Source organism: Chiloscyllium punctatum, chromosome 14 (assembly GCF_047496795.1).
Source record: "Chiloscyllium punctatum isolate Juve2018m chromosome 14, sChiPun1.3, whole genome shotgun sequence".
NCBI lineage: Eukaryota > Metazoa > Chordata > Chondrichthyes > Orectolobiformes > Hemiscylliidae > Chiloscyllium > Chiloscyllium punctatum.
In genome coordinates this window covers 30679793-31650454 of record NC_092752.1, presented here as the reverse complement: position 1 = coordinate 31650454, position 970662 = coordinate 30679793, and the positions used below count along the sequence as shown (strand labels likewise).

The 970662-nt window shown below is 40.5% G+C and overlaps 1 protein-coding gene across 6 annotated transcripts; it reads left to right on the top strand.

The window, feature by feature from the left end:
* The first annotated feature begins 12788 nt into the window (after nt 1-12788).
* inpp4b (inositol polyphosphate-4-phosphatase type II B) lies at nt 12789-953079 on the top strand. Of its 6 annotated transcripts, XM_072584130.1 has the most exons (27): nt 12790-13065; nt 90425-90513; nt 91328-91518; nt 172808-172872; nt 451879-451963; nt 502122-502334; nt 507508-507552; nt 527107-527225; nt 569212-569328; nt 626990-627069; nt 706607-706718; nt 716113-716185; nt 752380-752527; nt 775413-775543; nt 778264-778371; nt 796619-796727; nt 815366-815543; nt 838179-838385; nt 841403-841541; nt 846172-846344; nt 857634-857757; nt 869012-869144; nt 875028-875168; nt 879151-879248; nt 885075-885187; nt 896096-896250; nt 948937-953079. In XM_072584130.1, exons 3-27 carry the CDS (start codon nt 91401-91403, stop codon nt 949067-949069), a joined length of 3117 nt encoding a protein of 1038 aa, XP_072440231.1. In that variant the 5' UTR covers nt 12790-13065; nt 90425-90513; nt 91328-91400; the 3' UTR covers nt 949070-953079. The 6 variants fall into 6 exon arrangements, with proteins under 6 accessions (XP_072440230.1, XP_072440231.1, XP_072440234.1 ...); XM_072584129.1 differs by lacking the exons at nt 90425-90513; nt 948937-953079 and adding an exon at nt 944643-948887 and having other exon boundaries at nt 12789-12985; XM_072584133.1 differs by lacking the exons at nt 12790-13065; nt 90425-90513; nt 91328-91518; nt 172808-172872; nt 948937-953079 and adding exons at nt 413334-413406; nt 944643-948887.
* The last annotated feature ends 17583 nt before the right edge of the window (nt 953080-970662 follow it).

Here is a 970662-nt window from a genome sequence, read left to right as displayed (position 1 = left end):
ATGCAACCTATCTGGTTTATACAGTTGCCATCTCCCCAGAGCCAGGCATTTATATCATAAGACAATAAGATGTAGGAGCAGAATTACATTTTTCATCAAGCCTGCTCTGTCATTCACTGAGTTCATGGTTGGTCTGATAATCCTCAAATTTCTTGCATTTTCCCAACAAATTTTGATTCCTTTATGAATTAAAAACAAAATCGGTCTAACTCTGCCATGAATGTACTAAAGGACCCAGCTCATCAGCCTAATGCAGTAAAGAATTCCACAGATTCTCTATCTTCTGAAAGAATAAATTCTTCCTCATTTCTGTCTTAAAAGGGTTTATTCTGAGATTGTCTTCTCTTGTCCTAGATTCTTCCAGAAAGGTAAACAACCTTTTTGTTTAAGCTGTTGGACGTGTTTCTGACAGTTAGGATTTAAATGCATTTGAAGAGGCAAGGACTAATTAGGGATAGTCACAATGGTTTTGTGAGATGGAATTTATGTCTCACAAACTTGATTGAGTTTTTTGGTAAATTAACCAAAAGGATTCAGAGCAGAGTGGACTTTACATGGACTTCAGTAATGCCTTTGACTTCTGTTTGTTTTTTTTTTCTTTTTTTTTCTTCTCTTTTTTATTTAACCCCCACACTACCGCCTAAGTGCGGTAGTGCTTATTTTTTCCCCAGCACCCATGGTGTGCAGGTGTGAGACACAGTGAAAGACACAAAGTGCACGAATCTTTATTCAATTTCCACCACCAGGAAGATAGGAAAAACAGTAATGCCTTTGATTTTTTTTTTTTTTTAACCCATGGTGCGTAATGCCTTTGACAAAGTTCTGCTTGATGGACTAATTGGTCAAGTTAGATCACATGAGATTCAGGGTGAGCTTGCCAATTGGATACAAGATTAATTTGTTGGGTGGAGGTAGAAGGTGGTGGTGGAAGGTTGATTTTCGGACTGGAGGCCTGTGCATGGCATTCGCAGGGATTGGTGCTAAACCCACGGTTGTTTGTCATTTATATGAATTATTTGGATGAGAATACAGGAGGCATAGTTAGTAGGTTTGTGGATGACACCAAAATTGGTGATATAGTGGACCGTGAGGAAGGTTATCTAAGATTGCAAGGAGATCTCGACCAATTGGATTAATGGGCTGAGAAGTTTATTTTTAGATTAGATTACATTACAGTGTGGAAACAGGCACTTCGGCCCAACAAATCCACACTGACCCGCCACCCACCCATACCCCTACATTTACCCCTTACCTAACACTATGGGCAATTTAGCATGACCAATTCACCTGACCTGGAGGAAATCCACGCAGACACAGGGAGAATGTGCAAACTCCACACAGTCAGTCGCCTGAGGCGGGAATTGGTCGTCTTAGGCGCTGTGAGACAGCAGTGCTTACCACTGTGCCACCGTGCCACCCACAAAGTGGCAGATGGAATTAAATTTGGATAAGTGGGAGGAATTGCATTTTAGTAAAACACACAAGAGTAGGACCCTAGGTAGTGTTGTAGAACGGAGAGACCTCAAGGTTCAGGTACACAATACTTTTAAGCTTGCATCACAGGTAGACAGGGTGATTAAGGTGTTTAGCATGCTTCCCTTTGTTGCTCAGACATTTGAGTACAGGAGTTGGAACATCATATTGAGAGTGTACTGGACATTATTGAGGCTTCTTCCAGGGTACTGTGTGCAATTCTGGTTGCCCTGCTATAGGAAAGATATTATTAAACTGGAGTGTTCAGAAAGATTTACCACAATTTTGCCAAGAATGGAGGATTTGAGTTATAAAGAGAGGCCGGATAGGCTGGGACTTTCTTCGCTGGAGCATAGGAGATTGAGGGGTGGCTTTCTAGAGGTTTTCAAAACCATGAGGAGCATAGATAAAGTGAATAGCAAGTGTATTTTCTCCAGGGCGGGAAATTCAAAACTAAGGGGTATACTTTTAAGGTGAGAGGAGATGAGGGCAACGTTTTTACACAGTGAGTAGTTCGTGTGTGTACTGAACGGCCAGAGGAAGTGCTGGATGCTGTTATGGGCCAGGCTAGATCCCCTCAGAATATTTTAAGAAGGTAGCACAGACACTAACTTTTTTTTAGGCAGGTGGAAGTGGATATTCCAGGAGTGATGCAGCTGGTCAAACACTCAGCTTTAAACAAAACAATGTATTTAAACACTATGGATAAAACACAAACAAAAGAAAACAAAATTTAAAACACTTAACGTAGTTGATAATCCAACTGACTCTATCACAACTTAACAAAGGAACTGTTCCAATCCCCGTAACACTCTATAGACACACCCCTTAGCAACTGGTAAATTCAAACACAGGTTCTTACTGGCAGAGAGAAATTTCAGGCAAGACCTCTGTTGAAGCATGGAACCTCTTTTCACTGTACCTGCTTCTCTAGGTCCCCAGCAGTTTTTTACTGGCTGCTAAAGCTAAATCAAACTGGAAAAGAAAACTTGAAATGGCAGAACTGGCCACTCCCCTGCCATTGTTTACAAGTAGCCATTTCCATACATATTGGAACCTCTGCCTTTATGACCCCATCTTGAAAACAAAACAAGGACAATATAACCTTGTTAAAGGGGCAGCATCATTACAGTGCAGATACAGTAATACCATTTAAATGCCATCGCGATAAGTACATGAATAGGAAAGGTTTGGAAGCAGATGGGCCAAATGCAGGGGAGTGGGACTAGTTTAGTTTGGGAACATGGTCGGCGTGGTCTAGTGGGACCATACTATGACTCTATCACTCTATCTACTCTGTCAAGCAACCTAAGAATCTTGGATATTTCAGTAAGGTCACTTCTTATTTTTCTAAATACCAGTACAGGCCCAATCTACTCAATCCCTCCTTGTAAGACAGTCCTTCCATACCTGGTATCAGCGTAGTGAAGTTTATCTGGACTGCCTCCAATGCCAGTATGTCTTTCATTAGATAGTAGCACCAAAACTGTTCATAGTATTCCAGTTGTGGGCTGACTAATGCCTTGAATTGTTTTATCAAACTTCCCAACTTTCATAGTCCATTCCCTTTGACGTGATGGGCAATATTCCATTTGCCTTCCTATTACCTTATGAACTTGAATGCAAGTTTTTTTATGTTCATGTTCAACCCAAATCTTCTCTTCTGTACCATTCTGAAGTCATTCTCCATTTAAATAATATTTAGATCCTTTATTCTTCCTGCCTAAGTGCATAACCTCATACTTCCCCACATTATATTCCAACTGTCAAGTTTTTGCCCAGTTATTTAACATGTCTACATTCCTCTGTAGTCTCTTTGTGTCATTCTCATCACTTGCCTTCCCAACTATTTTTGTGTCATCTGCAAACTTGGCTTAGTATATTTACTTTCCTCATGAAAGTCATTAATATAGATTATAAATAAATGTGGCTCCAGCACTGAGATTGGTGGCACATCACTAGTTACAGATTGCCAACCTGAAATTGCCTGCACTAACCGAACTCTCTGTACTCTATTCATTTACCAAGCCATTATCCATGCTGTAAGTTAATGGAAGAGGTCATCAACAATGTTGTCAAACAGCACTTGCTTAGCAGTACTATGCTCATGACTCTCAGTTTGGGTTTCATCAGTATCACTCAGCTCCTGACCTCATTACAACATTGGTTCATACATGGACAAAAGAGCCAAACTCCAAAGCTGAAGTGTGATTGACTGCCATTGACATCAAGGCCACATTTGACTGAATGTGGAATTAAGGAATTGTAGCAAAATTAGAATTAATGATATTAAGGAGAAAGCTCTCTGCTGGTTGGTGCCAGGCCTCATATGTAGAAGATTGTTGCAGTTGTTGGAAATCAATGATCTCAGTGCCAGGATGTTACTGCAGGAGTTATTCAAGGTAGTGTTCTCAACCCAACCATTTCCACAGCTTTATTAATAACCTTCCTTGCATCCAGAAGTAAAAGGTAGAGATTTTTGCTGATGATTTTACAATGTTCAGCACTATTTGCAAGTCCTCAGATACTGAAGTCCTCTGTACATATGCAGCAAAAACTGTTCAATGTACAGGTTTGAGCTGACACGTGGTAGGTAACATTCGTGCCCTAGAACTGCCAGGAAATTATCTAACTATAAGTATTTAAGTTAGCTCACTAAGATTGAAGGTTTGTTTTCAGACGTTTCATCACCATATTAGGCAACATCATCAGTGAAAGTCCCCGGTGAAGCACTTCACGGGACAACACACACAGACCAAATACTTAACTTCAGAAGCAATCATTCCAACACTAACAAACAGAGCTACATCAAGACATTATTTCAACAAGCTATATCACACTACAGCACCCAAGAACTACAAAAAGCAGAAGAAAAATTCTATACAACATTTTCAACAAAACAGGTACCCAATAACCACAATCTGCCGACTCCTCAGAAACAAACCCAAACAAGCAGGTACAATGCAACCAAAAACTATAGCCACATTACCTTACATCAAAGATATATCAGAAATGACTTCCAGATTACTCAGACCCCTTGGCATCACGGTAGCCCACAAACCTACCAACACACTTGAACAGCAATTAATGAACCCAAAGGATCCAATACATACCACCGGCAAAACCAACGTCATTTACAAGATACCATGAAAGAACTGTAAAAAACACTACATCGGACAAACCAGCAGGAAAACTTGCCACCAGGATACATGAACACCAACTGGCCACCAAAAGTCATGACCCACTATTACTAGTTTCTATACATACAGACAAAGAAGGACACCACTTTGACTGGGGCAACACAAACATAATAGGACAGGTGAAACAAAGACACGCATGAGAATTATTAGAAGCATGGCATTCTAACCAGAACTCCACCAACAAACACGTCGATTTGGACCCAATCTACCTTCCCTTGAAAAAAAAACCGGAAATGACATCACCCACCTTAAGAAACCAAGACCTATAAATAGAGAGGTGGGACATACCACCAGCGCTTCACTAGAGACTCTCACTGATGATGTTACCTAGTATGGTGACAAAACATCTGAAAACAAACCTTTAAGCTTAGCAAGCTAACTTACATACTTATCATCAGCCTGATCTACAAATCTTCTCAAAAATCATTATCTAATCATTTCTGCTTGACATTCAATGGCATTATCATTCCTGAATCCCCAACACCATGGGGTTACAGTTGACCAGAAACAGAACTAGACTGGCCATTTAATTTTGTGGCTACAACAGCATGTCAGGGGCTGGGAATTCTGCAATAGGTAACTCACCTCTTAACTCCCTAAATCCTGCCTTCCTTTTCCAAACCACAAGTCAAGGGTGCAAAGGGATGCTCCCCACTTGCTTTGCCTCGAAAGGGTCGACATTATTCAGGACAATGCAGCTCTCTTGATTGGCAATACATTTACAAAAATTCACTCCCTGCACTACTGACATAGAGTAGCTGCCGTGTCTATCAGCTGCAAGATAACTGCAGAAATTCATTGGGGTTCCTTAGATAGCACCTTCAAAATTGATGTCCACTACCATCTTGAATGACAAAGGCAGTAGATTCATGGGAATACCATCATCTGCAAGTTTCTTGCCAAGCCACTCACCATCCTGTCTTGGAAATATATTGATTTTCATTCCTTGTCACTGGGTCTTTAAGCTTTCCTTGTAAAAATCCCTATTATTGCCATATATAGCAAAACTTCACAGTAAACATAAAGATGCACTTATCATCAATAGTGTAAATGGTAATGTAAACACTTCAGGTGTACACCTTTATTAGGAAATAATATCAAATTAACTGAAAAATAGTAGTATCATAATTTAAAATAAGATCATGAGGACTTGCATACAGACAATGTCTGTCACCAATTAGAAGACTATATACTGATGCATGTATGACACAAGTGAAATAAGTCATCAGGGCTTGTCTGCTCCCACTGCTTTTCTTTTATTCTCTTTTGATTTTTTTCCTTCTTTCCTTTATTTACTTCTTGTCCTGAGCTCAGATGACATCAGTGGCAGCAAGTGGGCCCAGCATGGACTTGAGTGAGCCCTGCTTACTTTTCTGGAGCGAGCATAGGACCTGGCATCAGACTTGACAGGCACTATATTGGTGGAGGCAAGGTAGGCCCAACTATGAAAGATGGCACCTGAGGATCAGCAATTTCGTCAGTTCGGTCCGGCATTGGTGGTGGCAGAGGAGAATTAACCCAGTAGTGAAAGATGGTGCATGAAGAGTAGTGACTTCATCTTTGCTTGGGTCCAGTGTAAATGGTGGTGAGGTGGTGGAGAAGGGATGGTGGCTCAGACGTTATTGATGATCAGCCGACTCAAGATTGATTGACTCTCTTTAAGTTGTATCTTTTTTTCTTAAAACTATTCAAAATGGTACTGGATTATGGTGACATAGAACAGCTTTGCTTTGTATTTTACTGTTTTTCTCACTGTAAAGTACATGTGACAATAAAATCATTCATTAATTCATAAGTGAATGAACACATTTACGTTAAAAGATATCAAAGTCATTACAGAGTGTTGCTACAAACTATATAACTAGTAGATAAATATTCCAGTTCACAAGATCTTTAGAAATGACAAGGAAATTGAGAAGGAAGGAGATTTAACATTATTGACAAAAGGCAGTATTACACCATTTCAAAAAACAGATATCGGTGATGCCAGTAGAAATACTATAGGTAGAATTGAAAAACAGAAAAGGTACAAGACTTTAAGAGTTGTTAGTGGGATACATAACTGCAGAAATCAGAGAAGTTATAATGGGAGATTTTATTTTTCTGCCAAAACAGCTTAAATCTCAATGGCAACAACTTTCTTGAATGTATGTGGGACAGATTAAATCATTTGTTTTTCCAATACTTAAGTGCAAAGAAAGCTGACTACAGTCCTTGTTGACTATGTTTCAGCAATTTGGCCATGAAATATAATACATAATATACTTAGCATCATTTTAAACTTTAAACATGTATGTACCAAAACATCAAAAATGTCTCAAACAGTTTTCTTGGTTTTTGATCCATCATCCTCACACAGTTGAGGATATGTAACCCTATTAATTTAGTAAATAAATTAAATTGCATAGTACAAAGAAACATTTTTGTTTGAAGCAAGATGTGTTGCTGGAAAAGGTTCCCTTTTTACATAGATGAAGCCTAATTGCATTATGCTTTCATTTTCTTCAACATGCATAATATTGTGTGCAGTCCTTTGGGAGAGAGTTACAACAGAAGCTGGCTCAAACTCTTAATATCTCATAAAATATTTTAGATAATGTACATATTGTATTTTTATTATTTTAATGATTTTCCAAAAACACTCTATTTTGAAAAAGTGAGTTAATCAAGAACAATGTACTTATTAAGCTTGATTCAATTTTATACATTAGGTGTCGGCCACATTCACATTGCTTAATGAAGACATTGAATTTCATTATTTTTTCTGAGCAAATCTAAACCAATTTGTGCAGATTTAGTTCCCATATAATTGCCATAGAAATCGAAGGTTACTGGATTGACATTAATTAAGAACACACACTTTTAGTGTTCAGGTCCTGTCTCTATAAAAATTAATTAATGATCACTTATAATGGAGGGGGAGACTTAACATGATATTTATGGGAAAAACTCGTAATTGTGCAGAATCTTTAATAATAAGTCAAAGCATTGTGGAAGAATTCTACTTCTTGTGAAAATGGACTATCGACTGATATGCCATTTCATTAAATTTCATGTGTTTTTATGCTGTCCGTGAAAATTGCTTTTCATTCCTTGTGCTGTCAAGATTGCAAATTACAACATTAATGGCTTAACATATTACAAATGAATGATATTGATTGCAGCAAACTTGTGATCATTGGTGGTCTATAAGAAGTCACTTTTGCATGTAAAGAGGAAGAAACTAAATCTTGCCAAAGTAATCTGCAGTAATTCTTTGATTTCTTTTAGAAGTAATTATTCCATCACAATCCTGGCCAAACATCCATGTTCCACCCTGCACAAATTTAAGGTAATCCAGATTCTGCTGTCTGTATGCTAACTCACACCATCCTATTGCCCCACCACCCCTATGCTCACTGACCTGCATTAGCTCCTGGCGAAGCATGTTTTAATTTCAGCATTCTCATCCTTGATTACAAATCTCTCCATGGTCTCATTCCTGCTCATCTCTATGATTCCTGAAGAAGGGCTTATGCCCGAAACGTCGATTCTCCTGTTCCTTTGATGCTGCGCTTTTCCAGCAACACATTTTTAAGCTCTATCCTTCTCTCACCCTATAACGTTTCCAAGATAATTGTCCTCCTTCAATTCCAGACTCACGTACATCCTTGCATTTAATTTCTTTAACATTGGTAACCCTGCCTTCAACTGTGCCTTGAACTTCCCTTCTTATAGATTGCTGCCTGTCTATCTTGCCTTCTTCCATAGAAATCTCCTAAAACAAACCTCTTTGACCAAACCCTTGCTCATCAACTCTTGTAAACCCTTCTGTAGCTTGAAGTCATACTTGTTTGATAATGGCCTCGTGAAGCCTTTTCATGCGCAAGTAGAGATTGGCAACAAGTACTGGCCTTGCCAATGAAATCCACATGACAAGAGAAAATTTTTAAAAATTGAAAATATTGAACAAAATATTTAAGTAAGTTTTCATGGTTAGCAGCTTTATCATAGATCTGAAAGAAATGTGTTTTTTTCTAGCCTGATTACATTACATAGTACTTATGGCATGGAAACAGTCCATTCAATTCAACATAGTTTTGCCACTGTTTATGCTTGCAGATATGTAGACCATACATCCCAAAGATGGGCAGTTTGACAGCCTGTATTTTTAACACTTGCATCACTGTGTCAATATTAGACATCACTCTGCAATCGAATACCACCATTTTCTGGATAATCCAAGTATATGAAGAATTACGTTGACAACAAATTTAAAATTGCCAGTCAGCCAAATAATGTGGCACACATGTGTACTAGTAGTTATATAAATTAAAACACAAGGCCTTTTTCTTTGCAGATAGAAAGAACATCTACAAGTATTGTGTCCGTTACAACTGAATTATATAGGTAATAGCCAGTTGCCAGATAGAAACAGGGTAATGAATTGCTTGTCCACTTTACTATCATCCATTTTCATCTAGTGTTAAAATTTATAATTAAAGGTGACAGACATAGAAGAAACAACATGAAGACAACCAACAGAGTGATACAAGAGTGATATTGATTTACTATGTGCAATGTAATGTGAGATCTATGCATTATATAGCAAAAGAATAAAGAATAAAATTTATATCCACCCAGTTTTTAACATTATTGAGTTAGATTTTGTGATTTCACAGAATAATGCCAGCTTCAACTTGTGCAAGTCTTTCAAAATAGTTGAATAAACTAATGTCAATTCTGTATTCTTCAATTTTTCTAACATCATTAACATTACCAACTGTACTGAAGCTGTGATTAAATTGCTGCCTTGTAATCACTCTTGGGTATTTATTAGTCTGTATTGATTTGTTTTAGTCACGAAGTTTCTATAACATTTTCCCTATGGAGCATGATACATATTATCAGACTTCATTATAATGAACATCACTCAGAGCTGGCAGGGGTTGTTGTGTTTGGATGATCATGATAGTAGATTTTGGCAATTTGCTGCTTCAGGAAAAAGACGATATGACAAATTTGAACATTATTTGACTCTATTGAACAAAAAAACTATGTAGTATGGATTGCACCGTGTTATTTTGACTATGTTTTCCAAAGCATGTTGATTCTGTCTTGTTGAATAGTCCAAAAAAATATTTTGTTATGACACTGTGGAATTTTGCATAGTTGCAATTACCTTTTGGAACTCAACCAGTGAAGGCATTATTGAATCTGCGCCTTCCACATCCTTGTCATCAGAAATTTCCCAAGTCTCTCCTAATTCAATGACTCAGTCATTGATTTTGTAATGTCCTCATCATCCACAGCTGTTCACGTTGGGACATCTTCATGTACGTTGTCTGGCTGTGGTTGCCTCTTGTTAATTTCCTTGTAGGTGAAAGTGAGGACTGCAGATGCTGGAGATTAAAGTCAAGAGTGTGGTGCTGGAAAAGCACAACAGGTCAGGCAACATCTGAGGAGCAGGAAAATCATCAGGAAGGGCTTTTGCCTGAAATGTTGATTTTCCTGCTCCTCATTTGCTGCCTGACCTGCTGTGCTTTTCCAGCACCACTCTCTCAACTCTGGTTTCCTTGTAATTGGCCTCTCATGCTTGTTAACTTTGTGCAGATGACAGGAATCCTCATGAGACAACAGATGCATATGCCATGTGGAATTCATACTGCAACAGGTAAACTTAAAACATACAGAATCAAAAAGAATTATTGAAATATCTGATGATTAGTACACAATACAATGTAGCAGCTGCTGAAGAGAACACATTTAAATAATTTAGTATTAATTTAGTTTGTCAGTTGGTTTCAAAACTCCAGGATTTTCTTAATCAGCAAGATGTGATTTGTAGGACTGAATAATGGCAAAATTGATTAACATGCACCTATCACCTTACCTCCTTGAGCATTAAATAAACATTGACAGATGCATTGGAATTGGTACTGTGAATAACCAGTTGTGTATAACAGTGAATCAATCATCAAATTTGGCTTAAATGATTGTGAAAAGTGAAGTTAATAACAGAAAAATAGCAAATAGGAAGTAAGACTAGTTCTCAAGTTAATATCCACCATTGTAGTAGCTTCTCGAACAAATTTGTGCATTCTTAATTCATGATCTAATGACATTCGTGACATATAAGAATTCATGCGCTATGAAAATGTGCCATGAATGTGAGTTAATAACTTGGATTTGAATCTGAAACTTAATTTAGTTATGGGATCTGTTGTTTTACGGATAAAACTGAGCTTTCCAAACATTAAACTTGTTTAAAGGAAATAAAGTAATTAAAGCTAACGAAAGCTTGATGCGATAATTAAATTTTCAAAGTTTAATGTTTGAAACAGTAAGTTTTAAATGGAAATTCCCAAATGTCAACGTGTCTCAATATCCCAAAACATTTTGCTCTTGATCAATATTTTACCTTGGCCAAGATTTTACCCTGGTCAAGATTTTACTCTAATCAATAGCACTATAAATGACCTGGTCATTGTTCTAATGGGATCTGGCTGATGTGCTTACCTATATTGCAAGAGTGTTTGCACTTCAAAGTTAACTAATTGATTGTAAAATGTTTGGCCATGAAATGCCCTGTATGAATGTTAGCCATTTATTTTGTTTTAAATGGATAATTTTAGTATGTGGGTAACACTGGTTAAGTTTATTGCCCATTTCAAGTTGTCACAAGGCAGTAATGATAGGTCTTCCTCTTAAATTGTTGTCTCCTTGTGCTCATTATATCTTCAGGATAGTGTCAAGTAGATGTTCTTTGGACAAATGATCAGAGAACAGTAATACAAGCCTAAATTAGAACTGCATGTAACTCAGAAGAAAACTGAAAGTTTTTTTTATTTTGGTAAGATTTTGCTGTTTTTTTCTTGGTGAAGGCAAGAAGTGCTACCTTTGACCATCCTGTCGGCAGTGCATACAGCAACCACAATGGATCGTGTTCTCCGGGGGTAAGGCCATCCATTGTTGATGTTTCGTGAAGATCACACGTTACGCAGAGAAAGATTATTTAGTGCTTTCACAGTTAAGGTCAAGCCATTGTAAGGTATGAATGAATTGAAAAATAAAGACTTTTCGATATTGACTGCATCAGTGTTTTAATGTTTTTGATAATGACCATACTTCTTGGCAAATTGGACTAAATAAAGACTTCCTCAGCTATCTTGAAGCCCACTCAACAAAAATGTGTTTAAATGTGATTAAACTTATTGCAATTTTACTGTACATTAGGAACAATTTTCCCCTCCGTAAAGAAACATCCAAAAGCCTTGGAACCCATCCTTTCCCACATTATTTCAATTTTCAGAGCACCTGTACTGCCTACATAATCGCTATCACAATACTGTACTGCAACTACAATGCTCGTTTCAGTAATATAGGCGTTGACGACAACTAGTACCCTGCCTACTGGTTGACATGTAATTAATGACGAAGACAGTTTCCACTGGCTGCTTACAGCAATCATTCAAACAACCAGACAGCACAACTTTGGCATTATATAACTTTGTGGTTTACTGCGCCTTATGATCCCGGCACCTGTTTCGAGTCGTTATTCAATTTAGGCCCATAACAAATGAGCTTGCCAAGTCTCCTCATAGTAATCCAATGGATAATTTTAGTTAAATAATACGGGAGCTGCTATAATAAAATAATAATTTAAAACATGCGATTGTAATTTACATAGAAATAATAGTGCAACAGATAAATCTAATATTCTTGTTCTAATCCCAGATCAGACTCAATTCTTTATCCTGCAGCAAAGCCCAGTGCCTTGCAAAACTAAAATCGGTGTCCGTATTAAAATTCGGAAGTAAGGGACTGAAAATTGTGTTCAAAGATTTCAAAAGTACCTTGATTTAACGAAAAGACGGAAGCAGGGTTAAAAAATACTGACTAATTTTCGAAGGGTGTTGCACAATTAGCCAGATTGTACACAGTAACATTAAACATTGCGTTTTTGTTTGTGGTGAGTTAAGTGATAGCTTATGATTTACGTTTAAAAAAAACACACTGACGTCCCACTTTGTGTGTCTAAAAAGTCACGACCTTGTGTAAGTCAGTAAATTTTAAGGGCTGTGGTGGAAGGGGTGGGACTTGTGGCTGGAAGAGCTGCTCGCTCGACCGCCTACTTAGGTCAGAAGGTGTGACGCCCACTCTTCATTTCAACGCTCACCTTTAGCGGAGGTGGGGAGCGCGCGCTCAAATGACAGGTGTTCAGGGGAGAGCGCGCGCTCAGGCGACCGTTGTCTGGGGGAGAGCGTCCGTCTGAAGCCAGCGCGAGGGACAGCATGCAGGTGTTCGTCTCTCCTCATGTGGGCCGAGCTACGGTTAGTCGGCTGTTTCGAGATCTCGCTTCCTGTTTTATGGCTGCTTGTTTAACGACGAAAACGGAACATTTTCTTCAATTGTATGCAATGTTTCTAATTTTTACTTTTTAAATGTTGGTGTTAACTAAATGCACCCCCAGCGGCGGGAAAGATTGATGAGTTTTATTTTGAGGCCGAACGTTCTAGAGTTGATGCCTAACTAAATTTTTGGACTGTTTCCAGCTCAAGTGTGGATACTTTCTCAATTGATCTGAGAATTGCGTGTAACTAAGAGCAAGTCCTCCAATGAAAAGAGTGCTTATGTTGAGCCTTTAAGAAGGGCCGGCCGGTCCAGACCCGATGGGCAGAGTGGTCTTCCTTCTGTGCCGTAGATTTTTCTACACTTCTTAAACATCCGAAGGAGAAAGTTGCCTCGGGTTCGAGAGAGTTCAGGCGCAGCTTACTTACTGTACCTTGGAGCCAGCACATACGATGCGTTGAATGGTATTCTGTTGTGCTGTAACTATTCTAATATCTCCAGTACTCATCTACAAAAGTCGAGGTAAACGCACTTATTCCTGGAGAAACTCCAGGTCTGGCAGTGTATGTGGTGAGAGAAGGAATTTGTTTGGAGTCCAGTATGGTTTGAAATGAAAACACAGAACAGAGTCTGGTTTTGATAGTGGTATACAGTGGCCTAGGTATCACAGCAGGATTGCTGCTACACTCTTAATTTTTTGTGGTAGAACTGAGGTCTGCAATTTTGGCTGGCTGAAGTTCTGGCCTTTGCTCCACCCCGCAATGTAGAAGTGCACCTGAAATCCAATAGTTCCCTTTGTGGAAGGGTGTTTGAGGGAAGTTAAACTATACCCCCTTTCTCATGGCATTAAATACTGCATCCTATGATTTTCAAAAAACCAGCAGCATAGCCTGTCACTTTTGAAGTTCCTGTGAAAGGTGAAGTGTGTAGCTGTGTGGAAGTATGGTGTCAGTTGTGTGATGGAATGTTGAGCGTAAATCAGGGTTGGTAGGGGATTGGCAGTTTCTAGATTAATGATGGAAAAGCACAGCAGTTCAGGCAGCATCCGAGGAGCAGGAAAATTTGACGTTTTGGGCAAAAGCCCTTCGTCGGGAATAGAGGTGTCAGGTCTGTATGTGAGGATGTGATATGGGTCTATTCCAGTGGCAGGAAATGTTATTCCCAAGGTGGAGTGAGGAATCTATGGGGGTGGAAAGGGGGAGGGTGGGTACTAGGAGTCAGGTGAGGTGTGTATGGGTTGGTGAAGATGGGTCATTCTGATTTGGGCGTTCAACAGTTACCCAACAGATGATCAAGTTTCTAAGTCTCTAATGTTTTTCTTGGGTAACTACTAACATATAAATAGAGCAGAGCCCTCTGAATTGTCTGATTTTTAGTAGATCCTTTTGATGGGTTCCAGATGCAGCAGAGTCTCTCATTACAATCAGCAATTTCCACAGTCTGCTGCATCTGAGATTCTGTGCTTCCTATATGCAACTCCACTTTAGCTGTTGGAAATCAGGACCACTCTTTGGACCTGCATGAAGTTGTAGCTGTTAACAAGGAATCCCTCCAATTATGTGTTAGGTTGTAATTAATGGAAGGTTTAGCTAGAATATAGCAAACTTTTCACCTTTTTTTTCTCGTGCAACTATTACTGGCTATGTTCTACCATAATCTCAATTGTTTTTGTACTTGACCCAATAAACTGCTCATCCTCCAATGAATAGTTATTTAGTGAATGAAGTGTCCAAACTGGTCTATATGGGTTGACTTGCCTGAAGAAAACTTGATTGAATCAAGATCAGGCTTAAGAACGTTAGTTTAAAAGCTTGGTAATAAGGGACCTCTGCAATGAATGTTGATATAGCATAGTTGAAAACAGCAACAACTCACACTTTCACATAACAATGCCTTTCTACTATAGGAAAACTTCATGAGGTACTTAATAAATTTTTCATTGGATTACAATTCTATACCAACCCACAGGAATAGATAATATAGGCTAATTACTAAAGTTGGTCAAAGAGAGGTTTTATAGTGAATCTAAGAGGAAGTTAAGGTTTCTGTGGAATTAGTCCTCAATGTCTGAGGAACAGAGGCATAGCCTTCCTGTGGATACTGCTTTGCTTGCCATCCCTGCACCAAATTAAAAAAAATGCAGATAATGTTTAAAAGCATTAAACATTTTCAAAAACACAGTTTATAATACAGCACATTTTTTACAGGAAAGAAGATAGAGGGTGAGTGGGAGGACATTGTCTCTTTAAAAATAAAAATACCAATCCAAAGGAGGAGATATAAAGAATCGTACTCCAACATAATTTGCAATCTCATGGCCTAGTGTTATTTCTCTCTACCATGACTGTCAAGCTAGGGCATGAATGGATTACTTAGTATGGAAACAGGCCCTTCGGTGCAACAAGTCTACACTGACCCACCGAAGAGCCACCCGCCTAAATCCATTCCCCTACACTTACCCCTTCACCTAACACTATGGGCAATTTAGCATAGCCAATTCACCTACCCTGCACATTTTTGGACTGTGGGAGGAAACTGGAGCACCCAGAGGAAACCCACGTAGATACGGGGAGAATGTGCAAACTCCACACAGACAGTTGCCTGAGGTAAGAATTGAACCCAGGTCTCTGGTGCTGTGAGGCAGCAGTGCTTACCACTGTGCCACCATGCTGCCCATAAATGAGTGGGATGAACCTTGATTTAATGGCGAGTGCAGAGGCACACCTAAAAATGAGGTGTCAACCTGTGTGCTAAATGGCATAAGCAACAAGTAATAGACTGCAGTATCATTTGGCCCAACCAGTGACTCAGATCGAAGTGCTTTCTTGCTAGCCATGGATGATGATGGACAATTCAAACAACTCAATGGCGGAAGAGAAGCCACAAGTATCTCCATCAATGTAACAAGAACCCAGCCCATCCTTACAGAAGATAAGGCTGATGCATTCACAAGATTCTTCAACTAGAAGTGCTGAGTAGATGATCTATGTTGGCCTACTCTAGTGGGCCCAAGAATCACTCCAGTTGATATCAAGAAATTGGAGGCACTAGATACTGCAAGGGCTATTGACCCTGACAACATTCCACAATAATGTTGAAGACTTGTTTTCTAGCACTTGCCACACTCTTAGCCAAGCTTTTCCAGTACAGTTGCAACACTGGCATCTACTGGAAAACCTCCCAGATATGTAGAGGAAAAAACAGAACAAATCCAATCTGGTCAATTACCACCCATTTGTCCACATTCAATGGTTAGTAAAATGGTCGAAAGTGTCATCAAGGTGCTGTCAAGCAGCACTTAGCAGCGTGCTAACTGATGCCTAGTTTCGGTTCCGCCACATCCACTTAACTCTTGATCTCAGTACAGCCTTGGTTCAAGCATGAATAAAAGAATAGCATTCCAGAGGTGAGGTGAGAATAGTAGCCCTTGGCATAAAGACCAGATTTGACTGTGGCATAAAGATGCCCTAGCAAAACAGGAATCAGAAAACTTTTTTTAATGGTTGGAGTCATACCTGGCACATAGAAAGATGTTGAAGTCATTGGAAGTCAGTCATTTTAGGTGCAGGACATTTCTATAGAAAACAGCTGAAGGTGGCTGGCCTAATCAATGACCTTCTCTCCATCATAAAGTCAGAGTAGAGACAATGTTCACTATTCACAACTCCTGGGACAGTCCATGTTCAAATGCAACATTAACTGGACAATTCCCAGGTTTGGGCTGAAATGTGGCATATAATATTCACAGAATCCCTACAGTGTGGAAATAGGCCATTTGACCCAACAAGTCCATACCAATCCCTTGAAGAGTATCCCACCCTTTCCCATTTCCCTACCCTATTATTCTATATTTCCCCTCTCAAATGCACCTAACCTACACACTCATGAACACAATGGGCAATTGAGTATGTAGAATATTGAAAAGTACAGCACAGAACAGGCCCTTTGGCCCATGATATTGTGCTGAGGTTTAATCCTAATGTAAAATATAATAACTGAACCTATGCACCTCTCAATGCACTGCTATCCCTGTGCATGTCCAGCAGTTGCTTAAATGTCCCCAATGACTCTGCTTCCACTACCACAGTTGTCAATGCATTCCATGCATTCACAGGTCTGTGTAAAGAACCTACCTCTGACATCTCCGATATACCTTCCTCCTAATATCTTCAAACTATGTCTCCTCGTACCAGTCAATCCTGCCCTGGTGAAAAGTCTTTGGCTATTGACTCTATTTTCTAGGAGAAAGTGAGAACTGCAGATGCTGGAGATCAGAGCTGAAAATATGTTGCTGGAAAAGCGCAGCAGGTCAGGCAGTATCCAAGGAGCAGGAGAATCGACGTTTCGGGCATGAGCCCTTCTTCAGGAAATGGTTTCCTGAAGAAGGGCTCATGCCCAAAACGTCGATTCTCCTGCTCCTTGGATGCTGCCTGACCTGCTGCGCTTTTCCAGCAACACACTTTCAGCTATTGACTCTATCTATTCCACTCATTATCTTGTATAGCTCGATCAGGTCTCCTCTCTTCCTCCTTCTCTCCAGATAGAAAAGTCTGAGCTTATTCAACCTTTCTTCAGAAGGCAAGCCCTCTAGTCCAGGCAGCATCCTAGTAAACCTTCTTTGCACTCTCTCTAAAGCCTCTGTATCTTTCCTATAGTAGGGCGAGCAGAACTGGACACAATATTCCAAGTGTGGTCTCACCAGGGACTTGCGGAGCTGTAGCAAAACTTTGTGCTTTTAAACTCGATTCCCCCGTTAATGAAAGCCAAAACACCATATGCATTCTTAACAACCCTGTCCACTTGAGTGGCAACTTTGAGGGGTCTATGTACTTGCACACCCACATCCCTCCGTTCCTCCACACTGCCAAGAGTATGGCCAATTCACCTAACCTGCACATCTTTGGACTGTGGGAGGAAACTGGAGCCCTCAGAGGAAACTCATGCAGACAGTGGGTGAATGTGCAAACTCAACACGGACGGTTGCCCGAGGCAGGAATCAAACCTGGTCCCTGACTATTTGAGGCAGCAGTACTGAGCACTGAGTCATCGTGCCAGGAAAATGCCAGACAATGACCAGCTCCAATAAGAGACAATCTGACCACCACACCTTGACATTCAGTGGCATTATCATCACTGAATTCCATACTATTAACATCCTGAGAGTTACCACTGACTGGAAGCTGTAGGAATTGCTACTCAAGTGGCTATAAGAGCAGGTCAGAGGCTAGGAATGCCATGGCGAGTAACTCACCAGCTGATTCCCCAAAGCCAGTCCAACATCTACAAGGCACAAGTCATGGGTATGGTGCCACTTACTTTGATAAATGCAGCCCCAACAATACTCAAGAAGCTTGACACCATCCAGGACAAAGCAATCCACTTGATTGGCCCAATATTCACTTCCTCCTCAATCTAAGCTCCATAGCAGCACTGTGCACTATCTACAAGATGAGCTGCAGAAATTCACGAAAGATCCTGAGACAGCACTTTCTAAACCTACTACCACCTCTGTCTTGAAGGGCAAAGGCAACAATTACATGGGAACACCATTATCTGCAAATCCTCCAAGCTACTACTCATCCTGACGTAAATATATCACGGTTCCTGCACTTGCTGGGTCAGAATCATAGAATTCTCTTCCTAATAGGATAGAGGGTGTGCCCATGCACATGGACTGCAACGGTTCAAGAAGGCAGTTCGCACCATCTCATATGCAACGAGGGGCAGACAATAAATGCTGGCCAGCCAATGGCATTTGTGTCTGAGTTTTTTTAAAAAAAATCATCGGTAAACAAGGGGATGACATAATGTCAGCATAAGCAAGAAATGCAGATTTGAGATTACAGTCAGATTAGTCATGAATGGCTGAGCAGGTTGGTGAAAAGTCAAGAACCTAAGCCCTTCAGAATCTTCAGCTGCTTCAATAATTACCTTCCCTCCATCATAAAGTCAATGATATTTGAGTATCGAGAAAATAACAAGAATAGTGGTAAAATATGTTAAGAAACACCAATGTTTTGGAAATCTTTAATGCAAAGGTGCTACCTGCAGGAATGAGACTTTTCAGTTTAAATTCTTCCATTACTACTATATGAGAGTTAGGGGTAGGTCTATTGCTTAAAAATGTGTTGCTAAGCGCAGCAGGTCAGGCAGCATCAAAGGAGAAGGAGAATCAACATGCCCGAAACGTCGATTCTCCTTCTCCTTTGCTGCCTGACCTGCTGCGCTTTTCCAGCAACACATTTTTAAGCTCTGATCCCCAGCATCTGCAGTCCTCACTTTCTCCTAGTAGGTCTATTGCTGGTATGTTCATGAAAAGGGTTTCTCCTTAACTTTGTGGCAAGTTGAACTTGTTTCATAATAGTGCCTATGCAATAATAATCTGGGGAATTTTGAGGTAAACTTCTGCTTTTGTCAAAGCTAATAGCAGATTGATGCAAATCCCCTACCAATTTGAACCAACCTGCTCCAATTATTTACAAATTGCACACTGCCATGTGTACTAAATAGCATGTACAGCATGGAAACAGATCCTTTGCATCATTGTATTTCCAACAAAATTTATCATTTACTTTTGGTATTTATTTTTGTTTTGATTAAGTTAAATGAGTATGTCGTGTTTAAGCCAGTCAATGCATGTTGCTACTTTTTTTTTCAAATCCTGGTCTTGAAATGATTAGCAGCATATTTTAGCAAAATCCCCAAACAGGCTTCAGTTATTTAAATAGTACAGTGACATCCAAACTTAATGAATGAAGGGCAATCTAAGAAGTGTTAGGCTGAATTTTTGTAGGTTGTATTTCACAAGCTGGTTCAAGGAATTGCTTTCTGAAGGTTTGATACAATATTTTTGTTAAAAAGTTTAACATTCTTCAGGGCGTCAGCACCCTGAAAACCCATCCCCTCTGTTCACACATACTGTTATGTAATTTTAAATTGCTTATGCATCATATGAGATTATGGCTCTTTTAGGTTTTCTACTTCCTCCATGGCGATAATTCTGAATTTTGAAAGTAAAAACAATTACCATAAAGCACCACTGGATGGTACTAGTGAACTAGTTTGAAGGATTTCTGCAATTGCACTTTGAAAACAGACTAGATGTAATATTTATCTTGCTTTTGTAAGTCCATTTTTTTTTGGAAATGTAGAGCATGCTAAATTTATTCAACCGATGCTTTCACTAATGAGCAGCAATTTGGATAACAGATCAGTTGATGCAGATCTGTAACTTCCCATAGAGCCTGCTTACAATGAAGCTTCTGTTAGAGGGAAGAACAATGTATTACCCTAGGTCACTCTCAATGGAGCTGAATTGAGAAATGTTTTCGTGTAGGTGGATAGTAATTTTGCTATTTTAAAAATATTAGTGTTGGAGCATTGCTATTGTTTTTTCGGTAAATGTACCATGTGATTTCATACTGTGCTAAATGAGCAAGTTCACAGATTTCTTCCATTTGATTTAATCTGGTAAGAAGCTAAATTGTTGTTGATCTCTTGGGGAGGGGAACTATCTTCTCATTGTCATGTTTGCTATAACTATGATTTTTGAAGGACAGAAAGGCATTGAGCACTCCCTTAAGAGATTAAATTGATTTGAATTATTATTGTCACAGTGAAAAATATTGCTTTGTGTGCTAACCAGACAAACTATATCCTACGTAAGAATAGCAAACCAGAGGTTCAAGGTGGCGGCGACCCAGCATGTCTGAGTCTGTAGTGCTCTGCCTAAGACTCAGGCAAAGTGGGGCACCCACCTTCATGACACCCTTTTTAAATCATTTTAAAATAGCTTTTGCCAAGCATTGTTGGTCATTTTACATCAAACTTGAACAGTTTGGTGTTGTTCTTAAAATGACTAAGGGCAAAAATTCCCGCAGTTCGCAACAGGCAGGGACCCCTCCCCCACCCCCTCCAGCAACAGCGGAGACGTCCACGGCTGTCTCGGGGGACTTACCTGCGGAGGTGAGCCTGATCTCCGGGATCAACGAGCCACAGGAGAAGATCGAGGCCTTCATTGAAGAATCCAGCTCCAGGTGGGAGTTGTTCATGACTGAGAAATTGAAAAACTTGAACAGCATGTCAGAGGGGTGGAGCAAAAGGCCACGACCTCAGAGACTGCTGGCGAGTCGGCTGTGGGCCAGGTCCTGGTTCTCACGCAGAGAATCTGGACCTTGGAAGAGCACATCGACCTCGACAATCGGCTATTCTATTTCAGTTCCAATTTTATAGAGAGAAGCAGATGCTCCTGGAAGCTTCCAGAATCCTGGGAAGGGCCCCCAGGCCATGATTCACAAGGGTTCCAGGATAATGTTCCAGGATTTTTCTCCAGCCGTGATCCGCATTCAATGAGGCAAAGAAGCGTCTAAGAGACCAATACTCCTTGTGTTACCTGGCAACGCTGCGCTTCAGCCATGATGGATCCGTACATAACTTTGGATCACCGGAGAAGGCTAAAGAATTTTTGGACTCTTTCTTAAATAGACTGTGAGATTTAAACCGTATGGATGACGATTTTATTTTGCTTCCTTTCCCCTCCCAGCTTACCCTTTTCTTTTCTCCTTTTTCATCTTTTTTTCATTATCTTCTCTGGGGGGGGGGAGGCGGTGGTGGGGAGGGGGGCTTATTTGTTATTCGCTGTGTGATTTTTTTTTTATTAACAGGTCGTGTGGGAGGGTAGTTTATTTTGTTCTACCCTTTTAGAGCTGGGTTTTCTTCTGTCATTTTACTTAGCTTTCTAATAATTGCTGGGGTTGTAACTTTGTAGTTTTATATGTTTTATATTTTGTATTATGCTTGCTAAACAAACCTAGGTGGGGATGGGGGGGTCACTCACTTTTAACTTTGGTTTCATAGAACACTTGAATTTGTCTACTCCATTTTATAATGCCTGGGCTGAGGGCAGGGCACTAGTTAGAGGTTATGGTGAGGTTATTGACAGGTAGTTACACCCCCTGGGAGCAAGGGGAAAATCTCCTTTAAAATGTGTTTTGTATTGTTTTCTTAGGAATAGTTTTTACTTGTGTTTGGTGAAAATGTCTTAAAGAATTTTTGCTTTTGTGAATTTTCCATAGTCTTTATTCAAGGTGTTTTGGGTGGGGTTCTGCCTCCTGGGTGGTCTTGGGCTTGCCTGGACGATCATGGCTAGCCATTCGCTTAGGTGGTGCACCTGGAATGTCAAGGAGAGTAATTCACCAATCGAAAGAAGATATTATCAAACCTCAAAAAAAAGGGTTGATCTAGCTCTCTTACAGGAAACACATCTACTTGACAAAGAGCACTTAAAATTACAACAGGGTGGGTTTGACCAGGCTTTTTTCTCATCTTTTAGTTCAAAAAGTAGGGGAGTAGTCATTCTCATCCAGAAGAATCTTCCTTTCCAAATGTTAGGCCAGATAAAGGATGAGTCTGGATGGTATATACTGGTCAAAGCACTAATATATGGAGAGGAGTATGGAATTTTGAATTTTTATTGTCCCCGGCATACCCCTTCAAATTTGTGACGGAAGTATTCTCCAAGTTGATGGCTTTTGGGGCCCACCATACAATTATAGGAGGAGATTTTAATTGTATTATGGACTCCGAGACAAAGAGGATACCTAAGAGTACTATGGGTATATCTCTCAGATCTAGACAATTGGCAGATCTGAATAAGGAGCTAGGGCTAGTAGATGAGTGGAGGTGCCTTCACCCCCAGGACAGAGACTTTACTTTCTACTCTAACCCACACAAGTGTCATACTAGAATTGATATGATCTTTGCTCCCTCGACCCTTTTGAATTTCATATTGTCCTGCAAAATCGGTAATATAGCAATCTCTGATCATGCTGCAGTATATATGGACGTTAAGACTAGGGACAATGGGACAGGCCCCCGACATTGGCGTATGGATTCTTTCTTAATGAAGGATAGCAAATTTATAAAATATTTTTCTCAGGAACTCAAAACCTTTTTGGAAATTAGTTCAGGTACGGCCAGTAACCTGTTGATGACGTGGGAGACCATTAAGGCTTATGCGTGAGGTTTGATAATCTCCTATTCTGCGACCCAGAAAAGACAAATGGGAGAACAACAGCACCTGCTTGAGGCTCATTTGAAGGTAGCTGAGACAGTGTATGTTGATAGGCCCTCCATTACTAAGCCACAAAAGATTGCAGCCCTTAGGGCAGCCTTGAATACTGCACTTACCCAAACAGCAAAGAGGGAAATATTATTGCCAAAGCAAAGATTATATGACTATGGTGACAAGCATATCTTGTGAGGGGGAAAGAAAAGGCTCCTCAAGCTATCACATCCATTAGGGAAAGTGCTGGTACTCTGATTTGTGATTGTTAAAGGATCAATACAGCCTTTTATTTTGAACTGCATAAATCGCAAGACTGTGAATATAGAACTAAGAAGATGGAGTCGTTCTTTAAAAACCTGGCCTTTCCGGACTTAACCTCTGAGCAGGTGTCGATCCGGAATGCTCCCCTGACAACCCAGGAAGTACTCGATGCAATTAGACAACTTCAGAGTGGCAAAGTGCCTGGACCAGATAGATTCCAGGTTGAGTTTTATAAAGAATTTATAGGGGAATTGGCTAGTCCACTTATAGACATGTATAATCACTCTTATAGTCAGGGCTGCCTCCTGCCATCGTTGAGAGAAGCAGATATTTCTCTCATTCTTAAAAAAAAGAAAAGACCTCAGAAGATTGCTCATCACATAGACCTTGCTAAATGTGGATTTTAAAATCCTTTCTAAAACATTAGCATTAAGACTGGAGAGGGTCTTGCCATACATTATAAAAGAGGACCAGACGGGGTTTATCAAGGGTCTTAGGTCAACTAACAATATTTGAAGGGTCTTAAATATGATACAAGCCTGTCAACAGGGAAAAATACCAGGTTTAGCTGTCTCCTTGGATGCAGAGAAGGCATTTGATTGGGTAGAATGGCCATATCTTTTTTATATGCTGGAAAGGTTTGGTGTCGGAGAGATATTTTCTAAATGGGTCTCTATTATACAATGACCCCCAAAGCAGCTATGGTCACCAATGATTTAGGTTCGGATAGCTTCAGTGTTGGTAGGCTGTCGTCAGGAATGTCCTCTCTCACAGTTGCTCTTCACGCTAGTAATCGAACCACTGGCAGAAGCTATACGAACCGACTCTAACATAGTGGCACCGAGGGTTGGTTTAGGTAAACGTAAAATCGCTCTCTATGCAGATGATGTCCTCCCTTTCTTAGGTAATCCTTTGATATCCATGCCCTGCCTAATTCAAGTAATCAATCTATTTAATATGTTTTCAGGCTATAAAATGAATTTTATGAAATCTGAGGCCATGCCATTGGATGGTCTCGCCAGTATATCCAATTTATCAGATGCATCTTGCTTTCCCTTTCGGTGATCACTGGAGGGTTTTCTATACTTAGCTATTTTTATCACCCCAGTATTTGGTCAGATATATAAAGCCAATTTTGTACACGTACTAGAGAAAATAAGGCAGGACCTTCAACGCTGGGGAGATATCCCAATATCCTGGTTAGGCAGAGTAGCTCTAGTTAAAATGAATATTCTGCGTTGTCTCCGATATCCTATGAAAATGCTCCTTCTGATGTTGCCGAGACTGTATTGCGTAAGCTGCACGGCTGGTTTGGTTCCTTTATTCGGAATCATGGACGGCCCCTTATCAAATTAGAAAAGCTGCAGCTTCCACAAGCAAGGGGAGGAATGTATTTTCCAGACTTTAGGAGGTATCAGTTGAGCTCTTTATTATGCTGTATAGCTGATTGGATCTCTTGTGAGTCGCAAGAGATCCAATTTGGTTAGACATTTGAGAACTCCCAAGCAAAATGTCCCCTCATCAATCTTTTATTTTTAGATAAGATGAGAGCTATTATGGACTATTGCAAAAACACTATTGTATTAAATACAGTTAAAGCCTGGAGGATAATGTGGCAAGATTAGGGTAACCTACAAAAAACTTAACCCAATGCTCTCACTATAGGAATATTAGGATTTCAGCCAGGGCTGACAGATGTAACATTTAAAACCTGGAGGTCCAGAGGTATCTCCTGCTTGGGGGACCTGTTCGATGGGGAGGTTATGATGTCCTTTGAGCAGTTGCACCAGAAGTTTGGACTGCCTAATGGAGACCTTTTTCAGTATTTCGAAATACGAGATTATATACAGAAGAAGACCACATTATTAGACAGTCCGTACAAATTGGAGAAGGAAAGAAGAGTGCTATGGCCAATGGCTCCACCCTTGGTCAGTACTCTTTATCATTCATTATGTAATGTGGTATCAAAAGACATGGAACGACGGTTTGTTTAAAACATGGCACCAAGAATTGGGGTTAGAAATCTCTTTAGAAATGTGGGAGGACATCTAGGAAAATGCCAGAAAGATCTCTGTTTGTAATAGAACTCAAGCTATTCAATTCAATTTACTCCATAGGGCTCATATAGCACCTGAACGACTTGGAAAATTTAAGGTAGGAACATCCCCAATGTATCCTACACAATGTATCCTACATCCAAAATAGAAGTGGGCACTCTCGCGCATTGTCTATGGACATGTCGCAAGATCCGTAGGTACTGGGACACAGTAGCGAATGCTCTGACAGAGATCTTGGGAACGGAGATTAGATTGGATCCGGTGTTTTTTCTCCAGGGCTTTTCAAATTTTCCCTCCCTGGAGGTGCACAGGAGGAAACTATTTTCTATTCTTTCCTTTTGTGCAAGGAAAAATATCTTAGTGAATTGGGTAGCTGAAGGCCCTCCAGGACTTTTGATTGGCACAGGTCATCATGGAATATATCCCCCTTAACTTCCTTACAAATATGGTGCACCAAAAACTGAATTATTCTATAAAATATGGCAGCCCTTTCTGAACTATATCGACACAGATATTTCAGCCATACTGTCAAGGGCTTTTGTCTGGCTGTGGTAGTGGTTCTGGCTGGTCCGGTGGCCCCCAGGAGGAGAAATCCCGTATAAATGCGGATTTTATTATGACTATGTTAATTCATTCGAGTATGTACTTAATGATTTAATTGTTCTATTATTTTTCGCTAGTAATGTATGGTATTCTATTTTATGTTTTGGTTGTTTGTAGGATAGATTAGTAGTTGGGTTTTTTTCCTTTTTTTTGGTGTGTTTTGGTTATTATTTCTTTTTATTCATATATTGAATATTAGTGTTTATACTTGTTTGTATTACTTGGAAATTTTTAAATTTTTTACAAAATTACATTTTTTTTTCAATAAAAATACCTATATTTTAAAAAAAAGCAAACCATACTTTACATAAAACACAAAGGTAATAGCACAAAATGTTACACCTGCAGAGAAAGGTCAACTCTAATATGAGGTCCATTCGTAAGTCTAACTGCGGGGAAGAAGCTATTCTTAAATTTTATGTTTTCAAACATTTTGTATCTTCTGCCTGATGGAAGAGGGTGGCAGGGCATATAATCAGGATGGGGGGGGGGGGGGTTCTTGATTTATATTGGCTGATTTCCCAAGGCAGTGGGAAGTGTCAACTAAGTAAATGGATGGAAGCCTAATTTTAGTGAATGACTGGGCTGCGTTCACAACACTGTTATTTCTTGCGGTCTTTGGCAGAACAGTTGCCATACCGAGCTGAGATGCATCCAGATAGGATGCTTTCTGTGGGGCATGTATAAAAATTGGCAAGAGTCATCCTGGACATGTCAAATTTCCTTAGCCTTCTTAGGAAGTAGATGCATTGATGTGCTTTATTGACTGTGATATTGCTATGGATGGACTCGGATAGATCGTTGGTGATACTGATTTTGAGGAACTTTAAGCTCTTGACCACCTCCACCTCAGCACCATTGATGCAGACAGGGTTCCTGAAATCAATGACCATATCCTTAATTTGCTGACATTGAGGAAGAGATTGTTGTCTTTACACCGTGCCACTAAGCTGTCCATCTGTTTCTGTACTCTTGTTGTTTTGAGATCTGACCCACTGCAGTGGTGTCATCAGCAAATTTCTAAATGGAGTTAGAGCTGAATTTGGTCCCATAGTCATGAGTGCATATGGAGTATAGACTGGTGCTGAGTACGCAGCTTTGCGGTATTGAGGATTATTCTTCATTTTCCGTAATAAGGTTTATTATATGAAAGCAATGAAATACAGAAGATTGACGCGCAGATATGCGTACACACACACACACACACACCAGAAGCCAATGAACTGCGCTTCAGAGACATCAGATCATCCTTACTCCAACATCAGTCTTTCTACAAGATTGCTTCAGGGAACGATTTTGGGGCCTCAACTAGAACCACTTGCTGCATTTGTTCCTACTAAGGAGATTCAGAAGGCTTCAGTGTATCCAGGTCTAATAGTTCACCCTCTTTGTATCTACTCAGCTCCCATCACCCTCCAGAAGGACTCTGCCTTGGATTTCCATTCCTGGGCCTGTGTGTGTGTTGATAAACATAAACAGAAAATTCTTTTAGAATGGATTGGTGCCTATTCTTACTGGTTTGCAGTCTATGGGTCAGGAAGTCAAGGATCCAGTTGAAGATGAGAGAGCAGAGTCCTAGGTCGCGGAGTTTGGAGATGAGTTTTTGTTGGAATTATGGTATTGAAGGCAGAGCTATGGTCAATAAATAGGACTCTGACATAAGTATCCTTTTTATCTTGTTAGAACATAGGCCTGTACTGCGTTGTTCTTCGATCCTCAGTAGTGTTCCAGCCTTCTATCCTATTTTAAGGTCAAACTAACCTTACATACCCTTCATTTTACTGTCATCCATGTGCCCATCCAAGAGTTGCTTAAATGTCCTTAATGTATCTGACTCTACTGCCACCGCTAGCAGTGCATTCCAGGCACCCACCAGTCTGAATAAAGAGTCTATCTCTGACATCTCCCCTAAATCTTCCTCCAATCGCCTTAAAATTATGCCCCATCCTGTTGGCTATTTCTGCCCTGGATAGCCACTCATCATCTTGTACACCTCTATCAAGTCGCCTCTCACCCTTCTTTTCTCCAATGAGAATATCACTAGCTCCCTTAACCTTTCTTCATAAGACTTTTTACCCTCCAGTCCAGACAGCATCCTGGTAAATCTCCACTGCACCATTTCTAAAGCTTCCACATCCTTTCTATAATGAGGTGACCAGAACTGAACGCAATATTCCAAGCTCTATAGAGCTGCAATATAACCTTGTGGTTCTTAAACTCAATTCCCCTGCTAATGAAAGCCAGCACACCAGATGCCACCTTAACAACCTTAGCAATTTGGGTGGCACCTTTTGAGGGATCTATGGACATGGACCCAAAGATCCCTCTGTTCTTCCTCACTGCCAGCAATCCTGCCTTTAACCCCATATTCTGCATTCAAATTCAAACTTCCAAAATGAATCACTTCACACTTTTTTTCCTGAACTCTATCTGCCACTTATCAGCCCAGTTCTGTATCCTGTTAATGTCTATTTGCAAGCGACAACAGACCTGCCCACGACCCCACCAACTGTCATCGGCAAACTTACTAACCCACCCTTCCACTTCCTCATCAGTCATTTTGTAAAAATTACAAAGAGCAGAGGTCTCAGAACGGATCTCTATGGACTATTACTAGTCACTGAGCTCCAGGCTGAATACTTTGCATCAGCTACCATCCTCTGTCTTTTACGAGCCAAAGAAGTCTATATCCAGTCAGCCAAATTCCATGTATCCCATGCCTCCTCACTTTCTGAATGAGTATACAATTGGAAACCTCATCAAATGATCCAGGGATGACTGTAGATCCAGGGTAATGGCATCTGCCGTGGACCAATTGTGACATTCTGGAATGATTTTACTTGTAACACCATAAGATGTAGGATTAGAAACAGACCATTTAGCTGACTGAGTTTGCTCCACCATTCAATCAAAGCATGGCTGATCTGGTGATGAACTTCACTTTCCTGTATTATCCCCTTGACTCTTGATGACCTTACTGTTAAACTTTTGTCTGTTTCAGCCTTGAATATGCTTAACGATGCAGTCCTCTGCAGGAAAGAATTTCATAGATTCCGTATCCTCAGAAGAAATTCCTCCTCATATTTGTCTTTGCGATTATGCACTTTGGTCCTGGTACAAGGGGAGCCAACCTCCTGGAATTATAAGGATTGTCTTATTTTCATGTCTTTTTTTAAAACTGTGGATTGCAATGATTAAGAACTGTTTTTAAAAATCAGGATTTACCAGGATGCCTGCATAATTTCATAGCATAGAATTTAACATTTATTGCAAACTCTGCAGGGTCCAACAATGTGGAGATCGTCTGGATCCAAGGAGTGTTTTCACAAGTGGAGCTGTTTGGTTCTCAACTAATGGAGCAATTTGGAGCTAGAAACTAGTTACAATGATTCAGATGCGGTGTGTGTAGCTGTTCCAGCGGAAACTGAATTTCTCTGTAGTAAAAGACTCACTTTAACTTAGGAACAGGAGCAGGCCATCTGTTCTGCCATTTATTAAGATCATAGCTGATCTGTGGCCTAACTCCATACCACAATTATCTATCTCAGATTTAAAACTAACAACTGATTCAGCATCCTTTGCTATTTGTGGAAGAAAGCTCCAAACATTTACCAATCTGTGTGTAGAAATGCTTCCAATATATCTCCTGAATGATCTGGTTCTAAACTTTAGATTCTGTACCTGCTTTTAGATTCCCCAACCAGTGGAAGTATTTTATCTTCATCTACCCTGTCTTTTCCAATCAACAGGCAATACAGCACAAGAACAGGCCCTTCAGTTCACCAAGCCAGCACTGATTCTAATCCTTATTAACATCCATTATTTATTGCCCATGTACAGTTTCTATTCCTCTGTTTGCCTCCCATTTATGCATCTGTCAAGATATGCCTTAAGTGGTGCTAATGTGCCTGCTACCACCACCTTTCCTGGCAGTGCGATCCAGGTATCCACCACCCACTGTGTGAAACGTTTTCTTGCACTTTTTCCCCTAAACTTTCCTCCTTTTCACCTTGAACTTGTGATCAATTGTAGTTGACCTTTCCACCTGGGGGAAAAAGCATTCCATCCTATTTAAGAGGTCTACAAAATTGAGACACAGTCAGGTCACTCTTCAGCCTCTGTCTTTCCAGTGAAAACAACTAAAGTTTTGTACAGTCGTAACATAACTAACAGATTCTACATTCGATGCTCCAGCTGATGAAGGGCAGGCATGCTGTACGCTTTCTTAACCATCTTATCCGCCTCTGTTGCCACATTCAGGGATCTGTGGACCTGTATACCCAGATCCCTCTGCATGTCAATGTTTCTAAGGGTTCTGCCATTTTATTGTATAATTTACACTCTAATTTGATATTCCAAAATGCATTACATTGCATTTATCCAGATTAAACTCCATCTGCCATTCCTCCATCCAAATCTGCAACCTGTGTCCTGCTGTATCCTTTCACAATCCTCCACACTATCTGTAACTCATCCAATTTTGGTGTCATCTACAAACTTACTAATCAGGCCACCTACATTTTCCTCTAGATCGTTTATGTCTATTACAAACCATAAAGATTCCAGCAGTGATCCCTGCGGCACACCGCTATTTATTAATCTGCATTCTCAAAAGCACCTTGGCACTGCTACTCTTTGTGTTCAATGACCAAGCCAGTTTTATATCCATCTAGCCAGCTCACCCTGAATCCCATGGGAATCTACCTTCTGTACCAGCTGGCCATGAGGTGCTTTATCAAATGCCTTACTGAAATCAACATCATTGCCCTTCCCTTATCAATCATTCTTGTCATCACCTCACTGGTGAAACATGACCTTCACTGCACAAACCCAAGTTGCCTGTCACTAACAAGTCTATTTGCTTTAAAATGTGAGTAAGTCCTACTTCTCATTATTACTCCAACAGCTTCCCCACCACTGACATCCAGCTCACCAGCTTGTAATTACCTGGATTACCTGTGTTTCTCTTCTTAAAGGAAAAACATTGGCCATTCACCTTTCCTCTGGAGCCTCGCCTGAAGTCAGAATGCAAAAATAGCTGGGGCCTCAACAGATATTTGCTACTTGCCTCCTACAGTATCCTGGGATAGATGTCACCTGGCCATGGAGTTTGTCAACCTTGGTGTATTTGAAGACACCCAACACTTCCTCCTTCATTATGTTGACCTGCATGAGAGTATTCACATAACTTTCCCTAATCTCATATCATGAGACGTAGGATCAGAAACAGGCCATTTAGTCCACAGAGTCTGTTCCGTGTTGATTATAGCATCGACTTCCAGGTTCTAGAAGTTGCTATCATGCATGGGCCTTGGAGGCCTATGTAGCAGTAAGAAAATTTCAGGGGAAAGACTGACAGCCTCCTAAGAATCTTGAGTCTTAAGATCTCCACTCATTCTTCTAAATTGCACAGAATATTGTTAAAAGGATGTGGTGTCCTGTACCTTTTAAGAAAGTTAAACGCTAGCAGAACTACCTGACAGCTCTAAGTGTTCTCAACAAGATATAATGTAACATGTGGTCCAGCTACTGGGATAGCTAGGGTAGTTGGTTGTCTGGAGACAAAAACAGATTCGAATTAAGCCAATCAGTTTAACCTATACCCCAAAACATACCAAACTCCAATCCAATTTGAAATTAGTATATTGACAATCTTAAAAGCCAATGACACAATCTGATGCTTTGGGGGTATAAGACCAGGGAAAATTGAACAGTTGAGAAGAGAACTTCTATGCCACCAGTATGTAGAGACTACCTGAAAAATAGCTATCTTAAAGGTACTTTATCAATCTGTGACCTGTAAGAAGAAAAAAAACACAGGAAGATCCAAATAGAATATTTGACAGCTGGCTGGTTTTGAAAATTCTAATGTTTGGTAAATCTTAAACCCCCCCAATTATTGGACTAGTATTGTAAAAGGGGAAGTAAGATAGGTTAGAGGAAGGAGTTGTATATAATTGTTGGTTCATTAGTCTCTGTTATACTTTTAAGAAATAAAGTTGTTAATTTTTACTTTAAATAGTTCTTGGACTTTCAAATTTTCAGATTCCTGCATGGGATAAATCTCTTGTGTTGCTGGTTTAAATTAAGCAGGAGGGTTTACCCTGTGTCGTAACAATATAGTCGGAAGCTCCTGTACAGACTATCTCTCCATGCCTGGGATCAATGTGATGAGCCTTCTGAGTTTCTTTCCTTGGATAAACATGTTCATAGTATTCTAAGTGTGTTATGATTAGTTGTCCATTTGGGGGAAAAAAAGGTGTTTTGGATACTATGCTTATTGCTTCCTTTTTAGCATCTTAGTGTGGCAGAATAAGTGCAAAAGGTAAATAATTTGTTTCTCTCAACCTGAGTTAAGGGCATGGATTGAAGTGAGGAATTGCTGTGTTGTCACCACAGGAATGTGGTTGAGGGAGGGGAAGGACTGGCAACTCCGTATTCCAGGTGAAGGATCTTCAGGCAGGACAGAATGTTTTTTTAAAAAAAAGAAAGTTCTGTCATACTATTAACGAAGGAGTTAGTTACTGCAGTAATGGGTGATAGTATCTTGAAAGGGTCTTCAAATGAGGCCTTGTGGATAGAACTTAGGAATAAAAAGGGAGCAGTCGCACTGCTAGGAGTATATTATAGACCCATCCCTCCACCCCCAAACAGTCAGCAGGCAATAGAAGAGCAGATGTGTAGACAATTCACTATGGTGTGTAAAAACTACAGTGGGAATTTCAACTTCTACAAAATTAATTTTGGTATTCACAGTGTAAAGATTTTAGTGGAAGCAGATATCTTGAAATTTATCAGAGTTTTTTTAATATTCACATAGGTCTAACAAGGGACAGCGCAATGCTGGCATGAATTCTGGGAAACTAAGCCAGATAGGTAGCATTGGGGAATCATTTTGATAATAGCGACTACAGCAACAGGTTTAAAGTTTATGAAAAGGAAAATGGTGACCTCGGAAAAAGATTTTGGATTGATGAAGGGCAGATTTTACAAAAATAAGAATGGAAATTTCTGGAGAAACTTAGTAGGTCTGGCAGCATCTGTGGGAAGAAAGCAGCGTTAATTGATTTCTCATCTGGTGACTCTTCATCAGAACTGTGTGTTCGTAGCTAGGAATATGTGGTATTTAAGCTGAAGCCAAAGTTGGGCAAGGAAAGGGGGAGGTGGAGTGGAGGGCGGAGACTGAGCTCAGATTCAAAAATATGAAAAGGGCATGTAAATGAGGAGATAAAGAATAACCGATCAGTACAGGAAATAAAAAAAGCTGAATAAGTGATATTGAAGAGCTATGAGTGAGAAAATGGGTTAGCTGTGCTGAATACAACCTATATAATGTGACAATGGACTGAGGAGGATGTGGGATTGGATGACTCTGCTAAAATCAACCCATGTCATTATAGAACCAGGTGTAGGGTGGTTAATGGAAAAAAATGGAAGGGTGAAATCAGGCTTTAAAATTATTTAACTTTATTTGAGTTGTAGAGGCTGCAGGGTCACCATGAGATGTTCTTTCAGCTTGTGTTGAGGGTAGCTGGAACATTACATAAGACCCACGGCAGAAATGTTGGCTGTAGTGGTATGCTGAAGTGGCAGGCAATTGGAAGCTCAGTGATTTTTACGGAGAGAACTTGGGTATTCTGCAAAGTGGTCACTCAACCTGGTGTGTTTTGCCTCCCAAACAGAGAGGAGACCTCATTGTGAGCAGCGAATATAGTAGTCTAGATTGAATAAAGGACAGGTATTTTGTTACTGTAACTGGAAGCATGTCTGGAGCCTTGGATGACGACAAAGGAAGAGGTAAACAACCAGATGTTACACCTCCTCTGATAGCATGGGAAGGTGCTGTGGGAGTGTGAAGATTCCTTGGGAAAGGAGGTGGAGTGTACCAGAGGGAAAAGCCATGCAGAATGCTGACAAGGGAAGAGAGGAAAATATGTCCAGTTGTGGTATCCCATTGGAGGCAATGGAAATGGTGGCTTACAATCCTTTGGATGTGGAGGCTGGTAAGTGAAGACTAGAGAAACCCTAACATCGGTGAGGGAGGGAAGGAAAAAGGGTAAGGGATGGGATATGTTGAATGTGGCTCACAGCCCTTTTGACCATAGTTTTATTTTGCTTTACTAAATAAGGCAGGATTTGGCAAAAGTAGACTGGAAACAACTACTTCTGGGTAAATCCACAGCAGAATGGTGGGGAGCATTCAAAATGGAATTAGCGAGAGTACAGGCCCAACATATTTCTTCTGAGGTGAAATGTAGGAGTAACAAAGCCAGAAAACACTAGATGTCTACAAATATCAGGATTGGATAAGAATGTATTATATGGGAGACTGATTTTTTTAAAAAGTTACAGCACATGGTATTGAGGATAACTTTGATCCAAAGTTAGCTTAGTGGTAGGATACAGGTTGGTGACAGAAGGCTGCTGGTGTGCAGTAATCTACTACTGGGATCATAGCTGGGTCCTATTGTGTCTGTGATCAATATAAACAATCTAGAAGAAATTATTGGGGTGGGGTGGGTGGGAGGTTGGAGGTAGGGAACTGATAAGTGGGTTTTGTATATGACATTAAGATTGGGTGATTGACAGTGAGGAAGAAGGTTACAGGGGATATAGACTGGGCAGATCAGTGACAGATATGAATTTTTAACCCTGGATAATTGTGAAATCATGTTACTTCTTCCAAAGTACAAGATAAGGGAGTACTCAATAAATGGTAATACACAAGGATGTTCAGAGGAATCTTGGGGTGTTTGTCTTCAAATCCTGGCAGGATTACTAACCCCCAGGTTAATAAGACAGCTAAGAAGGCATACAGGACACTTGCTGTTAAGTTGTGCTAGTTAGGCCACAGCTGGAGTTTTGCATGCAGTTCTGGTCAGCACGCTAGGAAAGATGTGGGAGCAAATTGCTGCAGATGTTGGAATCATCTACTGAAAACAAAAAATCTAGAGATCATTGTGTCAAGAAGCATCCGTGGAGAGAGCAAGGTAATGTTTTGAAAAAGGTGACTCTTTACTAGCAATTTTGATTGCATTGGAGGGAGTGCAAAGGAGATTCGTCAAGATGTTGCCTGGAATAGAGCAGTTTAGCTATTTGGAGAGGCTGGATAAGTTCTGGTTGTTTTCTTTAGCACAGAGAAGGCTGAGAGGAGATCTGATTGGCACGTATATGATTAAGGGGCATGAGCAGTCAGATAGAAAGCAGCTGTTCCCCTTAGTTGAAGGATCAATAACAAGAGAACATTGTTTTAAAGCAGGTAGGTTTTAGATGGGATTTGAGGAAAACATTTACACCCAGAGGGTAGTGGATATTTGAATACACTGCATGGGAGGGTAGTTGAGGTAGGAAACCTCAGAACCTTTTAAAAGTACTTGGATGAGCATTTTGAAATGTCATAACATAGACCAAATGCTGGAAAATGTGACTCATGTAGACGGAGTAGTTATTATCATTTGGCGCAGACTTAATAGGCCAAAAGGCCTCTTCTGTACAATTCTGTGCACCTCTACATGTTAGAAGAAACTAAAATCATTACTAATCGAGGTGAGAAGCATGAAAATCTTGATATGCTTTGGGTAAAGTGGTTTGATTTTGGTAAGCATGAAATGCAATCTTTCAGATTCCCCTAGTTTGGCATCCTGTCATTAGTCCTCGTGGTGCCTTTCTGAAAGAGATTTCAACTCCATTTCATTAACCCAACATTTTCTCAAATATGAATGAGTTATTAAATTTATTTGGATAAATATTTTAAATCTGTTCCAGACTCTGCCAAAACTGTTATTTCTAGTTGACCATTCAGTGCCTTGTATTCAGGTTAGAGTAAATTGTCCTCCATTCTCACTTCATGCTCATGGCAAGGATCTTAAGCTTTTACCAATTAATTAACAATCAACAATCATCCAATCATTTTTTAAAATTTTACTTTATCAAGACAGTCCTTAACTTTTTATGCCATGCAGATTCCCGATTTGTCTTGTCTTCTCTTCAAACTGAAGGACCTCATCCTTGGGGTCATTTTAGTGAAATACTCATTTTCTTTGCTCTTGATGTTTTTCTAACAACATGCTTTAACCAGTAATAAATTTGTTTTTTGTATGTATATATTAGATATCTATTAACATTTCTACTTTTTGCTTTTTTTAACTTGTCGATACCTCTATTACCAAACAATTTTGAAAAACATTTTGAAATGTTTATGTTCCTGATCTGGCCATGTTTCTCTATGCCTTGTAAAGATTTACAGTTTAGAGTAAATGTTGTCCTGCTTTTAAAGTTTCTTTTGCCTCCTGCTTCTCCACTTTGTTTCACTCATCTGCCTTTTAAAAGATAAACTGCATGGAAATATTGAGGAATAAGAAAATAGGTATGTAACTTATCTTAAATGCTTCATGTCATTTTTTTCACTTATGACGTTTGTAGACAAATTGCAGACAATTTTTTATATAGCAATTTGTTTTATGGTTGGAGATTTAGGTAAATTCAATTTTTGAGGAATTGCATGTACAGCACTTTGCTGAAACCTGCTTTCCTTTAACAAAATAAAAAAAAAAGTGAAACCTGGGATCTAGTATGGTCAATGTTTTGCAGAACCCCAAATACGAGCATGATATTGAAAAACAAGAGGATACCACTGTTTGTTTTGCAATTCTGAGTTAGCCATGAACTATTAAGTAGCCATGTTGTCAGATACTGGCAGTGTCATAGAGTCATCAGAGAATTCCTACAGTGTGGAAACAGGCCCTTTGGCCAAACAAGTCCACACTGACCCTCTGAAGAGTTGCCCACCCAGACTCATTCCCCCTACCCTATGTTTACTCATAACTAAAGTACCTAACCTATATATCCCTGAACTCTATGGGTAATTTAGTATGGCCAATGCAAACTAACCTGCACATTTTTGGACTGTGGGAGAAAACTGGAGTACCTGAAGGAAATCCACACAGACATTGGTAGAATGTGCAAACTCCGCACATACAGTCACCCGAGGCTTGAATTGAATCCGGGTCCCTGGTGCTGTGAGGCAGCAGTGCTCACCTCAGAGCCACTGTGCCACCCCAACGTACAAGGACTGGAGGCAACTGTGCCATTTGGTTTGGGTTTTGTTTGAGACAGAGCCCATTAGAGAGGGGAAGTAGGACTGTCACAAGATTTTACACTAGCAACTGGTTTGTGGCAAAGGAAACAATTTGGGTGTAAAAGTTATTATGGATATTTGTTTGAGAACAAGCAAAAGAAGAGAGTGGATGAACAGGCAGAGGTTAAATCAGGAATGAAGAATAAGGAATGTGAAGGAAAAGGAACAGAAGATCGGGACAAGTGGGAGCCAGTAGAGATGAGTGCCAGACTTCATTATTAAGGCAGTGAGTTTTACTGTTGGTCAGTGTTTAGTTCAAAAAAAGTTAAGTTGAGCATCTAAGTATATACTGAGGAATTTACCACGCTACTTATTTAAGTGTTCAGTAAATCAGAGTAAATAAATGGAAGTAAAAGTAAGTCACAGCAAGACAGCTCAGCCAGGGTGGAATGCTTGATATAAGAAGTTGTGAACACTTCTGTTGTCCAAGGTTACCATGTGCAGAACATGTCAGGCTGCAGTGACTGGAAATCCGTTTTGATTCTGGAGTGGTGGTTGGAGCAAGGAACATAAAAATGGACTGTAATGAGCTTCTGTGTTTTTTTTAATTTTATATATATGGGCCGGGTGGTCGAGTTAATGTTGGTGGGGGGAGGTAGTTACATTTATTCTATTTTACTTCTATCTCTAGGAGTGGGGTTGTTTTCCCTTGTTATTTTGTATTATTATATTTAATTATTACTTGTTGAGGTTGTAATTTTATAGTTATATGTTTATACATGGTATTAACATTACCAAATATATCCAGGTGTTGGTGTGGGTAAGGGGGGGGGGGGGGGGGGGGGGGAGGTGGCTGGGGTAGGGTGCTCACTGTTAACTCAAGCTCTGTAATATCTATTGAGGAGCACCTGGGTCAAGGGTGGGGCACTGGTTGGGAGAGGATACGATGGACCTTTGGAAAGGAAGTGATACCCCCTGGGAACGAGGGGGAAAATTTCCATTTAAGTACGTTTTTTTAAATTTAGAAATATTTTTCTATTATATTGTTGTGAGTGTATTAGAGAGCCTTTATTTTTGTGAATTTTATGTGCTCTATGCTCGGGATGCTCTGGAGAGGGTTTCCCCTCCCGAGGGGTCTCTGATTTGCCCGGACGATTATGGTTGATCAGTCGGTTAAGTGGTGCACCTGGAATGTCAAGGGGAATAATTCGCCAGTCAAAAGGAAGAAAATATTATCAAATCTCCAAGGAAGAAAGGGTTGATATAGTTCTCCTACAGGAGACACACTTGTTGGATAAAGAACGCTTGAAATTACGACAGGGTGGATTTGATCAGGCCTTTCTTTCTTCTTTTAGCTCAAAAAGCAGGGGAGTTGTTATTCTTCTTCGGAAGAATTTCCCTTTCAAAATCCTAAATCAGATAAAAGATGAATCTGGACGATATATTCTGATTAAAGCCCTTATAAATGGAGAGGAATATGGGATTTTAAATTTGTATTGCCCCGTGGCACATCCTTTTAAATTTATAATGGAAGCCTTCTCAAAATTGATGGCTCTCGGTGCCCGTCATACAATTATAGGGGGAGACTTTAATTGTAATATGGATCCGGAAGTAGATAGGATTCCCAAGAGTACTGTTGGAGTATCTCCCAGATCTAGACAATTGGTGGATTTGAACAAAGAATTAGGACTAGTAGATGTATGGAGATGTCTTCATCCATAGGTCAGAGATTTTTCTTTTTATTCCAATCTATATAAATGTCATACCAGAATGAATATGCTTTTTGCCCCCTCAATTTTTAAAAATTCCATATCATCCTGTAAAATAGGTAGTATAGCAATTTCCAATCACGCTGCTTATGTATGGAAATCAAGGCGAGGAACAATGGGACATCCCCTCAGCATTGGTGTATGGACCCCTTCCTGTTGAAAGATAGTAAATTTGTAAAGTTCTTCTCTCAAGAACTTAAAACTTTTTTTAGAAATGAATTTAGGTACGGCTAGCAACTCAACAATGATGTGGGAGACCATCAAAGCTTACGCGCGAGGTTTGATCATCTCATACTCAGCGACCCAGAAAAAAATTAAAGGGAGCACAACAGCGTCTGCTTGAAGCTCGCTTAAGAGGCTGAAACAGCATATGCTGACAGACCTTCTATTATCAAATTGCAAAGGATTACAGCCCTTAGGACAGCTCTAAACACCACGCTTACCCAAATGGCTAAGAGGGAAATATTATTTGCAAAACAAAGGTTATATGAATTTGGCGACGAACCGGGTAGATACTTAGCATTTCTTGCAAAGAAAAAGAAGGCCCCTCAAACTATCTTGTCTATCAAGGAAAGCACTGGTATTTTGACTCATGATCATAAAAGGATTAATGCAATCTTTAGAGAATTTTATTCTGATTTATATAAATCGCAGGATTGTGAAGACAGGACTAGGAGGATGCAATCATTTTTAAAAAATTTGACCTTTTCCGGACCTAACTCCGGAACAGGTATCGGTCTTAAATGCTCCCCTAACAGTCCAAGAAATACTTGACACAATCAGGCGACTTTAGAGCGGTAAGGCACCTAGCCCAGATGGCTTTCAAGCTGAATTCTATAAAGAATTTATAGGAATATTGGCTGGTCCACTTATGGACATGTATAACTACGCATACAGTCAGGGCTGTCTCCCGCCTTCGTTGAAAGAGGCAAATATCTCTCTTTTCCTTAAAAAAGGAAAGGACCCAGAAGATTGTGCGTCATACAGACCAATATCCTTGCTAAATGTAGATTTTAAAATCCTCTCTAAAATGTTAGCATTGAGACTAGAAAGGGTATCATAAAGGAACATCAGACTGGGTTTATTAAGGGCCGTAGATCATCCAATAATATGAGAAGGGTTTTGAATATGATTCGAGCCTGTCATCAGGGAAAGATACCAGGAGTGGTAGTCTCATTAGATGCGGAAAAGGTATTCGATAGGGTTGAATGGTCATATTTGTTTTACACAATGGAAAGGTGTTTACCAAATGGGTCTCAACATTATATAGTGATCCCAAAGCAGTTGTGGTTACCAATGGATTAGGCTCGGATAGCTTCAGTGATGTCCTCTCTCGCCATTGTTATTTACGTGAATAATTGAACCACTAGCAGAGGCTATATGGGCTGATCCTAATATAATGGCCCCGAGGATTGGTACAGGTAAACATAAAATTACCCTTTATGCAGATGATGTTCTTCTATTCCTCAGTAATCCTCTGATGTCCGTGCCTCGCTTAATCCAAGTTATTAATACATTTAGTGCATTCTCAGGCTATAACATTAATTTCTCAATCGGAGGCTATGCAAATGGGTGGCCTTGCTATGATACCCCACTTAGTGGACGGATCCCACTTTCCCTTTCGGTGGTCCCTGGAGGGTTTCTTATATTTAGGCATTTTTATTTTCCCAGTATTTGGCCAGTATCTCATGTTTAGGGGACCTATTTAAAGAAGGAGTCCTGATGTCTTTTGAACAGCTGCATCAGAAATTCGGATTACCTAATGGAGACCTCTTTCTATACTTCCAAATTCGAGATTATATACAGAAGAAGACTACGTTATTAGATAGTCTTTATAAATCAGATAGAGAATGTAATGTCCTACAACCAGTGGGGGTATCCTCCATCAGTACTATTTATCATTTACCACATGAAGTATTGGGAGATATGGACAATCTGCTTAAAACATAGGATCAGGATTTGTGACTAGAAATCTCTATAGAAACGTGGAATGACATTTGGGAAAATGCCAGAAGAGTCACCATCTGCAACTGAACTCAGGCTATCCAGCTGAAGATACTTCATCGGACCCATATAGCACTGGATCGATTGGCAAAATTTAAGGCAGGAGCATCTCCAATGCGTCCCAAATGTAAAATAAAGGTGGGCACTCTTGTCCATTGCCTATGGACCTGTCATAAGATCCGTAGATACTGGACTAAAGTAGCAAGTACCCTGACAGAAATTTTAGGAACAGAAATTAAAGTGGACCCTGTATCTCTCCTTTTGTGCTTTTTGAACTTACCCTCCTGGGATATGCACGGGAAGAGATTATTTTCTATTCTCTCTTTCTGTGCAAGGAAAAATATTTTGGTAAACTGGGTGGCTGAGGATTTTCAAATTGGCACAGATTAATTATGGAATGTATTCCCCTTGGCTTCCTTACAAATATGGTGCACCAAAAGAACAAATTATTTCATAAAATATGGCAGCCCTTCTTGAATTATATAAATACAGATATTTCGGCTATCCTAACAAGGGCTTTTATTTAATTGAGATTGCGAGCCTGGCTGGTCCGCAGCCCCTTGGGAGGGGAATCCTGCACGAATACGGGTTTTGTTACATTTGATGTTAACGCATTCCGAGCATGTATCTCACTATCCACTTTGTGTTATCTATTGTTTTTTTTTCTTTCTCTTATTTGAATAATGTAAGAGACTTAATTATTCACTCTGGTTAGTTGTAGGTTAAATTAGTAGTTAGTTGAGTTTTGTTTTTTTTCTCTCGGTATTTTTCTTTTGTTAAATTTTGGTTATTATTTATTTAAGATTTAATTGTATATCAATGTTTATACTTGGGATTTTTTTTATTTTTGTAAACTTGTAAAAATGTTAAATTTCCAATAAAAATATCTATTTTTAAAAAAGAGCTTCTGTAAGTATGTAAAAAGAAAAAGGATTAGCGAAGCCTTACAGTTTGAAATTGGAGAATTGATAAGAGAACAAAGAAATGGCAGAGCAATTAAACAACTACTTTAGTTCTGTATTCACAGAAGGCACAAAAAGCACCACATATATGCTTGGGGAACCAGGATCTTTTGGCAGGAGGAACTTAAGGAGATTAAATCATTTTTAAAAAAAAAACTGTGCTGGAGAAATTAATGGGACTGAAAACTGAAAATCCTCAGGTTCTGAAATTTACATCCCAGGGTATTAAAGGAGGTGGCCATGGAAATAATGGATGTGTTCGTTGTCATTTTCCGAAGTTCTAGATTCTGAAACAGTACCAGCAAATTGGAGGTTGGCATATTTGGTACTGTATTTTGAAAAGGAGTGAATTATAGACTAGTTACCCCAACATCAGTCATAGGAAAAATGGCATTTACTGTAAAGGATGTGATAAACTGTTTAATATTTTCTCAGCCAACATGGATTTATGAAAAGGAAGTCATGTTTCACAAACTTACTGGAGTTTTTGAAGATGTAACTAGTAGATTAGATGAGGGGAAAACTGGTGGATAAAATATATCTGAATTTTCAGGAAGCTTTTGATCAAGTCCCACATGACTTGTTATAGTGCAAAATCAAGCACTTGGGATGGGTAATAATATTGCATATATTGGTTATCTGACAGTAAACAGTAGGAATAAATGTGTCTTTTTTTCAGAGTGGAAGATGACCATTGGGGTAATGCAGGGATCAGTGCTTGAGTTCCAGTTATTCTTCATGTGTCGGCAGTTATTGGATTGGAAGGAATTGAATATAATATTATCAAGTTTGCTGAAGGTATAAAACTTGATGGTAATTTGAATTGGAAGATAGTAAAGAGGCTTCATGATGATAATTTAAGTCGACAAATGCATGGCAGGTGTAGCATAAATGGATAAGAATGAAGTTGTCAACTTTGGTAGGAAAAATAGAATGGCAGTATTATTTAAATAGTGATAGACTGAGAATATAGATGGGTACTTGGATTGTTGTATACCAAGTATTAGGATGAGATGTCCAAGAGAAGTCTTGACTCCTGTGTCCAGCAGCACAAGTTGCTCTTTCTTCAGAGTTCTTTACCAGCATAGCATGGGAGAGGTCATTGAAAACAGTTCCTGTGGGATACCCTGGCTCTCTTAGCTAAGTACATCATTTTTATACATCCAGTGTTACAATGATTACTTGTAGCATTATTGTCATTGTCGGTCACCTCCCCCTAATCTTCACATCCAATCCTGTAAACCCACATTCAATGACAGAAATCTCCTATGGAGCCCTAAGTCCTCCCATGAACTCATGTTTAGCAGAAATCTTGATTATTAGTCCTTGAGATCTTAGAATGGATCTCATTCAACCACATTCTAATATTGACAGTTATACTCCTTCCCAGACATTTGCCAGTTGCATTGTGTTGATTGCCAATAAGTTGGATACTTGCTTATCATTAATGACATTCAAATTCTGTTAGGCAATTTAGATTCCCTACTAACCTTATTACAGGAGATACAAAAGGATGCTAATTTCTACCAATTACTATCAAATGTGTAATATCAATTCCAATGTAAAGTTATATGGAAAGTTGTACAGCTATATCTAATGATTTAATTCTTTGTCCAAGCTGACACATTAGGAAGCAGCTTCTCTGTCTCAACCTTAGGAGATCAAACAAATACAGTCTGTCCATCTTGTAGCTGCAAGTTGGTTCAAAACAGAAGTTTGACTCTCGGATAGGACCCACTGTCTTTACTTCAAATACCTTTCACATTAGTTTTCCCTACCAAACAAGTAAGCACTTACTTAAATTCCATTGATAGGGATGAAATTCAGTCAGTTTCACAGCTTTTTGCTTGTTGAGCTGTGAAGCTGCAACTGGTCATTTTCCCAAAGCCCCAGTTTGTCACTGCTTTTCCTGCTATTAAAGTGGGCCTCTTTTTACTGCATAAGGTTGACTGCTTGTAGGAATTCAACCAAATCCCTTTGTGTTAGTTTGTAGGTTGCATTTTTAATTTCACAATGTGGAGGTGTTGGACTGGAGTGGACAAAAATTACAAATCACACGACACTAGGATGGCACGGTATCTCGATGGTTAGCACTGCTGCCTCTCAGCGCCAGGGACCAGAGTGCGATATCCACCTCTGGCAACTGTCTGTGTGGAGTTTGCACATTGTTCCCATATCTGCGTGGGTTTCCTCTGGGTGCTCAGGTTTCCTCCTACAATCGAAAGATGTGCAGGTCAGGTGAATTGACCATGCTAAATTACCAAGTAGAGGTAAATATAGGGTAGGGGAATGAGTCTGAGTGGGTTACTCTTCGGAAGGTTGGTGTGAACATGTTGGGCTGAAGGGCCTGTTTCCATACTATAGGGAATTTAATCTTTAAAAAGATCTAAACCAGTTTATTAGAATGACCAGCTTTCTGAGCACTGCTTCTTCATCAAGTAGCTATGGAGCAGGATCATAAGATACAGAATTTATAGCAAAACATCAGTGTCATGCAACTGAAACAATATATTGAACAAACCTAGATTGCTATTAAGTATTTCATCTTTTAGAATGGGTTGCAGGTTTTGGTTCATTAATATATAAATCCCAGAACTACTTTCAAGTCACATTCTTGAGAAAACTTCCTGTTTTATAACAAAAGGTGATAGCTCAACTCGGATAATGCATTAAAGTTGTGAGGTTAGAGTCTGTATGTATCCCAATCTTGATCCAGACTGGTTCTATTTCCAAAGTAGAAATTTATAAAATATTACATGGATTGATTCTGTGCTTTTTGAGCAAAATAGAATGTATTTGCAATCATGATTCTGCAAATGTAAATTTGCCCCATAGACTTCATATATGTGCGTGTGAGTGAGTGTGTGTTTGCATGTGTATGCTTCGTTTTGTGTGCGTGTGTTTAAGTGTGATGGAGTATAAACCTGTAAGGAGGTGAGTGTGGGGGTGTATGTGTGTGCATGAGAGAGGGTCTCCGTAAGTGTATTGTGTAGGGAGGTCACCTGTGGTGTGACATGAACCCAAGGTCTCATTTGACGTCATCCTGTTGGGTTCTGAACTTGGTTATCAGCCTCTGCTTGGCCACTCTGTTGCATATCCTGAAGTCCGCAATGGAGGATGGTTACCCGAAGATCCAAGGCTGAATGTCCCTGACCGTTGAAGTGTTCCCCAACTGGGAGGGAACGTCCCGTCTGGCTATAGTTGTGCAGTGTCCATTCATCCGTTGTAGCGTCTGCTTGGTCTCACCAATGTACCATGCATAGAGCATCCTTGTCTGCAACTTTGGCTGAGGCACATGAGTACCTGCTGCATACATGGTGGGTGGTGTCCCCATCGACACTGACACGTCCTGTCATGGTTGCCATGACACAGTTGTATGGTGTAGGTATCAATGTTGTCCTGAAGGCTGGGCAGTTTGTTGTGAACAATGGTCTGTTTAAGTTTGGTGGTTGTTTAAAGGTGAGAAGTGGGAGCGTAAGGAAGGTGTTGGAGAGGTGCTCATCTTCATTGATAATGTGTTGCACGCTGCGAAGAACATTGTGTAGCTTCTCTGCTCCTGGGATATACTGGAAAACAAAGGGTACCCTATTGGTCATATCCCAAGTCCCTCTCCTGAGGAGGTCATTAAGGTTTCTCCACTGTGGCACATCTGAACTGTCGATCGATGAGTGAACATCATATCCTGCTCTGAAGAGACATCTTTCGGCCCCTTTTTCAGGCGATCAATATATCGTTTCATTTGCAAAACACTGATTTTTAAAAAAATATAAATTCTGTGTCTTGTGATTCTACTCCATAGCTACCTGATGAAGAACCAGTCCTCTGAAAGCTAGTATTTCCAAATAAACCTGTTGGACTATAACCTGGTGTTGTACGGTGTTTAACTTTTAATTTCCCAATGTTTATATTGTTAAGGTCAATATGTAATGACAATTACTCAAAGGAGCGGTACTGTGAAAGCTTGTGATTTTTAAAAAAAATAAACCTGTTGGACTAAACCTGGTGTTGTGACTTCTGACTTTGTCCACCACAGTACAGCATCAGTATCTCGGCATCATGCTAAAGCTAGCACGATTATTATATGAATACATCAGTGTGTGTTCCTTCTGCAATTTACAACCAATTGAAAATGTTTTAACCAGGTGGGTCAAGTTTCCCTATCTACTCTACTCTAAATTAAATGGTAATTTTTATATTAGTTTGCTAAAAAAGGGGTTTCTCTCTGTTTTTTCCCCCCCCTCCCCAAAAAAAAAATCAGGGATGGCTCACTGACAACATTCACAAAGACCTTTCATTATCTTAACCTATGGCACTGTATGGAGGCTACAAATCTGGCTTTGAAAGTCTGCTATGTGCAACGTCTTTTTGGCCATCTTAGGTTGTCAAAAAGCCTCAGATGGCCATTTGAAGTCAATTTTAGTCATGGTCAGCTGCAACAACCAGTCATCAATAGCAAACATCTGAAGATAAGAGATCTGTTGGCTAACATTGTAAGCTGGTTTAGTACTACAGCATGGAAGTTTTTACTGCAATTGTACAAGGCCTTAGTGAGACCATATCTCGAATATTGTGTGCAGTTTTGGTCTCCTTTAGGTAAGGAAAAAAAAAACTTACCATAGGAGTACAGCAAAGGTTCACAAAACTGATTCCTAGGGTGGCAGGTTTTTTTTTTAATCAGGAGAGATTGGATTGACTGACAACTGTGTTCTGTGGGGTTTAGTGCAACGAGGGCGATGGAGGTTTCCCTTGGCTGGGGAAGTCCCGAACAAGAGGTTAGGGTCTTGGGACAACCGGGATGCTAATTAATTGTGAAGTGATGAGAAACTTCTTTGCTGAAAGTGGTTAACCTGTGGAATTCTCTACAATGGAAGGCCACTGAATATATTTTATTTAGGAAATAAATAGATTTCCTGAAGCTAAAGGTATTGAGGGGTATGATGAGAGGAGAATGGGAGTGAGAGAGCATCAAACATGGTCATGTTGAATGAAAGAGAGGCCCCGATAGGCCAAATGGCCCATCCTGTTCCTAATCAATGCTTGAGGCACTTCACTAAATATTTGCTCACTCTTGCATATCACCTCTTGGTTTACTTATTATTTCTTACTCCATAACTATTTCCAGGGTTTTTCCTAAATACCCAAAGACTTGATTTTAATTAATACCTTCTGTGTGAATCATTTTTCAGACTTTTGGAAGTCAAGGTCCGTTTTCTAACGAGGCCAACATTCTCAAAGATACCGAGTTAAGTTGGGCAACATTTACATGCCTAAATTATAGGAACATGGGAAGGAATAATACAGGAGTGGGCCATTTAACCCCTCTGGCCTGCTCCATCATTCAATGCGATCTGCAACCTAACTCCATAAATCTCTTTTACTGATGTTCATTCTGATGAAACATGTAAGGAATAAAGAACAATTTAGAAAATCTGGACTATTTGAGTAGTGGGCTAATGGAGTGACATAAATTGTAATGAATGGTCAGTACACATCAGGCTAGACAATATTTTTAAAAAAGTCAAAAAAGTACAGTGAGTTGAAAGTCTGGTAGCAAATGTGGAAAATGATCCAAGCATGACGATTGATTATTCACTTTAAAGTTGTCTAATTGAGACAAAGGTGCCAATGAAGTTCACATTACAGAAGGATGCTACTTTATCGATTTTTGTGCTGTTCAACTAAATCAATAAAATTAAACAAATGCTTTGGTACTGAGAGGAAAGGATTGCATAAACAGCAGCAGAAAGAGATGAGAACAGGTCACAAGATTAGCAAGCTTTCATTGAGAAGAAAGATGAGAATATTACCCTTTCCTTCCCTGGAGATTAGGCATTATGCAGAACAGCAAAAGCATTTGATGCAATGTTGATCCATTGTTATAAGTAGGTTTCCAACAGCAGAGTTAAATTACATTGCATAGTGTCTGTCTTTCATTTTACAGTGTCGAACATAATTGGTCATGTGCTGCTTGGATCACCAATAATCCAACTATGGAATACTAATGTAATGAGTGTAAGTTCTAAGGTTACATTAATACTATTGAGATTTGTTTTCTTGATTTTCTGAACAAGTTATATGTGAAGGAACACATTCAATGATCTTTGCTAGCTGCTTTTTCAGTTTTGTAACTGACATTTAAATTGTCCACTAAAGGATGCTAATAATATTCTATGATGATGTGAAGACACTGCTTTTCCATTTTGACCAAAGTGCCATTTTGCAAAACACTATTGAATCTTAAAGTATTGAAACTTTTTGAAACAGTAACACTTTTTAGTTTTGATTGCGCTTCAGTTCATCAAATAAACTAATACAACCACTTTTGTGTCTGCAAGTGTTCACTGAAGTGAATATGTTAACAGAATGAAAAGGAAATCTGTCTTCTGCAGGCTACATGTTACAAGCAGAAATTCCTGGTGTCTAAGTGTGGTATAAGCTACAAGTTGCCTAGTGTAATTTTAATTGGCTTCTAATAAGATTCAATTAAAAAAAAAGTTCAATAGAATTTGGGGTTGCTGTCAAGGTTAGCATTTGCTGTTTATTCCTGATTTCTTTTGAAGGCATTGATAACCTGTCACCTTTGACTATTTCTGATGTGGTTAGTGTTTCGGCAGCAATTGGAAATGAAGAGATCGAGGGCGAGTAATAGGCCAGCATGGGGTGTCCAGGTGGATGGAATGTTTTGGAGGCAGGTGAAGGGGTCCTCAGAAAGTAGGCAGGAGTTCTGATTGAAAATGTAAGCTCTGAGGTGGAGGAGGAAGAAGTCCTACAGTCCTAGAGATGTATAGTACAAGAAACAGACCCTTCAGTCCAGCTCGTCTATGCCGACCAGTTATCCCAACCTTATCTAGTCCCAGTTGCCAGCACCCGGCCCATATCCCTCCAAAGCCTTCCTAGTCATATGCCCACTCAGATGACATCATGGACCTCCAATCCCTCTACACCTCCATCCGCCATGACCAGGGCATCCAAGCCTTCTGTTTTTTCCTCTCCCGACATCCCCAACAGTACCCTTCCACTGACCCACTCATTCGTTTGGCTGAACTGGTCCTCACCCTTAACAATTTCTCCTTCGAATCCTCGCAATTCCTCCAGACGGAAGGGGTAGCCATTAGCCCCAGCTATGCCTGTCTCTTTGGCTATGTAGAACTGTCCATCTTCCGTAGCTACACCGGCACCATTCCCCACCTCTTCCTCCGCTACATTGACGACTGCATCGGTGCCACCTCGTGCTTTTGCAAGGAGGTTGAACAGTTCTCAACTTCACCAACACATCCACCCTGACCTTAATTTCACCTGGACCATCTCTGACACCTTTCCCTCCCCCGCCCCCCCCACACCTCCCCATCTCCATGAATGATGACCAACTTGACACTGACATTTTTTATTTACAAACCACCGACTCCCACAGCTCCCTGGATTACACCTCTTCCCACCCTACTGCAAAAATGCTATCCCTAAATGTATTCCTAATTCCTCTGCAGGATCTGCTCCCAGGAGGACCAGTTCTACCACAGAACACACCAGATGGCCTCCTTCTTTAAAGACCGCAATTTCCCTTCCCACATGGTTGAAGATGCCCTCCAATGCATCTCATCCACATCCAGCACCTCCGCCCTCAAACCCTACCTCTCCAACCGTAACAAGGACAGAACCCCCCGGTTCTCACCTTCCACCCTACCAATCTTCGCATAAACCGCATCATCCGCCAACATTTTTGCCACCTCCAAACGGACCCCAACACCAGAGATATATTTCCCTCCCCACTTGTTTTTTTTTCGCTTTCCACAAAGACCATTCCCTCTGACTACGTGGTCTTGTCCACACCCCCCCAACAACCCACCCTTCCGTCCTAGCACCTTCCCCTGCCACTGCAGGAGTTACAAAACCTGCGCCCACAGCTTCCCCATCACTTCCATCCAAGGCCCCAAAGGAGCCTTCCACATCCATCAAAGTTTCACCTGCACATCCACCAATGTCGCTTATTGTATCCACTGCTCCCGATGCGGTCTCCTCTACATTGAGGAGACTGGACGCTTTCTCGCAGAGTGCTTTAGGGAACATCTCTGGGACACCTGCTCCAATCAACCTCCCCAACCCCATGGCTCAACATTTCAACTCCCTCTCCCACTCTGCTGAGAACATGCAAGTCCTTTACCTCCTCTACCGCCACTCCCTCACAACCCAACACCTGGAGGAAGAATGCCTCCTCTTTTGCCTCTGAACTCTTCAACCCCAGGGCATTAATGTGGACTTCACCAGTTTCCTCATTTCCCCTACGCCCACCTCCCCCCAGTTCCAACCTTCCAGCTCAGCACCATCCTCATGACCTGTCCTACCTGCCAATCTTCCTTCCCACCTATCCGCTTCACCCTCCTCTCTAACCCGATCACCTTTATCCCCACCCCCATCCACCTATTGTACTCTTTTCTCCCTTCTCCCAGCCCCCCATTTATCTCTCCACCCTGGAGGCTCCCGGCCTTCACCCCTGATGAAGGGCTTTTGCTTGAATTATCAATTTTCCTGCTCCTTGGATGCTGCCTGACCTGCTGTGCTTTTCCAGCACCACTCTAATCTAGAGAAGGGTTAATACTTGTTTGAGTGCAATAAGCATTGCCTGTTCTGATGTCATAAGCATTTGGTGGGAGTAAAGTAGGATCTAATGGCAGATTGGACTAAGGGCTAGGCCTCTTCACAGACTTTCTAGCAACGTATAATATGTACTTAAAACCTATATGTAGTTGCCGAGATGCAATAAACTACATCATCTTTACTTGACACAATCTTGAGGAGGTTGCCCTTGTATACACTAGACCACAAACCCCTAAGAAACATAGATACTTAAAAAGATACAGATAACAGTATGTATTACATATACAAGCAGGTTACTTTTAGTGAGAGAATTCCAGGATTTTGATGAAGTGATAGTGAAGTAATGGTGATTAGCTCTAAGTCTCAATGTTTTATGACTTGGAAGGTAATCCGTAGTTGTTAGTGGTGCTCCCAAGCTGCAGTTGTTCTAGAGGCCAGACTGAGAAGGTGCTTTCAATGTATGGGGACGGCAAACACGAGGGGACACAACTTTAAAGTGAGGAGAGATAGGTATAAGACAGATGTCAGAGGTAGTTTCTTTACTCTGAGAGTAGTAAGGGTATGGAATGCTTTGCCTGCAACGGTAGTAGATTTGCCAACTGCATTTAAGTCGTCATTGGATAGGCATATGGGCATATATGGAATAGTGTAGGTGGGATGGGCTTTAGATTAGTATGACAGGGCAGCGCAACATTGAGGGCCGAAGGGCCTGTACTGCGCTGTAATGTTCGATGTAAACATTTCTAGTGCATCTTGTAAATGGCACACACTACTACTGCTCTCTTTTGGTGGTGGGGGGTGGGGGGGCACGGGTGAAGGTGGTGAACGAGTCTCTGTTCCACGATCAGTCAATAAACACTAGCAATTCGGTCTGGTTCTGTAAGATTTTACACTTTATTCAATGTCGGCCAGACACAGGTTGTTCAGTAATACAGAGGTTAAGCACTTCTATGTTCCTCTGAGAAACTGCGCACATGGCTTAAAGTACAAAAATGTCTTTGTCTTGAGGCCATAATCACCGAGCACATTCAAACAATTACCAATCAATTTTAATGAAATGACTTTATTGACAGCAACTTAGCCCAATGATATTTCTTGTGAACCAGCCTATTTTTCCAACGTCCAAGTATTCCTATCTTGCGAACCTAGTCTTTATACCTGCACTTGCAAGGTCATTTAGGATGGCTAGTAATGTCTTATCTAGTCAAGTTATTTCTGTGCTGTAAAGGAAACATTGTTTTTACCTCTTATCTTTGTTGAGGCAATGACTGCAGATGCTGGAAACCAGATTCTGGATTAGTGGTGCTGGAAGAGCATAGCAGTTCAGGCAGCATCCAAGGAGCTTCGAAGCTACTTGGATGCTGCCTGAACTGCTGTGCTCTTCCAGCACCACTAATCCAGAATCAACAAAGATAAGCAGACTATATCGTTAGTTCAGCTTTCAGCAGGGTTAAAAGCCATTTTCTTTTGCAGTTTTAAGCAGCATTGTCAATTTGCAGCCAAGAAGCCATTTTGTAATGTTATTTGCATTAAGAAGCCATTTTATTGCTGCCTATGTTAGTAAGAGCATATATTAAATTGTTGTTCCTGACTACAACTAGTTTAACCTGTATTCAGATTTCTGATCCTCATCTCCCCTCTTTGGTCATTCTATGATCACACCTTAGGATGGGAGGGAGTCATAGGTTAGATCAGTCCAATCGAATAGATGCTGGAGACTGCCATACTTCCTTCTCTGGGGAGGAAGTAGGGGTAAACAATTGCACCACCTCATCTTCATTCAGATGAAGAAGCATCTTCTGGGGGGAAGTGATGCTGTCAACAGACGTTATTAGCTGAGCAATAATACATTTAATAACAACAATGCCAGCAAAGAGACAAACTAAAACAACAACAATATACATGGCCAAATTTATCAACCAGTTATTCCATGAGCCAAAGCCCCAATCTCCCCATCCCACACCTTCTGTCATTTGACTGACGAAGGTGTGGATGTTATCTACATGCCTGGTAATATTCTTGATGAGGTCAGTAACTCCCATCATGCATTTAGAGCCATAGATATGTACAGAATCTCTGTTTGGTCCAACCCATCCATGACGACCAGATATCCTAACCCAATCTAGTCCCACCTGCCAACACCTGGCCCACATCTCTCCAAACCCTTCCTATTCATATACCCGTCAAAATATTGCAATTGTATTAGCCACCACTTCCTCTTGCAGCTCATTCCATACACGTGCCACCCTCTTAGTTCTCTTTTATATCTTTCTCCTCTCCCCCTAAATCTATGTCCTCTCATTCTGGACTCCCTCACCCCAGGGAAAGGCTTTGCTTATTTACCCTATCCATGCTCCTCATAATTTTGTCAACCTCTATAAGGTTACCCCTTTAACTATTTAACCCCCTTCACCCATTTGCCTTTAACTATGGTGCAAACTCCACCCTCTTTTGCGAGTAGGTAATTGAGGGTGTACTGGTTTTGTTTGGAAAATAGGTGTAATTCTGAAAACATGTCCTTCAGGCCTGTCTCTGTGACTTCCCTTAACATATGGGTAGTCCATGGCTACAAAATATGGTTGTCCTGAGCACTTAGGGTGAAAGCTGCTCAATAAAAAGAGGTGGGTTTTTTGGTAAGAGATGCAGTTATTGTCCCAGATCGGTACCTTCCATCCCACAACTGGGAAGATGAAGGTGATGTTAGGGGTCTCCATAGTGAAGGTGGGTGGTGCTGTTACCTAAACCACAAAGGGCCTGAATACCAGCAACAACAGACACGCTACTTCAACAGGCATTCTCATGAGATGCAAGATCCAACAGGGGAGCCATAGCGGTTGGTACATTTGATCATATTGCATGGAATAGGCTTGATTACATTCACGTAAGTGCACCCCCATCCCTTTCCATTATAACAATTTGGATAGGCTATCTCGGACTTATTAGAGGAAGTCCATAAGCAACTAGCAGCTAATAAGTAATAGCCAAAGGAAACATTTATGTCCAGTAAATGCCTTAGAAGCTTTCCATACTCCTTCATTGGGATTCAGGAGGGAGAAAGGGGTCAAAGAGTCTGTAACGGCATTACAACAGACCACTTCATCCGAGTTGAATTTTTATTATGGCTCTGAAGAAACAGATTAGTGAAAGATAACATTTCCCCCTTTTCTCTTTTGTGGCGTGCCAATTTAGGCCTTTTTGAATTTGGGCAAAGCTTGTTAGGGCTGCCCATAGCACAACTGAAATCAAACTAGTATAAAACGCCTTGACAGAGTAAGGACCATTTAGGCTTGTTCTGTGACTTAACTGTCTGATCTTCTTGATGCAGTTGACCATTGCGACAGTCATTATTGGTAATGTTTCATGCATTGAAGGAATCCCTCTCTCAGCACATGAGGAAATCTTTCCGGCATAAATGGTACACAGTCTCTGGTTGCTCAGGATCACACAAGTAAACAGTTCCTTCTTGAGCACCAATGCTGGCGATGGCAAGTCCATATAGCAGGGTAAATTCAATCCTCTTCATAATGGTCATTTCTGGAGGAAGGATTAGGATATGTAAAACAGAAGAAGAATTACTGCTTGAAACATGCAGCTATATCTGAGTAGTCTGATATCAATTCCTCTCAGATCCCCATCGTCTTCATCTCCATCATCTCTCCCCTTGGAAGGGACTCATGTGATGACCTTGCAATGATAGAGGTAACCTAGGCGGAGCGCCCAGCGACATTAACAGCAGTCGGGGTGGTGAGGGGGACCTGGAAGAGTCCTTACCTTCGAAGTCGGAGGCCGTGACGTGTCCAATTCTTGATGAGAACGAAAGAACCTGGTTTAACAAATGGGAACACTGTTGAGGAAGGGGAGTTTCCCATGAGCAGCACAAGCTTGGGAGTGAAGACCTCGCAAAATTTAGTCAAGGAAAGAACATAGGACATGTCTTCAGTCATGTGATGGAAGTGAATAGAGCAGGAAGCATCATTCCAAGGTGTGCGGAAAGCTTGACCATAGACAATTTCAATTGGGGACAAGTGAGTTATACCAACATGTGTGCAGCACAGGTGGGACAATACCAGACGCAATAACCTAACCCAGGAAAGACCTGTCTCAGAAGTCAATTTGGCGAGTTTAGTTTTCGGAATCTGGTGACAATGTTCCACAAGCCCTGCAGCCTGTGGGCGATAAGCACAATGAAGTTGGCAGCGGATGCCAAAGTGAGAGCATAATTGCTCATTAATGTTGCTAATAAAATGAGGACCATTGTCAGAAGACAGGCAAGAGGGAATACCAAAGCGGGGAATGATCTCCTTTAGTAAGATATTTACAACAGTTTTGGCAGTAGTATTAGAAGTGGGGTAAACTTCAACCCATCTAGAAAAAACATCATCAATAACCAAAACGTATTTAGTGTCGACACTTTTTTGTAATTCAATGAAGTCAAGCTGGAGGGTTTGGAAGGGCTCTTCAGGTGAGGGGTGTCTGCTCCACCAGGCAAGGTACACCCTTGCCTGGGTTGTGTTCTTGGCAGGTGAGGCATTGAGCGCTGGCACATTGGGCCATCTGCTGGAGGCAAGGGTGCCACCAGGTGGTCAAAAGGAGGCCAGATGTCAAGCGAGCACCACTGTGTGTAGCATTGTGGAGACAATAGACTACCCCATAAAGCAAGACTATCGGACATACAGATCTGTCCAGTTGGAGTGGTCCATAGTTTAGTAACAGGGTTACAATAACAGCTGGCTTTGGACCACAACTGCCTTTTCAGAATCTGAGGTGTCCTCCTGTAAGATAACAACATCTTTAATGGTTGGCACTAGTTTGCCAGAGGTCAACCCACTCTTGTCAGAGCTTTCAGCCTGGCTCATCATTTTAGCCACAATCATAAGACAGTAATGAGAGGCTTCTTTTGCAGCCTCATCAGCAGCACTATTACCAATGTCGACAGGGGATTGGCCATTTGATAACAGAAAACTGTTTTGGGAGCAGGAGCACGGATAAAAGATCTGAGACAAGCTGGAGGTGGGAAATGGGAGTACCAGATGATGTCAAAAACCCTCTGTTTTTCCAGAGTTGTCCAAAATCATGCACAACCCCAAAAGCATATCGGGAGTCGGTGTAAACATTAACACAAAGACCTGTCCTGAGGATGCAGGCATGGATTAGGGCAAAAGCTCAGTTTGTGGCACAGTGGTCAGTATTGCTGCCTCACAGCGCCAGGGACCCAGGTTCAATTCCTGCCTTGAATGACTATCTATGTGGAGTTTGCACATTCTCCCCGTGTCTTCTTGGGTTTCCTCTGGGTGCTCCATTTTCCTCCCACAATCAAAAGATGTGCAGGTTAGGTGAATTGGTCATGTTAAATTACCCATAGTTAGGGGTGAATATGGGGAATGGATCTGGGTGGGTTACTGTTCGGAGGGTCGGTGTGGCCTTGTTGCACCGAAGGGCCTGTTCCCATAGTGTAGGGAGTCTTATCTTATCTTATCTGGCAGAAAAGGGAGTCCCAAAGGCAGCAGACTCTAGGACAGAGCCACGGTTATCAACTATCGTGTAGCCTGAAAGGCATGTACCTGTATGGTCGGTAGAGGAACTACCATCGGTGAACATATTGATATCAGAGTCTGAGATGGGGGAGTCAGAAAGATCTGGATGAATTTGGATGTCCTCATTGATGAGGAGAAAACAATCATGATCAGGAGCAGGTAAGGGTGAAGGGGGATGTGCAAGGAAATTGGCAGGATTAACAGTGGTACAGTACAGTCAGGGATTGTTGAGAAGGTAAACCTCAATGGTTTTGGCAGGCAGCAATCAAATGTTGAGCTTGCAATTGTCATTAGCTGAGGGAGGACTGTATGTGATAATCAGGAGATTTCTTTGCCCACATTTGCCCTAGTGCCTTGAGACTTCATATGGTCCACAGTCAAAGGTGAGGACTCCCAGAGCAGTTCCCATCTGACAGCATGCTACTACGCTACTACATATCCAGGCATGATGGTGGCAGTGTATGGGACATTGATTGTAAACTATGTCAGGCTATTGCTTGACTAGTCTGTGAAATGGTGCTCTGAATTTTGGCACTAGCCCCCAATTGTTAGGAAGCAGAGCTTTGCAGGATCAACAGGGCTGGGTTTGTCATTGGAAAAGGCAGTGTGCCTAGTTTCATTCCTTTTTATTGTTTAGAATCTCCAGTGATTAAAATGGCTTATTTGTATCGAAGGCTAGTCAACCATATTGCTGAGAGTTATATGTAGGCAAGGCATTTCCTCAACATAAGATTAAAATTGGGGATATTTGCTGATTTGTAGAGTTGAGAATGTCACTGAGCTTTATACATACTGAAGCAGTTAGGTCCAATGCAGCAAGAATTGGTGAACATCTAGGCTTGATCTAAAAAAATAGTTAAAAACATTTGCATGACTTAATGACCATCTCCAACAAGGGAAAAAATCAACCCTTCATCCCTTTTTGATAGTTATTGGTGTTACTGTTACTGAATCCCCCCACTATCAACATCCTGGGGGTTTGCCATTAACCAAAAGCTGAACTGTACTAGCTATATAAGCAAAGTGAATGCAAAAGCAAATCCGAGACTAGCAATAATAGTGAGAAGTTACCTCCTCATTCCTCTACCACACACGTTTTCCCCACCCCCCAAGCCTGTCCATCATCTAAGGCCAAAAGTTAGGACAGTGATGGAATATTCCCCAGTTGCCCAAATGAGTGCAACGTAAATGATATTCAAAGCTTCAAACCATCTAGGACGAAGCAGCTTGGTTGACTCTGCACCGCAACTACAAACATCCACTACCTCCACCATTCTGTCCCTCAATACCAGCAGTGTGCACTGCAGCAAATCATCAAGGCTCCTTAGACAGCAACTTTGAAACCCATGACGATTTATAACCAGAAGGGCAAAGGCCACAGATACATGGGTGCACTGCCTGCAGGGTTCCCTCCAAGCCATTTACCATCCTGAGTTGGAAATTTATTGCAGTTCCTTGACTGTTGTTAGGGAACTACCTCCCTAATGCTATTGACTGTATGTGTACCGCACTGTAGCAGATCAGGAAGTCAGCCCACCACAACCCCTTGAGTAATTACAGATATGCAATAAACTTTAATACAAATATCTCATCAATAGTTACAGGTGAGGTGACAAAGACTGGAGACTGGCTAATATGGTGTCACCCTTTAAGAAAGGCGGCAAGGAAAAGCCAGGGAACTATAAACTGGTAAGCCTGACATCAGTAGCAGGCAAGTTGTTGGAGGGGATCCTGAGGGACAGGATTTACATGTATTTGGAAAGGCCAGGACTGATTAGGGCTAGTCAACATGGCTTTGTGTGTGGGAAATCGTGACTTGATGGAGTTTGTTGACAAAGAACCAAGAGCATCGAGGGCAGAGCAATGGGATGTCGTCTATATGGACTTCAGTAAGGTGTTTGACAAGGTTTCTCATAATAAACTGTTTAGTGTGGTTCGATCACATGGAATACAGGGAGAACTAGCCATTTATGTGGAGAACTGGCTTGAAGATAGAAGGCAGAAAGTGGTGGTGGATGATTGCTTTTCAGACTGGAGGCCCGTGACCAGTGCTGTGCTTTGGAAGTTTGACTCTCGACTCCAGATGACACATTTCAGTTCAAAAGTAGACGCTTTATTACAGGATAGCCGGCGAGAGATTCTCAGTCTCAACAAAGAAGTCTCACGGCCGCCTTGTGGTGGCACCCCTCGCTGAATCTCTGCTCTATACATGCAAGCAGTATATTTTATATGAATAATATAAGCCACAAGGCTGATTGCTATTACGTTGTGTAAGACAGGTAATTATAATTTTGCAATGGTCGGAGATGGCTGACTTCCTGTGACAAATAGCGAATGGTTTACAAGGACTGATTATTGTGTTCTTCACAATCTTATGTTAGTGGATAAGAGTTTAGACAGTCGGATTTTGCTTTGTTCATACAGTTGGTTTCACATGCCTATGTTCATGGGTAAGGGAAGGATGTCGATGGGAACAGGAGGCAGTTAATAAGATTTTCACCAAGGCTATTAGTCTTGTCCAGGGAGAACAAATACCTTTGCCTGAGGCTGAAAAGTAAAATCCACATGTATGGCTCCAGACCCTTGCAGTCAGCCAGTCCCCCTGCCATGATGTCCAGTCTCACTTGGTCAGAGAACAGGCATGCAATCGATCCTACAGTGAGCCCTTTTAGTGGTGGATCTTTAACCCTTGAGTTCCCAATATAACATGATAAGCAAATAAAAATAGAAATTATTCTTTTGTGGTTCTCAAACTTCATCTGCCCCACAAGGATTGGTGATGGGTCCACTGCTTTTTGTCATTTACATAAATGTCTTGGATTTAAATATTGGGAGGCATGGTTCATAAGTTTGCAGATGACACCAAAATTGGGGTTGTAGTGGACTGCAAAGAAGGTTACCTCAGTACACAACGGGACCTTGATAAGACGGGCTGGTGGGCCAAAGAGTGGCAGATGGAGTTTAATTTAGATAAATGCGAGGTGTTGCATTTCGGGAAGGCAAATCAGAGCAGGACTTATACACTGAATGTTAAGGTCCTAGGGAGTGTTGCTGAACAAGGACACCATGGAACGCAGGTTCATAGTTCCTTGAAAGTGGAGTCACAGATAGATAGGGTAGTGAAGAAAGCATTTGGTATAATAGCCTTTATTGGTCAGTGCATTGAGTATGGAAGTTGTGAGGCCATGTTGCAACTGTATAGGATATTGGTTATGCCACTTTTGGAATACTGAGTGCAGTTCTGGTCTCCCTGCTATAGGAAGGATACTGTGAAACTTTAAAGGTTCAGAAAAGATTTACAAGGATGTTGCCAGGGTTGGAGAGTTTGAGCTACAGGGAGAAGCTGAAGAGTCTGAAGCTATTTTGCCAGGAGCATTCGAGCTGAGAGGTGACGTGTTATAGAAATTTATAACATCATGAGAGGCATGAATGGGGTCAATAGTCAAGGTCTTTTCCCTCTGGAAACTAGAGGGCATAGGTTTAGGGTGAGAGGGAAAAGATTTAGAGGGAACTAAAGGGCAACTTTTTCAGTCAGAGGGTGGTGCATGTATGGAATGAGCTGCCAGAGGAAGTGGTGGAGGCTGGTACAGTTGCAATATTTAAAAGGCATCTGGATGGGTATATGAATAGGAAGGATTTAGAGGGATATTGGCCAAATGCTGCTCAACAGGAGTAGATTAATTTTGGATATTTGGTTGGCATGGACGAGTTGGACCGAAGGGTCTGTTTCCATACTGTGCAGCTTCATGACTCTAAATGCTGATCCAGCCAGCGATGCTCATATTCCATTAATGAATTTAAATAAAAACAATTCTCCAGATGTTAATTGTGAGAACTTTGAAAGGCTATGAGGGTTGAATATGCTTTTATTCTAAGAGGAGACATACATTTTAAGAATTAAAGTTTATTTATAAGACATTTGGTTCAAATACAAATCAAACAATTGTTAAAATCTGACATTGCATGAGGGAAGAGGAGTTATGACTTGCCTAGTGTATTGATACCCTGTGCTGTATTTGGACATATCCTTGTTGCCATGGTTACTAATACTCTGGAACCCAGTCTTCATTGAACAAACCTGGAGTAACTCAGTTTCTCAGACCCGACCCAAAAAACATTTGCTTAGGGGTATTACCTTGTGAAGGGTTAATCAAATATATTTGGTAGATTTTTTTTTCATGATTTCTAGTGTATGACTGCGATATCAAATTGCACCTTTTCTTGTGGCCCGTTCTTCCTGTGAGCTTAATGTTGTGTTTTGGTTCTTTTATTTTTGCTGCCAACTTCCTGGAATCTTCATAGATATTCATTTTTTTATTGTGCAGCCTCCAGAGTTGTTGTTTTTAAATTTTGGGAAGAAAACCACAAGTCCCTACACATTCAGTTAATTTTTTTTAATATTGCACCAAATCTCTTTGGACATACACTCTGAACAGCATTTCTCCTCAAGTGATTTCTTTTGTAAATCCTATTTATGATACAGGATGAGGGGTACTGTTTCTTGTGATAAACTCATTGCCTTATTTTACAACTTCAAACTGAATTTTACTGTGCTAGTTTCTGCTTCTCTATTATTGTTTGTAATCCTAGTGGGAGCATAGATTTAAAATGCAAGCTTTAGGATTTTCTACAATATCAACAGCCCTTTTAATCTCCTGTTCCTTCTCAATCCACTTAGCAATGAAAACCAGTCTGCATCTAGAACAATTGCTAAGAGGCTGTAGAGTGCAAGATTACTTTAGATCTGGATGGATAGACTAAACTGATTAAAATAGATATTAATTTGATCAGTGTATTGAAATTGATTTTACAAAAAATGCTCTGTGGCTGTTTCAAGCAAGCATTTTTACATTTAAGAAATCAAGTTTTCAGTGGCGGAGGTGAATCTCCCCTACCCAACAGAATATAGTATTTTCTGTAATAGAGCCATAAGTTTAAAATGTAATAATTACTTTTTGTATTTGATGGTTAATTTTCAGTACAAGAAATATCTTACAATTCCAGCGTCACTCTTTCAAATATGTCATGCTTACTTGAGTCAGTTAACCGGTATCCTGTAGTGTTGTGTAGCTGCTTCTTTGGTAAGTTTCTTAACTGTCTCAACGCATGCAATATGTTCACTATTTCTCCAGTTTTTAGATTGGGATTGGCTGCTTTTCCCTTTCATAAGCACATAAAGTCTGCTTCCTGCCTCAATATTTGTTTTACTAGTAAGTACTTTTGGTGTTTCCTTTCTTTTGGAAAGTTGACCAAAAAAAAGTCTGATCTTAGACACAGCTAGTTATCTTCTAGGAAGTTCTATCCTTTCAAATCCTGGCTCAGACCTAACTACAAATGCATCAGGGACATTCCCCACTTTTGGGGCCTATTTTATATTTGTAGTTAGGACCAACCTTGGATTCAGTAGTGATGTCTTATATATTGAGCATGCAGCATACCTATACTTTAGTTTTTTACCTAGTTTTTACCTATACTTTAGTTCATAGACTGGGACTTGAATTTCTAATAATAGACATCTACTAAGTTGTTGAGTCTACTTCATCTTGTGTAACTACAATGTTGACATAAGCATTCTCGTGGTTGAATAAAATAGTTTATACTTTGTGGATGAGCAATGCAAGCACTAACAATTATCTTTGAAATGCTATTCACCTAAGACACAACATGATAATCTGAAATAGTCTTTCCCCTCTACTGATGGCACTGTTAAAAGAAAACTAGAGGTATAAATCCTCTTAAATGCGTTTGTAATCATCTCCATTATGGAAATTATTATTGGGCCAATCTTTTTCTTACAATAATACTGCAGTGGAGAAATATCCAAAATTGTCAGAACACCTTGAAGGGCTTCACCAGCATTTAACTGCTTTGAAAGTGTAGTCACTTCTGTTCAAATTCAGCTTTGCATACAGCAAAGTGCCACAAACAATGTACTTGTACAAAAAGGCGCAATATAAATGAAAAATGCCCAAAAGTGCTTCACAGGCCTTAACCAAATAAAAATTAACATCCTTCCAGAGAAGGAGCTATTAGGACAGAACTTGATCAACGGTCTGGTTTAAAGCATCATTTGGGGCAAAGGACTGAAATATTTATGGATGAAATTGTGCAGCTTAAGGCTTTGACTAATGCATAAATGCAGGTGATCGGATAAACCAGGTGGGAAATGTATAAGAGGCCAATGTATTGGAGAATGCTAAGCTTTTGTTAGGTTGGGGGACTGGAAGTGATTTTGGAAGAATGAGATAATGAGGAAGTTTGGGTAGGAGGGTGAGAACTTTAAAGTACTTTTATTGGACCAGGAGCTAATGTAGCCAGCAAGCACAGGATGATGGGTGAATGGGACTTGTTGCAACTTGGGTTCATGTTGAATCTATATAATTCATATTCTAATTTTGTATGCTGAAAAACCTGAGAATAGTTGAGTGAACAATAGAGTTTGGAGGCAACAAGAATACGAGTGAGGGTTTCGGCAGGGGGTGGGCAGTATATAGAGGTTGAAAAAGGTATTCTCCAGATTTGGGATTTGGTGTTATAACCTTAGCTTGGGGAAATATATCACCCCATGTTGCAGACAGCCTTATTAAATCTCAGTCAGGCAGGACGTGAATTTGATTCCAAAGGAATGAAGTCTGCAACAAGTACTGAAGACAACTTCTTAAGCTTTTTTCCAATTGTCAGAAATTTCTCATGCAGGACTTGCAAGCAGTTTGGAAGTACACTTTGCCGAGCTTGACGACAGTGCTGGATATTGTCAGCAGAGGTGTGGAACCTGACTTTTCTTTTTAATGAAGATGCTGAGCAACAGCATGCAGCTTAAAAAATGTCAGGAGACAATTGAGTAGGGTGAGATTGGTGGTGAGGTGGTGTGCTTCAGAGATGCTGACAAGCTATTTTAGCAGATTATCAGGCTGTGTCTGAAAAGCAAGATTGGAACCAGATGAGGGCAGTATAGCTCAGGTGGGTTACTTCAACATTGGAAAAGTGTTCTCAGTTATACCAAAGGCTGCAGATAAATTGGGAAGGATTGGGAGGGATAGGATGTCATATCAGAATCTCATTTGTGACTTTGAATAGAATGATTTTAATGTTGTGGGTAAGGTGTAATCTGATTGGAAAGTTTCTCTATGCAGTTGCAGGGAAGATGGGCATGATTTAGGAGGTAACAAAATGTTCAAATAGTTTGGGTTTGTAAATTATGTGATAGTTTTTAGGCCAGATTATAGGATCAAGTTTAGTGTCTTTTTTTTAATGGAGGAAATGGCAAAATACCTGAGGCTGTTCACAGAATTAATTGAGGTTTGGACCAGGAAGGAAAGGGTAATTAGTAGTTTAGTGTGAATAAGGTCAAGAGAATAGGAAGTGAATGCAGAGGGGAAAGTTCAAGTTGAATTTGCCAAGTAGGTTCAATTCACCCAGGTTGAATTTGAAATCCATTTTTGTGCAGAGGCTGAAGGAGGAAAGCAGTGAGGATACCTCGGACTAAAAGCTTGATGTACTGCTTAGGTTGGCAGTATAGAACAAAAGTTTTCAAGGGACACTTTATATTAGCATAACAAAGTAACATGTTCAAAAGAGACATGAGATCAAAGTGAGGTTTGGTGACAAGGACACCAGTGTCAGTGATATGGGTAATGCAAATGGTGGAAAATGTAGCCAGACAGGAGACTTCAGTAAAAGGAAGGTGCAGTCAGCCTTCAGGCTGTGAGCAGTTATTAACATAGCAATACTGCAGGTTCATCCGAGTCTCTTGCCTGGAATGAAGGCAGTGAAGATTTGGGAAGAATGAATACACAGTCAACTACTTTGTAGTTATCCTTCTTGTTACATAGTTGATTTATTCACAAAAATGTTCCACACGCACCATGGGAAATACATTTGTTTCCTTTTAAGAATGTTATGGTTGGAAGAGGTGTGTCACATTAGAAATGTCATTTGCACTAGTAATCTAGAAACCCAGGCTAATAATCTGGGGACAGGAGTTCATACCTCACTACAGCACTTTAGTAATTTAGTTAATAAATCTGAAATTATGAAGCTGGTTATAGTAATGGTGAGCGTGACAACTGTCGTCAGAAGTTGCTATATCAACCCATTTGGTTCGCTGATATCCTTTTTTTTAAAGAAAATTGAAGTGTACCTTGCCATCCTGTATGGTCTGGTCTGCTTGAGATTTCAGGTCCACAGTAATGTAATTCTTAAAGATCCTCTGAATTGACCTTAACAATGCACTCCTTTTTAAAGAACAATTGGGCTTTGTCACAACATGTTGGCCTTGCCAATAATGCCACACCCTATGAAAAATAAAAGAAAATTAAGATAGAGCTCCCTAGTGTTTTTCAAAAGCATTATGTGCACTCTGGCCAGATTAGCTGGCAGTAAACAATGTGATTATGATTTAGTGTCTCATCCTGAGATTGACTTGGTGGTAAAACTACTGGACTAATAATCCAAAACCCCATACTAATTTTCAGTGGATATGGGTTTGAGTCACAGGGTGACTAGGTGGTGAATTTGGAATTCAATGAAAAGCTGACCTAATGCTGACCATGGAACCATGGTCAATTGTTGTAAAAACCTATCTGGGTTCACTCATGTTCTTTTTTAGGGAAGGAAATTTGCCAATTTTACCTAGTTGAGTCTACAAACAAAATCAGATCCAAGCAATAGGATTGACTTTTAATTGCCCTCTGGACTATAAATGTTGGCCCAGCTAGGGATGCCAGCATTCCATGAATGAATATTAAAAGAAAGATCTCGCACTTTATGACACAACCAGCAACAATAAGATATCTCATTCCTCTGCTACTCATTTGTTGCGGAATCACTGAACATTCTATAGATTCTTCCATGGCTAGACTCCAGACGTGCAATTAACAAAATCTGCAATACTTGCTTAATCTGAACCTTTTTGTGTTCCTGTGATGCTGTTTCCTCAAAGACACAAGGATTCAGTTCAAGTCCCATCCCAAGACAAAAATTAAGCTTTGCATACCGAGTGCAATTTTGAGGTTCTGTCTGGCCTCTTTGGATGTAAAAAGATCCCACAGCACAATATGGGAGTTATCCCTGGTGCCCTGGCCAAATGTTATTATGCAAATGTTAATCATAAAAACAATCTTGTCAATATCACATTGCTGTTTGTGGGAGCTTGCTGTGCAAATAGTTTATGCTTTTCCTACATTACACACAAATCTACACTACACTTCAAGGCTATTTTTGCTGTATGCACCTTGACCCATTTAGTGATCATATGTAACTGTTATGATAAACTTTTTTCTTACAACTCTTCAATAAAAGTTATAGATGCCGAAAACCACAACTTGCTGATTCAACATGAGTGCTGTGAACTGAATCAAACTGATACCTCATAGCTTAGTTTGGCAGAAGGCAGCAAAACGTTTCTCTTAATGTTGAGCTTTTATGCTGGGTGTATGTAAACTGTGCAGGAATCCTCAAGATGCTTGCAAGCTTTCTCTTCCAAGTGAACAGCTGTGCAAAAATATTTAAAGATACAGTACTTACTATTAAAGGAAATCAGTTGTGGACAATAGAGAAATAAATTAATGGAGGATTGGATTGTAGGGTCATGGAATAAGGTTTCTTAATCTTTTCTATTATAACAGTTATTATTACAGTTATGTAGACTGGGATTCAGTCCTTTTGAGAATATGTATTGAGTATAAGCAGGCAGGGAAAGAGTTAAGTTCTGAGTTTTGTGAAATAAGAGGTTCAGCTGAGCATGACTCAGATCAGATAAAACTTTAATGGGGTGCTGCAGGCAAGGGTAATGGGTTAACAAGGAGCAAAAGCATTCATTATATAAAGCATTCATTATGTAAAGCCATTTAACCAGAGGAAGCATTTAGTATGAGAGGTCAGTTTAACAAGGTGAAAAGTATTCATTATGTAACAGCAGATGGCTTAATCTATACTATTGACATTTATTGATTGTAACAGTCACCCAGTTAAGATGTATGTTACTTATCTGGATGTTCCTCCCTGTAAAACGGCTATATAGTTCATGAACAAACTGCTGTTCCAGAGGTGACTGTGAACTCTCATCACCGTGCACATGGGTGATTGCTTTCTCTCACTCCAGGGCCTGGAATAAAGATGAAGGAGGTAAAACTATGTCTCTCTGAGCGTTTTGCTTTGATCGTGGGGATGGAGGGTGGGGGAGAGAATGTTGGGGAACGGGATGACACTTTCATAACGTCAAGACAAAGCAATATTTCCGGATGAACTAGTTTTTGGAATCAGAACATGAGCTCATGCAATTTATTCAAAGGACGTTCAAATAATACAGGGTGCTGGTTTTCTTCCTGTGAAATAACCTCTTGAGTACTTCAGCAGATTGAATTCAGTTTCTTTATATGCAGTCAGAGAAGAGATGGTTCTGAATGATGAAGCAAAATCTGTGGTGTTCCTTGCTGAAAGAATTCCTCTGCTTTTTTCCTGCTGTCAGTGATCAACGTAGTTTTACAGGCTTGGCTCTGTATCACACAGTCTTAGTTGTTTCTGTTTCAATCTCACAATTTAAGGTGGAAAAGTATAAGTATGGTCTTTCTGATCTTTATAATTTTTATTAATTTTCACTTTTCTTAACTCTCAACACATCTATGGAATAAGCTGCCAGAGGAAGTGGTAGATGCAGGTACAGTTATAAAGTTTTAACATTTGGACAGGTACACAAATTGGAAAGATTTAGTTGGATATAGGCTGAATGGAACTAGTTTGTTTTGGAAAATCTGTTTAGTATGGAGGTATTGGACGAGAGGATCTGTTTCTGTGCTGTAAGACTCTATGACTATGACTTAAAGCATTATGAAAACAACCATCCTACCCTTGTTCAGAATGACTATTCGAATATAAAGAATTATTGGCAAATCTGAGGTCTCTGGCAATGTGTAATGTGTCTTGGTTTGCAGGCTGACCAGTGAAATATAATAAATAAAACTTCTAATCTGAAAGATTAGGAAACATTGTGGGTTATTTCTTGATAGTAAAGAAGGATTTATCATTTATTACTTGCAGCAAACTCTGTATCACAATTGGTGTCACTGACAAGGTCAAGGTATTGCATAGATATGTTAGTTTTTATTGATCAGGGAGTTTAAAAGTTGACCACATTACTGCATGTTGCCCAAACCAGGTCAGGATGGCAGTTTCCTTCCCTAAAGGACACTTAGTGAACCAGATGGGTTTTCCCAACAATCAACAGTAAATTCACGATCATCTGCAGACTCTTAATTTCAGATTTTTATTGACTTCATAATTTGAACCGGGGTCCCCAGAACATTATTTGAATTTCTGGATTAACAATCCAGTGATACTACCACTAGGCCATCACCACCTCCTGTCCTTGCCGATGAAAGATATATCTGTTTGTTTCAAACTGGAGTTTGAGTGCTGTTTCAGAGTTTTTAACAAAGGTTTTATTCTTTGATCCAGTGAGATCAGCTGCTTTTGGGCAAAGAAATTCTGCTCTTTCAGCCAGGGTTAAATAACATTTTTACTGCAGCAGATGGTATATCTCCATGAAAAGAAAAATATTCTGCAGCAAGATTAAATTAGAAAATTACAAGGATATATGTATATCTAGAAGTGACATCTAATTAGGTCATGAACTGAATCACTGGATTTATCTAATTTTGCAGACTTCCAAATTTGTTTTTCAGAAACTGTACCAAACCTGTTCTCCTTGAAATGTGCTTTTTTTTTGATTCTCATGTGAAAATACATATTTCCATTTCAGAGTTAATTGGCTGACTTAGTCTATATTAACCTCTTATAAATTCTCCCTAACTTTCATGCTTTCGTTGTTTTTGAACTGGCATTCTGATGCATAAATGACTGGGAATCCCTCAAGATGTGATCATTCTTAGCTGTTGTCTTATTTTAGTTTCTTAAATGTATGGAATTGTGTGTACTCTGTTATGTAGCACTACACAGTAGCAAGATACAGATTTCAAGTGAAATGTTTGCCTGTTGCTAAGGAACAGTTTAAATTGTTAGACATGGGATTTGAACATTAAAATAGATCGAGTTGTCTGAGTTTGAGGCAAAACAATCATTAATTAACAACTTGTTAATTAACTGCTGAACATTGATGTCTTATTCCTTTCATTTTAAAGGTGCTGCATCAATACAAGCTATTGCTCTGATTTTTTTTTGTCTATCCATAATGCATTCGGGCGTAAACTTAACCCAAGATCTCTAGGAACATGGACTTCCAAAGTCTCGCTATATAGACAAGTTGATTTTGGTAGTGGGTGCATGTTATCCTTTCAAATTGATATTGCATGACTGTTGTGAAAGAAGGATTAGTTGCCTTGTGAGTTAGGTAGAAGTGCAAGAAGTATTTAATTTGGAATAAAGTGTTGTAAAGACAATTTTTAAAATTCTGTGCTTTTTTTAAAGAAAAGCTCGGGACTGAAATGAGTGGGGACGTTTGTTTTTTGAAAGCTAGGATTTCGAAGGATATTTGCGCACTTTTGAAAGTAAGGAACTTTGATATCTATTGTGAACTCTCTTTGCATGGTGTGGGTTCCAGCAATGTGCAGACAAATTGGAGTTGAGAGATTGGTTTGGTTTGATTTGGGAACTTCATTATTGTCAAATATTGAAGATCCTCTGTCAGGCATTAATGTTACCTTTTCATCATGTATCTGAACAGCTTTGGCTATGAGCAAGAGAAGTTTTGATAGACTAGAAGACAAACCATCTTTTTTCTTTTTACTCCCCTCTTCCAAATCCCTTCCCCCACCCTTCCTGTTTTCTCCCTTCCACACCCACAGTATGCTATTTTAAACTGAAGAAGACCAACCTATCTTTGCTTCACATCACGCTGCAAATTGTCTTTTTGAATTGGATAAATCTTAGACCATTCGGAAGTGAAATAGCCTCCTGGTATCTCATACAAATTGAAGTAAACATTCAGAAACAGGAAGGTGAAAGAGAAACCTTTGGATCAGCAAGAACTAACCCAACAGGTCTTGTGACCAATGACTATAGAACTGTTTTCCCTCCCTTTCTTTTGTCTGTGTAAGGGAGAATTTATAAGAGGTTAAGAGTTTTCAATTGTCGAGTTTATTTCATTTAGTTTAATTGGATTCCAGCTGCAGGTAAGCAATGATTTGTCATAAAGTGATTTCCATCAAATCAGATAATTTAGAGGTTTTGTGCATTTCTTCTTCTTAAAAAAAAATAACTTTTGTGATGCATCTGGGAATAGCAATGCTTGATTTTCAGCATGCTACCCTGGTGGGTCATAATGGTATAGTGCAGCTAATATATTAGGCTTAAAATTTCTATTGAAAGACTTTTTTTCTATGTCTTTGTTGTTGTCTCTTAAAATAGGATGTCTCAAAGCACTTTACAGCCAATCAAATAGTTTTGAAATGCAATTGCTGAGGTAAATTAGAAAAGTAAAATTAACTTCTGCACAGCATGTTTTCACAAATAGTAATGCCATACTAAAAGGATGATCTGTTTCTGGGATGTCCTGGCCAGTCTTCATTGCTCAGTCAACAAGGGTATCTCCCATGCCCTTCAAAACAGTAATATGGGATCTCTTTATATCTGAGACCAGACAAGATCTTGGAACTGCACTGGAGTGTTGAGCTTCATTTTTGTGATGAAGTCCTTGGATAGGACTTGAATTGAAATCTTGAAACGCTGAGACAAGAACATCATGTACATTTCAGTTAAACACACTTTTGATCAAGTTAGTACTGCATATTTTGCTAATTGCTCATCTGGAATCTTGCCACACAAGAGCCTGCTGAGTGTTCAGTAACAAAGAAAAAACAAAGGGATGAGATTGCTTGTTGTTGCTGGTTGCTAGTAGTTTGCAATCAAATAGAATACACCTCCAAAATATTCAGAAGTAGTGAGATTAAATTTGGCTTAAATTTTTGCTATTAACATTTCAGTGACAAATTTGATTGCAGCATACATAACATTGACTAAAATCTGTTTTATTTGCATTATCTTGTGTATAAAGCCTTTTTAAAATAGAAATTGTATTGTCCATTTATGTAGTGTACAAGAAGAGTTAAAGTTTGATCAAAAGCGTTTGCATGCAAGATTAGACTTTTTTCCCATGGTATTGTACTCTAATTTGAAGTTTTAAGATTTTATAAATGTGGGAAAGCATGTGATTTAGCTGCAATATTATCTTTTAGAATGCACGAATTCCATATGTTAAAGTTGCATATGTTCAAATCCATGTAAAATATGATTATATCATTTTAGTTAATGTAACATTCAAATCAAATCTCTGGGCAACTTTCCTACTGCCTTGGGTCTTGCTGCTTGGGTAGCATGGTGACATAGTGGCTAGTACAGCTGCCTCACAGTGCCAGGTACCCAGATTAGATTCTGGCCTTGGGTGACTGTGCAACCTCCACAGACAGACATTCTCCCCATGTCTGCATAGGTTACCCGGGTGTTCTGATTTCAACCCACAGTCCAAAGATGTGCAAATTAGATGGATTGGCCATGCAAAATTGCCCCATGGTGTCCAGGGGTGTGCAGGCTTATATGGGTTAGCAATGGTAAATGCAGGGTTATTGGGATAGGGTGGGGATCTGGGTGGGATGATCTTTGAAAGGTCAGTGCAGACTCAATGGGCAAAATGACCCTTTTGGAACTGTAGGGATTCTATGATTCATCTCTTTTTTTTTTATCAATCAATGATTCTCTCTGACCTTGAAACTGCTCCAATAGATCAGAATTACTATTTCATTCATTGTATTCTGCTAATGAATGTTGGTGAATGCTAATTTTGTGTCCCTTTCAAAATGGCAGATAATAACTCATTGACAAAATTTGCAGATTAAAACAACCCAGATGTTATTTACTTAGTGTGTTTTACCAGACAAGGCAGATCTCAGACAGGAACTTCATTTGATAGATCATGATTTTATTTGTTGTGATTTTGATGAAATTGTCTTTCACTGAAACATAAGCTTGCAATGCTACATATTTTGCTTTAACAACAAAACAAAGTTTAGTACAAAAGGACCAAAGATAAAATACAATAATTCACATTATCTACTTTAAAATATTTCAGAGTTGTACTGTAAACTCCACAAAAGTATCATCCCATTTATCCCAAAATGCACCTTTTTATAAATTGAAAAGGAACAAAATGGCTTTTTTTATAGTGCCAAAATCATCTGATGCAATTTCCAAAACACTACCTCTGGTGTATTACACCTCTAGATTTAAGTCACTTGAGACTTCAGTTGTAAAACTGAAACCGTGATAGCTTTTTCCTGGTGTTATCATACAGTATTTGAGTTTCATCACGCCTGCATAAATCACTTCTGGTACTTTTTCTGGTCTGCAGCTAACCCCATATCCTTTGCCTGTCAGGCGCACCTGTTCCAAGATCTTTTCGTGACTAAAATAAATCCCACAATTCCATAACTGTCCAATAAATGTTTTGACACCCCATTATTTACCTTGCTGGGTCACAAGCAATCCAAAACTAACACACAAGTATATTAATAACAAATCTAATCACTCGACAGCCAGGCTTCAAACACTGTTTAGATTAGATTAGATTCCCTACAGTGTGGAAACAGGCCTTTGGCCCAACCAGTCCACACCAACCCTCTGAAGAGTAACCCATCCAGACCCATTTCCCTCTGACTATCTCAAAAGAAATTGGCATGGTTACACAAGAAAACAATTAACATCAAGTACATAGAAAATATCACCAGTTGTAATATTGAACATAAAACAGTCCAGGCCCCCTTCGGCCTTTAATGACGTGCCGGCCTTCTAACCTACTCTAAGATCAGAATAACCCAGGTATCCTTTATTGTACTATCTTCCATGTGCCTATCCAAGAGTTGCTTAAATGTCCCTAATGTATCTGACTCTACTACCACTCCTAACAGTGCATTCCACGCATCCACCACTCTGAATAAAGAGCCTACCTCTAAATCTTCCCTAAATCTTCCTCCAATTACCTTTTAAAATTATGCCCCCTCGTGATGGTCACTTGCACCCTGGGGAAAACATTTCTGGCTCTCCACACTGTCTATACCTCTCATCTTGTACACCTCTATCAAGTCACCTGTCACCCTTCGCTCCAATGAGAAAAGCCTGAGCTCCTTCAACCTTCCTTCATGACACATGCCCTACAGTCCAGGCAGCATCCTGGTAAATTTCCTCTGCACCCTCTCTAAAGCTTCCACAATCTACGTAATAATAAGGCGACCAAAACTGAACTTAATATTCCAAGTCTGGTCTAACCAGGGCTCTGTAGAGCTGCAGCATAATCTCAAGGCTCTTCAAATCAATCCCCCTGCTAATGAGACCCAACAAACTATATGCCTGCTTAACAACTCCATCAAACTAGAAGGCAACATTTGAGGGATCTATGGACATGGACCCCAAGATTGCTCTATTCCTCCACACTGCCAAGAATCCTGTCTTTAACCCTGTATTCTGCATTCAAATTCGAACTTCCAAAATGAATCACTTCCACTTATCAGCCCAGTTCTACATCCTATCAATGTCCCATTGCAACCGACAACAACCTTCCATGCTGTCCACAACTCCTCCAACCTTTGTGTCATAGGCAAACTTAGTAATCCACCCTTCTACTTCCTTATCCAAATCATTTTATAAGAATCACAGAGACCAGAGGTCCCAGAAACGATCCCTGAGGAACACCATTGATCACTGAGCTCAAGGCTGAATGCTTTCCATCTACCACCACTCTGTCTTCTATAGGCCAGCTAATTCTGTATCGAGAATGACCAGTTTCCCTGTATCCCATGCCTCCTAACTTTCTGAGCCTACTATGGGCAACCTTATCAATTGCCTTGCTGAAATCCATCTACACCACATCCACTGTTCTACCTTCGTGTTTTGTCACATCCTCAAAGAATTCAGTAAGGTTTGTGAGGCACGATCTGCCCTTCACAAAGCCATGCTGAATGTTTCCAAGTAATCATAATCCTGTCTCTTAGAATCCTCTACAATAATTTGCCCACCACAGACATAAGACTGGTCTGTGATTCCCAGGATTATCCCTATTCCCTTTCTTGAACAAGGGAATAACATTTGCCACCCTCCAATCATCTGGCACTACTCCAGTGGACAGTGAGGATGCAAAAATCATTGCCAAAAGTGTATCTTCCCTCACTTCCTGTAGTAACCTAGGGTATATCCCCTCTAGCCCAGGGGATTTATCTATCCATATGTTTTTTAACATTTTCAGCACATCCTCCTTCCTAACATCAACCTGTTTTAGCATATCAGGCTGTTTCACACTGTCCTCAGAAATGTCAAGTTCTCACTCACTAGTGAATACTAAGGCAAAGTATTCATTTAAGGACCTCCCTTATTTCCTCCGACTCCAGGCGTAAGTTCCCTCCACTATCCCTGATCGACCCTACCTTCACTCTGGCCATCCTCTTGTTCCTCAAGTGTAGAATGCCTTAGCGTTCTGTTTAATCCTACCTCCTAAAGCTTTTTCATGCCCCCTTCTAACTTTCATAAGTCCATTCTTCAGTTACTTCCTGGCTACCTTGTAACTCTCTGAAATCCTGTCTGATCGTTGCCTCCTCAACCTTCAGGAAGCTTCCTTCTTCCTCTTGACTAGATTTTCCATATTCCTTGTCGCCCAGGGTTCTTTCAACCTACCATCCCTTCCTTGTCTCAATGGGACAAACTATGAGCAGGTGCTTCCTAAACAACCTCCACATTGCTGTGGTGCATTTCCCTGAGAACATCTGTTTCCAACCTATGTGCCCCAGTTCCTGCCTAAAAGAATTGTACTTCCCTCTTCCCCCAATTAAATAATTTCTCATATTGTCTGCTCTTATCCCTCTCCATGAGTATACTAAAGGTCCTGGAGTTGTGATCACTCTCTGAAATGCTCTCCCACCGAGAGATCTGGCACATGTCATGGTTTGTTGGCAAGCACCAAATCCAATATGGCTTCTCCTCTCATCGGCCTATCTATACTTTGCATCAGGAACCCTTCCTGGACACACCTGAAAAAAACTGCTCCATTGAAACCAGTTGAACTAAGTAGATTGCAGTCAATATTAGGGAAGTTAAAGGCACCCATGACAACAACCCTTTTATTTCTATACGTTTCCAAAATCTGCCTACCAATCTGTTCCTCCATGTCTCTTTTGCTATTGGGGAGGCCTATAGAAACTCTCAATAAAGTGCTTACTCCTTTCCTGTTTCTGACTTCCACCCATACTGCCTCTAGACAAACCGTCCTTGACAATCTCCCTTTTTGGAGCTGTGATAATATCCCTGATTAGCAATGCCATTCCTCTATCTCCTTTTTCATTTTTTATAGTGCGTCCCCCCCACATTCCTTTTGAAACAATGAAACCCTGAAGCTTCCATCAACCATTCCTACCCCTGTGATATCCAGGTCTCTGTCATGACCCACTCCATCACTGTTCCAAGTACTGAGTTCATAACCTTTATTTCTGACACTTTTTTCATTAAAATAGACCCACATTAACCCATCACAGTGACCTGCACCTTTTCCCTATCAAATGCCAATTGGTTATGAAGTTGAAGGCGTACGTTTGAGAGAGTGAAAGCTGGTTTGCAGACTAGCACTCTCCGTGTACTGGAAAATTGAAATTATGTAACATTTGGCTGTGAAACAAATACCTGAGTTTTGGTTGCTATGTTGGCAACCATTCAAGTTTAACTAATCTGTTTAAATTAGGCTCCAGGATAGTAAAACCTAATCAATTTTGAATTTACTCTTTTGCCAACATTGAACCAATGAGATGATCCAATGTTTTGGGTGTAAAGAAGCAAGCATTTTGAGAGTTAGCCAGACAGACAAATGCCATTGACAGAATAACTACCAGCAAAACACTATCAAATGTACCTTTTTCATATGAAACATCTTTGCAGGAGAAGATCAAAGATGACCCAGGGAGATTTATAGTCAGAGGCGACAGCAGCTGTGTGGTTTTGAAATTAAGTTGATGTAGCTTAATATGAGTTTTTATCAGAACAGTATATTGTTATAGAGTGGGAGGTAGATAACAAACATTTGAGAAAGGATTCTTAGAGTTGTAAATAGTTTAATCTTTTTAGAGTTAAAGAATAAATCGATTTTGTTTTTCATTGAATGATGGAATTTGGGAGTTCTGTCACTCGTTTTAGCAGATTGAGACGAAGTGAGCTTTTCTGGTGGATGGTTTAACTAACAAGAGGGTTGTAACACTATCCCTCCTCAGACTCTGTACGTTGTATCTGTCTGTTCACTACCTACTACATTATCTGATCCGTAGTTCAGGTTCCCACCCCACTGCTAATCTAGTTTAAGCCATCCTGAAGAGCTTTTAAACCTCCCGCCTAGGATGTTGGTCCCTTCCAGTTCAGGTGCAACCTGTACAAGTCCCACCTTCCCCAGAGGGTATCCCAATGATCCACATATTGAAGCCCTACCTCCTACACCAGCCCTGCAGCCACGTGTTCAGTTGCACTCGCTCTCTGATCCTACTTCGCTCGCATGTGGCACCTGAGATTACTACTCTGTTTGTCCTGCCTACTAGCTTCCAAAACAACATCTGGGAGTCTCGCTCATGACCACAGAACCTCCTGTCTGTTCCTCTCATGATTTGAATGTCCTATCACTATTGCTGTCCGATTTTCCCACCCCGCTTCCCTTCTGAGCCACAGAGCCAGATTCAATGTCAGAAATCTGGCGGCTGTGGCTTTCCCCTGTCGATCACTCCCTCCAGCAGTATCCACTGAAGGAAACGAGATGCAAATCACCCCAGATTTCTCAGAAAAATAGACATTTTAAATTCTACAGTTTACATCGTAAACTTCCAACACAGTATTAAAAATCTCACAACACCACGTTATAGTCGAACAGGTTTATTTGGAAGCACTAACTTTCAGAGTACTGATTCTAATCTTCAAAAGGGATTTATAGAACCTTACATTGATTCTTGCAGTTTTTGAGCAAAATGAAATGTAATTCTGCAAGTACAAATTCACCTCACAAACTTGTGTGTGTGTGTGTGGGGGGGGGGGGGGGGGGGGGGCAAGTGATATGAGTGTCTAACAGTATGTATGAGTGTGAGTCTGAGAGGGTGTGTGTGGGAGAATATCTGTGAGCATACAAGAGAACGTGTGTGTGTGTGTGTGTGTGTGTGTGTGTGTGTGTGTGTGTGTGTGTGTGGGTGGTGCAGTGGGGTTAGTAGTGTAGTGTGATATGAACCCAAGGTCCTGGTTGAGGCCATTCCCATGGGTACCGAGCTTGGCTATCAGCCTCTGCTCAGCCACTTGGCATTGTTGCCTGTCCCGAAGTCCGCCTTGGAGGACGGTCACCTGAAGGTCTGAGGTCGAATGTCCTGGACCACTGAAGTGCTTTCCAATTGGGAGGGAACACTCCTGTCTGTTGATTGTTGTGCGGTGTCCATTCATCTGTTGCCGTAACCTCTGCTCAGTCTTGCCAATGTACCATGCCTCAGGGCATCCTTGCATGCAGCATATGAGATAGACAATGTTGGCTGAGTCACATGAGTATCTGCCATGTACATGGTGGAAGGTGTACCCACATGTAATAGTGGTATCCGTGTTGACACTGACATGTCTTGCAGCATCTACTGTGACAAGGTTGCATGGTGATGTCGTGAAAGCCAGGCAATTTGCTATGAACAATGATCTGTTTGAGGCTTGGTGGCTGTTTAAAGGTGAGAAGTGGAGGCATGGAGAAGGTCTTGGCGAGGTGCTCATCCTCACTGATAATATGTTGTAGGCTGCAAAGAACATGGTGTAGTGTTTTTTCCGGCTCTTGGGAAGTACTGGACAACGAAGAGTACTCTATTGGTTGTATCTCTTGTCTGACTCCTGAGAAGATCAGTATGGTTTCCTGCTGTGGGTTCATGTCACAGTACAGGTCACCCCACTGCACTACACAGACAGACACAAGACCCACCCACACTCACTCACCCTCTCACAAATTTATACCTCTTTACACTCGCACCCACACTCTCACACACTGTCTCGCAGACACTCATACCCCTTCCCCCCACACACAAGCACCTACATGACACACACAAGTTTGGGGGGTAATTTGTACTTGCAGAATTACATTTTATTCTGCTCCAAAACTACAGGAATCCATGCAAGATTCAGTAAATCCCTTTTGTAGATTAGAATCAGTCTGAACATTGGGGCACAGACAACCTCACACAGGGCACCTCACACCTTCAATGCCAACATGGTACATATTGTTAAAGTTCACTTGGGAATGTAATTTTAAGTTCTGGAATTTACGTATGAAAGAACTGAAACCAACATGCCCATTCTAAAAGATGAGAGACTTAACAAACAATCCAGGTCTTTGCCAATCTATAATTTTAGTTACGTCAATTGTAAACTTTAGCTATAAATGCTGTGTCTTAGATCTTATATTCCACAACCACCTGATGAAGGAGCAACACTTTGAAAGCTAGTGCTTCCAAATAAACCTGTTGGATTATAACCTGCTGTTGTGAATTTTAATTTTGTACACCCAGGCACCTAATCATACACACAATGACCTAGATCATCTCATCAGATTCAATACTGTGTGCATTTTGCCATTACTACCAAAGATTTCTGTGCCCCGACTATATGTACTCTTTCAGCGAGGACCTAAGGCAGCATGGCAGTTCAGTGGTTAGCACTGCTGCTTCATAGTGCCAGTGACTGGTGTTCAATTCCACCCTCAGGCAGCTGTCTGTGTGGCGTTTGCATATTCTCACCATGTCTGTATGACTTTCTTCCAAGCGCTCTGGATTCCTTCCACAGGCCAAAGATGAGCAGTTTAGGTAGATTGGCCATGCTAAATTGCCTATAGTGTCTAGGGATGTGCATGCTAGGTGGTTAAGCCATGGAAAATGTAGGAGTATAGGGTAGGGGAGTGGGTCTGGGTGGGATGTATTGGAAGGGTCAGTGTGAACTAAGTGGGCCAAATGACCTGCTTCCACACTGGCGATTCTACAGCTTCCAAGAGAGAATAAGCAATATTCCACAACGGTATCTACTTTAATTTTATCATAAGTTTTTCTAATTAAAAAGGTTTTGGTTCTTTCAGTGTGTGGGTGGTGTTAGTGTATTGAAATTGCAAAATTGTACATATTGTTTACTTGGTGATGCTATAGAGGTACCAGCAGGAAGTCAGCAAATCAAAGCAAAAAATCTGAAAAAAAAAACTGCTGAATAAAGGAACCGTGTTGCTTGTGTAGTTTTAATTATGAGCTGAATTAGGGAAGGTCAATTTCAATATTATTGGACACTTATTATCTGGCAAGCATACTTGCAGGTAAGTCTGCATTTGGAATATGGCAACCTTTTGAAAGTAGTATAGAGCGTTCAGGGCCAGCATGTTCCTCCAGGAGCGAAAGGCAAGGGCAGAAATTCCAGGGAATCCTGGATATCAAGGGATATTGAGATTGGTAAAGAAATAGAAGGAAGTATATATCTAATACAGCGTGCTTAAAAAGGAGGCCACTCAACAGTATAAAAAAGAAATTAGGAGGACGCCAAGCGACCACAAAATATTTTTGGCAAAAATGATCAAGGAAAGTCCCAAGGCTTTTTGTCAGTATATTAAGAGTAGGAGGATTACGAGAAAAGCAGTGACACCTATTGGAGATCAATAGACCCAGAAGATGTGGATGAGGTCCTTAATGGCTATTTCTCATCTGTACCGAGGAGAAAGACATTGTAGCTGGGATTTCATTTGGGATGATGGTGATGTAGATAGTATTAATTTTTAAAAAAAAACCAAATATATTAATGATGGTAGTACTGTTGATAGCACTGTGGCTCAGTGGTTAACACTGCTGGCTCACAAGGCCAGGGATGCAGATTCAATTCCACTCTTGGGTGACTCTGTGTGTGGAGTTTGCAAGTTCTCCCTGTGTCTGCATGGGTTTCCTCTGGGTGCTTGGGTTTCCTCCCACAGTCTAAAGATGTGCAGGCTGAATGGATTAGCCATGAGAAATGTAGGGTTACAGACATAGGGTAGGACTGAATGGCCTGCTTCCACACTGTCGATTTTGATTCTGTGATTTGCATAGACTTTAGTGAGGCCCCTGATAAGGCCCAACATAGAAAGCTGGTCTAAAAGCTAAGATCTTTGGAATTCAAGGCACGTTGGATCTAAAATTGACTTGAAAAAAAGGAGGCAAAGGGTGAATGGAGGGATATTTTTATGATTGAAAACATATGACAAGTGCTGCACCACAGCAATTGGTTTTGAGACCTTGCAGTTTTTAAAATGTATTTTAACAACTTGGATATGAATGTAGAAGGTATAATTAATAAGTTTGCCAACTACATGAAATTTGGTGATGTTGATAGGAGGATGGCCTCAGGCTGCGATCTGATTATTCATCAGCTGGTAAATTGGGCAGAGCAATGCAGATGGAAATTAAGTGTGAGGTAAGGTCTAATTTTGGAAGGTCTAATAAGAAAATGATGTACACAATGAATGTCCCGAGGGGGTACCGAGACCTTGGTGTATATGTCCATAGATCCATGAAGCTGTCAACAGAGATAGATGGGGTGATGAAGAAGGCACTTGTCTTCATTTCGCTGGGGTGTAGAGTTTAGGAACAAGAATCTAATTGAGGTATACAACATTGAGAGGCATAGATTCTCACAATCTACTATCTTTCTCCTCATGGTGGATGTGTGTATAAGTTCAGAGGGCATAAGTTTAACATGAGTAAGTAGTTTAGAGGAGAGCTGGGATTTCTTTTTCACTCAGTGCATGGTTTTAATGTGGAATGTGCTCTCTGAGAGGGTAGTGGAGGCAGGTACTCTTGCAATATCTGGATGAGCACTTAAAATTTTAGGGCATAATAAACTAAGGCCCAAGTGCAGGTAAATAGGAAAAGTGTAGTTTGGTATTTGTTAGTTGTCGCAGACATAGTGGGCCAAAGGGCCTATTTCTATGCTAAATGATTCTGTGACCCTGTTTCAGATCTGACCATGGACACTGTCAGATTCCTATATATATTCCCATAATATATTAGAACTGCCTTCCCATGCAGGAAGTCCTCATTGCTATCAGTAAATTGAAAAGTGTTATATTCAAGATGCATGGGGACCCCATGCACCAAAGATAAGAATACCATATTACATCAGAGAGTTGGTGCAGAAACCTTTAGTACCGACTAAAGTTGGAGATGAGCCTTTTCCTTGTTTCCTATCCACACAAAAAATTCTAAGAGCAAGAAGCAGATTAGAATACTTTAATATGTGCTCACCATACACAGATACACAGCATGAAAGACACTTGACACTGACCACTGATCATGTCATAATGCAAAAGTATGGTGCTCAACACTTCGCTTAACTTGATCTCAATGCAGGATGCCATCAAATTGACCTCTTCAGCAGAACTGAGGTTTGTTACTATATTTTCACTGGCAGTCAATTTTTTTGATACAAGAACTCTACTTTGGGTTCAGTTCAAAAGCTGAGGTTCTTCGGGCTCAATCAGGAGCTTAAAATCGGTGATGACATTCTTATCTGTGGTTGTATTGAAAGTGAACTGGAGATATGCTGCATGTATGCCTATGATTTGTTGGAGTATGTGATCTTATCTTCAGCTGAAATGAATGCCTTGCTTAATGAAAGCAGAATCAAATTCATGTTTTCAGTTGTGAAGGAATGTCATCTAGTTCATAGAAAGTTGAAACCAATGCAAATGCTGTAGCTCCTAAGAACAGGCAGGAAGTCTCCAGTCTCCTTAGGATTCATTATTTCACTCTTGGTCTTGCTATACTGTCCGTCCCAATGCTCCTGCAATTCTGACAGTAGATCACCGAGTAGGAACGGATTATATCACATGAGTAGCTGTACACCAGATCAAATGATAATTGTCAGCAAGTTATAAATGTTGATTTCAACCTTGAGAAAATTACCTTGCTCGTTACGGATGGAAGCCTGGTTTGCTCCAGTGTCATTCTTGTGTAAAAAGACCAGACCAGTCGCCCATCATTTTTGCAGTGGCAGGCCGATTTGTGGACATGTTATTTGCAAGCAGGTTATTTGCAAGCTGAATTACACTCTATTTCAAAAGGGTATCTTATGAGTTTGTGAAGTCAACCAATTACAGAAAAATCATAACCTCTTCAACAATCCACACAGCCAGCTACCTACTCTGATAAAATTTGTACTTTGAGTAGCCAATGTGTTGAATGTCATCCAGACGAGCACAACCCAGCAGGCTAACTTCCAACATCATCCATTCCAAACAGTCAATATGCCTAGTCATGACATCAATCCCAGGAGGTACACCTTATTTGGGGCAAGCACTTTGACATAGAGCAATCTTGTCTGAAACCTGAACAATGATCATGGTTGAGAGTGCTGTACTGGAAAAGCATAGGCGGTCAGGCAGCATCTGAGGAGCAGGAGAATTGACGTTTTAGGCATAAGCCCTTGATCAGGAATGAGGCTTGTGGGTCAGGCTGAGAGAAATGGGAGTGGGGGTGGTGTTGGGGGCGAGGTAGCTGGGAAAGTGATAGGTGGACAAAGGCGAGGGAGAAGGTGATAGGTCAGAGGGGCAATGATGGATGGGTCCAGAGGGCAGTGCTGAGTTGGAGGCTTGGGACTGGGATAATGTAGGGGGAGGGGAAATGAGGAAGCTGTTGAAATCCATATTTATCCCATGTGGTTGCAGGGTTCCAAAGTGGAATGCGAGGCGTTCCTGTTCCAGGCGTTGGGTGGGAACAGTTTGGCATTGGAGGAGGCCCAGGACCTGCATGTCACTGACTGAGTGGGATGGGGGTGGGGGTAGGTAGTTGAATTGTTCAGCCACTAGGCAGTGGGCACTGGTTTCTCAGAGGTGTTCTTGTGGATTGGTTCAGAGGCGCCTAGAGGAGGAATGCCTCATATTCCACCTTGGGACCCTGCAACCACACAGGATAAATGTGGATTTCAACAGCTTCCTCATCTTCCTCACCCCCCTCACCCCCCTCACCCCATTAACCCAGTCCCAAGCCTCCAACTTGACACCGTCCTCTGGACCTGTCCATCACCATCTCCCTGACCTTTCACCTTCATCCACCTATAGTTTTCCCAGCTACCTAACCCCACCCCCTCCCACTTATTTCTCAGTCCCCACCCACAAGCCTCATTTCTGATAAAGGGCTTATGCCCGAAACATTGATTCTCCTGCTCCTCTGATGTTGCTTGACCGGCTGTGCTTCTCCAGTACCACACTCACTATTCATGATGTCAGGCTTTGGTTTTTATGTACTAGAGATCTGTTTATATTTAGTTGAAGTATAGTTATTGCTGTAATGCTCAATCTACACAGACAATACTAAGTATGAAAAACTAAAAGGATTCAGTTTTAGAGAGTGCCCCGATTTTCAATAACCTTCATAGCAAAATTGATATTTCCATAAAACTTAGTCAAATCAGCTTGTTGATGCTTCACTTTGGTTCTACCAGTACCAAAGTCAAAAAGTGTGGTGCTGGAAAGGCACAGCAAGTGAGGCAGCATCCGAGGAGCAGGAGAATAGATGTTTCAGGCATAAGCACTTCTTCAGGAACGTTTTACTAGTGCCCTACCAGAACCAGTTGACTCCACAATAATTGTGGATTTGGGGGTGGGCTGAATGCCATCAGTACTGCATTCAACTAAGCAAGGCATCATGGAAGAAACATAGAAAATGCTGAGTGAGAAAGAGAATTACTGAGTGGTAACCACAAGGTCCAGCTGGAGTTTTAGAAGGGTAGGGTGGTAAAGCTTAACTAGGTGGAAGGCAAAAATTGAGTTTCTCTATAGTTAGGTTTGCTGCTGGGTTCACTTTCGGATGGATCAGCTTGGTCGAGAATCTGTCGTACATGTTCATACACAGCTCTGCCCACTGGAATTATGTTCACCAAAAATGGTAAACACATGCTTATACACCTGGCCATATGAGATGTGTACCTTGCTCAAAGCCATCCTCCTATGAGTGCACATTTTTCAATAACTTGGCTCCTTCAGAACTGAAGTGTTTCTTTGGACGCATCTAATATTAGGAGGGAAGCATGTCCAGGTTGATAAGCTCAGAGAAGGTTCAGTCATGCAATCTAGTTTATTGTTGCTAAATGCTAATCGTGTTGGGCGTAAAATCTGACTGGACATAGGAGATTGCCCAAGTGAGTTAACCATGCTGGCTGATGTCAGCAAATCTGACTGCATACAAGCAGAGGCTGAGCTTAAAGGGGCTCAACTCAAAAGAACATCCTGTGTTGTGTTCTTGTCCCATGCAAGCCTTTGGTGGAAAGTTATCAGATGTGTACATTGTCCTAGATGACATGAAAGGTCAGAGATGGAGAAGGTAAATGTACTGCTGAGTGTCGAAGGTTCTCCTATGTTTTAATTATAAATCCTGGCAGATATGTGAGCGGCTGTAACATTTTGATGCCAGTCATGTTATGTTGGAAGCTGCAGTGAAGTGACAGATATTGATTGCTTATGAAGTCTCTGATGGAGATGTCTGGTACTCAAATCAGCAAAATTGTCTCCAGTCACAATTTTATAATTTTACCTTTCACTCTTGAGGAGCATGAAGCATTGAGTATACAGTTACACAGAGATCAGCAGCAGATTGAAACCAGATTCTCTTCAACTGCCCCCAGATGCTGACCTTTGGAGCCAGCTCTTAGGGCTGTGGTCATCAGTCAGGCTGATCTCGTCTTTCCATGTAAAGGGAAGAGAATATCCTTTTCTGAACAGTCTTCTGGAAAATATCAAAGGAAACCTTGAGTGTAGTGCAACTTTTTGCCTAGTCTCTACATTTCTAAGGTGTGTGGGAGTGCTGATCAGAGGTTGTGATTATTAAGTTGCAGAATGTGAAGTGTTGTATTGGTGCCTTTTCAATTAAGGTGTCTGGAAATTGGAATCTGGAAGATAGTGGTAGGAGGCAGAACTTTCATAAAATTTGCACGTTACCTGTGCATAAAAATGTAATGAGCGAGAAGAACATAATTGTGCAGGGAAATCTGACTTGTTTATGAGCTTAAGTCACCCTTGCTTCTATACCCATCTCTATTCGTTGTCTTATGAGAAAATTGTCCCCCGTTTCAGGTCAGTGGTTGATCACCTTTAAATGTTTACTGTCTTTCTGTCTGCACAGATTCCGTCTGACAGGTCATGTATTTCCAGCATTTAATGTTTTTAACCTCCATTTTCTAGCATTAACTGCATTTGGCTTTTTGACTTAATGGCATCATGGTGCCTGAACACAACAGAGGTTTGTGAGGTTCAAGTGAAATTCTCTAGTGGCTAAAGTCTGAAATAAAGGTGGAATTTCACAGCTGTTGAGAGACAAATCATTGCAGCTCCAGGATGGTTCTACAGATTTTTGACCATCAGAAAGTCAGTACTGAAACTATTTACTGCTGCTTCCACAGTCTTCAGCTCCATTTACAACTCCTTGCAATTGTGAAATAGTGCCTAATGGCCTCTGGGTAACATCCAACCTTGCAGTTAATACATGAGGGGCAATAATCATGTCTATGCAGAAAAGACAAAGTGAGTTCCACCTGACCTTCAATGCCACCATTCTTGCTCAAACTGCCACTATCCATATCTTTGAGGTCACCATTGACCAGAAACTTAACTGAACTATTATCAGCAATATGAATACTAGAGTTGAAGAGAAGCTAGGTAGTTTCTAATTTATTATCTTGTCTCCTGACTCCACTGAGTGCCTCCGCCATCAACATATCAGAAATATGCTACAATTTTCATCAGTTGAGTGAACAAATGCACTCTCTACAAAAAGATGCTTGTAAATCATGGAAGGAGTTCAAAGATTACAAGTTTGCTTGGATTATGACCTTAGCGTTTAACTTGATACCCAAACCAGCTACCACTGGTGGATTAAGATGTGTTATGTCATACTTAGATGGTATTCCTCGTTTGGCACAAACTTAACCCACCATTAAGGAGAAAACAGCAAGAAGAGTGTAGGAAGGCAGTTTACTCTCGTTAATCACCATCCATTCTGACTTGTAAATACAGTCAGCGTTTCATTACTGGGCCAAATAAGCTGCATTTTTTGTAAACATCATTGAGACAAGAACAGTAGCAGTTCTCCATTTGTTTCAGTTTGCTTTTGCTTGCTTCAGCTTGCTGTCATTTCTTCTTGTTCTCTCTCTTACACCTACATTGTCATCATTTCAACCTTGAACATTCAAGATCTTTTTTTGCAAGGTTTGTGAAGGTTTTTAGCTCAGGTTGAGATTTAGGGTGTAGGTTTGCTTGCTGAGCTATAGGTTTGATATCCAGACGTTTCATTACCTGGCTAGGTAACATCATCAGTGGTGACCTCCAAGTGAAGCAAAGCTGTTGTCTCCTGCTTTCTATTTATATGCTTGTTCTGGATGGGGTTCCTGGGGTTTGTGGTGATGTCATTTCCTGTTCGTTTTCTGAGTGGTTGATAGATAGCATCTAGATCTATGTGTTTATTTATGGCATTGTTGGCTATGTAGAACAGTTGATTTTCCGTAATTACACCGGCACCACTCCCCACCTCTTCCTCCGCTACATTGATGACTGCATTGGCGCCACCTCGTGCTCCCGCGAGGAGGTTGAGCAATTCATCAACTTCACCAACACATTTCACCCTGACCTTAAATTTACCTGGACCATCTCTGACACCTCGCTCCCCTTCCTGGACCTCTCCATCTCCATTAGTGACGACCGACTTGACACTGACATTTTTTACAAACCCACCGACTCCCATAGCTACCTGGATTACACCTCTTCCCACCCTATCTCTTGCAAAAATGCCATCCCGTATTCCCAATTTCTTCGCCTCCACCGTATCTGCTCCCAGGAGGACCAGTTCCACCATAGAACACACCAGATGGCCTCCTTCTTTAGAGACTGCAATTTCCCTTCCCACGTGGTTAAAGATGCCCTCCAATGCATCTCGTCCACATCCCGCACCTCCGCCCTCAGACCCCACCTCTCCAACCGTAACAAGGACAGAACGCCCCTGGTGCTCACCTTCCACCCTACCAACCTTCGCATAAACCAAATCATCCGCCGACATTTCCGCCACCTCCAAAAAGACCCCACCACCAGGGATATATTTCCCTCCCCACCCCTTTCCGCCTTCCGCAAAGACTGTTCCCTCTGTGACTACCTGGTCAGGTCCACACCTCCCTACGACCCACCCTCCCATTCTGGCACTTTCCCCTGCCACCGCAGGAACTGTAAAACCTGTGCCCACACCTCCTCCCTCACCTCTATCCAAGGCCCTAAAGGAGCCTTCCACATCCATCAAAGTTTCACCTGCACATCCACTAATATCATTTATTGTATCCGTTGCTCCCGATGTGGGGTCCTCTACATTGGGGAAACTGGGCGCCTCCTAGCAGAGCGCTTTAGGGAACATCTCCGAGACACCCGCACCAATCAACCAAACCGCCCCGTGGCCCAACATTTCAACTCTCCCTCCCACTCTGCCAAGGATATGGAGGTGCTGGGCCTCCTTCACCGCCACTCCCTCACCACCAGACGCCTGGAGGAAGAACGCCTCATCTTCCGCCTCGGAACACTTCAACCCCAGGGCATCAATGTGGACTTCAACAGCTTCCTCATTTCCCCTTCCCCCACCTCATCCTAGTTTCAAACTTCCAGCTCAGCACTGTCTCCTTGACTTGTCCAACCTGCCTATCTTCTTTTCCACCTATCCACTCCACCCTCTCCTCCTTGACCTATCACCTTCATCCCCTCCCCCACTCACCCATTGTACTCTATGCTACTTTCTCCCCACCCCCACCCTCCTCTAGCTTATCTCTCCACGCTTCAGGCTCACTGCCTTTATTCCTGATGAAGGGTTTTTGCCCGAAACGTCGATTTTCGCTGCTCGTTGGATGCTGCCTGAACTGCTGTGCTCTTCCAGCACCACTAATCCAGTATTTGGTTTTCAGCATCTGCCGTCATTGTTTTTACATTGTGGGTGGCGTGCCAGGCCTCTAGGAATTCTCTGGCATGTCTTTGCTTAGCCTGTCCCAGGATAGATGGGTTGTCCCAGTCGAAATGGTGGTTTTTTTCATCCGTGTGCAGGGCTACGAGGGAGAGAGGGTTGTATCTTTTTGTCGCTGGCTGGTGTTTGTGTATCCTGGTGGCTAACTTTCTTCCTGTTTGTCCTACGTAGTGTTTGTGGCAGTCCTTGCATGGAATTTTGTAGATGACGTTGGTTTTGTCCATGGGTTGTACTGGGTGTTTTAAGTTTGTTAGTTTTTGTTTGAGAGTGTTGGTGGATTTGTGTGCTACTAGGATTCCAGAGGAGTCTTAGTAGTCTGGCTGTCATTTCTGAAACTTCTTTGACGTATGATAAGGTGGTTAGGGTTTCTGGCTGTGTTAGGTCTGCTTGTTGTGGTTTGTTCCTGAGGAATCTGCGGACTGTATTTTTTGAGTATCCGTTCTTCTTGAGTACGTTGTTTAGGTGGTTCTCCTCTGTTTTCCGAAGTTCGTCTGTGCTGCAGTGTGTGGTGACTCGTTGGAATAGTGTTCCAACTGAGCCGAAAGAGGGATGGAAACAAACTGAACACACAAGAAAAGAAAGCCCTAGAAAACCTCCAAAAAAGACAAAAACATCATCCTATTACCTGCAGACAAGGGTCAGCTCACAGTCATCCTGAACAGAAGGGACTACATAGAGACACCAGGCACCAACACCTACCAACAGGTGGTGCTAGACCCGACCCCACAACTAGGAAACAAAATTACATATCTCCTAAGAAAATTACACCGTTCTGGACAATTAAACAGGATGGAATTCCAGGAAATGCAACCAGACAGGATCAACACCCCACGATTCTATAGACTACCAAAAATCCATAAACCAGGAGCCCCCCTCAGACCCATAGTCTCTCACTACCCGGAACACCAACTTACAGACTGGCCATAAAACTACACGCAAGACTGAAATACCTAGTAGAAGCGTCACAGTACTCCATCCACTCCACCCAGGAATTCCTAAAAATCATCAAAAACACCAAAATAGAGGAAGATGAAACAATTATCTCATTCGACGTAACAGCACTGTTCACCTCTATCAATTTTGACATGGCAAAGGAAACACTTACCACACTTTTAGAAGAGACCATCACACTCACCCTAGCCACCATCAATCACATTACCAACGAAAACATCGTGAAACCCGTGGACCTGTGGCTTATCACCCACTTGACCTTCAACATTATCTACAAACAAACCAACGGCACCAACCTGGGATCTCCGCTATCAGGATTCATAGCAGAAGCGGTAATGCAAAGACTAGAACAAACAACTCTACCAACCATCAAACTAAAAATCTGGGTCCGCTTTGTAGATGACACCTTTGTTATCACAAAACGAAACGAGATAGAAGAGACATTTAACATTATCAACAACACCCTCACAGGCATAAAGTTCACCAAGGAGGAAGAAACCGACAACAAACTTGCATTCCTGGACGTCACAGTCGAAAGAAAGGACAACGGAGAACTATAAACCTGCGTATACAGAAAACCGACAAACACTGACCAAATACTTAACTACATCAGCAATCATCCCAACACACACAAACGAAGCTGTATCAGAACACTATTCCAACGAGCCACCACACAGTGCAGCACAGACAAACTTCGGAACACAGAGGAGGACCACCTATACAAGAAGAACAGATACTCAAAAAACACAGTCCGCAGATTCCTCAGGAACAAATCGTGACAAGTCGACCTCACATAGCCAAAAACCCTAACCACCTTACCATACATCAAAGAAGTCTCCGAAATGACAGCTAGACTACTAAGACTCCTCGGAATCCTAGTAGCACACAAATCCACCAATACTCTCAAACAAAAACTAACAAACTTAAAAGACCCAGTACAACCCATGGACAAAACCAACGTCATCTACAAAATTCCATGCAAGGACTGCCAGAAACACTACGTAGGACAAACAGGAAGAAAGTTAGCCACCAGGATACATGAACACCAGCTCGCCACAAAAAGACACGACCCTTTCTCCCTTGTAGTCCTACACACTGATGAAAAAAAACACCATTTTGACTGGGACGACACATCTATCCTGGGACAGGCTAAGCAAAGACATGCCAGAGAATTCCTAGATGCCTGGCACTCCAACCACAACGCCATAAGCAAACATACAGATCCGATACCATGCATCAACCCCTCAGAAAATGAACAGGAAATGACATCACCGCAAACCCCAGGAACCCCATCCAGGACAAGCATATAAATAGAAAGCAGGAGACAACAGCTTTGCTTCACTTGGAGGTCACCACTGATGATGTTACCGAGCCAGGTAATTCAAGATCTTGGAACACCCTCCTTTTCAGCACTATAGGTCAACCTTTACTATGCGGAGTGCACCAGTTCAAAGAAGTACCTGAGCCGCACCAAATTTTGACTTTTGTAAGCAACTCCTGTATCCTGGTTCTGAGCAAGGATCACTCAAACTGATACATTAACTCAGATTTCTCTCTACAGATGTTGCCAGACCTACTGAGCTTTTCCAGCAATTAGCCAGTTTTGAGAAGATTTGTACCTCAGGTTGAGGTTCAGGATGCAAGGTTCGTTTTCAGACATTTCATCACCATACCAGATAACATATTCAGTGAGCCTCTGAATGAAGCACTGGTGGCGTAGCCTGCTTTCTATTTATATATTTGAGTTTCCTCAACCTAGTCACCAGGGTGTGTGAATATCAACTGGCACAAAACGACATGACCCACACTCACTAGCATCCTTACATACACATGAAGACTGACACCACTTTGGCTGGGACAACACATCTATCCTCGGACAAGCCAAACAGAGACTTGCACGAGAGTTCCTCGAAGCATGGCATTCTAACCGGAACTCTATCAACAAACACATTGACTTGGATTCCACTTACCAAACCCTGAGAAAGAGAACAGGAAATAACATCACCATAGGAAATTATGTTACCACAGAAATGACATAATCAACCCTTGGAGACTCAAATATATAAATAGAAAGCGGGCTACACTACCTGCGCTTCATTCGGAGGCTCACTGAAGATGCTACCTAGTATGGTGATGAAAAGTCTGAAAACAAATTTTCCAGCAATTTCTGTTTTTGTCTCTGATTTACAGTCTCTGCACCTTTTTCAGTTTTTACCCATATCCCCAGGAATGACTATGAATTGTAAACTTCAAGAATGTCCAACATCACCTTTTTCAGGTTGACTAGGGCTGGGAAAGAAGTGCAGTCTTGTCTGGAGTGAAAACTAAGTGTTTTACTTTGTGCATGTGTATATTCATGCAAACACTACTTGACCTTTGTCTATAGATCTGAGTGTCTCAAAGTATTTGTATGTACATGTACGAAGTATTGAAGTGCAATATCATTATGAAAAAGGTACATTTTTAAAAAGCTGGATGATATTATAATTGTAGTTGTTTCCTGATTTCAATCAATACAGGGATATATCTTCATGGATTCACTGAAGTGGTGTTCCACAACGAATAGCACAACGCTAGTTTCAGTTGCGTGACTTTGGTTGGAATACAAGTAAGCAGTCCATCTAATTAGTTTTTGTACTCCCAGGCAATAGGTATAAAGATCTCTGACATTATCTTCACCAGGGAAGCTTGAAGAATGACAGTACCAAGCTTCATGAGCCTGTTTGTAACCAAAGATCTTTTTAATATTAGTCCAGATGTTGATGTTTGTGACGATGATACATGTGTATACCAGGAGCGATAATAAATATCTATTGAATCTTTCAGCACTGTTACCCATGCCTACTTCTGTTATGGGAGCTAATATAAGTTTTGGTACAAATTATAGTTTAAGTTTCAGGTACAAACAGCAAACTGAAGTTAAAAACCCATGCCACTGTGGAAGATTAGATAACAAAACAAATTTAGAGTACTGGCTCCTGTTTTTTTTATTATTGCGTGTTTACAAACTGGTCAAATTTGGCTTCTGCCACACCTGATTGAGTGGCCCGGGCACACAGTGCCCTAGTTTATACAAAATGTTGCTACCCGTGGAAATATTAGTCAGTGCTTTAGATGAGTTGATGGCGAGGGGGACCATGACACCAAATGAAAAGAGAAATCAGTGTCATTGGAATAACTAGTTCACAATGTTTTTTCATTATTAATCCAATGTTACTGCTCTTTTTGTTGTGAATTGCTCAGCACACAAATGTAATTGTTTTGTCAAGGTACTGTGCTTTACTATGGCAACAGTGTCTCTGTAACTCAGAATGCAACTCTGTTAGTGAAGTAAATAGATTTGAAGGAAAAGAGATGCAGTATTTGTAGTTTGAATGTTCTATTTGTAGAATAATTTGATTTATTCATTTTATTTTGTTTAGCAACTGAGGCTGATCTCGATGTGTTGATGCTACATTAAGTCTTCATCTTTCACTTCTTCATTGCTGTAATGAAATGAAATTCAACTCCGCTGAACTGTCCTCCTTCGCCCAGAAGCCTTCAGTCTATTTTGAAAAGGAAGGCCTATTGAAAATACATCGGAAATCCAGAACTCGGCAGAGAAAACATCAAGGTTAACTCAGAATTATTTTGTTTGTCTAAGTTTCTAAAAATGGGCCAAAACTTAATGGCAGTGGATTACTGCAGAAAACCTGAAATTATCTCACAGAAGAAAAAGTTTGATTTTCCTTTACTTTAATATTTTTTAACAACAACAAAACTGTAAAGGTTTTTTCATTCTATTTTATTCATAATTGTTTCATGTTACATTAATATGCTTTATGTAAAAAAAGGATGGGTTTATCATTTTGTTAAAGGTTTTAAGAGCTATATATTTGGTCCGTGGTGTAATATATTATACACTCTGAAATATTTACTCTTTTAAATATGTTTTACATTTAACATATTACACATCTGCTTTCCCTTTTTTAATAGTTGCTGATGTATAGCTTGCTGTGCTGAGTTTGTTGGCATAGTTGTCTTCCACTTTTGTTTCATAATACAAAGCAATAGTATTGTTTTGAGCTATTTGATGTGACTTACAATTTTTCACTATTTCGGAATCCTCAAAGTGTGACTGCATACTGAAGCTTCAGGGAAGCTTTTAATATTGGTAATATATGTAATCAGGTGCTAACACAATATTCAGCACTCTAGTCAGATTGACTTGATCATTTTGATATAATCTGCAGTCCTTCCTATTGAAGGATATTCAAGAGTTGGAGACTGTGTGTTCATTTGAAAGGCTGTAGATTGAACCTCGAACCTTTAGCTCTGTGTTGAACAGAAATCTCAGAAATGAACTTGTTCTCATTTTGTTTGTGGGAGTACTAAGAAGGATGACAACAGGTTGCCCAAGATGCTATCATAATATCAAGAGTCCAGAAACTGAGATTACAATTTTCATTCGTTCATGAGATCGAGGCATGGCTGGTCAGGTCAAAGATTATTACCCATTCCTAATTGCCCTTGAGAAGATAGTGATGAGCTGCCTTCTTGAACTGCTGCAATAGTTAGAGTGTAGGGACATTTGTAGTGCTGTGAGAAGGGAGCTTCAGGATTTTGGCGCTGCTACAGAAATAGGATATCTATATACTTTCAGGTTTGGGAGGCAAGTTTCGGATGGTGTGGTTCTCATGTCTCTGCTCCCCTTGTCCACCTAGGTGGCAGAGGCTGTGGGGTTTGAAGGTGCTGTTGAAGGAGTCTTGTTGAGTTACTGTAATGCAACCTTTATAAATAATGTTATTGTAGCATGTGGTAATGGAGAGAATGCTGAAAGTGGTAAATGCTAGTGAAGCAAGCAGCTTTGTCCTGAATGGTGTCGAGCTTGAGTGGAGCTTCTTCCATCCAGGCAAATGGTGAGTAATCAATCACATGGCTGATTCATAGCTTGAAGATGGCAGACAGACACTGGGGAGACCAGATAAATTACTCACTGCAGAATTCCTAGCCTTTGACTTGCTCTTGTAGCCACAGTGTTTATATGGATAGTCTCTGGTTTTGATCAAAAGCAACCCTGAGGAGGATGATGGTGGAGTGGGTGAGGGGAAGGAGTTTCAACTGTGGTAATGCCATTTAATGATGAGGTAACCATTCTCTCATTAGAGATGGTCATTGTTTGACACTGTGGCATGAATGTTATTTGCCGTTTATCATCCCAAGCTTAGATGTTGTCCAGGTCTTGCTGGGTATAGACACAGATACCTTCGGCCTCTGGGGTCTTATGAATGGCCTTGGTAAACATAGCAAACGTCCCTGCTTTCCTGATGATGGCAGGAAGGTCATTATTGAAAAAGCTGAAGATGGTTTGGCCAAAGATACTACCCTGTGGAATCCCTGCAGTGATGTCCTAAGGTTGAGATGATTTGACCTCCAACAATTACGACAATTTTTGTTTGGTGCTGAGTATGACTCCAAGTAATGGAGAGTTTTCCCTGATTATCATCAACTCCAGATTTGCATGTTTCTTTGACATACTCAGTCAAATGCTGAGTTAATGTTAGGGGCAATCACTTTCACCTTTTATCCCTTAAGTTCAGCTATGTTGTTCCTGTTTGAATCAAGGCTGCAATGAAGTCAGGGGCTGCGTAGACCTGGCCAAAGCCAAACTGAGTATCAGTGAGAAAGTTATTGTTGAGTAAATGCTGTTTGATAACACTGTCAAAAGCCTTTCTTTGAGACTTTGCTTATGATGGGAGTAGACCAATAGAATAATAATTGTCGAGGTTGTATTTCTCCTGGTTTTGTAGATTGAATAAAACTGGGCAATTTTCCATATGCCCCGATAGATGCCAGAGTTGCTACTGCACTGGAACAGCTTGGCTAGGGGCCCAGCAAGTTCTGGAGCCCCAGTCATTGCCAGAATGTTGTCAGTCCCGTACATATCATCTTGCACTCTCTTCTTTGAACTAGGCTTATTTGATAATAGAATGGGAGATATGTCAGGTCATGCATTAATGATTGATTTCAATTACATTATTTCTGATGGTTCACAGTACCTAATGGTTGCCTCATCTTGAATTGTTTGAATTTATCCTGTTCAGCAAGGTGGTTGTGTGACACAACATGGAGAGCATCCTCTGTGTGAAGGAGAGCCCTCGTCTCCACAAGACGTGTGATGGATGCTCCGAACTATATTGTCAGGGACAGATGCATATGTGACAAGTTGATTGTTGAGAGGTGTCCAGTAGCTTGTTCTGTCTTGGTTCCCTCATTTCCTGTCACAGTTCCAGTGTATCTACTATGATGTTTTGAGGGCATGGCTGGTTCAGTCGGTATGTGATACCAAATTGTGATGAAATACTAGACCCAGAGTACATTGCTTCCTTGCCACCCTCTGTGCATCCTTCAGGTAATAGTCATTAGAGATGTAAAGCATGGAAACAACCTGTCCATGCTGACCAGATATCCCAACCCAATCTAGTCCCACCTGCCGGCGACCCAGCCCATATCCCTCCAAACCCTTCCTATTCATATACCCTCCCAAATGCCTCTTAAATGTTGCAATTGTACCAGCCTCCACCACATCCTTTGGCAGCTCATTCCATACGCGTACCACCCTCTGCGTGAAAAGGTCGCTCCTTAGGTCTCTTTTATATCTTTCCCCTTTCACCCTAAACCTATGCCCTCCAGTTCTGACCCCAGGGAAAAGACTTTGCCTATTTATCCTATCCATGCCCCTCATAATTTTGTAAACTTGTATAAGGTCACCGCTCAGCCTCCGGCGCTCCAGGGCAAACAGCCCCAGCCTGTTCAACCTCTCCCTGCAGCTCAAATCCTCCAACCCTGGCAACATCCTTGTAAATCTTTTCTGAACCCTTTCAAGTTTCACAACATCTTTCAGATAGGAAAGAGACCAGAATTGCACGCAATATTCCAACAGTTGTCTAACCAATGTCCTGTACAGCTGCAACATGACCTCCCAACTCCTGTACTCAATACGCTGACCAATAAAGGAAAGCATACCAAATGCCTCCTTCACTATCCTATCTACCTGCAACTCCATTTTCAAGGAGCTATGAACCTCCACTCCACGATCTCTTTATTTAGCAAAGCTCCCTAGGACCTTACCATTAAGTGATAAGTCCTGCTAAGATTTGCTTTCCCAAAATGCAGCACCTCGCATTTATCTGAATTAAACTCCATCTGCCACTTTTCAGCCAATAGGTGGTGGATACATTCATCAGTTCTGGGAGTCATAGTGATTAGGTATGGGGTAATGATCAGGAGGTTTCCTTGCCAATATCTGACCTGGTGCCATGAGATTTCATGGGGTCTGAAGTCAATATTGAGGACTCAAGGGCAGTTTCCACATGATGGCATACAACTGTGCTGCCACCTCTGTACTTGTCCTCTTAGTTGGACACGATATTTGTAGCTATGATGGTGATGGAGTCTGGAACATTGTAAAGTCTAATTTCCTTGAGTGTGACTATTTCAAGCTGTTAAGTAATCTGTGGTACAACTCTCTTAATTTTTGCTCAAACCTCAGATATTAGTAAGGAAAACACTTCTTTTTTTTAAAAAAACAGTCAACAAGGCCCAGTTTCCTGGTATGGTTTCAAGTGTCTAGGAGTCCCTCTCCCACTGCAACTCCCAGGTCATTTCCTCTGCCCTGAGGCTCTTCAACCATGTCCTGAAACAAACTCGACTCTATGCTACTTTCTCCCCACCCTCACCCTCCTCTAATTTATCTCTCCACCCTTCATCAGGAATACAGGCAGAGAGCCTGAAGGGCTTTTGCCCGAAACATCGAACTTACTGCTCCTTGGATGCTGCCTGAACTGCTGTGCTCTTCCAGCACCACTAATCCAGAAGGTAGCCTGTCAAGTTTCAGTCCTTTTATGAGACATTGCAGTGCATGATATGCAAATGAGGCAGGAGTTTCCTGGGCCATTTCTGAGGGCAGTTAAGAGTCAACCACATTGCTGTGAATCAGGAGTTAGCAGAACTTCCTTTTCCAAATTCTTCAAGTGAACATTCCAGAGGTTGAGCTTTCCTTTGCAAAAGGTGGTGTAAAGGTTGTCTTCTTCAGATGTTGTATTAATTAAATGAGCTAGATAAATGTTGTTTGAGGAAATGTATTCAGTCTGAGAATAGACCAAGATCTTCAGTCATGAAGAGTAATAGTTTTTGGGCTGTGAGGAAGATATATTTTGTGGTATAACAGAGTTAGAATGGTAAGTTATGAAGTGTGAGGATAGGTAGATATTCTTGAAATTTGCTTGAAGGTCAGGGGCTTTCCCTTCCGATTAGCTGATTGATTGAATTCATGATAGGGTGGAATGAGGAGTGAATACTCACCATGGCAAGTAGTGGAATTTGAATTCACTAAAAATCTGGTATGAAAGGTCTAATGATGACAATGTGTAACTATTGTCAATCGTCAGGGGATGGAGTGGGGGGAACCCATTTGGGTCACTAATTTCCTTTTTAGGGAAGGATACTGCCATTTTACCTGGTCTGGCCTACATGTGACTCCAGACCCAGATCAATATGGCTGACTCTTAACTTCCCACTGTGCATTTAGCGATCGCAATAAATGATGCCTTAGCTAGCAAAGTGCTCATCCCATGAATGAGTTTTTAAAAACACTTAAATTTTCAAGTAAATTTCCAGATTTTTGTCATTCCAGAACTTAGTATTTCATATTTGTTAGTGGAAATTTCATCAGACATCTTGTCTATAGTAATTTCAAAAACTTTGGCAAGTGAACTGATTGATGGTTTTCATTTCTCATGACAATGCCTAGGCTAAGCAGAGTTAAACTACCTGGTTTAAAATTTGAACAAAGCCTGGCAGTTAACTGTGAATCATTAACTGAGACATTCTCCACAGCAGAGATTTGTCCTGACGAGCACAAATTTAAAGAGAAAAATACTTTCCTTCAAGTATGAATAAAAATATACAATATATGTGGATAAACATCAATGATGTAAGTCCCCTACAGTTCAATTTATAATTAGTTTTAATTGTAGTGGAGTTTCTTGAACTAATTAAGATTTCTATTTTGTATTCTTTTCCAATTTATAATGAATAAATGTCAGTGTTTGTACAGGAAGATTACACAGGTGATTTTTTTTTCTAATGAAAGCATAAATAACTGTAGGAAGTTAGTTATATTTTAGTTAGTGCTCCATCACAACCATTCAGTACCTTGGCTGTGTCCTCTTTAGTTAATTTCTATTTAATGAGCCTGTTTGTTGTTCTGGTGTCAGTTTCATCAATGTAATGGGATCAGTTCCAAGATTCAACTTTCCTTAAACTTTCCAGCATGTTATATCATGTTAATTCTTTCCTCTTTTTGTAAATCAGCTTTTTAGTTTAGAAGTATTGTGACCATGCTCACCTTGCATTTTAGCATTTTTGTTCGAAACTGATTAGTAAATAGAATTAGGTTATAAAGGACATTGTCGAAGCTTTAAATTTGTGCTTGTCAGGACAATTCTCTACTGTGGAGAATGTCTCAGTTAATGATTCACAATTAACTGCCAGGCTTTGTTCAAATATTAAACCAAGTTTTTTTTAATTTCAAAAATATACTTTATTCATAAAATTATTTGGATCTCTATACAATTGGTCATGCCTTTCTTGTGCACACGTTACATTTCTTTACATACAAACATCAAAATTTATTTTTCCTATGTGTAAGTCTGTACATTTACTATCCAGTTCTTCTGCTGAGGCGTCAGCGAAGCCCAAATGACTGGGTGGGCCCCCTGTTCTTCTTAGGCAGGCAGATGTTACACAGTGTCTTTCCCCACCACGCCTTGGCGGCAGCTGCCCCAAGCTTCAGCGCATCCCTCAACACGTCATCCTGGACCTTGGAATACTCTGCTTAGCCTAGGCATTGTCCTGAAAAATGAACACTACCAATCAGTTCACTTGCCAGCCAATCTATTATCTCCTTTCACTTAATGTAAATGTTGGTTTTTCCTTAAATTGACATTATTGCAAATTATCTTGAAGTGTACAAGATGAAAAGCTTCGTAAAAATGTCTTTTTTTTTCAGTGGTGCTCTAGTTCAATACTTCAAAATGACAAATTCTTCATAATTCTGTTAATTGTGTGGAAACTGTCCATTTTGCCAACCAGTTCAGGGCGGCATTTATATAACACTGAAACTTCTTTCCATCCTTAGTCTTCTAATGCTATTGGTTCAAATGTCCAACCCATTGTTGCTCATATGTTTCTCTTTAAATAGTTCTCATTCTTCCATGTTCTTGCCACTCTGATATAAAAACTGTTTCTTCTAGATTTCTGACGATTTATTTGCAACGATCTTGTATTTGTGGCCTTTCATTCCTCACAATGGGCATGGTTCCTCGAAGCTATCAAACCCTTTCATTGTTTTTAGAAGATGGATTTGTACTTGTACACCCCGTTTTCAAAAAAAAGTTATGTTATCTGTTTATGTTGATTGTAGTGACCTCCGTTCTGGTAATATCCATGCAGATCTTTTGGCATCCTCTTTAGGATCTCTGTATCCATTTTCATATATAGCCATCATATCATCTAAGTAGGCCAATTGGCCCATTGAGTCTGTTTCACCATTCAGTAAGATTGTGGCTCATCTTTAATCCTCAACTCCACTTTCCTGACTTATCCCCATAACATTTGATTTTCTTACTGATTGAAAATATGTTCATCTATCTCTGCTTTGCATAACCTTAGCAACCTAGCCTTGACAGCTTTCTGCAATAAAGAGCTGTCTACCCTCGGAAAATAACTCTCATTTCACCTTACTCTGAGATTATACCCTGAAGTCCTAGACTCTTCCATGAAGGAAGCAACCTCTCTGTATCTACACTGTCAAGCCCTGTATTTCAGTCGGATCACCTGTCATTTTCTAAATGAGTACAGGCACAACTTATTCAACCTCTCCTCTTAAGGAAATCCCTTACTCAGAATCAACCTAGTGAACCTTCTCTAGACTGCATCCAATGTTAGTATATCTCCCCTTGTATAAGGGGATGAAAACCGATTGCAACTGGAATACTATGAGTAGGCCAATGTCTTGTTCTTGTATAATTTTAGCAAGACTCTCCCTAATTTTTTTTATACTCCATTCCATTTAAAACGAAGGCCAACATTCCATTTGTCTTCCCTGTTACACACTGAAATTCGACGCTAACGTTTTGTGATTCATGCACGAGGACTTGTAAATCCCTCTGTGCTGCAGCCTTCTGACCAGAAGTGTGCACAATACTCCAAGTGTGGTCTAACCAAGGTTTCATGCAAGTTTAGCAGAAAGCCTTTTCAAGTCTCTCTCTCTCTCTCTCTCTCTCTGGAAATCCAACACTTTGGTTTGTTTTGTAGCTGTTTTATTGTATCATATCACCACGTTTAAGCATTTGTGTATTTTGTACTCTTGGAAGTATTACTTTCTCCTGTTCTCCATTTAGATTCTTATTTTCAAATATTCCTTTACCACCACTTTCCTTTTGTTTTATAGTGAGTCAGCTATCTGTTGTAGTATTTGTTCGCAGATTCCATATGCTATGATTTCCTTAATTAATCTGTTGATAAAAATCGAGGTCTATTATTTTGGTATATTGTCTTTTGTCTCTGAGTTCTTTGGCGAGGGAACATTGAGATGGACCAAGCAAGACTTTGGTTGTGAAATTCATGTTTACTCTTCATTTATATTTTTAATTTTCTACATTTTTTTCTCCTTCAGCAAGAATGCTATTACTGCTGTTAGGCTGACTAATCTACAGTTGCTGGACATGTTTTGCTTATCTTGTCAAACACATGTGTAACATTAATTATTTGCTAGTCACCAGGCAGTGTACTCTACTTTGTTTTCAGTGAATTATATGCATAATGTACTGCCTTTTTTTTACCTCTTCGCTGGAACCTTTTAAAGATGTCGTCTCTCAGGGCTGGGGATTGTATCCTGCGTTTGATTTAGATTTAATCTTTGTTTTTCCATGTTCATAGCATCATTAAGACTACTTATTTCCACCTCTACAATAATCCAACTTTGCCCTGTTACGGTTCTTCTACTAAAAATCCCTTCGCTTGTGTGGTCTCTCACATACTACTCTTTGTAAGCTGGAGGGCATGTAAAATTCTGGCCGGAGTCTTAATTTGCAGCAAGTCCCATTATCCCGATATTCTGTGTGCCTCATTGACCTACTTTTGGCTCCCAGTCAACCAATATGTTGATAGTTAAAATTTTCATCCTTGTTTTCAAATCCCTCTGTGGCTTTTGACCCTCTTAATCTCTTTAAATTCCTCCAGGATATCTGCACTCATCCAATATTGGCTAATTTAATTGCTCCACTATTGATGGCTGTATCTTCAGTTGCCCAAGCTCTGGCACACCTTCCCTACTTGGCTTTGCTCCTCTGCTGTGTTTTCCTCCTATAAATTGAGTAAACATAACCTTTTTGAGTCAATCTTTTAGTCTTTAGTTTTCCACACTTTTTATGTGGTTCCGTGTGATATTGCGCTTTATAAAGCGCCTGTAAAGCATCTTGGAATGTTGCATTTCTTTAAAGATGTTGAAAAAACAAGTTGTTACATTATAAATAAGCTGGTTATGTTATTTTTAATCTCATCTTGTGATGTCATGTCTACCTAATAACCCTCACCAGTAACCAGTGAAGCAAAATAATTAATATTTGTCCTACCCTGATCATCCTTTCATGAATTTGCTCCCATACTGACTTAATGTTTTTATGCCCATGAAATATTTCTTACGTTTTTGTTTTACATTTCTTGATTAATTTAATGTCATTATGTATATTTGAGTCTGTAATTATTGTTTTTGGCTTCCAGCCTTTATCCTTGTCGTGTCTCTTGTTCTTTCCTCTGTCCTTAGTGCATACCTTATTTCTTGCCCTGATTTTCTCTTGTATTTTTAATTATGGTGTTTCATTCATGTTTAATTTTGATTCAAATAATTTCATAACTCTTTTTTATAACATGCAGTTATACTCCACCCAATGGAATATCATGGCAAGCAAGCAGATTCTCTTCTGTGTAAAGAACTGAAGAGTGTAAACATCTTTCAAGTGATACGGTCACTGATTCTGGATTCAGGAATCCTCACCAATATAAAATTAAAGCTTGTCATATCTGTCTCAAGAAACCCAATTTCTTTATGGGATTTTTCTCCTCCCAAAAGTTGGCAGGAGGGCAAACCATTGAGCACTAGCCACCACCTCAAAATCAACTTTTGGGCAGTTGGTCTAGTGGTAACATTTCTAATCTGTCTCTCGCTGAGGCTCTTAACTGGGCAATATTTTGATCATTTAAGGACCTCCACTTTGCCTAATTACTTGCAACACAGTAGATGAGAACAGTGGCTGTTTTCCTAAGAGGGAATCTCAGGCATTCTATCGACAGGGTTTGGGATGTGCCTCCATCTGGGTGCAATTGATGACATGGATGGGGGCCAGCAGTTAGCCATTGAAGGCTGTTTGCTGCTGACCTTCTCACTGTAAACCCCCATCCCACAATACATCACCCGCTCAAAAAAAACTCTTATCATTATGTTGTTGGTGCGACTTATCATGGCTACACAACGTGGAACTCTGTTCCTTTCCAGCCATGCTTTCCAGCACTGTGGCTGTTGATCTCTGGCCAGCGGCTTCTTGTGGGCCAGGACTTGTGACTGGGTTCTTTAATATGCTGAAAAGCCTGCCAAACAGCATGAGAGTTTTCTTGTTGCATTAGGGCAAGGGGCCACCTCTGAAGTTGAAAGAAAGTGACTTTTATTTTGTTTCTATATGTGTATATTATGCAAATATTAGATCATTATGGGAAAGTCCACCTGCATTTTCATATTTTTGTGAAATACAATGCTGAATTCATTTTTAATTATACTGCTGCAGTGCCATGATTGAGCTTAGGTGACTGCTTCAGAAAGACCAAATTAGCTCTGGCTTCAAATGCATGTTGACAGGACATCTTCAGGCTGAATTCCCAAATTATGCACTTGTATTTGAATACCCTGATTGCTTTTTCTGTGGAGTCTTGCAAGTTAACATTTGTGTTTGGGAGACCCAGAAGATCCCTCCTGTGTGTGGAAATCAAATTTGATGCTTTTGAGAAAGGAAGGGGAAAATGTTGTTTGGAAAAAAAGTGCATACACACCAGGGTGATTAAATTGAATATGTCAAATCAAATTTTGATAGAATATCTCTGATATGCTTAAGTCAGATATTCTTGGATTTTAGAAGACAAATTTAATGTTTTGAAGGTGCAGCATTTATATTAAGATATATATTTTCTTGTATACAAATGTTGTCCTCAATGAGACATATTTATTTTGATGTATGTTGCTCAAAATTAATGTTGCCACAGCAAATTATGCTTGGATTGGTTGCCTAGCAATGTACATGCTATGAGCATAACAATCATAGGGAAGAGCAACAAGACATCAAAGTCTTTAGTGTAAGTGGAGAAAGGATATGACAGAGCAAAAAACAGTTTGGGAGGTGATGTACCTTTTTACTTTAGATTAGTGTATTTCAGCTGCAGATGAGTTTGAAGTCTCAGCAATATATACAATTGCATTTATATTTATGATACTAAAATGTGAATTTGTGTATATGCAAAATGTCTATCTTTATACTTAAAAGTAGGTATTTACTTTTCACACATTTGCTCAGAAGGTAACTAGAGGAAATGCTGTCCTTATTGGACAGTATTCAGAAGATGTTGCCAGATGCAGTTAATCCTTCGTTTATTTCATAGAAGCACTTTGTTCCAAAATATCATGTACAGTCGTTGCAGAGAACCATTAACTGCAATAACTATGAAAGAAGTGCTGCAGTAAAATTTCTCAACTCTTAAGAAGATATGATGGATTATCTATGTGTAAATGCATGGTGCTAAAATAATTAACTCTTTTTGGGTTGCTTGTTCTGCTGGTAAAAGGGCCACTGGTGAACAACGTAGAGTACTAATGAGCTGTTTTGTAGCAAATAGAGAACTGGGAATTGGTGATATTTGTTTTCTGATTTTTATTGTATAAAATGTGAATTTGTATAATTCCTGAATGAGCTCCATTTATAATCGATGCTTAGCTTTTATATTGGAGTGATCATTTGACAGTGCTGATTCCTCTGTAATGTTAGTGGCTTTGGTCCTTAGAAAATTATTAACAAAATTCCTAACCTTGCATATTTGCTTTTCTGTTTATCACATTTTAAACATTTTTGTTCTTGTTTGCTGTATTGAATAAACATTAACAGTACTACTTGGCCAACTATTACAAGTATGTATAAGTTTTTCAAAAATACAAATTTGATTTTTTTAATAAAAGTAATACCTGCCAAGAGAAAATGTGTTATATTTGGAGGCTCAAGCTAATTTTATCCAACAAAGGGTCACTAACTGAGCTCTGAAGTTATATTCTCTTTTGTCTATCAGCGGCTTAAATTAGTTCATCATTGTAGCTTGCAATCCCAAAACCAGTTCAATTCTTACTTTACAAGTTCTTGTCCTGCAGACTGGGTCAAATATGTTTGCACTTTGGTGGAAACCTTTGTAAATTAAATTCAGAAGATAAAATCAATAGATTGTAATATTTATTAATAGCATCGGGGGGAGTAGTTGATGGCTTGGTTTCTACACTTAGGATGGAATCATATGGAGTTGACAGGAATCTTGGCTGTCAGCTTTTCATTGGGGTCATTGGTGGGGAAATGAAGAGGGAAAACTCCCATAATCCTTAGCAAATGTAGGTGTTCTAATTAATAGATTTTGAAAGACCAACATGTTCAAATCACAAAGTTACCAAGGCAATATTTGCAGTGATCTCAAGAAAAACCTGCAAGCTAATGCTGCCAAGTCCAAGATTCTGCACCTTCTATCATTAGTGATCGACCTCTGGAATCTAAGTCTGGTTTTCTTGCACCATTCTGTCAAATCAGAGGATAATAGTCATGGTATTGATTGACAGTAATTGGCCACTTCATTCTGGTAAACTCCAGCATCCCATCCTTGCTCTGATTGTTATTTAACAGGTACCAACATTTAGTGTCAGTTCACTATGTTGCTAAGATCCTGATATATGATTTATCTCCCTATGTCTTGTTTTTTTTAACATCTTTGGCTATAAAAATGCAAAAACATGAAAAATTCCTGAATGAAGCTGAAGAAATATTATAAATTAGAGGCCACTTATATGGGTTCTCACAATAATGGACAGGATGACTGTATTCAATCCTCAGTGGACCAATAGGATTCTGAGCATGCCATGTTATAAAAATGGAATTTAAATTGTTCAGTTGCCAGATGTATATCCTGAAGTAACATAAAATGCCATTCCTAGCATGAACAGAATCATTCTCAAGTAATATTTTAAAAGCTTCCTCTGCTACACTTTGCTGAAGACAGTTTTAGTCTTACTTTTAAAAATGATATATCTACACAGCAGGAGGTCGTTATATGCATTGGAGCTAACAACATAAGAGAAAAGGATGAGATTCTGAGGAGAGAACATAGGATATGAGGTAGGAATTTTAAAAATGTAGGTCCTCTTGGGTAGTCATATCTGGATTATGCCCAGTGCCATGAGTCAGAGGGTAGAAATAAGAAGACAGAACAAATGAATACGTGGCTGAGGAAATGATGCTGGGGAGAAGATTTTCATTTTTGAAGCTCGCTAAGATCTTGGGTAGAGGTGACCTGTAGAAGAACGATTGCTCCTGAATTGGAAGATGACTAATATACAGGTGTGGAGATTTGCCAGAGCTGCTCAGAAGGATTTTAAACAAGTAAAGGGTCAAGCATAGGGGTGGGGAGCGCAGGGTGGGCATGGAGGTGGGGGTAGAGTTGGGATCCTGGGGGACTGTGAGAAAAGATCAATCTGAGACTGCTGCAGTTGGGAAATGGAGCAAGTCTAACAGTCAGCAGGCAGGAACAACTAGGCGAACAATGTAGGACTGATAAATGAAACTGCATTTATTTCAATGCAAGAGGCCAAACGGGAAAGGCAGATGAACTCGGTATAGTTTGGAACATGGGATTGAGGTATCATAGCTATTGGAGAAATGTGGCTCAAGACTGGCCAGCTTAGTGTTCCAGGGTATAAATGTTATACGAAGGATAGGAAGGGCAGGGCGGGGGTGGGGAAAGAGGAAGGGGCATGGTATTTTTGATTAGGAACAACATTGCAGCTGTACCTAGGGTGGATATTCCTTGGAATACATGAAGGGAAGTTTTTTGGTTGGAATTGAGAAATAAGAAAGGGATGATCACCTTATTGGGGTTGTACTATGAACCCCCAATACTCAATGGGAAATTGAGAAACAAATTTGTAAGGACATCTCAGTTATCTGTAAGAATAATAGGGTGGTTATGGTGGGGATTTTAACTTGCCAAACACAGAATGGAACTGCCATAGTGTTTGGGTTTAGTTGAGAGAAATTTAAGTGTGTACAGGAACAAAATTTCTGACTCAGTATGTGGATATACAAAGTGAAGGTACAAAACTTGATCTACTATTGGTTGAACTGAGGTGTCAGTAGGGGAGCCCTTTGGGGACAGTGACCAAAATTCTGTTAGTTTTAAAATAGTGATGGAAAAGGATAGACTGGATCTAAAAGTTAAAGTTCTAAATTGGAGGAAGGTCAATTTTGATGGTATTAGGCAAGAACTTTCAAAAGTTGATTTAGGATGGATATTCGCAGGTAAAGAGATGGCTGGAAAATGGGAAGCCTTCAAAAATGAGTTAAGGAGAGTCTAGAGGCAGTGTGTTCCTGTTTGAGTGAAGGCCAAGGCTGATAGGTGTAGGGAATGCTGGATAACTGGTGTGAAGATGCTGCTACTTTTAGAAAGGTAATTTTGTCTTGGGTTTTGTTTTTGAAGAGAAGTTGTAAAGGCAGAGATGTTAAAGTAGCTAAGGAAGATGGCCTATTTCAACAAATAGAGGAGGCCTTTCATTGTTTTTGAAACAGTTGTAACAATGGAAGGGGAGAGGCCATTCCTCACAGGTCAAGCTTTCTAGTTTTCTTTAGCTGTAGCAGTCAGAAGCTGTTTGGGTCCCAGAAGAGTTGGAGCTCAGTAAAATGATTTCTAGCTGCTACGTTCTCTGAAATCTCTATTGATATTATTTCCTCCTGGATTGAAGGACTGCCTATAAGAATCTATGTCTGAATTTACTTTTTTGCCGAGGGGTGCGTTTATAGGTTTTTACTACATACAAACAGTTAATTAGTATTGGGTAGTGTATCTATTATTTGGTTAAGTTCTACATTCCTTTTTTGCTTAATGTTTGACCAGTTGCAGCACATCTGGAGCACATACTTCACGTCTATCTTTTAAAATAGAAAAGTTATGGTCTAGACTACCTTAAAATATTTTGAACTGGTCTGGTCCATAACAGTAGAGAAATTGAGGTTTTTCAAGAATAAGACAGAAGCATATTGTAGGTATAGACAGCAGTGACTGTATGAATCCTTAGAAGGGTATAAAGGCAGTAGGAGTATATTTAAGAGGGAAATCAGGAGGGCAAAAAGGGGAGATGAGATCGCTTTGGCAAATAGGGCGAAGGAGAATCCAAAGGGATTCTACAAATACCTTTTAAGGATGAAAGAGTAACAAGGGACCAAATACGGCCTGTTAAAGATCAGCAAGCCTGCAGACGTGTGGAACCACAGGATATTGGAGAGATACTAAAAGAGGATTTTTCTTTAGTGTTTACTGTGCAGAAGGATATGGAAGATAATGTGGGAAAATAAGTAGCGACATTTGAAAAATGTCCATATCACAGAGGAAATTGTGCTGAGCATCTTAAAACACATAAAGTTTGATAAATCCCCAGGACCTGATCAGATGTACCCTAGAACTCTGTGGAAAGGTAAGGAAGTGATTGCTGGGCCTTTTGTTGAGATATTTGAATTATCGATAGCCACATGTGGGGTGTTGGAAGACTGGAGGTTGGCTAATGTGGTGCCACTATTTAAGAAAGGTGGTAAGGAAAAGGCAGGGAACTATAGACCGGTGAGTCTGACATTGGTGGTGGGCAAGTGCAGGGGAAATCATGTCTCACAAGTTTCATTGGGTTTTTTGATGAAGTAATGAAGATAATTGATGAGGGCAGAGTGTTAATGTGATCGGTAAGGTGTTCAACAACACTCCTCATGGTAGATTACTTAATAAGGTTAGAGCACATGGAATACAGGGAGAACTAACCACTTGGATGCAGAACTGGAGACAGAGGGTGGTGGTGGAGGGTTGCTTTTCAGACTGTAGGCCTGTGACTAGTGGTGTGCTGCAAGGATCAATGCGAAGTCCACTGCTTTTCTACATTTATATAAATGATTTGGATGTGAATGTAGGAGGAATGGTTAGTAAGTTTGCAGATGACACCAAAATTGGAGGTTAGTGGACAGCAAAGAAGGTTACCTCAGATTACAACGGGATCTTGATCAGATGGACCAAGGAGTGGTAGATGGAGTTTGATTTTGATAAATGCGAGCTGCTGCATTTTGGAAAGGCAGATCAGGGCATTTCTTGTACACTTAATGGTAAGGTCCTGGGGAGTAATACTGAACAAAGACCTTGGAGTACAGGTTCATATTTCCTTAAAAGTGGAGTTGCAGATAGACAGGATAGTGATTAATGTGAGAAACAGAACTCATTCATAAATTAGCCTGAGACAAAGCCTTGGAAACAAGAACAATTTATTACAGCCTTGCAAGTACTGGACGCTTCTGCAATCGAGCAGAAATGCGCGCAAAAACAGAGCATGTTAGCTTTCTTATTCAGTTTACAAGTTGCGGAATCACGCCTTCCTTTTTGCATCCTATCATAAGCCGATTACCTCACTTGTTTTTTTTCTCTCTAGTTATTTTCTTATCTGGCCATTCTGCTGTCCTTGTCTGCATTCTTTGTTCCTTATTTGTTACAGCTTGTTCTTTTATCCAGTTTCTCTTATCATACTATAAGCTTTATTGTGAAATGCCCCTGCTGCTTCTTTTTGTGGTCAACTAGAACACTTTAAAGTTATTTCCTTGCTTAAAACTATTTTCTTTAAAAGACCCTCTATATTCATTAAAGTCTTAGCCTTAAGTATGCTACATACTACAAGAATTCCGTGACCGTTTGTATAATGTCCCACCCTCGCAACACCCCACCCCCCTGCAGAAACTACATTTCTAACCTCCCACAATTAAGGTGTCTGGTATGCTTGCCTTTTATTGGTCAGTGCATTGAGTATAGGAGTTGGGAGGTCATGTTGTGGCTGTGTAGGACATTGCTTAGGCCACTTTTGGAATATTGTGTGAAATTCTGGTCTCCTTCCTATTGGAAGGATGTTGTGAAACTTGAAAGCATTCAGAAAAGATTTACAAGGATGTTGCGAGGATTTGAGCTATAGGGAGAGGCTGAATAGGCTGGGGCTGTTTTCCCTGGAGCATCTAAGGCTGAGGGGTGACATTTTTAAGGTTTATAAAACCTTGAGGGGTATGGATAGGGTGAATAGTGAACATCTTTTTCCCCAGGGTAGGGGAAATACAGGATTAAGGTGAGAGGGAAAAGATTTTAAAGGGACCGAAGAGACCACTTTTTCATGCAAAGGGTGGTGCAGTTATGGAATGAGCTGCGAGAGGAAGTGGTGGAGGCTAGTATAATTAGAACATTTAAAATCCATTTAGATGGATACATGAATAGGAAAGGTTTAGAGAGATATGGTCCAAATGTTGGCAAATGGGGCTAGATTAATTTAGGATATCTGGTCAACGTGGACAAATTGGACTGAAATTTGTTTGCTGTACAGCTCCATGATTCTGTGACTCTATACCCTTTGACTTAGTGTAAGTAAAACCACTGGAAATTTACCAGATATTAAAAATAATGAAGTCAACCTCCTGTAACACCCAGATTTGTGGAAGACATCTTCTGAATCTGGCTCAATGTAATTCAAAATAATAGTTCCTAAATTTGAACAAATTTAGTGGCCTAGGAATATATTTTCATAGGAAAACAACCTTTAAATGTTTGAAAAATCTTATTTGCAGCCAGCTTGTAATGTGGTTAATTAAACAGTTCACCTATAGTCACTTACCATGAAAAACTGGCCCTCCAGATTATGCTTTCAGTATAAATGATAGTTTGGATATCAAGGTTTCTGCAAAGATTCTGGTAAATGACTGAATTGCCACTATTTTGTGGAATCTTTTAAATCACCACACTGCCCAAGTCTGGAAAGTCATTTTGCTTTCATTGTCACTGTGTTTGCAGCATTTTGTTTTCCATTTACTTCAAAATTGTATTTTCACATTGGACGTTGTAAGATTAGAAAAGGACTGAACATTGTTGTTTCTTCAGGTTTGCTGCCAGGCACTACCTATCCAGTGGTTTCCTGTTGAAATTGCAAGTCAATTTACTTTCTATTTGATTTTGGTTGACCTTGTTGGCCTTTTCTACCTTTTGCACTGTTTCTGCTGTTTGTGTAACAAAACAAACCCAAAAATATCAGGATTGGTCTGAGGGTAGCCTGACTGTCTCCTGCTTTGCTACACTGAAGAATTGATACAGCTGGGATGTTGAAGCAGTTTGAAAGGCCACATTGATTTATTCTGTAATCAATAAATTGACTTGAGGCACACTGGTTGTGTCTCTACCTCCAGAGTCAAAAGATTCAAGTCCTGTGCCATGGAGGTGTGTCATGTTATGTTTGAAAGTATAGTTTTATTTATAAAACAAACAGCCTGTTATTTGCAGTCCATTTCTTTGGGTGTATGTGTAGTGACATAAAGTTAAATTGATGTATTGCACTCCTGCAACGGTTTACTGAGCATCGATCAACCAATCATAAATTATCAAACTGAATTATCAAGCACCAGTCAAATGCATAAAATTTGGAGTTGAAATATATACATTGTTTAAAAAGTTTTAATGTGTATCAATATCCATATTTCAAGTTTTAAATTACTAAATTCTGTATTGTTAGACCAATGGTCTCACCAACATCTTTTGAGTCTAAGTACCTATGGGGCTGAAATTTAATGTAATGCAAATTATTGTGGATAATGATAATTTGACTGTGACTTCACCATTCATATTGTAGTTTGCATGTTTGAATGGCACTATGGTAATAGCACAGCAATGAGGCCATGTCAACGTGCTATCCAATACCCTTTCTTCCTCAACAATTGCATGTAAGTAAAAGGTCTTGTCATAATTCAGTCAAATGCAGCACTGAGGTGAGCAACCTACCAATTGAATAATTTTAATCAACTTTTAAATTAAACAAAATGTTCTTCTACATTTTAGTAAACTTACTCATCAATACAATTAAAAAAGTAATTAACGGTTTTCTGCAAATGCACTTTTCAGACAAATGCCCCAGGAGGTTAGAAAGTATTCGTAGAATTTTGAAGGAGGGATATTATATGGAGTGTATTGCTTGAAGTGAAAGTTTGAGCAGCTGTCAGGAGCTTCCAAGATGATAGCTCATTAGAGTTTGGTGCATTCAGGAGGTGACAGAGGTCCTCACAACATTCTCCACAGCCAACAGAAATGTGATGAACAAGATTACAAACGACCTGACCAAGGCAAAAACATAAGCATTCAATTCAAAATTCCCCAGCTAAGGTGTTATCTTGGTTGCTTTGGTGAAATAAGGGTATTTTTGTTTATCACTTGTTTGCTCTAAATGGAACTAAAGGCAAATAAGTTATTCCAAATGTGGTGGGGTCAGCTTTTCCATTAAGATGAATGCCACAACTTAATAGATGCTGGAGAGAAAAATTGAATACATGAAAAGAGGTTTCTTACAGTAAGCAATTTAAGTAACTGTTTTATTTTTATTTGAGCCAGAGCAAAATGCAGAAAATTTAAGCAAGAGCATTTTCTCACCCATTTTTCTCACCCATGAAGCCAAGGCTCACATGGTTTCGATAGGGTGATTTATTGTGGTCCTGATGGAGGTTAGAACTGTATTGGTGATACACATTTCAGTGTAAAGTAGCCTGATTTATTCAGAGATAAGTAGATACTTAAGGATAAGAAAATGGGAAGTGATATTTGAGATATGTGAAGTGCATGTGCTTTGATGGCTGCATGATTAAAATGTTTCTTAGCTGCAAAATGGATGTTCATGCAGAAGGCGGACACTTTTTTTAAAAATTACCTTTTTCTATATACATTGAACATGAAGATCAAAAATATGACAAATTAATATGCTGCACATTTATAACAGTTTGTTGATTCCATTCACTAGTCCAAAACCCCTTGAGAATTGAAGCTGTATTAGACACTAAGTTGGTGACTAACCAGGAGGCTGAGGAGGCTATGTTCCTTCTGGAGTAACGGAGGTTGGGACAAGCAATGTTGAGTCAGAATTCTGGTCTTTTTTTGGTATCACCATGGAGTTGGAAGGTGCAAGATCAAAGCCAGCATTTTTCCAACTACCTGGGGAGCCCATTTTACTCATGAAACATGGCCACCTTCCATCTTACAGGTAACTGTTGTTTGGGCAGTTGGAAAATTGTTCGCAATAGTATTCTTACATGGTAGTGAGATTTAGACATTGCAACTTCCTCACCGACCACTCTGGACATACTGATGCAGGATGCGTTGCCACCTTTTGTTACATGAAGAGGCCTTGCAGAACCCAGTTGCAGGTGATGATCCTCCAAGGATGCTGTCAGCAACTGATGTTCCACTGGAGGCAGTTGCCAATAATTGCAGCCAAGCTGCTTTCCACATCATCTTGGCGAAAGATCATTAGCCTGTGCCCGTGAACCCAACTGACAGGCCGTGCGTAGAGATTGTACTCTTATCAAATGGGTTTGTGCTTTATGTTAGGTAAGGTGCCAATGGGTATGGTGTTGTTCATTGCTGCAGAGTTTGCCCTGCGTGTTATTTAAGCTGATGCTCTCTGGCTCATGGCGATAGTTTTGTTTTTCGATTGATTCTACTCATGGCATCCTGTTGTTGCTCTTTTACTCAATGTTACTTAATACTTTTTCTGATGTTAAATAATTCTTTAATTTGTATAATTTTTATATTATGAAAATGTGTTTTAATGCTATCATAAAGATATGCAGTACCTTGATTAAATTTTCTTGATGAAATAAATACAGATTTTTCTTCCTATTGTTGTGGTAAACAGGGAATTATTCCACTGATTCGTACCAGACTTTCTGGCCTCTTCAGCCCTGCTGGAAGAGAACATTCAACATAAGCAATAGATATAGAAGTAAGCCATTCAGCCATTTGTGCCTACTTTGCCATTCAGAGAGGTCATTCTATTTCAGCAGCATTTTCCTACTTTATTCCCCATATCTCTTAATGTTTTTAATATGTTCGAAAAGGTTAAGCTTATATGGCAATTTGGACAGAAATTGATTTGGATGTGAATATAGGAGGTATGATTAGTAAGTTTGTAGATGACCCCAAAATAGATGATGTCATAGACAATGAAGAAGATTATTTCAGAGTACAACAGAACTGTGATCAGATGGGCCAAAGGATGGCAGATGTAGTTTAATTTATATAAATGTGAAGTGTTGCATTTTAGTAAGACAAATCAGAGCAGGACTTGTACAGTTAATGGTAGAGAGTGTTGCTGAACAAAGAGACTTAGGGGTGCCGGTGCATAGTTCCTTGAAAGTAGAGTTGCAGGTAGACAGGGTGGTGAACAAGATGTTTTGAATGCTTATCTTCATGGGTCAGTGCATTGAGTGTAGGAGTTGGGAGGTCATGTTGTGGCTGTACAGGACACCAGTGAGGCCATTTTTGGAATACTTACTCAATTCTGGTTGCCCTCCTAAATTTGAGAAAGTGTAAAAAGGATTTACAAGGATGTTGCCAGAACTGGAGGGTTTGAGCTATAGGAAGAGGCTTGGACTTTTTTCCTTGAAACGTCAGAGGCTGAGATATGACCTTTTTAGAAGTTTATAAATCATGAGGGCCATGAATAGGGGGAATAGTTGATTTTTTTTCCCCCTAGGGTGGGTGAGTCCAAAACTAGAGGGCATATATTTAAAGTGAGAGGAGAAAGATTTTAAAAATGACCTGAGGTGGAACTTTTCATCTAGAGGGTGGTACATGCATAGAATGAGCTGCAAGAGGAAGTGGTGGAGGCTAGTACAGTTACCTCCATCAATTCCCCTGTCAACCTCCATTACTCCAAAGAAAACAACCCAAGCTTATCAAATAATAGCTTCATATCTAAAGTGCTCCATCCAGGCAACATCTTGGTGAACCTCCTCTGCACCTCCTTAAATGCAAAAATATCCTTCCTATTGTGCAGTGACCAGAACAGCAGATAGTACTTCAGCTGTGGCTGAACCAACATTTTGTACAGCACCACCATGATCTCCCTGCTTTTATAATTTATGCCTCGACTGATAAAGTCCTATATGCCTCCTTAACTATCTAGTAATCTGCCCTGCCACCTTCAGGGATTTATGGACAAGCATCCAAAGACCCTTTTGCAACTCTGAGTGCATCGCCTCACATGCACACTTCTATATTTCATTTGCCATCGACCTGTCCATGTGACCAATTGATTTATATCCTCCTGTTACTTAAGACATACTTAATCCTCACTGTCAAACACCCAAACAATTATCATTTCATCTGCAAACATATCATCACCCTGCACCTCACCCCACCCCCAAACCCTCCATCCCCCCACCACTACAACCAACGATTTTCTCATTGTTTATGCATAGCATGAACAGTAAGGGACCCAGGACAAATCCCCAAGCCTCCAACTCGGCGCCACCCTCCTGACCCATCCATCACTGCCCCCTCTGAGCTATCACCTTCTCCCTCACCTTCATCCATCTATCGCTTTCCCAACTCCACCCCCTCTCATTTATCTCTCAGCCCCGACCCACAAGCCTCATTCTGATGAAGAAATCTAAAACATTGATTCTCCTGCTCCTCAGATGCTGCCTGACCTGCTGTGCTTTTCCAGCACCACACAATCATACATCACGGGACACAGGCCTCCAGTCACACAATCTTCTACTATCAACTTCTCTCCTACCAAAAGGCCAATTTTGAATTCACTTGCCAAGTTCCCCTAATCCGATGTGCTTTTAACCTTCCTTGTTAGTCTTCCATGTGGGATATTGTCAAATGTTTTGCTGAAATCCTTATATATTAACTGCCCTACCCTCATGTGCAAGGTTGGTCATCTCCTCCCAAGATACAACCAGATTTGTTAAGCATGACCTCTCTCTGATAAAGCCATGCTGACTATCCCTGATTAAACCTTACCTCTCTAAATGGAGATTAATTTGCTCTTGCAGAATTTTCTGTAATAGTTTCTCTACAACTGATGAGAAACTCATTGGTCTGTAATTCCTTGGCTTTATTTATATCACCATTCTTGAAAAGTGGAACCACTTTAGCTGTCATGTAGTTCTTTGGTAAATCCCTCTGGCCAGAGAGGAGTTAAAAATTTGGGTAAGGGCACCAGTGATTTCCTCCTTCATCTCCCACCTTAGCCTGGAATTCTATTCAACTGGACCTGGGGATTTGTTCACTTTCTTTTAAGCCTTTGAAGGCCTTCAATACCTCCTCAACTCCTATGTTAAATTGCTCAAGAACCTCCCAGTCCAGCTTCCCGAATTCTGTATTGACATCCTTCTCCAAAGTGAAAACAAATGTGAAGTGCTTGTTTAACATCAGTACTCTTCGATGCATAGTTTTCCCGCTTGATCGCTAATGGGCCCTAGTCTTTAGTCTGGTTACTCTCTTTCCCTTGCTATAAATGGTAGAATATTTTTGGATTCTCCCTAATGTTGCCCACCAATGTTTCTCATGCACCCACTTTTCTTTCCTAATTGCTTTCATAATTCCCCTGCACATTCTATATTCCACTTGGGCGTTTGTTTATTTGCTCTTGCTGTACTTGTTATATGCGTCTCGTTTTCTTTTTATCCAATTCCACTACATCCAAGGTTCTCTGGGCTTGTTCCTACATTTCACTCTAAAGGAACCATGGACTCTCTCTAATTCCTTTTGAATGCCTTCCACTATCCTGCTTTGGATTTACCCAAAAGTAGTTCCGAGTTTACCTTGAACAGATTCTATTTTACTTTTTAAAAATTTGCCTTCATCCAATCCAAAGCCCTTTGTTTGCAGACCATCTTTTTTTCTTTTTCCATATCAAACTTAAAACTTACAATGCTATCTCTAAAATTCTCCCTCAATGCCACCTTGAACACCTGTCCAGCTTAGTTTTCCAGAATTTGGTTGAGCAGTCTTCTGTGCATTTCAGGACCATCTTCATGTTGATATTAAACACTTCTGAATAGAAATTCCTGCCATTAGTTCCCCTAATTACTGAATTTGATGAGGTATCATATGGTAGGTTGTTGAGCAAGGTTAAAACTCATAGGATCCAGGGAGAGCTGGCCAATTGGATTCAAAATTGGCTTAACTATAGGAAACAGAGGGTGGTGGTAGAGGGTGGTTTTCCAGACTGGAGGTCTGTGATCAGCAGCATGTCATAGGGTCCACTATTATTCCTCATTTATATAAGTGATTTGGATGAGAATTTAGGAGGTATGGTTGATATGTTTGCGGATGACACCAAGATTGGTGTAGTAGACAGTGAAGAATGTTATCTGGGAATGCAGATCTTGATAGACTGGGTCAGTGGGCTGAGGAATGGCAGATGGAGTTTGATTTAGATAAATGCAAGGTGTTGTATTTTAGTGGGTCAAACCCGGGCAAGACTTACACAGCCGATGGTAGGGCCCTGGGGAGTGTTATAGAATAAAGAGATCAATGGGTACAGGTTCATACCTGTTTGAAATTGGAGTCATGAGTAGACAAGGCGATGAAGAAGGCTTTCGGCATACATGCGATCATTGGTCAGAACATTGAGTGTTGGAGTTGGGATGTCTTGTTTCAGCTGTACAAACAATGGTGAACACTTCATGCACTCAGGTCATTCTACTAAAGGATATTATTAAAATTGAAAGAGTATAGAAAAGATTGACTAGGATGCAAGCTGGACAGAAGGTTTGTGTTATAAGAAAAGGTTAGATATGCTGGGAGTTTTTTCCTTTGAGCATTGGAGACTGAGGAGTGACTTTAGAGGCTTATAAAATCATGAGAAGTATAGATAGCCAACAGCTTTTCCCCATGGTAGAGGAGTCTAAAACTAGAGGGTATAGGTTTAAGCTGAGAGAGCAGAGATACAAAAGGTCCAGAGAGGTGGCGCGTGTCTAGAATGAGCTGCCAGAAGTAGTGTTTGAAATTAGCACAATTTCATTTAACAAACATTTATGTAGGTACAGGGATGGGATAGGTTTGGAGAGATATGGACTAAATGCAGGTGAATGGGATTAGTTTAATTGTGAAAATTAGGCAGCATAGGCAAGTTAGGCTGATGGGCCTATTTCCATGCTGTAGACCTCTGACTCTAATCACCTATCGCTATCAGAATTCCTGTCTTCTTCCTTTCCTCCTGTACAGTCAGGCTGATTGTGGTGCCAAAAGCTTGCCTCTTCCTGCACTCCATTGAGGAATCAAAGCCCTCACTTCAAGATACAAACCAATTTGTGAACGGGACCCTAGGGGAGTCCTGCACTACCTGCCAGCTTCTCTTTGTCTGGTGATCACATATTCCACCCCCCTCTTTTATCTGTATTATCTAAATATGTTATCCATGTAACTCTGTCTCGTGGATGTCTGTATCTCTAGCTATTGCTCCAAAGCAAATTTCCCAAGTTGGGAGCGCTTCCTGCACACATCATCTTGGGGACGTGACTTCACAAAGTCCATGACTTCCCACATATGACAGGCCACATGTACCTCTCAGCTTGCCTTTTCTTGCCTTGACTTAAACCTGAACTTAGTTACTTGCTAACTTTTCTAGATACTTGAAGATATCTTAAATGGGTGTAAGCTATATATTCTACAGACCATAGTCATCCAATCATCTGCTTCCTCTTGCACCACATCTACTGCTCAGACTGAGTTTGACAGGGGCCTTGCCCATCTTCCTTCTAATAGGATAATCTGATTCTGTTCACCCCCAGGGTTTGTTTTGCTGTGTATTTGAGATCACCTGTCATTCCTCTAAACTCCAGACAATATAGACCAAGTCTATTTATATTTTCCTCTTAGATAGTGCATTCATTCCACGAATTAATTTCATGAATTATATTGTATTCTGTGTATGACAAGTCTGTTTTTATAGGTACCGCGGACAAAGCTGTACTCCATACTCCAGATGGAGTCTCACGAAGGATCCCTATAATTGTATTGAGATATCTTTAATACTCAAATCCTTTTGTAACAAATTCCAATGTGCCATTTGTGGCCTTAATTGCCTGCTGTACTTGAATGTTAACTTTTTCAGTGACTAACGAGCAAGGACACGCAAAAGTACTTTTTTTGGTTTCAAGTTCTTAAAATTTCATTCTTAAAATCTAACCTACTCTGTAATTAGCAGCAACAGAAAAGTACTGTGTGAATAGACAGAGTTTATTTCTTTCTTATGACTTTGACAGGATAAATACAACCTGCTGATCACGTTGAGCAATTAATTAGGTAACTGGTTGAATCTGATTTACTTCAAGTCTAGATTAGCTGGCTATAAATATAGTTCTTTAGTGCAGCCAAGATCACAAGTGCAGTTAAAGAAACTGAGTGCAACCTGCAAGTTTGAGTGTGGAGTTCAGGAAAGTGGGAAGGAGGGATTTGTTTCCTTAGCTTTTAGGGACAGCCCAGGTGCTCATGGTTGGCACTGCTGCTTCACAGTCAGGTTCCTGGGTTCGATTCCATCCTCTGGTGACTCTGTGGAGTTTGCACCTTTTCCCTGTGTTTGTGTAGGTTTCTTCTGGGTGCTCCAGTTTCCTCCCACAGTCCAAAGATATGCAGGTTAGGTGGATGACCGTGCTAAATTGCCCATAGTGTCCAGGGATGTGTATATTGGTGCATTAATCATGGGAAATGCAGGGTTACAGGAATAAGGTAGGAGGTGGATCTGGTGGTCCCTTAACAGTCGCCACAATGTGGTAAAAGTAATGAGCTCTTCTGATGGAGACAACAATATTGTGTGATTTCAATCTACATGTAAACTGGAAAAATCAGTTACAAATGGTCGCCTGGATGAACAGTTTATGGAGTATGTTTGAGAGAGTTTAGCAGCACATTGTGAAACCAACTAGAGAGGAGGCTACATTAGACTTAGTTCATCTTGTCAAATTACACAATACTAATAATCTGATTAAAGGCATCCACAGGTAACCATGACAGAACATGATTGAATTTTACGTTTGAAAACAAGATTGCGTCGAAGACTAGTATTATGACCTAAAGCTAGTATGAGAGTGACTAGTGGGCATGAAAGTTGAGCTTGAAGTGAACTGGCATACTAGCCTAGGGAATAATTAGTAGAGGTAGTGCAAAATCAGAAACAAAAACAGAAATTGCTGTAAAAACCCAGCAGGTCCTGTGGCATCTGTGGAGACAAAGTGTAGTTAATGTTGCTGGACCAGTAACCATTCAGACCTTTCTTTCTTTAGTGCAAAATCAATGACTTGCAACTGTTCAGGGAGATACACCTCCCCCCCCCCCCCCCCGCCCCACCCGCCCCACCCCACCAAGTGGGAGGAAAAGCAGGACCTCCCTTATAGTATGTGAAAATAAACCCTGGAAAAGCTTCCAAATGTCTCTGCTTTTTATGGGCCGAGGTAATGTTAAGATACCTGATCGGCATGGATGAGTTAGACTGAAGGGTCTGTTTCCGTGCTGTATGATTCTATGACTCCTCTTTTCTAGAGACAAACATAAAATGATATCAAGAGTTAGTAAAGATATTTAAAAGAAGTGTAAAGTAAGCCTTGGTCCCCTGGGCAGTTAGATAATATGGAAAAGGTAGATTAAACAAAACGCATCTTGCTTCTGTCATTACTGTAGAGGATAGAGTAAACATTCTTGTAATAGTTATAAATCAGATGATTGGAGGAAGAAGGGAAATTAGTGAAATTGCATTCACCAACGAAGTTATACTAAGTAAATGGATGGCTGAAAAATGGATTCAATGCAACTTTTTCTTTCAAAAAGAGCAGAATCTAGAGTCATAGAGATGTACAGCATGGAAACAGATCCTTCGGTCCAAACCGTCCATGTTGACCAGACATCCCAACCCAATCTAGTCCCACCTGCTAGCACCCAGCCCATATCCTGTACAGCCACAAGATGATCTCCTAACTCCTGTACTCAATACTCTGACCAGTAAAGGAAAGCATACCAAACGCCTTCACTATCCTACCTAGCTGCGACTCCACTTTCAAGGAGCTATGAACCTGCACTCCAAGGTCTCTTTGTTCAGGAACACTCCCTAGGACCTTACCATTAAGTGTATAAGTCCTGCTAAGATTTGCTTTCCCAAAATGCAGCACCTCGCATTTATCTGAATTAAACTCCATCTGCCACTTCTCAGCCCATTGGCCTATCTGGTCAAGATCCTGTTGTAATCTGAGGTAACCCTCTTCACTGCACTACACCTCCAATTTTGGTGTCATCTGCAAACTTACGAACTGTACCTTTTTTGCTCGCATCCAAATCATTTATGTAAATGACAAAAAGTAAAGGACCCAGCACCGCTCCTTGTGGCACTCCACTGGTCACAGGCCTCCAGTCTGAAAAACAACACTCCACCACCACCCTCTGTCTTCTACCTTTGAGCCAGTTCTGTATCCAAATGGCAAGAGAGTGTGGTACTAGAAAAGCGCAGCAGGTCAGGCAACATCCGAGGAGCAGGAGAATCGATGTTTCGGGCATAAGCCTGAAATGTAGATTCTCCTGCTCCTCGGACACTGCCTGATCTGCTGTGCTTTTCCAGCACTGCACTTTCGACTCTGATCTCCAGCATCAGCAGTCCTTACTTTCTCCTCCTTTCAAAAAGAGCAGTTTGCTACCTTCTGCATGAAGCATCCACAGCTTTACTGTTTTCCTTTTCTGGGCCTCCAAGGTTGAGTGTCATGTCAGGACTATAAATCAGATTATTAACAGAGCCTCCAGTGATGTTAATTATCAGCCCAATGTGCTATGGTTGAAATAATTAGTATTAACTTTGTAAACCCAGCAATTTCAGTATTGTCATTAACATCAATAGGAAGGTTGATAGGGAGATGGGACTTCCATCAGCTTCAGCGAGGCCAGCAGAATAACACAAAATTATCAAGCAATTTGCAGAGAATCAAAATTTGTGGTGTATCTCCTGTACTCTGCAAATTGCTGTTTTTTTTGTGCATTGATAATAAGGCTCTGTTCATGCTTCTTCATAATTCCAGCAACTTTGGGTCCATTCTGATGTTAAATTAACTCAATGTTTTGCATTCTTTGTCAACATGGGCCATTTATACGTATCTTCTAGTGTAGTGGTGATCTGTGCTCACACGTCAGGTTTATAAACTGATTCTGCCACTGTGTTGTATGTAGAGGATATAGATTTGCAACAAATAATAAATGAAGCATCATTAATCATTCCTGAATAGTTAGATGTTCATTCAGTTCTGCCAAAAATAAGTACATAATTCAAGTAAATTTACAATAACGACAAGATGACTGCACTGCTTTTGCCTGAATGTGCACTGACAGGGATTGCACATTACTTTTCTAGTTATTTAATGGTTATTTTTATTTATAAAAGTATTCATTCCAAACCTTTCTCTGGGCTTAAATTAACCTTGCCAGTTTCGTATGCTTTTCAGCTGTAAGCCTTAGAGTACACAGTGTATGTTGACCACAATGTAATATAGCATTTCCCCATGGATCATGTACCTGTTTCAAATTAGCAATAATCTTACTTTGAACGACAAGGGAAGACATGTTTGAACAATTTTTAAAAATAAATCTATATTTGTTTATAAATCTCTTTGTTTAATCTAGCACCTTGCAAAATGATGGGAATTGAATGCACATCCCCAGAATATTAGCCTGAGGTTGTAGGATTACTAATTTACTGCTCCACCACTGCCCTGGATAATAAAATAAACGCCTCCGGCTCTTTTTAAACCCGTGACACACTAATTCAGAGATCCAAGAGCATGTGTTCCAAGATTTTTTTGAGCCTCTATGATTCTTAGTATCTTATTATTTATTATGTTTTCCCGTTTCCTTGTGGGGTCAGTTAGCTCAGTTGGCTAGATGATTAGAATGTGATACAGAACAAAGCCAACAGCACTGATTCAATCTCTCAACCAGCTGTGGCAGTTCATGGGGACAAAAGCAAAAAGTACAGGAGAAACTCTGCAGATCTGGCAACCTCTGTGGAGACATAAACAGAATTAATATTTTGAGTCCAGTATGACTCTTCTTTAGAATAATTGATTGAGTTCCATCCATGACCATTTGCTCATCTGACCGTTGATATTATTAATCAATCTACAACTTTTTGCCCTCATGATCAGACACACAGCCAAACGTCTTGTAGTTAATGCAGGCTCATATACCCCCTACTTAGGCCAAAGCCTTTGATATAAACAAATCCTCTAATCCCACAACTTTGAGACCAAGCCTGGTTTTGGGCTAGACTGCTAAATTGTGGGCTGTTTGGGCTAAGCTTGATTGGATGGAGTCAAGTGTTGCTTGAAGCAGAGGATACAGTAAATTGTGAAGCAAATATTTAGTCAGGCAGCACATTGTTCAGTGCAATTCCCAGCTGAATCATCGTGTAAAATTTTAAAAATGTGACTCAACTAAAATTGATACAAAAAGATGTTCAACTTTCAGAGACTCCAGCTTATGGATAGCTGGATTTGAGGCACTACTTGACATTAAATCAAGGGACCTAGTACAAGTCTGTGTAACCCCACTGGTAACAGCGATCAGTCATGAAAAAAATCAGTCGATTGTAGCTCTTTGCTATCTACTACTAAAGCAATTTTGAATTGAATTTGTCACTTTCCCCTTAATCTTATAGGCTGTTACTTTGCGGTTCAGTCAGCTCTGGGATTTAGTCAGAGGCCTTGTTTAAAATCAATGTAAACTGCATCAGCTGTGCTGTCCACACGACCCTCCTTGTTATCTCAAAAATTCAATCTCGTCATGATGGCAGTCTCTTATCAAGTCTATGCTGACTATCCTTGATTAATCCATGACTTTCTAAATTGTAGTTCATAGAATCTCAACAGTTCATTTCAGTTTCCAATAATTTTACTCCTTTATTGAGGTTAGGCTGACTAATATTTAATTACTTAGTTTATCCCTTTTTAAAGAATGGCTGGCTACATGTGTAAATGATTTAGCTTACTCAGATGACTGGTACACCAAGATCTAAAAATAGAAGTTTAATTGCACCAACTTCTGAGTAATTAATAAGCTACAGTTTGCCTAGTGCATGCTAACATGTAAAATTTGCTTTTGGATTGTAGAAAGGGCCTAATGAACCCAATTAAATTTGAAGGTTTTGGAGCAACCATTAATTCTGTATGAGTCTGCTCTTGTGGTTTTGAAACCTGTCACATAACTATGAACGGTTTACTGACTAGGACTAAAGTTTATTAGAGCTTTGCATTTTTATTTTGACACTTGAGGCATACATTAATTGTATGGCTGTGAAGTTCTCTCTTATCAGTGATTTGTTTTCTCGCAAATATTACCAAAATTGGATTTTTATGCTTAACATGTTGTCATTGTTTGAAGTTTGTCCTTTTTAAGGATCGTATCTATTTCCCTTTTTTGCAGCCTTGCAAAATTGACATTCTGAATCAATGATCACCATAAGAAATATGAGCAGAATTAGACTATTCAGCTTATCAAGTTTGTTTTGCCATTCAATCATGGCTGATATGTTTCTTAACGCTATTCTCCTGCCTTCTTGTAACTTTTGAGCCCCTTACTAATCAAGAAGCTGTCTATCTCTGTCTTAAATATACTCATGACTTGGCCTCCACAGCCCTCTACATCAGTGCACATTCATGGCAAGTGGTTGTTATGAGGGCAGAGAAAACATTTCAAGGATATCGTTAAGAATCAGGAATCAGGGCTTATGTCCGAAATGTCGATTCTCCTGCTCCTTGGATGCTGCCTGACCTGCTGTGCGTTTCCAGCACTACACTCAATTCTGATCTCTAGCACCCGCGGTCCTCACTTTCACATTATTCATAAGAATCTCTTGCCCAGGAATACCCAAATTGGAGTAAAAGCATCTGTGAAGATACCAACCGTCTTGACAAGCCCAGGAGAATGCCAAGTGCAAACTGTGAAATAAGTGTGAGGAAAACCTGAGAATCCCATTCACCTGCCTCTTCAAATGCCATCTGCCCCACAAGTGGCAAGTGTGTAGATCAGCATTGGACTGTTTAGTCCTCTCTGCAGCTATGTCTCCTGAGCAAAAGAAATAATCTTTTGATCTCATGAGGCTGCCTAAAAGTGAGTCCTCCAGCTGACTATAATCTGTTTTATAAATACCATTACTGGTTGGTTATATCTCTAACATGTAGAACTGCAGCATTCAAACCAACATTTGATACATTAGTGTATATGTCGAAGTGTGGGATATAATTGGAGTGCTAAGAGATATTCAGTGTCTGTTTGCACTTTAAGTGCAATTCAAGTGGTACAAGGCCAGTCAATTAGATTCTCTGGTTGGGCCACCTTAATTTTAAATAAAAAGAGATGGAAAAACTCAGTCGGTCGAGCAGCATCTGTGAAGATGGAAACAAAATTATTCCCCTTTTATCACACTCTCACTTCCTTTCATTCGTTCTCCAGACTCACCTTTTACTATTTTCTAACACTCTCTCTGAGATATATTAGCGGCTTTGGGATTTGTAAATGTTGGTATCCGAGATAAAAATGTTGGGAGATTCTAGATTATTAGTTGCTCTTCTAGACCAACAATGAAGGTTCTTGGCTCTTTTCCATTTCGGGTTTACCTTGTGCAAATTCCTGACGTGTTGAAACGGTAAGCAAAGTAAGAGAATTATGTTTGTCCAGTTGGGAGAAGTGTGTAGCAGATTAGCATTATTATGGAGTGGACCAGGAGAACAGACCTATGTTCTCAAGGCAAGAGATAAAAACTAACGGCAGAGAGCCCCTTCAACCAGGTTCCACCTGTCAGAGTTACAATGTGACATCCACAGAAAAACAAGTAAAATTTTCACATTTGGGAGAGAGATTTGCAAAATTACCCTTAAACTTATTGGAATTTTGCCACAGCTAATGGCTTATGCTAAAACCATTGCATCTTTTGAAGGAAAATTCTGATTGTTATTTGAAATGAACAAAGAATTAGCTACCATCTGTCTCCTAGGATTATGCCAGTTCTGTATCAATCTTGCCAGCTCACCGCTGACACCACGTGACTGCCTTTTATGACCATCTGTCATGAACGACCTTGTCAAAGGCTTTACTGAAGTCCATGTAGACAACGTCAACCAGTTTTCCCTCATCAGCCATCTTTGTCGCCTCCTCAAAAAACTCAATCAATTTCGTGAAGCATGACCTCCCACGCACAAAACCATGCTATCTATCACTAATAAGTCCATTTGCTTCTAAATGCATATATATATATATCTTGTCCCTGAAAATCTTTTCTAATAAGTATGAGCAATAAACATTATGAGTAAAAAACGCATGATCTTGAGGGGCTGGAACACTACAGCAGGTTCATGGCCAATGTCTTGTTGCATGCATGCTTGTTCCAGTCGGCTAATAATTAATACTTTTGGGTAATTTTCCCTTTTGCAGCATTTTTATGGGATGCTATCTGTTTGTTTCTGTGATTGTGTGTGCCTGCTCTGTGTTTTACTGTCACATGCTGTGAACAGAGTGGTTGCAGTACTGGAAGGAGGCGAGTCTGCCTATTGCACTGGACCTTTGAAGGGACTCCCCATTTAATACCAGTCTCTGCCTTTTCCCTGAAAACCTGAAAAGTTTTATGTTCAGATAATGATCCACTTTTTTTTTAAATCTTCACTTGAATGCTCAAAATCCAGGAATCCCCTTTCTAACAGCTGTGTGGGTATTTCAATCCCATGTGGCCTGCAGTGGTTCAAAAACCTTAAGGAAAATTATAATTGAGAAATGGCACCCACATCCAAAGAATGAAAAAAAACTTGTAGCAAAGCTGAAATATTTGTGACATTTGTCTAAGCTTGACTTAATTGCCAGATCTCTGCATTTGGGCATGAAGGATAGACTTCAAGAAAAGATGATCTGGAAATTAATTTCAACTTTGTGGCATTTTCTGTATTTGGCAAGATTAGGTTAGGACAATCTAAAGATAAGAGTTAAACCATTTAGGACTGAAAGGAGAAATTCCTTCACCAGAGTGTGATGAGCATGTGGAATTTGCTATCGTGGAAAGCAGTGAAGGCAAACGTCTCCAGAAGGAGTTGTATATAAAACTTGGGCTAAAGGAATCAAAGGATATGGAGGAAAGTTGAATCAGGTTATTGAGTTGGATGATCAGCCATAATCATAATGAATGGCGAAGCAGTCTCAAAGGACTAAATGGCCTACTCCTGTTCCCATTTTATTGCTTCTTTGAAACACAAAGGATTTGGCTTGAAGAAAGTCGATGTGTACTATCTCTGGTTTAGCAAGAAGTAGTGGCTTGCTTTTATCCAGAAATGCTAAGTACCTACCCAAACAATTGCTCAAATGAGATAATGAAGAAGAAAAGTCCTGAGGGTGCTGAGCTGATAACTATGGACTGAATTGTTTTCAATTGTGAAAGAGTCACCAAGGCTGCTTGTGTAAATTCTGATTGGTACTAATAATGATGCAGCTCACCCTTGAACAAATGATATGGACTAAAACTACAACTTGGAAAAGTGGGGGGAACCTGCTTCTGCTACATAATAGTTTCTTTCGAATGACAATAGATCCAGAAAAAATGACTACCTATCTGGTATGTGAAATAGACATGTTTAAGTAATACATTTGCTGAATATGTTCTGACTATTGTACAATGAAAATATATTGGTGTTACCAATAAGTTTAGATCTCAAAAATTGTGAGAAGATTTGTGGCTAGGGTGCTCGTTGTTGTGGTTCTGTTCGCTGAGCTGGGAATTTGTGTTACAGACGTTTCGTCCCCTGTCTAGGTGACATCCTCAGTGCTTGGGAGCCTCCTATGAAGCGCTTCTGTGATGTTTCCTCTGGCATTTATAGTGGTTTGTCTCTGCTGCTTCCGTTTGTCAGTTCCAGCTGTCCGTTGCAGTGGTCGGTATATTGGGTCCAGGTCGATGTGCTTATTGATTGAATCTGTGGATGAGTGCTTTGCCTCTAGGAATTCCATGGCTGTTCTCTGATTGGCTTGTCCTATAATAGTAGTGTTGTCTCAGTCGAGCTCCTGTTGCTTGTCATCTACGTGTGTGGCTACTAAGGATAGCTGGTTGTGTCGTTTTGTGGCTAGTTGGTGTTCATGGATGCGGATTGTTAGCTGTCTTCCTGTTTGTCCTATGTAGTGATTTGTACAGTCCTTGCATGGGATTTTGTACACTACGTTGGTTTTGCTCATGCTAGGTATCGGGTCCTTCGTTCAGGTGAGTTGATGTCTAAGAGTGGCTGTTGGTTTGTGTGCTGTTATGAGTCCTAGTGGTCGCAGTAGTCTGGCTGTCAGTTCGGAAATGCACTTGATGTATGGTAAAGTAGCTAGTCCTTTGGGTTGCGGCATGTCCTAGTTCTGTTGTCTTTCCCTTAGGCATCTGTTGATGAAATTGCACGGGTATCCGTTTTTGGCGAATACATTGTATAGGTGTTCTTCTTCCTCTTTTTGCAATTCTGGTGTACTGCAGTGTGTTGTGGCCCTTTTTGAACAGTGTCTTGATGCAACTTCTTTTGTGTGTGTTCTGGTGGTTGCTTTCGTAGTTCAGGACTTGGTCTGTGTGTGTGACTTTCCTGTATACCTTTGTGGTGAATTCTCCATTTGGTGTTCTCTGTACCATAGAGTCTGAGGATGTTGTTGCTTTCAGGTTTCATTCTATGGACTACCTAAAGTGCATAAACCAGACATCCCACTCAGACCAATAGTATCACTACCAGGGACACCATCACACAAACTGGCTAAAGAACTACAACAGAAATTGAAACACCTGATCAGCGGATCCAGACACTCTATACTGTCAACACAGGAATTCTTGGACATCATCAAAAATATACACATAGACAAGGAAGAAACTATGGTCTCATTCGATGTAACGGCACTGTTCACCTCTTTCGACAAAACCCTAGCCAGAAAAACAATAGCCAACCTGCTGGACATACAGAACAGACAACTGGACTGTGAACCTATCAACAAAGACAGCATACTCAAACTACTGGACCTGTGCCTCACAGCACACTTCACATTTAACAACCAAATATATGAACAAATCAATGGCACACCTATGGGCTCACCCATCTCTGGACTCATAGCTGAAGCGGTAATGCAAAGATTAGAACAAACAGTCTTACCGCGAATTCAACCCAAACTCTGGGTCAGATATGTGGATGACACCTTTGTAATCATTAAAAACACAGAAATAGAGAACACACACCGGATCATCAACGCCACACTCACAGGAATCCGATTCACTAGAGAGGAGGAAAAGGACAACCAACTCCCATTCCTAGACGTGATGGTACAGAGAACACCGAACGGAGAATTCACCACAAAGGTATACAGGAAAGTCACCACACAGGCCAAGTCCTGAACTATGAAAGCAACCAACCCAACACACACAAAAGAAATTGCATCAAGACACTGTTCAAAAAGGGCCACAACACTCTGCAGTACACCAGAATTGCAAAGAGAGGAAGAAGAACACCTATACAACGTATTCGCCAAAAACAGATACCCGTGCAATTTCATCAACAGATGCCTAAGGGAAAGACAACGGAACGAGGACATGCCGCAACCCAAAGGGACTAGCTACTTTACCATACATCAAGTGCATTTCCGAACTGACAGCCAGACTACTGCAACCACTAGGACTCATAACAGCACACAGACCAACAGCTACTCTCAGACAACAACTCACCAGAACGAAGGACCTGATATCTAGCATGAGCAAAACCAACGTAGTGTACAAAATCCCATGCAAGGACTGCACAAAACACTACATAGGACAAACAGGAAGACAGCTAATGATCCGCATCCATGAACACCAACTAGCCACAAAACGACACAACCAGCTATCCTTAGTAGCCACACACATAGATGACAAGCAACATGAGTTTGACTGGGACAACACTACTATTATAGGACAAGCCAATCAGAGAACAGCCATGGAATTCCTAGAGGCATAGCACTTATCCACAGATTCAATCAATAAGCACATCGACCTGGATCCAATATACCGACCACTGGAACTGACAAACGGAAGTGGCAGAGACAAACCACCATAAATTCCGGAGGAAACATCACAGAAGCGCTTCACAGGAGGCTCCCAAGCACTGAGGATGTCACTTAGACAGGGGACGAAACGTCTGCAACACAAATTCCCAGCTTGGTGAACAGAACCACAACAGATCTCAAAGAATTGAAAGGCCCTATAAACAAAGAAAAAAAAGAAAAGGAAGAAAAGAGGTTGAGTGGAGCTAAATGCATAGACGCATAGTCATACAGCATGGAAACAAACTTGTCCACGATGACCAGGCATCCCAATCTGACCTAGCTGCATTTCCAGGATTTTGTCCATATCCCTGTAACCCTTCCTATTCATATACATATCCAGATGCGTTTTTAAAAGTTGTAATTGTATCAGCCTTCACCACTTCCTCTGGCAGCTCATTCCATACATGCACCATCCTCTGCGTGAAAAACATACCCCTCAAGTTCTTTTCAAATTTTACACCTCCTTACCTTAAGCCTATGCCTTTCAGTTTTGAACTCCCCAAAAGACCTTGGCTATTCCCCCGATCCATTTTCCTCAATAAGACCATAAGACCATAAGACATAGGAGTGGAAGTAAGGCCATTCGGCCCATCGAGTCCACTCCGCCATTCAATCATGGCTGATGCGCATTTCAGCTCCACTTGCCAGCGTTCTCCCCGTAGCCCTTAATTCCTCTAGACAACAAGAACCTATCAAATGTTTTTTATAAACCTCTGTAAGGTCACCCCTCAGCCTATTTAGCCTCTCCTTGTAACTCAAACCCTCCAATCCCAACAATATCCTTGTAATTCTTTTCTGCACGCTCCCAAGTTTAACAATATCCTTCTTACAGCAGGGCAACCAGAATTGTACGCAGTATTATAAACATTGCCTCACCCTAAGGTCCTGCACAACTATAACATGACATCCCAACTCCTATACTCAGTGCACTGACCAATGAAGGCAAGAGTGTCAAGTGCCACCTTCACCACCCTGGCTACCTGCCAGTCCACTTTCAAGGAAATATGCACCTGCACCCTTGGTCTCTTTGTTTGTCTGCACTCCCCACGGCCCTACCAGTCTTGCTCTGGTTTGTCTAACCAAAATGCAACAACTCACCTTGATCTAAATTAAAGTCCATCTGCCACTCCTCAGCTCATTGGCTGTCCTGATCAAGGTTTCATTGTACTCTGAGGTAATCTTCTTATAGTTTGTCTCAATGTGCTTCTCACATTCTAAGCTGTTCTGTGGTGAGAATCAAAACCTTTCTACATTATTAAGACTCTGTCAAGAAATTTGATAGAGTAGAATACCTACACCTGAATGGTGAGGTTCACAACATTCTAATTTTTGGTTTGGAAAACATTCCCATTGAACTGGAGACTGTGGTGTGAGTCATGAAGCGACATTCCAGACTGAAGAAGTTTAAATGTTGCTGATGGGCTCTCCTTACATCTAATGTGCTGGGTGATACGTTTCCAACTGAAAAGATATGTCTACTTGCTGCCAACATTTTGTGAATTTGATGGTTAGCTTAGCACCCAAGAAATTATTTCTGCCTGACTAAATTTCTGGGCCAATAACCTTATTTATTTGGAAGCACTGAGGTGTTAGGATGTTTATCCAGGAGGCTGGGAATCTATACCATTGGTATTTCCATGTGATTCATTAGATGTGATGAACTTATTGACTTTGGAATGTGTAACTGCAGTTACACCAGGGCCTCTGGTTCGATTCTAGCCTCAGGTGACTGTCTGTGTGGAGTTTGCACGTTTTCCCTGTGTCTGCGTGGATTTCCTCCAGGAGCTCCGGTTTCATCCCACAATACAAAGATGTGCAGGTTAGGTGAATTGGCCAAAGCTTAATTGACCATAGTGTTTAGGTGCATTAGTCAGAGGGAAATGGGTCTGGGTGGGTTACTCTTTGGAGGGTCAGTATGGACTTGTGCCAAATGGCCTGTTTCCATAATGTAGGGAATTTAGTCTAATCTAAAACTCTCCAATTGCAGCACATCTGTGAAGGAAATGATTAATTGGAGCTTCTGTTTTGGGTGCATTTGAGATATGTGTTTAACTTTCTCTGATTAAGTTAGAGTTCATGTTTCTACTAAAAATAATTTCTGTATTCACAAACGTGAACTTTTATATGAACCAGCAAAATTCAACAGTGTAATAGAAATGTAATTGGTTTCTTATGATTTTCATTAAAATGTTTTCCTTGTCAGATTTTGAGTGATAACCTCGTGAAGTTTATGAACACCGTTGAAAATGAGTTTATTTCTAATGACTTCGATTCAAGTCTTGATAGAAATGAAAGTATGGACATGGCAATATTAGATTATAAAAAAAAAGAGTATTTTTAGATAAGTGTTCAATCCTTCACCAGTGAGCAGCTTGATTTTCAAAATTACTGGAATTAATTTGAAACACAATACCACACTGAATCATTTGCCAACATTGGCATAAACTAAATATTTTTGATATGAAAAGAAGAGTGCTTACTAGTGTTTTAGCAGTGAGAAAATGTTGTTTCCATTCTCTCCGTCACTCACCAAGTTTCCTAATGTGGTGGTAAGCTTAATAGACCAGACCTGTCTCAAATCTGACCCCTTTGAGTTTACTGAGTTTGGGCAAGGTGGAAGTGGTGCGGGTGGGGGAATGAGGAATGAATGATAATTGATGTAAAATCACTTCTCTTGTTTGCTATCCAATAATAACAATTGGAAAATTCATGTATAGACTCTGGATGTCGATTAAACCAGCTATCTTTCTGTCGATCTCTTGTGGTCAAATAACTGGCTGAACTTCCTAAATTCATATGCAGAGTGAAGGATGACCACTTAGGTTGGATACCAAAGGCACTGTGTGAAAGTCACACAGAAATATCCAGTAGGGTGGAGGGGGCTGTTTTCTTGACTATTATGGTCAACATATGTACAGAAAGAAAAACATGCATTATATAGCACTTTCCATGATCATCAGATGTCTTGAAACACTAATATCCAGAGAAGCACTTTTGAAGTGTAGTTACTGTAGTAGGAAATGTCAGCCATAATTAAATTCAGTAAGCAGCATGAAGTTGGTGTACTTCCAGCATGGAATTAAGGACATGGGATAAACTCACTTTCTGATCAAATTCAACTTGGCCTCCTACCCCTTAGGACCAAGCTTTTGACCACCTGCTCAGTTGTGTCCTTTGTGGTAGCATCATATTCTGTTTGATACCTTTCTGTGATCTGCTTTGATATTTTCACCATATTAAGTATGGTATATAGATGCAACTTGTAGTGTTATTGGACAGACAACTGGTTTTTCATTTGACTGAGACTTCTGTGATTCATTACCGTGTATAAATATGATGTTATATATGTGAAATGATTAACTTGGCTGGTAGACTAATTGAAAGAAAAATCAGACATGAATGTATACAGTGCTTTCCATGATCACCAGGGAAGTTTGTAGCCAATGAATAACCTGTGAAGTGTAGGCAATGTTGTAATGTAGGAAATGCTGCGTACATTTTACACACATCAAGCTCCAAACAGCAATGCGATAATAAGCAGGTCATTTGTTTCCTTTGGTGATTTTGATTAAGAGGTAAATATTAGCCAGGAGTTGGACATATATTTCCCATTCTTTAAATTAGTAAACTTGCTAAGATTTTTTGAATACTGGCCAAATAAAATTTCTGTACAGCTTTCATGTTCTGTTGGGCCAACACATCTTAAGCCTCAAACACAGCTGAAGGATTGCTGTCTTCAATTGGCTGATGCAGTAAGATGCGATCTCCAGTGGCCTGTGTTTTCCAGTAGTAATGATTGTGAAGCTGTCAGTATTTGTCTTCATTACTCCCCTGAAGTCTACACTAACTTCCAGACTCTGTACATATCCAATCAAAAGCTGAAATTCAGAAGTAACTGCCAGTGATGATTTGCTTGTCCAGAGGATGCACTGTTGATGTCCGCCCAGATTATAATAAATTTAAAGTCAGTGAATTGATGAGAACTTCCACTCTTCCGTTCTTAATCTCATGATGGAAACCTTTTTAAAATGTTATGTCATACTGACTGAGGTGTAGCTTAATTTATGTTGGTGTACTAAGTTCATAATTATGATGAAATCGCTTCATTGGCTGTGAAAGTTACTTTATTTGTTGAATGTCAAAAGGCTATGTAATAGACCTCACATTTAAAATGTTTGTTGTATTTTATCTTCTGTTCATTTTGTATGGATAGCAGTGACCTGCCTAAGAGCATGTTCTCTGCTCACTTCTCCATTCTCTATGACCTTGTCCTTTCCATTTCTGTTGCTCAGGAGCCTGCTACTTCACACACAATCATATGAACTACAAATAGAAAGCCATTTAGCCCTTCAAGAACTCCACTGTTCAATAACATCATGATTGATCTGTTTGTCTTTCAAATGTTATATTTCCATCTATCGCTGATTCCCTTGCAAGATGAGAATCTATTCACCTTTCTGTTTAAAAATGTTCAATGACCCCACTTCCACTGCCTTCTGAGGCAGTGTTCCAAAGTGTCTGAACAATGAGTTAAAAAAAATTCCACTCATCTGTATCCTAAAAAGGACCCTGAATTTTGAAACAATGTCTCCCATCTCATCCACAATAGAAAAGATCCTTTCCACATTCACCTTGTCAAAACCTCTCAATCTTAGAAAAATCAAATCGCCCATAACTCTTCTACGCTATAATAAAAGCAAGCCTGACTTGTCCAATTTTTTCCTTGGTAAAACCATTACACCCCTTCTAAGTATCAATTTTGCACATTTCCCCTGAACTGTCTCCAAAGCACTTATACCCTTTAAAGAGGAGACCACATCTGCAAGCAGTATTTGAGATGTGGTCTCGCTAATGTCCCATATTTATTTTATTGACTCATGAGATACTGGCACCACTGGCTGGCTTCCATTTATTGTCTGTCCCTCGTTGCCCTTGAGATGGTTGTGGTGAGCTACTTTCTTGATATGCTGTAGTCCACACGCTGTAGGTAGAGCCACAACATCTTTGGGTAGGGAATTCCAGGATTTTGACCCAGCAACAGTGAAGGAATGGTGATACATTTCCAAGTTAGTATGGTAAGTGGTTGAAAGAATTTACAGGTGGTGGTGTCTCCATGTATCTGCTGCCCTTGTCCTTCCAGATGGAAGTGGTCGTAGGTTTGGAAAGTACAGTCGAAGGATTTTTGGTGAATTTCTGCAGTGTGTCTTCTAAATAGTATACACTGTTGCTACTGAGCATTGGTAGTGGAGAGAGTGGATGCTTGTGAATGTAGTGCCAGTCAAGTGGTTGCTTTGTCCTGGATGGTATTCAGCTTTTTGTGTTGTTGGAGTTCACCCATCCAGGCAAATGGAGTGCATTCCATCACACTTTGGGCTTGTAGATGGTGGATAGGCTTTGGTGAGTCAGGAGGTGAGCTACTCACCACAGTGGGGCACTCAATTACGAGGGGTCACGAGTTCAAGGTGAGAGGGGAAGGTTTAAGGGAAGTATGCATGGAAAGTTCTTTACCATCTCCACTGACATGTTCCAGGCACCAACCACCCTCTGCGTGGAGGTGGGCATGATAACATCATTTAAGATGTATCTAGACAAATGCATGAATGGACAAGGAGCAGAGGGATACAGATCCTTAGGCGACCGGTTTAGACAGAGGATCTGGATTGATACAGGCTTGGAGGGTCCAAAGTCCTGTTCCTGTACAGTAATGTTCTTTGCTCTAACATTCTTAGCCTCAGGCCTGCTTTTGTAGCCACTGTTTTATGGTGAATCCAGTTGAGTTTCTGGTCAATGATTAACCCCCCAGGACAGGATAGCGGATGATTCAGTGATGGTAAAATGTATGTCAAAGGGTGGTGGTTAGATTGTTTCTTCTTGGAGGTGGTCATTGCCTGGTATTTATATGGTATGAAAGTTACTTGCCACTTGTCAGCCCAAGCCTGGTTATTGTACTGATCTTGTTGCATTTGACTATGGACTGCTTCACCTCCTGCTTGATAGCACTGTTGATAACACTTTCCATCACTTTATTTCTGATCAAAGTAAACTGTTGGCTGGTAATTGGTCAGATTAGATTTGTCCTGCTTTTTGTGCATAGCACAATTTTCCACATTGTTGGTTAGATGCCTGTTGTAACTGTACTGGAAGATCAAGATTAGGGGAGCACAAGTCTTCAGTATTATTGTTGGTATGTTGTCAGAGCCCATAGCCTGTTAAGTATGTACTGCATCCAACTGTTTCTTGCTATCAAGTGGAGTAAATTGAATTAGCTGGAATATTACGTTGGGGACCACGAGAGGAGGCAGAGATGGATTATCCAGTCTGCACTTCTGGCTGAAGATTGCTGTGAATGCTTCAGCCTTATCTTTTGCACTATTGTGTTGGGCTCTTCCATTATTGAGGATGGGGATATTTGTGAAGCCACTGCTTCCAGTGAGCTATATAATTGTCCACCATCATTCATGACTGTAAAGTTGCAGAACTTTGATCTGTTTGGAATTTCTTAGCTCTGTCCATCACATGCTGCTTATGCTATTTGGCATGAAACATGTCTTGTATGGTAGTTTCGCCAGGTTTTATATTGTTAGGTATGCCTGGCAGTGCATCTTGCATGATCTCCTGCACTCTCCACTGAACCCTTGACTTAATAGTAATGGTTGAACAGGGGATATGCTGGGTTATGAGGTTGCAGATTGTGCTGGAGTACAATTCTGGTGTTGATGGCCCACTGTGTGTCATGGATGCCCAGACTTGAGCTGCTAGATCTGTTCAAGGTCTGTTTCTATTTAGCACAGTAAAAATGCCAACAACACAATGGAGAATATTCTCAATGTGAAAGTGAGACTTTGTCTCCACAAAAATTGTGCAGTAGTCTTTCCAATACTGAAACAGATATATTTGTAGCTGGCAGATTAGTAGGGATGAGGGCAAGTATGTAATTTCTCTTTTGGATCCTTCACCACCAGCTGGTGACCAAGTCTAATAGCTACGTTCTTTAGGAGCTGACTATCTGTATCAATAATGTTGCTGCCAAGCCACTCGGCTTGAAATCCCCATCCTCAGTACATCCTCCCTCCAAGTATTGATCAACATGGAGTACTGATTGATCAGCTGAAGGAGTATGGTACATGGTCATCAGCAGGATGTTTCCTTACCCATGTTTAACCTGAAGCTAAGAGGCATCCTGGGGTCTGCAGTCAATGTTGAGGACTTCCAGGACAATTCCTTCCCTACTTTTTACACCAGAATTATGATATTCTTTCTTAAATGTTTAATTCCTCTCGTAAAAAAGTGGTTAGCATTTCATTTGTCTCCTTAATCACTTGCTATACTTACATTCAAGCTTTTTGTGACTCATGAATGAGAGAACCTAAAGTCTTCTGCACATTGGAATTCTGCAGCCATTTACCTTTTAACTGATGTTCTGCTTAATTATTCTTTCTACCTGAGTGAATAAATTCATATTGTATTCCAGCTGCTAGAATTTGCCTCCTCAGTTAACAAGAATATAGTCCAGGAGACAAAGTCTTTTTATATTAATGCTTCCTAAAACTCTTGCTACACATGAGTTAGTGCCTGAGGCAAATAAATGAGGGTTCCAGAATTTAAGTAATCAGCTTGTGCAAAACTATATTGAATTCAAAATGGTTAAACAGATAATTAAGAGCATTAAAAAGCAATCAATGAAGTTCTTAGATTATTTTCTTAATTTTAAAAACTCACTACTTTCTTTAATAAGAACTCCTACTGAGTACCAAAAGATAGCAATTGCTAAACAGGCAGCAATAATGGCTGGTGTTTGAATTAAATTAATAAAACTAAACCTTTATTCTGTCACACTCAAATTCAAAAGGGATGTAAAATGAGAGTGAAATGAAGGCAAGTAACCAAGCTAAGGAATTGATCACTTGAACACCACCTCCCATCTCCTGGTGGGCCATGACTCCATCATTGGACAATCAGCTTTTGTTTTGGCTATTGTCACTATCCTTATCTCATTTGGGGAGCGGTCTTCACTGTGACCTCAACTCCAACTTCATAGCATATATCTCATAATCCCCAAACCCTGCACAGCTAGCTTTTGCCCTTCTCAAAATTCACAAATAGGACTGCCTGGGCAAACCCATTGTTTCAACTTGTTCCTGCCCCATGAACATATTTCTTCATACTTTGATTTTATTTTTCTCCCCTTCTCCAGTCTTTTGTCGCTTGCAGCTGATTCTTCTGATGCTTTACATCAGTTTCAAAATTTCCAGTTTCCTAGCATCAACTATCTCCTCTTCACAATGGACTTGCAATTCCTTTACATGTCATTTCCCATTAGGATGGTCTTGAGACTCTTCGCTTCATCTTTGAAGGAAAGCCTGAACTCTTCCTGTCCACTATCACCCTTCTCCACCTGGCTGATGTCATCCTCACTTTGAACAATTTCTCTTTTAACTCCTTTCACTTTCTTCAAATCAAAGATGTGGCCATCGATATCCACATGGGCCACATTTAGCCTATCACTCTGTGGGATATTGGAACATTCTTTGCCCCACCCCACTACTCTTTCTTCAGAATTGGAAAGATTTATCATCTCCATCTCTCTCTCTCTCTCTCACTCTCTCTCTAAGCACACAAAACAACACTTCACAATGTACCAAGGTACAGTGAACAATAATAAATCAATCAAAATTTCTATCCTTCTTTCACCTACTCCACCTCTGGCACCTCCCTTCTGTTCCTTGACATGTCTGTTTCCATTTCTGGGGATAAGCTAGCCACCAATATCCACTAAAAGTCCTTCAACTCCATGCTTTTTTTAAAACTATCCTCACACCCAACTTTCTGTAAGGACTCCGTTCATTCTTCCTGTCTCTGTCTCTGCATCTGTTTTGATGATGCAATCTTCCACAGGGACCTTTATAAATGGCCACCTTTTTTCTTTAACAGAGGATTTCCAACCATCACAGAGACATGACTGTCAGCAGTGTCTGACCCATTTCCCACTCTTTGGCCCTTTATCCCTTCTCTTCTCTCCCACAAAAATATCAGAAGTGACAGGACACCAGATTATAGTCCAACACAAGCTTTCAGAGCAAAGCTCCTTTATTAGGTCAATCAAGGGAAGAGAGCACAGACACAATATATAGGCAGAGAGCTCAAAAGATCATACAACCTGGGATGAGTGGAGTGTCCAATAAGAAGTTTCTAAGTGACCAAGAGTATTAGATAGTGAATGAAGTGTCAACAGCTAAATAACAAGTGAAGGGATGACCTATAATCTGATTGAATGAGGCAGAGAGATAATTACAAAAAATTAACAATCAGGTGGTGCTGGAGACAAACTAAATTGGGTGGTTATGGTAGGGGATTTTAACTTTCAAAACATAGACTGAGACTGACATACTGTTTAGGGTTTAGATGGAGAGGAATTTGAGTGTACAAGAAAATTTTCTGATTCAGTATTTGGGTGTACCTACTGGAGAAGCTGGAAAACTTGACCTACTCATGGGAAATAAGGCAGGGCAGGTGACTAAGGTGTTAGTGGGGGATCACTTTGGGGCCAGTGACCATAATTCTACTTGGTTTTAAAATTAGTAGTGGAAAGGGATAGACCAGATCTAACAGGTGAAGTTCTAAATTGGAGGAAGGTCCAATTTTGATGGTATTAGGCAAGAACTTTCAAAAGATGTTTGGGGGCAGGTATTCGCAGGCAAAAGGATGGCTGGAAAATGGGAAGCCTTCAGAAATTATATAATGAGAGTCCAGAGACAATATATTCCTGTTAGGATGAAAGGAAAGGCTGGTAGGTGTAGGGAATGCTGGATGACTAGAGAAATTGAGGGTTTAGTTAAGAAAAAGAAGGAAGCATATGTTAGGTATAGACCGGAGTGATCGAGTGAATCTTCAGAGTATAAATGTAGTATAAGTATACTTAAGAGAGAAATCAGGAGAGCAAAAAGGGGACGTAAGATAGCTTTGACAAATAGGGTTAGGGAGAATACAAAGGGATTTCATAAAAACATTAATGACAAGACAGTAACTATGGAGAGAATAGGGCTCCTCAAAGATCAGCAAGGTGGCCTTTGTGTGGAGCTGTAGGAGATGGGGAAGATACTAAATAAGTATTTTGCATCAGTGTTTACTGTGGAGAAGGACATGGAAGATATACAGTATGAGGAAATGGATGGTGACATGTTAAAAAAAATGTCCATATTACAGAGGAGGAAGTGCTGGATGTCTTGAAACTCATAAAAGTGGATAAATCCCCAGGACCTGATCAGGTGTACCCTAGAACTCTGTGGAAAGCTGGAGAAGTGACTGCTGGGCCTCTTGCTGAGATATTTGTATCATCGATAGTCACAAGTGAGGTGCCGGAAAACTGGAGGTTGGCTAATGTGGTGCCACTACTTATGAAAACTGGTAATAACAAGCCAGGGAACTATAGACTGGTGAGCCTGAAATCGGTGGTGGGTGGGCAAATTGTTGGAGTGTAAATCCTGTCCCTCAGGATTCCTGTATTTGGGAAAGCAAGGACTGATTAGGGATAGTCAACATGGCTTTGTGTGTGGGAAATCACGTCTCACAAACTTGATTGAATAACAAAGAGGATTGATGAGGGCAGAATGGTGGACGTGATCTATATGAACTTCTTCAGTAAGATGTTTGACAAGGCACCCCTGGGAGACTGGTTAGCAAGGTTAGATCTTGTGGAATATGGATTCAGCTAGCCATTTGGATACAGAACTTGCTTGAATCTCGAAGACAGGGTGGTGGAGGATTTTTTCCAGACTGGAGGCCTATGACCAATGGAGTGCCACAAGGATTGGTGCTAGGTCCACTACTTTTTGTCATTTATATAAATGATTTGGATGTGAACATAGGAGGTATAGTTAGTAAGTTTGCAGATGACACCAAAGTTGGAGGTGTAGTGGACAGCGAAGAAGGTTATCTCAGATTACAATGGGATCTTGATCAGATGGGCCCATGGGCTGAGGAGTTGCAGATGGAGTTTAATTTCGATAAATGCTAGGTGCTGCATTTTGGGAAAGCATATCTTAGCAGGCCTTATACACTTAATGGCAAGATCCTGGGGGGTGTTGCTGAACAAAGAGGCCCCAATTTCCCTTCCCACGTGGTTAAAGATGCCCTTCAACGCATCTCGTCCACATCCCGCACCTCTGCCCTCAGACCCCATCCCTCCAACCATAACAAGGACAGAACGCCCCTGGTGCTCACCTTCCACCCTACCAACCTTTGCATAAACCAAATCATCCGCCGATATTTCCGCCACCTCCAAACAGACCCCACCACCAGGGATATATTTCCCTCCCCACCCCTTTCCGCCTTCAGGTCCACGCCCCCTACAACCCACCCTCCCATCCTGGCACCTTTCCCTGCCACCGCAGGAATTGCTAAACCTGTGCCCACCACCCCCCCCCCCCCCCCACCACCACCTCCATCCAAGGCCCTAAAGGAGCCTTCCACATCCTTCAAAGTTTTACCTGCACATCCACTAATATCATTTATTGTATCTGTTGCTCCCTATGCAGTCTCCTCTACATTGGGGAGACTGGACGCCTCCTAGCAGAGCGCTTTAGGGACCATCTCCGGAACACCTGCACCAATCAACCACACTGCCCTGCAGCCCAACATTTCAATTCCCCCTCCCACTCTGCCAAGGACATGGAAGTCCTGGGTCTCCTTTGCCGCCGGTCCCTCACCACCAGATGCCTGGAGGAAGAACGCCTCATCTTCTGCCTCAGAACACTTCAACCCAGGGCATCAACCAGGACTTCAACAGTTTCCTCATTTCCCCTTCCCCCACCTCACCCCAGTTCCAAACTTTCAGCTCACCACTGTCCCCATGACTTGACCTACCTGCCTACCTTCTTTTCCACCGATCCACTCCACCCTCCCCCCCCCACCGACCTATCACCTTCATCCCCTCCCCCACTCACCTATTGTACTCTATGCTACTTTCTCCCCACCCCCACCCTCCTCTCACTTATCTCTCCACCCTTCAGGCTCTCTGCCTTTATTCCTGAGGAAGGGCTTTTGCCCGAAATGGCAGTTTTACTGCTCCTCGGATACTGCCTGACCTGCTGTGCTCTTCCAGCACCACTAATCCAGAATCTGGTTTCCAGCATCTGCAGTCATTGTTTTTACCTAAAGAGACTGTGGAGGGCAGGTTCATAGCTCCTTGAAAGTAGAGTTGCAGGTAAATAGGATAGTGAAGAATTCACTTGGTATGCCTTCCTTTATTGGTCAGAGTATTGAGTACAGGAGTTGGGAGGTCATGTTGTGGCTGTACAGGATATTGGTGCAGCCACTGTTGGAATATTGCATGCAATTCTGGTCTCTTTCCTATCAGAAAGATGTTGTGAAACTAGAAAAGGTTCAGAAAAGATTTACAAGGATGTTGCCAGGATTGGAGGATTTGAGCTACAGGGAGAAGCTGAATAGGCTGGGCCTGTTTTCCTGGAGCGTCAGAGGCTGAGGGTGACCTTCTAGAAATTTATAAAACCATGAGGGGCATGGATAGGATAAATAGGCAAAGTCTTTCCCCTGAGGTGGGGGAATCTGGAACTAGAAGGCATAGGTTTTGGGTGAGAGGGGAAAGATATAAAAGAGACCTTAGGGGCAATATTTTCAGAGTGTTTTGCGTGTTTGGAATGAGCTGCCAGAAGAAGTGGTGGAGGCTGCTACAGTTACAGCATTTAAAAGGTGTCTGGATAGGTAAATGAATAGGAAAGGTTTAGAGTGATATGGGCCAAGTGGTGGCAAATGGGACGAGATTAGTTTAGGATAAGTTGGGCCAAAGGGTCTGTTTCCGTGCTGTACATCTCTGATTGTAAATGACTAGATTAACATGATTGGTATAAGAGTTGCATGCTGAGGGTCGAACCAAAGTAATAAGTAATCCAAAACTGTACAAACTAATTAAGATAGAGAAATGATCACAATTTATCAAGGTGATGGTGTCAAAACAATAGTAGGCAAGATTTTACAGATGCAGAACAGCGTGTTGGGTTTACATGTAGCGTGACATAATCTCAAGGTCATGGCTAAGGAATTTTGGTGATTTAGTTTCTGCTTGGTGATTGTGTATCTGGAAGTACACCTTGGAGGACTTACCCAAAGATCGGAGGCTGAATGTCCTTGACCGCTGAAGTTTTCCCTGACTGGGATGGAACACTCCTGTCTGGCTATTGTTGTGTGGTGCCCATTCATCTGCTGTCGCAGCGTCTGCATGCTTTTGCCAATGTACCATGCTTCGAGGCATCCTTGCCTACAGCGTATGAGGTGGACAATGTTGGCTGACTCTCATGAGTATCTAAGGGTGTGCGCAGTGGGTGGTGATCCCATGTATTGTGGTAGTATTCATGTCAATGATCTGACATGTCTTGCAGAAGTTGCCATGGCAAGGTTGTGTGGCATTGTGGTCAATGTTGTCCTGAAGGCTGTGTTGTTTGCTGCAGGCAAGGATGCCCCAAAGTATGGAATATTTGTGAGATCATGTAGATGCTACAACAACAGATGAATGGACACCATGCAACAGTAGCCAGACAGGAGTGTTTCCTCCCAGCCGGGAAACGCTTCAGTGGTCAAGGACATTCAGCCTCCGATATTCAGGTAAACATCCTCAAAGGCAGACTTCGAGATACACAACAAAGCAGAATGACTGAGCAGAAACTGAGCCAAGTTCTGTACCCATGAAGATGGCCTCAACAGTAATCTTGGGTTCATGTTCTGTATCTGTAAAGTTTTCCTTACAGTCCTGTTTTGACACCATCACTTTGATAAATTATTATGATCTCTCTAAACTAGTTTGTACAGTTGTAGATTACTTATTACTTTTGTTAGACCTTTGGCATGAGACTCTTATACCGATCATGTTAGTCTAGTCATTTATTTTATCTCCAGCACTATCCTCTTGTTAATTGTTTGTAATCATCTGTCTGCCTCATTTAATTGGATTACAGGTCATCCCTTCACTTGTTTTTCAGCTGTTGACACTTTACTGACACTGTCTCATACTCTTGGCCACTGAGAGATTTACAACTGGTGAGTGGAGTATCCAATAGTATGATCTTTTGATCTCTCTGTCTTTCAATTCTGTGTCTGTGTCCTCTCCTCTTCTCTTCACCTGACGAAGGGGCTGTGTTCTGACAGCTTGATTTCAAATAAGCCTGTTGGACTATAACCTGGTGTTGCATGACTTCTGATTTTGTCCACCAGAGTCCAACACTGGCACCTCCACATCATGGCTACCTCCCACAGCAATGATAGACCGCCCTTTGTCTTCACTTCCCACCCAACAGTGGCCATAATTAGAGGATCATAAACTGCTATTTCAGCTAACTCCAGGTTGTCACCATCAGCTGCATGTTTCCTCCACTCCATTGTCAGCATTCTGCAAAGGACTGCTGCCTCTGGAACACCCTGATCCCACCCTCATTCTCTACTCACAACACTGACCCACACCCCATGTTACCTTCCCATGCAATTGTAGAAGACACAATACTTGCCAATTTACCTCCTCTCTCCTCACTATCCAAGGCCCCAGACATACCTCCCAGATGAAGCCGTGATTTATGTGCACTTAATTCAATCTGGTCTGTTGCTCTCAATGCTGAATCCTCTACACTGGAGAGATGAAACAGGCTGGGTGACTGTTTTGAAGAACACCTCTACTCTATCTGTAAAAATGACCCCAAGTTTCCAGTTGCCTGCTCCTTCAACCCACCATGTTCCAATTCCAATGTTTCTAACTTAGGTCTTCTGTAGTGCTGTAGCAAAGCTCAATGCAAGCTGGATAACACCTCCTCTTCTGCCGAGTACCTTACGCGCCTCAGGACTCCACATTGAGTTTAATAATTTCAGAGCGCGAAGACCCTCATTCCCAAGCCGTGCAACCCCAGGTCCTGTACTGTATAGGTTAGTCTCTGCACAGGCATCCCATTATAATCTATTCACACTTCCCAATATCAACTATTCAGCATTTACTTACTATCAGCAATCCTTTGTTTGGTTCTGTTTTATCCTCTTTGGACACTGTCTTCCTCTATTAATCTCAGTCCTCCTTCCCAGCCCCTATCATCAGCATGCATACCACCACTTCTCAGCTGCTTTCAGTTCCGAAGAAGGGTCACTGGACTTCAAATGAAGTCTGTTTTCTGCTCCACAGCTGTTGCCAGACCTGCTCAATTTCTCCAGCACTTTATTTTTGTTTCAGATGTCAGACACTGATGCAGGCTATATTGGGGAGAATCTGAATCATGATTTGTGCTCCAATAGAGAATTGCTACAGTTTGCCCAGCCTTTCCAAAGTTTGGGGGTTCTTGGCCAGGATTAAATTGTCTGTGATTCAAATTCAGTTTGAATTTGGGTGTGGTATTAGTAAGTAACACAGGTTCTGTCTGTCCAGCATTGAAGACATATCACTGAAAATGCAAAAGATTTCCTCTGGGTGGCAGAGTTCCCTCTGGTAGTCTTAAGGGAATTTTCAAAATCCAGGTTGATTGCCTTGCTGAGCAAACTGGAGGAGCATTGCCTGTCAGAACTGGAAAGGCAGAAATAAGCAAGGTACTAGCATAGCACTTGGGTTTAGAGGAAATGCAGAGGAAGTCTTAGATAATGAAATATTGGAAGCAGCTGATATTCAGTTACAATTGAAAAGACTGGAGCATAAGAGTATGGAATCAGGAGAGGCTGAATTATGAAGAGGAGAGAAATAAAAATGAAAGTGAGATTAGAAAACTAGGATGTTATCAAACAGCAAATGAAATATTGGGGTTGATATTACAAAGCAAACCTCTGAAAGTGAAATTCAGTGGGCTGTTTGAGGTTGTTATTAGGCTAGAAATATAGAAGAAATGAAAATAGGATCATCCATTCAACCCCCTTGAGCCTTTCCACCATTCAATTCTGATCATGGCTGATTGTCCAGCTCAGTAGCCGAATCTCATCCTCCTTCCCCATATCCCATGATCTCTTAACCCCAAGAACTAAAAATTCCTCCTTCTTGAAAGTCACAATGTTTGGCCTGAACCACTTTCAGTGATCATGAATTCCACAGGGTCACCACTGTTTGGGTGAAGAAATTTCTCCTCATCTCAGTCCTAAAAGGTTTACCTCTTATCCTTAAACTAGGGCCCCTGGTTCTGACTCCCCCACCACCAGGAGCATTCTTTGTGTCTAACCTGTCTAATCCTGTTAGTAAAGTGATGTTTCTGATATGACCCTCATGAGAGGAACAAGTGTGTCAGGTTGAAATTTATTGGAAGATGAGAAGTTAAGAGTGAGGTTGAAAAATATGTAGACAGTTCTCAAAGAGAATGTCCTCAAGCTTGACTAACTACACAGAAATATTGGGATAGTTAGGCACTGTGTTCTTATATTTAAAGTAAGATAATTGGAAGATCTTAAGATTACTGTGGAAATATGGAGAAATCTGTAGAGATACAACTGGATGTACAACATTAGCTGGATGTGAATGATGGAAAGCCATAACAACAACCTTATCGTTTGAGCCCAGAAAAACAAATTTAAGTGGAAACAGAATCAGAACATTCTGGAAAATCACTGAATTGAACCCTGTCAAAGCAGCTGGAATTCACCTGTCGTGTTGATTCTTAAAGTGGATGAACCAACTACACTTTTTGTAAAGTTTATAGAAAGATGAATGTGGTCATGGTGATAGATTCATACCCAATTCCATGGTTCAAAGACTGCATTGATAGGGTTGGCAGTGCAACAATCCTTTCTAAGCATCCTCTATTGAAGTGATACTGGGAAGTGCCTTTAACATCAAAGGCTAAAAAAAAAACCCAGCTTTGGTTCATCTCATTTGATGTAACATTCCATGTGAAGCCATTTTGGTTCAAGAATGCCCATGCTACATTCCATGAGGCTTATGAATCAACAAGTAGCTAGAGGTGTAATTGCGTGGTTTATTTACATGATGCTGTATTAAATAGTGACACATGTGGAGGGTATGTGAGATAAATTGAAGTCTTGTTTTATCAATCACAGTTGGGTTATTTTCTACAATTTTTAGAAAAGAAGAGTAACTTACCTGGACGATATTGTTGGACAACAGCAAGCAAAACTGAAGGCTCTATTAGAATTCTCTGTTCATAAAACTACAAGATAAATCATGAAATTTTTTGGGATTTGTGGAATTTATCAGAAAGGTATTTGTAATTTTGTTGCAATAGCTGTGCCTTCAACAAATGTGTTAGAAATGAACAAAAGTGATGTGGTCAGCAGAATGTCAAGCAACCTTTTGAGATACTGAAGGCGCCCCTGAATTTTCCAGACCACAAGATCTGCAACTGTCAAAACTTTTCTCATCTCTGCAGTAAGCAACTTTCAAACCTGAAGAAAGCTAAGTTATCTTTCACCAGAGGCTGCAAGTTGTGACTTTGAATTTGATAAGTTAACTTCTGTAAGTGAGCCTGCCACCTTGTTTCTCTTAAACCCTTGGAAGCATTCAGAAAAAAGTATGTGTTTAGGGATAGTCAACATGGCTTTAAGCAAAGGGAGTCATGTCTCACGAACTTGATTGAGTTTGTTGAAAAAGTAAAAAGAGGATTGATGAGGGCAGAGTAGTGGCTGTGATCTATATGGATTTCAGTAAGGCGGTCGACAAGGTTACTAATGGCTAGCAAGGCTACATTGCACTGAATATAGGCAGGATTAGCAAAACTGGCTCAAAGGTAGAAGAAAGTGAGGACTGCAGATGCTGGAGGGTCAGAGTTGAGATTATAGCGCTGGGAAAAGCACAGCAGGACAGGCAGCGTCCAAGGAGTAGGAGAGTTGACATTTCGGACATAAGCCCTTCATCAAGAATGTGGAGGGAGAAGGAGCTTGAGAGATGAATAATAGGTGGGGCTGGGGGTGGGGGGGTGGGTTGCAGATAGGTGGGATGGCAATAGGTGGATGCATGTATGAGGTGATTGATTGGGGAGGGTGGATTGGATGGGTGGGAAGAAAGATGGACAGGTTAGTCAGGTCAAGAGGGCAATACTGAGTTGGAGTGTTGGATCTAGGATGAGTTAGAGGGTGGGGAGATTTGGAAACTGGTGAAGTCGATGTTTATTTCCTGTGGTTGTAGATGAGGCGTGCATTCTTCAGTTTTCAGCTGGCTTTGATTTTGGCAGTGGAGGAGGCCCCGGATTTGCATGTCCTTCGGGGTGTGTGAGAGGGAGTCAAAGTGGTTGGCTACAGGGTGGTGGGGTTGTTTGTTAGAAGACACAGGGTGGTGGTAGAGGGTTGCTTTTCAGACTGGAGGCCTGTGACCAGCGGTCACAAGGTTTGCTGTTGGGTTCATTGCTTTTTGCTGTTTCTAAAGTTATATGGGTGTGCACATAGGTATGGTTAGTAAGTTTGCAGATGACACCAACATTGGAGGTGTAGAGGCCAGCAAAGAAGGTTACTGCAGAGTACAATGGGATCTTGGTCAGGTGGGCCAATGGGCTGAGGAATGGCAGATGGAGTTTAATTTAGATAAATGTGAGGTGCTATATTTTGGAAAGGCAAAACAGGGTAGGAATTATACACTCAATGGTAGGGTCCTGGGGAGTGTTGCTGAACAAAGAGACTTTGGAGTGCAGGTTCATAGCTCCTTGAGAGTGGAGTTGCAGGTAGATAGGATAGTGAAGAAGGCATTTGGTATGCTTTCCTTTATTGGTAAGAGCATTGAGTACAGGAGTTGGGAGGTCATGTTGCGACTGTATAGGATATTGGTTAGGCCACTCTTGGAATGTTGTGTGCATATCTGATCTCCCTCCTATAGGAAAGATGTTGTGAAATTTGAAAAGGTTCAGAGAAGATTTGCAAGGATGTTGGAGGGTTTGAGCTGTAGTGAGAGGCTGAATAGGCTGGCGCTGTCTTCATTGGAGTGTTGGAGGCTGAAGGGTGACCTTTTATTGAGGTTTATAAAATCATGAAGGGCTTGGATAGGGTGAATAGACATGGTCTTTTTCCCAGGGTCAGGGAGTCCGGAACTAAATCACATAGGTTTAAGGTGAATCATGGAATCCCTACAGTGTGGAAACAGACCATTTATAGAGTCTTAGAGATTTACAGCATGGAAACAGACCCTTCGGTCCAACCCGTCCAGACAAGTCTACACTGACTCTCCAAAGAGTAACCCATTCAGACTCATTTCCCCATACCCTTTTACTCCAAACTTAGCCCTGACTAATGCACCTAATTTACACACCCTTGATCACTGGGCAATTTAGCATGGCCAATTCACCTAACCTGCACATCTTTAGCCTGTGGGAGGAAATCCGCACATACACTGGGAGAATGTGCAAACTCCACACAGACAGTCGCTCAAAGCTGGAATCGAACCTGGGTCCCGGGCGCTGTAAGGCAGCAGTGCTAACCACTGAGCCACCATGCTGCCCTGCCACCCTACATGTATATTTCCCAATTTTTCAAAAAAAAAAATCAAAATAATGAAAGCGTATAGTGCTTTTTACTTGCTAGTTTGTTGCTGTTGCGAATATTTCAATGTGATTGGTGTTGACCTTGCTTGATCAATCACTATTGCTGCATACTTGGAGACTTCCTTGTTTTACTGCCAAAGACTGGTCCATGTCAGAAAAATCTTCTAGGAGAAAGTGAGGACTGCAGATGCTGGAGATTAGAGCTGAAAATGTGTTGCTGGAAAAGCACAGCAAGTCAGGCAGCATCCAAGGAGCAGGAGAATCGACGTTTCGGGCATGAGCCCTTCCTCAGGAATGAGGAGAGTGTGCCAAGCAGGCTAAGATAAAAGGTAGGGAGAAGGGGCTTGGGGGAGGGGGGTTGGAAATGCGATAGGTGGAAGGAGGTTAAGGTGAGGGTGATAGGCTGGAGTGGGTGCGGGTGCGGAGAGGTCTGGAAGAAGATTGCAGGTTAGGAAGATGGGGCTGAGTTCGAGGGTTGGGACTGAGACAAGGTGGGGGGAGGGGAAATGAGGAAACTGGAGAAATCTGAGTTCATCCCTTATGGTTGGAGGGTTCCTAGGCGGAAGATGAGGCGCTCTTCCTCCAGCCGTCATGTTGCTATGGTCTGGCGATGGAGGCGTCCAAGGACCTGCATGTCCTTGGTGGAGTGGGAAGGGGAGTTGAAGTGTTGAGCCACGGGGTGGTTGGGTTGGTTGGTCCGGGCTCCCAGAGGTGTTCTCTGAAACGTTCCGCAAGTAGGCGGCCTGTATCCCCAATATAGAGGAGGCCACAACGTGTGCAGCGGTTGCAGTAAATGATGTGTGTGGATGTGCAGGTGAATTTGTGGCGGATATGGAAGGATCCCTTGGGGCCTTGGAGAGAAGTAAGGGGGTAGGTGTGGGCGCAAGTTTTGCATTTCTTGCGGTTGCAGGGGAAGATACCTCAACACTTTAACTCCCCCTCCCACTCCACCAAGGACATACAGGTCCTTGGACTCCTCCATCGCCAGACCATAGCAACATGACAGCTGGAGGAAGAGCACCTCATCTTCCACCTAGGGACACTCCAACCACAAGGGATGAACTCAGATTTCTCCAGTTTCCTCATTTCCCCTCCCCCACCTTGTCTCAGTCCCAACCCTCGAACTCAGCACCACCTTCCTAACCTGCAATCTTCTTCCTGACCTCTCCGCCCCCACCCCCACTCCGGCCTATCACCCTCACCTTAACCTCCTTCCACCTATCGCATTTCCAATGCCCCTCCCCCAAGTCCCTCCTCCCTACCTTTTATCTTAGCCTGCTTGGCACACTCTCCTCATTCCTGAAGAAGGGCTCATGCCCGAAACGTCGATTCTCCTGCTCTTTGGATGCTTCCTGACCTGCTGCGCTTTTCCAGCAACACATTTTCAGCCATGTCAGGAAAAGGAAAGTCTTAGAGATTGATAGATCTTTGTGGACAGCTTTAGTTGAGATCACAAGTGGGAGTACTATTGCTTCAATGCAGAATCTGCTGAATCTAAAGTCCACCCATTTAAGGTTTTTGAACGTGAAAGAATTCAAAATGAAAGTAAAAGCATAAATTTCAGTTGTACACCACAATTCAAACTTTCTGAAAATAACTCTTTCTCAAGTAAAGTTGAGAACAAAAATCAGAACCTATATGTAGGAATGCCACTGTCGGAGTTTCTTCCACTCCTAATACGATTTACCAACAGTGTTTTTCTTTATTATTCCTTTTAGTCAATTTCATTAGTTTAAAAAATATTGTCATATTTTCTTCCAATGTAAATTGTCAGTGTGTTAATTGAGTTTAAATGTATTTATGTTGCTTCATGCTGTGAAGTTTAGCACATTTTTTCTGGAGGTGATGGTGTAAACTTATCACTCCTTTGAGAAGATCTTCAAGCTGGTGTTTATTGTTTTCAAGGTAGAAGTGTCAAAGGTTCCTAAACTTATTGTTTGTATTAAATAACAGTTTTTTAAAAAAAATACGTTAGTGAAGTTTACCTCACAAAATGTTTGTCTTAATTAGCATATCAACTGAAAACAAGTTGGGTGTCCCCTTCGTTTCAAACTGGACAATTATCTTTATTACTAATTCAGGAGTTTATCACATGATTTAGTCATTCTTATTTATGAAATGAACTGTGTATTTTGGCTTCCTGTGGATATAAATATTGCAAATGTTTTGTAAATCTATTATCTTGGAAGAAGGAATTAAAAAGTATGTGTGAAAGATAAGTGTATGTAATAACAGGCTAAAACAATACTGAAATTTAATCTTTTGCTAAAAGACCATTTATCATTAAGTTTTTATCATGGAATTTGTCAATGTACAGTATCCCATGGCTCTTCCTTCAATCATGAATTTCTATTATCCTTAGAAAAACCTACTTTGGATATAACTTTGCAATAGAATAAATTAGGGAACCAGAGGCATATTGATCATGTGACTGGGCTAATTATCTGTAGGACTACTCTAATGTTCTGGGGACATCGGATAATAAAATCTGAAATTGAAAGCTAGTCTCAGTAATAGTGTCTGTGATACTATCATAGAGTATTGTTAAAACCCATCTGGTTCACTAATCCCTTTTTCAGGGAACATACATATGACTCCAAGCACACATCAGTATAGTTGTCACTTTGCTGCTGTCTGAATTAACCTATCAAGCCATTCAGTTAGGGATGGGCAATGAATGTTGACCTTGTCAGTGGTCCATAAAAGAAAATAAAGAAAGGAATTCAGAGCAAATTGATAGAAAACACTAATCTTTCCACTCAGTAATAAAGTTTCACCCTGCAGCATTATGAAACAGTGAGTTGACAGTTCACTGGAAAATTCTGCCTGTGTGAGAGATACACAGACACCGCTCAAGGTGAGAGGGGGAAAAATTTAAAACGGACCTGACTGACAACATTTTCACACAGGGTGATACATATCTGCCAGAGGACATGGTAGAGGTAGATACAATTACAACATTTAAAGTTCTAAAAGATATGTGGACAGGTACATAGGAAAGGTTTAGAGGGATAGAGCTAAATGCAGGCAGTGGGTTTCGTTACGTTTAGGAAACCTGGTTGGCATAGATGAGTTGGACTAAGGGGTCTCTTTCCATGCTGTATGACTCTATAATGGTTTCAGACATGATGGCCTTCATTGCTGAAAAGTCTCGCAACATTTAGCTTTAGTCTTACACGTGAAAAATGGTTTCTTGAGTCATTCTTGTTATGGTGGTGTAATTAGTATACGTGAAATTGGACCTTAGCAGACATCAGTGGAAAAGGGGAGAAGAAAAATGAGTAAAGCGAAAGGAACAGTGAGCACACTACATGCTTTAAAAAAAATTCAAGAACATTTATATCCTTCAGCATCTAGAGGGAGTGACCACTTTCAATTTTGAGTGCCAGATTAGCAAATAAATAAAATGATGAATAGGATACTATTTTAAATAATTTAGGACAACTGGGAACACTACCTTTGACCAGCTGTGCATTCTGATGTGTGCCACAAATCATTTAAAGATCAACATTAACACATTTAAGCCACTAAAGACCCTAATTATGTGGCAAATTATTAATTGCATCATTGAAATACAATGTAAAGCCCAGACGATCATTGTCCTCCGGGCCTGTAGAGGATAAGCACAAGTACTGAATCAATTGGGAATGTGTTTTGAATAAATTGTAGTTTTGCAGTTTTATAGTAGGAATGAGATATCTACCTGGGAGTAACATCTGGGCTAAATAAGTCTGAGATGAAGGAGGATACATTTTCCAATCCTTGTGAATGATTTATTCCTGTGTTATTCATAGCATCAAAGTTAAAAAAAATCTCTCTACACCAGGTTATCGTCCAACAGGTTTACTTAGAAGTACAGGCTTTCAGAGCACTGGTCCTTTGTCCGGTACCTAGTCGGGCAGAATCATAGGACACAGAATTTATAATAAAAGATCAAAGTATCATGCAACTGATGCAATGTATTGAACAAACCTTGATTGCTGTTAAGTCTTTAATCACTTAAAATGGTGCTGCAGGTTTCAATTGATTAATATTAATCAGTTAAAGCCTGCATCACCATTTTAAGTGATTGAAGACTTAACAACAATCTAGGCTTGTTCAATACATCACATCATTATGATACTTTGATCTTTTACGATAAAATCTGTGTCCTATGATTCTGCCCGACTAGGTACATGACGAAAGAGCAGTGTTCCGAAAGCTTGTATGCCCAAATAAACCTGTTGGACTATAAACTGGTGTTGTTATTTTTAACTTTGTCCACGCCAATCCAATATTGGCACCTCCACATCATTCGTAAGATCATGAGGCTCAGCCTGTCTGTATGAGAGGAAACTCAACCAGCTGAATAGATACATGAATGGGCAATTATTTAAGTTGACATGACAAGAAAAGATTAAGAAATTGAATAGGAGAACATTTGTGATTCTGCTGCTGACCAGGCTGAAACTTATTTACAATGATCTCCCACCACCCTTGCTTGATCTGCTTATTGTTCAGCATTTGGATGGCACAGTGACTGAGTGATTAGCACTGCTGCCTCACAACAGCGTGGAACCTTACTCGAGTCCAGCTTGGGCCACTGTCTGTGTAGAGTTTGATGTGGCGTTGCCAGTATTGGACTGGATTCAACAAGGTCACAAATTTCTCAACGCCAGCTTATAGTCCAACAGGGTTTTTTGAAAACATTAGATTTCAGAACGTTGCCCCTTCAGGTGTAGTGAGAGAGGAGGCATCAGACACAGTTTATAAGTGAAAGATCAAAGTGTCATATACCTGATGCACATGTATTGAACAAATATAAAATTGCTGATTCCATCCTGTTAAATCTTTAATTAGTTAGAAAACAGATGCAGTTCTGATTGATTGATTAAAATGCAAATCCTGGAATTTCTTTCAGGTCACTGCCCCAAGGTAACTAAAGGTTTTATCAGTTTATATAAGAGGCGACATCTCAAGTCAGACAATGCATTTAAGGTGTTGTTTAGAATCTCTGTATTTTAACCTGGGGTCGGACTGCTTTTATTTCCAAAGCAGGAATTTATAAAATCCACACTTGCTGATGGCGTCTATAAACTGTGTGCTTTTTGAACAAAATAGAATGTATCTGTAAATGCAAATTCACCCCATAGATTTTCACATATATATGCGTGTGTGTGTGTGTGTGTGTGTGTGTGTGTGTGTGTGTGTGTGTGTGTGTGAGAGAGAGAGAGAGAGAGAGAGAGAGAAGGAAAGAGTGCATATGAGGGAGGGAAAGAGAGAGTGTAATGTGTAACCTGTAGTGCAACATGAACCTACGATCACGGTTGGGAGGCTGTCCTCATGGGTACAAAACTTGGCTATCAGCCTCGGCTTGACTACCCTGTGGTGTTGTGTATCCTGAAGTTTACCATGGACTTTTACCGAAGATCCGAGGCTGAATATCCTTGACCGCTGAAATGCTCCCCCCGTGAGGGAACACCCATGTCTGGCTATTTTTGTGCAGTGATCATTCATCCATTATCATTGGGTCTGCATGGTTTTGTTAATATACCATGCCTCAGGGCATCCTTGCTTGCAGCGCATGAGATTGATGATGTTAGCTAGGTCACATGAGTATCTGCCATGCACATTGTGAGTGGTGTTTCCACATGTGATGGTAGTATCCATGTTGATTATTTGTCATGTTGTGCAGAGTTGCTATGGCAGGGTTGTGTGTATCGTTGTGCTCGGTGTTGTCCTGGAGGCTGTATAGTTCACGGCAAGCAATGGTTTGTTTAAGGTTTGGCGGTTGAAGGCAAGAAGTAGAGTCATAGGGAAGATCTTGGTGAGGTGCTCATCCTCATCAATTATATGTTGAAGATTGCAAAGAACATGGCATAGTTTCTCCACTCTGTGGAAGTACTGGACGACGAAGGGTATCCTCTATTGGTTGTATCCCATTTCTGTCTCCCAAGGAGGTCATTTTGGTTTTTCACTATGGCACGTCAGAACTGGCAATCGATGAGTTGAGCATCGTATCCCATTCTTATGAAGATGACATTCGACACCTTTAGGTGTCCATTGCATTCCTCCTCGTCTGAACAGACCCTGTGTATGTGTAGGGCTTGTCCGTAGAAGATGGCTATTTTAGTATGTTTAGGGTGGAAACTAGAGGTTATCTTGAGGCTTGCAGTAGAGTGAGGTATTTAGTTGTTCACCCTTGATTCAGATGCATATGTCCAAGAATGAGACTGATTCCAAAGAGTAGTCTGCAGCAAGTCTGGTCGGATCAAACTTGTTGATATCACTATGTAGTTGTTTCAGTGATTCCTCACTGAGTTCAAAGGAAGAAAGTATTGTCAGTGTATTTTGTGAATAATGTTGGTTGGAGGTCCTGTGCAGCAAAGAAGTCTTGTTCAAACTTGTGTGTGAAAATGTTGGCATATTGGGGTGCAAATCTCGTTCCTGTGGCTGTTCATGTGTCTGGATGAAGAATTGATTTTCTAAGGTGAAAGCGTTGTGGTCGAGGATGAAGTGGTTGAGTTGTAGGATGGTGTCTGGAAATTGGCAGTTTTTGATATAGAGTACTGAGGCTGTTGAAGTGATGCTGTTGTTGTGGGGGATGCTGACGTAGATTGTCAAAATGCCCATTGTGATTAGGAATATTCCTGATTTGACGGGTCCGTGGGTGCTGAGTTTGTGGAAGAAATCTGTAGTATCACCTCTGAAGCTGGGGGTTCCTTGTATAATGGGTTTCAAGATGCCCTCAACACAGCCAGAGAGGTTCTCACACACAGTCCCATTGGCTGATATGATGGGATGCCCAGGTGTGTTATCTCCTGTGTCTCCGGAAGACAGTGTAGAGTTTGCATCGGCTAGGTGCTGTGGTATCCTCCAACAATCCAAAGATGTGCAGGTTTGGTGGACCTGCCATGCTAAATTGTCTGGAGTGTCTGAGGGTGTGCAGGCTAGGTGGATTTTCTTTTAACAAAAAATGTCCAGTGTACACCATGAACTTTTATTGAAATAAAAATGAAGTGCTGGAGCAACTCAGGCCTGGCATCATCTGCAGAAAGAGAAACTGAGGTATTTAGAAGCAAATCATGTTGGTCTCACAACGTTAACTGTTTTTGTCTCTACAGATGCTTGCTGAGTTGCTTCAGCATTTCATGCTTTTATTATAGATATCCAGCATTTGCAGTACTTTCTTCATATTTTTAGTGAACTTGACCTTTTAAAACAAATTGTGATTTTCCATAAAACTTAAAATAACTCCATTTTCCACAATTATTCAAGATATAAGTCCTCTAAGCAATATTAAATATAAACTATTTTCATAATATCTCTCTAAATTGACATTGAGCTACAAACGTAAATTATAGTATAGATTAGTATAGGTATCTTTGTAAATATCGGAAGTATGAGCGACTTTTTCAGAATAAGCATCTAAGTGCATGTCAACTCTGCCACTTGAGCCACTGCTGGAAGGGTCATATTTTACAATAATATAACAAAAGAAGCAGGAATAGGATATTCAGTACCACAAGCCTGCTGCACTATTTGATTAGGTTAAGGCTGAAAGATTGTTATCTCTACTTTCTGGTTAACCCCATATTCTTCCACTCCCTTGTCAGTTAAGAAGATTACTTAGCCTGAAAAGTATTAAATAATGCTACCCCCACTGCTCTTCAAGGAAAGAGAATTTCACAGACTCGCAACAAAAACCGAAAACCCTGCTCTCTCCCATTAGGTGCTACTAGAGTTGCTGAGTTCTCTAGCAATTTCTGTTTTTGTTTCAGATTTCTGGCATCTGCAATTTTTGATTTCTTTTTTTCTGTAGACTTGGAACTATTTGACAAAAAAACATATATGTTCATCTCCATTTTAAGTAGGAGATGCATTTTTAATTTGTATCCCCTAGTTCTAGCCCTGCTGCAAAGGAAGGCATTTGGCTGAATTTTAGCCAAAATTCTCTAAGTGGCAATTTTGGAGAGTTTCATTTGCTTTCCGAGCTCCAGCAAATTTATTGTATACAATTCCATGCAGATCACCTCATTAAGTATGGACCACACCTAAGGGAGCCATGTTTGCACCATACTCACTAGTTGTGCATGTACTGTTGCCAGGTCTGTCTGGGATTTATGCCAGTGGCACCATACTTCAAGCTCAGCTGTGGGCTAGGTTAATCCCTGCAAACCCCAGGGACTGCCTTTTTCCATGTGTTGCTATGCCATTCCAAAGGACAGGGCACAAGAAAGACAGTTGGCCCCATTTTACCAATGGGATCCAGAGGTTTTCGTGAGTGATTTGGTGATGTGGAGGCCATCTCCTATTTCTCAAGGACACTAGGGGAAACTATAACACCAGACTGTGCCAACGTGGTCCTAAGTTGTCACCAAGTCATTGTGGTGTGCACAATTTGAGGGAAGACCTACAATACAGGAAGAAGGTTGATGACCCTCTGGGCATTGCAAAGGTAAGTACCACCATCTTACCTGTGCTACCTAAAGTCTTATTTCTATCAATGTACCACCGCCCACCTCAGACTACTGCTTTCACTATTGCATGTGGTATCTTTCCTCAATTGTTTCACCTTCCCACATATGTGCTCCCAGACTACTAACCTTGCATGCCCACTGTGTCTCTTACTCACTCAGATTTCCTAACAGCTGTCACGGTACTAATGGCAGTCACAGCCACTTATATTTCTCTCAATCACTCCATTTGTTTCATTCTGTTCTTGTCACATGTACTTTGGTGCAGTGAAAAGTTTTGTTTTGCATGCAGTACAGGCATCTCGTACCATTCGAGTGCACTCTGGTAATAGAACAGAGCAAAGAATACAACATCATGGCAGCAGAGGAGGTGTACGAAGAGCAAGGTCAACATGAAATTTAAACATTTGAGATGTCCATTCACAAGTTTAATAACAGCGGTTGGGATGTGTGTTTAAAGATTTTGTATCTTCTGGCCAATGATGAGATTATAACCGGAGTGGACGGGGTCTTTGATTATGTTATTTGCCTTCCCAAGGCAGCATGAAGTCAATGGATGGAATGTTGGCTTGCTTGATGGACTGGACTGTATTCATAACTCACTGCAGTTTCGTACGGGCCTGGGCAGAGCAGTTACCATACGAATCCGTGATGTCTCTGGATAGAATGCTTTCTAGGGTGGATCTGTAAAAATTGATAAGAATCTGCTCATGTGATGATGCCAAGATCTCCCAATTCCTGGTGATGAAATAATTAGTTTCCAAATGCTGCAGAGCCTCCCATGAGCACTCTTGCTTTAACATGTCCAAGGAGGTGGTGTTAGCAATTCTAGAAAGTGTGAAAATAGCTAAGTCCCCTGGGCCAGCTGGGACAGTATCTGCAGTCTTCCCCTTGACGTGTGTGTAATATAAGCTGTCTGATTTATACATATTTTTAATATTTAGTTTGGATTTTGAATTTTGAGTGAGTAACATATGTGTTTTCTGTGTCTGAAGTTAATAATTAATTAAGTATTTCTTTAGCCTTGGTGACTTATTTTAAGAGTTCTGAGAGCTACTTTTGGCAGCCCAAAGTATTTGTATTTCGGTTTTAGAAGGTTTCAGCCTTTTGTCATGTCAGGTCAGTTCGAATTTCTACACAATGTTTAAGTTTGTTTCAGTTTTACTTTGTTTTGGGCAGTTCTATGACATCCTTTTATGGAAATAATGCATACGAGAGTACTCTTGAGTGGGGGGAAATACAGCAAAAGAGGTATTTTTAAAGTAAGGAGTGAGTTACATACTGGGAATGTTGGAATGAGAAGCCTGAAAAGCTGATTTAAAATTGAGTTAGTTTAAACTAGGTATATGATAGCTTTGGTTAATCTATCAGAGGTTCCAGTCAAGGAGTTAAATTTGCAGTTACCTTGGTGTTAGAGAAAGGGATGAGTAGAACATAGAACATTACAGCGCACCACAGGCCCTTCGGCTCTCGATGTTGCGCCAACCTGTGAAACCAATCTGAAGGCCATCTAACCGACACTATTCCATTTTCATCCACATATCTATCCAATGACCATTTAAATGCCCTTAAATTGGCGAGTCTACTACTGTGCTGAAAATGTGTTGCTGAAAAAGCGCAGCAGGTCAGGCAGCATCCAAGGAGCAGGAGAATCGACGTTTCAGGCCTGAGCCCTTCTTCAGGAATCCCTTCATTCCTGAAGAAGGGCTCATGCCCGAAGTGTCAATTCTCCTGCTCCTTGGATGCTGCCTGAACTGCTGCGCTTTTCCAGCAACACATTTCCAGCTCTGATCTCCAGCATCTGCAGTCCTCACTTTCTCCTAGAGTCTACTACTGTCATAGGTAGTCCTTTCCATGCCCCTACTACTGAGTAAAGAAACTGCCTCTGCCAGCTGTCCTATATCTATCACCACCCAATTTAAAACTATATCCCCTCATGTTAGCCATCACCATCCAAGGAAAAAGGCTCTCACTGTCAATCCTATCTAACCCTCTGATTGTCTTATGTCTCAATTAAGTCACCTCTCAACCACCTTCACTCTAATGAAAACAGCCTTTTTCTCAGTCCCTCAGCCTTTACTCATACAAGCTTCCCTGCATAACTAGGCATCATCCTAATAAATCTTCTTTGAACCCTTTCCAAAGCTTCCACATTTTTCTTATAATGTAGTGACCAGAACTGTACGCAATACGCTAAGTGCTGCCATGCCAGAGTTTTGTACAGCTGCAGCATGGCCTCGTGGCTCTGAAACTCAATCCTTCTACCAATAAAAGCTAACACACTGTCTGCCTTCTTAACAACCCTATTAGCCTGGGTGACAACTTTCAGGGATCTATCTACATGGACACTGAGATCTCTCTATTCATCTACACTACCAAGAGTCTTACCATTAGCCCAGTACTCTTTATTCCTGTTGCACCTTGCAAAGTGAATCATATCATACTTTTATGCATTAAACTCCATTTGCCACCTTTTAGCCTGACTCTGCAGCTTATCTTTGTCCCTCTGTAACCCACAACACCCTTCAGCACTGTCCACAACTCTACTGACCTTAGTGTTATCTGCAAATTTACTAACCCATCCTTCTATGCCCTTATCCAGGTAACTTATAGAAAGGACAAACAGCAGTGGTCCAAAACAGATCCTTGCGGTGCACCACTAGTAAATGAACTCCAGGATGAACATCTCCCATCAACCACCACCCTCTGTTTCCTTTCAGCTCATCAATTTCTGATTCAAACTGCTAAATCACCCTCAATCCCATGTATCCGTATTTTATGCAAAGGCCTACCATGGGGAACCTTATCAAATGCCTTACTGAAATTCCTATATACCACATCAACCTCTTTACCTTCATCCACCTGTTTGGTCACCTTCTCAAATAACTCAATAAGGTTTGTGAAGCATGGTAAAAGTGAGGACTGCAGATCAGAGTCAAGATTACAGTGGTGCTGGAAAAGCACAGCAGGGCAGGCACCATCCGAGGAGCAGGAAAATCGACATTTCAGGCAAAAGCCCTTAATCAGGAATCGTGAGGCATGACCTACCCTTCACAAAACCATGTTGACTAGCCCTAATCAACTTATTTCTTTTAAATGATTATAAATCCGACTTGTTATAACCTTTTCCAACACTTTACCCACAACTGAAGTAAGGCTCACTGGACTATAATTACCAGGGTTGTCTCTACTCCCCTTCTTGAACAAGGGGACGACATTTATTATCCTCAGGTCTTCTGGCAGTATTCCTGTAGATAATGGTGACATAAAGATCAAAGCCAAAGCTGTGCAATCTCCTCCCTGGCTTCTGAAGAATCCTAGGATAAATCTTATCTGGCCCGGGGACTTATCTATTTTCACTCTTTCCAGAATTTCTAACACCTCCTTGTGCACCTTAATCCCATCGCAGTATTCTGCTCAACAACATAGTCTTTTTCCAGGTGAATACTGATGAAAAATATTCATTCAGCTCTTCTCCTATCTCCTCTGATACCACACACAACTTCCCACTACTATTCTTGATTGGCCCTAAACTTAGTCGTGTCATTTTTTTGTTCCTGATATACCTATAGAAAGCCTTAGGATTATCCTTGATCTTATCTGCCAACGACTTCACATAACCCCTCCTGGCTCTTAGCTCTCTCTTTAGGTCTTTCCTGGCTAACTTGTAACTCTAACTGAGCCTTCACGTCTCATCCTAACAAGTCACCTTCTTCCTCTTGACAAGAGCTTCAACTTCTTTAGTAAACCATGGCGCTCTCAATCGGCAACTTGCTGCCTGCCTGACACGTACATACTCGTCAAGGGCATGCGGTAGCTGTTCCTTGAATAAGCTCCTCATTTCAATTGTGCCCATCTCCTGCAGTTTCTTTGCCATTCTAAATCTTGCCTAATTACATCATAATTGCTTTTCCCCCAGCTATATATCTTGCCCAGCAGTATATACCTATCCCTTTCCATTGTTAAAGTAAACTTAACCGAATTGTGGTCACGATCACTGAAGTGCTCACCTACCTCCAAATCTAACACCTGGCTGGGTTCATTACCCAGTACCAAATCCAATGTGGCCTCCCCCGTTGCTGACCTCTCTACATACTGTCAGGAAACCCTTCTGCACACTGGACAACAACTGACCCATCTAAGGTACTCGAGCTATAGTATTTCCAGTCATTATTTCAAAAGTTAACTTTCCCCCATAACAACTACCCTGTTACGCTCATAAGAATCATCTTTGCCATCCTTGCCTCCACATCTCTGGATCTATTCGGAGGCCCATAGAAAACTCCCAACAGGGTGACCTCTCCTTTCCTGTTTCTAACCTTAGCCCATACTACCTCAGTAGACAAGTCCTCAAATGTCCTTTTGTCCATCGTAATACTATCCTTGATTAACAATGCGACACCTCCCCCCTCTTTTACTATCTTCTCTGTTCTTACTAAAACATCTAAATCCTGGAACCTGCAACATCCATTCCTGTCCCTGTTCTATCCATGTCTCCAAAATGGCCACAACAGGTGCCAGGTGCCAACCCGTGCTGCAAATTTACCCACCTCATTCCGGATGCTACTGGCGTTGACGTAGACACCCCTCAAACCAACTTCTTGCTTGCTGGTGAACTCTTGTGACCCTGAAACCTTATTTCTGACCTCACTACTCTCAACCTCCTATATACTGGAACTACAATTTAGGATTCCATCCCCCTGTTGAATTAGCTTAAACCCTCCCGAAGAGCATTTGCAAATTCCCCTCAGGATATTGGTACCCCTCTAGTTCAAGTGAAGACCATCCTGTTTGTCGAAGTCCCACCTACCCCAGAAAGAGTCCCAATTATCCAGGAACTCAGAACTCTCCCTCCTGCAGCATCCATGTAGCGACGTGTTCAACTCCTCTCTCTCCCTATTCCTCATCTCGCTAGTGCATGGCATGGGCAACAAATCAGAGATAGCAACTCTGTTTGTTCTAAAGCTTACACCCTAGCTCCCTGAATTTCTGCCTTAAATCCCCATCTCTCTTCCTACCTATGTTGTTGGTGCCTATGTGGGCCACGGCTTGGGGCTTCTCTCCCTCCTATTTAAGGATCCCGAAAATATGATCAGAGACATCATGAACCCTGGCACCTGGGAGGTAACAAACCAACTGTTCCACAGAATCTCCTATCTGTTTCGCTAATTATGGAGTCCCCAATGACTAATGCTCTTCTCCTCTTTTCCCCCCTTCCTTTCTGAGCAATAGGGACCAACTCTGTGCCAGAGACCTCATTGCTTACACCTGGTAAGTCTTTTCCCCCCCCACCACAGTATCCAAAACGGTATACTTATTGTTGAGAGGAACAGCCACAGGGGATCCCTGCACTGTCTACTGGTTCCCTTTCCGTCCCCTGATGGTCACTCATCTACCTTCTTGTACCTGAGGTGTGACTATCTCCCTGTAACTCCTCTTGGTATCCACCTCCGCCTTCTGAATGATCTGAAATTCATCCAGCTGTAGCTCCAGTTCCCTAAAGTGATTTTCGAGGAGGTGGAGTTGGGTGCACTTCCCGCAGATACAGTCAACAGGGACACTAGTGGTGACCCTTACCTTCCATATTCTGTATGAGGAACATTCAACTAACCTCCATTCCCACAATTCTAAATTCCCGAGACTATTGAAAACTTAAAAAAAAAGGTTTGGAGGTGCCGGTGTTGGACTGGGGTGTACAAAGTTTAAAAATTATACAACAACAGGTTATAGTCCAACAGGTTTATTTGGAAGCACTAGCTTTCGGAGCGCTGCTCCTTCATTAGGTGGTTGTAAAAAAAAACTAGTCACCTTACCAATCCGGCACACTGAACCTTTTTATTTTGGTCAGAGGAGGAGAATGGGTGGGAGACACTACCTGAGTAGTGTTTTGGATAAAGCAACCGCCCAAATATACAAGGGTTGTTCTTTCGAAGCTTGTAAAGGAGTATTTTGGAATTAATTGGATTTTATTTTTACTGTGTGCTTTTGACTCTATTTTAATTTAGTTTCATTTCTTTTGATGAGAACAAAGTCTGCAACATTGTGTACTTCTGCCTTAGTGAAAGACCATCGTGTTAAACCAACATCAGACTATATTTCAGTCTTGGATCTGATTTGTCCAGCAATAACTACTACTGGAATGAGAACAAAAGCAGCCCCTCTGGACAAAAGCTCTGCCTCCATCTTTGAGGAAGGAGACAAACCTCTGAGTATACATTGGCAAGGCTGCTTCCTTAACCCTCCCATTAACTGAGACACTAACACTTCAGAGGGTATTTCAAGTAGGTCAGAGTCTGTATCATAATCTAGTGAGCACATCTCTGGCACTCTGTGCAGCTGGCTGAGGAAGAAATCCAGTGGTTCACTAGCACTCAGGACTTCCAGAGACCATGTACTTGCCCCAGGCAAGAGAGGATCTTAGAACTTCATTAAACTTCATTACAATCAGGAAACCGGATCAAAGTTGAGAGGAGTCCACCAACGCTGCTTGTACTGTACTGGTTCTGGCAAGTTTGCAACAGTCTGTCTCCATGGACAGGTTGGTGTCTCCCATAGAGGCCTAGGCCTGTCATAAAAAAATCTGTCAAATTTATGCAGACCTGCACGCTGTCAATGTATTGTTTGGTGCTCAGCACCAACAGCAACATGGCAGGTACAAGAGACCTTGACCTCTTTTGAGATATCCCTTCCTCACCAGAAAACAACATGGTCTAGAGGGCTGCTGACTGGAGGAGGAATGACATAATGCCCCCTGAACATTTCGATGTGTACAGTTCCTTTTCCTTTAACCCTTTACTCCAATCCTGTGGAAGCTCAAGTCAAGGAAGATGAACCCACATTTGACCTAGACCCTGTCAGCATGTCTGAGCCCTGTATGTGCAAGCACCACCACAGCCACCCATTCAAAACTCTGAGGCTTCACACTTCACTCTAAGGCAGGTTCCAACCACCCAGCTGCAGATCCCAGGACTGCACATAATTTTGGGGAAGAAAGGAAAAAGAAAAATTCCTGAGAACACATAAATGACATGGGTGGCAATTCATTAATTACATCATAATTTTAAATGTATACTTACTTTTCCTCATAGGTTGTACTGTCACTTTATCTGCTGTTCGAAGAATGAAGATTGAGAGATTAGCGAAAGAAATCGCCACTTGACATTATACCCTGTCTAAATGATGTATCTATCATTTTTGTCATGCTGATATTGGCAGTCTCTCACAGACAAGGATGACTCTCTTTTGCTCTCAGGGTGAGTCCATAAATGGCTGTACAGACCGATGCAGGTACTGCAAGTTCTGTTACACTTGGGGCAGACGGTGTCGGGGTGTTGGTGTGGCAGTGTGCTTCTATCACTGTTTTTGCCTGGCTTCTGTTGTTTCCCGGCAGCAAGTCTTGAGGTGCTGGAAGCCTTCCTGAATGCTGTTCCTGCAATTTCGATGCTTTGGGCCAGTGATTCCTAGGTGTCCGTTGGATTGCTGAAGCACTTCCTCGGTCCAGCTGAGACTTCCCTGTCCTGTTGAAGCTGGTGGTAGAGTACCTGCTTGGGGAGACTTCTGTCAGTCATTTGGATGACATTCCCAACCCATCATATTTGATGAAAGGTGGTCAGTGCTTTGATGCAGGGGATTTTGTCTGTGTTGAGGATGCTGATGTTGAGCTGCAGTACACTGATGATGCTTTCATATGTGCAATTTCAGAGGATGTACTGCAGACACTTGTCAGCACCTCTACAGAGGCATATGAGAGCATGGGTCTTGCGCTAAATATCTACAATACGAATGTCCTTTACCGACCTGGCCTGGCATTGTGGAGCGAACCCCCCAATCATCAAGACCCATGGGGAGGACTTAGAGAATGTTAGCTACTTCCAATACTTCAGGGGAGTTCTGTTGGCCAAAGCAGCTATTGATGAAAAGATCCAGCACTGCCTCCAATGTGCTAGCACAGCCTTGGCCCGCCTGAGGAAAAAGGTGTTTGAGGGTGATGATGTCAGACCTGACACCAAGATCATGGTTTACAGAGCTGTGGTTGTTCCTGTTCTCCTATTTGGCTCTGAGACGGGGAATGTCTACAGCAGGCACTTCAAGGCGTTGGAACAGTACCATACATACTGCCTGTGCAAGATCCTGCAAATCTGCTGGGAAGAAAGATAGAGTCATAGAGTCATTGAGATGTACAGCATGGAAACAAACCCTTCAGTCCAACCCGTCCATGCCGACCAGATATCCCAACCCAATCTAGTCCCACCTGCCAGCACCCGGCCCATATCCCTCCAAACCCTTCCTATTCATATACCCATCCAAATGCCTCTTAAATGTTGCAGTTATAGCAGCCTCCACCACATCCTCTGACAGTTCATTCCATACACGTACCACCCTTTGCGTCTCTTTTATATCTTTCCCCTCTCACTAAAGTTATGCCCTCTAGTTCTGGATTCCCCGACCCCAAGAAAAAGACTTTGTCTATTTATCCTATCCATGCACCTCATAATTTTGTAAATCTCTAGAAGGTCACTCCTCAGCCTCCGACACTCCAGGTAAAACAGCCCCAGCCTGTTCAGCCTCTCCCTATAGCTCAATTCCTCCAACCCTAGCAACATCCTTGTAAATCTTTTCTGAACCCTTTCAGGTTTCACAATATCTTTCCGATAGGAAGGAGACCAGAATTGCACGCAATATTCCAACAGTGGCCTTACCAATGTCCTAAACAGCTGCAACATGACCTCCCAACTCCTTTACTCAATACTCTGACCAATAAAGGAAAGCATACCAAACGCCGCTTTCACTATCCTATCTACCTGCGACTCCACTCTCAAGGAGCTATGAACCTGCACTCCAAGGTCTCTTTGTTCAGCAGCATTCCTTAGGACTTTACCATTAAGTGTATAAATCCTGCTAAGATTTGCTTTCCCAAAATGCAGCACCTCGTATTTATCTGAAGTAAACTCCATCTGCCACTTCTCTGCCCATTGGCCCATTTGATCAAGATCCTGTTGTAATCTGAGGTAACCCTCTTCGCTGTCCACTGCACCTCCAATTTTGGTGTCATCTGCAAACTTACTAACTGTACCTCTTATGCTCGCATCCAAATCATTTATGTAAATGACAAAAAGTAGAGGACCCAGCACCGCTCCTTGTGGCACTCCACTGGTCACAGGCCTCCAGTCTGAAAAACAACCCTCAACCATCCCGTGTCTTCTACCTTTGAGCCAGTTCTGTATCCAAATGGCTAGTTCTCCGTTTATTCTGTGATATCTAACATTGCTAATCAATCTCCCATGGGGAACCTTGTCCAACGCCTTACTGAAGTCCATATACATCACATCCACCGCTCTGTCCTCATCAATCCTCTTTGTTACTTCCTCAAGGAACTCAATCAAGTTTGTGAGACATGATTTCCCACGCACACAGCCAAGTTGACTATCCTTAAACAATCCTTGCCTTTCCAAATACATGTACATCCTGTCCCTCAGGATTCCCTCCAACAACTTGCCCACCACTGAGGTCAGGCTCACTGGTCTATAGTTCCCTGGTTTGTCCTTACCATTCTTCTTTAAACAGTAGCACCACGTTAGCCAACCTCCAGTCTTCTGGCACCTCACCTGTGACTATCGATGATACAAATATCTCAGCAAGAGACTCAGCAATTACTTCTCTAGCTTCCCACAGAGTTCTGGGGTACAGGTCCTGGGAATTTATCCACTTTTATGCGTTTCAAGAAATCCAGCACTTCCTCCTCTGTAATATGGACATTTTGCAAGATGTCACCATCTATTTCCCTACAGTCTATATCTTCCATATCTTTTTCTACAGTAAATACTGATGCAAAATCAGTATCTCCCCCATTTTCTGCGGCTCCACACAAAGGCCGCCTTGCTGATCTTTGAGGAGCCCTAGTCTCTCTCTCGTTACTGTTTTGTCCTTGATGTATTTGTAAAAACTCTTTGGATTCTCTTTAATTCTATTTGCCAAAGCTATCTCATGTCCCCTTTTTGATCTCCTGATTTCCCTCTTAAGTATACTCCTACTTCCTTTATAGTCTTCTAAGGATTGACTCGATCTATCCTATCTGTATCTGACATATGCTTCCTTCTTTTTCTTAACCAAACCCTCAATTTCTTTAGTCATCCAGCATTCCCTATACCTACCAGCCTTCCCTTTCACCCTGACAGGAATATACTGTCTCAGCACTCTGGTTATCTAATTTTTGAAGGCTTCCCATTTTCAGCCATCCCTTTACCTGCGAACATCTGCCCCCAATCAGCTTTCAAAAGTTCTTGCCTAATACCGTCAAAATTGGCCTTTCTCCAATTTAGAACTTCACCTTTTAGATCTGGTCTATACTTTTCAATCATTATTTTAAATCTATTAGAATTATGGTCGCTGGCCCCTAAGTGCTCCCCCACTGACACCTCAGTCACCTGCCCTTCCTTATTTCCCAAGACTAGGTCAAGTTTGCACCTTCTCTAGTAGGTACATCCACACTCTGAATCAGAAAATTGTCTTGTACACAGTTAAGAAATTCCTCTCCATCTAAACCTTTAACACTATGGCAGTCCCAGTCTATGTTTGGAAAATTAAAAACCCCTACCAGAGCCATACACCCTCTCTGAGACATCCTTGATCCTGGCACCAGAGAAGCAACAAAACATTCTGCTTTTTCACTGCTGGCCACAGAAACGTCTGTCTGTACCTCGAACTAGAGAATCCCCTAACACGATTGATCTCTTGGAACCCAACATTGCATTAGAGTCAGTCTCCATACCAGAAACTTGGCTGTTCCTGTTACGTTCCCCTGAGATTCCATCACCCACTACATTTTCCAAAACAGCATGCCTGTTTGAAATGGGTATATCCACAAAAGACTCCTGCACTAGCTGCCTACCCCTCTTACCTTTCCTGGAGTTAACCCATCTATGTGACTGTGTCTGAGACTTCCCCCTACCCCTCCCCCCTCTCCTTTAGCTGCCATCCATCACATACTGTTGCTGTTGCAAATTCCTCATTGCTTCTAACTGTCTCTCCAACCGATCCATTCGATCTGATAAGATTCACAGCCAGCAGCATTTATGGCAGATATAGTCTGCAGTAACCCTTAAACTCTCTTTAAACTCCCACATCTGACAAGAAGTACATATAACTTTGTTAAATGCCATTTTTACTCATTCACAATTTATAGACCCAGAAAATAACACTGTCTTATTCCTCTACAAACACTGCCCCAGGTTAATTGAATAGTTATGGCTTATATTTTCAGTTTAATCAAGAGACATATCTCCAAAAATATATAATCAAGAAAGAACCTACTCTACTCACTACTGCAGATTCTCTGTAGACCACACTTAAAACAATGATTAACTTATCTGATTCTGTGCTGTGAACTTTGCCCAACAGTTCCTCCAAGATCAGTTGTGAATTTCACTGTTTGATAATTTTTCCCAGATGCACTCCGATGTCTAGCGATACACAAATTCAACCATCAAAGATGCACCAACACCAAGGAATCAGAGACATGCCATGATTGTGGTGAGGCTGGTATGCAGCTCTGTGGGTTAAAACTTGTTCTTTTTTTTTCTTAATGACCAGAATTTCACTTTTCTGATCTCTCCATATTTTACGCAACTGACTCATGTCATTCATGGACTGAATCGAATAGTGTGGTGCTGGAAAAGCATAGCAAGTCAGCCAGCATCCGAGGAACAGGAGCATCGACATTTCTGGGACTGGAAAGATTTCAGTGTCCATTCTGTCAAGCCCCCTTCGGATGTTGCATGTTTCAATAAGATCACCTCTAATTCTCAAGTGGATTTCATAAAATATGACATGATGGCTGTGGTGATCAAAACAACTTTAATTTTAACAGCTAAGCAAGTAAAATGGTTTCACTTTGGAATTGCACTGTACTGATCAGTAAGAGATGAGATTCAACCTTGATAGAGAAAATAATTTAGCATTCTCACTTCCAGCTGCTATCCAGTATCTCTTTGTAGAAAGTATGCAGGTAACACAAAAAGCTGCACACAATCATAACTTGGTTCACATATGAAAAGTTGCTAATTGAGTTGAATTATGAAACAGCATGAGTATTTTCAATATTTTGATCTTGTTTTACAAATTATGGGAATACTAATATTGACAATTTTATATGACTTCTCACATTCAATTTACTGACCATGTTGACTGTGGGAAGCATAAAACCGTTAAAAACAGAAAAATGTTCTGGCAGTTTATTGGGAGCTTACGCTTGATTATCTTCCTTTCTGCTCCTGAGTCCCATGTGAAGGTTCCAGAGTGAGGTGTGGAGGAGAACTGTCATCCTTCCTCTTAATTACTCGAAGATTGTTTGAGAGAGACAAGAGAACAGATTGCGTGTATGCTGTCTTGACTGCAGGCCCAATGAGACTTAGAGTGATTTAGGATTGAAGGGCTTCAGAATTGTAAGATCCATGAAAATTGATGATGGTGACAAGCTCACTGAAAGGTTTTAATTCAAGTATTTTTCAGTGGCTGTGTTATACTTGATAACCCTTCAAATGAGTATTTCTCAATGAGCAATCCAATGATTATTTCTTGAAATATTTAATATTTCAAGTAATGCAAGTTATATAAATGTTTGACATATTCACAATTAATGGAGTTACTGTGGATAATGTTCAATTTGTGGTCAGCTGGTATGTATTGGCAAAATGGGTGTGTTCTCCAAATTTGTGAAGGCACATTCTCTCATTATGTCTGCTGGAAGCAAACACAATGCCATTTTGATTTATGGGCTTTCCAGTTGATCTGCCAAGCATCCAAAACTGCATGGGCATCTTCAACAAATATTGGGAAGTGATGGCACAATTGTAATGTCACTGGACTACTAATCTAGAACATTGGCTGATGTTCTAGGGTATGGGTTTAAATCACATCCGCGCCAATGGTGAAATTCAAATGTGATAAAAATCTAGAATAAAAGTTTAGCTTCATGGAGACCATGTAACTGCTGCTGATTGTTGTAAAACCCTATTCAGTTTGCTCATGTCCTTTTAGGGAGGGAAATTTATCATCCTCACCTGGTCTGGTTGACATGTGTTTCCTGATCCGCAGAAATGTAGTTGACTCTTCATTATACCATGGGCAGAAAATTCTGACGTAGCCAGTAACACCAATGTCCCATCAACGACAAATGTTTTAAAACCGAAAGAATTCTTTCAGGATCCAATTTTTCACTGCTTGCTTTACGCGGAAGTGGTGTGGTAGCTGCAGGAGGTTGTTGATGATTAGAAGAATCTTAGCTGCATTTTGGTGAGTCATTTTAATATCCTTATATCTTGATAAGCATAAGATTATGGTTTCACTTTTCTTTGGGCTATTACTTCTTATCAGGTGAGGGAAGTTGTTGTGAAGGAGAGTCTTTTGTAGCAACCTCATGTGGTGCAGAAATGGAACTCCTGCTATTGGCATTCCTGTACATCACAAACCTAATTAACTAATTGTTTTCTTTTAACAACAATCTGATAGTTCATTGTGAACACCAAGTGCCCAGTATCACCACATTCTTCAGAACACCCACCATCTAATTGACCACCATTGGCCTTTCCAAGGGATTAAGTAATCCCACCCCTGAGAGCGCTACCCAGTCAGAAGTTGACAGCTCTCCATTACAGGCAGCATCGCAATGGCAGTGATGACAGATACTGGCAATGCACCCACCTAAGGCCCAGGATCAGCAAGGAACCTGACACCAAAAGTGAACAAGGATAAAATGGGGATTAGAAATGGCATTTGGATGCAGGAGCTCTGAATGTCTGACTTCCCAATCACTGAGTGAATATGAATGAAGGATTCGACCCTACTCTCCATGCCTGTAAGCCTACAGGCAGATCCATGAAGGGTTTGCTTTTTTAGCTTCTTGAGGCGCCACAGTTCAAGCAAGCAAAGAGTTTGTATGAGCATATGCAAGGGAACAATTGGTGAGCAGTAATTCTCTGGAATGTCCCACCTTTCACCTGAAAGAAGGATTGAGTTAAGGTTGAGAGGTTTAATATGTGTGGCATGAATGATTCTTGCCACTTGTCAGCCCAAGTCTGGATTTTGTCCAGATGCATTGGAAACTGGACTGCTTCGTTAGCTGAGGAGTTGTGAATGGTGATGAACATTGTGTAATCATCAGCGAACATCCCCATTTCTGATCTTGTGATGGAGGTAAAATTATTGATGAAGCCACTTGTTATCTAAGAACAGTGCCTTATCTGAAGACATTCAATGGTGGTACATCCTCTACCTTTAATCACATGTTAGGCCTGAAATGAGGCAAAGACAAATGACAGTTGGTGGCAGTAACTATTTCAAACACCTCTGACTGAATACCACACACTGGGGGTGGTGAGTGCTACAGGGTACCTGAAATGTCACAAACTTGTTTCAGGCAACCTGGAATTTCCCAGTTCACAAAATCATATCAAAAGGTTTCTAAAGTTGTAAGGAATTTCAGAGTGACCAACTTTTGTATTAAATAATATAACTGGTCAATGGGAAATGTTCGTATTAGGACAGTGATTCGCTGGAAAAACATGCTAATATCAAATGTACTTCCTTGAAAATTGCATTTCCTCATCCACATTTGTACTTGTAGTTAGATCTGCTTTGACTGTGAAAGATTTGTTTTGGTCCTGCTTTTTAATTAGCCCCCACCTGTTTGAAAAAGGTCTTGGGACAAGATATTTAAAATGACGAGTTTTGTAACCTTCACCCATCCTGTTACTTTTGTGCCATGTCTCTATCTTTTAAACAGATCAAAATATTATTAGGATTGAGTTGCAATTTCAAACTGTTACGACACTAGTAAACCCTCCTGCTTAATTTAAAATCAGCAACACAGAAAAGTGTGCAGTAATCTGGAAAAGTCTGAGTGGCCAAGAACTATTTAAAGTAAAAATTAACAACTTTATTTCTTAAAGTATAACAGAATAATTAAGTAACCACTATTTACAATTTCTTCCTCTAACCTATCTTTTACCTTCCCTTCTATTATACTAGTCCGATAAAGCTCCCAGTTAAGATTTACAAAACAATACTTCTGATCTCAAAACCAGGCAGCTTTTGTGCTTCTATTTGGATCTTTCTGTGTCTTTTCTTCTTCTTAGGAATTTCTGCGTCATATGTTACTGCTCGAAAAGATACCTTTTTGAGAGAGCTATTTTGAGGCTGTCTGTTTACATGCTGCGCACGTCAGTTCTCCTCTTGACTGTTCAATTTTCCCCAGTCTTATACCCCCAAAGCATCAGATTGTGTCATTGGCTTTTAAGATTGTCAGTATACTCATCAAACTTCAATCCAGTTTTAATTATTTTTGGGGGTATAATTTAAATTGATTGGCTGAATTCGAATTTGTTTTTGTCGCTAAGTCACGAGCTAATAGAGTTGTTCAGCCAAATGTTAATTGTTGCCTTATGGAGAGTACTTGGTGCTGTGTCTGGTAGTTCTGCTGTTTTTCACTCTCTTAAAGTACACTCGCATCTTCGTAACAAAAATGAAATTAGAATGAATGGCCAGTGCTAACTTCCCTGTCTGACAAAACCTTATAGGAGCCACATCATAGGCCAGAACTGATCCAAAAGGTAAATTTTAAGCTTGTAGTTTTAGTGTTTTGAGGGCCACGAGTCATCCTCAGGGCCAAAGAAGAATGTTTTGATCCTCACTTTTCCCAGGTTAGCCCTCCATTCTAATCTTTGACAGATCTGATTCTGTCCAGAGCATTTTACACCATATTTGACATCACCCTCCCAATCCTATCATTCTGAGGTCTGGGTAGGATGCTATTGGGAGCATCAGTTTGGACTTGATGTACCAAAAAGCCTGCTTCCACACTGTAAGAATTTATGATTCACTGACACCATGGCTCATTCACATAATTTCTGAGGTATGGTATTTTTCTGCTAGCCAGACAGTTAACTGGTCTGTTGAGGTCTGTTGTGTAGATTTATTTAAGTGAGGGCCTACCATGATGACTGGCAGGTTTTACGTGTCTCTGGTCTTGCAAAGTTTGTTTCCCACTCCTTGCCTCTTCTGCACTTTTCTTTAACCCTTGTGTTTGAAATGGGGCAATTTTTGTCTACTCTTACTTTGTGCTCTTTCTAAAAAAAACTCAACTGCCTGTCAGAGAAGATACTTCACTGATTTGCTCTTTAACCATTGAGTATTGCTAAATTAGTTGTGAAAATTATTTGATATTTTGCACGCTGAAAATGAATTGCTTCATCTCAATGAACTATATAGTATGGTGATACTTTTTGTGAGAAAGAAGATTGATAATTTTTTTTCCTGTCTGAACCGAAGCTAGTTTATTTTTTCTTGCTGTAATACATTATCATGAGCTGTATCTTTTTTAAAAATACCATCATTTTTTACATAAAATCACACAAGTTCCTGATTCTCCTTCCCTCTGAGATGAGAAGCCAATGAAAAAACAGATGGTTTCTGCTGCAGTCACCAAATCTCTCAGCTGCAGGGTAAGAAGAGCCTTCTGGGGAGTTATCTGGCATTTAGCAGGCTGTCATATGTATGCAGCTGCTGGCTGAAGCAGGAATTTTCTAATGATTTTCTTCCCTGACCTTTATTACTGATGCATCTTCTTTCAGAACCATCTTTCCTTCACCAGCAAAATACCATTTTATTAATGTTTCATTTTCTCACACAGAACTAACAGAAAGATGGTGCCGCTTGAAAGGAAACCTGCTCTTCTTAATGAAAAATAGAAGCAGTGTAAGTAATTACCATATCTCTCTCAACCTAGATTTTATTGTATTTTCCAATTAAGCTTTTCATTTTATGGTTGTAATATTTTTCTGATGCCTTCTGATGGTAATTTAACAAAATGTAGAGTTCTATGCTGAATTCAACTTTCTGATGAGATTTGTTTGGTAAACTGTGTCAGATGTTTCTAGAGATATTTTTGACCAGTAATGGCATGAGTAGCAAAGTGCTTTTTTTTCAAGTATGGATGAGGCATATTAGAGCTAATTAACAATTGTCAGGCTGGCTGAGGAAGCAAGTATGCCTGTCAGATATCAATTCAACAGTGCAAACATTTGTAAAAGCTACATGTAAATTGAATTCAATCTGTGCACATGGAGAGTGTCCCCAAGGTGTGGTATAAACAGCTTTAAAATTTAATTAGGTGATAAGTGTGCTGACAGAGGTGCAGCAAAATAAATGTTATAAATACTCGAGCTGGTTCCAGCATATAGTTGCATCATGCAAAGAATCTTCATGTTAAAAACAAGCATGATTACAGCTTCCAAAGGTTCTGCTTCCTCTTTCTTGATTAATTATGCATTAAAGTTTTTCAATTTAATGCTGTCGTTTGGTCATTTTCAACATTGGTAGTAGCTGTATTTTGTATCTTTACTCTGTTGTTGTAGGGTATGCAGGTTTGCTTCTGTTAAATTTGTTCTGCGAAATAGAATCTTTCTAGAAAGATTGCCAGTTGTAATAATTGCACTCTAATATATGCATTTTATTCCTATTCTTGATATAATAAAATATAATATTTTGATTAATTTTCATTGAAAATATAGTTGACATGAGTAATAAGAAATTCATTAGCAATTGTATTCCTAGACAGACCATTAAAAGATGTTTGCCATATGCAATGGTTTCTGCATGTTTTGAGCTTTCCTGATTGTCACATTAAAAATATATATTGTCACAGTCCTTGTTTTAGAAACTACTTTGTCATGTGTCACTGCTTTCAATTTCACCTTTTAATCCTTGAAGATGGTAGGTGATTTCAATTGTTCTCTGCTTTCAACCAAAATAATCTTATTATTGCACTTAGCAAAACTATTTTCTTTGAACAATCTATCTACAGATACCCTCTCTCTCACTGCCTGACTAAAACAAGGGTTGCCTGAAAAGATTATATTTTTAGAATGTACCATGCACCCTTTTTAAAAAAAAAGTTACTTTAGTAAAATTAACTTACCTGGACAATTTGGTTTGCAACCTTTGAACCTATTTGACCCTTATTGGCCTGGACCACGCACTGCCCAAAATACCCAACCTGAAATCTGGCAAAATCCAAAATTCTGTGTGGCCTTGATATTGAGAGAGTGTACTGTACAAGTAAAAATATGTGCTGTTAGTTGATTGATCAGAATTTTTGTGTTGAAGCTAAATCATTGTCAGGACATTGAGTTCTAACATTCCTAGTCCGTTTATTATATTTGCTTTTGTAATGTAAGCAATGTTTTGGAAAAACTTTCCATATAATTGGTGTATGTACTACCCATGATTCAGACTTATACTCTGTAAAATTAAATATAAAGTAGTTGCAGCTTTATTACTTGCTGGTACTTTGGATTTTTCAAACTATTTTAAGAATGGTGTGTACTCAAATTATTTCTTCCACAGTATTTTAATATTGTATAAAGCAGTGATAAAGTGTTGCTGGAAAAGCGCAGCAGGTCAGGCAGCATCCAACGAGCAGAAGAATCGACATTTCGGGCATGAGCCCTTCTTCAGGAATCTGTAAAATTATTCCTGAAGATTCAGGATTCCTGAAGAAGGGCTCATGCCTGAAACATCGATTCTCCTGCTCCTTGGATGCTGCCTGACCTGCTGCGCTTTTCCAGCAACACATTTTCAGCTCTGATCTCCAGCATCTGCAGTCCTCACTTTCTCCTAAAGCAGTGATACCATATTAATGGAAAATATAAATCAGATTTTTAAAAAAATCTATTGAATCTGTAAATATACTTGTTTTTAAACAATCTCTCAGTTCTGTTTACCGCAATTATTGGATTGCGCATCATAAGTTTTATTCTGGTCTGTGAACCATGCATAGAGTTGAGGGATGGAGGCAGGATTTTGATGGTGAGGCCAAGAAACCATATTTTGAGGATTCAGACTTGTCTGTATTTACTGACCAACAAGAATGCTATTTTTGCTGCTGTGTGCTGGTTTCTTAAAAAAAGTTTTTCTGCAGTGAAATGATTGTTTTCTTCTGGTTGCCTGCTCTATTTTGGAAGCAAGGACAGTGGATTCCTGACAATATGGACAGTCAAACTTCACTATAATGAACCCTCACTGGACTGGCAGAAAATCATTCCACTGCACTGTGAAAAATGAAGATAGAATTAATTTGAATTGAACATAATTTTGTTTTAATGTTTTTTAAAACCATTGCTTAGTGTAGTTTGTTTTATATTACTCAGTTCATGGTGCTTCTACTTTGCCAAACCAATCCAAACAAAAAGCCATTCCTGGTAACGACTAGCAAATTTGGAATACGGAACCAAATTTATGTAATGCTTCTTTCATCAGCTTTTTCAAATCAGCAATAGACTCATCAAGACATTCTTGAATCACAGTTGAAATTTCTTGGGATCCTCTGAATTTCCCGAACTTGTTTTCAGAGACAAAGTTGATCTTTTTCTTGCTGTGTTCATGCATAGGAGTGCTTTTGCCCTTCGTAAGTTTCCTCCTTGCAGCTGCTTCCTCGTGCCTACTGTTTCTTTATAGTTTGTTACCTTCTTAGTCAATGAATGCAAATTTGTCATGTCAAATCCACACTTCTGTAGGATACCTTTCAATTAGTCTCAGCTTAAATCCCATCATTGCATCTGGGTAGAACCTAGTCAAGTGTTCATTGTAGTGGGGCTAATTTCCATTGAAAAAAAATGGATTTTCCTATTGGGATATTTGAAACCAGTGAATCATAACAACTTGTTATCATAGATTATACTACACTTGCTATGTTCTGGTCGGTCTACTGATTTTTTTGCAGTGCGTCATTAGAATGTACTGGTATTATAGATGCTCCGTCACACAAAGTTGAATACTATTAACCCAAGTTCTCTGCTAACACTTTCAAAGAGCTATTACTGTATTCTCTCTCCTTTGTTCCTTCCTGATAGCCCTGTCTTGCACTTTTGTTTCCTTTTTAAGTGTATATCCAGATTATTTTTGAAAAAACCTACAGAATCTGCTTCCAGGTCATGCATTAGATACTACTATTAATTGGTTCATTGCTAAGCCACTTAAATCTCTTTCTTTTGGTGCCAAGCCCAGCGTCCTTACTCACTCCATAAAAACTTTTCATAATTTTGAATATATCTACTGAATATCCTCTGATCTAAGGAGAACAATCCCAGTTTCTCTGTTCACACTGAAGTTTCTCATTCCTAGTCAAGTAAATTCCCTTGACACCCTTTGAAATGCAGTGACCGTGTTTGCAGTTGTAGATTCTCATGAAGTAGTGATACAGAAGGAAGAAGTAGTGATAAGTGAAATAATGTTGTTTTAATTGTGAAAATGGTGTTGGTTTCAATGTATTATTGACACAACAGAGAATGTTTTTAACAATGTAATGTTTCCAAAACTAATGGTAGACATCGTTTAATGTTATTGAATCTCTCTAGAATACTTCTTCCCTTGCCAGATATTTTCCTTAAAAAAGAGCACTTCACGATATTCACTTTGGCCTGGCAAACAGCCAACTGCAAATAGTTTGATCTTTTAATGAAGTGAAATAAGTCATGATCCTGATGAATGTCTGATCAGGTTCAATAAACTGTGTGGTGTATGGGCCATTCTGTTATAATGCATATTTCGTTAACACGAATTTGCTGTAATGCAATTGACAAATTGGGGACACTGTGTCTACAGCACAACATTTAAAACATGTTTTGTATGTAACACGACTCCAGCACCAAGAGTTTAAGTGCTCTTTCTAAAGTGCGATTTTTCTATAATGTGGAATTGCACAAGAACGTAAGCATCGCGTTATAGAAGAACATACTGTACTCCTACTTGTAGTTCTTATATTTTGGTGCAAGTACCTTAGAAGGAAGTCCTAAGATTTTGTGCAAGAACCAAGCTCATGTCTTTTTTTTGGTTTTCTGCAAAAGGAATAAATGTGCAGCATAATTTATAATGTGATTCAGTTCTCACTTATAGCAGCATGAAGCTCGCTCTCTCTTAAATGCAACTTGCCATAATGAACGTGCAGATAAACATTTGTAGAACATTCATTGACTTTGCAGAATGATGTCTGAAGTAACACCCAGCTTTTACCTTCATTATACAATGCACACTCATCCCCACAGTTTCAACATCTTTCCAATCAAAAATCAGAGATAATCAAATGACTTGGGAGATTTAAGTTGTGCGCCACTGAGATCAATATATCCAAGAAATTTCCACTATTCCCAGTAGTCAGTGTGATTTCTGGTTCATCCTTCTTTCTATTCTTAAACCCGATTACTGTTAAGGGCAAATGTTGGCCCTATTAAATATATCATGATACTAAAATTTAATGTAAGAGCCATTCTGTATGTATTTGTAAATTAACTTGCAGTGTATCATCAGGAATGACACATTGAAAACTAAGATTAAATATCTGAAAAATATTTTTTGGAAAGGGGTTTCAGCCTTTTAAATTCAGTGCTGCAGTGTTAGAATTGATGTTGTATAGAGAACCATTAACACATGTGATGTGATGACTGCAGCAACGTTTCTACAGCAGGGTCATAAATTAGATTGCAGTTTTCTTTTAGTTTAGGCAAGAATACTGTAAGTTAGAAAATGATATGCTCAAAATAGGAATGAATAATGATCTTTATGAAAATACTGAATGACCGAAACAATGCTTCATATGAGAAAAATAATTTCCAGGCTCTCATAGAACCACCTGTAATAACAATATTATAAAGAGTATGCTAATACAATTGGCAGTCACAGAAGACCTGTTACCTTTTCTCATTTTACCAGGTTTGATGTCAATGGAAAATGACTTCCTATAGCTAACACTAAGTAAATATCATAATAAAATTAGCAGTGATCCAGTTTCATATTGTAGTTGTGGATTGTAGTTGGAGTCCCAGCAGCAGCTGTCACTCTGCCAGCTGAATATGTGATCAGAAACACTGATTTTTTTTTTCACACTGTGAGTATGCAAACCTTGTAGAAATAAAGTGTGGATGTTTATGACATCTTTATCCTCCACTATCTTGCAATTTTTATATAGCAGTTAAAGTCAATGTAAAGAAAATACATTTTCCATTTCCAATTTGACTTTAAATATTGCTTATGTACAATATCTAAACCACACCTGAACAGCATAACTGTAAAATTACCTTTTAAAATCCACATTCTTTCCTCCTTTATTCATTTGTGTAAAGAATTACTTGCTCTTAGAGGGGAACATGATTGGATAGAAATCATGAATCACATTTGTATGTTGGCATCCTACTTCACTATACTTTAATAAGCGTTGCCTCCTAACAGCACAGGAAATGACACACTGGACTAATAATCTAGTGACTGTGTTGAAATCCCACCAGTTGGGGAAAATAGAATTTGGAATAATCTAATAACAGTGATGATAATCATGAAATTACTAGACTGTTCTAGAAAATTAAACTGGATCATTTATATGGTTTAGAGGGAAAAGAAACTTACTGTCTTGTCTTGTAACTACCCTCTGAAACGACAAGATACTCAGTCACAGGTAAAACAAAGGAAAATGGCTGCAGTTATTTAAGCTAATCATCTCAGGTCCAAGATAATGCTGCAGAAGTTCCTCAGCTCAAATATTCAGCTACATCATGAAAGATTTTGCCTCTAACATGGGATGTGCACTGATGATTGCAGAGTATGTATTTCTGTACAAGATTGCAGTGTAAAAGAGTTCATGTTGAAGTTGCATTAGCTTCACCCATTCTGATGAGGTTACACACTGTCCTTTGTTGGATACGGGAGTGCTAGACTCTCTTTTGAAGGGAGCACATGTATTCTGGAGAGCTCCCGAGTGTCCTGAGTAATTATGCCTAATTAACATAAACTGTACTTATTGCTGTCGTACAATAAACCACCTTATTAACCAAGACAAATGACTCTTCTGTTTAGATTCACTAGTGGTCTATCCTCTACCACTTATAATTAGATAACCCCTAAATACAGTATAGATAAAGGAAAATTGATAGCAGCAAACAATTTCAAATAACCTTTATCATCTGCCACATACTGGCAAAGATGCAGATACTGTAAGATGCCAGCAGTGGTGATCAGGAAAACGCCATAATTTCCATTAACAGCTCTTCAGGTAATCTGGAAGATCTGGACAATGTTCACACTTGGACTGATGGCTGTCAAACAAAATTAATTACAAAGAAGTGGTAAGCATTGGCAATCTGTAACAGAAGAGAGCCTAACAACATTCCCTTTATATTGGGGGTACAATAATGTAGTGATAACATCACTGGACGGGTAATTCAAAATCCCAGGCTAATTTTCTGGGGTTCAAATTGCATCACATTAGGTGAAGTTTAAAATCATTAAAACCTGACATTAAACAATAAACTAAACAAAAGCATCATAAAACCCACCTGGTTTGTTGATCCTCCTTTAAGAAGGAAATCTGCCACCTTGGTTTTTCAGATGTATGACTCCAGACTTACCACAATGTTTTTTTAGATTAGATTAGATACAGTGTGGAAACAGGCCCTTTGGCCCAACAAGTCCACACCGACCTGCCAAAGCGTGACCCACCCAGACCCCATTCTCCTACATTTACCCCTTCACCTAACATTAAAACCTGACATTAAGCAGTAATGTTGTTGATTTACCTGTCCTGTGAAATTGCTGAGGAAGCCACTCAGTTGTATCAAACTACTACTAATTGTAAAAAAAAAGGATGAAACCTGGAAGATCACTTTTCATTGTCCGAGTACTGGAAATGACAAAGTATACACAAAAGAGCCTTTGATATCAAGGTCACGTTTGATTCAGTATCGCATCAAGAAGCCCAAGCAAACTCAGAGTCAAGGGGGATTGGTGAACTATTTCCTGCTGGTTGTAGCTATAGCTAACACAAAGGAAATAGTTGTGGCTGTTGGAGATCAGTCATCTGAACTCTAGAACTAGGATCAGGTGTTCCTCAAGGAGGTGTCTTAGGCCCCCTCCATTTTCAGCTGCGTTAGCAATGACCTTCTCTTTGTCATAATGGCAGAAGATTGAGATGCTGTTGATTGTATAATGTTCAGCACTATTCACAACTTCAGGTATTGACCATTTCCAAATGCAGCAAAACCTGGATAATATCGTGATTTGTCCAAACGAGTGACAAATAACATTTGTGCCACAAAATGACAATGACCATCTCCAATAAGGGAGAGAATCACCCATGGTCCCTCGATGTTCAATGCATCATTGGATCTTGCACAATCAATGACCTGGAGTTACTGTTTATCATTGAACTGGACTGGCCAGGCAAATAATATGGCGACGAGCAGGTGAGAGGTTAGGAATTTTGCAATAAGTAACTTATCTCCTGATTACCCAAACCTTGTTCATTATATACAAATTACAAGTTAGAAATGTAATGGAATATACTCCTCTTCCCTGGGTAGGTGTAGCTCCAACAGCACTTAGGCTTGGAATCATACAAGAAAATGCAGCCCACTTGATTGGCACTTTCAACTTTCACTCCTTTCACCATGATGCTCAGTTGCAACAGTGTGTACCATCTACCACAAAGTGTGTAACTCACCAAGGCTCCTTTGACTGCACTTTCCAAAGACAAAACCTCCACCACCTAAAGGCAAGGGCAAAAAATGCATAGGAATAACATCTCCTCCAAGCAAACCCCATTCTACCTTGAAGCTACAATGCCATTCGTCTGCTGTCGCTGGATCAAAATCTTGGGTCTCCCTTCCAAATGTACTGTAAGTGTCACTACGTTTGTTATGATCTTGTGACCTCCGTTGTTATGGGGGAATGTTCAATTGATTTTAGTACCAGAGAAGTCAAATTCTCAATAAGAACCTAGCTGGATAAATCCTATTTTAAAATTATTGCAGTGATCATTCGCTAAAACGCAAGTTTGCAATGTTGCAGACTTTGTGTTAACAAAAGAACAAAACAGAAGTTTATTGGCAGCAGAAGTAAAGATGAACAAGCAGAAAACAAAATCACTCTATTCCCTTAAAAAAATGGTTCAGAGGTTTCACATACAGTGGAAATAATCGAAGCACGGTACATCTTACAAACATTGCAATTTCAAAAACATCAGTACCACGTTTCTAGCAAGATCCAGTGCAGCCCATTTCCGAGGGAGGTTTTTTTTATTGTTTTCATTATTTAATGAGCTTGAAGTAATTAACAATTCAACTCAAATGCTGGAACTGCAGATAAATTTTTCTTAACTTTCATTATACTCCTGATTTAGTTTCCTTCCAGTACTATACTATTTCTGCCACAGCTTCAATTACGTTGACTTCTTTTCTTTTAAACTTCAAAAACTGAACTTCAGTTATCTTCTACCAACTATATTCTGACACTCAGTTCTGAGATTAATAATAGTTTGTTCATCTAAGATAATTTCATTACAGTCAATGCTTTTTCTCAGCAGTGGTGCTTAGCACATTACTTCATTGAAAGACTTCTCAACACTTTGGAGCTCAATACATGCTTTTCTGTTGAACGGCTTCTAGTCCAAACTCAATTAATGCAGAAATTTACCTCCCTAAGCCCTCTGGGTATTTCCCTAGAAACTCTGGGTAACTTAATTCCACTACGAATAATACATATTTTACTTCAAAAGCTAATTTTCAACTTGAAAAGCGCAGACCACCCTGTACATTCAACCCAGAACTCCAAAAACTCAAACTCTCAGTAAATAGTGTGAAAATACGTATCTCAGTTTCAGTGCACACTCCAAACACTGCAGTGCTTGAAGAAGGCCACCACCACCATCTCCCACGCTACTCAAGGTGGGCAATAAAATTTGCCATACCCACTAGTCCTTAAGTCCCATGAACTTAATGAAAAAATAAATTAAATGGTCTTACCAACTTTAAATTACCCATCATTAATATCTTGGGATCTAGAAACATGACTGAATCAGACACACAAATACTCTGATGATGAGTGCAAATCAGAATGGGTATTCTGTGCAGAATGACGCCTCTCCTGTTGCCCCAGAGCTTTCCACCAACTAAAAGATGTATGTCAGGAATACATCAGAATAGTTCCCATCTGCTTGTTAACAAGTGTTCAAAAAGACTTAAGCTCAAGACCATCCAAGAGAAATCAGTCTCCTGGATTGGGACCCTATCCACCACCATAAACATGTACTCTGTGCACCACCAGTGCAACATGACTATTGTATACCCAACTCTAGTTGCACTGCAGCAATTTGTCATGGCTTCACTAAATAGCTTATCATCAATGAAATTCACTTCAATTCGATTCAATCAATACAAATAACAAGGTCAACAGATGAATAGGAAAGCAGTCATTTTCAATTTTTCATTCAAGTCACACGCCACCTGATTTGAAAATATATCATTATTCCTTTATCGTCACTGTCCAAATCCAGGAAATTCCTCATGAACAGCACTGCATAAATACTTTCAGCAGAAGCGTTGAGGTGATTAAAGAATGCAATTCACCACCATCACTTTGTGCAATATGGTAGAAGCAATAAATGCTTCATTTTTGATAACCAAGCCTCTTGAATAAAAAAAAGTCACTGCATTCCCTTTTCTAATCAGATAGTGCTGAAGAAGACCAGTCATGTGTCTAGAAATTCCTGCTTCTAAGAGTACTTTTGCTGGCATAAATTGAAGAATTCGATATAAGAATCGACTAGGATTCAGTTGTGCACTTAGCTCAGAGGTAGCACTTTTCCCCATGAATGAGAAGGATGTAGGTTAAGGTTGCACTACAGCGACACACAATCTGTTGACTCCAATTTAATATCAAGGAGCACTGTGTTGTCAGAGACAACATTTTCTTTAAACTTAGTTCCACCGATGTTCTCAGATGGTCTCCATTTTTGATCTTCCAGAATACCCAAGATTTCGGAACATTACTGGTGGATTGGCAGGTAGCAAATGTAACTCAGATCTTCAAAGAAGGAAGGAGAGAGAAACATGAACAATCAAGCAATTAGGCAACACCAATGTCAGAGATGTGCATCATGGAAACAGACCTTTCTGTTCAACTCATCCATGCCTCCCAGATATCCTAATCTAATCGAGTCCCATTTGCCATCACTTGGGCCATATCCCTCTAAACCCTTCCTATTCATATATCTATCCAGATGCTTTTCAAATGCTGTAACTGTACCTGCTTCCACCACTTCCTCTGGCAGCTCATGCCATACATGCACCACTCTCTGCATGAAAAGGTTGCCCCTTAGGACCCTCTTAAATCTTTCCCTTCTTACCCTAAACCTATGCCCTTTAGTTCTGGACTCCCCCACCTCAGGGAAAATACCTTTTCTACTAATCTTATCCATGCTCCTCATGATTTTATAAACCTCTATATGGCTATCCCTCAGCCTCTGATGCTCCAGAGAAAACAGCCCCAGCTTATTCAGTGCCTTCCTGTAGTTCAAACCCTCCAACCCTGGCAGTATCCTTGTAAATGTTTTCTGACCCCTTTTCAACTTTCACAACATCCTCCATTAGGAAGGAAACCAGAATTGCACACAATATTCCAAAAGAGTAAATGCTAGAAACTATACTTAAGGACCTGGTAATAAGGCACTTGGAAAATCACCATTAAATTGGCCAGTCTCAACACTGTTTTACAAAAGTAAAATTTCATTTGATAAATATATTGGGATATTTTTGAACGTGTAATCTATCGAATGGACAGTGGAGATTTTTTTCTGTTGCTTCATTTTACATTGTTTGAAACCCTGCTTCTTAACATTGACATGTAAGCTAATTTTATTTTGCATTTCTATAAAGGATCCGTAATATTGCAAGGTTCAATTGTTTTTGCTGCAATTTGGTTTCAAGGTATTTTTTCCCCCAGGCTCCTTCTAACTGGGGTTTGAACAAGATCAAAGAAGAGATGTCTCTGTGGTTAGACAGCACCAGATAATTGTTAGTATCAAGGAATATTGTATTAATGTTGGAAAATTGCATCCATAGGTTTAGGTTTCACCTGGATCTGTTATATATTCTAAAGAGCTTGTAGCCAATCCTTATGGTAAAATAGGGCAAAGTCAGCATGGTTTCATCAAGCGGAGGTCATGTCTGACAAATCCGTTAGAATGATTTGAGGAGGTTACGAGCAGATTAGGCCAAGGAGAGTCAATGGATATTATCTATCTGGACTTCCAGAAGGCCTTTGATAAGGTACCACACAGGAGGCTGCTGAGTAGGGTAAGGACCCATGGTGTTAGTGGCAAGGTACTAACATGGATAGAAGATTTGTTGTCTGGTAGAGAGTGGGGATAAAAGGGTCCTTCTCAGGAGGGAAGCCAGTGGCTAGTGTTCCACAAGGGTCAGTTTTGGAACCACAACTTTTCACTTCATACATTTAATGATCTGGATGAAGGAAGTAAAGATATTCTGGCTAAGTTTGCAGCTGATGCAAAGATAGATGGAAGGACAGCTGATATTGAGGAGGAAGGGCGACTTCAGAAAGATTTAGACAGGTTACGAGAGTAGGCTAATAAGTGGCAGATGAAATACAATGTGGAAAAGTGTGAGGTTATGCACTTTGGTAGGAAGAATAGAGGCATGGACTGTCTTCTAAATGGGGAGAAAGTTCAGAAATCTGGAGTACAAAGGAATTTGGGAGTCCTAGTCCAGGATTCTTTCAAAGTAAACTTGCAAGTTGAATCAGTAATTAGGAAGGCAAATATGATGTCATTATCTCGAGAGGACTAGAATATAAAAGCATGGATTACTTCTGAGACGTTATCAGGCTCTAGTGAGACCACATTTAGAGTATTGAGAGCAATTTTGGACCCCACACCTCAGGAAGGATGTATTGTCCCTGGAGAGGGTCCGGAAGAGATTGTTGAGAATGATCCTAGGAATGAAAGGCTTAACATATGAGGAACATTTGAGGATTCTAGGACTATACTCATTGGAGTTTAGAAGGATGAGTGGGGATCTGATTGAAACTTACAGAATACTGAATGGCCTGGACAGAGTGGATGTTGGGAAAGTGTTTCCAATGGCAGGAGAGATGAGGACCCAAGATCTCAGCCTTAGATTAAAGAAAAGACCCTTGAGAATAGAGATAAGGAGAAACCTCTTTAGCCAGAGAGTGGTGAATCTGTGGAATTCACTGCCATAGAAGGCTGTGGAGGCCAGGTCATTGAGTATATTTAAGACTGGGATAGATAAGTCCTTGATTACCAAGGATATCAAAGATTATGGGGAGAAAGTGGGGAAATTGGGGTTGAAAAACCTATCAGCCACAATTGAATGGCAGAGCAGATTTGATGGGCTAAATGGCCTAATTTCTACTCTTGTGGTTTTATGGACTAATAACACTGCCAGTTGATGATGACCATCTTCAACTTCTATTACTCCAACTTCTTCCGGGTTAGTGCAAAAAAAGCCTGTCTAGAAATTGTATTGTTTATCGTCTATTTTTGGAAATATCTTAAAAGACGTTGTTATGTTTCATCAATACATTCTCCTGAATAGCAATTCCACCATTAAAGTGCTGCTATTAGGATGTGAGGCCTCCTGAGTTTTAGGACTAAATTAATACAGATCCTTTTGAATATAAAGGAGCTCCTTGGCGATCCCTAAACTTATCTGAAATGTTGTAGCAAGTGGGCAGGGGTTGGGTCAGTAGTTCATCTGCCTTTGGGTCTGTGGTGGAGAGGGTTGTCCACAACATTTAGGAAGCGTTAACCATGCAGGCTGCTGTCAGTAAAATTGGGGGTTAGTGGATCTCCTCTTCCCTTGGCTTCACCAGGAGGCACTTTCCAAAGGTCTTTTTTTAAGAAGCCCTTTCCATGGCCTCTTGAACCTCTCACTTCAACCCATTCGCAAAGGGCATTATCAAACTTACTTTGCCTCCAATGAGGTGTGACCAATAGTCACTGGTCACTGCTCCTGGCTTGCTGTGCTAGGGCGATAGAGCTGCTGCTCATCTGATTAGCTGGCATCACTCCAAAGTGGGGCTTCATCTCAAAAAAGTGGTGGAGGTCTCATGTTTAAGCAAGTGAAGTTTCATTCAGTGTTAAATTATTACAGGGCAGATGTTGTGAAATGTATTCAATTCTTGATGTTTTGCCAGTGGAGGGAAGAGATGGGGACAGCATCAGTCGGTAAAATCCATCCCATGAAGTCTATTGATTAAAGTGCTGCTCTAAAAACATGTTTGATTAAGTTCCTCAGCTGTCCTTGCTGTCTGCATGACACATTTCCAAGTGCCTTTGGAAATTTACTGAATTAAGATGAATTGCTGTTGTACTAATACTTTTTGAATGGTGAGAAATAAAACATACTGGGTGAAGTTTAGTACTAAGTTATTCACTGGCATTCTGTCACCTGCTAAATTGAATGCTTTTTTCCCCATTGTATTCCCTTAGAATTAACCTATTGTGCACCATTTTCAAATCTTGACATACTAAGCTGTCTAATTCTAACCTGATATGACAAGATATTGTGGCAAGTTTCAAGTGAATCTTCTGAGAAATCTTTCTTGAAAGTCAATAAGGGGAATGGCCTAGTGGCATTAGATTAGATTCCCTATAGTGTGGAAACAGGCCCTTTGGCCCAACAAGTCCACACCGACCCTCCGAAGAGTAACCCGCCCAGTCCCATTTCCCTCTAACTAATGCACCTAACACTGTGGGCAATTTAGCATGGCCAATTCACCTGACCTGCACATCTTTGGACTGAGGGAGGAAACTGGAGTAGCCAGAGGAAACCCACGCAGACACTGGGAGAATGTGCAAACTCCACACAGACAGTCGCCCAAGGCTGGAATTGAACCTGGCACCCTGGTGCTGTGAGGCAGCAGTGCTAACCACTGAGCCACCACGTATTATCGCTGGACTGTTAATCCAGAGACCCAGATAATGTTTGGGAACCTCTGTTCAAATCTTGCCACAGCAGTGGTGGAATTTGAATTCAATAAGTATCTGGAATTAAGAACCTAATGATGACCATTATCAATTGTTGGAAAGAACCATCTGGTTCACTAATGTCCATTCAGGAAGGAAACTGCCATCCTTACCTGGTTTGGCCTTAATGGACATGCAAACCAAAGTCCCTCTGATCCTCACTGCTTCTCAGGATCATACTGATAATCATGTATTCCCTTGCCTTATTTTTCCTGCTTAAGTGCATTACCTTACACTTAGCTGGATTGAATTCCATTTGCCACTGAACAGCCCTCTGAACTGAGAGGGAGATGAGAGGTAGACCTGTATTAACTAAAGAAGAGAGGAAGGAAGAAAGAATTGGCATTGTTTGACCTTTTGGTCTGGGAAATGATATTGTGAAAGAAATATGCTGACTCAAATGACAGATGGATAGTATCAATTTGAATCAAGAGGACAGAAAGGATATTGCAAAGTTTGGGAGGATCAAAATACCCTTATACCCTAGTTTTAAAAAGAATAATTGTGCATGTATGAACTGGAATTTGGATTTAGAAGAGTGACAGAATAACCACATAATGAAGTGTTGGCTATCTCTGTTAAAAATCCAAAGGTCACTCTCTTTCATCTTTGGTAGTCCATTGTCTTAGACTTCCTGTAAAGGTCAGAAATTTTAGATCCTCTGTTCTCCAACTGCCAGCTTCATGATAATTCTTATCAAGACTCTAGGTGAGATAGAAGTTCACCTGCCTCTCTTCCAACCCAGTTTACTGCATCAGGTGCTCCTGATGTGGTCTTCTCTACATCGGGGAGACCAAACGTAAACTTAGGGAACAGTTCACTGAGTGTCTCAGCCAGGCCCACAGGGGTCGACTAGACCTCCCAGTTACTGCCCATTTTAATTCCCCTTCCCACTCCCTTTCCAATGAAACCATCCTTGGCCTCTTCCATTGCCACAACGAACCAAACTGCAAATTGGAGGAAAACCTCATCTTCTGCCTGGGCAGCCTACAGTCCAGAGGACTCAACATTGAGTTCTCCAATTTCAAATCACCTCCCTTCCCATCCCTCAACTCCCTTTCCAGCCCCTCCCCCTCCTTCCGTTCCTCTGATTGACCCTTCCTTCCAGCTACCAACCGGATTCATTCCTCTCATTGACCAACCAACCAGGTAGTACCCTCTACTTGTGTTCACCTATCCCTACCTCACCACCCTGCATCCTTCCACCTCTCCTCATCTACATCTCCCCTTACATCCACCCGTAGCCCTGAAGAAGGGTTACACCCGAAACATTGACTTCTCCACCTCCTGATGCTTCCTGGCTTGCAATGTTCTTCCAGCCTCCTTGTTGAAATTAAAATGCAGACCAGGGCATTATCCATTTTGATTTCTTGGTTGCCTGGCATGTACAGACAAAAAAAATCATCAATCTTGTTTCTTCAGTTAACAACAAATTATTGATTTATTGTTAAACAAACAAGGATGTAAAGTTGATGAACACCGTTTAGAAATAGGAAAGTAGAAATATTTATTTTTATGAAAAATCCTACCTCGTACATGCACTAATTAAAGCAAAAATAAAAAATCTCTGCAGAAATTACTTCTTGGAAAAAATACCAATAATTGTTAAATATCACTGAGGTCTTTGACCAACTAACAGTTTTTAGTCAATACCCTAGAACACTAAACCCATCAACTATCACTGAGTGGCAATTTGAAGGCTGTTTTTAAATTAGATACATCAGTTTTTCTGTACTGTCCAAAAGGGTTTTCTCAAGAAAGTTGAGGATGAGCTGAGTAGTTTTTGTTTTTTCGCAGGCTGTATACCAACTGAACTCCCTTCTGCTGTACAAGACATTACCTGAAAATGTATAGACATCATGAGATAAGCTCTGCCAATCAATATAAAGAACAGTTCCTGTACTAGTTTATAATTGCTAAGTTTCACATAGCTAAACAATGTCTAGCCTGAGGTATCACAAGAGACTATCATATAACTCAGATATAATTTAAAAACTGAAAGAACTGGGAACGCTGTAAACCAGAAACAAAAATTGAAATTGCTGGAAAAGCTCAGCAGGTCTGGCTGCATCTGTGGAGAGAAAGCAGTGTTAATGTTTCGGGTTGAGTGACCCTTCCACAGAATTGCATTCCAAGCAGAAAGTAACACTGTTGCTTTGTAGATTATGAGCTTGGTCTTGGCATTGAAATGTTTTATCATCGGCTGCACTGGCAGTATTGAATTTTATCATTGATATCTGTTATAATTGAGAATAAACTCCAAAGCTCTGAGAATTAATTCAAATTGTTCCAGTGATTGTGAATTGTGATAGTCATGGCACAGGATGGCATATTGAGATCAGGATGGTAAGAGACTTTTCATCATCTGGATTTTAGCCTAATACCCACTGTTTATACACTGAATAAAGGCATCAATGATGGTTTGTAGCTTGGCTTCTGAGTGCGTACATTCGGTGTTGCTCGGTACATTCGGTGTTGCTCGGTACATTGATGTGACATAGCAATTTTTTTCCTGGCAATCTAGTGTCGCAATCAAATAATTTAATTTCTCAATCCTTTTTACTAACCTACATGGACCACTGAATTGTGCTGTTCAGTGGTTTTCATAGACTTTTTTTTCGAATACCTACTGTGTGGAAGCAGGTCATTCAGCCCATCAAGTCCACACCTCTGAACAGTATCCCATCCAGTCTCACCCCCAATCCCCTACCTTCTCCTTGTAACCCTGCATTTGCCATTGCTAATCCACTTAGTTTGCACATCTCTGGATACTATAGGCATTTCACCATGACCAATCCACCTAATCTGCCTATCTTTGGACTGTGGGAGGAAACCCATGCAGACATGGAGAAATATGTAAAATCCACACAGTCAGTCACTGAAGGCTGGAATTGAGCCCAGGTCCCTGGTCCTGTCAGGCAGCAGTGCTAACCACTGAGCCACTGTGCTGCCCTACAGGTTGACCCTATAAAGGCAGCATTGCCTAGCACATAATCACCTGGTCTTAGCACACCTGTCAGCTGATTTCTCATGATTGTTTGTGAAGCTGTTAGGTGTTCTTGAGCCATTTTTTAATCTCTCATGATCTACTCCTGGAACATAACCTAACATGGAAGATTCATCCATCTGTTGTAAGAACATTTCATTGATTAATTTCAGAAGACCTCTTATCTTGTATGGCTAAACTATTTCTAAACAATTAAAATCAGTGTGACTATTTGATGAAAATTGAAAATGGCCATCGTCTCATAGGACCAGAGGCTACTTTCTTAAGACAGATGACTGGTGGTGAGTTTTACCTGGGGTGAATTCCAGGTGACAAGCAAAAGGAGTTCCAGTCATTTGACTGTAATCCATGACTATTATTTTGAGGGATTGATGGTATTGTTCAAAACCCTCTCTTGTATGTGGGTGGTCGGCTGAGAACTTCAAATGTGTTACATCTGGTCTGCTCATAACTTCTGAAAAAGTTTAAACATAAAATTGGAATTTTGATTTGACTAGCTCTCAATTGGTATTCCATATTGAGTGAAGAACTAAGTTAACCTCTCAATCACAACCTTGGCGGAAATTGTACTCAAGGAAATAGCTTCTAGGAAGCCATAATGTAATAAGGATATACCGGTGTCCTGCCCTGGTTCCCCAAAACCTGGTAAGGGAATTAGAGGTTCCAGTTTGATTGTTGGTTTTGATTTTTCCACAATCTTGTACTTAGTCATAGAGATGTACAAGCATGGAAACAGACCCTTCGGTCCACCCCATCCATAAATGAAGTCCCAGCCTGTAAAGATTTCAACATCCTGTCGACACCATTCTCTGAAACCTGAGCATTCTATGTACTTTTTGGTGGCGATGTTAAGCTATTCCTCAATAGGGTGGTTTGGATGGCTCTCGTATCCCTTAGCTTTCCTATCATCCTTCCACCTTCTATCCTTCTTGGGTTTTTTGGGGAGGCTGATGGGGAAAAAAATTGATTTTAATTTGTGAACAAGCTCATAATCCTCAACCATCTCAGCTGTCTGTCTGTATATTGAAAACATTTGATTTGCTATGAAGTTTCTTACTAATGGAGCAAATGAATTTTTAAATTCCTGTAGAGAATTATTTCATGTGACTTCTCCATTTAGTGCCCAAATCCAACTACAAAATGTGACTTATTTGACTCTCTCAAATTCTATAGAAGTCTGTCTGGGCTGTTTTCAAACATTCAAAAGTTTTTGCCCGTAAGCCTCAGGGACCAACAATTACCATCCGATAGCAAAACAAAAAGGCTATTCTCAATCTGTGGATGCCTCCTTGAAAAGCATGGCATAAACTTCATAAGCATCTCCAGTCAAGCGCATGTGCATAAGGCCTGTCCAGATTTCTTTTTGCCAACTCACTGATTATTTCTCTTAAAAATCAGATTTTTTTAAAGTAAAAAAGCTCAGAAGTGCCTTTCGTAAAACTTTAGCAGACCTTACACAAATTTAAACAGTTCCACTTTGTGCCATGGGCTGGGGTCAGTTCTTTCATCGTCAGAACTTCTCTGAGTCAGTGGCATCCTTTGATTTAATTTGCCACTTTGAAAGCAATTCTCCTTGCTCTTTCTAGGCGTCCTTTTCATCTTTTTCTTCCTTTTCACATTTGCTTCGATAATCTAGTTTCAGCTTCTTAAAATGTTTTCTATTACCCTTTCACACATTATGAAATGACTTTCTAAGCTTCCTGAAGATCTTTCTTTCTGATCATGCCTTTGCCTCCTCTGCAATCTCATTCCATTGCCTCTGAATTACTTGGTTGTGGGTTCAAGTTCCAGTTCAGAGACGTGAGCACAACAATCTAGGCTGACACTTCAGTCTTGTATCAAAAGAATGTTGCACTGTCAGAGGTACCATTGTTCAGATTAGAAGTCAAACTGAGGCCCTGCTTTTTCTCTTCCTTGGTCTGTAAAAGATCCCATATCTGGAAGAAGAGCAGGGCAGCTATTCCTGGTGTGCGACAAATCTTGATCCCTCCGTTCACATCACTGGAACAAGTTATCTGGTAATTATTGCAATTGCTTTTTTAGGGGTTTAGTGTGTGTGTGTGTGTGTGTGTGTGTGTGTATATATATATATATATATATATATTGGGCTGCAGTGTTTTCTGCACTACAACAGGTGACTATTAAAATAGTGCTTCATTTGCTGTAAAGCACTTTGGGACATCCTGCAACTGTGAAAGGCAAAGTATAAATACGAAGCCTTATTCTTTCTCAACTGTGTGAATTTGTCTCCGATATCTTTTGTGTATAAATGAGAACTATAGAAATTTAAGTTGTTTCATGGGGAAAATTTTAAGATGTATTGAATGAAACTGGAAATAGAAAGAATAGAAGGAAGCATATTTGTAATGCTACTTCAGAAAGGAAAATCTATTCAATGAGAAATTAGGCAAAATTAGTTAGTGTATACAGAAGTACTGCATAAGGAGGTCAAAATTAGACTTAAGTATTATCTTAAAAGATACATCATACCAAAAAATCTTGAAGGCCAAGGGTTAGTGAGAAATAAATTCTAGATCATTAAAATTATCCTATTAGAAAAGTTATAGAAAATACAAAAAATGAATTTTGAAGTCTTTGAAAAATCAAAATACTACTTTAAAAATCCAACTATAACGTGAATGAAGCATTAAAGACCAGAGAGGTTCTCAAAGAGATAAGTTGGACAGAAATACCATTGGGAGGAATCAGGCACAATATTTGTTAACTAAATTCTTCACATCTATCTTGACAAGCAAAGAGAGTTGACATGTTGTAGTTTTAATTAAATTAACTAATGAATATATTAATTATAAAAAGAAAGAAAGCATGTGCTGTGAAGAAATTTGAAATATTATATGTCTGGAGGCACCTGGTCCGGATGACACATACTTTTGAATCCTTGAGGAAAAAGTCAATTGTCTTGCTTGATTTGTGCTATAAAGATTGCAGTTATGTATAAGAACTGCTGACGTAATTCAACATTCAAAAGCTGACAGTGGCATGATTTCAAAACTCTGATATTAGTAATGGATAACTACTTCAGAACTCAAAGCGCGTTGTCAGTATTGAACCATAAGGCAAGTAGATCAAAAGAGACAGATAGTATATGTATTCAGAAGAAATGGGACTGTTTTTCTTGTTTCCCACTTATAAGTAGTTTGGGCCTGGTACAAATCTTGCCATCCCACATACAATAATCATGACATTTGTGTGTCAGCTATTTGCATAATTGTTTGCAGCTCCAGGAACAAATACACATTAGCAGAGATGGCACATTAAGAGGAAAAATAAAAGTTGTGCATTTATGAAATTTAAAAGGAGGACCTGGGCTATTAAAGAGGGGTAACAGTTTATGGAAACAAAAATGTTGGCTCATGAGAGGCTCTAAAGTACTGTTCCATTCAATTAATGAATAGGGCTAATACACTGATGAAAACTATACATGAGTGATTGACATTTATGGATAGATGAGGAATGCTCTGGGGATGTAGGAAATAGTCAGGATTTTATTATTTCTTGTGATCTTTGTTTTCTTCTTGCTAGGTGGTTAATTTGACAATTGTTTAGTAAATTGCTGTGTGTTGAGGTGATGGAATTGGCTGTGTGTGTGGCATAGAGAAGTCAACAGTTGAAGGGGTAGGAAAAGAGAGATATCAGTATCTTGAAGCTGCAAGCTGGGTTGAGTCTACAGCTGACAAACAATGTCACAGGAAGTACCAACATCCTGTTGCATTTCAGCTGTAGATGAAAAAGCAGATGACACATCTCTGCATCTAGTACTAATTTGGGTCATTATGCATGGTTGCAATTTTCATGTGACCCTTCCCTAAATATGATTTCAGAAAATAATGTGGAAGGCATAATTATGCCAATTTTGTGTCAGTACATTTCTGGTGCTGTTATATTTGTCATCAATCAATGAAGATTGCAGGAGGCTATGCCAGTAGCAGTATCAGGCATGCCTGAAAATGAAATGTCAACCAGGTGAACCTACAACACAGGACTACTTGTGTGCCAGACAGCATAAGCAGCAATTGATAGAAGAGCTAAGCAATTCAACAACCAATGGATCAGGTCTAAGCTCGACACTCCTGCCACATCTAGTCATGATTGGTGGTAAGCAATCAGACAACTAACATGAAGAGGAGGCTCCATAAATATCTCCATCTTCCAAGGTGGGGGAAGCCTTGCAAAGAATGTAAAATGTAAGGCTGAAACATTTGTAACAATCTTCAGTCAGATTTTCTGAGTGGACGATCTATCTTTGTCTGTTCAAGGGTCCCAAGTATCTCAGATGCTAGTCTTCAGCCAATTTTATCTATTCTATGTAATAATAAAAATAATGGTGGGATCACTGGACATTGAAAAGGCTTTTGGCCTTCACAACATTCCAGGAAAAGTACTGAAGGCCTGTGCTTTCGAATACTTGTCCCCAGGCCAAGTTGTTCCAGGATAAATACAACACTGACATCTACTCAATGATATGGCAAATGACTCAAGTATGAACTCTCTACAAATGACCTCTCAGCTGTTACTGCCATATGAGTCTGTGATCAATTATCAGCAAAGTGATGGAAGGGCTCGTTGACATTTCTGTTGAGTGACACTTGCTCAGCAATAAACTGATCACCATTGCTCAGTTTGGGTTCTACCAGGGCCACTCAGCTCCTGACCACATTCATCTTAATCCAAATGTGGATTTTAAAAAAAGTTCAGAGGTGAGATAAGAGTAACTGTTCTTGACATCAAAGCAGCACTTAGAGTCATAGAGTTGTACAGCATGGAAACAAACCCTTGGGTCCAACCAATCCATGCTGACCAGATATCCCAACCCAATCTGTCCCACCTGCTAGCATCTGGCCCATATCCCTCCAAACCCTTCCTATTCATATTCCCATCCAAATCCCTTTTAAATGTTACAATTGTACCAGACTCCACCACTTCCTCTGGCAGCTCATTCCATACAGTACCATCCTCTGTTTGAAAAAGTTGCCCCTCAGATCGCTTTTATATCTTTCCCCTCTCACCCTAAACCTATGATCTCTAGTTCTGGACTCCCCCACCCCAGGGAAAAGACTTTGTCTATTTATCCTATCCATGTCCCTTATAATTTTGTAAACCTTTATAAGGTCACCGCTCAGCCTCCGACACTGCAGGGAAAACAGCCCCAGCCTGTTCAGACCCTACTTGACTGAGCCTGAGCAAAATTGGAGTAATTGGGAATCAGGGGAAAAGTTTTTACTGCTTGTAGTCATACCTGGCACAAAGCAAAGTGGCTGTGTTTGTTAGAGTTCAATTATATCAATCTCAGGATTTCACTGTAGGAGTTTCTTAGAATAGTGTGCTAGGCCCAACCATCTTCAGCTGTTTCATCATAATGACAGAAGTGGGGATGTTTACTGAAGCTTACACTATGTTCAGCACATTTTACAGCCCCTTACATACTAAAATAGCTAAGTGTCATGTTGTTACAACCCTCGCTGATTTTTCATTATTTTAATTTTATTATTTTATAAATTTTGGCTTGGAGCTGTTAACTGGGAACTGTGAGCTAATGATGACTTTTGGACTGTGGGTAACCATTTTTGTTAGCAGGAAAACAGACTAAAAATGTTTTACTTTTTTGTGAGATAAGGCCTGGGAGCTGATTGTAGGTTCATTCTTGATCCACAGGCTCTACAAATGCTTCATCACCAAGTAAGACCATTATGTTTAAACAGAAATCAGAAGTTGCCTATGAATGATGTCAGTGCCAGGGAATTGGCTCTAGCAAGTATGGAAATGTAGATGGCTGATGCTGTACAGTGATTGGGCTCTTGTGGAGAAGATAGTCTGTCAGGAAGTGATTCGAGTTTAAATTGAAGTTTACACTGTTTTATGTGAAAAGGAATATGGCTGTTGATGCAACAACATGAAGATTTGAAAGCTCCCTACCTAACCTCCCTTTTCAGCACTTGGAAAATCAGGGAAAAGAAAGTTAAGTTATAAGTACCACTGCCTTTATCTCTGTGTACTGTAAAGGTGATCGTGATTGACATCTTCAAAAAAACCAAAGAAACCATCATCTGTGCCTGTAGAATAATGCATCATGAAAGCCTCTTACATAATCTGGCCAGTTTTATGATTGTCTTTCATTTTTCCCTGAACTGTGGTTTGTTTGTTTGTCTTTTGTGTGAATTGGGATGAAAATAATATTTTTACGTTTTTCAAATAGACCATTGGGATTAATTTGATTAATTTTGCTCTATGAAAGTTATTGTATTGTTAAACAAAAGATTTAGCAATTTATTAAGATACGAACTGGTCTGGAACTGATTGTTTGCAGAATCTGGGATTGGTTATTCAGAAGTCTGGTTAGGAACAATTGGGATAAGCTTTGAAGATCTTTGAATATTTTAGTATTACTATGTGACAAACACTGAGGTAGGAAGACTGATTTGGTTTTGATGTCTGCCTCCATGTAACAATTTACATCATCCAGGCTTGGGCAGATAAGTCGCAAATAATATTCATGCCACACAAGTTTCAGCTATGCAATTGAATTTTCATCTTGACTCCTCCAATGTCAACATCCTAGCAGTTAGTACTGAACAGAAACTGAACTAGACCAACAATATAAATGTAGTATTATAATGGCAGGTCAGAAGCTGGGAATTCTGTCGCACGTAACTTACCTTCTGTCTCCTAAAAGCTTATTCACCATCTAAAAGTCTCATGTCAAGAGTGCGGTGAAATTTTGGCCACTTCACTCGATGAGTACAGCTCGAACAACATTCAAGAAACTCAATATCATTGAGAACAGAACAGCCAACTTCATTGGCACCCAACTAACATGACAGTTTATTGTGAATAAATATGAGGTAATGCCAATAATACAAAAATCACAAAATGCATACATTTTATTTACTGCTATTCCTTTCTACTGCCAAACAAGCTTTCAACATAATTTTTCTTTTTCAAAAGAAAATTAGGTCAGTATTCTAAAGAAATATGTTCTGAATTTCCAGATATCTCATCCAATAATCCTTTTTGACCATTGTATTATTTTCTGAGAGAATTCTGAATTCAAAATGATTATTTTTGCCTGTTCACTGAAAGCATCACCAAGTAAATGTTACACTGTTGTCAAAAAGTATAATTAATGTGTATGTTAAGGGTATTTGATTGTGAAACATAATGAGCTATTTTAAAACGCTACAGCATTTACAATATGAAGTTTTTAATGCAGTTTGTTTAGAAATGAAATTTTGACATGGAGAATTCAGAAAAAGTGATCAGTTATGATCCTTGGACTCTCTTTAGATGTGAAAGTGAGGCTAACAGCATTGAACAGTTAGTTTTTATTGAAAATAAAATAGAGAAGAGACATTATCAGGTATGGTCATGATACCTTTAGAAGAGGGGGAAAGGAAGGATAAAATAAAGATGTAGTTTCCTGGATGACAAAAGAAAGAGAACATAAAGCAGAAAAAGGTAGCATATAATATCTGTAAGTAGATAATACAAATGAGAATCAATATAAATACATTAAGTTCATAGGACAGTGGAAAAAATAATAACAGCAGCAACAAAGAGGGAGCATGGGAACATACTAGAATCCAACCTAAAAGTGAATCCAAAGTCCATTAACACCTCAGAGTCTTTGTCAGGCACTTAACTGCAATCACTTGCTTGGAGTTGATGTACTCATGTTACTGCTTTAAATACCTTTCTGAACCATTTAAAAAAAGATGTAGATGGGGGTTAGTCAGTCAGGTCCAATGCTCATGGGGGAGTGGTTGTGTTGGTTACAGTCTATTCAGGATTGGGATATTTGGTGAGGTCTAGCAGCTAGAGAATTTATTCTAATGTGATAGTCGGGTTCAGGTGGGGGAAGAACTGGATGTCATGCAGCTAGGTAGGTGTCGGGCTGGGTCTGGCAGGTAGGAAAAAGTGTGTCAGATTTCTGGGGGTGTTGTTGTGTCAAAATCTGGAAGTTGTAGTTGTGGGTACGTGAGTTAAGTATGCGGTCAGTTGAATAGATACTCAAGGAAAATTAGAATATTAAATACTGTTATGACTTGGGTTAACACTCCAGCTTAATTTAAAGCAGCAACACAGTAATCTGTGAGAATTTGACAGACCAAGAACTATTTAAAAGTAAAAAAAATTAACAACTTTATTTTGTAAAACGTAACAGAGAATAATTAAATAACAACTATTTACAACTCCTTCCTCAAACATATCTTTTACCTTCCCCTTCCACAATACTAGTCTGATAAAACTCCCAATTATGATTTACAAAATAAAACTTCTTATCTCAAAACAAGGCAACTGCCAGTTTTCCCTGGATTCTTGTCTTCTTTTCTTCTTGGGGTTTCTGCTTCACAGGTTACTGATCGATAAAGGTACCTTTTTAAGAGAGCTATTTTTCAGGTAGTCTTTATGTGCAGGTAGCTTGGAAGTTCTCCTCTCACTGTTCAATTTTCCCTGGTTTTCTACCCCCAAAGCATCAGACTGTGTCATTGGCTTTTGAGATTGTCAATATACAAAATTCAAACTGGATTGGAGGTTGGTATTTTTGGGGTATGATTTAAACTGATTGACCTAATTTGAATCTGTTTTGTCATTTCCAGGCAATGCAGCTAATCTGGCTTTTGACCCGGTGTTACATTGTTACCTTATTGAGAACAGTTGGTGCTGTCATGTGTTTCTTCTCTTAAAGATACAGTACATCCACATCTTCATAACCATACATAGTTCAACACCTTTTTATAATTTTACTGCTTTTAATTTCATCAGAACCCTCTGAGTTCTCTGACTTAAAAGAAACTCTTGGAGGGTTCCAGGCTGGAGGAATTGCTCAATAGAATCTTCAGTTTCCTGCTGTTCCTTTGGAGTCTGCTATTGAAATAACTCCAGAGGCTGGTATACAATCACCAAGTCACCTTTTATTTATACGTGGATCTTTGACTTTAGTATTCAGAGTCAGCTACCAGAGTGTCTGTATCTCTTGATACTCCTGTGTTTACTTGTCAGCCAGGGGTCCCTGATTGAACTAGATTAACAGCCTCAATTAGGGGCTGACTTTGTTACAATCACTACATCCCTCTCCCTCAGGATCCAAGAACATAGGCCAGTGCTTTCTCTTTGAGATCCTCCTGGGGCGTTTTAGCACCGGGTCAGTTTCCTCTGACTCGGGTGACATGCAGTGCATCGGAGCTTGCCTCTTGTGTGAGGAACACCTCAGTAGAATTTCAGTCTCTTGTTGGCAAAGGTGTTAAGGCAGCTACACCCATCGTGTCCATCTCTGATTCAGAGGACCCGACAACAACCATGGGTTCTGACAGCCTTTCTGGCTGTTCCGAAGGGCAGGGCATGTTTTGCTCCCCCTCTTTGGGAATTTGTGGCTTTTACATGGTCCACGTGCTTGTCCAGGACCGTTGTATCTATCTAAATTTTATAATTCACTGGTCCTGACCTCACAGCTACATTGACTCTTACCCACGATGGGGTGGGGGTCATTTCTGTGATTCCTAGACCAACCTTTGTCCCTTATATCAAACTGTCTCTCTTGCTTGGAGTCTTCTGTCTGGCAGTCATCCTTCCCTCACCTCAAAGGTCTGGGAATATCGGACTTCCCTGGTGTGGAGTCTTCTACTCATTAGCAACTCTGCTAGTACTATCCTTGTTGTTGTATGTGGGGTAGTCCTATAAACAAATAAGAACTGTGACAGCTTGGTATCTAGTGAGGCTATCTGTTTCTTCAAGCCAGCCTTTAAACTTTGGGCTGCTCTTTCTGCCAAGCTATTGGATGACTGGTGGTATAGAACTGTCCTTGGACGTTGAATCCCATTTGACTTCAGGGAATTTGTATATTTTTTACTGGTAAATGATAGCCCATTATCTGTGACCAACACTTTGTTCAACCACTTTGAGTGGGTGTTGACAATGACTAAGAATATTGAGCCCGTGAAAGGTCCTGCATAGTTGACATGCAACTGAGTCCATTCCCACAGATATATGGGAGCTGCTGCCCCGCCAACGCAGCTATGTCTACGTTCAGGCCTGGCCACCAGTCATAACTTGCCAACGTCTTCATTTTGGACACTCCTAGATGACCCTGGTGGTGTTCAGGGTCTCTGAATCCTAAGAGGTTTCAATTCCAGCTGTGATGCTCTTTGGCATCCCCCATCACCACCAGTTGTTTCAGTTTTAAAAGGATTGGATCTTTCTGCATCCAAAGTCTGATACTGTCATCTGTGACTAGGTGCATTTCCAGAAAATTTAGTATCATTACAGACTTTTCCATTGCGATACCACTGTATGGAATGAGCTGCCAGAGGACGTGGTGGAGGCTGGTACAATTGCAACACTGATGAGACATTTAGATGGGTATATGAATAGGAAGGGTTTGGAGGGATATGGGCCAGGTGCTGGCTGGTGGGACTAGATTGGGTTGGGATGTCTGGTCGGCGTGGATGGGTTGGACCCAAGGGTCTGTTTCCATGCTGTACATCTCTATGACTCTATGGTGGTGTATCTGCTATTGAGAAGCAGTTCAATGCATCAGCATTTACTACTTGACCTCCCTGATGGTGTTTCATTTTGTAATTATAAGCTCTTAGTATTAAAGCCCACTGCTGAATTTGGCTCGAATCTATGGTTGGCACTGCCTTGTCCTGTTGAAGCAAAATCTGAAGTCACATGACATCAGTCACATGACATACAAAAGGCTTATTTGAAATCACAAACCTTTGGAGCACTGCTGCTTTGGCAGGTGAAGTCAGACCTGTTGGACTATAACCTGGTGTCATGTGATTTCTGACATTGTCCACCCCACTCCAACACTGGCACATCTATATCATGCTATCATTGACACTACAAGCTGCCAACTCAAAGTGGAGAGGATTTCAGAGAAGACCGCAAATATTGACACAGACATAAAGTTCCTGTATAGACACAGAAAGTAGAGAAGATCCTGAAGGGGCTACAGATCACGAACCCACTCAAGTTGACCTAGAACATAGACTATGCAGAGAGACTCTCCCGTTGCAGTTCTTGCCTACTCAGTCATCTTGTACACATGAAGGGCTTTTGCCCGAAATGTCGATTTCGCTGCTCGTTGGATGCTGCCTGAACTGCTGTGCTCTTCCAGCACCACTAATCCAGTATTTGGTTTTCAGCATCTGCAGTTATTGTTTTTACCTTCACCTGTTGAATGGCAGTGCTTCGAAAGCTTGTGATTTCAAGTAAACCTAAAGATTATAACCTTGTATCGTGTGACTTCTGACTTTGTTGTCTTAAAGAGCCATGATGGGGAGGTGCAGGTATTGGACTGTGGTGGACAAAGTAGAGGTTTGTGATCTATGATTATCACAATTCTTTGTCCGTATTGGTGAAACTCCCTGACTCCAAATATGACTCCAAATTTTCTATCTGGTAATGTGTATGGTCAGCAGCAGCCGAAGTCCTGGATGCATATGCTTTTGGGCATTCCTCGCCACTGGGTCACCTATGAGCTAATGCCATCTTGATGACGTAAATGGAGACATCAATACCAGATCTTTCTTGGGGTCATGCTGCTAAAACCTTAGAGAATGGCAGCTGTAGCTTGACTTTGTCGAAAGCTAGGGATTGTCTATGTGGTAACTATCAAGACTGACGTTTTTTAGGAGTTGTTACAAAGGTGACAGAATGGAGGCCAGGTTATGTAATAATTTACCAGCCCAAGAAATGACCTAAAGTCTTGAACAGACATGCAAGTCGGGCCATCTTTGATAGCCCTCACTTTCCTTCCAACGCATGTAACTGGTCTTGTCAATTTTGTAGCCCAAATGGGGCACTTGAGGGGCCTGGAACACACATTCTTCCCTTCTTAAGCATACGCCTGCCTTGGAAAAATGTCTTAGGACTATGACCAAGTGCTCTAAGTATTCTTTATCGGTCTTCCCTATTATTAGAACACCAACTAGATAAATGGCAAACTGAGGTAGACCTTGCAAAATGTCCTCCATTGTCCACTGAAAAATTGAACAGACAAATGATACCCCAAATTGCTGCTTCAGTACATACCCTTATTGGTATTAATTGTAGCATACTTATGCGAATCCTGATCTAAACGCAAGTAAGCATGACTGTCTGGCTTCGTGAAGGACAGCCTTTCTGCCAGCTTTGTATATGTATCCTCTATCCGAAGGATTGGATGTTTATCCAGCTGTGGAAAGCAGTTTAAAGTTTGTTTAAATCTCCACAAAGGTGAACTGACCGACCAGGCATCCCAATCTGACCGACTCCCATTTTCCAGCATTTGGCCCACATCCCTCTAAACCCTTCTTATTCATATACCCATCCAGATACCTTTTAAATGTAATTGTACCAGCCTCCACTTTGTCTGGCAGCTCATTCCATAAATGCACCACCATAAATGATCTCTTTGATCTCTTCTAAACTTTTACCCTCTCACTTAAACCTATGCCCTCTAGCTTTTGACTTCCCACCCTCGAAAAAAATCTGCATTACCCTACAGTCAAGTTCAGTGCCTATTTAAAAAAAGTACATGACAAGAGAAATCTTGGCTTAGCACATTTCATATCCCAAATGATTCCGAGTGAATAAATTACAAATAGGTAACCACGATTGTTTGGAGCCAAATGCAACAACCAATTATGGGCAGCCATAGCCACAAGTATGATCCAGAGCTTCTAGAAGTTTGTCATTTAATTCTTCCCAATACTATCATTCTTACATTTCTGTCCTACGCTTACTACACTGTGTTGCGAAGTTTCGTAGCGTACTTGTACGTAGGGAGGCAGGAAGTTAGAATTTAATGTTCGTTAAGTGCTGGGGGAAAGCATTGTGTGGTCTCTTTAAAAGATTATGTGCTTTTTCTTTGCTTAGAAATTTAAAATGAATGTCTGTGAGCAGCAGCTTGAAAGTTTGCAAGTACACAGAGAGCACCAGAACTAAAACCGATATATTGAAAGGCCACACAATTAGCAGGCCGAGAAGCAATTTTACCAAGACAATAGGATTTGAATTTAGCCAATCAATTTGAACCAGGTACTTAGATAAAACTTTTAAAATTTAAGTCTGATGGTTTTGACAACATAGGACCAATCCTACTGGACGCAATATTGATATGTCATCATGGGTATAAAAAGAAGGGGGCAGATCCCAGAGCTAGATACCATCCACCAGAGCTAACTGTCCTCAGCTCTCAAGACAGAATCACTTGCTCTCTCAGCCTCCTCTATGTCTCAGAAAAAGCACTATCTAAATAACAGCTGTACCAATGATGCAACTTGTCAATATTTCTGACAGAAAGAATCAACAGAGAAGGCACAGAACATTCCAGAAGAGACATGACCTGGTTGTAATTTCAAGAATCTAAATTCTTTATATTTTTTAATATGAGTGGGATTTCTATTATATTGGAACAATATACCATTGGAATCTTGCTTTATTCAGGAATAGTTAGTGGTTAGAAGGAGTTATTCAGTTTGTTAAATAGTTAATTAGTTGATCACTGCTGGAGTTAGATAAATAAATTGTTACTTGTTGATTTTAAAGTGCGTATCAGGGATTTATTCTATTTGACCACTAGAAGTTGCTGAAAAGCAGGTTCCACTACTTTTCAAACTCCTTTTATAGAATATAGGGTGAGGCGCTCTTGTTTGGATGTTTTAGTTCTACTTCTCGGGTGGAGGGGGGTCAACCTCTGGTTTATAACAACTGTTACAGTGATACACAGCACTTTATCCTTCAGTTAGGCATTTTACAGCCTACTGTGACTCACGATTGAGTTCTTCAGATTATACGCTTTCCCATTTTGTTTTCTTTTCTTTCCTGGATTCATTTTTCGTTCAATTACCAGCTTACCTGCACCAGGAAAATATCAGGGTTCTTTGTTTTTTGAGTCATCTCTATTCCCTTGAGACAAATTTTCTGTTACTCTCTCTCCTGCCTTCCATTTCCACTTTCCAAATTTCTACCTTCTTTCTGTCTCAGCTGCACCTACACTTTTGTTTTCGCTGGCAAGCAGCATTGCTAATGATGATGACTGCTTTAGGTCATAATAATCTGTGGCATAGAAAAGCTATGAGAGTGTAAGGAAACCCAAGTCAGACCAAAAAAAAACTTTCAGGTAAAAGACTAAAGATTGAAATATGAAGGAATATGACTGTGAAAATCGATCTTCAAGATGCAAATGCTAATTAGAGTTGGTGCTGATCTCCATTTGCTCTGAGCACCTCAGAATATTGGATAATTACATAATATAACAGTATGGCAAGCCCTACACTGTTTTCTTTCTCCTCACATTCTGAATTACAATATTCATTTTGTTAATGGGTACAAAGTCCTGCTAGAACTTCTATCATCACACAGACTATTCAATCAACTTAAAATTAACAGGTTTTCTAAGCATCAAACAACTATTCAATTGCTCAGAGCTGTGCTTTAGTGCATTTCATCTGTTCTAAATAATGTTGTGTTTATTTTTATATTTTGGTTAGCTTTTGAAATAGTGACTGTTCTCTATTTTTAACTACAGTTTTCTTTAACTTTCCAAACTTCCCAACGTTAGCAAAAAAGAGGAAAGTTGTGCACATACCTCCTCAGTGTGTTATGTCACATTAAAAACCTGTGCATGATTTATATATGTACCTAATCATAGTTTAACATTTTTTTTGTTCCTTAGAAGTTTGTCCTCCTAAACCAAAGATCATTAAACACCCATTTTTGCCTTATGTGACAGGTCATTATTCACCTTTCAAACGTTGTTACAAGTGTATATCTCTAAACTGAAATTAAAAATTGAAATCAGCCAAATCTAAAACTTTCATTGTAATCATATAATATTTGTTCACAAATTTATCTGCAAAATCTAAGAATTTGTCAGCGATCATACTTTATGCATTTGATTACATTACAGATAAATGGATATTTATGATGTCATAAAATCCCTGAGGATACTTGTACATGCACATGTCCACTTTTGATTCCTGCAAGCTAACTCCTGTTTAAACTGCAGATATATCTTTGAAGCTGTCGCAGGTTCACCTAAGCTCTGTTATTGGCATTAGCAGCATAATAAGGTGGCAATTTAATTTATTTGCAATATGTCTCATTAGTTGAGGAACAGATCTGACTATTGCTTATTTATTTTGGTTTATTTAACGCCTAAGAAAGCTAGTCAAGTAACACATTAAAAAAATGAATTAGATAATTAAATGAGGGAGATGTGAAGAAAATCAATGTAAAGTAGATAACTTGTCAGCATTAGGTTATGGTCCTTAAACATACTCCATTAAGGCAATTGTTTTATATCTACTTTTCCTCATTTACATAATTTTGAATTACAGGTTTAGTTGAGTGTGGTTACATATTTAATGTGGTTAATAAATAAAATTTATCTCAATACAGCATTAATATTATTTCTTAGAATGTACTTCTGTTCTGGAACTGTTACAATTTTGCAGTAATGGCTGTATGCAAATTAGCATTACTGAGCATAGATGTGGTAATCAGCAATTGCCTGGCTGGATGAATACGTAACTGTCCATGTCAAGAGTTGTAAACAGTGTACATGCACCTTGGCAAATAATCATAAATGTTACGTATGGAGTCAGCTATTACGAGCTTTAAATTAAGGGGTGGTAGGTATAGTACAGATGTTAGGGGTAGATTCTTTACTCAGCGAGTAGTGAGTTCATGGAATGCCCTGCCAGTAACAGTGGTGGACTCTCCCTCTTTATGGGCATTTAAACGGGCATTGGATAGGCATATGGAGGATAGTGGGCTAGTGTAGGTTAGGTGGGCTTGGATCGTCGCAATATCAAGGGCCAAAGGGCCAAATACTGCGCTGTATTTTTCTATGTTCTATGTTACATTCAACTTAAATACAGTCTATCCACTGAATATGACTATTTTAAGGCATGATATAAAATGCTTTAATTCACGAGGAATTGATTTTAAAAAAAGTTGGAACTCTTTGTATTCCTGTACTACAGACTGTTCTTTTTTGAATTTATCATTAATATGCTAGTATTATACTCCTTGATTAAAAAAATTCCTTCTTCTTTTCAAACCCAACATCGTCTCGTCATTGTTACCCATGTGAACTCTTCTAGCCCTGTGTTCTTTCAGATCTTTGAGCTCCTTAAAATCAAATAAATTGCACACTCAAGATTCTCTTAACTTTGTCATTGGTGAACATGGCTTCAGTAGGCTCAGTGTTAAGCTCAGAAACTTCCTCCAACATCACTACCCTCTCTACATTTCTCCTTTAAGGTGTTTCTTAAAGTCTATCTGTTTACCAAGCTTCTGGCCATGTGCTGTAACAATATCTCCTTGTATGTTTTGACTTTGCTCCTGTGAAGCACCTTGGAATACTTAATTAGGTTACCACGTAAATCTAATTCCAATATGGATTATACAGTATTTTTTAAATAACATTAATTGTGGATGATTGATATTCAAATTCCACCATCAGATTTTAATACTTGAGACCTTCATGTAATATGATGATTTTTAAAGTGGTCAAATACTGATTTAAAATGGCTGCTGTGACCAACTGATCACAGATTGAGATACTCTTAGGGATCCCGCAGAGAATACTGAAATTATCATTTTATCCAAATTTAGTGAAACCGGACAATTAAGTCAGTGTCACGAAATTTGTATTTCATGTTTAATTCACACTTGCTTGATAAGTTCACACCTTAGGGGTTGAAAGTGTATGTTGATTATTCAGCTTGGAAAACGTAACAGACTCAGGAATATGCAAACAAAACCATATGAAGTAACTTATTGGCAGAGTATAGGTTGGAGAAAAATTGATTTATAACACATAACATGAGAGGCTTACTCTTTTTCTGTGTGTGCGTGGGGGTGTGTGCATGGGGGGGTGTGCGTGCGCACGCGTTTCTCTCAACCCTTCAAGGTCAATGCCCAATGAAAAAGCAACATAGGCTAGCAACCATTCACTGAGTTCCAAAATTCGACAAATTTTATTACTACTGAGGAAACATGGGCAGCAACTAAACAGTTGTGAATTAAGATTTCGCTCTCTCAACCAAAGACTTTAAGAATTTTAAATGGCGGTTGCTTTGATCATTCTGCTTGCTCTAGACACACGCCTTGTTTTAAATTTGTTACTTGTGTCTGCATATATGTTTGATGCTGTGTTTTTTTTGTGGTTAGTAGTTAAGAAAATTCTTTGTTTCACTTATGAGCACAGAAACAGACCCTGGTCCAACTCATTCATGCTGACCAGATATCGTAAATTAATCTCAGATATTTGGCCCATATCACTGTAAACCTTTCCTAGTCATGTACCCATCCGGATACCTTTTAAATGTTGTAATTGTACCAACCTCCATCACTACCTCTGGCAGCTTATTCCATAAAAACACCATCCACTGCGTGAAAAAGTTGCCCTTTAGGTCCCTTTTATTTCTTTCCCCTCTCACAGTGAACCTGTGCCCTCTAATTTTGGACCCCTCTATCTTGGGGAAAAATACCTTGGCTATTGACCCTATCCATGCCCCTCATGATTTTATAAACTTCAGCCTTCAACACTCCAGGGAAAATAGTCCCAGCCTATTCACCATCTCCCTATAGCTCAAACTGTCTAATCCCAGCAACATCCTTGTAAATCTTTTCTGCACCCTTTCAAGTTTAACAAAATCTTTCTCCTAGCAAGGAGACCAGAATTCAACACAGTATTCCAAAAGTGTCTTGTACAGCTGCATCCCAACCTGAATACTCAAAGCACTGATCAACAAAGGCAAGCTTATCAAACACCTTCTTCAATACCCTGTCTACGTGTGACTCCACCTTCAGGGAACTATGAACTGGTACAGCATGGTTTGTTTGTTCAAAAACACTTCCCAGGGTCCAACCATCATGTGTACAAGTCCTGTTCTGATTTGCCTTACCAAAATAAATGAGTTTTGGTATTCTTTCCTTTATTGATCAGTACATTGAGTATAGGAGTTGTGAGGTCATGTTGCAGCTGTACAGGATATTGGTTAGGCCACTTTTGAAATATTGTGTGCAATTTGGGTCTCCCTTCTATTGGAAGTATAATGTGAAACTTGAAAGATTCAAAAACAAGTTACAAGGATGTTGCCAGGGTTGGAGGGTTTGAGCTGTAAGGAGAGGCTGAATTGACTGGGGCTGTTTTCCCTGGAGTGTGAAGGGTGACCTTATATACGTTTATAAAATCATGAGGAGCATGGATAGGATAAATAGACAAGGTCTTTTCCCTGGGGTAGGGGATGCCAGAAATGAAAGGTATACATTTAGGGTGAAGGGGAAAGAATTTAAATGAGACCTAATGAGCAACACTTTCATGCAGAGGGTGGTACGTGTATGGAATGAGCTACTAGAGGAAGTTGTGGAGGCTGGTACAATTACAACATTTAAAAGGCATCTGGATGATTATATAAATAGGAAGGGTTCAGAGGGATATGGGTCAAGTGTTGGCAAATGGGACTAGACTAGTTTTGGGATACCTAGTTGGCATGGGCGAATTTGACCGAGGGGTCTGTTTCTGTGCTGTACATATCTATGACTCAATGACCTCACATTTATCTAAACTAAATTCTATCTGCCACTCCTTATCCCACCAGCCCATTTAATCAAGGTCCCATCATACTCTGAGAGAACCCTTCTTCACCATCCACTGCACCACCAATTTTGGTGTCATCTGCAAACTTAGTAATGGACAAAATCTTGTTAAGTGTGTCCTTCATTTTCTAGTGAGCTACATTTTAAGCTGCATGCTAGAAAATAACTTATAAAAAATGTGTTGTAACCAACTGAGAAGAAGATGAAAAAGAGAGCCAGTTCCCCTGTTGTGTAATATTTACATACAAGAGATTTCAGAGGATGCCTTTCTTGTATGTACCTGCAATACATGATTCTGTCTAATCTGCAGATGTATCTGTGAGGCTATTACAAGTTATCATTAACACAATGTTGTTGGTGATAGAACCTTAGTAATCTCACGACTTAATTTATCTCCACTATGTCTCATTACTTGAGCAACAGATCTAACTATGGCCTGCTGTTTATTTATTTTGAATTGTTTAGTGCACCTGAAAGATAGTAAAGTAAAATGTATAAAAGTAATTGTATGCAAATTGGATTAGTTTTAAATAAAATCAACATCAGACAGGCAGCTCGTCAGTGCAAGGTTTATGGCCTTTATATATTGTCTGTTAAAGCAATTCTTTTATATTTTTATCCTGGTTTATGTAATTTTGACATACGGTTATAGCTGAGGGTAGATTCAGGTTTAATAAAGGAAATGTATCTCAACATGACATTAATATTCTCTTAACACAGGCATCTATTCTGCAGATGGCATTATATTGTAATGATGGGAATATGCAGCTCAACATTACTGAGTGTAGATTTAGTAATTGGCAATCGCCTGCCTGAATGAGTGGGTAACTGTGCATATCAGGGTTGTCAACACTGCACACATTTCTTAGTAAACACTCGTAAATGTTGCATGCAAATTAAATACAGTCCATCTGTTGAACACGAATACATTCACGCCATGATATGAAGTGCTTTAAAATTAAGTTACCAGAGAATTGACAAAAATATTAGAACTCAAGAGTACGGTAATCTTTTTCAGACTGTTCCTTTTGGAATTGTGTAACTAATGCATAAAAACATTGTACTGCTCGATTGTGAAGTAATAGTAGTAGCTTTCAATTCCTTGCATGACCTCACAACTTCTACCAATGTAATTTACTCCACCTTGACTATCTCTGAGGACTCTAAGCTCCTCAAGTTCTGGCCTCTTGCACATCACTGATTCTCCTTGCTTCATCATTGGCTGTGTACCTTAAGATGTGCAAACTCTAAGCTGAGTAATTTTCTATAAGCCTCTCTGTTTCTTCATACTTTTTGTTTAAGATGCCCCTTAAAGCCTACTTCTTTCAATAGGCTTCTGATAACATCCAAATTCTATCTTAGTGATTCATGTGTCTTTGAATTTTGTTTTGAGTATGTTCCTGGGGATGATTTGGAGATGCCGGTGTTGAACTTGGGTGTACAAAGTTAAAAATCACACAACACCAGGTTATAGTCCAACAGGTTTAATTGGAAGTACACTAGCTTTTGGAGCGATGCACCTTCATCAGGTGATTGTGGAGGGCTTGATCGTAATACAGAATTTATAGCAAAACTTTGCAGTGTGATGTAACTGAAATTATACATTGAAAAATTGATTGTCTGTTAAGCCTTTCATCTGTTAGAATATAGTGATAGTTTCACTTCTTTCATGTGTAAATCACAAAACCCTTTTTTTAAAAGTTGCATTCTTGGATTAGCTGTTAACAATGGTGATAGCTAGACAATATGCTGAAGGTGTTAGCCCCCTGTGTTCTCTGTCTATGACCTGATGTTTAGATTGATTCTAATCTAAAAAGTGAGATAATAGAGTTTTACATAAATTCATGCAGTTTTTGAGCTCAGTGTTCTACATGAATGCATGCAGTTTTTGAGAAAAGTGCAATGTAACTCTGCAAGTACAAATTCACCCCACAAAATATGTGTGCATGTGGGTCTTTGTATGTCTGTGTGTGTGTGTCTATCTGGGATGGGGTTGAGAGTGTGAGAGTGTGTGTGTGTGTGTGTAGGAAAATCTGTGTGTCTGTGTAGTGCAATGGTGATCACCTGTAATGTGACATGAACGCAAGGTCCCGGTTGAGGCCCTCCCTATGGGTACCAAACTTAGCTATCAGCCTCTGCTCGGCCACTTTTCTCTGCTGCCTGTCCCAAAGTCCACCTTGGAGGATGGTCACCCGAAGGTCCGAGGCTGATGACATTCAGCCTCGGACCTTCGGGTGACCATACTCCAAGGTGGACTTTGGGACAGGCAGCAGAGAAAAGTGGCCGAGCAGAGGCTGATAGCTAAGTTCGGTACCCATAGGGAGGGCCTCAACCGGGACCTTGGGTTCATGTCACATTACAGGTGATCACCATTGCACTACACAGACACACCGATTTCCCCATACACACAGACACAGGTACACGCAGACACCCACACACACCCTTACAGACACACACACACCCACACTCACACATGCACCCCCTCACAGACTTAAGACACACTGCACTCACTAAACACACACACACACACACACACACACACACACACACACACACACACACACATTCTCACACTCACAACCCCCATCCCAGACAGACAGACACACACACATACAGACAAAGACCCACATGCACGCATATATTTTGTGGGGTGAATTTGTACTTGCAGAGTTACATTACACTTTTCTCAAAAACTGCATACATTCATGTAGAACTCTGAGTTCAAAAACTGCATGAATTTATGTAAATCTCTGTTATCTCACTTTTTAGATTAGAATCAATCTAAACATCAGGTCATAGACAGAGAACACAGGGGGCTAACACCTTCAGCATATTGTCTAGCTATCACCATTGTTAACAGCTAATCCGAGAATGCAACTTTTAAAAAAAGGGTTTTGTGATTTACACATGAAAGAAGTGAAACTATCACTGTATTCTAACAGATGAAAGGCTTAACAGACAATCGATTTTTCAATGTATAATTTCAGTTACATCACACTGCAAATTTTGCTATAAATTCTGTGTTACGATCGAGCCCTCCACAATCACCTGATGAAGGAGCGTCGCTCCAAAAGCTAGTGTGCTTCCAATTAAACCTGTTGGACTATAACCTGTTGTTGTGATTTTTTTTTCCTGGGGATGGTTTACTATATTTAAAAGTATTGTATAAATGCAAATTGTTAATCTTAATAAAAGCAATGAACTGCAAGTTCTAGAGATCTGAAATAAAAACAATGTGCTAGAAAAATTTGCCAATTCTGGCAGTAAATGTGGAGGGAGAAGCAGAGTTAATGTTTTGATTTCAATATGACTTCTTCAGAACAGTTAGCAAAGCCAGCATGCATTATCCATCTCAAGTTGTCCTTGAGACTATGTTGGTCTTGAGCTGTTGCAGTCTATTTGCCAAGGCACCTCTGCAATTCTGTTGGAAGGGAGTCCTGGTATATTAATGTCACGATGATGAAGGAAATGTGATATATATCTCTGAGAGTGGTGTGTGACATCTTTTTGTTTATTTAGCATACTACTCTACAAAAGAAATCAAAACTACACTTATTACAAATCAATAAGCAACAAGGTCATTGCTCTCAACCTTCAAGAGCATCAGTTATTAAACCCACATTTGTTCAAAATTCTTCGTCTCATGACATCAGGTTTATCAACCAAACCATTATGGCTAGACAATAGCCTCCTAATCAAAATGGCAGACAGATCTGCTTCCAAATAATTCAAAAAGGGCTTCCAAGTCTTGTAAAAGTTGTCCATTTTCTAGGGCACCATATTTGTAAGAATGTCTAAAGGAATGTGTTCTATAATTAACTTAAGCCATCCCAACAAACCCATGCGGTTCTCAGACACCCGTCATATCAGAATGTTCTTCTCGTACAAAAAGGTGAGTATGTTAAAAAGCTTTTTCCCATGTACATCTGAGGGAGGTAAATTCAACAAATCAAGGAGCAAAGAGACAGGATCCACCTTGATTTTCATCCCCAAGACCCTCTCTACTAGCCCTGCCACAGTGCTCCAATACGCATGGAGCCTGTGGCAGGACCTCTGACAATGAGTGATGGTAGCCTTATTTATTTTGCAATTGAAGATGCTCCCTGCTTAAATTTTGCAAAACAATCTGGGGCCAGATGAGCCCTATGAAGAATCTTTAAATGCATAGTATGAATCCTATTACAAATTATGACATGGGGTAAATCCCGCTGCTAATTTAAAACAGCAACACAGAAAAGATTTAATCCGTGCTGTAATCTGTTAAGATTAGAGAGTTCAAGAACTATCCCAAAGGTTACTATTTAAAGTAAAACTTAACAACTTTATCTTCTTTTTTTCAAGTGTAACAGAGAATAGTTAGCTAACAACTGTTTACAACTCCTTTGTCTAACCTTTCTTTTACTTTCCACTCTACACAACTGGTTCAATAAAACCCCCGATTAAGATTTACAGAAAAATTCAAATTTCAAAACTAGCCACATGTCGAATCTTCTCTTTGTATCTTCCTCTGTAGATTTGCTTTCCAGGTTGTGTCAATGTTTTTTTTGTGTGTGCAAACCCCCTTCTCCAGACAGGTACCTCCTGAGTTCTTACTAGCAGCCTACATCTGTTGGTCTTTTGGCAGTTCTCACCAGATGTTCAATTTTTCCCGGTCTTATACTCCAAAGCATTAGATCATTTTATTGATTTTAATATTGTCAAATACCAAATTCAAACATTATTGGAGTTTAGTATCTTGGGGCATAATTTAAACTGGCTGAATGTGAATTTGATTTTGTCTCATAGCAATCTAGGTACTGCTAGCTGCTGGATAAAATGTTAATTCTCCAGCACTCTGTGTGCTTGTTAAGTTCTTCAACTCTCTTAAAGGTATAGTACCACTTATACCTTGATAACATCACCCCCCCCTTAAGAAAAAATGAGCCACCATAATGAAAAGATGGCTTCACTGTTTTTCTATTCTTCAAATTCACTACCATAACATACAGATAACTTTAATCTAAGTTCACCTTAACTTCTTCCCATATATATAATATTGGATAGTTGTATCTTATCTATACTTTATCAGTTAAATCTGCGATAACGCATCTGCAATTACATTCAGATGTGCAACATGTACAATTTTTAACTTAGGAGTCTGTACCATAAGACTCCAATGAAATAGTCTTATATATTCTTAGAATGCTTTAAAGACAAGCATAAGAGGATTATGATCGGTGTACACAATAGTCTCTGACACATTGTTCGTGACGGACACATTTGAGTTTGGTACTGGCCTTACAACATTTTAATAGTTCATTTTTGATCTTGGAGTATTTCCTCTGGTGGATGTTGAGTTTCTTCAAAAAGTAACCATCTGGCAGTTCCTCGATACAGTCCTCCGATCTCTGAATTGGACAGAAGTCTGATTTTGTTATGGCGTTGACCTTCCAATAATCCACATAGAATCATTGAGTCCTGTCTGGTTTGGGAACCAAGGCGATCGGCGAAGTCCACTCGCACTGGCTTAGTTCGATGATATCCTTGTCGAGCATGGCCTCTACCTCCTTCTGGTGTTATTTTATCGGAGCAGTATTCCTTATGTCTACTTCATGTACTTCATTTAAGAAAGAATTGGATAGAGCTCTTAAAGATAGTGGAGTCAAGGGGTATGGAGATAAGGCTGGAACAGGATACTGATTAGGAATGATCAGCCATGATCATATTGAATGGCGGTGCAGGCTCGAAGGGCAGAATGGCCTACTCCTGCATCTATTGTCTATTGTCTATTGTCTATTGTACAATAGCATTAGTCTTCCCCATCTGATTCTTACGTTTGTCTTATACTGCAGTAACAAATCTTTCAACTTCATTGTATGCACATGAGACGCATAGCTTACTAACCTATCCCACTCCTCAAGGATTTTTTCATTTTTTAATCTATTTTGAGGCACATCAAAATCCACATCATCTAGATTTGATTCATCACTCTGCGTGGCAGTAACAAACACCTGTCTCTCCAGTTCTTTCTCTCTAGTATAATATGCTTTCAACATGTTCATATGACGTACCGGATATCTTTTCTTTTCTATCTGGCATCTTTACTCAATAGGTCACCTGACTCAACTTTTTTCTCAATTAGATAGAAAGCACTAACGCTGGCTTTGAAGCGATCTCCTAATACTGGTAACACGTCATCTCCTTGGGAAAATGTCTGAGTCTCAGAGCTTTTATCTGCCACCTGTTTCATTCTATACTGTGCCCTCTTTAGGTGCTGTTTAGCTAGCTCACCTACTCTATTTAGTCTCTCCCTCACCTCCGATACATAATCTAAAGTGTGAGATCTCCGACTTTGGACCTGTAATTTTCTCTGAAATTAATTTCAAAGGACCGCTCACTTCATGCCCGAGTATTAACTCGAAGGGAGTGAACTGAGTAGATTAGTTTAGTGCATCTCTAATGGCAACATTAGGAATAGGATACCTTTATCCCAATCATTCGGGTAATCCTGACAACATGCTGTCAACGTGGTTTTCAAGTTCTGATGCCACCTTTCTAAAGCTCCATGGGATTCAGGATGATACGCACTGGATTTAAAGTGCTGCATACCTAAGCTATCCATAAGCTCCTTAAATAACCTAGCAGTAAAATTTGACCATTGGTCTGACTGAATCTCTCTGGGTAGCCCATACTGTGTGAAGAAAGCTACTAACTCCTCTAACACCTTTTTTGCCTTGATACTCCTGATTGGAATTGCCTCTGGAAATCTGGTAGACACATCCATTATGGTTTACTAATACTGGTTCCCACTTTTAGTTCTCAGGAGGAACCTACACAATCAATTATAACCCGCGTGAAACGTTCTTCAAATGCAGGAATTGGCAACAAAGGTGCTGGTTTTATTGCTGTTTGTGGCCTATCAACTATTTGGCATGTATGACATATACGGCAAAAGTTAACCACATCCTTATGCATTCCAAGCCAATAAAAATGTGTTTGTACTTTAGCCTGAGTCTTTTGTACCCCTAGGTGACCTCCCACAGATAGTTCATGTACTACCAGTCACCTCTTTTGTCTGTATGCTACTGGCAACACAATCTGGTGCACCTTGGCCCATTTCTCCTCTGCACTAACCTGCCGTGGTCTCCATTTCCATCTATGGATTCTATCTTTCAGATAATAACCCTCCGGAATATTCTCTGCTTCCTTTTCAGAGTACACATCCACATTTATATCTTTTATCGTCTTGTTTTGCTGTTGCAAGTCTCTTTAGTGTTTCAGGACTAAACACTTCTGACTGACCCTCCGCCTGTTCAAGTTTTTCCTGCACCATTACGTCAAACAGGGTATCTGCTAACTGAACCTCAACTCCTTTATCTTTCTCTTAACTTTTCACTTCGTGCTGTGACTAATGACAGTTGGAAAATACCAGGATATTTCTGTTTTAACTTCTCAGTTTCTTGGTCTTCCTTGTGCTTCTCCACAACAAGGTGTGTCACTCCCACCTTTGATCCTGTCAAATCATTCCCAAGAACAAACTGAATTCCTGAAACTGACACTCTGTTAATCACTCCCACTGTAACTTTCCCAGTCTTGAGTTGGTACTCCAACCTGATCTTACATAGGGGAATGCTAAATTTCTGTCCATCTATCCCACAAATTACCACACTCCTGTGTAACAGATCAGTAAGAGTGCATATTCGCTCATCTCTGATTAGATCCTATATCTCTCAAAATTAGAACTTCTTGTCCTTCTCTCCTGTTCTGAGTAAACTTTATCTACAGAGGTGAATTCTTTGTAGTCTGTGCACTCTCCTGCAGCTCCTCAGCTCTTTTTGAGGTCTTCATTACTACCTTCAGTAATGCCGCGAGCTTAGCTGCTTTTACCATATCTTTTCCGACAGTGCTTTTCTTTAACAACCAGCATTGTGACCTTACATGCCTCACTTTACTACACCTGAGGCCTTTCACCTCCTTTTCACCCTCTTGGGTTTCTTTTTTATCCGTGGTAAATTCTTACCAGTGCTCTCTACTGTTGCTTTTGTAGTATAGGATCTCCCCTTCTCCCAACTTTTATCCCTCACAGGACAAAATTCTGGCTGGAAGCTTGTCTTACATGCCAACATGTATTCATCTGCTAATTCTGCTGCCTTTCTCACTTCCTGAACTTTCTGTTTATCCATGTGAATTCCTATCATCTCTAGAAGTGAGTTTTTAAACTTCTCCAGCAGAATAATCTCTCATGGAGCCTCAAAGACCCTCTCTCTATTTTTTAGGTATGCATCCATCTATCAAAATGACTATGTTTAATTCTTTCAAACTCAACATAAGTCTGACCTGGTTCCTCCTTTCTGTTTCTGAACTCTATCTATATGCTCTGGGACCAATTTACAAGCACTTAAAATAGCCTGTTTAATCTCTTCACAATCTCTTGACCCCTCAGCACGGCAAATACCTCACTAGCTCTGCCTGCCGGTTTAGTCTGAACTAGCGTTACCTGTAAATCTTCGGACAACTCCATCTGCCTAGCCAATTTTTCAAATGAAATAAAGAATGCTTCAACAACGTTCTCATTAAGATGTGGCAGAGTTTTGACATATTTGTATATATCACTACCTTCTCTTTTAATCTCCATCCAGTTAACCTGACTTTGTTGACTAAGTCGCAACTTCTCAAGTTCAAATTGTCTCTCTTTTTTTTGTTCAGCTAAGAATCTTCTCTCTTTTTTTCTCTCTGTTTATCTTCTAACTCCATTTTCCTTGATTGTAATTTGTTTTCTACCTCTACTGCACTTGTCCGTTTCTCTGACACATCTAAGTGTTTGAGTAATTCCCTTACAATTTCAGCTTTACTTTTGTCCTTGTTTAAATGCAAATCTAACTTATTTGCTAATTCTAAGAGTATGGCCTTTTTCTTTCCTTCTAAACTTTCTTGGCAAATTTGAAGATCATCTTCAAATCCCTTTAGAAATTTTTAAGAGCCATTTCTCTCACTTTTAATTTAATCAACCACAAGTCACCAAAAATAATTATCTCACCTACATTGTATTTAAGATCTAGGACTCTAACCTGCAAGTATTAAGTCTGTTCAAATTTTTTGTACCCCCGAATCTATTCAAATCTGCGTAAACCAGTTTAAATCTCAGACGACAGGCCCCAAACTATTACAACACTCCCGTTAATTTAAACCAGCAACACAGAAAAGATTTTAATCCGTACTGTAATCTGTTAAAATTCGAGAGTCCAAAGAACTATCCCAAAGGTCACTATTTAAAGTGACTTAACAACTTTAATTTTTGAAGTCTAACAGAGAATAATTAGCTAACCACTATTTGCATCTCCTTCCTCTAACCTATCTTTTACTTTCCCCTCTACAATACTAGCCCAATAAAACCCCTGCTTAAGATTTACAGAAAAATTCAAATTTCAAAACCAGCCAGCTGTCGAACCTTCTCTTGGTATCTTCCTCTGTAGATTTGCTCTCCAGGTCAGTGTCGATATTCTTTTGTGTGCAAACTCTAGACATTACATTGTAAATTCTCCAGCACTCTGTGTGCTTGCTATGTCCTTCAACTCTTTTAAAGGTACAGTACCCTTACGCCTTCATAACAATATTGAAATCCTCTTCGCATTCTCACAAATGTCCTCCCATGCTTCCGAAGATATCTCAACTCCTACCCCTCTCTCCCAGACTTCACGTAGACGTTTGATGTCGTCCAAGGAACCTTCCCTCAACAAATGATTAGAGTGCTCTTAGCCTGAAGCACCCTCTGTAAAACTCAGTCAACAGCATCTCTAATCTGAAAGAAACAGAAGAGGTCCCCACTCGACAACCCATATTTTTGAGTTATTTGATCAAATGATATCAACGTTTCACCCCGAAACAGATCACCCAAACAAGAAACTCTCCACTTCCCCCAAAGTTTCAAGTCTGGATCCATCGTCCCTAGCTGGAAACCTGACAAGCCCACTATGAGAGTAAGAAAAGATGTTTTAGACATATTACCCTCCATCTGTCTCATTGCCCTCCGTGCTTTATCAGTGTTAGTAACTATTGGATTATGGCAATGTTCCGCAACTGTCCTCATTTTGTCTAAAAACAACAGGTTGATAAGAGGACAGTTCGTCTAGGAGGCCTCAATGTCCAACCATGTCAAGGTCAAGTCCCCACAGGTTCAGTTACTTATGAAAGATAGCAGCTAACTCAGTTGATATCTTCTAATGTCCGGGAGGTCCGCTCCCCCAATCTGTGGGGCAGTTGTATTTTTGCAAGCTTAATAAGGGGCCGCTTAAAGCGCCAAATAAAAGAACTAAACCAGCCATTCAGTTTCCACAATGTTTGCCTCATAAAGAGCAAAGGGAGCATCCGCAAAGAGTCAATAAGTGAGAAAGAACATTTATTTTGATAAGAGCGACTCAACCCAACCATGATGTTGGAAGGGCCCCCCACCCCCTTCCATTGTTGAAGGTCTTGTTTTATCTTGTCAAACAAATGAACAAAATAGGCCTTGAATAACCACTCAAAGCTAGGGGTAACAGAGGCACGAGTAAAGAAAACCTCCCTGTACCCACTTAAAGGGGAACCCACCTTCCACATCAGTTTTTCTGCTAAGACCCTCCATAGGCATAGCCTCAGAGTTTGAAAAATTTATCTTGTAACCTGAGAAAGAACCAAATGAATTAATACAACGTATCAAACTGGGCACTGAGACTGTTGGGTTTGGGAGGGAAAAATAAGATCATCCGCATATAGTGTAATCTGATGCACCTTCGATCCCATCTTTGGGGCAGCTATATTAGGGTCCCCATGAATGTCCTCCGCCAATGGCTCAATCACCAATGTGAAAAGCAAAGGTGAAAGGGGACAGCCTTGCCAACTGCCCCTACCAATGTTAAAATTGTCAGACCTTATACCATTGGTGAGAACTGCTGCCAGAGGATCAACATAAAGGACCCTTACCCATCTAGTAAACACTTCATCCAGGCCAAGAAACTCCAGAATATAAAAGAGATACGGCCATTCCACCTGATCAAATGCCTTCTCTGCATCCAAAGAGACTGCCAACCCTTGAACTGATAGCTGGCGCACTTGAACCATGTTAAGCAACCTCCTAACATTAGAGGATCTGTGACCCTTTTTAAAGCCCACCTGATCATCTTTAACAATAAAAGGGCAACACCTCTTCCAACCTCAATGCCAAAATCTTCGACAAAATTTTGTAATCAGAATTTAAGAGTGAGATAGGTCTGGAACAGTCCTCCGGGCTCTTCCCTTTCTTGAGGGTAAGTAAATATTTGCCTCTCTCAAGGATGATGGAATGCAGTCGTGACTATATGAATAGATATACATGTCTAGCATCAATCCTGACAGTATGTTTACAAATTCTTTATAAAACTCACTGGGAAGACCATCAGGGCCAGACACCTTTCCATTTTGAAGTTGCCTCACCACCTCCTATACTGTTAACAGAGCACTAAGGAGAGACACCTGCTCAGCAGAAACCCTGGAAGATCCAAGTTCCTATAAAAATACTCAATTTTATCTCCTCTATCCTCACAACATTCAGACTGAAACAGTTCAGGAGAGAACCTCCAAAACACCGCATTGATCTTTTTAGCATTCCAAGAGTCCCACTCCCTTCTGTAATAGAAGCAATAGATGGGGAGGCATTCTTCTTCCTAACCAGATATGCCAAATATTTACCCAGCCTATCACCATGCTGAAACAACCTTTGCTTTGCAAAGGCAAGTTCCTTCCTGGCTGTATGCGTAAGCATGGAGATTAAGGCAGATTGAAGAGCTGTGATCTGCTGCAGCTTAGTCACTGACCAGTCTACTGTAATATGCTGTTTCGGCTGTCTTCAATCATGCCTCGAGCAGATGCTGCTGCTGTCCCTTCTGTCACTTCTGACAGCTGAGTATGAGATAATTATCCCTCTAGCGTAGGCCTTAGCAGTCTCCCAAAGAATGGATGGATCACTAGCTGTATCCAAGTTGGTGGCCAAAAATGTTTCAAATTCCTGAGAAAAGTACTCAACAAACTTACTGTCCTTGAGGATGAAGGGATCCATTTGCCAGTGCCGAGAGCTCATTGCATTACCCTTAATCTTGACCACTAAGTATACTGCTGAATGATCAGAGATGGCAGTATTCCTAATTGATCAAAAAGCACCGATTCGAGAAGAGCCACGGGAGTTAGGGAAAAAAAACAGTCCTTGTATGGCACTCATAAGGATTGGAAAAGAATGTAAAGTCCCTGCCCATAGGCTGGAGACGTCTCCAAATGTCTACCAAACCCAGTTCCACACAAAGATTGTTTAGATTGTGGAGAAAACTTTGGGGAGCCTTTGGGCATTCTATCCAGCACAAGATTCATAAGGCAATTAAAGCTCCCCCCCTGTAATATTATGGCGTGACGCAAAGGCCATCAGCTTAGCGCATCAGTCAGAAATTTAACGGGTTGGGCTGGAGGCCAATAGACATTCAAAATACCATATTCCTTGCCATGTGTTAGGGCCTTAAGAATAACAAGCCGACCATATTCATCTTAAACACTATCTATTAAGGTAAGGACGAATATGGCCAGCCCTCCCTGCTCTTAGTGTTAAAGGATGAGAAAAACACCCAATCAAACCCATCCTGCTGTGACTTCAAGTGTTCCTTGTCATTAAAGGTGAATCTCCTGCACAGCGCAACATCCACCCTCTCTCTCTTTTTTTAAGGTTCAACAACACCTTTTTCCTTTTAACTGGTGAATAGATCCCTCTAACTTTCCAGGTGCACCATTTAAGAACACTGCTAGCCATGATCCTTTACAGCCACCTTTGACCTGCTGAGAGGAAGAATTCAACTTACAGCATTCTGGGCATATTCAAAAGAAGACTTGTGGAGTCTATTTATGAAAAACCAAAACCCTAAACTAATTACTTAATGGGGGACTCTAACCCCTGCCCATAGAGGGCGCTTGCACCTTCCACGCACATTTCCATTCCCCTTTCCAGCTCGAGCTGCAGCCCAGACCTAAGCAATAGAAGGAAACAGACAAAATAGTGAGCATTCTGCCCCTCTCCAATTATATACCAACCCTAATCAGAGGGAAAAAAAACATACCAACAGTAGCTCCCTTTAAGAAAAGGGTATCATACAAAAGACCTAGCAAGAGAAAAACAATTATTGTCCAGGATATAAATCCACCGAAATTATTTTAAAGTATCCAAGAAATTTTTCACTTGTTCTGAGGAGTCAAATGACCGCACAGTCTTCTCGTGAGTAATATGAAGCACAGCTGGGTTGAATAGCAATCAAATGTTGAATACCAATCAAATGTTGAATACCCAAGGTTGACCTCATCAAATGATTTCCTTTTATGGCTCATCGCTGTGGAAAAGTCCAAGATAAACATTATCTTAGTTCCCTGATAAGTCTGTGGATCTTTCCCTATTCTTTTAGAAGATTCCAGGACTCTCTGCTTATCCTTGTTGATTTGAAATTGTACCAGGACCAGGCAGGGGCACCGATCCAGACCGGATCTGAACACCACAACCTGGTGAGTTCTGTCAACCTTCACCCGGTCCGTCTCAGCATCACAGCCAAGAAACTGGCAACCAGTCTTCAAAAAAGCTTGCTAGCTACCCACCTTCCACTCCCTCTGGCAACCCAACAAAACAGTTTTCTTCCTACCTTGACTTTCCGGATCGACCTGCGCCCTTCCAACTCCTCATGCTTTTGTAGTATGACTAAAATCGGCTCCAGCAGAGTACACTTGTCTTCCATCAACTCCTTGATCGTCACAGTGATCGCCATGAGTTCTTCAGCAATGTTCTGCTGCGCAGGTAGTTCTTTCACTGCTGTTCAGGGAGCTGCAGCTGCATCCGCAGTTGCAGTCACGGGCATGCCCAACACCTTTGGTGAGTGACCCATATGTTAGGGCTTGGCTGTATGCTTTCCTTTCATCATCCTCGCTCGCTCAAAACAGAACCTTGACTATCTGAGCATCAACCATCCGAATCCCGGACCTTCCGAGCATGATCCCAGGGCCCTGCAAAAACGGTACCAGGCAACCCAGCATTCAGTTATCCGTTAAACAGCATTATGTCATGCATTGTTGGATAATCGAGAGATGTTTGATAACCGGCACTATGGTGTGAATTGCCGGATAATGGAGAGACACTCTGATAACTGACATTCATGGATTACTGCTTGTATCCGGTCACCCGAACTCCCCGCCTGTCTCAATCAGACAATCGAGGCTCTGTTACAAATGGATTTCAACTGTTTCACAACCATTTAACATCAATTTTCTCTGAAAAAAGGTAAGGGGGGGGGGTCATAAAAATATCACTACTGTTGAGGTTTTCTGACCCAACATTTCTTGATATGACTTAGTATCATACTATGTTTTATAATGCTCCCGTGAAGCACCTTTGAACACTTCATTACTTTAAAGTTGTGATATAAATACAAGTTGTTGAGTCCATGTTGAAATGAAAAAATCTTTTTTACGTCTTGCAGTTATGATATTTCTAGTATGTACAGCATTTGAATAGGCATTTCAATCCAATACATCCATGTCTTTTCATGCACTTCATTAAAATTAAATACGTATGAAACTCCTCGTAATAGATTTGAAGTTTCTGTTCACTTGCTACTGTGCTGAGCCACAAGACATGTCTAAAATGTTTCACTGTCTGTTCTCATTTAATCATCGCATTATGGTAAGATTGTTGCAATATTGGCAATTCCTAAAATCACTGGGCTGAATTTTATCAAAAATAAATCAGCTGAGTATCAATTTTGGGGAGTTTCGTGGAGGTTTCTCTCCATGAGGTCGAGAGTTATCTCTCTCAATTATCCATTGCTTATCTCACTATGTATGCACCGTGCCCCTATGGTGCCACACTTGCACTACAATGTATTTAGCAGTGGCAGAGGTATTCACCACTGTGTGACCTTCCACCCTCATGCCATATTTAAATCTTAGCAGAGCACCTGGTCAAATGGTACAAGCCAGGAACTGCCATTCACAGTGTTACTGTAGAAATCTAAAGGATGTGGCTCAGAAAGGAAGATTGTTGTTTACTAACAGTGACCTAGGGTCTTGGTGGGGAGCAGGATCAAAACTGGCAGAGGTTAATCACACCCCCAGACCATGCCAGCCTAGTCTAAAGTTGTCACTCTGGTCAGTGTAGAATGAATGGTCCAGAGGAAGCTGATCCGCGAAGGAAGAAGCTTAATCATTTTCTGCAAGGGTAAGTGCCATAGATCTGTACTTCATCACTGTCATGACTTAGAAATGTGGAATATCGAAACAGGAGTAGATCCTTCGAGCCTGCTCCACCATTCAAAAAGATCATTGATTATCCAACTTAGGACCCTGTTCCTGCTTTTGTCCTTTGATTCATCTAGTTCTTGTTACTTGAAAGTCTTCAATGTTCTGGCCTCTCAATAGTTTCCAGTGGCAGAGGATTTCACAGGCTTATCACTTTCAGAGTGAAGAAATTTCTCCTCATCTCCACACTGACCTGAGTGACATTAGGACATGTGGGCGACATGGTGGCACAGTGGTTAGCACTGCTGCCTCATAGCGCCAGAGACCCGGGTTCAATTCCCGCCTCAGGCGACTGACTGTGTGGAGTTTGCACGTTCTCCCCGTGTCTGCATGGGTTTTCTCCGGGTGCTCCGGTTTCCTCCCACAGTCCAAAGATGTGCAGGTCAGGTGAATTGGTCATGCTAAATTGCCCGTAGTGTTAGGTAAGGGGTAGATGTAGATGTAGGGGTATGGGTGGGTTACGCTTCGGCGGGGCGGTGTGGACTTGTTGGGCCGAAGGGCCTGTTTCCACACTGTAAATAATCTAATCTAATCTAGGTTCACTAGATTGATTCCAAAGGTGAGGGGTTTGTCTAGTGAAGAGAGATTGAGCATTTTACTCTTTGCAGTTTAGGACAATAATGAGATTTAATTGAGATGTATATGATGCTAAAGGTGATTGACAAAGTAGATGTAAAAAGATGTTTCTTCTTGTGGAGCAATCTAGATCGAAGAGGTCATGGTTTTAGGATAAGGGGTAGCAGATTCAAAACATAGATTAGAAGGAATTACTTCTCTCAAATGGTCATGAATCTATGAAATTCACTTCCGCAGAATATAGTGGATGCCGGAACATTAAGTTTAAAGGAGAGGATAGAAAGATTTTTAATCAGCAATGGGTTGAAAGGTTATGGGGAGTGGGCAGGAAAGTGAAGTTGAGACCAAAATAAGATCACCCTTGATGGTATTGAATAGTGGAATAGGCTCAAGGGGCTGAATTATTTCCTCCTGCTTTTAGTTCTTACGTTCTATGTTTTATGTCCTAAAAGGCCTACCCCATATCCTTAGACTTTGATATCTAATTCTGGACTCCCCATTCATTGAGAATGCCTTTCCTGCATCTACTCAGTCTAATCTTAAATGTTTAATGAGATCACTCCTCGTTCTTCTAAACTCCAGTGAATATATAGTCTTGCCTAGTCAAGTCTCTATATCAGTCTTGCCATCCTAGCAACCAGTTTGGTAAACCTCATTTGCACTCACTCAGTAGCCAGAATATTCTTCCTCAGATGAGATCAAAACTCTGCACAATACTCCAGGTGTGGTCTTCCCATTTGCAGGAATGTACTCCTGCTTGAATTGTCTCATTATGAAGACCAACATACCATCATGCTTTGAGTGGCTGGTGTACAAGTACACTAAGGTCTCTTTGTCTAGATTAGAGTGGTGCTGGAAAAGCACAACAAGTCAGGCAGCATCCGAGGAGCAGGAAATCGATGTTTCGGGCAAAAGCCCTAGACCTCCCCTTTTCTAATCTTACCATGTTCAGATATTCATATACCTGCCTATTTTTGTGAACAAAATGGATAAAATCACATTTAACCACATTATACTGCATCTGCCATGTATTTTCCCACTGAACATGTCTGAACCACACTGAAGCTTCTTTCATTCTCCTTACAGTATACTCTCCCACCCACCTTTCATCATTTAAAAACTTGGAAACGGACACAGTTTCTTCATCCAAATCATTAATATTTTTTATGAATAGCTGGGGTCCAAGCACCTGTGCCATATTCCTCACTGCCTGTCGCTAGAGGGAAAGAAGACTCATTTATTCCTATTGTTATGAAATTGTAGACGTATACTGTACCTTTTAAGGGAGCTGAAATTTCTGGCTGGCACAGTGTGCTGAAAAATTTACAAAATGTAACATTTGGTTGTGAAACAAATAGCTGGAGCTGTTTTGCTATGGTACACAACAAATTCAAATTTGGCCAATCAGTTTAGATTATGCCCTAGATACCGAAATCCAATTGAAATTGGTTTGTCATCCAAAAAGTAAAATTCAATGAGCCGGTTCGATGTTTTGGGGTATATAAAATCGGGCATTTTGAACAGTTGGGGAGAACAGCAAAGAGCAGCCAGGCACCAACAGACTGCCGGCAGAATAGCTCTCTGAAAGGTACCTGTCAATAAGAAATTTGTGCAGCTGAAGACCAAAGATGACCGAGAGGAATCTACAGAGGAAGTTTGACATTCGAAGATGACAACTGGTTTTGAAAATTGATTTGCCATAAATTGAAGAGAGAGGTTATCAGACCAGTATTGTAGAGTGAGAGGTAAAAATAGGTTTAAGAGAAAGGAGTTGTAAATAGTTGTTGTTTAATGTTCTCTTTTGGACTTGAAGAATAAAATTGTTAAATGTTTTCTTTAAATTGTAATATTTGCGATAGTTCTTTGTCACTCGAAATTTAACAGATTACGGCATGAGGTGAGTGTTTCTGTGTGTCTGGTTTAAATTGGCAGAAGGGTTTATCCTGTGTCGTAACACTATTCTTCGTTATCTGTCTGTCAACTAGTTCTCAAACCATTTCAGTTCATGACTTCCAAACCTATCGTGTAGGTTAATCTCTTACTTGGGATTCTATTATAAGCATTCTGAAAATCCAAAGAAATCCCATTAACTGGTTCCCTATTATCCACTCTATAAATTAAATACACAAAATTCCAACAGATTTGTCAAGCATGAATTCCCCTTCGTAAATCTATGCTGACGCTCTTTGATCTTGTCACTATCTTCCAAGTACTCTGCTATTACATCTTTTATAATGGACTGTGCATTTTCCCACTACCTGTGTCAAGCTAATTGGTCTATAATGCACTGTTTTCTCTTTGCCTTCCTTCTTAAATTGTGGGGTTACATTAGCTACCTTCCAATTCATAAGAACTGTTCCAGAGTCTGTAGAATCTTGAAAGGTGACAACAGTTGCATCTGCCATTTTTATGGGCACCACCTTAAGTAATCTCGGATAAGGGTCATCAGGCCCTGGGGATTTGTTTGCCTTTAATCCATTAGTTTTCCTAATACCATTTCCCTACTAATATTAATTTCTTTTCATTTTTTCCTTCCCTTAAACTGAGTTTCCCCACATTTTGGGAATGTTTTTTGTGCTTCCCTTTGTGAATAAAGACCTATTTAATTGGTCTGCCATCTCTTTGTTCCCTATTGTAAATTCTGTTTCTGACTGTAGGAGACTTATATTTGTTTTTATTTTTTTCTCTTCACATACCTATTGAAGCATTTCTATTGGTTTGTATGTTCTCTGCAATTTACTCTTATTCTATTTTCCCCTTTATAATCAGTCTCTTTATCTCCCTTTACTGGAATCTAAATGGTTCTCAGTTGCTTTATTGGCTAATTTGTATGCCTCTTCCTTGGAATTAATGTCATCTCTAATTTACCTTGTTAGTCATGTTCTGACTATATTTCCCATTTTATTTTTATGCTGGACTAGACAGAATAACTTTCGTAATTTGTCCATGCACTATTTAAATGTTTGCCATTGCAAACCTACCATCATCCTTTTAAATAACAATCCCCAATTTATCATAGCCAGGTTGTGTCTCATACCATCATAATTTTCTTTATTTAAATTCAGCATGCTAGTCTCAGAAACAGTATATCACTATCCATCTTAATGATGATAAATTCCATCCTATTGTGGCCATTCTTCCCTAAGGCTCATACAGATCTAGATTGTCAATTATTCTTTCCTCATTAAACACACTGTCAAGGATGGCCCTTTCTCTAGTTAATTCCTTAAAATATTGATCCATATGCTCTCCAAGAATTCCTCTCCTACAATATTGCTACTTATTTGATTTGCCCAGTATATATGCATATTGAAGTTAACCATAATTATAGCTACACGTCAATTACTTGCATTTCTAAATTTCTTCTTTAATGCCTGTCCTAACATTACTGCTACAGTTTGGAGATCCAGTACATTTGGATCGAGAATTGGCTAATGGGCAGGAAACAAGCAAGTGGGAATAAGGGATTCCTTTCAGGTTAAAGACCTGTTGCCCAAAAAGGAGTACTCAAATCTTTTACTCAGGTATTCTTCCCTTGAGCTACAGACAAAAGACAGGGAACCAACTCAGGATTTAATTAAACAAACCCTTCTTCATTTAACATTTTAGGTTCTAATACTCAATATAACACATACATTAATTGCAACATTTACTTCTTACTTCAACTTTAACTCGCTTCATTTATTTTCACTTTACCTTAGCTTTAACTTAACTCGCATTTAACCTTAACTCTAACTTTAATTCTATAAGTTTGGAGTAAAGCAAACACTACCCTGATTTTGAGTGAAGTGGCCAACCTTTGCTCTCCATGTGGGTCTTGCCTCATGGTTCTTTGCCTTCTTTGAACGTGCTTCTCAAATGCTGACCTTGAGAGCTTCTCCTGAGAAAATCCTTTGCTCTAACTTAAAAATGGACTCCTTTTGCAGAATCTTCTCTGGCACTCAGCCAATGAATTAATTCAAAGCCTGAACAAATCCCAGCCAGTGGAGTTTTACTGGTAAAATACTTGTAAATGTTAAACAGCAACATTCCATGCTCCATAAAAGGAAGTATGGTGCAGTCTGTCATAAAATCAGTCATATTTGGTCAACACAGGAATCTGCAGGTCACAACATGTCCTAGCTGTAGATTTCAGAGTTTAAACTAGCTTAACCAAAACTCTCAGTATGCTTGACTGTAGCTCTTAACCATTCTTGTAAGCATTTCTGTTGCTGGCCACCCGACTACAGGCCTGTAACCAGTGGGATTCCACAGGAATTGGTGCAAGGATTGCAATTGCTGACAATATATTAATCACTTGAAGGAAGGAACTGAATGTACTGTCGCCATATTTGCAGCTGACAAAAGAAAATGTGGAAAGGCAAGTTGCGAGAGGAATACAAACAGTTTACAGAAAGATATTGATAGGTTACAAGAGTGGGCAAAAATCGGCAAATGGAGTGGGAAAATATGAAGTTGTTCAAAATAATAATATTATTAAATGGAGAAAATCTGCAGAAAGCTTCAACCAAAGGGACTTGGGATTACTTGTGCACAAAACGCGCAGAACCTGCACAAGGGTGCAGTAGGTAATCAGAAAGGCTAACTGAATGTATGCTCTTATTTTGAGGGTTTAGAATATAAGATTAAGGATATCGAACTGCAACTGAATGAGGTGCTGGAGTACTGAGAGCAGTTTTGGTCCCCATATTTAAGGAAAGATATTGTTTCATTTGAGGCAGTTAAGAGGAGATTCACTAGGATGATCATGAGTATGGTGGGATTGTCTTTCGAGCAGAGGTTGGGACTCTATTCATAGAAATTTAGAAGATTGAGAGGTGATCACATTGACATGTATAGGATTCTTAAGGGACTTGACAGGGTAAGTGCTGAGAAGATGTTTTCCCTCAAGGAAAATCTAGGACCAGAGGGTGCATCTAAGAATGAAGGGGCACCAATTTAAGACTAAGATAAGGAGGCATCTCTTCGAGAAGGTTGAGTGTTTTTGAAACTCCTTGCTACAGAGAGCTTTGGGACAGATTGTGTACAGTCAGTCAAGGCTGATACATTTAGTTTCTTGATCAGAATGGAAATTAAGAGTCATGTTGTGTTAATCAACCATGGTCCTATTGAATATTGGAGCTAGACAGAGGGGCCAAATGGCCTACTCCTGTTACTATTTCTTATGGTTTATATACAACGTTATCATTTTCTGCTCCTTAATGTTTCTCAGGTCAAACCATGTAGATTATACTTCCACAGAGCTAATATCCTTTCTCTCAATTGTTGTTTTAATCAGCAGCGCTAACCCCTTCCTTTTCTTTTGTCTGTCCTTTCTAAAAACTGAAAACTCCTGGATATTCAGTTTCCATTCCTGGCCACCTTGCAGTCCACGTCTCTGTAATCGTCACTATATCATCCCCATTTAGATCTTTTTGGATGACTAAGTCATCTATTTTATTATGAATATTCCACGCAAGGTCTTAAAACATATCTTTTTAGCAATCTTAGTCTTGCATAGCCCTGCTTCATTCTAGCCTTTGAATTCTCTGCCTATCACTTTTCTGATTTCCTATACTGTCTTTTGTTTTAGTCCCGTTTCCCTGTCTTTTGCGTCCCTGTATAGGTTCCCGTCCCATTGTCATTGTTTGGAGATGCCAGTGTTGGATTGGGGTGTACACAGGTAAAAAATCAAATACCAGGTTAGAGTCCAACAGGTCTAATTGGAAGCACTAGCTTTTTGAGCGCTGCTCCTTCATCAGATGGTTGTGGAGTACACAATTCTAAGACAGAAATTATAGCAAAAGTTTACATTGTGATGTAACTGAAATTATACATTGAAAAATACCTTGATTGTTTGTTTGTTAAGTCTCTCATCTGTTAGAATGACCATGTTAGTTTTACTTTCATATGTAAATCACAAAAACTTTACATTCTCAGGTTAACTTTAATAATGGGTGTCAGCCCAGATAATGTGTTGAAGGTGTTTGCCCCGTGTGCTGTTGTCTGTGCCATAATGTTTAGACTGATTCTAATCTAAAAAAGAGTTAACAGAGTCTTACATGGATTCATGCAGTTTTTGAGCAAAGTACAATGTAACTCTGCAAGTACAAATTCACCCCATAAATGTATATGTGTATGTGGGTTTGTGTGTGTGAGTGTCTGTGAGAGAGAGTGTATGTGTGTGTGAGTGTGAAGGGGTCAGAGTCTGTGAGAAAGTGTGTGTGTTTGTGTATAGGAGTGCGTGTGTGTATGTATAGTGCAATGGTGGTAACCTATAGGGTGACATGAACCCAAGGTCCCGGTTGAGGCCCTTCCTATGGGCGCGCACGCATACACACACACACCCCTATATACAGACATTCACGCACACTCCTACAGACAGACACACACACACACACACACACACAGATACTCCCAAAACCCCACCCCAAACACACACATACATATATACATTTGTGGGGTGAATTTGTACTTGCAGAGTTACATTGTACTTTGCTCAAAAACTGCATGAATCCATGTAAGACTCTGTTAACTCACTTTTTAGATTAGAATCAGTCTAAACATTTTGGCATAGACAACAGCACACAGGGGCAAACACCTTCAACACATTATCTGGGCTGATACCAATTGTTAAAGTTAACCTGAGAATGAAAGTGAAACTAACATGGTCATTCGAACAGATGAGAGACTTAACAAACAATCAAGGTATTTTTCATTGTATAATTTCAATTACATCAACACTGTAAACTTTTGCTATAAATTCTGTGTCTTACAATTATGTACACCACAACTTCCTGATGCAGGAGCAGCGCTCCGAAAGCTGGTGCTTCATAATAAACCTGTTGGACTATAACCTGGTGTTGTGATTTTTAACATTGTCATTTTAGTTTTAATTCTTCCCAACTGCACTAGTAAATACATCCAAGGATACCAGTTCTGGTATTGTCTGGGTATAAACCCATCCAGCTAGTACTGGTGTCACATCCCCCAGAACTAGGCCTAATTTCCCTCCCCCTTGTATCTAAATTTCCCTCCCCCTTGTACCATCTCTCTAGCCATGCATTCATCTGATACAAAGAACTATACAAAGAACAAAGAAAATTTACAGTGCAGGAACAGGTCCTTCAGCCCTCCAAGCCTGAGCCAATCCAAATGTACTGTCTAAACCTGTCGGTCAATTCCGAAGCATCTGTATCCCTCTGCTCCCCACCTACTCTTGCATCTGTCCAGACGCATCTTAAATGAATCTACCGTGCCTGCCTCTACCACTTCTGATGGCAACTCATTCCAGACGCCCACCACCCTCTGTGTGAAGTACTTGCCGCGTGTATCCCCCTTAAACTTTCCACCTCTCACCTTGAAAGCCTGACCTCTCGTTATGGAATCCTTCACCCTTGGAAAAAGCTTGTCTCTATCCACCCTGTCTATACCCTTCATGGTTTTGTAAACCTCAATCCGGTCCCCCCTCAATCTCCTTTTTTCTAATGAAAATAAACCTAACCTACTCAACTTGTCTTCATAGCTGGCACCTTCCATACCAGGCAAATTCCTCGTAAACCTTCTCTGCACCCTCTCCAAAGCGTCCACATCCTTTTGGTAAAGTGGCGACCAGAACTGTACACTGTAAATGTGGCCGAACCAATATCTTGTACAATTTTAACATGACTCGCCAGCTCTTATACTCAATATCCCGTCCAGTGCATATAAATTCTGTGTCTTACAATTATGTACGCCACAACTTCCTGATGCAGGAGCAGCGCTCCGAAAGCTGGTGCTTCATAATAAACCTTTTGGACTATAACCTGGTGTTGTGATTTTTAACATTGTCATTTTAGTTTTAATTCTTCCCAGCTGCATACTGTATGCCTTTTTGACTACTCTATCCACCTGTGCAGCAACCTTCAAGGTACAATGGACCTGCACTCCCAGATCTCTCTGCCCATCAACTTTTCCCAAGGCTCTTCCATTCATTGTATAATTCACTCTAGAATTAGTCTTGACTAAATGCATCACCTCACATTTGTCTGGATTGAAATCCATCTGCCACTTTTCTGCCCAACTCTCCAGTCTATCTATATCCTCCTATATTCTTTGACAGTCCCTTATGCTTTCTGCTACTCCACCAATCTTCATGTCATCTGCAATCTTGCTGATCATACCAACGGTGCCCTCTTCCAGATCATTTATGTATATCACAAACAACAGTGGCCCCAACACTGACCCCTGTGGAACACCACTGGTCACCTTTCTCCATTTCGAGAAATTCCCTTCAGCTACTATTCTCTGTCTCTTGTTGTTCAACCAGTTCTTTATCTACCTAGCTAGAACACCCTGCACACCATGTGACTTCATTTTCTCCATTAGTTTACCATGGGGAACCTTATCAAATGCCTTATTAACGTCCAAGTATATGACATCAACAGCCCTTCCTTCACCTATCAACTTGGCCACTTTCTCAAAGAACTCTATTAAGTTGGTAAGGCACGATCTTCCCCACACAAAACCGTGTTGCCTATCACTGATAAGCCCATTCTTTTCTAAATATAAACTGATCCTATCCCTCAGTACCCTCTCCAGCAACATTCCCACCACCGACATCAGGCTTACTGGTATGTAGTTACCCGGAATATCCCTACTACCCTTCTTGTACAGGGGGACAACATGAGCAACCTTCAGTTCTCTGGCACCTCACCTGTATTTAAGGATGCCACAAAGATATCTGTCAGGGCCTCAGCTATTTCCTCTCTTGCCTCCCTCAGCAACCTGGGATAGATCCCATCCGGTTCTGGGAATTTGTCTACCTTAATAACCTTTGCCCAACACATACACATCTTCCCTACTTATGTCAACGTGATCCAGACTAATCAAACTTCTATCTCTAATCTCAAGATTCATCATGTTCCTCTTCTCTGTGAACACTGATGCAAAGTAATCATTCAGAATCTCACCCACTCTCAGGTTCGACACACAGCCTTTCTTCATTATCCTTTAGTGGACCAATGCTTTCTCTAGTTACCTGCTTGCTTCTTATATAAGAATAAAATGCTTTGGGATTCTCCTTAATTCTGCTTGCTAAAGCTATTTCCTGACCCCTTTTAGCCCACTTGATTCCTCATTTAAGACTTGTCCTACTCTTCCGATATTCCTTCAAGGCCCGTTCTGTTCTTAGCTGCCTCGACCTTATGTACACTTACCTTTTCCTCTTGGCTAGTTGTACAATTTCTCCTATCATCCACGGTTCACGAATCTTGCCCTTCCCATCCTTTGCCTTTAAAGGGGCATGCCAATCCTGCAATATCTTTAACCTATCTTTGAAAGCCTCCCACATATCAAATGTGGACTTCCCTTCAAATAGCTGTGTCCAATCCACATTTCCGAGCTCCTGCCTAATTTTGATATAATTGCCCTTGGCCCAGTTTAGTACTCTTCCCTCAGGACCTTTCTCATCTTTATCTACAAGTATTCTAAAACTTACAGAATTGTGGTCACTGTTCTCAAAGAAATCCACCACTGCAACTTCTACCACCTGTCCTGGCTCGTTCCCCAGTTCCAGGTCCAATATGGCCCTTTCCCTCGTCGCACTATTGACATAGCTTGCTATTTCTATTGAGTAGCATGTGATACTGGCAGAAATCCTGAGATTTGAGGTCCTATTTTTTAAACTTGCTTCCTAAATCCCAATATTCTGCTTGAGGACTTCACTTTTTTTTAGCAAGTTCAAAATGATACCACGTCAGGTTATAGTCCAATAGGTTTATTTGAAAGTACAAGCTTTCAGAATACTACTCCTTCGTCAAGTAGCTACAATGTAGACTCTACTTTCACAGAGTTAACATCCTTCCTCTCAATTGCATGTATTTCTGTTTTAACCAGCAGCGCTAATCCTGGGGCACCTCCACAATTTGTACCAAGACCACTGGCTGTTTACCCTCCCAGTGCAAAATATCCTGTAGCTGTTCTGCGATATCCTTAATCCTCGCACTCAGAAGAAAACGTACCATCCTGGAGTCTAACTTTTGGCCACAGAATCATCCATCTGTTCCTTTACTAGTGAATCACCTTTTTCTGTAGTATTCCTACACTTTTTTTCCTCCTTTCTATTGATGGGGACCAATGGACTTTGACCTCCCTTCATCACAAGAGGACAGGATGGTGTCAGGCAGGCAGCAGGAGGCGAAACTGCACAAAGCCCACAAGAAGTCTCTTCTTAGGACATTCCTGAGGTGCCAGTCAGTCATTCTACCTCTGCCCTGTCTGTAATTTCTAGCCTTGGGACTTCAAGCTGAAGGACATTTGACCAGAACACACTCAGCATGCTTGGATCCTGTAGTCACAAATGACCCCAGGGTCATTTGGCCAAAACACCAAGGTCAGTGTGCTCCCCATCAAGGCTGGATCTCTTCATTCTAGCTTCAGACCTTGCAACTGCAGCTGGATTTAGTGTGAAGGAAAGGAAAAGAAAACTTTCCAAAGCCACATGAATTTCACTGGTAAACCTTGTTTGTAAGTACATTAACACATTCTAAAATATATATTTATCATTCATCAGCTCTGTGCACAGCTGTTACTTTAGCTGTAGGGACACAAGGATAGATGAGCCATCCTTTGTGCCCAAGATGTGTTAATCCTGTCTGAATGATAGTCATTCTTTCTGTAGCACCCATGATTAAAGAAGGGAACATGTGATGTTTCAAAGGCTTCTGCAGGTTATAACCTTGACTTTTATCAAGCAAGGGGACATGCATAAGATGGTCATGTGGGTTTAAAAAAAAGGATGTTGTCCTTAGCAGCATCAAAACATTTACAATCAGTGAGAGATGAATTTACAGAAACCAGTCCCATTAAATAAGGTTCACAAAGGAGTCCTGCCTGGGTTACTTTGGCCAATGCTACTGTGCCGTAGATGCTAAAGGTTTTTTTTATTTCTACAGTGTGTTCCCATTTTCCTACAATGTAGTAGCCCTCATGGATCCTCATCATCCATCACTTTACATCCTTCGGTTGTCTGGAGCAATACAGGAATGTTTCAGGAAGATTCATTCTGGTTGTCAGGAGTTGATCTCCATATCTTTTCAATACATAATCTCTTGGTCTGTGATGTATGGGAAACTAGCCCATCCTGTGCTGCTGTGATGGCTGCCACTCTTATCTGTGGTGTAATTCCTCCCCAATACTTCATGGCCTTCTTTGAGAACACGACATTTAGCCATGTTCACTTTGGATAAACTGATTTTGTTTTTTCCTGTCACATTGTCTTTTGTAATGAATGGTTTCAGCAAACCAAATGCTGTGTGCAACTGACACTTTAGCATAAGCAATACTACAGAATTACCAGGCCCTTTGAATGGTTTGTGTATTGCTATGGGGACACTCCCCCATTCACATCAATGAGCTGGGATGGAGAGCATCAAATTCTTAGGAGTGAAGGTAACTGACAACCTGCCCTGGACTTTCCACGTAATAGTGATAGTCAAAAAGGCACGCCAATGCTGCCTCTTCCTTAGATGGCTTAGGAAATTCAGTATGTTCATTAGCACCATAGCCATTTACAGATGCACCAGAGGAAGCATACTATCTGGATGCATAATGGTCTGATATGGCTAGGGTGGAAGAAATGACAAGGTTATGTTGACAGCCTAGACCATCACAGAAGCCAACCTATGATCCATAGACTCCATTTACACTTGTCATTGCTGCAGAAAGGCTGCCAACATCAAAGACCTCTCTCACAATCTCTTCCATCAGTCAGAAGATGCAGAAGCTTGAACACAAGCATCAGCAGGTTCAAGAACAGCTTCTTCCCTGCCGTTATTTGACTGCTGAATGGACTCTCTAATTTCAAATAATGTTGATCTGATCTTGCTAATACAAAAAAAGAAGTGCTGGAAAAGCTCAGCAGGTCTGGCAGCATCTGTGAAGAGAAATCAAAATTAACGTTTTGGGTTCAGTGACCCTTCCTCAGAACATCTGTAGTTCTTTTGGTTTTGATCTTGCTAATGTTGATCTTGCTTTGTGCACTTCCTATGCACTTGTCACCTGTATGCCCCACTCTGTCTAAGCACCCCATGGAACTGTATATCTTTGTTTGCTATGATCTGCCTGTATTGCTTGTAAGACAAAGCTTTTCACTCTACTTAGGTACATGTGACTACAATAAATCAAATTAAAATGTTAATAAAAATTGGCTCTGTATTTTGGACAATGATCTTTGTTCTCAAGTTTACCCTTAAGGAATGTTTCATTTCTGATAACAACACCACCCATCTCTGCATACCGCTTACTGCTAGAGAAGGTATCTTTGTATGATGCCTAAGTATTGTGGTCAATAGTCTGTGGTCTGTTAGTGAGGTAAATTTCAAACCATATAGATATTGGTGGAATCATCATATGATTCCTCGAGCTTCTTTCTCTATCTGTATACAATTCATTCCTGCTTTGTTTAACAATCCTGATGCAAAAGCTATTGGCTTCTCTTCACCATTGGCTAATATATAATAAGCAACTGTTCCCTCTCAACCTGTCTTCCCACCTATATTTGTGACATCTGCAAATTTGGTTACAGAACATTTGCTTCCTTCTTCCAGGTCATTAATATATATTGTAAACAGTTGTGGTCCCAGCATTGATCCCTGTGAAACCCCACTGTCTCAGGTTGCCAACCTGAAAAGAGCCAATTATCCCCATTTGCTGTTTCCTGCCCATTAGTCAATCTTCTATCTATGCCAGTACACCACCGCAAACACTGTGGGCTCTTATCTAACGACTTGACCTTTGTAAGATGCCGTGTTGAATGCCTTCTAGAAGTTCAAATATAATATATTCACTGGTTCCCCTCTATCACTCTTGAAAAACTTTAATAAATTATCAGACATTATTTCAGTTTCATGAAATCATTCTGACTTTGCTTGATTAAATTATGATCTTCCAAATGTTCCTGCTATTGATCCCATGATAATTGACTCCAATACCTTCCTCCCCAGTAGATGGGCTAATCAGCTTATGGTTACCCACTTTTTTTCCTCCCTCCATTTATGAATAGGGGTTTCACATTCGCAGTTTTCCAATCCTCTGGTACCTCTCTGGTAAGTTTTTCATTATTATTCCTCAAACACGCCTGTTCGATTATATACTTTCTTGCCCCAGTTTCTGTACACTGTTTCTTTATATCAGAAATTTGCTGCTCTGTGACCTGTTTTTCCATTTAGCAGTTTTGAATCTGCATTGGTGCTATTCTCTGTAACCATTTTGTGAACTCCTGCTTGAGCTTAGCTGTTGAGTTTCTTTGGCTGTTCATTTTATCAAAACGACTATTTCCAGTGCTTTCTTTAAACATCGATTCCATTCCATCAATAATCTCTTCTGGATTGCTTTGCACCTTAAACCTCAAACCAACCTCTTTCTGATAATCATGATTTGGAGGTCCCAGTGTTGGACTGGGGTGTGCAAAGTTAAAAATCACACAACACCAAGTTATAGTCCAGCAGGTTTATTTGGAAGCAGTAGCTTTCAGAGCACTGCTCCTTCATCAGGTGGTTGTAGGAGCTGCGCTCTGATAGCTAGTGCGTTCAAATAAACCTGTGGGACTATAATCTGGTATTGTGATTTTTAATCTTTCTGATAACATAAGCAATGTTGAATAAACCCCATTGTTGATATGCACAAAATCAGAAGGATTGTGAGAAACTCAATCAGGGAACAGATATGTTTCATATGTAGTTAAATATAGGAAAATATATGGTAATGTGATTGACAGAAGAAGGTTGTTTTTGGATTATCTATGTATGAATTAAGAATATACTTGAGAGGAGGAAAGATTGTGGCAAATTAGCTCATAGATCATTATAGCTGTTTGCATAATGTAACTAAACTGCTTTTCTTAAAAAAAACGCACAGGAAGTTGTGTTAAATAGTGAGTGGCAAAACATGATTCCAGAGAGATAATTGTAAAAATATAGTTAGCCATGTATGATACAATATCCAGTACCATTGTGTGTAGCTTTAACATTCCTACTTCAAAAGGGATATTTAATTAGAAGAGGGAAAAGAACAGAGGCTATGAAAGAAGAGTATAAAATCTTGAAAACTTTAGAGGAACTCATTCCAAATAAACTTTTCTGCCATAACTCCAAGGAACAGAATTAGGCCATTTAGCTCTTTGAGTCTGCTCCATTATTCAATGAGATGATGGCCCATCTGATAATCCTCAACTCCACCTTTCTGCCTGTTGCTATGACCCTTGGTTACCCTACTGATTAAATATTTGTATTTCTCCACTTTGAATATACTTAACGACTTGAACTCAACACCCCTTTTTCTATTTTCAAACGTCACTAGATTCGAAATGTTAACTCTGCTTTCTCTCCACAAGTGCTGACAGATCTGCTGTTTTTCTCCAGGAATTTATATTTTTGTTTCAGATTTCCAGCATTCACAGTTCTTTGTTTTATTTAGGTATACAGGGTCATTTTTATGCAGAATTGTCTATTAGCATAGGTGGCGGTACAAGAAACCTTAATAGGTTGAGGAAGTACAACACATGTTCATGCCAGTCAATAGATTTCAGGATTAGTAGAAAACTGAAGACAAGAGGACTAGATGGCCTACAGGTCTTCCCTTAACTGAAATTGTTACAATGCTGCTACAACTGCTGCGATTTAATGGAGAACAATAATTTGCCAAATTGATTTCATGCAATTGTTATCTAGAGACTGTTATTGCAAATACAAGGTTTGTGTAAGAACGTGAACAAGCTCAATTATGATATTCCCCCACTATGTTGGTTTCTCCATGAACAATAAATGTTTAGGCTCCTTACCAGAAAAATATAATGGGAATGTGTATTGATTTTTGTGTTCAAATATCTCCAAAATGAAATTGAGGATGATAGGACATGAGAGGAAAAACATCTTCAGAATTAGTGATCATCAGTTCCTAATACCAATACTTTTGTTAGCATATTTCTCATTCTGTATTGAAGGGACGATGGTAACATTAGTGTAAATAAAGCCTAAAGTAAAATGTATCTATGTTTTAAAAATCTTTTCCCGTTACAGAAATTTCTGCACAGATCATTCCGAAAAAGCAAACTGGAGCACCACATATACCCAAAACTTGTCTAAAAAGAAATGAATCTCGATGATCAGTGTTCTTTTCATCTTTAGGAGGGGTGGTGGTCATTTCTTTCCATGTCAGTAATCCTACATATTCACATTTTGTGGAACAGCTGAAAACAGTCTGTTAAAAAAAAAGGTCCCTGTGGTTTGCAATGCAAATCTGTGGCAGTGAGAATCCTCAACATTAATTCTAAGTGCATTTTAATTCAAATAAGGGCATAGAAACCACCTGTTACTGCTCTCTATCATTTTCAATGATGAATCAGTTAAATGTAGAACATTATGCAGAGGAAACTTGAAGATAAGCAAGAGAATAGAATGTTCTCTAGGTCAGAATTTCAGTGTTTATACAGTCATAGAGTCATAGAGATGTACAGCATGGAAACAGACCCTTTGGTCCAACCCGTCCATGCCGACCAGATATCCCAACCCAATCTAGACCCACTTGTCAGCACCCGGCCCATATCCCACCAAACCCTTCCTATTCATATACCCATCCAAATGCCTCTTAAATGTTGCAATTGCACCAGCCTCCACCACTTCCTCTGGCAGCTCATTCCATACACGTACCACCCTCTGTGTGAAAAAGTTGCCCTTTAGGTCTCTTTTATATCTTTCCCCTCTACCCGAAACCTATGCCCTCTGGTTCTGGACTCCCTGACCTCAGGGAAAAGACTTTGTCTATTTATCCTATCCATGCCCCTCATAATTTTGTAAACCTCTATGAGGTCACCCCTCAACCACCAACACTGTAGGGAAAACAGCCCCAGCCTGTTCAGCCTCTCCCTATAGCTCAGATCCTCCAACACTGGCAACATCCTTGGAAATCTTTTCTGAATCCTTTCAAGTTTCACAACATTTTTCTCATAGAAAGGAGATCACAATTGCACGCAATATTCCAACAGTGGCCTAACCAATGTCCTGTACAGCCGCAACATGACCTCCTAACTCCTGTACTCAATACTCTGACCAATAAAGGAAAGCATACCAAATGCCGCCTTCCCTATCCTATCTACCTGTGACTCTACTTTCAAGGAGCTATGAACCTGCACTCCAAGGTCTCTTTGTTCAGCAACACTCCCTAGGACCTTACCATTAAGTTTATACATCCTGCTAAGATTTGCTTTCCCAAAATGCAGCACCTCGCATTTATCTGAATTAAACTCCATCTGCCACTTCTCAGCCCATTGGCCCATCTGGTCCAGATACTGTTGTAATCTGAGGTAACCCTCTTCGCTGTCCACTACACTTCCAATTTTGGTGTCATCTACAAACTTACTAACTCTTATGCTTGCATCCAAATCAGTTATGTAAATGACAAAAAGTAGAGGACCCAGCGCCGATTCTTGTGGCACTCCACTGGTCACAGGCCTCCACTTTGAAAAACAACCCTCCACCACCCTGTGTCTTCTGCCTTTGAGCCAGTTCTGTATCCAAATGGCTAGTTCTCCCTGTATTCCATGAGATCTAACCTTGCTAATCAGTCTCCCATGGGGAACCTTGTCGAACGCATTACTGAAGTCCATAGAGATCACATCTACCGCTCTATCCACATCAATCTTCTTTGTTACTTCTTCAAAAAACTCAATCAAGTTTGTGAGACATGATTTCTCACGCACAAAGCCATGTTGACTATCCATAATTAGTCCTTGCCTTTCCAAATACATGTACATCCTGTCCCTCAGGATTCCCTCCAACAACTTGCCCACCTCTGAGGTCAAGTTCACCGGTCTATAGTTCCCTGGCTTGTCTTTACCGCCCTTCTGAAACAGTGGCACCTTGTTTGCCAACCTCCAGTCTTTCGTCACCTCACCTGTGACTATCGATGATACAAATATCTCAGCAAGAGGCCCAGCAATCACTTCTCTAGCTTTCCACAGAGTTCTGGGGTACACCTGATCAGGTCCTGGGGATTTATCCACCTTTAACCATTTCAAGACATCCAGCACTTTCTCCTCTGTAATCTGGACATTTTGCAAGATGTCACCATTTATTTCCCTACAGTCTATACCTTCCAAATTCTTTTCCACAGTAAATATTGATGCAAAATATTCATTTAGTATCTCCCCCATTATCTGTGGCTCCACACAAAGGCCGCCTTGCTGATCTTTGAGGGGATTATGTATGGATTATTGATGACTGCATTGGCGCCACCTTGTGCTCCCATGAGGAGGTTGAGCAATTCATCAACTTCACTAACACATTCCACCCTGACCTTAAATTTACCTGGACCATTTTGGACACCTCCCTCCCCTTCCTGGACCTCTCCATCTCCATTAATGATGACCGACTTGACACTGACATTCTTTACAAACCCACCGACTCCCATAGCTACCTGGATTACATCTCTTCCCACCCTACCTCCTGCAAAAATGCCATCCCGTATTCCCAATTCCTCCGCCTCCACCGTATCTGTTCCCAGGAGGACCAGTTCCACCACAGAATACACCAGATGGCCTCCTTCTTTAGAGACCGCAATTTCCCTTGCCACGTGGTTAAAGATGCCCTCCAATGCATCTTGTCCACATCCCGCACCTCCGCCCTCAGACACCACTCCTTCACCCGTAACAAGGACAGAACCCCTCTGGTGCTCACCTTCCACCCTACCAACCTTTGCATAAACCAAATCATCCGCCGACATTTCTGCCACATCCAAACGGTCTCCACCACCAGGGGTACATTTCCCTCCCCACCCCTTTCTGCCTTCCACAAAGACCGTTCCCTCTGTGACTACCTCGTCAGGTCCACGCCCCCCGAACAACCCTCCCTCCTGTCCTGGCACCTTCCCCCGCCACCACAGGAACTGCAAAACCTGCGCCCACACCTCCTCCCTCGCCTCCAGCCAAGGAGCCTTCCACATCCATCAAAGTTTTACCTGCACATCCATCAATATCATTTATTATGTCCGTTGCTCCTGATGCGGTCTGCTCTACATGGGGAGACTGGACACCTCCTAGCAGAGCGCTTTAGGGAACATCTCTGGGACACCCGCACCAATCAACCACACTGCCCTGTGGCCCAACATTTCTACCCGCTCTCCCACTCAGCCGAGGACATGCAGTTCCTGGACCTCCTTCACCGCCGCTCCCTCACCACCCGACGCCTGGGGGAAGACTGCCTCATCTTCCACCTCGGAACACTTCAACCCCAGGGCATCAATGTGGACTTCACCAGTTTCCTCATTTCCCCTTCCCCACCTCACCCCAGTTCCAAACTTCCAGCTCAGCATTGTCTCCATGATATGTTCTACCTGCCTGTCTTCCTTTCCACCTATCCACTCCACCCTCCTCTCTGATCTATCACCTTCATCCCACCCCCATCCACCCATTGTACTCTTTGCTACATTCCCTCCCCCTCCCCCCTTACCTACTACCTTCATCCCCACCCCCACTCACCTATTGTACTCTATGCTACTTTCTCCCCACCCCCACCCTTCTCTCATTTATCTCTCCACGCTTCAGGCACTCTGCCTGTACTGCTGATAAAGGGCTTTTGCCCGAAACGTTGATTTTCCTGCTCCTCGGATGTTGCCTGAACTGCTGTGCTTTTCCAGCACCACTCTAATCCAGAATCTGGTTTCCAGCACCTGTAGTCATTGTTTTTACCTACCTGATCTTTGTGGGGCCCTATTCCCTCCCTAGTTACCCGTTTGTCCTTAATATATTTGTAAAAACCCTTTGGATTCTCCTTAATTCTATTTGCCAAAGCTATCTCGTGTCCCCTTTTTGCCCTCCTGATTTCCCTCTTAAGTATACTCCTACTTCTTTTATACTCTTCTAAGGATTCACTCGATCTATCCTGTCTATACCTTACATATGCTTACTTCTTTTTCTTAACCAAACCCTCAATTTCTTTAGTCATCCAGCATTCCCTGTACCTACCAGCCTTGCCTTTCACCCTGACAGGAATATACTTTCTCTGGATTCATGTTATCTCATTTCTGAAGGCTTCCCATTTTCCAGCTGTCCCTTTACTTGCGAACATCTGCCTCCAATCAACTTTCAAAAGTTCTTGCCTAATACCGTCAAAATTGGCCTTTCTCCAATTTAAAACTTAAACTTTTAGATCTGATCTATCCTTTTCCATCACTGTTTTAAAACGAATAGATTATGATCGCTGGCCCGAAAGTGGTCCCCCACTGACACCTCAGTCACTTGCCCTGCCTTATTTCCCAAGAGAAGGTCAAGTTTTGCACCTTCTCGAGTAGGTACATTCACATACTGAATCAGAAAATTGTCTTGTACACATGTAACAAATTCCTCTCCATCTAAACCTTTAACACTATGGCAGTCCCAGTCTATGTTTGGAAAGTTAAAATCGCCTACCATAACTACCCTATTATTCTTACTGATAGCTGAGATCTCCTTACAAGTTTGTTTCTCAATTTCCCTCTGATTATTAGGAGGTCTATAATACAATCCCAATAAGGTAATCATCCCTTTCTTATTTCTCAGTTCCACCCAAATAACTTCCCTGGATGTATTTCCAGGAATATCCTCCCTCAGCACAGCTGTAATGCTACCCATTATCAAAATTGCCACTCCCCCTCCTCTCTCTCCTCCCTTTCTATCCTTTCTGTAGCATTTGTATCCTGGAACATTAAACTGCCAGTCCTGCCCATCCCTGAGCCATGTTTCTGTAATTGCTATGATATCCCAGTCCCATGTTCCTAACCATGCCCTGAGTTCATCTGCCTTCCCTGTTAGGCCCCTTGCATTGAAATAAATGCAGTTTAATTGATTAGTCCTGCCTGCCCTGACTGTTTGACTCACTTCTGTTCTCAACTGTACCAGTCTCAGAGTGAGGAAAGTGATCAATATCTCCCTAGGTCCCCCCCACCTCCCCCTCCCCCTCCCCTCCCCTCCCCCCCCCCCCCCCCCCCTTACTAGTTTAAATCCTCCCAAGCAGTTCTAGCAAATTTCCCTGCCAGTCTATTAGTCCCCTTCCAATTTAGGTGCTATCCGTCCTTCTTGTACAGGTCTCTTCTACCCCAAAAGAGATTCCAATGATCCAAAAATGTGAATCCTTCTCCCAGACACCAGCTCCTCAGCCATGCATTCATCTGCTCTATCCTCTTATTTCTGCCCTCACTAGCTCGTAGCAGTGGGAGTAATCTGGATAATGCTACCCTTGAGGACTTCCTTTTTAAATTCCTGCCTAACTCTCTTTAATCTCCCTTCAGAATCTCAACCTTTTCCCTTCCTATGTCGTTGGTTCCAATGTGGACAATGACCTCTTGCTGGCCCCTCTCCCCTGTGAGAACATTCTGCACCCTCTCTGAGGCATCCTTGATCCTGGCACCAGGGAAACAACACACCATTCTGATTTTTCTCTGCTGGCCACAGAAACATCTGTCTGTACCTTGGACTCTTGGAAGCCGATGTACCCCTTGTTGCATTAGAGCCAGTCTTAATACCAGAAACTTGGGTGTTCATGCTACGTTCCCCTGAAAATCCATCACCCCCTACACCGTGGGCGGCACGGTGGCATAGTGGTTAGCACTATTGCCTCACAGCGCCTGAGATCCGGGTTCAATTCCCGCCTCAGGCGACTAACTGTGTGGAGTTTACACATTCTCCCCGTGTCTGCGTTGGTTTCCTCCGGGTGCTCCGGTTTCCTCCCACAGTCCAAAGATGTGCACGTCAGGTGAATTGGCCATGCTAAATTGCCCGTAGTGTTAGGTTAGGGGTATGGGTGGGTTGCGCTTCGGCGGGGCGGTGTGGACTTGTTGGGCCGAAGGGCCTGTTTCCACACTGTAAGTAATCTAATCTAATCTAATTTTCTAAAACAGCACACCTGTCTGAAATGGGTATATCCACAAAAGATTCCTGCCCTCGGTGCCTCCCTCTCTTACCCTTCCTGAGTTAACCCATCTATGTGACTGCGTCTGAGAGTTTTCCCCCCTTCCTATAACTGCCATCCATCACATACTGTTGCTGTTGCAAATTCCTCATCGCTTCTATTTGTCTCTCCAACCGATCCATTCGATCTGATAAGATTCGCATCCAGCAGCATTTATGGCAGATATAATCCGCAGTAGCCCTTAAACTCTCTTTAAACTCCCACATCTGACAAGAAGTACATATCACTGCAAAGGCCATTTTTGCTCCTTCGCAATCTACAGACCCAGGAAATAACACCATCTTATTCCTCTACAAAACACTGCACCAGGTTAAATTAATAGCTATGCCTTATATTTTCAATTTAATCAAGAGACTTATCTCCAAAAACATATAATCGAGAAAGAACCCACTGTACTCACTAATACAGCCTTTCTCTTGGACAGATTTAAAACAACAATTAACTTTTCTGCTTCTGTTGTGAACTTGTGAACTTCACCCAAACCTGTTCCTCCAAGATTAGTTGTGAAATTCCCTGTTTGTTAATTTTCCCAGCTGCACTCCGATGTCCCTCGACACATGAATTCAAAAACAGCAAAGGCAGTAACTGTGCAGGATCTCTCTCTCTTTCTTTCTTTCCTTCTTTCCTTCTTTCTTTCTGTCTCTCTCTCTCCTGCAGCATGAATATTAGTTCAGTTTTAACATCCACTAACCAAGTCGGTGTATCCCTCAACGATATATTTGTGGAATAAGCCTGCAAGAGGTCAAGGAAATTGAAAAGGAGAAATAAGCTATTTAGAGTCAAAGATTCATTGAAATATACAGCATGGAACCAGGCCTTTATCCACGCCAACCAGGTTTACTAAACTGGAATATAAATTGATCACAAAATGGTCTTCCCTGTATTCAATTTAGAATTGTTACTATAAATCTACTTCAAAGTTCACATGCCTTGATCCTACTTATAAAATAAACTTTGCTCCAGGGTCAGAATCTCCTAAAAATAAAATTGAATTCCATTTATTTTTGACTCTTACTGAATTGTCTCAAATCAATATGCAATTTTTAAAAATATATCAAATTCAATTGATTAGGTCCTCACCACCATACTTATTGTGGACATATTTTCCCTGATACACATCAGTAGCATTGACCACTGTCCAGACTTTGTGAAGGTAAGGACTTGTTTCCACAATGAGGACATCCTTCATGGTGCAGTATAGCATTAAAATGATGCAAAATGTAACAAAATACCAGACATCGCTGAGTTTTAAGAAGTTTTTGTGCAGTGCTTTTACAATCAGCAGCAGCAGAATTGTAGAACATTACAATCAATGATCTCATGGTACAATACAACCTTTTACGCTTTGTCAATGCAGGCACTGACTATCTCCAAAAAGGAAGAGACCAATAATCTATCTCCCTTGGTCATTAAAAGCATTACACTTGCTAAGTCCTCTGGTATCAATATCCGTTGATTAAAAATGTAACTAGCCTGGCCATATAAATATCGTGACATTAAGAGCAGACTGCAAAGTCTGCAATTAATTCAGTTTCTCATTTCCCAAAACATGTCCATCATCACAAGGCACAAGTCAGTACTATAATGGAATGCTTTCCACTTATCTGGGTGAGAGTAAATTCAATAATGTTCAACAAGCTTAATCCAGGACAAAGTAACCTGTTTGATCAACGTCCCATTCATAACATAAACATTCACTCCCTCCATAGTTGAGAGTGTAGTGCTGGAAAAGCACAGCCAGTCAGGCAGCATCCAAGGAGTAGGAGAATCGACATTTCAGGCAGAAGTCCTTCATCAGGAATGAGGCTTGTGGGTTGGAGGGGCTGTGAGGGGGTGGGGCTGTGTGAAGGTAGCTGAGAATGTGATAGGCAGATGAAAGTGGGGAGAAAGTGATGGGTTGGAGAGGAGGGTGGAGCGGATAGATGGAAGAGCGATGGACAGGTCAAAAGGGCAGTGCTGAGTTTGAGGTTTGGGACTTGGATAATGTGGGGGAAGGAGAATTGAGGAAACTGATGAAATCCACATTAATCCTGTATGGTTGCAGGGTCCCAAGGCAGAAGATGTGGCATTCTTCCTCCAGGCATCGGGTGGTTGGGGTTTTTCGATGGAGGAGGCCCAGGACCTACATGTCCTTGGCGGATTTGAAGGAGGAGCTGAAGTGTTCAGCCACAGGCGGTGGGGTTGGTTGTTGTGGGTGTCCCAGAGGTGTTCTCTGAAATGATCTGCAAGTGGGCATGGTTATTGGGTCAGGAGTGACATCACCAACGGATGTGACGCTCACCATGGGGGCAGAAGTGATTTAACACGCGACGGCAGCGACATCGCAGACTGAGTTCTGGTGAGTGACGTCACTGGTGGTGACCTTAAATTCACCTGGACCATCTCGACCACCTTCCTCCCCTTCCTGGACCACTCCATCTCTATCTCTGGTGACCGATTAACCACTGACGCCGACTACAAATCCACAGACTCACACAGCTACCTGGACTACACCTCCTCCCACCTTGCCTCCTATAAAATCCCCATCCCTAATTCCCAATGTGTCTCTGCCACATCTGTTCCCAGGATGACCAATTCCACCTTAGAAAATCCCAGATGGCCTCCAAAGATCGCAATTTCCCTTCTCACATGGTTGACTATGTCCTCCAGTGCATCTCCATTTTCAGCAAGAGAAAAACGCTGGCAAAAATGGCATTCTCCACTTCTGCCCTTAAACCCCACCCTTTCCAACGCAACAAGGACAGAACCCCTCCCCAGTCCTCATCCTCTACCCCACCAACCTCCATATATACCGCATCATCCTCCACCACTTCTGCCACCTACAAACAGCCCCACCACTAGGGATATTTTCTCTCCCCAGCCCTATCAGCGTTCTGTAGAGACCATTCCCTCTGTGACTCCCTTATCAGATCAGCCCACACCCCACGCCCGGCACCTTCCCCAGTCACTGCAGGAAATGCAAAACCTGCACCCACACCTCCCCTCTCACCACTGTCCAAGGCCCTAAAAGATCCTTCCACATCCAAAAGAAATTTACCTGCACCTCCACCAATATCATCTATTGACTCCGTTGCACCTGACGTGGTCTCCTCCACATTGGGGAGACTGGAAGCCAACTTGTGGATCATTTCAGGGACCACCTCTTGGACCTCCTCACCAATCAACCCCATTGACCTATGGCTGAACACTTCAACTCCCCCTCCCACTCCGCCAAGGACATGCAGGTCTTGGTCACCTCCATTGACAAACCCTAACCATCCAATGCCTGGAGGAAGATCGCCTCATCTTCTATCTTGAGACCCTGCAACCACACGGGACTGATGCGGATTTCACCAGTTTTCTCAGTTCCCCTCCCCCTACATTATCCAGGTCCCAACCCTCAAACTCAGTACCGCCCTTTTGACCTGTCCATTGCCTTTCCCATCTATCCGCTCCTTGCTCCTCTCTGACCTGTCACCTTCTCCCACACCTTCATCTACCTATTGCATTCTCAGCTACTTTCCCCCTACCTCCCCCTTCCAATTATCTCTCAGCTCGCTGGCCCACCAGCCTCATTCCTGATGAAGGGCTTATGCCCAAAAAGTCGATTCTTCTGCTCCTTGGACGCTGTCTGATCAGCTGTGCTTTTCCAGCATCACACTCTTGACTCTGATCTCCAGCATCTGCAGTCCTCACTTCTTCCTAATTCACTCCCTCCCCTAGTATAAACCATATACAAGTTGAATTCATCATGGCTCCTTCAAGCATATGACTTCTATCATCTAGAAGACAAATATGACAGACACATGGGAATGCCACCACATGAAATTTTCATCATGGTCACACACAATTCTAACTTTGACCTATATTACCTGTTCCTGCACTGTCATCGGTTGAAAAACCTTGAACTCCCTAACAGAACTGCGGATATGTCTACACGAGATGGACAACAGGAGTTAGTGATGATTATCACCACCATCACCTCAAAAGTAATTAGCAACAAACTTCAGACGCAGACCTTACCAGCAATACTCACATCACATTAAAGAATAAAATTAAAAAAACGATAGTGCTCCACCTGAAACTATGGTGCACCCTGTATTCAAAAGCTGCAAACACCGAAATGGTCGCATGATGGAGTGATAACAGCAATACTTTTTAGTCCTTCTTCATCCAACCTCATCCAATCCAGAGTGGTAATGGGCAGCAACCCAAATAAAGAGAAGAGCAAGCGATTCATGAATATTTCCATTTTTATACATGGTATAGCCCAGCATGAGACAAAGTTTGGAAAAAAGTCTCCTGATCTTCCTCCATCAATCTCTCCAGATGGAGGCAATTCTATGTGTTCTCCACCCAAAGTTCCAAGTGTTTTAGACTGAAGCATTCAGGTACTCTATTTCTATATAATAAACAGTACTTGAGTGCCTGCATGCAGCAAATAGAACAAACCAGACAACATCCTTAATGTAGTATTGAAGGACTGCTGACAAGAGTTAGATCCGTTCTTCATCAAACTGATCTTGCATGGATGTGATGCAGGCATCTGCCTGACAATGTAGAAAATTGTTTAGATATATCCTGTCCATAAAATAGCATAAATATAACATGACCAACCACTTCCAAGCAAACCTCCAAGTATACGTAAAGCATTGGGATTAATCATATTTAATGTAATCAAATAACAACTATTCACCAAAAACCTATCACTGGAGCTCAATTAAGGTTTTATTAGAGGTGCATGGCATCAGACCTCATTGCAGGATCGATCTTGATCTAAATGTAAGAATTGAATGCCAGAGAGGAGTTAGAGGCTATTGATGTCAAGGCAGGATTCAACTTATTATGGCACCAACGTATATTAGCAAAACTGAAGTTAGGTAAAAGAAAATCCTTTCATTGACTAGAATAATACCTGATACGATTGAAAATCATTGTGATTTTGAGTCTCCACTCAACATCATGTTCTCATTAAAGAATTTTTAGTCCAGCCACCTTTAGCTACTTAATCAATGATCTTCCTTCATCTGGTCCTAAAGTGATGAGTATTCATCAACGGTAGTTATTCATCAAAAGAAAATATAGATTCAAATTACATTGGACAGAATCTTATAGGGATCTGAGCAAGATGGCTGTAGTGAGATTTATGGCAGAATCAGAAGGGAAGTCCAGTGAGGACTATCTCTACGTTGGGAGCATTTTTCTTTATCTTTTAAACTCACCACACCACCTGTGAAAAGTATATTACTAGGTAGTACCAAGTTGCTGAATCTGGGGCAGATATTTTCTGATCACTCTGTTCAGAGATGTTATGACATACCTCTGGAGTCAGTGGGACTTGAACCCACACCCCCTGACTCAGAGGGAGGGACACTACCACTGCACCACAAGACTCCTCCAGTTCTGAGGGATCATTGCTTGTTAAATTTATTGTTAACAGTCTAATACACAGAATTAATAGTCAGCATCCCCTCTTATCAAATGTGCCAAAGAAACTAGATGTTGAGCAAACTTGACATGGAAATCAAACCTGGCAACTGTGATCGTCATGTATTCCAATGGGCCTCCATGTTGATGTCAGGCACCAATGAGTTCTTGATGGGGCTGGAATTGGATGTAAATGACACCACCAGATCGAGGTAGGTAGACCATGAGGCAAGTTTGGTAAGATACACCAAGGAAATTCACTAAGCCTCATGGTAAGAAATTTTCCAAAAATCTGACTAAACATGCACTAAGAAATAAGCAAGAACTAAGATTGAGCCCTGTATATTTCCAAACCAGCATGGTCTTTGGTGTAATTCAAAAAATATCAAACTATTCACAGAACCATTCTATTATTTGGTCATTCATTGGTATCGTTTCTGTGGCTGCTTTAATGGTAAATAAATTGAATATTGCTACTTGTCAACTCAGAGTACAGCCTCAGAAGGGGCCAAATAATTATATTAGGACCATTGCAGTATTTCCAGTAGACAGTGTTTGTTTTAAGGTGATGTCTTCATGTCCTATTGTTTTCTTCCTTCTGATTAATTCCTGCAATAGAAATCATACCCCTATTCATTCTCTGCACTACTTGGAGGAAAAGAGAGGTTAATTACTTACGAAATGATATTGAATTGGCAAAGGCAAGGACTGGAAGCGAGCTAGGAAATTCATTGCAGAGCAGCAATTAAAAAAGCAAATTGAACACAAAGCTAGACTGCCAAATCATTAACTTGTAAGGCAGGCTGTTATGCTGAGCTGATCAAGCTTCACTATCAATACAACTGCCAAAGTTTTGAGGATACTGGGAATGTGAAATAAAAACAAAACATACTGGAAAACCTCATTAGGTCAGGCAATGTTTAAAACCTTCAATGTTGTGCTCATTACTGCTAAGTGTATTCTAGAGAGAGATTCTAATACAGAGACTACAATTTGCATCTGTTATGTAATGAAGTGTCCCAAGGGCATTTAGAAGGGCATTAGAAACAATATATGACCATGAACAACATAACAAGATAATAAATCAGAGAAACAGGAGGAGAAAGAGATTGAAAGTTATAAGAAGTGTATTCTACAAGTTGGGGCATGGCCAGAATGAGACAGACCTATTAACAGTGAAATGATTAAAGTCAGAGAAGGTTAAGATGTCAGAATTAGATCAGTACAGATATCTTGGAGGTATTTTGTTGTATATTTGGATTCAACTTTGTTTAGTCTTCAAGGAACTTTCTGGAAGAACTTTTTATTACAGCTTGATATGTCCAGACATTTTATCTTCAAACTTGGTCAGAGTTACATACATTTGACTTAATTACTACCTTGTAACCATTTTTATGTTTTTGATGCTAATCCAATTGTTATACAGTGGGCATGTGCAAAATTATAACGATATGGAAGGATGAAGCCTCCATATGGAAGAATTTGAAAACAAGATTGGGAATTTTAAACAGAAGAAACTGTGGATGTTGGAAATCTGAAACCAAAAAACAAAGTACTAGGGAAACTCAGTAGGTCTGGCAGCATCTGTAGAGAGAAATACACAGTTAATATTTTGAGTGCAGTGAACCTTTGTCAGAACTGAAAATAGCTGGGAAAGGGTAGTATACTGATGATTGGTTGGGAGTGTCAATAGATTAGCAACCGAGGAGGAGTGGGGTTCCAAAAGCTTGTGGTTTCAAATAAACCCTGTTGGACTATAACCCGGTGTCACATGATTTTTGACCTAGAATAGAATAGAATAAAGGAGATGGTGCCCAGAGTGAGAAGGAGAGAATGAGAATGCTGACGATAAGCCGAGAGAGATAAATGCTGGACAGGATACTAATGGAAAGTTTAAATGTTTAAAAATGGGTTGGCTGTGCTGGAAACTACCTATGCAAAACTGAACACCTACACTCTATTCAAAAAAATGACCCGAAGCTTCCAATTACCTGCTACTTCGACACATAACCTTCCCATGTTAACAATTCTCTCAGACCTGCTGCATTGTTTCAGCAAATTCAACACAAGCTGGAGGAATAATACCTTATCTTCCCTCTAGATTCCTCTCTCTCTATGTACTCCATTAAACCCCCTTCCAGTTTTTTCCATCCCCAACCCTGTAATCAGCATAAATATCACAATTTCTCAGCTATTTTAAGTTCTGATGAAGGATTACTGGTTTTGAAATGTTAACTTTGTTTTCTGTTTTATAGATGCTGCCAGATCTGCTGAGTTTCTCTACCACTTCCTGATTTTCTTTGGAATTTTAGAATTGATTTTTCTCAACGAGGCACCCGTGTAGGTCAACAAGAACAGTGGGAAAAGGGAGATTGGATTTGGTGTGATAGAGGCAGCAGAGTTTTGGGTGAACTCACGTTTATGGAGGGAAGAATGTGGGACACCAGCAAAGTGTGCGTTGGACTAGTCTAACCTGGAATTAGAAGCAGATAAAGTGAGATAATTGTGAAGTCCAGGTTGGTGCCACCAGCATACACGTGAAAACCATCACTGAGGTTAAGCAGAAAATAAGGGGTGGGGGCGAAGGTAGATCCTCACAACACTAGAGATATTGGTGCAGGAATAAGAATAGAAGCTGTTATGATTGATTCTCTGAAATACAACCAGTAGAGAGGAGTCCCAATCAATTGGATGACGATTGAGAGATGTCGGAGGAGGATGGTATAGTTAACTGGTATGTAGACTAATGATAGGTCAAGGTGGATGCAGAGGGAAAATTTATCTTTGTCACATAGGATGTCATTCCAACTTTGCTAAGAGCTGTTTTTGTTTTGTGGCACAGGAGAAAACTTACAGTCATAGAGATGTACAGCATGGAAACAGACCCTTCAGTCCAACCCGTCCATGCTGACCAGATATCCCAACCCAATCTAGTCTCACCTGCCAGTACCCAGCCCATATCACTCCAAACCCTTCTTATTCATATACCCATCCAACTGCCTATTAAATGTTGTGATTGTACCAGCCTCCACCACTTCCTCTGGCAGCTCATTCCATACACGTACTACTCTCTGTGTGAAAAATTTGCCCTGTAGGTATCTTTTATATCTTTCTCCTCTCACCCTAAACCTATGCCCTCTAGTTTTGGATTCCTTGACCCCAGGGAAAAGACTTTGCCTATTTACCCTATCCATGTCCCTCATAATTTTGTAAACCTCTGTAAGGTCGCCCCTCAGCCTCCGACTTCTTAGAAAGTTGGGCACAAATTTTGGAGGCACACATCCGAGTAACTTGGAGAGGAGTGAATGCTTAGAGATGGGATGTTAGTTTGTAGGGCAGTGAGGTTACAAACTGATTTGTTTTGGGCAAAGAAGTGATGACAACAGTTCTGAAGAAGAGAGCAAACAATACCTAAACAGGGAAAACTTTTACAGCTTGGATACAATAGTGAAGACTTATGAAATGAGTCCATAATATTGGCAAACTCAGCTACAGGGAAAACATTATTTTGGTACAACAGATTTGGTTGGTTACTGTGATGAAGTCACTTTGCAGATCATACCTATCTTCAACAAAAACAGTAATTGCTGGAAAAGCTCAGCAGATCTGGCAGCATCTGTGGAGAGAAATCCGAGTTAATGCTTTGGGTCCAGTAACCCTTCCTCAGAACTGTGCTGCCAGACCTGCTGAGCTTTTTTAGCAACTTATGTTTTTGTTTCAGATTTCCAGTGTCTGCAATTCTTTTGGTTTTTATAAGTAAATGCAGACTCTCTATTTGTCAAGTTCTGCTTTTAAGCTAAACTACAGGCAAAGCAATAAGACATTATTACGTTTCACTGGAGGAATATACTTTAAGCAGATTTCCAATCTCTCGAGAAGAAATATTTGCTGAACTTTCAGAATGTTGCAATGGATTGCTGGCGGGCTATTCTTGCAAACCTAACATAAAACTTAATTCTTTATATCAATAGTTTCTCTTCTTTCCCTTTGAGAGGTTTCCTCATGATATGCACAGAGTTGAAAATGATTATTATGAGCTACACGTCAAGCATGCTGTAGGCATGTAGATTATAGTCTGATGTGCCAGATGCTTTACTACACAGGGAGTTCTGGTATAATGCGACAGTTGCATTCCCCTGCAACCTCACGCTATAGAAAATTGCACTGTAGAAGGTCGCTATATCCATTCAGTCGAAAGTTTACGTTATCCAAACAGTGACCACATTTCATCAATCGCGTTGATGAAACACCCATTTTTCCAGAACAACCTGTACTTCTGGTTTGTTCCTGTTGACCAGGAAGAGTGCAGAGCTATTTGTGCAGATGTACTAGGAAGTAGTGCTCATAGTTGGCTAGCTAGAACATTATTCCTAAACAATCTCAAATTTTTGAAAGCAATTGGATCAAATATTCTTTTTTAAGTAGTTGTATGGAAATTATGGAGATATTGAAGAGTTTTAATATCCAATGTTTGGAGTAATCTTCATTGGAGTTCAGGGTATGCCACTGTTGAATTGTAGCTAAGAGGTAGCAAATCTTAAGGCAACAATAAAACAGTAGTTCCATTGTAGTATTTCACCAAATTAGTTACTTTCCAGCATCAATTTGGAGCTGAGAGTCATAACATGACAGATACTTTATTATTCTGATAGTTGAGGGAAATACAGTTTGTAGTCACAATAAATATAGTGTTCATTTATTCACTTACCTTTCTAATATTGGCTGAGTTTGTCCATTAGTCTATAGCCTATCTGTAAATTCTTCCATCTTCCATTGGCCATTAGATGATGGCATGTGACATATCCCTGTAATTTAGGGTATAGCATATAGTAGTGCAGTGCTTTTGTTATTGGATTAGTAATTTGGAAAACATCCTACCAAGCTTTTTTAAGAGTTTCAATTCAGCTTTTTTCAAATAACTTACATAAGCAGCAGCAACTATGAATCTGGGTGATCATCAAAAACTTGTGTTTGATTGTAATTTAAGTGACCAGCTGGTTCACTACTGTCATTCAGGATTTGCTTGATATGTTGTTTGACCTGAGATATGAGAGTCCTGGTTCACACAAGCATAACTGAATATTAATCACTCTATGAGGTTTTGAAGGAAAGCCACTCAGTTGTGTGGAACAAATATCAGTTCTTTGAAAAGGAGTGCACTACAACTTTCTTGGGATAACTAAAATAGTCTGTAAATACTGTCCATGCTGGGGATCCACATGCTGTGTGGATGAATTAAAAGTATAGTCTGTTAGGACTGAACGTGAATATTGCTCAATAGAAAACAAGATTGCTGAAGCTTTTTGTCATTGACTCATCAATGCATACACAAAATGCCACATTTCAATCCATTCAACAATTTATATTATTGTGAGAAAAAGGTATTGAGCGGTTATCAAGTTGACTGATTTTGTGAGGGTTTTGTCATGAAGAAAACGGGTTTACACCAAGAAAGCAATAAGCTTCTGAAGGTCCCAGGTCATTAAAAAAAAGCAAGGAGCAAGCATAATCCTTTTGTTTGTAGACAATGAATCCCGGTTTAGAATCTATGTTGCTTGTAGCAAGTCTAAATGAGTCATACTATGAGATCAATTGATTATCTTAAGTCAGTTATTAGTGCATCCATCAGGATTGTTCAGCAAGCGCTGCCTAATCATGGAAGCAAGAGTAGACTATTTGCTTTGGATGCCCATGTGATGCCACATCTGCAGGCTGCACATTTGAACTGCTAACTGGACAAATCAAACAGCATGTTCCTTCATAATGAGCAAAGTACAGATTGTACTCAAACAGCTTGTGCTTGCAAAACGCAATGTACAATATTCACTGTTATATGTGTTTATGGAAGGAAATCACAATCACAATTATTAGGAGAACACAAACTTAAGCTAAAACAAAAGGGTGGTGTGAGTGGGGTATTTTGAGAAGATGAGATTGGAGTAATCAAATAAGGATCTCTGAATCTATTTTCAAGGTAGGGTTTGTACAAACTTGATTGAAAAATTGACTGTTAAAACCTTCATTATAAAATTGTCATCTTTTGTGATATATTATGATTAAAGTTTATGAAAAATCCAATAATTTGATCATAGCAATTTGAATAAATCAATTATTTTCAAATTATTTTATGTTAAATAAGTTAAATTATTTAAAGCAAGCACAAAATGTATAGATGTGTAGTGTGTTGCAGACAAGAACATGAAGACAAGCACGAGGGACAAAGTTTAAAATGAGGGGTGATAGATATAGGACAGATGTCAGAGTAGTTTCTTTACTCAGAGTAGTAGGGGCGTGGAACACACTGCCTGCAACAGCAGTCGACTTGCCAACTTTAAGGACCATTTAAATGGTCATTTGATAGGCATATGGACAAGAATGAGATAGTGTAGGTTAGATGGACTTCAGATTGGTTCCACAGGTCGGCGCAACATTGAGGGCTGAAAGACCTGTAATGTTCTATGTTCTAAGCCTGATGTCATTTGTAAATGGTATAGCAGACAGTGAAAAGTATAAAGGGACCTTGATCAGTTGGGCCCATGGGCCGAGGAGTTTACTTTAGATAAATGCAAGGTTTTGCTTTTTGGTAAGACCAACAGGGCAGGACTTATACTGTTATTGTAGAACCCTGGGTAGTGTTGTCGAACAGAAAAAGCTAGGGGTTCGGGTTCATAGTTATTTGAAAGTTGCATCAGAAGAAGACAGAGTTGTAAAGAAGGCATTTGGCATGCTTGCCTTCAATGCTCACACCATTGAGTATAGGAGTTGGGAGGTTATGTTGCAATTGTACAAGAGGTCGGTTTGGCCACTTTTAGAAGAAAGTGCACAGTTCTGGTTGCCCTGCTATTGGAAGGATATTATTAAACCAGAGAGAGTGCAGAAAAGATTTACAAAGATATTACCCGGACTAGAGGGTTTGTGTGATAAGAAAAGGCTGGATAGACTGAGACTTCTTTCACTGGAGTGTAGGAGCTTACAGGTTTGTAAAATCATGAGGGGCATTGATAAGATGAATAGCAAAGGTCTTTCTCTGAGGAAGGAGAGTTCAAAACTAGAGAGCATAATTTTAAGGTGAGAGAGGAAAGATTTAAAAAGGACGTGAGGGGCAACATTTCCACACAGAGAGTGGTTCGTACGTGGAATGAACTGCCAGAGGAAGTGGTAGATGTAGGTACAGTTACAACATTTACAATACATTTGGATAGGTACGTAAATAGACTCATAGAGTCATACAGCATGGAAACAGACCCTTTGGTCCAACCAGTCCATGCTGATCATAATCCCAAATTAAAATCGTCCCACCTGTCTGCTCCTGACCTGTATCCCCCCAAACCTTTTCTATTCATGTACTTAATCAAATGTCTTTTAAAGGTTGTAATTATACCCACATCCACAACTCCCCTAGTAAGTACATGCGACATGCGAACCACCCCCTGTGTAAAGAAAAATTGCCCCTCGTGTCTTTTTAAAGCCTTTCTACCCCATCCTAAAAATGTGCCCCATCCCAGAGAAAAGACAACCAACAATAACTCTGTCTATGCCCCACATTTTTATAAAGTTCTATAAGGTTGCCTCTCTACCTCCTCTGCTCCAGCAAAGAAGTCCCAGCTTATCCAGCATTTCTTTATAGCTCAAACCTTCCACACCCAGCAACATCCTGATAAATCTCTTCTGAACTCTCTCCAGCTTAATAATATCCTTCCTATAACTGGGTGGCCAGAACTGGGCACAATATTCCAGTCGAGATCTCACCAATGTCCTGTACAATCTCAACATGACTTCCCAAATCTTATTTGCAAAGGACTGAGCAATGAAGGCAATTCCCCCAATGCCTTTTTAATCACCCTGTCTATATCTGATCTAAACTTCAAAGAATTACGCATCTTCACCTCTAGGTCCCATGGGCCAAACAGGACTAGTTTAGTTTGGGATTACAGTCGGCATGGATGAATTGAACCAAAGGGTCTGTATCTGTGCTGTATGACCCTCTGACCCAGAGTAAAAGTTGTCCTTGATGTAGTGGAGTGAACTATATTTAATTAAAGATATGTAAAGTCTCCTTTGCCCCAGAGGACCACAGGGCTGCTCTCTCCTAAGAGAGAGAGAGATGATTAGTGGTGAGTTTAACCTAAGGGTCATTATGCTTCAGGGAAAGGGTAAGTTTGAGAAGATGGGACCTTCAAGCTAACCTCAACTGATGTGGGAATTGAACCCATGCTATTGATGTCACTCTGCAGTGCAAACCAGCTGCCCAGTGTAAGTTTTCAGTTTTGCGATCGGGAATTTGCTGATTTTTAGGTGGTTTGAATCACCCCCACATCCCTGATTTTGACACTGGACCTATTTAGGGAATGTGAAATGAAGAAGGCAGTAGACAGATGTTTCAGGGCAAAAGAATCTCTGTGTTTATTTAACTACAAAGCGGTAAGTATAACACGAAATAAAAAGGCAAATGTAATAAAATAGTGAAATTGACACAATTATACAGAGGATAGTAATTAAATACCCTCTCAAATTAAACAGAGGTTAAAACACTATTCAAAACTGAACAGCAGTTTTAATCCAAGACACTTTCTTCAGGCTTCCTACCCTTGGGTTCCCTGCGCTGTCACCACTCGCCTTCCTCTCCTTGGTTGGAAACTTCGGGGTATTGGTAGTATCAGCTCACCACTGGGGAAAACACAGTTTTCAAGTGCGTCCAGTTGCTGAGGTTCTATTGGCTTGGAACTGGCCTGTGTCTGGAAGCTCAAGTTCGGGTAGCACTTAGTTAGCTTCCTACCGTCTTGGATGTCCTTTGTTGCGATGATGCTCTTGGTTTGTCTTCCCAATTCAGCTTCTCAGTTCAGCCTCTGTGGTTCTTGGTTCCAAAGCTACTTGTGGCGGGTGCCTGTGGGGAAACTTGATGTTGGAGGAGATTAATGTTGGAAAAGGCTCTCTCTTTCTCCCAGATGAGGGCTAGCAGTTATATACTCTGTGTACCCTGTTACCTCCTCTCAAAGCTATGTTGCCATTGTGTTTCTGTTGTTCCCTTTTGAGAGCACTTGGCTTCCTGATCCTTTGCTCAATCCCACACCAGTGAACTGAATTAAGCAACCACCATCTTTGTGTATTAAATTATATAAATAAGGTACACTAATAAATAAAAAAAAGCAGAGGATATAACTGAAATCTGATGCAAGATAAATTTAAAACAGACATCTGAGAGAGCTGCTTTACAAAGATTAATGTATTCCAAACATTTGTCAACCAGCAGTATGAATCTGAAGGGTTGTTTATAAAGTGGTTATATATTACAAATAGAGAGCAATCATTATGTACTAACATATTGTGTTCTAATTGACTTTTCTCATGTATTAACTTGTGTCAGTTCTATGTAATCCATATATTATTAGATGCACCTTTCGTCTCTTCATTAATGAGCCTTGGCTAGACAACTGCATGAGTTTATTCAAAAAAGACGGCATTTGGCCCATTGTGTTCATGCCAGCTATTTGGTAGAAAAAACCAAAAGTAATTTTTCAACTGAACTGTCTCAAGTTTAGAAGGACGCTTCTTTGTCTGTCAGCATCTAGTTGAGATTTCTTTGTACTGCACTATTTCTAATGACCATTATCAATAACCTTCCTTCATTATCATACTAGAAGAGATGATGTTTGTTAATTATTGCACAGTTTTCAGTACCATTTGTGATTTCTTAGATACTGAAGCAGTGTTCCCATGCACGATTTACAATAGTCAGGTTGTGGACAATAAATAGCACCTAACATTTGTGCCATAGAAGTATCAGGCAATGACCGTCTCCAGCAAGACAGTATTCTACCACTCCTCTTGTCATTTCATGGTATTGCCATCACTGAGTTCCCATCATCAACATACTGATCATTGATAAGAAAGAAAAATGAATCATTAGGAGACTGTGAATTCTATAAAATGTAACCCTCATAGAAAGTCTATCCACCATCTACAAGGTACAAACTGGGCTGTTGAATACTGTCTACTTGCATGGAGAAAAGCTCCAAAAATATACAAGAAGTCTCAAATCATCCAGGACAAACGAACCTGTCTGATTTGCGTAACGTCCACCATCTTAAATATTCACTATCTCCACCAATGATGCACCGTAGCAGCAATGTCTATCAACTGTAATATGCATTTTAGCAACTCACTAATCCTCCTTTGAAAGCATCTACCAAACTCAAACCTCTCCCACCTAAAGTAATAAGGCTGTAGATACACGGGAACACCACACTTGGGAGTTCCCTCTCAGTCACAGATAATCCTGACTCGGAACTATATTGCTAGTCCTTCACTATAGTCAGGCCAAAATCTTGAATCTCCCTTCCTATTTGCACTGTAGGTGTACAGGTCATAGAGTCATAAAGATGTATAACGCGGAAGCAGACCCTCCAGTCCAAATTGTCCATGCCGGTCAGATATCCTAATTAATCTAGTCCCATTTACCAGCACTTGGCCCATATCCCTTTAAATCCTTCCTATTCATATACCCACCCAGATGCCTTTTAAATGTTGTAATTGTACCAGCATCCACCACTTCCTCTGGCAGCTCATTCCATACACGCACCACCCTATCCTCTTTAGTTCTGGACTCACCCACCCCAGGGAAAAGACCTTGTCTATTTATCCTATCCATGCCCCTCATGATTTTATAACACTCTACAAGGTCACCGCTCAGCCTCTGAATCTCCAGAGAAAACAGCCCCAGTTTATTCAGTCTCTCCCTGTAGCTCAAATTCTCCAACCCTGGCAACATCCTTGTAAATCTTTTCTAAACCCTTTGAAGTTTCACAACATCCTTCTGATAGAAAGGCAGCCAGAATTGCAAGCAATATTCCAAAAGTGGCCTAATCAATGACCTCTACAGCTGCAACAAGACCTCCCAACTCCTATACACAATGCCCTGAGCAATAAAGGAAAGCACATCAAAGGTCATTCTGCTATAATGCACATTTCGTTAATGCAACTTCGCATAATATGATTGACGAATTGGGGCACTGTTTCTCAAGCGTAAACTTTTAAAACATGTGTTGGCTATAATGCAATTACACTGCCAACACTTTAAGTGCTCTTTCTAAAGCGAGATTTTTCTATAATGCAGGATTGCGCAAGAACACAATCATTGCGTTATAGAAGAATTACTTGTATCGGCCATAGGGAGAGGATGAATAGGCTGGGACTGTTTTCCCTGGAGTGCGGAGGCTGAGGGGTGACCTTATAGAGGTTCATAAAATCACGAGGGGCAGGAAAGGATAAATAGACAAAGTCTTTTACCTGGAGTGGTGGAGTCCAGAACTAGAGGGCATAAGTTTTGAGAGGGAAGAGATATAAAAGAGACCAGAGGGCTGATGTTTTTCACACAGAGGGCGGTACGTGTATGGAACGAGCTGCCAGAGGAAGTGGTGGAGGCTCGTGCAATTGCAACATTTAAAAGGCATCTGAATGGGTATACAAATAGGAAGTGTTTAGAGAGAGATGGGCTGAGTGCTGGCAGGTGGGACTAGATTGGTTTGGGATGTCTGGTCTGCATGAACAAGTTGGACCGAAGGGTCTGTTTCCGTGCTATACATTTCTATGACTCTACCTATATTATGTAGACTTGTGATATAAGAAGAATCACTAACACCTTCTTGAAGGGGATTAGGGATGGGCAGCAAATGCTGCCTTACTAGCAACAATTGCACCCCATGAATTTATTCACCTAAAGATTTATCCATAAGTTACCATGCATACTATACACATGAACAGGTCAATTTTTTTTGCCGCAGGTCAAGAGCTTTTCCAGACACAATGAGAATGAATGATTCATGTTTGCTAGAAATTTTATGTTTTGAAGAAAGTTATTCTAAATTATCTTTTAGTCATGAATGAGAATTCTCTCTTGTTTTCAGTGGTTTTTGAACTTGATTCCAAGCATACTCAAATGAGAGCCTCCAAATGCTTCACATAAAATGTAATCCCAGGTTAGCCTGAGAGATTTGGCTGCATCTCACAGGCTATCTCAAATCAATCGATAAACACTTTTGGCTGATTTTTAAAATATTCATTTGTGGGATGAGGACGTTGGTGGCTAAGCCAGCATTTTTGTCCATCCCTAAATGCCCAGAGGGCAATTAAGAGTCAACCACATTGCTGTGGGTCTGTAGTCACATGTAGGCTAGATCAAATAAGGATGGTAGTTTCCTTCCCTAAAGGTCATTAGTGAACCAGATGGGGCTTTTCCTGACAATCAACATTGGACTGTTAATTCCAGATATTTTTAAAATTGAATTCACATTCTACCATGGTAGGATTTGAACCCAGGTTGCTACAACATTACCTGGTCTCTCGATTAACCATCTCACAATAGTACCATTAGACCGTTGCCTCACCCCAAACTTTGTCTAGTCTTACCTTAGTCCAGTTAAACATTGCACATCTTGTACAGGCTTGGGGGCTGCTGCTCAGCAACTAGGGTGGGATCAAACCATTCCACTTAGTTGCCTTTGATCACTACTTTTGTAGTAAAAGACTATAGCACTTTGACTGCAGTATTGCAAAAGTCTAAATTTATATTTCACTTGGTGTTAAGGCAAATTTGCTTCTTCAATCTGAAAATACGAGGATTATATTTGGGTGAATATTGTATTTGAAAAATCACGATATCTTTCATTTCTGCGATGTCCCTCATCCTGCCTTAATCTTTTTGTTGCAATATACATTTGTTTCCTCCAGGCTTAAATTTTTCACTGCTCTCTCAGCTACTCTGTCCTGTTTCTGTCCTACCACTTAACAGCTCCTGCTCATCTATCACTACTTTTCTTGCTGACCTCTATCAGCACCACGCCATACTACACCTCCAGTTGAAAGTTCTCAGCTTTGTATTCAGATTCTATCAGAACAGGGCCTTGTCATCCCTATGTCTGTAACGTCCTTCAGTCTCTCATTTTCCACACATTCATCCCTTAAGCCCCTTGCTATCACTTTGTTTAAATTGTCCTTAAAATACAGCTTTGGTCAGTACTTTGAGGAACTTCTTCTTTGACTTCTGCTGTAGTTTTGTCTGATTACATTTCTGTGAAGAGCATTAACTAAGACTAAAATAAGTAATCTTTTGCAGCACATTTACAATTTGCATGATTATGTAAAATGTCTTGAGCACTTTTGCTTCTTATAAGGTGCTCAAATCTCCACTTGCAGAATGGCATTACATTTGAGCATCTGTTAAAGATCACTTTCCCCATCCCCACCACGTCTAAGAATCATAGAGACATACAGCACAGAAACAGACCCTTTGGTCCAACTCGTCCATGCTGACCAGACATCCCAATCTGACCCAGACCCATTTGCCAGCATTTGGCCCATATCCTTCGAAATCCTTCCTGTTCATATACCCATCCAGATATCCTTCAAATATTGTAATTGTATCCATTTCCACTACATTCTCCAGCAGCTTGTTCCATACATGCACCACTTTCTGCATGAAAATAATGATCTTCAGGTCATTTTTAAATCTTTCCTCTCTCACATTAAGCCTTTGCCCTCTAGTTTTGGACTCTTCCACCCTAGGAAAAAGACCTTGGCTATTCACCCTATTCATGTCCCTCAGAATTTTATAAACCTCCATAAGGTTTACCCCTCCAGCCTTTCTAGCCTTTCCAGTCCTGTAAATCTTTTCTGCACCATCTCAAATTTAACAACATCCTTCCTATAGAATGGTGACCAGAATTGTACATAGTATTTTATAAGTAGCCTCATCAATATCATGTACAGCCACCAAATAACACTCCAACTCCTATTCTCCATGTTCTGACCAATGAAGGCAAGCACGCCAAATGTCGTCTTCATCACCTTGTCTACCTGCAGCTCTACTTTCAAGGAATTATGCACTTGCACTCATAGGTCTCTTTGTTTGGCAACACTCACGAGCGCCCTACCATTAAATGTATAAGTCCTTCCCCAATTTGCCTTTTCAAAATGCAATATCTCAGATTTATCCAAATTAAACTCCTTAAGTAAAGAACTGTGTCAAAATGTTTACTCAGTCCTGGGATACTGGGGAATAGAATCCTCCATTCCCTTGGTTTTCCTTTTATATTAAAGGAAGCATATATAAAGGCAAATTGTTGCTGTATTTCTGCTGCTTCCAACATTGCACACTTTTCCCTTTATTCAAAGATTTCATGTTTTTGTCTCCTCAAGTTTTCCCAGCAGCAGAAGTTTCAACAGTTCTGAGGCGAAATCCTAACTTTAGAGGGAGGTTGCAGGTGAGACCAAAGGAGATGATGGGCCTGCCAAGTTAGGAAACATTTGGCATGATGTCACTATCATTTTTAATACTGTTTAAAATGCAGTAGCTACTTTAGTGCCAGATACTTTTGGAGATGATCCTGGCCAAGCTGCAGATTGGAACTTTAGGAAGCGATTGGGTCAAATCAGCCTTTATCACAGGAAGGTAGGCTGCTGCAGATTGGATCTTGAGTAAAGGGGGATAAACAGATGAGACTCTAAATTTCCTGGAAGGGTAAGGTGGTGGGATGATGGGGAGGACTTCTCATTATTCATGTAAACATGCATTTTGGAGGTAGTGACCTCATAGTCTATGGCTGTGTGGGCTCAGCACCTCGGCCTGATGACACAGAGCAATGATTTATTAATTTTCAGATCATTCTCTCTATGCAGCATCCCCTGACTCCGAAGAAAGTATGTCAGCATTTTGAATGCAAGTGCACATAAAAGTTTCTCTCAGTATTGTGGAATTTGCCTTGCAGTAAAAGTGGACCTGCTTCCATTGTACTGGGAATTTTATCCAATAATGCAGAAATGTCCTTTGAATTACTTCTGTAACATAAATAAACCATTAGACAGAAGGTGCTTTTAGATTATCTCCTTTTTCTTTTCTTTCAGGAGAATAATCACTTGCAGTAATCATCCTCCCCTTTTACTTTTTATTACAGAGAGTTCTATTTTGTAATATTGAGACACGCTGTTCTACATATAGTGTTAACATAGAGAGGTCAGCCTTGACAACCTCCTTTAGGATCCACTATGGGCAAATGTCATGAGCAATATGAGACAAAATAAAAATCTGAAAAATCTATTACAGCCATCACTTGTATTTATAGTACTGAATACTTGTGCTCCATAGCTAGCCAGGCCCCAATCCAGGCTGCCCCAATATACCGACAACACTACACTGTGTTGGAAAATTGAACTTGATCAGTATGGAAAATTCTCAGGTATGTCCTGTCCAGAAAAGCAAGGCAAATTTAAGCTGGCCAATTACTGCTCTATCAGTCTACTCTTGACCATCAGCAAAATGATGGAAGGAGTCATTAACAACACCATCAAGCAGCACTTAGAAAGGGATAACTCGTTGACACATAAGGTTCCACAGGTCCACTGGAGATGTTCGTTAGGGCAGTGTCCAGTTCTGAACCATCCTCAGCTGCTTCAGCAATGACCTTCTCTCTATCATAAAGTCAGAACTGGGGATATTTTATGATGATTGCACAATATTCAGCAACATTTGAGATGCCTGTTACTGAAGCAGTTCAAGTCCATATTCAGTAGTACATGGACAACATCTGTTGCCAGAAATATGGCTATATGATCAAGCTCATAAACAAAACAAGAACCAACAGAACCCATGACCAGTAATGCAGAATTTCATAGTTCACCAAACACACTTGTTGGAGAGTTCTTGATGACGGCGACATAAATGTCAAGTTACATTTGTGCCACATAAAGGCCAAGTAATGATTGCCTCCAGTAAGAGGCAATCTATTTCCTCTGACTTTCAATGGCATTATTGTCACTGAATCTCCATGATCCAACATCTTCGGAGTTACCATTGACGAGAAACTGAATTTGATCAGCCATAGAAATGCTATAAAAAGATAGAAGTTGCTGGAAAAGCTCAGCATGTCTGGCAATATCTGTGAAGAGACATCAGAGTTAATCTTTTGGGACCAGTGACCCTTCCTCAGAACAGGTGAAAGACTGTGTTGAAAATGCAGGTCAGAGGCTAGGAATTCTGTGACGTAATCCTCTTATGTTTCTCCAAAGCATGTCCCCCATAATGTATGAGGGACAAGTGAGGAGTGTGATGGAATACTCCCCACTTGCCTGGATGTGTGCAGCTCCATCAACAGTCAAGAGGTTTGACAATGTTGGACAAAACAATCGGGTTGACTGGCACCCCATTTACTACCATCATCATTCACTCCATTCAGATGTAGAGTGGCAACAGAGTATACCACCTACAAGATGCACTTTAGTAATGCCACAAGGTCTTTCAACAGCACCTTACAAACCCACAACCTCTACCATTGAGAAGGGCAAGGGCAGAAAATATGTATGGAATTCACCACCTGCAAGTACCCTCCAAGGTACATGCTATCCTGACTTGGAAGTATGTTTCTGTTCCTTCATTGTTGCTGGGTCAAATTCCTGAAACTCCCTTCCACACAGCACTGTGAATTTACCACCAGCCTAAGGTCTACAGCAGTAGATAAAGACAGCGTGTCACGTCTACTCCAAGGCAATTAGTGATGAACAATGAATGTTGATCTATCCAATAGTACGCACACTCACATGAATGAATTCAAAACTTGTGCATGTTTGATAGTGAAAAAAATCCTATTCATAAAATCCAATCTGAGCTTTGAATCTTACATAGTTAATGTTATGATCCTAGCTGATGGTAATGCTGAATATGTCAAATCCCAGAGTGAAATATTTTTGATAGATCATAAAGTTAATTTTTGTTTAGTTGGTTTCTGTGGTCACTGAACATATTGACATGTGAACTTCAATATTCTTTAACAAAAGAGCAAAATTTTATTACAGAAGAAATGGAGAAAGCCAAAGCCACAGTTTAGAAAAATCTTAATATAAACAGCAAAGCAAAGTTTCAACATGGTTCCAGCAATATCCTTTACAGATACTCAGTCCCAATGAAGTGCCACTTTTGTTTTAACTCTTCAATTTTGTACCCAGCTGGCCTTTTCCATTTATGATGGCCACTGTTTAGCTCTGACAGAACTTTGATTGTTCAGTACAAACTCTCTCAGTTTGGAGATTTCACAAGCTGAAATCTTTCTGCTGGGGGAAGCTTTCCTCCTGAATTAAAACTGGATTATGAATTGAATTTTAAAGAAAACACATGCTTTCCCTGTATGTCATAAAAATTCAACTCAGTTGTATTTTATCAATTAATAATATAGTTATTCGGCCAGGGACATAATCACTTGTCATTTCTTGAAAGCCTTTAGTTCATGTTCCAAAGGACATTGACTTCTCAAAAAGAGTAACTTTGACAGAACTGAAACTATATACCTAGTTTACCTTCAGTTTAAAATTCAATTTCTAAATCATAATAATATATTATGTACCTGTGTTATATTAATCTCATCAAGGTCAAACTTCTCTTCTGACCACATATCAAAGGCGTAAAATCCTTTACGACAACCAAAAGAACTGCAGATGCTGGAAATTAGAAACAAAAAGCAAAATTGCTGGAAAGGCTCAGCAGATCTGGCAGCACCTATGGAGGGAAATCAGAGTTAATGTTTTGGGTTCAGTGACCCTTTCTCAGAAGAGTGGACCCAGTTCAGAGTAAGGGTCACTAAATCCAAAACGTTAACTGAATTTTCTCTATGGATGCTGCCAGACCTGCGGAGGCTTTACAGCAATTTATATTCCTGTTGCTTAAATTCCTTTATCTTGTTAAATGCCAATTAACCTATGAATTTAGAACTACCTGCTGAAACAATTATAGCTTTTAAAACTCAGCCATGCATTTTTAGTGACATAATAAAAGCACTTGGGGAAATGTCAACAAAGAACTGGACTGAAACTGTGTAAACAGATACTAATGTATTTGTCTAACCTGCATCAAATAGCCTGTCAATCAAAACAGTCCAGCAGAAGGTTTTGTTTTATTGACAACGTGATTTTTTTAAACACGTGATTTAAGATCATGATAGTATTATGAAGTTGAAGGTGTGTTCTGTACCTTTAAGAGAGAGTGAAGGTTGTTTTGCACTGAGAGTTTACAGGCATCTGTCATGTGACTAGCAGTCTCAGAATGTACTGGAAAATTGAAAATATGTAAAATTTGGCTGTGAGACAAGTATCTGAGTTTTCATTGCTGTATTTTGACAACAGTTTGAATTTAACGAATTCGGTTAAATTATGCCCCATAATACTAAAACCTAATTGAATTGGAATTTATTGTTTTTTGCCAATATCGAATTAATGAGACGATCTGATGTTTGGGGTATAAAGAAGCTGGCATTTTGAGAGCTAGCCAGAGAGAGAACTGGCATCAAGAGACTGCCATTCAAAACACTCTCTATCAAAGGTACCTCTTCATATGAAACATCTTTGTAGCAAATGACCGAAGACCACCTAGGAAGATCTGCAGCCAGAGGAAGACAGACACTGGAGATGACAGCTACTGTAGGGTTTTGAAAATTAAGGTGATGTAATTTGAATAGGGGCATTTAAGAGCCTGGCAGGACTTCAGCTTGACCATCAGCCTGAAGAAGGTTGGACATCCCCTGCCATTACCATCAACAACTACAAGCTGGAGGTAGTCATAACTTGGCTTCACCATCATGGAAGTCTCTCCCTCGACTCTGAGATCAACAGACAGATCAAACGAGCACATTCAATATTTGTCAGGCTGACAAAGAGAGTCTGGGAGAACAGAAAGCTGAGGTCTCACACCAAGGTTGCAGTCTACAGGGCCTGTATCCTCAGCACACTGCTTTACAGCAAGACCTGGAGCCTCTACCCCAGAGAAAAGCAGCATCTCAACTCCTTGCACCTGAGTGAAACCTGGACATCAAGTGGACTGAACGAGTTACCAACAATGAGGTCCAGATTCCTAGCCACTTCACCCTGCTCCAATACTCTACTGGCTGGGCCACATACACCGCATGTTAGATGGGAGGATCCTGAAAGACCTGCCGTAGGGGAAACTGGCAAGAGAGCACAAAGGCAGCCCCATCTTTGTTTCAAAGATATCTGCAAGAGAGACATGAATGAAGTCACTGAACACGATCGTCGAGAGGTGGGAGGGCATTGCAAGAGACTGCTCTGATTTGAGGCTGGAATTATGCAGATGTCTAAAAAGAGGAGAAGGAAGTTGAGGCTTGCTGCTGAAGAAAAACACACCCACCATAAAAACACCCCCAAGACAACACTGGAGCACAGCACCTTGAAGTGCAGGCAGTCGCTGCACCTGAGACTGCCACTCCCATGTGAACCTCCACAGCCACAACAGTTGCTGCTCTACCAACAAAGATTGAAGCAAGACTTCCCAGGTGCAAATCCATGGTCTCACAATACTAATGATGCCACCATATTGTTATAGAATTAGAGGTAGGTAACAAACGCTTAAGAGAAAGGAGGCTTAGAGTTGTAACTCATTTAATTTTCACTTTTAGAGTTAAAAGAACAAATTGATATTTTTTCTTTAACTAGTGGAAGTTAGGACTTCTCTGTCACTCATACTTTAATAAATTGAGGTGAGGTGAACTTTTCTGGGTGTTTGGTTTAATTAACAGAAGGGATGAGAGCCGTGTCATAGCAATAGGCGCACAACCTTTCACCACACACACACACACAATCTTTCACCACCACCACCACACACACACATACACAAAAGGAGCTTTGCATCTACTGAGTAATTAATGACACCCACACTTATGGTAAGCGTTAAATTCATATTAGTCTGTTGAGTTTGTGTTTCCCTTCTATGTAAATCACATCAAACTGTCTATCCCCTCCTGGCTAAAATAACCTGTATCTGTGTCCTGCACACCAATTCTAAATATCCACAGTATCTTTCCAAATCTGCAAAATTCTGATCCAAAATTGATTGTATCATGACATGATTTACATCCCTATTGGAAAATGAAAAGCTGATAACTCATGCTTAATGTTATTTTGTGTGCAATCCAGGGAGTTTTATTTGATATATTTGTGCTTGTTTTCAGTTGGCTTTCAGCCTTATAAATCAATTTCATGTTCTTTGCACCAGCAGATGGAGGGGTGACTTCTAAAAAGCAGCGGGGGCTCTATTTAAACCAAGAAATGGAAAGACAATGTGCTAACGTATCTCACCTCTAATTTTACTACCTCTGTATCTTAACCTCACTGTTCTACACCAAACAGCTCCACAAAACAGAGCTCCTCAGCCTAACATTTGGTTGGTTATCCTTTTCTCCACTTCTTTTTGCTTTGTACTCATTTATTCTTCTATGTTAAAGACATTATATAAATACAAGTTGTTATACTTATAATTATGTACAGAACATTGCATGGCCACTGTTCTTTTTAATTCTTTCACTTGATAAAAGTTATTAATACGTTATAGTGCTGGAGCATGAAAGGAAGTCATGTCCATTCTCCTAAAATAGAGGCACAGGGTTGGTTCCCCTGTCTGTATTTGCGACAGAAAGGAGATGGGATGTCCAAACAAAGGTGGCCAAGCGGTATAGCTGCAAGTTTTGTCTGTGTTTTCAGTGCCAGCTATTTTGCACAGGTGGTACACCCTGTAGGTACCTCTCAAAGCTTCAATTAAACTGATTGAGGCTGTAACAAAGGTTCCCAGGTTAGATGTCACACAGCTTTCTGGGAATTGGGTGACCTCAGCAATTAGGTCCAGTGAATGGAGGAATGAATAGAAATAGAACTGAGTCAGCACAGAATAAAAACCTTTAGAACTTTATTAGAATCATTACTGGCTGAAGGATTCCACTGCTTGTATTGAAAAGGTACAAAGAACAAAGAAAATTTACAGCCCAGGAACAAGCCCTTTGGCCCTCCAAGCCTGAGCCGATCTAAATCCACTGTCTAAACCTGTCACCCAATTCCTAAGCATCTGTTTCCCTCTGCTCTCCACCTACTCATGCATCTGTCCAAACATACCTTAAATGAATCTACTCTGCCTGCCTCTATGACCTCTGCTAGCAATGCGTTCCAGGTACCTACCACCCTCTGTGTAAAGTACTTACCGCATGTATCCCCCTTAAGCTTTTTACCTCTCACCTTGAAAGCGTGACCTCTCGTTATTGAATCCTTCACCCTGGGAAAAAGCTTATCTCTACCTACCCTGTCGATACCCTTCATGATTTTGTGGACCTCAATCAGGTCCCTCCTCAATCTCCTTTTTTCTAATGAAAATAATCCTAACCTACTCAACCTGTCTTCATAGCGAGCATCTTCCATACCAGGCAACATCCTTGTAAACCTTCTCTGCACCCTCTCCAAAGCACCCACATCCTTTTGGTAATGTGGCAAACAGAACTGTACACAATATTCTAAATGTGGCCGAACCAATATCTTGTACAATTTGTACAATCCTGCCAGCTCTTATACTCAATACTTCGTCTGACGAAGGCAAGCTTACCATATGCCTTCTTGACCATTCTATTCACCCGTGCAGCCACCTTCAGAGTACAATGGACTTGAACTCCCAGATCTCTCTGCTTGTCAACTTTTCCCAAGGCTCTTCCGTTTACTGCATAATTCAATCTGGAATTAGACTTCCCAAAATGCATCACCTCACATTTGTCTGGATTGAACTCAATCTGCCACTTCTCTGCCCAACTCTCCAGTCTATCTATATTCTCCTGTATTCTTTGACAGTTCTCTAAGTTTTCTGATACTCCTCCAATCTTCGTGTCATCTGCAAACTTGCTGATCATACCAACAGTGCCCTCTTCCAGATCATTTATGTATATCACAAACAACAGTGGCCCCAGCTCTGATCCCTGTGGAATACCACTGGTCACCTTTCTCCATTTTGAGAAACTCCCTTCAACTACTACTCTCTGTGTCCTGTTGCTCAATCAGTTCTTTATCCACCTAGCTAGGATACCCTGCACACCATGTGACTTCACTTTCTCCATTAGTCTACCATGGGGAACCTTATCAAACACCTTACTAAAGTCCACGTATATGACATCTTACAGCCCTTCCTTCATCTATCAACTTGGTTACTTCTTCAAAGAACTCTATTAAGTTAGTAAAGCATAATCTCCCCCCGCACAAAACCATGTTGCCTATCACTGATAAGCCCATTCTTTTCCAAATATAAATAGATTTTATCCCTCAGTACCTTCTCTAGCAACTTTCCCACCACTGACGTCAGGCTCGTTGGTCTGTAGTTACCTGGAATATCCCTACTACCCTTCTTGTACAGGGGGACACCATGAGCAACTCTTCAGTCCTCTGGCACCTCACCTGTGTTTAAGGATGCTACAAAGATATCTGTCAGGGCTCCAGCTATTTCCTCTCTCATCTCCCTCAGCAACCTGGGATAGATCCCATCCAGTCCTGGGGATTTGTCTACCTTAATAACCTCTAGCCTACCCAATACATCTTCCCTACTTATGTCAATGTGATCCAGAGTAATCAAATTTCTATCTCTAATCTCAACATTCATCATGTCCCTCTCCTCAGTGAACACTGATGCAAAGTAATCATTCAGAATCTCTGACTTGTCTGAAGTGTCTATATCCTGGAACATTTAGTTACCAATCATGCTAAAGGTTGCAGTCAGTCATCAAGGGAATGTGGAAAGTTAAGGGTAATGTCCTCAGGGGTTTGAAAAAGATTGGACTTTGCTTGAGCATCAGTGCAATGAACCAGGTTATTTGCGCATCACCTGGGCAACAGGAAGGATACAGTTAGAAATGGGAATGGCCCCATTATACAAATAAGCCATATATGCATCTCATCAGTTGTGTGCCCAGTGAGGCAGGATCATAGGCATCAGGAGTGCAGAGCTGCAGATCCAGAGCTATGGAGAAAACAGAGATTACTCCGAGCTCAGAGCCCATCATACTAGGCAAAGCTGCATAGACACATTCAATACTGAGTGAAACTGATTTTCTGGGGAAAGGATCATTTCAGAGATTTATGTCCTTGTCAATGAGGAACTCACTCCACTCATCACCAGACTGAGCTAGTAGCAATCAAGGTAAGTGTGGTTTCGAATTTCTTAGTCTTGAAACGATTTAGAGTTACAGCCACAGACCTCTGCAACTTTTGACTGTCAGCTGCACACAGCTATATCATGATGATCACAGATGACACTAAATTTCCCATCAATAGGCCTTCCATAATCGGAAACCTCATGGATATGCCACAATCTCCAAATTCCTACAAATCCATCATTGGTTTCATCTATGTTGCTATCAAGGCTTGTATCAAGCCGAAGAGGTTAACAAACAAGAATGCTTTAGTGGTCCAGGAATGTGCAGCTCATGTTGCCACAGCAGAAACAATATGCATGACTTTGTATTTTTGTTAGGAAGCTGCTAGTCAAGCCCCCCACTACTCTTTCATATCAACCCTAGATGCATGAATTGATTGTAGGTTATAAATGACAGTCTCTGAGCTGCAGACTTTTCCCCCTTCTGTATCTCCTGAAGGTTTACATTGACCACCACTTGTTGGCATGATCCCTTACTGAACATCAATCCACTTTCTCAGGATGTGCTTTCATTTCCTAGACATCAAGGGTGCATCCTTAAAACACTCACCCTGCAGGATTTCTCACATCAACATGTCTTCTATGTGCTTTTCTGCATTGCTTATTAATGGGAATGATTCTTGAGGAGATGCACAGCAGCAGGTGTGACAGCTATTGCTGTCACCTGTATCTTCTTATGTGGGTTCTTGAGAGGCTTACAATATCTTTTTGAGAGGATCCACCTTCTGCTCTAGCAAGAAAGTCTTGTAAATGGTTTGTTGCATGTCTGCAAGAATTTACAGGTTCTAGGAGCAAGTTCTACATTAGTACAAAGATTGTTTGGAGGACCTAGCCTATTGTCTGTCTCCCACAAAATCCTATCTTACTGTCTCACCACAACCGCATGATATCCTCACTGTGGCTGGTGCTTATTGCATTCAATCTATAATTAATTTTTTCACATCCTTCTAGACCATAATAAACAATGGCCTCGGAGGATGAAATTAGGAGGAACTGGGGCAAGGTTTACTGAAAGGTGATTTTCATTGTGCAAGATGGGTTAGGTGACCATAAAGGTGACTTGGCCTGGATTGCACACCAAAGTCTGCCTTTGAAGTCATCATTGCAATTTGATGTAGTACGAGTTCAGAAGACGAACTCTGAGGCTAACAAGACTAACCACGTGGATATGAATACAGCAAGAATGCACAACTACAGGAAAGAGGAAAGTGTGTCTAACCCATAGAACATTTATGTCTCATAGAGTGATGGACTAAGTTGAAAGCTTCCAAGACAACTAGTGGGAGCAACACTTCGCTTCAAGCATGTTTGTAGTTGGCAGACTCTGGAGTTGACTGTTGTATTCAATTCCAGCATTCTACTGGGAACTGCTGAAGCTGCGCATGACAGAATCATTGGGCAAAGCAGGGACGGGTCAGGCTATTAGTATAACTGTGAGGAGTCTCTGAGACAGCAGCGTAAATGTGTGGGAATACGCAATGGCTTGACTATGTCATAAGTTCCATTTTGCCAGACCATCTTCACAAATTGGAAAAGCAAGTAGAAAGCAAAGTATCAAAATCAATAATCAGCTGCAGCTGAGAGAGTGACACTTCTCAGCAAACTCAACAGCTTTCAACACCAATTGCAATTGACTTCTCAATTTTCATGAAAGGTGGTGGCCTTTCTTTGGTCCCATTCTAGATTTGGTCTACCTCCATTTTTGGGCCAGATTTGTCAAAGTGGGTGTCAGATCAACTCTAAGCCATTTAAGGCCCAGTACTTTGTTATGATGAGTAAAGAGTGATAATTAACTCCTCCCTTTTTGACTCACTCTATATCAGTCACAAAATATTTTTGCTTCTTTTAGGAGCACACTGCCATCTCATTTCAATTAAAATTTAATTCACTAGATTGAGGTGAAGCTGCCAAATTACATGGTTTCATTGCAATACAGAATTAATGATTTTATTACCTGCTAACCCTGAGAATGATAACAAAAATGCAACATGAAATACACACAATCTCAAGTAATATGTTTAAAAAAGGTGAAACTCCTCGTATGGATGGGAAGAATATATTACCCCAGTGTTTTTGAAAGCAAACAGATTTTAAATTTGAGGACAATTGTTTAATTGTTAACTCATATTTTACAGTGGTGATAGAGTTTGTTGTTCTTGAGTTCTTGTTCAATGGTTGTTGTCCTCAGCTGCTTTTTCACCGGCATTGATTTTGAGGTTGAGGGAGACGGAGGAACAGATTTGCAGCTTCTTGGTGGCATCAACTAATTTTTTTTCTCTCTGGCTTTCAATCCAATTAAGACATTAATATAGATCTATTTGCGTAGTCCTGAGTCTAGTCCATTGTCCTTCCAGGTTCAAAATTATAGGTTTTGATAGCCAATATGTGCAACTTATCTTAAAGGTAAAGTTGCCATAGTCCTACTAGACTATAGTCTGCTCCCTCATTAGAGAGAGAGAGTGGTGATGATTCATACCTGAGGATCACTGCGCCTCACACCAGGAGAGAGGTTGAGAGGAAGTTTCTTCATGTTAGCCGTAGCCAATGTGGAAATTGAATCCACACTGTTGGCAACATTATGCATCACAGACTAGATGTCCAGCCAACTGAGCTAACCTTATAATAAAGTATGGATTAAACAGGAAATACCTGTTTTCTTGATGTTGACTCAATATACTGCTTTCAATCTTTTATATAATACATAATTGCAATGCAGCCAACTTTGTGCATACTGTGTGGATTCCCTGGACATGCCTGATATCTGTGGTCAAGTTATCACAACCACCATTTTAGGTCAACATTTGTCCTTTTTGAAGACCACTGTTAGAGTCTTGTGTATTAAAATCAGAAGATGGAAGTTAAATATTGATAGTCAGTGTTTCCCATTATTGTAGCAATTGCAAAATTATGCTTCACAACAGGATGAGAATGAGTTGGAGATTCGTTAAGACATCCATCCCACCTCCCAGTTCCAAGGCCCAGGGAGTTATGTTACAAAATTTTTTTTTCATTTTTAATACAAATTGTTTCGCTTGTAAGGCACATACTACATTCAGTTTTCTCCTCACAGACTTCATGGACAACAGCCAAAATTGCATGCTTATACAGTTAGTCTGATATGTAAGACACAAGCATTAAGTCTACTAAGTAGTTCTTGAGCACTGCCAAATATTGTTGTAAAATAATTGCAATTGGCATTGACTTGGCATTGCATGTATAGTGCTGTCCAGCAGACTGAAGGAGTGCCTGGAACATCATGCATAAAACAACAAGCATATTGGGAGGTGTGGTAGAACTAATACACAGTGCTCTGCATGTTCAAATAGCATTTACAAATTTCCCTCATCTAGTTTATTGTTTATTTGAGTTGACCCTTAAAATCACTTTCCAGTTATTGATCATGCATTTGTTTTTGGTTGCTTTTGCCTGTCTGCCATCTTCTATAAGCAGTTACATTAAAGCTTTTCACGTGTGCAATTTTTTGTGACTTGAGAAATATGTCACCTTCCTTAACTTAGAGTGTTGTTCTCTTCTTAAGTGGTGCGTCTTCATTCCCTAGTTGAGCATAAGCAAAACATGGGAATTGATTGACTTGCATTACAGTTAAAGGATCAACTCAAAAAGCCATTGACTGAATAAGCAGCACCCTAATAGAGTATACAAACTTTCATTTGGAATTTATTTTGTGTATAATCCATTTAACCATGGAACATACACTGTTCTCTCTCAGAAAAATGCTGATGTGAATCAGCATTTAAAAAGAATGACAAGTTATTTTGTTGAATAACAAAGTGTTTGTTATGTGACACTTAATCAAAATAGACCTATTTATAATTTCCAAGGTGATTTTAATGACATTTATATTATATACTTTTCTCCCCGGTGTCATGTTTTTCACTTTTGTTTTGTAATCCTTATGCTTTTTTTCCTTAACTTGCATTTATATTATCCCTTTCATAACCAGTGAAGACTTCAAAGAACCTTTAGCCAATGTAATACTTGAGGCACAGCCACTCTTGTAATCTAGGAAATGCAGCAGCCAATTTGCACACAACAAGCTCCTACAAATAGCTATGTAGTAATGACTAAACATCTGTTTTAGCGATGATTATTGAGCAACAAATATTTGTCAAGGATAAAACTCCCTGCATGAGTTTGAAATATTAAAAAGCCAGTATAGAACTTCTTGAATAAGCAAGCACAGCTTCAGTTTCATGAATTGTTTAAAAATCTGCTCCTCTGGTGGTGCACTACTCCCTCAGTACTGGAATATCAGTCTTGATTGTTCTGCTCCGATCCTGAAGCGGGCCTTGAATCAGAACCTTGTAATGGAAAGAAGTGAGTACTGCCAATTGAGTCACAGCAACTTTTATCTCTTGGTAAAATAACAAACAATTTCTAAGTAACATAGCTGTGGAAATGTATGCATAAGTTAATATACATCTAACTATAAGTAGTAGTTCTATGTTATTCCTGTACTTTGTCCAGAAAGTAGTTAATATAGTTAAAAAATATTTGGAATCTTTATAACTCTTGAATCCCATGCACTGTGTAACAAGAAGTTTGGTAAAAAGCAAATGACTTGTGAATCGACAACTGGAAGGATTTCCAATTATTTAAATTTGGAAGTACAAATATATTTATATTAGCTACTAACATTCGGAAACATTTTTAATAACTCAGATTTGGCGCTAAAAATAATAATGAGACTATCTTTACTAAATTGGAGAGCAATTTCTTGTGACTGCCCATGTATAGTTAAAAGTGGAAATCAGAAATTTTCTCTCCATATGGTCCTGCTCTTCCACAGGCTTCACTACACCACTTATTTGCTGAGGGCTTCAGCATTGATTTATATGGATGAGCATGAAGTTGTGGTGTTTGGCCAGAAAATACACAAACCAACAACACTAGTTAAAAATCTGCACTGTCCATTTGAGTGTGAATTAATTTTAAATTCTCAGTTATTATCAAATATCTTCAATGGCATTGAAAGTGTACTTTTACATTTGTTGGTATCTTGTTTCTTCAGATTTCTTTTATTATTGTAAATTATATGTCAATAAAGAATTATTTCTGCCTCTTTTCTAACCTCCTTTCCACCTTTTTATTTTATATTCTACACATGTTAAATTAAATATTCTGACCTACACTTCCTTGTTTTGACTACAGACTGCTCAGAAAGGGCTTTTAAATCTTACTGATTGAAATGTAATTCCTTGCTGTTTTCAAACAGATCATAGATTCCCTATGGAGAGTATTTGGCTGTATGGCTTTCCTGATAACTGTATATTGCCAAGCAAAACCCCACAAAAATCTGTGGACAACTGAATATATTTAACAATGAGTTACATTTGCACATGGTTCACTGCAAATTCTAGGGTGATATTGCTGTTTAATAACCTCTAGTTGGCTTTACATTGGTGCTTTGAGATTTTTATTAGCATTGTCATATAAGTCTGCAAATGGAGAAAAGGATTCTAATTTTTGATTGAACATAATGCCCAGAATAATCTAATTTATATTTGTGTTTTAGATTGTGGAATCACTCAAGGATTTCAATAAGACTTCAGCACTATCTCATCAGATTTTGAAAAAAATCTAACAAACAAAAACAGGAAAAAAAATGTTTCTTTGCTGGATTCAGACAGTTTCCTAATTCTGTGCATAATTTAGCTGCATTCACTATTCTTGGGAGGGAGATTGGTACAGTAGTGGCCTGTAGATATAATATTTGGTGTTTGTTAAGCAAACAAGATTAATTTCTTATTTAAATGAAATTTGGGAGAGCTGACCTACGTTTTGTAGCATATTTCTATTTCATCCATCACAGAGGAATTTTGCCTTGGAGATATTTATGGCTATTTTCTTCCATAAATCCATTATTCTCTGGGAAAAGAATCAGCCCTTTGTATCTAATTTAGACCTGGGCAGTAAACAACTTAAAAGTGTGACCAGTGTTCCTCTGTAGTCAATTGAATAGAAAAAAATTGTCAACTAAAAACACAGTCTTACACGTTTAACGTCTTATAAGCTTCAACCAAATCACGGTTTGTCTGCACTTCTCTCCATGAATTGTATCATAATGCTTGTAAGCATCTTAATGTACATTGTATTCCTTGTTGAAATTAAAGTCCTTTGCAAATATATACTCAATCATAATATTGAGCTTTGTGAATTAAATACTTGAAGACTTTTGCATTTAATATTGATTTTACATAATAAATTTGGTCCAAAAAACCAAAATAATTGCTTTAGAATAATAATTTAACAACAAATATGTAACAATGAAAATTGAGAATGAAAATACCTGAAGTAAAAAATGAGAAAATAAACCTGGGACCTTGTGTGATCATGAAGCATGTTTAATGGCCATGCCAATTCCCTATCCTTTGGCTGGGGAAAGCAGATGGCAACCCCACCACAGCCATTCTGGGAACCCTGACATGATTAAATGTCATTCAGGGTTGAGGACTGCAGGAGATGCAGTGTAGCAGCATTCAAGGCCTGAGAAGAAAGGGTGCACTGCAGGCTGTTTGGGTCTGGTACGACATAAACCTGGCTAGGTGCAGGCATTATTGTTAAAGGCAAATTAGACTCTTCCAGTGGAGGCAGCACCTGCTGCACAGGAATCAATCCATCAAGTTTTAATCAAGAGTGTTCTCCTCATCTTCTTTCTTTCATCACTCATATTCCCCTTTCTAAACTCAGTTCCTTCTCGACCCAAACCTGGAAGAAATTTTATTGCAAGTCACTTGAAATTATACTTTCAAGTTATCAACGGTCAACCCTTCAGTCATCAACCTGCATAACTGCTCCCCGACTCTACCTTTCGTAAAGTGCCACCACATTGAGTTGAATCATATTGAGCATTCCTAGGACTTAGCCTCGTTTGTGAAAAATGTTCCAAGTTCCAAAGTCATTGTTAAAAATCCTACCTGTAGCCATCAGCTTAAATACTTCTCCCCTACTTTCTCCATCCTCATATCACAGCAGGTGCAAAGAGATCATGTGTGATTATGATGCAAAGAGTGAGATTATTCATTCAGTTGCCATTGTTGCTTCCAAATCCTAATCCTAACTCACTGTCTGTGGAATTCCCACTGGAGCTATCCCAAGTCTCCTTCTCCTTCCTTTCGAAAAATGTTCAAAGTTTCAGTGCCATTGTTAAAAATCCTGCTGGTAGCCATCAGCTTAAATACTTCTCCCCTACTCTTTCCATCCTCATATCACAGCAGGTGCAAAGAGATCATGTGTGATTATGATGCAAAGAGTGAGATTATTCATTCAGTTGCCATTGTTGCTTCCAACCCCCACCCAATCTCCTTCAGTTATGTTACCTCTTTTCATTGTTAGCTGTCCTACGATTCAGCCACTGGTAAAGTATAGTCACTAGGTCCACTAATTGGCAGTAGGTCTTGTTCAAACTGGCTGAAAATTAGATCTGGACATGAGACCTTGAGCCTCCTGAAATGCAAGTCTTCTGGTATGTCAAAGATGGTTATTCTCTCTCTCTCTGTGCTGGACATGGCTTTCTGGGAGGGCGATTATTTCGGATCTTCCACTCATCTCAGCTGCAGCCAAAGGGGTTGAAAGTCCCACTGCACCCTCTGGCCCAGCAACCTCAGTAGTTCTGGTTATCTGAAGAACCTGCAGTGCTCTGTTCTCTTCACCCCAAAATGTTTTTCTTGCTGCACAGATGTAAACATTTCAATAAGCTTCAAATGAAAGCAAAATATTGCTGATGCTGGAAATCTGGCATAAAAACTGAAATTGCTGGAGAAATTCTACATGTCTGGCAACATCTGTGTCAAGCGTCAACTTTTCCAAGTGGAATTGGGAGCAGTTGGAGCAGCAGATTCAGAAACATTAAAAATGAATGAGGAAGTCAGTTCCAGCTCATTAACCTTCGCATTTAACTGTAGTATATTAGGCTGCATGTGAGGAAGTAGGTGCTGATTCTCAATTGCAAAATGCTAATCACTCAGCGCTTGAAGAAGAGTCTTGCTGGGAACCCTCAATGTTAAGTCTGTTTCTCTCTTCAAAGATGATATCAAATCTGTAGAGTTTCCCTAGCACTTTCTGATTTTATTTCAAAAACTTGTTTGGGTCAGTTTCCAGATGATCTTCACTTTCAATAAACAAGAGTACAATTGGTTCCTGTAAAATCATTGTTTAGGTCATGAGGTCATAGAGTGCATATGTGTGGTTTGCATTCGCATAGAGTAGAAGGATTGTGAGCAACATGAAAACTGTAACACTGACAAAGCAAGTGGAATTGTACTGACAGATATAGATAGCATTCATTCTTCTCTAAAATTTGTCTCACTTATTTTGCATGGCATTTTAAAAACATGTTTAAAAACTCCTATGCTCATCCGAACACCTGACTCCTGTTCTTCAGACTAATTCTCAGGACCGGCAAAAGCTTTGTCCTGAGATTGCTGAATTATGGAGGCACAACATATAACATTATGAAGCAGTTGCAGGCTTGTGCTGAAGGTTCAGAGACATTTGAATCTTTGTAGTACAACCCAAAGAGCCTCACGATTTACTGAGTTGTTGCTTTGGTCAAGTAGACATGTGCAATGAAGAGTTCCTGGTGTTAGTCTTGGTTTTCTTTTGAATTTATCAGCAATAAAGACCATATGCTTCATTTTACATGTCCCCGTGGTTATGATTTTGGCATGGGGGCTCACATGAAATAGGCCAAGAAATTCCCATCCATCCCCAAACTGACCCCAGACCCAATAGGTGGGAGGAGGGGCAGTATTGAAATTAGCAGGCCAACAGCAATATTTAAACAAATAATTAAACTTAATTTACTTTTTTAACAGGATTATTGACTTGAAAAACAAGTTGCTCATGCCAAAATATGGCTGGCACGGGCAGATAGGTGGGTGTGAACAGAGCTTTTTTAATGGCCTACTTGGGAAAAGACTGGAAGGTGGGGGGAGTGGGGGAGCCGGAGGCATGGCACTGCACAGCTGTTCTGTGCACTTCGGAGGTACCTAACCTCCCACAAAGTGTCATTCCTGAATTGTCCCATGTTGCTTGTCCAACAATATCTGGTCCTTAACTCCACTTCCCTGGCCCGCAGAATTCCTGCTGAATATAAAGCCATGCACTTACATTTCTGGAACAGCCATGATCCTCTTCAGGCTTCTTCATACACCCCCAGCCATGCCCACTTCTGAGCATTAGCCCTGCTGGTGTGTTGGAGCTATGTGCTCCTGAGGGCAAGACATCCTCCACTGAGAAGCAGAAGAATCGCTCTCCCCATTTCATTCCACCCACAATGTGTTAAGCTGTGGGGAAGGTTTCTTGATGCACTGCACATAAACCAACCAACCCCGCTCCCCCTCTGCAAATTTGAGTGATTCCTCTGGAAGGTCTATGGTCACACCATTGCTCCTTTATAACATTATCTGAAAATGTATGTCAGCTTCTGTCTGTGCACTAATGACATTGAGCTCTTATTTTTCGTACTTCTGTCAGCTTCTTTACTGCGTCCCCTTTACTATTTACCTTATTGGCCAAGGTTAACTTCACTTCATCCTTCCCATAATCCATAATTTTACCTTCTTTGGCTTTGTGTCCGTTCATCCAGCAATGTGCAAAGACTTGGGACTGATTTCCACATTGAAACACCATATGAATACAAGTTGTTCAAGCAGGGAGTATGAAAAATCTTCAAGAAGTGTTTTGGGGAGGAATAGAAGAACTCAAAATGCTCCACTTAGAGAAATTAGAAATTCATTTTAAGTATTCCAACATTATCAGGAGAAAGCAATGGAGCCAAACTATTGTTTATTTAACTCAATTAGAAATCTGTTATTTCAGTCTAAAAGATTAAAAATCTGCTGCTATGAGATCAGGACACTAATTCTGAAGGTTAAGCCAACTCAATTCAATAGCAGAAAGCCATACAGTAATTTGAAACTTAATTTATAGTTCTGTGTACATTAGTGGAAAGATGTTAGAGACAACTTTGTCCCCAGATTGAATACAAAGTGGAATGCTCGATGATAATCCAGCTCAATCTCCAATCCACAACAATCTAGTGATGCTCCACAGCAAGAATGTTGCCAAATTATTTTCAGCCAAATGTACACGTTGAATGTCTAGCTGCAAGGAGTGATATGGAAATATTACAGGGAATTGGTACTTGCTAGAGATATTGAAATTATTTGTTTTAAAATTATTTAGTTATTGTTTTAATGTATGTATTTACATAAATGCAAGTCAGGGATAAGAAAATGCCATTTTGCCAACTCAAGTTTCTCTCTGATCCCTGAAGAATATGTCCTTTTCCCTCTATCCTCGACATCTGACCCTTCCTTATGTTATCCACAGCATTGGATTGACTGACAACACTCAGCAGCACTTTTTTCCAATATATTCCTCAACCTGTGAGAACATTTTTGCTTTTAGACAGCCTGTCTTATGTCAAGTTATGGGGGAACCATAACTCCCTAAAATAAATATGAAGACAACTTCATTTTGGGAGACACCAAATATTTCTTTCTCTTATTAGTTGGTCCATCCTTTGCCCTGAGTCAGTGCACAAAATGTGTCCAGCCTCAGTGATCCAAAGCTGAGTTGTATCACCAATGGCACTGTATCATCAGAATACATCATGTTTGCTGAAATATCTACTACATTGCCACTTTTGAATTCAATTTTTCCAAGGCTCTCTCATTTTTTATATAGGTATTTTTATTGAAAAAAAATAAAATGTTTAAGATTTTTTTACAAAATGACAAAAATAATACAAACAAGTATATTCCACTTTCCAATATGATAACAGCACCAATACAAAATTAAATTTTAAAAACCCAACTAACTACTAATCTATTCTACAAACAACCAAACATAAAATAGCATAGCATACATTACTAACAGTAAACAACAAAGTAATTAAATAACTAGATACATGCTCAAAATAGATTTACATTAAGTCATAGCAGAACCCATATTTATACGGGATTCTTCCTCCCGGGGGCCCCCAAACCAGCCAGAACCATTACCACAGCTAAACAAAAGCCCTGCACAATATGGCCGAAATATCTGTGTCGATATAGTTCAAAAAAGGCCACCATGTTTTATAAAATAATTCTGTTTTTTGGTGCACCATATTTGTGAGGAAGTCAAGGGGCATATATTCCATGACTATCCTGTGCCAGTTTGAAAGTCTTGGGGGGGGCCTTCACATACCCAATTCAGTAAAATATTTTTCCTCGCACAAAAGGAGAGGATAGTATATAATTTCCTCCCGTATACATCCAGGGAGGGAAAGTTTGGAGAACCCAAAAGTAGGGACATTGGATCCAATCTAATCTCTGTACCCAAGATCTCTGTCAAGGCATTTTCTACTCTATCCTAATACCTACGGATCTTATGGCATGTCCATAGACAATGCGTGAGAGTGCCAACTTCTATTTTACATGTGGGACACATTGGGGATGCTCATGCCTTGAATTTTGCGAGTCGTTCAGGTGCCATATGAGCCCTGTGAAGTATCTTTAATTGAGTGTCTCTTTCTGTTACAGATAGAGATCTTTCTGGCATTTTCCCAGATGTCCGCCCACATTCCTAAAAAGATTTCCAACACTAATTCTTGATTCCAGGTTTTATATAATCTGGAATTATATATGTCCTTCGAGACCTTATTGTACAGTGAATGATGAAGAGTACTGACCGAGGGCAGCCCCATCGGCCATAGCACTCTCCTTTCCCTATCTGATTTGTAAGGATTGACTATCAGTGTGGTCTTCTTTTGTATAAAGTCTCGTATTTGAAAATACGGAAAGAGGTCCTTGTTAGACAGTCCAAACTTCTGGTGCAGCTGCTGAAAGGACATCATAACCTCCCCATCAAACAGGTCTCCCAAGCAGGAGATACCTCTGGACTCCCAAGTTTTAAATGTAGCATCTGTCATCCCTGACTGGAATCCCGATGCTCCCACTATAGGGGTATAAGGGGAGATTTTTTGCAGGTTACCCTCATCTTGTCGCATTGTCCTCCAGGCTTTAATTGTGTTTAGTACAATCGGGTTTTTACATTAGTCAGTAATAATTCTCATCTTGCCCTTAAATAAAAGATTGATGAGGGGACATGTTACTTGTGAGGTCTCAATATCTAACCAGATTGATTGTGGGTCACAAGAGACCCAATCAGCTACATAATTTAATAAGGAGCACAATTGGTACCTCCTGAAATCTGGAAAGTCCAGTCCTCCCCTTGCCTGTGGGGGCTACAACTTTTCTAATTTCATAAGGGGCTGTCTATGATTCCAAATAAAGGAACCATGCCAGCCTTAAAGCTTATGCAATGTCTGTCTTGGCAGCATCAAGGAGAGCATTCTCATAGGATATAGAAGACGTGGTAGGATATTCATCTTAACTAAGGCTACTCTGCCTAACCAGGATATTGGGAGATCTCCCCAACGTTGAAGATCCTGCCTTATTTTCTCTAATAAGTGTACATAATTGGCTTTATACAGCTGACCAAATGCTGGAGTGATAAAAATACCTAAGCATAGAAAACCTTCTAGTGACCATCGAAAGGGAAAGCAAGATCCGTCCGGTAAATTGGATATACTGGCAAGACGTCCCAACGGCATGGCCTCCAAATTCATAAAATTGATTTTGTAACCTGAGAACATACCAAATAGATTGACCACTTGAATTAAGCAGGGCATGATGTTAAAGGATCACTTAAGAAAAGGAGGACATCATCCGCATAATGAGTAATTTTGTGCTTGCCCGATCCAACTCTTGGAGCTGTTGTATTAGGGTCAGTTCGTATAGCTTCTGCTAGTGGTTCAATCACTCGCGTAAATAGTAATGGTGAAAGAGGATATCTCTGATGACAGCCCCTGCCAACGCTAAAGCTATCTGAACTTAAACCATTGGTGATCACTGCTGCATTGGGATCATTACATAATACTGAAACCCATTTAGTAAAGACCTCTCCATCACCGATCCTTTCCAGCATATAAAAAAGATATGGCCATTCTACCCGATCAAATGCCTCCTCTGCATCTAGGGAGACAACTAAACCCAGTATTGTTCTCTGTTTTGCAGGCTTATATCATATTTAAGACCCTTCTAATGTTATTAGTTGATCTGCGACCCTTTATAAACCCCGTCTGGTCCTCTTTTATAATGTATGGTAAGACCCTCTCCAGTCTTAATGCTAACATTTTTGAAAGAATTTTAAAATCTACATTTAACAAGGATATGGGTCTATATGAAGAGCAATCTTTCCCTTCTTAAGAATGAGAGAAATATTTGCTTCTCTCAATGAAAGCAGGAAGCAACCCTGACTGTGTGAGTAATTGTACATATTTATGAGTGGCCTGGCCAGTTCCCCTATAAATTCTTTATAGAACTCAACCTGGAATCCGTATGGCCCAGGCGCTTTGCCACTCTGAAGCTGCCTAACCGTGTCCTGTACTTCCTGGGTTGTCAAGGGGACATTCGAGATCGACACCTGCTTCGAGGTTAAGCCCGGAAGGACCAAATTTTTAAAGAAGGAGTCCATCTTCCCAGTTCTATCCTCACAGTCTTGCGACTTATACAATTCAAAGTTGAACTTTCTAAAGGCTGTATTGATCTTTTTACAATCACAAGCCAAGGTACCAGCACTTTCTCTAATGGACGTAATGGCTTGGGGAGCCTTTTTCTTTCTGGCAAGGTACACTAGATATCTGTCAGGCTTGTCGCCATATTCAAATAATCTCTGCTTTGAGAATAATATTTCCCTCTTTGCTGTTTGGGTAAGTGCAGTATTCAAGGCTGCCCTAAGGGCTGTGAGCCTTTGTAGCTTAGTAATGGAGGGCCTATCAACATACACTGTCTCAGCAGCCTTCAAGCGAGCCTTGAGCAGGCGCTGTTGCTCTCCCTTTTGTCTTTTCTGGGTCACAGATTATGAGATGACCAAGCCTCGTACATATGCCTTAGTGGTCTCCCACATCATTGAAGGGTTACTGGCCGAGCCTGAATTAATTTTCAAGAAGGTTTGGAATTCCTGCGAAAAATACTTTATAAATTTGCTATCCTTCAATAAGAAAGGATCCATACGCCAATGTCGGGGGCCTATCCTGTCATCCTGAGTCTTGACTTCCATGTGTACTGCTGCATGATCAGAAATAGTTATATTACCTATTTTACAAGACAGTATCAAATTCAAAAGGTTTGAGGGGGCAAAAACATATCAATTCTGGTGTGGCACTTGTGTGGGTTAGAGTAGAAAGTAAAATCTCTACCCTGGGGATGAAGACACCTCCACATATCTTCTAGTTCTCGCACCTTGTTCAGATCCGCCAATTGCCTAGATCTCAGAGATATACCCGTAGTGCTCCTAGGTATCCTATCCATCTCTGGGTCAATAATACAGCTAAAATCTTGCCCTATAATTGTATGGCATACCTCGAAAGCCATCAACTTAGAGAATGCTTCGGTTACAAACTTAAAAGGATGTGCCGGGGTAACAATAAAGATTCAAAATTCCATATTCCTCTCCATGTATTAGGGCTTTGAACAATATATACCGTCCAGACTCATCTTTTATCTGGCTTAACATTTGGAAAGGAAGATTCTTCTGAATAAGAATGGCTACTCCCCTACTTTTTGAACTGAAAGATGAGAAAAAAGCCTGACCAAACCCACCCTGTTGTAGCTTTGAGTGTTCTTTATCAAGTAGATGTATCTCCTGTAAGAGAGCTACATCAACCCTTTCTTTTTAAGACTTGAGAATATCTTTTTCCTTTTGACTGGCGAAATGCTCCCTTTGACATTCCAGGTGCACCACCAAAGCGAATGGCTAGCCATGATCATCCAGGCAGGTCTGAGACTCCCCCCAGAAGGAAGAACCCCACCCAAAACACCTTGAATAAAGACCATAGAAAATTCACAAATAAAAAAAACTCTTTAAAACATTTAACACAATTAAGAACTACTCCTAAATAAAAATAACACAAAACATATTTGAAAGGAGACTTTCCCCCTTGCTCCCAGGGGGCATAACTACATACCACTAACCCCACCATAACCTCTTCTGGCTCGAGCCCTGCCATCAGCCTAGGCATTACAAAATCGAGTAAATAAATTCAAATGTCTTATAAAATGTCTTTGGGCGGCACGGTGGCACAGTGGTTAGCACTGCTGCCTCACAGCGCCAGAGACCTGGGTTCAGTTCCCGCCTCAGGCAACTGACTGTGTGGAGTTTGCACGTTCTCCCCGTGTCTGCGTGGGTTTCCTCCGGGTGCTCCGGTTTCCTCCCACAGTCCAAAGATGTGCAGGTCAGGTGAATTGGCCATGCTAAATTGCCCATAGTGTTAGGTAAGGGGTAAATGTAGGGGTATGGGTGGGTTGCGCTTCGGCGGGGCAGTGTGGACTTGTTGGGCCGAAGGGCCTGTTTCCACATTGTAAGTAATCTAATCTAATCTAGTAATCTAATCTAAAACAGGAGTTAAAAGTGAGTGACCCACTCCTCCCCCCACACCTACACCTGGGTACGCTTAATAAAAACAATACAAAATAGAAATATATAAAGTTACAAAATTACAATCCCAGCAAGTATTAGGCAACTAAATAAGAAAAAAGAAAACCCCGCTCTCAAAAAAACCTCCCCTACGAATCAAATAAGCTACACGAGCTATAAAAAGGAGACCAAAGAAAGAGTAAAGAACAAGGCCACCCCTCCCACCCCCAGGGAAAAAGGGGTAAAAGAGAGATGGACAAAGAAAGAAGGGTAAACAAAGGGGGGGCAAAATAAAGTCGTTATCCATATGTTCAAGTCCCGCAGTCTATTTAAGAGAGTCCATGAATTCTTTTACTTTCTCTGGTGATCCAAAGTTATATATGGATCCTCCATGGCTGAAGTGCAGTGTTACCGGATATCGCATGGCGTATTGAATATTTAAGTTTCTCAGACGCTTTTTCACCTCATGGAATGCCCTCCTCTTGCAGACCACGACTGGAGAGAAACCCTGAAATAGCATTATTCTGGAGCCCTTATACATCATGGCCTGGGGATCCTTCTCTAGGACTCTGGAGGCCTCTAGTAGCATTTGTTTTTCTTTATAACATTGAAGTTGGATTAGAACTGGGCAGGGCGCTGGTCCGACCCAGGCCTGCGTGCAGCAATCCGGTGGGCCCGCTTCACCTGCACCCAGCCCAGCTCCGATTCCAACTTCAATAATTGTGGGAGCCATCGCTCCAAGAAATTCACAAGCTGGCCTTCCTCTTCCCATTCAAGAAGGCCCAGCAACCGAATATTTTTCTGACAACCTCAATTCTTGAGGTCGTCGATGTGCTCCTCCAGGGTCCGAACTCAGTTCCAGAGCCCGGACCTGACCCATGGATGACTCAGCAGCAGTCTCTGAGACCGAGGCCTGTTGCTCCGCCCCTCCAACGTGCTGCTCGAGTTTTTCAATCTCTCGGTCATGCTGCAGAAGCATGACTGAGATTGACTCCCACCTGGACCGGGCCTCCTCGTGTCAATCTTCTCCTGGAGTTTGGCGATCTTGGAGATCAGGCTCGTCTCTGCAGGTAAGTCCCCCGAGGCGACCGTGGACTTCCCTGCTGCTGCAGGAGGGGGTGGGGGAGGGGTCCCTGCTTGCTGCGAGCTACGGGAGTTTTTGCCCTTAGTCATTTGTAAAAAAGCACCAAACTGTTAAAGTTTGATGTAAATGATTAAGTATGCTGGGAAAAGCTATCCTGAATGATTTAAAAGGTGAGTTGAAGGTAAGTGCCCCACTTTGCCCGAGTCTTAGGCAGAATACTGCAGATTCAGACTTACTGGGTCACTGCTATCTTGGATCCCCCCAAGGCTCTCTTAAGCTCCACACTAGCATGGCATCTATCTTGCTCAAAGCTCAAATACTCGCTTCCTGCCCACGCCACATGTAATTTATCCATCTTTGCTGACCTACACAGATTCCTTGTCACCAAACATTTAATTCATAATATTTGTGAAATAACTCCACAGAGGCCAGTATCACATCATCAAATCGCCCATACAGAGTCCTTGACACTGATCCAGCTCCCTCAGAGCTGGCTGTCAGAGTGAACAGAACCTTAGACACTCCTGTTTTTCTCGATCAGCCAGAGCTCACTGGACCAGATTAACAGCCCCAATCAGGGAATTCATCTTCTATGAGATCTATCTGGCTGACCTCATTACAATCACTGTGGTTTGCAATCGGTGCAAGTATGTCTAATGCCTGATTCCAACATTGTAATGTCTCTCATATCCTCTAGTTTTTCTTTGGTCTGGACTTCTGTACATAGCTTCTGATTCAATTTCACCATTGGTAGTGGCTTCTGCAGTGATTTCCACCTTAGCACCTGCAACTGCTGACCTAAAGCCTGACATTGCCTTCTCAGTGCTGAGCTTAGGAAGCCTTCTAAAAAGTCTGAAACTTCACTGAAGCTTTTCATATCTCTTCAAACTTCTGTGGTGCAACATCTGTTCCTTTCTTCTCCTCTGAAATGCACACTTTTCCCTATTTAGTGTTATATAATGCAAGTAGTATAAAGGGAATTATACATTTACTGTAGAAAAGCTGCAGAACATGTGTGAAAGGAGCTATGTCATCATAATTTCGTAAGGAATCCTGTCTGAACGTCTCAATATCTAGTTATAGTCAATAAACCCTTTTGCTTTGCATTCATAAGATTGTAAATATCACATTGATAGAAATAATGTCATTTTAAAACTCACTCTAAAGACCCAACTGAATTTATATTGGTGAAATTTCCTTGCCATTCTCCAATTCAACTTTGTAACTTTGGCAAAATGTACATAACCACCCCAAGGAAGTAACATAGCTCGTGTCATAATGGGAAAAAAGTAAGAATTATACTTCCACCAATTTTTTTTCCAGAGTGATGCAATTGCATTGAGGTTCTGTCACTGAATTAGTAATTCAGAACCCATGGCTGATACTCTGGTTACATGGATTCAAATCCCACCACTGTAGATAGTGAAGTTTAAATTTGAACTGAATAAATTATTTAAAAAAAGTCCTGGGATCAAGAGATTGGTCTAATGGTAGACATGTAACCAGTCTGATTGTTGTAAAAACCCATTTGGTTCATTACTGTCCTTTAGAGAAGGAAGTCTATTGTCCTTACCTGTTCTGGCCTGTGTGTGTCTCCAGACTAACAATGTGGTTGACTCTAACTGTCTTCTGTGCAATAAAGACCTGAACCAGTGATGCCCACTTCCTGTGAATAACTAAAAGAAATTCAACTTCTGGTCATGTTTTATATCTAATAATTTATTTCTCAAAACTGGGAGGGCAAATAGAGTTTTTGATAAGGTATAGCATTATGGCTGTACTTGGGATATTCCTGGGAGTACATCCAGGGAAGTTATTTGGGTGGAACTGAGAAATAGGAAAAGGATGATCATCTTTAAGGATTGTATTATAGACCTTCCAATAGACCACGGGAAATTGAGAAACAAATTTGTAAGGAGATCTCAGTTATCTGTAAGGATAATAGGGTGGTTGTTGTAGGGGATTTTATCTTTCCAAACTTAGACTGGGATTATCATAGTGTTAAAGATTTAGATGGAGAGGAATTTGTTTAGTGTGTCCAAGAAAATTTTCTGATACAGTATATACATATACCTAGTAGAGAAGCTGGAAAACTTGACCTACTCTTGGGAAATAAGGCAGGGCAGATGACTGAGGTGTGAGTGGGGAAGCACTTTGGGACCATTGACCATAATTCTATTCGTTTTAAAATGGTGATGGAAAAAGATAGATCAGATCTAAAAGTGGAAATTCTAAATTGGGTGAAGGCCAATTTTGACGGTATTCGGTAAGAACTTTCAAAAGTTGATTGGTGTCAGATGTTCGCAGATAAAGGGACAGCTGGAAAATGGGAAGCTTTCAAAAATAAGATAACGAGAGTTCAAAGACAGTATATTTTTGTTAGGGTAAAAGGCAAGGCTGGTAGGTGAAGGGAATACTGGATGACTAGAGAAATTGGGGTTTCAGTTAAGGAAAAGAAGGATGCATATGTCATCTATAAACAGCAGAGAGCGAATTAATCCTTAGAAGAGTAAAAAGGCAGTAGAAATATACTTAAGAGGGAACTCTGGAGGGCAAAGTGGGGACATAGCTTTGGCAAATAGAGTTGAGGAGAATCCCAAGGGATTTTATAAATATATTAAGGACAAAAGGGTAACTAGGGAGAGATTAGGGCACCTCAAAGATCAGCAAGGCAGCCTTTGTGTGGAACCGCAGGAATTGGGGGAGATGCTAAATGAGTATTTTATATCAGTGTTTACCGAGGAGATGGACATGGAAGATTTTGAATGTGGGGAAATAAATAGTGACATCTTGAAAAATGTCCATATTATTGAGAGGAAGGTTAAGGATGTCTTAAAATGCATAAAAGTGGATAAATCCCCAGGATCTGATTAGGTGTACCCTAGAATTCTGTGGGAAGCTAGGGAAGTGATTGCTGAGCCCCTTACTGAGATACTTGTATCATTGATAGTCACAGGTGAGGTGCCTGAAGACTGAAGGTTGGCTACCGTGGTGCCACTGTTTAAGAGAGGTGGTAAGGAAAAACTAGGGAACTATAGACTGATGAGCCTGACATCGGTGGTGGGTGAGTTGTTGGAATCCTGAGGGTTGGATATCCATGCATTTGGAAAGGTAAGGACTTATTAGGGATAGTCAACATAGCTTTGTGCATGGGAAATCATGTCTCACGAACTTGATTGAGTTTTTTGAAGAAGTAACAAAGAGAATTAATGAGGGCAAAGTAGTGGACGTGATCTATATTGACGTAAGGCATTCAACAAGGTTCCTCATGGTAGACTGGTTGGCAAGCTTAGATCTTTTGGAATACAGGGAGAAGTAGCTATTTGGATAGAGAACTGGCTTGAAGGTAGAAGACAGGGTGGTGGTGGAGAGTTGCTTTTCAGACTGGAGGCCCGTGACCAGTCATGCGCCACAAGGATTGGTGCTGGGTCCATTCCTTTTCGTCATTCTTAATGATTTGAATGTGAACATAGGAAGTATAGTTAATATGTTTGCAGATGACACCAAATTGGAGGTGTAGTAGACAGTGAAGAAGGTTACCACAGAGTACCACGGGATCTTGATCAGGTGAGCCAATGGACTGAGGAATGGCAGATGGAGTTTAATTTAGATAAAATGTGAGGTGCTGCATTTTGGAAATGCAAATCTTAGCAGGACTTATCCGCTTAATAGTAAGGTCCTGGGGAGTGTTGATGAACAAAGAGACCTTGGAATGCAGGTTCATATTTCCTTGAAAGTTGAGTTGCAGGTAGATAGGATAGTGAAGAAGGCATTTGGTATGCTTTCCTTTATTGGACAGAGCATCGAGTGTAGAAGTTGGGAGCTCATGTTGTGGCTGTATGAGACATTCGTTCGGAATATTGTGTGCAATGGGAATTGGTTTAGCTCAGTTGGCTAGATTGTTGGTTTGTAGAGCAGTGTGATGCCAACAGCATGGGTTCAATTCTCATTACTGGTTTGAGGTTATCATGAAGGACTCTCCTTCACAACCGCTTCCCTTGCCTGAGGTCCAGTTAAATCACCACCAGTGGCTTTTCTCTAATAAGAGCACAGTCGCTATGGTCTGGTAAGACTATGGTGACACAATTGTGAGCAATTCTGGTTTTCCTCCTATAGGAAGGATGTTGTGAAACTTGAAAGCGTTCATAAAAGATTTACAAGGATTTTGCCAGGGTTGGAGGATTTGAGCTACAGGGAAAGGCTGAATAGGGTGAGGCTGTTTTCTCTAGAGCGTCAGATGCTGAGGGGTGACTTTACAGGGATTTATAAAATCATGAGGAGGATGGGTAGGTTAAACAGACAAGGTCTTTTCTCTGGGGTGGGGGAGTCCAGAATTAGAGGGCATAGATTTCGGGTGAGAGGGGAAAGATTTAAAAGGGACGTAAGGGGTAACTTTTTCATGCAGAGGGTGGTGCGTGTATGGAATGAGCTGCTAAAGGAAGTGGTGGAGGCTGGCACAATTACAGCATTTAAAAAGCATCTGGATGGATATATGAATAGGATGTGTTTAGAGGGATATGGGCCAAGTGCTGGCAAATGGGACTAAATTAGGTCAGAATATCTGGTCAGCATGTATGAGTTGGACCAAAGGGTCTGTTTCTGTGCTGTACATCTTAATAACTTTGCCTTTTGAATGATTTATCATACTCTTTTCTGAAACTTCTCCAATATTTGCACATTCTTTTTGCATATGAGAACCAGATCTGTACAGGATGTTTCAATAATGATCTAATAGTACATTATATGACCTGGAGGTGTCAGTAGTCGGCTGTTTCTAAAGATATCGATGTTGTGGCCATTACTGAGACATGGTTAGAGCAAGGTCAGGAATGGATGTCGCAGGTTTCAGGGTTTAGATCTTTCATTAAGATCAGGGGAGGTGTGGCTTTGTTAGTCAAGGATGGTATAATCGTGGCTGAAAGGACATTTGACGAGGACTTGTCTACTGGGTTAGAAATAAGAGAGGAGAGGTCACACTGCTGGGAGTTTTTTTATAGGCCTCCGCAAAGTTCCAAGGATGTAGAGGAGAGGATTGGCAAATCAATTCTGGGCAGGAGTGAAAGGAACAGGGTGGTCATTATGGGGTCTTTAACTTCCCAAACATTGACTGGAAATGCTTTAACTCTTGTACGTCGGATAGTTCAGTTTTGTCCACTGTGTGCAGAAGGGTCTCCTGACACAGTATATCAAAGGGGCCGAGAAGAGGGGAGACCACACTGGATCTGGTACTTGGTAATGGACCAGGCCAGGTGTTTGATTTAGTGATCGGTGAGCACTTTGGAGAGAGTGACCATAATTCAGTTAATTTTAGTTTAGCGATAGAATGGGATAGGTACATGCCACAGGGCAAGAGTTATAGATGGGAAAGGTCAATTATAATACGATTAGACAAGACTTAGGAGGTATGGAATGGGGAAGTAAAATGCAAGGGATGGGGTCAATCAAAATGTGGAGTGGTTTAAGGAACAGATATTGCGTATGTCTCTGTCAGGCAAGGAGGAAGTGATAAGGTAAGGGAACTGTGGTTTACTCAAGAAATTGTATCTCTTGTTAAACTGAAGAAGGAGGCTTATGTGACGTGGAGATGAGGTGGTTCAGATGAAGTGATGGAGAATTACAGAGTAGTTAGGAAGGATTTAAAGAGAGAGTTAAGAAGAGCAAGGATGGGACATGAACTGTCTTTAGCAGGTAGGGTAAAGGAGAACCCTTCAGCTTTCTATAGGTATGTGAGGAATAAAAGAATGATGAGGGTAGGAATAGCGCCAGTCAAAGACAGAAGTGGGAAGTTGTGTGTGGACCCTATGGATATTGGAGAGGTGCTAAATGAATATTTCTCATCTGTTTTCATTTAGGAAAAGGAGAATATTTTAGAGAAGAAGACTGAGATATGGGCTATTAGATTTGTAAGTGTGAGGTTAGTAAGGAGGAAGTGTTATCAATTCTAGAAGGTGTAGAACATGGGAAGCTAGGAAGGAGATGGCCGAGCCTTTGGCCTTGATCTTTGAGTTGTCATTGTCTACAGGCTTAGTACCAGAGGCCTGGAGGATTGAAAATGTTTTGCCTTCGTTCAAGAAGGGCAGGAGAGACAACCCAGGTAATTACAGACCAGTTAGCCGTACGTCTGTTGTAGGAAAAGTTTTGGAAAGGATGATAAGAGATAGGATTTATAATCATCTTGCAAGCAACAATTTAATTGGAGATAGTCAACATGGATTCATCAAGGGCAGGTTGTGGCTCACAAATCTCATTGAGTTTTTTGAGGTGAGCTAGCATGTGAATGTGGGTAGGCCAGCTGACGTGGTCTACATGGACTTTAGCAAAGCCTTTGATAAGGTTCTACCTGGTAGGCTACTGGAGAAAATGCGGACGGATGGGATTGAAGGTGATTTAGCAGTTTGGATTAGAAACTGGCTTTCTGTAAGAAGGCAATGAGTGGTGGTTGATGAAAAATATTCAGCCTGGAGTCTGGTTACTAGTGGTGTGCCATAAGGATCTATTTTGGGACTATTGCTGTTTGCCATTTTTATAAACGACTTGGATGCAGGCATAGGTGGATGGATTAGTAAGTTTGCAAATGATACTAAAGTCAGTGGAGCGGTGGACACTGTGGAAGAATGTTGCAGATTGCAGGGAACTTGGATAATTTGCAGAACTGGGTTGAAAGGTGGCAAATGGAGCTCAGTGCAGATAAATATGAGGTGATTCACTTGGGGAAGAATAACAGGAAGGCAGAATACTGGGTCAATGGAAAGATTCTTTGTAGTGTAGATGTGCAGAGGGATCTTGGTGTCTATGTACATAGATCCCTGAAAGTTGCCACCCAGGTTGATAATGCTGTTAAGGCGGCATACAGTGTGTTAGGTTTTATTGGTAGAGGGATTGAGTTCTGGAGCCGTGATATCATGCTGCAACTGTACAAAATGCTACTGTGGCCTAACTTGGAGTATTGTGTGCAGTTCTGGTTGCCCCATTACAGGAAGGATGTGGAAGCATTGGAAAAAGTGCAGAGGAGATTTACCAGGAGGATGCCTGGTCTGAAGTGAAAGTCTTATGAGGAAAGGCTGAGAGACTTGGGTCTGTTCTTATTGGAGAGAAGAAGGCTAAGAGGCGATTTAGTAGAGAAATACAAGATAATCAGAGGATTAGATAGGGTGGACAGTGAGAGTCAGTTTCCTTGGATGATGACATCTGCTTGTACAAGGGGGCATAGCTGCAAATGGAGGGGTGATAGATTTAAGACAGATGTTAGAGGCAGGTTCTTCAGTCAGAGAGTGGTAAGAGCGTGAAATGTCCTGCCTGCCAATGTAGTTAACTCAGTCACATTAGGGGCATCTAAACAGTCCTTGGATAAGCGTATGGATGATGATGGGATAGAGAAGGGTGATTGTCTTAGATTAGTTCACAGTTCAGCGCAACATCAAGAGCTGAAGGGCTTGTTCTGCACTGTATTGTTCTAGGTCTGGCTAGGTATCCAGGCATTTTGTCAGCTTTCCTTTTTGCAACTGTCCTATAATGTCTTCATTTTGCGATATTTCGAGATCTTCTTTTGCCAATTATATTTAGTTCATTTGCCACAAATTAGACTGTCCATTGTGCATTATTTTTCCTTTATTGGTAAATTTAGTTCACAATTTTTCTGCTTGTTTGTGATAAATAACCCTGTCTCGAGCTGTATCCTGGTTCCTGCTGTTCTCCTCATTTTTTTTTATCATAAACAAATATAATAATCTTGAATTTGTTTTGACTTATGCAGTGAAAACCAGTGGTAGTGAATTTAAGGTTAGTTGTTCTTATCTTCAGGGCCTTTTATAGAATCATAAAATAAAACTACACAGTAAGTGGCCATTTGACCTATGGCTACCCAATTAGTCCTTCCCTGGTGCTACTTTCCCATACCTGTGTATTTTCCCCCCTTCATCTGCTCATCCAATTCTCTTTCAAAAGTTACTATTGAATCAGGTTCCACTATGCTTTAGGGAGAAAATCTTAGTGTGTAACAATATACTTTCTTACTTTTATTCATTCATGGCCTGACAATGTTGCTGACTGTGCCAACTATTCATAGTTGCCCTCGAGAAGATGGTGGTGATCAATCTTTTTGAATTATTGCATTCCATTTGAAGTAGATAATCCTGCAATCTACATTCCCTCTATTTTTTTTCCCTACTGCATGGACCATTGATGTTTGTGCATGGCAGCAACTTCTGAAATCAAAAGTCAGTGCTGGGAACAATATTGACATGTCAATCAACATGGATAGACAGTCGGACCACAGATACACAGCATAGAAGGGATGTTGCATGTAATACTATTAGGGAGTGAGTTCCAGGATTTTGACCCATCGAACTTGAAGAAGGACTGGTGATATATTTCCAAGTCATTATGATGAGTGACTCAGAGGAGAACTTGCAGGTTATGTTTCCATGTATCTGCTGATGTTTCCATGTATCTGCTGACTTTAACCTTCTAGATATAAGTGGTCATGGATTATGAAGACTCTATCTAAACAGCTTTGATGAATTTCTGCAGAACATCTTGTAGATGACTACACACTATTGCTACTGAGCATTGGAGGTGGAGGGAGTGAATACTTATGAACATGGTCCCAATTAAGCAGGTACTTTATGACAAATGGTGTCAAGCTTCTTAAGTGTTATTGGGACTGTACTCATTCAGCCAAGCGGAGAGTATTACATCACAATCCTGACTTGTGCCTTATAAATGGTGGAGAGACTTGGAGTGAGTCATGAGGTGAATTAGCCACTGCAGGATTCCTAGCCTGCTGTTGTAGCCACTGTATTTATATACTAGTCCAGTTCAATTTCTGGTCAATGGTAAACTCCAGGATATGGATTGTAGACGAGTCAGTGATGATGCCATTGTTTATGAAGGAGTAATGTTTGGGTCTCTAATTTAGAGATGATTATTGACTGGCACTTATGTGGGACAAATATTACTTAACAATTGTCAGTCCAAATTGGGATATGGTCCAAAATTTGTTTACTTGACCTGGCAGAACCCAAATTGAGAGTCAGTGAACAGGTTGTTGCTATGTCAGTGCTACATGATAACACTGTTGATGATACTTTCCACATCTTTACTGATGATCAAGATTAGACTGCTGAACAGTAATTGCTAGCATTAGATTTGACCTGGTCTTTGTAAATAGGATATATCGGGGAAATTTTCCACATTGTCGAGTAGATGTCAATGTTGCAACTGAACTGGAACATCTTGTCTGTGGACACAAGTTCTGGTGCACAATTCTTCAGTACCATTGCTGGAATGTTGTCAGGGCCCTCAGACTTTGCAGGATCTAGTAATGGTAAAGTTGCGATAGTCCCAGAGGACCATAGGGCTGCTCTCTCACTTGAGAGAGATGACTCATGGTTGTTTAACTTGAGGGTCACCACACCTCAGATATTGGGACAGGTTGAGAAAATGGGACCTTCATGGTAATCTAAGTTCATAAGAGAATTGAACTGGCATTGTTGATGTCCCTCTGCATTGCAAACAAGTCTGCATTGCCAACTGAGCTAACCAACCCTCTGTACCTTCAGTTATATATTGATATTATTGCAGGAGGGAATGCCAGGAGCAGCACCAGGACATACCTAAACATGAGGACAAACCCAGGGTTGGTCACGGTGTTGTCTGGATCATTATTTGTATGGTATAATTTGATGAATATGACCATGTCAGGCTTTAGTTTGATTAGGCTGTGAGACCGTTTCTCCAACTTTGGCACTAGTCCCAAATGTTAGTAATCAGGAGTTTGCAGAGTTGACAGGGCTACATGTGCCATTATCGTTTCCAGTGCCTTGGTTGATGTCAGTTAGCTTATCTGATTTGAGACTGTTTAGCAGTTGATACAAGTTAAATCACAGAGATGTACAGCTTGGAAACAGACCCTTTGGTCCAACTCATCCATGCCGACCAGATATCCTAAATTAATCTAGTCCCATTTGGCAGCACTTCGTCCATATCCCTCTAAACCCTTCCTAATTATGTACTCATCCAGGTGCCTTTTAAATGTTGTAATCCTACCAGCCTCCACCACTTCCTCTGGTAGTTCATTCCATGCATGCATCATCCTTTGCATGAACAAGTTGCCCCTGAGGTCCCTTTTAAATCTTTCCCCTCTAGCCCTAAACCTATGCCATCTATGCCCTACCCAGGAAAACATCTTTTCTATTTACCTTGTACATGCCCTTCATCACTTTATAAATCTCTATGAGGTCACCCCTCAGCCTCTAATGCTCCAGGGAAAATTGCCCCAGTCTATTCAGCCTCTTCCGACAGCTCAAACACTCCAACCCTGACATCATCCTTGAATAGCTTGCTATTGTTATGGACCAGGCCAGACCCACTCAAAACACTTCAAGAAAGTAGCCTGCACCGTAACATTGCTAGTTGTTTTATGCTGGTGTAAGGTGGATATTCCAGGACTGATGTAGCTGTCCCAACCGCTTTGTTTTAAGCAAAACAGAATTTATTTGCAAGATTACCAAACGAAACACAAACGTAAGAGAACAGAATATAAGATAACTTAACCTCTCTGAGGACCCAATAGATTATTCCAACTTAATGATGTTGTTCCAAATACTTGCAACAATTCCCATATAGACCCCTTGGCAATAAAGGAAAAGTCTAACACAGAGTCTTCCAGGAGAGAGGGCGAGATGGCAGAGGGATTCAGTATGGAACACCTTCTTCCATGTTGCTGTTTCTTGGACCAGCAGCCTTAAACTGTCTGCCTGCTTTCAGTGAACAGCCAGACTGCTAAAAACCAAACCAAAGAAGAGTGGATCTGGGAGATCTGGCCACTCCCCTTTCATTGTAAAAGTGTCTTTTTTTAAAAATGAAAGCCTTTATTCTGAGACAGTATCTGTTAGATATAATCAAACAGGCCCTAAAACCCTTCAAACCTAGACTTTTCATAATCACTGCTTTTACGACCTCTCTAAACAAAAAGGCCAAGGGCAGTGTTACCTTGTCAAAGGAGCAGAATCATCACACTTGTCCATTTCAGACGGCAGTTAAGAGTTGGCCATATTGGTGTAGGGCTGGGTCACATACAGGCCAGACCAGGCAAGGTCAGCAGTTTCCTTCCCAAAGGTCAATAATGAATAAGATGGTTTTTTTTCTGACAGTGGTTTCATGGTCCTCATGAGGCTTTTAATTCCAGATTTTTATTGAATTCAAATTCCACCATCTGTCATGATGGGATTCAAACTTGAGTTCTCGTGACATTACTTGAGTATCTCAATTACTGATCAGTACTAATAGGTCATCACCTCCTCTTCCTCAAACTACCTATTTTTGCCAAATACCATAAATCTGTGTCCCTTGGTTATTAACATCTCTGCCACTGGAAACCAGTTTCTTTATTCATTCTGTTAAAACCATTCCTGATTTTAAAAACCTCTATCAAATTTGTTCTTAATTTTCTTTGCTTCAAGGGAAAAAACTCATTTGTCAGTCTCTCTAAATAATAAAAGTCCTTTATCACTGGTACAATCCTAGCAAATTTTTTCTGTACCCTTGTATATCCATGTCGAAATGATTAATATACATCCAAAATTGTAATGAAGTTAAAACAAACTCCTTGGGAATACCACTGCATACTTCTCTCAAAACTTAGGGAAGTCTGCTTTCTGCTATTCTTCTACTGTTCTTCAGCCAATTCATATCGACATTGTCATTGTTCCTTTAATCACTAGACTCTAATTTTGCCTTCAGGTCTGTTGTGTGCTACTAGTCAAAATCCTTAGCCCCTCCAAACATCAACCACAGTGCTCTGATCAAGCCTCTCTGTATGTCATCACAGAACTTAGATTTGTCAAACATCAGTTAGTTGAACAAAAGTACATTGACTCTCATTTATTAATATTTGTTTCAGTTCCACTTAATTTTATAGACTCAAAAAGTTATTTTTTTTTAATGTCCTTGTGTTCTCCCCAAAGAAAGTAAGCTCTCACTTTCTCTTATCAGAATTCTTAAGAAGGGTCACTGGACTCAATGTTAACTCTGATTCTCTCTCCACAGATGCTACTAGAATTGCTGAGTTTCTCCAGCAGTTCCTGTTCCTGTTCAGATTTTCAGTATCTGCAGTTCTTAGTTTTGTATCCTCACTTCTTCTACACATTTTTGAATGTACTCTTCCAATATTCATTTTTATTGTTTCTGTTCATTAATTTGAAGGATTATATGTTTTTAATTTGTTTCTCTTGGCTGTAATTTTTGCTTGGTATTCAATGTTCCTTGTTCAGTTATCTTTCAGCTGAGATATGCTTAACTGTTTTCCAATTAATACTGTTTAATGTGTTGGATTTTCATAGGACAGAAATGACATCTGATTCTCAAATCCTGACCCGATTCCTGTGGTTTCCACTTTATAGCAGTACCTTTGGGCTTTTTTGAATCACGGGCTGCTATCCTCTACTCATGACCTTGCACTCATTCTGGGGGTAGGTATGTCCTGGAACTCTAAAATTTTCATGGATTTATTCCAGCTTTTCAAGGAGTCCTGGTTCACAGCACCACACAGGACAGTTTTTGAAAAGTAATTTCAAAAGATGTCACCAATCACTCTTATTCCTATGACCATTCAAATTGTTGTGCCTCACTGGGGTAGCATACTTGAATCAAGCCCTGCTACTTCTGGAGTCATCATTAAAGTCAAAAATTTTTTAAAGTGCACAGAATTCCCCAATTTACCTGTCTTTTACATCTAAGTTGACAGAAAGATTGAACCAGGTCTCTGTATTTAAAGAGAATTACTATTCAAATAAGTAGATTTTAACTTCGGATACCTAATTATGCACTTTGACCTATAACTCTACTCATTAAAACTCTAACAGACTTACAACATCTCTCTCTACACTCACATACAGGCAAACACAAACAAATCTTTGGTATCATGGCTGGAGGGAAAGTCTGGGAAAGCTGTTTAGTGCTCTGTGTCCATGGGATTTGCTGAGATGATCCTTTTGCTGATCAGAATTATGCTTCTGGATCTTCCTTCTCCGGTTACTTTCACTTGTTTGCAAGAGTTACAAGGTGACTGGTTCATATTATAAAGGTACCTTACTCCTTAACTGCAAGTTAGAGCTTACAGCAACTGATAAGGGGAAAATAGCTGGTTATCGTCAAGCTTGAAATGCTTTTTTACTGCAGAGCATAAACATAGCTCCTTCCTTTCTAGAGGTCTGATGGCTTCAGACATTCATAACCCAAGTTATTCAGCTACCTAAGAGCCGATCGCATAGCTTTTAGGCAGAAAACTTATGTCTTTGATAACTTATCACCATTTTCCAATTCAACCAGCTAATTGCTGCTGGCCAAACCTCTGTTTGCACACACACACCCCTGGTTCCAGCTCATTTTTACTGAGACTTTCTTCACTGCTTGAACAGGCTTTGTAGACAGTACTGACAATGAGTATGAGGTAACTTGCTTTTAGAAAGTGCAACAATGCTTCACATTTCTTGGCTCATAAACATATCATTTTCTTATTTCAGACCACAATTAAAAATACAGTAAAATAAAATATGCTATTTACAATACACTCAATATCGAGCTATGTCACATGGTTCATCATGCCAATGACACTTCTATGCCCAATCTTTCAGTATACACTCAGCATAAAAACAAGAAACGCCATACTGACTGCATGCTGTGTGAACAAAAAAGGCTTTTAAAAATTACTTTCCACTTTAAAAAAGTCTCCTTTCACAATAGGTCAATGATACATGCAACTCTTCAATGTATTAATAGCAGAGACTATAAACACTTTAAAGCTCTTCATCTGTATGCAACTGACAGATCTCCTGGATCTCAGCCATTTCAACAGTTGAATGGATGTCTGGGCTCCCAGTTTAACACTTCTATTGTAGCAAAAAGGTTTCTTTTAGAAAATTAATGTCATGAAAGAATGACTTTTTAAAAGCTATTTTAACACATTCCATTGTCACAAATCTGTTAATTTATTCTATGCTGATTGTCAAGATTTAATGGGCATAGAAGTGTTAAAGCTGGATAGGGATATGAGGGTCAATGCTGGTATGATGGTATGAAGGGACATGGAGGTGGATTGGGAGACATAATCTGGCAAGGGAGGTTTGCGATGCGATGGAGGTTTGCTGGCAATGCATGAAGTAGCATACAGAGGGAATGGGGATTGCATTGTGGGTGAAGAGTAAAAACAAGGGGGCTTTTAGTTTTCATTACAATTATACAAGATCCCACAGCACTGCATTGGTCTTTTAAACAGGCAACACCAGCTTGACTGCTCCTGTGACTACCTCCGAATTCTTTCCTATTGATTTGTCAGCACACACCATACCATGATGAAAATCATGTCTTGTGGGCACTTTCTCCTGAGGTGGACAGGCTGATCCAAGTGTTTGATGACTCACATTGTAAATGAAAATTCTAGCACCATATCTCACTCCATTTTATTCATGTCTTTTTGACTTCATCTTGTTTTACATTACTGATAATTTTATATTCTTCAAATTGAATCATATTGAAATTGTAGTGATTGTAATAAGGTCAGCCAGCTGGACTTCATAAATATGAGTTCCCTGATTGGGGCTGTTTATCTGGTCCAATCAGGGAGCCCTGGCTGACAGATTAAAAAGAAGAATGTCAGATATTTTGTCACTCTGAGGCTTGACTCTAAAGTGACAATACTAGAGTCAAATACTCTTCATGTGTAAATGAAGGGTGACTTGGTGACAGGATACTGGCCTCTGTGAATTTATTTCAGAAATTACTAGTTCCCAAATGTTCAACTACATTGAAATTATGAAAATTATTATGGTTGCTTGTTAGCATCAACTTGAGAAATAAATTAGCCTCAGTCTGATCTTCAACATATTAAGTAGGCACAATGTTAACTCTCGTGAGACCTATTTAAAATCAGGCTCATTGAGTTAAAAAAAACAATCATTTACCAACTTTTGATTGCATTTGGGCACTCTCAGTTTATACTTTTCACTTTTCCCATAACATCAATTCAGTTGCTTACTTACAAATTTTCTCAAATATGTCTTTGGCCATTCTTATCTTCATATCTGATATCCTCTGATTTCATTTACACTCATTCACTAGTGTGAGCTATGTTTGTATAATTCTTGCAATTTCTAAATTCAGAGTCTTATTCCATTTCCAATTATTCAGGTAAAGTTATAGGCAGAATCTTCCTTTTTTTTGACTGTTTGTGTTCTTTGGAAGATTTTTTGCCAAGAGACCAAGTGAAGTTTCTTAATCAAACTTGCCTCATTCATTAGGCATCATTCATGTCCAGTTCCAGTCCCATCTTACCATGCACTGTTCCTAGTAAAACTCACCACTGCTGGGATATCCCAGAACTGTGTTGCTGCGACCTCTGCTTTCACAGCTATAGGAACTTGAAAATCTTTTCAACTCATTGAAGTGCAGTTCCTTAGAAAGATGGAAAGGTTGTCATGTGATGAGGACAAAATATGCATTCAAATGCAAAACACTCCTTTCAGGAGAGAAATTTATTTTGTAATCCTTAATAATACCAGAGCATCTTTACATTTGTTTGCGCTGTCAAAATGTATTAATATATTACCATAATATTAATTTATTAACTAACTGTTTTTGGTTATGTTGCCAGTCTATCAATGTTCTCCTCCTCTGCTTCTGAGCTGAATTGTTTGTAATTAAATGTTATAAATTGGAGACTAAAATAAGCTACCTGGAAAATTTTGATTGTCAGCTAATCCCTAGCCTTTTTGAAATAGTAAAAATTAAATATAGTGCTCTTCCACAATGCTTTTAATAAAAGTTGTACATTACAGAATGATGTGGCATCATCTTCCAGTTTTCCTATTTTACTCACGAATTGCAAATGTATGGAATATTCTTTCTTCAGTTACCATTTATTTAATTACCAATCATTCTACCTAAAACTGGATTGCATTTCGTTGAAGTCCAGACCAATGTTGAAGAAAATACTTTGACAATACATAACGTGCTTTGTATGAAAATGGGCTTTCTTTTCATCTTCAATATATTAAAAGAAATTACTCTATGTGGATTAATGCTTTGGCTGGCAAACCTCTTCTCTATCAATTGATTTTCTGGTATAACATCTTAGAACAGCTTTATTTTTTCATTTGTTATCTTTCCTTTGAGTCTCATATGAGCTGTATGCTATTGTGGAATTCAGTACAAGTGTAGCATCTCTGAGAGATGAAGTTTGCAAGGTCATCGTGAAGCAATTGTTTTCCATTATGTTGTCTGAAGAGATAGCTATTTGTAATATATCTGCGAGTATTGTACTACAACCAGAAAGTCTTTTGCAAAAAAATCCTTTACCCAGAATTGTTAAAACACAAGGAAAGACCAAAATAAAATTCTATATTTTACTTTGCATAATTATACAAGGAAATATTATCAGAGGAAAATCACCAGAAGACAGTATCTTTATGGAACTTTGTTGTGTGAAATGTCTAAATGTGGTTTAATCCATTAACAGCATTTATTCAAGCTTACTCACTGATTAGATACTGCTATGCAACACTACCACAGTGGAGCTCTCAGCAGACTTGAGGCAATACTTTGAGGTATCATATCTTTTTATACAATTAGATTTCCACTACATTTGTTAACAGAGAAAATGTTGAGTTGTTGGACGTTGGTGCCCATTTCTAGGCAGGACAGACTCATTTCCTCTTACAATATCTTCCAAACATTGCTTTCTGGAATAGTCTTTTTGACACTTGGTAAAGTTTGCAGTGTCATTAAAGCATAACAGCTAGAGTAGGCCTTTCATCCTCTTGAGCCAGGGTCAGCCATTCAGATTGATTATTGATGATATGTAATTCACTTCTATTTACCCAGCTTACTTTCATACTCCTTGATAGCTCTGCCCACCTAACAAAAATCTATTTCAGTCTTTAAGGCTCGATTATTTTTGCATGTATAAGCTTTTGAGAAAGCTACCTCCTAATTTCTACCATCATTAGTGTGAAAGCATGCTTTTAATTCCTATCCTAGCTATAGTTTTCAGAATTTGCTCCCTTTTTCATGGGGCCTCCATCTGAGGAATTAATTTATCTGTACCTAATATTTTTGATCCTTTTAATATTTGAAACTGCTTAATTGAATTTTCCAAACAGTCCAAGTTAGTAACCAGTGCTCATAATTTGACTTTCTGAGTGTCATTCTGGTGAACTGCTGTTGTTGCTTAGGCCCAAACTTTGGGTTCTTTCCAATAACATCCTTGTTTCCCAACCTCTTGCATTCTTTAAGACACCTTGTAAAGCCTATCTTATTGCCAAAACCTTTGGTTATTGACCTAACATCTCCTTATACGGATTGTCTTATAATACTTTGTCTTATAATTATCCTGTGGAGGACCTTAATTGGGATATTATATTGCTTTAAATAAACCATATAAATGCAAGTTGTTGTATCCCCTGCTGGCCTCAATTTGTTTCTGCAACAAGTATTCATGATTCTACATTTCCCCATTTACTCCTCCTCTAAATCTATCTTTTGTTTCTTAACTTGTCCAGTTACCATTGCTTTAAGGCATGCACAATGTTTCCTTTAGCAAGCACAGAGAATTCTGTATGGAGAGAGAAAGACTATGTTCCATTTTCTCGTTTAATCTTTGCTGCCTTCTACTCTGTCAATGAACTTCCCTTTTGGCTATTGTCTTTCTTTTCCTCTAAACTTGTAAGAATATAAGGCATCGGAGCATAAGCAGGCCATTCAGCCTATTGGGTCTGTTCTGCCATTTAATGAGATCTGCCTCATTTGATTGTCCTAAATCCATTTTCATGCCTTTTCCTCAAGGCTGCTTGTGCTGTCTCTAGCACATGTACTACATTAAATCACACATGTAAACAGTTCCAGGTGACACAGGCTGATGTGAATGCAGTATGGGAGATTGGAACCTGCGAAAAGAGATGCTGAGATTAGGATGGAGCACAATCAGAACCAAGGAGTTGGGGTAGGAGTGACTCAGGATTGAGAAAATTGTATTCGGGAGCTTGAAGGAGAACAGTGATTGTGCATGCATAGTGTCAGTAGACACTACTTTTCTCTTTTCTCTGAGATGATACCCTCTGGTTCTAGACTCCCTACAAAGAGAAACAACCTCTCAGCATCTATCCTGTCAAGTCCTCAAAGAATCTTGTTTATTTCAATAAGATCACCTGTCAATCTTCTAAATCCCAATAAGTACAGCCCCAACCTAGTCAATGTCTTTATATGAAAATCCCTCCATCCTAGACCACCCCAACGAACCCTCTCTGCACTGTCTTTAACACCAACTTAAAGCCTGCTACCTCTTTGGGTGCAATCTTAAAGGGGTCAGAAGAACATGGGCTACAGCAAAATGTGGCAGAGTTGTTTGGCAAGTCTGTTGAGGCCCATCTTGAAATTGAGTTCGTCTCACTCCATCCATGCTTCTCATAACCGTAATGGTGAGATTTTGATGAGGCAGCAGTGAGGTGTCAGTTGATGGGGATTACTGCTTGTTAAATGCATTGTTTAAGATATAACTTGTATCATTAACATTTAGTCCCCTGTCTTACCAAACTTGCCAAACACAATACATGTTAGGAAAATTTGACAAAGAATCTAGAGTATATACATGGCAGATTCAGCTTGCTACTTGCCCCAAATGACCTCCCTGTTGGAAATTGGGTGCCAACATCTCAAAGCACTCTGTGTGTTTCTCACTCACTCTCACATACACACACACCGACACATGTCCCAGCCTTAAGAACCTTTATGACATATCACAGATAAACTTATAGGGTAGTTCTGCATTTCAGTGCTATATCTTGGGTAGCCTCAAGAGCTGCATCATTGTAATACTGCGCTAAGATCACTTTGCACTCAGGGACATGAACCTTGCTCATGAACTAGACCAGACTGCATCTCTGGGTTCTTTGGTTGCTGTCATAGCATTCATGTACTCTGTGCTGGCCAACATGCTCACAGAAACAATGCCTTGAATTGCCTTGCCTTTTTTGTGTTTTTCCCCCTTAGCCACAGATAATAGGCTGCTATACTTGCTGGCTTGTTGTGACATTTCGTGCAGACATAAGCTAGAAAATGTGTCATGGTTATCAATAGGCCTCAATTAAGTGAAGAGAGATAGCATTTGTTCAAAGGGTCCCATCAAAGCAAGTCAAGGGCAGCCTCTGATACCAATCCAGAGCCTGCTTGGGGCCATCAGAGACTGGGTTCTGTCCTCATAATGGATAAGGAGCTGAATGACAGGCAGCATTTCACCCATTTTGACTCTTTCTACCCTACTTTGGGTGACACAGCTATTACTGTTGGTGCAGATGAGGTGAACTGAACAAGTGAGCAGATGGTGTGCAGGATCAGTAGTGTCAAGATGGGTGGCAGCAAATGTAGAAGATGTTGCAGTCGTGAGGGTGGTTGATCATGAACCTTGGTGGGAAGTGGGTACTCTAGTAGAGATTAGTGTGTGTAAGAATATCCATAAAAACATAAGAACGTAGAACATAAGAACATAACATAAGAACTAGGAGCAGGAGTAGGCCACCTGGCCCTTCGAGCCCAATCCGCCATTCTGTATGGTCATAGCTGGTCTTTTTGTGGCCTCAGCTCCACTTACCCATTCTCTCACCATCACCTTTACTTCCTTTACTATTCAAAAAATTAACTCTCTTAACTTTAAAATATTCAACGAGGAAGCCTCAATTACTTCACTCAGCATGAAATTCCACAGATTCACAACCCTCTGGGTGAAGAAGTTCCTTCTCAATTCAGTCCTAAATCTGCTCCCTCTAATTTTGAGGCTATGACCTCTTGTCCTAGTTTTACCTGCTATGGAAACATACTCTCTACTTCTATTTTATCTACCCCCTTCAAAATTTCATATGTTTCTGTAAGATCCCCTCTCATTCTGCTAAATTCCATTGAATATAATCCTAGTCTACTCAGTTTAGATTACTTACAGATTAGATTACTTACAGTGTGGAAACAGGCCCTTCGGCCCAACAAGTCCACACCGACCCGCTGAAGCGCAACCCACCCATACCCCTACATTTACTCCTTACCTAACACTATGGGCAATTTAGCATGGCCAATTCACCTGACCTGCACATTTTTGGACTGTGGGAGGAAACCGGAGCACCCACGCAGACACGGGAAGAATGTGCAAACTCTACACTGTCAGTCGCCTGAGGCGGGAATTGAACCCAGGTCTTTGGCGCTGTGAGGCAGCAGTGCTAACCACTGTGCCACCGTGCCGCCTAAATTGAATTCACATTCTACCATGGTAGGATTTGAACCCAGGTTGCTACAACATTACCTGGTCTCTCGATTAACCATCTCACAATAGTACCATTAGGCCATTGCCTCACCCTCGAAAGCCAACTCCCGCAACTCTGGAATCAACCTAGTGAACCTCCTCTGCACCACCTCTAGTGCCAGTATATCCTTTCTCAAGTAAGGAGGCCAAAAATACAAGCAGTACTCCAGGTGTGGCCTCACAAGCACCCTATATGGTTGCAACATAACCTTCCTGTTCTTAAACTCAATCCCTTTAGCAATGAAGAACAAAATTCCATTGTCTTCTTAATTACCTGTTGCACCTGCAGCCCAACCTTCTGTCATTTATGCACAAGGACACCCAAATCCCTCTGCACAGCAGCATGCTGCAATGTTTTACCATTCAAACAATAGTCCTTTTTACTGTTATTCCAGTCAAACTGGATGACTTCACATTTATTAACATTGTACTCCAACTGCCAGACCTTTGCCTATTCACTTAAACTATCTATGTCCCTCTGCAAAGTTTCACAGTGCCCTGTATACTTTGCTCTACCACTCATTCACTTCGTTACTCTCAGATTTAGGACTGAATTGAGAAGTAACATCTTCACACAGAAGGTTGTAAACCTGTGGAACTCCATTTCCAGTGAATTAGCTGAAGCTTCCACATTGAATATGGTGTCAGAGAGAAGACAGTAGCACTTATGCTGGTAAAGTAAAGATCTTATTCCTCAGTGCTGGGCATTCCACCAGATAGCTGTAACTACTTTAATCTGGGCTGGCATGGTCTGATGTTGTGGTCTCCACTGCTAGTACTAGGGAAGAGAAAGTCCTGCTTTGGCACCATCCTGCAGAACAGGATGTCCAGGACCTTGCCTGCAAAGTAGGTCACTGACTACCATCTCCTCCATCTGCCACTTCCAGGGCAAATGTTAGTGCTGTGCAGGGCAGCTCTGCACTGACCATTTTTGCCTTGATATACAAAGCGTGTTTAAAGATGACAACAATTTCAAGGGATGCCAGTGTTTTGTGTGGCAAGTTGTTCTGGGCACAGCGCATGGCAAAATTGAGCAGAAGTTGGATGTGAGAGATGCCATAGGATATGGTAGGCCATTTTCCCTTTAACGTTTTCTCTGCTGCATAGACCTCCGAGATTGGTGAGCATCTGTGACTTCTTAAAGCAGAATCCATACATTGCCATGCCTCCTAGCACTGTGCAGCCAAATATTTGTCAAAGGTAATTAATGATGTGAGTTTGGGAAGACAGGGCAAGAAAATGATGAAAAGACTTACACAAAACTCAATGCAACTCAGACCTAGCCTAAAAGATGTAAGGTTTGAGCCCTCCAAATTTTACTAGTTTTGCTGGGGCCCGATATCAGTGACAAATGGGGGTCTGACTCTCGACACTGGTAATTTTCCTACCCCACCCCCTGGTCAGCTGTTGTACAGATAGCTGGCTTATTCCCAATACCATAATAGACCCAAGGGAACTTTTCATTTGATTTCTAATAAATTGCCTTTAACTCCCCTTAATTGCTTGCTGCATTTAGCTCATCTGAACTTAATCCTACCTCTGGAAAAATGGTTGCACAGAGAGATGATGTTGGCACCTAGCACACTGACCACCGGTCCAAATGTAGCCACCACCCTGGCTCTGCACTTGGGCTATGTCAGATTACAATTTTTCCAAATGCATACATCATGGACAGGACTGTCAGTTTCGCACTGAGACTTTATTAAATGAAGTTTCATAAGTGAATCATAATATCATTAGAACCCAGAAACCTGAAAAAAATCTGTTATCTATACAAATTATTTCTGAGACTAATCTTGCCCTTCATACTTCAATTCCTTGGCTTTCTCTCAATCCTTTTAAAAAAGACCTGAATGTAATTGGAAATAGCAATTGATATTAAAATTACAGAAGATTTAAGGTTATTTTATGTAAGGTTTATTAAATACGGTACACGGTTCAAATTAAGAATATGTAGCCATTTTGTTGTGATAGTTTGCTGAGTGAACAGCCAGCTTTTCATTTTTAATGACGGTGCATTATTCATGACAGTTGTGAGAAATGTTGCACTGTAGATATGCTTTACTTTTTGCCCCTTCATTGTGCTTCAACTTATCGATCCATTTGGTTAATCACTTAAATTATCTCCTGTTTAACAATTTTATTGAATTTCTTCAATTAAAGCTTTGAAACATTTCAACTTGCAATGATTTTTAGCACTTTGATCTTTATTGTGCTGGGGAAGCACAAAATCCGATTGCAGTGATTGTTAATGCTAATCAATCAGCATTCCAGTTCATTGACCGATAAATTATTTAATCTTAATTTGTATAATTCCTGAGTTGCCAATAACAACTAACAGAAAAATACTTTCTTTTATTGACAGTTTTTAACCCATGGCATTGTGGCTGACTCTTAACTACCTTGTGAAATGTCCTAGAAAGTCTCATAGTTGGATTAAACCACTAGAGAAAGAATTGAACCACAATAAAACCAGATGAACTACTAGACATTCGATGTACCAGTGGAAAAAACATTCAAAGGCATCCTTAGCCTTACAAAGTCCACCTCACTAACATCTGGAGACACCTATCAAAATTGCGGAAGTTGTCTCACAAATTACTTGAGTGGTAGCCTGATACTCATATTTATAACATCATACCTTTAGAACAAATACCCACAATCTTCCATCACCTTTCATAGATATGCCCTGTCCTACTGGAAAGTCAAAGCCATCCTGGTTGAAGCCACAATGCTCAGCAGGCAGGAGGCAATATTCCAGAGAATCTTCAACATTGTCCCTATGAAGTTTCAAGACGTGGTTAAGTAAACCATTTAAAACCTTAAGATGTAGGAGCAGAAGTATGTTTCAATGAGATCATAACGGATCTGATAATCCTCAAGTCCACTTCCTTGCCTTTTCTGCATAACCCTTGATTCCCTTACTGGTTAAATATCGATCTTTCTCAGCCTTGAAGATACTTAATGAATCAGCCTCAACTATCCTCTGTGTTAAAGAATTCCACAGATTCTCAACCCTCAGAGAAGAAGTTCCTCCTCATCTCTTTTAAATATGTAACCTCTTCTTCTGAGATTATGCCTCTGTTCCTAAAATCTCCAAAAAGGGGAAAAAAACCTTTCCACATTTATCTTGTCAAGTTCTCTATGTTTCAATAAAATTCCCTCTCATTTTTCTATATTCCAATGATGACCGACCCAATCTACTCAACTTCTCGTCATAAGGAAGGCTCTCCACACTAGGTATCAGCCTAGTGAACTTTCTATGGACTGCCCACAGTGCCAGTATATTTTTTCTTCAATAAGAGGCACAGAACTGTTCAGTGTTCCTGCTGTGGTGCGACTAGTGCTTTGTACAATTTTGCAAAATTTCCCTTCTTTTATATTCCAATCCTTTTGAAATAAATGTCAACATTTAATTTGCTTTTCTGATTACCCCATGAATAAAGTCTGCCAAATCCCTCTCTTCTGCTTACTGTAATCTTTCTCCATTTAAATAATATTCAGCTTTTCTATTTTCATGCCAAGGTGCATAACCTCACATTTCCCCACATTTTATTCTATCTGTCAAGTTTTTGCACACTCGCTTAACCTATCCATATGCCTCTGTAGACTCTTTGTGTCATCTGCACTACTTGCCTTTCTACCTATTTTTGTGTTATCCACAAACTTGGCTGTAGTACATTCACTTTTCTCATCTAAGTCAATAATATATAATGTAAGTAATTGTGGCCCCTTCATTAATCCCTGTGGCACACCACTAATGGCAGACTGTCAGCCTGAAAATGCCCCCTCATCCCAGCACTGTGTCTTCTATTATTAGCCACTCCTCTACCTGTGCTAATATACTTCCTCCATGATCAAGGGTATTATCAAGTTGTCCTATATATGACACTTTATGAAATGCCATCTGAATATCCAAATTACATCCCCTTTATCTATCCTGCTTGTTACTGCTCAAATACTTCTCCTTACTGGGTCAGGCATGATTTCCTCTTCATGAAACCATGCTGACTCTACTTGATCATATTGCACATTTTCAAATGCTCCGCTATTACGTCCTTTAATATAACATTTTCCCAATACCAGCTAACTGACCTACAGATACCTTTTTTTTAATATCTCCTTCCCTTTTTAAATAAAGCAGTTATCCAATATTTTGTGGCTTTTCCTGAATCTAAGGATTCACCGAAGGTTACTCCAATGCATCCACTATCTCTGTAGCTACTACTTTAACATCTTAGGATGCACCCCATCAGGCCCTCTGTAAATGGATGGTTCAGTTTCTCCATATTGGAAAGCAGAATGATGATACTGAATGCCAAAATGAAATAATACATGGGAGGCTTTTAAAGAGAGGTTGATTAGAGTGCAGGATAGACATGTCCCTGAGGGATAGAATGAGAGATTGAAATGGCAAAGTTAGGGAACCCCGGATGACAGGTGAAATTGTGAGACTAGGTAAGAGGAAAAAGCATACTAAAAGGTCTAGCCGACTGACCTTTGGAAGCATTGGAAGAATATCAGGAAAGCAGGACCAATCTGAAACAAGGAATTAAGAGGGCTAAAAGTGGTCATGAAATCTCTTTAGCAAACAGGGTTAAGGAAAACCCCAAAGCCTTTTATTCATATGTAAGGAGCAAGAGGGTGTCTAGAGAAAGGGTTGGCCCACTCAAGGATAAAGGAGGAAAGTTATAGGTGGAGTCAGAAAGTGGGTGAGATTTTAATGAGTACTTTGCATTGGTATTCACCAAGGAGAGGGATGTTGAGGTTAGGGATAGACGTATGATTAGATCAAGTAAGCATAAGGGGAGGAAGTGTTGGGTATTCAAAAAGACATTAAGGCAAACATGTCCCCAGGTCCAGATGGGACCTATCCCAGGTTACTGAGGGAAGCGAGAGAGGAAATAGCTGGAGCCTTAACAGATACCGTTGTATCATCCTTGAACACAGGTGAGGTCCTAGAGGATCGGAGAGTTGCTCATGTTGTCCCCTTGTTTAAGAAGGTTAGCAGGGTTAATCAAAGTAATTATAGACCGATGAACCTGACGTCAGTGGTAGGGAAGCTGCTGGAAAAGATACTGAGGGATAGGATATATTTAACTTTGGAAGAAAATGGGCTTATCAGTGATAGGCAGCATGGTTTTGTGCAGGGAAGGTCCTATCTTATTAACTTAATAGAATTGTTTGAGGAACTGACAAAGTTGATTGATCAGTGAAGGGCTGTAGATGTCATATATATGGACTTCAGTAAGGCGTTTGATAAGGTTCCCCATGGTAGCCTGATGGTGAAGTCGCAGGGGATCCAGGGTGTACTAGTTAGATGGATTGAGAACTGGCTGGGCAGAGGAGACAGTAGTAGTATTTGATTGGAGTTTCTCAGAATGGGGACCTGTGACCAGTGGTGTTCCACAGGGATCTGTGTTGGGACCACTGTTGCTTGTTATGTACATAAATGATCTGGAGGAAGGTATAGGTGGTCTTATAGTTTGCAGATGACACTAGATTGGTGGAGTAGCAGATAGTGAAGGGGACTGTCAGAGAATGCGGCAGAATTTAGATAGATTGGAGAGTTGGGTGGAGAAATGGCAGATGGAGTTCAATCCAGGCAAATGCCAGGTGACTCATTTTGGAAGATCCTTTTCAAGAGTGAACTGTACGGTAGATGGAAAAGCCATGGGGAAAATTGATGTACAAAGAGATCTGGGTGTTCAGATCCATTGCACCCTGACGGTGACAACGCAGATCAATAGAGTGGTCAGGAAGGCATATGGTATGCTTTCCTTCACCAGACAGGGTATTCACCAACACATTCCACCCTGACCTTAAATTTACCTGGACCATCTCTGACACCTCCCTCCCCTTTCTGGACCTCTCCATCTCCATTAATGATGACTACTTGACGCTGACATTTTTTACAAACCCACCAAATCCCACAGCTACCTGGATTACACTTCTTCCCACCCTACCTCTTGCAAAAGTGCCATTCCGTATTCCCAATTCCTCCGCCTTCGCCGTATCTGCTCCCAGGAGGACCACTTCCACCACAGAACACACCAGATGGCCTCCTTCTGTAGAGACCACAATTTCCCTTCCCACGTGGTTAAAGATGCCCTCCAACGCATTTCGTCCACATCCCACACCTCCGCCCTCAGACCCCATCCCTCCAACCGTAACAAGGACAGAACGCCCCTGGTGCTCACCTTCCACCCTACCAACCTTCGCATAAACCAAATCATCTGCCGACATTTCTGCCACCTCCAAAAAGACCCCACCACCAGGGATATATTTCCCTCCCCACCCCTTTCCGCCTTCCACAAAGACCATTCCCTTCGTGACCACCTGGTCAGGTCCACGCCCCCCTACAACCCACCCTCCCATCCTGGCACCTTCCCCTGCCACCGCAGGAACTGCAAATCCTGCGCCCACACCTCCTTCCTCACCTCCATCCAAGGCCCTAAAGGAGCCTTCCACGTCCATCAAAGTTTTACCTGCACATCCACGAATATCATTTGTTGTATACGTTGCTCCCGATGCGGTCTCCTCTACATTGGGGAGACTGGACACCTCCTAGCAGAGCGCTTTAGGTAACATCTCCGGGACACCCGCACCAATCAACCACACCGCCCCATGGCCCAATATTTCAACTCCCCCTCCCACTCTGCCGAGGACATGGAGGTCCTGTGCCCCCTTCACCGCCGCTCCCTCACTACCAGACGCCTGGAGGAAGAATGCCTCATCTTCCGCCTCGGAACACTTCAACCCAAGGCATCAACCAGGACTTCACCAGTTTCCTCATTTCCCCTTCCCCCATCTCACCCTAGTTCCAAACCTCCAGCTCAGCACTGTCCCCATGACTTGTCCTACCTGCCTATCTCCTTTTCCACCTATCCACTCCACCCTCTCCTCCCTGACCTATCACCTTCATCCCCTCTCCCACTCACCTATTTTACTCCATGCTACTTTCTCCCCACCCCCACCTTCCTCTAGCTTATCTCTCCACGCTTCAGGCTCTCTGCCTTTATTCCTGAAATGTCGATTTTGCTGCTCCTCCGATGCTGCCTGAACTGCTGTGCTCTTCCAGCACCACTAATCCAAAAATATTGAGTATAAGAGTTGGTAGGTCTTTGTTACAGTTGTAGACTTTGGTTTGGCCACACTTGGAATACTGCATATAGTTCTGGTCACCACATTACCAAAGGATGTAGATGCTTTAGAGATGATGCAGAGGAGGTTCGCCAGAATATTGCCTGATATGGAGAGCGCTAACTATGAAGAGAGGTTGAGAAGATTAGGATTATTTTTATTAGAAAGATGGAAGTTGAGGGGGGACCTGATTGAGGTCTACAAAATCATGAGAGGTATAGACAGGGTGAATAGCAAGAAGCTTTTTCCCAGAGTGGGGAACTCAGTCACTTGAGGTCACGACTTCAAGGTGAGAGGGGAAAATTTTATGCATCGAAAGTTCTTTACGCAGGGTCGTGGATGCCTGGAACACGTTGCCAGCGGAGGTGGTAGAAGCAGGCACGATGGTGTCATTTAATTTGTATCCAGACAGATACAGGAATGGGTAAGGAGCAGAGGGATTCCGATCCGTAGAAAATAGGCAACAGGTTTAGATAGAGAATCTGGATTAGTGCAAGCTTGGAGGGCCGAAGGGCCTGTTCATGTGCTGTAATTTTCTTTGTTCTTTGAAATGGCCCCTGCGCTTGCACAGACAGAGCCCATGACATAACCTGGTTGTGACAAGCTGGAGGAAGTGTCTGAGTGCCCATGTGTCCCTGATTCATCAGGCAGGGGCAAGGGAGCCATGGAGGCTGGGGAAGAAGGGTCTGGAGAGTAGGTCTCCTCAGCTACCACTCCTTCGATGCCTGGCCATGTCTAGTTATTTGGAGGAGGCTTGTGGGACTCATCCAGTCTCTTAATTGGCCTTTCAATGTCCTCAGTTTGCCTCAGGCTGATGAATCATCTGAAATCTTTCCTGATTTGGAGATGCCAGTATTGGACTGGGGTGTACAAAGTTAAAAATCACACAACACCAGGTTATAGTCCAACAGGTTTAATTGGAAGCACACTAGCTTTCGGAGCGACTCTCCTTCATCACCTTTTTTTTAGGTTAGATTACTTACAGTGTGGAAACAGGCCCTTCGGCCCAACAAGTCCACACTGACACGCCGAAGCGCAACCCACCCATCCCCCTACATTTACCCCTTACCTAACACTACGGGCAATTTAGCATGGCCAATTCACCTGACCCGCACATCTTTGGACTGTGGGAGGAAACCGAAGCACCCGGAGGAAACCCACGCAGACACGGGGAGAACGTGCAAACTCCACACAGTCAGTCACCTGAGGCGGGAACTGAACCCGGGTCTCTGGCGCTGTGAGGCAGCAGTGCTAACCACTGTGCCACCGTGCCACCCACCTGTTGGACTATAACCTGGTGTTGTGTGATTTTTAACTTTGTACACCCCAGTTCAACACCGGCATCTCCAAATCAGGACTATAACCTGGTGTTGTGAAATCTTTCCCGTCACTGATAAAATGCCAATCTCACCCCCTACATCCCCCTATTGTGCACACAAGCACAAACTCATTCGGGGAACCATACAATAATTTCTTAAGGTTCTTTTTGGAGAATCTGAAGTAGCTTCTCCATTAATGTCCAGATAAGCTGTGCACAAAACCAACACTAAGTAAATATTCTGGATGTTTCTGTTTTTAAGTAACAGGACAATGGCTCAAGAGAACAGGCAAATATCACCTTCCGGATCTTGCTGTTATCTTGCTTTTTAAAAGTACAATGAAAGATGCTTTTAAAAAAATTAATGTTACCTAACCTTCATGATTTCCTTTCTCTCCCCATTCAATTGAGAATGCAGTGACTCTGCTGGATGCCGGCACTGGATAGTTTTGAGTTCATTGAGGAACACTGTGTGTGTGGGCTACATGAATTGATGTTTTTTCTTTGACAGACAATGTTAGGTCATTATTCATTAAGCAACCAGTTCATTAAATTTGAATCATTACTGTGTATTTCCTGCATTTTCTCTCATGATATCTTAGAATTTATAGTTCTTTTGCTATTATGTATTGCATTTTTAGACAATATTAATTATATCAATTGCATATATTTAGTTATTTCTTACATAAATATACTGTAATTTATTTTCAACTATTGCAACTATAATTCATAACATTTTAATATTAAGACGTTTTACACTCTGTCACAGATGGAGTGTGTCTTCTCACTGCAGGTGATAAACTTACTTTGGATGGAAAAAGGTGTGTCTTTTCTTATCCTTGGCATGTATATCTCAATTAAATAATTCAGCAACAAACATTATTTTAAAACTAAAGAAGGTTATTTATTCCCCCATAATTACCCTGGATTATCACAGTGCCACACACATGCATTTAAAGATAAAGGTATAACAATTTTTAATGCAGTCTCTGATTATGATCTTTGTTCCCCCATGTGACAAGCCTCTCGTTTATTGAATGGATGCAATGCTTTAATGTTAAAGTGTGGATCATATAAGTGAAGTATTTACTATAGATTGTGAGGCTTCTTAAAATCAAATTTCTTGAAGTTTGATTATAAGATGAACACTGAAATTGGAAAGGTTAAGTACTTTGGATGTTTGATGATTTGCTACGAATTTTTAAGTCCAGTTCTCAGACTGGCTGACAACTAATGGTTCTGCTGGGCTTGGAATAATAAGAATGCAGCTTCCACAATAATTTTGATTACTTGACTTCTGGGGTTTACACTTCTCAGGGCAACTGGGTGTAAGTGGGGTAAGAATGGCCATTGTGATACAATGGGAAGTTGTTGGTAGCTATTGAGTTTTAATCTTTTCTTTGTCTAGAAAACATGGAGACAGACTGTCTGGAAACTCCAAGCTTAATACTGTAGTTGTTTGGCCATTCTTAACAATGAAATGTGTGAATTTTACACAGGTTGAGAGGTTTTGTCACCAACGTATATCTTTAATTAAGCATTTGCCAGAGACTTGATACTGTCTGTAGTCCAAATACCAAAAGTCATAGGATTTGCAGTAAACATCTTAATAGCTTGTTTGTGTCAAGTATTGTCTGAAATTGCTTGTACTGGGCATGACAACTCAGTGTTTAGATATTATGCAGCTAACAATAAGTAGTTTGTTATAATCTTTAATTCTGGCATTTCTTTTATAATGACTTTCTACCTTCTTTCTTCCTTTTAATTCTTGCACGTCTCCAAGTACAAGATTTGTCATAGATTGCCCATGATGTTGTTAGTCTGGATTTGGCTGTTGGCATTAATATTTGAAAGGAGGTTACTTTTGGTAACTTTAATTATGGTAATTTCAAATAGATTTGGATTTCTATTCATATATAAAAAAACACTTCATATATTTTTGCATTATATAAAATCAAGCAGTGAGTGAGTTACAAAACTTGCCATAGTAAGTGAACTCCTCTATTTTTCATCCTATATCTTTCAAAATTGCATGAGAGGATAAATATGCAGCTTAAATGTCAACATTAATATTTCAGATTCATAATGAAAAGTTTTCTTTCCAGAAATATCAAAAAGGTGTCAATTTTTTTGGTATAGAGATCTAAGCAATGTTTTATGATATCTACTACAAATTTTACTGCCAGTAATTACATTTTCTGAAATAACATAAACTCTCTTAGAGGTATGCAGAATAATATTGTCACATCTTGTGTGTAGCACACTGAATTAATATTTTGCAAAAAACTCTACTTATTCATGCGCCTCAAAGTTGCTGCATGTTGTACCATATGTGTCATTGAACACAGTAGCTTTGTAACCTATCCAATCCTTGATGATCTATTAATACATCACAGTGGAAACTGAACATCAAAGATTTAACAATTCAATATTTTTTTCTGGGAATACTAACTAATCCTCTGTGATTGCTGATGGGTCATCACAGGTTTGGATACAATTTTCATATTTGACTGTTAGGAGGAATTCACTTTCAGGCAGTTATTTAGCAGCAGTGTATATAAGAGCATCCTAAGGTTAATAATTGCCCAGTGAAGATTCCATGGTTTGGCAGCTGTTTGTAAATTTCTAACAACTGTCCTTGGGGACATGCTGGGAAATGACTGTTTTATTTTATTTTTAAATGCTTTCAACATTCTTTCAACACAATGGGTATGAGTAAGGTTCAAGACATTTTGGAAAGCTATCTATGCATTTCAATTTAAACTTTCCAAAGTTTTCATTCCTTTTTGCAAATTGTGAACACATGTTTTGGGAACTGTGCTACATTTGAAGTTCACATTTTGTTTGAGAATGCTGCTTCTTGGTCTTTGTTGTACTGACATCTGCGGTCACTGTCTTCATTTCCTTTCCTCAAGAATATTTCACCTTTTATTTCATTGGTGAATATTTCCTTCATGCTTGTTGTCATTGCCTAACACAGAACAGTGTTATCACTCGACAGTCCTTCGCAGGTGATCACATTGGTGACACATGAGCACATTTTAATAGAAAATTATTGGATAATATTTATAAAATCATGTTGAGGCAATTGAAAGAATTTGTTTTTGCTCCTAAATAGAAACAGTACTTTTAGTAAAACAACAAAAGAGAGGTGGTGGAGTTATAATCCAGAAACCCAGGCTCTAGAATCATGGGTTTGAACTCTTCATGGTAGGTGGTGAAATTTGAATTTTGTTAATCAATCTGGAATTAAAAGACAGTACAGTGGTAACCATGAAGCGGTTACCATGAAGCCATTGTCAATTATCACAAAAAAACTCATCTAGTTCAGTCATGCCCATGAGGAAAGAAAATCACTGGACTCCATATCCATTGCAATGTCGGTAATTCTTATATGCCTAGCAAACCATTCAGCTGTGTCAAATGTCAACAAATCCTAAAGAAAGGAATGAAATTGGACAGACACTTGGCATTGATCTTGGCACAGGAAACAACAATGGTGAAACCAGCCCTGTTCACTTTGCAAAGTCCTGCTTATTAACCTCTGACTTGTGGCCAAATTGGGAGAGCTGTCCCACAGACTCATCAAGTCACAGTGTGACATAATCATGTTCATGGAATCAGACACCACCATCACCACTTCTATGTATTTTCCATACTATCTGCAGGACAGACTCACCAGAGCTGGTGGCACAATGGTGCACAGTCAGGAGAGAATTTGCTTTGGGACTTCTTAAGATTGACACTGAACTTCATCGAGTGTCATGACTTCAGGTCAAATATGGGCAAGGAACCTCAGTGTTAACTTCCTGCCTGTGGAAGGAGGATGAAATGTGGCAAATACAGAAAGTACTGTGGATGTTGGAATACAGTGCCTCTCACCAAGAGTGTCACTAATATTGACTGAGCTGGCCAAGTCATAAAGGATATAAGTGATAGACTGGGTCTCTGGCAAGAAGGAAAAATTTACTTGACCTTGTCCTTGCCAATCTATCTGCCCCAGATGCATCATCCATGACAGTATTAATTGGGGTGATATCCACAACGTCCTTGAGGACTCATAGATGCATCTTCATGTTGAAGATACTTTCACATGTTATGTAGCACTATCACTGTACTAAATGGGATAGATTTCAAACAGAGCATCCATGAGGACTTGTAGGCCAGTAGCAGCAGTATTATATTCAACCACAAGCTGTAATTTCATAGCCTGGCTAAATGCCACTAAACGAACACCATTAAGCAATGAAGGTTCAATGAAGAGAGCAGGAGGACATGCCAAGAGTAGCACCAAGCACATCTAAAAATATATTAATCCAATGAAGCTGCAACATAGAACTACTTACATGCAAAAAGCGGAAGCTACATGCAACACACAGGGCTAAACAATCCCACAATCAGTGGATTAGATCTAAGCTCTATGGTTGTGCTGCATTCAGCATTAAATGGTGGTGGACAATTCAATGACTGACTGGAGGAGGTTTCATAGTTAGTCCCATTTCAACAATGGAAAAGCCCAGTATATCAATTTAAAGGAAAGACTAAAGCATCCATCTTCAGCCAGAGGTGCTGAGTAGATGATCCATCTCAGCCTATTCATATGCTCCCCAGCTCCATAGATGCCAGATATCAGTCTTCAGCCAATTCAATTTACTCCACATGATATCAAGAAATGGCTGACGGCTTTGGACACTGCAAAGGCTGGGGTTCCCAACAACATTCTCGAACTGTACTTTTGCTTCAAAACTAGCCATGTCCTTCACCATTTCAGCCGAGATTAAATGGCAGACCAGGTTCAAAAGGCTAAATAGTCTAATTTTGCTGCTAGATCTTATTGTCTTGTAGTCAAACTGTTTCAGTAAAATTACAACACCAGAATCTAGTTGGAGGTCCAGATACTGGAGTGGAGCAGCTGAAGGCCAGAGCGGAGTGGTTGGAAGCCTGGATCAGGGTGGAGCAGAGTGGCTGGAAGGCTGAGCAGTACGGAGATGTTTATTGGACTGGAGACTAGCACAGGCAGTCAGCAGCTAGTGAGTGTGGAAGCCCCTGTACTGATCTAATGCAATATAATATATATGACTGTAACATTTATCCTTTTAACTATTTCTTATTTGCTAACTTATACTAAGTATATACTACTAGGTAATGTAACTTTTGTTTCACTCTATTTCAGTATCTGTATCTAAGATTTGTACCTAGGTACTTAGTCATCCCTCACAGTGCTTAGGTACATTGTAAACTTTTCACTGTACTCCTTACTTGAACACGTGACAAAAACCTAATTCTAAATCTAGTTGGCAAAGGCCAAGATTGGTCTGGTGTGTCCTGTAAATCCAACTCACCAAAATCCTTGACAGTGTAATGTTGATCATCAGCAAAGTGATAGAGAAGGTCTTCAGCATGCTATCAAGTGGCATTTGCTCACTGAAGCTCAGTTTGGATTCAGTCTGGATCACTCAGCTCCTGACCTTAATATAGCCTTTGTCCAAATATAAACAAAATAGCTGAAGTTGAGGTGAGGTGAGTGACTTTCCTTGCTATCAAGGCAAGTCTGAGAGTGGCATCAAGTAGCCCTAACAATCCTGGAGTCAGTGGTATTCAGGAGAAAGAACTCTCTGATGGCTTGAGTCATGCATAGCACAAACCATGTTAATTGTGATTGTTGAAAGCTAATGATATCAGTCCCAGGACATTATTAGAAGAGTTCCTTATGACAGTGTCCAGACTCAATCATCTGCAGCTACTGCATCAATTACCTTACCCTCATCATAAGGTCAGAAGTGGGGATACTCATTGACTATCATGCATTGTTCAGAACCATTTTCCTCTCTTCAGTCACTGGAGACATCCATGACCAAACGCTGTAAGAATTGACAATATCCAGGCTTTAGCTCATTAGTGGTAAGTACATATGCATCACACAATTGCCAGGAATTGAGAATCTAACATTTGATGTCACTACCGATGTTGAATCTCCCACTTTTAGCATCCTGAGGGTTAACATTGACCAAAACATTAATTGGACTGGCCATATAAATGCTATGACAGCAACAGCAGGTCATAGGCTAGGAATTCTGTGGTGACTAATTCACCTCTTGTCTCCCCATTGCCTGTCCACTGTAAACAAGGCATTGTCAGGAGCATGATAGAATTCTCTCTACTTGCCTGGATGAGTACAGCTCCAACATCACTCAGGGTAACACAGCCAATGGGTGAAATCACTCCCGTCACTTGTTAAAATATTGCCCAATACATCTGTAATTGCGACAGAGAACAAGAATAGTATTGAGTCTATTTGGCTGCAGCAAGATTGTGAGAAAATGTCAGATACAAAAATCAGTTAGTTTTGATGCTTTTTCGAAAGAGTCAGCATGAAATTCTGTGAGCTTGGAAAATGATAAGAAATCATGCTGCCACAGTCTTGGCTCAATTGCTTTACTGGAGAAAGTGAGGACTGCAGATGTTGGAGATCAGAGCTGAAACTGTGTTGCTGGAAAAGCGCAGCAGGTCAGACAGCATCCAAGGAACAGGAGAATCGACGTTTCGGGCATCAGCCCTTCCGAAACGTTGATTCTCCTGCTCCTTGGATGCTGCCTGACCTGCTGCGCTTTTCCAGCAACACATTTTCAGCTCAACTGCTTTACTGTTAGGATAGTGGCACTTTAAAGATTGGCACCTCAGCTATCCTTATTTCATTATGTTGGCTATAAACACTAGGTGTTTCAACTTCCTTTGAATCTCAACATAACTGTGCACTGGGGCATTTGCCCACTGTTGTGTGCTGTTTATCTGCTTTTGCATGTGTAGTAGTGCTCTGAATTTCAAAAGAAGTTGATGCATTATTGTTACAAGTGATTTTCTACCAATGTGAGTTACTGATGGAGTCACAATTTACATTATGGCATTAAGGGCTGTCACAGATCACACTTGCAATGTAGTAATCTCAAGGGTAAAATTTAACTTAATAGAACACATTATGACATAACATTGAATCATCAGCTTGATTTGATATTTCATTTATTGTGAGATTGATGTAGATTTGAGCGTATATTCGTCCAAATCTAATGTATGCATTATAAGCAAAAAAAGGTACAGCTCAGAGCTTCATTATGCCTATGTATTAAGCACACAAATTTATTAGAAAGTTTGACAATGGTCTCAATTTTAGCACAGCTTACCAAGGCAAATTGGGCAGTTGTGTGGCAAAAATATGAAAATGAGAATTACTTTCCCATTCTCATGGATCAACTGGGCATCATGTGAACACAGAAGCAAATGACTACTCATGCTGAAAATCTGAAATAAAAATGTTAAATTCTAGAAATATTCACCTGATCTAGAAGCATCAATGGACAGAGAAACAAGTAATGTTTCAGGTCAAAGATTTTCAACAGATTTGGCCACCATCTTAACGTGAGAGTTAAAGCTCGTAGCAAAAAAAAAGTTTGTCAGTATATCTCATTACTAAAGACTCTTTCCCCATTGGGAAGGGAGAATCTAACACTTAGGCTGGGAACTCTCTTTTTTTCTCCCTGAGTGTGGGACAGGCATCTTTAAGAATGAAGCAATCTCCCACTACACCAGCAAGGTGCAGGTGAAAGAAGCAGATCAAAGTCCAGTCACTTAAGAGGTGACCTCATGGACTTCTTAACAAATCTGTTCTTGGAACTGTGAATTCATACCTCACCTGAAGCTGCCAGCCACAAACAACCACTGTAATGAGGATGGTAGCTTTGAAGGCCCTGGCAGCAAGTTGATTAGCAGAATCTTGAGCTGTTGGACAGGTATAGGCCAGAAAGTGACTTTCAGTGGCTACCCTCCAACATTCCATTTGTGTGCCAGATTACCCTCAGATTGAGGAAAATAGAGGCCTTCGCCCTCAATCTGGCAGGCAGGCAGCCCTGTTGTTGCACTTTTCTCACCTGCTGGGACCTAAATTAATATGGATGGTGGTGTAAAGAGGCCCTTAGGTGTTGTGAACTGACCACTAAAGGCCTTAATTAATGGTAAAGTCAAGCATGGGCCTTTGTAGTCAGAACTTAATTCCTGAAGTGGCAGGACAGGGACAGTAAGTTCTCTGGTCCAAGCTATCCTTTCATTTGCCACCTTCCTGCCACTTCTAGAGAGGGGAAAAGTCTAACATAATCAAATTTAATCTTTTCAACACTACAAGGTGGATACCTGTATCTTAAGGTGGTCCCTGTAGCTTACATGGACAACCATTTGAGATTTGAGCAAAACTAAAAAGGTTATGAATGCAGAATACTATTTTGTGTACCTGGTCACATGCTCTGGACAGGTTGCAGTGGTGACGTTGTGTGTCTTAAGTTTGTGAAGTGCAAAGTCATATAAACGACTATAGCTGTAGCTGTGCTTATAAAAATGCATGATTGATATTTTTATGCAACTGCCTACTAAAACTGCTTAAGAGATAAAAAATCTGCAGATACTGGAATCCAAAGTAGACAAGCAGGAGGCTGGAAGAACCAGCAAGCCAGGCAGCATCAAGAGGTAGAGAAGTAGATGTTTTCGGGTGTAACCGTTCTTCAGGACTGGGGGTGGGTGTAGGGAGAACTGCAGATAAAGGGGGTGTTGGTGGCAATGTGGTGAAGTGGGGATAGGTGAAGACAGGTAGAGGATACTACCAGGTTGGTCAGTGGGAGGAATGAATCCGGTTGGTGGCAGGAAGGAGTGGAAGGGAGTCAGGGGATGGGAAGGGAGGTTATTTGAAATTGGAGAACTCAACATTGAGTCCTCATAGCCCGGAGGACTCAACATTGAGTTCTCCAATTCAAATAACTTCCCTTCCCATCACCCGACTCTCCTCCCAGCCCATCCCTTTCCCTTCTACTCCTCCTTGCTACTGACTGGATTTATTCCTTCCATTGACCAACCAGATTGTACCCTCTGCCTGTCTTCACCTATCCCCACTTTACCACCCTGCCCTGGCCACTCCCTTTATCTGTAGCTCCCCCTACACTCACCCCCAGCCCTGAAGACAGGTTACACCTGAAATGTCGCCTTCTCTACCTCTTGGTGCTGCCTGGCTTGCTGTGTTCCTAAAATAGCTTATCTCAGCAATTGGCTTTGAACTAGTGATGATGCAACTAGTATTTGGTTTTGGCTGTTTCCGTAAAACTATTTTTAGAATGAAATTTTTAAAATGCTAGCAGTGGTAAGGAAGGACTGGATAGCACCAGAAATTAGATTTAGAATGTTCTCGGAAACTGGTTTCCACGTCTTAATCTTAATCATTTTAAGTTGTGTTCAATTGATCTTAAAAGATGCTTAACATCTACAAACGTAGCTTTGTTGCAAATCAGATTAAAAGTGCACTTCATTATTTCCCAGGACGATTGGATCATAAAACATTATTCTGTCTGTGGGAGATACACTAAAGCTGCAGTATGCCAGCACAATTACAACTCATATAGGAAGTACTGCTGTTAAATAAAACCATTAGAATCATTTATCAATATGTATGTTACCAAGCCCAGATCAAAAACCAGTGAATAAATAACTGGGATGATGGCCTTCAGTAATTCAGAAGGATGATACAGTCTCTTACTGGCACAGGCTCAGCTTTTAACACAAGGTATTCAAATAACATGAATATAATTTGCTGAAGAATATTTTCTTTGGGAGGAGATCTAATAGAGTTATTCAAAATCATGAGGATTCTGGACACAGTAGGAAGAGGGAGATTCAGAATCACAGAATTGTTATGATGCTGGAGAAGGCCACTGCCTGCATCAGCTCTCAGAATAAGCATTGTAACCAAGTGCTATTCTCTGTCCTTTCCCAATCACCGTACACGTTATCTGTTCATATATAAACATCTAATGCCAATTGAATGCCTCAGTTGAATCTACCTCCACTGTATTTCCAAGCAGTGCATCACAGATCTGAACCAATTGATGTTCATACTGGACCGGTCAGATTACAGAGTGAAGCCTGGCTTGATAGTCCATAAGTTTTATTTTTTCAGTTTGGATACTGTGTTGGCAGGAGACTGCCAAGATACTTTTAACAAAAAAAGAAAGTTTACTCCACGCTAAAAGGAAATAATCACAAAATGTTTTACATTTATATAAACATTATTTGAAGTGGACTCAGTACAAATATCAACAATGAAGATTCAACCTGTATCCCCCAACAACAACCTGAGTTTGACAGCATCTGTGGAGAGAAATCAGAGTTAACATTGCAGGTCCAGTGGCCTTTCGACTGGACCTAAAATGTTAACTCTGATTTCTGTCCACAAATGCTGCCAGACCTGCGGAATGTTTACACAGTTTCTGTTTTTGATTCTGATTTTCTGCATCCACAGTTCTTCAGGGTTGTTTTTCTTTAACAACCTGAATTTGTTTATGATACCATTCCATTTTGAGAGATTGTGGCTTGACTGTATTATGTGATTTTTTTTTCCCCCTGAAGATAACCCATTGTTCAGCTATAGTTCTATTGTCAATTCTTCACTCCAAGCTATCTGGTCCAACTCTTATTACTCTATTGAAGTTGATTCCCTGTCAACTCCCTCTGCCTTACCCACCCCCTCCCCCTCCCCCTCCACCTCCTCCCCCTTCACCCTTCCTCCCCATCCGCCACAGTTAATTATTCTTACTCTAACTCTTGCTCTAGATTAGTCATTGTCCTTCTCCATCATTAGCCTTAACCCTATGATATGATGATCACTGTCCCCTAAATAGCCCTGCAATGATGTTGATATACTTAGCCCACCACACTCCCAAGAACCAGGTTTAGCAATGCCTACTTTCTTGTTGGACTGTACATGCACTACCTTTGAAAATTCTCCTGAACACTGTCTGACTATGCTTGCCCCTGCATTCTTTCAACACTACCACGATGTATATTTGAGTAATTAAAGTTCCCCATTGTAACGACTCCAATAATACTTGAACTTTCCAGTAATTTCCTTACAGGTTTGTTCAATTACATCCTTCTCACTCATTGGTGATTTGTATACAACACTGTGCAATACAATTGCATCACTCTTGTTTCTTAGATCAGTAAAATTGATTCTGTTCTTGTATTTTCTGAGACATCCACTTTGTCCAGCATGGAAATGCCCTCCTTAACTAATGTCATCATCACTCCCTTTTTTCTTGTATCTTTCCTGAACACCCTGAAACATTCCCCTTATGAAAGGACTGAGAAAGCATGGCAAAGATTTAAAGTAATTAGTAAAAGAAGTAAAAGTGATATGCAAAAAGCATTTTCACACAAGTTAGGATCTGGAGTGCAATGCCTGTCAGTGTGATAGAGGGACTTTAATTGATGCATTCAGTAGGGAATTAGACTGTTCCTTTTCAAGTGGCAATGTGCAGAGTTACAAGTAGAAATCCAGAGAATGGCATTCAGTGAAATACTCATTTGGCCTCCTGCTCTGGAATAATACTGTATTTCTGTGAAGAATAGGGAATATGACTTTTGTTTTACTTTATGTATCTATGTATACGACTAAAGTGGCTTTATTGGATGGCACTACTGCGTTGATTTTGTTCAGAAAGTTGGTACTGACACCTGGGAAATCTATATCCTTGACAGAGAGTGATGTACCTTCAAATAGGAGTTTTCAAATCCCAATCCAAGTAAGATGAAAGTGTTTGTGATCACAGCATTCATATCCAAGTGAAGCAGAATTTTTCTGACTCAAGTTAGAGTGAGACGTGACCTCTTCGCCTCCTCCCACAGTAGCTGCATCTCTATATTTAGACTTATCAGTCAACTTGTGAAGTAAAAAGTAAAATATCCTTTACAGGTTAGAAGATTTGATAGATCAATGGAGTTGTAAATCACACTGGGCTAGTTCAATTGTAGAGGCACAGCATCTGAAGACATTTTTCTTTTAACTTACAAGGGAGATCGAAGGTTCTATTCGAAAGAAAGTAGCTTGGCACCACTGCCTTGTGAAACAGCATGCTGATATTGCATATTGGTGATGCATGTGGCAGCTTTCAAATCAACTCTGGTTCAAAAGCGTTGCTACTTTAACTTAAACTTGTGTTCAGTGTAGATTACAGGCTTGAAAACACTTGTAGTACTAACAAGTTTTGAGAAGTTTTGTAGCTCAGGTTGAGGTTCTGGATGTAGGTTTGCTCGCTGAGCTAGAAGGTTCATTTTCAGGCATTTTGTCACCATACGAGGTAACAACATCAGTGAGCCTCCGGATGAAACACTAATGGTATGGCCCGCTTTCTATTTGTGTTTAGGTTTCCTTGGGTTGGTGATGTAATTTCCTGTGGTTCATATCATTTCCTGTTCTTTTCCTCAGGAAGTGGCAAATGGGATCCAAGTCAATGTGTTTGTTGAGTGTGTTTCGCTTGGAATGCCACATTTCTAGGAGTTCTCGTGCGTGTTTCTATTTGGCTTGACCTAGGATGGATGTGCTGTCCCAAACAAAATGGTGTCCTTCCTCATCTGTATGTAAGGATACTAATGAGAGTGGGTCATGTCTTTTTGTGGCTAGTTGATGTTCATGTATTCTGGTGGCTAGTTTTTTTGCCTTTTGGTCCAATGTCGTGATTGTTACAGTTCTTGCAAGGTATTTTGTAAATATTAATTTTGCTTGCTGTCCGTATAGGGTCTTTCAAGTTCATTAGTTGCTGTTTTAGTGTGTTGGTTGATTTGTAGACTACCATGATGCCAAAAGGTCTGAGTAGTCTGGCAGTCACTTCCGAGATGTCGTTGATGTAGGGGAGAGTGGCTAGGGTTTCCGGAGGTGTTTTGTCTGCTTGTCAGGGGTTGTTGCTGGGAAATCGGTGGACTGTGTTCGTTGAGTACCCGTTCTTTTTGAATACATTGTATAGGTGATTTTCCTCTGCTCGTCATTGTTCCTCTGTGCAGCAGTGTGTGGTGGCTTGTTGAAATAATGTTCTAATGCTGCTTCATTTGTGGATGTTGAGATAATTGCTTCTGTAGTTCAGTATTTGATCCGTATGTGTTGTTTTCCTGTTGGCACTGGTTTGAAGTTCCCTATTGGCTGTTCGCTCCTGTGATATGTAGGAATGGCAGTTTGTTGTTGTTTTTCTCCTCTTTAGTGGAATTTATGCCAGTAAGAGTATTATTGATGGTCTTGAAGGTTTCCTCTAATTTGTTTCCTTGAATCCTGTAATTTCCTTTAATTCCTCACATCCAGACTTCTAGTCTACATCTGTAGCAAGGAATGGAGGTAAGTGATATCATTTAAATTTTTATGCAGATGACTTGGTATTGAGTGTACGTGTGTATAGATTCATGAGCAGACCTTCCTAAAGTAGCCAATTTATCTGATTTTATCTTTCAACATATATTTTGAAACCGCTCCTATTAGTATAATAGACACATAGAAGCATTCCATTTGTAAATTAAGAAGCACTCAAAAACAACAATTTGCAATCATATTGAAATTATGTTGGAAATGTTTTTTTTTCAAATAAAAGTCTCAGCCTTTAGGTTGGAGATGCTGGTTGTACCCATTGTAACCTTTAAAAAAAACACTCATTTACAAAAGCCAAATGGCTTCTAAATTTGTTGGTAAATTCAGTAAAAATGATGTAATACCCAGAGCTTCTATTGAAAAGAATGTATTCTAAAATGGCATCTAACCTAATTTTCCATTGCACATCAGTACTTCAGAGTATGAGTACACTACTTCAAGCAATAATGCATTACATTACTACTGAAGTAAAGTGGTAATTTTGTGCTGATTATCACCATTTACTTCAAGTTGGAATGAAGACAGTACACTGCAATATTTTTCTCCTGATTATTGTAGCTATATATGGTTTGTATTTATTGACAGCTAAAATTAATTTTGTGCTTGCACACATATATTTTCTCCCTTCATGTTTGTGTTTATTCTTGTGTGGAAAAAATTGAACAATATTTATTTTGAGTATTTCTTTAATCACAAGTTTTTCTTGCCAAATTAAGAGTGGTAGTAATGATCAGAAACAAAAATAAGTAAAAGATAAATGCCACTGAGATAATATAGACTTTGACATTTTTTCCAAATCAAGATTTATAAGACTCACAAAGTGCCAAGAAAGGGATATATTCATTAACTAAAGCTTTTCCTCCACAGCTTCAGGCTATCGATGACAGATGATCTGAATGTCAGGGTCATAAAGTTCTGGCAATTTGGGCTTAAAATCTGGGGGTGATGCACAAATTGGCTACACTTATTTGGACTGAGCTAGAAAATATAGAAATTTGGTGAATCTATCATTTTAATGACCATTGCTGTTTTATATTTGATACATAGTAATGTACTAGTGCTAGGAACGAGGATTATTTATGTCGTGTTTCAAGATAAGGAAAACTTTCACAGTTGCATCTCAATAAGCATGTAGTTTGTGAAAGTCAGTAAAAGCGAGCTTGGTACAGTTTGAGCAGGAAGCTTCTCCTGTGCAATCAACCTAGAAGAATTAACCAAGTTTGAGTTCTCCTAATTTGAAACTTAGTATTCTAGCACCATAAAACTCATATAAATATATTAATTGTGGCCCCAATTGGCTGTTCTCTCCTAAGTGTTGGCTCTGTGTTTACCAGAGTCAGTCAACATTATTTTGAAAATAGATTGCAAACAGCCTCCTCTTCTAAAGGACAAAGTCAAAAATCACATGACACCAGGTTAAAGTCCAGCAGGTGTGTTTGAAACTGCAAGTAAACCTGTTGGACTATAACCTGATGGCGTGTGATTTTTTTGACTTTTTCCACCCCGGTCCAACACTGGCACCTCCACTTCTTAAAGACAGACTGTTCCTTTTAAAGTGAAGTTACACAAATGAACATCATGACAATTTGAAAACAATGAGTTCAAGGAGAATGTCCCTGAACAACAGTGTAGACATTAAGATGAAGGTGGGAGGGACAGAGATGCAATGGATCTCTTGGGGACCACGTGAGCCTCAAGGGCCACCCTTGGAACTGTTTCATTTATAGCCACAGAAATCACTTCCTGGGTTCTGGCACAAAGAAATGATCAGTGGTACTGTCTAATGACTTCACCCAAGTGCCTAATGTCAGCAAATTCATCCTCACAGGACGTAATCTAGGTACCACACAATATACTGGTCAATGCACCAAACATTTATGACTCTCTTTGACACTTGAGTCTCATCCAGGTACTCCACCTTAGCTTTCTACATCGACCAATGCTGCCAGCCTCTCGCACACATTTTGGTACCCCACATATTTATACTTAACAAGCTGTGGCAGACACATCACCCAAAAACCACTCTCCACAATCACTGACATTCTTACCTCCTTTTCATGACCTCTTTTGCATGATAAGATGAAACACAATGGAAGAAAGTTGAGCAGAACTGACAAGGAATAAAGATATCAACATTATCTGAACTGAATGGAGGATTGGCACTCCACATAATAGGGCTCCTGGAATTCAGTATCTTGAGAACACCTGAGAATAGTGGAATGTTCCGACCTTATGCCCCTCTTAACCTGAGGACACCTTCAGCTTGCACTCTGCAATGAGAAGCCAACTAATGGTGTGACCTTGGACCTCTTGCTATACATGTAAAACTCTCCTCTCACACCGATTTTCTCTTGTGATTCCCTGCTTTCAGATGATCAAGAACTGCCACAAACATAGCCATAGACATGTGAGGAAGTGAGAACATTAGAAAAAGCACTTACTGAAGTTTCTGTCAGTAGATCTGATGCTCCTAGCACCCATTCAGATACTGGGAAGCTAGTGTAGAGTTGGATTCAACTCCTGATGTGTTCTAACTGTGAACGGGCTACAAAGAGACTAGGAGTAAAGGATGGCTCATTTCTAACTCTTCATTGGGTGAAATCGTGGACGGATTCTGTTGCAGAGGGTTGTGATGATCTTGATGGCACAGCATGCAGCAGAATGATAATTGGCCTGCATACATAGGTGTTGAATGCAATCAATAGCCTGTTAGGTTTTTGTTACTATTAAGGAGAATGGAAAATTCTGACTGCAGTTTGGCAGAAGATCTGCTGTGGAACTTGCCCTTACTGCAGTCTGTGCTCTATCTCAGTCTCTGTCTCCATCATATTCAGAATATTTCATCACACTCCTGACTCATACTTCGATGATGATTGACAGATTTAGAGCAGTTAGGAGCTGAATTACCAACCTCTGATCAACACTTGTAGCCACAGTATGAATATGGCTGGTGCAGTTCAGTTTCTAGTCATCCCCAGGGTCTTGATAATGTTCTGCTCATTCCTGATGTCATTACAGGATAAGTCAGATCCCAGACTGAAAAATTGATTTATAATTTTTTTTATTTGATTTAGAGGTAGGTTGTCACTGAAACATAAAAATATACTCCTGCAGATTTGGTTTTAACAATAAAACAGTTTATTATTCAAACAAAATCAAGACAAGATAGAATAAACCAAACTACTTATATATAACAACAAATTTAAAGATATGAAACAATAGTAAACAAAAATCCCATTAACTCCAAAACACTCTCTTTATGGATCCCAAAATGCTCCTTTCCAAATCCCAAAAGTTTACAGAACTCACACCAGAGAGAAGTTACTTCTCTTTTACCTCTGTAAGCTTAATTTAATTGTGCCATCAACTCTTAGTCTTGAGAATCTGTTAGCCTCTTTCTGGAGCATGCATACATCTGAGTCTAAATATTCTCAGCTTTAAACAACCCCTTTAGAGTTTGACTCAAACACTTCTAACCTGAGACTGTTACTAAACTTCTTACCCTGAGGCAATCTATTTGCAACAAATCTAAATCATCAGTTTCCTTTTTCAAGAGTAACTGCTGTACATGTCCATCTTGCTGAATTGCCCTAAACTGAAACTAAAATTGAAAGGTTTCTCTTCAAGCTATTAGTGTCTGACCCAAGCAAAAATAAATAAATTCAGAACTTTCCAAGAGAAAAACTGACACGCTGTTCACTCATAATTTCTCCCAAAAAACAAAAACCTATTATCTCTTGCAGGTTATCTTGCTATACTTTTAAAATAAATCATCCTGGTTGCAGAAATTCCTCTTCCCTCCTTGTTAGAATGAAGCAACTACTGGCAGAAATCTGGGAGCTCAAGGCTTTCAGAGTACTCTTGTGACACTTGCAGGAGAAAAAGTTATCGAAAATGACCTTCCCTTCAATTTGGCTACCCGGCCCTTTCAAGAATACGAGTGCAGGACTTATACTTCCAGCTTCACAATGGATCCTTGAAAAACAATCAACAGATCTACATAGCACCTGCATGGTTCATAATGAAGTCTTTACCTCTCGTAAGCTATTTAGCTACGCAATATTAGGATAGCACCCATTCACAGCCTTTCAGTTACAAGGAGGTAATATTAAAGAACTATCAATTTTCAACTGTGCCTGATGCATTTGCTGGTCTGTTGTGGTGGAATGTCCACCTTGAAAAGAACAATTCAAAAAAGGTCCTGCAACCAGTGTGGAATCATTCCATAACTACATGGCTGCATAAAAGTTAGGGTTTCTTGGTTTAGACCGAGTACTAGAAGTTCAGTATTACTAATCATTGAACAAATTATTGATTGTTTCTGGATAAAATTCTGAGGAATTGGAAATGTCATTTTGTGCTGTGGTAGGAAGACATGAAGATGAATTGTCAAAGATTGAAGTTGGACAGTCATGATTTGCAGCTATGGTTCCTATATGACAGATCATCCAAAATGAGTTTTAAGTTACTATATACATTGAAAATGACATACATGTATTAACAAATGTCTGTTAGACAGAACTTTAAACGTAACTTCAAAGGAATGTTCTCAGTTTTGGTTATTGAAAAACAAATTACATCTGCACTTCGGAAGCTGGTTCAGGCAACTTATCCTGATTCAGTTGTCCTTGACCTAAAGTTTGAAAGTACAAGAAAAAGGCTTGTTTGAAGGGAAAGTGACAACTGTATGTTATATTTTATTATGAGGGGAACTCAATGCAAAAGTAGAGAGATTATGTTTCAGTTATGTAGGCCACTGATAAAACCATATCTAGAGTACTGTGTAAAATATTAGCCTCCTTATTTAAGGAGTAATGAAAGTATTTTGGAAACAGTACAGAGAGGGCTTACTACACGAATATCTGGAATGAGTAGCATGCCTAATTAGGAAAAGTTGAACAGGCTAGACTTGTATCTGTTGGAGTTTAGGCAATTAAGAAGTGACTTAATTGAAGCATGTAAGATCCTGAGTGGTCTTGATAGGGTGGATATGGAAAAGGTGTTTCATTTCTTAGTAGAATGTGGAATCTGAGATCACCATTTAAAAATAAGTAATGACCCATTGAATACAGAGCCGTGGAGAATTTATTTATCTACATGGAGGTAAACATCTTTTTAATCTGTATCTTTTTATTGTTTTGATTTTGGACTGAAAACAGAAAAAAAAACTTTTATAAACCAAGGATTGCTAAGAATGACTACATTTTTGTTTGAAAGAAAGTAACCTGGCGCCCATTGGAGCATTCTTTACATAGCTGATGCTTCAAGCAGTAGTAGGAGAAGATGCAAATGAACAAGAGCCAAAGATTTGTACAAATGGAGTTTCAATCAGCAACAAGTAGCTAATTGGTCTGTGGACTAGTGAACAGTTATTCAAGACAAAGGTCTGCCAATAACTATGTTATTGGTTCTTTGGTAACTGAACAGCTTTGGGCTGTGAACAAGCCAGTGAGAAGTCATCAGATCTCCACCAGCTCAAGAGTTGTTTCTGTTCTTTACAGGAAAGCCTACCTAAGGCTGAAGAAAATCACTTTATTCTTCCTTTATCAGTTGCTGTAAGCTATGCCTTTTAATTAACAAGCCTTTATAAGTGTGAACCAATCCCCCTGTTACTTCTGCAAACTAGTGAAAGAGTCCAGAGGAAGAAAACTGAGAAGCAGCATTCTGATTAGAACAAGAACCGTCTCAGCAGATGCTGTAAACAGAGAACACTGACTTGCTTTCCCAGTTTTTCCTATGTGCAAATCACCCCCTTTTATTGGATGCATATTTGTGGGTATGCGTGTATGTAAGGGGTTTAGAGTTTTAACTAGTAGAATTATATGTTGATGGTTCATAATTGTTACCTAATCTAGAGTCTATTTAATGTAATAAATGGTAATTCTTGTTAAGTACAGAAGCGCAGTCTGTGCTTTCTGTCAACTTGGGTCTGAGAATCAATTAATTTGGAGCACTATGTGCATTTCTATAAAATCTTTAAGTTTTGCGACAACTTCAGAAATAATGGGGTTTGATTTCCTGCAAGCTACCCCAATGAGACTTAACAATAGCCATGTGTTTTTGCAACTTTCTTCCACAAAAGACAGTGTCTTTGAATATTTTTAAGGCAGAAATGGGTAGATTCTTCATAAACAAAGAGATGTATGTTATCAGGGATTAGTGTGAATATGGAGTTGAGGTTATAATCAGATCAGCCATTATTTTAGTAAATTATACAGCAGGCTCAAGCAGCCAAAAGGCCTCATCCTAATTTGGTGTGTCATTTTGAGATCTAAAATGCTATAGTTTGAGGAAAAAAATTCCAATACATTTTTCAGCATGATTTAAGTACATAATCAGGGAAGGTAATTTATTTTTGGAAAATTTTCAGAACAGCTTTTGCTTTAAATTAATCCCCTAAATTACTTTGTCCTCTTTCAGGTGCAGTAGTTGCCAGAGTCAGCTTTAGCCATTCTGTTTACACTTTGCAAGTAATCAAGAGATGTGATTTTCATTGAGCAATATTCCTTTCAAATGAGAAACTACAGATTCTTCTTTAGCTTGAATGGGAAGGTTGCATATTCTGAACAGCTCCCCATTCTTGTAACTCTTACAAGCATCACTTACACCCACCTCTGGGCACTATCTGTCTCGCCCATTTCCTTGACTGACTTACTGCAGAAACCCCTCAATACTTTTGTGATCTCAACACACTCAGTTCTAAAGCTTCACAGTCGGTATCCTATATTGCACCCTCCATAAAGTTGATATCATCAAGAGCTTTGCTGACCAAATCCTAACGAACACTTGTTCCATCCATCCACCATCCCTGTGCTCACTGACTGACATTGGCTTCCAGTTTATCAATACAGAGGAATCGCGATTATCTGGCATTTGATTACACGAATATCGGATTATCCAGCAAGATTGCAAGGTCCCAATGCTCGGCTAAATTATGTATTCCAGCATTCAGTTATCCAAATGAAACACTGCCCGTCCCGTGTCCTTCAGATAATTGAAGTTCCTCTGTATACTAATTTTAAAATTCCCATCCATGCTTTCAGACCTTACAATGCTTTGCACCACTATGCTTTTGCAACCTTCTCAATTCTGCAAGCTTCTGAGATATCCGATTTTTGTTGCTCTACTATTAGTAATTATGGGCTGAATTTAGTGGTTTTGTTTGACTAAATCTGGGTTGCATTGATTTTTTAGAGGGTATGTCACTGCAAGGCTTTGCAAGATTTTCTCACTCTATCTTAACAAACTCACTTCATTAATTACATGCCATGCCCTTATGTCATCTGATTTCAGCCCCATTTTAAAACTTGCGGTTCCTAGGATCATCTCGCTGCTCACTGGATATCTCAAAATTCACTGGCATGCCTGAACTGTTCCACGTGGTTGCTGATATTTGTTCTGAACATGGAAGACAGGAGAAATTTGGGGATTTGCTTTATGGACAGAAGGGGTGGTGCAGATGAGGACTTGCTCTCCCACAGGACCATTAGTGTGGACCATGACACCAGACCATGCCAGTCTAGTCTAAGGTTGCCACCTAGGTTAAAATATTCTCTGGAGGAATACCCTGCACTACAGGAAGAGGGTCAATGTTCTTTTCCACTTTGCTCATGTAATACCATTTCTCTGATATCTGACACTCCTCTATCTCTGCTACTAACTCACCTCCTACCAAGGCTCATGCTCTACCACTCTCAATGTCTGCACACCTTTCCCACTAGCTCTCACCCACCATAACCCTAGTGGCATTAACCCTTGGTGCCCTGTGAGCTACATTTTCATTTGCTTAATTTCCCCACTTGTACAAACAGTTATAGCTGTGCCACCCAATTTCATGTCCTGTAACATCTGCCTCTTTCTCATTACTTGAGGAAAACACTATATATATGAAAGGAAAAGGGGTCAAGATGAGTGTTATACTGATAATCATTTGGCTTCTCATTCATTGAGATGAGGATCCTGATTTGACTGCTCTAAGCAGCCCCTGGATTGTACCTGAGGCTACTCCTGATTTACCTTGCCAGGAACCCTGAAGCAGAGGCTAAACCTGCTCGATTGACAGAGCCCTTCTGACAACTATGACAAGTATCTTGGCTTTGTGTTTGTTCTAAACAGCAAGGCAAGAAAACAGTAATATGAGTCTGGTACCTCTGATTGAGGGGTAAAGCTAGGCACTTCAAGGCAGGGTGCTTTGAGTATCCAGGTACTCTCAGAGTGAGTGAATGCTATGGCAGAGAGGGAAGAGCTTGGAACAACTTATGAGCTGGGTGTGTACAATGACAGTTGCTGGTGCAGCATTGAAGTGCAGAAGCAATCTGTAAGTGGATTAGAGGCGTGCATGTTAGAGGCTGGCACGTTTTGGATACCTGTCTCCATAGATATGAGATGCGTGTGGTTGGTGTCATGAAAGATACCATGAGATGTTGCTGCCCAGTATCCAATGTGGAAGTTGTTTAGAGCAAGCAGTGAGTGGAATTTGCCAGATGCGCGCTTTGGTTTCCTTGTCAAGTTTGACTGTCAATTGGCAACTCTGCTGCCTAGCATGAATCTTGACACATGTGAGGAGGAGAAAAGATAGTGTGAGTTGCTTGCCTCGCGAATCTCCCATTCTACCATTCATCTTACCATATATGGAATCATTCAGACCACTGTACTATATTGCCCTCTGTCTTCAGCTGACTACATCCTAAATTTTCTGAATTTAAGTCTTTGAGACGATAAGATGTAGGGGCAGAAGTAGGTCATTCTGCCCATTGAGTTTACTGCAGCATTCAATGATACCATGGTTGATCAGAGAATTCTCAACTCCACTTTCCAGCTTTACACCCATAACTCTTTATTCCCTTGCTGATGAAAAATTTATAGATCTCACTCTTGAATATTCTTAATCTTCCACTCTCAATAACCCTCTGCAGTAAAGAATTTCACAGATTTCCTACCCTCAGAGAGACCAGAATCCTCCTCATCTCTCCCTTAGATATATATTTGTTCCCAACTTTCTCTTCCCCTCAACCTCTTCTTTCTTTCACCAGGTAATACCCTACGTCTTTTTCCTGTTGGTTGCATTTCCTTCACCCTTCTCTTCCTCCACCCTTCTCTTCCCATTCCTCCTCCCTCTGATTTCTGTCACATTTCCTGCATTCCTCTCTGCTCCCTTCTTGTCTCTCCTCAGACTCTTGCCCAATTCATTATCACTTTTCCCCATCCCTCTCTTTCTCTCCTCTCCTTTTCTCTTCCTCCTCTGCCACTCCCCTGTCTTTTCACCCCTCTTTCACCTGTCACTCTCTTTCCTCCTCCCTTCTCTTTCTCCATCTTCATTTTCCCATTGTAAAACATCTATTTCAACACTCAAATAATTTATAATTTATTTGCTTACTCTTGAACAAACGTTATTATTTCACAAAATCTCTTTGCAAGTTTTAGATTACCGAAAATGTTTCTGAAGTATGAAACAGAAGCTTCTTTGCTGGAAAAAGATGAAACATACATTTTTATACATTTATTTTATCCTACTTTCAGCAATTACAGACCCATCCTATTATTAATTAATTGCATACACACCAAATGAAATTAATTCTGTGACTCTATGGTCAGTGATGGGCAACTCCACGGACTTCCCTTGGTCTTCCATGATCTTATGACGCTTGCCAGATGTCCTTATCTCTATCCTTGGGCCTATCACAATGCATCTTACTCAATCCAATACTGCTGACTTCTGCACCAATAATTCAATCCTCCCTGTCAAGGGTGTGGGGGCCTTTTCTTACTGTCCAAGACTGTCCAAAGTTATTTTTTAACTGAAGTAAATTTATTTGCGATGAATCTCAGACTTTAAATCAGCGAGGTGTAGAATTCTTAGCCAGCTGTCTTTGCATTAACAACTGCAGCTGCCTATTTGTAACAGAACCTTTTGAGTATTAGTTGTGAACCTTTTGTGTGCTTTCTTAATCTTATTACCTTGGATATGCATTCTGTCTCCAGAGCTGTTCTACCTTACAGTTTACTTCAATATATACTACACAACGCAAGCTATTGTAAGTCACCTGGAAACCATTTTTAGCCATTTTGTGCTGTTTTCAGCCACAGGCAGTCCCAACACAGTTTGCCTGTTCTCATCAGATTAATGCTAAATCCTGTGACTATAGGCCACTTTGTTCTACAACAGAGTCCACAATAGGGCAGAACAAATCACCATGGGTGCTGGTTTTCCTGGCATTCAGTTCATCACTCCTTATAATGAGGCCATTCTGATTCTGAACATCCCAAGTGGATAACTGACCATGTCAAAGCTCATGGACTGGTATTGGAGGCTGCCTTAACTTACTGTGCTGGCAAACCCTGAATAAAGGCTGACGTGAATGAGGACTGCTGATAATTATGATAAGTTTCTGGATTTGTGTCTGCAGTAAACTGCAAAGCAATACAGCATTACTTTGAGCCTGGTATCTCTGACTGAGGGGTAAAGTGCAAGAAGGCAAGGCATGACGATGCAAAGGGATGCTGTGAGCATCCAGATAGACACGGAGTGAGTATGTGCTGTGGCAGCATTGAATAGGTTATAGAGGCAGCCTGGCCCAGTTCATGAACTGTATTTGTGTCCCTTAATTTAGTGTCTTCGTTGCAGCATTACAATAATAGTTGACACTATATCCCAGGGTGCTGTATTGATGTGAAGAAATGTCTTGTAAGTGGGTTGAAGATGTGCCAGGAGGGTTATTAGCAAGTTGCACATTTTGTATGCCAATGTCCATGGGTGTGGTTTGCACGTGGTTGGTGCCCAAGCGTGCCCTGAGATGTTGGTGCTCAGTGTTCAACATGGAGTAGCAGGCATCAAGTGGCAAGCCGAAATCCCTAGGTACAGTCCTCTGACTTCCGTGTTGAGAATTCTCAACATCTAGCTTGCTCAGTGCATTTTTGTAAGGTAAGAAGTTGAACATTAATGAGGCAAGCCGAGCTGTTAGTAAGGCATTTAACAATTTATTATGCCCTCTAATTGACAACTCACTACTATCTATTGAGAAGCATGCCTTGGTACTTGTCAGATGCATAAAGATTTAGCGAGTTGCTCCCAACAGTGAGATATGCTGATCTGGATTTCTTGTATTATTCTGCCACAAAATCTCCCTGCAGTCCACATTATTCAGGCCCTATAAGATTATGCCCAATTTCTTTCTTCCTTTTCACCTCTATTATTAATGCCACTGTCATCACCTCAAAAAATGTGGCGCGCTCTCTCACTTACCTGTTGTTCCATTTGCTGTATAGTTCCTTCTAGCCACATCTCCCACAGACCTGCCTGTAGCAGCTTTTGTTGAATGTTCCCTTTACTAGGGTTGAGGCTGAGGCTATCTGTGCATTGTGTTAGACACTGCTGTTGAGTGCGCAGGCAGATAGAAACATGTTTCATTCCAGGGTGTACTCTGAAATAATTTAGGTGAACAGACAGCAGGACATTTGCGTACTGTCCATTTCAACATGACTCGGCATTTGAATTGAGAGAAATATAATATTAACCACAAATATTAAAATTGGGCCCTTGAAGACAGAAACAGGGGAATATATTACGGGGAACAAAGAATTGGCAGAAGAATTGAATTGGTGCTTCAGATCTGTGTTCACTGGGGAAGACACAAGCAATCTCCCTGAGGTAACAGTGGCTGAAGGACCTGAACTTAAGGGAATTTATATTTGCCAGGAATTGGTGTTGGAGAGACTGTTAGGTCTGAAGGTTGATAAGTTCCCAGGGGCCTGATGGTCTGCATCCCAGGGTACTGAATGAGGTGGCTCGAGAAATCGTGGATGCGTTGGTGATTATTTTCCAGAGTTCGATAGATTCGGGATCAGTTCCTGCGGATTGGAGGGGGGCTAATGTTGTATCACTTTTTAAGAAAGGTGGGAGAGAGAAAGCAGGAAATTATAGACCAGTTAGTCTGACCTCAGTGGTGGGATAGATGCTGGAGTCTATTATAAAGGATGAAATTACGACACATCTGGATAGTAGTAACAGGATAGGTCAGAGTCAGCATGGATTTATGAAGGGGAAACCATGCTTGACTAATCTTCTGGAATTTTTTGAGGATGTAACTCTGAAGATGGATGAGGGAGATCCAGTAGATGTAGTGTACCAGGACTTTCAGAAAGCTTTTGATAAAGTCCTACATAGGAGGTTAGTGAGCAAAATTAGGGTGCAGGGTATTGGGGGCAAAGTACTAACTTTGATTGAAAGCTGGTTGGCTGATAGGAAACAAAGAGTAGTGATAAACGGCTCCATTTCGGAATGGCAGGCGGTGACCAGTGGGGTACAGCAGGGATCAGTGCTGGGACCACAGCTTTTTACAAAATATGTTAATGATGTAGAAGATGGTATTAGTAATAATATTAGCAAATTTACTGATGATACAAAGCTGGGTGGCAGGGTGAAATGTGAGGAGGATGTTAGGAGATTACAAGGTGATCTGGACAGGTTAGGTGAGTGGTCAGATGCATGGCAGATGCAGTTTAATGTGGATAAATGTATGGTAATCCACTTTGGTGGCAAGAACAGAAGGCAGATTACTACCTAAATGGAATCAATTTAGGTAAAGGGACAGTACAAAGAGATTTGGGTGTTCTTGTACACCAGTCAATGAAGGTAAGCATGCAGTGAAGAAGGCTAATAGCATGCTGGCCTTCATAACAAGAGGGATTGAGTGTAGAAGCAAAGAGGTTCTTCTGCAGCTGTACAGGGCCCTGGTGAGACCACACCTGGAGTATTGTGTGCAGTTCTGGTCTTCAAATTTGAGGAAAGACATTCTGGCTATTGAGGGAGTGCAACGTAGGTTCATGAGGTCAATTCCTGGAATGGCGGGACTACCTTATGCTGAAAGACTGGAGCAACTGGGCTTGAATACCCTTGAGTTTAGAAGACTGAGAGGGGATCTGATTGAGACATATAAGATTATTCAAGGATTGGACACTCTGGAGGCAGGAAACATGTTTCCGCTGATGGGTGAGTGCCGAACCAGAGGACACAGCTTAAAAATACGTGGTAAACCATTTCAGACAGAGATGAGGAGAAACTTCTTCACCCAGAGAGTGGTGGCTATGTGGACTGCTCTGTCCCAGAGGGCAGTGGAGGCCTAGTCTCTGGATTCATTTAGGAAAGAGTTGGATAGAGCTCTCAAGGATAGTGGAATCAAGGGTTATGGAGATAAGGCAGGAACAGGATACTGATTAAGGATGATCAGCCATGTTCATAATGAATGGTGGTGCAGGCTCGAAGGGCAGAATGGCCGACTCCCGCACCTATTGTCTATTGTCTATCATTGTAATGCTGTTGTAAGGATAATGTGACTCGGATATACGCCCAGCTCATGGTCTAACCAGGGAGTATCTCAAGGCTCTTTCGTTAGGCTCAAAATGAATGAGTGGCATTACACTATCTGTATACTCATTGCCTTGCTTTTTTTTTGTGCTTTGTCCCTCAGTCAGGGATACCACGTTCATATTATTTGTGGCTTGTTTACTGTATCTGGTGCTCCCAATGTGGTCTTCTCTATTTCGGTGAGACCAACTATAAACTAAGGGAATGTTTTGCTGAGCATCTCAGCCTGGCCCACAAGGGTCGACTTGACCTCCTAGTCACCGTCCATTTTAACTCCCCTTCCCATTCACTCTCTGACATGACCATCCTCAGCCTCCTCCATTGCCACAGTGAATCAGACCACAAGCTGGAGGAATAACATCTGATCATCTGCCTGGGCAGCCTACAATTCTCTAATTTCAAGTAACCTCCCTTCCCATCCCCCGATTCTTCTTTTTCCAACTCACAACTGGATTCATTCCTCCCATCAACTAATCAGGCTGTACCCTCTACCTGTGTTCACCTTTCATTACCCCACTACTCTGCTCCTCTCCCCATCCAAAACCTTCCCCCATCCACCCTTTATTTACAGTTCCCCTCATCCCCACCCAGTCCTGAAGAAGGGTTATATCCAAAACGTTGACTTCTCCACCTCCTGATGCTGCCTGGCTTGCTGTGTTCTTCCAGCCTTGTGCTTGCCATTTAGTACAGCTTCAAAGGTGGGAACTTGTCATGATTGTCAGCACTCCTTGGTCAAGTCAGGTCAAGAGGGATAGCCTTTGGTCAGGGGGCCCAGTTTTATAAGTTAATGGCAGCCTCTGATACCAGTCGATTGTTATGACATGGAGATAGATAGTCAAATCAAATCAGCCTTTTAACCTTGTATTCCCAACACAGTAAAACTTCAAAGATCCTTAAGTTCACTCAATGGTTCCTAACCAAACTTTTTTGAGAAACCACTGCCAGACTCAGCAAATAATCAATTATTGACATCAGATTTGTAGTGTAAACAAAAGACTTAACGATTTATTAGCAATACTATAATGGCAGTACAACAAAATTAAACAATAATGTAATCTAATTGGTCTATTTGATAAACCCAAAAAACTTCTATTTTTAGCCCTACTCACACAAACACAGTTCAAGGACAAATAAAATAAGTTAGTAAAACTGGCCAGATTACTTAAATGGTTTTTGTAATGCATCATTGCACAGGCATAGATAATTGTTTCTTAGTTGATTTTCTGAAGATGTTGATCAGGGTCACTTTACAGTGCACTGAGATAAAGGCTTATAATTTAGTTTTTTATTCTCATAACTTCTGGATGTAGGTTTGCTCACTGAGCTGGAAGGTTCAGTTTTAGATGTTTCGTCACCATACTAGGTAACATCATCAGTGAGCCTCCAGATGAAGCTGATCCAGATGATCTCATAACTTCATTAGCTAATAAGGGAGGTTAGGCCGGGAGTTTTCAAATCTTCAAGCTGTAGCACCAACAGCTAGATTCCTTCTCACAAAAAACAGAGTCCAAAATCCAATTCAAACTTGACAATTCCCTGATAGACTGACTATCTCCTCCACAAGGTCACAACTACTACGTCTTCCATTTGCTTAAGCTTAAGGCCTTTTCCAGACTTGCTGGAACCAATGCCTAGGTACTGACTTTGTTATTAACCAGCTTCTCCTATCTGTTTAAACATAATGTCTTCCCTAATGATGAAGTGTTTACAGAACATTTTGAGCAGGAACGAATCTTCCAGGCCTGGCCCACAAATGTTTGTTTGGCCTACTTTCCTTTAAACACAAACTGTTACCCACAGTCTGAAAGTCACCTTGTTGTGGTTCTGTTCGCCAAGCTGGGAATTTGTGTTGCAGATATTTCGTCCCCTGTCTAGGTGACATCCTCAGTGCTTGGGAGCCTCCTGTGTAGTGCTTCTGTGTTGTTTCCTCCGACATTTATAGTGGTTTGTACCTGCTGCTTCCGGTTGTCAGTTCCAGCTGTCTGCTGCAGTGGCCAGTATATTGGGTCCAGGACGATGTGCTTATTGATTGAATCTGTAGATGAGTGCCATGCCTCTAGGAATTCCCTGGCTGTTCTTTGTTTGGCTTGTCCTATAATAGTCGTGTTGTCCCAGTCGAACTCATGTTGCTTGTCATCTGAGTGTGTGGCTCCTAAGGATAGCTGGTCATGTCGTTTCATGGCTAGTTGGTGTTCATGGATGCGGACCGTTAGCTGTCTTCCTGTTTGTCCTATGTAGTGTTTTGTGCAGTCCTTGCATGGGATTTTGTACACTACATTGGTTTTGCTCATGCTGGATATTGGGTCCTTCGTCCTAGTGAGATGTTGTCTGAGGGTGGCTGTTGGTTTGTGTGCTGTTATGAGTCCTAGTGGTTGCAGTAGTCTGGCTGTCAGTTCAGAAATGTTTTTGATGTATGGTTACCTTTAGCTCACAGTTCCCAGTTCACATCTACAAGACAAAATTGATAAAATAATAAAATCAAAGTAATAGAAAGTAGGGTGGCACAGTTGCTCAGTGGTTAGCACTGCTGCCTCACTGTGCCAGGGATCTGGATTCAATTCCAGCCTCATGTGGCTATGTATGTGGAGCTTGAACAATTCTCCCCGTATTTGCATGGGTTTCTGCCAGGTGCTCCAATTTTCTCCTACAGTCTAAAAATGTGCAGGCTAGGTGGATTGACCATGCTAAATTGCCCATAGTGTCCAGGGATGTGCAGGCTGGGTGTACATAGACTTGGGAAAAACAGGGTTATAGGATAGGGTAGGGAGCTGGGGATGGGTCTGAGTGGGATGCTCTTCAGAGGGTTGGCGTGGACTCAATATGCTGAATGGACTGCTTCCACACTGTAAGAATTTTGTGATTCTATGAAAAACATCAGCAAAGGCACTGACATCATGGTCTTAGACATATCTAGTCAGCATAACCTCTATCAGGTTGGAGAGAGTCAGGATGCTGTCATTGAAGGGAATGAAAAGCTAAATATCAAGCAGCCACTTCTTGTCTTAATCTTTCTGCCCCACTGGATGCTTCCAGAGTGAAAGAAAGGCAGATATTAAACAAGGTGAAAGTGATTGGTTGAGCTGTTACTTTTAGTGCAGATGGGGGAGTGAGCGGTTTGGCAGTGCAGAGGGCATTAAGGGTGAGTGTTATCTAGGTGGTCAGGGTGAGAGCAAGTGAGAAAAGAAATTGCAGGTAGTAGTGAGAGTGGGAGAGCATGGGCCTTGGCAGGATGTGAGTACAGTAGCAGAGATGGAGTGAATGTAAGATGTTGGAGATCAGAGGGTGACATGCTGCTGCTCAGAGGGTGACATTGACCTTCTTTCTACAGTGCTTGTCATTCCTTCAGATGGTTGAGAGTCCTGTAACCCAGGTGGAAACCTCAGACCAGGCTGATGTGGCCTTCACTGCTGGTCCTGAGGAAAAAAGGAAATCTCATCTGTGCACCTCTCATCCAGATCATTACCTAAGAAGCAGGTCACAACTTCCCCCTGCTATGTCCACAGCAAACTGCAGGAACCATGCAGAGCATTACCAGACTGACAGTGCCTGTCTGGGTGCACAAAGAACTTCTAAAGATGGCACAAGAACAGGGGATGCCAGTGAATTTGGGATATCCGCTGAGTGGCATGTTGTTCCAGGAATGGTGTGTGGTAAGATGAAATGGAAACTGAATATGAGGGATGCTATTGGAGAAATATAGGAATTAAGGAGGTGGTTTTGGTATGATATAGCAGTCCCTCCAAAAACTCAGCACAACTCGGATGTAAGATTCAATGCTTTATCTTTCTGCCAATTTCTTTAAGTCAGCTGTCATAGTTTACAGTCTTCAACCACACAGTCATGTTTGGCTGTAGCTATTTTAAGTACAGAACTTCAAACTGCATAGTATGTTCAAAACACAATATCACCATTCAGCTGTGAAAGGTTAGATAACTCCATGTTTGTGATACTCATGAGTGTGTCAAGAATCTTGAGTTCAGAATGCTTTATGGCAAGTTTTGAAGTTGAATTTGTGAACTGTACCAGGGACAAAAAGAATGACTGTGAAAGCAGAAAATTTTTATAAAAGTCAAAAAGATGGTTTACTACTTCCCTTCAGAGCGGAACTTAATACACTTAACTGGCTTAGCTTACACACGTCCCCAGCCTCTCATTTCTTTAATAATTCTTATCCTCAGGCTAAGGGTTAATAACTGCTGCCTTCCCAGCTTTACGTACATTTAAAGAAAAACTTGCATTTCACATGAGAATTTGACTAGTTTATCAAAAACACATTTATTTTGTCGAGATAGTTCTGTGTTTTAGAGCATTTCTGAATTATTCCTTGACTACTTTGTAATAAAATAGCAAAGTTCATGGGAAAAAACTGGTATTTTAGTACTAACTGGTTGGGTTCGCTTTATTGAAGTCAGTTCATATTTGATATGAGCATCATTATGTAAATAGAACTAGTTGAGCAACATTAATCATTGGCAATTGAATCCATTCTGGTCACACCCTTATTTTGGAGCATCTGAACAAACTTCTGCATCTTTCATGAGGTGGTGTTTGTTTCTAAGCCATATTTAAGTGTATATCTAATATGGAGATAAGCTTATGGATTAGCACACATTTATTCATTGACTACCTCAGAAACCCTGGGTATTAAAATTCCCCTTGTAATTCGTTGGATGATGACAAATGACACTGATAATTTTGGGTCATAGACTAGTGGTTAAAATGTTGCTAAACTTCCCTAACACCTTGCTCTGTGTCTGGATGATTGCTTAAAGAACTCATAATATGCTTGTAAACCATGCAAGTTTTGTAGCATATACAAAAGTCACCTTAGACTCTTCAGCAACACTGAATTGAGAGAGTTTATCTTTAAGTGTTCTAACTGCTTCTAAATTTGATTGTTCTTGAAATGCAGATCATGCACTTAGAACATATTCTGTGGTTCAAATATTAAGTAATAGGTACTAGTTTTAAAGATATGTTTAATTAGGTATAGCTTATCTCTGACAACCAGACCATGGTTTCTTGACATATCTTTAGGGCAAATTATTATTTGTAATGATTTGTAATTATAACAACAGTGAGAAAAAGGGAATAAGGCACTTTAAAATTACCAAAGATGAAAACTTAAATCAAGTATAACCTGAAGTGACTTCATTTGGCTCAATTTAGGACCACTCATAACACCAAAGTTTTAATCAATGTATGTACCTTTCAGAAATGCACCTCTGCCTAAACAAAGTGTGCTTGTTTATATCACTACATGATGCCTGATGGTTACTATTGGTGCCATAATAACCAACTAGGTTTTAAAAAAAAATGTTAATGCAAGGGGAAGGCTTATGAAATTCTCTTTGAGAAACTACCTGAATACTGGCAATCCTAAGTGAGAAATTGAATTTTAAATTTATTAGTGCTGATGAAGGAAAGGTCAGTCTTTTACTGATCTGTTTGCTTCTATTACATCATTTTATGTTTCAGTACTTTGAAATGAAATGCAGTGATGCACACAGTGATTCTTTAATTCTTCAGTAAGACAGGAGTATTTTAACAGTAATATTTCAAAGCAGCGTCGTATTACCATTCCAGTGTGAATGAGTTTTCATGCACTGAAACCTATAAAAGCTTTATTTCACTTGGAGTACAATATACAACTTTAACAATATTTTTATGTTGTTTATCCATGAAATAAGGAAGTTCTAATCTTTGCCAACATTCGGAATTTACTGTTTTATTTCAGACAGTTGTAATGTTGATCTGGGTGCTTATTAATATCCTGATGTGCAGATTAGATTTTTTTTTACATCTATTAAAAGTAACCTCAATTATATCTTAAAAGGTAAATTCAATGAGAACATTAATCCCAGAAACTATATTAGCTCAAAAGTTGTATAATACAACAGACAGATTACAACTTTCATCATCTTCCTCTTTAATCTACTAACTCTCTACTTTCCTGCTGCAGAATGTCTTTTTTTAACCAATGTAATTGTTATCAACATGTACTATGACTGCTGATTGTTCAGTCTCCCCCTTCAGAATGCCCTGCAGCCGTATGAGACATACTTGATCCTGGCCCCAAAATATCATACAAGATTCTCATTTGCTGTCACAGTGAGTCCCACACTGACTGAATTTACTATGAAGGGCTGTCCTATCCAACCCTTCAGTGAAGGCATGGTGACCCTCAGGTTAAACCATCACTAGCTCTCTCTCTCTCTGCTGGAAGAGCAGCCCTATGGTCTGGTAAGGGTAAGTTGACTTTGCCCTTACCTCATAAACTGTATTAGCAATGTTTGTGATTCTAGTGGCTGAGTGGTAGTGTCTCTACCTCTGAACTAGGAGGCCTATGTTCATGTTCCATCTGCTGCAGAGGTGTGTAGTAACATTTCTGTACAGGTAGATTGGGAAATACATAAGAGCAGTGTTCCCTTATAGTTCCCAACTGCCTGCCCTCTATTGTAGCTACCTTCATGCTCAGGTCCTTGGAGAGGGAGCACCTGGTGTCTACATATACTCTCAATGTCTTTCAAAGAGGTGGATTCGGCAGAGGGTGGAGTGCTTTATTTCCTCTTCTAACCCCATTTTGATTTAATCTTCTCGCTTAATCCCTACCTTTTCCACAACCTTCTCCACTTGGTAACTTGGACTAATACACAAAGGAAAGTGGTTATGGTAATTGGTGATCAATTATTTCAGCTGCAGAGGCAGAGCCATCTTCAGCTTCTTCATGAATGACCTTCCTTCCATCATATGGTCAGAAGTCAAAATGTTTGTTGGTAATTACACATTGTTTAGCTTTTCAATGACAGATCTCATGCATACTATATGTGATGCTGACTTTAAGGTCAGGTATGAAAAGTTTAGCAAGGATCTAGAGTGGAGGTTTTTTTTAAACATATTATAACATGTATTTTGGTTAAAAAATTAGAAAGCCCATTGGTACAACATCATAAAATCTGAAGAGGGCTGAGAGAAGCGGAGGTAAATCAAGATGCATTGATTAAATAACACTTATAGTGATTAAGTGACACTTCAGCCTTAAAAGTTATAGTATGTCAGAGGAATGAAAGATGAAAACAGCAAGTGGTTATGTCATTTTCAGGATCTGAGAAACAGTGAGTTAAATTAGGAGTGAATGCAATGAGCAACAGATTTTAACACAAAAACAGCATGATTTTGCTAAATGTCTTACCCAGTTCTATTTCTTGAACATATCTGCAACCAAATCGATGCAACTAAAGTCAGAAACAAAATTAAAGTAGACTGTATAACTTTGTGACTCCATGACTTGATCTCAAATCTCTGTAGCACTGGCCTTTTCCATGCTGTATTATTTGTACTGCAGGCAACAAGAGACTTTCAGATAACCATGCTGCGGTGTTGGCTGTGATGAAAGAATTGATAGTATCCTCAGTCAATCAATTTTAAAGTTATTTTCCTCATCAATTTGTTCAGAGATGTCATTACACATCTCCTGTGCAGGTGGGACTTGAATGTGGCTTTGAGGTAGGAACACTACTACCGCATCACAAGACCCCTTTAAATATAACTTGGATCCACATGAATATCTGAATGATTCAAAAACTGGAAACTTGGTTCGAATGATTAGGAAAGAAACAGAAAGAATTGGGGCCACTTTTGACTGAGTCATTGGAAATGTGCAAGTTTTAGTTAATGACTCATTCAGTAAGATTCTCATTGAGTCTTTTGTTTGATATTTGTTACTAGCATATCGACATGAGATCCAACAATTGCTAGGAATTTTTTATTTAAAGCATGTCCCTTTGATTTAATCTATATGTTTCTTAAATGAGCTTGGGTTTAGGATTGTTATGGATTTGTTTTGAAAGGTCAACAATTCTTTGTCATTTTAACAATGGAAGAAAAATTGGTGCATTCAAGATAAAGATGCAACTTGACACATAAATAAGCTCAACTAAAAATTATTAAGCAAGCCTACCTATCAAAATCTAGGATGTATGTTCTTTATGATTTCTTTCAATTAGTATTTACAAGTTACATGCTGGGTGCAGATTTTTGTATATTACAAGGTTGGTAAGAATTTGTTTCTGGGGTAGACAAGTAACCGATTAAATGGGAAGCTATGCTGTGCTGTAGATAAAAGGGATGCTGTGAATGTAAGTGCTTAGATTTCCATAAATGACTTAAATAAAGAGCCTAAAGATACAGATGTGAATTTTCCTGATGTCACAAAGATAAGTAGGAAAATATGTTATGAAAAGGATCTGGGATATGGAGTATAATGTGGGAAAATGTGATATTTTCCATTTCATCAGAAAGAAAAAGAAAGTATTATCTAAATGGTGAGAGATTATCAAACTCTGAAACAGAGGGATTTGGATGTCCTAATGAATGAATGACAAAAAGCTAATATGCTGGTATGCAAATCATTAAGAAAGCTATTGGAATTTTATCTTTTATTTGAAGAGAAATTGAATAAGAAAAATGGGCACTGGTGAGGCCAACTCTATGATACTGTGCAGTAGAGGCTTCCTTATTTAGGGAAGAATGTAAACGCATTGGAGGCAGTTCAGAGAAGGTTTACTGTACTAATATTTAGAATGGGTGTGTTGTCTTATGAGGAAAGGATGGGACTGGTTAGGCTTGTATCCACTGCAGTTTAGAAGGGGAGGAGATTAATTGATTGAAATGTACACAATCTGGAGGGGTTTTGACAGGGTGGATGTGGAGAAATGTTTTCTGTTGTGGAAGAGTCCAGAGCTGGAGAATACTGTTGAAAACAAGGGGTCACTCATTGAAGACAGTGATGATGGGATTTTTTTTCCTGCCTTTGAATTGTCTTCTTCCAAAGACACTGGAATCTTTCAAAGCAGAGGTGGGTAGATTTTCCTTAAACAAGGAGGTGAAAGTTTATCAAGGGTAGCCAGGAATGTAGAGTACAGGTTGCAATCAGATCATCCATGATCCTGTTTAATGGTGAAACAAGCTTAAGGGCCAAATGAGTCAAGATTAGAGTGGTGCTGGAAAAGCACAGGAGGTCAGGCAGCATCTGAGGAGCAGGAAAAATGGAAGTTTTGGGCAAAAGCCCTTCATCAGGAATGATGAAGGGCTTTTGCCCGAAACATCAATTTTTCCTGCTCCTCGGATGCTCCCTGACCTGCTGTGCTTTTCCAGCATCACTCTAATCACTAGCATCTGTAGTACTCACTTCTACCTTAAGGGCCAAATGGCATATTCCTGCTCCAAATTAGTGTGTTTGTATTACATGTCACTGTTCTGGTAAGAAAAAACTATCCATTTCCTGTCTAAAGCATCCACTAGATTGCTTAATATCAGTTGAGAATATTACTACAAGTAGTATGTCTAGGTCTAGGCTGGAAACCAATAAAGAGCCAGTAAGATTTCAGTTAGTACTGAAAAAGCTAAATGCATATCTTGGTACCCTGGATAGTGCAGTGCCTTTGTTGTTTTGTACATTACAAATCTGCAGTGGAATTACAAGAGAGATGCCAACATGACACAGTACTTATAATCAGGGACTTTATTACCCATATATAGACTGGGACAGTGGTGGTGTAAAAGGCAGTGAGGAGCAAAAATTCCGAGGTGGTGTTCAGGAATGTTTTTTTATGGCAGTGTGTGCCCAATAATGACGTGCTCTTAAACCTGGTTCTTGGAAATGAAGTGAACTGAGTAAATACAGTGTCAGTGTCAGGTAGCAGGACAAAAGCAAGGAGGTGATGTTGAACTCATACAATATTTTGTGTACAATTCTGGGTTGCACATTAGAGGAAGGAACTGAATGCATCAGGGAGTGTGCAGAAGACATTTATAAGAATGGTTTCAGGAATGAGAAACTTAGCATTGTGGATAGCTTGGAAAGGTTGGGACTGTTCTCCTTGGGCGAAGAGGGTTAAAAGGAGATGTGAAAGAAGCATTCAAAATCATGAGGGGTCTGGACAAAATTATTAGGGAAAATCTGTTTCCACTTGTACAAAGGAACAAGAGGACATAAATTTGCAAACATTACATTTGCTATGTAAGAAAAAAACTTTTTCATAGGTGAGGCATTATGAAATTGAAGGTGAGCACGAATGCTGTTCTGAACTGAGAGCTTACAAGCACTTGCGATATAACTAGATTGCAGTCTCAGAATGTACTGGAAAATTGAAAATATGTAAAGTTTGGCTATGAAATGGATACCTGAGTTGTGGTTGCTGTTTTGACAACAATTTGAATTTAACCAGTTTAAATTATGTCCCAAGATACTAAAACCCAATCGAGTTTGAATTGATTGTTTTGCCAATATCGAACCAATGAGACGATCTGATGTTGGGGATATAAAAATGCAGACGTTTTCAAAATTGCAAACAGAGCAACTGCCATCAAGAGAGACCCAAGAAATTAGGAAACACTCTCTCTCAAAAGATACATTTTCACATAAAACGTATTTGCAGTAAAAAGAAAGATGATGATCCAGGGTGATCTTCAGCTGGAAGATGAAAGACACAGAAGACAACAGCGACTGTGTGGTTTTGAAATTAAGTTGATGGAATTTTAATAAGTGTCTTATTGGAACAGCATATGATTATAGAGTTGGAAGCAGGTAATAAGCAGTTGGGAGAGAGAGAGAGAGGCTTAGAGTTGTGAATAGTTGTGTAATGTTCACTTTAGAGTAAAAAATAAAGTGATGTTATTTTCTTTAAATAGTGGAATTTGGGAGTTCTCTGTCACTCATATTTTCACATATTACGAAGCAAGGTGAGCTTTCCTGTGTGTTTGGTTTAATTAACAGAAGGGTTCACTATTGTGTCATAAGAGGTTGGATCTACCTGGAACTGTGGGGAAGTAGGTTCAAATGATGCATTCAAGATAACATTCAATGATAATTTAAACAGAAACATTATACAGGGCTGCAAAGAAAAGAAGGAGAATGGCATTCAGTCATAATGTTTGTTTGGTGTGCCTGTGCAGACATGATGGGCTGAATGGCCTCTTTCTGTGCCGAAACACTTTTGCAATTCTGTGTAAAGTTTAGTGGCAAAACTTTCTATCTTTCAGAGCAACACTCCCATTTATGAAGTAATTAAAGTCAGGGATAACAAAATACCAGAACTCGAATGCTAGAGGAAGCTAAGGAGAAGGATGAAGATTATAAAATTGAGAGGTTGTTATCCAAATAAGTTGAGCAGACATGGCTAATGAGTGAACAGGACTTGATACAAGTTCAGATAATGGCAAGAGGGTTTTAGATTTATATAGGGTGGAAGATAGAATTCCAGCTAAGCAAGCATTGATTTAGTCAAATGTAGGATTAATAAACGAATGGGGGGAAGAGTTTCAGCCACAGGCAAGCTGAAGCAGGGAAATCTTTGGGTAACATTCCTCAGGTAAAGTAGGCTGGTCTTGCTGATGGATCATTTATGTGGTTGGAAGCCCATCTTGGCATTGACAAAGCAGCAAGGTTGAGAATGGTTTGGCTTAACTTGAGACATTTGCCAATGAGTGAGATTGAGTTGTTGGCCCAGGAATAGCACTTGTTGACCCCCATTAGCTGTGGCAATGACTTCAGCATTCCTTATATTTAGTTGAAAGAAATTTCTGTTCATACATTATTTGATATCAGACAGGCAGTGTGACAAGCTGGAGATTATGAAGAGTTCAGGAATGATTGCCATGAGAACTGAGTGTCATTGGTTTACATATGATAGCTTCTGTATTTTCAGATGATGGATGATGTAGCTGAGGGACAACATATAGGTAAAAATTGGAGAAGATCAAAGATAGATCTTTGGTGGATTCCAGAGGTAATGGTACAAGAGTGCCCAGAAAAGACTCTTCGATTGTATTTCAATAGATAAGGACAGAATCCAGTGAAAGTAGTCCCACATAGTCGGATGATGAGGGTGAGGTATTGGAATATTGTGTCATTAATCTTGTTGAATGCTTTAATAGATTGAATAAGGTGAAGAGTATTTGATTATTATCATGACAGTCATATAGAATATTATTTATGATTTTGGTAAAAGCTGCTGGATGTTAGGAGATAATTAAACATTGAATTATGGGAAGGAATGGGAGGCAACAACACATTTGACTACTTTGGGAGGAAAGAAAGATGAGGAATCAGAAGGTGGTTTGGAGTATTTAATGAGGAGAAGAGAGAGAGAGAGAGAGAGACTTATGGTAGATTTGAAGGGGAGTGGGAGAGTACCAGTGGAAAGAGAACTGCTAATAGCGTCAATTAACATGGAGCCATGGAAGGGGAAAATAGTCATATGTTTATTGGGAATAGGGTTGAGGGAGCAGGAGATAAATTCTGGTGTGTTTACAGCATGTAGCAGTCTTCTCCAGACCGAAACAGGAATGTTTTTCATATTTACTGAATCTTTTTAAATTCAGTAGTATTTTTATAGTTGTGCAATATTGTGCAAGTTGAAAATATTCCAATTCTGTTTCATATCTTCTTTCATTTCCACAGAGTGTGAAAAATTTATTGCTATTCTGACTCACCCAGCACTTCAAAGTTGCAGGTTGCATTTTTTATTCATCCTTGATGTTTTCCTGTAGCTCTGAAAATTCCCATTGGGACATTGGTGAAAATTGTTTTTTTTGCTCACTTTTAAAATTCAAAACATTTCCTGCTGGCACAATGATTATACAACAAATAACAATTATGTTAATTACTGATTATGTGGTATTTCATATATATCATACAGTTCATTGTATACTCAGGGAATGAATCTTAAGTAAGGTTATAAGAATGCTGCTGAACTGACCAAAATTGGATCAAAGATATGACAGTTGTATTTTCATTATTATATTAATCTGGTGAAAAAAGTCAAAAATTCTTGCCCATACTGGATATGAAATTACACTCACTCACTCTCAGTAGTTATTGTATAATAGCGGTCATGTATTTGTGAAACACTTTTATCCCCTCCTTAACCTGAAAGTTCAACACAATAGTCTCTGTGGTGGAAGCGAAGTTCAAATATACTTCAGCAATAATATTTCTGCAACTTTTGTGGATGCTACTTTGAAGTCTGAAGATTGTTTAAAAAAAATACAGCTCTTTGAAGCAATTGTCCCTTGATAATTAGGATGAACAATGCACTAAGTTACATGGAAAATGCTACATCTCCATGGAAACCTATCTACCTAACCCCTTTCCTCAGGGATCCCATTGCTATTAATCATAAGCTAATTTAGAAACCTCCTCATGTCCTTGAAATACTAAAGCACATAATGTTGCCAACTGCAGAAGTAGTAAAACTCATTATCTTGGATTGCTGAACCATCAAAGGAATTTCATGTCAGTTGAAATTATGATGTGTGGTGTTTTAAGCCTTTTTAAGATGCCATGAGGAAATTACTTTATCGAAAGTCAAGAGTTTGCTGCTGCATCAATCTGCTAATGCTGATTAATATAAGGATTCTCTGACAAGTGAGAAAGAACCTTGTTGTTTTAAAATATTAAAATATTCCCTTTGGAATATCAGAAGAATTCTGTACGAGCTGTGGTGTTTCCTTGGCTTCTCAGTTCTCTGTGCTTGACTGCACGTCTCTATTAGAGATACAATAGGAAGTCCTGTAAAATTAAGGCTCCATATGACTTTCATGAAGAAGTACTTATTCATATTTTTCCAGTAGGTGGTGAGGGCCATTTATTGGCAAGTCTCCCCTAGTGTTCAATTTGTTTTAAAAGACTTTCTAATCAGAAACAAGCATGGCTGATAGGCATGCCTGTTTGTCAAGTAGGAGTGTCCTAGAAAAGACTGCAGCCCAGAACCAGGTTTGAATGTTAAGATTGGAGAACACAGGCACTGTAGAGTGTGATTGGGGTGATGACAGGTTTTGATAGGTTCTGGGAGGTTACAATAAAAATGTAGAGCTAATGAGGTGTTCAGTGATTGCTGGGGGTATTCAGGTGAAGGAGATGTGCTTCAGGGCAGCTGTGTGGCTCAGTGGTTAGCACTGTTGGCTCATAGTGTCTGGGACCTGGGTTTGATTTTAGCCTCGGGTGGTTGTCATTGTGGAGTTTGCACATTCTCCCTGTAACGATGTAGGTTTCCACCAGGTGCTCCAGTTTCCTCCTACAGTCCAAAGATGTGCAGATTAGGTTGATTGGCCATGCTAAATTGTCCTCAGTGTTTAGGGATATGTGTGGATTAGCCATGGTAAATGTGAAGTTATGGGGATAGTGTGGAGGCCTGGGTCTGGGTGGGATGCCCTTTGGAGGATCGGTGCAGTCTCTTTCCACACTGTGTGGATTCTGAGATTCTTGAGAAGATCTGAGGTGGGAGTTAGCTGGTATTTTCATTTATTGTACAAAGTGGAAATACTCCCGAGTTTACAAACAATGCTATAAAAGCATTTACCTGACGGGTAAGATGCTTTCTGCTTCCTTCTACCTGTCAGATTTATTTAGACTTGGGGTGAGGTGGGGACTCCAGTCTGCAGTTGTTCAAAAATAGAAATCAGTTAAAATGAAGGTAAACATTCTTCTTAAGAGGTGTCAGTGGGTGGTATCCCTCTTGAGAGGAGTTTGATAACCTGTCCTTCATCCCATGTCTGCTAAAACTGGAAGTTTACATGTTGAGGATTCCTGATTCAGAATTTTACCACTGTCTTCATATGACCCCAAATGATCTTTTTTTTGGAATTAAAATTCCCTCCAGAGACTCAATTAAAATCTTCTGGAAAGAATTGCTAATATTTTAGGACAGCTCAAGTCATATTAAATGCTGCACTCTTCTGCCTCCTTGCAATATTTTTTGTTGAAAATAAATTTAAAGCTGGCTTCCTGGATAATATCTGATGCAAAAAGCTCAGGCATCTGATCATTCACTGTCACACATTTCCTTCCATTTGGAAAGGTATAGATTTCAGCTATGTGAACATTGAATTTGCTGAAGGCTTCTTGTATTGTGTATGACTAACAAAGACTAAATTGGAGCTAATACTCCAGCTGAGATCTGTAAACATGATGGATACCAGTAATCAAATCTGTGATTTTTGCGATATTACAAGGCCTGGTTTCAAATTTGCTTCTTTAAATTTTTCGCAATAACATATTAGGCAACTAGTGAGGTTAAAAGAATTTACTTGAGTAAAGAACTCAATAACTTTACCATGTTTCAATATATTGACACCTGTATTAAAAACGTCATCATTCTGAAATTATACTTCAGTATTTAAGTAATGTCTTTCCTTCATACATATTTTTATATAATTAACATACAATGAGCCAAAGCACATCACAGAAATTAACATTGATGTTAAAGTGCAATCCGATGTCAGGCAAATGATTAAAAGTTCATCAAATAGGTAGTTTTTAAAAATGCCTTGAAGAAAAAAAAAGCTGTGAGATTTGGGATGGTTCCAATTGTCTGTTGAGCTTGGTGTAAAATTTCCTATGAGCCAAAGAATACAGTACTTCAGTGTTCTGACCAATATTTATCCCTCAGACAACATTATGGATGCTGAGTAACTTGTGGTTATTTTATTGCTGTTTATGGAACCTGATTATGTAAACTGTGATGTTGAATTTTGATGCAAAATGATGGTTTAATCTTAGTTCATTTAGTCTGAAATGTTTTAGCATATCCAAGGTTGAGAAAGAAGTTAGATAACTTCTACAAAAGTTTTCAGAACTGGGTGTACTAATGAGTACTAATGCGACCAACAGCTATGAGAACTCCAAGCAGCATCATGCCAGAGTACTGATGTGGATTGTAAGCTTTTCTAAAACTGCAAGTTGCAAGTCGGTCGATGAACAACACCTCTTTTGAGATGTCCAAGTCAATTTAACTCACATTACTGGATGGAGAAAGACTGTGGAAAGCTGCAGAACCAAGGGATTTGGGAGCCCTCATCCATGAAACACAAAGAGCTAGCAAGAGATTCACCAGATAATAGGACAGGCAAATGGAATGTTGGCCTATATTTTAAACGGGATGGAGTATAAAAGTTGGGAGGTTTTACTAAAACTATACAAGGTACTACTCAGGCCACAGCTGGAATACTGTGAACAGCTTTGGGCTCTTTCCTTAAGGAAAGAGATAATAACATTGGAAGCAGTCCAGAGAAGGCTCAGTAGACTGATGTCATATATCTTCTGAGGAGAGGTTGTGTAGATTGGGCCTGTGCTTATTGGAATTTAGATTGAGAGGGGAACTTATTTCAATGTACAAAATTGACAGGAGAGATGAGGAAAGGTTATTTCACCTTGTGGGACAGTCTAGGCCTAGGGGGAATGATGTCAGAATAAGGGATCACACATTTAAAACAGATAGGAAGAATTTCTAATCGGGGAAGGTCCTTCATCATAATCTCAGCTGGTGCAAGAATTGAACTCACACGTTTGACATTGGTTTGCATTGCAAACCAGCTTTCCAGGCAACTGAGCTAACTGTGACCCCCTCAGTACAAAAATAACGATGTCTTGCTAAGACTATACAAGGCATCAGTCAGACCACCCCTTGAATAATTGTGAACACTTTTGTATCCCTTATTCAAGGAGAAATATACTAGCATTGGGGCTAGTCCAGAGAAGGTTCACTAGGTTGATTCGGACACAGTTTGTGCTTGTACTCATTGGAGTTTAGAAAAAATGAAAGGCGACCCTATTGAAAAATATAAGATTCTGAAGAGGTTGGACAGGAAAAATATGGAAAGCTTACTTCCCTTGTCAGATCAAGGACCAGAAGGCATAAATATCAGCATATGAGGTCGCCCATTTAAGATAAATATGAAAAACAATTATGCTCTGAGAGTAGTTAATCTGTGGAATTCTATACCAAATAGAGCTTTTGAGGCTGTGTTGCTAAGTATATTCACACTGAGATGGACAGATTTTTAATCACTAAGGGAATCAAGGGTTATGGGGACAAAACAGGGAAGTAGAGCGGAGGATGATCAGAACAGCCATGATCTCATTGAATGGTGCGGGGTGGAGTGGAGACATGAGAGCCTCAAACCTGAGGGAATTGACAGGTTAGTGCAGGGCAGAACAGACAGTGAAAGTTTAGGAGGTTGAGGGGTTCCCCTAGATTGACAGACTGAGCTTGCAACTCACTCTCTAAAGTGCTAGCTGGGTTGCCTGCCAGCTTCATCCAAATTGCAAATGTGCAGTGAAACTGGAACAGCTGAAGTATATAGAGTCAGTGTTTCCTTTTGTGTTAGCAAGGTAGTGGGCTCCGCTTGTGAAAAGTGTGTGTCCCTTCAAGGCATTTACACATTACAAGTTTATGCCATTTGTAATCATAAAATTCTGTGTGTGTACTTCATTTTCATTCAAGTATCAACTATGTCCCCAAGCAATATTGACTGTGATACTGTCAGTCCAAATTAATCATTGTAATATCTGGGAAGCAGAACTAATTCCAGGCGACCTATAAAGTGTCACCTGCATTCCATATTTGGCAAACCCGTTCCAAGATCTTGTAAGCTACACCTAAGGCCTTGAGCTGACTTCCTCACACACTGAACTGCAAGTATTGCTTTTACATGCAAGCCTTTATTGGATCATGTGGAGAGTGAGGAGAGAAAGTGTAACTATTCCTACCATACTTTTAATTTCTTGTTGTGAGCACAATATTGCTTGTGCTACATATATCTGAATAAGGTTTACTGGATTAAATAGGTCAATGTAGAAGTATCCTGTTGCCTTTCTTGCTGGAGCTCTTCATGTCCTAAGATATGAAGGTCTATGGTAAACTCTAATATATATGTGCAGTGACTGTTAACTGATCACATTTAAATGAGCTGCATTATTTCTTGTATTCCTGAATAGGATCATTGGAATGGTCATCAATATATCAAGGCCTAATAGCTGTTATTGCCTCTATGAATCTAGCAAGAATTGATGAAGTACACATGCATCTCGAAGGCTGGGACCAACATTTGTATCACAGTTCCTAATTGTAGAGTTTGCAACAAAAGATTCCATCAGGATGTGGAAACAGTAGAGAAACCCTTAGTGTTTCATCTTCGATTAAATGTCCAATACGTATGAGTTCCCTGCTGCTGCAGAATGAGGATGTCCTGGAACATTATAACAGAACTGTGCCAGCTGCTGCAGCATTCCAGGTGAAGGATGCTGTACAGCATACAGATGCAGCAATGGGAGCACAGCCAATTCTGATATAACCAGATAGTTCCGTTCTTGTGTGTTCTAAGAAAGTCACGCAATACCTATGCCATTTAAATTTATCGGGCATTATAGCCAATACAGGTAAGGAAAGTTGGCATTCCATAAATAATGGATTAAATTCAATCACAGTAAAGCCAATTCACTTTGAAAAAACATGTGTTATAGCAGAACAGTGTGTCCATAATAACATGGCTGATGTTGTTCCTAGGAAAAGGTTCCATTCAATCAATGTTTGACTCATCTACGATCACTGCAGACACATCTTAGAAGTTTGCACCAAGTACTTGGAAGTTGCCATGATGTCTATATCCTTGGTAAGTCTCAGATTCCTGCTTCATTCTAAGGGCCACATACCTTAGAAGGATGTCGCTGGTAGACCAGGGCTGCCCTCTCCAACTATGGCTGATCACTCCCTCACACAATGACTCACTGAGATGGAGTGTAGATATAGTGCAACACATCCTTCCACCAGGACCATTAAGACCATATGATGTTATCTCCAGATGAAAGGGTCGTATGCTTCAGATAGTGTGCGCAACATAATCCTTCAATGCTGTGTTCTAGACAATTGGAGCAGAGAAAGGCTAGAATGTCATGGTTGATGAGGAGCTGTGGGGGCAGCAGCATTTTCCAAAGAGGAAGATGAGGACGTTGATCAAGACATACATCACTTTAATTATGATAGAACATTGTGCACAACAGACCAGACGTGACTTAATGAAAAATGCTTCCAATGGAATTGAGTTGGGTCTGTTATGGATCAGGCCAGACCTCCTCAAAATATTTTAAGAAGGTAGCCTAGACTCTAACTTCTTATTTTAAAGGCAGATGTGAAGTGGATATTCCAGATGTGATGCCTTGATCAAACTGCTTAGCTTGAAGCAAAACAGAATTTATTTAAAAACTACAGTTGAAACACAAAATAAAGAAAACAGAACATAGAGCATTACAGCACTGTACAGGTACTTCAGCCCTCGATGTTGCGCTGATCTGTGAAACCAATCAGAAGCCCATCTAACTTATATTATTCCATTCTCGTCAATATGCCTGCCCAATAACTACTTAAAATGCCTGTAAAGTTGGTGAGTCTACAATTGTCGCAGGCAGTGCGTTCCAACCCCTACTACTCTGAGTAAAGAGACTACCTCTGACATCTGTCCTATGTCTATCACCCCTCAAATCTGAAACTATGCCCCCTCGTGCTAGCCATCCTAGGAAAAAGGCTGTCACTGTCCACCTGGTCTAACCCTCTGATTATCTTGTATGTCTCAATTAAGTCACCTCTCAATCTTCTCTCTAACGAAAACAGCCTTAAGTCTGTCAACCTTTCCTCATAAGACTTTCCCTCCATACTAGGCAGCATCCTAGCAAATGTCCTCTGAACCCTCTCCCAAGTCTCCACATCCTTCCTGTAATGTGGCGACCAGAACTGCACACAACACTCCATGACCTCATTGCTCCAAAATTCAATCCCTCTACCAATAAAAGCTAACGCATCGCATGCCTTCTTAACACCCCATCAACCTGGGTGGCAACTTTGAGGGATCTATATACATGGACACAGATCTCTCTGCTCATCTACACTACCAATAATCTTACCATTGGTCCAGTACTCTGCACTCCGGTTACTCCTTCCAAAGTGAATCACCTCACACTTTTCTGCATTAAACTCCATCTTCCACCCCTCAGCCCAGCTCTGCAGCCCATCTATGTCCCTCTGTAACCTACAACATCCTATGGCAATATCCACAACTGTACTAGTGTCATCTTCAAATTCACCAACCCACCCCTCTACGTCCTCATCCAGGTCATTTATAAAAATGACAAACAGCAATGAATCCAAAACAGATCCTTGCGGTACACCACTGACCTCCAAATGAACATTTCCCATCAACTCCACCCTCAGTCTTTCAGCTAGCCAATTTCTGATCCAAACCGCTAAATCACCCTCAATCCCATGCCTCCATATTTTGTGCAATAGCCTATCATGGGGAACCTTATCAAATGCCTTACTGAAATCCATATATACCACATCAATTGCTTTACCCTCATCTAACTGTTTGGTCACCTTCTCAAAGAACTTAACTTGTGAGGCATGACCTACCCTTTACAAAACAACATTGACTATCCCTAATCAACTTATTCCGATTGAGATGATTATAAATCTTATCTTTTATAACCTTTTCCAGCACTTCACCCACAACCAAAGTAAGGCTCACTGGTATATAATTACCAGGGTTGTCTCTACTCCCCTTCTTGAACAAGAGAACAACATTTGCTGTCCTCCAGTCTTCTGGTACTATTTCTGTAGACAAAATGCCAAGCCTTTAGCTTTATGTTGTCAATCTCCTCCCTGGCTTCCCAGAGAATCCTAGGTTAAATCCCATCTGGCCCACTTGCAACTTGTTGCAAGGAAAAAGGCAAGTTAATTACAAGGAATCCAAGGGGAAGATATTTATCCTGTTTGGAAGCTTAACTTCTGGTTCCAATCTACTGAAACAACTATGATAGGAAATTCCATATATAACAGCACAATGCTAAGAGTAAAAACCTTATGAAGAATGAGTCACATAAAGCAATCTCAATTTGGTTACCCAATTTCCCCTTTGTTTCAGCACATCAGATAAATTCCAGACAAGACCAGTACCATGGAAGAACATCTGGTTTACACAGGAGAAAAAGTGAGGACTGCAGATGCTGGAGATCAGAGCTGAAAAATGTGTTGCTAGAAAAGCGCAGCAGGTCAGGCAGCATCAAAAGAGTAGGAGAATCGATGTTTTGGGCATAAGCCCTTCTTCTGGTTTACACAGTCCAGTTGAACAAAGAAACAGAAGAAATTTAAAAGCTCAGAGTGATTTCTGATTTGACCAGGTTTACAGTGTCAGTCAGATCCCTTGATTGAGGATGTTGGCCTTCTAGATTAAATTACTTAGTGTGTAAATAGGCCCTTCAGCCCAACAAGTCCACACCGACCCTCCGAAGAACAACCCACCCAGACCCATTCCCCTATATTTACCCCTTCATCTAACACTACGGACAATTTAGCATGGCCAATTCACCTAATCTGCACATCTTTGGACTGTGGGAGGAAACCGGAGCACCCGAAAGAAACCCACCCAGACACAATGTGCAAAATCCACACAGACATTTGCCCGAGGCGGGAATTGAACCCAGGTCCCTGGTGCTGTGAGGCAGTAGGCTAACTACTATGCCACCGTGCCACCCCACGTTTAGTGGCTGCTCAAAGTTTAATAATTCTAGTGGGTTTTTTTCCTGTTATCTTCAATATCTAATCAAGAAAATGAGGAACTGAACTTTGTCTTAGAAATGAAAAGGTTAGTTTGGACTTAGTTGTGAGACAATAACAGGTATATTTCCTACTCAAAGGAGAACGGTTGGAAACCAGTGTTCACTCAGTATTGCATATTCATGATTTCCTGTGTAACAGGAGGTCTTGCTTTTGTTATATATCACTGTCACAGCAGTAATTAGCCAACTACTAGCATAAACAAAAAGTTTATTGGGAACTACACTACGCTATTATGCATGCAACATTTTCGAAAATAAGAAGGTTTTGTTCTTAGAATGAATGGAAACTAACCTTCAAAAGGAGGCGGGCAAGTGGATAACAGTTATACCATGAATAGCTATCCCATAGTCATTGGTCAAAAGGATTCAGGCAATTGACACAGAGCAAATTACCTGCCCCTAGAAGTAGGGTATATTAAAAGTACTCAGGGGTAGTAGGGATCCTCATTAGCCAGCCCTAATCAGGCAGTCCTGAAAGAGCTGCTTTCTCTGAACAGAAGATTCTTTTGAATAACAATTGGAAAACTTAACTAATCTGACACAGCAACTTAACTAAGGTGCTGTTCCAATCCTGTAACATCTGATAAAAGGTAAATTCAAACACAGGCTTCTTACACGTACGAGAGATTTCAGAAAGAAAAGTCAGTCAAGACCATCTGCTGAAGTTTGGAATCTTTCTCTGCACTCCAGCAGCTTCTCATTGCTCCAACTAAACCAGATTAGAAAATACCTGAACTGGGAGAACTGGCCGCTCCCCTGCCATTGCTGAATTAGGTTCTTTTCAGACATTTCAACACCTCTGTCCTTACAACTTCAAAAAAAAATACAAGGACAAAATAACCTTTTTAAAGTGACATCATTGTCGCAGTGAAGTCATCATTCATTAACTGTTAATGCGCTGATGCTGGAAAGGCAAGTGGTCTTTTTGTTCCCAAATGTTCCTCTTTGCCGTTATGGTTGCATCATGTGATACAAAGGAGAGCTGTAGCTAAAACTGAAAGCTGCTAGACAAGTGATGGGGTAAAGTGAAAATTTGTTTACAAATCTGAGATTCTGTTTACATGAAGGAGCATTTGCAGCTAGAGAACCTAGTCATGTTGACAATGTCCTGGCCACATGTAGGCTCATCCTTCTCAGCTTGAATTTACAAAGGACCGAGTGCCACAGGAATTATGACTTCTGACTTCTGGAGTGTCCCGAGAGGAGGTTTCGAGGGGACAAGTATATGATTTTCTCTAGTTGCATGCCTACTGTCACTACCCTATATACTTGTGAGGTAAAAGCACTTGGAGTGAGGTCAAGGTCCCTTGTCTTGGCAATGGGGCAGATTGCCAATGGCTAGAAGAGATAGAGTGCAAGCCATTGTGCATCGCTGGCCATCAATGAGCACTGTTCTGGGCCTGGATCTGCTTGGCTATGAAAACAGCAAGAATCATACATGCCAGAGTCAGGTGATGGTTATGGACTCCTCCAATCTTCAATCCAGTTTCCTGGATGTCTTTGACAAATCTGCCTACATTTCCTGTGTCTGCATTTTAATAATATTAATAAAGGGCTGACATCATGGAGTCCTCTCCTGCTGTGGGCTCAGCAAAAGCTTGGTGTCCAGTAGTCCTTTTAGTGTTGGTAACCTGTGGCATTTTTCCCTCAGTCAGCTGTGGAGATGTACCAATGATGTGCTCACCAAAATGTGCTCCTAATTCTAGCTGACATACCCACACAATGTCTAAGCTGGTGGAGGGTGTAGGAGAAAACCTTGCCTGTACTTCCTTTGAGAGATCGGTGTCTCCTTCCTAAGGTTGAAGGAAGAGGTGTGAGTTGGAGAGACAGATCACTTTATAATGGTCATTTTGTGGGGGTCACTTGTACTTGCAGAAAAAAGTAGTGAGAACAAGATGTGCTATAGAGTAGAAGCTTGATCATGATGAGAATATGTTCAAAGTGGTGATGCTAAGAGAACAGTGTAGCACTTGATAATAAATCTTGCAGGATTGCTGGGATACTGAGCTTACAGCACTCCTGTAAGTGGTCACGGATCGATTAATGCAAAGTTTCCATCCTTGTGGGAGCCTCCTCTACCCTATATGGGCTTCTTTTGTTTCATACAATGGAACAAGGAATTGAATGAGATGAAGGTGACTGGCACAGCTGTTAGTATTGGTTCAGGTGATGGAAAGGTGATGAGATGTCCTGAAGGAAGCACAGCGGGCATGAAGGGTTAGTAGCTAGAGGGTTGAGAGCCACTGAGAAAAGATACTGCATGCAACAGTGAGCGTAAAATAGACCATGATCCTTGGTGGGAAGTAGGTGCAGTAAAAGGAGTTCAGGTGAGTATCAGATTGCAGAGACAAGATGGTGGCACTTGTCCTTGAGGAATGCAGAAGGCCATTAACCTTCTTCCTGTGTTGTTGAGTGTTTCTCCTGACTGTGGAAACTACTGTCAGTTTTGAACCAGATTGGCAGGGTCTGTTGCTGTGGTCTCCTTTGGTCATGGTGAGCTAAACATAACCCTCCTGTCTACCAGCCCATCCTCCAGGAACTTCAGTTCCCTGTCAGCAAAGAAGTATGCCAATTTGCCTCTATTGGCCATCTCCTGTTGAATTCTTCATATGCTTGAGCTGTGAAGGGCTATTCCTGACTTGCAGCATTTAAATTGATAGACACCTGGAAGATGTATGAACACCGTAAGGTTCTACTTGTGCCACTGCTGAATGCAGGACAACACAAGAGTGATACTGTGGAGGTGTGGTGGGTATTAATAATGAGTGTGGTAAAATTGTGTGAGAAAACTCACTAGGGCCTACTGAGGGAAACCCCATGTACCTGCCTACAATTGACAACTTCTACAAAATTTTGGGAAAATCCAACCCATGATCTCAAACTAGAGAGTATTATCTGGAATAAAGGGTTATGTATTAACGACATAGGTGAGGAGGAATTTCTTCTGTCAGAGGGTTGAGAATCTGTGGAATTCTTCACCACAGAAGGTTGTTGAGGCCAAGTAATAAATCATATTCAAGGCTGAGATAGACAAATTTTTAATCAGAAATATCAAGAGTTAAAGGGAAAAGGCAGGAAAGTGGAGTTTCAGATGATCAGATCAGTAATGATCTCATCAAATGGTGGAGCAGATTTGATGGGTTGAATGGCCTATTTCTGCTCCCATAGTCTCATAGTTCTTGTAGTAGGTTCCTAAGTAATTTGGGTAAATCAGCAAATCGTCCTTATTAACATGTGAATTGGGAAGCAGGAATTGGATGAATTCTTTATAATGGTTTAGATAGAGTATGTCAACAGTCTGCTGAGCACAGCAGGGAAACAGGAACAGAATGCAAGATTTTTGGGGGACAGTTAAGATTTGAGTCAAACATACTACTGTAGGTCTCAAGTCACATGTTGGGCAGATTATGTAAGAACTGTAGTTTCCTTCCATAAACGGATACTCACAGAGCAGATGGAGTTTTCCCAACAATTGACAATTATTTCATGATCATCATTAGAGTCTGGATTCCAGATTTTTATTGAATTTAAATTTTACCAATTACCATGGAAAGATTTGAAGCCAGGTTCCCAGTGTTACCTGAATCTCTGGATTAATGGTCGAACAATAAAACCACTAGGCTATCACTAATTAAGTGCTGGTTGACCTTCACAACTCACTACTAATTAAAATCCTGAAGTAGTCAGTTAATGGCCACTCAAAAAGCTTCAGCTTGTTAATGATCCCATTACATACCTTTCCAGAAAGTACAAAATCCCTTCCTGACTGTATGACCTACCTGTCAGGTTTTGGGAGAGGCACCTCCATTTATTCCAATCTGGGGCCAGTTGAAGGTAGATATTTCAGGGAGGAATGAGTCAAGAGATTGACAACCAAAGATTATCCACTTCTGCCCATACTTAACTCATACCCCCTTGACTTCCTATCTATACCTGCAAGAAAGTACTGAAAGAAAATTACCTACCTGTTAAACCCCGAAAGCTTGGATACATTTCACAATCGGTAAGTCCCCAGAATCCACTGCCCGGTGATTTGCAGACTGGAACTTCACTACTGAGATTCATGATTTACCAAGAAGCTAGCCAGTCAGCTGCTAAGTTGATGATTGGAGTTTGATCAAGGAACCTTTCCATTGGTGGAGGCATGGAATCAGTCACCCCTTAAAGGCAATCTGCACACAGTATATGAAACATTCAATCTTGGCCTTGTCTAATTGGTATGTTGAAAATAAATTTTTTCTTCCCTTATTTTTAAAGCTACTGGTAAACTAAGACCAAGTGACTTTTAAAGCCCATTTATACATTTTTCAGGCAGAAAATTTGGATAAATGCAAGGTAAAATAAACTAAGTCAAGACTTCTACAGTTAAAAGTAGGGTCTTCAGTAGTGTTGTAGAGTAGAGAGACCGAGGGGATCAGGTACACAATTCTTTGAAGTTTGCATCATGCAGGATGGTTAAAAAGGTGTTTAGCATGCTTGCCTTCATTGCTCACACCTGTTGAGTATAGGAGTTGGGATATTATGTTGAGGTCATACAGGGTGTTGGTGAGGCCTCTTCTGTAGTACTATGTCAAGTTCTGGAGTTCTTGTTAAAGGAAGGATATTATTAAGCTGAAGAAGGTTCAGAATGATTTACCAAAATGTTTATGGGAATGGAGGGTTTGAGTTATAAGGGGAAGTTGGATAGGCTAGGACTTTTTTTGCTGGAGTCTAGGAGGTTGAGAGGCAGCCTTATAGAGGTGTATGAGAGATATGGATAAGGAGAATGGCACATGTCTTTTTCCTAGGATGGGTGATTCTAAGATTAAATAACATATCGTTAAGATGAGAGGCAAAAGATTAAAAAAAAGACATGAGGGGCAATTTTCTTTTACACAGACAGTAGTTTGTGTGTGGAATGAACTTCCAGAGGTGGTGGATGCAGATACAGTTACAATGCTTAAAAGACATTGAGATAAGCGTATGAATAAGACCATAAGACATAGGAGTGGAAGTAAGGCCATTTGGCCCATCGAGTCCACTCTGCCATTCAATCATGGCTGATGGGCATTTCAACTCCACTTAGCCCTTAATACCTCGAGACAACAAGAATCTATCAACCTCTGCCTTGAAGACATTAGGGTCCCGGCCTCCACTGCACTCTACGGCAATGAATTCCACAGGCCCACTACTCTCTGGCTGAAGAAATGTCTCCGCATTTCTGTTCTGAATTGACCCCCTCTAATTTTAATGCTGTGTCCACGGGTCCTAGTCTCCTCACCTAACGGAAACAATTTCCTAGGGTCCACCCTTTCCAAGCCATGTATTATCTTGTATATCTCTATTAAGTCTCCCCTTAATCTTCTAAACTCCAATGAATACAATCCCAGGATCCTCAGCCGTTCCTCAAATGTTAGACCAACCATTCCAGGGATCATCCGTGTGAATCTCCGCTGGACACGTTCCAGTGCCAGTATGTCCTTCCTAAGGTGTGGGGACCAAAACTGGACACAGTACTCCAAATGGGGCCTAACCAGAGCTTTATAAAGTCTCAGTAGCACAACGGTGCTTTTATATTCCAACCCTCTTGAGAAACGTCTGGAGGTATGGGGGCCAAGCACAGGCAGGTGGGACAAGTTTGGTTTGAGATTATGGTTGGCTTGGACTAGTTGGACCGCAAGGTCTGCTTCTATGCTGTATGACTCGATGGCACCAGGCTTGGTAGATGGAAAATCCAAATCCAGTGTGGCTATTGTGTAAGATTGGACTGAAAATTCCCATTAGACACAGCTATTTTATTCTGGTACTGTTATAAACAGAAAGTGTAAGTTCTTGCGTTGGAATTAAAGGTGATGATAGCTTCTTTTTTAGTAAATGGAGGAAATTTTTTCACTGGTTCATTCTTTCCTTTGTTCAGGAATCAAACCGTGCTCTCATTTATATACTGACATCATACGCTCTAGGGATGGAAGTCTGGGATTGATTTAAGTGTTTTACATTTTTGCTTTTTTATTTCCAGAATGGCAAATATTGTCATAATTTAATTAGGTTAATTTGCAAAATTTATCCATTTTGCAACATTGACTTCAGGCATTTTAAGCTTTCTTTTTACAATTTAAGTACTCACTTCAATTAAACAATTTAGTTATAGGTTCTTATTGAGTCTTTGCAGAATCTTGCATGCTATCTTGAAAATATTTAAACAAGAGTTCTTATCACTGCATTTCTGCTAAGGAATGACACTAACATCATCATTTTTGACCAGGTGGAATGACCCTGTAAAGACCACTAGCTCAACATACTAGTTAGAAACTGAGCATTCTTAGAAATTTCAGGCCAGTATATCCAGTTTGGAATACTGAGTAAGTGGTTGCTTCCTTGCAAGTTTCATTTTTTTCGACACTACCCATGTGCTTTGTTCTTTCAGATCCTTCATTTTGAATCTATTAAAAGCTTGGGCTAGAATCTGACCACCACTGGATTCTTGATACAAGTAACCAGCCATTTTAAGTTTAAAGGTTGAGAGCTCTATGGGCTGTTTGACCAGAGGCTAATCACATCCAACCTTGTGCTCACACTGTAGTGATAATCAAGGGAGGGAACCCCAGATAATTATTACATAGGCTCAGTTTTTGGATATACTTGACAAATAATAGATTGAAGGTTTTCACAGTTAAGTATCTACTGAGATTAAACATTTTCTTATGAATAGTGTATCAATATGTTGTGATATCCAGAAAGTGAATTAAATTGTGTTTGAACCAATTATGCCACCTCAGTTTTATAAATGACTTGCTTAATGTTATTCATTTTTGTTCCAAGAGAAGTACACTATTTTAAATCTTTGCCTACTACTGATAAATTCAGTTACATAATGAATAATCTCTACTTGGGTCATACAACCCTGACCAAGTGAATCATAATTTTGGCAATCTCTTGAGGGAACTAGCTGGGCCTTGTTTAGTATTTTCCCTCAGAAATGTACATTTGTTGAGTTGGTATTTCAATCTCTTGTGCTAATAAATTGAAACACATTTTTTCAAAATTGAACTGTTCAAAATGTATTTCCATCTGTTGTGATTTTACTTTGTCATAAAGTAAATCTTCAATCTTCATGGTTGGCCACAACAACGATATCACAGCACTAGACATAAAAATATAGTTATCCAAAGTCCGCTGTATAATTACAACATTTGTAAGTCATCTGGATGGGTATATGAATGGGAAGGGTTTTGAGGGAGATGGGGCCAAATGCTGGCAAATGGGACTAGATCAGATTGGGATGTCTTGTTGGCAAAGATAGGGCAGCACGGTGGTACAGTGGTTAGCACTGCTGCCTCACAGCGCCAGAGATCCGGGTTCAATTCCCGCCTCAGGTGACTAACTGTGTGGAGTTTGCACGTTCTCCCCGTGTCTGAGTGGGTTTCCTCTGGGTGCTCCGGTTTCCTCCCACAGTCCAAAGATGTGCAGGACAGGTGAATTGGCCATGCTAAATTGTCCGTAGTGTTAGGTAAGGGGTAAATGTAGGGGTATGGGTGGGTTGTGCTTCGGCGGGGCGGTGTGGACTTGTTGGGCCGAAGGGCCTGTTTCCACACTGTAAGTAATCTAATCTAATCTAAAAGATGAGTTGGACGGAAGGGTCTGTTTCCATGACACTATATGACCCACTGACTATGACGATCCGAAACCTTCAGCTTTTCAAGAAATAGACAAACAATTTTGTATTTCCACCATTTGGATTTTCCTCTTCAGATTTTGAAGTACATGTGTTTTGTAGATCTAAGATGAGGATTGCTTTTTACGTTTTACATATAACATGTACATTAGAAAACCCATGTCACTATTTATTTTTCACGAATTGTAGGTTTGTAGTTGAGGCCTTTTTATGTTGTCAGCAATTTGGGGTGTGTGTCTGTTTTTATTTTTGAAGCCTTCTGGGCAACTTTCAAATTTTAAGTTGATATATGTTAATGCAATTTCTATTTTTTTAAAAAAGACAGAAGTTCTACACACACAAAAGAATACCAATAATTTCTAAGTCAGCTTCCTTGTTCTAAATACTTGGAAGGAACTTCAGTCCTTTAGATTTTGGTCAGATTGTGGGATTTCGCTGTCATTCGGCAATCCCAGCCCACTGTGGATGACTTTCAAACTGAAACTATGTAGGAAGGTTCACTGTGAGCTTCTCAGTATACTAAGTGAACTAAATGTATGGAGTTCATGTGGCACATGTTCTACTTAATGCCACAGTCTGAGGCTGCTTGAAAGTGATATAAATTGATGAAATAGAAAAGTCACACTACTCAGCCTCCAATTGCCTTGAATATTGCCCAGCCTGGTGCACATATATGTTGACTACATCAGCCACTTGCAATACAAAATACTTATTTCAATATTTTGATAAGCACTCCACTTTTGTCTCACCATATAATTGACAGACTGCTCAACTAACTAATTATTTAAAAAAAGCATCTATCAAATCAACTACAGTAATTCTTTTTCATTCAATGCGCATACTTTAATGTTTATTTTAAAATGGAACCTTTTAATAAATGCATGTAATCTGTTTGAAAGTTGTGTCTTTGAGCGTGGTGTCAGTGTTCGCATTAACTATGCATTTTTGAATTACTTGGGTTGAAGTTGTCGTAACTAATTTAATTTGAATAGCTCACAAATGAATATCATTCCAAACCTTTTATATAGTATCAAGGCAACTGAATCGGCTTCCTCTGTTCATGCTTATAGTAAAATCCTAATGCCATTGGAAACAGGAAATCTTTCTCCCCCGATGTCAGCACAACATATTGATGGTTATATGTAACCAGCTATTTGTAGACTCAATTAGTGTGCCACTATTAACTGCTATAAACTAGCACAAAGTGGCTCTTGTAATCGAGTCCCCTTCTTATCCATGCGTAGAATAAAATGTTTGAACATGTTGCTTAAAAATCATTTTTTCAAGATTTTGTGTGGTACACAGGCAGGGATCCACCTCCTTGGACTAGAAGATCTGGCTTCAAGTTGCAACTGACCAAGAGGTTGGTGTAACATGCCCGAACAGGTTGATTAGTTTATTTTTAAGCTAGCTTTCCCGAGAATGGCTAGTTGAGTCTGGAGGTTTATGTACTGTACTATAAAGTATGCTCGCTATAAAGTAGAAATGTGAGGAAAAATATTCTCAGATTTTGCTGGGGTGTTGAATGCCTTTAGTGCTTATACTGATATTACTCAGCCATCCCTTATGGTCATAGAGATGTACAGCATGGAAACAGACCCTTCAGTCCAACCCGTCCATGTCGACCAGATATCCCAATACAATCTAGTTCCACCTGCCAGCACCCGGCCCATATCCCTCCAAACCCTTTTTATTCATATACCCTTCCAAAAACCTTTTAAATTTTTTCAGTTTGTACCAGCTTCCACCACTTCCTCTGGCAGCTCATTCCATACACGTACCACCCTCTGTGTGAAAATATTGCCCCTTAGGTCCCTTTTATATCTTTCCCCTCTTACTCTAAACCTATGCCCTCTAGTTCTGGGCTTCCTGACCCCAGGGAAAATACTTTGACTATTTATCCTATCCATACCCCTCATAACTTTGTAAACCACTATAAGGTCACCCCTCAGCCTCCAACGCTCCAGGGAAACAGTCCCAGCCTGTTCAGATTCTCCCCATAGTTCAAATCCTCCAACATTGGCAACATTCTTGTAAATCTTTTCTGAACCCTTTCAAGTTTCACAACATCTTTCGGATAGGAAGGAGACCAGAATTGCATGCAATATTCAACAGTGGCCTAATCACTGTATGCCGCAACATGATGTCCCAACTCCTGTACTCAATACTCTGAGCAATAAAAGAAAGCATACCAAACACCTTCTTCACTATCCTATCTACCTGCGACTCCACTTTCAAGGAGCTATGAACCTGCACTCCAAGGTCTCTTTGTTCAGCAACACTCTCTAGGACCTTACCATTAAATGTATAAGTCCTGCTAAGATTTGCTTTCTCAAAGTACAGCACCTCACATTTATCTGAATTAAACTCCGTCTGCCACTTCTCAGCCCATTGGCCCACCTGATCAGGATCCTTCTTCGCTGTCCACTACACCTCCAATTTTGGTATCATCTGCAAACTTACTAACTATACCTCTTATGCTTGCATCCAAACCATTTATGTAAATGACAAGAATTAGGTATTTTTTAGGTATCCTTTCTATGATGTGGAGAGAGAAGAATGACCAAATTGAGCATCAGTACCATAGCGCACAGGAGTGAGGTCCCTTGCCATGCCTAGTTTTAGTCTTAAACATACTTCCCATATATTAGCTTTACTGTCCTTCTCTTGCTCTACTTTAGCTTACTTATATAACTTTATTATGTTAGTCCTGATTTTCACTTATTTCTGGTGCTTTGTATCAGAGATGTTCGAGAAAGTGGCTCTAGAAATACTGGATACATTGGGTGGTCATCTTCCAGGATTCTACAGACTCTGGAAGAGTCCCTGCAGATTGGAGGGTAGCTAATGTTACTCCAATATTCAAAAGGGAGGTAGAGAGAAATCAGGGAATTATAGACCACTAAGCCTAACATTGGTAATGGGGAAAATTCTTGAATAGTAGGAACTAATAGGTCCTTTTCAAATTGGCAGGCATTAACTAATGGAGTGCCACAGGGATCGCTGCCAGCTATTCACAATATATATTAATGATATGGATGAGGGAACAAAATGTAACATCACAAAGTTTGCAGGTGATGCCAAGTTGAGTGGGAGGTTGAACTGTGATGAGGATGCAGAGATCCTTCAGCGTGATCTGGACAGGTTGTGTGAGTGGACATATCAATGGCTGATGCAGTATAGTTTTGATAAGTTAGTCACTTTGGAAGCAAAAGCAAGAAGGAAGATTACTATCTGGCTGTAAATTGGAGAGAGGAGAGTGCATCAGGACCTGGATGTCCTTATGCACCAGTTGCTGAAGGTAAGCGTGCAGGTACAGCAAACGGTAAAGAAAGCAAATGGTATGTTGGCCTTCATTGTTAGAGGTTTTGAGTACAGGAGCAGGGATGTGTTGTTGCAGTTATACAGGACCTTGGTGAGGCCATACCTGGAAACATGTGTGCAGGTTTGGTCTCCTCTTCAGAGGAAGGATGTTCTTGCTTTCGAGGGAATGCAGCAAAAGTTTACCAGGCTGATTCTGGAAATGGTGGGATTGACTTATGAGGAGAGATTGACTAGGTTACGATTATTTTTGTTGGAGTTCAGATGAGTGAGGGAGCATCTTATAGAGACTTATAAAATTCTAACAGGACTAGACAGGATAGATACAGGGAGGATGCTCCTGATGGTGGGTGTGTCCAGAACGAGGTGTCACAGTCTGAGGATTCGGGGTGGACCATTAAGATGGAGATGAAGAGACATTTCTTCACCCAAAGAGTGGTGTGCCTGTGGTATTCATTACCACAGGAATTAGTTGATGCCAAAACATTGAATCGATTCAAGTGGCGGAGAGATATAGCACTTGGCGCAAATGGGGTCAAGGGTTATGGGAAGAAAGTAGGATTAGGCTGTTGAGTTGGACAATCAGCCATGATCATGATGAATGGTGGAGCAGGTTTGAAGGGCCGACTGGCCTCCTCCTGCTCCTGTCTTCTATGTTTCTATGTTAACAATACACGTCAAATTTATAGCAAGTTACAGAGAGTCTAGAGCAACATTTCCTTGCCAGTGATGAATTTACAGATTTTCTGTCATGTCACTCTTGTTTCTTCAAGAACTGACTGAAGACATTCATCCCAGACTGCTTCACTGTGATAGGAGCAAATTAATGCAGATGCTGGAATCTGTACTGAAAACAAAAAATACTGGAGATCACAGTGGGTCAGGCAGCATCCATGGACAAAAAGCAGCCTAATGTTTCAGGTTTGGATGACTCTTCATCAGAGCTGAAGCTAAAGTTCTATACTTTGAAATCAGGAAAGTGAATGGCTTGAAGGGGAACTTCCAGATTGTGGTGTTTTCACGTTCCCAGTGACTGCCCTTGACATCAAGGCTGAATTTGATTGAGTGTGGCATAAATGTACCCTAGCAAAACAGGAGTCAGTGGGAATTGGGGGGAAAACTCTCTACTATTTGGAGTCATAGCTGGCACTTCAGATGATGATTGTGGTTGTTGAATGTTAGCCATCTCAACTCCAGGATATCTCTGCACAGGTTCCTCAGGCTAGCATGTCTTAGGCCCAACTATGTTCAGTTACTTCATCAATGAAGTTTTCTCCATCATATGGAAAGAAGAGTGGATTTCGGCCAATGATTGCACAATGTTCAGCACCACTCATGACTCCTCAGATACTGAAACAGTCCATGTCCAAATGTAGCAAGACTCAGACAACATCCATTGTCAAGCAATTACCATCTTCTATAAAAGACAATGCATCCACTTTCCATGAATTTCAATGATATTATGATCTCTGAATCTCCTACTGTCAACATCCTTGGTGTTACCATTAACCATAAGTTGAATTGGACGAACTATATTAATACAGTGGCTATAAAAGCAGGTCAGAGGCTATGAATCCTGCAGTGAATACTGACACCTGATTCTTCAAAGCTTGTCCATCATTTACAATGTGCAAGTCAGTAGTATGATGGAACACACACTAATTGCCTGGATGGGTGCAACACTCAAAAGCCTGACACCTTCCAGGACAATGCAGACTACTTGACCAGCACCACATCCACAAACATCCACTCCCTCCTCCACTGAAAGTCAGTAGCAGCAGAGTTTTCCATCTGCAACATGCACTGCATAAATTTGCCAAAGATCCTTTGAAAGCACTTTCCAAACCCATGACCACTACCATCTAGACTGATGAGGACAGCAGGTATGTGGGAGCACCATCACCTGCACATCCAATCCAAGCCACTCACCATTCAGACTTGGAAATATATCACCTTTCCTTTAGTGTTGCCAAAGCTGAGACCCTCACCAACTTTTACAGATGCACCATAGAAAGCATTCTATTCAGATGTATAACAACATAGTATGGCAACTGCACTGCCCAGGATCATAAGAAACTACAAAATGTTGTGTGCACAGCCCAGACCATCACAGAAGCCAACCACAGACTCCTTTACACTGTTTATTGCTGTGGAAAGGCTGCCAATATCATCAAAGACCCCACCAAATTCCTGATGAAAGGCTAATGCCCGAAATGTCAATATTCCTGCTACTCGATGGTGCCTGACCTGCTGTGTTTTTCTAGCACCACGCTCTTGACTCTGATCTCCAGCATCTGCAGTCCTCACTTTCTCCTAGAAGAGACAGAAGCTGTACACCTGCACCTATAGGTTCAAGAGCAGTTTTTTCCCTGCTGTTATTAGACTGCTGAATGGCTCTTTAACTTCAAATAATGTTGATCTTGTAATGTTGATCTTGTTTTGTGCTCCTCCTATGCAACTGTAACCTTGTCTGCCTCTCTGTATCTGAGCATTCTATGATCTGTATGTCCTTGTTTGCTATGATCTGCCTGTACTGCTTGCAAAACAAAGCATTTCACTGTACTTAGGTACATGTGACTACAAATTAAATTGAGATGATTGACCTCCAATTACCCCAACTTTATGTTAGGTGGCTCAGTAGTTAGCACTGCTGCCTCACAGGCACCAGGGATCCAGGTTCAATTCCACTTTTGGGCAACTGTGGAGGATCGGTATAGACTTGATAGGCCAAATGGCCTGCTTCCATACTGTAGAGAATCAACAATTTGAGGTATGGCTACATTGAGTGGTGAGTTTTGCCTTTGATTTCCATTTTGTGAATAACTTTCAATGAGATTTGCAGAAAATGAGGAAGTTTGTAATGAGGATATAGCTCAGCATGATACTTTATTGCGTGTATAATGTCATGTTAGGTTTAAATAACCTTGGTAAATGATGCTGAACAGCTTTTACAGCTGTTTTTGACTGCATTACTTTATGCAATTATAAAAGCCTACTAAAGTCATTTTTGTTTCATTCTGGGAAACAAATTATCCAGTTTACAATTTCCACCAGTCCTTTTGTAGTAGGTTGTTACAATTTGCATTTCATATTTATATTTTGAGCATTTTAAGATTCAAGCTGCGTATGTTTTAGATTTTGGTTTTTGTAATGCTGTGATGTCAAATGTACGATACAAAAGCCTTTTCCAAAATTCAGTAACACAAATATCGTCTATTCTTGATACCTGTCCAAGGGATCAGGGATGTTATAATACTTAATATGCTAAAGCTGTTTACACGACTGAGTTAGAATACGTAAAACTATGATTTCCGTGAAGTGCAATACTTGGGTACTGAAAACTAAATGTTACTTGCTCTGATCTTCTATTCAAAGAATTATCAGAAGAAGCATTTGCAAAGCCTTGGAAAATTGAAATCTTAAAGCTTTTAACTTACCTGCCTGTAACGTGTACATGGAGAAAGTGAGGACTGCAGATGCTGGAGTACATGGACATAGTAACATGTACATAGCAAGACTACCCTGAAATGGAAGGAAAATTATAGTGAAAATTGTTTTGGGGGTTGGGGGAGTGGACAAAGTTGAAAGATGTGAACTGTGGGAGAAATAGACCAAATGGAAAGCTTTGTGATTTTTGGTACATATAGCATTTAAGAGATTGTATCTTAAGGTGATGTCAATAACTATTGCCCTAACCGGATATTATGTTAGTTCCATGACTTGTAGTTAGCCTGCAAACAGCAGCAGTTGTGATCGGATGAACTTAGCTTAGTAACTCTGTTTCTATATAGTTCTATATTCAAATAAAAAACTCACGCTGGTTACCACTTTTTGTATGATGGGTACATTTCTATCAAAGAGAAGAATGGAACAAAGTACCAGTGAAAATTGAGGGAACAGACAGGACAAGGAACTACACTGTGTGAACTACAGTGAGAACTGTAGGAAGGTATTGCAAAGGGGAAGGATTCGGCAACATTAACAAGAGGAAGCATTTCACTGTGGGTTAGCAGGGGAGGAAGAGTTTTAATATCATTGACAGGAATGCTACAGAGTATGAAGTAGGTGTTTGGAAGAGAGGGCATGTTTTCCTAAAACTAAGGGGAAACTGATAAGGGATGAGAGTGCCTTTGCAAAGGCAACAGGACAATTTAGAAAAATTATGATCTAGTTGTCTGTTGAATATGAATGTGTTAAACTGCCACATATCAACTCTCCTATAAACTATTCAGATTTAAAAATCCATCAACTCAACAAATGTTTGCCAAATATGTTGCTGCAGACCATAACTTAAATGGATATAATTGTAATTTCTAAGGTAAAAACAAGGACTGCAGATGCTGGAAACCAGAATCTAGATTAGAGTGGTGCTGGAAAAGCACAGCAGTTCAGGCAGCATCCGAGGAAGGGAAACTGAATAAACATTTTATGCTAAGAGAAACCAGGGCATGTAGAAGCAGTAGGGGAATGTGATTACTTTTGAAATATTATAGTAAAATGCTACCAGACAAAGTATGTTCAATGGCCTCCTTCAGTGGTTTTTAAAATTATTTTTGGAAAATTATTAGAAATTAATTAGAATGCACAATGTTTTATTGTAAAAATCCCAAATTTTCCAGGCAAACATGTCTCCAGAATTTTCTTGAAACGTACTTGAAGTGTGAGGAATTGCTCTTGATCTAATTGTGTGCAATTTCAAATTTGCTGTGTTAAGGTGTTGCTTCACTGTGGTTATAACATTGTCTTTAATGTGGCTAGGAACATAGGGAGATAAACACATAGAAACAGGAGTAGGCCATTCAGCCCCTCAAGCCTACTGAGCCATTCAGTAAGTTCATTGCTGATCTGTGGCCTAACTTCATATGTCTGCCAAGGGTCCATATCCCTTCCTTAAAAAAATTGTCTATGTCAGGTTTTAAATTTAACAGTGAATTAGCTTCAACCGCCATTTGAGGAAATGTGTTCTAAACTCCCACCACTGTTTGTGTTCTTTTTGGCATCTCTCCTGAATAACTTGGCCCTAATTCTGAGACTGTGCTCCCAGTTATTGAATCTTAACCCAGTGAAAATAATTTATCTAACCTGTCTTTCCCTGTTAATATCCTGCAAGCCTCAATTAGATCACCCCTTAACTTTCTAAATTGTAGAGAATAAAGACATAATTTGTCTAATCTCTCCTCATAACTTAACCCCTGAAGTTCAGGTATCATCCTTGTAAACTTGCACTGAACTCCCTCCAGGGCCAAAACATCCTTCTGAAGGTATAGTGCCCAGATCTGCTCACAGTATTCCTATGTGGTCTGATTATGGTTTTGTATAACTGCAAAATAATGTCTGCATCCTCACACTTGCAGCCCTTTAGATATGAGGGCCAGCATTCCATTAGGTTCCTCAACTATTTTCTGTGCCGATATGTGGTACTTTAAGGCGCTATGTACCTGAAACCCAAAGTCTTGTAGGACATTCACTATGTCTAACTTGATGCTTTCTAAAAAAAAAACCCTGATTTATCCTTTATCTGTATGAAATGGATAACCTCACACTGGTTTAAATTAAAGTCCATGTGCCACAGATTTGCCCATTCACCTAAGCTATCAATATCCTGTTGTAATTTTTTATGCTGTTGTTAAACTGTCTACGATGCTGCCCAATTTTCTGTCATCAGCAAATTTGGATATTGCACTTTTTAATGCCATTATCCATGTCATTAATGAATATTATGAATAAATGAGGCCCCAACACAGATCCCTGCAGGACACCACTAGTTATGTCCTGCCAGTTTGAATACTAACCCATTATTCCAACTCTCTTTTCTGCCACTCAGCCAATTTCCTATCCATGTCAGTAATTTGTCCTCAATTCTGTGGGCTTCCACCTTCGCTGATAATCTCTTGTTTGGGACTTTATCCAAAGACTCCTGGAAATCCATATTACAACATCCATCAACTTAGGTCTATCCTCCACCTTTGTCACTTCTTCAAAAATCTCTGATGTTTGTCAGGCATGACTTACTCTTCATGAATCCATGCTGAGTCTTCTTGAATATCTGAAATGTTTCAAGGTGATCAGTTACCCTACCTTTGATTACAGATTCCAATAAATTCCTCACCACAGATGTCAGGCTAACTGGTTTGTAATTCCCCGCTTTCCCTCTGTCACCCTTCTCAAAGAATGGAGTGACGTGAGCAAATTTCCAATTCAAAAGTACAACTCCTGAATCGAGGGGGCTTTGCCAATGTCCCAGCCATAATCTTTCAATGTGTTGTCCTACCTCCTTTAACACCCATGGATGGAAACCATCAGCTCCTGAGAATTTGTCACCTCCTCAGTTCCATTAATTTTACCATTTTTGAAACTTTACTTAAGCTAATTTTATTTAGACCTTGTCTTTGATCCTCTATCAATTGCTTTGAGACTTCAGTCAAGCTATCTTTCTTTCCTGCGGTGAATACTGAAGCAAAGTGATCATTCAGCATGGTTGCCAGTTCCTCTTGGTCATTGACAATATCCCACTCTCAGCCTTCACAGAGTCAATAGTATTCTTAACTAACTGCTTTCCCTTTAGATAACTATAAAATTTCTTCTTATTATCTTTTATGTCCCTTGCAAGTTTCCTTTCATAATTTCTTTTTAGCCAAGCTTATAAACTATTTTGTAGCCCTCTGCTGGTCTTTGCATTTGTCTCACTCTGTGGGATCTATGGTGTTCTTTGTATTTTTATATGAACGTTCTGTTAATTTTCTGCTGTTCCTTACCTCCTTAGATGTCCATGGCTGAATTTCTTTTGTGTAGTGGAACTTTTCCTTCTCATAGGTACAAATTGCTTCTGAATCTCATTAATTATTTTTTTGAACACCCTTTGCTGTTGGTTGTTTTACCGATTATCAGAGCTTCCCAGTTAACTGTAGATACTAGCTGCCTCTACCCATTTAAGTTTGCCTTGTACAAATCCAAGCTTCTCGCATCTGTTCTTTGCTTGTCTCTTCCAACAGCTACATAAAACTAGATTGTGTTATGATCATAATTTGATCAAAGCTCACAAACAACTAGATCACTAATTAATCAGCCTCATTGCTCATTACTAGATCCCATATTGCTCGTCTCCTCATCAAATCCATACATACACTTGGTGAAGGCACAACATTTCTGTGGATGATACAGAAAAACAAAGTATTGCATGATTAGTATATGTAAACAGAGAATGATATTCTATCCATGATGAATGGGTTAAAGTAATTGGATGACAGTTGAGGATTCTGGATCTTTCTGATTCTGTTTGTTTCCTTCAAATATTTCATTAGGAGGCATTAATTAATTGATGTAGCTACATGATCCATGAATTATTTCAGTTAGTAAGTCTCTTGCCTTCTAAATGTTGTAATTTGCAAACAAAACAAAACGGAGTGAGTTTAATTATTCTAAATACCATTGATACTTGAAGATTAAGCACTTTGCAATTTGCAGGGCAAGTTAACAAATTCAAAACTTTGGGAAATTGTTTGTAACTTTTTGTTCAAATCAAAAATGTGAGATTTGGCTTTTTACAAAGAAATGAGATAAATGTTTACTGGGTAATGGGGCATGCAAATTGATCAGTAGAATTGTTACAAGCCTTGATAATAATGCCTGATGTTGGGATATCCAATAAAGGGCTTTGCTTTTTGTTAACTATATATGTATAGTACCTGCAAATCTATAAATTTGAACAGAGGAAATTGGTATGAAATGAAGCTGAAAGGAATCTCAGAGGGTTGCACAATAAATAAAGTTGAGTATACTTTATTTGCATTTAATTATTTCTTTCTTTTTAAATAATATGCTTACCATAATCCCACATGGATTCAGTTGTTTTGGAAGTGGATTTAATAGAACTCATTAAGTTGCTGCTGCTCTGAAAGAAGGTATTACTTTACGATCATTGACAGTTACCTACCAAATCAATTCATTAATTTTGTTAAACCTCCAGTGGAAATTAAAATTAAAAATTAACATTGTACGTTACCAGTTTAACAAAATATAATACTTATTTGGATTGACATCCATGCTGCTGACTAAAATTGGGAACCTAAATACAATACATGAAGGCAACGCGTCTTTAAATGGAGCCACTGTGAGGCTGGAACCATTTCAGAATATGGTTTTATTTAAATTTGTGAATGTTTCACTCTGCCTGTACCTGTTAGTATTGATATGGAGGCCAACATTGTTGCTTTGGTTTACAGAGTACCAAGTAAGTTAGCTGCGTTAAGTTATAACTTAAGGGTGAGGATCTTGGAAACTGTTGAAGTGCACAATATGACAGGAAGCTGGCTACAACCTGCTCACATTATTAATGATGACAGAGTCTTTCCACTACAGTTGGAGGTTTGCCTATATGATCTCCCTGATGTTGTGCATATTATAATTGACCAAAGCTGTAGCAGGTGACTGGACAGATGTAGATTCAGTACACATCAGCCAGAGCCTCCAGACTGGTCAATGTGCTGTGCTCGGCACTACATAGTGGAGCATCAAAGTTTAGATGCAGGAGGAGCAAGATGTTGACTCCAAGGGGGGGGGGGGAGGTGGAGTTATGACACCGGCAGTTAGGCGAATTGCTGCCCATGATGTCCTCCTAATATCACAATTTTATTAAGGTGCACCATTGCTATTAGCTGGTAGTCATATGCTGAACCCACTTGCTCTACTTTCAGACTGTCTTGCAATCAATGAAGTGTCACATCATGGGCACTCAGCTTGAAACTTTGTCTTAGCATTCAGCATAAATGAGAAGGTTTTTTGCTTGATAATAGGCTAAAATGTGCAAGATTGGAAAATGATGCAACCAAATTATTTTTATATGACTTAAAAATAAATAAACTTAATCTAACTTTCCTCAACAATATGCGTCCTAATGCAGCTACAAATCGCTACTCTTTTTCAGCTTTTACTGAATTGTGCGAGCACTTTAGGAGCATAAGATACAAGCTGTTTACATCCTTGATCTGATTGCTTAAATGCTCTAAACTAATTTTCAGAACTTAGCTAATTTTGGAACCTAACAGGGCTTTAGTATCTCACATCTTGACAATTAGAGCACAAAACAGCATGTGAGATCACTGAGGTGAGGAGTAAAAGGTGAGAAGTGTGTAAACAGAGCCCCACTTCTAGCTTCCTTTACTCCTCCACCTCTCATGGCCTATATTCACTTTCCTACCATCAATGAGCTGGAGAGCATTTTGTTGTCCAGTGGGCCACTGGCAGGCTAAGAAAATATTCTAATTTGTCATATTTAGGGTAACGTTGAGACTGTGCAAACCATAGGTGAGAGCCATATATATACTAACCCTTCAACCTTGCTTGATGTTCATTTGTCTATTATTACATGGAAAAACACAGCATCATAAAGGCTGTGATGCCATGATGTCCATGCTAGAGATGGATCATCCAGTCTCTCTGTGATCGTTCAGAATACCATTGAAAATATTGTTTATACCTCACAGTTTTAGTTATTGCTGTAAAATTATCCTCTTTGATATATATCATCTTGAGCATAGCTTGAAGTCACCTGGACACACTGGGGACTTTCCACTGCTGTCTCTGTCTCCGCCATCTGCTGTTACCTGTTTGTGATGTACAAAACATAATCTGAAAATCCAACCATCCAGATTATCTGATCCATCAAAGAGTGTATATCTATGCTTTTACCTAGGCTGCATGAATCCTGTGATGGTGCATCTTCAGAGCAAGTGGCAGGTTTTTGGGAGAAATTTTTCTTTAGATGCAAATCTCCCAAGGGAGATTAATGACATAATTTAATCGTGCAAGTACTAAATTATGTTGCACTACCCAGAGGAGGTAGAAGTATTGGGTGATGGTATTATATTTTCTGAAAACAAAAGGAACAGCAGAGGACAGTATGTATAAGCTTAAAGTGGCAAGATGACCACTTGCCTGCTTTTGAGCAGGTTGGTTCTGTCCTCAGTGTGGGCTGTTAGCATTTGTTCATAAAAGTTAATTCAAAATCAAACAAAAGATATATTTGTAAACAATTACATATTAAAGGCAAAGTGTTGTTTGAGAAATATAAAGAGAAGAAGGAGCACTGGTGATTTATTACCGCTGTCTCAAAGTTTGTGAGTGACTGTTGTAGATATGCCCATATTTTATTGGCAAATTACATAAGTCATCACGAGCAATATGGTTAAGTGATGTTCTATTCTTTCTCCAGCTACACATTAGTCCACAGACCCTTGAAGTCAACTGGCAAGTTGAAAAAGGAAGTTAAGAAAGCATATAGGATACTTTTATTAGTTGAGGCATTGTATCCAGGTGAAGGGTGGTTATGATGGAACTGTATAAGATGTTAGGCCACTGCTAGAATACTGTGTGCAGTTCTGGTTGCCACACTACACAAAGGACATGATTGTACGAGAGAGAGAGTGCAGAGGAGATTCATCAGGCTGATCCCTAGGCTGGAGCATTTCAGCTCTGAAGAGAAAGTAGGAAAGCTGGGATTGTTTTTCTCAGAGTAGTGAAGTCTCAGAGAACACCTGATTAAAGCATACAAAATTTCGAGTAACATAGACAGAGTAGATAGGAAGAAACCTTTCATCTTAGTAGAAGGATCAAAAACCAGGGGGCTTAGACTTAAGGTAATCGGTCAGAGAGTAGTGAGTATCTGGAACTCACTGCTGAAAGGGTGATAGAGGTGGGAACGATCACAACCATCACAAGTATTTAGATGTTCATTTGAACACCTTAGCATACAAGACTACAAGCTAAGTGCTGGTAAATGGGATTAGAGTAGGTATATGCGTGATGACAGTGGGCTGAAACACCATTTTCCATACCGTATAGCTCTGACCCTTGCTACCACTGATGAAATTCCAGTGCCTGTTCTGTAGCTGTCCATATCAAGACAGCTGAGATCATGCTCTGTATCTACTTTGTGATCCCTTTGAAAAAAGGAAAGGAGGAGTCATGTAATTTAAAGTAATGAATGTGCTGAATGAATGAATGGACAGTATTTGTCGAGAGCTACTGAAATATATAGGCATGATGTATAAATTAATAATAGGCAAGTGCTACTGGTCAGATGGGAACATGTGAATGGTCTGAGAAGTGATGCACAGGAATTAACTTGAAAATACAGATTGAGTGTGTTGGTATAAATATATATATCTGAATGCAGTTAAATATGGCATTGCACCTGCCTTGCTTATGTCATTAAACTACTTGTGGCACTGCATTCAATGATGGGGCATTAGACACCTACTAAGCACCTGAGTGCACTCCAGCTATGTGGTTTTGCCCTCTCAGGAAGCTGTTTTTCCATATTGACAGGGAAGAATTAGTGCCTTACAGCCCCCTGCAGCTCACAGCATTAGGTCTAGAGAGGCATTTCTGAGCCAGGGCTCAAACTTGCCCAGTTGAGAATCTATAAGTAAGAGCTTCCCCAATTGTCTATCGAACATACAACAGTACAGGCCCTTTGGCCCTTGATGTTATGCCGGCTTTCTATCCTACTCTGAGATCAGACTAGCTTACATACCCTTTATTGTACTATCTTCCATGTGCCTATCCAAGAGTTGCTTAAATGTCCCTAATGTATCTGACTCTACTACCACTGCTCATGGTGCATTCCACAGACCCATCACTGAGTAAAGAATTTACCTCTGACATCTCCTTCAAATACCTTAAAACTATGCTCCCTCTTGATAGACATTTCTGTCAGAAGAGAAAGTCTCTGGCTCTCTGTGCATCTCATCATCTTGTAAATCTCTATCAAGTCACCTCTCATCCTCCTTCACTCCAATGAAAAAAAGCCTTAGCTCCCTCAATCTTTCTTCATAAGACATGCCCTCCAGTCCAGGCAGCATCCTGGTAAATCTCCTCTGCACCCTTTCTAAAGTTTCCACATCTTTCCTAGAATGAGGTGACCTGAACTGAACACAATATTCCAAGATAGTCTTTACAATCTTTCAACGGGCTTTGAGACTTTTAGATAAGCAGATAAATATGGAAGAAATGGAGGGGTATGGACCAAAGGCAGGCAGAAGGGATTAGTTAATTAGGCAATGTTTGGCACAACATTGTGGGCCAAAGTGCCTACTCCTGAGCTGTAAAATTCTATGTTCGACTATCATCCTCAGAGTTTTCAATTAATGGTTCAGTTGAAATCATGTCATGTGCATTGCCATTGCACCCATGCTCAGCGATTTTGCATTTATGCTTAGCTCGAGGTCTGCATTGGAGAATGCTCACTCAAAGATTGGAAGCTGAATGCCCTAGACTGCTGGGAGGGAAGAGCCCTTTGTATTATTTTGATTATTTATTTGATCTCCAAGTGAAGCGAAGCTGTTGTCTCCTGCTTTCTATTTATATGTTTCTTTGTCCTGGATGGGGTTCCTGGGGTTTGTGGTGATGTCATTTCCTGCTCATTTTCTGAGGGGTTGATAGATGGTATCTAGATCTATGTGTTTGTTTATGGTGTTGTGGTTGGAGTGCCAGGCGTCTAGGAATTCTCTGGTATGCCTTTGCTTAGCCTGTCCCAGGATAGATGTGTTGTCCCAGTCGAAATGGTGGGTTTTTCCTCCGTGTTTCGGGCTACGAGGGAGAGAGGGTTGTGTCTTTTTGTGGCTAGCTGGTGTCCGAATTAATTGGGAAATGCATCAGCTGAATTAAAAAGAAATTGCAAACTCACTGCAATCCTTCTGGGTTCCCCACATACTACCGGCTGTCCTGCAACATTAGGTTGAAACAGTAAAAGTCCACCCAGAATATTGGCAAATAAGAATATGCTTCAAAAGGAAAAGAGTGTCCTGCACCTATCTGAACCCTTCCCCTGCACACCTCATTCCAAAAATTGGGAATTTGGTTTTCTATCAAGTCATGTGTAATATAAAGTTCATATTAATTAAATCAACCATGTATCTAATGGAGAGTTTAAAGGGTAGTGTGAATCATATTATGACCCATGAGTTTTGTTTTTAAACATTTATTTTGATTATTTATTTGTAGATCTCCAGTTAGACTTGCATCAATTTAATCAAGATGACATCTTTAGATAGCAGAAGGTAAACCGTTAGTACTGAATAATTGTGTAAGCTGCCTTTTCTCATACTTTTATACACTGCCAAACTAACATTAGAACTCTACTGAGAAATAATGAGATTTTTGTGGTTGGCTGGTGGTAAATTTCCCCTGATAGTCTCAGCTAGAAAGTTTACTACAGTCTGGTTATTTTCCTTTGTTTTTAATCTTAATCCCTGACACACTTTACTCAACCTAAGAAGTTAAAGGTAGGATGGATTGGGACTCAGAATTTAATGTGGAAAAAGCTATTGTTAGTTAGATTTAGAAACAAATTAGAATTTATGGGCAAAAGGTGGAAGGCTAGCAGGAAGAACATTGGAGAAATGATATCTAGAGGTGACAAAAGTCTAGATAGGAATTTCAGTGAAAGACTAGCTGAGATAGATGGTAGGGTATGTCTCTTTAAAAAAGGTTTGGGGCTTTGAAACTCCATTCCGGATATTCACCCTATTCAACCCAGCCAGAGCAAGTTTCTTTAAGAATGGAATGAATGGAAAAAAGAGCAATGTTTATTACCTGTGCTGATCAGAGTTCACATTGGCTTTTAATGCATCCTTCACCTATATGTAGCTCTTACAATCTGATAGCACTGAAGTATTCATACAGTCAAGGATCATGATGTAAAAATAGAGCTGCAAATAGTCAACATTTGCATTACTGTGGTCTGACAAGTGCCCAGGTCATGATGGATTTTACCTATAGTCTTTGAAAGAAGAAGCAACTGAGATAGTAAGTACATTGGTTTTAATGATGTGGAGATACTGGAGTTGGACTGGGGTGCACAAGGTCAAAAATCAAACAACACCAAGTTGTCGTCCAACAGATTTGTTTGATATTGTAAGCTTTCAAACCTCTGCAGCTTCCTCAGGCATGGAATGATAGGGAGATATAGTATTTAGAAGAAAATGTTAACCACTTCAAAACTAGCTGCCCTTGTTGAATTCTTTAATCAGTCAGGAGGTAGACTGCTGATTAAAATGCAAAATACAGATTCATTTCAAGTCTTTGTCCCTAGATACTTAAAGGTTTTATCTATGCACAAGGGTAATAGCTCAGGTTGGACATTGCACTTTAGATGTGAGTGTTTAGGGTGTAGGTTTGATATCCAGACGTTTCGTTACCTGGCTAGGTAACATCATCAGTGGCGACCTCCAAGTGAAGCGAAGCTGTTGTCTCCTGCTTTCTATTTATATGTTTCTTTGTCCTGGATGGGGTTCCTGGGGTTTGTGGTGATGTCATTTCCTGCTCATTTTCTGAGGGGTTGATAGATGGTATCTAGATCTATGTGTTTGTTTATGGTGTTGTGGTTGGAGTGCCAGGCGTCTAGGAATTCTCTGGCATGCCTTTGCTTAGCCTGTCCCAGGATAGATGTGTTGTCCCAGTCGAAATGGTGGGTTTTTCCTCCATGTTTCGGGCTACGAGGGAGAGAGGGTTGTGTCTTTTTGTGGCTAGCTGGTGTTCATGTATCCTGGTGGCTAACTTTCTTCCTGTTTGTCCTACATAGTGTTTGTGGCAGTCCTTGCATGGAATTTTGTAGATGACGTTGGTTTTGTCCATGGGTTGTTCAGGGTCTTTTAAGTTTGTAAGTTTTTGTTTGAGAGTGTTGGTGGGTTTGTGTGCTACTAGGATTCCAAGGGGTGAGTGTGTGTGCACATGTGCGCGAGAGAGACTGTGTGTGTTTGTGTATGGGAACAGGCGTGTGTGCGGTGTATATAGTGTGGTGGGATCACCTGTAGTGTGACATGAACCCAAGATTACGGTTGAGACTGTGTTCTGGGTATGGAACTTAGCTATCAGCCTTTGCTCAGTGATTTTGCATTTATGCTTAGCTCGAAGTCTGCATTGGAGAATGCTCACTCAAAGATTGGAAGCTGAATGCCCTAGACTGCTGGGAAGGAACAGCCCTATGTATTAAATGTTGTGCGGTGTCCATTCATCCTTTGTTGTAGTGTCAGCATGGTCTCACCAATGTTCCATGCCTCAGAGCATCCTTGCCTGCATCGAAGAAGATAGACAATATTGGCTGAGTCACATGAGTACCTACCGTGTATGTGGTGGGTTGTGTTCCCATGTATTATGTTAGTATCCATGTTGATCATCTGACATGTCCTGTGGAGGTTGTGTGGTGTTCTGGTCTTCTGATGGCTGGATTTGCTGTGAACAATGGTCTTTTTAAGGTTTAGTAGTTGTTTGACGATGAGAAGTGGAGGCATAGGTCTTGTCCATAGGGAATGGCAGTTTTAATATGTTCAGGGTGGAAGCTCGAGAAGTTTAGCGTCCATAGGCTTGTGGTACAGTATGGTGCAGAGCTGTCTGTCATTGTAGATGTGTGTGTCCAAGAAGGAGACTGATTCTAAAGAGTAGTCCATGGTAAGTCTGATGGTGGGGTGAAACTTGTTGATATCATTATGTAGTTGATGCCTTGCCATGAGCCCAAGGGAGAAAATGTCATCAATGTATCTGCTGTATCATGCTGGTGAGAGATCCTGCATGGCAAAGAAGTCATGTTCGAACTTGTGCATGAAAATGTTCGAATATTGGGGTCCAAATTTTGTCCCTATGGCTGTTCCTTGTGTCTGAATGAAGCACCGGTTGTCAAAGCTAAAGATGGGTACGAGGATGAACTGGCTGAGTTGTTAGATGGCGTCTGGAAATTGGCAATTGTTAGTATTGAGTACTGATGCTGTTGCAGCAATGCCACCGTCATTGGTGATGCTGGTGTAGAGTGATGAAACATCCATTGTGATGAGTGTTCCTGATTCGATTGGTCCACGGGTGCTGATATTACTGAAGGAAATCTAAGAGGTTGTTGCATCTGTATTTAAAGCTAAAAGATTATTGGGACAATGACGTGAAATGCTTGCAACTTTGATCAGTAAATTCACTCTTTTTAATATTCAGTTGCTAAAGCTTACAGTACATATTATTCAGATCAAAACCCTGAGTACTGAAGGATTATATCACTTGAATAGAATAACCATATATTACTCTAAGCCATTAAAGCAGTACTAAACTTAGACATGCAGTGATTTTTTTTGATGCATAAAGAATAGACTAAACTGTATTGAAAAGACTTAATTTATTGCTACTGACAGAAGAAATTCTTTATCTATTATTGAGAGAAAGACACTTCCATTAATTTTGTTTTATATTTGAAGATTTGAATCTCATGTCAATAAGAATGAGGTACTTAAATCCTGTCTCTGCCTTTGAGGGATTTTAAATAAATGTCTTAAAGATATAGTAGAAGATTTCTTTCACTTATGAAAAAAAATTACCAAAGTAGATTTTCTAAAATAAAATTCTTGATGGCTTAAATTTGTAGTGTATGTTGGAAATTAGTAAATTTCCATGTTGATTAATTAATTTAACCTTAAACATATTTCTCTGCATGCGCATTGAATGGAATACAACCTTACCATTCTGGACTGTTAGCAGTTTTTATTTATGATTTTGTTTTGGTCCCATCCTTCTGTCTTTCTGTTCTGATGAAGAGTCACTCTACTCAAAACATTACTCTGCTTCCTTTTCACAGATGTTGTCAAACCTGCTGAGTTTGTCCAGCAATTTGTGTTTTTATTTCAATTCTTCAGCATTTGCAATTCTTTGTTTTACTTCTCTGTTTATCATTGACTAACTCACTTTCTTGATCTTTTCCTGCCCTTATCCTCTATAGAAGCCTTCTTCCATTAAATAATTATTTTCAGTCCCCTTGTGTTCTAGACTTATGGTCTGTCTTGACTTCTTTTATTTTTTAGACAGGTTCCTCTGTTTCAAATTACTACATTTTTAATACTGTGTCATCTAGTGAAGAGTTCTTTTCACTGTACCATTTTCTTCGCAGTTCTGCATGAGCTGATATGCATATTGCACAGAAAACTGTGCCAAGACAGACCTATTGCTACAACCTCAAACTTAAACAAAATCTTTTAGTTGACTTAATTGATTAGCCATCAAAAAGTATGGCCAAATTTGTGAATGAAAATCTTGTCCTTTGTCCTGTTAAAAGAAGCAACAGTCAAAAATGAAAATAAGTCCCACTTGCCAATAGTTCATAGAGTCATAGAGATGTACAGGATGGAAACAGACCCTTTGGCCCAACCTGTCCATGCCGACCAGATATCCCATCCCAATCTAGTCCCACCTGCCAGCACCCGGCCCTTATCTCTCCAAACCCTTCCTACTCATATACCTATCCAAATGCCTCTTAAATGTTGCAATTGTACTACCTCCACCACTTCCTCTGGCAGCTCATTCCATACACGTACCACCCTCTGCGTGAAAAAATTGCCCCTTAGGTCTCTTTTATATTTTTCCCCTCTCACCCTAAACCTATGCCCTCTAGTTCTGGGCTCCCCGACCCCAGGGAAAAGACTTTGTCTATTTACCCTATCCATGCCTTTCACAATTTTGTAAACCACTATAAGGTCACCCCTCAGCCTCCGACGCTCCAGGGAAAACAGCCCCAGCCTGTTCAGCCTCTCTCTATAGCTCAAATCCTCCAACCCTGGCAACATCCTTGTAAATCTTTTCTGAACCCTTTCAAGTTTCACAACATCTTTCTGAAAGGAAGGAGACCAGAATTGCATGCAATATTCCAACAGTGGCCTAACCAATGTCCTGTACAGCAGCAACATGACCTCCCACCTCCTGTACTCAATACTCCGAGCAATAAAAGAAAGCATACCAAACACCTTCTTCACTATCCTATCTACCTGCAACTTCACTTTCAAGGAGCTATAAACCTGCACTCCAAGGTCTCTTTGTTCAGCAACACTCCCTAGGACCTTATCATTAAGTGTGCAAGTCCTGCTAAGATTTGCTTTCCCAAAATGCAGCACCTCGCATATATCTAAATTAAACTCCATCTGCCACTTCTCTGCCCATTGGCCCATCTGATCAAGATCCTGTTGTAATCTGAGGCAACCTTCTTCGCTGTCCACTATACCTCCAATTTTGGTGTCATCTGCAAACTTACTAACTGTACCTCTTATGCTCACATACAAATCATTTATGTAAATGACAAAAAGTAGAGGATCCAGCACCGATCCTTGTGGCACTCCACTGGTCACAGGCCTCCAGTCTGACAAACAGCCCTCCACCACCCTCTGCCTTCTACCTTTTAAGCCAGTTCTGTATCCAAATGGCTAGTTCTCCCTTTATTCCGTGAGATCTAACATTGCTAATCAGTCTCCCATGGCGAACCCTGTCGAAAGCCTTACTGAAGTCCATATAGATCACATCTACCGCTCTGCCCTCATCAATCCTCTTTGTTACTTCCTCAAGAAACTCAATCAAGTTTATGAGACATGATTTTCCACACACAAAGCCATTTTGACTATCCCTAAACAGTCCTTGCCTTTCCAAACACATGTACATCCTGTCCCTCAGGATTCCCTCCAACAACGTGCTCACCACCAACATCAGGCTCACTGGTCTCTAGTTCCCTGGCTTGTCCTTGCCACCCTTCTTAAACAGTGGCACCATATTAGCCAAGCTCCAGTCATCTGGCACATTACATCTGACGATGATATAAATATCTCAGCAAGAGGCCCAGCAATCACTTTTACAGCTTCCCACAGAGTTCTAGGGTACACCTGATCATGTCCCAGGGATTTATTCACCTTTATGGGTTTCAAGACATCCAACACTTCCACCTCAGTAATTTGGACATTTTGCCAGGTGTCACCCTCTATTTCCCTACGGTCTATATCTTCCATACCCTTTTCCACAGTAAATACTGATGCAAAATACTTGTTTAGAATCTCCCCCATTTTCTAAGGCTCCACACAAAGGCTGCCTTGCTGATCTTTGAGGGGCCCTATTTTCTCCCTCGTTACCCTTTTGTCCTTAACGTATTTGTAAAACTTCTTTGGATTCTCCTTAATTCTATTTGCCAAAGTTATTTCATGTCCCCTTTTTGCCCTCCTGATTTCCTTCTTAAGTATACTCCTACTGCCTTTATACTCTTCTAAGGATTCACTCGATCTATCCTGTCTATGCCTTACATATGCTTCCTTCTTTTTCTTAAACAAACCCTCAATTTCTTTAGTCATCCAGCATTCCCTCTACCTACCAGCCTTTCCTTTCACCCTAACAGGAATATACTTTCTCTGGATCCTTGTTATCTCATTTCCCATTTTCCAGCCATGTCTTTACCTGCAAACGTCTGCCCCCAGTCAGCTTTCGAAAATTCTTGCCCAATTACTGTCAAAATTGGCCTTTCTTCAATTTAGAACTTCAACTTTTAGATCTGGTCTATCCTTTTCCATCATTACTTTAAATCTAATAGGATTATGGTCACTGGCCCCAAAGTGCTCCCCCACTGACACCTCAGTCACCTGCCCTGCTTTATTTCCCAAAAGTAGGTCAAGTTTTGCACTTTTTCTAGTAGTACATCCACATACTGAATCTGACAGTGTTCTTGTACACACTTAACAAATTTCTCTCCATCTAAACCCTTAACACTATGGCAGTCCCAGTCGATGTTTGGAAAGTTAAAATCCCCTACCATAACCACCCTATTATTCTTACAGTTGGCTGAGATCACCTTACGAGTTTGTTTCTCAATTTACCTCTGACTATTAGGAGGTCTATAATACAATCCCAATAAGGCAATCATCCCTTTCTTATTTCTCAGATCCATCCAAATAACTTCCCTGGATGTATTTCCGGGAATATCCTCCCTCAGAACAGTGGTAATGCTATCCATTATCAAAACGCCACTCTTGCCTCCCTTTCTATCCTTCCTGTAGCATTTGTATTCTGGAACATTAAGCTGTCAGTCCTGCCCATCTCTGAGCCATGTTTCTGTAATTGCTATGATATCCCAATCCCATGTTCCTAACCATGCCCTGAGATCATCTGCCTTCCTTGTTAGGGCCTTCGCATTGAAATAAATGCAGTTTAATTGATTAACCCTACCTGCCCTGACTGTTTGACTCACTTCTGTTCTCAACTGTATCAGTCTCAGATTGACCTCTTTCATCACTATCTCCCTTGGTTTCCACCCCCCCTCCCTCCCCGCTGTACTGGTTTCAATCCTCCCAAGCAACTTAGCAAATTTCCCTGCCTATACATTAGTCCTCTTCCAATTTAGGTGCAATCTGTCACTTCTACCCCAAAAGAGATTCCAATGATCCAAAAATGTGAATCCTTCTCCCATACACCAGCTCCTCAGCCATGCATTCATCTGCTCTATCCTCCAACTCCTGCCCTCACTAGCTCGTAGCACCGGGAGTAATCCAGATATTACTACTCTCGAGGGCCTCCTTTTTAAATTTCTGCCTAACTCTCTGTAGTTTCCCTTCAGAGTCTCAACCTTTTCCCTTCCTATGTCATTGGTTCCAATGTGGATGATGACCTCTTGCTGGCCCCTCTCCCCCTTGAGAACATTCTGCACCCTCTCTGAGACATCCTTGATCCTGGCACCAGGGAAGCAACACACCATTCTGATTTTTCTCTGCTGGCCACAGAAACGTCTGTCTGTACCTCAGACTGGAGAATCCCTTAACACAATTGATCTCTTGGAACCCGACGTACCCCTCATTGCATTAGAGCCAGTCTCAATACCAGAAACTTGGCTGTTTGTGCTACATTCCCCTGAGAATCCATCACCCCCTACATTTTCCAAAACAGCATACCTGTTTAAAATGGGTATTGCCACAAAACACTCCTACACTAGCTGTCTACCTCTCTTACATCTCCTGGAGTTAATCCATCTATGTGACTGTATCTGAGACTTTCCCCCTTCCTATAACTGCCATTCATCACATGCTGTTGCATATTTCTCATTGCTTCTAACTGTCTCTCCAACCGATCCATTTGATCTGATAAGATTCGCAACCAACAGCATTTACAGCAGAAATAATTCGCTGTAAACCTTAAACTCTCTTTAAACTCCCACATCTGACAAGAAGCCCATATCACTCTACTCAAGACCATTTTTGCTCCTTCACAATCTGCAGAACCAGAAAGTAATACCGTCTTATTCCTCTACAAACACGGCCCCAGGTTAAACTATTATTTTAATCAAGAGATATATCTCCAAAAACATACAATCAAGAAATAACCCACTCTACTCACTACTGCAGACTTTCTGTTGGACACACTTAAAACAACAATGCACTTATCTGTTTCTGTGCTGTGAATTTCACCCATCAATTCCTCCAAGATCAGTTGTGAATTTCACTGTTTATTCATCTTTCCAGGCGCAGACTGATGTACAGCGATATATGAAGCAAAAGCAGTATCTGTTTCTTTCTCTCTTTCTCTCCTGCATTGTCATCACCATGTGCTTCCTTTGTCTGTCTTCTCCCTTTTAAAACTGCTGTTGTTTTGACTTTTTGTCCCCCAAAGTTCCAAAACAATGCAACAGCATATAAAACAGTAATTTCTGTTCCTGGAATTTGAGGAAATCACCTCCAGCACCTAAAATACCTCAAAAAAGGAGCAGCTGTTACAGCCAGAAATTTTTCCTGTCCCCCATCTTGAATTCTGTTTCGAATTTCTGTGTTCAAGTGAAATTCAGGTGTTTGCGGAATATTTTCATTTGTCAACCTTACAATGCTGCTTCAGTTCCTGTATTTTTAAGTTTATAATTGTGATGTTTGTGCTCTGCTGCAGCCATATTTTTTGTCCAGACCTGAGGAAATCATGACCTACTGCACAACTATAATCATTTTTTAATTAAGTTATTCTTATGATACAAAAAGAAACTCCTGGAAGCAGGGCACATTTGTGGACAGAGAAATGTGATGTCATTAACCTTTTGTCAAAACTGCAATGCAAGTTCATCCATTATTCTTTTACCTGTTTGCATGAGGTTGCTATTTAGTGTTGGATTAGAGATTGCTTTGTGCTTGGGGCCAATGCTGCCTTGGAATTGAATTGGGACGACATAAACTAATTGGAAGACCCCTTGAAGCCGGAATTGAGAAGCTTGATCAATGGCTTCCTAGCCTGGGGGAAGTGATAAGGGTTTTTTTTTCATAAGGGTAGGTGAAGAATGCAGTTTTAATCCAGTATGGAGTACAATTTAATGTATTTTGTGAATAAAAATTACTAATTATTTCCACTCCATAAATTTACTGCAAGAGAAAGCTGGATCGTGAGCCTGTGTTTGTAAGAACTTCCCCGTTGGGAAATTTGTTTTGTTTCTTTAGTAGAAAAACACTGAAGCTCTACCCTTCTCCTCACTATGCTACACCATCCACCATATCCACTTATTATCTTGTTATATTTTTATTTGCTTCAAACCAAATATATAGTACTGTTTATCCTGTCTAAAATGTGGACAAACATGTAATCATTCACTTCTACTCATATATGGCATACTTAAACTAGCAGAAGCTTTAATTAATTCCATTCTTTCTAGTTGACATTTTTCAACTTCTCTGTTAAAGGAAGGGTTAGAACATTAAAAGTCCACTCTGTGGCTGTTAATTCACTTCAATGGCCAATATTTCAACTAATTTACCACAAGTTACCTTTAATTCAGCTACTTATTAAGAAATCTCACGGGTAATCGAGTACTGAAACAATGATTTAAATTTTATCGCATCTAGAAACCAAATTAGACCCCTCAACAAAGCAGTTAAGCCACACAACTCAACTTGGTTATTAGCCGATTAATGGTGGAATTTAGCTACAATTCCACAAAGTTTTTGTCTCTAGAAATGTCCAGAGTTCAATCATTATGCAATGTTTTTCATCTAAATTCTGCTGCTGAATTGTTCTGGTGTTGGATTCTTATACAGATTTTTATCCTTCAGGTCTATGATGTGCTATTATTGATGATTCTTTAGAATCCTACATCCAAATGTTGTAAGTCTGCAGCTTACCTTCTTTGTTCCTTGTTACATTTAGCCTTAACTGTCTGTTTGAAGATACAGGTTTTCTGTGATTAACTCCTTAAGTTCTTCCGCAGGGCAATTAGTTGTCCTCTGGCAATAAAGCAGCCAGTTATTAAGCAGATGTCAAAACAGTATTGTTCATGTAGCTTTGACTCCTTCTTTCCAGACATGGCTAATTGCTTTCTGTTCATGTATGTTTGTTCTTATCCTATCCCTTAGTTGTTGATTCCAGACAAAGTTATTGCTGCTTATTTCCATGTGAAGCAGTTTAACATTGTTTATGGATTAAAAGAAACAACATTTATTAATTTCTGAAGCTTGTACTATCATAATTGTAAAAATTCATGCAGTTTTCACATAAAGATGGGCAAGTAACTTTTTGATGTGTGAACTTTGAAACAAAGTATTTTGACAATATGATTGCACCTGATGACAATGATGCTTTATAGAATCATAGAACTGTACAACATGGAAACAGGCCCTGTGATCCAATTCATCCATGTCGACTAGATATCAGAAATTAATCTGGCACCCTTTGCCAGCATTTGGCCCATATCCCTCTAAACCCTTCCTATTCATATACCCATCCAGATGCCTTTTAAATATTATTATTGTACCAGCCTCCTCCACTTCCATTGGCAGCCCATTCCATACGTGCACCACCCTTTGAAAAAGTTGGCTCATAGGTCCCTTTTAAATCTTTCCTCTCACACCTTAAATCTATGCCCTCTAGTTTTGGACACCCCCACTCCAGGGAAAAGACCTTGGCTATTCACTCTGTCCATGTCCCTCATGAATTTATAAATCTCTATAAGGTCAACCCTCAGCCTCCAACTCTCCCAGGAAAATAGCCCTGGCCTATTCAGCCTCTCCCTATACCTCAAACCTCCAACCCTGAAAACATTCTTGTAAATCTTTTCTGAACCCTTTCAAGTTTCACAACATGCCCACTATAGCAGAGAGACCAAAATTGAACACAGTATTCCAAAGGTGGTCTCACCAATGTCATGTATGGTTGCAACAACACCTTCCAACTCCTCTACTCAATGCTTCGATCAATAAAAACAAGCGTACCAAATGCTTTCTTCACTATCCTGTCGACCTGAGATTCCACTTTCAAGAAACTATGAATCTATAGCTCAAGGTCTCTTTGTTCAGCAACACTTCCCAGGATCTTCCCACTAAGTGTATAAATCCTGCCCTGATTTGCCTTTCCAATATTCAGCACCTTATTTATCTAAATTAAACCCCATCTGCCATTTCTCGGCCTATTGGTCCATCTGATCAAGGTCCTGTTGTGCTCTGAGTTAACCTTCTTCGCTGTCCACTACACTTATAATTTTGGTGTCATCTGCAAATGTACAAGCCATATTTCCGATGTCCACGTCTAAATTATTGAAATAAATGATGGAAAGCAGTAGACCTTGCACTGATTCTTATGACACACTGCTGCTTACAGGTTCTCATCTGAAAAACAACCCTCCATCACCACCCTCTGTCTTCTACCTTTGAGCCAGTTCTACATTCATATGGCTAGTTCTCCCTGTTTTCCATGTGATCTAACCTTACTAACTGGTCTACCACGAGGAACCTTGTTGAACACCTTTCTGAAGTCCATAAAGATTATGTCCACTGCTCTGCCTTCATCAATCCTCTTCGTTACTTCTTCAAAAAATTCAATTATGTTAATGAGACATAATTTCCCATGCAAAAACCATGTTGACCATCCCTAATCAGTCCTTGCCTTTCCAAATACATGTATTTAAAACTGTATTTCCAAATACATCAGGATTCCCCCCAACAAGTTACCCACCACTGATGTCAGGCTCACAGTCAATAGCTCCCTGGCTTTTCCTTACCTCCTTTTTTGAATAGTGGCACCACATTAGCCAACCTATAGTCTTCCAGCACCTCACCTGTGGCTATTGATGATACATAAATCTCAGCAAGGGGCCCAGCAATCACTTCCCTAGCTTCTCAGTGCTCTAGGGTACACCTGATCAGATCCTGTGGATTTATCAACCTTTATGCATTTTAAGATGTCCAGCATCATCTCATCTGTGACGTGGAATTTTCCAAGATGTTCTATTTATTTCCCCAAGTTCTCTAACTTCCATATCCTTCTCCACAATAAACACTGATGCAAAATACACGTATATTATCTCTCCCGTCTCCTGCAGTTCCACAAAGGCGATCTTTAAGGGGCAATATTCTCTCCCTAGTTACTCTTTTGTCCTTAATATATTTGTTGAATCCCTTTGGGTTCTCCTTAACCCTGTTTACCAAAGCTATCTCATGTCTATTTTTTTGCCCACTTGATATCCCTCTGAAGTATACTCTTATGTTATGGACCAGGCTAGGCCCCCTTAAAGCATTTCAAGAAGGAAACCCAGACCCTAACGTTTCTAGTTGTTTTAAACAGGTATATAGTGGATATTCCAGGAGTGATGCAGCTGGCCCAACCACTCAGTTTTAAACAAAACACAGTTTATTTAAGAGAACAATTTAGAATAACTTAACCTATCTGAAATCCCAGTACTTCCCAGCTTATTTCCACATATCTCCCCATGTGATAGCAATAAATCTTGCAAATCATTTCAATTTTTCTCTGGAAACTAACTCAATAATTTATCCCAATTTTTGACAACAATCTCATTGGACAATTAAATTTGAGGAATGTCCGATTCAGAATTCTCTGAACTTGGTTCTTCCCTCTGTATTGTACTGAATAACAGTCTCCTTTTGCTTTCCTTCTCTGTCAAAATACCTTTTGAGTGTATTCACACAACACACGCAGTGAGATTTCTTTCTGTCTGGAGTCCTTATCAAATAGTTCATCTCATTCAATCTCCTTTTGATTTGACAAAGTCCACTAAAGTTTGCTTTTAAATGTTCACTTATCACTGGCAATGCCACTAACACTTTATCTCCTAGAGCAAAATTGTGAGTTTTTGATTTATTGTTTGCCTCCTGTTTCATTTTATGCTGTGATACTTTTAAATGCTGTCTAGCCAACACCCCCACTTTATTTAACCAATCCCTAACATATGACACATAGTCCAAATATGTGGTCTCTGAATTCTGACTGACCAATTTCTCCTTAAACAGTTATAGCAGTCCTTTCACTTCATGCCCAAAAACTAATTCAAATGGACTGAATTTGGTCAATTGATTTGGTGCATCTCTGATGGCAAAAAGTACAACTAGAATTCTCTTATCCCAGTCATCTGAATAGTCTTGACTATAAGTCTTCGATATGATCTTTAATATCTGATGCTACCTTTTTAGCGCTCCCTGCGATTCTGGATGATATGCAGTAGATTTGAATTGTTTTATTTCTAAGCTATCCATAAGTTCCTTGAATAATTTTATGTAAGGTTTGATGTCTGTGGGTAGTCCATATGTAATGAAAAATTTGAGTAACTCCTCTACAATCCTTTTAGCTGTGATATTACTCTGGATATCTAGTGGACAAATCCATTATTGTTAACAAATACTGATTCCCACTTTGTTTTTAAGATATGCACCCTACGCAATCAATTAAGATTATTGAAAAATGTTTCTCAAATACAAGAATAAATATTAAAGGTGAGGGTTTTATTACTGTCTGCAGTTTTCCAATAACCTGACATGTATGATATGCCTGGCAAAATTCAACTACATCCTTGTGCAGTCCAGGGTAGTTTTTGTATTCTAGCTTGGGTTTTTCTTACCCCTGAATACCTCCTACTGGTAGTTCATACCGTCCCCGCAACACCACCTTTCTATAACCGACTTGATGAACCTCTGTCAATTTCTCATCTGCCTGTGTATATAATGGTCTCCATTTTCTCATTAAGAGATCATTTTTAAGGTAGTAGCATTCAGAGATACATTTAGATTCCTCTTCTGTGTATGCCTTTTGATACAATTGCTTTAGTTCCCACCTTTCCACTATAACTCAGTTAATTTCTCTGAACTAAAGATTTCTATTTAGTCATCCATTTGCTCCCATTTTGTCTCAACCATCTGATTAAACAGTGTCTCTGCTAATTCCACTTCAACTTTCTTATCTGTATTCTTTGATTTCTCCTGTTTCAATTGGTGACTTTGTGACCTTGTTACCATACAGTCAGGAAAAAGATACCAGATATGCTTTCTGCATTACCTCAGTTACCCGAGTTTCCATTGGCTTTTCAACCACAATAGGCAGCACTCCTATCTGTGAACCAGCTATATTGTTAGCAAGGACAAATTGTATTCCTGGGGCTGAGGGTTTGTCTAGTATTCCTACCATGACTTCTCCACTCTTCACTGGACACTCTAACCTCACTCTACATAATTGACTGCTTCTTGTCTCACCGTGAATTCCCATTACTAGCACTTTTTCTGGCAATAGCCCTTCAGAAGTGCATATTTCCTCATCTTTTAACATCAAAGGTTGAGATGACCCTGTATTTCTTAACATCGTAACTTCTTTACCTACTGCTCCCGGCTTTTACCTTTGCAAATACAGTAGAACCTTGATTATCCGAACATCGATTATCTAAATTTCAGATTACCCAAATAAGATCTCAAAGTCCCATAAAATGGCATTAGGCAACTCAGCATTCAGTTATCAGTTTCTCGGTATTATGGCAGCATTGTCGTATAACTGAGAAATATTTGATAACCGGCAATCAAATTACTGCTTGTTTACGATAGATCAGCTATCAGTTAAATGGTATTATGACATGCATTGCCAGGTAACTGAGAAATGTTCAGATAACCAGCACTCATAAACTGATGCTTGTTTCCAGTTATCCGAATGATCAGTTATCCAAGTAAAATACTCTCTGCCTGTCTCGTCGGATAATCGAGGTTCTTCTGTATATGGTTTAAGAAGATCTGGCACTTCCTCATTAAACAACCTGTGACCTAGTTGTGCATTCGTTTTAGCCTCCACTATGCTTTCCATTATCAGTCCAACAAAATTCACTAACTTATCCTGTTTTCTTACATCTGGCTTCCCAGTGCTTTTCCTAACCTACTAAAATTGTAATTTAATGTGACCTACTTTATTGCAGTGAAAACACTGGAGCTTTTTAACCTCTCTTTCTCCTTCAAAGGTTTCCTTCTTACTCTGTGGTAAGTCATCCTTATGATTTCCACCAAGATATACCTTTCCCTTTCCACAGAAGGATTGCTCTTTTTCCCCAATTTCTATCCCTCATGGATTGAAATTGATGTCAGAAGCCAAACTTTGATTTATGAACCAGCTCATTATCATCGACCATTTCACCTCCTAATCTCACTGTTTTAACTCTCTGCTCTTCCACATCAGTTCTCACTACCCTTAGGAAGTGAATTTTTTGAACTTCTCCAAAATAATCGCCTCTCTAAGAGTGCCATAAATTTACTGTATTTTTAACGCCCATATCCACCTATCAAAATTACTTTGTTTGATCCTTTCAAACTCAATGCAGGTTTGATCATGGTCCCTCCTTAGATTCCTGAAATGCTTTCTGTAGGCTTCTGGCACCATCTCGTATGTACTTAAAATGGCTTTCTTCACATCCTCATATGCCCCAGATACTTCCTCTGATAGTGATGCAAATACCTCATTAGCTCAACCTACAAGTTTTGTTTGGATCAACAAAACTCACATGGTCACTGGCCACTGCATTTTTAGCCACTTTTTCAGATGAGCTGAACAAAAGGCTTCTACATCCTTCTCATCAAATGAGGCAATGCTTGAATATATTTAAACAGATCTCCTTTGGCTACCATGGATTTACTCGTCCCCACTCTGTTCCTCACTAAGCTTACCTTTAGCCTTCATCTCAATCCATTTAAGTTGACTTTCCTGTCTAAGTGTAAATTTCTGAACTTCAAAGTCACTCTCTCTTCCTTCCTTTCCTCTCTCTTCTCTCTCTTTTCTTCTGTTTTTCGTTTTGTTCTGCTAGGGCCTTTTGTTTCTTTTCTCTTTCCTGGGCTTTTAGTCGTAATTTGAACAGTTTCATTTCTTTTTCTCTTTCTTTTTCTTTTGCCTCTAACTCAAACTGCTTCATTCTCAGTTGAATTTTAGCCATCTCCAAAGATTCTGATGGTATTTTCAGCAAATTTAAATGCTAAGCTGTTGCTGTAATGATCTATCCATTCCTCACAGAAGGAGGCAGCTCCAACTCCAGCTTGACTGCCAATTCCAACAGCTTTGCCTTGTTCACCTTTTATAAGAACCACAATGTCACTTCTTCTACCCCCACTGTTCGTGACTGCAAGAGCCATTGCTACACTAAGCACTGTTTAAACCAACCGAATTGAACACCTGGAACAAAAGACACTAACACCTACAACTTGCTGTGTTTGAGTTCAGCAACCCTAATCCCAATTTGTAACTATAGAACAAATCCTGCAAAGAGCTCTCAATCTGTAATGGACCAGGCCAGACCCTCTTAATGCACTTCAAGAAGGCAGGCCAGATCATAACTTTTCTAGTTGTTTTAAGCAGGTATATAGTGGACATTCCAGAACTGATACAACTGGCCCAACCATTCCACTTTAGACATTTTATTTCCAGACTATTGAATGAAACAAGAACAAAAGAGAACCAAATTTAGAATAACTTAACTATCTGAAAACCCAATCAATTCTGTCACAACTTAATGATGCTGCTCCAAAATTCTGCAACATTCCATAAACACCCTCTTGGCAAAAAAGGTAAAATCAAACACAGGTTCTTACAGGAGAGATGTCAGAGAGAGAAAGAGAGAGAGGGGGGGGGGGATTGGAATGGAGCTGTTTCTTTGGGTCTAGTAGCTTCTCTGGGTTCGCAGCTAATAGTTGACCAGCAGCTTCAATCAGACTACTTGCTAAAACCAAGTCAAATCAACCATGAACTAGGAGAACTGGCCACTCCCCTTTCATTGTACAAGTGTTTAAAAAAAACTTGAAAATCCTTTTCAAGTCAATATTTCCAGACATATTGGAATTTCTGTCACTTACAATCCCTTTTGGAAATAGAACAAAGGATAAACATAACCTTGTTAAAAGAGCAGCATTATCGCACCTACACCCTTTATACTCTTCTGAGGATTCCCTCAATTTCTGCTGTCTATACCTGACATATGCTTCCTTCTTTTTCTTGACCAAAACCTCAATTTCTCTCATCACCCCTCATTCCTTACACCTGCCAGCTTTGTCCTTCACCCTAACAGTAACATACTGTCTCTGGAGGGGCAAATTATTACAGATGCTTAGACTGAAAATGTTAACTTGCTCTCCCTCCATGGATGCTGTTTGACCCCCTGTGATCTCTAGCATTTTTTTTGTTTTCAGCACTGTTTCTGGACTCTGCATCTAACTTTTGAAGGCTTCTCATTTTCCAGGCATTGTTTTACCTGTGAATATCCACCCCCAATTAACGTTTGAAAGTTCTTATCTAATACTGTCAAAATTGGCTTTGCTCCAATTTAGAATTTTAACTTTTAAATTTGCTCTATCCTTCTTCATCACTATTTTAAAACAAATAGAATTATGGTCACTGGCTCCAAAGTGCTCCCCCACTGTCACCTCAGTCACCTGCCCTGCCTTATTTCTCAAGAGTAGGTAAGGTTTTGCACCTTCTTTAGTAGATACATCCACATACTGAAACAGAAAATTTTCTTGTACGCACTTAAAAAATTCTCCTCCATCCAAGCCCTTAACGTCATGGCAGGTTAAAACATTTCTGTATTTGAAGCACAATTTGACTTAGTTTCGCAATTAGCGATTTTTGAGAAGATTAGTAGCTCAGGTTGATGATAAGTATGTAAGTTAGCTCACTGAGCTTGAAGGTTTGTTTTCAGACGTTCCTTCACCATACTAGATAACATCATCAGTGAGAGTCTCTGGTGAAATGCTAGTGCTATGTCCCGCCTCTCTCTATTTATAAGTCTTGGTTCTTAAGGTGAGTAATATCATTTCTGGTTCTTTTTTTCAAGGGAAGGTAGATAGGGTCTAAATCTATGTGTTTATTGATGTAGGTCTGGTTAGAATGCCATGCCTCTAATAATTCTTGTGCATGTCTTTATTTCACCTGTCCTGGGATGTGTGTGTTGTCCCAGTCAAAGTGGTGTCCTTCTTTGTCTGTATGTATAGAAGCTAGTGATAGTTTTACAATTCAATTGGACCTTATCTTCTGCAATTGTAAAAATGAAAATGCCAACTTTCCATTTTCCTCTTTGTTCAAATGCAGTGTTTGACAGAAGAGTGTTATTGGGCAACATTCAGCACATAGATATCATTTCTTCTAAACCAAGTTTGTCTGGCGATTGAAGTAATAAACCGTGTCCCTTATCTCTTTTACAAGCTTTGCTCATCTCCTTTCCCTCAGTACTTGATTTTTCAGTAATTAGCACATGAATCACAGCTCACATTACTGTCGAACAATTCTAGGAAGTTACATGACCCTTCAAGACAGTGGTAAGACCTTTCTAATACCAAACTTCCAAATCATTCCATATTCTAGTTCCTCATAGTTCTTAAGTAGAAATATTTATTCCAAACTCTACAGTATTGGTCAAAACATGACCATTGACTGATGTTGGACTATCTCGAGTTTTTGTGAATGGGAATGTGGCATAATCAGTTAAGCTGTGATCTTACTGAATGGTAAAGTGGGTTGGAAGGACCCATTTACTTAGTTCTGCCTATAATTTGTACATTTGTATGTACGTTTGGATTGACGGCAAATAAACTAATTAATTTAAAATATGATTGGAATAAAGGGAAATATTTTGATTGTGATAGCGAACAGTGTTTATTTTGATTTGGCTTGACAGAAAAAAAACCTTTGCTTTGGAATGATATAGTAATTTTTGAAACTTGCGTTTTTTTAAAAAATTAACATGTATTGACACTAGTGAAGCAACGTTTTGAAAAGCCACTGTTGTGTATAAGTACAATATTAGTATCAAGCAATCAATTTTAAAGAAACACTATTGTCTGCTATTTGGCAACCAAACACAGTACCCTGATGGTGCTGTGATTGATGGCAGCATCAGTGAATAGTGCATTTATCAACAGTGTAGTGGTGATTTTGCCTTTGCTAAATTCATAAGCTTAGCTGCCATCGACCCAAGGAGCTTACCTCAGCAAAGTAATTATAACAATTTCTAAAGCGGTGCTCTCTACTATTGTCCTTCCTAAAAATAAAGTTTCTACTCAGTTGATTTTATACAATACGTAACTATTATCACATCAAAACAGATTTTGTTAATATTTGAAAATACAGATACACGTCTGAATGAAAACTGCATTGATTCTATTTGTTCAAATCCTTTATACTTGATCTAATTTTTGAAGCTAGCATTTTATTATGTGAGAATAATGTTACCCCCACCTTCTGCAACTGTTATTACAGCCTTAAAGCTCTTCTGAGCACTGAGAATTTTTTAAAGATATCTCAAACTGAAATCAGAAAATACCACATGACGTTCTATTTAAAGGTGTTACAGTTGCACTTGTTCACTGTAACAGGTGGTAGGCAAGTGTAACAAGAATTTTTTAAAAGCATTTATTCATGGAATGTGTGCATTTCTAGCAAGGTCAACGTATATTGTCCGAATTCTCTTTTAGTACTGTTGATGAGCTACTTTGAGTCTACAGATACCCTCCGTGCTGCTAGAGATGGATTCTGAAAATTTAACCCAGTGACAATGATGGGACAGTAACATAGTTCCAAGTCAGGATTTGTATGATTTGGAGGGAGCTTGCAGTTGTGGTACACCCTTGCACTTGATGTTTTGTTCTTGCAAGTGATGGAAGGTCCTGAGATTAGGAGGTTCTGTTAAAGGCGCCTTGAGAACTGGCTACAACACATCTTGTCAATTGTACGCAATTCTGCCATTGGACACGGGTGATGGAAGATGTTCTTTGTAATGCAATGTGAGTTTCTGGCAAGGCTAACATTTATTTCTTGACCTGAATTGCCCTTGTATTGACTGGCTGGTAGATTTCATTCCTGAAAGACCGTTAATGAACTAGATGAATTTTAACAACAAATCGATGATTGTTGGTATGTCAATATTATCGGTGCTAGGTTCATAAGCCAGATTTATTAATCGAATTTAAATTCTGCCACCTGCCATGGTGGGATTTGAAGCAATGTTGCCAGAGCATTAGCCTAAGCCTCTGGATTATTAGTCTGGTGATATTACAGTCTCCCCTATTGAGTATTTAAGATTGTTGATGGGATGCTAATCAAGTGGTCAGTGTGGTATTTGTGGTTAGAAGGATGCTGCCACCATTCCTCTTGCCTTGGCTGGGTCTAAGGACCAATTTGGTTTATTTTGGTAGGGAAATAACCACGAGTGAGCCTGAATGAGAAGAGACTCTTGACTTAAAACGCTGCAGTTTATTACACGATAGCAATTAACACGAAAGGCACATTACTCATTAGACATTATTACTAAGTGAGACACAGATGTAACATTTCTGTCCCTTTGGGATCCAAAGCTATGCTGTCTATTTCCTCACTTAAGATTGTATGACGTCCGATTTGGAGCTTAAAGCTCTTTCAAACATTAACACTATCAGAACCATTATCTTATACATAGACAGCATTGTTCTGAGTGACTGTTGTTGGAGTAGCACACCTTTGGACAGCTGGGGAATATTCCATCATCTTCCTGATTTAAGCCTTGTTGGGGTCTGAAGAAGGGCCACTGGACCTGAAACATTCCTTCTGATTTCTATGCACAGATGCTGCCTGACCTGCTGAGGTTTTTCAGCAATTTCTGTTTTGCAGGCCTTGGGAAGTTAGGAGCAATGGACTCCCTCATCTTTTTATTTGGGAATGTGCAAGTATTTTGTTTAAGCACATGACCCTCAAAAATTCATTGTACAGTTAAGCACAGACATTAACTTAAAGGGATTTTAAGGTTACTGTGAGGCCTGTAGCTTTGAAAGATTATTGATCAGGAAATGCGTTACTTGCTACAGAATTCCGGTCTCTGACATGTTGTTGTAGCACAGTATTTACATGATATAATAAAACAAAGAACAATGGATACTGAAGATCTGAAACAGAAATTGTTGGAGAAACTTAGCATTTCTGGCAGCATCTTTGAAGAGAAAACAGAGTTAACATTCTGAGTCCAGTGACCCTTCATCAGAACTTTTAAATATTTATATGGTCGGTCCAATTCAGTTTCTGCTCAATTGTAACCCCAAGGATTCTGATTATTATTGATGGTAATGCCATTGAATGTCATGGAGAGATGGTTAGATTCTTTGTCAGAGATGGTCATTGCCTGGCATTTGAGTGGCGTAGATGTCTTGCTGCCTGTAACTTCGGACTACATCATTTTGTGTGGAATCATGTGATGTAAGCATGAAACTTGGAAGAAATGAATGCTGTGGGTCAATTTGTTACCTTCCTCCCCCTCAGTAAGAAAATTGCACTTCGGATCCTGGTCTAAAAGCATGAGCACGTATTCAGGCTTAGATTTCAGTGCAGTACTGAGGAAATCTTTTTGAACAAGATGTTAAACTGAAGCTTCAGCTTTCTGCTCGAGTGAAAGTAAAAGTAAATCCTACAATTTTGAAAAAGACCAAGAGGATTCTTTCTGGTGCTTTGGCAAAATAACTCATTTAACCCATATTACTATAATAGATTTCATTTGTTTGAGGTCTTGCTGTATGCAGCTTGGCTGCTATATTTGCTACAACGTAGCAGTACCTATTCATATGTACTTCACCAGTTGGAGAAAACTTTGGCATGTCCTAAAGTTTTTTAAAAATTCACTCATAGGATGTGGGCATCGCTGACTGAGCCAGCATTTATTGCCTACACTTAATTTCTTTGAAAATTTGGTGGTGAGCAGCCTTCTTGAATCACTTCAGTACGTGTACTGTATGTAGACTCTCAATGCCGTCGCAGAGGGAATTCTAGGATTTTGACCCAATGACACTGGAGGAACAACAATATATTTTTCAAGTCAGGATAGTGAGTGTCTTGAAATAGAACTTGCAGCTGGTGGTTTTCCTCTGATCTAATGCCCATGTCATTCGATATCAAAGTGGTTCTGGGTCTGGAAAGAACTGTCAGGATACTTTTGGTGAAAATCTTCAGTGCATCTTGTAGCTGATACACACTGCTGCTATTGAGCATCAATGGTGGAGAAAGTAGGTAATTGTGGACGTGGAGCCTATCAAGTGGCCTGCTTTGTCTGGGATCGTGTCAAGCTTCTTGAATGTTGTTGGAGCTGTAATCATTCAGGCAAGTGGAGATAGTTTCATCACATTCCTGACTTGTGCTTTGTTAGATTCTGCATTCAAGCACATTTTTATTTATTCATGTTGCAATGTAGTGTTAAAAAAAGCAAAAATTAAGTGTGTACTGCCAACTGCAAGTTCCTCTGTAAGCCATATGTTATTCTGACTGAGAAATATATTGCCATTAGTTCACGGTCACTGTGTCAAAATCCTTAAATTCCCTCCTTAATAGTATTGAGTATGTACCTATACCAAATGAACTGCAGATTAATCACCTCAAAGACAACTAGGAATGGGTAATAAATGCTGGCCTAGCAAGTGGAGCTCACATACCCTGACTTAATTAAAAAAAGGAAAGATATGCTGGCTTTGGAAGCAGTCCGGAGAAGGTTCAGTAGGTTGATCCGGGTATAGAGAGGTTGTTTTCTGATAGCATGAGTAGATTGGATCTGCACTCAGTGGAGTTTATAAGAATGAGAGGTGACCTTTTTGAAACATACAAGATTCTTAGGACACTTGATGAGGTGTCCGAGGAAAGTTTCTGTCCCCTTTTGGGGGCCTAGGACCAGAGAGCCTAATCTTAGAATAAAGGATCTCCCGTTTAATACAGAGATAGTGAAAAATTTCTTCTCTCAGAGGCTAATGAATGGGTTGTCAAGATTAGATCAATCAATATGTTCAAGGCTGAGAGAGATTTTTAAGGAAAATCAAGTGTTACGAGGAAAAGGCAGGGAAGTGCAGCTGAAGATGATCTGATCAGCCATGATCTCACTGAATGGTGTAGCAGATTTGTCTGGCTGAATGGCCTATTTCTGCCGCAATTCTTATGGTCTTGTATGTGAACTTGCAGTAGCAATGAGAAGGCAAGATTTTTTTCAGAGCCTCAAGGGAATGAAAAAATAGTGTCTTAAACATCAGAAATAACAACTGCATACTTAGCTCCGTGGACCCTGCAGTATCCTTTTTGATTACATTTGGAATCTTGTGCCAACAGTGGGAGAGCTTGTCCCACTGACTGGTTGAGCTAGAGTCTGATATAGCCACACTTAACCAATCATACTTTATAAAAAATGTACCATCCGTGGAAACGTCCTATTCCACCTGTAGGACAGACTAACCACAGGTGTTGGGACAGGGGTAGACAGTCAGAAAGCATTTTCTCCAGGAGTCCTCAATATTTGTTTGGACACCATGAAGTCTCATAGTCTCATAGTATCAAATCAAACAGGAATAAAATGAAACTTTCTACCGATTACCTCCTCTCCCCTCTCTCCTAAGATGATAAATCATTACTTTTTCATACTACTTACAAGAGGCATTGAAGTTGATTATGCTTTAGGTGGAGAACTTTGATGTCTATCATCAGAAGTGGCTTGGTAGCACTACCACTGACTAAGCTGTCAGGTTAGTTATGTTTCTTAGACCTGGCCTGTTACTGGTGGTGAGATAGTTAACGAGGAAAAGCCGACATGACCTTGTCCACACCAATATACCTGTCACAGATGATATTTGCATGTCAATAGTATTGGTAAGAGTGACCATTGTTGTGATTGTAGTGAAAAGGGACTATTCAACGTCATTTTACCTTGATAACTAAGACTTCATGGACTAAAAATGGATTTAAAAAGGGTACTTCTGACCTAAAATATCTGCTGTGATCATGTAACAAGATGAAGGCAATCTATGTGTATGAATTGCTGCCACTTTACTGAAGAGTCACTGAATCTCTGTGTAGACTCAAGAAATTTTGATCTGTTGTTTTGCTCTTGCCTGATAATCAACACTTTGGGAGAGGAAAGGCTGTCTAGATTGGAATGGAATACCTTTTTGATGTTCATTGAAAAATCCAAGAAATTGAGATTATTTTGTTCCAGTTACTGTGCTTCTTTAATGTGCTGTCTATTTGCTAAATACTATTTTTAATTCTCAAAAAATGGCAAAAGTTGTGCTGAGACACTTTAAATAGGCAGACAGATGTAATGCTGAATTTGATAAATAGATCTAATATTAGGTAAAATGATTGGTGTCAGGTTTCCTATTTGACAGTCTGACTTCAGAATGAATTCGCAACAGGAATACTTTGACAGCTGGAGCAGTTGTGAACTGTTGGCTATCAGGATCATAATACCTTGGTGAGCGTGATGTCTGAGAAAAGAAATGTTCGTCTCTAAAATCCAATCTGTAAGACACTACAGAAACAATAATGTTTAATCCAAAGTGCTGTTAGTTTATTTGTTACAGTTAAAAAGTTCTAAAAAGAAAAATGGTTGCCGTTCATCCTTTTAGCTTTTAATTGGATGTTTGAACATTTTAAACAAAAGTTATCTCAACAGATTTTATCACAGTATCCAGATGTCTAGCCAACCTTTGGAGTCATATAGCTTTCCAGTTTGATGTGTGTTTAGTGTTTTCAGCCAGTTGCAACATACAAATATATTTGTGGTTTTTAAATTGAGGTAATAGTTTATACATTTCTGGAGTGATGGAAGTGTAGACTGAAAAGTGCGGTAGTGCGACAAAAATTATTCTCATTGTTTCTTTCAATTCAATCACTTGAATAGGTAATCAGTTTAAAATCTGTAGCTATTTGCAGGGAACTGACAGCTTGTTATAACAATGCTGTTTTATGGAAATTGGCTACCACTTGTTTCCCTTTCCATTCTCCAAATAATGCATCGAACATTTGACCATGGCAACAGTGTTAACATTTCAAATGTGATAATTGTCTTCATTTCTGTAAATAATGTACAGTATTTTAAACAGATCGCTGTATGAAAAAAATCCATCAGTAGTGGTTTTCTTCCTGCAGTGGTACATTTTAGTTTATCCAGTCATTAGGACTTAATATCATTTGGTCCATTCATGGTTTAGATCTTTGGGCATGATACAAATCAAGATATTTTCCTGAGAAATTTTACATGTTATCATATGTTCAGTTCCATAATAAACCAAGAGTGTTTACAGAAGTGACAGAAGCTATTTGATTGTTCATCTCTATGTAGGCTGATTGCAGGAGCAATTTGATGAAAGCCCTTTATGTTTTGCCTACATTTTATGCTCCTCAATATTTCTATCATTTAGAGTTTTGAAAATGTTCTCTATAAACAATACAGTCGCCGATGTTACACCCTTGCTTATTCGCTGTAGCAAATCATTCATGATAAACAACAATCTGTGTAAAGAAATTCCACTTAACTTATAACTTCAATAATAATTCTTCATGATGTTTTAAATTGATGACTCCTTGTCACTGACTTCACATTTAGGTCAAATGGTCTGCTTAATTTTATCATCATCCTTCATGATTTTAAATTCCCATTAACCTTCTGTGCTCCAATGGAAACTATCCTGTACAGTATCTCAAATCACTCTTCTCTAACTGTAGTTTTCCTTCCCTATAATCATCTTATATCTGGCATTGCCTTAGGACATGTATATGGTGAGTTCTTTCTAGTTATAAAATGTTTTCTATGATTTGATACCCTACATGACACACAGAAGTCTTAAATGTGGCCTGACAGATGTGTTGTCATTAATTCATTGTCATTTATATGAATATTGTCATTTATAAATTTTAAAATATTGTTTACTTTTATATATGGCTGTATCAACTGTCAGTCAGCTCTCAGGAAATTACACCTTCTCACTCCTCGTCACTTATCCCCCACCTGTACTCAATGTTGCCCTGAAAATGTATTGCTTTATGTCATTCCATATTAATCTTTTTTACCTAGATTCCCTACAGTATGGAAACAGGTCATTCAGTCCACACCGACCCTCCGAACAATAACCCATCCAGACCCATTCCCTGACATTTACCCCTGGCTAATGCACCTAAGATTATGGGCAATTCACATGACTTGCACATCTTTGGATTGTGGGAGGAAACCGGCGAACCCAAAGGAAACCCACGCAGACACAGGGAGAATGTGCAAACTCCACACAGACAGTCACTCAAGGCTGGAATCAAACCAGGATCCCTGGCGCTGTGAGGCAGCAGTGCTAACCACTGATCCACCGTGCCGCCCCGATCATATCTTGAAGACTTTTATAGTTTTCCTTGTTCTCCTTTTGTGTTATCAGAAAATGCTGCAATTCTGTTTATAGTTCCTAATGTACCCATCATCTTTTTAAAAACTTTGAACTGAAGTGGATCCAGTAATAATGCTTTGTTGCATCAATTCCACACTTTCGCCAATTTGAATAATTCTCATTTGCCTTACTCTGTTTTCTGTCCTTTATCCAACATTCTATCCTCATTTCAAAACACATTTTAATACTTTTCTTCCCAACACATTATCAAATTTCATCTGAAAATTCATATCCATGACATTATCTGCATTTCCTTTTCATGCAGGTAAATTAGGTTAGCATGGTTGGACGTTTTGGCATGGACTAGGTTTTGACTAAAGGGCCTGTCTCCATGGTACAGACTCTTAGACTCTATGATTCTAAGACATCAGCACATATGCCTAACATATCCTATCTGATCTATTAACTTATGCATCATTAAATGCTTAATAATTTAAGATTGAATGATAGGATTCGAAGAGTTAATACATGATTGACATCAGACTAATTGGCCTAAAGTTATTATAGATTAGTATAATAGCAAATAAAGATTTGTATACTTTTGTTCACCAAACATATTAAAGGATTATGGGACAAAGACATGTAAAGTCATTTTTTCTATAGTGCAATAGTCGCATTCTTTAGTGACCCCCAAGCTATACAAGAATTGCGCAAAACAAATAACACTTAGTGTTCATGATACAATCACGTTCTTGCCAACATAGGTGTAAAAAGTTCGAGCTGTAGAAACAGCATCCCCTATTCGTCAATCCTGTTACAGCAAACTCATATTGACAAAACGTGCATTATAGCTGAACAACCTGTACATGGAATTGAGTCACAGATCAGCCGTGATGTCATTGAATGGCAGAACAGGCTGATGAGGCTAAATGACTTACTCTTGTCACTGTTTCTTTTTCCTCTCTTGGTAAAGCTGCTTATTTCTCACAATTGTCTTCAGTATTTTTAGCCTTAATGTTATCTCATACTTTCGTTTGCATTTGTTTTATTTAAATTTTTCCAGTTTTCCAAGAATCTTAATATTTTCGTTCCTTGTTCGTTTGATACAATTATATTAATTAAATATTATTTTACATTTCATATCAACCAGTTGACCAGTGTGCAAATCCCTTTTCATCTTTTTCCATTCTTGCAGCATTACCATTCATCCTTCATTAACCTTTCTGTTTTCACATTGTGTCCGCATTGTAGTTCCTCTTTTCTAACTCCTGCATCATGCATTTCTAACTCCTGTGTCATTTGACTCAGATAATTTGAAAAATTTATAATCAATTCACAATTTGTTTTAAATATCCAAATTTCCACTTTCCTTGAAATCAATATAAATAATAATCAGGAGAATGCAAATATGCCAGGGATTCATCACCTCTCATTTTGCATTATTGATGTCATCTGAAATAACTCCATATTGATGTAAAATGCATCCCAACTTTCTTTCCTGGGATAGTGAAAGCCACATAATATCACTGCTCTATTTTTCTGTATTTTCTACACAGAAGCTGTAGTAAGGGCACTGTATTCAGCAGCAGCATCACTAAATCTTTGGAAGAAAATATAATTGGAATATTTTGGCTTTATTTTCTAGGCAGATAAAGGAACAATGCCATAACTGTGCAATAATGGGAGCCGGTTTCTCTGTTGGTACAGAGAGAACAGGCAGTAAAAGAAACAGGAAAATAAGATGCAAAATCCTCATGAAACATGCAGTTGTTTTAGGAATAATTTATTATTAATAATCTGTGATGTTGTGTGATCTTGCTCTGGGTAGGTATGGAATCTGATATTTGATTTTTAATATTCAGTTTCATTGTTTACAATATCCCACTGCAGCAGGACTGAATCAACCCCTCTCAGATTTATTTTGACACTATTACCTATCAATTTATAAATACTGATTGTAAGACAACAGATTAACTTATTTTTTCAATCCTGTTACTCCTTATTAGTTACAGAATCATAGAAAGATCTGGCACAAAAAAGAGGCTCTGTGCTTATGTAGACCGTTTGAAAGTTCAATAATTTAGTTCTGGTAAATTTTCCCCATAAACCAACCATTTTAAAAAATATATTACCAACTTTTCTTTTGAAACAGAGAGGTTATAAAAGAGGAGGGATGTTACAGTGTTGATCAAAGAGTCAATAAGCAGTGGAAGAAAGCTCCTCAGTTGAGGCCATGTCGATAGAACTTAAAAAGAGAACAATTATATTATTGGGAGTGTACTTTAGACCCCCAAAAAGTGTGAAAGGGTGTGAGGGGTAGATGTGAAGGCAAATTTCAGAGAAGTGTAAAAATTATGGGTAAGAGGAGCAGAAGATTTCAAAAATAGAAGGTCACTGAACCCAAAAAGTTAACTCTGGTTTCATTCTAAAGATGCTTCCAGACCTGCTGAGCCTTTCCTGCAATTTCTGTTTTTGTTTCTGATTTCCAGCATTTGCAATTCTTTTGGTTTTTATATGAGGGATTTCAATTTCCCTAATATTAACTTGGATAGACAATGTGTGAAAGGCTTAGATGGGATGGAATTCTTAAAATGTATTCAAGAGAGCTATTTAAGACAGAATATAGGAAATCCTACAAGAGACAGAGCAGTGCTGAATTTAGTTTTAGGGAACAAAGAATTGTCAGTGGAAGAACATTTCTGTGATAGTGACCGAAAAGGGTGAAGATGGGCCTTCAGTTCCTGTGCTGGTGAAAAATGGAGCCAAAAATTTCAGAGAAGCCTGGACATCTCTATAGAATTGAAAAAAAGAGAAGCTTCTGGCAGATACTGGGGCCTCAGAGCATCAGAATCTCTAGAGGTATTTAGAAAGTACAGGGATTAGTTTAAAAAATAAATTAGTGAAGGTGAGGCAGAAAAAGCAGCAGTAAACAGAATAATGGAAAGTTCAAAGGCATTTTATAAATCTATTAATGGCAGGAAAAAAAGAAAAAAACTGGGGAAAGATTGGGTCCAGTAGGGACCTAAGTAGCAACCTGTCTGTAGAACCTAGAGACATGGGTAAGGTTTTAAATGAGTTCTTTACATCTGTATTTTGATCGAGAAGAATGATGCAGGAATAGAAATAAAGAGGATTATAATACACTTGAGCAAATTACAGTTGAGAAAGAGAAGGTATTAGTGGGTTTCAAAGGCTTAAAATTGGATAGAACTCAAGGTCCAGATGAGATTTATCCTATTTGAGAGGCAAAGGACAAGATTGCAAGGCTCTTAGATTAATTTTCAAATCTTTTCTGGACATGAGAGGTGCCAGAGGACTGAGGACAGCAACACCATTATTTAAGAAGTGTGATCGGGAAAGTCTATGGAGTAATAGGCTAGTGAGTCTAACATCAATAGTAGGAATACTATTGAGAAGAATTTCAAAGGACAGAATTACTCTTCACTTAGAGAGGCAAAGATTAATTAAGGATACTCCACATGGCTTTGTAGAGGGAGATCATATGACAAGATGTATGGATGCAGGTAGCACAATGAATATTGTCAACATGGATTTTAATAAGGCTTTTGGCAATGTATTGCATGAGAGACTGGTCAAAAATTAAGAGCCTATGGGATCCAAGTCAATTTGGCAAAATTAATCCAACAATGGCTGAATGGCAGGAGGTAGAGTGTGATGATCGAAGGTTGTTTTTATGACTGGAAGCCTGTGATGCATGGGAATTTAAGTAAGGATGTTTTCACCCAGAAGGTGGTTGGTATGTGGAACTTGCTGTTGGACTGGATGGTTGAGGTGAGAATAATCACAAAATTTAAAGAAATATTAACATGATCACTTTAGGCACCATAGCTTCCAAGGCTATGAGTCAAGTGCTGGAAATTTGAATGAAATAGATGGATGCTTTGATAACCAAAAGACCTCTTTTCTATGCTGTAAGACTCTGTTTAAAAATTGGACAGAGCAGATTTCCTAATAGAATTCAAAATTTCTGAAAAAATAGTTTGCACAGAATCATTCCATCCCTATATGACTTGGGCAATGTTGAGTCAGTTAGACTTCATAAAATATGGCAAGATTTGAAGAATGAGCTTCTAATGTTGCCAAAACAAAATTTGGTGTTACACCCAAGGATTGAATGGCAAGACAAGTATCTTGCCATTGAGTATTGAGTGGTCCACTTGCTTGATTTAACATATTACTATTACATATTTTTGCCTTATTTGTTCCAATTTGCTCTTCTCCCACATAGCAGAGGGAAGTTATACAGTAACAATTTTCAACTTGAAAGTCTAAATGGGCACCTGTTGGCTCCAGCTTGCAGCTTGCTCCTTCAGGCCAATAGTCTTCACACTTCAGAGAATGCTCCATGAGGAGGGTAACCACTTGCATCCTTTGTCCACCGAGCTTGGCATCAGATTTGCTGTAGTTGTATCCCAACATAAATACATCTCCAACTCTCTTTGAATACAGATCACCATTTTAAAATCTCACACTTTGGAGCACACTACCATCTTTCATTGTAATACTGCTGCTAGGTTGTAACCAAACATATAATGGTGAGAGAGGATAGAGCATGGGAGACAAGTGGAAATGCAGTGCAGGATCTTTCAATGATTGCGAACACTGCTGTGGCTTTGTAGGAGTGTGTAGTGCACGATGATGTTTCACATGGCTAAGCTGAGAGGGTCAAGTGGGGAGATGAGCAGTTCAAAAAAAGAGTTGGGTGGGAATGTGGGGAGGATCAAAGCCAGTTGAGTTGATAGCAAAGGAAAGGCAGAAAAGAACATGAAAGTTTGGAGGGTCACCCAGATTCATCAGCAATTCTATAGATAGATGTGTTGTCTTCACTTTCATTCAAATCCCAAATACGCAGTCAAGTTGAAAAATGGCTGCCCTCGCTGCTAGAGTGGGTATACTGAGTGTTTTAATTTTCCTTGGCACTCTTCAAGGAGAAATAGCATTAAATAGGCATTCATGTAGCACAGGCTAAAGACATTGTTTATCACATTAACTTGTATGTGGACGATTTACATTGACAAAATGTATTGACTATATTGGGGCAGCACGGTGGCACAGTGGTTAGCACTGCTGCCTCACAGCACCAGAGACCCGGGTTCAATTCCTGCCTCAGTTTGCGCATTCTCCCCGTGTCTGTGTGGGTTTCCTCTGGGTGCTTCGGTTTCCTTCCACAGTCCAAAAATGTGCAGGTTAGGTGAATTGGCTGTGCTAAATTGCCTGTAGTGTTAGGTGAAGGGCTAAATGTAGGGGAATGGGTCTGGATGGGTTGCACTTCGGCGGGTCGGTGTGAACTTGTTGGGCTGAAGGGCCTGTTTCCACACTGTAAATAATCTAATCTAAGCTATAAATCATGGCCATAAATTTTCTTGACCATGTCATTCAACATTACAAGTGCGGCTTGTTAGCACTGCTGATGAAGCCTTCCATCACTTTACTCATAACTGGGAGTAGTTATTTGGCTGGGTTAGATTTGTAGAGTCATATAGCACAGAAACAGATCCTTTAGTCCATGCCGACAATAATCGCAAACTAAAATAGTCCCACTTGCCTGAGCTTGGCCCATATCTCTCCAAACATTTCTTATTCATGTCATCAGCTAAATGTCTTTTAAACATTGCAACTGTACCCACATCCACCACTTCCCCGGAAGTTCATTCTACACAGGAATCAGTCTCTGTTTAAAAACAAAAATGCCCTCTTGTGTACAGGATATACCTGGGCATTTTCCACATTATTGGGTAGATGCCATTGTTATCACTGTCCCCAGAAGAGGTTCGTTAGGGAGTGGTAAGTTCTGTAGCACAAATCTTCAGTACTATCTTCAGCTGCTTCATCAATGACCTTCCCTCCATCATAAGGTCAGAACTGGGGATATTCATTGAGTACACCATTCATGACTCCTCGGATACTGAAGCAGTTCATTTTCAGTGCAACAAGATCTGGACAATTTTCACTGTGGGCTGACAAATGGCAAGTAACATTTGTGCCACACAAATGTCAGGCAATGACCATTTCCAATAAGAGACTATCTAACCACTTGCCCATGACATTCAATGATGTTATCATCACCAAATTCCCACCATCAACATCCTGGGGATTACCATTGATAAGAAATTCAACTTGACTCAACACATAATCACATTGGCTACAAGAGCAGATAAAAAGCTAGGAATACTGCAGCGAGTAACTCCCCTCCTGATTCCACAAAGTCTGTTCGTCATCTACAAGGCACAAGTCAGGAGTGTGATGGAATACTCCCCACTTGCCTGGTTGGATACGGCTCCAGAAACACTTGAAGCTTGACACCGTGCAGGACAAAGCAGCCCACTTGATTGATACTGCATCCACAAACACCAAGTCCATCCACCACTGACATTCAATAGCAGCAGTGTGTACTATGTACGAGACTTCAGAAATTCACCAAAGATCCTAAGATAGGATCTCCCAAACCTATGACCCCTCCCATCTGCAGCAGATACAATGAAACACCACTACCTGCAATCTCCCCTCGAAGCCACTCACCATCCTGACTTCGCTATCACTGGAAAAATCCTGGAATTCCCTCCTCAGGGAATTGTGGGTCAACCTACAGCATGTGGACTGCAGCAGTTCAAGAAGGCAGCTTCTCATCACTACCTCAAGGGCAATTAAGGACAGGCAGTAAGTACTGGCCATCCAGTGATGCCCATTCCCCAAGAGTGAATCTTAAAAAAATTAAATTTGCAGAAGGCTTTCATCAAGGTACCTCACAAAAGGTTAAGTCATAAGGCAGGAGCCCATGGTGTTGGAGATATTAATAGGCAAGAAACAGTAAGTTGGTATAAGGGATTGTTTTTCAGGTTGGTAGCCTGTAACCAGTGAAGTTCCACTGGGATCACAACTGTTTACAATGTATATTAATGCTTTGGAGGAAGGAAGGACAAATTTGCAGACAAAACAAAAGCAGGTGGAAAGGCGGGTTGCAGGAAGCATATAAATGGTATACAGAGAGATATTGGTAGTTTATGTAAGTGGACAAAAAGTTGGCAAATTGTATATAATGTAGGAAAATGTGAAGATTTTCATTTTGTAAGGGAGAAGAAAAGACAGAATATTATTTAAATGGAGGAAAACTGCAACACAAATGGACTTGAGGTACTTGTCCATGAAGGACAAAGCTAGCGCACAGGTACAGCAGGGCATCAGGAAGGCTAATGGAATGTTGGCCCTTATTTCAAGAAGATTGGAATAATAGAGTAGAGAAGTCTTACTGCAACTATATAATGTGCTGATGAGACCATATCTGGAGTATTGTGAGCAGTTATGGCCCCTTGGTTTAAGAACATATATCATTTTATTGGAGGCAGTTCAGAGAAGATTCGCTAGGATGATTCCTGGTATGCAGAGTTCGTCTTATAAGCAAAGGCTGAATAGGTTGGGACTCTACTCATTAGTTTATGAGAATGAGAAGTGATCTCATTGAAACAATAGGATTCTTAAGGGGCTTGCCAGGGTGAAATGCTCCAGATATATTTTCCCTCATGGGAAGGCTTAGGACCAGAGGGCAAAGCCTCACAATAAAGGGACATCAGTGTAATACTGAGATGAGAAGAAATTTCTTCTCTCAGAAGGTTACAAGTTTTTGCCACAGAGAGCCATGAAGGCAGATGCTTGTGTATACTTAAGGCTGAGAGATTCTTGATCAATTGGAAAATTTGAGGGTTCTATGGAAAATGCAGAAAAGTGGGTATGAGGCAAGTTGGATTAGCCATGATCCTCGTGAATGGTGCAGCAGGCTTGAGGGGCTGAACAGCCTATTTCTGTTCTTATTTGTGGTCTTTTTGTAGATGCAGATAAGTTGTTTCTACTGGCTGGGGAGTCTAGAATCAGGGGACACAATTTCAAAATACAGGGAAGACATTTAGGATTGAGATGAGGAGAAATGGATCTGCTTCCTTGCTGTACATCTCTATGACTCAATGACTCTAAATATATTTACACAGAGGGTTGTGAATCTTTGGAATTCTGTACCCTAGAGGGTTGAGTATGTTTAAGGTAGAGATGAACCTAATTCTCAATACAAATGACGTAAAGAGATTTGGCGACAGAATTGGAAAATGATATGGAAGTAGATGATAAGTCATACGCAAACTGGTGGAGCAGGCTCAACAGGCTGAATGACCTACACTTTTTCATGGTCCGGTGGCCAGCAAGGCCTCCCTGTCAGACTAATTCATTGAATAAAAGCTCGCTCTTACATTGGGTGTGAATTGACCTCAGTGGGTTCAATATCTTTCATTGTTCCAATATTGGTGCAATGGGCAAAAGTATGTCCTAGTGTAACTCAAAACAAAATACTCTTTCAGGCTATATAAAATAATAATCCCAACATATTCTGTAAGAAACTCTGGAGAATTTTTGCAGCATTTCTTGATCATAATTAAACATGAATTTCAGAAAATTTGAAAGCATTTTTTTTTAAAACAACTGATGGATGCAACATTTGCTTGTTTCTGTTTCATACCTTTGGACACGTTCAAATAGTGATCCTGTGGACATGGCTAAAATCATTAACATCAAACTATTACTGATTCCATTACATTCCTATTCATCTGCTGTGGAACTTTCAACATAATTACAGAACAAATTGGCCTGGACTTTCCACTAGCCAGTCAGTTGTTAAGCCAGTGTAAACAGAAGTTGCACATTGGGAACCTGCGGAATTCCCATTGTAGCTTGGAAGGCATTGCCCAAAAATAGGAATTTTTCATTGGACAATTCCTCTAAGCATGGAAACCTCCATTTATGAGATACTTTGGTGGATTATGTTGAAATGAAGTAAATTGTCACTCAGGAAAAGTTAAGAGTATTAAATACATAGTCTACCTCCTGAATAATTATTCAACAGACTCCTTACTTATCTTACCCATTTTTCTTCTCCAGACCTCTTAAACTTCCAAAGCCTGACTCACTGTGTCTCCCCCAGGAGCCAAACTCCCTTCCCCAGGATCCGACCTGACAATTTGTCTCCCTTACTCCATCCACCAGACTCAATTTCTCTACCCACCCGAACATACACAGAACACTGCATCATTTACCTTGTCACTTTTACTGTGGCACCCTATCCACTTGGCTCCCTAAAGCCTTTCCACTTGACATCCTGCCCCTATTCATCTGGTATATTACGTACGTGGAACTCTGCCCCTACTCCACCCATGGCACCTTCTTCACTGCACACACTTTTGTGTCATTTGGCATGCTTTTTACCTGAAACCTTAAGCACTTGGTACTTAATTGGCACCCCCTGTCCATCTGGCATCCTGCCTACTGCTTCCCCAACTGGCAGCCTATTTACCTGCCACTCTACATCTTAGTCATCTGGTATTCTGTCTTGGCACCCTACCCATTTGGCACCTGCCCTCTAACACCCTAACATCTTATCTTATTATGTAGCTAACATTTGACAGCAGCTGTCAAAATGGCTATCATGGCTTTTAAATTTCAAAATACAGCAGCTCATTGTTTTGAAAATAGGATGTGATTTCTCCTCCTCTGATGGTTCTACACTATGAAAGAACTGTTAGAATGAAAGTATGGCTCTACATTTCTGAGAGAGCCCTAAATGGAATTGGGAGCTAGTTTTTTTTCATGAAGACAAGGGGCCTGGTCAGATGGACAGAACAATGGCATATGGAATTTAACCCTGAGATATGTGAGTTGATGGAATTTTTGGAGGACTAACAAAGCAAGGGAATTCACATTGGATGGTAGGGCTTGAGGATGTCAGGGACCTTGGTGCACATGTCCATTGATCCTTGAAGGAAGAAGGACAGGTGTTAAAGAAATTATATCGGATACTTGCCTTTATTAGTGGAGGCATTGAATACACGCTGAAGAAACTAATGATGGAGTTCTAATCAATTTTGGATATCCTCATCTGGAATACTAGGTGCAGTTCTGGTCACCACACTATAAGAAGGATGTGAGCAAATTACTGTGGATGCTGGAATCTGAAACCAAAAAAAGAGAAAATGCTGGAAAATCTCAGCAAGTCTTGCAACATCTGTAAGGAGAGAAAAGAGCTGATGTTTCGAGTCTAACTGACCCTTTGTCAAAGCTAAAAAAAGGGAGAAATAGGGAGGTATTTATACTAGGCTGAGAGAAGGTGAGTCATGTGATTGTACAGGTCGTTCTGGTATAATGCATGTTTCAGTCACACAAATTGGCTGTAATGCAATTGATAAATGGTGAATGCTGTTTGGATAATGCAAACATTCTCCTAAATGGGGATAGCAATTTTCTACAGCGATCTATTACAACAGCTGTTTTCTATAGTGCGGAGTTGCAGAGGAAACCAACTGTGCTAGAAACAGTGCGGAGGATATTCTCCTAGATGCTGCCCAGACTATAGAGATTTGGCTATGAAGAGAGACTAGATGCACTGGGATTGGTTTCCTTAGAACAGAGAAGACTGAGATGGGACCTGATTGAGATGCACAAAGTTATGCAGGGCATAAATAAGGTAGATAGGGATAAAGTTTTCCCATTAGTAGGAGGGGGCACAGTTTTAAGTTAAGGAGCAGGAGGTTTAGAGGGAATTTGAGAAACAGACTTTTCATCCAGAGGATTATAGGTAACTGGAACTCGTGGCCTAATGCAGTGTAACGGTTGAAATCCTCAAGATGTTTAAGAACTATGCAGTTGAGTACTTGAAAAGCCATAGCCTACAAGACTACAGACAAGATGCTGTGAAATAGGATTAGAATGTTAGTTTTTCTTTACATCGATGCTGCTTGACCCTCTGTTCTCGAACATTTTTTGTTTTCTGTATAGATTTAACATCTGCAGTAATTTGCTCCTACTTAGAATATTAGATGCTTGATAACTGGCACAGACATGATGGGGCAAAAAGCCTTTTTCCATGCCGTAAAAGCTCTATGATGCGATGGTCAAAAAACAATCTGCCTGAGATTGCCATTCATTGGAAAATCTGGCCCTTTGTTTGTGTTTGTCTTGTCTATAGCTAATTATTTTAATTGTAGGTACATAGCTGGATCATATTAAAGTGACCAATGTAAATAGTATAGAATTTTTTACACTCATAGTTTTGAAGTAAAAACTGTAAGCCTTGGTTCAGTGATGTCACCTCTGAATCAAAGAAGCAATCTTTCAGAAGCCACATTTGCCTTCTCACGTGGGCACACACGTTCTCTTGGCACACTTAAAAGAAGTCCAGTAAAATTATTTTACTTTGTTGGCCAACAGTTGCCTTTCTGATAATATTACAAAGATGAATTGCTAGGTCATTTATTGTATTTCTGTATCTAGGACTGCTGCTCAATGCAAATTGACTACCTGTTTCCCTGCATAACATTGGCTACATTTTAAAATATGTGCCTAATTGACATAGAGATGCTTTAGGATGGCCTACAGTCATAGCAAATGTTATATAAATGCAGATTGTTTTGTGCCCTTATTAGTTGGATAGAGAAAATAGAAATTCAAATTTCGAATATGAGTATCCTATACCTCTTTCTCTGTAAACTGCATATGCGAATAAATCCCCAGAGGACATAGGAATGCTCCCTCTGCACTTATTGCTTTGACTGGAATAGCAGTTCTAAATTTGACTGAGGTGTAAACCAATTGGAAGTTTGAGAATTTTTTTCTGAAGCACACCAGTAGCAGTCCTAATGCTTTCCTCCACCCCAGTCTGATTCAAAGAAGCAGATTTTTAAAAAAATGACACCTAAATCAATGACTTCAGGATGGGTAACCAGTAATCTGATCAAAGAGATGGCTTTTAAGCAGGGTGTCAAAGCGTGTGAGGGAATAGAAAAATGAAAAGTTTAAAGGGAACTTCAGTCTGTGGTAACTTAACAGCTGAAGGCAGTAGCTCCGTGATTGGGTTCAAAGAAGGTCAGGAGCATTAAAAGCAAATATTTTGGTAGAGCTGTAGGACTGGAACAGTTATAGAGAGAGGGAGAGGTGAGATCTTCAAGGATGAGAATATTAAATTGGAAGCAATGTTGGCCTGGGCTATTAGTATTCAATAAGGTTAGGAGTTAAGAATGACTTGAATTTGGCCAGGAAAAGACGTTGCCACGATCACTGTTGTTGTGGGTGGTGTGGGGAGAGAGAATTGTTAGTGAGAATAACAAAAAATTATTAAATGACCCATAATAAAGAAATTACCAACAAAATTTCACTTTTCATCATTTGTACTTCAGCACAAATCTGAATTAAAGCAAGAATTAACAAATATGTGCAATAACAACAATAAATTACACATAGAATAACAAAGTCAAAAAGAATACCTCATGAGATTACAAACTCTTGCAACATTCCAGTTTAGTCTTTGAGTAAATGTAACAATAGCTCAGTTAAGTTCGCAGGCAACAATTTATACCCAATGGTACACTTGTGCAAAATCTCCTTAGCTAGGTTCACAACAAACTAGGTGGAACAGATTCCACAGAAGCTCCTTTAGTTAACTGCTTTTATTTAATCTATTTTTCTAATCAACCTGTTCAGATATGTTATTACACACCTCTGGAGTCAGTGGGACTTGAATTCGGGTCTTTCAATCCAGGGATAGGGACCCCACCACTGCATCACAAGAAGGCCTTAATAAATGTCATTGAATGATCTAGTTGGCTTTGACAAAACTGAAACATGAGCAATGAAGTTGTCTAATTCATAATTGCTGATTTAATCCTGTCTTCAGCTCTCCGCCTCTTGCAGATATAGCTCCTTGCAGATTATTTCATTTTTGTCAACCAGATTTCATTATATTTCCTTCCTGTAAGGTCAAGGATCACACATCAAATGGACAGTATTTCTTGTTATTCAAAATAGTTACTGTTCACACGTGTGAATTCGAAAGTCCCTTTCAGCATTCATAAATGCAATTACAGATTCTACAGACCTTTTTCAAAGAATTTTTATGAATTACCTCTGTGTTAAAGATCATCACAATGAATGTAAAGGTTTTATGATGTTTGGAAGTCCAAATAGCATGGAGGATGTGAGGTCATTCAAGAAAGCATTAGAATACTTAATTGCAAAGATGACCAGTGTATGGATGTGAGTTTCAGCAGTGGATGAATTGAGAAAGAAGGAGGTTGATTATACTAAAAAGATCAGTAATATATCATGAACTTTCATCACAATTTATGATTTATAAAAGGTGCCACTTAAACCTACCTTCAAGATCAATTGCAATAAAAAACAAATTGCTGGAGAAATTCAGCAGGTCTGGCAGAAGCTGTGGGAAGAAGACAATTAATATTTCAAGTCCAGTGACTCTTAATCAGAACTGTTAGTAGCTAGGAAAAACTGGTATTTATGCTGAAGCCAAAGTGGAGTTGGGGGAAGGGGTGAAGTGACCGGGTAGGTGGAGATGGAGCCCAGAGAGAGGGAGACATAATAGAGGGAAATGGATAACAGGCTGGGACAGAAGAGGATGTATGTATGTGCATTTCTGTATATTCTATGCATGTTACAAAACCTGAATAAGAGATAAAAAATAGTCTAGAATGAGAAAATTTATTAGCTGTGCTAAATGTAGCCTGTATCATGTGACAATGGGTCTAGAAGTACATGGGAATGGGCAAATATGCTAAAACAAACCTAGGTCATAACAGGATTGTGTGTGGTGTGGGTAAGAAAACAAAATGGAAGGATGGAATCAGGCTCTGAAGTTATTGAACTTGATGCTGAATGCTAGAGGCTGCTGAGTCCCCAAATGGAAAATGAAACATTGCTCTTTCAGCTAGTGCTGAGGGTAGCTTGAACACTGCAGCTGGCCTGCGACAGAAATGTTGGCATGGAAACATCGAGGTGTGTTGAAGTGGCAAGCAACTGGAAGCTCAAGATCATTTTTGCACAGGTGTTGTGCAAAGCAGTCACCCAGCCTGTGTTTCCTCTCCCCAATGTAGAGGAGACCACATTGTCAGCAGTCGATATGGTAGCCTAGATTGAATAATGTATTGTCTGGAGTCTTGGATGGTGAGGAAGGAGGAGATAAACAGACAGGTATGACACCTTCTGCAATTGTACAGGTCAGAATTGTGGGAGAAGGAGGAGATATTGGGATTGGAGGAGGTGTGTACAAGAGTGTCTTGGAGGGAAAGCAGAATGCTGACAAAGGAGAAAAGGGGATCCCTTTGGAATGTATGGTGGCCTACAATCCTTTGGATGTCGATGCTGGTGGGATGGTAATTAAGTAATTTATGCAGAGGTGAGGGCAGAAGTGCAGGAGATGGATCAAACATAGCTAAGGGCCCAGTCGACCATGGTAGTGGGGAAAACCTCAGTTCAGGAAGAAAGTGGAGATTTCTGAGGCCACCCCTGTGGAAGGGTAGCATTGTTAGAGCAGATGCAATGCAAATGGTGAAACTGGGAGAATGTGGTAGAGTCCTTACAGGAAACAGGGTGTGATAATGTATTGTTGTGGTAACTATGGGAGTTTGTGGGTTTGTAGTATACATCATTGACAGGCCTAACCCCAGAAAAAGAAATAGAGGTAAAGGGATGGGTCAGAGATGGACCAAGTGACAGTGAAGGCGGGGTGGGAATTGGAAGCAAAATTTTAAAAATTTCCAATTCCAAATGAGAAGGGAATCAGCATAGATGATTCCAGAAAAACAACTGTGAAGAAGGACCCCAGCCTTGATCAGTTGTTTGTTTTGTCCATCGTAATATTTTTCTGGGAATTTGATCATTGTTCTGTGAAATGACTTGGAATGTTTTTGGATGTTAAATGTACTGCAATATGCAAATGTTTGTTGTTGGTTAGTGAATGTGCCTGATAAAGACACAAAGCTGATAAGCAATACTAAGATTTGTGGGGAAGTAAAGATTGCACTTGTGGTGATTATGTAAGTATGAGGAGAGTAATGTATGGTACAAGATTGTAAGTTAGTGAAAGTAAATGAGAGGGAGGGAGGTAATATTGTGGATAGTGAGATTGGCAATATGAATAGGAAAGCAGTGTTCTTTACTGTGGCAACATGTAGTCATAGAACATTTTACACTATACACAGCTTTGATATTAGTTTTGATGGGATCTACTCTTTTGCTGTTTAATGATTTCTGCTATGCTGCTTTCTACTTGCTTCCGTTGATTGGTGACTTTCAGAAATCATCCACCACCCAGTTTTTCAACGCAGTGCCTTGGGTCATCACCTTGTGAGCTGAAAATATGTTGCTGGAAAAGCGCAGCAGGTCAGGCAGCATCCAAGGAACAGGAGAATTGACGTTTCGGGCATAAGCCCTTCTTCAGGATTCTCCTGTTCCTTGGATGCTGCCTGACCTGCTGCGCTTTTCCAGCAACACATTTTCAGCTCTGATCTCCAGCATCTGCAGTCCTCACTTTTTCCTCATCACCTTGTGACCCCATTATCCAGCCTCAAACCTACTTCTCTACCTTCCAAATCTCAATCCTGTTTCCTTTCAAATTTCCTTTTAAATAAATTGACAAACATCTTCTGTGCTTCTTTTTCCATAATATGAAAGGCTATTTGAAGTACCAGTTTCTATTTCCTATAACATGTAACTTAATTTTGCTGGATCAGCATTTTTCTGATGTTGAGCTACTTTTCCTTTTATCTCTTTGTATTTTCCTGATTTGTTAAGATGATGTACATCCTCAGTCTTCAGTTCTAGAGATCAATTGTGCTTCAAAACTAGTCATTTTCTCTCTTCAATCCTTTCCGTGGAAAATTTGTCAAAATATCCCAAAATGCAATATTGACATCATGGAGTAGGCTAATAACTGGCAAATGAATTTCAATATTAGCTATTTTTTGGCACTACACTTTGTAAGGAAGTTGTCTATTCCTTAGAAAAATAGAGTCGAAGTGAGGTAGATGTGCAAAATGTGGCACAAATTAAAAAAACATAAAAAGTAGCAACCAGGTTACGAGCCACAAAAAGGGAAGACATTGCATAAGAGTTCCTCTCGCAAGGAATAGACTTGAAAAACACATCAGAGATCAGAGTCGATTGTCTAAAAAATTACAAAAGATATGATATAAAAGCACTGGGGAAGATTCAATATTTATTTATAGGAGTAGTATCAGACCTATAAGGGCACAATCATTCGAAAAAATTGAATAGGTTGAACCTTTTCCTGTTTTTAATCCAGAAAAGAGAAAAACTGAAAGGACTGGATAGGGAAAAATGTAGTGAGGTTATTTCCACGTTGTCGTGCAACCAGAACGAAGTACAATACAGTCTCTAAAACTTGAGTGAAGAATTGGAGATGTTTCTTAGAGACTGATAAGAATGTTCAGCTTAGTTTTCAAGAATTATTGAGACATAAATACATAGACGTGAACCAGAAAATAAGGCACAAGAGACCTGTGGATAAAGCGAGATAGAGTATAACAGGAGCAGGGTAGTGTGGAGCTTAAATAACTGGCATGATCAGTTGGGTTACATGTTCTGCTTCGTTGCTGTAAATTTCTGTGGAACATTATGTTACTATGTTCTCATTTGGGCCTGGCTTTGCAGGTTTGGTAGAATACAAAATTGGCAAGTGAGAAACTGAGTGAATTTCAAGCTTCAAATACTAATGTAAACAAAAACTACTAAAGCCAGCAGAAATAAATGAACTAGAAATGAACATTTTTCTCATTGACTTATGACTTATCTTCTAATATCAATAAGTGTGGCGCTGGAAAATTACAGCCAGTCAGGCAGCATCTGAGGAGCAGGAGAGTCGACGTTTCAAGCATAAATGCTTCATCAGGAATTGAAGGAGGGTGGTGGGGGGGGGGGGAAGCGGTGGGTGGCAGGTGAGAGATAAATGAGAGTGGGGTGGGGCTGGGGGAAAGGTAGCTATGAATAAGATAGGTAGCTGAAGGTGAGAGGTGATGGTGATAGGTCGGAGTGGAGCATCCTTCAAAGGATGCCCACCTTGAAGAAGTTCTCCTCCTCCTTCCACAAAGATCTCAGTGAGTCTGTATCTCTCACTGCACCTCCCAGGTTCACCCTCCGTTTCGACCTATCACCATCACCCCTTGCCTTCATCTAACTATCACATTTCTAGCTACCTTCCCCAGCCCCACCCCCCTCCAATGCATTTATCTGACAGCCCCCTTTGCACCCTCACCTATCCCCACACCCACCCATCCTTCCTGATGAAGAGCTTATGGTGAAATATCAACTCTGCTGTTCTTCGGATGCTGCCTGACCTACTGTGTTTCTCCAGAGCCACACTTTTTGACTCTGATCTCCAGCATCTGCAGTCCTCACTTTCTCCTCCACACAAATCTTCTAAGGCCTATTGTGAAGAGTTCAAAATATCTTCTTCTATGATCATGCAAGTAAAGAGATTTTATATCCATATTTGCACTATGAGACATGTAATATGGCAACCAAATATTTTACAATGGAGGCAGTCGGCGTATGGGCATTTTATAGTTTGGAGGATTGACACAATTGAAGCTTGATGCACTTGAAATTTAAAACAAAATGTTATCATACTGAGTTGCCTGCTAATTTTGCTGCTGTACTGTCTTACAATATGTAGTGAGGCATATAATGAAGATCTGAGCAAGGATGGACAAAATATAAATTTGGCTCAGAGGAAATGACTATTCCTCCTCTTTAGATTGCTGTTTTGCTGTTTCAAAAGAATGAAGCAAATCCCCTGCTATTGATAAAGTTATATCATTACCATTATGTAAAAGGTGTGAGAATGGTTTCTGCTGATGTCACCATCCTCTGGAGAAGCATTTTGATTCTGCTGTGTACATCCCAGGCTACTTCATTATCTGAAATATGGCTGCATGCTTTTGAGAGAAGCACAGAACGAGTACAACGTGCAAGAGGTTAGCATTTCGTCTGAAATGAATTGGATATAATTTAATGAGTAAACTATCAGCCAAATCTGTAAAGTGGAGGTACTTCACTATACTACATAAAGTTCCTGAATTTGTAAGATATTTGAACAAATCTTAAAAAACCAAATAAAGCTATGGCAATTTCAAAAATGCAAATGAGAAATAATAATAGGCTATAAATGACCAATAAAAGAAACTGAATGATGAAGTTGAAATTGAAGATGACTGCAGTGATTCAGTAATAGAATATTACTTTTCTGTTTGAGTTACATGGAGGTTTCTGAATAATTAAAAATGAATACTTAGCACTTAACTTTGTATACAATATCTCAAGCTGATTTGAAGTCAATGGAATGGCACATGCACTTATTTGTAAATTAGATTGAAACAAGCAATTCCCTATAAATTTAACTTTTTCTCTCCTTCTCTTATGATCAGCTTTTTTCTCTGCTTATTTGAGCAACTTGAGTTGTTCCATTCGTTTTCCTTATTTAAATTAAAATTCATTCCAATTACTAGACTTGAATTAGATTCATTTTATTATAAAAAATCTACATAATTTTTCATTGCTTTCAAAGTAAAGAAAGATTAAAAAAAACCTAACATACATGTCTTTTCTGTGTCCACTAGCTACCTGACGGAGGAACAGTGCTATGAAAACTTGTACTTCCAAATAAACCTGATTTTGCGTGTGATTTTTAACTTTGTTTTCATGAAGTCACTGTGACTATTGACGAAAATAAATCCTATATTCCCTATACAACAAAAAGTACCTTATTGAAATGAGTATTTGCCAAAATTTGTTTTTCATTTCACAAAATTTCAATGCGTTTGAAATCATGTGGTGACATATATTAGGTCATTGTATTTGACCTTTTCCTACAAATTTCAGATGGTTATAACCTGAATTGTTGGGAATGTGAGCTGATAATGGCATCAAACACCTAAGACCTTGGTAATCACCAGTGTCTCCTCTTTGGTTCTACTTTGACTTAATATCAGAAAATTAGTTTTCATCTGCACTATTCTGCTTGTTTTTTGTTGATAAAACTCTGAGGCATAAAGCACACACTTTATCTTGTTATAGCTGGTTATGTGACATGTTTGTGCCTCTGTATGAAGCAATTTCAATTTAACAATGATGCATTAAATTGTGTAACTCAAGTGTGAAGATGCCTAAGTTCAGTTTAAAGAAATAAGGTTTGAGCCCCTCAAAGAATTTAATACTTCTACTGTCCTTATGAAAATGTTTAAAACTACATCTTACATCAGTATGATGTTAATAGAGAAGCAGTGTGTGTGATGTCAGCTGTATAATGATAGCCTTGAGCTCTTTCCACATAGTTTATTTCATGTTTTGTACTGCTGAAAATCTGAAAATGTTCTTTATTAAGCTATTCCATTTTGTACTAGTCAAAGATCAATCATGAAGCCTGAAGGTGTTAACCTTATTATTTATTTTCTCTGTCTCTTGGTGTAAGATGTGTAATTTTTACTGCTGTGTGTTTTGCCTAAATTTCTAGCTTTAAAGACTGTGTGTTTTCACTGATGTTTTAGTGGAGTAAGTGTAGCTTAGGAGTTAGAGAAAGTCGTTAAGCCTTTTAAACTCCATTCACTATTCTGTTAAACCATGTCTGGACTTGATTCCATAAACTTTGAAATATTTTTGTTAGGCAAGAGTATTAATATCAATTTTGAATCTTTTTATTGACTTGTACTTCATCTAAGAGTTGTTAGTAATGAATATTACTAACGTAGAAAATTTTTTGGGAACATCTAACTGCCTGCTCAAATATCAAAATTCTTAATTATCGTGACAACTCCATTTTTGGCATGTATTTTTGAATGTTTGAGGGAAATTTTATGTGACCTTACTAAATATTCACCAAAGACAGCGTGCAATTTCTTCAAGCAAAGCGGGGACTGATCCCTACTGTTTTTACACAATTTATATTGTGTAAAACCAATTATGAGCAGTCATTTTTCACTTTTGAGGAGTTGTCAAGGTTGTCACAGTTTATCTGAAAATGTTGTCATCATATGGATGTGGCAGTGAATGAATGCAAATTGCCAGTTTTATGCTGTCAGCTTGATGCCAGCCGACTGATGTCACAGTATGATGGATTAATGCTGTTAGTTAGTGAGCTGTCGGTGAAAAATGACTGAACGTTCTTCCATGAAGTGACTGTTGGCCTGCATAGGCATTACATTATCTTGTTCCAGACTGCTGTACTAATTAAAAGCTCTGATCAAATCCCTGCTGAAACAGGCACATCCCTGTTTCACAATATCCAATTGTGCACAATTGTCTCAGTTTCTGAGGCATCATTTGAAGAGACAAAGCTTGCACAATCATCGGCACAGTTTATGTCTAAATCATTGTATATAGGTCTGAAAGGATTAAAACTGTGGAGTGCCACAAACACCATTAGCCATAAGGCTTGTGAGTAGGCTGATTAAAGATTTTAGACGTGAGAACTAACATCCAGGTCTGACTTAAAGTCTCAGTGACGATGTCTTTCCTAATAATGTACTGTAATTTGGAGGTAGTTACAAACGTGCAATAAATTTCTTATTTCCCAGTGTAAGAGCCTCTTCTAGTTCGGCTAGTAAGCGATGTTTCATCTTCCAGATGAAACCAAGCAGGTCCTGTAGATCTGTACACATACAGAGGATGGTGAGAAGAAATCTACCACATCGTGAGGTCCAGGCTCAGTTTAGCCACACATACGACAATCAGTCGAAATATCATCAACAGGACAAGAGAGCAGCTCACTACCACCTTCTCGAGGGCAACAGGAATGGACACAAATGTGGTCCTGCCAATGAAGTGCACATCCCATGATGGAAGAACAAAAAATAATGTACTCAACTGGATAACATGTAATTTATGAATTTTTTTTAAAAAAGCAAGTTTTTTGTTGGCTACTAAGGCTTTTAAAAGACATTGAAATCAAATATCTGTTCAGAAGGATACAATTTAGTGTAGATCCTGCAGTAAAATTTTAGAATTTTATTGAGTCCAAATGGGTTAATTATCATGTGGAGGCTTCAAGAATGGCATAATTACAAGGTTAGCAACTCTATTCCCACTTCACCTCCATAAGTATTTCTAAAAGAGTGGTAATAAGAAGACAAAATATTCAACATGATTTGGAGATGCCGGTGTTGGACTGTGGTGTACGAAGTTAAAAAGTCACACAACAGGTTATAGTCTGACAAGTTTAACTGGAACCACTAGCTTTCGGAGTGTTGCTCCTTCATCAGGTAGTTGTGGAGTATAAGATTGTAAGACACAGAATTTATAGCAAAGGTTTGGAGTGTGATGTAGCTGAAATTATATATTGAAAAAGACCTGGATATTTTGTGAAGTCTCTCATCTGTTAAAATGACCATGTTGGTTTCGATTTGGAGATGCTGGTGTTGGACTGGGGTGTACAAAGTTAAAAATCACACAACACCAGGTTATAGTCCAACAGGTTTAATTGGAAGCACACTAGCTTTTGGAGCGATGCACCTTCATCAGGTGATTGTGGAGGGCTTGATCGTAATACAGAATTTATAGCAAAACTTTGCAGTGTGATGTAACTGAAATTATACCTTGAAAAATTGATTGTCTGTTAAGCCTTTCATCTGTTAGAATACAGTGATAGTTTCACTTCTTTCATGGTAAATCACAAAACCTTTTTTTAAAAGTTGCATTCTCGGGTTAGCTGTTAACAATGGTGATAGCTAGACAATATGTTGAAGGTATTAGCCCCCTGTGTTCTCTGTCTATGACCTGATGTTTAGATTGATTCTAATCTAAAAAGTGAGATAACAGAGTTTTACATAAATGCATGCAGTTTTTGAGCTCAGAGTTCTACATGAATGTATGCAGTTTTTGAGCAAAGTGCAATGTAACTCTGCAAGTACAAATTCACCCCACAAAATATATGTGTGCATGTGGGTCTTTGTCTGTCTGTGTGTGTGTGTGTATCTGTCTGGAGTGGGGGTTGTGTATGTGTGTGTGTGTGTGTGTATAGTCAGTGCAGAGTGTTTTAAGTCTGTGAGGGGGTGCATGTGTGGGTGTCTGTGTGCGCGTCTGTGTGTACTTGTGTCCATGTGTGTAGTGCAATGGTGATCACCTGTAATGTGACATGAACCCAAAGGCCCCAGTTGAGGCCCTCCCTATGGGTACCGAACTTAGCTATCAGCCTCTGCTCGGCCACTTTCCTCTGCTGCCTGTCCCGAAGTCCACCTTGGAGGATGGTCACCCGAAGGTCCGAGGCTGAATGTCCTGGACCACTGAAGTGTTCCCCAACTGGGAGGGAACCCTCCTGTCTGTTGATTGTTGTGCGGTGCCCATTCATCCGTTGTCATAGCCTTTGGCACAACAATCAACAGGCAGGAGGGTTCCCTCCCAGTTGGGGAACACTTCAGTGGTCCAGGACATTCAGCCTCAGACCTTCGGGTGACCATCCTACAAGGTTGACTTCGGGACAGGCAGCAGAGGAAAGTGGCCGAGCAGAGGCTGATAGCTAAGTTCGGTACCCATGGGGAGGGCCTCAACCAGGATCTTTGGGTTCATGTCACATTACAGGTGATCACCATTGCGCACACAGGCACAGGCACAGGCACACACATACAGACACACACACAGATATTCCTACACACACACACACACGCACACAGACACCCACACACACCCTTATAGACACACACACTCACACATGCATCCCCTCACAGACTTAAGACACTCTGCACTCACTACACACACACACACACACACTCACAACCCCCACCCCAGACAGACAGACACACACTCACACACAGACAGACAAAGACCCACATGCACACATATATTTTGTGGAGTGAATTTGTACTTGCAGAGTTACATTGCACTTTGCTCAAAAACTGCATACATTCATGTAGAACTCTGAGCTCAAAAACTGCATGGATTTATGTAAAACTCTATTATCTCACTATTTAGATTAGAATCAATCTAAACATCATGGCATAGACCGAGAACACAGGGGGCTAACACCTTCAACATATTGTCTAGCTATCACCATTGTTAACAGCTAACCCGAGAATGCAACTATTAAAAAAAAGGGTTTTGTGATTTACACATGAAAGAAGTGAAACTATCACTGTATTCTAACAGATGAAAGGCTTAACAGACAATCAATTTTTCAAGGTATAATTTCAGTTACATCACACTGCAAAGTTTTGCTATAAATTCTGTGTTACGATCGAGCCCTCCACAATCACCTGATGAAGAAGCGTCGCTCTGAAAGCTAGTGTGCTTCCAATTAAACCTGTTGGACTATAACCTGGTGTTGTGTGATTTTTAACCATGTTGGTTTCAGTTCTTTCATGTGTAAATTGCAAAACTTTTTTAAAAGTTACGTTCTCAAGTGAACTTTAACAATTGGTGTCATGTTGGCCCAGATAATGTATTGAAGGTGTGGGTTTCCCTGTGTGAGGCTGTCTGTGCCACAATGGTCAGACTGATTCTCATCTTAAAAATGGATTGACAGAATCTTATATGGATTCATGCAGTTTTTGAGCATAATAAAATGTAATTCTGCAAGTACAGATTCATCCCCACAAGCTTATATGTGTATGTGTGCATGTGGGTGTGTGTGGGGGAGGGTGTTAGTGTTATGAGTATCTGTGGCAGAGTGTACGTATGTGTGTGAGTAAAAATATTCATCAGATCAGTAAACACCTGTCAAAGAGAGGGTAGATTAACTTTCAGGTGTCTATTTAGTTACCATGAAGGATTTCACATGAGACATTTAACTACATTTTACCCAACTACTGACTGACCTACCAAGTATCTTTGCTTTTTTACTGACATTTTCAGCCTTCATGATTTCTGTATTTTTCTCTTTTGAGCATTTCTAAGCTATTAGTGCATCTTAACTCCTCTTTCCCTCTATGGGTTTGCAATGCCAGTTTAAAACTCTGTCCAGAGTGTCGAATTGTACTAATTCTCAAATTAAATAGCACTTACTTGTTTGCAAGTTATAAACTCATTTTCAGAGATGTGCTGAGAGATTTGGAGGAAGCGTTGACAAAATTATAATCTTTTTCATTGCCTAAAATATTCAAACGTGCAATGAAGGAGGTATTTTCAGGAGTGCTATTTAGGTTAAATATTATTGATTATTCAGTAATGGTTATCAGGGGAGATAATGGGACAACACGTCTTGTTGCTGGATTAGTAATCCAGCTCCCCAGGTAAAGTTCTGGAGGCCTAGCTTCAAATTCCACCACAGCAGATGGTGGTAAACGTTTTTAGGCTGTACATAAAAGTCTCAGGATCAGTCACTGGGTTTGATGATTGCTATCAGGTAGGAGCCCTTTAAAAATGGTGTATTTGTCCTGAGTTGAGAACTCCTGACACCATTCTTGGGCTTTCCAATTTCCAGAAATGCCTTTTAATGGGTTGGTTCTGGTTGCAGGGCCTCACCCAGCACCCCGATCTAGTTTGGATCCATTATGGAGAAGGGCATTGCCCACTCCTCTACAATTTTGATGGTACAAATGTGGCTTTTTAAAGAATTTTGATTCACAATACCCCAGAGGTGTTGTGAACGAATGAATGCATTAGGCAACCTTTTATGTGCAATTTAGTTTTATTGTGTCAATCACAGTTTTTAAATCTGAATACCTTAATGGTGGAGGACTCAACGCTCTTATTAAAAATCCTTAGTTTGAGTTATAAACCCAGTTTCATTTGCTTTAATTATCACTCATAACTATAGCAAGTAACATATTTTATTGGAATACAAAACTAAACAAGATTACATTTCTCTACTGTGCTTGCTCATTGAACATATTGGGCTGAATATTTACCAAATATTGGTTCAGTGTCAATTTTCTTTGAACTCTACTGAGCTATCTTACACAATTCTCCATGGATCACCTCATTATGCCTCTATGGCAGTCTACTTATACTTTGTGTGCCTATCAGTGGTGAAAATACTAGACAAGACCTAGACCTTTCAGGGTTTCTGGTGCAGCAGCATATTTAAAGACAAGCTGTGGATCTGGTCAAGAGCTGGCAGCCAGGATCTGCCCTTCACCATGCATGTAATGGGAAAGGAATGATGATGTCAAGGTTGTGAGTGCACATGGATTGCATGGGTGACTCTTCATTACAAACTCAAAAGTCATATGACATCAGGTTATAGTCCAAAAATTTATCTGAAATCACACAAGCTTTCAGAGCGCTGCCCTTTCATCAAATGCAGTGAGAGAGCAATGCACCCAGACCCAGAGTTTATAGGCAGAGAGATCAAAAGATCAAAGAACTGGTGTGAGTGGAGTGTCAGATAATTTGCTTTTGCAGGTAAGCAAGAGTGCTGGATGTTGTGTAAAGTGTTTATAAAGTTGATGTCAGTGCTGTGCTGTCACGACAATCAGGCAGAGCGATAGGAATATACAAAAGGTGACAACTCCGGTCAGATACTAACCTTACAACTTGCATTACAAGAGCAAAATAACACCTATCTTTAATGCGATGCAATGTTTGAACCCTGTCTAAAGGAGTGCTATTCTTTCCCTAATGCCCAGAGTTGCGTAACATTTTGTTGCTCAATGTGGAATCATCACCTGGTGGAAAGTCTTTAAATGGTCAAAGTGTTAGAGAAAAAACAAAGTTAAAACATATTTGCCTCTGGGAACAAACGGGAATTGCTTGATTCTCAAGCTTATTGTACTTGACTCTGCAGCACTCTATCATGCTAAAGATGATGTTCCTCCTGCACAATATCCTCATCTTACTCAATGGAAGCCTGCTGTCGCTCTCCCAGCTCTTCAGATTCTATCATATCCTTTCTTTGTTTGCACTTTGGCTGTTCAGAGAATATCATACTACTGTGCTAAGTTTATATGGTACACTTCTGGGCTGGACTGCAAAGAACGTGCGTCCCCAAATACGGTTTCCAATACCCACAATTCACTTCCTCAGCTTCCCCACACAAAAATGGCCCCTGACAACCTATTTGAACCTTCATTGCGCAGACCCCCAAGACTGGCCATGTCTCTCTCCCACGTTACCGATTTGATGGATGTACGGAATCCTTGATCCTGACAATCCCTGAGCCTGACATCCCAAGCAGCCAACTGGCTGTGACCTATCCCTTGGGCTGACCAGATATTGCCTTTGACTGTGGGGGGAGCCCTTGACTGACAACAGCTCCCTTGAGTTGACTTAGGACTATTCCCTTTGGACATGGAAGCCAGTCACATGCAGCACGTGATGTTTGTTTGCTGTGTACTCGGCTGGAAAGTGCTGTAGCTGTGACAGTGATATAATATGGTGCGATACAGTAATATGTCCAACACCTTGATTGCTGCTGACATCCACAACAAACTGCATGGCTTTATGTCTGCACTAAACTGCAAGACAACACAGAAGTAACATGAACCATTAAGGTCTGAACAAGGTGATGAGGTGCAAAATGGCATGACAAGGCAAAAGTGCTGTGAGTATCCAACTAGGCATGAAGTGAGTAACTGCTAACACAGCAGGCAACAAGCCCTGAGATACACTTTGTTCTAGTCCCTACATGCAAAGTTATCTGGCAGCAGTAACAAGGCCTTGGTGCACTCTAAAGAGCAGCATTGAAGTGTAGAACTGTTTCTAAGAGGGTCAGAGCTGTGCCATGACTATGTGGCGTGGTTGGTGTAGGTCTGATGGCAGCCTCCATGGGGCAGGGTGGGAGTTAGTTGCAGATAGTCACTGACCTTGGAACATGTCCTAAAGTATTGGGCCTGCTGACATAGATGGACATCCAGAGGAACAAATGGCAAACTGGAGCTGTTAGGTGCCTGCTGAGAATTTCATGTTAGGAATTGTTCCCATCTAGTTTCCTCTGGTGCATGGGAGAATAGTAAGCTGTATAAAAATGAGATTATATTAGGTTGTCAGTTCAAACACATGAATCTCTCATCAGTCACGAGCAAGATTCTCATCTGGCTATGAAAACTTTGGGTGGACAATTGAATTTTCAGATTCTTGATGTCAAGAAATATGTTTCTGATCTCACCATATTTTCCCAATGGATTTGTCATTGTCTGCTTCATTTAAAGGATGGGAGAATTTGGCCTAAGCTGTCAGAGTTTACTCTTCACAAAAAAGTGAGGACTGCAGATACTGGAGAGTCAGAGTTGATAAGTGTGGCACTGGAAAAGCACAGCAGGGCAGGCAGCATCTGTGAAGCAGGAGAGTCGATGTTTTGGACATAAGCCCTTCACGAGGAAGAGATGCTGAGTGTAGTCCTACAAATCAGTTGTCCAGCCTCCTTGCCTCAAATACTAATCCTCTTCAAGTACATGTTCAGTTGCTCAGTTGTGGAGTATGATTTTATCAAACTTTCAGAGGGTGTATTTCTTTCCACATCTTAATCATCACTTGTAGAAAATATGTTCTCCTCTTGTCTGTACTACTTTTGCCAATTATTTTTAATCTGTGACCTATGCTTGTCAGATAAAATGGCTCCACCCTACTCAATCAAAACCTCTCATAATTTTGCATGTCTTTTTATTAATGAAAATAATTATAACAAGAGAACCTTTTATTATGCAGAAACTAATCTCCAGTTCACTGTTGTGTCATTGATTTTATGTGTAAGGTAACCATTGTCTGAATTCTTTTCCTTAGCATACTGCAAATAATTATTTGGCGTAGATATCAAAACAACTTTAAATTACAGATATTTTTTGCAGCTTATCCATTTGTTTGAACAGTGCATCAGGAATTTTCAACCACTATCGTTTAGCACTCATATTGCTTTTTTCTTGTTATTTCAATGGAGAATTTTGTAAATTTTGCTCAATGCCTTTACAAAATTGGGAAATATCTGTAAATATAGCTTTAAATCTACAATGTTTTGAGGATTGCTGAAAAAAAGACACATTTTGTTCAAGCTTTTGAACTTGCACTCATTCAGGACAATTTGCTAGAAATTTCAACAGAAAGGGAAAGTGCTGGTATGAGTGGAGAGTATGGATTGGTTGGCCACTGGACTCTGATTTGTAGAAATGTTGCCATGGAAATGTACACTTAGATGCTGACTGACAGTTAACTGCCAAACTTTGTTTCACATTTAAAGCATGTAGGTTGACTGATTGTTCAACACATTCCATTAAGAACTGAATTTCTCTAGCAGTGTAATTTCTGAAAGCGAGCTGTTTGTCTTTATGCATAGTATCATTTTTGCTATACCTTCAGTCCACATCAAAGGGGAAGAGACATTTGTTCAATTTGGACTTCTCTACTCCCAGCTATCATCCCATGATCTAGCCTGTATGGAATATGGTGAATTTCTGCTGAGCTGATTTAGGGCTTGCATGTTTTGGGATTCTGAATAACTTGCCAGCTTTTCATGTTTGCAGTGTCTGGTAGCATTGTAAATCTTCAAGGCCAACTCGAGGATATAAGTTAAGAATAGTACCAAATTGGAAGATAAAAATATATTCTGTGACAAAAAAAAAGTGGTAATTAGAGGATTGGATTTAAGAAAAGAATGAAAGATAACCAAAAAGAATAAAAAGGGATAAAATAAACTTTGAGTATAAACTAGCAAGGACAGAGAATTGGCTAACTAATAGAAGATAGACAATTGGGATAAGGGGGCCATTTCCAGGTGGCAGCGTGTAACTATTGGAATGTTAAGGGATCAGTGTTGGGGTCCACAGTAATTTACAGTATGTTAATGATTTGGATGAGGGAAGACATTGCATTATCACAAGTTTATTAATGACACTAAAATAGGTGGGAAGGCAACTAATGAGCATTACATAAATGGATTAGGTGAGTGGTCGAAAACTTGGTACATGGAATATAATCTGAAAAAATGTGAGGTTACGCACTTTGACAGGAAGAATCAAGGATCTGAATATTAATATAAATGGAGAAGGACTCAAGAGAGCTGCAGCACAGAGAATTTTGGGAGTTTTTGTATATGAATTGCAAAAGCCTAGCAGACAGGTTCAGTAGGTAGTAGGGAAGGCAAATAGAAGGTTGGCCTCTCCTTCAAAGAGAATGGAGTGTAGAAATGGGGTGGTTTTGCTAAAATTATACAAGGTTGTACTTTGACCACACCTAGAATACCATGAATGGTTTTGCTCCCCCAAACTAAATAAAGGTTAACTGACATTGGAGACAGTCCACAGAAGGTTCTCGAGGTTGATTTGAGTGTGTTTGGATTTTCTTATGAGGACAGATGGAGTAGATTGGGCTTGTATTCTCTGGAATTTAGAAAAATGAGAACTGACCTCATTGAAGCATAGAAGACTCTGATTGGGATTGACAGTTTAGATGTGAAGAGTAGTCTCATGTGGGAGAGCTAGGACTCGAGAACGTAATATCAGAGTAAGAAGTTGCCTATTCCTTCTACTCCTCTGTCTTATCTCTTTATGTGCTATCTTGCCTATGACAGTCCCAGCACAACAAGAAGGGCCCAAATGGTTGGGCAAATTTCTACTACCAGCTTTAACGACTTACATTATGAAGGATTCCTTCACATTTGTGAAATCCATACAGGACTTGCATATTGATATTATTGTAGCATCCATGTGCTCATTTACTGGCCTGTTCACCAATGTACCACTTAAGGAAACGGTTTAATTTTGCACTGGAGAATTATATCATTGTGATTGATACAGTGGTGGAAGGTCTCAATCAGTATTCCATGAACTTATGAACTCAGTAACTTGCACAGTTGAGGTCTGTTTTAACTGTACTTTGTATACCCAAATAAATGGTACTACCATGGGCTCCCCACTAGATCCAGTTCTTCAAATTACCTTTGTTGAGTTGCATGAGAAGTGTATCTTAAATGGAATGATACCAACTTCCTTTTGCATATTTTCAGAAGATAGGTGTAACTTTGCAATATTTGAATGTTTGACTGCATGCAGAAACTATTTTACACATCTTAATGAGCTCCATCCTGTTTTCAAATCACTTTTGAAATGGAGATATCAAATGATCTTTGTTTTCTTTATGTACTAGTTGAGAAATCAACCAGGAAGATCTCTATTACTATCTACCACCAGCCTATCTTCACTAGTCAATATATGCATTGGGACATATTGACTAGCGTGCTCTAAGAGTTTGTTGCTTTAAGATTGGCCTTATTGGCACCCTGATTAATTTGACCAAGCCATTTGGTCACTATGCAAGCTTATTCTGAAATAGGGTTCAGCAAAACATCTTATAGCACAATGGCTACACTGATTAGATGCAGTCACTTTTTGTCCTGAAGAGTTCCCAGTTTATCTCAGATTACCCTGGAATGGTAGGATATCATAAAAAATTGCGCATCAGGTGAAGCGAGTGGTTTTACCCCACTACTGTGCGGTGGCAACTTGAGTGCTATTTGCTGAAACCAGGATGCAGTCTTCAAGTCAAAACGCATTCTGCCTGTTGCGCAAATGAATAATATGGCATATTAATTTCAATGCCAATGTGATACTGGCTATGTCGGCTGTATATCCCAAAGACTGATAGATTATATCAAACAGCATATCCCTTCACCTGTTTGCAACATAACCAGTCCATGCTTGCAAAACTCAAAACACAGTGTTGAACATTAGATGTGATTCTGCAATTGGATAACATTTGCATGATAATATATCTGTGGAGAACTGCATTGACAACCAATTTAGGATTGTCCGTTGGCTCTCAGTGTGGCGCAGTTTCATATACTGAAAATTGCCTATGTTAATGTTTGTGTAAAGAGTTGTAGCTCAGATGCTGATTGCCGTAATTGTGGGTTTCATGACAGCCCATAAACTGATTGTCATGCTCAGGCAACAACTCAATGGAACAAAAAAATTTATACCCATCATCTGCAAGACTAACGTAATTTACAAGATTCCATCCAAAGAGTGCACAAAACACTATATAAACAACAAACAGGCAGACAACTAGGAGTCTGCATCCACAAACACCAACTAGCCACCAAAATCCGATGATGTGGAGTCTGTGTGGGTGGAATTAAGGAACCACAAAGGCAAAAAAACCATAATGGGAGTTATGTACAGACCTCCTAACACTGGTCAGGACCAGGGGCGCAACATGTACTGGGAAATAGAGAAGGCATGTCAGAAAGGCAAGGTCACGGTGATCATGGGAGACTTCAATATGCAGCTGGACTGGGTAAATAATGTTGCCAGTGGATCCAAAGAACGGGAATTCATGGAATGCTTACAGGATGGCTTTTAGGAACAGCTTGTCATGGAGCCCACAAGGGAGCAAGCTATTCTGGACCTAGTGCTATGTAATGAACCAGACTTTATAAAAGATCTTAAACTAAGGGAACCCTTAGGAAGCAGCGATCATAATATGGTAGAGTTCAGTCTGCAGTTTGAAAGAGAGAAGGCAAAATCGGATGTAATGGTGTTACAGTTAAATAAAGGTAATTATGAGGGCATGAGAGGAACTGACGAAAATAGACTGGAAGCCGAACCTAGCAGGGGAAGACCGTAGAGCAAAAATGGCAGGAGTTTGTGGGTATAATTGAGGACACTGTACAGAGGTTCATCCCCAAGAAAAGAAAGATTATCCAGGAAGGGATTAGACAGCCATGGCTGACAAAGGATGTCAGGAAATGTATTAAAGAAAAAGAGAGATCTTATAAAGTGGCCAAGAGCACTGGGAAATCAGAAGATTGGGAAGGCTACAAAAACAAACAGAGGATAACAAAGAGAGAAATAAGGAAGGAGAGGATCAAATATGAAGGTAGGCTAGCCAGTAATATTAGAAATGATAGTAAAAGTTTATTTCAATACATAAGAAACAAACGACAGGCAAAAGTAGACATTGGGCCACTTCAAACTGATGCTGAAAGGCTAGTGATGGGAGATAAGGAAATAGCTGGAGAACTTAATAAGTACTTTGCATCAGTCTTCACAGTGGAAGACATGAGTAATATCCCAACAATTAAAGGGAGTCAGGGGCAGAGTTGAGTACGGTTGCCATTATAAAAGAGAAAGTGCTAGAAAAGCTAAAAGGTCTTAAAATTGACAAATCTCTTGGCCCCGATGGGCTATATCCTAGAATTCTGAGGGAGGTGGCTGAGGAAATAGCGGAGACGTTGGTTGAGATCTTTCAAAAGTCACTGGAGTCAGGGAAAGTCCCGGATGATTGGAAGATCGCTGTTGTAACCCCCTTGATCAAGACAAAAGATGGAAAATTATAGACCAATTAGCCTAACCTCGGTTGTTGGTAAAATTCTAGAATCCATCATTAAGAATGAGGTTTCTAAATTCTTGGAAGAGCAGGGTTGGATTAAAACAAGTCAACATGGATTTAGTAAGGGGAGGTCATGCCTGACAAACCTGTTGGAATTCTTTGAAAACGTGACAAGTAGGTTAGACCAGGGAAACCCAGTGGATATGGTCTAATCTAGACTTCCAAAAGGCCTTTGATAAGGTGCTACATGGGAGGCTGCTGAGCAAAGTGAGGGCCCATGGTGTTTGAGGGGAGCTACTGGTATGGATTGAGGATTGGCTGTCTGACAAGGCAGAGAGTTGGGATAAAAGGTTCTTTTTCGGAAAGGCAGCCGGTGACAAGCCGTGTCCCACAGGGTTCAGTGTTGGGGCCGCAGCTGTTCACGTTATATATTTAATGATCTGGATGAAGGGACTGGGGGCATTCTAGCAAAGTTTGCCGATGATGCGAAGTTAGGTGGACAGGCAGGTAGTACTGAGGAAGTGGGGAGGCTGCAGAAGAATCTAGACAGTTTGGGAGAGTGGTCCAGGAAATGGCATTGGACTTCAATGTGAGCAAATGCAAGGTCTTGCACTTTGGAAAAAAGAAAACAAGCTTGGACTACTTTCTAAACGGTGAGAAAATTCATAAAGCCAAAGTACAAAGGGATCTGGGAGTGCTAGTCGATGATTCTCTAAAGGTAAACATGCAGGTTGAGTCTGTGATTATGAAAGCGAATGCAATGTTGTCATTTATCTCAAGGGGTTGGAATATAAAAGCAGCGATGTGCTACTGAGACTTTATAAAGCTCTGGTTAGGCCTCATTTGGAGTAGTGTGTCCAGTTTTGGTCCCCACACCTCAGGAAGGACATATTGGCACAGGAGCGTGTCCAGCGGGGATTCACACAGATGATCCCTGGAATGGTAGGCCTAACATACGAGGAACGGCTGAGGATCCTGGGATTATATTCATTGGAGTTTAGAAGGTTAAAGGGAGATCTAATAGAAACTTACAGGATGATACATGGCTTGGAAAGGGTGGATGCAAGGAAATTGTTTCCATTAGGTGAGGAGACTAGGACCTGTGGACACAGCCTTAGAATTAGAGGGGGTAAATTCAGAACAGAAATGCGGAGACATTTCTTCAGCCAGAGAGTGGTGTGGAATTCATTGCCGCAGAGTGCAGTGGAGGCCGGGATGCTAAATGTCTTCAAGGCAGAGATTGATAAATTCTTGATGTCACAAGGAATTAAGGGCTACGGGGAGAATGCGGGTAAGTGGAGTTGAAATGCCCATCAGCCATGATTGAATGGCAGAGTGGACTCGATGGGCCGAATGGCCTTACTTCCACTCCTATGTCTTATGGTCTTAAACGCCATGACTAGCTGTCCCTAGTTAGCCATACATGCAGGTGACAAGGACCACACATTCAAATGGGACAACACAATGATCATAGGACAAGCTAAACAGAGGATAGCCAGAAAAGGTCTAGAAGCAAGGCACTCATGCACAGAATCCATCAACAAACACATAGACCTAGACCCAATATACTGGCCTCTGCAATGAACAACTGGAAGCAACAAGAACAGAATCAAATAAATTCCAGAAGAGACAGTACAGTAGGCTCCAAAGTACTGAAGATGTCACTTAGACAGGGATCGAAACATTTGAAAATCAACTTCCCAGCTCTGCAAACATACCCACAACTATGCCCATGTTAATACACAGGACCCTCTTGATTGCAGACAGAAAAAAACATATGTGCACATTGTGCCTGTTTGACTTCATCAAAATACGTGACAGTCATTCTCTGGCTCGTTTATCAAGGTAATACTGTGACCTATCAAAGTCAAGCTGCCTGATTGAAACTTTAAATAAGGCTTGCTGGTTAACTATCAATCATCATCTAATTGGTATGCTCTCCATAGCAGTGCTTCAACCAATCCTATACATTTGCTAACCGATCAGCGCACTCTTGTCACAACTATAGATATTGTTTTCCCTTTACGCTGGTATTTTTACAAATTTTCCTGATGTGTATGAGATGAATACCTTCGGCAAAATATCTTTTTTCATTAGTATGCAAGTTCTGTACTACCAAATGCTTACTTTTAACTTACAATGTCATTTTTTTGCATGAACATTTTTTATTCAGTTTTATTAAAATTGCATCAGGTGAAGCAGAGTCCCCTTGAACAATAAGCAGCAAATTAATTTTGTCTGTTGACATTACCCTCTTCCAAGCTTTTCCTAATCTCTGTTAATTTGATTGTGAAAGAGGTGAACTAAATCAATGGTTGCTCCATATTGTCAATGGACACTCACCTAGGAGCTATTGGAGCTGCTCAGATTTGTAATTTTTCTCATTCATTTCTTGCAGACATCAGACCTTGCTGAGGTAATAGTCCTGGAGCGATGTGACATTGTGGAGTGCAGCGATAACAGGAGTGCAGCATTCACTGTCAGTGAGTATTGGATTGACAGACATTTAATTCTGATTTTAGCTTGACTTTTAGTGTCATGAAATACTTTTTAACGTGTTTGATTATTTTCTAAGTTATGTAGTCCTTTACAATTAAAAACCACAAGACACTATTTTAAAATTGATGTAGTAATCACATTGTAATAAATGTTGTCAAATAATTTTAATCATTGATGAAATATTTTGGCTGCATTTTGTTAAAACATTTTGCTTCAAAATAGAATCTAGTTCATGAATGCAATTGAAGTACTATGAGAAAGACCTTTAGGCTCACAAACATTTACAGAACAGAAGGAGACTGTGGGCCTATCTTGACCATATCAGTTGACAAAGAACTGGCGATATCAATTCCATTTTCCAGCTCTTAGTCCATAGTCCTGAAGGCTATGTCAATGAAGTTATATATCTAAACACTGCTGTAGTGTTATGAGATGTTTCAGACTCAAATTACCTTTTAAGCCAGTGAGTTCCAGACTCCCACCATTGAATGAAAAAAATTCTCCTCAACTCTCCACCTAGTCTTCTACCTCTTACCTTAAATCTGTGCCCCTGATTATTGACTCTTCTAATGGGAAAAGTGCCTCTCTATCCATCTTACTTATGCATCTCTCAACCTTTATGTACTTAATTCAGGTTCTCTCTCGACCTTCACTGCTCCAAGGGATATAACTCCAATCTCCAATGTTTCATTATATCCCGAACCAACAAAATGTCTTGTTAGATCTCCTCTGCACTCAATCACATGTGTCCAATTGTGTGGTGGTCAAAATTGGACGCAGTCTCCACTTGTGGCCTAACTTGTTATATACTGTTCCAGCACAGCCCACCTCATCTCGTATTCTGTGTCTCAGTTAATAAAAACAAGTATTCCATATGCCGCCTTAACCATTTGTCTTGCTATTTTCAGGGATCTGTGGATATGTATACCAAAGTCCATCTGTTCAGTACTTCCCTGGTCCCTACTATTTATAGTATGAAGTCAGGGAATGCCTCCCCACATGCATTAATTCTCACTTTTCCTATACAGGCTGAATTTTATTTAACCAGTCTGTTGATATCCTCCTGCAGTATACGGCTATCCTTTTCAATATTTACCACACTATCAGCGTTCATGGCATCCATGGACTTTTCGATCATATCCCCTGCATTTAAGAACAAACCATTAATATACATCACAAACAGCAGGGGCACCAGCACTGAACCCTGTGGAAACAAACATCCTGTCACAGGCACATCTGTCTCAGAGCCAATTTGAATCCACCAAGCCACTTTGCCATGGATTCTGTATGCTCTTACTTTCTTGATCAATCAGCAATGAAGGTTCTTATCAAAAACCTTGCTGAAGTTCATGTAGATTATATATGAAATGCATTGCTCTCAATGACATTCCTGATTACCTCTTAAAAAAGATATCAAATTTATGAAGCATGATCATACTGGACTATAATTTGCTGATCTATGTTTTCCTCTGTTTTTTAAATAATAGGATAATGTACCCTCTGGAACCTCACTTGTGTTCAGAGAGGAATTGAAGTTGGTGGGGTTGTGAGGGGGTTGCTGAGCCCTCTTTCCTTGCCTTGCTTAGCCTGAAATACATCTCACCTGGGCTTGCAGGTTTATCTGCTTTTAAAACTGCTAAACCCGTTAGCACCTCCTCTCTCTTCCTCTATCTGTTAATTTCTTCTCTTACTTCACAGACTTCCACCCTGATGTCCCTAACTGCATTGTCCATTGTGCAAAGTAATAAATCACACAACACCAGGTTATAGTCCAACAGGTTTAATTGGAAGCACACTAGCTTTCGGAGCGACGCTCCTTCATTACCTGATGAAGGAGCGTCGCTCCAAAAGCTAGTGTGCTTCCAATTAAACCTGTTGGACTATAACCTGGTGTTGTGTGATTTTTAACTTTGTACACCCCAGTCCAACACCGGCACTTCCGAATCTTGTCCATTGTGAGTACTGATGCAGAAAGATCATTCAGGATTATGTCAGCATCTTCCTGTTCCCCACACACATGATGTTTATGCTCCCTGATGGGCCCTGCTTTTTCCCTAGTTATTCTCTTGCTGCTTATAAATTAAAAACAAACCTTGTGGATTTTCCTTTAGTCTACCCATCAATGTTTACTTATTCCCTCTCTTAGCTTTCCTCATTTTATTTTTAAGTTCACTCTTACACTTTTTATCGTTCTATATAGTTTTGAAACCTTGGTATCTGCCGTAAGCATTTTATTTCCCCTTCATCCTAATGTTTATATTCTTTGACTTGCAGGGTTCTCTGGTTTTGGTCCTAGCCTTTTGTCTTTATGGGAAAAGGTTTCTCTATTCTCTTGCTATTTCCTCCTTGAGTGCCTCCCAATGCTCTGACAGTTCTATCTGCAAGTGGATGCTCTCAGTCCACATGAACACAATCATTTCTTAATTGAGTAAATTATTCTTTTCCCAGCTTAGAACTTTTAGTCCAGCCCATTCTTACCTTTTTCTATAACTATCCTGAATTTAACTGAACAATGGTCACTATCTCCAAAATGTTCCCCTACTGTGCCTTCCATCTGCCCAGGTGCATATCTGAATTATAGGTCCAAATTTGCACACTCCCTTTTGGGGGTTTTCTGGCTAAAACTGTTCTCTTGGATGTCATTAGTTTTTTTTTCCTTCTTGTGTAATGCAGTAAAACTATCTCAGTTAATATTTGGATAGTTAAAATACTCTACTGCCTTATTATTCTGACACTTATTTGAAATATGGTTGTGTATTTAATTCTTTACCTTCCCCAGATAGTTCAGGGACTTGTTGTACACATGTTTGTTGAGGCTTATTTAAGTTAGCTTAAAATCTGTTAGCTTTAGGCTGTTGTGGAGCAAAGTTGATTATTTTTCAAAGTTTTAACAAATCTACTGCTCTAGTAAGTGGCTGAATGTGTTACATCTTTGAAACATAATTGAAAACAGCATAATAACACACAAGTTAATATATGCCTGAAGTACATTAAGATTTGATGAATTATTGGCTCAGTAAAGAAACACACATCTTATTTTTGTACTGAAATTTATACACAAGGAAGGTCCAACGTTTTATTCCAAGACTGCTAAATTACTTGAGCACAGATGGTGCTGGTGAGGGTACAGCAATTGGATTGTTCTTCCTTGAGTAAAATCAACAGACTTGTTGATATGTTTAAGTTTATAATGCCAGAAATGGGTTCCTGATAATACAATTGCTTTCCAATGTTTGTCCAATGAGAAATGGCTACTGGTAAACCATGCAACTGCACAACTATAATTTAAATCCTTTGTGGAAGAGTGAGAAGATGCAGGGCTGAAAGGTTCATTAGCAGGCTGATTAGTACAGTTAAAATATATTGCACTATGATTATTAGCCTTTTCAGGTAGTGTGTGGCTTTGAAGTCATCTTCTGTGCCTTTTTACCTCTGTGCAAGGTTTTCCCTCAAGAAAGTTGCTTTCTGTGTTGCTCTATCCATCAGCTTGTCCTCTTGCATACTCAGACTTTGGCTAACTGAGGAAGTGTTTTCAAGAACTGGGATCTCAAACTATGATTTAGCAGTGATACTTATTCTCTAATATGCCTCAAAACATATAACACTGCTTTATCTCCACAGATCCTGTCAGACATGTTGATTTTTTCATCTGTTTTGTCTTTGTCTCAAATTCAAGTGACCAGGTTGTTCCTTTGGAAGTGGCACTTGATAATACTGTTAACGGTGTCTTCCATCACTGCTGCTGATTAAAAATAATGTGAAAGGTTGAATGTGTTATTTTTTTTTGTAGACGAAACAGATCAAAACATAGCTGACAATATTCCATGTTGCTGGGTAAATCCCAGAGTTGTAGCTATACTGGAGCAGCTTGGCTAGGGTGCAGCTAGCACTGGAGCACAAGTTTTTTGTACTATTGCTGTCCTGACGTTGTCAGGGCCCAAAGCCTTTGCAGTATCCAGTCTCTTCAGTTCGTTTTTGACATCACAAGGAAGGAATCGAATTCACTGAAGACTGGCGTCACTGGTGCTGGGATGCTCAGGAGGAGGCTGAGATCACTGAGTATCAATTCAGCTTTTCTGGCTGAAGATGGATAAAAATCCTTCATCCTAGCCTTTGGTACAGATGTGCTGGGCTCGCCGATTGCTGTGGATGGGGATATTTGTGGAAATACTGCTGCCTTACGTTAGTGATTTGATTGTCCACCACTATTCATGACTGGATGTAGCAGCACTGAAAATTTTTATGGAGTCCTGACTTAATGTTGAAGACTCTCAGAGAAACTCTGCCTTATGTATGCCATAATACATAATTGCTTGCACACAAAGCAGCAGAAGTAGATTGCATTAGATAAGCTTTAGTGATCCCACAATCTTGGCATCAGGTGGAAATAGACAAAGAAATCCCTGCCACCACAGGAATTGCAAAATCTGCGCCCACACCTCCCCCCAAGGCCCCAAAGGAGCCTTCTACATCCATCAGAGTTTTATCTGCACTTTCACACATGTCATTTACTGTCCGTTATTTCTGATGCGGGCTCCTGTACATGGGGAGACAGGACGCCTACTTGCAGAGCACTTCAGAGAACATCTCCGGGATATCTGCACCAACCCAGCTCCACCGCCCCGTGGCTAAATACTTCAACTCTCCCTCCTACTCCACCAAGGACATGCAGGTCATGGGCCTCCTGCATCGCCACACTTTAACCACCCGATGCCTGGAGGAAGAACGCCTCATCTTTTGCCTTGGGACCTTCCAAACCCATGACATCAATGTGGACTTCACCAGTTCCCTCATTTCCCCTCCCCTCATCTTATCCCAGTTTCAACCTTACAACTCAGCTCTGCTCTCATGACCTGTCCAACCTGTCCATCATCCTTTTCACCTATTCACTCCACCCTCCTCTCCAACCTATCACCATTACCTCACCTCCATCTATCTATCGCACTCTCAGCTACCTTCTCCCCAGCCCCAGCCCCACCCCCATCCCAATTATCTCTCCACCCCCTTCGTTCACAAGCCTCATTCCTGATGAAGAGCTCTTGCTTGAAACATCAATTCTCCTGCTCCTCGGATGCTGCCTGACCTGCTGTGTTTTCCAGCCCCACACTCTCGACTTTGATCTCCAGCATTTAGCGTCCTCGCTTTCTCCTGAAGAAACCTCCTGCTGATTACCACTTACCATCCTTGTTGATTGGTGAAACACTACAGCTCCATGTTATACGCCATTTGGAGGAAGTGCTGAATGAGAGGGTGAATGTTTAGAATGTACTCTGAGTGAGGAACATGAAAGTTAATTTCAAAATGAGGTGTGTTGTACTACCAATCAAGCTGGTCATATTCACAAGAATATTGCTGCTCGACTGAATCTGTCCAGATGGTGAGGGAACCAAGGAAAGGAAAAAAACCTGCTTAACTTAATCTTTGTTTGATGCAGATGCATCTGTGTTTGACAGTATCAGTAGGAATGAGCATGCTACCATCATCGTGGAGTTTTCTTTTTGCCAGCACTTTCGAATATAGAAAGACATTATTCCTGAGTTTCCCTCCAAGGCCCAGAATTTTCTTATCTAGTCTGGTGCGGAGGTGGGAGGAATCCTGGCTTTGTGAACCCAACATTTTTAAACAAGTTGCTTGCACTTCCCATTTTCATTCCTTGGTGAGTGCGGATAGGGGCTGAATTGGACTGATCCGCACTGATCAATGATGCTGAAAATTTAGAAGTAAAGATTAAAGCATCCTTCATGCTCTCATCCCCACACTTTCTATGCCCAATTCTTGCCAACACATTCCACTGAATGCCCTGTAGGCTGCCCCCCCCCGCCACCCCCATACCCTCCAGGCCAACCCTATGCCCACTCCCTCATGGCCCATGCTGATACATCCCAAGATGGCACTGTTACTGTGCGACTCTTTGCAAGCTCCCTACAGCAGATCTAACTTGAACATTTCTTCTAACCGTTCTACACTTTTAAACTTAAATTCTAAATCTGTAAAAATTGATGACGACTCTGCAGTGACCCGACCATGACCCGAAAGTACTCAACTACCAGCAATGTGAGCTGAAAATGTGTCGCTGGAAAAGCGCAGCAGGTCAGGCAGCATCCAAGGAACAGGAGAATCGACGTTTCGGGCATAAGCCCTTCTTCAGCAATGTGACCTTGAGGATGCTTGGCCTGACCAGGCCTGACTCACTTACCCGCAGAAAACAATGACTCGCTCCATCAGCAACCAAGACTGCCCAGAAAGGAAAATTCCATTGCTGCAACCCAGCCCGAAGGAGATCAGACCAGTCCAGACCCAATCTATAGCCTTGCAGAATCCCACACCGTGGGTGGCCCAGCCCAATCGGATCCAACACACTTACTTGCTGGAACAGCAAACTCACTCCACCAACTCATGGGAGCGACCAGATGCAGGAAACTGATAAGGAAATGGGGAAAATGTGTTGGCCTGAAGATGAAGTTGAAACAAGGTGGTTTCAAGACCCACCCCCTTTCACCCCCAGCATACTTCTCGTGAATGTCCAGGCTATGAAAAACAAAATAGATGAACTTGGATCTAGACTTGCTTACCAGAGGGAACTGAGAGACTGCTGCGTGCTATTTCACCGAGACTTGGTTCCCACCTGCCATTCCCAACTACGTCCTATGAGCTATCGAGTTCTCCATACACCACATCGACTGCACGGCATCCTCTGGTAAATATGGTGGGATATACTTCCTGATCAACACCTCTTGGATCTCGGACATAGTGACCATGGCAAACAATTGCTCCCCGGACCTAGAATACCTTACAGTAAATACCTACTATGTACCAATTGAGTTCACCTCTGTCCTCCTGACAGCAGTATACATACCATCCCATGTGGATGTGGAGAATGCTCTTGACGTGATTTACATCACACAGACACTCTAGAGACAAAGTTCCCTGAGGCCCTGTTCTTTGTGGCTGGTGACTTCAACCAAGCCATCCTTAAGATGGTGCTGCCAAAGTACCTCCAAAACATCTCCCGCTCTACCAGAGGATTGAACATTCTGGACCACTGCTACGCTCCATTCCCCACCCACAGTTTCTCCTTGCAGCTTACAAGCAGCAGCTGAAACAGGAGGGTGCTGGTACAATTCTGGTCTGAGGCTGTAGAAGACCATCTCTGGGACTGCTTGGACTGGACTGGACCATGTTCAAGTACTTGGCAGAAAACCTAGATGAGTATGCCACTGTTGTCATGGACTTTATTAGCAAATGCATGGATGACTGTGTACCAAAGAAGTAAATCAGAGTATTCCCCAACCATAACCCTTGGATGAACCTGGTAATCCATTCCCTGCTGAAGGCCAGATGTACAGCATTGAAATCAGATGACCCAGATCAATACAAGAAATCCAGATATAACCTCTGCAAAATTATCAGGGATGCTGAGAGCCAGTAGTACCTACCAAATAGGCCTTGCCAAAGACAGTGGGAGTCTAAATGAAACTATACAAAGTGAAAACGAGTAGGATAGCAGACAAAGACACATACTGCCCTGATGCACTCAATGCTTTCTATGCTTGGTTTGAGCAGAACACCTGCCCCAACAGCCCCAGATACACTGGTTTCCTTGGTCATCACTGCAGATATCAGATTGGTGGGAGTCAACCCAAGGAAAATGACAGGCCCGGACAGTGTCCTTGGTTGAGCGTTCAGATCCTGTGCGGACCAACTGGCAGAGGTATTCACAGATGTCTTCAATCTCTCCCTCCCACAAGCTGTAGTCCCCACTTGCTTTAAAAAAAATCACCATCATCCCCATACCTAAGAAAGCGCATGCAATGTGCCTTAATGACTACTGCCCAGTGGCTCTGACCTCAATAATCATGAAGCGCTTCGAGAGGATGGTCATGGCCCACATCACATGGCCCACATCAACTTGGCAAAAGTGAGGACTGCAGATCTTGGAGAATGGAGTCGAGAGTGTGGTGCTGAAAAAGCACAGCAGGTGAGGCAGCAAACAAGGAGCAGAAGATCAATGTTTTGGGCAAAAGCCCTTCATCAGGAAATGGTGATGAAGGGCTTTTGCCCGAAATGTCGATTTTCCTACTCCTTGGATGCTGCCTGACCTACTATGCTTTTCCAACACCACACTCATGACCCACATTAACTCCAGTCTCCTAGTCAGCCTTGATCCCTGACAATTTATCTACCAGTATAACATGCTCAAAGCGGATGACATATCCCTATTCCCTGCATTCACCCCAGGAACATTTGGACAACAAGGATACCTATGTCACACTCCTGCCCATTGACTACAACTCCGCCTTCAACACCATTATTCTCTCAATCTCAAAACTGAGACCTTGGTCTTGGCTCCACCCTCTGCAACTGGATCCTCAGCTTTCTGGCCCACAGACTTTAATCAGTGAAGATAGTTAACTGCAACTCCTCCATGGTAACACTCAACAGTGCAGCACTTGAAGATGCGTCCTCAGCCCCCTATTATACTCCCTGTACACCCACGACTGTGTTGCCAAATTCCGAATGAATGCCAACCATAAGTTCCCTGACGACACCACTGTAGTAGGACAGATATCTAACAATGAGCCAAAATACAGAAGGAAGATAGAGTTTGGTGACATGATACAATGACAGCAACCTCTCTCTCAACGTCGGCAAAACTAAAGAACTGATCATTGAGTTGAGTAAGAAAGAAGTAGAACATGCCCCCATGTACATCAACAGAACTGAGGTGGAGAGAGTGGACAGCATCAAGTTCCTCGGAGTAACAATAACTGACAACCTGTCCTGGTCTTCCCACGTAGTTGCAACGGTCAAAAAGGCACAACAATGCCTCTTCTTCCTCAGGCAGCTCCAGAAATTTGGCATGTCCGTAAGGGCCTGCACTGACTTCTTCAGATGCACGATTGGAAGCATACTGACGTGGTATGGCAACTGCTCTTCCCAGGATCATAGGATACTACAGAAGGTGGTGTGCACAGCCCAGGCCATCCTGGGTGCCAATCTTCCATCCATGGACTTCATTTACACAGCTCGCTGGCGCAGAAAAGCTGTCAACATTATGAAAGACCCTTCGTACCCCAATAATGATCTCCTGCAATCTTTTCAGTCAGGCAGAAGATACAGAAGCCTGAACACACACGCCAGTAGTTTCAGGGACAGCTTTTTCCCAGCTGTTATTAGACTATTGAATGGACACTCTAGCCTCAAATAATGTGGATTTTGCGAATGTTGATCTCTCTTGTACACTCTGTGCAATGTTACTTGTATGCCTCTGTTGAAATCTTTTGTTCTGTACATCCTTGCTTACTATGATCTACCTGTACTGCTCGTAAACAAAGCTTTTCACTGTATTTTAGTACGCATGACAGTAAATAAATAAATCATAATCATCCCCATTGGCTTTTTTAGCTCCAATGGCAAATCATACCCCACCTCTAGCAACATTGTTCCCTTCCCTGTCCATGCCAACATACCTGGTATCAGGAAGCACACAAAGAGAAAATAAAGTTGCCCATTAAAATGTCTCCAGCTGCAGCAGCTGGAAGCCTAAGTTTTGGAGTTGAAGTTGTGGCTAGGGACACTATGGAACATTACAAGGCTGAGAGTATTGTGGATAGCAGGCACAGAAAGGTGGTCACTGTGCAAGCCAAGACTCCACAGGCAGGGAGAAATTTGGATGACCACCATACAGAGAAAGAGGAGTAGGCAGGTAGTGCAGAAATCCGCTTGGCCAGTCTCCTATAAAACACATATAACATTTTGGATGTTGTGTGGAATGGTGTTTCAGAGAGAAATAGTAGCAGCCAAATTTGTCGCTACATGTTTGGTGCTGCTGCAGGGGAGAAGACAAATAAGTATTAGAAGACTATAGTAATAGGGAATTCAGTTAAGAAGAACAGATAGATGTTTCTGTGTGGCCGCAATGGAAAGTTTAGAATGGTACGTTATCTCTTGGGTGAAGGATGTCTCAGAGTGACTACAGGAGTGGGAGGGTAAACAGATAGTAGCCATGGAATACATCAGTATCAATAACATAGCTAAGAAAGGGATGAGGTCCTAAAGCAGGATATTGGGAGTTAGAAAGCAAGTTAAAAGTAAGACCTCAAAAGTAGTGTTCTTAGGATTGCTACTAGTACCACGTTCTAATCAAAGTTGAAATAGCAGAATATATCAGAAGAATATGTGATTTGAGCAATGGTGCACAGGGGAGGGTTCAGATCCCAGGAACTTTGAAATCTGTTCTGCAGGGGATGGAACCTGTACAAGCTGGGCAAGTTGCACCTGGGCAGGAATGGATCGAAAGACATCGGGGGATTATTTACCAGTTGGGGAGAGCTTAACCTAAAAAACAGGGGAATGGGAACTTATTCAGAGAGATAATAGAGAGGAGTAAAGGCAAAAAAAAGTGATAGAGAATTCAAGTCATAGTGCAAAATTGTATGAACAAGACTAAAAATCTTAAGGAAACAAAACTTTAAGCTTTGTGTCTAAATGCACAGAGTATTCACAATAAAATAGATAAATTAGTCGTGCAATGAATATGATGTAGTTGGGATTATGCAGGTGTGGCTGCGGGGTGACCTGGCATGGGGACTAAATATCCAGTAGTATTCAGTTTTTACGAAGGACTAAAAAGGGGAAATAAATATGATGTACCATTGCTAGTTAAAGAAGACATTAATGCAATATTGAGGAAGGATATCAACTCAGTTGAATTGGAATCTGGATGGGTGGAGCTTAGAAACACTGAAGGGTAGTAAGTGATAGTAGGATTTGTATATAAGACTCCCAAATTATAGTGGTATTAGTTGGGAAAGGAATTCAATAGAAAATTAGAGACTCAAACAATAAAGGTACTGTTGTAATTATGGATGACTTTAATCTGTATATAGATTGGGCAAACCAAGTCGGTCATGATACCGTAGAGGAGAAATCCTGAACTATGTTTCAGATGGTTTTCAGGATCAATTCTTTGAAGAACCTAGTGGACAAGCTATCCTAAACCGGGTGCTGTTTTTTTGTCATAGGTCATGGACATCACTGATTGGGAAACATTTATTGCTGGGCCCTATTTGGCCCTGAGAGGGTGGTGCTGGAAAAGCGCAGCAGATCAGGCAGCATCCAAGGAGCAGGAGAATCGACGTTTCAGGCATGAGCCCTTCCTGAAGATTCTCCTTCTCCTGCAATAAATGTTTCCCAATCAGTGATGTCCATGACCTATGACAAAAAAACAGCACCCTGTTTAGGATAGCTTGTCCACTAGGTTCTTCAAAGAATTGATCCTGAAAACCATCTCAGCTCTGATCTCCAGCACCTGCAGTCCTCACTTTCTTCTGAGAGGGTGGTGGTAAGCTACCTTCTTGAATCACTGTATAATGTGAAATGAGAAAGAATAAATTGGCAATCTAGCTATACAAAGCCTCTTGAAGAAGAATGACTGCAATATGATAAAATTCCTCCTTATTAGGGGCTCTTGTGGTGCAGTGGTGGTATCCCCACCTCTGAGCCCTGAGGCCCAGGTTCAGATTCCATCTACTCCAGAGGTGTACAGTAACGTCTCTGAAGGTTGATTGAGAAAATATCGAGAATTCTGCACTTAAGATAAACAGTGACATAGTTGATTCTGGATTAGTGGTGCTGGAAGAGCACAGTAGTTCAGGCAGCATCCGAGGAGCAGTAAAATCAACGTTTCGGGCAAAAGCCCTTCATCAGGAATAAAGGCAGAGAGCCTGAAGGGTGGAAAGATAAGCTGGAGGAGGGTGGGGGTGGGGAGAAAGTAGCATAGAGTACAATGGGTGAGTGGGGGAACGGATGAAGGTGATAGGTCAGGGAGGAGGGACCTTCATCCCCTTCCCCACTCACCTATTGTACTCTATGCTACTTTCTCCCCACCCCCACCCTCCTCCAGCTTATCTCTCCACCCTTCAGCCTCTCTGCCTTTGTTTCTGATGAAGGGCTTTTGTCTGAAATGTCGATTTTACTGCTCCTGGGATGCTGCCTGAACTGCGGTGCTCTTCCAGCACCACTAATCTAGAATCTGGTTTCCAGCATCTGCAGTCATTGTTTTTACCTAGTGACATAGTTGATTTTGAGTCTAGGGCCCTGAATCTAAATGGAGGAGCCTATGATGGTAGGATTAATGAGCTGACTATGATAAATTGGGGGGCATTACTTAAAAGAATGACAATGGGTAGGCAATGGAAAGCATGTAAAGAGTGCATGGAGGAACTGCAACAGTTGTACATTCCAGCCTGCTAAAAATATAAAGCAGAAAAAGTAGCCTGGCCATATCTAACAAGGGAAATTGGAGATAGTATTAGATGCAGAGAGGGAACATACTATTTACCAAAAGCAGCATCACCAACTGCAAGTTCCCTTCCAAATCACACGCCCATCCTCACTGAGAAGCAGATAACCATTCCTTCCCCATCTATGGGTCAAAATCCTGCAACTGCCTTTCGAACAGCATTGTGGGTGTGTCTATGCCCAAAAGACTGCGATCATTCAAGAAGACAGCTCACCAGCACATTCTCCTAGGCCACTGGGGATGGACAATAAATACAGACAGGAGAAAGTGAGGACTGCAGATGCTGGAGATCAGAGCTGAAAATGTGTTGCTGGAAAAGCGCAGCAGGTCAGGCAGCATCCAAGGAGCAGGAGAATCGACGTTTCGGGCATCAGCCCTTCTTCAGGAATGAGGAAAGTGTGTCCAGCAGGCTAAGATAAAAGGTAGGGAGGAGGGACTTGTAGGAGGTGCGTTGGGAAAAAGATAAGTGGAGGGAGGTCAAGGTGAGGGTGATAGGCCGGAGTGGGGTGGGGGCGGAGAGGTCAGGAAGAAGATTGCAGGTTAGGAAGGCGGTGCTGAGTTCAAGGGTTGGGACTGAGACAAGGTGGGTGGAGGGGAAATGAGGAAACTGGAGAAATCTGAGTTCATCCCTTGTGGTTGGAGGGTTCCCAGGCGGAAGATGAGGCGCTCTTCCTCCAACCGTCATGTTGCCATGGTCTGGCGATGGAGGAGTCCAAGGACCTGCATGTCCTTGGTGGAGTGGGAAGGGGAGTTGAAGTGTTGAGCCACGGGATGGTTGGGTTGGTTGGTCCAGGTGTCCCAGAGACAAGCCCACGTTCTCTGAACAAATTTGTATAAAACAGTTTATGTGCTTTTTGTGCACTATCAGCCCTGCTTTTTGGGAACCCCAAATTTGTTCTTGCCTCCTCTAAGAACAGTTTGCCTCCCACAAGATCGTTACAAGGCCAAATCCACAGGACAGTATCTTGGTTAGCCAATAGAAATATACTGAGAAACAGAACTACTCTGACCTGGTTAAATCTTCACAACCAGGGTACCACACTCCAGGGACTGAGATTTTTAGTCAACTTATTCAGCTTTACAAAAGGTGCTGGGTAAGATGAAGATGCAAGGCATTGCGGGCAATGTAATAGCATGGATAGATGACTGGTTAACTAACAGAAAGCAAAGAGTGAGGATGAATGAGTGCTTTTTTATTTGGCAATTAGTAGCTCGTGGTGTACCTCAGGGATCAGTGTTAGGACTGCAATTATTCATAATTTAACATATATGATGTAGTGTGTCAAAATTTGCGGACGAATGGTAGAGCAAAGTGTGCAGCGGACTGTGAAACTTTGCAAAGGGATCTAAGTAGTTTAAGTAAGTAGGCAAAGGTCTGGCAGATGGAGTATAATAATAAATATGAAGTCATCCATTTTGAAAGGAATAACAGTAACAAGGACTATTATTTGAATGGTTAAAAAAATGCAGCATGCTGCTGTGCAAAGGGACCTGGATGTTGTTGTGCACGAATCACAGAAGGTTAGTCTGTAGGTGCAACAGGTTATTAAGAAGGCAAATGAAATTTTATCCTTCATTGCTGAAGAGATTGAGTTTTAAAGCAAGGATGTTATGTTGTGGCTGTATAGGATGCTAGTGAGGCCACACCTGGAGTACTGCTTGCAGTTTTGGTATCCTTACTTGAAAGAATGCACTGGCACGAGAGGTGTGCAGAGGAGGTTCACTAGGTTGATTCCAGAATTGAGGGATTTGGCTTATGAGGAGAGACTGAGTACACTGGGATTATGATCATTGGAATTTAGAAGAATGAGGGGGGGATCTTACAGATACATATAAAATTATGAAGGGAATAAATTAGACAGAAGTAGAGAGGATGTTTTCCATTGGGGGGTGAAACTAGAACAAGAGGGCATAGCCTCAAAATTAGTGGGAGCCAGATTTAGGACTGAGTTGAGAAGAAACGTCTTCACCTAGAAGGTTTTGAATCTATGGAATTCCCTACCCAGTGAAGTAGTTGGGGCTTCAGCAGTAAATGCTTTTAAAACTAAAGTAGATCATCTTTTGAACAGTAAAGAAATTAAGGGTTATGGTGAGAGGGTGGGTTAGTGGAGCTGAGGCTACAAAAAGATCAGTCATTATCAAAAATACTGCTTGAGGCCTAGAGAAGCAGCTACAGTGAAAATTCATTCCATGTTTCAACAGAGGTCTTGCCTGAACTTTCTTTCTGAAAACTCCTATCTGTAAGAACCTGTGTTTGAATTTACCTTTTGCCAAGGGGTGTGTTTATGCAATGTTCAGGGATTGGAGCAGCTTCGTTAAGTTGCAATATTGTGTCAGTTGGGTTATCAAATAAACTGTTATTCTAAATTCTGTTTTCTTTTGTTTGTATTTCATCCATAATGTTTACATAAATTCAGTTTTGTTTAAAGCTGAGTAATTTGACCAGTTGCATCACTCCTGGAATAGCCATTTCGTATCCACCTAAAAGAAAACAAAATTTAGGGTCTGGGCTACCTTCTTAAAACATTTTGAGGGGGTCTGGCCTGTTCCATAGCAATAAGAACATAAAACAAGTTTTGAGAAGATTTGTAGCTCAGGTTTGAGGTTTTGGATGGAGGTTTGCTCACTGAGCTGGAAAGTTCATTTCCAAATGTTTTGTTATCCTACTAGGTAACATCTTCAGTGGGCCTCAGGCGAAGCAATGCTGAAAATTCCTGCTTTCTATTTACATGTTTGGGTTTCTTTGGGTTGGTGATGTCATTTCCTATAGTGAAGTCACTTCCTGCCCCTTTTCTCAGGGAGTAGTAGATGGGGTCTAACTCGATGTGTTTGTTGATAGAATTCCGGTTGGAATGCCATGCTTCTAGGAATTCTCGTGCGTGTCTTTGTTTGGCTTGTCCTAGGATGGATGTGTTGTCCCAGTCGAAGTGGTGTCCTTCCTCATCCATATGTGAGGATACTAGTGAGAGAGGGTCATGTCTTTTTGTGGCTAGTTGGTGTTCGTGTATCCTGGTTTTCTGTCTGTTTGTCCAATGTAGTGTTTGTTACAGTCCTTGCACGGTGTTTTGTAAATGACATTAGTTTTGTTTGTTGTCTGTATAGGATCTTTCAAGTTCATTAGCTGCTGTTTTAGTGTGTTGGTGGGTTTGCGGGCGACCATGATGCCAACGGGTCTGAGTAGTCTGGCAGTCATTTCCCAGATGTCTTTGATGTAGGGGAGAGTGGCTAGGGTTTACCTATATCCAAAACCTCAACCTGAGCGACAAATCTTCTCAAAACTCGTTTTATGTTCTTATTGCTATGGAACAGGCCAGACCCCTTCAAAATATTATAAGAAGATAGCCTAGACCCTAAATTTTGTTTTCTTTTAGGCAGATGTAAAATGGATATTCCAGGAGTGATGCAACTGGTCAAACCACTCAGCTTTAAACAAAACCGAATTTATGTAAATATTATGGATGAAACATAAACAAAAAAAACAGAATTTAGAATAACAGTTTATTTGATAACCCAACTGACACAATATTGCAACTTAACAAAGCTGCTCCAATCCCTGCAACATTGCAAAAACATACCCCTTGGCAAAAGGTAAATTCAAACACAGGTCCTTACAGATAGGAATTTTCAGGCAAGATCTCTGTTGAAACATGGAATGAATTTTCACTGTAGCTGCTTCTCTAGCCCCAAGCAGTATTTTATGACTCCCTGCTAAAACAAAACAAATTAGAGAAAAACCTGAACTGAACACTTCGCTGCAATTGTTCAAAGCAACCAAGTCCAGACATATGAGCACCTCTGCCTTGATAGCCCCTCTTGAAGAAAACCAAAGGCAGCATCGAGACATTATGTTACATACGTCTGGAGCAGGTGGAAGTTGAATCAGGAGTAATGATACTGCTACTGTACCAAAAGAGACCTCTCACACTCCAGGAACTGCAAAATTTGATTTCATGAGAGGCAGTTGAATATTTAAATAGCCAAAACAACATGCCAAATTTTGGAGGCTGAACTTATGATTCTTGATGACTTTGGCATTTTCACCACCATGGAGACACTCTCCATTATAGCTCAAATCTGGGGCCAAATTGCACCCAAACCTGACTTGGGTGTCTATTGCCATTCCTTGATCATCACTGCATCAGAATTCTGGTATTCCTACTGAACTCCTGCTGGGAACAGTGTGATCACCAAGATTGCTATGGTTAAAGAAAGCCCACCACCACCTTCTCATGGAAAACTGTGGATGGACAATTAATTCTGCCCTTTTTCGTAATTAAGGCATTCCGAGAATAACATTGTAAAATTGAAATGTCATTATTACATTCATACTACTATGTTATTTCTTGCACTTGATTGCTCTCAACAATCCTTCAGTCACTGTTTTAATCTTAAAGCATCAATTAAACCTTTGGGCTGTTAAAAACTGCATTAATTTCAGGATGAAAGATCAATTTCTGTTATAAGTTTAAATTTCTGACTTCTGGTATCTATTTTGATGAACTGACTCCTTTTTTTTTCCACTCCTTTCAGATGGTAACACTAAGGTTAAACTAAAAAAAGATTGCTTCCCTTGTGGGTATCTTTCTCCGACACTCGGATGGACTTATGTTTTAAATAGCTAATTTAAATAGGTTTTCTTGAATTATCAGAATGGGTTTATTAATTGTTAAAAACGAGAAGAACTCTTAATACAATAAACAGACAAACACATTGGAAATAAGAAGTGAGAACAGAAGGATAATAGTTTTAAAAAGGTGGACCAGCCTCAGAACTATTCACAAAGGGGAGATAGTTGGAAGTTGTAGCCACTGTGTTGAAGGTGACCAGTAGAATTGACGTTAGTTGAACAGCCAATTTTTAAGATTCTTGGTTTTGTTCGTTGAAGCCTCTTTGACCTGATTCTCTCTTTATTAGCTGGTTTGCAATACACAAAGTGAGAGAGGGCTCCTCATTTAACGATGACACAGAGGTAATTAGGGGATAGTTCTTTGTGACTTCCCAGCACGCTAACACTTGAACCAGGAAGGTGCACCCAAGAGCATATTCAGCTCCATTACTCCACTCCAGTAGCATTAAAACTGGCTTTTTAAACTATGTTTCCTTCAAAGGGGTAAACAGAAAATATGTGCAGTTTGGAACATAATCAGCAGAGGGTGGCTTGCTGTTAAGCTTGTGGGGATAGTGTTAGTTTTATGTTTTACTTGCAGTCGCTATAGGTCACAGTCACTGTTTCAAATATCCCTGATTCGGAGGTGCCGGTGTTGGACTGGGGTGTACAAAGTTAAAAATCACAAGACACCAGGTTATAGTCCAACTGTTTATTTGGAAGTACTAGCTTTCGGAATGCTGCTCCTTCTTCAGGTGGTTGTGGAGTATAAGATCAGAACAGTTTACAGTGAGATAAGGTAAAAACAATGACTGCAAATGCTGAAAACCAAATACTGGATTAGTGGTGCTGGAAGAGCACAGCAGTTCAGGCAGCATCCAACGAGCAGCGAAATCGATGTTTCGGACAAAAGCCCTTCATCAGGAATAAAGGCAGTGAGCCTGAAGCGTGGAGAGATAAGCTAGAGGAGGGTGGGGGTGGGGAGAGAGTAGCATAGAGTACAATGGGTGAGTGGGGGAGGAGATGAAGGTGATAGGTCAAGGAGGAGAGAGTGGAGTGGATAGGTGGAAAAGAAGATAGGCAGGTCGGACAAGTCCGGACAAGTCAAGGAGACAGTGCTGAGCTGGAAGTTTGAAACTAGGATGAGGTGGGGGAAGGGGAAATGAGGAAGCTGTTGAAGTACACATTGATGCCCTGGGGTTGAAGTGTTCCGAGGCGGAAGATGAGGCGTTCTTCCTCCAGGCATCTGGTGGTGAGGGAGCGGCGGTGAAGGAGGCCCAGGACCTCCATGTCCTCGGCAGAGTGGGAGGGGGAGATGAAATGTTGGGCCACGGGGCGGTTTGGTTGATTGGTGCGGGTGTCGCAGAGATGTTCCCTAAAGCGCTCTGCTAGGAGGCACCCAGTCTCCCCAATATAGAGGAGACTACATCGGGAGCAACGGATACAATAAATGATATTAGTGGATGTGCAGGTAAAACTTTGATGGATGTGGAAGGCTCCTTTAGGGCCTTGGATAGAGGTGAGGGAGGAGGTGTGGGCAGAGGTTTTACAGTTCCTGCGGTGGCAGGGGAAAGTGCCAGAATGGGAGGGTGGGTCGTAGGGAGGTGTGGACCTGACCAGGTAGTCACGGAGGGAACAGTCTTTGCGGAAGGCGGAAAGGGGTGGGGAGGGAAATATATCCCTGGTGGCCACCTCCAAAAAGACCCCACCACCAGGTATAGAACAAAAGAACAAAGAAAATTTACAACCCAGGAACATGCTATTCAGCCCTCCAAGCCTGAGCCAATCCAAATCCACTGTCTAAACTTGTCGCCCAATTCCTAAGCATCTGTATCCCTCTGCTCACCACCTGCTCCTGCATCTGTCCAGAGGCATCTTAAATTAATCTACCGTGCCTGCCTCTACTACCTCTGCTGGCAACCGTTCCAGGCACCTACCACCCTCTGTGTAAAGTACTTGCAGCGTGGATCTTCCTTAAACTTTTCTCTTCTAACCTTGAAAGCATGACCTCTCATTATTGAATCCTTCACCCTGGGAAAAAGCTTATCTCCATCTACCTTGTCTATACCCTTCATAATTTTGTAGACCTCAATCAGGTCCCCCCCTCAATCTCCTTTTTTCTAAAGAAAACAAACCTAACCTACTCAACCTCTCTTCATAGCTAGCACCTTCCATACCAGGCAGCAGCCTCGTAAACCTTCCCTGCACCCCCTCCAACGCATCCACATTCTTTTGGTAATGTGGCAACCAAAACTGTACATAGTATTCCAAATGGGGTCAAACCAGGGTCGTGTACAATTTTAACATGACCTGTCAGCTCTTATACTCAATACCCCATCCGATGAAGGCAAGTATACCATATGTTTTCTTGATCACTCTATCCACTTGTGCAGCAACCTTCAGAGTACAATGGACCAGAACTCTGGTAAACTAATGGAGAAAGTGAAGTCACATGGTGTGCAGGATGTTCTAGCTAGGTGGATAAAGAACTGGTTGAGCAACAGGACACACAGAGGAGTAGTTGAAGGGAGTTTCTTGAAATGGAGAAAGATGACCAGTGGTGTTCCACAGGGATCAGAGCTGGGGCCACTGTTGTTTGTGATATACGTAAATGATCTGGAAGAGGGCACTGTTGGTATGATCAGCAAGTTTGCAGATGACACGAAGATTGGAGGAGTGGAAAAAGCATAGGGGACTGTCAAACAATACAGGAGAATATAGATAGACTGGAGAGTTTGATGGAGAAGTGGCAGATGGAGTTCAATCCAGTCAAATGTGTGTTGATGCATTTGGTGAGTCTAATTCTAGAGCAAATTATACAGTAAACAGAAGAGCCTTGGGATATGGTTCCATGCCCTGAAATCCAGTTTGATTTCTTGCTGTAACTTACCAAACTCAATAACTCAAGAGACTTGCAGATGCTGGAAACCTGAGACAAAACAGAAATTGCAGGAGAAACTCAGCAGGTCTGGCAACATCTATGGAAAGAAAGCAGAGTTAATCTGCCAGGTCTGGTCACCCTTCTACAGAATTCAGAATGAAGATATCTTCCTCCTCTCCAATAATATCATCCTCCATTTGCTCCCACTCCCCCAGTCTCTTAGCATCCAGCACATTGCATCATTGCCTGCTCCAAGAGAACAACCCACAAGGATGATGATTCACATACTGTCTGGACTAGAAGTGGACACACATCTCTGAAGTGGTCATGGTGATCACAGATCACCTACATTTTTATGGAATGAAACCTCATGCTGTTGATGAATTCCACAGTTTTGTGATACAGTCCTGTCAATGCTATTAGTGTACCATGTGATCATAGAAACCCTACAGTGCAGAAAGAGGCGATTCAGCCCATCAAATCTGCACTGACTGTCTGTACAACATTCTATCCTGAACCACCCTCTATAACCCTGCATTTACCATGGATAATTCACCTAGCCTGCACATCAGAGACATTACAGGGCAATTTGGCATGGCCAATCCACCTAAAATGAGGCAATTTGCACCTTGGAACCTCAGCTATGTTCCTAAATACTACTAGCAAGGCTGCAGCACTAACATCATCAGGACACAATGAAATGGGTGTGATCTTACACACATGCATTTCTGGGTGTATGACTGAGAGATGCCACACAAGTTACCTGTAGCTCCCTGGAAGAAGGTAGTTGCATAGAATTTCAAAATGGCAGTTGCCTTCACAGCCACAGCAGATTCTGTCACGGTGTCCCAGGACATAGAGCCTGTGTCAACAATGCAGCTCACGCATCCTTTGGAAATTCAGTCAGGGTTAAAAAGAAACTTAAGTTCTCATGACGATGGACCAGCATCTGTGACCTCTCCCTGACCTGGTGCTGCTCGTCTTTTGTAGTGGCTTGCTGTTGACCCTCTTCCTGTATTTGCCTTCACCTTCTTAGGGAGGCAGCCATAGTGACCAACATTCCACAACTACAGGGCACAGGCCTCCCAGTGGAAATGAACTATGTCAGAAACACCATTTCAACCCCCACTCCACTAAGGACATGCAAATCCAAGCTACCTGACACCTGGAGGAAAAGACCATCATCTTCTGCCTTGGGACCCTCCAACCACATGGCATCAATAGCAACTTCACCAATTTCCTCATCTCCCGTCCTCCCACCTCATCCCAGATCCAATCATCCATTGGCACCGCCCTCTTGAACTGTTCTACCTGTCTATCGTCTTTCCCACCTATCCACTTCACTCCACCCTCCCCTTCAACCTATCACCATCACCCCCACCTGCATCTACCTATCGCCTTCCCAGCTACTTCACCCCCAACTCCATCCTCCAATTTATCCCTCTGTCCCCTTCACACTCTCTTCCCCCCATCATTTCTGATGAAGAGCTTAAGCCCGAAACGTCGATTCTCCTGCTCCTCAGATGCTGCCTGACCTGCTGTGTTTTTCCAATGCCATGCTTTTCAACTATGTCAGAAATACAAAGAATGAAAGACAGGTCTCAGAGGAGTCATTGTTGGCATATCCCGCAGATGAGGGCTGCATGCACTTCTCTACACAGTGCAACATACTGCACCTGATAACGAAGGCTCCATCTCCATCATTTCTTCAGCCTCAGCATATGAACCAACTTGGTGAATGTGTTGTACTGTCTCACTTTCTGGCACATTATGTCAAACAGGGAGTGCCTCCTGTGCTCTGAGCCCACTCCTGTTCCAGGCCCATATCAATCATTAAACGGCTCACTGCATTCAGTACAGACCATCATTAAATTCACATTACAGGTGATGAGATGATGGTTTACAATTCCCACAGCACCATTGGAAATTGCATGAATAATGTTTCACCTTTGGCCAGCATTTACATCTTTTTAAGTCATTGCTGTTGACTTCAGTATCATTAAAATACCAATATTCAATTTTCAAAGACCAGTAGAATGGTACAAATTGCCTTTGACCAGCATTTAAACCCTAAGCACATTCACTCTGTGCATAACAAATGGACGATTAAACTATTGCAAATTAATTTGCAAATGTCTGCTTCATGATTACTTTCATTCATCAAAGTGACACTAACTCCACCAACACTGGGCACTCTACATTTTCCCTGAGGAGGCTATAGTAGTGGTCACTGTCAATGACTCCAAGTCCTGTGAGCCTGCCATGCCATATGATACAATTCTGGATATCTCTATGCACCATGAGTTTCCTTCATCACCATCTTTGTCTCCACCTCTACAAATGCCTATTGTTTTCCACCTGAAGTGCTGAGTCCCCCAATGCTTTTGATAGTGATCTGCCTACCCAACACACACCTTCCTGAATGATCAAAAGATTGACACTCAGGGCTAAAATTGAGATATCTGAATGACTTTTACCAGCCCCTAGACTTGACTGAGCAGGCCCCTGAGTGTTGTTTTTGCAGCTTCCTGACTAACAATACACAATTCCCTGCCTGCTTGTGATAAACCAAAAGGTTGACTCCAGAATGTAGTCAGATTGCAATAAAAGGCAAAATTTCCATTGTTATGCTTAATTGCTTGCTGCACCTGCATGCCAACACTTTGTATTTCATGTACAAGAACTCCCAGATCCATCTGTCCTGTGTTTTGCTTTGGTGTCTCTCTTCATTGAGATCATCTGCCTTTTGATTCTTCCTCTCAAAATGCATGACCTCACACTTTCTTCCATTAAACTTCATCTGCCAAATGTTTGCCCACTCACTGAACCCCTTTCAAGTACCTTATGTTCTCATCACAAAATGTCCTCTCATCTATTTTTGTATCATCAAATTTTGGTACATTACATCTGCCCATTGTCCCATGTCATGGACATAAGTGGTAAATAATTGAGACCCTCAGACTGATCTTTGAGGTACTCCACTAGTTACATACTTTCAGTCTCAAAAAAGATACATTAATCCCTATTCTCTGTCTTCTGCATGATAAACTTCCTCAATCCATGCTAACACATTACCCTCAATAAATGAACTCCTATTTTGTTCAATAACTCCTTATGTGGTACTTTACTGAATACTGACTGGAAATCCAAATGCATCAACTGGTTCCCCTTTTTTTAACCTTTCAGCTATGTCCTCAAAAAACTCGAAAATTTGTCGAAGACAATTTCCCTTTCAAAAAGCCATGTTGATTCTGTTTGAATATATTAAGCTTTTTGAAATGTTTTGTCATTTCTTCCTCCATGATAGACAAGTATTTTCCCAATAACAGAGGTTAGGTTAAATGGTCTGTGGTTTCCTGTTTTCTGCCCTTTCTCTTCTTGAATAGGAAAATCACATTAGTGGTTTTCTAGTCCATTTCCGTAATGTAGGCATTTAAAAGCGAGGCAGCAGAGCAGGTTATTTCTTTTTTGGTTCTCAGATGGCTTTGAGGAACATTGCTTTAGACCATTCATTTCTTTTCACTGGATTTAGAGTATTTTTAGCATGTGATTATTGTCATTTCCAGTGTTCTACACTCGCTCTAGTGCATTTTTTCATTGCTCAATTTTAAATGAAGCTGTACTGTTTTACAGGAATGAAATATTCTTCTTCCTTGCATGATGTGAGACAGAATTGTTGCAGGGTGGTAACATCGTGTGCTTGCCGAATATTCAGACATTCTAGGAGGCCTTACTAAATTATAAGACCATAATACATAGGAGCAGAAATTAGGCCATTTAGCCCATCGAGTCTGCTCTACCATTCAACCATGGCAGATAAGTTCTTCAACCCATTCTCCTGCTTTCTCCCCGTAACTCTTGAACCCCCTTGATACTCAAGAACCTATCTATCTCAGTCTTAATTATACTCAATCACCTAGCCTCCACACCCTTCTGTGGCAATGAATTCCTTGATTCACCACTCTCAGGCCGAAGACATTTCTCCTTATCTCATTTCTAAAAGGTCTTCCCTTTACTCTAAAGCTATGCCTTTGGGACTTTGTCTCTCATACTAATGGAAACATCTTCCCAGCGTCTACTGTTTCAAAGCCATTCCATATTTTGTATGTTTCAATTAGATCCCCCCCCTCACCCTTCTAAACTCCATTGCATATAAACCTAGAGTCCTCAAACGTTCCTCATATGTTAACCTTTTCATTCTTGGGATAATTCTCATGAATCTCCTCTGAACATGCTCCAGGGCCAGTACATCCTTTCTGAGAAATGGACCCAAAACTGCACATGATACTCCAAATGTGGTCTGAGCTGAGCCTTATAGAGCCTCAGAAATACATCAGTGCTTTTATATTCAAATTCTCCCAAAATAAATATCATCATTGCATTTGCCATCCTAACTACTGACTCAACCTTCAAGTTTACTTTGAGAGAATCCTGGACTAGAACTTCCAAGTCTCTTTGCACTTCAGAATTCTGAACTTTCACCCCATTTAGAAAATAGTCCTTGTCTCCATTCTTCTTATGAAAGTGCATGACCTCACACTTTCCCACGCTGTACTCCATCTGCCACTTCTTTGCCTATTCTCCTAACCTGTCTAAATTCTTCTGCAACCTCCCTGCCTCTTCAGTGCTACCTGTCCCTTTACCTATCTTTATATTAGCCAGAGTACCCTCATCTAGATCATTAATGCACAAAGTGAAAAATTGGGTTCCAAACACTCAGCCTTGTGGAACACCACTTGTCACCTGCTGCCATCCTGAGAAGGAACCTTTTATCCCCACTCTCTGCTTTCTGATAGACAGCCAAGCTTCTATTCATGCTAGCATCTTGCCTCTGACACCATGGGCCCTTAACTTACCCAACAGCCTCCTGAGCGGCATCTTGTCAAAGGCCTTCTTGAAGTTCAGGTAGATAACATCAATTGTCTCTTCTTGTATAATCTCCTAATTACTTCCTCAAAGAATTTTAGCAGATTTGTCTGACATGACCTTCCCTTGATGAAACCATGCTGACTTTGTCCGATTTTACCATACGTTTTTTTAAAAAATCATTCTTTACAATGAATTACAAGATCTTAGTCATGACTGAGATTAGGCTAATCAGTCTGTAACTTTTTGTCTTTTGCCTTACCCCCTTTGAAACAAGGGTATCATGTTAGCGATTTTTCAGTCCTCTGGGACCGTCTGTGATTCTAGCGATTCCTGAAAGATCACCATTCACACCTCCACTATTTCTTCAGCTACTTCCCTTAGTAATCTGGGATGTAGACCATCTTGTACAGGTGATTTATCCACCTTTAGGCCATTCAGTTTTTCTAGCACCTTCTCCTTGGTGATGGCCACCATCCTCAGCTCTGCCCTCTCATTATATATCTGTTCTTTGAGTTTGATACTTTCTTTGACTTTTAATTAACCACATATGGCAGGTCTGTTCCTTACATGATTTGGAGATGCCGGTGTTGGACTGGGGTATACAAAGTTAAACGTCACACAACACCAGGTTATAGTCCAACAGGTTTGATTGGAAGCACAAGCTTTCAGAGTGCTTCTCCTTCATCAGGTAATTATGGAGTACACAATTGTAAGACACAGAATTTATAGCAAAAGTTTGCAGTGTGATATAATTGAAATTATACATTGAAAGATACCTTGATTGTTTGTTAAGTCTCATCTGTTAGAATGACCAGGTTAGTTTCACTTCTTTCATACGTAAATCACAAAACTTTTTTAAAAAGTTACATTCTCAAGTTAATCTTAACAATTCTCTTATATAACTATTCTCTTATATAACTTAGTGAATGTATCAGCGATGGTTTGTAGCTCAGTCACTGAGTGTGTGCACATACCGCAGCTCAATAATAGGAGTTGGGGTTGTCTTGGTTCTGGCTCTGGCAGGGAGCCTCATGGAGATGAGGCAGAGTGTTGCAGTGAAATGAATGGAAAAGAGTGTTAGTGTGAATGATGCAGCCTTGTTTGACCCCAGTTTGCAGTTATTTTGGGTTTGTGCTGGATTGGTGAGGATCACAACTTGCATATTATTATGAAGTAGGCGCAGAACAGTGACAAATTTCTGCGGCCGGCCAAATTTGAGGAGGATATTCCATAATTCTGCACAAAGTGAAAAGCCTTTGTGAGATCAAAGGAGGTCATGTTCAGAGATTGGAGCTGTTCTCTGCACTCCTCTTTGATTTGTTGCACACTGAAAATCCATGTCCACTATGCACCTTGAAGGGTAGAAGCAGTGAGACTTTGGGAGGAGCTATTCAGCAACTGGGAGGAGGCTGTTGAGAAATCTTGCAATGACCTTTCGGGTGGCAGATAGTAGGGAAATCCCTCTGTGATTTCCAAAGTTGAACCTGTCATCCTCTTGAGTATGGTCGCAATTATCTCTGAGATCCAGAGGTGTGCTGTCTCCTTTCCACACAGGGCAATGAGTCCATGGATTCATGTCAAGAGTACCACTCTCCTGCCATATCTCAGCAGGGATTCTACCTCCACTAGAGGGTTTGTTGAGTTTCAGCTGTTGGATGACCTTTTCTACCTCTTGGCAGTTTGGAAGTACGAGTAGTGTATTTCTATGAGGTCTTGTGCTTCTCCCTTGGAGGGAACGGGGTGTTTGTTATGATGAGGTCATGTTTTAGCTACTTCATTAGGCAGCGGACCTTGTTGGAGTTTGTTTTCCTTTCTTTATGCCTTCCTTGCCTACCACACCTTTACAAAGTGTTGCATTCCTCCTGATGTTGCCGAGGAAAATCAATTTTAAGAGCATAACATGACAGCTCAGCTTCAGCCCCTCATGTTGTGCTAACGTGTGGAACCAATCTGAAGCCTATCTATCCTACACTATTCCATTTTCATCCATATGTTTACCCAATGACCATTTAAATGCCGTTAAAGTTGGCAAGTCTATTATTGTTACAGGCAGGGTGTTCCACGCCCCTATTACTCTGAGTAAAAAAAACTAGCTCTGACACCTGTCCTATATCTATCACACCTCAATTTAAAACTATGTCTCCTTGTGCCAGCCATCACCATCTGAGGAAAAAGGCTCTCACTGTGCATCCTATCTAATCCTCTGATAATCTTATGTGTCTCAATTAAGTCACCTCTCAACTTTCTTCTCTCGAACAAAAACAGCCTCAGCCTTTGCTCATAAGACCTTCCCTCTATACCAGGCAACATCCTGGTAAATCTCCTCTGCAGCCTTTCCAAAGCTTCCATATCCTTTCTATAATGCGGTGACCAAAACTCTATGCAAAATTCCAAATGTGGCAGCACCACAGTTTTGTGCAGCTGTAGCATGTCCTCGTGTTTCTGAAACTCGGTCCTCTACCAATAAAAGCTAACACACTATAATTTGGAGATGCCGGTGTTGGACTGGGGTGTACAAAGTTAAAAATCACACAACACCAAATTATAGTCCAACAGGTTTAATTGGAAGCACACTAGCTTTTGGAGCAACGCTCCTTCATCAGGTGATAGTGGAGGGCTCAGTCCTAACACAGAATTTCTAGCAAAAATTTACAGTGTGATGTAACAGTGTGTATGCCCTACGCATACACCGGATCTGCTCAGATGAGGAGGAACGTGATGGACACCTGGAAGTACTCAAGGATGCCCTCACAAGAACAGGATACGATGCTCAACTCATCGACCGCCAGTTCCGATGTGCCACAGCAAGGAACTGTAATGACCTCCTCAGGAGACAGACACGTGCTGCTACCGACAGGGTACCCTTCATTGTTCAGTATTTCCCAGGAGCAGAAAAATTACGCCATGTTCTTCGTGACCTGCAACACATTATCAATGAGGATGAGCACCTCACCAAGACCTTCCCCACACCTCCACTACTTGCCTTTAAACAACCGCCAAACCTCAAACAGATCGTTGTTCGTAGCAAGCTGCCCGGCTCTCAGGACAACTCCATACAACCCTGTCACGGTAGACGCTGCAAGACGTGTCAGAGTATGGACATAGCTACCACCATTACGTGTGGGGACACCTCCCACTTTGTACATGGCAGGTACTCATGTGACTCAGCCAACGTTGTCTATCTTATACGTTGCAGGCAAGGATGCCGCAAGGCATGGTACATTTGGGAAACCGAGCAAAGGCTACGACAACGGATGAATGGGCACCGCACAACAATCAACAGACAGGAGGGTTCCCTCCCAGTTGGGGAACACTTCAGTGGTCCAGGACATTCAGCCTCAGACCTTCGGGTGACCATCCTTAAAGGTGGACTTCGGGACAGGCAGCAGAGGAAAGTGGCCGAGCAGAGGCTGATAGCTAAGTTCGGTACCCATAGGGAGGGCCTCAACGGGACCTTGGGTTCATGTCACATTACAGGTAACCACCATTGCACTATACACACACACACACACAGATACTCCTACACACACACACACTCACACTCACACACAGGCATTCCTATACACACAGACACACATACACACAGATGCACACACAGACACCCACACCCACCCTTACAGACACAACACTCCCACACTCTCACATGCACCCCCTCACAGACTTAAGACACTCTGCACTCACTACACACACACACATACAATTTCTCACACTCACAACCCCCAACACACACACACACACACACATGCACACATATATTTTGTGGGGTGAATTTGTACTTGCAAGCTTACATGGTACTTTGCTCAAAAACTGCATGCATTCATGTAGAACTCTGAGCTCAGAAACTGCATGAATTTATATAAAACTCCGTTATCTCACTTTTTAGATTCGAATCAATCTAAACATCATGGCATAGGCAGAGAACACAGGGGGCCAACACCTTCAACATATTGTCTAGCTATCACCATTATTAACAGCTAACCTGACAATGCAACTTGTTAAAAAAAAATTGTGATTTACACATGAAAGAAGTGAAACTATCACTGTATTCTAACAGATGAAAGGCATAACAGACAACCAATGTTTCAATGTATAATTTCAGTTACATCACACTAAATTTTTGCTATAAATTCTGTGTTAGGATTGAGCCCTCCACTATCACCTGATGAAGGAGCATCACTCCGAAAGCTAGCATGCTTCTAATTAAACCTGTTGGACTATAACCTGGTGTTGTGTGATTTTTAACTTTTAACACACCATATGCCGCCTTAACAACCCTAGGGAACTATATACATAGACACCAAGATCTCTCTGCTCATCTACACTACCAAGAATCTTACCATTAGCCCAGGACTCTTTGTTGCTTCTTCCAAAGTGAATTACCTCATGCTTTTCCGCATTAAACTCCATTTGCCACCTCTTAGCCTAGCTGTATGGCTTATCTGTGTCCCTCCATAACCTGCAATATCCTTCAGTACTATCCACACCTTTTTCCCTTTGGAATATGGGAATGTGGGACAGTGTTTAGAAGGTGTAGAATGTGTCTAATCTGTTGTGTTTAGTGTTGGGGCACTGGCACTGATGTACTGCTACAGGGAAAGGGTGAACTGTAGGTTCATGATGTGCTCACTTAATCCACAGGGGAGATGTTCAACCGTTTTGTTTCTTAAGGTGAACCTGACCCTGTAGAGCTTGCATTCTCCTAGTTTGCCTTTCTTGAAGAAGGTGTAAGCGCTACCTTGTTCGTTAAACTGGCCTTCTCCTGCCTGTCCATCTCACTTGGGGGGGGGGCAATATTATTGTAGCACTGGAACTGCCAGGCTATGATGGCAGTGCCACGTTCAGGTCTGTCACCCTTGGGTTGTACATAAAGGGTCTCCTGTTCCATGTCCTAAAATTCCTTTGGGAAGGGTGGGGAGGTGTGAGGTTGGGGGATGGCTTTACAGAGATTCTTTTTACATGGGGTAGTCATTGCACACCAATCACCACATGGTCTTAACAGAACAAGGGCTTGACCTAATGTCAGAGACTATCCATCACAGAAGATCAGACTCTGCATTAGGACATTATTCATTTATTTATGTTGTTTTTTATCAATTACATGAACTTCCTGATGAAGGGCTTATGCCCGAAAGGTCAACTCTCCTGCTTCTTGGATGCTGTCTGACCTGCTGTGCATTTCCAGCAACACACTTTTTGACTCTGATCTCCAGCATCTGCAGTTCTCACTTTCTCCTACATTAACATGACCACCAGTATATGTTAGCTTAAAAGCTTTAGAGTCATACAGTATGAAAACAGACTCTTCGGTTCAACTGGTCCATGCTGACCATGTTCCCAAACTGAACCAGTCCCACCTGCCTGTATTTGGCCCATATCCCTTCTAACCTTTCCCAATCACATACTTATTCAAATGTCTTTGAAATGTTGTAACTTTACCTGCATCCACTACTTCCTCTGGAAGTTCATTCCACATGCAAACCACCTTCTGTAAAAAAAAAGAATGTTGTCCTTTATGTCCTTTTCAAATTTTCTCTTCTCACCTTAAAAATATGCCCCCTAGTTTTGAACTCTCATGCCCCAGGAAACTAACCCTTGCTATTTATCTTATCTGTGCTCCTCATGATTTTACAAACCTCTATAAGGTAACCTCTCATAGCACAGGAATAGTGAAATATTTAATTTCTCAAAGTGATTGTTTGGTTGGAACTCATCAACTATGCGACAAAACCAAGTTTTTATTAAAATCAATTCCCAATCTCACCAGTACCCTTAGTTTTATTATTATACAATCATTTCATAAGGAGGTCCAAAGAGGAAAACACCAGCGTCTGTTTCCTTGCTGATTATGTTCCGATGTGAAGCAGAATGTTCTGCTGGCAAGCTTGCATTCTTCCAATTCTCTGTGTGTTTAAAAAAGTTTCTTTTTTATCAGTTCAGCTGGGTCAGCATTCACTGAGCCACTGACATTTTCTCTGAATTATATAACTTGATCAGACTTTAACAATATGTCTCACAAAAAATTAGTTCTAACTTTATTGAATGTACACACAAATAAGCACCTGAAGACAAAATGTCACAAAACAGTTTAAGCCATTTCTGTAGTTTTGTGTTTTTACTCCTGTGACCAAAAGCCAATACTGTAATATTTATAACTTGCTATTTTCCCTCAGGTCTTTCTCTCAGTATTATTCCTTTTCTACACTTTTTCACAAGTTTTCTGCTTCTACCTTCTTCTGTATTTTTTTGTACGTGCTCCAATAGAATATTACCCCAATCCTTTTCTATGACTATGCTTCTGGCTTACTTGTTCCATCTGCTAGATTATGAAAATGGGGCAAAATCCCTGGTATTATAACTATTCTGAATCTAAGAGTATGTGCTGAATCTCCATTTCATAATGACCACAATACTTTTCCAATCTTCAAAACAGACTGTGAAAATGATCCACGCGGCTCCATGTGACAGCACAACAGGACAGTTCTCTGAGATACTTCAGTGTCACGTGGTTACCTCCCAGTCAAAACAGACTGGTTTGCAATTCGCTTGATTTTGATGTAGTTTTCCACTTTCTGTCAATTGCTTATTGCCATGAGCTTCTATGCCCTAATGGTTTGGCTTGAAGAAATCATTATAAACCCAAAATTACATTAACAAATTTCAATATTTGACTTTTTAATGTCATAATCCAAGTTGTTAATGAATATTTTGAATTGAAACTCCAATGTATATCCCTGCGGGACACCACCATTCATGTCCTACCATTTTGAGTGCTTGCCCATTATTACAACTCTCTGTTTCCTGCCACTCAACCAATTTCCTATCCATGCCAGTAATTTGCACTCAATTCTGTGGGCTTCCACTTTAGCTAATAGTCTTATGTGTGGGACTTTATCAAAAGCCTTCTGGAAATCTATGTGAACAATATCCATCGACGTACCACTGACAATCACCTTTATCATCTCTTCAAAAAACTGGATAAGGTTTGTCAGGTGTGACCGACCATTCATGACTGTCCTGATTAACTGAAAATTTTCAAGGTGATCAGTTACTCTATCCTTGATTATAGACTCCAACAATTTCCCCACAACAGATGTCAGGCTAACCAGTCTGTAATTCCCTGGATTCCTTCTGTCACCCTTCTTAAAGAGCAGAGTGACATGAACAAATTTCCAAACCAGAGATACAACCCCTGAATCCAGGGATTTCTGAAAGTTTATGGCTGGGGCATTTTCAACGTGCTCTGCTACCTCCTTTAGTGTCTGTGGTTGGAAACCATCAGGTCCTTGGAATTTGTCATTCTTCAGTTCCCACTAATTTCCCCATTATTGATGATCTACTTAAGACAATTTTACTTAGACTTTGTCCCTGATGATCAGTTAATTTCATTGGGCCTTCTAGCAAGCAAATAATCATTTAGCATGTCTGTCATTTGCCTACTCCCACTCTCAGCTTTTCGTGAATGAATACTACTCTTAATCAGCTGCTTTCCCTTTAGATAACTCTAACATTTCATCATATTGTCTTTTATGTCCCTTACATGTTTCTCTTCATAATTCTTTTTAACTGCTCTTATAAGCCATTTTGTGGCCCTTTGTTAGTCTTTGTATTCATCCCATTCTGTGGGATCTGTACTGTTCTTTGCATTTTTTATAAGTTCATCTTAAAAAAATTATGCTGTCCCTTTACCACCTCAGATGTCTATCTTTTTTTTTGTGTTGGACCTTTTCCATCTCATGGTACAAATTGCTTTTGAATAGCATTAAATGTTTCTTCAAACATCCTCCACTGTTCCTCTGTTATCTTACCTATTAGCAGAGCTTCCCATTTTACTGGGAACAGTGTCTGCTTCATCCTATTAAAGTCTGCCTTTCTGAAATCCAAAATTCTTGATTCATTCTTTGCTTATCTCTTTCAAATGCTATATGAAAGCTCGATCAAGTTATGATCACTATTTAACAAATGTTCATGAACAGCTAGTTCACTAATTAAATTAGGCTCATTGCTCATTATTAGATCCAATATTGCTTGAATCCTTCACACCTCTAAGACATATTGCCATAGGAAACTATCCCAGATACACTCTAGAAATTCAGTACCTTACTGGCAGGTGCTTGTCTGTCTCTCCCTGTCTCTGTTAAGATTAAAATCCCCCATTAATACTACTCTGCCTTTGCTATGTAATTGCCAAATGTCAGCATTAATACAGTCTAGCATTTCTGAACTGCTACCAGATGGTCTGTGTACAACACCTTTAGTCCCTTTATGGTTCCTCAGGTCCACCCATAAGGTCTGCCGTGTTTTCCTGTCATTATATCTTCCCTCACTATGAAGTAATTCTGTTTCTAATGCTCTTCCATCCCCTCTGCCATTTTCTCTATCCCTCCTTTAAATCTTATAGCTTGGTATGTTTAGTTCGCAGTTCTAACCCTCCTGCAGCCATGCCTCTGTAATGGCTACTATGTCTTAATTTCCAATTTGAATTTGTGCCTTCAGTTCATTTAATTTGTTCCTTACACCCGTACATTTGTACAAAGAACTCTAAATTTGGCTGTGCACTCTATCCTACCCTTCATCTTTTAAAAAAATTATTCTTTGTTCCTGTCTTATCAATATACCTATCATAGTCCTGACTTGTTGTTAAACTGGCACTGCTTGTTCATCCTATTAACCTCGACCATAATCCTTATGTGCTGACCAGCTGTTCTGGTTCTCACCCACTTGCCATATTTTGGCACTGCACAAAACTTTAGTTAGACTACAGCTAGACTGTTGTGAATAGTTCTGGAATCCACATTAGTGGAAGGAGGTGATAGCACTGGAGAGAGTGCACGAGATACACTGTGAGATTGTTTGAGCTGGAGAGTTTCAGTTATGAAGAGAGATTGGACAGATATATGTCATTTTCCTTAGAGCAGAGGAAATTGAGTAGAGACATGAATGAGATGTGTAAAATTATGAGGGCATTATGAGAGGATAGACAGGAAGAAACTTTTCCTGTTGGTGGAAGGATCGATGACAAGGGACATAGATTTAAGGAAATGGACAGAAAGTTTAAAGGACATGGAAGGAAACTCTTTCATCCAGATGATGGTGGGAATCTGGAACTCCATTCCTATGATAGAGGCATTTAAGAAGTATTTAGATTTGCACTTGTGATACCAAGGTGCACAAAGCTATTGGACAAGCTGGAAAATAAGAACAAAAACAGAAATTGCTGGAACGGCTCAACAGGTCTGGCAGCATCTGTGGAGAGAAATCAGAGTTAATGTTTTGGGTTGAGTGACCCTTCCTTGGATCTGATGGTAGCTAGGCAAAGGTTGTCATTTGTTTATGCAGAAGATAGGGTGGGTGAGGAGTAAATGATAGTTGGAGATAGAGCTCAAGGAGACAGAATGAAAAGGATTCTGGGTAATCCAAGATGGAGGATGAGAAAGATTTCTGGCTGTAAGAGCTGCTTCCTTTTTTTGAGGTATTTTAGATGTTGGTGATTTCCTCAAATTCCAGGAGCAGCAATTACTGTTTTATATGCTATTGAATTGTTTTGGAACTTTGGAAAAAAAAGTCAAAACAGCAGATTAAAAGGGAGAAGAGCAGACAAAGGAAGCACTTGGTGAGGACAGTGCAGGAGAGAGAGAGAGAACCTGTACAGTTGCTACCTTTGCTGTTTGAATTCGTGTATCGCTGGACATCGGAGTGCATATGGGAAAATTAACAAACAGTGAAATTCACAACTAATCTTGGAGGAACTGTTGGGCGAAGTTCACAGCACAGAATCAGATAAGTTAATTGTTGTTTTAAGTCTGTCCAAGAGAAAGGCTGCAGCTGTGAGTATAGTGGATTCTTTTTTGATTATATGTTTTTGGAGATAAGTCTCTTGATTAAACTTAAAATATAAGCTATTAATTTAACCTGGGGCAGTGTTTGTAGAGGAATGAGACAGTGTTATTTTCTGGGTCTGTAGATTGTGATGGAGCAAAAATGGCCTTTGCAGTGATATGTACTTCTTGTCAGATGTGGGAGTTTAAAGAAAGTTTAAGGGTTACTGCGGATTATATCTGCCATAAATGCTGTTGGATTCAAATCTTATCAGATCGAGTGGATCGGTTGGAGAGACAGCTAGAAGCGATGAGGAATTTGCAACAGCAACAGTATGTGATGGATGGCAGTTATAGGAAGGGGGGAAAGTCTCAGATACAGTCACATAGATGGGTTAACTCCAGGAAGGGTGAGCGAGGTCGGCACCTAGGGCAGGAGTCTTTTGTGGATATACCCATTTCAAACAGGTATGCTGATTTGGAAAATGTAGGGGGTGATGGATTCTCAGGGGAATGTAGCACGAACAGCCAAGTTTCTGGTATTGAGACCGGCTCTAATGCAACGAGGGGTACGTTGGCTTCCAATAGATCAATTGTGTTAGGGGATTCTGGAGTCAGAGGTACAGATAGATGTTTCTGTGGCCAGCAGAGAAAAAGCAGGATGGTGGGCTGTTTCCCTGGTGCCAGAATGAAGGATGTCTCAGAGAGGGTGCAGAATGTTCTCACGGGGGAGAGGGGCTAGCCGGAGGTCATTGTCCACATTGGAACCAATGACATAGGAAGGGAACAGGTTGAGACTCTGAAGGGAGATGACAGAGAGTTAGGCAGATATTTAAAAAGGAGGTCCTCAAGAGTAGTAATATCTGAATTACTCCCAGTGCTACGAGCTAGTGAGGGCAGGAATAGGAGGATAGAGCAGATAAATGCATGGCTGAGGAGCTGGTGTATGGGAGAAGGATTCACATTTTTGGATCACTGGAATCTCTTTTCGGGTAGAAGTGACCTGTACAAGAAGGACAGATTGCACCTAAATTGGAAGGGGACTATATTACTGGCAGGGACATTTGCTAGAACCGCTTGGGAGGATTGAAACTAGTACGGGGTGGGGTGGGGTGGGGTGGGACCCAGGGAGATAGTGAGGAAAGAGATCGATCTGAGAAGGGTACAGCTGAGAACAGAAGTGAGTCAAACAGTCAAGGCAGGCAGGGACAAGGTAGGACTAATAAATTAAACTGCATTTATTTCAATGCTAGGGGCCTAACAGGGAAGGCAGATGAACTCAAGGCATGGTTAGGAACATGGACTGGGATATCATAGTAATTACGGAAACATGGCTCGGGGTGGGCAGGACTGGCAGTTTAATGTTCCAGGATACAAATGCTACAAGAAAGATAGAAAGGAAGGCAAGAGAGGAGGGGGCGTGGAATTTTTGATAAGGGATAGCATTACAGCTGTGCCGAGGGAGGATATTCCTGGAAATAAATCCAGGGAAATTATTTGGGTGGAACTGAGAAATAAGACAGGGACGATCACCTTATTGGGATTGTATTATAGACCCCCAAATAGTCAGAGGTAAATTGAGAAACAAACTTGTAAGGAGATCTCAGCTATCTGTAAGAATAATAGGGTAGTTATGGTAGGGGATTTTAACTTTCCAAACATCAACTGGGACTGCCATAGTGTTAAAGGTTTAGATGGAGAGGAATTTCTTAAGTGTGTACAAGACAATTTTCTAATTCAGTATGTGGATGTACCGACTAGAGAAGGTGCAAAACTTGACCTACTCTTGGGAAATAAGGCAGGGTAGGTGACTGAGGTGTCAGTGGGGGAGCACTTTGGGGCCAGTGACCATAATTCTATTCGCTTTAAAATAGTGATGGAAAAGGATAGATCAGATCTAAAAGTTGAAGTTCTAAATTGGAGAAAGGCCAATTTTGACGGTATTAGGCACAGTTGTGGCACGGTGGCACAGTTGTTAGCACTGCTGCCTCACAGCGCCTGAGACCCGGGTTCAATTCCCGCCTCAGGCGACTGACTGTGTGGAGTTTGCACGTTCTCCCCGTGTCTGCGTGGGTTTCCTCCGGGTGCTCCGGTTTCCTCCCACAGTCCAAAGATGTGCAGGCCAGGTGAATTGGCCATGCTAAATTGCCCATAGTGTTAGGTAAGGGGTAAATGTAGATGTAGGGGTATGGGTGGGTTACGCTTCGGCGGGGCGGTGTGGACTGGTTGGGCCGAAGGGCCTGTTTCCACACTGTAAGTAATCTAATCTAAAAAAAAACTTTCGAAAGCTGATTGGAGGCAGATGTTCGCAGGTAAAGGGACGGCTGAAAAATGGGAAGCCGTCAGAAATGAGATAAGAAGAATCCAGAGAAAATATATTCCTGTCATGGTGAAAGGGAAGGCTGGATGACTAAAGATATTGAGGGTTTGGTTAAGATAAAGAAGGAAGCATATGTCAGGTTAGATCAAGTGAACCCTCAGAAGAGTATAAAGAAAGTAGGAGTATACTTAAGAGGGAAATCAAGAGGGCAAAATGGGCAAAACATGAGATAGCTTTGGCAAATAGAATTAAGGAGAATCCAAAGAGTTTTTACAAATATATTAAGGACAAAAGGGTAACTAGGGAGAGAATAGGGCCCCTCAAAGATCAGCAAGGCGGCCTTTGTGTGGAGTCACAGAAAATGGGGGAGATACTAAATGAATATTTTGCATCAGTATTTATTGTGGATAAGAATATGGAAGATGTAGACTGTAGGGAAATAGATGGTGACATGTTGCAAAATGTCCAGATTACAGAGGAGGAAGTGCAGGATGTCTTGAAACGGTTAAAAGTGGATAAATCCCCAGGACCTGATCAGGTGTAGCCAAGAACTCTGTGGGAAGCTAGAGAAGTGATTGCTGGGCCTCTTGCTGAGATATTTGTATCATCGATAATCACAGGTGAGATGCTGGAAGACGGGAGGTTAGCAAACGTGGTGTCACTGTTTAAGAAGGGCAGTAAAGACAAGCCAGGGAACTATAGACCGGTGAGACTGACCTCAGTGGTGGGCAAGTTGTTGGAGGGAATCCTGAGGGACAGGATGTACATGTATTTGGAAAGGCAAGGACTGATTCGGGACAGTCAACATGGCTTTGTGCGTGGGACATCATGTCTCACAAACTTGATTGAGTTTTTTGAAGAAGTAACAAAGAAGATTGATGAGGGCAGAGCTGTAGATGTGATCTATATGGACTTCAGTAAGGTGTTCAACAAGATTCCCCATGGGAGACTGATGAGCAAGGTTAGATCTCATGGAATAAAGGGAGAACTAGCCATTTGGACACAGAACTGACTCAAAGGTAGAAGGCAGAGGGTGGTGGCAGAGGGTTGTTTTTCAGACTGGAGGCCTGTGACCAGTGGAGTGCCACAAGGATCAGTGCTGGGCTTCTACTTTTTGTCATTTACATAAATGATTTGGATGCGAGCATAAGGGGTACAGTTAGTAAGTTTGCAGATGACACCAAAATTGGAGGTGTAGTGGACAGCAAAGAGGGTTACCTCAGATTTGAACAGGATCTGGACCAGATGGGCCAATGGGCTGAGAAGTGGCAGATAGTGATTAATTCAGATAAATGTGAGGTGCTGCATTTTGTGAAAGCAAATCTTAGCAGGACTTATACACTTAATGGTAAGGTTCTGGGGAGTGTTGCTGAACAAAGAGACCTTGGAGTGCAGGTTCATAGCTCCTTGAAAGTGGAATCGCAGGTAGATAGGATAGTGAAGAAGGCGTTTGGTATGCTTTCCTTTATTGGTCAGAGTATTGAGTACAGGAGTTGGGAGGTCATGTTGCAGCTGTACAGGACATTGGTTAGGCCACTGTTGGAATATTGCATGCAATTCTGGTCTCCTTCCCATCGGAAAGATGTTGTGAAACTTGAAAGGGTTCAGAAAAGATTTGCAAGAATGTTGCCAGGGGTTGGAGGATCTGAGCTACAGGGAGAGGCTGAACAGACTGGGGCTGTTTTCCCTGGAGCGTCGGAGACTGAGGGGTGAAATTTACAAAATTATGAAGGGCATGGATAGGATAAATAGACAAAGTCTTTTCATTGGGGTCGGGGAGTCTACAACTAGAGGGCAATGGTTTAGGGTGAGAGAGGAAAGATATAAAAGAGACCTAAGGGGGTAACGTTTTCATGCAGAGGGTGGTACGTGTATGGAATGAGCTGCCAGAGGATGTGGTGGAGGCTGATACAGTTGCAACATTTAAGAGGCATTTGGATGGGTGTATAAATAGGAAGGGTTTGGAGGGATATGGGCCGGGTGCTGGCAGGTGGGACGGGATTGGGTTGGGATGTCTGGTCGGCGTGGACAGGTTGGACCGAAGGGTCTGTTTCCATGCTGTACATCTGTATGACTATGACTCTAAGAACAGTTGGACATTCACAGGAGTGGATAACAATTAACCTAGGAGAATGAATAGCTACTAATGGGACTGTTAGTGGCTAACAATTTTTTGTGTGTGATAGCAGACCATCTGGATGTCGGTTTGCTAGCTGAGCTAGAGGATTCATTTCCAGACATTTTGTCACCCTACTAGGTAACATCTTCAGTCGGTCTCAGGCGAAGCACTGCTGATAAATCCTGCTTTCTATTTATATGTTTGGGTTTCTTTGGGTTGGTGATATCATTTCGTGTGGTGAGGTCACTTCCTGTTCTTTTTCTCGGGGGTGGTAGATGGGGTCTAAATCGCTGTGTTTGTTGATAGAGTTCTGATTGGAATGCCATGCTTCTAGGAATTCTAGTGTGTGTCTTTGTTTGGGTTGTCCTAGGATGGATGTGTTATCCCAGTCGAAGTGGTGTCCTTCCTTATCTGTATGTAAGGATAGTAGTTAGAGAGGGTCATGTCGTTTTGTGGCTAGTTGGTGTTCATGTATCCTGGTGGCTAGTTTTCTGTCTTTTTGTCCAATGTAGTGTTTGTTTCAGTCCTTGCACGGTATTTTGTAAATGACATTAGTTTTGTTTGTTGTCTGTATAGGGTATTTCAAGTTCGTCAGCTGCTGTTTTAGTGTGTTGTTGGGTTTGTGGGCTACCATGATGCCAAAGGAGTCCCATCCACCTGCTTTCAAACAAGACACTCACGGGAATTCCTCGAAACATGGCATTCCAACCAGAACTCCATCAACAAACACATGGAGTTAGACCCCATCTACCACACCCTGAGAAAAAGAACAGGAAGTGACTTCACAGGAAATGACATCACCAACCCAAAGAAACCCAAACATATGAATAGAAAGCAGGAATTATCAGCAGTGCTTTGCTTTGAGGCCCATTTGAAGATGTTACCAAGTAGGGTGACGAATCATCTGGAAATGAAATCTCCAGCTCAGTGAGCAAATCTACTTCCAGAACCTCAACCTGAGCTACAACTCTTCTCAAAACTTGCTAATAGCAGACTATGTCATGACAAGGCCTGGTGTATGGTGGTTGGGCAAGGACATGGGAAAAGGTGCCTCAAGCCCTAAAGTTATTGAACTCAATATTGAGTGTTGAAGGCTGTAGAGTTCGCAAGTGGAAAATGAGGTCCTGTTGTTTCACCTTGCACTGAACATTGGTGGAGCTCTGCAGCAAGCCTGAGACAGAGATGTTGGCCAGGGAATAAGGTGGTGTATTGAAATGGTTGCAACTAGAAGCACAGGGTCTTATTTGCAAACAGAACATTGGTGCTTTTTGAAGTGATCACCAAGTCTATACTTTGTTTCCACAATCTAGAGGAGAACACAGTTAGAAAATGTGTTTGGAATACTCAGGTGGTTGTTTTTGATTGGCGTGGAGGTGATTGACCAGAGGGCCTTTCTCTGTGCTGTAGATCTCTATGACTCTATAGGAAGTGGAAAAAAAATGTTCATCAAATCTGCAGATTGGACTGAGAAGGAGAATATGTCTACATTTTTATTAACTGTAACTGTGTTGTACTCAGATGGCTAAGTTTATTTTGTGGTTATTTCTTTTGCATAATAAATTTCTGTTTTATTGCTAAAGCTGAATCTGCAGGCTGATATGCTTAGGTTTCAGTGAAAGGCTGCCAAGTTGAGGGAAAAGAAAATTGATTTTATCCTGATTTTATCCTGTGATCTGTCTTAATTGCCCACTCGTAATACCAGTTGGGATCATAGCATTCAGAAACACTACCTCAAAAGTTATTATCTGTCTACTCAATTAAAAGAAGGGTATATAATCAACATGTATGGACGGATGTAAACATGTTTTTATTCTTTAAACCACAAAATCCCGAGATATTTTCATATGCAAATGCATACAATTTTCTGCTAGATTTGCTTTCCTCTCTCTTGGTTCATCACTGCTCATTAATTTGGTTGTGAAGTAGAGAGAAAATTGTGATTTTACATATCTGTCAGTGTAATATTGAAGTAGGAATTGTCAGATGGGAATGTGCAACTGAATTGAACACTGAAATAAATGGAGACAATTCCATGTTTTGAATGAATATTTTCTTTTCTTCTGACCTTGTAAAAATATGCTTCCTTCATTTGTTTTATATATCTTGCTATGAATGTTGCTCATCCTCTTGAACATCTACAAGGTCATTCTATAAGATATAAGGAGCAGAATTAGGCCATTTGGCCCACCAGATCTGCTGTCCTATATGATCATAATTGATATGTTTCTCAGTCACATTCTTCTGCCTTCTCCCTGTAATTCTTGATCCCCTTATGAATCAAAAATCCATCTATCTCTGTCTTAAATAGAGGTCTATCTCTGAACAGTGTTGCGCAACAAGGATCGATACTGGGTCCACTGCTCTGTATATAAATGATTTGGATGTGAACGTAGGAGGTATAGTTAGTAAGTTTGCAGATACAGTTGAATCAGATGAGCCAGTGGGCTGAGGACATCTTTGGACAGTGGGAGAAAACTGGAGCACCCAGAGGAAACCCACACAGACACAGGAAGAATGTGCAGACTCTACACAGACAGTCACCCGAAGCTGGATTTGAACCTTGGTCCCTGGATCTGTGAGGCAGCAATGCTAACCTGTGAGCCACCATGCCATCTCTCCTACTAGTGAAACACCTTTTCCATATCGAATCTATCCAGGCTTGTCAGTATTGCGTAAGTTTCAATGAGACCACCCCTCTTTCTAAACTCCACTGAGTACAGAACCAAACACCTCAATTACTGCTCATGTAATGAGCCTTTCATCCTTGGGATCATTCTTGTGAATATTCTTTGGACCCTGTCTAACACTAACACATCGTTCCATAGATAAGTAGCTCAAAACTGCTCTCAATATTCCAAATACGATCTGACCAGAGCCTTATTCAGCCTGAGCACTATATCTCTGCTCTTATACTATACCCTTCTTGAAACGAATGCTAATATTGCATTTGCCTTCCCAGTTGCCAACTCAACCTGCATATTAACCTTAAGAGCATCCTGAACAAGGACTCCCAAGTCCCTTTGTGCTTCAGATTTCTGAACCCTTTTCGCATTCAGCAAATAGTCCTTGCTTCTATCCTTCATACCAAAGTGCTTAACCTCACACTTTACTACATTGTTTTCCATCTGCCACTTCTTTATCCACCCTCCTAGCCACTTCAAGTCCTTTTGCAATCTCCCTGCTTCCTCAGCACTACCTGTCCCTTCACCTATCTTTGTGTCATCTGTAAACTTAGCAACAATTCCCTCAGTTCCTTCATCCCAGATCATTAATGTTTGATATGAATAGTTATATTAACACCACAGACCCCTGTGGAAGTCGACTACTTGCTGGCTGCCTTTGGACATTCTTATGAAATGATTGTATAATAATAAGGGTACTGATGAGATTAGGAATTTATCTTAATAAAAACTTGATTTCTTTGCACAGGTGATGAGTTCCAACCAAACAGCCACTTTGAGAAATTAAATATTTCACTATTCTTGTGCTATGAGGGGTGACCCTATAGAGGTTTGTAAAATCATGAGGGGCATAGATAAGATAAATAAGGTCATTTGCAAAGACACAAGAGTTCAAAACTAGGGGGCATATTTTTAAGGTCAGAGGAGAAAATTTAAAAAGGACATAAGGAGCAACATTTTTTATACAGTGGTTTGAGTGTGAAATGAACTTCCAGAGGAAGTGGTGGATGCAGGTAAAGTTACAACATTTCAAAGACATTTGGATAAGTATGTGAATAGGAAAGGTTTGAAGGGATATGGGCCAAATGCAAGCAGGTGGGACTAGTTATAGTAACGTCCGGACTCCTGTGGAACTGGACATGTCACTGGCTGCCGTTGTGAAAAAAACAGCTCCATTGTCTCTACTCTCAACCTTCTGCCAGTCAGCCAATCCTCCATCTATACCAGTACCTTGCCCCTAACACCATGGACTCTTATTTAGCAGCCTCCTGTGTGACACATTATCAAAGGCCTTTTGGAAATCCAAATAAAGCACGTCCACTGGCTCTCCATTGTCTAACCTGCTCATTACCATCTCAAAGACTTCTATCAGATTTGTTATGATTTCTCCCCTTGATGAAGCTGTGCTGACTCAGCCCTATTTTACCATGCATTTCCAACTACTCTGCAATCTTATCCAAAATAATTGAAAATCTTACCAATGATTGAGGTCTGGTTAACAGGCCTGTAGTTTCCTGTCTTCTCCCTCACTCCGTCCTCAAATGATTAACCATTTTCCATTCCTCTGGAAACCTCTCTGACTCCAGTGATTCCTGAAAGATCAATACTAGTGTCTCTACAATCTTGTTAGCAATCTCCTTCAGAACTCTGTGTGTAGTCATTCTTGTCTGGGTGATTTATCCACCTTCAGATCTTGCAGCTTCCCCAACCCCGTGTCCTTAGTGATGGACACAACATTCACCACTACTTCCGATTTAATTGAAGTTCTGGTATGCTGCTAGTGTCATCCACTGTGAAAACTGATGCAAAGTGCCTATTCAGTTCCTCTACCATTTCTTTGTTCCTCATACGAATTCTCCAGCCTCATTCTCTATTGCTCCAATGTCCTGTCTTGCATTTCTCTTACCTTTTTTATTTATCTAAGCTATTCTTCGTGTGTGTGCCTTCCTTCCGATGTAATTTTGGTTGTTGGAATGTTGGCTGCTGTCTGCACCACGTTCAGCAATATTTGCAACTTCTGAGGTACTGAAGCAGACCCTGTCCAAATGCAGAAAACCCTGGATAATATCCAGGTTTGAGCTGACAAGTGACAAATAACACTCATGGCACACAAGTGCCAGGCAATGACTATCTCTGATAAGAGATAATCTAACTATCACTCTTGGACATTCAATAGCATCACCATCACTAAATTTCCCCTATCAATATCCTGGGAGTTACCATTGACCAATAGCCGAATTGGACTGGACAAATTAGTACTGTGGCTGCAAGAGGAAAACAGAGACTAGGAATCATGTAGTGAGTAGTTCACCTCCTGAATATCAAAGATAGTCCATCATCTACAAGGTGCAACTCTGCAGTGTGATAGAATACTCCCACTTGCCTGGATGAGTGCAGCTCTAGCAACATTCAAGAAGCTTGACACCATCCAAGATAAGCAGCTCACTATACTTATGTTATGTCCACAACATTCAGTTCCTCCACCTCGATGCGCAGTAGCAGCAGGGTGTACCATCTATAAAATCCACTACAGAAATTCACCAAGGTTCCTGAGATAGCAAATTCATCATCATTGCCATCAAGAAGAGCTAGTCCTTCAGAGACCTGGGAATACTGCCACCTGCAAGTTCCCTTCCAATGGATTCACCATCAGGATTTAGAAATGTACCACTGTACCTTCAGTGTTGCTGCACCAAAATCCCGGAATCCCCTCCCTAATGGCATTGTGAGTGTACCCACAGCAAATGGACTGCAGCAGTTCAACACCATTTTCCCAAAAGGCAACTAAAGGTGGGTAATAAATGCTGGTGCAGCCAGTGATGTCCATATAGAGATGAATAGCACGAAAACAGTCCCTTCGGTCCAACTCATCCAGGTCAGCTAGATATCCTAACCTAATGTAGTCCCATTTGCTAGCACTTGGCCCATAGTCCTCTGAACCTTTCCTATTCATATACCCATCCAGATGTCTTTCAAATGCTGCAATTGTACCAGACTCCACTACTTGCTCTGGCAGCTCATTCCATACACGCATCACCCTCTGCATGAAAAAGTTGCCCCATAGGTCTCTTGTATATCTTTCCCCTCTCACCCTAAACGTATGCCCTCCAGTTATGGGCTCCCCCATTCCAGGGAAAAGACCTTGTCTTTTAACCTATCCATGCCCTTCATGATTTTATAAACCTCTCTCAGGTCGCCCCTCAGCCTCTGACATTCCAGGGAAAGCAGCCCCACCCTATTCAGCCTTTCCCCATAGCTCAAAGCCTCCAACCCTGGCAACATCCTTGTAAATCTTTTCTGAACCCCTTTCAAGTTTCATAACATCTTTCCAATAGGAAGGAGACCAGAATTGTATGCAATATTCCAAAAGTGGTATAATCAATGTCCTGTACAGCCGCAACATGACCTCCCAACTCCTGTACTCAATACTCTGACCAATAAAGGAATGCATACCAAATGCCTTCTTCACTATCCTATCTCTCTGTGACTCCACTTTCAATGAGCTATGAACCTGCACTCCAAGGTCTCTTTGTTCAGCAACACTCCCTTATACTTTATACCATTAAATGTATAAGTTCCTCCTAAGATTTGCTTTCCTAAAATGCAGCACCTCGCAATTATCTAAATTAAACTCCACCTGCCACTTCTTAGCCCATTGGCCCATCTGATCAAGATCCCTTTGTAATCTGAGGTAACCTTCTTCGCTGTCCACTACACCTCCAATTTTGGTGTCATCTGCAAACTTACTAACTGTACCTCTTATGCTCACATCCAAATCATTTATGTAAACTCAACACATTATGGAGGCATGATGAGCATGAAAGGCCTTACTACCATTTTGGGGTTGCTGGAGAAATAAATGCCAGTGTTTTCCACATTGCTCACCCAAATGGTCAACAAATATATGTGAAATATATTGTCAGTTGTAGATGACTGAGAACAGACCTCTGTCATAATATTTTGCTATCACCCAAGCTTTCCAACAATGGAAAGACTCTGGAAAAATTTGAGGACCACACATCAGGTCATGATCATAACTGCTGTCACTTCAGGGCTCAAAAATAACTACAGTATTAAAAGTACAGCCATTTCCTACTATAATAAGTTAAATAGAATTGCAGATGCTGGAAATCTCAAGTTTTTGTTTCAGAAACTCAATTTCTTCTCCACACCTGCTGCCAGATCTGCTGACTTTCTCCAGCAATTTCCATTTCCAACTGTCTTTATTTCTAGACCATATTGGTAGAATAGTAGATTGAGTAAAAGATGGAATGGCATACTCTGGACTCTGGAATCAGTATTCAAACCGAGTTCAGAATGATGGAGTGAAAGACTGAACGTATTGACACCAAAAGTATAGGGTATCAGTTGGACTTAAATAATCTATGCTATATTTGGTGAAGAATATATTGTTGGCTCTTTGCTTTCAAAAGAAAAAATTCCCTAGCACCAACTTTTTGTATCTTACGGCATACAAGAATAAATCAGCATGTTTCTAAAAAAAAGGATCTAACAAGTGACTAGTTTTGCTATTTCATAATACTGATTGAGGATACAAGTAGCCTACCTGCACACAGCCCTCACAAGCTTGTTGACTCCAATGTGGGAGTGGGCTTGACTCAATTTGGTCCCTTGAGTGAATGCTTAGACTTCATGGCCTTTAAAAGCAGATGTGAGCCACAGAACAACCCTACATACAAGTGAGGAGTGAGGAAAAGGGTCATTTTCTCTTGGAATTCTTTTGTCAACAGAGTCTTAAATATAATTTTTTAAAAACATTTTTTCATTTTAGGTCCAGTAGTTAGAAAGTATTGTAATTAGATATATTTTTATTGCAGTGATTGGGATCTTGTGTAATAGTCTGAAGTGATTTAAATGCCCAGTCACTTTAAAATGATAGAAGTAAATAGCTTTGTAGCATTCACTTCACAGAGAAGCTCCCCTTTGTCCTTGACTGCTTTGGTTGATCGGATATGTGGTGAAACTCAGGCCATTAAAAGCCATTTGTTTTCTCAATATTAATGAACTCCATTGTTTATATTTCCCAGGATTTGTTATTGTAGCTGAGCCCATTATGAATGCTTGGCAGAGTCCTCACAGGTCAAAATCACATCTTGGCCAAGGGCTATATATGATACATTGAAAGCTTTAGATGTCATTAAAGCATTAGATATATTTATGGTTAGTGAAATTAATGTATGTTTGCTTTTACGGCAGATAGACCATTTGAGAGGATTTAAATTTTTTGGGATGATTTTTTGAAGGAGTATTTTTAATATGTTATTTTAATATGCTAATCTCTTTAAAAGAGCTTGGTTTGTCAGCTTATTATTTTAATTAACCATTTCAAAGACATCACAGTGTCTGCCCAGTATTGATAGTGGGTGAATGGCAATGGAGGATACTTAGAGGTATGAGAGAACATGGAAGTTATGAAGGGAAATGAGGCTATGAGGGAGAACCGATGTATAGCTGACGGTTTGAGAGCCTGATATATTTATCATTAAAAGTAAATCAATGCCCCAGCAAATGGAGATGGAAGGTCTATGCTGACATGATCATCTGCCTGCCTTAAAAGATGCTGGGTAAATATAGTAGGCAGGGGTCTTTAAGGAGATGGATCGTGGGGTTGGGAGGCTTCTTGACTTAACTGGGAAAACTGGCCCTTTTGTGATATCTTTGCCTTACTCCTTGCAAAGCAATAAATGATGCAATGTATTTGGATTTGAAGAAGGCATTCGATAAATTTCTACGTAAAAAAATGATTGTACAAGGTTAGAGCTCATGCTACTTCTTTGGGTAAAATACTAGCATAGAGTAAGGCTTGTTTAACACACAGAAGACAGAAAATGGGCATTAATGGGTCTTTTTCAGGTTGGAAATTCCTTAACTAATGAAGTGTCACAAGGATCACAAGAGTCCTAGGACCTCATTTAGATATTATCTATATTAATGAGTTGGAATAGGGTGCAGAGTGTAAGTATCCAGATATACTGATGATAGAAAAGTAGTTGGGAGGACATGTTATAATGAGGACATAGGGATGCTACACAGGAATATCAATAGGTTAAGTTGGGGGGGGGGGGATCTTAGCAAATTGAGTTTAATGTGGAAATGTGAGAGTTCATGCAGTTTGATGGGAAGAATCCAAATAGATCATTTAAATGAAGAGAGACTCCAAAAAAGTGAAACACAGGGCAATCTGGGTTTACTTGTGCATGAAACATGCATTTAAATAATAGTATGCAGATTAAACAAGTAATCAAGAAGGCAAATGGAATTTTGGAGCTTACAAACTGGGAAGTCTTGAGACAACTGTACGGAGTGTTGGCGTGGACCCAACTGGAATTCCGTGTACAGCTTTTGTTCCCTGTTTAAGAAAGGATATACTGGCATTGTAGGCTGTTAAAAAGAGCTTCACTACGCTGATTCCTGGAATGAATTCTTGAAGTATCAAGAATGGCTAAACAGGTTAGGGCTAGGATTTATCCTTTATTCATTAGAGTTTAAAAGAATGAAGAGTGATCTTATTTAAATCATATTGGTTCTGAGGGGTAGATGTTTCCACTAGTGGTGGAATCTCAGACTAAGGGATGTTATTCCAGAATAAGGGAACACTAGGATGTACAAGAATTTCTTTCAAACAGTAGAGCATCTCGAAATTTTTACCCCAGAGAGTTGTGGAGGCTAGATCACTGAAGGTATCTAAAAAGTAGGTAGGTAGATTTTTGAAATATCAAGGAGTTGAGGGCTGTGAAAACACAGCAAAGGAATTGAGGCCTGTGGCAAATCAGCCAAGATCTTGTAGAATAATAGGCTTAAAGGGCTGAATGGCCTACCCCTGCTCCTATTTCTTATGTTATTTTTCTTGCTGAGTTTTTAATGCAACTGAAGCCACACCTAAACTAAATCAAAATCAATTAACATGTCAATAGCCATTCCTTTAAACACTGGGAAGCTTCCTTTGGGACTTCAGGTTATGTGTACAAAACTCTGTGTTGGCTACTGTGAACAGTGCATTGGACAAACTCAACTAGTTCTTCAGGAAGAAAATCTTTCCACAACGCAGTCTTCGGTCTAGTCCTAAAATGGTGGTCTTGTTCAAAGAAGTTATAAGGATGATGGCTTGATGAAATAAAAAAAATTAAACCATCTTCTTTCATATGACTTAATGCATTATCTTTTCAGAAGCATCTTATTGAAATTGTTCATTGTGTGTTATTCTCTGTTCTGATATCTTAATCTAGTCAAATGCTCAATGTAATCGATCATTCTTGACATGTTAAATGGTATTTCAATAAAATAGAATAATTAGGGAAATTTCAAGTAGCCCAGTTTGAAAGGCCCATCTGCCTCTCTGCTTAAAGATAGTCACAGGTTCATAGTGATCTCATCATGCATCATTTTAATCTATTCTACCTGGTGGGAAATTGATTGGATCAGATTGGTTGTTCATTATTCATTCCTCGTATAGAAAATAACATCAGGCAGCTTGTAAAATTGGGGGTAGATTCAATCGTAGTAGATTTGCTCCAGATGTTTTTGGCTAAAATTAAGTGCCTGCATTGTGCCTGTCTCTGAGTAAAACAGTGATTTATACAAGTGAATGGTGCACTTTATATTGTGAAATGACTGTCGGTTGAATAGGTTTCCTAAGCCACAGACATGCATTGTGATGGAGTTGACATTTATAAAGGATTACAGTTTCATGAATTATTGGCTGAATTTGAAATTGAAGTTTACACACAAATGCAGTGCTGTAAGGGATTTGCTTGAAGTTGCGTTGAACTGTAGGTAAGGCTAAGCATCGCAATAAAGTCATATCTATCTGACAATGACTGAATGGCTGGACTCCCAATTCCTGGTGAAGTTTGCATCTTTTGAAACAAATGTGTCAAATATAATTGTTCATTTATTTGGATACTTAAGCATAAGAAGGCAGCTGGAAAGTTGCATGAATTCAATGGCTATCCTACACTTAACTAAGTGTGATATCTTGCTCTGCAAATTCCTTACGAAGCAGAAATGACTGTAACTCCCCATACAACTTGTTGCCTAAAAATTCATGGACGTTGTCATGCCTTGTTACCATCAGAAACTGATGAGTACCTCTCTGATAAGAGTGGAAGGTTAACCAAGTATAAAGGACAGGTTTTATTGCTGAGAAAATGGGCACATTCACCTTAGTAAATTCCCATGGACTTTCTGCCAGAATTTTGTCTAGTACTGTTGCTGAGTACATTAAAGTCAAAGAAAATGGACATTACTGATCCCAGCTGAACAGCAGATGCTATTGCAGAGTTGTATTTTCTTGATAAGTATGCCACCTAGTTTTGTATTCTCTTAATTGCTTTAAGAACTGCTGTGCTACTGTGAGAAAGCACATTGATTATAAAAACAGTAGAGGTAGCTTTCAGAGGTATTTTAGGTACTTGAAACACTGGCAGGGAAGGTAGATGGCTAATGTTACTATATATTGTATTAATCGTGTCACCCTTTTGTGAAAATTGCCATTACTGAATGTATTAAATGATTTTCTGAGTGCAGAATTTCAGAGTGGTGAGCCAGAGATTTATCTTGAGGCTGTCTCAAAGTCAAACTGTGAAGACTGGATTGCAGCACTCCGAGAGGCAAACTCTGAAGGTTTGCAAAGGAGAATTGTACAGCTCCAGCAATTCATCATGGAAATCAAAGCAAATACAAGCCCAGATGGAATCCACCAGATTCTTCCTCTACCAGAGATACAATCTCCATTGATAAGTAAGATTTACAGTGCATGATACTTTCTGATTAAAAATGAGTTAAACCATCTGAAAGCCTTAAGGCTACATTTATGGTTTGACTAATGATCTGACTAAAATTAAACTGGAAATTACAATGTTCTAATTATTCGGGAAGGCTAATTTTTATCATCTGAAATAAATCATAATGCAATTTATGAAAAATGATTTTGTTTTTAAAAACAGATTTTAAAATGAAGTTTGGCCAATAGGATTTAAATGGGATAAGTGGTATAAGGATGACAATTATCATTAAATCCAAACACTGGCACAATCGTTTCAGCAAAAAAAAAGCCTGCTTGAAAATATTGCTAAACAAAAATAGTACAATTTAATTAGGTGTTTATTTTACAATAATCAATCCCATCATTACTGTCTCATGTTAACATTGGAATAAGTCTGTACTTGGATCATTTAGCCCTGAAATGATAGATGTAATTGAAATTTAGTTCAGTTTCTAATTATGTTGATTGATTCTGCGTAGTCTTTTGTTCAAACAGGTTTACAGTAAAGGTTATGCTGTGTTTTTATAACTTGTTCTGTTGTAAACATTCTAACCATTCACTTCTTTGAGGTGACAGAGTCATAACCTTTCTTCCTCGGGTCATGATACCAACCTCACTACCCCACAGATCATCAGTTAAACTCTTAAGACCTTTGGTGTAAACATTATGACTTTTTAAGAATTAAACAATATTGATTGATGGTTGATTTATAAGCCTCATTCATGGCTTATTAAAACTCTAATAATTTAGAGGTTTTTTTACAAAACCTACACTACTGCAACTGAAAATGCTGTACAAAACCTAGCTGTTACCAAGTATAATTATTGTTATCAATTTGCTGTATTTCCCTGAACTTGGCCCAAGACCCTGGAAATATATTTTTTCAAGTTTTTATACTGAACATTGTATAGGAACTAACTCCTTCCTCCCTAGTCACTGCCAATACATAAAGTGAGTGATTGGTTTTGCACATAAGCTCGAGAAGCCTTGGAAAGAAACAATGCCTAGACTGCAAAGCAGAATTGGAATTGGACAGAGCAGTCCAGGTGAAGGAGGTTTTGGTGTCTTGGAATGTTTAAAATCTGTAGTGTCGGAGGAAGGAAAGAATGAGGGAGGACAGAGAGTCCTCATTTTGATGATCAATGCATTTTCTTGTGCTTTGTTGCTTGTGCTAAGCTCTTGAAGTCAAAACTAGCATTTTGAGGGCTGAACAGAGGAAAGTGAAGACTTCCCTCATAGAGTGAAAGTCATATCTGTCTATTGGCGTATCTCTGAGTGTGTCTGAATCTGACTGGCATTACTCAAATCTCAGGTAAGAGTTACAGGTAATCATACTTTGGCATATGTATAAATTCCTGTGAAGCGCAACTTCACTTAGGTTCTCAGGTTGAGTAAGCTTTGACAGGCCCCACGCTTGGCTACCTGTGCAATCAGCTTTGTGTGCTGGAGTGCAAACATTTGCATTGATGTGATCAATCTTCTCTGTGTGCAGCCCCTGACTGGGTTCATATTTGCAATAGGATTCTTACAAGATCTGCGTGTATTTGGAAAGGCAGGGACTGATTAGTGTGTGGGAAATTGTGTTTCACTAGCTAGATTGAACTTTTCAAAGAGGTGGTGGAGGGTTGTTTTTCACATTGGAGGCCTGTGACCAGTGGAGTGCCACAAGGATGGGTGCTAGTTCCGTTTCTTTTTGTCATTTATATAAATGATTTGGATGTGAGCATAAGAGGTACAGTTAGTTAGTTTGCAGATGACACCAAAATTGGAGGTGTAGTGGACAGTGAAGAAGGTTATCTCAGAATACAACGGAATCTTGATCAGATGGGAAACTGGCTGAGGAGTGACAGATGGAGTTTAATTTCGATAAATGCGAGATGCTGCATTTTGGGAAAGTAAATCTTAGCAGGACTTATACACTTAATGGTAAGGTTCTAGGGAGTGTCACTGAACAAAGAGACCTTGGAGTGCAGGTTCATAGCTCCTTGAAAGTGGAGTCGCAGGTACATAGGATAGTGAAGAAGCCATTTGGTATGCTTTCCTTAATTGGTCAGAATATTGAGTACAGGAGTTGGGAGGTCATGTTGTAGCTGTACAGAACATTGGTTAGGCCACTTTTGGAATACTGCATTCAGTTCTGGTCTCCCTCCTGTAGGAAAGATGTTATTAAACTTGAGAGAGTGCAGAAAAGATTTACAAGGATGTTGCCAGAATTGAGCTATAGGGAGAAGCTGAATAGGCTAGGGCTATTTTCCCTGGAGTGTGGGAGGCTGAGGGGTGACTTTATAAGAAGTGTATAAAATCATGGGGCATGGATAGGGTGAACAGCCAAGGTCTTTTCCCAAGGGTGGGGGGAATCGAAAACTCGAGGGTGTAGGTTTAAGGTGTGTGTGGAAAGATATAAAAGGGACCTAAGGAGCAACTATTTCATGCAGAGTGTGGTGTGTGTATGGAATGAGCTGCCAGAGGAAGTGGTGGAGGTTGGTACAATTACAACATTTAAAAGGCATCTGGTTGGGTATGTGGACAGGAGGGTTATGGGCGAAATGCTGGCAAGTGGGACTAGATTAATTTAGGATGTCAACTTGGCAAGGACGAGTTGGACCAAAGGGTCTGTTTCTGTCCTGTACAACTCTATAACTGTATGATTCAATGACCCTATAACTCTAAAATTCTTTGTTGTATTTCACAAATTCATGAGAGAGTCTAAATTTAACTCAGAAATCACTTATCTCGTGATCAGAGCTGGTGTGTCTACTGTAAGTTGCTTCTTCTGGTTGAATATTAGCTAGGAGAAAGGCATCTTTATTTTGCCATTTCTGGTTTTTCTCTGGTCTTGGATTCTAGTTTTGTAATTGTTTGTGGTCTGAGCACAGAAACCAATGGATGCACTGTTCTATCTATCATGAACCACAGAAAACATTCTGGTGACATTTACATTAAAATGAAATTTTGCAATTCTACCATAATTTTCCATTACTTATTTCAATGTTTTTTGAATCAAAGTTTAGAGTGATACATTGAAGAATATAAGAGCCATAGAGTCCAAAAGCACAGAGGCAGGCTCTTTGGCCCAAACTGGTCCATGCCAACCAAAATGTTCATCAGTGCTAACCCCATTTCTCTGCACTTGGCCCATATCCTTCTAAGCCTTTCCTATCCATGTATTTGTCCAAATGCCTTTTAAATGTTGTTAATGTTACCGCCTCAACCACTTCTGTTGGCAGCTCATACCACCCTCTGTGTAAAAAAAAAAAATCCCCTCCTGTTCTCTTTTATTCTTTCCCAATTAACCTTAAACTGATGCCCTCTAGTCCTTGATTCCTTAATCCTGAGAAAAAGACTGAGTGCATTCATCCTATCCATGCCTCACGTGATCTTATACACTTCTGTAAGAATCCCCTTCAATAATGAAAAAGTCCTAGTTTGTCCAACCTTTTCCTATCACTCAGACCCTAGAGTCCTGGCAGCATCCTGTAAATTTCTTCTGCACTCTTTCCAGTTTAACAACATCCTGCCTATAGCAAGGTGATCAAAACTGAACACAATCCTCCAAGTGCGGCCTCATCAATGTCCTGTACAACTGCAACATAACTTCCCAACTTCTATACTCAATGCCCTGACTGATGAAGGCGAGTCTGCCAAAAGCTTCCTTCACTGCCCTGTCTACCTGTGACTCCACTTTTAGAGAACCATGCACCTGAACTCAAAGGTCCTTCTGTTCCACTGTACTCCTTAAGGCCCTACCATTCACCATGAAACTCTTACCTTGATTTGACTTTTCAAAATGCAAGACCTCACACTTACCTATATTAAACTCCATTTGCCATTTTTTTTTAGAAAAATACAGCGCAGTACAGGCCCTTTGGCCCTCGATGTTGCGCCGATCCAAGCCCACCTAACCTACACTAGCCCACTATCCTCCATATGCCTATCCAATGCCCGTTTAAATGCCCATAAAGAGGGAGAGTCCACCACTGCTACTGGCAGGGCATTCCATGAACTCTCAACTCGCTGAGTAAAGAATCTACCCCTAACATCTGCCCTATACCTACCACCCCTTAATTTAAAGCTATGCCCCCTCGTAATAGCTGACTCCAGTTTCTTGGTCCAGTTCCCCAGCTGACTAAGGTACTGCTGCAATTTCTGAGAACCTTCCTTACTGTCCACGATACCTCCTATTTTTAGTGTCATCTGCAGACTTACTAATCATGCCTTTTACATTCTCATCCTAATAATTGATATAGATAACAGACAGCAATTGTCCCAGCACTGACCCCTGGAGCACTCCTCTAGTCACAGGCCTCCAGTCCGACAAGCTTCCTTCCACTATTACCGTCTGCTTCTTACCATCAAGCCAATTGTGCATCAAATTTGCTAGCTCCCTCTAGATTCCATGCGTTCTAACCTTCCAGAACAGCCGACCATGTGGAACCTTATCAAAGGCCTTACTGAAGTCTATATAGACTATGTCTATTGCCCTGTCCTTGTCAACCTTCCTGGTCACTTCATCAAAGGACTCTAATAAATTTGAGGCATGATTTCCCCTGCACAAAGCCATGCTGGCTGTTCCTAATCAAACCCTGTCTTTCCAAATGCATGTATATCTTATCTCTCAATCTTCTCAAGTAACTTACCTAAGACAAATGTTAAGGTTAATGGTTGAAAATTCCCAGGTTTTTCTTTGCAGCCCTTCTTGAATAAGGGCACATCATTTGTTACCTTCCAGTATTCTGAGACCTTGCCCGTAGCTAACGATGATGCAAATATAAATTGTCTTAAAATTTTGATTGAATTGGTTTTGTTATGCAAATATACTTGGTCGACCACCACTCCTACCCCTCCACATTAAAAATAAATAAGCAAACTTAGGTGATGATGGGAAGAGAGTCATATGCTCTGTAAACCTACAATAATTCTGCAAGTGATGTACAAACTAAATGGTCTTCTGTTTTTGTCATAAGATTTCCTGTCGGAATTTGTAATAATTGCCTGCTTATTGCAGCTTTTTAGTAAATGTAAGAAGAAATGAATTGTACATAAATGTGTCCAGGGTTTACCCCATATGACATTTTAAAGTATTTTTTTTAAATTCTGGAAAAATAAGGTAGTTGTTAATAAGTTCTCTTTACTTACATTGATTCATAGGAATTGGGAAAACTCCTTTTGAACCAAAGCTGGAATTCAGTCTTGGTAAGTTCAAAACCAAAGTTGTCTTAATGCTTCAAATACAAATAGTACTGTATGATATGTTCATATCTGTGTTGGGTTTTACAGAAAGTTTTCATAAATTGTCTCAAATTAACTCCTGTGATAATGAATGATTGCTTTCAAGTATTTTGAATATTTTTCATTAGTATACATGATAACAGCATGCTTGGGCTACATTAATCAGGATGCAGCAGACACTGCCCCTCATCCTATGCTAAAAGGTAAGGAAGGTAGAATCCCATTCACAAACACACAGCAGGCTGTAGTAATATGATAGTAAAAGCAGCTTGGCTGCTTTAACATAAAACGTCAATCTCTTTCTCCGGAGGAAATCCCACCTTAGAAAAATGCAAGCGAATCAGATGGTGGGTGTTCTTCGGTTCCAGTTGCGCTAACTGGAAGTGGTGGCCACTGCAGGTACTCCCATCATATTGGGCAACCCAGGAATATTTGGGATCAGGGTGTCAGTGAAGATGAATGTAAGCTGAGTTCAAGATTCCAGATTATGTGTTAAAGGGCAGTAGAGGGATATCCTTAGTGAGCTTGATCTCTGAAAGTTCCAATGTAACTGCAAAGGAGGTATTTCCCCACCTCCTCACACCAGCCATGCAGTTTCAAGTGCTGACTGACTGCATGATTTGGGCCTCCCCTATTAATTAAGATTGGGGCTAGGAGGTGAGTAGCAGGAAGGCCACCCATAGGATTTTATTTGCTCCATGCCTGCTTTCAAGTCACTTTAAATTCTAGTCCCTTGTGTTGTTTCCATCCAACACGTCCAGGCAAATATCAAAATATGCAATTTTATTTATGCTTGCTTTTCAGGCAAAATATTCTGATAATTTCTAAACTATAAAGTTGTTAGACTAATAATGCCCAACACCTTTGACCTCTGGTGCCATTGTAAATCTTCTTTTAGGTATTGAGGTAAATTGTGGTGCAGCTGTTTACAGGGCAATATCTCCTAAAGTAACATATTGTTTTGAGCTCATTGTTTTGTTTTTTAGCTGATTAGGAGAGCCATTGTCTCTGGTGTCATCAAGGATCTATTTGTGGCCCCATGCTATTTCATGTCTGCATCCCTTCACTGTCCCCACTTATCTGCCATACAGAACTGGATGAACAGAATTTGCATGTAACGAAATATTGGGAAGATTGAAGGCTTTGCTTTTGTTGCCAGCCAAAGAACTCCTCTTAGTTTGCTGATGCCAGCCCTCTGCCTGCCTGAAGCTGAGCCAGATTGTTCTCAACTTTAGTGCCTTTTTTGACCTTGTGAAGTATTTCTAACCGCATAAAAATGCCATCACTAAGATTACTTATTCCACCTGTCTCATGTTGTCCAGTTCCTGTTCATGAGCTTGATTTTGGGGTATGGCAGGATTTTGTTGTGACAAGAGCTTGATAAGATTGGGTCTATTACTCTTAGCATTCAGAACAATGATAGGTGACCTTATTAAAACATTGACTAGGTAGAGATGGAGAGGTTGTTTCATGTGAGAGTGTCTAGGATTGAGTGAACAAAAATTTGGTAGATGGTAAATAATGTGGCAAAATATGAAGGTGTGCACTTTGGCAGGAAGAATTGAGAATGTGAATGTTATTTAAATGGAGAAAAATTGCAGAAATCTATGACATAATAGGATCTTAGGGATCCTTGTCCATGAATCACGAAAGCTAATATTCAAGTTCAGGTAATAGGAAGGCAAATGGAACGTTGGTGCTTATTTCAAGTGAATGGAATATTAAAAACAGGGAAGTTGTAATCAATGTGGACAAGGCACGCTAAGTCTAGCTATATGCTGAATATTGTAAACAGTGTTCTGAAGGATTCGCTGATGTGGCCACATTTGGAGTATTACTTACAGTTCTGGTCACTGCATTATAGGAAAGATGTGGAAGCTTTGTAAAGCGTTCAGAGGAGATTTATTAGGATGTTGCCAGATATGGAGGGAAGGCCTTACAAAGAAAGGCTGAGGGACTTGAGGCTGTTTTCGTTAGAGAGAAGGTTGTTGAGAAGCAACTTGACATATATGATAATCAGAGGGCTAGATAGGGTGGCCTTTTTCCTCAGGTGGCAATGGCTAGCACGAGGGGACATAGCTTTAAATTGAGGGGTGATAGATTTAGGACAGATGTCAGAGGTAGTTTCTTTGCTCAAGAGTAGTAGGGGGCGTGGAATGCACTGCCTGCATCAATAGTAGTCTTGCCAAATTTAAGGGCGTTTAAATGGTCATTGGATAGGCATATGGACGAGAATTGAAAAGTGTAGGTTAGATGGGCTTCAGATTCCACAGATCAGTGCAACATCGAGTGCCGAAGGGTCTGTACTGCATTGTAATATTCTATGTTTTATGTTTTGAATTTCAATTAAAGAACATTTCAAACATTCAGAGGTTAGTTTCTGACACTTCACCTTTGCATCCTAAGTATTAATTATCTGCAACATTTAATTATACAGTGCTTAAATGCAGAAGTATGTTTCTATTGCAAAGAAATAATATTTGTAGTAAGCATATTAATTCCATTAACTTAAAAGGTTTTATAATTTCAAAGGATTTTTGTCAAGGTGGCAAAATATACTATGGCAAAATATGGGTCTCACCTTGCCATGTAAGAAGCCTGTTAAATAGCTGCCGCTACGATTAAAGCCTGTCTTTTAGTCTAGCTGCTGCATCATCCACCACATCCTCTATCCATTAAAAATCTACCAGACAGTCATTACTTCAACTTATTAATACAGTGCAGGCCTTTCTATAGGTTAGACATAGTAGCAAGACTTCCATGGCTTTTAAAAACCACTGAATAACAAAGACTGCTATTAACCCTGGTACTTTGTGACCCTTTAACTTTCAAGGGTAATATGTTTATATGTCTGCACCATTGTTGAATACTTGAATATTCATTATGATGCTATTCTGTGTTAAAGCAACCATTGTGTATCTGCAGGGAACAGTAATGATGGCAGTTTGGAGACACTGTCATTGCAATTGAAATTGTACTTGGTGTACTGGCTGTCTTGTTGTAGCCATGTGAGCTTCACCTCCAATGCATTTGTGTACATCCTATGGTAGCCATTAGGCATATCACTTGAGCCATGATGTCAGGAATGGTGCAGCTAATAATGTGTGGATTTTTAAAGAGCTGTCAGCGAGCTATCAACTGAAAGAAACAACAAGGAAAAGTTATGAAAAGAAAACTCATGCAATTTTGACTGAATGAGTCAAAATATTTGAATTACCCACTCATGTTTGTAGTTGAAGTCAAAGGAGATGTGAAACAGAATTGCAAATTTTTTATACTTACAGTGGCAAACATATAAAATAGTGACATAATTAAATGAAACAAGCACCTAAGTGTAGTAGTAGTAGGTGAGATTACGACAGGTGGTATTGTAGCTTAACTCACACTGAAGAGCAGATGAGTTGGATCACAGAAAATGTGAAGGTTTTGAAGACATACTTTGAACCCCATATTAATGTTACTTATGAAAGGTACGTATTCAAGACCCCACAGAACAGGGAGCTTAATCACTGTTGTAAAGGATGAACAGTTAGTTAGTTTGCAGATGACACCAAAACTGGTAATGTAGTGGACAGTGCAAAAGGCTACCTCAGATTACAATGGGACCTTCATCAGATGGGCAAATGGCCTGAGGAGAGGCAGATAGAGTTTAATCTAAATAAATGTGAGTCGCTACATTTTGGTAGGGCAAATCAAAGCAGGACTTAGAAACTTAATGGTAAGGTCCTGGGGAGTGTTGCTGGACAAAGAGACATTGAGTGCAGATTCATAGTTCTTTGAAAATGGAATCAAAGGTACACAGGATAGTGAAGTAGGTGATTACTATGCTTTCCTTTATTGATCATTGTATTGAGTGTTGGAGTTGGGCTATCATGTTGTGGCTGTACAGGACATTGGTTAGGCCACTTTTGAAAGACTGTGTTCAATTCTGGTCTCCCTGCTATAGGAAAGATGTTGTTAAACTTGAAAGGGTTCAGAAAAGACTTATAAGGATGCTGCTTGGTTTGAAGGGTTTGAGCTGAATAGGTTGGGGCTATTTTCCCTGGAGGGTCTGAAGCTGAGAGATGATCTTATAGAATTTTATAAAATCATGAGGGGCATAGATAGGGTGAATAGCCAAGGTCTTTTCCCCAGGATAGGAGAGTCCAAAACTAGAGGGCATAGGTTTCAGGTGAGAGTGGAAAACATATAAAATGGACCTATGAGGCAACGTTTTCATGTTGATGGAGTGTGTGTATGGAATGAATTCCCAGAGGAAGTAGTTAAGGCTGGTATAATTACAATATTTGAAAGGCATTTGGCTGGGTACATGAATAGGAAGGATTGAGAAGGATATGGGCCAAAAGCTGGCAAATGTGACTAGATTAATTTAGGATATCTGGTCTGCATGGATGAGTTGGACCAAGGTGTCTGTTTCTGTGCTGTACATCTGTGACTCCATGACTCCATTGTCACATCAAGTTGAAACTTGAGAGTTTAGACAATTGAAGGGTTTTGTAGTCAATGATAGGATTGTCTTATTCATTGGAGACTCTGTCATGGCAGCATATCTGCTGAGAGAGGAGAAACCTTCAAGATGCAACATGTAGATGCTCTGAGGTTGTCAGTCATCACTGGAACATTTTAATGGGAGAACAGATAAGATCTGCAGTATGCTGAAACATGTTCCAAGCCAAATAAGACCAAGGAATTGGGAGAAACGAGATAACATATTTGCAGATCAGTCAAAAGGAAGAGCAATAACAAAGGAGAGAATGTAAATATGGCATGGGACATAATAAAGAAAGTGTGTCCAGTGTGACAACAGCAATGCTCTAATTGCATGAAGCTGAATTTCTCTCCATAATGTCATAAGATATAGGAGCAGAACTAGGCCATTCAGCCTATGAAGTCTGCTCCAGGTTTTGATCATTACTGATATATTTCTTAACCCCCATTTTTCTGCCTTCTCCCCAAAATCCTTGATCTACTTACCAATCAAGAACCTATCTATCTCTGTCTTAAATACATTCAATGATTTGGCTTTCACAGCCCTCTGTGACAGTAAGTTGAACAGATCCACCACCCTGTGGCCCAAGAAATTTTCCTCCTCGTCTCAATTCTAAAGGGTCCTCCCTTCGTTCTGAGGATGTGCTTTCGAGTCCTCATCTTTCTTACTTGTTGAAACATATTCTCCAAATCCACTTAATCCAGGTCTCTCAGTATTCTGTAAGTTTCAACGAAATCCACCCTCAACCTTCCAAACTCCAAGTACAGACACAGAATTCTCAACCGCTCCTCATATGAGAAGGCCTTCATCTCTGGGATCATCCCTGTGGGCCCACTCCACACCAACCCAAAACTGCTCACAATATTCTAAATTAGACTGACCAAAGCATAATACACCCTCAGCAGCAGTACATCTCTGCTCTTGTATTCGAGCTGTCTTGAAATTAATGCTAACAGTGCATTTTCTTTTCTAACTGCCAACTGAACTTGTGTTAACCTAAAGAGAATCCTGGACTCCAAAGTCACTCTGTGCTTCAGATTTCTGAAAACTATCTCCATTTAGAAAATAGCCTCTGTCTCTTCTTTCTATCAAAGTGCAAACCTCTCACTTTCCCACATTGTATTCTATCTAATACTACTTTGTCCCCCTCTCCTAGCCTATGCCAGTCCTGCTTCCTCAATATTACCTGCCCCTTCAACTATCTTTGTGTCATCTGAAAACTCATCAACAATGTCCTCAATTCTTTATCCAGATCGTTAATGCATAATGTGCATAGTTGTGGTCCCAGTACAGACCCCTGCGGATCTCCGCTAGTCAGCGGCTGCCATCCTGAAAAAGACCCCATTATCCCTACTCGCTGCCTTCTGCCAGTCAGCCTATCATCTATCCATGCCAGTACTATGTTCCCAACACCATGGGCTTTTATTTAGCAGCATCCTGTGCTGCACCTTCTCATAGGAAATTCAGATAGATGACATTCATTGGCTTTCCTTTGTCTAACCTTCTTGTTACCTTCTCAAAGAATTAAAGCAGATTTGTCAGGCATTACTTCTTGGGGAAACCGTGCTGACTCAGCTTTATTTTACTGTGCACTTTCAAATACACCACAAACTTATCCTTAATAATAGACTCCAAAATATTATCAATGACCAAGTTCAGGCTAACCTATAGTTTCCTGCCTTCTGCCTCCCTCTCTTCCTAAGTAGGTGTATTACTTTGCAATACTCGTTGACTCCAGTGATTCCTGAAAGGTCACCACCAATGCCTCTACAACTTTGAGGTATCTCTTTCAGAATGCTGGGGGTTTAGTTCACCTGGTCTAGATGATTTATCCATCTTCAGATCTTTCTGCTTCTCCAGCACCACCACCTGAGGGATGGCCACGACACTCACCCCTACTCCCAACTTATTCGAAGTTCTGGTATGCTGCTGGTGTCTTCCACTGTGAAAACTGATGCAAAGTGCCCATTCAGTTCCTCCGCCATTTCTTTGTTCCTCATACTACTTCTCAATCTCCTTTTCTAGTGCTCCACTGTCCACTGTTACTTCTCTTTTACCTTACAGATATCTTAAAAAAAATCTCTTGCAATATTAATTTATATTTTTAGATAGCTTACTCTTATGTATCATCTTCTCCCTTCTTATTGCTTTTTTAGATATCCTCTGTTGGTTTTTAAAATCTTCCAGCCAATTTTAACCAAATTGTATGCTTTTTTTCCCTCACTTTTTATATCCTTGTCAGCCATGTTTGCTTTATCCTCCCCTGGTTATGCTTGTTCTTCTTTGGCATGAATTTCTGCTGTGCCTCCCAAATTACCCCAGAAGCTCCTGCCTTTACTGCTCCACTGGCTTCTCTGCTGGGTACCCCTTCCAATCAACTCTGGCCAAATTCTCCCTAATGTCTTTATTACACCTTTACTCAGTTGTAATACTGTTGCATCTGATTCAAGCTTCTCCTCCTCAAACTGCAGGGTGAATTCTATCATTTTATGGTCACTTGGAGATTCCTTCACCTCCTGCTCCCTCATCAAGTCTACCTCATTACCAAACACAGAATTGTCTGTTCTCTACTGGGATCTACTAGATGTAGCTTTAAAACATCTTGTAGACATTCCACACATTCCTTTTATTGATATCCACGACCAACCTGATTTCCCCAGTCCACTGTATGGTGAAGTCCCCCACGATTATTGTAACAATGCCTTTCTTATGTGCCTTTTCTCTCTCCTGATTTATTTTCTTCCCCACATCCTGACTACTGCTAGGAAGCCTGTCTATATCTCCTATCAAGGTCATTTCTTTCATTTGCAGTTCCTCAACTCTACCCCTACACATTCTACGCCTTCCAACTCTGTATCATTTCCTATTGATTTAATTTTATCTCTAATAAGGCAACCTCGTCCCATCTGCCCGTCCTTTGGACAGGACGTGTATCCTTGGATATCTAGTTCCTATTGAAGCACTTAGTTGTTAAGAAGGAAAGTGAGCCAATGGTGAGATGCCAGCCAATGATTCTGACTAACGTCTTTATCTCAGTTGACATCATCAGGTCTATTGTGATCAATGGTTTGCAACTGATAGTATGCTGAAAGTAGGACAACTACGTCAAGTGAACATGAACTGTCAGATAGTCATCAGTGCTTCATGCAGCATCATGAGAATCACAGATGAATTGGCTCAAGATAGTGTTCCAAAAATGAAGTCTTTGAAAGTTGAGACTGTATAATAAAATGGTCCTCTTGTTAGGAAGCTGAGAGTACAATGCAATGGGAAAAATAAAGATCTGGAGTCCCCAACAGTAATATCATGATTCTCCGAGGAATTGCACTCAAAATTAAACATCACTATTTCTGAAATCACCCCAAAAGTGAATGCAACTGTCGAAAATCCTAATTTGTCTTTGGCTTCTACCCAAGATAAAAGCAAATTACACAATGGTTCTTCCCCAACATTAAAAAATAATTTATTTATTGTAACATATAACTTGAACAAGTAAAATAAAATAACAAGATTTCTAATTTATGTCCTATAAACTTTATCATTTTTAAGTCTCTCACATGGACACACAGGCACAAAGGAAAAGAAAACAGACAAAACACAAATATTAATGGAGAGAAAACAAAATGTCAGAAGAACACTTCTGAATCACTCCACCAAATTACAAAAGTAGATGTGTTAGTTTAGCAATCCTTTCAATTCTTTGATGATGCCTGGATGTTACCTGCATCAGAATGATCAGTCTGTAGTTCATTGGTGGCTTGGTTTGACTCCGTCTTTTTGGTTGTCTTTCGGCTTTCTTTCACAATCTCCAATTGTAATTTGAGAGGCTTTTTATCCAAAAATTGGAAGAGTACTTACAGGGAAGGGGAAAAGAGGAAGAATGATGTAGCCAACCTTGTTTCTCTGTATTTCAGTTTGCTCACAAAATCTATGTTAAACTGGAGACTGACCAATCAGAAAATTGTTACTATGCTGAGTCCTACTGGTCCCATGACAAATGGTGTCAAAGCATCTGGACTCCGTATCTCCAAAAAGTAACATCGGGTTGAATCTATCTTTTTTTTTTGGCTGTGAGTTGCATGGAAATTTTTGGAAGGATTCTTGACACAAGTCCCAGTGAGATACCTTACTGAACATGCCTCAAACTCTATTCCTAAGCATTCCACGTGTCTGATTCTAACCCTATCTTACCATGCACTGTTCCTAGAACAATTTACTATGTATCAGAGTGGCACCAAAAGACCTGAATCCTTTATAGCTGCACCATGTTTGAGAGACCGCTGCGCACCCAGACAAGCATTGCCAATCCAGCATTGACTGTCGATGGTAGCATAATGGTACAACAGCTACAAAGCCATTCTGCGCACATAGCTGGCCTGGCTGACACTCCCTCACACATACTAGACTATTCTCTCACACTAGTACTTCTTTATCTACATTTTATCTATCCTTCTATACATCCCATCTGAAGACTCTCCTTAAGTACCCCCTACTGTTTCTCCAGTGTCCAGTTGTCATTTTGTCGTTATCCAGCAGGGATTGTCATGTACAGTTGAATAATTGTACAATTTGAAGCATTAGCTCTAATTGACAGCTAGTAAAATGGAATATAGAGGAAGTGAATACAAGAAATTCACCCCCACAGGGCATACCACGTGCTGGTATCTTGACCTTGACTGTCCATGATGGTCTTATGCATCCAGTTATCATCAACAGGAACTGAATGTCAGTTAGGTCCTGTCTGTCTCATAGCACCCAGCACAACTGAGCACTGACATCCACAAGGAGAGTTTCCTCCAACTTAAAGTCTTCTTCCTTCTCCTTAGACAAGCGCTACTGTACTGCTGGCATCAATCACGTCGTCTAATTGCCTGCTCCATTAGTGCAGAATCCAACATGCCAGGAAGGAGTGGGTCATTTTGTTTGGATTATACTAGAGGACTGCTCCAAGTTTTGGACCTGTATCTTCAGCAGCCCCTTTGTTCCACCACTGCCCTGGTTGTAGCATGTGCATGAACTTGATGAGGTGTCATGCTAGCGGAATGACCAACACATTACTTCTAAAAGGGAGTGCCTTTGCGTTCCTACCTTTCAACCATTCAACCGTTCAGATCCACTTCAACCATTCTGATTCCATTGCATTGCATTCCTGAGAATATCATCATACTTATATAACTTACGCTTCATGATGTTCCCTTGTCACTTGGGGCCTTCAAAAGTTCCACAATCATGAGATGTTTTTGACTACCATTCACCTTAATTTAAGTTACTGCCACTAACTTCTGCTTCACTGAGGTGAAAATGGTAGTTTAGTGAGGACCAGTGGCTTGCTGCAATCCATCTTTGAACAACATTTGACACTTAAACACGTTCACTTTGTATACTTTGCGTATGTGTGAAGAAATGTTTGCAAATGAATGTAACAGATATTTGAAAACTCATATTTCATGCATTTTCGCCTTCAATGTTCTAACATTTAGTGGACATTGATCTCGCAATTATTGCTCATCAAAGTTACACTGATTGCACTCATCCTGGGTGTTGTCCAAGACATTTTTTCAGTTGTCTTTTGAACCAGCAAATGTCAAGCGATGGCAGAGTGGATATTGTCAGTACCAGGCCCCGCCTCGGTGCCAGGTACACACTCAGAGCCACCATGTCCCTTTTTATTTCTCACTACCTTGACAGCTCATTTCTTCCCATCCTTGCAATGTGGAGATCCACCACATTGAACTTCACTTACATCGAGTCATAGAACTGTGTTCCTCATCCCTGAACTCCATATTACACCCATAAACTCCATCTACCACCCTCTGAGAAAAATAACAGGAAATGACATCACCAACCCAAAGAAACCTAAACATATAAATAGAGGGTAGGCATCAGCAGCAGTGCTTTGCCTGGAGGCCCACTGAAGATGTTAACTAGTAGGGTGATGAAATGTCTAGAAATGAACCTTCCAGCAAACCTACATCTAGAACCTCAACTTGAGCTACAAATCTTCTCAAAACTCCATATTACACAGCCTAATGATGCTGTCCCTGTTCCTCTATACTCCCCTGGGTCAGTGACAGTGGTGTTTACTGCCAATAACCTCTTCCCAACCCCGAACCATCCAGAAGCCGACTCTACTTCTAATGCTGTTCCACATAATCCCATGTACCTTGAGATTCCCCATGTCACCATCTTTATGCCCATCTCCACAAATACCTCTACTTCCTCTTCCCTACCTTGACTCTTCCAACCCTTCTTCTTATAGAGGATTCCCTCACTGCACCTATAGGACCTTTTGCATCCTCCTTAAAAACCCACCGATGGATACATAGAAGTGTATTCAGCCCAGTCGTCTGTTTGACCAGACCCCAAGTGCTGTCTGTCCCAAAGTGCTGATATGCAATTTCTCTGACTTCTGCCGAACCTGTGGGTTGGCTCATTGCCCACTCCCCAGATTGCAATCGAACCAAACCAATGATAGTGTGTGTCCCAACCTGACAACTGACCACTGCCAAGCCAGTAGACTGTGCCCCGAATGATGGCACCTTGAACAAGTTGGCCGAACTGAGGACCGGCCGAACTGCGGACCAGCCTCCACCCAGTTTCCGACATGGTTGAATATATGCCGTGTGTTTGCTGTTTAGACAGCTGTCACATGGTGTAAGTGTTTAAACTGATGTCTCAGTGTCCTTTACATCAAAATGTTGCCACTTCAGTTAGTTACCTAATGATAAGCATGACAAGGAGCCTGTCTGTGTTTCCACACAAAATTGCTCAGCGATATGGCAGAATTTATATAGCCTTTTACTCTTACTGAAGCATCAATGCTTGACAGACATGGCAAGGCATGATGCTGTGAGAATATGTGAGGGAGGTGATGGCCAAGTGTTATTATTATTGGACTAGTATTCCAGAGACCCAGATAATGTTTTGGGGATCTGAATTCAAATCCCTCCATGGCAGATAGTGGAATTTGAATTCAATAAAATAAAAATCTGAACTTCAAAGTCTAATGATGACCATGAATCAATTGTCAACAGTTGGAAATAAACATCTGGTTCACTAACGTCCTTTAGGGAAGGAAACTGCCATCCTGACCCTGTCTGGCTGACATGTGACTCCTGATTTGTAGCAATGTGGTTGACTCAGAACTGCCCTGTGGGCAATAAATGCTGGTATAGCCAGCAATATCCTTGTCCCTTGAATGAATAAAAACAAAGAATATAGGTAGATGAGTGAAGACTGAGAGAGTAAGCAAACAGCTCTGAAATGCGGCTAATTATGAACTAGGTTTCTGTTTTGCCACAAAGTGTCTATACTGCACCTTTCAATGTTAGTTGCTGATCTGCCCTGCAATGCAGGTTTATATTTCCTGAGCGGCCTGCATGTGTATTGGAGATGTCACCGTAATCATTACGGATTGTCAAATACCAGATGCTGATGTCTGGCTTCAAGGGGTGCCTGTGGCTGGTGTACACGGGTCATGCTTTAAGATTCTGTTTGGTGCTGAGTAATGTAAAGTCTGGTCACAGCTAATGATGAGCTGGAATCACCAGGAACTATGTCAGAAACTGGGTGGAGCCTAGTCCTCAATCCAGTCAAGGAGGCCCCTGTCAGGCAGGTCGTCCCAGTACCATTAGTCAGGGGCTCTGACTTTCAATTCGATAATTCTTGATATCTTGCTTGTTTGCCATCTTTGGTAAGATAAGCTGAATATTAATGGACAAGTTGCGGTATGAATAAAGGGTTTACCAAGCTTAAATTCTCCTTGGTTGGCAACCCTCTGCTGCCTAGTGAGAAACTTGCATAAACAATGCAGTTGGATGCTTCTGATGTCTAGCCAGGTCTCAGTGACACCTTGGTTGAAAAGTATGTTGCTGGAAAAGGAGAGTAGGTCAAACAGCATCCAAAAAGCAAGAGAGTTGACATTTCGGGCATATGCCCTTCATCAGGAATGTGGAGGGTGAAGGGGAATGAGAAATAAATAGGAGATGGGGATGGGGATGGTGGGAAGGTAATTGGTGGATGCAGGTGGGGGGTACTTGTGATAGGTCGGAACGGATAGGTGGGCAGAAAGATGGACAGGTAGGACAGGTCAAGATGGCATTGCCAAGTTGGCAGGTTGGATCTGGGTTGAGATGGGGGCATGGGAGATTTGGAAACGAGTGAAGTCAGTGTTGATGCTGTGTGGTTTTGAGTTGACATGATGACAGTTATGGAGAAGCTTTTATTCTGGTGCAAAAAGAGACTTCATCACTGCTGTGATTAATGACAAAAAAAGCAAGGTATGTGCAAGGAACTTTGGCTCCTCATCAAGTTGATTTTCTTTTTACAGCTCCAAAGGGAGGTATGTGGTAAGGTGAATGCAATTTTCAGTTGTTAGTATTAGCCTTTTTGTATAATTACTGCCCTCATCCCCATTGAGAGTTTTTATACATTCTGAAGAGAGTTTTTATAGGACATAGCTGAAATGATCATCAAGTATAAATTGCATGCTGCCTCACCTAATTACTAGACAATAGACAATAGGTGCAGGAGTAGGCCATTCTGCCCTTCGAGCCTGCACCACCATTCATTATGATCATGGCTGATCATCCTCAATCAGTATCCTTTTCCTGCCTTATCTCCATAACCCTTGATTCCACTATCTTTGAGAGCTCTATCCAACTCTTTCTTAAACGAATCTAGAGACTGGGCCTCCACTGCCTTCTGGGGCAGAGCATTCCACACACCCACCACTCTCTGGGTGAAGACGTTTCTGCTCACCTCTGTCCTAAATGGCCTACCCCTTATTTTTAAGCTGTGTCCTCTGGTTCGGGACTCACCCATCAGCATGTTTCCTGCCTCCAGAGTGTCCAATCCTTTAATAATCTTATACGTTCTCAATCAGATCCCCTCTCAGTCTTCTAAACTCAAGGGTGTATAAGCCCAGTTGCTCCAATCTTTCAACATGCAATACTAAAAACATTAGGAAATAAAGAATGGCTGTAAGTTTTCTCTAATGACAAAAAGAATGCATGCAAATGGAGTAGAAATGTGCCCATGCATCCTCTTGGCTGGGAGTATAGTGTAATTTACAGGGAGGAAAAAAGTTAGTTACTTTATTGCTTGGAATATTGGCTACAGGAAGCTTGAATACTCAAAACAGGCATTGGTAACATGAGCCTAAATAGTCTTTTGAGTGGAAAATATGGTCAATAAGTCCTCAGCTGTCATTTAAATTGGTTCCATTCAGGTGGTTACCACTGTACTAGAAGCATATTGTGTTTCTACATATCTAATTTGATACATTGGAAAGCATGCTCCTAATTAAGTCATTTGTGGAGCTAGATTTGTAACCACACGGCTTTTTTCTTCTTTTAGGCATGAGTCTTTTCAAAACTTTTTTTTAGTTTTCTTTGCAGTCTTCTATACTGAATTTAGAGAACACGTTGAGACATATTTACTTTATGAACTGTTATTTATTAGTGTTAATTATCAAAGAGTTCTGCATTGTTTGTGCACAGAAGCTCAGTGAATTGACCTTTGTATGCTGATTTAAGCCAGGGAGGAAATTGTTCAAAATCAAACTTCAGAAAGATATGATTTAAATTTGCTATTCCTTATCTGTAACATTAATCAAATATTGTGCAGGAATCACACAAGAGTGGGAATGTTGTTGGTTTTGGCAAGAAATATTGGGGTTGTGATGGCCTAGTAGTATTATCACTGGACTCTTATTCCAGAATACAGGGTTATGTTCTGGAGACTCTGAATTTGAATCCTACCATGACTAAAGGTGGAATTTGAATTCACTTTTTAAAAAATCTGGAATTAAGAGTTTAATGATGGCTATGAAACAATTGTTGATTGTTGGAAAAAATCCATCTGGTTCACTAATGCACTTTAGGGAGAGAAACTGACGTTCTTACCTGGTCTGGACTACATGTGACTCCAGACTCTCAGCAATGTGCTTGACTCATAACTGCCATCTAGGAACAATAAAAAATGTTGATCTAGCCAGCCACGCCCTCATCCCATGAATATCTCTATGACTGTATCACTATGACCCTGGCACATGAATCCTGAGTCAAAGGCAGCCTGATACCAGTCTAGGAGCTTGCACAACGTCAGTTGGCCACTGGGGGCAGACAGAGTCAGGATGCTCTCCATGTAAAGGGTGAGGAGTTGAATTTCAGGCAGCCCAATTGTCTTGACACTTTCTGCCCTATTGTGGACTATTTTCCTTTTAGAATGAGAGAGAGTTAGTGAATAAGGGAGATTAAAGTAAGTAGCACAACTGTTATTTCTAACACTGGGAACTGTCCTTGGCAAGTGAATGGACGGTGCAGGCGCCATGCAGAATGAGTGGTTTTTGGGGTTAGATTGGATGACAGCAACTGAAGTAAGGTATTTGTCATGCTGACAGTGGCAGAACTCCAACCTTGGTGAGAGATGGGTACAATAGCATCATAGAGTGAATGAGAGGTGACAGAAAGAAGATGGTATCGCACTTACGTCAGTAGGGTGGAGAAGGTCATTGGCCTTCTCCCTACATTACAGTGCATTTCTCCAGTTGACTGAAACTGCACTGATTCAGGTGGCAACCTCTGACACACTGGTAAGGTTTGGTGACAAGGGCTCCACTGCCATTGTGGAGGAAAAGGATGTCCCACATTCTGATCACCCAGCCCACGAACCTCCAGTCCATGCCTGCAAAGTGGGGTGCCAATTTTCCCTTCTTTTCCATGTTCAAGGCAAATGAGAGAATCCATGAAGGATGACTGTGAACAGATGGTGCTTGTCTTGGTCAGGCTTTTAAACACACTGCTCGGGGTCGAGTCTATTCCAGGATGCCCTGACAAAGTTGAGTTGTTGCAGTGAGTGGTAGAATGGGGCTAAAATTGGAATTCAGCAATGCCACAGAACGGGATAGGCAGTTAATAAGGTGTGTTGATAAGATATGGTGCGAGACGGTGCGACACGGTGGCACAGTGATTAGCACTGCTGCCTTACAGCGCTAGAGACCCGGGTTCAATTCCCGCCTTGGGCAACTGTCTGTGTGGAGTTTGCACATTCTCCCTGTGTCTGCGTGGGTTTCCTCCGGGTGCTCCGATTTCCTCCCACAGTCCAAAGATGTGCAGGTTAGGTGAATTGGCCATGCTAAATTGCCCATAGTGTTAGGTGAAGGGGTAAATGTAGGGGAAGTGGGTCTGGGTGGGTTACTCTTCAGAGGGTTGGTGTGGACTTGTTGGGCTGAAGGACCTGTTTTCACACTGTAAGTAATCTAATCTAATCTACTGTTATGAGATCTCACTAAGTGTCTCAGTGTGAAATTCACTAAAACCCGACGAAACTGGCCTTTACCTTTTTAAAAAAAAGGGCTTATCCCATTGAGTCATTTTGTTCATATTTTTATTGAAATTTCTTTCCTTTTCCAAACTTCTTTTCTTCATGATATTTGTTCAACTTCATCTCGTCTCCATTAATAAGAAAGGAGATCTGTGTCTGAGAGATGTGTTTAAGACTGCTGTCAATGATGTGGGAAATAGGGTGCTCATGTTAGAATATTCTGAAACAAAGATGCTAAAAATATCTGGAGTAAATGACTTCCAAATACATAGACAAGTCATCTGACTGAAGATGTTTGTTTCAAATTATGGCTTAATGCATGCCATGACACAAGATAGCAATAGAGACTCAACAGTTGGCTGCAGTGACAGTGCACTGAGGAGTGAGAAATTAGGTTGGATTGCTGCTTCTGATTGCAACAGGAATAATTGGATACGTGTGCATGTCTTTTTACAGAATTTGACTTAGTTATGAAACCTCCCACAACTTAGTGGCTTGCTTTCACTTTTTATATGTACTTAAACATGTAAATTTTAATGCTGATTTAAGCAGGAGACGAAGTGTGCAAGAACATTCAGGATCCTATTCCCGCTCTTGTCATGAGGCACAGAGCACTGGTCTTGACACTTCTTGGGAAATTTCCAAAAATTATCCTTTATTCAATACCTGTTGAATCTTGCCAGATTGCACTGAGCGTTTTGTATATTTGGTGCATTCCTGATTTTTCTGATTTATTGCCAAAAGTACACCAGTTTCTTTCATACTATTGAGATTAAACATGTATTAAAAAAGAAGACACAACTTTTTGGGCATGTTTTTTGCTGTTAAACCTTCAAAGCTTGCTCACTTACTGCTCTATGATCCAAGTGTCACCAAATCTTCTCAAAGATTGCATGTTAAAAGTTTGCAGCACAGATGGAGGCCATGGCCAAAAAGAGCTATGGAAGCTAATATATTTTTCAGCATTTGGTCTGTACCCCAAGTGGATTACAGAAAATAAATGCATATCTCAGTATTTTTTCAATGTAATGAGATTTTCTGCTTCTATCACTATTTCAGACAGTGAGTTCCAGAGTCTCACCAGTTTTTGGATGGAAAAGGGTATCCTTAATTTGCCTCTAATCCTCCTGCTACTTTAAATGTATATTCTGTGGCTATTGACATCTCTGCTAAGGGAAGTAGGTCCTTTATATCCTCTGTTGCGATGCTTGTCATATTTTTATGACACCTCCATTAACTATCCCGTCAGTATCCAAAGAAGGCAATTTTAAACTATTCAATCTTTTCACACAGCTATCACGTTCCAATCCTCACAGATTCGTAAACACCTCTCTACTCTTCAGTATGATTGCATCCTTATTGTAATGCATTGAACTGAAATGTATTCTAGTTATGTCTTTGAGGGGTACATTTTGTCATATTGTTATAAAAAATTCAAGAACTACAGATGCTGGAAATCTGAAACAAAGGAGATGTTGCTGGAGAAACTCAGCAGGTTCAGCAGTTTCCATGTAGAGAAAGCAGAGTCATTATGTTGGGTCCAGTGACCCTTCTTTACAATTTATGAACATAAAAGATTTTTCAGGACAACTTATAGTTCATTAATTTTATCAATCACATCGTCATTTTTTAAAAAAATTGTGTCTGGTTAAACTTAATGGAATTTCTAAAAGTAAATGGGAGCAGGAAAATTAATTTCTTAATGTTTCATGATTGCTAGTTGTGATGGTGGTTTAGGGTTCATAGCACAGTCTGTGTCAGAACCCTGACTCTGCAACTTCAGGATTTCCATATTTATCTGAGCACGCCCAATATCCTGGAGTTGCATTTAGTTTTGAAGGGGTAATGACCTTGAACCTTGGTAGTTTGCCATCAATGCCCTCACCGCACCTCAAAAAAAACCTGATGATAATATTTGATGAAGAAGAAAATGAGAGGTGAGTTGAATTTACTAGAGTGGGTTTGTGAGGAGGGAGTGGGCTTGCACTTGTGACAAATGTCAGAAACTTTTACTTCAATAAGAAACAATGAACTTGAGAACACATCAGTTTTGGTAACCGTATGGTTTCCCTAAAGATGAAAAATTAATAAAACTTACTATAAATGACTATTATTTTTTCAAAGGGTAATATTTCATTAATTAACAGATTGCGATATGTTAAGTATATCCCAGTTAGAAATTTACTCCAGTATGGCAGACTGAGATTTTGAAAATAAATTGGAGATGAAAAGCTAGTGATCTTGAAGTTGTTGGATTGTGACATAAAATCCCAATTAGTTAATTGATGATGTGTATTCAATCCAATGTGGTTGACTCTTAAGTGACCTCTGTAGTGACACAATACACAAGTTGTATAATCTGAGAATGAAATGTTCAAGAAGGTCATCATGATCTTTTTCTCGGGGTTATAAATGTAGTCTTGCCTACAGCACCAACAACCTGAGAGTAATTTTTTTTTAGATGAAATTGATCCAATTATTTTCTATAGGTACCATCCTGTCAGAACCAACAATAAGAGGTAATACCTTAAAATGAAGTATGACATGAAAGAAAGTGTAACATTGCATTTCCATTAAACAAAACCCTTAATTTATCAGTAAGCTTTATCCTTTATAAGAAAATTACATTCATGGCCAGTAAACTGAGGGGAAGGTGGCAATAAGAATGAACTATGTGGTTAGTAGGAGGGGCAGGAAATGCTGGAAAAATATTACTTATTTATTTTGTTAGTTATTTCATTATAGATGAAATGTCAGTGTTACCAGCTTAAGGAAATCATGCTAATTGTCTGTAATTTTTAATCCTACCATATAGATTCAAACAAACCATTTGGATATGATTAGTAAACAGTATTTGTCCTTTGAAATCCTCTGTGTTCCCTTCCCCAGCTATCACATTTCACTGATATGTGTTTGATTGCTGTGCAATGTTATTTTAACAGTGCGTCTGGAGCATTCTGTTTAAACTATACTGAGGCACAGATTTCATTTCCTGAACTACATTCCTTCTGGCAAATGCATTAAGCAGATTGATCTGCACCAGCTTGTTACCAGCCGAGTCGGTTTTCCAAAATGTTTCCTGTTCCATTAGCTTACTTTTAAATGAGCAAAGCTCTTGTTTCTGTGAATCATTTGTTTAAAAAAAACACCATGCATAGTACTTTGAACCTTGTGAATGATTTTATTCCACCAGTTGTTGAATCATTTCTGTATGTGTAACAGCATTGAATGAAAGGCAGTATAGTATTAAACACAAGCAGGGTTTCTTTATGGAGAAACTATTCCAGTCTGTTGAAAGGTTTTTTTTGTTGCTGCTTAAAATTATAGCAGATCGTTATGGTGTAACAGATGGTGAAGTGAGTTATTTCCTGATAAAACTTGGGTCGTGAATTAGTACAAAGATACATTGTAAGTGTGTGCACTCAGATCAGACAACTGAAGAACATTTGGCAGTAAAATATTGGCATAAAATCAAATAAAGAATGGTATGGTATAGTTTATGGAAAAGCTTCCAAACAAGCTTTGACATGTGACTTCCTTCAATAAGCTTTGCTTCCAAATACTTCCTTTAGTTGGAAAGTTGCTCTGTACAGCGGAGTACTCTGCTGGGGTAAATCCAGTCTGCCCTGTGCCGAGGTGTTTCTTTGTCCGAGGTTTCTGTTAGAAAGCCAAGCTTCTAATTCTTTTTTTGCATTTTGTACCAGCATGCAAGGAACTGGTGGCAACAACTCGTGAACGGAAACCAAATTCTTTTGTGCAGATCACTATCATAAATCCTACACAACAGAGTCTGATCAGACACTCTAATACTGAAACAGTGGAGGTAAGTGGTCTTGCATGTACTTACTTTTAGTTGCTTTCTGTATATAGATTGCCTTGTATCTAACTTGACACATTTCTGATGTTCTGAAAAAAAACATTGCCACTCCACAAAGCAAGAAGGCTGTGTTTTAGAGTTAAAACTCAACCTTTTTAGCAGAAAACAGGGCAAAGCTTTGTGTAAACGAAGCTTTGAATGAACTGTTAATGCAGTTGATGCAATGATGAATCATGTGGTCTGGAAGCATGGATTGATTAGTAGCTTTTTAATAGCTAACTTGGTAGTTCATATAACAGAATTATCGTAGCTTCAGTAAAATGTGTTGAAAATACTTCACATTTTGACCAAAATGGGGAGGATTGTGACATATGGTACAGTTTGCAACATGCACATAATCGGCCTGCCACCGACAGCAATTTTTAATATAGGTGGCATAGAATTCTGCTATCCAATTATTTGTGTGGGGTGGCAAAATGCGATGCCACTCCTGTGGTTTTTGTGGATTTTATGTCCTGTTGACTGATACTGTTTGTCCTGGATCTCCATTGGACAGCGTTGATTCTGAGAATATACTTGAGTGAGTCAAGATATGCTAATGCATGATATGTTGATCACTAAACTTTCCTATGTGCTTCATGGCCTTATGATGTCGTAGTACTCTTTGGTTTCTGTGTATACAGAGGAGAGGTCTGCTGATATACACTGCATAGTTCTGTATCTCTGAATACCTACACTATTAGTGATGGCAGAATGCAGTAGACATGAGTGGGTGGTGTGCAGGGATGGCAGGCCTCTTGTTTACATAATACTTACACCAGACTCCAGGAATAGCATGAAAAAGCACTCTTTTATACTTCCTCAAATACAGAGTAAATATTTGAATGAGGCATGTAGTGTCTCAAAGATTTGGATGTCTTTGAAGGACAGTTATTTAATTTTGCAACAGATTGCCCATAATAGAAACAAACTGAGCAGCTCCTAGCTGTGCAACTGAAGAAAATAATTGAAAGGTTTTTTAAAAAAAATATTTCCCCAAGAACAAAACTTGAAAACTGCTATGCTCCTTTAAATCGAGGAGAAAATGACAGGTGCTGAAGATTCTTTGTCTGATCACTGAGCTCCCCATAGACTGCAGATCCAGCTGCTGCAAGCTCAATCTTTGGTCACTTTGAGACTGTGACTGCTTATTTCAAACCACTTGCTGTACTTTTTGGTTCCAACATTTCGCTGCATGAAGGCAGTTTTGATTTCATTGATTTCAGCAGATACTTGAAATGCAGTGTAATTTTCTTTGAAGAACAGGAGATCTGTTCAATGAAACTAGTGATCTCCATTTCGGGATTTCCAAATGTCTGTAATAGGAAATGTTGCACTTCTGCAGGAACTAGTGCAGGAAGTGCAGTTCTCGATCAAAAGATTGGCATTTCTTGGTAGGATTTGAAGTATTTACTGAAATTCGTAGGCTAGCTGATTCATAAAGTAGAAAAATCGTATCATTTTTCAACAAACTTTCATTACTCAAATGAATTAATTATATTCACACCCTTCGATTACATAGTTTTGAAGGAAGTGTAAGATGAAATAAATGTATAGTTTAAATGTATAGTTTATAATTTATTTTATAAATTTGTCGTTTGGTTATCACTCCTCCAATTGCTGACTGGTACTGGGTAGAGTCTTGTGGGCAAGGAAATGACAATGAATCCTTCCAGAAGAGAAAAATCAAAGAATTGCAGACGCTGGCAATCAGAAACAAAAACAGAAATTGCTGGAAAAGCTCAGCAGGTCCGGCAATATCGCTGGAAAGAAATCACAATTAATGTTGCAGGTCTAGTGACTGTTCTGAAGACCGCTCATGTCTGAAGAAGGGTCACTGGACCTAAAACGTTAACTCTGATTTCTCTCCACAGATGCTACCAGATCTGCTAGCTTTTCCAGCAATTTCTGTTCTCCTTCCAGAAGAGAACTCAATTAATTATTCTGTATGAGAGATCTCAGGCCATTGAATGACATCAGGCCACGTTATCTTTTCCTCATCCTGCTAAGTCAGAAAAGAAAGTAAGGCATTAATACTGCTTTCTTGATTCATGGGGATCTCTAAGATCCCGTCTTCATTCAAGTGCTTTTGACGTACAGTTACTGGATGGCATGGTTGCTCAGTGGTCAGCACTGCTGCCTCACAGTGCCAGGGATCAAGGTTTGTTTTCAGCCTCAGGCAATTGTCTGTGTGGAGTTTGCATATTCTCTCTGTGTCTGTGTGGGTTTCTTCCGGGTGCTCCAGTTTCCTCCCACAATCCAAAGCCTTGCAAGTTAGGTGAATTGGCCATGCTAAATCGACCAAGGTCTTCAGGGATATGTACATTAGGTGCATTAGTCAGGGGTAAATGTAGAGTAATAGGGTAGGAGAATGGGTTTGAGTGGGATACTCTAAGTAAGGCATTAATACTGCTTTCTTGATTCACTCCAAGACCCCATTTTCATTCAAGTGCTTTTGACGTACAGTTACTAGGCGGCATGGTGGCTCAGTTGTCAGCACTGTTGCCTCACAGTGCCAGGGACCCAGGTTCAATACCAGCCTCTGGCCACTGTCTGTGTGGAGTTTGCACATTCTCCCCATGTCTGCGTAGGTTTCCTCTGGGTGCTCCGATTTCCTCCCACAGTCCAAAGAAGTGTAGGTTAGGTGAATTGATGAAGGCTTATGCCTGAAATGTCAATTCTCCTGTTCCTTGGATGCTGCCTGACCTGCTGTGCTTTTCCAGCACCACACTCTCGACTGTGATCTCCAGCACCTGCAGTCTGCATTCTCCAGGTTTGGTGAATCGGCCATGCTAAATTGTCCGTGGTCTTCAGGGATTGTAGGTTAGGTGCATTAGTTAGGGGAAATATAAAAGTAATAGGGTAGGGGAATGGGTCGAGGTGGGATACTCTTCAGAGGGTTAATGTAGACTTGTTGGGCCAAATGGTCTGTTTCCACACTGTAGGGATTCTAATGTCCGAAACATACCACAAATTTGTACATAGCAAGTACCCACCCAGAAGTGACAATGACATATAATAAAATATTGATAAGCATGGATAATGATTGATTCTTATCCTAACTTAAATTCCTGGATACCGAAGCCAATTACAATAGTTGCGCTCGCAATCTTGGTAACATCACTTAACTTGAAATAGATTCAGTTTGTGACCTTTCTCGTCTGCAAGTTGAGATCAATAGTAGCTATTTTCCATTAAAGTCACTGGGACAACTTTCCCAAAACTAAAGATTTCAAAATTTTATCTTTTTCTTTGGTCTGAGTATTTACACTTTAAATGAAGTTGGTCACATTTTTGTTAAATTTCTTTTTTTTTTAATTTTCTTTCGTTATAAACCATGCTAGACTAACAAAAGAACTTGATGTTCAGAAGCAATTATACTTATTCATGTTTACACTGGAAATTTGTTAATACGTAAGTTTCCTTTTGTCTTGCAATAACCTTGTGTTTGCAAATTATTCTCAGCTCTGGAATGACTGTTCTTGAAGCATATTAAAATCATATATAATAGTGTATTCATAATGTAAACAACTGTCTCAGCAGCCACAGATGAAAGGTAGAAAGAAGTCATCAAATTTATCAATCCTGGGGAGCAAAGGCATTACCCTGGTAACATAGCTTGCTATTACTGGCAACATGACAGTGTGAGTAAAGCAGCATTGCTGTCCGGTGGGATTGTGCACAGGATATTTAACGGTAGGTTATTTAAATGTGCCGCAATTGTAGCACAGTTCTGACATCATTTTTAAAAAGGGGAGTTGTTCTGGAAATAGTATTAATGCTAGCCAGCCTACCATCTTCAATCCTTCCATAATTTCAGCTTATCCAACACCCCAGTTCCAAAACTTAATTTATGCCAAATCCCACCACCCTAATGCCCAGTGACCCACATAGTCTTGGCTCCACTTCAAGCTGATTTTGTTTTAGCCAAATTCCTCCATGACCTTGCTTCTGAATATCTTTGTGACCTTCTTAAGTTCAACAAACCTATGAGAACTCTGCATTCCTGCAACTCTGACCATTTGTGGATTCCTGGTTTCCTTTATCACATCATTAGTGATTTGTTTTGGCTGTCTATGAAATTTCCACCTTAAACCTACTCACCTTTCTACCTCTCTCTTTCCCTCCTTTTAGGTTACTCCTTAAAGCTTCCCACTTTCCCACAGCTTATGGTTACCTGTCCTCATATGTCATTCTGTAGTTTGATGTCAAATGTTTTTTGATGATGTATCTGGAGTGCTTTGGGACAGTTTGCATTAAAAGCATTAAGGTTTTTTTTGATCAGTTTACTGTTGACTAAAAAGAAATGGTTAATAATTCAATAACTACCTAACTCTAAAAGTCTTTCCCCTTCATTCTTTCTGGTAATATTCACTGTTGAATTGTGCGAAAAGAGTTAATCTAAGCAAAAGAAATAATCTAAGCAATTGTTTATACTATTTACAACTTTATCATCTCTGCAGACTTATTGAAGAAATCTTTGAATGAATTAATCTATTAAACATTTCAACTACATGACTACATTTATTATTAAGGGCACCTTCAAAATCTAAGTTTTTAAAGGGAATTTATTTTTTAAAATTTTCCCTCATTTGTGTCACCTCAAGATGATAGCATTGGGCTTTTTTTGGTTAAGTGCAAATTGGATTAAGTTGCTTTAGAGTGTTTTTCACCAAATTCAAGCAGATTTTCTCTCCCTATCTTATTTTATTTACAGAACACAAAAGTGAATTAAAATAAAGTCAAAAGAGGCTGAATGTTGCCCCACATTATCAACTAGTTTTCGGCATCATGACATAAGAATGTAATAGTCAATGATTGAAAGTGCACATAGCTGTCTTCTACTGGAAGAGGGTATTAATGAGATTCTATCCAATGTGTAGTGCCTGTTTCAGCTGAGATCTGTCATGGACACCAGCAGGTTTCTCTTTTTCCAATACCTCGATCCTCCTCCGGAAGATTGCTACCATTCCATCAGCTCCTCAATATCCAGGACATCAACTTGTTGCCTGCTCCAATTGCGCAAAACATAGAATGCTAGGATGATACAACAGAGCGTCCAGACTGACCTAGAGAAACCTCTCAGATTGGTCCAAACAACAAAATTGCATCTTCAGCAGTCCTATACTCTTCTCCATCATGGCACTAGTTGAGGTGTAGGTATTTGCATTGTATCTGCGCTCTGCATCTGTCAAGAATTGTGCAATAGTATCATGAGCCAAGGTCACAATATCTTGTAGTAACCAGCCTTGTAAGACCTCTGGATCCTCAAGTGCACCAAGTGCATGACAGTGCTCCAGAATGTACAAGTCTTTGCTGCTGCCAGGATAGTGGGCACACAGTTCCAGAAAGTGATCACAAACCACGTGATAATGAATTGAATGGGACCCCTTCCTGTTGATGAATTCTGCAGTGTTGAGATCCAGCTCTCTCTCTCTCTGCCATGTGTGTAAAGTTGATTACACCCTGCAGCTGTGTGAACCGTGCAATATTCCTGAATCCAACAGTCTGGGCTGCAACACCAAGTTCATCTTGGGGGAGCAAAACAAACCTGCATGACCTTGTGTCTGCCTTGATGTATTTGTGGGTGTGTAACTGAGAAATCTTAATCAGGTCCCCTATTGCTCCTTGAAAGAGGCCAGTCAATTGAAGTTCAGTACCGCAGTGACATTCACAGCGTATAATATAGCCTCCCCCTCCTGCAGCTCTCGGGTCCAGTATTATTACATCACTAGGTTCAAGGAGACAAAGAGCACTGAACCTCCAGGAAATGGAGTTGGAGCCAGAAAACTCTAGGCCTATAGATTCCAAAATTAGTGGTGTATTGGACAGTGAAGAAGGTTATCTCAGTGCAACGGGACCTTGATTAGATGAGCCAGGAGTGGCAGATAGAGTTTAATTTAGGTAAACGTGCGGTGTTGTGTTTTGGTAAAGCAAATCAGGGCAGGACTTATACACTTAATGGTAGAGTCCTAGGGAGTCTTACTGAACATGGGATACAGGTTCATAGTTCCTTGAAGGTGGAGTCATAGTTAGACATGGTAGTGAAGAAGGTGTTTGATACACTTGCCTTCATTGTTCAGTGCATTGTCTAGAAATTGGGATGTCATGTTGTGACATTGGTTACACCACTTTTGGAATACTTTTTTCAGTTGTGGTCTCCCTGCTATAGGAAAGATGTTGTTAAACTTCATCGGGTGCAGAAAAGATTCACAATTATGTTGCCAGTGTTGGAGGGTTTGAGCTATACAGAGAGGCTGAATAAGCTGGGGCTAGTTTCCCTGGAGTGTTGAAGGCTGAGGGGAAACCTTCTAGAAGTTTATAAAATCATGAGGGGCATAGATAGGATGAATGACAATGTCTTTTCCCAGGGTAGGGGAGTCCAAAACTAGAGGGCATAGGTTTAAGTTGGGAGGGGAAAGATATAAAAGGGTCTGAAGGAGCAACGTTTTCATGCAGAGGGTGATGTATGCATGGAATGAACTGCCAGAGGAAGTAGCGGAGATAGGTACAGTTTCAACATTTCAAAAGGCATCTGGATGGGTGCACGAACAGAAAGGCTTTAGACAGACATGGGCCCAGTGTTGGCACTAGATTAATTTAGGGAATTGGTCAGCCGGGGGGGGGGGGTTGCACCGAAGGGTCTGTTTCCATGCTGTACAACTCTGTGACTGCCTGGTTCCTGCACAACCACATATCCTGAGGTGTAGTAACCAGCCTTGTAAGACCTCTGGATCCTCAAATTGGCCATAGTCCACATCATTTGGTTCCTTATAAGATACCACTTGTACTTTATTCTTCACCTGTGCATTGAAAGGAGTTATGGATTTTCTGTCAGACTCATTCCACTGGTAAGTTACATTCAGGTCCTAACTTGTTAAATATAATAGCTTCCTGATTCAAGGTGTAATTTCTGGTGCTAATTAAGAATTCTTCTGATCTGCCTATCTTAGAAAACAAACAGAATGGTTTTTGTTTACTTGCTAGGCTTTAGTTTTTGAATCAAGGGGTAACCAAAGATACTTACTGTAAACATTTGCCCTCTTATCATCCCTTTTCTGGCTGTTCAAGTGAAACAGAAAACCATTGTTACAGCTACTTTGCTAGCTTGGAAAATTAACAAAAAAATGGTTGAAGGAGAGCGAGGCAGGAATTTCAGAGCAGCATGATAGTGTGTTGCTTTGACAATCTTATATGCAATGCTGTGGAATGGTAAAACACAAAATTCCCTATGTGGTAGTTATGTGATCTGAGCTACAGAAAAAGCAATGATGTAGAGGCCGGGAGAGGAAAATTGTGGTTGAAAGCAGCTGCTCATTAAGGTGGATACTGATATACTGTTCAACTTCTTGTGTGGACAAATGTCCACCTTAATGATTTGCAGAAAAAGAACAGGGATGTCCAAAGGAAGGTGTGAAAATTTACTTTAAAATAGAAAGTAATTCGACAATATGCAACACTCAAATGAAGAATATTGAGATACAACTTATGTCCCCAAAAAGCACTGACAAGTTAATTAATTTTGAAGATGTGAAGTATCGTCATTATTGAGAGTTGGGTAAAATTGTATCTTAGCCTCAATTTCAAATATTATGTTTGTAACAGATATGAACTCAAATTATAAAGATTACATACAGCTGTATTAACTAAGATATGAAGTATGTTACTATATGGATCAAACTGATGCCTCTTTGAATCATAGAATCCCCACAGTGCAGAAAGAGACTGTTTGGTCCATCAACTCTGCATCGAACCTCTAAAGAACATCCTGCCCAGACCCAGGCCCACATCCTATTTTTATAATTCCACATTTACCATAACTAGCCCACCTTGCCTGCATGTCTCTGGACAATACATGGCAATTTAGCATGGCCAGTCCACCTAACCTGCACATCTTTAGATTGTGGGAGGAAGCCAGAGCACCCAGCAGAAACTGATGCAGACACTGGGAGAATGTATAATCGCCACAGAGAGATTGACCCAAGGCTGGAATCGAACTTGGGCTACTAGTGTTGTGAGGCAGCAGTGTTAATCACTGAGCCACCCTGCTGCCCAAAAGAGAAGTTCTCTCTTGGTTAGTTCTTTCACAGTCATTTTAAATACAATTTCCAAGAAACAGGAATAGCCTGAAATAGGAAATATTTCCTTTAGATGACTGTCTTATGTACTATATGTAGTGATCTCACATATCAGAGTATGTGATGGTTCCACAGGAGTAACTTGATTGACAGAAAGCTGCCTGGATGAGGAGATAATTATTGGAAGCAGGAACCAAAGATAAACCATTTTCATTTTACATTAATTATAAATAATTGAAGGGTGGATATCAACTGGTCTATAAATTTGACCCGTAGTAAAGTGTGAAATTTACATGCACCACACCACTTTTTCATGGCTGCTCATCGCATACCCTGTGAGTAATCACCTAGATAAAACAATTGAAATAATAAAACAGTGCTCCAAAATAGCAGGAAAAATACACTTGGTAAATCTTACTGGTCCCTGAGGGCGATAAAACAAGAATCAGTAGATCACAGTGACTGTGATTCCTTCCTCAGAACTACTTGTTTTAATGTTGTGATGTCACCACTATTGGATGCTAGAAACTGAATGTTAGGTATCTGACTTTAATTTTCTCAACTTTGCTATTGTATTAGGTTGATTGATTTGATTTGATTTGATTTTAATATATTGTCACGGTACCTAAGTACACGGAATAGCTTTGTTTGCAAGCAGTGAGGGTAGATCATTATAAGCAAGGACATCCAGATCATAGGGTGAAAAATACTTGGAAAGAATGAGGTGTAAAGGTTACACCACACAGGATGCACGTGAGGTAAGAGCAACATTAACAAGATCCACATTATTTGAAGTTAAAGAGTCCACTCATCAATAATGTTTCTGAAGGGTTAATGTTGCTGACTCATTATACTTCATCCAATTAGATGACACCAGTTAACAAGAAATGGCAGATGGCATTCATTTTAGATAAATGTGTGGTTCTGCATTTTGGTAAGGCAAATTAGAGCAGGAATTATACAATTAATGGTAAGGTTCTGGGAGTGTTACAGAACAAAGAGACTTTGGGGTGCAGGTTCATAGTTTCTTGAAGATGAAGTTTTAGGTAGACAGAATAGTGAAGAAGGTGTTTGGTACACTTGCCTTTATTGGTCAGTGCATTGAGTTTAGGAGTTGGGAATGCATGTTGCGGCTGTATAGGACATTAGTTTGGCCACTTTTGAAAGACTGTATTTAATTCTGGTTTTCATGCTATAGGAAAGATGTTGTTAAACTTGACAGAATGCAGAAAAAATTTACAAGGATGTTGCTAGGGTTTGAGCTATAGGGAGAAGCTGAGTGGCTGGAGCTATCTTCCCTGAAGTGTTGGCGGCTGAGAGGTGACCTTATAGAGGTTTATAAAATCATGAGGGTCTTCAATAGGGTGATTGGCCAAGGTCTTTTTCCTGGGATAGAGTCCAAAATTAAAGGGAATAGGTTTAAGGTAAGAGGGGAAAGATATAAAAGGGACCTAAGGGGCATGTGGATGGTGCATATATGGAATGAGCTGCATATATGGAAGCTGGTACAATTACAACATTTAAAAGGCATCTGGATGGATGCATGAATAGAAAGAGTTGTGAGGGATATGAGCTAAATGCTGGCAAATGGGACTAATTCAGTTTATGATATCTTGTCGGCATGGATGAGTTTGACCAAAAGGTCTGTTTCCATGCTGTACATCTCTCTCACTCTATGACATCATAAGCATTTCGGTGCAGATAAGGCAGAGTATCTCGTTTGAGTCTACAGATGTCTTCAATTTTAAGTGTTTAAATTGTAAGTTATTCCTATAGTTATTGTATAAACACACTAAACTTTATTTTAGGATTAAGAGTCTCTTGTTAAGACTCAAAAGTGGTTGATCCTCAACGATTGTAAACTGTTTGGGTGCTTGGAATCAGTCAAAGGAACAATATTTATGGCAATGTCCTTCGGCCACCAATATCGCAGTTTATGTGGTTCATAAGCCATATCTTCTTTAAACTGTATTTGGCCTAAGTGACTTTCTTCATTTAATAGACTGAAGCTCTAAGTGACTTCTAATTTCATTGATTTATTTTGTTAGTGTTGTCAAGTTCAGGGTATTGACTGCTCCATTCAAAACATTATTGAGTTGAATCTTATGATATTTTGACTTGTGTCACTTCTGTCAAGTTTCATGGAGCGATTCTCTTTGTGAGGCCTAACGTGATTAGTCACACCATTGTCCAAAACCCTGCCTCATTAATTATCTACCCACTCCTGTGTAGCTTCCCTTGGCTGATGCTAGCCTGATTCTATCATACTCCACAGCCAGCTGAACCATCATTTGCCGTGATACCTCTGGCGGCGAAACCTTTAAGTGGCTGTCGCAAGTGTTCTACAGAGGTTGCCACCCTGCATAGTTAGTCAGATTTATCCTGATTGTGGAGGTGAAGGGGAAATTAGTATCCCATTTTATGACAGGGACCTTCAGATCTTCATGGATGGGGTGGTCCATCTACCCCAGGATCATCAGTGGTGAGTATGATACAAGACTTTTGCCACCTGGTCCAAAATTGCCACCATGGTCCAGGCTGCCCAAAATGCCTGGCAGGGAAGGAAGAAGGTCAGTGATTTTCTTCATTCTGCCAGGTTTAAGTGTCGCCATCATCTTTCTGCTACATTAGACTCACTCTATCACTGCTACTGCACCAATCTCTCACCAAGGCTTATGCTCTCACGACTGGACTTGGTGTTGGGGAATGAGCCTGGCCAGGTGGTTGAAGTTTCAGTATGGGATTACTTTGGGAATAGTGATCACACTTCCATAGGTTTTAGAATACTCATGGACAAAGACGAGAGTGGTCCAAAAGGACCGCTAAATTGGGGGGAGGCCACCCATACCAAAATATGGCAGGAACGGGGAATGTGGATTGGGAGCAACTGTTTGAAGGTAAATCCACATTTAATAATGATAGGTTTTTAAAGAGAGGTTGATTAGAATGCAGGACAGACATGTCCCTGTGTAATTGAGGGATAGCAGTGGAAAGGTTATGGAACCATAGATGACGGTAAAACTGAGAGACCAGCTAAGAGGAAAAAGGAAACATACAGTCTTGCATAACTTCGTCTAGATCTTCTATCTAGAAAGTAGGACCAATCTGAAATGAGAAATAAAGCGGGAGAAAATGAGTCATGAAATATCTTTAGTAAACAGGGTTAAGAAAAATCCCAAAACTTTTTTTTGTATATAAGGAGCAAGAAGATAACTAGAGAAAAGGTTGCCCCACGAAGGCAAAGAAGGAAAATTATGTGTGGAGTCAGAGAATATGGGTGAGAGTCTTAATGAGTACGATACATCAGTATTCACTTAAGAGAGGGACATGAGGGATGTTGAGGTCAGGGGTAAATGTTGATTACTCAAGCTTAAGTTGGCATAAGGAGGGAGGAAGTGTTGGGTATTCTAAAAGGCATTAAGGTGGACAAGTCGCCAGGTCCGGATGAGAGCTATCCCAGGTTGAAGCAAGAGAGGAAATAGCTGGGGACTTAACAGATATCTTCGCAGCATCCTTGAACACAGGTGAAGACCTGGAGGACTGGAGAATCGCTAATGTTGTCCCCTTGTTTAAGAAGGGTAGCAGGGATAATCCAGGTAATTATAGACTGGTGAGCCTGACGTCAGTGGTAGGGAAGCTGTTGGAGAAGATATTGAGGGATAGGATCTATTTGCATTTGGAAGAAAATGGGCTTATCAGTGATGGGCAACATGGTTTTGTGCAGGGAAGGTCATGTCTAACCAACTTCATAGAATTGTTTGAAGAAGTGAAAAGTTGATTGATGAAGGAAGGGCTGTAGATGTCATATTCACAGATTTCACTAAAGCGCTTGATAAGGTTTGCCGTGGTAGGCTGATGGATAAAGTGAAGTCCAATGGGGTTCAGGGTATACTAGCTAGATGGATAGAGAACTGGCCGAGCAGCAGGAGATAGTCGTAGTTTCTCAGAATGGAGAAATTTGACTAGTGATGCTCCACAGGGATCTACATTGGGATAATTTTTGTTTGTGATGTACAAGTTGTGGAGGAAGGTATAGGTCGTCTGTTTAGCAGGTTTGCAGATGACACTAAGATTGGTGGAGTAGCAGATAGTGAAGGGGACTGTCAGAGAATGCAGCAGACTATTGATAGATTGGAGAGTTGGGGGAGAAATTGCAGATGGAGTTCAGTCTGAGCAAATGTGAGGTGCCTGGAATGTGTTGCCAGTGGAGGTGGTAGAAGCAGGCATGATAGCGTCATTTAAGATACATGAATGGGCAGGGAGCAGAAAGATTCCAATCCTTAGAAAATAGGCATCAGGTTTAGATAGAGAACTTGGATTGGCGTAGACTTGGAGGGTTGAAGGACATGTTCCTGTGCTGTAATTTTCCTTGTTATTAGAGGCTCCTGCAGTTTCTTCACCATGTAAGCTGTTGGAACATTTTGCAGGTGTAACACTAACGTGGCATGATGACAAGCAGCAACGTAGCTAACCCTAACAACAGTGATAACTGCTTGGTTTTGTGTCTGCTCTCGAAGGTGAGGCTGGGCAAGGCAGAGCTGCTACAAACGTTCAAGTACACAAAAGGAGAGGGAATGCTCTGAGAGAAAGCGAGGAGCTATGAGATGCAGTGTGATCTAGTCCATGAGCTGGGTGCCTGTCGTTGTGTGCAAAATGCAGAAGTAGATCAGAGATGTGCCATGATAGTGCAGAAAGGTTGGCATGTGTCAGATGCCAAGGTCTTTGGAAGTGGAGTGTATTTGGCCACTGGCTTATAGCATACCACAAGATTTTGGTGTCAGGTTTTAAAGATGGCAGTCCAGAGTAGCAAGCAATGCGCCAGAGTCACCAGGTACCTGCTTAAACTTTCATGTTGGGACTTCTCAGCATGTTGTTTCTATCCAATGGATGGCAGTCAGGGAACCTGCATTTAATGTGGTGAGATTCAGCATTAATGAGGATGATAACAAGTAATGAACCCATTAATAGGTATTGTGCTGCTCCCTAAAGAGAATCTCATTTTGACACCCAGAACTCTGTTGAAATGCAACTAATAGCCCTGGAAAAGGTAGCAGTGAATTGCGTTCTTGAACCACTGCAATCCATGTGGTATCGATGCACTCAAAATGCTATTTGGGAGTGCATTCCTGGAATTTGATCCAATAACAGTGAAGGAACAACAATATAGTTCCAATTTATGGACATTTAGAAAAGCAAAATTGATTAGGGATAGTCAGCATGGTTTTGTAGTGAGGAAAATTGTGTATCGCAAACTTGATTGAGTTTTTTGGAAAGTTACCAAAAGGATTGATGACAGACCAGTAGATGTTGTTTATTTGGATTTTAATAAAACCATTGATAAGGTAGACTAATTGGTAATGTTAGGTCACATGGGATTTAGAATGAGCTTGCCAATTGGATGCATTATAGGCTTAATGGCAGGAGACAATGCTGTGGAGGGTTGCTTTTTGGACCAAAGGCCTGTCACTAGTGGTTTTCCACAGGGATTGGTTCTTGGTCCTCTTTCGTTGTCATTTATATAAATAATTTGGATGAAAATATAAAAATTTGCGGACGAAGGTTTTCTAAGATTACAAAGGAATCTTGATCAAGTGGGTCACTAGGCTGAAAAATGAAAGATGGAGTTCAGTTTGGATAAATATGAGGTATTACATTTTGGTACACAAAAAAAGGGTAGGGCTTATATAATTAATGGTAGGGCCTTGGATAGTGTTGTAGAACAGAGGGACCTGGGGGTGCAGGTACATAATCTTTTGAAGTTTGCGTCACATATAGACATGGTAGTTTTAAAGGCATTTGGCACATTTGCCTTCATTGCTCAGGCCTTTGAGTTTCGGAGTTGAGAACTTATATTGAAGTTGTAGAAGACGTTGGTGAGGCCTTTTCTGGAATATTGTGACCAGTTTTAGTCACCCAGTTCTAGAAAGGATAATTATTAAGCTGGAGAGGGCTTAGAAGAGATTAACAAGATGTTGCCAGGTATGGAAGATTTGAGTTATAAAGAAAGACTAGGTAGGCTGGAACTTCTTTCACTGGAGCATAGGAGGTTGAGCGGTGACCTGATCGAAGTTTATAACATAATGAGAGGTATATATAGAGTTAATGGTAGTTGTCTTTTCCACAGGATCGGGGATTTCAAGACTAGGAGGCACATTTTTAAGGTGAGGGGAGAGAGATTTGAAAAAGATATGAGGGGCAATTTTTTTTATACAGGGTGGTTTGCATGTAGAATGAACTTCCTGAAAAAGTGGTGGATGCGGGTACAGTTACAATGTTAAAAAGACATTTGGATAGGAACATGAATAGAAAGTTTGGAAGGTCATTTGCCAGGTGCAGGCAGGAGGAACTAGTTTAATTTGGGATAATGTTCAGCATGGACTGGCTTGAACGAAGGGTCTGTTTCAATGCTATATGACTCTATGCACGATGGCATGGTGGCTCAGTGATGAGCACTACTGCCTCACAGTGCCACGGACCCAGGTTCAATTCCAACTTTGGGTGACTGTCTGTGTGGAGTTTGCACGTTCTCCTTGTGTCTGCGTGGGTCTCTACCAGGTGCTCCTATTTCCTCCTACAGTGCAAAGATGTGCAAGTTAGATGGATTGGCCATACTAAATTACACATATCATTCAGGAATGTGTAGGTTAGGTGCATTAGTTATGGGAAATGCATGGATGGGTCTAGGTGGGATGCTGTGTGGTGGGTTGGTGTGGACTCATTTGGTGAAAAGGCCTGTTTCCATGCTGTTGGGATTCTAAGTTGACTCTAAGTCAGGGTGTAATGTAGCTTAGAGGGGAACTTGCAGGTGGTTTCGTTCCCATGTATCAACTACCCTTGTTCCTCTAGATGAAAGAAGTCACCAGTTTGGAAGATGCCATCTAAAGAGCTTTAATGTTTGTTGCTATGCATCTCATAGATAATATAGGTGTTAGTCCACTGTGCATCATTGGTGGAGGAAGTGAATGTTGAAGGTATTCAATGAGATACTATTCAAACAAACTGCTTTGACCTGAATGGTGTCAAGTTTTTTAAGTTGTAGGCGCTTCACCCATCCAGGCAAGTGGATAGTATTCCATCACATTTTTGACTTGTGCCTTGTAGATGATGGATAGCATTGAGAAGTCAGGGGGTGTATTTCTTGCCTCAGAATTCTTAGCATGTGGCCTTGCTTTTTTGCAGAGACAGGACAGGCTGGGCCAGTATTCATTTGAGTCAAAATGTATGGCGCTTGAAAAGCACAGCAGGCCAGGCAGCATCCAAGAGGCAGAAAAATCGATGTTTTGGGCATACACCCTTCATCTGGAAAATGGCAGGGGGGGAGCGGAGCTGAGAGATAAATAGGGAGGTGGGGGTGGGTGTGGGGGCAAAGTTGCTGGGAAGGCAATAGGTAGATGTAGGTAGGGAGTGATGGTGATAGGTTGGAGGGCAGGGTGGAGTAGATAAGTGAGAAGGAAGATGGACAGGTAAGACAGTTCAAGAGAGCAGTGCCGAATTGGAGAGTTGAATCTGTATTGAGGTGGGTGGAAGGGAAATGGGGAAACTTGTGAAATCGACTGATGCCATGTGGTTGGAGGGTCCCAATAGGAAGATGAGGCGTATTCATTTAACTTAAGAAGGATCTTATTAAAACACATAGTATCCTGCAGGGACTGACAAGGTGGATATTTTGCTTTGTAGAGGGGATTAGAATTAAGTGCACAGTTTAAAAAATAAGGGGTTTACAAACATCAGCAACATCATGGCTGATCTGATCATGGCCTCAACTCCATATTAATATTTGCTTCCCTTATTTGATTCCATCCACTTTGTGGACAAGAGAGTTCCAAACACTCATGATGCTCAGAAAAAAAATTATCCATTCCTTCATTATTACTTTGTCAAAATTGCAGAACTCCTTCTCTAATTGCACTAGTATATTATGCTGCTCATGCCACAATAGATCACAGCATTTCAAGAATGCAGCTGATCATTACTGTGGGCGGCACGGTGGCACAGTGGTTAGCACTGCTGCCTCACAGCGCCAGAGACCTGGGTTCAATTCCTGCCTCAGGCGACTCTGTGTGGAGTTTGCACATTCTCCCCGTGTCTGCGTGGGTTTCCTCCAGGTGCTCTGGTTTCCTCCCACAGTCCAAAGATGTGCAGGGTAGGTGAATTGGCTATGCTAAATTGCCCATAGTGTTAGGTGAAGGGGTAAATGTAGGACAATGGGTCTGGGTGGGTTACGCTTTGGTGGGTTGGTGTGGACTTGTTGGGCCGAAGGGCCTGTTTCCATACTGTAAGTAATCTAATCTAATTACCTTCTAATGAATTAATTTAAAAAATGGAACCGAGGATAATTTTTTTTCTGAGCATCATGAATGTTTGGAACTCTCTTGTCCACAAAGTGGATGGAATCAAATAAGGGAAGCAAATATTAATATGGAGTTGAGGCCATGATCAGATCAGCCATGATGTTGCTGAATAGCAGAACAGGCTTGAGGGTCCAACGTGCCTACTTCTGCTCCTAAATTATATGTTTGTAAACAAAAAAAGTGAAGCAAGCAGTTTAGCACTACAGCAGACATATTGAATATTCACTTTTTTTGGCAGATTTACTTCTGAAAACAGTTGTGTCAATGGTGTTCAAACCATCTTCTTGCACTGGGCATATTTTTATATGCACGTCACCGAACAACAAAATTGTTACAGTGCAGAAGGATGCTATTCAGGATGCCTCTTAGTGAGCATCATGACTTAATGCTATTCTTCTGCATTATCCCTGTCATCCTGCACATTATTTTGATTTAAATAATCATCTAATGTTGTCTTGTCATGACGTATTAGATGTCTATTTATATTCAGGCTATGACCCTCCTTAATTGATACACATAGAGCCACTGCAGTCTGTTATCCAGCCAATGGGATCAGTTCACTAAGAATTGCATGAAGAAATAGATGCATTTTTCTGCTGAATCCTTCCTTAATTACTGCACATGTGACCTCCTGATTAGCTACTTCAGCTGGTCAAGAGAGCACTTTCATAAAATGTGCAGGGCTTCATTTGTATGTATTTTATACAGATTACAGTGCTCTGGCATGATTTCCTGCCTGTTTACGACAGACCTCAGCTGTGCCTTCTGTTCACCCATTAGAAGTGCAATAGGAGGATTTTCTTACCATAATTGTGCTCCTAATGAACTGGAACTTTTTCCAGAGTTATTCTGAAGACACCACAATACTCTGAATTAATTTTGGTTTGATTTTATTTCCACAATACACTGAATTATTTTTTAAATCAGAAAATCTACTGAATATGTAATTAAAAAGAAAATTATTAAATATTGTTGTCAGTATTCCAAAACCTGACTGCAGTTGAAGCATTTAACAGGATCAGGTTGGAAGATGAAAATAAACGAAAGTGTTCCAATCCCAGCTCAGACTGGCAAGTCAGATCCCATAGCAAAATCTGGCTTTATATTATTGCAGCTGGTTACTGAGGTGGTTAGCGATTAAATGTATTCACATCAGCCTGCTACTCTTTCAAAGGACACAATTTATTCCATATATGGAAAAAGAGCAAATATTTACACAATATATATGTAAAATACAGTTTAGAACGATCTGAACATAATCAATACAAAAAAGTTCAATTGTTTTCCCAGCACCATTCACTACAGATATGAGCACGGCATTAACATGCAAATTAGGAACAAAATTTAACCATTTGGCATCTCTGCCACTCACTAAGATCGTGACTGATGTGTTTCAAATTCCACATTTCCATCTCTTCCAATAACACTTTATTTCCCTGCCTAGCAATGATTTATCCATCATTGTCTTAAAAACATTCAGTGACTCCAACTGCCTTTTGAGGCAGTTTTCTAAAGTAACATATACATCTGAGAGAGATAAAAAAACTTTTATTCTTTATTCTGAACGGGCAAGCATTAATTTTAAAACAGTGCCTCTTAATTTTAGACTGATCCACAAGGGGAACCATCCTTTGCATACCCACCTTGTCAAGACCATTTAGTGTCTTATACACTTCAATCAGTTCACTGGTCATTCTTCTCCTCTCCAGTGAACAAAGACTAGCATGTCATGTATAACCTCATAACACAACTGACTCATTCCAAGCTATCAGTGTACGAAGCCTCCTCTGAATCACCTCCATTGCACTTAGGTCCTTCCTTAAATAACGATATCAAAAGTGCATACACTGTGTTTGAGAAGTGGTCTCACTAACGCCCTGTACAACTGAAGCATATGGTCCTTACTTTTATGTTCAATTTCTTTTATAATAAAGAATAGCATCCCATTAAACATCCTGACTACATGCTGTACTCAGTCCCAGAGAAGTGTTACTACTATTTTAACTGTTTAATTCCTTTCTTAACTGACACATCCTAGTTTGTTGGCTGAGAGACTTCCCTTCAGTTCTAATGTTCAGAACAATTCAACAAACTCTCACAATCTGGAGATTCTATAAACCTAACAAACCGCCTTCTGGTAGGATGACACTGTTTTTCTAAACTGAAACCGGATTCTTTTGAACTGAACTCAAACTACAGTGGGTCAAGGACTGTTTGTTTTTCCGTATGTTGAACCTTTTCAAACGTTCAACTTTGTAAGCACATTCATCAGTTAACTCCATAGGTATCTGATTGAAACATTTGACTTAAGTTATATGCTTTCTTGGAAATGATATATTTATTCTCTGTTCTAAGTAACATTCTGACCTTTTTTAAAAAATGTCAGCTTCACAGAACTGAAATAAGAAATGAAATTTTCTTCTACTTTAAAATCCAAGTTCCAAATGATAATACTTTGTAAATCTTTATCACAAAACATTAAAAGTGGGTCTTGCTGAAAAACAATATAACTATGCCCAGTTTCACCACACTGCTTTATTTCCAAAAGTAAAGGGACTGACTGATAGCAGACATTTATCTACAAGGACAGCGGTTTCATGCATCTTGCCTTTTAGGCATTGTGACATCTAGTATTGTCTTTCAACCTCGCCTAACTGCACCCTCTGAGATTTGTGAAACTGTTAGAGTTTTCAGATGTTGGTGAGAGGAATGCCTAGTTCTGAGTGTCTGTGCCATTGTCAGTGCTGATGGACTGCTTTTTTTACCAACATTGAAGATTCAACATAGTAAAATGTTCCAAGTCAGCACAATAGAACATTATCAAACGACATATGACTCCAAGGGACATAAATAACCATAGAATCCCTACAATGTGAAAGCAGGCCATTGGGCCCATTAGTCCACACCAACCCGCCAAAGAGCACCCTGCCAAACCCACCCTCTCCCTGTAACCCTGCACTTCCCATGGCTAATCCACCTATCCTGTACATCTTTGGACGTTGGGAGGAGCACCTGGAGGAAACCAATGCAGAAACAGAGAATGTGCAAACTCCACACAATCAGTTGACCGAAGGTGAAATTGAACCTGTGTCCCTGGCACTGCGAAGCAGCAGTGCTGACCACTGAGCCACCGTGCCACCTTGCCATGAGGGTTAGGCTAGGTGACCAAAACCTTATTCAAGAAATTATTTTTTAAACGTGTCTAAAAAGAGGATAGAGGAGCAGAGAGTTTAAGAAGTGAATTCCAGACAGAAAAGGAGTATGGAAGATGGGAGGATGGGCAGGAGTGCATTGTAATTCCAGAGTGAAAACCCAGTATTACTTGGAAATGAACACATTATTGTTCTGGACTTCCATTTTGAAGCATACAAGATGAGCCAGGCCAGTTTGTACCATTCACAAGTTTTACTCATTTTCCATTTGGAATAGTAAAGTTTAGAGCTAACAAAGCAGCTGATGGAGCTGAGGTATGGAGGAGTCGGGCAAAGAGGTAGAAATCTGCAGTATTAATGACAGTACAGATGTAGGTCTGGCCATCTTTTGGCAAGATGTGGCATCAATGTTGTAAGCAGTTTAATTCATCCTCTGAAAATTGCCAGGGGTAGAGATGGAATGAGTTCCTTGGGAATGGAGTTTGTGACAGAGTCCAAAAACCTTGTGACCAACAATATTTGGTACGGTTTAGCTATTTGGCAACAAGCATGGAGATGAGTTGTGTGCTTGAGTGGGGCGAGGCATGGGGTAAAGAACAAGGACTGAAAGACTCAAAATTTAAAGAAACAACTGGGACAAACTGAAAGAATTGAGGCAGACCTTTAAGTGGCTCACCTGAGTGCTTGCCAACCTCCGTTTTTCCCTTGAATCTGTGTCCTTAGGCAGCAAGCCTGACTCCATTACTCAACAATACTACCTCATCTGATTGGAAATAGGTCTGACATTAATTCTGGTTGCCTCCTCTGAAGTTACTGCCTGACCTGATAATACTTCCAGCATCATCTACTTTATTTGAGTTCAAGCATGTAAAGCATTTATTTAAACAAACCATGCATTGCAATGTTTTGTATGATGATTGTATGGTTGTATCTATGCTTGTGTATCAATGAGGAGAAAGGGAGGGTTGAGATAAAATGAGAACTTCATTGGAGACTCTGGCTTTACCTCTCTCCTCTTCTTACAATTAGAATTGTCCAGATGAACATGTTCGAGAAAAGTCAACAATTTCTAGACCTTCTTCCAGTACAGATCTGTTTCCTTGGATTTGGTTCCACTGACAAGCAAGGTTTAAGCTTTTTGAGAAAGATTGAAGGAAGACAAGTGTCCATCGTGCAGCTTGTTATCCTATGTTAGTAATTAAATGTATTAGGTTGAATAATCCTCAGTATGAGAACTTTGAATGCCAGTGTGCAGAGGGTTGAAATTATAATGTGCAACTTTAATGACTGCCTTGCTGGTGGCTACAACATCTATGATGAGACTGCACCAGTTTAAGATCTAATGAAATGGTAGAAGGAATGACTGTATTGTAGCCGCATATGCTTTCCAAACTATCATAGCATCATCAACAAGTTGAGGGAAGATTTTAAAGAGTCTGTAGATGAATTTGTGTTATGTGAGTGGGCAGAAATGTGACAATTGGAGTTTAATGTGAGAAAAAGTGAGATAGTACACTTTGACAAAAAAATAAAGAAATCTAGAGTAATAATTAACAAGAGGCTTCAAAATGCTGCAGCACGGAGGAAGCTGAGTGTCCTTGTAGATGAATCACAAAAAGTCAATAAGCAGGTACAGCAAATATTCAGGAAGACCTTTCTTGGAAACTGGATGGAATGTAAAATTAGGGAAGTCCTGCTACCACATAAAGGGCATTGGTAACACCACAACAGGAATGGTGCACACAACTTTGGTTACCTTGGGAGACATGCTAGCATTGGAATCATTTTAGAGAATGTTAGAGAAGCTGGTTTTTGGAATAAAGTGGTTGCTTTATAAGAAAAGACTGAAAATACACACATTGGAGTTAGAAGGATGAGGGATGAGAGGTGATCTAAGCTGAGAGCACTTGACAGAGTAAGCGTTAAGGGAGTAAAGTAGACAGATGGGTCATATTTTAAATCTTTCCAATTTGAGATGAGGAAGGATTTCTAATCCCCAAGGGTTATTATTTGGGGACTTCACTTCCCCAGCGAGCTGTGGCAGCTAGACCTTTGAATATGTTCAAGGCTCGGGTGGATAGATTTTTAATCTGTGCAAGAATAGTGTTTTACAGACTGGGAAGTGGAGTTATAACCACAATCAGATCAGCCATCATCTGATTGAATGATGAAGCAGACTCGATTGGCTGAATGGCTTACTCCTGCATGTACTTCTCTTGATCTTATGATCTTCATTCCATGATTAAAGAATTGAATTGAATTTATTGTCACGTGTACCGAGGCATAGTGAGAAGCTTTGTCTTGCGAGCAATACAGGCAGATCACGTAGTTAAGTAGTATAGCTAAGTAAATAACAGGTAAACAGTGGCAAAAACAAAAACACAGGTACAGGCAAATGTTAAGAGTTTGTGAGTCTATTCAGTGTTCAAACAACAGTAGAGTAGAAACTGTTGCGAAACTGGCTGGTGCATGTGTTCAGGCTTCTGTATCTTCTCCCTGATAGTAGATGTTGTAGAAGAACATTGCCAGGGTGAGATGGATCTTTAAAAATGCTGGCAGCCTTTCCTTGACAGCAGGCCTGGAAGATGGATTCTATAGATGGGAGATTGGCCTTTGTGATTGTCTGGGCTGAGTTCACCACTCGCTGTAACTGTCTCCAATCTTGAATGGTGCGGTTGCTATACCAGGTAGTGATAGGACAGAATGTTCTCAATGACACACCTATAAAAGTTGGCAAGAGTATTTGCCATCATATCAAATTTCCTCAGCTGCCTGAGGAAGAAGACACGTTGTTGGGCCATTTGTAACCAGTGCATTGTGGATGACCACTCCCGGGAGCTTCTCACACTCCACTTGTTCCACCTCTGTGCTGTTAATGTGTAGGAGGCATGAGTAACATCCCACCAAAAGTCAATAATGAGTTGCTTGGTTTTGCTGGCATTGAGAGCTACTTTGTTCTCAATGCACCATTATTACAGGTCTTCTACCTCCTGTCTGTAGTCTGTTTCGTCGCCATCTAAGATTTGACCAACTGTGGTGGTTTCATTAGCGAAATTGTAAATGGCATCAGTCTGGTATTTGGCGACGCAGTCATGGGCATACAGTGAGTACAATAGGGGGCTGAATCACAGCCCTGCGAGGCTGCACTGCTGAGTGTTAGTGATGATGAAATATTGTCCCTAATCTTCATTGATTGTGGACTATGGGTCAGGAAACTGAGGATCCAGTTGCAGAGATCACTAAGTGTAGTAATCAGTCTCAAGAGGATAAAAGCATTGACTACAGTTCGGCTTTCAATGAGTAGGATTCTTACATAGCTGTTCTTGGTGTCAAGATGTTTTTGGTAGAAGTGAAGGGCAAGTGATAATGGCAACGTGGATCTGTTGCTCCGATAGACAAATTGGAGTGGGTCAAGAGTAGTGGGGAGGCTGGAGTTGATTAATGTCCTGACCAGCCTTTCAAAGCACTTCATGACCACCAAAGTTAGGACCACTGGGCAGTAGTCATTGAGACATGCTGCATGAGCTTTCTTCGGCGCAGGGACGGTGGTCTGCTGCAGGGAGAGGTTGAAGATGTCCGAGAAGACCTTAACCAGTTGATCTGCGCATGCTGTGAGTGCACGGCCTGTTGCAGTAGGAGAAAGTGAGGACTGCAGATGCTGGAGATCAGAGCTGAAAAATGTGTTGCTGGAAAAGCACAGCAGGTCAGGCAGCACCCAAGGAGCAGGAGAATCGATGTTTCGGGCATAAGCCCTTCTTCAGGAATTAGGAGGGTGTGCCAAGCATGCTAAGATAAAAGGTAGGGAGGAGGGACTTAGGGGAGGGGCGTTGGAAATGCGATAGGTGGAAGGAGGTTAAGGTGAGGGTGATAGGCCGGAGAGGGGGTGGGGGCAGAGAGGTCGGGAAGAAGATTGCAGGTCAAGAAGGCGGTGCTGAGTCCAAGGGTTGGGACTGAGATAAGGTGGGAGGAAGGGGAAATGAGAAAGCTGGAGAAATCTGCATTCATCCCTTGTGGTTGGAGAGTTCTTAGGTGGAAGATGAGGCGCACTTCCTCCAGGCGTCGTGTTGCCATGGTCTGGCAATGGAGGAGGCCAAGGACCTGCATGTCCTTGGCGGAGTGGGAGGGGGAGTTAAAGTGTTCAGCCACCCAACGGTTGAGTTGGTTGGTGCGGGTGTCCCAGAGGTGTTCTCTGAAACGTTCCGCAAGTAGGCGTCCTGTCTCCCCAATGTAGAGGAGGCCACATCAGGTGCAGCGGATGCAGTAAATGATGTGTGATGAGGTGCAGATGAATTTGTGACGGATATGGAAGGATCCCTTGGGCCTTGGAGGGAAGTGAGGGGGAGGTGTGGGTGCAGGTTTTGCATTTCTTGCGGTTGCAGGGGAAGGTGCCGGGAGTGGATGTTGAGTTGGTGGGGGGTGTGGACCTGACAAGGGAGTGGTGGAGGGAGTGGTCTTTCCGGAGCGCTGATAGGGGAGGGGCGGGAAATATATCCTTGGTGGTGGGGTCTGTTTGGAGGTGGCGGAAATGACGAAGGATAATACGATGTATCTGGAGGTTGGTGGGGTGGTAGGTGAGGACCACCCCACCTTTTCCTCCGCTACATCGATGACTGTATCGGCACTACCTCATGCTCCCACGAGGAGGTTGAACAGTTCATCCACTTTACTAACACCTTCCACCCCAACCTCAAATTTACCTGGAACGTCTCAGACTCCTCCCTCCCCTTCCTAGACCTCTCCATTTCTATCTCTGGTGACCAACTCAACACGGACATTTACTATAAACTGACCGACTCCCACAGCTACCTAGATCAGACCTCCTCACACCCTGCCCCCTGTAAAAATGCCATCCCATATTCAAAATTCTTTCGCCTCTGCCTCATCTGCTCCCAGGAGGACCAATTCCAATACTGAACAATCCAGATGGCCTCCTTCTTCAAAGACCGCGATTTCCCCTCAGACGTGGTTGACGATACTCTCCACTGCATCTCCTCCACTTCCCGCTCCTCCGCCCTTGAACCTCGCCCCTCCAATCGCCACCAGGACAGAACCCCACTGGTCCTCACCTACCACCCCACCAACCTCCAGATACATCGTATTATCCTTCGTCATTTCCGCCACCTCCAAACAGACCCCACCACCAAGGATATATTTCCCTCCCGTCCCCTATCAGCATTCCGGAAAGACCACTCCCTCCGCGACTCCCTTGTCAGGTCCACCCCCCCCCCCCCCCCCCCCCCCCCACCCCCACCAACCCAACCTCCACTCCTGGCACCTTCCCCTGCAACCGCAAGAAATGCAAAACTTGTGCCCACACGTCCCCCCTCACTTCCCTCCAAGGCCCCAAGGAATCCTTCCATATCCATCACAAATTCACCTGCACCTCCACACACACCATTTACTGCATCCGCTGCACCTGATGTGGCCTCCTCTACATTGGGGAGACAGGACGCCTACTTGCGGAACGTTTCAGAGAACACCTCTGGGACACACACATCAACCAACTCAACCGCCCCGTGGCTGAACGCTTAACTCCCCCTCCCACTCCACCAAGGACATGCAGGTCCTTGGCCACCTCCATCGCCAGACCATGGCAACATGACGCCTGGAGGAAGAGCGCCTTATCTTCCGCCTAGGAACCCTCCAACCACAAGGGATGAACTCAGATTTCTCCCGCCTTCTCATTTCCCCTTCCTCCCACCTTATCTCAGTCCCAACCCTTAGACTCCGCACCACCTTCTTGACCTGCAATTTTCTTCCCGACCTCTCCGCCCCACCCCCTCTCCGGCCTATCACCCTCACCTTTAACCTCCTTCCACCTATTGCATTCCCAGCGCCCTCCCCCAAGTCCCTCCTCCCTACCTTTTATTTTAGCATGCTTGGCACACCCTCCTCATTCCTGAAGAAGGGCTTATGCCCGAAATGTCGATTCCCCTGCTCCTTGGATGCTGCCTGAGCTGCTGTGCTTCTCCAGCAACACATTTTTCAGGCCTGTTGCAGTAGTAAATATGAAGCAATTTCACGGGCAATATTTTGCAAAAGGTGTAATTGGTTGAATTACCTTGTATATGGTTGTGAACTAGATAGTAATAACTTTTGCAAGTTATCATTCCCAAACCAATGTTATTGTGGAGGGAATTAACTGCTTTTGAATGCATAGCTTCTCTTGTTTCCATCTCACATTGCAACGACTCCCCTTCATTGGACATTAAGCATATGGTGAACATTGTTTAATAACTTGTCAACACATTCTATTTTCAGCTTCAGTCATTGTTTTACCATCAGCAGAGTTTGGAGTCACATGATTGTGGAAAAAACCTGTCAATAATTAGTAGCCCCATATATTCTATGCTATCAAAATCTGTTTCTGTATGCCACCTCAGAACATTAAATGGTGTGACGTAACTAATAATCTTCTTTATTCTCATTTGTGGGTTCTTAGTGCAATGCACAGTGGGAGATCACACTGAATATTCAATGAGCCTGATGATTTTTAAGTAGTGAGTGATTTGTTTTCGAGTGTGGTAGCATAGTATCCAAAATATCTCACTTACTCTGTAGCTTCTCAATCATGAAAATCCAGGATGTCCTAATTCTGTTGAATTAACTGTCTCAGCCGAGACAGGAGTAGGGTGCTCCAGTTGGTTTCAGGCACCAAGAAGGAAGAAATTATCCAAAGATTGTCAGAGTCGTCTAGCTAATTCTGATGAAAGTTTATTGCATCCTGTATAGGGCAAAGTTGTATTTGATTGCGATAAACAGTGGAATATCCTGTTAAAATTTGGTATCAAAGTTCATGTAACAGATTTAGGCAAGGTCTGGATGATAGCCATAGTTCCTGCAAGTTTACCAGCAAGGAGTCAATCCCTCCAGGAAAGGAAACAAGAATTTAAATTTATGATACATTATGAAATAATAGGAACATCAAGTGAAAGCTTTAATTTATATCTGCTGAGAATAGAATCCAAAAAGGTTCCGGGCTGCTAATGGAGTTGATATATTCCTTCACATTGGTGAGAGCAAAATCCATTATAGCAATTTTCCATGTGAGATTACTTTGTGCTAAAAGAAAATTTCAGGTTCCATGACATTGTACATCTTGCTGGAATTGGACTAAGCCAGTTGATCAGGAGATGAAATGTGAAATGGCAACCAAATCTGGTCAAGGTCACAAGTCATTTTTTAAAACTACTTTGCTACTCCGCCAATTGCAAGTACTAAAATAAGTCAGCTTATAACTCTTTTTGCAGAGCTGGAATTTAAATTTTTGTCTGTTTTATTTTGACATAATCGGATTTGTTCAGCAAGCTATTGTGATAAGTTATGTACTATATAGATCGGAGTTCAAGTTCCCCGTCAATGCAGAAAATTTCTTCTCAAAGCCTTACTATAAATTACTTTGTCACCAACTAATAAGTCTAAATTTTGACTGTGCAGGGCCTGAACTTATAGTTTCTCAGAACAATCATCAAATGGTTTTATTTGTGGTTAATGGGGTGAGGAATCAAATTGTTATACTAGTTGAGAATTTTCCTTCTCAAACATAAATTGAAAATTTGTAGTAGGATGCCAAGGTGAAAGAATCCTATGTTATAGGACCCCATTTGTTCATCAGATCTGCAACCTGCTCCATGCCATCACTCACTGGGCCCCACCATGATTTGAAGCCTTAGGTGGATGTAGTACTGGTAGGTGCCATCACCTTGATGCTGCCACTGAGTACAGAAGAATTTGGAGTTTGCACGTTCTCCCCGTGTCTACGTGGGTTTCCTCCGGGTGCTCCGGTTTCCTCCCACAGTCCAAAGATGTGCAGGTCGGGTGAATTGGCCATGCTAAATTTCCCGTAGTGTTAGGTAAAGGGGTAAATGTAGGGGAACGGGTGGGTTGCGCTTCGGCAGGTCGGTGTGGACTTGTTGGGCCAAAGGGCCTGTTTCCACACTGTAAGTAATCTAATCTAATCTAATTGCCAGTGCTTGATTGGCTGCCAGTTCTTGGTAGGGGGGTCTTCTGCCTCTGGATCCTAAATCCTAAGGGAAGGTTTACTGCAGATTTGTTACATCCCTAATTGACATAAATATACAGTATTCTAAATTATCCCTAAATTAAATTACAGCTGTTGATTTGTCTGTCCTCTTAGGACCTTGGATGGAGTTTGTATCACCAGATTTCAAAATCATTAAGTCTAGAGTTAAGTGGGGCAAGTGCTGACTCATACGATATGATATGCCCAATCTGAACAGCATCCATTTATCTATTGATCACTCAACCTTTTCTCAATGCTGTCACATTTTCTGTTGAACTGTATACCTGAATTTTTTGGAGAAATATCCTGTGAGAAGCTGTTTCAAAATTTATTGGCAGTGTTAACTGCTTATATTTCATTAATCCCATTATCTACTAAATTCTATTCAGAGTCTCAAACATAACTTACCTTGACCGGTTCTGTGCTGGCTGATGATTATCACAGGCACTTCTAAAGTTTTCTTGTAATATTTTGTAAGTACACATGCATCTTAAAATTCTTACATTCAGGAAAGCTGTCCTTGCACATCTGTTCCTTTCCACCTGTTACACAAGCCATTAAAAACCTTCACCCAAATACCCGATTCTAAATAATTAGCAACAACAAATAGGCAAGTGAATAAAGGACAACAAAGCAAACACAAAATTATGCCAAAATAAATAAAAAATGTCAAAGATGAAAGCAGAAAACAGTAGGAAAACACACTAGTGACAGAAAAGTATGTTTAGAGAATCTTTAACATATGGATGTTAATGATAGCCAAGATAAACAATGTTTCAACCTAAGATGACCAATATTATGCCTGCCTAGTTATTAAAATATTATTTCCTAAATGCAATTCTAAAATCAATCTAACCACACTTCAACTACTTTCCTTCTCTGCTCGCCCATCAGCTATGTTCACTTGACTCCATATAACCTTTTCACTCTGAATTATATCACAAGAAATCCATGAGTTTTTGTTTTGCTCTAATGAAGATAAATTGCAACAAAGAAACAAAGCCAATTTTGTGAAGCAAACCTTATGAACCTATGACTAAGTTCGGCTATTGTGGGATATCCTAGTTGACTTTAATTGATTATGTTGCTTTCTCTCATTGATGGAATCTTGAGAAAGGCTTAGTTTCCAATTAGCTGTAAACAATCCCATAGCTAATCTGCATGATGAGATCCACATAAGTGGCAAACCACAAGTGTGCTATTCAACAGTGGAAATTAGTGTGAGAAAATTTAACTCCTTAACCATGTACCAAACTTCTATGGTGCCCCACTGGTCACATTTTCCCCACTCTCTGTGGTGCAAGTATTAGCCACTGTCAAAATCTTCCAGGATTCCTGATGTTGTACCTCCTTTAAAGTGCAGACATGTACTCAGTTGAGTCATGGCAGATCACTGCTACCCTGTACAGTTTGTTTTATTTTCCCTAGACATATTGGAAAGATGGTCATTGGCAACCAACCTTGCTAACAAGAACTTGGAGGTCCTACTAGATGTGGATGTAAATATTTGTGCCCATGGAGTGTGTCCAGAGATGTTGGTGTCTTGTGAGGGTAGGGGTGCTTGCAAGTGCAAGCGTTCAGTTGGAATCACTAGTTAACTACTCTGACTTTCAATTATAAGGTATACTGACCTGCTTACACCAACTTTGTACCCCTAAATTAAAGGTATAACTCAGAATGCCAGAAAAAAGTTTATTTTTTGCCTACCTTTGTTTTCTTTTATTGACAATTCTTAACGTCTTTTTTCCTTTATTCCATTCTTACTAAACCGTTCATTTGGCTGTGTTATAACACTCTCTCCATTCAAGCGGATTGTCAGTAGATTCAAATTCTCTTCAGGTTTTAAGCAGATTATCTGTGCTTAAATTTGTCTATGTTGCATTGCTGGTTGCTCCCTTTTGCAGATGAGAAGTTAAACTCAGAACTCAGTTAAAGCCACAAGGAGACCAGCTACTCATTTATTCCTTTATGGATATCTTGGGTTCAGCTTAGTGTGAACAGATTGGATGTTGTGTTTATTGACATAACAACTATGCTTACAAAAGTATTTGCTAGCTATGAAGCACTTTGGAATGCCCTCAGAACATAACTTAGAGTTTAACTTAATTTTCTTCTGTACATCTTCATTGCTTCTGTGTTCTGTATTTCTGTTCGTTCTTTCTTTTGAGTGAGTGACATATGTGGTGTACAAGGAAATAGACCACCAAGAAGCTAAGAACAATATTTGCAGTTAAGATTGCATTTCTTTTCCCATCCTCTTTAATAGTCACTCAAGCTTCACTTCCTTCATCCTTGATTTGCATTAACCTCTCCCACTTCCCCACATGACTCCTTCTTACCCAATCACTTTATTAGAATTCATTAACCACCTTATTATTCACTCACTTCAATCAGGTTTGATACCTCTTCGTGTTTTAACCATCTGCTTAGATCCTATCTTTCCATTTTTTTCAACCCTCCAGCGCCTGGCACCAATTCCAATCCAAGCTTCTGAATGTGGTGAGAGGCCACAATATTTTTAAGAGCACAAAACACTGACCTAAAATATCTGAGCAATACCCTGACTATAGATTTAGGCGAATTCAGGAAACCAATGAGAAAAAAAAAATCTGAACTGAAATTATTATTATATCTAAAGGCACTGAAACCAATCAACTGAGTTAGGCATCAAAAAATTGGTACCTCTTGTTTCAGTTTGCATGTGGTCTGAGAAATGACATCTATTGATCATAGGTTGCTTATGAGTATCCAATTCTAATATGATAATTACTTTTGAGCAGAAGAGGAGAAAAAAATGTAGGTTTATAGCAGCAAGCAATGGAAGTCTATCTATTCTTCCATCTCCCCCTTCCTGTCATCTTCTCTTTCGCTCAAAAATAGCACCCTGTAAGGAAAAAAAGCAAAGAACTCAAGATATCTGCAGATTCACTGCTGATGATGATACCAATTACCAGTTAAACGTCTATAATCTCAGTTCAAAATCTATACCTACAAGTCTGTATAAATTTTTAAACAGTATAATCTTTAATCATCCTGTCTGAATCAGATATTCTTTCTATTTTCAAATCTCACACTTATATTTGTGTATGTTTGAAGTCACATTATAGTGTTGTTCTTGGGATTAGAAAGTAATAACATTTTTATTCACATCACTCTAGAAAATATTGCAAATGGTTCCTTATCTTGACCACAACCATGGTTTAATTGAAATGTGATGTCTGTATGCAAAAATCGGAATAAAGCTATTTGTCATTACCAAAAGGGAATTAATAAAGACGTGAGCTGAATTACCTTCTTCACTTTGTTGTAATGACCATCAGCTGTACTCCAAGTTGTGCATTGAGGTGACTTGTTTATTTTCTGATTAGTATATAATTTGAGAACTTTTCTGTACCTCAGAAATTGTTTTCTCCAAGATGCTGTTATGACCCAGTGAGGTAGTTGTAAACCAAGCCCAACTATTTCTTAAGTCAAGCCAGATTTTAACATTTGGTTAAGAGTGCCCCAATTTCCTGATTTCCAGACCAAAGTTGTTAGACAGTGCCATCCAGGTTCCCATTACTAAACTAAAATTATTATTTATTTTGAGTAATTATGCTGGGACTGAATGTTGCGTGCAGTTCTGATCTCCTTCCTATTGGAAAGATGTTGTGAAACTTGAAAGGGTTCAGAAAAGATTTACAAGGATATTGCCAAGGTTGGAGGATTTTAGCTACAGGGAGAGGTTGAATAGGCTAGGGCTGTTTTCCTCGGAGCGTCGGAGGCTGAGGGGTGACCTTATAGAGGTTTATAAAATCATGAGGGGCATGGATAGGATAAACAGGTAAAGTCTTTTCCCTGGAGTGGGCAGTCCAGAACTAGAGGGCATAGGTTTAGGGTGAGAGGGGAAAGTCATAAAAGAGACCTAAGGGGCAACTTTTTGACTCCGAGGGTGGTACGTGTATGGAATGAGCTGCCAGAGGAAGTGGTGGAGGCTGGTACAATTACAATATTTAAAAGACATCTGGATGGGTATATGAAAGGAAGGGTTTGGAGGGATATGGGCCAGGTGCTGGCAGGTGGGACTATATTGGGTTGGGATATCTGGTCGGCATGGACGAGTGGACCGAAGGGTCTGTTTCCATGCTGTACATCTCTATGACTCGATAAACAGAAACCATTGGCATATAGTACCACAAACTAAAACTAGAACTAAGTAAAATAGATTATTGGCAAAGATAGTAAAAATATTAGAAAGTTAGTTCAGTGGTCTTTACTTCCCAGTTCTGATGTTGAGATGGCCAGTCAGGCCCTTCGTGTTCAGTTGTCTTTGTCTGGAAGCTTCCTCTAGGTTTCATTACAATAGTGACTGATTAACTTGAAAAATGTCTCTGATTTATCAATTCAAAAGTCATAGCTCAAGCAACTGCTGCAGGAAAGCTAACTGGTATTCTTCAAATTTCAACTAAATTTTGTATTGTAGACAACAGGCAGCTCTGTTGGGAAGAATAACAACACACCCTTCTGTGTCTTTCTTCCACTGTACCCCTGTAACTTGTTTCCAGTTACAACCTGCTCAGTTAGCTGAGAGCCAATTAGCTTTACTTGCAAACAACTGCTCAGCTCCTGATCGTTTTCACATTGCAGGAAACCCTAACCTACGAAGTATCTTCTGCTTTCTTAAGTCTCCCAAACCTTTTTCCGTTTTCACCATGCCTCCTTATACTTCAAATTTGCCCGACTTTATTGATTTAATTACTGATTCCAACATACCAGATCTGTGACTTTGGATTAATCCTTCTTTTGCCACCTTTTCCTTGCTATCAGACTTGCTCAATGGCAGTGACGGTCAAACTTAGCTGTAAACCAGTTCTTAACTTCTCGCTTATCCAGCCTGGAGAACAGTGCCATTTTACAGTTTCTTTTCCTGCCAGGAATTTTAAGCTTTAATGTTGGAGCCTCCAAAGTATATTTACACAGTGCTAAACTGCAGTTCAGGAGACCTCGCCTGCATAGCATTGTCTGTATCTGCTTTGGAGTTACTACTTCTCATTTGGCAGGGAAACACATCTCCCCTGCAGCAGTAGTCCATTACCAGGTCTGAAATGCTTTTACCATTTTATGAAGTATTCTTCGCTGTTGAGGATTGCCAGGTAGGATTATTCTGTTAGATTCTTAAAACCTTCCCTGCTGCAGATTCTGCTGCATGCACAGGCAATTCAAAGCTGAATCTGAAAATCTCTCAGTGCTGCTCACCATGAGTTGTAATAGCAGTCAAATCAACTCTCTGCTGCTGCCTACCATTCTGAATAGGAGGTGCTGGAGGTCAGAGTTGATAGTGTGGTGCTGGAAAAGCACAGCAGATCAGGCAAAATCCAAGGAGCAGGATAGGCATGCCAGCTCATAATGTTGTCTGAGCTGCTGTACACAATGCAAGATCCTGCCACTATGTTCTTTAAGTGTGGGAAACTGCAGGGCCTGCTTGTTTAGTATAGGGGAGGTAGGGGAAAACTGGTTGAATTAGAAGAGCCATTTGTAGTTAATAATACGTATTTTATTGCATATTAGTAACTAGTCATAGATTATACTGATATGATAAACAATATTATGGAGACTTTGAGGAAAGGCAGATGTTTGATCCTACTGATCCGGGATTTTAAGATGATTCACCTGCATGTCCATGTGATATCCATGCAGGTGCTGCTTGTGGCACTGCTTAGTATTTAACCCTCTAAAGTCCTTTCAGTCCGATGTGCAACAGCTGTACGACTGGGAAACACCTCTTTGAGAGCACAGCTCAATCTATATCTTAATGTTGACAATTCTTTGGCAGGCACCAAAATAAGACCATAAGAAATAGTAGTACAGAGATGCAGTCCATCCCCCAGCCTTTTCCAGCTTTCAGGATGATAATTGTTGATCTGATCTTGACCTCAATTCCATTGTCCTGCCTGTTATCCATGAATTTTGGCCTCCAACAGTTCAGGAATCTCCCTGAATCAGTTCAAGGCTGAGACAATCAACTTATCTCCATAGTTTTGGTGTACAGAAGTCCAAAGCTTCAGAACCCCTGAGGGAAGAATTTCCTTATCTCTATCTTAAATGGCTGATCCCTCATAATGATTCCATGCTCCCCAATACTAGATTCTCATCTCCATCTTAAATGGGTGACCTCCCTAGTGATTCTGTGCTCCCTAGAGTCCACCATGATGGGAAACGTTTTCCAAGCATCTACTCTGTTAATTCCCCTTCAGATCCTTATATGTTTTGATTATATCACCTCTCGTTCTTCTGAGCCCCAATGAGTAAAGGCACAACCTGCTCAATCTAACATTGTATGGTATCCTTGTCATCCCAGGAATGAACCTAGTAAACTCTTTCTGAACTGCTTCCAGTGCAAATTTGGTTTAGATTTTAATTTCCGCATACAAGGAGAAAAATGCCAATTTTTTTTGTACACATCTGGGAAACTCCTTTTCCTCACATGACCATGTCTGTACCCCCAGTGCTGATTGGGCATAAGATGTTATACCACAGAATTGATCCATGTATTATTGATCCTTTGCACTAAGAAAATAAGCAGATTGCAGACTATTTCCCCTCCCCACCTCCCCACCGCCCCCAAACCAGCCCCACACCTCGCTCTTCAATTTCTCCTGCACTATTGATAGGATAATGTTAGATCAAATATGAACTGCCATCATCTGACTGTTATTCCTGAGGTCATTGATAGGCTAAAATCTTTTTTTTAAAAGAAGAACCTGGACCTAAAATGGCTTCAGTAGGATATGGGCCAAATGTTGGAAAATGGCACCAGATTAATTTAGGATACCTTGTCAACATGGACAAGTTGGATCTGTTTCTATGCTGTACAACTCTATGACTCTAGTCACCTGGGGAGGGAGGCAGTGGTCTAGTGGCATTATCGCTGGACTGTTATTCCAGTGACCCTGGTAATGTTTTGGGGTCCCAGGCTCAAATCCCACCATGACAGAAGGTGGAATTTGAATTCAATAAAAATCTGGAATTAATAGTCTAATGATGACCATGAATCCATTGTTGATTGTTGGAAAAACCCATCTGGTTCACTAATGCTCTTTATGGAAGGAAACTGTTGTCATTACTTGGTCTGGGCCACATATGGTTGACTCTTAACTGCTCTATGGTATGAGTAATAAATGCTGGCCTGGCAGTGATGCCCTCATCCCACAAATAAAAAAACAGCCCCTAGAGTGAAGTAGTTTCATGAGATCCATGTGGAATAAATTGAACCATGTACATTGAGATTATCATGTTATATAAAGACATTAAGAATCAATTGAAAAACAAATGAAGAAATTCACATCTCCTGTTTAATTTACACATGTATAATAATTACAGACATTGTGAAGTGAAAGGATTGTCTGTTAATTAGGCATGTTGAAAAGATAATGAACCTGTACTGTAGAGTGCACATGATTTGGAGATGCTGGTGTTGGACTGGGATGTACAAAGTTAAAAATCACACACACCAGGTGTTGTGTGATTTTTAACTATATTTAAACAGTTGCTTGTGAGCACCATAGCAGAGAGAAGGAAATTTTGAATTTGTGACAGTAAAAGCTACGACATGCTTTCTCCATGCCAGTTTCTCTCCTCATCTTGGATAGGAGCACCAGATGAAAACACAACTTGGGTAAAGATCTATAGATTCTGCTCTTGCTGAGAATATAAGCTAACCATTAAACTATAGTTTCAGTTTAAGATTCTAATACCTCAAAGACCTTAAGGCCTCTATAACTATGTAATCTGTATTCTGTTTCTCTATATCAGACAATCACCCTTTTAAACTTATTACCTCTTTTTGTGTGTTTTGTGTTGTATTTTTACTATTTTTCTTGGGGTTAGTAAGTAGCAAAATTCCTTCTTCTTTGACACTTTGGCAATTGATTCCTTCATTTTCTAAAAAACTGTGTTTGAAATGATCACTGCATACTTAAAAGGAAATCAAAATATTTGTAGTGACCAACCAAGAGGAGTTTCAGGAGAAGGTTACTGATTTTTTTTACCTCTTCATCTAATCAAACACTATGCACACAGGATAGCATTTCCCTTCATTTCCATCTTTCGTAACTGAAATAACGGTTTGCTGTCACTGTCCTCCTGCTGATATGTTTAAAAAGCTCTCTACCACAAACGTGGAAGTCATAAATGTCAGCCTTCATGAGAATGCTATACATCTTCTTGAATGACCAAATGTTTCCAGCCACTTGCCAAACCACTTCCCATTGCATATGTTAATTGCATTTTGTCTGCTTACAGGATGGTAACACAGCATTAGGTCATCCCACACCGCTGAGATTGGTTAAATAACTTCTTAAGATACTTTTTAAAATAATTTGTATCCAAGTCTTTACTTTGGGGAAATGACCAAAGGATTCTGAGTAGTGACACCTTTTATTTTGGATATTAGAAATTTCAGTTGAAGAGAAAAGAATAAGATATCTAGAATGCTTAGGTGATGTTTTGTATAGTTTGTGAAGGAATCTGCATGCCACATATCATACTGAGCATTGACACAGAGGCAAGTTTACAGAATCAAGCCTAATTGTAAATGTACAGTAGATGTATAAATAGAATTTATAATGATAGAATGTTGACAGAGAATATGACAACAGGAAGTGAGACCTTTTAGACTGGAGGTGCACAAATGTAAGATTTTCAGTAACATATAGTTATTTGAAGATAAGTGCAAATAATGTTTTATCAGAGTAACTTACTTTGCATCATTGTACTGACCACTGTAGAATGTATTGGGAATATATAGCTGCTAATTCACAAAATTTGTAGTTCCAGAATAAAGCTAAGATTTAGCATGGGCAACATAGTGGTTAGCACTGCTGCCTCGCAGCGCCAGGGACCCAGGTTCGATTCCAGCCTCAGGCAACTGTCTGTATGGATCTTGCACATTCTCCCCAAGTCTGCGTGGGTTTCCTCTGGGTGCTCCAGTTTCCTCCCACAGTCCAAAGATGTGCAGGTCAGGTGAATTGGTCATGCTAGATTGCACATTGTGATAGGTGCATTAGTAGAGGAATGGGTCTGGGTGGGTTACTCTTCAGAGGGTCGGTGTGGACTTGTTGGGCCGAAAGGGCCTGTTTCCACACTGCAGGGAATCTAATCTTTAAAAAAAATTAATTTTGATGTGTGCCATCTTGTTTCATTTATTCCAAGTTTTTCTATGTAATATTGACCTTACCCCATAATTTCCTGCTTTTATCCTATCCTGTTAATTCTGTGCACTGTGAAATCATAGCCAGTGGTGCAAGTGTGAAATCAAGTGAATATACATTTTCATCAACAGGATTTTCTTTTTCTTTAATTGCCTGGCTAGGTTTAACATCTTAGTTATCAGAAAGAAGAAGGGCATATGAGTAAAGCTTTGAATATGTGGAAAAGGGGGGGAAAGATAGAAAATTCATACTTATGGTGATTGCAACTTGTAAAGAGTGAGCGGTAGGAAGTGAGAAGGAGGATCAGCTATGATGATTTGATGGTTTTGCACTGTAGTGGTCACAGCCCCAGAAATGGACATCTCAATCAATTTCTTTACAGTGACACAGAAGCCTGAAAACGATCCAGTATACCTCTCACAAATCCATCATTTTAAGTTACTGTGTATGCACTGTTGTACATAGTAATTACATGAACCCATCCACTTGAATGATTTCAAAAAAATTTAAAACTACATTGCTCTGAATAAAGGCCAGCAGCATCTCCTCCATTGTGGTCAGGATATGTAGGCTTGCACCAGTGTTTAGTTTGCAAGTGCCAAGTGTGAACTCTATGTCAGGTAAAAATGCTGATAGAGTTTATTAATCGATGAATTGTGAGGGTGTGGTGGATTAAGTAATGCCTGAAGCTAGTGGCATAGTTTGTAGGAAATATATTTGGAAGATGCATTCAATGACCTTGACTCTTTGTGTGAGATCACTGAAATTATTTGTAACAGTATATCCATATCCTTGGACTTTAGCCGTGGAGTCAATGGTATGAGTTGTCTGCTCTCACTGCCTCTTGAGCATTGATCTACAGGGCATCTTGACTTCTTCCAAATATAGGATATCTCCCTTCCCTTTCACTTCCTGCATCAAAACCTTCAGCATAGTAATTCAGAAATCTTGAAGCATGCTATCTCCCAAGTTGGGCTACTATTTTGTCTTTCCCAGATCTCAAGATACCTCGCCTTTCAGAGGCACAGGCTAGCTTTAAATGATGCAGATCACCTTCAAGTGGTGTCCGCCTCTCATGATATTGCCACCTGCTTAGGAGGATTGTCAAGCAACAGATTATTTAGTGCTGGCTGGTTGCTAAAGTCATTTAAAGCTGCAACTTGTACAAATTCAATATGTTGCCTGCATTGAAGTCAGTGGGTAAAGGTTAATGCCGAATTCTGATTTCTGTGTCAGGTTTGAGCTATTGAAGTCAGCCTCCATAAATGTCTTGAAATTCCATCCAATTCAGGAAAAAGCAATGAGAGAGGAGCCTCTTTATGATCAACAACTATGGCAAAATTATAACTTGCTGATGTTAAACAATTTTTTATCGAGGTATAATTGCTAGTAGACAAAATTCTGTATGTTGCCATTTAGAGTTTGAATCCAACTCCAAATGCAGTCTCCATTTGTTAGTGTAAATGCTGTATTTGTACATGTCAGATATGTCAGATTTAAACTGATCAAATTAAGATAGAATTCGTCTTGCGACTAATTTGGATGTGAACCAATAAAAACTGTAAACTGTCAACCCATAACAGCTGCTACATCTGTTAAATAATACCAGCCATCTATTCAGGCTATTGTCTAATAAATCAGAACTGCTGTCCCTACAACATTATAAAAAAATCAGAATTTATGTTCATACAAAGGCAGCTTTTGTGTGCATAAATAAGTGAATATTAAAATTAAGTTATAGTAATGGAGCTGTTGCACAGCCTTTGCACTTGATCTACCCACATGACTTATGGTGTGTTGGGTTTTAGTATTAATGTGGTGTTAAGCAGACCAACAGAGCTCAGTGGGAGAGAAATCGAAAGCAAGAGTCGTCTTGTGCAGGTCTGTAAAAGTTTTTTTTTAAATAAATGCATTAGCTCCTAATGATGGGAGAAGCTGTCGTGGGAGATCTGTTAGAAATTGACAGATTTCTAGGGCTACACTTGGATTGAAAATTACATGTTTTACAGTATCTTGATCTCTTTATGTAAAGCTGTCCAGGGCCCTTGTAAGCTTTCCAAATCTCTCACTGGCAGTAAGGCCCACTTTCTTTTTTGCAGCAAGGCTACACTGTGGCAGATGAAAATATTCATAGCCTTCTGTTCGTGCATCAACAAATGTTGCTCGGTGTTGCTTTTGGTGGAATTATTATTCTGTTAGAATGACTGACAGCTTGGAGTGAAACATACTGCTGCTGCTAAAATATGAAAAACAGTATTTTCTGTAGTGTATTGTGTGAGCTGCAAGGTGGCTATCATTTGTAGATTATGCAAAAATAAATATTTTTATTAAGAAATAGACAATCTCGGATACAGAATCTGGATCACTTAATGCGAGATCAAGAATTGTGTGCATGTTTGTCAAAATACAGCATTGAATTCACATCCTTTCCCCCCAAATCTTTTAGATTGCATTTGAAAACAAGATGGGCCATTACTTTTATTGAACCCATTGAATTGTCTTCATACTGACTAAAAATATAGATGTTGGCGTGGCATTGTGCTCTCACAGATTAGAAATGACCCAAATAACTAATGGTCTCTGTTGGAAACAAGATGTGTGTAAAAGCATCAACTGTGCACAGGATCAGGTTTGACTGTGATTCCTGCTGTAGCCTGCCAATTCTGATTATATAAGCATGTAAAGAGTAACCACATGGGCAAGATACCAATGGGCCAGTGGTCCAAGGAAGAGCCAGCAATGTTTCGAGAAGGACAAGAGGAGAATGTTCAAAAGTGGAGTGAAGTAACTAGTTCTGCTTGTATTAATACATAGTTATTTTAATATTAATGGATGAAATAGTGGTTGCAGACTAAATTCCAGTTAACAATTAGCTGTTGGTTTTCCCGGATAGTTCAGCTTTTTAAGGTAGCGAATAACTAGATTTGTCTGTAGTTTATGCTGAGTTAGGTGCTCTCCCAATTACACATTTAGATGGCTGCAGTGCCTTTGGCTTAGGGAAAGGAATTTGTCAACATTCGCAGACACAAACCACAAATTTAAAAACATTGAAGTGACTCCAACTAGAATCTGAACTTCTATAGTTACATTAAAATACATGGTTGGTTGGGATTTTGTGTAGCTAATGTGCAGAACATTTGATAGCTTGCAAATTGGGAGGTAGTGGTGTAGTGTTAATGTCACTGGACTCGTAATCCAGAACACCAAGTTAATGTTCCAGGAAGATGGCAGATTGTGCAATTTGAATTCAGTAAAAATCTGGAATAAATGGCAATCATATAATCATTGTTTTAAAAGTCCACATAGTCCACTAATGTCATTGAGATCTACAGCACAGAAAAAAGGCCTTTGATCCATTGTGGCCGTGCTGTTTAAATAAAACCACCTATGTATTCTAAACCCATTTTCCAGCAGTTGTCCACAGTCTTGTATGTCTCGGCACCCCAAATGCATATCCCAATACTTCTAAAATGTTACGAAGGTTTCTCCCTCAACCACCCCGACAGGCAATGAGTTCTAGACACTCACCACCCTCTTGGTGAAAACATTTTTCCTTCATATCTCCCCTAAACTTTCTGCCCTTTCCTTAAATCTACTCCCTCGGTCATTTATCCCTCCATCAAAGAAAAAGTTTCTTCCTATGTATCTGTGCTCCTCATAGTTCTTTATATCTCAATCATGTTCCCTCTTAATCCCATCTGTTCTAAATAAAATAACCTCAATCCATCCAAACTCTCTCTTGATTAATGAAACTGTCCAGTCTACGCAACATCATGATAAATCTTCTCTGTGCACTCTCCACTGCTACCATGTCCCTCCTAAAGGAAGAAGACCTGTAGTCCTTTGTTGGAGTGATCTATGTGTGACTTCAGAGCCACAGCAATGTGATTGATTCTTAACTGCCCTAAGAAATGCCCCGAGCAAGTCATTTAGATTAAAGGGCAATTACAGATGGGCAATACGTGCTGGCCCTGCCAGTGACTCCCATATGCCATGCATAAACAAAAATAAAAATTGTGAATGCCAACACAGTAGACTAATATTCCCAGCTCATTGGAGGTGTGTTAGGAGACAGGAGGACTGGAATTTTTTTTGAGAAAGATGTTGGGTAAGGAATGCAGCCTCTTCCTTCTGCTATGGAATATCCGCAGTGTGAGAACATAAGCTGTGTGGCCAGACATCAAGTGATCAGGTGGGTCACTGAATGCCCCATGAAAGGGTCACCTCTGTCTCTCATGGTGTTTTTCCCATGTCGGGGAAGAGCCTGCCAGTGCATTGGAGCAACCATGTAGGTAGGTGGACTCCCAGCACTTCCTGAGTGGATGTATCATGGGTCCAAGAAGGGGGCCCTTGTCAGCAACCTAGTGCTGGGACTTGTATATCAGCAATAAAATATCAGCCCATTGGTACAATTGTGCAAATTGTATCTGACCCAACTTAATAGCTTAAATTCACCTGTTATTCCTAAAGAGTTTCAATGTAAAGATGAACAGTCACTAAATCATTTATTTTATAATATTGGATAGGATGAAGCTGAAGCTCAAAATATTTATTAAAATATTCTCCTGACAGTCGCATGTCTTTTAAATTTTTCCTATAAATTTCCATATTCCATTTTCTATTCTTTTAAGAAAAACTCTTTTAGAATAGAGATAGAGTTAGATCTTTTTCCAAGAGGCCTTAAAATTAGAATGACAATTGCATCAATAACCGACAAGGGGGCACAGTGGGTGAAATTAAAATCTAAAATTTTTCCACATGAGTATAATGGGGTTTTAATAATGCTGCTGCATCCCATCTGAGTGCTGGTATTGATTCCAAAGTGACTAAAACACAATTACAATCGAGAAGGAAGTGCAATCCTTCCATACATAGTATTAGCATAAAGTGCATTAAATGAACATTAACAAAAAATGACAATTATGGACAAAGTCATTTAGGGGGACTGCTAGACACATGATAAAATAATAGTGATTCTTTAATGGATAAAGGTAATACTGTTAATACTCAGGGTTTCACTGATTTAGCTGCTTTTTACTGAGTTACTGATTTTAAAGCTTTTGTTTTTATTTTCGGTACAATCATCTGTCATTTCTTTTTATGCTGCCTGGTGCACAGCTGTTAGCTTACTGAGACAGGCCTGTTTGCTTGTGGCATGCAGGGAACAAGAGATCCAGTGTTTTTGACTGGTGCTACTTTCCCACCGGGCTATCCCATTTATGAGGAAACACGGGTGAAGTTAACAGTCTACGATGTCAAGGAGAAATCCCAAGAAACCGTGAGTATTTAATTCCTTCAATGAATCACATTTTCTCGATACACAAAAAATATAAAACCAGAGAATTTCACCTTTTTCTAAGGTGTGCAAGCAGACTAATTAATATACATTTACTTAGTTGACAGTTTGTCTCACTACTTTGAGTTAAACAGAATATAAAATGTCTGGCACGGCACGTCACATGAGAAACAGTTCTGTCGCTTTGTATTTAATGTTGTGCAGCTGCCTTGTCGAGCAGTAGTAATTAAATCTCTTAAACATATGGAAAGCACTGACGTACTCCAAACGACATTGCGTCAGTCTGAAAATTACCAAATTTCACTGCTGATTTGTCTGTACTTCCTTCTTCATCTTAAATCGGAGTTACTTAATTTCACTTTAAAAAGACTGCATCATTTTCTATCCAGCCTTTGACATTGTTGCTTGTGCTGTCATTTTACTAATTTCTTGGTGGAAAATCTTGTAATGTATTTGTGACATCTCAATTCCATGAATGCTGGAAAAAAAAATTTCCTCTGATTTTCATTATATTGAAGGGAAAAATTTAGTTTGTAAATTTATGGGTATAACTTTATTTAAGAAAAGTGAAATCAGAGAATTATAGACTTGTTAGTCTAGCATCTGTTCTGAGCACGTTATTGCAATTTATAATTAGGAACAGACCAACTCAGCATTTGGAGAAATTTGAGCTAATTAAAAAGAGAACCAACATGGATTTGCAAAGGGTAGGTCATGTCGAACAAACCTCAGTGCTTTTTTGGAGAACTAATTAAGGTAGTTGACGGGGGAATACATTTGAAAATGGTTTATATGGACATTTAGAAGCTCCATTGGAGTCGATTAGCTAAACCTAAATCTCATGGAAAATGACGACAAAATATTGTCCTGGTGAGTCAGGAAAGCAAATGAATAGGAATGACTGGTATGCATTCCAATTGGACAGAAGTGATAAGTGACATATCAGTGGAATCTGTGCTGGACATTCAACCATTCATTATATTTGATAATGACTTAGATAACAAAGGTGGCATGGTGGCTCAGTGGTTAGCACTGCTGCCTCACAGCGCCAGGGACCCAGTTTCCATTCCAGCCTCAGGTGACTGGGGAGTTTGCATATTCTCCCCAGGTCTGTGTGGATTTCCTCTGGGTGCTCTGGTTTTCTCCCACAAGACAAAGATCTGCAGCTTAGGTGAATTAGCTATGCTAAATTGCCTATAGTGTAGATTTTAAGTCAGGGGTAAATATAAAGTAGGGGAATGGCTCTGAGTGGGTTACTCTTCGGAGGATCAGCATGGACTTGTTGGGCCAAAGGGCCTGTTTCCACACTGTAGGGATTCAAATTCTAATTTTAATTCTAATTCTAATAACACAATGGAGAGTTGAATATTGAGGTTTGCAATCACACACAGATTGGTGCCATGGTAAGTAATGAGCTCATCACATTGAACTCAGAAAGATAGATCCAATTATGTTTCAAATGGTGAAAAGTTAGGATGTCAATATGCACATCACTAAAATAATCCTGCACCAAGGAAATCAAAAAGCTTAATGAAAAATGAACCTTTTTGATCTAGCCTGCTAGTTATAAAAAGGGTAATGTTTGCTGCAGCTACAGAAAATCTTAGTTAGATGATATCTGGAGTACTGCTTACAGATCTCGATGCCACAATTTAGAAAGAATAAACGAGGGTGCAAAACATGGACCGCAAATTCATAAGTTTCACAAGTATTCCAAGATTCAATTATGAAGAGAAGTTTCAAAAATTTAACACAGCAGCAGGTGGAATTGAAATTCAATTAATTCAGTCATGGTGCCATGAAACGATCATCAATTGTTATAAAAACCTTTCCAGTTCACTAAGTCTTCTAAGTCCATTCTTACTTGGTCTGATCTACATATGTGATGACGAAGCCACAGCAATGTGGTTGATGTTAACAGCCCTCTGAAATGGTCAGTAAGCAATTCTGTTCAAGCACAATTAAGAATGGTCAACAAATGCTGGCCTTAACCAGAGCTAGCAACAACCACATTCCATAGATATAATCTGATATCTTGTTGGCTGTAGACATGGCAATGGGTGGTTGCATATGTTTACAGAGTTATTCCCCTCGAGCATGCTGATATTTTATGTTTTAGCATCACAATTGTGTAGTGAAACACTTTTCTAAGTATAAGTAAAGGCCCATTTTCTAAACTCATCTGCTTTTAGTAGTTTTGCATTTTCTATGTCCGAACACTCATTAGTAGATTTATTTCAAATAAATATCAAAACTTACATCTAGGTAATTCCTGAAGGTGATACAAAACAAAGTTCTTAACATTGCACTCGTTGAACATCACTAGTAACTAGTTTCCAAACAGGACAACACCTATTCACAGCCACTTTCTGCCTATGGCCCATCAGTCAATGTTTAATCTACTGCAGATAATTGTCATTCTTCCACAAGATTCTATCTGACAGTGTACCCTGTTGTGAGATGTTTTATTAAAGGTTGTCTGAAAGTCCAGCTAATGTAATGTATCCATTTGATAACTCTGCTGTGCCTTGCAAACCCTTCCTATCTCTCCCACAGAATCTTTGTTGAGTCAAAAACTTTCCCATAAACATCACAGATGGCCACTATCCACTGTCCAATTAATTGATTCACTCACCTAAAAGCAGTTTTAGTTTGGTTGGAAATGTGTCTAATTCTTGTAATTACCTTTTCTGGAATTGTCCACTTTTAACTGACAAAATCTTGATTTCACGTTCATGTGATTTAGGGAACTTTCCAAAAGACTGGGAAATAGTCAATGTAACTCTTCTATTCAAAAGGAAGGAAGACAGTAAGCAGGAAACTGCAAGGTAATACTGACTAATATTGTTCATCAACTTATTAGAGTAGGGCTTTTGGAGAACTTCGACATAATCAGACTCAACATTTTAAATTTATTCATGGAATGTGATTGTTGCTGCATAAGCTAATATTCATTGCTAATTCTAATTGCCCAATGGGCAGTTAAAAGTCAACCAAGTTGCTGTAGTTCTGGTGTCACATGTAGGACAAACCAGATAATAGCTCTCTCAGTTACTCTGACTCTATTTCTTTCTATTCTTTTCTTTCCCACGCAGTGTTGTTTCATCTTCTGATTTGTAAAGTACCTCTGGATGGCTTTCTGACATGCAGAGAACAAAGTAATTGTGGTTTTTCCTCCTCTTCTAGTGACTAAAATAAATATCTTTTGTCTAAACCGCTTCTGTAAATTTCCTACTTGAAAAATCTATATAATTAAATTTCCAAAAATTACCCCTGTAAATTTAATTTGCCTGTGCTCCAAAAATTGAACTCTGCTTTTGAGGAAAACCTGTTCTTGGATTTTGCTTCAAAACCTCACTGGCAACAGATAACATAATACCTAAAGGCCTATTGGAAAGTTTAGTAACTGGACAGCTAATCTTTTTGCTCCAGTATATTGCAAACTTTCTGATAATACCTTAAAACATCACGTGCAAATAATTATAATGCCATTGAAGATCAGGTGACTTTTAGCAGGGTCAGCTCCAGGTGCTTCTGAAACTGAAGTAGATATCTAGTTAAAGAAGGACATGCATAGTAATCTGGGAAATTCACACATCTTTTTATTTCAACAAGAAAAGACTATGGCATTTGTTGTTTTTTTTCACCACGGGCAAAAGATTTTTTTTTTAAACATAAAGGACAGAATTTTATAGATACCAGAACAAAGCGGGCTCTGCTGTCAAATGTGGCAGAATTATGTGAGAAGTCCAGCAAAGCCTATTTCGATGTTGGGTGCAACTTGCTGCACCTTTTAACTAAGTTCCGGTGTCAAGGTGAGATTCTAACTCGAAAGTGGCAAGTTGACAATTTAATGGGGAATTATTTCTGGTTAATGATATTAATAAACGCATATTTCACCTTATTAATATGCATGTTCTTATACTACCCTCAAGTGTATGAAATGCCAAGGATTCTTGATACGAAAGTCAGTGTGGGTACCTTGTGACTAGTTCGCAGCTTGCTCCAAAAAAAACTCCATGTTGGATACCATGTGGTCACATGCACCCAACATCCATGGACATTGACATCTGACATATCTAAGAACCCTCATGGACCATCCACATCTACTTACACTGCACTTCAATATTGACATTGCAAGTAATGCCAACTATCGTGCTTCAGTAAGAACACTTTGCACTGAGGGGTATACATCTACCTTACGGACTGGATCAGGCTGCACCTCCAGGCTGTTTTCTTGTTCTCAACTGCTCCTTATTCTGAATGTGTCTGGATGCCCACAGCATCCCTGCTTGCCTTGCTTTGCCTTTTTTTGCACTGTGCCCCTTAGCCCCTTAGACTTCATTTTCTGGGGAGTTTCAAATGGTACTGAACATTCTGCAATCACCAAGAAGCATCCCCATTTCTGATGTTATGATGTAGAGAAGATCATTGGAAAAAAAATCAAAGATGGTTAGTGCCAGCACACTACCCTGAGAAACTCTTGCATGTCCTGACATGAAGATGATAGACTTCCAACAACTACAACCATCTTTCTTTGTGCAAGAAAAAGGTTTTCTCAGATCTCTGTTGACTAGTGTTTTACCATAGTTCTTTAATCCATACTCAGCCATTGTAGCCTTGTTGTCAAGGATGGTCATTCTTACCCTCACTACTGAATTTCATCTGTTTCATCAATGCTCGGACCAAGCCTGTAATGAGATCAGGAGCTGTGTGACCTTGAAGCCAAACTGAACCACGTGAACACCTCCAGGTCTGTTCTTTATTGGTTTCTTTCAGTACAGTCAACTTATTTTCAACTCTTCATAGTCCCTGTTGTCATCTATTCGATATTTACTTCTTCCCCAACTTATAATCAGAGCGCAGACTGATGAGGTGTTATAGTGCTGGGTTGGATTTGACCTGCTTTGTGTGGATAGGACGTAACAAGGCAATTTTCATCTGTATCAGGTAGATGCGAATGTTGCAACTGTGCTGGAAGGCTTGACTTGGGTGCAGCTAGTTCTGGAGCAGAAGTCTACAATACTGTTGTCAGAATGTTGTCAGGCTCTGTAACATTTCCAGAATTCATTGTGTTCAGTATTTTCTTAAAATCATTTTGAGTGAATCAAATTAGCTGAAGACGGCACCTATGATGCTGGGGCCTTAGGAAGAGTCTGTGATGGACCATCTACTTGACACTTCTGACTGAAGACGGATGCAAATACTGCGGATTTATATCTTATGCAGATATGTTGGATTTCCTAATAATTGATTATGGGTGTATTTGTGGAGTCTGTTCTTTCACTGAGCTATTTAATTATACACCAACATTCATGACTGAATGTGGCAGAACTTACTGAGCTTAGAGCTGATCTGTTGGTTGTGGGATCATTTAGCCATGTGTTAGCATTCCATTTCTGTTTGACATGCAAGTGATCCTGTGCTGTAGTGTCATCAAGTTGGCATCTTAGCTTAGGTGTGCTAGGTATACTCCTGGCTTGCTCTCCTCGACACTTCACTGAATTAGGATGGGTCCCATGGCTCGACGGTAATGATAGAATAAGGGATATGCTGGACCATGAGGTTACAGATTATCATTGAATCTGTTTTAGCTGCTGATGGTGCTCTGGTCCTCATGAATGTCAGCTTTAAACTGCTGGATCTGTTTGAAATATGCCCCATTTAGTATGGATGATAGTGCCACACAGTGTGGTGGAGAGTACGTTCATTGTGAGGACAGGGTTCCATCTCCTCAATAGCTATGTGGTTATCACTTCTACTGATTATTGTTATGGATGGATGCATCTGGTATGGATGAGGTTAAGTATTCTTTTCCTCCTTATTGTTTCCTTCACCACCTATGGCAGACTCCGTCTGGCAGCTTTGTCCTTTAGGATTGGGCCAGCTAAGACAGTAATGTTGCTACTGAGTCAGTCTTTGTGATTAATGTTGATCCTCAAACAGAGTAGGAGCAGCTCAATTTGATAATCGTTCTGCTTATCCCATAAGGAGAGGCTGCAAAAGTTGGTCTGACCATTACTATGATTTGAAGATGCTGGAGTTGGACTGGCGTATACAGAGTTAACAATCACACAACACTAGGTTATAGTCCAACAGGTTTAATTGGAAGCACACTAGCTTTCGTAGCGTCGCTCCTTCATCAGCTGTTAGTGGAGGGCTCAATCCTAACACACAGAATTTATAGCAAAAATTTACAGTATGATGTAACTGAAATTATACATTGATAAATACCTTGATTGTCTGTTGAGTCTTTCATCTGTTTGAATACCATGATAGTTTCACTTCTTTCATGGTATTCAAACAGATGAAAGACTCAACAGACAATCAATTTATCAATGTATAATTTCAGTTACATCACACTGTAAATTTTTGCTATAAATTCTGTGTGTTAGGATTGAGCCCTTCACTATCATCTGATGAAGGAGCGACGCTCTGAAAGCTAGTGTGCTTCCAATTAAACCTGTTGGACTATAGCCTGACGTTGTGTGATTTTTAATTTTGACCATTACCAGGCTTTTAGAAAAGAGCTTGTTAAGCATACCTAAAATATGAACTAACAATGATTTTATAAAATACCAGAACACTTATAATAGGTAAAATGTAGCACGACAAGCATTTGAACTATCTCATTATTAGAGTTAACATTTTCACAATGAGGAGGAAAAGACTAACTTTTGGGTTGCATTTCGTGAAAGATCTGGTTGACTGTATTTTGTTCTGATGCAATCAAGCAGAGGAGGGAGGTACTGCAGGTGTAGAATTTGCATTGGCAATATTGTGAAGTAGGTAATATGATAAAATGCATCAATGCATTCTAAGATCTGTAAGAGTGCCACTGAAACGATGGCATTATTGTTGGTTATTATTAATGCCACATGCACGGAGGAGAATGCTGGATCAATTCCCACACTGTATGTTCTGAGGTATTTCTACAATCCAAGTATGTTGGCACAGGACTGCTTCAAAGTCAATTAGACACTAAGATATAAAACAACAGAATGACCTAAATATCAAGTAGGCTCTGTGCAGTTCTATCACTTCTGGCCAATTGCTAAGTGTAGCAGCTTCACATGATACCAAATGCAAATGGACAGTATTGCATATTAAGAGGCACTATTGATAAAACTGGCTGTTCACATATTCCAATTCTGCTGCAAAAAAAGTATATCATCTAAAGTTAACTCTGATTCATCCTAAGTTGTAGAAAATTAAATATTATTGGTGGCATAAAAAAATTAATAAAATCTAATACTGTACAAAATTCTCTTCTGCATTAAAAATGTTAGTCAAAACCCAAAAGCTACTCTTAGCCCATGGGCAAAACTAAAATTAAATAATTTATTTGGCTGTAATTTTGAATAGCCTGCTGTCAGTATGGGTGAAGTTCTCAGCTGAGTGACCATGCAAGTTATTGCAGAGGAGTCAATTTAATGAAGTCCAGTAAACCTCCAGAAAAAGATGAGATCTCAATGTACAAGAAAACAGACCAATTGAAAGATGACTGCTCCACAAGGATGCAATAATTATTTCAGTCTCCAAGCAGAAAGGTGACTCTGTCGATTAATGGAAAACTTTATTGCTTCTGATAGGGAAGTATTCACAAAAATGCTTTACAATCATATGCTTCAAAATGTTATTGACTCAAGAATTCTTGAGGCACAGTGATTTTCAGAGGAAAATGTAACTCTAGTAGTTTTTAATCACTCCCCTTGAATGCTGTTGGAGGGAAACATACAGAAAAAAAAATATTCTGGGGTTATATATAACATTTAGAAAATATTGATATCTGCTATGTGTGATTCAGATTCATTGAAATATTAAACTATGCTAGTTGATTTTTATTTCCGTGAAATTCAAGAGGAAAACTGCTATTCTGTAATACAGGTGGTATCCATGAAATATCCTGTAATGCAGGAAATCCATGACTGGTAATTCCACATGGACCCTGCATGATGCATTTTTAATTGTTTAATTTTCTTTTCTTGCTGAGATCTTTCTCAATTTTTTGATCGTGTTCGTGCAACAAGCATCTTTGGGCTTATTTTCACAACAACATTAAAATAGCTAAGGTAAAGGAACATGTAGTATTTCCCACTGGGCCTCTTGTGCAGTGGTATTGTCCCTACCTCTTAGCCTGGAGACCCAGGTTCAAGTCTGTTCTAGAGATGTGTAAGAACATCTCTGAGCAGGTTGTTTAGAGAGTACATAAGGTGATCAAAGTTTCAATCGGGGACAATTTTGAGAATAGTGACTATAATTCTACAGGTTTTTGGTTACTTACAGATAAAGACAGTAGTGGACTTCAGATAAAGGTATTAAATTGGAGGAAGGCCAACAATAAATGAATTAGGCAAGAATTGGAGAATTGGATTGGAAGCGGCTGTTTGAGAGTAAATCCACATTTGATATATTGGAGTCTTTAATCAACTGCTATTTAAGAGTGTAACCCAGGCTGAAAATGAAGGACCGGAATGGCAGGACTTGGGAACTTTGGATGATGGCAAATTATCAGCTTAGTCCAAAAAAGGAAGCATACCTAAAAAATAACTTTGAAAAATATAGAGGAAATAAGGATGAGGTCAAACGGGGAATTAAGAGGGTTGAAAGGGGCTATAAAATGTCCTTGGCCACCAAGGATAAGAAAATCCCAAGGTACTTTATACATAGGTTATGAGCAACAGGGTAGCTGGGGAAAGAGAAGGCCTACTCAAGGATAAAAGATGGAGGTTATATGTGGAGCTAGAGGAAATGGATGTGATCCTTAATGAGTACTTTATATCAGTATTTGCCAACGAGAGACCTGAGGGTTGTTGAGGTGAGAGAAAGGCAGTTGAATACTCTCGGGCAGGTCAGCATAATGGAAGAGGAAATGTTGAGTTTCTTGAAATTTGTTTAGGTGGGCAAGTCCCCAGGGCCAGGCAAGATGTATCCCAGGATACGGTGGGAGGCAAGGGTGGAAATAACTGGGGCCATAACAGATATCTTTGTATCTTCTTTGGCCTCAGGCAAGATTCCAGAAGACTAGAGAATGGCCCATGTAGTTCCTTTATTTAAAAAGGGAAACACAGATAATTCAGGCTGGTGAGCCTGACATCAGTGGTAGGGAAGGTGTTGGAGAAGATAATGAGAGACAGGATTCATTTTGAAAGCAAATGGAATTGTTAGTGATAGGCAGCATGAATTTGTGCCGGGAAGGTCCTATCTCACCAATTTGATTGAGTTTACTGACGTAGTGACAGGAATGATTGATGAGGAAAGGACAGTGGATGTTGACTACATGAACTTTAGTAAGGCATTTGATAAGGTTCCTCATGGCAGGCTGGTACAGAAGGTAGAGTCTCATGTGATCCAGAGTGAGCTGTCTAGATGGATACAAAACTGGCTTGGTCATAGAAGACAGAGAGGAACAGTAGAGAGGTGCTTTTTGGAATGCAGATCAATAACTAGTGGTGTTCCACAGTGACCATTGCTGGAACCTTTGTTGTTTGTAATATGTACAAATGATATGATTAGTAAGCTTGCAGATGACACCAAAGTTGGTGGAGTTTCAGACAGTGAGGAGGAATGTCAAAGGATACATCAGGACATATGTTGAAGACTTCAGCAGAGAAATGGCAGATGGAATTTAATCTGGATAAATGTGAGATGATGCAATTTGGAAGATCACATTCAAGTGAAAATTATATAATTGGCAAAACCCTTAGCAACAGTGACATAAAGGGATCTGAGCCACCAATCCCTGAAAGTGGCAACAGAGGTGAATGAGGTGGTCAAGAAGCTATACAGCATGCTTGCCTTCATCAGCTGAGGCACTGAATATAAAAATTGGCAAGTTATGTTACAGCAGTTCAAAACTTTAGTTAGGCCACATTTGGAATGTTGTGTGCAGTTCTGATTGCCACACTACCAAAAGGACATGGATGTTTTGGAGAGCGTGCAAAGAAGGTTTACCAGGATGTTGCCTGCTTTTGGATGGTTATAGTGATGAGGGAAGGTTGGATAAACTCAGATTGTTTTCACTGGAAGGATGAAGGCTGAGGGGTGACCTGATAGAGGTCAACAAAATTATGAGAGGCAAGATAGAATGGATAGTCAGAGGATTTTTCCCAGAGTAGAAAGGCCAACTACAAGAGGGCACAGATTCAAGGTGAGAGGGAGGAAGTTTAGCAGAGAGGTATAGGGAAAATCTTTCACACAGAGAACAGTGGGTACCTGGAACTCTCTGCCAGTGGAGGGAGAGGAAGTAGCAATGTTTAAGGTGTATCTTGATAGATATATGAGTAAGAGGCAAACAGAGGGATAGAAACTGCACATGGGCAATATGGAGCAGGTCTAAATAAGGATTAGGAATTGGCGCAGACTTGATGGGCTGAAGACCCTGTTCCTATGCTGTATTGAATTGTATTGTGTTTTAATGATCCAATTTGCTTTGCTTTATTATAACCAAGATGTTATCTGCACCTTCTCTGGCAACTTAAATGATAGCACTGATCCTATGATATTTGGAAATAAAAGCCATCTATGAACATACGTAAGATCATTTCCCAACACAACGATTCTGAGCTGAAGTTCCTTGAATTATTGATTTGTAATGAAAATGGATTTTCCTGGAATCATAAGCTCTCCACAAACTTCCGTATGCTGCTAATGCAGCACACCTTTGGTCTGCCATCTCTGTTTAACCTTGTTTTATGTTTTATAAATAAACATTTTATATAAATAGTTAACTAAGTTCAGTGTTTTAAAAAATCTAACCTAATTATTTTAAAATCTTAATTTAATGAAGCATTAGTTATCGGTTCCCAGTTCAAATACATACTGTCACAAACTGAGCAAATTGTGAAGGCAGGGGAGGTCTTCCTTATGCCTCAGCATGGAATTGCCGCTTTCACCAAATTCTCACATTTCACTCTTTTTAATGCATTCAATTCAAACGATGTGATTACATGCTGTATCTGACAACATCAATCAATGGCAATGTTGATTTATTACTCGTGCTGCAATGTCTAAATGCTACTTTCTAATCTATGTCTAGTCAACCTCAAATAATTGAACATGAAGTTAAATAGTTTGAAGGAGTTTCCCCACCAAACCATTTAAAAGGATTATGAAATTCTTATAGGACAGTTGCTGTATTTACGTCTTCTAGTAGCTGGAACAATGCAAGCATTTTCAAAACTTTTCCTTACATATTATGACAAACCCCAAAGTGATCAGTAAATGTAGATTCCTAGTGGCTAAATTAAAGGATTTTCATGATGGGATTTCAAGTTTTTACTATAGCAGACTTCGGCTGTAATGAACATACTAAAACAACATGATCTTTTACAGCCAGATAAATTCTAATTCCCAAACTGCTACTACAGTGAGGGTTACCTTGGAGACTCCACCACCCCCTCCCCCCACCCCCAATCCCACCTCTGGCTCAAGCTAGTCAGATCCATTTCACTTTTTGAGCCCTTTTGTTCTCTTTACCCCCTACTACACTCTCATGTCATGATGCACCCTTTAATTTCTGTCCCCCTGGGTACATCACCACCTCAAATTTCATACCTGGGAACTTCATTCTTCGACTTTCCAACTCTTACTGGTGTCTCAAGTTTGACTTCCCTCCATGTCTGTCTTTACATTCTTTGCAGGACCTAATTGAAGCACACATCACTGCTTCCTTCTGAACAACTCATCCAAGTCTTGCCCAGATCATCCTACCAGCATGTGCAACTGGGAAGCTAATCTTCACTTTTCCTCCCGTCCCTTTCTATCATCCTATTATGGAGTCATCATTTGAGTTTGCTGTCGATGCCCCTCTCCACCTCTGCCTCTATGATGTCTTCACTCATAACCAAAGCTATCCATGATCTTATTGTAGATGATCACATTGACGTCACAGAACCTAAATAAGGGGTGATGGCACCTTCCCTCAAAGAAGTTTTCTGCCTGGTCCTTCCTTCAACAAGCAAAATTCTGGAAATCTGAAATAAAAGCTAAAAATGATCGGAATACTCAGCAGACCTAGTAGCATTTGTTGAGAGAAAAATATAGTGTTGACATTTCAGATCAAGTGTGACCCTTCATCAGAGTAGACTAATTCTGCTGAGACATGCTGAATATTTCCAGCATTTTCTGTTTTTTTCACCTTTCCCTGTTTTCTTGTCCAGACCAATATGGTAGTGGTATGACTCTTAACGACCAAATCATAATTTGTCTATCCCCTACTTTTTTTCCACCTTCTCTTCCTTTGAATGTCTCACCTTGTTTCATCCCTCTTGGCTCTCATTTGAAATCCTTATTCTTTACAGTCCACAACATTACCATGCCAGTTTTCTAACTACTGCATTGTCACTTCCTTCCTCCCTAAGTCTGTAAACTGACTGACCTTTCATCCTTGATGAGCTCAACTTTCATGTTCTCCCTCATCTGAGTCCATTCCCCTCCCTTTAATCTCTGCTTGTTTGAAAACTTTCAACCTACATTCACCTCTTGTCCTTGCCATGTCCTCATGCTAATCATAGATAAAACTATTTTAATCACTTCTTTTATATAGCTCTTAACCTCCATCCACATCCTCCTCACAACTCTACCTCTTCAATATTATTCCCGGGTAACAATTCTCTCCTAATTAATTTACCAACTCCCCTTTTACCATCCCTATCATCTAACCTTAGACCACTGCAGCTACCCATCTGCTCAGTTCCATCATCTCCATGTTGATACCTTTGACCCCAATAAAAACCATTACATACTGTCATCCTGATCACTCCAGCAGAATGCCTTTCATCTACACCCTGTTAAGTTCAACAGATGCATACTTGTGTCTATGTGTGTTGGAGAACTGGCTTTCTTTGCTAGATCTAGCTGTGTCATCCTGGAATGCAAAATTAGCTCTGACTGCCATCAAAGTGTTTCTCAAGAAAAGCCCTTGGTCCCTTGTGTTTTGCAAATTCCTGTTCCATCTCCTACCTCAACTTGCTCTCCAAACTCCTTGAAACTGCCAGTGAATCCTTCTAATCAGCTTTTTGTCTTGTTAAACACCAAATTGACTCTTATCAAAGTAACAAAAAGTGCTTCTTCAGTGTGACTGTCCAAGATCTTCCTAAAGCACTGTACCAAACTGCTTCTGGATATCTCCATGCACTTTGACTCTGAGTGCAGGATCATTGAATGGTTTTCTGGTATATGCAACACTTTGATCTGTACATCCATCAAAATTCTGTTGAATCTAGTCTAGTGTGAGACCATGTCCTCTGGGAGCTGGCATCCGTGCTGTTCTTTCCTATGTGCATTTCCCCCTTTTTCCATACTTCTAAAATGTCAGCATCTGAGCTTGTAACTAAAAGTGATGTTTACCCTCCGTGCTTTCTTCCTCCTCCTCTCCTGTCTGTGAAAGATCCAGTTGTTGAGAATTTGTTGTGCTATCTGGAAAGTGAGCAATGATTTCAGGTGAATATTGTACTGGCTGTTGTAAAACCAAATAGTTCATTAATGTTGATGTTCCATTGAGCTCCATTCATTTTATTGATGTAACATAGTCGGACTCTAGACAGGGGGTTCTACACTAGTCTTTGTAGGGAACAATACTTTGTACAGCTCCTGGGAGTCTTGACTGAGTCATTGTACTACTTGTTATCATGCAATAAACCAACTTGTTAATTAATACCAATGCTTCATGTGTGCCGTCTGTATGGTGTGTATCCTGTGCCACCGACCATTAGATGGACTTTAGACACAGGAAGTTGGTGGCAGTGAACTACTTGGAACAACTCTTGCTCTGAAACACATACAGAGGTGGCAGACATCATGACGTTCCAGTACTGTCAACTGTGGTAATATTACACTGGAGGTTAGTCAATTCCTTTTCTGTAACATATTATCAAAGTGCATTGCAAAATCTCTCATTTTATAGGAAAAAACTTGCCAAGTTTTTCTTCTTTAGTGAACGATTGGCATGTTCAGCGTTCTAGCCCACAATTGTTTGAGTTATAGTTGGATCTTACAATTTTAGCCACTTGCATATACATGATTTTCATTGGATCGCCTTTGACGACCTGCGGTTTCAGTTTCTAACATCCAAGGTTCTAGAATCCCTTATCAACCCCTTCTATCTTTCTCTTCTCCAATGAAGATGTTCCTTACAGCTAACTTGTTTAGCCATGCATTTGGTCAACTATCCAAATAGAATATTATGGAACTCGGTTGAAATTTTGTTTGCTAAGTTCTTGTGATGAATCTGAAAATATTTTGCAATGCGAAAGATACTAAATAACTAAGTTGTTAAGAAGTTGTACTATAATTAGCTTTAGTATTTATGATTTAGAAAGTGACATTGTGAAGGGATCCTGTGCCTGATCACCATCCAGTGCTAAATACTTCAAAATGTCTGTGAATGAGAGTTATCCATGGATAAGATTAGACTCCCCTGAAATTCCTCCTCTCTGTATTCACAATGAATCAGAACCAAATATCTGGAGGAACTCAGAACTACCAGTGCTCTCAGGAGAGGAGTTAGAGAGCAAATGAGTCTTGCCACTTTTCAATAGGTGCTGTAGAGTGAGTTTGTGTTCTTGCATTCAACAGTGGAATGGATAAACTGCAATTTTTATGGAGGATTTTGGAAATTTAGAGAGACTCTGAAAGTTTTTGCTCAAAGCTTGCAATGAGGAAAGTAGTGAGACAATCAGCATTTTTGATGCAGCAAAATCTGACATCAAATTCTGAAGTTTGCATCTGTCAGTAAACACAGAAGTGCAGAAGTTGATGTTAGAGATGTGCTACTGTTCTATAGGCTGTGCTATTTTTAACTTTCACCGAAAGACTTGTTCAACTGAATAATGGCATGAATGTGCTATCCTTTACCACCAGGTTCATCACTGAAAGTAGCTGCGAGCTTCTAGGTAAGGTATCTTTCAAAATAAACTAGATGGGTACACTTAATACACTTAAATGTTCAGCACTGATGTTTATCCTTGGAATTGTGTGTTCTCTTCAAAATGATGAGAAAACAGAGAGTTATGAATGGATTATTTGAAGTGGAGGAATGCAATGTAATTGGTGAGGATACTTTAATGTGACTGGTTGAAACAATTCCTTGTTCATGGTTGCCAGATATGCCCTGGAGAGATCACAATTAGAAAGATACCAGATTAATGGAAATTGCCACTCACAGGCCTGTGAATAATCTGTGGGCAGATGAGATTTTAGTGCATGGCAAGTCCTATTATTTTGCAGCTGAGAACAAAATCTGGGCCAGCAGATATTGGGAGGGGACCCATTATTTTGAAGTTTGTTTGTTATGATTAAGCCAATTGGAGCCACCTTGATCCCAAGGAGAAACAATGCTACCAGGCTCTAATAAATGAAGTCATTCCATATACTTTAAGGTGGTCAGTTTCTGTTATACAGCAATTTTGCTACTACTTTTTCCTTTGTTGCCAAAACTGGCTATAACATTTTCTCCAAATTGACATTGAAAGAGTGAACACAAATATGAACTTTTCATTGTTCTAATTTTAAAATAAGATTCAAAGGTGATTACTCCGGATAAAGGTTACTTTACTATTTTAAAGCCGATGTAGCTGTCAGGGGACTAGTTTCAATTAATCCAAATTTTAAAAAAAGGGATTCAAGCTGGCATCAATTTAAGAGGTGTTGGGGACACAGCAGTCACACAATAGAATAACAGACAATGAACCAAGAGGTATGTGTCAATGAAAGAACAGTTAATCTGAATTGCTACATTCTTCAGACATGGGAGTGAGAACAGTTACCAAGAAATTGAGTGCCAGTTTATTCTTTCATAAAATTGCATACACACTGAAAGTGTTCCAACACTAAGGCCAGAACTTATTAGTTGACAATGAAATCACTCAATTAATATAAGATGCATCTTAACAAGAGGAAATAAATTTATTAAATCTGATTTTAGTAATGCATCGGGTATAATAGGAAGTAAAGGCTTCTGAGACTGCAAAAAAACTTATAATTTAATATTATAGTGTTAGGGAGTGAATTTTGTGGATAAATTACTGAGAACCAGAGAAAAAATAATTAACATAGAACTGTAAAACCGCAAAATGAAAAAATCTAAACTATGTCAGAATTTTACTTAAGTAAGAGGAATGGCTACTAACCAAATTTGATTTTGTTTATCATTACAGTTCATGTACTTATTGAAAGGTTCTTTCTATATTTAACATTCCATAAATTCATGTGGCTTTTCAATGAACTTTTTTTGTAGCTGCCAAAAACAAACCACTTTGAGGTGTTTATTGAGAAGCAGTTGACGTTTCATCAGTGATACTTACTGACTTATGTTTTGACTGTGGGTGCAGATAGTAAGCATTGATATGAAGCATGGAGACGTGTAATTATTTTGACTTGAGTTAAACAAATGCTTATGGCTAAAGATTGAGATTAGAAGCTGCCGTGAAGTAGATGACTTTTTCTGAAGGTATGAGCAAAATCTCTTCACGTAACAATTGAAAACTCATCAACATTTTTTTAAAAAAAGAATTATGAAGCTATGTTGTTATGTTTTGATAGATTCAGTACATATTATGAAAAGCATTTCTGTATTTGCTCTGTATACAAACAATTGAGTATGGCTAAGGCTTTGGACCAGTAACTCCTGTCTTTTAAGCTATCAATCTAGGTCTGTAAAGGCCTCCTTTTGGCAGAAACCAATGCTGAATCTGTTGTGTCTGTAGACACCATAGTCAGTGTTTACAAAGAACAAATGAGAATGAATTAATGGGCTTAAACTTGGCTAGGTTGATTCTGGTTCCAGATTCTATCTGGCTTTCGAGAACAGAATCCTTGTAGTTCCTGTAGTTTATGTAAGAAGTTAATGGCAACCTGGTTTATACAGTAATGATCTTCCTTCAACCTGATCCTTATCCACATTGGTCTCTCTGGTATCTTGGAGGGCATGTGGGAGACTCAGAAACTGAGTGTAACCTCCTATACATAATTATTCAAAAGACTCCTACCATTGTGTAGAGTTGTGGACCAGTAATGAAGAAAGGCCAGAATGATATTGTCTTTCTACAAAAGGACCTTGTCAGTATTAGCACCCTATTCAGCATCACCATGAAGGTGAACTGATAATCTGTACAAAATTGTGTGATTCAGTGAGGTCCTTGAAGAAGTCATTAGTGAACAGCAGGACAGTATTTGAGATGACCATCTCAAGAATGCCATGTGTGGTGAAAATCTCTTTAAGTGTAATGATAATTGGTGAAATGGGGACCATATTGTTCCTTGACCTCCAGACAGCAATATTTAATCAACCACAATGAGGAAATCTTTACCTTTTGAAGACTAATAGATACATCCAGAAGTAAGAGGGGAAGATTAGTATCTATGACTATGACAATACCAAGGATTTCTTGGATTCCTGTCTATGGATAATTGTTAGCAATTGTCAATGTCAAGTTTACTCATGACATGTAATAGATTAGGAAGCTGTAGAGTAATGTAGTGTGATTCTATGTTAATGAAGCTGACAATAAGCAAAACCCCCCATTAATAGGTCTCAGCAGCCGCTGGGAAAAAAAGGAGCCCACAGTAGGGCAGAAAGAGGTGAGATATGTGGTGGGCTGCTCAACATTCGGCTCTTCATCCCTATGAGAAGATCTTGGCCATGACTACTTAGAGTGACCAACTGATCGTGTCAGAGCCCCTAGACTGATATCTGAGAAAAGGGAGGGATTGAGTGAAATGAAAGTCAATGCATAATTATTCATGCTGGTGTTGGTGAGGTAAGTGTTCTGTGTGAATGAGCAAGCAGGGCAGATACCATGCAAGGTCAAGATAGAATGGGTATGGGTGGGTGAGAGCAAGTGAGGGAAGGCGTTGCATGTAATAGTGAGAGTGGTACAGCATTAGCCTTAGTGGGAAGTGGGTGCATTAGCAAAGACAGAGTGAATGCGAGGAAGCAGAGAGAAGATTGCCCTGGTCCATTGGACAAAGTTGTTGACCATCTTCCTTCATTTCCAAGCATTCCCCCAGTTTGCTGAGACTGCAATGACTCAAGTGGCAACTTGGATCAGTTTGGTAGGCTGTCATTGTATGACAGCCTCCCCTCTTCCAGGAAGGGTATGGCTCTGCTCTGCGGCATCCCAGCCACCTGGATCTCAAGGTCCATAAGTGTGGTGCTCATTTCATTTATCTACCACAGAGAGAAAATTTTGGGAATTTTGGAGAGCATCTCCAGACTGTGACAGTATGCTCGGGTCACAATGGCCTTTTAAAGTGGACACAAGAATACCATTTATTCTAGGTTATCCCTTCAGTGGTGAGTTTTTCTTGGTACAAGGTGTGGTAGAATCCAGCTAGCATCGAACGAGAGAGTCATCATAAGGTGTGGTAGACAGTTAATGAGGTGAATTTGGAACAAAAGTCTAAGAAAACATCCTGGGCCTAATGTACAGAAACACTGCACAAACCTCAATCAAATTGGCACCACCAAAAAAAAAACTAACATAGTACGTAAGGTACGATTTGTCTAGAGAGCACACAAACTAATTCCTTTCACTGTATCTCAGTACTTGTGAATAATAAATCAAATCATGTCTTCAATGTCCTTTGATTTACCAGACTACCAGATAGTGTTATGAACTTGTGCCTGGCACTTGGAAATACCCAAGTAAACATTGGAGAATGTCCAACCTGAGGATGCTGAGAATAACAAAGTGGTCGTTACAGACTAAAGCAATTGTTCAGAAGACTTAGCTGGTAGCATTGCTTAGAGAAAGGTCTTAGAATGCAATCAGTGGGAATATGTGCTGGCCATTCCATGACTCAGTACTATTATATGGATACACATTTCGTGACCTTTCTGAGATGTATGAACTTTTTCCAAACTGAGTCAGTGGTTGTTAGGAGGAACTTGGTTGACAAATACATTTAAGACTCCACATCTTCAACATGTAAACATTCTGTTTAGACAGTCCCCCTCCTCCCAAAAAAAACAGGAGGTGCAGGAAAATGTATCAGACACGGTCTGCAGTTTGCCTTGGATATACTCTGTGGTGGGGTCAAACTGTGTAAGTCTTAATCAGAATCTTTGTCATTGGGATGGAATTTTTGTTCGATCCTTAGTGAAGAAAGGTTGATCTGATTCCATTGAAGCTCTCTCATCCTGCAATTAATTGCATTCTATTTCTGTAAGGAATCTGCCTCATAAGTTGACCCTACTGTCATGTGGGACAAAAGAAGGTGGCTTCTTAATAAATTCTGAGGAATGAAGATGGACTACTTCAGCGTATGCCTTATAAGCCTCAAGCTGAGTCTATAATATTGATTGTAGACAATAATCTAAATGACTGCAGACAAAAAAAATGTCTTACCCCTGCTTGGTACAGGCAATAAAGGTTATATTCAAACCTGAATCTTGATGGACGCTATCTTTACCAACTGATATATAACATGGTCAAACAACACATTTATTTTGTAGATAAAATCCATCTTATTGCTTAGAATTACTCAAAAAAAGTGTTTTGACATCAGTCTGAGACCAATAACTGCAATAGCCTTGAGAACAATCGTCACATAGTCTGAGCTATTGGTGGCAGAACATTGGTTGGAAAGTGATGTTTCCCTTGCTGACATCAATTTCTGTTGAGAATTTTATCATTCTGTATGTTTTATTTTAAGATGGCTCTTTTTTCCTAACTTTTTTTTGTGTGGCCTGCCTAGTCATTGCCCATTAAATTCTCATCCGAGGCAGTGAGCATCGACGGTTTTCTAAACTTTCTGGCTTTGAACTACTTCACACAGCACAATAAGATATCAAGGGGACTTGTGGTTTTCCTTAAAGAATATAAAACGTTAATTTCCTGTCCCCCAGGATGTGAGGCACATTGTAGAGACTTTTTAGAAGCCGCATGTCAGTCTGCTAATACTGTGCAATGCTCAATGATTCATTCTCTCTCTCTCTCAAAGTAAATGTTGGAGTCAATTAAATAATTTTTTATTGAATTGATATCGTTGTCCAACTGTAAATGTTTTTGAAATATAAACTTCTACAAAGTTATAGGTACTTTATATTTTGAACATTTGAACTTCTACAGTCTATTAGTAGTAGTACGGGTTTCAGCACTAATTTTAGAGCAATATGATATTTGGTGTCTCAATTATGTCATTTGCAGTGAATTTGAAAAGCCTACTATAAAACTGTCTATCATGTAACTTTGGCATTTAACCAACCAATTCAAACATTTGCACAGTGGGATTAACATTGGAAATAAAACAGCTGGAATTATACAGTGGTGATCTACCAGCATCTGAAAACTGGACAGGTTTGGTGATGTTCCCATGCTTTGGAACAATTGGAGTGGATTTAAACTCAATTGGCAGGGAGATAGGATCCTGCCAAGTAATTCAGGGAGGGGGAGAAGCTGAGACGAATTTAGAAGTTAAAACATGAGTAAGTGGGTCTGGAAGGCAGAAGAAGTATAAAGTAGATAAGAAAAACGTGACTGTGGCAAGACTAATTTGAATATATTTTAATGCAAGGAGCCGAGAGAATAAGATGGATGAACTGACAGCACAGATAGGCTTGTAGGAAAATAATATCACAATTACAGAATCATAGAATTTACAGCATAGACTGAGGTCATTCAACCCATTGTTTCTGTACTAATTCCTAAAATCCTATCTGGGTAGTCCCACTCTCTTGCTCTATCTCCATAGCCCTTCGTCACTTTCAAATATATATATATATCCAGCTCTCTTTCGAAATGTCCAGTGGAATCTGCCTCCATCACTCCCCCAGGTAGTGCATTCCAAATCTGAACAACTCTGTGTAAAGATGTTTCTCCTTATCCCACTCCTAGCTCTCTTGCTGACAGTTTTAAAATTGTGACTTCTAGTTACTGATGAACCAACTAATGGAAATAATATCCTTCTTTACCCTGTGAAAATTGTTCATAATTTTGAACACTTCAATATGGTCATCTTTTGATTTTCTCTATTCTGTGGAGAATAAGCCCAATCTCTCTAATCTTTCCTTGTATCTTAAATTCCTAATATTGTTTGAAGTAAATATCGTTTGAACTCTCTCAAGGGCTTTGATATCTTTCCTTAATGAGATGCCTGGAACTGAAAGCAATATTCCAAATGTGGTGTGACCAATGATCGGGAGATGTATAGTGTCACTTTCTTGCTTTTATACTCTGTGCCTCTAATTATAAACCCAAGGATCCTATAAGCCTTCTTAATAACTGTTTTGACTTGCCTGGCTAACGTCAAAGCATCATGCACATGGTCCCTCCGCTCCTGTGCTCCCCTCAATGTTGTACCATTTAGCCTGTATTGTCCCTTGTGTTTCTTCAACAAAAATGCATTTCTTCACATTTCTTTGCATTGAAATTCATTAGCCAGGTGTCTGCCCATTTGGCCAACTTGTCTATATCCCTCTGAAGTCATTCAGCATCATCCTCACAATTTACTACTCTCCCTAGCTTAGTATCATCTGCAAATTTAGAGATTTCTCCCTCAACATCCACCTCCAAATTGTTTGTATAAATTAGACAAACCAAGGGTCCCAACACCAATCCATGGGGAACATCACGTCTGACTCTTATCCAATCTGAGAAATGCCCATCGACACCTACCCCCTGTTTCCTATCTTTTAGTCAACTTATAAATCCATGCTGCCAAGAACCCACCAAATAGGATCCTGTTTTGATAGCTAATCTGCCATGTGGCATCATATTAAATGCTTTCTGAAAGTCCAAATATATATCTACCCTCATCCATTACCTATATCACCCATCAAAGAACTCAATTAAATTTATCAGACATGACAAAGCCATGTTGACTGTCTAGTATTAACTTATTTTTCTCTAAATGCATATTACCTTATCCTTATTATGGCCTCCATCACATTTCCTATTATTAATCTCAAGCTGGCAGGTCTGCAGTTTCCTAGGTTATCCTTTGTCCCTTTATTAAATGACAGTGTCACATTTGCAGTCCTCCAGTCCCCTGGAACTAATTCTGTGTTCAGAGAGTCCTGGAAAGTTTCTGTTACTGGCTCTGTGATTTGCTTCCTTAACTCTCTCAGCATTGCAAGATGCATACCATCTGAGTCTGGTGAATTCTCTACCTGAATTGTTGCCATCCTTTTAGCACCTCTTCTTTACCTATAACTGCTCAACACCCATGTTTTCAGCTCGGCCACTTATTGTGACATGGATGAAAGACGGGCAGCTAAACATTCCCGAATCTAGAATATGCAGATGAGGTAGAGTGGGTAACAGAGGAGAAGGGAAGTTCACAATATAGATGAAGAAGCCAATTATAGCATTGGTAGGAGTGGATGATATATTGGACAGATCATGAAGTGTGGTTGTGTGGGCAAACAGTGTGCTATATTTCCCATCCTCCTCTCCCCCCGCCCAGGCCCACTAAACATTTAAGGAGAGATAGATTACCACATTTCAGAGAAATGGTAGGGGATTTTAACCATGCAAATATTAGCTGGATTGCTTCTCATGTGAAAGATCAGGAAGGAAGAAATTAGGAGAATTTTTTTTAACCATTGCATAAAAAGTCTAAAAAAGCAACTAATATTCTGGACCTAATATTTAGAAATGAGACCGGGAAGGTAGAAATTAACAGTGAGGGAACATTTTGGAGATGGTGATCATAAAACAGTTAGATTTAGGATAGTTATGTAAGAGGATAGTGATGGCTGAGAATGAAGGTTTTAAATTGGGGGAAGGCTAAGTAAAATACAATAAATGAAATTACTAAGAAAAGATGCAATTTGGCTCAAGTGCGCTGGAATCATCTACTTACAGATAAAGCTGTGTCAGAACAATGGGAGACATTCAAGGAGAAATTAGCGAGAGCACAGGTCTGATATGCTCCCATCAGGTCAAAGGATGGGGCCAAGACCAGAGAATCCCAGATGTCAAAGGTCAAGAAGGTTAGAATTAAGCAAAAACAGAAGCTTGTGGCAGATACTGAGGGCTGAATGCTACAGAGTTGCTAGAGAAGTATAAAAACTGCACGGGAAATTTGGAAAGGAAATTATTAAACAAAGTGAATGTATAGGAAAGCATTGTGAATGAGGGAAAATCCAAAGTTGCTTTTGAATAAGTAGAGTCAGACAGTAACTAGGAAACAGTAAATCATATTCATCATTCGTGTGTACGTGGAAGAATGAATATTAATGAATGAGTATGAATATCCTTAAAGAATATTTTGTGTGGTCTACACAAGGGAAATGGATAATGCATGTATAGTCCTGGTACAGGACTATGAAATATTAGGAAAATTGAGGGCGTGCAGTGAGAAGATACTAGCAGCTGTAGCAGCCTTTAAAGTGGATGAAATGTATCTCTGGTAGTGAGGGAGCCAAGAGAGAAGATATCAGGGTCCTTAGCAATGATTTTCAAATTCTCTTTGGTCACAGGTGAGGTATCAGAGAACTGGAGGACTTCTAATGTTGTCCACATTCCTGATGAAGGGCTTATGCCTGAAACATCAATGCTCCTGCTCAGATGCTGCTGGCTTGCTGTGCTTTTCCAGTGCCACATTTTTCAACTCTGATCTCCAGCATCTGCAGTCCTCACTTTCTCCTTGTACTTTCCAGGGTCTTACCATTAGTAATATTATTCCCTTATCTTGTTAGCTCTTCCCTAGCGCATTACCTCGTCCTTACTCAGATGAATTCAATTTGCCACTGTTCTTCCCTCCTAGCCAGTCAGTTGATATCCTTCAGCGGTTAGTGGCTATCACTCACTATATTCCATTCTACTAGTTTTTATGTGATCCACAACTTCTTGATCATTCCTATTACATTTAAGTACAGATCATTAATGCACACCACAAAAAGCAAGAGCCACAGCACTGAGCCCTACAGAATCTTCTTGGAAACAGAATTCCTGTCACAGAAACATCCCTGTACGATCACACTCTGTTTTCTGCCAAATTTGGATCCAGCATGTCAGTTTTTACATGATTGACGGATCTGCCATGAAGATCATTTTCAAAAGCCTTGCTAATGTCCACATAGACCACTTAAAATGTATTCCTCTCATCAGTAATCTTAGTTTGCTTGCCAAAACATTTGATCAAGTTTGTCAACATGATCTTCCCTTAACAAATCCATGCTGGCTATCCCTAATTTTTCTGTGTCTCCAAGTGAGATGTATTGAGTCCCTCAGAATTCTCTCTGACAACCTTCCCATACTGTTTAGCCTGTTATTTCCTGGTCTATTCCTTCCTCACTTTGTTAATAATGGGGTGATATTAGAAGAAAGCACAGCAGGTCAGGCAGCATCTGAGGAGCAGAAGAATGCGTGAAACTTTGATGCTCCTGCTCCTCAGATTCTGCCTGACTTGCCGTGCTTTTCCAGTGCCATACTGTTCGACCCTGGAAAGTACTGAACATCCGAGAGATATCAATGTGCATAGCCACAGATTGCTTCAGGCATTAGGGAATATTGATGAAGGTAGCTGATAAGGCAGATGGGATGCATGTTGTCATTAACCAAGGCATAGAATGCAAGAGTAAGATGTTCATGCTGGAACTGTGTATAATGTTAGGTCATAACTGGAATACCGCATGCAGTTTTTGTCACATTGTAGGAAAGGTGTGATTGCACTAGAGAGGATGGCAGAGGAGATTTGACAGGATACTGCCTGGGTTAGGGGATCTGGCTGTGAAGAAAGATCAGATAGGCTGGAGTTGTTTTCCTTGGAGCAGCAAAGGTTGAGAGGTGACCTAATAGAGGTATGGAATACTATGAGGGACTTGGGGTGGTTAGAAAAGCAAAGTTTTCCATTAGTTGGGTGTTAAAACTCGGGATCACAGATTTACATTAAGAGGTAGAAGACTAAGAGGAGATTAGAAATTTTCTTTTCACTCTGAAGGTGTTGGACCTCATTACCTGACAGAGTTATTGTGTCATAAACTCATGAAACATTTAAGCAGGCTTAAGCTATTCACTTCAGTTGTCATAGCCTGCAGGATTATGGGTCAAAGCTGCCAAATGACATGAGTGTAGTCAGAGTTTGGTTGACCATCATGGACTTGAGCTGAAACAGCCTCCTTCTGTACTGGAAATGTCTGAGAGTCTACTGTAATATTACTGTTGCACTTTAGGCCTTAACTCAGAATAATTTGTGAACTAAGAATTTATATAAACTTGAATGCAGCCCTCTTTTAATGTCAAATTGTAAAGGCAATTTGTTACCTTTTCTGTATTTTTGATTGTGGAATGTAATAGGGATAGGGCTGTTTTAAAACAAGGATTGTGGGAGCAATTGCTGTACTTTTCATAAGCATGTTACTGAAACTCATTGTAAATCATGTTTGCATTGCTGCTTTGTTTAATTAGTGGGAGAAAGTGTTTGCAGGTGGTCGGTCATCAGGGGTGTATGCACAAATTGAGATTTGTCAACAACAAGTAGCCAATTGGCTTGTGAAGTTGTGTCCATGGTGGCTCAGTGTTGAGCACTGCTGCGTCACAGTGCCAGGGATCTGAGGTCGATTCCCACCTTGGGTGACTGTCTGTGTGGAGTTTGCACATTCTCCCTGAGTCCGTATGGGTTTACCCTGGCTGCTCCAGTTTCCTCGCACAATCAAAAGATGTGCAGGTCAGGTGAACTGGTGAACCAGCCATGCTAAATTGCTCATAGTGTTAGGTGCATTGGTAAGGGTTAATTTTAGGGTAGGGGAATGGGGCTGGGTGGGCTGCTGTTCAGAAGGTCACTGTGGCTTTGTTGGGCCAAATGGCCTGTTTCCACACTGTAGGTAATCTAATCCAGTTTTGAATGACAAAGCTTTTGTCAGGCTGATGGCCTTTCTAATGAGCTACTGGGGTAGCTGAACAGCTTGTGGGTGTGACTGAGATCAACAGAACCCTTTGGAAAGGAAGCTGGTGTTGTTTCTCTTCAGTAAGATACTTGAAGTCTGAAGAAAGCCAGTTTATTTTCTAACCTGTTGCTGTCATCTACGCATTTAATAAGTAACTAAAGGATTTTGCAGTTAATGTACCAATTGCCTGTACATTCTGCAAAGAAATTTAAAGTGCCTGGAGAAGAGAGATTGAAGAACTACAAGCCCTAACAAGCAAAAGGCTAATTTCAATGAACGTCTGGGGCTTCTGATTTTGTTGTCCCCATTTTTTTCTCCCTCCATCCATAGTACCTTTTTTTTTGTGAGTAAGGACCTTTAGAAAAGGTTAGAATTTAAAGAGTAGAGTTGAATGTTGACCAGATCATGGTTCTTTATTTGTGGTTAGAAACCAATTATTTGTAATAAATGACAGTTTCTGTGAAGTACAAAAACTGGTCCATGTTTTTGATAGCCTGGCTCTATCAAACAGACAAATTAAAGTTTTTATGTATTTTGATAAGTATTCTGGGAAAAAGAGCTTGATTACCAGCACACTACTCCAGTAAATCATGACAAAATGCTTTAATCTAAAAATTGAAATGCTCCTTTTAGTGTTCAGGATGCAAAACCGTTTTGAAATGCAAACCTAAGAGATACCAATTAGTTTATCCTGATAAATGACATTTTACAATAGGATGCAATTTTTGAGTAATTTTAGATTAGCCATGTTAAATGTATTGTGCTGAAGAGGCAAAATATGATATTGGACCTACAGTTCCTGAAGCTGTTCATCCATCACTGGGATTTTCCTTGTGTCATTTCTGATGTAAAATTAGCAATAGAGCTGTGATTGCTGTATTGAAACCATAACTCCATTGTCATTGTTTTGTGTGACTGGTAGAAAATAAAGGATATGGATTTTGGTATTCTTCATTCCAATAATTAACATGTGCCATGAAAGTGATTCCATTTTTTCAAAGCATGTTGGTTTAGTATTTCATGGATCAAAAGACTGTGTATATTTTGCACGTGCCCCAGACAGTCACTCAATTTGTAAAGAATCAATATAATGGTTTTCAAACAGCTTACTTTTTCTCTGGCATTTAGTCTAGCATTCTCCTTCTTTCCCACTTTTAAACATTTAACTTCTGTTTTGTATTAACTTCAATTTACCCTATTTCTTTCTGTCATTCTGTCTGTTTCCTTCTGTATCCTATTGTATTATTGGCTGCAGAGATAGGCCTTTGGGCATGATGTTCATTTAAGTCTCAACATGCTCACCAACTTGCAGCACAAATTTAGTATGACTTGAAATGCGAGGTTAAAAAGTCCTAGTTCACTGTGCTATTTCAGCAAATCATGTGCTATTTTGTTCAGTTTTCTAAATGTTTGGAATCCATTGTATATGTATTCCAACTAGTTAGCAATCGAATAAAGTCTCCATTAGATTGTGGTGAGTTTGTCAATGCAATTTACCTGAAATTGCTTAAATTGGCACACAGAATTAATAGTCAAATGTAAATTTCACCCAGCATAATTGTGCTTCTGCCTGTTTTAAAAGATAATTACACTGGAATCCAGCCTCGCCCACAAAAATGGCTATGTCATCACATGAAATTAATTTGCACGGCAAGTTTCCATCAATTGTGGCTGTTTTGCAGGCCTTGAGGAGGCTCTTAAAATTAACCTTTTATTCGCTCACTGACAATAATTAGCATGTTTAAAAATATTTCATCTATAAAATGTATTTAATTTCAAAGTTTGGGAGAAGATTTGTAGCTTGGGTGCTCGTTGTTGTGGTTCTGTTCGCCGAGCTGGGAATTTGTCTTGCAGACGTTTCGTCCCCTGTCTAGGTGACATCCTCAGTGCTTGGGAGCCTCCTGTGAAGTGCTTCTGATGTTTCCTCTGGCATTTATAGTGATTTATTTTTACATGCAGGTACAAATCACAATAAATGCCAGAGGAAATATCACAGAAGCGCTTCACAGGAGGGTCCCAAGCACTGAGGATGTCACCTAGACAGGGGACGAAACGTCTGCAACACAAACTCCCAGCTCGGCGAACAGAACCACAGCATGTATTTAATTTATTAAGAAAGTGACCAGTGCATATCCCAGAAAATGCAGATGTAGAATTTCAATGGTAGAGCTGAGTATTAGCTAAGAGTAGTGCACGTGCCTTTGAAAGTTGTTGTTTATAGGGGTCTTCACTGTGATCATAGTTTTGAACAGAACACAAGCCTGGAAATCAAATGAACATGAAACAAGATTAATTAGTTTTTGGAGGCCTTTAATTTTCATATAAATAGAAAAAATCAAACTGGTAAAGATAGTTTGGAGGATAAGTTAATAAAATGTACTTGAAACAGGGTAGTGGTAACTGAATGGGAAAGTATAGCTGCTGTAAAAGTTAAGCTATGATCGTATTGAATTGCAGAGAAAGCTCAATTAGTCAATGTGCTCATTTTTCACCTTATGCAAGATGCGATATTAACTAAAGTGTTTTTATTCATTTTTTGTTTTGTATTTGTTCAAATATGGATGTAAATGAGCCCTTTTCATTGTATTCAGACTTTGGGGTATAGGTGAAGCAATGACTTCCACAATGTTTATTTGGACTTCTGGCTTACACACTTCACTTCTGCACATTTGCATCCACTTAATTAGCTCTACCCTTATTGTATGAGAAGTGGTTGAATTGGAGCATGCATCATTGTTAAAAAGTAAGGACTTGCGAGACCAATAAACAAAAAAAAAGCACACAGAATGCTTTTCAACATCAGGGCCAAAGGAATAACAACAATACTGTTTGGAGAGAAAAACATCGAGTAAATACAAATACAACAGAGCAGGTGGAAATAGCCAATAGGGTTTAACTCAAAGGCCAGAAAGGAACTATGAAAATAACATTGTGAGGAATGAGCGAAGATTATTACACAAAAGTGCACTGAGCACGAAAAGGCTGCAAATTTAAGGAAGTACTGCTTGATGACATCACAATTGCTGGATGCCTGGAGATTAGTTTAAAATTAATGTTAAGACAGAGGAAATACATACCACAGAGATTGTTAGGCCTTTGTGGGGATCTTCCTTCAAGGACTATGGTGGGTGCCCATCTTTTAGACCGAGCACAAACACAGGGTATGTTTATTTATAGCCTTGCGAGGCATGCAGGAAATGTAAAATACAAATTTGTGCATAGTCCACTTATTAGTTTGTCATGTGCTGTGCTCCACAACATTTGGTGTTCCTGATTATAAAATAGTCTGGTCATTAAAATTCCTTAAATTTATGCTGGTATAACGAGTCTAATTCAGAATCCTTTTGTTTTGGTCCTTGTTCTCAGGATTCAAATTGTGTAGTCATCTCTAGACGGCATTCTGGTTTCTAGTGTGCTCACTGCTCTGGTGCCACTGCTACTTAGAGTCTTTTCTAGTGCAGCATAATATTTAGTTACTACTGTTCAAGCTGTAAACTGAGATCATGGAAGCCCTCAATGCCTTCACTGAACTTGGAGATGCCAGTGTTGGTACTGGGGTGTACAAAGTTAAAAAATCACATAGCACCAGGTTATAGTCCAACAGGTTTAATTGGAAGCACACTAGCTTTTGGAGCGTCGCTCCTTCATCAGGTGATAGTGGAGAACTCAATCCTAAAACACAGAATTTATAGCAAAAATTTACAGTGTGATGTAACTGAAATTATACATTGAAAAATACCTTGATTGTCTGTTGAGTCTTTCATCTGTTTGAATACCATGATAGTTTCACTTCTTTCATGTGTAAATCACAAAACTTTTTTTTAAAAAGTTGCATTCTCAGGTTAGCTGTTAACAATTGGTGATAGCTAGACAATATGTTGAAGGTGTTAGCCCCCTGTGTTCTCTGTCTATGACCTGATGTTTAGATTGATTCTAATCTAAAAAGTGAGATAACAGAGTTTTACATAACTTGATCTCCTACAGCTCTGAAAACATGCTTTCAGAGCTAACCCCAAGATTAGCCTAGTCCTCATTTCCTACAATAACCAAAAACAATATATACATCTTAATTTCTTGTTTCTCTCGTACACTTCAATCCTGTTGCATATGAAATTAATTTGATTTATCAATAATTTCCTCTATGATTGCAATGTAATGACATTGACCCTTGTTACGCAAACTTTAATATCATTTAATGCATTATGTATGTACCTTGTGGTTGCTGCATATTAATATTGTTTTGTTTCTAAATGGAATAGAAAAGCTGTTCATTTTGCCAGAGTATGCAACCTACATTCTGCACATCCTATAGAGAGAACAATGGGGATTAGTTTCCCCAGAATAACAAAATAATGAAGCCTAACTCAAATGAGCTGTGTCCAATTTAAACTTTTGCCAACCTCCCTTAACAGTTTCAGTGGACTATCCAATAAGTAATGGGCTGAAAATGTGTTGCTGGAAAAGCGCAGCAGGTCAGGCAGCATCCAAGGAACAGGAGAATCGATGTTTCGGGCATAAGCCCTTCTTCAGGAATGAGGAAAGTGTGTCCAGCAGGCTAAGATAAAAGGTAGGGAGGAGGGACTTGGGGGAGGGGTGTTGGAAATGCAATAGGTGGAAGGAGGTCAAGGTGAGGGTGATAGGCCAGAGTGGGGTGGGGGCGGAGAGGTCAGGAAGAAGATTGCAGGTTAGGAAGGCGGTGCTGAGTTTGAGGGATTTGACTGAGACAAGGTAGGGAGAGGGGAAATGAGGAAACTGGAGAAATCTGAGTTCATCCCTTGTGGTTGGAGGGTTCCTAGGCAGAAGATGAGGCGCTCTTCCTCCAACCGTTGTGTTGCTATGGTTTGGTGATGGAGGAGTCCAAGGACCTGCATGTCCTTGGTGGAGTGGGAGGGGGTGTTGAAGTGTTGAGCCACGGGGTGGTTGGTCCGGGTGTCCCAGAGGTGTTCTCTGAAACGTTCTGCAAGTAGGCGGCCTGTCTCCCCAATATAGAGGAGGCCACATCGGGTGCAGCGGATGCAATAAATGATGTGTGTGGAGGTGCAGGTGAATTTGTGGCGGATATGGAAGTATCCCTTGGGGCTTTGGAGGGAAGTAAGGGGGGGAGGTGTGGGCGCAAGTTTTGCATTTCTTGCGGTTGCAGGGGAAGGTGCCGGGATTGGAGGTTGGGTTGGTGGGGGGTGTGGACCTGACGAGGGAGTCACAGAGGGAGTGGTCTTTTCGGAACGCTGATAGGGGAGGGGAGGGAAATATATTCGGAACACTGAGGATCCTCGAAGATCCTATCCAATCAGTAACTAAACAACATAGTTCAGAGAGATCTTCAGGCCTGTACTGAACTGTTTTCAGCAAAAATAGCAGTTGGGTATCTACAACTGACTGCAAAAGGTCATTGTTTGGGAGTTCAGAGAGAACAGTAAGGATTCTGATTCCTGCTTGCTATTTGATGACCCCTTGTAGCAGTGCATGTGAGTGGGTGTCAGTATCAGAGAGAAAGTGAGGACTGCAGTTGCTGGAGATCAGAGTCGAGAGTGTGATGCTGGAAAAGCACCACAGGTCAGACAGCATCTGAGGAGCAGGAGAATTGACATTTTGGGCATAAGCCCTTCATTACGAATTCCTGATGAAGGGCTTATGCATAAAATGTTGATTCTCCTCCTTGGATGCTACCTGACCTGCTGTGCTTTTCCAGCACCACACTCTGGATGTCAGTATCAAGCTTGGCTATGATCCTTGTGATGGAATAGTCCAAAATCAAGCATTTTCATTGCATACTTGGTTCGTGCACTGAAAGGCACCTACTCTAATAAAACTGCATCTGGAAAGAGTCAGCTTGGAAATTGTATAGTATAATGAACTCATTACATAATGGAGGGGTAGGAATGCCAATAGGAAAATAAAACTTTTAATCTTGCAGCCTATTTCAGCTATGATCTTCATTCTGTCAAATAGCTACCCTGAATAATTCAGCAAAGGGTGTTAATGTTTCTACTTTAAATGAAAATAACTACTTAAAAATCATGCTTAATCCTCGGATATCCTCAGAATAATATTTAGTTTGTCTAAGAAGTGCGTCAAATATGTCAACTACAGGCCTTGTAAGAATAAAGACATGGACTAAAATGTATCTCAAGTTTCTGAATACTCCAGAGCTTTTTACATTGTTATTCAAATTTAGCTGGTTGAATTATTGCTACTTGAGTCAATATGTTTTACGTATGTGATGACCAGACATTTACTACTTATGAGCATAGGCAAATTAGGGCAAAGAGACAGCAAAAGCTCTGCATTGCAAAAGAAACTTACTTTTTCATGTTAACTGAATACATCCTATTTACTGTAAACAGGCTAGACATTTCCTATGAGATATATCTGTCGTTTGCCATCTCTGCTGCACTGTGAACCATGGTGTTCAAGCCTGGGTTTGCAACTGATCATGAGTATTAGACTGAGATGAAAACATATCTTGTACATCTACTTTTGCTTTGCATGTAGGTTTGAGAAAATTGTCACCAGTGTTTCTAGATTGTTTGGAAGTTGTTTGCTTCTTCTTTGTTTCTAGAAGAGCAAACTAAATTAAGAGATTCAGAAATGTAGGAATATGCACATGTGAATGAACAAGTATGAGCAATGAAGTTGATTTAAAGCAATTGTAGTCCTAGCCGGCATAAGCAGGATGAATAAAAACAGATATATTCTGGCTGTTTTGTTTGTTCACGAAAGTTAAAATTCAGACCTGATATTTTGAAATGCCAGAGATAGTCTCTGACTTAGCCAGAATGGCATTGGAGACTTGATTCTGGGAGTTCTGCTGTTGAAATTGGAATTCTGAAGTTTCGCCAGTGCGAAAGTGTGGTGAGCAACAGCAGGTTGGATTGTGCACACCTCAAATTATAAAGACAACAGTCAATGCAGCTGCCACCCTTCAGATCCAATTTTCACGAGTGGGTCATCGAAAACACAGGTTGTAGGTTTTGCATATTTCAGGAGAGATTCTAAAGATACCAGAGTTCTTTGGAGTGCAAAGATTCCTTTTGGGGATGTCTTGGGAGAAGTCCAGTTAGACCTTTTATGAGAGGTCCATTGGCATATTTAGGAGAGGTCATGTTGTCTGGGCTTGTTAATATCAGACATGATTATGTGCAAAATGTTGATTAGATAATTGGAACTGTCCAGTCATGGAGGGATTTAAAATTACAGCTTATTTTTTTTTCTTTTGACAAAGCTGTAGTATAAGGGAAAAATCAGTGTTTGTTGTTTCGCTCTGACTGTTGACATAGAGTTACCATTATAGGATTCGTGCTACAAGACTGATTTTATAACATTATATCATTATCACAGTGGAGTACATGTCAGTTCAGAGTTTTACGCTCCAATTAATTCTGAATTCTTTGAATTGTTGCTATGAATACAAATGTTTGTTTGTATAATCAAATTTGCAGTTAGGGAAATTAAATGTAGTGAATGGTTTTGTTTAAAGTCAATGAGAGCGTTTTAAAAATGAATTTATCAGTAATTCCTTAAATTCATTTCATATCAGCATGAGTTCTGAGGTCTGCCCACACTGAATACTGTGTGAGCCTGATAGTAATGTAAGTTCAAAGAGTGATGGATTGGGGACCTAGAGTTATGAAGAGTCATGGGAGATGAATGTAAGTTGACATGGAGGATTTACAGTTATGTGAATGGGTAAGGGCAGGAGGTGTTTTGTGTTTGTACAGGTGAGTAAGTGTGTCGGGGTATGGTGAAGGATAGGAGGGCTGCAGGGCTGTTTTAGGGGACTTTTGTTTTTAAATTAACAGCCGTGCCGAAAGTTTAATGAGGTAGAACTTAGAATTAGCCTGTCTCTATGTCTGGCAGAACTGCCTCTGATCTCTTTCTGGGACTGGTGACTCCTAGGACAGTTATTGCCTACAAACATTACAACCTTCATCAAACCTGCACTCTCCCCAGAAAACAAAGAACAAAGTCTTACTGTCCCTGGCAGGTTTATTGGAGTCATTGCTTTTTCTAATCTGCTATCCTGTCTCATGAATAAAAATTTATGGCTTTTGTTCCAATGTCAGAATGATGTACCTAGAAAATTAAACTATGAGCAAGACATTTAACCAGTGGAAAATACATTTTAAGCACTTCCACTTGAAGTGTTAGAGTATTGCTATAATGAAATGCTATGTGTAAAGGTTGTTGGACTTTAGAACTAAAACAGTGTAGGGATGGAGAAATTGGTACACAGTTGTTAGCCAAATTAATGTTTATTTATATAATAACAATTTTCTAGAGATCTGAGCAATGTGGATTATGGTGGAGTTTGTTTACTTCCATGCCCACTCACTCTGATCCTACCTGGATGCTAACAGCATTCCAGCCTTGCATAGCCTTGCCTTGCCTATTTGCACTTCACCCCCTCAGCCAGAGGTAATGTGCTCAAATGGACCGAGAGAGAGGCAAGTATTCAGGTAGCCGAATGGCGGGAACACAACTGTTACTTTTGATGCATAGCTGAAAATGTGTTGCTGGAAAAGCGCAGCAGGTCAGGCAGCATCCAAGGAACAGGAGAATCGACGTTTCGGGCATCAGCCCTTCTTCAGGAATGAGGAAAGTGTGTCCAGCAGGCTAAGATGTCTGAAGAAGGGATGATGCCCAAAATGTCGATTCTCCTGTTTCTTGGATGCTGCCTGACCTGCTGTGTTTTTCCAGCAACACATTTTCAGCTCTGATCTCCAGCATCTGCAGTCCTCACTTTCCCCATTTTTGATGCATAAACAAGTGAGTAGGCTGCATATAGAGTATATAGGATTTGTGTATTGAGGTGGGAGAAGCAAACAAGGGAAGATGTTGCAGGCAATAGTGAGAGTGGAAAAGCAAGACCTTTGATGGGAGGTGGGTAAGTAGACGAGAGAGTGAGTGAATGTGAGGTATCAGGGAAAATATTGTGGCACTTATAATGGTGGGTGGAGAAAGTCGTTGACGCGTGCTGTGCATTCCTCCAGATGATTAAGATTCTTTTAACCTGGGTGGCAGCCTTGGACCAGTTTGGCATGGCCTTTGCGATGATACAGTGGCTTTAAGAAATGTATTTTGTCCTGGTTGTTTTTTAATGAAGAAACATTGAGACAGAGGTGGAGAGAGCAGTCAGCTCAAAGCCAATAAAGTAAATAGCTTGTGAGGCCTAGGGTTTTTTTTTTATTAAACTTAGAAACAGCCTGAATGGGTGAAGTCAAAATCTCACAGAACCAGAAGTTATAGTTCTAGCTTTCAGCAGTTGCTGGGGTCTTGAAGTTGGATGTGAAAGATTTTATTTCTGTCTCGATGTTATAGTTAAAAGCTGGGGTTCTCTTCCTGCTGGTAGAATTGCATGTGGGATAATTTATTTTACTAAATTTGCCTTTGCCAAAGGTGTGAATGAATGAATTAGCTTTATTGTCATTGATACTCAATGTGTATAGTGAAAAGTTTATATGTTGCCACTTACAGCACCATCTTAGTGACAAAAGGACCTAGGTACAGCTTCTTTAGTTAAAAGATCTTAGGAAATCAAGAAGTAAAATGTCCAATATTACAGAAATAAAAGTCCAGAACAGCAGTCTCTCACCCCATACCATGTTGGCACCTAGCTGTTAGTCCACACTGGGCCCGAGCTCCAGACCACACAGGAGTTCACCTTGAGGATCACAAGGCTGGGACATTGTTCCAGACTGCCATGTCGGGTGGAGAGGACACCTCATCAGGGGTTGCCTTGCTACCCTGGGAGGAAGCTACACCAGGTGGGAGGTCACCACACCAGGCTGGGAAACCACCACAGTAGGTCGCCATGCTAGTCCAGGAGGCTGCTTTGCTAGACCTGGAGGTTGTCAGGACAGGTCAGGAGTTGTCAGAGACTGGGAATCATTGCCTAAGTTTGGGAGTTGTTGTGGAGATGGGGAGAAAAGAAGAATAAGTACACCAAGAGGTAAAAAAGAGAAAAAAAAGAAGAAAGGACAGAGGGAATGAGTGTTCTGCTCCATCACCATCTTGGACTGGATGTTACTATAGTAGAACAGTTAGTTCATAGTAGTTAATTTGTATTCTGTAGTTAATTTGTATTCTTTAGTTAAGCATTTCAATAGTTACAATTAAGCCAATTTTAAAAAGTTTTGTCAGTATTTTAACTGTAGTATAAAAATAAAGTGTGTTTTGCTTAAAGTTGAGTAGTTTGTCCTATCAAAATGCATCTAGACGCAATGCCTTACACTTACCTTTAAAATAAGGAAATGTTAGGGACTAGGTTACCTTAGAGTTATAGAGATGTCCAGCATGGAAACAGACCCTTTGGTCCAACCCATCTATGCTAACTAGATATCCTAAAACAATCTAGCAATTGGCCAATATCCCTCTGAACCCTTTCTATTCATATACCCATCCAGATGTCTTTTAAATGTTGTAATTGTACCAGCCTCCAACACTTCCTCTGGCAGCTCATTCCATACATGCATTACCCTCTGCATGAAAAAGTTGCCACTTGGGTCAGTTTTAAATCTTTTGATTCACCCTATAGATGCCCCTCATGATTTTACAAACCTCCATAAGGTCAGCCCTCAGCCTCCGCCATCCAGGGAAAATAGCTCCAGCCTATTTAGCCCCTACCTTTGACTTAAAACTCCAACACTGGCAAAATCCTTATAAATCTTTTCTGAACCCTTTCAAGTTTCACAACATCTTTCCTAAAGCAGGGAGATCAGAATTGCATGCAGTATTTCAAAAGTGACCTAACCAACAAACAGTACAGCTGCAACATGACCTCCCAACTCCTGTACTCAATGTACTTCGTAATATATTTTGAGGGGGTTTGGTCTGGTCCATAACACCTGTGCTACATTTGCAATGTCTAGACCGGATGTCAGGAGTCATACAAGGCAGCTCCAGATTGACAGCGCTTGTTCGGCTGAACAACAAGCTTCTGAAGATGTCAGGGATTTAATAGATAATGGTGAATTCTGGTATATCTACTTAGTGGCAAGTTGTTCTGGAAATAGTGTGTGGTACGATGGGACCAAAATCAGAAATGTGGGATGACATAGGAGTGTAGTGGGTGAATAATGAAGTGTGTGTGGTAAGAAACTGTAAGAAAACACACAAGGCCTCATGGCAGAAGTCCCTCCCAAGAAACCCGACAGACTTGGATTCAACCAAGAAAATGTATGATTCAAGCAATTGCCTGCATTCCAAGATTGTTTGAGTGTTTATCCACTAACATCACAGAAAATAGCTCTTCCTCTATAAGCGATACTTTCCTGGCCTTTACTTTAAGGGATATGCATTCTTGAATTCAAAGATCAATCAGTCAGAATATCAATCAGTAGTAGGTAGAAAGTATCAAAGCTGGTAGCCAAGAGCACATATTGCAGGCCTGAGCAATATCTCATTGTGGTAGACTTTTTAAAACCTGTTTTCCTAGTGTTATCCCTTGCTGGGAGAAGCCTACTTTGAGTGCCGTCTGATCACATTAATGATTTGAATCAGGAATCACAAGTCTTTCTGGCCGTGTATTAGTGCAGTATATTTTGGACATTTGACATGGTGTGGTGGTGAGTATGGTATCTGCGATAACATGATGGAATTTTCTAAGCATACTACTTCAATAAGTAGACCTGCGGCTGTAATTTGTGTGTAAGATATATTTATATCAGTGTAAATCAAAAGAAAGAAACCTGGTTATTTTTCTTCCGTGTCTCAAATCAAGGGCGCTAAGAAAATTACCAATATGTCCAAGATACCTTGGTTGAATTAACTAAATAACAAGAACTGGATCATTTAAACTGATATCCTCTTGTCAATATTACTCAATACTATAGCCATATATCCAATACAACATGAATACTGAAGTTCTTTGTCAAATTTTAAATATTTTTGAACAATTTAGCAGATTTTGATTTTACATGTGGATTGTTTTGAAAAATACTTTTGCAACATTCAAAAAAGTAGAACAAGGAAACCAAATGATTGTAGAAAGATGCCAAGGTTTGTTTTTGTATTAAGAGTTTTGCAGAGGCTGAATTCCTTAAACCGCGTGTGTATGTCTTGTTGTCATTATTTTCCTCAAAAACAGCTGATTTATTGTGCCTGATGGCCTTTTTCAGTTAACTATAATTTTATTATACTACATTGTCACAACAGTTTTACACCCAGCAATTGCTCTATCTGCCACATTGCAAAATCCTATAGTTCTAACTTTACCTTGTGTCTCATTACAAATAAGGTAACAAATGTGTAGTGACAGAATGATTGTTTCACATTGTCAATCTCTATTATAAATGCGAATAGATGATATGCAAGGAAATTTCATTGTAACATCTCGTTCAAAATAAAAGAAACCTCCAATGCACGCCTTAATAATGACTGCTCGATAGTGCTAAACTTGGGTGCATCAGCAAGGTTGCACAGAATGTGAATTAAGCTCATGAAACATACAACAGGTAATTATATTGAAATGATGAGCTTTGTGTCAGCCCTATAAAATGCATTATTTATTTCCTACTCAGCTAGTAACAGATCATCCTCTGCTCCCTCATGTAAAATGCAAAGAAAACCAGGCTGGGTTAAGACACAAGTTATGGAAACATCATGTTATTAGTGTTGTTGCTCAATTTTTGTTAAGAAGCGTTTCCACTTGAAACATGTCACAGATATCTGAACGAAAGGTCAAAGTTAGCATTGAATTGATTTGAAGTGACTCAAAAGTTGGTTCCTAAAGTGGCATTGTTCAGTTGCACTGAGCAACAAATAGTTCTGTTTTAGGACATGTGCCTCTGGAAGGACAGATTAGACTTTGAGTGGGTACAGCACAGATTAACCAGAGGTTATTTTGAGCCTTAGCAGATCAAATTATAAAAAGACAGGTTGCATAAATGTGGCTTGCATTCCCTGAGTGTAATTAAGCATCAAGTTGTTTAAAATTTAAAATATTTAAGAAGACAAATAAATTATTGTTAACATGCAACAATCAAGAATGGTGGGGTCATATTCTTTTGACAGCAGCTAGGCTTTATGGGCTTTTGTGGAGCAGTGATAATTTCCCTACCTTTGGGCCAGAAGGCTGGAGTTGTAATTCCCATCTGCTCCAGAAGTGTGTAATAACATGTCTGAACATGGTGATTCCAAACTATTCACAGTTAAGCCGTTGAGGAGATAAATTAGGAAGCACATTATGTGAGTGGGATCTACAATTCTCTCCACCAAATTGCTGAGATAATTGTAACTTTGAAGATTGGGATTGTTGACCATTTTCTAGATGGGTCCAATTAGAATCCAATGCAACTTCCACTTTATTAGTAATTCTGCAGTTCTTAGAAAGCATGGAATCAATATACTATCTAACTGTTTGACTGGAATCTAGATACTGCCTGTTAAATGGACTGGCCTGGTTCAATCTCTTGATGGTTCGTTTTGAGTTGTTGCTGTCTTTGTCTTCGATGTACCTCCTTTTCAATCTTTTCCCCAGTCTTCCAGATTGTTCAGTGTCATAGGTCTTGCATAAGAATCTCATAAATCGGAGCTCATTTGTCCAAGAGTTATGTAAACAGGAGACATTTGTGTCCATGTTTCCTTGTAGCAGTCTTATTTTATCCTCTCTTGCAACTACTGAGGTTGAATAACCTGAAGTATCAACCGTTTGCCGAGTCAGCAGTCTAGTTTTACTATTTCCTTTCACAGCAAATCTGATCTCATGTTTATGTAAAGTTAGCATAATTTCCCGTCATCTATATTAGGCTTCAATGTAAGGGCACAGTTATCCATAAGGTCACAGGCATCAAAACCCAATCAATCAGTCCAGAGTTCTTAATACAGCTAAAATCTGATTATATAGTGAAATTCAAAGATCATTTATGTTCCCATATCATCAATTCCACATTTAATTGGTGGGTTATTGTCTTTATGGAATTGGCAAAGAGCAAATAGAGCACAGTATATGAAATGATCAATACAGTAATGTGTGACACAATATGGATCCATGGGTGAATTTGTACATTTGTGTCCCAATAAAGGAATATGGCGATAAGATGAGTAAATGGAGTTATATTAGCCACAATTGAATTGAATAATAGGGCTGACTCAAGGATCTGAGCAGCTGACTCCTCTTTCTGTGCTCTTAGAAAAAGGGATGTGAACTCGCCCTCATGCTATTTCACACAATGTGATCTTGAATAACATTAGCTCTATTATTTTTGCTCAAACTAAACGTAAAGCAGGGATTGCCTCTAATACTTAAACGATGATTAAAAGGAAAAGTGTAAGTCGATAATATGAGATTTTTTGCTTGAATGAAAAATCAGTAGAGAATTGCAAGACTGAGATCAGCTTCTAATTTATTATTTTTTGTTAGAATATCAGTGTCATATGCATTGTTCCATGCATCTGGCAGATATTTTATATCTTAGTGTATATCACAAATTCTGTCATGCCCAGCCCATGTCTTAGTTTTTATGTATCTCTAATTTTTATTCCAAAAATACAGATAATGACTGATATGAAAGGATCATATTATTCACCCAATCTGTCCCAGCCTGAGACTGTGATCTCTTGGGACAAATGAGAAAAATGTAAAATCTCATCTGATTTTAGGGAGGATCATCTTTTGAGATTATGTTTTGACCAGTTTGATCATAGAGTCATAGAGATGTACAGCATGGAAACAGACCCTTTGGTCCAATCCGTCCATGCCAACCAGATATCCCAAACCAATCTAGTCCCACCTGCCAGCGCCCAGCCCATATCCCTCCAAACCCTTCCTATTCATATACCCATCCAAATGCCTCTTAAATGTTGCAATTGTACCAGCCTCCACCACATCCTCTGGCAGCTCATTCCATAATGTACCACCCTCTGCATGAAAAAGTTGCCCCTTAGGTCTCTTTTATATCTTTCCCCTCTCACCCTAAACCTCTGCCCTCTAGTTCTGGACTCCCCGACCCCAGGGAAAAGACTTTGCCTATTTATCCTATCCATGCCCCTCATAGTTTTATAAACCTCTATAAGGTCACCCCTCAGCCTCCAACACTCCAGGGAAAACAGCCCCAGCCTGTTCAGCCTCTCCCTATAGCTTAGATCCTCCAACCCTGGCAGCATCCCCGTAAATCTTTTCTGAACCCTTTCAAGTTTCACAACATCTTTCCAACAGGAAGGAGACCAGAATTGCATGCAATATTCCAACACTGGCCTAACCACTGTCCCGTACAGCTGCAACATGGCCTCCCAATTCCTGTACTCAATACTCTGACCAATAAAGGGTTGCATACCAAACGCCTTCTTCACTATCCTATCTACCTGCAACTCCATTTTCAAGGAACTATGAACCTGCACTCCAAGGTCGCTTTGTTCAGCAACACTCTCTAGGACCTTACCATTAAGTGTATAAATCCTGCTAAGATTTGCTTTCCCAAAATGCAGCACCTCACATTTATCTGAATTAAACTCCATCTGCCACTTCTCTGCCCATTGGCCCATCTGGTCCAGATCCTGTTGTAATCTGAGGTAACCCTCTTCGCTGTCCACTACGCCTCCAATTTTGGTGTCATCTGTACCTCTTATGCTCGCATCCAAATCATTTATGTAATTGACAAAAAGTAGAGGGCCCAGCACTGATCCTTGTGGCACTCCACTGGTCACAGGCCTCCAGTATTAAAAACAACCATTAACCACCACCCTGTGTCTTATACCTTTCAGCCAGTTCTGTATCCAAATGGCGAGTTCTCCCTGTATTCCATGAGATCTAACCTTGCAAATCAGTCTCCCATGGGGAACCTTGTCGAACGCCTTACTGAAGTCCATATAGATCACAAACTGCTCTACCCTCATCAATCTTCTTTGTTACTTCTTCAAAAAATTCAATCAAGTTTGTGAGACATGATTTCCCATGCACAAAGCCATGCTGACTATCCAGAATCAGTCGGTGCCTTTCCAAATACATGTACATCCTGTCCCTCAGGATTCCCTCCAACAACTTACCCACCACCGAGGTCAGGCTCACTCATCTATAGTTCCCTGGCTTGTCTTTACCACTCTTCTTAAACAGTGGCACCATGTTTGCCAACCTCCAGTCTTCCGGCACCTTACCTGTGACTATCGATGATACAAATATCTCAGCAAGAGGCCCAGCAATCACTTCTCTAGCTTCCCACAAAGTTCTTGGGTACACCTGATCAGGCCCTGGGGATTTATCCACCTTTAACCGTTTCAAGACATCTAGCACTTCCTCCTCTGTAATATGGACATTTTGCAAGTTGTCACCATCTATTTCCCTACAGTCTGTATCTTCCATATCCTTTTCCACAGTAAATACTGATGCAAAATATTCATTTAATATCTCCCCCATTTTCTGTGGCTCCACACAAAGGCCACCTTGCTGATCTTTGAGGGGCCCTATTCTCTCCCTAGTTACCCTTTTGTCCTTAATATATTTGTAAAAACCCTTTGGATTCTCCTTAATTCTATTTGCCAAAGCTATCTCATGTCCCCGTTTTGCCCTCCTGATTTCCCTCTTAAGTATACTCCTACTTTCTTTATACTCTTCTAAGGATTCACTTGATCTATCCTGTCTGTACCTGACATATGCTTCCTTCTTTTTCTTAACCAAACCCTCAAGTTCTTTAGTCATCCAGCATTCCTTATAGTTACCAGCCTTCCCTTTCACCCTGACAGCAATATACTTTCTTGTTATCTCATTTCTGAAGGCTTCCCATTTTCCAGCCATCCCTTTACCTGCGAACATCTACCTCCAATCAGCTTTTGAAAGTTGATGATCAGAACGAGTCAAAGTGATTACTCTGGCCTTGGTAATTCTTTGCAGTTCTCTGAAGCACCTATCCTTTATAAGAGGTAATCCACCCCTGCCAGAAACAACCCTAACTCCTAAGTAATTTGGTATATCATTCCCTTGTACCAGCAGCTTGGTACGAAATTCTCTATTCTTTATGAAAATAGCAACCTACTCACATCTAACCTAGAACTGACCACATACAACTTAAAATTGTGATCACTGTTCCTCCCTAAACTATTTAATTATGAAAAGCTTTCAACTTGAGCTCAAGGTATTGTCTTCATTGTAGGTTTATAGTACTCCTTAAAAAGATATAAACTGAATGGCAGAGTTTCACTTTTTTAGAATTATGATCCAGTGATATATTCTCAAAATTGGATGGTGTGGGATTTAGACATAATTTTGCAAGTAGTGGTATTCCCATGCACCTTTTGCCCTTGCCATTGGAAAGCGTAATGGAATGAATCTTGCCAAGCACTTCATTGCATCTTGCCATTGAGCAGTTAGTACCACTTCTGGTGGTGATGGGATGCTGATCAAACATGCTTCTTTGTCCTGGATGGTGTCAACTTTACAAATAGCCAAATTAGGAGCAGTCTCTTCTCAGCAAAATGTTGTTTTGCTCCCATTCCTTCAAGTCCTCTCAAGACCTTGTGTTTTAATAAGATCATTTCTCTTTCTTCTATACTCCAGTGATCTCGGGTGTCACCTATCCCACCATTCCCAGAAGACAAATTCTTTGTCTTGAGATTCAGTTTAGTAAATCTTCAATGTATGGCTTCTAATGCAATTTATATCCTTTCTTAAACATAAAGACCAAAACCATGCATTGTACTGGGGATGTAGTCTCATTAATATGGTGTACAACTGTACTAAGTCTTTCAAATAAAATCAAAATTGAAAGGTGTGGTGCTGGAAAAAGCACAGCAGGAAAAGCAGCATTGGATCTAGGATGAAGTGGGGGGAGGGGAGATTTGGAAACTCGTGAAGTTGATGTTGCTGCCATGTGGTTGAAGGGTCCCAAGGTGGAAGGTGTGGTGTTCTTCCTCCAGTTGTTGGGTGGCTTTGATTTGGTAGTGGAGGAGGCCCAGGACTGGCATGTCCTTGATGGAGTGGGAGGGGGTGTTGAAGTGGTCGGCCATAGGATGGTGGGGTTGTTTGGTGCTTCTGTCCCAGAGATATTCCCTGAAATGCTCCATGAGTTGGCATCCTGTCTCACTGCTGTAGAGATCATGTCGAAAGGAGTGGACACAGTAGATAAGGTGGGTGGTTATGCAGAAAAATCTCTGCCAGATGTGAAAAGGTCCTTTGGGGCCTCAGACAGAGGTGAGGCAGAAGGTGTGGACGCAGATTTTACACCTCTTGCGGTGGCAAGGGAAGGTGCTTGGTGAGGAGGGGGAGTTGGTGGGGGGGCGTGGACCTAACAAGGGAGTCACGGAAGGAATGGTCCATGCGGAATGCAGACAGAGGCGGGGAAGGAAATATATCTCTGGTGGGGTCTGATTGTAGGTGGCAGAAATAGTGGAGGATAATGCAATATATCTGGAGATTAGGAATGGAAGGTGAGAATCTGGGCGATTCTATTCTTGTTGTGGTTGGAGGGGTGGAGTTCAAAGGCGGAGGTGTGGGAAGTGGAGGAGATGTGCTGGATGGCATTGCTGATCACATGGGAGGGGAATTTACTGTCATTGAAATAAGAGGCCATCTGGGATATCCTGGAGTGGAATTGCTCCTCCTGGGAGCAGGTGTGGCAGAGGCGGAGGAATTGGGAATAAGGGATCATGTTCTTACCAGAGGGGGGTTTGGGAGGAGGTGTAATCCAGGTCGCTGTGGGAGTTGGTGGGTTTAAAATAGATGTCTGTGTTGAGTTGGTCACTAGAGATGGCGATGGAGGGGTCTGAGATGATCCAGGCGAACGTAAGGTCAGGGTAGAATGTGTTAGTGAAGTTGATGAACTGTTTAACCTCGTTATGGGAGCATGAGGTGGCACCAATACAGTCATCAGTGGAGCAGAGGAAAAGGTGGGGGCTGTTGCCAATGTAAATGCGGAAGATGGATTGTTCTTATTTTTCCTACAAAAAGGTAGGCATAGCTGGGGCCCATGTGGATGCCTATGGCTACACCTTTGGTCTGAATGAAGTGGGAGGATTTGAAGGACAAGTTGTCGAGGATAAGGAGCAGTTCCACCAGTTGAACGAGTGTGTCAGGTGGAGGGACAGGAAGGGCTTGGAGACATTCGCCATGGCGGATTGACATGTACAGGGATTGGATTCTATGGTGAAGATGAAGCATTGGCAACCGAGGAAATGACAGTGATGGAGGAGGTGGAGAGTGTGGGTGGTGTCCCGAATGTATGTGGGGAGTTCCTGGATAAAGGGAGACAGGACGGTTTTGATATATGAGGAGATAGGTTCGGTGGGGTAGGAGGAGGCAGAGACAATAGGTCAACTGGGGCAGTCAGGTTTGTGGAGTGTGGGTAAGAGGTAGGACTGATTGTTGAGGGACTGTGAGGTTGGAGGTTGATGATGGTCTGGGAGCTGATGGTTTGGTGATGGGAGGTGAGATTGTAGTTGAGGGGGATAGGAGGAGGAGTCCATGAGTTGACGCCTCGCTTCAGCAATGTAGAGGTCGGTGTGCTAAACTACCACTGCCTCCCCGCATCCCCCCATCTGCTGGTTTAATGTTGGGGTTGGAGCAGAGGGAGTGAACATCAATGCTCTTACATCTTCCAAACCAAAAATGACCATTTTAACCTACTCTCTGTTTCATGTGAGCTATTTAATTCTCCCCATGCTAATATGTTATCCTCTGCATCGTGTGTTCTTATGTACTATCCCTTGATGTGGCATCTTATCAAATGCCTTTTAGAAATCCAAGTACACCACACCTACAGCTTCCCCTTTATCTATGTTGCTTGTTTGGTTGTCAGTGAACTCTAATAAATTCGTCAAGCATGATTTCCTTTTCACAAAAACATTCAGACTGTCTGTTTTTTAAATGCCCTGCGATAGCCTCCTTAGCTATAGATCAGTGTATTTTCCCTACCATAGACATTGGCCAACTGCCCTTTTAAGTCCTCACCCTTTAAGTTATCACAGCTTTCCTCTCTTGATTCCTTCCTTCCACCATATAATTTAAAATCCTCTCTCTTAACTTAAAGCTATATAACTCATCAGAACTCTCGTCTGAGTATGGTTCAGGTGAAAACCATTCCAACTATGCAGCTTCCATTTTCCTAGCTAATGGTGCCATTGCCTCAAGAATTGAAACCCATTTCTCCCAGGCCAGACTTGAGTCATGAATTTAATTCTCTAATCTTTCTTAAGATATACTAATTTGCTTATGGCTCAGTAATAATCCAATGATTATTGCCTTTTGTGGTTGTGTTTTGTAATTTAGCTCCGAGATCCTCAAACTCCCTAGACAGTAGCGCATTCTTAGACATTACTACTTCATTGATACCTATATGATCTTCAGCAACAGGAACAGAATTGTCCCCTTCCCATTGTTAGTCTTTCAATAGAGAACAGACATCCTGAAGCCTGACACGAGGCAGGCAACACAACCTTCTGAACTTTGCTCTTGTGTGCAGGGAACTTGTCGCTTTGCCTGACTGTACCAACCACTTTACTACATTCCTACTTATCCCTTGTGTGATTGACTTTCTGAACCATGGTATCATGGTCAGTTTGTTCATCCACCCTGCAGCCCTCCATTTCATCCACACTGCCTACAAGAACCTATTGAAACCCATTGGAAAGTTGTACCGGCTGAGGCTCCTCCACTTTGAGATCATGGACCATAACTGTGTGTCTGATAGATTTGAGGATCCAGTTGAATTGTACTGAGGTAGTAGTGCTACCCACTGCAACCAGAGCATTTGACACCACTGTGGAATTCCCTTACTGATGAGCAATGTAAATATAATACTTTGACCAGAAGCAGAAGATAGGGCTACTGAAGGTAGATTTCCACCGTTTAGATTGGTCTGGAACTTGCTGTACTATAGTCTGGACAGAGTGTGCTGCTTTATCCTAACATGCTGTGCACTATACAATTGGATTAGACAAAGAGGCAACATACTAAGATTAGGAACAGTCTGATAGAACTGAGGTGGATTCAGATACTACAAGCTAGACAGAAGCTCACTGACACTAATTTCTAATAGATGCGAGTTGGCTGCAGGGAACCATCATGGACTGTAAAATAGTCATTAGTCATGATGCTGAAAGCTAGTTTGCATTGTCCTTCAAGATTTTTTTTTGCTGTGTTCACTATTACTGTCTGTAAATATAAACTCACGTTTGAATTTGTCCAATTGCTTTTATGTGTGTGATGTTCCCAAACTGGAAATGACAAGCTGTGGGTCAGGAGTGGGCAGTGGAGACAGGCTAGTGGTGATTTAAATGATGATCAGATGTGATGTAGTTTTGGACAAGTATTGTGTGTGCTGCGGCGGTTAAACAGCAACTAGAGTAAGAGGCTGGAGTTATATGTGCATGAGAGTGTCAGCCCATGACAACAATGTGCCATGACCAGTGTGGCTGTGAGGCTGTTGCACTATATTGTTGGTGCAAGAGAAAACATTAGATTATCATCACTTACCCAGTTGCACAGTGGGCCTTCCAAAGATTGTACACATGCAAGGGATGTCAATCTTTCAGTAGATATCTGCTGAGTGTCAAATTGTTCTGGGGGCAGTACATGTTAAGATAGGCCCAGAACCAGACATGACAGAGACCATAGGAGAGGGATAGGTAGTTAATAAGCAACATTGATCAGATACAATAAGAAAACGAACTAAGCTTCACAGTAGAAATCACTCCAAAAACTTTGAAGTAATTCAGACTTATCCATATGCCTTCTGTAGACTCTTTTAGCTGAACCTTTTTTTTGGTTAAGTTAAGGGAGTGGTTAAAATTTGCTGAATGGAATATTGCCAGATCACAACTGATATGGTTCAGAAAGAGGTTGTTCAGCCCACAGCATCTGAACTGGCTGTTCAAATGAGTATCCTGACCTAGTCTAATCTTATGCTTTTTCCCCTTACCCTTGCACAACATTTCTATTCAAATAATCATCTGTATCATCTTGAATGCCTCAACTGAATCTGTCTCTACCACATTTCCATTTTTTAACTATTTGCTGTGTGAAAAAGCCTTTCTTGAATCATCTTTGCTTAGTTTGCACATGACTTTAAATCCATGCCCTCTCATTCTTGATCTTTTTCAAATCAGAATTAGCTTCTATCTATTCCATCCAGCCAGTTCATTATTTAGAAAACTGTATCAAATTTTCTCTAACCACCTCCTCTCCAAAAAAAACCGTCCTAAATTCTTCAATTTATCCTCATTACTGAAGTTTCTCATTCCTAGAACCATTATTGCCAAACATTTCTTTACTCATTCCAGTGCATTCACATCTTTCCTATAATGTGGTGCCCACTGTTGTGTATTGGTGTGTGTGGTGGATTGTCAGTTTGAGTCTGATCATGTGACCCAATAATGACATAATCGGCCATTTTGGGTGGAGATAGCTTCGTTCAACCTTGCTGTCTGTAGAGTAAACACCTCTGAAATAAACCTCAACGCTGTGGCCTTTTGGTCCTTACTGGAACATAACACAACTGATGAAGATAAAAACTGCTTAAAAAAGCTCTCATGAAGAAAAAGTGCAGAAGAAGCTCAGTGTGTTGCATTCTGAAAAAAAATGTGTAGAACAAGTGGTCCACAGAGGGAAATGTTTCAACTTAGGGGTATAGACTTGGAAAGAAGTGGGTGGTCTCAGGTGTTCCTTATTTTAAACAGGAAGAAGCAAGATAGTGCTAAATTGTTTTGTGGAATGTTGTGCTATGCAGGCCTTTTTTATTTAAGAAAACATGGTGGGAAATTTTTTGCACTGTAATCGTGTGATAAAAATACAGAGTGCTTAACCTCTGACCTGACTAGATTCCATTATTTTGTACTAGCTAACAAAATTGAAGCAGGAATGGCTGTCCCTGCAGTTAGCCATATTATGGGGATTAAATCTTTTACCCTCTTAAGGAGTCTGGTTCAGCCAGAGAAACTACCTTCCAAAACTTATGAAGAAATAATAGAAATCCCACAAAACTATTTTTCAGTAAATCCATTCGTGATTTGCTGAAAGGTTCAGATTCCACAAACACAACTAGCATGGCAGTGGGTCTATCCCCTAGTTTTAGCAATTTTAAAGAACTTAGCATCATTTAATCTTTTCAGAATTCTGCTATCAGAGACAGATGAGTATCTGGTTTAGAATGTGAAGCAATCCAGGAAAGATTGTTGTCAGAAAGGAACCTAGTCTTAAAGAAAGCACTGGAAATAATGTTTACGATTAACTTAACAGCCAAAAAATGTTCACAAGCTAAGCTTCAGCATGATTGTTTATGAAATAGTAGATGAGAGAAGAGCACCAACACACAAAGTTATTATAAGTTTGGAAAAATTGGCCGTGCAGCAGAAAATTGCTAGTCTGAAGAAGCTGTATGCAGAAACTGTAGCAAGAAAAGGGCTCATTGAATGGAGTGTTTGAGGAAGAAACATGAATGACATACAGTAAAAGTACAGGAACTGAAGAGCAGGGGAAAATGCCTGCATTGAAATAAAGGGCATGAAGAAAGCCCAGACTTTTAGTTCAAAGATGAACTGTTATTTAACATACTGGCCTTTGTTGGTGACCAATACTGGCTCTTTCCCTGACTGAATGGCAAACTGGTATGAATGGAGGTGGACACCAGAATGGTGATTTCATTGAAACCCAAAAGTGTGTATCAGCAGCAGATTAGTCATATTGCTATGTAACCCTCAACAATTGTATTAAGACCATATACAGGTGAAGAAAGTTGGATTGGTACACATCTGTGCTGTTATTAAAGTTACTATTATTCTGGTACTGTGTGCTAAGCAATATTCTTTACCTTTAATTGATTACCTATTTGTTGGACAGTCTGGAGGTCAGCTTTACAGTAAAATTGACCGTGGTCAAGTCTATCTTGAGATGAGTGTAGAGCCTGAGTGACAGAAGTGACAGAAGTACTTGACTATTATTAACACTATTCAAATACATGAGACTTTTATTTGGAATCACATCTGTACCTGCAGTATTCCAACTTGCTATGGATCAAATTTTAAGTGGTTTGGAAGAAGTCCAGTCCAACGATATTTTAGTCACAAAGAAAATTGAAAAAAGTACATCTCCACAATTTAGATGCACCTCTGCAGAAGCTTGATGATTATAGCCTAAGGGTGAGGAAAGACAAATGTGATTTTTAAAAATCTTACATTGAATATTTAGGCCATGTCATTGATGCAAAGGGACTACACAAGTCACCTTCAAAAGTTAAGGCCATAACTAAGGTGCCAGCACCCAGCAATGTAAACCAGCTATGATCATTTATGGACTGGCTAAATTACTACAGCAGGCATGTCCAAAATCTTGCAACTATTCTCAAGCCATTGTACAATGAGAAAGAGCTTTTTCACAAGCCAAAGAGGCTTTATTAACATTGGAAATCCTGACCTGTTTTGACCCGAAGTTGCTGGTACAATTAGCACGCAATATATCACGGTGTGGAGAGGGAGCAGTTGTTTCTCATATATTACCCAATGGTGAAGAGAAGCTAATACCTTTTGCTTTAAAATTATTAAACAAAACAGAAATGAATTGTGTACAGATAGAGAAAGAAGCTCATGGATTCATTTTTGACATTAGATGGTTCCACCAATATGGCTGGGAATTTACCTTACTAACAGACTACTAACCTCAATATTTTTGTCTCCAGAAAGGGCTTCTTTCTGTAGCAGCAAGCTGCATGTAGAGGTTGTTGCTATAAGTTCACACTTACATAATTAAATATCACAATCTAGCTTGCACAGGAATGCTGACTGGGCACATTTGTTCACCTTTGCCAAATGAGTCAACTAGAAATCAGTTGTTATATAAACATTTTCTTCTTCAAACAGACACACTCAGGTAACTTGTCCTGCTGTTACCAAAAACATCAGAGGTTAAAACTAATGAGTAAAATAAACACACCTGAGATGCACCAACACCCACACAGGAATCAATGTCCTCTATGACACCTTACCTACTGACTCTTGTATATACAAGTATACATATTATAAATGACTTCACTGGAAGAATCGCTGATGTAAAGGGAAGGGATGTTGTGTGTTTGTATAAGTGTTTGGATTATTACTTTAAGTGTTCGATCCTGTGACATAATGATGACATAAATGGCCATTTTGGGTAGGAAATATTTTAGTCTAATTTAGCTGTCTGTAGAATAACACCTCCAGAATTAGACTCCTGCTGTTCAATGCTTTGAGTTCCTGGTGCTTCTTGAAACCCAATCCCCACAAATATCCTTGATAATACAGCTGAGATCTAACAGCTGAGTATAGAAAGTGTGATGTTTTCTGCTTTGGAATAATTGAAAAGCAGAATATTGTTTAAACAGGTACAGATTAAAGAATACTTCACTGCAAATATATCCTTGTTCATGAAGTACATGCAATTAGATTGTTTATGATCATGTTCACGCAATATATTTGTTCATGAAGTACATGCGACCTCATTGGAGTTTAGAAGATTGAAAAATGATCATATTGAAACATAAGATTCCTAAGAGGATGTAACTTTTCCATAAACCATAAGATGTAGGAGCAGAAATAGGCCATTCAGCCTTTTGAGTCTGCTCTGCCATTCAATGTTATCAAAACTGATCTGATGATCCTCAAACTGCACATTCCTGCCTTTTTATCATGATCCACAATTTGCTTAATTATTCTCAGGAAGTCTCCAAAAATCACACTGCCTCCTGCCAAAACCTGGTCAGAACAGGTTCTCCCTTGATTGACGAATTCACTATCCATCCAGCTGCCAGCCTGAGCATAGCAGCAGTTTAGTGTTGATCATCTACTTTAAGACCATAAGACATAGGAGTGGAAGTAAGGCCATTTGGCCCATCGAGTCCACTCTGCCATTTAATCATGGCTGATGGGCATTTCAACTCCACTTACCCGCATTCTCCCCGTAGCCCTTAATTCCTTGTGACATCAAGAATTTATCAATCTCTGCCTTGAAGACATTTAGCGTCCCGGCCTCCACTGCACTCCGCGGCAATGAATTCCACAGGCCCACCACTCTCTGGCTGAAGAAATGTCTCCGCATTTCTGTTCTGAATTGACCCTCTCTAATTTTAAGGCTGTGCCCACGGGTCCTAGTCTTCCGCCTAACGGAAACAATTTCCTAGCATCCACCCTTTCCAAGCCATGTATTATCTTGTAAGTTTCTATTAGATCTCCCCTTAACCTTCTAAACTCCAATGAGTACAATCCCAGGATCCTCAGCCATTCCTCATATGTTAGACCTACCATTTCAGGGATCATCCATGTGAATCTCCACTGGACACGTTCCAGTGCCAGTATGTCCCTCCTGAGGTGTGGGGCCCAAAACTGGACACAGTACTCCAAATGGGGCCTAACCAGAGCTTTATAAAGTCTCAGTAGCATATCGCTGCTTTTATATTCCAGCCCTCTTGAGATAAATGACAACATTGCATTCGCTTTCTTAATCACGGATTCAACCTGCATGTTTACCTTTAGAGAATCCTCGACTAGCACTCCCAGATCCCTTTGTACTTTGGCTTTATGAATTTTCTCACTGTTTAGAAAGTAGTCCATGCTTGTATTCTTTTTTCCAAAGTGCAAGACCTTGCATTTGCTCACATTGAATTCCATCAGCCATTTCCTGGACCACTCTTCCAAACTGTCTAGATCCTTCTGCAGCCTCCCCACTTCCTCAGTACTACCTGCCTGTCCACCTATCTTCGTATCATTGGCAAACTTTGCTAGAATGCCCTCTGTCCCTTCATCCAGATCATTAATATATAATGTGAACAGCTGCGGCCCCAACACTGAACCCTGTGGGACACCGCTCGTCACTGGCTGCCATTCCGAAAAAGAACGTTTTATCCCAACTCTCTGCCTTCTGTCAGACAGCCAATCCTCAAATCATACCAGTAACTCACCTCGAACACCATGGGCCCTCACCTTACTCAGCAGCCTCCCTTGTGGCACCTTTTCAAAGCCCTTTTGGAAGTCTAGATAGACCACATCCACTGGGCTTCCCTGGTCTAACCTACTTGTCACCTCTTCAAAGAATTCTAACAGGTTTGTCAAGCATTACCTCCCCTTACTAAATCCATGTTGACTTGTTCTAATCCAACCCTGCTCTTCCAAGAATTTAGAAACCTCATCTTTAACGATGGATTCTAGAATTTTGCCAACAACCGAAGTTAGGCTAATTGGCCTATAATTTTCCATCTTTTGTCTTGATCCTTTCTTGAACAATGGGGTTACAACAGCGGTCTTCCAATCATCCAGGACTTTCCCTGTCTCCAGTGACTTTTGAAAGATCTCAACCAATGCCTCCACTATGTCCTCAGCCACCTCCCTCAGAACTCTAGGATGTAGCCCATCGGGGCCAGGAGATTTGTCAATTTTAAGACCTTTTAGCTTTTTTAGCACTATCTCTTTTGTAATGGCAACCATACTCAACTCTGCCCCCTGACTCCCTTTAATTATTGGGATATTACTCATGTCTTCCACTGTGAAGACTGACGCAAAGTACTTATTAAGTTCTCCAGCTATTTCCTTATCTCCCATCACTAGCCTTTCAGCATCAGTTTGAAGTGGCCCTATGTCTACTTTTGCCTGTCGTTTGTTTCTTATGTATTGAAAGAAACTTTTACTATAATTTCTAACATTACTGGCTAGCCTACCTTCATATTTGATCCTCTCCTTCCTTATTTCTCTCTTTGTTATCCTCTGTTTGTTTTTGTAGCCTTCCCAATCTTCTGATTTCCCAGTGCTCTTGGCCACTTTGTAAGATCTCTCTTTTTCTTTAATACATTTCCTGACTTCCTTTGTCAGCCATGGCTGTCTAATCCCTCCCCGGATAATCTTTCTTTTCTTGGGGATGAACCTCTGTACAGTGTCCTCAATTACACCCACAAACTCCTGCCATTTTTGCTCTACTGTCTTCCCCGCTAGGCTCTGGTTCCAGTCTCATGCCCTCCTAATTACATTTAACTGTAACACCATTACATCCGATATTGTCTTCTTGCTTTCAAACTGCAGACTGAACTCTATCATATTATGATCGCTGCTTCCTAAGTATTCCCTTACTTTAAGATCTTTTATAAAGTCTGGTTCATTACATAGCACTAGTCCAGAATAGCCTGCTCCCTTATGGGCTACATGACAAGCTGTTCCAAAAAGCCATCCTATAAGCATTCCATGAATTCCCTTTCTTTGGATCCACTAGCAACATTATTTACCCAGTTCACCTGCATATTGAAGTCTCCCATGATCACCGTGACCTTGCCTTTCTGACATGCCTTCTCTATTTCTCAGTACATGTTGCGCCCCTGGTCCTGACCACTGTTAGGAGGTCTGTACATAACTCCCATTATGGTTTTTTTGCCTTTGTGGTTCCTCAATTCTACCCACACAGACTCCACATCATCCGACCCTATGTCATTCAGTGCCATAGATTTAATTTTGTTCTTAACTAACAAGGCCACCCCGCCCCCTCTGCCCACCTCCCTGTCTTTTCGATAAGTTGTAAATCCTTGGATGTTTAACTGCCAGTCCTGAACCCCCTGCAACCATGTCTCTGTGATGCCTACTACATCATAATCATTCACAATGATCTGTGCCGTTAGTTCATCTACTTTGTTATGAATGCTACGAGCATTCAGGTAACGTGCCTTAATGCTAACGTTCTTATCATTAGAGATATAGGAAGTCATAAGATGTCCTAGGTTACCCTTCCTTTTTGTTGCATTCTTAATCTGCTTCAAGGTTAAATCCACCTGCATACATGCTATCCTCCTGCTTATCTTTCCATTTAACTCCATACTCCCTGTTGCTTTGACTTTCCCTTCCCCCCAACTCAGAAGTTTAAAGTCCTACTGACCATCCTATTTATCCACTTCGCTAGAACATTGGTACCAGATCAGTTCAGGTGGAGACCGTCCCAATGGTACAGATCCCCCGGTTCCAAAACTGATGCCAATGTCCCATGAAATGGAATCCCTCTTTCCCACACCAATCCCTTAGCCACGTGTTTACTTCCCTAATTTTCTTATCCCTATGCCAATTGGCACGTGGCTCAGGCAGTAATCTGGAGATTATGACCTTGAGGACCTGTACTTCAATTTCCTTCCTAGTGCTTGATAATCCCCACACAGGTCCTCCACCCTAGCTTTGCCTATGTTGTTAGTCCCAATGTGGACCACAACAACTGGATCCTCCCCCTCCTGCTCCAATATCCTTTCTAGCCGGTCGGAGATGTCCTGCACCCTGGCACCAAGCAGGCAACACACCATGTGAGACTCCTGATCCGGCTTGCATAGGAGACTATCTGTCCCCCTAATTATAGAATCCCCTATAACAACTACTTGTCTTTTTGCTCCCTCCTCCTGAATGGCCTTCTGCACCATGGTGCCGTGGCCAGCTGGCTCATCCTGTCCAGAGCCCTTTTCCTCATCCGTATAGGGAGCAAGATCTCATACCTGTTGGACAAGGTCAAGGGCTGATGCTCCTGCACTCCTGAACTCAAGTTCCCCCTGCCTGCCTCACTTACATTCATACTCTGATGTCCCTGATCACTAAATGAATGTGAATTACTTAATCTCCCAGGTGTGACTGCCTCCTGAAACAAAGCATCCAGGTAACTCTTCCCCCTCCTGGATGTGCCGCAGTGTTTGAAGCTCAGATTCCAGATCATCAACTCTGAGTGGAGTTCTTCCAGCAACCAACACTTGCTGCTGATGTGGTCACAACCATTCACAATGTGATCAGCCAGCTCCCACATCATACAGCTACAGCACATCACCTGCCCAGCCATATAGGTTTGAGTTAAAATACTTTCCGATACCTCTCTGCCACAGTCTCTTTCTAAAAACCAATTAATAGATAACCATTAAGAAGTAAATTTTTAACCATTCACCGATAAAGAAATAGAAATCCTTACCTTAACAAACCAGAGTGCTATTTTGGGGGGGGGTGGGGGGGTGGCAGGGAGGGGTGGGAGAGAGACACAACATGTGTGGTGTCTCAGGTTCAGCCACTGCCCAGACATATTACCAGCAGTCCCCTGGTCGTCACTCCCGCTCTTCCTACTTATTAACTGAGTTAGAGGAGGAGGGCGGGTGGGAGACACTACAGTAGTAGAGTCTCGCCTTGCTGATATATATGGTCACTGCTTTCCTTCCCGGCTGCCCTCTGGTCCACGTCACTTCCTCCGCTGCTCCCGCTCCTTCTCCGCTGCTGCTTGCACTTAAAATGGCCGTTGACGTCGAAGAGTGAGTATTTATACTCACTGCTTACCTTCTCAGCTACCTCTCTGTCCCCGTCATTCCCTCCGATGCTCCCATTCCTTTTGTGAAAGAGAAAAACACCGCTGCCTGCTACCGGTAAATAATTTTAATAAAAACTGCCTTACCTTATCTGCAGTCTTCCGAGTTTGTCCTACCTCCACTGCTGCTCGCACTTCGTTCAGTAATTAAGTTGCATTATCTTTCCAGGCTAGTTCTTAACAAAAAACATATATCTTTGTTCTCTTCTCTTTTAAAAACATGCTGTTGTTTAAAGTTCAATTCTCAAACAGTTCCAAACTGAGAAATGTGAAAAATGAAAGAAAAAATAGTGTTGGTCACTACATAATCTTCCTTACAACATTCCTGATTCTGCCTCACTTATAATCATATAAATTAGTAACAGAGCAGTCATGTCAATCTGAAATTGCAGATTGGATTTTGGACATTTTTTTCAAGTCTTGATTAGTTTTGGACAGTATGGAGTTCAAAAGCAAGAATTGCAACCTGCTATACCAGCTTTTAGTATTTAGGATGTATAGCATTAGTTTTTGCATTGTTATGTTGAGTGTCAATTTAGTTCAAGACAATGATCTAAACCATGCTGATGCTATGGAATATTGCTAAATTTCACAAAGTCCGAACTGGTAACATCTGGTTTGTCACCTTTATTGAAGTTGACAGTTCAATGCAGACCATGAATATTTTCTACAATGTCACCTGAGGGTCTCTTGTCAATATAGGAGGCACACTTCAAATGGGAAAAAAAACAGCTACCTGAGGCTTACCTGTCAATATAAGCCAGAATATTGAAGCTCTGTATGGACATTTGTTACTTGAGTAATTTGAGGAAGGTAACCCTGATAGCTCAACTAATTTAAACAGTGAGTATCTGCAGTGTGCAAATTAATGGAGTTTGTGATTCAAACCTCATTCCCTGCTGAGAAAACTGTTCTAAGCTTGATCATTGTTATTGGCCTTAAGGAAAATTTCTCAATTGTGGTCCTGATACATAGACTCCTATTGAAAGATAGGCCTAGTTGTTGGTATAAAAAGCAAATTAGCAGCAATGGTGTCCTTAACTGAATAACCTACTTGAGTCCTAGGCTTGCATGTGATAGAGGAGCAGCTGGGAAAGCACTGGAGTATGCCAGCAGCTATGGAGAAAGTACGTCTGCAAGGACTCCAGCACTTGCAGACAAAGAGATGCTAGTAAAATTGATGTCTAAGACTGAAAAATATAGTTCTCCAACTTTTTAGATAGATGACTTTTTTGATATGAACCACCTACCTATTTGTACATATCTTTATCTTTGCTACATCACATAAAATGTTAAAATTCTAATATTCATCTAGTGTTATACCATATGAGTTTTTGTTAACATAGAAGGTTTTAATGAAAAAAGGTAGCCTGCTGTCTAGAAAAAAGTAGAGTGTTATTGGTAACTGTGTCAGCGATCTCCTGGTGAATTATACAGGATAATAGATCTATCCAGCTGTTTCCTCCTTCACTCATGCTATTTCGTAAGTTAAGACAGATGTACGGACATTGTGGAACCTATCATGCTTATGGATTTTGAAACTAATGAAAACATTTTTTTCTGCATTGCAGCGAAGCTTCCTGGGCTCTGCTACATTTGCTGTTGGTGATCTGCTGAAATCAGACGAGCAAACATTAACCATTAATTTGAGGTATGTGTTCAGAGATTAAAAAGTACTAACTCGGGTCCTTGCAATATTGATAACACAAAATATAAACGCATTAGTTAGGTAGATATTTAATTGGCAATTTCTAAGCCCTCATTGGTGATATGGCTTGAATTCAACACACTTAGATATGTGAGACAAATTGACAAAATGTGAGCAGCCACCATAATTATCTGTGATAGCTCTTGTGGCTGCAAGTGAAATGCATTTAGGCAGCCTTATTTTAGCTGTCAGTGGACAATGATCCAGTAGTCCAGAACTACCTTTCAGATTCCACATCAATTAACACATCCTCATTTTGAGAGGCCACATGAATAAGTATTATGGGAACTGGGAAGTGTCACACAAGTGGTTATACAAGCTCTTCTCTGCATTTGCTGTTGAAGTACACTTAAAGAATAATGCAGATGCAGCCTTGCATTTTGGCACGTCTACAGTATGTCTGACCTAGGAACACTTGGTATTGTCACTTGATGATGATGTGCAAGGAATTGTACATTTTCTCACTGAATGTATCCCTTATTTTAATCAGTTTATGTACAGAAAGGCTCTTTTAATAAAGCTTTATTTTACAGATACTGATGGATAAGTTTTTTCTTCATTTAAGTATCTTTCACTCTAAATAAAAAGTACATTTTTTCACATGCATATATATCAGTTATTTGTAACTTAAATTGAAAAAAGGTTGCAACACATACAACAAAAAATATAAAATACTGAGAAAATTCAGTGGGGATATTTTAGTTTGATGCCTTTTCACTTTGAAAAACCATTGATTTGAAAGATTGACATGCTGAGAATTTCCTGCCTTATTTTTGTTTTTCTTTTGTGATCATGATGGAGACCAGTACCTTTTAAAATGAAATGCAAATGCCCAGTCATTAACTGAAAGAATTATGCTGCAATAGTCCCTGGTTGAAATTAAAAGCCTATACTTTCAAGTGTTAAAAAAAAATAATTACTGGCTTAACTCTGTTGTGGGCTGAAACTTACATATTTTTAGCTAAGCATGAGTTGCGTCAGAGATGCCCAATACAAGGCTCAATGAGATTTCCCTGCTTTATCTGACCAAATGTATCTCAGTAATTCTCAACTTGCTCCTATGGCATCCATCACATCAATTCCAGCTCTATTTTACCACACATTGTTCTCAGGGCACCTCACTCCTCACTGGGTATCTGTTAAAGTCCAGCATCCCTTCCACCTATACTATCTTTAAAAGACTACAGTGCACCCAGCCAAGCATTGACAAATCACTGTTGCCCCTCACCAACAGTGTAATAGCATAGCAATCAAGAAGTCATGCTACCACATTCACATAGCCAGCATGGCTGACTTAGGGAAGGTTGTAGAAGGAGACCATGATAGAGGGAAGAGGAAACATGGTGGGTGCAAATGGGTGAGGAATGACAAGATACAAGAAGGGTAGGGGGGGAATGGTACAATTGTCTTGATGACATATGAGGGGAGATGGGAGAGTACTAGGGACTGGGGAATAAGCTGTGAGGGGTAAGGGGAAACAAGTGGAACTTCATTGTTATTTATGGGAGATGTGGGTAAGTGCAAAGTGGTCGGATGGCAATGTGGCTACAAAAAGGGGTGGGAGAGAGGGGTGGGTGTAACAAAGAGAACAAATTAAAATGTGTCAACAAAGGAACTAATGAGAAGCCAGGGAATCTTGAAATCACAGAAATCATTAATTACTTGCAAATGAAAGTGGAATCTCTAATTTAAAGATGCATTTGTTCAGGAGGTATGAGGTGGTAAAAATTTCACGAATGTTATTGTCATGAACACTCAGTCAATTGTTAAATTTAAATCTGAGGTTGAGATCTGAGATGTAGCAAATGGGTAATAACCACCCGATTGTAAATACGTGATGGAAATCTGTAAGCTGAGTCGTAAGTTATGGCTTTTTACAAGCAGAAATGTGTCTATTAAGTAAAAACAACTTTGAATTCAAATGAATTTTCGTTGCCATATGAAATTTAGATACTGTAGTATCTAGAATATTAATGCTTTCCTTAAGTATTGCGTCTTTTGATCTAATGGACATTTGATAATTATTGAGGATATTGATGAGTTATTCTAATCCAGTTTGACCTCATATCTCAACATACATATAGAAGACAGTGGATGAGTTAGTACGAATGGAAGCAGTAGCCTTCAAGAGAAGCCCTAAAATTAAAGTTATGTCTTTGTCTTGAGGGTTCTTTCACTTTTTCTGGACGAAGCCCCACAACATTCATCAATTCATTTTGATTTTCTTCAGTTTATCCACTGTTTTGAGTTATAAGCTGCCCTGGGATCCTTTCACTGATATCTGACTCAGTAACATTCTCTGACTCTCCTTCAAACCCTCATAATTTTGGATAAAACTGAAAGAACTGCGGATGCTGTAAACCAGAAACAAAAACAGAAATTGCTGGAAAAGCCCAGCGGGTATGGCGGCATCTGTGAAGAGAATTCAGAGTTAAAGTTTCGGGTGTGGTGACTAACTATCTCCAACCTTTTATTCTGAGAAACACACAATATTTAAATCTTTCTTTCTCTCTTTCTCTCTTTCTCTCTCTCTCTCTCTTTCTCTCTTTCTCTCTTTTTCTTTCTTTCTCTCTTTCTTTCTTTCTCTCTCTCTTTCTCTCTCTCTTTCTCTCTCTCTTTCTCTCTTTCTCTCTCTCTTTCTTTCTCTCTCTCTTTCTTTCTCTCTCTCTTTCTCTTTCTCTCTCTTTCTCTCTCTTTTATTTCCACCTTGATAAATTTCTTGGTGAAAAGGTCTGGGGTAGCCTTTCCACTACCAATTGAGGCCTTCATTGGAAAAATAATGCCCACTTAAGAGTCTTTCCCACCACATCTGGTATTAACCTAGCAGTGGCATGAAAGCTCCCTATGCTGAGAACATTTAAGTGTATCTTGGCTGCTTGTGACTCCTTGGGTGGGTGAGGAGTGGGTACCAGGATCAGCCCCTCAATTAAAGGCACTCAGTTCCTGACTGTGAAAGTTAGAATTGGGAAAGAGGTGACCAGTTGAGAACCATCCATCTGCCCTTGCTACTATGGAAGTTACTATGGCAGTCATTTAGTTAACGTAGTGTTGCAATGTATGGCCGAGATAAAGTTACAGGGCTCCAGTAACAGATAATAGTCGTGCATTGTGATAGGTTAGTTAAATCACTGGAGATGAGCGAATGCTGAAGATGATAATGTTGTAATGTGATAGATTAAGTGTGATGGAGGGAATCAGTGTGGCAGACGATGATTAGTTTAGAAAGATAGAGCAAGCCAGCATGATTGGCTATGCTAATGTTATCCGATAAGTGCAAATTGTATAAACTGGAGCAGAACAAAGAAATTGCGGGCAGTCAGGGAAGGCATTTTTCTGGCTGCCACAGCTTTGATTTTGCATGATTAAAGTTTAATTTTGTAAGGGATTTTCTGCGTCACCTGATAATTTTTATAGAACATTGAGTGATTCTTCCACAACACTACCAATGCCATGCTCTGCACCTCTCCTCATGCCGTTGCTCAGGCATCTCAGGCCTCAGGTTATGTGTTATATCAGTATCAGCCATTATTTTGACTTGAAAAAATTGAATAAGTTTTCTTTTCACTGATCTCAAAGTGAGAATGAGCCAGCCAGGCTCGGGAGGTTAATGGTGGATGGAAGTTATTTTGCTCCATGTTTTTTAAAAGAACTATTGGAGAACTTTAGATCGTCCTGATGGGGGCTGATGTCTAGAGGGATTGTACATCCATGGTGAGAAGAACATGGCCAAGATCAGAAAACTGGAAATTATGGATCCAACATGAAACATCGGAATAATCACAAATGCAAGCGTGAAGAAACTGAACAAGAGCGGCAGGGTTGAGTCAAGATAGGAAGAAATAAATTCAGTAGGGCAGTAGTGACTCTGCCAGGGCAGTACTGTTTGTGAATCGGACAGAGATAAAAGGGGTTCCTCAGGGTTATTTCATTATGAGGTAGAAAGCTGTGCAGGGGATGTTTGAAGATCAGAATAGATTAGGTCATTGACTGTGTTGGAAATAACAGTTTGATGTTTGGTGGTGGGGTTCATGATCCAGGGAAATATAGGAGGAAGTGTTTGAGAGTTAGCACTCAGTCTTTGCAAGGTTGACATGTTTGATAACAAGCTGAAAAATGTGTTGCTGGAAAAGCGCAGCAGGTCAGGCAGCATCAAAGGAGCAGGAGAATCGACATTTTGGGCATAAGCCCTTCTTCAGGAATTTTTCAGCTCTGATCTCCAGCATCTGCAGTCCTCACTTTCTCCAGGTTTGATAACAAGGTCAGGGTTAGACTTGAGAGAACACATTGCAGCATATTCAAAGGGAGACAGATTAAGTGTGTGAGAGGTGAGAAATTAAGGTGGCTGATGTCACTTCAACAGTTCTTTGATGAAGAGATCAAATAAAGATAGGAAAAGGGGAGCATTGGAGACAGATGAAATGGTCTGTGTATCATGGAGACAATTCCTGTTCAAAGAGTGGGCATTGACATAAAGGTGATGAAAGTGGGTTTGGTGTCATATTGTGCCTTAAATTCATTGAGGGTGGGTGTAAAGGTGTAAGTCCTTTCTGAATGATCTGTGCTCAGCATTGGAGAGGGGAAGATCAGAAGATATTGTGAATACAGCAGGAGGAGCAATTAAAAGAAGAGTTAGAGTTGGAGGTAGAGAAGTGGGCGGCACAGTGGTTAGCACTGCTGCCTCACAGCGCTAGAGACCCGGGTTCAATTCCGGCCTCCGGCGACTGACTGTGTGGAGTTTGCACATTCTCCCCGTGTTTCCGTGGGTTTCCTCCGGGTGCTCCGGTTTCCTCCCACAGTCCAAAAGTGTGCAGGTTAGGTGAATTGCCCATGCTAAATTGCCCGTAGTGTTAGGTGAAGGGGTAAATGTGGGAGAATGGGTCTGGGTGGGTTGCGCTTCGGCGGGTCGGTGTGGACTTGTTGGGCTCAAAGGCCTGTTTCCACACTGTAAGTAATCTAATCTAAAAGAGGAGGAAGAATCCAGAGAGACAAGAGTACCTGTGAGCTTTTGAAGATTGCATTCCTTAACAGCCTAAAGGAAGAGAAAATGGAACTTGGGATTGGGGTGGATTTGAAATAGTGTAAAGCAGTGCTGATGGATAGAAAGGTCAAGAGTGTGCATGTTACGGCCTATGGCACTGACTGTGGATCTCAGAATGTGGTAGGGACAGCTGCTTGAGGAGCATTGCATGTCTTGGAAATACCTGTAAACATGAGTAGATTTGAGATATGAAAGATGGAACTTCAGTTGGAATCCATGTGGGTTAAGGCAGAGCTCGAGACAGTCACTGAGGGCGATGTAGTTTTGATACGAAAGTGACATAACTCCCCATTGCTATATCTTGATGACTTTCCTCTCAGAGTGGGCCCATTTCTCCTTTTCACAGCTATCATTTGCACCCATTTTACATCCCTGTCTCTTTTTCACCACCATTAACACTGTCATGGTTTTTTGCTGTGGGCGCCTGCACAATCTGTTCCACTTGCTCTTCCTTACCACTCTGTCTACAGCAGAAACACAGCATTTCCCAATCTCTCAATTCTGATGAAAAGTCAAGTCAGACTTGAAAAATTAACTTTCTTTCTCTCTCCACAAATGTCACCAGACCTAGTGAGTTTCTCCAGCACTTTCTGGGTTCATTTCAGATTTCTAGCCTCACAGTATTTTTGTTTTATAAGAAGACTCAGAGGTCTGGCTGCTGTGATGATGTCTCACAGTTAAGTGCTAATTGCTATCTGGGGGACCTGAACAGTCAGGAAATGAGTGAAAGTTACTGTAGTAGAGGATTGGGAAAGGCAAAACAGAAGCTAGTGATTGGATAAGATAATGGCCAGAATGTGAGGGTCAACAACTGATGATATTTATTGTGTTGACTGTGCAAAAGAATATTGGTTGGCAATCTGCATAGTAATGTAATTGTGATATGTTACATGTGATCACAGGGATTGCAATTCATACAAAGTAGAATTTGTAACATTTTGAAGAACTCTCATCTACTTACTTTTGTTCACACAATTGATAACTCATACATGCTGTGCATTTACTAACCAAGTTGGAGAATCAATATTTACGATCAGATTTCTAGAACAATTAGAATTAATAACTTTTGTGCCATTTGCTGAAAGTTATGCAAAAAAGTTCAATCAAAACCTTTGCAAGCTAAACAATCGAAGCAGCACAAACCTGTTAAATTTCTACCAAAATTACTGGAAAAACTCAGCAGGTCTGGCAGCATCTACGGAGAGAAAGCAGAGTTAACATTTTGGGTCCACTGACCATTCTTCAGTTGTTAGGAAAAGGTTGGTATACAGCTGAAGATGAGGTGGGGAAAGGAGGACAGGAAAATGGAGCACAGAGAGAGAAACAGTTGGGCAGACAAAGGAATGAGTAAAGGTCAACTTGCGAGAATGAATAGCTGCTAATGGGAGCCATTAATAGCTGACAATGGGTTGTTTGTGGTGCTACCCCATGTGATGACAGGGCCTGGTGTGTGGGGGAGAAGGTGTTCAACCCCTAAAATAGTTGAAATTTGCATTTAGTCCAAAATGTTGTAGAGTTCACAAGGGGAAAATAAGATGCTGTTCTTTGAGCTTGTGCTGAACTTTGCTGGAGTACTGCAGCAAATCTGAGACAGAGATGTTGGCCATGGAACGCAGTGGTCTTTTAAAATGTCAAACAACCAGAAGCTTAAGATAATTTCTATGGACAGATTGTCGGTGTTCTGCAAAGTGGTCACCCAGTCTGCACTTTCTCTCCCCAAAGTAGAGAAAACCACATTGTGAGTAGCAAAGTAGGGGAGGAGTACACCATGGTGTCCTGGAGGTAATAGTCCCTGAAGAATACTGGCAGGGGAGGGGAATATGTGTTTGGTAAGGGCATCCCTCTGGAACTGGCTGAAATGGCATCCAGTAATTCTTTGGATGTGGATGCTGGTGGGATCGGAGCTTAGAATGAGGGAGGCCCTATTGCTTCTTTGAGAGGGAAGAGAGGGGTTGAGGGCAGAAGTGCAGGAGATGGGTTGGACATGACTGAGGGTCTTGTCAAGTATGGTGGTGGAGAATCCTCGGTTGAGGAACCTGATGGACATTTCAGAGGCCCCCTTGTCGATGTTGGCACCGTCGAAACAGTTGCAGTGGAGACAGAAGAATTGGGAGGATGGAATAGAATGTTTACAGGAAGCACGGTGTGAGGATGTATAGTCAAGCTAACTATGGGAGATGATGGTTTTTTAGTGATATTGGATGCCCACTATCCCCAGAAATCGAAACCGAGATGTCAAAGAAAGGAATGGAGGAATTGGAGATGGACCAGGTGAAGGTGAAAACGGGGTGGAAATTGGAAGCAAAATAGATGAACCTTTCCAATTCTAGATGAAAGTTGGAATAGACCCTGTTTAGCTTGCTTTTACCTCCTTCCCAAAATTGTCACTGGGGTGAGTTGGGGTTTTAGTTTAATAGTTGTCCCGGAGTTGGTATAGGCTTTCAAAGATTTTTCTAAATTTTTGTGGGTACCTTTTAAGCTTAAATTTGTTTGAAACCTCAAATTCTCTGTCCTTGAGGGCCTTTTTTTTTGGAGGATGCTGAACTAGAGGGAATTGCCCATAAGAAGTTTTAATTTTACAGGCAATTCTGTGGAGTCAGTTGCACTGGGGATTCCACATTGTGCTGACACCCAATTCCAGTCTACGCTGCTCCAATGACCATCTGGCCCAATTATTTTATGTATCCCTCTTCACAGATACTGCCCGATTATTACCAGCACTTTACATTTTTATTTTAAATTTATAGCAACTACTCTATTTGGTTCAGTAGCAAAGCTCTGTTTATGTTTTTGAATTCTCTGAAAAAATGAATTTTACCATAGCCCAATAAAGCAAAATATGTTAAATAAAATCAGTGAAAATCAAGTGCATGCCTCTTAAAATATTTAGATGAATAATTTGCAGTACAGTCTGAAGTTCATTAAAATCTATATTAAAGGACTTCCAAATGCCTACAGTTAACTGATCAATTAATCATGATAACTGCACAGTGCATCACTATCCAAAACTAATTGGAAATGGCTAGAACCATTTCCTGTTATTTATTGGTAAACTCCATTCTCACTGAAAGTTAGCAGGGACTAGAATTTTTAAAATGTGAACAAATTCAAAGTGTAAAAACAATTTGTAGCGTTGACAAGTAGCAGATGTATTCCACTAATACAGCAGCAGACCTGAACTTTTTTATGTGGTTTGAATAGATATCATCTGGGTTTCACTAATTTGAAGAAATATAGAAGAGAATTATAAACATCTTTGTGGGAGCAAATGAAATGAATGAAATTAAATGAGTTTACATTTTAAATGTTTATTTATAATTACATCCACCTTTAGTGCAAATCTAATGAATTACATAATTTTGTAGCAGAATATATAATTACAATTTATTTTCACTAAACAAAATCCTCATTACTCGCCCACTTGACTGAAGTTAACTACCCCTTCATTTTAAATTTTTTTTTCTCCTTCTGCAGGGATTCCTGCTACATTTTTTTTTACCCGAGTGGCCAGTGACAAGCACTGCCCTTCACATCAAAGGGCAATGCTCTCAACTGTTTATATTTTTTTCCTTTTTTTTTCTTTTTCTTGTTTTTTCTTTTTTTTTTACCCCCCACACTACCGCCTAACTGCGGTAGTGCTTATTTTTTCCCCAGCACCCATGGTGTGTGTGTGTGCAGGTGTGAGACACAGTGAAAGACACAAAGTGCACGAACCTTTATTCAATTTCCACCACCAGGAAGATAGGAACCCCTTCATTTTTATCCTCCTTAATCCAGTTAACTGATCAATTAATCATGATAACTGCACAGTGCATCACTATCCAAAACTAATTGGAAATGGCTAGAACCATTTCCTGTTATTTATTGGTAAACTCCATTGGTAAACTGTTGAGTTGTGTCTGGCCTCTGTATGTAGCACCGTCAACTCAATGCCATTGTTTCAGAAATATATCACACAGACACCAGGCCTGATCTCATCAGACATGAGATATCATCGAAAATTTGAATTGGCGCCATTCAGTCAAATTCTTTCTTTTTGCAAATGCCAAAAGTAAATGCATCCTATTAATAGTTTAATTGTGCTTTTGATATGGTTCTGAAATTATGCTTCGGAGGAACTTGCATAGAAACTTAGAATGATTCAGTAATTTTCTGTCATCTTTCCATTTGAGTGTTGTTATCCAAGCAGTGCAGTCATTTAGTAAATTGGTCCTTTACTCTTGGGATTTGAGTTTGAATTCATCCTAGATATTACACAGAAATGTTTGCTCTGACCTCAAACTTTTCTTTTTCCCCCAGGAGTACACTAAAATAGCTTCAGTTCAAATCTCCATGGCCCATCATCAAACATGGGCTTTTTAAAGTTCCCATTGGAGCTAGGTTTGGAGGCAGGCAAGAGCTAAAAGTGGTCAGCCTAGTGTTCCATTTCACCTCTCCATAGGGCATTTTTGCAGAGATAGAGATCAGTAGGGTGGGTGGGTAACTGACATAGCTTGTTAAAGGTCACACAAGGTCAATTAAAGAAAACTGATTGAATTTTCAGATAGCCTTTTGGTTCCTGGAGGTAGCAGGGGTCAGTTTATATGCAAGGCCAAAATCTTGCTCCTAGTGACAGACTGGAGCCAGTGCTCTTGAGGCTTTTTCCTTTTTGCTTGAGTATTGCAGCAGTTGTAGGTTGTCCTTTGGAGCTCTTCACACCTCGTAATGATAGCCTGGCAGTAAATTCCTTTTTTGATTTAAATTTTAAATTATTGTAGAAGAGTGCACTTACATATTGAACTATCCTCTCCCTATTCACCCATCACAGTCTCTTGTTCCTTTCAAATTGGAAGGCCTCTGATTGATCTCAGTTCTGACTGCCTGACAACCAAATTAGTTGGATGGCGAGCCTATCACTGATCATTATTTGGCTGTTCCGGGAAGAATTACACTGATGCGCCACAGAATTACAGGATTGTTACAATACAGAAGGAGGCCATAATGTCTGCACTGGCGCTTCAACAAACATTATGACTTAATGCTATTCTCCTGCCTTTTCCTATACCCTTACACATGGTTTCTCTTCAATAATCATCAATGTTTTCCTCGATGTCTCAATTGTCTGTGCCTCTACCAGACTTCTAGGCAGTGCACTCTAGATCTGAACTGGATGTTGTGCGAAAATGTTTTTTCTTCTCATCAAATTTGCAAACCTCTTCAAATCTGTGCCCATGATTTTGATTCTTTCTGAGCAAGAACAGTTCCTTCCTATCTATCAGGCCTCTCGTGATTTTAAAAACTTTTATCACACTAACTCTTAGTCTTTTTCTTTCCAAAGAGAATAGTCCCAACCTTTCCAATCTATTTTTATAACTAATATTTCTCATCCTTGGGACCAATTTTGTAACCACTTCCGTACATTCTCCAGTCCATTCACATCCAATCTATGATGTGGTAGAATTGTACACAATATTTCAGCTGAAATATACCAAATGTCTCAAGTTCAGCATAACCTCCTTGCTCTATGCCTATTAATAAATCCGAGACTACTGTATGCTTTATTAAGTGCCCTGACATCCAGCTGTGCCAATTTCAGTGATCTACATGCATACATATCCAGCTCTCTGTAGTCTTGAATCTCCTTCAACATTGTATGCCTGTTTAATACTACCTATCAAAATATACTCTCACACTTTTCCACATTGAACTTCATCTGTCATCTATCTGTCCACTCGTCTGCTTTCTTGTTTACGTCTTTTCGGAGTTTTACATGTCTGCCTCTCAATTTACAATGCTTCTAAGTTTCACGTCATCTCCCAGCTTTGAAACTGTTCCTTGCAAATCAAGATCTACATCACTAATATTTACCAGGAAAAGCAAGGTCCCTAATACTGACCACTGGGAATTCCTCTACAAATCTTTCTCCAATTTGAAAAATATTCATTTACCACTACTCCATTTTCTATTATACGGCCAATTTTGTAATTGTGTCACCCACTGTCTCTTTTATTCCATGAGCTATATTTTTTCTCTCAGATCTGTTTTGTGGCACTGTGTTGAATGTTTCCCACACAGTGCCAGTCTCTTACTCTCATTTAAATTGATAGACCCCAGGGAAAGTCCTGCCCATGCTGTGTCAGTATTTCGTTTAGGGAGAAACATTTATATTCCCACAGTTTGGATGGTCTGCTTAGATTGGAGCTGGGGTGAATTATTGTAAAGAAAAAGAGTAGTTTGGTGCTATGATTAATCTGAGTGTGTTTGATGCTGGGGCTGGAATTCAAGTGATGAGAAGCATCCCATCTCCTGAAGCACAAGCATTCAGCCCAGCAATTTTTAACTGATAAAATAAACCTTAGATTTTCATTGAAATATACATTCAAATTGGAATGCTCATGCTGCAGATATGTTCCTTGCCTTGAAATGCAAACCTTCAAAATTGAGTATTTAGATTGTGTTGTAAAAAGCCTCATTGATTGAGTACAAGATTCTTAACTGTGTGTGGTCTACCGAATACAGTAGTCTGAACACATCTACATGCTCCATGTCCTGTGCTGCAAATAGATGATCACAAATATAACTGTGGTGTTTTTCATTTTACTTCTGAATGCTGTTCTATTGAAGTGGATAGCAGTAATTATTTATGGTGAAAGTTCTCCTCTGCAAAGATGTTAGTGACAGTATTTTGGTTGAAACAGAGGTAAGCAAAAGTGATCATTTTACTTATATGACTTGAATCATTTGATAACTTCTGTTTGGATTTATTTCCTTAACTTGTTTCCTGAAGCTTATTTATTGACTTAATTCATCAAAACTCTGAAAAAGTAGTGGGCTTTCCATTAAATAGTGCTTGCAAAAGATTTCTGTTAGATAATTGAACTGTAGGCAAGGCCACCTGTGACTGGTTAAAAGAGATGACAGAGAGATTTGATTTAATTTAACCAGAAAGCTATGATTTGCCAGAGACCGTCATCTAAAACTATAATCTTATCACATGAAAATTGTGAAATTGATTGAAAGTACATTTCACAAGTTAGTAATTTCAATAACATTTTACATTGACAATATTTGGTATATAATTTCAGTACAAAAACTGGTCTTTCATTGATCTTATCAATAACAAAATGTTCATACAGTTCTCACAGTTTCATATTTACTCTATATATTTTCATTTCTTCAGACTATTCCTTTGGGTTGAGTTCTCACTCTCCTTGATCAAGAGCACTCCAATATTTGGGAAATTTGTGGCAAGCATTTGAGTCAAGACCTTTTTAGCTCATTTAGCTTATTAAACAGAGCACCATTACAATTGCATTCCTATTTATTAATGTGCAATGTTGCCTTGTGCGAATTTTTTTCCATTTTAGAAAGCTATAGTGAATACTTCCCAGTGAACATTTTCTGAACCATACTAGTCCTTCATAAAACATTGAATTTTTAGACCACGTTAGGTAGGAGCAAGGCAGCTGACAGCCTTTGAAAGTTGAAGCTCTGGTTTGCCATACAATTTCCTCCTATCACAGGTTCCTTTTATCAAAAGTGGCTATGGAAGAGAGTGCCCGCAGAGCTACCAAATTTGATGGCTGGGTAAGAGGTATTGACTGAAGGTGCTCTCCTGGAATTTTCCCTTAAGACCAAAAGGTATAGGAGCAGAATTTTGTCCATTCAGCCCCTCAAACCTGCTCCACCATTTGATTACACCTGATATCTTTCTCAACCCCACTCTCCTTAGAACCCTTGATCTCATTACCAATCAAGAACTAACTATCTCTGTTCTAAATACAGTCAATAACTTGGCCTCCACAACCTTCTGTGGCAATAAATTTCATAGATTAATCACCCTCTTGCTGAAGAAGTTCCTTCTCATCTCAGCTCTGAATTCTTGTCCATTCATTCTGAGGCTGAGCCCATGAGTCCTAGTCTCTCCTGCTGGTGGAAACATTATTTTCATACCGACTGGATGTCCTCTAACTATCTGAAAGTTAGGGTGGGGCCTAAACTTCCAGCTGGCAGCAGCTGAGAGGCCAGTGTTCCTGTCAGATATAGAGGCCATCCTTGCTGCTCTGCTCTGCTTCACTTCAGCTTTACTTGCAGGCTGGGGACCCCTCCACAATAGTAGTACAGCTGCTGAAAAGTTGCAGAATGTGTGCCACCATGATTGAAAGGTCAGCTTCTGACTCTTCAGTGCTGAAGGGATGACTACTGATCATCCAGTTTCAAAAGACTGCCTAAAATAATTAATTTTTGAGTCATGGAAAAATCAGCTCCAATGTGCACACAGCTGAGTTGAAAGGTTCATTTGGATATATGTGAGTAACCTGATTAACCTAAGGTTGGCATTATAGTAAATTATGTTGTGATGAAATGTCAAATAGTTACCTTGAAAATTAAATAGGACTTTAGCATATGCTTCTAGGCTTGGGGCTGTTGTGGTGTACTGATAATGTCCTGACCTCTGAGCGAGGAGGTCTGGGCTCAAGTCCCACTTGCTCCAGAAATGTGTCATAGCATCGTTGTTTAGGTTCATTAGAAAACAGCTATAATTCTACCTTCACAGCTGCTACCTCATTCTCTTCCTACTTTGTGGCTCTTCAAATATTATCAGGGCCATAATATTTATATTCTAGGGCTACTGTGCATTTTATTTCAGTGAACTGTTCAACTATATGTGTACTTTGACAGAAAAAAAGAGACCGCTATCTCTTATATATGATTGATGGAATCCTTTATTTTTGAAGGAAGTATTTATTTGGCATTCCTTGAATCCCATATCTCCGGTTTCGCCATTTTTTAGAATATTATTGCTTGAATACCTTCTGAAAAAATGCTTTGGTTTAACAAATTGAATAGCAATATTACTCAGATTGTGTATGAAGATGATATTTTTAAACATTTTCTTAATAGTGCTATTAAAGGAATGCTGTAGGACAAGGTCAATAGTCACCTTCTCCCAACTCATGTAAGAGATTCCACGAAGGAACAGTGGGCAAAAGCAGCCCAAACATTCTGTGGTGCACTTACTGTCCCATTCTAATCTGCTATCATTTTCCCAGGAGATCATCATAGACAGCCAAGTTACAATGGCAATCTCATTCAAGTATTATTAATGCACCTAATTCTGAATATATTCAAAAGGATAATGAGCTATGATGACTTATTATTTCTAAACCTTTAAATCCGGAACTTACTGGCTTACTAGCTCCGTTACCATCTTTTACATATTTCAAATTGTTGGGCATGGAAATTAATTGATCTTGACTCCCAATGTGCAACTTCTCATTTTGTGTGGTTACTCTGAGGCTTAAAGGTGAGGGAGTGCAACATAGATTCAACTGAGAAGTTGGATATAGTTATTGTTAATAAAAGACATGATAATTAATAGAAGTTTTAGATACTGTATAAGAAAAGAGGGCAGGAGAGTTTAAAATGGTGATGAAGTGGTATTATGAATAGGAGTGTCACTCTGACAGGGAACATCTGAAAATCAAAGAAAGAGCAGACGCTTCTACAGTAGATTTCAAGATCAGAGTGGATGATTATTTGTGGTATTGTACCTGGGAGGTTGATGTCTCTTGTGGATCACTTTGTGGGCTTCAGTCACCTGTAGTTCAAGAAGGAAAGAAGTAGACTGGGCCAATTATTATTATCCTGACCCCTTTGAAACTTGAAGTATGAAAATGGAAATGAGGATGGTCAAGACCTTCGCTGCTCTTGGAAATGAATAGTTTGCTGATCCATGTTGCTGAATGCTGCCATAAATTATAGCTATTTCGTAGAGGTAATTTCGGATAACCAACACATATGAGCCTAGTCAGTAGTCTATATTTTTGAAACAACATCAGGAAAATTGCCAAGAGATTTTTAAAAAATGTTATAGGTGGGGTAGGCAACTTGTTAAACAAAATGCTTTCATAGATTGAGGCAACTTCTGCAAAAAAGGAAGCTAGTGATTATACTAATTATGCTGAATTAAAATGGTTAGATTGTAGGTCAGTTTCAAAATGAGTTTCTGCAAGAATGTACCTTGGCACAGCATGTTAAACAAGGAAGGAGGATGCAGTATGTAGTTGAACTAATATTTTGCAATGAGCTGGGTATGTTGAGGAACATTTAATTGCTCATAATGACTTTATTATTAGATCTGATACCATACTCTGTGCAGGAGTAGTTATCAAAATAAATGTACCAGCTTTCATGAGAACAGATTTCAGTTGGAAAAGTCTAGAGATAATTGTTTCGTTGGATATACTGAAGGGAAAATGCTATAAAAATTGCATCCTTTCAATAATATAATGATAATGAAATGCATCTCATTAACTGCAAGGGATGCAAATTCAGTGTAATGTGTGTCTCTAGGAGAATGAGATGATCAAAGTCAAGATCCAAATGATTGATTGGCAGTTAAAAGTAAGTATATAAAATAACCTTTTTATGAAGGTTTCAAACATATTAGAATATGTACGTCTAACTGACATGATTATTAAAAATGACCAAAATGCATTATTTCCCTTAATAAAAGCCAAATGTTTGCCTAACTACTAAAGTGAGTGCTAATTACATGGTTTATTTATGTTTAACGTGGTGGATGGGATGCTGATCAAGCAGGTTCCTTTGGCTTGGATTGTTGACCTTAAGTGTTTTTGGAGCTGCACTCATCCAGGTAAATGGAGAATATTTCATTGCACTCCTGACTTGTGCCTTGTAGATACGAAACTAAAGGGTGATAAGTCAGAATTGATGTGATATCTAAGGATTACAGATAAATGTGCTCCAGTGGTTCACAACAGTTCACCACCGCCTACTCAAGGACAGTTAGGGATGAGTAACAAATGCCAGTCTTGCTAATAAAGCTCATTGATGTCATACACTTGAAAGAGCATTACAATATATGTGTATACCACTTTGATTTGGCTTCAGTTAGAATCCTGTAGTCCAGTTTCGATTCCCTCATGTGGAGTATAATGTCGTGACATGACAGATGCTTGCTGAAGGATTATGAGATGGAGACCTAGTCTTAAATGTTTTGGCTAGCACAATTATCATGCTAGATCATTTTATTCTAGATAAGCATAGACTTTGAAGTGATTTGTTTCTGGTGATTAAAATAACAAAAGAACTAGTTTGTGTACATATGGAGAGACTATTTGAGTTTCATAGATTAGGTATTTCAAGTGGATGAGGATATTGCTTAACAACAGCACAGAATTTGTTTATGTGCCAGGAAATTTCTCTTATTGCACTGGGTTCTTAACAAACAGAACAAAATTCTGCTCTTGCAGAATTCTTTGTAAGTGTTTAAAAGGAGCTGAAGTGCTTCTACCTCTGGCAGATATCACAGAATACAAAAGATAGAAGGCATGTTAAGTGTTATATTGACCCTGTGGTTTCCTTTGTATTTGAGTTTACGAGTAATTGCCCAGTATTTTTTGAAATGACATTGATTTCTTTGCCCATTTTTTTGCCTCTCTCCATTAGGCGAGGTAATGGATATAATGGTGTTTAGTTGCACCGTGAGCTTATGAGATAGACTTGATGGATAGGCTACTTTTCTTTTGATGTTTTCATTTATTTTTAATCAAAAATCTCCCAGAAGAAGTAAGATTAAACAGACTTTTCCCTCTGGGCTATCCATTCACTTGCAGAATTTAATGCTATATTCTTTAATTTAAAGGATGTGGGTGTCATCTCTAGTAAAATAGGCTAATATTTATAGCCTATCTTTAGATATAAGCTGAATTCTTGGACTGCTTAGTCCCTCAAATGAAGGTACTCTCACACAGTTGTTAGATGGTGTGTTCTAGAATTTTAACTGAGTGACAATGAAGAAATGGTGATACATTTCTAAGTTAATATGTTAAATAACTTGGAGGGGGACTCGAAGGTGTTAGTTTATCAATGTGCATGTTTCTCTTGTCTTTTGAGATGTTAGGGGTCATATGTTTGGGACATGTTGAGTAAAACTTGGCAAATTACTGATGTGCTGAAAATGTGTTGCTGGAAAAGCGCAGCAGCTCAGGCAGCATCCAAGGAGCAGGAGAATCGACATTTTGGGCATGAGCCCTTCTTCAGGAATGTGGAGAGTGTGCCAATCAGGCTAAGATAAAAGGTAGGGAGGAGGGACTTGGGGGAGGGGCATTGGAAATGCAATAAGTGGAAGGAGGTTAAGGTGAGGGTGATAGGCTGGAGTGGGGGTGGGGGCAGAGAGGTCAGGAAGATTGCAGGTTAGGAAGGCGGTGCTGAGTTCGAGGGTTGGGACTGAGACAAGGTGGAGGGAAGGGAAATGAGGAAACTGGAGAAATGAGTTCTTCCCTTGTGGTGGGAGGGTTCCTAGGCAGAAGATGAGGCGCTCTTCCTCCAGCCATCGTGTTGCTATGGTCTGGCGATGGAGGAGTCCAAGGACCTGCATGTCCTCGGTGGAGTGGGAGGGGGAGTTGAAGTGTTGAGCCACGGGGTGGTTGGTCCGGGTGTCCCAGAGGTGTTCTCTGAAATGTTCCACCTGTCTCCCCAATATAGAGGAGGCCACATCGGGTGCAGCGGTTGCAGTAAATGATGTGTGTGGAGGTAGCCCATGGCTACTCCTTTGGTTTGGGCACCTGCATGGGCCCCATGGAGGAAGAGCACCTCAGCTTCCGCCTAGGAACCCTCCAACCACAAGGGATGAACTCAGATTTCTCCAGTTTTCTCATTTCCCCTCCCCCCACCTTGTCTCAGTCCCAACCCTTAAACTCGGCACCACCTTCCTAACCTGCAATCTTCTTCCTGACCACTCCGCCCCCGCCCCCACCCCCACCCCCACTCCGGCCTATCACCCTCGCCTTAACCTCCTTCCACCTATCGCATTTCCAACGCCCCTCCCCCAAGTCCCTCCTCCCTACCTTTTATCTTAGCCTGCTCCTTGGATTCTCCTGCTCCTTGGATGCTGCCTGACCTGCTGCGCTTTTCCAGCAACACATTTTCAGCTCTGATCTCCAGCATCTGCAGTCCTCACTTTTTCCTAGAAAAAATTACTTTTGTGCACCTGCACAAAACTTGGCTCATAGTCTTGTATGCCTTCGCATTGCAAGTGTACATCTAAATATGTCTTAAGTGTTATGAGGTTTTCTACCTCTACCGCCCTTACAGACAGTGAATTCCAGATCCCCACAACCTCTGGGTGAAACTGATTAACTTTACATACTCTCTAAATCTCCTTCCCTCTCACTTTAAAATTATGCCCTAGTCATTGATCCTTCCACGAACAGTTTCATCTCATCTACCCTGTCTATGCCTCTTATAATTTTATATATCTCAATCATGTTCCTCCTTGAGTCACCTCTGCTCCAAGAAAAACAACCCAAGTCTGTCCAATCCCTCTTTCTAACTAGAACACTCCAGCTTGTGCAATATCCTGGTAACCTCCTCTGCACTCTCTCCAGTGCTAGCACATCCTTCCTATGATGTGCATTCCAGAACTTCGCACAATACTTTAGTTGTGGCCTAAGCAACTTTTTATGCAGCTCCAACATAATCATCTGGCTGATAAACTCTAAGTCTTAGCTAATAAAGGCAAGTATCCCATATGTCGTCTTAACTGCTTTACCTGCCTTAAGTGACCAGTGGACATGCTTTGTGCTTCCCGGTGTCCTATCATTCATAATGTATCCCCTTGCCTTATTTGTCCTGCCCAAGTACACCACCTCTCACTTATCCAAATTGAATTCTATTTGCCACTGATCAACCCACCTATATCCTCCTGTAATCTAAGGCTATTCTCTCCATTTACTACTCCACCAATTTTTGTATAATCTGCAAACTTACTGACCAACCTTCCTATATTCAAGCCTAAACCATTTACTTATACAACAAATAGTGAGACCCTCAAGACTGATCCCTGTGGAACCCCGCTGGATACAGGCTTTCAGTCACAAAACAACACTTAGCCATTACCCTCTGTTTTCTGCCACTCAGCTAATTGTGGATTCAGTTTACTAAATTCTTTGGATCTGTTAACTTTGCTATCAGTCTCCTATGCAAGACCTTATCAAAGGCCATGCTCAAGTCCAAACATTGCCCTTATCTACAACTTGGTCAACTTCTTGAAACATTCAATCAAATTGGTCAGTCATTACTTTCCCTGAACAAAGCCATGCTGATTGTCCTTTGTTAATCCCTGCCTCTACAAATACCAATTAATTCTGTCCCCCGAATTGCTTCTCGTAGTTTCTCACCGGAGAGGTTAGACTGAGAGGCATGTACATTGCTAGCTCAACTGTTGCTCCCTTCTTGAATAACAGTAGCACATTGGTTGTCCTCTAGCCCTCCAGCACCTCTCCTGTGGCCAGAGAGGAATTGAAAATTATTGTCAGCATCCCCGCTACTTCAACTCGTCTCACTCAACAGCCTGGAATATATTTCGTCTAGTTGTGGAAATTTATCTACTTTTAAATCTGTCAGTCAACTTCAAACTTGCTATTTATCGAAGCTAATTTCTTTGTGTCACAGACCTTCTCTCTGATTTCTGTACCCATATCATCACTCTTTCTAGTGAATACTGACACAAAGTATTCATTGAGAACCCTACCTAGGTCTTCCAGCTTGACGCACAAATTGTCACTGTGTTCCTTAATGGGCCTTACTCTTTCTCTCGTTATCCTTTTACCCTTAATGTGGTTGTAAAATAATTCTGGATTTTCCTTTATTTTACCTGACATTATTGTTTCATGCTCCTTTTTTGCCCTCCTTATTTCCTTTTTAAGTTTCCCCTTGCACATTCTGTATTCCTATAGGGTTTCTGCTGTTTTGAGCACTCATTTTCTGCCATGAGCCTTCCTTATCCAATCCAATATACCCCTTGATATCCAGGATTCCCTTGATTTGTTGGTGCCACCTTTTTTTTTGGAATATGTTGACCCTGTATTGTTCCTATTTCCTTCTTGAATGCTTCCCATGTTCAGAAACAGATTTATCTCAAAGTATTGGCTTCCAGTCCACTCTGGACAAATCAAACCTGATCTTAATAAAATTGGCTTTCTCCCAGTTTAGAACCTTGATTTCAGGTCCATCCTTGTCCTTTTCCATAACAGTCTTGAATCCGACATTGCTGTGATTGCTGTCTGCAAAATTTTCCATCACTGATACTTTAACCACTTGTCCAGCTTAATTATTGAAACATAAACCTAGAACCCTTTTGTAGGGCATTCTACATACTGGCTTAAAAAGCTCTTCTGGATGCATTTCAAAATTTCTGCTCCTTCTAAACGTTTAACACTATGACTGACTACCCCAGTTAATGTTGGAAACTTTGTCATCCTCTCCAGTCACTATGTCACCTTGCCACTATCAACATGCACAATCAAATGTCACCTCAAGGGAAGGACTCTATTTCCCTGAAATTTTCCTACATATCTACTCTTCTTTTTCTTCTGGCCTGTTATTTGCCTCATAGAACATGCCCAACAATCTGATTTCTTCTTTTCGGTTTTTAAGTTCTATCCGACCTTGTTAGAGGTGCATATTGGCTAGTTGTGTGATATGAATGAAAATTTGTGTGCAGGTTTGGTCTCCTTTTCTGAGCAAGGATGCTCTTGCTCTCGAGGGAGTGCAATAAAGGTTTACCAGGCTGATTCCAGGGATGGCAAGACTAAGGTATGAGGCGAACTTGACTGATTAGATTAGGATTGTTTTTGTTGGAGTTCAGATAAATGAGGGGGGATTTCATAGAGACTTATAAAATTCTAACAGGATTAGACAGGGTAAATGCAGGGAGGATGTTTCCAATGGTGAGTGTTTCCAGATCCAGGAAATATTTTCTACTAAACATTTTTTTGTTGTGTGGATGATTCAAATTCAAGTTTGTACAATGTTTCCATTTAATTTATTTGGCATTTTCTCCATATATATTTCCTTATGACATTTTTTCCATGTTTTATATTATCATTATAATCTTTTATAATACCTGTATATACTCTTCTGTCTTTATTAATTTCTAATCTTTGTTTATTCAAGGTTTTTTAAAATTTGATGTTGCCCTGACCTTTGATTTTTGATGAGGTAGGGGAGGCAGAATGGAAAGTAAAGAGTCAGTCAGTCCCCTCCCTCCATGCTGCCACTATTAGCTTGTCCAGTCAGGTGTTGGGTGGCAAATTATTAATCATCCAGAAAGAAGGAGACCTCTTAAAGATGGAGGGTTGTGGTGGAGGGGAATTCACAACCAATCAGGACTGTAGTCTAGGATGTTACACATCAGAAGGATAATACCGAGAATACAAAGTCACGACTACAGGTTTAAAGACCTCCTGCTCTCCGAATCTCTCAATTTTTAATTGAAAGCTAAAAAATACTAAAAGGAAGTCACGAAAACATGCTGATCTTATCAGCTCTTCTGTCAGGATCTGCTGCTATTTTCAGCCATGACCATAGTGGCAGAATTGATCATCTGCCATTATGGCACTCTGTCAGTTATACCTGCTGCAAAACATAAAACATACTTTATTATATCTAATGCCTGACTCATTTCGTGGACAATGAAAAGTTACAGATGAGTTGGGTAATGACAGAACTTGTTAATTATCATTTCAAAATGGAGGGCAAGCTGATGATTCCTGTGCTGTTTTACCTTCTGAAATTCTGGAGAGTGGTGTCAGAACATTGTATGGCTAACATGGTGTCATCATTTTCTATTTTATGTTTGTCTGAGTGGATGGGCAGAGCCAAGATCCAGCCTATTATCAACATTTTTAGTGGTTTGAATTTATTTTGCGCCATTGCAGATTCCTTTTTAAAAATATTCCAGTTACACAGTTCTGCATGCTAAGTTTTCTTTCCATCACAACTCAGTTGGCTCACTTTTCATAATTCTGTGTTCCTTTGCAAACTGTTACCATTGCTTTTTGCTCCTAGTTTAATCTTGAACCTTATCACACTATGGCCATGATTATTCATAGATTTGGCTACCGGTGTTCCTTCCATACAATCCTCAATCACCTATTATTATCTGACCTGGTGAAGGCTCTGATGTCCCAGTATTTGCAGCAACTATTGAGCTCTTATCAAACATCCTTTGTGCTAAACTGATGTATTCAGATCTGTGGTTATGGGCAACACACTTTGACCAGTGTGTTTGGAGAAGATTTGTAACTCAGGCCTAGGTTCTGGATGTAAGCCTGCTTCCTGAGCTGGAAGGTTCATTTTCAGACATTTTGTCGTCATACTAGGTAACATAATCTGGTGAAGCACTGCTTGATATGGCCTGCTTTTGGTTTGTGTTTAGGTTTCCTTGGGTTGATGATGCTATTTCCTGTGGTGATGTCATTTCCTGCTCTTTCACGCAGAGGGTGATAGATGGGATCCAAATCGATGTGTTTGTTGATAGAGTTCTGGTTAGAATGCCATGCTTCTAGGAATTCTCATGCATGTCTCAGTTTGGCTTGTCCTAGAATGGATGTGTTAGCCTAGTCAAAGTGGTGTCTTTCTTCATCTGTGTGTAAGGATACTAATGATAAGTGTGTCATGTCTTTTTGTGGCTAGTTGATGTTCATGTATCCTGGTGGCTAGTTTTCTGCCTGTTTGCAAGGTATTTTATAAATGATATTTGTTTTCCTTGTTGTCTGTATAGGGTCTTTTAGGTTCATTCATAAGTTCATCACCCTCTGAGAAAAAGAACCGGAAATGACATCACGAACATAGGAAATGATATCACCACAGGAAATGGCATCATCAACCCAAGGAAACCTAAACACAAACAGAAAGCGGGCCATATCACCAGTGCTTCACCGGAGGCTCACTGATTATGTTACCTAGTATGGTGACAAAATATCTGAAAGTGAACCTTCCAGCTCAGCCCAGGGAAACCTAAACAAATAAATAGGCCATAACATGAGTGGTGCACCAGAGGCTGACTGGTGATGTTATCTAGTATAGTGACGAAACATCTGAAAATGAACCTTCCAGCTCAGCAAACAAACTTAGATCCAGGACCTCAACCTTAGCATGTTTAGAGAAGATTTGTAGCTAGCACCTATGGGCACAATACGTTAAAACTGGCCTGAAGATGGAAAACCAATGCCAACTGAGTAAGCGCCATCTATGAACAGCTGTACTTCCTGCACGAATGCATAAGGAAACAGGTGCTACCTAAATGTCTTAAATACAAACCTCCCCTTAACACCCCACTAGTCAAAAGAATAGCAGTGCAAAACAGCCACAGAATGCTTAAGAGAAATGATTAACAATGCCCACAACAGACTCCATAAATAAAACCAGGCAATTTTGTGACAAAAAACCTTACTCACTAACGCAACAGACCATGAATAAACAGACACAGTATAACGAGCCATCGACATTAGATAGTGGCAAACACAGAAAACGTAAAAACTAGACCTGCAGAAAAAACTAGACAAACTCACGCAAAATAACAACACAGGCAATGCAGAAGCATGGATAAGAAACTCATCTGACTGACCCTTAACAGACACTGAAAAAGTTGTCTTCTAAGGGGATTAAATTATAACTTCCCGGAGCAGACAACAAGGATTTCTTAGCAGCATTAGAAACAAAACTGAAAGGCAACAAACTCACAGAAGAAACCCAGCAAACCATCAGACAGACAGTTGCACAAACATTAAGCAGGACAAAGGAAGGAAACACACTGGATGCACAAGAAAGGAAAGCATTAGAAACATGCAAAAAAGATAAAAACATCATTATTCTACCTGCAGACAAAGGATGCTTGATGGTCATTTTAAACCAAACAGAGTACATTGAAGAAGCGGATGCACTGCTTGCAGATACTTACCAACAGGTGGCAATAGACCCCACAACTAGAGAACCGAATCACAGCCTTACTGAAAAAACTTCAGAAGTCTGGACAATTAAGCAAGACAGATTTCCAAACAATGAAACCAGGCAGATCGAAAACTTTGGATTACCCAAAATTCACAAACCAGGATCCCTCCCCCCCTTCCGCCCCCCCCCCCACTCCCCCCATCCAGACCCATAGTCTTGTTACCTGGAACACTGATGTACAGATTATCCAAGGAACTACACCAAAAACTAAAACACTTGGTAGAAGAATTATACCACACCATTCATTCCCCCCAAGAGTTCCTGAACACCATCAAAGACACCAAGGTAGAAGAGGATGAAATAATGGTCTCCTTTGACATAACAGCCCTTTTCACATCCATCAATATCAACCTGGCCAAAGAAACACTGATTACACTATTAGAAGAACCAAAAACATGTACACCAGACACCACCAACTTAATCAGCAAATACAACATCATCAAGCTAGTGGACCTATGCCTTACCACCCACTTTACTTTCAAAAACAAAACCTCCAGACAAACTAACAGAACACCCATGGGATCTCCAATATCAGGGTTCTTGGAGTCATTAATGCAGAGACTTGAAAAAAACGGCTCTGCCAACCATCCAACCCAAACTTTGGGTCCACACCGTGGACGACACCTTTTGTCATCACTAAATGAAACAAATTAGAGGAAACTTACAAACCCATCAATAATATCCTTACACATAAAATTCACAAAAGAGGAGGAAAACAACAACAAACTGCCATTCCTAGATGTCGCAGTAGAGCAAACAGTCAATGGGGAACTTCAAACTCGTGTCTGCAGGAAAACAACACATACAGACCAAATACTGAACTACAGAAGCAATCACCCCAACACTAACAAACGAAGCTGCATTAGAGCATTATTTCAATGAGGGAGTACACACTGCTACACCGAGGAACAATAAAGAGCAGAAGAAAACCACCCATACAGTGTATTCAAAATGCAATGATACCTAATGAACTCAGTCTGTCGATTTCTCAACCACAAACCCAAACAATCAGACAAAACGTGCCCAGAAAACCCAGTCACTCTCGCCTACATCAAAGACATCTCGGAAATGACTGCCAGACTACTCAGACCTCTTGGCATCATAGTAGCCCACAAACCCACCAACCCAAAAGCAACAGCTAATGAACCTAAAAACCCTATACAAACAACAACCTAAATGAACATCATTTACAAAATACCTCACAAGAATTGTGACAAACGGGCAGAAAACTAGCCACCAGGATACATGAACATCAACTAGCCACAAATAGACATGACACACTATCACTAGTATCCTTTATATACAGAGGAGGAAGGACACCACTTTGACGGGGATAAAACATCCATCCAAGGACAAGCCAAACTGAGACATACATGAGAATTCCTAGAAGCATGGCGTTCCAACCAGAACTCTATCAACAAACACATCAATTTAGATCCCATCTATCATCTCTGAGTAAAAGAACAGGAAATGGCAACACTAACCCAAGGAAACCTAAACACATAAATAGAAAGCGGGCCATAACACCAGCGCTTTACCAGAGGCTCACGGATAATGTTACCTAGTATGGTGACGAAACATCTGAAAATGAACCTTCCAGCTTAGCAAGCAAGCCTACATCCACACTAGGACCAGAATAGAATGTTAAATACACGGGCACTATTAACATTGCTAATACATAGGGACTCTTCAAGCAAAGGAGCAAGAATAGAGAACCACTCAAGCCCATTCTATTTTCAGTTTGGCTGTGCCTGAAACCTACCCTAGTTTCTGCGTACTTTCCTTGCGTTTATATCATTTGATACTGCTACCTTACTAAATTGATGGGTCCTAAAGTTGAACGTTTCAGATATTGAGAGGGTGGAATGGAGATTCCAGGGAAGAGTTGCAGATTTCCAGTTGCTTTTGTATGGATGATGCATTTCCTGATTTTATTCTTTTATTGGCACTGTTTTAATTATGAGTCATTTCTCTATTGTCATAAGATGCAATAATTTATAAGCCATTTATCATATCCAATACAAAAGAAAGATGGTTGAGGTTTATGAAGATCAATCAGTTCCATAGAGCCACTGTGGGAGTTCATTATGGTAATATCTTAGACCCAACCATCCTCAGCTGCTTCGTCAATGACGTTTCTTCCATCATAAGATCAGTAGTAGGGATGTTGGTTCGTGATTACATAATGTTCAGCACCATTCACAACCCCAGAAGCAGTTCATGTTCATATGGAGCATGCCTTGAACAACATCCAAGCTTGAGCTGACAAAGTGGCAAAAAATATTTGTACCATACAATTGATAGGCAATAACTGTCTCAAATAAGACGAAATCTAACCCTTGCTGTTTGGGATTCAAAAGTATGGTCACCACTGAATACCCCACTATCAACATTCTAGGATTACCGTAGACCAGAAACTGGATTTGTCATATGAATGTATAAACAGGTCAGAGGCTGACAGTTTTATTTTGAGTAACTAATTTCCTGATTCCTCAACTGATATCCACAATTTAAAAGGCACACATCAGGAGTGTAATGGAATACTCTCCATTTTCCTGGATGATTGCAACTCCAACAACACTCAACATCATCCGTGACTCCGTTGCCTGCTTGATCCATCACCTTCCACATTCATTCCCTTCACTGTAACACAGAGACAACAGTTCATACCATCTATAAGATACACTGTAGTAATTTACAATGGCTTTTCCAAAAGCACTTTCCAACTTGGAACCCCGATCACCAAGAGCAGTAAAGTCAGCCAATACAGGGGGACACCACCAACTGCCTGCAAGCTCTCCTCCAAGCCATATACCTTCCGCATTTGGAACTATTTCACTGTCCATTCACTGCTGGGTCAAATCATGGAACTTCCTCCCTAAAGCACTATGGCTGTACCTATATTTTGGGAAAGAAAATCTTAGCAGGACTTAAACACTTAATGATAAGGTCCTGGGGTGTGTTGCTGCAGAAAAGAGACCTTGGAGTGCAGGTTCATTGTTTCTTGAAAGAGGAGTTGCATGTAGATAGGATAGTGAAGGTAGCATTTGGTGTGATTTCCTTTATTGGTCAGAGTACTGACCAGGAGTTGGGAGGTCATGTTGCGGCTGTATAGGACATTGGTTAGGCCACAGTTGGAATATTGTGTGCCATTCTGGTCTCTTTTCTATCAGAAAGATGTTGTGAAACTTGAAAGGGTTCAGAAAAGATTTACAAGGACGTTGCCAGAGTTGGAGGATTTGAGCTATAAGATGAGTTTGAATAGGCTAGGCCTGTTTTCTCTGGAGCTTTGGAGGTAGAGGAGTGACCTTCTAGAGGTTTATAAAATCATGAGGGGCATGGATAGGATAAATAGACAAAGTTTTTTTCCCTGGGGTGGGGAGTCTAGAATTTGAGGACATAGGTTTAGGGTGAAAGTGGAAAGATATAAAAGAGACCTAAGGGGCAACCTTTTCACTCAGAGGGTGGTACATGTATGGGAAAAGCTGCCAGAGGAAGTGGTGGAGGCTAGTGCAATTGCAACATTTAAAAGACATCTGGATGGGTATATGAATAAAAAGGGTTTTGAGGGATATGGGCCAGGTTCTGGCAAATGGAACTAGATTGGGTTGGGATATCTGGTTGGCATGGACAAGTTGGACCGAAGGGTCTGTTTCTGCGCTGTACATCTCTAAGACTCTATGACTCCAGCAGTTCAAGGTAACTCATCACCACCTTTTCAAGGGCAATTAGGGATCAGCAATAAATGTTGGCTTAACCAGTAAAGCCCATATCCCATGAATGAATTTTTAAAAATACCTTGTTGAATCCCTTTATAGTTTTAAATTTCTCAATTCTGACACCCTTCAGCAATTCAAAAGCATCTTTCACCAATTAGCTTATGCCACATCAGCACACTCTTATTTCCCATTCCAATGGGACGTAAATATGACATTACATGTTCAATACTTGAAAATAAAATCAATTTTTGAATTATCAAGTTGTGAATGCTGATCCCGAGAAAGGTAACAAATAATGCAAAACTAAAATAAGGAATTCAATCCTTCCCGGGATTCACAATTATTGGCTCTTGATCACAATTCCTTGTGTTTTCTTTTAGAAATGAGGGGTAATTTATGGGACATGAGCTGGGGAAAGGAATACAACATAAAGCACTTGGGAGTTATGTTTGCTGCCCTCTAGGTACTCCAAATGTGTGGATCCTTTAGGATCCAATCTGGTTTCATTTGTGTAAAGCAAGTACCTACTGGTCCAGTGAAACAAATGATGTACTGTTTTGTTTTGTGAAATTGTTTTGTTTTGGCTACTTTGCGTTAAGAAAGTTCTATTGCATCTTCCTTGTGCTGTTGTTACCTGAATGACAAAGGGCAACATGAATGAGTGAGTGATGGCCTGTGTTGACTATGTGGAACATTGTCTAGGACTAGGCACCCTAATGTTGAGGGTGACCATTAAGGGAACTGACCCAATGGTGGTTGAGTGTTTTCATCCCCATCTTGCTGAATGAAACCTTCCTCATTGCTTGGGGCATTAATGGAGATGCACTTTATGAACAATTCATTATGATTTTCTGGTCCTGGATGAAGCAGTATTGACAGGACTTGCTGCTTCTAATTGGCACTTGAAGCTTGTACATGTTTGCAATATGGAAATCACTTACCCTCATAGTCTAACAGAAGATGGTTGATGGCCTCATGCCAGCAATGCCAGTTCAAACATTCGTGGCATGGCTTGCTTCATATGAGGGGAGCAGCACAGTAGGTCAAAGCCTTTAGCCTGGTAACGAATATGGGTCTCTGGGAGGCAAATGTCGTCATCCTAGCCTGTATCATTAAACATTTGTCACAATAAATTATTCCTACCTTGGGCAAGAAAGAAGTGAATGGAGAAGACAGACCAATGGGTTACCAGAGCTCAGCTAGCCCCAACACTCTTTAACATGTACACAAATGACCTGCCAAAAGATATTTCCTGCAAGTTCATTTACACTATTACACCTGCTGTTCCAAACAATCTCCACTATTCTGAACTTTGGAAAAGACATTAATGCAAATGTTATTAAGTTGATGGATTGCTGCATGCATACTGTCTCACACTGAACCTCTCCAAAACCATATCCAGTGCAATCCATCCTTGTAATGCCAGTCCAAAAGAAAATTGCATATCTGCGTAGAAGGCCAGAGACCAAAGCATAAGTCCAATTCAAGGTATTGGAAGTAACTCTAGATTCTGGGAGCATTTAAAACAAAAAGCAGCAAATGTCAAAACCAGAAACTATAATTTATCTATTTTGCTGGATCTATGTGCAACACTGCTACCATAACACTCTGGACTTCACTACTTGCCCTGTCACACACCGCAGCATAGTATTTAGCCACTGTATGATAAAGGCTAAGAGACACACATCGTGTTGCAAATCAATTAAGTGCAATAGTGTTCATCATATTTTGAATCCTCTGCCCAAAATACTGTTCATTACGTTGCCAAACTGAGTAGTGAGCATGAATGGTAGTGTAGGTATGTCCTGGAATGAGGATAGCCTTAACAGTTAGATCCAGCAACGTCCTGAACCTTGAATGGAAGGATCAGGGAAGTTGGGGGTGAACAAGAGGTCAGAACAAACGGTTTTGGGGTGTTTTCATTTCCAGGTAGAAAGGGCAAATTGAGTGAACGTAACATTCTATGGAGATGAGCTACTGATGTGCACAGGGCACCACAAACATCCCCCTTCCTCCCCGGTAGAGCATACATCCTCATCCAAACTTTACCCAGTTTATAACCATTTTTCTAATCAACCTGCTCAGAGATGTTATTGCACACCTTTAGAGCAGATGAGACCCAAACCTGAGCCTCTCAATCCAGGAGTAGGGACGCAATCAACATGACCAGTTTGTATTAAGAAACAACCTAACCACTTCTCTGTTTTGTCCATATCAATTGTATTGTGGTGCTGGCAGTGCAATATTCAGCAATATTCAATTGGATTTGTCAATTACCTCTTTAAAAATAGTGGCAGGCTGCCAATTTTGACCCTGATCCCCTGCTATTTCATAGGGAATGGCTTTGGGATAGACAAAGATGGTGAGTGAGCCACTCTTATATTTCCCATGCTGTCCCTTTGAAAACATGCACAGTGCGAGTGTAAATTCCAGTCCAGGAAGACAGTAGTAAGCTCCTTATAACAAACCCAATTTATTAAATATAGGCTTTGAGTTGCCATTGTGAGAGAGATCCATGTGAAACATGTTCAGGACAAAGTTAAAAATCACACGACACCAGATTATAGTCCAACAGGTTTGTTTGGAAGTGTTTCCAAGTAAACCTGTTGGACTGTAACCTGGTGTTGTGTGATTTTTAACTTTGTCCACACCAGTCCAACACCAGAACCTCCAAATCATGTTAAGGCACTGTGCAGCCAAGCTTCACCGTTGAGGCCTCAGAATTTATGTCCTTGTAGAGAGACACAAACAATGTTGCAAATTATCAAAGAGTGTTTATCTACAGGCAAAGTGGTGGACTAACTGCATGAAACTTAGCAAATGAGGCTACCTATTGCTTTGAGTATTTGTATTAGTTACATAATTGTTATTTCTATGTTTATAAACAAAATAAGTTACGACCAGCAGTGGAAAAACAAATTAACGCTATAAAGAAATGCCTTTGAAATCATACTATGAGAATAGTTTGAAGCTCAACAGGAAAAGGAAATTGAAACTGATAATTGCGTTTGTATCCTTTGAACTTAAAGCCTGTGCCCCTGAGTATGTTTATGTAGTTATCCTAACAAACCACTAATCCATGGGCTTCAACTAATTATCCAGTCATGCAAGTGAGACATCTATTATGGCACCTAAAGAATTTAAATTCTGGAATAAAATGTCTGTAGTAGTAATGTTGACCATTAAATCACTGATTTGTCGAAACCATCTAGTTTTTCACAATTTTTTAGGTAAAGGAATCTGAACATCCTTACTGGGTCTTGCTTACAGGTGATCCATAGCAGTGAGGTTGATTGTGATCATCTCTCTCAAATGGGTTAGAACCCTTCAGGAGGATGGCTCACCACCACCTTCTCACCAGTATTTAAGGAAGATAGTTACCGATTAGCTCTGCCAATATCTCACGGATTACTGAAAAAGAAACTCACTAGATGTTAAGAGTAATAATTGTGAACTATCTGAAACCATTTTTCATCTGTAGACAAAATGATGGTTCATTGCAACAAGAGGAAAAACTAAAAATTAATGGAACATGAGATTATTTGGATGGAAAAGTAGTTGTAAATGGCAGTTATTCAAGTTGAGTAACAGTGGCCCATCGAACCCATACAAGTCAGCACATACACTGTACAGGTAGACAATCCTTTGTCCGAAATTCCAAAATCCAAACAGCTCCAAAATCTGAATTTTTTGTGGAATGTCAGTCATGTCTGCATAACAAGGTTTGTTTGGCAGGTGAAGTCCACACCCATTTGACCCACATGGTGGCCTGGCCCATCACTGGCAGGAGTCAATTGTGTATTTTTTTCACTGTGTTCAATTGTGTTTAATTTCACTGAGAAAATGTCAAAAGGAGCTGCAGATACACCTATACCTAACAATAATAAAAAGAAGAGGAAGCATCTCACATTATCAATAATGTGCGGCATCTTACTGAAGAATATGGTGTCAGAATTACCACTGTATACGATTTGAAGGAACAGAAAGACAAATTACTGAAGTTTTATGGTGACAGTGATGACCATAAACTAATGAAAAATAGGAAAACACTGCATAGGGCAAAAAATGAAGATCTTGACCGTGTGTTGATGGAGTGGATTCGACAACGAAGAAGTGAATGTGTGCCACTGACTGGTTTGTTGGTCATGAAGCAAGCTAGAAAATATCATAAAGAACTGAACATTAAAGGCAAATGTCAATGTCTAGAAAGTTGGCTGCAGAAACTTAAGAAGCGTAATGGTGTAAAATATCTGAAAATCTGTGGTGAACAGTCTTCTGCTGATCATGAAGTAGCTGAAAATTATATTGATGAATTTGCCATGATTAATATCTGAACAAAGCCATAGTCTTGAACAAATTTAGAATGCTGATGAAACAGCTCTCTACTGGCACAATGTCCCGAGACAAACATTAACAACGCCTGATAAGAGAGCACCAATAGGTTTTAAGGATACCAAGCACAGGTTAACTGTTCTTGGGTGTGCCAATGCTGCAGGCACACACCACATGAAATTGGTAGTGATTTGAAAAAAAACAAACATCCAATATGTCTGAAAGGTGTACACAATTTACTTGTGCATTATTATGCAAACAAGAAAGCATGGGTGACCAGAGAAATTTTTCTCGTCTGGTTCTGTAACCACTTCTTACCAACGGCACAAGTTAATTGCAGACAAGCTGGACTGAAAGAAACCTGAAAATTTTTATTGTACACATCCCCCTGCAGAACTTGTTGTGAAAAGTAATGTTTTTGGCATTTACTTGTCCCCTAATGTGACATCGATATTACAGCCTTGTGACCAAGAAATTTTACACTCAATGAAGAGCAAGTATAAAAACTATTTTTTAAACTGTGTGCTTGCTGCAGTCAACAGAGACGTAGAAATGCAAGACTTCCTGAAAGAGTTTAGTGTTGAGGATGCCATATACGCAGTTGCTAATGTTTGGAAGGATGTTGATAAATTAACATTAACAAATGCTAGCAAAGACTGTGGCCTACAACAATGTTTCATGTAAGTGAGCCTACAGATGAAGACTTTGAAGGATTTTGTATCACTGAAGAGAAAAAGATAATAGCAAACCTTGTAAGTTATGCACAAAGTTTAGCGGAAGAAAGTGTAACTAGGGAGCTGACATTTAAAAAATGCCGAACACTGACAATGATGCACCTGTTGTGCGTTCCTTAGACGATGGGAAAATTCCTGAAACGATTTTAAATACAGATAAGTGTGAGGATAGTAGTGATGATAATGATGATGAGTTAGTGAACACAGTTGAAAAAGTCCCCATAGACAATATGATGAAAATGTGTGATCAGTTATTGCTGGCCTGGAATAACGTTCATTTATCATTGAGCAAGCAATTGTAGCAATTTACTCAATTCAAGAGAGATTGCTTAGACAGTAACCTATGTTAATGAGACATGTGACACTTGAAGCAGTCATTAAAAACGCCGTCTGCTACAGTGCTGAAGCCGTGTATGTTTCAGTTTTACTGAATGCTTTTCTTGGAATGTTCTTTTCTGGAAATAAAATGTCCTTGAGTATTTATGGTCCATTTATTTCATTGATCAGTATATTACTCTATAAATAAACTGTGGTAGTATTTCTAGTCTTTATTTATCCCACTTAGTGCAAGTATTCACATGTTTTTGCTGCTGTATTGATGTTTGATTACGGGGTGCTGCCCTGCACCCTAGAGTGGGCACGACATTTGTTCCAAATTCCGAAAAACAGCTGACTGTGACGGTTTCAGAGAAAGGATTGTCTACCTGTATTATCATGATTATTCCTGACCTTGGATACTGGATTAAATACAGTATAATCTTTTGCACTAAGTTAAATTGTGTGGGGAATCTAGATACATAAAGTGTTTGGACATTCTCAGCGTCTAATTTGGCATTTGGGTTTAAATTAATGAATAATATTATAACACAATGAGGATGCAGCCTCTTATAGAAAGTGCAATAAAAGGAAAAGACAGAAGTGTGATAGCATCAGACTGATTCCAAAATGCAACATTTAATTAAGGAATACAAAATGTTAAAGGTGTATGGCAAACAGAATCATACAATCTAGGGAAGTAATAGAGAGAAATTGCAAATCACTAGAAAATGTATACTTATACATCCTATTTAGGTTGTGACGATCCCTGTATTTTGTTGTATTTGAAAGGTCTTATCACCCAAAATATCAGCAAAAGACCAGAAATTACGAGTTTTCCATCTCCATTATCTCTGCGTGGAATTCCACTTCTAGATCTGATCTACCATTCTTACATGAAAACACTTGCACTTTTTCAAGTAGTTGCATGAGAGGATCAAGCACAAATCCTTTTTCTCATGCAGTTGTGGCATGGACTCACTTATTGTGTGTATAAACATATTGTGACCTTTGAAGTGTTTTCTCAGAATGCCAGTTTTACATTTCTGTTTGCTGCAATGTAAAGTATTGGATCTTGCATTAATTTCTCTTGTCTCATTGAGCTTATTAGAAGAGAAAACATAAACAGGGTCATTCAAATACATCAGATGTGGATTGCCTGAAGGGACAACTACTTGGCAGTGTTAGAGTAGGGTTTGTTTTACACGTTCAGCTTCAGCAGAGTGTTGTTATTGACTTCTGACATCTGTTGCAAGCAGACTAATAGAAATTCTTTCATCACACTTGCAGTTCTAGCACTAACAATCAAGGTCATCATAGCAATTAATTTTATACCTTCAGCATTCACTAGGCTATCACAAGAGATATTGGTGGGATAAGCCAATTTGAAGTACATTTGTGCATCAAGCCATTAAAGATGTATTTCCTGCAATGTAACTAATCCTAGCTTTATGAAAGCATAATCTGCAGATGCTAGACATCTGGAAAAAACACAGACAATGCTGGAGGTACTCAGCAAGTGTGAACACCTTCCTTACTTTCCTTAAAGAAAAGAAAAGCAGCATGACAGTTGCTGAATTTAAGCAAGTCCGAGGGTTTACTGGTGATACCACTACTCTGGCTCACTTATGCATTCACTTGATTGTCTTAGAGCTACATGCCTGAAGTTCACTATCAGGATCAGAAGAGCATAGAAGTTCTAGATGCATAGTACCTTTTCAAATAGAGTTTAGCAAGTTGATGTATTGTGCATTGTGATTTTATAATTGAATGTATCAATGGATGTGTAGTGGTTGAAAAAGTAATAGCTTCTCCTCCTTAGGCAGGCTCTCACAATCAAGAATTATTTGCTTTCACTCAGATTGGATGGTTCTAAGACTCTGCTACATGCAGGACAGGTGGTGATGGAAGAGCCAGGCACTGTGGTTCCCAACGTGTGCAACTAGAATAAATGTGGTTATCACATCCTCTCAAATGTATTGCAGTTCTATTCTGTGCAATATGTGATCTACACAAAATGATGCACTTCCTCCTACTCAATGCCTCTCAAAACACTTTCAAAGCGTCATCTGAGTTTGGTTGTTAGCTGTAAATGTGCTCTCTTCACTCGCGCATGTCATATTAATAGCTCCACCGATACGTAGTTGCATTGCCACACTTCTAAGTGTCCAGCACAGTTTTTCATGTAACTAAAGTGTAAAGTGTAACAATGCCATATCAGAAGTTACAGTAAAATCAGTTCTGTAGTAGGAATATGGATTGTGCACTTTATGCCAGTATTCATGAGTATATCAACTTGAGAAAAATCCATTGTTGTAACTTTGGAAAGATATGCGGAAATAAACCCAGACAATTTCTGTTAACCTTTTGAAAGAAGTTAAATATAACATTCCCAGCCTCATTATAACTTTTAAATTGCTAATTAATTTCCTGAAACCTCATTGGCCAGCCACCCACTGTCCAGAAGATCAGAGAAATAAGAGGAAGAGTGAGCTGTTCAGCCCGTTGAGCCTGCTCTGCTATTCAATGTGGCTCCACTGCTGGTCCAGGAAAAAGAAGAAGCTGTGCCATTCAGCAGGAACTCCAGAACATGCCCGCAAAATGGCCAAGTGTAATTCTGATTGACATGTCCAGGGCAAATGTCAGGATCTGTGCAGGGCAGCTCCACTCTGACGATGCTTGTCAGGATGCACAATGGCCTTTTCAAAATGGTCCAAGAACCAGGGATTCTAGCCAATTCTATATTCTCCAGTTAGTGTTGAGTTGCTCCTGGGATGTCATGAGGGTTGAAATGCCAATTGATATGACAAGCTTGGTAAAATGGGACAAACAAAGTGCTCGACCTAGCAGTTAGAATCGCTCCACCAGATTAGATGTGACTTACACTTAACTTAAAAAATGCCCACTAAAATTCAGCCCGAGTCTTCTCATTTCCTCCTCTTAAAATAATCTTGTCATCAGAGGGATTAATCTAGTAAACACTCCCTCCTTGGCAAGCATGTGCCTTCTTAGATTTGGAAATCAAAAATGTATGACGCACTCTAAGCGAGGGCTCACCAAGACCTATCCGTGTGCATTAAAGCATTTTTATTCTGTTATTTCTTTCTAAGACCATGAAGTCTGCATGTTCTTTTTATGATCCTTGTCCTGCCACCTTCAAAAATGTATGTAGGTGAATTCCGATGTTCCTCTGTTCCGAAATGCCCTTTAAAGATATATCTTCAGTTTTACATGTCTTCTCACTGCATTCTTGATTTTAAAATGCATCACTTCATATTGTCAACATTGCATTTTATCGGTGATGTGTCTGCCCATTTCACCAATTTTACTGTGTCCTTCTGAAATCTGTTACTATCCTTCTCACTATCTACTACATTTCTGGGTTTTATAGAATAAGCGAACTTTGAAATTTGCCCTGTTTACCCAAGCCCATGTCATTTTAAAATTCATTCATAGAATGTGGGCTTTGGCTTGGTCAGTTTCATTCCAAATCGTTTGTTACCTTTGAGAAAGTAGTGACAAGCTGTCTTCTCAAACTGCTGCAATACATTTCGTGCACGTGCACCCACAATGCTGATAGGAAGGGAGTTCCAACATTTTGATGCAGAGACATTGAATTTCCAAGTCAGGATGATGTTCTGATTAGAGAGGTACTTGCAGACAGTGGTGTTCCTATGCATCTCCTGTTCTTGTCCTTCTAGATAGAGTGATCATGGATTTAGAAGGTGATGTCTAAGGACTCTTGGTGAGTTGTTATAGTGTAGATGGTGCAAACTGTTGAGAACGAGCATCAGTTGTAGCAGGAGTGAATGTTTGCGGATGTGATGCCAGTCAAGTGTGTAACTTGTCCTGGATAGCATAAATTTCATAAGTGTTATTGGAGAAGCATTCATTTAGCAAGTGACGAGTATTCCATCACACTCCTGACGTGTGCTTTGAAGATGGTGGACAGGCTTTGGAAAGTCAGGAAGTGAGTCACTTGCTACAGGATTCTTAGCCTCTGACCTGACCTTGTAGTCACAGTATTTAAATAGCTCACCCAGTTCGGTTTCTGGTTTTTAATATATCAAAAAGAGAAGTGGTCATAATATTGAAATGTATGCATCCTTACAATCTGTTTTAAGAAAAATTGACCACAGCTTTCTGATGTTTTTTCTTTTAACCAATTTTTAAAATTTAAATTGTCATTGGCCCTCTAATTCCACAGGTTTTAATTTTGCTAGCAGGTCCATTAAAGTGGCAGTTTACTAAATACCTTAGGAATGCCCATTTACACACCATTGGCTGCAATGTTATCATCAACCCTCTGTCATCAAAGAAGTCCATCATATTGTGGTATAAAAAGTTACTTGGGAATCTAGTTATATCTTCATTTGAAAACATGATGTTGTGGCATTGTTATACAACTATTTATAAGAACATTTTGACAATATCTTTGAGAAGATTAACAGCAAGATAGCGGAATATGGTTATCAAATTTAGAGGCAATTAGCACAAATCATTTACGTTGTGTTGCTTGCAGGTATTAAATAAGTACAATCTATTGTAAACTACAAATGAATTCTTTATTAGTTGATAAATCTAACCCAGGAATATCTCAAATATATTCAAAGTAAGAAAATTAATTCCTGCTCAGAAAGACTGGAAAAATACTGTAAATACTGAAAATAAGAAACAAAAACATTAACCAGCGCTGCAGGTAAAGAAATACCTGTCAAAAGAACACAGTTGATCATCCGAGAGTGCTTCACATCCCTTTCATCTATATACCAGTGGTTCTGTGACTACTATCTGTGCATACCACCTTCATTTGATTGCCTTTCTTTAGCCTAATGTTTTGACTCTTGCCTTTATTTCTCTAGTGACATTAATGCCTATACGACATCCAAAACAAAAAGTAAATCTATTAAATGCTTGAATTCTACCTGTGTCTGCTAGTTGACAGAACTGGTTACAAATCACCCTTGCAGGAAGCCTTAGTCTTATGTGCCTATTTATTATTTTTACAAAGCATTCCCAGCCCTTCCAGCTTTGGATGGAAAAGTTGTTGATCTTCCATGGAGGATTTTTCTGTAAATGATCCGTAGTATGGGTGTTGTGGTACATGACTGAAGCAGTCTGGCCTAATTGGCACTGAGCCTGGACCCTAGGTCATGGGTATGGGTGTGGGGAAAGTAATTAATATCATTCTGATTGAGGTCAGGAACCAAAATCATTCTTTTGACTGTGTGCTTTAGCACAGTTCCTCTGCAAAAGAACAACAAACATGAACACTCAGTAAATAATGAATGTTCATCTCCCTCTAGCCATGTTTAGCTGACAGCTTTGTGCTGATGCAATGGGTGTGGTGTGAACATATTTGGAACCACTGGTCTTTCCTTTAAATCCCTATTTTCTTGTTCTAGGCAGCAATTGATTGTAATCAGTCTAGATTGCAAGGCCTCCTTCGTCATCTATAATCTCCCTCCCTTCTCATTTCTTTTCCCTCTGTCCATATTATGTCTCACCTCTCCAAGTTTTCTCATACACTGTCAATGCTGAATCCCTGTCTAGCTGCACTCTGTAATACCACTGCTTCACAGTAAGGGATCAGTTTGAAACACATGTTGGCAACCAGGTAATCACGTGTGAACAGCTGCACACCAGGATTGATTTGTGAGTAGTGTAGAGATTGATAAGGTGCAGAGTAAGACAGCTATGGGCAATGATTCAACACTTCACTATCATTGTGTCAAAGGACTTCAATTAATGCTCTGTTTGACTGATTGCTAGATTGGCTGAAATAATTACAGTTGCGCCATAGAATGAAAATCAATAACATATGAGATATGTAATTTAAAATGAAGCCCCTGCAGTGAAAAATATGTCTTATACTATGTTGCTGCTAAGTTGCATGGCTGCGCAGGCCCTCAGAGGAACACCCCCACACCCTCCATGTCATTTGGTGGGAAGACCCATTGACCAGCGGTTCCAGGAGCCACTGTCACATATGCACCTCAGAGGGAAATTAGAGGGAACAAATGTTAAATGGTTGCATGAGGAGGCAATGGCTTAGTGGTATTATGCTTGAGTGTTAATCTAGAGACCTTGGTAATGTTCCAGGGACCTGGGTTCAAATCCCACTATGGCAGATGGTGGAATTTGAATATAATAAAAATCTGGAATTTTGAATCCATTGTTGATTGTCAGAAGAACCCATCTAGTTCACTGTTTAGGGAAGGAAACTGCTATCCTTATGTGATCTGGCCTTCGTAGACCCACAGCAATGGGGTTGAGTCTTAACAGTTCTCTACACAATTAAGGGTGGTTAATGAATGCTACCATAGCCAGTAACACGCTCATCTTGTGAATGAATTTTTAAAAATATAATGTATTAAATACAGAGTTATTGTAGCACTAATTGTTAGATTCATCCTTTTTTTTCAGTCTGAACAATTTCAATAACCACTTTGGTTAATACAACAATATCACACATCAGGCTGGCACAGGAGCATACCTATTTTTAAATAGCCAATTATTTTTCAATGTTGACCACAACCTCTACAAAGTTATTAATTTCTTTAACATTTGTAATAAAACGATTTATTTTAGAAAAATCAAATGCAAAGGAACTCCAAAACATTATCCTTGAATTAAATTTGAGTTACCACTGACAATAAACGGGAGCATCAGATAATTATTATCTCTCATACATGCACCCATGCACAAGGATCGAGTCAAAAGCTGAGCCCCTATACTCTGATATTCTTAAATTTGCGCTAATAGATTCCACTTACCAAACTGAACATTCGTGTTTTTGATATAATCAATGCTGTTTCAACAGAAGTTGGACAGCATGGTGAATATTAAATTCATGAAGGACTGGTTGTATCACAAAAACGTTTCTTCGTTTATTGAGTGTACAGTGCAGCATTGCTAAGTTATCTTTTTTTACCAAAATAAAATCATCTTCCATTTACGGACACTCCATTCCAACGCAACCTAGTTAAATTTCAATTTACCTCGAGAGAAAACTAACTTAGGCATTGAGTTTCAGACTCCTCCATGTGTGAAAAGGTTTCTCCTCAACTCTCCTCTACTGTCAAGTTCAACCATTTAACATCATGACCTTCAGAGACCTACAGGAATTGGCCCAGATACCAATTTTAAATTGATGCCCTCAGTTTTCCTCCTCTCTCTACAAGAATCTCAGGGAGTCCCTCTCCCACTGCAACTCCCAGGTCATTTCCTCTGCCCTGAACCTCTTCAAGCATCTCATGAACTCTATGCTACTTTCTCCCCACCCCCACCCTCCTCTAGCTTATCTCTCCACGCTTCAGGCTCTCTGCCTTTATTCCTGATGAAGGGCTTTTGCCCGAAACATCGATTTCGCTGCTCCTTGGATGCTGCCAGAACTGCTGTGCTCTTCAAGCACCACTAATCCAGAATCTGGTTTCCAGCATCTGCAGTCATTGTTTTTACCTCTGAGGCTAAACAATGACAGCCTACTATGAGAACGTTCCAAGGTGACAGCTTACTATGAGAACCCTATGCAATGACTAGAATAATGAATTCCAGATCATAAGCAATAAGCAAATACCACTCACTTCAGTTGAAGGAAAGCTTGGACTGGTAGCCTTTAAGTTGCCTAAAGGGTTTGCATTGTGTCACAACGTAGAGTCATAGAGATGTACGGCATGGAAACAGACCCTTCAGTCCAACTTGTCCATGCTGACTAGATATCCTAAATTACTCTAGTCCCATTTGCCAGCATTTGGCCCATATCCCTCCAAACCCTTCCTGTTCATATACTCAATCAGATGCCTTTCAAATGTTGTGATTGTACCATCCTCCATCACTTTCTCTAGCAGATCCTCTGTTGCCCTTTTGGTTCCTTACAAATCTTTCCCCTCTCACTTTAAACCTATGCTCTCTACTTTTGGACTCCCCTACCCTGTGGAAAAAACCTTGACTAGCCACCCTAACATGACCTCCCAACTCCAAAACTCAATGCACTGACCAGTGAAGGCAAGCGTGCCAAATGCTGCTTTCACTACCTTGTCTACCTGCGATTACATTTTCAAGGAACTATGAACCTGCACTCCAAGGTCTGTTTGTTCAGCAACACTCCCCAGGACCTTACTATTAAGTGTACAAGTGCTGCCCTGATTTGCCCTACCAAAATGCAACACCTCATATTTATCTAGATTAAATTTTATCTAGATTAAATTCCATCTGCCACTCATTGTCCATGAGCACATCTGATCAAGGTCTTGTGTTTTGAGTTAAGCTTCTTTGCCGTCCACTTACACCACCAGTTTTGGTGATATCTGCAAATTTACTTATCATCCCTTCGATATTCACATTCAAAGAGCAGTGGACCCAACACTGATCCTTGTGGCACACCACTGGTCACAGGCTTGCAGTCCAAAAAGCTTCACCACCTCTGTTTCCTACCTTCTAGCCAATTTTGTTTCCAAATGGTTATATTGACCACCAAAGAGTTTTAGGCGAGTACAGTGATGTGTTCACAGAGGTAGGATGTTTTTCTGGAGAATTTCATCTCAAAGTGAATGAGATTATAAACCAATTCAGAATCTACTGAGTGAAGTTTCAGCTGTCCTGAAGGCTAGCCTGAAAGAGACAATAGAAGGGCTGGAAAAGAAATGTGAAATCAAGACAGTGACAATTCCAGCATAATGGATTAGCAGCATGATATCAATGAGATAACCTAAGAAATTGAGAGGATTCATTAACCCAAAGGATGTAAATAAAGCTCTGAAGAGCTCTCACTCCATGCCAAGTGTAAAAGGAATTTTGCTGTAACTTTGAAGAGCAAAAATCTTCTTTTGCTTGCTACCTTAGATGCAAAGGATAGTTGCTGGCAAGTGAAGTCATTTGGCATTCAAGAGATACAGATGGGTATGCATACCGAAATTTCCATGCCTCCAGAGAATATTAATGTAGAGAGCATGAAATCATTGGTAATTTTGCCGGTGTGGAAACCTGTAATATATGGTGTACTTATTTATATATGCAGAAACACATAGAAGAAGCCATTGCTAACCATGTTCAAACTCCAGTGCAACTGTTAGATGTAGCTGATTAAGTGACCTTGAAGCTGAGCAAGAAAAAAGTTGCAATTCATGATGCTTACATCTACATTGGCCATACACTGAGCAAAAAATGTCTTTGGTAAGGTTCCAAGAAGGTGGGAATTATGGCAGTAATGTGGTAACCAACAGATGTAAAATGATTTATTGCATTCAACCACTATTCAGCAAAATTCTTGTCCAATTTAACATCAACATAAGGACCATTACATCAACTCAGTATCTGGACATGCTGTGGTAGTGTTATTCTTTAAAATCAAGCAACTGGTAAAGGTAACACCAGTGCTGAAATGCTGTGGCATAAACAATGAAGTCACTCTGCAGTGTGACCCCAATGAGACAGCACTTGGAGTAACTGTATGAAGTGAGAACAAGTTGCATTTGCATCCAAGGTGTCAACAGAAACAGAAACATTGCACTCAGATCAATAAGTATTGTGAATAATTTCATCAGGAAACAAATAGAACTGACAAAGTGACAGTTGAGTCTGACCACCAATGACTTCAAAACCATTTTCATCAAGTTGCTAATATCTGTTCTGAAGCAGCTGTAAAGAATATTATTCTGGATACAGAGGTATTTTTTGGAAGTTCCGACACAAGCAAAGGAAACAGATGTACAGCACTGACAAGCAGCACTCCCTGATGAAAACTTTAGCGGATGCTACAACAGAATGTGAAACCTTCCTGATGCACCATGTCCTGACCTTGTACCAAACCCCATTCACTCTGTGTTGCTAACCTAACACTGGCTCCTTATTACACAGCATCAGAACTTTAAAATTCTCATGCTTTTTTTTAATTTCACACCTCTCTACAGTCTTGTTCTCTCCCTAGCTTTGAAATTTCTTTGAGCTTTCCAACTCTCTGACATACCTGCAATCTTATAATTCTGATCTCTTGATCTCTCCAATTTTAATTGCTTTGCCAACAGTGACCTCTGGCTACCTTGACCCAAACTGTAGAATTCCTTCCTAAATCTTTCTGACTCTTTATCTTCGTCTTCTCTTTAAAATCTACTTATTTAATTAGTTTTTCATCATCTCCCTTTTCTTGTAATATAGTGTTATCTTTTGTGCTACAGTACCTCCTGTGAAACACCTTGAGGTCTTTAATTGCATTAAAGACTCTAAAATGTAGGTTGTCATGAAATACTTCTCTCTTTTAAAGAAATAATATTACTACTTTATTCATTTTCTGAATTTTTTTCTGGGCACATATGATTGGAGGTGTGGTCAGAAAAACTAGTACTCTGTCCTATTGTCACTGGCACTCACAAGTTTGCTCATTATCTAATTTCTCTCTCTTCCGCTTTAGAAGTTTATCTCGCACAATGTATTTTTGAAATGATCCAGTTGATGTTAAAATCCCAGCATTGTGGGGGCAAATCCATATTTCCTAATCCATAGCACAGTTTGTGAATGAAGTGATTTTTAAGGTCATTTTTGTTTAGTTTATTTTTAAATTGCTGCAGGCAAATATTTTTCCTTGAACTTTGTTTTCCCCATCCTGTTTAAATGTTTATTCATCACATGCAGAAAGCTTGTGAGCACAGCCCAGATTTAAAATGTTCTAAGAGTTTCACTGTAGCAGAAGTAAGTAAATTCCTGGTATCTGGCAGGGATAAATATGGTTATTCCCTGACCATTTGTGGATCTGTTTGCTGGTTTATGCAATTAGTAGGACAGGCAATAAGAGACTTTTTCTTTTATAGCAGTAGTAACTGCGTAACACAGTGAGATTATTCGGGTAATTATTTAATCCCAAGTTACCAAAAGATTTCACATGGGAGAAGCATGTTTGAAATGTTGCTTAGTTCATTTTTTTGTGTGTTCTTTAAATCTTCTGTTCTCTCGACCTTTCCTTCCTATGTTGTGGAATGTTATTGCTGCTCAGCTGCATATATTGACTAGCTTCCAAAACATCACTTAAGTGACCGCTTTTCACATCTGAGCCTGGGTACACCTTCCAGTTCCAATGCCAAAGTCGGGAGAACTACCTAGAAAATTTGAATGCACTTTTGAAGCAATAAATTGGTCTTAAATATATATCCTGTTTCTGTCATCAGTTGAGATTATATAAAAGTGAACAGTGGAATTTTGAGTTTGTTCTAGGAATCAGCCTGTCATCATCAGGACCACTGGTTTACTGATAGTGGAATAACAAATGTATAATATAATGTAAATTAGTACTTTAAAACAGTACAATCCCCTCCATTTTTCCATGCACTTAGTTATTTCTATGTCATCTATTATTGTACAGTCTCAATTTACTGAGCTCTCCCAGAAAACACTGGGTTGACCAGTTTCATTTGTCGAATAGTGAAAACAGGTTTTGCAGAATTATATTACTCACTTGCCTTGATGATTGAGCAGGAAACTGTGACCCCTTTTTCTTCGGCTGTGGACTTGTACAAGACTAAATTCAGAGTGTGAATAGCTCTGATGTTTGGATGAAATATCATAGTTGAGCCTGATTCTACCTTCACTTGATATCTGGACATAATAATCAGAAGCAAGAGTTCTGGCCAAGATTTCATTTTCTAACCCAGGCTACTGAACTTCCCCAAGAACGTTGGACATTCATGCTGGTAAAACTACACTACTCACAAGATACGTCTGTGGTTTTGGTGTCGGAGTGACATTTTTTTTTCTTTTATTTCTTGTTTTTGTATTTTGCAAATGGTTGGGTGGGGTTAGTGGAGTGGGGATTCAGCAGAATGTGTGCATTGCGAGGTCATTGAATTAATTCGTCAAAAAGCAGAATTACTTTCAAGTGCAGCCTAGTTGGGTCAACGCATCAGGGTGGTCCTGTTTTGAACCATGGTCTGTTTTGAATGCATTGATTTTGACTTTTGAGTAATGATGCAGTCTGCCCATCTGACTCTCACTCTGCTGGGAAATAAACATATGTGTATGTTAGGTAACCGGTGAAAATACTGTGACATTGCTCAAAGGCATCAGCTCAGTAAAATGTTTCTTTGCCACAGATATTGCCAGATCTTCTGAGTATTTCTAGCATGCTATTATTTCATGTTTCCAGCATCTATCACTAATTTGCTTTTGCATTACTGCATCTTGAACCCCTGTACGGCAGATTTTACGGAGAGTGGACTGACCAAGAGGTCCGCATATTTTCTTGATCTGTGCACCAGTTGAGTAAAGGTCAATCCTGTGTGTATCAATTTGGGTATGTAAATTAGACATGTAGAATCTTAATCTAACTAATGAAACAATCAATTTGAAGCCAGCTGCCCTAATCAGAAACAGTACAAGATGGAGTTCACTTAACCAAAGCTATTTACTACTCATAAATGTGCTTAAAGACCTGAATAAAACTGTATTCTTTCTATATTTATTCAGAATTGGATAAACAATGGGCTGATTCTTATGTTTTTTTTGAGTGTCAGTTTCATGGAGGATTTATCTTTGTGAGGCCCAGCAAGTGTTCTCACTATTATCAAATTTACCTTGTTAACTACTGAACCCTGCCTGTTCGGCACCCTTCTCATACAATTCTCACCCCACCCTATCACCCATCATTTCCAGAAAAGCTCACTACTGCTAAGATATCCTGGAATTGGCCAGCGTTCCTGGTGCCAGCGCCATTTTTAAAAGGCCATTGTGCATCTACTTGAGCACTTAGTTTGAAGCTGCTCTTCACTTTTCCTGATATTTGCCCAGGACTTGGCAGACAAAGGATAATCAGCATCTTGTCTGGTTGGCTGATTCCTGCTGCAGGGGGTGATGCACAGGCAGTACCACCTTTTTCCCCAGGACCAACTGAGGAGGCCACAACACCAGACCCTGCTGGCCTGGTCACAGGTTGTCACTCAGATCAATGCTGTCAGAGCAATGTAGGTAGAAGGTCAATGATCTTCTCCAATCTGCTGGCCTTTCTCCTGTTCAAAACTTTACAGTCACTCTATCTCTGCAATGGCACCCATTTTTCACTAAGGCTCATGCACTGCCAGTCTTGCTACCATTCTCCTTCAGTCACTTTCACCCATCCCAACTCCCAGCACCACAGTCTCGCATAGCCTCTGTGCTACCTAATCACTTGGGACACCATCTCACCTGCACCAACAGTAATAGTTGTGCTACCCACTTTCATCTCCCTTAATACCTGCCTCTTATTCTGGGTGAAAACAACCCACAATGGGGTAGAAAGGGTCAAGGTGGTTTGTGGGTCACTAAAGATTTAGCTCCTGTGCCCCTATGAGTAAAGGATCCTGACTCTGACCATCTCAACTGGCTGACTGACCATGTGTAAGCACCTGGACTACTTTCAGAGGCTGCCCTTGACTTACTGTGTTGGGAACCGTGACCCAAGGCTGTCTCCTTTTCCTTGACTGAGGACTGATGATAACCATGACTAGCTTCCTGGCTCTATCTCTGCCCTAAACAGCACAGCAATACAACAGTGCTATGAGCATGGTATCTCTGGCTGAGGAGCAAGACCCAAAGGAAAGGCAAGGCTGTTCTGAGTGTCCAGGTAGTGTCAGAGTGAGGGAGTGCTATAAGTTAGTGAACACCCTAGAGAATTAGCCTAGTCCAGTCCGTGAACTGGGTGAGTGTCTCTGCATGCACAGTGCCCATGCTGCAGCGTTATAGTAATAGTTGCTGTCACACCCCGAAGTGCAGTATTGGAGTGTCAAAGTGCACTGTACGTGGATCAGAAATGTGCCATGAGAGCTAGGACATGTCAGATGCCATTATCCATGGATACAAGATGTGTGCCCTGAGATGTTGGTGTTGGTTGCCTAATATGGAGGTCCTTTGAAGCAAACAGCAATCTGAAGTCACAAGTACCACCTCTGACTTCTATGTTAATATTTCTCGGCATCCAGTTTGCATGGCAGGATTGCTTAAAATAGGTAGCTGCATATTAATGAGGAAAGATATGCTCATAAAGTCATTAGGAAGCAATAATTCGCCATGGCCCATGTTAGTCAGGTCCCTGTAAGATTCTACCTAATGTATTTCATTAAATATCTTAAATGTTAAAATATATTAGTGGTGAGGCAATTTATATTTGAGCATGGTGTGTATGCTCCTTGAGTCAGAAATAAGAATGTTGACAAGACTGCTTTACAATGCTATTTGAAACTAATTACTGTTTGTAGGTTATTAAGGTTATAGTTTATTAAGTAATTTATGAGATAACAAGATAACTGTGGGATTACTGAGACTGGACCTGTTTGCCAGAAGCAAAGATAAACTTTGGGACCTGAAGTGACATCAGGACTTAGCAGAAGGTTTGTCCTTGTTCCAATCAGAATACAGCTTGGTAAATTATTTTCTTCCTTCCCCTTCATCCATTGTAAATGGAACTAATGCTTATGAAATGCTGTCTTTATAGATCTAATTTTATGAAAATAGAGTTATTCGAGTTTTGCCTTGCAATAGATATTGAAGATTGCTACCTACAAATTATTATTCACCATATTAACAGAGGCATGTTTAATGAGTTTTAGAACATACTCTCTTCACTGGAGTATTAACCCATTTAAAAGAAATGTATTCACATCACTATTAAAAAGTAGGCTGAGGAGTATCATTAGTGAACTAACACATAAAGCGTTAGTCACTAATATTATCGGCAGTAATTCCTAGATTTATGCATATCGAAATAACATAGAGACATTTGTTAAGAATGCAAGTTCAGAATTTGTTGACAAGAAAATGCCTAGTTTAGTGATCCTCACTATTATTAATGTGTAAAACTTCAGCTATTTATGGTCAGGAAAATCTCCCTGTGAATTGTGAATGCCACAACTTCCTGCATGTCCAGGTTCTCTTCTGATAATCTCATGAAAATGACAGCTCGTCCTTCATCTTCTGTGGGTTTCATAAATTGTTACTTTATTGCCAATTAAAATAACTGAGAGAAATTAGAGCTTCTACCCAGTAAACTAAGTACATTTTTAGTTAAAGATTTGTGGTCTGGCAATACCATTCAATCTCAATTGTATACTTTAATCTTGGACAGGGTATTGGCACCAATCTTGACTTGGGCAAAATTGCTGTACAATTAGGCAAACTGAGATAATTCCTGAGCAGAATAGTCAACATGCAAGAAATGTTTTTTTAATTCACTTGTGGGATGTGTATGTTGTTGGCTGGCCAACATATATTGCCGGTCCCTAGTTGCCCTTGAGAAGTTAGTGGTGACCTGTCCTTGAGTTGCTGCAGTCTGCATGCTATAGGTTGATCCGTACTGCTCTTATGGAGGGAATTCGAGAATTTTGACCTAGTGCCACTGAAAGAATGGTGATAGATTTCCAAGTCAGGATGTTAAGTGGCTTGGAGGACAACTTGCAGGTGGTGGTGCTCTCCATATATCTGTTGCCCTTATCCTTTGAGATGGAAGTGATTGTAAGGTGCTGTCTCGCGATCTGTGGTAAATTTCGGTGATGCATCTTGCAGATAGTACACGCTGCTGCTACTGAAGGTTGGTGTTGGAGAGATTTGGTGCCAATCAAGCAGGCTGCTTTGTTCTGGATAGTGTCAAGCTGCTTGAGTGTTGTTGGAGCTGCACTCATCCAGGCAAGTGGAGAGTATTCTATCACACTCCTGATTTGTGCTTTGTAGACAGTGCACAGGCTTTGGGGAATCATCAGTGTTCCTAGCCTCTGACCTGCACTTGGAATCACTGTGTTTATATGGCAAATCCAGATGAGTTTTTGGTCAATGGTAACCCCAGGATGTTGATAGTGAGGGCAGTGATGGTTATACTGTTGAATGTCAAGGGGTGGTGGTTAGAATGTCTCTTATTGGAGATGGGCATTGCTTGGCATTTGTATGGCGCAAATGTTACTTGCCACTTGTCAGCCCAAGCCTGGACATTGTCCAGCTCTTGTTGCATTTGAACATGGATTGCCTCAGTATCTGAGGAGTCATGAAAGGTGCTGAACATTTTGCAATCATTGGCGAAAGTCCCTACTTCTGACCTCATGATGGAGGGAAGGCCATTGATGAAGCAGCTGAAGATGGTTGGATCTAGGACACAACATTGAGGAACTCCAAGAACCACAATCATCTTCCCCTGTGCCAGCTATGACTCCAACCAGCAGACAGAATTCCCTCGATATCCATTGATTCCACTTTTGCTAAGGCGAATGTGGCCTTGATGTCTCACCTCCCTTCTGGAATTCAGCTTTTCTTGTCCATGTTTGAAGCAAGGTTGCAGTGAGGTCAGGAGTTGAGTGGCCCTGGCAGCACCCAAACTGGGCTTCAGTGAGCAGACTATTGCTGAGCAAGTACTGCTTGATAGCACTGTTGATTACATCTACCATCATTTTACTGATGATCGAGAGTAGACCGATGGGGTGTAACTGGCCAGGTTGGATTTCTCCTGCTTTGTGTACAGGACATTTCTGTGTAATTTTGCCATTGTTGGTTAGATGCCAGAGTTGTAACTACATCGGAAGAGCTTGATTAAGGAAAAGATCGGTTCTGGAGCACAGGTCTTCAGCACTTTTTCTGAAGTGTTGTTCGGGTTCATAACCTTTGCAATGACAAATGTTTCCAATTATTTCTTGCTATCACATGGAGTGAATCGAATTGGCTGAAGACTAGCACCTGTAATGCTGGGGACCACTGCAGGAGTCCAAGATAGATCATCCACTTGGCACCATCGAAATGTTCTTGACTCTTAACGGCCCTCTGGCACTTAGAGCTGGGCAATACATGCTGGCCAGTGAAACCTTCATCTGTCAAATGAACATCAGAAAAGACTTCTGGCTGAAGGTTATTGTGAATGCTTCAATCTTATCTTTTGCACTGATATGTTGAACTCTTCCATCATTGATAATGGGAATATTTGTGGAGCATCCTCCTCTAGTGAGTTGTTTAATTGTCCACCACTATTCATGACAGGATGTGGCAGGATTGCAGAGCTCAGATCTGATTATATTGGAATCGTATAGCTCATTCTATCACTAGCTGCTTATAATCATAGAACATAGAACAGTACAGCACAATTCAGGCCCTTCAGCCCACAATGTTGTGCTAAGCATTTATCTTAATCTAAAATCAACCTAACCTACATGCCCCTCAATTTACTGCCGTCCATGTGCTTGTCCAATGGTCACGCAAATGTCCCTAATGTCTCTGATTCTACTACTTCCGCCAGCAGTGCATTCCACGCACCCACCACTCTCTGCATAAAGGACTGACCTCTGACATCTCCCTTATACTTCCCCCAATTACCTTAAAATTATGACCCTTCGTGACAGCCAGTTCTGCCCTGGGAAGAGGTCTCTGGCTATCTATTCTATCTATGCCTCTCATTATCTTGTACACCTCCATCAAGTCACCTCTCTTCCTTCTTCTCTTCAGTGTGAAAATCCAAGCTCACTCAACCTCTCTTCATAAGACATGCCCTCCAATGCAGGCAGCATCTTGGTAAATCTCCTCTGCACCCTCCCTAAAGCATCTACATCATTGCTATAATGAGGTGGCCAGAACTGGACACAATATCCCACATGTGGTCTAACCAGGGTTTTACAGAGCTGCAGCAAAAGCTTGCATCTCTTAAATTCAGTCCCCCCGTTAATGAAAGCCAAAACACCATACGCCGCCTTCACAATTCTACCAATTTGAGAGGTAACTTTGAAAGATCCATGTACCCAACATCCTGCTGTTCCTCCACACTGCCAAGAATCCTGTCTTTAACACTGTATTCAGCATTTAAATTCAACCTTCAAAAACAAATCTATTTGCATTTATCCAGGTTGAACTCCATCTGCCACTTGTCAACCCAGTTCACATCCTATCAATGTCTTGTAGCCTGCAATAGCCCTCAACACTATCTACACTACTACCGAGCTTTGTGTTATCAACAAACTTACTAACCCACCCCCATTCCACTTCTTCATCCAAGTCATTTACAAAAGCTACAAAGTGCAGAGGCCCAAAGACAGATCCCTTTAAGACACCACTGGTCACCTATCTCCAGGCAGCATACATTCCCTCCACCACCACTTGCTGTCTTCTTTTGGCCAGCCAATTCTGTATCCAGACAGCCAAATTTCCCAGTATCCCGTACTTCCTAACTTGCTGAATGAGCCTACCGTGACATTATCAAATGCCTTACTCAAATCCATATATGCCACATCCACTGCTCGACATTCGTTAAATTGTTTCATCACATCCTCAAAGAACTCAATAAGGCTTCTGAGGCATGACCTGTCCCTCTCAATTACATGCTGACTATCTCCAATCAAGCTATGTTTTTCCAAATAGTCATAAATCAGACCTCTCCGATTCCTTTCCAGTACCTTGCTTACCACAGACATAAGACTGACTGGTCTGTAATTCCCAGGGATTTCCCTATTCCCTTTCTTGAACAGAAATACAACATTCACCTTCGTCCACTCATCCAGCATTACTTCTGTGGTGAGTGAGGATGTAAAGATCATCGCCAGAGATGCAGCAATCTCATTTCTCGCTTCCAGTGGTAACCTTTGATATATCTGGGGACTTATCTATCTTGATGCTTCCCAGAATTTCCAGTGTATCGACTTTCTTAATATCAATCTATTCAAGCCTATTAACCTGGTCCACGGTGTTCTCACTATCACCAAGGTCCCTCTCTCTCCTGTATATTCTAGCAAAAAACTTATCTCTGGCCTCCCCTACCTCTTCAGACTCCAGGGACAAGTTCCGTCCACTATCCCAGATTGGCCCTACCCTCACTCTGATCACACTCTTACTTGTCATATCAGTGTAGAACGCCTTTGGGTTTTCCAAAATACTTCCTGCTAAGGCTTTTTTGTTTTTGCTGCCTCCTCGCTCTCAGTCCATTTTTGAGTTCTTTCTTAGCCACCCTAAAATCCTCCAAAGCTGTGCCAGATCTTTGCTTCCTCAACCTTAAGTAAACCTCCTTCTTCCTCTTGACGAGAAGCTCCTCTTCTCTTGTCATCCAAGCCACCTTCACCTTACCATTCCTTGTCAGTGAGACAAAGTTATCCTATATTCACGAGAAGTGCTCCTTAAACAGCCTCCACATTTGTGCATTTCCCATAGAACAATTGTTCCAAATTTATACTCGATAGCTCCTATCAATAACAGTATAATTTCCCCTCCCCCAATTAAATATCTTCCCATACGTCTGTTCCTACCCATTTCCATGGTTATGGTAAAGGTGGCAGTTGTGGTCACTATCACGTAAATGCTATCCCATTGAGAGCTTTGACACATGGCCTGGCTCATTGCCTAGAACCAAGTGCAATAAGGCCTCCCCCCTAGTTGGCCTATTTACAAATTGAGTCAAATTCCTGGACACATCTGACAAAATCAATTCCATTCAGACCATCTGCACTAAGGAGCTTCCAATCAATATTGGGGAAGTTGAAGTCACTCATAACAACAACTCTGTTAAATCTGCACCTTTCCAAGATCTGCTATCCAATCTGTTCGTCAATCTCTCTGCGGCTGTTGGGGGATCTATAGAAAGCACCCCATAAAGTGACTGCTCCGTTCCTGTTACTGATTTCCACCCATACTGACTCAGTCGACAAGCCCTCCTCAGCAACCTCCATTTCTGCAGCTGTGATGCACTCTCGAATTAACAATGCTACTCCCACTCCTCTTTTACCCACTCCTCTCTGTCCTTTTTAAATGATCTAAACCCTAAACCAGCAACCATTCCTGCCCCTGTGAAATCCATATTTCCGTTATAGCCACAACATCGTAGTTCCAAGTGCATTGAAACAGACACACTTTAACCCATCCCTTTGCCCTAAAATTGTTTATCCTTCCTAACAGACTCTTTGTATTCTATTTCTGCCTGTTCAACAACTACCCTCTCCTCTAATTTGTAGCTCTGGTTCCCACATCCTGCCAAACTAGTTTAAACTCTCCCGAAATGCTCGGCAAATCTCCCGCCCAGGACATTGGTACCCCTCTGGTTTAAGTGCCACCCGTACTTCCTGTACAGGTCCCACCTTCTCCAGAAGGTACCCCAATGATCTATGTATCTGAAGTCCTCCCTAGTTTTCTTGCACCATTACCAATACCTGAGACAGATTACAAGATTATGGCTAAATCCTCAGCAATTGCCTCTCATTTGTTTTCCAAATCCTTGGTTCCATCTCAGAGACCTTGGGGAGCAAGCTAATAGTCCCTTGAAAGTGGAGTCACAGGTAAACGAGAAATTAAAAAGTTGTTTGGAACGCTTGCCTGTATTGGTCAGTGCTTTGAGTAGAAGAGTTGGGAGATCTTATTGTAGCTGTACATGACAATGGTTAGGCCACTTTTGAGATACTGCGTTCATTTCTGGTCTCCCTATAATTGGAAAGATGTAAAATTGAAAGGGTGTAGAAAATATTTACAAGGATGTTTCTCGATTGGAGGGTTTGAGATATAGGGAGAGGCAGGATAGGCTGGGGCTGTTTTCTCTGGAGTGTCCGAGGTTAAGGGGTGACGTTATAGAGGTTTAGAAAATCATGAGGGGCATGGATAGGCTGAATAGCATAGATATTTTCCCTAAGATAGGGGAGTTCAAAACTTAGAGGACATAATTGTTTGGTAGTTTCACAAGGCTGAACCTCATTTTCATCTATACCTGGTGCTGCTCTTGGCATGCTCTCCCGCACTCTGTTTTGAACCAGGGTTGATCCTCTGTCTTGATTGTAATGGTTGAGTAGGGGATAAGCTGGGCCATGAGATTGCAGACACAGCACCTCATGGATGTCCAGTTTTGAGTTGCTTGATCTGTTCAAAGTCTGTCCCATTTAGCATGGGGATAGTGTCACACAGCACGATGGAGGGGATTATCAACATGAAAATGAGACTTAGACTCCACAAGTACTGTGCGGTGGCTACTCTTACCAATACTGTCATAGACAGATGCATCTGCAGCTGGCAAGTTTGTGAGGATGAGGTCAAGTATGTTTTCTCTCTTGTTGGTTCCCTCACCATTTGCTGCAGACATAGCCTAGCAGCTACCTTCTTTAGGACCCTACTAGCTTTATCAGTAATGCTGCTGCCAAGCCACTGTTGGTGATAGACATGAAATTCCCCAACCAGAGTACAGTTTGCACCCTTGCCATCCAAAGAGCTTCTTTCAAGTGTTGTTCGACATGGAGGAATGTTGATCCACCAGTTAAGGGAGGATGGCATGTGTTAATCAGCAGGAAGTTCCTTACCCATGCTTACACTGAAGCCATGAGATTTCATGGGGTCTGGAGTCAATGTCGAGGACTTGCAGGGCAATTCCCTCCCGACTGTATATAAGTGAAGCATAGCATTCATACTTATATATGTTCAATTTTTCTCATTTGTCCTAAGCACTCTTTATACCTATATCCAAGCTTTTTGTAACTCATGCATGACAGCACCTAAAGTCTTCTGCGCCTCAGAATCTGCTTACCTTTTAACTAATGATATGCTTTATCATTCTTCCTGCCAAAGTTGTAATAAACAGGGTGTTTCCTTGCCCATGTTTAAACTGATGCCATAAGACTTCATGGGGTCCAAAGTCAATGTTGAGGACTCCCAGAGCAAATTCCTTCTGACTATATACTATGCATCCTCCTTTGTTGGATCTTTCCTGCTGGTGGACAGGACATATCCAGGGATGGTGATGGTGGTGTCTGGGGCAGTGTCTGTAAGCCAAGATGTCATGAGTATGACAATGTCAAACTGTTGCTGGATTATTCTGAGAGACAGCTGTCTCAATTTTGACACTAATCCCCAGAAGTTAGTGAAGGTTGACAGAGCTATTTCTGCTGGTGTCTTTTCCAGCACCTAGGTTGATGCCAGGTGGTCTGTTCAGTTTCATTTTTATGTGGAGACTTTGCATAGATTAATACACCTGAGGGGGCCATTCAGAGAGCAGTTAAGAATCAACAACATTGCTGTGGATTTGGAGTCACAGGCTCGGGAATCTGCAACCAGACCAGTTACTTCTCTAAAGGGCATTAGTGATCCAGATGGTTTTTTTCAGACAAATACAATGGTTTTATGGTCCTTGGTGGATTCTTGATTTATTTTTATTTAATTCAAATTGCACCATCTGCTGTGGCAGGATTTGAACACAAGTTCCTGGAACATTAGCTGAGTTTCTGGATTAATAGTCTTGTGATAATGCCACTAGGTCATCACCTAGGAAGTTAGGAATGGATCTCACAATGAGTAAGTAAACAGAAACATGCAGTTTGTCACTGCTGCAATATAGTAAAAAGATCTGAGACATGTATGGAAGTTTAATCAATTTTATACTGAGCGAGTTGAAGAGACAGGCGAAAGTGGGTACTGCAGATGCTGGAGATTAGAGTCAAGATTAGAATAGTGCTGGAAAGCACAGCAGGTCAGACAGCATCCGAGGAGCAGGAAAATTGGCGTTTCGGACAAAAGCCCTTCATCAGGAATGGTTTTTTGGGTTTTTGCCCGAAACATTAATTTTCTTGGCTCACAGATGCTGCCTGACCTGCTGTGCTTTTCCAGCACTATTCTAATTTTGATTCTCATCTCCAGTATCTGCAGTACCCACTTTCGCCTGGCTAAAACATTTAAAATTCAGTTGACATTTTTTACTGTAAGCAAAACAGAGACAATCATAAGGTTTTCTTAAGTTAAAGAACAATTTATAACTTGCTATCTTTGAAGATAGAGAAAGTGTATCGGCCCTCACGTGCGTCACAGTATTAATAAGTGTTCAATGCAAGTGAAAATTATTGCTTCTAGGCTGGTCAGTGTAGTAGATGTCTTATCTCCAACGTATGAATATTCTCATACAGGTGAAAATCAAATAGAAGATGAGAAACCTTTCTTTCTTTCTGTGTAATGACCCTTCCTCCTTGAATGCTGTGATTGAACCTGCCTCCTCAATGTCCTCAGGCAGTGAGTTGTGCTGCAATTGTTGAACTCAGTGTTGTACATTATCACAAAATGTAATGCTGTCCCTCAAGTTTATGCTGACTGTTTTGTTGACTATTTGCCATAGCTCTCTGCTTTTGGTCTCTTAGCCATGGCCTCCCAACTCAGAATCATGTCTATTACTTTCCCAGATGATTTTGAAAGGCCATATACAAAAACAGCTATAGTCCTTTGATTAATCCTCTTTGCTATTTCGTTGGAGAATTCTATCAAATTTGACAGAAATAATTTGTCTTCACAAATCCATCTCAGCAATCCTTTATTAATGCAATCTGTACCGAGTGGCATTTAATTTTGTCCCAAATTTCCTTGCCACCTACATTGCACCAACTTTTATCTACCTCCCTTCCACGCACAATTTATCTGGAGAATTCCAGTTTAGTAAGTCGCTGGGCAGAATCTTGTAAGGGTCGAAGGCTGATGTAGAATTCTATCTCCATGTTGTGCTGCATCTTGTATGCAACTGCTGGGTGTTGAAGTGATATACATGCTAAGCAGCATTCAGGTGCTTATTAAGCAATATTTTTCTTGTTAAGGATTTCATTAACTGTATATCTTGCCTTATTAATATACAGTTTCTTATTTTACCAATCCACCAAGCAAACACTCAGAATTCATGACATGGAAGTTGGAGTGAATATTTGACAACTTCACCTCGTTATTTACTCCAAAGGACCTCCATGTTGGTCAATATGCAGCACCCTCTCTGGGCACACTCCATGGGCACCAGCTACAGTATCCTTCATTCATGGACTTTGGCATTCAATAATTGCCAACCCTTCAGTGACCCCATGGCGCCTTTCTGATCTATTTCCAGGATGCTTAGAAAGATTAGTGCTGCATTTCAGGTCACCCCAGCAATTTACATTTAAAGGCAGCTGCAAAAACACTTTGCATGCAGGCACTGGTAACCAGCTCATGGCTACCTCTTGCCTGCTTGTTTGCTTAATTAGTATTTGGCCATTTAGTTTCTACCTCTATGCTCGCAGCATCCCTGCGTTGCCTAGCATTGCCTTGTCTTGCCTTGTCTACTAGTACAGTCACATAACCAGGCTACATGAATTGCTGGTCAACAGCCCTCAGTCAAAGGGATGTACATCTTGCCAAACAGCACCGTGCAATGTCAATCTCATCCCTGCACCATGTGCTAACAGTTTACATGGCAAACACACTGCATGTGCAGCAATCAAGTGCCAGTATTTCCGAGGCTTCGTATTCTTTGGATATTCCTCACCAAACTCCATGGAGGTACCATCAGTCAGATGTCGAGGCGCAGTGAGTTATGTGTTTCATGTCCAAAACTTCAAGGCCTTTAAGACTGCACAATGAAGGTTTACTTGAAAGTGGAAAACAGGACCCTAATTCTGTGGTAACACTAAGTGGAGGTGTACCAAATTCTGAGTAATATTGATAGAGTTCGTGAGGAAAATTGTATCCCCACTGGCAAGAGGATTGGTAACCAGTGTATACAAAATTATGTTGGTCAAAAAAATAAAGGAGAGGTCTGAACTACTTTTATTGCAAAAGTTAAGATGGCTGGCACAGCCTCAAAGAATGGTGGAAGCAGAATCAATAGTAACTTTTCAAAAGAAATTTGATACATACTAGGAAAGAAATAATCAACAAGACTATTAGTTTGCTCTTTCACAGACAATGAGTGTGAATAACCTGCCTCTGTGCTGTATCATTCTATAAATGGGCAATTATTGTCCACACAAGTACCTTTGAATGTAACTGTCTTTCTAAGCACCAAATCTATGTTGATCTTGGAATGGCTTAGAGGCTTGCCAGATACCCATGAACAGCTACTTGTTGCATTGATCGACAGTCCCTCTACATTTAGCACAGTATAATCATCCCTCTATACTTAACACAGCTTTCATTGTGTGCATCTCATTGATAATGCAGTAATCCTCAAACATTTCCCTTTTGTTTCTGCTCGGTTGGACAAAAACTTCTACATGGTCTTTTCCCTCCTAATGTTCTCTGTGTTCAAATTATGATTAATTATATTCACCTCTATTCAAACCTATTCAAAATGATATAACTCTTTTTATACCTCTGCCTTCCATATCAGAAAACTCTGACATTGCTTTTACTTCCAATACTACAAATTGCTGAACTGTCCAATGTTCTCATTGCTTTAATGATAGAACTTGAAGAAATCAGAATGTTGGTTCGACACCTTAGACATTAAATAAGCCCTTAATGACATCAAAATGTGGAAGCTCCCAAAGATAAAAAAAGCTTTCAATTAGCCCATCAAAACTCTCAACTCTATCAAAAGAAGTCTCAAAGTAATCATTCAAACTCTCAAAAGCATCAGTTGACATAAAATGTAATCAGCAGCCCACGCATTGAAAAAATGACAATTTAAAAGAGCATCGCAAGGACATTGATGACAAGTAAAATCTAAATTAATTAATCTATTGATTTAATGCAAAAAAATCTTTTCACTATACATGGATTAAAACTTAAACTATAAAATCATAAAATCTGTAAAAGGAAAACAAAAACAAGCGTTATAAAAATTGCAAGGACCATAAATTGATGATCATAAAATTGAGTATTAGTTTTGAGTTATATCGAGTTTTTTAAAGGGATTTCCATCATGGGGCTTAGTGGACTTCCTTACTGTATCTGACCAAACAGCCTCATGGACTACCTACCCTACCACTACGGCAGCCATCACATCTGATTTCGGCCCCATCCTGACACATACCATTTTCAGAATAGCTTTCAACTCGCTGGATATCTGCTGAAAGTTTATCATCCCTGCCATCTTTAAAAGGCCACTGTGGACCCAGATGAGCACTGGCATTGAAGCTGCTTTGCTTGTTGATGGATAGATCTGAACATGTTGGAAAAGAGAAAGATGGCACTGCAATTTTCTGACAGGAACCTGGAAACCCTTGTGGTGGAGATGTTGCAAAGGAGGACCAGCAGAGGAAGCCCTAACACCAGAACCTGGCAGCCTGATTAGAGATTGCTACTCTTACCAGTGCTGTCTCCATCGCAAGGAGGAATGGCCTATAGTGCCACATGAAGGTCAGTGAGCTTCTCTGTTGCATCAGGGAAACTGCCACATACTCCTCTCTGTTTCCTCATACTCATTCCACTTTAGATACTGTCCCCATCTCCCTTTAAAGCTCATGCTCAGCCACCCTCACTATTGCATGCACCACCTTCCCTCTCATCTCTTCTTCCCCTACCCAATCTCCCACATCACTAACTTGGTACTACCTTCATAGTATCTTGGGACTGTGCTAACTTTTGCCCTCATAGTCCATGACTAAAAGCCATGCCATCTACTTACATTTCACTCAATCCGTCCCCTTCTCTTGTTACAGACAGAAAGAGCCTGTATACATGGAGGGGGCCATATGAGGAGAGAATTCTGTCTCTCACAGGAGGCTGCCCCTGACTTACAGTGCTGATATACCTTGACTGACAGGTACTTCTATGAACCTCAGTGAGGACAACTTCTCTATGATTTTTGAGACATGGCTGCTGGCTTGCTGTACATCCTGTTTATTTTCTGAGTAAGCTATTGGCACAATGTGCAGGTCAGAGATTGACGTAGTAAACAGCCATACAGCAAGATGTATGCCCCCTTGATTTAGGATTGCTGACCAGCAAGGCACAAATCTTGGTTGTGTGACAGAATTAGTTAGCACAGCAAGGCAAGACAAGGCATGGATCCTGTGAGATTGCAGGTAGACACCAAGTGAGTGACGGAGAAAAAGTGAGCAGCCATGAGATGCAGCCTGGCACAATCTGTGAGCTGGGTACTTGCTCCCCTGTACAACATGTTGCTGCTGGAGCATTTCACTGTCAGTTGCTGATGCATTTCTGCAAAGCAAGTCCATGCTTCCAGAGTGTTGAAGATAATCCATGGTGGTCTTGAGGGTTGAGCACATATTGGATGCTAATCTGAGTATATGAGTCATGCATTTGGCTCATGTTCGTGCTTTGTGGTCATAGGCAACATGGGCATCCTTCAGAGCAATTGGCAAGCTGAATTCACCAGCTACTTGCTCAGTTTTGCATTTAGAGTTTGCATTATGTCTAGCTTGTGCGAGGTAGGATATAGATCTGATTATTAATGGGTTGAGTTGGGCCATCAACGGAGTATTTTATTTACAACAAAGTATTAATCCCCCTTAAGTGGCAGTTTGCTGCTGCCTTGCAAGAAACTTGGCATGCTGCTTGTGAAATGCATGAAAGATGGAGTGAGCAGCTGTTGAGATGCCATGATAGTGAGCCTATCTCTGGATCAGAAGGCCTGGGTTCAAGATCCACCTGCCAAACGGTGTGCAATAATATCTCTGAACAGGTTGACTCGAATATTTCTGAAAGATAGAGCAAGATGCCCGAGCTGTTAAGATGAACCTTACCAGACTTTTCATCTGATTCTATCACAAAGCTTGTCATAGCCCACCTTACTCAAACCTCTAAAAGATCTCACCCATTGCATTTTATATCAATTAGTGATAATTATGCCAGTTGATAATCATTTGGTATGTCAAACTAGCTACATGCACTGCCATGAATTTGATATCAATTAATAGCTTTAGGTACAGAAACCACTGTCCTCACCTGGTCTGCACGACTTATGATTCCAGACCCATGCAATGTGGTTGACTCTTAGCTGCCCTCTGGGCAATTAGGGGTGGGCAATAAATACTGGCCCAGCCAGTGACACCCTCTTCCTGTAAATAAATAAATAAATGTGGGAAAGACATTAATATGAGAAATGATAAACAGACCAAAGCCAGAAGTCCAAAAGTGTTCAAATCTAAGAATAAGTCAACAGATCAGACTTGATGTTAGCAGAATCCAAAGCCAACCAGATATCCAGCAACACTAGAACTTGTACCATGGAATGAGATAATATTAATTAATGACCACGTTGTGAAGACATCTCTGGGTAGCAGTAACCATGGTATAATTGCATTTAACATTCAATTTGTCAGAAAGAGATGTGGAATCAAGATCAGTATTATAAACTTAAATAAGGGCAAATATAAGACCATCAAAGTGGAGCTAGCTGAGAGCAGAGCGGTGGACATGACCTCTATGGCCTTCATTAAGGCGTTTGACAAGATTCCTCATGGTAGACTGTTTAGCAAGGTTAGATCTCGTGGAATACAGGGAGATCTAGCCATTTGGATACAGAATTGGCTCAAAGGTAGAAGACACAGGGTGGTGGTGGAGGGTTGACTTTCAGACTAGAGGCCTGTGACTAGTGGTGTGCCGCAAGGATCCGTGCTGGGTTGACTATTTTTCGTCATTTATGTAAATGACTTGGATATGAGCACAAAGGTATAGTTAGTAAGTTTAGAGGTGACACCAAAGTTGGAGGTTTAGTGGACAGTGAAGAAGGTTACCTTAGAGTAAAACGGATCTTGATCAGTTGGAACAATGGGCTGAGGAGTGGCAGGTGGAGTTTAATTTAGATAAATGTGAGATGCTGCATTTTGGAAAAGCAAATCAGAGCAGGACTTATACACTTAATGGCTAGGTCCTGGGGAGTTTGCTGAACAAAGAGACCATGGAGTGCAGGTTCATAGTTCCTTGAAAGTAGACAGGGTAGTGAAGAACGTGTTTGGTATGCTTTCCTTTATTGGTCAGAGCATTGAGTATAGAGTCGGGAGGTCACGTTGTGGCTATACAGGATATTGGTTAGGCCACTCTTGGAATATTGTGTGCAATCCTGGGCTCTCTCCTTTCAGAAGGATGTTGTGAAACTTGCAAGGGTTCAGAAAAGATTTACAAGGATCTTGCCAAGGTTGGAGGATTTCAGCTGTAGGGAGAGGCTGAAAGGTCTGGGGCTGATTTTCCTGGAGTGTCGGAGGCTGAGGGGTGACCTTATCTCATTGGTGTGACATTGCAGAGGTCTATGAAGAAGAAGAATCTGTGTGTCCTCGTGCTTGAATTACAAGGATTTTACAGGTACAGGAGGTAGTTAGAAAATCTAACAGGATGTTAATGCTTATTCTGAGGGGCATTCAATGGACATGTAGGGAGGTTGGCTTAGGTGAGATAATAAAGCTCATGTCACTTTGCCACTTTACTTTGAATTCTGAGTTTAAAAAGGGAAAGTCTAAGGTAGTTTACAGATAAAAATATCTCTTCATTCTTATGTGACTATGATTGTTAGAAATAGCTGCATCATCAATATTCACAGGTGAGGTGCCAGAAGACTGGAGGTTGGCTAATGTGGTGCCACTATTTAAGAAAGGTGGTAAAGACAAGCCAGGGAACTATAGACCAGTGAGCCTGACATCAGTGATGGGCAAGTTGTTGGAGGAACTCTTGAGGGATGTAAATGTATTTGGAAAGACAAGGACAGATTAGGGATAGTCAGCATTGCTTTGTGCATGGGAAATCATGTCTCACAAACTTGATTGAGTATTTTGAAGAAGTCACATAGAGGAATGATGAGGGTAGAGCGGTAGATGTGATCGATATGGACTTCAGTAAGGCATTCGACAAGGTTCCCCATGGGAGACTAGTTAGCAAGATTAGATCTCATGGAATACAGGGAGAACTGGCCGTTTGGATACAGAACTGGCTCAAAGGTAAAAGACAGACAGTGGTGGAGGGTTGATTTTTAGACTGGAGGCCCGTGACCAGTGGAGTGCCACAAGGATCGTGCTGAGTCCACTATTTTTTGTTATTTACATATATGATTTGGATGTGAGCATAAGAGATATAGTTAGTAAGTTTGCAGATGACACCAAAATTGGAGGTGTACTGGACAGCGAAGAGGGTTACCTCAGATGACAACAGGATCTTGATCAGATGGGCCAATGGGCTGAGAAGTGGCAGATGGAGTTTAATTTAGATAAGTGCGAGGTGCTGTATTTTGGGAAAACAAACCTTAGCAGGAATTATACACTTAATGGTAAGGGCCTAGGGAGTGTTTCTGAAGAAAGAGACCTTGGCGTCTAGGTTCATAGCTCCTTGAAAGTGGAGTCGCAGGTAGATAGGATAGTGAAGAAGTCATTTGGTATGCTTTCCTTTATTGGTCTGAGTATTGAGTACAAAAGTTAGGAGGTCATGTTGCAGCTTACAGGACATTGGTTAGTCCACTTTTGGAATATTGCATGCAATTCTGGTCTCCTTCCTATCGGAAACTTGTTGTGAACCTTGGAAGAATTCAGAAAAGATTTACAAGGATGTTGCCAGGTTTGGAGGATTTGAGCTATAGGGAGAGGCTGGACAGGCTGGGGCTGTTTTCCCTGGAGCTTCGGAGGTTGAGGGGTGACCTTATAGAGGTTTATAAAATCATGAAGGGCACGGTTAAGATAAATAGACAAAATCTTTTCCCTGAGCTGGGTGAGTCCAAAACTCGGACTATATTAGGTTGGGATATCTTGTCGGCATGGACGAGATGGACCAAATGGTCTGCTTCCGTGCTGTACATCTCTATGACTCTATTACAGCTGCCAAAGTCCTTTCCCTCATTCTTTTGTAAAAATTAAAATCAAATAGATTTAATTTTAAAAGCACCAATACTACTTGCAATAGGATGATAATAATTAAAATGGTTATATTTTGTTATGGCTGTGAAATTGACATAGAGACAGAAATGGAAGAAACAGTTGAGCAGTGCCAAGTTTATAATTTGCAGACACCATTTAAAAAGTATGGTCCAGTGCTGTTGGGATGGAATTCATCTCCCTTACTCTAATCACGACTGCCAGACTCTCATAGTCCCATTCCACTCACTCCTAAAAGTTACCAATGACTCTCCAGTGAGCATCAATGGATCATACAAGTGGCGTGTAGGTACCAAGGGGGTTGTAGAAGCAACAGATCATTGAGACAAACCTCAGTGGCCATTCTTGTGCAACAAAGTGCTTTACCCACAGTTGAAAAGACCACAAGGAAGAATGTGGAAAAACAAAAGAAATGCAGCAGCTACATTGTTTAAACTCCACGTGGAGTATCTGTATAATCTTTCTGCTATAAATTCCTCACACATCGAGAGCATTTGCTTAGGACAGGGAAGATCAGAAAGTTGACACCAAATTCCCTAGAATGAATTAGAATGGAATGTCCATAGATGTCCCATCTGATTTGCGATACTTAATCAAAGGATTGAGATACACATCTTTGATTTAGTTGCAGAACTGAATAAGCAAGTTGTATAAATAAAGATAGCCATTGGAAACAATGGGTTTACACAGAATCAAGCCTTCAGACCTGTCTCAGTAGGTCCAGAGAGATCTGACAAGTTATGAAAAATGCTGAAGGATCATGTTTGAATAAAAGTGAACTTTAGAATTCGCCACCTAGAACTGAAGTCATATAGGCGACAGCCATAGGAATCAATTGATCACTTCATCAGTCGGTGCTGTGAAAAAGGCAAGTGCGATAATATTTTTTTTCAGAGATTGAGCTATCTGAGACAATTATTGAGCTGGTAATTTCTTCACCTATTAAAGGTTTCCAAAAAAGACGACTTGGAGATAAAGAAAGATCATGACATTGACAGTCTGCTGAAGAATGATAGAAAATACAAAGACAATGAAAATGTTTTGTGTATGGGTCAACTGCCTTCTCCAATGGGCAGTTCCAGACAGCCTGGTTCTGCTTTAGTGGCTTTGGAGTATGTAGGGAACAGTTACGCAAAAGATTGGGTATCTAAGATGCTGTTTTAAGGCACTAACATTCTATTTTTCAGTCTTTTAAAACTCAACCAGTCATTTCAACCCAAAAAAACTTAATTTTAACAATGGCTGCATAACATTAACTTGTGCCTTGCAGATAGTGCTTAAAAATGTGTTGCTGGAAAAGCGCAGCAGGTCAGGCAGCATCAAAGGAACAGGAGCATCGACGTTTCGGGCATAAGCCCTTCTCCCATGATGCCCATTGACTTCAGTTTTGTGCCCGAAACGTCGATTCTCCTGTTCCTTTGCTGCCTGACCTGCTGCGCTTTTCCAGCAACACATTTTTAAGCTCTGATCTCCAGCATCTGCAGTCCTCACTTTCTCCTCCTTGCAGATAGTGGACAGGCTTTGGCGAGTCTGGCAATGAGTAACTCAAAGGCAGATGTCCAGCTTTTAAGACACTATAACCTCCTTATTTATATAGGTGGTCCAGTTATTAAAAAAAACTCCCACCCCTCAAAGTTGATAGCGAAGGATTCAGTAAGGTTAATGCTATTGAATGCCAAGATGAAATGATTCAGTTCTGTCTTTTTTTTCGAGATAGTCATTGCCTCACATGTACGTGATGCAAATGTTTCAAATCTGAATGTTGCTGCATATGGGCACCAACTATTTCAGTATCTGACAAGTTTTGAATGTGCAAACATCAGCAAAAACACCCTCGGTTATGATCTTATGATGAAGAAAACATGGTAGATGAAGCAGCTGAAGATGGTTGGGCTCTGGACATTACTCTGAAGTATTTCAAGAGCAATGTCCTTTGGTTGAGATGATGGTTCTCTAGCAATGGCAACCACCTTTGTTTGTTTATCAATTCCAAATGGGTGAATTTTCCCATGATGCCTATTGACTTCAGTTTTACTTGGACTCCTTAATGCTACATTCAATCAAATGTTGCCCTGATACAAATTTTGGAACAGAGACAGCATGGTAGATCAATGGCTCGCACTGCTATCTCACAGCGTCAGGGTCACGAGTTTGATTCCACTCTCTAGCAACTGTTTATGTGGAGTTTGCATGTTCTCCTCAAGTTTGCATGGGATTTCTCTGGGCGCTCCAGTTTCCTCCCACAGTCAAAAGATGTGCAGGTTAGATAGAGTGGCCATGCTAAATTGCTCACTGTAACCAGGGATATGCAGGTTATGTGGATTAGCCATTGGAAACACAGGATTACAGGGATATGGTGGGTGTGGGTGGGAAGTTGTTCATGGGGTCGATGTGGACTCAAAGGGCTGAATGGCCTGCTTCCACTCTGTAGGGATTCTATGATTTGATGTCAAGAACAGTCACTTTCACCTCACCTCTGGAATTCAGCTTTTCTATCTATTTTTTCACCTGTGAGGTCAGGAGCTGATTGGCTTTGGTAAAAACTAATTTGACCATTGGTAAATAGTTAATTAGTGATTAATTGCCATTTCTTAGCACATTGTCAGTGACAACGTCCATCACTTTGCTGTTAATTGAAAGTAGACTCATGGGGCAGCAATTGACTGGGTTAGATTTATCCAACTTTTTGAGCACAGGACATTAGTGGACAGTTTTCCAGGTCAGATTGTCAAATTAAAGTCAGTGTTATTGCTTGCCTGAAACAGCTCGGCTAGGGGAACAAGAAGTTGTGGTCCACATCTTTAATACTATAATCAGGCTGTTATAAGAGGCCATTTTCTTTTCTGAATTTGGTGCCTTCAGCTGCATCCTGATATCACTTGGAATGAATCAGATTGACTGAAGATTGGCATTTATGATGCTATGGATGGTAGAAGGTGGGCAGGATAGATTATTCATTCCACATCAAGCTGAAGATGATTTACAAATGTTTTAACTTTGTGTTTTGCGTAGATGCACTGGAATTCTCCAGAATTTTTGTAGAGCCTACTCTTCTGGTTAATTACTAACTTCCCACCATTATTCATAACTGTGCTTGTTACTGAAATAACTCCACGAAGGCTGGTATCCCATCACCAAGTCACTCTCTATCACAGGCATTGTATGTAACACTGACCCAACTCGCACAGAGCAGGCTCCTAGAGTGAGCAGAAATCGTGACACTCCTGTTTATGTCTGTCAGCCAGGACCCTTTAATTACACCAGGTTAACAGTCCCAAGCAGGGGGCTTGTGTTCTATGAGATCCACCTGACTGACCTTGTTCCAATCACTATAGTTCTCACTTGAATGTCAGAGGCTGAGGGACAATCTGATGGAGTTTTACAAAACTATGGAAGTAGGGATGGAAAGGATAATGGAGTGTTTTTTTTTCCCCCGAGTAGAAAGTCGGTAATTAGGGGACATAGCTTTAAGGTAAAAGGAAGAAAGTTTAAAGGCGATGTGAGAGGCAAGGTTTTTTTTTAACCTAGAGGATAAGTGCCTGGAATGCACTGCCAGAGGAAGTAGTAGAAGCAGATAGAATAGCAAATTTAAGATGTACCTTGACAGATACATGAACAGGCAGGCAGTAAAGGGATGTGGACTGCATAGAGACAAAGGGTTTTTAGTTTAGAAAAGTGTAATGTGTCAGTGCACCCTTTGTGGGCCGGAGGGCCTGTTCTTGTGATGTACTGTTCGTTCTTCTGTACTCATTCCTGTACTCCTCATGGCATTGGGCTTACCTTTGGATTTGTTCATAAGAATCTCCCATTTTCAATCAATGAGCAATAGGACTTGGGAAAGAATACAAGGTGTGCTTTCTCATTAGCTGTCTCATGTACATAAAGCAGTCTGTAAACAAGTGTGGTTCCCTGAGGTTTATTAGCACAGAATTAGCTCAGAGCGTGTTTCATACCATGAGCATAATATCCTTAACTTGTCCTTGGGGATTCCTAAAAGAGCAGGGCTAGCCATTTCCCAATGCCTCAAATGATTCTGTCACCCTAGATGTTGTGTATAAAATAGACTTCCAAAAGGAATTTGATCAAGTGTCACAAGTAATGACTGTGACGGCGAAGCTGAAGCCTGTAGAATAAAAGGGACAATGACAGCATGGATATAAAATTAATGGAGAGACAGGAAACTGAGAGTAATTGTGAATGGTTGTTTATCATTTGAAGGAAGGTATACAATGGGTTTCACCTGGAAACACAGGTTGTTCTAACATATACATTATTGACATCGAATTGGATGTGAAGGGGAAATTCCAAAATTTATAGGTGACATAAACTCTGAAATATTGTGAACTAACTTCACTAGAACATGCTTTTGTCATGAACACATTGCTACATGTGAGACTTTTCTCTGGAAATTCCTTGGCATATTACCCGAATTACTCCAGGAATGACACTTCAGTAGTATATAAGTGGTTTTAAAGTGCTTTCAGACGTCCTGAGATAACCAAAGACACAATTTTTGTTTTAAGTATATTTTTATTGTAAAAAAGAGAAAAACATCATTTTGAATATTACAACAAATACAAAGCCAAACAATTAAAAGCAATGTTAAAAAGAAGCAAATCTACCAATTGCATAGATAAATAATAACTATTAACTAAACTAAAAAAAACAAAAAACAGGAAAATGTGAACAGTAATAATACAGCTCAAAGAAACAAAACAATAGCCCTCGATCATCGCGCGCATAAGTTTATACATATTCATATGTTCATAGTTCTTCCTCTCTGGATACTATATTCATTAAATAGAATTGCCATGGCTATATAAAGGCTCTTATTAGTATGGAAGACAAATCTGTACCCAAGTAGTCCAAAAAAGGGCTGCTATACCCTTCAAAGTTCTCATGCTTGTAAGAAAGTCTGGGGGAATATGTTCCATGACTTGTGCCAGCCTGACAGCCCCAGGGGATTTTCAAACACTCATCCTAACAAAATGTTCTTTCTTGCACAAAAAGTGAGGATACTGAAAAGTCTTTTTTGCGTGCATCTAATTAAAGTGAATTAACAAAGCCAAGAATCAGAGATATCAGGTCCATCTCCACCTCTGGCTCCAAGACCCTCTCTATTTCACCCACCACAGTGCTGCAGAATGCCCGCAGTCTGTGGCAGGACCAAAGGCAATCAGTAAGCATGCCCATACTTACTTTACATTTAGGATACATTGGATGGAGATGCTCCCGCTTTAGATTTTACGAGGCGGTCTGGGACCAAGTGGACCATGTGGAGAATCTTCAGATGCACAGCATGGGTCCTGTTGCAAATCAAGATCCTTCGTGCATTTTCCCAGATGTCCTCTCATATTTTTAAAAGACCTCAATATCCAGATCCCTCTCCCATAAGTACAGAGCCATTCAGTCTTGGCCAAAAGACCCTGCTAACAGAAAGTGTACTCTCAACACTTAGCACCCTCTTCTTCATGTCGTACCTATAAAAATCATTTAGAAATGTGGTCTCTTTTTGTATGAAATTTCTAATTTGAGAAAAACAGAAGAGGTCCCCACTGGGCAATTCATATTTCTGAGCCGATTGGTAAAAGGACATCAATACGTCCCCTTCGAATAAATCACCCAGGCAAGACACACCCCTAGCTGCTCATAGTTTAACCCTCAACTCCATCATCCCTGGCTGAAAACCCGGCATATCAACTATGGGTGTAAAAAATGATGGTTTGGCAATATTGCCCTCACTCTGACGCATTGCCCTCCACGCTTTGACAGTGTTGATAACTATTGAGCTATGGCAATATTCCTTCATTGTCCTCATTTTGTACAAGAACAACAGGCTAATAAGGGGGCATCTTGCCTGAGATATTTCCATATCCAACCAAAGTGAACGAGGGTCCCTCTGGGCCAGCCATTCATGTAGGACAGCAATGAGCTTAATTGATAGCCCGCCCCTCCCAACCTGTAAGGTAACTGCAGTTTAGTCAGTTTAATTAGGAGTCGCTTGAAATGCAAGATAAAGGAACTGAACTAGCTGCTCAGTCTTCTAACTATTATCTTAGTAAAAAGCAGAGGAAGCATTTGCATAGGATACAACAGGCGTGGCAGAATGTTCATTTAATGGAGGCTATCTGACCTAACAAAGAGATTGAAAGCACCTCCCATTTACAAAGGTCCTGTTTGATTCTGTTGAATAAATGGGCAAAATTGGTTTTAAATAGCCAATCAAAAACGGGACTAATAAATATACCTCAGTCGAGAAAACCCTCCTGCGACTATCTAAAGGGGAACCGGGATTTGCCGTCAGGATTAGGCATTCTCAGGAGACTACCCATGGGCACAGCCTCTGATTTTACAAAGTTGATCTTGTAACCCGAAAAGCCACTAAATAAATTGATGCATTGCATCAGGTGTGGCACAGAGACTGTTGAGTTTGATAATAAGACAAGAACGTCATCCGCTTACAATGCAATCTTATGTGACTTCATCTCCACTTCTGGAATGATTATATTGGGATCCCTACATATTGCCTCCACCAGTAGTTAGATCACCAATGTAAAAAGCAATGGTGATAAGGGACAGCCTTGCTAGCTGCCCCTACAAATATTGAAATTGCTTGACTGCATACCATTGCTGAGGACCGCAGCAACAAGGTCACTATACAAAACCTCCACTCACCTATTCACAATATGCATTAAAGATTTCGACAAAGGAATTGAATGCAATATCTCCAAATTTGCAGACAGCACTAAGCTGGATGACAGTGTGTGCTGTGAGGAGGGATACAAAGAGGCTGCAGGGTGACCTGGACAGGCTGGCTGAGTGGGCAAATACTTGGCAAATTCACTATAATGTGGATAAATGTGAGGTTATCCACTTCGACAAAAACAGAAAGGCAGGTTATTATCTGAATGGTGGCAGTTTAGGAAAAGGTAAGACGCAACAAAATCTCGGTGTCATGGTAGAAGTCACTAAAGGTTGGCATGCAGATGCAGAAGGTAGTGTGGAAAGCTAATGGCAGACTGGCCTTGATAGCAACAGGATTTGCGTGTAAGAATAGGGATGTCTTCCTCTATTTTTACGGGGCCTTAGTGAGGACACATCTTGAGTATTGTGTGCGGTTTTGGTCTTTTAATCTGAGGAAGGACATTCTCGCTATTGAGGGAGTCCAGCGAAGGTTCACCAGATTGATTCCCAGAATGACAGGAGTGACATAAGAGTGACATGGATTGACTGGCATGTACTACTGAAATTTAGAAGAATGAGGGGGAATCTCATAGAAACATATAAAATCCTGATGGGACTGGACATGCTAGATGTGGGAAGGATGTTCCTGATGTTGGGAAGTCCAGAACTAGGGGTCACAGTCTAATATAAGGGCTAAGCCATTCAAAACTGAGATGAGGAAGAGTTTCTTCATTCAGAGTTTATGAACCTCTGGAATTCTCTACCACAGAAATCTATTGGGGCCGGTTCAATAGATATATTCAAAAGGGAGCTGGGCATAGCCCTTGTGGCTAAAGGGGTCAAGGATTTTGGAGAGAAAGCGGGTGTGGAATACTCCAATTGCATGATCAGCCATGATCATATTGAATGGTGGTGCAGGCTCGAAGCCATATTGTAACTAGAGTAGAGGGAATGGATGTTTAAGGTAGTGGATGGCATAGCAATCATGTGGGCTGCTTTGACCTGGATGGTCTCTACTTTCTTGAGTTTTGTTGGAGCACTAATCCAGGTGAGTGCATGTTATTTCTCATTTTCCTGTCTTTCAGATCATAGAACAACAATGATTGTGTGCCTCTCAACATGTTTGCAATACTAATAATTCCATGTTCTCTAGTGGCAGTATCATGAGTCCATAAGTGTCAATGTAAATGTGCTCCTTGTTTTCCAAAACAAGCTAATACTAGAATTGAGCAGAATCAGCATGCAAGAAGTGACATTACTTTGCCTTGCTAAGCAGGATATTCATAATATGCAACAGAAATATAATAGCTCTTCAAACTACCAGTTCTCATCATCTTTGCTGCGCTGCTCATTTGCCATCTTTCGGATGTAATTCCTCTGTTACAGTCTTTTAGCCATGCTATTAGTTTTCATTAATATTTTAATTGATTCTTCTCAGTGACTCATTAACAAATAACATGTTTAAATTCCATCTTCCAAATGCATTTGCTCATTGATCTATTTTGTATTTCAAGGCAACATCCTACTTTTTAAATAACTTGTAAATTAATCTAATTCCCTTTTTGTGGATTTGTTTAAAAGCAATTAATAACATAAATTATTTTTGATGTCAACATTCAATCATTCCCTGCTCAAGTATTCCTTCATTTTTAATTATTAATTGCAAAAGTGTAATTACGAGTTGTTCATTAGGTAGAAAACACTGAAGTCATTTCAAGTTTCATTAAAAGTGAATTATTAGAGCTTTGAAATAAGGGAATTGATACATATTAGGGTTGACATTCAGCGATATACAAAATGTACAGTAAACAGAAATATACAGAATGGTAATGAACATCTGAACCAGAAGGGAAGGTTAATACTTCAGGCACAGACCTTTATTGAAAATAGGACATAAATAGAATCATAGAGTCATATAGCATGAAAACAGAGCTTTGGTCTAACTCATCCACTTATATCTATCTATTCATCCGTTCCGTCCTGTCCCATATCAAAATGTGATCCAATGTTTTATTTATCCGATGTTCACACAAAGGCATGTGCAGGTGTCTGGGAGAATCTTTGGAGAAAGATCAGGAGTGGGAACTTATGTACAAGTGTTTTCTCCTGTGTTCACATTCCAACTGTCACCTTCGGTCAACTACATGATAAGCTAATGTTTGAACCAGAACCCCTCTTGTCTGCTTGGTTTTCATTACACATGATGCAATCAGATACAAAATTATTTCAACAAATTAGGACTTCTAAATCATTTGATCAAATATACATTATGAACCTAAAATTGTGTGGTTTCTTCCCATTGAATTTGTTTAGCTGATTTTATCATCTTAGATACTTTTATGTTTAAGAAAATACTAGATCATACCAGCCTTTGGACATGCCCAGCGCATGTTTTACTATTGTCCCATTGCCACATTCTCAAGCCTCAATCGCACTAAGAAAGTAGATCTGTCATTTACAAGAAACAGATTCTTTTGGAAATACAGTGTCATAGCACATTTGATGATGTCTCATACAAGAACAAAATGGGAATTTGGAGAGCTTTTAAAATAAACCAGATTTTAAACAATTGCTAGTGTGCAATAAGAAGTTCAACGAAGCAAAGTGTACTTTGGGCTCTTGTTCTACAATTGTGCTGAGAAAAAGCACAATGGCTTATTGTAGAGGATAAGACTTGAAAGCAATGCTATCCACCTTTGGTACCGATTATCGCTACTTGGGAGAGTACAACTCTCATACAGCAACTACTTGAGATCTAATATATTTCAAAATTTTGCCAGGCATCAGCTTTGTTCTTGCTTTCACCAGGCATCACAAAACTGTGCTATGACACGTTTATTTTTGAAAAGCAGTTTTTTGTCTCTAAGGTAAACATGTTTGTAAACAATAGGTCTGTCATCTCAAACTGCGTGGGTATGTCTGAGCGGAGGGTTTGATTAGAAACCATAGCTGTGTTGCATTCTATGTGGAGATTCCTGATTTGGGATTCTTCTGATGTTTACTGAAAAAGTAAATCATTTTCAATACATGGGACTTTTAATATGACTTTGAGCTTGTTTTTTCTTTAGTCATTAATGAGAGCAAACCGATTAGCATGAAGACAAAATTGAGAAATGATGTCCACAATGTTTAAAAAAAATCAGACAACACCAGGTTATAGTCCACCAGGTTTAATTGGAAGCACTAGCTTTCGGAGCTCTGCTCCTTCACTAGGTGGTTGTGAAATACACAATTGTAAGACACAGAATTTATAGCAAAAGTTTACAGTGTGATGTAACTGAAATTATACAATGAAAAATACCTTGATTGTTTGTTAAGTCTCTCATCTGTTAGAATGACCCTGATAGTTTCACTTCTTTCATATGTAAATCACAAAACTTTTTTTAAAACGTTACATTCTCAGGTTAACTGTAACAATTGGTGTCAGCCCAGATAAGATGGTAAGATGTTGAAGGTGTTAGCCCCCTGTGTTCTGTTGTCTGTGCCATAATGTTTAGACTGATTCTAATCTAAAAAATGAGTTAACAGAGTCTTACATGGATTCATGCAGATTTTGAGCAATGTACAGTGTAACTCTGTAAGTACAAATTCACCACACAAACATATATGTGTGCATGTGGGTTTGTGTGTGTCTGGGGTGAGGGGTTGTGAGTGTCTGTGAAAGTGAGTGTATATATGTGTGTGAGTGTAAAGTGTCTAAGTCTGTGAGAGGGTGCATGTGGGAGTGTGTGTGTCTGTAGAAGTGTGTGAGAATGTCTGTGTGCGTGTCTGTGTATAGGAATGTCTGTGTGTATAGAAGTGTGTCTGTGTGTGTGTGTGTGTGAGAGAGAGAGCGTGCGCGTGTGTATAGTGCAATGGTGGTCACCTGTAGTGTGACATGAACCCAAGGTCCCGGTTGAGGTCCTCCCTATGGGTACCGAACTTAGCTATCAGCCTCTGCTTCGCCACTTTTTGCTGCTGCCTGTCCTGAAGTCTGCCTGGGAGGATGGTCACCTGAAGGTCTGAGATCGAATGTCCAGGACCGCTGAAGTGCTGTCCGACTGGGAGGGAACACTCCTGTCTGTTGATTGTTGTGCGGTGCCCATTCATCCATTGCTGTAGCCTCTGCTCAGTTTCACCAATGTACCTTGCCTTAGGGCATCCTTGCCTGCAGCATATGAGATAGACAATGTTGGCTGAGTCACATGAGTACCTGCCACGTACATGGTGGGGGGTGTCACCACGCATTATGGTGGTATCCATGTCCACACTCTGACACGTCTTGCAGTGCCTACCGTGACAGGGTTGTATGGAGTTGTCCTGAAAGCTGGGCAGTTTGCTATGAACAATGATCTGTTTGAGGTTTGGCGATTGTTTAAAGGCGAGCAGTGGAGGTGTGGGGAAGGTCTCAGCGAGGTGTTCATCCTCATAATGTGTTGCAGGTCGTGAAGAACATGGCGTAGCTTCTCGGCTACAACAGGGTACCCTTTGTTGTCAGTACTTCCCAGAAGCAGAATAGCAGAGACCCAAACACAGAATTGAATCTACAATGGTACTTCAATGAAGTACAAAACCACTGCTGCACTGCCATCACTTGAATGAAACAGATCCCTTCACCTCTGTCAGATGTGTAGAAAATCCTTTGTCATGAAGAAGAGGACAGAAATTTTTCTCAATCCCTAGCCAACATCAATCCCACCACCAAAACTCAGACAACCGGTTAATAGCTAAGTGCAACTGGAAATACAGTAACTCAATTTAACAACAGTAACTACATTCCAAAAGTATTTGATTGGGTGTGAATTGGGCTACATAAAAGCAAGTTATTACTATTCTACTTCATTGAAAAATCTGAGTTTAATATTGTTCTTTCAGTGCTACTAGACTCTGGAAAAATTCCATAGGCTCTGGGATTATCCCACCTTCACAACATTCTCTCTGCTTTCACTTTTAATAATAATATTTTTCTAAAATTCGATACAATGAACTTGCTATACAAAGCCTCTAAGTTACCAAAAATCTTAAGCAGCTCTTCTCCAAACATTTCCTCATAATCTTCAATCATGATACCCTACCACCTTCTAAATTCTGTTTTTCTCTGTCTGCTCTCGGAGAAGTAAACTCTCCCTCAAGTCACTTATAGCTGTCATTTTCAGGCTGGTCATTCATTCATCCTAATGTCTATACAACTTTCAACTTGCCCCTTCTCCATCTTGTTAGATGGCCTTATTCACATAAATCCTTTATTATCTCTCATCCAGTTATCTTCCTGTGGTTTGGCCATGTCCTTGTGCCATCTGAACTGGCTAGCCACAAGGACTAAATGCCCCTGGTGCTCACCTTCCACCCTACCAACCTTCACATAAACCAAATCATCCGCCGACATTTCCGCCACCTCCAAAAAGACCCCACCACCAGGGGTATATTTCCCTCCCCACCCCTTTCCGCCTTCCACAAAGACCGTTCCCTCCGTGACTACCTGGTCAGGTCCACACCCCCCTACAACCCGCCCTCCCATCCTGGCACCTTCCCCTGCCACTGCAGGAACTGTAAAACCTGCACCCACATCTCCTCCGTCACCTCTATCCAAGGCTCTAAAGGAGCCTTCCACATCCATCAAAGTTTTACCTGCACATCTACCAATATCATTTATTGTATCCGTTGCTCCCGATGCGGTCTCCTCTACATTGGGGAGACTGGGCGCCTCCTAGCAGAGCGCTTTAGGGAACATCTCCGGGACACCCGCACCAATCAACCCCACCGCCCTGTGGCCCAACATTTCACCTCCCCCTCCCACTCTGTCGAGGACATGGAGGTCCTGGGCCTCCCTCACCATCAGACACCTGGAGGAAGAATGCCTCATCTTCCACCTTGGACTTCAACAGTTTCCTCATTTCCCCTTCCCCCACCTCATCCCAGTTCCAAACGTTCAGCTCAGCACTTTCCCCATGACTGGTCCTACCTGCCTATCTTCTTTTCCACCTATCCACTCCACCCTCCCCCCACCCCGCCCCCCCACCCTGACCTATCACCTTCATCCCCTCCCCCACTCACCTATTGTACTCTATGCTACTTTCTCCCCACCCCCACCCTCCTCTCACTCATCTCTCCACCCTTCAGGCTCACTGCCTGTATTCCTGATGAAGGGCTTTTGCCCGAAACGTTGATTTTCCTGCTCCTCGGATGCTGCCTGAACTACTGTGCTCTTCCAGCACCACTAATCCAGAACCTTATTTTGTCAGCAAGTATCTAGAAGTCCAGCTGAACAGAGAGTACATGAGGTCAATGCTCATCAACTGTGCCCTGAGATGTTGGTGATTGATGGAACACTGGAGGAGCATGTGGCAAGAAGAAATTGCCAGGTTATTACTCTGACACTCATATTGGGAATTGTCACCGTTTAGTTTCTATGCAATAGGTGGAAGAAACGGAAATGCACATTGATGAGGTGCAATGATATAATAATGAGATACTAACACATGCTACTGCACAAAAATAATCTCCTCATTGCTCTATAGTAAGAATCTTGTCTTTGCCATTCAACACGTGGTTGAAAAATAGGATTTCTTGCTCTCAATGGTGTGCAATGAGGAGAAATTTACTTGCATTAGTATGCGTTGACATCTCATTATTATATCATCTTGCCTTGTTCTCATTGTCCCACTGTTGACTGACATTATTCTCCCAAATTTTGTACTAACGGCAACATCATGCATGGGTTGGGAAGATTGCATTCCCTACCCTTCTTCAAAACATTCCGACGTGGATATTTTCTGTCTGAAGTGCCAGAAAAGATCTGAGGAATCTCAGTTTAATATCTCATCTGAAGAGCAATTATTAGGGTCACACTGGAATATCTATCTCCATTATGTGTAAAGTCCAGAGGTGGAAATTAAACCCGCTAACTTCTAATGCAGTCTTAACTGTTACCAATGAATAGTATTGTTAATCAGTTTGTGGTGTGCAATACTTTGAAACATTAGAGTAGAATATATAATTGTGCATCTGAGATGTCTGAATCTTAAGTGAAGAGGTACATGTGATTTTTTTTAGTTTATTAAGAGTCAGACTGGAACTATTCTGTCATTTATTTTTCAGTAGTGAACTGAGATGTTGTGCATTTATATCACTTTAATTTCCTCTGGCTTTTTCGGTATGTGCTTAAGGAGGTCTATACAAACGCTCAAGGGGAGTGGGAACCGATTGAGTGAATTACATGTTTATGTGCAATGTATCCTATGTGATTTTATCTTAGATTGTTCTTGGTTAAAGCCCTCAACATGGCTGCATCCTATCAAACTTGAGCTGAAAAGTATAACCCAAGATTTGGTGTATTATTAATCAGGCACCTAGGGATATGCAATAAATGATCAGCCAGCGATGCCCATGTTCCACAAGTGAATTTTTTTAAATGTGTTTTGAACAATGAGATTTTAATTCACATTAGTTTATTTCATCATTTTTTAATCGCTTCACAAATGCTTTGTAACATAATTGAGCTGCCATTTCTTTCTTTTCTATTCTGTCCTTTTAAGCAGAATACATTAGCCATCTTTCTAATTTTCTCTCCTTGATGTCTTGTTTTCATTTCTAGTGCACTCATAATACGTTACAACACATTATCCTGTGAATTTCATTCTGATCTAGAGGATAAAAGCACTACTCGACCAGTGTATTACATTAAATATAAACTTTAATGGAGAAGGAAGGTTCGAAATAATTTCTTAGAATGCTGTGAAACATTAATCTGCTATTAATTCATGTTGTACAGCCTTTGATCAGTTAACTTTTCTGCAAGTTTATATCAACTCAATTAACTGGTCAGATCAGTTGTGCTACGTGCAGAATAAATAAGATTCCAACCTACACGCTGTGAAAACTACAACAACTCAAATACTACCATATATAGTAAATCATCTATATCCACAAAATAGCAAATTCACCTAACCAAAATATAAGCAACAACAAACATTGCATATCCACAATGTTTTTAACCATTTTAACTTTTTTTAACAAGCTCCACACTTGCGAATTTCATCATTTGCAGGGGTGCTCAAGAATGGAACCTGAACAGATATGGAGGAATGACTATAGTTTTAAAATGAGCGACAGCTCAGCACTGTAGCTATGTAATATCTATAACTTTCATTGTGCCACCCCATATTTCATTGGCTTGCCTTCACAGCTGCACTCTCCAGGGAATCCACCTCCATTACTGTCAGATTGGCCATAAATGCTATTTCACTCTTGCTTCTCTGTCTCTCCAACAACTGATGACTTTTTCCTTATTCAATGAGGAAAGACTGAGGGTTAAGGCCGTGCGGAATTAAGCGACTTCTTTAGATAGAGGAATATTTATACTGGAGTCTGGTGGTGTGGGGGTAGCTAGTGGTAGAGTGGCTGTGCAGGTTGACCGGTGACATTGGAGAGCAAGAGGGTATCAATGTACGAGCACTTGCTGTTGAGGTGCAAACATGAGGAAAGTTCTCGGATGAAATTGTGTCTGGCTGCAGAATCAGTGGCTCAGATGATAGCTGTGTGAAATTTTTTGGATAAGTGAGTGATATAAAGATAATTGGCAAAAGAACAAGAAAGTAAATGAGGAGAACATTAGATACAAGCACATTCTAACAGTACGCTGTCTGAAAAGCAGGTGAATGATGTATGCAGTAGCACGAAGAAATCTTACTACACGGTTCATGACCTAGTTTCTGTCCCCATTGCTTGTAGTTAGTTCATGCAGGCCAGTAAGGAAGTATTCGTGCTACATCCTGGTCTGTGTACATCAGGTGTGCTGCTCGGTCTATCAGACACCAGGAAATATTACAGCTTGGCTGTCTCAGATTCTTTGGAGGCCTGTCACAGTTCATTGTTTATTGTGTTACTGCTGAAGCCAGGGTAAGCCTGTGTTTACATAGGAAATATCCTTGAATTGATAGGGATGAAGAATTTAGAAACCATGGCACTTTATATGACTTAACATCTGCTCTGATATTTAATTCTTAGAAGATGAAGCAACTTAACTATATTTATAGTCAAGAGTTGAACAGGTCACATTCTCACAAATGCTTTTATAAAGGCTTGGACCAACCATACAAATGTAACAGTTCTATTATTGTGCTGCATTTTGCTTTTCTGTTGGACATTAGGATTTTTTGTTTAAATTACATTGATATTACTGATTTCCACTGGGTTATATGCTGTCCATTTATAAATAGGATGAAACGACAGTGTCTTAAAATAGAGACTGAATTCTGCAGGCATGACTGAAATAATTCTTTGAAGAAATAACCTCATAAAAATTGTGTCAATTTGAGCATGTGCAGCTACCAGTGAAATGCTGTTGTGAATTCCTTTTAGCTTGAGTCAAGGAAATACTTGTTTATGTTTCAGCCCTTTAGATGGTTCAAGCAAAGTGGGGACCATAGTGGTCAGCAACCTTAAAATGGGAGAGAATGAAACTGAAGAAACAGACCAAAGCCCTGGTGAGGTTTCGAGGCCAAAGGTAAAGACAAATGCTTGCTGTATAAATATATATCTAATGTTTACTTAAATTCAGTTGATTATCAATGGTTCAAGATTGCCTTGTTCTTGTCTTATTTACTTAGCACAATCGACGTGAGCAGGCACTTAACTACAATGTAAAAATTTCAATGGAATATCACAGTTTAAAGATTAAGAACATAACTTGTAGCTTTTGTTTAGGTTTAAATCTTCTATTGGTGGATAAGAAAATATTTACTACCTGCGATAGTAGAGTATTGCCACACGTCTAAAAATATCTCTATCTGTAATGTGTAAAAGTCCTTTCGTATGCACAGCATCTGTCAGGCAGCACTTATGATAACATTTTCCTAACATGCTTTTTCAATCATGGGATTTCCTTCACACCTATCATGTTTTTCATGATAATTAAACATAATATTCAATTAATTTACCTTTAGTTTACTTCCAAGACTTGTCTAAAATTTTGCTCACTTAATCCCGAGACTTCTCATCTGCCTGTCTAGCAAAGATGGTAGCAAGATGCTAGACAATATTTAATGGAAGCAATGTGGGTTTTGCCTGGCAGCTAGAGAGTTGCTGAAAACCTTATGTTCCTTCATTTATGTAAATCCTCCAAAATTAAATGCAACTTAGACATTTAGTTGGATGATGGCAGGCCATCTCTGGGATCAAGGAAAATGGAGTGGGGGGGGAATCAGAACTCCCATTTGCCAAGTTTTGTTGGCCAATCAGAGGCTGGCAGCTTTATTGAATGGCAGCACAAGTGATGGGGCATTCACTACTGTCCAAGTGTGACCAAGCCACAGGTGAGAGGGCATTCACAGGAGAGGAGGCTTGCTGGGAAGGGTAGTCGGACAGTTTTCAATGGGCTTCCCTTTCCCATTCCCAGATCCCTCGAATAAAAGAGTCAACAAATAAAGTTTTGCTTTGTCATGCTGCTCAATTTGGCAAGCCCACACCTGCTACTGACTTTTTTCATTTCTGCCATTGACTTGTCTAATTTATTATGAATGCTGTGTACGTTTGTCAGTATAATTCCTCACACATTCAGGATTGTCCGGGAAATGTCCGATTGCCAAATCACATCTAGCATTGAACACATTTTTTTAACAAATGTAGGTTAGTTGGGTAAGGTCAGTGCATTACTTATTGTTTACAGCTGAGGCGATATTATACTTTTTACCGTCCATGAGCCATATAATCTGCATATCTGGCATCAGATCAATATAGAAATTCCAAGTACCACTTTACTCATTTATCGGGTGGACAGAAAGTCATTCTTGACTTGATGATAGCATCCTGCTAATATCACATTTGGGAAATCTGAGATGGACTGGGTGCATTTCAGGAATAAAAGAGGTGGTTTAAGAGCCATTAATGTATTTCTGAAATACACAGCAAAAAGTAATCTGATTAGGGTAGCCAATATGCAGTAGGAGGGTTTGATGCTGATTAGACTAGATTCCCTACAGTGTGGAAACAGGTCCTTCGGCCCAACAAGTCCACACTGACCCTCCACAGAGTAACCCACCCAGACCCATTTCTCTCTGACTAATGCACCTAACACTATGGGCAATTTAGTATGGCCAGTTCACCTAATCTGCACATCTTTGGACAGTGGGAAGAAACCGGAGCACCTGGAGGAAACCCACAGACGCGGGGAGAATGTGCAAACTGCACATAGATAGTTGCTAGAGGCTGAAATTGAACCCGGGTCCCTGGAGCTGAGAGGCTGCAGTTCCAACCACTGAGCCACCATGCCGCTGTGCTCAGTTCTCTGAGACATTTGGTTTGCAATGCAGAATGATGCCAACAGCATGGGTACAATTGCTATACAATGTCAGTTGAAAAGATCCTGCCTTCTGAACCTCATCCCTTATCAAAGGTGTGATGACCCTTAGGTTAAACTCATCATCAGTCATCTCTATCTATTGTGAGAGAGCAGCCTGTGGTCCTCTGGGGCTATGGCAACCTTCATTTTCTCTCAGCCTCAAGCATGCATCTGTCTCAGGCTTTACTTATGAAGTTGCTGCCAATGCCAATCTAATCATGTGTAAAACTATAAGTATCCCAATGTATACTGACCAGTGAAGGTAAACTTGCAGTAGAATTCCTGTATTCCCAGCTATCCTGACACTAACCAATATCTGTTGAGGACAGTGAATCTCTGAAGGTGGGCTTGGCTGATCTGGTGCATGTTGTAAGATTCCAAGTGACTTGACTGATTTTCACATGCAGTGTGAATATTTGGAAACATTGTGAGGCTCCAAGGTCAACCTGGGTGTAAACCCAACAAAGGCACTGGAATAGTCATACTTTGCAATTGTGACAAAATCCACACAATTCTTAATGATGGGTGAATATTTGTATCTATTGGACCTGCTGCTTGTATGATTATGGACATGCTTACTTGAAGGCAAATGAAAAAAGCATTTGCTGGACTTATGTAAGCACAACAAGCAGCCAGTTTATGTATGCAATAGATTTCATTGTCACGGCTCACTGTGTCTGTATATTTATGGGCTGCCAAGATGCATGATGCTGTACATCCTATTAATCACCAGCTTGGCACACATGAACTGGCCACATGGTTGGGTAAATTGTTACACCAGTTTTGACTAAGTTTTCCACTCAAGATGAAAGTTTACTTCACATTTTCTGGGACTCTACAGAACTTGCTGTGTCCATGTGTTCATTTGACATTACTGGCCAATAAACAGCACACCACTCCAACAAGCCTTAGGCACTGGTACTGCAGCATTATATTGTGGTGATCCAGACCCTCTATCAGTATTAATTGAACTCATCAACTAGCACAATTGAGCTCAGTTCTGACATAATACATGAGCAACAGGTGGTGTTGACAGGGAATCCCTGCTGGGCTCAACTCCCTCAAACATCTTTGTTAGATTCCCTGAGAAACATGTCTTTGATGGAATGGCACCTACCCTTTGCATGTTCCTGCTATATAGTTATATGTTTGATACATTTGAGTCTGTCAGCTACATGTAAGAATTTCCTTACATGTCTTAATAGGCTCTTTCCTGTACTCAAATTCATCTTTGAAGTGGAACAGTCAAATTATCTCTCTCTCTTTGACATCCTCATCAATAAATTGTCCAAGGCTTATCTACTGCACAACTACCTTCACTGCTTAGTGATTCAGATTCCTACAGTTTGACATACTTTAATATTGCTCATTTGGCAAATAGGGACTGAGTCATTTGTTCAAAACCAAAAATTCAGTGTTGAAAAAGGGTGCATTAAATCCATCCTGCAAGATAATGACTATCCTGATGAGAGAATTTCTTGGTGCATATCATGCAAACACACACATAGTTCTCAATCCACCTCTTCACCTGATGAAGGAGTAGCACGCCGAAATGCTTGTGATTTCAAATAAACCTATTGGACAATAACCTGGTGTCGTGTGACTTCTGAACTTGTCCACTCCGGTCCAATACCGGGACCTCCATTTCAATCTACCTCCAACTACTGAGGAAGTGTAAAGTTTCTCAGATTTGAGCAATGGATGAAGCAAGCTGTTTGATGTTGCTACTGTGCAGTAACATCACATGTAATGTTCATCACTAACAGGATGCTGTCGTCCCATCAAAAAAATGTTCTGCCGATCTCACAGATGAGCAATGCGGCACACAAATTTCAATACTGGTTGCTGTCAAGTTTTTAGGTTGCATGTTCCAAAGATTAGACAGGATTTTCATATATTTGGAAAGGCAAGGACAGATTAGGGATAGTCAGATTGGCTCTGTGCGTGGGAAATTGTATCTCACTGACTTAATCGAGTTTTTGAAGAAATAACAAAAAGGGTTGATGAAGCCAGAGCAGTGGACGTGATAGATGTGGACTTAAGTAAAGTGTTTGAAAAGGTTCCACACAGACTGGTTAGCAAGGTTTGATCACATGGAATATGAAGAGAAACAGGCTTTTTGATACAGGACAGGAGACAGACGGTGGTGGTGGAGGGTTGCTTTTACACTGGAGACTTGTGACATAGCAGTGTGCTATAAGAATCAGTGCTGGGTCCACTGCTTTTTGTCATTTACATAAATGATTTGGATGTGAACATAGGAGGTCTGGATTAGATTAGATTCCCTACAGTATAGAAACAGGCCCTTCAGCCCAACCAGTCCACACCGACCCTCCAAAGAGTAAACCAACCAGACCCACATCCCTCTGACTAATGCACCTAACACTATGGCCAATTCACTTAACCTGCACATCTTTGGACTATGGTAGGAAACTGGGGCACCCGGAGGAAACCCACACAGACATGGGGAAATGTGCAAACTCCACAGTTGCCCAAGGCTGGAATCAAACCTGGTTAGTAAAATAAGAATTAGAATCCCGACAGTGTGGAAACAGGCCCTTTGGCCCAACAATTCCACCCAGACCCATTACCCTACATTTCCGTTGACTAATGCACCTAACCAACATGCCGCTGAACACTATGGGCACTTTAGCTTTGCCAATTCACGTAACCTGCATGGCTTCGGATCATGGGAGGAAACCAGAGCACCTGGAAGAAACCCACGCATCAGAGAATGTGCAAACTCCACATAGGCAGTCACCTGAGCTGGAATCGAACCTGGCGCTGTGAGGCAGCACTGCTAACCACTGGACCATCATGCCGGTTTACAGATGATGCCAAAATTGGGGGTGTAGTGGAGAGCCAAGAAGGTTACCTCAGTGTAGAATGGGACCTTGATCAGATGTGCCATTGTGCTTAGGAGTGGCAGATGGAGTTTAATTTAGATTCTTGTGAGGTGTTGTGTTTTGGAAAGGCAAATCAAAGCAGGACTTGTACACTTAATGGTAAGGTCCTGGGGACTGTTGCTGAACAAAGAGACCTTGAAGTACAGGCGCATAGTTCTTTGAAGGTAGAGTCACAGATAGTGAAAAAGGCATTTGGTAAGCTTGTTTTTATTGGTCAGTGGATGGAGTACAGGAGTTAGACGTCCTGTTGTGGCTGTACAGGACATTGGTTTGGCCATTTTTGGAATACTGCATTCAATTCTGATCTCTCTGATAGAGGAAGAATGTTGTGAGACTTGAAAGAATTCAGAAAAGATTTGCGAGGGTTAGAGATATAGGGAGGGAATCATAGAATCCCTCCAGTGTAGAAACAGATCATTTGGCCCAACAAGTCCACACTGACTCTCCAAAGAGCGTTCCACCCAGACACATACCCCACACATTCTCCATAACCCTGCATTTTCCAATGCTAATCCATCTAACCTATAAACATCCCTGGACACTATAGGCAATTTAGCATGACCAATCCACTTAACCTGCACATCGTTGAACTTTAGGAGGAAACCAGAGCACCCGGAGGAAACTCATGTAGACATGGGTGAATGTGCAAACTCCACAGTCACCCCAGAGTGGAATTGAACCCGGGTTCCTGATGCTGTGAGGCAACTATGCTAGCCATTGTGTTGCCCCTGAGGCTGAATAGGCTGGGGTTATTTTCCTTAGAGCGTTGGAGATTGAGGGATGACCTTATAGAAGTTTGTTAAATCATTAGGGGTGTAGATAGAGTGAATAGCCAAGGTCCTTTCCCCAGGGTAGCGGCATCCAAAACTTGAGGGTTTAAGTGACAGGGGCAAGCTTTAAAAGGGACCTGAGTGGCAACTCTTTCATATAGAGGGTGGTGTGTGCATGGAATGAGCTGCCAGAGGAAGTAGTCGGACACTGGGACAATTACAACATTTAACAGGTGTCTGGATGGGAATATGAATTGGAAGGCTTGAGAGAAATATGGGCCAGACACTGGAAAATGGGACTAGATTTATCCAAGGTATCTGGTCAGCATTCATGTGCTAGACCGAAGAGTTTCCATGCTGTACAGCTCTATGACTCTATAATTGGATTGAGCATAGCCCTTTGGCCTTATGTGGCATACACTGTACTGACCCTACCCAACCAGCCTGTCCTTGTAAAAACCACAACATGGTGTCTAACATTAGATGTGATTCTGCAACTGTACAGCATTTTCTATATTTTCCTGATTGTGCAAATAATTACACTGACAACTAATCTAAGGTTACCAGTCAGGCTTGCGGTGTGACGTACTTGGGTGTGCTGGAAGCTGCATATGTTAATGCACAGGCACAGTTCTTTGCAGACAGAAAGAACATGTACATGAACTGTGCCTGCTTCAACACAGCAAAACAGGTGACAGCCTGGTGATGTCTTGACCAATCAGTGTTCATGTGCCTGGTTTTAAATTTAATACAAAACTTAGCAGTTGAACTTTTAATCATTATTATCTGTTGCTTTCTTCAGTGCGACAGTTCCATTGGAATCCATTTACCAATCAAGTGTCCATGCAGACTTAGAGTCAATCAGTCAGCACACTCATCTCATGCTGTACAAATATTGGGTTTTATCTTATATCCATAATCTAATATATACTGAATTGTGCTGACATATACAAAATGAGAACTTTTGACAAAATGTATTTTTTCAGCAAAACTTGCACTCTGTACAATCACACTGTCTTTTTCTTACTTTTCCCTACTCTGACCCTATTTGTTTATGAAATCTTTGGTTTTTATATTCTGCGCTTCCCTGTCACATTGTCTTTATCATTACTGTCTAGGTACCCTTTGTCCTTTTTCTTAATTTTGATTTAAAGTCCTCTGCATAATTCTGTTTGATCCACCAGGATACAGGGCCTAGAGTAGCTGATTTGAAATGTGTTTGATGAACAGCTCCTTCTTACTGCTGCTAGTATGCCACAAGTGGAAACCCAATTCTTCATCACCAATATATGAGCCTTACATTCAACTCTCTAACTCTTTTTATTACCCTATGCCAGTTTGTTCATGGGCCCAATAGTAAACTAGCCATTATTGACTTTGTGCTTTTTAATTTAGCCCCGTTACAGTGACTAAAACACTTGACTAAAACACATTTAACTGTGTAGTCTGTTTCCTCTGGTGGTGTGGAGTGAGAAGGTCAGAGAGAAGTGAGCGTGTGATTGGAATTAGAGTGAGGCAATCAAGTGATGTCAGTGAACACTTTGCACAAAGGAGGGAGCAATTGTCAAACTTTTTTTGGTAAGTTGTTGAGGCCATGTCATTTGAAAATTTCAAAATTGAGAGCAATATATTTTTGTTTGACAGGAGTGTTAAGCATTTCAGAACAAAGGCAGATAAGTAGATGGAATTAATACAAGAATCAGCAATCATTTGACGAACCTCTTGTGGGTCAGTGATAGTGTCCCTACCCCTGGACTGAGAGGTCCATCTGCTCCAGACGTGTGTAATAACATCTCTGAACAGGTTGATTAGAAAAATAGGTTAATTATTTTAAAAATCAGCAATCATCTGATGAAATACTGGAACATTGTCAAGCACTGAATTGTCTTTTCCTGTTCTTCTTTTCCTTTCTTTTTGCTAGTCCAGTTATTCTCCCCATTTGGTGATGGTCAAGCAGCTTGCTGTTCATTCCTCAGTGATATGAAATTATATCCTGGTTGTGAGATTGTCCGCTTTTTTAAACAAAAAAAAATGTAACCCAATGTGCTTAGAGAAAAGGGAGGATCCTTTGCTGAGTGTATCCCAGAGTTTATTCGCATTTTTACTAAAAAGATTGATGCAGTCTAGTATTGATTATGATGATGGTGAAAAGCCATGTCAAAACTAATGGAATTTTACTCCAAACAATAGAAAGCTCACATTTTCCTTGCAAGTGGAGTTCTGTAAAAGCAAAAAAAATCTGTTTTGAGACAATCAGGGAATGATTCTTTCCATGTTTCAGCGAAATGACTGATGGCAGATTCTTTATTCAGCTGCCAACTGAATCACAATGATTATGGCTGTTCAAGCTTTCATCCCAGTTCTATACAACATAATTAATCTCAGCCAGGCTGCAGTGGGGTTTCTATAGTTGGGTGTTTGGTGAGGGTACAATTAAGCAAGGTTTACATTTACAATTCCTGCTCAGAGGCTGGAATTGAAATCTGTCTTTGTTGACACTGGGTAAGGTTTATTACCCAGTTGTCGAGGAGGCAAAATAAATTTCAATTAACAGGTTTTGGCCATACACGTGAGAGAAATTAATTCCTGTAGTGTGGTTATAAAGTGCTCTGGAAATTAACAATTTCTTGAAATTACGGTAATGAATTCAGTTACCATATTTTCATTTTGCAAAAGTTGAATGTGATAGGTACTTGCCTTATGAGTTTTTCTGATGATTGTTGAGATATTAATGTTTCTCAAAAGAATTTATCAAGACAACAATGCTGTAACAGCATAATTAAGGAAGTAATCATTATAGGTGCCAATAACGCACACAACACTAGATTGTTGTGAATTTGCTAACATGTCTGGAGATTGTTTTAAAATTACATATTTACAGACACCAGTACATTGCTGCATATATTGATGCATAGCTTCACATGGTTAAAAGAAAGAGACATTTTAATGCAGAAACTGTAAATATCACTTGCCTGCTAGATATATCAAATTGAAATATGAAATGTTATGATAGTTTATTCCATGAAAATAATTCCTTTTAGCAAGTTCAGTTGGAGATAGGGAAAAATTAGAAGGAAAGAAGTACAAATATCTCACCAATTGTCTTGACAATGGATGCCAAAACATTTTTAATTTAATTTAATATTAACATGAATGACATTTAAGTTTATTACAGAATAGGATTAAAATAAATTTTAAATATTTTATCCCAAAAATTGAGATGTTTGCGACCTTTGTAAAGTACATTGTGCACTATGACTGAAATCGAATGGTATTTGAAAATAAATTTGCTTAAAAATATAAGGCTGGATATTGTAACATTAGCATCTGAAAGCTTCACAAATCTGTTTGGCATTCTTCTGGCATCTCTACAGGGCCTTTATTCTATTGAAATGCATTAGTATTTGGAATGAAAAATGGATAGTATTTTGTTAGAATAGAATAGAATGCCATTAGGCCCAGCAAATCCACACTGACCCTCCGAAGAGTATCCACCCAAACTTATTCCCCCTACCCTATTACTCTACATTTACCCCTGGCTGATGCACCTAACCTACACATCTCTGAACATTTTGGGCAATTTAGCATGGCCAATTCACCTAAGCTGCACATCTTTGGATTGTGGAAGGAAACTGGAGCACCTGGAAGAAACCCACGCAGACACATGGAGAATGTACAAACTCCACACAGTCATCTGAGGCTGGAAGTGAACTCCGGTCCCTGGCGCTGTGAGACAGCAGTGCTAACCACTGAGCCATTGTGCTGCCATGTCATTCAAATGCACACAGGATTCATTTCTCTAATATCACAGTGATAATTTCTTGTCTGATAATCTTTTATATTTGTAGGATTATAATGATGTCCCTGTAATCTCTTCTTTACTAGCCAACTTCTTTTTGTGGAAATCTGTTGCACAGAAGTATTAAAGACCCTGAAAATTCCTCACTTCTTGATTCAGGTATGTTTGTTCTTAATTTGTTTATTTAAAATTGATTGAAGAACCATTATACATACCCAAATCATTTATTTGATGGCATCTATTGAATAAAATGAGCATTTTTGGTGGTTATGCAAATATATTTTGCCAAATATGACAGTTTGGCATGTTTCTTCTTTGCCTGTCTTCCATTCATGGGACTTGCATCACTGAAAATACCATAACGCATTTACATTTAAGGCATAATGGTTTCTATGTTCCAATTATTAATTTATTATTAGAACCTACTCCAGCACATCATATTAAAATGTCTTATCTTCAACTGCAGGCATAGAAAATAGATATATAGGAGTAGGCCATGTGACCCCCCTCGAACTTGCTTCTCCATTCAGTATGATCATGGCTGATCATCCAGCTCGATACCTTAATCCTGCCCTCCTTCCATATTCTTTGGTCCCTTTCACCACGAGTTATACCTGCCTCCTTTTGAAAACGCAATGTTTTGGCCTCAACCACTTTGTGATAGTCAATTCCACAGGCTCACCATTCTCTTTCTGGGTGAAGAAATTTGTCCATATCTCAGTCCTAAAAGGTTTACCCCATCTTAAGCTGTGTTCCTAGTTCTGGATTCCTCCACCATTGAGAATGTCCTCCCTGCATCAAAGCTGTCCAGTCCTGTGAGAATTTTGTATGAAATACCCCTTTATTTTTCTAAACTCCACTAAATCAATCCTAACAGACTCAATATTTTCTCAAGGGTCAGTTCTGCTATCCCAGGAGACAGTTTTATAAACCTTTGCTGCAGTCCTTCAATATCAAGAGCATCCTTCCTCAGATAAGGAGACCCAATCTATACACAGTATTCAAGATATAGCTCAACCAATGTCCTGTATAATTGTAGCAAGAGATCCTTGTTCCTGTACTTGAATCCTCTTGCTGTGAAGGCCAACATACATCTTGCGTTCTTTACTATCTGCTCCATGGGGAGGTGATGGCCTCGTGGTATTATCGCCGAATTGTTAATTCAGAGACACTGGTGTCCTGGGGTCCTGCCACAGCAGATGGTGTAATTTGAATTCAATCAGAATCTGGAATTAAGAATCTAATGATGACCATGAATCCATTGCCGGTGGTCAGGAAAACCCCATTGGTTCACTAATATCCTTTAGGGAAGGAAACTGCCATCCTTACCTGGTTTGGCCTACATATGATCCAGACCTACAGCAATGTGGTTGACTCTGAGACTACCCTCTGGGCGACTAGGGATGGGCAATAAATGCTGGCCTAACCAGAGGCGCCCACATCCCATGGGTGAATAAAGAAAAACCTGCACATTTATTTCCAGCAACTGGTGCATGAGGACACCCAGACCCATTCCTTCTCTCAATTTATAGCCATTGAAGTTAAAATCAGCATGCCTATTTTTGCTACCAAAGTGGATAACCTCACATCTGCCATGATTTACCCACTCACACTGCAACACCTTTGCATCCTCCTACAGCTAACCCTTCCACAAGATTTATGTTATCTGCAAATTTTGAGATATTACATTTAATTCCCTCGCATATTGTGACTAGCAGGGTCCTAGTAATGATCCCTGAGGTATCTCATTAGTCACTGCCTGCCAATCAGAAAAAGAACCATTTATTCCTACTCTTTGTTTTCCTGTGTGCCCAACAATTTTCTATCCATGTCAATTCACTATTCTCAATCCCAAGTGCTTTAATTTTACACATTAGTTTGTAATGTAGAACTTTGTCAAAAGCCTTATGGTAGTCCACATAAACCACAACCACAGACTCTCCCAAACAGCTCTACTGGTTGCATCCTTGAAGAATTCCAGAATGCTGTATTTGTTAAGCATGATTTCCCTTTTGTACGGCCATACTGACTGAGGATGATTCTGCCAATGGTTTCTAAGTGCTCTGATGTAAAATTCTTGATAATAAGCACTAGCATCATCTCCACTACTGACTTCAGACTCACTGGTATATAATTCCCTGTTTTCTCTCTCCCTCAATCATTAAATAGTGGAGTTATATTAGCTACCCTGTAGTCTGTTGGAGCTGTTCCAGGGTCTAAAGAATATAGAATGACGACCAACAATATAGCTACTATTTCTAGGGCCACTTTCTTAAGCATTCTGGGATGTAAAATATCAGGCCCTGCGGATGTATCAGCCTTCATTCCCAAACATTTCTCAAAGCATTCCTCTACTAATACAGATTTCCTTCAGTTCCTCTCTCTCACTAAACCCTGTGGTCCCCATTATTGGCTAGAGGGCTTAATTATACACGAGTTTTTCTCAGTTTTTAACTTATTTGCTAAAGGGGTAGAGTTGAAAAGAAATACTCCCGCCACAACCCTCTGCTCTATGTGTACCGTTATATATTTCTTCCGAGGAAGAATCACCCCAACAATGTTGGGCGGCATGGTGGCACAGTGGTTAGCACTGCTGCCTCACAGTGCCGGAGACCCGGGTTCAATTCCCGCCTCAGGCGACTGACTGTGTGGAGTTTGCACATTCTCCCCGTGTCTGCGTGGGTTTCCTCCGGGTGCTCCGGTTTCCTCCCACAGTCCAAAGATGTGCAGGTTAGGTGAATTGGCCATGCTAAATTGCCCGTAGTGTTAGGTAAGGGGTAGATGTAGATGTAGATGTAGGGGTATGGGTGGGTTGCGCTTCGGCGGGTGTGGTGTGGACTTGTTGGGCCGAAGGGCCTGTTTCCACACTGTAAGTAATCTAATCTAATCTAATATAATCTAAACTAGTTGCTGATATTTTTCTTGCCTGGGGAAACTCCATTCAAAGACCCCCCTACTGGGTCCATCATGTGCCTGGCCTCCAGCTGAGACCTCCAACCCACAAAGATGATGACTGTATATCTGTTGATAGAGAACAGCAGCCAGGAAGCCTTGAATACTTCACCTGAGGGGCATAGAGATTAAAGAAAAATGTTTAAATTTGCCATGCTATTTTCAGCCAGCTCGTGGGCACCCCATGGTCAGTGATGCTGCACAATACACGTTATAGTGACATATGTGCCCCCGTACAACAATTTCCAAGAAATGGACTGAATTGAAAATGGAATATGAGACAATACATCCCTTCCTCTTGAAAATGTTACCCTCCGGTCAGATATCAAAACCTGGTATATGTGATGCTTCTGCAAGATTTATGTTATATGAATAAAGTAGGGTTCTGATAGATTCTAAGAAGAAGGTTGATTGATAACAATCAGGAATGGCTGATGTCAAAACCAACACAATTACAGTATCCATCTGTGGGTGAAGCAGCTAGTTTTTTATTTCTGATGGCATGGTTTCCAATTTCAGCTGCCCCATGAGCCGAAGACCCATGCCTGAGAGCTGCTGGCCACTGCTGGGCTCCAGACAGCAAGCAGTCCCTCTTGTTAAAATGCTGGAGCCACAGAACAAAGATTTGTCTGTCACATTGTGGCAGGGATGGGAGAGGAAGCCAAGAAGTTGGCATCCCACGGTACGCTAATTTTGGGAAGGGTTACTGATCTCAAAAGGAGCCAGTGATGGAGGTTCCCCTCATTTGCTCCCCACCTGACACCCATGTTCAATGGTTTCCTTTGTCCCCAAGCCGCTTCACGCCTCAGTATTTAGATCTGGATGATAAGTGGCCTTTACATGGCCACGTGGAGAATTTGAGCTGAAAAATGTGTTGCGGAAAAGCGCAGCAGGTCAGGCAGCATCCAAGGAGCAGGAGAATTGACGTTTTGAGCATAAGCCCTTCTTCTCCTGCTCCTTGGATGCTGCCTGACCTGCTGCGCTTTTCCAGCAACACATTTTTCAGCTCTGATCTCCAGCATCTGCAGTCCTCACTTACTCCACGTGGAGAATTTTACAGGTTCCTCACATGCAAATCAGAGACTGGGATCCCAGAGAAGTCTGTCCAGGGGTAAGATTCATTGTTTGATAGTTCACAGAGAACCCAGAATTTTTCCTGGCTCACATGTCTTGAAGATATTTGAAGCTTGCCCTCATTTCAAAGAGAGAAAAATGTACTATTTCTGTACACTGGTATTATTCATCTCAAACTTTAAATATTATTCAAGAATTCAAGGCCATCTGTTGGAGAAGTTTTAAATTCTGTATTGAATCAATAATTTATTCACATTAGTAAGGGCTGTTGGTTTCCTTTGTAAAGTTGTCAAACATCTCAGCCATAAAGGTAGTAGTCATGACACAACAGTTCTGCCTTCAGGAGAATAATTCAGTTCTACTCACCAAATACATAAATCTATCAGAATATATACTGATATATTATTGTATATAATTCCAACGTTATCAGTTGAAATAAACTGATTCAGTCTAACTTCTTGACACATTATAATGTTGTAGTACAATTCAAGATGTGAAGTTTGTTAATTCTCAGACACTTCTCATCAGACAATTTCACTCTTGCGGTTTGTGAATTAGTTCTTTTGATTGACAGATGAAAATATTAGCTCAGTGAGTTGAATTTGTTTTCTGATTAAGGGAAGGATTTGCAATACAATTTGTTGTTTACTGTTACCGGTTACTTTTTTCCCTGCATAAAATAATTACTCTTTATGAGCACTGAAGGTGAGAAGACAAAGCCGTGAAGAATTTTCCAATGCTCAAGCCATTCAACCAAGTAAACCTCTGAGATTAAGCACAAACCAGTTTTTTTTTGTTATTTAATTGACCACTTAAGGGCCTCAGCTGGGTCCTGGGTTAGCTGACAGAGGGAAGGATGTGATTCTCATCCAAATTAATGAGTACCTATCAGGCACAATACTTTATTACAGTACATTTATAGAAAATGGCAACAGAATTTTTTAATCATGAGAATGCTTTGATAATACATTAAATAATATTTAGATTATCTGTTTATCTCAATGGGTAAGTGCACCAAATTCAACAAATTGAAATGGAGTTGAAATGTCAGAAATTTGGTTATTGATTTATCCTGAAGGTGTTCTTCTTAGCTGCACTTCCTTATTAGTGGGCAAGGAGAAGCTAATGGAATGCTGCCTTTATACCAAGGTCTAAAGTACAAGGGCAGTCATAGAGGTCTACAGCACCAAAAAAGGCAATTCAGCCCATTGAGTCTGCGCCAGTCAAAAATAACTACCTAATCCCACTTCTCATCATTTAGCCCATAGTCTTGCATGCCTTGGCATGGCAAGTGTACATTTAAATATTTCTTCTTTGGTAGGAGGGTTTCTGCCTCTACCACCCTTCCAGGCAATGAGTTCTAGTTTCCCACCACCCTCTGTAAGGTAGAAGCCATGCTATCCAGGGGAAGGGGGAAGGTAGATAGAAAATAACTATATCCCCTGGTTTGGAAGCCTGCAACTCAAGGCATACTTTAGACTCATTGCCCACCTCCACCCTCCAAACTGGCCAATTATCAAATAGGCACAGAGCTCAGAATTGTTCAAAGAGAGCGTGAGACTGGGACTTTCTTGACTTATCACTGCTTTTATGATTTATTTGAGAAACCAACTGGCTGAGAGGGGCCACTATGTTCTTCGGGACATAGCCCTTTAATTGAGAACCTTTTTGCTTTGCACCATTGTTTTAAATAAAGATTATTTTATTCCAGTTTGCTAGTACAGTGAGCACTTAAATATTAAAATGTGAGGACAAGGCGAGCCTTTGTACTTGTGCTTTGTATTGGCACAACTGTAGCAGCACCATAGTGCGTACACCCACCAGAAGGGAGGTGAGCAGGATTGTAGGCCTTGCATCGAGCAAAGAGGAGGCAAAATAAGGAACAGTCATCTTGAAGAATGCTCCTCAGTTCTGTCACATCCTATCTGATATCAATAGATGCTTTATTCCCTCACTATCCCTAAAGTCCTGGGTCTCATCATGTTGCGGTTGTATGGGATGTTGGTGAGGCCTCTTCTGGAGTACTGTGTCCAGTTCTGGTTGCCCTGTTATTAGAAGGATATTATTAACCTGGAGAAGGTCAGAAAGGATTTACCAGGATATTGCTGGAAATGGAAGGTTTGAGTTATAAGCAGAGACTGGATAGGCTGGGACGTTTCTCACTGGAAACTAAGAGGTTGCGGGGTGATCTTATAGAGGATCATGAGGATATAGATAAGGAGAATGGGAGGTGTCGTTTCCCTAGGGTGGGAGATTTCAAGACTAGGGGTTATATTGTTAAGGTGAGAGGAGGAAGATTTTAAAGACACGTGGGGGCAACTTTTTTGCAGAGTGGTTCATTTGTGGAATGAACTTCCAAGGAAGTGGTGGATGCAGGTAAATTTACAACATTTAAAAGACATTTGGATAATTACATGAATGAGAAATGTTTGGAGGGATATGGGCCAAGTGCAGACAGCTAGGACTAGTTCAGTTCGAGATTATGTTTGGCATGGTCTGGTTGAACCAAAGGTTCTGCTTCCGTGCTGTATGACTCTATAACATTAGGTTCCTTTGCTGCACTATTAGGATTGCTCAGCTTCCTCAGTGACTGTTTTTCCACAGTTGTAGGCTGCACAAATCCAAGCATTTCCCTTCCATCTCAATAAAGAATTAAATTTTCCACATCTCAGTTGTGCATTTCAGCAGTTCTTGGCATTGTGTGACTGCAGCACTTGTAACAACAGTGTAAGTGATTGCATATTTACAGAAGTAAAGAACAGTTACACGTAATGAACACACAATACCCCATATGTGTTCAAAACATTTTCATCTTTTGTTGCTGACCACTGTGTCCAGATGCTGCCCTGACATCCCCAGATGAGGTGGCGAGAGCCTATTCACTGGTATACCCTGATGCTGTGATAATTAGAGGGCCTAGGCAGCCTGCTGAAAACTTCCTGCACAGATTCAACTGCACTCTGCTTGGGCCAATGTGTTTTAAACAATGGCATCACTGGTAGTGGGGAAGTACAGAGGCAGGACACCTTTGGCATGTTCTCAAATGATGCTGCACAGGCTCTTGACTGGTGCTTCTCCTTGCTGTGGGTCCCTGCTGGAACTTCCCTGTATCCCTGATATTAAGGGGCATCTGAAGTGAGTAGAAGTTTGCAAATCTCCCTCTCATCTTACTCTCCTCCACAGAATGCAGGTGTGAGCGTATGTCTCAATCCACTGGCTGTTCTGGACCTGACTGTCCAAGGTGATTGTGAGCTTTCCTTGGTGATAGCCAAGCACGACATGCCAAGCCACTATAGTAGACAGAATTTTGATAGACTCCTCTATCTTCCACTCTAATCAAGTTAGTGCTTCTAGAATCTCTACGTGTTTATCATGTCACTTATGGCTGTGTACAGAAGCACATCATCTGCATGGGGCTGAGCACACCTCTGAGTAAAAAAAGTCCTCAGACAACGCTTCTTCCACTGGCTGCAGACCTATGTCAGTGTGGCACCACCAGACTGTGCCCTGCATCTCTTCTAGATAATGGACACAATGAGGGGATGTCTCTGTGCTGGTGGAGTTAGCAGTTAAATGCTGTGCCAGTCTCTCTTCTGATGTTTCAAAGACAATAGATTCTCAGAAGTGGTGGAGCAGGATGTGACCTTCATCCTCATCTTGTGGTTGCCAGTACCTGTGTGGAGATGGAAAGGAGTATGTTGGGATAAACACACAGTCCCTTACATAGAACAATGTCTGACACTGCCTATACATCCAAGACCAGCAGACTGCAATGTTTTTTTATTGTAACAATCCTGTTTCCTAATCAGTATAGAATGGTCACAATCCATCCCTATCTGATATATGGCCTAATCTTCAAAAGGGCTGATGATTTGAAACTTTGGCACTCCCACATTGGTTTGGGTCTCCTCTCTCATGTTGTGGAGTTAGTTATTCCACAAACCCAAACAAAAAGATGGATTGTGATGGCAATGGATGCATGAGAGCTTTATAATCATGCATTGATTGTGTAAGCATCTGAATCCTGTAAGGATTCTTGCAAGTAAGTGGAAGCACAATGCCCAGAACGAACACTTACATCATGAAGTGACTGTAAAACCTTTAGGCCAAATCTTCTATGGAATACTGAGGCTTGCAGGTCTAGGGCAGTGGTCCAGTTAATCTGAGCAATGACCTTAAGTGTGTCAAATGTGCCACTTACTATTGCATAATGTATGAGATTTTAATGCTCTTCCTGCAGTGGATCTTGTTTCTTTTCTAAGCATGACTTGTGCTGACCTTCTCTGCAACCTCTCTCCCTAGACTGACTGCATACTATCATGTCTGGGAAGAGTAGCTCCCTTTTTTGCTGGATGGCCTTGGGACATAACTTCCATCAAGGCATTGCTAAACAGAGGGGCCAGGTTTTTGTCTGACCTGAGACTTGGTGGGGATGGTGAGAAGCAATGCTCAGACTTGCAAGATGTGAAGTCTTCTTGAGTTGGTCTTTAAATATGGCGCTAGAACCTTTGACCTCAGAAGATGCTGATAAGAGTGCAACCTTCCTGCCTGCCGGGTCGACAATTCACAACTCAACTTGCTTAACAACTTGTAGGCACTTGTGTTGAAATAAAAAGAGCTTGAGTTCATGAGAAATTTTGGGTCTTGGGCGCGGCAGAATTAACTACCTTTAATGTGCCCAATACTATTCTTTGACTCTGAAACTCCTAACCATTTAAGGATGAATAGCATTTAATAGCTGTATAAAGTCGATTGTCCATGTTACGTCTTTCAGGGACGAGCTGCCAAACCACATGCTAATCGGGCATTAGCATGGCCACCAGAAGACCGTTGCGAAGATTCAAGACCCTTAGGGGTTCTGTATACGATCTGCTAGCCAATCAGAAGCTGGCATTCTGACATCCAGCAATGCCACTGAGGAGGCGGTGGCTTTTGTTGGAAGAGCACCCCCCTAATGTCATTCTTTTGTCACCCTGGGAAAGAGGAGATTCTACCTATGTTGCCTAGTTCATGAGATAAACACAGAATGAACAGCAGTTTATTTCCTTATTTGTGTTTTCTAATGTTCAAAATTTAAAATAATCTTTATTTTTTGGACTTCTTTGAAGCAGCTTTCCTTTAAAATTCTGCATATACAAGGTTGGATATTATTTAACAATGTTTTTGGGTTCTATTTGCATCCCAAATTTGGACACTAAACAATGGGGAAAGATACTGTCTAGTTACTGTGTGCACGGGTCGTAAACTTGTCCTTTTAAATGCACATTTAAGATTTCATTGCAGAAAATCTTTGCATGCTGAGCTGAGTTTTAACTCTCAGGTATGGTGGATTGCAGACTCTGCCTCCTCTCCTCCATTGTAAGTCTACTTGGAAACTGTCATTTTACAAAATCACATCTATTCCTTTCTTTCAAAAGCATAGTTTTATATATATTTGATAACAGTTGATGGAAATGTCAGATAAGGAAGGACACCACTTTGACTGGGACAACACATCCATCCTATAAGATAAGCCAGAGACATGCACAAGAATTCCTAGAAGCATGGCATTCCAACCGGAACTCTATCAACAAATGCATCAAGTTAGACCCCCATCTACCACCCCCTGAGAAAAAGATCATCGCCACAGGAAATGACATCATCAACCCAAAGAAACCCAAGCATATAAATAGAAAGCAAGAATTATCAGCAGTGCTTCGCCCGGAGGCTTACTGAAGATATTACCGAGTAGGGTGACGAAGTGTCTGGAAATGAACCTTCCAGCTCAGCGAGCAAACCTACATCCAGAAGGAATTTGACGCTGGCCACCCTTTCGGCCTCACTTCCATTGATGTAGATGGAGGCATATTCTCTTTTTCTCACTAAAGTCAATGATCAGTTCTTTAGTTTTTCTGTCGTTGAGAGACAGATTGTTCTCATTGCACCATTTCAATAAACCCTCTATCTCCCTTCTGTATTTTGACGCGTTGTAGTTTGATATATGTCCTACTACAGTGGTGTCATCAGTGAACTTAGAGGTGGCGTTCATTCAGAATTTGGCAACGCTATCTGGGTGTACGGGGAGTACAATAGGGCGCTGAGGATGCATCCTGCAGGGCGTCTTGTGTTGCGTATTATTGTGGAGGTGATGCAGCTATCTATCTTCACTGAATGCAGTCTGTGGGTCAGGAAACTGAGGATCCAGTTGCAAAGGGGGGAGCCAAGACCAAGGTCACGGAGTTCTGAGATCAGTCTGGAGGAGATAATGGTGTGAAGCAGAGCTGTAGTCAATGAGCAGGAGACTGATGTAAGTATCCTTGTTGTCCAAATTTTCCAGGAATGAATACAAGACTAAGGATAAGGCATCCACTGTGGACCTGTCATGTTGATAGGCAAATTATAGGGGATTGAGGTCGGCTGGGAGAATGGAGTTAATGTGGGCCGTGATCAGCATCTTGGATTGTTGAAGTCAGAGCCACTGAGCGGTAATCATTAAGGCATATTGCATGTGCTTTCTTAGGTATCTCTGCCCACAGAATCTGAGTTGACCAGGGACACCATCCATGCCCACCTTTCCTTGAGTTGATTTCCATATGACGTCTGCAGCAATGACCAAGGGAAAGGTATGTCTGGGGCAGGCATCACCATCCTGCTGGCATTCTACTTAAACCGAGCATAGAAAGCATTGAGCACATCAGGGAAGGATATGTCTTTATCTGCCGTCTTGCTTTGCTTCATTTTGTATCTCATAATGTTGTTTAGGCCTTGCTGTTGGCGGTGGGAGTCTGTTTGGTAGCTGAAGGATGAGTAAACTGACCATAACACCGTAGTACAAGGAGCCATTCAAGATGGGAGAGAAAAAAGAAATGCAGTTGTAAATGGGAATAGTATAGTCAGGGGAATAGACACTGTTGTTTGTGGTCAGGATCAAAAGGCCCAAAGGCTGTGTTGGTTGCCTGGTGCCCAGATCCAGGATATTTCATCTGGGTGCAGAGGAAGTTGTATGGAAGGGGAAAGATCCAGATGATCTGGTCCAATGATATAGGTAGAAAGACAAAAGAGGTTCTGCGGTGAGAATATGAGCAGCTCAGGGCCAAATTAAAAGGCATAATCAAAAGGATCATAATCTCTCAATTACTACCTGAGCCACAGGATCAGCAAGATTAAAGAGGTGAAAGCACAGCTGAAAGATTGGTGTGAGAGAAATGGCTTCAATTCATGGGACATTCACACTAGTACTGGAGAAGGAGGGAGCTGTTCTGATGGGATGGGCTTCCCCCTCACCTCATTCCAAGGCCCCAAAGGAGTCTTCCACATCCAAGTTTCACCTGCACTTCACACGTTATTTATTTGTATCCGTTGCTCCCGATGCGGTCTCCCCTACAGTGGGGAGACCGGATGCCTTCTCACAGAGCACTTCAGAGAACATCTCTGAGATATCTGCACCAATCAATCCCATCGCCCCATGACTGAATATTTCAACTCCCCCTCCCACTCTGCCATGGACACGCAGGTCCTGGGCCGCCTCCATCACCACTCCCTCTCTATCCAACGCCTCAATAGGTAGAGAGGGCATAGCAGAGATTAAAGTTTCCAGAACATGTATTAGCCCATGGAACATGGAAAAAGCCAGGAATCCAAATTTAGGCACAATACATAAAGGACTACTATGAGAGTTTGCAGTCAGACTGAAGGTGTTATACTTAAATGTATGTAGTATGCAATACAAGGTAAATGGGTTTGCAGTGCAGATTGAAATTGGCAGGTACTATTTTGTGGATATCACAGTGACATGACTGCAAAGTGTTTAAGCTTGGAAATAAATATTCAAGGATACACGTGCTCCTGAAAGGACAGGCAGTTGGGAAAAGGGAGTGGGTTGCCTAATTAGTAAAAAAAGGAAATTAAATCGATAGCAAGAAATGACATAGTGTTGGAAGAATCTGTGTGGGTAGACTAGAGGAACTGCAGAAGAAAATATGACCCCAATGGGAGTTGTTTACAGACCTCCTAGCAGTAGTCAGGACGTAGTGCAGAAAATAAATCAGGAAATAGAAAAGATATTTGAGAAAGGCATTATTACAATAATTGTGGGGAACTTCAATTTGCAAGTGAACTGAGAAAATTTAGATTGGTAGTGGATCTCAAGGAAAGGAATTCATGCAATGGTTTTCAGGGCAGCTTGTGGTAGAGCCCACTGGGGAGCAGACAGTTCTGGATTTGGGACTTGATTCTAGAGCTTTTAATGTGAAGGAACCCCCAGGGGACAGTGACTAATATATTATGGTAGAATTCACCCTGCAGTTTGAGAGGGAGAAACTGGAGTCAGATGTAACAATATTACAATTAAGTAAAGGTAACTACAAAGACCTGAGGGAGGAGCTGACCAATGTTGGTTGGTAGGGAGCCCGAAGTGGTGGCAGGAGTTTCTGGAGGTAATTTGGGAGGCACAGTAAAAATTCACCCCAAGAAAGAAGAAACTTACTAAGCTGATGATGAGCCAACTATGGCTAACAAGGGAAGTCAGGGATAGTATAAAAACAAACAAAAAGCATACAGTGTGGTGTAGACTAGTGGGATGTCAAAGGTTTGGAAGCCTTTAAAAAGTATAACTAAAAATGCAATAAAAGGAAAGAAGATAAAACAGGAGGATAAGCTAGGTAGCAATATAAAAGAGGTTTATTGAGATATCTAAAAGGTAAGAGAGAGGAAAGAGTGGACCACTAGAAAATGAGGCTGGAGAAGTAGTAATGGGGTGCCAAGAAAAAGCAGAGGAACTGAGTAGGTACTTTGCATCAGTTTTCACCAGAACTTCAAGAAGGTTGGGGGTAGAGATGTGAATATAGTGATCATCACTGAGGAGAAGGTGCTGGGGAAGCTGAAATGTATGAAGGTAGATCAATCATCCGGATGGACTGCACTCCAGAGTTTTGAAGGAGAGAGCTGAGGAGATTGTAGAGACATAGGTGGTGACCTTTCAGGGATCACTGGTAAACTTAGGTAAAAGTTAAGATTAAAAATGGCAGGAGATCTCAGACCCGTGTTATGCACCTCTTGCTCAATGTGGGAGCTCAGGGACACAGCTGGTGTCCCTGGCTCCTTCATGTGCAAGACGTGTGTCCAGCCGCATCTCTTGTTAGACCGTATTACAGCTCTAGAGCTGTGGATGGACTCACTTTGGAGCATACGTGATGCTGAAGGGATTCTGGATTAGTGGTGCTGGAAGAGCACAGCAGTTCAGGCAGCATCCAAGTAGCTTCGAAATCGACGTTTCGGGCAAAAGCCTTCATCAGGAATAAAGGCAGTGAGCCTGAAGCGTGGAGAGATAAGCTAGAGGAGGGTGGGGGTGGGGAGAAAGTAGCATAGAGTACAATGGGTGAATGGGGGAGGGGATGAAGGTGATAGGTCAAGGAGGAGAGTGTGGAGTGGATAGGTGGAAAAGAAGATAGGCAGGAAGGACAAGTCCGGACAAGTCTAGGGGACAGTTACTGAGCTGGAAGTTTAGAACTAGGGTGAGGTGGGGGAAGGGGAAATGAGGAAGCTTTTGAAGTCCACATTGATGCCCTGGGGTTAAAGTGTTCTGAGGTGGAAGATGAGGCGTTCTTCTTCCAGGCGTCTGGTGGTGAGGGTGCGGCAGTGAAGGAGGCCCAGGACCTCCATGTCCTTGGCAGAGTGGGAGGGGGAGTTGAAATGTTGGGCCATGGGGTGGTGTGGTTGATTGGTGCGGGTGTCCCGGAGATGTTCCCTGAAACGCTCTGCTAGGAGGCGCCCAGTCTCCCCAATGTAGAGGAGACTGCATCGGGAGCAACGGATACAATAAATGATATTAGTGGATGTGCAAGTAAAACTTTGATGGATGTGGAAGGCTCCTTTAGGGCCTTGGATAGAGGTGAGGGAGGAGGTGTGGGTGCAGGTTTTACAGTTCCTGCGGTGGCAGGGGAAGGTGCCAGGATGGGAGGGTGGGTTGTAGGGGGGCATGGACCTGACCAGGTAGTCGTTTTTACCTACCTGATGCTGAAGGGGTCATGGATAGCATGTTTAGTGAATTAGTCACACCACAGATCAGGATTGCTGAAGGAGAAAAGGAATGTGTGACCAAAAGGCATAGAAAGAGCAGGAAGGCAATGCAGGTGTCCCATCTGGCCATCTCCCTCCAAAACACTTATACTGTTTTGGACACTGTTAGGAGAGATGGCTCAGCAGGGGAAGGCAGCAGTAGCCAAATTCATGGCACCATGGCTGGACAGGAGGGCAGGAAAAAGAGTGGAAGGGCTATAGTCATAGGGGATTCAATTGTAAGGGAAGTAGACAGACTTTTCTGTGGTCAAAAACGAGACTCCAAAATGACGTGTTGCCTCCCAGTTGCACGGGTCAGGGATGTCTCCGATCAACTCCAGAAAATTCTCAAAGGGGAGGGTGAACAGCCAGTTGTCGTGGTGCATATAGGCACCACAGATATTGTTTTAAAAATGGGGTGAGGTTATACATGAAGAATTTAGAGAGTTAGGAACCAAGTTAAAAAGTAGGATCTCAGAGGTAGGTCTTTCAGAATTGCTATCAGTACCACGTGCGAGTCAGAGTAGGAATTATAGCATATTCATTATGAATGTGTGGCTTGAGAGATGGTGCAAGAGGGAGGGGTTCAGATTTTTGGGACATTGGGACCGGTTCTGGGGGAGGTGGGACTATTACAAATTGGACGGGCTACACCTGGGCTGGAGTGGAACCAATGTCCTTGGGGGGGCTTTTGCTAATGCTGTTGGGGAGGGTTTAGACAAATGTGGCTGGGGTGTGGGAACCAAATGAGGAGGTTAGCGGACAGGAAGGAGATAGTAATTAAAGCCCGTAAGGAGCTAGATAATGAAGTCAGCGTGACTAAGGGGAAGAGTAGGCAGGAAGTGGCAGATGGATGCAGAGGGACAGGTGGTCTGAGGTGCATTTGTTTTAAGAAGTCACGTAGGTAAGGCAGATGAACTTAGGGCTTGGATCGGTACCTGGGAGTATGATGTTATTGCTGTAACTAAGACTTGGTTGAGGGAGGGGCATGATTGGCAACTAAATATCCCAGGATATGGATACTTCAGGTGGGATAGAGAGGGAAGTAAAAGGGGAGGAGGAGTTGCAATACTGGTCAAAGAGGATATCACAGCTGTGCTGAAGGAGGGCACAATGGAGGACTTGAGCAGTGAGGCAGAATGGGCAGAGCTCAGAAATAGGAAGGGTGTGGTAACAATGTTGAGGCTGTAATACAGGTCTCTTAACAGCGAACTTGAGATAGAGGTACGAATATGCAGAGAGATCATAGAAAGACGTAGGAATAACAAAGTAGTGGTGATAGGAGATTTTAATTTTCCCAACTTTGACTGGGATTCACTTAGTGTTAGAGGATTGGATGGAGCAGAATTTGTAAGGAGCATCCAAGAGGGTTTTCTAGAGCCGTGTGTAAGTAATCCAACTCGTGAAGGGGCCATACTGGACCTGGTGTTAGGAAATGAGCCTGGCCAGATGGTTGAAGTTTCAGTGGGGGATTACTTTAGGAATAGAGATCACAATTCCATAAGTTTTAGGATACCCATGGACAAAGATGAGAGTGGTCCTAAAGGAAGAGTGCTAAACTGGGGAAGGTCAACTATATCAAACTTTGACAGGAGCTGGGGCATATAGATTGGGAGCAACTGTTTGAAGGGAAGTCAACGTTCAATATGTGGGAGGCTTTTAAGGAGAGGTTGATTAGAGTTCAGGAGAGGTATGTTCCTATGAAAATGAGGGATAGAAATGGTAAGATTAGGGAACCATGGATGACAGGTGAAATTGTGAGACTAGCTAAGGGGGAAAAGGATGCCTACATAAAGCCTAAGTGACTGAAGTCAAATGAAGCTTTGGAAGAATATTGGGAATGTAAGACCAATCTGAAATGAGGAAATAAAAGGGTAAAAGAGGTCATGAGATATCCTTAGAGAGCAGGGTTAAGGAAATCCCTAAAGCCTTTGCTTCATATATAAGAAGCAAGAGGGTAAGTAGGGAAAGGGTGGGCCCACTCAAGGACAAAGGAAGAAAGATTTGTGTAGAGGCAGAGAAAATGGGTGAGATTCTTAATGAGCATTTTGCATTGGTATTTACTGAAGAGAGGGACATGGCAGATGTTAAGGATTGGGATAGATCTTTGATTACTTTAGGTCAAGTCAGCATAAGGAGGGAGAAGGTGTTGTGTATTCTAAAAGGCATTATGGTGGACAAGTCCCCAGGACTAGATGGGATGTATCCCAGGTTGTGGAGGGAAGCAAGAGAGGAAATAGCTGGGGCTGTAACAGATATCTTTGCAGCATCCTCGAAAACCAGGGAGGTCACAGAGCTGGAGACTTGCTAATGTTGTCCCCTTGTTTTAAGAAGGGTAGCAGGGATAATCAAAGTAATTATAGACCTATGAGCCTGATGTCAGTGGTAGGGAAGCTATTAGAGAAGATACTAAGGGATAGGATATATACCCATTTGGAAGAAAATGGGCGTATCAGTTATAGGCAACATGGTTTTGTGCAGGGAAGGTCATGTCTTACACCTAATAGAGTTCTTTGAAGAGGTGACAAAGTTGATTGCTGAGGGAAGGGATGTGGATGTCATAACATGGACTTGAGTAAGGCATTTGATAAGGTTCCCCATGGTAGGCTGATGAAGAAGGTGAAGTGGCAGGGTGCTTTGGCTAGATGGATAGAGAACTGGTTGGGCAACAGGAGACAGAGAGTAATAGTGGAAGGGAGCTTCTCAAAATGGGGACCTGTGTCCCAAGGGGATCTGTGCTGGGACCACTGTTGTTTGTGATATACATAAATGATTTGGAGGAAGGTGTAGGTTGCCTTATTAGCAAGTTTGCAGATGACATTAAGATTGGTGGGGTACCAAATAGTGAAGGGGACTGTCAGAAGACAGCAAAATATAGACAGATCGGAGAGTTGGACAGAGAAATAGCAGATGGAGTTCAATCCAGACCAATGCAAGATGATGCATTTTGGAAGGTGCAATTCCAGAACGAACTATACAGTAAATGGAAAAGTCCTGGGGAAAATTGATGTTCAGAGAGATTTGGGTGTCAGGTCCATTGTTCCCTGAAAGTAGCAACACAGGTCAGTAGAGTGGTCAAGAAGGCATACAGCTTGCTTTCCTTCATCGAATGGTAGGAGTTCAAGAGTTGGCAGGTCATGTTACAATTGTATCAGACTTTGTTTCGGAATATTGCATACAGTTCTGGTTGCCACATTACCAAAAGGATGAGGATACATTTGAGACGGTGCAGAGGAGGTTCACCAGGATGTTGCCTGGTATGGAGGGTGCTAGCTATGAGTAGAGATAGAGTAGATTAGGATTATTTTCTTTGAAAAGAAGGTGGTTGATGGGGGACCAAATTGAGGCCTACAAAATCAAGTGCAGACAGAATGGATAGCAAGAAGTGTTTTCCCGGAGTGGAGGACTCAATTACTAGGGGTCACGAGTTCAAAATGGGAGGGGAAAAGTTTAGAGGAGATATATGTGGAAAGTTCTTCATGCAGAGGGTGATGAGTGCCTGGAATGCATTGTCAGCGGAGGTGGTAGGGGTAGGAACGATAGCGTCATTTGAGATATATCAGGATAGATACATGAATGGGCAGGGAACAAAGGGATCCAGATCCTTAGAAAATAGATGGCAGATTTAGATAGAGGATATGGATCGGCCCAGGCTTGGAGGGCTGACGGGCCTTTTTCTGCACTGTAATGTTCTTTGTTCTTTTGGAGTCAGGGAGAGCCGGAGGACTGGAAAATGGCTAATGTAACACCCCTGTTAGGGAAGGGAGGGAGGCTGAAGGCAGGAAACTATAGGTCTGTTAACTTGACCTCAGTCATTGGTAAGAGTTTAGAGTCTATCATTCAGGGTTAGATTGCAGGGTACTTGGTTATGCATGGTAAAACAGGGCTGGGTCAACATGGATTTGTCAAGGGGAGATAAAGCTTAACAAATCTGATAGAATTCTTTGAAAAGGTAAGAAGCAAACAATGAATAATGCAGTGCAGGAACAGGCCCTTTGGCTCTCCAAACCTGCGCCGAAACATTGTACCCTTCCATATTTAAACTGTCTTTGCTTACAGGATCCATTGCCCTCTATTCGCTTCCTATTCAGGTATTCACCTTGGTGCTTCTTGAATGCTGCTATGGTGTCTGGTTCAACCAACTCCTCTGACGGCGCATTCCAGACACTCACCACCCTTTGTGTGAAAAATATGCCTCCTACAGCTCTTTTAAACTTCTCCCCATCTCACACCTTGAAGCCGTATCCCCTAATCATTGACTCTTCCACCCTGGGAAAAAGCCTCAGACTTTCCACTCTGTCTTTCCACTCTATTAGGGGTTTAGATAGGGTTGACCATGAGAACCTTTTTCCATGTATGGAGTCAGCTATTACGAGGGGGCATAGCTTTAAATTAAAGGGTGGTAGATATAGGACAGATGTTAGGGGTAGATTCTTTACTCAGCGAGTCGTGAGTTCATGGAATGCCCTGCCAGTAGCAGTGGTGGACTCTCCCTCTTTATGGGCATTTAAACGGGCATCGGATAGGCATATGGAGGATAGTGGGTTAGTGTAGGTTAGGTGGGCTTGGATCGGCGCAACATCAAGGGCCAAAGGGCCTGTACTGTGCTGTATTTTTTCTGTGTTCTACGTCATTCGCAATCTTATAAAGATTTATCAGGTCGCCCCTTAACCTTTTGCGATCCAGTGAAAACAAACCCAGTTTATCCAACCTTTCTTCATAGCTGAAATCACCCATACCAGGTAAACTTTTTCTGTACCCTCTCCAAAGCATCCACATCCTTCTGGTAGTGTGGTGACCAGAACTGTATGCAGTATTCCAAGTGTGGCCTAACTAAAGTTCTATAAAGCTGCAGCAAAACTTATCTATCCTTATACTCAATGCCCTTTCTAATGAACAAGCATGACATATGCCTTTGTTACTACCTTATCAACCTGCACTGCCATCTTCACTGATATGTGGACCTATACACCCTGATTTCTCTGCATATCAATAGTCCTAAGGGTTCTATTCACTGTACAGTTTCCACTTGTATTTGACCTTCCAAAATGCATCACCTCATATTTGTCCAAGTTAAACTCTATCTGCCGTTTTCTGTCCATGCCTCCAACTGATCTATATCCTGTTATATCCTCTAGCGATCCTCCTTGCTATCTTGCAACTCTGCCAATCTTTGTATTTACTGCAAACTCACTACATTTTCCTCCAAATCATTTATGTAGATCATGAATAGCAGCGATCCTAGCACTGATCCCTGTGGAACACCATTAGTCGCAGCACTCCATTCTGAAAAGCATCCTTCCACTGCTATCCTCTGTTTCCTATGACTAAGTCAGTTCTGTATCCATCTTGCCAGCTCATCCCTGATATCATGTGACTCCACATTGCCATGAGGGACCTTGCCAGAGACTTTACTGAAATCATGTAAACAACATCAACTGCTTTTCCCTCAACAATCATTTTCATCATCTCCTCAAAAACCTTGATCAAGTTTGCAAGGCACAAACTCCCCTGCACAAAACCATGCTGTTTATTGCTAATCAAGCCATTTGTTTATATATGTTTATAGATCTTGTCCTTGAGAGCCTTTTCCAATATGTTCCCTACCATTGATATAAGGCTCATAGGCCTGTAATTTCTAGGATTATCCCTGTTACCCTTTTTAAACAATAGGACAACATTAGCTATTCTCCAGTCCTCTGGGACCTCACCTGTGGCCAAAGAGGATACAGAGATATCTGTCAATGCTCCAACAATTTGTTCTCTTGCCTCCCTCAACATTTTGGGATAATACCATCAGGACTAGGGGACTTATCTACCTTAATACTTTATAAGACACACAATATCTGTTCCTATCTAATAGCAACCTGGTTTAGAAACTTGACACTCCCTTCCCTGAGATCATTCTCTCCCAATTCCTTCTCTGCAGTGAATACTGATACAAAATATTCATTTAAGACCTCACCTACCTCTTTTGGCTCCACACATGCATTCCCTCCTTTGTCGTTGAGTGGGCCAACCCTATTCCTGGCTACCTTCTTGCTTTTTTTATATAAAAAGCATTGTGACTCTCCTTAATCCAACAAGTTAGGTAAAGTTGACATGATCTATTGGATTTCCAGAAGACCTTTGATGAGTTTCCATACAGGAGGCTGCTAAATATTAAAGAGCCCATGGTATTAGGGGCAAGGTACTGACATGGATAGAGGATTGGCTGACTGGCAGAAGGCAGAGAGTGGGGTAATTGGGGTCTCTTTCAGGATGGCAAGTGATGAACGGAGTTCTGCAAGGTTCAATGCTGGGACCATAACTAATCACATTATATGCTAATGATCTGAATGAAGAAACTGAATGCATTATTGCTACCTTTGCAGATGACACAGAGAGGTGGAGGGTCAGGTAATGTTGAGGAATCAAAAAGGCTACAGACTGACTTAGACCTGCTATCAGAATGGGCAAAGAAGTGGGAGGTGGAATACAGTGTTGTAAAGTGTGGGGTTATGCACTTTGATAGGAAGAAGAAGCATAGATTATTTTCTCAACAGACAAAGGCTTCAGAAATCTGAAGCACAAAGGGATGTGGGAGTCCTAGTTCAGGATTCTGTTAAGGTTCGCTTGGCAATTAGGAAGGCAAATATAATGTTAGCATTAATTTCAAGAGGGTGAGAATTCAAAAGCAGAGATGTACTGCTGAATCTGTATAAGACTCTGGTCAGACCACAGTTGGAATATGTTTTGGGTCCTGAGTCTTAGGAAGGATATGTTGGCATTGAAGGGAGTCCAGAGGAGTTTTGCAAGAATGAATCTGGGGCTGCAGGGTTTGTCATATAAGGAGTGGTCAAAGACTTTGGCTCTGTACTCAATGGAGTTTAGAAGGATGAGAATGGATGTCATTGAAACTTACAGAAAACCGAGAAGTCTGGATAGAGTGGGACTTGGAGAAGATATTTCCTTAATAGGAGAGATTCTGACCTGAGAGCACAGCTTCAGTGATGGAATAACCTTAAAGAACAGAGATGAGGAGGAATTTCTTCAGCCAGAGAGTGGCTAATCTATGGAACTCATTACTGTGAAAGTTAATGGAAGCCAAGTCATTGAGTGTATTTAAGGCAGAGATAGATGGGTTCATGATTGATAAATGGATTAATGGTTATAGGAAAAGGCAGGGGGATGGGGTTGAGAAACATATCAGCCATGATAGAATAGCAGATTAAGCCAATGGGATGAATGGCCTCATTCTGCTCTTGTATCTTGTGGTTTTATGGTTATTCTGGCATTACTGGCAAGGAAAACTCTTGAAGAAACTATGCAACAGGCCAGAGAGCATTCAACTTTGATGGAGCATTGACAGGAAATGCTCAAGAGGAGAGTGATCCATTGGTCATGACACTGTTCAGACAGTTTTTAAAAAGTAGTAAGAACAGGTAATCATCGTGGCCAGTGCCCGTCGTCTAGCCCTGAGGACCTGGAAACAGTGAAAATCAGTGTAAGAAGTTTAAAGACAAGTGGTCATGGTCAGAGAATCCATTTTAAGCCTTATACTCTGCTCCATTCTCTTCTTGATGGTAAACTGTGGTTGTAGGCGTATGTCAATTATAACACACATTTTTATCTGTATTTATTTAAAGAGATAAAAATTCCAAATGTACATCTCAATGCCTAGCAAGCATGCTTTCAGTCTGTTCCTTTGCAATGAAGCATAATTGTTAATGTATCTACCACCTGAATACAATGAAAGGATTCTTTCTGTAAAACGATTCAACAGTTGATAAATTATAATAACTTATTAATGGTCAATTTTAAGAATTTCTTTTCTCCCTCACAATGTTTCAATTGGAATAGTCAAACTGTGACCTTTTCTCACTGCATCTTTTGTAAAGTTTACATTATTTTCCCAAGAAATTGTTTTATATATGGAATTCAGTAAATTGTACAACCTTCTGTTGACATCTTAAACAGAATTTTACTTAAAATATTTGAGAAATAAAGTCGCACTGCCTCGACAACAGCCAGTGTTTCAGCAGCCATAGCATTTTTGATGACTCCTTTTTATGCTAATGGGCAGCATTTCCCTTTCTCACCCATAAGAAATCTTATTAATTAATTTTGTGTTGATGGGCACCAATGACAGGGACAATGACAAACCCACTGTGGCTGTTTCAAGACCTCCAACCTGATTTACCCCTAATTACACACTTACCTGGTTGGAATCAGAGTTCTCATCATGGTCAGATAAAGTTTTCTCCCTGACAGCCTGTCTATTGTGTATTAACAATGACACTGGGATTAGTGATCGTTGTCAGTGCTGGCGGACCATGCTACAGCTAGGAGTGAAGGTAGATAAAATGCCTTCAACTAGGGCCGGTCAATGAGGTTGCAGGAATGGTGTGAAGAAAGGAGTTTTAGTTTTAATAGTACACCTTTTGTCAGGGGGGTGGGGGAGCAGTATGTGTGTGTGTGGCGGGGGAGTGTGTGTATGTGTGTATGTGTGTGTGCGTGTGAGGTGTGGGGGAGGGGGTTCTTCACCCTGGGAAGCCCTTGCCAAGGAATTTCTTCATTCTTGCTCAAATAGGAGAGACCCGCCTCCAGGTCACAAGCATGCATTGTCCACATTATGTGATTCTTGCCAAGCTGTACACAAGGCCTTTAAGAAGCCACTTAAGGGCTTCAATTTTCTCCAGGCTGGAAGACCATTTTCTACCTTTCTCACCTCAAACTTAGTCAAGTGAGAGTTGGGAAAATGGTTGGGTCTTTATCCTCCGCCTTTCCATACAATTATATGGGCTCCCAACATTCAGTGCAGGTCTGATGGGAAGCATTAAATTCTGCCCATGAAACCAACTGCACTAGAGTAGAGTAGCATGCAAACCATCGCTAACAATAACTGATTTCATGTTCATTGAGGAAGAGTGGGAACTTCATTAGGTGGTTCTCCAGATTTTTTTCAATGTTTGGTTTGCCCTTAAAATCATCTTTAGATCATTTCATGGTAGTGCTTAAGTACAATACAACAAAACTAGTACTAGTCTTGTTCGAGTACATGGCTGTTCAATTGATCATCCAAACATCCAAATCAAAAGTTTTGTCCCTTCTTTTGATGTAACCTGTGATGACCTAGGATGATCAACCAAGATAGGTATAGCACTCTAAATATGATTGGTGGTTTACACTTATTTAGTCCAATTCCATTCAATATTTAAATCAATATATATAAAATCCGCACAAGCCTGATTGCCAATTTTAAATTTTGCACTAACCTTACCAATAACTTATTTCTCAAATTTTATACTACTATAAAATAAGAAATCGCCAGCATTCATTGTGAAATTGCTTACAGTTCCCTTTTATAATGTTAAAAAAGCATTGCAGGATTTGTTTTTAATTGAACAACTTATTTCAGCAAAACAAATCTTGCTAAGAACACCACATCCTGGAAGGATCAATCAAGATGTATACATATTTGTTCAGTTTCCATTGTTCTGCGACTTCATCTGTGCATTTTGTTTTGTCTTGGAAAAGCTTCTGTCTGAAAAGTATTGACCTACAGGAGTGCAGTTTTTTTTTGTTGGTTGACTTAGTTTCATGAATATGTGGCTGAAACAGCTAAAACGATTTTTCCATTAACACTCCACATTTAAGGGTGTCCGCAACTTGCATATTTGTTATTGGACTAAAGCTCCTTGTGCCAATTATAATTCGTGCTAATTCATTGTTATTTTGTTAGAATTTTCTTCTTCTTATGTTATTTTAAAGACTCTATCTCATTGCGTTGAGCAATTTTGTGGCCTTTGTTAGAGATAAATATCAATACTTAAAACTTTTTTGATTTTAGTTAAAAAAATAGTGAAGAATAAAGTTTGAAACAGGAAAGAACTGCAGGCCAATTATTTTTGATATTAATCAGGCATGAACTGGAACTGAGAAAAAATTCCATAAGGTCCCCTGAAGTGTTTGTGATGACATATTGTATGCTATGAGCATTTCTCAACAATTTCAACAATAGCAGACAAAATGCCTTCCATTTGATACATTTTTGTTCAAACCTCCCACTGGGAACATTACTTTGATTGCCACTATGATGACTTTTGTCTCAATCCCAATTTGAAACATTCCTACAGTGTGGGTGATAACTTAAAATGGAGCAATTGATGTCTGAGAGTTCAGACTATGAAATGAAACTATTTAGTAGTTTTAACGAAACCGTGGTTTTTATCTGTTCACAGTGTACTTTTTTACTTACTGAATATGCGCAAACATAGAATTCTTACAATATAATGCTGGATGAAGCTAAACATTTCATTGCGACCTTTATAGTTTTTTTTCAACTATGCTTCTGTAAGTGCAGTTATACATTGAATAACTTCTATACATATTTTAGACAAATCTTCAAATATTTAATGAATATCCTCTATCTCATCAACTGCTAACAGTGTCGTGTTTACTCCTATGCAGATGTCTTATCTAGCGAGGTTATGTGTCCAGTTTCGTACCAATGTGGTTTCTGTGTCACGTGTGTTTTATGACTACTACTTAAATTGAAAATAACTACATCAGAGATCATATCGACATTCAGAAAATACTTCGCATAAATGCATTTCTTCAACCATTACCTTTGCATAATAAAAATGGGAAAAAACTGTAGCATAATTGGCAATGTACATGATTGACAAAGAAAACTATCACTCATGAACAAAGAAAAGCAAAACATAATGTTCTGACCCACTTTCATCTGTCCCTTCACATGCATTGCACATATAATCTTTAAAATGTGTAAGACTTCTAATCGTACACACGCATTGTTGGCTGTCTGCTTTCATGATGTTAATCTTTGTCACCTGGGAATGTCATTCGTATGATGCATTTTATTGCTATGGTAACTGTTGCTGTCCTGTTGGCCCTGATGGGGAATTAGTCCCTTACGGGACCAATGATTGTTCTTGCAGCCCCTGGAGTTGGTAACATCATGTTGTTCTAATCAGTTGTCTGCAGTGAAGGAACATCATCTTTAGTTGTAAGCGGTTATAATGAAATATCTGGTCCATCATGTTCACCAGATATGATCGAGGTGAAAACTGCGCTACTCAGGTTCTATGTTGCCATATGGTCTGACTCTTTCTGAAAGCATTCAAATTTTATAATCTGGCTGGGTCTCCATTGTTCAGTGTGGCAATGATTGAGCAGTTTTATCAAAGTGAAATTACCTTTCATCAAGTGAAGTTTGGCTTTCTGTTATTTCACGTTGATTTTTCTCATTTGAACATGTTACTACTTCTGGCTTTAGTTTTTTTGGCATTGAAGGAGTTGTTTGTTTGACTTGAGTGAGTCACTTATTTATCAGATTGAATGTGATGATTTACAGAATATGCCGAGCTGTTGCTAAATATTGAATCTGAAATATTTCACACATTTTCCCTCTTCATACTGTGCATTTTTTTTCTTTTGTTCTGAGATAACCGTCTCTTCTGCTTCCATTTGCTTATCATCTGCTTATCATCAGTTGCTAGCTGTTTCTTGGAGTGGTGTACTGTGTTCTTTTTGGCTAAGTGTCAATTTTGTTGAGTTTCACATAGGGTCTTGTTCCAGTAGACCTAGTGAGATCTCTTGCCATATTTTACCAAACTTGTCTTATTAATTACCTACCCCACTCCTCTCACCCAGTGTGAGCTGCCTCCTACCATTTTCCATTCAAAGAGCAACTCACCTTTCAACAGATGTGAACAATTTTATATGGATGTTAGATAAGGGAAATAGTGGTGCCTTGATTCTCCAACAAAGATCTGGAGGTACTGGTGAATGGGGTGGTCGGGAAGCGAGAACCATATGAAGGCAGGACTCAGTTGAGGCATTTAAGAGGGAATTGGACAATTATTTGAATAAAAATAATGTGCAAGGGTAAGAGAAAAAGCATGGGGAAGATGACATTCTCAACTATATCTGGGTAAGTGCCACAATCCTTTCTCTGCTACACCACTTAGTCTATCTCGACCACTGCACCCTCCTCCCATTAAGTGCCATGCCATTCTCATTATTGCCTGTAACATCTAACCTTGCTCCCTCTCATGATCCCCAACCTCCCACTCCACCAGTCCTCCATTGCTTCTGCACTGCAAACTCACTTTCCCTGTACACCTCACACCTTGCGACCACTTCCTCCAATGCTGGTAGCTATTTTAATTCCCCTTAATCCCCTCTTTATCTCTATTGAAGAGAAATCAGTCTGTAAGAATCAGGATGGTTGGAGGGGAGCCTGCCATCTGGCTTCTCACACCCAATAAGGAGAGAATCCTGTCCCTCGCAAGAACCTCTCTTGCGAGTATACCAAGATATAAATACCCTGCCAACCAAGTAAGTACCATTCTTCAATCCATAACAAAGCTTATTAATTCTGTGTCAGAGTAATTGATTCCACATCACTTTTAACCATTAGCCACACCGCCACCTCTCTTGTATCTTTTAGATGATAATGGAATGTCCACGGTCTTGGTGGAGAAAATGCTGCTCCCCCAGAAGCCATCTCCTCGACCTCAGAGAATGACAGTACAAAGTCCTCAGAGTAGCCATTGGCATGGCTGTCTCCTGCACCCATGTCCACCAGCTCAGATCCTGCCAGCTCCTTTAGAAAGTTTGGGAGCACAGGCTGGTGAGCGCCTCACTGTGACACCTCCACACCTGATCACTGATGGATTTCAGAGCCCAGCCATCTGCTCAGCAAGAGAGGACTCTGTGGTATTGACAATCAATCAGAGATTTCCTCAACATGCACGTGGAGGAGCAGGAGTAGCAGACAGGCATGTAGGAGGTCATGGGCTCATAGCCCAATGACTACAAGAGTGCAGACCCTACTGCTTCATGCATGTTATTGCACAGCTGCCTCTATGGACAGGTCAGGAGCTGCCATGGAGAGCTAGGTCCAGCACCGTTAGGGTCTCATTGGTACTCGTATCCAACTGCGCTCAAGGCCCCAGCCATTGGTTCTCATGATCAAAAGCATAGTGATTAGGGAGAAAGGCCTGTACCAGGAAGAACAGCCAGGGGAAGGAAGGAGAAGCAAGCCCCCCCCCCAGAAATTTCCTCTAGGAACATTTCAGAGGTGGCCAGTTCCTCCACCTCCACCCTGTTTGCCCCATCAAAATCTGGGAAAGACAAGATTGCCTTGGTACGTCACTGCTCCAAATGCTCCAAAAATCACCTGACCAAATTTCCAAGGCCACTGCTGACCCCACCTGGAGAGCTGTGACACCACTGAGACATAGTGGGAGGGAAAGAAAGAATTAAACATTTCAAGAGTTCTTTGGTGACACAGGTGACAACATACTGTACATAAAGTCCCATGTTTGCAAACAAGCTGTTGGTTTTTCCCGACATCTTTTTTGAGTAATCCTTAATGTAACCACGCTACAAGATGTCTTCCTTCATGTCTATACAGAATGTACTAAGATTTTTGTTAAAAACATTATTTTTGGCTGTAGCTTAATTTGATTGAGTTTTGTTCAGAAATAGTCACACACCTTTCTTGAAAGCTATTGAAAAACCTGAAATAAAACTAAACAAGATCCAAGGGATTTAGCAGGTCTTTAACATGTATAATCAATTCAGAACATCATGTAATAAAGCTAACAGACATCACCAACCAGCTAAATATTAGCAAAAAGATATTGCAATCAAATTCTACTGTACTCACATTGAATTGCACATTGAGTAATGCATCCAGTCTGGTTGATGAAATGCAAGAGACAATCAAATGCTGAAGTCAGAGCATATAAAAGGCTGACCTTTATTGTCAAAGGACTGGGATTTGAATAAAGGCTGTTGAAACTTTGATTTTTCAATCCGAAAAGGAACATGAAATTTGAGTGATACAAGGTGTTTAGAGAGTGAAGAAGGTAAATATTATTTAAATTTAAGTTTTGATCATGTGATAAGGGAATACAGTTTGAAACTATGAAGAGGTAAGTTTTGGATAAGATTTAGTAAATTCTGTTTCACATGCAGTCACCAATACATGCAATAGTCTTCTTGATGGAAATAAACATGTTGTAATGGTATAACTTCTGTTTTTTTTCTGAATGAATGATTGTGATGAACTGATTGGCTTTTCTCATCCATAATAGTTTTGCAAGTTGCATTTTTTTTAGTCACTGATGTCTCAGATACTCTGTTTAGGGCAAATTGCCTCAGTTTCCAGGTCAGCCAATCATCCTGATTCCTGAAGAAGGGCTTATGCCCAAAACATCGATTCTCCTGTTCCTTGGATGCTGCTTGAACTGCTGCGCTTTTCCAGCAACATATTTTCAGCTCTGATCTCCAGCATCTGCAGTCCTCACTTTCTCCTCCAGCCAATCATCATGCCTTCCTAAATCTGTGACCCAGTACAGAGAGTTGTATTTTTGAAGTTGGAATGATAAAACCAGAGCGCGCTCTCAGAAAAGAGTTGTAATGAGCAGAGGAACATTTGCATAAAATGTTCAAAAAGTACCAGTGCAATGGCATAAATCAAGGCAGAATGCAGGGGGCAGTGACCATAAGAGGGGAGAAGCTGGAATCAGATGTAACAGTATTAGAATTGAGTGAGTTAATGACAAAGACGTGAGGGAGTAGCTGGCCAGAGTTGTTTGAAAGGGGAGACAGCAGATCGGACAGTAGAGCAGCAATAGCTGACGTTTCTGAGTGTAATTTGGTACAGCAGAAATTCATCCCAAGGAAGAAGAATTATACTAAGAGGAGGGTGAGACAACTATGGCTGACAAAGTCAGGAACAGCATAAAAGCAAAAGAAAAAGCATAAAAATGTAGTGAAGATTAGTGGGAAGCCTTAAAAAGCAAAAGAGGATAATTAAAAACCCAATAATGGGGAGAGATGAAATATGAGAGTAAGCGAGCAAGTAAAATTAAAGACAATTGCAAAAGTTTTTTTAGATAGCTACAAGGTAAAAGAGAGGCAAGTGTGGACATTGGACTGCTGGAAAATGAAGCTGGAGAAGTAGTAATGGGAAATGAAGAAATGGTGGAGGAAATGAATAGATGCCATACATTAGTTTTCACAGTGGAAGATACCAGCAACGTACTAGATCTTCAAGAGAGTTGGGGGCAGAGGAGAAAGTGCTGGGAAGCTGAAAAGTCTGAAGGTGGATTAATCACCCAGACCAGATGGACTGCACCCTAGAGTTCTGGAAGCGATAGCTGAGGAGATTGTGTATGCATTGGTGGTGATCTTTCAGGAATCACTGGAATCAGGGAGGTTCCCAGAGGACTTGAAAATGGCTAATATAACACCCCTGTTTAAGAAGGGAGAGAGGCAGAAGACTGGAAACTGCAGGCTAATTAATCTGACTTTCCTCCTTGGTCTGATTTTGAAGTCCATTATTTTGGATGAGGTTGCAGAGTACTTGGTACTCCAGAGTACTTCCTGATGAATGGCTTTTGCCCGAAACATTGATTTTCCTGCTCCTCGGATGCTGCCTGACCTGCTGTGCTTTTCCAGCACCACTCCCTAATCTTGACTCTAATCTCCAACATCTGAAGTACCCACTTCTGCCTATGGTAAAATATGGCTGAGTTACCACAGCTTCATTAAGTGAGGCCGTGTCTGACACATCTGTTAGAATTCTTTGCAGAGGTAATAAGTGAGTTAGACAAAGGAAAACCAGTAATTGTGACCTATTTGATTTTCCAGAAGGCCTTTGACAAGCTGCTAAATAAAATAAGATCCCATTGTGTTTGAGGAAAGGTACTTGCATGGATACAGGATTGGCTGACTGGCTGAAGGCGGAGAGTCAGGATAAAGGAGTCTTTTTCAGAATGGCAGCTGGTGACTAGTGGTGTTCTGCAGGGGTCAGTGTTTGGACCACAGCTATTTATGTTGTACATTAACAATCTGGACGAAAGAACTGAGAGCATTGGTACCCTGCGTGCTCTGTTTCAGCCACAAGGACTCAGTTTATACATTTAACTCAGCAGATAAAGCAAAGAACTTTGTAGACATTTTAAAATAGACCGACTGGTCTGAAGAATACAGTTAATGTTGTCCTCTTTTCCTATGTTTTCCCTTTCCACCCTTTTTTTTCAATTTCTCTTTCCCTAATAATTTTAAAAAACTTAGAATATGTTGTTCCGATTATATTTTTATAATTTGATTTTATCATGGGAAATTTTGTGGGTGTCCTTTGTTGTCTCCTTTATTTTGTTCTCTTTCTCTTTTAGTCACAAGTAGGGGTGACATGGAGCTGGGGATGGACGGAGTGCTCATCCTGACTGTCTTTTTTTGTTGACTTAAGGATCATCTTGTTTCGTTTTTTTGCCTAAAGCTGGGGCACAATATGGGCTTGAAGGAGCTGTGAAAGAGGGGATTGGTAGGGTGAGTGCTCCTTATGGGCAGGGGGGAAGAGTCTCCCATTCAAGGTTTTATAGTTGGTTTTCTTTATAGTATTTTTGGTAGCAATAGTTGTTTGTAGTTATGATAGAGTAGCTTTTGTATACAAAATTCTGCAACTCTGAGTCTCTACGTACTTGATTTCAGCACATTGTAAGCAGAGTTCTCCCTCCTGGGATTTCAAGGGTCTTTGAAAGGGGATATGGCTAAGTGTCTTGTTAAATGGTGTACCTGGAACATCAAGGGAAGCCATTCTCCTGTTAAAAGGGAAAAAGGTGCTTTCTAGCCTTAAAAGGGAAATGGTTGATGTTACTCTGTTGCAGGAAACCTACCCAGATGATGGGGAACATCTGAATCTACAACACAGGGGTTATGACCAGGTATTCTTTTCATCCTTTACTACTAAAAGTAGGGAAGTGGCTATACCTATCCAGAACAATCTTCGGTTCACATTATTAGAGCAGGTGAAAGGTGAGCAAGGGCACTTTGTGATACTAGATAGATGGGGCAGAATGTAGCATTTTAAATGTCTATTGTCCCCCAGTGCATCCCCTCAAATTTTTGGTTAGTGCCTTTTCTATATTGAGTGCCTTTGGAACACAGCCCATTATCATAGGGGGTGATTTTAATTGCCTTTTGGTTCCAACAATGGACAGGATACCTAGTGGGCCCCCAACTATTTCTTCGCAGGCCAAGCAGGTGACCGACTGCAAGGAGTTGGGACAGGTGGACACTTGGAGATGTCTTCACCCTACTGGCAGGGACCTCACCCTTTCTTCAAACCCACATAACTATCTCACGAGGATTGATTTTTTTTTTCTGGCTCCCTTGACCCTTCTGGATTCGATTATGGGTGTAAAATTGGGAACATAGCTATTTCCGATCATGTGGTATTTGGAGGTTAAGGCCAAGAGTGAGGGGCTAGGTTTGCGGCACTGGCATCTGCATCCTTTTCTCCTTAAGGATTCCAAATTTGTGGAATACTTTTTGAAGGAGTTTCAGGAGTTCTTCAGTATCAACTCAGGCATGACTAGTAATCCGTCTATGTTATGGGAGAGCGCTAAGGCCTTTGTTGGGGGTTTAGCTATTTCCTATTCGGCTAGCCGGAAATGACAGAGGGGGAACGGCAGAGTCCACTTGAGATGTGCACAGGCGGCACATTTTGCGTGGTCTTTGGCGACTAAGCTACAGCGGATCACAGCCCTCTGGGCTGCCCTGAATTCAGTACTTACACAAACCACAAAGAACTTACTTTTGCTAGACAAAGGCTGTTCGAGGATGGGGATAGGCCAGGGATGTATTTAGTGTATCTGACTAGAAAAAAGCATGCTCCCCAATCCATCACTGCAATTAGAGACAGTGCTGGGGTCCTTACATGCGATGCTAAAGGATTAATGAGGCTTTTAGGAGTTTTTGTTCTGAATTGTATTGGTTTGAAGGTTGTGAGGGCAAGTGGGCTAAAATGGAAGCTTTTAAGAACCTGGACCTACCAGGGGTAACCTTGGAACAGGCCTCTCTCCTTAATGCCCCCTTGATAGTTCAGGAAATACAGGAGATAGATAGGCAACTTCAGAGTGGGAAAGTGCCTGGCCCTGATGGTCTCCTGGGTGAGTTTTATAAGGAGTTTATAGCGATGCTGTCAAGGCCAATATTGGAGATATACAATCACTCCTATATGCATGAATGCATACCACCATCTTTGAGAGAAGCTAATATTTCCCCCATTCTTAAGAAGGGGATAGTTTCTGGGGATTGTGCCTCAAACAGGCCCATCTCTCTAATAAATTCAGATTTCAAGGTTCATTGTAAGATCTTAGAGCTCAGATTGGAGAAGGTGTTGCCCCATGTTGTCAAAGAGATTAGATAGGTTTTATAAGAGGCTGTAGGTCTTCTAATAATAGTGGAAAGTTGCTGAGTATGGTCCAAGTATGTCAGCAATGATCAATTTAGGGATTGGTGATTTCCTTAGATGTAGAGAAAGCATTTGACTGGGTGGAATGGCTGTATTTCTTTTATGTCTTAGAGCAGTTTGGGTTGGGTGGGGTCTTTGCTAGCTGGATGGAGGTTTAATATTGCCACCCTCTGGCCACGGTCATCACCAACAGGGTGAAGTCTGGGACTTTAGGATTGGTAGGGGTAGTCGGCAAGGCTGCCCCCTTTCACCATTATTGTTTACGTTGGTGATAGAGCCTATGGCAGAGGCCATTCATCAGAACGCCCACATAACAGCTGTGGAAGTGGGATCGAGGGCACACAAGATTACACTGTATGCGAACGATGTCCTTCTGTTTTTATTGAACCTGATGACCTCCGTACCCCATCTGATACAATGTATCAATTCATTTGGGGCTATTTCAGGATATAAGACCATAAGACATAGGAGTGGAAGTAAGGCCATTCGGCCCATCGAGTCCACTCCGCCATTCAATCATATAAGATCAACTTTGCAAAATTGGAGGTTATGCCTTTGGGGAACCTGAAGGAAGTGCTAGAGATTGAAGATGGCCCTAGGTTCCCTTTTAAGTGGTCACGGGTGGGATTCCAATACCTAAACATTTTTATTACCCCCATGTTTCATGGTTTTTTCAGACTAATTTTGCTCACTTGCTCAACGAAAGTTGGCAGTTAGGCTGAATAGCGCTCATTAGCACTCATCCTTCCTTGTTTAGTTCATCCCATGCTTATGTTCCCTATAATGTTTCCCAGGTCAACGCTGCGGAAACTTATGGCTTGGTTTAGTTCCTTTGTCTGTTATCATGTTCGGCCTTCATCAAACTTACTAAATTGCAGTTGCCTCAAAGATGGGGAAGAGTTGATTTCTCAATATCAGGAGGTATCACTTGAGTTCCCTGCTGTCCTTTGTGTGCAATTGGCAAGTAACGATCCAGCCTCAATATGGCTGGATATCAAGACCTCCCAGGCAAAGTGCTCTCTTATTAACCTGTTGTTCATGGATAAGATGAGGACAGTTATGGACCACTGCTGAAACCCCATTAGTATGGTCAAGGCATGGAGTGCGAAGCATCAGAGTGAGGGTTGCTTATCCAAGATTTCGCCACTTACGCCCATAGTTGATATGCCAGAGTTCCGACCAGGGGTGATGGACTCCGGGTTCAAACTATGGTCAGCGAGAGGAGTTTCCAGTTTGGGAGAGTTGTTTGAGGGGGAGGTTATGATGTCTTTCATGCAATTGAGTTGCAAATACTGGCTGCCCAGCAGAGATCTTTTCCATTTTTTTTCGGTTAGGGATTTCATCCAGAAGACGACTAAACTTCTCACTAAGTCCTATAAGCCTGATATGGAGAGGTTGTTGCTATGTTCCACAAGCACCCTCTCAGTTAATACCCTCTATCATCTGCTGGGTGGCAGGGCCTGGCAGGATATTAATCGGTAATGTGAGGTCTGGGAGCAAGAGCTAGGAGTGGAGATCTCTTCTGAAATGTGGGAGGACATATGGGAGAACATGCGAAAGATCTCAATCTGTAATAGGACATGCGCTATGCACTTAAAAATTCTGCACAGGGTTCATCTGGCAATGGACCGTCTGGCAAAGTTTAAGAAAGGGGCATCTTCAATGTGTCCCTAATGTAAAATAAGTGTAGGCAATCTTACCCATTGCTTCTGGACATGCCACAGGCTCCGTGTATATTGGAGCACTCTGGCAGGAGAGATAGGGAGGGTATTGAGGACCGAAGTTAAAGTAGACCCGATATCTCTCCTTCTAGGTCTACCAAATTTATCATCATCAGACAGGCATGGGGATAAACTATTCAACATTCTTACTTACTGTGCACTGAAGAATATTCTGATGAATTTGGTGTCTGAGAACCCGTTGGGCTTGCAGGGATGGCGGAAATTAATTATGGAGCATATCCCCTTGGATTTCTTTTTATAAACATGGTGCACTGCACAACAGACCTTTTTTTATAAGACATGGCAGTCCTTCTTTGAGTTATTTGAATAAGATTTGTCTGCTATCTTAACTAAGGTGTTTGTTTAACAAGGATGATTAGGTTTGCTGAACCCTAGACCATGGAGGGGGGCTCCTGAGTTAATATGAGTATGTATACAACGCCCCCGTTCTTTTGTTTGGGAGCTTTGCACTGAGCATTGTTATTTTGTGTTTTTATGTGTTCATTTGTTTTTTTTATTTTATTAATCACTTATTTATTGGTGTTGTTTTGCACAGTGTTAGGTTTTTTGTATTATAGGGTAGGTTAGTAGTTAGGAGACAGTAGCTTTCTTGTAATTTGTGGTTTTCTTTATTATACTGGTGCTTGTTATTTGTTATATTTTCAATAACTGTACTTGTGTAAAGTCAAAAAAAAATTTTCTTGCTAATAAATATGTTTACAAAAAAATGGGGAAGGCTTCAAATACTTAAAGCACAAAGGGACTTTGGAATCCTGGTTCGTGTTTCTCTTAAGGCTAGTATGAAAATTCATTTGACAATTAGGAAGGCAAATGTAATGTTCGTGTTCATTTTAAAAAGGCTAGAATACAAAAGTAGAAATGTGCAGCTAAAGCTGTATAAGACTCTGGTCAGACTACATTTGGAATATTGTGAGCAGTTTTGGACCCTGTGTATAAGGAAGGATGCATTAGCATTGGAGGGAGTTCAGTGGAGGTTTACAAGACTGATTCCAGGCATGAAGGGCTTCTGATATGAGGAGCGGTTGAGGACTATGGGTCTGTAATCAATGGAGTTTAGAAGGATGAGGGGCGGTCTGATTGAAACTTACAGAGTAATGAGGGGTCTGGTTAGAGTTGATGTGGGAAAATGTTTCCACTAGTAGGAGAGATTAGGACCCGAGGGCACAGCCTCAGGGTGAAGGGACAACCCCTTAGAACTGAGATGAGGAAAAATTTCTTCAACCAGAGGATGGTTAATCTGTGTAAATCATTGCCACAGAGGGTTGTGGTAGCCAAGTTATTGAGTATATTTAAGACAGAAATAGATAGATTCTTGATTGATAAGGGGATCGAGGATTACAGAGAGAAGGCAGGAGAATGGGTTTGAGAAACATATCAGCATAATTGAAAGGCAGAGCAGATTCAATAGGGTGAACAGTCTAATTCTGCTCCTATGATATTATAATTATCTTTCATTAATAGTCTTGTCAGATTTGCCAAACATGTTTTTGTCATGGAAAAGCAAAATGCTGTGGAAAGCTGAAGTGCTGTAAACACTCAATACATCGGGCAATATCTGTGGAGAGCTTCATGAATTGTCAACATAATGTGAAGTGTTAACTTTTTCTCCATAGGTGCTGCTTGACCTGCTGAGTATTTCAAACATTTTTTTGTTTTCATTATCTGTTAGCAAAACCCTTAATACTTGGACATGTAAGGGGACAGAATATTTAAACCAAAAAAGATAAGAAAACAGAGATAAAACAACACACTTCTGGGTGTTGATTTGATGCTGACTTCGAACTCAAAAATGTTCAAACTTCTGAGTCAATAATTAAAAATTATATGCAAACTGGGTGGAATTTCTGACTAGAAAGCTATTAAAAATAAAGAAGAAAATGAGAGCTCTAGGAACAGAGAAAAACTCTGAACACAGCTGTATAATTGAATGTTCTCTTCATGCTCTGCCTGAGAATGTACCAATTGAGAGCAGACGTTTTGCATGTCCTATAAGTACATGTTGACCTATTTTTGTGTATGTGTAATAAACTTCTGTAAGATCATTACATGAATATTTAATGGATGAGCTGCATGAAGCCTTTTGTATCAGTTACTGAGTGATCACCTGGCATAATATATTTGGTGATCGGCCAAAAAGACACGTACAGACCTGTACAGCAACTGAACAGCTTTGTAAGAAAAGTATCTGTAATTAGAATTTTATCTATTTTAACTTAAACTGCTTTATAATATGCTTCCAATGTTTATTAATCTTTTTGTTTTAATTGCAGTCTTTAAAAATATCATATGGAAAGTCTACAGATTGCCCACAGCTAATGGTAGGTGGCTGTGTGTAAGGGAACAGATGGCGGAAACTACACTGTCTTTCCTCATCCCTAAGCAGATGATTGCACTTTTCATCCAGGAAGATATGAGAAGGTACAGTGCAACCGCCTGAGCATGATTTTGCTTGATTTGTACTTGAACAAAATTGTACTTACACCATAATTTGTAAAGTAAATATGTTGTGTTGCAGTGAAAATCCTATCCTATCTCCCAACGCCTCCACCCTAGTCTCAATTATTTCAGTGGTGTGTTAGTAATTTGACCAAGGTTCATATGGACCTGCTATTGATATTGTGGAGTAACCTGACTTAAATTGCATGTAAATTTAGAAGGTTCACTGAACGATCATTTCTGACCATCTAAATCACATCATTATCCATGCTCCACACCAGCATTTTAGCTCTAGATTTTCTTAGTATTTCTTAATCTTACAATTATAATCTAACATTCTTTTTACTACTTTCCTTGAGAAGATTTTCAGTGGAAAATTGTATTTGTAACTCTATTTAATCAATACATTGACTTTGACTTTGGGAAAAGAAACGCTTTTCTATCAAGCACATCAGTGCAGTTTTTCAGGGTATTTCATTGCAGGCAGTGATTGAGATTGTCAAAATACCAAGACCAGCTATAGTTACATTAGATGTTGGTAATATGATCAGTAGCACCACCACTCAGTCTAAATAATAATAAGAACATATGCATGTTTGAACAATTTGAATGCCTGCCAACTCTAGCTGGTGTAATTATTTTTGATGCACAGGCAAATGCTAAGTAGTACTTAAAATTTTTAAATGCATTCATGGTATTTTAGCAGGACCTTTGGGAATGTGGATCATGTAACAGGGTTATAAGTCATTTGCACCTTTCAGAATATTTGACAAATTTCCCCACAGAGAGGATTTTGGAAAAAAAGTTATTTTTAAGTAATAACATTTTAAAAAATTTGTGTGAAGCAGCATGGGTTGTTTTTTATTTTGTGATATTACAGCAAGATAATTTGTACTTATGGAACTAAGTGGATTTAATTATAATTGCTGTTACTTCATTCTGTGAAATCAAGCAGCTAATAATTCTTATCAAGCCTCATTGCACCAAATACATGATTAGTTATTTGAAGCGATTAAAGAAGAACACATGCATCAAGGACAAATATCTGTTTCAGTTCACAAGATACATGCATAATTTATATACAATGGCTGCAGATTATTTGGGTGTTTATGGATGCTTCTCCAGTAAACCATCAGAGTTTGCAGAAAGCTTTGAATGAGTAAATGAGGTGCATATGACTACATCCTATTCCCTGTGAATACTGAACAACCATAGTTATTTTTACTGCTATTGCCAATTTCTTCTTGGTCGAGCTCTTGTTCAAAGAATTGACAAAATTCATCTGTAACAATTTTGGTGAGATTTCCTTCTGCACTAATTGTCTGTCATTGATGTTAAAATAGATTTTTCATTGCCTGCAGTTGTTGTAAATCTTGTGCCTCCAACCAATACTCAAGATTTCCTTGCTCCAGCTCATCGTCCTTCAACATGTTAATAACTTGGTTCTTGGTTCTTGTTGATGTCTTTATTAGTGCTACATAAGTAACCACTGCAATGTAGGTAGAACTAAAATACTGCAGATGCAGGAAATCTGAAACCAACACCGAGGTTAGGCTAATCAGCCTATAATTTTCTATCTTTTTCTTGATCCTTTCTTGAACAGCAATTTTCTAATCGTCTGACTCTAGTGACATTTGAAAGATCACAACCAACCGCCCCGCTATTTCCTTAGCCACTTCCCTTAGAACTCTAGGATGTAGCGCATTAGGGCCAGGAAATAAATGCATTTTCAGATCTTTTAGCATTTTTAGCACTTTCTCTTTTGGAATGGCTACCATACTCAACTCTGCCCCCTGACTCCCCTTAATTGTTGGGATATTACTCATGTCTTCCACTGTGAAGACTGCCGCAAAATATTGATGAAGTTCTTCAGCTATTCCCTTATCTCCCATCACTCGCTTTCCAGCATCAATTTGGAGCAGCCCAATCTCAACTTTTGCCTTTTGTTTGTTTCTTTTGTATTGAAAGAAACTTTTACTATCATTTCTAATATTACTGGTGAGCCTACCTTCATATTTGATCCTCTCCTTCCTTATTTCTCTCTTTGTTATCCTCTGTTTGTTTTTTATGCCTTCCCAATCTTCTGATATCCCAGTGCTCTTCACCACTTTATAGGCTCTATCTTTTTCTTTGATACATTTCCTGACTTTCTTTGTCAGCCATAGCTGTCTAATTCCACCACCTCCCCTCACCCCAGATAATTTTGCTTTTCTTTGGGATAAACCTCTGTACTGTGTCCTCAATTACATCCAGAAACTCCTGCCATTGTTACTGTATTGTCTTCCCCACTAGGCTCTGCTTCCAGTCGATTTTCGTCAGTTCCTCTTTCATGCCCCTCTAATTACCTTTATTTAACTGTAACACAACTACATCCGATTTTGCCTTCTCTCTTTCAAACTGCAGACTGAACTCTAGCTTTTTTTACAGCAGAGAACAGCGGGAGCTGGGTGGAAGTGAGGTCGGAGCAGGGAGGCTGTTGGGAAGGCACGTGATTGCTATTTAAGCACTTGCCTTGAAGCCAGTGGTCTTTTTTACAGCAGAGAGTGGCAGGAGCTGGGTGGAAGTGAGGTCAGAGCAGGGAAGCTGTTGGGAAGGCAAGTGATTGCTATTTAAGTTGGTGTGATTGACTTAAATAAGTTGATCAGGAGGCCTACAGGGAAGGTGAGTCACCGCTTTAAGATTTCAAAAAAACTTACCTTGACCGGCATGGCCCTCCATTTCTGTTCTAGCAGCAGGAAGAGTGGGAGCCCTAACCAAGAAAGCCCCTCGTGTGTTGTTAACGTAAGACTTTTAAATTTATATTTCTTATATATTGTGTGATTAAAAGTTTGATTGATTAATTGAATAAGACCGGAGTAGAGAAGTACTCGAAATTATTTAATACATAAATTGTAAAAGTTAATTAAATAAGTAGTTATGGCTGGACAGGTGATGTGCTGTAGCTTTACAATGTGTGAGCTGGCTGATCCCATTGTGAACTAAACTGACCACATCTGCAGCAAGTGTTGGTTGTTGGTAGATCTCCAGATCCGAATTGATGATCTGGAATCTGAGCTTCAAACGCTGCAGCACATTCAGGAGATGGAGAGTTTCCTGGACGCTTTGTTTCAGGAGGCAGTCACACCCAGTAGATTAAGTAATTCAAATTCTGTAGGTGTTCGGGGACAACAGGGTGTGATTGTAAATAAAGGGGGATTCTGAGTTCAGGAGTGCAGGAGCCTCAGCCCTTGACCTTGTCCAATAGGTATGCGATTCTTGCTCCCTGTACAAATGAGGGAAAGGGCTGTGGACAGGAAGAGCCAGCTGACCACAGCATCATGATGCAGATGGCCATTCAAGAAAGGGGAGCAAAAAGGCAAGTAGTTGTTGTAGGGGATTCTGTAATTAGGGGGACAGATAGTATCCTTTGCAAGCCGGATCAGGAATCCCACATGGTGTGTTGCCTGCCCGGTGCCAGGGTGCAGGGCATTTCTGACCGGCTTGAAAGGATATTGGGTCACGAGGGGGAGGATGTAGTTGTCATTGTCTACATTGGGACAAACAACATAGACAAAGCTAGGGTGGAGGACCTGTTTGGCGATTATCAAGCACTAGGAAGGAAATTGAAGTACAGGTCCTCAAGGGTCATAATCTCTGGGTTACTGCCCGAGCCATGTGCCAGTTGGCATGGGGATAAGAAAGTTAGGGAAGTAAACACATGACTAAGGGATTGGTGTGGGAAAGAGGGATTCCATTTTATGGGGCATTGGCATCAGTTTTGGAACCGGGGGTGGATCTGTACTGTTAGGGTGGTTTCCACCTGAACCCATCTGGAACCAGTATTCTAGTGAATAAGATAAATAAGGTGGTCAATAGGACTTTAAACGTCTGAGTCGGGGGGAAGGGAAAGCGTAAGCTATAGGGAGTATGGAGTTAAATGGAAAGATAAGCAGCAGGATAGCATGTATGCAAGTGGGTTTAAGCTCGAGGCAGACTAGGAATGCAGCAAAAAGGAAGGATAACTTACGACATCTTATGATTTCCAATATCTCTAATAATGATAAGAAAGTTAGCATTAAGGTAGTTTACCTGATTGCCCATAGTATACTTAACAAAGTAGATGAATTAATGGCACAAATCATCTGAATGATTATAATGTAATAGGCATCACAGAGACATGGTTGCAGGGGGTTCAGGGATGGCAGTTAAACATCCAAGGATTTACAATTTATCGAAAAGACATGGAGGTGGGTAGAGGGGGTGGTGTTGCATTAAGAATGAAATTAAATTTATGGCACTGAATGACATAGCATCAGATAATGTGAATTACAGACAGAAAACAAAGAGTAGGAATAGAAAGGACCTTTTCCAAGTGGCAAGCAGTGACTAGTGGGATACTGCAGGGATCAGTGTTTGGACCCCAGCTGTTCACAATATACATTAATGATTTAGTTGCAGGAACTAAGTGTAATATCTCCAAGTTTGCAAATGACACAAACATGAGTGTAGGGGTGAATTGTGAGGAAGATGTAGAGATGCTTCAGTGCGATTTGGACAAGTTGAGTGTGTGAGAGATAAAGTGTAGTGTGAATAATTATGAGGTTAAGCACTTTGGGAGCAAAAATGGGAAGGCAGATTATTATCTGAACAGTGGCAAATTGGGAAAGAGGAAGATGCAGCAAGTGTCCTTGTACACCAGGCCCTGAAAGTAAGCCTGGAGGTGCAGCAGGCAGTGAAGAAGGCAAATAGTATGTTTACTTTCAAAGCAAGAGAATTTGATTACAGAAGCAGTAATGTCCTGCTGCAATTGTACAAGCTATGAAGAAGTCACACCTGGAAGTATTGGTTACATCCGTACCTGAGGAAGAATGTTCTGGCCATGGATGGAATGTAGCTACAGTTTACCAGACTGATTCCTGGGTTGGGAGGTCTGTCGTATGAATATGAAGAGGGACTGGATCAGTTAGGATATACTCACTGGGGTTTAGAAGAATGGGGTGGGGGTGGGGGTGGGGGGATTACATGGAAATTCTAACAAGGCTAGATAGTGCAAATGCAGGAAGAATATTCCCAATGACTGGGGAGTCCAGAACCAGGGATCACAGTTTAGGGATATGGGGTAGGCCAATTAGGATTGAGATGAGAAGGCGTTTCTTCACCAAGACAGTGGTGAGCCTGTGGCATTCACTGCTACCACAGAAATCGGTTGGGGCCAAAGCATTGAATGTTTTCAAGAAGGTGCTAGTTGTAGTTCTTTGAGTTAAAGTTAAGTTATTTGAGTATTGGGAGAAAGTGGGGACAAGCTACTGAATTGTTTGAATAGCCAATGATTTATAATGAATGGCACAGTAGACCCAAAGGGTTGAATAGGCAAAAGTGATTAAGTGCTTTTGCCCGAAATGTCGATTTTCCTGCTCCTCGGATGCTGCCTGACCTGCTGTGCTTTTCCAGCACCACTCTGATCGAAACCAAAGGGCTGAATAACCTACTGTTGGTCCTGTTTTCAATGTTTCTATGTTTATGTGTTACTACCCTTATCCTGTTTTGCACCAAGTGTCATTCAGTCATCATGCCTGTGGTGACCGACCTATACTGAGCTAACCAATATCTCATTTTTAAAGCTTGTTCTTCTATTCAAATACCTCAATAGCCTGGCTCTTCCTTGCCTCTATAATTGTTTTTCAAAGTTCTGAGATGTCTGTACTCCGTGAACATTGGCTTCTTGACTACTTCTGATTTTAATTGCTTTGTCATTCATAGTCATGCCTTCAGCTTCCTCTGTCCCAAGCTTTGGAATTCACTCCCTCAACCTCTGATCTCTGTCACCTTTCCTCCCTTAAGACACTCTTTAAAACCTACCTCTTTATGTATTAAGCTGTTGGCAATCTCCTATAATATCTCCCTATGGAGCCTGTTTCATTTTTCATTTTAAAATGAATTGCCTTGGGAAGTCTATCACATTAAAGGCGCTGGATAACACACATTATTGTTGATACTTTTTTAAAAACTGATTTTGTTGTTGTGGTATATTATTTTCCTTTTCTGGCTTTAATAATTCCTTAGCACTATGAGTACAGAGTAGGCTAGAAAGAAGTAAATTTTTAATTCTCCCTTATTGCTCTAAATCATTGATTCTTGGGATTTCTATACTTTTAACTCATACCAGGATGAATTTTGGAACCCTAGAAAAAATTATTCTAATGCTCCATTAGAGCTAGCACGCCAATTTACTAAACAAAGCACTTCTACTGCGCACCAGTTATAATTCAGAGTAATTTTACCTTCTGGAAGTTAAACATCTGGGCACAATCATATGAACAGCTTGATTCCTGCACAACCAAGCAAGTTTATTTTTAAATTAAAATATTTGTATTGTACTTCAAACTTATTCACTTGTTGGTAAAACAATAGACGAATTAAGCAAAAGCTATTCTAACAGGCCATCTGTTCAAGAGATTTGGTTGTAGAATACAGAAAAGCCTTAATCTGTGATGGTCCTGGAACAGTTCACTGGAATTTTTTTAATTGTTAACTTTTTCATCGTTTTCTTTCAATCTGTGCATTGTTGAAAATCTATTGCTGATTTAGAAGTCACATATTACCTAATAATGTACACAGCTTTAATGTGTAGAACAATCCTTGTTATGAATGCAATAAAAAGGTATTTGAATTTATGGAACAGAAAAACATTGACACAGGTATCTGATGATGTAATTTGGTGCAATTGTGCGATTAATTCAACCCTGGACATAAAAACTTGATCAACATTCTAATTCTAATCTTATAGTTAAATCTATCCAATCATAACACTTCAAAGATCAAAAAGCAAATGCTTCATATGGTGAGCTGTACTGACTGGAAAAGATTCAAGACTTAAGATTATGCTATTAATTGATTTAGCTGGGTGCTGGTGGTGTACACAAACTTACTTAGTCTTCTGAGTTTAATGCAAAAGCATATCAGTCAAGGTTTCCATTTCTGATCACAATCTGAAGAGCACAATCTAAAAAGTTGTGTACAAGTTCAAACCTGTTTCCTATTCCATGGCCAAACAGATTAAGAGCAGGCTTGGATAAGAAAAGTGGTCACTCTGTAAGGATCCAGGTGGGTTCTGTTCCCAAAGAATTGTACCTTACTACAATTCAGTATTAGAAAGAAAAGATTTGCTACTTCATTCTTAAAAAAAAATCAACATTCCCTCTATTAACTGACCAGTTATTCTATGGGTTGTCAATACAGTGTGAGGCATGGTACATGCAAATCATCATTTGGCATTATTATTTTTTGTTAATTTTATCTGTGCATTTTACAATTTTGGATTGGTGATTTGATGTGTGTTTCTTTTTGTCACAACATTTTCATAAAACCTGATCTTATGGTTTCCTTAGAAGTCTTTGGATTTATGAGATGTTTTTAAACATGTTTAATTCTTTTCCAGCAAAACATGTTTAAATTGACTTTTGTCGAGTTCTTTTCCTAGCCATGGTTCAGCACTTATACTGGCCCTGCTACAGAAATCTACTTTCTGGTTATATGTCATACTTGAGAACGTGCATGTAGCTCATCTATTAAAATAATTGGGCCAAAAAAATAACTGGAAGAACTGCCGATGCTATAAATCAAAAACAAAAACTGAAGTTACTGGAAAAACTCAGCCGGTCTGTCAACATCAGTGAACAGAAATCAGAGTTAACAGTTTCCCTTCCTCAGAAAAGGGCCCTTTCTTTTGTTGATTAGATTTTCAAATCCAATGTTCCTCCAAATAAATGTCTTTACACTTATAAATTTAATACCAGGATTTTTAAAATATCCTAATTCAGCTAAATATTTCAAGCAGATTTCATCAATGAATGAATAGTGTTCAATAGATACTTGTTATCACAATGGTGTGTAAGCACAGTTGATAGGTCTTGTCTTACAATCTGCAAGAAATCAGTGAATACAGTTGTAAAGTATTTTCTCTGATAATATAAAATTTTATTGATGAGAGTTAGTCAGAATTAAAAGTCTTGACAACTGAATGAAGACATCACCCCCAGGTGTCTAAAAACGCCAATAATTTTAATCATTATATCCAAGAGGTTTCAATCCTAAATCAAAGAGTTTATCGTCAACATTTTATTTAAATTGGCACCAATTAAATATTGCATCTGGAAAAATACATCTGTTGTTGTAAATCACTCTGTTTTGTCATATTATATATAAATTGTATTGAAAGAAAACTGGAAACAGTTGAAGCTCTACACAAGTAAAAATTGGTCACCATTTACTTTCCACTATTTCAAATTACAATTTGATATTGGTAGGGACAGAAGTGGAGACTTAAGGCATTATTTTTATTGGGTAATTTTTCATCTCTGTTGGAGGTGAACAACTATTTAGAACAAAGCAGCTGCAGAGATGGAACTGGTAAATGACTGACAAGTATGTTATATTCAATATTGCATAATTTGCTTGACAAATCAATAATTACCAGGAGTAGACCACATAATGACATGCTGTCAGTTTGTTTCAAAATTTTCTGCTGCTCACTGACATGACAAAAGCACCTGAATTTCCAACTGTTTGCTAAAATCCATAATCTGAATTGAGAATATTTAACACTAAAATATTGCAGGCTTAATCTGACTTTGAGAAATATTTATTTAATCAGTTCAATAAATATTACAATAAAGGAGTAAATTATTATGTTTTTGAGTTACTCTTCACCAGTGCATTTAGTTTTAACATGACTAGATTCCAACAGTCACAATCAGCTTAATAAGATGCAAAAGAATATACATGTTTATTGTTTTGTGCTCTCGCCTATATTGCAAATGCCATTTTGAGATTGATACCGACCTAAACCATTATTGGCAGATGATTGTTATACTGACCCATGTTTTCTGGGGATTGTCAATCATTCTTGGATTGCCACTCTGCTTGATGTCTTGATTTTGAAGTTCTGATCATTGTCATATGGAGGGATCTGAAAACAATCACTGCTTATCTCTCTAACTTCCTGTGCAATGCCTGTGCTCGTACAATTCTAATTGCTTGCATTTCCCAATTTTCTTCACTCTACTGTTGAGGGCCTTGCCTTCAGCTATTTAAGAATTAGAATTTCCTACATAAATCTTTCTACCACGCTTCTTTTAAGATGCACCTTAAGGTCTACTGCCTGGTCACCTGTCCTGATATTCCATTAAGTGATGCACAGTTTAAACAACAGTTCACTTAACTATTATAAGAAAAGATGTACAGCATAAGGTTACATTGTCTGTTTACCTTGCTGATTGCTGCTCTACCATGGTTTTATAAGTTGAGTATTACAAGTTGAATAACATGATTCCAGTATCTCTTTCAATCTTATCCTACATCGATTGTGATACCATTCGTATTTTAAAATATCAAAGAATTTCAGATATTGGAGATCTGAAACTAATGAGGAAATTTCTGGGAAGATTCAGCAGTTCTGGCAGCACCTGTGGAGAGAAAACAGAGTTAGTGTTATGAGTGTGGTGACTGTTCATCAGAACCAATGAAGTTCTAATGAAGAGTCACCAAGCTCAAAACGTTAATTCTGCTTTCTCACCATAGATACTTCCAGACCTGCTGAGTTTCACAGCAATTTCTGTTTTGAGAAACCATTCATAATGTTTTTTAGGTCATCTATGTATTGAATTCTTGAAACATTTGACAGTTCTTTGCTTTAATTTTCAAGTACTGTTCTGTCTACTCATTTTATAAAAACTATTCTGTAAATGACATACACTTTCTTAGGTTCATTTGATTCATCCTCCCTTTACTCTAGTTTGCTATTGCACGTGGATTTGATGAGCTTCCTTTGAGTATCTGAAACATAAATCATAGTTGCAAATTAACAAGGATTCAATACCTTTCGAGGAGAGAAGAAATTGATGAGTAAATTTGACAGGAAAAGAGACAAAAGGTATTTGTCAAATAATGCAAGTTCAGCTGTTCATCAGTACATTTGTACATGTGTAATATATTATAAATCATATAACTTGATAACCAACACCAATAACAGTGACCTGTGCCAGTCCAATATTTCTGCAGTGTGCAAGGTGAAAAAGATCAAAAGTAATTAACACTCTGGAACCAAGTTGGAGGCAATGAAGGTGTCAAAGCCACTGATAAAACTGATGAAGTATTTCCCTTGAGTGCTCCTTATTGAAGTTGGAGTGAGTTATGTTCCTTTTCATGGCAGTGCTTTTTGCAGTTCTTCGTTAGCTGTAGCATATATGATTTATTGCAAAGACATACCCAGCAGCAACAATGTAGTTAACGGTTAGCTCAAAACGAGTGCAAGAAGAAGCTTTTTTAAATGAGGTTTCATTCAAACTTTTCAAACAAAGGAAAATGTAATTTTTGAAGTCCAACTGTTACATTAGGTAGCAATAATCTGACCAACATTCATCTCCTTGACCAATTCAGTTAAAGCAGCTGCCAATTACTTGAATTCAGTTTGCAGAACTTTGTTATATACAGATTGTCTGCTACATTTATCTCCATAACAATGGCAACACGTTCAATTTCAAATTTACAAGGTTGCATATTGCTAATTTCCCAGTTGTGAGAATTGGCTTGCATCTGATGGAGCCAAAAGAGCCTGCCCTGCAGTGATAACACTGACCATGTGCTAAACAGACTGAGAGTGGAACTTGTGCCCGAGTGGCCAGAACTCTCCCTCTTGAGAGCACAGCTCAAACATTGCTAGACCTCAGTAGTGGACAGTGTCAGGACTGCAAGGAGCCAAGGGAGAAATTTAATGGATCTCAGATTCAGGTAAGTCCAGGGATAAGATAGTCTACTGATCAGATTGGATCTGACAGTTATTTACCAATGAAAGACAAAGGGAAAAGAGAGAGTGAGATAGGAAACTGCCCTTTCCTAGAAATGGCCTCCCTTGAATGCTCCAGCAATGGTGTTTGGACAGTTTCTGTGTTGACATACATAAATGGCCTTCCCATAATGTTAAATATCCAGGCACAACTGGTTGTACATGACTGTGTGAATAATGCTTAAGGAGAATCTAATGATCCTGTCAATTCAGTACAAGTTGACTTTCTGGAATTGCAAAATAGCAGAACCAATGGGAAATAGCATCTCAGTGTTAAATGAGTGTTCCCTTATTCTATAACTAGTGTCCCTAGTTTGAGATTCCCACATCAGTGGAAACATATCTCAACTATTACCCTGTCAAGACCCCTCAGAAACATGTATCTTTCAGTAAGTTTTCTTTGAATTATTCATGAATAAAGGCCTGACTTGTGTTTAGCCACTCATTATAATTCAATCCTTTCAGAGTCATAGAGTCACAGAGATACACAGCATGCAAACAGACCCTTTGTTCCAACTCATCCATGCTGACCAGGTATCCCACTCTAATCTAGCCCCATTTACCAGCACTTGGCCCATACCCCTCCAAACCCTTCCTATTCATATTCCCATCCAGATGCCTTTTAAATGTCGCAATTGTACAAGTCTCCACCACTTCCTTTGGCAGTTCATTCCATACACGCACCACCCTCTGTGTGAAAAAATTCCTCTTTAGGTCCATTTATATCTTTCCCCTCTCACCCTAAACCTATGCCCTCTAGTTCTGGACTCCCCCACCCAAGAGAAAAGACTTTGTCTATTTATCCTATTCATGCTCCTCATGATTTTATAAACCTCTATGAGGTCACCCCTCAGCCTCTGACGCTCCAGGGAAAACAGCCCCAGCCTGTTCAGCCTCTTCTTATAGATCAAATCCTCCAACCCTGGCAACATCCTTGTAAATATTGTCTGAACTCTTTCAAGTGTCGCAACATCCTTCCAGCAGGAAGGAGACCAGAACTGTAAGCAATATTCCAATTGTGGCCTAATCAATGTCCTGTACAGTCGCAGCATGTCTTCCCAACTTCTTTACTCAGCACATTGGCCCATCTGAGCAAGATCCCATTGTAATCTGAGGTAACCTCCTTCTTTGTCCACTACACCTCCGATTTCGGTGTAATCTGAAAACTCACTAACTGTAGCTCCTATGCTTATATCCAGATCATTTTTATAAATGACGAAAAGTAGTCTTCCAATCTTGATATTGGATGTGAGTCTGATTTTGTAACGCGTTGACCTATCAATAATTCATGCAAAACCGTTGAGTCCCATCAGGTTTGGGAACTAAGACAATCAGCGAACTCCACTCGCTCTGGCTTGGTTCGATGATATCCTTGTTGAGCATGGCCTCCACCTCCTTCTGGACTTGTCTGGCTTTGAAAGGATTAAGCCGATAGGGGTGTTGTTTTATCGGAACAGCATTCACTACATCTACTTCATGTACAATAGTATTAGTCCTCCCCATCTGATGTCTAAATATGTCCTCATACTGCAGTAACAAATCTTTCAACTGCATTCTTTGCTCTTGAGACAGATAGTTTACTAACCTATCCCACTCCTCAAGGACTTCTTCATTTTTTAATCTATTTTGAGGCATATTAAAATCCACAACGTCTGGATTTGCTTTCTCACTCTGTTGAGCAGTAACTAACGCCAGTTTCTCCATTCTTTCTTTCTAGCATAATATGGTTTCAACATTATCCAAGGAAACAACCTAGTGAATCTCTTTTGAACAGCCTCCAACCTACAATATCCTTTTTATATAAAGGAACCAAAACTGTACTCAGTACTCTTGGTAAAACCTACCCATACCCTGTACAGTTGGAACAAGACCTCTCTGTTTTTAAAGTACAATCCCTTAGGAATAAAGACAAAAATACAACTTGTCTTCTTATTTACTTGCTGCACGTATATGATAAACTTTTGTGTTTCATGCAGAACAACAGCGAGATTCCACTGTGCTGCAATTTTTTGGGAGTTTCTCTTAATTTCAATAATAATCTGTCTTTTGATTTTTCTTTCCTACATTAATTTTCATCTGTCACATTTTTGTACATTCACTCAATCTATCTCTGTATCCTTGTGGCTTCTTTATTTTGTCATTATAACATGGCCTAGTTCTTTGTATCATCAGCAAAAATGGATACATTGCACTCTGCCCTCTCACCCAAATCATTAATATTGATGGTAAACTAATTCCATCTCTCCAACCTATTAAGCCCACTCTGTCTTCTGTGTGTTAATCAATCCTTAATCCATGTCAATATGTTACCCCCAACACCGTGAGCCCTTGTAGCCATTTATGTGACAGCTTATCAAAAGCCTTCTGAAAATCTAAACGCACTATACTTACTGGTTCCCCTTTGTCAACTCTGCTTGTTATATCCTCAAAGAACTCTAGTAAATCTGTTAAACATGATTTCCCTTTCACAATACCATGTTGACTCTATTTGATTATTTTAAGCTTTTCTAATATCCTGCTGCTTCACCCTTGAAGTGCTGTAATCAGATTGTCCAACAGGTTCATCTTAAAAAGCAATCTTCAATGGGGTTTTCACATTCAGCAGATAACAATGCAAAGCAAACAGACCTCTTGGGTTTTTGAGAAGGAATCTTTGGTTTTGCAACAAAAATATCAGAGCTACAGTTTACTTAAGATTTGTTTGTCCAATCCTGGAATACACACCTTGTTTGTTTGGTCAATATGTAGCAGGAGATATCAATCTGTCAACAGGACATTTTGAACATAATTAACATAATTAACCAGAGTAACCTAGTTTTGTGAAAGGGAAATCATGTTTTACAGATTCACTAGAGTTCTTTGAGGATGTAACAAACAGTTGATAAATTTCACGGAATTCAATGCTGTGCTGCATGATTCTGAATTAATTAGTATGAGAAACCCATAAGGAATTTATCCTTGATAAAAGATTTGTGGTAGGAATTGCTATAACATAGGAGGAAAATCAGACTAAATTCCATAAAATCTGGAATAGTCTCTTGGGAATTGATGGAAACAAGTGTCTGGTACCGTACAGCAATTATAAAATGTGAAGTAGCCAACCGGTCAAATTGCAAAAACCATTTGTTTCCAATACTGTGTATCAATGACAATTTGCAATGAAACATTTTGTCAAGAAAGAGTGACACCTGTTTCAAGACTGATTTGTAGGTTGTTTCCATTTAAATTTTTTTATAATCTGCCCGATCATTTGGCACGTCATGCCTCATTTATTTAGTGCTATCGTATAGATGGAATACAAAGATTGTTATGTGATACTGACATAACTAAAGTGGCAGCAGAAGTAATTCATTTGGTACAAGCAGACCCAAAGCAGAGATAATTGTTTTCTCTTTGCTCCCTCAGTGCTACCTGGGTTAGTTATTTTTTAATGCCAAAATTTCATTGAAGTAAATTCCTGTATTGAAGTAGCTCTGCCTCTTCTAGCCAATATACGATAAACTTCTTCCAATAGTTACAATGCACAATTCTGTATGTCCGGACTGTGCTGTTTGTAACTGCCTTGATCCTAATTCCTTGATCCTAAAGGGTCTTGGGTTGGTCATTTAACTTTTACAGTTCATTTGAATTGTATTAATATATTTGAATTTTTCTGTGCTATCCTTTTGTGCTGGTCAGACTCTATCTCAGTAACACATATTTGAATTCTTGACAATTTCATTATTTCTAAGTCTTTTGTGATATGAAATTGCGCTATTCTTTGTGTCTGAATACATTCTCTTAACATTCTTTTGTCTCCTACTTTAATGGCACATTTATTTTAAATAGGTTAATATCTCTGATGAAATAAGATTTCATACAAAAGCACAATTTTGCTTCCTTTTTTGAATTATGTGATTTTTAATATGTTTTTAACCTTTATTCACCTCTTTGTCCCAAGGGCTTTCTTGGCTTCAATTCAATATTACTTTGCAGTTAGTCACTCTGTTTTTTCTTTAACATTTCTTTTTAAGAATTGAACAGCTTGCTCTTTAATCTTCCTAGACAATACACTTTGACTCCTTTGAAAGTCTTTATATTAAATTTGAACTTAACACAATAAATCAGTTCCTTTAGGTTAAATTTACTTGGAAGCACAGTCGTGCTTTCACAATATGCCATGTTTGACTTATTTAGTACTTCGATTGCAGCACAATCTATTTGTCATTTTCTCTGAGGAAAAGCAACATCCAGCTACAAGGTTCAGATCTTAATTTCTAGTTGCTATAATTTTTGACATCCTCTATTCCCATTTAGTTTGTCTTAGATTTTTTATTTTCTTGGTGGCAACCTTTGACCTTATAAGATGATGGCTTGCATTGTGGTGGTCAACTGTATGTGTTAATCATTATCTGCTATGGCTCAACAATCCCATTCATTCGCTGGAGAGAAATAACGTGTGTTGAGAAAGCATAATTAATCATCTTCCATTTTCTTTGGGCCTTCTTCTAAACCAGCTGAGTTTCTTGTTTCTGCTTACCTCTTCCAATGCCTTCCCAAACATCAGCTTCTGGAGATCATGATTGATGGTTACTCTTTCTCAAGTTAGTGTCTGTATTCATGATCTTCATATTTTGCTTGGAGTTGTTATTGTACAGCGGTCTGAATGTCCACAAGGTTATGATCTGGTGGCCGATTCATGATGTTCAAGGTCTTTGAGTATATAGTGGTCATGCATCCGGTGAGTACTGCCAAGATAATGCAAACATTATTGCCTGATCAATAAGTGTATGCTGATAGATGTAGCACACTCTGGGTGGACTCATCCCACTCCCTGAACAACATAGGCTCTTGTGAAAAATTTGGGAATATCAGGTGAGATATGGAGCATGATTCTTTTTAACATTGAGACTAAAAAGTCACATTTTCCAATCAAGTTCTGGATATTAAGATCCAACTCTGTATAGTGAGCAGTGAGAGCTCTAGTAATATAGATTATTGCTCGTGATCACCCTCATTATTAGCTAATCTCAACTCATTAATATGCAGGTTCCCATTTTCCCACCTACCAGGTAGAATTCCAGCATGAATGTCTGAACTTGATAACTCCAGCTTACCACTTGCTCCTCCAGATCTCCATTTTGGAAACCTAGTTCCAACATTTCAGGACACACTCCAAGGGAAACGGAAACATGCATCCCACATCCACAGACATTGGCATCCAGTATGTACCAGTCTTACACATCATCATGTTACACCTGCGATCCACTTATTGTACACTTCTGTGCTTCAGTGCTGCACTCTGGAGCGCCCTGGCATTTTTCATTGGGATGCTGCTGCAAGCATACTTTGCACATTGGGACAGGCACCCAGCTTACAGTTTGGGCCAAGCTACATCTCACGAATGCTCATTCGCTCTCTGAATGCTTACTCATTTTGCACAGATGGATGCTCACAATATCCTTGCCTTGCCTAAGTTACAAATCACACAACATCAGCTAATAGTCCAACAGGTTCATTTGGAAGTACAAGCTTTTGGAGCACTGCTCCTTCATCATCTGTTGGACTATAACCTGGTGTTTTGTGACTCTTAACTTTGTCCACCCCCGTCCAACATCAGCATCTCAACGCCTTGCCTAGCCTTGCCCTGCCTTTTTGCGCTTACACTCTTCAACCAAACCATAAAAGTTCATAGTTCTCTCTTGTCTTGTTGTACAGACATAAAACCAGACAGTTTACCATGCTTATCAATAGTTATCACTTCAGGGGTTGGACATGTTGCTAGATGACACAGTGCATTCTCAATCCACACTTATTGTATATGCCAGCAGCCTATGTGGCAAACTCTGCAAAGTTGGGAAAGCTGACTTATTGATTAGTTAACAAGGAATGATATGTATCACAGTCAGCACAGTGGTAGCTGCTCATGTTGAGAATATTCAGAGTGTTAATTCTGGTAACGATCAGATCCAGCTGGTGCCAGTTGCTGATCTGGGATCTCTCCAGGATGGCATGGTCTGTTTTGAAAGTGGATGTTACCTGGACAAAGCTCATAGTAGCTGCAAAGCTTAAACCTATCCTTTTCTCATTTATCCTGACATAGTCTTACTCTTTTGGTGGAGCATTGACTTGGTTCTCAGGTGAACAAGGCTGATAATCCTTCCCATTTTTATGGTATGTAGATGGACATCCTGTGGAGAGGTCATAAAGCTATATGAAGCAGTGAAGGAAAGACTATGTTAAAGTGTATTAGACAAGGTCTTTTCCCTGGAACAGGAGAGTCCAGAACTACAGGGCATAGGTTTAGGATGAGAGGGGAAAAATTCAAATGGGTCCTAAGGGGTAACATTTTCATGCAGAGGATGATTCATGTGTGGAAAAAGCTGCCAGAGAAAGTGATGGAGGCTGGTACAACTACAACATTTAAAAGGCATCTGGATGGGTAAATGAATTGGAGGGGTTTAGAGGGATATGGACCAAGTGCAGGCAAATGGAACTCGATTGGGTTAGGATATCTGGTTGGCATGGATGAGTTGTACCAGAGGGTCTGTTTCTGTGCTGTACATCTCGATGATTCCATGACTCCAATGGTGTTAGAGCACAACATTGTTTCAGAACTGTTCTTTCTGAATTGAACTCCACTTCAGAAAAAGTCATATCGCACTCAAAACATTTATTCTGTTAGTCTTTCCACCAATGCTGCCAAGCTTGCTGAGTTTCTCTCGCACTTACAATCCTTATTTTATATATAATACACTGTGATCACCTTTGTCTCCAGCATTACTCTTACATCTTTTAGATTGTGAAGATCAAGTCAATTATTGGTCTTCTAGTTCTGAAACCACACTGGGATTTGGGCTGTTCGTGTTCATCCAGGATTTACAGTGTGATGAGAGCAACATGTACAAATATATTTCCTTCAGTGCTAAACAGGGCACTGCCTTGATAAGTGTTGCAGTCACTGTGAACACAATCTTTGCACCATGTATTTCTTGAGACTCTGCCCTTCCCTACAACAGAGACAGATATTCATGCAGAAGCTGAAAGAATGTCGGTTTCCTGTGCTTGATGAGCTCACATGGTATAACATCTGCTTCTGGTGGTTTGCCATCGTCAGTGAGCTTTGCTAAACAGCTTCATTGTAGGTTCAATAATATTGCAGGCTGTGTCTTGACAGGCAGACTTCCTAAGGTGTTGAGAACTTTGCTATGATTGTGGTTTTCGCCAGACTACAAGTCAAGGCTCCATGCATTGGTCCAACTGGTTTTTACAGTCTGTGATGACTTCCCTGCTTTTATTTTAAATGGAGCCTTTTTTTTAATAGCCTTATTGCTATTTTGATCTCTTTATGCAAAGCTTTGGCCTGTGTTCAGGAACATTGCAAACTTCTGGCAAAATTGTCAGCAACAGTTATTGGTCATTCCCTAGCATTTGAGTAGTTCTTTGTGCATTCAGAGTGCTCCCCTAGATCTCTTGCAATACAATAAGACTGGACCTCTTGCCTTCAATGATTGATTCCATCAGATGTTAGACTGGAGACAGCATTTGTCTGCTCTTGCCTCCCAAATGTTGTGACAGCTGTATTGTCAGTGGTATGTTTAAATATGTCCCATCTTGTTTCTGGACTCTGTGTGGGAATGTTGAAGACACTGTTGGTTTGTATCTGTATGGGCAGTAGAGCTGGCATTAATACGAGAACAGCATTTCAGCTTTGAAGTAAAAACTTCAGGAGTTACATCCTAACTGCTGCACAACAGTCTATTGCACAATCTAAGCTGTGGCAGCTGCATGTGTTGAGAACAAGTAGTTATGTCTTGTAATGATCAGATCCGTCTGATCCCTGATCTTGAATGTTTCCCGAACCCCTTGGGGCATGGTTCATTGTGAAACAAAACCCATGGTAGCTGCAAATCTCTAGTAATCTCTGGCCATTCTCAATTATCCTTCCCAGCCATGATATCCTACTCTTGCATTGAAATACCCCAGAAGATAAAAATGTTCTGACTTAAGGATTCTGTTAATAGCAATGTCAAACTCCTCATAGAATTGGTTATTTTCCCTTGTAATGCAGCACAGCAATGGAGCATACATCCTCGTGATATTAACAGATCCTATTTGAGAGTTGAGTGGAGTAAACATATTCTGGAGCATTTGTGGGGAGTCTACATAATTAGCACTAGAGAGGTTCTTATATTAAACCTTGCTCACATGTTTCCTCTGAAATATTTCCTGCCAAATTATCACAATATTTTAGTAATCTGCTCTCAGCAAGCTTGATGCCTTGTAGGGAAACTCTGTATTGGTTGGCAGTCATACATGGCACAAACCAAGATGATTGTGGTTGTTGGAAGCCTATCATTCCAGTCCCAAGATACTTCTGCAGCAGTTTCTCAGGATTTTGTCCCATATCTATCTGTCTTCATCTTCTTCAATGAGCTTCTGTCCATCATGAGGTCAACATGGAGATTTTCACTGATGAGCACACTTAACTGAGAACCAGATATGTCAGATATTGAAACAATCGGTGTCCATATACAGCAAGACTTGGATGGCATTCAGGTGTGGGCTGATAAGTGGCAAATAACACTTGTGACACTTTATGTGTCACACATCATCAGCAAGAGAGAATCTAACTATCTCCAGTTAATATTCAGTGACATTACCCATCAGTGAGTCCCTCAACATCCTGGAGGTAACCACTGTCCAGGAACTGAATCAGACCAGCCATATAAATACAATGGCCTATGTTGTGGGTTCAGAGCCTGGGAATTCTGAGTTGAGTAACTCCAGAAACCCTGTTCACTATCTACACAGCAAAATCAGGAATGTGACAGCCTAGGAGGTAGACAACTTCACTTGCTGTATAAAATGATTGGACCAGTTAATGGCAACGGCCATCCCAGTGTAAAGACTCATCTCCCAATACTTTCCACACTGAACCCCCTTCCCCCCACACCCCCCTCCAACCCCCTCATCAGTCCCTGCGTTAGACATCTTCATTTAATTGGCAACGTTCATAGCATCTGAGGGCTACTGGCACTGATGACAGAGGACATAGTAGCACAGTTAACATTGCAGCCTCCCATAGGCCCATGACCCATGTTCAATTCTGCCCTTTGGCGACTGTGTGGAGTTTGCACATTCTCCCAGTGTGTGTGGTTTTTCCTTCCACAGCCCAAAGATGTGCAGATAGGTGGATTGGCCATGCTAACTTTCCCCATAGTGCACAGGGCTGTGCAGACTAAGTAGGTTAGCCATGGTAAATTGGATTTATGGGGATAGTTTGGGGGTTGGATCTGGGTGTGATGCCCTTCAGACAATTGGTGCAGACTTGATGGGCTGAATGGCCTCTTTCTTCACTTTCGGGATTCTATCATTCTATGACTCACTGACCTTTGATTGGCTGATAGCTCTTGGAGATAACATTCTTTGCTGAAAGCCCTGAGTGAATTTAAGTTGCACTGGGAATTCAGAAATAGCCAAGGCTCTTCTAGTGGACAGGTTGACACAGCTGTAATCATTAAACCCAGCTCATTTATGCCATTTGTGCTTTATATGTTCTTAAGAAAATTTATTACCATCTTTCAGTATCTTGCTGTCTCACGGCAGTGGCTGGGTTTGATTACACCCTCACGCGACTGACTGTGTGGAGTTTGCACATTCTCCCCATGTCTGCATGGGTTTCCTCCGGGTGCTCCGGTTTCCTCCCACAGTTGAAAAATATGCAGGTTAGGTGAATTGGCCATGCTAAATTGCCCGTAGTGTTAGGTGCATGAGTAAATGTAAGAGAATGGGTCTGGGTGGGTGCGCTTCGGCGGGTCGATGTGGACTTGTTGGGCCAAAGGGCCTGTTTCCACACTGTAAGTAATCTAATCTAATGTGCAGATTAGATGGATGCCCATGCTAAATTGCCCATAGCATCCAGAGATGTGCAGGCTGGGTGGATTAGTCATGGGAAATGCAGGGTTACAGGGATGGGATGGGTCTGTATGGGTTGCACTTCAGAGGATCAGTGTGGATTCAATGGGCTGAATAGCCTGTTCTCACACTGTAGGGATACTATGATATCATAAAACCTTGTGTTTTACTTGGATTTTTAGACTCCTATCTAAGTTCTCGATTGTTCTAAACTGATTATTGTCCTTCATAGAATAGTGCGTATGCAATTCTGACAAAGCAATTAATGTTGTAATTAGCACCATCAAAAATAATATCAGTTCATAAACAGGATTAGAGTTATAACAGGCCTGCCTTCTTCTGGCTCCTCGTCAGTGCCAGAATCATGTTTTATGGTTTACTTAAATCTTCATGAGGTCACAGTCTCAGAGTGAAGGGATGACCCTTTAGAACTGAGACAAGGAAGAATTTCTTCAGCCAAAGGTGGTTAACGCTGTGGATGCCAAGTCATTGACTGTATTAAGACAGACATAGATAACTTCTTGATTAGATCAAGAGTTATGGGGAGAAGGCAAGAGAATGGTGTCAAGAGACATATCAGCCACGATCAAATGGTGGAGCAGTCTCAATATGCCAAATGGCTTAATTCTGCTCCTAGGTCTTATGATCATGGGTCAGAGCTAGATCTGGAATGGAGGAACCAAAGACAACCAGGAAGAAAACTCATTCAAATGCCAAATAAATTAAGTAGAAATTACAATACGATTGTTGGGGAATAGCTAGTATAAAATGAAAATTCAAACATTTAACTTGCATCACAGGCGGAGAATTCTACATTCTGTGAGAAAAGAGGAATTAATGAATTAAACAAAAAATTAAGCAAAAGGAAAATACACTCCCTAACCCACTGTACACACATAGTTGAAACAGGGCATGAGTTAATTTCCGAAATGTTGAATTGTATAAAACTTTTATGAACTTGAATGGCACATGTTGAATACAAGGGAAAGCATTGACAGTTTTCATTTCTAAAATAATAAAAATGTTTTGACAAGGAACATGAGCTGGAACAAATGATTTAAATTGGGTTTTATGATAACTCATTGAATTATAAAGATTTTGGCACAAGAACGATATGGAATGGATGTATTTTAATTCATGAGTGCAACTATGCTGCCCTGTTAAACAATTTTCATTTGCATTTATGAAACAAATAAAGAAAATTTACTGCAGAAGCTGTCAGTCATTTTTCATTAAGTGCTAGACTTCTCACTGTGCAATTAAGCCATGGAAGTGAAACAAGTTGCAAAGTCTAATCCAAGTCAATTTGTCCCAAACACAGTTTTTGGTATGTCCCTCCTTGGATCTTGGAGGTGATGAATTAGGCAAGATTACTTCTCTCAATCAAAGTTTAGTAACCATGATTTGAAAATTTCAGTGCTTGAGTTTGGGGGAAGGAGAAATTTGGATTTTCTTTCTACAGTCACAAAACTTGTGTCTCAGAGTTTCAAGATATTGTCTTGAGGTGCCTTGGTGTGCAACATACTGTGTGAAGAAAAGTTCAATTCTGTTGCATTTTCTGTAATATTTCATCTGAAATGTTATGCCCTCTGGTTGTATGCTTGATATGGAATGTACATTATAAATATCAAGAATATTGCAATTGTATTGAAACAATTCAATCAGAATAAGCTGTATGTCAAATAGTTGAATGTTATTGCATTTTCTAATATACTTTTATACATTTTATGAATAGAGTATTTTCAAAAAAATCTCAAGGACGAAATACTGAAATGAGTAAGTCATTTTGTAACTGTATTGATAACATTAGCTGGCTTCTTCATAGGTAGAGGAAAGGAAATGGAATTAGTTTTAAGTAAATAGTTTACCAATTTGGCCAAATGTACTTATTGTTTGTGTTCTTGACTTGTGAGAATCAGATCTGTGCTTATATGGACTGACATGTTAGGAGCTAATAAGTTCCAATTTCAGCAGCTGTGCTACAGAAACATTTCCAGACCAATTGTTGCATACTGGGTTTTATATTTCATTTCACAATGTAAAGTTTTGGATCTGCATAACAGGTTCTTTTAATGGAAATTTATTGCTATCTGTTAATAGAGTAATTGAAATTGATGTTTGAACTTATTTTTTCAATGTACATATCAGGTTGCAAGATCTGGAGGAGTTGGGGGAGCTTTCTGCTCACTGGGACACTCTGCGACAAAACGTAACCATCCATTACCAGCATATGATTAGCAGCTACAAAGAAATGCTTACAGAACTCAATAAATTCTCAGGTATGAAGCACCAGAGCAAGGAATGAAGATGTTTAATTTGTCTGGCTCTCCAATTCCAGTAAGATAAATTCAGAATTTACTGCATCATTGTCACAATTTGGAGCAAGGGGGAAATGGCAATATTCACCTCCAAAAATAATTGTGACTGCAACATTTCTTAAGTATTCACCTGAGATCTAAAGAAGGCTGAAGACATTTAGGTCAATGCTGAAGTTTAAAGTGCATTTTAACTTTGTTGAATCCTTGTTGGTTGTTTTGGACATCCATTCCCATAAAATTTGTTCAACAGAAGGTATCCTTTCTCTCCCCAAAACCGCCAATTTAAGGGGAGCCATTGCTCTCCCAGTTTGAGCTTACATGTGCATACTGCTCAGAATTCTAGTCAAATTGTAAATGCAGTTTTTGAATATACTTAGATATTTTTGCCTTGTAGGTTTGAAAAATAAATTCTTCATTACTGGTTTTAAGATATATCCATCATGAAGGGTTCATAATGACAGAAGTCCTTTCTAAACCAAATCTGCTGGTCCAACTGTCTTCTCTGATAAAGCACTGTCCGTCAACCTTATTAAATAATTGTTACATGTCCCTTCATCTTTACCTTGTCTAAATGTTTGACTGGAGGAGAAAGTGAGGACTGCAGATGCTGGAGATCAGAGCTGAAAATGTGTTGCTGGAAAACCGCAGCAGGTCAGGCAGCATCCAAGGAGCAGGAGAATCGACATTTCGGGCATGAAGAAGGGCTTATGCCCGAAACGTCGATTCTCCTGTTCCTTGGATGCTGCCTGACCTGCTGCGCTTTTCCAGCAACACATTTTCAGCTCTAAATGTTTGACTGTGCTGCCATGCCTGTTTCTCCCATACCTTCCTGTTTAATTTCCTTTAGTCAAATCCATACCCCTTCTTTCGCACTAAAAGGGGCCTAATAGAAGTCACAAATAACATAACACTGACCACAATGCATTGTCTCATGTTGATCTATATTTTAAACGTTACTCTAGAATCTCATTTGTTCAAGGTGGTGTGCCACCTTTGCTTGGTTCCATTATTGCATATTCGATCATGGCCAGAGCGTCTCTTAAATATCGGTTTCGCAATCACAGATACAAATGTTGTAACTTCTGTAAATTAATTTGCCCTTTTGTGCATTAAATGCATTTGTGCTGCTATTAAATTTTGAGTACTATTTTTGAAATTATTTTGTCTATAGATGAGGATTAGCAATTTAATGAATATTTTAGACTTCGCTATGATTAAAATACAATTTCAGTGATTGTGAATCAAATCCACTTCAATGCACAGGTATCTCTGCATGATCGTAACTGAGACAAAGCCAGTGGATAAAGTCAATCTGAGTGCTAATGTCTGACAGCATGTTTATTTGCCATCCCAGAGCACTAAATTTCATTTTTTAACTAAGAACTCCCATCAGTTTTTTCCCGACTTATCCCTTTTTCTAAAACTTGTGAACAAATTTCTTATTTATCATTTGCATTACCTTTGGGTTCTGAGAGCATGTTATCAGAACACATACAAATCTTTATTGATTTATTTTATCTTTGATATTTTGTATCCATGATGATTTACTTTTAGTGAATTATTTCTTCACTTTTAACATTTTCCAATGGACTGGTTTATCTAACACAATAAAGATCAAAAGTATAATAATAAGCACGGATATATTTGACTATAGGACATTTGAAACATTGAATTATATAGGCAGATAAATTAGAATTCAGACAATATTATAACCTAAAGCTAAGAACATTTTTATTTCTTCATGGATAATATAGAGACTTCAAGTTAAATCATTTATTCCAATATGCAGTACTGGCATTTATGAGATTATCTCTCAAATGCCTAAAGTTATCACCGTTAAAAGCTTGTTTAGATTCCTAATGAAGTTTGTCAATATAATAATACAATGTGCAATGTTGCTGCAATGTAAGGAGACCTGAGGATTGTTAAGCCTTTTCTACATTAGAGTAGAAAGTGGGGGATTGAGGCACAATGTTGCATTTGTTGTTCCAGTTTGCTGTTTATTCTGTTCTCCACTAAATGAAAGCTACCAGTTTTCACTGGCAGAGTTTTGACCATTGCATGATATCCCATGAACACAGCTGACAAATAGATAATGCTGGCATTACTTATGTTCTGAAATTACATCATAAAAACATGCTGGTGTTATAAAATGGTCAGTTGAAAGTACAGCATTGAAAGCGATCAACTTTGTAAATTTTGTTTTTCTTGTGGTTTCATATTGCTGTATCTCTAGTATTACTGGTACTAATTATCCTGCTCATCTAATAGTTTGTGCCTATACCTTCCTACTATGTGGGTTAGTCTTCATTTTTTCTTCAATTTCATCAGTAGATACTTGTTCATCCAGTCCCCCATCAGCCTGAAATATACTTCAGAAAAATGGGCAGGGACAGTTGCAGTCACCATACTCATTGCAGTTCCTTTCTTTTGAACACTTAGTACAATCAAGCAAGCGTTTATGGAAAAAGGCAGAAAGTCAGAAAGTACTAATCATAAATGGAAAAACAAGCTTGTTGTCACTCTGAGGCTGTGGAATCTGCTCAGCACTGATTATCTATGGTGTTAGAGAACCCCTTCATCTTGAACAGCTGTTTAATATCAATATAGACCAGATTATCTGTAAATGCTATACACCTCAGCTGGCTGACCAAATTATAATGTGTGTGTTTAATTTGCAGGGTCATCATTTAAACCGAGCTGCAGCAGAGGAGAAAAGAAGCTTGAATTTATTCCAGTTAATTTGCATTTACAAAGAATGCATGTACAGAGTAGTTCGACCAAAACTGGTAAGGTTTTTGTTAAATTTTAATAATTTTTCTGATCTGTGTAATATCCATACTTTTAATTATCTCAAAGCTTTAAAGATTTTTCAAAAATATTGCAGTAATTAATTTGTATTTTAATATACCATGTCAGCTTTCATTACTTTTGTAAATGTTCTTGGGTGAGATAAGAGAAATTCCTTGCAACTTACCTCTGAGTTCTTTTAGCGTAATATTTAAGAATGCAGCATTCTAATAAATGGCAATTTGTTGGAAGTGGGTAGTTTGGAGCATCAAGTCCATTTGAATACAACAAATATATATTTCGGGGGAAACAAAGGCATTTTCCGAGATCAGTAAAAGTTAATTTTGTTTTTGTCCTTCATCAATGTGTTACTATTGGACTTCTCTAATGTCTCAGTTGCTAAGTGCTCTGTATGATGCTGAGCCATGTCATCCAAGAAGGATCCATATTCTGTGGTCAGTGTTGGATTAGTTTTCTCAGTTTTCTATGTTTTATGAGTTTTGGCACCACAGGGTTGAGGAGAGGCATAAAACAAAATTGCAGTGCACTTAGTCCTGATTGATACTCCTGAGAGTCGTAGTGCAAAATGAGGATGTGCATGCCAGGTGAGGACAGGATCAGCCTCAACTGCCCCACCCCTCCCAACCCAAGAAGGCGAGGTTGCTGGACAATCGTTATTTTGCTGCATGATAAGGCCAGACTCTTAAAGATGCTGCTGCCATTGAACTGTAGTTCAGAATCAGGCACTACCTTCAGAGGGGAAGGGAGAAAATGTAATAAATGTAACCATGTCGATGTGAGTTTGCTTTCATATGTTCATGCGTATATGTGGTGTGTCTAAGGAATAGAATGTTTTTCATAATTCCTAGGTATATTACAACTGCTGAATGCCATATTTCCATTGTTTCTCAACATTTAATTACAAGTATATGTAGATTTATGGTAGTACAATATCACTAAGGAACCTTAGCAATTTAGTCATTTATGTTTTCTCTTCTTTGAGTCCAATGTTTCAAAAAATGGATTAACAAATTGGACTGAAAAGTGAAAGGACAAGAATATTGGTGATGAATACAGTCAACAATTTGCAATTGCATCATTAATTTGCAAAGTGCATATTTTATTAATGATCAGTTCAGGTTCTGGAATTTGATCCCTTCTTGGGGGTGAGCACAGAGGAGGGTAAGTACAAAGTTTCCTGTCACTGACCAGTGCATCAGTTTTCCAGCATCAACTTGTTCCCAGAGATGGGATTTGCATGGCAGAACTACTCACTATCAAGCAGAAAGTAGTCAAATATGGTTCTTTAGAGACCTACGAAACAAATATTATTAGAAGCTGGCTAGAGTTTTCCAGTCAGCCTTCCAACCCCCTGAGGATTAGGTCAGCTGCCTGGAGGTAGCCTGGTAGCAGACTAGGGAGCCAGCACTCAGGGTGGTTAAGGATCTTCTACACCTGTGTGGCTTCAACTGCATCCACAAGTCACCCTGTGTACTATGCGCTTTTGATGCTTGCGCTCTCTCTCACTCTCTCACACACAAAAAGCTAGATGTGTTTCTAAATTGGAGTGTGTGCCCTGCCTTAATAAGGAAGATCACAGCTGGATGATAAATTCCCACGTGGTGCAGGCTTCTAGCCCTGGAATCAACACTTACCTGGGTGACATAGTGTCTCTAACATTTCTGAGGAAAGAGGACAGCCTTTATCTCCACCACTCCATCCATCAGGATCTCCAGGTCCTTGTCAGAGAACCTGGGGTGCTATTCTGCCTGTATCAGCCTCATTGTTTGGGTATCCTTGAATACCTGCATTGTGAATGGTTGCACCTGGCTTGCAGTCTTTAAACTGGTGAGCAGCTGGCTGATTGCTAGAAGGTCCCAGTCCTGACACCATTGAGTATTTCAACCATTGCTCTGCGTAAAATTGTATGAGAGCACCACCAAGGATACAGCATGCAGACTTAATGATGTAAACCACGTAAAACTGCATGAGAGCTCAGAGACAGAAACCTTCCAAGAAACTCCCTGAATTTGTCACGCAGCCAAAATTTAGCAAAATTCAATCCCATATCTTTATTTCAACTTAATTCCAATTTCCCCAGATTGTTCTAAAAATAAGCTGTAGAAGTTCCAAATTCTAATTTTGAGAGCAAGAATATTTTGGTTTCTGTGTCAGATGAATCAAGGCAATTTTATATGACTTTGAGCAATCTAATCATTTAAGAAATTTGTTTTCGCTGTACTTTATTTGTTTAATCTATTGGCTGAGTTTTTATGTCTATGGTTGTGTCTGTTTTATTAAATGTATATGTTTGTGCTGAACACGACGATGTAATGGCCTTCTGTTTGTTGTTAATTGTGATGAAAAGTTAACTTTGTTGTAAACAGCGCGACAGCTAAATCTGACTGGAAATTGGCTAAATATCATGGAGTGTTTCTGTCCACCAGGCTGAGTGAATTTTCTCTCATGATTGTCCCAGTTTCACCTCATTAACTAGGTACATGCCTATATAGTACCTCACTTGCCTGATACTAGCCTGACTCTTCTTTGTCTGTAGGTGGTCATAGTAGCCACTGCTGGGGCATCCTGGGATATTTAAAAGACCATTATGTACCCTGTCAAGCATTAGCAGTTTAAAAATGCCTTGCACATTTGTCCTAGATATAGCAGATTGGGGAAAGCAGCATCCCACCTTGCGTACTGTAATTGGATCAGATATTTGCCACAATGATGTGGTGAAACTATTTCATATCAGATGCTAATGTTGGTTGGGTGAAGTTGCTGCACATGGAGTGTGCCCTAAGGTGTTGCTGGTGGGTGTCCAAGATGGCAGTAGTAGAATTCCTACAGTGCAGTAAGAGGCCATTCAGCCCATCAAATCTGCACGGACCTCACTGCCTCAGAAAGACAGCCAACATCATGAAGGACCTCACCCACCCCAGTTGTAATCTCTTCCAATCTCTTCCATCAGGCTGAAAATACAAAGTTTAAACATATGTACCAAAAACTTCAAGAATAGCTTCTTTCCCACTGTTATTAGACTTCTGAATGGACCCCTCAAATTTCAAATCTAACATTGATCTTGTTTTTTATGCACCTTCTTTGCAGCCATAAATTCTTGGTGTCTACATTGTATCCAGGTGATGGGAGAATGGGAATCTGTATTTTAATGGGACCAGATTATGTAGTAATGAGGGTGATAATGAGTGATACTCCATACAATTAGGCCTTTCACCATTCACTAGCGAGAATCTTATCTTGACATCCAACACTTGGTTAGAAAATGAGACTTTTTGATCTTGATGTCAAGAAAGTCCTTGCTCAACATAGACATCTCACTCAATTTTCCTAAATTTCTTGCCATGTTCAGAAACTGGGAAGATTGTGCCCTACATTTTTTTTTGAAACAGATAGCTCATCATAACTCTTTGACGGTATTCATCACAAAATATATATTAGGATTTCTTAGAAATCGACATGAATTTTGACTTTGATGGGATGTGGCAAAGCAATCTTGTTGGTGTTTTCCCAAAAGACCTGAATAAAAACTAATGTATCAGATTAACCTTGATATGTTGTAAATTTTTATTCACAACACTGCTGTGACACCAAGTGTTGCATTTCAAAGCAGCCAAAAAGATAAATGTGCAATAGCATCTAAAAAACTTCACAATATCTTTTATTTATCTCCTCATTATACATAGACTGGACTTTTAAAAGTCCAGTCTATGTCCAAAGTATCACAGACATGTGGTACAGACAATTTTATCACTTTCAGGTTGGAATTGATAGCATCTATCAGGTCAATTAACCATGCTGATTTTCTCAAACCTACAAAAACCGCGAACAGTCAGGAATCAACACTCTTGTGAAAAATCATCTAATCAAGTAACTTTAAAAAATTAATAGGCTACCAATTTATCACAAAATAAGCAAAGTACATATGACATTTTTTCGACATTGCTTTGATAACCTAAATTATTTGACCTACTGCACTTTCTCTGCTTAATAATTAACATGCTAATATAAATTATCTATAATTTCAGAGTTCTTAAAACAATTACAAAGCTATCCACAAGAAAACCTATTGTGTGTTAGAGCTCCCTCTGTCTGGCACATGGATTTTGACATCTTTTCCGATTCTGCAACCAAGAATCCTCCCTGCCAATATCTTTTAGACTAGTATGCACAGAGTCCTATATCCAACACAAATGTTTTGTGCTTTGACTTAAGACTGGGCCTTTCTGTCTCTTCAGAATTTAAAAAAAATTATTTCCTGTCACAATATTTTAATTCTCAATCACTCCTCAGACTGTTGCCTGTACATGCATGTGTGTGGGTGTGCAATATATTAAAAACGTTAGATCTGTATGTGCTTTGAAACCAAATTCTCATATCAATATTTGCAGTAAGACTCTATGTACAGTTGTCACACTGTAATTACTTCTTGCCAATGCTTCAGCTTCACAGCTGTAAGCAGGAAAATCTCTTATCTCCCATCAGTTAATGTTCCCTTTCTCAAGTTCATCTAAGCTTTTGTGTTTTATTCTGTGTTATGAATGTGTTCCATCAAATAACTGGAAAATGTATAAACTGAGGATGGTTCCAATTATGCTAAGCCTTCTTACTCCTTAGCTTCATCAGAAAACTACAAAGAAACAAGAGTAAGACTCTCAAACCTGCTCCTGCGATGTGATTGAAAATGTAAATATTACAGTGGAAAAAGAATTGGAAGTAACCTCCAGCTGGAAAGCCAATACATTGATCTTTATGATGACAGTTTGTGTTCTGATATTATCTTTGATGTAATGGCACATTCCAAGACACTTCAAAGGAGCATGATTGAACAAAATCTGGCACCAAGTCATAAAAAGAATTGTTTGGATAGGCGACCAAAAGCTTAGTCAATGACACAGTTTTAAAGGAGTGAAAGAAGAGGAATAGAGTTGGAACATATAGGTAATGAATTTCCCAGCTAAAGATACTATCTCCAAATAGCAACTAGTTAAAATTTTAGATGTTTAATGGTCTTAAAGGAGCACATACCTCAGAGGATTGTTAGATTGGAGGAGTATACGAAAGTGCAGAGAAACCAGGCCATGGAAGGACTTGAAGCAAGGGTGAGCTTTATGTGAGATATCTGGTCCCTCAGGAAATTGAGGGATATTGGGGATGGATAGGAAAGTTCAATCACACCCCAAGATCAGCCATAGTTGCATTGAATAACAGAGAAGACCTGATGGGCCATATTATCTATCCCACTTCTGTTTCTTGTGTCCTTGTGAATTAAAATGGAGGTGAGTTTAACCAAGATCTAATATATCACTCACAAATACAATACTATGAAAGATTAATAATGTATGAAATAATGAAACACCATCATTGTTATTTCAAGAGCCATTGTTCAAATTGTCAAACATAATGATCATCATGTGCTCCTGTTGGCCTTTTGATCTAGACTATCCATAACTGGATAGTTGCATAGCATTTCATGGTAACAGCAGCCCTACTTCTAATGCTGAAAAACTACTTGGTCAAACATCTATTTGTTTTTTTTTCGTTTACCTTGTTACTTTTCTCAGTGACTTTGAACTTATGCTTATTTGGAGACCAAAATTGTTTCAGGCCCCTAAATGTAATTTAGAATCCCAATATAAATATTTTAATGAGACATCTTCCTGACATTTGGTCCAATCAAAAACTGCATTCGACGTAACTTGTGCAAAAATGAGTTTCTCTCTATTCACATGACAGGGAGATAAAGTATCTCATAGGTTCTGCCCATTGTGGATAACTCAATTAAGCATGAAGGATATAGGATAAAGGGCAAAGAATGGATTGCTATTATTTGGCATTAGGTAAAAACAAGGACTGCAGATGCTGGAAACCAGAGTCTAGAGTAGAGTGGTGCTGGAAAAGCACAGCAGATCAGGCAGCATCCAAGGCGCAGAAAAATCGACGTTTCGGGCAAAAGCTCTTCATCAGGAATAGAGGCAGGATGCCTGCAGAGTGGAGAGATAAATGAGATAAATAAATATTTGGCATTAAGTTGGCATTGGGGGATATAAGGAGCCATAGGAAAGGATGGGGTCATCTAAAATGGGGCTCAGATAACAGGAGAATATGAGGAAAATCTAAATTCAAATCTAGCACAGGCTGCTGCCATTGTCTCTAATTTAAATAACTTGCATCTTATCCCAGTGAAACAATCTGGAACCTCTAATCTCGAACAATCGAATCTCACAGATTTCAGAACAGGTCACACAACTACCTTTATTTTGCCTTCTAATTTGGAACATTGTCTTAATTAATTTAATATCATATAAATCACATAATTGGAACAAGAGTTTGATCAGTGGATTCTTAGGTCTATTCACTGCCAAAACAGGTTCAGGGCATTGGGAAGCAACTTTCATGAAATGATAGGAAACCAAACCACTTAAGGCAGTTTTTGTCTCTACTTAACTTGAGAATCACACAAATTCATAATATGATATATTTATCTTATCAATTTGTGAGTGTTGTTGTTTATTTAAAGGCTAGCTTTTTTTATATATACCAATATATATATTTATATTTCTTCATTTAGCTTCTTGTAGCATTGAATTTTGTATTGTTAGAATGAATTAGGTTGGAAGAGAGAAGTAAATAGCAGAAGCAAATAATAAGAACTTAGGCATAGGATGGTTGATTTGAAAGGATTCAACCTGAATTATATAATGTATCTGTGTCTATTTATCAGTGTAAGATAACATTGGGATTGACATTTCTGAGTGGTATGTGTAATGCTTACTGAAACAAACAATGAAACTGTGTTTTATATATAAGAGACCATATACATATGAGAAAAAGAATGTTTTAATTGATATAGAGTACCTGCCAAGCCGTAAACTAAAGTACTTCATAGAAAGTAAAGAACGTCTTGAACTGTCGTAGAAAAATATGATAACCAAATTATACAAAGCAATGTTCCACAATTAATGAGACGAATAAATAGTTAATCTATTTTTTGTTGAGGGAGCTGTGTTTGTCAGGGCACTGGAAAAACTGCCTTGTGCTGCCTCAAACAGGCATAGTTCCATCTGGGAGAGTGAACAGGTTTTTAGATTAACACAATAACAAAGAGTTCCTTTCAGTCATACACTGAAGTGTGACCATAGACTGTGTGTCCAATATACTTGAAAGCAATACCAAATAATTGACATTTGACAGCACATTGTGTAGTGAAGTGAGTGATGATGGTTGATCATTCAAGAGCACCAGATTGGTCTTCCAGACATTAAGAGAATAGCATTCTTTGACTTGTAATGCCATAGATAATTAGTAGGTGTGTACTTTAAAGTTTTATTTTCAGCATGTAACCTTTCTGAGAGTGGTTCCAGAAAATAAATGGAGGGAGGTGTTATGGGGAAAATCACCAGTCTCAGAGTCAGAGTCTGGGTTCAATGACAGAGTTTATTGTACAAGGAAATACCGGAGCTCCGAGGAGAGAAAGACTCCAAGAGCATAATGGTCAGCTGTGATTTTTCTTTCGATCTGGAGCACATGTCGAGATACTTTTATACATCATGTGATACAAAAGGTCATTGATGAGATTATTGTCTTTGTAACATGATTTGTTTATGGCAATCGTTGCAGCATCATAGTTTCGCAACCGTCATTGTCAGTTCCAGTGCAGCCTTTGTTAAGTTCATCACAGTTGTTGTTAGTTTCAATGAAGACATTGTCAGTTTCAATGTCTGCACGGAGGTCTATTGCTGTAATAATGGACACTAATCGCTCTTCCTGAGAAGGATGTTTACTGCAGCCCTGCCTATTCGCACTTTGTATTGAGCCTGAATCAAGCTGTTGGCATTTCTATCAAAGATGTTGGCTGGACTCAGACACATCAGCAAGCAGTGTACATTACTCATGTGTGTTCTCTCCCACACCCACCTTAAACTAATCAACTAGGTTGTGAGTGCATTGTGCTGGCATTCTGCAGGCAGTGTCTATCTTTGCTGTGCTAATTGATAATCCACTGCATAACGTGTCTACTGTGTGTAGAGTCTGAGTTCAGCCTGCTCTGTATTAATTGTTTCCAGAGCTTTTGAGGTACTATTAACTAAGATAGTCAGGCCACATACAAGGTAATTTCAATTTTTAGCGCTGATGACCCCTGCAGCGCCCCCCCCCCCCAAGATAGATATCTTAGATAGATATCCGAGGAATCCATATCCCAGTGATGAGCCCAAAGTGGTGGGGACCTGCCAGTCAGCACAGAACTCCTGACTGATGGAGAGGGTCACTATCCTTCTCCGAACATGTCCCCCGCTGGAGCATGGTACAGTAAGGGGTGCAATTGTCTCTGCTGAGAACAGGTTTGGGAGGTCTGGGTGTCCACCAGGCCACAAATAGGGATTCCATTGATCGTGCCAGTGGGTAGCAGACAGTTCAGTTCCCATGCAAGCTTAAGTGGGTTTTTATAGAAGAGATTATCCTCAATTCCTGACATGGTCCTGACAGCTTTGGCACTTAAACACAGTGAAATACATACAGATATATACATTTTGCAGTCAGAATAAAGTTATCAGTCAAAGTCTTTGTTTTTGTCATGCTTCTGTCTGGTTTGTTCTGTTGTCTGCCATTCCTGTCTGCACCTGGGGAATGGTCAATGACATTAGTTTGGTCACAGGAGTTTTAAACGGTTTTAATTGGGTCCAGTGCTTCCATGTGCCTTTTCCTTTAATATCCCTGCAGGCCCAAGTGTCCCCACTTATTACTATGTCGTATGGCCCATTCCATTTTGGTTTGTCAGGCAATGCTCGCACCAGGACGTGGCTTCCTGCTGCTAGGACCTCAGGGAAGACTCCAGGTTCCCCTGCCTTGTCCTTTTTGTCCTGTTTATTAATTACAGATTTCCGCATCCCTTTCAATTGGGTGTTTAATCCTATGACATTTGTTTTTTTGTGGACCACATCAGTGATTATTGTCTCTGGCAATTGCATTGCTCACCCGGTCATTAATTCATATGGTGTTAGCCAGGTTACCTGATTCATGGTGGCTCTTAATTTCATTAGTCTGGCTGGCAGCACTTCAGCCCATGTTCTGCCGGAGGTTTGCATAGCCTTAGCTAAAGTATTTTTAAGCATTCTATTCACTCTACCATTCCTGAGCTCTGGGGGTGATAAGGAATGCAAAGTTTTTGTCTAATGCCGGGTAATTGACAGACAGTCTTCATGACTTTGCCTGTAAACTGTGTGCCTTGGTTGGAGTCGATCTGGATGGGTACACCCCACCTCCCCAAAACACCTAGAGATTACCTCCTCCACTAATATTCTGGCTACAATGGTCACAGTGCAGCTTTTGGTCAGGAATGCTTATACCCACTAGGTGAATTGGCCTGTGATGACCAAGCAATACGTTTTCCCACAGGAGAGTGGTAATGGCCCTGTAAAATCTATCTGAAGGTGTTCCCAGGGTCCTCTAGGACTGGGCTTGTGTCACATCCTAACTTTTATGGGCCTGCCTGGGTTATGTTGTGCACCAACCATGCATCTGCAGCAGTACTTGGACGTGTCTCTTCCCATTCCCTTCCACCACCACTGTCACCCAAGGCTTGCTATCATGTCAGCTTTACCTGCATGGGAGAGCCCATGGTGTAGTTCGAGAAATGTGTTCTGTATAAACGTTGGTGCTACCACCTGGTCTGCTCACCTCCAGACTCCATTCTCCCCTTTGAAGGTCCCCTGCAGTTTCCATTGCGCTCTCTCTTCCTGCAGGGTGTCCTCCTGTAGCTGCTGAATTTGGATAGCATCTTTTGCTAATTCAATAGTGGCTATTGCAGTCTCATTAATAGCTTTTTGCTGTAGAGCTTTCTGAACTGCTCGGTCTGCTGTCTGGTTTCCTTTGAATTTTAGCCAATTTGGACTCTCCTTTGCTGGCTCCTTTTGATGGGCTTTTATTTTTATTACTGCAGCATATTTTGGCTGTTCATTGGCACGCAATAGTGCCTGAATTCTTAATTGGTGTCTGACAGGGGCTTCCCCCCACAGTGGTTAAACCTCTTCTACCCCATGCCACCATGTAGTCATGGACTACACCAAAGGCATATTGACTGTCGCTATATATATTCACGGTTTTTCCTTTTGCTAGTTCTAATGCTTTGGTGAGTGCTACCAGTTCTACCTGTGTGGACTGACTTAGATCGATCCTTCCGGACATAACTGTTTCTAACTTATCATTCATCATGACCCATCCTGGGGTGACCCTGCTACGTATTTTCGTGACCCATCCACGAAGAGGGTCTCCTCGGCTGTGTCAAGCGAGTATCTTTTACTCGACCCCATCCTCATCCCCATCTATTTCCCCCAGTTGTTGTGGTTCCCCTGCATCTAGAATTTCCTCAGTTGGGTTTTCTCCTGTATCCCTAACTATTACCACGGACCGACTTGAGGGTAAAATAATTGCTCCCACTTTGCCCTTCTCATATTGGAGATGGCCTTCAGTTTCCCTGTGTTTAGCATCTCTATTAGAGTGTGTTTAGTGTGGCGGATGACATTCCCTGCCATTACTATGGGCTTGCTAATCCAAACGGCTCAAGCAGCACAGTCTAAGGCCGCTATGCACCTGGGCAACCCAGTGACTACTGGCCCTTCTGTAGTTGAGTAGTGCCCTACAGGCCTTCTCCTGCTACCGTGGTCTTGGGTGACAACTGCAGAGTAAAATCCTCCCTCATTATTATAGCGGATGTGAAAATCCTTGCTAGGATCTGGCAGCCCTAGCCCAGGGGCCGATATGAGTCGAGTTTTAAGCTGACTGTATGCCGCCTCCTGTGTTGGTCCCCAGGTTCCAAGGTGGGCTTGCCTCCTTTAATCTCTGGATCAGTCCAGCCAATTTTGTGAACTCTGGTCTCAAGCTCCGACTGTAGTTGAACAGCCCTATGACCTTTCTGACCCCCCTGACCGGGGTAGGTCGTGGCATCTGTTGGATTGCCTTCTTGCGGTCATTGGGCATTTCTTTAAGTCCCTGGGACATGAAGTGTCCCAGGTATAAGATTTGAGTTTTGCCAATCTGTGTCTTTGTGGGGTTGACTTTTAACTCTGTGTTGCCAATTCATGCAGGACTAGACATACAGCTTCCTGGTGTCCTGACTCCGACTCTGAGGCACTTAGGATATCATCTCCATATTGGAGGGCAGTGCTACCCTCTGGTAAATCTACTCTCTTCAGAATGTCGCTTATCACTCTGTGAAAAATAGTGGAGCTGTTGTGGAACCCTTGTGGCAGGCAAGTCCACATGTACTGCCTGTTCCTTACTGTAAAAGCGAATTTGTTCTGGGACTCTGTAACGGGATAGACCAGAAAACGTTGGCTATGTCAAAAACAGTTCAAATCTTCTGCTCGGAGGCCAAGCCATTTAAGATGGTGGAGGGGTCTGCTACAATGGGGTGCAATTTGGGGGTGACCTTCTTTAGTCCTGTATAATCGATGGTCAGCCTGTAGCTCCCATCAGGTTTTATTACTAGCCACGTTGGGGAATTAGTTGTACCTGCGGTTTCTTTCAGGATTCCTTGTCTCACTAGGCCTTGCACTATCTCCACAACTGCTTTTTCTGCTTCGGGTTTTATTGGGTATTGCTGGCAGGGCTTATGCTCCAGTCCAGGAACCCTTATCGGGTCTATGTTAACTAGACCTGTATCTAACTTTGTTTCTGCCCATGCTCCGGGGACAGAGGTGCAGATGGCTCAGAATCCCCCCTTTTCGGGGTTCCAGTCCCTACTGGTGACTGTAGCCCCTTTAATAGTTTCAAGGTGACTTGGAAGTTTCCAAATCTAGTCTTCCAACCATCCTGTCTGGGCCAAATCAATTTCCCTTTTGCGCAATTTATTAGAACATTATATCCTCTCATGAGATCGTTGCCCATTATGGTGCTCTCGTTATTTTGGCATACATAGAAACTTCCTTCTGTGAGAGTAGTTTCACTTAGGTAAGCTGGTGTCTTATTCCCTCCTACCCCAGTTAAGTGAATCATTTTATTTGTGTGGGGTTAGGGTAAGTTTTTGATAGATACAGCTGCTCCTGCCCTATTGCATTTCACATTTCCTCCCTCCTATTATTGCGGGTACATAAATTCTCCCTTCTCCCTTATCCTCACGAATGGGGGGAGCTGGTTGTCAGCTCTGCTGACCTCGCGACTCCCGCAGTTCTGCATTGGTCCGGGTGGTGTTTGAAGGTGCCCCATTCTTGTCCCAACATACTGCGTCTATGTGTCCTGTTCTTTTGCAGTGGCTGCAGTATTTTACATTATTCCCTGGTCTATCCCCTGCTCGTGGGACCCTATACTCTTTAGCAAAGTGTCCCTGTTGGCTACAGTTACATTAGATTAGATTAGATTCCCTACAGTGTGGAAACAGGCCTTCGGCCCAACAAGCCCACACCGACGCTCCAAAGAGCAACATATCCAGACCCATTCCCTTACATTTGCCCCTGACTAATGCACCTAACACTGCAGGCAACTTAACATGGCCAATTCACCTGACCTGCACATCTTTGGACTGTGGGAGGAAACCGGAGCACCCGGAAGAAACCCACGCAGACATGAGGAAAATGTGCAAACTCCACACAGACAGTTGGGAATTGACCCCAGGTCCCTGGTGCTATGAGGTAGCAGTACTTACCACCGTGCTGCGGTGGCAGGATTGTTTCATTCTATCCTCGCCTCCATTCTGGTAGGCTGCTTTGTCGGGTCTTGCCTTTATGCAGGAGTTTCTGCCTCCTGCACCCCGCTAGCCCACTCAACTAGGTCATCATAATCCTGGGACATTATTACTCTCATTTTCGGGATGGCTTGGTGGGCGCTAGAGAGCCCACCTTTAAAAGCTTGGATGAATGCCCGGTCCCCCCAGTCTGGGTTTGCTTGCCCTGAGCATTCCTGATAGACCCTAAATAATCATTCCCCATATTCAGAGGCTCCTTCCCCTTTAAGTTGCTTCATGGTTGTGATCTTGCTCCAGTTTGTGGGAGCATTTCGTAGCACCTTCTGGGTTTCTTCTTTAAAGTTGGTGAAGGGGGTCTGCTGGGCATCTATCTCAGCTGTGAGGGCGACAGCATGTGTCCACCATCTTCCCCTAAAGTCTTGGGCTGCTGTGGCATCACTTGTCCGCTAGGCAAGCTGCCCTGACCATTGGTGTATGTCCCTCAGGTATAGTTGGTGCTCTACCCATACACTATCCAGCTCTTCCCAGACCAGGTTTTTGCGCTCCGGGACTGTAATTTTCCCAGGGAGGCCATAATCTGCTGCCTCTCCCCTGGGGTGAATGGTTTATAATTTACTTTGGGTTGTGATTTTGTCCCTCCTCTGGTAATGGGCACTAAGTTAAACTCTCGCACATTCATCCAAAGGAGGGAGCATTGATCCCTGCTGGACAGTTTCGTAGAAGAGGAGTGTGTCAATTTCTGTCTCCTCTTGCATTCTTTCTAATGTGAATTCTTGATCCTTTATCCTGCTCTCCACCTCTTTAACTTGTTCCTGATCCTTTCTCCACCTGCTCGTGGAGACACTCACTTGTTCAATTAGGCTGGCTAATTGGTATACTAACACTACTCCTAAATTTTTAGTTTTATTCCATTTCTGCTTCTCTATCCACTCTCTCTGTTGTGCTAATGTTTGGAATGGGTCCAACCACTTTTCTTCATTTGCTCATCAACCCTTGTCTGTCTGCCTTGTACTTCTCAATAAGGGAACCTGCAGTGTGAGGAAATAATATCTGCCAGTACCTTGAAGTATGGCTTGTAATTTGAGACTGATAGTTTATATAGTCCATCAAATGGCTCTCTGTGAGGCACGTGAAAAACTTGGATTTGATTATCTTCATGTGGGAGAATGCTATCTTGCAGAGAAATGCTTTCACTTTGAAAACACAGGATGATAGGAGTGGGTACATTTCTCTATATACGTGTCCCCAGAAATCTCTGTCTCATGAACTGACTTTCAACAACATAATTTTGCAGGTTAACTCCACTGCTTTCTCAATCAAAAACAGGATGGAATTTTGGTGGCTAATCTACCAATGACTGCATGAAGGAATTGATTTGAGACAAATATGATGATTAGTTCCATTATATCTAATTCCTGAAATCCCCAATTGAGTTCTTTTGCTAACTGCCTCAGGTATGCACAGACATTTTCTGGTCAGAACCATTTTTCTTTGCTTTTCTATTATTTGCCCCAGACTTGAAGTGTTGTGTTTTTTTTTAATTTGGAGGACCCTGGATCCAGTTCCATTTTACGTGCATTCACACCACTTTGATATGTGCTGTCCTTCCCCGCAATTCACAGTTCAGTTTATTCAGTTTTAATATTACGCTTGTAAGGAACTGGAAGTCAAGCAACCATGCATTGTTTTACAGTTCACTGCACATTTTATTCCAGATTTAAGGAAAGTGAAGGTTTCAGGGATCAGATCTAAAAGTCTTTGCAAGACTTTCCCTCAACCATCTCATATCAGCACAGAGGATTAGTCCCCTTGGTGAAACTGTAATTGTGAGCAGTTTTCTCCACTCTAATAGGAGAAGAATATTACATCCACAGGCTATAATGTGATTTTGTAAATATGACACAATGCCATGGATCTAATGAAATGTAAATTTGAAAAAAAAGTGTCTATCTGCTGAAGCAGAGAAAGTTAAAGGAATTTCAATATAGATTAGATTAGATTACTTAGTGTGGAAACAGGCCCTTCGGCTCAAGAAGTCCACACCAACCCGCCAAAGCGCACCCACCCAGACCCATTCCCCTACATTTACTGCTGCACCTAACACTACGGGCAATTTTTTTAGCGTGGCCAATTCACCTAACCTGCACATTTTTGGACTGTGGGAGGAAACCGGAGCATCCGGAAGAAACCCACACAGACACGGGGAGAATGTGCAAACTCCACAGTCAGTCGCCTGAGGCGGGAATTGAACCCGGGTCTCTGGCGCTGTGAGGCAGCAGTGCTAACCACTGTGCCACCCACAAAATATAATGTGCTCAATTCTCCTGAAGGTTGAGCGCAAGCAGTAATTGATTACAACCATTGTGAACTGAGAATGGGATTTTTATTTAAAAAGCATAAAGGGGCAGATTAGAATTGTTTTCAAAATGGAAATATTAAAACATTAAAAGCGCAACTGGTTATTAAAACCCGGTCAGTCAGAGTATTTAAGAATCAAGTATTTAAGAATGAATTAGATGAAAATTTCATAAAGGGTGCTGAATATTATAAGGAAAGAACATGCAATTCAAATGTTAAGTTTATCTGAATTGATAAACTTCAATTTTACTACAAGGAATACAACAATTTGTGATATAGTAATTGATTGATCACTTCCCCATGGGCCTTCCTTTCTTGAAAACATTTGGCCTTCAGTGGTGTACAGATGCCACTTGTACCCTGGTACCTCACCAACACCAACATATCAGAAGCATTGCTTGATTCAGCCATCTTCAGGTGCACAATTTCTAGAGGTTTCTGCATATTGGTCAAGATGAAGAGTACTGTTTGATTCTGGACGTTTGTTGTATTACTCTATCACAAGTGCAGAAATGCTAATAGTAGTTGTCTAACCGTTATCCAATGGCCATCAGTTAGTTGAGTATGGAATGTAGCTTCAACATGGAACTTCTAGTCTGTAGGGCGTTTTTTTGCAAATTAGGCATGGAACTAGCCAACTTTTGGAGAAGTCTTGTAGTTTGTGTAATTATGTATCTACATAATTTTTAAAATGAGCTTGTTAATGTAATTGTTTTCATCGTGTCCTGTTGAAGCTGCTGTTTTCCAAATGGAGGAACTGATCAGATGGCAGTTGCATTTTTATCTAGCCTACCGTTAGTACCCAACCGGTAGTAACTGCCACAAACCAGAGACAGTTTGTCGAAGGAATCAATTTTCTGATCATTTTAAAGACTGTGTTATTTGGTTAAAATATCATTGCAACAAATATTATTTTAAACTCAGTATTCAGCTGCATAGGTTTGGGTTTTAAACTTGATTCACTTACACACTGTGATGCTGAAATAAAATAAATATATAGTTATTAAACTACAGAGATGCTAAGGATAGCTTTGTTGTTGTATTAGTAGCATTATTGCTACCAAAACAAAACACAGTTTTAAATGAAATTAAAATGTTTAATGATTTATTTTTTCTGACTGGTGTAGTTCTAGTGAAAACACTTTATGTATTTGTGCTAAATTCTTCAGTCCTTTAATACGTTTAAAATGTACTTGCTAGCTCCTTATTCTAAAAAGCACTCAAAATGATTTGGTTGGGACGTTTACCCTGTAAGCAAATTAATTTTTTTTTGTTTAGTCTTTCCTTTGTCTTACTTTGCCACTCATTCCTTTTGGCAGCTTTATTTAACACTAATTGCCAAGTCTTTCTGAAATGACTTTTTTTAAAATGCTAGCTTTCATATACTTGTGTTACTTCCTTATACTGAAAAATGTGTTGCTGGAAAAGCGCAGCAGGTCAGGCAGCATCCAAGGAGCAGGAGAATCGACATTTCGGGCATAAGCCCTTCTTCAGGATGCTGCCTGACCTGCTGCACTTTTTCAGCAACACATTTTTAAGCTCTGATCTCCAGCATCTGCAGTCCTCACTTTCTCCTTACTTCCTTATATTGACAATTTCAGAGTAAAAATAATTTAACTAAATTGTGATTATTTGGCTGAAAACTAACTTCAAAAAGCATTGCAATCAAAATCCCATGGTCAATGTCTCTTAGTTGACCATAAATCCTAATCTCACGTAATTGAACAAATTAGTTCATAGAAGGCTAAGGATGAAATTCATGTTATTTTTAAAGCTCTTTTGAAATTCATCCTGTTGAATTAATTTAATAATTTAATTTCAATGAGTGATTTAAATAGGATGAATTGTTTAATAAGTTCATCAGATGTGCAAAACATCCAAATGCTAAACCTTTTGGAGGGATAAAGGTAAATTAGCAAATTTAGTTTCTTGGTGTGAGCTTTAAAAACTGGGAGTGCATTTATTCAGGTCATGACGAAGCACTTCAGTTCCTGTTCCACGCTTCTGGCATGAGAAGCTCACACACAAAAGAAGTTGCATCAAGACACTGTTCAAAAGGGCCACAACACACTGCAGCACACCAGAACTGCAAAAAGAAGAAGAACACCTCTACAATGTATTCGCCAAAAACGGATACCCCCGCAATTTCATCAACAGATGCTTAAGGGAAAGACAACGGAATGAGGACATGCCACAAACCAAAGGACTAGCCACTTTACCATACATCAAGAACATTTCTGAACTGACAGCCAGACTACTATGACCACTAAGACTCATAACAGCACAAACCAACAGCCACTGTCAGACAACAACTCACCAGGACAAAGGACCCGATACCCAGCATGAGCAAAACCAATGTAGTGTACAAAATCCCATGCAGGGACTGCACAAAACACTACATAGGACAGACAGGAAGACAGCTAACGATCCGCATCCATGAACACCAACTAGCCACGAAACGACACGACCAGCTATCCTTAGCCACACACGCAGATGACAAGCAACATGAGTTTGACTGGGACAACACTACTATTATAGGACAAGCCAAACAGAGAACAGCCAGGGAATTCCTAGAGGCATGGCACTCATCCACAGATTCAATCAATAAGCACATCGATCTGGACCCAATATACCGGCCACTGCAGCGGACAGCTCGAACTGACAACCGGAAGTGGCAAATTCAAACCACTACAAATGCCGGAGGAAATATCACAGAAGCGCTTCACAGGAGGCTCCCAAGCACGGAGGATGTCACCTAGACAGGGGACAAAACGTCTGCAACGCAAATTCCCAGCTCGGCGAACAGAACCACAACAGAAGCTCATATAAAAATTTTAAGAAGGTCGACCTGATTTTTTAAAAAATTGTACTTATGCAATATCTATTTATGTCACTAGAGGCATAAATTGGTAGACTGAGCTTTATTTATAAGAATAGATTAAGAGAACTTCAGTTTGTCGTGTATGGTTATCTAGACTTACTGGAGCTTAAGTTGGTCTTCATTAGTTGCTGAAAATACGAGATAGTCAACAGAAAAGGAAAAACGGGCTGTTAGATTTGCTATGATCCACCCAAACTATCAGTCCAGGACAGTTTTTGTCCCATTCAAGCTGAATATTCAGCAATATGCAAATTAAAAGAAAAAACAATGCCAGAAATTCAAGCTATTTCTTCTGTTTGCTCCTGATTAGATGGCATCTATGATGTTGTTACCATTGGAGCTCCTGCAGCACACATTCGGGGGTTTCGAAATGGAGGTCTTCGCAGGCAATTGTACAGATTTGAGGGAGAAAAAAGGAAGTAAGTAAAATATTAGCTACTTAACATATGAGTGTGACTATTTGGTTGTACTTTGCATTCAACAAATTTGCTGTATTCATTATTAACGTCCAGTTGGTCTACATCTTGAGGTGTTAATGTCAGTGGGATTTGCTGTCCTTGGTCTGGTGAAACTGACTACAACATCAGGGATTTGATTTTCAATCCTCGGTCAGGAAACCAATGCCCTGATATTTTCTGGAGCTAAATTTTACAGCTCAGCTTTATGAGTCATACAATAGAATCTTCAAATGTTGATGTTCTAAATGGAATGACCGAAAGCTGAGTGCTCTGTTAGTGGAGCTGAGTCCTACCAAGAGGTGGAAATCTCCTGCTGAGCATAAGCATCAGACTGTGGACATAATAGGATTTATCACTGCCTGGCTGAAAGAGGAGGCAGTTCAATGAAAGGCCCGAAGCCTTATCATACATGTAAGTGACACAACTGCCAACGAAGAGGAATTGAAAATCCTGAACCTGATGTCAGTCAATGTGCTAAATAACACAGACATCTAAAAGTCATTTTCAATAAATTTATATTTCCCTAGAACCTGACCTTAACCTGCAATCATAAAACTTGGGCTGCATGCTCTTAGAATTGAATAAAAATCCTGGAAAACCATGTTGAAAAAGGAGTAAACTTTGGTTTTTAATTGTGTAATATCATCGTACAATTGGATGTTTTGGCCCCCTGGCAATTGTATTCACTGTGGGGAAGGGCATGTTAAGTATGTCAGGTGCACTGCCTACCCCTGACCTGGGGTATGTTATACTACTTGTCTTTATTCCTATTGCGATTCTTAACTGCTCAAATAATTGGCAAGTGAGGGTCTCGAGTCACCCTTGCTGCCATAAAGTACTAAGCAGGCTAGAATGCAAACATTGCTTTTTGAGAGGACTCCTTTGCAAAGCAGGAAGAAAGGGCATGCTCATCAATCCAGGGGTGCACCATGCATGATAGGGGAAACTCCAGGATTATATCTACCCCATCTCTCTACATCTTCCCTATAAAACACATCTCCCCAATTCTCTTGGTTTCAAAAGCCCAGAACTGGTCACCATTACTATTCTTGCTACACTTCCTCCAGTCCTAGGAGCACCCACCACCGTTTGGTGCCATCTGATTTAAACTGATATTGGGAAAGGGGAAAGCCATTCCACAGAAATCCATTGAACTATATGTTTAGCTTTTCTCTGGGCCACTAATGGGCCCTGTTGCTTCGCTGCTAATGGCAAAATGCAGACCATTTAATTTTTATTTAATTTCCAATCAATGCATCACACCTTGGTAATGTTTCTCAATAGTCCAAGCTGCTGATTGCATGGTTTTAATTTAATCATTTGTGAATTGTGAAATTGAGCACAGTGTGAAAATATTACACACACAACATGCATAGTGCAGACTGTCATATTTTCATTCCTGTAATGACTTGGTGTCATTTGACTTTGGAGGGGCAAATGGTTATTTTTGAAACAATATTTCTCCTCCTCTCCTGTCAATGCCTTCATCAGACTCGGTCATAGGTCAAAGAGACTTTTGAACTATCAAGTGAACTTAACACTGAGACCACCCTGCATGTTACACAAAGGACCTAAGTCCACCAAAAGACCAGATTGCTAATTCATTGTTTGGTATATATTATAACTGTGGTTGGAGGGGTGCATTGATTCCTTTGTAGTCCCACTCCACTGGTGATAACAAATCTTACTTTAACCAGAGTAATGATATGTTCAATTAGGTTAACAGGATAAAGACAAGAAGGATGTTATTGATGACTGGGGGAGTTCAGAACCAAGGGTCAAAATTTAAAGATACAGTGTAGGCCATTTAGGACTGTGCTGAGGAGAAATTTCTTCACCCAGGAGTTGAGAGTCTGTGGAATTCTTTACCAGAGTAAACAACTGAGTCCAAAACGTTGAATGTTTTCATGGAGAAGATAGCTATGGCCTTGGGGTCAAAGGGATCAAAGAGTGCAGGGTGAAAGTGGAATAGGGTACTGAGCAGGATAATCTGCCATGATCATATTGCCTGGTGGAACAGGCTTGAACAGTCAAATGGCCTCATCCTATTCCTATTTTCCATGTTTCTATGTAATTTTGTATTACTTAGACTGTTGCCACCTTAGTATTAGAAATGCAAGGTTTGTAGCTCAGGTTGAGGTTTAGGGTGTAGGTTTGCTCGCTGAGCTGTAGGTTTGATATCCAGACGTTTCGTTACCTGGTGAGGTAACATCATCAGTGGTGACCTCCAAGTGAAGCGAAGCTATTGTCTCCTGTTTTCTATTTATATCTTTCTCCTGGATGGGGTTCCTGGGGTTTGTGATGCTGTCATTTCCTGTTCGTTTTCTGAGGGGTTGATAGATGTTTATGGCGCTGTGGTTGGAGTGCCAGGCCTCTAGGAATTCTCTGGCATGCCTTTGCTTAGCTTGTCCCAGGATAGATGTGTTGTCCCAGTTGAAATGGTGGTTTTTTTCATCCTTGTGTAGGGCTACGAGGGAGAGAGGGTCGTGTCTTTTTGTGGCTAGCTGGTGTTCGTGTATCCTGGTTCTTTCTTCCTGTTTGTCCTACATAGTGTTTGTGGCAGTCCTTGCATGGAATTTTGTAGATGTTGGTTTTGTCCATGGGATGTACTGGGTCTTTTAAGTTTGTTAGTTTTTGTTTGAGAGTGTTGGTGGGTTTATGTGCTACTCGGATTCCGAGGGGTCTCAGTAGTCTGGCTGTCATTTCTGAAACGTTTTGATGTATGGTAAGGTGGTTAGGGTTTCTGGCTGTGTTTGGTCTGCTTGTCGTGGTTTGTTCTTGAAGAATCTGCGCATTGTATTTTTTGAGTATCCGTTCTTCTTGAATACGTTACATTGGTGGTTCTCCTCTGTTTTGCATAGTTCGTCTATGCTGCAGTGTGTGGTGGCTCGTTGGAATAGTGTTCTGATACAGCTTCGTTTGTGTGTGTTGGGATGGTTGCTGGTGTAGTTAAGTTTTTGGTATTTGAAAAAAGCCACCATTTCGACTGGGACAGCACATCTATCCTGGGACAGGCTAAGCAAAGAAATGCCAGAGAATTCCTAGAGGCCTGGCACTCCAACCACAACGCCATAAACAAACACATAGATCTAGATGCCATCTATCAACCCCTCAGAAAACGAACAGGAAATGACATCACCACAAACCCCAGGAACCCCATCCAGGAGAAAGATATAAATAGAAAGCAGGAGACAACAGCTTCGCTTCACTTGGAGGTCGCCACTGATGATGTCACCTAGCCAGGTAATGAAACGTCTGGATATCAAACCTACAGCTCAGTGAGCAAACCTACACCCTAAAGTATTAGAAATAATGTAGCCAGGTTTCTTTCATCAGCAAAGAATAGCTAGTTTATTTCAAATGAGGCTTAAACACAGTTGCAAAGATTATTGACAAATAAAGGGTTCAAAAACAGATAAAAGTTCTATTCTAACATCCCAAACTTAACTTGATGCAAATATGCATGAACAGACAAATGATGGTTGAATATCCTATAGAGCACAAAAATAGCAAATACAATCAAAATAGATTCCATAGATTTCTCAGCAATACCCCTCAGACATTAGAGAGACTGTGGGTCTTCAAATCTTTTTAAAATTTCACAAAGCTCTTTAAGACATAAGTTGACAGGTTTATGGAGACTGATGACATTTGGAGATAGTGTGGGAAAGTGGCATTGAGGTAGAAGGTCATACTGAGTCTCACTGAGTTACAGGACACACTTGATGTACTAAATGGCTTATCCATGATCCTAGGTATGGGCTTGTGATTCCTTGTAATTCAACATCTTTCAAAATCACTCAAAATAACCCACTTTGCTATGAATTGCCTATGTGCTTGTTTATGTTCTAGTTGTCTGTTTTTCCTTCCTGGGACCACACTTCCCTGAATTCTTGGGTACTGCAGCTGAATGGCCTACAACTCCTCCTATATTCCACTTAGTCACAGGCACAATAGCAAAACAGTGAGCCTCACCAAACGTGTAATGCCTCTGGAGTTGTTTTCCGAGCTCTTATCTTGCTCAGTTGCCTTAAGCAAATACTGCTGTTGGCATTCAAATAATAGTATTGCTGTTTTAAACTAACAATTATGTGCCGGATTCTTTCAAGTTCCTGTGAGTCCTCACTGCTCTGGGACTTCACTGAGTTCCAACTACACAGAATCCATGTGGTTCAGTGCCTAATTATTAATTGTGTGCTGCCTTTTCTCAAGCCTTTCACTGTTCCATTATGACTCTGAACCCTCACTATACAGAGTTATTCAACTGCAGTAGGACTTTAAGATGCAAAACCTGCCACTACATCACTCCCTCACCTCCATCCCGGGCCCCAAATAGTCCTTCCAGGTGAATCAGAGGTCAAGTGCCTCTCAACTGTTTACTGCATCAGGTGCTCCCAATGTGGTCTTCTCTACATCAGGGAAACCAAACATAAACTTAGGGAACGGTTCGCAGAGCATCTCAGTCAGCCCTGCAGGGGCCGACCAGACCTCCCAGTAACCATCCATTTGAATTCCCCTTTCCACTCCCTTTCCAATATGACCATCCTTGGCCACTTCCGTTCCCACAACAAACCAAACCGCAAATTAGAAGAACAACACCTCACCTTCCACCTGGGCAGCCAATAGCCTAAGGAATCAACATTGAGTTCTCCAATTTCAAATAGCCTCCCTTCCTAGCCCCTCCCCCTCCCTTCCACCCCTCTCAACCACCTACCAGATTCATTCCTCCCAGTGACCAACCAGGACATACCCTCTACCTGTCTTCACCTATCCCCATTTCACCACCCTGCCCCCACCATTCCCTTTATCTGCAGCTCCCCCTGCATTCAACCCCAGTCCTGAAGAAGGATTACACCTGAAACATCAACTTCTCCACCTCCTGATTCTGCCTGTCTTGCTGTGTTCTTCCAGCCTCCTACCTCTCTAAATAGAACTTTACTAAGCCATAATTATGCGGCATCTCTGTAGTTCAGTTTTATCAGCACAGCTAACAGTAGCTGTACCTAACATTCAATCTGCTTCTATCTCTCTCTCTCTCCCTCTTTCTTATCTGTCCATCTCCAACTGTCTCTGTGTCTGTCTCCTTCTCCAACAAACTCTGATCCCTTAACTGTCCTGATTGACCTAATGAAATATTTGCAACAGCCTTGTGCTCTTATTGCTAGACAGAATTGAATCTAACTAATACTTTGCAATAGTCAAATATAGGCCCTTTGAAACTGCTCCTTTGACAAGGTGCCACACAAGCTAAGGATGCATGGTGTTAGGAGTAGACTATTAGCATGGATAGAGGATTGTTTGACTGACAGGAGGCAAAGAGTGGGGATAACTGAATGCTATTCTGGCTGGCAATCTGTGACTAGTGGTGTGCCTCAGGGATCGGTGTTGGGACCACAATTATTTACAATTTATATAAATGATTTGGATTTAGGGACCACATGTGCGGTGTCAAAATTTGCCGAAGACATTAAGATGAGTGACTGAGAAAAGTGTGCAGAGGACTGTGAAACTTTGCAGAGAAACATAGATATGTTAAGTGAGTGCGGAAAGGTCTGGCAGATGGAAGACAACGTTAGTAAATGTGAAGTCATATATTTTGGTAGGAGTAACAGCAAAATAGATTATTACTTGAATGGTAAAGCGTTGCAGCATGCTGGTTTGTAGAGGGACCTGGGTGTTCTTGTGCATGAATCGCAGAAGGTTGGTCTGCAGGTAAAACAAGTAATTAGGAAGGCAAACGGAATTTTCTCCTTCATTGCTAAAGGGATTGAGTTTAAGAGCAGAGAGGTAATGTTACAGCTGTACAAGGTGCTGGTAAGGCCACACCTGGAGTACTGTGTCCAGATTTGGTCTCCTTACTTAAGAAAGGATGTACTGGCACTGGAGGGAGTGCAGAGGAGGTTCACTAAGTTGATTTCAGAGTTGAAGGGTTGGCTTATGAAAAAAGGCTGAGTAGGTTGGGATTATATTCATTGGAATTTAGAAAATGGTGGGGGGGGGCGGGATCTTATAGAAACCTATAAAATTACGAAGGGAATCGATAAAATAGAAGTTGATAGGATATTTCCACTGGTAGGTGAAACTAGGACAAGAGGGCATGGTCTTAAGATTAGAAGAAGCAGGTTTAGCACTGGACTGAGAAGGAACTTCTTCACCCAGAGGGTTGTTTATCTACGGAATTCCGTGTCAGGGAAGTAGTTGACATTACTTTAGTAATTGCTTTTAAAGCTAAGGTAGATGCTTTTTTGAAAATAAAGGAATTAAGGGATATGGTGAAAATGTGCGTTAAGTGGAGCTGAGTCCATGAAAAGATTAGCCATGCTCTTATTGAGTGGCAGAGCAGGCTCAAAGGGCCAGACGGCCTCCTCCTGCTCCTAGTTCTCATGTTCTTATGTTCTTATACTCCACTGTTCAATGTGATCATGTTTAATCTTTGACTCAGCTTTTTGGCCAATAACCGTTAACTACTTGGAATCCAAATGTCTGTGTCTCTCATCCTTGAATGTGTTAAATGAGTGAGCATCCACAGTCCCCTGAGAGAAGAAAATTCAAAATATTCATAATATTTTCAGTGAAAGCTTTACTCCTCTACTCATGCTTAAATAATTTGGCCTCTTATACTGAGACCATACTGTCAAGTTCTTGACTCTCCAGATACATATCTTCAAAGCTTCTCAGCACCAATACTGTCAAGTTCCCTCTGAATCCCATGGACTGGACTTTACACTCCCTCAAAGGTGAGTATATAAAATCGACTGATTATTCTTCTTGCTAAATACCCACTTGTCTCCATTTTCTATCTGAAATTTTAAACTTTTAACCCATCTGGTTCACTAATGTACTTTAGGAAATAAATACTACCTTGTCTGCCCTACATGTGACTCCAGACCTATAGCAATGTGGTTGACTCTGAACTGTCCTCTGGGCAATTAAGATTGGTAATAATTGCAGGGTCTAGATAGCACCACTCACATCCCATGAACAAATAAAAAATGATTACACTGGACAAAGCAGATGTCAGTTTGCCTGCTCATATTTGAGCCTATTGAAGACCTCAAGTAATTTAATAACAGTCATTGAAAAGGTTAATTCCACCCCTTCTGGTGTTTTACTTGTAATGAGAGGCCCATAATATGCTTTGGGCTGATGGTGTTGGACAAGGAAAAATGTGAACCTATTTTACCTCTTGGCCCATTGGAGGCAAGCCCCCCAGCCCCAAAAGTCATTGACCCTTCTAATCCCTCCCAGCTTCTTCTATCTGGCTCCTCACCTCCCTTACTGAGATTCACCTATCTGGCGTCTGTTGTGGTGGGATTGCCTGTAGTCCCAACAGTTGCCTGTACTCTCACTGGTGCTGGTGGACAACAGAGCTGTGGCTGTCAGTGCTCTAGACAGGACTTTCTCCTGAGAAAGGGAAAGAATCTTACCTTAAAGTGATTAACGCTGTCCCAACATTTAATTTTCTGTTTGTCTATGTAATCAACTGACCCACCCACCCATTGAATTTTTTGTCGTCACATTACTTATTAAAGTTTATCTCAATGCAAGGTCTAACATAACCTTCCCCTGGCTGATTCCACACTATTATACTCAGAATCAATCTTGAATGTTTGTATTAAATTATCTTCCAGGCCAATTCTTCAATTCAAACAATCCAAATTTCATTTGGATTAAAGGTCTACACCATTTTTACACAACCTTCCGTACCAGCTCCTATTATTCAATCATGGGATAGGCTAACGCTGACTAAGCAGCATTTATTGTTCATATCTGATTGCCCTTGTGAAGATGGCAGTGAGCTACCTTCTTAAAATGCAGTAGCCCTTTGGATGCATGTACCCTTGGGGGAGGGGGGTTCCAGGATATTAACCCAATGACAGTGAAAGACCAGTGATATAATTTAAAGGCAGGATGGTGTCTTGCTGGGCAGAGAACATACACATGGTAGTATTCCCATGCATCCACTGGTCTTGTCCTACTACGAGGTAGAGATAGCATGTTTGAAAGGTATTGCTATAAGAAATATGATGGTTGCAACAGTACATATTGCCAGTAGTATACACTGTTGCCATTGTGTATTGTTGGTGAAGGAAATGAACGTTTAAGGTGATGGATAGGGTGCCAATGAAGTGACCTGCTTCATCCTGGATGATATTGAACTTCCTAAGTGTTGTTGAAATAAAATCCACCTAGGCATGTGGAGTACTCAGTCATGCTCCTGATTTGTGCATCGTAGATGGTGGACAGGTCTGATGAGCTGGGAAGTAAATTACTTGCTGTAGAATCCCTAACCTTTGATCTGCTCTTGTAGCCACAGTTTTTGAATATGCTGGCTCAATTCAGTTTGTGGTCAATAATATCCCCAAGGATACTGATAATAGTAATCCAGTGTTGGCAATGCCATTTAATGTGAAGGGGAATGGTTAGATTTCCTCTTTCTTGAGATAGTCATTGCCTGCCGCTTGTGTAGCACGAATGCTGCTTGCCACATATCAGCCAAGCCTTAATGTTGTCCAGTTCCTGATGCATTTGCCATCAGAAATGGTCAGCTACTGACCAAATCTATCTCACTGTGTTATATCTGGGTAGTGATGTTGCACTCCAATTTGACTTGCACAGCCTCTTGATTCAGTCATTGTGAACATGGTCCTGATCATGTCGATACATGATCAGACGTCTGTGTGGAAATCTCAAAAACTTAGTCTTAGTTTGAAATTTAATGTTTCTTCAAAACCTTGTTTCTGGTTTATCTTTGGTAGTTGTTTGAAAATCAATTGGGAATATTGTTTTATGTGATAATCTTAAAATATTTTGTCAAATGTCCATCCCTCTGAGCAATTCACTGATGCTTTTATGGCATGAGTTATCAGTTGTGGTTACAGACAGACTCACATACTCTTAGGTACGGAAAGCATTTACAGATCTTGCTGATGTTTATTCATTTGCTTATGCATGACAAATTGAAGTATGAAATTTGGGCTAAGAATAATTATCATGAGATACTTCCTATTCAATATAGGATGTGCCTGATTAAGAAAAGCTGAAAGCACATAGAAATAGCTTCATTAACAGTTCATACTATATTTCAAAGCTGCAGCACCCTGACAGATCTTTCAGCAGAAATATACTTGCAAAAATGTATTTATTGTGTACTTGTATTATATTGCTAGCTGTTTTGGAGAAAGGATAGGAATAATGCAGAATAGCTCCACACTGCTGGTGTTTGCTTCAAATAACTTGCTGTTAGTGCCAAAATTGAGCTAAAATAAAGTTTGATTCAGTTCTACAAATAATTCTCACAAATAAAATTGCATGAAATGAAGGATATTTCTTCAGGGGATAGTTTGAAATTGGAGCAGTTGTGCTTCTATCCCATTATTTTAACAGTTCAGCTCCAAAACAAATTGTGGGAGGAAAATTGCTTGCATATTCTTTACTTCTCCACCTGATCCAGACGAAGAAATTACCCGGGACATGACAAAGATTTTGTTCCTTATGACTAGTACTGAATAGTTGATAAAAATGCAAAAGGAAATGTATTCATTCTTCCATTCAACCCCTCACCCTGTTCTTTCTTCTGCATTTAATCTCATTAAGTGAAATAAAATTCATCTGATTCATTTTTAATTATTTTAAGAATATTCCTAATTTGAATTAGAATGACAGCATTCAATAAATTAGCTTTCTATCTTTGATCTCTTTAATACTGGGAGTTGCTACAAAATATAAGTTAATATTCAATTAGTAGAGGAATAATGGACGGAACCTTGCAGACATAATGGGCATAAAAGCAAATTACTGCGGATGCTGGAGTCTGAAACCAAAAGAGAAAATGCAGGAAAATCTCAGCAGGTCTGGCAGCATCTGTAAGGAGAGAAAAGAGCTGACGTTTCGAGTCTAACTGACCCTTTGTCAAAGACGTAATGGGCATGTTGGCCTCTGGCTAAGGTGCTGTTGAGACTCCCCATCAACTCTTTTCACAAGGGCCTGCTGCATCTTGTGCCGCTCAGACTCTTATATGCTAACAGTGGGTCTTCCTCCTAGACTTAGAACCTGGGCTAGAGGAAAATATGTCCTGCATACCCATTAGAGGCTAGTGTTTGTTGGGGTGGCCCTGGATCTAGGAGAGACCCTGGCACCTGTATGTGATGACAAAGTGTGGGGTGTTGCAGGCTAGATACCAAAAGGAGAAGAGTATTGGCACACCCAAACCAATGCTGAGGGAATGTGAGCAGCAGCAGCAGAATGATACCCCTGAATGGACATTAATTGCCCACTTGAGGGCTTTATTTGGCAGCAGAATGGAGAGGTCATCCAGAACCTTAATGCAAGGAACTTAATTGGAGTTGAGGAGGACAGTTGGTGGGTTTCCTACCTGCCCCCTTAACCAATTAAATGATCCCCACTTTTAAAATCACCACAGGATGGGGTAGAAGATTCTACTCAATTTTCTCTTGCCTCCTAGTTGTATAGTAAGGTATAGGAGCTGCGACTTGTTTATTCGTTGCTTCTGTTTATTCATTCCTATTCATAGAATCCCTACGGTGTGGAAACAGGCCATTAGGTCCAACAAGTCAGCACCGATCCTCCAAAGAGTATCCCACCCAAACCTATTCCTCGTTACTCTACATTTTCCCCTGACTAACGCACATAACCTACACATTCCTGTACACTATGGGCAATTTAGCAGGACCAATTCACCTAACCTGCACATCTTTGGATTGTGGGAGGAAATCAGACCACCCAGAGGAAGCCCACACAGACACAGAGAGAATGTGCAAACTCCATACAGACAGTCTCCCAAGGCTGGAATCAAACCCAGGTGCCTGGCACTGTGAGGCAGCAGTGCTAACTACTGCCCTACAGTATTCATTATCACCAGTTTTTTTTCTGTGGCATTCTCATGGCAGGCAGAATTTAATGGAGCGTTCACATAGGAGATGGAAAGGTTGTAGAATTTTGAGTGAAGATGGTGGTTGAGTAGGAAAGCCCTTTGTTCTCCAAACACTGTAAGAAGTCTCTCAGGATCTGGAAAAGTGAAGGACAGCCATTATGCCAAGAGATCGATTGAGGCCTCTCTGGACAATTAAGGACCATTTAAGGACCTTTTCCTATCTCTGTAGACATTTTACCAGAGCATTAACTGGTAAGATTGCAAAATAATTTCCTGTGGTATTCCTATGAGCTCTCTGGGGTTGGGAGTGGGCACATATGCTATAATCAGCATCCCCTCTCCTCCACAGGGCCTGCCTGACTGGCCCTGACAACTCCAACCCCACATGGTAGTCTCATACTGACATTCATGATGATGTTCTGCATTCAGAGCAGTTCCAGCAGTGACCTCCACTCCTAGTGGCACTGCTGGAACTTATGAGTTGCCAATCATTTGATTGGCCAGCAGATCCTGAAGATGGGACCTTGTCTGTTGAAACGACTGGAGCCCTGACACCAAATAATCAATTGCCCTACCCCTGTAATCAAGTGGTGATTGGCTGAGGCAGGGTTGAGCCCAATCAGCAATCTCGATGCTGACACGGAAGAAGGAAGGTTGGAGGTGGATCAGAGAGGGGAACTAATGAATTCAGCAAGAGGAAAAGGATCAAAACTTTAAGAGTGAATGATGTTGCTGATGGACAAGGGAGAATAGTTGGGAGGGTATTTTCAGAGCAGGAGTATGTTGATTTATGCTGAGAGGTGTTGCCAGTGGGAGGGAAATAGAGATATGATGATCCAGTGCCTATTTATTTTATAGAGTTGGGAAATACGTCCAACAGCTAATGATGGAAGAACTGCAGTTCTGTCTGCTTTGTACATTTTTTCTCTGCTCATGATAGCAATCCAAATATCCGTTGGTCGGTGCAGGGATGTGGGGTTTGGAAAATAAAAGCTGGTGAGCCATCTAGTGGCCAATGAGTAGAGTACATGCTGACTCAAATCCCAAATTGTATTTTCAACAATATTTATATCTGCTTAGTTTATACATTTATGGTGGAGGAGGAAAATCAGCAAAACCACAGTCACAGGCAAAACTCTTTCTTTTGAATTGGAATTGCCACACAAATATTGAAAATTGGCACTTTGCTCCTTTAAATTGGAATGTTGCAACCCACCCAATGATTTTAAATTATGTTTCAAGTTACATGTTTAATGAATACTACTAAGTAGCTATAGAGACAGAAGTCACATGTTTATAACAAACCAGCCAGTGCACTATGTATTGATGCATTCCTCCAAAAGTGCCCTGTTCCATACAAAGGGTTCTGTCATCGTGGTTGTGGGTATGTTTGCTGAGCTGGGAAGTTGGTTTGCAGATGTTTCATCCCCTGTCTCGGTGAAATCTTCAGTGTTTTGGAGGCTCCTGTGAAGCACTGCTGCACTGTCTTCTGGAATTTATTTGGTTCTGTTTCTGCTGCTTCCAGTTGCCGGTTCTGGTTGTTCACTGTAATGGCCAGTGTATTAGGTCAATATGCTTGCTGATGGAGTTCGTGGATGAGTGCCATTCGTCTAGAAATTCTCTGGTTGTCCTCTGTTTGGCTGGTCTTGTGATCACTGTATTGTTGCAATCGAAATTGTAGTCTTTATCATTTGTTTGTATGGCTACTAAGGACAGCTGGTCGAGGTATTTAGTGGCTAGTTGTCTGCCAGTTTATCCTATATAGTGTTGTGTGCAGTTTTTGCATGGAATCTTGTAAATTACATTAGTCTTGCACATGATGGGTAATGGGTCTTTTGTCCTGGTGGGTTGTTGTCTGAGCATGACTGTCGGTTTATGGGCTGTCATGAATCCCAGTGGTAAGAGAGGTTTGGCTGTCAGTTCTGAGACTTTTTTTATGTAAGGTAGCATGGCTAGTAAGTTAGGTTGTGGCATGTCCTCATCGTGTTGTTTGTCTGTTAGGCATCTGCGGATGAAGTTGCAGGTATATCCATTCTGGGCGAATACTTTGTAGAGGTGGTGTTCTTCCCTTCGTAGGTCGGGAGTGCTGCAGTGTATTGCAACCCTTTTTACAGGGTCCTACTGCAGATTTTCTTGTGTGTGTTCAGGTGGTTGCTATTGTAGTTTAGGACCTGGTTGGTGTGTGTGGTTTTCCCGTACACTTTTGTGGCGCATTCACCGTTCTGTATTCTTTCTACTAACACATTCAGGAATGGGAGGTGATTGTTGGTTTCCTTCCTGCTCTGGTAAATCTGATCCCTGTAAGCATGGTGTTGATAATCCGGTGTATATTCTCAATTTCTGTTTTCCTAATGATAACAATAGTGTTGTCTACATATCTGATCCAGCGTTTGGGTTTTATTTGTGGGAGGGCTGTTTGGTCCAGTCTTTGCTTCACTACTTCTGCTATGAGACCAGAGATGAGTGAACCCATAGAATAGATTAGAATACCTACAGTGTGGATAGAGGCCCTTCGGCCCAACAAGATCACACCAACCCTACGAAGAGTAACCCACCCAGATCCATTCTCCTACCTTATTAGTCTACATTTACCCTGACTAATGCACCTAACCTCCAGTCCAGACAACTACCTGGTAAATCTCCTCTGCACCCTCTCTAAAGCTTTCTCTTATAATGAGGCTACCAAAACTGAACACAATATTCATAGTGTGGTCTAACCAGGGCTCTATAGAGCTGTATCGTAACCTTGCAGCTCTTAAACTCAATCCTCCTGCTAATGAAAGCCAACACACCATGTGCCTTCTTAACAACCGTATCAACTTGGGTGGCAACTTTGAGGGATCTATGGACATAGACCCCAAGATCCCTCTGTTTCTCCACACTGCCTTTAATCCTGCATTCTGCATTCAGATTTGACCTTCCAAAATTAATCACTTCAGATTTTTCCAGACTTTTCCACCTTTATCAAATGCTTTGCTAAAATCCATGTATACCATGAACATTGGTTAATCTTCATCAATGTGTTTTGTCACATTCTCAAAGAATTCAGTCAGGCTTGTAAGGCATTACCTGCCCCTCAAAGCCATGCCGACTATCTCGAGTCAAACTATGGTTTTCCAAGTAATCACAAATCCTGTCCCTCAGAATCCTCTCCAGTAATTTGCTCACCACAGATGTAAGACTGACTGGTCTGTAATTCCCAGGATTATCCCTATCCGCTTTTTTGAACAAGGGAATAACATCAATAGCCACAGGTGAGGTGCTGGAAGACTGGAGGTTGGCTAACATGGTGCCACTGTTTAAGAAAGGTGGTAAGGACAAGCCAGCGAACTATAGACTAGTGACGGTGGTGGTGGGCAAGTTGTTGGAGGGAATCCTGAGGGACAGGGTGTACATGTATTTGGAAAGGCAAGGACAGATTAGGGATAGTCAACATGGATTTATGCGTGGGAAATCATGTCTCACAAACTTGATTGAGATTTTTTGAAGAAGTAACAAAGAGGTATGATGTGATCTATATGGCCTTCAGTAAGGCGTTCGACAAGGTTCCCCATGGGAAACTGGTGGGCAAGGTTAGGTCTCATGGCATACAGGAGAACTAGCCATTGTGTACCGAACTGGCTCAAAGGTAGAAGATAGAGGGGATGGTGGAGGGTTGTTTTTCAGACTGGAGGCCTGTGACCAGTGGAGTACCACAAGGATCAGTGCTGGGTCCACGACTTTTCGTCATTTATATAAATGATTTGGATGTGAACATAAGAGGAATAGTTAGTAAATTTGCAGGTTACACCAAAATTGAGGGTGAAGAAGGTCACCTCAGATTACAATGGGATCATGATAAGATGGGCCAATTGGCTGAGAAGTGGCAGATGAAGTTTAATTTAGGTAAATGCAAGGTGCTGCATTTTGGAAAAGCAAATCTTAGGAGGAACTTATACACTTCATGGTAAGGTTCTAGGGAGTGTTGCTGAACAAAGAGACCTTGGAGTGTAGGTTCATAGCTCCTTGAAAGTAGAGTCAGAGGTAGATAGGATAGTGAAGAAGTTGTTTGGTATGCTTTCCTTTATTGGTCAGAGTATTGAGTACAGGAGTTGGGACATCATGTTGCAGCTGTACAGTACATTGGTTAGGCCACATTTGGAATATTGTGCAGTTCTGGTCCCTTCCTATCAAAGGATGTTTGTGAAACTTGGAAGGGTTCAGAAAAAATTTACAAGGACATTGCCAGGGTTGGAGGATTTGAGCTATAGGGAGATGTTGAATAGGCTACGGCTGTTTTCCCTGGAGCATGGAGGCTGAGGGTGACCTTATAGAGGTTTATAAAATCATGAGGGGCATGGATAGGATAAATAGACAAAGTCTTTTCCCTGGGTGGGGGAGTCCAGAACTGAAGGGCATAGGTTTAAGGTGAGAGGGGAAAGATACAAAAGGGCCCTAAGGGGCAACTTCTTCATGCAGAGGATGGTACGTGTATGGAATGAGCTGCCAGAGAAAGTGGTGGAGGCTAGTACGATTGCAACATTTAAGAGGCATTTGGATGGGTGTAAGAGTAGGAAGGGTTTGGAGGGACATGGGCCGGGTGCTGGCAAATGGGGCTAGATTAGGTTGGGAAATCTGGTCAGCATTGACGAGTTGGGTGGAAGAGTCTGTTTCTGTGTTGTACATCTCTATGACTCTCTGACTCTATTTGTCATCCTTCAATCATCTGGCACTCCTCTAGTGGACAGTGAGGACGCAAGGATTGTTGCCAAAGACGCAGCAATCTCTACCCTTGTTTCCTGTAGAACTTTGAGTATATCGCATCTGGCCCAGGATACTTCTCTATCCTTAAGTTTTTCAAAATTTGCAGCACATCCTCCTTCTTAACATCGATGTGTTCGAGCATATCAGCCTGTTTTGCACTGTCGTCGCAAACGACAAGGTCCCTCTCAGTAGTGAATACTGAAGCAAAGTATTCATTAAGGACTTCCTCTGACTCCAAGCACAAGTTCCCTCCACTATCCCTGATCAGCCCTACCCTCACTCTGGCCATCCTCTTGTTTCTCACATAAATGTAGAATGCCTTAGGGTTTTCCTTAATCCTACCCACTAAAGCTTTTTCATGCCCTCTTCTAGCTCTCCTAATTCCATTCTTCAGTTCCTTCCCAGCTACCTTGTAACCCTGTAAAGCCCTGTCTTTTCCTTACCTCCTCAATCTTAAGTAAGCTTCTTTCTTCCACTTCACTAGATGTTCCTTCACACAAGGACACACAAGGTTCACTCACACTACCATCCCCTCCTTGCCTCAGTGGGACAAAACTATCCAACACTATCAGCACGGGTTCCCTAAACAACCTCCCACATTTCTGTCTTTCATTTCCCTTAGAACATTTGTTCTCAATTTACGTGCCCCAGTTTCAGCCTAATAGTATTGTAATTCCTCCTCCCCCAATTAAATACTTTCCCATAACGTCTGTTCCTATCCCTCTCCATGACTGTAGTAAAGGTCAGAGAGTTGTGATCACTATCACCGAAATGCTGTCCTACCGAGAGATCTGACACCTGGCATGGTTCATTGCCAAGCATCAAATCCAATATGGCCTCCCCTCTAGTTGGCCTATCTACATATTGAGTCAGGAATCCCTCCTGGACACACCTGACAAAGCTGCTCCATCCAAACTATTTAGAACTAAGGAGGTTCCAATCAATATTAGGGAAGTTAAAGTCACCCATAACAACAAACCTGTTACTTCTGCACCTTTCCAAAATCTTCCTCCCAATCTGCTCCTCCATGTCCCTGTTATTGATTTTGGGATGTGGGGTCTGTAGAAAACTCCCAATAAAGTGACTGCTCCTCTCCTGTTTCTGACTTCCATTCTCACTGACTCTGTAGACAAACCCTCTTTAATGACCTCCTTTCTGCAGCTGTGATACTATTCCTGATTAGCAATGCCACTCCTCCATCTCTTTTACCCTGGCCCCCCACCTCCCTTACCCATTCCCTTTGAAACATCTAAACCCTGGACCATCCAACAACCATTCCTGCCCCTGTGATATGTAAATATGTAAGAGCTAAGTAATTAAAGGGAAATACTGGACCAGACGATGTGTTGTAACTGCATGATGTTGGAGCTGGTGGATTCAATTCATTGAAACCACATCTAACAAGTGATGGTGGCTTGAAGGACACCAGCTCAGAGTTGATGAGTTGGATTCTGCAATTCAAATACTGTGACACTTCAGGGAGGGGGACATTTAGCTAGATCCTATGTTTCAGGAGACAGTCACACCCTTAGAATGACTGCCTTGAATTTAGTCATTTAGACACAAGTAGGTGTGACTATGAGCAAAGCAGATACAAGGATCCAGGAGGTAGAGTTGAGGGAACCTCAGCCGATGAGCTTGTCTAATGGGGGAGGATTGTGGAGCTGTAGGAAGGATGAGCGAACTGACCATAGAAGCGTGGTACAGGTAGTCATTCAAAATGGGGGAGAAAGGAAAAATGTGTTATAAATGGGGATAGTACAGTCAGGGGAATAGATACTGTTTTCTGTGGCCAATATTGAGAATCCCAGAAGCTATGTTGCTTGTCTGGTGTCAGGGTTCAGGATATCTCATCTGGGCTGCAGATGGACTTGGAGTGGGAGGTGAAAGTATCAATTATCAATTCCCACATTGGTATGAACAATATACATAGAAAGCGGAAAAAGCTTCTGCAGAGTGAATATGAGCACCTCGGGGCGAAACTAAAAAAAACAGAACTAAAACGGTTTAACTCACTGAGTAACGACCTGAGCCACAAGCAAATTGATACAGGGTCAAAAAGACAGAGGTAAACTTGGGGGTCAAAGATTGGTGTGGGAGAAACGGGTTTGAATTCATAGGACATTGGCAGCAGTACCAGGGAAGGAGAAGCTGTTCCGATGGGATGGCTCATCTGAGTCATGCTGGGATCAGAGTCCTTGCAAATCGAATATTTTGGCCTCTCTATAGGGCTTTAAATGAAATAGTTGGTGGGGGTGTTCAGTTGCATGTAAAATTCAAATGTTGGAAATGACATGCAATATCCATACGAAGACTTTCTTACAGTCATACGTAGCCAAGCAAGATCCAGTGCCCAGAAGCAAGGACATTGTCATGAAGGTAGACGTAAACTGACCTTATTCCTCCTGAAGAAAGTACACATAACAAATAATCAAAACTTTTATAATTTAGAAAATAAAAATAAGCTTACTCATTATTCACCTTATCATCTGATTTTGGCAGTGGAGTTTTCTCCAAGAGTTTGACACATGTTTTGACTTCTACTGCCACTTTGTAAAAGACCCAGTGAAGATATCATTACTCTTTACTCAGTATGTGCCCCTCAATCTAATGACAGTATAGAAATTCAGAGGGAGAAGTATGCTTTCATGAAATAACAGTTCCTCATATCTAGAGCTTCAGCATTTTATTCAATCAGATGAGTATGGACTAGTTAATTTTCAGGTTTGAGTCATCCACTGTCATTTTAGATAGACTCACATGTAAAGGCCATGATTTGGAGATGCCGGTGTTGGACTGGGGTGTACAAAGTTAAAAATCACACAACACAGGTTATAGTCCAACAGGTTTAATTGGAAGCACTAGCTTTCTGAGCGCTGCTCCTTCATCAGCTGATGATGGCTGTTCTACTAATCTTGATTTGACTTGATGTGCATCATGTTTTCTGTTTTGTTTTCTCTAGTTCATCATACCAGTATATCTATTACTCGCCCGAAGACACGACCAAAGCAAAAGAAGTAATAACCAACATTTATAAGCTTCAACCGCTCATATTGAGCAACACAGAGCTTCTACTTACTGCAGCAAGACAACACTCTACTGACAGTCTCAAGGATTCATTGAAAACACTCAGTGAAATTGTAAGCATTTAGACTGTTTACTTTAAAGGGATGCTAACTGTGTCATGATTGACTTCTTATTCAGGATCCCTGCCAGCTTTTCATTCTACAGCTTACAATTGGTTGAGTATTGCAGTAGGGGGAGTTCAGGGATTAAGAAGGAAATCTTCTTTGTCAACAGTTTCAATGTAGGTGGCTAGGAGATTCTTAGAGGTAACTTTGCACTCTTTATTGTAGTAGTAATTTGTTAAAACTATAAGATTAACCTTATTTTCAACCTTTTAAATAGGGTCCAAAGATCTCCACACTTGATGCCTAAATAGGAAATATTGAAGCTATCATGTGGGATGATGGCTACTCAATCAGATAACTGCTCACTTTATTACATAAAAGCTAATCAATGGGCCTTAGGCAGCCATTTTCTTTAAAAATGCTTACTCTTAACTCCTAAGGTTAAGGAGTCTCAGAAACTTGAGTAACAGATAAAATTAGCCATTTCATACTGCTGCAGTGTAGTGGCAGGACAAGTGATTTTTGTCATAATTCCATGCTGCCATCAGGCCAATGATATCCTGCCTATTGCACTGATGAGTAATATTCTACATATGTTCTGGTGCCAGTGTGATACCAAGCATGTAGGCTGCATTTACCAATAACTGGTGGGTTTTCACAAATAGCGCTGCGTGTTGGCTGTTTGTCATAGGCAGAATACTGGCTGCACTCAACCAGCCTGTCTTGTGCCTGTCCCACCGAACTCATCTCTTCCTTTCTCGACACCGTCCTATCCCCCTTAGTCCAGGAACTCCACACCTATGTTTGTGACAGCACGCATGCCCTTCACCACCTCCAAGATTTTCATTTCTCCGGCCCCCAACGCCTCATCTCCACCATGGACATCTAGTCCCTGTGCACACCCGTCTGCCATGACGAAGGTCTCCAAGTCCTCCATTTATTCCTCTCATGCCATTCCAACCAGCACCCTTCCACTGATACCCTCATCCGCCTGGCTGAACTGGTCCTCACCCACAACAACTTCTCCTTCCAATCCTCCACTTACTCTAAACCAAAGGGGTAGCCATGGGCACTCGCATGGGACCCAGTTATGTCTGCCTCTTTGTCGGATACGTGGAACAGTCCATCTTCCGCAGTTACACCGGCACCACCCCCAACCTGTTCCTCTGCTACATTGATGACTGTATCGGTGCCGCCTTGTGTTCCCACGAGGAGGTTGAACACTTCACCTTCCACCCCGACCTCAAATTCACCTGGACCATCTCAGCAACCTCCCTTCCCTTCCTCGATCTCTCCATCACTGTCTCTGGCGACCAACTAACCACAGACATATACTACAAGCCCACCAACTCCCACAGCTACCTAGACTACACTTCCTCCCACCCTACCTTCTGTAAAAATGCCATCCCTTATTCCCAATTCCTCCACCTCCACTGCATCTGTTCCCAGGATGACCAATTCCACCTCAAAGTCCCAGATGGCCCCCTCCTTCCACAATCACAACTTCCCTTCCCACATGGTTGACGATGCCCTCCAGAACATCTCCTCCACTTCATGCACTACTGCCCTTGAACCCCAATCTCCAACACAGCAAGGACAGAATCCCTGGTCCTCACCTTCCACCCCACCAACCTCCGGATTCACATCATCTTCTGCCACTTCTGCCACCTCCAAACAGACCCCATCACCTCAGATATATTTACCTCCCCACCCCTACCAGCATTCCGAAAGGACCATGACCTCAGGGACTCCCTTGTCAGGTCCACACTCTCCCACTAGCCAACACCCCACTCCTGGCACCTTTCCCTACCACTGTAGGAAGTGCAAAACCTGCACCCACACCACTCACCTCATCTCTGTCCAAGGCCCCAAGGCATCCTTAGACATCCATCATCTGCTGCATCCATTGCACCCAGTGTGATCTCATCTACATCGGGGAGACAGGACGGCTTCTTGCGGATCATTTCAGAGGACATCTCTAGGACACCTGCACCCACAAACCCCACCGCCCCGTGGCTGAACACTTCAACTCCATCAAGGGCATACAGGTCCTGGGCCTCCTCCACTGCCAAACAGGTACCACCCGACACCTGGAGGAGGAACGCCTCATGTTCCACCTTGGAGCCCTGCAACCATGTGGGATAAATGTGGATTTCAACAGCTTCCTCATTTCCCCTCCCACATTATCCCAGTCCTAAGCCTCCAACTCGGCACCGCCCTCCGGATCCGTCCATCACATCCCCCCTCTGATCTATCACCTTCTCCCTTACCTTCATCCATCTGTTGCTTTCCCACCTATCTTGCCCCTGACCCCACCCCCTTCCCATTTATCTCTCAGCCCAACCCACAAGCCTCACACCTGATGAAGGGCTTATGCCCAAAACATCAATTCTCCTGCTCCTCGGATGCTGCCTGACCTGCTGTGCTTTTCCAGCACTTCACTCTCGACTCTGACTTCCAACATCTACAGTCCTCACTTTTTCCCTCTGCATTCAACCAGCCTGTCCTTGCAAAATACAGAACATACAGCTCAAAATTATATGTGATTCCCCTCTTGGACAATACTTACTGAACAATCTGGAGTGGGCTAAGAATTAGGTAAAAACAATGACTGCAGATGCTGGACATCAGATTCTGGAACCAATTTCAGATTACTATTCGAACTTGCACAGTGGCTCACTTGTGCATGTAGAAGCTATATACAGAAGATCATTTTCTTATGACTCTGTGACTCTATGTCCAGACATTGCACCTGTTTCAATTTAAAGTAAACCTTGGGGGACATATGCTGCCTGGTGCACTTGCCATGGTAATGCCGCAGCCAATCAGAGTCCACATGCCAGCAATCTCCAAACCTTTTACTCATGCAATATAAATTATTGTTCCCATTGAAATTTGCTTTTTTGCATTTGTACCAATGAGTGCACAGTGAAAAGCTTCAATAAGACATCTTTTTTTAAAATTCCAACCCCAGGTTCTGTATTTCAAGTGATGAAATGCAGTATTTCTGTGGTCTTCAAACTAGGGACCCCAGCCTTGGAATAGGAGCAGGTACACTGTGCACTCAAGACAAATAGGCAGCAAAAGATTTATGTGGAGTCGGAAGGGCAGAACATGTTTTCTTCCAATAAAACAAAACTTATTTCAAGATCCACTTTACAACTCTATTAGGAGCCTAACATCTGACATCTACCATTTATCATTACTGAGCATTTCAAGGGGTATTCATTGTTTTGGATTATTATTCTATCAAGCAGACAGGATAACACCAGAGATGGTGGACACATACCAGCATCTCCCATTTATATGAAGCAAAAATAATCCTCACATTTACTCTTCCAGAGGAGCTTCTCAGCTTGGCTATTCTCAGTGAAAGTCTGTGCAAAAAATCTATTTGCAGACATGTTAATTTGACCTTCAATGTGTTCTCATCTAACTGGCACATTAAGCACACAAATCATCATTATAGCTAGCTGTAGACTAGCCCAAAACCTCTTGACATTTCTTAAATGTTTGAATGTCCTCATGTTTGAAATTCTAATTTGCATATTTGGTGCCAATGGTTTCATGAAACAGTGTTAACAATTCAAGGAAAATTGAATTTGAGTGGCAGATTTTAACTTTCAGGCAGGTGCACCCCAATTTGAGCAGGAAGGAAGCTATTTGGTGCCAATGGTTTCATGAAACAGTGTTAACAATTCAAGGAAAATTGAATTTGAGTGGCAGATTTTAACTTTCAGGCAGGTGCACCCCAATTTGAGCAGGAAGGAAGCTAGTGTCTTTTTTGAGGCATAAGTCTCAGTTGAATGGAACTGGTGTGTTATGGGTGTTAAACAGCGGATAGTGCAAGTTGCTAGATTCAGACCCATGCAATATCAGACATCCCAGAGACTTCACAGTTGGAAGCAAAGTAAGATGGAGATGGTAGCCATAAGCCAGGAATCCAGTGAGGCAGCAGATTAAGTTAATTTTATGAGGGCTCCACTGAAGTAATTTAAATCTTGGCTAATCTTCAATGGTAACTCCAGTAAAATTGGGCAGTGTGTGAACAGTGTATGATCCAACCAGTTCTGTCTTACACTGGAGATCCAGATATTGCGTAACAACCTCTATGTGTATATTAAATGGGACCTACCAGATGATGTAGGTGAGTGATTAAAGTAGTCAGCAAAGACCCTCATAAAAATGACAACAATAGCAGTGATGACCTGTAGTACATAATCTGCCAATCCCATTTTGAGGTTGTTAGTTGTCAATTATGATGAAATGTCATATTAGGTTGCTTGCATATGCTCCACTGTCAATGCATTATTTTAATTGCACTTTTTTTTTGCCAAACTGCACTAGGCATTTTATCCACTGCAAATTTATACTGAAAGCATTGAGAAGCAAGAGATAAATGGCAGAAATTCTTTTTCTCCCTAGTGATTGTAAGTGATAAATTTTGGTAAGGAAATCGTAGATTTCCCTTGCTGTACTTTGAATATTGTTGTAGGATCCTTTGTGTCCACCTGAGCAGTGCTCACAGTTTAACTGAATGGTGAATAAAAAGGAAGTCCTGCTCGAAGAAAAATTATTATGACTTTTCTAATGTAATGTTAATGCTTCAGAATATTGCACCATGATGAGCAGGGTTGTTGGGGTGAAACATAGGAACAGGAATAAACTTTTCAGTCTCTCAGTAAAACAAACAAGGCAGGTGTGATACAGTTAATGGTAGGACCCTGGGTAGGTATCGTCGAGCAGAGAGACCTAGGTTCAGGGACATATCCTTTGAAAGTTGCATCACAGGTAGAAGGGATGGTTAAGAAAGCATTTAGCAAGCTTACCTTCATTGCTCAGCCCATTGAGTATAGGAGCTGGAACATCATGTTGAGGTTGCACAGGATTCACTGGAATGTAGAAGGTTGAGGGGTGACCTTACAAAGGTTTATAAATCATAAGGGGTATAGATAACGTAAGTAGCTAAGGTCTTTTCCCTAGGGTGGAGGGGTTGATTTGATTTCATTTATTAATGTCACATGTACCTAGGTACAATGGAACATTTTGTTTTGCTTACAACACAGGCAGATCATATCATACAAAGTATAATAGAGCATGTGAACGATACAATGTTACAGCTGCAGAAAAGGTGCACAGAAAGCGAGATCACTATTACATTTAAAATTTGAGAGTTCCATTCAGAGGTATAATACCAACAGGGAAAAAACAGTTATTGAATCTATTCATATGTATATACAAACTTCTACATCTTCTGCCCAATGGAAGAGAGTATAGCTGAGCAGGGAGGGTCTTTGATTATGTTGATTACTACCCTGAGGCAGCAGGAAGTATAGATAGAGTGAATGGATGGAAGGCTGGTTTGTGTGATGGACTGGGCTGTGTTCACGACTCTCTGTCGTTTCTTGAGGGTTTGGGAACAGCAGATGCCAAACCAAGCTGTGATGCATCCAGATATAATGCTTTCTCAGGTGCGCCTATAAAACTTGGTAAGTGTCCTTGTGGACATAGCAAATTCCCTTAGTCTCCTGAGGAAGTAGAGACTTTGTTGTGCTTTCTTGATCATTGCATTGACATTTGTGGACGAGGACATAATGTTGATGATCATCACTACCAGGAACCTGAAAATTAAATTACCAATCTCAGTTGCACTTCTGTTGTTGAACAAATTGGTGGCATATCCCCACAAAGAAGAAAGGAAATCAGAGGGAATATAATATTTAATATTTCTCTTGTTGCCCTTTTTTTCCAAATCAGGATTGATGAAGTCCTTGAATGGTGGCAACTGTCCAGCTTTTGGTTGAAGTTTGGTAGAGTTATCACAGAAAATTAAGTTGATGTTTTACTTCAGTGACCCAGCAGGGTATAATTATGTACACACGATGATCTGACATGGCAAATTGTTAATAAAGCACAAATGTTATTCCATCTGATAGTGTGTGGCCAAGGGCTCTTAATAGTGCAGTCATACAAGCATAGAATCAGACCTTTTGATCCAATCAATCCATGCCGACCATAATCCCAAACTAAACTAGTCTCACCTGCCTGCGCTTGGCCTCTGAGCATTTCTTATTCATGTGCTTATACAAATGTCTTTTAAACATCGGAACTGTACCCGCATCCACCACTTCCTCTGGAGGTTCATTCCACACATGAACCACTCTCTGTGTAAAAAAAGTTGCCTCACATGTCTATTTTAAATCATCTTCTCTCACCTTAAAAATGGATCTCCTAGTCTTGAAATCCCCCACCCTAGGTAAAAGGCACATGTCATTCACCTTATCTATACCACTCATGATTTTATAATCCTCTATAAGGTCACTCCTTAACCTGTACACACCAGTGAAAAGGATTATAGCCTATCCAGCCTCTCCTTATAACTCAAACCATCCATTCCCAGCAACATTCTGGTAAATCTTTTCTGAATCCTTTCCAGCTTAATAATATTCTTCCTGTAACAGAGTGACCAAAACTGGACACTGTACTCCTGAAGAGCCATCATCAATGTCCTGTGAAAACTCAACATGACATCCCAACATTAATGTAATTTCACAAGTTAACTGTAGCATTTTAATCTGTAGCATTTTAAACCATGCTCAAATCTTCAGCCGATCATAATATGATCCTCCTCACAACACTTAGGCATAGCTTGCTTATATATCTATGAAAGTGAATACCATTTTTCTCAGTAGTACTACCTTGAAGAACTTCAAGAACTTCACTTTTCACTTGAGAGAAGCCAATATTTTACCAGTTTTCCAAATATCCTATATCCATACGTCTGTGCATTGACTATCACTGAGAGGAAAGGATTTGGACAGTAGATGATCTGAATAATTGATGCATTAATGCAGCTAGTAACTCTTCCTTTTTATTTAACAACTGACATAAGTACTGCCAGACAAAAGGTCTGTAACAACGCGAAAGAAAAAGCAAACATAATTCCAAATACAGCAAACATCTGTATTCTTGGACTTGAGAGGACATGTTCATGAACTCTGTCACAGTCACATCCTAAATCAGAGATGAGAATAACATACAGTATGCAAAGAAACATGGAAAATAGGAGCAGGAGTAGATCATTTGGCCAATTAAGGCTACTCTGCCATTCAGAATCCTCTATCTTGAAGCCATTTTCCAGTTTTCTCACATTGCTGTTTGATGTCTTTATCTGCCAAAGCCTCCACTGATATGTCTGTCCTTTTACCTCCCTTATCTCCTCCAGTGATTAATTATAACCTAACTCCTTTGGTCAAAACTATTAGTCAAAACCTTATGTTGCTCAGTAACAAATTTAATTTGATAATGTTCCTGTGAAGCAACTTCAGATGTTCTGCTGCATGAAAGGTAACATACAGGCCTCAGTTATTTAAGGCCAAAGATAAGGTTCACATTTTAATGATTTTGATTTTCATTTTATTTATTCACAACATGTGGGAAGGGGGGAGTTATGCACCACCTTTGATGGTGCAAGTGACCAGGAACATCCTTAAAGCACTGCAGTACATGTAATGAAAGGACTCCCACCATGCTATTCATCAGAAAGTATGAGATTTTGATGCAGCATTAATGAAGTAAGAGTAATATATTTCCAAGTCAGAGTTTTGCTGAGCTTGGAGGAATATTTTGGATATGTTAATTTTCCCAGCCACCTGCTCTTGTCCATATGCTCACACCTTCTTTCCCTCTCACCCAGCCACACACGCACTATCACTCTCTCTCTCTCTCTCTCTCATGTGCATGCACACACATCACAAATAAGTCAATGGAGTGAATTTTCATTTGCAGATTTGTATCTGCAGATACATTCTATTTTAGTTAAAACAAAGCACACAGTCTGTAGGCAGTCAGTCCATTTGACATTTTATAAATTCCTACTTTGGAAATAGAACCAGTCTGACTCAAGGTTGGAATACAGACAGACTCTGACCTCACACCTTTGATGCATTATCTGAGCTGACATGTCACCTTTTTTTTGTAAAACCTTAAGTTATCTCAGGAATGTGACTTGAAAGAAGTTCTGGGATTTACATATTAATGAATTGAAACCTGTAACTCCATCTTGGTGATTAAAGACTTAACAGCAATCAAGGTTTGTTCAATACATTGCATCATATGTATGACATTTTGATCTTTTACTATAAATTGTGTCCTATGATCCTGTCCCATGAGCTACCTGATGAAGGAGCAGCACTCCGGAAGCTTGTACTTGCAAATAAACCTGTTGGACTATTACCTGGTATTGTGAGATTTAACATTGCAATGATGGTGGAGGGAGTTGATGTTTAAAGTTCTTCCAATTTCAATGGAACAGCACTTATCCAGGCAAATGGAAAGCATTCCACCTTATCTCTGATTTGTACTTTGCAGGTGGTGAGAAGGCACTTGGGAATTGGGAGATGAGTTATTCACTGCAGAATACTTATCCTTTGACATATTATTGTAGTTAGACTATTTATTTAACTGGTTCAGTTAAGTTTCATATCAATGGTAAACTCCATAATATTGATGATGGTAATGCTATTGAATGTCAAGGAGATGTGGTTCAACTTTTTGTTGGTGATTCTCAATGCCTGGGGCTTGTGTGTTATGAAAGTTACTTACCACTCATCAACTCGATTTTGACTGTTATCCAGTCCTTCCAACATGTGGCCATAGACCGTTTGTTTCTTTATCTGATATTCTGTTCAATACCAGAAAATAATTATTTTTTCCACTGGATTGTTTGCCGGAATATGTCAAACCACGTTAACTAGATAAATTAGATAGTAAACCCATGAGGTTTTGCGTATTGGAGATGAAGACCCCACATTGTTGCAATTTGTACCACCACTTGTGGGCCATATCACTTTTAAAAACGTTTTATCATATTTAGCAAAGCCTGACACCTGATAATATGTAGGCATTGTCAGTATTCTGAATTGCTTGGGTGTTAATTTTGGAAGATATTACATCATTTTGCCTTATGGTTTAATTTGAATATGCTCGCCCATCATTCAGCAAGCTCTCCTGGTTGTCTTTTCCACTTTTGCCTGAAATGATTGCTTGATCTAAAATAGGCAGGGATTTGTCAGGGAGGACCTCAGTCCATTTTCCAATTTCTGGCTGTGACATTTAAAAACAGGGACAGAGAAAAGTAAACTCGTACCTCACACATGCCAATGCTTAATCTTGCTCATCATTCATTATATTACGTGGTAAGACCATTTTAGTTGCTTTGTGTTGAAACCCTCAATGTTAATGAACAGCTTTCATGCTTGGCCTCTTACCCAATGATGCCCCATAGTTATGCACCATAGCATTTGGAATGGGATAACTGACTGAAAGCTTGAATGCATGGATCTCCCAGGTTAAGTTGGTTGATTGACAGGATGAATAAAGATTTCAGAGTTTTTGAAATCAACTTGTGAAGAAGAGGTTGAAGATAAGCTCAAATTGGAGATGAGATTCCAAAGCCGTAGGCTTATGGTTAAGAATGGAAATGGTTACAAAAATGTTTGTTACTGACAGCCAGCCAGTACCAGACTGAAATAACAACCATCCACATACCTTAAAGGAAATGATGAGCAAAATCACTGTAGTATTGAAACCCATACCTCTCAGTTTGAAAATAATGCTCAATGTGAAAATGGAGCAAATAGTAAGACACAATATAATTAAAATAAGGATTAGACAAAATGACAAATAAAATACTTGATTGTATTATAAGAGAATTTGAATAGAAATCATCAGCGGATAATGAAGCTGTATAAGACACTAACTCTGTTAATTCTGAAGTGCAGTTTAAGGTAACCATTCTGGAGAGTAAATAATTCAGATTGGTCTTATAAAAGTAAACTTTGAGGTCATCTGATTAATAATATGTCTAATATTTGTGAATTATATTAATAATGTTAAATTAAAGCACTTTTTGTCTTTTAATACTAGAAAGTGGATTGTTCAGCAAGGGATGCTAAAAGAGGGGAGTTTGATGCATTCATGTAAATTAAATCAATCTTAAATCCATTTGTTGAAGCTCAACCAATCAGAAAACTACACTTGAAACTAATAGAACAGATCTGGCTTTTGGATAATTAGTGAAACTAAATCATTGCTGGAAATTTGGAGTATTTAAATTACTATATTTATCATATTAGTCTTCAAAGATCTAGAAGGCTTATCTAGAGAATTTATCATTTAAATAAGAAACTGTAACATAGAATTGAGGTATTTCTCATTGAATCTGTGCTGTGAATACTGGTTTATCTTAATAGGTAGCATTCCTTTGGTCTTGTCACTCTTGAAAGGAAATTGATATAGAGTCAAAAAGCCAGACAGCATATAAACAGCCTATTTGGTCCAACTAGTCCACACCTACAATGTTCCCAAATTAAACTAGTCCCATTTGCCTGTGTTTGGCCTATAGACCTCCAAACATTTCTTATTCATGTTTGTATTGTCTTTTAAACAGGGCAGAGTAGGAACTTGTCGAAAAGGTGTGTGTGCGCGCGCTAATTTGAGACTCACCCCCCAAAGGCAGCAGCAGTCTTGCTGTTGGTGTCCAGTCTGGCTGCCGTCTCCATTCGGTTCCTTCATTTTGTTCTGGAGTTTCATTGGGGAGAAGAAATAAGAGGCATCTGGCCACTTCACTCCATCCGCTGGCTGGAAACGTGGAGAGTTGAAAGCACCCGGGCAGGTGGGATGGAGGGAGGTGGTTTGCACGGTGTGCCGCTGCCTAGTCTCCTGAACAAGGAGCAGACATAGCAAGTGCTCACTCTGTCAATCCCATTGATGTGAAGCAGGGAAGAGGCTTCAGCAATGCTGCAGGTCCGTTACCCGCAAGTCGGTGTCTGCTCAGAAACAAACCCTGAGACAGAGAGAGGGAGCAAGGCAGATGGAGAGAGGAAAAAGAAAACTTCAGAAAACTCCCAGCCCCAAAGGAGAGGCATTGAATCAGTTATCCGACCAATCAGTTATCCAAAAATAAATATTGCCCACCCATCTCGTTCGGATAATTGAGGTTCCTCTGTATATTCTGCTCCAGTTTGGGCCTTAAACATGGCTGGCAGTGACTCAGAAATAAGTCCAAATGGTGTCAGAGAAGATTAGAAAAGGGACTGGTGGGAGTTGGCAGCAGCCTGTAATAGTGAAAATGATTCAAAAGAAGAAATCCTGTTCCTCTAATCCTTGTTCCTCCCAAACATTAACTGGGATTTCCAGCAGTATATTTAAACTGGTTACGCTGTTTGTAAATTAAACAAATATAAGTGGAGCAGGCCTGGCAACGACTTCACTTATTGCTGATCATCTTCCAGTTGGGGTCCTTTCTAAGGTATTAGGCTCCTTATTAACGAATAATGTTATGCATTGTTATGTAATGTGTCTAATATCCTTTGACCCGAACTTGGAATCCTCTCTTTACCAATATGATGCTTTCGTAAAATAACTGCAGATTGAATTTGGGATGTTTGTCTCAAATTCTGCCTGGGAGACTAGTACTGCAAAGAAAGATAGTTCGCCTGTTGTTTTTTGCAAAACTCTCTCATTTACTGATTATATTTTCAACTTATTTCGTCATATAATCTACTAAAAAGTCCAATGATCTGAATACCTCCATTGACTGGATTCAATTGTCGATTTTCAGCCTAAGTCATAAATGTTCCACATTAGCTAGTAAAGTTACAGTGATAGTAATGATACCTTAATTAAGTTACTGCATTTGAAGAATTAAAAGATCTTCTACCCCACCATCAAAAAAGACAACATTCTAAAAGAGTAATCAATAACATTTTTGTAAAGTAAACATTATTAACCTCTAATCAATCAAAATAGAATGGATTTAAGTGTGATTTTATAGTCACTCTCATTGCAAACTATCATAAAAGTAATAGTAAGTATTAGTATTAACAAAAGTTGAAGACTTTAAAATTCTACAAAAACAAAAACTAAAAATCAATTTACAAAAACTCCTAATTAAATCAGGCTTGGTGTCCAATTCCCATACTATAACTAGTAACTCATTTTGTGTTCTTTATTTTAGTTGAAACTGGACAAGTTTCACAGTAATAATGAACATAAAAAACTGGTCCCCTGACCTGTCAGGTTGTGTTGAATGAATATTGTGATGTTTATGTAAATATAGTTTAATGAGATGTTCTGAAGTCAACGGGTTTTAAAATCACTAGCAGGGTAATTAGAGTAGTTGGCATTATATTTAATGAAACACAGGATCTAAGTTCTATAAACCTGAATATCTCTGCTGGTGAAGTAACACTTGGACTGTAACTTGTCACAATTTGGGCTTGATTTCAAATTTTGTGCAAGTTCATGAAAACTTAGATAATTAAGAGAGAGAGGTAAGAACAATGACTGCAGATGCTGGAAACCAGATTCTGGATTAGTGGTGCTGGAAAAGCACAGCAGTTCAGGTAGCATCTGAGGAGCAGTAAAATCGACGCTTCAGGCAAAAGCCTTTCATCAGGAGTACAGGCAGAGAGCCTGAAGAGTGGAGAGATAAATGAGAGGAGGGTGGGGGTGAGGAGAAAGTAGCATAGACTACAATAGGTGAGTGGGGCCTCCTTCACCGCCGCTCCCTCACCACCCGATGCCTGGAGGAAGAAGAACGCCTCATCTTCCACTTCGGAACACTTCAACCCCAAGGCATCAATGTGGACTTCAACAGTTTCCTCATTTCCCCTTCCCCCACCTCACCCCAATTCCAAACTTCCAGCTCAACACTGTCTCCATGACTTGTCCTACCTGCCTATCTTCTTTTCCACCTATCCACTCCACCCTCCACCCTGACCTATCACCTTCATCCCGTCCCCCACTCACCTATTTTACTCTATACTATTTTTTCCCCACCCCCACCCTCCTCTCATTTACCTCTTCACCCTTGAGGCACTCTGCCTGTATTCCTGATGAAGGGCTTTTGCCCGAAACGTCGATTTTACTGTTCCTCGGATGCTACCTGAACTGCTGTGCTTTTCCAGCACCACTAATCCAGAAAATGGAGAGAGAGAGACTTCTTTATTAACTTGGTTGCTGTGATCGATTTGCTTGATGTGACCTTAATGATTTGAGTTACATTGTCTAATATTCATTCCAGATTTTATTGTCAATTTTATACATTGATTAAAAGTTTAATTTGAGATTAGTGAGTTTACCATTCAGTGGTTAAGTTGTACTTGCTAAGTAGGTCATTGTTTATTGCTGCGTTGCCTTTGACTGTGTGGAAGTAATCGTGTGCAGTTGGTCTGGGATAGGCTGGGAACTGCTTATTGAAGTTGGTCACATGTGAATGGGAGTAAACATAGTTGACATCAGCTATCATGAGCCAGACTTTCTTGCTCGAGATAGGAGCAAGAATCACAAAAGTTCTCAGCTCAGCCTGCCTGCTTCTGGCGAAGGTACCTGCAAGAATGCGATCTTTGTGACTGACAGGAAGTTTCTGGAAAAATGTCAGAGGCAACCACAGAGGGTGCTCGATGCTAAGGGAGACAGTTTTAAAGGACCCATCATGTTGTGGGACTTAGTGCTATGGGACATAACCCAATTAAAAGACCCTCCATTGACCTCTCACACACTTTATTCCCTCTCTTATCCACTATCATCTCTTATGTCCAATACACCAAGATATGCACCAAAACAACCCAAATGCTGTGCTTCTCCGTTCACCTGTCGTGCCCCCATGCCAAGATATGTCACTTCCATACCCATGCACCCTCTATATTTGAACCATATAGTGACAGCCCGATATGAAAATTGAATGTTTTCTTTTGATTTTAGGAATTAATTGATAACTTACACTGTTTTAAATAAAGCTCCTTTTCTCAACAGTCCAATAAACGTTAGCTTAATTGGCTGGATGGTTTGTATTGCAGACTGATGCCAGCAGCATGGGTTCAATTCCTGCACCAGCTGAGGTTACTCTGGACTCTCCTTCTCAACCTCTCCCCTCGCCTGAAGTGTTGGTGACCCTCCGGTTAAGCCATTACCAGTCATCTCTCTCTAACAAGAGAGCAACCCTATGGTCTGGTGAGACAATGGCGAATTGTACATTAACCCTTGCAGAACTATTACTTCATAACATCGTCCTCCAAGTATTTTCCTTATAGTTAACCCATAATGGATTAATATGTAAATATGTATTGTATTGCATTTGGCACTACAATAACTCCCTTCATGTCCCTCACCTTATGAGTGCAGGTGGTCTTGATGTGTTACACTTGCTCAGAAAACATTCACAAGTATGAAGATAGAAGGAAGGTCTCTTACTTGAGGGTTGATTGCGATTTTGATCTGTGGATCATCTCTCTGTTGTTGGTTCTATTATTTGCTGGAAATCCTTTGTGAAAGATCTCATTCTTTGTAGAAATATTTGATAAAATAACCAATCTGGAGAACCTTTAACCAGACAGCTACTCTGTTGAAAAATATTTCTTTATTTCTGTATTTAATGTTTCTGGAACAGTTGCTTTCTAATTGGAATAGATAGTCTGATTTTTGGAATAATATGTCTGATTAAGCTAGACGTTTTGTTCTTCTTTATCATGTCCACAATTTTGGGCTCCCATGGAGCTAATGCAAATTATCTCTTCGAGTTGTTGATTAGGTAGGACGTGAGAGGTAACTGAAGATGTCCTACCTAATCAACAACTCGAAGAGATAAAACTGCACACAGTTAAACGACTGTAGAGCTTGCTAGACTCTAAATTGCAGCAATGATGCTCTATTGTTTTAACTCTGTAATACTGTATTGAATTCTTCAATAAATCTTTTAACTTTAATATCAGCTGTTCTGTGGAAGTCCACTGCTTTCAAAGTTTCTAAATTTGTGTCCTTGTAATAATAAATCTCTGCAATACGTATTGGGCTTTCCCACCTTTCTTCTGGTGTTCCCACATTATTAATGATCAAAATAAGTGCTGCCTTCTACTTATTTTTGTTTTCCTGCTTTCTGCAGCTTAGGTGGAGTTTTCCCTTTGCTTTCTGATTAAAGTGGATGTTCTCCCACTTGTCATAGCTGAAATCAGGTTCTTCTGCACAAATATGTTTTAAAAGGTTCTTTGTCGGTAGCCTTTATACACCTTCCTGCCAAAATCACTGCTTCTTTATTGAATCCCAGTCCTTTTAGATTTTCAATGTTTTTTCTGACTTTTTTTCTTCTGCCAGACTGTTTCACTCCATTTGTTCAAATTTAATTGTTTTCTTCTTATATAAATGCCTTTCCAATTCCATCGCCCTTGTTCAAATTTCTTTTCTGGACCATTCACGACCTCATGCTGCTATATCTCATGAAGCCTAATATCCGTGATGGCGATGTTTGTTCTGAGAGGTGAGAACACTGTTTCATGCTCCTTTGCCTTTCCTTTCTGGTCTTTGTTCCATTTTGCATCATGTTATTAACCTCTTCCCTTCGTGATCACTTTCTAGAGTCTTAGTTTTCTCTATCCAGAGCCTCTTTCATTAAGGCCTCTGAGTTTTCTATGCATGGCTGGCTTTTCTCTCTTTTCCTGTCCCATATTGTTGTCCCAGTGTTTCTTTACCAGCCTCTGAATTAAGTGAATTTTGAGTACCATTTTGCTTCTGCTGTCTGCCTCTGCCAGTTCTTGCCCTTGTGCTGCTGATTGTTTTTCTGCGTCTTAAAGCTGTAATGCACTTAAAGCAGTAAACTCAATTGCTTGATTTTATTTTCTTTCCTTCTGGATTTATTCTCTTCATGGTGGGTGTCACTAGCAAAACCTGGTAATATTCTCCTAATGACTCCTACTGGCTTTTATGGTGTTTTCCACTTCGTTCAGTGTGTGTTACCAGGTAAGGGTTGTATGAGGTAGTTTGTTGCCGATCTTCTTAATCCTATCTAATGATTAGTGCTCGAGGATATCCACAAAAGAATATCTATCGAAGAGGCACTGTTCTTAGATGGCATTAAGGTTTATTATGTGACAGCAGCTACATTTGGTCAGAATTACTAGGACCAAAGAGAGCTGGTACAGATATATTTACTCACTAGTAGGGGTAGAGTAGAAATCTTTGACTCCACCCAAAAAATGAGTAGAGCCAATGTACCCCAAACCTTAACCTTTTTCAGAATCTTTACCTTATAATAGACATGATGTGTACCCATTGATTCATTGAAAATTGCATTTTGGCCTCAGTTTGAATGCTGTTCACAAGATTTCAAATGAGCAATGAGTCACTGATAAAAATGCCCCCATGGTGTCAGCTTTGGTCCTTAGCTATCATTGTGCTTTCCACACCCTCAACATCATCTTTATAAGGGGCAGAATCTTCCCAGACAGAACTAGAGAGAAATCTAGGAAAATCCTGTGAAAAGTCAAGCAAGACGTTTCTTTATACTGGGAACAATGAGTCGCACTTTCCAGTTAAGTTCCAGACATTGGATGAGATTCCCATTAGTGAGTGGCGAGAGACTAGAAATAGAGGTTGTCACTCATCACTACCTAATATCAGTTTATTAATATGCAATCTCTATTGAACTACCCATTGGATAGAAGCTAGATAACAAGATGTACTGATATGAAAGTCAGTGCCTGTCCACTCCTGATCACCACTTGCACCTCAGAACCACCAGAATCTTTAGACACACTTCAAACAACAGGCACCAACATTTCAGGGCATGAGCAGCAACTGCATGCAGCCCACATTTACAAATGCTAACATTTGACGCAGCCCAATGTCTCAGCACCATCATGCCACATCTCCAATCTGCTTACAGTATGCTTCTGCACTACAATGCTGCATCTTGGAGCATACCAGCAACTCGCATTGGAATGCTTCTGTAAGGACACATTGCATGCACAGACAGACACATAGCTCATGGATTGGACCAGATTGCATCTCAAGGCTGTTGACTGGTTTATCTTTAAGCCTTTTACTCACTTAGCCAAGGCAAATGGGTCCACTGTACTTCTGACTTGACATGCCTTTTTTGTACAGACAGAAAGCCAGGAAGCTTGTCACATTTACCAGTATCATCAGTCAAGAGAGTGGACATGTTGCAGCAAGGCATCATGTATGTCATTCTTACATCACACATCTGATTACAGGGCAAACACACTGCATGTAATTTAAGCAAATGGCAATGTCTCAGCATCTAAGGGAAATAATCCTCAGTCAAGTCAAACGTGACACCCTTCAGCCGGGGGTCACAGCAAAGGAAACCTCTGATATCACTCCAAGGCCTTTGGTACAGACAGTTGGCCATTTAGGACAGTCACGGTCAGGATCATCATCTTGTATGGAGTAAAGTGTTGAATGTCTGGCACCCAATCACCTACCTTGGCTCTTTCTCTCTCATTGTGGGCTGATTTCTTTGAGAGTGATAGAAAGGGAAGGATTGAGTGTGATGAAAGCACAGCTGTTATAACTGGTACAGGTGGGGGAAAAGTGTGAGGTATCTCAAGTGAATAAGTAGACAGCACAGAAGCCATGCAGAGTCAGTGGACAGTGGGACTTGCGTGGGTAACAGTGAAAGAGGGAAGATTTTGCATATAAAACTGAATGTGAGGTATTGGAGAGAAGGTGGTAGCAAGATGATGATCATTGACCTTCTTACACTACTCGGCATTCCTTCAGCTGGCTGAGACTATATTGATGTGATAGCAACCCCGAACAAGGCTGGTAGGGTCTCGTATTGTGACCTCCTCTGATGATCTAGTGCAAAAAAGACATCCCTCCAGGTTCCTGCACACAATGCGGGGCACAAACTTCCCCTTGACAAATATTGCAAACCATTCAGGTCAGCTCAAGACTGATGGCATCTATTTGGGTGCACAATGGCATTTTAAAGTTCGAGTCAGAGCCAGGGATCCTAGAATATTCTTGCAGTGCTATGTACTTCTAGTTGTGGTGATTTAGAGAATCACACTCGCATTGGACAAGAAGTATCATAGGGTCAAGTTGGAAAGTTAATGAGGCAAGTTTGGAATGATAACATGAGAAAATGACGTGATGAAAATGACACTTTGCCAAAACATGGTGAAGTTCAGCCCTAAGTTACTTATTGGTGAAAGACTGCAGGGCTGAAGCTAGTCACTTCCACCATCTAGTGTGTAGAAAGTATGAAATGGCAGAAACTGAAATTGAACAATTTTAATTCTTTGCACTTCAACTTCAGTAGGAGCTTTAACCAGGCATCTGTGAAACTTCATTATTGTTCTCAAGAAGTTAAAATGTTAAAATGAGTAGCAACAAATCCATATGTGCCTCATTATAGATCGGAACATCATCAGTTTACCTAAGGGAGCTGTCTATTCTTGAGGTGTTTCTCCTTGATAGTTACATCTGATAAGTTCAGTCCAGATCAAGAAAATTGATGGTGCGATGTATGATTTTTGAAGTGAAGACTTTTCAGTACTCTAGGACAACTCTTTCCAATTGTTTCCAATTCCTTTCTGAGTGTTCATTTCTCTTTTATAATTAATGACGCAAATAATGCTTACCAGAAATCAATGTTCTCTATCTTTCTCCACCTTAGCTTCATTTTTAAACTGACGAAGCCTAATCTTCTTCTGATAAGAGCATGAGGATCAACTTAAATGCATTTAGAATCAAACTTAACTTGGTCATCCAGTGGGGTTTGGTACTCTCATGCCAGATTACAGAAATATAGAGGGACACATCTGACAAGGTGTAGCACAAATTAGCAATCTTTTCCTGAGTGATCAGATATTACTTAGTATTGAAAAAAAACAAAATCCCATTTTTTTTCAATTGTAATTTTTATTGTTTTGTGTTAACATATTATTTACTTGTAATAGACACATTGTGATAAATTAGCACTGCATTGGTAGGGCTGGCAGCAAGCTTTCTGGTTGATTAACAACAAAATGGTTTTTAAGTATGTGCAAGTATGTGGTTAAAACTTTGTTTTATTTCCAACCCCGCCCCCATTCCCAGCTCCAGCCCCACACCAGGTCCTAGCTCCCAGCCCTGCCGTGTTATCACCATCCCTCCAGAACTACCCCTCCCTGAGGATGAAAGATCAGTCCTCAGCAGAGGCCTCACCTTCATTCCCCTACGCTCTCGGATTAACAAGTTCAACACGTGGCGTGACATCGAACAATTCTTCTGCCGCCTTCGCCTCCGTGCCTACTTCTTCAACCAAGATTCTCGCCCACCCTCTGACGACCCCTTCGCCCGCCTCCAACACACCCCATCCACCTGGACACCCCGTGCTGGCCTCTTACCCGCCCTCGATCTCTTCATAGCCAACTGCCGCCACGACATTAACCGCCTCAACTTCTCCACCCCTCTCACCCACTCCAATCCCTTACCCTCGGAACGTGCAGCCCTCCACTCCCTCCGTTCCAACCCCAACCTCACTATCAAACCGACAGACAACGGAGGCGCGGTAGTAGTTTGGCGCACCGACCTTTACACCGCTGAGGCTAAACGCCAGCTCGCGGACACCTCCTCCTACTGCCCCCTTGACCATGACCCCACCTCCCACCACCAAACCATCATCTCCCAGACCATCCATAACCTCATCACCTCAGGGGATCTCCCATCCACCGCCTCCAACCTCAGTCCCACAACTCCGCATCGCCCGTTTCTACCTCCTGCCCAAAATCCACAAACCTGACTGCCCCGGCCGACCCATTGTCTTAGCCTGCTCCTGCCCCACCAAACTCATCTCTTGCAACCTCGACACGGTCCTGTCCCCCTTAGTCCAAGAACTCCCCACCTATGTTCGGGACACCACCCACGCCCTCCACCTCCTCCATGATTTTCACTTCCCCGGTCCCCAACGCCTTATCTTCACCATGGACATCCAGTCCCTGTACACCTCCATTCCTCATCACGAAGGACTCAAAGCCCTCCACTTCTTCCTTTCCCGCCGTACCAACCAGTACCCTTCCACTGACACCCTCCTTTGACTGACTGAACTGGTCCTCACCCTGAACAACTTCTCTTTCCAATCCTCCCACTTCCTCCAAACCAAAGGAGTAGCCATGGGCACCCGCATGGGCCCCAGCTATGCCTGCCTCTTCGTAGGATATGTGGAACAGTCCATCTTCCGCAGCTACACTGGCCCCACACCCCCTTTTCCTCCGCTACATCGATGACTGTATCGGCACTGCCTCGTGCTCCCACGAGGAGGTTGAACAGTTCATCCACTTTACCAACACCTTCCACCCTGACCTCAAATTCACCTGGACCGTCTCAGACTCCTCCCTCCCCTTCCTAGATCTTTCAATTTCTATCTCGGGCGACCAAATCAACACGGACATTTACTATAAACCGACCGACTCCCACAGCTACCTAGACTACACCTCCTCCCACCCTGCCCCCTGTAAAAACGCCATCCCATATTCCCAATTCCTTCGTCTCCACCGCATCTGCTCCCAGGAGGACCAGTTCCAATACCGTACAACCCAGATGGCCTCCGTCTTCAAAGACCGCAATTTCCCCTCAGACGTGGTCGACGATGCCCTCCACTGCATCTCCTCCACTTCCCGCTCCTCCGCCCTTGAGCCCCGCCCATCCAACCGCCACCAGGACAGAACCCCACTGTCCTCACCTACCACCCCACCAACCTCCATATACAGCGTATCATCCGCCGTCATTTCCGCCACCTCCAAACGGACCCCACCACCAGGGATATATTTCCCTCCCTTCCCCTATCAGCGTTCCGAACAGACCACTCCCTCTGTGACTCCCTCGTCAGGTCCACACCCCCCACCAACCCAACCTTCACTCCCGGCACCTTCCCCTGCAACCGCAAGAAATGCAAAACTTGCGCCCACACCTCCCCCGTTACCTCCCTCCAAGGCCCCAAGGCATACTTCCAAATCCGTCACAAATCACCTGCACCTCCACACACATCATTTATTGCATCCACTGCACCCGATGTGGCCTCCTCTATATTGGGGAGACAGGCCGCCTACTTGCAGAACATTTCAGAGAACACCTCTGGGACACCCGGACCAACCAACCCAACCACCCCGTGGCTCAACACTTCAACTCCCCCTCCCACTCCACCAAGGACATGCAGGTCCTTGGACTTCTCCATCACCAGACCACAGCAACACGATGGTTGGAGGAAGAGTGCCTCATCTTCCGCCTAGGAACCCTCCAACCACAAGGGATGAACTCAGATTTCTCCAGTTTCCTCATTTCCCCTCCCCCCACCTTGTCTCAGTCAAATCCCTCGAACTCAGCACTGCCTTCCTAGCAATCTTCTTGTCAAAAATTGTCAATTCTGCTGCAGTCTTAGATTGTGAGTTCTGGAAGCTCCATTTTTAAAATTCATTGGTGTAATTTTAATTTTCTTGCTTCCAGTGCACTGAACTAAAGTATTGTCAATGTTTATTGATAGATTGAACATTATTACCAACTCTGGAATTTTCCATTGTTTGGTACAATAGCTCAAGCCAAACAGAAACAACCTTAATATCTTCCAAATGATTAAATTTCATTGATGCTGCTAATGAGGAAGGATCATGATTTCTGTTGACAGTGCTCTCTTATTAACATTTATAATGTTGGCATCAGTTCCCTCTATGCTGTTATAAAAATAGTATTGAAAGGTAATGACAAATCTAAAGTGTGCAATTTAAGTGCTTTTGAAAAACTGTGGTAGTTGCAGTTTTTACCATAATTTATCCCCATTTTACAGACAGAATTAGTAACTTTCTGCCTCCAGAGTGAACTGATATTAAGGGCCAGTTATCAGAATCTATATCCTGATGTTGTTATTCAAATGGTTATTAGATCGTCAGCTTTTTCTAGGATATGATTTGTCAGATGAATGTAGAAAAATTCCACAGCAGTAAGGAAGGAAGTCTCCCAGTATCTTGGCTATCATTCATTTCTCAATCAAGATAACCAAAAATAGACTATTTTGTTAATGGTCCTAATTGCTGCTTATGGTTGCTTGTTTGAAAACTGCCTGTGTTTGCCTACAAAACAGCAACGGCTACAGTTCAGAAGTAGTTGGTTGCAAAATGCTTTGGAACATCCGGAGAATATGAAAGATATTGTTGAAAGCCAATTTTTTTTCTCTCGTTTTCATGTTTTTCCAATGAATGTATGCAGATAAGCTTTTCATTAAAACATCAAAATTAGTCTTCCTAATGGCAGATGGTTGATTTTGGGAATAGCTGAATGACACAGACCTGAAATTTGAAATTCTCTACTTAGTTCGTTGAATTCAGTCAGAAGGAGGACCCCAACTGATTTAATCGATTATACCTCTACTACTGAAGCGTAAATCAGTTCAGCTGTAATTCCTAATCAGCAAATCCTTCTGAATGCATCTGTAGCTAAAAACAGAATCCAATTCTGCTGTTTACCTCCTGATATTGTATAACTTGCTAATGTTTTTGTTATGCTCACACATGTATATTGCAATCCTCACTTTCTCCTCACACATGTATATTGCCTAATTTTGAAAGGAGAATAAACAGAGAAAAGAAACTTGAGTGACAAGTGTGTAATTCATCACAAACAATATTATTTTCTCTGTAATTTGTGCCATCAACTTAGCCAAATTAAAAGACAAATGGATCAAGAATTGAGCTATCATCTGGTTACTAAGGGGAAAAAAGCTTTATCGTCCTGTTTTAAAGAATGACAGATACATTCATCACAAAATTCAAACCTGTTACTAAACATTGTTAATATATATTTCCACAGACTGAACAGTTTGTACATGCTTTCGAAGACCAGTTGCTGAGAAGTGCCCTGTTAGCTTTACATAAGGCTCGTCCAAGCTACATCAACAAAAGACAACCCAATCCCACCCATAATCCAGATGGCAGTGAACAACAGTGTGAAAACAGTGAACGCAGGTCCAGCAAAGATTCAATTCCTCACCATGCTGAATATGACGAGGAAGACTGGGCAAGTAATATTTAGAGGAATTTTGCATTCTACCAGCTGATGTATTAACCATACATATACTTACATCCTGATAGTGTGTGATAAATATCATGTAATCAGATTGCATCTGATATTACTATAGTATCAAGTGATACTATGTAATCACACTTCAGTTCAAATCATGTTGCTTTTGTGGACAATGGCTAAGCAATGGTACTCACTACTATCCTTAAAAAAAACTGTGCACAAAGATCTAGTGATGCCTGTGCTACAGACTTGCCCTTCTTGAACAGAAGATAAACTTGGTTCTAGGTCGAGAGGCATTTCCAGTCGTGCAGCAAAGATGCTGAATATTGAAGTATTCTCTCAGCTGGCATCCCAGGAAGTTAACATTTTATCCTTCATTTTTATTTTAAGTTTTCAGACAGGGAAATAAATAATTATAATTGAATTTGGAAGAAGCCAAAGTGAAACATCAATATGAACAAATTTTGAAAAATGTTTATGTATGAAACTTTTATCATAATGGAAAGGTTGACCTCCCCAATACAAAATTAGCTTTTTAAGGCTGAGGGTCTATTCTAGTAACATTTATGGAGTTGCTACTTTGTTAAAAGTTGTTCTATCTTAATTGACAGTGTTAACTTTTTAAAGGCCATGCAATGAGGTGAAAATTGTGAATTTACTGATTGTTTAGGGACTGCACCTCCACAAGGACTTCAACACTGCAAGAGGAACACAAAATGACAAATATCTATTTTGTCTATTTTTCCCATCAGTAGTCCAAATTTTTGTGCCAGTATCTCATAAAGGGAGACATCTTTTCCACCTCTCACTGTTTATAGTAATATCAATTGATGGCCAATGTATACCTACCTTCTAAGAACCAGAACCTAGTAATTTGGAGTACACGAGGGCCTCATCAACAGGCCCAGGACTTTAATAGGCCTGATGTGTTTGGTCGTGGTGGGGTTTGGGCTTGCTGTGTTTGTGTTGAGATTAGGCCTGGTGTACTCAGGCCATTCGGCAGTGGACACTATGCTGAGAACAAACGTTGGGGTCCTGGGCTAGGAGAAGCACTGGGAGCTGTGGGGCCCTGGCCCTGACACAAACATCAACCTGCCTAAATCAAAAGTATTTCTCTGCATACCTGAAACATTTTATTGACTATTTCTTAGTTAAATGTTAGTAACTTTTGTGTTTTCAAAGCAAATATTGAATAATTCATACATATTCATTTTCATAGAGTACCAGTCCTTTCACACAACTGCTAAGATACAAAGTCAAACTGGCTGTACTGTATTTGAACAATGTGTCATAACCTTGAGTACAGTACATAAATTCTTATTACATTAATGTGACATTTCCATTTTTTATGTCATCTTGTTGCTCCTCTGAGTCAAATTGTGAACGTATGACAAACCAAGGACAACTTTGAATTGTCAATGATGTTAATTCGAGATTCATTTCGTTTAGAACTTTACAATTAACAGGGGAATGAGACTGGGACATAGGGAAATTATTGAAAAAAATTCTCAGGGACAAGATCTATACACATTTTGAAGCAAATGGACTTATTACTGATAGACAGCATGGTTTTGTACGAGGGAGTTCATAACTCACTAACTTGACCAAATTCTTTGAGGAGGTGATGATGATAATTGATGAATGAAAAGCAGTTGATGTTGTCTACATGGACTTAAGTAAAGCCTTTGACAAAATCCCTCATGGGAGACTGATACAAAGGATGACATCTCATGATATCCAGCGTGAGCTGGCAAAATGGATACAGAACTGGCTTACTTGTAGGAGGCAGAGGCTGGCAGTGGAAAGAAGCTTTTCGGAATGGAGGGTTGTGACTAGTGGTGTTCCACAGGGATCAAAGCTGTGACCTCTGCTGTTCATGATCTGCTTAAATAATTTGGAGGAAAATGTAGCTGATCTGATTAGATACAAAGATTGGTGGAGTTGCCGATGTGAGGAGGATGTCAGAGGATACAGCAGGATGGAGGTTAGTTGGAGGCATAGTCAGAAAAATGGCAGATAGAGTTTAACCCAAACAAACTTTAGAAGGTCAAGTACAGTTAGAAATTAGCAGTGAATGCAGAACCCTTAGGAGTTTTGATATGCAGAGGGATCTGAGTGTCCAGTTCCACAGAACACTGAAAGTGGCAGCACAGGTAGATAAGGTTGTAAAAAAGGCTTGCCTACATTGAAGGTGGCATTGAATATAAGGAAAGATAAGTTATGCTGCAGCTTTATAGAACTTCAGTTAGGTCACACTTGGAATATTGTGGACAGTTCTGGGCACCACGCTACCAGAAGGATGTGGATGCTTTGGAGAGGGTACAGAAAAGGTTTACCATGATGTTGCCTGGTGTGGGGGATTTTAGCCATGAAGCAAGGTTGTATAGACTGGGTTTGTTTTCACTGGAATGCAAGAGGTTGAGTGGTAAACGTTTGTAAAATTATGAATGGCATGGAAAGTATGAGGGATGGAGGGGTCAATTATGAGGGGACACAGGTTCAAGGTGCAGGGGGGATGTTTGAAAGAGATTTTGCGTGGCAAATTTTTCATACAAAGGGTGGTGACTGCCTGGAACACATTGGCAGAGGAGGTGGTGGAAGCAGACACAATAGCAGCATTCAAGAAACACTTGGATGAATACATGAATACAAAGGGAATGGAGGGATATGGACTCTGTAAGTGAAGACAGTTTTAGTATGGAGGGGCAAAATGTGTCAGCGCAGGCATGGAGAACGCAAGGGCCTGTTCCTGTAATGTTCTTTTTTCTTTGAAACCTTGAACCTATCATGTAGATTTATATTGAAGCCCAGAGTCTTCTGACTAGCCATCCATCTTACAGTCCCCTTATAAACTTCTTTCAGCACTGATAAATTGTAAATCTCTCCATTAAGGCAATGTTTATTGTAACTAATAAATTATTAAATTTCCTGACATGTATACAGCATGAACAGTGATAGTACAGTAAATCTGTTTTTGTTTTGGATATAACTTGATTTTTTTTTTCTTCTAGGATAGAGTGTGGGTGAATGTGGGGAAAAGCTTGAACTGTATTATTGCAATGGTGGACCGACTGCTTGAACAAGTTGACATAGAACAACAATGTAAGGTTGAGCCTTCAGCAGTTAATCAAATCACCTCTTCAGCTTCTGGTAGGTTTCAAATCAAGCAAACCATATTACAATGAACAGGCAATTAAACTTCTGTGCATTTTACATATACTGTGTTCAATTTACTTTTATACTGACATTTGACATGTGTGCCTTGACATTTGTAATTAATGTTTCCTTTTCCACTTAATTGGGTAGACAACTGTGGGCTGGTAAGAGCAGGGATGGAAGACCGCAGTGTTTGTTTTAATGAAACATTTAGATTGCAAAGTTTGGCTTTAATTTCTCAGCATTTTAAATGGTGTTATGGCTTCAAAATAGTGAATGCTATTCCTTTGATCTAGTCGCAGTAAGAGAAAACACAATCCCAATTTCTTATACATCAGTATGGCTGCAGCTATTGTCCTCCTAATAATGACCATGGCAATAATCACTTTGCCACATGCAAGAATAAAATGCACTACAAAATAATATTTCCAAACAAAATGTACAAGTTAACTCATGCCATAATCACAGAAGCATCAACAAATCAACCTTAATGTATGTCTTCTGTTTGCCTTTGTCTGAACTAGTGTTCTCCCACTACCACCCTTGGAGCATGGCTGTTGAAAAATTACTGTCTTTCACTGCGGAAAATACAGATAGCAATTCAGAATGATCTCCCACAGTTTGTGCAGAAAGCCTAATTTTGGACTACATCATCATGGCATGGTGCCAGAAGTGTGGGTTAGCTGACATTCAACAGCAAGAGTAATGTGGCTGTGATGGGAGGATAAATGAGGGCAAATGGGAGGACAGGAGATTCAGTTCCACAGAGACATTGCCATTCTTCTGTGATGATGCCATGGCAATTTTAATAATATAATGTAGAAAAGATAACTGGAGTGCTGTGAAAATCTTCAAGCCAGTTTCAGCACTGGAATCAGAAATCATAGTGGCAGCAGTCTGATTGTATGGTAGCAAGATCCTTTAGATTAGAGAAATCGGAACTTCCATGGCAGTATCCAGAATTTGACTTCTGCATGTCTTACAATGGAAACTGAAACATCAACCATTGGTTGCATCATGGTTGCATCTACACGTGTTGTCCTCCATCTCTTGTTCTTTTACCACTGTCTGGACCAGCTAAAATTCTTGGTATCTCAAATGGAAAAGGTGCACAGTAGAGTTGTTGTAAGGGTAATTGCAAGTCAAAGTAAGATGTAGATGCTGATACCATGTGCAGCTTATAAATCAGAAGAGATTCTGAGATGAAATGGAAGTAAGATGTAAGGAGGTGGTCTAGGTACAGAGATGCTGTTACTTTTACAAGTCACAGCCTCACTGATGGCTAATCTAAATAGTATGAGCACTGTCTCCTCCATCAGGGAAAGATTTGTAACTATGCCTGGTCCCCACCTCCAGTGATGCACCATCTTCTCCTGTCACAGGACAATCACAGACCTTTAGTGATTATGGTGTAATGTTTTTGCACGATGTATCAACCATGGTTGAATAGCTGTTAGTGTATCCAAGCTGTGAAATATGTATGTGGGTTTTGCAGCAATGCTAAATGGGTGAAGCTGAGGTGAAGCTAGAACACGAGGGATGAATTGTGATTGTTGAAGGTGAGTGAAAGAAGTCTGGTACATTTAGAAGAATTTGGACCTACTGTTGCAATTGGTGGGTTGTGATCATTGAAGATGCTTTCACTGATTTTAGATTAGATTCCTTACAGTATGGGAACAGGCCCTTCGGCCCAACAAGTCCACACCGACCCTCCGAAGAGGAACCCACCCAGACCCATTTCCCTCCGACTAATGCACCTAAAACTATGGACAATTTAGCATGGCCAATTCACCTGACCTGCACGTTTTTAGACTGTGCGAGGAAACCGGAGCACCCTGAGGAAACCCATGCAGGCACGGGGAGAATGTGCAAACTACACAAAGACAGTCGCCCGAGGCAGGAATGAAATCCAGGTCCCTGGCGCTGTGAGGCTTAGGTACTAACGTGAACTAATGAAAGCACTGCATCCAGGTTTCTCAGCACTTAATATGTAGCATGGTTTTGGAAATGTTTGTCTTGAGAGCCTCCTGATAATCTATGGATACAATATGTCCTTCCTTTCCACCTCTGCTAACAAGGCAACCAGTGAAGTCTCGAGAAACTTGTTCATCCTTCCTTTTGCTCAATCTTCCACAAACAGTTCCAGCACCTGCTTCAACCATAAGATAAAGGAGCAGAATTAGACCACTTGGAACATTGAGTCTATTCCACCATTTGATTATTGTTAATACATTTCTTAAATTCGTTCTTGTGCCTTCTTCCTGTAACCTTTCATCCCCTTACTAAACAGGAACCTATCTATCTCTGTCTTAAATACACTCGATGACTTGGCCTTCACAGCCTTCTGTGGCAATGAGTTCCACGGATAAACCATCTTCAGGCTGAACTCCTATCTTTGTTCCAAAGCATCATCACCTCCACTCTGAGACCATGCCCTTGGGTCCTCGTCTCTCCTAGTGGAAACATTTCCACCTCCACTCTATCCAGACCACTCAAAATTCTGTAAGTTTCATTGAGACCCCTCCTTTATCCTTCTAAACTTCATTGGATACAGACCTAGACTCCTCAATCATTCCTCATATGGCAAGCACTTCATCCCCAGATTCATTCTTATAAATCTCCTCTGGACACCCTCCAAAGCCAGCACATCTTTCCTTAGATAAGGGGCCCGAAACACCTCTCAATATCCCAAATGCCTCATGACCAAACCATATACAGCCTCAGGAGTACATCTTTGCTTGTATTCTAGTCCTCTCAAAAGGAATGCGAGCATTGCATTTGCTTTCCTAACTGCCAGCTGAACCTGCATGTTAACTTTGAGAGTCCTGAACGAGAACTCCTAAGCCTCTTTGTGCTTGAGATTTCTGGAATCTTTTCTCAGTGTAAAATATATTCTGTGCCTCCATTCTTCCTAACAAGATGCATAACCAAAATTCACTTAACCTTCCAGATTAATTTTGAGTTGGGTTGGTCTTGCTCAACAGGGGTCCCATGTTTGAGCATAGAGTTCTCAACAGCATATTGACGGTATCTAACAATTATACAGATTATTGGGCAGTGCCACGTTGTTGCGCTTCCTATGTTGGTTAATTGTGCATCACAATTCCTTTGCAGGGAAATTATATTTTCTTTCTTGAACTGATGATTGAAATGTTGTTATTTTGTTATAATACGTGCAAATTATGATGTGTCATTGTCTACTTCAGTCAAGATAATTAATTAAGAAGCAACTCATCTGTGATCATCCATTTTAAATGCCCAATCTCTATAAATTAGCAGAAAGCTAAATATTTTGTGAATATTCTAAGAAATTAGGGATTCTGGAGTGTGGTAATAAAGAATTGATATATCATACATTAGCTATATTAAGGGAGGTATGATAAGGAAAAGCTGCAGGATGAGTGCAATCAGGAAGATTCCCTTAATCTTGGGAGGTTGGAGTGACTTCTGGAACCAATCTTGGGAGGTTGGAGTGACTTCTGGAACCAATTAAATACTGGCAGCCATTACATAGTTAGGTTCAACCAGAGAGTACAAGGAGACAGTGAAGATAGTGAATCAAAGATCGTAATCTAAAACTGGAAGCATGCAGGATAGTAACTCTTAAGTGTGTAATGCCTTTGACATAGGTAATCATTTCCAAAGTACATCACAGAGGCATAATCAAGGAGAGGGAGACTTGCCTGGACAGATAAGTTAGCAAACAGGCTGATGGCACAGTAATAGTATTTTTTAAAATATGAGATGAATTTAGAACCAGATTATACATTTCATAAAATGAAAGTGGTGTACATCAGATAATAAAATTCCATTGACTAATGAAGAGATCAAATCTAAACAAGCTTAAAAGGACAGTTCGAGCTTATTTTTAAATAATTACATTTTCATTCTTATTGTTAACTCTAAGTACATATGACACTGGGTTCTGATGACATACATCCTAGGTCTTCAAAAGAAATCATGTGGGGCTTTAATGCAAAATAAGGAATGTCTGTTTGACTATTGGAGAGCGATCATCAGTCTAAATTTTAAGTTTCTTGTAAATAAAACTTTCATTCTAAGTTGTTGGCAGCAACTGAGACAAAGACTTTTAAGGGAAAGCTTTTTCAGTATCTGAAACCAAATATTGTGGGTAAAGTACTGAACCATGGAATTAGTTTTTAAATCCTCTCAGCAAGACTGGGCAAATAACAGTAGAGTAATGTGTCTCAATCTGTGCTGTAAACTCCTGCAGTTCCATGGTTTTATAAAGCATATGAGTTAATTTTCATTTAGACCATGATCTGAACCATTTAACATGTGTTAGTATATAGTACAGGCTGCATCCTGACCTGTATTTATTTTGGAAAATAGCATTCATGCTGAAACTTTTACTTTCCACTGGAAATTAAGTCAGTTGATAATTCTTTAAAATGTTTCTCATGAGGTTTTCTTTTTGCAATTCAGTTGGAGGTAGAATTCAAAAGTGAGACAAAGAACTGGGGAGCATGGGTATCTTGAAATAAGCCAGTGTTTATTGTTTTTTCTGCCTCTTTACAGTTGTTTTGCTTTTATTTATATAAGAACAAAGCAGCATTTTTAATGTATGGTTTGCTAACACACTGTGCTGAATTTATTTTGTAAGATGACTGGTATGAAGGGCTGTATCCTCTGGTAGTTACTTTAAAGGACTGTGTCAAGGAAGTGATTGACAGAGCAAAGAAGGCCATGGTATTTGTTCTTCTTCAAGATTGTGGTTCCAATATATCTCAGGCCCTGGCATTGCATCAGAGGAGAGATGTTGTCTTCAGCCAAGCAGTAAGTGAATATTTCATCACTTCATAATGCAATACAAAGGGAATAGATTAGATGGTATCAACCAATTTAATTATCTGTTTCACATCATACAACAGGAACTCAAGCTCATAATAATCAAACATTTACTACTTACATGATCATAAGTTTCTGGATGTGACTTTCTAAAATCACCATTAACCGTGAGCATTCACATTAATTTGCTTCCTTCCAATCGTTTACCTTTCCCTCAAAGGCATTGATTTGTGCTTCAGTGTATTTCCACACTCTCAGCTTTCATCTGATATCTAATTCAAAAATCGTGAATATGTAAACCAAAGCAGAGAATACCTGATTAATAAGCAATATCACAGCGAGTTTGACTTTGTACTTCTCCTCTGCACAGATGTGAACCTATTCTGATAGGAACTACTGATAACAATTAGTTAGTACCCTGTCATACTAGTTCATCCTCTGAGCCCTGCAAACAATTGCAACCGTGGCTGAGATAGAAGAATTTCACTCAGACCTAGGATGATGCTAGTTTATATATACTATAATATGCATTTTCTTGTTGAGCCGTCAGGTAATGTATTTCAGTGTTGATTTGGAATGTATGAAAGGTTCTACTGCTAGGGTTTGAGTTCACCTTTGCTAGGATATTGAGTGAATGCTCCACATTAGATAAGTAGGAGAGCATTTTGAATTCAAAAAAACATTGGAGCACTTCAATAATCGATTGTCATTAATGGGATTACAGATCACACAAGGGGTAAATTTACCATCCACTGATGCCATTGCAGATCTCCTTCAGAAAGATTTCTAAATTCCTTTGCTCTGTTGTTCTGAAAATGTATAAGATTACATTTACTAATTTCTAGTAAAATTTCTAGATAAGAATCTCTTTAAACATATAATCATGATGTACAGTGAGATTTACCTTTTGTTTTATATACAAATATGTAATTTCCTTCCTTGCTTTTAATTGTAAGGAGATCTCAGCACATTATTGCAGTAAGATTTTGTTTGGGTAAAGAAAACTGAAGCACTGAATAAACAAATTTTAAAACTATACATATTAGTAAAAGACAGGGCAATAGAAAGAGTAACAGTATAATAAAGACAATAAAAACATGAGAAAAATTGTATCAGTATGTTAATTTGCCATTATGAATCTCTATATATACCAAAGCTCCCAGGCTTAGGCCAATACATGGCAAGTAACATTCACAGAACACGAGTGCCAGGCAATGGCCATCTGCAACAAAGGAGTATCAACCATATCCCCTTGACATTCATTACAATTGCTCAGCCTTTGACTATTGACACCCTGGAATTTACCATTCATCTTCAAACTCAACTCAACCAACCATGTAAACAAACTGTGGCTACATAGGCAGGTTGAATACTCTGACCTTTGCAGCAAATAACTAACCAGTTTCCTAAAGCCTGTCCACCATCCACAATACACAAATCGGGAGCATGATAGTGTACTCTCCACTTGTCTGGATGGTTGTAGCTCCAACAATACCCAAGTAGGTTTACACTGACATCGAAGCAGCCCAAATGATTGGTACCACGTTCATCATTTTCAACTTTCATTTCCTTCACCACTGGCAGTGGCAACAGTCTGTGCTAGTTACAAGATGCAACACTATAACTCACCAAGGACCTTCCAAACCCACAACTTCTAACTCCTACAAGAACAAAGGAGCATCATCATTTGCATGTTCCCTTGCAAGTTATACACCATTCGACTTTGAAGCTATATCACTGTTTCTTCACTGTCATTGGTTCAAAATCTTGGAATTTCCTTTCTGACATAAGTGCAGTTTTCTGTCATTCCCAAACACTGCAGCTGTTCAAGAAGGCAGCTTGCACAGTGGTGATTGTAAAGTGGTCGGCCAGGTGGACCTTGCTTAGAATATACGTTCCCTGATTGGACCAGATTAACAGCCCCAATCAGGGACCCCTGGATGACAGATAAAACAGGAGTGTCAGAGGTTCTGTTCACTCTGAGAGCTAGCTCTGAGGGAGCTGCGATTGGTGTCAAGGACTCTCTACATGTATAAATAAAGAGTGACTTGGGGACAGGATACTGGTCTCTGTGGAGTTATCTTAGTGGTGATGAGAGAAAAGCACACTCCGAAAGAAATTTACTCACAATGCTCCTCTTTGAGTTGGGAGAAGCATTTCTGGCATCATGATGTGATTTAGAAAGCTTGCTCATTCAATCCTGTCATTGAAGACTGGGCCCAGTGTTATGGACCAGACTAGACCTCCCCACAATATTTTAAGAAAGTAGCCTATCCCTAAACTTATTCTTATTTTAAAGGTAGATATGAAGTGCCATGTTCCCAATGTGATATGACTGGTCAAACCACTCGCTGTTAAGCAAAATGCAATTTATTTAAACACTAGTTAAAATACAAACAAACGAAAGAGGAATTTAAAACAACTTAACCTTTGGAAAACTTAACCGAATAATAAGTACAATACATTACTAATTAACGGTTCCAATATAGTAACATCCCATAAACACATTCCTTGTCAAAAAGGCAAATTCAGACACATATTCTTACATGCAGTTCTCCAATCTAGAAGGAAGGGACATCAAGAGAAGATTCACGGAGTGTAGAAGCAAAGAGAAGTTCACTAAAGCTTCTCTTTTGAAACCCTAAATAGCTTCTGATGGTACTGAAAAAACCAAAACACAGAAATCTGAATCCTTGAGAGCTGGCCATATCCTTTCAGGCTGCTTCTATTGTTCTAACGCTAAAAAGAATTGAAAGGCTGAAAAAGTTGCTCACTTAAGTCAAATTCAAATTGCTGGTTTGACACCTGTGCCTTACAATCTCTCTCCAAACAAAAACCAGGACAAAGTAACCATTTAAAGCGACTACATCATCACACCAGTATGTGGAAAGAATGTGTTATTTTTTCCAGGCAAATGACATTGGGGCAGATGAAAAGGAACAACTAATTCTCTTGACAGCTTATGGATCCATAAATATTTTTGGTTATTTGGAGCCTAACTTTCCCTGAAGCACCAGATACTAAAATCTTTTAAGAGTTGATGGATTTAGTTAAGGAATATGACAACTCCAAACCACCTCAAATTCTGAGACAATATCGGTTTTACTCAGCAATTCGAGTACCAGGGGAATCCATATCAGGATTTTTGATTAGGTTAAGATGACTGGCAGAGGCGTGTTACTTTGGTTTAACCCTTAATTAGATGCAGTTATGTGAGATTAATGATGAAACCGTGCAAAAGCAACTTCTAGCTGAAGCCCAAGTGGACTTCAAACTGGCACTACAACTGGCTTTATCATTGGAAATGCAACAAGTGATGCATAAGAGTGGCAGGGTACTGCGATTGAAGAGGACATCCTCACCAATTCGACTGCGCTTGGGGAACACCACTTGAGTGAAGGTAATTGCATAGCCTCATTCAGGACATAGCCTGAACAGAGGGACTCCCACAGCAAAAAACCAAACCTCGGCCAAACGGTTAAAACTTTCTTTTGGATCCGTGACAGCAAGCCATTGTATTGCTGCCAGTATACAGACAGCAAAAGATTCCCATTAGACATAAATTGATTAAGAGAGGGCACTGGAGGCTAAGGGATGACCTTATAGCGTTTTATAAAATCTTGAGAGACATGAATAGGGTAAATAGACAAGGGCTCCTCCCTGAGGTGAGGGAGGCAAGAGCTAGAGGGCATAGGTTTAGGGTGAGAGGGGACAGGTTTAAAAGGGACCGAAGGACAACTTTTCCATGCAGAGGGTGCATGTATGGAATGAGCTGCCAGAGGAAGTGGTGCAGGCTGGTACAATTACAACACTTAAGAGAGGCATCTGGATGGGTATACGAACTGGAAGAGTTTAGAGAGATATAGACCAAGTGCTGTCAAATGGGACTTAATTAGTTTAGGATATCTGGTTGGCATGGACAAGTTGAACCAAATGGTCTGTTTCCACGCTGTACATCTCTATGACTCTATGACTCTAAATCATAGACCAGTATTCAGGAGAGTGTACACCCCGGAAAGGACATCAATATCTTTATGGACATAAATTTGTAATAATAATGGACCACAGAACTCTGCTAGGTCTACTTAAAGAGGACAAAGCAGTGTCATCCATCACTTCAGGCCGAATTTGAGCAGTGGTTTCTAATTATAAGTGTGTATAATTATAAATTGGAAACCGTCGGGAGGCCAAGTTGCAAATGGTAAGGTTCTGGGCAGTGTTGCTGAACAAAGAGACCTGGGACTTCCTTGAAAGTGGAGACCCAGGTACTCAAGATAGTGAAGAAAGCATTTAATATGCTTGCCTTTATTGGTCAGTGCATTGAACGTAAGAGTTGGGAGTTCATGAGACGGCTGTAAAGGACATTGGTTAGGACACTTCTGGAATACTGCATTCAATTCTGGCCCCCCTGCTATAGGAAGGATGTTGTGAAACTTGGAAGGGTTCAAAAAAGATTTACAAGGATGTTGCCAGGGTTGGAGGGTTTGAGCTATAGGGAGAGGCTGAATATGCTGAGGCTATTTCACCCTGGAGACTGAGGGGTGACCTTATAGAAATTTATAAAAGCATGAGGGGCATGGATAGGATGAATAATCATCGTCTCTTCTCCAGGGTAGGGGAGTCCAAAACGAGAGGGCCTAGGTCTAAGGTGAGAGGTGAACGATTTAAAAAGGACCAAAGGGGCAACAGTTTCATGCAGAGGGTGGTGGTGTGTGTATGAAATGAGCCAGAGGAAGTGGTGGAGTGTGGTACAATTACAACACTAAAGAGACATCTGGATGAATATATGAATAGGAAGGGTTCAAATTGATATGTGCCAAATACTGCCAAGTGGGTCTAGATTAATTTGGGATATCTGGTCGGCATGCATGAGTTGGACCAAAGGGTCTGTTTTCCATGCAGTACAGCTCAATGACTCTAAGCACATGTGGTTTATGAAAGCTGCAAACTCTCAAACACTGCACGAGGAAATCATGCCCAGTTCCTTGACTGCCTTTCTGACTGTTCCAGAACCTGTGAAGCTTTGAAGATACCTCCCAATCTGAGATGGACACGGCAGATGTCACCACCTCAACACTTGGAAAAAGAGAATGAATTTCTTCTGAGACACTGGGCTCAAAAGACTAGCTACTGTGCATTCCATGCTGCCCATATCAGAGGCAGTTTTGGAGGAACCTGAGCTGGTGCGAAAACACCCAGAATGAGCTATAAAAAAGAACTGGCTTATCTCCTTGGACTCAGAAAGGGAGGATGTAATGATTGTAACAAAGTCAGCCAGGTGGACCTTATAGAATAAGAATTCGCTGTTTGGTGCTGTTAACCTAGTCCAATCAGGGACCCCTGATAAAAACAGGAGTGTCAGACACTAGCTGTTTCTGAGGGAGCTGGATCAATGCCATGGACTCTCCACATCTAAACAAAGCATGATTTGGTGATGAGATACTGCCCTCTGTGGAATTATTTCAGCCACCACCTTCTCAAGGGCAATTAAGGATGGACAATAAATGTTGCCCTGGCCTATAATCCCCACATCCTCTGATTGGATAAAACAGCCAGCTTGGTAAATGACTAAATACATCCTCGCTCTTTTGGCTCAGTTCATTCTGTAATCTACATTGTGGTATGGAGCCATCTAGATCAGGAAATCCTCAGTCTTATAATGCAAAGAAGAAAAGTCTTTATTACATTTTATTAAAAGACTTAAAATGCTGCCTTTGCAAAAGTGAACTATAGAGAGTAGCCATTCTTTGTTTGGCAGAATTCTGCAAATATAAATGTGTTAACTGACCTGTTAATCTGTTTTAGATTAATTTTGTTGAAAAGCATGCCTAAATAATAGGAGAAATCATTGCTTTTTTGAAATAACAACTTAGAATCAAGCAGTCATAGCCCAGTTTTTGTGTCTCATCTGAAGTATAACAATGCTGACAATTAAGTTGAATTTATTTTTATATTAGATTAGTGTAGAAGCCAGAATTTGTAGAATTCAATAGCTTTAGTTTAGTTCTTAGCACCCACTCATTTTGCGCTTACTTAGAGGCTGCCAGCCACTGTGGATTCACACCTTGAGAGATTTGTAATTGTGGAGGATGAAGTAGCTGTGAACCATTGAGATGCTGCATGCATAATGAAGTTGGTAATCCATGAACATTAATAAGGTTTGTCTGCATTGGCTGAGCTAAAATGAGGAAGAATAGCAAAGGAAGGATAGTGGCGCTTAACTTTGCTCAGCAGAGAAGGTTGTTGACCTTTTCCTGCACTGCTGTGCATTCCATCTGACTCTGGAGACAGGACTGATCTGGGTTACTTTGTGTTCAGGCCAACTATATTTGATGTCTTGCCCTCTGGTTATCCTCCAAGTAGATGATAGCCCTTCTCTCAACCAGCAGGATCTCCAGGTTTCCATTTGGAAAGTAGGGTTCCAGCATCCTGTACTGAGTCATTTTTGTTTCCTAAGAAGAGAGTATGCAAAGGAGTTTCTGGCTTGTAGCATCTGAAGTGCTGTGCATTTGGTCTTTAAACATAACACCAATGACTTTTAGCTGGAAGGTGAAGACAGTGGTGTATATTTCATCTCTCGCACTACTATAGCATGAGAAGGAAGCCAAATTGATCATATGCATAATTATTCATTGGGGAGTGGAAGACAACATAAGAAAAGTCACTGTGAGTCATGATGAAATCAACTCAAAATATAAGTTTGGATCATAACAGAATTCAGTACTCTTTTAGTATTGCAATTGTATTTCTTCTTAGGTATGTGTTCAAATTCTGGAATGGTACTTAAACTTATAAACTTACTACTCAATGGTGAAAGTACTAAGTTATCCAATAACTGTTTTCCCTGTATGTTCATACACCCATAATGAGTACTTGTAGGACAATACAGTTAGAGGTCTGATAATAGCACTGAATGAGCATACATACAGATGTGTCGGTATCACACTGATATATTTCAGTGCTCTAATATTAGGCAGTTCAGCATTTTTCATTTGAGAAATTCTTATCAGAACTCTTCAACACTTGTACTCCAAGCCATCCTAAAAGAAAATTCAGACACATTTCAAACAAAGCTGTCAAGTTTCAGTCCCAGAGAAGGTAAAAATCCCAGCTACAATTTCCCAATATGTAAAATTGGATTAAAATACTACTGGTTCTTGCTTGATCATTTAATTAACTGTTAAACACTTTAACTTGTGATTATTCCAAACTGTTTTGATTGACTTGCCCTTTGTCACCTAAGCGGACAAAATCCTGTAGACTAAATTCAACTTGCAGAAAACCAAATACTCCTTTACAATTAAAAATTGAAAACATAATTATGTTGTTGTCAATATTTTACATAAGGCATTTTACTGCAGTTCCATTTACTGTTGAAATAATATATCAAATAAAGAACAGTAATCAATCAATGCTTCGTTCGTCCAAAATTTACCTTGACATGGGAACATAGGTAGCCCATTCAGCCCATCAAACTTGCTTCCATATTTAACATGATCATGGCTGATCGAACATTTCAATGTCTTTTACCCATAAATTCCCATAACCTGTCGTGCCATTGGTTATCAGAAATTTCAATAACTAAGAGTAAAATTTTCTGTCTGATTAAGTACATTGCATTTGTTTACTACATCAACCCATTGGACAATTTTCTTCATACCTACTTGATAAGTTAAGTCCATGTTTTTACCTCAGTGTTTTCACTTTAATTCTTTATTGGTCTTAAGACAAATTTGAATGTCTTTCCATTAATATTCCACCATATATAATTGTACCATTTCTTAGCCCGGCAAATAAAATTCTCCAAGATACAACAACAAGATAACTTTCATCTATCTCAAATAAAAGCAAAATACTATGGATGCTGAACTGAACAAGTAATTCGTTTGAAACATTAATTCTATTTCTCTCTCCATAAGTTCTGCACACCTGCTGAGTTTCTCTAATATTTGTTTGTCTTTAATTCACATCACCTAACTTCTCTAAAAATAAAATTTACCAGATACGGAAAACATTTACCAGAAACAAGTCACAAACATCCATAACTATGTCTTTTTGAATGCCCTGAATTCTTTGCTTTTTGACACTTTAGGCAGCATGTTGGCTCAGTGGTTAGCACTGCAGCCTCACAGCGCCAGGGACCCCGGTTCGATTCTTGCCTCGGGCGACTGTGTGGAGTTTGCACATCCTCCCTGTGTCTACGTGGGTTTCCTCCCACAATCCAAAGATGTGCAGGTCAGGTGAATTGGCCATGCTAAATCACCTATATTGTTTGATGCATTAATAAATATAGGGTAGGGGAATGGGTCTGGGTGGGTTTCTCTTCAGAGGGTCTGTGTGACTTGTTGAGCCAAAGGGTGTGTTTCCATACTGTAGGGAATCTAATCTAATTTAGTTTATGATGTTTGCCCAGCTTGCAAATTCTGCATATTTGGAAGCCTTGTGATATGGTTTATGTGTATGTATTGACCAGTGCAGCAGAAGGCAATAGCAACTACTGCAGTACTCTGCCAAAAATAACCAATGCAGAAATTCATGATTGTTAATTCCCTTTTAGGAGCTCCCCCAAGAAGGTGACAATTGCCAGGAGCTAATGCCCAGTCAAAGTTCGTATTTATTTACAAATTAGCCAATAGGATTCTGACGGTTTATCGTTCCTGTTACCAAATATAACTTATGTAAGCACTAGCAGACTCACTTCCCGAATTGATTTATATTATTATATACTCATAGAGTCATAGAGATGTACAACATGGAAACAGACCCTTCGGTCCAACCCGTCCATGCCGACCAGATATCCCAACCCAATCTAGTCCCACCTGCCAGCACCCGGCCATATCCCTCCAAACCCTTCCTATTCATATACCCATTCAAATGCCTCTTAAATGTTGCAATTGAACCTGCCTCCACCACATCCTCTGGCAGCTCATTCCATACACGTACCACCCTCTGCGTGAAAAAGTTGCCCCTTAGGTCTCTTTTATATCTTTCCCCTCTCACCCTAAACCTATGCCCTCTAGTTCTGCACTCCCCAACCCCAGGGAAAAGACTTTGCCTATTTATCCTATCCATGCCTTTCATAATTTGGTAAACCTCTATAAGGTCACCCCTCAGCCTCCAACGCTCCAGGGAAAACAGCCCCAGCCTGTTCAGCCTCTCCCTGTAGCCTAGATCCTCCAACCCTGGCAACATCCTTGTAAATCTCCTCTGAACCCTTTCAAGTTTCACAACATCTTTCCGATAGGAAGGAGGCCAGAATTGCACGCAATATTCCAACAGTGGCCTAACCAATGTCCTGTACAGCCGTAACATGACCTCCCAACTCTTGTACTCAATACTCTGACCCATAAAGGAAAGCATACCAAACGTCTTCTTCACTATCCTATCTACCTGTGACTGCACTTTCAAGGAGCTATGAACCTGCACTCCAAGGTCTCTTTGTTCAGCAACACTCCATAGGACCTTACCATTAAGTGTATAAGTCCTGCTAAGATTTGCTTTCCCAAAATGCAGCATCTCGCATTTATCTGAATTAAACTCCATCTCCCACTTCTCAGCCCATTGGCCCATCTGGTCCAGATCCTGTTCAAATCTGAGGTAACCCTCTTCGCTGTCCACCATTTAAGAAAAGTAAATGGAAGGTGGAACGTGATAGTAACCAGATGGAATAAGGGAAGAAAGTAAACATAATGAGCAGATATGCTTTGAGGCAAAGTAGCAGGAATCCACTTAAAGTTATTTGGCTGAATATAACTCTGTGAGCAACATCATGAGAGATCATTCAGGGTTGTAAATTTATTTCAAACTCTGATATTTGAATGTTATTACAATTAGTGCCAAACTGTTAATATTTCTTCATCATTTAAGACCATAAGATATATGAGAAGGATAAGATCATTCAGCCCATCGAGTCTACTCCACAATTCAATCATGGCTAATATTTCTTAACATCATTCTTCTGCCGCCTTCCTGTCACCTTTGATCCTCTTACTAATCAAAAGTCTCTCTATCTCTGTCTTAAATACAATCACTGCCTTGACCTTCACAGCCTTTTGTGGCAGTGTATTCCACAGATTCACCACCCTCTGGCTGAAGAAATTCCTCTTCATCTCCATTCCAAATGTTTATCCCTTCACTCTGAGGTTGTGCCTTCAGGTCCTAGTTTCTGCTATGAGTGGAAAAACCTTCTTCACATCCACTCTATCCAGGTCCCTCAGTATTCTGTAAGCTTCAATGAGATCTGGCCTCATCCTGCTAAACTCCATCAAGTACAAACCCAGAGTTCTCAACCACTCCTCATAAAACAAGCTCTTCATCCTGAAGACTGACGCAAATTCAGTTCCTCTACTATTTTCTTGTTCTCCATAATGGCTTCTTCAGCCTCACTTTCTAGTGATCTAACATCCATTGGTGCCTTTCTTTTTCCTTTTATATATTTAAAAAACTCACACTCTTCTTTTATATCACTAGCTAGCTTATCTTCCTATTTCATCTTCTCCCCTGATTGCTTTTTTTAGTTGTTGCCTGTTAGATTTTAAAGGCTTATCATACTTCTGGCTTCTCCCTAATCTTTACTTGCCTCCTTTTAGTAGTATTTAAATTCCATACTACCAAGCAGTTACACGTGGATTAATGGCTGGTTATTTTTTCACACTCTCCCACATCAATTAGCTCCTGAGCAGTGTTGACAGCATCTTGGGAGATTTAGTCATTACTTTTTAAAACTTTCCCACAACATGATGACTGTAATTTGAGATCATGCAGTCCTGCTGTATAACTTTTTAAAGATTGTCACTGCAAACCTGTGATTTTGGATATTAAGCAAGATTGTAAAAAAAATAAAAACAGCAACATTTTCACTATTAAAGTGTTTGACCTGAAGTTTATCTGTTTTCTCTCTCCATAGTTGCTGCTAGATCAACTCATTATTTATGGCAATTTTTATTTTTATTTCAGCTTTCCAATATTTGCCACTCCTTGCTTTTGCATCAGGTTTTATAAGGGAAGGTGATTTGCCTCTGAATAGACAATGTTCATTATAATAATGGATTTTGAATGTTTTGTTTTAGTGCCATTGTAATCTCCATATTTCAGACAATTGCTTCCCTGTTGCTTCCATAGGTTTGAAATAGAAAGTGCAATACTGTTAATTTCATTCTATCCTATAGTACTTATATCAAGTCTTGAAGAAATTGTGCCTGAAAATTATTTTGTTTATTAACTAAAACTACACACTTTATTTTCAAATTAATGCCTTATTACTTTTCATTGTTTCAGCTTGCAGGCCTCGTCTGTGGTTTTGTGATCAAACTGCACACATGTTTACATGATCAGGACTTCCTATTGCAGCTTCACACTGTGGGTTTGCTTGTACAGTTTGAAGGACTTCTCAGCACATACAGTAAGTAACCCATCTTGTTTTGTCAGCACATCCTAATTAACTTTAGCAACAGGTTAAGGTGCTTGTTGGAGGTGGTCAGTTTGCCTCACTGATGACTAGAACACAGCTTTCAAGAGCACTAAACATAACAGTGAAATGAATTGGGCTAATGAGACACAGTGCATATAATAATTCGGGTCTGAACAATGTTGAAAATCACACTACACCAGGTTATAGTCCAACAGCTTTAATTGGAAGCACACTAGCTTTCGGAGTGCTGCTCCTTCATCAGGTGGTTGTGGAGGACACAATTGTAAGGTACAGAATTTATAGCAAACATTTACAGTGTGATGTAACTGAAATTATACATTGAAAAATACCTTGATTGTCTGTTGAGTCTTTCAACTGTTCGAATACCATGATAGTTTCACTTCTTTCATGTGTAAATGACAAAACTTCTTTTTAAAAGTTGCATTCTCAGGTTAACTGTAACAATTGGTATTAGCTAGACAATATGTTGAAGGTGTTAGCCCCCTGTGTTTTCTGTCTATGCCATGGTGTTTAGATTGATTCTAATCTAAAAAGTGAGAAAACAGAGTTTTACTTGAATTACTTCTGTGCCTTACAATTGTGTCCTCCACAACCATCTGATGAAGGAGTGGCACTCCAAAAGCTAGTGTGCTTCCAATTAAACCTGTTGGACTATAACCTGGTGTTGTGTGATTTTTAACTTTTTACACCCCAGTCCAACACCGGCATTTCCAAATCAGGGCTGAACAATGAAAGATAATATTGCCTCAAGCACGTGAGCCCTGGGATTGAAAATAATTATAGCGCATGTATGTATACATGATTTGTATTTATGTAGGTTATACAATTTTACTGTAACTGCTTTAGTGTTAATGTTTACTTATAGAGTTTGAATCTTCCGTTACTAGGACCACTGATTCATTACTGTAATTAACCCTTTAAACTATGCAAACAAAGTCAGTGTGAACTTTGTTTAAGCCGTATAGAAAATTCACTGGTATTTTCTACGATAATGAATGGATTAACAGTATTATCTGTAAATGTGTTTAAAAAATCAGTCAAACCCTAGAAAATGACTGTATGGAATTTTGTTCCATGATTTTGGGGAGTTACTAACCGACTTTTAACAAGTTAATGCATCTGCTGAAATAACAGGGAACTTTTAGGTGAATTATTATCCTGCAGCAAAAAGTCGGATTTTCAATTCAAGCATTCTCATTTGTAGTGCCTGCCAAGGTTCATACAATGGGATTCTTTAAAGCATTTCCGGCTGGGGTTTTAATGTACTATCTGAAAAGATTTTTAATGCATATTTTTGCAAATTTAGATAATAAGATTTCTGAATGTGGTAACAAATCCAGCTTTGGAACCCTACATAATCTATTAGTATAAATAATAGATGTTGCTAACAGTTTATACAGTAGATACTGGACAGTACTGGACACAGTAGATATTGGAAAGATGTTTCCATTGGTAGGAGAGTCTAGGACCTGAGGGCATAGCTTTAGAGTAAAGAGAAAACCTTTTAGAACAGAGGTACAGAGAAACTTCTTCAGCCAGAGAGTGATGAATCTATGGAATTAATTTCCACAGAAAGCTGTGGAGGCCAGGTCATTGAGTATATTTAAGACTGAAATAGATAGTCTGTTGAGTACTAAGTGGATCAAGGGTTACAGGGAGAATGGAGTTGAGAAACTTATCAGCCATGGTTGAATGGCGGAGCAGACTCGATGGACTGAATAGCCTAATTTCTGCTCCTATGTCTTATGGTCTTACCTCTTATATATTTGCCTCTTTCTGAGTATATTCTACTTTGGATGTTCTTCGAGTATTGCCATAGATTTTTCCCTTGTATCATTTTATCAGAACGTATGTGGATATTGATGAGAGAAGTCACTCAACAAAATGAGAGGAAATATTTTAGAATGAAGAACTTGGAAACAATGTGTTGTACCAATTAATTCTGTGTGACTTCTCAAATAGCATATTTTCAAACTCATCACCTAGAGAGGAACTGTGGGATGGTTACACTGGACTGAAAGTTACTGATAGGGATACTGGGTGTTATTTATTTAATGTTGTCACAAACACATTGAGGAGAAAGATTACAAGAAATTTCTTTTCATGGAGGATTCTTAAAGACTACGTACTTTGATTGAGAGAATAGTTAATGCATGGTTAAAACCACGGCATGTTCTACAAAAGACTTAAGTAGATATTTGAACAGTAGAAGGTATACAGATATGAAGAGGAAGTGGGATTAGTTTTAGATTGCCCTTAGAGAGAGAGTGAAAAAAAATTCCTGAAGAAGGGCTTATGCCCGAAACATCGATTCTCCTGTTCCTTGGATGCTGCCTGACCTGCGCTTTTCCAGCAATACATTTTCAGCTTAGAGAAAGAGTGTCAAATTGCCTCCTTCTGTAGTATGACTTTCTTTGGCATTTTAAATGCACATGGCACAACAAGATCAAAAACTAAGTTTAAAATTGCTTTTAAAGGATTATTTTTAAATGATTGCAAGTATAGATATTAATAAGTTTGATCTAAAGATATAGTTTGTAACTTATTAGTTATGAACAAAATAGTGATTCAAACTTGATTGCTTTTTTAATTAGGATTGCCAACCTTCCTGTTTTCAAGAATAGGACTACCATACTTAGCTTTAGTTCCAAGCAACTTCCTTTGATCGGGTTTCACTTTAAATATAACAAAAACAACAAAGAAATTGTGAGATCATGGACCTGAATTTCTCCAACATTGCCAATAAGCAAGAAATCCTGTTTGCATTATAAATATTGCTTCTGATGTAGTTATTATACCGGAACAGGATCTGCTCAAACAAAACTGAAGGTCCATGACACTCGTTTCTAGAATTTTATTTTGCCAAGTGTGTAACAGTGAAATTTTGAATTCTTCAAATGTCCTGTGTTTCTAACCTTAAAGGTGGTACAGTACATATACAAAAATATAAATCTCTTCTGTAATCTTTATTTTATGCATTTCACAATTTCCTTTTTTTCTCTCATCTTTGAAATTAAAAAGATAAGTTTAATTTCCATGATTATTGGCAAAATTATATGATTACAAATTGGGTTTCAAACGATTAATGAATTTTCCAGTTGTTTATGATGTTGTTACTACATATCAAGGCCGGAAGAGGTCACCAAAGGTCTTCTACTTAAGACATATAAAGCTTTTTCTGCAATGTTTATCTTTTCTTATGCTTCTAATCATCTGTCTCAATTTCTGTGCTTTATTATTCTTTCTTTCTAATGATTTTGGTCTGTCAGATACATGGAGCCATTTGTTTAGGGGGAGGGCCAGTACCACTGAACCTCAAGAGGGCTCCTCACAAGAGCTCTTATATATTATGCATTTTCGACAGTTCTTCACAGACTTGTTCTCCCTCTTATTCTCAGTCTTACCCTTAACTGTTTCCTAATGTTGCTGACCATCAGCTGACAGATATACAGATAGATTGTTTTACTTTGAAAAACTTTAATCCACCAAATTAAACAAATTTTAACACTATACCAAACAGACTTCTTAATGACCTCTCATCAGTGGAAAAGAGCTCCAATTACTTCTCATAATGAAAGTTTTTTATCCTTCATATCTTCTTAGTATTTCTCTTAGAGTCATAGAGATGTACAGCATGGAAACAGACCCTTCGGTCCAACCCATCCATGCTGACCAGATATCCCAACCCAATCTAGTCCCACCTGCCAGCACCCGGCACATATCCCTCCAAAACCTTCCTATTCATATGCACATCCAAACGCCTCTTAAATGTTGCAATTGTACCAGCCTCCACCACATCATCTAGCAGCTCATTCCATGCAAGTACTACCCTCTGCGTGAAAAGGTTGCCCCTTAGGTCTCTTTTATATCTTTCCCCTCTCACCCTAAACCTATGCCCTCTAGTTCTGGACTCCCCGACCCCAGGGAAAAGACTTTGTCTATTTATCCTATCCATGCCCCTCATAGTTTTGTAAACCTCTATAAGGTCATCCCTCAGCCTCCGATGCTCCAGGGAAAACAGCCCCAGCCTGTTCAGCCTCTCCCTGTAGCTCAGATCCTCCAACCCTGGCAACATCCTTGTAAATCATTTCTGGACCCTTTCAAGTTTCACAACATCTTTCCGATAGGAAGGAGACCAGAATTGCACACAATATTCCAACAATGGCCTAACCAATGTCCTGTTCTCTTCTATTTCTATTTCATTGCTTTGACATCATTCCTAAAGTAAGGTGCCCAAAAGTGGATTCAATATTCAAAGTACCACAGAGCCAGTAATTGGCATAGATTTAGCATTAGTTCTTTGTATTTTGATGCTGTGATTATTTATGAAACGTAGAATTTTAAATGTTTTTTCCTAAAATCTTATCAGCTCATTTTTCTACTTTTTAACATTTGTATATTTGATGAATTAATCTACTCCTTTACAACTCTTTGCAAAGTTTTATTACTCAGCTACCTTTTCCATATAGATGTCGCAATCATCTGTATTAAATTCCATCTATCACATAATTATATCCTTTTGCAATCTTCTACAGTCATAGAGACGTATACCATTGAAACAGACCCTTTGTTCCGACTCATTCATGCTGACCAGGTGTACTAATTTAATCTAGTCCCATTTGCCAGCATTTGGCCCATATCCCTCCCAACCCTTCCTATTCATGTACCCATCCAGATGCCTTTGAAATGTTGTTTTGTGCCAGCCTCCACAACTTCCTCTGGCAGTTAATTCCATTCTCTACATGAAAAAGCTACCCCTTAGATCCCTTTTAAATCTTTCCCCTCTCACCCTAATCCTATGTCCTCTAGATTTGGACTCCCCTACCTTGGGAAAAGACCGTATCTGTTTATCCTATCCATGCATCTCATGATTTTATAAACCTCTGTAAGGTCACCCCTTGTCCTCTGACACTGCAGAGAAATTAGCCTCAGCTTATTCAGCTTCTCTCTTTGGTTAAACCCTTCAATTCTGGCAATATCCTTGTAAGTCTTTTCTGAATCCAATTCTGATCACAATTTGCCTTACTTCCAATTTGGTGTCAAATCAAATTTTGATACTATGTCTTCAATTCTTAAATGTGCATTATTGATGTATAAATAAATAAAATCAGTCGCAACACAAATCCTTCTGAAACATCATTTGGCACATTCTGAGAGTTTTCTGTTTCCACGTATTGTATCTTTCTGCCTTCTAACCATCACTTATTGATGTGTTTTTTTCTTCTTAATTTCCGATGTACTTACCTTTACAATAGATTTATATTTGATACTTCTTCAAATGTTCAGTGAAAATTCAAATAATCCACATGATGAAATTTACATTATCGGTATTCTACTTTTAGGATTTTTGCTTCCCAACTGTATGTACTTACAAATAAATAACCAATTGTTTGCTAAATCACTTGAAAGCAAAATGCAGTTGAAATACTTACATAAATTCAATGTGTTTCATCAAAAAAGAAAAATGTATAAAAATAATGGATTTGTAACATATGAGTTTCATAACTGACTTATACAGGAACTGACAGCATGCCTACTTGAAGAATCCTTAATTACCAACAAATATAGTCAATGGAGGGGAGCTGACTTTGAAATGTCCCACATATTATAGTTAATTGTAGAACAAGTAAAATGTTAACTAGGGATATCAAGCTCCAGACGCAGATTGCTACCCCTCCAATTACTATTTTCTTCTTCTTGAGTTCACTGCCCAAAGGCAGATATCTTGGAAGTTAATCAGCGAATCTTGGCAAAGTGCCCAGATGTTTTGCAATGGGTAGGGCAAGGAGATAGGGCCAACTTGTACTTCAGCCAGAATGGGGTTTGAACTTTGTGTTGCTGATAATAATCTGATCCACACATGAGGTAGCTGTCTATCTGAGCAATACCCATTCCATTATCGACCATTATTTCACTTATCAAATTTGCAGCTTTTGATAATGGCCAAGAATAACTCCCTGCTTAAGTTCCTGATCAGCTGGAATTTAGTTGCAAAATGTTGCTGCCTCTTTTGTACTATATAGGTTTTGGGAAAGTTCGGTAAACATATTGGAGATATTTGAAGCCTTAGAAGAACTGAAATAATTCCATACATTATAGCTAAATGCCTTAAAGTACCTACATTTCTTTAAAGTTCCACTAGTACCACTAATATAGCCCTCTATGAGGTGTATTAAGTAAGCCTGGTCTGGTGATTGAAGCTGAAATATTCCTAGTTTATGCTACTTAATACTTTATTTTTTAGTGCAATTTGCCAAATGGGATTGCACCTGACTGTGTTGGTTAGTAAGAAACATCTGGAATTTTGTAATAAAATTGAAGCAAACTGTTTGAAAAATTTAGCCATGATCACTGACATTTTGTCTATGTTGCTAAGAATGGTCTCCATAAGAATGTTGTTTGGCAGAATCAGCATTCATGTAAAAAAATTAGCTGATTTTTGAGTTCCAAACTTCATTGACCTTGTGTGATGGGTTGAAACAACAGGTACAGTATGGTACTTGACTTTGCTGACCCTTACTCTAATGTCAGTAACAATTCACCAGATCCTGAATGCTTTCAATAAATTTTCTCATGCGACTTCATGAGCTCCATATTAAGGACCTTAACTTGGCAATGCGTGGATGAACATTGTGAGCAAGATTTGTATTTCACCCACCAAAAATTCTTCAGTAAGACTACTTTATGAATATATGCTTTTTGACAATGACTAGTTGAGAGCAAATGTATGAATTGAGGCTGTTCAGGTCATAAATAATTGAAAATGTCACTAGTTTTTAATTTTCTTTTGGTTAAAGTTTGACTTGACATAAAGAAATTCCAAGACTTTCTGAGAACACTGTCTACCCAAGCTTCAACCTTATAGGATAAGTCTTTTTTCTTGTAAAGTAACAATCTTAACTATTAATCAAGCCATTTGCAAGTTAGTTCTGACAAAGCAATTTAAAAACTATGAGAGCTTTCACACTTTGGTGAGCATGAGTCAGTAAATGTCTCCTTTTTGTAGTGCTTCGACTCTTTCGTGATGTTAACAATATTATTGACAGGGATGGGAAAGAACTATATCCCCATTTTACTTCCTATCAGTAAATGCTGTATTTTTTGAAAAGGAGGCTGTAAGTTAATCAGCCCCTGTGTGTATGTATGTGGGTAGAGAGAGGGGAGGATCAAATGGAATTATCAGCAGTATGCTTGCTTTCATTTGAAGAAAGAGATTATTTATTTACGCATTCACCCATAAAATCTAATTTTTCATGCATACACTCTCTAAAAAAAATTACAGAATGTAATGTACTTTTACCAATTAAAAATGGAACATTCTTTCATGTGGTTTGCTTATCTTATGAAAAGAAATATATGTTGAGTCCTTGAAGAAGGGAGTTTTACTCTTGAAGGTTTAGTCTGGGTAGATTCAGATAGCCAGAGTTATGTGTCAGACTTATTGCAGGATCTCCTGGAATAGCTGGATTTTTCAGAAGGTTTTGAAATTGGTTACTTGTTACTTTCTAAACAGGAAATTAAGTTTCTAATTAATTCATTAATGGAATGAAGGTGTCACTGGCCAAGCCAGCATTTGTTGCTTGACCCTAATTGCCCAGGGCAATTAAGAGTCAATCACATTGCTGTGGGCCTGGAGTCACATGTAGGCCAGACCGGATAATGATGGAAGATTCCTTCCCTAAAGGACATTGGTGGAAACAGAGAGTTTTTTTTCCAACAATCGGTAATGGATTCACAGTCATCATTAGACTCCTCCTTCCAGATTTTCCAGAGTTCAAATTACACCATCTGCCATGGCAGGATTCGAAGTTAGGTCCCTAGAACAATACATCTGGGTAAGTAGTCTAGCTATAATGCCACTGGGCCATTGCCTCCCTGGGTGGACTTGAAAAGGAATAGATTGAGACCCTTAAAGTTGTAACCATTTCCAGATTTTAAACACAAATATGGTACCACTCTGTCCCTTGCTGCTCATCTGCCTTTGATACGAGGGTTTTTTTTATCTGAAGATAGTTCCAATTTTTCTATTCTCTATCCAGCATGATGTAAAGCTAGAAGCCTTTGCTGTATGATGAAGAAAGGATGGATAATGGTTTCCTGTTCACATCTACTTATGGTGGACTAGATTCTGTGGCTTTACTTTGAGGATTGGGAACAGTTTAGATTTCAGCAAAGAGGATAAAGGGATTGATAAAGAGGGGGATATTCGAGTACAAGAGTTATTTTACAGGAGACCTACAAACTGTAGAACCTTTTATAGGTATGTGAAGAGTAAAAATACTAATGAAGACAAATCTAGGTCCCTTACAATCAAAAACTGGAAAAGTTATAATGGGGAACAAAGATATGGCAGACCAATCAAGCACATACTTTGGTTTGTATTCGTAAATAAATATACAAATTGGGGAATATGGTTTAATGAGAATGAGGAACTGAAAGAAATCAGTATTAGCAGGAAAATGGTTTCGGGGAGATTAATGCAACTGCAATCTGATAAATTCCCAGAGATTGATAGTCTACATCCCAGAGTATTTAATGAAGTGGCCCTAGAAATAATGAATGCATCAGAAGTCATTTTTCAAAACTTTATAAACTCTGGAACAGTTCCTATGCATTAGAGGGTAGCTAAGTGTAGCCCCACTATTTATAAAAGGAGATAAAGAGAGAACAGGATATTTTAGACTAGGTTGCCTGACATCAATAGGAGGGACAACACGAGAGTCCATTATAAAAGCACTTGGAAATCAGTGACAGAATTGGACAAAGCATGGATTTACAAAGGGACTTTTTTTGAGGTTATAGCTGTAGGTTTGATAAGGGGAAACTAATGATTGACTTGGACTATCACATCAGAAAATAGCATGTAAAATTAAAGCGCATGGAATTGGGGTAGTGTACTGAGATGGATAGCAAACTGGTTCACAGACAGAAAATAAAGAGTAAGAATAAATAGGTTCTTTTCTGAGTGACAGCCAGTGACAAGTGGGCTACTGCAGAATTTAGTGCTTGGACCCAGCTATTCACAATATATATTAATGATATAGATGAGAGAACTCTATGTAATAAGTTGGTTTGGAGGGTGAACTGTGAGGAGGATACTGAGATGCTTCACTGTGATTTGGACATTTTGAATAAGTGGGTATATGTATGGCAGATGAAGTATATTGTGGATAAATGTGAGGTTATCCACTTTGGTAGCGAAAACAGGGAGGTAGATTATTATCTGAATGGCAGTAGATTGGGAAAGGCAAAGTTGCAACGAGACCTGGGTGTCTTTGGACTCCAGTCACTGAATGTGAGCATATAGCTGCAGCAGGTAATGAAGAGGGCCAATGGTACATTTATCTTCATAATATGAGAATTAGAGTACAGGAGCAAGGATGTCTTGCTGCAAATGTATACGACCTTTTTGTGACCTCAGCCGGTTTGTGGAGTTTTGGTCTCCTTATCTGACGAGGCTGTTTGGGCTGTGGAAGGAGTACAATGAAGATTTACCAGGCTGATTCCTTGGATGGCAAAAGTGACATATGTAAAGAGATTATATCAGTAAGGACTATGTTCACTGGAGTTTAGAAGAGTGAGGGGGGAGTCTCATCGAAACCTACAAAATTCTAACAGGACTAGACAGAGTAAATAAGAAGGATATTCCCAATAACCAGGAAGTCCAGAACTAGGTGTCACAGTCTAAGGATATGGGATAGACATTTAGGACTGAGATGAGGTGACATTTCTTCACCCAGAGAGTAGTGAGCCTGTGAAATTCTTTGCCACAGGAAGTGGTTGAGGACAAAACAATGTACGTTTTCAAGGAGGAGTTAGGTATGGTTCTGTGCACTAAAGGGATCAAAAGGTATAGGGAGAAAGTAGGAACAGGGAACGGAGTTGGATGATAAACCATTGTCATTTTGAATGATGGAGCACGCTCAAAGGGCTGAATGGCCTACTCCTGTACAACGTTCTATGTTTCATCATTAACTATCAAGCTCAGAGACCTATAGAGTCTTAAGTTCTATAGATACTAAGCTTTAGTAAAGTCCATAAACAACACAAGTGTAAATTATTCTATCCAAAAGGGAATTCCATTAACTTCCCCACCTCCCCCACCCCGCCTAATTATTCAATTAAACACTTTCTGGAGACCTGTGGTAATCTGTGAAGAAATGAGAAATGAGATCTTAGCAACCTTTTTAATGTTATTTTTAAAAGAAAAGGTGGTTCTGAAAGTTGCCAAACTATTATAGTTTGTGTTTCAAGCTGTTTCTGGATAGCTCATGCTTCTACAGCGTACAGCAACAGTGTGCCAATCTGCTATTAAACAAAAAAAACTTTGGAAAAAATTAGAACCGTAGAATTTATGCAGTGTAGATAGAGGCCACTCAGCCCATCAAGTCCACACTGACCCTCTGAAGAGCATCCCCTGCAGACCCACACACCTGAACTCTATCATTTATCATGGCTAATCCACCTAGCCTACACATTCTTGGACACCAAAGGGCAATTAGGCTGCACATCTTTGGACTGAGAGAGGAAACCAGAGAACCTCGCAAAGTTTCATGCAGAAACAGGGAGAGCATACAAACTCCACACAGTCAGTCACCCAAGGGTGGAATCAAACCTGGGTCCCTGGCGCTGTGAGGTAGTAGTGCTAACCACTATGCCACCATGCCATTTTGTCTTGATTCAGTCTCTGTATGCACATGATCTTTTCAGTATTGGACCATTTTCAGAGTAACTCAAACTATTTTCACCAGACTGAAGCATGGGCTGCCTCTGTTACCTCTTAGGATGGACCATTAGGTTTGTTTAAGAAGGTAACTCAGCAACACCTGGGTCTTTTACAAAAAGTATAGCAGAAAAGACTCCCTCGTATACAGTAAACCCCCCCCCCCTTTAATGTGGGAGAGAAACATTCAGAATTTTCATGCAAATGGAAAAAATTTCAAAAACGACTGTTTGGATAAAGTTTCCTCAAAAATGTCAATTTGAACTTGAATGCTAATATGCTCATACATTCACCCACCTTTCTCATTAAAGTAGTTGATTCATGTAGCTGGCACCCCCCCATTCCAAATATATACTGGATAATGAGGAGTTAACAGGAATAAGTTCTGTTAAGTTTATTTTAAGACAATTACTATTTAACCTGGGACATTCCATTTTTTGATACAGTTTGTAGGATTTATAGAAAAGCTGACATTTAAAGGGTGTCTGTTTTAATCTTCAGGCGAGGAGATTGGAATGCTAGAGGACATGTCAGTTGCAATCATAGATTTACAGAAAGTGACATTCAAAGTTGGTGAAGCACATTTGGAGGAGAGTGCCAGTACCAATCTTTGTCCTGTTGTGACTGGAATCAGGTAAGCAGCATTTTTCAGAACAGTAACAAATAGTTGTGTAATTGTTTTATCATTTAACATTACTACATATTAATTTTGATCAATAAGCTGCAACATTAAACAATATGATCCAGTATCAAAGTACACTTTATCGAATTTTCTAATTAAAGTTAAGACTAGTCAAAGATCATTGAATTGAGACATTCCGTACATGACATATTGTGGACTTGGCTAGAATGATGGGTACATATGGAACCAGATTGTTATTGCCCATGTGAGGAGGTGAAATTATTTAATGTTGTATGCTTTTTGATTAACCTGGTTGAAAAGTCTGCTGCTGGGGTAAGGAAACTTGATTTTAAAGTGTTAAGTGTTGAAGCTAGATCATGCATCTCAGTTTTTTTATTCAAAACCAGCAAGTGCCAAAAACACCTAATCTTTCATCTAATATTTTCCAAGCCTGCACCAACGATGATAAAATGAAATTTCCTTCTTCACGCGATTTGAGTGGGAATGAAATGTTGCAAGGAATATTTTTAATAAAATTTGTTTGACCCTTCTTAATCAAGGATTTGTAATTCGCATAACATTTTGAATAGGTGGACTACCAATATTGACCTTTCTGAAGAAACACTTGTACAGAAGACAAGAAGTTGTTGCAGGAATCTCGTCAGCAAGACAGGGAGAAAAAGGTTTAGACCTGCCACCATTTCTGAACAATAGATTGTTCTTGGTGATGTAGTTTCACATTAACAGATTTTGCATTTAAAGTCATATTGGATATTTTGAGGCAAAAGAGGGCTATCTTTTTTTCTTAAAAATCTGATCGAGAAAAGATCCAACATATAGTATTTGATTGCTCACAAAACTTAAAACTGTCAGAAAAACTCTTGATGCTGCAAAAGAGAATGATGCCAAACCTGATGGTCTGTCCAGGTTCTTACCATTCTTTAGACTTTGTAGCAGTTTATGCAACTGAGTGGCTTGCAAGGCCATTGCAGAAGACAGTCAAGTGTCAACCATGTTATTGTGGTCTGGAGTCATGTGTAGGTAAACCAGGTAAGAGTGGCAGTTTATCTGTTGGAGCTTAGAATAGTAAGAGATGATTTGACAGAAACATATGAGATCTTAACAGGTCTTAACAGGATGTGCATGGAAAAGATATTTCCTCTTGCAGCAGAATCTACAAATAGAAGTCACTGTTCCAAAATAAGTGGTTACCCATTTAAGATAGAGATAAGGAGAATATTTTTCTTACAACAATCATGAATCTTTGGAGCTCTCTTCCTCAAAAGGTTGCAGAAGCAGAGTATTTGAATATTTTAAAGGCACAGATAGATAGATTCAAAGTTTGTGAGAAGATTTGTAGCTCAGGTGCTTGTTGTTATGGTTCTGTTCACTGAGTTGGGAATTTGTGTTGCAGACGTTTCGTCCCCTGTCTAGGTGACATCCTCAGTGCTTGGGAGCCTCCTGTGAAGCGCTTCTGTGTTGCTTCCTCCGGCATTTATAGTTCTGGCTAGGGTTTTGTCGAAAGAGGTGAACAGTGCCATTACATCGAATGAGACCATAGTTTCTTCCTTGTCTGTGTATATTTCTGATGATGTCCAAGAATTCCTGTGTTGACTGTATAGAGTGTCTGGATCCGCTGATCAGGTGCTTCAGTTTCTGTTGTAGTTCTTTAGCCAGTTTGTGTGATGGTGTCCCTGGTAGCGATATGATCGGTCTGAGTGGGATGTCTGGTTTGTGCACTTTAAGTAGTCCATAGAATCTGGGGGTGGTGTTGCTTTCAGGTTTCATTCTCTGTAGGTCAAACCTGGTTATCTGTTTTTTTGCAGGTTCCTCAGTGTGTTGTTTATCCTATTGGTGAGCTGTGGGGTGGGGTCAAACTCCCTCTTTTGGTGGGTGTTGGTATCTGCAAGTAGTTGTTGCGCTTTCTGGATGTACTCTGCTTTGTCCAAGATGACCGTCATTCTGCCTTTGTCTGCTGGTAGTATGATTATGTTCTTATCATTTCTTAGTGTTTTTAGTGCTTCCCTCTCCTTGGTGTTGAGGTTGTGTGTTTGTCTTTTCCTTGTTAGCAGGGGTACAATACTTTGTCTCACTGTTTGTTGTGTCTCTTCTGTCAGTCCATTGTTTCTGAGTGTGCATTCTAGTGCTGCTAGGAAGTCTGCTGTCTTGGCGTTCCTGTGGTTATAGTTGAGTCCCTCGGCCAGTATTGTTCATTCTGTATCTGTGAGCTGTCTGTGGGAGAGGTTTTTAACCCAGGTGTGTGTTGTGGTGTCATCTCTGTTGTGTGTTAGTTTGGCCATTTTTTCTTTTAGTGCCGTTTTCTTTTGCAGTGTGTGGTCCTGTTCAGTCCTATGGTGATGGCCTGTTCTATGGTCTGGGTCCATTCCTGATTGGTGGTTTTTGAAATTAACAATTTTTGGAGCGCAATTTCTTGTCTGTATTTGTGTAGTCTGTTGTGTGCGTCTGTAATCATTGCCTGGATCATCCTGAATCCGTTCTGTATGGCTGTGTCTCTGGCTTATGGATTATTGACTGGTGGTCTGTATTAGTGTAAAAAATCCCATGCAAGGACTGCACAAAACACTACATAGGACAAATAGGAAGACAGCTAACGATCCGTATGCATGAACACCAACTAGCCACGAAACTGCACGGCCAGCTATCCTTAGCAGCCACATACACAGATGACAAGCAAAATGAGTTTGACTGGGACAACATTACTATTATAGGACAAGCCAGGGAATCCCTAGAGGCATGGCACTCATCCACAGATTCTATCAACCAACACATCGACCTGGACCCAATATACCGGCCACTGCAGCGGACAGTTGGAATGGACAACCGGAAGCAGCAGAGACAAACCACTTTAAATGCCGGAGGACATATCACAGAAACGTTTCACAGGAGTCTGCCAAGCAGGAAGGATGTCACCTAGACAGGGGACGACACGTCTGCAACACAAATTCCCAGCTCGGCGAACAGAGCCACAACAGATAGATAGATTCTTAAGAAGCAAATGGTTGAAGGTTATAGAGGGTAAGCAAGAGTTTTTCTTTAATTCATTCATTTGAGTTACCAGATCAGTCATGATCTTGTTGAAAAGCAGAATAAGCCCAGTGGACCAAGTGGCCTACTCCTCTTAATTGGTATGTTTGTTTGTATGGGCAGTATGTTGTTAGGGCCCATAATCTTTGCAGTAATCAGCTACCTCTTGAAAACATGTGGAATAAATTGAATTGACTGAAGACTTATGAATTGACTAAAATGGTGCAAATGCTTCAGCTGTTCCTTTTGCACTGACTTGTTGGGGCTTGTTGTGATTGGGGATGGGTTTGTGAAACTTCTCATTTTAGTGATGAAAATTGGAGTCTTCCACCCAGACCACATTCTATGCTCTACCTACCAACCTTACTGCTCCAAATGCTGTTCACAATGTTGGAACATGGATTCATCAGCTGAGAGTGAGTGGGAGATGGGAATCAGCAAAAGGATTTTTGCCCATGAATGACCACGTGCCATGAGACATCAATTTTGAGGGCTCCCACAATAACTCCTTTCTGATTATATGCACTCAGTGGTCATTCTGTTGGATGTTCAGAATAAGCCCAGAAATAGTGATGAAGAAATTGAGCATTAGTTGTACAACAAGATAAAAATGACTATGTCAGGCTGTTTCCTGACTAGTCTGTGGGACATCACGTTGAATTTTGACACATATCACCAGATGTTTCCAGAGCTTTACATGGTTAACCAGGCCGAGTGCATTTTTATAATTTAAGTTGATGCTGGTTGTTTCAAGTATATAACTTTTCAGGAGCAATTTGAGAAACTAAGTGGCTTGCTCAACCATTTCAGAGGGCAGTAAGAGTCAGACATATGCTGTGTGTCTGGACAGCAGACTTTATTCCCTGATGAACTTAGGTGAATCAAAGAGATTTTTGTAACAATCCATTAACTTGATTAGATTAGATTCCCTATTGTATGGAAACAGGCCCTTTGGCCTAACAAGTCCACACCAACCCCCCGAAGAGTAACCCACCCAGGCCCATTCCCCTGCCCTGTATTTACCTCTGACTTATGCACCTAAACACTATGGGCAATTTAGCATGGCCAATTCACCTAACCTGCACATCTTTGGACTGTGGGAGGAAACCAGAGCACCCAGAGGAAACCCATGTAGACATGGGGAGAATGTGCAATCTCCACACAGACAGTCGCCCAAGGCTGGAATCAAACCTGGGTCCCTGGCGCTGTGAGGCAGCAGGGCTAACCACTGAGCGATCGTTAATATGGCTATTTTTCATTTAACATTTTCTTCAAAACTGATTAATTATTTGAGCTTCATTCTTGAAGGTGTCATGGTGGGATTGAATTCATATCACTGGAGCATTATAGCAAACCATTGGATCATTAAAAGCATTATTGCAAACCATTGGATCACGAGCTCGGTGACATAATTTTTATGGCACCAGTCCATGCTACCGTTATCTACAGTCATATCACAATACACTACGTAAAAAAGTTCTTTCACACTTCACCCAAATAATATTTCAAGATGACAACACCAATTCTTTGTCAACAACAAAAATAGTTTAATTTACTTCCAAGAATGCACCATATTGCCATGTGGTCTTGATATCGTTGTTAAGTTAAAAACAAGTTCCTAACAATCTCATACTTCCACATTTGGAGTACCAATATACATCACCACAGACCGGCAATTTTGTGGGGTTTGTACATATTTGTCGTTATATGATGAATTCCAGCTTTTTACTGCCCTGTCACCCAAAGTGCAGAGCAGAAATTGGATGTTTGCACAAAGAGATTAAATGTTCATTCATGGTGAAACGTGCCAGTCTTAGCAACAGCAAGTGCCTGGAATAAATTGTCTTTTATATTCTGTCTGAACAATGTGTGGCCTTGAGACAGAGAAAGTTTGAAAGTTAGAAATATAAGGTATGTTATTATTTATGAATATTTTATCATATTAGGAATGGTAAATTTATTTCTGCTTAATTGTTACTCAAAGGCCATGGTTCGCATCTTAAAACTAATTGCTTAAGTGTTGTTTATGAAGCTGTTATATTTGGGGTTTTAGACAACACTGTGCTTACATTTATTTTATTATTGTGCTGCTATACACCTCAGTAAAGCATATTAAATATATTACTTTGAGAGAAGTTAGGTTGATTCTAATCATATTTGGGAACAATGTGTGATGCTGGCAGGGTGGTGAATGTTTAGGATAGGGCAAGTTGGCTTATTTACTATGGGTCATTTTATTATATCTTTGCTTACTTTCAAGTCAACCAAGACTCCAGCTAAAGGTAATTGGGGTCTGAATTGAAATGTAAATGTTGTTGCCCAGTGACAGTTTTAATGCTGGAACTTGGGAACGAATACTTCAATACATGCCTATCAGAGAAACTTTATTGGCACTCATAGTGACTGGAAGAGACCAGAGTATGTGAAATTTCTTTAATCCTTGGAAGGATTTCTTTCAAGCCTGAACAAGAGAGATCTTCAGGGCCCAACAAAGAATTCTGAGCCAGCCGATTCTTTGTGTTTTCTTTTCCTAATGAAACAATATTGGTTCTGCAAATCTTTTCTCTACCTAGCCCATCCTCAGTATTCCTTTATCCTTGGGACCACTTGAATTCCAGCTCCCATGCTCCAGCACTTACAGCATTCCGAACTGTTGCAGTTGAAGGCAAGTTGAGGCCTGGTCCTTAACTTACTCTCTCTATGTTTAGGTGCACTGCCTATTTAGGCTCCACATGTACTAATCCCACATAGAATTACAATCTGCTCCATCGGTAGCATGTCTGAACATCTAGATTGAATACCATTTTAAATGTCTGCAGTGTCTTCACTTCTCTCCTCTTTTTTTTGCAGAGATTTTTACACAGTGGAGGTTCAGCTTCCCAGTAGATTGTTTGAAGTTTTGCCGCAAGAGATTAAAGATGGAAAGCTGCTGCGTGTGCACCCAGTATTTTTTAACATTGGAATAAATGAACAACAAACTCTGGCAGAGAGGTACACATGTATCATTTTATTTATAAAATGTGCCCTACATTGTGCACAGAGTTGTTTTTGAGTAACTTAATTCAATCAAAGTTATGTTTGCTATATAGTGGAAAGTTGGAGTAAGAATTCTTGAATTGTTGGGCATTTGCCAGTTTTGTATAAATCTGCACTAAGGGGCAAGTTATACAGTTCTCTCATCTCTACATTACCTTTGGTATATTAAAGACCTGAACCAATTATCCACTCAACTGATTTCTTCCTCCCCATTAAAGCCTCATCTTCTGCCTTGAGACCCTCCAACCACATGGGATCAATGTCGATTTCACCAGTTTCCTGATCTCCCCTCCCCCCATCTTATCCAAGATCCAAACCTCCAACTCAGCACCGTTCTCTTAAACTGTCCATCCTTCTTCTCACCTTTCCACTCCACTCTCCACACGAATCTAGCGCCGTCACCCCCTACTTTTGTCTACCTATCACATTCCCAGCTACCTTCCCCCTCCCATTTATCTCTCAGCCCTCTTGGGCCCCACCCGCCCACATTTCTGTTGGAGAGCTTATGCTCGAAACGTCAACTCTCCTGTTCCTCACATGCTGCCTGACCACGTTTAAAATTATGGATCTCTTTTAATCCGGATTCTTTGTTTTAAAGCTCTTGTGCTAGCTGTCACCCTCTATTTAAAAACTAAACAGACAAATTGAAATATGGCCGTGGATACTTGGTGACAATAAGCCCTGACTCATCTGTGAAGTCCGTACGTTTAATTAGCCTGACAACCTTCATTTTGGCTCACACATAAAGATTGCCCATTTGCATGACATAACAGAAAACTGCTGGTATCTGTAGTTGAAGTTGCCTTGAACTCAGAACTATGTCCATCATGAATCATACTGAATTTCTTTAGGAAATTCAAGAGAAAATTAGAAGATAACTTTTTCAGCACTTATTTCTGATGGGTTGACAGTAAATAACTGAAACACACAGACCATCACAGGTCATTCATACAGTCAGAGAGTCAGCAGAAGCCATTAAGCCCGTCATCGATGCCAACTGCCTGTTGAGCAAACCCAGCAGTCCAATTCTCCTGTCCTATCCCGTGGCCCTGTCAATTTATTTTGCTTTAGGGCCTAAACAATTTCCTTTTAACTTTTTCATAATCTCTGCTTTTTTGATAACTTATTCATATGATGTGATGCTGCTGGCAAAGCCAATGTTTGTGGCCCACACATAATTGGCCTGAGAAGATGGTGGTGAGCTGCCATCTTCAACTGGTGTAGTCTTTGGAATATAGGGACACCCACAGTGCTGTTAGGCAAGGAGTTCCAGAATTTTAACCCAATAACAGTGAAGAGATAGTGATATAATTCCAAGTAAAGGAATTACTTGGAGGGGAGGGGAACTTGTAAATGGTTGTGTACACAGATTTGCTGCCCTTGTCCTTCAAGGTGGTAAAGGTTGCAAGTTTGGAAGGTGCTGCCAGAGGAACCATAGTAAGTTACTGTAGTGCATCTTGTAGATGTTTCACACTGCTGTTGCAGTGTGTCAGTGGTATGGGAACTGATTGTTAAAGGTGATGGATGGGTTGCCTATGAAGTGGGCTGCTTTGTCTTGGATGGTGCCAAGCTTCATGAGTGTGATTGGGCTGCAGTTATCAGGGCAAGTAGTGGTATTCCATCACACTCCTTAAATTTTACTTCGTAGATTGTGGGCAAGCTTTGCAAATCAGGAGCAGAGTTAGTTACTGCAGGATTCCTATCACTCTGATTAATTCTTGTTACCACTATATTTATGTGGCTAGTCCTGTTCAGTTTCTGGCGAATGGCAAAACCCAGGCTGTTGAGAGTAGGGCTTTCATTGATCATAATATCATGAAATATCAAGTTAAAAATCACACAACAGCAGGTTATAGCCCAACACCTGTTGGACTATAACCTGGTGTTGTATGATTTTTAACTTTGTACATCCTAGTCCAACACCGGCATCTCCAAATCATGAAATATCAAGGTCAATAGTTAGATTATCTCTTGTTGGAGATGGTCACTACCTGGCGCTTGTGCAGTGTAGTGATACTGGTCACTTATCAACACAAGTCTTGATATTCACAGGTCTGATTACATTAGGACATGGAACTGCTTCAGTATTTGAGGAGTTGAAAATGGTGCTGAGCATTACACAATCATCAGCAAATATTCCCACTTCTGACCTTATTGATAGAGGGAAGGTCCTTGAAGAAGCAACTAGAGAAGGTTCATTCTGGTTTTGCCAGGGCTCCTTGATTTCATACTTAGTTGAATATTGCTTTGATGTCAAATGGCCTTATAAAGATGGCATGGAAACAAGAGATGTCAGTCTCTTAATATCTGTTAAATGACGAGTTGTTCTCTGAACAGCATGTGCTGAAATCTCGAGGATTGAGAGACATCACATGAACATGATAAGGGATCTTTTTAAACTTCATTCATCAGATGTGGGCATAACTGGCTAGGCCAGAAGGCATTTAAGAGTTAACCATATTGCTGTGGGTCTGGAGTCACGTGTAAGCCAGACCAGGTAAGGATGGCAGTTTCCTTTTCTAAGGGGCATTAATGAACCAGATGTGTTTTTGCTGTCAATCAACAATCAATTCATAGCCATCATTGGACTCCTAATTCCAGATTTTTATAGAACTCAAATTCCGCCATCTTGCTATGGTGGGATTTAAACCTGGGTCCCCTCAAAATTAGCTGGGTCTCTAGATTAACAGTTCAGCAATAATGCCACTAGGCCATCCCTCCTCTAATTAAAGTGGTGGGCTTGGTAAGATATGGCAAGAAACTGCATTAGACTTCAAGGTATAAAACCCTCCAGAAAAACTCAACCAATTTCGATTTAGCTAACAAAACCCTATGAGTTTTTCCCAAAAAAGGGAATAAATAACCCCTGTGGGCCAATAGACTGAAAACAAAGGGTAAAATGTGATGTCTGCAGAATTTCCTGTCGATAAAGATGAATTGCTGTGGATTCATGGAGTATGACCAATTCCTATTCTCGCCAACTTCTATTCAAATCTTGAGAATTGGTCATACTCCACCATTTCAGATCTTAACCAGGTGGTCCGAAATATTTGTATTTAGAATCTTTTTCAGGTATTTAAGAACTTCTGCCAGGTGAGAGAGGGAGGTAACTTGCAACTTCTGGCTGTTTCCTTTCTCTGACTGCTGGGTCTGCAGAACAGAAATCTAAGACCAGAGAGGGGAGCTAGAGAACCAATAGTATAGTGGCTCCAAGTCTGGTCAACTGGATGTTTTGCAATAACTAAGACAATAAATCCTCCTGCTTACCTCCTTAAAAGCTTTGGTTTGGTGGTTCCCTGAAGCCACTTGATTCAGAGCAAAAAGTAGGTGGCTTACCTCAGTTATTGAACTGTTGACTTCAGTTTCCAAGAAATCACAAGGTAAGAGTGCTCTCAATGCAGAAAATGTTCACAGCACTTGGTAAACTATTTGGGGAAGCCTAAGGTATTACAAAGATTGTGCAAGTATTTTTCCATATTATAAAGTAAAAGATACTTGATAATTTTAACCTGGAAGCCCTATGTGATGTCATTGTATGAGCACAACAGTTTATGGTTGATATGTCCATTAAAAGTGTGCGCAATGGGAAATGTTTTTAGTGTTCCTTCAATATTGTACACTATAATTTCCAGATTTTACATGATTATAATTATGTAAAATTCCACTGATAGCATGTCCAACAATTATCCTTCAAAAAAATAGATGATCTGTTTTCTCATTATTGCTGTTTGTGGGAACCTTATGCACAAACTAATTCCACCACTTTACGGCACTATAGTTGTGTCTTTCAATGTATTTTATTACCCCTGAAATATTTTTGGATGCACTAAAGTTATGAAAGCTACTTTATAAACTCAAGTTTGAAATGTTCTTTAGGCTTACGTTAAATATTATGGTAAATTGAAATAGACTGATCAGAATATGTCTTTATCCTTAGGTTTGGAGATATTTCTCTGCAGGAAATTATCAATCAAGAGAATTTTAAATTACTCAGTAAATATTATAAAACATTTCAAGAGAATCTAACATCAAATTGTAAGTATTCACTTGTTTCAATGTTGTTAATTATTCAATAAATAACTAAATATCACTAATGCTTCAGGCACATCAGTTTTAAAAGTGCCTAAATATGATTTTCCCTGATCTTGTGAAAAATAGTTAATTAGTACTAGCACAATCTGTCACATGACTGTTACAGAGGTCTAGTTAAATGTAAAAGAAACTGAGAATTTAAAATTCCTGGTTACAATGTACTCAAGAGAAATGGGGAATGTAAAAGTAAAGGAGGTAGTGATAATATTTAATAATAATGATAATATGATAGTTCTAGAGAAGGACAATTTGCCAGATTCAGACTGAATCTATTTTAGTTGAAGTAAAGGAACAGAAAATGTTGTGTGATATTGCTGAATGTTTACGCAAGTCCCAAATTTTAGGAGAGAGAGAGAAAAACAAATTTGTTGATAAATTTCAGAGAAATGTGAAAGCTATAGAATGGAATTTCACTCGCTGGTAACGAGCTACGAAGTACAAATAGACTATCACCTTTCCTCCTGTGGGAAACTGAGGTGAAGATAGCAGAAGCTCTTACCATAAACTTTTAATCCTCCTTTGATTTTAGAGTGGTGCCATAAGACAGGAAGTTGTAGGTGCCCCAAGAATGATTCAAAGGTGGTGCTGTGGCAGAAAGCAGATAAAGCTAGCAACTATATGCTAATCAGTCTAATGTCAGTGGTGGGAACTACTAGAGATGATGGCCACGATGGGTTATTCTGGTGTACAGGAGAAGATGATTGGCAGGACTATAATAATAGGGGATTCGATTATAATAGGAACAGACACACGTGTGCCACTGCAAAAGAGAGTCCAGAATGCTGTGTTAGCTGTCTGATATTACGGTCAAGGATTTCTCAGAGTGGCTGCAGTGTGTTTTGAAGGGGTAAGGTGACCAGCCACTCATCGTAGCTTTTATCAGTACTAACCTAGGTTTAAAAGAAAGAATGAGATCTTACAAGCAGAATATAGGGAGTCAGGACATAAATTATAAAGTAGACCTCAAAGGTTTTAATCTCATGATTGGTTCATGTGCCACGTGTTAGTGAGCATAGAAATAACAAGATATACCAGAAGAATATATGGCTACAGAAATAGTGTGGGAGGGAGAGATTCAGATTCCTGGGATATCGGACTGCTTCTGAGGAAGGTGGGATTGTTACAAGCAAAAAGGGCTGCATTTGGGCAGGACTTTAATCTAGAACGGCAGGAGGATGGGAGACAGAGAAGAAAGCAGGATAGAAACAAAACACAGAAATGTAAGAAGCAAAAGTGGAAGTCAGGAGAAACAAAGGCAAAAACCAAAAGGTGCCATAGTGCAAAATAGAGTTAAAATGATAACAAGGTACAAAGTTAAATGGACAGATCTAAAGTCTTTGTGTTTCAGTAGCATGTCCAGTAAGGTAAATAAATTAGCTGTGCAACTAGACATAAACTGTTATGACATAGTTATGATTACATAGATATATCGCAGGATGACCAAGAATGGGAACGCCAATGTCCAAGGATATTCAGTATTGAGGAAAGACAGACAAAAATTGGAAGGGAGTGGGATAACTTTGTTAATGAGGGTGAGCTCAACGCAATAGTGAGAAACAATTTGACTCTGAAAATCAGGATTGGAACCTGTGTGGTGCGAATAATAAACACCCAAGGGCCGAAAATGTTCTTGGAGGTCTGTAGGCCCCTTATAGAGTAATGGAGATGTAATGAAACAAAAAAATAAAAAATTCATGCAATAAGGATACAACAGCAATCACAGATGACTTTTATTTATGTACAGATTGGACGAACCAAACTAGCGATTGTATTATTGAGTCAGATTTCCTGGACTGTGTACATAATGACTTTATAGACCAATACTTTGAGCAGGATAAATGAGGACTGCAGATGCTGGAGATCAGAGTCAAAAAGTGTAGTGCTGAAAAAGCACAGCCGGTCAAGCAGCATCCGAGGAGCAGGAGAGTTGATGTTTCAAGCATTATTTCTGATGAAGAGCTTATGCTTGAAACGTCGACTCTTCTGCTTCTTGGATGCTGCCTGACCAGCTGTGCTTTTCCAATATTTTGAGGAACCAACCAGAGAACAGGCTACTCTAGATTGAGAACTGTGTAATATAATTGTGAGAACTGTGGCCTAACTCATATCCCTGCCTTTGGCCCATATCCCTTTATACCTTTTGCTTAACAAAACTGTATCTATCTCTGAAATAAACTTAGCAACTGATCCAGTGTCTACTGCCATTTGTGGAAGAGTCCCAAACATCTACTAACCTTTGTGTGCAGATATTTTCTTAACATCTCTCTAACAGTCTGTCCCTAATTCTCACGCTATTCCCCCTAGTTCTGGAATCCCCAACCAATGGGAATAGTTTATCTATTTTTACACTTTTTTTTTCTGTTACTATCTTGGAAACTTTGATCAGGTCACCCTTAATCTTCTAAATCCTGGAGAAAACAGGACCTCATTTGTATAATCTTTCCTCATAATTTAAACCCTGAAGTCCAGGCATTATTCTTGTAACTTTACATGGTGATCTTCCAATGCCAATATATCCTTCCCAGGTTTGTATAACTGCAACTTAAGTTCTGCATCCTTGTACTTCAGTCATCTACACCCAAAGGCCCAAAGGCTTTCTTATTATTTTCTGCATCTGTTCGAGGTATTTTGAAGAACAATGCACCTCATCTCCCAAGTCTCTTTGGACATCCACTGTATTTAACATCATACCAACTAAAACGTTCACCATTGGATAACCTCACATTTGCTTACATTGAAATGCATCTGCCACATTTTTTCCCATTCACATTGTCAATATCCCTTTGCAAGTTTATGCTATCGTCTACATTGTCTACAATGCTGCCTAACATTGTGTCCAAAGTTAAAAATCGCACAACACCAGGCTATAGTCCAACAGGTTTAATTGGAAGAACTAGCTTTCGGAGCGCCGCTCCTTCATCAGGTGGTTGTGGAGTACACGATTGTAAGACAGAATTTATAGCAAAAGTTTACAGTGTGATGTAACTGAAATTATGCATTAAAAAATACCTTGATTATTTGTCAAGTCTCTCATCTGTTAGATTGACCATGTTAGTTTCTCTTCTTTCATATGTAAATCACAAAACGTTTTTTAAAAAATTACTTTTTTTTTTAAAAGTTACATTCTCTCACTTGAGAATGTAACTTTAAAAAAAAGAATTCTGTGATTTACATATGAAAGAAGGGAAACTAACATGGTCATTCTAACAGATGAGAGACTTAACAAACAATCAAGATATTTTTCAATGTATAATTTCAATTACATCACACTGTAAACTTTTACTATAAATTCTGTGTCTTACAGTCGTACAACCACCTGATGTAGGAGCAACACTCCGAAAGTTAATGCTTCCAGTTAAACCTGTTGGACTATAACCTGGTGTTGTGATTTTTAACTTTGTACACCCCAGTCCAACATCGGCATCTCCAAATCATAACTTTGTGTCATCAGCAAATTTGGATATATGACTTTCTATAATAAAACAAAGAACTACAGATGCTGGAATTCTGAATCAAAAACAGAAATGTCTGGAGAAACTCAGCAGGTTTTGCAACATCTGTAGAGAGAAGGCAGAGTCAACATTTCAGGTCACAGAATGACCACTGTCGAAGGGTCACTGGACCTGAAGATTAACTTTGCTTCCTCTCCATAGATACTGCAAAACCCACTGGGTTTCTTCAGGAACTTTCTATGCCATTATCTAAGTCGTTAATAAATATGTGAATAATTGAGGCTGTAATGAGAAATAATTAATCAACAATCCTCTTGTACACAGACGTTTGGAGAATAGCATAAAACAGTAAAATTCTACCTTAAGGTGGAGGGTACAGTGGTCAAGTCCAAAACTAGGGTCCTGAATTTAAATAAAGAGAATTACGAGGTTATGAGTCATGACATGGTTGGGGAATTCTACTAATAAGATAAAGTTAAAGATCACCAGGCTATAGTCCAACAGGTTTGTTTGGAAGTACTGGCTCTTAGAGTACTGCTCCTTCATCAGGTAGCTAGTGGAGCAGGATAATAGGACACAGAATTTTCACTCAAAGAATAGTAGACCTGTAGAATTCTGTACCACAGAAAGCTGTGGAGGCCAACTCACTAAATGCATTCAAGAAAGAAACCGATATACTTTTAGATTTTAAAGGCATTAAGGGGTATGGAGAAAAATTGAAATTCGGCTTTCAGCTGGAGGATCAGCCACAATCATATAGAATGGCAGAGCATGCTCAAAGGGCTGAATGGCCTGCTTCTAGTTGCTATGTTTCTACATCCAAGACTAAACTAGTTTTCACCTGGAGGAGCACCGTTTAATAGTGGATTTGTGAAAGGCAAGATATATCTGTCTAACTTGGAGATTTGGTGAAGGACTTGAAGAAACTTTGTGTACAGACTTTTAAAAAATATTTGATGAAGATCTTCATAACAAACCTATTCAGAAAATAGATATACATGGTATTAAAGTAATTTTGGTGGCTTGGGTACAGAATTGGCTGAGGGATGGGATGCTATTCTTGCTTTATGAAGCTAAGCATGTGGTGAGAACCATCAAGGTTTTGTAATAGAAACATTTAAAATCAGCCACACAGATGATTTATCATAGTAATCCCAGAGATGTGGAACACTTAGAAACAATGTACTAGAGAATTCAATAAACGGAACTATTTTTTGTTAGAGTTAAGTAATGGAAAAGGATCTGTGAAATTGTTGAATATTATGATATACCCCGCAATAAGTTGGAAGGAAATAGGAAAGCAAATCCAGATTAATTTTATAGAAATTTTTTACTTGAGCAAAGAAAATTTAGGGGACCCAAATACATTTGCAATTTTGAATGGTTTTACGAAAGCAAGTAGAAAGAAACTACTTTTTCAAGCAAGTAAATCATTAACCAGAAGTTGTAAGTTTTAAAATAACTTTTAAAAAATTAAACTGAAAATGTTAACACGTGATCAACCATTACTCGAGTAAATATGCTACATCCGTTTCTGGAATTATTAGAATTCTTTCTGGTCATTACTCAGCAAATGATAAGTATCAGAGCGACATTGCATGGACTTTAGCCACAACTGTTCAAAGGATTAACATTTTAGTAAGTTTTGTTTTAAATAATCTTGAGAGAATTTACAGAGTAAACATCTTATATACAAGATTTTACCACAACTTCAGCATTTGAACATTCTCTTACAGGTATAGAGCAGAAGCCTTTCTTTATAATAGTTAACGGTATTAGCCTTGCCATTATTCAATCTATATTATATCAAATTATTTCTGTAGGAGCACCAAATAGAGTCCCAGACATTTCCTGAAAGGATTCAAGAAAGATTTGGCCCATTCTTGACCATTGCTAATTGTAGATCTGAGAGAATCACTGATTTAGCCTGGAATTAGTTTATAAATCACTTGACGAGCTGTCAGCTTCAGGTGGAGCAAAGAGATGAGGAAATGAGGGAAAATGACAAAATATCTTTCAGAAAAGACATGGCTCATTTAATATAAAAAAAACTAAGTTATCAATTTTAAAAACTCTCTTTCATTCTGTTAATTAATTAGGAAATCAATATTTTATGTCCATCTCTCTATTTAATAAATATAATTCCCTTTCATTATGGATCCCGGCTTTAATATTCACAAAATACGTGACTGATTGCAGAAATAATCACTGCAGGAGTGGACAGTACTAAATACTGACCTGAAGTTCAAAAATCTATTGCAGTTTGTAATTACTTGATAAATTATGATTTGATTAAAACATTTCTCTTTTCTTGCAGGTCTGCCTCAATTTCAAACTCAGATTGATATAAAAGAATTATTTCAAAGCCTTAGCCAAAACATCCAAGTTCGGAAAAGAAAAAATGTAGAAGTCCTAAAACTTGCTGCTTCAGTAAGTTCCATTTGTTTATTTGAATTTTTTTTTAAAAATCCCTAGTTATAAAATAAATAAATTGTAATTATTCCTGGTTTAAATAAGAATAAGCTATGCATCCTATTCACAGCAATATGGACCACATGATAATTCAACTCTAACCATGGCAGTAGACTCAGATTTTGAACAATTTTGCACCTATGTCACATTCAATTAAATGTGTACAAGGCTACTGTCTTGTTAATCTTGTAAAAATCATTTCAAATAAAAATAGTTCCATTGGCTTCCTATTCTTAATGCACTGTGAATTATTGTCTTGCTCATAGACACCTTCACAACCTCACACTCTCCATTAAGCTCAACATTTGAATTCTCACTAAGTAGTATTTCCTTATTTCTACAACAAATTCCAGCTCGAGAAATGTTTAAGCTTGCACATCTGTATGTGTATATCTTCCATGTACAAAATACCCTTTTGTAAAATTTGTCAATTCTTCTGGACTTTAGTCTTTGCCGACCACAGATATCTATTTCCACATGCCACGTGGCTATTTTCCACATGTCAATCAAATTGTTTCAGTTCCAGTTCACTGCCACACCTACACGTGCTGATTTTTGATATGTTCCTTACAAAGCTAATAACTCTTGTTTTGCTTGGATTCAGTCCATATTTCATGTATTGTGTTTATTGTTCTAAAATGTTCTTCTTTACTTCACACCAGACATATGCTTACATTTTCAGTTTCCTTGGCAAACCACTTTACAAATAATCATAATTACAGAGGAACCTCGATTATCCGAATTTCAGAGTGTCCAGTCAAGATCGCAAGGTCCCGATGCTTGGCTAAACTGTGCTATCCAGCTTCCAATTATCCAAACATTTGATTATCCAAACAAAATACTCCTCATCCATGTCATTTGGATAATCGAGGTTCCTCTGTATTGCCATTTACCATTATTGCGTTTTCACAAGCTCTTTGAGTTTTGAATTGTCTTGTAATGTGCCTTGTTATATTTTTCCTTCACGACAGTCTTCCCAAATGTTATTAAATGTTTACTATAACAGATGTGATGTATTAATTCTAAATCCTGCACAGGGTCCCAAGATATGTTCAGAATATTGTATTCCAAATTCTAATATGTTATCTGTATCAGCAACTGAATTGCAGATGTATCAGTTTGCAAGACAAAATTAGATTGGCATTTATTGGTTGTGTATTTGTGCAATGTCCAATTTGTGCTCACTTAGGAATAATCCACATTATCGTACTGACAATTGAACAATCAATTAAATTAATGGCAGAGACACTGTGTAACTCAACAAAATTGTTTGTTTCAATGAGAATGGTGATGCAGATTGAAGTTTGGTAAGTGTCACCCTGCTACTCAGGACAGGAAGGAGAACAATTGCAGGACACAGCAGGTCAGTTAGCCTGAAAATTCTGGAATCGAATGTGAAGGAAGTCTTAACAAATAACTTAACAGACTTAACTTAATAGTCTTAACAAATCATTGCATGATCTTGAAAGACAGCACCATATTAGGAAAAGCAATCGTGACAGACAATTATGAGAGCTTTTAGAAAATGCAAGTACAGGTACACAATCCTTTATCTGAAATGCTCGGAACCAGCTTGTTTTTGGAACTTGGAATTTTTCAAATTTCAGAATACGTGACAGTTTGACAGTGAAATTTTAAAAATCTTACCGAACAGCAGACTCACTGTGAGTACTGCAGGCCCTGACACAGAATTGAGGCCTACCAGTGCTGGGCCGCACCCACCCACGTACATCTGAGTGACATGCATCAAGTAGGTGTGGAGTTGGGTTAACTGTTTGCACACCAAACAACCTTGTTAATGAAAAAATGCTTCATGAAGAAACCTTTGAATTTTGGAGCTTTTTGGATTTCGGGATTTTGGATGAAAGGTTGTCTAGCTGTACTTGGGTGGACAAGAGCGTACAAGTAAATGTACTGTACTTGGATTTACAATTCAACTCTGTAAAATGCAGCATAACATGTACCTTTCAAAGGCATCAAACATTGAAGGTCTACCATCATGCCTCTTGCATTCCCATCCAAACAACTAATGAAAATAGAACTTACATTCTGCCTCCAGCTTGAGAGTTTGACTTCAGTGTGTGCCCTGGTGAATTCTCATCCTCATTTTTCTTCCATATCCTCTTTGCTCTCAATTTAGCTGGTCTTGAAACTTCACTTTTCTTCAAATGTTTAGAATCATCTATTATTCTATTGACCGCTTACTTCTCTATTATGTAGCAACATTTTCTAATTGGCCTGCATATGTTTTGTTCATCGTGTTTCCACATGCTGCAGCAAACTGTCAACACCGAAATTGACCTAGCGTGCATCTGTGTAGTCATGAAGTTCGGCATCTTGGCAGCACAGTTACAATTATGGCTACACAGGCACCAAGGCAAATAGTGGTACAGGCAGAGCAGAGATATTTTTATAAATGTGAGAATTTATGTATAGTGCAATGTCAGCTGTGTCACCAAAGTGCCCTCAATAGGTTTTTATCTTTCTACCTCGGTCTGGTGGCTTGGCGTCCTAGTCCTTTGGAAAGACGGCACACTTTCTTTTGCACTACTCCCTCCACCAAGACCGAGAAACATGGCACCATCTTCTCCCTTCTCTGGCATTTTAGAATCTGTCTGTCATCAAGCAGGGCAACTTCAGATGCCAGCGTTCCATTCAAGTACACAGCCATTTTAAACATGGAAGCAGGGATGTTAGTCTTTTGACAGAATCTACTGAGTGGCAAGTTGATTGAGGAATGATGCAAGGTAGGAAGGGATAGAATCAGATAGAATTAGATTAGATTAGATTACTTACAGTGTGGAAACAGGCCCTTCGGCCCAACAAGTCCACACCGACCCGCCGAAGCGTAACCCACACAGACCCATTCTCCTACATTTACCCCTTCACCTAACACTACAGGCAATTTAGCATGGTCAATTCACCTAACCTGCACATTTTTGGATTGTGGGAGGAAACCGGAGCACCCGGAGGAAACCCACGCAGACATGGGGAGAATGTGCAAACTCCACACAGAGACGGGAATTGAACCCGGGTCTCTGGCACTGTGAGGCAGCAGTGCTAACCACTGTGCCACCGTACCGCCCACAAATGCATTGAACCAGGTAGTAGGTAGTTACTGAGGTGCATTTGGCAGGATACAATGAGAATTCTTGCTGCACTTGTGGTAAAATTCCCTCCAAACAAACTCAATACAACTTTTACTTGGGCAAAAATACAAAGCCATGGAAATTTCATTATAAATCTCCCTCTAGTCTGAAAAAAATTAATCTTTACTCAATTTTCATGTCCCTCAGCTAATTTCCTAATCATATTCTTGCTGGCTCTTTTATTCGAGCCATTTCACATGCAGTGATGTTCTGAAACTTCCTTCATGGGCAAGTATCAGGATGCCTAGGAAACTCATAGGTGTGCCATTACATTTGACATACCACTCCAATTGTTCAAATTAACTGTAGAAGTTGATATATTGTTGCCAAATTTCAGTGTATTTGTATTTTTGAATACTTTAATCACCTCACCCACCTACCGATAATCCAGACAGTCTTCCTGACTAAAATTATCCTCGTGTCTATCTTTCTGGAAATGAATGTAGTTGGTCCCCACTGGACAGTATGATTGTGTTGATTTTCTGTAATTGTGCTAAAATTGTGTCCACCTTTTCCCACCTCCATCCCTAAATGTAAACCAGTCTGTAGTGATTGTAACAAGGTCAGACAGATAGACTTCACAGAATATGAGTTCCCTGATTGAGGCTGTTAACCTGGTCCATTTCAGGCAGCGTGACGTTATTTGGGAAACTTGACTCGTTTGATCCTGCCATGGAAATCTGGGCCCATTGTATGGAAAGACTGCATTACTTTTTCCAGCCAAATTACATTGGGGCAGATGAAAAGCAATGAGTAATTCTCCCGACAGCTTGTGGACCCACAGCTTTTACCGATTATTATGAGCCTAACCTTTCCTGAGGCCCCAGGTACTGAAGCCTTTCGAGAGTTCATGGATTTAGTTAAAGAATACAATGCCACTTCTCTATCGGTTTTACTCAGTAATTCGAGGCCCCAGAGAATCTGTGTCAGGATTTTTGATGAGGTTAAGATGACTGGCAGAGGCATATAACTTTTGTTTGACCCTTAATGAAATGCTAAGAGACTGTCTGATATGTGGGATTAATGATGCAACCATGCAAAAGCATCTACTAGCTGAAGCCCAATTGGACTTCAAACAGCCACTACAACTGGGACACAAGGGGACATAAATTTAAGCTGAAGGGTGGAAGGTATAGGGGAGATGTCAGGGGTGGGTTCTTTACCCAGAGAGTGGTGGGGGCATGGAATGCGCTGCCCGTGGGAGTGGTAGAGTCAGAATCATTGGTGACCTTTAAGCGGCATTTGGATAGGTACATGGATGGGTGCTTAATCTAGGATAGAAGTTCGGCACAACATCGTGGACCGAAGGGCCTGTTCTGTGCTGTATTGTTCTATGTTCTATGTTCTAACTGGTTTTGTTATTAGAAAATGTGGCAAGTGGAGCTTATGAGTAAAATGCTCAGGCCAACTGAGGTTGGGGGACACCACTTGGGTGAAGGCAATTGCCTCACTCAGGACATATCCTGAACAGAGGGACTCTAGGTCAGCCCACAGCAAAATCCCAAAACAAAACCAAGCTCCAATCAAACACTTTCTTGAGGATCCAGGCTGGCAAGCTATTGTTGTTGCCAGTATGCGGGCTTGAGATTAGGAGAGTCCCACTAAGACTGAAATAACTCCACAGAGGTCACTGCCCCATCATCAAGTCGCTCTTTACTTACACAGCTCTGAGATTCCTGTTTATATCTGTCAGCCAGACCTCCATGATTGGACCAGGTTAACAGCCCCATGGCCAGCTGACTGAGCTCATTGTAGTCACTGCATTCCTCGCCCTTTAGGTCCGGGATGTAGGCCTGCTATTTTTCTTGTAGCCTCTCCTGGCACATTTTCGCACCAGGTCCAATTCCTCCGACAGCCTTGGATACTGGTGGTGTTGCACTGTAGCCCGCCTCTTGCACCTGGAATATCTGGGAAGAAATCAATCATCTTCTTCAGGCAGTAAAGGTATTGTAGCTGTGACATCTACCATGTCCATCTCAGACTCTAAGCTTTCTTTGACACTAGATGGAGAGGGAGAACCCCTGGGTTCTGACAGCCTTTTTAGCTGTTTTGTGGGGCTGGGTATGTTTTACTACTGCCCCGTTTGTGAGTTGAAGCTTACATGTGGTCCACATGTTCAGGACTGCTTCACCTACCTGAAGTTGTAAACCATAGGACCTCGTGTCGGCTATGCCTCTTACCCATGCATGGCCATTTCTGTGGTTCCAACACCACACTTTGTCCCCTGAAATAAGTTGTCACTCTCACGTAGAGGAGTCTTGTGACTGCACTAGCACCCCTGGTGTATATTCACTGTCAATAGTTGCTTGCTGATTGAGATTTCCATCATTACTGTTACCATCACTACCAAACACTCTTTCAGGCTCATATGAGACCTCAACGTCACCAATCAATAAACAGTGGGAAACATTAAGAATAATCAAAATGTGCAACAATACATTCTGCCAAAGAAAGAAAAAGCGAGAGAAAGATCCATCTGTTAATTATTAACAATTATGGACAGTATTAGATTAAAAGAAAACAAAACGTAAAAGTTTAAACTATCTTGGTTGTTAATTTACTTTTTGGCAAGTCAGATATTACAGAAACCTTGCTTGATCGGTCATATTTTGTTTTGGTTTTAATGAAGTAGTCTCTCACTGAAAGATGGGCAACCAATTATGCAAATTTTGCTTTAATACTAAAATAGAAGTTTATTAACAAAACAAAATAAAGATAAAATAGAATTAACCAATCACCTACTTATAACAGATTCAAACATTTTCAGTAAGTAGAAGTATAATCCCAAACGTTCTGTGCAAATTGAAAAGAAGCAAAATGAGTGTTGGGATTTAGGTCAAAGGCCATCTGTTACATATCTCCACAATTGGAATAATTTCCCAGAAATAAGATAAATTTTATGAGTAGGATATTGGTACACAAGGGCTTAGTTGGTCACTTGTCATCCTCTAGTATCACTTTCAGTTCTGGATTTCGTCTGGAACAAACATTAGTTCCTCATTCTCAGATAACCTAGTTCACACTTTATCCCTTGCATCTTGGGATCACTGATCTATTCAGTCTTTCTATTTCAAAGACTTTAAAAGACTTCTGCAAAGAAAATAACTGAAACTCATAAGTCTCCCTTAAGCTAGAGTGTTTCCCATAAGTTTAAACAAGTTGCAGAAGTCTCTAACAAATCCTGAGGTCCCTTTGTTTACTTTGCTGGATTGCAAAACAATGTAAAATGAACAGAAATCCATGGAACCAGGCCTCAAACAATATTAAAGAAATTTCCATGGCTACAGAAAATACTTACAAATACTTAATTATTAACTTCAGACAGTTATTAACTCAAAACTCAGAAACTGAAACTTATAATGAATATTATTAAATCAGATATATATGATATATTACATATGCACTTTAATACATAAATGCTGCAGCTTACATTACATCTCAAATTACTCTGTCACTCCACCCACCAGACTTTAAATTTTCTCTGTAAAGGGTAGAGCTGGCTTCTTTCTCTTCTGTACAATGTTTTGAGCGTTTAGAGGCAAGCATCACTGTGTGGATAGGCAGTTCTCAAGTGGCATCCAGTTAGTCTTTAATGATGATACCAGAGCATTAGAAGCCGAAAGGACCCAAGTGTGGCAAGACAGAGGCCGTATCTCTCATTGCGAAATTCGAAAAGTAACCTGCCTAACCCATCACTTTCATAAATAATGAGATAAGATGCACAATTGCATGCGTTAACTCCATCTGGACCATGGCAGAAATGGTGCAATAAAACTTGTTCAACACTACTCTTTAACATCCCAGCTTTAAAATTTGGGCTCTGCTTGTAGTCCCAGCCACTCATACGACTGAGACTAAAGTACTGCCAACCAGTCAGATTGACCACTGGCTCTCTGAGGCAGATTTATCTGCCTCTAATCACTTATAGCTCAGAGCACAAGTGGTTACAGGTCTGTTCCAATCTCTGCAGACACTTTGGTAAACTCCACTACCCAGAAGTATTTCCTGCCACATGTCCCGTTCAAATGTTTATGTTGAAAGATTTGTTTACAGATATTTGAAAAGTTAAATTGGACTCAGGAGCAGCCACATATGCCAATTTTTAATCCTGCAACTTCATTGATACAGAGAAATAAATAATGCAATCAGTTCCATATCTTCATAATTGGAATAATTTCCCAGAAATAAAATAAATTTGTGAGTAGGACGCTGATGCACAAGATCTCAGTTTGATCACGTGTCATCTACTAGAATCGTTTTCAGTTCTGGCTTTTGTTTCCCTGTAATTACCAAAAGAACTAGACTGATAATTTCCTAGAACTTGTTCCTCTGTGTGTCTTTATTTGAATCAGCAGCTTTCTGCCCTCCTCATTCTCACAGAATTGCTGAGCATCAGCCTTTTTCCGGCGATACAACAGATTTACAACACTAGTTACCCTAGCAACTTAAAGACAGATATAGGGCATTTGTGCTTAGCCGTGAATATATACGTAACAATAACAAGCAAACTATATATTTCATAGTTTTAACATCAGCATTAATACTAATGAGACAATTGGGAACAGTCTCACAAATGACAGGAAAGTCCTAGCTATGAAACAAAGCTGCAGGATATACATTATACAAATGCTTAAAACTTTTATGAAAAATTCATGTCTGCTAATAATTCATTTAAAATTAATATGCATATTGCTTCTACTCAGATAAAGATTAATATATTAAAACATTTTTTATCATGGTATCCCAATCTTGTTTCCACTTTTTGACTCTGATCCCAATATTATTGTACAGCTTTTAAAGTTGGATCACAGCTATTCATAGTATTATAACATATATGCAGCACAGAAACAGGCCACCTGACCTACTAGTCTGTGTTGGTGCTTTCATGACACATTAACCTCCTCTAACCTACTCATGCTCTCAGTACACCCTTCTGTCTAATCTTTTGTTGGTAATTGTTCAGTTAGCTTTGCATTCAATGTACTAAATCTACTTGCTACTGTATATGTAGGGACCATTATTGGTTTTCTTTACTTTTTTTTCACATTTGCTTTGGAACTGTGAGCTTAAGTTGAAAAACAAAAACAGAAATACTGGAAAAACTCAGCAGATCTGGTAGCATCTGTGGAGAGAAAGCAGAGTTAATATTTCAGGTCCAGTGACACTTCTCCAGAACTGATTTTAGCTAGAAAAAGATGGTAGATATGCTGAAGATGGGGTTGGGGGTATGTTTGTGTGTGTGTGTGTGTGGGGGGGGGGGGGGGGGGGGGGGGGAAAGAGTCGTTAACAGTGGGTGAATCCCAGAGAGGAAAGAGTTTGTGACAACAAAGGAATGGGTAAACGTCAGCCTGGGGGATTTATTAGCTGCCAATATAGACCATTAATGTGACAAAGGGTTGTTTATGATAGCAGCCCACGTGATGCCAAGGTTTGGTGTGTGGGGTTTGGGTAAGGACATGGGAGAAGGTGCTCAGGCTCTGAAATTATTGAACTCAATCCACAACAGGACTGCATAGGCAGACCCATTGTTTCTGCCTGCTCCTGCCCCAGAGGACTCACCTCTTCCTACCTCGACTTGATTTTTTTCTCCTCTTGTCTGGTCTCTTCCCACTTAGATCTACAATTTTTCTGATTGTTTACATCCACATCAGAATTTCAAGTTTTAGTTTCCAGCTGCCCCATCTTCACTGTGAAACTGCAATCCCTTTACATGTCCATCCCCCATCAGCATGGTCTCTGAGCTCTCTGCTTCTTCCTGGAAAATAAGGCCCGAACCTCACCGATCTACCATCCCCCCTCACTACCCAAGACCCCAGACACACTCTGTAAGTGAAGCACTTCCCTCAATCTGGTTTATTGTATTCTCTGCTTTCCTCTAACAAGGGGAGACAAAACATAGACTGGATTACCACTTTGCAGAACATCTATATTCTGTCTGTAAAAATGACCCTGAGCTTCTGGTTGCCTGCCATTTCAACACACCACTGTGTTTGTTGGTCAACATCTCTGTCTTGGACTTGCTGCAGTGCTCCAGTGAAGTTCAGCACAAACTAGAAGAACAGCATCTCATTTTCTGCTTGGGGATCCTGCAGCCTTCAGGACTTAATATAGAGTTCAATCATTTTAGAGCCTGAGCACCTTTTCCCATATCCTTACACCAATCCTCACACACCAGATTTTGTCATCACATGGGCTGCTACCAAAAACAACCTATTGTCAGCTATTAGCAGCTATTGATTCTTCCAAGGTGACAATTACCCATTGCTTTGCCTGTTTTTTTTTCTTTCTTTGGGCTCCAGCTCCACCTATCATTTACTTTTTCCTGCAAACCTCCCACTTCATCCTCAGCTTTTACAGCAATCTTTTCCAAGATAAAATCAGCTCTGAAGAAGCGTTACTGGACCCAAAATGTTAACTCCACATTCTCTCCACAGATGCCTGACTCTCTGCATTTTTCCAGAAAGTTCTACTTTAATTTCTGATTTCTAGTGTCCCCAGTTCTTTGGTGTTTTTAGCTTAAGTTGCAAATAGAACTTTGGGCTTTGAGCAGCAGCTTGTTTTGGAAAGGAGGAGAGGGCAAGCAAACTGATGATTCTTAATGGGAACTGGCCTGGAAAGATTATTGCGGATGAATTATTGTTCTAAAAACGTTGCAGATGATTCAGCACCATGGGTTATTTTCAACCTTTTGAATGCAGTTGGTTGAATGTTGCATTGGTCAACCAAAGAGTGTTAGTCAGCCAACCACAGAGAATGTGAAAAAGAAAGAGAAACCATAGATTGAACTGGTTTTGACTGATTTTTTTGGACAGAAGGCTGGGCACTCAGAAGCTGTGTTCAAATTTTACTCTGACTCATTTTGCATTCAGTTGAAGAATTATTGAATTTTCTGAGAAAATAATCCTAGTTTATAGGAAATAATTGAATATTCCTTGGGCCCTGCTGGAAGCTGTTTGTATTGACCTGTCACTTCAAAAGTCAAGCCTTCAATTCAAACATCACTCAAGGAATTTCAAAAAGACATGATATTCATTTTTGAAACCGTTATCAAACTGGGCAGTTCTGACTCTCTTCTTGTAAATCTATCCATTAATGTCTCTATCTGTCTATATGTCTGTATTTGTATCTGTGGGAATTATAATCAATGAAGATTGTGTTTATATCATAGACATTAGTTAGATTATTTGTTGTTTAGGTTTGATCTCCTAAAGTTCCAGTATTAATATTCCTGTCCTGTCAACTGTCCCGCTCCTCGAATGCTGCCTGACCGGCTGTGCTTTTCCAGCGCCACACCTTTTGATTCCAGTATTAATAATTAATGGTTAATTTCTGTTTAAGTTATAAACTTGGTGCCTGATATCTGTTGTTCTTAAAGCCTGATAAGGAACAACTGGGTAATTTTGAAGGTCATCAAATATTTCAATTTCATTGTATTGCAAATTCAGTATCAGCAAGTCTGATTTGGTCTGGCTTGCTATCTCTGTGTTGTAACATTAGCAAGTTTCATATTCTTATCGCATTGAGTAAAGAAATGAAACCCCTCCTGAGTACATTCCTGGATTTATTGTTGATTATATTATCTTTACGGTCCCTAGTTTTGGAATCCTGACCCCTTGCGCTTACAATTCATTTGAACAATAATTTGCTGTTTTACAAAGACAATGAAAGTATTCAGAGAACAGTTTCAGTAATTCAAGTTGTTTTAAATCTTGTTTAGATTTGCCGAAGGTTAAACGGAATGCGCGTCACAAGCTGTAAAAGTGCCAAAGACAGGACATCCATGTCAGTCACATTAGAACAATGTGTGATTCTTCAAGAAGAGCATAGTCTACACCCAGACTATTTTGCCAGAGCATTGGACTGCATGAGGAGGTAGGCATTTCTCCAGTGTAATTGTATAATTACTAGCAGCACAATTATAGGGCTTCATGATAAATTAAAGTTGAACAAAATTGTGTCACTTTATACAGAAAAAGAGTAGTAAAATTGTTGCTTCAAAGCAGAAAGGTATTACTGGTCATACAAATAATTAGAAAATAGGTTTATAAAAATTTGGCATGTTTACTTCTGAATATAGTCTTCACAAAGTACAGTAATCTGGAAGAGCTTTAGTGTTTCCTAAGTTTTCAAGTGCAAAGCTTGCTTATGGGTTGAGTCCACTCATAAAGAATTAATTATACTCAGATACCCAGTTCCTGAAACTAAATTTTAAAAATCAATAGGAATGATTTTTAGATTTGTTAAACATTGGGTAGCCATCCCATTACCACCAATTTTGTCCTTTGCTAATATTTAATTTTGCCCATAAAATATGGTGATTATATTTCCTCTTAATAAAGATAGAATTATGAAGTCAGAATCTGATGTTTAATGCAGTTTCCTGATGAACCAAAGGATTCAATTAAGCCACATCTTGCATATCTACTAATGTTTTGACATTGTATGATTTTATTAGCATTCAGTCTATAGTTTCTACATTATTGATTATACGGGAAAGCAAAGAACCTGTCTGCATGTTGCAATTGAGCTCCAATCTCCATATTGGCAAGGGAAGTTAGCAGTTTGTGTTCTGTGCCAAGGATTACTCTTGTAAATTATCCTTCACTCAGTACAAATCAGTTCTTGGCTTTATATAGACAGTGCTATAATGATCAGAGGAAGCTCCACACTGGTGATTTGATGACTTTATTGACTTGGAATAAATAAAACAATCATTTTAGCAATAGTGCATAAAAATAAGCTGAATGGTATTCTCTGGAAGAAGCCAAATTTTCATTGCCCCTGTTATTTCACCACACAAGGAATAAACAGTGTACGTTGAAGTAGGCAACCTGAAGAAAATTGTTGAATGCACAATTGTTGAATGAATCAAAAGAAAAGTGAAAATGGTTGAATAGTGACTGAAGAGGTCATTGCTATTAAGAAGGATAGTGCAGGAATGCTGTGAAACATACAGACTGATTAAGAGGAAATAAATATCAGGAAGAATCATCAACTAAATGAAGATTCATTGCTTTAGGGGAAGATGAATGTAGCTTTCTTACTTTGTGAGGAGCCTATCCCTCCATTTCCTTGAAAAGTGATGAGCAACCTTATTTATCCACTGCAGGCCATGTTGAGTAAGTACATCTACAATGCTCTGAGGAAGTGAGTTCAGTGCAGGTTTATCGACCAGACTTTATTCTTCTATGACTTCTCTGTAGCAACTTTGATACAGCTGAGTGCCTTACTCCGTTATTTCAAAAGTCACTTAAAAGTCAAGTATGTGGAGTCACCTGAAGGCTATGCCAGAAAATTAATAGTATTTGACATAAAACTGGAATAAATAACAGGCAGATTCAATCAGGATGAGGTGAGGTTGGGAGTCCGTTACTGTCAATGAGGCTAAGTTAGATTCAGCTGTCACTGACTCTGAGCACCAGCTTGATACCAGGGAGATCTCCTGTCTTAAAGTACATTTGTGAACCATGTAGACCTTTTGGACAACCGGGTAACTTCAGTAGGAGTGGAAATGATGGATTTTCATGGCAATCTGTTATTTTTATGATTTTTAAAAAGCTTGTTGAGGAATGTGATTGTTTCTGGCTTAGCCACCATTTTTATTTGCCATCCCTAATTGCCCTGGAGAAGGTGTAGTTGGAACAATGCAGAGGGGCCTGGAGTTGCCAGCTCTATTAATCTATTAATGGGAGGACAATGCCATGGAAGTCAGTTGTAGGGCAGTACGTAAAAGTGTTATAATTCTCACCATTTTTGTCTTCATAGATTCTTTGATTCTTAACTTTGTACTATCTTCACATATAGGGGGACACCATAAACTTGTGCTGACTTCCTTGGCCTCATGCATGCATTTGAAATTGCTTGCATTCTTGGTAAAGGTACCTTTCTCCAGCTTCTCAGATTCTGCAGCATGTAGGTGTAAGAGTGAGAGACCTTGGGAAAGCAGCTTTCCCAGGTCCTCTTTGCATTTCTGTTGTTGCTGCATAAAGAATCCATGTCCAGGTTAGTCAATAAAGGAATATATAGCTAAGGTGGGGACCATTTCAGTAATAGCAAATTTTACAGGGATTAAGTCAAATACCATCTGGAGTATTGAATTCAGTTCTGGGTGTTATACATCAGAAAGGATGTCTTGCTTTCACAAGGAAGATTCAGTAGGATGATAACAGAATTTAGAAGGTAATATTGAGGTTGCATACATTTGGTATGGTTATCGTTTGGTAATCAAGGCCAATTATCAGAAGTTGACTGGCAAAATTGGACTACCAGTGTTGCGGACAAACACTGAGAATCCCTCCTCACCCATCTGGCTACAAGTTTGACTACAGGAACTGTGTGGATGGGTTTGTCCTGCATAAAGTCCCAACAGTCTTAATTCATGATTTTTAAAACTGCTGAAAGGGTGTCTCATTTGAGAGATGTCCTCACTCTGTCTCCCTAATTTACAGTGGCAAGCAGCAAGTCCTTCCTTGCTGGAGGGCCTCCTATTGATCGTCCAGCTTCAAGAAGCATCCCACTCTCCTTAATTGGATGCCAAGCGTGTCTTCAGACTACGTATTGGTGACTGTTCCCTGTGAGCGCAGTGCTGGGACCCTCATTTAACTCATTATCGGTGTCCTGGCACAAAATGTGAAATCCTGCCTGTGGAGTTTTCTTTTGTTAAAGATTCTAGATGCAGCGTCTATTCTAATTTTTAAGACAGGGATTAACATTTTTGTTAGATTCAAGTTAAGAGAGGAAAATGAATCAAAGACAGAAAGAAACGGACTTGGCTTGCAAATTAGTAATAATTGATTGTATGACAGGATTGAGAGGTTAAATAGCCTGCTCCTGTCCACGTGTTACTCATATTTTCTTTGCTAAAATTTACACAGTAATATTATCTGTAGAAATTTATCAAATAGACCACAACATTGGAAGAGAACTAAAATGGCCCTTTCAGCTTGTATAACACAAAGTACATTGCATATTGGCAATAAAAGTAATCATTGGAAAGGAGATAATAACTTGTGTCAGTCTTTGTCAAGTAGATATGGAATTTTGCAAAACTGCAGATTTGATCATACAGCTTATTTACAGCTAGAATATGTATATTGATTAATGTTCTTACAAGCTGTGTACTTTAGTGTTTGAATGTACTGGCTTTTCTTTCTCACTACAATATAGAATACAAATGCTTCAATTTCTTTGAAGGAAATGTGGTAAATTTTCATGAATAATGTCACAACCTATAAATGTTGCAAACATATACAGAATGCAGTGAACCTGGTTTGGATCATTTTCAATGTTGCTGTTTAAAATAATTACTTTGACTTCATGATACATGTAAACCAAAATTTCATTGCATAATGATGCTTGAATGAAAGTAAATAAATTTCCTGCTGCCAGTAAATCCACCAATCTTAGGTAATGTTGCCAAGTTTAATTTATTTTGGTACAAATTTGCAGCTAGTTTAATGTATCTGTCTTAAACTTGAATATAGATTATATCTCTCAATGCTGTCACATTGCTTTGAGCAGAAAGATGGATGGACAGGTGATAGCAGCTAAAGAGTTAGATTATGTTTCTGATGTCCATATTGTTTGTTTGTCTGAGTTGTAGTATTACATTTGCTATTCTGTTTGTTGCTTTCAGTTTTGATATTGTTTTGATATTGTGCTATAAATAACCTTTAGTCAATCAAAGCACTGGCATGTTCAAATTGTTCAACATTTGTTTACCACTGAAACATGTCAAACATTAATCATTTTATTTAAAAAAGCTTCCTGGTTCACATACATATATGCCTGTCAGTTGAACATCATTACTGAATTTGCACTGGATATATCCTTTGAAAAGGATACGCATATCAGACAATATACCTTTGTTAGAAAAGGTATGCAAAGAATTCCTCAGAAAAATGAAATCCAATGAATTCAAATTTGACAACTTGTGTATGTCAATAGGTGTCCCATCAATTTGAAGGTCAATGCAGATTTAGAAACATACAAAACTCGAATATTTGAGAAGGGATAGGCTATTTGGCCTCTTGAACCTGCTCCGCCCTTCACAATGATCATGACTAATCATTCAACTCAATTGTCTGTTCCCGCTCCCCCCACCCAACCCCACCACCCCCCTCCCCCAAACCAATATTTTGATCCCTTTCACCCTAAAATGCTGTATCCAACTCCTTCTTGAAGTTATACAATATTTTGGCCTCAATTGCTTTCTATGGTAGTGAACTCCACAGGCTTACCATTCTCAGGGTGAAGAAAGTTCTTGTCATCCCAGTCCTGAATGCTAAACCTTGAAACCTTAGACTGTTTTTTGGACTCCCCTGTCATCAGAGACACCTTTCTGCGCCTACCCTATCTAGTCCCCTTTCTATGAGATCCCCTCCACCCCCACATTCTCCTGAACTCCAGTGAATATGATCTTAATTGTTTACTCTCTTCTAATGCAACTGTAGCCATCCCAAGAAATAATCTGGTAAACTTTCTGTCCTCAGATAAGGAGACCAAAACTGCACACAATATTCCTATATGATTGCAGCAAGACATCTCTGCTCTTGCACTTGAATCTGCTCTCTCTCTATGAAGGTCATAATACCAGCTGCCTTCTTTTCCCACCTGCTGCATGATTGTGCTTACCTTTGACTGTTGTACAACAATATCCAGGTCTTGTTGCACATTCCTCTCAATTTATAATAGTTCAGATAATCTGCATTCCTGATTTTGGTACTATAGTGGATAATCTCACTTTTAACCACATTATACCACATCTGACATGCAGTTGCCCACTCACTCAGCTTGTAGAAATCACACTTAATCTTCTCAGTGTGCTCCTCACAGCTCTTCCTCCTGCCCAGCTTTGTCATATGCAAACTTTAAGATATCATATTCAGTTCCTTATGTAATTCATTAATATATATTGTGATTACCTGAGGTCGAAGCACTTAGCTCTGTGATAACGTACTAATTACTGCCTGTCATTCGGAAAAAATAAACCTGTTTACTCCTACACTTTCTTTTATCTCTGCCAGCCAGTTTTCTATCCATCTCAATGTTCTATCCCTAATCCTGTGTACTTTAATTTTACACGTTGATAAGATATGTAGGAGTTGGTTAAAAGCCTTCTGAAATCTTAAGTAAATGACGTCCACTGCTCCGCCTTCAACTCTACCAGTTGTGTCCTCTGCCAGTACATTTCTCTTTTGTAAATCCATGCTGACTCTGTCTGATCCTGCCACTGTTTTCCAAGCGCTCTGCTATTAAATCTTTAGTAATGCACTCTAGCACTTGCCCCACTATCAGTGTCAGGCTTTCTAGTCTATAATTCTTGGTTTTTTCTCTACTTGCCGCCTTAAATAGAGATTAACTGCCCTCTAATCTGTAAGAACTAACTCAGCATTTATAGAATCTTGGAAGATGACCACCATTCATCTACTATTTCTAGAGACACTTCCTTAAGTACTCTGGGACGCAAATTTTCAGGCCTTGGGGAGTTATTACCCAACATCATTTCCCCATAATACTGATTTCTTTCGGTTCCTCCCTCTTACTAAACCCTGTCTTCCCCAACATTTCTCTGATTTTTTTATATCCTCTTTTGTGAGCACAGAACCAAATTATGCATTTAGGAACACAGCTGAGGATGTGAAACTTATCATGAACACATCCACAGAGGTTGAATAAAGGCAAATATTATATCTAGCAGAAATGTGGTCCACTGCAAAGGATATCCAAGAGATGAAAGATCCTCCTGCAAGTAAATGGTTCACAACCAATTAAGATGAAGATCAGAATCAATGTCAACAGTCGTCAAGCAAAAGGCTTAGCCTTCTAAGTCAGAAGCAAATATGTTCTGAAAGAATTGCAAAATCTCTAGATTTTGTGAGCTCAGAAACTTGTGGTGGAGATGAAGTAGTGTTACCTGAATGCGTAAATGTAACTGTAGGGCAGAAAAGCTTGGAAGATAATTTTGTATAAGGTAATGGCTCTGAAAGTTCCTCTTAATCTGAAGATGGAGTCTTTGGATGGAAAGCATGTTTAATATCAGATCCCCACGGAGACACGTGTTTTGAACCTGGCTGCAGATAGTCTTTGTAATTATACATAACTGGTCAATGTAACTGGTACCTCTTGCTATCATGCAGTAGATTGCATCTGGGGTAAGAAAATTTATTCTTACGTAGAAGACATAATAATAGCTTATTCTCTACCACTTCTAATTTAAATAGACCCATAGAGTCAGCACAGAAAGGAGGATTTCTGTAAATTTCCATTGACTATTTGATTTTTGTTTATGTTGCAGTGCTCCCACCACAGGGTATCTAACCTATTTAAGATTTTTCAAAAAGAATAGAAAGGAAGATTGATTCTACCACTTTGCTCTGAGCACAAGCCTCCAGTTGTTGGTATGCCATTTATGATAATCATGAATAAAGGACAATAGGGCTATAAAATTAAGAGTGAAAAGCAAAAGATTTGTTGATGCCATAGAGACAAGGGGGAGCAGTAAGCAGTTATGGAAGGTAGAATGGGATAAAGACTGGATGGAAAGGTAGAAATACTGAATGAAGTTTGACACTGGGAGTGGTAATGTTAATATTTGGGTCATAGCAGAGGAAGCTTTCGAGAATTGACTGAAGAGGACTTCTATGTCCACTTAGAAAATCCTATGTTAATCATGGCTTTATGAAAAGGATATTATATTTAACTGATTTATTGGAGTTCTTTGAAGGAATAACATGCACAGTAGATAAAAGTGAATGTGGAAATATTGTACTTTAATTTCCAGAAGGGATTTGACAAGGTGCCACTTAAAAGCCTACTTGTACAAAGAAAATGGCAGAAAGCAGAATATACGTAAATGAGTCCAACAATGGTCTCTCCTAAAACCGCAGTTTTTTAAAATTTATTTCTATGACTTCAATGAGGGGAGTGAAGGCATAATAATTAAATTTGTAGATGACACAAAATTAGGTAAAAGAATACATTGTGAAAAGGACATAATGATATAGATAAAACTGATGTACATAGGCTGAGTGAATTGGCAAAAGTCTGGTAGGTGGAACATAATGCAAAAATTTGTGAAGGTGTTCAATGTGATGGCAGTAAGAATTAAAAGAAGCAGAGAATAACTTAAATGGAGAATGACTACAGAATTCTGAAATACAAAGCGATCTTATGGTTTTAGTCTAAGAGTGACAAAAGACTGGTACGCACATTCAGCAAGTAATTAAGAGAGTTAAAGGAATGGTATCCTTTATTACTGGAGTCAGTTTGTTTATTTAGCTGGACAGGTGGTTTGCAATGTAGAGTGATACCAACAGCAATCCCTGCACCAGTTGAGATTACAATGAAGGTCCCACATTCTCAACCTCACCCCTCACCTAAGGCATGGTGACCCCATCACCTCTCCCTGATGAGAGAGGAATCTTACAGTCCTCTGGGACAATGGTGACTTTATCTTTATTGTCCTTTATTACAAGAAGAATTGAACATAAAAATAAGGGTGCTATGTATCAGTTCTTTTGAAATTATGAGACCACATCTCAACCACTGTGTGCATTTGGTTTTGTTATTCAAGTGTAAAAAAGACTGTAGTGGGTATGAACTGGTTGGACTGAAGGGTCTGTTCCCATGCTATATACCATGACCTGTTTGACCAATTAATGAAAAAAAATTATGGTGTTAATTAAGTTTAAAAATGAATTACTTGAATTTTAATGCACTATATGCTGCATACAAGTCTAGTTGATCCATTAGTTGAACCATAAGTATTCAGTATAAGAAAATTAATAGGGTTTGTTTTTTGTTAATGTACAATGAACAAAGAAAGTCAATCTCTTCCTGCTAAAGAGACAAATTATAAAGGCAACATACACGTCAGAAATATGATATTCTGTGATGCAATAATTATAATTTATAACGGAATTTATTTTTAAAAATAAATATTCATAAGCAGATTAAAAGATTTGTGGCCTCAATCTTAAATCCCATTAAATCACATCTAGATGACTGTATTCCTGAATTCTTAAGTTAGGATACTAAGTGCTGATATTGATTAACTAAAAAAAAGGATGTTTCTGATATTGAATTTTTGTCAATACATTCGATCCTGAAATAATTTTACTGATTTCAAAACATCAAAGCTTAAGGACATTTTATTATTGGATCCAAACTATTTTTTGTAAAACTGAGTTCTGTTAATGATCTGATTTATTTTAACTGTGATTTTAAGCTCACAGTAGTTTGGGCTAAGACAGGATGAGGAGAGTGTAAAAATAAAAGAACCATCAACAACAGAAAGGATGTAGAAATGGGAAAGGATGTCAATATGGAAAAGGATATTAAGTTCAGAGGAAATTTTTAATATCGATACCTGATATTATCTTGAGGAAAGATTTGACAAATGCACCCTGTTTCCATTGAGCTTTAGAAGAATAAAGGTGACTAGATTGAACATAAGTCATAAGAAATAAGAACAGGAGTAGGCCATTCAACTTCTCCAGCCTGTTCTGGCATTTAGAAGGATCATGGCCAATCCAATGTGCTTTATGTCCAATTTCCTGACCTTTCCCCTTACCCTTAATTTCCTTTCTGATCAAGAATTAATCTATCTATCTATCTTAAATATGCTGAAGGATTCTGCCCCGCACCTCCCTCTGCCCTAAGAGAGAAGAAATTCCTTCTCATCTCCGTCTTAAATTGGTGTCCCTTAATTCTGAGACTATGTTATCTGGTCATAGACTTTTCCTTAAAGGGAAGCATCCTCTCAGTATTTACCATGTCAAGTCCCCCCAAAAATCCTATATATTTCAATGACATTACCTCTCGTCCTTCTAAATTGCAATGTGTATAGAGTGTCAACCTGCTTAATCTTTGCAGTTACGGCAGTCCCTCCATATGGGGATCATCCTAGTGAACCTTCTCTCGCCAGGAGTTGGGGAGTCCAAAACAGGAGGGCATAGTTTAAGGTGAGGAGGAGAGATATAAAAGGGACCTAAGGGGCAACTTTTTCATGCAGAGGGTGGTGCATGTTTGCAATGAGCTGCCAGAGGGAGTGTGGAGGCTGGTACAATTACAGCATTTAAAAAGCATGTGGATGGATATATGAATAGGAAGGGTTTAAAGGGATATGGACCAAATGCTGGCAAGTGGGACTAGATTAATTTAAATATAGTTGCCTCCAATGAAATATCTTTCCTTAAGTAAGTGGACCAAAACTGCTTTGAATGTGGCCTCACCACAGCCTTGTACATTTGCAGCAAACCTTCTCTTATACTCCAACTCCCTTCAAATAAGAGCCAATATTTCATTAGCCTTCCTGATTACCTGCTTCACCTGTGTGCCAGGTTTCTCTATTTCATGCACAAGTTCCCCAAATCCTTTTTTCTGCTTTCTGCAGTTTTTTTCTTTGTTTAAATAATCATTTGTTTACCTTTATAAACTGAACTTGATATTTTTCCATATTATATACTCCATTTGCCAACATTTTAACTTATCAATATCTCAGTGTAAACTGAATCCCAATCAGCTTTTCTACCTATTTTACTGTTGTCTGCAAACTTGGCTACAGTACATTCACTTCCTTCCTCCAGATCATTAATATATAAACAGTTACAGTCCCAGGACTGCTCCCTCTAGAACTCCACTCTACAGGTTGACAGGTTGACAACATGACAAAGAATGATTAGTAAGTTGATAAATGGTCTTGACAAGAAAAGGATATTTCCCCATGTTTGTGAGTCCAGAGCATGGTGGCACTATTTCAAAATTAGTGATCACCCTTTTAGACAAAGATAAGACTTTTTTTTTCTTGGAGGGTTTTGTGACTTTGGAATTCTTTGCCTCAAGAGAGGTTTTTTGATTAATATTTTTAGGATCAAGCTAAATAGGGAATCTAAGATTGTTGGGGGTAGATTGGAATGTGGAATTTGAAACACATATCAAGAATGATCTTACTGAAGGGACCAAATAGACTACTTCTCTTTGTTTGTATTTTATCCGTGGGAATATCACATATGGGAAGAGGCAAGGATTGGGGAAGGAGGATTCACAGGTTTATTTTCCTACATTGCTAGAGTCACTATCCTTGAAAAGATAATTAATCAACTGTACAATCCTGAACTACCTGGTGGTCATAAAAGCACAACATAAGTGCAAATCTTCCCTTCCTTCCCATCCTCTGTCCCTCCCCTCCCTCAAGTGCTGGATACACTTACATTTATTTATTTTTTGTCTTTGAATATCTGGCATCTTTGCCTTCCTGATAACTTATCTCATTAGTTCCCTTCTATGTTTTGAACAATCCTATCAATTCCTTTATTTTACTGTTTTCACAGTCATCTGACCTATATCCATGTATTGAGATATGGAAAATCAGGAAATTTCATGGAACCTAGCCCTGGACAGAGATATCATTTATAAATCCTGATAATGGTAAAGGCAGAGGCCTTCAAGATAAAAATTTAATGAAAGTGCTGAAAAATACTTAAGATCATTTCGTGATTAAAGTAATCAGGTTATTGTTAATCAATTGTGTTATGAAATATATAATTAGAGTCATAGAGATGTAGCACGGAAACAGACCATTTGGTCCAACTCATCCATGCGACCAGATATCCCAACCTAATCTCATCCCATATGCCAGCACTTGGCCAATATCCCTCCAAACCCTTCCTATTCATATACTCATATAGATGCCTTTTAAATGTTGCAATTGTACCAGCCTCCACCACTTCCTCTGGCAGCTCGTTCCATATACACAACCACCCCCTTTAGGTCCTTTTATATCTTTCCCCTCCCACCCTCAACCTATGCCCTCTAGTTCTGTACTCACCCACCTTGGGAAGAGACTTGATCTATTTCACCTATCCATGCCTTTCATGATTTTATAAACCTCTTGAGTACACCCTCCAGCTTATGACACTCCAGACCCAGCATATTCAACCTCTCCCTGGTAACATCCTTGTAAATCTTCTGAAGATTTTTCAAACCATTATTTTTGAACAGCGAGAAGTTCAGTTCCTGGGGAAAAAGTTAGTAACTGAAAATATATTTTCATTCATTTGAATTAACAGAAATCTGCAGGCAAGATTCCTCACAACAGGCTAATATTGAAACTATTATATAGTAGCTACTGAATGGGTGGCATGGTGGTTCAGTGGTTAGCACTGCTGCCTCACAGCGCAGAGACCCAGTTTCAATTCCACCCTTAGGCAACTGTCCACGTGGAGTTTGCGAGTTCTCCCTGTATTTGCGTGGGTTTCCTCTGAGTGCTCCGGTTTCCCCTCTCATCCAAAGATATGCAGCTTAGGAGACTTGGTCATGCTAAATTGCCCATAATGTCCAGGGATGAGCAGGCTGGGTGGATAAGCCATGGAAATTGTAGGGTTACAGGGATAGGATAGGGCAGTGGGATTGAGTCTGGATGGGCTGCTCTTCTAAGGGTCAGTGTGATGTTGATGGGCTGAATGGTCTGCTTCCACATTGTAAGGATTCCATGAATGCTATACAGTATGGTGTCTTAGCATTGAAAATACCTAGGACAACATCAACTTAAATTGTAGCAGATTCTGTGGGTATTTGGAATGAGTTCTGAATTAAATACATAATCCACATATAAAACTTGATTATTATGCGGCACGGTGGCACAGTGGTTAGCACTGCTGCCTCACAGTGCCAGAGACCTGGGTTCAATTCCCGCCTCAGGCGACTGTCTGTGTGGAGTTTGCACATTCTCCCCGTGTCTGCGTGGGTTTCCTTCAAGTGCTCCGGTTTCATCTCATAGTCCAAAAATGTGCAGGTTAGGTGAATTGGCCATGCTAAATTGCCTGTAGTGTTACGTGAAGGGGGAAATGTAGGGGAATGGGTCTGGGTGAGTTGCGCGTTGGCGGGTCGGTGTGGACTTGTTGGGCCGAAGGGCCTATTTCCACACTGTAAGTAATCTAATCTAATTAATCATTATTTATATTCTCTGTGGTATTGACCCAACTTTTGTCACAGCAATCAACTTTCATCTGTAGAGTTACGCAAACTGTATAACAATTATTAATACTTCTGTGTGGAGGTGTGATATGGGAGTGATAGAAATTAATATCAATATCCTGAGACCTAACTCACCACAGTTCACCAATGGCTTATATGATTAGATACAACCACGAAAGTTCAAAGTTTAATCCCCTATCTGCCTTAAATCAGCTGGACTGAAAGTCAGTATCTTGCCCAAGTGACTTTTCTATGTGAAATTTTCTCCCTACTCTCTCTTGCTCTTTCCAAACACAATGTCTAGACTCCAGTGTTAATCCATGATTATGCCTGGCAGAATACAGCAGTGGTTTGCTACGTTCTGCATATAGCTTTTCCATTCTTATCAAGTGCCTGTTGGAAGTATTTCCAAGTTGATATTCAACCTGTTTGACCAAGTTATGAACTTCTTGGGTACTAAATTGGGCGAGCTATCTCACAGACTAGTCAAGTAACAGCCTGATGTTGTCTGTAAGGTATGACTCTGTGAGTGTGACAATGTCCGGATACGGCCATCATCATCCTTGGATATATCCTGTTCCACTGACAGGACAGACCCAGTAAAGGTGCAGGCACAGTGATAGTTAGGAGTGAGTTGCCCTGGGCATCTCAGCATTGATTCCAAACTTCATGAAGTTTCATGGCTTCAGGTTGAATACTCAAGATGGAGGAAGCTGCACAAATATCGCTGTCTTCACTGATGAAGACCCAAACACATCAGTGCAAAAGATTAGGCGAAAGCATCACAGCAATCTTCAGTCAAGTGCCAAGTGGATGATCCATCTCCGTCTCCATTAGTGGTGCTCAGCAGTACAGATATCAGTCTTCAGAACTTTGATTTACTCTATGTGATATCAAGAAATGACTGGAGGCACTGCATAGTGCAAAGTCTATGGTCCCTAACAACATTCTAGCAATAGTACTGAAGACTTGTGCTCCAGAATTTGCTGCTCCTCTCGTCAAGCTTTTCCATTGCAGTTATAACGTTGGCATCTACCGGACGATGTGGGATAAATGGGGGGAAGGAGTGATGAGGAAACTGGTGAAATCGACATTGATTCCATTTAGTTGGAGGGTCCCAAGGCGGAAGATGAGGTGTTCTTCTTCCAGGCGTTGGGGGCTAGGATTTGGCGGTAAAGGAGGCCTGGGACTTGCCTGTCCTTGGCGGAGTGGGAGAGGGAGTTGAAATCGTCAGCCAAAGGACTGTGAGGTTGTCTAGTGTGTGTCCCAGAGATGTTCTTTCAAACGTTCACTCATAATACCATGACCACACCTACTCTAGAGACTGTATCCGCCCCCATTCTCTAGTCCAACTCAACATCATGTCTGAATCCCAAGCCTTGTCTTGTTTTTACCATCCTCCCAGACCTCCCCCTCACTGAGGATGAATGATAAGTCCTCTGTAAAGATTTCACCTTCATACCACTATGCTCCCAGATCAACGAATTCCACACGTGTCGCGACATTGAATTTTTCTTCTGCCGCCTCTATCTCCATGCTTACTTTTTCCATCAGGACTCCCACCTGTCCTCCAAGGTCCCTTTCACCCATCTCCAACATACTCCATCCACTTGGACACCCTGTGTTGGTCTGTTACCTGTCCTCAATCTCTTCATCTCCAACTGCCGCCTTGACATAGACTGACTCAACCTGTCCACCCCTCTAACCCACTCCATTCTCTAACCCTCACTATGTGCAGCCCTCCACTCCTTCCGGACAATCCCCAACCTCCCCATTAAACCAGTGGACAAAGGGGGCGCAGTGTCAGTTTTTCATGATAACTTGTACACTGTCGAAGCCAGGCGCTAACTCACGGACACCTCCTCCTTCTACCCCATCGACCATGGCCTCACCTCCCATCACCAAACTATTATCTCACAGACCATGCACAACTTTATCACCTCTGGCGATCTCCCATCCACAGACTCCAACCTCATAGTCTGGGAACCCCGCACCATGTAGTTCTACCTCTTAGCCAAAATTCACAAACCTGACTGCCCCAGTCGACCCCCTGTCTCCACCTGCTCCTGCCCCATCAAACGTACCTCCTCATACCTTGACAACGTCCTGTCCCCCTTGCTACAGGATCTCCCCACATACATTTTGGACACCACCCACAGTCTCCACCTCCTCCACGACGTTTGTTTCCCCAGCCCCCAATGCCTCATCTTCACCATAGACATCCAGTCTCTGTACATGTCCATCCACCATGACAAAGGCCTCTCAGCCCTCCATTCCTTCCTCTCCAGCTGACACAACCAGTACCCTTCAACTGGCACACTCATTTGATTAGCTGAACTGGCCCTCACCCTCAATAATTTCTCCTTTGGTCTGAAGGAAGTGGGAAGATTCAATGGGCTAGCTATGGGCACTCCCATGGGCCCCAGCTATGCCTGCCTCTTCGTTGGATATGTGGAACAGTTTACATTCTGTATTTATACTGGCACCATTCCCCACCTTTTCCTCCACTACATTGATGACTGTGTCGGGGCTGCCTCATGCTCCCACGAGGCAGTTGAACAGTTCGTCAGTTTCACAAACACCTTCCACCCTGGCCTGAGGTTCACCTGGACTATCTCAAACACTTCCCTCCCCTTCCAGGACCTCTCCATCTTTATTTCCGGCAACCGACTCAACACGGACATCTAGTTCAAACCCACCGACACCCACAGCTACCTGATCTATACCTCCTTCCACTGCCCTCCCCACCCCGTAAAAACACTATCCCTTACTCCCAAATCTTCCACCTCTGTTCCCAAGAGGAGCAATTCCATGCCAGAACATCTCAGCTAGCTTTCTACTTCAACGACGGCAATGTCCCCTTCTCACGTGGTCAACAATGCCCTCCAGTGCATCTTCTCCAATTCTTGTACCTCCCACCCTTGAACCCCAGAGCTCCAACCACAATAAGGATAGAACTCCCTGGTCCTCATCCTTCCATCCCACAATCTCTGGGTACAATGCATCATCATCCACCATTTTCACCACCTACAGTCAGACCCTACCACCAGAGATTTATTTCCCTCCCCACCTGTTTCAGCACTGCACAGAGATTATTTTCTCCGCGACTCACTCGTTAGGTCTACGCCCCCATAAACCCACCCTCCACTCTTGGCAACTTCCCTTGCCACCGCAAGAGGTGTAAAGTCTTCTCCCACATGTCCTCCTCACCTCCGTCCAGGGCCCCAAAGGATCCTTCCACATCCGGCAGAGATTTTCCTGCACCTCCAAACACCTCATCTACTGTGTCTGTTGTTCTTGATGTGGTCTCCTCTACATTCGGGAGATAGGATGCCAACCTGCGGAACATTTCAGAGAACATCTCTGGGATACCCACACCAACCAACCCCACTGCCTGGTGGCTGACTACTTCAACTCCCCCTCCCACTCCGCCAAAAATATGCAAATCGTGGGCCTCCTCTACTACCAAATCCTAACTACCCGATGCCTGGAGGAAAAATACCTTACCTTCTGCCTTGGGACCCGCCAACTACAAGGAATCAATGTCAATTTCATCAGTTTCCTCATCTCCCCTCCCCCCACCTTATTCCAGATCCAACCCTCTAACCTCGACATTTGAACTCTCCTACCTTTCCATCTTCCTTCCCACCAATTCGTTCCACCCTCCACTATGACCTAGCACCATCATTCCCCGCCTTCATCTATTTATTGCCTTCCTAGCTACCTTCCTCCCCCCAAGCCCCACCCCCCTCCCATTTATCTCTCAGCCCCCTGTGCCCCTCCCTCACATTTCTGATAAAGGGTTTATGCCCAAAACATCAACTCCCCTGCTCCTCGAACGCTGCCTAATCTGTTGTGCTTTTCCAGTGTCACACCTTTTGACTCTGATCTCCAGCATCTGCAGTCCTCACTTTCTCCTAGTCTAATAAGAGTCAGTCTAACCGACACCCCTAACATTCATCATTGAATCCCCAACTATCAATATCCTTGGGGCTATCATTGACCATAAACTCAACTGGACTTGTACAAAAACACAGTGCAAGAAGAGCAGGTCAGAGGCTAGGAATACTGCAGCAGGTAACTTACCTTGTGAGTCCCCAAAGTCTGTCCATCATCTACAAGGCACATGTCAGGAGTGTGATGGAATATTGCCCACCTGCCTGGATATGTGCAGCCCTAACAACATTGAAGAAGCTTGACATCATCCAGGACAAAGCAATCTGCTGATTAGCACTACAAACGCAAGCATCCTGGCCTTCACCCCCATGCTGAGTAGAAGCAACGTGTACTATATGCAAGATGCACTGCAGAAATTCACCAAAAATCCTTAGACAGCTCCTTCCAAATTCATAATTACTTTCATCTGGAGAGACAAGGGCAGCAGTTACACAGAAACATCGCCACCTTCAAGTTTCCCTCCCAGCCACTCACCATCCTGACTTGGAAATATATCGCCTTTCCTTCACTGTCACTGTGTCAAAATCCTGGCATTCCCTCCCTAAGGACATTGTGGGCCAGCCTACAGCAAAACGACTGCAGCAGGTCAAGAAAGCAGCTCATCGCCATCTTCTCAAGGGTAACTAGGAACGGGCAATAAATGCTGGTCAACCAGTGATGCCTGCATCCCACAAATGAATAAAAAAATGTACATGACTTTCTTGGCTGCCACATCCTCAAGTGTGACCTGAATCCTGAGCTTCTGACTCAGAGGCAAGGATGACAGTGCACCACAAGACCTCCTCCCCATAGAAACAAGACAGATTAGCATAGCAGGCTTTTCAATCTTGGGACTTTACATGTAAGCCTGAACTTTTCTTTACCTGTGGTATGTGCACTACAAGATTAATAACCTAAATGGTACTTTGTATTTGATACATATAACCTTGATTACAAGCATAATATCATGACATTTTATATTTTCTGAACTAATTATCTCAGCAGTAAAGGTCTGTACTATTATCCAAAGCTGCACATTTAGCATTTTGTTCAGCAGTTGTTACTCTTTATCTCTGCTCTTTTTTATGATATCCACAAATCTAACAGAATTCATTGTAACTTAAACGAGATGCCATCATACTCCTCATTCCATGCTGAGAAGGTGAAGCTGTTTCTAACAAAAACCTCGCTCGTGAGTACGGCTGGTAATCAGGAAGACGAATGGGATGTTGACGTTATTTCAAGGGAGTTGAAGTGTAAGAGTGAGGAAGTCTTACGGCAACTGTACAAGCTGATGGTGAAACAGCTGTCCGGAGTACAGTGTGCAGTTTGGTTTCCCTTATTTAAGGAAAGAGATCATTTTATTGGAGGCAGTTCAGATCATCCAGTAGGTGGGACTCTACTCACTGGAATGTAGAAGAATGAAAGGTGATCTGATTTCAACATACAGGATTCTTAAGGGACTTGACAGATTAAATGCTTGGAGGATGTTTCCCCTCGAGGGAGAGAACAGGACCAGAAGGCATCATCTCAAAACAATGGGGTGGCAACTTAAGATAAGGAGGAATTTTTCTGAGTTGTAAGTCTTTGGAACTCCTTGCCACAGAGAGTTGTGCATATTTAAGGTTGAAATGGATAGATAGATTTTTGATGATTAGGGGAGTCAAGGGCTATGGGAGAAAATCTGGAAAATAGACATGAGGAACATTGGATCAGTTATGATCCAAATGAATTGCGGGACAGGCTTGAAAGGCTGAATGGGCTATTCCTGTTTCTATTTTTTAATGATCTTATGATCTTTATTCCACGGTGCGGATCTTGCAATTTGACACTCAGGCTAAACTAAAGTTTATCTCATGACACATTCATTTCACAGTATTGCTGCAGCTTGAAGGCAGCGTTGCTATCTCAGAAAGCTCATAGATCGATAGCAAGAGTTATTATTATTCACTAGTGATTGAGGAGTAATATAAATAGAACATAGAACAGTACAGCACAGAACAGGCCCTTCAGCCCACGATGTTGTGCCGACCATTGATCCTCATGTATGCACCCTCAAATTTCTGTGACCATATTTATGTCTAGCAGTCTCTTAAATGTCCACAACTGCTGCTGGCAACGCATTCCATGCTCTCACATCTCTCTGTGTAAAGAACCCACCTCTGACATCCCCTCTCTACTTTCCTCCAACTACCTTAAAACTATGACCCCTCATGTTAGCCATTTCTGCCCTGGGAAATAGTCCCTGGCTATCGACTCTATCTATGCCTCTCATTATCTTGTATACCTCAATTAGGTCCCCTCTCTTCCTTCTTTTTTTCCAATGAAAAAAGTCTGAGCTCGGTCAACCTCTCTTCGTAAGATAAGCCCTCCAGTCCAGGCAGCATCCTGGTAAACCTCCTCTGAACCCTCTCCAAAGCATCCACATCTTTCCTATAATAGGGTGACCAGAACTGGACACAGTATTCCAAGTGCGGTCTAACCAAAGTTTTATAGAGCTGCAACAAGATCTCATGTCTCTTAAACTCAATCCCCCTGTTAATGAAAGCCAAAACACCATATGCTTTCTTAACAACCCTGTACACTTGGGTGGCTATTTTAAGGGATCTATGCACCTGCACACCAAGATCCCTCTGTTCCTCCACACTGCCAAGAATCCTATCCTTAATCCTGTACTCCTCTTTCAAATTCGACCTTCCAAAATGCATCACCTCGCATTTATCCAGGTTGAACTCCATCTGCCACCTCTCAGCCCATCTCTGCATCCTGTCAATGTCCCATTGCAGCCTACAACAGCCCTCTATACTGTCAATGACACCTCCAACCTTTGTGTCGTCTGCAAACTTGCTAACCCATCCTTCAATCCCCTCATCCAAGTCATTAATAAAAATTACAAACAGTAGAGGCCCAAGGACAGAGCCCTGTGGAACACCACTCACCACTGACTTCCAGACAGAATATCTTCCTTCTACTACCACTCGCTGTCTTCTGTTGGCCAGCCAATTCTGTATCCAGACAGCGAAGTTCCCCTGTATCCCATTCCTCCTGACCTTCTGAATGAGCCTACCATGGGGAACCTTATCAAGTGCCTTGCTGAAGTCCATACACATCACATCCACAGCTCAACCCTCATCAACTTTTCTAGTCACATCCTCAAAGAACTCGATAAGGTTTGTGAGGCATGTCCTGCCCCTCACAAAGCCGTGTTGACTGTATTTAATCAAGCCATGCTCTTCCAGATGGTCATAAATCCTATCCCTCAGAATCCTTTCTAACATATTGCAGACAACAGACATGAGACTTACTGGTCTGTAATTGGCGGGGATATCCCTATTTCCTTTCTTGAAGAGAGGAATTACATTTGCCTCTCTCCAGTCCTCAGGTACGACTCCAGTGGAGAGCGAGGATGCAAAGATTTTCGCAAGTAGCAAAGCAATTGCATTTCTCGTTTCCCAAAGCAGCCATGGACAAATCTGGTCTGGCCTGGTGACTTGACAATCTTAATGTTTGACAAAATTTTCAGCACATCAGCTTCCTCTATCTCTATCCATTCCAGCATGCACGCCTGCTCTTCAACGGTTTCATTCACTACAAAGTGTGTTTCTTTTGTAAAGACAGAAGCAAAAAACTCATTTAGGGCTTTCCCAACCTCCTCAGACTCCACACACAAGTTCCCTATGCTATCCCTGATTGGCCCTACTCTTTCTTTGACTATTCTCTTATTCCTCACATAAGTGTAAAATGCCTTTGTGTTCTCCCTAATCCGTTCTGCCAAGCCTTTCTCCTGCCCCCTCCTGGTTCTCCTCAGACTATTTTTGAGCTCCTTCCTCACCTGCCTATAATCCTCTTGAGCTGAGCTTGACCCTAGCTTCCTCCACTTTATGTAAGCTACCTTCTTCCTTTTGACGAGAAGCTCCACCGTTCTCGTCATCCAAGGTTCCTTTATCTTACCCCTTCTTGCCTGTCTCAGAGGAACATATTTATTCATCACTCACAACAACTGTTCCTTAAACAGTCTCCACATGTCTATAGTGCCTTTACCATGGAACAATTGCTCCCAGTCTATGCTTCCTAACTCATGTCTAATTGCATCATAGTTTCCTCTTCGCCAATTAAATATCCTCCTCTTTTGCCTAATCCTCTCCTTCTCCATAGCTATGTAGAATGTGAGGCAGTTGTGGTCACTATCACCAAAATGCTCTCCCACCACAAGATCTGATACCTGCCCCGGCTCCAATACAATTACATTCTTCTTCAAATAAAGGGACCACAATTGTAGCCATATTTCAGGTGCAATCTCACTAATGCCTTATACAGTTGCTGTATACACTTCCCTAATATTATACCCTATTCTTTTATCAACAAATGTCAAACTTCCATCTGCCTTCTTATTACCTGTTGTATCGGCACACAGGGTTTCTGCAATTCATGCCCCCGGATATCTGCACTGAAGCACTCTGAAGTTTCTCTCCAGGTAGATAACAAGTTACCTGTGCCTCATGCTGGAGACAGTTACATTCAGAGAGACACTTAGTGACAAACAACCAGGTCTAGGTGAAAGCAGTGACCTTTTATTTTAAAAATGCTAAACAGTGTGTAATGCAATGTCACCTGCGTCACCAAAGAGTCCTCAGTAAGCTTTCTTCTAATTCTTCCTCCCATCTCCCTCTGCATGTGAGTGTACTCCCTGGTTCTTCAGTCGGAATGGAGGAACCTTTAGCAGTGGATTCTGTTGTCCCTGGAGGAGTGGAGTGAGGAGGGGTGATTGTAAGGGAAATAAGGTCACCTCTTGAGTGTCTGAGTGGAAACTTTTCAGGGGGTGGCTAGGTGTCTCCTGGCACTGTTATGTGCCAGGATCCCTATTCCCAGTCTCCATGCCTTTGGTCCTGAAGGTTAAATTCCCTTGTGTTAAATTTCTGCCTGGTCAAACATCCCTCCTTGATTGTGTCTCTGTAAAGTGCTTTGAAATGTTTATCTACGTTAAAGGCATTACACACTTATGAGATATTATCCTGTGTGACCCAGTCTTGAACTATCATCTTTGATTCATTACCTTCGCTATCCTTTGCACTCTCTGGTTGAACCTAACTATCTTCAAGGCTGTCAGTCTTTAATTGGTTCCAGAAATCACTCTGACCTCCCAAGATTAAGGGAATGTTCCTGATTGTATTCATCCTAACAGCCTTTGCTTATCATTCCTCCCTTAATTTGTCTAATATATGACATCTCAATTTTTTTGTTCATTACCATACTCCGGAATCCTTAATTTTGTATAACACTCATTTTAATGATAGTGAGAGTTTAATGTGGTCAATCACAGATAAGTTACTTCTTAACAGCTTACCTTTAGTAGACAACAACACATCATAATTTTATATATGTTATAACAAAATAAAGATATTTCAATTATATGTTCATGGGGAAAATGTAATTCCCTCTGCAAAGGGATTGTGATGAATGATTAACTAGTAACCATTGTCTCTGTGATAGTGTAAACTTCAGAACTTTAACAACTGTTCCTGGATTGGAAGAATCAGCAATTACTCAATGTAGAATAAACTGTTAGGAAACAAAATGTTACATCCAGGAATTGAAAGCAATCAGCTGTTCCTGGAAAGAAAGATGGCAAACTGTTTCTTGGGAGAGACGAATTAACATAAGTTGGAATACTAAAAATGGACAATTAAGATTGCCTGCAGAAAGAATGTCTTGAGATAAAGGGTTAATGCCAGGATAGACTGTGTTTTGAAAGACAGCTAACAGCAAATGTGATAAGGAACAGGGAATCTACTTCTAATAAGACAGCAATCTACAGACTTGAAGACTCCTGAAGTGTAAACAATATTTTGGATGAAAGGATCATCAATAATATCACACCTCAACTTTGAAAGACAGGAAAATTGTATAAGTATTCAACTCTGGGATTCTTCAGCAACAGAACTTTGAAGAGCATCACTGCACAAGAATTGAACCCTAGGCATCCAGAGACAGAGACTGTTTTATTGAAATTGAAGCTAAATTCCACCATTAATCAGGAAATCGTTAAGTTGACTTTTGTGAGGTTTAATTTGTTTACTTGAGGGATCCTATTTGGTTCCTACATGCAATAAATTTTAAGTAATTGTTTCAGTATCTTGTTGTCTAAGTGGTTTTTTAATAAGCCAAATTAAAGGTGGCTTGTAGTAATTTATCCACAATATAACAACGCAAGCAGCATACCAAATTGGCACTGCCCAATTATCTGGATAATTGTTGGATGCTGTCAGCATTAAATATGCTGATGATGGGCTCTATGCTTCAACATGGGTCCCATGTTTGTGCAAGACCAGTCCTACTGAAAACTAGTCTGCAAGGTCAAGTGCATTCTGGTTGAAGCTAATACTGGAACTGTTTGTGGAAGATTGAGTGAATAAATGAGTAAACAGGTTTCTCAAAAACTCCATTGGATGTCTTGGTGGAGCAGTTTAGAAAGGAAAGACATGCTCTATCCATAGCACGCCAAGAGGTCCTTAAGACAGCCTTTGCGAAAGCAATGCCACATAACAACCATTGAGAAGCTGGATGTGGTGTTGCAACCAATTCAATGACCTCATATGAGTACCTCAGGTCAGTGAAACCATCTTCAATGATCATATCCCACCAATTGCACCGCTAGACCCAATGTACCAGTCCCTTCATCCATCTGTCAACAATTCCCATCAGTTACAATTCACCCCTCATTCTAGCTTCACTACACCCTCATCCAGTCAGCATTGTTGCAAGTCCCACAAGCGTGTCTCACAGCTTGGATATACTATTAGCTATTCAACCAAGGCAGGCATATTATGCAAAAATATTGATTGCATCACACTCACTGCAGTATCTCAGGACAAGTTGGTGCATCACTGGAATTGGCAGGGGCTATCTAGATGGCGGCACAGTTACATATCCTTTTCTGATGGAGGAGATGGTGCTCACATTATTTAAATGAGCCTTATTTACTGAGGTTAAAACCTGCAAAAGTAATAGGATCTCTGAACCTAGTCCTTCTTCTCACATTCCACTTCTCCTTCATCTCAGAATCTCTTCTGATTTACATACTGCATGGAGGTAAGCATCTACATCTTACTTTGACTTGTAATTCCCCTCACAACAACTTTTCACTGCACCTTTTCCATTTAAGAAACCCAAGAACTTTAGTTGGTCCAGGCAGTGGTAGAAGAACAAGAGGCAGAGGAGAATACATGTAGATGTAGCCATGATGCAGCGACCTATGGCTGATGTCTCAGTTTCCATTGTAAGACATGCCAAAGCCAAATTCAGAATGCTGCCATGGAAGGTCACATTTCTCCCATCTAAAAGGAGCATGCTGCTATACACTCAGACTTCTGCCACTATGACTACAGATTCTAGTATTGAGACTGGCTTGAAAATTCTCCGAGCACTCCAGCTATCTTTTCTCCATTATGTTATTAAAATTGCTGAGTTGATGTCACAGAAGAATAGCAATGTGTCTGTGGAACTGAATCTCCTGTCCTCCCATTTGCCCTTATTTGTCCTCCCACCACTGCCACACTACTCTCGCTGTTGAATGTCAGCCAACCCACACTTATGGCAACATGCCCAAAGTCAGGGTTTCTGCACTAAACCGTAGGAGTTACAGAACATAGAACATTACAGTGCAGTACAGGCACTTCATCCCTCGATGTTACACTACCCTGTGAAACCAATCTGAAGCCCATCTAACCTATACGATTCCATTCTTGTCCACATGCCTATCCAATGAACATTAAATACTATTTGAGTAAAGAGACTACCTCTGACATCTGTCCTATATCTATCACCCCTCAATTTGAAGCTATGCCCCCTCATGCTAGCCATCACCATCTGAGGAAAAAGGCTCTCACTGTCCACCCGACCTAACTCTCTGATTATCTTATATGTCTCAATTAAGTCACCCCTCAACCTTCTCTCTAATGAAAAGAGCCTCAATCCCTCAATCATTCCTCATAAGACCTTCCTTCCATACCAGGCACCATTCTAGTAAATCTCCTCTGAACCCTTTCCAAAGCTTCCACATCTTTCCTACAGTTCTGCGGTGACCAGACCTGTACGCAATACTCCAAGTGCGGCCGCACCAGAGTTTTGTACAGCTGCAGCATGACCTCATAGTTCCGAAACTCAATCCCTCTAATAAAAGCTAACACACATATACCTTCTTAACAGTCCTATCAACCTGGGTGGCAACTTTGAGGGATCTATGTACATGGACACCAAGATCTCTGTTTATCTACAGTAACAAGAATCTTACTATTCACCAGTACTCTGCATCCCTGTTTCTCCTTCCAAAGTGAATCGCCTCACACGTTTCTGTATTAAACTGCATTTGCCACACCTCAGCCCAGCTCTACAGTCCATCTACGTCCTTCTGTAAATTACAACATCCTTCAACACTATCCACAGCTGTGTCATCTGCAATTTACTAACCCATTCTCCTAGGCCCTCATCCAGGTCATTTATAGGAAATGAAAAACAGCAGTGGACCCAAAACAGATCCTTGCGGTACACCACTAGTAACTGAACTCAAGGATGCTAGCCACTTTCTGATCCAAACCGCTAAATCACCCTCAATCCCATGCCTCTGTATTTTGTGCAGTAGCCTACCATGGAGAACCTTATCAAACGCCTTACTGGAATCCATGTACACAACATCAAAGGCTTTACCCTCAACCACCTGTTTGGTCACTTCTCAAAGAACTCAATGAAGTTTGTAAGGCACGATCCACCCTTATAACCTTTTCCAACACTTTACCAACAACCAAAGTAAAGCTCACTGGTCTATAGTTACCACGGTTGTCTCTACTCCCTTTCTTGAAGAAGGGAACAATTACTTCCCTCCAGTCTTCTAGTTCTATTCCTGTAGACAATGATGACACAAAGATCAAAGCCAAAGACTCAGCAATCTCCTCCCTAGCTTCCCAGAAAATCCTAGGATAAATCTCATTCAGCTCAGGGGATTTATCTATTTTCACACTTTCTAGATTTCTAACACCTCCTCCTTGTGAACCTCAATTCTATCTAGTCTAGTAGCCTGTTTCTTAGTATTCTCCTTGACAGCATTATATTTTTCCAGTGTGAAAACTGATGAAAAATATTCATTTAGTGCTTCCCCTATCTCCTCTGACTCCATGCACAACTTCCCACAACTGTCCTTAATTGGCCCTAATCTTACTCCAGTCATTCTTTTATCCCTTACATACCTATAGAAAGCTTTAGGGTTTTTCCTGATCCTATCTGCCAACAGGTTCTTATGTCCCCACCTTGCTCATCTTAGCTTTCTCTTTAAGTCTTTTTGGCTACCTTGTAACTGTCAATCGTCCTAACTGAGCCTTCACATCTCACCCTAACATAAGCTGCCTTCTTCCTCTCGACAAGCGATTCAACTTCCTTAGTAAACCACGACTCCTGCACTCGACAGCCTCCTCCCTATTTGACAGGTACATATCTATTAAGGACACACAGTGGCTGTTCCTTGGATAAGCTCCACATTTCTAAAGTGCCCATCCCTTGCAGTTTCCTTCCCCATCCTATGCATCCTTAATCTTGTCTAATTGCATTGTAATTGCCTTTCCCCCAGTTGTAGCTCTTTCCCTCCAGTGTATACCTATCCTTTTACATCGCTAAAGTAAACATAACTGAATTGTGGTCACTATCACCAAAGTGCTTACCTACCTCCAAATCTAATACCTGGCTGGGTTCATTAACCAGTACCAAATCTAATGTGGCCTTGCCCCTTGTTGGTCTGTCTACATACTGTCAGACAACCCTCCTGCACACAATGGACAAAAACTGACCCATCTAAAGTAATTGAACTGTAGTATTCCTAGTCAATATTTGGGAAGTTGAAGTCCCCCATGATGACTAACCTGTCATTCTCACTCGTATCGAGAATCATCTGTCCTGTCCTTTCTGCTACAACTCTAGAACTATTCGGAGGCTGATATTCAGTTGACAAGTCCTCAAATGTCCTTTCTGCAGCTGTAATACTGTCCTTGACTAACAATGATATTCCCCCCCCCCCCCCCCCCCACCCCCCCACTTTTGCCATCTTCCCTTTCTTACTAAAACATCTAAATCTCAGAACCTGCAACAACCATTTCTGCCTCTGTATAATCCATGTCCCTGAAATGGCCACAACATCAAAATTCCAGGTACCGACTGCAAGTTTACCCACCTTATTCCGGATGCTCTTGGCATTGAAATAGGCACACTTCAAAACAACTTCTTACGTGCCGGTGCCTTTTTACAAACCTGAAACCTTCCTTCGGATCTCCCTACTCTCAACCTCCTGTATAATCGAACTACAGTTTGGGTTCCCATCCCCCTGCTGAATTATTTTAAATCCACCCAAAGAGCATTAGCAATTCCACGCCCCCCCCCTCAGGATATTGGTACCCCTCTGGTTCAGGTGAAGACCATCCTGTTTGTAGAGGTCCCACCTCTCCCAGAAAGACCCCCAATTATCCAGGAATCTAATACCCTCCCTCCTGCACCATCCTTGTAGCCATATGTTCAACTCCTCCCTGTCTCTATTCCTCGCCTTACTAGCACATGGCACGGGCAACAAGTCAGAGATAACAGTTCTTTCTGAATTGCTGTCTGCATTCTCCCCAGTGAAAGACACCATTCATGCTGCAGCCACTACGGTGGTAGTGTCAGATAACTAGGTAAAAACAATGTCTGCAGATGCTGGAAACCAGATTCTGGATTAGTGGTGCTGGAAGAGCACAGCAGTTCTGGCAGCATCCAAGTAGCTTCAAAATCGACGTTTCGGGCAAAAGCCCTTCATCAGGCTTTAGCCCGAAACGTCGATTTCGAAGCTTCTTAGATGCTGCCTGAACTGCTGTGCTCTTCCAGTGTCAGATAACTAGTCAGACAAAGGCAAACAGAATTCATGTATTAAGGTTGATTTGTTGATGCTTCTGTGATTATGGCATGAGTTAATTTGTACATCTGGTTTGGAAATGTTATTTTGTGATGCATTTTATTTTTGCCTTGTGGCAAGGTGGTCACTGCTATGGTCAGTGTTAGGAGAAGGATAGATGTGGTCATATTGATAAATAAGGAATTGGGATTGTGTTTTCTGTTAGGATGAATAGATCAGAAAAGGCTTTCATGTACTCCTCATCCTCTTCTCACATCACTTCAAATTGTCGTCATTAGCTGATGAGAAGATGGAAGATGATGGCATGGAAGCCATAGAATATCGGGAAATAGATGGTGACATCTTAAAAACTGCCCATATTACAGAGGAGGAAGTGCTGGATGTCTTGAAACACATAAAAGTGGATAAATCCCCAGGACATGATCAGGTGTACACTAGAACTCTGTGAGAACTTGGGAAATAATTGCTGGGCCTTTTGCTGAGATATTTGTATCATCAATAGTCACAGGTGAGGTGGCGGAAGACTGGAGAATGGCTAACGTTGTGCCACTATTTAAGAAAGGTGATAAGAACAACCAGGGAACTATAGACCAGTGAGCCTGACCTCGGTGGTGGGCAAGTTGTTGGAGGGAATCCTGAGTGACAGAATGTACATGTATTTGGAAAGACAAGGGCTGATTAGGGATAGCCAAAATGGCTTTGTGTGTGTGAAATCATGTCTCACAAACTTGACTGAGTTTTTTGAAGTAACAAAGAGGATTAGTGAGGGCAGAGCAGTGGACATGATCGATATGGACTTCAGTAAGACGTTCAGTAAGGTTCCCCATGAGAGACTGGTGTGAAAGGTTAGATGTCATGGAATACAGGGAAAACATTTGGATATAGAACTGGCTGAAAGGTAGAAGACAGAGGAGGAGGGTTGTTTTTCAGACTGGAGGCCTGTGACTAGTTGAGTGCCACACAGATTGGTGCTGGGTCCACTACATTTTCTCATTTATATAAATGATTTGGATGTGAGCAAAAGAGGTACAAATAGTAAGTTTGCAGATGACACCAAAATTGGAGGTGTAGTGGATAGCGAAGAAGGTTATCTTGGATTACAATGGGATCAGCCAATGGACTGAGGAGTGACAGATGGGGTTTAATTTAGATAAATGCGAGGTGCTGCATTTTGGGAAAGTAAATCTTAGCAGGTCCTAGGTAGTGTTGCTGAGCAAAGAGACCTTGGAGTGCAGGTTCATAGCTTCTTGAAAGTGGAATTGCAGGTAGATAGGATAATGAAGAAAGCATTAGGTGTGTTGTCCTTTATTGGTTAGAGTATTGAGTACAGGAGTTGGGAGGTCATATTGCGGCTGTACAGTGCATTGGTTAGGCCACTGTTGGAATATTGCATGCAGTTCTGGTCTCCTTCCTATTGGAAAGATGTTGTAAAACTTGAAAGGGTTCAGAAAAGATTTACAAGGATGTTGCCAGGATTGGAGGATTTGAGCCTTAGGGAGAGGGTGAATAGACCGGAGCTGTTTTTTCTGGAGTGTCAGAGGCTGAGGGGTGACCTTCTCGAGGTTTATAAAATCATGAGGAGCATAAATAGGGAGAATAGACAATGTCTTTTCCCTAAGTTGGGGGACTGCAGAACTACAGGGCATAGGTTTAGGGTGAGAGGGGAAAGACATAAGGGGCATCGTTTTCACACAGAGGGTGGTGTGCATTGGAATGGGCTGCCAGAGGAAATGGTGGAGGCTAGTACAATTACAACATTTAAAAGGCATCTGGATGGGTATATGAATAGGAAGGGTTTGGAGGGATATGGGCGGGATGCTGGCATGTGGGACTAGATTAGGGTGGAATATCTGGTTGACATGGACGGGTTGCACTAAATGGTGTGTTTCTCTGCTGTTCATCTCTATGACTTCATGACTTCTGTGCCCTCATGTTCGGAAGATTGTGCACCATGCAGCAGACTATCATGGATTTTGACAAGCAGTTTAGAGGTATTGCAGGATTTGTCCACCGCCATCAAGAAAATAGAAACGTGATCTCAGTAGCCCTCTGGCCTGCTCCATTTTGAATGGTAAGATTGTTTCAAAGAATAGCCTTTGCAATATAGCTGTCACGCTCTGCACTGTCATGGTGATTTATAGGCTAATGGCAAAGAGAGCTTCATAGGATGAAAGCGTCTGATGCAAGGACACCAGGCATTGCTCTGCATCATGCATTATGTATAGTCACTCCATTCCTGCTCTTAACAGCGCATAACTTCACCCATACATGTGGGAAAGGATACAAACCAATCATATCAACTCCCATCAACTGTCAATATCAAAGTAAATTGAGAAATTAAACAGTATAGACAGTTAAAAGACAGTAAATGTAAAATACACAGAAACATGATTGTCTGGTCTTTTATAAGATTTGTGTGATTTGAAATCTACCAAAAGCTGCAGATCTCATTTGATTAACTGCTGAAGGGTCAACCTCACATTCTTGTCCTGTGTCAACTTGCTCAAGCGACTGGTTCACCATTGCAATAATACAATTAAAGCTTCTCTCCACATTCACCCATCCTTTGTCCTAGAAGAAAAATTATGTTTTATATGGATATCAAAAAAAGATTTTCACTTCTATCACTGTTCATGCCATATATGTCAAGAAATTCATAAGTAGTTATTCATTACTGTATTAATTGTTCTGATGAAGGGATTTACAATTTATCAGGTATAAAAGATAGGTTTATGAGGGGACTGATTTATGAAAAATAAGTCAGAAAGATAAGACTGTGGGCTTTGATAGGAATCTGCATATCTGTAACCAGTAGGTCTCTTTTCTCTTTTTTTAATTCATTTTTGGGATGTGCACATCACTGGCTGGCCAGCATTTATTGCCTGTCCCTAGTTCCCCTTGAGAAGACAGTGGTGAGCTGCCTTCTTGAACTGCTGCAGTCCATATACTATAGGTTGACCCACAATGCCCTGAGGGAGGGCAATCCAGGATTTTCACCCAGTGACAGTGAAAGGATGATGATATATTTCCATGGTTTGGAGATGCCGGTATTGGACTGGGATATACAAAGTTAAAAATCACACAACACCAGGTTATAGTCCATAGACTATAGGCTATATAACCTGGTGTTGTGTGACATATTTCCAAGTCAGGATAGAGAGCAACTTGGAAGGAATTTGCAGGAATTGGTGTTTCCATGTTTCTGCTGCCCTTGTCCTGTAACATGCAAGTGGTTGTGGGTTTGGAAGGTGCAGTCTAAGATTTTTGGTGCATTTTTACAGTGCAGTTTGTAGATAGACCACACTTCTGTGACTGAGCATTGATAGTGGTGGGATTGGTTCTTGTGGATATGATACCAATCAAATGGACTGCTTTGTCCTGAATAATGTCAAACTTCTCAAGTGTTGTTGGAGATGCATTCTCCAGGCAAGCAAGGAGTGTTCCATCAGCCTCCTGCCTCATACCTTGTAGATGATGGACAAGCTGTGGGGACTCAGAAGATAAGTTACTCGCTGCAATATTCCTAGCCTCTGACATGCTCATTTAGCCACTGTGTTTATGTGATGAGTCCAATTGAGTTTCTGGTCAATGGTCACCTCAAGGACGTTGATACTAGTATTTTACAGTGATGGTAACACCTTTGAATGTCAAGGGCCAGTGTTTAGATAGTTTCTTGTGGTATGAATATTACTTGCTACTAGTCAGCCCAAGAGTCAAGGAGTGTGGTGCTGGACAGTCACAGCCAGTCAGGCAACATCTGAGGAGCAGAAGAATTGAAGTTTTGAGCATAAGCCTTTCATCAGGAATGAGGCTTGTAGGCCAAGGGAGATAAGTAGGAGAGGGGTGGGACTGGGGGAAGGCAGCTGAGAGTGCGACAGGTAGATGAGGGTGGGGGTGAAAGTGATAGGTCAGAGAGGAGGGTGGAGCAGATAGGTGGGAAGGAACATGGACAGATAGGGCTGTTCAAGAGGGCAGTGCTAAGTTGGAAGATTGGGACTAGGATAAGGTGGGGGGAGAGGAAATGGGGAAACTAGTGAAATACACATTGATCCCATGTGGTTTCAGGGTCCCAAGGAAGATGAGGTGTTTTTCCTCCAGGCGTCGGGTGGTTAGGGTTTGGCGATGGAGGAGGCCCAGGACCTGCATGTCTTTGGCGGATTGGCAGGAGGAGTTAAAGTGTTCAGCCAAATAGCAGTGGGGTTGGTTAGTGCCAGTGTCCCAGAGATGTTCTCTGAAGCAATCCGCAAGTTGGCCTCTTGTCTCACCAATGTAGAGGTTACCATATTGGGTGCAGCGGATACAGTAGATTAGATGTATGGAAGTACAGGTAAATTTCGGTCGCATGTGGAAGGATCCTTTGGGGCCGTGGACGGAGGTGAGAGCAGAGGTGCGGGCACAGGCTTTGCGCCTCTTGCGGTAGCAGGGGAAGGTTACTGGAGGGGATGGTGGGTTGGTGGAGGACGTGGACCTGACAAGAGAGTCGCAGAGGGAATGTTCTCACTGAAACACAGATGGGGTGGGGAGAGAAGTGTATTTCTGATGGTGGGGTCTGCTTGTAGGTGGCAGAAATGCAATGTATCCGGAGTTTGGTGGGGTGGAAGGTGAGGACTGGGGAGTTCTCTCCTTGTTGTGATTGGAGGGGTGGAGGTGTGAGAAGTGGAGGAAATGTGCTGAAAGGCATTGTTGACCACGTGGGAGGGAAAATTGTGGTCTTTGAAGAAGGAGGCCATCTTGGATGTTCTAGGGTGGAACTGGTCCTCCTGAGAGCAGATGCAGCGGAGACAGAGGAATTGAGAATAAAGGATAGTGTTTTTACAGGAGGCAGGATGGGAAGAGGTGTAGTCCAGGTAACTGTGGGTTTGTAGTAGATATCCGTGTTGAGTCGGTCACCGAAAATGGAGATAGAGAGGTCCAGAAAGGGGAGGGAGGTGTCTGAGATGGTCTAGGTAAACTTGAGGTCGGGGTGGAAGGTGTTTGTGAAGTTGATAAACTGTTCAACCTCCTCGTGAGAGCATGAGGTAGTGCCAATACAGTCATCAATGTAGCAGAGGAAAAGGTGGAAATTGATGCTAGTATAGCTGCAGAAGATGCTGAAAAATGTGTTGCTGGAAAAGTGCAGCAGGTCAGGCAGCATCCAAGGAGCAGGAGAATTGACTTTTCGGGCATAAGCCCTTCTTCAGGATTGAGGAAGGTGTGCCAAGTAGGCTAAGATAAAAGGTAGGGAGGAGGGACTTGGTGGGGTCTGCGCCCCTTGGGGGAGGGGCGTTGGGAATGCAATAGGTGGAAGAAGGTTAAGGTGAGGGTGATAGGCCGGAGAGGGGGTGGGGGCGGAGAGGTTGGGAAGAAGATTGCAGGTCAAGAAGACGGTGCTGAGTCTGGGGGTTGGGACTGAGATAAGGTGGGGGGAGGGGAAATGAGGAAGCTGGAGAAATCTGCATTCATCCTTTGTGGTTGGAGGGTTCCAAGGCAGAAGATGAGGGGCTCTTCCTCCAGGCGTCATGTTGCCATGGTCTGGCGATGGAGGAGGCCAAGGATCTGCATGTCCTTGGCGGAGTGGGAGGGGGTGTTCAAGTGTTCAGCCACGAGGCGGTTGGGTTGGTTAGTGCAGGTGTCCCAGAGGTGTTCGCTGAAACGTTCCACAAGTAGGCGTCCTGTCTCCCCAATGTAGAGGAAGCCACATCGGGTGCAGCGGATGCAGCAAATGATGTGTGTGGAGGTGCAGGTGAATTTGTGATGGATATAGAAGGATCCCTTGGGGCCTTGGAGGGAAGTGAGGGGGGAGGTGCGGGCGCAAGTTTTGCATTTCTTGCGGTTGCAGTGGAAGGTGCCGGGAGTGGAGGTTGGGTTGGTGGGGGATGTGGACCTGACGAGGGAGTCGCGGAGAGAGTGGTCTTTCCGGAACACTGATAGGGGAGGGGAGGGAAATATATCCTTGGTAGTGGGGTCTGTTTGGAGGTGGAGGAAATGACGAAGGATGATACGATGTATCGGGAGTTTGGTGGGGTGGTAGGTAAGGACCAGTGGGGTTCTGTCCTGGTGGTGATTGGAGGGGCGGGATTCAAGGGCGGAGGAGCGGGAGGTGGAGGAGATGCGGTGGAGAGCATCGTCAACCATGCCTGAGGGGAAATTGCAGTCTTTGAAGAAGGAGGATGCTGCCTGACCTGCTGCACTTTTCCAGCGACACATTTTTCAGCTCTGATCTCCAGCATCTGCAGTCCTCACTTTCTCCTAGCTGAGGAAGATGGACTGTTCTATGTACCTGACGAAGAGGCAGGCATAGCTGGGCCCATGCGGGTGTCCATGACTATCCCTTTTGTCTGGCAGAAGTGGGAGGATTGGAAGGAAAAATTGTCGACAGTGATGACCAGTTCAGCCAATCAAATGAGAGTGTCAATAGAAGGGAACTGGGCATCGGCCTGAGAAGGAGAAATGGAGGGCTTGGAGGCCTTCATCATGATGGATTGATGTGTACAGGCACTGGTTGTCCTTGGCGAAGATATGGCATTGGGGGCCGGAGAAATGAAAGTCATAGAGGGCGTGGTTGGTGTCCTGAATGTAGGTGGGGAGGTCCTAGATTAAGGGGACAGGATGGTGTCAAGGTATGCAGAGATAAGTTCAGTTGGGCAGGAGCAGACGTAGACAATGGGTCAACCGGGGCAGTCAGGTTTGTGAATTTTGGGTAGGAGGTCGCATCAGGTGGTGCAGGGTTAGTGGACTATGAGGTGGAGGCTGTGGATGAGAGATCCCCAGAGGTAATGGGGTTGTGGATGGTCTGGGAGATGATGGTTTGGTGATGGGAGGTGAGGTCATGGTCAAGTGGACAATACGAGTTGGGGCCTGGCTTCAGTCGCATAGAGGTTGGTGCACCAAACTACCACAGCATCCTCCCCCCTTGTCTGCTATTTTGATGGTGATGTTGGGGTTGGAGCAGAGGGAGTGGAGGGCTGTGCATTGAGACGGTGAGAGGTTGGAGTGGGTGAGGGGGGTGGAGAGTTTGAGACACTCTATGTTACGGCAGTTGGAAATAAAGAGATTAAGGGCGGATAACAGACGGGCACGGGGTGTCCAGATGGATGGGGTGTGTTGGAGCATGAGAAGGGGTGCTCGGAGGGTGGGCAGGAGTCTTGATGGAAAAAGTAAGCACGGAGGTGGCAGAAGAAGTGTTCAATGTCGCAACGCATGTTGAACTCATGGATCCACGAGCGTAGTGAGATGAAGGTGAGGCCCTTACTGAGGACTGATCATTCATCCCTCAGTGAGGGGAGTTCTGGGTGGATACCCATTGATTCAGGTTTTGCTAGGGCTCCTTGATGCCACAGTCATCAAATGTGGCTTTGGTGTCAAGGGTTGTGACCTTCACTTCACCTCTAAAATTCAGCTCTTTTGTCCATGTTTGAACCAAGGCTATATTGAGGTCAAGAGCTGATTGACCCTGGCAAAACCCCAAACTGGACATCATCAACAGGTTATTGCTGAGCAGGTGTTGCTTGTTGACAGCAATTTCCATCACTTTACTGATGATTGAGAGTAAACTAGGGCAGTAATTAGCTGGGTTGGATTTGTCTTGCTTTTTGTGTACTGGAAATACTTATGCAATTTGCCACATTGTCAGACAGATACCAATGTTGGAAGAGCTTAGTTAGGGGAGCAACAAGTTCTGGATCACAATTATTCAGTACTATTGAAGGAATGTTTTAAGAATTAATTAATTGATTCATTCGTTATTTATTGCTGTTGTTTTTTGCATGCAGTACAGACAGATTGTACCGTACAAAGTGTATAAGGGAAGCACATCATAGTGCAGAATACAGTGTCACAGCTGCAGAGAAGATGCAGAGAGAGAGATAAGAATTAACACGTGAGCGGTCCATTCAAAACGCTGATAACAGCGGAGAAGAACCGTTCTTGAATCTGTTCATACATGTCACAGTGCTTCCAACTGTTTCTTGATATCACATGTAGTGAATCGAATTGGCTGAAGACTGGAATATCTGATTCTGGGGACAACTGGAGGGGGCCGAGATGGATCATCCACTCGGCACTTCTGGTTGAAGATTGCTGTCAGATTTTCTCTCACCTTTAAAATTTCAAATTAAATGAATACCAAGGTAATATTTAGTCGACAGTTCAAAATTACTCTTGACTTGTTACAAGTTGACAGTCTGACTGAGAGGAGCCAAACTGTGACATTGGAAATGGAAATGTCACACTGATTTAATAGGGATTTCTGTACTGAGGTTGGCATTCTGACACATTGTTTTGATAGAGTACAGCCAGTTTGACTTTGTATCTTCACAACTGGCGTAAAGGAGTGGTACTCTATGAAAGTGGATGGAGATGAATTATTCAATAATTGCTCTGAAAATACAAAAGTTATCAATGAAAAGTGTAAATTCTAGATAGGTAACAACATGTTAAAGGTATGCAGTTAATTACTTTTGATTCAGGCAGGCTGGTATTCTTGTCAGGGCCATGGACAGAAATCATGAACCAGGATGCTGCTCCTGGCCCAGGCTCTTTATCTACACCTCATGATCTAATGACTCTGTATTTGGAGGCAGATAGAAAATATCTGTGAATTATGGAAATATTTTTGAAAATATAAAAGGACCAACTGGCTTCATAAATAATTAAACTTTCTGTCTGTAAAAGGGCAGCTGGTGTAACTTATCAACTTAAAAAGGCAGTTCTGCTTGTTTGTACGTCTGGCATGAAGCCTTGACTTCAGAGGATGCGTGCCATAAATTTGCTTTTCTGATTCCTGTAACCTTCTGCCTGTTGATTTAAATTGTCATCTTCTCACATGTACCAAAATTTCTCTATTATATTATTCCCACACCATTTTGACAACATAAGCATTTGATTACATTGTAACAGAATATTTGAACAGTTTTGAAAAGTATTTCAAAAAGTGCCACATTAGATCTTTTAGCAAAACTGAGGCCCATATAATACAAAGTTAAAGACTAATCCTTTTGATGCATTATTAATGTAGATTTGAGTATATATTTTTGAATTTTGCAGGTGGCATAAAATTCAGAAATATGGAAAACAATGAGAATAGTGAGACATTTTAGAGTATAGTAACATATATAACAGACTGACAAAATTGGCAAGCTCTTTGCAAATATAATGCAGTGAGCATTGAAGTAATTCATTTGGTTGGAAGAGTTTTGTGAGTCAATATAATGGCAGTTCAGGAAGTGGGATGTACATACACAAGATTTTGAATGTAGCAGGACAAGATCATAAATGGTTTTTAAAAACTGTATCATGGCTTTATAAACCATAGCTTACCAGGACGAGGCATCAAGGCAAGATTCTTACTTGGCAGCGGTGAGTTGCTTATTAAGGGAGCTACTTATCCAGGGCACCAACTTCCCACACACTCCATCCATGGACATTGGCATCGACATGTGCCAGCCTCTAGAACTCTCATGCCACATCTCCAGTCCATTCACAAGACATTTCTGCAATTCAACATTGCATCTCATGACATAACTATCATTGTAATGCTGCAAGAAAGACGTTTGGCACACAGAAAGACTCACCCAACTCATGGACTGGACCCGGCTGCATTTTGTGGGTTCTCCAACTGATCTCTTAGCACTCACTCTCTTTAAGCCTATTGGATGCTCGCAGCATCACTGCTTTGCATAGCCTTTTTGTGCCTCGCCCCTCAACCAGAGATACCACACTCTCAGTACTGCTGTATTACTGTGCTGTTGTGCATGTCAGAATGGAGTTAGACTTCATTTAGGGTTCCCCCATGGTAAGTCCAGTGTGGCATCCAATATAAATCTAGGGGCTTGGACACAATTAGTCAGCCACTCAGGACAGTATGAGTCAGGATTCTTGCCTTATGAGGGGTGAGGAGCAGAATGTCAGGCGGCTTGCCATCTGTTTTGATTCTTTCTACACTATTATGGATTATTTTTCTTCTGGAATGATTGATTTATTGTTGTCACATGTACTGAGATATAGTGAAAAACATGTGCTTTACAGGCAGATCTTACAATACAAAGTGCATCAGGATAGCAAACAGAATGCAGAATACAGTATTACAGTCACAGAGAAGGTCTTAAGAAGGACATACCTGGATTTCCTGTATAGATCAGGATTGCACAACATGTATTCCTCAATGCTGGACTTGAGTAAGGAGTAGATCTCCCAGATCATCCATTGTTTACGGTTGGGGTACGTTCAGCATACAGTCTTCTACATATTTACTAATGAGGTCTGTGATGTTAGTAGCATGTTCATTTAGGGTGGCCCCTGAGATCTTGAATGTGGATCAGTCCACTGCGCCTAGCAGTCCAGTGGAGGCCCTTCTGTTGATTCAGACCAACGCTGCACTACTTTCTGTACTGGATTTTCAAGTATCGATTTCTACTTGTAAGCTGGGAGGAGAAGCATTGCATTGTAATCTGATTTTCCAAAATGTGGACCAGATATGAAACAGTAAGCATCTTTGGTTGTTTAGCAATAGTCAAGGATGTTCAGACCTGTGGTGGGACAGGAAATGACGGAATAACTTAAATTATCTGAAACCCCAACAGATTTTATCAACTTAATGATGCTGTTCCAAATATTTGGCACCAAAGATAAAATCAACCACAGGGTCTTGCAGAAGAGAACTCAGAGAGAGATCAGCATGGACCTGCTTCTTTGAGTCCAGTAGCTTTTTCAACTGCCTGACTGCTTTCAGTGTATAGCTAGACCAAAGAAAAACTGAGCTGGGAGGACTGGCCACTCCCCTTTCATTGCACAAAGTCCCTTGTTTGCATTTCCAAAGATAATGTTATGCAAGGCAGCACTGTGCCAACAGTGCTTCTCCAGGTGCACAAAGCCCTTTTAAAGATAGCATTAGTACAAGGAATGTCAGTCTATTTTTGGAGTTGTGTTCCAGAAATGCCGAATAGTGGAGTGGGGCTAGAGCCAGACAGGAGGGCTGCCAGATAGTTAATGAGATGAGCTTGATAAGAAACGGCAAGAAAACCTTCTTGACCTCACGGAGAGAAACTGTCCATGAAACATGACAAAACTGGTATTTAACCAATATTTAACCAATAATTGTGAGATTCAGCCCTATAACAATGATTAGTGATCTAAAGGAAGGATTGTTTATGAAAGAATAACAGGATAGCGGGAGAACTCTTCATTCACCTGTTACCTGATTATCAACTCTGCTGCAGATACTATATCACGCATTAGCTTGCATCACATCTTGTGCTGATGCATACCAAATTATTTGCATATTCAAAAAATCATTAAACATTACAGTAAAATAAATGTTGCACAGAGTAATGTCACAACAATTTCCTGTTCCTCCACAAGGCAAAAATATTTTAATGAACTTGCTCAGACATGTTATTGCACGCAGACATAGGGGCATTTAGACGGCACCTTTGTATAACGTACTGTCCCCAGGTTGGGGAAAGGTGCTGAGATGTCCCGAGTGAGTGAGTGAGTAGGCATTGCACAGGGCATGCAGGGTTACAGCTGTCGAGGGTATGGGAAAATGAGTGAAGCAAGATGTTGCATATAATATTGAGAGTCACAGAGCTTTGGTGGGAAATGAGTGCAGTAAGAGACATAGACTGAGGTAAGGTAGCAGAGAGACTTGGAGCAGTCAATATTACCAACCTTCTTACAGCACTGCTGGGCAATTCCACCGGACCACAGAAACTACGCAGACTTGGATGGCAACATCAGACCAACAGCAGCTAGCAGGGTCTGATGTGTGGTCTCTTCTACTGGTTCAGGGAAATAGGATGCAAAGCTCTAACCACCAGGTCTGTGGGTCCCTGTCCACAAAGTATTGTACAAGGTTCCCCTTATCTGCCATGTCTGGGGCAAGCAAATCAAAATGGGCAGAGCAGCTCTGGAACCTACATTTCTTGACCAGTTGCATGATGGAACCAGGAAAATGTCGGAACCAGGAATCCCAGCAGTGTTGAGTACCTGGTTTTGATGAGTGAAGAATTGGGCTAGCCTTGGACAATCCAGGTGCAGCAGGGAAGTGGTATTTAGTTAATGTTTGGGGTTAATCCACTTTATCTGTGTGGACAGAAATTATCCATGAAACTTAACAAAAATGCCATTTAACTGATTTTGTTGTAAGGTTCAGCCTGGGGCTGCCTTTCTCTTGGATGCACATAAAGCAAAGTTGTTCTGTCAATGTTGTGGATGTAGTCTGAGTTGTAGATGCACAGAATCTCCTGCTGACAACTGTTCCAATTTGGAAGGTTTGCAGATTTACCCAAGTTGTGAATTGAATAAATTGATATCAGCGAGCAGTAAAATTCTCCAAGCTTAGCTGAGGTGCAAGCTATCTTGCATTTTTGATAAATATATTTGATGCAATCTTCCCAGCTTTTGGAATGATGTGGACCATGGCAAGAATCAGGGAAAATTGGGTGAGATGTCTAGCAAAGTGCATCTCAATGGCAACAACAAAAAAATGATAATTTTGCAACCGAGTGTTGAACAGTGAGATTGGATTCTTATTAGTAAGTGATGAGACGCCTAATAGCATGACTTATCACTAGTTAATAGCCTTATAATTGCTTCATATTGCCTCATTAATGTGCTGTTGCCCATTCTGCCACACACTGGATAGAAACTAGATGTCAAGAATTACCAACATGAAAGTTAGTGTGATAATCTGGTGACTCCAGCTTGCTCCTTGCTCCTCTGAATCTCCATGGTGGGCACTAAGTATCTCAGGGCACACTTTATGGGCAGTGACTGCACTCACCTCACATCCATGGAATTTGGCATCTGACATGTACCAGCCTCACCACATCATCTTGATAGATCTCTGATCCACTTAGACTATGGTTTTACTCTTTCATGCTGCCCTTTGAAGTATACTGGCACCTTTCAGTGTAAGGTTGCTGCCAGGAGACTTTGCAGACAGGGACAGGCAGTCATTTCATAAGGTTGTCTCAGAGTTACTCATTCACTCTGTTACCACTCAGTCCCAACGTACTTAATTGAATACTCACAACACCTCTGTCTTGACTTGGCTCCTTTCTGCTTTTACTCCTCAGCCAAGTCTAACAGACTCACAGCACTTCTATTTTGTTTTGCCATTCAGCACAAACACAAAGCCAGGTAACTTGTTAGATTGTCAGTAGCTATTAGTCCAGAGGAGTAGTTTTCAGTCCTATGACACAGCCTTCGGTTAGGGCTCCCATCACAGCAAGTTAAGGACTATCTCTGATATTGTTCTAGGGGCTTGGGCACAGCCAGTTCACCACTCTGGGTGGTCAGGGCCACAATGCCTAAAACTCTGAGGTCCGGGGAGTGAGCCACAGTCACTCCTGGGAGTTTATATTAGATTACTTACAGTGTGGAAACAGGCCTTTCGACCCAACAAGTCCACACCGCCCCGCCGAAGCGCAACCCACCCATACATGTACCCCTCACCTAACACTACGGGCAATTTAGCATGGCCAATTCACCTAATCTGCACATCTTTGGACTGTGGGAGGAAACCGGAGCGCCCGGAGGAAACCCACGCAGACATGGGGAGAATGTGCAAACTCCACACAGTCAGTCACCCGAGGCGGGAATTGAACCCGGGTCTCTGGCGCTGTGAGGCAGCAGTGCTAACCACTGTGCCACCGTGCCGCCAAGTTCAAGGGGGAAACATCACGGGTCGGTGCAGCAGGAGGGAAGCTGGGGACCTTAAATTGGGGTATCACAGGTAGGATGCTGGGATGCAGAAGGGATTACATTTGAGAAAAGTGGCAACTCAATACATTAGACCAAAAGGTGTCGGAGCATCAATAGATCATTCAAACATCGTGTCTACTCCAGCATTCAATGAGATCATGGCTAATCTGATAATCTTCAACTTCACTTTCCTGCTTTTCCCCATAACCCTTAATCCCCTTAAAAATCTGATTATCTCAGCCTTAAATGTATTTAATGACCAAATCTCAACAACCCTCTGCAGGAAACAATTCCACTGAGACACAGCCCTCTGAGAGGAGGATCCTCCTTATCTCTATCAAAAATGTATGACCACGTATTCTGAGATTATGTTGTCTGAACAAAGAACAAAGAAAATTTACAGCCCAGGAACAGCAACCTGAGCCGATCCACTGTCTAAACCTGAGGCCCAATTCCAAAGCATCTGTATCCTTCTGCTCCCCACCTACTCGTGCATCTGTCTAAACGTACTTTAAATGAATTTACTGTGCCTGCCTCTACCACCTCTGCTGGCAATGCATTCCAGACTCCTACCACCCTCTGTGTAAAGTACTTGCTGCGTGTATCCCCCTTAAACTTTTCACCTCTCACCTTCAAAATGTGACCTCTCGTTTTTGAATCCTTTACCCTGGGAAAAAGCTTATCACTATCTACCCTGTCTGTACCCTTCATGATTTTGTCGACCTCAATCAGGTCCCCCCTCTATCTCCTTTTTTCTAATGAAAACAATCCTAACCTACTCAACCTCTCTTCATAGCTAGCACCTTCTATACCAGGCAACATCTCGTAAACCTTCTCTGCACCCTCTCCAAAGCGTCCACATCCTTTTGGTAATGTGGAAACTAGAACTGTACACAGTAGTCCCCATAAGACCATAAGATACAGGAGTGGCAGTAAGGCCATTCGGCCCATTGAGTCCACTCCACCATTTAATCATGGCTGATGGGCATTTCAACTCCACTTACCCGCATTCTCCCCGTAGCCCTTAATTCCTTGTGACATCAAGATTTTATCAATCTCTGCCTTGAAGACATTTAGCGTCCCGGCCTCCACTGCACTCCGCGGCATGAATTCCACAGGCCCACCACTCTCTGGCTGAAGAAATGTCTCCGCATTTCTGTTCCGAATTGACCCCCTCTAATTCTAAGGCTGGGCCCACGGGTCCTAGTCTCCTCGCCTAATGGTAACAATTTCCTAGCGTCCACCCTTTCCAAGCCATGTATTATCTTATAAGTTTCTATCAGATCTCCCCTTAACCTTCTAAACGCCAATGAATACAATCCCAGGATCCTCAGCCGTTCCTCGTATGTTAGACCTACCATTCCAGGGATCATCCATGTGAATCTCCACTGGACACGCTCCAGTGCCAGTATGTCCTTCCTGAGGTGTGGGGCCCAAAACTGGACACAGTACTCCAAATATGGCCTAACCAGAGCTTTATAAAGTCTCAGTAGCACATTGCTGCTTTTACATTCCAACCCTTTTGAGATAAATGACAACATTGCATTTGCTTTCTTAATCACGGATTCAACCTGCATGTTTACCTTTAGAGAATCCTTGACTAGCACTCCCAGATCCCTTTGTACTTTGGCTTTATGAATTTTCTCACCGTTTAGAAAGAAGTCCATGCTTGTATTTTTTTTTCCAAAGTGCAAAACATCGCATTTGCTCACATTGAATTTCATCATCCATTTCCTGGACCACTCTCCCAAACTATCTAGATCTTTCTGCAGCCTCCCCACTTCCTCAGTACTACCTGCCTGTCCACCTAACTTCGTATCATCGGCAAACTTTGCTAGAATGCCCCCAGTCCCTTCATCCAGATCAGTAATATATAACGTGAACAGCTGCGGCCCCAACACTGAACCCTGTGGGACACCGCTTGTCACCGGCTGCCATTCCGAAAAAGAATGCGGCCGAACCAATGTCTTGTACAATTTTTACATGACCTGCCAGCTCTTATACTCAGTACTCCGTCCAATGAAGGCAAGCATACCATATGCCTTCTTGACCACTCTATCCGCCTATGCAGGCACCTTCAGGGTACAATGGACCTGAACTCCCAGATCTCTCTGCTGGTCAACTTTTCCCAAGGCTCTTCCATTTACTGTATAATTCGCTCTAGAATTAGACTTCCCAAAATGCATCACCTCATATTTTTCTGGATTGAACTCTATCTGCCACTTCTCCTCCCAATCTCCAGTCTATCTATATTCTCCCTTATTATTTGACAGTTCCCTATGTTTTCTGCTACTCCACCAATCTTCGTGTCATCTGCAAACTTGCTGATCATACCAAGTGCCCTCTTCCAGATCATGTACGTATATCACAAATAACAGTAACCCCAGCACTGACCCCTGTGGAGCCCTGTTGCTCAACTAGTTCTTTATCCACTTAGTTAGAACATCCTGCACACCATGTGACTTCATTTTCTCCATTTGACTACCATGGGGGACCTTATCAAATGCTTTACTAAAGTCCATATACATGATATCTCCAGCTCTTCCTTCATCTATCAACTTGGTCAGTTCCTCAAAGAACTCTATTAAGTTGGTAAGGCACGATCTTCCTTGCACAAAACCATGTTGCCTATTAGTGATAAGCCCATTCTATTCCAAACATAATTAGATTTTATCCGTCAGTACCTTCTCCAGCAACTTTCCCACCACTGGCATCAGGCTCACTGGTCTGTAGTTACCTGGAATATCCCTACTACCCTTCATGTACAGGGGGACAACATGAGCAATCCTCCAGTCCTCCAGCACCTCACCTGTGTTTAAGGATGCTACAAAGATATCTGTCAACACGCCAGCTATTTCCTCTCTCGCCTTCCTCAGCAACTTGGGATAGATCCCATCCGGTCCTGGGGATTTGTCCACCTTAATATCCTTTAGCCTACCCAACACATCTTCCCTCCTGTCAACGTGATCCAGAGTAAACAAACTTCTATTTCTAATCTCAGCATTCATCCCCTCCAGTTCCTCAGTGAATACTGATGCAAAGTAATCATTGAGAAACTCACCCATTTTCTCAGGTTGACATACAACCTTCATTCCTTCTCCTTCAGTGGACCAACCCTTTCTCTGGTTACCCTCATGCTTCTTATATATGAATAAAAGGCCTTGGGATTCTCCTTAATTCTGCTCGCTAAAGTTATTTCATGACCTCTTTTAACCCGCTTGATTCCTCGTTTAAGATTGGTCCCGATATTCCTCCAAGGCGTGTTCTGTTCTTAGCTTCCTGGGCCTTATGTATGCTTCCCTTTTCCTGTTGGCTAGTCGTACAATTTCTCCTGTCATCCACAGTTCACAAATCTTGCTTTTCCTATCCCTTGTTTTCAAAGGGACATGCCTATCCTGCACCATCTTCAACCTATCTTTGAAAGCCTCCCACATATCGAATGTGGACTTCCCTTCAAATAGCTGCTCCCAATCTACATTTCCCAGCTCCTGCTGAATTTTAATAATTGGACTTGGCCCGGTTTAGTACTCTTCCCTTAGGACCACTCTCATCTTTGTCTAAGAGTATTCTAAAACTAAGTCTGATCCTAAAGTCTCCCACAAAGGGATGAACCTTTCTGCCTCTACTCTGTCGAGCCCCTTAAAAATTGTGTATGTTTCAATCAAGTGACCCCTCATTCTTCTAAATTCCAATGTATACTGCTAACCCATTCAGGCTCTCGTCATAAGACTATTCATCCATAACTATTATCAGTCTTGTGAAATTTCTCTGCACTTCCTCCAATGCCATTATTATCTTTCCTTAGATAAGGAGCCCAAAACTGTTAACACTATTCCAGCGATGGTCTGACTAGTGCTTTGTGTAGTTTTAGAAAAGCTTCAACAAAGGTTTTCTCTCATTGGAGAGAAAGTGGTAATGTGGGAGGTGTGGTGGTAGTCATCAATAGTCAATAATATTGTTCCATCAGGGGACAATGAACTGCTGGATCTGGCATGTTTAACAGCAATGTATGTTTCATTCCTCTCTTAGTATCTATCTCAAGTGTTTCTGGACATTTTGACATTAGCACATGTTCACATTTGTCCATGTGTCATATGTAGGGGATACCTACACTATATGAACAAGCCATGTGGAAAAACACTGGTGATTCCTGGTCGATTTGATGTCGGTGGTGGGGCTTGGAGGGAGGGGGGGGAACAGTCTATCCTTCTAATTACTCAATATGTGGATGATGGAGCCCTTCCTTCCCCCACAGCCCTAGCCACAACCCCACTGCAATACACAACTACAGCAACGTTCACAGCCCAGCCTCCCGCAATGTGATTGTTATTTTCATGGACAGAATTTCCCTTTAAAGCCTCTGAATTCCCTGCCATCTGGTTCAAATGAGGCCAAAACTGTGTTTGTTCTAATGGTGGTTGCATTCAATTTTTGAGCTGAGTTTTCCCAGCCATGTTTGGAAGTGAAAGAGCTGGCAGAGTGACAGGAGAAGGCAATGGGGGAGTGCATGGTGTCTTCCCTCTACCCTACTTCCTTCTTGAAGTGGTAGGTAGGGGCCTCAGCTCAAGCTATCCATCAGGCTTTGAATTAGGTTACTTGCAAGCACAGTTTTTTTAAAAAATTTACTTCTGGAATATGGGCATCGCTGTCTGGGTCAGTATTTATTGTCTGTCCCTAGTTTGGTGGTGAGCTGCCTTCTTGGTCCACTATAGTCCAAGCCTTCATAGCGAATTATACAACTGACTAGCTAGCCATTTGAGAGTATTCCACCATCTGCTATGGTGAGATTTGAATCTGGGTCCCCAGAACATTCGCTGATTTTCTGGATTAATAGCCTCACTATAAATGTCTGGGCCATCACCTCCCCTCGAACGTTCTATCCCTACAGGCATTATCTCCAAATCCAGCCTTCCAATAGGTATCCAGCAGCTACTTTGCTTCTTGAGCAGTACATGGCTCCTAGAGGGATCTCCAGGAGTGATGGCTGTCACTGTGCTTACATCGCTGTGGCAGGAATAAACTCCTCTTAACTTCCTCCCACCTGTGACTGGCCTTGGCTTCTTCACATAAAAATTTCTTCAGGAATACTTTGAGGTGCCTTCTGCATGATTCCATCACACTGAAGCTGCTGAGATTCCAATCTTCTATGGGGGGAGGATGAATATGCCCTCAGAGACTAGCAGCAGCCTGTTAAATGCTATTCCAGAATCCTGGAGCTCACTAGTGTGTGATTAGCTCCCAGCTTCAGCCTGTAATGAGAACTTGATCCCCAATATCAAAATTCAATCCAATGCTTTTCATTACTGGCTCTCATTGGCTGTGTGAGCAGTGGAAATAGGTTTTATTGTAGATTACTTTAGCAAATTCCTTTATAATTTTGAACATGCCTCCTAGATCTTTTAAGGTTCTTTGAAAAGCTAATATTTTATGAGACATTTTATTAACTCAACACCCTAAGGTACTAAGTCAATGCTGTGTACCTATGAAGTACTGTTGCTATTGTTATGTAGAATCACATTATGCAGGAAATATCTGTTTTGTTCCCATAAAATATTTTCTAATTAAAGTTGAACCAAAGGCTGAGTTGTATAGATAACTAAAATGGTTAGAGGAAAATTGAGGATAATGCTTATAAAAATGAGAACTGTTAAAAGTCAAAGAAAAACACAAGATGAGTTAGGAACAGTTCAAAAGTAACTTAAAGTTTATTGAAAATCCAGCTAATGAGAAATTCTAAAGCCTTTTATGTTTCAGAATGAGGGATACTGAAAGAATGGGGTGGTTTCAAAATGAAGAAGGAAGTCTTGCTCTTGAGGTTGAGGAATAATCGCAGATGTTTAATAAATAACTTGACTTCCACATTCATGAGGAAGGGTATAAGCCAGGAGTTTATATCTATATGTCCTATTCCTTCAGTTATGCATGTATTCTTGCGTTATTGTTCAGAATGAAATTAATTAATCTGTGCGTTTTGGTTTGACTTGTGTGCTGTAATTATTCTTACATTGATTACTCCAAAAGCTGTGGCACTAACTTTGCATTTGTTTTCAGGTCCTACAGATACTGTGCATAATTGCTTACCTTGTTCATAGCCCTCTATTATAGGGTGTTTTACTATCTTCTGGGAGGGTGTTCTGGAATTCCATGTCCAGCATCTGTTGGCTATCATTTTGCTACCAATCAAATGCGCAGAAGGTGTATATGTGCTGTGCTAAGCTGTTTCCTGCATATTTTGTTATCTGTCAGCTTTTGCAGTGACCTCTTTTGTGCTTTATATTCTTTGGAAAAGTGTCAACTATTTTCAACTTCTTTGTGGCCACTTTTACGACAATATCCTTTTAAAACTGTACTGCTGCCCTTTAAGAGTTGTTGACATGTTTGACCTTTTCGTCTCCCCCAGCTCTCTATTCTCCTGTATGATGAGTAAACAGTACCAAATCCAAACTATGGTCAAATAATAAGTGAAACTTAATTCTTATGTCCACCTATTATTTAAAATTCCTGCAACTATTCTGAAGGAAAAATGTCATTGAATGATAGAGAGTTTAAAAAGGTAGAACATTTGCTGAGACAGCTCAAGTTTATTTCAAGCATTTAAATTTGGTTTTGTTGCTTAAGTGCAGTGAATTTGGTTACAGAAAAGAAAGCACAGCATGTTAAATCACTGGAGCATGTAGATCCTTCATCACGTTAATATTTTTGCTTACTATATTTCAGTTGTCCTGGTGAAATTCATCAATCTCATTCATAGCTCCGACTTTTGCTGTTAATTGCTTTGTGTGCTTCCAACAACTTTTTGGCATCTTATCGATATTTTTATTTTTTAACTATTCTGTGTTATGAGATACTTCTGAAACAGGTGGGACTCTAATCTGGGCCTCCTGGTTCAGAGGCAAGGGTGCTATTGCCATCTTATACAATTAACTATACTTTCCATCGCCACTAATTCCTGTAGTCCACCTCAATTGGAATCACCTCAATAATTTCATTGCTTATTTTGTAGCAATTTGTTGTCGTTTATGCATTGTATTACTGTTAAGATTTACTTTAAAGTGTTTTACATAAAATCCTCATTTGTACCAGAATAGCCTAGCCGCTACCTACAATGATTTTACTTGAGTCCATATCTTGTTATCTCAAGAGTATTTCAAGCTTCCAACTTTGCTTCCTTTCTATTTCTCAAAGAAATAATTTCCCCACAGAAATTTCCAATGGAAATATATTCAAGTGACATCATTTTTTATGGACTCTGAACTCTAACTTCCAATCCTTGACCTTTACTTAATTAACACATCTATGCTGTTTGCTTATTTGTCCAATACCAAGTTTCGTTGAGTTAGCTGTTCTCCAACATCATGTAGTATCATCAATAGCTAGTGAGAGGTGAAGTTGTTGGCTACTTTAATCTATCAGCTTTCATCATGATTTTTTTGTATACAGTATCAACGTTAAGTTGTTTCCAATAATGGACTCAGAGTCTTACAGGAGTATCTGAGAATTCACAGGAAAAAGTCTGTAGCTGAAAGAGTTGTGTAAATCCCCTCATGAAGTTTCATCTTTTAATATTCAAGTCCAGTTTTCTTCAGTCATAGAATCCTTTATAAGCTTTTGCCCCTGCCTTGCATGTGAGGCCTGTCTTTCCTGGAGCACAACAATCATCTCTAATTAATGAATAATTTTGAAGTAACATTCTTTTCTTTTCACTTTTTGCTGTGCATTACTGGCCTTCCTGTCTGACTAACAGCAGTTATGCCAAAGGAACAGTGAATGACACCGATGACCCTGAGGCAGTCTCTGATAACAGACCAACTTCAAGCCACTTCTATCCTGTCGCCTTGCTGCTTGTCAGTTCACACTTGTTGGTAGTGTGGCTAATTTTAAGTCTTGCTTTACTCTTGGCCAAATATCAATAAAATGCACTTGTTTACGACATCATTTTGTAACTAACAATGTATCCATGTAGATATATATGACTTGGTTTGTAACAGAACTAACATGTTTGTAAGTCTTAAGTAATTGTACTCCTGTGTTTGGGAAACTGTCTGAACAAATTAATTTATCTCGATGTCTTTGCGTCAATACATTTTTTTGCTTATTTTGTACCAATTTGTTGCTTCTGGCTCAAGTTATGCATTGCGTTACTATTAAGATCTACTTTCAGGTGTTTTACATAAAATCCTGGTCTGTTATTCCAAACGGGTGACTACAGTAATTGTAAAAGATATTTGTTTTCTTAAAATAGCAAAATATTATTAAAAAATGTAAATGTATAAAATCATGCTATATTTTTGGTCAGAAATCTATTGACAGCAGTCCTAAATAAAAAAAAATTAGTTCATTGAATCAGAAACATGCTGAAAATCTTTGTAAATAATTTATATGTTTGATTTGATGTACACGAAAAGAGATGCAAGGTCTGTTTCATCTATGAAATGTAATAATTTTAAAAGGTTACAGCCCCATTCCAGAGAGTGCAATGTGAGAACATACTTTATGTACTTTCTTTGTTGCATGATTTCGATTCATACTGAAAAGACATTTGAAATCCTGGGATGTACATGAGTTTTTTTAGAAACTAACCTCTGACCTCACTAAGCTATTAATGATGCGATATCCAGTGAACGTGAGTGGGAAATCACATAGCAGGAAGCTGAATTCGGCTGGAATTTTTTTTTAATTTCAAAAATATATTTTATTCATAAAAATATCTTCACATACATACACAAACCCTAGAATACTGGTAGACAGTCCTTTGCCAAGTGAGTGATGAGCGGAGAGGTGGGGGTGATCAGAAACAATGGTGGTTGCATGAATGAGAATTTATGGTAGGGTTACTAAAGGATATTTAAAGGATTTTACCAGGTCTGAATGCTTATAGGATATATTTGAACTGAAACAAGTTGACAAAGCTTCTGCCTGCCTTACATAACCTTGACACTGCCTGAAAGCTGCAGTTAAGATGGCATTGATACAAATACCTTGGGATCATTACAAATCAGGAGAATTTAGTTAATCAAATTTGTGGTTTTTAATCCGTTTCAAAATAGTGCAGTTATATATATTATGCAAGCATAGATGGGAATTGAGCATGGGGACCTTGAAGAATCCCCTCATTACATCTGAAGGAATTGCTTGAAAGTTGAATGATTTGCTGGGTAATCCCCCTATGTATGGGATCCTCAAAAAGTTAGCTTTTAAATTGGAGACTTTGGATTGTTTGATTAAATTAAGTAAAATATTTACTCAGGAAATGCTCAACTATGAAATACATTGTGTAACTCCTGAATGACTATTAAATTAATCCCATACTTACCCATAGACTCTGAGATGACCTGCTCCCCCAGACTGAAAACCCCATTTCCCCTCTGCTGAACCCAACTCCAGCCCTTCTTATCAGATCTAAACTGACACCTCACTCGCCCCTACTGGACTGACCTGACTCAGTCCAACCACCACTGGACCTGACTAGACTAGACCATCCAACCCCGCCCACCACTGAACCCAAGGCCACAGCTCCAGACGTAACATCCACTCTTCCCATCATGGCATTCAAGTTTTTCACACACAACCTGATCTACCCTAAATACTTCATTACTTGTCTTGCCATCTTATAGCCTACATTATTCACACTTGGCATTCTAACTCCTATCCAGGTAACAAGTTACATTGCTAGCACGCTATCTACCTGGCACCCTACGCAGCTGGCATCTACCAACGTATTACCCTACCCCAAACATATCTGGCTTCCTACTTCTGGCATAATTTACCTTTTCCAGCTGGCACCCTACTTACCTGTCACCCTATCCTAATACCCATCTGTCACCCTATTTTCCCAGCTCCCCAATGTCACATTTGCCTACTCAGCGTTTGATGGCAACTGTAAAACTGGCTGTCAGAACCTTTACATTTCAGGTGACTGCTAGGAAAAGGTACCAGTGATTGGAATCTCCTGTCAGAATTGTAGAGTTCCCTCCCTTCATAAAAAAAGGACCAGTGTGACAATCTGCATGAAATTAACCCTCCTCAGAAAATCTAACCCGTTATGTCAATGTTTCTCAAAGCTGCACTGTACAGCTTAACTATATAGGCTGCCATTATACCTGGCAACAGGATCTTGTTCAGAGCAATTTATAATTTGTATGATACTTGGGCAAGTTGTTATTCGTGCCTGGTATAATTGCAGGGAACCTTGCAACTTGGAGTGAAATGAGCCCAGAATAAGTATGACAATGGAAATATCACAGAGATGAACCATAACGTCACACCATTCGCACCGTATGCCCACCTAAAAATAAGAAGCAGACACCTCTCAAATTTTCTGTTTTCTATCTGTTGACCCTGGGCACATCTGTAGTAATATATTTTGGGAAATCAAATGCGAGAGGCAAGTGTACAATAAATCAGATTTAGATTTATTGTCACATGTATAAAAATACAGTGAAAAATGTTTTTTCACATGTTATACGTAATGTGTTGCCATGTTCTGGTGCCATGTTGAAACACTGAATATAATGAAAGATTTTACTGCAATAGAGGTCATCTGTCTCTCTCCTTCTTGTTTCTCCTCTGTGTTCCTCCAGTTGCTGCTTGACATTAGCCAGAGTCTGTAAAATGGATTCCTGAATCTCAGTAATACTCTCTGGGGTCTCAGTTACAGGCCTCCATCACTGCCACAATCTCGACTGCAGTATCCAAGCTGGAGATGTGGGCCTAGGGATGTGCGGGGTCCGTCTATTTTGTTTTCCATCTGACATTCCTGCCGGTCGTTGGCCATCAGGGTCCTCCACTGTTCCTTCGCTGATGCTTCTGCTCCTTCAGATGCCTGAGCCTAGCTGTAGACCTGAAGTCTTGGCTCAGCCTGAGAGTCTGGGCCACAGGTGTCAGCCCAGGACCTGCTCCTCACTCGCCAGGCTTGCATGGAGCCACATGCGGCTTGTCCTGGCATTGCTGTTGCTGGAAGCAGACAAGCCTCAGACTCAGCCCTGTTCCGCCAATACCTTAGAGTAATGACAGGACCCTTAGGAGCATTGATATACATAGGGATTTGTGGTGTAAGTCTATAGCTCCCCGAAAATGGCAACATAAGTAGATAAGATGACAAAGAAGGCATACAGCATGCTTTCCTTCAGTCAGAGCATTCGTTAAGAGGATGCAAAAGAGGTTTACCAGGATGTTGCCTGGATTGCAGTGTATTAATTATAAGGAGAGGTTTGCAAACTTGGATTATTTTCAGTCAAGTGTCAGAGCCTGAGGGGCAACCTAATTGATGTTCATGGAATTACGATAGGCTGGATAATCAAATTTCTTTCCTAGGGTGGAAATGTAAAGTACCAGGGGACATAGGTTTAAGATGAGAGGGAGAAAATTTAAAGAAAATGTGTGAGGCAAAGTTTTTTACACAGAGAGTGTAGATGGCTGGAATGCGATGCCGGGGATGTAGTTAAAACTGATACAATAGCAACATTTAAAAGGCATTTAGACAGACACGTGAACTGACAGGGAATCGAAAGATATGAACTGTGTGCAGGCAGGCAAATCGGAATACTTTAGAATGGCACCATGGTCAGTTCAGAAATGGTGGGCTGAAATTGCTCCTGTGCTATTCTATGTTCTCTTGCTCTCAGGAGTATCTTCACCATCCATAACAGAGCACTTAAGAATACCTACCCAGACATACTAAATATCCATAGAGTAGGGGTTGCTTGGGGCAGAAAGTCTGCTTCATAGACAAAAATGTGCACCCCTGTTTTTTATTGGTTTGAATTGCAAAACAAAGCACTATGATTGTTTGTGTTTATGCAATTTTTTTACAAGACTAAATTATGTAATGAAAAGTTCCAATTCAATGAACGATTGATCACTTTGGTCTGCTCTACAGATTGACTTGTGTAAGATGTATCATCACCCGTGTTAAATAAATGTAAATGATTACCTAGTTATTTTTACTTGTTGAAAATGTTGCAGCCTATGTTTAATAAATGAAATCATTTTTCCTTTTCTGGTAGCATTATGAGGTGTATTTTTTTCCTTTTTACCAGAGAAGGATGTCGAATAGAAAATGCACAGAAGAATATACATTGCAGGAAATATGCATTCAACACGATTCAGCTGATGGCATTCCCAAAATACTACAGGCCACCCGATGGAACATATGGAAAAGCAGACACTTAAACTTAATTATATTTGTAAGCTGACAATTTGCAAAATTATTCAGGTTTTAATTAGCTCCACATAGAAAGAGTAATTACCTACTTTTTGTGACTAAGTGATCTCAGCTAAAAGCATCCACCCAGATTGAATTTCTTTGGCAACCTTCTTCATGTAACAGGATATGTTAGAAATTATGTATAGCCCTTTTCATTTATTTTTACTTTTGAGGACTAGAACAATCATTATTCCTTGCTGATGTTGCATGAAGAACACGAATGATAAAATGGGCCAATGCAATTCTATCCAAAAAAAAACTGTACATTAAATGGAGTTTCTTTTGTATAAATTATGTTGACAATTCTTGTTGCAGCACATTTTTGTCTACAATTGCATCTTCATATTTTATGATTACTGTTTAAAATTGACAAGTGATATTTAAAATAACTGTTTATTACTTCAAGGAAATATGCATTACCAGATGTGCCAAGGTAAACAGTATACCCAGCTCAAGTGCAATACAGGTAATCTGTGACTTGAAGAAATTACTGTGTTTACTGGTGATATTTATGTCCAAACATCTTATTCTTAGTAATCAACACGATATACTCTCATAAAAGTTTGAGTATAATGTGTTCCTGTCTCTGATCATAGTGTGTGTTGCTTTAATTGACGGCAGAATGTTGATGCTTCAACACTGACGTTAGAAATTCAACATTTCTGCAACTCATTCACACAAACACGATGTAGGGGCAAGAGCCATAGGATTTCAATATGCATTATTTTTCTGAAAATGCAGTAATAGCTATTTTAATTCAATAAATCCCATGTCAATTTTCAAAACCTAATCCTTAGTTATTAAGGATACATTAAGGATAAAAGGATAACATGGGAAAGTGTAGGCCTATTAAGGACTACAGTTGGAGTATATAGGTTGAGTTCTAAATTATTACTTTGTGTCGGTGTCACTAGTGAGAGGAATGATATCGGAATAAAAATTCCCATTGGGAGAAAGACTCTGATACAATTGAAGTGTTAGCATTGATAGGGAGGAAGCTCTGAGTGGTCAGATAGGCTTAAAAGTAGATTACTCTCCAGATCCAGATGAAATGTATCCTAGTTGTTGAGTGAGGCAGGGGCACTTGCAACAATTTTTTAATTCCTCTCTGGCAACAGGAGATTTGATTTATTATTGTCATGTCTACCGAGATACAGTGACAAGTATTGTTTTGTGTGCTAACTAGACAAATCATACCTTTCATAAGTACATCAGGGTAATAGAACAGAATTTGGATATAGTCTCACAGTTATAGAGAAGGTGCAGAGAAAGATCAACTTTAATATATGGGAGGTTTGTTCATAAGTCTGATAACAGCAGGGAAGAAGCTGTTCTTAAATATGTTGGTACATGTTTTCTGTTTCTTCTGGTTGATGGAAGAGGATCAAAGAGGGTATAACCAGGGTGGGAGGGGTCTTTGATTACGCTGGTTGCTTTCTCAAGGCAACGGGAAGTATAGACGGACACAATGGAAGGAAAGCTGATTTTCATGATGGACTGGACTATATTCACAGCTCTCTACGTTTTTGCAGTCTTGGGCAAAACAGTTGCCAAACCAAGCTTTTATGCATCCAGAGAGGATGCTTTCTGTGGTGCATTTATAAAAATTGGTAGGAGTCATCGTGGCCATCCCGAGTTTTCTTAATCTCCTGCAGAAGTAGAGGTATCGGTGTGTTTTCTTAACTGTAGCATTGATGTGGCTGGACTAGGATAGAATAATGGTGATATTTGCTCCTAGGAATTTAAAACTCTCCACCACTTCCACCTCAGCACCATTGATACAGATAGGGGATTGTCCTCCATTCTGCTTCCTGAAGTTGATGACTAGCTCGTTCATTTTGCTGACATTGAGAGAGAGATTGTTGCCTTTACAACTATGACACTAAGCTGTCTATCTCCTTCCTATAGGCTGTCTCATCATTGATTGAGATCTGATCCACTATGGTGGTGTCATCAGCAAATTTGTAAATGGAGTTAGAGTTGAATTTGGCTACACAGTCATGAGAGTATAAGGAGTATAGTAAGGGGCTGAGTATGCAGTCTTGCAAGGCACCGGAGTTGAAGATTATTGTGGAGGAAGTGTTGTCACCTACCCTTACTGATTGCAATCTGTGGGTCAGGAAGTTGAGAATTCAATTGCAGAGTGGGAAATAGAGTCCTAGGAAATGAATTTTGTTGGAATTGTGATGTTGAGGGTGGAGCTAATGTCAATAAATAGGAGTCTGATGTATCCAGATGTTACAGGGAGAGTGTAGAGCCATGGTGATGGCATTTGCCTTGGACCTATTGTGATGATAGGTGAATTGTAGTGGATCAAGGCAATTTGAGAGACTGGAGTTGATGTGCACCATTACTAACCTGTTGAAGCACTTCATAATGATGGATGTCAGAGCCTGGGTGTTAGTCATTAAGGCATGCTGCCTGATTTTTCTTTGGCACTGGGATGGTAATGGTTTTCTTGAAGCAGGAGAGGTTAGAAATGCCTGCAAATACTCACAATAGCTGGTCCTTGCAGGATCTGAGTGCAATCCTGGGGAGTCCGTCAAGGCCAGTCACTTTCCTAGGATTCACACTCAAGAAGTAGGACCCTGGGTAGTACCAAGCATCAGAGGGATTTTGGTATGCACGTACACTGATCTCTTAAAGTATCAGAACAGGTGGATACAAAGGTTAAGAACACATATGGGATTCCTGCCTTTCTGAGCCAAGGCATAGAACTTAAAAAGCAGGGAGGTTATGCTGGAACTGTAGAAAACAATGATTAGGCCACTGCTACAGTATTGTCCTGAGTTCTGATCTAGAGTTCTGGAATCAAATCACAGGAAGAATGTGATAACACTGGAGAGGGTGCAGAGGAGATTCACCAGCATGTGACCTGGGCTGAAGATTTTCAGTTGTGAAGAAGGTTTTGTCGGACTGGGGTTGGTCTCCTTAAGGCAGAGGTGGTTGAGAGGGTATATGATTGAGAGATATAAAATAATAATGGGCATAGGTAGCGTTGACAGGAAAAAACTTTTTGCCCTGATGGAGTGATTAATGACCAGGGGGCATAGATTTAAGGTAAGGGGCAGAAGGTTTAGAGGGGATGGAAGGATAAACATTTTCACCCAGAGGTGGTGGGAATCTGGAATTCGTTACCTATAAGGGCAATGGAGGCAAAAAGTCTCTTAACATTTGAGAAATACTTAGCTGTGCACTTCATATGCCAAGACATACAAGGCTATGGACCAATTGCTGAAAGATGGTTTGGAATAATTAGGTGATTGTTTTTGACTGGCATGTATGTGTTGGGCTGAAGGGCCTTTTTCTGTGCTGGAGATCTCTGTGACTCCATGATTCTAACATATGTAGATCTCTGTTTAAATAGTATGAATGAAAGAAAAGCAGAAAACTGTTATTGCAATACTGAATTTTAGAAATTAGACTTAGACATAGATTCATAATAAAAGGCATTCAATACAGAATTCATAATTTTCATAGAATAAATTATACTTTTTTTGTTCAAGTGCCTTACATAGATTAGATTTCTTCAGGTCCTCAAGTCAAAGTGACTGATAATTATAACAACTGCATTCACAGCAAGTAAAACACAAAGCTGAAAAGAATAATGGCATTTCAGAAAGACTCTTGCAAAGATATCCATGGAATCCGATCCCATCCAAGAATTTCAACATCTTCAGGACAGGGAGAAACGGTGGTCAAAATTCTGGGGCAATGAAGCATAATTTGGTACAGTATTGAAGCTGGTAAGAGGCTATCATCTGTATCCAATCTTCAATATGATCTATTTATCACAATGATATAAAGAGAAAAAGTTATTTTTTTGTGAATGTGTATAAAGATTAAATGTTTGAATTAAGGTGTTCTTGTAAAATTTGTGCATCACTCTTTGTTCACGTGATCACTGGAACACTAACAAGAGAGCACAAATTTTGTAGAGTTAATTGATAATCTAAATAAACCTAATTTTCTCAAAAGACTCAGTTTTTGAGAGCACTATGTTGTAATAATCCTTGTGTGAATTGGAAGACCATGACCTATATTTTTGCCATGTTGGAGAGCCTTTTTGCCATGGTAAAAATGGAGAAGTCGCTGGGAATCCTAAGTCATGTCCACACGACACCATCTTGATTTTCAGTGGGTAGAGTTCAGGACAGTATGTGTTTTATGCATGAGCAGTTTGTGGAGCTGACCATTTAAATTATCCCCCAGTTAAGTCATATTTTGGAGTTCGTGCACACTGTAGGTCTGAAACCTGGAGTGTGCAGGATAGATCAGGTAAGAGTAGACCATAAGTGCATCTTGTAGGAAACCCAACTTTTACAGACCTGATGTACCCATATGAATATGCTCCTATGGCATCTTGGGATGAGGAGTCAGAATCCTTTGGGGGATGGCGATCAGGTATCTTTCAGACTAGTTAGCAGTCGAGGAGATTTTGAGTAAAAAGTTGCATAAAGCCCTTAGTATGGTCAAGCTTGTCAAATACCTGTCAAAACCACTCAGTAAGTGTCAAACCTGTGAAGAACGAAGTGACAACCCTTTCAAAAGCTGTTGAGAAGTGGAAACTTTTCAAGATATGTCAAACCTACCAAGACCTGCAGCCATATTAAATCTGACAATACTTGTCAATGTTATTCAAGATCTTTCAAATAGTGTTAAAATTGTCAAGACCTGTTAAATGTATTAAGAAGTGTCATGACCTATCAGGAAATGTCAATCTTATCAACAGCTGTTGAGAATTATCAAACTTCTCAAAACCTGTCAAAATATGTCAAACACATCAAGACATGTCAATAAAGGTTAAAGCTTTCAAGGTGTGTCAAGTGACAATCATGACAGGATTTTCATATGTTTTATTGAGATCTGTCTCTTGGTTAAATTTTACAAATATAAAACATAGGTAAGAAGTTATCCTGGAGCAGTGTTGTTTAGAGCGGTATTTTCTGGGTCTGTAGATTGCTAAGGTGAAAAGATGGCCTTTAGTAGAGTGATGTGCTCTTTGAATGTGGAAGATAGAGGGAGTTTCCATGTTACTGATGATTATGTCTGCAGTAAATGTGTTTAGTTGAGGATCCTATCAGATCACATAGATCAGTTGGAGCGGCAGTTAGAGGCCATGAGGAATTTACAAGAGGTAGGGGGTGTGCAGGCTGGCAGTTATAGGACGGGAGAAATACCGTCAGGTAGATGGGTTACCTCTAGGAAAAGTCGGAGAGGGTGGCAGGTAGTGCAGGAGTCTTCTGTGGCTATCCCCATCTCAAACAAATATGCTGTTTTGGAAAATGTAGGGGAAGATGGACTCTCAAGGGAATGCAAGAGGCATAACAGGGAAGGCAGATGAACTCAGGACATGACTGCAGCTTAATGTTCCAGGATACAAATGCTATAGGAAGGATAGAAAGGAGAGCAAAAGAGATGGGTAGTGGCATTTTTGATAAGGGATAACATTACAGCTGTACTGAGGGAGGATATTCCTAGGAATGCGTTGGGTGGAACTGAAAAATAAGAAAGGGATGATCATCTTATTCGGATTGTACTATAAACCTCCAGTAGTCATTGGGAAATTGAGAAACAAATTTGGAAGGCGATCTCAGTTATCAGTAAGAGTAATAGGGTGGTTATGGTAGGGGATTTTAACTTTCCAACTTGACCTACTCTTGGGAAATAAGGCAAGGCAAGTGACTGAGGTGTCAGTGAAGGAGCATAGAGTCATAGAAATGTACAGCATGGAAACAGACCCTTTGGTCCAACTCATCCATGTCGACCAAATATCCCAACCCAATCGAGTCCCACTTGCCAGCACCTGGTCCATATCCCTCCAAACCCCTCCTATTCATAGACCCATCCAGATGCCAAATAACTGTTGTAATTGTACTAGACTCCACCACTTCCTCTAGCAGCTCATTCCATACACGTACCACCCTCTGCGTGAAAAGGTTGCCTCTTAGGTCTCTTCTATATCTTTCCCCTCTCACCCTAAACCTATGCCCTCTAGTTCTGGACTCCCCCACCCCAGGGAAAAGACTTTGCCTATTTATCCTATCCATGTCCCTCATGATTTTGTAAACATCTATAAGGTCACCCCTCAGCCTCCGATGCTCCAGAGAACACAGCCCCAGCCTGTTCATCCTCTCCCTATTGCTCAAATCCTCAAACCCTGGCAACATCCTTGTCGATCTTTTCTGAATCCTTTCAAGTTTCATAACAGCTTTCTGATAGGAAGGAAACCAGAATTGCACGTAATATTCCAACAGTGGCCTAACCAATGTCCTGTACAGCCGCAACATGACACCCCAACTCCTGTACTCAATACTCTGACAAATAACGGAAAGCATACCAAACACCTCCTTCACTATCCTATCTACCTGTGACCCTACTTTCAAGGAGCTATGAACCTGCACCCCAAGGTCTCCTTGTTCAACAACACTCCCTAGGACCTTACCACTAAGTGTATAAGTCCTGCTAAGATTTGCTTTCCCAAAATGCAGCACTTCACATTTATCTAAATTAAACTCCATCTGCTACTTCTCCCATCTGATCAAGATACCGTGGTAATCTGAGTTAACGTTCTGTCCACTACAACTCCAATTTTGGTGTCATCTCATACTTACTAACTATACCTCTTATGCTCACATCCAAATTATTTATATAAATGATGAAAAGTAGTGGAACCAGCCCCGATCCTTGTGGCACTCCAGTGGTCACAAGCCTCCAGTCCGAAAAACAACCCTCCACCACCACCCTCTGTCTTCTACCTTTGAGCCAGTTCTGTATCCAAATGGCCAGTTCTGTCTGTATTCTGTGAGATCTAACCTTGCTAACCAGTCTCCAATGGGGAACCTTGTCGAACGTCTTACTGAAGTCCACATAGATCACATCTACCACTCTGCCCTCATCAATCCTCTTTGTTACTTCTTCAAAAAACTCAATCATATTTTTGAGACATGATATCCCACACAAAGTCATGTTGGCTATCCCTAATCAGTCCTTGTCTTTCCAAATACATGTACATCCTGTCCCTCTGGATTCCCTCCAACAACTTGCCCACCACCAATGTAAGGCTCACTGGTCTACAGTTCCCTGGCTTGTCCTTACCACCTTTCTTAAACAGTGGCACCACGTTAGCCAACCTCCAGTCTTCTGACACCTCATCTGTTACTATCGATGATACAAATATCTCAGTAAGAGGCCCAGCAGTTACATCCCTAGCCTCCCACAGAGTTCTCGGGTACACCTGATCAGACGCTGGGGATTTATCCACTTTTATGCATTTCAAGACATACAGTGCTTCCTCCTCTGTAACATGGACTTTTTTTAAGATGTCACCATCTATTTTCCTACACTCTATATCTTCTATGTCCTTCTCCACAGTAAAAACTGGTGCAAAATACTCGTTTAGTATCTCCCCCATCTCCTGTGACTCTACACAAAGGCCGCCTTGCTGATCTTTGAGGGGCTCTATTCTCTCCTGATACCCTTTTGTCCTTAATGTATTTGGTTTGGATTCTCCTTAACTCTATTTGCCAAAGCTATCTCATGTCCCCTTTTTGCCCTCCTGATTTCTCTCTTAAGTATATTCCTACTGCCTTTACACTCTAAGGATTCACTCGATCTATCTTGTCTATATCTGACATATGCGTCCTCCTTTTTCTTCACCAAACCCTCAATTTATGAGTCATCCAGCATTCCCTATACCTACCAGTCTTGCCTTTCACCTGAACAGGAACATACTGTTTCAGCGCTATGGTTACCTAATTTCTGAAGGCTTCCCATTTTCCAGCCATCCCTTTACCTGCAAACACCTGCCCCCAATCAGCTTTTGAAAGTTCTTGTCTAATACCGTCAAAATTTGCCTTTCTCCAGTTTAAAACTTCAGCTTTTAGATCTGGTCTATCCTTTTCCATCACTATTTTAAAACGAATAGAATTATGGTCGCTGGCCCCAAAGTGCTCCCCCACTGACACCTCAGTCACCTGCCCTACCTTATTTCCCAAGAGTAGGTCAGGTTTTGCACCTTCTCTGGTTGGTACATCCACATATTGAATCAGAAAATGTTCTTGTACACATTTAACAAATTCCTCTCCATCTAAACCCTTAACACTATGGTAGTCCCAGTCTATGTTTGGAAAGTTAAAATCCCTGACCATAACCACCCTATTATTCTTATAGATAATTGAGATCTCCTTACAAATTTGTTTTCAATTTCCCTCTGACTATTAGGGGATCTATAATACAATCCTGATAAGGTGATCATCCCTTTCTTCTTTCTCAGTTCTACCCAAATAACTTCCCCGGATGTATTTCCAGGAATGTCCTCCCTCAGTATAGCTGTAATGCTCTCCCTTACCAAAATCGCCACTCCCCCTCCTCTCTTGCCTCCCTTTCTGTTCTTCCTGTAGCGTTTGTATCCTGGAACATTAAACTGTCAGTTCTGTCCATTCTTGAGTCATGTTTCTGTAATTGCTATGATATCGCAGACCCATGTTCCTAACCATGCCCTGAGTTCACCTGCCTTCCCTGTTAGGCCTCTTGCATTGAAATATATGCAGTTTAACTTATCAGTCCTACCTACCTTTTTCTGCTTTGTCCCTACCTTCCACTGACTGTTTTACTGCCTTTCTTCTCAACTGTACCGGTCTCAGATTGATCTCTTTCCTCACTATCTCCCTGGGTCCCACCCCCCACCTTACTAGTTTAAATCCTCCAGAGCAGCTCTAGCCAATCTCCCTGCCAGTATACTAGTCCCCTTCCAATTTAGGTGCAATCCATCCTTCTTGTACAGGTCACTTCTACCCCAAAAGAGTTTCCAATAATCCAAAAATGTGAATCCTTCTCCCACACACCAGCTCCTCTGCCATGCATTCATCTGCTCTACCCTCCTATTCCTGCCCTCACTAGCTCATAGCACTGGGAGTAATCCAGATATTACTCCTCTTGAGGACCTCCTTTTTAAATTCCTGCCTAACTCTCTGTAATCTCCCTTCAGAATCTCAACTTTATACCTTCCTATGTCATTGATTCCAATGTGTACAATGACCTCCGGCTGGCCCCTCTCCCCCTTGAGAACATTCTGCACCCTATCTGAGACATCTTTGATCCTAGCACTAGGGAAGCAACACACCATTCTGATGTTTTGCTGCTGGCCACAGAAACATCTGCCTGTACCTTGGACTGGAGAGTCCCTTAGCACAATCGATCTCTTGGAACCCGACATACCCCTCATTGCATTAGGGCCAGTCTCAATATCAGAAACTTGGCTGTTCATGCTACATTCCCCTGAGAATCCATTACCCCCTAAATTTTCCAAAACAGCATACTTGCTTGAAATGGGTATAGCCACAGAAGACTCCTGCACTAACTGCCTACCTCTCTTCCCTTTCCTGGCATTAACCCATCTCTGTGACTTTTCCCACTTCCTGTAAGTGCCATCTTGCTCGTGTAAATTTCTCATTGCCTCTAACTGTCTCTCCAACCGATCCATTCGATCTGATACGATTCACAACCAATGGCATTTATTGCAGATATAATCCTCAGTAAACCGTAAACTCTCCCTAAACTCCCACATCTGACAAGAAGAGCATATCACTCTACAAGGGCCATTTTTGCTTCTTTCAATCTACAGAACCAGAAAATAGCACTGTCTTATTCCTCTACAAAACACTGCTCCAGGTTAAATTAATACTTATGGCTTATATTTTAAGTTTAATCAAGAGACATACCTCAGTAAAATATATAATCAAGAAAGAAGCCACTCTACTCACTACTGCAGACTGACTGTAAGGCTTAAAACATCCACTTATCTGTTTCTGTGCTGTGACCTCTCCCAAACAGGTTCCTCTAAGATCAGTTATGAATTTTTCTGTTTGTTATTTTTCCCACATGCACTCCGATGTCCAGTGATACATGAATTTAAACAGCAAAAGCAGTAACTGTGCAGGTTCACTGCTCTGTCAGTTAGCAATGACTTTGGGGCCAGCGACCATAATTTTATTAGTTTTAAAACATTGATGGAAAATGCTCAGACCAGATTTAAAAGTTAAAGTTCTAAATTGGAGGAAGGCTAATTTTGAGGGAATTTGGCAAGAACTTTCATAAGTTGATTGGGGTAGATATTCACAGGTAAAGGGATGGCTGGAAAATGGAACGCCTTCAAAAGTGAGATAATGAGAGTCCAGAGGCAGTATGTTCCTGTTAGGGTGAATGGCAAGGCTGGTAGTTATAGGGAATGCTGTATGACTGGAGACATTGAGGTTTTGGTCAGAAAAAGGAGGAAACGTTTGTCAGGTATAGACAGGAAAGATCGAGTGAATCCTTAGAAGAGTATAACAGCAGTAGAAATGTACTGAAAAGGGAAATCAGGAGGGCAAAAAGGGGAAATGAGATAGATGTGGCAAATAGGCTTATGGAGAATCCAAAGGGATTTTAGAAATACATTAAGGACAAAAGGGTAACTAGGGAGAGAATAGGGCCCCTCAAAGATCAGCAAGGCAGTCTATGTGTGGAACCACAGGAAATGAGGAAGATACTAAATGAGTATTTTTCATATATTTTACTGTGGAAAAGGACATGGAAGGTATAGAATGTGGGCAAATAGATGGTAACATCTTGAAAGATGTCCATATTACAGAGGTGGTGATTCTGGATGTCTGAAAATGCATAAATATGGGTAAATCTCCAAGACCTGATCAGGTGTATCCTAGAACTCTGTGGGAAGCTAGGGAAGTGATTGCTGGGCCCCTTGCTGAGATATTTTTATGATCGACAGTCACAGGTGAGGTGCTGGAAGATTGGAGGTTGGTTAACATGGTGCCATTATTTAAGAAAGGTGGTAAGGACAAACCAGGGAACTATAGACCGTTGAGCCTGACATAGGTGAGGGGCAAGTTGTTGGAGGGAATCCTGAGGGACAGAATTAACATGTATTTGGAAAGGCAAGGACTGATTAGGGATAGTGAGTGGGAAATCATATCTCACTAATTTGATTGAGTTTTTTGAAGAAGTAACAAAGAGGACTGAGGAGGGCAGAATGGTGGACGTGATCTGTATGGACTTCAGTAAGGTATTCGACAAGGTTCCTCATCGTAGACTGGTTAGTAAGGTTAGATCACGTGGAATACAGGGAGAATTTGGATTCAGAACTGGCTCGAAGGTAGAAGACCATGGGTGATGATGAAGTATTGTTTTTCAGACTGGATGCCTGTCATGGTTTGCCATGAGGATCGGTGCTGTGTCCACTGCTTTTCATCATTTTGGATGTGAACATAGGAATATAGTTCGTACATTTGCAGATGCCACCTACCTCAAAGTACAATTAGATTTTGATCAGATGGGCCAATGGGCTGAGGAGTGACAGATGGAGTTTAATTTAGATAAATGTGAGATGCTGTATTTTGGAAAGGTTAATCAGGGCACTGAATAGTACACTGAATAGTAAGGTTCAGGGGAGTGTTGTTGAACAAAGAGTCCTTGGAGGGCAGGTTCATAGTTCCTTGTAAGTGGAGTCTCAAGTAGATAGAATAATGAAGAAGGCATTTGGCATACTTGCCTTTATTGCTCAGTGCATTGAGTATAGGAGTTGGGCTTCATGTTGCAGCTGTACATGACATTGGTTAGGCCATTGTTGGAATACTGCATGCAATTCTGATTCCCTGCAATAGGAAAGATGTTGTGAAAGTTGAAAGGGTTCAGAAAAGATTTACAAGAATGTTGCCAGGGCTAGAGGGTTTGAGCTTTAGGGAGAGGCTGAATAGGCTGGAGTTATTTTCCCTGAAGCATCAGAGGCTGAGATGTGGCCTTATAGAGGTTTATAAAATCATGAGGAGCATGAATAGGGTAAATAGACAAGGTCTTATCCCTGGGGTGGGGGAATCCAGATCTAGTGGGCATAGATTTAGGGTGAGAGGGCAAAGACTTAAAAGAGGCCTAAGGGGCAATGTTTTCATGCAGGGGATGGTACGTGTATGGAATGTGCTGCCAGAGGAAGTGGTGGAGGCTGGTACAATTACAATATTTAAAAGGCATCTTGTTGGGTATATGAATAGGAAGCATTTAAAGGGATCTTGGCCAAGTGCTGGTAAACGGGACTAGATTAATTTAGGATATCTAGTCGACATGGATGAGTTGGACTGAAGGATCAGTTTCTGTGCTATACATCTCTATGACTCTAAGTGTCATAACCGATCATAAATTGCCAAATCTGTTATATATCATATTTGTCATGATCTGCCAATTACTTTGAACCTTGTCAAGAACTTGCCATTAATATCAAACTGGTCAAGAAGGGAATTGCTAAGAAATGACAATTTTGTTAAGAACTGCCAAGCTTATGAGAATACAAATATAGAAGTGATGTTAACCATTCAGGCAATTATGTCTGCTCTGTAATTCAATATTAGTGTTTCAAATTCACATTCCAATAGACTGCCGTAACCTTAGATTCTGTGAGGCAAAGGAATTGATCACCTGCCTTAAAAATAGTGAATGACTCAGCTTCCACCCCATTCTGAAATTTAGAGTTCGAAACTCTCACAAATGTCTGAAAAAAGATCTCCTCATCTCTGTCTTAAATGTATAATCTCTAATTTTAAAATCCTGCTCACTTGTTCTGGACTCTCCTAAAAGTGGAAACATCCTTTCCATGTCCAGCCAGTCAGAATGTCACATATTTCAGTATATTCACCCTCACTCCTCTAATTTACGGTGGAAAAAAAGCCCAGCCTGTCTACCTATCATAAGACAGACTACAAATTCCTGATATATGTCATCATATAAGCATCGTCTAAACATCCTCCAAAGAATTTACATCCTTCCTTAAATAAATAAAACTGCTCACAGCATTCATCTTACATTTATCTTAATCTTACATTTGTTTGGCTAGGTCCAAGCTTTTGGATGTTTTTCCACCATGAGTCTAGCATTTTGTCTTGTTTATCTTACCAATTTACTGCTCTAACCCCTAACCCATCTTTCATGTTAGATTCTATTAGCATCCTACCATTTGCACTTCTCTGAACAACCCAACCCACTCCGTGAATATCACCCAAAGCCCGGTATATTTGAAAGGCTACTGTGCACCTAGACAGGTACTGGCATTCTGAGACTGTCCTGCTCGTTGCCACACAAAATCAGAAAATGGTGGAAAAGGAGAAGGATGGCACTGCAATTCTCCAACAGGGATGTGGAGGCCTTAGCAGATAGAATGGCTTGGAGGATTATCTCAGAGGAAGCCGTCGTAAACAGATTTGTCACCAAGTTTAGTGCCGACTCCAGGGTACGTAGGAATGTCAACAATTCACAAAGGTTAATGATCTTCTTCACTCTGTGATTGATACCACATTCTTTTCCCTGTCACCTCAAATTCACTGTGTCTCTGGTATTGGACTCACCTCCCACCAAAACCTATGCTCTGTCACTCTTACTATTGCAAATGCCTTCCTTCGCTCACTCTTGCTTCCCCCGTACCCTAAAACATTCACTACTACTAGCTCTGCATGTCCAATGTGCTACCTACCACCATTTTTCCTCACATGCACCAACATTAACACACATGCCACTCACGAAAGTCTTACTTGTTGGGTCCATTTTGCCTTTTGCAGGAGAAGACAGTCTGTACCAGGGCAGAGAGAGATCATAGAGGTGAATGGATGCTTGACATCATCCCCTGTCACACTGCAGGGAGAGAATCGAAGTTTTCATGGGAGAAGACTGGGACTGCAGGAATGCACAAATATCCCTGTGCAGCCAACCAAATAAGTACCATTGTTCATTCCACTTCAACTCTCTCAGTACACCTGCAGTTATTCTCAATCATTGCACACCACATCTCACCACTGGCTGCTATGCCTTCTGTCTCTTTGGTCTTGGAAGTTCTGTTAGCCTCCTGTGATCTCTGCAGAGAAATGCCCTGCTATACCAAAGTGCCATCTTTGACCTCTGAGGATGAGAGATTGGAAGCGGTAAAGGATTTTTGGCATGGCTGTCTCCAGCACTTCCACTTGCCCAGATACTGACACCTCATTGGGAACCATAGACACAGAAAGTGTGGGTACACAGTCTGGTCAGCGATAGCTCTACAGCTAGCCAAAAAGAATTGACCCAGGCATCTGAAACTACTGGAGACAAGGCACCTGCTCAGCACCAGGCAGAAGATGTGATGTCAGCAATCATGGCCATTATCTACATGGGCTTAAAAATGTGTTGCTGGAAAAGCGCAGCAGGTCAGGCAGCATCAAAGGAGAAGGAGAATCGACGTTTTGGACATAAGCCCTTCAGGAATGAGGAGGATGTGCCAAGCAGGCTAAGATAAAAGGTAGGGAGGAGGGACTTAGGGGAAGGGCATTGGGAATGCGATAGGTGGAAGGAGGTTAAGGTGAGGGTGATAGGCCGGAGAAGGGGTGGGGCGGAGAGGTCGGGAAGAAAATTGCAGGTCAAGAAGGCAGTGCTGAGTCTGAGGGTTGGAACTGAGAAAAGGTGGGGGGAGGGGAAATGAGGAAGCTGGAGAAATCTGCATTCATCCCTTGTGGTTGGAGGGTTCCTAGGCGGAAGATGAGGCATTCTTCCTCCAGGCGTCATGTTGCCATGGTCTGGCGATGGAGGAGGCCAAGGACCCGCATGTCCTTGGAGGAGTGGAAGGAGGAGTTAAAGTGTTCAGCCACGGGGCGGTTGGGTTGGTTGGTGCGAGTGTCCCAGAGGTGTTCTCTGAAACATTCCGCAAGTACACGGCCTGTCTCCCCAATGTATAGGAGGCCACATCTGGTGCAGCAGATGCAGTAAATGATGTGTGTGGAGGTGCAGGTGAATTTATGATGGATATGGAAGGATCCTGTGGGGCCTTGGAGGGAAGTGAGGGGGGAGGTGTGGGCGCAAGTTTTGCATTTCTTGCAGTTGCAGTGGAAGGTGCCGGGAGTGGAGGTTGGGTTGGTAGGGGGGTGTGGATCTGATGAGGGAGTCGCGGAGGGAGTGGTCTTTCCGGAACGCTGATAGGGGTGGGGAGGGAAATATATCCTTGGTGGTGGGGTCTGTTTGGAGGTGTCGGAAATGACGAAGGATGATACGATGTATCTGGAGGTTGGTGGGGTGGTAGGTGAGGACCAGTGGGGTTCTGTCCTGGTGGCGATTGGAGGGGCGGGGTTCAAGGGTGGAGGAGTGGGAAGTGGAGGAGATGCATTGGAGAGCATCGTCAACCACGTCTGAGGGGAAATTGCAGTCTTTGAAGAAGGAGGCTATCTGGATTATTCGGTATTGGAATTGGTCCTCCTGGGAGCAGATGTGGTGAAGGCGAAGGAATTGGGAATATGGGATGGCGTTTTTACAGGGGGCAGGGTGGGTGCAGCCTACAGCCTGGAGGACTCAACATTGAGATCTCCAATTTCAAATAACCTCCCTTCCCATCCCCTGAATCCCTTCCCAGCCTGTCTTGCTCCGTTCCACTCCTCCCAGCCACCTACCAGATTCATTCCTGGCATTGACCAACCAGGTCCCACCCTCTACCTGTCTTCACCAATCCCCACTTCACCACCCTGCCCCCGCCACCCCCTTTGTCTTCAGTTCCCATTGCACCCAACCCCAGCTCTGAAGAAGAGTTACACCTGAAATGTTGACTTCTCAACCTCCTGATGCTTCCTGGCTTGCTGTGTTCTTCCAGCCCGCTGTTTGTCTACTGCAGGATTAGGTTAGTGTTTGGGAGGGGGGAGGCTGCAGGCTCTGGGCAAGGGCACAGTACATTTGTGAAGGGAATTGGTTTGCAGCAGAATTTGCAAGGGGAGAGTGTACAACAAAACATGGTTGAGAACAGAAGTAATGTGAGAGTAAAGGGGGGCATCCATGGTTAGGGAGCACCCTTGCTTCAATGGGGGAAAAATACAGCTATGGTTAACTCAAATCCAGGGTCTAGATGGGAGGGGCATGTAGATGAGGTGGCTGGGGACCTGGGGAAATGTGATTAATGGGGTGGAGACTCAGAAAAGGGTTTGGATGTTTGGGAGCTCACTGGTACATTCAGGTGGAGACTGGGAGCCATTGGCAGAGGAGCACACACCGTCCTTCCAATGTGCTGGAAAACATTGCAACCACAGCTGGAGGGGGTGGGGAGAGTGACTAGACCTGGGAGGGAGGGAGGAAGGGAAGGGCTGCAGCAAACACTGATTATCTGGCTTTTAAAGAGACAGGACATTAGCCACAGGCCCATGCACTATACAAGCCAGGCATGCAGACTGCCTACTCCCACTGCATCCTTTATGCCTATGTGCTGTAGATGCCCCGCCTTGTACATGTAGATAATGGGAGAAAGTGAGGACTGCAGTTGCTGGAGTATCAGAGCTTAAAAATGTGTTGCTGGAAAAGCGCAGCAGGTCAGGCAGCATCAAAGGGGCAGGAGAATCGACGTTTCGGGCATAAGCTCTGTCTCACCTGGAAAGACTGTTTGGGCTCCTGGATAGAAGTGAAGCATGTTGGCAGGTTTTGCATCATTTCCGATTGCCGGGAAGGTACTAGAGGGTTCAGGGGGATTGCTGGGGAGAGTGAGACAAACCAAGGTCTGGCAGAGGGAATGGTTATTGCAGAAAGCAGAGAGGGGTGGGGAGGGGAATATGTTCTTGGTGGTAGGGTCTAGTTGGAGTTGACGGAAGTGTTTAAAGATGATGCGTTGGATGTGAAAACTGGTAGCATGGTAGATAAGGACAAAGGGGGGCCCTTTTTATTGTGTTTAAAGGGGGCGGTTTTGAGCAGCAGAACGGGGAATGGAGGTGGGGCAGTGGAGGGCTGTTTGGATGACAGAGGGAGGAAAAGAATGTTGCTCGAAGTGGGTGGACATCTGGGATGCTTGGGAGTGGAATGTCTCCTCATCTGAGCAGATGCGGCAGAGGAATTGCGAGAATGGGATGGAGTTCTTGCATGATACAGGGTGGGAAGAGGTGTACTCCAAATAGTTGTGAGAGTCTGTGGGTAAACATATGTCTGGACATTGTTGCCAGAGATGGAAATGGAGAGGTTGAGAAAGGGGAGGTAGGTATCCGAGATGGACCAAGTGAATTTGAGGGTGGTGTGGAAGTTGTGGGTGAAGTCAAAGAACTACTCCAGTTCAGCCTGGGTGCAGGGCGCTGCACCGATGCAGTCATCGATGGTTACCTCATTTGCAATCCTGCTACAATAGACATTCTGCTCCACATCCTTTCTCTTTAGTATCTGTGAACAGATGCAATGGCGTGACCATGGCCCACCTCATCAACTTATGCAACCAGCCAGGCCAGACCCCTGACTAGTGTCTATATATCTCCTTGACCACATTCATGCTAACCCACATTCTTCACTACAGAGCCATTGGACAGATTATGACTCAAGTCCCTCAACAGCAGATCCCCTGACTGATCACCTGACCATGACCAAGCCCCTGAATTGGGAGGCTGATCTTGACTAACTGTCACAGAGTGACCCAACTCATGGGTGTGTGGACTTCAGTAACATGAGCTTCAGTGAAGATTGTTCCACTAATAGTTGGATACATGGCTGCTACTTACTGCACTTGCAGTGTATTTCCTGTGTAAGCTCTTGGCTCATGCAGCATGTGTGTGATGATGCAACACATTGCCACATAGCAAGATATATGCCCCTTAGATAAACGACGGCTTAGCAGCAAGGCTATCTTCCTGCTCCTGTGACTGCACGAATTGGCAGGGCAGAGATGCTCTGAACATACATGCAGGCGGTAAGTGAGCAAGCATTCCTGAGATTCAGCCTGGTCTAATCTGCAACGTGGGAGTTGGTCCCTGAGCACAAAGTATCACTGCTGCAACCATTGAAAGCTAGTTGCACTCTGCAAGGCAAGACTGTGCTTCTAGAGTGCACTCCCAATGCATTGGAGGAGTGCCAGAATGGCCACAGACTGTCATTAGATGCTTAATGCCAGTGTCCATTGAGGAGTGGTGCTTGCAGCTGGTATCCATATTTCATGTCCTAAGCGAATGTCACACTCTGTTCACCATGGAGATTGATCAGAGCAAATGGCGAGCTAAACCCAGCAAAAAATATTCCCTGGTTTCTTGTCAAGTTTTCCCAGCATCTAGCTTGCTTAGCAAATTTCAAACGTTATTAGGGCAAGTTGTGTCAGTAACAACATGTTCAACAAGCGTTAATCCCTGTCAATTGCCATCTTGCTGCTGCCTTGTGAGAAACTCACCACGCTGCTTGTGAAAAATGTAAAAAAAAAGAGTGAGATTAACTCAATGTTGAGATGAATGTAACTACATTTGTCACTCAATTCTGCCACACATTTTGCTATAAGTCATGTTGCACAAGCTTTTATAAGATTCTACCCACAGTCTCATAAATTCGTTTTCCTGTATAACTTGTTAAGATATTTTAAGAAGTTCAAACCTTTTATGACATGTCATGAGTGTCCAGATGTGTCAATCATGTCAAACTTATCATGGCTTGTCAAGAAATGTCAAATGTTTATGACATAGAGTCATAGAGATGTACAGCACAGAAACAGACCTTTCGGTCCAACCTGTCCATGCCGACCAGATATCCCAACCCAATCTAGTCCCACTTGCCAGTACCCAGCCCATATCTCTCCAAACCCTTCCTATTCATATACCCATCCAGATGCCTTTTAACTGTTGCAATTGTACTAGTCTCCACCACTTCCTCTGGCAGCTCAAACCATACGCGTACCACCCTCTGCATGAAAAAGTTGTTCCGGCAATTTCCTTCGAGGAGAAAGTGAGGACTGTAGATGCTGGAGATCAGAGCTGAAAATGTGTTGCTGGAAAAGCGCAGCAGGTCAGGCAGCATCCAAGGAGCAGGAGAATCGACGTTTCAGCATGAGCCCTTCTTCAGGAATTCTTCTCCTGAAGAAGGGCTGATGCCCAAAACGTCGATTCTCCTGTTCCTTGGATGCTGTCTGACCCTCTGCACTTTTCCAGCAACACATTTTCAGCCCGGAAATTTCCTTCCCCTCTCACCCTAAACCTATGTCCTTTGGTTCTGGACTCCCAAACCCCACTTTGTCCACTTATCCTGTCCAAGCCGCTCATGATTTTATAAACTTCTATAAGGTCACCCCTCAGCCTCCGATGTTCCAGGGAACACAGCCCCAACCTATTCAGCCTCTCCCTATAGCTCAAACCCTCCAACACTGGCAACATCCTTGTAAATCTTTTCTGAACCCTTTCAAGTTTCACAACATCCTTTTGATAGGAAGGAGACCAGAATTGCACGCAACATTCCAACAGTGACCTAACCAGTGTCCTGTACAACCACAACATGACCTCCCAACTCCTGTACTCTATACTCTGACCAATAAAGGAAAGCATTTCAAATGACTTCTTCACTATCCTATGTGACTGCGAATCTACTTTCAAGAAGCAATTAACCTGCACTCCAAGGTCCCTCTGTTTAGCAACACTCCCTAGGACCTGACCATTAAGTGTATAAGTTCTGCAAAGATTTCCTCGAGCTACTCGGAATGATTTAAACGAGTAAGGTAGTGTGGTTGGAACCCAGGGAGATAGTGAGGATAGGGATCAATCTGAGACTGATACAGTTGAGAAAAGAAGCAAGTCAAATAGTCAGGGCAAGCAGGGACAAATCAAAGAACATGGTCGGACTGATAAATTAAACTGCATATATTTCAATGAAAGAAGCCTAACAGGGAAGGCAGATGAGCTCAGGGCATGGTTAGGAACATGGGACTGAGATATCACAGCAATTACAGAAAGGTGGCTCAGGATGGACAGGACTGGCAGCTTAATGTTCCAGGATACAAATGCTACAGAAAGGATAGAAAGAGAGGCAAGAGAGAAATAAGAAAGGGACGATCAGCTTATTGGAATTGTATTATAGACTCTCTAATCATCAGCAGGAAATTGAGAAACAAATTTGTAAGGAGATCTCAGTTATCTGAAAGAATAATAGTGTGGTTATGGTAGGGGATTTTAACTTTCCAAACATAGACTGGAACTGCCATAGTGTTAAGGGTTTAGATGGAGAGGAATTTGTTAAGTGTTTACAAGAAAATTTTCTGATTCAATATGTGGATGTACCGACTAGAGAAGGTGCAATACTTGACCTACTCTTGGGAAATAAGACAGGGCAGGTGACTGAGATAAGAGTGGGGGAGCACTTTGGGACCAGCGACCATAATTCTATTAGTTTTTAAATAGTGATGGAAAAGGATAGACCAGATCTAAAAGTTGAAGTTCTAAATTGGAGGAAGGCCAATTTTGACGGTATTAGGCAAGATCTTTCAAAAGCTGACTGGGGGCAAATGTTTACAGGTAAAGGGACGGCTGGAAAATGGGAAGCCTTCAGAAATTAGATAACCAGAGTGCTGAAACAGTATGTTCCTGTCAGAGTGAAAGGAAAGGCTGGTAGGTATAGGGAATGCTGAATGACTAGAGAAATTGAGGGTTTGGTTACGAACAAAAAGGGAAGCATATGTCAGGTTTACAGGATAGATCAAGTGAATCCTTAGAAGAGTATAAAGGCAGTAGGACTATACTTAAGAGGGAAATCGAGGGCAAGTGGGGGACATGAGATAGCTTTGGAAAATAGGATTAAGGATAATCCAAAGGGTTTTTGCAAACACATTAAGGACAAAAGGGTAAGTAGGGAGAGAATAGAGCCCCTCAAAGATCAACAAGGCAGCCTTTGTGTGGGCTGCAGGAGATGGGGGAGATATTAAAAGAGGATTTTGCATCAGTTTTTACTGTAGAGAAGGACATGGCAGACATAGAATGTAGAGAAATAGATGGTGACAGCTTGAAAAATATCCATATTACAGAGGAGGAAGTGCTGGATGTCTTGAAATGCATAAAAGTGGATAAATCCCCTGGTCCTAATCAGGTATACCCTCGAACTCTGGGAAGCTAGGGAAATGATTGCTGGACCTCTTAATGAGATACTTGTATCATCGATAGTCACAGGTGAGATGCTGGAAGTTGGCTAATATGGTGCCACTATTTAAGTAAGGTGGTAACGACAAGCCAGGGAACTATAGATCGGTGAGCCTGACATCGGTGGTGGGCAAGTTGTTGGATGGAACCCTGAGGGACAGGATGTGCATGTATTTGGAAAGGCAAGGACTGATTAGGAATAGTCAACATAGGTGAGATTCCCTACATGTGGAAACAGGCCCTTAGGCCCAACAAGTCTACACCGACCTGCTGAAGAGTAACCCACCTAGACTCATTTCCCTTTGACTAGTGCACCTAACATTATGGGCAATTTAGTATGACCAATTCACCTGACCCATGCATCTTTGTGACTTGGGGGGGGGAAACCGGAGCACCTGGAGGAAACCCACGCAGACATGAAGCGAATGTGCAAGCTCCTCACAGCCAGTCGCCCGAGGCTGGAATCGAACTTGTGACCCTGGTGCTGTGAGGCAGCAGTGCTAGCCACCGAACCACTGTGCTGCCCTTTGTACATAGAAAATCATATCTCTCAAACTTGATTGAGCTTTTTGAAAAAGTAACAAAGAGGATTGTTGAGGGCGGAGCGGTAGACATGATCTATATGGACTTAAATAAGGCATTTGACAAGGTTCCCCCTGGGAGAC

Excerpts from the sequence above, each read along its gene's own strand:
- inpp4b (XM_072584129.1), top strand. The coding sequence starts at position 91,401 with ATGAAATTCAACTCCGCTGAACTGTCCTCCTTCGCCCAGAAGCCTTCA. Across the intron at positions 716,186-752,379 it reads TTCCTCACTTCTTGATTCAG|TCTTTAAAAATATCATATGG; the intron begins GTATGTTTGTTC and ends TTTTAATTGCAG. Across the intron at positions 869,145-875,027 it reads CCTGTTGTGACTGGAATCAG|AGATTTTTACACAGTGGAGG; the intron begins GTAAGCAGCATT and ends TTTTTTTTGCAG.